Source organism: Homo sapiens, chromosome 8, assembly GCF_000001405.40.
Source record: "Homo sapiens chromosome 8, GRCh38.p14 Primary Assembly".
Lineage (NCBI taxonomy): Eukaryota > Metazoa > Chordata > Mammalia > Primates > Hominidae > Homo > Homo sapiens.
The window spans coordinates 28,427,251-29,569,771 of NC_000008.11; the positions used below are offsets into that span (position 1 = coordinate 28,427,251).

At 41.8% G+C, this 1,142,521-nt stretch overlaps 7 protein-coding genes, 10 long non-coding RNA genes, 1 other non-coding gene and 5 pseudogenes across 121 annotated transcripts, besides 82 other annotated features; 11 read left to right on the top strand and 12 right to left on the bottom strand.

Annotated features, from left to right (window-relative positions):
• Positions 1-1,161: 1,161 nt before the first annotated feature.
• On the bottom strand, positions 1,162-62,979 carry FBXO16 (F-box protein 16). Of its 2 annotated transcripts, NM_172366.4 has the most exons (9): positions 62,936-62,979; positions 56,098-56,212; positions 46,522-46,557; positions 36,362-36,568; positions 29,516-29,680; positions 24,994-25,226; positions 19,921-20,023; positions 2,128-2,153; positions 1,162-1,486 (listed from the first exon to the last, which is right to left on the bottom strand). In NM_172366.4, the coding sequence occupies exons 2-9, from the start codon at positions 56,194-56,196 to the stop codon at positions 1,477-1,479; spliced, it is 879 nt and encodes a 292-aa protein (NP_758954.1). In that variant the 5' UTR covers positions 56,197-56,212; positions 62,936-62,979; the 3' UTR covers positions 1,162-1,476. The 2 variants fall into 2 exon arrangements, with proteins under 2 accessions (NP_758954.1, NP_001245140.1); NM_001258211.2 differs by lacking the exon at positions 46,522-46,557.
• Positions 47,461-47,520: an enhancer, noted in NCBI's record as "active region_27173". NCBI's record gives its function as "activates an Ori minimal core promoter by ATAC-STARR-seq in GM12878 lymphoblastoid cells {active_cell/tissue: GM12878}" and the evidence as "EXISTENCE:reporter gene assay evidence [ECO:0000049][PMID:35858748]".
• Positions 62,745-62,864: an enhancer, noted in NCBI's record as "active region_27174". NCBI's record gives its function as "activates an Ori minimal core promoter by ATAC-STARR-seq in GM12878 lymphoblastoid cells {active_cell/tissue: GM12878}" and the evidence as "EXISTENCE:reporter gene assay evidence [ECO:0000049][PMID:35858748]".
• Positions 66,910-67,629: a silencer, noted in NCBI's record as "silent region_19060". NCBI's record gives its function as "represses an Ori minimal core promoter by ATAC-STARR-seq in GM12878 lymphoblastoid cells {active_cell/tissue: GM12878}" and the evidence as "EXISTENCE:reporter gene assay evidence [ECO:0000049][PMID:35858748]".
• On the top strand, positions 66,962-147,008 carry FZD3 (frizzled class receptor 3). 31 transcript variants are annotated; one of them, NR_182067.1, is made up of 9 exons: positions 66,962-67,093; positions 72,683-72,728; positions 75,420-75,952; positions 93,388-93,584; positions 99,897-100,914; positions 109,643-109,694; positions 124,353-124,501; positions 128,488-128,721; positions 135,548-147,008. NR_182067.1 is itself a non-coding variant. In NM_001412925.1 (9 exons), the coding sequence occupies exons 4-9, from the start codon at positions 78,452-78,454 to the stop codon at positions 135,759-135,761; spliced, it is 1,815 nt and encodes a 604-aa protein (NP_001399854.1). In that variant the 5' UTR covers positions 66,962-67,093; positions 72,683-72,728; positions 75,420-75,952; positions 78,287-78,451; the 3' UTR covers positions 135,762-147,008. The 31 variants fall into 31 exon arrangements, 23 of the variants coding, with proteins under 23 accessions (NP_001399854.1, NP_001399834.1, NP_059108.1 ...); NR_182069.1 differs by lacking the exon at positions 109,643-109,694 and adding an exon at positions 126,918-127,006; NR_182070.1 differs by lacking the exon at positions 109,643-109,694 and having other exon boundaries at positions 135,548-136,016; positions 136,691-147,008.
• Positions 77,866-77,932, bottom strand: MIR4288 (microRNA 4288). The gene has a single exon (NR_036250.1). It is a non-coding gene; the product is annotated as a microRNA 4288 (primary transcript).
• Positions 86,100-87,093: an enhancer, noted in NCBI's record as "VISTA enhancer hs1329". NCBI's record gives its function as "enhancer in: neural tube[4/7] | hindbrain (rhombencephalon)[4/7] | midbrain (mesencephalon)[4/7] | forebrain[4/7]" and the evidence as "EXISTENCE:transgenic organism evidence [ECO:0001131][PMID:17130149]".
• On the top strand, positions 103,161-103,269 carry RNA5SP259 (RNA, 5S ribosomal pseudogene 259; annotated as a pseudogene).
• Positions 131,128-131,310: a silencer, noted in NCBI's record as "fragment chr8:28415895-28416077 (GRCh37/hg19 assembly coordinates)". NCBI's record gives its function as "represses an EF-1alpha promoter that drives an FKBP-Casp9 reporter gene in an ReSE screen in HepG2 liver carcinoma cells and K562 erythroleukemia cells {active_cell/tissue: HepG2 | K562}" and the evidence as "EXISTENCE:reporter gene assay evidence [ECO:0000049][PMID:32094911]".
• Positions 134,485-135,011: an enhancer, noted in NCBI's record as "NANOG hESC enhancer chr8:28419252-28419778 (GRCh37/hg19 assembly coordinates)". NCBI's record gives its function as "activates a minimal SCP1, AML or CMV promoter by ChIP-STARR-seq in naive and primed H9 embryonic stem cells {active_cell/tissue: H9 hESC(naive and primed)}" and the evidence as "EXISTENCE:reporter gene assay evidence [ECO:0000049][PMID:30033119]".
• Positions 180,486-329,312, top strand: EXTL3 (exostosin like glycosyltransferase 3). 13 transcript variants are annotated; one of them, NM_001438753.1, is made up of 9 exons: positions 195,486-195,560; positions 210,052-210,179; positions 258,640-258,758; positions 286,207-286,300; positions 288,335-290,957; positions 303,973-304,100; positions 310,269-310,413; positions 315,836-315,964; positions 323,407-329,312. In NM_001438753.1, exons 5-9 carry the CDS (start codon positions 288,810-288,812, stop codon positions 323,614-323,616), a joined length of 2,760 nt encoding a protein of 919 aa, NP_001425682.1. In that variant the 5' UTR covers positions 195,486-195,560; positions 210,052-210,179; positions 258,640-258,758; positions 286,207-286,300; positions 288,335-288,809; the 3' UTR covers positions 323,617-329,312. The 13 variants fall into 13 exon arrangements, 11 of the variants coding, with proteins under 11 accessions (XP_024302864.1, NP_001425682.1, NP_001425330.1 ...); NM_001438401.1 differs by lacking the exon at positions 258,640-258,758 and having other exon boundaries at positions 210,049-210,179; NM_001438402.1 differs by lacking the exon at positions 258,640-258,758.
• Positions 194,890-195,326: a silencer, noted in NCBI's record as "fragment chr8:28479657-28480093 (GRCh37/hg19 assembly coordinates)". NCBI's record gives its function as "represses an EF-1alpha promoter that drives an FKBP-Casp9 reporter gene in an ReSE screen in K562 erythroleukemia cells {active_cell/tissue: K562}" and the evidence as "EXISTENCE:reporter gene assay evidence [ECO:0000049][PMID:32094911]".
• Positions 194,890-195,507: a biological region, named in NCBI's record as "ReSE screen-validated silencer GRCh37_chr8:28479657-28480093".
• Positions 195,248-195,507: a silencer, noted in NCBI's record as "silent region_19061". NCBI's record gives its function as "represses an Ori minimal core promoter by ATAC-STARR-seq in GM12878 lymphoblastoid cells {active_cell/tissue: GM12878}" and the evidence as "EXISTENCE:reporter gene assay evidence [ECO:0000049][PMID:35858748]".
• Positions 239,662-239,956: a silencer, noted in NCBI's record as "tiled region #11135; K562 Repressive non-DNase unmatched - State 22:ReprW". NCBI's record gives its function as "represses a minimal TATA promoter and a strong SV40 promoter by Sharpr-MPRA in K562 cells {active_cell/tissue: K562}" and the evidence as "EXISTENCE:reporter gene assay evidence [ECO:0000049][PMID:27701403]".
• EXTL3-AS1 (EXTL3 antisense RNA 1) lies at positions 271,153-274,214 on the bottom strand. The gene is made up of 3 exons (NR_126027.1): positions 274,110-274,214; positions 272,191-272,793; positions 271,153-271,224 (listed from the first exon to the last, which is right to left on the bottom strand). It is a non-coding gene; the product is annotated as an EXTL3 antisense RNA 1 (long non-coding RNA).
• Positions 273,990-274,169: a silencer, noted in NCBI's record as "silent region_19062". NCBI's record gives its function as "represses an Ori minimal core promoter by ATAC-STARR-seq in GM12878 lymphoblastoid cells {active_cell/tissue: GM12878}" and the evidence as "EXISTENCE:reporter gene assay evidence [ECO:0000049][PMID:35858748]".
• Positions 274,240-274,309: a silencer, noted in NCBI's record as "silent region_19063". NCBI's record gives its function as "represses an Ori minimal core promoter by ATAC-STARR-seq in GM12878 lymphoblastoid cells {active_cell/tissue: GM12878}" and the evidence as "EXISTENCE:reporter gene assay evidence [ECO:0000049][PMID:35858748]".
• Positions 274,410-274,819: a silencer, noted in NCBI's record as "silent region_19064". NCBI's record gives its function as "represses an Ori minimal core promoter by ATAC-STARR-seq in GM12878 lymphoblastoid cells {active_cell/tissue: GM12878}" and the evidence as "EXISTENCE:reporter gene assay evidence [ECO:0000049][PMID:35858748]".
• Positions 298,844-299,343: an enhancer, noted in NCBI's record as "H3K4me1 hESC enhancer chr8:28583611-28584110 (GRCh37/hg19 assembly coordinates)". NCBI's record gives its function as "activates a minimal SCP1, AML or CMV promoter by ChIP-STARR-seq in primed H9 embryonic stem cells {active_cell/tissue: H9 hESC(primed)}" and the evidence as "EXISTENCE:reporter gene assay evidence [ECO:0000049][PMID:30033119]".
• Positions 324,523-325,467: an enhancer, noted in NCBI's record as "H3K27ac-H3K4me1 hESC enhancer chr8:28609290-28610234 (GRCh37/hg19 assembly coordinates)". NCBI's record gives its function as "activates a minimal SCP1, AML or CMV promoter by ChIP-STARR-seq in naive H9 embryonic stem cells {active_cell/tissue: H9 hESC(naive)}" and the evidence as "EXISTENCE:reporter gene assay evidence [ECO:0000049][PMID:30033119]".
• Positions 325,468-326,410: an enhancer, noted in NCBI's record as "H3K27ac-H3K4me1 hESC enhancer chr8:28610235-28611177 (GRCh37/hg19 assembly coordinates)". NCBI's record gives its function as "activates a minimal SCP1, AML or CMV promoter by ChIP-STARR-seq in naive and primed H9 embryonic stem cells {active_cell/tissue: H9 hESC(naive and primed)}" and the evidence as "EXISTENCE:reporter gene assay evidence [ECO:0000049][PMID:30033119]".
• Positions 340,411-462,719, bottom strand: INTS9 (integrator complex subunit 9). Of its 15 annotated transcripts, XM_011544575.3 has the most exons (18): positions 462,624-462,719; positions 434,790-434,962; positions 432,186-432,313; positions 422,963-423,023; positions 419,497-419,559; positions 410,387-410,526; positions 408,042-408,128; positions 386,242-386,362; positions 385,077-385,211; positions 369,294-369,405; positions 366,557-366,737; positions 360,579-360,639; positions 353,573-353,744; positions 350,579-350,703; positions 348,509-348,676; positions 343,732-343,830; positions 342,639-342,776; positions 340,411-341,126 (listed from the first exon to the last, which is right to left on the bottom strand). In XM_011544575.3, exons 3-18 carry the CDS (start codon positions 432,248-432,250, stop codon positions 340,896-340,898), a joined length of 1,959 nt encoding a protein of 652 aa, XP_011542877.1. In that variant the 5' UTR covers positions 432,251-432,313; positions 434,790-434,962; positions 462,624-462,719; the 3' UTR covers positions 340,411-340,895. The 15 variants fall into 15 exon arrangements, 14 of the variants coding, with proteins under 14 accessions (XP_011542877.1, NP_060720.2, NP_001349967.1 ...); NM_018250.4 differs by lacking the exon at positions 434,790-434,962 and having other exon boundaries at positions 340,411-341,072; NM_001363038.2 differs by lacking the exon at positions 434,790-434,962.
• Positions 350,169-350,238: a silencer, noted in NCBI's record as "silent region_19065". NCBI's record gives its function as "represses an Ori minimal core promoter by ATAC-STARR-seq in GM12878 lymphoblastoid cells {active_cell/tissue: GM12878}" and the evidence as "EXISTENCE:reporter gene assay evidence [ECO:0000049][PMID:35858748]".
• On the top strand, positions 355,200-355,289 carry LOC124902104 (uncharacterized; annotated as a pseudogene).
• Positions 362,672-363,172: an enhancer, noted in NCBI's record as "H3K27ac hESC enhancer chr8:28647439-28647939 (GRCh37/hg19 assembly coordinates)". NCBI's record gives its function as "activates a minimal SCP1, AML or CMV promoter by ChIP-STARR-seq in primed H9 embryonic stem cells {active_cell/tissue: H9 hESC(primed)}" and the evidence as "EXISTENCE:reporter gene assay evidence [ECO:0000049][PMID:30033119]".
• On the top strand, positions 382,853-383,164 carry RPL36AP32 (ribosomal protein L36a pseudogene 32; annotated as a pseudogene).
• Positions 442,893-442,942: a silencer, noted in NCBI's record as "silent region_19066". NCBI's record gives its function as "represses an Ori minimal core promoter by ATAC-STARR-seq in GM12878 lymphoblastoid cells {active_cell/tissue: GM12878}" and the evidence as "EXISTENCE:reporter gene assay evidence [ECO:0000049][PMID:35858748]".
• Positions 443,504-444,150: an enhancer, noted in NCBI's record as "OCT4-NANOG hESC enhancer chr8:28728271-28728917 (GRCh37/hg19 assembly coordinates)". NCBI's record gives its function as "activates a minimal SCP1, AML or CMV promoter by ChIP-STARR-seq in naive H9 embryonic stem cells {active_cell/tissue: H9 hESC(naive)}" and the evidence as "EXISTENCE:reporter gene assay evidence [ECO:0000049][PMID:30033119]".
• Positions 462,502-463,058: an enhancer, noted in NCBI's record as "H3K27ac hESC enhancer chr8:28747269-28747825 (GRCh37/hg19 assembly coordinates)". NCBI's record gives its function as "activates a minimal SCP1, AML or CMV promoter by ChIP-STARR-seq in naive and primed H9 embryonic stem cells {active_cell/tissue: H9 hESC(naive and primed)}" and the evidence as "EXISTENCE:reporter gene assay evidence [ECO:0000049][PMID:30033119]".
• Positions 462,698-462,897: an enhancer, noted in NCBI's record as "active region_27175". NCBI's record gives its function as "activates an Ori minimal core promoter by ATAC-STARR-seq in GM12878 lymphoblastoid cells {active_cell/tissue: GM12878}" and the evidence as "EXISTENCE:reporter gene assay evidence [ECO:0000049][PMID:35858748]".
• HMBOX1 (homeobox containing 1) lies at positions 462,866-626,020 on the top strand. 35 transcript variants are annotated; one of them, XM_047422219.1, is made up of 12 exons: positions 463,145-463,428; positions 464,510-464,540; positions 536,561-536,640; positions 542,793-543,269; positions 552,821-552,906; positions 581,822-581,932; positions 591,510-591,663; positions 618,111-618,193; positions 620,108-620,203; positions 621,704-621,798; positions 622,040-622,111; positions 623,768-626,020. In XM_047422219.1, exons 3-12 carry the CDS (start codon positions 536,618-536,620, stop codon positions 623,903-623,905), a joined length of 1,335 nt encoding a protein of 444 aa, XP_047278175.1. In that variant the 5' UTR covers positions 463,145-463,428; positions 464,510-464,540; positions 536,561-536,617; the 3' UTR covers positions 623,906-626,020. The 35 variants fall into 35 exon arrangements, 32 of the variants coding, with proteins under 32 accessions (XP_047278179.1, XP_047278175.1, NP_001311322.1 ...); NM_001324393.2 differs by lacking the exon at positions 464,510-464,540 and adding an exon at positions 497,390-497,505 and having other exon boundaries at positions 621,710-621,798; positions 622,040-622,144; positions 623,768-626,012; XM_047422220.1 differs by lacking the exon at positions 463,145-463,428 and adding an exon at positions 463,458-463,769 and having other exon boundaries at positions 621,707-621,798.
• Positions 463,059-463,615: an enhancer, noted in NCBI's record as "H3K27ac hESC enhancer chr8:28747826-28748382 (GRCh37/hg19 assembly coordinates)". NCBI's record gives its function as "activates a minimal SCP1, AML or CMV promoter by ChIP-STARR-seq in naive and primed H9 embryonic stem cells {active_cell/tissue: H9 hESC(naive and primed)}" and the evidence as "EXISTENCE:reporter gene assay evidence [ECO:0000049][PMID:30033119]".
• Positions 463,268-463,387: a silencer, noted in NCBI's record as "silent region_19067". NCBI's record gives its function as "represses an Ori minimal core promoter by ATAC-STARR-seq in GM12878 lymphoblastoid cells {active_cell/tissue: GM12878}" and the evidence as "EXISTENCE:reporter gene assay evidence [ECO:0000049][PMID:35858748]".
• Positions 475,277-475,376: an enhancer, noted in NCBI's record as "active region_27176". NCBI's record gives its function as "activates an Ori minimal core promoter by ATAC-STARR-seq in GM12878 lymphoblastoid cells {active_cell/tissue: GM12878}" and the evidence as "EXISTENCE:reporter gene assay evidence [ECO:0000049][PMID:35858748]".
• Positions 550,053-550,981: an enhancer, noted in NCBI's record as "NANOG-H3K4me1 hESC enhancer chr8:28834820-28835748 (GRCh37/hg19 assembly coordinates)". NCBI's record gives its function as "activates a minimal SCP1, AML or CMV promoter by ChIP-STARR-seq in naive H9 embryonic stem cells {active_cell/tissue: H9 hESC(naive)}" and the evidence as "EXISTENCE:reporter gene assay evidence [ECO:0000049][PMID:30033119]".
• Positions 560,433-560,522: an enhancer, noted in NCBI's record as "active region_27177". NCBI's record gives its function as "activates an Ori minimal core promoter by ATAC-STARR-seq in GM12878 lymphoblastoid cells {active_cell/tissue: GM12878}" and the evidence as "EXISTENCE:reporter gene assay evidence [ECO:0000049][PMID:35858748]".
• LOC105379346 (uncharacterized) lies at positions 587,785-615,850 on the bottom strand. Of its 2 annotated transcripts, none has more exons than XR_001745858.2 (3): positions 608,847-615,850; positions 603,876-604,118; positions 587,785-587,872 (listed from the first exon to the last, which is right to left on the bottom strand). It is a non-coding gene; the product is annotated as an uncharacterized LOC105379346 (long non-coding RNA). The 2 variants fall into 2 exon arrangements; XR_007060871.1 differs by lacking the exon at positions 587,785-587,872 and having other exon boundaries at positions 591,663-604,118; positions 608,847-608,965; positions 609,079-615,850.
• Positions 621,244-621,354, bottom strand: RNA5SP260 (RNA, 5S ribosomal pseudogene 260; annotated as a pseudogene).
• Positions 629,221-630,420: an enhancer, noted in NCBI's record as "P300/CBP strongly-dependent group 1 enhancer chr8:28913988-28915187 (GRCh37/hg19 assembly coordinates)". NCBI's record gives its function as "activates an origin of replication core promoter dependent on BRD2, BRD4, P300/CBP, MED14 and CDK7 cofactors, with strong dependence on P300/CBP, by STARR-seq in HCT116 cells {active_cell/tissue: HCT116}" and the evidence as "EXISTENCE:reporter gene assay evidence [ECO:0000049][PMID:35650434]".
• Positions 633,718-633,857: an enhancer, noted in NCBI's record as "active region_27178". NCBI's record gives its function as "activates an Ori minimal core promoter by ATAC-STARR-seq in GM12878 lymphoblastoid cells {active_cell/tissue: GM12878}" and the evidence as "EXISTENCE:reporter gene assay evidence [ECO:0000049][PMID:35858748]".
• Positions 633,898-633,947: an enhancer, noted in NCBI's record as "active region_27179". NCBI's record gives its function as "activates an Ori minimal core promoter by ATAC-STARR-seq in GM12878 lymphoblastoid cells {active_cell/tissue: GM12878}" and the evidence as "EXISTENCE:reporter gene assay evidence [ECO:0000049][PMID:35858748]".
• Positions 634,008-634,057: an enhancer, noted in NCBI's record as "active region_27180". NCBI's record gives its function as "activates an Ori minimal core promoter by ATAC-STARR-seq in GM12878 lymphoblastoid cells {active_cell/tissue: GM12878}" and the evidence as "EXISTENCE:reporter gene assay evidence [ECO:0000049][PMID:35858748]".
• Positions 634,088-634,207: an enhancer, noted in NCBI's record as "active region_27181". NCBI's record gives its function as "activates an Ori minimal core promoter by ATAC-STARR-seq in GM12878 lymphoblastoid cells {active_cell/tissue: GM12878}" and the evidence as "EXISTENCE:reporter gene assay evidence [ECO:0000049][PMID:35858748]".
• Positions 636,942-637,236: a silencer, noted in NCBI's record as "tiled region #8281; K562 Repressive non-DNase unmatched - State 14:Gen5'". NCBI's record gives its function as "represses a minimal TATA promoter and a strong SV40 promoter by Sharpr-MPRA in K562 cells {active_cell/tissue: K562}" and the evidence as "EXISTENCE:reporter gene assay evidence [ECO:0000049][PMID:27701403]".
• Positions 639,288-639,787: an enhancer, noted in NCBI's record as "H3K4me1 hESC enhancer chr8:28924055-28924554 (GRCh37/hg19 assembly coordinates)". NCBI's record gives its function as "activates a minimal SCP1, AML or CMV promoter by ChIP-STARR-seq in primed H9 embryonic stem cells {active_cell/tissue: H9 hESC(primed)}" and the evidence as "EXISTENCE:reporter gene assay evidence [ECO:0000049][PMID:30033119]".
• Positions 640,028-836,138, bottom strand: KIF13B (kinesin family member 13B). 8 transcript variants are annotated; one of them, XM_011544459.4, is made up of 40 exons: positions 836,036-836,138; positions 818,096-818,189; positions 768,937-768,949; positions 763,747-763,807; positions 761,265-761,357; positions 759,042-759,222; positions 754,669-754,756; positions 752,854-752,988; positions 750,216-750,328; positions 748,818-748,929; positions 740,123-740,335; positions 738,412-738,522; positions 733,483-733,617; positions 728,476-728,606; positions 723,047-723,133; positions 721,327-721,517; positions 720,142-720,352; positions 719,128-719,290; positions 714,907-715,053; positions 713,218-713,367; positions 712,813-712,941; positions 706,790-706,960; positions 705,058-705,215; positions 703,283-703,415; positions 699,872-700,018; positions 699,232-699,261; positions 696,774-696,873; positions 696,116-696,242; positions 695,341-695,396; positions 691,618-691,742; positions 689,581-689,757; positions 686,213-686,305; positions 682,668-682,820; positions 682,121-682,261; positions 680,889-680,942; positions 671,883-671,991; positions 665,495-665,628; positions 648,031-648,093; positions 644,370-645,066; positions 640,028-643,516 (listed from the first exon to the last, which is right to left on the bottom strand). In XM_011544459.4, the coding sequence occupies exons 4-40, from the start codon at positions 763,775-763,777 to the stop codon at positions 643,254-643,256; spliced, it is 5,352 nt and encodes a 1,783-aa protein (XP_011542761.1). In that variant the 5' UTR covers positions 763,778-763,807; positions 768,937-768,949; positions 818,096-818,189; positions 836,036-836,138; the 3' UTR covers positions 640,028-643,253. The 8 variants fall into 8 exon arrangements, with proteins under 8 accessions (XP_011542761.1, NP_056069.2, XP_011542759.1 ...); NM_015254.4 differs by lacking the exon at positions 836,036-836,138 and adding an exon at positions 835,730-835,820 and having other exon boundaries at positions 682,184-682,261; XM_011544457.2 differs by lacking the exon at positions 836,036-836,138 and adding an exon at positions 835,730-835,820.
• Positions 643,047-643,776: an enhancer, noted in NCBI's record as "H3K4me1 hESC enhancer chr8:28927814-28928543 (GRCh37/hg19 assembly coordinates)". NCBI's record gives its function as "activates a minimal SCP1, AML or CMV promoter by ChIP-STARR-seq in primed H9 embryonic stem cells {active_cell/tissue: H9 hESC(primed)}" and the evidence as "EXISTENCE:reporter gene assay evidence [ECO:0000049][PMID:30033119]".
• Positions 647,676-648,179: an enhancer, noted in NCBI's record as "H3K4me1 hESC enhancer chr8:28932443-28932946 (GRCh37/hg19 assembly coordinates)". NCBI's record gives its function as "activates a minimal SCP1, AML or CMV promoter by ChIP-STARR-seq in naive H9 embryonic stem cells {active_cell/tissue: H9 hESC(naive)}" and the evidence as "EXISTENCE:reporter gene assay evidence [ECO:0000049][PMID:30033119]".
• Positions 648,180-648,681: an enhancer, noted in NCBI's record as "H3K4me1 hESC enhancer chr8:28932947-28933448 (GRCh37/hg19 assembly coordinates)". NCBI's record gives its function as "activates a minimal SCP1, AML or CMV promoter by ChIP-STARR-seq in naive H9 embryonic stem cells {active_cell/tissue: H9 hESC(naive)}" and the evidence as "EXISTENCE:reporter gene assay evidence [ECO:0000049][PMID:30033119]".
• Positions 652,875-653,438: an enhancer, noted in NCBI's record as "H3K4me1 hESC enhancer chr8:28937642-28938205 (GRCh37/hg19 assembly coordinates)". NCBI's record gives its function as "activates a minimal SCP1, AML or CMV promoter by ChIP-STARR-seq in naive H9 embryonic stem cells {active_cell/tissue: H9 hESC(naive)}" and the evidence as "EXISTENCE:reporter gene assay evidence [ECO:0000049][PMID:30033119]".
• Positions 660,297-660,468: a silencer, noted in NCBI's record as "fragment chr8:28945064-28945235 (GRCh37/hg19 assembly coordinates)". NCBI's record gives its function as "represses an EF-1alpha promoter that drives an FKBP-Casp9 reporter gene in an ReSE screen in HepG2 liver carcinoma cells {active_cell/tissue: HepG2}" and the evidence as "EXISTENCE:reporter gene assay evidence [ECO:0000049][PMID:32094911]".
• Positions 768,629-768,829: a silencer, noted in NCBI's record as "peak6973 fragment used in MPRA reporter construct". NCBI's record gives its function as "represses an SCP1 promoter by STARR-seq MPRAs in K562 erythroleukemia cells {active_cell/tissue: K562}" and the evidence as "EXISTENCE:reporter gene assay evidence [ECO:0000049][PMID:32103011]".
• Positions 778,707-778,860: a silencer, noted in NCBI's record as "fragment chr8:29063474-29063627 (GRCh37/hg19 assembly coordinates)". NCBI's record gives its function as "represses an EF-1alpha promoter that drives an FKBP-Casp9 reporter gene in an ReSE screen in K562 erythroleukemia cells {active_cell/tissue: K562}" and the evidence as "EXISTENCE:reporter gene assay evidence [ECO:0000049][PMID:32094911]".
• Positions 791,655-792,222, top strand: HMGB1P23 (high mobility group box 1 pseudogene 23; annotated as a pseudogene).
• Positions 802,212-802,261: an enhancer, noted in NCBI's record as "active region_27182". NCBI's record gives its function as "activates an Ori minimal core promoter by ATAC-STARR-seq in GM12878 lymphoblastoid cells {active_cell/tissue: GM12878}" and the evidence as "EXISTENCE:reporter gene assay evidence [ECO:0000049][PMID:35858748]".
• Positions 802,938-803,097: an enhancer, noted in NCBI's record as "active region_27183". NCBI's record gives its function as "activates an Ori minimal core promoter by ATAC-STARR-seq in GM12878 lymphoblastoid cells {active_cell/tissue: GM12878}" and the evidence as "EXISTENCE:reporter gene assay evidence [ECO:0000049][PMID:35858748]".
• Positions 822,037-822,096: a silencer, noted in NCBI's record as "silent region_19068". NCBI's record gives its function as "represses an Ori minimal core promoter by ATAC-STARR-seq in GM12878 lymphoblastoid cells {active_cell/tissue: GM12878}" and the evidence as "EXISTENCE:reporter gene assay evidence [ECO:0000049][PMID:35858748]".
• Positions 835,198-836,027: a silencer, noted in NCBI's record as "silent region_19069". NCBI's record gives its function as "represses an Ori minimal core promoter by ATAC-STARR-seq in GM12878 lymphoblastoid cells {active_cell/tissue: GM12878}" and the evidence as "EXISTENCE:reporter gene assay evidence [ECO:0000049][PMID:35858748]".
• A 24,584-nt stretch (positions 836,139-860,722) lies between the features above and the next one.
• On the bottom strand, positions 860,723-893,070 carry LOC124901922 (uncharacterized). Of its 3 annotated transcripts, none has more exons than XR_007060874.1 (3): positions 892,985-893,070; positions 865,202-865,434; positions 860,723-862,298 (listed from the first exon to the last, which is right to left on the bottom strand). It is a non-coding gene; the product is annotated as an uncharacterized LOC124901922 (long non-coding RNA). The 3 variants fall into 3 exon arrangements; XR_007060873.1 differs by having other exon boundaries at positions 865,202-865,457; XR_007060872.1 differs by lacking the exon at positions 892,985-893,070 and having other exon boundaries at positions 865,202-865,770.
• Positions 869,202-869,496: an enhancer, noted in NCBI's record as "tiled region #4987; HepG2 Activating non-DNase unmatched - State 3:PromF, and K562 Activating DNase matched - State 8:EnhW". NCBI's record gives its function as "activates a minimal TATA promoter and a strong SV40 promoter by Sharpr-MPRA in HepG2 and K562 cells {active_cell/tissue: HepG2 | K562}" and the evidence as "EXISTENCE:reporter gene assay evidence [ECO:0000049][PMID:27701403]".
• Positions 877,915-885,081, top strand: LOC124901923 (uncharacterized). Its single transcript, XR_007060875.1, has 2 exons — positions 877,915-878,318; positions 883,793-885,081. It is a non-coding gene; the product is annotated as an uncharacterized LOC124901923 (long non-coding RNA).
• Positions 887,749-887,968: an enhancer, noted in NCBI's record as "active region_27184". NCBI's record gives its function as "activates an Ori minimal core promoter by ATAC-STARR-seq in GM12878 lymphoblastoid cells {active_cell/tissue: GM12878}" and the evidence as "EXISTENCE:reporter gene assay evidence [ECO:0000049][PMID:35858748]".
• Positions 893,071-905,813: 12,743 nt separating the features above from the next.
• On the bottom strand, positions 905,814-923,434 carry DUSP4 (dual specificity phosphatase 4). Of its 2 annotated transcripts, NM_057158.4 has the most exons (5): positions 920,541-921,555; positions 918,120-918,824; positions 912,848-912,993; positions 911,032-911,251; positions 905,814-910,161 (listed from the first exon to the last, which is right to left on the bottom strand). In NM_057158.4, exons 2-5 carry the CDS (start codon positions 918,277-918,279, stop codon positions 909,776-909,778), a joined length of 912 nt encoding a protein of 303 aa, NP_476499.1. In that variant the 5' UTR covers positions 918,280-918,824; positions 920,541-921,555; the 3' UTR covers positions 905,814-909,775. The 2 variants fall into 2 exon arrangements, with proteins under 2 accessions (NP_476499.1, NP_001385.1); NM_001394.7 differs by lacking the exons at positions 918,120-918,824; positions 920,541-921,555 and adding an exon at positions 922,596-923,434.
• Positions 912,962-913,256: an enhancer, noted in NCBI's record as "tiled region #3532; K562 Activating DNase unmatched - State 12:CtcfO". NCBI's record gives its function as "activates a minimal TATA promoter and a strong SV40 promoter by Sharpr-MPRA in K562 cells {active_cell/tissue: K562}" and the evidence as "EXISTENCE:reporter gene assay evidence [ECO:0000049][PMID:27701403]".
• Positions 921,552-921,721: a silencer, noted in NCBI's record as "silent region_19070". NCBI's record gives its function as "represses an Ori minimal core promoter by ATAC-STARR-seq in GM12878 lymphoblastoid cells {active_cell/tissue: GM12878}" and the evidence as "EXISTENCE:reporter gene assay evidence [ECO:0000049][PMID:35858748]".
• Positions 922,432-922,933: an enhancer, noted in NCBI's record as "H3K27ac hESC enhancer chr8:29207199-29207700 (GRCh37/hg19 assembly coordinates)". NCBI's record gives its function as "activates a minimal SCP1, AML or CMV promoter by ChIP-STARR-seq in naive H9 embryonic stem cells {active_cell/tissue: H9 hESC(naive)}" and the evidence as "EXISTENCE:reporter gene assay evidence [ECO:0000049][PMID:30033119]".
• Positions 922,462-922,611: an enhancer, noted in NCBI's record as "active region_27185". NCBI's record gives its function as "activates an Ori minimal core promoter by ATAC-STARR-seq in GM12878 lymphoblastoid cells {active_cell/tissue: GM12878}" and the evidence as "EXISTENCE:reporter gene assay evidence [ECO:0000049][PMID:35858748]".
• Positions 922,934-923,433: an enhancer, noted in NCBI's record as "H3K27ac hESC enhancer chr8:29207701-29208200 (GRCh37/hg19 assembly coordinates)". NCBI's record gives its function as "activates a minimal SCP1, AML or CMV promoter by ChIP-STARR-seq in naive H9 embryonic stem cells {active_cell/tissue: H9 hESC(naive)}" and the evidence as "EXISTENCE:reporter gene assay evidence [ECO:0000049][PMID:30033119]".
• Positions 922,934-923,611: a biological region, named in NCBI's record as "H3K27ac hESC enhancer GRCh37_chr8:29207701-29208200".
• Positions 923,292-923,611: a silencer, noted in NCBI's record as "silent region_19071". NCBI's record gives its function as "represses an Ori minimal core promoter by ATAC-STARR-seq in GM12878 lymphoblastoid cells {active_cell/tissue: GM12878}" and the evidence as "EXISTENCE:reporter gene assay evidence [ECO:0000049][PMID:35858748]".
• LOC124901924 (uncharacterized) lies at positions 923,724-932,379 on the top strand. The gene is made up of 2 exons (XR_007060876.1): positions 923,724-924,284; positions 929,171-932,379. It is a non-coding gene; the product is annotated as an uncharacterized LOC124901924 (long non-coding RNA).
• Positions 923,802-923,941: a silencer, noted in NCBI's record as "silent region_19072". NCBI's record gives its function as "represses an Ori minimal core promoter by ATAC-STARR-seq in GM12878 lymphoblastoid cells {active_cell/tissue: GM12878}" and the evidence as "EXISTENCE:reporter gene assay evidence [ECO:0000049][PMID:35858748]".
• Positions 924,132-924,201: an enhancer, noted in NCBI's record as "active region_27186". NCBI's record gives its function as "activates an Ori minimal core promoter by ATAC-STARR-seq in GM12878 lymphoblastoid cells {active_cell/tissue: GM12878}" and the evidence as "EXISTENCE:reporter gene assay evidence [ECO:0000049][PMID:35858748]".
• Positions 924,242-924,351: an enhancer, noted in NCBI's record as "active region_27187". NCBI's record gives its function as "activates an Ori minimal core promoter by ATAC-STARR-seq in GM12878 lymphoblastoid cells {active_cell/tissue: GM12878}" and the evidence as "EXISTENCE:reporter gene assay evidence [ECO:0000049][PMID:35858748]".
• Positions 928,131-928,429: a silencer, noted in NCBI's record as "fragment chr8:29212898-29213196 (GRCh37/hg19 assembly coordinates)". NCBI's record gives its function as "represses an EF-1alpha promoter that drives an FKBP-Casp9 reporter gene in an ReSE screen in HepG2 liver carcinoma cells {active_cell/tissue: HepG2}" and the evidence as "EXISTENCE:reporter gene assay evidence [ECO:0000049][PMID:32094911]".
• Positions 930,466-930,967: an enhancer, noted in NCBI's record as "NANOG hESC enhancer chr8:29215233-29215734 (GRCh37/hg19 assembly coordinates)". NCBI's record gives its function as "activates a minimal SCP1, AML or CMV promoter by ChIP-STARR-seq in naive H9 embryonic stem cells {active_cell/tissue: H9 hESC(naive)}" and the evidence as "EXISTENCE:reporter gene assay evidence [ECO:0000049][PMID:30033119]".
• Positions 938,178-938,678: an enhancer, noted in NCBI's record as "H3K4me1 hESC enhancer chr8:29222945-29223445 (GRCh37/hg19 assembly coordinates)". NCBI's record gives its function as "activates a minimal SCP1, AML or CMV promoter by ChIP-STARR-seq in naive H9 embryonic stem cells {active_cell/tissue: H9 hESC(naive)}" and the evidence as "EXISTENCE:reporter gene assay evidence [ECO:0000049][PMID:30033119]".
• Positions 939,614-939,843: an enhancer, noted in NCBI's record as "active region_27188". NCBI's record gives its function as "activates an Ori minimal core promoter by ATAC-STARR-seq in GM12878 lymphoblastoid cells {active_cell/tissue: GM12878}" and the evidence as "EXISTENCE:reporter gene assay evidence [ECO:0000049][PMID:35858748]".
• On the bottom strand, positions 940,694-946,142 carry LOC105379349 (uncharacterized). Its single transcript, XR_949623.3, has 3 exons — positions 946,004-946,142; positions 945,034-945,144; positions 940,694-941,228 (listed from the first exon to the last, which is right to left on the bottom strand). It is a non-coding gene; the product is annotated as an uncharacterized LOC105379349 (long non-coding RNA).
• Positions 946,531-946,620: an enhancer, noted in NCBI's record as "active region_27189". NCBI's record gives its function as "activates an Ori minimal core promoter by ATAC-STARR-seq in GM12878 lymphoblastoid cells {active_cell/tissue: GM12878}" and the evidence as "EXISTENCE:reporter gene assay evidence [ECO:0000049][PMID:35858748]".
• Positions 981,092-981,171: an enhancer, noted in NCBI's record as "active region_27190". NCBI's record gives its function as "activates an Ori minimal core promoter by ATAC-STARR-seq in GM12878 lymphoblastoid cells {active_cell/tissue: GM12878}" and the evidence as "EXISTENCE:reporter gene assay evidence [ECO:0000049][PMID:35858748]".
• Positions 981,192-981,501: an enhancer, noted in NCBI's record as "active region_27191". NCBI's record gives its function as "activates an Ori minimal core promoter by ATAC-STARR-seq in GM12878 lymphoblastoid cells {active_cell/tissue: GM12878}" and the evidence as "EXISTENCE:reporter gene assay evidence [ECO:0000049][PMID:35858748]".
• Positions 981,532-981,601: an enhancer, noted in NCBI's record as "active region_27192". NCBI's record gives its function as "activates an Ori minimal core promoter by ATAC-STARR-seq in GM12878 lymphoblastoid cells {active_cell/tissue: GM12878}" and the evidence as "EXISTENCE:reporter gene assay evidence [ECO:0000049][PMID:35858748]".
• Positions 1,021,982-1,022,153: a silencer, noted in NCBI's record as "fragment chr8:29306749-29306920 (GRCh37/hg19 assembly coordinates)". NCBI's record gives its function as "represses an EF-1alpha promoter that drives an FKBP-Casp9 reporter gene in an ReSE screen in K562 erythroleukemia cells {active_cell/tissue: K562}" and the evidence as "EXISTENCE:reporter gene assay evidence [ECO:0000049][PMID:32094911]".
• Positions 1,031,703-1,032,204: an enhancer, noted in NCBI's record as "NANOG hESC enhancer chr8:29316470-29316971 (GRCh37/hg19 assembly coordinates)". NCBI's record gives its function as "activates a minimal SCP1, AML or CMV promoter by ChIP-STARR-seq in primed H9 embryonic stem cells {active_cell/tissue: H9 hESC(primed)}" and the evidence as "EXISTENCE:reporter gene assay evidence [ECO:0000049][PMID:30033119]".
• Positions 1,041,999-1,042,368: an enhancer, noted in NCBI's record as "active region_27193". NCBI's record gives its function as "activates an Ori minimal core promoter by ATAC-STARR-seq in GM12878 lymphoblastoid cells {active_cell/tissue: GM12878}" and the evidence as "EXISTENCE:reporter gene assay evidence [ECO:0000049][PMID:35858748]".
• Positions 1,060,637-1,061,167: an enhancer, noted in NCBI's record as "OCT4-NANOG hESC enhancer chr8:29345404-29345934 (GRCh37/hg19 assembly coordinates)". NCBI's record gives its function as "activates a minimal SCP1, AML or CMV promoter by ChIP-STARR-seq in primed H9 embryonic stem cells {active_cell/tissue: H9 hESC(primed)}" and the evidence as "EXISTENCE:reporter gene assay evidence [ECO:0000049][PMID:30033119]".
• Positions 1,062,954-1,063,013: an enhancer, noted in NCBI's record as "active region_27194". NCBI's record gives its function as "activates an Ori minimal core promoter by ATAC-STARR-seq in GM12878 lymphoblastoid cells {active_cell/tissue: GM12878}" and the evidence as "EXISTENCE:reporter gene assay evidence [ECO:0000049][PMID:35858748]".
• Positions 1,063,269-1,063,774: an enhancer, noted in NCBI's record as "NANOG hESC enhancer chr8:29348036-29348541 (GRCh37/hg19 assembly coordinates)". NCBI's record gives its function as "activates a minimal SCP1, AML or CMV promoter by ChIP-STARR-seq in naive H9 embryonic stem cells {active_cell/tissue: H9 hESC(naive)}" and the evidence as "EXISTENCE:reporter gene assay evidence [ECO:0000049][PMID:30033119]".
• Positions 1,066,598-1,066,727: an enhancer, noted in NCBI's record as "active region_27195". NCBI's record gives its function as "activates an Ori minimal core promoter by ATAC-STARR-seq in GM12878 lymphoblastoid cells {active_cell/tissue: GM12878}" and the evidence as "EXISTENCE:reporter gene assay evidence [ECO:0000049][PMID:35858748]".
• Positions 1,072,136-1,072,355: an enhancer, noted in NCBI's record as "active region_27196". NCBI's record gives its function as "activates an Ori minimal core promoter by ATAC-STARR-seq in GM12878 lymphoblastoid cells {active_cell/tissue: GM12878}" and the evidence as "EXISTENCE:reporter gene assay evidence [ECO:0000049][PMID:35858748]".
• Positions 1,072,416-1,072,495: an enhancer, noted in NCBI's record as "active region_27197". NCBI's record gives its function as "activates an Ori minimal core promoter by ATAC-STARR-seq in GM12878 lymphoblastoid cells {active_cell/tissue: GM12878}" and the evidence as "EXISTENCE:reporter gene assay evidence [ECO:0000049][PMID:35858748]".
• LOC107986883 (uncharacterized) lies at positions 1,084,170-1,086,595 on the bottom strand. The gene is made up of 2 exons (XR_001745702.1): positions 1,086,511-1,086,595; positions 1,084,170-1,084,672 (listed from the first exon to the last, which is right to left on the bottom strand). It is a non-coding gene; the product is annotated as an uncharacterized LOC107986883 (long non-coding RNA).
• Positions 1,095,040-1,095,541: an enhancer, noted in NCBI's record as "H3K27ac hESC enhancer chr8:29379807-29380308 (GRCh37/hg19 assembly coordinates)". NCBI's record gives its function as "activates a minimal SCP1, AML or CMV promoter by ChIP-STARR-seq in primed H9 embryonic stem cells {active_cell/tissue: H9 hESC(primed)}" and the evidence as "EXISTENCE:reporter gene assay evidence [ECO:0000049][PMID:30033119]".
• Positions 1,096,823-1,096,872: an enhancer, noted in NCBI's record as "active region_27198". NCBI's record gives its function as "activates an Ori minimal core promoter by ATAC-STARR-seq in GM12878 lymphoblastoid cells {active_cell/tissue: GM12878}" and the evidence as "EXISTENCE:reporter gene assay evidence [ECO:0000049][PMID:35858748]".
• Positions 1,098,864-1,098,913: an enhancer, noted in NCBI's record as "active region_27199". NCBI's record gives its function as "activates an Ori minimal core promoter by ATAC-STARR-seq in GM12878 lymphoblastoid cells {active_cell/tissue: GM12878}" and the evidence as "EXISTENCE:reporter gene assay evidence [ECO:0000049][PMID:35858748]".
• Positions 1,098,944-1,099,203: an enhancer, noted in NCBI's record as "active region_27200". NCBI's record gives its function as "activates an Ori minimal core promoter by ATAC-STARR-seq in GM12878 lymphoblastoid cells {active_cell/tissue: GM12878}" and the evidence as "EXISTENCE:reporter gene assay evidence [ECO:0000049][PMID:35858748]".
• Positions 1,101,798-1,102,997: an enhancer, noted in NCBI's record as "MED14-independent group 3 enhancer chr8:29386565-29387764 (GRCh37/hg19 assembly coordinates)". NCBI's record gives its function as "activates an origin of replication core promoter dependent on BRD2, BRD4, P300/CBP and CDK7 cofactors, and independent of MED14, by STARR-seq in HCT116 cells {active_cell/tissue: HCT116}" and the evidence as "EXISTENCE:reporter gene assay evidence [ECO:0000049][PMID:35650434]".
• Positions 1,102,016-1,102,957: an enhancer, noted in NCBI's record as "H3K27ac-H3K4me1 hESC enhancer chr8:29386783-29387724 (GRCh37/hg19 assembly coordinates)". NCBI's record gives its function as "activates a minimal SCP1, AML or CMV promoter by ChIP-STARR-seq in primed H9 embryonic stem cells {active_cell/tissue: H9 hESC(primed)}" and the evidence as "EXISTENCE:reporter gene assay evidence [ECO:0000049][PMID:30033119]".
• Positions 1,102,049-1,103,094, bottom strand: LOC107986935 (uncharacterized). The gene is made up of 2 exons (XR_001745860.2): positions 1,102,795-1,103,094; positions 1,102,049-1,102,662 (listed from the first exon to the last, which is right to left on the bottom strand). It is a non-coding gene; the product is annotated as an uncharacterized LOC107986935 (long non-coding RNA).
• LOC105379350 (uncharacterized) lies at positions 1,102,366-1,117,320 on the top strand. 2 transcript variants are annotated; one of them, XR_001745859.2, is made up of 3 exons: positions 1,102,366-1,102,632; positions 1,116,638-1,116,754; positions 1,117,168-1,117,320. It is a non-coding gene; the product is annotated as an uncharacterized LOC105379350 (long non-coding RNA). The 2 variants fall into 2 exon arrangements; XR_007060877.1 differs by lacking the exons at positions 1,116,638-1,116,754; positions 1,117,168-1,117,320 and adding an exon at positions 1,103,933-1,104,269.
• Positions 1,102,405-1,102,654: an enhancer, noted in NCBI's record as "active region_27201". NCBI's record gives its function as "activates an Ori minimal core promoter by ATAC-STARR-seq in GM12878 lymphoblastoid cells {active_cell/tissue: GM12878}" and the evidence as "EXISTENCE:reporter gene assay evidence [ECO:0000049][PMID:35858748]".
• Positions 1,127,909-1,129,108: an enhancer, noted in NCBI's record as "MED14-independent group 3 enhancer chr8:29412676-29413875 (GRCh37/hg19 assembly coordinates)". NCBI's record gives its function as "activates an origin of replication core promoter dependent on BRD2, BRD4, P300/CBP and CDK7 cofactors, and independent of MED14, by STARR-seq in HCT116 cells {active_cell/tissue: HCT116}" and the evidence as "EXISTENCE:reporter gene assay evidence [ECO:0000049][PMID:35650434]".
• LINC02948 (long intergenic non-protein coding RNA 2948) lies at positions 1,135,023-1,138,019 on the top strand. Its single transcript, XR_001745861.2, has 3 exons — positions 1,135,023-1,135,252; positions 1,136,771-1,137,090; positions 1,137,741-1,138,019. It is a non-coding gene; the product is annotated as a long intergenic non-protein coding RNA 2948 (long non-coding RNA).
• The last annotated feature ends 4,502 nt before the right edge of the window (positions 1,138,020-1,142,521 follow it).

The following is a 1,142,521-nucleotide window of genomic DNA, read 5'->3' on the forward strand; positions in this document are numbered from 1 at the left end:
CAACCTCTGCCTTCCGGGCTCAAGAGATTCTCATCATGCCTCAGCCTCCAGAGTAGCTAGGACTACAGGCATGTACCACCATGCCAAGCTAATTTTTTCTTTTCTTTTTTTCTTTCTTTTTTTTTTTTTTTTTTTGTGAGATGGGGTTTCACCATGTTGCCCAGGCTGGTCTTGAACTCAGGGGCTCAAGCGATATGCCCACCTCAGCCTCCCAAAGTGCTAGGATTACAGGTGTGAACCACTGTACCCGGCTCCTTCTTCACCCTCTTAACTCTGCCCACAGCATGTGTTATGGGCTACACTATGTCTCCCACAAATTCTATGCGGAAATCTTAACCCCTGGGACCCCAGAATGTGACTGTATTTGGAGATAGAGTCTTTAAAGAGATGGTTAGGGTTAAATGAGGTGGTTAGGGTGGGCTGTAACCCAATAGGACTGGCATCCTTTTAAGAAGAAATTAAGGCCAGGCGTGGTGGCTCACACCTGTAATCCCAGCACTTTGGGAGGCCAAGGCCAGTGGATCACCTGAGGTCAGGAGTTCGAGACCAGCCTGGCCAATATGGTGAAACCCCGTCTCTACTAAAAATACAAAAAATTAGCTGGGTGTCGTGGCAGGTGCCTGTAATCCCAGCTACTCCAGAGGCTGAGGTGGGAGAATTGCTTGAACCCGGGAGGCAGAGGTTGCAGTGAGCCGAAGTTGTGCCATTACACTCCAGCCTGGGCAAAAAGAGCAAAACTCCATCTCAGAAAAGAAAAAAAAAAATAAAAAAATAAAGAAGGAGAAGGAAAAATTAAGAAACAGACACATACAGAGGGATGACCACATGAGAATGCAGGGAGAAGACGGCATCTACAAGCCCAGAGAGAGGCCTCAGAAGAAACCAACCCTGCCAGATCTTGGACGTCTAGCTTCCAGAACCGCAAGGAAATAAATTTCTGTTGTCGAAGGTTCCCGGTCTGTGGTGCAGCCCTAGCAAACTAAGATACCACGGTAAACAGCCCCTCCATTCAACTGCTCATGCAGCCTTGGGAGTGAGCCTGTAGCCTTCTGGGACCTGCCTCACCCACCCAATATTACCAATGGTGCCATCATATGTCCCATCACCAACCTCATGATATCTATCATCATGTTTCTACATCCGTAAATCTGTCCACATTTATGCCATGAATTCCTTTTTACTGAAATACCGTAGGACTCACTACCACAATAAGTACTTAAGCTGAAAGAGTTTCTAATGGGAGCCAAGTAAATTCAGCTCTCCACTGTGCAAAGCATCTTGTCATTTCTATAATAAAAGTCTTTCCATGTTCAGTCCACTTTGGCTCTGGAACCTGGATGAGTCATGCTTGGGGCCCAGGGTGCCTGTGAGGATGCTGCATGAGAATTTCAGCTGTGGTGGCAGTGTCTGGGAGTCCCACTGACTCAGGGGGAGGCCAGGCGAGATGAGCTGGAACTTTTAGGGGAGAGCTGGCACTTAGGGACATCTAGAAAGGAAAAAGGAATCATGAAAGCGAGGGTTATTGAAATACCAAGGGAGCTATCTAGTTAAACTTATTTTTAATGACATAAAACGATTTTACAAAATTATAGGGCTGGATGGGATTTATTGAGATTTCCCAACTTCACTCCCCTCTGCCCCCATGCAATCTTCACCCTGAGCTACAGATAATACGGTCTTTAGCGTCCAAAGTGCTCTCACTAACTTTATTTCATCTGAACCTCAAGATCACATGTGGTAGAGAGGATAGTATTAATAAGTTTCATTTTGCAAATAAATGAAACTGAGGAATTTGAGTGACAGTCCAAGTTCACACCGCTAAAAAGTGTCACAGCTGGGGCTAGAGACTTGGGATTTTTAGATGAGAGTATTGACATCATTCCCATATTTTAATTTTAAATATTTTTTAAAATAGATATTTTTTAGAGATGAGGTCTCCCTATGTTGCCCAGGCTGGTCTTGAATTCTTTGATCCTCTCGCCTCTGCCTCCCAAAGTGCTGAGATTATCAGCGTGAGCCACTGTGCCCAGCCTGTTCCCATAATTTACACTCTCCATTAATCAATACATGCACACGATCTCTCTAAAAAGGCAAATGTCACAGGTTGATATCACAACCGAAACTCACAGTGGGAAGGGATTTCTCCTCGACATCTGGCCGCGAGCAGGAAAGGGAAGAGAATGGAGAGAGGAAAAGAAAGAAATAATCCGAGCTGAGCTTGAAGGGAGAGAGAGTGAGGCACTCTTCAAAGTTCGCCCTTATCTTGGTTCCAACTGTGCAAGGAGAGACCTAAGAGGATTGGGCTGAACACAGATATCGTAGCCTCCCCCAAGCACAATGCCCCCCCGTTACTCCATACTAAGCTGGCAAGTCACAGGAGTCAGATCAGAGTCCTTGTCACATCTCTCTAACACCGTGGTGGGTGGGTATGTTTGCAATACACAGGGTTTCTGTAAGTCTATGAAAATCCTACTTTAGACTTTCTTTGACTCATCAATGATATCCGCCGATGACAGCTCCCTGGTCTTCCCCTCCAGCTAACGTGCTCCCTCTCATTCCACAAGGAAGCTCCACACCTGCCTGAAGTGCTCTCTGCAGTCCTCCCGTAAGTCTAACCTGTCCTTCCAGGCCTGCCTTCCTGCAAGAAGCTTGCATGTCTCCATCCACAGGAAGTTTCCAGCAGGTGGATTCCCGAAGCCTTTATTATTGACTTCTCTGGCTTTGTGTTGAACGTATGCTCTAAAGCATTAGTACTCACTTCTAAGTGTAATTCTTTGTCCCCCAATGAGGCTGCAAACTCCCTGCAAGCAAAACTGAAATCTGTATTTTATTTTATTTTTGAGACAGGGTCTCACTCGGTCTCCAAGGCTGGAGTGCAGTGGCATAATCACAGCTCACTGCAGCCTTGACCTCCTGGGTTCAAGCAATCCTCCCACCTCAGCCTCCCGAGTAGCTGGGACTACAGGTATGCACAACCATGCCTGGCTAATTTTTTTACTTTTTCTTTTGTAGAGATGAGGGTCTTCCTATGTTGCCTAGGCTGGTCCTGAACTCCCGAGCTCAAGCAATCCTCCCGCTTTGGCCTTCCAAAGTGCTGGGATTACAGGCCCACTGTGCCCGGCCAAAGCTGAAAGCTTACACTTCATTGAATCGACAGGTGTCTGCCTATAGTAGGTGCAGACATGTTTGTTGATTTTTCTGGGAAAGAGTGGGCAAAACTGGGGTTAAAGTAGCAAGTTGTTAGCATCGAAAAGGAAAAGGGGTAAGAGATGGGAGTAAATAATCTTCCCTCGTTTGAAGTTTTCGGTGTTGTTTAAGGTCCCTGTAGCAGAAGTATTTTCATTGCTGTTTCAAGATCAGCATAAGGTAAGAAAATAAACAGGAAGCTTCCTCTATGCTCTTTTAGTAACAATGAAGATAAAAATAATACCTGTTGAATGGCCAGGCGCAGTGGCTCATGCCTGTAATCCTAGCACTTTGGGAGGCCAAGGCGGGCGGATCACCTGAGATCAGGAGTTGAGACCAGCCTGGCCAACATGGTGAAACCCTGTCTCTACTAAAAATGAAAAAAACTAGCTGGGCATGGTGGTGGGTGCCTGTAATCCCAGCTACTCAGGAGACTGAGGCAGGAGAATCTCTTGAACCTGGGAGGCAGAGGTGACAGTGAGCAAGACCGCGCCATTGCACTCCAGCCTGGGCAACATGAGTGAAACTCCATCTCAAAAAATATAAATAAATAAAATAAAATAATACCTGTTAAATGAAGAAAAGGCCTAGCTCTCTATGACACAAGAATGGGCTAGTCACATCTCACCTGTAACAGTTTCAAATTTAACCCTATTACCATGCAACGCTTATCTGTCACTGCATTTGCAAAACCCCTTTCTCCTGAGTCCCCGGGCAGTTCACAGGTCCAGGCAGGCTCCTCACAGCCCTCCCTTTTCACCATGGCAGGCCCCAGGGCCTCCCCTGCTCTCCTCTCCTCTTGGTAGCTGTCACCACCCATCCAGACTATGGCATTTCTCGTCCCTCCAAGATGGGCTGAGGGAAGATGGTCTCCTTCGGCCACCATTCCTTGTGGTCCCGGAACACAAGCTGACAGACCCTCTTCATTTTGAGACTTTCATGTCCATTATTACAAGAGAAAAGACAAGATTTAAGGGAGAAAACATGGGGAAGTCCTATAAATGGGTAAAAATCTTTCTGGATCCTGCTCTATAGCACCTGACTATCTGGCTGAAATAACTAGAAGTTTCTTCTATACCAATGTTGGGGTCTCCAAAACCTTTTCTTTCCTACTGATCTTTTCCCTTGGCTGTGAATCCACCCCCACCTTCTTCCCCCAGAAAGGTCCGTCTTCATAGCACATAGACTTAACAGCAAGAAGCATCTTAGCGGGCTAACTGAGGACTAGTTTCACATGGTTTAACTTCTGAGCACCTCCAGACGCGGCAAGGCACATTTCATGACACCTCTATTCTCTGTGAGAATCTTCCCTAAAGGGCATCTTCCTATGGCTCCTCAGGGATTATTTTTGCTTTTCTCACTCTTTGAAAATAATTAAGCTTGTTCATTTTTTGAATAGGTTACTTTTCTACATAGCTCAATATTCAAAAATTACAAAAGCATTCAGCGAAAAATCTCCCCCCACCTCATCCTTGAGCCTCCTAGTTCCTTTTCTCAAAGTTACCAGGGTTGTGTTTTTTTTTCTGTTTTGTTTTTGGTTTTGTCTACTTCCAGTGATACTGCATATGTAGTGAGCAAACGTAGACATAAAACGCAAATGTACTGTCCCCCTTTCCTTTTTCACACAACTGGCAGCATGCTGTGAACACCACTGCTGTTTGCTCACTATATATGTGAGAGGCTATGTATGGAGTGTGTGTGTGTGTGTGTGTGTGTGTGTGTGTGTGTGTGTGACTGTTACAAATCAATACACGAGGCCGGGTGCAGTGGCTCACGCCTGTAATCCCAGCACTTTGGGAGGCCGATGTGGGCGGATCACCTGAGGTCAGGAGTTCGAGACCAGCCTGGCCAACATGGTGAAACCCTATCCCTACTAAAAATACAAAAATTAGCGGGGCGTGGTGGCGGGTGCCTGTAATCCCAGCTACTCAGGAGGCTGAGGCAGGAGAATCGCTTGAACCTGGGAGTCGGAGGTTGCAGTGAGCCAAGATTGCACCACTGCACTCCAGCCTGGGCAATGGAGTGAGACTCCATCTCAAAACAAAACAAAACAAAACAAAACAACAACAACAACAAAAACCCAAATTAATACAGGAAGAACTTCCCTAGTCTTTCAATGGCTGTAGAGCAGTTCACATCCAGATGAACCATACCGATAGATATTTGGGCCATTTTCAACGTTTGCTTTCACAAACGACACCAACATGAATGACCCTTTACGAATGTGCAGCCTCCTCTGCTGCAGCTGTCTGCTTTCTGGTAGGTGGACGTTGCCAATGGCCATGCCGTCCATCAGCATTCCTAGTGCTGCCCTGGAACACCATCATAAGAATATTCCAGCCAGGCATGGTGGCTCACGCCTGTAATCCCAGCACTTTGGGAGGCCAAGGCGGGTGGATCACCTAAGGTCAGGCATTCGAGACCAGCCTAGCAAACATGGTGAAACCCCATCTCTACTAAAAATACCAAAGAAATTTAGCGGGGCGTGGTGGTGCACTCCTGTAATCCCAGCTACTTGGGAGGCCGAGACAGGAGAATCACTTGAACTTGGGAGGCGGAGGTTGCAGTGAGCCGAGATTGCACCACTGCACTCCAGCCTCGGCGACAGAGTGAGACTTCGTCCAAAAAAAAAAAAAACAAACAAAAAACAAACAAACAAACAAAACATAACAACAACAACAAAATAATTTTCCTATCCTCCATCTGTCCCTATGAAGAGGGATGGGATCAGGTAATTCAAAGATATTTTTCTCATCAGTTGAGCTTTCTGTTCTTTTTCTAGAGGTATTTACCCAATATCCTGATGTGCCGTTATAGTGTCTTTAAAGCGAAGGAAATAGAAGAGAAATGCAATGCCATGCGTTTGACATTGGAATTCTCCAGGGTTCTGTTCTTGGCCTGCTTCCTGGCCAATCAGCGCCTGAATCTTCCATGGCTGGATGTGTTTCTGTTGCCCTGCTGTTCCCCTGGGCTCCGGGCCCATCTATTCAGCCCTCTTCTGAACTCGTATACTTGTGGTCCCATAGGTACCTCCAACCTGATATTTCCTGCTAGGTTTCCAGTACCAGTGGGGAGAGGCATGAACCTTAATACAACTGCCTGCCCAAGATTCCCGGGACTTTTCCCTTCCTGGGCCGGAAGCTCTCCCCTGTAGCCTGGAAGCTCTTGAGGGCAGGGGCTGTATCTTATGATTATCTCCCTAGGGCTAGTTCAGTGCCTGTAAAATCCTTGTTCATTAATGATAAACATACCAATGCTTCCTTCTTCTTTCTCATCTCAGGGCAATGGCTGAAACAACCTTGCAGGTGGACTTTGCATGGGGATAGAAAATTCCTTTTTTCAGGCTGGATGCCATTTTATTGGGCACAGAGAAGTGGGTGAGAATGCCAAGAGGCTATTGAGGGTGAGGGGCCCAAGAAAGACGAGGGTCCCACAGGAGGCTAAGGCCCAAGAAGAGGTAGAAACAGGAACAGCCTGTATATACCAGCTTGTCTACAGACCTGTGTTTTTCACTCCCTGATTTTTTTTTTTTTTTTTTTTTTGAGATAGAGTCTCACTCTGGTGCCGAGGCTGGAGTGCAGTGGCACGATCTCAGCTCACTGCAACCTCTGCCTCCTGGGCTCAAGCTATTCTTCTGCCTCAGCCTACTGAGTAGCTGGGATTCCAGGCACCTGCCACCACACCCAACTAATTTTTGTATTTTTGGTAGAGACGGGGTTTCACCACGTTGGCCAGGCTGGTCTTGAACTCCTGACCTCAGGTGATCTGCCCACCTTGGCCTCCCAAAGTGCTGGGATTACAGGTGTGAACCACTGCACCTGGCCCCTGATTGATTTTTTTGTTTGTTGTCCATTCATGTTATTTGCAGACATCTGCAAACGATCACTGATGCAAACAACACCATTGGATCAACCCAAGGATCAGTTAAGTGAACACATTAGGTAAAGAAGCAAGTGGATGTGGAAAATAGATAAATATAGTAACAACAATGACAGCACCTGCTTTGTGCCAGTCCTTCTTCTAGGAATACCAATGACAGTAATAACTGCAAATACCTGACAGCCAGGCATTGTGCTAACATGCATTTATTAATTCATTTCTTCTTCACAACATGCCTGTGATGTGGTAAAGAATCTTACCACATCTTCACTTTTTGTGACAATCTTCACTTTGTAGAAGATTCACCTCCTCCCTTTAAAAAAATCTCCCTCTCAACGTTTTATTATGACTCCCAGTTGAGGAGTTGATGCAGGATTTTTCTCGGCCCCTTTGCCAGACTTGCAGCAGGGGTGCCCTGTCTACTGGGCCTGCTGTGCTCAGCCCCTTGCGGGAGGGAGCATGCGAGTGAGTGAGTGAGTGCGGGACCCAGTCGGCCGCTCTAAGCTCAAACACAGGAGCAAGCTCCGTGCAGGGCCCGAGGCCAGGCCAGGCATGTTACCTCAAGGGAACGTGGTGGCTCCCAGACAAGGGTGCCCATGACCCTGAAGCCCCAGAGGGGGTGTCAGTGTGCTAATTAGCTCTTTTAGTTCCGTTGTCCATAGCCCAATGGACGGCAGCATGTTAGCAGCTCAGTCGGCCCCTGGCCCTGTCGTGTGGGGCAGCTGCCCTCCACTGGTGAGGGCAAAAGGCCAGTGTGACAACCTTTTTGGTACCCACACTTGGTGGGTCCTGAGCTCTTGCCCAGCATCCGAGAAGAATGAGGTCACACTGACAACTGAAGGGTGATGAGGGCAGATTTTTTTTTTTTTTTTGAGACGGAGTTTCACTCTTGTTGCCCAGGCTGGAGTGCAATGGTGCGATCCTGGCTCACTGCAACCTCTGCCTCCCAAGTTCAAGTGATTCTCCTGCCTCAGCCTCCCGAGTAGCTGGGATTACAGGCACCTACCACCATACCCAGCTAATTTTTTTTGTATTTTTAGCAGAGATGGGGTTTCACCATGTTGGCCAGGCTGGTCTTGAACTCCTGACCTCAGGTGATCTGCCCACCTCGGCCTCCCAAAGTGCTGGGGTTATAGGTGTGAGCCACCGTGCCTGGCCTGAGGGCAGGTAATTTTATTGAGGACAGAACAGCTCTCAGCAAAGAGGGGATGCAGAGGGGTAAGGAAATGCCCCACCCCCACAGTTGGGTGGTTTCTCTCTCCCCACGTGGCTGGGTCAGGGCTTTTTATGGACTCAGAATGGGGAGTGCATGCTGATTGGTTTGTGAGTATACAGAAAAGGTTAAAGCAAAGACACCATTCAAAGGTGGGCACAATGTTGTAGAAAACCGATTAGGAAAGGGTAGGTACATGTAAAATAGGTGAAGGGTGGGGATCAATCAGGGGAAAGCACGCCAAATGGGAAGACAGATTCTCAATTGGTCTGTGGATTTGACTTGTAGCGTGGCTTTCAGGCTTTCAACTGTCTATAGCTTGGCGGTGGGATTTCACCAGGGACCCACCCCTATCTGTCCAGGCATTTGGCTGCCTCCTGCTGCTATCAGAGTGATGTGGTAATATTGTATATAAATATGGATTATTGTGTTTGAAAAACATAAAATCAGAAGTTGTTGGTTTTAGCAGTGCAAGCACAGTTTAAACTCACCCCTGTAAATTGCCTAAAGCATAGGTTGGGGGCTGAGGTCATGGGTAGAGACAAAGGCTCAGAGTGCAGAGGAGATGGCTGAGGAGGTCCTCCCTCGGGGGCCTTCTTCTAAGAAGAAGGCCTAAGAGGCTGATGCTAGTCCCAGTCCCAGCTTCATCCGGTTGATAGGATGCTTAATCCTCAGGATGGAGTTGCTTCAAGGACTTTCCATCTAGGAATTCTGGGGAAGGACCCCTGCTGTCTCCTGTCTGCTCAGGAGCCCAGAAAGCTGCTCAGTCCTGTAGGGACACCTTCCAGAGGGCCCTGCTTTGGCCAACGCCTATGAGCAAAACATTCCCTTTTACTCCCCGCTTATGCTTCTGGCGGAAACAGAGGCAAGGTGTTAGAAAGAAATAACCAACGCAGTTTTAAAGAATCCACAGGCCTGGCTTTGTGTTTGTTTTATCTTTTAAGTAACCTTGGGGTAATATTTTTAGCTGCAGAGGAAGGCTAAGCAACTCGAGCCAGGGTTTTGAAATTCAAATCCAAGACTATGTGACTACATCTTTCAGCCTTCCAAGTAGGTGAAATAGGTAGGGATGGTGCAAATGTTCAAAGGCCATAAGGTCTGAGTGAACTCATATTTCAAAACACCTGTGTCTTAAAAAATTGGCTTCCAGTGTAGTTTGTGGTGAAATACCATATTACGAAACACACATACACACACACATGCTACATACATATATCTTATTTTATGTTATATATATATTTTTAAGACAGGGTCTCACTGTCACCCAGGCTGAAGTGCAGTAGTACAATCATAGCTCACTGCAGCCTCGACCTCTCAGGCTCAAGCAATCCTCCCACCTGAGCCTCCCCAGTAGCTGGGACCACAGGTGTGCACCACCATACCTAGCTAACTTTCATTTTTTGTAGAGATTGGTGGGGCCTCATTATGTTACCCAGGCTCATCTCAAACTCCTGGACTCAAGTGATCCCCCTGCCTCAGCCTCCCAAAGTGCTGGGATTACAGGCATGAGCCACTGCATCCAACCTACATACATATATATTAAACCCCAATGGTAACAGTGACTAAAGCATGTTATAACAAATACGTATATAACTAATAATATTACATAAATCACAAACACAGTTCTCTTCTGGTAGGTCCTGAATAGAAGTTAATTTGTGTCACATATTTTGTGTTAAAATAAAAACAAATAGCCATTTGGCATTGGTCTAAATGCTAAGTGAACGAGAGCAGGTAGAATCATTTCCATTGGAAATGCCACAGTAATTTATTATGGATAGCCTGATGAAACAAGAGGCAACAAGACACAACAAGTAAACTCGGCTCTCTTCCAGGCAAAGGAGAAATGCAAAGACTCCAAGTAGCGGGCTCACCTGAGAGTTGATTTTGCCCCCAGGATTCTTCCCAGGGAGGCTTATTCATCTTTTAGGTATCAAAAATTAACAACAACCAAGATTGTAGTTCTTAGGCTGTGGAGTGCACATAGCACATAATCCATGGCACTGAGTTCAACACACATGCATTCTTCAGTCTAGGAGCATGGAGTAAGAAACAAAACACTGGCTAGGCGCCGTGACCCACACCTGTCATCCCAGTGCTCGGGGAGGCCAAGGCGGGAGGACTGCTTGAGGCCAGGAATTCAAGAACAGCCTGGGCAACATAGTGAGACCCTGTCTCTACCAAAATTTGAAAAATTAACCAGGTGTGGTGGTGTGCATCTGTAGTCCTAGCTACTCAGGAGGCTAAGGCAGGAAGATCACTTGAGCCCAGGAGGTCAAAGCTGCAGTGAGCTCTGATTGCACTGCTCCAGTCCAGAATGGGCAACAGAGCGAGACTCTGTCTCTAAAAAAAGAACAAGAAAAAACAAGAAACACCACAATGATGAGGAGTCCACACGTAGGCACAAGACTATACGGAGGCCATGTAGGAGCTGAAAATATGTGGCTTATATTCCACACAGCTATTGATGCAACTGTTTCTTACACAGTGGAAACTGACTATAAGGGCCAGGTGCAGTGGCTCACATCTGTAATCTCAGCACTTTGGGAGGCTGAAGCAGGCAGATAGCTTGAGACCCGGAGCTCGAGACCAGCCTGGGCAACATGGAGAAACCCCGTCTCTACTAAAAATACAAAAATTAGCCAGGCGTGGTGGTACACACCTGTAATCCCAGCTACTTGGGAGGCTGAGGCATGAGAATTACTTGAACCTGAGAGGCAGAGGCTGCAGTGACCCAAGATTGCATCACTGCATTCCGGCCTGGGCAACAGAGTGAGACTGTGTCTAAAAAAATAAATAAAATAAAAACTAAATGAAACTGACTATAAGGAAGAGAAAAGACAAAGGGGGAAGAAGAAGAGAAATGGGGACGGTCAAGGAAAAAGCAAAAAGGAGACTCTTGTTCTATGGGCCAGGGCCTCCCACCAATGCCTTCTGGCTGCCTGGCAGGTCCCTCCTCCACCTGTCTCTCAGCCACAGCTCACCATCAGATTTCTCTCATCTTTCCTTGTGGGCTCAGGGTGATGGCTTAGTATGATTTTTACTGCTGTTACTACTACTATTACTACCACTAGCTTTGAGCTAGGTACTGTGCTAATGCTTTACATCCTCCTCCCAATTCAGTGACGTTCGTTAGTCTTGTTACTAACTCCATGTTACACATGAGGAAAAAGAGGCTCAGAGAGGTTACACAACTTGGCCAAAATCACCAGACTACTAAAATAGTGGTACGATGGGCATTGAACTTAGGCTATTTGCATCCCAATCTGTGTCCTTAGAAAGCAAAATAGGCCAGGTGTGGTGGCTTATGCCTGTAATCCCAGCACTTTGGGAGGCTGAGGCAAATGGACTTCTTGAGGTCAGGAGTTTGAGACCAGACTAGCCAATATGGTGAAACCCCATCTCTACTAAAAATACAAAAATCAGCCGGGCGTGGTGGCAAGTGCCTGTAATCCAAGCTACTTGGGAGGCTGAGGCAGGAGAATCGTTTGAACCCAGGAGGCAGAGGTTGCAGTGAGATGGCCCCACTGCACTCCAGCCTGGGCAATAGAGTGAGAACCTGTCTCAAAAAAAAAAAAAAAGAAAAGAAAAGAAAAGAAAATAGAAAAATAATATTGAATGAGAGCACGAACACATATTACATGCTAAATATAATATACTGGGGATTTAGGTAGGTGTCATTATTCCCATTTTACAGATGAAGAAACTGAGGCCTAGAGAGGTTAAGTAACTTATCTGAAGTCATATTGTTTAGTACAAGAGCCCAGGTCTGTCTGACTGCAAAGCCCATATTCTTTGTTATTCTTCCTTCCAAATGGAATTCCCAGGAATTTCATTGCTTGAATTAAATAGTTAAAAACCTCTCCAATGGATATTTTTGGTTCTGCACATTCAAACCAAACAGACATTGTTATAAAATGAACACCCGGCCGTGCACAGTGGCTCATGCCTGTAATCCCAGCACTTTGGGAAGCTGAGGCAGGAGGATCGCTTGAGGCCGGGAGTTTGGGACGAGCCCAGGCAAAATAGCGAGACCCTGTCTCTACAAAAAATACCCCCAAAAACCACAATTAGCCAGACTTGGTGGTGCACAGGTCCCGGCTACCTGGGAGGCTGAGGTGGGAGGATCCCCTGAGCTCTGGGAGTTGTTGAGGCTGCAGTGAGCTGTGATCACGCCACTGCACTCCAGCCTGAGTGACAGAGTGAGACCCTGTCTCAAAAAAAAAAAAATTAAATTTAAATTTAAAAAACCCCCAACACCTGAGAAGTGCATCAGAATTTGATAAGAAGTATATCAAAGATTGCCTGCAAGGAAGCTTCTGCAGAAACTCTGTTCTATAAATTCTTCTGTTTTGGTTCATTATACTTCCTAAAGTTCAAAGAAAAAGACTGGAAACATAAAATAGTTTGTGTTGGTTTTAAATTAGGATTCATGAATGTAACGGATTTTTTTTTTTTTGTATTCTGCATAAAGCCATTTTAATTACAGCTGTGTTCTTCAGGCATCGGGGAGAAAGGGGTGTGAATGCTTAGAAACCCATGGGGCCCCATAGCAAACTCTCATTTTATTTTATTACTATTATTATTATTATTATTTATTTAAGTGCTCTGTCACCCAGGCTGGAATGCAGTGGCACAATCATGGCTCACTGCCCCCTTAACCTCCTGGGCTCAAGTGATCCTCCTACCTCAGCCTTCCAAGTGGCTGGGACTACAGGCATGCGACACCACACCTTGCTAATTATTTTATTTTTTTGCAGAGACAGGGTCTCACTATGTTGCCCAGGCTGGTCTCAAACTCCTGGCCTCAAGCCATCCTTCCACCTCGGCCTCCTCCATCCTTGGGGTTTCCCAGCCACTGGACCCACCAAACTCTCATTTTATAAATGAGGAAACAAAGACTCTGGGAATTTGAGTGACTACTCATTAGTGGTACAGTTGAAACTAGAACTGGGGTTTCCTGATTCTTAAACCATTGTTCATTCCACAATATGATCCAGGAATCACTTTAGAGTATATTCCTGTGTGTGGTTCCCCCCCACCCCTTTTGAGTGAAGGAAAAAAGGTGAGAAAGCTTGAAGAAGCACTTTAAAAAATCAGGACACTAAGAGTAAAGTTATCCCTGGAAAGAGGTGAAGAAGGTAATTTCAGAGGCTGGAATTAGCAGAGCACAGGAAAAGATAAGGGCTAATCTAAGGCAATCAGGGTAAGCAGGCAATTAAAGACTTTTGTTACTTGTATTTAAGTGAATGCTCTGAAACGGCAGGCTTTTTGAAATCCATGGCTGAACCAGGACCTAGAAAGTGAGGACATCTAACTCCCAAGTAAAAGTTCAGTGCTAGACAAAGGGTATTTGTGTTTATACTTGATAAAGGAAAAAACAAAGAAAAGAAACAAGATGTCAGCTAGGGTCCCCTTAGCCCAATTCCAGGGCCTCGGAAGTTCAAAGCCCATCTCCTTGTTTTCTGTGAATTGTCCTAAGGAGTGTTCATTTTCATAGCTTTCTAGACTTCTAAGATCTTGCTTCCATGTGTAAATGGAGTAGAATTTACTGCAGAGATGGAGGGAGGTATTTACATCCCAGTAACGGCAAACAGGTTTAATTGGAACAGGTGGTATCTAATACTGTTCCCGCCTCTCTCCCCTACCTAATGTTGGCTTCTCTCCTCCTCTTCCTCCTACCTCTTTCCTCCCTACTCCCTCTCCTCCTCCACCTCTTCCCTTCCAGGAGCAGAAACAACAAATTCGTCCCCTAATCTCTAGACCAGCAGGTTTTCCCTGCCTCTGAAGTCCTAGAGTCTGCTGACATCCTTGCTCTCAAGGCCTCCTCTCTCCCTATGAGTTTAGCAAAGTCTCTCCCTCAAGAAGACAGCTCCTTCCTTCCCTAAGAATTACATGCATCTGCTGTTAAAATTAAAAATATAGGGCTGGGCGCAGGGGCTCACGCCTGTAATCCCAGCACTTTGGGAGGCCAAGGTGGGTGGATCACCTGAGGTCAGGAGTTTGAGACCAGCCTGGCCAACATGGCGAAATCCTGTCTCTACTAAAAATACAAAAATTAGCCAAGCGTGGTGGCAGGTGCCTGTAGTCCCAGCTACTCAGGAGGCTGAGGCAGGAGAATCGCTTGAACCTGGGAGGTGGAGGTTGCAGTGAGCCGAGATCGCGCCATTGCACTCCAGCCTGGGCAACAAGAGTGAAACTCCGTCTCAAAAAAAAAAAAAAACTAAAAAAAAAATATTGTATGTCTTTACACAAGGTTGAAAATCTTTGAAGTTTAATGAAGATGGTATCTGACTACTGTGAAGTTTATATATATATATAATGTGTGTATATATATGTGTGTTTATATATATATATATAAACTCCACAGTGTATATATATATGTGTGTGTGTGTGTGTGTGTGTGTGTGTGTGTGTATTTTTTTTTTTTTTTTTGAGACAGTCTTGCTCTGTCACCCAGGCTGGAGTGCAGTGGCGCGATCTCAGCTCACTGCAACCTCTGCCTCCCGGGTTAAAGCGATTCTCCTGCCTCAGCCTCCCAAGTAGCTGGGATTACAGGCATGCACCACCATGCCTAATTTTTGTATTTTTAGTAGAGACAGGGTTTCACCACGTTGGCCAGGCCGGTCTCAAACTCCTGACTTCGTGATCTGCCCTCCTCGGCCTCCCAAAATGTTGGGATTACAGGCGTGAGCCACTGTGCCCGGCCGGAATTTGTATTTTTAATTGCTTTGTTTTATATGGAATCTTGTTCTCATAACTAATTGTAATGGGAGTGTCTTGACATTTACATAATTTTCATAAGGAGCCTTCAAAACTGTAAAGGATTAGCAATCAGGTCTAAGCTTTATTCCCATCTTTTTTCTTCTTTTTGAGACAGAGTCTTGCTCTGTCGCCCAGGCTGGAGCGCAATGGTGCGATCTCAAGCCACTGTAACCTCTGCTTCCTGGGTTCAAGTGATTCTCTTACCCCAGTCTCCCAAGTAGCTAAGATTACAGGTGCCCGCCACCACACTTGGCTAATTTTTGTATTTTTAGTAGAGATGGGGTTTCACCATGTTGGCCAGGCTAGTCTCAAACTCCTGACCTCAGGTGATCCGCCTGCCTCAGCCTCCCAAAGTGCTGGGATTACAGGTGTGAGCCACCTCGCCCAGCCCATCTTTCATCAATCATTCACCCTAAAAAGTGGTTAGACTAAGTGGTTCTGACTAAGGCAGCACTTGGGGTCCGCTTTAGAATCAAAAGCAGAAGAGCAAATCAGGCACACTTTCAAGGTGGCGGGTTTTGAAACCTCAAACTCATCAAATAATAGGAAACATGACAAGCTCACCGCAACATGTGCAAGATGTGAAACCGTTTCCCCAAGTATGGTTCTGTTTTTGGAGACAGCGCTCACATCTGAAGGCTCTAAGTAATGACAGGCAAAAAGGGAGGCTGGTGTCAGTGATCTGACAGCCACATCCCCAGAGAGATGGACTAAGGAATATTACTTGTACTTTTTTTTTTTTTTAGGTAGGGTCTCGCTCTGTCACCCAGGCTGGACTGCAGTGGTGAGATCATGGCTCACTACAGCTTCAAACTCCCGGGCTCAAGTGATCCTCCCACCTCAGCCTCCAGAGTAGCTGGAACTACAGGTGCATGCCCCTGCCATGCCCAGCTAATTAAAAAATGTTTTATTGTAGAGATGGGATTTTGCTGTGTTGCCCAGGCTAGTCTCAAACTCCTGGCCTCAATTATTCTCTCATCTCAGCCTCCCAAAGTGCTGGGATGACAGGTATGAGCCACTGCCCCCTGGCCATGTGTCCTCTTTTATTCTCCCATTATCTTCTCTCTTCCTGCCCTCTCCATTTAACAAAGCCTCTTTCCTGATATTAGGCGTGAGGAATCTTCAAGTGTTCAGGTCTCAGGTAACCTCCTAGGTTTGGGGGTCAGGGTTTGGGGGTATGTCACTTTCATCTTTGCCTTTAGAAGGTGCTCCCCTAAGTTTGTCCTGCTCACCTGCTTCTCTAGGTCCTCCTGAAATCTTCCTCCATAAACCTGTCCAAATGATGGGGGAACTTTCTGTCAGAGGTGTTTGAACCAGGGCAACTCCATCTTGAATAGGAGCTGGGTAAAATGAGGCTGAAACCTACTGGGCTTCACTCCCAGACGGTTAAGGCATTCTAAGTCACAGGATGAGATAGGAGGTCAGCACGAGATACAGGTCATAAAGACCTTAATGATAAAACAGGTTGCAATAAAAAAGCCGGCCAAAACCCACCAAAACCAAGATGGCGACAGGAATGACCTCTGGTCATACTCACTGCTACACTCCGATTACTGCCATGACAGTTTACAAATGCCATGGCAACGTCAGAAAATTACCCTATATGGTCTAAAAGCGGGAGACATGAATAATCCACCCCTTGTTTAGCATACAATCAACAAATAACCATAAAAATCGGCAACCAGCAGCCCTCGGGGCTGCTCTGTCTATGGAGTAGCCATTCTTTTATTTCTTTAGGTTCTTAATAAACTTGCTTTCACTGTATGAACTTGCACTAGATCCAAGAACCCTCTCTGGGGGTCTGGATCCAGACCCTTTCTGGTAACATTCATGTATCAAATGAATACATGATTTTCTGCACTGGAATCACACCTAGGCTGTGTCTAGTGTAACAAATTCACTCTATGGCGGCTGTTACCAGAGTTTTACCCTCACTTTCCTTTGTTCCCCTGACTGGATTTCCTCAGTATCCATTTCCTCTTCTCTTGCCTCACATCCAATATTTCTTCTTTTTTTTTTTTTTTTTTGAGACGGAGTCTTGCTCTGTCACCCAGGCTGGAGTGCAGTGGCGCGATCTCGGCTCACTGCAACCTCCGCCTCCAGGGTTCAAGCAATTCTCCTGCTTCAGCCTCCAGAGTAGCTGGTACTACAGGCGTGTGCCAACATGCCCGGCTAATTTTTTCTTTTCTTTTTTTTTTTTTTTTGAGACGGAGTCTTGCTCTGTTGCCCTGGCTGGAGTGCAGTGGCGTGATCTTGGCTCACTGCAGCCTCCGCCCTGGGTTCACGCCATTCTCCTGCCTCAGCCTCCCGAGTAGCTTGGACTACAAGCACCCGCCACTTCGCCGAGCTAATTTTTTGTATTTTTTTTAGTAGAGACGGGATTTCACCGTGTTAGCCAGGATGGTCTCGATCTCCTGACCTCACAATCTGCCCACCTCGGCCTCCCAAAGTGCTGGGATTACAGGTGTGAGCCACCGCGCCCGGACTTTTTTTTTTTTTTTTTTTTTTTTTGTATTTTTAGTAGAGACAGGGTTTCACCGTATTTGCCAGGATGGTCTCAATCCCCTAACCTCGTGATCCACCCACCTCGGCCTCCCAAAGTGCTGGGATTACAGGCGTGAGCCACCGTGCCCGGCCTATTTCTTCATTTTCACAATCATCTTGCATCACTTAGGAGGCCGATGAGGGCAAACTACCATCCTGTGGAGAGAGGAACTGAGTCACACCCGCCTTGTATCCCAAACAGCCAAGCTTGTCCTTGGCAAGCTCATCACCGGCATGAGTCAAAATATCGCAGCATACTTTTTGGGGGATTTAATGATGCCGTATGCTCTTTATCAAAACTACGAAACATAAATAGTGATTATAATTAGTATATTTACAAAAAACACAAGAATAGACAGATACAATCATGAGTCCCATTCACGAAGAGCTATTCTTCTCTCACTGCTTAATGTACCCTGGTTTCCCTTTCAGGCTTAATTAGCGCAACTTTTTAACTTTTTAATTTATAATGAATGCTTTCACTTAAGCAGTTCCTGCTAGGGTTTGACAGATGGTTAATGTCAAAAGCCCATGGGGATGGCTTAGCTTTGGGTTTTGTGTTTTCGAAGCAGGAGAAATGTTTGACTGTGCTGATAATTTCTCAGCATGTATCACCATCAACTTTTATTGTCCTTCAAATTCCCCGTTCTCCCATGGACTTCTCTTCCACTCCTTGCCTATCAGGGGCTGGAAACCAGGCAGAAGCACGACATAATGGCCCATGTGATAAGCCTCATAAAGTTATTTTTCTCAATTAATGGCTTCACTGACAATTTTACTGCTTTGCTCTAAGCTCCCCCGTTCCCTTGGGCATCAGGACACATGTCTATGGTAAGCCTCATCCAGTCCAACAAAACTGGCCCTACAGAATTCAGATGGCCCTGTTTAAAGAAGCTCATCTCTCTCTCTCTTTCTTTTTTCTTTTTTTTGCAACATAACACTTGAAAATACATTTTAACAGAAAGTAATAGAGCTTTAAAGCAGAGCTATAAAAGTGATTTATTCCTGAGTACGTACTTATTCCTCTCCCAGCTGACATCCATTTTATATTAATTTTCCTTGAGTGTGTATCTTCATCTCTTTTCTAAATCCTTACTACTATATATGAACTTTGAATTCCACCCTTATTCCTTTCTACTTCGTGCCAAAGACTTGCATAATGTGCTGAAAGAGAGCCACAGGGCTTCGGAGCCACGATTTGGGAAACTCTGCTAGGCAATGATAATGCTCCCTAGTCACAATTACTGGCTTTATTAGGTAGTCAATTCGCTGTTTTTTAATTAGGAAGGGAAAAGTTCTTAATTCATTTTTTCCAAAGTTACTTTAAATGCATTTTTCCTTTTTTTTTTTTTTTTTTTTTTTGAGACAGAGTCTCACGCTGTTGCCCAGCCTGGAGTGCAGTGGTGCGACCTTGGCTGACTATAACCTTTGCTTCCTAGGTTCAAACCATCCTCCTGCCTCCCCCGCACCCGCCATAGGCATGTGCCACCACGCCCAGCTAATTTTTGTATTGTTAGTGGAGACAGGGTTCCGCCATGCTGCCCAGGCTGCGCTCGAATCCCTGACCTCAAGTGATCCTCCTGCCTCAGCCTCCCAAAGTACTGGGATTACAGGCGTGAGCCACCATGCCTGGCCTAAATGCACTTAGATGAGGAGAACCTTCACTTACAGACAGCAATTTCTGATAGCACCTCCCCCTGCCCCAAAGGACTCAGCAGAAGAAAGAACCACTGATAAAAAAATACTCCCCTTGGCCAGGCGCGGTGGCTCATGCTTGTAATCCCAGCACTTTGGGAGGCCGAGGCAGGTGGATCACCTGAGGTCAAGAGTTGGAGACCAGTCTGGTCAACATGGAGAAACCCCGTCTCTACTAAAAATACAAAAATTAGCTGGGCATGGTGGTGGCACCTGTAATCCCAGCTACTTGGGAGGCTGAGGCAGGAGAATCACTTGAACCCCAGGAGGCGGAGGTTGCAGTGAGTCGAAATCATGCCATTGCACTCCAGCCAGGAAGACAAGAACAAGACTCTGTCTTAAACAAACAAACAAAAAAACTCCCCTTATATCATACAGTTTTCAAAGCAATTTCATACACATCAGTTCATCCAGTCTTTTTCTTTTTTTAACAGATGAGAAAACAGAGGCTCAGAGAGATTAAATAAAGTGTATCTTCAAGGTCATGGCTTCTCTGCCAGTCAGTGTCAGAAACCCGAATTTAAATCACCACTCCATGATTCTGATTAAATAAATGAATTCAATTTTGCAAATAGGATTAGAGATCTGGAGATTTTCATTAATGTTATGGTGATGAATCTTTCATAAACAATACTTACCATTGATTGTGCTTTTCTTAGCCTAGTTCTGTCCTGCAATTTATTTTTCTTATCATGTGACTGTCGGCTGAAGTCTGGGGTCATTTGGTTTCTTTTTCTTCTTCTGTAAATTGGAAAGCAGTGGGAAAATTACAAAGTATCTTTTTAAAACTCAGGTGGTTTGCATAGCTATTTGTCTGTTTGAGTTTGTTGTTCCTGTGATTTAAAAGATTGTCTCCACTTAACTGGAAATAAGCCAAATGTCTATCAATAGAGAACTGGTTGCATCAACTCCTGCATCTCCACACAATGCAGTACTATGAGCTGCAAATGGAAAGCAGGATGTTTCTATATTCAACTGTGGAAGGATCTCCAGGATATACTGTTACATTAAGAAAGAAGGGTGGATGAGACGGTATGTACTGGGTGCTGCCATTCCTTTCAAGAAGAAGGTATTAAGATCTCTGCCTCTATATATTGTGCATATGTATTTACTTGTACTTTTTAAAATGGAAGGAGTATGGCCAGATGGGGTGGCTCACGCCTGTAATCCCAGCACTTTGGGAGGCCAAGGCGGGTGGATCACCTGAGGTCAGGGGTTCGAGACCAGCCTGGCCAACATGGTGAAACCCCATCTCTACTAAAAATACAAAAATTAGCCAGGCGTGGTGGCACACACCTGTAGTCCCAGCTACTTGGGAGGCTGAGGCAGGAGAATCACTCGAACCCAGGAAGTAGAGGTTGTAGTGAGCCAAGATCACACCACTGCACTCCAGCCTGGGCGACAGAGTGAGACTCCGTCTCAAAAAAATAATAATAAAATAAAATGGAAAGATTAAACCATAAAATGAAAAATAGTTACCTGTAAGTAGGATTCCCATGTGAACTGATCAAAAACAGGGAATGTGAGCTGGGCACGGTGACTCATGCCCGTAACCCCAGCTTTTTGGAAAGGCGAGAGGGAAGGATAACTTGAGTCCAGGAGTTTGAGACCCACCTGGGCAACATGGTGAGACCCTATCTCTACAAAAGATTAAAAAATTTAGCTGGGCATGGTGGTGCATGCCTGTAGTTCCAGCTACTCAGGAGGCTGAGGTGGGAGGATCGCTTGAGCCCTGGAGGTCCAAGCTGCAGTGAGCCATGACTGTGCTACCGCACTCTAGCCTGGGCAACAGAGTGAGACCCTAAATCAAAAAAAAAAAAAAAAAAAAGAAAGAAAGAAAGAAAAGAAAAAAAAGGAACAGGTAATATGGAGGAACAGGAACCAAAAGTTAGATTTCTCCAAGTATAGCTTATTTTGTATATTTAATTTTGGAATCATCTAAATTTTTCTCAAAATCATAAAACAAAATGAAGTGAAAAATACCTAAAATCTGAAAAGCAAAATGAAACAAATATATATCTATTGAGTTGGTGGCATTACTACACACAAAGGAGTTACTTCATGTGAATTTAATGCAGTAATTTGTCTGAATATTCTTGATAGAATATATCTGAGAGATAAAAACACAGACAGGGAAGTCAAACTGTTTTCAGTAATCATACCACTTGCTTTAATGTTAGCATTTCTTTTCTAAAACTCCTGTATGTATTACGATAAAGCAAGGATCCTCCAACCACAGTCACAGGCTCAATCCAGCCTGCTGCCTATTTCTGTAAATAAAGTTTTATTGGAACATAGTCATGCTTATTTCTTGCACATGGTCTATTACTATATTCAGGCTACAATGGCAGAGTTGAGCAGCTGTGACAGAGACCATATGCCCTGCAAAGACTAAAATATTTCCTGCCTTGCCATTTACAGGAAAAGTTTGCCTGATGTAATGGATCTAGGCGATGAGTATCCATGGCTACCAACACGAGACAGACAACCAGAAATGATGTGCGTTGTGACGGAAGTACATATCCCTGTTCAGTATATACGTAAGCCTCTAGGTCTGACTGTCAGTATAACCAGGTACGGGGGACAGAAGAACCTGTTAAGATGCATGTGGGCGGTGCAATCCACAAAATCCAGAATGTGAGAAGCTCTCTGGGATAAATGATCTGATAGTTATAACAAACAAATTGCAAGGAAAAAAAAGGACAGAGGGGAAATCTATGGACAAAACAGAAGAAAAGAAAATGCTGAAGTGACATGTAGATCGAATGCAATATGTAGACTTCTTTTTTTTTTTTTTTTTTTTTTTTGAGACAGGGTCTTGCTCTGTCACCCAGGCTGGAGTGCAGTGGCACAACCATGGCTCATTGCAGCCTCCACTTCCTGGGCTCAAGCAATCTTCCCATTTCAACCTCCTGAGTAGCTGGGACTACAGGCATGCAACATCACATTTGGCTAATTTTATTTTATTTTTATAGAGACAGGTTCTTGCTATGTTGCCCAGACTGGTCTCAAACTCCTAGACTCAGGTGATACTTCTGCCTCAGCCACCCAGAGTTCTGGGATTACAGGTGTTTGCCACCACACCTGGCCTGATCTTCTTGGGAGTTCACTCCAACCTCTCAGCTCAGCTCCCTTGGCCCAATAAAGAAGGGTGATACGGGTCAGGTGCGGTGGCTCATGCCTGTAATCCCAGCACTTTGGGAGGCTGAGGTGTGAGGATCATGAGGTTAGGAGTTCGAGACCAGCCTGGCCAACATGGTGAAACCTCGTCCCTACTAAAAATACAAAAATTAGCTGGGCGTGGTGGTGCGTGCCTGTACTCCTGGCTACTAGGGAGGCTGAGGCAGGAGAATGGCTTGAATCCAGGAGGCAGAGGTTGCAGTGAGCCGAGATCATGCCACTGCACTCCAGCCTGGGTGACAGAGCAAGACTGTCTCAAAAAAAAAAGAAAAAAAAAAAAAAAGAAGGGCGATTTGCATAAACGTCCCAAAAGAAGATCAAAATTGGGGGACTCCCACTTTCTGGTTTTAAAATGTACTACAGAGCTACAATAATCAAAACAGTGTCATACTGGTGTAAAGACCAATATAGAGACCAATAGAATAGAATAAGGAGCCCAGAGTTAAAACCCTCACATATATGGTCTATTGACTTTCAACAAGGGTGTCAAGACTATTCAGTGGGGCAAAGGACAGTCTTTTCAACAATGGTGCTGGGGAAACGGGATATCTACATGCAAAACAATGAAGTTGGACCCCAACTTTATACCATATGCAAAAATTAACTCAAAATGGGTCAAAGACCTAAACTGCAGAACTAAAATCACAAAACTCTTAGAAGAAAATATACAGGAAAATTGCCGTGACATTGGATTTGGCAATGATTTCTTGGATGTGACACCAAAAATTTAGACAAATTGGACTTCATCAAAATTGAAAACTTTTGTGCTCTAAAAGATGCTATCAAGAGAGTGAATGTCTCGGGTGTCAGGTCTACTTGGGGAAATGAGCTTCAGGGTTGCTCCGTTTCATTTGTTTAATCTTTGCACTATCTCTTGATTTTTCTGTCACCAACCTGACTCCAGCTCAGTCTCTCTGGCTTGCTCCATTCCCAGGACTCTGATCTCAATTATGTGCCTCTGAAATTGGACCTCTGTGGAGTAATACCTCAGCCTTTCTTGTACCTATGTGCTGGTTTGTACTGGGCTGGCACTGTCCATGATGCCAGCAGTAGGCACCAAAACTTATGAAGACCTAACAACTAGCCAGGCACGGTGGCTCATGCCTGTAATCCCAGCACTTTCGGAGGGCGAAGTGAGAGGATCACTTGAGTCTGATCGCTTGAGTCTGGGAGTTAGAGACCAGCCTGGGCAACATAATGAGACCCCGTTCTACAAAAAATAAAAATAATAATTTTTTAAAAGGCTTAGCAATTTTTAAAAAATGCCTAAATCCTTGACAGATCCAGTCCAATGGTCCTTGATTTGTGTTTCATTCATCTTAGAAGTGAAAGGTAATGTCCTTTACTAAGGGAAACATTTAAGCGAGAAAGAGGCACCTCCATCCCCGCACTCACCCAGACTTCTTTCAAGTACAATATTTTAATAAACAACAAAGGAGCTCCACCAGGAAACCCCAAAGATCCAAGGCTGTTTCACATATTCTGCATCTCTGGGGAGAGCTGAAGAGTCACTTTCAGCTTAAGATATTGTACTAGAGCCCTATTGGCTCCTGACAGGATGTTTTTAGGTTTGAAAGATACTCATGAAGAGATTTCTGGTGTGTTTGTCAAAGAACCAAAAATCTTTTTTCTTTGTTTTCTTTCTCTCTTTCTGTCTCTTTGTTGTTGTTTTTTTTTTTTTTGTTTTTTGTTTTTTGAGATAGGGTCTAGCTATATTGCACAGGCTGGTCTCAAACTTCTGGGCTCAAGTGATCCTCCTGCCTCGGCCTCCCAAAGTGCCATGATTACCGACACATGCCACCTTACTCAGCTTTACTTTCGGAATGTATTTATAAGTAAATATTTTATATATATATATTACAATCAGTAAATCTAATGAGTGTCAGGTTTCTTACCATCAGAAAAGGGAGTCACAAATACAGAAAGAATAAAGGCTAGAATGAACCCTTTGGTGCTGGACTGCAATTTAATATTAAAATATTAGAAGAGGCCAGGCACAGTTGCTCATGCCTGTAATCCCAGCACTTTAGGAGGCCGAGGCATGTGGATCACCTGAGGTCAGGAGTTCAAGACCAGCCTGGTCAACATGGTGAAACCCCTGTCTCTACTAAAAATACAAAAATTAGCTGGGCATCGTGGCGGTCGCCTGTAGCCCCAGCTACTTGGTAGGCTGAAGCAGGAGAATCGCTTGAACCCGGGAGGTGGAGGTTGCAGTGAGCTGAGATTGCACCACTGCACTCCAGCCTGGGTGAGTGTCAGAGCAAGACTCCAGACTACGTCTCAAAAAAAAAAAAAAAAAAAATTAGAAGAAGCAATGTTAAATCATTACTATTACAAAATGCAAACAAACTGTAACCAATAGAGCAAATTTGCTAGTAATGGTCAGTATCCTGCTCTATTACTTTTTGCTTCTATGTACTGAAAAGCTTTTGTATTTCACAGTAAGTTCTATTTCCATCTCTTCGTATACTGAAATGCCAATAAATTATTTCTAAAAACGAAGAAGTTGAGAAGAGCATGGAGCTTCTTACCCTTGCTGGACAGTCTCCATGGGGTCACGGTTGTCTAGGTAATTAAAACGAATGATATCTGTTGGGTGCTTATCAGAAGATCGCCAGGGTGGAAGTGCTTTCTCCCCTGAGTTATTCTTCTTTCTTAAAGAGGAAGAGGACCGAAAAGCTGATAAAGGGGACTGTTTTTCCTCTGGAGAATTGCTTGTAACTAGTTGAACGTCAGCGATTACAAATCCATCCTTTGGGGGTGTCTAGAAGAAGAAAGTTAATTATGTTCTCAAAACACTATAATACGCTGGGTGCGGTGGCTCACGCCTGTAATCCCAGCACTTTGGGAGGCCAAGGCAGGCGGATCACCTGAGGTCAGAAGTTCGAGACCAGCCTGGCCAACATGGTGAAACCCCGTCTCTACTAAAAATACAAAAATTAGCCGGGTGTGGTGGCGGGCACCTGTAGTCCCAGCTATTCGTGAGGCTGAGGCAGGAGAATCACTTAAACCTGGAAGGCGGAGGTTGCAGTGAGCCAAGATGGTGCCTTTGCGCTCCAGGCTGGGTGACAAGAGCGAGACTCCATCTCAAAAAACAAAACAAAACAAAACAAACAAACAAAAAAACCACACACTATAATAATAATAACAACAACAAAACAAAGAATATATTGATGTGAGTTGGCTGAAGGATAAAAAAATAAAAAAAAAGAAAAAAAGGAATATCATCATCATCATCATTGCCATCATCATCACCATCACCAATGTCATCATCGTCATCATCACGATCACCATTACCATGGTGATAATGATTATAGCAGCCACCACTCCAGGAGTACTTGCCATGTTGCAGTCACTGTCTGAGGCAGTTTTCATGCATTATATTGTTTAACCTTCACAATAACTCTATAAGGTAATCATTACTACTTCCATTTTGCAGAAGAGGAAATAGAATATAGGAGAAACTAATTAATTTGCCCACTACTACAAAAGTAGTAAGTTGGAGGGCCAGAATTTGAATACAGGACTGTCTTGCTTCAAGCCCACACATAAGACCTCCCTATCCTACTCTTGTACTCTGCCATTGTCTAGTTTGTCACAACTGCAGCTAATTTATTCATAAAAAGTACACATTCCCCCAAAAAAGTACTCCAGCTCTCATGACTTCTAACACATAGAAACAACTTTGAGTTGCAGAGAGGTAGACTAGAAATTTTATCAATTATCAAAACCTCAACCACTCCCAAAGAATACTTTGCTTTAATCTCCAAAACTGAAAGCCTGTCTTGTGTGTGTGAAATTCATAACGTTTTTATGTGGTTGTAGCCTAAGGAAAGTACTACTGGTATGTTGAGAAGCCATTAAGGGCTTAATTTTTGTTAATTAAGAGATTAGGGAAGCTTTGCTTGGTAAATCAGTTTGCTTCCATTGCTGGTGAAAATCAAGAAATTCCCCAGTTCCCCCAAGCATAATCAGTTAGTTTCTCACCCTTGTTTCAACAGCTCTTTGTATACAATTCTATTACAGGATAACGCTTAGTACTCAGTGTTGTAATTATTTGTTTATTTGTCTACGTCCTGGGCTACTAGACTAGGCTCTGTGAAAGCAGGGTTGGGATCTTTCTATGTTTAGCAATTAGCTCACAACAGTGTTTAATAAATATTTATTCAGGCCAGGCGTGGTGGCTCACGCCTATAATCCCAGCACTTTGGGAGGCCGAGGAGGGTGGATCACATGAGGTCAGGAGTTCGAGACCAGTCTGGCCAACATGGTGAAACCCCGTCTCTACGGAAAATACAAAAAAATTAGCCAGGTGTGGTGGCGCATGCCTGTAATCCCAGCTACTTGGGAGGCTGAGGCAGGAGAATCACTTGAACTCCGGAGGCAGAGGTTGCAGTGAGCTGAGATTGTGCCACTGCACTCCAGCCTGGGCGACAGAGTGAAATTTATTTATTCAATGAATGACTGTAACCTAGAAGCAGATTAAGAAGACATTTCATATTTACATAATTGATAGCTCATTATTGGTTTAGTATTCAGTATTTTGTGCAAGTCTCATTTAGAATGGACATTCATTTCATTTCCCTGAGCTTCTATTGAATTAAATCTGTTGTTGCTGGAAGAGGTCTAGTTTAATACTGCTGGGAATAAATAACATATGATAATAAAAAATAACTTCAGGGGGAAATTTTAGGCATAAATGCTAGTAGTTATATGTAAAAAATCATTAATTCTGGCCGGGCGCGGTGGCTGAAGCCTGTAATCCCAGCACTTTGGGAGGCCGAGGCGGGCGGATCACGAGGTCAGAAGATCGAGACCATCCTGGCTAACATGGTGAAACCCCATCTCTACTAAAAATACAAAAAATTAGCCGGGCATGGTGGCAGGCGCCTGTAGTCCCAGCTACTCAGGAGGCTGAGGAAGGAGAATGGCGTGAGCCCGGGAGGCGGAGCTTGCAGTGAGCCGAGATGGCGCCACTGCACTCCAGCCTGGGCGACAGAGCAAGACTCCGTCTTAAAAAAAAAAAAAAAAAAAAAAAAGGATCATTAATTCTATATAGTACAAAATGCTTACACTTTAACAAAATAGGTAATAGTGAAATCTGTGATAACTTATTTGTATTAAGTAAACAAAATTTTTGTTCACATCACCTGAAGTCTTTTTGAGAATTTTCCTAATCATGAATAGATGTTGAATTTTGTTAAATGCTTTTGTTTGGATATATTGAAGTGATCATATATCTTTTCTCTCTTTAAAAAAAATATGGAATGCTTCATGAATTTGCAAGTCTTCTCTGCATCATTCCAATTTTAGTATATGTGCTACTGAAACATGCACTTTTTTCTCTTTTATTTCATGAATTACATTGATTTTTTTTTTTTTTGAGACAGTCTTGCTCTATCGCCCAGGATGTAGTGCAGTGGCTTGATCTCGGCTCACTGCAACCTCCACCTCCTGGGTTCAAGTGATCCTCCTGCCTCAGCCTCCTGAGTAGCTGGGATTACAGGTGCATGCCACCATGCTCAGCTAATTTTTTTTTTTTTTTGAGACAGAGTATTGCTCTGTCACCCAGGCTGGAGTGTGGCACAATCACAGCTCACTGCAGCCTCAACCTTCTGAGCTCAAGTGATCCTCCCAACTCAGCCTCCCAAGTAGCTGGAACTGCAAGAGTGTGCTACTGCACCCAGCTAATTTTTAAATTTTCTGTAGAGACAGGGTCTTCCTATGTTATACGAGCTGGTCTCAAACTCCTGGCCTCAAGCAATCCTCCCGCCATGGCCTCCCAAAGTGCTGGGATGATAGGCATAAACCACTGTGCCTGGCCCCAAAGTCAGTTACATATATAAAACTCACAACTTCTTTTCATTTTACTAGTTGGTTAATCACTTTTCTCTCTTCTGCCCCTGAACAGCCTGAGCTTCAGCTATTGCTCCCTAACTGAGAATGAGATGCAAGAGAAGTCTCACTAGGAAAGGAGTCAGAGCTACGGGAATTTTCAAGAGAACTTTAAAAATTCTTCACTTAAAACTCTCTTTTTAAAAGAAATCCTCGTGGAGCATACCAACTACTGAAATCAGAAAGACTTTTATCATTGCAATTGTAACAATATTAATTATGCATAGTTTATTACTGTATTAAGTGTAGGTGGAATCTATTTCAAGAAAACACAATAAAGCCTAAACCAAAATAAGCAAGCTAGGAGTCGACTGTTCATATTTCAAAAGGATTCTCCAATTTTAACAGGATTCATTGCTGTTTTTTTCACAAGCTTTAATACCCCTGTGGTTTTAAAAAAATCATTTTAAAAATTTAATTTACACATAATTTTTCAGGAACTCATCTATTGTATGAAATGATGCACAACTCTGCATGTGTATAGATAATGCTATAAACAAAGGGCTCATAAAATTTTCCCATAAATTATCTCATTAGCTGGGACTATACGAATGAATATAAGCATTGGTTAGAATGCCTAAGAAGCCACTAGAAAAAAAAAATTCTTGCATTATTTACTTTTTATGAATATATGTAAGTGCTCTACATTGCTTAGTTCCTAGCAAAAACTAAGAACTCTAATATGCCCATGAGGCCCTTCCCTGATGACTCATTTATTAGAAAACTTTTCCTTATAAACGATACAAAAATAAACTTCAGCTCACCTGGTAGAATCACAGAAAATTTGAATTAGTAAAGTAAAACTTGAAGACCCATAGGTAACAAATACTTCATGTTACCCACAGAGTCCCCATGTCAGAACTGTCTGATGTCACTGTCAGAGACACAGAAACCAGGGACCTAGACAGAGAAAGAAGTTCCATGGTCCTAACCGCCGGGATGCAACTGTGGTTTGGGAGTGGCAAATGAGGGCTCTCAACTAACATGAATGTCTTGAAAACAACTATCAAGTCTCAGAAAAGGAGAATTTTGAAATCATAGTATATGTCCTTTGAACTACCTCCCTTCCCCAACTTCCAGTCTGATCCTTTATTCTTAGTTCTAGAATTTGCAAAGAGCCAATGTTTGCAAGCTTGTGGCTTTCTGTCTAAAATTCACCTTAGGCTTGGTAATATGAAGTTCTTTCACCATTTGAATATAGTGCTTCTTCCAGATCCCCTGCTCAAAGGGAGTTGGAGAGAAATTGATGTACCAGTTAAACCGTAAACATTTCAGCATCCAGAGCTGGTCCAGCTCAGCAAGGTTCTTCCAATGCCAGCACACCTGGAAAAACAATTACAATTAAACAAAACCAAATCAAACAACCCCTTCAGTTTACATGCCCACTTTCTCTAGGTTTTGAGCTGTCATCCTGGACCTGAGAAAACTTTTTTGTCCTTTGCCTCCAAACCATAGCTTAAATGGTTACCTCCTACCTGAAGTGTTTCCTACCCAGGCAGATTTAAAGTAAAGTAGCATTTGCTTTAAATGCTAATTCAGATTTAGAATCAGAGTCAATTAACATTTATGGAGCACCTATTAATTATCTTCATAGCAACCTAGGGAGGTAAGTACAATTATTACTCTCATATTGTAAATGAGGAAATTGAGGCTCAGATAGACTTCGGAACTTTCTAGAGGTTTCTGAAGGTCATATAAAAGTTGTATAAGGATTATATAAACTCAGGTCTGCACTTTTTTTATTCTTTTCATGGTGTGCTTCCTTTTCCCTTGTGTATTTGTCCATTTTCACGTTGCTGATAAAGACATACCTGAGACTGGGTAATTTATAAAGAGAAAGACGTTTAATGGACTCACAGTTCCATGTGGCTGGGGAGGCCTCACAATCATGGTGGAAGGGGAAAGGCATGTCTTACATGGTGGCAGGCAAGAGAGAATGAAAGCCAAGCAAAAGGGGAAACCCTTTATAAAACTATCAGATCTCATAAGAATGACTCACTACCATGAGAACAGTATGGGGGAAACCACCCCCATGGTTCAATTTTCTCCCATTGATTCCCTCCCACAACACTTGGGCATTATGGGAGCATCAATTCAAGAAGAGACATAGGTGGGGACATAGCCCAACCATATCACCTCCATTCTTTCAATTTCACTAAATATAAATTTTATAAATGGAATATAATCACTGATACTATGTGATGTATAGAGCCTTTAGGATTCTACAAAGCATAAAGCACTTATTATGTACATACCAGTTCCACAGCATTATGGCTAATCCCACCCATCCAGCAAATGGCAGAGATGGCCCTACTATGTGTAGCAATATTTATAATAATTTACCCAAGGGTTTGAATAAGTCTTGCCAGAAACTAGGATCAAGTTCACATATAAAGCTGAAACTAAGGATTCAGTGTCTTAGTTGTAAGAGTTGCAAAGATGACATACAACCTTCAAGCCCAAATTTCACCCTTAGAAAACTGGCCTCTTTTTCAAGATCAATTAAATAATTAATAATTTTTGAGTGCCCCCTCACCCCCAAAAGGGGAACACTCTGTAATGGCCCTTGCTATCCATACACCTATTTTTCTATTACTCTCTGCCTCCCTCCTTCCACCCACCATTTATTGAGTTCCTACTATGTTTGTTTTATGTGCAGAAGATGAGATGTTGAGGAAAGAGTAGGGCACAATTAGAAGAAATAATAGATTCAGGAAAGGTTAGGGAAGGAGGAAAAAGTTTAGAGGATTTGATACAGCCCTGCAGGCAGCAACAGAAATCACATTTAGTTTGTTTGACCCAGAAACGAAACAACACCCACCTCATCTCCACATGGTAAATTAGCTCAGAATTCAATGGAGAGATGGAGTTTTTGGGAAAGGGAAGGGGGAGAAAAGTCTCTCAATTCTCATTCCTTTTCTCCTCTTCTTCTTCTTCTTTTTTTTTTTTTTTTTTTTTTTTTGAGACAGAGTTTTGCCCTTGTTGCCCAGGCTGGAGTGCAGTGGTGCGATCTTGGCTCACTACAACCTCCGCCTCCCGGGATCAAGCGATTCTCCTGCCTCAGCCTCCCGAGTAGCTGGGATTACAGGCATGCGCCACTATGCCCATCTAATTCTGTATTTTTAGTAGAGACAGGGTTTCTCCTCTTCTTTAGATCACGTTTTGACCTGAGTACTTAAGTTGTTCTTCTTCCCAAGGCAAATACAGTTTTTGTTTTTTGTGTTTTTGTGTTATTTTGTTTGTTTAAAGGTAGAGAGGAATGAAGAGAATTGAAAGGTAAGTAAGAGCTTTCAAATTTACAAGACACAATTCCTCCACAACCTTCCATCTTTTTAAAACAGCAATGACTTTATATGTTTTACTTTAAATCTGGCTGAAGAATGATGGTCTGTGTCTTGCCCATGGTCAGTAGTGAGAAGAAATTATGACTTATAGTGCATGCAGATGATAGAATTAGCTATTTCAAATAACATTTCCCTCTAATAATAATATTATCCTTGTGGAAAATGAAAAATTCTGAGAAGTTTAACCCATGACCCCGTAAATCAGAGATGACCATTATTGACAACCTGGTAGAGTTCTTTTCCTTTCAGTTTTTATTTGAAGTATATACAAAAGAAAATTGGGAAACTCTATATATAACTTAAAATCTTTCTTTATTTTAAATATTATAGTATCTCTGTTCTTCCAAAACATGTTTACTAATGGTTGCATAATAATGCATCATAGGCTGGGCGCAGTGGCTCACGCTTGTAATCCCAGCACTTTGAGAGGCCAAGGCGAGTGGATCACCCGAGGCCAGGAGTTCCAGACCTGTCTGGCCAACATGGCGAAACCCCGTCTTTCCTAAAAATACAAAAATTAGCTGGGCGTGGTGACATGCGCCTGTAATCCCAGCTACTCGGGAGGCTGAGGCAAGAGAATTGCTTGAACCCGGGGTGGGCGGAGGTTGCAGTGAGCCGAGATCGAGCCATTGCACTCCAGCCTGGGCGACAAGAGCGAGACCCTGTCTCAAAAATAATAATAATAATAATAATAATAATAATAATAATAATAATAATGCATCATATATGGCTATTTGATACCCTCTTATTACTAGGCATCCAGATTGCTATGTTCTTTTAAAAAATCATTTCAGGCCAGGTGTGGTGGCTCATGCCTGTAATCCCAGCACTCTGGGAGGCCAAGGTGAGCAGATCACTTGAGGTCAAGAGTTTGAGACCAGCCTGGCCAACATGGTGAAACCCTGTCTCTAGTAAAAGTACAAAAATTAGCCAGACATGGTGGCGCATGCTGTAATCTCAGCTACTCGAGATTCTGAGGCAAGAGAATCTCTTGAACCCGGGAGGCGGAGGTTGCAGTGAGCCGAGATTGTGCCACTGCACTCCAGCCTGAGCAACAGAGCAAGACTTCATCTCAAAAAACAAACAAACAAAAAATCATTTTTGGAATAGGTATGTGCATACTAATACCAAATTCAAAGAAACAAAGGAAGTCCCTCTCCCATCACTATCCCCCAGTTACCCATTCTTCTCCTTGGATGAGACCACTGTTACCAGTTTCTGGTATATAATTCCAGAATATTCTAGGCATACAGTAACAAATATATATGTGTGTGTATATATATATATATATATATTTTTTTTTTTTTTTTTTTTTGAGACAAAGTCTCACCCTGTTGCTCAGGCTGGAGTGCAGAGGCATGATCATAGCTTACTGTAGCCTTCAACCCCCCAGCCTTAAGCAAGCAATCTTCCTGCCTTACTTAGCCTCTCAAGTAGCTGGGACTCTAGGCACATGCGCTATACCTGGCTAATTTTTTTTTTTTTTTTTTTTTTGAGACAGCGTCTCACTTTGTGACTCAGGCTAGCAGTGGCATGATCTCGGCTCACTGCAGCCTCCAACTCCCAGATTCAAGCAACCCTTCTGCCTCAGCCCCGCCAAATAGCTGGGATTACAGGTACACACCACCACACTGGGCTAATTTTTGTATTTATAATAGAGATGAGTTTTCACCATATTGGCCAGGCTGTTTTCAAACTCCTGACCTCAAGTGATCTGCCCACCTTGGCCTCTTAAAGTGCTAGGATTACAGGTGTGAGCCACCTCTGCGCCTGGCCGACCTGACTAATTTTTAACTTTTGTAGAGACAGGGTCTTGCTATGTTCCCAGGCTAGAGTACAGTGCTGCAATCTTGGCTCGCTGCAGCTTTAACCTCCTGGGCTCCAGCAATCCTCCTACCTCAGCCTCCCGAGTAGTTGGGACTATGGGCACGTGCCACCACACCTGGCTAATTTTTGTATTTTTTGTAGAGATGGGGGTCTTGCCATAATACCCAGGCCAGTCTCAAACTCTTGGCCTCAAGCAATTGCCAGCCATGGCCTCCCAAAGTGCTGGGATTACAGGCAAGCCACTGTGCCTGGCCGTATATATTCTTTATTCTTTATAAGATGGTAGGACAGTTCTATACCTCTGCTTTTTTTTTTTTTTTTTTACCAATGACGCGTCGTGGAGATAGTTGCAACTTATTTACCCAGTCCCTCCTGGTAGACATTTTCATTGTTTCCAACCTGTTGCTAGGACAGACAATGCTGCAATATTCTTATACAGGTATGGCTTTTACCATGTTGCAGGACACCCATCAGACAAATTCCAAGCACTGGAACTGCTGGGGCAAAGGGAATTTTTATTTGAAATGTTAACACTGCCCAATGGTTCTCCATGGTGGTTACATCTATTTATCTACCAGCAATATATGAAAGTTCTTGTTTCCCCACATCCTCACCAATATAGAATATTATCATTTAAAACAAATCTCAATCTGAGTCAAGAAAGATGGCATGCCATAATGAGGCTAAGCATCTTACATATTCTAGAGACATCTGCATTTCTTTTTCTGCAGATTACTTGTTCATTTCCTTTGCTCATTTTTCTGCTGGGTTGTTGGTCTTTTTTTTTTCTTAATATAGATTTATAAGAGCTCTTGAAAAAAAATAAAGAAATTAGCCCTTTGCATGCAATCGATTTTTTTCCCTGCCTACTGTTTGGATTTATTTATGGCGTTCTGTTCCATGAAGAATATTTTAATTTTTATAGTCACAATTTAAAAATCTGCTTCTTCATTCTTGCTCACGATACATAAAATGAAGAAAGCAAGATTTTAAATTGCATATTTTCTTTTAAGACTTCTGGGTATCATGGAATACTCACAAAGGCTTCCTTTCCTGTTTTCTTTGAGGACTTTAATAGTTTCCTTTGGTTTTATCTGTCTTTTATCCTACTGAAATTTTTTTTTCCAGAGAGTTGCTCAATTATCCCTACACCATTTATTGAATAATACTTTTTTTTTTGAGACAGAGTCTCACTCTGTTGCCCAGGCTGTTGTGTAGTGGCACAGTCATAGTTCACTGAAGCCTCAACCTTCTGGGTTCAAGTAATCCTCCCACTTCAGCCTCCCAAGTAGCTGGGACCACAGGCACACGTCACCACACCCACCTAATTTTAAAATGTTTTGTAAAGACGAGGTCTCCCTATGTTGCCCAGGCTAGTCTTGAACCCCTAGGCTCAGGCAATCCTCCCACCTTGGCCTCCCAAAGTGCTGGGATTACAGGTGTGATCCACCACACCCGGACCCATCTTTTCTCCTGCATTCATTTTCTTCTTCTTCTTCTTTTTTTTTTTTTTTTTCTGAGACGGCGTCTCGCTCTGTCGCTCAGGCTGGAGTGCAGTGGCGCATTCTCGGCTTACTGCAAGCTCTGCCTCCCAGGTTCACGCCATTCTCCTGCCTCAGCCTCCCGAGTAGCTGGGACTACAGGCGCCCGCCACCACGCCCGGCTAATTTTTCGTATTTTTAGTAGAGACGGGGTTTCACTGTGTTAGCCAGGATGGTCTCGATCTCCTGACCTTGTGATCCGCCCGCCTCTGCCTCCCAAAGTGCTGGGATTACAGGCGTGAGCCACCGCGCCCGGCCCCGCATTCATTTTCTTAATTTTAAAAACTAAAGTTAACATGTCACACATATATGAATGCACACTGGCAGGTAATATCTGGTCTTGCCAAACTCTATGAAAAGACTCAACAAAATGACTATCAGTTTTATATCTAAAATAATTTAACTTCACTTTAATACAGGACAGAATTACTTGTAAAAGAAAAAAACAGAACAATCATCTCCTTTTCCAAGGCCTGTATGAGCACACCTGCCCACTTGGATCTCTTTTAGTCTCATTCTCTTTTGTACATATCTCATTAGGTCCTTATTTTGAGCTTTTTTATTCATGAATGCCCTGTGCTCTACAATTGAGGACCTTATTGCAGCTGAATGCTGTGCAGTATAAGACCGTCCTGCTGATGAACCATTTCTTACATGTATATTTAGTTCCCCAACTAGCTAATACTTCTTTGTTGTACACTAATGTGGCTTATACTTTTTTCCCCATTTGAGTTCTAAATAGAGTTGGACACAAAGATGGTGGAGGTTAATCCAAATGTACAAACATATTGATCATCCCTTCTCTTTCTTAGTTTTGTGTGTGTGTGTATGTTTGTGTGTGTATGTGTGTTTGTGTGTGTATATGTGTGTATGTTTGTGTATGTGTTTGTGTGTTTATGTGTGTCCGTGTGTGTGTTTGTGTACACGTTTGTGTGTTTGTGCGTGTATTTGTGTGTGCATGTGTATATGTATGTTTGTGTGTGTTTGTGTGTGTGTGTATATGTGTATGTGTGTTTGTGTGTATATTTGTGTTTGTGTATATGTGTGTATATGTGTGTGTTTGTGTGTTTGTGTTTGTATGTATTTGTGTGTGTGTATATGTATGTGTGTATATGTGTATGTGTGTGTTTATGAGTATATGTGTGTCTAAGTGTACATTTGTGTGTGTTTGTGTGTATGTGTATATATGTGTGTGTGTGTATGCCTGTGTTTCCCCTTAACTTCTAGTTTCAAGTTTCAAGTTTCCTAAGGCTGTCCTCACAAAACACCACATACCCCTTCCTTGCCTTTACCTGTGCACAACGACAAAGGCTCCGAGGGTCCAGGAAAGAAAAGATGTATAAAGATAACACCCTTGGAAGCTTGGTTGTAAAGTCCAGGGCTTCTGCTGGAATTTTCTCTTGAAGCTTTCGACAGCAGAACTTTTGCTGGGACAGCGAGCAGCGCTCCAACAGGCCTGTGAGGATTCTTCTTCTTTGAGAGTCTGTCCATTTGTCAAACTGGAAACACAAAACAAAGCAAAATGTAAAAAGCTCCAGGTTTAGTCTGATAGCAGATTCATTACGAGTAAGACATGACAATGGCATAGAAAGGGAGTTTAGTAATTTATTTCTAGTATTTATTTCCCTAATCAGCAAATTCCATGCTTTGCCACCTATCTTCTCTCACATTTATATGGGAGCATGTGCATGACCTAAGTGCGCACACAGAAGTGCATGTGACCTCAAAACTTGCAGTCACATGTGAACAATAAATTGGGAGCTGGCCATATTCACAAACTGAGAATATATCTGCTTATAAAAGACAATTTTAAGATAAAATAACTGTGCAGCTCCTCCCCCCAAATAGTTTCTGCATTATCCCATCAGTGCTTAAAACAGCAGGACCAGAAACAAATCCTTGTATTCACAATTGGAGATAAAGTATTACAAGCAAATATCCCTCAGAAGGAAAGTATATTGGCGTAAATTCTCACTAGTATGTAAATGACTGATATGATTGGAGAGGATGTGTTGATAAAGGAGGACTTGAAGAGAGGAAGTGAATGCCAAAGGAAGCCAGGGTATGTCCAACAATTGGCTACTTCACAGTTTTCCTCAGAGATTACCCTGAACAACACCCAAGATCAGGGAATGACCAAGGATGAGCACCTTGAGACTGCCCAAAACCAAAAGAGAAAAAGGGAACAACACTACCAGCTTAGTGAGCTACTTCACTGGAAGTCTTAATCTCTTTTCTTCCCTGGCCCATTGGGGAAGAGAAAATAGGGAAGTTTGAGCTGGTTGTATTTTTGTATATTATTGCATTTCACATATATTCAGTACAGTTATTATAAACAGAATTTTTTTTTTTGAGACGGAGTCTCACTCTGTTGCCTAGATTGGAGTGCAGTGGTGTGATCTTGGCTCACTGCAACCTCCACCTCCTGGGTTCAAGTGATTCTCCTGCCTCAGCCTCCCGAGTAGCTGGGATTACAGGCACGCGCCACCGCACCTGGCTAACTTTAGTATTTTTAGTAGAGACAGGGTTTCACCATGTTGGTCAGGCTGGTCTCGAACTTCTGACCTCGTGATCCACCCACCTTGGCCTCCCAAAGTGCTAAGACTACAGGCGAGAGCCACTGTGCCCGGCTATAAACAGAATTTTATAATCTGTTTATAATTATTTTAGTCATAATCATAAAATACACTGACTACCTAAAAAGGCACGTAAAGGAAAAATTTATTTTTTGCAAGCCTTACAACAAGTTAACTTCATCACAGTTGTACAATGTATTTTAAATTTATTTGATTTTTTTTTTTCTTTTTGGCTTCACAAGGGTCAACTTGATATATATTTTTTAATTAGTAGTGTTAAAAAACAAAATGTCAACAAATTGCGTTTAAAGATCTAATTGGCTTTTATTAGCGATTCATGAATCAGGTAGCATCCCATCAAAAGAACAGATAAGAGCTCCTCAGAGCTGAGCAGAGGAGGTTGGTTGGCTTCAGGGGCAGAAATGTGTTGAAGAAAGGAGAAATAGGCCCCGTGTGGTGGCTCATGTCTGTAATCTCAGCACTTTGGGAGGCAGAGGCAGGAGAATCTCTTGAGCCCAGGAATTTGAAACCAGCCCGAGCAACACCCCATCTGCACAAAAAAATAAAAAGTTAGCTGGGTATGGTGGTGTACGCCTGTGGTCCCAGCTACTCAGGAGGCTGAGGTGGGAGAATTGCTTGAGCCCAGGTGGTGGAGGCTGCAGTGAGCTGTGGTCATGCCATTGCACTCCAGCCTGGACAGCAGAGAGAGGCCCTGTCAATAAAAATAAAAAAAAAATAAAAAATTTTTAAAAAAGCAGAAATAAGGAACAAAAAGTGGATTGATTGTTTCAGAGTTACTTTTCTCATAAGATTAAAACAGAGGGGACTTTCTTACGCCAGCTCAGATAAACTGGGGCCCTTCAGATTGGTTGCTGTGAATCTCCTGTTTTGGGTTTTTGTTGTTGTTGTTTTGTTTTTGTTTTTGTTTTTGGTCCTGGTTTTCATTTTTAATTTAAACTGGCACTTTTTAAAGTTCAGTTTGATTACGTGAGAGTGCCTCCATTCTGGGTTGGTTTGGTCTGTTGGGGCCTAGTATAGGAGCTCAGTCCAAAACAATGGCCTTCCATAAATTTTAACATTAGAGGCGTGGTGGCTCATGCCTGGGAGGCCGAGGCCGGTGGATTACGTGAGGTCAGGAGTTCAAGACCAGCCTGACCAACATGGAGAAACCCCGTCTCTACTGAAAACACAAAATTAGCCAGGCATGGTGGTACATGCCTGTAATTCCAGCTATTCGGGAGTGTGAGGCAGGAGAATCGCTTGAACCCAGGAGGCGGAGGTTGCGGAGTGCTATTGCACTCCAGCCTGGGCAACAAGAGCAAAAACTCCATCTGAAAAAACAAAACAAAACAAAACAAAAAAACAGTAGAATAACAGTAGAAATACTTCCTAAATAAAACTATTCACTACTATAGATTTATTCTATGACCCACAAATCTCACTTTGGAGACTATCACTGCAGTGGGGAGGAGGAGGACCCTAAAATGAAAAAACAAAAACTTTAACTGCGAAGACTACAGGAATAAAACTGATTCATGTGTGAGTGTTCCCTGACATCTCCTAGCCCCGTTTCTATACAAGCCATATCTCCAACTCCCATAAAAGGAGACTTCTGGCCAGGCGCGGTGGCTCACACCTGTAATCCCAGCACTTTGGGAGGCCGAGGTGGGTGGATCACGAAGTCAGGAGATCGAGACCATCCTGGCTGACACGGTGAAAACCCATCTCTACTTAAAAAAAAAAAAAAAAATTAGCCGGGCATGGTGGCAGGCGCCTGTAGTCCCAGTTACATGGGAGGCTGAAGCAGAAGAATGGCGATAAAGAGCCAAAAGGAAGGTGAGAGGCGAGAGAGGAAGAACAGTTGGAAAGTTGGCTTGACGGGAGTTGTGGGCCTCACAGAGGCAATGGTAGCCTCTACGGCAGCTAGTGTGGGAGAGCTGGGGAGTGAAGGCAGATTGGAGGAGTATGGCTGTGAGTTTTGAACTGGATCTCCTGTTTTCCTTGAAAGAGACAAAATGAAGATTGGAATTCATTTTACTTATTTTTTATTTCATTCTGTTTTTTTAGAGACAGGGTCTCGCTGTGTCGCCAGGTTGGCGTACAGTGGTGCAATCCTACTCACTACAGCCTCGATCTCCTGGGCTCAAGGGATCCTCCCACCTCAGCCTCCTGAGTGGCTGGGATGTGCTACCACATCTGGCCTGGAATTCATTCTAAAATTACTTTTGGGCAGTGCTATGTGAGTCTGGTGGGGCTGAGCTACGTTGAGACCCAGGATGATTACGGTTACAAAAAATTTTCATAAGATATTATGGCTGCCACAACAAAATCAAAGATAACTCAAAATGCCTAATAGTAGGGGATCAGCTAAACAAACCGTAATATATCAACATGATAGGGGAAAGCAGGGCATTATGGGTTGATGGTGGGCTTAGGAATAAGACAATTTGATGTCTCACTCCCAATATTCTATTAGTTCTTTTACTCATCAGAAATATGTCAGCCTCGATTTCCTCATTTATACATTAGAGATAATTACATCTACCTTGTAGGGTGGTTGTGAGGATTAAATACAATAATATATGTATAAAATTCCTAATAGAGTGCATGACTCATTGTAGACATGGCAGCTACTATTAGAAAATGTCACAGTGATGTTAAAAATAATATGTATGTGGGTTAAGTAACTATAAAAAGATGTGCGCATAAAATTACCATGTTTGTACATTGACAAGGATGGAAAGTGCATTGAGAATAAATGAGGTTAGCTCATCTACTTTCCCGCTGTCCCCAAAAGAGAATGGACTCAGGTTGCAGAATGAGTGATTTAACACGAATATAAAAGAACATTAGTATTACACAATACTGAAGAAATCTATAAAAGAAAACATTAAAACACTTTCCCCAGCGATTAAAAAGATAATTACATTGGTTCCTCATTTATTTCCCTGATTACAATGGTCAGAGGTAATTTGTTTGGCTTTGATAGGTGTTCTTTGCCTCAAGGGATTTTCCTTTCTAATTGTGTTTGTTTAGGCTAATAGAAAACTAATTTACATTCCTTAAACTACCAACTGAAGAAGGTTAGATGACTCAGAAGAATGCTGAACAGTAGGGGAAAATCCCTCTACAATTTAGAAGGTGCTAGAAATAATCCAAAAAGTAGATAATCCATGGAGGGGTTAACTGTACAGGAATTCAGTTATCCCCCACGTCTCTTGCGTCACCTCTCAAGCAAAAATACCCCTAACTGAGTAGCCAGGGACCTCATGTATGAGATTGGGGGACCGTCAGGACCATTATTCTCCTATTCTAGCATCATGTACGGTACCTTGCTTCCCAATTCATTCCTGAAGGATGCCTTTTTTAAGGCTTTCTTGACTCAATATAACTATGCACATCCTATTTTTAGAGTAGTTGTTACAAGGATTCTTGCTGCCATTTCAGGAAGTGAGAAGGTTGCTAGGGCGATCAGGTTCCACCCACCTCACACTGAATGGCAAAAAGAGGGTGGGAGGGGGATAAAGAGAGAGGCTTGTTTCTGTTGACTTATTGGTTATACGATCTCTTCTGGTTGAGTTTCTGAGTCCTATTATCAAAAATTTAATTTCACAAAGTGTAAATACGTTTTTGTCTTAAAAGTTTCAAACAGGGCTGGGCGAGGTGGCTCACATCTGTAGTCCCAGCACTTTGAAAGGCCAACACGGAAGGAAGGATTGCTTGAGCCCAGGAGTTCAAGACCAAAACCAGCTGGGCAACATTGCGAGATCCTGTTTCTTAAAATAAAAAATAAAATAAAATAAAAAGATGGGCATGTTGGCGTATGCCTGTAGTCCCAGCTACCGGGGAGGCTGAGGTGGGAGGATCACTTGAGCCCAGGAGGTAGAGGTTGCAGTGAGCTGAGATCACGCCACTGCACTCAAGCCTTAGCTACAGAGTAAGACTCCATCTTGAAAAAAAAAAAAAAGTTTCAAGCAGGCACACATAGAATCAATAGAATAAAAAATGAAAAGCTTCTTTAACACTGCTCCCCATTAAATCTCACTTCATCTCCCACAGATAACCAGTGTTCAAAAGTTTGATGTTCATGCATTTCCTTTTTTTCTAATTAAAAAAAAATTTTTTTATTAGGGCCGGGCATGGTGGCTTATGCCTGTAATCCCAGCACTTTGGAAGGCCGAGGCAGGCGGATCACCTGAGGTCAGGAGTTCGAGACCAGCCTGACCAACATGGAGAAACCCCATCTCTACTAAAAAAAAATTACAAAATTAGCTGGGCATGGTGGCACATGCCTGTAATCCCAGCTACTCGGGAGGCTGAAGGAGGAGAATGGCTTGAACCTGGGAGGCGGAGGTTGTGGTGAGCCGAGATTGCACCATTGCACTCCAGCCTGGGCAACAAGAGCGAAACCCTGCCTCAGAAAAAAAAAAAAAATTGTTTTCAGAGACAAAGTCTTGCTATGTGGCCCAGGCTGGAGTGCAGTGGCTATTCACAGGCATGATCATCGTGCACTACAGCTTCAAACTCGTGGGCTCAAGTAATTCTCCTGCTTTAGTCTCTGGATTAGCTGGGACTTGAGGCATGGCACCACCATGCCTGGAAGATTGTCATGCATTTCTATACATTCACACACACACATATCTCCATCAGCTTAGTGGCAGTGAAATAAATTAGAGTACACCCATCCCAGGGAACACTATGTAGCAGTTTAAAAAATAAACAAAATGGCTGGGAGTGGTGGCTCACGCCTGTAATACTAGCACTTTGGGAGGCCAAGGCGGGTGGATCACAAGGTCAGGAGTTCAACACCAGCCTGACAACATGGTGAAACTCTGTCTCTACTAAAAATACAAAAATTAGCTGGGCATGATGGCGCACACCTGTAATCCCAGCTACTCAGGAGGCTGAGGTAGGTGAATCTCTTGAACCCAGGAGGCGGAGGTTGCAGTGAGCCGAGATCGCGCCAATGCACTCCAGCCTGGGCGACAGAGCGAGACTCCGTCTCAAAATAATAATAATAATAATAGGCCGGGCGCGGTGGGCTCACGCCTGTAAACCCAGCACTTTGGGAGGCCGAGGCGGCTGGACCACGAGGTCAGGAGATCGAGACCACAGTGAAACCCCGTCTCTACTAAAAATACAAAAAAAATTAGCCGGGCGCGGTGGTGGGCACCTGTAGTCCCAGCTACTCGGGAGGCTGAGGCAGGAGAATGGCGTGAACCCAGGAGGCGGAGCTTGCAGTGAGCCGAGATCGTGCCACTGCACTCCAGCCTGGGCGACAGAGCAAGACTCCGTCTTAAAAAAAAAAAAATAAAGTCATAATAATAATAAATAAGTGAACAAAATGTAGCCACACATGTCCTGATATGTAATGAACTCCAGAGCTTTTTGTCTTCTCATTCAGTCATAGCAGGATGAATATGGCATTTTCTATTTACTCAATTTACTACTGATACCATTACTACTGATACCTTTCCAATAGGAAGAAAGAAAAAGGAGGAGGAGGAGCAATATCTTGGCACATGCTTTTTCATGCCTTTTCATGTTCTAAATGAATATTTCTCTAGTATACATAAATAGAGGTTCAAAGCGTACGTGCATTTAACATTTTAACAGATCCTGTCAAATTGTCTTTAAAAGGTCTTTACCAAGTGAGTTTAAAAGTATCTTCCTGCTTTCCAGTGAATCCTTTCTTACAGGGTATATTATATATTATTATCTAGCTCTTCAATTTTTGCCATATAGGCAAGGAAGAGAGAATTTGGGAATTTCGTTGTTTTCATTTGCATGTCTCTGATTTTGGTAAAATTGAGCATATTTTATATGCTTGTTGTTCATTTTTTATAATATTCTTCATTCTTATATTAGCCCATTATTCTGTAGGGATATTTGTATTTTTCTTATTGACTTGTAGGAACTCTTTATATATCCTGGATATTAATCATTTTGCTATCATGCAATTTGCAAAACAGTTTTCCTTGTTTCTCTTTTGAATTCTAACTCTGATTATGGTGGTTTCCAGCAAGTTAAAAGTGATGCCATCTACTTTATTAAAATGGGTTATTATGTTACTATTATTTATATTAGCAACAGAGCAGAAGCTGAGAGAAAATCTGAGATTCTTTCTCTTTTCACTTCTCCTGTGGTGTTCTCTCTCAGTTTGGGAGGGAATCACCTTTTCTAACAGGGATTGAAGGGCAGAGAAGATTTGAGAGGAAGGGGATTAAGTAGTAGCATGAAACAGCAAAGTAGAAGAGCTTTTCAGTTTCTCTTAATTATTTTATTTGCTGTTGTACAGAACATTAGACAGGTATGGCCAAATATAAAAATACTTCCGGACTGTCTATCATTGAATACAATTCATATTATATTTTATCTCTCACTGTCTAGATTCTTTTTTAAAAAATGATTTCACTTCTAATACTAGATTAAACTTTAAAACTAAGACAGTGCTTGATGTCTACAGTGAAAATCCCAAGTAATGCTAAGTAAAAACACTGGTATCCTTATTTCCCCTTCCTTCCTTCCTTCCTTCCCTCCTTCCTTCCTCTCTCTTTCTTTCTTTCGAAAATGCATTTCTTATGTTACTGTCTTGTCCATGAAACACACAAACAAAGAAAATCTAAAAATTAAAATGGAGACAGAAATGTAAATAAAGATAAATTATAAATATCTCCTTTAAGCCCAATTCATTGGGTTTTTGCAGGGGTACATAGGCTACCATATGACTTAGTGATTTTAAGGAATAAGTTTGTTTGGGGAAAGGAGAAAAACAAGAGACCATTATTTATTGATTTAGAAAATATCTGTTAATGCCTGGTAAGCATCAAGGAATGTATAACGAAAAACAGGAAGAAGCCAGCCCTGCCTCCATAGATTACTCTCTTGAAGAAAGAAAACAGAGAATCTCAAAAAAAAAAAAAAAAAAAAAAAAAAGCCCAGAGATGGATATTTTGATCATCACCCAGGGATGGCCATTGAGACTTTGTGTCCCTCCTTTTGAGGCACAGATGAGAAAGTCCTAGTTTTTGATGAAGGATAGTTGTATCTTGTTAGGTAAAAACATAACATTGTTACAGTTCTTGTATGGAAGTGTCAGGATCTATAGAAGGGTATATATGAATGCTGAGTAGCCAAATGGGTAAACTGTGCTGGTTACTAAGCTACTGTCCCCCAGATCCAAATTCATCTTTCTATTTTGGGGTTTGTTTGTTTTGAGACATGGTCTTGCTCTGTTGCCCAGGCTGGAGTGCACCAGTGCAACAGCTCACTATAGCTTTGAACTCCTGGGCTCAAGCAATCCTCCTGCCTTACCCATCCCAAGTAGCTGGGACTATAGGAAAGCACCACCATGCCTGGCTAATTTTTTTAATTATTATTTTTGTAGATATGGGGTCTAACTGTTATGTTGCCCAGGCTAGTCTCAAACTCCCGGCCTTAAGCTCTCCTCCTCCCTCAGCCTCCCAAAGTACTGGTATTACAGTTGTGAGCCATTGCACCTGACCCATATCCACCTTTCTGTGCTCTACTTTGTGAGCATAGAAGGCAGGATCTCTTGGGCTGGGCATGTGGTTCGCACCTGTAATCCCAGCACTTTGGGAGGTCAAGGGGGGGCGGGGTGGATCACCTGAGGTCAAGAGTTCAAGACCAGCCTGGCCAACATGGTGAAACTCCATCTCTACTAAAAATACAACAAACTAGCCAGGCATAGTGGTGGGCACCTGTAATCCCAGCTACTCAGGAGGCTGAGGCAGGAGAATCACTTGAACCCGGGAGGCGGAGGAGGTTGCAGTGATCCGAGATGGCACCATTACACTCCAGCCTGGGCAACAAGAGCAAAACTCCGTCTCAAAAAAAGAAAAGAAGGCAAGATCTCTATCACCATATTTCTCCTTTGACAGCTGGCTCCCTGATAAATGCTGCCAATGAGGAGGAAGGTGCTAGAGGGAAACTGAGGGAGGAGAAACTTACTCCTATTTGGTTGCTGTTCCTATCAGGATCACTTAACTCTTGACCCTGACAGTAGCTGTTGATTCCAAGGTCCAGTTTTTTTCCCATACACCCAGAACCATCATGCTTCACCAACTGTATCAGAACCAGCTGGCTGTGATGTCATCTACTTTATTCCACAGAAATCTGGCTTCCCTATGGGGCTGAAGGTCTTCCCTCTGAGCTCTCAGTACCAGGAAAGCTGATGGTAGCTAATTCCCAAAGTTCTGTCTCCCTGGAACCTCAGCATTCCCTTTTTGTCTCTTCTGTTCTCCAATATTTGCTTAACCAATCCTTTTCATTGAATTATGTCTGTTAAAATAAGATACGACTTCTGTTTTCCTGACCAAATCCTAACTGATACCTACAGAAAGCACCTGCCATGCTTCTCAGGAAATGAGGAAGCACTCCCTTAAATCCAAGCTGAATTCTCTGGCCTCTGTGATAATGCTACAGACTGAATGTTTACATCACCCCCAAATTCATGTTGAAATCTCAACCCCCCAGTGTGATGGGATTAGGAGGTGGGGTCTTTGTGAAGTGATTAGGTCATGAGGGTGGGGCCCTCATGAAGGGGATTATTGTCCTTATAAAGAAGACCCCAGATAATTCATTCTCCCTCTTCTGCCATGTGAGGACACAGTGAGGAGGTGGCTGTCTATGAAGAGAGGCCTCAGCAGACACTGAATCTGCCAGCACCTTGATCTTGAGCTTCCTAAGCCTCCGGAACCATGAAAAACAAATGTCTGGGTTTTTTTCTTTCTATCCAAGTTGAGTAAAATATGTCTGTTATTTATAAGCCACCCAGTCTGATTTTTTAATAGCAGCCTGAAAGATGAAAACAGATAACATAACATAATGCAAAAATAGTATTTTTAAATGTTTACCCATTTGCCAAGCAGGGCTCTTCTTTCTTCAAATACCTACAGTAAGTAAAAAAGAATATGGTAATTTCATATACCATAGTTCAAAATACCCATTACAAGAAAGATACCATTAAGGGATCGGTGAATAAACATTCATTGTATCAACTGAATATTAAAAGGCAGATTTTACTCCTGAGGTTATATATTTTTACCCTGGGCAAGGTTTCTCTCTCTTTTTTTTTCTTTCAGTTTCTACATGTGGAATAATTCATATGAAAGAAGAAGTAATAAGGCTGGGTTCAGTGGCTCACACCTGTAATCCCAGCACTTTGGGAGGCCAAGGCAGGCAGATCATTTGAGCTAGGGAGTTTAAAAGCAGCCTGGGCAACATGGTGAGACTCTATCTCTACAAAAATACAAAAAATTAGCCAGGCGTGGTGGTGTGTCCCTGTAGTCCCAGCTGAGGCTGAAGTGGGAGGATCGCTTGAGCCCGGGGAGTTGAGGCTGCAGTGAGCTATGATCACGTCACTGTACTTCTAACCTGGGTAACAGAGCCAGACCCTGTCAAAAAAAAAAAAAAAAAAAAAAAAAAAAAAAAAAAAAGAGAGAGAAAGAAGAAAAGAAAAAATGAAAGAAAAGAAAAGAAAAAATAGTTTTTTTAAAGTGAAAGAAATTTTAAAAATGGAATTATAAAGAGAAATCAATTTTAGAATTTGAAAGGAGATGAAAAAACTAACGAAAAAACAGGAACATGAAACTCCCCCATCTGAAATGTTTCAATATTAATAGTATGAGAATTTACAAAACAAGTGAATGATCAGTTCTGTTTTTCTATTTCAGTGTATACACATATCACAGATGTGATAAGTACTCACATATGTGTATAAGTATGTACACATCTGTAGGATTAGAAATGTGTGTGTGTGCACCTCTGAGCTTCCACTTGAATACTTGTTGGTATAGGTTTATTACAATATATTATTTAGGACAGAAACTAAGTCTTATTCATCTTGACATCTCCAGTAGAGTGCTTACAGAGCATGTTACAGGTATCTATGTTTATTGAATTGAAAGAATGTGATTGTGAGAATGAATATCCTTATGGATGTATCAGTACAATGTGAGTATCTTTACATATTGGTGTTGAGGTGGTTTTCTGAGCATCAGTGCATATGTATATTTCAGTGAGTGAGGAAAGGAAGACTAACGTGGGGACACGTGGCAGAGAAGGGGGTTATTAAGAGAGGAAGAGAGAGTCATGAACATATGTGAATGTCTCGCTTGCTTTATCCCATACACCCTCTGTCAGCTTTCAAAATTGGGATTGATGTTTTTCCCTCCTCTTGGCACTTGCTACATTCTCTAGTGCTGTAAGAATGTCCCCACTTGGAGAGGTGGCTCAGGCCTATTTCTTCTCTTTTTATGGAAGAGGCTGAGGAGCTGGTTTTATGCTTCCCACACATCATGCTTTCCTTCCTTTTTTAACTCTCAAGCTCTGGTTGCCAAGGACATACAAAATAGGAATTGAAATAACTGGTTCAACCACCACTTTGGGACCAGTGAAATGTCAGTTTTGCTCTTGGCCAGGGAATCTCTTCTGTCACAGACAGACACTTTTTGCACATAAGAGAAGAAGAAAAAGACCCTCCCCTGCAGCTAACTGCCACCTGGGCTACCAGGACCCTCAAATAATGGCAACAGATAAACTCAGAATTTCTAGATGAAAAGAAGTAGAGGAGAATCTGTAGAACACAGAAGATTCAAAGTATCTGGATTCAAATATTGTCTGAATTCTTCTCTATCAATCATGCATCGCCCAACCCATGCAACCAATGTTGTCACTTTTCTGATGTCCAGGGATTTCTCTCCTCCTAACTCCTACTCAATTTATAGTTCACGCTTCACTTAGACCTTACAGTGTTTGTTTTGCTCTCTAGTGGTTTCTGTTAATTTTATCTTCCCAAGTAGATTACAACCACTTTCTCTTACATGCTCCACAGAACCCTCAAGTACAGAGTCCATGGAAGGCCCTCAATAAACCATTTTGCTGATTGACTAACAACAACAAGAAAGCTTCAGAAGTCATAGAATTTTAGAGCTAAAATGAATCCTAAAGGTCTTTTTGTTCGATTCCCATATTTTAGAAAGGATAAGCAGAGGACCAAAGAGGTTATATTTACAGATATTTTAAAAATCCCTGGGTCCAAACTGTGTGTTCAGCTCAACACTGCACTTGATTCCTCACCAGATCCTTGGTCTTCCCCATTCTGACTTCCAGCCTTACATTCTTGATGTACTTCTGCCCATGCTTTGGTCTGACTACAGGAAGAAGAAGAGACTACAACAGAGCTTCAAGAGGAAGTTGAAGCATGGTGTCCAATGATGGTGTGGCCCACTGGAAACAAAAGGAAACTGACTTAAAGGGGAAAAGACAGTCAACAAGAAGGTAGTAGAAAAGGAATAGGGTGGATGTTGGGAAGTGCTACGCAGGTTAAAACACGAGACAAAGTCTAAACAGAGTCCACACAAGTCCAGCTCTTTACCAGAAGGCATCTAGACTCAAGTAGAAACTGATGGGACAGAAGGGGTAGAGGAAAGACACTAGACTGAAAGTCAGGAGACCTCAGATCTGGTTCTGACTCTACCCTTGACAAGACATATCATTTTGGGCAGATAATTTTGTTGTCAGGTTCTCAGTTGGACTTATAGTCTTATACACCCTGGTTTGGAGCAAGTCTTTATTTCAGAGATTTGCAATCAGGTTCTTCATTTTAAAGAGCTGGAAAACAAAGTATTTCTTCCAAATGGAAATATTAAAATGGATCTTCTTTTCTTGCAAGATGCTGCAGTCTGTTTATATCACAGTTTACTCAAAGCCTGCTGTTAAGTCAAAATCCCACGGTTGTTATTTTAATCTGTTGACACTGTAGTTACATATTTTACCGTGTGACATCATTACAATGTAGGAGTGAGATATTTAGGGGCCCCTAAATAATGATTGATTGATGGTAACTGGGTGCTTTTTCTCAGAACACTTTTTTAACATGTACTGTACAACATGTGTGAACCATACCGTAAAAGAAATGTGGATCACTTTCCTTTCTTTTAAAAAACTGTGTATATTTAAGGTATACAACTTGATGTTTTGATATACACATACATAATGAAATGTCAAGGAAATTATCCTATCCGTCATCTTCCATAGTTACCTTTCTATGTATGTGTGATAAAGATCACTTTCAATTAAAACACTAGTTGGCAAAGAAATACACACTTTAAAAACATTCCTTCACCCAAAATTCACAATGCTTGAATAACTTACTAATCTGTTATATATGCCTATCCTGATGACGCAGTTTTTTTTTTTAGGCGTCTAAATTTGAATTTAGAGAATTCAATCTTCTGCTTAAAACCTGCTGTGAAGTTAAAATCCTGTGACTCTTATTTTAGTCTAAGATAGTTACATATTTCACATTTTACTACAGAATAGAAGAAAGACAAAATTAAAACAAAAACAAAAAACAGGGCCTTAAAATTTCACTGATCATTGGTGACAAATGCCCTCATTTAGAAGTATGGAAGCCCCTTGAAATTATTGTCTGGATACCTTTTGGCCAGCTGTCTCCTCGGGCATCTATTTTTAATTCCTTTCACACAGTTAGAATGTTAGATCCAGAAGGGACCTTCAAGGTCATCTGATCCAATCCACTCATTTTACAAAGGAGGATAAAGCCCAGAGAAGGTAAAACTGGTACAGCTGATTTGAAACCAGAGTTTTCAACTCCAGAGTTATTGTTCTTTGTTTACTTATATGTATGGGTGTGTGTGTATGTATAATATACGATACATATTTATGTTCTAATTTGTTTTAAAATTGGAAACATTGCTGCATTGTATGAAGTAAGAAAATGAAAGCTCTCTCTTCTAACACACCCTCCTCTGTCCACCAACACCCATATAACTCTTTGGGAAAAACCAGTATTAACAGTTTGATATAGCTGGGCATGGTGGTTGACACCTGTAATCCCAGAGCTTTGGGAGGCTGAGACAGAGGCTCACTTGCACTCAGGAGTTTGAGACCAGGCCTTTTCTCTAATAAAAACAAAAACAAATTAGCCGGGCATGGTGGTGTGAGCCTGGTGGTCCTAGCTACTTGGGGGAATGAGACAGGAAGATAGCTTGAGCCCAGGAGGTGGAGGCTGCAGTGAGCCGTGATTGTGCCACTGTACTCCAGCCTGGGTGACAGAGTGAGATCCTCAAAAACAAACAAACAAACACCAGCTTGGCATAATCATACACAAATTCTATGTGTGTGACTCTGCATTTGTACACAACTTACGTGTATATATACACACAAAGATTTTTAAAAATAATTTTATGCCACACAAGAACCTAACTAAACCAAAAAATTATTATTATTATTTTTGGAATAAAATGGGAGTTCGGGACAATAAAATACATATTATCTTGAGAAGTGATCATTACATTGGATAAAAATCTATTAAAGAACCAATGAGTACTGTGATGTACTCGTTCCCCTCCAGAACTGAAGGATTTATTTCCCCACCTGTTGGAAGGCTGCTGGTTGACAGGTACAAGCTTGAGAGAGCCGCCTTGCCCAAGGTCAGACCTGGCGGGGGTGGGTAGGCAGCTAGCAGCCACTGAATGTTCGGTCAGTGTGGAAGTATAAAAACCAGACCCTCTCCCTCCCTTACCCCTTGCCACAATGTAAGACAAATGTTGGGGTTTGGATCTCTGTCCCCACCAAATCTCATATCAAATTGTAATCCCCGGCTGGGCACAGTGACTCATGCCTATAATCCAGCACTTTGGGAGGCCAAGGCCAGTGGATCACTGAGGTCAGGAGTTCAAGACCAGCCTGGCCACCATGGTGAAACTCCATTTCTACTAAAAATATGAAAATTAGCCAGGTGTGGTGGTGGGTGCCTGCAATCCCAGCTACTCAGGAGGCTGAGGCAGGAGAATCGCTTGAACTGGGAGGCAGAGGTTGCAGTGAGCCGAGATCACGCCATTGCACTCCAGCCTGGGCAACACAATGAATTCTGTCTCCAAAAAAAAAAAAAAAAAAAAATTGTAATCCCCTATGTTGGAGGTGGGGCCTGGTGGGAGGTGATTGGATCATGGGGGCGGTTTGTCATGGTTTAGCACCATCCTCCTAGTGCTGTCATCAGCGGGAGTGAGTTCTCATGAGATCTGCTTGTTTAAAAGTGTGTGGGACCTCCTGTCTCACTCTTCCTCCTGCTCCTGCCATGTAAGATGCCTCCTCCTGCTTTGCCCTCTGCCACGATGGAAAGCTCCTTGAGGCCGCCCCAGAAGCAGATGCCATTATGTTTCCTGCACAGCCTGCAGAACTGTGAGCCAATTAAACCTCTTTTCTTTATAAATTACCCAGCCTCAGGTGTTTCTTTACAACCAATCTGAAGCATCATGGCAGCTTCAGGAAGTCCTATGGGGTCAGTGGAGACCTCACTGAGACTGCATTCCAGCCCAACTTCTTCCTTTGCCCTGCATCTGACCCTTTTCTCTCCTTTTCCTTTTATTTCCTTCCCTTCCCAGGTGCTGATCCTGAAAGTCCTCTCCAGTCAATGCTCTACATGCTAATCTCCGAATCAGCTTCTCTAAAAATCGAATTGCAAGAGGCATTCAGGCAATTTTTTGCCTCCTAAGACACTTTTCTTCTCCACAGCTGCTAAATTGATCAAGACTCGTAATTTTTCGAAGAAAATTTCTGAAAATCAAGGAATCTAATTAACGCATATTTGAATTCAAGTCACTTTTTCAATGTGTGTAAAACCTTCACAATTCTATGGGAAGACAGAATTCAAAATGAGACCCTGAAGTTTTGGTAGGGGAAGCAGATAAACTGTTATATAAACTGTGGGAGAGCTTCGAGCATTGCAAACAGGTGCTCAGTAAATTACTGTTGAGCTGGATAAAAACTATTTTCTTTCTTTCTTTTTTTAGAGACAGGGTCTCTCTCTCTCTGTCACTCAGGCTGGAGTGCAGTGGTACAATCGTGGCTTACCCCAACCTCCAACTCCTGGGCTCAAGCGATCCTCCTGCCTCAGCCTCCCAAGTAGCTGGGACCATAGGCATGCACCATCACGCCAGGCTAATATTTTATTTTACTTTTTTTTTTTTTTAAATAAAGATGAGGTCGCACTATGTTGCCCAGGCTGGTCTTAAACTCTTGGCCTCAAGCGATCCACCGGCCTCACCCTCCCAAAGTGCTGGGATTACAGACCTGAGCCACTGTGCCTGGCCCCCAAAAGTTTTTCAATAGATTTGCTTGGTGTTCCTGGCTAGATGAAGGCTGAATCTGTCTCTCTCCCTCTTTCTCTGCCTTTCCTTTTGTTTCTCCTGGTCCGTCTATTTTTTTTCTCATTCTCTTTCCTCTTTCCTCATTTCCTTTATCATTTTCCTTTTTCAGTCTCTCTCCATTTTATTTCTCACTATTCCAATCTCTACCTTGGCCCTTCTGTTCCTCTTCTAAAATTGCTCATCAGTAGAAACTGATTTGACTAGAAATAGAAGGTACTGAGCAGGAGGGTTCAGGTTTGATGACGGCTTTGCCAAGGGATGAGCCCATCTATTGAGTTTAGAGGGGCAGAGGGGCAAATCCAGGCTAAGGACACAAAGATGAAGAGGCAGGAAGACAAGAGTCAATGAAACAGGTACCAGGGAGTAGACCTGAACTCTGATTCAATTTCTTTTTTCTTTTTCTTTCTTTCTTTTTTTTTTCTTTTCCTGAGACAGAGTCTCACTCTGTTGCCCAGGCACTGAGTGTAGTGGTGCAATCTTGACTCACTGCAACCTCCACCTCCTGGGTTCAAGTGATTCTTCTGCCTCAGCCTCCCGAGAAGCTGGGACTACAGGGGTGCATCACCATGCCCAGCTAATTTTTATATTTTTTAGTAGAGATGGGGTTTTACCATGTTGGCCAGGCTGGTCTTGAATTCCTGACCTCAGGTGATCCACTCGCCTTGGCCTCCCAAAGTGCTGGGATTACAAGTGTGAGCCACTGTGCCTAGCCCTGACTCCATTTCTTATGCTTCAGGAACCAAACCAGGTTCCTGGAGGTACAGAGAGAAAAGACGGAATCTCAACTCTTCATGCATGGGAGTTGACTGGGAAAGCCAGTAAACAGTGATGAGAGCAAAGAAAAGGAAGCAGGACACGGGGAGGCTTCACAGAGGAAAGGACATTTGAATGGACTCAGATAGGAGGCGAGGGCGAGAGCACATGCAAAGGCATGGAGGTGTGGGAGAGCAGGGTTCACTCGGGGGCCCCGAGCCGGGCCTGGGCATCAGATGTGAGGGAGCAGTGGCAGGGGTGGAGCCGGGAAGTTGGCTGAGGTCAGATCATGAAAGATCCTCAACGCTATGCCTGGGGGTGTTGGAATTTACTCTTGGGAGTGGAGTCTATTATTGGTTTCACATAATAGAATCGGAATCTTAGAAAGATCTCTCTGGGACAAGAATAGAGGATGGAGTGGCAGGGACAGAGCCAGTGAAAGCAGTTAGGGGGTGACTGCAGTGTACTAGACAAAGGGTGCAGACAGTGTCAGCTGAGAATGGAGCTGGAAGTAGATAAGCGGGTGGAGAAGAGAGGCCTGAATGAGAGATTGGGAGGAGGACTCAGAGTACTGGAAAGCAAATTACATATGGAGGCAAGGGAGCGTTGGTAGACACTTCTCTGTGTGCCTCTCACACTCCGAAACATCTTGGCATGCCAAGAATGCAAGGGCCTGAGCATTCGTGGCGAGTGCGGTGGCTCACGCCTGTAATCCCAGCACTTTGGAAGGCTGAGGCGGGTGGATCATGAGGTCAAGAGGTCGAGACCATCCTGGCCAACATCGTGAAACCCTGTCTCCACTAAAAATACAAAAATCAGCTGGGTGTGGTAGTGTGCGCCTGTAGTCCCAGCTACTCAGGAGGCTGAGGCAACAGAATCGCTTGAACCCGGGAGGTGGAGGTTGTAGTGAGCCGAGATCGCACCACTGCACTCCAGTCTGGTGACACAGTGAGACTCTGTTTCAGGAAAAAAAAAAAAAAAAGAATGCAAGGCCCTGAGCATTCGTGACTTGGGCCATTCTTGCAGGTTGTGTCTGCAGTAAGGCAACCTTGAGGGATGAGGTAATGTCTCCCTTTGGGAGCAACAGCAGGCTGACTTACTGCTTACTATGAAAAGAAGTGGATGCCCTGGGCTCACTGTTCCTCAGCTGGGTGCAAACCACTGTTACGTGTATCATTTACCTGGGCCCTATGTGTCACACCTGTGGGACGGGGAGGACCAGCAGAACCCACGCAAACATAACGTTCATGCCACTCGCTGCTTTGTGAGTAAAGTTGTTTTTGACCCAAGAATCTCATCTTTTATTGTGAAACAGCAGAGTCTTCTATTCCATAAGTCACAGGCTAACTTATTAGCTTGTAATCTGGGGGAAAATCAAATCCCAGACTGGACAGGGAGAAGCAGAATTTCTGGCTTGATTGACTTGGTATAAAATAGTGCCTCTCATAGCGGGGAGGAACTGGTGTGTAGGAGCAAGAGGATGAGGTCAGTTTTATATATGGTGATTGTGTTTTCCTGAAAAATAGGTGTGGTCCTTGCATACAGCGATTGGTCACTGGAGCTCACAGACCTGTTGGTAAATTCTGTCCCTAACTGAAGCAGGAATAGAAACCCCTAGAGGCTGGTCAGTCTCACACCCCAGCCGTCCACCGTGATCCTTTAGTGTATTCCGCTAGCACCTTCCCAGAGTGCAGGTGGAAAATAAACGTCTTTGTTGTTGTTGTTCTTATTGTTGTTGTTGTTGAGACAGAGTTTCCTCTTGTTGCCCAAGCGGGAGTGCAATGGTGTGATCTTGGCTCACTGCAACCTCCGCCTCCTGGGTTCAAGCGATTCTCCCGCCTCAGCCTCCCGAGTAGCTGGGATTACAGGTACACACCACCACGCCCAGCTAATTTTTTTTTTTTTGTATTTTTAGTAGAAACGGGGTTTCACCATGTTAACCAGGCTGGTCTCGAACCCCTGACCTCAGATGATCCACCTGCCTTGGCCTCCCAAAGTGCTGGGATTATAAGCATGAGCCACCGCACCCAGCCATGAAAATAAACGTCTTAAGAGAACCTGAGTAATGTGAATAATCAGTTGAAATGTATGCATTTTATGTATCTTATTAAATGTGCAGCATTACCCAGCAACCTCAACTATACCAAGAAAACTGGGTTTGGGGGAATGCCATGGACCACTCTCTCCTTTCTCAGTCCTGGTGGTTCCAGGGGAGAACAAGTGATGGAAGAAAAATGGCGAGTGGGGTGGGAGAGGAAGGTGACAGTGGGGGAAAGAACAAATCCAAGACATTTTTTTCTTGGGCAAGGACTTTGGGTCTATTGCCAGCCTTGCCCATATAGCATGGGTTCAATAAAAGTTTTGGAATATCTTCATTTTGGTTTTTATTCATCCATTACACAATCTTAAATAATCCCTGTTCATATTTTGGTAAGTAAAATTTTAATATCTTTTTTCCTTTCAGTCATGGATTCAATTGTTAAAATAGTTCTGGTCACTTACCCGGTCATTCAATAGCTGATGGTTTAGGGGTGTCCAGGTGCTCATCTTTGTCTGCATTTTGGGACCATCTGTGTTTTTTGGAGGTGCAAATGCCATCATGAAACAACTGGATATCCTTCCATAAGAAAAACAACACCTATCAGAAGAAGTGAATCATATAACCCTCAGAAAACAAAAATTACTAATACCAGCCAGGCACGATGGCTCACGCCTGTAATTCCAGCACTTTGGGAGGCTGAGGTGGGCGGATCACTTGAGGTCAAGGATTCGAGACCAGCCTGGCCAACATGGTGAAACCCTGTCTCTACTAAAAATAAATGTAATAAACAAACAAACAAACAAACAAATAAAAAATAGCCGGGCGTGGTGGTGCATGCCTGTAATCACAGCTACTAGGCAGGAGAGTCACTTGAACTCCAGAGGTGGAGGTTGCAGTGAGCCAAGATGGCACCACTGTACTCCAGCCTGGGCAGCAGAGCGAGACTCCACCTCAAAAAAAACAATACTAATACCATATAATTTTTTAGCATGTTGGCAGAGGGAATGCGGTGGGAAGAGCATTTATTGGGGGCATGTTATATGTCAAGCACTTCATACATCTCCTCAATGGAAGTGCACAATTACCTGGTGAGGTGGTGGGTTTTAACTCATTTTACACACGAGGAAGATTTGGCTTATTGATGTTACCCTGTCCAAGGTCATACAGATAGCAAGTGGTGTAACTGGTAGTCAGACCCAGGTCAGTTTGATGCCACTTTATTTTCACTGGACTCTGGGGGGAAATCCAGAATCACTCCTAGCTAAGGACATACTATATTGGCCAGGAAGAGAAGTATTTTAAATTTAAAATCATCATGCAATATGAAACACTTCATTCTTGTCCCTTGTTATATTAATTCTCCTTCTCCCCTCTTAATTTCCAGATATCCAAGTAACAGGAACTCCTGCCTGACAGCGTATTGAAGAGGTAGCATGGTGGGAGAGACAAAGCCAAGGCTTTGGAAATGAACAGATTTGAGTTTATTGGGGGAAACTTGCTATTTTTAGTTATCCAGTATATGTCTGCCTCCTTTTGATTAAAGCACTTTAATTTTCAGGAGGAATTAATTCTCCCTCATTGTTTAGAGCCTGATGGTTTAATTAATTAAGGTAGCCTGTCCTTCCCCAGCCAAGAGATGGTCATGAGACCAGGCTAGGCCAGTTGGGCTGACAATAGCTTACTCTTAATCTTATTTTATTTTATTAACTGATTGATTTATTTTGAGACAGAGTCTCGCTCTGTCGCCCAGGCTGGAGGGCAGTAGTACGATCTCGGCTCACTGCAAGCTCCGCCTTCCGGGTTCACACCATTCTCCTGCCTCAGCCTCCCGGGTAGCTGGGACTACAGGCGCCCGCCATCACGCCCAGCTAATATTTTTTGTATTTTTAGTAGAGACGGGGTTTCACCGTGTTAGCCAGGATGGTCTCGATCTCCTGACCTCATGATCCACCCCCCCTGGGCCTCCCAAAGTGCTGGGATTACAGGCGTGAGCCACCGCGCCCGGCCAAGATGGAGTCTTGCTCTATCACCCAGGCTCGAGTGCAGTGACACGATCTCGGCTCACCACAACCTCCGCTTCCCAGGTTCAAGCGATCCTCCTGCCTCAGCTCCCCTAGTAGCTGATTGGGAGTAGTTTTGATATATACACTCAGGGTTGCAGGCTTCTGCATTTTCCACTCTGTGATGGTGGGTTTCACAAGGACAGGTAGAAGAGATGGCTAAGGGGACCAGGGCCTGCTCGCCTGATCAATGGGCTCCACAAATGACCCCACAGCAACAGATACTGGATATTTTTTATTTTTTGAGAAGGAGTCTTGCCCTGTTTCCCAGGCTGCCGTACAGTGGTGCAGACATGGCTCACTGCAACCTGCACCTCCCAGGTTCAAGCGCTTCTCCTGGCTTAGCCTCCCGAGTAGCTAGGACTACAGGCACCTGCCACCACGACTGGCTAATTTTTGTATTTTTAGTAGAGATGGGGTTTCACCATGTTGGCTAGGCTGGTCTCGAACTCCTGATCTCAGGTGATCTGCACACCTCAGCCTCCCAAAGTGCTGGGATTACAGGCACAAGCCACTGTGCCCGACCTTTGATAATTTTTTTTTAATCATTATATTTTGGCTAGTATGGGATTTTCCCAAACACTATCTGAGATCTTTGAGGTTCTCATTTGACATGTAATATTCTCTCTCAGGAAGATAAAGCCCACGTTTTAAACCCTCTGGGGTGTCAAGACAATGCCTTCCTTCAGTTGCCTGTTGCCAATATGCCACTGGAATGAGGGGCACTCAGATCAGCACTCAGGTTCTTTTCAGCCTCAACAGCTAACTATCGGACTCACATTTAGGTAAGTTACTAAGCCAAAAGAAATGATTTCATTACAGTAATTTTAACTGGCAGCTAATGATAAAAGTACATGTGAGCAGGCAAGTTATAGATACAGGCCGGCATGGTGCCTCACACCTGTAATAGCAGCACTTTGGGAGGCTGAGGCAGGCGGATCACCTGAAGTCAGGAGTTCGAGGCCAGCCTGACCAACATGGTAAAACTCCATCTCTACTAAAAATACAAAAATTATCTGGGCATGGTGGCCCACCTATAATACCAGCTACTCAGGAGGCTGAGGCAGGAGAATCGCTTAAACCCAGGAGGTGGAGGTTGCAGTGAGCTGAGGTCGCGCCACTGCACTCCAGCCTGGGTGACAGAGTAAGACTCTGTCTCAAAAAAAAAAAAAAAAGTTACAGATACAAAGTGTAGCCACTGAGTCTAGATCTCCCCAGCTAAAAAGTGATATATCTGTTTTTGTTGTTGTTATTTATTTATTTTCTACATTTCTTCTTCTTCTTCTTTTTTTTTTTTGGAAGAGTTTTGTTGTTGTTGCCCAGGCTGGAGTGCAATGGTGCGATCTTGGCTCACTGCAACCTCCGCCTCCTGGGTTCAAGTGATTCTCCTGCTTTAGCCTCCCTAGTAGCTGAGATTACAGGTATGAGCCACCAGGCCCAGCTAATTTTATAGTTTTAGTAGAGACAGGGTTTCACCATGTTGGTCAGGCTGGTCTCAAACTCCTGACCTCAGGTGATCCACCAGCCTAAGCCTCCCAAAGTGCTGGGATTACAGGCGTAAGCCACCGCCGCGCCTGGGCTACATTTCTTCTTTTAAAACTAGTTGTTTTGTTGCCTGTAATCCCAGCACTTGGGAGGCTGAAGCAGAAAGACTGCTTGAGCCCAGGAATCTGAGACCAGACTGGGCAACATCGAGAGACCTTATCTCTACACAAAGTAAAAAAACCAAAAAATTAGCTGGGCTTAGTGGTGCACGCCTGTGGTCCCAGCTACTTGGGGTGGGGGCAGAGGGCTGAGGTGGGAGAATCGTTTGGGCCCAGGAGGTTGAGGCTGCGGTAAGCTGTGATTGCACCACTGTACTCCAGCCTGGGCAACAGAGCAAGACCGTTTTTAAAAAATAATAAAAACATAAAAATTAAATTCGTTGTTCTGAATCCTTTCTTAAGAGCTACATGGCTCTTGAAGAATATGATGAAAGCTATGAATTCTCCCCCTAGAAAAATGCACATACACGCAAAATTTTGCTTACCCCTGCTCTATGCTGAACAACTCTCTCCTTTCCAGTTTGTGTAGGAAACCATGTGACTGATCCTAGGCACATCCTTCTGAATGAGGAGAAGTAGCTTTCCTTGGTAACTCCCCCAAGCGCCTGCACTGGTTGTTTTCTTTTTCCTGGTTCCTCAGAACTACATGTCACTTAGATTAGACTTTCTTTCAACCTGCTTGAAGATGGGTTTTCAGCAGATGGGCCTGGCCCCAGGAAGCAGCCCTCTTGGCCATATAGGCCTGCTGAAGTGTGCCAATGTGGACGTCCTGCCTCGTCTCTTGCTATTATCCTTTTACAGTATTTTCCTCCTTCCTCCATTCCAGAAGACAGGCAGCGTGTATATTTGCATGCACATACATGTTCACAGAACAGACCATTTGCTACTATTAAGAAGACAGATTTTTTTTTTTTTTTTTTTTGAGATGAAGTCTCACTCTTTTGCCCAGGCTGGAGTGCAGTGGCGTGATCTCGGCTTACTGCACCTACGCTTCCCAGGTTCAAGAGATTCTGCTACCTCAGGCTCCCGAGTAGCTGGGATTACAGGCATGCACCACCATGCCTGGGTAATTTTTGTATTTTTAGTAGAGATGCGGTTTTCCCCATGTTGGTCAGGCTTGTCTTGAACTCCTGACCTCAAGTGATCTGCCTACCTTGGCTTCCCAAAGTGCTGGGATTACAGGTGTGAGCTGCTGCGCCCAGCTACAGAGATTTTCATATAACACATACAAAACATAATTGTCCCCACTTAATCAACAAAATAAAGCAAGTTGTCATCCCTCCTTCCACAGATGTCTTGCTGTTGCTTTTTTGTGATCTCCTTCCCTGTAAGGACTACCTTTGAATATTCATCTTTTTTTCTTTTTTTTTTTTTAGAGGTGGAGCAAAATCTTGCTCTGTCGCCCAGGCTGGAGTGCAGTGGCACAAACTCGGCTCACCACAACCTCCGCCTCCCAGGTTCAAGCAATCCTCCTGCCTCAGCCTCCCAAGTAGCTGGGATTATAGGCGCCTGCCACCACACCCAGCTAATTTTTGTATTTTTAGTAGAGATGGGGTTTCACTATGTTGGTCAGGCTGGTCTCAAACTCCTGACCTCGTGATCCACCCACTTCGGCCTCCCAAAGTGCTGGGATTACAGGCATGAGCCACTGCGCCCAGCCAAATATTCATCTTTAATTTTTCTTAGAATTAAAATACAGAAAGAGGGCCTACGACCCTAGTTCTTGACATATGGTTCTAGTCTCATTTTCAATAGCAAGGATGGGTCCCCTGGCCACATACTTCCAATTTGATCTTCTAAGCCTTTTTTTTTTTTTTTTTTTTTTTGACAAGGTCTTGCTCTGTCACTCAGGCTGGAGGGCAGTGGTGTGATCACAGCTCACCATAGCCTCAACCTCCTGGGCTCAAGCAATTCTCCATGTCAGCCTCCCAAGTAGCAGAGAATATAGGTGTGCACCACCACACCTGGCTAATTTTTTTTTTTTTGTATTTTTTGTAGAGATAAGGTCTTGCTTTGTTGCCCAAGCTGGTCTCAAACTTCTGGGCTCAAGCAATCCACCACCTCAGCCTCCCAAAGTGCTGAGATTACAAAGGCGAGCCACTACCTCCTGCCTTAAGCCATTCTTCACACTGTCATCATTATTTAACCACCTTACTAAGTATCTACAAGGCAGGTGTTAGGGGTACAACGATAAGAGTCTGCTTTAATGGAGCTCACAGTCTCCTGTTAGGTATTTTTTAAAAGACCAGTTGATCATGTCACTTTTCAGCTCAAAACCTTCAGAGGTTCACTGACAGCTACAGGATCCAGACTTCCTCGCGTGGAAGTCTAGGTCTGCCATGATTTTACCTCCATCTACTCTTTCAGTCTCACCTGGCCCCACCTTCATGCGCTCTCTGCCCAGACACACTGAACTCATGGCCACTCTGAGAACGTGCCACACAACTCTGATGATTCTTGGCTTATGTGGTTTTCTGATGCTCACTGCTCACCTGAATCATCACAGTAGTATACTCAATATTTGTTAAATCAATAGAAAAAATGACTACAGCAGTGCAAGTGGGGAGCAGTTTAAGGATTAAAACTTGTAGAAATGTTTGGGAGGCTGAGGTGGGTGAATCACCTGAGCTCAGGAGTTCAAGACCAGCCTGGGCAACACAGTGAAACCTCGTCTCTACCAAAAACAAAACAAAAGCAAAAAATTAGCAGAGCGTGGTGGTGTGTGCCTATAGTCCCAGCTACTTGGGAGGCTGAGGTGGGAGGACTGCTTGAGCCTGGGAGGCAGAGGTTGCAGTGAGCCAAGATCATGCCACTGCACTCCAGCCTGGGGGACAGAGTGCGACTCCATCTTGAAAAACAAAAAAACACCAACACCACCACCACCACAATTTGTAGAAATGTTGACCAAGTGTGGTGGCTCACGCCTATAATCCCCGCATTTTGGGAGGCTGAGGCAGGAGGATCTCTTGAGCCCAGGAGTTGAAGCCCAGGAATTCCAGACCAGCCTGGGCAACACAGCAAAACCCTATCTCTACAAAAAAAAAAAAAAAAAAAATTGCCAGGTGTGGGTGTGGCGGTGGGCTCCTATAGTCCCAGCTACTCAGGAGGCTGAGATGGAAGGATTCCTTGAGCCCAGGAGTTCAAGGCTGCAGTGAGCGATGATTGCACCACTGCAGTTCAGCCTGGGCAACACGGCAAGACCCTGTCTCAAAAAACAAAAACCAACAAAAAAAAAAAAACCCTTGTAGAATTGTAGAAATGTAGAGTGAAACTCATAACATGATACTGGGCTCTGGGGTTATATGCAGAGTTTACTGAGCATAATAGGACTGGGTCTCTCTGCTAACAGAATTTACCCATACATTGTAATATCATCAGACAAGGGAATCTCAAATTATTATCAGGAAATTATCAAGAAATAGCGTATGGGTAGATTTCAATACGAATTCATCTTCCGCTTAACTAGTTTTTAAAAAGCAAGAACTATAACACAACGCAAAAAGCTAATGCTTGGTAGGCATATAATTATCTGTGGGTTGTTAATTTCACAAGTATGAATATCTGGCGGTTGCACTGTAGCCCAAATGAGAGGGCACAATGAAATCCCCAAGAGCACTGATAAAGCTCATGGGAGGCCCTGGAGCTTTCCAAAGAGAGAGTCTCCATCTTTTTCATGCACTGCCCACAGCTCTCACCTCTTTTAGCTTGTCTCCCTCTTCAAGCCTCAAGCGCTGACGTTGCCACAGTTTCATTAGGTCAGCTTTTTCTCCGACTCCCTCCAGTCCCTCACCCCTCCCAGCTTCCAGCAGCCCAATCACCGTCTATAAATCCCGTCGCTGGCATCCGGGGTCTCTTAGGCAACAATGTGTGGGCTCCTGATTGGCCGCGAGATCCAGGAGGGCTGGCTACAAAATTGGGCACGGGGATAAAATTAACAAGTGTGGCGGCCAAGAGCGTGGGAGGGACTGCAATGTCTCAATATAACCCTAGAATGAAGACGCGTCGAATCCTGAAACAAGTAGCGTTGAAAACCTTCATTCAAGACGTAGTGTGTCCCAAATCAGCCCTACCTACGGAGCACGCCCAGTCACATTGTCCTGGTCACTCCGGAGCTGCGAAATGCAGGCTCCACTGTGCCAGGTTTTAAGAGTGGCCAACAGGTAAACAGAGGGTTGGAGGAAAAAGAATTCGAGACTGGTTCAATGAAAGAATAGCACCTGCAACAGGAAGTGGAAGGATGGGGCCAGGAGGAATTGCCCAACACAGAGACACACAAATGCTTCAATGCAAATTTCAATTTATTGGATTATAGAATTCAGGCTGACTGACAGATACACCAGGGAACCAGCAGATGGCATGCCCTAATAAGAATAACTAAATTTAGGAACTCTTAGAATCCCGTCCAATTCATTAAATTTATTGAGCGCCTGTCTTGTAATACGAAGCAAAATGAGAATACAAAGATAAAAAAGAAATCTAAAGAGGAAGACTGGAAGGTGCAATATACAAATATTTAATGGAAGGCTCACACGGGTAACAGCTGTTATAGAGTTATGAACAAGTGCTGGAGGATACCAAAAAGTTCAAAATTCCGGAACAGAGGTCCTTTGGTCAATGTAAAGCAGGTCTTATAGGCAGCAGTCAACAACAACAAAAAGCAAAACAACAGCAAAAAGAGACTTTCCTTACTATCTTTTTTTCTCAAAATAAATAAGAATGCACTCCCCTTCCACTTAAATGTACAAACCCTGTGTTTCTGTTGTGTTTTACAGGTTTTATTTTTATTTTTGGGGGGAACGGAGTTTTGCTCTTATTGCCCAGGCTGGAGTGCATTGGTGCGATCTCAGGTTACTGCAACCTCCGCCTCTCGGGTTCAAGCGATTCTCCTGCCTCAGCCTCCTGAGTAGCGGGGATTACAAGCATGCGTCACCATGCCCGGCTAATTTTTTTGTATTTTTAGTAGAGACGGGGTTTCACCATGTTGGCCAGGCTGGTTTCGAACTCCTGACCTCAGGTGATCTGCCCGCCTCGGCATCCTGGAGTGCTGGGATTACAGGCGTGAGCCACCGTGCCCGACCTGTTTTATAGTTTTTAAATAGGCAGCATTTGTATATCTCTAGTTTAAAAAGAAAAAAATGAAGCTCATAGAAGTTGTTGCTTTCCTTGGGTTAAAATGGATCAGTAAGTGGGCAAGCTGAAATTAGAACCTAGGTTGTTTGAATTCCAGCCTAGGGATTTTTTCCACATGACCGGGTTGTACCTAAATGAATAAACAAAGCCTTGGGGGCAGAGGCGGTGAGGGGGTGGCCTGGAGGAGGTACTTAGATGCAATACTAAATTACCATGCATTACCAGTTAGCTTTTATGGTTTCAAAACGGGTTCATCCAGAAAGAGACCAGTTTTAACAATGTTGGGAGTGCTGTGTCTCTCTATGAAGTTCCCGCTCATTAAAGACTTCGTATTGGTGGTTACAACATGGAATGAAAGAGAGATGGGATCACAGAGAGCATCTCCTTTAGCCCTGTTGGATTTGAATATTTTCATCCCTGAAAAGAAGGTCTCTTTCTTCTTGCCTCTCAACCAACATCTTCTGGGCCTCCTCTTGTCCTGCACCTCATCATCAGACTACTGTCCTCCCAAAAGAACCTGAGTCACACCATCCACACTGTCTGTGTTCACAGTGAGCACATAGAGCTCCATGTCTGACACTGCAACATTACTTTTTTTTTTTTTTTAAGAGACAGGGATGGCTTTGTTGCCCAGGCTGCAGTGTAGTGGCTCACTACAGCTTTGAACTCCTGGGCTCAAGCAATCCTCCCAGGCTAATTTTTTAGTTTTTATTTTTGTAGAGACAGGATCTTGCTATGTCCCCCAGACTGGTCTCCAACTCCTGGCTCAAGTGATCCTCTCTCCTCGGCTTTCCAAAATGCTGGGATTACAGGTCTGAACCACCTCACTCAGCCCCAAATATTAATTACTTTTAAGAGGGATATTTCAAACATAAAGAAAGATTTGGACACTTTCATAAGAAACACCCTTGATTCTCCACGAAGATTTTTTTTAAATAGTACATTTGTATGTATTTCACAGATACAGTAGAAGCTTCTTTTGTCTCATTCCCAGGTTTCATCCCCCTCCCTGCCTGCCTAGAGGCAGTCATTGTCACAAAATTGGTGTGCAGCGTTTCTGTCCATTTTCATGCTTTTATTATATGTACGTTTGCCCTCATAAACATTGTATAGTATTGCTAGTCTTTTTTTTCTAAAGAGGCATCATCACTTACATATCTTGTGGTTTGTTTTTTTTTTTTCACTCAATGTTCTTTTTCTGCAATTTAGTCATGCTGATACAGTGGCGATCATTTCTACGTCATTCCCACCTCCCGATGTTGAGCTATTATGATGTGTCTCATTCCTGACAGTCTTTACAGGATGGTGTGTAAATTGAATAAAAATGCACCTCGCAGCACATCTCCAGAGGTTCCCCAGCTACAAGGGATCTGACACACACAGATTTCCCCCACGCTATCTGCCCCCTCACTCACTCTCCACAGAGGCACCGCTGGCTCCAGAGGATACACTGCCCTGCCTAGAATCAACCTAAGAATCAATATTATTTTAAACATTGTTTACTGCACAAGTATTTACTTATTAGAGAAACTGTAACTGTCATTTCAGATCTCATTTATCAGGCCTGTTCACACAGTTCACCTTCTGATGTGAAACTCTAGGTCTAAGTTCAACATTCGTCAACATTTACTTAACACGTATCAAGCGCCTTTCTAAAAAAAATTGTAAAACACACATAACATAAATGCACCACTGTAAACATTTTTAAGTGTACAATTCTAATAGTCCATTCACATCGTTCAATTTCTTTAAGTTCTATGTGCTACCGACAGAACAAAATGATGCCCATGAAATCCAGGTTGACGAGGAACGAAAAAGAAGAGAAAGAAAAGACAGGTTAAACGGTGCAGTGAAAAGAAAGACAGCCCTAGGTTGGGACGAGTCCAGGCCCTGTTGTTAAAACGCTGCATGGCTTTAGGTAAATCATCTAACCTTTGGGGGCGTTCTTTTCCTCGTCTGAAAAATGAGAGGTTCGGTTTAGATTATCTTTAAGAATTCTTTCAGCTCTAAAGCAGCTTATGTAGAAAAGGAGAGGAGAAACATTTCCTAAGGAGCAAAAATTGGGGCGCGCACCAGTAACGACCAGCGCCACCTGTTTCCTAAGGTCTTGGCCAAGAGGCTATGAACTATCCCGGGCGAGTAGCCTATTCTGTCCGCTACGCTGTTTCGCGTGGAGCTCTGCAGCAGGCCAGAGCTCCTGCACCCCATTCCACCCTCAGCATCCGGGGATCTGCCTCTTGAGCACCCCAAATCCCCAGGTCCGGAGGTCGGCACCTCTGGTTCTCAGACCAGGTGTAGGTGGTCCTGCAATCACACCTCCGCGCTGTGTCATCAGGGGACGGAGTGCATTGCGAGGAGGGCCCCGAGTGCATCTCAGATGAGCGCCTCCAGGGCTGGGAACGAGCACGCCGGAGCAAGGGAGCTCCAGGCGTCACTCAGGGCGAGAGGCAGAGAACAACGAGGCGCGCCGGGCCAGGCCCGCAAGCCCAGGATCCGGCAGGGAGCTTTCGGCCGAGCGTACTCAGTGCGCCTGCCCCGTGCGTGCGCGCGCGCTCGTGAGCTCGCTCTCCGGGCCGCGCGCCCCGGTGCTCGCGAAAGCTCGCTGTCGCTGGGAGGCGCGCGCCGGCGTTCCTCGGCCGCTCCGGGTACCTGAGGGACGCGCGGCCGCCCGCGGCAGGCGGTGCAGCCCCCCCACCCCTTGGAGCCAGGCGCCGGGGTCTGAGGTGAGCCCCGCGAAGCGTGTGGGCCCCTGGGCCGGGGCAGCGGGAGAAGGAGCGGCGAGTGTGGAGCCCGAGGAGGCGCCGCGCGGCTGCCTGCTGCTCCGCCTCAGCCCGCGCCGAGGAGCCAGCAGCAGCCCGGCGCCTCCTCCTCAGGGATCGTTCCTCTCGTCGCGGCCACAACAAAAGCCTTGGGCGCCGGACTGTGGCGGGCTGCGGAGCGGGGGCCCGGGCCCGCGGTGGCGGCTGGGGGCCTCGGGGACGCCTAGTTTGAGGCTGGGGGCTGAGGGCTGAGGGCTAAGGGGGGAGCTGCCCCGGGAGACTGTTAACCCTGTCCGCCCTGAGCCCGCGGCTCGGCAACCTGTGCGAGTGTGGACCGCGGTTCGCTCGCCTCTACCCCGGCTCAGACCCTGCGCGGCGGAGAGAGGGGCCCGGCCGGAGCCGGCGGCAGCGCGGGGTGCCGGGGGCCGTAGGCGGAAGACAATGCTCCGGGGGCTCCCGGCCGCCCGAAGCGCGCGCCGCCAGGCTCCCGGCCCCGGCTCGGGTCAGCTTCGGGCCCACCTTTGCCTGCCCACGCCTGAAAGTTTCCCCTCCCGTCCATCAGTTTGCAAAGTCCTTGCTCCCTTCCGCGAGCTTCCCCCGGCTGCCTCCTCCGCGGGCTGTGGGTTTGCCGTGGGGTGGCTGCTGCTGGATCCCCGAGGGTCCGCATCTGAAATGAAGCTGCTGTGAAATAGCCAGCAAGGTGAAGGAGCCTTGTGTCCTTTCAAGACATGTAAACATCTTCCTAGCGGTGTTTTACATCTTAGGAGTCTTGAGTTCGATCCCTCTGTTGTAAGAGAAGCCAAGGGTGCTTTTCTTGGCTTTGTTTTTAAGAACAAAAGCACGTGCCATGAATTGAGGCAGAGGAGTAGATTTCAGATTTAGAGAGACTGGCTCCATGAAGGAGGTCCGGCGGTTTGCCCAGTGTAGAATGACTCTTTGAATTTTGGTTCCCGTCTGGGTTGAGGGAGATGCAGCAGCAGCACAGCAGAGTAGCCGCATCAGTGACTGTTACGGGGAAGTGTTTAGATACAGCCTCATCTTAGAGAAGTAGTTCTGATCGGGAATGCTTATTGATGGGAATTGAGTTACTTTGTAAAGCCAATATGATATGAGCAAGGAAACAAAGACCTGACTACCCCTGGGGATGTTACCTCCTTCCCTCACCCTCCTTTAGTCCTTGGTGGTGTGCTGGTGCCATTCCTGCATTTTAGTCTGGAAAAAGAATAGAAGTCCTTAGTTCTATTATTAAGAAGTGGTTACTCCTGAAGATGATGCTTTCCGTCTTTACTTTTAAACAAATCAATACTATCTTTTTCCTCCAGAAAAAAGGACAAAAACCCACAAAGATAAAAAAAATTCAGAGTCGGAGAGCCTAGGAAAGAGGTGTAAGAGCTTGACTGGGTGGGGCTGGAAGGATAAAAGAGCTGAAGATAAAATATAACTAAGATGCAGCCTTTCTTCTACCATACCCCCCCACCCCATTGTTTGAAACTATTAGGAAAATAAGTAAATTACTGGTAAAGCCTATCATTCTACCCTCTCTTTCCTCCTACCCCTTTTCCCTCATCCACTACTAAAATTCTCTATCTCCATCTCTCCTAAATCGTCCCATTTATAAAAGGAGAAGGACAATGAGCTGTTTCCTCATCCTAGCTGCTCTATGCTTCTGAGCTTTATTTTGTGCTTTGAGCATTTAGGTGGCTATTTCTTGGGAGTTCCGTGATTGAGATATTTGAAGTAGAGAGGGCTAGGGGAATTTAATAGCAAAGTGCACATTCTTTCTTTGTATAGAACAAAGTGAAAGCTTTATCACTGGGGAAGGAGAGAGGAGTTTTTCGCTCACAATAAGTTATCTGTTTCCCAGGAAACAGACTTAAATTTCATGTTAGTTTGATAGTGAAACTCTAAGATTTTATAGTCAAAACTTTTTCTGAGCATGTGAGTTTGTTGATGTTAAGCTGCTGTTGACTTTCTTTTCCTTCAGAGACAGATAGTAGGAAACAATTCTTACCACTTCTTTGAGCGGTTTTGGCCTCAAGTTTTGTTTTTGTTTTTGTTCTTTTTGGTTTTTTTTGTTTTCCTATCCCCAGAACTCTAGAATTATGCATGATTAAAACTGCAGCTGTGCGCAAAAATAAAAAGAATGATTTTAAAAATATGTACTGGATAAATTATTCAGTATAGATTGGAGGAAAATGTGTGGTAGAGTCTCGAGGAAAGACATTAGATTTTCAGTAGTGATATTTCTATAATGTTAGGAACAAATGAAGTGTAACAGCTTCTTACTGGCTAGGAAAGAGTTTTACCTACTATGTCAAAAAATGAGTTTCCTCTTTTTGCTTTCCAATTCGTCATGTTGGGAACTATTGACAGTTTGGTATATTCAAGGAGTGTATTGCACGTGAAGTTTGAGATGAATGTAACTAGGCTATTGGGCCTGAAAACCAAATCCTGGTCCCCAGATTTTATCTCATTAAAATAATTCTGTAGTCAAAGCATGCAAACCTTACAAACTTGTTAAGAGGGGTGGAAAGCAGGGGCTTGGTATTAGAGAATTTTTTTGATAGCAGATTTAAGAGAAGCTGGGCTGAAATTTCAGCCCATTTTAAAGTCCAGAATCTATCTGTCTCTTAACTTTCCAGTTTTATTTTCAGGTTAATTTTTAAAGATCTTCTGTCTTCTTTAGTCTTAGTAATTAATAATTTCTAAATTGAACTGAATTTTGATGCCTACCATTCGTTTAAATTTTGAACCTAGATGGATTTACTTTTCCTCTGTGTGTGTGTTTTAAGCCTTAATCACTTAACACATTGGAAGATTAAGTTATTTGTTGTAATCAGTAGATGATGACAAATGGACTTTAAACATTAGATGAAGCAGGAAAGTTCAGAAAAGAGATACTCTGAGATTAATAGGAATCTAGGTCCTGTGAATTAAATATGAAGCTATATAAACTTTCTTGTAGCAACCAGTAGGCAAAGGGCCAAAGACTATATAGACTTTAAGAGAAGGAAAGTAACATTTGAGCAATGAGTGTACACTGAGTGTATATTTTGTCTAACAAGACAATAATTTCCTTAAGAAGCTCTTATTTAGAGATAGTTATTGCTAATCCTTGCAATGCGTTCTTGAAAACGTGTCTGAAAAAAGACAAAGAATATCCCTCCTGTTCGCTCTGTAGGCACTGTGTAACCAGCATTTACTTTGAAACAACCTTTAGATGATCTTTCTCAATTGGAAATGCAAAATGTTACCTGCATTTATCAGGTGTCAAGAAAATGAAATCTCAACAGAATGATGGAATGGAGCCCTTTCTGTAGAGAAAGTGTGAATTGGAATAGAGTTGCTGAACATAATCTTTTGTTGCAGAACCCCTTTGACAAGCCCTTAGGGCCCTCTTTTCTCATCATCCTTTCTTCTGGGATTCAGCCTGCTTTCCTCTTCACAGTTGCCACCTCCTGCGTTTCCCACCGAGTTCTTTGGGTCTGATTTTGCAGGCAGCCCGGGAAGACAGTCTTCCAAGATTGGAATCCCTTCCCTTTATTGCTGTCTTTCAGGACAAATACTTAGTTGATTTTATTTTAAAGACTTTTACTTTTTGTCATCAAAAGAAACCTGATAAATAATGGTTGGAAATATAAAATTCCTGATGTTATACATTCATAAAAATAGAAATGGGTAAGCTTTAAAGTATCTAGTCCTTTTTGTTTTCTGATGGAATGTTAACCAAGTAACTTAGTCCGAAATCAGCTTTCCAGATATTCTGTATTGCTCTATGGAGAAGTGAATGTGTCTCTTTTCCCATACAAAGGGCGTGAGCAACTGTTGCATAGCATTCACTTTTTGCAGGGCCCTGGCCCCTGAAGCTGCTCACTCCGATTATGTTAATCTAATAGGTCCCCCCCCTTTTTTTTTCCAGTTGATATACTACAGTTTCTTATAATAAAAAAAAAATCAGTAAGAACGCCCCAAATGACTGTTAACTTTTATTTAATGACTTGCTACATTTTGATAGGATCTCTTTGGGTCCAGAATCTTTGCTATGTCCTGCAAGTCTGGAACTTCAACTTACAGCTTTTCCATGGATGACCTTACCTTAGGAAAAATGGCATACTCACATAATTGTGATTAGAAGCAGATAATTCATTATGTTATTGAAGACATATTATTTGGAATGTTTATCAAAAGTTTTTATTTTTTTATTTTATTTAATTTTTTTGAGACAGTCTCACTCTGTCACCCAGGCTGGATGCAGTAGTACAGTCTCCACTCACCGCAACCTCCACCTCTCATGTTGAAGCAATTCTCAAGCCCCTCCTGAATAGCTGGGCCTACAGGCGCATGCCAGCTAATTTTTGTATTTTTAGTAGAGATGGGTTTTTGCCGTGTTGGCCAGGCTGGTCTCAAACTCCTGGCCTCAAATGATCTGCATGCCTTCGTCTCCCAAAATGCTTGGATTACAGGCGTGAGCCACTGTGCCCAGCCAGGAATGTTTATCAAAAGTTTTTAAATTGTGCATACCATTTGATTCAGTTGATTGGTTATCTGATTTTTTTAGTATTGAAAATCAGATTTTGACTCTTACTAAATTGATCATCACTGATTTGCTTTTCTTACTAGGTACAGTAGAGCAGTAGTGTATTCCTTGGCTTGTTGCTTAATTAGTAGTCAATAAACCAGTCATTTCACTAGTATTTTTTCTTGTCAGCCAGTCAGCACATATTTACAGATTTAGCAGAGTTAATTACTTCATACACAAAATAATGTACTATAGGTTCTTTCATAAAATTCCATAAAGCATTTAATATTTTATTTTTAAACAATCGAAATAGTTTTACTGTGTTACATGTACATATATATTTTCTGACAAAATGAGAGATATATACATATACTGTTTTGTAAACTGCCTTTAAATTTTATTTTTTATTTATTGTTACTATCTTACTGTATCCACAAATACAGGTTTATGCTCATCATTTTTAGTAACTATATAATATTCCATCATGTGGTTATACCATAATTTATTTAACCAATTTCTTATTGGTAGACTTTTCAGTTGTTACCAGCTTTTAGGGTTTTTTTTGTTATAAACAGTGTTACACTAATATTTTGGTTGTGCATCATGTGTACTTACGTGTTTACTTAGAATAATAAGATTTGCTGGATGAAATTGTGTACATTTTAAGGGCTTTTGATATAAGTAGCCACTTTTTTTTTTAAGTACCAACTAGTTTACTAATAACATTTGAAAATGTTGAAATATTGAAGGTGTTCTTTACCCTGTACTCCCACCCTATACTGTGTTCTATCATTATTGTTTTTTCCTATCTGGTTGGCAAAAAATCTTATCTCACATTTGCATTTTTTATTATTAGTGAAGTTGAATATCTTTTCATATGTTTCTTGGCTGTTTGTATTTCTTTTGTAAATTTATGTCCTTTGCTTATTTTTCTATTAAAATGTTATCCCCTATCTGCTTTTATTTTTAAAATTCATTTACTGTATATAATTACATAAACAATACCTTTATTCTTTTTAATTATTCTGTTCTAGGATAGCATTTCTCAAGACCTGACTTATGGAGCACTTGTAACCTGAGGTAATCATTAGAATGCATATCATTCTCCAGGATTCAGATTTCCAGGGGAATCCATGAATCTGCTACACTTTACGATTAGAGAACTGCTGTTTTGGGGGAAATGAAAATTCTTTAACACCTATACTTTACCTGTTTTCTTCATGTCTCACTGAATTCCACTGCTGTTTTTTCCCTTCTTTTAATAATCATAAACTGCAGTCTTGCTGTATCAAGATTCTTGTCCTTTCACAGCTTAACAGTAGATTTTACAAAAGCATCTTGGTACATGGTAATTTGAATGTCATAGTACATAAGGAAGCACTTTTATAAGAAGGTAGGATGCTTTACTTGCAAGTAAGGCAAAAGGAATAATCAAAAGGAAACCAGGTAAAATAGATGGAGTAGGCAGAAGTATAGGGGGACATTTCAGCTAGTTTTAAAGGCTCAGTGAGATATTGCTCAGTTTCTTCTTCAGGTTTTATGTGGTAGTCTTCTTTGAACCATTGATTTGAAACCCATACCTGCTTGAAAAATAGATTAGTTTAAATGAAATTTTTGAAATTCTTGTTGTTACTATATGCGTATTCAACAGGGAGTAATGTTCCCTTTAATTTTATTTAGTTGCAAGCAGATGAATATGCTGCATAAGTAATAAACTACAAAGACTGAACTTACATGGATGTTTTAATACTACAATCAAATAAAACTTTCAACAGTTACTTGACATATTTAGTGATATGCATAATTGTTACTGCGCTGCATGGTAATTAAGATAAATATGTTTTTAACTGTGGTTAATACCAGTTTTCTTTTTTTTTTCTGATGGAGTTTCGCTCTTGTTGCCCAGGCCTGGAGTGCAATGGCATGATCTCAGCTGACTGCAACCTCTGCCTCCCAGGTTCAAGCGATTCTTCTGCCTCAGCCTCCCAAGTAGCTGGGACTACAGGCGCCTGCCACCACGCCTGGCTAATTTTTTGTATTTTTAGTAGAGACAGGGTTTCACTATGTTGGCCAGGCTGGTCTTGAACTCCTGACCTCGTGATCCGCCTGCCTCGGCCTCCCAAAGTGCTGGGATTACAAGCGTGAGCCACTGCGCCCTGCCCAGTATCTGTTTTCTATAGGCAGATCTCAACATTTGTGGGGAGAAAAAGAAATATGGCAGGCCAAGAATCTGTTTCAGAAATTTCTGATGTAGAACATGAGGCGCTTTAGGGCTTTTTGAGCAGGGTTTGCTTTTACCTTAGTTTCCTAATTCTAGGGACCATAGACTTTTCTTTTCCCTTCTGTTAGTCAAGACCATCTACTAGAGGGAGAAATTGGGAAGATTCAGTCACTGTTTTACTTTCTCCAAATAGTTATCTGCCTAGTAACTGAAGCTTGGGACATGGAGTTCCCAGTCATTGATAGTTAATGCACAGAGGACAGTTTCTTTCCCCACTTAAGCCAAAGCAGTTCCAGGTCCCACAATCTAAGTTATCATAGGTGCTAGTATTTAAGTTGTCCTATTAGTCTGGGTCTTTGAGAATTTCTGAACCTGAATTTCTCTTTTCCTAACCTAGGCTCTCCACAACAAACATAAGACTATCCAATGCATATGAAACAAATTGAAATAAAAGCAAAGTTAACATCGTTACTAAACCAAATCAAAATGTGATAGCTTAGAATATACTTTTTTCATACCAGACCTGCCTTCCACTCCACCCACACCCTCTCAGCTGAAATTGAGAATCACACATATTTTTGCCCCTGGAAAAGTACATACAAGTCAGAAATTCTAAAGCTCTGTGGAAACAATAACTGGGAATTATTCTTATTTTTCCTGTGACTTTTTAGGGATGATTTCTATTCTCTGTGCAGCATGGCTGTGTGTAATGACCGTTCGTTGATGAAATATTTCTTAGTGCTACATCTGTGTTATTAAATTTTTGTACTGTCTAAAAAATAATATAATATTGTGAAGATTTCCTAATATTTTAGAACCTTCTATATGTCAGTTCAGTATTGGTTGATAGAGGTAGCATTTGTATAAACTAATTCAATGATTAAAATGTCTAACGCTTCATACTGCTTTACCATTTATAAAGTACTTTTGCATACATTATCTTATGATTCACTCATATCATCCCTGTGAGCTAGGTGGTATTGGAATCATTTTCAAGAAGAAAAATTCTAGGTACATAGAAGTTAAGTGGTATGTTTATATTCACACAGCTAGCAAGAGGCTTGAATCTGTATCTTTTGACTTACTTTTCAGACCACTTTCACAGATGCCTTCTGCTACATCAGTTAATACAAAAATATACTATTAAAGATTAAAACACATGCAATTTTAGTTCAATAATTTAGGTTATAAGCGTAATATTTATTATTTAAATAAAATTTAGGACAATAGCATAATAATTTTTCAAAATGAATCAATTATATATTGTGACGGATGAAAAACTGCCATTATACATGAGAAGTTGAACCATGTGTTATATAAGCAACTGAGGGATGAAATTAAATTTGCATTTAAATGCTGTTTAAGGATCATTTTAGTGTAGCTATAGCATAAATGATAAAGTAGAAAAATGATATCTTTATAAAGTACCCACATATTGTTAACTATTAGGTCAGTATAATATCTCTCATCAAAGATTTTTAATGTCAAGTCCATAATACTTTGAGAGGAAATGACTAATTTCTCCCATTTTTTAAAATAATACTTTTCAGATATTTCAGTTGAAGGAAGAAATAGCTCTTCTCCTAAGATGGAATCTGTGGTTTGGGAATGTGGTTGATCAACTTGATATGTTGGCCAAATGTGCCCCATGTAATAAAATGAAAAGAAGAGACAAGATGATGTCATTTTCCCATATTGTGAAACCAAAAACAAACGCCTTTTGTGAGACCAAGCTAACAAACCTCTGACGGTGCGAAGAGTATTTAACTGTTTGAAGAATTTAACAGTAAGATACAGAAGAAGTACCTTCGAGCTGAGACCTGCAGGTGTATAAATATCTAAAATACATATTGAATAGGCCTGATCATCTGAATCTCCTTCAGACCCAGGAAGGATGGCTATGACTTGGATTGTCTTCTCTCTTTGGCCCTTGACTGTGTTCATGGGGCATATAGGTGGGCACAGTTTGTTTTCTTGTGAACCTATTACCTTGAGGATGTGCCAAGATTTGCCTTATAATACTACCTTCATGCCTAATCTTCTGAATCATTATGACCAACAGACAGCAGCTTTGGCAATGGAGGTAAGACTTGATCTATTCTTTGACGTATCTTAGTAAATGACTCTTGTGTTGTCCCATCAGCCAATCTAATGAATGTGTTTGATAAACAACAGGAAAATAATATGCTATTTTAAATTATATCTTATAAATTTAAAAATGTATATGTTTTGCTTCAGACTCTAATAGATTGAAGAATTCACATTTGGTGAATGTTACTCTTATATTTTAGACATTATACTTTTATAAAGAAATTTGAAACATCAGAACATGGGAGATAGCAGCCATTCAGAAGTTTAAAATTTAAGAATAACTCCCAAGCAGTGAAAAAGTTTTTGTCAATGCGAATTATCTGTTCTTGATCTCTCAGAATTTTATGAAAGTTTGCTGCCTTATTTGAATTTTTCAGTGGTAATTCTTCAGACATTTCTTAATTATTTTAGTTTAGAAACTATTTCAAATTTAGAAACTATGGACACATTAATTGATATAGTTAATAATAGGTTTAAATAAGGGTATATCTGTCTATAATGGTTTTAGAATTGAGGACAGGGATATATATACCAGATAAGAACTAGCAGGCAGTAAGCAGTGGTGGTAATGACCATAGGCTTTGAGGTAGACAAACCTGGGTTTGAATTCTACCTCTACCACTTTCTAGCTGTATACTTTGGCCACGTTATATGAACTTTCTCACCATAGTTTCTTTGCTTGTAACTTAGAGACTTCAGTAAGGTACAAAGTGAAAATCCATGTATAGTACTTGGCGCATAGTAAGTACTCTATAAGTGATAGCTTTTACCGTTAATTCATATTCTCATATTAACGTGGTTACATAACATAATTTAGAGGGAATGTTTGATACATTACTCTTCAGCCTATTTCCATAGCGCTTTCAGCAAATGGAAGCCTACATGTTTTGGAATTCTTCATTTTATAATAAAACCGAAAAGTTCATCATTTTAAGGGAGACTAACCTAAGTCTAAGAAAATTTGTAAGATTATTATTCATAGATTTTGAAATAAGGAGGGCATCTTATATATTCCAAATATTTGAAAATGCTGTAGAGGTTGAACAAAACATTTTTTGCTTTTCCTCTGAGTACACGAGGTCTAAGTGGTTGAAGAGAGAGAATTGGTATAGGCTATCAGATTAGGATATATAAAAATGGGTATTGGTTTAATACAGTAAGTTGGTTCCAGGCATGGTAGTCTTTGCTATGTATTAAAGCTATCAATTTCTCACAGAAAATTGAACTAGAAACATTTTTATTTCTGGTATCATTTTAAATCATAACTCCTTTGGGAAGCAAATAGGTTAATAAGAAGCAGGTCATAAAGATGTTTGTCCTGACTTGGGTTCAACTTTTGGCTCTGCCATGTAGTAGGTTTAAGACTTTGGACAGGTTACTTAACACTCCTGATCTTTGTTTTCTTCATTTGTGAAAAGGCAGTATAATGATACACCTTGAAGGGCTGTTAGGATTAAATAAGAGATTTATGAAGTAGCTAGCACAATGCATCATACGCAATAGGTGATTCACAAATATTAATTCTACTCCAAATTCCATTTCTAAATCATCTAAAGGGAAGTACTAGAAACACCATGTATTTGCTCCAGTGAATTTGCATCCCTCATTGTAGGTTCATGGGGCATTCATTCATAGTGATAGCATGATAGGCTCTCTCTGACTTCTCAAATATGCACAAGTAGTCTAGATATTTCAGTGACAATGGGGTTGCCTCTGTTTGAATTTCAGACACTGACATTCTGGGGAGAGCACCTAAGTGAGTAATAGTTTCTAAGAGAAGGCTCTAATGACTTGAAGTAATGTTGGGAATAGTTGCATATTGCATGTTTATCGTATCAGGACAGTGATGCCACTGACAGAAAGAATAATCAAACACAGTTTGAGAGTGTAACGTTTCTTTAATAGCAAATGACGTGGAAACTCAGCAGACAACACTGCCTGCTCAGTGCTGCTGATGACTCTCCACCTCCATCCCTCTACTGATCCAGGAACCAGCTTAGCAGGCACAAGTAATTGGAGCAAACCCAGCACACTCTTGAGTGTTTGCTGTGAGACTGAATGAATTCAAAGACAGTTTCCTAGGTGTAGCATCTTTCAGCAGGCCCCAGGCTTTAAGCCTGCCTAGAGTCCATTCCTTTTTTCTTTTTTTATTTTTTTTTGAGACATGGTCTCACTCTGTGGCCCACACTGGAGTGCTGTTGTGCAATCATGGCTCACCACAGCCTCAACCTCCCAGGCTCAGGTGATCCTCTGCCTCAGCCTCCCAAGTAGCTGGGACTACAGGTGTGTGCCGCCACCCCTGGCTAATTTTTTTGTATTTTTTTAGAGACAAGGTTTTGCCATGTTGCCCAGGCTGATCTCGAACTCCTGGGCTGAAGCGATCCACCCACTTGGGCCTCCCAAAGTGCTGGATTATAGGCATGAGCCACCGCGCCTGGCTGGAGTCCATTCCTTTACTGTTTTGTGAGTTAAAAGGAGTGCCTGGAACACAATGGTATGTGGGCAGTAAGCTAGATTAGCCACAAATAGGAGAAAGAGCAGAATCTGGGTTATTTTAAGTTTTATTCACAATCAACAAGTTGGATCTTCTTACATTGTGTCTACAGGGTACATACTCTGTACTTTTATTGAGATTGGGACATGTTTAAATAGATAAGTGTCAATCCATTAAGTTAGAAAAGAAGGTTCTTGCTAATATGTTTATTTCTTTATCTCTGCCTTCCAAAACGTGCACATCAATATGCAAACACACATGCTACGTTTTTCTAAGTTGTTAACTTGACGTTCTCTTTTCCCCTGTGTATGAGTAGCTTTTGATAGGAAAAAAATGCTCACTTCTGAGCCTTCCAAACCATTTTGAGCTGTCCAAATTGCTAAGTAAATTTTTGGGAACTGTTCAGCATGGAGCAATAATCAACAAATGTCAGTAGCAATCTTTACTGAGCCACCTATTATCAGGTATTTACGACTCTAGTGGTAATAAAAGAGATCTGGGCAGGCTTTTCCTCATACTGAATAATTGAACCAAATTGGCTAGGACGGGAACAGATTAGTGGAAGAAGCACTAGAATAGGGATAGGAGACTTGTATTCTGTCACTAACTAGGTTTGAGACCTCTTTGTGTTGATTTCCAATAGGAAGTAAATTTTTTTCCTGCCATTTTATAGGGTTATTGTTAAGATCAAGTGAGATAAGTGGCATTTATGTTAAAGAATTTTGAAAAGTTAAAGTGCTGTGTGAATACAGAGCATTCTTCTTTGTTGCCTGTCACCCTGTTTTTTCATTTCAGTTAGTGTGTGGAACGAGCAATCTTTAATCTCTTTGGGAGGTTGATTGCTTGCCCCTCCCCACCCCATATATAGAGGAAAGTAGGCCTCTCTATAGGATAATCAGAGGAAAAACTCCTGGAATGGTTTGTGTTTGCCTCCGTTTCCTGTTTTCCTTTGTCATTCTCATTAAAGATTTTTTTATGATTTAAGGTTTTCTTATAATGGGAGCATGGAAAGCTGGCAGTGAAATAATCCTAGTAGGAACACAGAGCCTAAAAGCCTGAACATCCTGTATCTTTTATGGTTCATTAAGAACAGAGTATGTTTCAACCAGTCTCTCAGTTATCCAAACTCAAATTTGAGCTTTTTACTAAAAAACTTTATTATGGAAATTTCCATTATATACAAATAGAATAATATAATGAAGTGCCATGTATCCAGCATCCAGCCTTAAACATTACCAACTCATAGCTAGTCTTGTTTCATTATCACTGCATGCCCTTCTGGGTCACCTTGAAACAAATTTCGTATATCAAAATTTCATCCATAAATATTTTGTTATATACCTCCGAAAAGTAAGGTATCTTTCAAAATATATGAACACAATACCTTTATTCCTTTATCAGTGTCAAGTATCAAATTAATGTTCAAATTACTCTTGCATATTTCACAATTTTTTTTCATACTGGCTTTTTCTAATCAGGGTTCATACATTGCATCCAATTGATATGTCTCTTAAGTCTGTTTTAATTTATAGGTTTTCCTTTCCTGTTCCCCTTTTTTCTTGTGATATATTTATCTTATAGAGTTTCCCATAGTCTTTATTTTGCTGATTGCATCCCTGTGGTGTTGTTTACCGTGTCTCTGTCTCATTTATTTTTGTAAACAGGCACTGTAGAGGCTTGATTAGACACGAGTTTGGTTTTTTATTGTTGTTTTGGAAGGAATACTTCATAGGTAGCTAACATACTCCTGCCAGGAGCACATAATATTAAGTTGTTACTCTTTTTATAAATGTTAGCAGCCATTGATGATTTCCTAGACCAATAGTTTTGTTAGGGGTTTGCAAAATGGTGATACTCTAATTCTGTCACCCTTTCTTCATTTCTTAGCTGGAATATTTGGAAACTTCTCATTGACTATTGGATTACTTTCATATACAGTTTATATAAGAAAGATAGGATAAGTGCTTGCATGTTCCCCCGTTATTAGTTTTTAGAATAATTAGTTGATTCCCAAGCATCCATCAAAGGTGACCAGTGAGGGTTTTTGTTTTTTTTTTGGTTTAAGTTTCATTGTGAACTCAAGGATTTTTTTTTTTTTTAACATATTTGATGTTTTAAATCTATCACAGTGATTATTGAGGCTCAAAATATTCCATCTTTGGTAGTGGGAGCCTCTACATGGTAGCTCCTGAGTGTTTTGTTTTTGACACAAGGTCTTGCTCTGTCACCCAGGCTGGAGTGCAGTGGAGCAATCATAGCTCACTGTAGCCTGAAGCTCCTAAGCTCAAACAATCCCCCTACCTCAGCCTCCAAAGTAGGTTCTACAGGTACATGCCATCATGCCTGGCTAATTTTAAAGAACTTTTTTTTTGTAGAGGCAAGATCTCACTATGTTGCCCAGGCTGGTCTTGAACTCTTGGCCTGAAGCTATCCTCCTGCCTTGGCTTCCCAAAGCACTGGGATTACAGGCATGAGCCACTGCGCCTGGCCCTCTTTAGTGTTTTTGACACCACCCTAGTGGTGTTTAACAGTTTCTTTTCTTTCTGGTGTGATTCAAGCTCGCTTCATAAAATTCCGCGTCAAACTCTGAATCATCAATTTCTTTAGGAAGCTCTGGTTCCTTTTATTTGGAAATGATGCTTAAGAGATCACTATCTGGGTGCTAAGCCTAGTGATACTAAGTCATTTTTAGGCCTTTTCATGAACACAGCTAGGGAATACTTTTTTTTTTTTTTTTTTTTTAAGGGAAAGTCCATCATGAGTTTATACTGATACTTGCGATTCAAGTAATATTGCAGGGTGTTGTTTGTTTTTGAGACAGGGCCTGGCTTTGTCACCCAGGCTGTAGTGTAGTGGCACGATCACAGCTCACTGCAGTCCTAATCTCCCGGGCTCAGTTAATCCTCCTACCTCAGCCTCCTGAGTAGCTGGGACTACAGGTGTATGCCACCATGCCTGGCTAATTTTTGTGTTTTTTGTTTGTTTGTTTGTTTGTTTGTTTGTAGAGACAGGGTTTCACCATGTTGCCAAGTTGAGTCTCAAACTTTTGTTCTCAAGCGATCCACCTGCCTTGGCCTACCAAAGTGCTGGAATTACAGATGTGAACCACCATGCCTGGCCATGGATTTTATTTAGCATCTTTAAATTCATTTTTGTTTCTCTACTCTCTTATCCTCAAATTTATTATACACATACATTGTATAGTTTCAGAATAATATTAGCAATATTTTTACTAACAATGATTACAGCAAGCAGTTTAAGATTTCTTTATACTTCTTTTTGTCCTTTAGGGACAAAGATTTCTTTATACTTCTTTTTGTCCTTTAGGGATGTATATCAGCAAGGATGTACAATCAAATTATTGTGTTTTAAGTCACTGAAATATTTTTTCTTCATGTGGTTAAACACAATACACAGTTAGGTTCATATGTTTTATTTTGATTTTGAGGAATGACTTTAATTTTTTAATTTAAATTTATTTTATAATTATACTTCAAGGTACATTCAGAGAACTCTAGTTTCTATCCCTCTGTCACCTCTATCTTATTTTTTCCTTCCACCTAAAGGCAGTCATTTTTTAAAAGTTTTTATCCTTCCATTTAAAAACCTTAAATATAACACTTATATAAAATATTTATATATCTATATTCTTTCACCTTTTTTGATACAGTTATAACGTTTGTTTTCCCCACACTGGTTTTTTTTTCCACTTAATATATTTCAGATATTTCATAGTAGCATTTATAGATATTCCTCATTTTAAAATTTTTAAAAATTGTGGTAAGATATGCATAATACATTTAAGTAACATAATTACAATTCCATCTCCAGAGTTTTCTCTTCTTCCAGAATTGAAAATCTACACTCATTAAATAACAAATCAGTCCTCATTTTTTCTTCTCCCTAGTCCCTGGCAACTACCGTTTTACTTTCTTTGCCTCTGAAGTTGACCACTCTATGTATTTCGTATAAGAGGAATCACACAGTATTTGCCCTTTTGCGACTGGCTTATTTTATTTAGCATAACGTCCTCAAGGTTCATCAATGTATCATGTGTTGGAATTTTCTTATTTTTTTAAGGCTGAATAGTATTCCATTGTAGGTATATAACACATTTGGCTTATCCATTTATCCATCAGTGGACACTTGGGTTGTTTCTACCATTGGAGTATTATGAATAGTGTTGCTATGAATATAAATGTACAATCTGAGTTCCTGCTTTAAATTATTTGGGGTTTGTAGTCAGAAGTGGAATTGCTGGGTCATATGTTAATTCCATGTTTAATTTTTTGAAGAACTGTCAAAGTGTTTTCCATATGGTGGTACCATTTTACATTTCCACCAGTAATACACAAGATTCCAATTTCTCCACATCTTGGCTAACACTAGGTATTTTCTGTTTTTTTTGTTTTTGTTTTTTTGTTTTTTGTTTTTAATAATAGCTGTCTTCAGGAGTATGATGACATGATCCTTATTTTTTTATAGCTAAATTTTACTCCATTGTATTGGATATACAGTATTATTCAATGTCTGTTGATGGACACAGGAAACAACTGTGTTTCTGGTCTTTTACTGTTACAATGTTGCAAGTGTGTTTTCACATTTTGACTAGTGTATTTTTGGGATAGGTTCCTAGAAGTATAAATGTATGTGTTACTTTCCTTGATATTGCCAGACCTCTCTATAGGGGTTGTACTATTTTGCATTCCCACTAGTAATGTGTGAGAGTATCTGTTTCTTCACAGCTTTACCAAAATAATATGTTGTCATGTTTGTTTGTTTTAAACCAGTATGATAGGTGGGAAATGGTGTCTCAATGATTTTCATCACCTACTTTACAGAGACAGAAACACCTTCATAATTATTGATACATGAGGGTTCTTAATACCAGCAAGAGTATGAAATTCAGAGACAAAGCAGTTCAAGCCCAAGTTTTGCTACTTATCAACTGTGGACAGTAACAATATAATATCCATGTGCCATCATTAGAATAGAATTGGTTATAAGGATCAAACGAGATATGTGAAAATTGTTTTTTAAAATAACAGTGGGCCGGGCACGGTGGCTCAGGCCTATAATCTGAGCACTTTGGGAGGCCGAGGCGGGCGGATCACCAGAGGTCAGGAGTTGGAGACCAGCCTGACCAATATGGTGAAACCTCATCTCTACTAAAAATACAAAAATTAGCCGGGCGTGGTGGTGGGCACATGTAATCCCAGCTACTCGGGAGGCTAAGACAGGAGAATTGCTTGAACCCGGGAGGCAGAGGTTGCAGTGAGCCGAGATCATGCCACTGCACTCCAGCCTGGGCAACGGAGTGAGACTCCGTCTCAAAAATAAATTAATTAAATAAAATAACATTGCCGGCAAGGTGCGGTGGCTCATGCCTGTAATCCCAACACTTTGGGAGTCTGAGGTGGGCGGATCACTTGAGGTCAGGAGTTTGAGACCAGCCTGACCAACATGGGAAAACCCCATCTCTACTAAAAATACAAAAGTTGGCCGGGCACAGTGGGTCTACACCTGTAATCCCAGCACTTTGGGAGGCCGAGGCAGGCGGATCACGAGGTCAAGAGATCAAGACCAGCCTGGCCAACATGGTGAAACCCCGTCTCTACTAAAAATACAAAAATTAGCTGGGCGTGGTGGCGTGTGCCTGTAGTCCCAGCTACTTGGGAGGCTGAGGCAGGATAATAGCTTGAACCGGGAGGCGGAGGTTGCAGTGAGCCGTGATTGCGCCTCTGTACTCCATCCAGTCTGGGTAATGGAGTGAGACTCCATCTCACAAAAATAAAAAATAAAATAACAGTGCCAATCCTTGCCTAGAGGATCAAATCCAAAGCATAATAGACTTTCACAAATTGGCTTCTACTTACTTAGCATTCCTTAAGTCTATCAACTCTGTAAATGCCATCTCTGCCTGGAAGGCTCTTGTAGTATCCCCTTTGGTAATATCTTAATTTTCAAGGCGTGGTGTGGATGTTATTTCCTTAAGAAATCTGGGATGCCTAGAAGTTAGTGACTCTCTTCTCCATACTCACCAGTGTGTTTTATATGTACCTCTATTTTTGTGTGTATATTATTATGTTGGAATTGTTCACGTTTTTATTCCTTCTGCTAGAATTTAACCCCTTCAAAGTAGAGCTTGTCTTTATTCATCTTTGTATGCCCAGTACCCGACACAGAACCTCACACATAGTAACTGCTAAATAAATGTTTGAATTAATTCATGAACTTTATAAACCCTAAATCCCTTAGAGGTGGCAGTAGTAATTGATTTTTGTTTTAGTGCTATACCTAAGCTCTTAATCTCCTAGGGTTATAAATAGTTCTGTGGTTGGTGGGGATGGTGATGGTAATTCCAGTACCAAGGTTACCACATACTTTTGAATACTAGTATTTTACTTTTCTTTTTTTCTTTTTCTATTTTTTGGGTGGTAGGGGACAGAGTGTCAAAGTGACTTGAATTCAACATTATGTGTTTGTACTTATAAGTGGTGTAATTAAGCAAAGAAAGCAACACAGCTTTCTCATTTCTAGGCCTTTCATGTTTCTTCTGCATGCATATTCTCCATCTTTGCTTATCAAAATTCTGTTGTACTTGATCCATTGTTAGGTTGAAAAAATAAAGTAAGGTAGATAGCAAAACATTAGTATGGTATCATCCTGGTTTGGTTGAAAAACATATATGCATGTTCATTCAGAGTGAGTGATCGGGTGGAATTTTCACCAGGACCAACATTGGTTGTTCCTGAATTAGTAGTTTGTGTTTTCTGTTCTTCATTTTTTTTTTTAATTATACTTTAAGTTCTAGGGTACATGTGCATTTTCTGTTTTTTCTGTAAGGAACACATTATGCTTTTAAAATAGTAAAACTAGTAAAGAAATTTTATTTTTAAAAAATTTCAACTGTCCTTTTTTGCTCAGCTCCTGGTGCAGGGTCTAAGATTTAGTATTTATTAAATATATTTTGATTGGATAAGTACAATATAGGGAAGAACTTGGTAAATACCGCAAAAAAGCAAAGTGCTAAGGTGATTCAAAGAGAGAATATGTTGAAGGAGTCATGGAAGGCTTCAAATTGCAGATGGTATTTAAATGAACTTTGAAAGACAAATTTTTTTACTGTGGTTTTTATTTTAAGAGAATAGTATAATGTACACCCATATAACAATAATTATTAACATTTTATGGATAGGCTTTTTAGAAAATGAAACTTCTTTTACTACATTTATAGAATTCATGGTGTTAATCTTTAGAATACATGCATTATCAAACATTTACTTTATTATTTTTTGTTGAGATTAATATTAATAAGGTGGTTTTCCCTAAACAAACATCTAGCAAAGTGGCCTAAGAAGCCTGGTGTGAGGAGAAACCAGCCAGGAATTAAACGTCTAAATACAAGTAGTAGATAATTGCATTTAGTCATTTCAGACTTTAGGACAAAAAAATAGCAGCTTCTGAAATTTTTAATTTATTTTCTTGTGTGACAGATCACTATAAAGTGATTTACTTGTCTTAAATTATTAAATACATTGGAATTTGGTTTGTAAAGCTTTATCTTTTGAGACTTAATTCAGAACTGTCCATGATATTGGAAATATTAAAAGTTTACTTCCTATAGGAAAGTCAGATTTATGGACCTCTCTGGGAACTCTGCTTTGACTTGTGAAAACACATATTCTTCCGTGATAATGAGAAATTTCTGTAAAAAACTCACTGAAAAAGTATTGGAAGGTATTTAATATGCTATCACAGAACATTTTTAAAAATTAAGGTTTGAACAGGAAAATAAACCTATGGGATTAAAGGCGTTTTTACAAACCTAAAGTTTTTTGTTTTTTTATTTAATACAAAATAATTCTTAAAGTTTGGACCTTTTCTCATTAGGCATTTTATTGTTACAGAAAGGGGATTTTTAAAAGGTGTCATTTTTAGTCACAGTTATTCTGAAAAGTTGTTTTTGAATAATTTCTCATTCTAAGGGATCTGAAATAGCCATTTTTAAATTTTCAAGACCATTCCACATTTGGTTTTATGTTTAATGAATTTAGTCATAATACTCCCAAACCCCATAGGGTACAGTTTCTATGGTTACCAGACCCTTTGTAGAGTGACAAAGGTTGGAATTCTGATTCTCGTGAGTCAAATTTTGGCCTTTGACTGGGTCCCCTCTGCACATCCTTGCTAAGCTTGGGCTGTTGCTATGCTTGAAGGCTTGTCAGCTAGCAGGTTCCTATGGTAACAGGAATGGAAATTTGAAAGAAGAAAGAGAATGGTAGCACAAAGGCTTGGTTGATTTGAATTTGAACAAAGAATGGAAGGTTCCCTGTAGTGCACCTTTGTTGTAGAAACCAGAAATTTAATTTTAGAAAGTTACTTTCCAGTTGTAAACTTCCTATACCCTGGTCTTGATTTAGTGAACAAAAGTATTATGGTTTAGGGAAGTACTCAATAAGAATCTTTATAATTCAGTTAGCTAAAGTTCCTTTTCTAGACTTCATAGAGCTTTCATAGTATTTCTTATGTTATACATTTGTTCTCAGATTTTTAGTGTTCAGGCTACCTCATTTAATTTTGATTTTGCTGAGGTCAAAAATTGTTAAGGATAAAAAAAAAATCAGGGCAATTTGCTTATTTGAAAAATATTAATATTTGTATTTGTTTTTATGTAACAGCTTTATTGAGATATAATGTGAGTACAGTAAACTGCCCTCATATAAAGCATTCAGTTTGATGAGTTTTGACAGATCCTGTGAAACCATCACCACAGTCAAGATACAGAGCATTTCCATCACCTGAAAAGCTTTCTTGTGCTGCTTTGTAGTCACCCCGCTCTCTACTGCCTGCTCCAAGCAACACTGATCTGCTTTCTTTCATTATGGATTAGTTTCCATTTTCTAGAGTTTTGTATAAATAGAATCATGCCGTATCTACTTCTTTAGGTCTGGTTTCTTTCACTCAGTATAATGATTTTGAGATTCATCTGTGTTTTGTTTTGCTTTTTAAAAACTTCATTCCTGTTTTAAAAACTGTCTCACTTGGCAGTTGAGAACAGAGAATTTAGCAGGGTTCCTCCTTATGCCCACCAAGTAGGCCTGCTACAGCTCTATTAACTTGCACCTATTCCCCAATCCCTTTCAAGCTATCATTTATTAATTGTGTTCTGTATGCTAACTTTATCTTTTTACTTATGGGTTATTAAGACCATTTTACAGAAGAGGAAACTGAAGCGTAGAGAGATTTAAGTACAACAAATTTGTTAAATGCAAGGGCTCTGGATAAGAATGCCAAGATTTGCCTTAATCTTGGGTCTATCTTTGTAGTTGTGTGATGTTGGATAAGTTACTTCGTTTTCTGTATCTCGTTTTCTTCACATGTATTGTAAAATGAGTTCATAATAATGGTACTTACCTTATAGGATTGTTGTGAAGGTTAAATGAGATAATATGTGTAAGGCATTTTGAACAGTGCTTGTGTTAGCATTGGAATGTATCCAAGTCACACAGCACCAAAGTATGTTACCAGTGGCAGTGAATCCATACGGGTCTGCAGCAACCTCAGTTCTTGTCTCCTCAGAAGAATTCAACTGAGGGACGTAAGGCAGAGTCTCGGGAGACTGAGACAAGTTTTAGAGCAGGAGTGAAAGTTCAGTAAAAAGCTTTAGGGCAGGAACGAAAGGAAGTAAAGTACACTTGGAAGAAGGCCAAGCGGGTGACTTGAGAGATCAAGTGCACGGTTTGATTTGACTTATGGTTTTATATGTTGGCATACTTCTGTGTCTTCTCTCCTGAGTCTTCCCCTGGGGTGGGCTGTCCGCATGCGCAGTAGCCTGCTAGCACTTGGGAAGGGGCTGCATGTACAGTGTGTTTACTGGAGTTGTATGCATGCTCACTTGACGCATTCCTTCCTTACCAGTCTAGCCTTCCTAGAGGAAGGTCATACACCAGTAAAACGCTGCTGTTTTGCCTCTTAGCATGTTTGAGCCCACTCCCTCAGCTCCTGAGATCTTATCAGGAAGCTGCTGATCACCAATTTCAGGTTTTTCTTATCTGTTGGGAGACTGCCTTTCCCTGGCATCAGCTGAAACCAATTATTATTTTAGAGAGGCTTGAACATCAAAGATTTTCTTCCGTTCTGTTGGTTGTCCGTTCACTGTCCTGATAGTGTCCTTCCATATACAAAAGCTTTTATTTTTGTTGAAGTCCAGGTTGCCAATTTTTTTCTTTTCAACTTGTGCTTTTGGTTTCATATCTAAGAAACCACTGCTAAATCCAAGGTCATGGAGATTTGCCCCTGTGTTTTCTTCTATGAGTTTCATAGATTATGCTTTTATACTTAGGCCTTTGATAAATTTTGAGTTGATTTTTGTATATAAGGTAAGGTAAGAGTCTAACGTTATGCTTTTGCATATGGATTTTCTCTTGTTCAGTATCTTTTGTTGAAGATACTTTTTTCCCATTGAACAGTCTTGGCATCTTTGTTGAAAATGAATTGGCCATACATGTGATGGTTTAATTCTGGACTCGTAATTCTATCCCATTAAGCTACATGTCTGTCCTTATCTAGTACACACTTTTGATTCCTATAATAGCTTTGTGATAAGTTTTGAAATTGGAAAATATGCGTACTCCAATTGGTTCTTTTTCAAGATTGTTTTGGCTATTCAGAGTCTCTTGTAATTCCATATGAATTTTAGGACCAGCTTTTCCATTTCTGCAACAACAGAAGGCCGTTGGGATTTTTGAAGGGATTACACCGAATCTGTAGGTCTCTTTTGGGAGTATTGCCATCTGAACAACATTATCTTCCAAACCATGAACACAGGATGTCTTTCTGTTTATTTAGGTCTTCAGTTTCCATCAACAATATTTTATAGTTTTCTGACTTACATGACATTGGATAAATTTATTCCTATTTATTATTTTTGATGCTCTTATAAATGGAATAATTTTTTATAATTTTCTGTTGGTGGTTTTTAAAATTTTCATTGATCTACTTGGGTTTATATCTACAGTCTTACTATTTGATTTTAATTTGTTCAAACTATTTTGCATTCTTTTTTTTCTCTCTTATCTTGCCTTCTTTTTATTGTTTGTTTTCCTCTCTGTTACTTTGTTAGTTGTGCATTCTTTTATTGTTTACCCTAAAAATTATGATGTGTACTTTTGACTTATAATATTCTAATAGAAATAATTACTTCAACCATTCCCCCATTAGTGTTCTTCTGACGCTCCACCTTTTCCACTTTACTATAATGCATGTTAATTTTACATGTATTTTAAGATGATATTATTTTTGTTGGCACAGAGTATTCATTTATATTTTCCCACAGTCATCCCTTTTGTTGCTCTTAATTCATTTTTAATTTTCATCTTAGATCATTTCCCTTCTGTCTAAAGAACTTTCAAGCATTTCTTTTAGTGCAGTTTGTTGATGGCTAATTTTTCTTTTTTTGTCTATCTAAAAGTATATTTGCCTTCATTTGTAAATAATATTTTTACTGGCTAGAGATTATAGTTTGCAGTTATTTTCACTCAGCTTTTTTAAATAAGCCATTCCATTGTTATGTGGTTTTCTGAAGTCAGCTCTGAAAGTTACTGTCGCCTCCTTGAAGGTAATATGTCTTTTTTCCACTGACTGCCCTTAACATATTTTTCTTTGGTTTTCAACCGTTTAAATAAGATACGCCTAGCTGAGGTTTTCTTGTATTTATCCTTCTTGCGGTTTGCACAACTTCTCAAATCTGTAAGTGGTTATCTTTAATCAGTTTTGGAAAATCCTTAGCCATCATCTTTGTGTATATTGCCTCTGCCCCGTTCTTACTGATCTGTCCTTTTGAGATTGCATTTACATGTGTTAGATCTTTTTTGTGTGTTTTACATGTTTCTTACCCTTTTTTCTGTATTTTTTGGTCTGTGACCTTCTTTCTGTTTGAATATTTTCTATTGCCTTGTTTTCTGTTTTGCCAGTCCTATCTTCTGATAGCTCTAATAAGTTCTTAATTTCAGTAATTATATATTTCAATTATAGAATTTTAATTTGATGCTTAAATTCTAATTTTCTGATGAATTTTTAATCTTTTATTGAAGATATTAGTCATTGTTATATACAGTCTTGTCTGTTAACTCTAATAGCTGGATCACCACATTTTTTTATTTTTTATTTTTTGGTTTTCAGTTATATCACCCTGTCTCTTGGGATGCCCAGTAATTTTTTACTAAGTGCTAGACGTTATAAAATATTAGTGAGATCCCAGATATGTTATGTTGCTATAGAAAAGATTAATCCTCTTTTCTGCTTAGCACATAAATGCAATTAGCACTTTATTTTTATTTATTTATTTCAGAGACAGGGTCTCACTCTGTCTCCCAGGCTGAATGTAGTGATGTGATCATAGCTCACTGCAGCTTTGATCATAGCTTACTGCAGCCTCGAACTCCTGGGCTCAAGTGATCCTCCTGCCTCTGCCTCCCAAGTAGCTGGGACTACAGGCATATGCCACCATGCCTGGCTTTTTTTTTTTTTTTTAAGTAGAGATAGTCTTGCTGTTTTGCCCAGGCTGGTCTCAAATTCCTGAGCTCAGGTGATCCTCCTGCCTCGGCCTCTCAGAGTGCTGAGATTACAGCCGTGAGCCATTGCGTCCAGCCAGCAGATCACTTTAATTCAGTCAGTAACTGAGCTGAGTAGAGGCTGCGTTGCAATGTTGGTAGGTCTCTGCCTCTGATTTGTCTCTGCTACTAGGGTGTAGTCATTCAGGACTTCTCAGCAGAAAGTCTGGTATGTTGAGATGCTGTGCAGAGGTTGAACAGTAATTCATGTCTCTTTAGACTGATAAGACTGCCAAAATCTCTACTCTGTTCTCTTTCTGCTTAGCTTCTTAGCTTCCTTCCCTGTGTAGCTTTAGAATTTTGAGATACACATAGGGAAAACTGGCTTTGTGTTAGACTCAGTCCTTCCCACTTCTTCTCATTTAGATCTTGTTTCTTTCATTTCCCATTTTGTCTCTATAGCCTCACAAGACCACCTACAGCTCTGCTGGTTTCTCAGGTTCTCCAGCACAGCCTAGGCAAAGCTTGATTCCTAGCCTCTTGTCTTACGCCCAGTTCAACAAATACCACCTTTAAAAAGTGGCTGTACGTATCAGGCTACCTGTTTGTGCTTTCCTTCTCTTTGAATTCTTATTCCCTCTAAAGTTCTTTAGCAGTTCTCCAGTGGTTTTAAATAGATAACTTAAAATTTTTTCTGTTTTTAAGTTGTTCTTGATGGAAACATTGGTCTAATACAGAGTACTCTTTCTTAGAAGTGAAAGTCATAGATAGTTTATTGTTATATATCAGTTATTATATTCATTTTATAGTTCTTTGACATCAGTTTCTATAAGTGACTCTTGATTTTCTAATTGTATTATGTATAGGAGGCTCTGGAAAATAATATACATCAGTGCAGAAACAAATTGATTCATCCACATTTGAAAGGCCTGGTGGTAAGAATATCTCTAACCACTTCAAAATCAGCAATGACTCAAACTATTATATAAATAAATGCAAAAAATATTCCATAGTCAAAAGCCCAGATGCACATCCTTGGGATATTTTATCTATTCCTGTGGTTGAAATGATTATTTTATTGTGGTTTTATGTTTGGGGTTACTATTTTTTTTCCCTTAATATTAGCTTACAGCATTAGTTTGTTTACATCATGTGATTTCACAGTATAAAGAACTCTGTTTAAAATTTGAAAAAGGCATGGTGGCTCATGCCTGTAATCCCAGCACTTTGGAAGGCTGAGATGGACAGATCGCTTGAGCCCAAGAGTTTGAGACCAGCCTAGGCAACATGGCGAGACCCTGTCTTTACAAAAAATACAAAAATTAACCCTGTGTGGTGGTGCGTGCCTGTAGTCCCAGCTACTCAGGAGGCTGAGGTGGGAGGATTGTTTGAGCCTAGGAGGCAGAGGTGGTGGTGAGCCGAGATCCTGTCACTGCACTCTGGCCTGGGTGACAGAGCGAGACCCTGTCTTTAAAAAAAAAAAAAAAAAACCAAGAAAATTTCAGCCCAAAGTGAGAGACCTTTCCCCGCCCTCAATGCCTAAATTACTACTATATTACTACTTACCTTCCTCTCCTTCTCCCAGTTTTTCTCCCATTACTGGTTGTCCTCTCTCTCCTGTTGACAATTGTTAATTGAAGAAGATTTAGAAATTGAAATACTTAAAGGAGGCCAGGTGTGGTGGCTCACACCTGTAATCCCGGCACTTTGGGAGTCTGAGGCAGACGGATCACTTGAGGTCGGGAGTTTGAGAGCAGCCTGGCCAACATGGGGAAACCCCATCTCTACTGAAAATACAAATATTATCTGGGCATGGTGGTGCATGCCTATAATCGCAGCTACTCAGGAGGCTGAGGCAGGAGAATTGCTTGAACTTGGGAGGCAGAGGTTGCAGTGAGCTGAGATCATGCCACTGCACTCCAGCCTGGGCGACAGAGTGAGACTCCATCTCAAAAAAAACAACAAAAAAAAAAAAAAGGAAGAAAGAAAGAAATACTTAAAGGAAGAAAACGAAAATTTCTTGTAATCCCATCACCAATCTAGTCACACTTTTGAACATTTGGTGCATGTCTTTTGTGGATTTATTCTTTGTAAAATGGATATTGTCAGTGGTTCTCAGCCCTGCTTCTTCATCAATATCACCTGTAATACCTAAACTATACATATAGATTCTGGGATACACCTCACATTTAACTAAATTAGAATCTTCAAGGGTAGGGCTAGGACAGTTTTGTTTAAAAAAACAAAAACTCCCCTTCAGAAAATTTTAATAACCCTCAGAATTTTCTTGTAATGAGAAAGAGAATGTTGCAGTATTATAGAAAGCTTTAACTTGTATACAGCTCTTTAACTAATTATTCAATTTTAACTTTTCCCTAGCCATTCCACCCTATGGTGAATCTGGATTGTTCTCGGGATTTCCGGCCTTTTCTTTGTGCACTCTACGCTCCTATTTGTATGGAATATGGACGTGTCACACTTCCCTGTCGTAGGCTGTGTCAGCGGGCTTACAGTGAGTGTTCGAAGCTCATGGAGATGTTTGGTGTTCCTTGGCCTGAAGATATGGAATGCAGTAGGTGCGAAAATCATAGATTTTCATGGATCATTTCTTATGTTGCAATATGTTTAAAAGTACTTGTCTTCTTTTCCATCTGTTTTAAAAAACTTTTTTTGAAGTGTACATATTAGTCATTAATTTTGAACAGTTTTATGGCCTCACAATTGTTTATTTGCTTAGAAATTTGGAAGCACTAAATGAAAAAGAAAACATTTCTGTGAAGAAGTTTTTAAAAGACTTAAGAATTACATAATCAAGACAGTTGATTTTTCCCCCTTTAAAACATTTTTTTCTGATTATGAAAATAGTGCTATTTGTGAAAAATTATACGGAGAAGAAAACCATTTATTACCTCATCATTGCGGGGGCTTAAATACCTTTATGATTTAAATATAGATTTATAGGATAGTTCTGTCATTTCTTTTTTTCTGTCAAGTATTAACATACCAAATCCAGAAAATGTCAAATACTTTTCAAATTACATGCAGTATATCGACTATAAGCATGTCTTAAAGTTTTGAGGATTTATTAGACATTCTTAAAGTTTCATTTAAGTGAGCATTATTATTAATAATATACTATATTTATTATGTGATAATGTTTTACCTATTTGTATTCTGAAATATTTCAAGGATAAAGAATAAGGTGAATACTTATGTATCTATTATTATCTAGCTTTGCCCAATCTTAACAGTTTGTAATATTGGCTTCAGATTTTTTTTAAGAAATGAAACAATACAGGTAGAATTGAAGGTTTTCCCTTGTTATCCCTCTTGAGCTTATTATCTTCTTTCCCCCCAAGGAGTGAGATAATCTTTATGTTGAATTTGTTTTAAAATCATTCCCATGTTTGCTTATATACTCTTACTACATGTATGCATATCCATAAACAATACAGCTTTTTTGTATGTATCTATCTATGTTTGTACCTGTAACCTGTAGGTCTAGTACATTCCTTTTAATTGCCGTGTAGTGGTCAATTGTGTTAATATCCTACAGTTATTTAGCCTTCTACTGATGGTCATTTAGGTTGTTTCCAGATTTTTGTTATTATAAGTAACATTCTTTTCTCCTTCATATTTAAAAATAATTTTGTTTGTTATCTGGTAATAGCTCTTGGAGGCGAGTAAAGCAGATGTTGTTACTCTTACTTGACAGATGGAGAAACTTAAGAAATAATAAATCCTGTACAGTAAGTCCTCACTTAACGTTGTTGATAGGTTCTCAGAATATGTGACTTTAAGCACAGTGACATTTAATGAAACCAATTTGTTTTCTTTTCTCTTCTCTTTTTTTTTTTTTTTTTTGAGATGGAATCTCACTGTGTCCCCTAGGGTGGAGTGCAGTGGCATGATCTTGGCTCACTGCAACCTTCACCTCCCGGGTTCAAGCGATTCTCCTGCCTTAGCCTCATGGATACCAATTTGTTTTCTTACAAACATTATAACAAAATGACATTGAAAAAAAAAACAGTGTTATTTAAGGACCTGCTGTATGGTTTCTTGCTTGAAGTCACAGTTTACAAGAACCTATCTACGATTTTAAATGAGGACTACTGTATTTGCTTCTTGTAGTCAATTTATTGATGTTCTACTTTCTCATATTTGTCTGTTTCGCACCTATTTTACCTTCCCTTTTGTTTAGCCCCATCTAACCATTCATGTCTTCTGTCTCCAGACACCTGGAAGTGTTTCCAGTCTCTCTTTTAGAAGTCTGTAAATTGGTATAAAACAATTATAAATTGCCTGGGCAGGAACTCTGTTTTATGCTTCTTGTATTTAACGCCTATTGTTTAGGTGTCTTTTTATTTTAATAGCTTATATATAAGCATAGAAATCTCATAATCTTTATTTTTTTAATTTGTTTTGATAGGATTAAACCTATTTTATGTCCTCATTATACCCTAGGATTGCCTAAATTTGAAATCTTAAATTCTGAAAAAGGGAACTTTCTTTTTTTTTTTTTTTTTTTTTGAGATGGAGTCTCGCTCTGTCACCCAGGCTGGAGTGCAGTGGCGTGACTTGGCTCACTGCAACCTCCACCTCCTGAGTTCAAGCAATTCTCCTACCTCAGTCTCCCAAGTAGCTGGGCTTACAGGTGCCCACCACCACATCCAGCTAATTTTTGCATTTTTGGTAGAGACGGGGTTTCACCACGTTGGCCAGGCTGGTCTCGAACTCCTGACTTTAAGTGGTCCGCCCGCCTCAGCCTCCCAAAGTGCTGGGATTACAGGCGTGAGCCACCGTGCCCAGCCTCAAAGGGAACTTTCATAGCAACCTTTTTATTCTTTCATAGCTCTCATACTTTTGTGCCTACTATACTGGTTGCCTTGGTTCATTTGTGCTGCTATAACAAAATACCACAGACTGGGTAAATTATAAATAATAGAAATTTATTTGTTATGGTTTGGGCGCTGGAGAGTCTAAGATCAAGGCACAGGCAGGTTGTGTTTCTAGTGAGGGCTGCTTTCTGCTTCCAACATGGCACCTTGTTGCTGCATCCTCCACTGGGTAGGAACACAGTTTCCCCATGTGGCAGGATAGCAAGAGGGGCAAGCTCACTCTGCAGCCTCTTTTATAGGGACATTAATCCTTTAATTGTCCCAAAGACCTCACTTCATTTTTCCTTTTTGGAGATAGGATCTCGCTGTGTTGCCCAGGCTGGAGTGCAGGGGCACAGTCACAGCTCACTATAGCCTCAAACTCCTGGGCTCAGTCAGTCCTTCTGCCTCAGCCTCCCAAGTAGCTGGGATTACATGGGCGTACCACCATGTCCAGCTAATTAAAAAAAAAAAAAAAATTTGTAGAGATGGGGTCTTGCTTTGTTGCCCAGGGAGGTCACAAACTCCTGGCCTTAAGCAGGCCTCCTAAAGTGCTGGGATTACAAGCTAAGCCACTGCGCTTGGCCAGGCTCTGCCTCTGAATACCACTGCAGTGGGGATTGTTTCATGAATATTCAGGTCCCCCAAAGTTCATGTATTGGAAACTTAATTCTCAGTGCAGCAGTGTTGAGAGGTGAGACCTTTAAGAGATCGTGAGGACTCTGCCCTCATGAATAGATTAATGCCATTATCTCAGGGAGGCATTAGTTATTGCGGGATTGGGTTCCTGATAAAAGGATGAGTTTGGCCCCTTTTCCTCCCTGGCCCCACATCCTCTCTCTCCCTTTTGCCATGGGTTGATGCACCAAGGAGGCGCCTCCTTCCCAGATGCAGGCCCTCTTGACTTGGACTTCCCAGCCTCTAGAGCTGTAAGAAATAAATCCCTGGTTTTTATAAATTACCTAGTCTCAAGTATTCTGTCATAGCAGCACAAAATGGACTAAGACAGCACCTATTCTAAAAATTCATGGACACCCCCAGAATTTTTATCTTTTTATCCTAAATAGACCCTTCCTGATCTCATTTGTTTCTTTATTTAGCTTAAATGTTGTGGTCTATCACTTGAAATAACATCATCTGATAGCAGTTTCATCTCATCCCTCTTACTGTACTTATTTAGACCTCCAAATAGACTGATTAATTTCTTATAAATTGATTATGCTATGTATTTAATGATTCTGAAATTACAGCAGTTGTATTTTCTATTTGTAACCACTTGTCTTGGTCAGAAAAATTTCTGTTCATTTTCCTCAGCACTTGTGCCAAATCTGTATCACTTAACTTTAAACTTGTATCTCACCTTTATTTCCTTCAACCTCAGCCTGTCCTTTCCTGAAAATGATTCAGTCCATCATGTAAGAGAACTATTGTGATCTGTTATTTCTCAGACTGTTCCTTCTCAATTTCCTTCTCGGATCCTCCTCTTTTTTCTGCCCCTTGAATAATGGTGCTTCCCAGAGTTCGGTTCCTGTTCTCCACAGCCCTCCCTGGATAATCTCATCTCACCTATTTTAACTCTTATTTATATACCGATGACTCCTAAACCTAAGTCTGTAGCCTCTCTCTGCAAAGCTCAAAACCTGCATATATCCAGCAGCTGTTGAAAATCCTAACCTATATCCAGTAGCCATTGGAAATCTGGCCTCGGTTTGTCTCCACGACCTCAATTTTGGCATATGTAAAATTGATTTTACTTCTTGGCTCACTGTTTTATTCCCTGGAAGTATCTTCTGTTCCTACTTCATTGATCTTAACTCCCACATTCAAGTTAGGCATTCTGTTGCCTTCAGCTAACTAATTTCATATCTGTCTCATTCTCACTGCCTTATTTGACTTTAATTTTGGCACATCTGGTATCCCTGCCCCCATTTTTGCCCCGCTCAAGTCTGTCTTTTACACTGCTCCTGGTTACCTTTCTGATTACTTGGGTTAGGGTTATATGAATATATTCACTCAACATTCATTAGTTCAACACATGTCAATTGAATGTCTTTGGTGTGCTAGGCACTATTCTAGATGTCGAAGATGAGCAGTGAGCAAAACAGAGATCCTGTTCTTATGGAGTGAAAATTCTAATGGTGGTGGTAAATAAATAGACAATGTCAGATGAAAATGAATGCTAATAAGAACAAATATGGTAGGTGATAGGGATACAATATAGGAGAGCAGAGGGATTCTATTTTCTATAGAGTCTTTGGAGAAGGCCTTATTGATAAGGAGGCTTTGGACCAGGGACTTGAATGAAGTGAGAAAACAAATGATGATATCTGGGGGCAGAGCGGGCCAGGCAAAGGAAACAGAGCAGCAAGTACAGAGACTCTGAAGTGGAACCACGCTTCCTAAAGTCACAGAACAACAGGAGACCAAAGTGGTTGGAGCCAAGTGAGTGAGGGAGAATGGAAGGAAATAAGATCAGAAAAGTACTGGGGCTGAGGGTCTGAGTAGCTCTGGTAAGGAATTTGGATTTGACTCTGAGATGAGAAGCCATTAGAGGGTTTTAAGCAGAAGAGGCATGATCGTGAACACAGGAGCAGCATATCTTTAAAGGATTACCTTGGCTGCTGTGTGGAAATGGAGATCAATTGGAGGCCCCTCTAGAAGTCCAGGGAAGAAATATTTATGGCTCAGACTGGGCACCAGCAGGGGAGGAAATGAGAAGAGTTCGGTTTCTTGATATATTACAAAGTAGAATCACAGGAAATGCTGGTAGATTTCATAGGTATATGAAAGATAAGGGACATCAAGGATAACCCCAAGGTTTTTGGCCTGAGCAGCTAGAAGTATAGAATAACCATTTATGGAGATGGAGAAACCTGAGGAGTGGAAGTCAAGAATTTGCTTTCAGAAGGGTTGAAGATTGAGGTGCCTATTAGATACCTAAGTGTATATGTTGAGTTGGCAGTTAGATATACAAATATATCCATAGATATATTAGTATTGGGTAACATGGGAAAATTGTAGTGTTTGCATGGTTTTAAATTTTATGTTAATGTTTATACACACACACACACTCACACACACATTTCTGCAACGTGCTTACCTCTCCAGTCTCATCTCCTGCCACAAGTCATGCATACTTTATATTCCAGCAATAACACACCCTGTTCAAACATCTATGCCTATGCTTATATTTGCTTACTAGAATGCTGATTGGCTTACTGCTAATACTGATTTAAAATCCTGTATTGGGGGACTGTGAAGTCTTTCATAGTTCCTTCCCCTTATGTAACTAATCTCTGTCTTTATCATTATCATTTTTGTACCTTATATAGATTTTAATTGCTAGCAGAGTGTCACACTGCTATATTTTGTGTATGTTGTGTTTATAAGTATGTGTCTCCTTCTGGATTCAAGGATAGAGATCTGTATTTTTATCTTTTTAACTCCTGGCATATTCAGGGTTCCAGTAAATACTTGATTGCAATACATTCTGTCATTTGGCTTTATAATTCTCTGTGAAGAAAATGGTTTGTATTAGAAAATTTGAAAGATTTGAAGATACAAATCAGCTACAGCATAAAGTTATGTATGTGTTTGGCAAACTTAATGATAGTTTCTTAGAAACTATTTGATGCATATAAAACAGTAAACAGCTAGTTACTGGGAGTCTGAAGTCTTAGAAACAGATATTGGCAAAAAAATTAAAGATGAAGGGAATTCATGACAACGGTCTCCTTAGTTGCATAAATGTCTGCAACACAACCTTGTTTTCTTTGTCTCGAGGCTATCATACTTTTTCAAGACATACAACTAGTATTTTTTGCTCAACTGTCGAAAATCTAGTTGTATGGACCACAAACAAGATATCACCATTTACTTTATTTCTACATATTACATTTGCTCTCCAGGAATAAATAAGGTTGTGAGTGCCAGATTTGGAAATCCAAACTGTTAGATCGTGATAGATTTCCCCATAAGTAAAAATAGTTCTCATCTTGTTTTGTTTTTTAGGTTCCCAGATTGTGATGAGCCATATCCTCGACTTGTGGATCTGAATTTAGCTGGAGAACCAACTGAAGGAGCCCCAGTGGCAGTGCAGAGAGACTATGGTTTTTGGTGTCCCCGAGAGTTAAAAATTGATCCTGATCTGGGTTATTCTTTTCTGCATGTGCGTGATTGTTCACCTCCTTGTCCAAATATGTACTTCAGAAGAGAAGAACTGTCATTTGCTCGCTATTTCATAGGATTGATTTCAATCATTTGCCTCTCGGCCACATTGTTTACTTTTTTAACTTTTTTGATTGATGTCACAAGATTCCGTTATCCTGAAAGGCCTATTATATTTTATGCAGTCTGCTACATGATGGTATCCTTAATTTTCTTCATTGGATTTTTGCTTGAAGATCGAGTAGCCTGCAATGCATCCATCCCTGCACAATATAAGGCTTCCACAGTGACACAAGGATCTCATAATAAAGCCTGTACCATGCTTTTTATGATACTCTATTTTTTTACTATGGCTGGCAGTGTATGGTGGGTAATTCTTACCATCACATGGTTTTTAGCAGCTGTGCCAAAGTGGGGTAGTGAAGCTATTGAGAAGAAAGCATTGCTGTTTCACGCCAGTGCATGGGGCATCCCCGGAACTCTAACCATCATCCTTTTAGCGATGAATAAAATTGAAGGTGACAATATTAGTGGCGTGTGTTTTGTTGGCCTCTACGATGTTGATGCATTGAGATATTTTGTTCTTGCTCCCCTCTGCCTGTATGTGGTAGTTGGGGTTTCTCTCCTCTTAGCTGGCATTATATCCCTAAACAGAGTTCGAATTGAGATTCCATTAGAAAAGGAGAACCAAGATAAATTAGTGAAGTTTATGATCCGGATCGGTGTTTTCAGCATTCTTTATCTCGTACCACTCTTGGTTGTAATTGGATGCTACTTTTATGAGCAAGCTTACCGGGGCATCTGGGAAACAACGTGGATACAAGAACGCTGCAGAGAATATCACATTCCATGTCCATATCAGGTAAGGGAAACCTTGTTACAAATTTCAGAATATATGATAATGAAACAAAAGCATATTACTATAATGAGTTAATATCAGCTGTTTTTTGAAATGTCATGAACCTTCAACTTGTACATTAACATTTTAAGGATGAGATGACAAATATGTTGTAGTAAATATGTAATACACATATTTGATAGACATCTTCATTTTAAAAGATGACTTAACAAGTCTACACTATGGGCTTTTAAGCAGTGTACGTCTGTTGGTGATTTTTTTTTTTTCCAGAAGTGTGCAGTTTCGTGGGGGAGAAGCACTTTACCAACGTTTATAAAAATTTGCTTTTTATGGGAATTTTACTGATGCTCAGGTTAGAAATTGTTTTATTAATAACAGTTTTGCAAAAGTAACAAGATGCAAGTATAAAAACTCAATGATCTTGATTTTTCTTCTTTGCATACTGAATATTTTGTGATTTCTTTTTCAGTTTAAAGAGTTCAGAGCCTCTGGTAGTCTTAGAATTATGGAATTTTAAATCTAGAAAGAACTTTAGAGATCATTTATTCAGATTCCCTCTGTAATTTAGAGTTCTTAAACATCTAGTACCTTATTTGAAGCTTTGAAATGTTAAGTGACTTGTTCTTGAGTAGTAAATGAACAGCTGGGATTTAGTCTTAGATAAATGTAGTCAAGGAAAATAGATCAGAGGAGTTAATGCTAAGTATTTCTTATCTTTAGTACTTCTAGAATCTGTGTTCCTACTATTACCCTACCTTCTTTTATGTATTTATGATTATTATTTAGAAACAGAGTCTTACTAGAATGCAGTGGCATGATCATAGCTCACTGCAGCTTCAAACTCCAAGAGCTCAAGCAATCCTCCTGCCTCAGCCTCCCAATTAGCTAGGACTACAGGTGTACACCACCATGCCCAGCTAATTTTTTATTTCATTTTTTTAAGAGATGGGGTTTCACTTGTTGCCCAGGCTAGTCTCGAACTCCTGCCCTCAAGTGATCTTCCCTCCTGGACCTCCCCAGATGCTGGTATTAACAGGCGTTAGTCACCATGCCAGCCTCTCTTCTTTCTTTTAAAACAAGTTTTCTTAAAAGAGTACTCTAATGTGGTGTCTCCTGTTCATCATTTTCCAGATTTCCTCTTATAAAAGTGCACCAGCCACCTTTCCATCTCCTCCAACCTTTGTTACTCTAATACTTTTAAATACCTTTATTGACGTACTTAAGGATTACAGATAACTTTTGTTTACTAGTCTGTTTCCCCTATTACTATACTCTGAACTCTTCGCAAGAAGAACTTTTTTGTTTTTTAAAGACATTCTGTAGATGATAGTAATGATATTGTGGGTATATTGCTTGAGAAGAGGGGACATTTTTAAGACATGGTAACAGAAATGTACATTTAAGAAATGGTTACTGCTACAGAGAGTATGGGGTTAGCACATAATAAATGCTGATACATTTTTGATCACTGAGAATGCCAATTTCCCTTTTATTTTGGTATAAATAGTCCTATACAAATGATATTTTATCATTATATTAGCTACTGACTTTTTAAAAAATAAACCAACTCATAACTTAGAGACTAGGAAAAAATGAATAATTGAAATTCCATTCAATTTCTTGCCAGAACTGCTTACTAAAAACTCTTATTATGAGTTTTCAGACCTAAAGGTAAATAATCCAGTTTTCCCTCTGAGAGAGAGATGTTGAGTTATATTTTATGCTTCCCCATGTCAGTTTCTAGGATTCTAAATTATTATTTTAGGGCTATTGAAGAAATAATGTTTGACCATGAAATAATGGTCTTAAAAAATACCAGACCTCAAACATGTAAATCAGTAGAGTAGTTGAGATGCTGCTTTTTTCATGACATACCTAGAATTCTTTTAGCATCTTTAGAACCAGTTTGAGCTACACTGAAATATATCTGTGTGTGTGTGTGTGTGTGTGTGTGTGTGTGTGTGTGTGTGTGTGTGTGTGTTGGGGGGGATTAATAGTGTTTTCTGAGAAATATTTTCAACATACGGAAATGAATAACAAATGATGGTAATAACATAGGTATTAAACTGTAAGCTGGAGTAGGAGTCCTAGCTTCTTTTCTTACTTTCATTAATTACTTAACTTTGTAACCTTGGATGAACTTCACCTCCCTCTGCTTCAGTTCCTCATAGTATGAGGATAGTAATGAATCTACCTCCTAGGGTTGTTTTTAGGATTATGCATGTAAATACTTAGAAGTGTGGCTGCTAGTCTATGGTCACACCACCCTGAATGCTCCCGATGTCTTCTGATCTCGGAAGCTAAGCAGGGTCGGGCCTGGTTAGTACTTGGATGGGAGCAGTGTGGCTACTACATAATAAGTGCTCAAAATGTTGGCTCTGTATTGTCTATTATTGTTGTTGCTACCATTATTTACATATAGATACGTTTTTTAAAAGCCCCTAGTACTAAGCTTTAGCAAATGCAATATTTGCTTCAGACTTTTTAAAGAAGTCATAGATTTAGCTGAAACTTCCTGTGTACCCTTCCCTAATCCTGTTCCTCTTATTCACTCCCCAGAGACAACCATCATCGTGAATTTGGACTTGTTCATTCCCATAAAAGCCTGTACAATTACCAATACATACGTAGTTATAAAAAAATGTTTGTTTTACCCAGTACATAAACTATATCACACATACATGTATTTCTTTGACTAAATTCTTTAACTCAACATTTTGTTTTTGAGTTGCATTTATTTTAATACTGCAACTCTATTTTTTAAAATGTTTCCTTTTACTAATATAAAGGAAATGTATAACATATTTCAAATATATAGAGATATAGAAAATAAATATCCATGTACTCACAACCCAACTACCTTGAAATCTTGAAATTATGGCATATGTATCTGTATCTGTTTGTGTACCTATGTATCTAATATTAAAGATACAGTTGATACCTCCTCTGTTCCTTTCCATATTTCCATTCCTCTTCTTCCTCCCTCCCTAGAGAAACCCTTCTCATAAATACGGTATTTTTCATTCTCCTGAATATTTTTATACTGTCGCTGAGTGTTTATCCATAAAATTTGCTGTTATGCAAGTTTTAAAAATGTATATATGTGAGATCATTCTGTAGCTCATTTTTTAACTCAGTTTTATGTTTTTGAGAATATATATGTTGATATGTGTACTGATAATTTGTTTTAACTGCAGTGGAGTATGCTATTGTATAACTATACTGCAATTTATTCACTCATTTATTGATGAATTATATAGTTGTTTCTAATTTTTTGTTGTAAGCCATTTTTCAGTGAATATTCTTGTAACACTTTCATTTCTTAAATATGAACAAGAGTTTCTATTGGAATTTTTGCATTGTAGGCTATAAGCATGTTCAACTTAAGTCGTTATTTTAATTTATACGCACACCAGAATATGAGTTTCCCCTTTGTCCCCATTTTGGCACTCTCAGGCTTCTAAATTTTTGCCAGACTTTGAAATAATATCTCAATTCTGTAGTAATTTACCTTTTCCTTATTATACGTAAGGTTGAATGTGTTTTCGTATGTTTATTGGCCATTTGGGGTTTCTCTGTGATTTACCTATTTGTTATCTTTGTCCATTGCTCTGTTAGGTTATTTGCTTTTTACTGTTTAAATATTATTGGTTTTCTTTGTCAGTCATTTGCGTTACAGATATTTTCTGCTTTGTGGCTTGTCTTTTCACTTTATTTGTGCTTTCTTAGTCTTTTGTGTTTTAAGGTAATCCTTCCCTGCCATTAAAGTCATTAAAATGGCCTGCTGTATTTTTTCTAGCAGTTTCTACAATTTGCTTTTTTGATTCATATCTCTAATCCCATAAAATTTATTTTTGTGAATGTTGTAAGGAACACAATTTTATTTTTCCATATGGATAAGACATGTGCTTTCTGCATCATTTATCAAATAGTTCATCTATTTCAATTGTAATGCAACCTCTGTCATGCACAAGTTTCATTTTTAGGCTCTCTCATTTGTATAACCATGTGTCAACTCCACATCTTCTTTACCTTGTTCTTCTTCTTCAAAACTATTTTAGCTATTCTTGGTACTTTGCTCTTCTGTATGAATTTTAAAATCAATTTTCCATGAAAAACACTGTCAGGATTTTCATTGAAATTGTTTTTGATTTGTAAATGAATCTGGGGAACATTGCCATTTTTGCAATACTGAGTTTTAATAGCTTATTTACATTTTTATTCATTAAATTGGTTATTGATGGTGTACAGGCATGCCATTTAAAAAATTTTTAATTTATTTATTGTGACAAAGTCTCGCTCTGTTGCCTAGGTTGGAATGCAGTGGCAGTCATAGTTCTCTGTAACCATGAACTCCCAGGCTCGAGTGATCCTCCTGCCTCATCCCCCCAAGTAGGTGGGGCTTACAGGCATGTGCTACCATGCTTGGCTAACTTTTTTTTTTTTTGTAGAGATGGGGTCTCCCTGTGTTGCCCAGCCTGGTCTTAAGTGATCCTTCCACCTTGGCTTTCTAAAGACTGGGATTATAGGTGTGAGCTACTGTGCCTGGCCTGATTTATTTTGTGTATTGGTTTTATATCAAACATCCTTGTTGAACTCCTATTAGTTCTGATTGTGTATGGATTCTCTTAGATATTCTTTCTAGAAATCATGTTGTTTGCAAATAGGGACAAATTTGTCTCACTTGCTTTCCAATTTCTATATTTCATGTAAGAGCTGCCTACTCTTGGAAAGGATTTGCACATCCTCCTGTAAAACTCTGTCCTCATATCTTTGAAGTAAAAGGAAAGAAGTTGGTTAAGAAAGTAGATTTTTGTAAGTTACCATTTAATCTCTTCAATACTAATGGTTTTATTCAGGTCTTTTATTTCTTCTTGAGGCATTTTTTGTCATTTATATTTTTCTGGAACATTTCATCTAACTTTTTAAATACATTAGCATAAATTTGTTCATTTTTAAAATGTTTTTACCATTTGAGTTTTTGCTCCTAATAAATATGTTCTTTTTTTCCCCCCATGATCAATCTTGTTAAAGGATTTTTCTTTTTTTTTTCTTTTAGTAGAGATGGGGTCTTGTTAGCTGTCCAGGCAGGTCTCAAACTCCTGGCCTCAGGGATCCTCCCTCTTCAGCCTCCCAAAGCACTGGGATAACAGGCCTGAGCCACTGCTCCCACCAAAGATTATCTTTTTAATTCAATTATTTCTTGTCTTATTTCATCCCTACTGCTTTCTTTAGAATTACTTTGTTTTTCTAGATTCTTGAATTGAAAGCTTAACTCATTTATTGTCAATGTTTTAAAATGTATCTTAAAAATACATTTAATAGTTACTTTAAATTTAACCAAAAGACCATTATTAACCAGGTTGGTCATTCACACTCATTCTGTCTTCTGAACTTAACTTTAAGTAACTTTATGTTTGTTTTGTTTTGTTTTGTTTTGTTTTGTTTTGTTTTGTTTGAGAACCTTTATTTATTGAAGTTTGGGTATCCCTGGGTTTTTGTTCTTCACAGAAAGGTCCCCTCACAAAGCTGATGGAAAGGGATGTTTTTTACCCTAACATCTCATGGGTTAGTAACACTTGGATACGTTTTAAAAATTCCCTCCAACGTGTATTTTTTTTTCTAGGATTTCCTTTCTCTTTAGCATAATAATTCAGAGACTGTTCTGGAAGATAGTGCTGGTGTGGCTAAAGTTTTATTCTATATGTGAGTCCCATGAATTCCTTTGTGATTCTTGTGCTTTCCAATCTTGCTTCCATAAATAGATGTTGAGTTAAACCTGGCCTGTTCAAAAAAGATAAAGTACTATAAACATGAACTCTTATTTGTATAGACTTCATTGTGGGTAAAATCTGTGATTGCTGATATCCACAACAACCTTTTCAAATAGATAGTATGGCTTCATTCCTGCCATTCAAAAGCATTTAAAGCAGAAAGAAGTAATGTGTCTTACATAGTTACATTAGCTTAAGGATCAGCAAACTATAGCCCATCTGAACTGTAGCCTACAGATAAACTAGAAGACCAGCGACCTGTTTTTTTAATTGTAGTTTTATAGACGCACACACACATTATGTATACGTTCTCATTTTAACCATTTTTAAGTGTACAGTTCTGTGACATTAAGTAAATTCACATTGTGCAACCATCACCTCCATCCATTTCCAGTAACTTTTTCATCTTTTCAAACTGAGATGACTTAGCAATATGGTAAGACCCCATTTCTACAAAAAATGTAAAAATTAGCCAGGCATGTTGGCATGTGCCTGTAGTCCTAGCTACTCGGGAGGCTGAGGCAGGAGAATGGTTTGAGCCCAAGAGGTCAAGGCTTCAGAGAGCTGTGATTGCACCACTGCACTCCAGCCTAGGTGACAGAGCGAGACCCTATCTCAATAAAAATCAATCAATCAATCAATCAGTGAGACTCTGTACCCATTAAACAATAACTCCCCATTCTTCTTCCCCACATCCCCTGTCAACTACCATTCTACTTTGTCTCTATTAATTTAATTCTAGATATCTCATATAAATGGAATTATACAATAATTTGCCCTACTTTGATTTTAATATTCAGATATTAGGATATTAATATTTGTTTTTGTTCAGAATTTATTTTTAGAGGAATCTTATACAGACTTCTGAATTAAGCACCAGTGATGTGAAATTTTTATATTGAAGTAATAACCACACATACTTGAATAAAGATCTGCTGTTATTGAGTGTGCCTTATAGAACACTTAGTAGGCGCTGATGATAATTCCTAATAAGAAGTTTTTTAAATGTTTTAAGCAATGATGGAGCAGTCTCCTCAGGTGACTTAGAGAAAATATTTGAATATATTTGCTTAAAAACCAATAAGGTTGCTTAACAGTTATCTCTCACATTACAGAAACTTTCAAATATCTGAAAAAATTAGTTCCTGAATTTTTTATCATGTTTTTTCAAAATACCAATTGGGTTTAGTGCAAATTGCATGAATGTAAATTCATAATTTGAAGAAAAATTGGCTGGGTGTAAAGTATTTTAAAATGAGTGTTCTCGCTGAAAACAGTTTCACTGGCTTTTTTTTTCTGTTTTCTAAATAAAATTGTAGGTTTTAGCACAGTTTTAGATTGACAGAAAAATTGTGATGATAACACAGTGAGTTCCCATATGCCTTGTACCAGTTTTCCCTGTTATTAATATCTTATATCACTATGGTACATCTGTTATAATTGGCTAACCAATAGTGATACATTATTATTAACTAAAGTTCATACTTTATTCAGATTTCCTTAGTTTTTATCTAATGTCCTATTTCTGTTCTAAGATCCCATCCAGGAGATGACATGTAGTAGTCATGTCTCCTTGGCCTCCTCTTGGCTATGACAGTCTTTCAGCCTCTCTTTGTTTTTGATGTCACTACCTAGATTTTAAAATACTATACCAACCATTTTTAGCAAGAACACTCATTTTTAATGTTTATTAAATAATACTTGAAAAGTAGTATTGAATGCCTAAATTCTGAATTAATTATGAAATATAGTCTGAGTAGTCAGAGTAATATTTCACAATTTAAAAACTGGTTTATTTCTAGAATACTTTTTTATATTGTGTATTTTAAAATAACAGATCAGTAATTTTACAGATATTTGGGTTTTTTTGGTCTAATAATAATTTCCTCTATTTTTAGTGCCTTCTAAGAGTTTCAGAGTATCCTGTGAAAGTTACAGTTTTCAAAGATTCTTGATATTTCTAGAAAAGATTTTGAATTTAGCATAATATTCGTTAAAAATGTGGGCTTTAAAATCAGACAGGCTGGGTTTATGACTTGTTGCTACCATTCCTTCATGTAAAATGCAGAAAATAATATGTTAAATACAGTAATATCTACCTCATGGGTGGCAATGAAGATTAAATGAGAAATATAAACCTCTTACCGGAGTGCTTTGCACAAAGTAAAATTTCGATATTAACTCCTGTTATTACAAGTACATAATTCTTGAGGCTTTACAAAGGATTATCCTATACTCTGTACTAGAGTCATTTTTTTCTTTTAAACATCGATTTTGAAAAGCACATGTTTCCTTCCTTTCCTAAAATGCCCCTTCATTTTTTTCATCTCTTTCATCCATCTAATTTAATGCAGTATGTCCCAAGGAATTTTGACAATAGAACATTTATTTCGGTAACAGAAATGTGTTACCATAGTACAGGCAGCTTAGCCAAGACTGTCAAATTCACATTACAGCCATTTGTAGAATTCTTTAAAAATTATTTTTATAGTCCGGGCGCAGTGGCTCATGCCTGTAATCCCAGCACTTTGGGAGGCCAAGGAGGGTGGATCACCTGAGGTTGGGAGTTCCAGACCAGCCTGACCAATGTGGTGAAAGCCTATCTGTACTAAAAATACAAAAATTAGCCGGGCTGTGGTGGCACACGCCTATAATCCCAGCTACTCAGGAGGCTGAGGCAGGAGAATTGCTTGAACCCAAGAGGTGGAGGTTGCAGTGAGCCAAGTTTGTATCACTGCATTCCAGCCTGGGCGACAGGGAGACCCTGTCTCAAAAAAAAATTATTTTTATAGAAAACAAACAAAAAATATTATTTCTGTTCTTCTGAGCACACAAGGCATCCCATCTGTTGTTTTATCTAGTCTTGATTCAGAAAAATACAAAAATAGCAGAATAACATTAAATCTAATTTGTTATGATTTTAGCTTCATTTTCTGATGAGTCTTTCCCTTTACCAGGCAGTTCCAAAAGGAATCAGAATTGTTTATGAAAGGACCATGAGGGAAATGGGTATGTTTTACGCTGCCAACATTAGACAATGAGTAATTCTTTTGTATAAATATGTAGTACTACTAACCTTTTTTTTGTTTTTCTACTAATCTTTAAATTGGTAAATATCCTGCCTACCTATGACTTCCTAGGGCCAAACCTCAAAATTATTTAGTTTCTGTAATAGAGGAAAAGAATGAGAATTCCCTGAAAAAATATTCTATATCTCTTGTTTTGCCAGAAAATATTACAGAATACGACATGAAGGAAACATAGACTATTATAGAAATTTATAGAAACTGTAATACTGTTATGTCCTGGTTGTAAAATACTGTCAAATGACACTTTTGGATAAATATGATAAAATATACAAGTTATTATTCTGGCCTCTGTTAAACAGAATAACCTAAGTTGTGTGTTCAGTTTAAGTCTCCACTGCAGAAATACCTGATATGCAAATAGTTTATACATTTTTAGGAGAAAATTCAATGTACTTGCCATTATCTACAGTAGGGCATGGCAAACTGTAAAAGATCAGATAATAAATATTTTAGACATTGCTGGCCATTAGTTTTTGCTGCAGCTACTCAGCTTTGCTGCTATGGTACAACTACTCAGCTTTGCTGCTATGGTACAAAAGCAGCCATAGACAGTAAGTCAGCAAATGGAAGGAAGTATTCCAATAAAGCTTTATTTGTAGAAACAGGCATTGCGACAGATTTGGCCTTCAGGCTGTAGTTTGTTGACAAGTATTATTCTATGTCATCTTTGATCATTCTTTTATAACAGTGGTTGGTGACCTATGACATTTTTCTGTCCCATATAAATTGTCACTGTTGCATTCTCATTTCTACTTTTGAGGATTCAGCCTTTTACTCTACTGCATAATAGTATTAAACATATTTAATATAGGCCAGGCGTGGTGGCTCACGCCTGCGATCCCAGCACTTTGGGAGGCCGAGGTCGGCAGATCACCTGAGGTCAGGAGTTCAAGACTAGCCTGACCAATATGGTGAAACCCCGACTCTACTAAAAATACAAAAATTAGCTGGGCGTGGTGGCGGGCGCCTGTAATCCCAGCTACCTAGGAGGCTGAGGCAGGAGAATCACTTGAACCCGGGAGGCAGAGGTTTCAGTGAGCCAAGATTGCGCCACTGCACTCCAGCCTGGGCGACAAGAGTGAAACTCTTGTCTCCAAAATAATAATAATAATAATAATAATAATTCAATATAATCTAGTACTGTTATCACTATAATAAATAAATAAAAATGAATTCTAACCTATCACTATAATAAACACATGTAAATAAGACGTATTTCCAGTAATCTTTGAAGGCATTACCATACCAATTTAAGGAAATAATTTTAGTATTTTATGAGAATAGTAGAGTAGAAGCAACATAGTTTAATAATCATAGTTGCTTCTAGTTTTTTAAGTTATATGCTGTGTGTCATGTCCTATGCTCAACAATTTACACACATCATCTCATTTAATCCTCACATTAGCCCAGTAAGTTATATTGTACTCAGTTTTACAAATGAGAAAACTTGAGTCTCATATATTTATACAGTTTATCCCAAGTCATACAGTAAGTTACAGAGCTGGGATGTGAACTGATTCCAAAGCCTACAGACTTAACATCATTTTACACCTCTTCATATGCAAAAAACACAGGTCTGAGTATTTGGAGAGACATCATATAGTTCTGGCTATATCTCTAACTAGTTTTGTGTCTTTAGGCTAGTCACTAAGTTTATACTTTCTTCATCTCTAAAATTTTAGGGGATTGGATTGAATAATCTGTAGGGGTTTTTTCTCAGGTCTAATATTAAATGAATCTAGAAACTATTCTCCCATAAACCACAACTTGTTTTTCCCCTTTTATAAAATTCATTCATTAATGCAAAACCATTTGTTATATATGTTATATATTTTATATATATATAATATATTTTGGCATATTGATAGTTGCTGGAGAAGCAACTGTGAATAAAATACAGCCTCTGCCCTACAGTTCATAGCCTAGTAAGAGAAAATAAACATGGAAATCAGATGGTTCTGTGACTAAAGAACAGTTTTTAGTTCTTACTCTCTCGTCTCTTAAAAAAATACGGAGAAACCTAGTAAAAATAAAGATACCTTCAGGAATATGATAGTTATACCCTATATCAGGGATCCCCTACCCCCGAGCGATGGACCAGTATAGGTCCACACAGCAGGAAGTGAGTGGTGGGTGAGCCAGCAAAGCTTCATCTGTATTTACTTCCCATCGCTTGCATTACTGCCTGAGCCTCCTGACAGGTAAGCAGCAGCATTAGATTCTCATAGGAGCGCGAACCCTGTTGTGAGCTGTGCATGTGAGGAATCTAGGTTGCATGCACCATTTATTGACTAGTTCATCTTTTCTCCACTGATCTATAATACTGCCTTAGTCATATATCAAGTTCCCATATGTGAAATTTGTTTTGCTGTCCTAGTTGAGGGTCTATTTTTCTGTCCCAGTGCTACATTGTCTTAATTACTATAACATAATAAGCCGTTATATTTGATAGGACAAGTGGGTGACTTTTCAAAGCATAATAACAGTAAAGGTTGCTAAGCAGTGTAGTGTAGTTAAAAAGTACGCAAAAGTGGGAATCAGAAGACCTCCATTCAGGAACTGTTGTCACTTACCAGTTGTATGACAGACTCTGTATGAACCTGATGAATAGTTCATTTTTATGTGGGCTTTAGGTGACCATAGGCTTGATATAAGTCAATATTTTGCAATGAATTTATTTAAAAAAATAAAAGCAAACCCAATGCAATATGTACTTCTATTAGTAAAGTATAGATTCCTCTTGATAGGGAAAGAAGCCAAGGACTCTGCCAACCTGATTCAAAGCTAAGGTCTCAAAAACAAGTATTGAATTTAGGCCATCACAATAATTAAAAAAAAATACCTCAAGTGTTCTTTTTTTGCAGGGTATTTCACCCTTAGCATGAGTAGTTTTTTTTCTATTTAATTAAAAATAATTTAAGCCCTGGGGTCTTTGGTGGATTGTGTATCTAAATAGAAAAATCAAAACGCAGGTAAATGGTTTTTATATGGTGGTTGAAAGGAGTTATTGCAACTCTGTAGATTAAATCCAAGCAGTGTTAGTGGAGATCAGTGATTCAGAAGATAGTGAATGTAGGCTATTTATAGCTAGCCAGGCTGTTGTAGAACAGGGACAGTCCTCAAGACCCAGGGCTTACAGCAAGTAGATGCTGATGTCTCCCTTTTTTGCCAGGTATTCTCCAGGTAGATCAAAGAAATACATCAGGTAAGTTTTGTTTTTTCTGAGACAGAGTCTCGCTCTGTTACCCAGGCTGGAGTGCAATGGCACGATCTCGGCTCACTGCAACCTCCGCCTCCTGGGTTCAAGCTATTCTCATGTCTCAGCCTTCCGAGTAGCTGGGATTACAGGCGCCCACCACCACACCAGGCTAATTTTTGTATTTTTAGAGACAGGGTTTCACCATATTGGTCAGGTTGGCCTTGAACTCCTGACCTCAGGTGATCCACTGGCCTCGGCCTCCCAAAGTGCTGGGATACATCAGGTAAGTTTTTTCCAATTGCAAATGTGATATAACATCAATAGGAATATAACGTTTTCAGGAACACTTAAAAAGAATACTTGACAGTTTTCTTATTTGTCCATTTTAATTATGCAAGGAACTGAAATATTTTGTGAGTTTTTTCTTTAAAAATTCTATAGCCAAGTGTGGTGGCTTACACCTGTAATCCTAGCACTTTGGGAGGCCAAGACAGGTTGATTACTTGAGGTCAGGAGTTTGAGACCAGTCTGGCCAACATGGTGAAACCTTGTGTCTACTAAAAATACAAAAATTAGCTGGGCGTGGTGGCGGGTGCCTGTAATCCCAGATACTCAGGAGGCTGAGGCAGGAGAATCCTTTGAACCTGGGAGGTGGAGGTTGCAGTGAGCCGAGAATTGCACCACTGCACTCCAGCCTGGGCGACAGAGTGAGCCCCTTTCAATAAATAAATAAAATTCAGTTTATTATAGGGCTTTTTAAAAATAAAAACTAAACACTGTATCCCATTTCCTTTATTCAAATATTTTTCTTTAGTAGGCTTTGCCTTTCTAGCTAGTATATGGCCTGTTTTACGTACTAACTACCTCACTATTTTTGTGTCTCTGTGTGATTTATAAGTAGATAATAATGTATTCTCCTTCTTCTTTGTTCTTCATTTATAAGGGGACACTCCTTCTTTATAGCAGTAGCTTGGCTCTTCTTCCTCAGTGTCTTGGCCCTCTGGCTCCAACACTCTGCCTGTGGCATCTTCAAAAAACAGGTGTTATTTGAGTTGCTTTCACACTGTATCCCTGCCATGGGCAGTGCTGACTTGTCTTTTCTGGAATTTTGGCTTTAACCAGAACCCTGTAATGCAAAATGTTCTGTGTTACATCCCTGCTGTCTTCCAAATCTTCTTGCCTAATTGGAGGTTTTGATTGTTGCTATTCCTGATTTTGTTTTTAGCGCTCCTTCCCTCTTATTCAAGCATTTATGTTACGTGAACAATATTTCTAATTTACACAGACAATGCAGTTTAAGGTGCTAAAGAATCGAAGTTGGAAGATAGGGTTTCTCTCCTAGGCTCTCTGTTTTCTTTCCTTTCTCCCTTTTTTCTGTATAATCTTATCCAGTCCCATGTTTCAGACTATACAGCCCAACCTTGTTTCTGTGCTCCAAAATATCTATTTACATGACACTTTCTTTTGAAAGTCTACAAAGCATTTCAAACTTAGTATGTCTAAAACACAGCTCTGAATTTTTCTCAAATCTGCTTCCTGCATCGCGTTCCCAGTTCTGCTCCATTCAGTAAATGGCATCATTATCCGCTAGTTGTTCAGATCCAGATTTGGAGCTATCTTTGGACCCTCTCTTTCTCACATATCTCAGATCCAATCCTTCAGCTTCTCAGTACCTCCACCTCTACCTTAGTCCAAGCCATTCAGTAATTCACAATGGCCTTCCTATTCAACTTCATGCTTCTACTTTTGTTTCTTTAGTTTATTTTCAACACAGTAGCCAGAGCAAGTTTTAAAAACATAAGCGAGATCATGTTGCTGGTTTGTACAAAACCCTCCAGTGGCTTCCTGTTACTCTTAGAATGAAATCCTTTTTTTTTTTTTTTTTTTAACTACTCCCTGCAGTGCCATATATGACTGGACCCCTACCTCCTTCTTTGACTTCGTCTCCTACCATTTCTCTTCCATCCATGCTCACTTTTAGCCTTGCTGGCCTCTTTGTTATTGTTCTTCAGAGACAGCAAACTTGTTCTGTCAGGATTATTGTTATTGCTGTTTCTTCTGCCTAAATCCCTACTTAAATGTCATGTCCTTGAAGAAGCCTTTACTGACCACTTTGATCTAAAATTGCTTGCTGGCCGGCCGCTGCGGCTCACTCCTTAATCCTAGCACTTTGGGAGGCTGAGGTGGGTGGATCACCTGAGGTAGGGAGTTCGAGACCAGCCTGACCAAAATGGTGAAACCCCATCTCTACTAAAAATACAAAAATTAGCTGGGCCTAGTGGCGCATGCCTGTAATCCCAGCTACTCGGGAGGCTGATGTAGGAGAATCGCTTGAACCCAGGAGGCAGAGGTTGCAGTGAGCCAAGATCCTGCCACTGCACTCCAGCCTGGGCACAACAGAGTGAGACTTGGTCTCAAAAAATGAAATAAATAAAATAAAATAGCTTGCCCATCCACTACCACACCACACCCACACACGCTATCCCCTACCTTGTGTTTTAGTTCTTATTGCTACCTGAAATTGTAAGATTTCTTTAGTTCCTATACATTGATAGCACTGCACCCTTACCCTGCTCTACAGTGTAAGTTCAACAAGGGCAGAGAATTTTCTGACTATTTGCTGTTATGTCTTTTGTACAAGGTCATGGTAGCACTCAGTATTTAAGTGACTGAGTTAATTAGCTGTGTGACCTTGCAGATCAGTTCACTTCCCTAGAGTTTGATTGCATCTGTAAACAAAGGGATGAGTAGGATAGGATGTATCTCTAAGGATAGGATTTAGACTCTAGATGATCAGTCATCTAGAATTGAAGACAACCTTGAAGTCATGAAGTTCAAGCCTCTTATTTTATAAAAAGTGATTTGACTTATGTCACGTTGCTCAGGCCAGTGGTCTTCACATCACACAATTGTTCTAATTCTGCAATCAACTCTGATTAGCTCTCTTTATCTTTTTTCATTACAATTCTTAGTTTTAATTTTTATGTTCTTTGCCTTCATCCTCTTCATCGTATTACTTACGTAAGTCACCTCTTTACAAATAATTATTTTTCTTCAGTTAGTCCTTGTTTTCTCACCATTTATTGAGTATAAGCCAGTGTGATTTGAAGTCTGCTTCCCAGCTCTCATTCTTTGCCTTGCCACACTCCACTGTTTTTGTTTTTGTTTTTTTTTTGAGATGGAGTGTCACTCTGTCACCCATGCTGGAGTGCAGTGGCGCAGTCTCGGCTCACTGCACCCTCTGCCTCCCAGGTTCAAACAGTTCTCTTGCCTCAGCTTCCCGAGCAGCTGGGATTGCAGGCACCTGCCACCACGCCTGGCTAATTATTGTATTTTTGGTAGAGACGGTGTTTCGCCATGTTGGCCAGGCTGATCTCGAACTCCTGACCTCAAGTGATGTGCTCGCCTTGGCCTCCCAAAGTGCTGGGATTACAGGCATGAGTCACCGTGCCTGGCCCACACTCTACTTTTATGAGATTTTCTCTTTTTGTAAGCCAAAAAAAAAAAAATGTATACAGTCATGGTTAACATGTATATTTTAACTAATATAATAGATTTTTTAATCATGGAAAAGGAAAATAACTTTTGTAGCAAAACTAGTCTCTAATTCCCCAGTAAAGTTTTTCCAGCTTAATAGGCTCATAGGCTATTAGAATAAACCTTAGAATTTACCTATTCCAACTCCTTAATTTTCAGTGGGGGAGATGTATCTATCAGCTTAGAAAACACTGAGGTAAACAAAAATAAACAGTTCTTCAGGACTTCTCAGAACCTTGAATATATTAATGTATAATCCCTCCGGGTGGGGAGGAGGCTCATAATACCCAAATTTTATTTTACCGCAGAGTATGATACTCTGCGGTAAAATAAAATCGGATAAAATATGGATTACCTGTTAATATCTTCTGGGATAGTAGTGCTCCTAAAACACATTTTTGAATATTTATTAGGTGTCAAACACAGTTCTAAGTACTTTAAGCTTCTCAACCTGTTTTATCTGCTACATTCATGTGTTCCTCCTTAATATGATATGAATATCTGCCTTTAAGAAGTAGTAGTATGCCATATCGGAGAATACATATTGGAAAATGTAAGAAAGGATGTGTTTGTGTATGCAGAATATAAGTCCTAGGTATTGATTCATTTAGAAATTTATTGTGTTTTCTATCTAGTTGATCATTGATTTATTTATATAGCTTACTTTACATATTTATGATATTCACTATATACTGTAGATATTAAATATCAGTATAATTTTTGATAATTTCTTAGAGCAATTCATTTGTAGAACATTTGTTGATATCTATCATAATATAAATTTACATTGTATCTCATGAACTTTTGGCATTCCATTAATACAGTAAAAGTTTTCCTGGTTAAATGTTTTGTCAATTTTGATTATGCACGTATAGTCTTTTCCACTTTTTAAAAAGTCCAAAATATGTGGGAAGAAAATGATAAAACATACTCAGAGTAAAAGCCCCCTTACCCCTGCAAATCAATATAACCACAATTTACATTTTTCCATACTTTTTGATCCCTATGTGTCTAGTCTGTTTTCTGTTGAGTGAAACAGAATACCTGAAACTGGGTAATTTTTAAAGAAAAGGAATTTATTTCTTACAGTTATGGAGGCTAAGAAGTCCAAGGTTGAAGGGGCCGCATCTGGTGAGGGTCTTCTTCCTGATGGGAACTGCAGAGTCCTGAGTTGATGCAGGGCGTTACGTAGCGAGAGGGCTCAGTGTACTAGTTCAGTCCCTCTTCCTCCTTTTATAATGCCACCAGTCCTCTTCCTGTGATAACCCGTTAATCAGTTTATGAGGCAGAGCCCTCATGACCCAACACCTCTTAAAGGCCCCACCTCTCAATATTCCCCCACTGAGGTTTAAGTTTCATTGTGAGTTATGGAGGGGACAAACATTCCAACCATATGTAGCAACCACTATGGTAGCTACTCTTCAGAGAGATGCAGCCCCCTGCCTCCAACCAGGGAGCCACATCTCTTGCTCTTGAGTAGTCCCTTTCCTCAAATTGTGCTGGCACTGTGACTTGCCTTTGATTAGTAGAATGCAACAAAAGTGATTCTGTATGACCCCAAGACTTTGCTAAGATCTCTTGGAATGCTTGCTTTGGGAGAGGTCAGCCTCTAGTAAGAAGTCAGACTATCTTGAGACCACAAGATGTGTGGAAGCCCAGGCTGGCCCTAAGCTGTATAGAAAGGTTTCATGAAGGGAGGGAAACAGAAAGAGAGAAAGGTGATTGAGAAGACCAATCACAGAGAGAGGGAGAGATCTTCTCAGTCAGCTCCCGTCTTTTCCAGCCATCCTAGCTGATATTTGAGTGAAGAAGCCATCCTGTATGTATGTCCAGCTCAGACTAACATCCAGATGATTCCAGCCCCAGCCATCATCTGACTGCAGCTACATGTGAGAACCCAAGTGGGAATCACCCAGCTGAGCCCAGTCAATTCACAGAACTGTGAGAGATAATAAATTCTTGCTTTAAGCCGTTAAGTTTTGGTGTAGCTTTTTACACAGTCATAGATGGCCAGAACAGTGCATATTGGTATATTAAAAAACATACCAAAAGTCATATTTAATATATGTATAAATAATATTATAGATATTACAGCCATGCACCACATAACAATGTTTCAGTCAACCGTAGACCGCATATGCGACTATGGTGGTCCCATAGGATTATAATGCTGTATTTTTATTTTACCCTTTCTATGTTTAAATAGATACCCAAATATTTAATATTGTAATACAATTGTTTGCATTATTCAGTACAGTAACCTGCTGTACAAGTTTGTAGCCTAGGAGCAATAGGCTATACCATAAAGCCTAGGTGTGTAGTGGGCTATACCATCTAGGTTTAGTCTAAGTACACTCTGATATTCGCGCAATGACAAAACTGCCTAACAACACATCACTCAGAACATATCCCTGTTGTCAAGTGACACATGACTGTATAATTTTGAAACATAAATGGTGATCATATTTGGCACATCAGTCTACACCTAGTTGTGTGCTGTAGCTGGCTCTCGGGCCCATAAGATGCAGTTCCACCTTCAGTGATATCACACTGGTTGCTTGAAAATGACCATCGAAATAGGCAGATGCTGCAAATCAGGGCTTCCCTTGACCCAGAGAGCCAGTTGTTAAAACATTTACCAGCACACCACTGTCTGTATTTTCCTTTTTTCATTTACATTATTATTGTTTGAATGACTGTATATTTGGTAATTTGGATGTACCATAATTTATTTAAACAATCCCCTATTGTTGACCTGTTATTTCTTTAGAATGTTATTTCTCGAAATAGAATTGCTAGGTTATACCAATTTACCAACAGTGAGGGTGTTTCCCAATGCCCCACCCAGCACTTATTTTTATATTTAGAATCTTCATACGTATATTTTTTTAAATTCTGGGATTTTTTATTCTTAGAAGTTTTTAATGGTTCGAGGCTGGGCGCAGTGGCTCACGCCTGTAATCCCAGCACTTTGGGAGGCTGAGGCAGGCGGATAACAAGGTCAGGAGATCGAGACCATCCTGGCTAACACAGTGAAACCCCGTCTCTACTAAAAATACAAAAAATTAGCTGGGCATGGTGGCAGGCACCTGTAGTCCCAGCTACTCTGGGAAGCAGGAGAACGGCATGAACCTGGGAGGCGGAGCTTGCAGTGAGCCGAGATCGTGCCACTGCACTCCAGCCTGGGCGACAGAGCGAGACTCCGTCTCAAAAAAAAAAAAAAAAGTTTTTAATGGTTCGAAACCCAAAAGCTACGAAAGTATATGGGAAAAGTCTCCCTTCTATCACTGCCTGTGTTTCCCAGCTTCCCAGTGCCCCTCTCAAGGGTAACTTGGAATTTTATAAGGAATTCATATATCCTCTTTCAGTTATGTTCACGCGTGTACAAACAAGTATATTCCTTTGCTCCCTCTTTTTTTACTCACTTGGTAGCTCCCATACACACTTCCCTACCTTGCTCTTGTCATTTAATGATATATTTTGGAGATCAATACCAAAAGAGAAAAGTCTTCCTCAGTATCTTTTCATGCCCTCATGGTATTCCATTGAGTGGATAAATCATATTGCTTCTAATATTTTACAATTGGTATATGATATGTGTACAATACTTGAACATACATCATTTCACATATAAATATATCTGTAGCATACATTTTTAAAATAGTTGCTTAATCAAAGGGTATAACTTTGATAGACATAGCCAAATTGTCTTTTATAGAGGTTTATGAATTTACCTCTCCATCACCAATATATGAGAGTATTCGTCCACACATTTGCTAATGCAATATACTGTCAGACTTTTGGATCTTACCTATTTGATAGGTTAAAAAATAGTACCAGCATATAATTTAACTATGAGTCTGAGCTCTAGGTGTGTCTTTTGTTTTCTGTAAATTGTTGATATATTTCGCCTATTTTTCTTCGGGTCATGGGCTTTTTTAGTTGTAGGAGTTTATTATTCATTAACGAAATTAGCCCTTTTATCTGCCATATAATTTGCAACAATTTTATATCAGCTTTTTTATTGTCTTTTGGCTGTTGTTATGAAAGTTATGGCCATGCAGAAATGTGGGATTTTATGTAGCACAGTTGTCTCTTTTTTTTTTTTTTGAGACGGAGCCTAGCTCTGTCACCCAGGCTGGAGTGCAGTGGCATGATCTCAGCTCACTGCAACCTGTGCCTCCCAGGTTCAAGCAATTCTTCAGTCTCAGCCTCCCAAGTAGCTGGGACTACAGGCGCCCACCATCACACCTGGCTAATTTTTGTATTTTTAGTAGAGACGGGGTTTCACCATATTGGTCAGGCTGGTCTCGAACTCCTGACATCAGGTGATCTGCCTGCCTCAGCCTCCGAAAGCGCTGGGATTACAGGTGTGAGCCACCGTGCCCAGCTCACTTGTCTCTTTTTGATGGCTTCTAAGTTTTATGTCATGGTTAGAAAGTCACTCTCCATCTCTCTCCTTGAAATAAAGCTTTCATCTACAACTTTATGGTTTCTTTTTTGTTGTTAATTTTTTTCTTACATTTGAATTTTTGTTTTTTTGTTTTTATTTAATTATTTATTTACTTTGAGATGAGGTCTTGCTGTGTTGCTCAGGCTGGAGTGCAGTGGCGCGATGCAGCCTCTGCCTCCTGGGCTCAAGCGAACCACCTGCCTCAGCCTCCCTAAGTGCTGGGACTACAGGCCTGAGCCACTGCGCCTGGCCTGAATTTTTGATCTTTTAGAAATTCATCTAGGTATGAAATACGGTATGGCTTCAGCTCTATTTTTTTCTAGAAGCCTGTCCAGAATCCATTTATTGAATAAACGTATTTTTTCTGAATGATTTGAAATGTTACTTACTTAAATACTGCTTATATTAAACACTGTGTTCTATAATTACACAGTTTTAATTATTATAGCTTAATGATGTATTTCTCTTCTCTTTCAGGACTTTCCTGTTTGTTCTTGATTGTTTTTCCATGTAAACTTTAAAATCAACTTGTCTAATTCTCATATAACTCTTGGTATTTTTTTTGGAATTTGGGGATTGTGTCAAATTTAATAACTAAATCAAGGAGAATCTGCATTCTTATGATAAATTATTTCTAACTAAGAACATGTTTGAAGTGGGGTGTGTTTTAAAACATCTTCAAACAGATCATTTCTCTTATTAAATTTATTCTTAGGTGTTTTGTCTCTTTTGTTATAGTTTGTATTAGTATGCTAGGGCTACCATAATGAGAGACCACAGACTGGGTAGCTTAAACAACAGAAACTAATTTTCTCACAGCTCTAGAAGCTGGAAGTCCAGGATGAAGGTGCTGGCAGGTTTGGTTTCCTCTCAAGTCTCTCTCCTTGGCTTGTAGATGGAAGCCTGCTTGCTGTGTTCTCACATGGCCTTTCTGTGTGTGTACACATGCCTGGTGTCTTTATGTCCAAATTTCCTCCTCTTATAAGGATACCAGCCAGATTGGGTTGGGATCTACCCACATAACCTTAATTACCTCTTTGAAGGCCCCACCTCCAAATACAGTCACATTCTGAGGTACTGGGAGTTAGGGCTTCAACATATGAATTTGGATAGAGGAGACAGTTTAGCCCATAACAATGGTAAATGAAGAATTTTCTTTCTTATATCTACTAATTGATATTTATATACATGAAAGTTATTTGTGTATTTAATTTCATACCTAGCCACCCAGCTTATAATTTATAATAGTTTTTACTTTATTCTCTTAGTTTTTCCAGGTATAAAATTATATTATTTATAAATAATGATCACATTGCCTCCTCCTTTCTAGTTTTTATAAGCTTTATTTCTTTTATCTAATTGCAGTCTAGAGCTGTTGAAATGGTTAAACTAAGAGTGGTGGCAGTAGATACTTTTCTTGTATTCCATATTTTAATGAAAATATTTCTAGTGGCTTTTGGTGTTTCCATTAAGCATGATGTTTGCTTTTGGATTGAGATATAGATACATAGTGTCTTTAAGTACTTCATCATCTATCTGTATTTTATTACAGCTTTTAAAAATCAAGAATGAATACTTCTATCAAATGCCTTTGTGGCATTTATGAAGATGATCATATGTTTTCCCTTTGATCTAATAATATGTTGAATTTATAAATAAATTTACTAATATTGAACCATCTTTGCATTCCCCTGTTTGGTCCTGGCCTATTCTTTTAATTTGCTGTTGAATTCTGTTTGCATACAGATTCCTAAATGAGACATAAATAAATAAGTTTCTTTATGGAGGCTTTGTTAAGTACAATTTTATGCTTGCTTTATATAAATAATTTTAATCGTTTTCTTTGTCTGTGTTTTCAGACAATTTGAAATTATGTGTTCTTTAATGGTTTATTAGAATTTTCCTATGAAACTTTTGGGTCTAGTGCTTTCTGAGGAGGTGGCTGTTTGACAACTTTATTTCTTCTATAATATATCTGTTTAAATTTTTTTATTTCCTCTGGAGTCAATTATGTTAAATTACATTTTCCTATCATTTGTTTCCATTGGTTTTCAAGTCTATTTGCATGGAATTGAGTAAAGTAATCTTTTTAAGATTCTTTAATTTTTCTCTATTTGCATTCTGTGTCTGTGTGTTTGCTGTTTTCTTCCCTTTGTTGTTTTGATTAGACTGGAGTCTGGCCTATCCTTTTTCAATAACCAACTTTGGGTTATTAGTTCTGCTGTTTTTTTTTTTTTGTCTTACAAATACTTTATTTCTTCTTTTATCTTTTTTTTTTTTTTTTTTTTTTTTTGGAGACATTGAGTCTCATTCTGTTGCCCAAGCTGGAGTGCAGTAGCACAATCTTGACTCACTACAACCTCCACCTCCCTGGTTCAAGCGATTCTCCTATCTCAGCCTCCTGAGTACCTGGGACTACAGGTGCCTGCCACCATGCCCAGCTAATTTTTGTATTTTTGGTAGAGATGGGGTTTTGCCATCTTGGCCAGGCTGGTCTTGAACCCCTGACCTCAGATGATCTGCCTGCCTCGGCTTCCCAAAGTGCTGGGATTACATGCATGAACCACCACGCCTGGCCTATTCTTCATTTTCTTTTCCTTAGGTTTGCTTTATTGATTGATAATACAGTTGATATTTCTAATTAGTCATTATTCTATTAATTTGATTTAAGGCTTTTTGTTCTATAGAAGTTTTAAATTTTTAGTAATCAAAACTATCACTGTTTTCCTTCTATGGCATCTTATTTTCACATTACTCTTTTAAGAAGTTCATCTACATCACCACTGCCTCTCTCCCGCCATTGTACAAATGCTGTCCATTCTTCCCTATTTTAGAAGATGACTAATGTCAGCCAAATATCTATCATCTATCTAGATAGATAGATAGATAGATATGGCTCAATGTATAGAGTATAAATTTATTGCCAAATTTTCAGGAGTATATTTTTTCCACATAAGAAAATTACTTATAAAACCTTATAAATGAAAACATCAAATTTGTAGAATTATTTTACTCTATTTTATTTAAAAGATTTTGGGCCAGGCGCAGTGGCTCACGCCTGTAATCCCAGCACTTTGGGAGGCTGAGGCAGGTGGATCACCTGCAGCCTGGCCAACATGGTGAAACCCCGTCTCTACTAAAAATACAAAAATTACCTGGGCATATTGGCATATACCTGTAATCCTAGCTACTTGGGAGGCTGTGAGGCAGGAGAATTGCTTGAACCTGGGAGGCAGAGGTTGCAGTGAGCCAAGATCACACCATTGCACTCCAGCCTGGGTGACAAGAACAAAACTCTGTCTCAAAAGAAAAAGAAAAAGATTTCATAATGGCCTTTAATAGAAAGTTATTTTTATATATTTAAGATGCTTTTCTTTCTGTTCTTCCAGGTTACTCAAATGAGTCGTCCAGACTTGATTCTCTTTCTGATGAAATACCTGATGGCTCTCATAGTTGGCATTCCCTCTGTATTTTGGGTTGGAAGCAAAAAGACATGCTTTGAATGGGCCAGTTTTTTTCATGGTCGTAGGAAAAAAGAGTAAGTTGAAATAAATGATCACAGTGTTCACAAACCTCACATTTACGTAAATTTTTTTGTGTTGCTTATGTTAAAATGACTTGGATTTGGAGAATTATTCAAACAAGACTAACATTTTCAGCAGTATCCAGTTATGATTGGCACAGTAGCATGTCTTAATTTAAAACTAAAAACTTATTTTGAGAAGATGGCCAAGTAGTCCAGAAGATGACCAGGCCTCCTGTACTAATTCAGAATACTTGAAGGAAGTCCAATCTTTGTGAAAAAAATTCAAATTGTAATTTTCTTAAAAGCAAATTAATGCTTTTCTCTACATTCTTATCTGATCTTCCTGATATTCCTTTGAAGGTTGACATATATTCTCATCTCTCTTTTACAAATGAGAAAACCAAGATAGAGGTTAAGTGCTTGGCCAAAGTCACACAGGTATTTACTGATAAGAGCTAGATAAACTTCTGTCTCCAGTTGTCCATTGTTCTTCCAAGTGTACCAAAAGTGATATAAAGAAATACTCTTATTCCATTCTAATATAGTACGTTAAAGCCAAATAGAAAAATGATATTAGTAGATTAATTGAAATGTGTTAGAGGTTATTGTAATTCATAGTTGGCCATACTGCATATTACAGTGTGATATAAGGGCATATTTAAGGAATCTTTAAATTTTTGTACCTTAGTTTGTAAAACAAAAACAAAACAAGACCCTTCAGTTTTCACAGTGGAACAAATGATTTCAAACTCTACTCAGTTTTAAGTCTCATAGGTATCTCTGTCTGAATTATCACAAACTCTAAGTTAGTGGATTCTATATTTCTTATGATTTTACTTAATCTAGGATCCATGGAAGAATGATTTTTTTGTGGGTAGTCTGTAAATATTTTAAAATTATATGTAGAATGCGCCTTGTATTGGTTAATGTCATTTTCTTATACAATTTGAAGTTACTTTAGTTTCAGCCTCACTAATAAAGTTTATATTTACTAAAATACCAGTAATTAACAATTTCTGTTATACAAATTATATTAACATCACAGTTTAATATACAGTCAGCCTTTTGTATCTGGCGGTTCCATATCAGTGGATTCAGCCAACAATGGATCAAAAATATTTGGGAAAAAAAAAATTTAAGAAAATTCCAAAAAGCAAAACTTGAATTTGCTGCATGCTGAGCACTACACTGAATCTATGCAAATAAAGTGATGTATTAGGTACTGTAAGTAACCTAGAGATGATTTAAAGTATACAAGAGGTTGTATGCAAATACTACACCATTTTATATAAGGGACTTGAGCATCCTCGAATTTTGGCACCCACAGGGGGTCCTGAAACCACTCTCCTGAGGAAATTGAGGGATGATTGTATACATTTCTTATTGTGATATCTGAGACTGCTACTAGTGATATCAGATAATGCATTTCTCCTTTAAATATAATTTTGTAGAGCAGAGAAGGAAAGAAGGGGATGAGTTCACTCAATAGCAACCAAAAAAAATTCGTCTTCTAGGCATTTATTCATTCTTTGAAAGACTTGTTGAATGCTTACTATGTGCCACCAACTACTTTTGGATACCAATGATTTGATAGCAAACAGAACAGGCCAAGACCCTGCTTTCTTAGAGTGTCCTCCCTTATGGGATTTACTGTGATTTATTTGTGTATTCTTTGGAAAACTGTATTGTAATCACAGTAAAACACAATGCTGAGGAAAGGACTTGAATTAAACATTCCTGGATACCTCTGGGCCATATATAAATAATTCTGTGATAGAGTGGCATTAGAAATTCCAGATAGAGCTAAAACTGAAGTTTTCCTTATAGAGATTTATCCTAGTTAGTTTGCGGGGATACTGGTTGGGCCGAAATCCTTTTGAAACTGGTTAAAACTCTCAGGGGCCCTTCCATTTGGTTTTCTGCAGCTGTGGATTCCCAACCAACAGTCATTGTGATCTTCCAAGCCAGAATGTGCTCTGGGCTGGAGTGGCAGCCCCTTATTCTGGCATTCAAGAGCGTGGGCACCCTTTGGCTATTTCTAGCATTTGTCTGGTTAGCCTTTGGGAAACGACTATAAGATAATAATAATGGGTACTAATTTATTGGGCACATTTAATACTCAAAGCACTGTTCTAAGCACTTTACACATTAAATCATTTAACGCTGTAAACAGCCATGTGATGGAGGACATCATTTTACAGATAAGGAAACTGAGGCATAGAACCAAGATTTCATAACAAGTGATTGCTAACATATAGATGCAAGCCCAGTCTGACTCCAGAGCTTTGCTCTTAACTACTTTGTTACACTGTGCTGTAGACTGGTTTCTAACATTGTGCTAATCAAATTAATGTTCTCCCCTTAAGTGAAGCCAGATTTAAGACCATACTTATGCTAATAATTCTGACATAGATTTAAATATTTTTAGAAATCCTCTTTTGGATTACCTGGGTCATTTCACTTAATTTCTCTGGACATTATCTGTAAAATGAGGGGACAAACCTTCACCATTTGGAGGTGAGTTAAATTTTTGTAACAACTAGAAGTCAGTTTTAACCAAGTTTAGAAAATAAAGTCAACAACCAAGAATGACTTGGTGGGATGTACATATATATGAATAAGGCCGTTGATTACAGAGGAACGAATCCAGATTTTTATTTTTTTTACTATTTTTGGCTTGTTCTTTTTTCTGTCATGTTTTTGGCACTTTGTTTTCCAGATATATGTAAACACTGTTTTATCATTACCTTGTGATTAGCCTCTAAGACTTTAAATTTAAGTTTGATCCTTGACTGTTGGTTTCGTTGTGTGATTTTTTGAAAGTTCTTTAATTTCTTAAAACTTTAGTTTCTTTGTCTATGAAATGGGGATTACAATATCTATTATTAATAGATATCCAATATTCCCTTAGAAATACACTCTTAGGACATGAATCTCTGTAATGATGACATTATTAAGAGGATTCAAAGGAGAATATATATAAAGTACTCAATAAATACTAGACTTCCTTCAGCCCATCTACCCCAACAAGAAAAACAACAGCAATAATGACAATCCTTTTGTAATATGAGAATTTATAATATATGTAATTTCTCAATATATGATCCAATCTTAACATGCTGGAGTTTTATTTTTGAAATGAAATTGATTATCTAATTTTAACTTTATGAGTTTTCATAGTAAGTCCTTTATTTACATAATCCAAGACACTAACCTTTACAACTGTTTAATTAGCTCTTGTATTAATTTAATTACTGCCTTGTTCATCATCGTAAACCATCTGTCTACTTAGTCCTTTGATAGCAGTTAAAATTTTTTGTTCTTAACCATAATTTTTCCCCTAAATGTTTCCCTTTAAGCTTCTAATATGTCTGAGACTTAATTGTAACTTTAATTTTTCATTTTGTTTTGTTCTAATTATGACTGCTCATGTTTATTCCAGCACTAGACAACTGCTTCTGCATAAAATTAACTCGTAGACTAAAACAACTGCTCTTACAACTTAAAAAAATATTGTATCCATGCTACAGTGAAGCCTCTACTAGTTTTATAAACCATGCAAGAAAACAATTTTTCTATTTTAGTTATATCTTCATAATATTTCAGTGTCTTGAGAATGATAGATTTCTTTGGCTGAAAGGGACCTTTTAGAAATGATGAAATTGTATACTTTCATTTTACAGATGAAGAAATGAAGGAAAGAAAGAGGAGATAATGACATGCTTAAGATCACATTTTTATTGATAAAGTTGGAACTAAAATCCTGATTTCCTTATTCTAACACAGGCCTTTTTCCATCATACCACCTTAGGGGACAGATTGACATAGATTGTTGTTCTATTCTTTCCTCTGTCAACAATGTTTCTTCATGTCAGTCCTATAGATCTAATTTGGCAAGCAATTAATTTCAAGAATAATATCAGTGTTTCAGAGAAGTATTGCTTATTGGTCTGAAGGAAGATTGGTATGTATCTTAAACTTACTATTTTGTTGTCTAGGATAGTGAATGAGAGCCGACAGGTACTCCAGGAACCTGATTTTGCTCAGTCTCTCCTGAGGGATCCAAATACTCCTATCATAAGAAAGTCAAGGGGAACTTCCACTCAAGGAACATCCACCCATGCTTCTTCAACTCAGCTGGCTATGGTGGATGATCAAAGAAGCAAAGCAGGAAGCATCCACAGCAAAGTGAGCAGCTACCACGGCAGCCTCCACAGATCACGTGATGGCAGGTGAGTTTTGTTAGTAGTGTAGTTTATTTCATAAGCTGAATTATGACCATACAGCTTAAGAAAGAGGAGCAGCCAATTCTGAAATAGAAGTCGAACATAATTAAGCCTTTGAACTTTGCTAGATAGAGTTGTCCCAGACTATGGTCAGACTTAAAGTCAGTCAGAATTGTTTAGATTTGATGGAGTAAGCAATATGGGAGTTATTGCAGGGGATTGAGCAGGGAAAAGACAGGGTAAAAGTGGTTATTTTAGTAAGATTAATTTAGTAAACAATTATGGAACACCTACTACATCTAGCACTCTTGCTAGGCCCTGAGAATACAAAGATGACTTAGGCATGATCTTTGCTCTTGGTAAGCTCACAGTCTATTTAGAAAGATAGTGTAGTCAGTTTGTGGTTTAGAACATGGATCTAGAATGATAAACCTCAGCTTCCTCATTTATAAAATGAAAATAGTATTAATATCTGCCTCTTTAATAATCTTGTACAAATTAAATGAGATAGCATACCTAATTCCTTGGAACAGTGCCTATCTCAGTGAGTACCTCATATCAGCTTCTGTTATTATTGTAATTGACAATTGAACTAACACATAAGTATGACAGTATAGTTCAGGAATTAGCAAACGTTTTCCGTGAAGAGCCAGATAGTAAATATTTTAGGCCTTATGAGCCATATGGTCTTCACTGCAACTATTTGAGTCTGCTGTTGTAGCATGAAAGCAGTCATAGACAATATGTAGTCAAATAGAAATAACTGCATTCCCATAAAACTTTATTTGCAAAAATAGGATTTGGCCAGCAGGCCTTAGTTTGCCAACCCCTGTTTACTAGGTACAGTAGTAGCACAGAGGAGGGAGTGATTAATTCTGGTGGCTAGGGAGGGGGTTGGTTTCACAGAGAAAATGTTTGAGAGAAGCCTGGCTGTGGGTTTCTTGTTAAATTTGAGAAATGAGACACTAGAATTAGAAACTGCCTTTGAGCTTTTCAGTAATTCTTTTGAGAGATGATAAAGGCTTCTAGGAGAATGGTGGCAGTGGGAAGAGAGGAAGAGCTGACCTGAAAGATATTTAGAAAGAAGAAATTATATAGCCGGGTGTTGTGGCAGGCACCTGTAATCCCAGCTACTCAGGAGGCTGAGGCAGGAGAATCACTTGAAGCCAGGAGGTGGAGGTTGGAGTGAGCTGACATCGTGCCACTGCACTCCAGCCTGGGCAACAAGAGCAAAACTCTGTCTCAAAAAAAAAAAAAAAAAGAAGAAGAAATGATAGAGATTGGTAAGAAATTAATATTAGCAGCTGGAGAAAAGGAATGTGCTAAATATTTTTTGGGGTGTTTTTTTTTAAGATTTCTTTTGGGAAACTGAAAGAATGAAAATTATAATACCTGAAACTGACAGGATTCTGTGTTCACTTGAAAACATCTGTTTCCACAGCTGTTTCTATCCTGTCAGTCTCAGTCTTCTCCCTGTCCTCCTAGTGTAGAATCCGATTCTCTGTACTTTTCTTTTTTAATCTTCTGTCTGTTTCCTCTCAACTTGTTTTCTTTTACCTTCTGTTGTTCAGCTACCCTGTGTTTAAAAGAGCAGCAGTCTTTCTTTGTGCTGATTTATCCTTTATCCATTTCCTTTTTCTTTCCTGGCTAGATTTTTGAAATGACTATTTTGAATATTTTTCTTCTCCCTAATCCATCCTTTATGCCTTGAAAGTGTAGTCTTTTTCTCCTCTCTACCTGCCTGAACTGTACCCTCTAACATCACCAGTGACTTCATTTTAACCACAAGGATCTTTCTCCTTCCTTCCTTCTTTTGTTCCACTTAGCACTCCTATATGAGAAGCATTCTTCTAAGTGCTAGGGATGCAGAGATGGAAGACAGAAGAGTAAACAATCAATTACAATACACTTCAATAGGTATAGTAAAAATATGTACAGGGTGCATTGGGATCTCAGAGAAGAAAACCATTTAATAAATCATAGAAAGTGAAAGCTTCGCAAAAGAGATGGCACTTCTACATTGAATAGGATTCAGAGGAGGCAGTTGGGAGTTAAGGTAACAGCACATGCAGAGGCAAGGAAGACAGGCAAGCAGTTAGGTACGTGGGTATGGCTAGAGCATAGACTGCATGTTTTGGCAACTGAAGGAGAGGAATTCATACTGAGGAGTTTGCATTTTTCCTGGGCAGCAGTGAGAAACTATCATAGGACTTCAGGCATTGGGGTGAGAAAATCAGATTTGTATTTTAGAAAAATCACTTGGCAATAGCATCGGAATGAAGGAGATTATGAGTAAGACTAGTTAGGAAGTTTCTACAGTAATTTAGGGGTCCCAGCTGAAAATACTGATAAGGAGGGAGGGAATCAGAGTTCTTTTAGAATATATTTATCAGTCATCACCCTCCATGAACCCAGCTTTATTTGACGTTATTGGCCTTATCCTTTCTTTATTTCTTTCTTTTATTTATTTATTTTTTTTTTTTGAGGCAGAGACTCACTTTGTTGCCCAGGCTGGAGTGCAGTGGTACTATCTCAGCTCACTGCAACCTCCGCCTCCCAGGTTCCAGCGATTCTCATGCCTCAGCCCCCTGAGTAGCTAGGATTACAGGCATGTGCCACCACGCTCAGCTAATTTTTTGTATTTTTATTAGAGACAGGGTTTTGACATGTTGGCCAAGCTGGTCTCGAACTCCTGGCGTCAAGTGATCTGCCCATCTCAGCCTCCCAAAGAGCTGGGACTGCGGGCATGAGCCACTGTGCCCGGCCTGGCCTTATCCTTTCAATGATGAATGAATAATTATTTATAGTATAATACCTATGCACGTGGCATACTGTGTATAAAGATGTATATGGAAGAAAAGTAAGATGTAATTTATGCATTCTAGGAGCATATAACCTTATAGGAAAGATAAGATGTATATGGAAGTAAGATGTAATTTATGCATTCTAGGAGCATATAACCTTATAGGAAAGATAAGACATACACATATGAACCAGTTAATAGCACAAGCCAGGAATATAATTAAGACAGTGAGTGTTAAAGATAACAGATGTAGAACTGCAGGAAAGAGAAAGGTCAGATTGGTTCGTGAAAGTATCTTAAAGGAGATACGTAGGGTGAATGAACAGTAAAAGATGAGTTTATATTAAGTAGAGGATTTCTGAGGGCAGTTAAAAATAGACTTCAGCCACTCTCATCTGAATAGAGCTGTAGCTTAGATAAGAAAGTTTACAATCATCAATATAAGGTAGTTGGCAATTAAAATTGTGAGCTAGAATCCCTTGAGTCACTATTAAGAAAAGAACAACAGGCCAAAAACAAGACCTTGGGAAATATTCACAGTAATAATAATACAGGAAGAAGAACAGTGGGCATATGAGTCAGAGAAATTGCTTATCATTCTTTTTGTTACTATCTATTTTCCACATAATTGTCTTTCCTCAGCTAAGTTTGCAGCTTCTAGAGAATAAGAACTAGGTGACACCGTATTCCTCCACAGTATCTAGCACAGTACTAGGCATATATATATATAGTAGGGGATTAACAAATCTATCAAATAAATAATGACTTTAGAAATAATGTGGATGTTTCCCAGAAATGCAAGAGCCAGAATGACAGTGGCACCCTACTGAAGGTGTTCTGTAATGTGGCACATGAATACTAATACTGTAGGACTCTTGGCTGTACCCAGAACTTTAGGGCAGATTTGAGAGATTCCAAGACTGTGGTGAACCAGAAGTCTGAACAAGGATTTTCATAATTTGAAAAGCCATCTCATGGAGATTTCCTTCTGCTTCAGTCAGTTTTTAACTTTGTGTGTCAACACTATGTTGTGGTCATTTTCTAATCATCTCATGGTATCTTGGCTGTGGGATCACACACATACCCACTTCCCAATACTCACTCTGGCCCAGATTCTTTGCTGGATAATTATTGATCTCTGTGCTATATAAAACAAAATAGGCTGAGGTGAATACACCTACACATATATGTCAGCTTCAAAGAATAAGTAATTGGTGGTTAGATGAGAGGGTGAGTGAAAAAGGAAGTGGATAAGTAGGTAGGTGGAGGTTTGGGAATGAATGATTAGGTTGGTAAGTGGGTGCCATGACAAGAAAAAGCTAGGGAGTAAATAAGGAGGTATTAGTAAAACTACAGTTAATTCAGTTATTTAGATTAGTGATAGCAAATAGTATGGACACTCAAAAAGAGTAAATCATCTTCAAGGTTTTTTTATGTTGACTTTGGAAGGCACTGTAGTATTTTTTGACAACGGCAGCAAATTAACCATCCTAATTGTTTTGCCTAAGCTTATATTAAAATTAATTTACATTTTCACACTGTGTATTACAGTCAGTGGTCACAGTGGTTTAAATGACTGTCAGAAAATAAACTTGGTAATTCCTACATATACAGTTGAGATTAAACAGTATATTTAAATTTATTTTTCTATGTAGTTGACTCTTAATTATCCATGGGCAGGTTGTTCATATTCTAAAATGTTTTGTGGATGGCCATATGTGTCACTTAAGGAATTTAGATTAAATTATTCAATATAGTAAATTTTTCTATGAAAAATATATTATTTGAGTTTTTGTAACTCAAAGCTTTATATTTCATTTTAGAAAATACTCAGCTTATATTTTTATATAGTGATTTTTAAAAGATAACTTTATATCATTACTAGAAAACCGCATCATATTTTGCTCTTTTCATTTGCCATATTTATTTGAGACAGATACTTGGGAAGCCATTGAGAGGTGAAAGATCTCCAAATCAGCAGCCAAGTCATATTTGGAAACTTGGAATAATCTTCTACTCAGTTTTAAGGCAATAATCATTATGCAAAATAATAATTATTAGTCTAGAATAACAAGCCCATTCTGAAATGTTTTCATCTGCAAACATTGTCATTATTTACCAAAACATGCAGAACAAATTTAAAACTGTTTAAGGTCCTAAATATGAAGTATCTTTTAATAAATAAGAATTAAATAACTTTTTACCCATTAACATGAGAAATGTTTAAAATATTTAAATATTTATCTTTTCACATTTAACTTTTCTTTTTTGCTTTCCTGAAACAAAATACATGTTTTTGTTTTTTGAGACAGAGTTTCGCTCTTGTCACCCAGGCTGGAGTGCAATGGCACGATCTCGGCTCACTGCAACCTCCGCCTCCGACATTCAAGCAATTCTCCTGCCTTAGCCTCCCGAGTAGCTGGGATTACAGGTGCCCGCAACCATGCCCAGCTAATTTTTGTATTTTTAGTAGAGACAGGGTTTTACCACATTCGCCAGGCTGGTCTTGAACTCCTGACCTCAAGTGATCTGCCCATCTCAGCCTCCCAAAGTGCTGGGATTACAGGCATGAGCCACTGCGCCCGGCCAAAAGACGTGTTTAAAAAAAAATTTTTTTCAAAGGACTTCTCAAGTTTTAAACTCTGATCTAATGAAAATGTGACTAGAAGATCACCTCTGTGGTGTATGAATCTATCTTTAAATTTTATAAATAATTCACACTGAGTCATGAAATTTGTTACAATTATTTTTGTGAAGGAATGGTGGATTAACGCTTTCTGACAGCCAACAGATCTGCAGCTGCTTATGATTAGTTTTTTTGATGACTGTTTAAAAAAAAAAAACCTAGCCTGCTATATTTTATTTTTAGAAACATTACTTAAAACTTAATTAAAGTTATAAATTATACTAAGTTTTCTTTGAGGTTTATTATCCTAAATCAAATACTTTTACAGAATGGCATATATATAGGTGTTAAGTATAAACAAAAAGTATTTTAGAGAAATACTTCTTGAGGCACTAGGGATTAAAAGATAAAATATGGTCCTTACCTTGAAAGAGCACGCTATAAAGCCAGAATCGTTGATAAGTAGCATGCTAGCTCCATAAGCAAAGGCCTAATATAAAAGTCATAATTGATTTTCCTGACCTTGACTGGCCTAGAGCTAATCTCATTCCTCATGGCAAAGCTCAGTGAGTCAGGACTGCAACAAAAGAAAATTTAACAGCCCCACTGCTGCTTTTCAAGATAAGTGCAGAGGAGATAGCCTGCAGTTAGCAGAGGAGCCCAGCTCACATACTCCAAGCTGGGTCTAGAGCTGAAGGTACAAAGAATTTGCTTTAGCCAGAATATAGGTTACAGAGTGTTAGGATGTAACTTCCAAGCAGATGTAGCTTCCATGAAGGAGCATCTTCACAGCCTCAAGCCCTGATGAGAAGTAATTAAGATAATTTACAGGTAGTTAATTCAGTTGTTAACTGGGCTATCTGGAAAGCAGCTTTCGGCACATACTGTCATCATTGCTTGCCAGTTTATTCATTTTTTTTTTTAGGTTACTCCAATTTCTCCTCTGATTTCATATTCTCCCTCTTCCAGTCAGAGTCTTAATAAAATTTGAATGTACCCCTCTACTGATTATAACCACTCTTCTTGGCTGCCAGGGGCAATGCCACATTTCTTCTATTTGTTGTTACCCCTCTCCCTGAACCCACCCATTCAAAACTCCTTTGAATGAGAAAGGTATCCATATCGAGTGCAGCTTCAAATCGGTCAGCCTTATTTAATCTTAGCTTCTGTCCTTTTGCAGAGAATGGAACCTTAATTCTGATTGGATTATCTCTTCTCTTTTGTTGGCCATGTCAATAATTCTACAGTGTTAACGAAGTTAAGCAATCAAAAGTTGGTTATTACTTTCTCATGGTTGGTTTCCTAATAATTTCCCTTACTGAGGCATTTTTATGAAAATTATTAGTGTTATTATATTTTCTAGTGTGTTCTGTTACCCACTTCAAAATAAACTCTCATGACAGGTACACGCCCTGCAGTTACAGAGGAATGGAGGAGAGACTACCTCATGGCAGCATGTCACGACTAACAGATCACTCCAGGCATAGTAGTTCTCATCGGCTCAATGAACAGTCACGACATAGCAGCATCAGAGATCTCAGTAATAATCCCATGACTCATATCACACATGGCACCAGCATGAATCGGGTTATTGAAGAAGATGGAACCAGTGCTTAATTTGTCTTGTCTAAGGTGGAAATCTTGTGCTGTTTAAAAAGCAGATTTTATTCTTTGCCTTTTGCATGACTGATAGCTGTAACTCACAGTTAACATGCTTTCAGTCAAGTACAGATTGTGTCCACTGGAAAGGTAAATGATTGCTTTTTTATATTGCATCAAACTTGGAACATCAAGGCATCCAAAACACTAAGAATTCTATCATCACAAAAATAATTCGTCTTTCTAGGTTATGAAGAGATAATTATTTGTCTGGTAAGCATTTTTATAAACCCACTCATTTTATATTTAGAAAAATCCTAAATGTGTGGTGACTGCTTTGTAGTGAACTTTCATATACTATAAACTAGTTGTGAGATAACATTCTGGTAGCTCAGTTAATAAAACAATTTCAGAATTAAAGAAATTTTCTATGCAAGGTTTACTTCTCAGATGAACAGTAGGACTTTGTAGTTTTATTTCCACTAAGTGAAAAAAGAACTGTGTTTTTAAACTGTAGGAGAATTTAATAAATCAGCAAGGGTATTTTAGCTAATAGAATAAAAGTGCAACAGAAGAATTTGATTAGTCTATGAAAGGTTCTCTTAAAATTCTATCGAAATAATCTTCATGCAGAGATATTCAGGGTTTGGATTAGCAGTGGAATAAAGAGATGGGCATTGTTTCCCCTATAATTGTGCTGTTTTTATAACTTTTGTAAATATTACTTTTTCTGGCTGTGTTTTTATAACTTATCCATATGCATGATGGAAAAATTTTAATTTGTAGCCATCTTTTCCCATGTAATAGTATTGATTCATAGAGAACTTAATGTTCAAAATTTGCTTTGTGGAGGCATGTAATAAGATAAACATCATACATTATAAGGTAACCACAATTACAAAATGGCAAAACATTTTCTCTGTATTCATTGTTGTATTTTTCTACAGTGAGATGTGATCTTGCCAAAGCCACCAGACCTTGGCTTCCAGGCCCTCCTGTAGTGAGTTGATTGTCTGCACTTGCCTTGCCCAATAGCCAGTAGGCTACAGCTTTTGCCCCACACCCTTATTTTCAGATTCTGGATCATTCTTGTTTACAACTGAAATATATATAACCTCAGTCCAAAGTGGTGATTGATTTGAGTATTTGAAAATTGTTGTAGCTAAATGAAGCATGATTAGTCTTAGTATGAATATCATTTAATCTTTAAAAAATCAAGTAAAAATGTTTATCTGATAATGTTTAAATAATTTACAATATAAACTGTAAAACTTATTAGGCATGAAATCAATCAGAAGAGAAAGAAAAATGCTGGAACATGCTTGATGTATTATGTAAAAAGCATATTTAAACAAGGGTCCTCAACCCTGACTGCAGATAAGAATCACTTGGGTTACTTCAGATGCCTAACACCTTCCTCTCATACAAATAAGAATTGGTAGCTTTCTTAAAAAAAAAAAAAAAAAAAAAAAGCGCTCCAGGTGATTCTAATCTGCAGCCTGGCTTGAAACTCACTACTTTAACTTGCCCCTGATGATCTGTCGGCATCATATATCACATGAACATCCACATGGATTCTGTCTTTCGCTTTTATATCATTATCTAATATTCAGTTGTTCTGCACCTGATGCCAAATTCTGGGCTGTACTCCTAGAGAGACTTACTCAGTAAGGCCAAAGTGATAGGACTTTAAAATCTGTAGTTATAAAAATACCGCAGGTGATTCTTACGGAGGTAATCCAAGAATCATACTTTGAAGAATTATTCTAGACTCTGAAGAGGCCTGGCTCTGCCTTATGCTATTATAGTTTATGACCTTTAACAATTTAACTCTCCGAGCCTCAGTTCCCTTGTTTGTAAATGAAGATAGAAGATAAATACGTACTCTACCTACCTCACAAAGCTGTCAGATTAAGATCAAGTGAAAAAAATTATGTGAAAGCTCTTTGAAAACTGTAAAGCATTATGAATGATAAGGGATTAGGTTATTGTGGATTTAAGAGGTGTGAGGACTGCTATAGTACATTCCTTGACGTGTGTTGAATTCATGTATACTTTCTTTCTTACCCTTTAAAACAAACTGCCAAGAAATTAGGTGTTGAAAAAGAATATTCTCATCAGGCAGCAAAGTCAGTTTTCTGATAGTAATAATTTGTCTATTATGTTATATATTTCAAAGTACATGTATGATAATATGACTTATTCTTCATGAGAGATATTTGAATATTTGGCCCAAAATGTTTTTCATTTTTCTCTGTGTTCATTGCCTTTCTCCTTGGAGCTGGAGTTAATGCTCAAAGCAGGCAGGTCTGAATTCCCTCATAACCGACAATTAGTAAACATTTTCTCTGAAAGCCAAACATATAACAACTTATTTATCAATAATTCATGAAGCTTTTGTCTGAGAATCTCTCCTGCAAACAGCATGAGAGAACTAAAACAAACATTCACAAACAAAAATAAGTTAAAATAGAAGGTACCAGTTTGGGCTCGAAGATGTTGTCATCCATTGCCATCTGCATTATATTATCAACTGCCAAAATGTTAATTGGTTTTCTTTTACAAGTGGGCCAAGTATAGACAGTTAAGTGAACATCACTATGAAAATCTTAACTTTGTGCTTCTAGATTTTTAGATAATCATTTGTATTTTCTCTATTAAATTGTGGGTATGTATGGGAATACTATATTGACTTTTCAGTTACTTTCAGTAAGTATCTTAATTTTGTCCCACAAAATTTATGTAATATTAATCCATGGTTTTAAACAACAGTATTCAGTTTGGGCAGCAGTTTTAAGTCTAACTAGCTTAAACCAATCTGAATAAGTCTGGACAGTTTTCCTACCATATGTTTAACTTTGATTGGCATATGATAATGTTTAGTGTTTTCTTTTTTCAGTTGACAACTGAGAAAATAATAGTTCTCTCTAACATGTTAATATATTATCAAAAGGTTTTCAAAAAGTACTTTGATTTCAGCAACTTTTTTTATTCAATAACTAGACAAAAGATCTAAGATAATATTAAACTCAAAACAGTTTGTTTCAAAGAACAATTGGTTAATAACTCAGCTGGCACAGGGATTCATACACAGTTTTTCAATAAATATTTAAATGAACAATTCATGTCACACAACTTGCTTTTACCCTAGTACTGAGTCTCACATCAAAGAAATTTGAAAGATCTATAACCTATGTGAAATGAAGTCTCTGCTTTACCAGAATAATATGTGGCAGGTAATAAATATGTAAAGTACACCAAATGAAACATATTTTGCATAGATAACAGTCCATATCACTATTATAATTAAAGAAATATATGTACAGACATGTACCAATCCTTTTAATTAATTTTAGAAGATGAACAGTGATTCTTAGAAGTGAGTAATTAGACTCCTTTTAGTCTTATGCTGTTAGATCTTTGTGGACCAGCTGAGTAAATGAATCTTCAAATCAACCTTTCTTTTTCTGCTGCTCTTAGAGCAGATTTATAAAAATCCTAAGAATGTCTTCAAATTAGAAAAATTTACTACATTTTAACCTACCTCATCAGTTTCTTTGTGATAATAGCTGAAAATAACTCAAACTGTACCCATCTTAGTTAGGCTATATCTCTGTGAAATGAAAGGAACCACTTAATTTTTTTTATATAAATTAGTGAATCATTTGCTGGAGCTTAGAAAATATTAACATACCAAAATTTCATTATGATGATATTTATATTGCTTTTTGACATGCCAAAGGTACATTTACATATTACCATATTTGGATGACTTACATAGTCTGGTGTAATGAAAATTCCCCTGGGATTGGAATTTTAAGACTCATGATGTCAACTGGGCTGGTCATTTTATTTCTCTGAGTCTTTGTTTCTTCAATGTAAAATGTGGATAAGGTAATTTTTGGTTTTAGCCTCCCTCACTGGATATTGTAAGGATCAAATGAAATAGTATTTATTATAATGCTCTGTAACCCATAAATTATTCTACTTAAAAAAATTTTTTATAGAGACAGGGTCTTGCTCTGTCACACAGGCTGGAGAGCAGTGGCATAATCATAGTTCATTATAACCTTGAACTCCTAGGCTCAAGCAGTCCTCCAGCTTCAGCCTCCCAAGTAGCTAAGACTGTAGGCATGCACCACTACACCTGGCTAATTTTAATTTTTTTTTCTTTTTTTGAGACGGAGTCTGGCTTTGTTGCCCAGGCTGGAGTGCAGTGGCACAATCTCAGCTCACTGCAACCTCCACCTCCCAGGTTCAAGTGATTCTTCTGTCTCAGCCTCCCGAGTAACTGGGACTACAGGTGCGTGCCACCACATCCAGCTAGTTTTTGTATTTTTAGTGGAGATGGAGTTTTGCCATGTTGGTCTCAAACTCCTGACCTCAAGTGATCTGCCCACCTCAGCCTCCCAAAGTGCTAGGATTACAGGCATGAGTCACTGCACCTGGCTTAATTTTAATTTTTTTAATTTTTTGTAGAGATGAGTCTCACTATGTTGACCAGGCTGGTCTTGAACTCCTGGCCTCCTAAAGCACTGGGATTACAAGCATGAGCCACCATGCCTGATCCATAAATTGTTCTACTGATACCATTTGGTTTTGTTAGAATTTGGGGGGGCTATAGAAAACAAGGTTACAGTCTTCATTAGTATTTCTTTTTAGCAATAACAACAAAATAGGCAATTAGACCAGTGTTCATTTGGTACAGTCTTTAAATCGGTCATCCAATTAACCTTTAAAAAGTAGGTTATGCTCTTAAATTGTATTGGTTCTTTAATATGTGTTATACCAGAGTATGCCTCAAATTTTATGTAGTTGAATTTGTAGAACAAATTTGGGGATATTCATTTTATTTTTCCTTTTATATGAAATTGTATAAGTACATTAGCTTGACTTAAATTATAAAAAAAAATATATATGAAGAAGAATGTAGACCCTATAATGTTTTTTGTCTTTGACTTTTTGGCTTTTATGTACCTCATTTTTTCTGATTGAGAAAAAGTTTTGAAAAAGTGATTCACTTGTTGGTTTTCATTGTGGCAAAACTTTAAATTTTAAGTCATCACACTATGAGAATTGTTTGTACACATTTATAATTTTTTTAAAGTATGTAAAGTAAGGATTTTTTCTCCATTCTTCACTCACAAAGGATAGCATTTTTATGGAACCTAGATTTACAAAGGAACTTGTGATTCTTTTCAATGCTTTTGTGTCGTTTTACAGCTGATTAAGAAAAAATGTTTACATTTAATTCAGCTGTATTTCCTAGTAGCTGTATAATCTTACACATTATTCTTATATAATTTTGACCTATTTTATATGAAAATAATTGTATTGGCATCTCTTCATAATTTAATTCTCTTCTCTCCTTCTTTTGTTCCGATTAGATGAATTTGGGAAAGGAGTAGGAAGACTAGGTATCGCATGCCTTCCGTCTGATTGTAATCAGTCTCCTGGGTTTTTTACTAATTTAATCTTAATCCTGTGCTTCTTTAGTCATCAAATTGATATAGGATTACAATTTTCTCTCAGGATCCAAGTCTTCTAAGAATGAAAATGTTGAAGTCTACCCAGAACCAGCCATCCTTGTAGACATTTCTATTTGGTTGATTTATAAAGATTTAATATATAAAGATTTAATATGAGTTAAACATGTTTCTTATTCTGTGATCTCTAATTAGAAAGTAAAATTCTGTTGCCATAAATATAAAAGAAAGTTTTCACTTATATTTTAGTCAAACACCAAACCACTGCATTACTTACTTCCTATAAGACACAGTAGTTCAATCTGTTGAAAGGCATTGAAGGATAATTTCCTTCAGATTACTTTTTAAATCATCATCTGCCTCAGGAAATTCTTTCTTGAATTTTTTTGTTGGTGTGAAAGCGTTGCTTATACTTTATGCTCATTTTATTGGTCACTGTCACCAGTTTTTCCCGATAAAGATTAAAAATGTTTTTTACCTTGAAATAATTCAGATTTTGAAGATTCACTGTTTCATTATTTTGCTAATTACCATTAACTAGTAAAGTTAGTTTTTAAAGTTTTTTTAAGGTTGATATTTTATCATATTCCTGGAGTAGGATGGATTACTTTATTATTATTGTAGCTTTAAGGTTTTTTGTTGTATAAGTCAGCTTGTTTGTATATGCTAAATTGCAGATATTTCTTTGTGTTGTGCTTATTGGTTTTTTTTTTTAACTTAGAGCTTAATAATTTCTATTTTCTATCCTGGAGTCTAAAATTAAACAAAAAAATCTATTTTCTAAATTGGCAGGATTTTTTTAATGATTAGTAAAACTGTATTATTTTATTTTTAAAAATACAATAGGATTTTGAGTCAGGAAACTTGACTTCTACTCTTGCCTCTCTTTTGCAGTTAGCTGTGTAACTTTGGATAAGGCATTTTATCTCGTGGTGCCTCCATTTTTCTCATTCTCTAGGGAACAAGAGAATTAGTTTAGGTAGCGTCTAAAATTCCGCCCAGCTCTCATTTGGTTCTCATTTGACCATTTTATAATCATTATTTTGGTCTCATTTTTATTCTTCTTATTCATCCCATGAACTAGATCAACTTGTATTATTTTACTAGATCAACCTGTATTATTAACGTCATTTACATGTAAATTGATGGGATTCAGATATTTTATCAACTGTTTTTCCATTAGTGATTTTAAGTAATTTTAAAGAAGGAAAATTATATTACAGATAATAAAAATGAAAGAAAGTTATAAATATTGGACATGGCTTTTTTAAATGGGAAAGTCTTCTTAAGCACCAATATAAGCACCTTAAATTGATACATAGAAAAGAATGACATAACGTTTTGTGGTCTTTGTTCTCTTAAATATGAATATAGCTAGTTAGCCTAAAATTTACACAAAATGTATTCAAGATCAAATTAGTGAACAAAGCAATGGTTCGTATGGCTAATTTAAAAGCAATTCAATTTACCAATATTAAAATAATTATAAAATGTAAAAGAAATTTCAGAGGAGTTGATTGAAAATTTTTTGTTCAGTAATTATTCTTAAACTGCATTCTTAGGTTTATTACATAAATATAGTTGCCAGATTGCCATGGGCAAGTGAATGTCTTCATTTGAAATATTATTAGAGATCAATGTGGCTTGTTATTTTTAATTTTTTTCTGGCTATACAGAAAATGTTTCTGGAAAAATTCCTTAATTGTCATCTGATATAATGTAGAGATTGAGGCCAGACGCAGTGGCTCACGCCTGTAATCCCAGCACTTTGGGAGGCCAAGGTGGGCAGATCACCTGAGGTCAGGAGTTCGAGACCAGCCTGATGAACATGGCAAATCCCCTTCTGTACTAAAAATACAAAAATTAGCCAGGCGCAGTGGCTCACGCCTGTAATCCCAACACTTTGGGAGGCCGAGGCGGGCGGATCACGAGGTCAGGAGATCAAGACCGTCCTGGCTAACATGGTGAGACCCTGTCTCTACTAAAAACAAAAAAATTAGTTGGGCATGGTGGCGGGCACCTGTAGTCCCAGCCACTCGGGAGGCTGAGGCAGGAGAATGGCGTGAACCCGGGAGGCGGAGCTTGCAGTGAGCTGAGATCGCACCGCTGCACTCCAGCCTGGGCAACGGAGCGAGACTCTATCTCAAAAAAAAAAAAAGAAAAAAAAAAAAGTAGAGATTGCATTAGTTCCATATCTCCGCAGAGTTCTCTGGTAGATTAAATGTTCTCTGTGCACTAGGCCAAGGAAGTTCCTGTTACCTTTGAAAATCATTGTGTTTGCTCTGATTGTCTACATTAGCTCATATCAGTCTTTTGAACACTGGTTCAAATCTGGGTGTTGGGTTAGGATCTGATGAGTAGAGAATAGTGGAAAGTTGATATAGGAAGGTATACTGGTTTCTGGTGTGATTCTTTAGCTACATTTATTCCTTGTCTTATGTCATTTCACTGGATCATGTAACTGTCCTGGCTTTCAGAAATTATATTAGATGCCCAGCCTTTCTCATTCAGAGATGCCTGTATTATTATGTTATTTCGATTGCCTACCAAAAAAAAAAAAAAAAGAAAAGGTTTGTTTTTAGTTCTCTGCCTCTGCAAGTCTTTGTGATCACATTTGTTAAATTGAATCTGAGATTCAAATATTTCATTTAATATTTTCTGGGTTTTGATAATGGGATATTCTGTAAGATAAAGCAAGTAATCCTAGAGTGATTTACTTTATGTTTAGCCATCCACCATTTTCCTATTTCTCTACTCCTCCCATTCTCCATTTTTAAAAGGAAATTAACAAATGTCTTCCTTTATCCCTGCCTCAGATAATTTTTCCCTGAACTCATCTTGTCAGCAGAAACATTTAATGTGAAATAATTCTGTATTTCTGAGACAAGATCAACACAGTAGTTCTTTACATTGAGCTGAGGTGAATGTATACTTAAAAATACTCTATTTTCTTTTTATATGAACTTAAAATTTTTAAAATCATATATGGGACTCCCCAATGTGAAAATATTAGTCTGGACATTCTCTTGCCATCAGGTGCTATTTCTACCTTAGCTGTGAGTTAGACTAAATCCAAATTTCGTATCATTCATCTTTTTATAATATTTAACTTCCCTAGAATCACCCCATTTCATGTCTTTAACCCCAACTTCCAACAACTTTTCTGCTTTTATTTTCAAATGTCAAATTGTATTTTTGTGTTTTATTTTCTCATTGAAGTGTAAAAGTATCACATATATGAAGGAATGGCTGGTTTAGACATTTACTTTGGCATAGTAAAGATTGATATTGATACCACCCACCATCCTTTCCTCTAGCCCCAGAAAGAAAAGTTTGACAACTCAAAAACGATTAAATTATCTTATCTTGTTATTTAATAGAACAATGGAAGCTGTTTCGTCAAAATTAAAATACTTTACCAAAAAAATACTTTTTTGTATTTTAATCTGATAGTGAATTTGGGGATTATTTATGTAAATGTATCATAATTAATAGTAATTATGAGTTATTTCACTCTCTGTAATTTGTGATACCCAAGATTCATATTTATTTAATGTGAGGTGTTTTTTGAGGCTTTTTTGTTTTATCTTGTTTTCTTAACTTTTTACAGTGTTGTTAGATTATCGCGGTCATCTCGGCATGTGGATCGCTCCTCCTGTAGATCAGCTGTTCTCTCTTAGAGTCAGGACAAGGAGGTTTTTGCTACATGGTCGTAGTTGGATAATACAGCATTATTCTGAACTATCTGAAATTGCTGGTTTTATTGGTCAAAAATGATCAGATGCTAGCAATTTCATAATAGATATATTCAAGAAGGAACCAAACTTTAAAAGATCTTTTAGAATAGGTATGTTAACTTCTCATCCTAACCCTATCAATATATCAGAGGCTTTATGAAGGAGACTCTACAGATAACCACAAATCTTATCAAGAAAATTCTCCTTAAAAAAAGTTATCCTTTATTTTGTTGTTAAATTTCCCAGTTTTTAAAAGTGTTTTATCAAAATGACTTCATAATTGAAGCAAATACCTTTTGGAAGTATATATGTTACATAAGACTTTCACTAAATCTGTGCGTAAAGCTTTTATAATCTGAGATATTGTTATGTATTAGGTTTGTGCAAACCTAATATAAAAGGGTTCATCTGTAAGTATCATTTAGAGGCAAAATAATTTCCCCCTCACATCTAATGTGGACTCAAATTTTGGCAACTGGAATGTTATCCTCTTGGTAGGCATTCTAAATTAATGAATACTGCTATGTGGTGTAGTAAACAAATTTGCCATAAAATGCCATTTAAGGATTTTCTTTTTACCTTTATTTCATTATAAAAGTATATGAGTTGAAGATCATATAAAAAATATGAAACTCCTACACAGGAAATCCCCAATTTTGTGATTTAATAGGTTGTAAAAAGAGTTGTTCCAAATTCAGACTACATCTCATCATATAAATAATATTATGAATAATAAGGGTAAAAGATTAGCCAACAAAAGCTAATCTAGTACACCCCATAGAGGTACTCCAGGTGTCTTGGTTTTGGATAAATTTTTATAGTGGAGAAAGGTTACTTTGATCTCTCAATAATTGCTTGGTACACTTCTTCCTAGGCAATATGCTCATGATACCCTCTTCATGTGACCTATTCCTCAAATGCTGCATTCTCCAAAACTTCCTTACCTGCCTTCTATCCCCTAGTCATTCTTATCAATACTTCCAAAATATAACCTATCTCAAGTGTTAGAAATTTGCTTTAACTAATTTATATTAAAGTGTTAGTGACTATAGCCCTTTTATCTCTCTTAAAGAGAAATCTGCATTAAAAGCAAACACATTGCTGTTAGCTCAAATTAATGTCAGTGAGTAGAATCTTAAGCTTTAAAACAAAAGTGGAAATAATTTAAATTAGTGTTGATGGGACTATTTTGAGGCAAGAGATACCATTAAGTGACCTAGCTTGGAAATCTGCCCCCTTTGCCCAAACCCATGTGATGTCTGAAACTACTGTATATTTTCAATGACCTTGAGAAAGGGAGCTAGTCATTTGTATTTATGGGCCTTATGAAGTCAGGGCCTGCTGATCCTGTTTTTTAAGTTCAAGCGCAATGCCTGAAGCATCCTAGATCTCCTTCACCCTCATTCTACCTGACAGACAGCTAGGTCTGTCTTCCAGCTCTTTCTCATTGATACTACCTTTACATATGAATACTATCCATGCTTGTTAAAAAAAAAAAAAGTCTTTCCCCATTTTACTGTTACAATTTTTCAAGAGCTATAAAGGTAGAAAAAGTATTCCTTTTCATTATTCTAAAAAATATGTCATTTTTAAATAGCTGGCACTTAGCAGTTTAGTTTTCCAAACTTTATTCTGAATCAAATTGCTGAGGTGATTCTAAATGTCTAATGTTGATTTATCATATAAACATCTAATTAGAAAGTGTTTATGCTAAAGACTTGTATTTTGTGGCATTAGTTCTTCATGTTTCTTTTTTATATGTTTATTAAAATTGTTCACTTCCAAATGAGTGGAAAAGTTGCTGTTGTTGGGATGTACAGGGCAAGTGCACTTGGTTAGAGCATGAACTGGGAATTTCACATTCTCTGATGTGCTTTGCACTCTGCTCTTGTAGATTTATTTTGTTTACAGTAGACTGATGTCAGTTTTTGTAAATGTTTTTTCTTAGCACTTTAACTGTGAGTGTACAAACTGATTTTAAATGTAGTGGTTGTATATTTTGGTTATAAATTGGAGATTTTTAATAAAATTAAATAATTCTCTTTTCTGTCATTAGTACCTGATTAATTATAATTTTCTTTGTCATCTTCCAGACCCTTTAAACAGTCTATTTAACACTACTGCACTGCATTTTTAAATGTTTTCATATTGTAAGTTTTTCATATAATAATGTAGGAATCATAGGAGTCTGCCACATAGAAATAAACACACACCATCCTATATTATATCCCTTTTTTCTCATACTTGTTTTGTCAATGCAGATAAAACCCATCTCTGTTCATTGTTATATCTTCAGCACATTACGCTATTAGACACATATTAGAGGCTCAATAAATATCTGTTAAATACATTAAAGTATTGTATTTATATCAATTTCCCAATAAGAAATCCTACCCATATAAGCAAATAAACTATCAGGTGATTTATTTTCATGCACAGGAAGGCAGAAGAGGATTTAAACTATTAGTAGTATATATTAGCATATGTCTTGCCTGGATCACACAGTCTTTTGTTGGGAGACCTTAGAAATCCTAAGTCCAGCTTAACCTGGTGCAGACCTTCTTCAAAACACCATCCTTTATAACCCTCTGCTTGAATGATTTCAGTAGCAGGAAGCTCACTATGTAAAGCCTTCCATTTCATTTTTATTTTATATTTTTGTTTTTTTTTTGTTTGGCCTTCCATTTCATTTTGAGACAACTCTAATTGTTATAAAAGACTTTCTATTTATTGAGTGGAAATTGTACCTTCACTCATTGATGCTATTCTACAGATATACAATAATTCTATCACAGAAGTAGACATTTGAAAAAAAGGCATCCTGTTTCCTCCAAATCTCTGCAGGCAAAATATGTCCTATTCTGCAATTCCTATTCTTCAGTTCTCCTATGGCATCCTGTCAGACCCTAGTTCTCCGAAATACTCCAGTTGTGAATATTCCTCTTAAAGTCTTCCAGACAACTGAACACTCATCTCCAGATGCTGTAAAATCAGTGAAGATTGCATTGTACATTATATTCTGTACACTACTGTTAATTCTAAGTTTATGCAGAAAAACAGGAGCCCTTTTTTACAATCATCTCCCTCTAACCATTGAAGGGTCTAGCCATTTATGTGATGAAGATATGTATATATACATATTTATTAATTGTCCAAACTGTAATATTTGTCAACTAAAGTCAAATATTTCCCTGAGGCACTGATTATCTACTATGTGCCAGGCAGTGAACAAAATAAAGTCCCTAATCTCCTGACAATTTAAGATATACCAAAGACTTAATTAAGATGGAAAAATATCCTAAATGATTGTTGCTAAATTTAAGGTTCGCCTCTGAGGGAAGGGAGGAGGGTATTTTTGAGTGTTTTATGTTGATTATTGGCTAACTTGGTGGGCAAATGCCGGTCATTCGCCAGTTGAGGATTAATCAATGTGTGTGCCAGAGCACAGAGGTACATATATGCACAGTTTCTTCATCTGCAAAATGGAAGTATTGGGCTAAGCCAATGGTTTTTAGCTATGGGATCTTTCATCAAATAAAATAGTATATGTAGTCTCAGTACATAAAATAGATAAAAGCACCCTTTTGTTTAAAAGGAATGTAAGGTCCCTGAATTCCACTTACTTGGCCCAGCCCTTCTTAGCCCCCCTCCATTACAGCATCCCTTGAAGCACCTAGACAGAACTCTTTGAGCTCAAAGAGCCCACTTTTAAAATTACTAAACTGTTCTGTATCTTGACTGGTGGCGGTCACACAAATCTGCATGTGATAAAATTGCACAGAATTGTATATACACACACCCAAATGAGTGCATATAAACCAATGAAATCTGATTAATATAGATTATACCAATTTCCTGGTTTTGATATCATAGTAACCATTGGGGAAAACTGGGTATGGGTATTCTTTAAATGCATGTAAATCTACAATTTAAAAGTGTAGCAACATTTTTTGGTAAATTAAAATGATCTCTAGGTCCCTTCTAAAATTCTCTGATTAATGCCCCATTCATTTTCTAGCTGCCTTTCCTTTCTGTTAATTTTAAAGGAACAATTAGCATTTGTTTTGAAGAGACTCTTGGTAAAAGTATCTTACCCGGGAATTTTTCGATTCTTACTTGGCCCTCCTAATTGGGTGTTCTCAGTGAAAACGAGACACTGCTAATATGCTTTAGAAAATAGCCCTCACATTCTCCCTGTTCCCAATCCCCCACTTACTCTAAGCTCCCCAGGAGCAATAATTCAGAAGTCAAATTGCTCAGCACTCCTACTACGAGTGTGGCAGAAGAATGGCCTCTTAAAGATGTCCACTCCCTGATCCCCAGAACCTGAGAATACCTTACCTTATATGGCAAAAGGGACTTTGCAGATGTGATTAAGGTTGCTGATCTTAAAATGGGGAGATTATCCTGTATTACCCATGGAGGCCCTATCTAATCACATCATTCCTTAAAAGAAGAGAACTTTTCCCAGCTGTGGTCGGAGAGAGATGTGGCAATGGAAGAAGGCTAAGAAAGATTCAGCATTGGAAGGACTTAACCCAAGGTCACTGGCTTTAAAGATGGAGGAAAGAGGCCATGAGCTAAGGAATGCAGGCAGCCTTTCAAAGCTGGGAATGGCTTTCAGCTGACAGCCAACAAGAAAATATGGCTCTCAGTCCTGCAACTGCAAGGAACTAAACTCTGCCAACAACCAGAATGAGCAAAGGTATTAATCCTTCCTGAATGTCTCCAGAAAGGAACCGCAGACATGAGTTTAAGGCAGTGAGGCCCACGTCAAGACTTCTGAGCTACAGAACTGGAAGATAATAAATTCATGTCGCTTAAACCCCTAAATTTGGGTAATTTCTTACGGCAGCAATAGAAAACTAATATACTAAGCCTCACACCTCCACATCCGCAAAGTGTAGCCAGTAAACAAATGAGTAATGGAAAATGGCACAAGGAGGCCATTAAGAGTCAGAAACATTTCAGAGAGCTGGCCAGTCGCCATGAAACAGACTGTTGAGGTGGGTGGAGGCAGGTTGGAGAAATTGAGATTAATAAGAGCAATCAGTCCCTGCTGCCTTTCTTCTGATTTCATCTCTTTTATTATTCTTTTTTTATCATTATTTTTTCAGTCTTCATTTATTTCCATATGGCCTTCATTTTTCTCTTTAATCTAATCAAGCATGGTGGGGTTTTTTTTTTTTCAACCTCACACTTCCACCAGCAAATGCACCCATTTGTCAGAAGGAGATGAGGAGCAACTTAGGCTTTGGGAAAATGAGATTTTCACATGTACCAACTATTAAAAAGTCAGGGTACACAGCTTTAGTATCCAGTCTCTGGGTTCTCCTGAGACCGTGAACATACACAAAAGAGAGTTATACACAAATCCACTTATTTAAACAAACAAAAGCTATAACACCAGGCACTCAAAAATATTTTGAAAATAACAAAAGCTCTCTACTAAAGTACTGATGAGTCACTGTCTTCTATTCTGCAGCCGAAGAATTATGTTGAGCTCTTTTTACTATCTCTTGGACAGCTCAAGACTAAAAGCCCTTTGGGGCTAATGGAATGTCCTCATCAGCCTCAAATAATATTAGACAAGCTACTGTACAATAATAAAAACAGCAGAAGAATTTAAACACTCCATATGAAGTGAATCATTTTTTGACACCAGACTTGTTGGAAAAGTGTTTGCTAAATATGGGAAATATATTCATACACTATGTATGCAAGCTTCTGATTTCTCACATGTCCAAGTGACCAGAAAGGCAGAAGGAGGGAAGTTGTTCTCTGACAGCAGATTGGGTACAGTTGAGCCAGATTAGGGGAACTGTTGGTAACAGCCCCCTAGGGCACAGGTAATGCATGGGCCTCCACTCATCAATTTGGTGGATTCCAAATTAACCCTTATTATAGTGACAGAGATTCCCGTGCATTCTCAGCGTGATGGTAAGCATTTCTGAAAATTCCAAAAATGTGTGGGCCAGATATTGGCTTATTTCTGGAGCCACTGCTGCAGCACTAAAATTAGCAAATCCAGAGCTTCTCAGGTGAGAACAAGCTAAATCCTTTAATCGAAAAATCCTTGACATCCTATTTTGGGGGAGAAAATATTGAAAAATCCTTCCTTTCTTCTCCTTGTCCTGTTCATTGATAAAGGCTCTTTACATGACATATTTAACTGTAAGCCTGTTTTAGCTGTCATAATTTTAGTTTTTTTCAGAGCCAAGGGTCATTTGTATATTGTTCCTCGTCTGTTGATGAAAATTGCTTTAAAAATGATGTTTCAAGTATCTGTAACCATTCAATAGCATTCATTCATTCATTTATTCAGTAAATACTCATTTGTTTACCTACCTCTTCTGTAAGACCCTAGGCATGTAAAGGAGAAAATGACGTGGTTTCTACTCTTGCAAAGCTCACACTCTTGTGAGGAGATGAGCTCCTAAACACCTGAGTACTTCAATACTGCTGTGCTCAAAGCATCATGGAGGCACACATGTGGAAGAAGTTACTTCTGCCATGAGGACTGAGGGTACAGAGGGGTTTATAGAATATGGAAAAGTCAATCAATATTTATTGACCACCTATTGATTGTTGAGATTACATCAGGAAACAAAATGCACTTGTTCTGTTGAAGTCCTGTAATCAGAATTTTGAATCTAAAGGGAGAACATAGACAATAAACATTAATTTCAGATGGTGATAAATATTGTAACACTGTCTGATAAAAGACCCCTAAAGGTCTTCAAAAACAATGTGGATATTGTTTAAAGTACTAAACAGTGGTTTTAGTTAAGGGATTAACATGACATAATTTTATTTTTTAAAAAAATTATTCTGGCAGCTCCATAGAAAATGGGTTATGAGGACCAAGAGTGCACACAGGAGCCTGGGCAATATGGTGGAACCCAACTCTACAAAAGAAATACAAAACTTAGCAGGGCGTCATGGTGTGCACCTATGGCCCCACCAGCTATTTTGAGAGGCTGAGGTGGGAGGATCGTTTGAGCCCGGGAGGCAGAGGTCGCAGTGAGCCAAGACTGCACCACTGCACTCCACACTGGGTGACAGATCAAGATCCTGTATTTAAAAAAAAAAAAAAGCACACAAGGAGACCAATTCAAAAAGCAACTATGCTAGTACACGTTAGAGATAATAGTACGACTGGGACTCAGATGAAAGTTGTAGAGATGAAAAAAAAGGGAAGTATTTTGAAAGTAGAGCTAGACTTACTGATGTACTGGATGTGACAGATGAAGGAAAGGGTATGAATAATAGATGACTTCGTGTTTTGACTAGAGCAGCCTCATGGATTATGGTGTCACTTACTGAAATGAAGACTGGGGGAAGAGCAGATGCTGGAGAGAGAAAAATCATGTGTTCTATTCTGGACTGGTTAGATGTTAGGTGACTGCTAGCCATCCAAGTGGAAATCCCAAGTAAGCAGGTAGGCATATGAGTCTGGATCTCTGGTTGAGATTTTGACCTGAGATAGAAACTTGAGAATCATCAAGATTTAGGTGGTATTTAAAGCCATCAGGCTACATGAGATTACCTTGGAGAAGACTTTGTAGTGAAGAGAATTTGTGTAAAGGACAAAAGGTCAGGAAAGCAGAGAAGGAGAGACCTGTGAGATAGGGAGACAGTCAGGGGGATGTGTTATCAGGGAAGCCAGGAGAGAAAGGTGATTTGTAAAGGAGAGAGTAGTTCAACCCATCAAATGATCCTTAAAGATCAAATAAGGCAGCGGGCACAGTGGCTCTTGCCTGTAATCCCAGCACTTTGGGAGGCTGAGGCTGGTGGATCACCTGAGGTCAGGGGTTCAAGACCAGCCTGGCCAATATGGTGAAACCCTGTCTCTACTAAAAATACAGAGAATTGGCTCCACGTGGTGGTGGGTGCCTGTAATCCCAGCTACTCGGGAGGCTGAGGCAGGAGAATCGCTTGAACCCGGGAGATGGAGGTTGTAGTGAGCTGAGATCGTGCCATTGCACTCCAGCCTGGGCAACGAGTGAAACTCCATTTCAAAAAAAAGATCAAATAAAGCCAGACACTGTGACTCACACCTGTAATTCCAGCACTTTGGGAGGCCGAGGTGGGAGGATTGCTTGAAGCCAGGAGTTTGAGACTAGCTAGGCAACAAAGTGAGACCCTTGTCTCTACAAAAAAGAAATATATATACACATATATATATTTTGTTACATATATAATATATATAAAAATATATATATATATATTAGCCAGGTGTGGTTAGCTCATAGTCTGAGCTACTCAGAAGGCTGAGGTAGGAGGATCACTTAAAGCCCAGGAGTTTGAGGCTGCAGTGAGCTATGATGCTACCACTGTACAAGACCCTGTCTTTAAAAGAAAAAAAAAATCAAATAAGATGATGACTCAGACAATTTGATTTGACATCATGGAGGTTATTGAAAAGAACAACTTCAGTGGATGGGAGTAAAGGCAATTGCAAATGGATTGAGCAGTAACTGGGGAATTTGTATTTCCAGCACTTGGAAGATTAGATACTTTCAGTGACCTTCCCAATGAAAACAGCCCAAATTCTGGACTATGTATGAAAATCTTTGTAATTTGCATTGCTAAGCTGCCCTGATCTTACCAATAAAAGTCAAAAACAAAGTGAAAGCAAAAATCATTGGTAATAAGCACCAGCACCAGCTTCTGCTGTGAGAGTTTCTGCTGAACGCCAAAGACAGCACAGCATATGGGGGGCGAGAGATTGAGCCTAAGCTCCAGCCAATTACAGAATGTAATAGGAGGCTTCCAAAGGGATATACTTTCACTGTGAAGGTGAGGGAGGAAAAAAGAAGAAATCCTGAAGAACAGGACATCAAAGAAACTTTATTGCTTCAAATTTAGCGTTGGTTGGCAGGAGTATGGTGAATCCCCCCTGAGAATTTGTAACCATAACTGCCTCCATGAACATTGTTTGTTCCAAATATACACTTTTCTCTGTGTGATTTGAACCTGAAGCCAAGAATATAACTCCAAGGGTCCTGGATGACTGTGATTTCATGCAACTGGAAGAAACAAATGCACCATTTCTTTGGAGGAATGCAATTTCAGTTCCGGTGTCAAGGAATTCCCACAGAGAAATTTGCAAGGTAAATGAAAAGTTCGTAGTCAAAACTAGCAAAACACACAAATGAGAACAAGACATTGTGAGTGAGAGCCTATTCTCCAAAGACTTCCATATTCTAAAATTAATAAAGGATACAAAATAATTTAATATATTTAAAGAAATAAAAGAAGGTATCAGGGGTATAACTAAGGAACAAGATACTATGAAAAATGGCAAGGCAGATTTGGAAAAAAAAAAGACCTAATAGAATTAATAGGTATGAACAATTTAATAATTTAATTAGAAACAACAGAAGAAACAACTGATGAGAGATTAGTGAAATAAAGAAGTGATTTTTTTAAATGTCCAGAATTCTTTAGCTTTTTGCTTCTAACAAATAGAATAAAGCAGAAGTGAAGCTCTACAGTTTTGGAGATAAGGTCATAGAAGTCACTGTAGCTTCCAGTAGCTTCTTGCTGTTTCTCTTGGATCCCTGTCTGGGGAAGCCAGCTGTCATGTCATGAGGGCACTCCAGCAGCCCTGTGGAGAGGCCAGGTGACAAGGAGCTAAGGCGTTGGGGCAAGCCAAGGCCTTGGAAGCAGCTACTCTAGCCCTGGTGATGCCCTCACACGACCACAGCCCTGGCTGACGGCTCCTTGTGAGACGCTAAGCCAGAACCACCAAACCAAGCCACGCCTGGACTCCTGACTCTCAGAAACTGTGAAATGATCAACCTTTGCTGCATTACGCTGCTCCCTTTTGGAGTAATTTGTTATGCCACAATAAATAACTAACACAAGATTAATTTGAAGAAGTTATCCCAAATGCAGCACAGAAAGACAAAGAAATAGACGTGAAATGACATTAAATCAGCATTCTAGAAAAAGTAATGGGAAAAAGAAACATTTCAAGTGCTAAGAGCTAAGAATTTTCTAGAATTGTTGAAAGATATTGATCATCAAGTCCATGGAGCCAAGTCAATGCTAAGATGAGTAATTTTTTTACGTGCATTTGGACACCTTATAGGAAAATGGAAGAATACCAGAAGGGAAAAAATGAAGCAGCCAGAATGGAGACAGATCAGTCATAAAGGAATAGCAATTACACCAAAGGCTGGTTTCTTTACAGCAATAGCGGAAGTCAGGATTCGGGAATATATTTTACTTTATTCAAAGAAAAGCAACTGTAAACCAGGAATTATCAGCCAGCTAAACTATCTCTCAAGAATGAGGGCTCAGCCGGGCACGGTGGCTCACGCCTGTAATCCCAACACTTTGGGAGGCCAAGGCAGGCATATCACCAGAGATCAGGAGTTCGAGACCAACCTGGCCAACATTATGAAACCCTGTCTCTACTAAAAAAAAATACAAAAAACTTGGCTGGGTGTGGTGGCGCGCACCTGTAATCCCAGCTACTCAGGAGACTGAGGCAGGAGAATTGCTTGAACCTGGGAGGCGGAGGTTGCAGTGAGCCAAGATGGCTCCACTGCACTCCAGCCTGGTGACAGAGCAAGACTCCATCTCAAAAAAAAAAGAATGAGGGCTCAAATGATCTGGGTAGCCAAGATCACTGTGGCCACCTACCCCAAGTCCCTCCATATCTACCTCTTACTGTTTTTCAACAAAAAGAATACAACCATACTCATCACACACCTTTAGCATAACAAGAAGACAAACACTGCAAACTTCAAATTACCTAAAGCAGGAAAGTAAACACTGTCCTACAGCAGAGATTTCTCTTGAGACCCCACTGCCAAACTTTGCAGAGAGCCAGAAGGTCTAGAAAAACTTCACTTAAGAGAGAAAAGGGGCCCAGCGCAATGGCTCACGCCTGTAAACCCAGCACTTCGGGAGGCTGAGGCAGGTAGATCACTTAAGGTCAGGAGTTCGAGACCAGCTTTGCTAACATGGTGAAACCTGATCTCTACTAAAAATACAAAAATTAGCCAGGCATAGTGGTGCACACCTGTAGTCCCAGCTACTTGGGAGGCTGAGGCAGGAGAATCGTTTGAATCGGGGAGGCAGAGGTTGCAGTGAGCCAAGATCGTACCACTGCACTCCAGCCTGGGTGACAGAGCAAGACTCTGTCTCAAATAAAAAAACAAAAACAAAAACAAAAACAAAAATGGAGAGAGAGAGAGAAAGAGAAAAGAGGATTGAGCTAAAATCAAAGTTCCACTCAACATTATGAAAATATTGGAAGAGTCTTGTCAGGTTAGAGGTCACAGGACCTTAAGAGTACATGCAAGATTCGAGGATGTAGTCATCTTCTCAGGGCAAAGAGAGCAAAAAAATGGGGAGTAGGAGAGGCAGAAGTGCCCTGTGGAAACTGAGTAGTAAAGGGGAAAAGAATCCTGAGGGGAAGTTTCAGAATCTTGCAAAATGAAAGAAAACCAAAAAGTCAAAGGACAGCTAAACTCTTCCCTTGACTCCTTCCCAAAAGCTGCCCATTGAAGAAATATACTTTACTACACCATCAGAAGAGGATGCTCCCAAACTCACCACCAACCCTGCTCAGGAAATGCGTAGATGTAAACAGTCTTCACTTATATAAACCTACTTCAAGAAAGAAACAGAAAAAGAAAAGCAAAAGATTTTGGCCGGTAAAATTTCCATCACCACAGCCGAAAAATAATATCTGCAAAGCTGAGAAAAACCAAAACAGAACGCTACCCAGAAATATAAGAAGACTTGAGTCTACATATTGATAGGGTCCACTGGGTACTGAGAAAACTGATTTGGAATTATCAATTCTGAAACGTATCCTGGCAAGGTAAACTGTGGCTGTAACTGAAATGAATCACACCACCTGGCATTCACGTCCTTTGTAATCTCCTCCCACACTGACTCTGGCTTGGCCATGTGAGTTGCTTTGGTCAATAAGACATCAGCATGTTGCAAGCAGGTGCTTGTTAAGTGTTTGTGTATTAGGGGTTGTCCTCTTGGAATGCTCCTACTTGGAGCCATGAGCCCCCATATAAAGAGGCCCAACTACCCTGTGTTTTAGCCACGCTAGCTAAGGCAATAAATATGAGTGTCCCAACAGAGACCATGAGTAACAGAAGGATTGCACATGTAATTCCAACTCAAGTTGCAGAATCGTGAGATATAATAAATCATTATTGTCTTAAGTCACTAAGTTTTGGTGTGGTTGGTTAACTAAAGCACCTGGTAAAATGATTAGACTTTAGGGACACAGAAAAAACCCTGAGAGTCTTGAGAAGAAAAAGAAAAGTCAACTAACTTAAAAAGACAAGAGAATTATTCTGGCATTAAACTTCTCTAAAGCAATATACAAAGCAAGGCCAACATAAAGCCTCATTTTTAGGAAACTCAAGAAAAGTAAGAATTTTATATTCAGCTAAGGTGTACCTTTAAGTATTGTAGCTTTAGAAAAAAAAGCTTTAAACATACAAGAACTAAATAACCAATGGCTCAAATAAGAAATCAGAAGGGAAATTAGAAAATACTTTGAAATATATGAAAATAAGAACACAACATACCAAAACTTATGGGATGTAGTGAAAGGAGGGAAATTTATAGCTTAAAGGGAAATTTATAGCTGTAAACTACATTGAAAAAAAAAGGTTTTCAAATCAATAACCTAAATTTTTACCAAAAAAAAGAGAGCACACTAAACCCCAAGGAAGCAGAAAGAAGAAAATGATAAAAGTTACAGCAATCAACATCAGGAAATTAACATTGATACAGTACTACCATGTAATCCATGCACCCCATTCAAATTGTGAACAGATACTTTGAGCCCATGTATATATTCTATTCCTCAACAAATTTTTACCCACTTGGTTTTTTTTACCCACGTCCTTCTGTGAGTTTTACCTGAATAAATGTTAGCAAAGTATTACTATGACAGCTGCCAAATAGTTGATTTTGCTAATTCTATCATTCCTTACACTATTTTTTTTTTTTTTTTAAGACAGGGTATCCCCAGGCTGGTGTGCAGTGATGCAATCTCAGCTCACTGAAACCTCTGCCTCCTGGGCTTAAGCAATCCTCCCACCTGAGCCTCCTGATAACTGGAACCACAGGTGTGCACCACCACACCCGGCTGAGTTTTTGGTTTTTTTGTAGAGATGAGGTCTTGCTGTGTTGCCCAGGCTGGTCTTGAACTCCTGGGCTCAAGTAATCCTCCTGACTCAGCATGAGCCACCACGCCCAGCCTGTTTACTTTCTGTTATACCTTAGGCTGTAACTTATAATTAATGTTAAAGTAATCTGTAATTTTGTGAAACTGTTTTCCACAAAATAAGTATTTTAAAAATTCTTATTTTTTAAATGCTAATTTTTTTTTCTTTTTTTTTTTTTAAGAGACAGGTTCTCACTTTGTCACTCAGGCTGAAGTGCAACAGTGCAATCATGGTGCACTGCAGCCTCAACCACCCAGGCTCAAGCAATCCTTCCTGCTCAGCCTCCTGAGTAGGTGGGACTACAGGCATGCACTGCCACGCCCATCTAATTTTTTAAAAATTTTTTTGTAGAAACAGGACCCAGCTATGTGGCGCCCAGGCTGGTCTTGAACTCCTGGGCTCAAATAATCCACCTCAGCCTCCCAAAGTGCTGGGATTACAGGCATGGGCCACTGCGCCTGGCCTAAAATGCTATTTGAACTTAAACATATTAATGTATTTATGGGCTGGGCGCGGTGGCCCACACCTGTAATCCCGGCACTTTGGGAGGCCAAGGCGGGTGGATTGCTTGAGGTCAGGAGTTCGAGACCAACCTGACCAACATAGTGAAACCCCATCTCTACTAAAAATACAAAACTTAGCCAGGCGTGGTGGCACATGCCTGTAGTCCCAGCTACTCAGGAGGCTGAGGCAGGAGAATTGCTTGAACCCAGGAGCAGAGGTTGCAGTGAGCCAAGATTGTGTCACTGTACTCCAGCATGGGCGACAAAGTGAGACTCCATCTAAAAATATCTCTATATATGAATGTATTTTATTAGCGCTACCCATTATTTCAGTGCCCAACCCAACCATCTCTCTCCGCATCTAATAGTTTTGTGGGGCCTCCCAAGGTCCCTCAACCAGACCCAGATTGCCGACTCAGCTCTCTTCCCCCTTGGCAATATTTGGGGATATCTTGGATTCTGTCATGAACTAATGGTTACGAGGCTCTGTTTGGGTCCTCTTGTCTCCCTAGGCTTGTTGCCTGCAATAAGTCATAATCCTAGGAAGAGTTAACAACAGGCTTAAAAAGTGAGTAGTGTGAGTTAAAAAGTCAGTGGTGTTGGGGCCGGGCGCGGTGGCTCATGCTTGTAATCCCAGCACTTTGGAAGGCCGAGGCGGGCGGATCACGAGGTCAGGAGATCGAGGCCATCCTGGCTAACATGGTGAAACCCCGTCTCTACTAAAAATACAAAAGAAAAAAGAAAAAAAAAGTCAGTGGTATGTGTTGGGCTTGGGGGGCAGTGAGTGGACACTCCTGGCTTTGAGTGACTCTGGCTCAAGTTTCTGGAGATAAGAAGTCCAAGGTCTGACTGTGGGAGACGGTGACCACGGTGGAGCGTAGGAGATGGTCATTGGAGATGAGGGTATCAGGTAACCAAGAGGCTTCAGTGTTGGATGTATTGTTGGCACAGACCTTGAAGCTGCTGAGGCAGCGGCAGGAACCAGGTTGCAGAAGAAACCTGGGACCAGGTGCTGCAGTCTGTAGCGCATGAAGGAGGGAGAGGGAGTGGTGAAGAGACGTTGCAACAAGAAATGGGGGGGAATGCTATAGATGGATGGTGCATTCCTCACGGAGGCAGGGCACGTGGCCCAAGTCCTAGAACCGAGCAGATGCTCAATTCATTTATTACACTGAAATTCTCAACATCAGAGTGGCACATAGGTTAGAGTCTAACCATTAGACAACAGAAATGCAGTTAAAATTCCTTTTTCTACTTGAGAGTGGGCTTTTTTTCTCTTCCCCATTAGCTTATCAGCATGGATGAATTTACAGATTAACATCTTTATTTCGGAATGGATGAGATAAATATAGGAAATTTTGTAAGGTAGAAGGAAATATGAGGGTTCGGTCTGGAGATGTAAGTTCTAAGCCTGGAAAGTGTTCTGAATGAGGCTAGGCGAAAGGTTGTAGGCACCAAAACCAATTTCATCTATTAGGTTAGTGCAAAAGTAATTGCAAGTTTTGACATGAAAAGTAATGGCAAAAACCGCAATTACTTTTGTACTAACCCAATACTTCACAGTTTTAGACCAGACCACTCTTCACTGGTTTGAAACAAACTCTGAGAAAGGAATCCTGCCTTCTCTTCAATTCCCCCTTCGTCTTTTCAGTGGTACTAATCGCCTAATTCTCAAGCTCCAAATGTTGTCTTCCTCTTCCATCCCTGGTTTTCCTCACTCTCCCTGGCCATGTCAAAAATAAAAGAAATTCTTGACGCAGGAACAATATAAATATGTCTACGGAGGGAGGAATTCATCCTTCTGAAAAGAATCTCAGGATTGGAAAAGTGCTTAGAAATCATCCAACCTGGGGACTGGCAGGCTTTTTCTGTAAAGGGCACACAGTTAACATTTCAGGCTAATTGTGACAGTTCTCTTGGGTGTGACTGCTGGGGCCCGTGTCGTCACGGGTGGTAAAAGTATTTACCAAGACAGTCATGGGTAAAGAAAGGAAGATATATTAGAGAAAGGATGAGAATAAGTTGCAAGAATGCAAGGGGCAGCACAGCAGAGAAGGGGCTGTCTGCAAAGATGGAGGGGCCAGAGGGAAGCTGTACAAGGTCATGCTAGAAGGGGTTATGTGCAAGTAAGATTTGGCTATATACACTTAGAATATGTTGGGGTGAATTATAACTGCCAGGCCTTTCCAGGTCCCTGAGGGAAACACTTTGCTGATCTTAGCCTCCTTGCAACTCACATACCTTCATTTCTGGAGTTGCAAGATAGTGGCTGTGGTTTTTCACACAAAGGGGTTGCAAACAGGGTTAGCTCCCTGGATTAGGTCCCTGTTCTGCTAGCCTGGCTCCTTCCTAGTTCCTATTAACTTATTGATTTGTTAGGGCCCCACAGCAGTCTCTGTCACAATCCCTTATCTCTGCTGTTGTAGCACAAAAGTAGTCATGGATAATACAGAAACAAATGAGTAAGGCTAAGGCTATGCGCCAATAAAACTTTATTTACAAAAATAGGCTGTGGGCCAGATTGGGTCCAAGGGCTGTGGTTTGCTGACCCCTGATCCAAACCAACAGATGATAAAACTGAGGCCCCGTTAGCTTGAAGGAAAACCAGGACTAGAAATCCACTTCCTGTGAGTCTCAGAGAAGAGCTCCTTCTATTAGAACAGAGATTCTCAAATTTTACTTTGCATCAACATCACCTGGAGGCCAGAGAGGTGAGGGACAATTATGAGAAAACAGATTCCTAAGGGATTTTTGACTCAGTAGGTCTGCGGTACGATCCAGGAATCTGAATTTTAAAAGCACACATGATTCTGCCCTCTATGGCCCAGGGATCATGCTTTAAAAAACATTTCCCCACATCACAGATTCTTTTTTTTTTGAGACAGGGTTTCGCTCTGTCGCCCAGGCTGGGTTGCAGTGGTGCAATCATAGCTCACTGCAGCTTTGACCTCCCTGGCTTCAGTGATCCTCCCATCTCAGCCTACCAAGTAGCTGGGACCACAGGTGCACGCCACCATACCCGGCTGTTTTTGTTATTGTTTTTTGTTTTGTGTTTTAGATACGAGGTCTCGCCATGTTGTCCAAGCTGATCTCAAATTCCTGGGCTCAAGTGATCCTCCCACTTCAGCCTCCCAAAATGCTTGGATTACAGTCATGAGCCCCTGTGTCCAGTCCCCCCACATCATGGATTTTTGAGTTGCCTGGGCAACAAGCAAACCCTCTGTATCCCAGACAGACAAGTAAGCAGGTGATGACGAGATGTCTTTAAAGTGCCTCTTGATTTGTTCCCCCTTCCCCTTTGCCCCAGCAGCCCTTTCTCTTTAGCAGCTGGCCTCAGCCACGGGGAGCAGGTGGGGAGTGTGCAGACACACCTGCCGGCAAGCCCAGGAGGGCGTCTCTCTAGGGAGCTTTCCTAATGAGCACTGCCTGTTGACTGACTGGAGGGGAGGAGCTCATTATTCGCTTTTGGCCCAGAGCCTTGTCTTGTAGGATTGCAAATGAAGGAATGCCTGTGGCTCCCACGTTCACCTCAGTGGAAAGATCTCAAAGCAACAGTGTAGTTCACACATCTCACTGAAAAGGGTCAGATCAGCTGGAAGGAAGCTTGTGGAAGTTGTTTGGCACCGAATTTTCACACTTGATCTATTCCTTTCTTCCTCCATCCATTACTCCCACCTTGATCCCTTGAATGGGAACATTGTTTGCCCCAAGTCATCTAAAACAAAGTCTCTGTTCTTCTGAACAATACCTGCCCCCCAGCCCCCAGATGCTTAGGAAACATAACCCATAAGAAAATAACAGGAGGTTAAGAAGATTATGTCAGCAATCCTTATTCCTGTAAAGGGGCGGGCCTAATCCAGCCACTTTATTCCTTACATTAGCCCTGCTTCAAATCCCCGACGGGACTTTTTCTTGTAGCTCTTCTTCTCTTGGCAAGAACTCTAGAATGAAAGCTCTAGAGCCAAGCCTAGATATTTAGTGTTAAAAGTTAAGTTGGAATTTATAGATGTCAGTTCCAAAATGCCCTTCTGGGCCATCCCCCAGCTGACACCCAAGGAAAGGGAAGAGGCCGAGGGCAGAGATCAGATTTAGACACAAGGTTGATGGCCTCGCTGCAGTAACCACCTTCTTTAATCACAAGACCACACTAAGCAAACTGGGTGCAGTAGCTCACGCCGGTAATCCCAGCACTTTAGGAGGCCGAGGCGGGCAGATCACCTGAGGTCTCCATCTAAAAAAAAAAACAAAGCACCACACTATGCAGAAATGCAAAAAGGGAGGTCCCTCCCTCCGCCAAAAGAGGGAGGTTCCCTTCATTCTGCCCCCCTGCTCCTGTCACCCACAGGTCTTAGAAGAGAGGGAGCCTTAGCTGGTCTTCCTGGCAGCTTTTGCACCTGCTGTCTGTCCATGACACCCTGACTCCCACTGCCCCCTGTGCTTCTGAGCTGACATCGTATTCATTCAAAAATGTCCATTATCCTCTACAGATGTCCCCGACTTAGGATGGTTCACCTTAAAAATTTTTTGACTTAACGATGGTGGTAACAACAACATGCATTCAGTAGAAACCATACTTCCAGCACCCATCCATACAACTTTTCTGATTTTCACTAAATACATGAGGTATTGAACACTCTATGTAAAATAGGCTTGTGTTAGATTATTTTGCCCAACTATCAACTAACATAAGTGTTCCGAGAACATTTAAGGCAGGCGTGGCTAGGCTGTGATGTTCTATAGGTGTATTCAACGCTTTTTTTTTTTTTTGAGACAGAGTTTCGCTCTTGTTTCCCAGGCTGGAGTGCAATGGCATGATCTCAGCTCACTGCAACTTTTGCCTCCTGGGTTCAAGCGATTCTCCTGCCTCAGCCTCCTGAGTAGCTGGGATTACAGGTGCCCGCCACCACACTCAGCTAATTTTTGCATTGTTTGTAGAGACGGGGTTTCATCGTGTTGGCCAGGCTGGTGGAACTCGACCTCAAACCCCTGACCTCAAGTGATCTGCCCGCCTCAGCCTCCCAAAGTGCTGGGTTTACAGGAGTAAGCTACGGCACCCAGCCTCCTCAATGCATTTTCGACTTATGATATTTTGAATTTACAATGAGTTAATGGGGATGTAACCCTGTCCTCATTGAGGAGCATCTGTATGTGAATCCTCCATTGTACAAATGAGAAACAGGGGACTTGAGAGGTAAACAGGGGACCTGAGAGCCAAGGTAAAACAGCCTAACAGACCGCAGGGCTGTGAGCCCTGCTGTTGCAATCGAATGGTGCACCTCGGTGAGTATGGCGCTCCCTTTCCTGTGGGGAGCCAGCTTTGATAAGGAGAGAGAGGTGGGCAGGGGACACAGAGAGGCACTGAGGGAAGCCCATCTTCAGAGATGAGCCCAGGCTTAGCCTTGCAAGGGCTTCAGGCACATGCGGAGGCGGGGCAGGTGACTGGGGGTGGGGGGAGGGAAGAGGCTGCTGGGCCCCCTCCCTGCTGCTTGCTCGCTTTCCTTCTGGCTCTCTCTGTGTGTCTCTCCATCTTTCTGCCTCTCTGCCTCCTTCCCTTGTCTTCCGCTTCTCTGTAGCCCTGTTTAGACCAAGAGTTGTTCACTTAGGGCTCCTGGATCCCTGGAGTGTAGAAACATGTTATCTATTTTATGGAAAAATGGCAGTGAACATAGGAGTACATGTGTTTTTTTGTAGAACAATTTATTTTCTTTGAGATATATACCCAGTAATGGGATTGCTGGGTCAAATGGTAGTTCTAAGTTCTTTGAGAAATCTCCAAACCGCTTTTCACAGTGGCTGAACTAATTTACATTTGCAACAACAGTGCACAAGAGCTCCCTTTCACCACAGCCTTGCTGGCATCTGTTTTTTCACTTTTTTTTTTTTTGTAGTATAAGTTTAACAGGAGAAAGAGGCCAGGCACGGTGGCTCACGTCTGTAATCTCAGCACTTTGGGAGGCTGAGGCGGGTGGATCACAAGGTCAGGAGTTCAAGACCAGCCTGGCCAAGATGGTGAAACCCTGTCTCTACTAAAAATACAAAAATTAGCCAGGTGTGGTGGCATGTGCATGTAATCCCAGCTACTTGAGAGGCTGAGGCAGGAGAATCACTTGAACCTGGGAGGCAGAGGTTGCAGTGAGCAGAGATAGTGCCACTGTACTCCAGCCTGGGTGACAGAGCAAGACTCCATGTCGAAAAAAAAAAAAAGGCACCCAGAGAAATAGGTTGTTGCCTTCACTTTTTAATAATAGCCATTCTGACTGGTGTGAGATGGTATCTCATTGTGGTTTTGATGTGCATTTCTTGGATGATTAGTGATGATGAACTTTTTTTTCATATGTTTCTTGGCTGTTTGTATGTCTTGAGAAGTGTCTGTTCCTGTCTTTTGCCCACTTTTTAATGGGGTTATTTCCTTGTTTAATTGTTTAAGTTCCTTGTAGATTCTGGACATTAGACCTTTGTCAGATACATAATTTCAAATATTTTCTCCCATTCTATATGTTGTTCACTCTGGTTTTTTTTATTTTCGTTGTTGTTTGTTTATTTGTTTTGAGACAAAGTCTCATTTTGTTGCCCAAGCTGGAGTGCAGTGGTGTGATCTTGGCTCACTGCAGCCTCTGCCTCCTGGGTTCAAGCAATTTTCCTGCCTCAGCCTCCCAAGTAGCTGGGACTATAGGCACATGCCACCACACCTGGCTAATTGTTGTATTTTTAGTAGAGATGGGGTTTCACCACGTTGGCCAGGCTGGTCTTGAACTCCTGACCTCAGGTGATCACTCTGTTGATAGTTTCTTTTGCTGTACAGAAGCTCTTTAGTTTAACAGGTCCCACTTCTCAATTTTTGTTTTTGTTGCAATTACTTTTGAGGACTTAATCACAAATTCTTTCCTAAGGCCTATGTCCAGAATGATGTTTCCCAGGTTTTCTTCTGGGATTATTATAGTTTGAGGTCTTACATTTAAATATTTAATCCATCTTGAGTTAATTTTTGTATCTGGTGAAAAGTAGGGGTCCATTCTTCTGCATTTGGCTAGCCAGCTATCCCAGAACCATTTATTGAATAGGGGTTCCTTTCCCCATTGCTTATTTTTGTTGATTTTGTTGAAGATCAGATGGCTGTAGGTGTGCAGCTTTATTTCTGGGTTCTCTGTTCTGTTCCATTCGTCTGTGTCTGGTTTTTTTTTTCTTTTTTTTTTTTGTACCAGTACCATGCTGTTTTGGTTATGGTAGCCTTGTTGTATAGTTTGAGGTTGAGTAATGTGATGCCTCTGGCTTTGTTCATTTTGCTTAGGATTGCTTTGGTGATTTGGACCCTTTTTTGGTTCTATATGAAATTTTAGGATAGTTCTGTCTAGTTCTGTGAAAAATGACATTGGTAGTGTCATAGGAATAGCATTGCATCTACAGATTGCTTTTGGCAGCATGGCCATCTTAAGGATATTGATTCTTCCAATCCATGAGCATGGAATGGTTTTCTATTTGTTTGTGTTATCTCTGATTTCTTTCAGCAGTGTTTTGTAGTTCTCCTCCTTAGTTAGATGTATTCCTACTTTCACCTCCTTAGTAAGATGTATTCCTAGGTATTTTGTTTTTGTGTGGGTAAACTGGATTGCATTATTGCTTTGTCTCTCAGCATGAATGTAATTGGTGTATAGAAATGCTACTGGCTTTTGTAAATTGATTTTTTCTTTTTTGAGACAGAGTCTTGCTCTGTCACCCAGGCTGGAGTGCAGCGGTGTAATCTCAACTCACTGCAACCTCTGCCTCCCTTGCCCAAGCGATTCTCCTGCCTCAGCTTCCCAAGTAGCTGGGATTACAGGTGTGCACCACCACGCCCAGCTAATTGTACATTGATTTTGTATCCTGAAACTTTATTGAAGTCTTTTGTCAGTTCCAGAAGCCTTTTGGCGGAGTCTTTAGGGTTTTACAGGCATAGAATCATACAGTCAACGAAGAGAGAGAGTTTTGACTTCTTTTCCTATTTGGATGCCTTTCATTTCTTTCTCTTGTCTAATTGCTCTGGCTAGGACTTCCTATGTTCCTAACTTTAAAAGCCACTTAGCTGGATATTTTTTCCTTTAAAAAATTTTTTTATGAGGATAGTTGCAGTCTGCTTTTGACTTGCCTATGACAATTCACTTTGCCCCCCAGGAACCCGGTTAATGGGAAGTTCCCGAGGATGGCCTACTTAGGCATCTGGAGCGTAACGGCTCCCCCTAGCGTCGCTGTTTCAGATTGCATATTGCTCGGGTGAGGAAGGTGAGTAAGAATTCCAGTCGGTGGACAGGATTGGCTTTCAGCAGGCGGTGGGGCCGCCAGGACAGGTGGCTGCAGAGGCAGGGGAAAAAAGGAAGAGTCTGATACTGTGCTGCTGAGCAATGCGAGACTTTTCATGATTTGCCTCAACAATTACAGAGAACACCCCTTTGACATTCAAGGGTACAGACTGCACCCCCACTTTGTGGCGTTCTGATGTCTTGGCATATAAATATTCCCGTATGCTGTATTATTTTTCAGTGTTGAAATATTGGTATTTTTGTTGACACGATGCTGTCATTGTGGTCTGTTGAAAATCTGGGCTGGGCACAGTGGCTCATGCTTGTAATCCTGGCACTTTGGGAGGCCAAGGTGGGAGGATCACTTAAAGCCAGGAGTTCCAGACCAGCCTGGACAATATAGCAAGACCCCCATCTCCACAAAAAAAGAAAAATTAGCTGGGCATGATGGCATATGCCTGTAGTCCCAGTGACTCAGGAGGCTGAGGCCAGAGAATCACTTGAGCCCAGGAGTTTAGGCTGCACTGAGCTATGATCGCACCACTGCCCTCCAGCCTGGGCAACAGAGCAAGACTCTGTCTCAAAATAAATAAATAAATAAGTGAAACCTTTACATCTTGAGATATATTTAGAGATTTAGACACTAGCTTAATTTTCAAATGCAGTAAACATGTGCTCATCTAGGAAGCATTCTCAGATGCCTAGGTAAGGAGCAAGGACAGAAAGGAAAGTAACTGATAAGAATCTCTGGGAAGAATGAATCTTAGTTCTCAAAGACATTTGAACCAACACAATATGAACATCACAGCATTGAAGCTGAAACAGGTAACTCTGTGTTAGAATCTCCAGCTGTCCATGCCAGAAGTAAAGATGATAAAAAACAATCCAGACAAAAACTATAACTAAGAGTCAGTAAAATGATTGCAGTTCCTGGAAGCCAAGCACAAAGCAGTTGTCCTAAAAAGATTTGTTTCAAAGTTATAAAACAAGACCAAACACATGTGTAATTTTAAATGGACTCAGAGAAAAAAGTCAAAGCTGTTAACTCTGAGGATGCCACCTGCATAACCTAGCATGTCTGGAGCTGAGATTCTTCCACCCAGCAGATAGTTGTGTGTTTGCATTGACACTGTGTTTGGTACAGTAAGAGGAAAAGGTACAGTAATGAAGCACAGAGCAGGGAAAGCCGTGCCTACAACACCCAGGGGGCACGGTCTCCAATGAAGTAGTTTCCTTATTTCACCTCTAGGGACTGGCAAAAGTTACGTTGACCTTCAGGGGTTAAGTGATAACTCAAATTGGAGTGCCTCTTTGTCTGTCTAAGGACAACTTTTTTTTTTTTTTTTTTTGAGACAGTCTTGCTCTGTCACCCAGGCTGGAGTGCAATGGCGTGATCTTGGCTCAATGCAACCTCCGCCTCCCCGGTTCAAGCGATTCTCCTGCCTCAGCCTCCCGAGTAGCTGGGATTACAGGCGCCTACTACCACACCAGGCTGATTTTTGTATTTTTAGTAGAGATGGGGTTTCACCATCTTGGCCAGGCTGGTCTCGAGCTCCTGACCTCAAGTGATCCACCCACCTTGGCCTCCCAAAGTGCTGGGATTACAGGCATGAGGCACTGCGCCCGGCCAGTTTTTATGTCACTAGATAGGTTTTCCTAATATTATCATTATTTCTGCTTCATTCTCTCCCTTCATACTCTCTCCTTTCTTCCACTCTGAGTCCCATCCATCCCTGCCTATCTTTCTTCTGACCCTCACATCTTCCCTGCTTCCACCCATCCCTCTCTGTCCCACATGGCTCTCTTCACCCCCTCATATGGTTTCATCCAGTCTCTATTTCAACCCTTCTTGGTTCCAGAAGAGAGCTCCTTATTAGGTCCATTAGCCATGAGTGCTCCTTCTGTCTTGAAGGGCCTCCCCCTCCTCACATACCTTTCTCCTTTTTCCTCTGCCCTTCTCTCTTGTTTGAGTATGAAACCGATGTCGGATTTTTCTTCTTGATCACTTTGCAAGCCGGGGAACCTCAGCCGGTAACATTCCGCCTGGGCCTCGGTTAGCCACACTTGCGTGCCCCAGCTCACCTGTGTTACTGCTTGGACCTGCGTTCAGTGGTTTCCAAGCTCTTATACCCGCACCCAAGAAGAATGAGGATATGCTGGACATTGAAGGGTGAGGAGGGCAGAGAAGAATCATATTAAGCGATGGAACAGCTCTCAGCAGAGAGGGGACACGGAGCGGGGGCGCTGGGTAGTTCCCCTATCCGATGGCGGGAAAGTCCCCCTGTGTGGCTGGGTCCGAGGCCTTTTATGGACTCAGGATGGGGAATGCCTGCTGATTGGTTTGTGAGTATGCCAAAATGGTTAAAGCGAAGACACCACTCAAAGGTGGGCATGACAGTGTAGGAAACCAGTTAGGAAAGGGTAGGTATATGTCAAATAGGTGAAGCGTGGGATTAATCAGAGGAAAGCACGCCAAGCGGGATGACAGGTTCTTAATCCGGTCTGAGGATTTCACTTGTAGCTTGGCTTTCTGGCTTTAAGCTATCTTCAGCTTGCAGGTGGGGTTTCATGGGGGATGCACCCCTATCTGCCCAGGCATTTGGCTGCCTCCTGCTGCTCTCAAAACTGTCACTGAGTAGTCAGGATTTGGGTTCTTCGGTCTGACGATGCTGGTATAACCTTGCTCTCCAAATAAGATTGGTGAGAGTGTCCATCGCGTGCCCAGGAATTTGCATTCATTTCTGTGACTTCCTGAGTGTGAGCCCTGCTCCCACCATGAGTTGAGCTGATGGATCTCACCCAGGCCCTGTAAGTACTGTCTGGGTTCTGTACTTCCTTGACCCAGAAATGAGACTCAGCCATCCCCCACTTTTCCACCTAAAACCTACTTTCCAGAGGCATTTGTGTGAAGAATAGACTTAGCTGATGTTAAGGAACAGAGAGTAGATCTTTCAATATAATCCATAGGCTCACAGAAAGAAAAAAAAGAGTAGGTCACAATGCTTCAAGGCAAACAGCTTGAAACAGACATCAGAAATGTCTGTGTTTAAAAGTCCCTCGGGTAGCCAATGACTCCTGGTCATTTTGCCCCCTTATTGCTCTTTTCTTGTGACATCTGCACAGCTCTCCTCACGCTTCCCTTTCCCACCTCTCCTCCTCCTGTGATTTTTCTCAGTTATCACCAAGAACTATACATGTATTTTTCTCTATTTCGCAGAGCCATTCTTCATTCTAGCCTACTAGTTTTCAAAGAGTATCCTAATCCATTAGCAGGAAGTAGAATAAGCTTAGTGGGCCAAAACAAGATTTTTTTTTTTTTTTTGAGACAGAGTCTTGCTATGTTGCCCAGGCTTGAGTTCAGTGGCGCGATCTCGGCTCACTGCAACCTTTGCCTTCCTGCAACCTTCGCCTCCTGGGTTCAAGCAATTCTCCTACCTCAGCCTCCCGAGTAGCTGGGACTACAAGCATGTGCAACCACACCCACCTAATTTTTGTATTTTTAGTAGAGGTGGGGTTTCACCATGTTGGCCGGGCTGGTCTCAAACTCCTGACTTCAGATGATCTGCCCGCCTCAGCCTCCCAAAGTGCTGGGATTACAGGTGTGAGCCACCAGGCCCAGCCTAAGATTTTCTTTCTCTTTATTTTTTTAAATTAAGATGGAGTTTCACTCTGTTGCCCAGGCTGGAGTGCAGTGCCGCGATCTCGGCTCACTGCAACCTCAACTGCCCAGATTCAAGGGATTCTTGTGCCTCAGCCTCCCAGGTAGCTGGGACTACAGGTGCCTGCCACCATGCCCAGCTAATTTTTTATTATTATTATTAAGTAGAGACAGGGTTTCGCCATGTTGACAAGGCTGGTCTTGAACTCCTGATCTTAGGTGATCCACCCGCCTCGGCCTCACAAAGTGCTGGGATTACAGGTGTGAGCCCCTGCACCCGGCCTGGATTTTCTTTTAATTGAAATAGAATGGAATGGAAAATATCTGTGTGGGGTGGTGGGGGAATAGGTATTGTTGCTGGATGCAGTGGCTCACGCCTGTAATGCCAGCACTTTGGGAGGCCGAGGTAGGTGGATTGCCTGAGCCCAGGATTTTGAGACTGGCCTGGGTAACATGGCGAAACCCCGTCTCTACAAAAAATACAAAAATTAGCTGGGCGTGGTGGCACACACCTGTGGTCCCAGCTACTTGGGGGGCTGGGGTGGGAGAATTTGGGCCCAGGGAGGTCAAGACTTCAGTGAGCTGTGACCACACCACTGCCCTCCAGCCTGGGTGACTGGGTGAGACTCTGCCTCAAAAAAACAAAAAGTATTCTTTTGTGAAATATGTTTGGGTTTTGTTCATAGGGTTTTTTTGTTGTTGTTGTTGTTTTTTTGTTTTTTTTTTTGGAGACAGGGCCTTATTCTGTTGCCCAGCCTGGAGTGCAGTGGCACAATCATAGCTCACTATATCCTGGAATTCCTGGGCTCAAGTGATCCTCCTGAGTAGCTGGGACTACAGGCACATGCCACCATGACTGGCTAAGTTTTTATTTTTTATATTTTGTAGAGATAGAGTCTCACTGTGTTGTCCAGGCTGGTCTCTAATTGCTGGCCTCAACTGATCCTCCTACCTCGGCTTCCCAAAGTGCTGGGATTACAGGCATGAATCGCCATGCCTGGCCAGTTTTGATTATACTACACAAATAAGTGTTATTAAGAGTTGTAACTTTTTTTTAAGTCTGTAAAACACTATCTGGTCCCCATGGATGAACTTAGCTGCAAGTCCACTTTTTTTTTTTTTTTTTTTGCCTCTCATTAATAAACATTTATTTCATTCAAATTAGAGCAATAATCTTCCATATTTAAATATCTTCCCTGCCCAATAATTCAAAGGAAGAAATCCAAAATGATTAGTAAAGAAAAAAATGTGAGGATTAGTAGATCCTTTTAATTTGTTTTAAATTTTTTTTTTTCTTTTTTTTTTTTTTTTGGAGATGGAGTCTCACTCTGTCACCCAGGCTGGAGTGCAGTGGCACAATCTTGGCTCACTGCAAGCTCCGCCTCCCGGTTTCACACCATTCTCCTGCCTCAGCCTCCCAAGTAGCTGGGACTACAGGTGCCCACCACCACACACGGCTAATTTTTTGTATTTTTAGTAGAGATAGGGTTTCACCATATTAGCCAGGATGGTCTGCATCTCCTGACCTCGTGATCCGCCCGCCTCGGCCTCCCAAAGTGCTGGGATTACAGGCGTGAGCCACTGCGCCTGACCTGTTTTAAATATTTTTGAGCTTTAAAAAGTGTTTCAAGTTTGTAATTCCTAGTAGGAAAACATTATCTGAATGAATACCATAATGGCAAACCACTGTAAAAAGCTTGAGCTGCAGCCAGGCGCTGCAGGTGACTCACGCCTGTAATCGCAGCACTTTGGGAGGTTGAGGTGGGCGGATCACTTGAGGTCAGGAGTTCATGACCAGCCTGGCCAACATGGTGAAACCCTGTCTCTACTAGAAATACAAAAATTCGCCAGGCATGGTGGTGGGTGCCTGTAATCCCAGCTACTCAGGAGGCTGAGGCAGGAGAATCGCTTGAAACGGGAGGCAGAGGTTGCAGTGAGCCGAGATCGTGCCACTGCACTCCAGCCTGGGCTACAAAGTGAGACTCCGTCTCAAAAAAAAAATAAATAAATAAATAAAATAAAATAAAAAATAAGTTTCAGCTGCATTTGGGGTAGAAGGGTAGGGATTACTGCAGAACTGACATCCATCCGGGGATAGGAGAGCAGAGATGTCTTCAATAGGGTTAATCTCAGGGAAGGAGCAAGAATGTTTACAATTCGTAATGTTTCTTAAGGTAAATAACAATGGGTTGGGTGCGGTGGTTCACGCCTGTAATCCCAGCACTTCGGGATGGTGAGGTGGGTGGATGACTTGGGGTCAGGAGTTCGAGACCAGCTTGGCCAACATGGAGAAAACACATCTCTACTAAAAAATACAAAAATTAGCTGGGCATGGCGGCGCGTGCCTGTAGTCCTGGCTACTCGGGAGGCTGAAGCAGGAGAATCGCTTGAACCCCAGGAGGCGGAGGTTGTAGTGAGCCGAGATCGCGCCACTGCACCAACCTGGGTGACAGAGCGAGACTCCTCAAAAACAAAACAAAAACAAAAACAATGATGGTTTTTAAAACTGTATCAAAAATGCTCTTGCATCAAAGCAGCTGCATCAGGCTGTCACAAATCTAGTAGAATATGGAGTTCCAGGGAGTTCCATCAGGCTGGAACCAAGCTGGCTCTGCCCATGTTGGGGGAGTGTCTCTTAATTGCCGGCCAAGCAGTCTGAAATAAACTTAGCAACTCATCTTGTTTAAGGGGCGTGGAACGGGGGGAGTGCGATGCGAGTGAGAGGAGCGACCGCGACTGCACACCTGCTGTATACCAGGCCTCGTATCTCATTTAGCCTCAAAACAACCCTGTGTGTTAAGTATTCTCACCCTAATCTTGAAGATCTGGGAACTGATAATTAGGGTAAGTGACCAGATTTTTTATTCTTACTGGGGATTTTTTAAATGCTCCAGCAAAAACTCCCCGCAGGGCTGATTTAAAGCCTGGGCCAGGGCCAGTAATCCCAACACTTTAGTAGGCTGAAGTGGGAGGATCACTTGAGCCCAGGAGTTCGAGACCAGCCTGGGCAACCTAGCAAAACTCTGTTTCTACGAAAAAAATTCAAAATAAATTAACACGATAAAGGCTAAGCCAACTGTAGTGGCCCAGACATCAATCTCTAAAGAGTGCAGATACCTTACTGGACACAAAATGAGGTGAGACTGTTTCACTTCCGGCTCTTTTCCTGGGGAAAGGAGCATAGACAGCAGATAGTAAGACACAGTGGATGAGTCATACCCCTGGCTACTAGGCAGAGGGTGGAGCAGAGCCCGGTGAATGCAGGGTTTGGGCCAGGTTGCAGTGATACCTGAATCCTCAGGGCAACAGAGGAAAGGCTGAGTGGAGCCACCAGAGGGTCCCCTACTCTTCCTCCTGGCAACCCCACCCCATCATGCCATGCGGCGTGGCCTCTCCTTCCAAATACTGAACACTCTAACGTTTGGCGTGACAGCTATGTAGTTTAAAAATCAAATTTCCACCATTATGTACAAGAGTCTAAATGAACAGGAAGTGCGTTTTGTAAAACAAAATTGAGCTTTCTCCACATTCCTTTTTAAAAGAAAATAACTTAGAATGCTGTAAAGCATTGTGAGATCTTTCTTCCACAGCCTTGAGGTTTTATGTGAGGGAAGATTGGGAAGAGAGAGGGAATCACTGAGAGAGGGTGGGGATAAAAAAAGAAGGAGGAAGACAAGGATGTGTGGGCACAGAGAAGACTACTGTTTTGAAGGAGAGGCAGGTGGTCTGCATCCTGCAGTCCCCAAGGTAACTTGCACCCAACCCTGTCTCTCACCAGCATGCAGGCCTCTCCCTGCCCTGGCAGCCTCCCTCAGGGGGCCTCACTTCTCCCCCCAGCCACACCCCAGCTGCATTTCCTCTCTCTGCGGGTCACACGGGATAAATGAAACAAATCTCCCACAACAGCGTTCCCACCACGAGGCATTTTGTAAATTACTGTGTATATAAATGGAGGCTGTTTAGAAATTGTATGTGATTTTCAGCTGGAGTAAATCTTTTCTGTACTTAATGCCAGCGTTGCTGTAAATTGTTTTCCTGGGGAGAAAACAGCAAGCCTGCCACACCACAACCTCAACAGGCGTTATTTCTTTATTTTTTTTTAACTTTTAGAGTGACAGCTATGCAGTTTAAAAATCAAATTTCCATGTGGTAATGTACATGAGTCTAAATTAACAGGAAATGTGTTTGATGAAACAAAACTGAGCTTTTTCCAAATTCCTTTTTAAAAGGAAATAACTAGGCCGGGCGCAGTGGCTCACACCTGTCATCCCAGCACTTTGGGAGGCTGAGGCCGGGGGAATCACTTGAGGTGAGGAGTTCGTGACCAGCCTGGCCGACATGGTGAAACCCCATCTGTACTAAAAATACAAAAATTAGCTGGGTGTGGTGTCGCGCGCCTGTAATCCCAGCTACTCAGGAGGCTGAGGCAGGAGAATTGCTTGAACCCAGAAAGCAGAGGTTGCAGTGAGCCAAGATCGCACCACTGTCCTCCAGCCTGGGCAACAGAACGAGACTCCGTCTCAAAAAATATATATATATATATATTTTTTTTTTTAATTTTTTTTTTTTTTTTGAGACGGAGTCTCGTTCTGTCGCCCAGGCTAGAGTGCAGTGGCATGATCTCAATATATATATTTTTTAAATAGTAGAGACAAGGTCTCGCTATATTGCCCAGGCTGGTCTCAAACTCCAAGGCTCGAGCAATCCTCTTGCCTCAGCTTCTGAAAGTTCTGGGATTATGGGTGTGAGAATATTTTCTCACTTTTTGATTGAGGTGTAACTTACATACAGTAAAGTGTACAAGTCATGACAGTTTCTTACATGTGTATAGGCCCATGTGGCCACCAACCACATTATGACATAGGACGCTTCTGGACTCCAGTGGGCTCCTTGTGCCCCTCCCAGTCAGTATCCCCCAGAGGTGACCACTCTTCTAGTCTCCATCACTATGCATTGGCTTTGCCTGTGTGATTTGTACCTATGGAAACAGAGTGCTAGACAGACTTATGGAGACATCTCTATATGCATTAGTTGTGTGTTTGGCCTCTTTTGCTCATTGTTGTTTTTGCCATTCATTGGTGGATGGTGGTGCATATAGCAACAATTCATCCTTTTTCTTTTTCTTTTTTTTTTTTTTTGAGACAGAGTCTTGCTCTGTCACCCAGGCTGCAGTGGTGCAATCTCAGCTCACTGCAACCTCTGCCTCCAGGGTTCAAGTGGTTCTCCTGCCTCAGCCTCCTGAGTAGCTGGGACTACAAGTTCGTGCCACCATGCCCAGCTAATTTTTTTATTTTTAGAAGAGACGGGGTTTCACCATATTGGCCAGGCTGGTCTCGAACTCCCAACCTCGTGATCCACCCGCCTCAGCCTCCCAAAGTGCTGGGATTAGAGGCATGAGCCACCGTGCTCGACCTGTAATTCATCCTTTTTCTTCGCTGTATATCATTCCATGATGTGACTGATCACAATGTATCTATTTCATTGTTGATGAGCATTTGCATTGTTTCTAGCTTTGAGTTATTATGAATAAAGCTGCCATGAACACTCCTGTACATGCCTTTGATGGACATAGACTCATTTTTCAGACTCAGGAATGGAATCCCAGAGGCAGAGCTATGCACACGTTCAGCTTCAGTAGGCACCGAACCCGCAGTTGCTTTAACCCAAGGTGCCTTGGAAAGAGAAGCATCCTCCATGGAAACTCTCACCTGTGGCTTCTAGAAACCCACTCAGTTGCCAGCTGGTGGGAAGTGATGAGGGACATAAGGACAAACTGACTGGAGAGTGTCAGAGAAAAGGAGAGAGAAGCGGGGAAGAAAAGGCAGGAAGAGTCAGGGCTCAAGCACATGGAATAAAAACTTATCAAGGGGTGCTGAGGTCAAGGCCAACGAAGAGGGCGGTGTTGAGGATGCTGTCCCCAGAGCGCTCTCCAGGACTGAGTGTTCTCTTGCTGATGACAAAAAAGAAAGAAAATGGAAACAACAAAGCTTTTATAAGAGGTTAAAATCATTCAGAGTTATGCCATTTGCCTGTAAAAATGAGTAAATTAATTTTCCTGATGACAAAATCAGAAATAAATATCTCCTTGAAATCCTCTTATGTCACCACCCTGCAGCAGTGGTGGAGCCTTGGTCATATAGATCAAAATTTACTGTCCCTAAGAGGCAGTGGCCATGAATTTCCCATCTTATTTACTTAAAAACAAAATTTTATTACAATAGTTGAACTTTATCCTTTACAAGATGACATCTTAGAAAAACTTTATAAGTAAGTACTAAAGTTGTATATTTTCTTCATTAACCTGTAACATTTCATCTTTTTTTTTTGAGATGGAGTTTCACTCTTTCGTCCAGGCTGGAGTGCAGTGACGCAATCTCAGCTCACTGCAACCTCCACCTCCCGGGTTCAAGCGGTTTTCCTGCCTCAGCCTCCCAAGTAGCTGGGATTACAGGCATGCACCACCACGCCAAGCTAATTTTTATGGGGTTTTTTTGTTTGTTTGTTTGTTTTGTTTTTTGAGATGGAGTCTCGCTCTGTTGCCAGGCTGGAGTGCAGTGGTGTGATCTCAGCTCACTGCAACCTCTGCCTCCAGGGTTCAAGCGATTCTCCTATCTCAGCCTCCCAAGTAGCTGGGACTACAGGCATGCGCCACCACACCCAACTAATTTTTGTATTTTTAGTACAGACTGGGTTTCACCACGTTGGCCAGGATGGTCTCGATCTCTTGACCTCGTGATCCACCCACTTTGGCCTCCCAAAGTGCTAGGATTACAGGCGTGAGCCACAACTTTTGTATTTTTAGTAAAGACAGGGTTTCACAATATGTCCAGGCTGGTCTTGAACTCCTGACCTCAAGTGGTCTGCCTGCCTTGGCCTCCCAAAGTGCTGGGATTACAGACCTGAGCCACCATGTCCGGCCACATCTGTTTTTTGTTTGTTTGTTTGTTTTTTGAGATAGAGTCTCACTCTGTCGCCCAGGATGGAGTGCAGTGGCGTGATCTTGGCTCACTGCAACCTCTACCTCCTGGGCTCAAGTGATTCTCCTGCCTCAGCCTCCCGACATTTCATCTGTTAATTCACCCCAAATATATATATGTACTTTAAAGCCTATCTTAAGTGGATACAAAATTACAGCTAGAATACGCTCTAGTTATAGCACTATAGGGGGACTACGATTAATGACAATTTATTGTGTATTTTCAAAAGCTAGAAGAGCAGATTTTGAATGTTCCCAACACAAAGAAATGATAGATGTTTGAGATGATGGATATGCTAATTACCCTGATTTATTACCCATTGTATCCATGAATTGAAATATCACAAGGCCGAGTGCGGTGGCTCACGCCTGTAATCCCAGCATTTCAGGAGGCCGAGGCGGGCAGATCACCTGAGGCCAGGAGCTCGAGACCAGCCTGGCCAACATGGCAAAACTCCGTCTGTACTAAAAATACAAAAAAAAATTAGCCGGACGTGGTGGCACACGCCTATACTCCCAGCTACTCAGAAGGCTGAGGCAGGAGAATCGCTTGAACCGGGGAGGTAGAGGTTGCAGTGAGCCGAGATTACACCACGGCACTCCAGCCTGGGCAGCAAGAGCGAAACTCCATCTCAAAAAATAATAATAATAAAATAAAATAATAATAATAATAAAATTATTATTATTATCATGAACAAAAGTCTGATCCTAGCAGTTCCTCGTCTACCTTCAGGATGACTGGACATAGAGACTTGTGGTTGCCTGGTAATTTCTCAGTGCCTGGCGTATTGCCCTGACAAGGTGGGAGGTCTGGACATCTGGTCTGGGTTACTTGAGCAAATCAGCAAGTGTTTGGTTTGCACTTTCAGTCTCCCTGTGCTGAGAGGAGAGAAAATAGCTATGAAGAACTGCTGGCAGAAGTTTAAGATCCTCCCCACTCCCTAGGTCTGCTTTCCCTAGTCATAAAAAGGTGTTCAGCTACCACCTGACTAAAAGGAATACTACTCACTCTTTCTTCGATTTTTTTTTTTTTTTTTTTTTTTTTTTTTTGAGACAGGGTCTTGCTTTGTCACCTAGGCTAGAGTGCAGTGGTGCGATGATAGCTCACTGCAGCCTCAAACTCCTGGGCTCAAGTGATTCTCTTGCTTTGTCCTCCCAAATAGCTGGGATTACAGGTATGTGCCACCACGCCCAGCTAATTTTTGTATTTTTAGTAGAGATGGGGTCTCATTATGTTGCCCAGGCTGGTCTCAAACTCCTGGCTTCAAGTGATCCTCCTGCCTCAGCCTTCCAAAGTGCAGGGATTATAGGTGTGAGCCACTGTGCCTGGCCTAAAAAGTGTTTTCATTGTGGAAAAATACACATAACAAAATTTACCACCTTAATCCTTTTTACGTGTACAGCTCAGTTGTGTTAAGTACATTCCACATCATTGTGCAGCTTCTCCACCATCATCCCCAGGACATTTTCATCTTCCCAAACTGAGACTCTGTCCTCGTTAAACACCAATCCCCGTTCCTGCTGCCCTCAGTCCCTGGCAACCCCATTCCACTTCCTGTCTCTGGGAATCTGACTCCCCCTGCTGCCTCGTGTAAGTGGAATCTTACAGCTTTGCTTTCTGTGACTGGCTTATTTCACTAGCATCATGTACTTAAGTTTCATCCATGTTGTAGCATAAGTCCAAATTTCCTTCTTTTCTTCCTTTTTTTCTTTTTTTTTTTTTTTGGAGACAAAGTCTCGCTCTGCCACCCAGGCTGGAGTGCAGTGAAATGATTTCGGCTCACTGCAATCTCCGCCTCCTGGGTTCAAGTTGTTCTTGTGCCCCCGCCTCCTGAGTAGCTGGGATTACAGGCACCAGCCACCATGTCTGGCTAATTTTTGTATTTTTAGTACAGATGGGTTTCACCATGTTGGCCAGGCTGGTCTTGAACTCCTCACCTCAGGTAATCCGCCCACCTTGGCCTCCCAAAGTGCTGGGATGGCAGGTATGAGCCACCCCACCTGGCCTTCCTTCCTTTTGAAGGCTGAGTAATATTCCATTGAGTACATATGCCACATTTTGCTTATCCATTCACATGTAGTTGGATATTTGTGTTGCTTCTACCTTTTGGATTCCTTTATACATTTTACTAACATTTACTGAGTACCTACTCAGTATAAATAACTGTGATAGTTGCTAAGAGGAGATTAAAAGAAAAAGAATGGCATGATTCTTCCCTCAAGAACTTATAATTTTGTAGGTGTGGGTGTATAAAAGTAATTATATAAGGTAAGATGAAATAAGTACTATAATGTGTGTACATTCAAAAGAGTACTGGGGCTAGGCACGGTGGCTCACGCCTGTTATCCCAGCACTTTGGGAGGCCAAGGCAGGCAGATCACCTGAGTTCAGGAGTTCCAGACCAGCCTGGCCAACATGGTGAAACCCTGTCTCTACTAAAAGTACAAATATTAGCTGGGCATGATGGCACATGCCTGTAGTCCCAGCTACTTGGTAGGCTGAAGCAGGAGAATTGCTTGAACCTAGGAGGCAGAGGTTGCAGTGAGCTGAGATCGCACCACTGCACTCCAGCCTGGATGACAGAGCGAGAGGCTGTCTCAAAAAAAAAAAAAAAAAAAGAGTACAGGAATCTGGGGAAGCAGTGACCAATCTCAACCTGAAAATATCAGACAGGTTCTCAGAAGGTGCAGCACCTGAGCTATGCCCTAAAGAGGAAGAAATGGGGTTTCCATAGGTGCTGAGTGGGGGTGGGGCGGGAAGGAGCTCAGGTAAAAGCAGATAGTGTGAAAGCACGTGGCATGCCATGAAAATAAGGAAATAATGGAATTTCATGTTTACTTTAGGTAACTGATCCTCCGAAACGACTGCTAAGCACAGGCTCGAGGCAGTAACTTCCATGCACGTATCTGTGGTAAGAGACCATCCACTGCCATAGCACAGAGCATTGGGAACACAAGTTAACAGTCTTGAAATAGGTCATCAAGGTGGGGCGCGGTGGCTCACGCCTGTAATCCCAGCACTTTGGGAGGCCAAGGCGGGCGGATCACGAGGTCAGGAGATCGAGACCATCCTGGCTAACACCATGAAACCCCGTCTCTACTAAATACAAAAAATTAGCCAGGCGTGGTGGTGGGCGCCTGTAGTCCCAGCTACTCGGGAGGCTGAGGCAGGAGAATGGTGTGAACCCGGGAGGCAGAGCTTGCAGTGAGCCGAGATCGTGCCACTGCACTCCAGCCTGGGCGACAGAGCGAGACACCATCTCAAAAAAAAAAAAAAGAAAGAAAGAAAGAAATAGGCCATTAAGCTGGTCCCATTACTGAAACACACAGAGAACTTCCCTTTGCAGCGATCTCTTAGGGGAGAAGCCTTTGGATGTCCAGCCAGTTGGGACCCCTTGGGAAAGGGTTCAGGGTATCCTGCTGAACTCACCCACGCTCCTGTGACTCCTGCCTAGTGAGCTTGTGCATTTAGGCACAAACGTGCCTAATGTGAGACCATCTTGGGAGTCCAGTGAAAATGAACACTCCCCCAAGATAAGGCTCTCCACTTTACTACTAGTTTTTGTGGGTTGGAATTCAGTCTTTGATTTACCCAATCAACATATATTTGTTGACAGCCAAAGAGTTTCTGGGTGCTAAGATACAGTTAACAAGATACATTGATAAGATCTCTGCTGTCTCATAGAACTTCCCTTCCTGTAGAGTGAGATCAAAAATAACCAAAGAAATAACCTGGCCAGGCACAGTGGCTCACACCTGTAATCTTAGCATTTTGGGAGGCCGAAGCGGGGGGATCACTTGAGCTCAGGAGTTCAAGACCAGCCTGGACAACATGGTGGAACCTGGTCTCTACCAAAAATACAAAAACTTAGCCGGTCCTGGTGGCTCACATCTGTGGTCCCAGCTACTTGGGAGCCTGAGGTAGGAGGATCGCTTGAGCTCAGGAGGCAGAGGTTCAGCCAAGATTATGCCACTGTTCTCCAGGCTGGGAGATAGAGCAAGACTGTGTCTCAAAACAAAAACAAAAACAAAAACAAAAACACACATGCACACAAAACCCAAAGAAATAACCAAGAAAATTATCAAACAGCAATAAGAGCTGCGGAGAATTAAAATAAAATGGCCTAACAGTGAATGGGTGGCTTCTTGTGTTGGGTGATCTGAGATTGTGCCATTAGGCTGAGTTCTGAAGGAGCCTACACACAGAAGTCTGCTAGCAGAGCATCCCAGGCAGAGTCACAGGTCATGCAAAGGCCCTCAGGCAGGACTGAGCTTGACACATTTGAGGCAGAAATAAGGCCGATTTGTCCAGAGCACAGTGAGTGAACAGAGAGTGGGTACAGTTGAGTTAGAGAAATAGCCTGGGGCCGTCACAGAGCATTTGTGACTCAGAGAAACGAGTCTGGATTTTTTTCTAAGTGCTGTGGGAAATCGTTGGAAAGCTGTAAGCAGAGGGAAAACTTGATATGGTGCATATTTTTAAGGTCACTGGCATGAGGGTTTCGCTGGAGGGGAGGGTGGTACAGTAAAAGTGGAGAGTGGACTTGGGTGCATTTCGGACATGGATTCCACAAGCGATAAAGAAGATTAAAAAAAAAAGAAATCTAGGGAAATTCCTACAGTTTTGATTTAAGTAACTGAGTGGATTATGTTGCCTTTTTAAAGATGAGGATGCCTGAAGGAGGAGCTCTGGGTGGGCAAGGGAAAGGTGGAATCAAGAGTTCTCTTTTGCATAAGTTCTTTTGAGATGTATGCAAGGCCAGGCACGGTAGCTCATACGTGGAATCCCAGCACTTTGGGAGCCCAAGGTGGGTGGATCTCTGGTGGAGCCCAGGAGTTCAAGGCTAGCCTGGTCAACATGGCGAAACCCCATCTCTACAAAAATTTTTAAAAAATAACTGCGCGTGATGGTGTGAGCCCATAGTCCCAGCTACTTGGAAGGTTGAGGTGGGAGGTTCGCTTGAGCCCAGGAGATTGAGGCTGCAGTGAGCCATGATGGAGCTACTGCACTCCAGCCTGGATGATAGAGTGAGACACTGGCTCAAAAAAATAATTAAAAAAAAAAAAAAAAAGCCAGATGCAGTGGTTCATGCCTGTAATCAATCCTACCACTTTGGGAGGCCAAAGCAGGTGGATCACCTGCGGTCAGGAGTTCGAGACCAGCCTGGCCAACATGGTGAAACCCCATCTCTACTAAAAATACAAAGATTAGCCAGGCGTGGTGGTGGTGCCTGTAGTCCCAGCTACTCGGGAGGCTGAGGCAGGAGAATCACTTGAACCTGGGAGGTGGAGGTTGCAGTGAGCCAAGATCCCACCACTTTACTCCAGACTGAGCGACAGAGCGAGACTCCATCTCAAAAATATGTATATGTGTGTGTGTGTGTGTGTGTGTTTGTGTATGCATGTGAAACAATTCCAGAGTTAGTCGAGAGTCCTAGGAAAAGAGATCAGGGCTGAAAATATAGATATGGGGAATCCTGGGGCAATTTCCTCATCTCTTTGTTAACAGATTGTTAGTCAGGTCCAGTTCAGTGTCTTGCATGCTGGACAGCCACTGTAACACACCCAGGGATCTGTTTCATTCCCCACCTGACCTAGTCCTGGCAAATACACTACCTGTGGTTGTCATTTGGACCAGAGGAAAAAGGGATGAACTGGGATCCCAGAGCCCAGGCACTGAGGACCGGCTCTGATTCCAGGAACCAAAACAAAGAAAAATAACAGTTATCGGGCGCTTTCATGTGTCAGCCCTACATAGTGCTTCATGGAATCTCTGTCTTAATTTTCACACCATACCTATGCGATGATTCTTACTTTCCCCACTTGACAGATGAAGAAATGGGCTCAGGTTGGTAAAATGACTTCTTCAAGTTTGTAAATCAAGCCCAGATCTGTTTCTTTTTTTTTTTTTTTTTAGATGGAGTCTCTGTCTTTTAGGATGAAGTGCAGTGGTGCAATCTCAGTTCACTGCAACCTCCACTTCCTGGGTTCAAGTGATTCTCCCAGGAACCTCAGCCTCCCAAGTAGCTGGGATTACAGGCGCCTGCCACCACGCCTGGCTAATTTTTGTATCTTTAGTAAAGATGGGGTTTCACCATGTTGGCCAGGCTGGTCTTGAACTCCTGATCTCAAGTGATCCATCCACCTCGGCCTCCCAAAGTGCTGGGATTACAGGCGTCAGCCACTGCACCCCCTACATCTGTTTGATGCTGTTCTACTGTATTACCTCTCCTTGCTGCATGTGCTTGGGCCAGATGTTTAGTTCCTCTGGGCTGGGGTTTCTTCATTTATTAAGTGGGACATTAAAAAACTGATTATTAGGATGGGTGCAGTGGCTCAGGCCTGTATAATCCCGGCACTCTAGGAGGCTGAAGCAGGAAAATCAGTTAAGCCCAGGAGTTGAGGATCAGTGTGGGCAATATAGTGAGACCTCATCTTTACAAAAAATAAATTTAATAAAATTAGGTGGGGTTGTGCACGCCTGTAGTCCCAGCTCCTTGGTAGGCTGAGGTGGGAGGATCACTTTGAGCCCAGGAGGTAGAGGCTGCAGTGAGCTGTGGTCGTGCCACTGCACTCCAGCCTGGGTGACAGAGTGAGACTCTGCTTCTAAAAAAAAAACCACATTGACTGTTATGGTCTCATCTAGCTGTAATATTCTGGATTCTGAATGCATTTGAGTGTGTTTATGTTTCAGTTTTCTAAGTGACTTTGAATCTTACTGTAGCTGAAATGCTTTAGCTAGAGCATGATCTCCATGCTTTCACAGCGAGAGGGGTGATGACCCAGCAGCTGGGGCATCTGAAATGCAGGGATTTGTTGTTGTGAGCCCCGAGGTGAAAGGCCTCTTGGAAGCATAAAGGATTCTGTCAGAGCCACTTTGCTCCCTTGCCCACAGTGCCTTCCTTTCCTTAGCTCTGGGAAATAGTTCTTATTTTCTAAATCATTGTGCTTTGAAGACCAAGCCTGCTGGGGAATGTCAAAGGGGTCACAGGGTTAAATACAGAACCGAGTCTGTTCGCTGCGATGCCAGCCGCTGTCACCCACCCCAGCTAGACCTTGTCATTGGGGCTCCCTGCAAGAGGATCGTCATTTCCTCTAGGCTTTGCCAACAGCAAAGAGAAAAGGGCTCTTTCTTCACTGACGTGTGCCCGCCTGGATCCAGAACGGTATTCTGATGGCAGACAGGAAGAACCGCTCCAGCTTAGTGGCGTGATGTTTGTTCAAAATCTATCTTCAGTGCAAATGTTCTTCGGATGTTTAAATCTCCTATCGTAACTTTTTGGTGGTTGTACATTTCTAACATGTCTTAAAACTCTAGCAAGGTGGGCCAGGCATGGTGGCTCACGCCTGTAATCCCAGCACTTTGGAAGGCTGAGGCAGGCAGATCACCTGAGGTCAGGAGTTTAAGACCAGCCTGGCCAACATGGCGAAACCCTGTCTCTATTAAAAATACAAAAATTAGCCAGGCTTAGTGGCACATGCCTGTAGTCCCAGCAACTTGGGAGGCTGAGGCAGCAGAATCGCTTGAACCTGGGAGGCAGAGGTTGCAGTGAGCCGAGATCATGCCATTGCACTCCAGCCTGGGAGCCTGGGTGACGGAGCGAGACTCCATCTCTTAAAAAAAAAAAAAAGAAAAAAGAAAAAAAGAAAAATAAAAAACAAAATTCTAGCAAAGTGAGTCAACTCTCCCAGTATGCTTGACCAATAATTTATCCAGGTAAAAGTTATTACTATCTTCTTAATTTTTATAAAAAGCCCCAGGGTGAATTCTTATCATGAACAGGTGCTGAATTTTATTAAATGCTTTTTCTGCATCTATTGCTGTGATCATATGAGTTTCCTTCTTTAGCCTATCGATGTGATGGATTACACAAATTGACTTTTTTTTTTTAGACAGTGTCTTGCTTTGTTGCCGAGGCTGGAGTGCAGTGGCACAATCATGGCTCACTGCATCCGCAACCTCCCAGGCTCAAGCAATCCTCCCACCTCAGCCACTCAAGTAGCTAGGATTACAGTCACACACCACCATGCCTGGCTAATTTTTAAGTTTTTTGTAGAGATGAGGTCTTACTATGTTACCCAGGCTGGTCTCAAACTCCTGAGCTTATGTGTTCCTCCTGCCTTGGCCTCCCAAAATGCTAGGATTATAGGTGGGAGTCACCACACCCAGTCTATAATTCTTTTTAAACATTGTTGTATTCAATTTGCTAATAATTTGTTGAGGATTTTTGCATCTTTGTTCATGAAAGATATTGGTCTATAGTTTTCTTTTCTTGTAACGCCTTTATCTAGTTTCAGTATTAGGATTATGCTGTTTTTTTGGTATTTTGTTTTGTTTTGTTTTTTCTTTTTTTTGAGACGGAGTCTCACCCTGTTGCCCAAGCTGGAGTGCAATGGCATGATCTTGGTTCACTGCAACCTCTGCCTCCTGGGTTCAAATGATTCTCCTGCCTCGGCCTCCTGAGTTGCTGGGATTACAGGCAACTGCTACCACGCCCAGCTAATTTTTGTATTTTTAGTAGAGACAGGGTTTCACCATGTTGGCCAGGCTGGTCTCAAACTCCTGATCTCGTGACCCACGTGCCTCAGCCTCCCAAAGTGCTGGGATTACAGGCGTGAGCCACTGCGCCTGGCCCTATGCTATCTTTTATAGAATGAAATGGGAAGTACTCCCGCTGCTTCTATTTTCTGGAAGAGATTGTATAGAATTGATATCATTTCTTCCTTAACCATTTCTTAGAATTCACTAGTGAAACCATCTGGGCCTGGTGCTTTCTGTTTTGGAAGGTTAATAATTATTGATTTGGTTTCTTTAATAGGTATAGATCTATTCAAATTATCTACTTCTCCTTATGTGAGTTCAAGGAATTGGTCCATTTTATCTAAGTTATCAAATTTCTGGGCATAGTTGTTCATAATATTCTTTAATGATCCTTTTAATGCCATAGGATCAGTAGTGATGGCCTCTCTTTTTTAGCCTATTAGCCTAGTCACAGGTGTATTTTTTTTTTTTAGAGACAGGGTCTCACTTGGTGCAGTCATAGCTCACTGCGGCCTTGACCTCCTGGGCTCAAACGATCCTCTGACCTCAGCCTTTGGAGTAGCTAGGACTACAGGCCCATGCATGCTACCACACCCAGCTACTTTTTTTATGTTTTTGTAGAGATGGGGTCTCATGAAACGTCATGAGCCCAGGCTGGTCTCAAACTCCTGGCCTCAAGCAATCTTCCTGCCTCGGTCTCCTGATCCCTAGGATTATAGGCATGAGTCATCGAACCCAGTCAGGTTTATCAATTTTATTGATACTTTCAACAAACCAGCTCTTAGTTTTGTTGATTTTTTCTATTGATTTTCTGTTTTCAGTTTCTTTGATTTTTAGCCTAATTTTTATTTGTTTTCTTCTGTTTACTTTGTGGGGTTTTTTGCTTTTTTTTTTTTTTTTTTTTGGATAGGGTCTCACTCTGCCACCCAGACTGGAGTGCAGTGGCACAATCTCAACTCACTGCAACCACTGCCTCCCAGGTTCAAACAATTCTCTTTCTTCAGCCTCCTGAGTAGCTGGATATACAGGCACGTGCCACCATGCCCAGCTAATTTTTGTATATTTTGAATAGATGGGATTTTACCATGTTGCTCAGGCTGATCTCGAACTCTTGGGCTCAAGCGATCCACCCGCCTCGGCCTCCCAAAGTGCTGGGATTACAGGTGTGAGGACCCCAGTTCTTCTGTTTACTTTGTATTTATTTTGCTGTTTTTAAATTTTCCTGAGGTGGAAGCTTAGGTTGCTGGTTTTGGATATTTCTTCTCTTCTCATATCTCCATTCAATGCTATAAATTTTTCTCTCTGCATTGCTTTCACTGCACCTACAAATTTTGATAAATGATATTTTCATTTTCATTTAGTTCAAAATGTTTAACAATTTTTCTTGAGACTTCTTCCATGTATTATTTAGAATTATGTTTTTCATTTCCAACTTTTAAGTGTGGGGTACATGTGCAGGATATGCATGTTTGTTACATAGGTAAATGTGTGCCATGGTGGTTTGCTGCAAAGATAATCCCAGCATCCATTAGCTGTTCTTCCTGATCCTCTCCCTCCTCCCACCAGGTATAAAGCCCAGCATCCATTAGCTGTTCTTCCTGATCCTCTCCCTCCTCCCACCCCCGCCCTCCAAATTATGTTGTTTAATCTCCAAATATTTGAGAATTTTCCAGCTATTTTTCTGCTATTGATTTCTAGTTAAATTCCATTGTGGTCTGAGAGCATATTTTGAATGAGTTCCTTTCTTTTACGTTTCTTAAGATGTATTTTATTCAGAATGTGGTCTACCTTTGTCAGTGCTCCATGTGTGCTTGAGAAGAATTTGTAATTTGCTGTTGCTGGATAAAGTATTCTGTAGATGTCAATTATATTCAGCTGATTGATGGTGCTGTTGAATTCAGCTGTATCTTTACTGATTTTCTGCCTGCTGAATCTGTCTACTTCTGACAGAGGAGTGTTGAAGTCTCCAATAATAATAGTGAATTCATCTATTTCTTCTCTGCAGGTCTATCAGTTTTTGCCTCATCTATTTTGATGCTGTTGTTAGGCACATACATATTGAGTATTTTGATGTCTTCCTGGAGAATTGACCCGTTTGTCGTTATGTAATGTTCTGCTGTATCTCTGATAATTTTCCTTTCTCAAAAGTCTACTTTGAAATTAATATAGCTACTCCAGTTTTCTTTTTTCTTTTTTTGAGATGGAGCCTTGCTCTGTCACCCAGGCTGGAGTGCAGTGGCTTGATCTCAGCTCCCTGCAACCTCCACCTCCTGGGTTCAAGAAATTCTTCTGCCTCAGCCTCCCAAGTAGTTGGGATTACAGGCATGCACCACCATGCCAAGCTAACTTTTGTATTTTTTTTTTTAATAGAGACGAGGTTTTACCATGTTGGCCAGGCTGGTCTCAAACTCCTAACCTCAAGTGATCTGCTTGCCTGGGCCTCCCAAAGTGCTGGGATTACAGGCTTTAGCCACCATGTCCGGCCTGCAGCTTTCTTTTGATTGGTGTTAGCATAGTATGTCTTTCTCCAGCTCTTGGATTTTATTACATTAAATCTATCAGTAGGCCAGGCACAGTGGCTCACACCTGTAATCTCGGCAGTTTGGGAGGCTGTGGCAGGCGGGTCACTTGAGGCCAGGAGTTTGAGACCAACTTGGGCAATATAGGGAGATGCTGACTATCTTTTAAAAAAAGAAAAAAGATATCACTGGTGAAATTATTATTGTGAAAAATGTAATGAAGTATTCTTGCAAAGGGCAGTACAGTAAGCTACTTTCAGTCATTTATACTTTAGTTTGAATTAGTATATAAGAGACTTTCAATAAACAGGTAAAGAATACTTTTCGGTGGAGGGAAATGGGGGAGGGGGTGAGGAATTAAGAGTCAGTAACTGAAGGAGGGAGATGGAAGCCCCACAAACAAAAAGAGAGGCAGTCAGACATAAAAGCCAAAACGTTCCAGGCACAGTGGCTCACGCCTGTAATCCCAGCACTTTGGGAGGCTGAGGCGGGTGGATCATGAGGTCAGGAGATCGAGACCATCCTGGCTAACAGGGTGAAACCCCGCCTCTACTAAAAAAGTATAAAAAATTAGCAGGGCGTGGTGGCGGGCGCCTGCAGTCCCAGCTACTTGGGAGGCTGAGGCAGGAGAATGGCGTGAACCTGGGAGGTGGAGCTTGCAGTGAGCCGAGATCATGCCACTGCACTCCAGCCTGGGCGACAGAGCGAGACTCCGTCTCAAAAAAAAAAAAAAGCCAAAATGTGTGCTCTTCAAGATTCTTGCCCAGGGCTGATACCGCCTGAATGCTTAAGAGTTTTCCTCTCTAAGTGAATTCAGTTAACAGGTGTGCGCTGAGTATAGATTTGGGTGTGGAGAGTGAACCAGGAGTGCATCAGGGTTCCCAGGAAACAGCTGGTGACACAGCACCTGGAGACTCCTCTTCATCTGCCTTGGAACGCATTGCCTCGGAACCAGCTGTGGACACTGAAGGGAAGACAAAACGGACTTCCAGGCTTATTCTCAATGTTCCTCTTTGCTTCCTTCTTACGGTCACGTCTTTTGCAATCTCAAACCCTTTTCACAAAGGCTGCATCAAGGAAACACAGTATGCCTACTAATACCCAACTCCAGGAATCCCACTTCCTGTTAAGAGTGTCTTAGTCTTGAGAGGATTTGTCCTGGCAGGACTTGCTTTTTAGCCAAGCCAAGTATGTGGTGTGTCTGTGGGATGATTTGAGGAGTGTCTGCAAGATTGCCCTGTCCTACTCATGCCAAAAATTTCACCATGAATGAGTCATACCTGTTGCTACCAACACCCCGTTCCGAGAAGGCAAGGACACAGAAAGAAGATGGGGCAGCTTCCTTCCTCATTTTTCATGGGGATGGCCCGTGACTAGGGTCTACAGTGGAAATAAGATCTTATGTGGAGGAGAAAACATATGTGAAGTGTAAGCTAATGTTCATAGCAACATTATTCACGATAGCCAAAATGTGGGAACAATCCAAGTGTTCATCAAATGAATAAACAAAAAGGAATGTATATGTACAATATACACTGTACAATAGTACCATATATATGTACTATTCAGCCATAAAAAGAAATGAAGATCAGGCCAGGCATGGTGGCTCACACCTGTAATCCCAGTACTTTGAGAGGCCAAGGTGGGTGGATTGCTGGTGGAGCCCAGGGCTTCAACACCAGCCTGGGCAACATGGCAAAACCCTGTCTCTACAAAAAACACAAAAATCAGCCAGGTGTGATGGCACATGCCTGTAGTCCCAGCTACTTGGGAGGCTCAGGTGGGAGAATCACTTAAGCCCAGGAAAATGGAGACTGCAGTGAGATAGTGCCACTGCGCTCCAGACTGGGTGACAGAGCAAGACACTGTCCTCAAAACCAAAACCAAAATCAACAACAATAAAAAAAACAAGAAATGAAATTCTGATACATGCTACAACACGGATGAACTTTGAAAATACTATACTGAAAGAAGCCAGACACAAATGGGCAAATATTGCACGATTCCATTTATATGAAATATCTAGAACATGGAAATTCATAGAGACAGAAAGCAGATTTGAGCTCACTGGGGTCTAAGGGGAGAGGGGAGTGGAAATTATTGCTTTAATAGATACGGAGTTTATCTTATGGGTGATGACAAGCTTTGGAAATAGTGTTGATGGTTGCCTAACATTATGAATATAGTTAATGCTATTGAGCTCTATACTTAAAAATGATTAAAATGACAAACTTTATCTTATCTTAAATATTTTACCATAATAAAAAAGACAGTGAAGCCGGGCATGGTGGCTCACACCTGTAATCCCAGGTACTTTGGGAGGCAGAGGCGGGTGGGTCCTCTGAAGTCAGGAGTTCAAGACCAGCCTGACCAATATGGTGAAACCCCATCTCTACTTAAAAAAAAGGTATATAATAATAATAATAGTAAAACAATAGATGTGACTCAAGATTCCTGGCATGGGAATAGACTGAGGGAACTATGGAAAAGAGACAAAATTCAGAGGGGGAAAATGCAAAGGCCTAGAATTAGAAGCAAACTAAGCTCGTTGGGAAATGGGAACCTGGGTTCAATGAAGTCACCCAGGGCTGGCAGTGAATGAAGCTGGGGAGCTGAGTGGAGGTCAGATCAGGAGAAGCCTCACGTCCGGCACGAAAGAGGTTGAACCTGGCGCAGCAAGGTTTCTAAGCAGGAAGGAGCATATGGCTGATCAGGTTTGACTGTGGGCAAAATCACTCCAAAAAGTGTGGGGGATTTATGGCCTGAGAACAGTGGTGAAAGCAGTGAGAGAACCCCGCAGGGTCAGGCCAGGCACGAGAAAATAGGCTCTAGCCCAGCTCCCACTCCCCAGCGGCCCCTAGTGCCCCTAAAAGCCAGTGTAAGAAACAGGAGACAAGCCAGGCGTGGTGGCTCACGCCTCTAATCCCAGCACTTTGGGAGGCTGAGGCTGGTGGATCACGAGGTCAGGAGATCAAGACCATCCTGGCTAACACGATGAAACCCCATCTCTACTAAAAATACAGAAAAAAAAAAAATTAGCCGGGCGTGGCAGCACGTGCCTGTAGTCCCAGCTACTAGGGAGGCTGAGGCAGGAGAATCGCTTGAACCTGGGAGGCGGAGGTTGCAGTGAGCCAAGATTGCACCACTGCACTCTAGCCTGGGACACAGCGTGAGACTCCGTCTCAAAAAAAAAAAAAAAAAAAAAAAAACAGCAGACCCACCTGTGTCTCAGTTCTGTTACCTGATTTAGCACGAGTTTTCCCTGCTCTAACAGGAGACCATATGTCCTTCTCAAGGCCCACCTGGATACCAAGTCTCTAAACTGGGGAGGAAGCCCACGTAGAAATTAGCTTAGTGATAAAAAAAAAAAAAAAAAAAAAAAAAAAAAAAAAAAAAAAAAAAAAAAAACCCTGTGTGAGCCCTGGACGCTCTAACCTAAATATCTACCTTCCTGGCAAGGTCTCCTGGGGGAGAAGCGAAAGAAGGGTGTTTTCCTCCCGCCTGAAAATTCGGATTGCCTCTCTTTTGCGCTCCGAAAGAACACGCTTCCTCCGGGTGTGTCGGGGCTACCTGCCATTCCCCACCCCTGCTGCTCCTCCCTGGACTGACCCACTGCCCATGGCTCCCAGCTCCCCTCTCCCACTGCTGCCAGTTGGAGGTTCTGCTCCTAACCCCTAAGGGCTGTTTCTTCTGTCTACTTTTCCCCGTGGTGCTCCCAGATACAGCTCCCTGCCGGCAGCCTCCCCACTTTGAGACCCTGTTAACTCAGTCACCTGGGCCCCAGCTCCTTGTTCAGTGACCTCATGTCAGGAGCTTGAAATCAGCGAGGGTGGCAGTATTACAGCACAGGCATCTGCAGACACCACACATTAGCGCTTTTATTTCTGGAGAGCCAGCTGTCATCCGTATCCGTACACCGCCGACAGGGCTTCTGGTTCTTTTTTTTTTTTTTTTTTTTTTTTTTTTTTTTTTTTTTTTTTTGAGACGGAGTCTCGCTCTGTCTCCCAGGCTGGAGTACAGTGGCGCGATCTTGGCTCACTGAAAGCTCCACCTCCCGGGTTCACGCCATTCTCCTGCCTCAACCTCCCGAGTAGCTGGGACTACAGGCGCCTGCCACCATGCCCGGCTAATTTTTTTATATCTGTTTAGTAGAGACGGGGTTTCACTGTGTTAACCAGGATGGTCTCGATCTCTTGACCTAGTGATCTGCCCGCCTCGGCCTCCCAAAGTGCTGGGATTACAGGTGTGAGCCACCGCGCCTGGCCGGCTTCTGATTCTTGCAGACAGACTCCTGCAAGAAAAAAACTGATCCCACAGTGCCAGGCAGGGCTTCATTTCTCTGAGATCTGCTAGGTCCCCACCACCTCAGCAGGCAGGGCCAGTGCTTCCTAACATTGTAGAACTTCTCATTTCACCCCTGTGGTCAGGCTAACTGAGAGAGGGCTCAGTTCACAAGCACATTCTGCAGGCTCCTATGGAACTTGAACTAGAGCTCTGAGTTCTTCAGCAGGATGGATTGTGTGTGCCATCCAAGAATGGGGATGCTGTTTCCCATAACTGCCAACCCCTGTCCTCTCATGTTCCTGAGGTTCAAATGCAAGAGATGCTGCCCCTACACCGGTCTCAGGCATTTGGACCGGAATCCAGGCACATTACATACCCCATGTAGGCTTCATGGCCTCTAGGCTGTCTTAGCTCATTAACATCTCGCAGTTAAACTGGAAAGGCCAGAAAGGTGTTAAACAGAAACAAAAACACTGTAATCAATTTGGTTTGACTATATTTAACCGTTTAGCTTTTCTTTTGTTTTCTTTTCTTTTTTTTAAGAGATAGGGTCTCACTCTATCACTCAGCCTGTAGTACAGTGATGTAATCATTAGCTCACTGCAGCCCTGAACTCCTAGGCTCAAGTGATCCTCCTGCCTCAGCCTACTAAGTAGCTGGGGCTATGGTGGGCACCATCATGCCTGGATAACTTGCTTATTTTTGTAGAGACTGGGTCTGGCTATCTTGCCCAGGCTGGTCTCTAACTTCTGAGCTCAAGCGATCCTCCCCTCTCAGCCTCCCAAAGTGCTGGGATTTCAGATGTGAGCCACAGTGCCCATTGTTGGCTTTTTGATACATTTAAGATCATGTACATTACTGTTAATTATGATTGTTTTTGTCATTCAGTGTGTGTGATTTTCCAAAGATTACACTTTGAATCTCCAGGTGTGCACTGAATTGTCCCCCTCCTTCCCCACTGACAGGCTGAAGTCCTAAGCCCCAGTACCTCAGAATATGACCTTATTTGGAAATCAGATGATTGCAGATGTAATTAGTTAAGATGAGGGCATGCTGGAGTAGGGTAGGGTGGGCCCCAAATCTAATATGACTGGTGTTCTTATAAAAGGGGGATATATTTGGACACAGGAAAAATGCCACGTGTACATGAAGCTGGCCATCTACAACCCAGGAGAGAGGCCTGAAACAATCTTTCCTCACAGTCATCAGAACTGGAACCAACACTGCCCACACCTTGAACACAGGCTTCCAGCGTCCAGGACTGTGAGACAGCACACGTCTGCTGATTTAGCCCCCTAGCTTATGGCACTTTCTGACAGCAGCGCTAGCTAACCAATACACTCCCTGCTAAATGTACTTTTCCATTTGTGCCCCACCAGGGTTTGCAGACAAGCAAAATTGTCATAGTTCCCTAACGCCTCAGAATGTTTTCTTCCTGGATCACTTTTTATAATTATTACTTACAGTGAGGGAAAACTGAAATATTGCAATGCCATCCACAATTAGGATTAGTCCCAACCACTCAGAAACGTTAAAAACTGATCTAATAAAAATAAAGAACCTTAAGACGCATTAAACTCTAAGCTACTTGGAAGCTGCTTCTTCTGTTTGTGGACACGCAGATTTGCCACAGTTGAAATCACTGGCCACGTGCTGTCTTGTGTGTGTTTGTCACTTAACATCGCATGACAGAAATATTTCCACGTAGTGACAATGTTCATATTCTTATTTAAATAGCGACTTACTAGTCATTTGTTATATTCTCATTTTTCACTACATTTTTGTGTAATTTATTTTTTAACTGCATTTAAACTTTTTCCTCGGGGCATGTACGGGAAGAGTTCTGGATTCCAATTTTAGCCCCTGTCACACAGAACCCCGTTCTTCTCTAGACTGAGCTGACCTGTGGTTTCCCCAGAAATAAAAACGACGCGTGCAGGTTTCTCCCTCCCCTTGACGTCATTTCGTTTGATCCTTTGTAATGATTTTCCCTAGTTTCGAAAGCTTGCCCTAGTCTTAACGCTGTTTTCGCGTTTCCTTATGTCGCTAAGCGGGAGGTAGCCCCGCACTCTAAGCATCCGGCTCATTTTCATGTTTTACCGGACCCCAGCGACCGGCGCCCTCTGCGCTAGGCGCCCGGTGCCGTATAGCCCTCCGCCGTGTGCAGCCGGGTGCTGGTGTTGTTGCAGCGGCGCCCGCCAGGAGGCAGCGCAGGCTCGGCATTGGCTGCGGCGTCCCACAATGCACCGGGCTCTGGGGCCTGCACGACAGTCTTGAACCCAGCTGCGGGGCCGCGAGAAGGCGGGCCCGGGAGCCGGCGAGGGCGGGGCCTCCGAGGAAAGGGCCGGGAGCCGACGCGGAGGCGGTGGGCGGGGCGTTAGGGGGCGGGGCCGGGAGCCGCCGAGGGGGCGGTGGGCGGGGTATTCGGGGGGCGGAGCCGGGAGCCTCCCAGGGGGCAGTGGGTGGGACCGGGAGCCGGCCGGCCGGGCCGGGGATGCGGTGAGCCGAGGGCGGGGCCTCAGGGGGCGGGACCGTGGAGAGGGCGGGGCCGGGCCGCTGGCGCTGTCGCCGGCTGCAGTGGCCGCCGCTGGAGACCGCGGGACCTGGCGCTGCAGCGAGGTAGGGGCTCTTCGGGATCTTCCCTTTCGGGGGTGGGAAGTCTTTTCTTCGTCGTGCCAACGGGAGAAGCGGCGAGCTGCTAAAATTTAGAGACGGCTTCGCACTTCTCGCTGTAGCCCGGGCTTTACCCGGGGGATCGATTTTAAAACTCTTTGTCTGGCCCCGTCGTCCTGCCCGCGGGCCGGACGTGGGGCGCCTGCTCTGGGCGTCTGGGGCGGGCGATTGCAAGCTCGCGGTCCATGTCCCCTGCCTCGGAGTGTGGACGTGAACTCCGGGGTGGGCTGGGCTGGGTTTCTACAGAGGCGGGAATTTGTGAGAACTGGGAGAGTGTGGCTGTCGGCAGGGGTCCGTATCACACTGTGGGCGGGGGTCCCGACCCCTGCTGCCTCGGGTACGGGGTAAGCGGCATCTGCCACGCGCCCGCCTCGCGCGCTGTCAGGAGGCGCTGTCCCCGTGGGTAAGCCCGTGCCGTGGGTGCCCTCCAGTCCCTGCAGCCCCAAACACACCTACCCCAGAGGACACCACAGAATGCGGACCCCAAAGCCAGCCGTACCTGCGAGCCCCTCAGCACAGCTGACTTTAATTTGGGATCCCACAATTTGAGCTTTTCAAAAGTTAAGTTTGGCAGATTGGAAGCCCGGGAATAGGGGGCGCTCGGAATGCTGAGTTTTGTTGGTGTTTGTCCTCAGCCTGTTTCTGGGTCACCCTGCAGGGCTCCATCCGTTCAGTCTCACCCCTTGGTAAGCATGTCCTGTCCTGAAGGCTCCATGCTGAAAGTCTAGACCCCATCTTTGCCTACTTTTCAAGGCTTGGCAAAGCACGTGTGTCTTTTGATCCTTATCCCCCATGTAACATAATTCATGTTTTTAAAGATATGTTTTTATTTAAAACCTTCCCCCTATATTTTCATTCCCATAAATACGAATTGGTTGATTTTACTTGTGAACTCCTTTAGGCATTTAGTAATAAAGGTTATAATTAGGAAAACTGAAAGATATTCATCAGGTAAACATGATCCTCCTTAACAAATTTGCTGCTCGTAAAAGGCAGCAGATGGGAAATCAGGCAAGCTTGGTTTTAAAACGTTTCTGCCTCTGAGAAGGTTGAACTATTAATATTATATTTATTGTTCATTCCAAGTCTAAAATGCTAGCAATGAACTCACATTCCTTTTTTGCTAGACAGTCATACCTGTTGACTTGAGATAATAAGAAAATTCTCCTCATCCCCAGAACTGAAGAAAATTCTTTCCAATTGTTCTCACCTTACCTATCCCCAGGGAAAGGAGATAAGTCTCAGAGTTGTTGGGATTCTAAATATTTTGTTAAGCAGAAATTCCTGCTGGTCCTTAACAAACTCTGAGTACTTTGCTCTGGAATTATCAGTTCTTTTTCAAAATGTGAAATTATGAATTGCCTATTACATACAATATTCCACATCTCACGTTAATATTCATTTAAAAGCATTGTGAGGCCGGGTGTGGTGGCTCACACCTGTAATCCTAGAACATCCGGAGGCCGAGGTGGGAGGATTGCTTGAGCTCAAGAGTTCAAGACCATGCTGGGCAACATGGCGAAACCTCATGTCTACAAAAAATGAAAAAATTAGCCGGCATGGTAGTGAGCACCTGTGGTCTCAGCTACTTGGTAGGCTGAGGTGGGAGGATCACTTGATCCTGGGAGGCAGAGGTTGCAGTGAACTGAGACCACCCCACTGCACCCCAGCCTGGGTGACAGAGTGAGACCCTGTCTCAAAAAATAAAAATCATTTTGTAATTGTGAGTAAAAAGAAACAAATCTTTAAAAGATTAAAAACAAGAAAAAATTAGTATATGTTAGTGATTACCATTTTGACTTCCCTGGAGGGACAATAAACCCAAAAGATAAAACCAAAATCTAGTTATTAATAGTCACCGACACCATAAGAACTAGAAGGCACCATCTGAAGCTTAAAAGGAAGTTTAAAAACATGTTAAATTCAGACAATAACTTTGCACAGTGGTTTGCAAACATCAGTAAACCCAAACCCTCAAGTGATTCCTATGGAAAGACACTGACACTCAGATCAAGAAATTTAAATACAAATTCATGGGCTAACTAAAAAAATAAGCAGATCAAGTATCTCCAGCATCAACTGTGAATACACACACGTTAGGTTAATTTAAAAAATGACCCACTGTTTTTTACAATCTTCCAATGCCTGTATGCTTCCAAAAAGGCACAGCTGGCATACTTTTTGCTTCTAAAGGAGGTAAACTTTAAAAACTGACCCGCAGTTACAGACCGGCACTTAGAGGAGTTAACTCAAACAGGTGAGTGACTCACCAATTACTCATTTTTTCTGCAGATTATTTACCTACTAAGTGCAAGACTGGACTCATAGCTTTAGCTCACTCCTAGTGAAAACACTGCACATAGGATCTATAAATGGAGGCTGTGTCATCAAGACCTCAGAAGTAGGGGCCGGCATATTTCTTAGACACTGATGAAACAGAAACATCTCTCAGAAGAACCATAAAGACATGAGTAGCTCTGTGTTAAAACACATCATTTATTTTGAAGGGAAAAAGGAACGCAGAAAGAACAATAGAGAGGAACTCAGAGCATTTCCTCTGTGGCTTCCCCCTTTGTGGTGCCAATTTAAAACAAAATTATTGTCTAATGATACTAATTTTTAAATAATAGTCATGTAATGTGAGGTTATAGAAGTAGTTATTCTGAAGGAGATAGTCACTCATACATGAACTGTCCAGGTTTCCAATAATAAAAACATCACTCTATTCCTATTCATGTATTTGTTCAATAAACACCCTAGCACAGTTTTAGGATTAGGAATATGAAGATAAATAGTTTAACATCTGACTTTAAGAAGCTGATCTAGTTGGGGAAATCAACCCAGAGATAATTATGCAGTTGGTATGATGATAGATGTCTGCTCGTAGTGCTATCGGACCTCTGAAAAAATCAGTGCCTGAAATTAGTATTAAAGGATGACTAAGTTTTAGCCAGAAGTGGGAGGAGACTGCTCCAGGTAGAGGGAACAAACATTAACAAAATCATGGAGGTAAAGGCCAGGCACGGTGGCTCACGCCTATAATCCCAGCACTTTGGGAGGCCAAGGTGGGAGGATTGCTTGAACCCAGGAGTTTGAGACCAGCTTGGGCAATATAGTGAGACCACATTTCTCCAAAAAAAAAAAAAAAAAAAAAAAAAAAAGCCAGGTGAGGTGGTGCACACCTGTTGTCTCAGCTACTTGGGAGGCTGAGGTGTGAGGATCTCTTGAGTCCAGGAGGTGGAGGTTACAGTGAGCTGAGATTGCACCATTGCACTACAATCTGGGCAACAGGGTGAGACCCTGTCTAAAAAAAAAAAAAAATTAAACTAAAAAAATTTTTTAAATGGTGGAGATAAAGTACCAAAATATGAGGCCTAGAAAGATATAGAATAAGACTAAAGAAAGAGGACGGGGTCACACCATAAAAAGTCTTGTAAAGGCAGGGGGAGCCACTGGAAACTTTGGTGGGAGAATAACAGGATCAGATCTGCTTTAAGCAGCTTACTCTGAGGCTTCAGTGAAGAATGGACTTAGGAGGGTAGGAGGCAGGAAGAGCTGTTAAGAGGCTGCAGCAGTGATTAGGAAAGAAATGATGAGGGTGCAGCGTTGGTGGAACGTGTGGCCAAATGGTCATGCATTCCTAGACATTATCAGCTTTCTTAGACATGATTTCATTTGGTTTTTGTAACCACCCTTTGCTTTTTGTAGGGTAGATTAATAGGCGCATTCTGTAAGTGTTTACTTAGGCACTTTGTGTTCACTATCCCTGAATCTTATAAAAACCCTGTAAGTTGAGTATTATTAGCCCACTTCCCAGAAGCGTGTACTGAGGCACTGGTGAGGGCAGAGGCACAATCAGCTCCAGGTGCAGTCTTTTCATACAGGGCTCATTCTGAACAGCAGATTGGTCCTTGCCTCTGAAGACTGAGGTGGGACAGCCCTTCCAGGTAAACCCACACCTCAGGCGTCAGCATGGGAGTGAGACCGCAGTGCCTGGCTTCTCAAGCAATACTGTTTATGCATTTAAAAGTCCCCTGGCTGGGCGTGGTGGCTCATGCCTGTAATGCCAGCACTTTGGGAGGCCGAGGCAGGCAGATCACGAGGTCAGGAGATCGAGACCATCCTGGCTAACACGGTGAAACCCTGTCTCCACTAAAAATACAAAAAATTAGCTGGGCGTGGTGGCGGGCGCCTGTAGTCCCAGCTACTCAGGAGGCTGAGGCAGGAGAATGGCGTGAACCCAGGAGGTGGATCTTGCAGTGAGCCAGAGCCAGGATTACGCCACTGCACTCCAGCCTGGGCGACAGAGCGAGACTCCATCTCAAAAAAAAAAAATTAAAAAAAATAAAAAAAATTCCCCTTGAGGCTGGGCGCAGTGGCTCATGACTAATCCCAGCACTTTGGGAGGCTGAGGCAGGCGGATCACTTGAGACTGGGCAACGTGGCAAAACTCGTCTCTACAAAAATATACAAAAATTAGCCTGGCATGGTTGTGCGTGCATCTGTTGCCCAAACTACTAGTTGGGGCTGAGCTAGGAGGATCACTTGAGCTGAGGAGGTAGAGAGAGGCTGCAGTGAGCTGTGATTGCATCACTGTATTCCAGCCTGGGTGAGACCCTGTCTCAAAAAAAAAAAAAAAAAGTCTCCTTGAAAAAGATCATATAGAAGTTCTGGAAAAAATGAAACATAGAATTATCATGTGATCAGCAATGTCACTTCTGGATTTAAAGCCAAAAGAATTGTAAGCAGGGATTTGAATAGATATTTATACATCCATGTACCTAGCAAAGTTCTTTACAGTAGCCAAAAGGTGGCTGCTGCCTCAGTGTTCATGGACAGATGAATGGATAAACAAAATGTGTCAGTACAAACAATGGAATATTATTTAGCCTTAAAAAGGAAGTTCTGACACATGCTACAACATGGATGAACCTTAAGGACATCATGCTAAGTGAAATAAGCCAGTCACAAAAGAACAGATGCTATATGATTCTACTCGTATGAGGTCCCTAAAGCAGTCAAGCTCATAGAGACAGAAAGCATGGGGGTTGCCAGAAGCTAGGGGGAGGAGGAGTGGGGAGTTCATGTTTAATGGGTACAGAGTTTCAGCCTGGGAAGATGAAAAAGTTCTAGAGAAGGATGATGGTGATGGTTACACAACAATGTGAACGTGCTTAATGTCATACACCATTGCACTTAAAAATGGTTAAGATAAGCCAAGTGCATTGACTCAACACCTGTAATCCTAGCACTTTGGGAGGCCGAGACTAGTGGATCACCTGAGGTCAGGAGTTCAAGACAAGCCCAGCCAACATGGTGAAACCCCGTCTCTGCTAAAAACACAAAAATAATCTGGATGTGGTGGCACGAGCCTCTAATTCCAGCTACTCGGGAGGCTGAGGCAGGAGAATCGCTCGAACCCAGGAGGCAGAGGTTGCAGTGAGCTGAGATCGTAACACTGCACTCCAGCCTGGGCAACTGGGTGAGACTCCATCTCAAAAAATAAAAAGAAATGGTTAAGATAGCTGGGCAGGGTGGCTCACGCCTGTAATCCCAGTGACTCAGGAGGCTGAGGCAGGAGGATCACTTGAGCCAAGGTTGAGGCTGCAGTGAGCTATCATTGCACCACTGCTCCAGCCTGGGCAGCAGAGCGAGACCTCATCGCTTCAATAAAAACTGGTGAAAATGGCCAATTTTATGTTCAATCTATTTTACCACACACATAAAAAGTCCTATGGTATGTCACGTTATGATCAGATTCCCAAGGCCTAGGAGCTTGTGACAAACTTGTTTTTTGTTTGTTTTTTGAGACAGAGTCTCACTCTGTTTCCCAGGCTAGAGTGCAGTGGCACAATCTCTGCTCACTGTAACCTCTGCCTCCCAGATTCAAGCAATTCTCCTGCCTCAGCCTCCCGAGTAGCTGGGATTATAGGTGCACACCGTCATTCCTGGCTAAGTTTTGTATTTTTTGTGGAGATGGGGTTTCACAGTGTTGGCCAGGCTGGTCTCCAATTCCTGACAGATTTGTGATAAGGAAGACTAGGAAATGCAACCAGGAAGATTAAAATGGGCATCTCATAGATTCCAGCCCAAGGAAAGAATGCTGGCTGGATTCCTGGAGGAAAAATCACAGAATGAGAAGCTGGAAGGTGGCAGAGATGGCATTTAGTTCAACTTCCTCTTTTTACAGATGAGAACGGTGAGGCCCGAGCTATCCAGTGACTGCCTAGGGTCACTGAGCAACTTCAAGCAAAGGGAGGATGTGAAGCCAAAACCTGTCCACCCTCCCCCACCCCCACCCTCCAATTCCCCCTGAAAGACAACCAGTGCCTGGTACTGAGAAGGAATCTCTGGGCTGACTGACAAAGATGTGCTCTGGCTTGCTTTTCAAGCAGAAAACAAACCGAGTTTTCCATCTCAATCAGTCTTGCTACAGCACATTCATAGGACTACCATGGCTGAAGAGATTTGGGTGCTTAGAATTTGGTGTTTGGTTGCTGGCTGTCTAGGTATCAAGGTGGGAAAGTGGTGACGTTAGAGTGAGTTAGTTCATTCATTCATTCATTATCAAATATCTGAGGGCCGACAACGTGTCAAATATCTTCTCCAATTTCTAGTTTTTCTATCTAGTAACAACCATCTGCCATCTTTATTCTAGATGTTCTGCCAGTTGCCCTTGGACATAAACTCCTTTTATGTAAGCTTTCATTGACTCCTGGATGGGGCCCCTCGGGAATAGGTAGAGTTGGAGGGGAGATGTTATGAGATGAAGGTGGGCGGTGCCAAATGCCAGAGACAGTTTCAGTTCCATCAAGGAAGCCACCCAGAGCTACAGGGTTCCAATTCGGATGTGTGTCTAGGGGCTCTAAGATGCAGAAGGACTGGAATCCTGTTGGTGTAACTTGCTCCGGCAGAGACCAGGTATGGGGATTGCCTGGAGGTCTTAATGCCTGCATGGAGGTTCCCAGTGATACATGCAGCAGAAAACCCAAAAGACAGACTAAAAGGAGAGCTATTCAGAGATAAGCAGAGATGCAAGAGAGAGAGAGAGATGTGGAAGGGGGTGCAATCTGGAAGACCCACAATTTTCCTGGGACGACATCCCAATCTTGTGGCCTCTAAGGATAAAGCCAGGTTGACTCATCACGATGATGCATAAAGGTAGATAGAGCCTCTTTTTCTTTTTTAACTGATATGGTTTGGCTATGTCCCCACCCAAATCTCATCTTGAATTGTTGCTCCCATAATCTCCATGTGTCGTGGGAGGGACCTGGTGGGAGGTAATTGATACATGGGGGCAGGTTTTTCCCATGCTGCTCTCGTGATAGTGAATAAGTCTCATGAGATCTGATCGTTTTATAAAGGGGAGTTCTCCTGCACACACACTCTTGCCTGCTGCCATGTAAGATGTGCCTTTGCTCCTCTGCCTTCTGCTGTGATTGTGAGACCTCCCCAGCCATGTGGAACTGTGAGTCCATTAAACCTCTTTTTCTTTATAAATTACCCAGTCTCGGGTATGTCTTTATTAGCAGTACTAATACATTAACCCACTAACCCACTATTTGTATCTGCTTGCTCCCAGGAGAGTTGAGTTGTAGACTACAAGATAAAACATAACTTAAAAAATAAGGCACTAGGGTAGTTTAGTAAAACAATGGCCAGCTTTGAAACCACTTATCAAACTCTGGAACCTTGGAAAAATTAACTAACCTACCAGAATGTTACGTTTCCTCATCTGTAAAATGCAGTAACAACTTTACAGAGTTGTTGGGAGAATTAGAAATCCATTAATGTTTTCATTCAGCACTTTTACTGAGTGCCACGTTAGTGGCAATACTGTGTTAGGAGCAGAACAGGTAAGGATGGGTAAGACATGGTGCCTGCCATTGAGAGGCTTATAACTGGGGCGGAGGAAGACAGACACGTAGATAGACAAGTGGGTGAGGTGTCAAAGAACTTTGCTGGAAATGCATACAGGAAAGAAAGAAGGTATATCAGGAAATGTATGCAGAAAGAAGGAAGGCATGTCAGGAATGGCATGGTGCCAGGTATATAGGAGACGCACAGTAGAGACTAGCTGTTTTTAAAATTATAAAACATAAAAGTGATCAAAGCAGTGAAGCAGAAATAAATCCCGTGGGACACCTGAGATGAGACATTTTGGCACAGAATTTGGCTTTAAGTTTCTTAGAAGCCACGACAGAAAAGGAAACAGGTCGGGTGACATCATTTTCTTATTCTAGTAAGAGAAAGTACACAGATTCAACTTTAGAGAGGACTTTTTTTTTTTTTCTGGAGCTAAATCAAGGAAGGATTATCACGTGGCCTCCCTTGAATATAATTTTGAAGCTGTGAACAGTACCATCAGTAACATTTTATGGACAGCTCTGATGGTTTTTATACCACGGCACTCTTCTTACCTTTGGTGGAAGCTATCTGGAGTTATGACTGATGTGTAAAGTGGTTTACTGTTAGAATCCTGGTGTGCTAGGATTCTGGGAGAGTCACTTTCAGGAAGTTACCTGGCGATGAGTCATCAGAAGAACCTGGAGAAGTGAGAAGACTGGAAAAGTTCTCATTGTTCTGAGCTCAGTTATTTTCTCTGTGCTACAGGGCAGAGGATCCCTTGGCATGAAATAAGAGCTAAGTGGTCCAACAGGCGTTGAAGTGTTAAAACAAGAATAGAGTAAGTCCTGTGCTAATCCTGACACAAGATAGCAGGCTCTGGGGATGATAATGCCTGCTGCTGATGGGCGGACCAGGGATTAGCAACCATCCAGGGAATATGCTTCAGATAAACTAAACAGGAGGTAGGATGATGCCATGGAAAAGGCATGGACTTTGAAGTCAGGTATATCAAGTTCAAATCCTAGGTCTGCTAGTTGCTAGTTTCACAAAGTACTTAATTTTCTGATCCTCAATGGGATATTAAGAGTTATCTTGGGCCGGGCACAGTGGCTCATGCCTGTAATCCCAGCACTTTGGGAGGCCGAGTTGGGTGGATCACAAAGTCAAGAGATCGAGACCATCCTGGCCAACATGGTGAAACCCCGTCTCTACTAAAAATACAAAAATTAGCTGGGTGTGGTGGTGCACGCCTGTAGTCCTAGCTACTTGGGAGGCTGAGGCAAGAGAATCACTTGAACCTGGGAGGCGGAGGTTGCAGTGAACCAAGATTGAGCCACTGCGCTGCACTCCGGCCTGGCGACAGAGTGAGACTCCATCCCGCCACCACCCACCAAAAAAAAAAATTTATCTTGGGCCAGGCGTGGTGGCTCACGCCTGTAATCCCAGCACTTTGGGAGGCTGAGGCAGGTGGATCACCTGAGGTCAGGAGTTCAAGACCAGCCTGACCAACATGGTGAAACCCCATCTCTACTAAAAATACAAAAATTAGCTGGGCACCTGTAATCCCAGCTACTTGGAAGGCTGAGGCAGGAGAATCGCTTAAACCCAGGAGACAGAGGTTGCAGTGAGCTGAGTTCATGCCATTGCACTCCAGCCTGGGCAACAAGAGTGAAACTTCATTTCAAAAAACAAAAGAGTTATCTCGTATTTCTTGGTTGTTTTGCCAATTAAAGTTAAGGTATATAAACAATAATAATAGTAATAATAATGAGTGCTAACAATGATTGAGACCTTAGTGCAGGCCCTCTGCTAAGTGTTTTAACTGCATTATCTCATTTATTCTTTTTTTTTTTTTTTTTTGAGAGGAGTCTTGCTGTGTTGCCCAGGCTAGAGTAGAGTGGTACGATCTCGGCTCACCACAACCTCTGTCTCCTGGGTTGAAGCGATTCTCCTGCCTCAGCCTTCGAAATAGCAGGGATTTACAGGCACGCCACCACACCCAGCTAATTTTTGTATTTTTTAGTAGAGACGGGGTTTCACCATGTTGGCCAGGCTGGTCTCGAACTCCTGACCTCAGGTGATCTGCCTGCCTCGGCCTCCCAAAGTGCTGTGATTACAGGCGTGAGCCACTATGCCCAGCCACATTTATTCTTAATAGCAACTCTCTGTGGTACATACTACCTGGCAATTAGAAGATGCTCGGCAGATGGTATATATTAGTATCATTTGTTTAAAATTAATAAATAATAAAAATATTAAATCTGGCCCATTGTCTGTTTTCGTAGTCCATGAGCTAAGAATGGTGTGTAAATTTTTAAATGGTTGGGAAAAAAATTAAAATAGAGGCCGAGTGTTGTGGCTCACACTTGTAATCCCAGTGCTTTGAGAGGCTGAGGCAGGAGGATCACTTGAGGCCAGGATTTCAAGACCAGCCTGGGTAACATAGCAAGACCCCATCTCTACAAAATTTTAAAAATTAGGCAGGTGTGTTGGCGCACGCCTGTATTCACAGCTACTCAGGAGGCTGAGGCGGGAGGATCACTGGAGGCTGCGAGGTTGAGGCTGCAGTGAGCCATGACTGCACCACTGCACTCCAGCCTAGGCATCAGAATGAGACCCTGTCTGCAAAAATAATAATAAAAATAAAAAAATAAATCAGGCCAGGTGTGGTGGCTCACTCCTGTAATCTCACTTTGGGAGGCTGAGGTGGGCAGATCACTTGAGACCAGGAGTTTGAGACCAGCCTGGCCATCTCTACTAAAAATACAAAAATTAGCCGGGTGTGGTGTTGGGCGCCTGTAGTCCCAGCTACTTGGCAAGCTGAAGCACGAGAATCACGTGAACCCAGGAGGCGGAGGTTTCAGTGAGTTGAGATTGCCCCACTGCAGTCCAGCCTGGGTGACAGAGCGAGACTCTGTTTCAAAAATAATAATAATAATATTTTATGACATGAAAATAATATAAATTTAAATTTCAGTGTTTATAAGGTTTCCTTGGAACACATTCACGCCCTTTTGTTTACATGCTGTCTAAAGATGTTACATGCCATCTAAAGCCATCAGCACTGCATTAGTCTTCAGTGGCTGTGATGGAGATACGAATGACCTGCAAAGCCCTACATGTTTACTATGTGGCCCTTGACAGAAAACGTTCGCTGATCCCTGATTTAGAACAAGACCTCCAGGGGCCGCTACAGAACAGAAACTCAGCCGACCTCTGTGTTAGCAAGATCGCCCAGGGGTGACTTTTCAGACACGGAATCTGGTAGGAGTGGAAATCCCATCTGCCCCCTTGTTGAGACCCATGGACAAGGCCTGTGCTGGACAGTCCCAGCATCCACATGGGCCGGGTTGAGGAGAGAAACAGGGCTGGGGCCAAGCCCATCTGGGGCCAGAACTTAGTGGAGCAGGCTGAGAAATCTGGGATCTCTGAGCTTTTTGTTTTTATGCTTTCGTATTTGTTTGCTTTTCCCTTTGTGTTTTAGCAAAAATTCTCTTTTAAAATTCTCATCTAAGCTAAATCAAGGAGGAGAAATGATCGGTTCACATCTGGGCCAGGATAGAGTCCAAAGTTCTTCATTGTTCTTAAGCCATGCTGTGTCTGCCTGGCCCCTGTCACTTCCTTGTCAGGACTCCCCTCCTGATCGCTCCCTACCCCCGGCTCTACTCAGGCCGTGCAGCTCGCAGCACCCAGGAAGAAGTCTGTTACACCTTTCATGCTGTTTTATCCTCTGCGGGTCCCTCCGTTTCCCACCCCTCCACACCTTCCCAACCTGGCGGAATCCTCAGCCTTCAAGATTCTGCTGAAGTGCCACCTCCTCTTCCGGGAGGCCCTTCCTGGCTCTTTCTGCCCATCCTGGAAGAGGGAAGAGATGACCACATCTGCTTTTTTTTTTTTTTTTGAGATGGAGTCTCACTGTGTTGCCCAGGCTGGAGTGCAGTGGCGGAATCTCAGCTCATTGCAACCTCCACCCCCGGGTTCAAGTGATTATCCTGCCTCAGCCTCTGGAGTAGCTGGGATTACAGGCGTGCACCACCACACCCAGCTAATTTTCTGTATTTTTAGTAGAGACGGGTTTTGCCATGTTGGCCAGGCTGGTCTTGAACTCCTGACCTCAAGTGATCCGCTCGCTTCGGCCTCCCATAGTGCTGAGATTACAGGGGTGAGCCACTGCACCCGGCTGACATCTGCTTTTTTGCCACACTCTACCTCCTATCCTACCACCTGTCACTCTGCATGGGCGATGTCCACTGTCTGTGGATTCTTTCCTGTTAGCGATGACGTTGTAAACTTAGCACCCCACACGGCTCCTGGACCATGGTAACCTGGAGTGTGTGAAGGCTGTAAATGAGGATGAGTCCTCTGAAGGACCGGGAGGAATGAACTTTCTAGCTCAAGAACTAGAAATTCCTCAATAAAAGATGATGTTGATGAATGGAAACTGAAGCAAGGAAGGCCTAGGGTGGCAACGTTCCTGCCTGGGCTTTTTTCTTTTCCTTTATGTGAAGGATATTGAATAATTCAGTAGGAAATACCCTTAACTATAAAAGACAGAAAACACTAAGCAAGGAATGGTGGCACACACTTGTAGTCCCAGCTACTCAGGAGGCTGAGGCATGAGGATCACCTGAGCCCAGGAGTTTGAGACCAGCCTGGGCAACATAGCAAGACTGGTCTCTTAAAAAAAAAAAAAAAAAAAAAAAAATTGGCCGAGCGCAGTGGCTCACACCTGTAATCCCAGCACTCTGGGAGGCCGAGGCGGGCGGATCATGAGGTCAGGAGATCAAGATCATCCTGGCTAATGCAGTGAAACCCTGTGTCTACTAAAAAATACAAAAAAAAAAAAAAATTAGCCAGGCATAGTGGCGGGTGCCTGTAGTCCCAGCTACTTAGGAGGCTGAGGCAGGAGAATGGTGTGAACCTGGGAGGTGGAGCTTGCAGTGAGCTGAGATCGCACCACTGCACTCCAGGCTGGGCAACATAGTGAGACCCCCCCACAACTCCACACACACACACACACACACACACACACTATTCAAACAGAATATTCATGTAATACCTCTCCAAGGACTTCCAGCACAAGGCTACATTGTAATTCAGAGAAGACATTTCAGGAGGGGCTGAGACAATATTGTCCAACAACTTTGTTGATGATAAAATATAAGGATAGAATTTTCTTTTCTTTTTTAATAGAGATGGGGTTTGCCATGTTGGCCAGGCTGGTTTTGAACTCCTGAGCTCAAGCAATTCGCCTGCCTTAGTCTCTCAAAGTGCTGGCATTACAGGCATGAGTCACTGCCCCCGGCCGAGGATAGAATTTGAAAAATGCAAATGTTGGTCCAGCACAGTGGCTCACACCTGTAATCCTCACACTTTGGGAGGCTGAGGCGGGTAGATCACATGAGGTCAGGAGTTCAAGACCACCCTGGGCAACACGGTGAAACCCTGTCTCTACTAAAATACAAAAAAATTAGCTGGGTGTGGTGGTGCGCACCTGTAGTCCCAGCTGCTTGGGTGGCTGAGGCAGGAGAATTGCCTGAACCCAGGAGGCGGAGGTTGCAGTGAGCCGAGATCGCGCGACTGCACTCCAGCCTGGGTGACAGACCAAGACTCCATCTCAAAAAAAAAAAAAAACAAATGTCTAACTCGCCAGGAGACAAGATCTTTCAAGTACAGATATCTCACATGAGCTCTTATCACCCTCAACGGAATCTTGTCACAGGACAAGGAAGGATTGGGGCTGGAAGGATCTTACCTAATAGCCTCTTGGTATCTGCTCTCTCCAAGGGCAATATCTGCCCTTAAGAGAATTGTTGTCTGTAACTTTGATCTCAACTGGGTGATTGCTGAGCTCTCAAGACCTTTATCTTACAAGCACAGTTTGAGTTGGTTTTTTCATGCTCTCACTCTAGCCTAGGAATCCTTTCGGCCACTTTGGGCCTGTTGTGAGTTCCTAGGGTGGCAGATCTCCATGAACTTGCCCGTTTACTCTGCGGAAAACTTAGTGTTATAGCAGGTTGGCGCGTGGTGGCTTACGCCTGTAACCCCAGCACTTTGGGAGGCTGAGACAGGTGGATCACCTGAGGTCAGGAATTCGAGACCAGCCTGGCCAACATGGTGAAACCCTGTCTCTACTAAAAATACAAAAATTAGCTGGGCATGGTGGCATGTGCCTGTAATCCCGGCTTGAACCCAGGAGGCAGAGGTTGCAGTAAGCTGAGATCCCGCCATTGCACTCTAGCCTGGGCAACAGAGTGAGACTGTCTCAGAAAAAGAAAGAAAGAAGCGGGTGGAGGGGGTGGGGCGGGGAGAGGGAGGGAGCGGGGAAGGGAGGAAGGAAACATAGTGTTATATCAGCCAACCTAAAAGTTCCTCTTTCAGGTCATTAATGAAAAATATCCCAGTAATAACATTCCTTTATAAAAGAAACCTTTTATAAATCAGTCGTTTTATTGTAATCAAACTTCTAGATTCCATTCTTTCTGAACAGGTTCTGGTAAAATGGGAACGGTTTCTATTAATCAACTGGACTCTCCTAGCTTAGTCGATTTTCTAGCCAGCTTTCTCTCTCTCCTGTTCTCCGCAGCAGATTTTCAAACACCGCATTCCCCTTAAACCTCCCAGGCTCCCATCACTCCCAGCAAAGAGCCAGCCCGCTACTTTATGGAGACAGGAGAGACTGTCAGACAGTTCCTGCTGCTGCCCAGGTGCATCTGAGTAAGTTTTTCTCTCTTTCTATCCCATTCCAGCTGAAGAAGTATCACTCCTTTGATTAGGGCCAACCTTTAAATCTGTCGATTGAGTCAGTATGATAGTGGCCTGTGTCTATAATCCCAGCTACTCAGGAGGCTGAGGTGGGAGGATCACTTGAGCCCAGGAGTTTGAGACCAGACTAGGCAACATAGCAAGACCCCATGTCTGAAAAAAAAAACAATCAATCTGTGGATTGGCCTGTGCTCTAGGCCTTCTCCTTCCTCCCTTCTCTAGGATCTCTCTTATTGATGATCACCTCTCCTGCATCCTTCTCAGCCTTTGCACCTTGTCCCATCTCATCCATCAAAATCCGTCTTCCTCCAGCAACCCTCCTCTTCACAGCCCAGCTTCTTGGCTTAGAATTATTTCTATCCAGGGACCTCCTTCCTCCTCGGCTCCCCAGCTGCCTTCACTCTGGCTTCTATTCCCCTGGCTGCAATGAAACTATCCTTGCAAAAGTCACAACCAATTCCCTGCTGCTAAACCCAATGTATGTGTCCTAGTCCTTATCTAACTTATCTCCTGAAAGCATTTGGCTTTCCTGACGCACGTGTCTTTGAGAAATTCTCTTCTGCTGGCCCTGTCCTCTCCCACTTTCTTTCCTCCTTTTCCTCGTGCTATTTGTTCTTGGTCTTATCTTCCTGGATCCCTTCCTCCATGGCATTTCTGCCCTGGGCCCCCTACTCTCCCTGTACCCATCTTCTTGGAATTCTTTTGGTTCCAAGTGACAGAACCCAAACTCATGGTTTTGTTGGTAGTGGTGTTTTGCTTGGTTGGTTGTAACAGCCAAGCAAAGGGATAGTTGAGTTTATGGAGCTATTTATGGTTGCACAATTAACTCCATAAACTCAACCAACTAAAACACCACTACCAACGAACCCTATGACAAAGGAAATGCATTATTTCATGCACCTGAAAATCCTGAGGTAGATCTGTGATATCTGGCCCAGAGACATAAAGTAAGGTCGTCATGCTCAGCCTCCCTCTGCCTGTCTCTTGGTTTGTTTTCCTCTGTTCGCTCCACTCTCAGGCAGCCTCTTTCCAAGTGATGGCAAAATGCCTGCCAGCATCTCCAAGCTGAGACCCAGTCCTTTTACCCAGTCCTTTTAGCAAACACAAGACAATCTTCTACTCAATTTCTTAAGCTGGAAGTCTAGGATTCTTTTGTTTTGTTTTGTTTTTTGAGACGGAGTTTTGCTCTTATCACCCAGGCTAGAGTGCAGTGGTGCAATCTCAGCTCACTGCAGTCTCTGCCTCCCGGGTTCGAGCGATTCTTCTGCCTCAGCCTCCTGAGTAGCTGAGATTACAGGCATGTGCCACCATGGCTGGCTAATTTTGTATTTTTAGTACAGACGGGGTCTCACTATGTTTGCCAAGTTGGTCTTGAACTCCTGACGTCAGGTGATCCGCCCACCTCAACGTCCCAAAATACTGGGATTACAGGTGTGAGCCACTGAGCCTGGCTAGGAATAATTTTTTTTTTTTTTTTTGAGATGGAGCCTCACTGTGTCACCCAGGCTGCAGTGCAATGGTGTGTTCTTGGCTCACCACAACCTCCAACTCCCAGGTTCACGCAATTCTCCTGCCTCAGCCTCCCAAGTAGCAGGGACTACAGGCGCCCACCACCACACCTGGCTAATTTTTGTATTTTTAGTAGAGACAGGTTTTCACCATGTTGGTCTGGCCCGTCTTGAACTCCTGACCTTGTGATTCGCCTGCCTCGGCCTCCCAAAGTGCTGGGATTACAGGCGTGAGCCACCGCGCCTGGCCAGGAATCATTTTTGACTCCTCTTCCCCAACATCGGCTTAGTCACCAAGTCCAGTCCCGGGTTCTCAATCTCTCTGCGTCCCTGCTGCCAATAATCTAATTCAGGTCACTGTCCTTTGTCTCCATCCCTGTCCGACCTCCTGGGGGTTTCCTGCCTCAGGTTCTGCTGCTCTGCAGTCCGCTTTTCCCGTCACAGCTGGGACCATCTTTTGAAAATGTAAATCTGGTCCCATCCCTTCGATATACAAAGCACCCATTAGCAGGAAGCTGAAGCAAAACTCCGTGTTACGTTTTCTGAAAGGTGCTGCCTGCTGCGGCTCCTGCCTGCCCCTGCCTGCCTACCTCTTTATACTTCCCCTCTTGGTCCCTGCGGTTTGGCCTCTGATGCCAGTTGAGCCACTCCCTCCACCTGGACGGTTCCTCTCCTGAGTCCCTCCTGACAGCTGCTTTTTGGGTTGCAAGTTAGACATAACTTCACCGAGGACAGCCTTTCATACTGAAGTATGTATATACTCTTCCTGTTAGAACATTCTACTTTTTCCATCTTAGCACTTATCACCCTTTCTTGTAATTGCTTGTTAAATCACCCATGGGCGCAGTGGCTCATGCCTGTAATCCCAGCACTTTGGGAGGCCAAGGTGGGCAGATCACTTGAGGTCAGGAGTTCTAGACCAGCCCAGCCAACATGGCAAAACCCTGTCTCTACTAAAAATACAATTAGCCAAGTGTGGTGGTGCATGCTTGTAATCCCAGCTACTTGGGAGGCTGAAGCACGAGAATCACTTGAACCTGGGAGGCAGAGGTTGCAGTGAGCTGAGATTATACCACTGCACTCCAGCCTGAGCAACACAGTAAGACTCTGTCTCAAAAAAAGAAGAAAAAAAAATCCATACCCCTCTGCAGACTCTAAGGTTCATGAGTGCAGATATTTGCTTTATTTTGTGAAATATCCCCAATATTACAAAGTATAACTCAATATGTATTTGTTGACTTGTACCATAAAATGAGATGCAATTGTATTAGTGGTTTTCCAATTCTCTTCTAGATTTTAGAATTTAGATTGATTCCATAAACTGGAAAAATCTAAAAATATAATATCTATTCTTTCTCTTTATTTATGTGCTTATGGTTCCCCCTTAACAAACGGTAAAGTTTGAGAATTGAAAAGATCTTAGTAAAATCTAGCACTAATTCACTTCATTTGACAGCTTAGGAAGGGGAGGCTCAGAGGGTCTCCATAACTTGCACAAACCACAGAGCTATTTATGGTTGCATAATTAGATCCATAAACTCAAACTCAGAGCCCCCGACTTTCAGTCCAGGGCTTCACCATGGTATTAACACTTTTATTAGCACTTTTATGTATTTTTAACTTAATTATTTTTTTGAGACAAGGTCTTGCTTTGTTGCCTAGGCTGGAGTGGAGTGGTGCGATCATAGCTCACTGCAGCTTCGACCTCCTGGGCTCAAGCAGTTCTCCTGCCTCAGCCTCCCAAGTAGATGGGACCACAGGCATGTGCCACTACACCCGGCTAATTTTTATATTTTTGTGGAGATGGGGTCTCAATATGTTACCCAGGCTGATCTCAAACTCCTGGGCTCACGTGATCCTCCTGTCTCAGTCTCCCAAAGTGCTGGGATTATAGGCGTGAGCCACTACGCCCAGCTGTTATTAGCACTTTTAACAGACTAGTGTAGTATGATTTTTTTTTTCTATTAATACAAAGGAATCTTATTGCTTATAGCCTCACGTTTTACTTTTTAAAATGTACTTTTGGATCCTGTACATCTCAATAGATTTTCAGGAGGAAAATCACTCCCAGGTCTGTAGACGCCTGTGTATCCTCTAAGGTTCTGTGCTCCACGGGTCGGGTTAATACCTAACACATTGCTCACAAAGAGCCAGATATTACACATTGTATTCAGTTCTCCTACAGTTTCACCTCAGAAGGATAATGACTGAGTAGATGCCATCTGGATTTGATGATCTGGGGAATGCTTATGTTATGTAAAAGAAGTAACAGACTGGTTTAACTCTGTATTAACCGTTCCCTATTGCTTCTGTGAAGTTTACAGGACTCACTGTTAACTTCACAGGGGCAATGGAGCAGTCCATTATGAAACATGAGCTTGAAAGCTGTTTCTATAAGTTAAGGTTTGGAAAAGACCGAGCAAGAGTAACACTTGAAAAATAATTATTTTAGAATTGGGTATGGATTAAAAAGCAAATATTGGGGAAAAGTATTTAATTTATTTTTTTTTAAACGGAGTCTCACTCTTTCCTCCAGGCTGGAGTGCAGTGGCATAATCTCAGCTCACTTCAACCTCCGCCTCCCGAGCTAAAGCGATTCTCCGGCCTCAGCCTCCGGAGTAGCTGGGATTACAGGCGTGTGCCACCACGCCTAATTTTTGTATTTTTAGTAGAGATGGGGTTTCACCATGTTGGTCAGGCTGGTCTCAAACTCCTGACCTCAAGTGATCCACCCCCTCCCCGACCCCCTCCGCCGCGTGGCCTCCCAAAGTACTGGGATTACAGGTGTGAGCCATGGCGCCTGGCCATAACTTTATTTTAAATTAAATTTAAATTTGATTTAATTTAATTTATTTATTTGTTTTTCTTGAGACGGAGTCTCGCTCTGTCACCCAGGCTGGAGTGCAGTGGAGCGATCTTGGCTCACTGCAAGCTCTGCCTCCCGGGTTCATGCCATTCTCCTGCCTCAGCCTCCCAAGTAGCTGGGACTACAGGTGCCCAACACCACGCCCAGCTAATTTTTTCTATTTTTAGTAGAGATGGGATTTCACTGTGTTAGCCAGGATGGTCTCGATCTCCTGACCTCGTGATCCGCCCGCCTCAGCCTCCCAAAGTGCTGGGATTACAGGCGTGAGCCACCGTGCCCGGCCTTTTTTAATTTTTAATTAAAAATTTAGGCCAGGCACAGTGGTTCATGCCTGTAAATTCTAACACTTTGAGAAGCCTAGGCAGGCAGATTGCTTGAGTCCAGGAGTTCGAGACCAGCCTGGGCAACATGGTGAAACCCCATCTCTATTAAAAAAAATACAAAATTAGCAGGGCATGGGGACATGCACCTGTGGTCCCAGCCACTTGGGAAACTGAGGCAGGACAATCACTTGGGCCCAGGAGGTAAAGGCTGCAGTGAGCCAAGATTGCACCACTACACTCTAGCCTGGGTGACAGAGCGAAACACTGTCTCAAAAAAAAAAAAAAAAAAAAATTAGGGCTAGGTGTGGTAGCTCATACCTGTAATCCCAGCACTTTGGGAGGCTGAGGTGGGAGGATTGCATGAGTCCAGGAGTTCGAGGCTGCAGTGAGCTCTGATTGTGCCAGTGTACTCCAGTCGGGGAGACAGAGCAAGACCCTAGCATTACAAAAGAAATGTTTTAAGGAAACCAAAAGTGGAACCGATTGACCAATATATTATGAAACTCCAATGAATTGACCTATTCCAAAAGGAAATTCCTTGGCCACAGATTGCAAGTAAGTGTTCTTCAGGTGTTATTTTTTACTGTTAACTTTTTTTTTACCTTGAAATTTTATTTTAAAAATTGACATGCAGAAAATTGATTTTTGGGATATATAGTTATAGACATTTTAATTTTAAATTTAGCATGTAGAAACTACTTTTAAAATGACTTTTATATAAATGTTGAGTAGATGCAAAAGAAAATGTGCAATACAGGTGTAGGGTACAGAAATAATAACAACGGTGGGCCAGGCGCGCTGGTTCACGCCTGTAATCCCAGCACTTTGGGAGACCGAGGCAGATGGATCACCTGAGGGCAGGAGTTGGAGACCATCCTGGCCAACATGGTGAAACCCCATCTCTACTAAAAAGACAAAAATTAGCCAGGTGTGGTGGTGGGTGCCTGTAATTCCAGCTACTCAAGAGGCTGAGGCAGAAGAATCGCTTGAACCTGGGACGTGGAGGTTGCAGTGAGCCTAGATTGAGCCACTTCACTCCAGCCTGGGTGACAGAGCAAGACTCCATCTCAAAAAACAAAAAAAAGAACACCACGGTGAATCCTGTGTACTCATCAACCATTTTAAGAACATAATGGCTTGTCTTAGAGGCCCCCATTGGCCCATTCTACTCCCTTTGTTCCCCCTAAGAAGTAACCACCGTCCTGAATTTTGAACCTATCATTCTCCTGCTTTCTTTTTTTTTCTTTTTTTCTTTTTTGAGACAGAGTCTCGCTCTTTCGCCCAGGCCGGACTGCAGTGGTGCTATCTTGGCTCACTGCAAGCTCTGCCTCCCGGGTTTACGCCATTCTCCTGCCTCAGCCTCCCGAGTAGCTGGGACTACAGGCGCCCGCTACCACACCCGGCTAATTTTTTTTTTGTATTTTTAGTAGAGATGGGGTTTCACCGTGTTAGCCAGGATGGTCTCGATCTCCTGACCTCGTGATCCACCAGCCTCAGCCTCCCAAAGTGCTGGTATTACAGGCGTGAGCCACCGCGCCTGGCCTCTCCTGCTTTCTTTTATTACATGCATTTGTATTTCTTAACAATATAGGTTTTGTTTTTGTTTTATGATACAGGGTCTTGCCTTGTCACCCAAGCTGGAGTACAGTGTCACAATCACAGCTCACTGTAGGTTCAACCTCTCCGGCTTAAGTGAACCTCCCCCCTGAGCCTCCTGAGTAGCTGGGACCACAGGTGGGCACCACCACGCCTAGCTAATTTTTAAATTTTTGTAGAGATAGGGTCTCACTCTGTTGCCCAGGCTGGTCTCAAACTCCTGGGATAAAGTGGTCCTCTGCCTCGGCTTCCCAAAATGCTGGGATTATGGGCATGAGTCATTGTGCCCAGCCTAAGCAATATGTTTTTAAAACATTTTTACAGTTTGATTTTTTTTTTTAGCTTGACTTTTAGATGAATGAAATTATACTATTTGCATACTTATGAGCCTTTTTTTTGCTCAATATTATGTTTTTGAGATTGATTCATTAAAGATGGATGTGATTCATTTATTTAGGGTAGTACTCTATTATATAAAGAGATCACAATTATCAGTTTCACTATTGGACATTTAGGACGTTTCAAGTTTTTCTTTTTTTCTTTTTTGCTAGTGAATCAGTGCTGCTATGAACATTACTCTGGGTGTATGCTTGGACATAGAATCTCTGGAGTACAGTCTCAACTGTTAATTCAAAATAAAATGTTTGGCCCAGTGCGGTGGCTCACACCTGTAATCCCAGCACTTTGGGAGGCCAAGACAAGAGGATCACTAGAGGCCAGGAGTTTGAGACCAGCCTGGTCAAGAGAGTGAGACCCCATCTCTACAGAAATTTTGAAAATTAGCCAGGCACAGTGGTTCACGCCTATAATCTCAGCACTTTGGAAGCTCGAGGTGGGAGGATTGCTTAAGCCCAGGAGTGCAAGGCTGCAGTGAGCTATGATGGACAGAGCAAGACCCTGTCTCTAAAAAATAAAATTTAAAAGTAAATTAAAATGTTCAATGTATCTTTTCGTTATGATTCCTTGCTTCAACTGATTATTTCAGTTAATAGAACTACCTACTCTCCTACTGTATGTACGTGGGCTTGTTGTATGCTTCTGAATCTTTTCATTTATTATAATTTTGCTTTTGAAATGAATTTTAAGCTTCTCAAGGACTAGTACTGGACCTATGGATTTCACATCTCTTAGATCTTACCATGGTGCCTGATGCAATGTTCTGTATACGCCTCTGGTGATGGAGTTTTATTTCCCTAGCTATTGGTCAGGCCAACTAGTCTTTCTCATTTTGGGTTAACATTATCATATTGTTTTCATCTTTTCTCCTCCTTTCTTTTCTTCTTAATTTGGGGGACATTGTTTCTTCTGAAAAGGGGAGTGAGAAAGGGAATAATAGAAGGAACTGCTCAACCAGTCTCTCCTGGGGGCCTGCACTGTATTTGTCATGGTACTTGACACTAAAAAAGAAACAAACATGAAATGAAAGACAAGTTTAAAATATATTTAAAACAGATGTTTGTGCTTTAATTTAAAAATTCCAAATGCAACCCTTTGACCCAGCAAGTCTACTTCTGGAAATCTATCTTATGGAAATAATTAAAACTCGTGCAAAAACATTTAGGTCTAACATGTTCATCTCAGCCTTGTTTATAATGGAGAATTAGAAACAAATTTTCAACCATGGGGATTTAACACATAAGTACAATGGAATTCCTCTGTTAAAAATAATATATATACTGACACAGATATTTATGATTTATTAATTGGAAAACCTGAGCTATAATGTACAGTGTCATCCTATTTTTGTAAAAGACAAATGTACAACAACGACTAGGAGGATGGTCACGAAGAATGTATGCTGGTAATGAAATTAAATTTTTTTTGCTTATCTGTGTTTTAAACTTTTCTACAATAAACCTTTATTTTTTATTATAACCACTTGTAGTCTTACCATAAAATAAGCCTTTCTAAAGTTATTCTCTCTGTTTTTTTCTTTTTTTAAGAGATGGGGTCTTGCTATGTTTCCCAGGCTGGTCTCAAACTCCTGGGCTCAAGCAATCTACCCACCTTGGCCTTCTGAAGTGCTAGGATTACAAGCATGAGCCACTGCACCTGGACTTTTTTTTTTTTTTTAAAGTTATTCTCTTATTGATTGATTGATTGATTGATCGAGACAGGGTCTTGCTCTGTCACCCAGGCTGGAGTGTGGTGTTGTGATCATGGCTCACTGCAGCCTCAACTTCTCAGGCTCCGGAGATCCTCCCACCTCAGACTCCTGAGTAGCTGGGACCACAGGCGTGCGCCACCACACTGGGCTAATTTTTGTATATTTGGTAGGGATGGGCTTTGCCATGTTGCTCATTCTGGTCTTGAACTCCTGGGCTCAAGCGATCTACCTGCCTCGGCTTCCCAAAGTGTTGGGATTATAGGCCTGAGCCACTGTGCCCAGCCTAAAGTTATTCTTAAAAACTACTCCAGCCACCAGAGCTTATATTAATGTAATTATTTTATATAGTTCTTTTTCCTCAGAAGTAATCAATTACAAATAAATAACTGTTAATAGTTGAGGTCTTGTGAAAAGGAACACATTTCTTTTACTTTCTTGCGTTGATAACACTTTTTCCACAGCTGCAGTGGGTTCCGAATCCATAGCTATGTTAAGTTAGAGCCTTGTGAGAACAGGTGACTTGGATTTTGTTTATGGTTGACATACTAATTCTCTTTATAACCTTGGCATATTTACTTTTCTGCTTTTTGTCCAGCAACTCTCTGTGAAATGTGGAGAATGCCTTTCTCATTACTACCCTAGCAGATGTATTAAAAGTCTCTGGGGACTCCCCTCCTGGAATGAGAAATGGTCCATCTTGGCCAGCCAGGGTAACCTTTCAGGTTACCTTGTAACTTCCAGTGTAACTGCTACGCACATTCACTAAATTGTTAAGTTAAATCTGAATCATTAGTTGTTCATTAATTCAACAGATATCTGAATATTGACAGCCTGGGTTCACATGCCAGCTTAGCTATTTAACTCTGTGAGCTTGGGGAAGTCAGTTAATTTCTCTGGGCTGCCATTTCCTCATTTGTAAAATGAATAGTATGAATACATAATTGTTGTAAGGACTAAATGAGATACAAAATGCATCATGCCTAGCACCATAGTAAATTCTCAACAAATTACAGCTAAGTGCCAAGTACTGAGCTTTAAGCCCCATTCATTCAGCATACACTAAGTGAATCTTACTGTGGGCCAGTGTTCTAGGCACTTGGTTACTTCAGTGAACAAAACAGAGAAAAATCTCTGTTCTTGTGAGGCTTACATTCAAGCAGATGCAAACATGAAATAGACTGTATTCTAATCCACGGCTGTTGCTAATAAGCATTCCTATTAATTTAGTTCTTTTTTTTTTTTTTGAGACGGAGTTTTGCTCTTGTCGTCCAGGCTGGAGTGCAATGGCACGATCTCGGCTCACTACAACCTCCTCTTCCTGGGTTCAAGCCATTGTCCTCCCTCATCCTCCCTAGTAGCTGGGATTACAGGTTCCCGCCACCATGCCCAATGAATTTTTTTTATTTAGTAGAGACGGGGGTTTCACCATGTTGTCCAGGCTGGTCTCGAACTCCTGACCTCAGGTGATCCACCTGCCTCGGCCTCCCAAAGTGTTGGGATTACAGGCCTCAATTTAGTTCTTTTTATGTGACAGCCACTGTGTGGAATGATTGCCTGCATAATCACTCATACATAATCTCATTTTCTCATTAACTGTGTGAGGCAGGGATTCCTGTTGTCATCTGACGGTATGGCAGCTGAGCATCAGAGAGGTTATGTTAAGTTCAGGAGACAAGCCAGTGGAGCAGATGGTATTCAAACCCAGGCTGTCTGTCTCTAAAGTTCACGCCTGATCCCTACACGTTGGGAGTCTCGCTTTCAGCCTCTGTGTGAGGCTGTCATTTTTGCTGATGGTTCTTTTCTGACATTCTTGCCAACACTTTTTTCTAGGCAGCAGAAGCTGTCGGGGAAAGAAATTTGAGTTTTCCTCTTTTATGTTAAAGTATTTAATTATCTCTGCAGGAAATGATCGGAGAAGGCATAAATGACAGCTCTGCTTAGAATGTTTCTTTGAATCAATCAGGAATTGCAGGTGACTCTCCTCAGTGTGTGGAAAAGAGGTCTCAATTAGAAGGAGAAGTCGGGGTGCAGCCTTGGGGGGCACTAGATGGGTTGGGGGTGGGGGCACTAGATGGGTTGGGGGTGGGTTGGGGGTGGGAGACGATCAGTGGAGGTCCTTTGATGCTGGTCATGCTACCTGGCTAGGGTGAAGAAATCCAAGAGTTGACGCCTCCTGTACACTGCACAGTGTTGTATGAATATTGGATAATGGATTGGTCCAGCACCTTTACTGTATTTATTCTTTACTGATTATTTCTCTGTTCTTTGCCTACTGGTTTCTTATGTCTTTCTGATGCTGAGTTTCCATACAGGTAGGAGTTTGTTTTGGGCCCCTTTGGTTGATTGGTCTGGTTATCTATTTCTGGGCTAATATTGTACAGTCTAAATACTATACTTTGTAATTTTGGATTTTTTTTCCTGGCCCTGAGTCTTTCGGAAAGATGTGATTCCTCAGCTCCTCCAGCTCCCCCATATCCCTCTTCCTCTGCCAGTCTGCAGTTGCCCAACCCTCTGGAATGTTCATGTCCTCCAGAGGTAATGTTGAATAAGTCCTGCACAAATTTTAAAAATTATCATTTGGAGATATTTCAAGTATTCAGAAAAGTATGAAGAATAACATCTCGTAGTCACTACTTATCTTTGACACATCATAACATTCTGCCTTTTGGCTCCAGATCCTTTTCTTAAATAATAAGAGAAAAAGTCATGAACACCCACTATGCACCACTTCCAATTTCACTCTCCTCCCTCCCTCCCTCCCTTCCAGAGGCCACTACTGTCCTGAGTGAGGTGTGTGTCATTACAGGGCATGCTGTCCTCCTGTTACTACATATGCATGCACAGATCATAAGGCACATTCTTTTATTTTTTTAATCTATTTTTATTAGAGATAGGGTTTTGCTATGTTGCCCAGGCTGGACTCAAACTCCTGGGCTCAAGGGATCCTCCCACCTCAGCATCCTGTTAGCTGGGACTGTAGGCGTGCACCACCACACCCAGCTAAGGTTTGTTTTGGTTTGTTTGTTTGTTTGTTGAGACAGAGTCTTACTCTGTCGCCCAGGCTGGAGTGCAGTGGTGCAATCTCGGCTCACTGCAACCTCTGCCTCCGGGTTCAAGAAATTCTCCTGCCTCTGCCTCCTGAGTAGCTGGGATTACAGATGCCCGCCACCGCTCCCAGCTAAGGTTTTTTTGTTTTTGTTTTATAGAGCCAGGACAGGATCTTACTATATTGCCTAGGCTGGACTTGAACTCCTGGGCTGAAGTGAGCTTTCTTCCTCTGCCTCCCAAGTAGCTGGGAATACAGGCATATGCCACTGTGCTCCACATAAGTCATATTCATGTGTCATTTCCTTGTACCTGTATGCAATTGTTCCTCTAGGGTATTTATCTAGAGCTGCAATTGCTGGGCTTAGTGAGTGCACACTGATCTGGTCAAATTTCTCTCCACAGTGCTTGTCCCAGTTGATGGTGTGTATGACAGCTTTTGCTTCTCCTCTGTCTCTACCATGCTTACTACTGTTGGCTGACTTAAATTTTTTGCCAATCTGATGCCTGTGAAATTGTGTCTCGTAATTGTTTGTACATGCCTTATTACTAATGAAGTTGAGCATCTTATGTTTATTGGCCATTTGCACCTCCTCCTTGTTGAATGATCTGTTCATATTCTTTGCTTTTTTGTCTGTTGTGTCATCATTTTTCTGATTGGTTGAAGTAGTTATTTATATATTCTGGTTACTAAACTTTTACCAGCCATGTGCCATGCAGGTATCTTCTCTAAGTCTCTTGCTTGTTTGTTTCCTTACTTTGTCTATGGTATATTTCAGTGTGTAGATAAGTTTAATTTTAATGTAGTCAGCCATTTCACAATAATTTCTTTGTGGTTTATGCTTTCAAGTCTTATTCTAAAAATTCTTCCTCTTCTCCCAAATCATGTATACATTATTCTATGTTTTCTTTCTTAAATTCTATAAAGTTTTGATTTTTTTTACATCAAGCTATAAGCAGTAAGGTAATCCAAAATATAGATGTTGTTGAAAGCCCGGGCACGGTGGGTCACACCTGTAATTCCAGCACTTTGGGAGGCTGAGGCAGGCGGATCACCTGAGGTCAGGATTTGAGACCAGCCTGGCCAACATGGTGAAACCCCATCTCTACTAAAAATACAAAAATTAGCTGAGTGTGGTGGCGCACACCTATAATCCCAGCTACTCTGGAGGGTGAGGCAGGAGAATTGCTTGAACCCAGGAGGCGGAGGTTTCAGTGAGCCGAGATTGCACCACTGCACTCCAGCCGGGGTGACAGAGTGAGACTCTGTCTCAGGAAAAAAAAAAAAAAAAAAAATCCAGATGTTGTCTAAGGCCTCTCTTTACCTCTCCCCAATTTCACAATTTATTCTGTGATTGGTGTGAGGTAGAGGTCCATTTTTCTTTTCTTTTTAATATGGATAATTGATTGGTTCAGCACCTTTATTGTATTTACTTATTATTATTATTATTATTTTGAGACAGAGTCTTGCTCTGTCCAGGCTGGAGTGCAGTGGCGCGATATCAGCTCACTGCAACCTCTGCCTCCTGGGTTCAAGCGATTCTCCTGCCTCAGCCTCCCGAGCAGCTGGGATTACAGGTACGCGCCACCATACCTGGCTAATTTTTGTATTTGTAGTAGAGACGGGGTTTCACCATGTTGGGCCAGGCTGGTCCCAAACTGCTGACCTTGTGATCTGCTCACCTCAGCCTCCCAAAGTGCTGGGATTACAGGCATGAGCCACTGTGCCCGGCCTGTATTTATTCTTTACTGATTATTTCTCTATTCTTTCCCTACTAGTTTCTTATGTCCGTCTGATGCCAAGTTTCCATACAGGTAGGAGTTGGTTTTGGGCCCCTTTAGTTGATTGATCTAGTTATCTATTCTGGGCTAATATTATACAGTCTAAATACCATACCTTGTTAAAAGCCTTGATATCTCGTAGGGATAACAAGGCCTACCTTCTTTTTCTTTTTTCAAATTTACTTCTTGTTATTTTCAGTTCTTTGTTTTTCCATATGTATTTTAGAATCAGCTTATCTAGTACAGGTTGAGTCTCCCTTATGTGAAAAGGGAGTGGGACCAGAAGTGTTTCAAATTTTCTTTTTCTCCTTCTTTTCACCGGTGTTGAATGTTTCAGATCTTTGATTTTTTGGATTTTGGAATATTTGCACTGTTACCGGATTAAGCATCCCTAATCCCAAACTGCAAAATCCAGAATGCTGCAATGAGCATGTCCTTTGAGTGCCATGTCGTTGCTCAAAAGTTTCGGATTTTGGATTTTCAGATTTGGGATGCTCAATCTGTACCTTTAAAAACAGAATACATAATCCTGAGTATTTTCCTAGGCTTCATCTAGCCCACCATGCTGCTGTTTGCACTAGACCCTGTGACATTATCCTTCCTGATAAGCTTTCAGAACAGTTTCTTCTGTTTTTTTCAAAGACAGGGTCTAACTTTGTCCCCCACGCTGGAGTGCAGTGGCACTATCATGACTCACTGCAGCCTCGAACTCCTAGGCTCAGGAAATCTTCCCGCCTCAGGTTCCAGAATAACTAGTACTACAGGCATATGCCACCACACCCGGCTAATTTTTTATTTTTTGTAGAGACATGCTCTCCTTATGTTGCCCAGGCTAATCTCAAACTCCTGGGCTCAAGTGATCCTCCTGCCTCAGCCTTCCAAAGTGCTGGGATTATAAGCATGAGCCACCATGCCTGACCAGCAACAGTCTCTAATTCCTGTATTCATAGGTCATTTTGCACATATTACTTTTCTCTTAAAAAATGTGTTGAAATACATATAACATAAAATTTCCCACTTAAGCCACTTTTGTGTATAACTCAGTGGCATTCATTACATTCATAATCTGTGCAAGCATCACTACTCTGACAAAACTCTCTTCCCATTAACCAAGGTTAATAACTCCCAATTCCTTTCTCCTCCCAGCTTCTGGCAACTACCATTAGACTTCTGTATCTACGAATTTGCGTCTCTTCCTATATGTGGAATCATACAGTATGGTCCTTTTGTGTCTAGCCTCTTTCATTTAGCATGTCTTCAAGGTCCATCCATATTGTAGCATGCATCAGAGCTTAATTTTGACGGCTGAATAATATTCCATTGTGTGTGTGTGTCTGTGTGTGTGTGTGTGTGTGTATGTATACTGAACCACGTTTTGTTTCTTCCCATGTTGGGCATTTCAGTTGTTTCTAGCTTTTGGCTCTGGTGAATAATACCTCAATGAACATTGGTGTGCAAGTATTTGCCTGAGTCCTTTTTACTTCTTCTGGGTGTTTTCATAGGAGTGAAGTTGCTGGATCATATGGTAATTCTATGTTTAACTTCTTGAGGAACTGCCAAGCTGTTTTCCACAGTGGTTGCGTCGCTACATTCCCACCAGCAATGTCCAAGGGTTCCCATTTTTCCACATCCTCTTCCACATTTGCTATTTTCCTTTAAAAAAAAATTATAGCCTGGTGTTGTGGCTCATGCCTGTAAACCCAGCATTTTTGGAGGCCAAGGTGGGAGGATTGCTTGAGCCCAGGAGTTCCAGGCCAGCCTGCGCAACACAGGGAGGCCCCATAGCTACAAAAAAAAAAATTATCTGGCTGTGGTGGTGCATGCCTATGGACTCAGCTACTCAAGAGGCTGAGGTGGGAGGATCACTTGACCCCAGGAGGTGGAGGCTGCAGTAAGCCATGATCGTGCCACTGCACTGTAGCCCAGACGACAAAGTGAGATCCTGTCTCAAAAAAAATATATAGATATATTTATATATAGCCATATATATATATATAGCCATCTTAGGTGTGAAATGCTATCTCATTATGGTTTTCATTTGCATTTCCTTAATGATTAGCAATGTTGAGCATCTTTTCCTGTGTTTATTGGTCATTTGTATATCTTCTTTGGAGAAATGTCTGTTCAAGCTCTTTGTCCTCTTTTTCTCCCCACTGTATTATTTTTTAGAGTAGTTTTTAAGTTAACAGCAAAACTGAGCAGAAAGTAGAGAATTCCCATATACCTCTCACCTCCACACATGCATAGGCTGACCCACATTCAACATCCCTCATCAGAGTGGTACATCTAATACAATTGATTAACCAAATTGACATATCATTAGCACCCAGAATGCATATTTACGTTAGAGGTCACTCTTGGTGTTGGTATGCAAGTTTTGATGAGTGTATAATGACATGAATCCACATGATAGTAGCATATAGAATAGTTTTACTGCCCTAAAAATCCTCTGTGCTCATCCTATTCATTTCTTCCTTCCTGCTAATCCCTCCCTTTGCACATTTTAAAATGGGATTGTTTTTGTGTTGTTCAGTTGTAGGAGTTTTTTACGTATTCTGGACATCAAACCCTTATAGGATATATGATTTATACATATTTTCTCCCATTCTGTGGATTGTGTTTTTACTCTCTTGATAGTGTCCATTGATGCATACAAGTTTTTTATTTTCAAAAAGTTTAGTTTATCTATATATTCTTTTGTTACCTGTGCTTTTTAAGTGTCATACTTAAGAAACCACTGCCTAATCTAAGACCATGCAGATTTGCCCCATGTTTTCTTTTAAGAGTTTTATAGTTCTGCCTCTTAAATTTAGGCTTTTGATTCACTGTTAGTTTTTATATATGGTATAGGGTAAGGGTCTAACTTCATTTCGCATGTGGATATCCAGTTTTTTCAGCACCATTTGTTGAAAACACTCTCTTTTTCCCATTGAGTGGCCTTGACACTCTTGCTGAAATCAATTGACTAGAGACATTTGGGTTTATTTCTGGGTTCTAAATTTTATTCCATTGGTTGATATGTCTATTTTTATGCCAGCACCACACTTAGTGCTGTTTTGATTACACTTTTTTGATTACTGTAGCTTTGTAATACGTTTTGAAATCAGAACATGTGAGCCCTCCAACTTTGTTTTTCTTTTTCAAGATTATTTTTGGCTATTTTGAGTCTCTTAATTCTTTATGAATTTTAGAATGGGATTTTTCATTTCTGCAAAAGATGCTCTTGAGATTTTGATAGGGATTGCATTGGATCTGTATAAAGCTTTGGATAGTATTCTCATCCTAACAATATTAAGTCTTCCAATCCATGAACATGGGATGTCTTTCAATTTATTTGGGTCTTGTTAAAATTTCTTTTGGAAATGTTTTATATTTTTTCACTGATTACATTTTAAGTTAGTTGTTTGCTGATGCTCTCTAGGAAGACAGTAGCATATCTCTAGAATATAAGAGGGTCTTTCTGAGATGCTGAGTCTTATAAAGTTTAGCTAAAAAGGGAGAAAGCAGTATTTATTTTTAATACCAGAATTGGTTTCCCCAGTCATGGTTTTTGAGAATTATTAAACAAGGTGAAAAAGAAACTTGTATGGCTTTCAGATTCTTAGGAGATTTTGTTGATTTCATTGAGTTTACTCTGTGCTGAATGGTTTTATTCTTTTTGTTTGTTTGTTTGTTTTTGTTTTGCTTTTTTAAAGACAGGATCTTGCTTTGTTGCCCAGGCTGGAGTACAGTGGCATCATCATAGCTCACTGCGGCCTCAACCTCTTGGGCTCAAGCAATTCTCCTACCTTGGCCACCTGAGTAGCTAGGACTACTCACCATCACTTCTAGCCAACTTTTTATATTTTGTAAAGATGGGGTCTTACTATGTTGCCCAGGCTGGGGAGTCTAGCTTTAAAAAAAATCTTTCAGGAAGATATTATTGTTGAATCCATGTTCAATATTGTAATATCATCTCTAATACCATCTTCTATTATTATATCCACATTGCAGTCTATATCATATAATAATATAGAACAAACACTTTAGATGTTTGACTTTCTGGAGCCCCATCTTCTTTTTCATACCCCAATTTTGTTGTAATTCTGCAAACATTCAAACCTGAACATTCAAACATTCTAACCCTCTTCCAAGAATGACTCTTGACTTCATTCTTCAGGTAATGGTGCCACATCAAACACTGCCTAACAAGGCAAACAGAGAACTATTATTTAGTCAAACCTTTTGGGCTTAGAGAAATAAAATGGTGGCAGACCTTTGTTTGGGAGGCAAAGCAAGGTGAGAAGAGTAAGGCCGATGTATTTTTCTGACCCTCATCATTTACCTTGTGTTTGTTTATTGACTTTTGTAAGGTTAGCATGAGGCCTCTGATATTAGCAGCATATATTGAATATTCTCTCAATATTTTGAGCACTTTAAAAATCTTCCACCTGATTTAATCTTCATAATAAGTTCACAAAGCCAGGCCTGCTGGCTCACACCTGTAATCCTAGCACTTTGGGAGGCCAAGGTGGGAGGATCACTTGAGTCCAGGAATTCAAGACCAGCCTAGGTGACAGAGTGAGGCACTCTGTCTAAGAAAAAGAAGAAAGAAAAAAAATTCTGCAAGACAAATATTATTATGCCTATTTTATAAGAAAGTCAACTCAGATTGAATACTTTGCCATGGTCATCCATAGAGTAAGTGATAGAGCTACATTTAAGCCGGAACGATCTGATTCTGAAACCCATGCTCTTGTGATTTTCCTAGTCTTCTTTAATATACCTTGAGAATAAAAATCTTCCTTTTTTTTTTTTTTTTTTGAGACAGCGTCTCACACCTGTTGCACAGGCTGGAGTGCAGTGGCACGATCATAGCTCACTGCATCTTTGACCTCCCTGGGCTTAGGCGATCTTCCCACCTCAGCCTCTGGAGTAGCTGGGACCACAGGTGTGTGCCACCACACCTGGCTAGTTTTTTGTACTTTTAGTAGAGGACAAGGTTTTGCTATGTTTCCTAGGCTTGTCTTGAACTCTTGGGCTCAAGCGATCCACCAGCCTCGGCCTCCCAAAGTACTAGGATTGTAGCATGAGCTGCTGCACCTGGCCTAAATCATTCTTTCTTAATAGGTATTTAGCTAACAAGCCCAGGCATCACATTTCTCAATCTGCTATTTACAGAATGATTCAACCTGGTCATGATGGCGGCCTGAACAAGGACAGTAGTTGAGAGAGAGGAAGGGACTAATTGGAGACCTATTATTGGCTTAGAAATAATAGGAGTTAGTTGATGATGGGTGGGTGAGAAAGAGCAGGTGGTGTCAAGATGAGTCCAGATGCAGGATCATTGAGAACCTTCTGCCTTTTAGACAATAAATCCATTTCAGGGAAGCAACTGCCATTAAAACTTATTTTCTCTGTGGCATGCTAGACCCTGGTCATTTATAATTTATAATTTATTATCCGTGAGCAATCAGAAGGTTGTTCAACCATTTTTTTTTTTGAGATAAGATTTCTCTCCCGTCATCCAGTCTGGGGTGCAGTGGCATGATCTTGGCTCGCTGCAGCCTCTGCCTCCTGGGAGGTTCAAGTGATTCTCCTGCCTCAGCCTCTTGAGTAGCTGGGATTACAGGTGAGCCACCACACCCGGCTAATTTTTGTATTTTTAGGATTTCACCATTGTTGCCCAGGCTGGTTTTAAACTCCTGACCTCAAGTAATCTGCCTGACTCAGCTTCCCAAAGTGCTGGGATTATAGGCATGAGCCACTGCGCCCAACCTGTTCAACTATTTTTTTAATTTTATCCTCCAATTCATTCCCCTCTGTGTCATTTGAGTTTCTATAATTTATAATCAAAAGAGTCCTGACTAATAAAGGGGGAAGTTTTTTGCTATAGGGCTGTTCCCAACCTTGGGATTAGGAAAGGTTTTGGGATAAATACCTTGCACACGTCAAGGTCTACTGTATTTTTTCAAGTATTCAGGGGCTTGATTTTGCATCTAATTTTACTGACTTCATGTAAAGCCTTGTGTTAAATGGTGGGAAACTTTGCTAGCTTCAAATATGCCTAAAACCTCCTCAAATAGTTTAAATATTTGCTTACTCCTTTCATAACCCCTAAAGAGCTGAGAAAAAAAATTGATGAAGACTAAAAAATTATTTGTTGTTTCTGAGATGAATGTGACCATTATTATGGTTGGTCTTTCTTTCTTTCTTTCTTTCTTTCTTCACACTCTCTCTCTCTCTTACTTTTTTTTTGTTTATTTTGAGACAGGGTCTCACTCTGTTGCCAAGGCTGGAGTGCAGTGGCATGATCTTGGCTCACTGCAGCCTCTGCCTCTGGGTTCAAGTGATTCTTCCACCTCAGCCTCCCAAGTAGGTGGAACTACAGGCGCCCACCACCACCACCACACCCAGCTAATTTTTTTTTGTATTTTTTGGTAAAGTGGAGGTTTCGCCATGTTGGCCAGGCTGCTCTTGAACTCCTGACCTCAGGTGATCCACCTGCCTCGGCCTCCCAAAGTGCTGAAATTATAGACATGAGCCACTGTGCCCAGTCTCATTATGGACTTTAGCAAGTATAAGGAAGAAAGTGGTTTGAATTGCTGGATAGAGAGTTTTAAACTCAGTGGGAGGAAGACTGGGGAGGAGCTATTGGCCTTGCCAGTGCACTGAGTAACGCAGTCATCTCTGCATCCACTGCCCTTTCTTACTCTGGCACCTTGGACAGCTCCACTCTGCCTGGCCCGACTAAGTGGGCCCCACTGACCTGCTGTCCAATGACATCTTCAGCATTATGGGAACATTTTTTTTATTGTAATATTTTAATTTTGTTTAGAGCTGTAACATTCTTATGCTGTCCATCTGAGCTTCCTTTTTTATCCTTCAAGGTTTCTGGACTACATGGTTTGGTAACAATCATGGTTTGGTTTTTATTTTTAATGTATACATCTTTCACATTGTACACTCTATTTTTTTGCTTTGTAAGAGTCATCTGTGCTTATTTAAAAAAAAAATTGGAAAGCACATCAAAGCATAAAGACCCGGGGGGAAAAAACCTACCCATTATTACACAACTTGAAGCCAGTAGCATTCACATTTGGGCATATTTCTCTGTGGTATCTTTTGGGAGAGTTCCAAGCTTGGCTTGGCAGCTAGCCTTGCTTCTATCCTGGGCTCTTTGACCTCCTGGGCTTCACTCCTCCCTTAATAGAGGTTTACTTAATCGACCTTCCCTTCCTCTTTCTGCCTTCCCATAGACACAATTAAAGCCAGCTGCTTGAGGATTCTGGTAACTGGTGAGGACAGCTGATTCTGAGCCCGCTGGCAAGAGGGCAGGCTGAGAGGGTGGGGTTGGACTCTGGCTGATGCAGGGGCACCGGGCAGGAAGCTCAGCAGCTGGGCAGGGGCCTGGACACAGGGCTGCCCGTGCAGAAGCCACGTGGTCCTGCTCTCACATTTTCCCTGCTGTTCAGAGCCAGCCAAAGCTGAGGGCATATGCTTGACACCGGACGGTGGGTGGGGGGGGTCCCTCAGAAACCAACTTCCTGCTTATTATGTCAGGCCTCAGCAGGGGATATTTTTTCATTATTCTCTTAATTGTTTTGAGTAGGAACACAGTCACATGGTTCATGGAGCAGAAGTCTCCCTCCTGCTCAGCCCCATCCACCCTGTTTTCACCCTCCCTAATCCACTCCAGGTAATCAGCTTTTCATTTCTGTGTGTATTCATCTAGACTTTATTTGTGAATACTAAAGCACATAAAAATATATTCTATATTCTTTTTTTCCCTTCCTTGTAAACAAAAGGAAGTGTCTTATACACCTTTTCTGTACCTTGCTGTTCCCCCCCTGCCCCCGCACTTATCTTGGAGACTCTAAAAATATCTGTACCTTGAAAGTTTCCTCATGCACTCTTTTTTTGAGCTCGCTCTGTCGCCCAGGCTGGAGTGCAGTGGCACAATCTCAGCTCACTGCAACCTCTGCCTCCTGGGTTCAAGTGATTCTTCTGCCTCAGCCTCCTGAGTAGCTGGGATTACAGGTGCCCACCACCATGCCTGGCTAATTTTTGTATTTTTAGTAGAGATGGGGTTGTGTTGTGTTTTTCAGGCTTGTCTTGAACTCCCAACCTCAAGTGATCCACCCACCTCAGCCTCCCAAAGTGCTGGGATTATAGGCATGAGCCACTGCACCCGGCCCTCCTCATGCACTTTTATACCTTCGAAATATTCCATCGTATGTATGTAGCACAATGTATTTCATCAGTCTTCTACTCAAGGATATTTGCCTTCTTTCCAATCTTTTGTTATTTTGAGCAATGCTACAGTGAGTAACTTAGAGTATATGTTATTTCCTAAGTACGGCTGAAGGATAAATTCCCAGAAGTTAAATTACCAGGTCAAAGGAGATACTCATTTGTAATTCTGATCTCTGTGGCCCACTTCCCTCCATGGGGTGCTGTGCCAATTTGTACTTCTACTGGGAAAGTATGCAATGCAGTCTTTGTTTCTCTTGGGGGATTATTACATACTTCTTATATGTTGCTTTGAACTGTTCTTCATTTTTTTTTTTTTCCATTTGGATGCTGTCCTCCCAGTTAGAGGGCAAGTTTATTGAGAGCAAGGGCCAAGTGTTTTATTGCTTTTGAAGTGTCTGCATTTATAAATAATATAATACTGCACCCTAGGAGCATAAGAACTACTACTGCCTTCAGTATCATTTGGGAGATTAAGCCAATTAAACTTGAATGACAAGAGGATTCTCACGCCTGATTAGAGTTCAGTTGAACTGATTTCGATTTCTCTCTCCAAAGTCAAGGTATTCCAAATCCTTGTTTCAGGTAGTTATGGGAGGAATCCTGAGAGGAGAGCCCTTGACCGGGGCCTACAGCAGTTTTGCTTACTTCTATGTCAGCTTCTATCCTGGATCCGGGTGTCGGTTTCCCAGATGCAACCCCAGGGTCGCCCCAACATCAGCAAGTCTAATTGCTGCCGGTCCTGTCACTTACTTTCCTCAATTTGTGCCAGTGCCTGCCCCAAACTCAGCAAGAGAACAAAGAGCTGCTTTTAAGCTTTTTGTATCTGCCACATATGCAAACATGACATCATTGCAGTTTCGTTTGCCTATATCCTGGTAGTGAAAATGTCCTCAGTGTTTCTTTGTTGTCTCAGTTGCCACTGTACTGGAGTCTCCCCTGTGTCTAATTCTGCCTGGGGGTCCAGGGGTTTTCACACTCTTTGGCTTGAATATCCCCTGAAAGAACTTTGTAAAATTGCATGCCCCCTCGCATGTTGACAATCTACATGCAACATTTTACTATACGTTTAAATAGTTGTAAGGATATGTTTTACAGAATATTGTCAATATTGACACTCAACTTAGTTTAAAAAATAAAGTTGGGCCGGGTACAGCGGCTCATGCCTGTAATCCCAGTGCTTTGGGAGGCCAAGGCAGGAAGATCGGTTGAGGCCAGGAGTTTGAGACCAGCCTGGGTAACATACCAAGACCTCATCACTACAGAAAATTTAAAAAATTAGCCCAGTGTAGTGGTGTACACCTGTAGTACCAGCTACTTACAAGGCTGAGGTGGGAGGATTGCTTGAGCTAGGGAGGTTGAGGCTGCAGTGAGCTGTGATTGCACTGCGGCACTCCAGCCCGGGCGACAGAGCAGTGAGACCTTGTCTCCAAAAAAAAAAAAAAGTTGTTAGGTAGACATGTACACAAGTGTATGTACGTTAAGCTCTCATACAAACATACACATACTGTATATACACACACACTCCCAATTATATATATGTGTGTGTGTACACACAGACATATATATATACACATACACACACTCCCAATTTTTATTGTGTTAAAATATACATAACACAATTTATCATCTTAATCACTTTTAAGTGTACAGTTCAGTGGTATTAAATACATTCATAATCTTGTGCAACCATCACCACTATCCTTCTCTAGAACTCTTTTCATCTTGTAAAACTGAAACTCTGTACCCACTAAATACTAACTCTCCATTCCCCATCCCCCGGCAACTCCCACTCCACTCTCTGCCTTTGATTCTCACTATTCTGTGTGCCTCACATAGGCACGTACAATATTACTTACTTATCCCATGCTAAGGAAATAGCCCTCTATTCCGATTTTTGGCTTTTTTTTTTTTTTTTTTTTTTTTTTTGCTATTGCTATTTTAATGGGGAAAGTTTTCCTCTCTTTTGTTCGTTTCTTTTTTTTTTTTTTTTTTGAGACAGAGTCTTGCTCTGTTGCCCAGGCTGGAGTGCAGTGGCGCGATCTCTGCTCACTGCAAGCTCCGCCTCCCGGGTTCACGCTATTCTTCTGCCTCAGCCTCCCAAGTCGCTGGGACTACAGGTGCCTGCCACCACGCCAGGCTAATTTTTTGTATTTTTAGTAGAGACGGGGTTTCATCGTGTTAGCCAGGATGGTCTCGATCTCCTGACTTCGTGATCCGCCCGCCTCAGCCTCCCAAAGTGCTGGGATTACAGGTGTGATTGTTTGTTTCTATTGTTTACATACAATAAAGTCTACCAATTTGAAGTGTATAATTTGATAATTTTGGTCATTGTATACAGCTGTATAATCTCATCACAATCAGAGCATATTCATGTTGAGGCTTTATGTATATGAGCTTTATGTTTTATATATATATATACACACACACATATACACACAATATATGTATTATATAAAGCTTTAGCATAAATACAAATGCATATATGCATATGAATAGATAAGTATATGTATACATAATAAAAAATATCTAAATACACATACCTAAATATAAAGCCTTAACATGAATATATATATGTTGGGGCGTATATAAACACACATATATATATAGTATACATATGTATTGATATTAAGGCTGTATGTTATATAAATTATATATGTAGGCCAGGTGAGGTGGCTCATGCCTGTAATCCCAGCACTTTGGGAGGCCGAGGTGGGTGGATCATTTGAGGTCAGGAGTTCCAGACCAGCCTGGCCAACATGGTGAAACCCCGCCTCTACTAAAAATACAAAAAAAAAATTAGCTGGTTGTGGTGGCAGGCACCTGTACTCCCAGCTACTCAGGAGGCTAAGGCAGGAAAATTGCTTGAACCCGGGAGGCAGAGGTTGCAGTGAGCCAAGGTTGCGCCACTGCACTCCAGCCTGGGCAACAGAGTGAAACTCCTTCTCAAAAAAAAAATTAAAATAAAAGATAAAATATAAATGTATATATTACATATTGTTTCACATATTACATAAACAATATTAAATATGAAAAGTATAAATATATAATACAATATAAAATATATACTTATATAAACTATAGAGGGTAAATAATAGGTCCTTAAATATGTGTATAGATGTATGTGTATATATGAGTGTAACCTACGCATGCACAGAAACCTGTTACATTATTATTTTTTTTGATGGTATACAAAGGAATCTCATCGTGTTTGATTCCTGCCATCATCCATTAAAATAATACCTGGACAAGCTCTCCTTGAAACATAAGAAATGTTATATCATTTTTTTTTCTAAATTTGAATTTCCATTCCACTTCCCACACAGCTTTTCCTCACATATATTTTTATCCTTGAAAGTCTTTTGCTGGTCACCCTATCATACTGCACAAAAAGTATAGACCTATATTGATATTTTTATTTCCTGTGACCATTGAACAAGCGTTTAATCATTTCTTCTGATGAAGTTGTCATCAGTAGTAGTAATACAAATTGGCCAAAACAACAATATGTATTTCCAATGAATAAGTCCTATTAAATAGGGAGTTAGATTTAAGTTAGAAATATCTTCCTTAATGGGACAGTTGGCCTTTTTCTCCAGTTAGTTTATGTGTCTAGGTTTGGTTCCTACTCACTGCTAGAATCAATTCTGTTTCTCCATGACACTGCAGAGGAAACCTGTTTGTATAAAAAGTAGAGCCAGGCTTGGTGGTTCACGTCTGTAATCCCAGCACTTTGGGAGGCCAAGGCGGGTGGATAATTAGAGTCCAGGGGTTCGAGACCAGCCTGGGCAACATGGTGAAATCCTGTCTCTAAAAAATACAAAAATTAGCCAGGCGTGGTGGCACGTGCCTGTGGTCCCAGCTACTGGGGAGGCTGAGGTGGGAGCTCCTTGAACCCAGGAGGTCCAGGCTGCAGTGAGCTGAGCTGCGATTGCACCATTGCCCAGTTGTTTGAGGCTGCAGTGAACCACGATTGTGCCACTGCACTCTAGCCTGGAAGACAGAGTGAAACCCTGTCTCCAAAAAATTAAAAAGTAGATAGAAATGGAAATAATTGTATTACCGTACTATCAGTTAATTCTTTGAGCTCATTCTGAGCCAAAAACCCTATGCTGATTTATCGTCAAAAATAATTTTTAATGCTCTATCCACATGCAATTCAATGAGATCTCCTTAGGCTTGAGGGAAAGGAAAAATGTTGGAAAGCCCCTGACTTTGCAAAAGCAAATTTTACTCAGTCCTTGTGGTTATATGTTGGTTCAGCACTAATACCAGGATTGGGTTTGGTGCCCCAGGAAACATGCCATGGTAAGATTAGGATGGGTAAGGGGTGTCCTCTTCTTTTTATAAAGTAGAAAAGGGCTACTGGGGAAAGTAAGACCCTGCCCCTCCCTCGCAGGCAAGGGCTCAGGCAGATCAGTTGCAGAAAAGCGGGCCTGGAAATCAATTCCTTTCAAACTGTTGGTGCCCTTGTACTGAAGAGGAAGTGTTCTTATACCTCCATTTGAAGACCATTATTCTTTTATTTTTATTTGTGATGGTGTCTCGCTGTGTCGCCACGCTAGAGTACAGTGGCGTGATCTTGGCTCACCGCAACCTCCACCTCCTGGGTTCAAGCAATTCTCCTGTCTCAGCCTCCTGAGTAGCTAGAATTACAGGTGCACACCACCACACCCAGCTAAATTTTAAATTTTTAGTAGAGACGAGGTTTCACCATGTTGGCCAGGCTGGTCTCGAACTCCTGACCTCAAGTGATCCGCCCACCTCAGCCTCCCAAAGTGCTGGAATTACAGGTGTGAGCCACTGTGCCTGGCCTGAAGACCACTATTCTTTGAAACCCCTAATCTCTTCCACTTTACAAGACAGCGTTCTCAAACCTCCCCTCAGCAAGACAGTTTCAGGCAGAGGCTGGTGTCTCTCAGTTTTCCTCTCTGGGGCAGGGCTGAGGAGGCTGCCATTGCTGGCGGCAGGCTAAATTTGGCTGCTCAGTTAGACAGGCGTTACGAAGTGAATAGACTCCTGGGAAAAGAGGAAGAAAATAAGTGAGAAAACATTGCTGTCTCTTTATCTTTTGAAAATACACGTGGGCCCTGACCAGGTGACACCTTCTTCACCAGTGACGGAATGACTATTGGTGAAGACACAGTTGACAGGCAGTGGGTTACAGAATGAGCAGAGAGAAAGACCCGGATTTGGCGGGCTGTCATGGTCTGCTTGGGCTGCCCTAACAAAATACCACAGCAGGCTGGGTGGCTTCAACAGCCGGCATTTATTTTCTCACCATTCTGGAGGATGGAAGTCTGGGATCAGGGTGCCAGCATGGTCACATTCTGGTAGGGACCCTCTCCCTGGCTTGCAGGTGGCTGCCTGTCATTGTGTGCCCATGTGGCCTTCCCTTGGTGAGTGCATGGGCAGAGACAGAATCTTTCTTTCCATCTTTGTTTGTTTGTTTGTTTGTTTGTTTGAGACAGGGTCTTGCTGTGTCACCCAGGCTGGAGTGAAGTGACGTGATCATGGCTCACAGACGTGAGCCACTGCATCCGGCCTCTGGGGTCTTTTTTCATTTTGAGTAAGCAAACACCTAAAGTACTTTTTTCACGTGGAATGAGTGGTGGTAAACAATGTGAGTTTTGACAGGTCTCAATATTTTTTTTCATATTGATTCTTGAACTGTGTCGGATGATTCTTTATAGAATCCAGAGTTCAAGATATTCCTTTCCCCAGGCATTTGAAGATATTGTTCCATTGTCTTCCAGCAACCAGTATTGTTGATGAAATTTGATGGCAGTTTAATTCCCTTTCCTTTCCTTTTTATATACATCTCCCCCCGGAAGCTTTCAAAATTGCCCAGCGTTCTGAAATTTCACAAGAATGCAACACCATTAGGTCTTTTTTAATTCACTCTGTACAGCAGTCAGTGGACATTGTAATCTGAAGATGAGTTCCTCTTCAGCTCAGGGTCTTTTTCTCTCATATCTTTGATGATTTCCTCCCCTTCCTTCTTTGTCTCCTTTGGAATTCCTATGAAAGGAATATTGGACTACCTGACTCTATCACCCTTGAGCCTTTTCTCTCACATTTACCTATTTTTGTCTGTTTCCTTTTTATTCTGAAAGTTTTCCTTTACTTTTTTTTTTTTTTTTTTTTTTTTTTGAGAGGGTATCTCACTCTATCGCCCAGACTGGGGTGCGATGGTGTGACATCAGTTCACTGCAGGCTCCACCTCCCAGGTTAGAGTGATTCTCATGCCTCAGCCTCCCGAGTAGCTGAGATTACAGTTGCCTGCCACCACCATGCCTGACTCATTTTTGTATTTTTAGTAGAGACGGGGTTTTGCCATGTTAGCCAGGCTGGTCTCAAACTCCTGACCTCAGGTGATCCACCCACCTAGGCGTCCCAAAGTCCTGGGGTTATAGGCGTGAGCCACCACGTCTGGCCACCTTTACTTTCATATCTCAAGCTCAGTCGTCACTTGTTTACTTTTTTTTTTTTTTTTTTTTTGAGACAGGGTCTTGCTCTGTCACCCTGGCTGGAGTGTGGTCATGGCTCACTACAGCCTCAATCTCCTGGGCTCAAGTGATCCTCCCACCTCAGCCTCCCAAGTAGTTGGGACTACAGGCACATGGCACCACACCAAGCTAATTTTTGTATTTCTTGTAGAGATGCGGTCTCACCATGTTGCCCATGGCTCAAACTCCTGGGCTCGGGCAATCCGTCCATCTCAACCTCCCAAAGTGCTGGGATTACAGGCATGAGCCACTGTGCCTGTCCTACTTGTGTACATTCTAAGGAAGGCAGTCCTGCCATCTGATTTTTTTTCTTATGCCCTGTAATCATACCTTAATTACCAAGTACGCTTTTTTATTCTTTTCTGGATAGGTTTTCTATGTTTAGCTGGAGGGCAAAAGCTGAATGTGTTTAAGACACTGGCAGTCCCAACTCTCCCAGCTTTAATGAATTATCCTAATGATTGCCATGGTGCACTTCTGTGCCTTCTGTCTGGCGTCATCCAGTTAGAAGCTTCCATGGACTTCTTTTCAAGATCTGGCCTTCCTGGTGGCGTTTGAATCTGTGGTTTTCTTGTCTGCTTCTTTGTCAATCTCATCCTAATGCTTTCTGCCCTCCAGGAGTTTTTAAGATTTCTTGCCTGCTGATGGCAGCCTTTCTTTTTGCGCCTCTTATTATTTCACTCTTTTTCAAAATGCCTTTTTCATCATTTCAATGGGTCCTTGAATGGGAGATGAGAGAGATCTTAGGTACTCAGTGCATCAGTTTAAACTCCGGAAGGTTCTTTCTTGCTTTCTTGCTGTCTCTTTTCTTTTCTTTTCTTTTCCTTCCTTCCTTCTTTCTTTTTGTTTTTAGACAATGTCTCACTCTGTCACCCAGGCTGGACTGCAGTGGCATGATCATGGCTTCCTACATTCTCAAACAACTGGGCTCAAGTGATCCTCCTGCCTCAGCCTCCTGAATAGCTGGGACCATGGGCGTGTACCACCAAGCCTGGCTAATTTTTTTTGATGGAGTCTCACTATGTTGCCCAGGCTGGTCTCAAACTCCTGGACTTAAGCAATCCTCCCACCTTGGCCTCCCAAAGTGCTGGGACTATAGGCGTGCTTACGCCCAGCCACTCTTTTCTTTTCTTTCTTTTTTTTTATTTGAGACAGAGTTTCACTCTGTCGCCCAGGCTGGAGTGCAGTGGCGTGATCTTGGCTCACTACAACCCCCGCCTCCTGGGTTCAAGTGATTCTTGTGCCTCAGCCTCCCCAGTAGCTGGGATTACAGGCACATGCCACCACACCCAGCTAATTTTGTATTATTAGTAGAGATGGGGTTTCACCATGTTGGCCAGGCTGGTCTCGAACTCCTGACCTCAGGTGATCTGCCTGCCTCGGCCTCTCAGAGCGCTGGGATTACAGGCATGAGCCACCACGCCCAGCCCCAGCCACTCCTTTCTTAAAATTGTATTCCAGTCCTCTCCTCCTGCCTTCGACTCCCTGGTTTGTCTCCTTACCTTGCATAAAGGTCCCCACAGCAATGCAACCTGGAGAGTCCTCTGGCAGACTCAACTTGAAGGTGTGGGAGCTTCCTGTGCTGGTCAGTCTGTTGACCCAGACACCAGATCCTCTGGGGCGGCAAGGATGAAAGACTCTGGTTGTGCTAATGGAGCTCCCTCATTGTTTACCTGTCAGAGAAAAATTGCGCTGAACAAGTTAAGTAGGCAAAGAAAACTTTTTTCAAGACTATTGCATTGGGGGTCAAGACTCAACCCTGAATATAACAGTGGCAGCTGGGGATTTGTAGACAATGGACAAGGTGCAGGGGCCAGTGGATGGAAAAGTAATGCAAGGAACTTGGTAAAGTAACAAGGGTGGGGGATTCTTGCAGAACCAGATTCAGCAGGCCAAGGATGAGGCCTGGTCAAGAAGAGCATTCAGAGGAGCCTGACTCAAGTTTGGTCAAGGACCAGGAGTCACTGTTGGCCCCTCCTTCATTCAAGGTACTGTGAATATTTCTGTTCAATACTGGGCCTCTTGGCCAAGTGGCTACCCTCCTCACTGGACTTGATAGCTCAGGCCTCTGATATTTCTTTATTTTGCATGGTTCCGATTGGTGAGGTTTCCTTAAAGCTTACTCAGCTGTAATGCTTTGGCAAGCAGAATCAAATTGTGTTTAAGCCCAGGCTTTGGAATCAGAAGCACTTAGGTTCAGATCTTGTCTCTGCCACTTATTAGCTGTATGACTTTGGGCAGGTCACTTAAGAATATTTTCTTCCCTTGGTGTGGGGGGAGGGGGGAGGGACAGCATTAGGAGATATACCTAATGTAAATGACGAGTTAATGGGTGCAGCACACCAACATGGCACATGTATACATATGTAACAAACCTGCACATTGTGCACATGTACCCTAGAAATTAAAGTATAAAAAAAAAAAAAAGAATATTTTCTTCCCTTGGCTGGGCGTGGTGGCTCACACCTGTCATCCCAACACTTTGGGGAATTGAGGCAGCAGAATCTCTTTAGTCTAGGAGTTCAAAAGCAGCCTGGGCAAGCTCAGTGACTCACGCCTGTAATCCTAGCACTTTGGGGGATTGAGGTGGGAGAATCTCTTGAGTCCAGGAGTTCAAGACCAGCCTGGGCAAGATGCTGAGACATTGTCTTTACAAAATAAAACTGAAAAAATTATTCGGGCATGGTGGCATGCACTTGTAGTGGCAGCTACTTGTGAGGCTGACGTGAGAGGATTGCTCGAGCCCAGGAGTTCAAGGCTGCAGTGAGGTATGATTGCACCAGTGCACTCCAACAAAATATGAGGTCCTGTCTCAAAAAAAAAAAAAAAAGAAAAGAAAAAAGAAAAGACAAAGAATACTTTCTTTCCAGAGTTGTTACTTTTTTTTTTTTTTTTTTTTTTTTTGAGACAGAGTCTCACTCTGTCACCCAGGCTGGAGTGCAGTGGTGCAATCTCGGCTCACTGCAACCTCCGCGTCCCAGGTTCAAGCAATTCTCCTGCCTCAGCCTCACCAGTAGCTGGGATTACAGCCACAGTGCCCACCACCATGCCTGGCTAATTTTTGTATTTTTAGTAGAGACGGGGTTTCCCCATGTTGGCCAGGATGGTCTCGAACTTGTGACCTCAGTTGATCTGCCTGCCTCGGCTTCCCAAAATGCTGAGATTACAGGCGTGAGCCACTGTGCCTAGCCCAGAGTTGTTAACTATTGATGTTATTATTCACTAAATGGAAGCTACCATTAATTTTCACATTTTATTGATCCAGACTCACACCATGTAGATCTCCTGAAGCCAGCATCAGCCCCAACATACTTCTCATATCATGGCTAGTGTACAAGTTTACCTAGGCTTGGCATCTGGCAAGCATCTAATATGCACCAGTAACCAATAGCATACCCCTGCCTCCTTTGATAGAATCTCTTTTTTTTTTTTTTTTGAGACAGAGTCTTACTGTGTTGCCCAGGCTGGAGTGCATTGGCATGATCTCAGCTCACTGCAACCTCCGTCTCCTGGGTTCAAGCAATTCTCCTGCCTCAGCCTCCTGAGTAGCTGGGACTACAGGTGTGTGCCACCATGCCCAGCTAATTTTTGTATTTTTAGTAGAGGCAGGGTTTCACCATGTTGGCCAGGCTGGTCTCAAACTCTTGACCTTAAGTGATCCACCTGCCTTGGCCTCCCAAAATACTGGGATTACAGGCATAAGTCACTGTGCCTGGCCTGATAGAAGCAAATCTCTGAGGCCCTTTATGGTACCTCTCTTACTCTGAAAAGCATTTCTTGGTCTTCTTCAATTCGCACTGCACTAACTATAAGGAAAATGTCCTAACTTTATTCCGATGGTAGCATGTATCAAGGCCATTGGAACACTCTTTCTTAATGGCATAATTATTGCAGCAGTTACCTACATCAGTACTTAAAGTGGAGTGGGGTGTTAATGCTATGCAGCTTTGCTGCTCTTTCATGCCTATCAAATGCTTCTCTTCAAGTTACCATTTCCTGCATAATGCTATTACTCTATTAGATAAATTGATATGTCCTCTATAGCCTCTTTACTTTCAAAAGTATGTCTGAGAGCTTTCAGAAGTTTGAGAAGGGGTGTGTGTGTTGTGCAAACTAAGGGGGAAATGGAGGGCAGAAAGCCCTGTCATTTTTGTAGTAGCTCACATAGAAGCTCAAGACAAAAGACAGAAATGGAATCTGTCCCCATAATTCACAAATTATGGGGACTGTACATGTTGTTTCCATTTTTGATATCATCTCTAACTTCTCTGTTCTCTGATATTAAGCAAGAAAAATTAGCATCACCCAGAATATTACAATGGGTGTCTAAATGAACATGCGTTCCACTTTCAGCAAGCCTCAACCTTGGCTTCACTCCCAGGGCTGATGGCACAACAGGGCTGAAATCACCACTGAGTCATTGAATCTGAATCACCTGTACTGAGATGCCAGGTTGCAGATGTCCTTTAAAGGGACTTTGAGGCCGGGTGCAGTGGCTTATGCCTGTGATCTGAGCACTTTGGGAGGCTGATACAGGTGGATCACCTGAGCCCAGGAGTTTGAGAGCAACCTGGGCAACATGGCAAAACCCCGTCTCGACCAAAAATACAAAAACTAGCTGGGCATGATGTTGTGTGCCTGTGGTCCCAGCTACTTGGGGAGCTGAGGCAGAAGGATCGCTTGAGCCAGGGAGGCAGAGATTGCAGTGAGCTGAGATTGCACCACTGCACTCCAGCTTAGGCAGCAGAGTGAGACTCTGTCTCAAAAAAAAAAAGGTTGGGGGGAGATGGGGGACTTTGAGACAGGTTGCTAGGAATAGTGCTAATTTTTAGTGAGGTAGAAATTAAGGCAGCAAACAGTGATTTAGAAGGAATTTTTGGTCCAGTTCTGTATTAAGGGATTGCCAGAGAAACAGATCCAACAGAGTATGTGAGTGTATAAAGATTTAGTATAGAATTGACTCACACAATTATGAAGGCTGACAAGTCCCAGGATTTGCAGTTGGATGGCTGGAGACCCAGAAGGGCTGGTGATGTAAATTCTAGTTCGAAAACCAGCAGGCTTGAGACTCAAGAAGAGCTGATGTGTCCGTGCAAGTCTGAAGGAAGAGGTGATGTCTCAGTTCAAGTCAGAAGGAAGAAGCGATGTCTCAGTTCAAGTCTAAAGGCAGGAAACAGCTGATGTCAACTGTGATGCTCAACAGTGAGGCAGGAGTTCTTTCATACTCAGCCATTTTGTTCTAGTCAGGTCTTCAACTGTTTGGATGAGGCCCAAGCACAGCAGGCTTTACTCAGTCTCTCGATTCCAATGTTAATGTCATCCCCAGACACCTGAATAACGTCTGACCCAATGTTTGGACACTCCTGACCCAATCAAGCTGACACATAAAATTAGCCATCACAAAGTGCCTCCTCCTCAATATCATTTTGGTATTTGGGTAGTCCCTTCAACTGTCTGAAACATAAAGGAGAGAATAGAATGAGAGCAAATCTTTACTCCCTTTCCTGATAGCACCATAGCTTCTGTTTTTTTTTTTTAATTAATTTATTTTTTGAGACGGAGTCTTGCTCTGTCACCTAGGCTGGAGTGCAGTGGCACAATCTTGGCTCACTGCAGCCTCCGCCTCCCGGGTTGAAGCGATTCTCCTGCCTCTGCCTCGCCAGTAGTTGGGATTACAGGTGTGTGCTACCACGCCCAGCTAATTTTTTGTATTTTTAGTAGAGACGGAGTTTCACCATGTTGGCTAGGCTAGTCTTGAACTCCTGACCTCAGGTGATATGCCCACCTTGGCCTCCCAAAGTGCTGGGATTACAGGCATGAGCCACTGTGCCTGGCCTAATTTTATTTTTATGTTTTGTTTTTTGTTTTTTTTTTTTTTTTTTTTGAGACCGACTCTCTCTCTGTTGCCTAGGCTGGAGTGCAGTGTCACGATCTCTGCTCACTCTCTCCTCCGCAACCTCTCAAGATTTCGGCAACCTCTGCCTCCTGAGTTCAAGCGATTCTTGTGCTTCAACCTCTGGAGTAGGTGAGATTACAGGTGTGTGCCACCATGCCTGGCTAATTTTTGTGTTTTTAGTAGAGATGGGGTTTCACCATGTTGGCCAGGCTGGTCTTGAACTCCTGACCTCAGGTGGTCACCTGCTTTCGCCTCCCAAAGTGCTGGGATTACAGGCATGAGCCTCCATGCCCAGCCCATAGCTCCTATTTTAATTGTACCTGTAAATGTTGGCTGCCCCCTTTAATCAAACTCACCCCATGTTAATGCATCAGTCACTAAACTAGGATAAAGGTAGGAGTTACTGAAATGCTGCTTTCCACTGGCACCACTTTGTGAGGAAAAGGGAACCCTAGAAAAATAACATTGTGGGCATGATTTCTTTATCGTACGGTGAATTCAGCCTTGCAGTGATTTTTTCAGAGATGAACAGAATTTAAAGTGTTAGAACTCATTTGGGAGGCTAAGGCAGGTAAAGTGCTTGAGCCCAGGAGTTTGAGACAAGGCTGGGTAACATAATGAGAACCCTGTCTCTACAAACAAAACAAAAACTTATGTTCCTCCGCTTTCCCAACATTTAACTTTTACATACACAGTTGATGTTTTCATCCCTTAAGTAGCAAAGAGGAGATGGAGGTTGCTGAAGTGTGTAATTGTGATAACTGTTTGCTTTCCTTAGAATATGGTTTTCTGGCCAGGAGCGTTTGGTGCACGCCTGTAATCCCAGCAGTTTGGGAGGCCAAGGTGGGTGGATCACGTGAGGTCAGGAGATCGAGACCATCCTGGCTAACATGGTGAAACCCTGTCTCTACTAAAAATACAAAAAAATTAGCCGGGCATGGTGGTGGGCACCTATAGTCCCAGCTACTCGGGAGGCTGAGGCAGGAGAATGGCATGAAACCAGGAGGCGGAGCTTGCAGTGAGCCGAGATCGTGCCACTGCACTCCAGTCTGGGCAACCGAGCGAGACTCCTTCTCGGGGTGGGGGGGCGGGGGGAGAAAGAAAAAAAATAATATGGTTTTATTAAGGGAGATCAGATTAGCTTCTCTTGGCTGTGAAGATTGTCAGGTGTAGCAATTGTACTCTTGAATTTACTGGTTCTCAAAGTGTATTCCTTTGATCAGCATCAATATCACCTGGGGATTTGTTAGCACTAGGAAATCTCAGGTCCCATCCAAAACCGACTAAATCAGAAACTCTAGGGGTGGACCCTAGAAATCTGCATTGTAACAAGCCACCCAGGTGACTCTGATGCATGCCCATGTTTCAGAATCACGGACTGAGTATATTTGCTGTGTAGTTGCTTGGTGGTGATGTATGCATCTTGAAATTGACCTAAAACCTAGAAAGGTAACCGATATGGTTTGGCTGTGTCCCCATCCAAATCTCATCTTGAATTGTGGCTTCCACAATTCTCACGTGTCATGGGAGGGACCCGGTGGGAGGTAATTGAATCGGGGGGTGGGTCTTCCCTGTGCAGTTCTTGAGATAGAGAGATCTGATGGTTTTATAAAGGGGAGTTTCCCTGCACAAACTCTCATTTGCTCTTGCCTGTGGCCATGTAAGATGTGCCTTTAGCCTTCCACCACGATTGTGAGGCCTCCTCAGCCACATGGAACTGTGAGTCCATTAAACCTCTTTCTTTATAAATTACCCAGTCTTGGGTATGTCTTTATCAGCAACCTGAAAATGGACTAATAGAGTAAGCAGAATTCTAGAGAACTTCAAAACTGTATAGATGACACTCTTCCTTTTAGCAGGCATTTTCATCACTGTGTGGTTGCTCAGTTTAGTCATATGCCCATGAAATGGTTAATTTTATCTGTCAACTTGACTAGCCATGGGATACCCAGAATAAACATTATTTCCTGATGTGTCTTTGCGGGTGTTTCTGGCTAAGATTGACATTGGATTCTGTAAAGTAGATTGCCTTCCCTAATGTGAGCAGGCATCATCTGATCGATGGAGGGCCTGAAGAGAACAAAAGGCAGAGGAAGAAGGAGTTTGCCCTGTTTTGGTTTCCTGCCTGCCTGCTTGAGCTGGAACATCTCCAGACTGGGATTTACACACCGTTGGTTCCCTGGTTCTCAGGACTTTGGATGCAGACTTAATTATACCATGAGCTTTCCTGGGTCTCTGGCTTACAGAAAGGCTGGTCATGGGACTTACTATCCATAATCGTGTGAGTCAATTCCTTACAATTAATCAATCCCTCTCTCTTTTTCATTGTGTCTTTGAGAGTGTTTGTGGATGAGACTAGCTCTCTGTATCTATCTATATACAGGACCAGAAGGAGATATCTGGAGATATCTCTATGTCTATCTATATATAGAGATATCTCCTTCTTGTTCTGTTTCTCTGGAAAACTTTGTATAGATTTTGGCACTGAGAGTGCTTCTAGAGGAGCAGAATTTTAAGGATGAATTTTCTGAACTGGTTCTGGGGTTTCTAGAATTGGCTCTCTAATCTGATTAGATTTAAAGGCACTAATGACTGTATTTCCAGTAGTAAAAAGAGTGCTAATAGTCCATAACGTGAGCTGTTTGTAGAGATACACAGAATACTGTGTTGGATACTCCTAATCAACCAACTATAGAATCAATGAGCTCAGTAATGTTATATATGATACCTTTTGTTTGTTTGTTTGTTTGTTTTCTGAGGTAGAGTCTTACTCTGTCACCCCAGCTGGAGTGCAGTAGCACAATCATGGCTCACTGCAGCCTTGACTGCTTAGGCTCAAGTGATCCTCCCACATCAGCTTCCTGAGTAGCTGGGACTACAGGTATGTGCCACTTTGCCCAGCTTTTTTTTTTTAGAGACAAGGGTCTTGCCATGTGGCCCAGGCTGTTCTCAAACTCCTGGGCTCAAGTGATCCTCCCACTTTGGCCTCCCAAAATGCTGGGATTACAGGTGTGAGCCACCATGCCTGGCTTATATATGATACTTTCGAACATTTTGGAAAATGAATGAATATAATGATGTTGGTTGGAACCCTAATGTCATGCTGGTGGAAGGAAAGGATGAGGTCAGGGATTCACATTCCTAGTTCATGCACCACAAAAATGACCTAGGAACTTTTATGTGTGCCCTGAGGGAGACCTTTATTTACTGTACAGAAGGGCGGAAATTGCTGAAAGTCAAATGCAGAACCTCATCCTGCAAGTGGCTGAATTACAACGCAAGTTGAACTCACAGCTTTGCAGGCTATGTGCAGTTAAAGTGAGAGCATTAATTGGGAAAGAATGGGATCTTGCAAGTTGGGATGGGGATGTTTGGGAAAACTTTGATAAAGCTGAGGACATTGAGCCCCTAAATTCTGATGTCTCCTTTATCAGTGAAGGAGCACTCCCACCTTTGCTTCCCAACAACCCCAGCAACAGTGGCATTCCCAACCCTCAGTGGTATTGGTCTTTCCACCTCTGAGAGGATGAAGCCTGCATTGCCTGAGGAAATAGTAATGGCCTCCCCTGAGGCAGGTGCTGAGCAACACAATGTTGAACTCCTCAGGACCCACCCCACCACTCCTCTTTGTTAGACTTCAGTCCAGCAGCCCCTGAAGATGAGGTACACTGTGTGACTGGCCCATAAGAGGTGTGCTGCACTCCACTGAACTACTTGACTTTTTAAATTTCTACAGACAGAAATTCAGGGAATGTGTATGGGAATGGATACTATGAGTGTGGGATAATGGTGGTGAGGAGAGCAAAGATCACCTGGGAGAGGCACCAAACAGTCCATCCAGAGGCCAAACTCCTCAGCTGAGGGATTTAGAAATAAGAGATTCCCTATGATCTAAAGCAGGCATCTGGTATGGGCTGCTTTCTCCAAAATGTATAAATAACTAGAATTTCTATACATCTCCAGAATGCATGCATGTCGAAACTCATCGTGCAACACTTGCTGACATCAAGGCACCAAAATGTCTACAAATGTAATCATGTATCATGACCTCTGTGGTCAGTATAGTCCAATTACCGTTAAGCTCCCTCTTTAAGATTCATAAATACCCCTAAGGAAAAGTCCACTGCAGCACGCTCGGTCCTCTCTTGCAGTAGTGCCCAGCTACACTCTTCTATCTAATAAAACTGTCTTTTTCTAACCTATACTGTTGTCAGTAAATTCTTCTTACTACCCTACTACCCATGAGCTGACCACTTTCTGATGCTGGGGCTCTGACACTTCACCCAGTAGGTGGAAGGAACATAAAGTTGGATGGGGCTGAATGTTTTGACATGGGCTCACTAAGCAGGGATTCTCCATTTAGCGTTGCAGCTTTGGGCGTTAGAAAATGTTGAATCTGGCTGGGCGCGGCAGCTCATGCCTGTAATCCCAGCACTTTGGGAGGCCAAGGCGGTCAGATCACTTGAGGTCAGGAGTTCGAGACCAGCCTGACCAACATGGTGAAACCCCATCTCTACTAAAAATACAAAAATTAGCTGGGTGCGGTGGTGCACGCCTGTAATCCCAGCTGCTTGGGAGGCTGAGGCTGGAGAATCGCTTGAACCTGGGAGGCGGAGGTTGCAGTGAGCCAAGATCATGCCACTGCTCTCCAGCCTGGGTGACAGAGTGAGACTCCATCTCAAAAAAAAAAAAAAAAAGAAGAAAAAAGGAAGTGTTGAATCTGATTGGTTGGTTGGCTGGCTGAAACATAGACTCAAAGGTGGTCCACGTGAGTGAACTGGAGATGGTGGACATGTCTTGGTTTAATGTGGAGGAAGGGATTCAAAGACTTAAGGGACTGGCAGTTACAGTGCAATTGTCATTTGAGGCCTACTCACCCACCCTGGGAGGGTCTAGAAGGCATACATTTCATCAAGAATGTGAGAAATAAATATATGAGGGGTGCCCTGGCATCCTTGAAGAGCTCTGTGATTGCTCTTGTCTATAGGCCAGACCTTGTGGTGTGCACTTCAGTCAGTGAACTGGGAAGCATAAAGGCAGTGGGTGTAGCTGGATCCCAGGGTGGCAGGCGCCAAGGGGGTGGCAAAGCTGTCACACAACCCAGATTATTGACATTGATGCAGAGTGGGTTTAGGAGATACTAAGTTGGTTTTAGACATAGTTTAGAGAACTGTGCAACATTTTGGTAAACAAGTCCAGAAAGCAACTGGACATTCTTAGGGCTCAGAGAAAGAGGTCTGGGATAGAGACATAAATTTGAGAACCACTGGTATAAACCTATGTTAAAACACACAAATAACCAAATCAACCTTTGGTGGATGAGATCACGTAGGGAAATGATTGAGTGCAATGAAGCCAAGGCCCAGGACAGAGCCCTGGGGAAGGTGCACACCTTAAAGGGACAGAGGAAGATCGCCCAAAGTGGTGACCAGAGACAGGAAGTAGAGGCAGTGCTTCTCAGACCCCCGTGTGCCTAAGCATCACCTGGAGAGTGTGTTGAAACAGATTCTTGGACCCCACCCACAGAGATTCGGATTCAGTAGGTCTGGGTGAGCGTGAGAACTGCATTTCAAATCTGGCTTCCCTGGGATGCTGGTGCTGCTGGTCTGCAGACCATGCTTTGGGTAGCACTGGAATAGGCTCGTCTCTTGGCTACAAAGAGAAGGGAAGAGAGTGAGCATTTGAGGGTAGCTGGAAGTTTCTGAGGATGTAAGAAACTTGTACATGTTTATAGGTCGAGGTGAAGGAGGCAGTAGAGACAGGGAGAAGTTGAACATCCTGGAGAGAAAAGGGATAATTAATGAAGGAAATGCATGGAAGGGATTAGAGGAAAAAGAAAATGAAAGCACCAGAGATGTGCATGGTAAAAATATCAAAGAGCTATGGTGCCTGCTTTTAGAAAACTAAAGCCGCTTTGAGGAAGATGATTTCTTGTCACTTCCCGTCCTTTTATTATTTTTTTAAAAATCTAACTCCTTGGAGCCGCTATTTACTTGTACCTTTCTGACTCCCCCACTGTGCCTAGGAGCCTTTGTCTCTCTGCCAAAATACTCCCAGGGCTGTAACTTCCGAGTACAGAGACCTAAAGGGATGACTCGCTACAGATGACTGAACAGTAATGAATAGATTTTCGACAACACAAGGCATTTCAAGGATAAAGGAAAATTTCAAAAAACGTATGATCATTATTGCAAAATTGTGTTTCTACCACTTCTTGCTAGAATTGCTGTCAAGCTGTTTGACAGCTCCCCTGGGACATCACTCTCTGGCATTGCAATCATTGTGAAGCACAAAGACACAGCTCGCTCTCCTCTGTTCACTAAAGCTGCTTCTGTATAGCCTCAGAGCCCTCTGACAAACTAGAAAAGCATCAAAAATCACTTTGTTCTGTTACGAAAAAAAAACACAACCACCCCAATAATAGCTGTGAGCAGCTATCTGCCTGTGTGCTGCACACTCTGAGTTCAAGACAACAAAATTTATTGAGGGCTTGTAATAGAACAAGCACCAGGAGAGGTGCTGGGATCCAAAGATTAGTAAAATACTGTTGGGATTCTGAGAGGTCCTTCATCTTCTTCTCTCTTTTGAGTCCTGAACCAAATGGTACAGTCACAGGAATCAGACTGGGTTTAAAATGTCAGCTTGATTGCTACTGAAGCTGGCCTGGAGAAGGTGGCTTGGATCCAAGGCCAAAACAGGCTTCTCATTTCTTTCTCCATGAATTGAACTTGACCTTGGTCATAGGCATAGTCGCCGGAAACTGCTGTATCTGCTGCTGAGTGGAGGAGAGAAGAAGGCACGTGGCCTGTGGGCAGACATCTACAAAAGAGGAATTCAAAGGCAGCCTGAGTGGTGAGTGTGCAGTGACCCTGCACCTAGTCTCATCGATCACACACTGAATTGTTTTCTTCTACAAGGAAGAGTAAGTCAGCAGAGTACGCAGAGAGAAGGATGGATGCTGAGATAGTTTGGATGTCTGTCCCCTCCAAATCTCATGTTGAAATTCGATTCCCAATGTTGGAGGTGAAGCCTAATGAGAGATGCTTGGGTAATGGGGGTGGATCATTTAGGAATAGATTAATGGTAGAAGGAGTGGGTGAGTTCTCACTCTATTAGTTTCTGAGAGAACTGGTGTTAAAAAGAGCCTGGCACCCCTCTCCCCTCTCTCTTTGCTTTTTCTCTCTCCATGTGATCTCTGCACACGCTGGCTCCCCTTCAACTTCCCCCATGAGTGAAAGCAGCCTGAGACCCTCACCAGATGCAGATGCTGGTGGCATGCTTTTTGTGCAGCCTGCAGAACCACGAGCCAAATAAACCTTTTTTTCTTTATAAATTAATTACCCAGCCTTTGTAGCAACACAAATGGACTAAGACAGATGCCATCGCTTCAATACTGTGGAGAAGAGAAAGTTTCCTAGCTTCTTGATCAAAACAAGCATGGGGAGAAGGGAAAAGCATGATTTCCCCTATATGTTCCAACTGTTTGGTGTCTTAGCCCATGGGTTTTAAAGTAAAACCTCTGGCCAACTAAGGATGGGCTGCCCTCCTGCACTGTGTGTAGTGGAAGTGATAAAACAAATACCAGGGGTTGCAATCCTAGGCATCAATGGCAAATTCAGCTCCAACTTTCATGAGGCCTCTCCCTTATACCAGCTTCTTTGTGCATCTGCCTGGGACCAGGGGTGGACTTTCCAGTCTTGCCTGCAGAAGGTTCTGTAAAGACACAGAACAGTACATTGAGTAGATTAATGCCAGCACTGTTCTATGCTCCAAACCAAAGGGTCATTTTCTATTCTTGTTCCCGTTTTAAGAATGTCCAGTCTAGGCCAGGCGTGCCGGTTCACGCCTGTTATCCCAGCACTTTGGGAGGCTGAGGCGGGCAGATCACGAGGTCAAGAGATCGAGACCATCCTGGCTAACATGGTGAAATCCCGTCTCTACTAAAAATACAAAAATTATCTGAGTGTGGTGGCGCGTGCCTGTAGTCCCAGCTACTCGGGAGGCTAAGGCGGGAGAATCGCTTGAACCTGGGAGGCAGAGGTTACAGTGAACCAAGATCGTGCCACTACACTCCAGCCTGGTGACAGAGCAAGATGCTGTCTCAAAAAAAAGAATGTCCAGTCTGGTGGCTCATGCTTATAATTCCAGCACTTTGGGAGGCCAAGGTGGGAGGATTCATTGAGGGCAGGCATTCAAGAGCAGCCTGGGCAACACAGGGAGACCCTGTTTCTACAAAAAACTAAACATAGCTAGGTGTCGTGAGGCACTCATGTAGTCCCATCTATGCAGGAGGATCGCTTGAGCCCAGGAGTTCAAGGCTGCAGTGAGCTATGATCATGCCACTGCATTCCAGCTTGAGTGACAAAGCAAGACCCGACCCTACCTCTTAAAAAAAAAAAAAAAAAGAATGTCCAGCCTTGTTTACTATGATCCTAAATTGTAGCATATTAGTACTCTAATAATGCCATGCCAGGAAAATAATACTGCCCTGAATTAGGATACTTGTCTCACTATTCAATTCCAAAAGGCAATTTAAGTTCTTGCATCAAGAAGCTGTCAGTCTAATAGAATAAGACAAATGCTTAAACCAATAATTACAACTCAATCCAGGCTTTTTATAGTAAAAGTAAAAACATTTACAGCAGCTTAAACCAAGCAGCATTAGTTCTTTTTTATTTTTTGAAAAGCAAGCTAGAATTTAATATTTGTGCTTTTTTTTTTTCCGGTGTAAGACAAATACTATTGCCTTAAAAAAGAAGGAATTCCTCAGCCGGGCTCGGTGGCTTATGCCTATAATCCCAGCACTTTGGGAGGCCAAGGCGGGCAGATCACCTGAGGTCAGGAGTTCAAGACCAGCCTGGCCAACATGGTGAAGCCCCATCTCTACAAAAATACAAAAATTAGCTGGGCATGATGGCAGGTGCCTGTAATCCCAGCTACTCCGAGGCTGAGGCAGGAGAATCACTTGAACCTGGGAGGTGGAGGTTGCAGTGAGCCAAGATCACACCATTGCACTCCAGCCTGGGCAACACAGACTCTGTCTCAAAAAAAAAAAAAAAAAAAACAGCATACTATTTATTTCTTCTTTTCTTTATCCCAGCTTTATTAGTGTGTAACTGATAAATAAAAGTTGTGTATATTTACAGGGTATGACATGATGTTTTATGTACACATTGTAAAATGATTAAATCAAATGAATTAACACATCCATCACCTCACATACTTATTTGTGTGTGTGTGTGGTGAGAACATTTAAGATCAATCTCTTAGCAATTTATAAATATACATTAATTATAGTCACCATGCTGTACAGCAGATCTCCGGAACTAATTGATCCTAACTGCAACTTGGTACCCTTTGACTAACATCTCCCCATACCCCCAGTCCTCACAACCACCATTCTATTCTCTACTTTTATGAGTTTGACTTATTTAGATTCTACATATAAGTGAGATCAATGCAGTATTTGTCTTTCTGTGCCTGGCTTATTTCACTTAGCATAATGTCTCTAGGTTCATCCTTGTTGTTACAAATGATAAGATTTCCTTCTTTTTGAGACAAAGTCTCACTCTGTCGCCCAGGCTGGAGTGCGGTGACACGATCTCAGCTCACTGCAACCTCCGCCGCCTGGGTTCAAGCGATTCTCCTGCCTCAGCCTCCTGAGTAGCTGGGATTACAGGCACCCACCACCATGCCTGGCTAATTTTTGTATTTTTAGTAGAGACGGTTTCACCATGTTGGCCAGGCTGGTCTCAAACTCCTGACCTTGTGATCCGCCCACCTCGGCCTCCCACAGTGCTGGGATACAGGCGTGAGCCACTGCGCCTTGCCAATTTTCCTTCTTTTTTATAAGGCTGAATAGTATTCCAATTTTAAAAATTCATGCATCCCAGACAGACACACTGGCTCACGCCTGTAATCCCAGCACTTTGGGCGGCTGAGGCAGGCAGATCACCTGAGGTCAGGAGTTCCAGACCAGCCTGGCCAACATTGTGAAACCCTGTCTCTACTAAAAATAGCAAAAAAATTAGCTGGGCATGGTGGCACGTGTCTGTAATTCCAGCTATTCAGGTAGCTGAAACATGAGAATCATTTGAACCCTGGAGGCAGAGGTTGCAGTGAGCTGAGATTGTGTCACTGCACTCCAGCCTGGATGACAGAGCGAGACTCTGTCTCAAAAAATAAATAAAATTCATGCATCCCTTGATAGACACTCGGGTTGATTTCATATTTTGGCTATTGTAAATAGCACTGCAATGAACAAGAGAGTGCAGATATATCTTTAACATGCTGATTTCATTTCCTTTGGGTAAATACTACAGACGTGCGATTGCTGGGTCATATGGTAGTTCTATTTTTAATTTTTTGAGGAGTCTCCATACTGTTTTTCCATAATGATTGTGCCATGTCCCATTCTTATCAACAATATAGGCTGGGCATGGTAGCTCACGCCTGTAATCCCAGCACTTTAGGAGGCTGAGGCAGGCGGATTACCAGAGGTTGGGAATTCGAGACCAGCCTGACCAACATGGAGAAACCCTGTCTCTACTAAAAATACAAAATTAGCCAGGCGTGGTGGCACATGCCTGTAGTCCCAGTTCCAGCTACTCGGGAGGCTGAGGCAGGAGAATCGCTTGAACCCGGGAGGTGGAGGTTGCGGTGAGCTGAGATTGCACTATTGCACTCCAGTCTGGGCAACAAGAGCGAAACTCCGTCTCAAACAACAACAATATATAAGGTTTGCTTTTTTTTACGTCTACATCAACATTTGTTTTCTTTTTGATAATGGCTATTCTAACAGGTGTGAGATGATATTTCATTGTGGTTTTAATTTGCATTTTCCTAATGATTAGCGAAGTTGAGCATTTTTTTGTATATGTATATACTTGTTGGCCATTTTTGCATATTTTTTGAGAAATATCTGTTCAGGTCCTTTGCTCATTTTTAAATTGGGTTATTAGTTTCCTTGCTGTTGAGTTGAGTTCTTATATATTTCGGCTATTAACCCCTTATCAGATGTATGGTTTGCAAATATTTTCTCCCATTCTGTAGGTTGTCTCTTCACTGTTGATTGTTTCCTTTGCTGTGCAGCAGCTTTTTATTTTTATTTTATTTTTTTGAGATGGAGTCTTGCTCTGTTGCCCAGGCTGGAGTGCAATTGTGCGATCTCGGCTCACTGCAACCACTGCTTCCCAGGATCAAGCGATTCTCCTGCCTCAGCCTCCCAAGTAGCTGGGACTACAGGCGTGTGCCACCATGCCTGGCTAATTTTTTGTATTTCTAGTAGAGATGAGGTTTCACCATGTTGGCCAGGCTGGTCCTAAACTCCTGACCTCAAGTGATGCCCCCACCTTGGCCTCCCAAAGTGCTGGGATTACAGGCACGAGTCACTGCACCCAGGCTGCGGCAGCTTTTTAGTCTGATGCAATCCCATTTGTCTATTTTTGCTTTTGTTGCCTGTGTTTTAGGGTCATATCCAAAAAATCATTGCCCAAACCAATGTCAAGAAGCTTTTCTCCTGTGTTTTCTTCTAGTAGTTTTACAGCTTCAGGTTTTGTGTTTAAGTCTTTAATCTACTTTGAATTCATTTTTGTATATTGTGTGAGATAAAGGTCTAATTTCATTCTTTTGAATGTGGATATCCAGTTTTCCCAGTGCCATTTATTGAAAAGACTCTCTTTTTCCCGTTGTATGTTCTCAGTACTTTTGTGGAAGAGCAATTGACTATAAATGTGTGGATTTATTTCTGGGCTCTCTATTCTGTTCCATTGGTCTATGTGTCTGTTTTCATAGCAGTACCATGCTATTTTGATTGCTGTAGCTTTGCAGTATATTTTGAAATCAGGTCGTGATGTGTTCTTTTCATTCAAGATTGTTTTGGCTATTCAGGGTCTTTTGTGTTTTCATATGGACTTTAGGATTATTTTTTCTATTTTTATGAAAAATGTCATTGGAATTTGGATAGGGATTGCATGGAATCTGTAGATCACTTTAGTAATATGATCATTTTAACAACATTAATTTTTCCATTCAATGAACAAAGGATATTTTTCCATTTATTTGTGTCTGTAATTTCTTTCATTGATTTTTTGGGGGGATATCTGTCACCTCAAACATTTATCCTTTATGTTTCAAACAATCCAATTATACTCTTTTAGTTATTTTAAAATGTACAATAAATTATTGCTGTTGGCCGGGTGAGGTAGCTCACACCTGTAATCCCAGCACTTTGGGAGGCCGAGGCAGGTGGATCACAAGGTCAGGAGATCGAGACCATCCTGGCTAACATGGTGAAACCCTGTCTCTACTAAAAATACAAAAAATTAGGCGTAGTGGCACGCGCCTGTAGTCCCAGCTACTCAGGAGGCTGAGGCAGGAGAATGGCGAGAACCCAGGAGGCGGAGCTTGCAGTGAGCTGAGATTGCCCCACTGCACTCCAGCCTGGGCCACAGTGTGAGACTCCGTCTCAAAAAAAAAAAAATTATTGCTGTCTATAGTCACCCTGTTGTGCTATCAAATACTAGATCTTATTCATTGTTTCTAACTATATTTTTGTGCCCATTAACCATCCCCCCTTTCCCCCACCGCTGCCCTTTCTAGCCTCAGGTAACCATTGTTGTTCTACTCTCTACTCCATGAATTCAGTTGTTTTAATTCTTAGCTCCCACAAATACGTGAGACCGTGAAGTTTGTCTTTTTGTGCCTGGCTAATTTCATTTAACATAATCACCTCTGTTTCTATCCATGTTGCTGCAGGTGACAGGGTCTCATTTTTATATGGTGGAATAGTCCTCCCTTGTGTATATGCACCACATTTTCCTTATCTGTTTGTCTACTGGTGAACACTTAGGTTGCTTCCAAATCTTGGCTATTGTGAATAGTGCCTCAGTTAAACATGGGAGTGCAGCTACCTTTTTGATATACTGATTTTCTTTCTTTTGAGTATATACCCAGCAGTGGGATTGGTGGATCATATGGTAGTTCTATTTTTAGTTTTTTGAGGAACCTCAAAACTCTTCACAGTGGTTGTACTATCTATCATCAGTGCTTTTTGGTTTTCAGAAGGCATTATTTCTATCTGAGGTGGTTCTGTAAAAATATTTTTTTATTTTCAGTGGGCACGATGCATGATGGCTCACCCTTGTAATCCCAGTACTTTGGGAGGCTGAGGTGGGAGGATTGCTTGAGGATAGGAGTTGGAGACCAGCTTGGGCAACACAGCAAGACCTGTTTCTATAGAAAATAAAAAATGTTGCTGGGTATGGTGGTACATGGCTGTAGTCCCAGCTACTCGGGAGGCTGGGGTAAGAGGGTCACTTGAACCGAGGAATTTGAGGCTGCAGTGAGCTGTGATTTTGGCACTGCACTGCAGCCTGGGCAACAGAGTGAGACCCTGCCTCAGAAAAAATATTTTTTAAAAAAGTTAATTTTGAAAACATTTCAAACGTGCAGAAAAGTTGTAAAAGTGGTAAATCTTAATACAGATTTATCAATTGTTAAAATTTTGCTATATTTTTTCTCTCTCTAGACACACATACGAACACAGACTATTTATCTGAAACATTTTAAAGTTGCACATATCATGATCCTTTGCCCTTAAATAACAATAATGTTGTGTTTTTTTTTCTGAGATGGAGTCTTGCTCTGTCCCCCAGGCTGGAGTGCAGTGCCACAGTCACAGCTCACTGCAACTTCTGTCTCCTGGGTTCAAGCGATTCTCCTGCCTCAGCCTCCTGAGTAGCTGGGATTACAGGCACGTGCCACCACGCCTAGCTAATTTTTATATTTTAAGTAGAGGTGGAGTTTCACCATGTTGGCCAGGCTGGTCTTGAACTCCTGACATCGTGATCCACCCACCTCGGCCTCCCAAAGTGCTGGGATTACAGGCGTGAGCCACCATGCCCAGCCAAGTAATGTATTTTATAGCAGTTTTTTTTAATGCCAATTTAACATCCAATCCAGGATCACACATCGCATTTAGCTCTCATGTTTGTCTTCTCTAATCTTGAACGTTTCTTCAGCTTCCCCTTCTTTCTTCCTGTCTCCCTTTTCCTTCCTCCCCCCTCCCCTTCTCCCTCTTCCTCCTTTCCTTCCTTCTGCCCTTGCTTTTTTTGACGACATTGACATTTTTAAAACATAGGCTAGTTGTTTGGCCCTGTTGTACAGGCTGGAGTGAAGTGGCAGGATCATAACTCACTGTAATCTTGAGCTCCTGGGCTCAAGTGATCCTCCTGCCTCCGCTTCCTAAAGGGCTGGGATTACAGGCACAAACCACCCTGCCCGTCCTTTCTTTTTTCTTTTGAAATATTTTCAAATTTACAGAAATGTTGCCAGAATTATATGGCATTTTGCAAGTTTTTTGTACATTTGAAATTTTTACCCAGATTCACCAGTTTTTGATGTTTTGCCACATCCACATTTTAGCACTTTTTCTCTCTCTCTTCCTTTGTGTGTGTGTATATATGTATATTATGTATGTGTGTGTGTATATATATACATATTTTATATTTTTATTTATTTTTTATTTTTATTTTTTTTCTTGAGACAGAGTCTTGTCTTGTCACTCAAGCTGGAGTGCAGTGGCACCATCTCGCCTCACCTACAACCTCCGCCTCCCGGGTTCAAGCAATTCTCCTGCCTCAGCCTCCTGAGTAGCTGGGATTACAGGTGACTGCCACCATGCCCAGTTAATGTTTGTATTTCTAGTAGAGATGGGGTTTCACCATGTTTTTCAGGTTGGTCTCTAACTCCTGACCTCAAGTGATTTGCTTGCCTTGGCCTTCCAAAGTGCTGGGATTACAGGCGTGAGCCACGGTGCCTGGCCTATGTTTGCGTATATGTAAAAAATAGTTTTAAAAAATTGAACCAGGCCAGGTGCAGAGGCTCACACTTGTAATCCCAGCATTTTGGGAGGCTGACATGGGGGTGGATCACTTGAGCCCAGGAGTTCAAGACCAGCCTGAGCAACATAACAGTATCCTCTCTCTCTCTCAAAAAAAAAAAAAAGAAAAGAAAAAAATTGAACCACTTAAGAATAGGTATCACCCTTTATATGATAGTTTTTGAAGTGGGCCTTGAGGTTCTTGCCAATTGGACAGAACTTGGTGTGGGGAAGGGAATTAGTCAAAGGGCTCTTCATGTGTGGAGATTAAGCCCGTATGTACATGAAGTGGCTGGCAAAAAGCCAATGTTTTGGAGTAAATGGGCTTGGGGAGCAGGGACCAGAAAGGCAGCTGGAACTTACCACTTATGTTAAGGAATTGAGACTTCATTCCACAGGAAAAAAGAAAACGTTGAAGGTTTTAAAGCCAGCGATGATAGTACCAGATTTATTTATTTATTTATTTTAGAAAAATTAACTCTAGGGCAATTAGGAGGAGAAAGGACAAGATAGACCAAGTAGGTAGATATTGCATTCCACCCGGTAGCAATGGAGACCCAAAGGAAGGGGATGCAGCGGAATGTTTGTTGAGTGCTTACTGTGTGCCAGCTATTTTACATATGATATCTCATTTAATTATCACAAAAAGCTGAGGTCAGAGAGGTTAAGTCACTTGACCAAAAACAGTCATTAGTAGGTTTATGGCATAGTTAATATTTGAACCCAGGCCCATGTGACTCTAAAGCCCACTCTGAAATACAGTGGGGTCATGTAGGATGGAGCAGGACTCGGGGAAGCCATGAGACTTTGAGGTGGGACTGTCAGGCCCTGATAGCCAGTTGGACATGCTGGGTGAGGGAGATATAAGGATAACAACTGATGTTTCCAGCTTGGACTCCTGGCTAGACTATAACAATGACATTCCAGTCCAAGCTGGAAACTTGAGAAAATGATTAGTAGGGGCTGGTTGCGGTGGCTCACGCCTGTAATCCCAGCACTTTGGGAGGCCAAGGTGGATGGATCACTTGAGGTCAGGAGTTCGTAACCAGCCTGGCCAAGACAGTGAAACCTCGCCTCTACTTAAAATACAAAAATTAGCCAGGTGCAGCGGCATGCGCCTGTAATCCCAGCTACTTGGGAGGCTGAGGCAGGAGAATCGCTTGAACCCAGGAGGTGGAGGTTGCAGTGAGCCGAGATCACACCACTGCACTCCAGCCTGGGCAACAGAGCGAGACTCCATCTCAAAAAGGAAAAAAAGAAAATGATTACTAGGGAAGGGAAAGAATTGGGGAAGGGAGAGAAAATAATGATTTAGTTAATAGTCTCTATAAATTTGGTTTGGATGACTGTGAAAACCTTAGACAATAAATTTAGTGGACAGTTTGGCTCAAGAGCTCAGAAGGAAGGTCTGGGCTAAAGATAGAGATTTGGCTGCTGAAGTCTTAGAAGTGTTCACCTAGTGATAAAAAGATGGCTAAGGGTGGAGACCCAGACACACAAGCATTTAAGGGATGGTGGAGAATTAAGACTTAATGAAAGAAAAGAGAAAGGATGGGGAGAGGCAATGCCATGCAAAGCAAAGACTGGACCATTTCAAGAAGGTGAGTGACTAGGTCTGTTAAATTCTAAAGAAGAGTTCCAAAGGCCTGAAAGATTAAGTGGGATAACGAATTTAGGAAGTTGCTGGTTCTTTTTTTCATTTTGTGTTTTCATTTGTTTTTTCTATAACCTCATATTAGAAGTGATCACTGGTTATCTTAATGAGAGCAGTTTCAGTAAATTGACAGCAGCCAGCCCCCCAGGGATTAAAGAGTGAATGACAGTAGAGAAGAGATGACTTTTTTTTTTTTTTTTTTGAGACGGAGTTTCGCTTTTGTCACCCAGGCTGGAGTGCAGTGGCACGATCTTGGCTCACTGCAACCTCTGCCTCCCAGGTTCAAGCAATTCTCCTGTCTCAGCCTCCCAAGTAGCTGGGATTACAGGTGCCTGCCACCACACCTGGCTAATTTTTTTTGTATTTTTAGTAGAGACGGGGTTTCACCATGTTGGCCAGGCTGGTCTCGAACTCCTGACCTCAGGTGATCCGTCCACCTTGGCCTCCTAAAGTCCTGGGATTACAGGCATGAGCCACTGTGCCCAGCCTGAGATGACTCAAGAATTTGGGCAAATGATGATGATGACAGCAGTTGATGTTAGTGAAGGCTTACTGTATACCAGGCCCTGGACTAACAATTTACATGCATTATCTGGGATAATCCTTACACTACTCCTATGGGTAGGTACCATTATTATCCCCATGTTCTGATGAGGAAATTGTAGTGGAGAGAGTATAGAGAGGTTATGTAATATGCCCAGGGTGTTCCACCATGAATACATAGTGGAACAAGGATTCAAATCTAAATCTTTCTGGGTTCAGAGCCCGTGTTGTAAGATGATGGTAGCTTGAGCTGAGTTATTCTCTTATTTTCCCCAGGCCTGAGACTGAACCTGTTTATAAGCAGAATGGGGGTAAAACGCTATAGTAAGGAGGTTATTGACCATGTATGTAGCAAAGAGAATAACTGATCAAGCAAGAGTTAAAGGAAGGATATTAGATCACATTCAAAAATGGAGCACCTAGTTTCAGAAAGGAGTTAAGGACATCTCTTTGTCAAGGGCCGGAAGAGATGAAAGAAGAATCAGTGAATATGTACTCAGCTGTCAGCTTAAGGCAACATTCTTTTCTGAGATTTAAGTAACATTGGCTTAAGTCCCCATTCTGCATCCATTGGGAAACTCAATCCAAGATTTCTGTGAATTCCTGGAAGCTCTCCTTCTTATGGTTTCTTTGGCTTTGAGTTTCTGCTTCCATTAAATTCTTTATCTTACTTGTATCTGAACTTCTGTGGCTGTTCTCATTTCTTGGTTCTTTGCTGACCCAGTTGTGGAGCTCAGCCCCTTGCAGTCTTTTTTCGTAATTCTCCCCCAAATCACTCACATAAGGCATTTGTGCATGTGACAGATATTACTGAAGGCTTAGGGGATTTTATATCCTTAGCAACACAAATAACTTAAAATTCCGACAATAGATATCTCTATTTTAAACATTCTCCGGCTCCCCTATCACTGGGAACTCTCTCCCACAGCTCCAGCCTCCCACACTGTTATTTGAGCCCCATCTCTTCTTATCCACCTCCATTTCCTCTCCTCCAGTCCCCATGTTTTTGGATTTTAAAAAATATAGATCTGACTAGCTGTCTCTTTGCTTCAGAGTTTTATTCTAAGTCATTCTCTCTTTTTCCATACTTCAAATGTCATTTCAAAGTAGTTTCCTAAATAAGGCATTTTCCATCCCTAAGAACTCTAGCATCTACTAAAATAATAGTTTTCACCTCAATACTTATAGTTTTAAAGGTGGAAGGAAGGCATTTCAAAGAGTTCATATCTGTTGTCTTCTATTTTCTTAGTGAAATATAAGACATGCTCCTCTTTTAAGGTATGGATGAGTCTAGCAAAGATTTGGACAGCTGGGGTTAGGGATTCTGTCAATAGACATTTACCAGTTTTCTAAAATTTCATAAAATACCATATTTACATAAAGTAATTCCTTTAAGCATATAAACTTGCAGGATTGAGTCCCTTGCTAGAGATGGATTATTCAGTTTACTGAGTACCCTGGTCAATACAAGAAAAGTAGAAAAAGCAACAGAGAAGAAAAAAGTCAGAGTATGTAAACTAAAGCCAGGGTAAAGGAGATCACAGTCTTTGCTGATCCGATCTCTCTTCCAACTCAGCCATAAATACAGTTTCTGCATTGCACCACATTGCATCCCTGGGGGGCTACAGGGATGTTCATTTTGTGGCTGAAATAGGATAAAAGGGTTGTATTTATTATCTATTGGTCAATAACAAATTACCTCAAACTTGATGGTTGAAAGTACAAATATTTATTTATTTAACTTTAATTTAAAAAATATTCTACACATTAATTTTAATTTTTCTTCTCTCTTTCTTTCTTTTTTCTTTTTTTTGAGAGAGTCTCGCTCTGCTGCCCAGGCTGGATTGCAGTGGCACAATCTTGGCTCACTGCAACCTCTGCCTCTCAGGTTCAAGTGATTCTCATGCCTCAGCCTCTCAAGTAGCTGGGATTATAAGCACATGGCACCACACCCAGCTAATTTTGAAAATACAAATATTTATTATTTCATAGTTTCTGTAGGTTAGGAATTCAGAAGTGGCTTAGCTGGGTGTTTTTTCTGGGTGGTGGTGGTGGTGGTGGTGGTTTTGTTTTAACTTTTAAGTTCAGGGGTACATGTGCAGGTTTGTTGTAGTAAACTTGTGTCATGGGGGTTTGTTGTACAGATTATTTCATCAAGCTGGGTGGTTTTGGCACAGGGTCTTTCATGAGACTGCAGTCATCTGAAGGCTTGACTGGGGCTGGAGGATCTGTTCCCAATCTTATTCATGTGGCTGTTGGCAGGAAGCCTCAGTCCCTCACCTGGGCGTCTCCATAGTGTTGTCACAACATGGCAGTGAGTTTCTCCCAGAGTGATCTAAGAAGGAGAAAGCAACCAAGATGGAAGCTGAAATGCCTTGTGTCGTTTAATCCTGGGAGTGACATACCTTCACTTTTGCTGTGTTCCATTGGCCACACAGATGGATCCTAGTTAGGGTGTGGGTGGAGACTTCACAACTGTGTGAATACCAGGGGGCAGGGATCATTGGGGGCCCTTTCAGAGGCTGGCTGCCATGGGAGTCTCCAAAAACATTCTGTATTGCAGGGGTGAAGTTGGGGGGAAGTGTATGCCTTAATATATATGTGTGTTGTTAGACAGGCTAGACTGGTATTATAGTTACCAGACTTTTAGGTTTAATAGACCAGTAAAATAAAAAATAACTGGGTAGGGGATACCAAAATTAGTATATTTCAGTGTTTTGTTGAGTGAGAAAGATACAGAAAAAGCTGCCGTTGACCACCACCATGGTCATTTCATAAAAACACATTTTAACATAAAAAAGGGAGAATAACATAATCTCAGAATAAAGTCTAATCCTTTCAATTGAATCATTCAGCTTTGTTAAAAACTCACAAACTTGTCTGTGCTTTTCGCATTTAACTGTGGACTGATGAAAACTTCATCCTAGCTTGGTCAATAAACTGTTATTCAGGAATCACTGAGCTAGACCATAGGATGCTCCAGTAACTTTCAAGATGACTGTGAAGATCATGTAGAAACATAATACTTCATTCAAAGTAAGTGAAAAAGAAGGACTTGAAATGGTTGACACATAGAGATAGCAATTTTATAAAATTATGCTCATGAGCTGGAAGGAAGCCACAGAGTTGGTAAATATTTATCAGTTTTTGTGATTTTTTTTTTTTGCTATTGTGTTCCTACTAATATGTAGATGTTGGCCGGGCACGGTGGCTCACGCCTGTAATCCCAGCACTTTGGGAGGCTGAGGTGGGTGGATCACCTGAGGTCGGGAGTTCGAGACCAGCCTGACCAACATGGAGAAGCCCCATCTCTACTAAAAATACAAAATTAGCCAGGCGTGGTGGCGCGAGCCTGTAATCCCAGCTACTCGGGAGGCTGAGGCAGGAGAATCACTTGAACCCGGGAGGCAGAAGTTGTGGTGTGCCGAGATCACACTGTTGCACTCCAGCCTGGGGGGCAACAGCGAAACTCCGTCTCAAAAAATAAAAAAATTTAGATATTTATTATTTAATTAATGAAATAAAGATAAATAGAGCATTATTGAAGCCTGGTTAAATGTACACGAAAGTAAGACAAGGCTCAGCATGTGCTTTTAAAAAGCTTTCATAGTTAACACATTTCACAGATATTTAATATATTTTTTGAGTATTTGCATCATTTATGTCAAGTATCCTTTTTCTAAATACCTCTTCACTTTAAAGATATGCTTTTCTTAGTAACCTAGATGATGTAATTATACATGTTTCTTTTGACATGAGGGTGAAATATCTAACACTGTCCATTAGAGATGGGCTTTGGATTGTTGGTTTTTTGCCCTCCAAATTGATGGATTTGTAGAAATATGGTCACATTTTCATTTGGTTCCACTTTTGATCTATGGCATAGTGTTTGCAAGGCTGAAGGCTTGGGTTGGGGAAGGGATCAATTATTATTGTGTTCTGGGATTGACTTGGACCCTACTAGAATCATGCTGTCACCTTTTGGGTTGAGAATTAATTTTGAGTAATATTTAGGAAAATAGGGGAAAACTTTCTCTTCAATAAAATCTTATTGCAGATCTTCATAAATTGGTTTAAAACCTATATATTTTTCTTTTGAAAATTCCTGTGGTGGAAACTACTGTTTCTTTCCATACATAAAGTCCAAATGTTATTATCAAGTTATATATATTTAAAAGTATTTAGCATAATTAGTTTTGGAAATTGCACTTTCAGTTTTGATTTTACAGCCAAATTGGTTGACTAAGAATCTAATTGATGTTCTTTAAGAACCTCTATGAATTCTGCCAGTTTTCAGTTGGAACGCCTTGTTCACACAAGGCATTTTTAAATGAAAGTAGTGAGCAGTTGATTTTTTGAATCTATGAATAACTTTTTTTTGGTGTAAGGACAATTCTAGAGTCATTGAGCTGTATATAAATGTGACACTGGAACTCAGCCATCAACACTCTGCCTAATTTTACTTCTTTCCTCTGGGTATAGCTCTCCCTGCACTAAGTTCTTCCAACAGTCAGACCATGTTGTGACATGTTGCGTCTAACTGAGCACATTTTTGCTACTCACTGGCATAATTTAGGGTAAATGTTAGATGCCTTTATGCTTGCCTTAGGGAACATTTGTAGGTGCAAGCTTAGAAAATTTTGATGGCATTTTGATACCCGCTGTTGGCGCTAGCTAATTTGAGTCTTAATTGGTCATTACAGGTTAGGTGTCTTATGCAGATAACAGATTTTTTTTTTTTTTTTTTTGAGATGGAGTCTTGCTCTGTCACCCAGGCTGGAGTGCAATGGCATAATCTCGGCTCACAGCACCCTCCGCCTCCCAGGTTCAAGCAATTCTCCTGCCTCAGGCTCCTAAGTAGCTGGGATTACAGGCGCCCGCCACCACACCAGGATAATTTTTGTATTTTCAGTAGAGGTGGGTTTTTGCCATGTTGGCCAGTGTGGTCTCAAACTCCTGACTTCAGGTGATCCCCCCACCTCTGCCTCCCAAAAGTGCTGGGATTATAGGCATGAGCCACAGTGCCCAGCCACAGAAAACAGATTTGAATCAGGCTAAGCTTTCTAATGTGAAACTTGAATGTTTATTTTTTTTTTTATAGCCACATGGCAAGGCAGAGAATACTATGACATGAGGTAATGAGTTAACAAATAGTTTCTTAACAATAAAATGTGTTTTGTCTTGAAACTGATATTAACTCAGTGTTGCCACAAATTATCTGTGAGCCACCCAAATGGCCCCACCTTTGGCCAGACAAAAACCAGCCACTTTTAAAAGGTAACATCAAAGCCAGGACTTCTAGAGTGAGCCATTTATCAGGGTAATGAGTGCTATCCCTGGAGCCTTAGAAGATGACCTTTTGGCTTTTTGGCACTGATAGACCAAAGAGAAGAGTAACCTTGGAACCTCAATCTAGAAATTGTCATGCATTGTTCTAATTATAAGCCACAAAATTGCTCAGTCATTTATATATAGAAAAGATCTTGAATAGTGGCTGTCAGCACTTTCTTTTAAAATCAAAGCCTTACAAATAGACTAAGTTCTTATCTGACTTAACCTCACTGATAATTCCCTTTGAAGATTGCTGGGGGTCACCAATGGCTTGTTTGGGATTGATCTAGAAGGCTTGCTGAGTGGATTGTGGGGCTGGCAGCCATTAACATGGAAAATGAGGCACCTCCCTCTCTGAGACTTGAAGTAACTGTTATCACCAGTTTCTCCTTCTGTGGGACTCAAATCCCCTTCTCCTGGATATTAAACACGTGGGGAAAAATAAGCAATCAGTGGGGGCCCCCAAGAGAGCATTTGCTGAAATCTGTAAACTAATTTATTGGTAAGAGAACACAGACTTGTTTGGCATATCTGTCACACTCTATGCAGTTTACATTTCTCTGGCTTGTATACCTCAAACGATAATTCCCTTGTGAAAGAAATGTGTGCACCAGCTTCTCTAGACAGCCGATCTTTTGTATCATTTCTACATTTGAACTCATTTAACAAATCAAATGCCTTTGTTAAATCTACTAATGCAGCAGACAATTCACATCGCCATGGTCAGCATTTCTCTTGCACCACAGCGGAGCACAGCTGGTAAAGTTTCAGGCTCTGGAGTTAGACTGTCAGGGTCCAAAACCTGGCACCACCACTTACTAGGCTGGTGATTTAGGCAAATTAGTTAACCTCCCTGGGCTTCATTTTTCTCATTTGTGACAAAGGACTAATAATGGTCCTTATTGTTTAGGGTCGTTAAAGGAGCACATGGGATGACACATGCAAAGTGCTTAAGAGTCTGGCTCTGAAATAACTAAGGGGCTGGGCACAGTGGCTCACACCTGTAATCCCAGCACTTTGGGAGGCCAAAGCAGGCAGGTTGCCTGAGCTCAGGAGTTCGAGACCAGACTGGGCAACCTGGCGAAACCCCATTTCTACTAAAAATACAAAAAACTAGCTGGGCGTGGTGGCACATGCCTGTAATCCAGCTACTCGGGAGGCTGAAGCAGGAGAATTTCTTGAACCCAGGAGGCAGAGGTTGCCAAAACTGAGCTGAGATCACGCCACTGCACTTCAGCCTGGGTGGCAGAGTAAGACTCTGTCTCCAAATAAACAAACAAACAAAATAACTACTTAGTTTCTTCCAGGGAAGAACATGCAGGGTCATGTTTGGTGGCCGGAGACAGAAACGTATTCATGTTAGTTTAAGTAAATGAGGATTTTTTTTTTTTTTTTTGAGGCGGAGTTTTGCTCTTGTCACTCAGGCTACAGTGCAGTGGCGGCATCTTGGCTCACTGCAACCTCTGCCTCCTGGGTTCAAGTGATTCTCTGCCTCAGCCTCCCGAGTAGCTGGGATTACAGGCACCCACCACCATGCCCGGCTAATTTTTGTATTTTTAGTAGAGATGGGGTTTCACCATGTTGGTCAGGCTGGTCTTGAACTCCTGACCTTGTGATACACCCGCCTCGGCCTCCTAAAGTGCTGGGATTATGAGGATTTTTTAAATAGTAAGGCTACATAAGCAATCACGTGGACACCCAGTGTCACCTGGGACATGTGGGTACCACAGGTCAATGTCAACAGCCTCTGAGGCTTCTCCATCTCTGGTGGGTTTGTTTGTTTCCCTCTCTATGCTGACTCTATTTGCTTCTGTTTTCTGCAGACCAGCTTTCTGAGCTTATCACTGTGCACATGCCCAGAAATTCTTTCTTGCAAATATGTGTAAATTAATAGATCAAGCACTCTGTCACGTGACTTAGTTACAGTGACCTGTTCCCACAATTCCAGGTAAGAAGTCCAGTAGGCTGGGACCAGAGGGAAGGAGGTCATGCGGTAAATATAGTGGCTCCTTCCAAAGGCTCCAGTGTCTTATGTGTCTAAGAAGGGGGCATAATGGTGGTGGTGATGGGGAGGAGGTGGGGAGTGTGGGAATAATTGGCAACTCCAGGATAATCATGGTGCTGATGTTCAAGGGAGATTAAAGGTGTCTTACTTTGAGTGCCAATTATTTATTTTTATTTTTTTAAGACATGGTCTCGCTTTGTCACTCAGGCTGGAGTGCAGTGGTGCGATCACGGCTCACTGCAGCCTCAACCTCCTGGCTCAAGCGATCCTCCCACCTTACCCACCTAAGTGTGCCACCATGCCAGGCTTTTAAAAATTTTTTGTGGAGACAGGGTCTTCCTGTGTTGCCCAGGCTGGTCAAACTCCTGGACTCAAGTGCTTCTCCCACATCAGCCTCCCAAAGTGCTAGGATTACAGGTGTGAGCCCACCACACAAGCCCAATTATTTATTTTTTAAAAACTTTTTATTGAAGGATGACATACATATAGAAAAGAAGATGTATGAGAAGTGTAAGCTTGATGAATGTGACAAACTGAACACACCTGTGAACCCAGCACCCAGCTCAAGAAACAGCATTATCACTGCCCAGATGGCCCCTTTTGTTCCCCTTACTTAAGACTCCATAAGGGTGAATTAATTTTGCCTGTTTTTAAGCTTTCTATCAATGGAATCATATACTGTACACATTGTTGTGTGTCTGGATGCTTTTGTTTAACATTGGGAGAGTCAGCAATATTGTGTATATTTGCAGAACACTCATTCTTATTGCTGTAAAGTATTCTGTGCATGCATACACTATACATATACACTTTTTTTTTTTCGAGATGGAATCTCGCTTTTTTACCCAGGCTGGAGTGCAGTGGTGTGATCTCGGCTCACTGCAACCTTGGCCTCCCAGGTTCAAGCGATTCTCTTGCCTCGGCCTCCTGAGTAGCTGGGATTACAGGCACATGCCATGACAACTGGTTAATTTTTGTATTTTTAGTAGAGACGGGGTTTCACCATGTTGATCAGGCTGGTCTCAAACTCCTGACCTCAAGTGATCTGCCGGCCTCAGCCTCCCAAAGTGCTGGGATTACAGGTGTTAGCCATTGTGTGGTGGTATATTTTATATTTTATCTGGTCTACCTCTGATGGACATCTGGGTACTTTTCTGTTTTTGTGTAAATGGTGCTGCTGTGAGCTTTTGTTGATCATGTACACATTGCTGCTAACTATTTTTACCGTCACTGGCTTATACTAGGTATAATGAATTATCTTCCATCATGTGTAACTGAATTGATGGTCACTCATGAGTACTTATGAATACTGTTATGCTTTTTTTATCTGGTGACTTCTTTTTATGTGGTAACTTTCATGGTGTGAGGGCAGGGCCATGTTTTATACATTTTGTGTACATAATAGAACCTTAAATATATTTCTATAGATGCTCAACTATTTGCTGATTGAATGAATGAATAAACAAATGAATGGTGTGTGCCTCCCTCTTTTTTGGGAACAAGCTCTATTTACAAGTGAGGCCCCCAACTGTGATGTTTGGACCAGGATGACCTGCTGCTTGGCCAAAGCTGATTGATTAAAGGGGTGGACACACGACCCAAGCTGGGCCAATAATGTCTCTCTTACGGGAGTTTAAAATTTGGAGCTGAAAGGACAGTGGATGCTGCTGATGCTCGGTCCTTGTGATTGTGCTCCAGACAGAAGACCCACAGGCTCCTGCTGCTGGGTACCAAAGGTTCAATGCGTCCTGCTTTTCCTAATTTTTGGATGTGGATAAATATCTACACACATGGAGGGGCTGGGTGTGGTGGCTGATGCCTGTAATCCCAGCACTTTGGGAGGCTGAGGTGGGCAGATTGCCTGACCTCAGGAGTTCAAGATCAGCCTGGGCAACATGGTGAAATCCCATCTCTACTAAAAATAAATTAGCTGGGCATGGTGGTGTATGCTTGTATTCCCAGCTGCTCAGGGAGGCACGAGAACTGCTTGAACCCAGAAGGCGGAGGTTGCAGTGAGCCAAAATCACGCCACTGCACTCCAGCCTGGGTGACAGAGCCAGACTCTGTCTCCAAAAAAAAAGAAAAAAAAAAAAAAACTACATACATGACTGTTAAACAACAAATGCAAAACTATTTTGGATTCAGTTTCAAAATACAAAGTAGAGATAATAAGTGCTGTAAAATGTCAAAATATGGAGAGATCAGTGAAGACTCACTTCATTGTGCATACTGTTGCCTTGGCTTCCTTCTTGGGGACAGCTGCTGTGAATGTGACCATATTTTCCAAGCCAGGATTTCAGTGTTAAGGGATGGGCCAGGAGAGGAGTTATGGGGATTTGGGAACGAGAATGGGATGTAGGTGTGAAACTGTAGAGGATCAGTGGTAGAGATCCTACAAATAAAGCCTTTAAGTCTTGGAAACTGTTGAATGTGAAGGTAAAGAGAGAAGTCAAAGATGATGCCAGGTTTTGAGTTTCTGGGTTAGGAAAGATAAAGGTAACTATTTTAAACAAGGACATTTGAGGAGTGCAAAGTGGGAAGGGGTAAAGATGAGTTCAGTTTGGGATATATTAAATTTAAGGCCCTGGTGAGATAGCCAGATGAGCACACGAGTTAGGAAGATTTGCAGTCCCGTGTCCTTTGCTCCATGCTCTGTGGTGTTGGACACCTTATTTAGCTTCTTGAAGTCTCAGCTCCCTATCTGGCAGCCGATACTTCCCTGTAAGGATTAAAGTGAGACAGTGAATAAAAGGGTTTAGCTTATTGCCTGGCAATTAAGTATCAGAAAGTATATATTAATAGGGTGATGAAGGCCCCGCGTGGTGGCTCACGCCTGTATCCTAGCACTTTGGGAGGCCAAGACAGGCTGATTGCTTAAGCTCAGGAATTTGAGACCAGCCTGGTCAACATGGTTGAAACCCCGTCTCTACAAAAAAACAAAACAAAACAAAAATTAGGCCGGGCGTGGTGGCTCATGCCTGTAATCCCAGCACTTTGGGAGGCCGAGGTGGGCGGATCACTTGAGGTCAGGAGTTTGAGACCAGCCTGGCCAACATGGTGAAACCCTGTCTCTACTAAAAATACAAAAATTAGCTGGGCACAGTAGTGCGTGCCTGTAATCCCAGTTACTCGGGAGGGTGGGGCAGGAGATCACTTGAACCCGGGAGGCAGAGTTTGCAGAGAGTCGAGATCATGCCACTGCACTCCAGCCTGGGCAAGAAGAGTGAGACTCCGTCTCAAAACAAAAACAAAAACAAAAAACAAAAATTAGGCACAGTGGAAGGGATCTATGGTCCCAGTTATTCCAGAGGCTGAGGCGGGAGGAACATCTGAGCCCAGGGACATCGGGGCTGCAGTGAGCCGTGATCGCACTACTGCACTACTACACTCCAGTGTGGGCGACAGAGCAAGACCCTGTTTCCAAAAAATAAATAAAAATAGGATGATGATGATGATGTGAGGGTGTCCAGAGTGCTACTGGGCAGCAGGGCCCCAAGCTCTGCTGTAAAGGACCAGCTTGCAGGTGGAGATGATGCAGGGAAATTGGTTGAAATTAGCAAGAAGAGAGTGTGAGAAGGAAAAAAGAAAGTAGCCCCAGTCATATCATTGGCAGAGAACACAAGGTAGGAGAAGGAACAGGAGCTAGAGGAGACTGAGACAGGGGAGCAGGAGAGTGCAGACTCACAAGATCAAAGCGGAGGGGGGCTCAGCAGCAGGTGAATATCCCTGTTCTTCCTAAGGCTTCATAATCTTTTTGTTGTTGTTGTTCCCTAGATGGAGACTTGCTCTATTGCCCAGGCTGGAGTGCAGTGGTGCGATCTCGGCTCCCTGCAACCTCTGCCTCCCGGGTTCAAGTGATTCTCCTGCCTCAGCCTCCTGAGTAGCTGGGATTATAGGCACGCGCCACCACGCCCAGCTAATTTTTGTATTTTTGGTAGAGACAGGGTTTCACCATGTTGGCCAGGCTGGTCTTGAACTGCTGACCTCGTGATCCACCTGCCTGGGCCTCCCAAAATGCTGGGATTATAGGTATGAGTCACGGCGCCTGGCCAGCTTCATCATCTTTAAAAGCAAGTAAGTCAAAGTTAAGGGCAGCAATGTGTTAAGTTACTCCAACGTAAAAGACTGAGTCGAACAGGTAGCAGGTAACTGCACGTCCTCTCTCGCCAGTGTGGAGATGAACCAAGGCCTGGTAGTTCTTCCCTGTCTTCTGTGGTGTCTCCTCCCACACTGCCAAGCCCCTGCCTGCTGTGGCCGCGTACCTTTGGAGGAGAGCCAAGTAGAGGAACTGTTAAAAAAAAAAAAAAAATTATGATACCCAGGCAACACTCACTCCATTTTCATTTCCTGCAATACTTCTGATTTTTAAACTTTGCCTCCTCCTGTCTTGACTTCAACAAATTGGTAACAGTAAGGGTTGCATATGTACACATATGATGGCGGTAAGACTTGGAAAGCATTTGTTTATAATAATCAAGAGGAAAGGAGAAGAAAAGTGAATAGGAGACGGGAGAGCAAGAGAAAGAGGATAGGAAAAGGAGGATCCGAGTCGGGACTAGTTTGGGGGTGGAGAGATGAAGAGTGTGCTCTAGGAAACAGGTTGCTATGGGTTTTTAAAGGTTTGTTTTGCAAACGTTATCCTTAGCCCAAGCTGTCCCCCGTGGGCATCAGTCTTCAGCATTTTCTCAGCCTCCTTGCTGGAGCACTGGGCCTGGGCTCCAGCAGAAAGGGCGAGTGGATAAGGTCGGCAGCTGCGAGCCTGTCTCTGGGGTGCAGTTCTTCTTAAGGCAGCCGACCACCCAAGCGCAGGGCCAGGAGCCAGCTCTACCCGGCTTCTCCAGGTCCTGTGTGTTTGGGGTTCCCTGGCGAGGAAACCCTGGAGTAGAAGCCCTGTGTTCTGGGTATTAAAAACATTAAAAAAAATACGTTAAGACAAATTTGATCGTAGCTCATACTGCAGTTACAGGTTTTAAAAGCTGGTTTCTAAGTTAAGCAGGTGACCAGGTAGGGTGCTTGCTCCCACCCCCATCCCCTGTTCCATTATCCAAGGGGTCTTATCCTGACTTCTCAAGTGTGGAAACACACAGTCACGTGTTCCTTGGGACTGTGGAAAACGTGCACTTTGGGGCTCACAGGGGCTGGCTTTTCAGCATTGACACGGTGTTCTTCTTTCCTGTCTTGTTTTGGTGATCATCCCACACGACTAGATTAACCTGTTGTTTTTGCAAAGCCCCAGGATTTTCCTAAGCGTCCAAGCCGCCCGGCCTTGTCTTTGTTATGAAATAGTCAAAGGGCTTCAAAACTGCAGGCAGTTGCCGCGCACGGCGCCCGTCCTTGGAGGCCTTTTCTCTGAGAATGGAGTTTTAGATTCAGGGATTTATGACTTGACTTTCCCGGGGCCGGCGCCCCTGCGGAAGCGGCGGTGGCTCGGGAGTCAGACCCGGTTCCCACGCCGCCGGGAGCATCCTCCCCGCCATCTGCGGTCGGGTCTTCTCGACAGGGCCCGGCGGCCTTTGCAGGACGCGAGTTGGGGGGCTCCGAAGGCGGCCGGCGCGCCCCCCCGCGCCTCCCACAATCCCCGGCGCCCGGCCCCGCGCCCCTGACCCGGGTGTCACCGCGGAGCTGCGGGAGGCCTCGGCGGTCTTCGGACGCGGTCGGGAAAGTGGCGAGCGCGCGCCCGCGTCCGCGCCCCCGCTCGCGAACGCCGGCTTCGGCCATTTCCGGCGCGGCGCCCTTCGGCAAGTTCCGCAGTCGCCTGTCGGAAATGGCTGCCGGCCGGCAGGGGGAGCGGCGGATCAGGCGCGGCCTGGAAGGCGGGCGGCCGGCAGCCAGAACGGCTTCTGGGACGCCGACTTTCGCGCAGGCGGCGGCGGCGGCGGCGGCGGGTCCCTGAGCTGGAAGCCGGTAGGACTGCTGGCCGCGCGTGAGCCCGAGGAGCGGGGGCCGCGCCCGGAAGGGCTCATGGGAGGGTGCCGGGGCTGGCCCCGAGCGCTGGGGACGCGGCGGGAGGGACCGGGTCCGCCGTGCCCCGGGGAGGCTGCTGCTGCCCGGCGGCGGGAGGCATGCAGCCTCCGAGCGGAGTAGGCCTGCCCGGTGGCTCGGGGGCCCGGGGAGAGGCCGCCAGGCCCTCGGCCGGCAGCCGGGAGGGCTAACGGGTCCCTGGGCTGGGGCACCCCCTCCCCGCCCCCACACGCCCTCTCTCGTCCCAGTTTGGGCTGCTCGGGACCCGCCTCCACCTTTTTTTGGACGCTCGGCTGCAGCTGTTGGGCTTCCTCTGCTCCCTGAAGCCCTCCACCCTCTGTGACCCGCGGCGTTTCTCTGGCTGCTGGCCCGGAGCATCTTCTGTCGGCGGAGGCGCAGCTCCGGACTACCCCCACCCCTTCCCGAGCACACCTTCCCACATCTGCCCCCCGCTTCTACACGCAGTCGCCTGCTGCCCTCCCCGCTGGCTCTTTTTGCCGGGCTCGCCTCCTTTCAGGAGCCACAGTCAGAGGAGCCGCTTCCTGTCCGAGGGTCCAGGTGCTGCAGGACCCTGGCTCCCAGGCCCAGCTCCCCTAGAGCCGGCCTCGCGCTGCACGGGCTGGACCGGACAGGGGTGCGCGGGGCGTGTGTGCGCGGCGGAGCTCCGAGCCCAGCGACGGGGACAGCACCTATTCCGAGCCCCTCGGAGGCGAGCCAGGGCTGCCCGGCTGCTGATGGGTGCTGCTTTCTCTTCCCCACATTGAGCGAGAGCTTCGGCTCCTTTTATTAATAAAATCTGTTTGGCTCTCAGAAGACTTAAATTTTGTGGATTTTGCCCCTCCCCCGCCACCCGCACCACCCCACCCCCGCCCTTCCCCGCAACCTGGATTTTTCTTCCCTTTTTAAAAACTCTAAAAGCTTCATCAAGTCCTCTTGGTTCGACTCCTTTGGTGGAGGAGGAAGCGCAGAACACCACAACATGTCCATTATTTCCCCCATATGTGATTTACTTAAGAGTCGTCTTTAGCATTTCTTGTCACTTTGTCCTATTCTTTGTCCAATTTAGGTAGCTTCATTTTTACTGGCAGAGCTCCCCGTGCTTTCTTTTGTTTTTAAAGGCTTTGTGTGTTGCAGCCATGCAGACTCTGCAGTTTTCTGTATTTTGTTCGGCAGTGAGTCCTGCATTCTGATACAGTGACTATCGCTGTGACCTGTGTGCTGGGATAGTAACTGCGGGGCACAGAGTCTGGAGCGAAGCGAAGCCTTCTCAGCGACTTGCTATTTAGCAGAGGGACTTTGAAATATTTTGTGATGAAAGAAAAACCGTTTTCTTAAACTGTTATTTGATGTGTTAAAAATACCTTATCCTGTGGGAATTTCCCATTCGTTTGCTTGTGGGGAGCCGGAGGAATCATAAGAACTCACGAGCAAGAGAGAATCGAGCCTAAGTGCTTTCTGGAAGAGTCAGAATTGTGGCTCTTCAGACTTCCGGAAACGTGCTTAATGTCCAGAGATGTGAGGGGCATACCTACCTAAAAAATGATTGACAGGCGTATGTCTGTATCCCTCCACTTCTCGCTTTTCTAGTGGGGGAAAACCCTGTTAATACTTGGTGTGTAGTTGGGATCTTTCAGTGATTAGGCCTCAAGAGTTTTGACCTCGGAGTAAAAAGATTTTAAGGGAACAGTTTGGAGAGAAGTAAGTCGGGCCAGGCCGAGCATGGGAAATGTATTTCTAGGAGAGAGGGCAAGTCCAGAGGGTGGTTTGAAGCCAGCAGAAGACTAGAGAGAGACCTGTTCTTTTCCGCAGGGCCCTAGGCCAGCTGTGGATTGGAGGGTTATGGGTGATGAGGGGCTGCAGGAGTGATGCGGAGTCCTTGTCTCAGTTGAGACTGGTGGTCTTCTGGAGGAGGGTGGGAGGGATTCCCTGATGTAGACTCAGGTGTTAGGAGAAAAATGAAGTCCCATCAGACCTACTCTTGGTAAAGGTTCGAGCGCCTTTGTATGTTACTCTAGAGTGAGGCGAGGAATATGAAACCAGGACGTTTCATAACGTCCTAAAACTGCCTACTCCATTCGCTGGTTATTAAGTTTAGCTCAGAAAACTTCTATTAACATATTTCTATTTTATTTTTGTTACCCCTTCATTTCGGCAACTATCATTTCGAAGACTTTCAATGATAGGGCAGCTGACTGAGAGGGAAGAAAGGATTTTTCACGTTTGGAGGTTTCATGGAAATAGCATAGCCCAGGCAGAGAGAGTTTGTGAGCTCAAGAGGGACAGAGGTGGGCTCACCTGTAAGCTTCATCTTTTCTTTTCTTGCCTGAACCAGTTGCACAGTCCTTTTAAATTTTCAGTCATTCAGACCTCTTGGGTGATGTTACTAGGGAGAAGAGAAGCAGGATTTAAAAAACCTGTGATCTTGAAAATAGAAGAGGATTGGGGAGACTCATTACTAACATACTTCCCTCTCCCACAGTTAGGCCATAAAGTGCAGTGTAGGATACTACTCACATGCACCCAAATGACCCATCAAAAGTCTAGAAGTGGAGCCATAGGAAGATGAACTGTAGAATCTGTTGGAGAGTGAAAGCATCATATACATAATATATAAGAATGCCTACTATACGCAGCCATACAAACGGAATCCATAACTGAATGAGCAAAGCTGTATTCCAGTGAAACTTTATCTACAAAAGCAGGCAGCTGCCGCTTGCGGGTGCCTGCCTTAGAGTGCCACCCCTCACACACATGCCTTTCCTTTGGTATATTCCTTCATTTGGCTGTGTCCAATACCTTTTGGACTGGTCAATAATATTAATGGTTAACGTCCTGGATGTTTGCTTTTTTGACCATTTTCCCTTTAAAGTCTCTTTTCCAACTTGCTTTTAAATGTTTTTTCAGCAATTTTGACCTACTCTTTCCAGCATGGCTTCTTTTCTTTTTCTTTTTTTTTTCAATTTTTCTATTGAGACGGCGTCTCGCTCTTTTCGCCCAGGCTAGAGTGCAATGGCATGATCTCAGGTGACTGCAAACTTCCGCCTCCCAGGTTCAAGTAATTCTCCTGCCTCAACCTCCCAAGTAGCTGGCATTACAGGTGTGTGCCACCACACCCGGCTAATTTTGTATTTTCAGTAGAGACTGGGTTTCACCAAGTTGGCCAGGCTGGTCTTGAACTTCCACCCACCTCAGCCTCCCAAAGTGCTGGGATATAGGCTTGAGCCGCCGCATCCGGCTTCCTTTGTTTCTGAAGTAGAGCTGTAAAATATAAAAGCACAGTGGCTTCGAATGGAGAAAATAGTTGATGGGATCCCAAATTATTAATGGAGTCTGTGGAAAATTAAGGGGGGCCTTAAAGCCTTATGCCTGAAATCTTGGAGGTGAAACGAGAAGGAGGTCTTGGGAATGGCCTTGCTGCCTTGAGTAGGTAGGGTGGTGAAATTTTCCCCACAGCAAAACATGTTTTTGTGCTTCCTGGGAGCAAGGCAATTGTCAGTGAGGGCCTAGAGTCTAAAAGGATCTTTGAGGTCATCCGGTCTAACCCCTTAATTTACGAGTTAACAAAGGACAAGGAGCTTATGAGTCAAGAACGAGGAATTGGGAAGTTAGGGGACCTGATGAATCAGAAATATGGTAATGATGATGGGATGGTAAAGCGTCTCAAGCTGAATTCACCCACAAAGGGTGAAGGAGAATGCCCGAGTCATAAGCTGATTTAAGGCTGGGCACGGTGGCTCACACCTGTAATCCCAGCACTTTGGGAGGCGGAGGTGAGAGGATCACCTTGAGTCCAGGAGTTCAAGACCAGCTTGAGCAACATTATAGTAAGACCCTGTCTCTTAAAAAAAAAAAAAAAGGAAAAACCTGATTTATGTATGGCTTAGCAAACTTGCTTCACTTTCTCTATCTCATTCAGGGAGGCCCAGGGCACTAACGATATCAATTGTATGCCTCCACAGCATAAAATAAAAATCATGTATGTTTGAGAAGCGAAAACCGTTAGATTAGTTTATATTCTAGGCACTTGCATACTAAGTTGACTGTTCTGAGAATAAGTTAGCAAAATCCATCTGAAGACCTTATTTGAAAACCTTGTTTCTACATCGCTACCCAGCCCTTATGAAAATGACGCATCTCATTTTAGGAGGGAGAGTGAGAAAGATAGGAAGAATGCAGAAATCACCTATAATTTCACAATCTAGAAGTGCCTCTGTTGGTGTTTTTGCTTCTGTTTGTTTTTCTATTCAGAAATATATACATATGCATTTTAAACATGTTATACTGCATATATGGCTTTGAATCTGTATTTTTCCAGCTAACATTGTGAACATGTTTTCATTTTATTTAAAACCATTGAAAAGCTTCCTAATGGTATCATAGTCATATCAGTGACAGTCACACTTTGTTTAACCTTGCTCCTAGTCTTGGACATTTAATTTATATATTTTATACAGATGATAAAGAATAATGAGGTGATTGCATCTTTACATACAAATCTTGCTCACCTAAAATATATTCCTAGAAAGTGAAATTGCTGAATCAGAGATAAGAAAATTTTGAAGGTTTTTTTCTTACAAATGGCAAATTACTTTTCAGTTTACCTTTCTACTAACACAAGAGTACCTGCCACATTGTAGCAGCCAGCATAGTTCAGAGTTGTACTGTACTTTAATCACTATTTTAATGTTTTAGTATGAGCATTTTGGAAGTTAAATCTTTTTTCTCACTCATGATTCTTTAAGAATAATTTCTCGGATAGAATTACAGGGAAAGAGGATAGACACAGTTTCAGTGTTTTTATTACTGCCAAATTGTGCTCCAGAAAGGTGTGCCAATTTGCAATCCCAGCAGCCAAGTGTGGGAATGTTTACCCTGGATCCTGCTTAGCACCAGATATTATAATTTTACAATACTTTGATGATTTATTAGTGGAAAATATCACAGTATCTTGTTTGAAATGTGTATTTCTTTGATCGCTAGGAAGGTTAAACATATAAACATGTTTATCACTTGAACCCTTTTTTTGTGTAACTTCTTATTTATGTCCGTTGACCACTGTTGATTGCTTTCTTTTAATTCTGTCATATTGAGCAGGCTTCCCCATTTTTAATCAAATTTAAGCTTTTTTTTTTTCCTTCTGAATACATAGAATCATTTGATTCTTATATAGTCAAACCTGTTGAACATTTCTGGATTTTACTTTTGCTTGGATTCCTGGAAAAGTGGCTGTACTTGAGATGAGATTACATGTATATTTTCCTTTTCTTGTTACGGTTCATTTATTATAATTAACTCTTGAATCCACCTGGAACTTATTTTTGGATTTGGTTTGTCATGCAGTAATCTGACTTTATTTTTTTTCCCAAATAGATGTGTCACATTATTTATTGAAAAATGTAATGAGGTGTTCTTTAAAAAGATTGCAACAAGGTAATATTTTTAATTACAAAAGTAATACATAATGATTGTAAAATGAATTAAGACAAAATGAATCCTCTAAGTAAACAAATGGTAGATAAGCAAGAAGCAGTATACAGGGCTGTAGGTCATACGGACCTGGATTTGTAACTTGGTTGCTGTATTGCCTTGAACAAGTTTCCTATCCTTGGTGATACACCACTGCTTCATCGGTGAAGTGGAAATGACAGTACTCCCATGTGGCTGATGAAATGTATGTGTGAAGTGTGTTATCTAGAGTACTGTGCCTAGCACACTGTAAATATAAATCAGTAGCAATTATGAAAAAGCCCTCTCCTCCCCATCTTCCAAGGGTATGTGGTGCATTGAAGTGCGGACTTTCTGCGTTAGCTAAGGGATAGTGCTGTTTGTCTTCCTTAGCTGTCTATGTTGATTGAGCTGCCATCAATCTGAATCTCCATTACTATCAATTCTTCATTAGACCAATAGTTTTGGAGTTAGGGTTGTGTGCTCTGCATTAAAATCACCTGGGAACTTTGTCAAACTGCAGGAGTTTTCCCCCACACCTAGGAATTCTGATTTAGTTAATGTAGCACGGTCCCGGTTTGTTATTTGAAAAAATTCTTAAGTGGTGAATCTGATTTTTACACATAATTAAACTGACTGGTAAAACAATACGATTTGGATTTGTGGGACATTAGCGAACTGGTGGGAAGGGAAGCAGATAAGGCAATGGCATAATTTTCAAATTGAGGACTTATCCTGGGAGTTGAGACTTCTGGGCCCAGGTTTGTTGCCAAGTAAACAGATAACTTGGAGTAATCAATAGCCTCATTTTCCTTGTTAATATCTATATATTCAGCAGCGGAAGGAATGCTCACCACTTATTGATGAGTTCCTTTTGTATTTTGTGATTTGTCTGCTAGTGGCATTTGTGGAACACCTTGGGATTTAGAAACCTACTCTTAAGCCCAAAGAATAAATTGTTTTCCCTTTCAAACAGCCCTGTAATAAGGGCGGCTCAAACTCTGGTTCTCTGGTTGCATCATAATCTTCACTCTTCAGTCAGTAGGTCAAGGCACAACCAGTTTTTCACACTTCGTTTTGCTTTTTAATTGCTGAGGATGTTCTGTTTCCCTTTTTTCATCCAGGCTAGGTTACACAGTAAGAAACCACTGTGGTCGTTGGATTGTGAAAAACATAGGGCCTTGGTCTCCTGTAACTTGGGAAGTGTCTACATGTAGTTCTTAGAGCTTACTCTTTATCTACAATTAGTTTCCCTGGGAAGTGCCTTTTTTTTTTTTTTTTTTTTAAACAGAAGACAAATCAGTGATAGTGTTGGGAAATGTGTTTTAGTGCTTATTAACATACTTCCTGACTTCACGAACTAGGTACTGTCTTGCCTTGACAGGCTGTTTGTCATGCCTGTAGTTAGGAAATCAGGAAATGATGTTTTTTTGGGTTGTTAGTACTTAAAAACAAAACAATCCTCTGAAATACTGCTTTCAGTGACCTCACTGAAATGGTTTCCTGTGGAGAACTCTCTTTACCTAATTGGAAGGGCTCCTGGTGATGGCAGCAATGACAGCAGCATGCAGACAGCTCTGTAGAACCCGCACCTGGGTTGTCATGGAGTTCTGCCACTTGATGGGCCTATTTTGACCTAAATGAAAAAGAGAAAATAGTACTACAAGCACAGATATACAGGTGGGCCATAGGCACAGTGGCAAACATCTTTTGTTCTGAGTCTGCTATTCTCTTTAGCAGGTAAATACTTTGAATATAGTGTTGGTTTTGGGTTTTAGAGGAATATTATGTGTGTCAATTGTAATTATTATTCATGGTTACAGCGGAGTAGCAGTGATATGGAGAATGTAAAAATGATACACATGATAGGCATGTGTGTGTGTGCCTGCTCGCACTCTTACTTGAATTAATATAGACAGTGTAACATAATAAAGGCATTAAAGGTATGAGCTTTACAGCCAGCTTGCTTTGGTTTGAATTCAAGTTTTACCACATAACATGGGTGACCCATGGCTCATTAGCCTCTGTGCTTTGGTTTCCTCGTGTACAGAACAGGAATAACAGTAAACCCACTTCACGGGATTGCTGTGAGGATTAAGTGAGTGTGTTGAGGAATATATGGTAATAGGTTTAACCCGGCATACAGTAAGCATTCAATACCTGTTAGCTATTATCATAATTATTTAAGATATTAGAGGCCGTTGAAGGTTTCATTGGGAACATCTGGAAAGCGTCTAGCCTCTCTCTCTGTTTCTCACTCTGTTCTCCCTTCATACCTTCCACGTGGAAGGCATAACAGCCAGATGGAGCAGTGACTCCCTTCTTCCCTGTCGCGCCTCCTGTCTCTCCTGTCTCTCCGGGTGAGTGTTTTAGTGTAGTTTAACTTTTTTTCTTTCTTTTGGAGTAGTCTGATAATTTTCTGCATATAAAAAAATTTACAGTTTTATTAAAAGATGCAAAAGAAGACCTAAATAGAGACATATCCCAGATCCGCAATGGGAAGTTTCAATATCAGTGTTTTAGTTTTACAAGGAGAAAAGTCGAGTCTGTAGGATGGTTGTTATATCAACAAACTCTTGAAAGCAAGGCCGTGAGTAATGTTCCTGCAGATAATCGCAGTTTGCTATTGTGATAAGGGATGTGAGAGGAGGAGGGCCCTGGTACGTGGAGGTGGAGGGGCGAGAAGGTGAAGGGGAACACCAGCACGTGCACAGTTCTGGATTGGAACTCTGAGCCCCGACTTCTCAGCCCACCGCTCAGACTCTCGAATGGAGTGATTACATTACAGCTTTCCAGGGCTACTGCTTGGTTCAGCCCTCCAATGAGGAGCTAGCAGATGGCGACTTCTGCTTTGCATTTGTCAGCAAAAATGTCTGATTAGGGAAAAGAGTAAAAGGTAGAATGCTGGCCACAATCTGAATGATAAATCTCTGTATACAACTATTTTAATTTTTTTTCCCCTGGGAGAAGACACTGTCATGATCCTGTTCTAGTCATAGAAGATGTGCTTGCTGCCATTGAACGTCTGAGGTGTAGATGTCTGTGTTGCTGACCACTGGAAAAAGGATTATCAGGAGGGAGGTGAAGATGGGAAAAGTAAATTTGAGAGTCAGCCAATCAGGGGGCTAAGCGAAGCTCATTGGCAAGCTCTGGGAGGTGAAGGCAGAAAAGAGGTTGAGGACAAGCCTGCAGGAACAGCTACATTTGGGGAGTGGTGAAAAGGGGTCAGAGAAAGAGAAGCAGGAGAGGACATGGGCAGGAAGTGTAAAATGCAGACTGACTTAATATGAGGTGCACAGCATGGGTGAGAACGCAAGACACTTTGATAGGAGAAATGAAGGTGTAAGTGGGGAGAATTTTTATGCTTCTGGATAGGATTACCCTAATATTGTGTTAAGTATTTTTATGTCTATATTCATGAGAGATTTTTTTTTTGTAGTTTTCTTTCTTTCTTTTTTTTTTTTTTTTTGAGGCAAGGTCTTGCTCTGTCACCCAGGTGTGATCTCACCTCCCACCTCAGCCTCTAGTAGCTGGGACCATGCCTGGCTAATTTAAATTTTTTTTTTTTTGGTAGAGATGGGGTCTCACTGTGTTGCCAGGGCTGGTCTCAAGTCATCCTCTCCCCTCAGCCTTCTGGAGTGGTGTGATTACAGGCATGAGCCGCAGCGCCTGGCTTGTGGTATTCTTTATTTTGGTACTGTCTTTGTCTGGCTTTAGTCAGGGCAATGCTAGGTTTATAAAATGAACTGGGAAGTGTTCCTTCCTCTGGAAGAGACAGTGTAGAGTAGGTGTTTATTTTTCTTTAAATGTTCAGTAGAATTCTTCAGTGAACCATCTGGGGCTGGAGATTTCTTTTTTGGGATTTTCAAAAGTATGAAGTCAGTTTACTTAATAGTTATAAAACTAATTCAGATTATTCCCTATTGGATGAGTTGTGGTACTTTGTGTTTTCCAAGGAGTTGGTCTATTTCACTGAAGTGTATAGAGTTGTTTGTAGCCTGCAGGGACTGTGGTGATAGCCCCTGTTTCATTCCTGCTATTGGAAATTTGTGTCTTTTCCCTTTTTTCTTTGTCATTCTTGTAGGTTTTTCAAACCAGTGACAAACCTCTTTGTTTTCTTGATTTTTCTCTTCTGCTTTTCTGTTTTCGATTTCGTTGATTTCTGCTCTTTAGGTTTGTTTTGTTTTTTTTCTGGGTTCTTGAAGGAGGAGCATAGGTTATTGATTCGAGACTTTTCTTCAATGCAAGAATTTATGCATAAATTTTCCTCTTAGCACTGTTTTAGCCATGTTCCCATTTTTTTTTCTTCCATCTATAATATCTTACTTAATTTGTGCAATAACCCTGGCGGTAGGTAGAGATTTTCAGACTCACTTTACAAAGGAGGAAATGAGCTCAGGGAGATTATGTAACATTCCCAAATTCTCAAGGCTGAGCTGCATCCTGAGCCGGGTAGTCTAGCTGCAGGTCCATATGGCCATCCAGCTGCCTCCTGGCTCTGAAGTTCTCTCTCTGTAGTTTATAATGTATTCAATACAATATATTATTTGTTAATGGATTCATTAACATTATGTTGAGAGCCATGGGGAACACTTTCAGTATGAGGTAGGAGGACTGGGTCCCAGCAAAGCAGAAAGGGAGGATGAGTCAGGGAAGTAGATGGAACACTAAAAAAGCACAGCTTCATGGAAGTCCAGGGGAGAATTGAGAGTTTGTAGGATGAGGAAGTGATCAGTGATAGGATTCATTTATTTAACAAATATTTATAGAGTGTTTACAGTGTGCTGGACACTGGGCTGGGTGCTGGCCACGCAGCAGTGATCCAAACACAAAGGGTTCCTCCCCTCGAGGATTAGGCTTTGGTGGGGAAGGGAGGGAATTAATAAATTACAAGATATTAGGAAGTAAATCAGTGGGTCGGTGCCAGAGAGCATCGGGGGGTAAGAAAGGCAACTTTAAATGGTAATGCCAGGAAAGTTGAGGCCTGAAGGATGAGAAAGAGTCTGCCAGGCAGAAGCCTGGGGAAGAACATTTCAGACAAAACAGGCATAAAGTTTTGAGAGCGAGAAGCTTGGCACAGTCGAGGAGGTAAGAGGAGGCCAGTGTGGCTGAAGCTGAGAGAGCAAGGGGAAGAGCGATGGTAACTGAGATGGGTCTGGGGAGCCCGGCAGTACAGTGGGCAGCCTTGAAAATATTGAGAGGGGAGGCGTGGCCTGACTCATGTTTCACGATGGTCCTGGTTGCTGTGTATGGAGTGCATTGTAGGGGCAGGAATGGAGGCCAGCTGGCAAGTTAAGCATGAAATGCTGTGGCAGGTGACTGAGAATGAATTAGACATGTACATTGTATATGGAATAAAAAAAATCTGAAGGGCTCCTTATCATTGTTTCAGTGACATTTATTTCTAGAGGCTGATATGTTTATTGTCATTTTCCAGAGAATGACAGAAGAGATTCTGAGGGTATCCTTTTTCTTTTGTGCTTGAAATAATTTAATTAGCTGTTTAGGAAGGAATGCTCATGCTATTGGACATGGATGATGCTTTTGCCTGGCTCCAGTAAAAGAGATGGGAATTTAGTGGGGATGCATTCTTTTGAATCATTGTTGAATTATTGGTTTCTGTGAGAACATTTGTTTCTGCCCTCAGCTCTGCTTATATGTAAGTTGGTAGCACTAGAAATATTAGACTAACTATAGTCAGTCTCCAAATGACTTTTTAATAACCTCTGTTTAGACTCTGTATGTAGTATCTTTTAGAATTTTTGGTATGAAAAATTTCAAACTTAGACAAAAGAGAGCCTGATATAATAAGCCCCCATGGGTACCCATCATTCAGTGTCAACAGCAGTCAGCTCACGGCCGATCTTGGGTTCATTTCTACCCGCAAACATTCCCCGCCACCCTCATCCTGTTTATTTTGAAGCAAATTCCAGGTATATCATTTCATCTGTAAATATCTCAGTATATACTTTCAACAAGTAAGGACTTTTCCATATTTTAGTGTTTGGTTTTATTCCCCCTTAGAGCACATAAATAGGTAACGTCTGTCTGGACGGTTTGCCTGCCAGAGTCCCCGTGTATACCTCTTGTCCCAGTGTATTTATTAATAGTCTCCCTTTCCACTTCAAAGAGTCTCTGTTTGGACAGTAAATTATTTGGTGACCTCATGTACATAAGAGAAATCTTTTCATAGGGGACAGTAAATAGGTTCTTTAATAGCACTTTCAGTATTGAGTATTTTTCTAATAGTATGTCACTGTTCTATTTTTGTTTTTTGTTTTTTTTTTTAAATCAGGAGAGCAAGCCCTGGAGGTTCACTCTTTCAAGAAGTCGTGTGCTGAGGTGTAATGCTACACAAGTCAGAGGAAGGAAGGGTCCTGAAACACATGGTGAGGAAGGAATGAGTCAGCTGGATTGCTGTGATTACGCCTTCTTTTCTTTTTCTTCCATTCTGTTGTTTCTTTGTTACAATTTGGTCATAAGTGCAAAGAAGATTCTTTTGAAAGCAAGAGATTTAAACATTTGAATCACAAGGATAATGTAAATTTGAGTATTTGGTCAGCTGCTAATTATCCAAGTTTAGATTATCCAAATACTTAAACCTTTTAGTAATATTATCATCAACTTTAGGTCTGATGTCTTGTCAGGTGTTCTTTGTAATGGACAAAGTGACTCACACCATCATTTCCCTCCTCTCATTCTTTGCTGTTAGCTGATTCTAATATCCTCTTTTCTTTCTTTCTTTTTTTTTTTTTTTTTTTTGAGATGGTATTTCACTCTTGTTGCCTGGGCTGGAGTGCAATGGTGCGATCTCGGCTCACTGCAACCTCCACCTCCCGGGTTCAGGCGATTCTCCTGCCTCAGCCTCCTGAGTAGCTGGGATTACAGTTGCGTGCCACCACACCCAGCTAATTTTGTATTTTTAGTAGAGATGGGGTTTTGCCATGTTGGCCAGGCTGGTCTCAAACTCCTGACCTCAGGAGATCCGCTCGCCTCGGCCTCTCAAAGTGCTGGGATTACAGGTGTGAGCCACCATGCCCAGCCTAATATCCCCTTGTCTTTAGAAATTGTTATTATAATTTATTGACAGATTAAAATTTAATGTCCAATGTTACGATGAAATAAAATGTTACTTGAAAAAATGTTAGAATGTTTAAAGGAATCTTTATTCTGAAACATAATTAAAATTATGTTTATAAAAATGGTAAAAAGGAGAGAAGACTATTACACCTTTAATAGTTAAACATCTTTGACAGAGGTAGAAGCTAGAGAAAGTGGTTGTGCCTCTGTGAAGTCCTACTCATTTTATGCTACGTGTACCCTTGTTTGTTTATATCTTATCTCTTAGGGTAAGGGAAGTTCCATGAGGTCAAGGATTATACACCCTAGATTCTCCCACAGTTATACTTAGCATGTCTTAGCCCTGTTAAGAGTATGGTGAATATTTTTTGGAAGAATTAAAAAAAGAAACCGGGAATATTCCCTGGCATAGAATATTATGATTTGTTTCTAGCTGTGTTGAATTTGAGGGAAAGCAAGTGGCAAGCCTCTGCAGCCAGTGGCAGTGAAGCTTGGTGAGAGAGCAGGGCTGGGAGTGTTGCTGAGGGACTGAGTCGCTACAAGCGTCCTCCCATCCACTGCACTTTGTATCACAGCAACGTGGTGCATTGCCGTCTCCGTGCACCTATCTCCATTTTAGAAGATTAGGAAACCAAGGTCTGATAGCAAATCTGTCAGCAAAGAAGGAGAACGAATGCCTCTCATTTCTAAGTATAGTGTTCTTTCTAAAAGAGCAAGTTACTATTTATATTTTAAGAAAGAGCACATGATGTCTGCTAATGGAAGATAAATGAGAAGCAAACTGGGAAATACATTTTGTCTCAGGATTACTGCATCTACTACTGGATAAAGATCAAAAGAGTTCTCTTCAACCCTTTCAACTCTACATTTAACAAATTGAGCTTTTCAGAGTCTTTTTTTGTAAAGTATTTCCAAAGAAGACTTATAGGTTAGGAATAAACATAAACTACCCAGGTTGGCTAGGAAGGTATTTCTGTTCATCTAAAGATGATGCCCAGGTGTGGAACAGGATAAGAAAAGACCATGGACATCTTTGTCCCATGAATTTAGTTGGTCATCGTGTTACAGGGCTATAATGCCGCTCTAGATCCAGTTAAATAAGAAGTGGGGAGGGGTTGTAAACTGCAGCTTTTTGGGGCACTTATCCATTTATTACCCCAAGTAAAAGACCTATACCAAACAGCAAACAACATCTCTGCATTGTCATTATAATGTTCTTTGAGACACAGCCAGTGTTCCAGCCATTGTTCCATCTAAGATTTAAGCATTTTCTAGAAATGTATGGTGGCAGGGGTGTTGAACATAACTTCTTCAAGACTGACATGGTTCTCTTTCTTTTGCAGGCCTGATTGTTGGCAAAGGCATCATAAGAAGCTGGCATTTATTTCTGTTCTAACCTATTACTGTATAACTGTGAATAGACACTATGCATATTTGTTGGTCAGCAAAACCAAGAAACAAGAGCTATGGCATTTGAAAAAGTCTGTCTGATTCCAGGGTGTTTTTCCTGGGTTTCATCATCAGGTACCTCCTCCCTTTCATCTCAGCAAGAATGTGGCACCTTTTATCGTTTGATAAAGATTAAGGACATGTTCTTTGGTCAACAGCCAGAACTTAAAATCTGCTGGAATAGGGTCAGAGACCATTTCAGCTGCAGCTGAGGAAAATGAAATGTTCATTTTATTTGGTGCCTTGTCTGGGGAGCACACTAACTCTTCTGGAAACGTGTCAGTGAAACAGAGATCGTTTTGTGGAATAGCAACCCATGGTTATGGCGAGTGACCCGACGTGATCTGGGGGGCAGGCTGCAGAGGACTCATGACAGGCTATACCATGCTGCGGAATGGGGGCGCGGGGAACGGAGGTCAGACCTGCATGCTGCGCTGGTCCAACCGCATCCGCCTCACGTGGCTCAGCTTCACGCTCTTTGTCATCCTGGTCTTCTTCCCGCTCATCGCCCACTATTACCTCACCACTCTGGATGAGGCTGATGAGGCAGGCAAGCGGATTTTTGGTCCCCGGGTGGGGAACGAGCTGTGCGAGGTGAAGCACGTGCTGGATCTGTGCCGCATCCGGGAGTCGGTGAGTGAAGAGCTCCTGCAGCTGGAGGCCAAGCGCCAAGAGCTGAACAGCGAGATCGCCAAGCTGAATCTGAAGATCGAAGCCTGTAAGAAGAGCATTGAGAACGCCAAGCAGGACCTGCTCCAGCTCAAGAATGTCATCAGCCAGACCGAGCATTCCTACAAGGAGCTCATGGCCCAGAACCAGCCCAAGCTGTCCCTGCCCATCCGACTGCTCCCAGAGAAGGACGATGCCGGCCTCCCTCCCCCGAAGGCCACTCGGGGCTGCCGGCTACACAACTGCTTTGATTATTCTCGTTGCCCTCTCACCTCTGGCTTCCCGGTCTACGTCTATGACAGTGACCAGTTTGTCTTTGGCAGCTACCTGGATCCCTTGGTCAAGCAGGCTTTTCAGGCGACAGCACGAGCTAACGTTTATGTTACAGAAAATGCAGACATCGCCTGCCTTTACGTGATACTAGTGGGAGAGATGCAGGAGCCGGTGGTGCTGCGGCCTGCTGAGCTGGAGAAGCAGTTGTATTCCCTGCCACACTGGCGGACGGATGGACACAACCATGTCATCATCAATCTGTCACGTAAGTCAGATACACAGAACCTTCTCTATAACGTCAGTACTGGCCGTGCCATGGTGGCCCAGTCCACCTTCTACACTGTCCAGTACAGACCTGGCTTTGACTTGGTCGTATCACCGCTGGTCCATGCCATGTCTGAGCCCAACTTCATGGAAATCCCACCACAGGTGCCGGTGAAGCGGAAATATCTCTTCACCTTCCAGGGCGAGAAGATTGAGTCTCTGAGGTCTAGCCTTCAGGAGGCCCGCTCCTTCGAAGAGGAAATGGAGGGCGACCCTCCCGCCGACTACGATGACCGGATCATTGCCACCCTGAAGGCGGTGCAGGACAGCAAGCTGGATCAGGTCCTGGTGGAATTCACCTGCAAAAACCAGCCCAAACCCAGCCTGCCGACTGAGTGGGCACTGTGTGGAGAGCGGGAGGACCGCTTGGAATTGCTGAAGCTCTCCACCTTCGCCCTCATCATTACCCCCGGGGACCCTCGCTTGGTTATTTCCTCTGGGTGTGCAACACGGCTCTTCGAAGCCCTGGAAGTCGGTGCCGTCCCGGTGGTGCTGGGGGAGCAGGTCCAGCTTCCCTACCAGGACATGCTGCAGTGGAACGAGGCGGCCCTGGTGGTGCCAAAGCCTCGTGTTACCGAGGTTCATTTCCTGCTCAGAAGCCTCTCCGATAGTGACCTCCTGGCTATGAGGCGGCAAGGCCGCTTTCTCTGGGAGACTTACTTCTCCACTGCTGACAGTATTTTTAATACCGTGCTGGCTATGATTAGGACTCGCATCCAGATCCCAGCCGCTCCCATCCGGGAAGAGGCGGCAGCTGAGATCCCCCACCGTTCAGGCAAGGCGGCTGGAACTGACCCCAACATGGCTGACAACGGGGACCTGGACCTGGGGCCAGTGGAGACGGAGCCGCCCTACGCCTCACCCAGATACCTCCGCAATTTCACTCTGACTGTCACTGACTTTTACCGCAGCTGGAACTGTGCTCCAGGGCCTTTCCATCTTTTCCCCCACACTCCCTTTGACCCTGTGTTGCCCTCAGAGGCCAAATTCTTGGGCTCAGGGACTGGCTTTCGGCCTATTGGTGGTGGAGCTGGGGGTTCTGGCAAGGAATTTCAGGCAGCGCTTGGAGGCAATGTTCCCCGAGAGCAGTTCACGGTGGTGATGTTGACTTATGAGCGGGAGGAAGTGCTTATGAACTCTTTAGAGAGGCTGAATGGCCTCCCTTACCTGAACAAGGTCGTGGTGGTGTGGAATTCTCCCAAGCTGCCATCAGAGGACCTTCTGTGGCCTGACATTGGCGTCCCCATCATGGTAATAGAGAAACGAACAGTTCGTTTTGGTGCATGAAATAGTATTTCACTCTTAATCCCTTTTCCAACTTCCTTCACTTTAGCAATCGTAACTTCTAGCAGAGGAGAATACATGCATACTCATGAAAAACCTGTATAGATTCCTTTCTTCCTGAAGGGTTTGCTTGCTGCTTTTTCAAGCCTTGGCAGTTCTGTGGCTGTTACTCACTTCCTAAATCGAGGATCCCCAAAACTGAAACTGATTTTATATTCAATATACAAAACCTTGTCGGTTATCCCGTAGACTTCCATGTCATAACAAGATGATGATGATAATGATAAGCTACCATTTAGGAAGCACTTAGCCTCTAGGCACTATAATAAGCATTTTGTGACATATTATCGCTGTTTCTTCAGCTTATTCGTATGGGAGCTGAAGCTTAGGTTAATGAATTTGCCCAAGATCATGGTGAGTAATGGAGAAGCTGAGCTTTAGTATGTCTGATTCCAGAAGCGGCAGCTTTAGTCACCTCCCAAAGGGTTTAGGAAGGCCTGTGTCATTTTCCAGGTATTCATAGAAGTCTTTTGGAAGACTGGAGTTGGGGTTTGATATTTTGGAGTTGGAGAACCAACTCCAATTGAACCTTCCAGGGTGTCTTGTAGGTTCTTTCTCATTCTTTACTCCATCTCATGGTTAAGTGCTGTATTTTACAGGAAAAATAATAGCTAAATATGCAGGACAGGGCTTTAGTTCTGAGGAGTTTACCATCTTCAGAATTAAACTTGGCATTCTAGGAGAGAGATGGCGACCATCTCTCTTAAATGTGCAGCCTTAGAGCAGGTCTTAAGCAGACTGCCACCTATTTAACCTGCTGCATATGTAGTTACTTCCTGGCAGAAGGTAGCAAAAAGTCTGATGGGCCACACGTTGCTAGAAGTCTCGGTTTTTAAAAAATGTACTTCACTGGGAGGCCAATTCATTTGAATTATTTTTCTAAGCAGCAGCATGGTGTAATAAGTATGAGATTTGGAGTGATACAGACCTGGGATTAAGTAGTCATTTCGTGATCTTTGATAATTAGCTTTTTTGATCTCAGCATTAAAGAGGAAACTACGATAAGACAACTAAGGATTCTAGAAAGGTGCTCACTTATTTGATTCCTTCTTATCCCTTAATGTTAAAGGAGATGGAAGCCAGTATGTTTGTCTTGCCTATGCTCTGGGCAGCTTTAACTGACTTCACTCATAAAGGCTTCTTGTATCCTCTCTACATCATTTCTGTTTGTGTCATAGTTGTTACTGCCTACTTCCTTCTGTGCAAAGTGCCTCTTTGCTTTAAATTTTTTCTTACTGCTGCTAATCTTTTTTTAAATTTAATTGAATTTATAATTAGAAGCTATTCAAAGACTGTAGGGTTATAAATCCTTTTTATCCCAGTGTATTTTGTATATTAAGTTTTGTAAATAGGGAATTTTTTTAATAGACTTCTCAAAGTTCACTTTTTTTCTTTCTGTTACAACTTTATGTCATTGAAATTAAGAAAGCATTTGCTCTGTGAAAGATAGATGCTCCTCAAATAGTAGAATAATAGAGCAGCCATTGTTTTCCATTTTTCCTGAGTTTTCTTTGATTTTGATAGGGATGTAGAGAAGCTGGTGCCATACCAGTTAAGTTGACTGAAATTCATCAAGAACTTACCAGAATGAATCTTTTTTTAAAAACTCTGATGGGAAATAAGTAGTCCTGACTATTGGGCAGCCCATCGCAATAATACCTAATTGGAAAATGCCAGAAACTTTACAGATAGGCTATTCTAAACAGCTTTCTCATATTAGCAATACAAGTTTTTTTTCTGGTCCTTTTAAAAAAGAGGAAATAGCTTCAGATGGAGAATTTCACTCCATCCTGTAAATATTGTGGTTGTGCTTTCTATCTAGGAGAGGCGGGTGTTCTGGGGAACAGTTGAAGTTGCTGACATCTCGGATGTACCCAGCTATCAGAGCTAGAAAGAGACTGGTAGCTCTCTCTGCTATAGAAAAAGGGCACTACTGTGATACACCTCAGAGTGGGTTTTTCTTCTAGATGTAGACGTAGCCAATTCAATACGCTAAGGTTAATTTTTATAAATTTAGCACCAGGGTTGTTCCCAGGCATCAGTGAATCTACCCAGGAACCTCCGTGCCATTTCAGAAAGTGCTGGGCAATACGGGCTCCTCTTATGTTTAGGTTCCCACTAAGCAACAGGCATAAGTGCTGGGTGTTTGTGGGCTGTGAAGTGTATTGAGCCCCAGCTATTTTAAGTGGAGAAGGATTGTCTTAGGGGTGCCCCATAGGACTTATATGTTAAAATTCCTCATTCTTTTAAATAATTATTTGCATAAAAAGATCTAGCTTAGAGTGAAGGTGATCTTTATTGCCACCACCCTTGAACACTCCTGATTGAAATGCTCTGTGTAAAGAGAACTTCAGCACAAATGGGATGGTGGCGGGGCAAGGAGACAGGACTTGCAGAGAGATGGGAGAAGTGCCACCAGTTGAAGTGGGTCTCCCGTTGAATGGGGTAGGACTACCAAACAGAGGGGCGATGGTGAGTGTCTGCTCTCTCCCTTGCTCTTGTATATTTTGTAAACACATGGATCAGGTCCCTTAGCTCCTGGAGCATAACAACAAAGATATCTAATGAAAGCCAACTAGAGAGTATTATTATGCCAAGGGATTTGAGGTCTAGCCTTTTGAAAAACTCTCCACTATGTTGGGGACCACCACTTTCATGGCACCTGAAAGATGTTCCACTGTTTCCAGGCCTCCGTTGTTTCTGAGGATATATCAGTGGTTTTCAAATTTTTGTTTCCTTATATGTAAGGTGTGGTTTTCTCTGGCTACTTTTGAAATTTTTTCTTTGTATTTGGTTTTCAGCAGTTTGACTGTGGTATGCCTTAGCATGGTTTTCTTTGATTTTTATTCTGGAAAGTGTTGATATTTTTGTTTTAGTAGGTGGTTAGCTGTATTGACTCAGACTGAAAGCCCTGTCTCGTGAATGGCCACTCTCATGTTGAGTTCTTTTATATGTAGCTGGTCTGCTTACAGCCTGCACCAAGCATGCATGGCTTAGGGGTGGGCCAGAGACAGAGCAGTTTCTACGCAGAACTTGGAGCTCCCTCTCTCTGGCTTTCTCCTGTCTGGAATTTTCTCCATTCTTTCTACAGGCTGTGGTTACCTTACACATTTCCTTTACAGGCCAGAAAGACCATGGGTTTTGTATGAGAGTTTTAGCTGTCTTTCTTGGTACCAACTCTGGCCTACTCTCAGGGTGAAAGCAACAGTAATTCTCCCTGTGTCAGTAATTCCCTCCCTCTGAATTTTAGCACCCCTCCATAATTGGTTGTCTTTTGTTCACTCTCTAGTGCCTTCTGGAAATTCTTTTTTTGGTATTTTTGTGCAGAGGTTATAGTTGTCATCTGAGGGAGGACTGGGTCTGGCAGGGGCTTACTGAACTCTTCTGGAGGCAGAAATGCCAAGTAATCCCTTCTTGATAGATAGTCCCATTAAAAATTTTGGTTTGAGTTACTACTTTATTCTGACCAGTTTACACATCTTCCTTACTCTGCTTTATACTCTGGAAAATAGTAAGTAGGGTGGCTGTTTTAGAGTCTGTCCTTTTGGAGTTGTAACATGTGGGCTGTTAGGAAAGGGACATCTTTCATTTACTAACAGTGTAGTCTAGCTCACTCAAGGCATCACTTCCCTTCACACTGTATACTCACTGACTGCTGAGACAGTCTCTTGGCAGCCCGTCCCTGAGTCTTAGGTTTTCATTCTCTTCTTCATAAAGGGTATGGCTAATTGACGCAGGGTGCCTTGGAAGGGGGCTTTTAGAAGGGGTGACATTTGAGCAGAAGCCTGAATGAAGCGAGAGAGGAGGCCATGTAAATTCTGGAGGGATGTATGGGGAATGGCAAGCACCAGAAGCGATGCCCAGTGCATCCGGGTGGCGCGTTTGAAGGAGGTTGGAGAAGGCAGTGGGACCAGCAGGTGCAGGACAGTGCAGGTCGTGGTTAGGAAGTCTGGGTTTTATCCTGTCTGCCTTAGGATGCCCTTGGAGGGTGTTGAGCAGAGGAGGCACATGATTTTTATGGAACTATGGGGAAAAGAGCAGAAGCAAAAAGACTTGCAGTAGCCTAGGCGAGGAGCGGTGGTAGAGAGAACCAGTTCAGAGATCAGCATAGCACACATCCTTGCAGACTGCAAGGTCTCTGTGGAAGTGATGAGGTCAGAATGCACCATTTTTTTTCCAAATGAAAATGATAGTGCCGGGCGCAGTGGCTCACGCCTGTAATCCCAGCACTTTGGGAGACTGAGGTGGGTGGACTGCTTGAGCCTAGGGGTTTGAGACCAGCCTGGGCAACATAGGGAGACCCCATCTCTACAAAAAAATAGAAAAAATTAGCCAGGCATCATGCATGTCTGTAATCCAGGCTCTTGGGAAGCCGAGGTGAGGGGATTGCTTGAGCCTGGTAAGTCAAGGCTGCAGTGAGCTGTGATTGTGCCACCGCGCTCCAGCCTGGGTGATAGAGGGAGACCCTGTCTCTAAAAAAAAAAAAAAAAAAAAAAGAGAGATACAAGATTATTATTTTTCAATGCCCTTTTCCCTCTGTCCCAGCCCTTGATATTCAAATTGAACAGGGAGAGTTCTTTTTTTGGGTAATATAAATATCATTCCAGGGGAGTTATTTTCATCCTCTCCCCAGTAGTCTATTAGGGAAAAGGGAAGACTGGAAGAGAAGCTGCATCCGTAGTGCACTCTTGGCGTCAGGAACTTTCTGGCTGGGGACTCCGCCTCTCAGGCTAAGAGGCTTGGCTTCTGGCTAGACCTCAGGCAAGAGAGTGGAGATCATTCTCAGGGCTTACTCCTTAAAGTGTTGGTAAGCTGTATTTTTTTATTTCTGCCCACTCTACTTTTAAAAATATCCCTTGAACGAATGAGACGATAATTTCCTAAAATTGTGATAGCTAGGTGAAGCCAGCAGGAAAAACCTTGTCCAGCTTCTCCAGGTCCAAGACTGTGCAAGGTCTGGTGCACTTCACTAGGAGCTGGCACATCTGGGTGGTTCGTCTTTCTCTTTGACAACATTTTACTTAATAACTTGGTGGCTATAGCTGTGGGTTTCTGTTTGCGAATGGGCTGTATGGCTGCAAAGGAAAATTATATAAAACAAGGCTACCCCGAACCAAAAATGAATACTAAGAAATACAGAAGTTGAAAGCAATTGCTGGAAAGTCATGTTGCATAATTTACTAATTGCAGCAAATTGATTCTTGAGGTAATGTCTTCCCCTCTTAGTGTATGTGTACTCTTTTTACTAATTCAAAGTAAGGAATCTGAGACTGTAAGAATTCTGTTGCTTCAGGTCACTTGACTAACTGATACCTGTATTAGAATGAGGGCTCAGGACTGTTTTTTTTTTTTTTTTTTTGAGACAGAGTCTCACGCTGTTGCCCAGGCTGGAGCACAGTGGTGTGATCTTGGCTCAGTGCAGTCTCCACCTCCCAGGTTTAAGTGATTCTTGTACCTCAGCCTCTTTTGTAGCTGGGACTACAGGCGCATACCACCACGCCTGGCTAATTTTTGTATTTTTAGTAGAGTCAGGATTTTGCCATGGTGGCCAGGCTGGTCTCGAACTCCTGACCTTAGGTGATCTGCCCATTTCTGCCTCCCAAAGTACTGGGATTACAGGTGTGAGCCACCACCAGCACCAGGTCTTAGGACTTCTGACAATAGATATGTATTTTTTTTCTTTTTTTTTTTCCACGTGTAAATTTCTTGGAGAAGCACAAACTTGTTTTTTTAAATAAAGATATGTATAAAATATAGAAAATGTATAAAAATTAAAATACATACAGAATATGAAATATACATGTAAAATGTATGAAAATTAAAATAGAGACTGCTAATATCATGTTATAATAATTGTTAACAGTTTTTGGGCATTTTCTGTGTGCTAGGCACTGTGGATGGTCTTTATCTGCATTCTCTCATTTGTTGACCTGCTAACCTAGGCTTTCTTACCTGCACTTGCACTGGGATCATTGGCAACTTTTTCTCTTATAAGTTAAAACAGACTTGTCTCATCTAAAACATGTACAATTTTGTTTGTACTGTATGACATCCCTGTGTAAAGTTATAAATGGAAAACCAATGCACTGTTACCTTCTTATTCTCTTTTCTTCCTTTGCGTTTTCTTGCTTTCTGCCCCATCACTTGACGTTTATTGAATGAATCCCTTAAATAATGTAGTCCTTGGCTGGGTGTGGTGGCTCACGCCTGTAATCCCAGCACTTTGGGAGGCCGAGATGGGTGGATCGCGAGGTCAGGAGTTTGAGACCAGCCTGGCCAAGATGGTGAAACCCTGTCTCTGCTTTAAAAAAAAAAAAAGAAGAAGAAAAAAAGAAAAAAAAATACAAAAATTAGCCAGGTGCAGTGGCGGACGCCTGTAATCCCAGCTACTCAGGAGGCTGAGGCAGGAGAATCGTTTGAACCCAGGAGGCAGAGGTTGCAGTGAGCCGAGATCGTGCCACTGCACTCTAGTCTGGGTGACAGGGCAAGACTCCATCTCAATAATAATAATGATGATGATGATGTAGTCCTCTTTCTATCATCTTCTCTCTGTCGCTCACCTCCCTCCCATCGCTCACCTCCCTCCCCACTCACTTCAAGCTCTGTTACCTAGGTCCTCCTGAGCTGGGTGGGCATGACTGTGTGCCTCTTCCTGGATCTCATTTTCCTCATTCCTGAGTTCTCTGATGGTTCCTCTTTTAAGTTGGAGGAAGGGGATGATGGAGAACTAAGGTCAGTTGCTGTTTCCTTTCTTGCCTGTGTGATGGCTTGATGTTAAGTTTCATTCTCAGATATGGATTTGCTATAGGGATGTATTATGTACGTATATATGTTTTGTTGGAGGATGGAGATTGTCGGGCTTGGCTGGGCCGGATGTAATCTGAAAAGGGGCATTTCAAGTGTATTTAAATGGCCAAATTTCATAGGTGGCAGGTTCCAGGCCACGATTGCTGTCCCTTTTCCTTTGTGATAGGAGAAGGTCAAGGGTCCCGTGAATGATATTGTGCAGAAGAGCTAGCGAGGCACCGTCAGGGAGCCCTGTGTGTGAGACAGGCCAAGCAAAGAGTGGGCATTGCTCCTGGCTTGATGGAGGTGGATGGGTTTTTTGCTATAGAAAACTACACTAAATACTAAGAGGTTTCCTAATTCCTCTCTATCATTCTTTAAGATTATTAAAGATATTGAATGTTTACCTATAATTTTGATCTAGAAACTTCTCAAGTCTTTATTTCATATTCTGTAAATAGAATGGCAGGGCTAAATTATGTTCTATTTTCTGCCCATTCATTCATTTATAAAACATTTGTTGAACATCTGCTATATTGCCAGGCACTGTGGTCTATTCATTTTGGTTAATGTCATACCAGTAATTAAAGCAATCACTTGAAAGTGAGTCTTCCTGTTTGCAAGTTACTAAGATGTAATCATAAGGCATCTAATAGCAATATGCTGTAGTAACATGAAGAAATAGCCAGTATTGTGGGGTTGAGGGAAGAGTGTTGGTTTGATTTGAAACAAAACAACATCAACAAAAATGAGAACCTTTCCTAAATATGACACAGTCCCTCTGGTTGACTTGTTTCTTTTATGTTCGATCTGTCTTTTCTCAGATTCTTAGAGGCCGTGCTGATCTGTGAGTCTGCATTTAGAAGTGTTTTTTTTTTTTTTTTTCCGAGATGGAGTCTCGCTCTCTCACCCAGGCTGTGGTGCAGTGGCACAATCTCGGCTCACTGCAGCCTCTGCCTCCCGGGCTCAAGCAATTCTCCTGCCTCAGCCTCCTGAGTAGCTGGGATTACAGGCGCACACCACCACGCCCGGCTAATTTTTGTATTTTTAGTAAAAACTGGGTTTCACTATGTTGGCCAGGATGGTCTGGATCTCTTGACCTTGTGATCCGCCCGCCTCGGCCTCCTAAAGTGCTGGGATTACAGGCGTGAGCCACTGCGCCCGGCCTGCATTTAGAAATGTTTGAGCCTTTCTGTTCTTCTGATTTTGGTGCCAGAATGGATAATAGTTGGTTTGCTGAGCTTTTGTTTAGCCATTAAGCACTGCAGCTTTGAAGCAAAACTGTTAGAAGAAAACTTTTACTCTTCCACCCATTTAGTTTTAGTTGGCGTTTGCAAAGTTTGTGAGGGCAGAAATCTTTTTGCGGCTATAGGGAAAAGGGGAACATCTTAGGTAATGAACTATAGTTAGTCTTCCAAGTGCTGTTTTGGTTTACTGTCTTCCTGCAGGTTGACTCTAAATCAGGGTGTTTCAGCAGTGGCACAGTGACATTTTGGGTCAGATAATTCTCTGTTGTGGGGGCTGTCTTGTGCACTATAGGATCTGGCAGCATCCCTGGCTTCTGCCCACTAGATACTAGACGCAAGTAGCGCACCCTTTTCTCCAGTTGTGACAACCAAAAATCCCTTCAGACATTGCCACATGTAGCCCGAGGCAAAATTGTTCCTGGTTGAGAACCACTGCTCTGAATTCTTAAAGCTGACTTACTGACTGCAGTTAGTTTTGTCAGCTAACTGACAAAACTGTAGTGCTTGGTGTTGTGTTTCTGTGAATCTTTAACAGCTTTTCTTTTCTTTTTTTTTTTTTTTTTTTTTGAGACGGAATCACTGTTGCCCAGCGTGGAGTGCAGTGGTGCAATCTTGGCTCACTGTAACCTCCACTTCCTGGGTTCAAGCGATTCTCCTGCCTCAGCCTCCTGAGTAACTGGGATTACAGGTGCCCTCCCCCATGCCTGGCTAGATTTTTAAAAAATTATTTTTAGTAGAGATGGGGTTTTGCCATATTAGCCAGGCTGGTCTTGAACTCCTGACCTCAGGTGATCCACCCGCCTTGGCCTCCCAAAGTGCTGGGATTACAGGTGTGAGCCACCATGCCTGGCCCTTTTATTCTGATTGCTGTTCTGATTGTTAAAATGCAGTTTGCTATACCTGAACAGCTGTTGTCATCCAGCCCAGAGCAGTTGTGCTCAGAGGGTGAGCAGAGATGGCAGGCGCCCTGTGTTCCTGGAGTCCTTAGTAGTTGTTCTCTTGTTGCTTCTTGATATCTAAGTAATGGACTTTAATAAACTTACTAAAAAAAACTAGTGTGAAATCTAGGCCAAAACACTTTGATATTTGACCTCCAGCTGCATGACCCCACCTAAGTCTTCTAAAGCACAAGTAGGTTCTCTTGATTTGGTTGTTTGTAAATTAGATAATTTTGGATATGATCTAGATATCAAATCATTGTAGTTTTTCTTGTTTTTCGTTTTCAGGTGCAGAGTTAGGTTGTTTATAGGATTGTCAAGTTTGGCTGATAAGTAACTTCAGATTTTGCAAACAGTGTGGTGCTATGTTGATTTAGCAGAGAGGGTGCTGGCATTCACACGTCTAGTAAGAGGAAGAGTTGGAATTTGAACCCAAGCTTTTCTGATTGGCCCCAAAGCCATGCTTTCTCCCTCTGTACCAGTGCTTCTCCCCATTTAATGTGCACAGGAATCCCCCAGGGGCATGTTAAAATGCAGATTCTGACTCAGTGGGCTTGGGGTGTGCCTGCACTCCTACAGGCTCCGGTGGTGTGTGCTGCTGGTCTTCGCCTCACACTTTGAACTCTGAAGCTCCTTGCTATATTCCTGGTTTACTAATTGTGCTGTAGATAATCCACCTGAAGGTTAACCCACAAAACTGATAATCTACAAGCCAATATTCAAGAACTGAAGTGGTTTTTCTTCATTTTAAGCTGTGTGAGGGGGAGCTTTGTTTGGCTGAATTGGCAGAATCAGTTCTGTACTGAGTGAATGCTAGGTGTGTTAGGTAAAGTGAATGTTCGAGGGGAGTTTGTTGAGGGAGTTTGTGAACAGCTACCATATGCCGTCATTTCCAAGGCGGACCTTATTTTACATTTTGTCATCTCTGAAATTGAGATGTGTCTTACAATGGATGGCCTCTTACCATTGCTGAGCTTGCCATTCAAGTCCGGCCCCTTCTTGCCACCCTCCCGCCCTTTGGCGAGTGGAACCGACAGCTGCTAAGGTGAGCACTTGGCATCTGCTCTCCTTGCTGCTCTCTCGTCTGACCTAGGCCTCACTCGGTCCTTCGTTTTGTCATTGTGGACTCTGAGCTTAGGATACCCTGGGCTGTACACTTGGGAATTTTTATGCTGGTCAGACATGCTGCAGGGCAAGGTGGATTTCTCGGTCTGTTGCTTGGCTTGGACATCTGTTAACTGTGGTGGCGAATCTGTTACAGATCCTTCTTTGTCTTGAGTTGGGCAGGACCTCCTCTGGGGCTGAGGTGAAGTCTTAAAGAAAGCTCTGGCCAAGAGTGTTGACTCTTGCCTGTAATCCTGTCACTTTTTTTGGAAGGCTGAGGGAGGGGGAATGCTTGAGACCAGGAGTTTGAGGCCAGTCAAGGCTACATAGCCAGAACGTGTCTCTACAAGTTTTTTTTGAAATTACCCAAGTGTGGTGGTGCATGCCTGTAGGTCCCAGCTACTTGGGGAGCTGAGACAAGAGGATCAATCACTTGAGCTAATGAGCTCTAGGCTGCAGTGAGCTATGATAGCACCATTGCACTCCAGCCTAGGTGACAACTCAAGACTCCATCTCTTAAAAGAAAAAAAAATTTAAGTTCTGTAATCAAGTAAACAAGGGATCATCAATTTCACATGCCTTCTTAATTGGCAACATTGTTTTTTCTTGATGGTACACAGATTAATAATGCATTTTCAGGCCAGGTGTGGTGACTCATGCCTGTAATCCCAGCACTTTGAGAGGCTGAGGCAGGCAGATGCCATGAGATCAGGAGTTCGAGACCAGCCTAGGCAATATGGTGAAACCCTGTCTCTACAAAGATAAAAAAATTAGCTGGGCATGGTGGTATCTGCTTGTAGTTCCAGCTACTTGGGAGGCTGAGGCAGGAGGATCACTTGAGCCTGGCAGGTGGAAGTTGTAGTGAGCCGAGATCACACCACTGCATTCCAGTCTGGGCCACAGTGAGACTCTATCTCAAAAAAAAAAAAAAAAAAAAATGTCTGGGTGCAGTGGCTCGTGCCTGTAGTCCCAGCACTTTGGGAGGCCAAGGTGGGCGGATCATGAGGTCAGGATTTCAAGACCAGCCTGGCCAAGATGGTGAAACCCCGTCTCTACTAAAAATGCAAAAAAATAGCCAGGCGTGGTGGTAGGCGCCTGTAATCCCAGCTACTTGGGAGGCTGAGGCAGGAGAATCACTTGAACTCAGAGGGCAGAGGCTGCAGTGAGCCAAGATTGCGCGACTGCACTCCAGCCTGGGTGACAGAGTGAGACTCCATCTCAAAAAAAAAAAAAAAAAAAAAAAAAAAAGCATTTTCTATGGTGGCTTTGGTTTGAAGAAGTTTATAAAGTTAACAAAAGTTTATCAGGAAAAGGACTGGGTTTGGAATCAAAGTATGAGTTAGGACCGGGCGTGGTGGCTCATGCCTGTAATCCTTGCACTTTCGGAGCCGAGATAGGAGGATCTCTTGAGCTCAGGAGTTCGAGACGCCTGGGGGGAACATAGTGATGAGACTTCGAGAACTCGCTTTTTTTTTTTTTTTAAAGTTATGAATTAGAGTTTTGGCTCTTGCAACTTGCCAGTTGTATGACATCACTCTGGGCCTCAGTTTCTGCATGTGTAAAGTGACAGACGCTATAGTCTCCAAAGCCCTTCTAGCTCTGAATTAATTGGATTTTAAGTGTGCTAGAATGAATTAATTGAAGTATGAGGGCTCTGCATTAAGAATATAGAATAAATGATTCTCCTGGCAAGGAGGGTGTGGCAAGAGGCATCTGAACTGGACCTCCAGGGGGAGGATGGAAGAGAAGGTATTTGAAGTTGAAGAGACATGCTAGTAGGTCACAGAGCTCCTTGGAAACCATTCATAAATTTAAGTCCTCGGATGCAGTTAATTCATGCCAGGTAGAGGTTGTTCTCAGTACAAGTAAAATAGTCTGTTGGAAGTAAGGTGATTTTTCGTGGCATTCTAAAAAGATTATTCTTCATGAGATGCTCTTTGTTTTTGGGGTTTGAGAACAAAATAATGGTTCCCCTTTGGTTGGACTAATTAGACAAAGACACTCTAAGAATAAAATGAGCCATCCAAGTACTGGCTGTGGTCATCATTTATATGAGTATTAGGTGGCAAGGTGAATAACACAGCTACTCACCCACACTGTAGGTAAACTATACTTAACTGAGATATGGTTAAATAAAAATTGTTTCATTATGTAGTTGTACTATTTGAAGCACCAGTTTCTGTTTTATGAAGGAAATACTGCTTTGCATGTATGTTGAATCACTTAGATGTGTTTTGAATTGGGATTTGCTGAAGACGCAGAAGCTGTTGTACTTGAGTACATGATACCTTGAAAAGAAGGAAAAAGTTTGTGTACGAGTAGTCAGCATTGTAGGTAGGAATTTCAAAGGTGAAGTAACTAATCTCGACCAGATGGGCTGTGCTCTTTTTTGGGATTTATATCCCAAAAAGGCGTTAGAATTGGGAGTCAGAAGTGACAGACTCATGAGGTTTCTGAGTTGGGTTTTAAAATTAACAAGCATGCTGGGAATTCCATAGCCATTGGAATCTCAGATCCACTCTGCCACCTTGTGTTCTCTTGGGAGAGTTGTTTTTAATTTCCCTACATCGTGTTTATTGCGTGTATAAAATAATCTTCAGCTTTTGCTTGATTCACAAGAAAATTAGCTAACTAATGAATGAAGCTTAAAAGGTAAATCTATATACATTTATTGAAGTATAAGGCAGCTTTTATTCCTGAAAGGCATATGCTAGATTTTACAAGCGCGGAGATCAGGCAAAATTATTCAGTAAATCCAGCCATGGTCTCCTTGGACCTAAATACAGATTTTGTTTGGCCTTTCATAACACAGCCTTAATTTTTAATGTTTTTCCTTCCTCATCACAGGTGGTCCGTACTGAGAAGAACAGTTTGAACAACCGATTCTTACCCTGGAATGAAATTGAGACAGAGGCCATCCTGTCCATTGATGACGATGCTCACCTCCGCCATGACGAAATCATGTTTGGGTTCCGGTGAGAGACTAATTTCCAATCAAAACTTTAGGTTGCAAGTGACAGAAAACCTGGATTAGGCTGCAAAATGAATTTTTTGGCTGATGGTAACTGAGAACCCCTTGCAGATAGTCAGGGCTGATGTAGGACGTGGCTGGATGCAGGCTCGTAGATGGCGTTGGAGGAGTCCATCTCTCTTCATCTGTAGGCTCCGCTCTGTGTTCCCACAGGCCTTTCCTCTGTGGCCAGGAAGGTGGAATTCTTTGATTGGCTAGACCCTGGTTACCTGCCTGTTCCTGGTGCTGCAGGTGTATCATCCTTAAATCCAAACCACATGGGCAGAGAGTAGAGGCAACGGGTAGGGTAGTTCTCTAAAGGAAATAGGAGGGTTTTGTTTTTAGAGGAATGGGAAGGCAAAAGTGACATGTTGCTGTGTGTTGGAGCAATGGAACAGTGCCAGGATCCTGGACCCAAAAAGATTTGGGGGAAGGAGGGTGTCAGAAGCAATGATTTAAAAGGAAAAAGAAGGGGAGGAGGAAAAGGAGGTGGTGGTAATGATGATGATGATGATGATGGTAAACATATGTTGAACCCGTACTGTGTGCCAGGGACTAGCCTAGGACTTTGTCTTATCTCATTCATCCTTCTAAAATTTGATGACATAAATTGTAGCTGTCTCCATTTCATGTAGGAGTAAATTGAGATAGAAGAGAACAGAACCACGTAGAAGCTAGAAAGTGGCAGCAGAGCTCTGGGTTCAAATGCAGGTTTGTCACACTCCCAACCTGCACCCGGCCTTCAACTCTCCTGCCTTCTTGAGTCTTAGGAATTGCTGAAGGATCCCACTTGAGGGTCACTGCAGGGAAGAGGATGGAGTAGATGAAGGCTACTCCAGGTATCTCAGGGACTGGGATGTTGGTTTAGGGACAGTTTGTTACCTGTTAATGGTGAGGTAAGTACAAAAATTGAGGGTAAGCATTCAGAAACTTGTAAAGCAATTTGACATTTACTATGAAATCCAAGTATATGATTATTTTTCTTGCAGTTCTTTTTTTTACAACATTTCTTCAATATAATTCATACCCCATAAAATTCACTCATTTAAGTGTACAATTCAGTGGTTTTAGTATATTCAGAGTTGTGCAAACATCACCATGGTTAATTTTAGAAATCTTCATCACCACTGAAAGAAACCCTGTACCTATTAACAGCCACTCCCAATTTTTCTCCAAACCCCTCAGTCCTAGGTAGCCACTCAATCTTTGCATCTCTATAGATTTGCCTATTCTGGACATCTTCTATAAATAGAACTGTACAACGATGCATGGCCTTTTGTGACTCTCTTCTTTCACGGAACATGATGTTTTCAAGGTTCATCCATCTTGTAGCAGGTACCAGTTCTTTTTTATTTTGAGATGGAGTCTCACTCTGTTGCGCAGGCTGGAGTGCAGTGGCTTGATCTCAGCTCATTGCAACCTCTGCCTCCCAGGTTCAAGCGATTCTTTCATGTCAGCCTCCCGAGTAGCTGGGATTACAGGTATGGACCACCACCATGCCAAGCTAATTTTATTTTTTGTATTTTAGTAGAGATGGGGTTTCACCATGTTGCCCAGGCTGATCTTGAACTCCTGAGCTCAGGCAACCTGCCCGCCTCGGCCTCCCAGAGTGCTGGGATTACAGGCATGAGCCACGGTGCCCAGCCCAGGTACCAGTTCTTCATTCATTTTCTGTTGATGGATATTTGGGTCATTTCTATTTCTTGGCTATTATGAATAATGCTGTGAACCTTCATGCGCAAGTTTTTGTATGAACATGTCATTCCTCTTGAGTGGATACCTAAGAGTAATGTGGGTGGATCATGATAGCTGCTTTAACATTTTGAGCCGGTCAGGCTGTTTTTCACGGTGGCAGCCCCATATTGCATTCTCACCAGCAGTGTATGAAGGTTCTAGCTTCTCCACATCTTCGTCAATGCTTGTTATTTTCCATTTTCAAAATTTATAGCCGTCCTAGTCATTGTAAAGTGATAACTAATTTTATATATAAATGTGTGTGTGTGTGTATGTGTGTATATATACACACACACACAGATGGGGTCTCACATTGTTGCTGAGGCTGGAGTGCAGTGGTGCAATCTTAGCATGTGGTAACCTTGAACTCCTGGGCTCAAGTGATCCTCCTGAGTAGCGGGGACTACAGGCTCACATTACCACACCTGGCTAATCTTTACATTTTTTTTTTTTTTTTTGTACAGATGGGTTCTCACTTTATTGTTCAAGCTGGTCTGAAACTCCTGGCCTCGAGCAAGCCTCCCAAGTGCTGGGATTACAGGCATGAGCCACAGCACCCGGCCATACAGTTGTGATTTGCATTTCTCTCAATGATGTTGAGCTTCTTTTCATGCGCTTATTGATCAGTTAGCCTTTGTATATCTTCTTTGGAGAAACGGCTTTTCACATTCTTTGCCCATTTTTGTTTGGATTGTCGTCTTTTTTTTTTTTTTTCTGACACAGAGTCTCGCTCTGTTACCCAGGCTGGAGTGCAGTGGTGTGATCTTGGCTCACTGCAAGCTCCACCTCCCGAGTTCACGCCATTCTCCTGCCTCAGCCTCCCAAGTAGCTGGGACTACAGGCGCCTGCCACCATGCCTGGCTAATGTTTGTATTTTTAGTAGAGACAGGGTTTCACCATGTTGGTCAGGCTGGTCTCGAACTCCTGACCTCAGGTGATCTGCCCGCCTCGGCCTCCCAAAGTGCTGGGATTACAGGCATGAGCCACCGCACCAGGCCAGGATTGTCTTTTTATTATCACGTTATAAGAGTTCTTTATATATTCTAGATGCAAGTCCATTATCAGTGATTGGAGTTGCACAATTTTCTCCCATTCCATGGGTTATTTTCTTGCTTTCTTGATGGTATTATTTGAAGCACAGGGTTCGTGTTTTGAAGTTCAGTGGATCTATTTTCTTTGGTTGCTTGTGCTTTGGATGTCATATTTAAGAAACCAGGCAGTTCATTTTTGTTGTATTTTACCAAAGTATTAATCTATAATAATTTTGGGGAAAAATTAGTTCTTCCCCACATCATTTGAAAACCACTGGAGGCCGGGTGTAGTGGCTTACACCTGTAATCCCAGCATTTTGGGAGGCCAAGGCAGGTGGATCACCTGAGGTCAGGAGTTTGAGACCAGCCTGGCCAACATGGTGAAACCCTGCCTTTACTAAAAATATAAAAATTAGCGGGGCGTGTTGGCGTGCGCCTGTAATCCCAGCTACTCAGGAGGCTGAGACAGGAGAATTGCTTGAACCCAGGAGGTGGAGGTTGCAGTGAGCCAAGATCATGCCACTTCTAGCCTGGGCAACAGAGCTAAAACAAAACAAAACAAAACAAAACAAAAAAAACACTGGAGTAGATTTCTTTGGCGATCTTTTTCAAATTAAGTGTGGATCCAGGATAGAGAGAGTTCTTTCTCTGTGCTTCCATTCTGTTCACTGAAGGCCTAACCTGACCTACCTGGCTCTGGAGCTGCCTTTGGCTTAGGCTTGTAAGAGCAGATGCTCAGATAAAAGGAGCAGAGGCTTTATTGCTCATCTGTCTTAAATCCATCTGTAAAGAATGATTTGACACATTTCTGAAAAATTAGAACATCTGTTCTTATTCTCCCCCACCCAGCCTCTCACATTTCCTTTGACCTCTTGCTTAGTGTATTATTGAACCAAGTCTATTGACAGCTGTGATTAAAAAAAAAATCCTGGTAAACCGAGGTGTATTTTTTTTACACGATAATAGTAGCTGACTCTCTCCACTTGTTTTTATGAAAGGAAAAAAGCCATGCAGTAACTCCAGGCATGATCTTTGCTGCTGCAGGTGGTAGTGGTGGGGGTGGGCGGTAGGGAGTGTGTTTATGCTGCAGCGTGATGCAGTTTGGAGCGTGCCGAAGGACTGGCGTGGTGAGCATAGTCGTGGAGTGTTAACAGGAGAACTGCCAACCCTTAGATCCAAGAATGATTTTGATAAGGAGCCCAGCTTTAAGGAGTTTGAAGCCTATTAACATAGCTGGCATTAACATAGCTTCCAAGCCCCTGATTTAGGGACTTCTTACCTTGCCCGTGCTATTTTCCAGCAGATTTGCAGGTGGTGAGAGAATAATGGGAAGCCTTTTAATGTGTCTCTTAACTGTCATTCATGTTTGAGATTTAGCCTCTGGTAATGGAGCTGGTGAATTATCATTGCTGTCTATACATCCTAACCTTTTCCTACCCTGACCCTTTTCTCATGCATTTGGGCATCCTTTGATCTAAAACCTTTCTCTTATTAATCTCCCCAATTTGCTTATTTCACCTTAATGGGAATGAAACAGACCTAAGTTCAAAGGAAAGGGTAAGTCTAAGAATTCTTTCTTCTGGCAAAGATAGATCTTGACTCACTTCAACTTAGGTAGCCAAGAAAGAGGCAGATACAATCAATCATAAGGGACAGAAAAGGTATACCAAGAGACTTGAGAGCATGTGTCCATACAGAAAGGAATACACAAATGGCCAGAGCAGCGTTATTCGTAACAGAAGTGCAAACAACTCAGAGGGATAAATACTGTGGTTCCATTATGTGAGGCCCCTAGGTAGTCATTCATAGAGACGGAGAGTAGAATAGGGGCTGCCGGGCTGTGGGAAGGTGGGAGTGGGGATTAGTGTTTAATGGGGACAGAGTTTCCGTTTGGGAAGATGAAAGAGTTCTGGAGATGGATGGCAGGGATGGTTGCACGACACTGTGAATGTCCGTAATGCCACTGAACCATACATTTAAAAATGATTAAGATGGTATATTTTATGTTTGTTTTGCCACAATTTAAAAAAAATCAGTTGTCTAAAAAAACCCACCTAGAAGGCTGTTACATTGTGATAGAAGTTGTGATTTCTCCTCTTTTGGATTAGATTAGATGCTTCTAGACTTATTAGGAGAGGAACTCTGTTGAAATAAAATCTTCTGTGTCTTAGGAACTGAAGTTCCATGTAAGTGATGAGGGAGTTTGCAGGCAGTTTAAATCTCTGGCAGCCTTTCTGCAGGCCTGTCAGGTCCTGTGGAGCTTAAACGCTTTCAGTTCTCCAATTTATCCTGTGAAACTGGGGACCAATTTTATTTGTTCTAATTTACCTATAAATTTGGAGATGATATAGAAGTTTCTACTGAAACATACTGAAGTCTCCATTTATTTCTTCCATTTAATGAAACCTTTCAGTTGTATGGTTCTGTAGGCCACTTCTCATCATACATGTTTCTCCGTCAGCCCTGCTCAAATTTGGAATTAGGAGTGGTGCAGTTCAGTAGTCTTCTGTGGTTAAACCAGTGCTCTCTAAACCTTTTTATTATGTTCCTTCTCTGTAAAAGAAAAGTGTGCAATATATGTAAATTACATACATGTCCTTCTGAACTAATATGTCATGCTTATTAAAAACAAAGCCTTTCTTAGAAAATGCTTGTTCATTCATTCATTTTTAGAGCCAGATCTTGCTCTGTTGCTCAGGCCAAGGGAGGTGGTGCAATCATAGCTAACTGCAGCCTTGAACTCCTAGAATCAGGCAGTCCTTCCACCTCAGCCTCCCAAGTAGCTGGTAGTACAGGTGTGCTCCACCATACCCAGCTAATTACAAACAAAAATTTTTTTTTGTAGAGACAGGATCTTGCTATGTTGCCCAGGCTGGTCTCCAGCTCCTTGCTTCAAGCAATCCTCCTGTGTTGGCCTCCCAAGTGCTGAGGTTACAGGCATGAGCCATCCCACCAAGCCCTTTCTTGGAAATTAAATAAGCTAAAAAAAGAATTGAAATTGATATCATCTTTCTGCTGCTTAGTAGATTATTGTATATACCCCATTCTGGAGCCCTCCTTAGTAGATATTGTACATACCCCATTCTGGAGATCCCCTTTCCAAACTTAGGGCTTATTCTTTCTGGAAGGGCTGGAGGATGCTGACTGCTAGAGGGACAATGTGCAGGTGCTTATTAAGGAAGCTGAATATGATACCTTATTTGCTTTTATCCTGTTTGGCTTGTTGTTGATTTTGTTTTATTTTGAAAGGATACGAGAAGTAAAAGCCTAAGGGCCAGAGCTTGTAAGGTGGAGGCAATAACTGTGAACACTTCTGATGACCCTAGAGCTCTGTATTCAGGTCTGTGTATGCACTTGTGTTTTTCAAGGGTGTGGAGAGAAGCTCGGGACCGCATCGTGGGCTTCCCTGGCCGTTACCACGCATGGGACATCCCCCATCAGTCCTGGCTCTACAACTCCAACTACTCCTGTGAGCTGTCCATGGTGCTGACAGGTGCTGCCTTCTTTCACAAGGTAAGAAAAAGCTGGTAATAATGGCATCGACTTGGTGAGAGTTTCACCTTTGTGTGGTAGCGGAATGCTGCCCTCAGCTTAGCTCTCCTAACGCTTCTTACATGTTTCTTTTGTGCTAGAAGTCAGTTTTTTCTATTTTTACAGACAATGATCAAGATGCTTAGAGCAACTCTGGGATAAAAAGTCAAGATGAGAGGGCTGCCTGTACAGTTGCACATAGGCCATTTGGAAACCACTTTATCTTTCTGGGCGTTGGCTCTCCGTTTGTAAAACTGAGGGCACTGGGCTAAAGACACCTCAAATACCTTCCAGTTTTAACACTGCCACCCTAGATATGGCCCAGCCATCAGAAGGTGACCTGGGCACTTTTCTGACTTAGATATACCATGCCTGTCCCGGGCCCCACGATGAGCCTCTGTGTGGCTCTGCCAGTTCTTTGTGATGCTTTAGTGCTTATTACTTTCACTGTGCCTCCTAATCTGATTTTCACTGAATATCTGAAGCTTAGGACCCTGCAGTCTTTCCTCCTCTACTGTTCTGTATTCTGTTTTTTTCTCCTGGCCCATCTTCCCTCTCTACCTCTTCCATCCTGTAAAGTGGCCCCTGACCACAAGTGGCTGCTGATCACCTGGTGCATGACTGGTCAGAATGGAGACGTGCTGTTCAGTGTAAAGTGCACAACAGCTTTCAAAAACTTGTAACAAAGGGTGTCAGATAGCTCAGTAATTGTTTGTGTTGATTGCATCTTGAAATGCAGTTAGTTTGGATTACTGGGTTAAATACAGTTATTGATTTTTACTGTCTCTTTTTACTTTTTAACGATGTAGCTTCTAGAAAGTTTACAGTGCTGTATGTGGTTTGCCTTCTGTGTCCGTGAGTGCCGCTCTCTACCTCCCTCCTGAAGTGTTCCCGGGCCCTGAGGAGTCCCTGTTCTAAGATTACCCTGGCATTACCCCCACTGCCCACCACACAGAGCACCTCTTCTGTGCCCTGAGTCTTCTCTGAGGACAGTGCTCCCATTAGCCTTTTCCTGTAGACTTTGAGGCACTCATTTCCCCACATCTGTGCTTTGGCACAGGGCAGGTGTAGGGAACATTTTCATTGCTTACCAATGACACTTCCCTCCCAGCTGTCACATAAAGTCTCATTTGCAGCTCCTGTCGTCTGTCTTGCTGCCATCAACCAGCCTTTTCATCGTGCCCTGACAGTCACCAAAGACGGTGGCACCTGCCTCCTTCTCTTTGTCTGCATCCATGCCCTCCATGGTTCTGGTGCCTCCACTGTCCTCACGGAAGACCCTCCCACCACTCTCTCTGCATGAATGGTGAAGTGTCCCGGGGTCTAGCCTCTGTTGCTCTTCTTATTTTCCCTAGGCGTTCTGTCTCACACACAAGGTTTTGAGGCTTTTCTTAGCATCTGCAGGCTGGTAATTTCCTCATCTGTATTCCAGCCTTGGCCTTTCTTGCTGAGGTCTGCGTTTGTATATTTCATTGTTTCCAGCATATCTCCCGTTTGTCCCTCAGACACTTCAGGTAAACTTTTCCCAGGAAAGCTCACCGTCTCTCCCTAGCTCCTTGAAGTCTTTTCTCCCTTACATATCTCCCATCTCAGATGGTGGCATCTTGCCAGTCACCTCAAATAGAACAATAAAATTCATTTTTATAGGGACTTTTTTAATTTTTTAAGACAGGGTCTCACTGTCGCCCAGGTTGGAGTGTAATGGTGGGGTCTCAGCTCATTTTAGCCTCCACCTCTTGGGCCCAGGTGACCCTCCTGCCTCTGTCTCCTGGGTAGCTGGGACTACAGGCACGCATCACCACACCTGGCTAATTTTTTTTGGTAATTTTTATAGAGATGCAGTTTCGCCATGTTGCTTAGGCTGGTCTCGAACTCCTGGACTCAAGCGATCTGCCCGCCTTAGCCTCCCAAAGTGTTGGGATTACAGATGTGAGGAACCGTGCCTGACATATAGGGACGTTTGAACCAGCCTAAGCAGTCGTTAAACTTTCAGCTGTTCTTTTTCTTTTAAAAACTTAATGTGTGAAGTTGATACACTCATCCCATTCTTGCACTTCACCTCAGGACTTCCTTTCCTTCGGTGGGCCTTGTTTGGACTGAGGATTGCAAGTAGAGTCAGAGGATTAGGGTGTCAGCAACTGGCCAAGATTTTCACACTTGCTCAGCTAAGAAGGAGCCACTGATCTTAGCAGCGTCTACTCATACCTTGAGGATGTACTTATCTTCTGAATTGCCTTCCCAGATTCAGACTGTTCTTTAAAACCATGAATGGTCAGGTACCTCTACTTTCAAGAAATCATTTACTTAATGAAATTTAGTATTTTTCCTGTGTGAAAATCTATAAAGAAGATTACAGACTAGCAGCGCCCAAACCTCAGTTGGCTTACAGAGAGATTTTTGGGCCCTCTAGTGTTGTCCTATGCACTGACAACTTCTAAAAATCACAAGATTTCACAAAAAGACCTGAGCTGCAATACAAATGAAGATCAGGTCCTCTGAGGTCCTGTCTGGGGCGTCATGGCGGCTGCTCCTGTAGTTGAGGCCCATGATGGGGCCTTCATGCGCTTACCTGCCTGTGGCTCCTCGTTTTTCTTACACCTATTTCTTTTTTTATTTTTATGAGACTGAGTTTTGCTGTGTGGCCCAGGCTGGAGTGCAGTGGCACCATCTCGGCTCCCTGCAACCTCCACCTCCTAGGTTTAGGCAATTCTCCTGCCTCAGCCTCCCGAGTAGCTGGGATTACAGGAGCATGCCACCACACCTGGCTAATTTTTGTATTTTTAGTAGAGATGGGTTTTCACCATGTTGGTCAGGCTGGTCTTGAACTCCTGACCTCATGATCCGCCCGCTTTGGCCTCCCAAAGTGTTGGGATTACAGGCGTGAGCCACAGCACCCGGCCTACACCCATTTCTTTACACTCATTTGTCTTACTTGCTTGGTCCACGAAAGCAGTTAGATTGGTCCTCTCTGATCAACAGCTGTCAAGTTTTTTTCTTTTTTTTTAAAATCATAAGTGCCTGTCAATAACACTTTTTAGACCTGTACCTAATATATATGTATATTTACTTATAAATTTTATGCATGTGTCTATTACTGATAGATATTTTTTAGAGGTTGAAATAACGATGAAACAAAACTTTAAAATAATGTGATCACTCAATTCTTAAATTTTAGTGAAAGCAGTAGGATTGAATATGTTTTATTATTTTTGAAAATCTTGATTGGATACTGTGTGTTATAGCAAGTCAGGTCTGTTTCTAAATTAAACTTTTTTTTTTCTCTTCTTTTTGAGATGGAGTCTTCTCGCTTCTTTCTCCAGGCTGGAGTACAGTAGTGCAATCTTGGCTCACTGCAGTCTCTGCCTCCTGGGTTCAAGCAATTCTTCTGCCTCAGCCTCCCCAGTAGCTGGGATTCACCCTGTTGGCCAGGCTGGTCTCGAACTCCTGACCTCAAGTGATCCACCCGCCTTGGCCTCCCAAAGTGCTGGGATTATAGGCGTGAGCCACTGCGCCTGGTCAACATAAATCATTTTTGACAGCAAAACCACATACTGATGGAAATACCTCTGAACAGTTATTCTGATAATGCTTTCATCAGTTTTTTTTAAATTATTATTAAAAGGCAGTTCTTATTGTTAAAATGTCATTTCTTTCAAGACGTGTTATGTTAATATATTCTCATCAGCATACGAAGGACAGTCACTGGCCATTTAAAGGGTCAATAAATTTGAATTACCTTTTTTAAAAAGTGTATTTATTTTATTTTATTTATTCTTACTCTTTTTTTTTGAGACGGAATCTCACTGTCACCCAGGCTGGATTGCAGTGGCACAACCATGGCTCAGTGCAGCCTAGAACTCCCAGGCTCAAGTGATCTTCTCACCTCAGCCTCCTGAGTAGCAGGCAGTACAGGCACATGCCACTACATCTGGCCAATTTTTTATTTTTTTGTAGCTATGGGGTCTTCTCCCTGTGTTGCCCAGGCTGGCCTTGAACTTCTGGGCTCAAGCATTTCACCGACCTTGGCCTCCCAAACAAAGTGTTGGGATTACAGGCATGAGCCACCATGCCCAGCCTGGATCACCTTTTTGTTAAAAAAAAAATTACAATTCATTTTTTTAAGTTCACCAACTCTTAAGTACTTTGCTATAAGATAATTAGCACATTTATTCTGTGTTACAAAAAAATTTTATCATTATTTCACTCAACATATTATATTGTAGGTAATGCAATATGTTCATCAGTTAATCAGTTTAACTGGGCACCTCACCTATTCATTTGTTCATTACAGCAAATTGCAACATATAGCAGTTAACATGTGCCCTGTCTTGTAGTATTTGCTGATTTCTATGGTATAAATACTCTTACCTTGGCTGATTTGAAGTTATCAACATGAGTCACTGAACACGGATTTGGGAAGAGATACACAGTTGTACACCATTACATAGTAATTTCAACATCAACAGTAGATATAGGTAACCTCAAGTTAATAGTAAAATATTAACTAGGAAGTAATGAGTTTAAGGTGTTTATTGCATGGATTTTTAATATAATTTTAATTTATTTAATTTGAAGTTTATGTAATTACATCTTTAATAATGGCTATGTTTAACAACAAGCTGACAACATTCTGAAAATGTAGAAAGCGCCATTCATGAGCAGGTGTGAGTGGCTCCAACACACCCCTCTGTGGGCCTTGTAGGACAGTCTGAGAACTTTGCCTTTTACTCTGAGTGAGATGGGAAGTGTTGGAGGCTTTGGAGCGAAGGGGTGATATGTTCAGTTGGTTTGAGTGTTAACACAATCACCTGCTGCGCTGGGACTAGCACATGGGGAAGAGAATATGGCAGCAGGGAGAATATTTAGGAGCTGATGTGGAGAATCCAGGCAAGAGACGAAGGTGGTTGGCAGCAGGGAGTAGCCAGGGCCGATGGCGAGTACTGACCAGACTCAAGAATCTGTACAGGAGGCAGTGAGGGATCGTGTGTTTCATGGTTCTGTGATTTATTGAGGTCTGAGAAAATAACCAGGCTTTTTTCTCTCACTTATCTTTTTTTTTTTTTTTGGCCATTGTTAGAGATAAAATAGTGTTCAATTGAACCAGCATCTGACCTAGTTTGACAAATCTTTGTATTGATTTCAAAATCACTGCGGTACCAGGGAGATGATATGACATTCTGTTACTAAAGGGGGTGATGATGGCAGTTTGAATGGGATAATTCCTCACTGCAGAAGATCCACACGACAGGATGTCTCGAATCCCCTGCCCCAGTCCCTAAGTGCCAGTAATACCTCCTAGTTACTGCCACACCCAAACAGCCCCTCCATCCATGCATATTTTGGCTGAAAGCCAACAACCTGTGTCTTGTAACAGAGCATGTGGTTCTTTTTCTTCCCCTGACAGTATTATGCCTACCTGTATTCTTATGTGATGCCCCAGGCCATCCGGGACATGGTGGATGAATACATCAACTGTGAGGACATTGCCATGAACTTCCTTGTCTCCCACATCACTCGGAAGCCCCCCATCAAGGTGAGGTCCCACCACTGGTGGGGCTGTGGATGCGTGCATGTTTACTTCACTTGTTTTGCAGTAGTGCAGCACGTAACTGCACTGTACCTCAGAGTCCTCATTTGTACAATAGGGATGATACTACCTACCTCATCAAAGGATTGTCTGTGAGCTTAAATGAGTTGTTACTACAGGGGCCCTTCATTCCTAAGGGCAATGGATAGAAATCAGAAGGTTTGGAACTTGGGTGGGAAAGATGTTGCATCATTATTTTTATTAATGTCTTACTGGAATAAAGCATTTTCTTCAGTTATGAAACAGGCTATAATTCATAAGAGTATTTGTAGTAACTGATTTGTCACCAGTAGAAATCACTGATATCTTCATATCACAATACCTTTATTGCAATATCTGCAAAAAGTATTGTTTGTATTTGTTACTGCTTTGAATTCACGGCAGTTACTCCCTTTCCCCTAGATGTTGTGATTTAATACATTAAGAAAAGAGCATGTATGTCACTGTGTTTTACTGTAACTCGTTTCCTTTGTCATCCTGTGTATTGTAGTTTATATACCTAAAAACATTACTTTGAGGAGTCTACAGTCTTGACCAGATTGCCAAGCCAGAGGCACAGGCGATGTCCATCAAACAAAAAACTTAAGAATTTCTGAGTTAATATATGTAAAGCTCTAAGAATAGTGCCTGGCACATAAGTACTATATAAATTATTTGCTCACAACCAAAAATACCCTCAGAATTCTAGAAGTTCTGAGGGTATTGTTGTGTTTTTTTCTTGGAGGTATTAACACATACACTCAGTGCACAGAAAGCCTGGTTCCACCCACTTCCTGTCATCTTTGTGGGCTCTGTCAGCAAGTTAGAGCATGCTGGTAAGGGTTAGGATAGCTCAGTCCTCACAGAAGCAGATGTTATTAGAACCAATAATGCTATAGAATCTGTCACTCCAAATGAATATTTGTGACTGTGCTTCGTCTGTGTTTGTCTGTTTCATAATTGAAGAAAATGCTAAATTCCAGTAAGAGATTTATACCTGATGTCCTTAGAAGGGTCAACAAACTAATGAGGTCTTATTTTCATTATTATCAAAAAGGCATATTATTTAATTTTATGAAATAGGTTTACCTTCATGGGTGACATTGCCATGAGTAAATAGTTGTGTTCGACTGGGTGCGGTGGCTCATGCCTGTAATCCCAGCACTTTTGGAGGCTGAGGCAGGCGGATCACTTGAGGTCAGGAGTTCGTGAGCAGCCTGGCCAACATGGTGAAACCCCGACTCTACTAAAAAATATACAAATTAGGCTGGGCGCAGTGGCTTACGCCTATAATCCCAGCACTTTGGAAGGCTGAGGCAGGTGGATCACAAGGTCAGGAGCTCAAGACCATCCTGGCTAACACGGTGAAACCTTGTCTCTACTAAAAATATAAAAAATTAGCCAGGCGTGGTGGCACGCACCTGTAGTCTCAGCTACTCAGGAGGCCAAGGCAGGAGAATCACTTGAACCTGGAGGCGGAGGTTGCAGTAAGCCAAGATCGCGCCACTGCACTCCAGCCTGGGTGACAGAGCGAGACTCCATCTCAAAAAAAAAAAAAATACACACACACGCACACACAGTAGCATGCGCCTGTAATCCCAGCTACTCAGCAGGCTGAGGCAGGAGAATCGCTTGAATCCAGGAGGCAGAGATTGCAGTGAGCTGAGATCATGCCAGTGCACTCCAGCCTGGGTGACTGAGTGAGACTCCGTCTCAAAAAGAAAATAATAATAATAATAATTGTGTTCTAGACTAAGTACCCACCAGCATGTACTAATAACGATAATGAAATCATCTTTAGAAGCTGGGTGTAGTGGCACATGCCTGGTAGTCTCAGCTACTCAGGAGGCTGAGCCAGGAGGATTGCTTGAATCCAGGAGTTCAAGGCTGAATGTGCCATGGGCGTGTCTGTGAATAGCCACTGCACTCCAGCCTGGGCATTGTAGTGAGAAAGAAGTCGTAGCTTGAGTGCTAAGCAGGGTGGCCACCAGAGGACGCTGGTTCCATGCAGCAAAGCATAACAAAGAAATGCATGTGGAGGCCAACTGTGGCCCCTGCGTAGGATGTCACTCCTGATTGTCCCAGGGTTTCATCTGTTGCCGAGACTTCTGCTAAAGCCTCACAAGAGAAGAATAATTAGCAACATAATGTATCAATTTTTTTAAATTGTGAAAAATAGTCACAAGTATTTATATAAAAACAGTATGTTTTCCAGGTACAGTGGTAGGTCTCATATTAAACAGTGAAAAGATTTTGTAGACTTTGAGGTAGGGAGGCAAAGGTTTTAGAAAGCAATTAATGATGGGTGCAATTTTCTCTTCCTTATATATCCTTTCTTATGTAGCCAGGGACTGGACTTGAGTCAAGATGTATGCATCAATTTATGCCTCTCTAGTAGACCAGAAGACATGGTCCATGAAAATTTAAAGTATCTGAGTGATTAGGTACCTAATAATAGCATCAGTTACCTGAGCAGGCACAGACATGGGGAATTTTTCATCTTTGTTAAAGTGTGTTTGTCTACTGCATTATTAGGCCAGTGTTTCATTAGTTAAGCCATCTCTTCAGTGCAGGTGGAAGTAATTTAGACATGGTGCACATGATTCTTACCAAGTGAAAACTTCAAAACTGAGTATTCTCTGTGAATTTTCTTCATCTTTCTGGAATATATGAAGAATTCAAGATTGGGATGACTTTTCAAATTCAAAGGCTGAAATTAAGAGTGTTTTCTAACTCTTAGTAATTCCTTCAACTTATGAATCTAATTATTTACTTCATAATAAAGAACCAGTTTGAATTAAATATTTTATTTACCTAATTTTAATGGTATCAGGTATATGTACTATTTTATGTTCAAAAATAGTAATTTTTTTGTTGTGCTTTAAATACCTCAAATTTTTACTGTCAAACTATTCCTTGTTTGAGTTAGGGAGGTTTGACTGCTTCGTATGATTGGCAGTGTTCTTTCAATAATGTTAATATCTTAATATTGACTAACGAATGGGGAGTTAATGTCATATTATTTCTTTGAATAATGTACTACTTTTGCAAGGAGAACACAGAATATAAATAGGCTTCATTCAGGATAAGAGATTGAAAAGTCACCTGTAAAGTTTTGAGAAAACAGATGGCTTAGGTGGTAAGGAAGCCGAAATGCAAGTGAACGTCTTGGTTCTCTGGGGTGATATAGGTTCTTGGCAGCTATCAAGGATTTTCCTCATTGTTACTAAGCATAAAACGAATATTTTTCTTAGATTGAGTTACCTGGAATCTTCCATGTAAACTGTGATCCACGATATTGGTTAAATAAGTAAATGTCCAGACTTCAGTTAATATTATAGTTGCTTCATTCTTTTTAAATTTTTTGCATGTTTTATTATGTAACACAGTTATATATTTACAAATATATTGGGGATGCAGTCTTAAATGGTTTTTTGTTTCTTTTTTGAGATGGAGTCTCGCTCTTTTGCTAGGCTGGAGTGCAGTGGTGCAATCTCGGCTCACTGCAACCTCTGCCTCCCGGGTTCAAGCGATTTTCCTGCCTCAGTCTTCTGAGTAGCTGGGACTATAGGCGTGTGCCACCACGCCCCGCTAATTTTTATATTTTTAGTAGAGAAGGGGTTTCACCATGTTGGCCAGGCTGGTCTCGATCTCTTGACCTCGTGATCTGCCCGCCTTGGCCTCCCAAAGTGCTGGGATTACAGGTGTGAGCCACCGCACCCAGCTTAAATGTTTTTTTTACTGATGGATTACATGATTAAAACATTTGGAAACCACTGCTTCCGTGAAAACAACAGTTATAAAGTCACCTTTTGTGTCACATGGAATAATGTGCAGGTTAAAGGGCATTTCTCCTGGGGTTGGATTCTGGTGTCTGGAATGATGAGAAAGGTTTTTAGATCCAGTGAGAGCCCCATGGAATACTGGACATAGATGCTGTTTGAGAACATCCTTCCCCAGATTCCTGACCCCTACATCCTGCTCCAGTGGGAACCGTGGAAGAGCAATAACTCAGTGCTGACGTGATCCCGAAGGGTTCTAAGAGAGCAGCAGTGAGTGAGGGGAGAAGTGAGGAGACAGGTGGGACCCTGGAGGGGGACCTGTGGAGGTCATGACTGTCCAGAGACTCGGTTCTGAGGGGAGCCACCCTTTGAGCACTGGCCTGTGTCTCCTCCCAGTTTAAACTCTGGGACCTGGGCTCTGACGGCGCATACTGGCTGTACACAATGATTACTCTTCCACTATTAAGTTATGGGATGTGTCTTTCAATTAAAAAATTTCCCCTTAATTTATAATGGAAATTTAAAAATTATTTGAGAAAAGATAGACATGCAGAAAGAAATCAAAAGTACCAAAACTTTTGGCTTATTTCTTTTGGTTCTCTGGTATCCTGTCTATCGTGGTGACTTATTTATTTATACATACATATATATATACACATATGTGTGTAAAAATACGTATATATGTATTTTTTCTTTTTCTTTTTTTTTTTTTTTTTTGAGATGGAGCCTCGCTCTGTCACCCAGGCTGCAGTGCAGTGGCACGATCTCAGGTCACTGCAACCTCTGCCTCCCGGGTTCAAGTGATTTTCCTGCTTAAGCCTCCACAGCAGCTGGGATTACAGGCATGTGTCGCCATGCCCAGCTAATTTTTTTGTATTTTTAGTAGAAACAGGGTCTTGCCATGTTGGCCAGGCTGGCCTCAAACTGAGCTCAAGTGATCCGCCCACCTTGGCCTCCCAAAGTGCTGGGATTACAGGTGGGAACCACCACATCTGGCCTTATTTTTATATTTTAAATTTATATACTTGATTTGCAGTCTGCTTTTTAAAAACTTGACAGTAGGCTGGGCGCTGTGGCTCATGCCTGTAATCCCAACACTTGGGGAGGCTGAGGCGGGCAGATCACGAGGTCAGGAGATCGAGACCATCCTGGCTAACACAGCAAAACCAATCTCTACTAAAAATACAAAAAATTAGCCAGGTGTGGTGGCAGGCGCCTGTAGTCCCAGCTACTCGGGAGGCTGAGGCAGGAGAATGGCATAAACCTGGGAGGCGGAGTTCGTAGTGAGCCGAGATCACCGCACTGCACTCCAGCCTGGGAGACAGAGTGAGACTGTCTCAAAAAAAAAAAAAACTTGACAGTAAATTTTTGGGTTTTGTACTATAGTGGATTAGGTAGTTTGAAAACCTGATCACTATAAGTAACAAACTTATTTTTTCAGTGTATAGTTGAGCTAATAAAAAGGTAAGAGAATTGCCAGAAAGGAAGCAGGTGGGAGGACTAAAACTTAGGGTGGCAAGCGTGGTGGCATCACTGAGGCCACCATGGGGGGCTGCTCTCACCTTAGTTGTCTAGAGGCTTGGATTTTATCACTCATGTGAAGGAGTGTAGAGCCTGTTAAGGGTGGAGAATTAGAATGGAGATCTCCTACCCGTTGCCCCGGGGAGATGACACATACCTTGTTTATTTTAACCTTGACTCTGACAGGTTGTTGGGGAAGTGTAGGTTGAGAATGTTAAATAGTCTTTTGAGCCTCCATGGGCTTAGGGACTCATTCTGTATGAAATCTAGACCCAGGGCCACATGAGATGGCTCAAGTCTGTAATCCCAACATGTTGAGAGGCTGAGGCAGGAGGATTTCTTGAGGCCAGGAGTTCCAGACCAGCCTGGGCAATATGGGGAGTCCCCAGGGAAAAAACAAAAAAGAAAACTAGACCCAGTCGTCGATACCCTTGGACTGTTTGACAAAATAAAACCAAAAATCTGTTATAAGGAGAAATTACTCTCAGCAGAGGAAGTTCCCACTTAAGAAAAAGAGAAATTTCTTCACCTCAGGTCACATAGGACACGCACAGGTAAAGCCTCATTGAAGATGAGCTTGAAATGTAAAGTCAACAGTCAGCCACCAAGAAAACAGCTGATCATGAGCAGGAGTGAACACATATAACAAACAGGTTATAGTTCTCCAAGGATTTCAAATAATAAAGCCATTAGATAGACTATAAAACAAGTAGGCTTAAAATTAGTAACCTGAAAACATAAAAAAGCAACAAATCACTCCAAAAAGAACAAACAGATTGGAAAGCCCTAAATGGAACTATTGAAAATGAGAATCATAGTTATTAAATTTCAGTGAAATGGGATAAAAAGATCAGACTTAGGTGAAAAGAAAAGGAAGTAGAAGATAAATTTAAAGACACTTCTTCCCCATCTTTCTTTGTGAGGCGTCCACCCCTCCCTGCTCCCCTCCATGGAGCCAGTGTTTCCAAAGGCCCCCAGCCCGCTTTGCAGGTGTCACTTCTCCAGCCCATTTAAAACCCAAGTTCATGGCTATCTTGCAGGATTTGCTTTTTCATTGTTTGGCCTCTGAGGATTTCATTCATTCATTCATTCATTCATTCATTCATTCATTCATTATTCATTGTTTATTCATGCATGCATGTATGTATGTGAGTGAGTGACAGGGTCTCACTGTCACCCAGGCTGGAGTGCAGTGGTACCATCATAGCTCATTGCAGCCTCAAACTCGTGGGCTCAAGCAGCCTCCCATCTCAGCCTCCCAAGTAGCTGGGACTACACCAGATAGCTGGCCTGCTGCCACACGCAGCTAATATTTTTATCTCTTGTGGAGATGAGGTTTTGCTTTGTTGCCCAGGCTGGTTTTGTACTCCTGGGCTCAAGCGATCTTCCTGCCTTGGCCTCCCAAAGTGCTGGAATTAATCACCAGGTAATTTCATTTCTTATTACAGGCTCTGCCCTGTATTTAAAGAGATGGTTTATGTATTTCTTCTTGCATGTTCAGGTGTTCTGAGGGGTTTTTATGCCATTCGGCCTGCCACATTGTAATGAAGCTGTCCCTCTTCATACTTTTTTAGTTAGACATTTTCTAATTAATAATAATATGACTAGACTGTAGTATGGCCACTTTCCCATGGCTTTAAATGTAGTTAAGCATCTTTTTTATGGACAGTATTCAAGAATGATAGCCCCTCTTTGACTAGCCCCTCTTTGGGTAGTCTTCAATACCCAAAGCCCCTCTTTGGGTAGTCTTCAATATTTTGATTCAAAACATTGATGAAACAAACAACTCGGTACCTACCTATGGCTCTGCAACCAAGTACATACTAGGAGTAGACTTACTGAGACAGCTGACACTACACACGTTAAGGCTTTTGGCATCTGAGAAGCGTAGGCCATCTCAACAGAATACCTGACAATGTTCTGGAGACATCTGGTAGGCAGGAGGCCTGGGGCCGGGCTCTGGTTCCTGCCATGCTCTGCAGGGATGTTGCCCCTGAGGGGATCAGCGTCTTCACCATGGACATGGGAGTGTGGGATCGGCTCAGCTGCAAGGGTTCTGTCAGTATTAGCTGGGATTCCCACTCTGTCTCTCTCTCCCGTTTCCAGGTGACCTCACGGTGGACATTCCGATGCCCAGGATGCCCTCAGGCCCTGTCTCATGATGACTCCCACTTCCACGAGCGGCACAAGTGCATCAACTTCTTCGTGAAGGTGTACGGCTACATGCCCCTCCTGTACACGCAGTTCAGGGTGGATTCTGTGCTCTTCAAGACACGCCTGCCCCATGACAAGACCAAGTGCTTCAAGTTCATCTAGGGGCAGCGCACGGTCTGGGGAAGAGGATGAGCAGAGGGAGGAAGATGGCTCCCAAGGTTCCTAGGCATTGCAGGACCTTGGGCACATCTGCTGGTGGGTGGCCCAGAGCCTCTGCTGGAAGGGGCAGCAGGAGGAGTGGAAGGAAACCGCTGCCTTTATCTTGAAGTCAGCCACACTGGGCCTGGAGCCCTGGGCGGAGTCCCCGGGGTTCCCCACACAGGGCACTGACTGATAGCTTACACTGAGGACTGTGGCGACTCTGCAGAGTCACTCACACCGTTCGTACGCCCAGGACAGCTGGTTCGTGGTTTTTACATTCAATAACAACTATTATGATTATTTAAAAAGAGAAAGTTTCAGATTTGCCATTCAAGGCTTATTTATATATATGTGTGTGTATATAAATACATGCACACACTTGCATACATATATATTTTTGGCTGGGGGAGTGTGAGTTTTGCCTTTCTAAGGGAGGGACCGCGCAGGCTCCTTTGTTCTGTATTCTGGCGGAGATGGGTCCTGGCCTTGTGTCACTGGCTTATCCTTAAAGATCATCTCCCATCCTCCCCAGCGCCATCTGTGTGCAGCAACCAGAAAGGGATGAACTTGGCCCTCTTGCGGGCCTGGACAAGGTCTCTTCCTTACCCTTTCTGTTGCCAGTCAGCAACCTGTAACTCACATTCTCTTCCCAGTGAATCCCTGGGAGCGCCTGACCCTGGTGGGCTGTTCAGCTTCCTGCTGCTGGGGCCAGCGATTTTTGAGGATTTATCTTTAGGCCAGGCTTGCCTCCGTACTTATCCCTGCTCTCCCATTTCTCTCTTGTTTGAGAGAGAATGAGGAAGCAAAGAGTGAGAAAGAATAGGGGCTGAAGACGCCACTCCCAGATGGCTCTTTCTATCCTGCTCTTCTGTTGAAACACACGTGCTGTGGGCCTCAGGCGTTTCTGAAGTGCTCTTTCTTGGATTGGACAGGAGATCAGCAGCGTGCACATCTGCTGTGGTCTGAAGTGGTTTGCAGGTCAGCCTCCTCTCCCTAGTGTAGAGCAAGCCAGTGTCCTTCGAGGAACCCACCCGGCTGGCCGGGAAGTTTTACAGCAAGGCGCCTGCCTTGGGATAATTCCTTGGTGAAATTCACCTTCCCCCCGCCTCTGTCTGGAGCCCCATCCTGTGTTATCTGTGGTTTTTGGACCCCTAATGTCAGCTTGGCTGTAGGACTCCCCGAGGTTTGGTATGTGCTAGAACAATGGGAGGCTGTGATTTGCTGTGTAAGCTCACATCCAGCCTTGGAATCTAACGGGCATTCACAACCCGAGTTACCACTTTCCACTCCCTGCTTAGGATTCTGTTCCCTGGGCTGAAACTGAAATAAGCTAATTTTTTGGGTCACGGTGGCAGTAGGGGAACCTAGGAGGGTGTGAGTGGCATTTGTCAGGGATTTAGCCCATGACGTGTTTCTTGAACCCTACTTTCTGGAAGTGGAGTTGACTCTGGAAGTTTTCTAGCAACTGAACAAAAGCTCAGGTTTGTCCTGGTCATGCACATGCCTTAAGCCAGTTCCGTCTTCCCTAGACCTTGGCATCCTGTGCTTCTATTTCTTGGAATACGTTCTCCTCTGACCTGCCTGTACCACGTGGGTCCTCTTCAAGTACTGTTTTGAAGCTGGGCTCTTTTGTGTAGCTCCCACCCACCTGTAGGGCTAGCTCGGCTTAAGGGAACTCTCCCCATTGGCAAACCGGACCCGGCCGCCGCCAGGACTGTGTTTCCAAAGGTTCCCCGCCCCCAACCCCAGCATCAGCCTGTAGCTCCCCTGCTGAGGCAGTGTGGTTATGTTCCCAGCAGTGGGGGTCAGACGCCCTTCCTCAGAACTTTCTAGTTGCCCTCTACCTGACTCCTGACTTGTATTCCTTTTAGCAGTAGCCTTCTTCCCTCGGGGAGCCAAAGAGTGTGGTGTGTGGCGCTATATTGTGGCTGCTATTTCATCTGGTTTCTTTTAATGTGAGGAACTCACATACTGACTTCAGTGGGACTCGGTGAGCCGGGGCCGTCTGTGTGGTGGGACCCCCTTTAGCGGGACTCAGTGAGCTGGGGCCGTCTGTGTGGTGGAGCCAGGGCCTCTCCCTTTAGTGGAGCCAGGTTGTCGGGCCCCGAATGTCACTGGTGGATCTAAGAAGGGCTGAGTGGTCTGACACCAAAACATGCCGCAGGGAGGGCTGTGGTGCCGGTGCTTCCAACAAGGACAGCCCTCCTTGACCCTGAAAGGAACACTGGCTTGAAGGACTGCAGACAGGCTCTGAGGGGCACGCCCTCCTCAGCGAGAGGCAGCAAGGTGGCCACAGTGTCACTGGTCAGGTGCTTCTCACCACGGGAAAGCCGCCGACCTGTGACTCGCTTGAGATGGGAAAGCGGCGCCACAGACCCCGGGTCTCCTTGGCTGTCTGTGGGCCGCCCCTGGCCACCTTGTCCTGGCTCGCAGGGTGCAGGAGCGCCTCGTTCTCTGGGTGGCCGGCTTGCTGCTCCGGTTTGGGCTGTCTTACCATAACACCGTCCCAGGGCTCTGCAGGCCACTGTGAGCGCTGGCTCCCTGGGCAGTGCTCCTCCGTGTGGACTGTGCCTCAGGCCAGGGCTCACCAGCTGGGGTCCTGTCCGGAAGGATGGGATCTTTCTGGGAGCTGCGCCGGACAGAGTGGGGAGCTCCTAGTTTGTGGGGGGAAGCTTTGATATCCATGCCACGTCCATCCACCCCACCCCTTTTCGTCACGAGCACAATGGTCTTACATTGGATTTTTGTAAAAAAATAAAAATAAATGGAGACTTTAACTCAAGCAGCTTGGAGGTCTTTTGTGGTTTTCCTCAGCAAGTATGGAAGAGTGACCTGAGAGAAGGCACCTGCTTGATTGCTTGATTCCAGGTCGCCACCTGTGTATGCCAGCTGGGCCTGCTCGCAGAAGACGATGGGAGGCAGCCTGACCAGGCCCTGGTGTGGGCTGTGGACCAGAGATGGGTGAACAGACTCACACTCACATGGGCAGCCTTGCCTGTGCCCGGTTCCAGGGCAAGTCATTTTGACAAAACAGGAACTTAGGGGCTGTTGAGGTGCTTTAAGCAGGATGTGGAAGGGCATGTGGCCCATATATGCAAAGTTAATTTTTTCATGGGAATTTAAAATGCGTGTGTGTGTGTGTGTGTGTGTGTGTGTAGTGGTTGTGGGGAGCTGTGTGTGCCTGCGATCCCAGGACAGGTGAGGCCTCACTGTGAATGGCTCGATTCGGTCCATAGGTCATGCCCCTGACCTATAGGTCACTAAGGCACCTGTACCTGCACCGAGCTGACGCTCCCTGACTGCAGAGCCCCATCCTGTTGGTGCCCACAGGCCTAGATCTTGTGCTTGGCTGTGGGATCAGAGGCTTCCTCAGGAGAGGGCACTGAGCTGTGGGCTTCGGGGAGAAGGATGGAGATGGGAAAGGGGGTAAAGGCGAGGACTCCTCTCCTGGGCTCTGCAGGTGGCAGCTTTGGTCACACTGACAGTCCTAAGAATGGGTGAGACTTAACAGTCGGTGTCCCTCCTCAAGTGGGGTTCACGACTGATCAGGCAAGTTTGCAGCAGCTGATGGGTGAGATGTCATCGAGGGGCATTCCTCTTTGGGTCTGGAGTTTTGGCTGTCAAGCTCCTGTTCTTCCAGCCATCCATCTCCATGTTACGATTGTCCTGGGACCAGAGAGACTTGAGAAGGTGGCATGAGGCTGTAGAAAATGTGTCTTCCTATACACAGAGATATGATGTCTGCTTTGAGTCTATACCTGTCGAGTTGTGTCTTGGACTTACGGTCTGCCAAGGTGGTAAATGTTAGCTGTTGATGGGATCATCACTGAAGTGGAAGGCTCCACAAGGTTTACAAAATGTGTTAAGAAGAATGTTGATGGTGGTGTGTGGTGCCTAACATCTTAATCTCAGCATTTGGTGAGGCAGAAGTGGGAGGATCACATGAGGCCAGTTCAAGACCAGTCTGGGCAACATAGCAAGACCCCCATCTCTACAAAAAAATTAGAATGTTATGAAGATACTGAAAAGAAGAAAGGAGAATGTAGTGGGTAAAGGTCTGGGCCCTGGAACAGACTGGGTGCAGATCTTGGGCTGCCCATCACACTGGTGGAGAGCAAGTTATCTATTACTATTTTAGGCTCTAATCCCACCATACGGTGGCAAAAGTTGTGCCCATCTCTTAAGCATATGTTAAAAGTTAAATAATATAATATACGTAGAGTCCACTGTTTGACACAATAAAAATGAACTATTACTGGAGTAAAATAGTGTCCACTTCTTCATGGCTCTTTCTGCCTTCCGCTAGGTTTGAGCGCCAGCGCCTGGCTGAGTGCCCTGCTCACCTCCTATTAGAGCCCCCACGCTCTGTCGCCTCACCATGCTGTGTGCTGGCCACTGCTCTGCCTCCCACACCGGACTGCAGCCTCTCAAGAACACAGGAGTTCCATAGTTTTCTCATGAATGAATGCTTTGACAAAGTGAAGAGGGTCACTTAGAAATCACAGCTTAGGCAAATTGTTTTACCTTTCTTCATCTGTCTTGACGTTTATGAAAGAGTACAGGCTGGGTGCGGTGGTTCACGCCTGTAATCCCAGCACCTGGGGAGGCCAAGGCGGGTGGATCACCTGAGGTCAGGAGTTTGAGACCAGCCTGGCCAAAATGGCGAAACCCCTTCTCTACTAAAAATACAAAAATTAGCCAGGTGTGGTGGCACGTGCCTGTAATCCCAGCTACTCAGGAGGCTGAGGCAGGAGAATTGCTTGAACCCAGGAGGCGGAGGTTGCAGTGAGCTGTGATTTGCGCCATTGCACTCTAGCCTGGGCAACAAGAAACTCCGTCTCATAAAAATAAAAAAAAAGTACAGCTGCTGGTCCTGTTGTAGGACTGTCATGTTAGCATTGAAACTACTTACATTCTATTGATTTAAACGACTGGTCCCACATTTCAAACATACGGCAATGTTGAAATCATTTCTAGGGCATAAATGTCTATGTCATTTTACTGGACCCGCCTTGGAGCGTCCCATCTACCCATGCCCCGTCCCTTCACCCATCCTGCCATTCATCCTTTCATGGTGCACTGTTGAGGTACATTTCTGAGTAAAGTGGCAACATCAATGCATTTCCTTCTAAATACATGGGCATACAACTGTTCATTATAGGTCAATGTTTGTGTTTTTAATGTAAACTTTATTTTAAACGTGCACACTGTAATGCACACATCTTCAGTGTGCATTCTTTTGAGTTCTGACAAATGCACACACCTGTGTAACCCAGACCCCTCTCAATATATGGAACACTACTATCAACCCAGAAAGTCCCCTCCTGCTCCTTCCTCCTAGTCAGTCCCCACGTCCTCCATCCTCAGACATAGCCAATGCTGATGGTTTTTTTCATTTTGGATTAGTTTTCCATATTCTAGAATTTCATATAAATGGTGTCCTATAATTTCTACTCTTGTGTGTGTCCGTCTTCTACACACCCAGCATAACGTTTTGGAGATGCATCCATCGTTGCTGAATAGATTGGTGATTAGTTACTTTTTATTGCTTAGTATTCCCTTGTATGAATTGAGTAAAATCTGTCCGTTCTATTATATAGGTACTGGGGCTTTTTCCAGTTTTTGGATATTATGAATAAAGTTTCCGTGAACATTCATGTGCAAGTCTTTCTGTGGATTTTTATTTCTCTTGGGTAAATACCTAGGAGTGGAATTGTTGGGTAATATGGTAGATGTATACATGTTTAGTTTTGTAAGAAACTTCTAGACCTTTTCTCAATGCGATCATTCCATTTTGTACTTCCACCAGTAATTATGAGACTCCCAGTTCCACATCCTCACTGATCCATGGTCTGGTCAGTCTTTTTAATTTTAGCCATTCTGGTGAGTAATGGTGTCTTATTTCATTCTGCGTTTTCCTGATGACTGGTGATTTAAGCACCTTTTCATGTGTTTACGCCATTTATATATATTTCCTTTGTGAATTATCTGTACACATCTTTTGCCCATTAAGAAAAACTGGATTGTCCTTTTTTGAATTGCTTTCTTTTCTTCCTACATTTTTAATAGATTTCGGGGGGAGCAGTTTCAGATTTACAGCAAAACTGCATGAGAAGTACAAAGAGACTTCTTCTTCCACCTCACCCCTCACTTGTCCTTTATTAACATCTGCCATTAGTGTGATAGATTTGATACAATTGATGAGCCAGTGTTGACACATTATTCACTCAAGCCCATGGGTTTACATTAGGCTTCATTCATTGTGTTGTATGTTCTATGGGTTTTGACAAATATGTAATGATATATATTCACCATTACAGTCTCACACAGAACAGTCTCACTCCCCTAAAAACTTCCTGTGCTGCACCTATTGGTCCCTCCCTCCCTCTCTGAATCTCTGGCAACCACTGATCTTTTTACTGTTTTCACACTATGGCCTTTTCCAGAATGTCACATAAAATCATACAGCATGTAGCCTTTTCACATTGGCTGCTTTCATGTAATATAATATGCACTTAAGGTTCTTTTGTATCTTTTTCCCGGTTTGATAACCAGTTTCTTTTCTCAATGAATAGTATCGTATGGATGTATTTAGTCTTTTTTATTGCTGAGTTACAGGAATTTTTTGCGCTGGACACTAGTCCATTGTCAGATATGTTTTGTAAATTATTTTTTTAATTTGTGGCTTGCCTAATCATTTTCTGTATGGTGTCGTCTGATTAGCAGAAGTTTTCAATTTTGAGGAGATACAATTCTCTTGTTACTACTTTCTGTGACCCAAGAAACCTGTGCCTACCCAACATCATGAAGATATTTTCAGTGTTTTTCACCAAATGCTTTATGGTATTAGCTCTTATAATTAAAGATCCATCTCAGTGTTTATGGTGTGTGGCAGTGGTCAGGTTTCTGATACTTCTTCTATATGGGCATTGCAGCACCATTTGTTAAAAAGACTTTCCCTTCCCTTTGTTGAAAAGGTGGTCATTATAGAAGTGGGGCTCTGTTTCTGAGCCATCTTTGTTGTTATGCTGCTTTGTTCATCCTCGTGCCAGTTCCATACGGTCTTGATGAATGCAGCTTTCCAACTTTGTTCATCTCCAAGATTGCTTTCAATATTATAGTTACTTTGTATTTCTCTGTAAATTTTAGAATTAGTTCTATGGCATTAGCTCCTTTTCTTTTCAATTTTATAATTTCATAATATATTCCTTTTTTTTACTTTAAGTTTTAGGGTACATGTGCACAATGTGCAGGTTAGTTACATATGTATACATGTGCCATGCTGGTGTGCTGCACCCATTAACTCGTCATTTAGCATTAGGTATATCTCCTAATGATATCCCTCCCCCCTCCCCCAACCCCACAACAGTCCCAGAGTGTGATGTTCCCCTTCCTGTGTCCATATGTTCTCATTGTTCAATTCCCACCTATGAGTGAGAATATGCGGTGTTTGGTTTTTTGTTCTTGCGATAGTTTACTGAGAATGATGATTTCCAATCTCATCCATGTCCCTACAAAGGACATGAACTCATCATTTTTTATGGCTGCATAGTATTCCATGGTGTATATGTGCCACATTTTCTTAATCCAGTCTATCATTGTTGGACATTTGGGTTGGTTCCAAGTCTTTGCTATTGTGAATAGTGCCGGAATAAACATACGTGTGCGTGTGTCCTTATAGCAGCATGATTTATAGTCCTTTGGGTATATACCCAGTAATGGGATGGCTGGGTCAAATGGTATTTCTAGTTCTAGATCCCTGAGGAATCACCACACTGATTTCCACAATGGTTGAACTAGTTTACAGTCCCACCAACAGTGTAAAAAGTGTTCCTATTTCTGCACATCCTCTCCAGCACCTGTTGTTTCCTGACTTTTTAATGATTGCCATTCTAACTGGTGTGAGATGGTATCTCATTGTAGTTTTCATTTGCATTTCTCTGATGGCCAGTGATGGTGAGCATTTTTTCATGTGTTTTTTGGCTGCATAAATGTCTTCTTTTGAGAAGTGTCTGTTCACGTCCTTGGCCCACTTTTTGATGGGGTTGTTTTTTTCTTGTAAATTTGTTTGAGTTCATTGTAGATTCTGGATATTAGCCCTTTGTCAGATGAGTAGGTTGCGAAAATTTTCTCCCATTTTGTAGGTTGCCTGTTCACTCTGATGGTAGTTTCTTTTGCTGTGCAGAAGCTCTTTAGTTTAATTAGATCCCATTTGTCAATTTTGGCTTTTGTTGCCATTGCTTTTGGTGTTTTAGACATGAAGTCCTTGCCCATGCCTATGTCCTGAAGGGTAATGCCTAGGTTTTCTTCTAGGGTTTTTATGGTTTTAGGTCTAACGTTTAAGTCTTTAATCCATCTTGAATTAATTTTTGTATAAGGTGTAAGGAAGGGATCCAGTTTCAGCTTTCTACATGTGGCTAGCCAGTTTTCCCAGCACCATTTATTAAATAGGGAATCCTTTCCCCATTGCTTGTTTTTCTCAGGTTTGTCAAAGATCAGATAGTTGTAGATATGCGGTGTTATTTCTGAGGGCTCTGTTCTGTTCCATTGGTCTATATCTCTGTTTTGGTACCAGTACCATGCTGTTTTGGTTACTGTAGCCTTGTAGTATAGTTTGAAGTCAGGTAGCGTGATGCCTCCAGCTTTGTTCTTTTGGCTTAGGATTGACTTGGCAATGTGGGCTCTTTTTTGGTTCCATATGAACTTTAAAGTAGTTTTTTCCAATTCTGTGAAGAAAGTCATTGGTAGCTTGATGGGGATGGCATTGAATCTATAAATTACCTTGGGCAGTATGGCCATTTGCATGATATTGATTCTTCCTACCCATGAGCATGGAATGTTCTTCCATTTGTTTGTATCCTCTTTTATTTCATTGAGCAGTGGTTTGTAGTTCTCCTTGAAGAGGTCCTTCACGTCCCTTGTAAGTTGGATTCCTAGGTATTTTATTCTCTTTGAAGCAATTGTGAATGAGCATTCAACTCATCATTTGGCTCTCTGTTATTGGTGTATAAGAATGCTTGTGATTTTTGTACATTAGCTCTTATGCTTACATAAAATTCATCTCAATACTGCCCAGTCTCTTCTAAGAAACCTGGCATTATCAGATTAAAAAAATTTAAACATAAAATTTGCCATGTTAGCCATTTTGAAGTGTACAATTTAGTTCCATTAAGTATATTCACAATGTTGTGTAACCCTCACCACTAGCTAGTTACAAAACTGTTTCATTGCGAACAAATTCTGTACTCATTAAACAGTAACTTCCCATTCCCCCACTACTTCCAGCCTCTGATAACCTCTATTCTCTCTCTATGGATTCATCTATTCTGGATATTTGAATATAAATGAAATCATAAAATATGTGGTCTTTTGTGTCTGGCTTATTTCACTTAGCATGTTTTCAAGGTTCACCCGTTGCAGCATGTATCAGAATCTCATTCTTTTCTATGAGTGGATAATATTTCATTGTGTGTATGTTCCACATTTTGTTTTATCTGTTTATCTGTTGGTGGATACTTGGGTTGCATCCATCTTTTGGTTACTAAGGTGGTGAATAATATTGCTAAGAACATAGGTGGCCAAATATTTGAGTCCCTGCTCTCAATTCTTTTGGGTATCTATAGAGGAGTGGAGTTGCTGGACAATATGGTAATTCTGTATTTAACTTTTTGAGGAACTGCCAAACCGTCTTCCGTAGCGGCTGTGTCATTTTACATTCCACTAGCAGCGTATGAAGGTTCCAATTTCTCCACTTCTCCCAACACTTACTTTCTGATAAAAATTTAAAAAAATGGTACAGCCATCCTAGTAGGTGTGAAGTGGTACCTGGTCATGGGTTTGATTTTCATTTCCCTAATGACCAGTGTTGAATATCTCTTTATGTGCTATTGGCCATCTGTGTATCATCTTTGGAAAAATGTTTATTCAAGTCCTTTACCTACTTAAAACATTGGGTTAGGTTGTGGTGTGGCTGTCTGCTGGGATGGTATTGCATCAAATCCATAAATCAATAGGCAGAATTAAAATGTTAGTATTGAGTATTCTAATCCATCAATATGGCATATTTCTCCATTTATTCAAATCGTTAATTTTTATCAGCAAGGTTTTGAGACTTTTAGTGTAGAGATCTTACATATCTTTTCAAAAGTTATCTCACACTATTATGAATGAAGTTGCTGTTTTAAAAACATTTTATTTCTGGCCAGGTGTTGTGCCTCACACCTGTAATCCGAGCACTTTGGGAAGCCAAGGTGGGTCTCTATAAAAGTAAAAAGAAAAAAAAAATTAGCTGGATGCAGTGGCATGTGCCTGTGATCCCAGCTACTCAGGAAACTGAGGTGGGAGTATCACTTGACCCTGAGAGTTTAAGGCTGCAGTGAGCCATGACTGTGCCACTGCACTTCAGCCTGGGTGACAAAGTAAGACTCTCTCTCAAAAACTTGTTAATATATAAAATACAGTTGACTTTTGGATACTAACCTTGTATTTTGCAGTCTTGTGAGCTTATTCCAGTAGTTTTCTAGATTTCTTAGAACTTTCTATGTAAAAAGTCTCATCTGAAAACAGTTTTACTTCTTTCCTACCTTTATGCTTTATCTGTTTGTATGCCTGCCTGCCTTTTCCTCTTCAATTTTGCCTTATTGCAATGACTGGGACTCCGAGAACACTATAGAACAGTAGTATGGATCGGCACCTTGCTTTGCTCTCAATATTTGGGGAAAAGCTCTAGTATTTCACTGAGCTGTTAAGTTTTTCATACATAACCTTTATCAGGTTGAGTATGTTCCCTTTTATTCCTGTCTGCTGAGTGCTGTTAGAGAATTTCATCAAATGCTTTTTTCCTGTATCTATCGAAATGATCCTCTATTCTATTATAAATTAGATTGGCTTTCAAATATTTAATTATCCTTGCATTCCAGGGATAAACCCTACTTGGTCATGTCATATTATCCTATTTGTGTATTGCTGGATTCAGGTTGCTGGTAAGTTTTTTTTTTTTTTTTTTTTGCATTGATGTTCATGAGAGATATTTACCTCTCATTTTCTTTTTTGGTAATGACTTTATAAGGTTTTGGTATTAGAGTTATGCTGGCCCCTTAAAAGGGACTGGAATATTCCCCCTTCCTCTTTTTGATAGAGGTTATACAAGATTGGTGTTATTTCTTCCTTAAATGTTTGATAGTTTCCCAGGGAAACCATCTAGGCCTGGAGTTTTCCTTGTGAGAAGATAATAAATTTAATTTCTTAAGTGAATATCAAGTTCTTTTTCTTATTGAATGAGCTTTGTCTATTTGTGTCTTCAAAGGAAATTTTCCATTTTATCTGTGGTGGTAAATCTGTTGGCATAAGTTGGTGTTCTTTTTATCCCTTTAATATTTGTAGGCTCTTTAGTAATACCCCCCTTTCCTTTCTGATTGGCTGTCTTCTTCATATCCGTAGGATCTGTAGTGATAACCAAAGTTTTTTCACTGCCCATATGGGCAGTCGGTCCTGTCTTTCCTTGATCAGTCTAATGAGGTGTGTATCAGTTCTGCTGATGTTTTAAAAAATCAGCTTTTGGCTTTGTTAGTTTTCTCTGTTCTGTTTTGCTCATGTTTTGCTTATTTTTATGATTTCTTTCCTCTACTTTCTTTGGGTTTATTTGGCTCTTTTTATAGTCTTCTAAGGTAAAAATTTAGATCAAGTTTAGGTCTTTCATTTTTTCTGTAAGCATTTAAAGGTATAAGATGACTTTTAAGCACTACTTTAGCAGTATCCTGTACATGTTGAGCTTTAATTTTCTGTTCAAAATACTTTCCAATTCATTTTGGGATGTCTTCTTTGATCCATGAGCTATTTTAGAAGTGTTTAATTTCTAAATATTTGTGGTTTTCCAAAATACTTCGTTGAGTTTGAATTTAATTCCATTGTGGTGGGAGAAGGTTTTGTGTATGCGTTCGGTCCTTTCAGATGTAATGAGATTTATCACCTAGCATATGGTTTTCATAGTAAACATTCTGCTGCTGCAGAGCAAGTATTCTAAAAAGTATCAATTAAGTCAAAGTTTTTGACAGTTTTGTTCAGGTCATCTATGACTTTTTTTTTGTCTAGTTGTTTTAATAATTATTACAAGGGTGATAAAATCTCTAATGGAATTGTTTTTTTGTGGTAGGTTGTTCTATCTACCTACTTACGTAACTACATACGTCTGGAGTTTATAGTTTTACCTCTAGGAGGGTCAGGTCTGATGGGAGCTGTTACATTGCCATTCCATTATTTGACCTTTACTTGAATAAACTACAGAAATGTTCCCACACACAGCACTTGAGCAGGGATTGGCATACTTTTTCTGTAAAGGGTCAGCCAGTGTTTTAGGCTTTGTGGGCCACATGTGATTTCTGTTGCATCTTTTTTCTAACAACTCTGCTTGTGGGCCAGATTTGGCTTTTCGGCCACAGTTACCAACCTCTGATTCATCTCATCAGGAAGCTGCCCACTGAATCGAGTAGCTATTTTAAAGCATGGGCTAAATGATAGGGATTTTTACACTTATGTGCAGGTTCCCATGTTTAGAACATTGCAGTTAAAAAACTGACCCACCAGGAAATGTTGTTTTGGCCTGTAATTCCTAAATATTTCTGAAATTTTCTTTCCTTACCTTCTTCCACAAGCCTCATGCTGGGACAAGGTGGAAAAAACAGACCCTGCCCCCAGGGTGCTCATGGTCCTGGAAATGTGCTCCTCTCTAGCTGTAAGTCTGGGAGAAATGCTTATCTGTGACGGTGAGCTAAAGCCATGAGAGAGGGCACAACACACCGAATATGTGAGCAGCTGCCGACTAATGCCCACTGATGACTGGAAGGTGCTTACTGATGATTGGGAAAGGCTTTGTGAAATGAAAGTCCATTATTTCCAAAGTATGTGAAGCAAATGTAAATAGTTACTAGAGTAAAAACTTATATTGGATAATTTAAGGAAACGTTAGCAAACTTATTTTAATTGATAATGTGTTTGGTAACTCAGAATTTATTGTAGGAGAATTAAGTTACTTTTTACTGGTGATTGATTTGATAACTACATCAGGGAGGCTTACACATGGGTTAGGAATGTTTATTGTAGAAAAAGGTAAAGGGTAAATCCTTCTAACACAAACACCATTACACGGGGGCTTTGCACATTTTTTTCAATGGCCTGCAATGCCAACAGAAGAGAAGCAAGAAATATTCTACATGCCTGAGGAGATGGGCGTTTACACCCCTTTCAAAGATCTGTGGTCCTGTGTCTCAAAAGTTTACATTTAACGTGTGCATGTGTGTGTGTGTGTGCACATGTATATATATAGATAGATAGATAGATGGTTTTTTTTTTTGTTTTTTTTTTTGAGACAGAGTCTGGCTCTGTCTCCCAGGCTGGAGTGCAGTGGTGCGATCTTGGCTCACTGCAACCTCCATCCCCCCGCCCCCTCCCCGGGTTTAAGCATTTCTCTGCCTCAGCCTCCTGAGTAGCTGGGATTACAGGCATCTGCCACCACGCCTGGCTAATTTTTGTATTTTTAATAGAGATGGGGTTTCACCATCTTGGCCAGGCTGGTCTTGAACTTCTGACCTTGTGATTCACCCACCTTGGCCTCCCAAAGTGCTGGGATTAGAGGTGTGAGCCACTGTACCTGGCCATAATGTATATAATGCTTTATGATGTGATTAAAACCCATAATGGGCTGCCAAGGAGCAGTGGAGACTCTGGTATTTGATCTTTAGAAGATCAGTTCCTGATGGAGGCTGGCTCAAGTCTACAGTGAGAATGGCCCTGTGGCTCAGCTTGGCACTGCTGGTCTCCAGGATTTACCTGTGACTTCCTCCATAATTGTCATTGGTTATTTCCACTCTATTTTAGGTTCAAAGAAGACTACTGTTATTTATGTGTAGTCCCACTGCAGTGCATTTGAAAGATAAGTGTTGTCTACCTTCTTATAGATGGCATAAAGCAGTGAGACAGCATTAACTACTCCTCTTGGCTGCAGGAAAAAAACTGGACTCAGGGCCAGAGGAAAAGTGTCCTCCTTCCCTTCCCACTCGTTGCTTGACTCTTGTTAATATGTCATTATGCAGGTTTAAAGGTTTCTTCACTCTTGTTTCTGTTGATACTTCATTACAGTTTGGAAATGCCTTTATAGGACAACTGTGAGGGCCAAAAGCTTCAAGCTCTTCAGGGATCAGGAGAGATGGAGTAGATGTGACTTGGAAAGCAATGGCCTAAAAGACAGATTGCCATTTCCTGGCTGGCTGCTGACCTGATACTCACCCACGGTGTTGCGGTAAGGCAGAGGCCACTCACTGGCGGTTCTGCGGAAAGTTACTTAAGCTCTGTTCCCTCACCCAACAGCTGACTGCAGCCGTGTGGAGAGGAGACCCTGAGCCAGGGTCGACCAGCTAAGCCACACTACACCAGATTCCCGACCACAGAAACAGTGAGATGAGAAAAGTCAGGTTTTCTTTTTTTTTTTTTTTTTCTTTTTGAGACGGAGTCTCGCTCTGTCGCCCAGGCTGGAGTGCAGTGGCACGATCTTGGCTCACTGCAAGCTCCGCCTCCTGGGTTCACGCCATTCTCCTGCCTCAGCTTCCGGAGTAGCTGGGACTACAGGCGCCCACCACACCTGGCTAATTTTTTGTATTTTTAGTAGAGATGGGGTTTCACCGTGTTAGCCAGGATGGTCTCGATCTCCTGACTTCGTGATCTGCCCGCCTCGGCCTCCCAAAGTGCTGGGATTACAGGCGTGAGCCACCGTGTTTTGGGGTAATTTGTTGTGCAATAGATACCTAATATATCACTTTGTACTAAGACTTAAATAATATGAGGTCTCTGCACTATTAAGTTTTTTTCAATTAATCATTAGGATTCCACTGGGTTTGAGTACAAACTTTTCTGGATGTCAGAGTCTTCGCCAGGTTGATGTCAGTGTCAGTCAATGTCAGTTAATGTCGGTGGGCCGCATTTCTGATAGAGCCAGGCCACGTCTGCCACTTATGCCACTTCTTTGGAGTCTTCTAACCAACCTGGCATGGTATCCAAATACCTGAACTTTAGGCAGTTACTCATAACTGCTCTTCTCATACCTGGAAAGGCCGGCTCTGGATTTTCTCTCTGCTTTTTATAAAGCATGAGTCTTTGCTGCTTCCTGCCTCTGACTTCTGCCACTAAGTGGGTGGTGATGACTTGATTAAAACCTACTAAGTTGCACCCTGTTCATCGGGCACCCACTGACTCGCTTGTTCTTACTGCTCACTTCTTTTGCAAACCCCCTCAAGGGACCAGCACTGGGCTCTCTGATCAAGCCCTTTCACGGCAGACAGGCTTGACAGATCCCATCATTCCTAGATAGCATTGCTAGGACATTTAAATAAAATAACCATTTTTGGTTTCTCCTGAGCTCTAGCTTACACTGTTTTTGCATTTCAGATTTTTTTTTTTTTTTTTTGATATGGAGTCTTGCTCTGTTGCCCAGGCTGGAGTGCAATGGCATGATCTCGGCTCACTGCAACCTCCACCTGCCGGGTTCAAGTGATTCTCCTGCCTCAGCCTCACCAGTAGCTGGGATTACAAGTGTGTGCCATCATGCCCGGCTAATTTTTTTTGTATCTTTAGTAGAGACGGGGTTTCACCATGTTGGCCAGGCTGGTCTCGAACTCCTGACCTTGTGATCCGCCTGCCTTGACCTCCCAAAGTGTTGGGATTACAGGTGTGAGCCACCATGCCTGGCCCTCAGATGTTTTTAAAATTTAATTTCACTTGATTCTTTCAAAGGTTCTATTGGAAGTATGCCTGCTTGGGATGTCTATTTGCAATTCTAAAAAGAAAACTAAATGTTCATAGCCATGGCACATTCATCTCTTGTAATGTCAGTCCTGCCCCATGGTTGGAAGCCTCTCGTTTATTCTGTAGCCTATCCCTTGACTGGAGTGGACCCAAACCTTGGAAAATTAGAAACCTACTTAAGCATTCCCATGCCCAGGTTTGGCAAGGTTGGAGATGGCAAACATGAAGTAGTCTTTTCCCTGCTTTAGCGAAGCACTCATTCCCACCAATACGATTGTTCCAAGAGGAGTGATAATGCGCCATAAAGCCAGAGCAGTCAGTTCTGCAGCTGTTCATGTTATGTATTTATTGGGTCACTAAATCCCTGTGTGCTGTTTAGTTGTCAGCCGAGTTGGAGGACTGACTTCTGAGTGAATTTCAATCAATCAATCACTCCAACAAGATGGTTAAGAATAGCCTGCGCTGGGCATACTATCTAGCATCGCCTGCCAGGGCTAAGACTTGTTCTTAATACTCGCAAAGTTGGCCTGGGTGTCACAGCTCGTGCTATTTCACCTGGTAACTGTTGGTTTTATACATTTCAAAAGCAGTCATCTTTTGTGAGGTTACTTTTGTCTGAAAGCTTCCTACGACCAGTGGCTCTGAGGGTATCTGTGAGTAACGCCCGGTTTAATGCAGAGACTGAGGATCTGTGGGAGAGGCGGTGCAGGTGGAGCCTGAGGCTGGTGTACCGACCTGCATCACTCTCCGTGCAGCCACAGCTTAAAGGTGAGCACCTTCTTATGCAATGTAAGGAGAAACAGATCTGTGTTTTTATAAACAGTGCAAATTATATGATTTAACATACACATCAAAATTCAATTTCCTGTGGTGTTTTCTAAGTTCATGCTGTTCTGTATATTTTCATATTTTTTCAGCTACTAAATCAATATATAGATGGTAGGTTCAACAGAGGACAGCTAATTATATAAAAATAAGTGTTTATTAACAAATGGGCTCAGAGTAGAAAATGCAGACAGATGGGTTCACTTTACCATATTTTGGGATCATCATCTTATTGCGTACAGCACTGTAGGCAAGTAAACGAAACCAAAGGCTGGCTCCCCTGGCCGAGGCCTGGGACTGATGCAAGACAGCCAGCCAGTCACCTCCGCCTCCCATGAACCTCTTGGAAAACTTCTCCTGTCCCACTTCTGCCACCCTCCAGCTCCTTGAGAGAGCCAGAGTTGAGAAGAAAATGAGCCTGAAGTTGAAAGGGAAAGTTCTTGCCTGAAACAGTGCTGGGAATAAGTCCAGACCATTTCCCTCAAGAGCCACCTCTTCACTCCTTAAGCCAGAGGACACCACAAAGACACAGTTAATGGCCTCTCATGCCACTCCTCAGGTGGCTTGTGAGGGCAGCCAGTGAGGGACTGCAGGATTTCAGGGAAGTAGCTCAGATGGCCCACTCAGAACTTCTGTAAGAATTTGAGGACAAGGTCCCGCAGTCGCACTCTGAGCATCTCGTCATTGTCGCAGATGATATGGGTCGAGTCTTCTTCAATCTGGATGAGCGTCTCAGCCTCCTGGAGCAGGACGATATGGCCCTTGGCTGTGTCCTCCACCTTAATATCACTGAAGCCATGCTGCTCCAGAAGAAAAGAAAGAGGTGGGCTGGGCAGACTGCACATCTGTGAGATCTGTAAATGACACTTCACAGACTCGACTGAACTTTCTAGAAACTGACACGTCTCAACACAATTCTTCAGACTAGTCATAGGCCTATGATAGTGATAGTTTCTTATACTTGAAAAGAGACCCTAAACATGCAAAAGCTCATGCAAAACAACAGAATTTCCACAACCTGGCTAAGCTTTTGTGAGTTCTTTGAGGGCACGTCCAAGCACTGTGTTCAGGAGTCTGGGACGCTCAGCTGCTTGCACCATGCCGTTCCCTGGTGACAGCTCCCTCCTAAGTTTCAGCTGTCTGAGCTCCCAGGAAAATGCCAGGTGACACCAAGATACCCCTGTGGGACTTGGCAGAGCCCTCTCAAGAGTGAAGGAGAGAAGGCAGCAGTGCAAACTTCTCAGCTATTGCTAATGCTAAGGACAGAAATTCCTTACAAATCAGACGTGACATGGAAAGGAGGCATGTGCCTGAAACAGACACACAGCAGGTGAAGGGCCTCGGTGTGGGGAGGCCACCTGTACTTCATGGCTGCAGGCTCCCCTAGGGACTTGGACAGGTGCTTGCTCCTTCTGCAGAGAGGAGCCGGGGTGGAACACTGGGTCAGGACATAGGCTGGGCCAGGCAGAAGGTCCTCATCTTAAGTTTTTAAAAGTCCAGCTTGAGGCCCATTAACAGGGCCCAGGAGCCCTGCAAGGTCTTCAGGGAGGGTGGAAGAGAGCCGCAACCACCCAGCCAGAGCCTTTTTCCCTACGGGAAAATCAAAGACAGGTGGAGAAAACCAATCCTAGGAAAGGGAAAGCCTTTAAGATTTGAAAGTCGGCAACTGTGATATTTACATTGGATAGAAAGTTCATAGAAATCTCCTTCCTTGTAATGATTGTAATTTGTTGCAGTTCTTGCAAGCAGCAGCATGAACAGTATTACCTTTAGCCAATTCCTTCTTCCTATCAAAGATTCTATAATCCTAATAAAGTCATCTCTGAAGTCCTGTGACTGAAGCCAAAATTACAACCTTTAAGGTTAGATTTTTTTCTTTTAATCATAGTCAAGAAATCTCATCTCTGGGAGAAGCAGCCATCAGGGCTGCTGAGACAGAGGGGAAGGGCCAGTGTCCCCTCCCCCGACTGCCTCCTGCAAATCCTGACAGTCGACTGGAGACTTGGCTCCCCTCTGACAGCAAGGAGTCATCTGTGGAAGTGCAAGACTCTGGCAGGGCCGGGTCCCTCTTTGTCCTGGCCTCACTACCCTGCCCCACTCGTCACATGTGTGTGTGGAAGCAGCTTTTTCTTCAGTCTGGAGAGGCCTTCTGGTGACCTCGTGCTGGGAGGAAGGATGGGGCACTCCTCACTCTGCTTTCTTTCTCCTGGGTCTCCCAGCAGGACCTTAGACCAAACAGATGCCACAGGACAGTGGGGACTAAGTGACAAGCAGCAACATCCACTCCCTGCAGCCAGGGGGCCATAGTGAGCCAGGGAAAGGCTGCCACGTGTGGAGTTTTCACGGCACCAGCGAAACCAGCTCACCTTCTCCAGGGTCTGCACGAACTGCTCCACAGGGATGGAACCGCTCAACAAAGGCTTCAGGACTTTGCAGTCTGGTACGTCATCGCTCACCCGCTTTCTCTTCTTCCCGCTCGTGGGCTGGGCGGGCCGAGGAGGGGGCTAGAGCAGAAGGAAAGAGTGGCTTTCATGAGCTTCCTCTGAGCAGCAGGGGCCACCGCAGGCCACACTGAGAGCCTGAGACTATCCTGTCCTCACAGGCCACAGAGCCCCGGCCCGGTTTCCTCAGCCGGCACTCGGTTCAGGTTCCCTGGCTGCCGGGAGCCCCAGATCCACGCGCTCTAATGCTCAACTGTCCAGCCTACCAACACCTTATTCGCTAAGATCTCTGCCTTCTATCAAGATCCATTTTTAAATTTTCAGGTGGTTCACTTCAGTATCTGCTGAGTAAATTCTCCAGAATACACTGTGTCGTGCTGCAGGTACATCATGACCCCGTGGCTGGGCACACTGGCTGTGGGGTCAGACCAAAGGGGGAAACCCCACCTTTGCCACCATCTGGCCAAGGTTAGAGAAGCTGCCTACGAAATGATGACAGCAGTGAATTCTGACGGCTCAGTAAGACAAGGCGGGTCAAGGACCCAGCACAGGGTCTAATAGACTTTAAGTGGTAGCTAGGAGCAACTCTACATGTGGCATAAAGGTGACACAGTCCAGATCTGAAAGGAATTCTTAAGACACAGTGCCTGCCCTGGAGCTGAAGTGCCACCCACCTGTGTGTGGGTCATTGGTAGGACCAGGCTCTCAGGTAGCCACAGCCTCACGCAGGTGCCCTCCGGTTCCAGCCCCCAAGGGCAGGGCTGCACCTGCCACCCTGCACGTCTCCCCACAGCCCTGCCTCGCGTGGCAGCGCTCCCCAACAGAATGTGCCTGTGGCAGCCCTTGGGATGACGTGCGGCCTCATCTCTGGGCACAGCAGCCTCTCTGAGGCACATGGCCAGGGAAATAATTCTTCAACAAGAATTCACATGAAGCGCTATTTCAAATATAATCTGTTAGGTGGTCTGGTTTCTTGCTGGGGAGAGGGTCCCCTGCACTCCCACCCAGCACCCCCTACCTGAAGCAAGTGCTTGTTATCTTTGGTGTGCAGCACGGCCGAGACAGTTGCCAAGGAGATGCCAGGCTTGATCTCCATGGGCACCAGTGAATCTGCGAGCTGAAAGCAAAGGGCGCAGTTCAGGCTGGGGGCCTTTAATGATGACCATTACTCTTCCTTTAATCTGTATTTACATCACTGCAGTCTAAAAAGATGAAATAACTTTAAAGGTAAACAATTTTTTTTTTTTTGAGATGGAGTCTTGCTCTGTCGCCCAGGTGACACACCAAGTGCAGCCTTTCATTCATTCTGGCCTTTACTTCACCCTCATCCCCTCTCCAGGTGACCAGTGGCAGGAAGGACGGGGACAGCAGCATGGCGGTTGAGGGAGCTCTCTCTTCCTGAAAGTCTGACTTCTCCTGATGGTGGGAGCCACGGCTTTACCTGGGGGGTGGTATCTTTCCGACCACCTGCACCTGATGGGTGCCCTGCCGTGCAGCCTGACCTTATTAGGTGCTCTGTTGCTGGGTTTAGCTGCATGGTTTTTAAGACATGTAGACCCCTACCTAGCCAAGCCACCTTTATTTAAAAACAAAAACATGCAAGAGGCCATTATGTAAACATGAAGATCAATACCAAACGGGCAGAGGAAGCAGCTTAGGATACTTAAGCAGATTGGCAAGTGGTACGTGAGGCCTGTTTCATGAAATAAGAAAACGGCCTATGGCGAGCGTGAAGCGGCCCTTGCCGAGGAGCAGGGTGTGCGCCAGATCCCGTTCTTCACCTGAGGCCTCCTCCACACAGGCCCCTCCTCCCTGCACAAGGCTGGGGTGGGAGCTTTGGGGATGGCGTTCTGCGCTCTCCCTGGGCAGCCATGCACTATTTCCAAGACGACTCTGAAGGAGTCTTTTTTTTTTTGAGATGGGGCCTCACTCTGCTGCCCAGGCTGGAGTGTGGTGGTGTGATCATAGCTCATTGCAACCTCAACCTCCTGGGCTCAAGTGATGTTCCCTCCTCAGCCTCCCCAGTAGCTGGGACTACAGGCATGAACCACCACGCCTGGCTAATTTATTATTTTTTTGTAGATACGGGGGTCTTGCTGTGTTGCCCAGGCTGGTCTTGAACTCCTGGCATCAAGTGATCCTCCTGCCTTGGCCTCCCAAGGGCTGGGATTACAGGCCTGAGCCAATGTGCCTGGCCATAATGTCCATTTTAAAGGCAATTACTGTAGCAAGTTGGATTGAGACAGTTACCTCCATTAATGATCAAAGACGTACAGTTTGGCTGGGTGCGGTGGCTCACGCCTGTAATTCCAGCACTTTGGGAGGCCACGGTGGGCAGACTGGAGTTTGAGACCAGCCTGGCCAATATGGTGAAACCCCATCTCTACCAAAAATACAAAAATTAGCTAGGATTGGTGGCATGTGCCTATAATCCCAGCTACTCGAGAGCCTAGGGAGGAGAACTGCATGCACCCGGGAGGCAGAGGTTGCAGTGAGCCAAGACTGTGCCACTACACTCCAGCCTGGGCAACACGGCAAGACTCCGTCTCAAAAAAAGACATAGGGCCGGGCACGGTGGTTCACGCCTGTAATCCCAGGACTTGGGAGGCCGAGGTGGGTAGATCACAAGGTCAGGAGATCAAGACCATCCTGGCTAACACAGTGAAACCCTGTCTCTACTAAAAATACAATAAATTATCCAGGTGTGGTGGCAGGTGCCTGTAGTCCCAGATACTCGGGAGGCTGAGGCAGGAGAATGGCGTGAACTCAGGAGGTGGAGCTTGCAGTGAGCAGAGATCTCACCACTGCACTTCAGCCTGGGCAACACAGCGAGACTCCGTCTCAAAAAAAGAAAAAAAAAGACATACAATTTAAAATTAGATAACAGTGTATACTTATATAACTGGAAAAGACTTGAATAAAATTGGAAAATAACTAAAAAAGGACAACATTCAATATTAGCAAGGAGGCAGAAGTAAGAGCTGTCTCCAGCTCTGCTGTGGGAGTATAAACTGTCACACTCATTCTAGAGGACAAGCTGGCAATATATAGCCTCGAGCCAGAAAGGGATGTTCATAATCTTTGACCCAGAAATTCTAACTTCAGAAAATTTTCTTATGGAAATAAACATATATGGACAAAGATTTATGTAAAAGGATGCTCCTAAAAGTGTTATTTATAACACAGAAAAACCAGAAATGAAAATCTGTGAAAAAAGGGGCCAGGCGCAGTGGCTCACGCCTGTAATCCCAGCACTCTGGGAGGCCAAGGCGGGTGGATCACAAGGTCAGGAGATTGAGACCATCCTGGCTAACACGATGAAACCCCGTCTCTACTAAAAATACAAAAAAATTAGCTGGGCATGGTGGCGGGTGCCTGTGGTCCCAGCTACTAGGGAGGCTGAGGCAGGAGAATGGCATGAAGCTGGGAGGCGGAGCTTGCAGTGAGCCAAGATCGCGCCAATGCACTCCAGCTTGGGTGACAGAGCGAGACTCCGTCTCAAAAAAAAAAAAAAAAAATCTATGAAAAAAGGAACTGTTAAATTATGACAGACCATTATGCAACCATTAAAGCTGAAGCTTTTGAAATATCTTTTTTTTTTTTCTTGAGACGGAGTCTCGCTATGTTGCCCAAGCTGGAGTGCAGTGGCGCGATTTTGGCTCACTGCAACCTCAGCCTCCCGAGTAGCTGCGATTACAGGCGCCTGCCACCACGCCTGTGGCTAATTTTTGTTTTTTTATTAGAGACAAGGTTTCATCATGTTGGCCAGGCTGGTCTTGAACTCGTGACCTTAAGTGATTCACCCCCGCCTCAGCCTCCTGAAGTGCTGGGGTTTACAGGCATGAGCCACCATGCCCAGCTGAAATATATATTTTTTGAGACAGAGTCTCGCTCTGTCATCCACGTAGGAGTGCGGTGGCATGATCTTGGCTTACTGCAACCTCTGCCTCCCGGTTCAAGCAATTCTCTGCCACAGCCTCCAAGTAGCTGGGATTACAGGTGCGTGACACCACGCCCAGCTAATTTTTTTTAGTGGAGATGGGGTTTCACCACCTTGGCCAGGCTAGTCTTGAACTCCTGACCTCATTGTCCACCCGCCTCGGCCTCCCACAGTGCTAGGATTACAGGAGTGAGCTACCATGCCTGGCTGAAATATCTTAAATGATATAATGTACTTACTGATAGGTGAAAAAGACGACAGTGTATGAGGTGTGATTCCAGTAGGCACACACACAGTGAACAGACAAGGCAAATACATCAAAATCTTAACATTTATCCCTGGCACTGGGACTGATTTTTGCTTTTGTCTTTATCCCTTAGTTATGTTAACATATAATAGGTTTGTATTATTAAGTGAATATTTTTAAAATGTCTTAGTTTTAATTTCTCATATAGCAAACATCAATAGACATAACCCACATAAACAAAACCTCTTTGGAGTTCTATTTGTAAGGATGTCTGAGACCAAAAGGTTTAAGGAATGCTGGCTTAGAGAGTTGAAATCTAAACCAAGGCCGTCAATCCCAGCCCCTGTAAAATACCAGACAAAAACAATCCAGAGAAAGTGAAAAAATCATAACAAAATGATAAAAACATATTAAACATTAAACAACCATAAAGATGGCACCTGGTGGTCCCTAGCAGCCTCTCCAGGCTCATGGAAATGAGTCACATTCAGGAGCCAAGACCTCCAACCCAAGGTCTGGAGGCCATTTCTGAACCTCAGACTCCAAAAGAAGTTTGGGCACACTGGTTTTAACAATAAGTTTTTATATTTCTTTTTCCTGTCTGTTGAAAACACATTCAAGTTGCCTCAAGAGGTGAAAGGAAGCCAGAGGTAGCCTCCAACCATCCTCAACGCTGTCTTTCAGGAGAGGCCGCGTCCCTCTCTGTCTCCCTCTCAGAGGAGTGGCCCAAGCGCAGCATGCCACAGCTGTTCAACATGGACAGCATGCTTTGGCTCTTTCCCTGCTAAAACTGAAGCTAAGAGTTCACAGACCTATAAAATACTTAGACTTTGATAGACCAAAACCTGCAAGTATGCTCAAGAGGATATAAATAACCAAGTTTACAATCCTTATTTTTTGGTTCCTGTTATCTCCCCCATCTACCTCTGAATTCAGCAAACTCTTGACACTCACTCATAACTGAGGTCCAGGAAGGAAGAGAAAAGTCACCATCCTATGGTATTTAGGGACAGAGCGGGTGTCAGCATCTCCACTTCCCAGGGCTCTGACCCATGATGTGGCCCAGGGCTCACGCTGCTGAATGCTAGGTAAGGAGCAGTCCTGACTAACAGCTGTTATTTTATTAGTTGAAAAACAAGAAGGCCCTGAAAATCCCCCCTCTTCCCGGTTACTTGGTTAAGGGTCCATGTTCTTTGTTCATTCATACTTGGAGTCTCACTCTGTTGCCCAGGCTGGAGTGCAGTGGTGTGATCTCGGCTCACTGCAACCTCCACCTCCTGGTTCAAGCGATTCTCAGGCTTCAGCCTCACGAGTAGCTGGGATTACAGATGCGTGCCACCACACCTGGCTACTTTTTTTGTATTTTTAGTAGAGATGGGGTTTTGCCATATTGGCTGGGCTGGGTTGGCCAGGCTGGTCTCGAACTCCTGACCTCAAGTGATCCGCCCACCTTGGCCGCCCAAAGTGCTGGGATTATAGGCGTGAGCTACTGCGCGCAGCCTGGTTCATTTATACTTGACATAAATCCAAAAGAAGGCCACCCCTGCACGATCTCCAAGAGCCTCTGTGGAAAGCTCTAGTTTAACCCTAGGAAGGAGAACAGCTCACCTCTGGCATGATCTCGATCTTCTCGTACCGACGTTTGAAGGGCAGGGCGAGAACCTCAGCCCGCCGATAGGACATGGCGGGGGGCTGGCAGTCGATCATGAGGTCCATCCTGTGGGACTGGGCTGGGGGCGGCTGAGTGTACTGCTCAGGACACACCACGTGCAGGGGCTGAGGAACCAATGGGACAGTTGAGAAAGGTGGTGTGAAGTACAGTGGCCCCTGTGGAAGGCCCATTCCTGACCCCGATCCACTCCCCGCCATTACAGGCTCACCACTTCCAGGCCAAGGTGAACTTTCATCCTCTCAAGCCCAATGAACCGTAGACAGGAGAGGGAACGTGAAGGCACTGGGGCAGAAGAAACATCTCGGAAACCCCTAAACTGCCTCAGCTTAATTTATCTTTCTTACTCTTTACATAAGTTTCACGGTAACTTCCATGTGTCTGCTCCCAGCGGTCTCTGGGCTTCCTCGGGGCACGGTCTTTCTCTAACATTCCCACATGCCTGCTATTATAAGCTCTTGGCTGATTACCAAGAGCTGTGGCTTTTCGTGCCGGGCTGGCGCTGTGGGTTTGGAGTTTCCGCTGGATCTGCAGGTCAGCTGGTATTAGGCAGTGGGCACTCCTCAGCTCATGTGCTCACCATGTGCAACCAAGGAGCAGAGGCAGAGTTTTTTTTTTTTGTTTTTTTTTTTAAACAAAATGTCTCTTTTTGTTATCTTGAGAAAAAAAGATTAGTAAACCAATTTTTACTTTGCACAAATATCACCCAAATGAAAAGGAATGCTGGCAGCCCACAGGGGCACTGTGTTGTCCCTGCTTCTACTTAAGAGCTTGGACCAAGCCCTGAATTCCCTGCTGAAGACGGCTTTCCACCAGGCTGACCGGGCTGAGCTTCCAAAAGCACTTGTTCCTTAGGGCTAATACTTTTCTCCTCCAAACTGCCCTTTGCTCCTCCTCTTGACCTGTCTCAAAGCATCTCATGCCACAGGTGCAGTCTGATGGCTTCTCCCAGGTTTTCCTCACCTAAAGTGGAGACCAGGTGGCCTCCAGTTTCCAGGATTAGCACCTGACAGAGGGGCGTCAAGAGCTGGTTTAGGGACTGGGATTTGAAGTTAATAATGAAAAGCAACACGCCTTTCACTGCTGCTTCTAACGTGGATGAGCATACATTGGGGTAGCGAATCACTGTAGACAGGCCCCACGTTTGCTGTCTGCTCTCATCATACCTAGAGAGTGCCAGTATTCTTTCTTCATTGGGCAAGCACATTAATAATCACCAGAATCCGCTCTTGGGGCCCTCCTGGGGTTCTCCGGCTTTCTCTGTTTCCTGTTCCCCTGCCTTAGAGTTTTGTGAAAGGGCCTCTCTCATCCTGAGGTTGAAGGTGCTGTGCTGGGCCCCTCCACCCTCATCTCACTCCTGGGAACACCAGGGAGTGGAAAGGGAGAGCTCTTCCTCGCCGGTGTCAGCTGTCCTCCTTGCCAATTCCAGTTCCTCTCCCGACTCTCAAGAGCCAGAAACCCAGCGAGCAGTGGCTGAGCCAGCACAGTGGTTCCGTGGCCCTGCCTTCCTGCTACGCGCGCCTCCTGGTCTACACTGCACCCCAGCTACTTCTTCCCTTTCTCCAGGGCAGAAAATGTGAAGTGAAACAAATGACCAAAAACTGCCACAAAACCCAAACCCGACAGCACTGTTTGTGGTACCAGCCTACACGTGCGACACGGCCCCAGTAACGCGTTTCATTTAAACTGTCTCAGCTTAGTGAGTATGTTTCTAGAATGACTTTTTTTTTTTTTGGCAGGGGTGAGAGGGTTTGCTTTTAAGCGGACACAGATGGTTTTCTTTCCCTTCCACATCTGATTTCTTTAGAATGGAAACTGCGGTCAGGGTGTAAAGACCACTCCTTTTCAGTGTGGAGGGGGGCTGGCATGTGTCCCAGCATTCTGCAGATGCGTGAGAACTGAAGACAAGAATCAAACACAGCTAGATCTCTCTCCCCTCACCCCACACAAGCATGAGCCACACCAAGGTGACATGACTACGTGAAGGCACAAGCAGTGTCCTTCATTACCTGCACTTCTTTAAGCAGCTTTGACACCTGGATGAAGTTCAGCCGGGTGTCGATGGGGCAGTAGATGCATTTCATGGCCAGCGGCTGGTAAGGAGCCAGGGCTTCCAGGTAGGAGAAGTCTGGTTCTAGGGAAAGTACAAGAAAGAAATCTTACAATGCAGACTACACAGGAGCTGCCAAGCCAGACAGCAACTGGGGCGCTGAGGGCCCACAGACAGTCAGGGGGTCAGGAGGGAGCCAGGAAGCACACGTGGGGGACGGAGGTCAAAGGGGCCCCGTGGAAGGAGGGGCAGGCTGGGATGGACCCTGTGGGTGGGCTCCAAGCTTCAGCAGAGGCAGATGAGGTAAATGAGGGAGAAATACATATGTGGGGGAGAAAAGAAAGCTCTTTTTACAACGAAATGCCAAGAAACAAACGATGAAATAAAAACCAAAACCACCGTTTGGCAACCATTACAGTTCATCACTTATTCAGATGAAAATCATCAACAAATGCTAAAAATATCAGATACCATTTTGAGGGAGAACAGAATATGTATATAGTTTCAAAGAGTCCCCCACAAGGTACTGATTTAATACAATGGGAAAAACTGACTTCACAGTGGAGAGGCCTGGTACAGACCCGGGAACCTAGAATCAGCTCTGAGTTAACGCCCAGGTGTGAGATGCACCCGGAAGACAAGCGCACGGCCCCGCCTCCAGGCCCGTGAATGGTCTGTAGACTGAGACTGGGATGCTCCCCAGCAGCCCCAGCCCCTCAGACCGGGAAGAGTCCTCGCCCTCTGCTCAGCCTGTCTCCTGAGGGCTGCTGCAGCCTGCTTGGCAGGGAACATTCCCCCAACTCGAGGGAGCTGCCTGCCTTGAGCCAAAAGACCTCGCTCGGTCCTAACTGATGTGACACTTTGATTCCCAGCACAGTCTGTGCCCAGCGACGAGGGACCCTGGCTTAGGCACACCAGACACAGAGACGTCTCCACTGTTGTCAGGACAAACTGGCAGAGCTGCCAGGTACATAAATGCCCATTCCAGTGGATTGTGCTTCTCTGAGAATACTGACCCCCTTTTCATGTATCCAGGAGTCACAAAACAATAAAAAAAGATGGCCCCAACCTCTCCCAGACACAACTTCTGCCCTGGAAGCCCCATAAACCAGTTTAAATGCAAACCCATTACCCAGAGTTGTCACAGGAAATCACACAGTCCTGATTTCCTTTTAGCTGAAGAAACATTTGTACTAAAGGCCAGGTTATCTACTGTGCTGTGTAGATGCTGTCACCACTGTCATGTCAAATGTCGAGTCACCACTCAGCAGCAGGAGCAGGAGACACCAACCTCAGCCCCACTACATAGGACATTCTCTGGACAACCTCCTAATTAATGAAATCTTGGCAGCTATGAAGTTCTGGGTGTTGTCAATCAATATCTTGTGGCCCAACTTCCTCCACCTTTAGCCCAAAGCAGGCCTGAGAAGAGGAAAGCAGTCCTGGTGACCGGGGCCTCTCCTGGCACTTTCTGCCTGGCCTGGTATCAGCAAGAGCCGGCCTGGCACCCACAGCAAAGCCATGTGTCCTCCTGCTGTGTGAACGCAACTTCCTGGAACACCAACACCTTGTCTGACAATGATGGATCCGGCCAAAGACAAGACCCCTCTGTAATCATCCTGAACACGGAACACAGAACTTTCCTGACCACAGCATAAGCAAACTTCCCGCTATGCCGGCTCCATTCTTCCTGTGTTCTAGATAAGAATGAGTTAAGAAACCCATCGCAGAATGACCCTGCATCCTGACGCCACCCAATACAGGGTGACGCCTCACCTCCGCGAACACCTGCGCATCACCGAACACCAGCCGGAGTCCTGCAAGGTCTTTTTGCTTTTCTTTTACCCATGGTGTGTGTTCCCCTTGCTGAAATGAGGCAATAAACCCAACTTGGTTTGACCACAGGCGTGTTCCTGGTGGCCTCTAGGTCACAAATGAAAGCTGGGGGAAGGGCTGAAGCGTCACCCCAGTGCTTCTGGTGTAACTGGATTCCCAGCTCCTAAAGCTAGGAAGGGAGCTGGTGACAGTGCTTTCCCAACAGCCGCCATGTGCCGGGTTCTGTGCCTGGTGCCCAGAGTGACCCACAGAGGTAGCTACTGACAGTCCCATTTACTGTGGGGACAGTCATGCTTGCTGGTGAATTGGCTGAGGTTGCTGCAAGCTGGGCCAGATTTCAAATCAAGGTTTTTTTTTTTTTTTCTTTTTTCTTCATAGCCTGTAAGATTTCTAAAACCCAAGGCCGACTGAAGACCCTAACCCATGGGTGTCCAAGCTTTTGGCTTCTTTGGGCCACACTGGAAGAAGAACTATCTCGTGCCCCACATAAAATACACTAACACTAATGATGACTGATGAGCTAAAAAAAAAAAAAAAAAAAAAAAAAAAAAAAAAAAAAAAGGTCTGTGCATAATTTCCAAGATATCCCCTATCACAGATAAGCAAAAAAGACCTAGCATTCAAAGGGCTGGGCACGCTACACTGATAAAATGATACAGTCATTATCTATGTAAACACTCTACTTGACCTTATCAAAGGAATTTTTTCCCCTGAGGGATTTGTCTCCAGAAGAAAATCCACAGTTAGAGTAAACCACAATCAGAAGAAAAAGATCTACCTCTGTAAACAATTCCTAACAGGTAAAACAACACCGTTACTGAATCACTGCACTTCTTGAAATGGCTTACGATATCCTAGCAAAAGCACTCAGCAGGATTCTGTCTTGGAGAAATCTGAAAACACAGGCATGAAGGCCTCGCTGGATGCCCAGCTGTCCAATGGCACACACTGCTTCACTCTTTCTCTGCGGTTTCTTCATTCTTTGGTACCTACAGTAGAACAATGTTTGTATTTATGTCTCACTGCAAAATCCTTCCCTGGGTCTCTACCTTGTAGGTGCATTCACTCATGGCCTCAGTGGAGAGAACCAATTTGTTTCTTTATTTTTTTCACTTACCCGTGAATATGACGGTATTGAGACTAGATTTTCCCCAGAGCTCCATGAAGTGGACCACGTCCCCGAAGCGGAGGGAAGGGTGCCCGGTGAACACCACACAGGGCTGTCTAAAGTCGTTGCTGAAGTCTCCGTGGATGCTGGGGTAGTGCTTCAGCTTATTGGTCTGAATGAGCTGGAAAATATAGAAAAAATACAAAGAAATGTGAGCCTGCCCAGGCTGAAGGGGGAACCAAAGTACGGGAGGGTGAGCGGGACTGGATCTAAAATACCAACAAAGAAGACAAGCCACGGATTGGGAGAAAATACCTGCAAAAGTCACACCTGAGAGAGGACTGTGACCCAGAATCTATGAACTCCGAAACCTCAGCAAAAAGAAATGAACAGCCCTATTAAAAAGTGGGCAAAAAACCTGAACAGACACCTCATCAGAGAAGAGAGATGGCAAATGAGCATACGAAAAAATGCTCCACACCGTATGTCATTAGGAAACTGCAAATTAAAATGATGAGATACCACTATACACCTGTTATAATAAAATGGCCAAAATCCAGAACACTCACAGCACCAAATGCTGACAAGGATATGGAAGAACAAGGACTCTCATTCACTGCTGGTGGGAATGCAAAAGGATACAGCCACTTTGAAAGATATTTTGAAAAATCATGTCCACAAGAAACCTGCACATGAATGTCCTAATTGCTAAAACGTGGAAACAACCAAGATGTGTCCTTCAGCAGGTGAAGGATGAAACTGATGCATCCAGACAATGGAATATTATTCAGCCCTAAAAAAGAAATGAGCTGCCAAGCTACGAAAAGACATGAAGGAACCTATTCCTAAGTGAAGGGCGCCACTCTGAAAAGCCAAGGCCCCTATGATTCCAACTGTATGACGTTCTGGAAAAGGCAAAACTATACAGATAGTAAAAGGCTCAGCGGTCACCAGGGATTCGTGGAGAGTGAAATGAACAGGCTGAGCACAGAGGATCTGCAGAGTGAGGAAGCTCCTCTGTGTGATGATGTAATGGTGGATCCAGGTCACTGTTCATTTGTTCAAAACCATAGAAAGCACAACGCCAAGGGAACCCCTACTGTAAACTCTGGGCTTTGGGCGAGAGTGACGTGTCAATGTGGGTTCATCAGCCGTAGCAAACGCACCTCTCTGGTGTGGGATGGTGCAGTGGGCAACTGCGTGTGTGGGGCAGGGGCATATGATTGCCGTGAACCTAAAACTGCTGTGAAAAGTAACACTTATTAATTTAAAAAAATACAAGTGAATCTTATTAAAATAGTTTTTACCCAGAATGTGATTTGTGGAACACATGGGCAAGTCAAGTCTTTCTGGTAATACTGACATACTTCCTGGAAACATATTCAGATTGTTATGGCCTGCTTTAGCTGGACTCTTCCTTTATAAGCTGCCTGACACTCCACACCAGGCCTGAAGTTCTCATTATCACTTCTTGTTTGAAGTACAAGTGACTTTCCCAACACTCGTGAATCACCAAGTCCTGGTGACAGTAACCACATTCGTCACACCAGAAACACTGTTTGCCAGTACAGGACCTCCTCCTGCAAAGCTAGAGCTGTGTTAAGCTACTGCAGCAACTGAATAAGGACCAAGACCAAAGACTGTACTTTCAGGGATCATTTCTGTTGTTTGCTACTAGAGAAGCTTCTCTGAATGTGTACAGCATGTGGACATGTGTGCACACATGCACACATACACGCACACACACATGCACGACAAAGATCAAATTGGCTTTTAGAAATGTGATGTCCTGGTAACACAGACAGTTATATTAAGAAATGGGCTAGGCACAATGGCTTACGCCTGTAATTCCAGCACTTTGGGAGACAAAGACAAGAGGATTGCTTGAGCCCAGAAGTTTGAGACCAGGCTGGGCAACAAAGCAAGACCCTGTCTCTACAAAAAATAAAAAAAGTTCTTGGATACTGTGGCTAGAGCCCAGGAGTTCAAGGTTGCAGTAATCTATGATTGCAACGCTGTATTCTGGCATGGGTAACTGAGACCCTGTCACTAAAAAAAACACATACACACACAAAAAAACCCCCAGCACTTTGGGATGCTCAGGTGGGCAGATCACAAGGTCAGGAGATGGAGACCATCCTGGCTAACATGGTGAAACCCCGTCTCTACTAAAAATACAAAAAATTAGCTGGGCCTGGTGGCGGACACCTGTAGTCCGTTACTCGGGAGGCTGAGGCAGGAGAATGGCATGAACCCAGGAGGCGGAGCTTGCAGTGAGCCGAGATGGCGCCACTGCACTCCAGCCTGGGCGACAGTGAGACTCCGTCTCAAAAAAAAAAAAAAAAAAAAAAAAAAAGAAGCAGGTGCCCCGCAGCCTCAAAGCTTTCTTTCAAGTGTACGTGTTGAACCAAGAGTCTCCCCTGCAGCATAACACTTGACAATCATCTCCCAGTGTCAGGCCCATTCAAGGCAATAGCAAAGACAGTTATGACTAGATGGCATCTTGTAACGTCTCAGACACTGTGCCTGCTGCCCAGGCCTCCTTGCCCCACCCCAGCATCCAGAGGCTAGACACCCAGACTTCACAGACCCTAAATATCAACCAGGCCAAAGGAAGCACTGCTCTGGAAGGCTGTTTCATGGATAAAGCAATGGCCTGTGATAGGCTCAATCCTGTTGCCACATGTTGTGCATGAGAGGGCCCTGGGCAACACCTTGAAGTGCAAATGAAGTCACCCTAAGAGTGGGGATGTGGCCAGAATAGGACATACCCCAAACAGAAGCCAAACTCTCTTCACCTTGAAGACCTCATCTTTAATTGAAGAGACCTGGTTGTATTAGGAAGACACTAACACTGTCCTGGAGATCTTCATCAGCTGTCGCATGCTTGGATGGAATATGAATAGTAAAGCCGGAGCAAACATCGAATTCCCACGTTCCTTCCAGGTAGTCTGCAAGTTGAACTGACATTCTTTTTATAAACTATATGGCCAAAATCATTAGTTGTCTCAGTTAAATGGGTGAGTGGCTGTCAAAAAGGGTCTATTGTATCCTAAGATGTCAAGATGATGAATGTGATTCTAAGAATAGCAGCAGGTCTCTGCACACGTAAGTCACTTTTAAGCATTATCTATAGTTCCTGTAGCTCTACTGATCAATGCACAGAAACTAAGATAAATTCATCGTTTTTTGCCAATTGGATCTACCTTTCTAGCCAACTTACTGCATTTGACCAGTGGAAATGAAGCTGTGGGGCAGGAATTCTGAACAGTAATTTGTTACCAGTACTAAGGGTGGAACCACCGTTTCTCATGGGCATTGGTAACATTACCAAGGGTTGACTCCCTCATGCCCTAACAACGACAAGTGCACCTGAGGAACCCTCATGGTACGACCACAGTCTACTCACATTCCTAACTCTAAATGGCACCAGGTCATTTGTGACAGGTGTGTGAGTGAGAATGTGATCACACTCCTAGAAAACAAGCTCTACAGCAAGGCTGACTGCAAAGGAAGCAAAACAGACATTCAAGAGCAAAGTCCACCACAAGATGTTTTGCCACACTTAATTTTCTGACATTTTTATAATATTTCTAGCCTGTGTTTCACTATGGCATTGACACAGCTTGCAAAAACCCTGGCTGCCAAAATACTATTTAGACTACAGGGACCAAAAAATAACTTCTTCAAAACCTTCTACTTGGCATCCTGGTTCATAAAAGACCTATCCTTTACAGTATGAAAACAGCAATTACATTTAAAGTAATTAGCAGGACATTTGTTGAAATACGTGTTAGTTAACTATAAAACAAAACAACTAAATCCCTAAACATATCTATCTGCACTGACATGCTGTAAGTAAAAACAGTCTACCTGCCTTAGTTGAGGAGGGGTTATAAATATGACAATCAAAGAAATGAGTGTGGGGAGATAATCGCAGTTAACATGGATGTATTATAACAGTACAACCATCAAAAGCAGGGAATGAACAGTGACACAACACTGCCCCCTCTCATCTACACACCCGATTCAGACTTTACCAACTGTTATCAATGCTCCTAATAGCAAACAAACTAGATCTTTCTTCTTCCATTTCCAGATCCAGCCCATGGCCATGGAGTACATCTATCTGTCACATCTCTTCATTCTCTCGGCAGTTCCTCAGTCTTCCCTTGTCCTCTAGGTCTCTGACATTCTCAAAGGGTACAGGTCAGTTATTTTGTTGAGCATCCTCGACTTGGGTCTGAATGCTCACTAGATTCAGGTGAAGCATTTTTAGCAGCAGGATCACAGAAATCATGCTGCTTTCTCAATAATTTGTGTTAAGAGCCACGCAATGTCAGTTAGTCCAATTACTGGTGATGTTAACGTTGACTGCATATGTCAAGTTTGTCCAAACTCCAGTTACTATTTCTGTCTTTGTAATAAACATGACTTTTGTGGGGACATACTTTTTGGGACTATAAATGATCTAGTTCTTCATAACATTTTCACCCACTGGTTTTAGCACCCACTGGTGTTTCTTGCAGGAATAAATTATTACTGCGGTGGCTGCCAAATGGTGATTTTCTAATTCTAAGGTTCTTTCCTATGTTAACTATGAGTTTACTGTTGGAAGAACTTTCCCCTCTTGCCTATGTACTCAGTTACCTCACTATGGATGCAGGAGTTTCTGTTATTCAGTGGATTATATTCATTACTAGCATTATTTATTTTGATGTTCCAGTGACCTCAGATGTGGCTTCTGACATGTCCCCATCTTTCTCTGAGCATACAGCAAGATCTTACAGCCTCATCTTGTATTTTCCAAAGAGGCCTGGTTCCTTTTAGTGGAGAATGGTATCTAGAAACCAACATGTGGGAGCTAAATGTGTTCCTCAGTTAGTGGCATGTCACTGCTCCCAGGCCCTCTGTGTGGCCAGAGCTGGAAGATACGTATGTGCACAGACACACACATACACACACATGCACAAGTGGATTTCTTTCTGTATCTACATATATTGAAAATAGGAGTTCACACCAATACCATCAATTCTATCCAACAGCACAGGATTCATTCCAGCCTTCACTCTTTCCTTATATCTAACTCTGTACACCTTGATGGATTTTTTACAAGGTGAACACATGTACATCAAGAAATAAAGCATTACTAGCTCCTCAGAAATCCCTCTTTGTCCCCTTCCTGTCACTACTGTCCCCTCCCCTCCAGGATCACTACCACACTGGCATCTAATACCACAGATCAGTTTATTGTGTTTTTGAACTTTTATGTAAATAAAATCATACCATATCTACTCTTTTATATCTGGATCTTTCACTCACATTATGTTTGTGCAGTTTATCTACACTGCATATAATTGGAGCTTATTTGTTCACAGTGATGTAAGGGACTGTGTGAGTATACCACAAAATCCATGCTATTGTTGATGGGAATTTGAGTATATTTCAGTACTATTACCAAAAATTTTAGATTTTTTTTTTTTTTTGAGACAGGGTCTTGCTCTGTCACCCAGACTGGTGTGCAGTAAGTAGCACGATTGCAGTTCACTGCAGCAGCCTCGAACTCCCTCAGCTTCAGGTGATCCTCCCACCCCAGCCTCTAGGGTAGCTAGAACTACAGGCATGTGCCACCACACCGGGCTAATTTTTTGTATTTTTTTGTAGAGACAGGGTTTTGCCATGATGTCAAGGTTGGTCTCAAATTCCTGGCCTCCAGTGATCCTCCCACTTCAGCCTCCCAAAGTGTTGGGATTATAGGTGTGAGCCACCGCACCTGACCAAATTCTAGATTTGTGTGTGTGTCTTTTGGTAACATCTCTATGCATTTCTGTTCAATGTATACTTTAGGAACAAAACTGCGGAGGCATAGAGTACATTGTTCAGCTTTAGCAGATACTGTCAGTTTTCTTTTTTTCTTTTTTTGAGACGGAGTCTCACTCTGTGACCCAGGCTAGAGTGCAGTGGCGCGATCTGGGCTCACTGCAAGCTCCGCCTCCCAGGTTCACGCCATTCTCCTGCTTCAGCCTCCCGAGCAGTTGTGACTACAGGCACCCGCCACCACGCCTGGCTAATTTTTTGTATTTGTAGTAGAGACGGGGTTTCACTGTGTTAGCCAGGATGGTCTCGATCTCCTGACCTTGTGATCCACCCGCCTTGGCCTCCCAAAGTGCTGGGATTACAGGCGTGAGCCACCGAGCCCAGCCAATACTGTCAGTTTTCTAAGGTGGTGATACCAATTTAGAGAATCTTTGAGTGAAAATATAACCAAAAATGAGGAGTAACTATTGTCTGTTAGCTTCATTGTAGTAGAGCAATAATAACATGAGACGCAGAAAAACGTTCATAATATACCCTTGGGTGAAAAGAACCTGACAACAAAGCTAGGTATTCAGCTATATAGAAAACACCCATTTGTTCTGTGAGGGAGGAAGAAGCCTTTTATTTGTTGAACTGAAATGTTATTTTCGTCACTAAAAATGTACATATATGACTGACATAACTGGAAAGAACACTCTGACAATACATAAACCCAATTTAAAAAGGTAGTAATATGTATCGAAATACAATTCATCATGCAGTCAGTAGAACAGAAGCAGGCTATGAATTGCATGAACATGGTACAGGCTGAGCATCCCTAATCCAAAATGTTCCAGTATCTGAACTTTTTGGGCACCAACATGATGCTCAAAGGAAATGCTCATTGGAGCATTTTGATTTCAGACTTTCAAATTTGGGATGCTCAACCAGTAAGTATATTCCCGAATCCCAAGTCTGAAACAATTCTGCGGTCCACAACATTTTGGAGAAGGGCTGCTCCACGTGCGCAATAGAAAGTGTTAATAGGAGGAAAGCAAGTGAAGCTTGAGTTAAAATACTTCCCTGTGTCTGACTTGGGAGGCAAAGGGGTCTACAGGTTTACACAGCAATCTATTTCATCTAACGACCTGCTGTCTGCATCTGCATCAGGTTATCCACATTGCTTCCTTCCCATGTCCCAGTGATTTTGTTTTCTTACCTCTGCATGAGGAAAAGGTGGTTCTGGAAGATACACCTTACTCTGTTTGTTGTGACAAAGCCTATTAAAGAGGAAAAACACATCAGCATGTGAGGAAGAGCATACGGTGGCATCTGTTGCCACCTAGTGGCAGCAGTGCAAATATTAAATACTGAAGTTTATTTAAAAATTTCCCGCCAGTGAATTTCACTGTGAATGAAATCCAGTGCCTACAGAGAAGAGATGTATCTTGTATGTTTTTAAACTTTAGAATTTCTCAATACATTTTTTCTTAAAATATAAACTTGTTATTTTGGAATAATTTTAGATTTAAAGAAAAGCTGCAAAGACAGTACAGAGTTTCCATGGCCTCTTCACCCTATGTCCCCAGAGTTAACATCTGATATGACTGGCACAGTCGTCAACTAAGAAATTAACATCAGGCCAATGACAATCAACTAAACTCCAGACTTCATTCAGATTTCACTAGTTTTTCCAATCATGTCCCTTTTCTGTTCCAGGATCCAATCCGTGGTATCATATTGCATTTAGTTGTGGTCAATTTCACAAAGAAAGTGATCTACACCTTGAGACATGGCTTCTGTTTTTGTCCATGCACTTTTTTTTTGGAGACAGAGTTTCGCTCTTGTTGCCCAGCTGGAGTGCAATGGCGCGATCTCGGCTCACTGCAACCTCCACCTCCTGGGTTCCAGTGGTTCTCCTGCCAAAGCCTCCCAAGTAGCTGGGATTACAGGCACCTGCCACCACACTCGGCGAATTTTTGTATTTTTAGTAGAGACGGGGTTTCACCATGTTGGCCAGGCTGGTCTCAAACTGCTGACCTCAGGTGATCCACCCGCCTCGGCCTCCCAAAGTGCTGAGATTACAGGCGTGAGCCACTGTGCCTGGCCCTCACACTCTTTTTAACAGCAGCATTGGTAACTCCAACTAGAGAAGAACAAAGGATCACAGGCTAGAGACAATGTGAATGTTTTTGGTAATTTACATTTGCTTTTTCCTAGTCAGTTATGACTTTACAATACTGAGATGTCTGGATAAAGCAAATGTGGCAAAAAGTTCACAGTTGATAAATCAATATATGTGGGTGTTGTGCAGGTTTGACATTTAAAAAAATAGTCACTACTTTGAGGGGAGGAGCTCAGGACTTCAGGGCTTGGATTTTGTATTAATACATTGTATCTAATTTTTCCTACCCTTAGTTTCGTTTAAGTTTGGTTTAAAAAAACATCACTTTATACCCTACTTGGAAGATATAAATATGGAAGAGCAAGATGCTTTTGGAGGGTTACCTTATATTATCTAAATAGACACTAGTTCTGTCTTTATTTCTAGCTCAGGGAGACAAATATAAGAGCTTGGTTCTAAACTTATTTTGATTGTTCCAAAGGACATTATCCTACATGCATTAAAGGCAGAGATTAGGGATACAGAAGAGATTACAATATGATTAGAGATTGTGAAGCCCACCTACATAATGCTTAGGCCAGTTCTGCTAACAGATCCTCCATACTCTGCTCTAGAATCCTCATGCAGGCACAGCAGACAGGGACCCACCCCCTTTCTAAGACAGAGGCTGAAGGACCTGATTAGAGTTTGCTTCTTCTGGGGGTAGCTGTTAGAGTTCAAAAGGAGATCTGTGTATACCAGATTATCAGGAAGAATGAAGAATAAATGGCGCTTCTAGGTTTATCTCTAATTGGGAATGTGACAGACCCTCCTGCTCCCTGATGGCCAGACCTCAGGTACCGCACACTCTTCCACTGCTTGTTCAAAAAAGGATCAGAGCCAGGCACTGTGGCTCAGGACTGTAATCCCACCACTCTGGAAGGCCAAGGCGGGCAGATCACTTGAACCCAGGAGTTCATGGGTTCAGACGAGATGCAACCTTGTCTGTACAAAAATTAGCTGGGCATGATGGTGACACCTGTAGTCCCAGGTACTCAGGAGGCTGAGGTGGGAGGATCGCTTGAGACCAGGAGGTTGAGGCTGCAGTGAGCCGTGATTGTGCTACTGCACTCCAGCCTGGGCGACAGAGTGAGAGCCTGTCTCAAAAACCAACCAACCAACCAACCAACACTCCAAACCCCAACACTCCAAACTCCAAAAGATCAGAGAGGTCTTTCAAGAGCTATTCCCTCCCATCTCCATCCCCTGCAAAAACAAAACCAACCCAAACAACCAAGCCCCTTAGCTCGGAGCAAGGGCAGACACTGGACAGCAAGGGGCTGGGCTTCTGCAGGCATCAAAGCAGGACCATGTAGAAGCCAGAGCAGAACCCCTGAGAACGGGAAGCACAGAGCCAGGGAACCAGAGTGATAGGGAACAGCAGGCCGGGCCTGAGGCTGAGCACAGAGCAGCCAGGCTGTGAAGCACCCGTTCAGAACACCAAAGAGGAGAGGAAGCCAAACCCTCAGCACAGGCTTGTGGTGGTCCTGGCATGGGGGGCTGGGACTTGCTAAGTTAATGCAAGTCTGGAGCTAGCAGCTATCCATTTTGGTAACTGAGTTCCTTATTTAGGGAAAAAGGGTGCCTTACAGCAAGGCTGCATGAAAGAGAACAGCACAGTGAAACAGAAACACAGAGAAATCCCCCAGGCTCAAGAAATCCTCTTGCCTCAGCCTCCCGAGTAGCTGGAACTATGGACATGCACCACCATACCCTGCTAATATTTTAATCTTTTGTGGAAATGAGGTCTTGCTATGTTGCTCAGGCTGATCTCGAACTCCTGGCCTCAAGCAATCCTCCCGCCTTGGCCTCCTAAAGTGCTGGGATTACAGGTGTGAGCCACCCTGATCGGCCTCTTCTACTTCTTTAACTATTTGTCTTCACACTTTTCCTAAATATTTGTTCTCTAATGACCCCAAAAATGCAGGCATTACTTAAGTCCATCCTTTCCCCACTGCCTGTTCTTCTAACCTCAAATCCTCTCCCCAGACAATCCCATTCATTCTTGTGGCAATCCCAGCCACTCAACTACCTCAACGCTGAGGACACCCCAACCTATGACTCCAGCCTGGGCTTCTCAGATCTTTGGATTGGACAAGTTTCACCTGCACATCCCCTGCCTCAGGCACCGTCAATGCCCTCAGGGACAAAACCAAACTAAGCTAACCACACTTGCTGTATGAACCTACCCTTCCTTTGTAGAACCTATTTTGTTTGGGGTCAACACGATCTACTACACTAGAAATTGTGGTGTCAATCTTGATTGCTACCTTTTCTGTATCAAGTAACCAGTAAGTCCTGCCCCTTGTATTTCCTAATCACCTCTCATATGGGTTCCTGCCTTGCTTTCCTCCAGGATGGTAGAGACTGGAGTCTTCAGTCCCTCGACTTCTGCAAAGACTCTTGTCTTGTACTTCAGTTGCACCCCCTCCCACCACCTCCCAACAAACTTCACATAAATGCAGAAGGCTCTATATAAAATGCACATATAATCATGTTCATTTCCTGCTTAGAATCCTCCAATGAATCCCCCCCATGGACAGGATCCCTCTAGCCTCATACCCTGCCACTCCCCACCCTGAACTTCATACTGTAACAATAAAGAACTATGGATAGTTCTCTGAACAAACCAAACCATTCTAACCTCCCATCTATGTCTTGGCTTGTGTTATCCTCTCCACCCACACATCACCGCCGGCAGACCACCCAACTCATCCTTAAATAGTGTTTCTGTCTGGCTGATTCTTGGTTATTCTTCAGGAGCACCTCCTTCCAGAATGCCTTTCTTAACCCCCCAAATGGGGTCACCACCCACCCCTTCTCTGAATACCATACAGATATACGTAGGTGTGTGTGTGGGTATGTGTGTATATATTTCCATCAGATTACTTCCGAGTGGTAAGAGGTTTACACAGCTGCCTCTTCCTTCATGGTACAGATTCCTCAAGGTCAGGGACCTCTTTGTATCCTCAGTGCTTTGGCACTTAAAGGTTTATGGATTTAAGCAAATAGAACTATCGATGGAAACAAGAATAATATGATCACTGAGTTTAAGAGTCTACGGGAGGAATATTTGAAAAGCTTAAAAGACAGACACACATCCCATGTCTCAGCATGGGAAAACTACTGCAAACTGTAATTTATAGGTTTTGTGGACTCAAAAAGATATTCTGAAAACTGATACAGTGATTCCACAATTCTTCCACAAAAATAAGTAAGCAAAAATAGCTCCAAGAATTCTAAGAAAAATAATGGAGAAATGTACTTTACCACAGAGTACAATTATAAGTGAGGCTGCAGTTATTAAAATATATTAGCATCATGTTGGCCAAAGAATGAATGGATCACTCAATCAGGATAGTCTAGAAACAAAACCTGGTGCATATGAAAGTCTGGCATATGGCATTAATACAAATCAGCTGAAAAAGTTAACATTACTCAATAAATAGTACTTGGACAGGTAAGTACTTGACTACTTGGGAAAAAATGAAATTAATGCTTCTCTTCATACTATATACTAAAACAAATTCCAGATAAAATAGTTAAGGGGTGATGTAAAAAAAGAAAGAAAGAAGCTACAATAAAACTGAAAGAAAGTATGTTTAGCCATGTGACACCTATAGAGGCAAGAATTTTCTAAACATAGTATCAACAGAAGAAACTGCAAAAGAGACTAAAACTATCAGTATAAAAAACTAAAAAAAACTTCTTGCAAAAAAACAAAAAAATCAAAGGCCTAAATGCAATGTGTTACCCTGGATTGGATCCCAAACAAAAACAAAAAAAAAAATTTGTGGAAAAACTGGTGCAATCAGAATAAAGATTCAGAGTTAATAATAATGTACTAATGTTATTTAAGGGTGGGCGCAGTGGCTCATGCCTGTAATCCCAGCACTTTGGGAGGCCGAGGCGGGTGGATCACCTGAGGTCAGGAGTTCGAGACCAGCTGACCAGCATGGTGAAACCCTGTCTCTACTAAGAATACAAAAATTAGCCGGGCATGGTGGCGGGTGCCTGTAATCCCAGCTTCTTCGGAGGCTGAGGCAGGAGATTTGCTTGAACCCAGGAGGCGGAGGTTGCAGTGAGCGGAGATTGTGCCACTGTACTCCAGCCTGGGCAACAGAGCAAGACTCCGTCTCAAAAAAAAAAAAAAGTGACAAAGAAGAATAATTTGTACATGGGATAGAGACGCCTGTATGAGTCTAAACACAGCGGGGAAAAAAACGACCACAGAAGGGAATGAAAAAAGTACTTTACAAAAGCAAGGGTTGGGGGCAGCGTAACTGAATATATCATGAGAAGATGATGTACAAATTCCTTTTTAATTAGAAACTCAGTACATGCTGTGTCTATCGGCTACCTCATGACTAAAAGGGATTAAATGCAGCCTAGACTGCCTGTGTCACAGTCCCGGAACGTTTGGGAAGCACCATTCTAAGGCACCACTGGGGATATTGTAAAAGTTATTTTCCTCTTCTCCCTTTATTTTTGGTCAGGTGAGTTACATTCAAACATGCACCTAAATAACTCTAAAAAGGTTCACTAATTTCATATTGTTTCATATTTTGCCAACTCTAGGATTTGATCAATTTTCTGATGTAATAAAATTTTGTCAAATATCATACTATTGCAATTTTTAAAAATCTAGTTTTTCTTCTCAGATTTGGCACTATACATTTTAGACAACATGAGATTGGGCTTGAAAATTTTTTTAACTTTTAGAATGTCATTTCACCTAGTAACAGGCAGAGGGTGACATGTGATAAGTATATAAGATTTTTGTTACCAGTTTTGAAAGTGCTGGGCTAAGGTAAGTCTCTGCCTTGCATTCTTCCCTCTTTGACAACTATTATTCTAAACTTAGCAATGCAACAGATTTGGCTTTTAATAATGCAATCTTATCACAGACAGAAAAACAACAAAATGAAATTTCCACAGTAATGTGAGAAAAAACAGGATTATTTTTATTCTTACTGCTTGAATGTCCTGAATCAAATAAAATTCACAAAAAAAAAAAAAAACCACGGACATACCACTCAGCAAAGATCTGGGAAAACTCCAGTGAACTGTTGGCCACAGGGGAGATGAAGTAGAGGGGGACGCTGGAAAGCCCGGCTGAGTCGATGTACTGATATAGGCACTCCAGGAGGTCATAGATCACTCCAGAAGGGTAGCAGGGAACCAACACGTTTCCTCCATTCCGGACTGTCAGAGCTAGAAAAGTGGATGCCAGAGGAGAAAAAACATCATATCAAAAGGGCAGTGTTATAAAGATAAACTTGTAAAATAAGATTTGCACTTGTTTTCCTACTTCTGTTTTTATGATTTACTTACATGTCTAATAAGCTGCTTCTTTTGAAGAACACATCAAAGCAGGGGATGCTATAGGCTGATAATGATTTTCTCATCATTGTCTAATCTAGGTCCCTGGGAATAGAGCATGTGACTACGGGTTTGGGTTTTTACCAATGGCAGCTGAGCTTCAGGACAGAGCCTCCAAGCTCCTTCCCGTTTTAGATCCTGCTCAAAAATTTGCTGGATTTGTCTCTGTTCAGTCTCTGACCATGGCTGAATGACCTATAAGAAAATAGGCCGAGTTTTTCTGTTTGACTAACGTTTGTCTGCAGGAGTTAGTAGTATTTTCTTTCATTAACATTTGTCTGCAGGAAAATCCCCTATACTTTAAGTACTTAGGCTCACCTAGATGCTATAACTTGAGGGCTGGTGGACTTGCTATTACTAGAGTATGGTACTAGAGTAGGATACAGTGGAGAAAATCAACATCGCTGGTCATAGCTCAAGAGCCTGTCTCAAATCCTACCTTTGTCCCAACCCACAGGACCACAGGAAAGCCACTACAACCTTCCTTGGCCTCAGTTTCTGCATCAGTTACATGAAAAGAATGAATTAGATCAGTAATTTTCAAGCTTTAGTTTGCGTGGAAAATGCCAGAGAACATGTTGAAAATGCAACTTTTCTTCTGGAAGTCTCCTTTCCCCAGAGATTCTGACTTACTAGGTCTAAGGTAGGGCCCCCAAATTTGCATTTTTAATAAGTAATCCCATTGGTCTTAAGGGAATGCGGTTAGTGGACCCCACTTTGGGAGACTGAATTAAATGTAAGGTTCCTTTCAAGCCTAAAGTTCTTTGAGTCTGTGATTCTAGATTATAAACAAACATACAAACCAAGACTCTATTTGAGATTAGTCCAATTATTTTTCTAAGGTACAAATAAATTACCTTTGCATTAGTATCAAAGAACAAAAACAGACTATGTTTATTAGCATGGCTAAGTTTAATTTCTAAGAACAGTGCCTTCCGTGTAAATATAAGATGACCACTTCTTCTTCCTAGAGCAGAAGTAATATCACTTAAAGTTGCTGGAGCTGAAGGTCTGAGCTCATTAATACCTCTTTGGTAGCTGTTACGGACTGAATGTGTGTGTCCCCCACAAGATTCTCATGTTGGCCTAACCCCCACTGTGATGGTACAGAGAGGCAGGGACTTTGGGAAGTGATTAGGTTTAGATGAGGTCGAGGGTGCAGGCCCCATGATGGGATTCATGCCCTCATAAGAAGAGGAAGAGAGGCCAGGCATGGTGGCTCACACCTGTAATCCCAGCACTTTGGGAGGCCGAGGCGGACGGATCATGAGGTCAGGAGTTCGAGACCAGATGGGCCAACATAGTGAAACCTTGTCTCTACTAAAAATACAAAAATTAGCCGGGCACAGTGGCGCACACCTGTAGTCCCAGCTACTCGGGAGGCTGAAGCAGGAGAATCGCTTGAACCTGGGAGGCGGAGGTTGCAGTGAGCCAAGATCGTGCCACTGCACTCTAGCCTGGGCAACAGAGCAAGACTCCGTCTCAAAAAAAAAAAAAAAAAAAAAAAAAAAAGAAGAGGAAGAGACACCAGAGCTTCCCCTCTTCTCCACATGAGGACACTGCAAGATGGCAATCATCTGCATCAAGAAACGACCATGCTGGCACGCTAATCTCAGACTTCCCAGTCTCCAGAATTGTGAGAAGTTAATGTCTGCAGTATTTTGTTACGGCAGCCCAAACTAACTAAGACAGTAACCAACCTATTTGTCTAAATGAGAAGCAGAACTTCCAGATTTAGTGACAGTTATATCCGAAGGAAAATAAATTTCTTCCAGGTAGAAAATGCCCCATACCTCTCTTAATTTAGCCTTTCCTCAAAAGAAGAAAAAATAAAACCAACCAAATATTAGTGGGGAAAAAATATACCTGTTTGGCCGGGCACTGTGGCTCATGCCGGAAATCCCAGCATTTTGGGAGGCCAAAGCGGGCGGATTGCCTGAGGTCAGGAGTTCCAGACCAGCCTGGCCAACATGGTGAAACCATGTCTCTACAAAAAATACAGAAATTAGCCGGGTGTGTTGGCACACGCCTGTAGTCCCAGCTACTCAGGAGATTGAGTCAGGAGAACTGCTTGAACCCAGCAGACAGAGGTTGCAGTAACCCAAGATTATGCCACTGCACTCAAGCCTGGGTGACAGAGAAGACTCTGTCTCAAAAACAACCACACAAACATTCATACATATCTATCTGTTCACTGTATCGCTGCTGTGAGTTCAAAGTGTAACACTCTTTTCTGTGCTATTATTTGCAAAGATATACTGCCTCCCTCCTTTGACAACTGCTACCCTGTAAGCACTCCTTCCCCCATTATTGTAAAATATTATATTTATTATTGTAAAATAAATGCAAGATAGATCATCCAACGTAAGATGAGAGACGGTTGCACACCTAGGTTGCTGCAGAACTCTCCCACCATTCCATCTGGGTTTGCAGTGGGGATCTGGGTAAGCCCTGTCAGAACAAGAACATCGCTGTTTTTGAGAGAAGCTTGGTCCATGGGCTGAAAAAGAACACAGAAATATGGTTAGTAATTTTAAAAGGAACATTACCTACAAATAGTGAAAGAATACGAGAACACAGACATTGCTCTTTCTACGTTTAACCCATCATCGAGTTCTCTTATGTTCTCTAAGGAATAGTCTGTCCTTAACCACTGGCTGCCTAAGTTGGGTGGGGACTGATGGGAGGAGGCAAGAGGGAGCTTTATAAGGGATGAACAAGTTCTGTATCTTCACTGGGGCACTGATTATATCAAAATTCAGTATTACACATTTAAGATCTTTGTGTTTCACCATATATACATTTTACCTCCATTAAAACAAGGTATCTTGTATTTCTGTAATGCTTTCTTCTTTTCAAAATGCTATCTCACGTGTCATCAGTGGCTCTCAAGCTTCATGAGTCAGAATCCCCTGGACGGTGTGCTAAAACACGGATTGTTGGGCCCCTCCCAGAGTTTCAGATTCAGGTTGGGGTGGGGCCTGAGAATCTGCATTTTCACATCTTCCCAGGAGATGCTGCCATTGCCGGCCTGGGGAATCACACTTTGAGAAGCATACGTTATAGAATTTGATTCTCAGAATAACTCTGAAGCACAGGAAATAAGCATACACTATCGGAATATGGAATTTAGGACTCAAAGAGGTAAGGAGATTTACACTAAGTCCCAGTGGCATAGAAGCCATGAAGAACCCTGGATTGGGAACTAGAAGGTCAAATCTACTCCCAATTCCATGACCAGCCTCATGACCTCAGTCACAGCTCTGAGCTGGATTTCCTATAAAATGGGGCTATTTCTTGACCCATCTCCCCTAGATGACTTCAGTAAGTCTCACAGGTTAACATCCATGATCTTCTTGTGAACTAGGAACTCCCAGGGCACACTACTATGTGATTCTTAGGATGCTGTGTTTTTATTTTTACTCACCACAGCTTGAATGTAATTTTGATTGTTTTCAAAGCATTTCAAAAAATATTACCCTTTCTAAATAAATTAGGATTAAAATAAGAAACCAAAATGAGGGCCCATGGATTGAGAAGCTGGAGAGCTCACAGGAGAGTTCATAAAGGTTTCCATCTGAAACACATCCTTTCCTCATCTCCATTGAAAATACCCAGTGGATCGTCAGAAGAAAAAAGCCAGCAACACAGTTTACTAAGAAGGCTTACTCCTCTTTTTTCTCTCCCACCCAATTTCGCAGTAAATAAAATTCCAAATAATAGCAAAGTCTCAACATCTGCATTGTGGTCTCCGAGTAGCTGTGCCTTCAGTATTTTCCTTTCACCTTCTATTATATATAAGCATGGATACATGAGCTTCATTATTTTTTAAATAACACAATTTTGATCTTACGTTATAAGCGGCTTTATAACCTGAAAAACATTTAATATGGAAACAGAAAAAGGCCAGTGGTGAAGACAGCTATATGTGAATAGCTTCTATTTTCTATTTGCACAAGTATATTCACACAAATATGTAAGAGCTTTTTCTCTGCTTGGGCAGAACTCATCTATTTGTACTTCTCCAACAAATACATATGCATCCATTATTTCCAGAGAAGAGAGGAAGGGAAGTACAGGACAGTGATTCTTAGCAGCAGATGTGTAAGGGGCCTCAGACTGTTTCTCGTGTGCGAGTTATCAACTGCAAGGAAACCAGAATGGTGAGAAAGGAACCAAGGCATCAATGGATAGCACAGTTAGCTTAAAATGGCAATCATTTTATATGGACCTTGTTAGAATGAACCAATAATGATCCCGAGGGCTAAAGGGAGATGAGGGACTTTAGAGGATCCAGGAACCTTCTAAAATGGTATATACAATTCTGTGTGTGCCTGTGTAAACTTTTCTTTTTTCTTTTTTTTCTTTGAGACAGCTCTGTTGCCCAGGCTGGAGTGCAGTGGTGCCATCTCGGCTCACTGCAACCTCCACCTCCTGGGTTCAAGGAATTCTCCTGCCTCAGCCTCCTGAGTAGCTGGGATTACAGGTGCTCATCACCAAGCCCGGCTAACTTTTGTATTTTTAGTAGAGAAAACTTTTCACCATGTTGGCCAGGCTGGTCTTGTACTCCTGACCTCAAGCGATCTGCCTGCCTTGATCTCCCAAAGTGCTGGGATTACAGTCGTGAGCCACCACGACCAGCCTCTGTGTATACTTTTCCATAAATTTAACTGGGTGGTGAAATGGGGCCATGACCCCAAAAAGATGAAGAACTACTGATTCACACTTGAACTCTGACATTTGAGGCTGCAGTGAGCTATGTTTGCACCACTGCGCTTTAGCCTGGGTGGCAGTGCAAGACTCTCTCCCTCTCAAATAAAACAAAAGACCTACTGATCCAGATAAAAATATATAACACAGGTCAGGCTCAGTGGCTCACACCTGTAATCCCAGCACTTTGTGAGGCCAAGGCGGGTGGATCACGAGGTCAGGCGTTCGAGACCAGCCTGGCCAACATAGCGAAACCCAGTCTCTACTAAAAATACAAATAATTAGCTAGGCGTGCTGGCGGGCACCTGTAATCCCACCTACTCGGGAGGCTGAAGCAGGAGAATTGTTTGAACCCGGGAGGCGGAGGTTGCAGTGAGCCAAGATCACACCATTGCACTCCAGCCTGGGCAACAAGAGCGAAACTCCGTCTCAAACAAAACAAAACATATAACACAGAGCAAACTCTAGAAACATTATCTCTGAACCTTGGCCATTAGCATCTTCTTCCTTTGAATGTTAAATGACCACTAACAAACAAACAGAGGCAGTGCTACAGTACGAATGTCGAATGTCACCGAGTTGGAACCATTGTAAGATACCTCATGATCAGGTCAGACTGGATGTTTGTAATTTTAGCTCTTAACTCAGAGACATTTCTCGTTGATTCCCAGGGCTACTGTGATGAAGCAGGCTTAAAAGGCTTTTAGTGACACTCCAAACCAAGCTGACACCTCAAACAACTCCATTTCACCACTAAAGGGCAAATGTATAGATTACTGGTGTCAATGACCACTCAATGAGTGCTGCAAACGGGAACATTTTGTTCAAATACACACACAAAGAAAAAGCCATCTTGTCCAAGTACCAACTTAAAATACCTTACAAAGTTGAAAGTCACAAACAAGTGATTCTTCTTCTTGGTCACTTTGCAAGCCGGGGACCCCTAGCCAGCAACACCCAACTCGGGCCTCACTCAGCCACATTGGTGTGCTGAGGTCAGTAATACATGGCTTTTTGGCAGATGATGTTTTGCTCCAGTTTTCTTTCACTCCTTGGCTAAGGAACTTAATACTCAATTTCAACAGCCTGGGTCACTCACTGCCTTTGGAACATCTCCCGGACATCTCTCCCTTCCCCTATACCAAGTTGTCCCTTTAATATGTGCCCTGGGGCATCTAATACTTTCTATCTCAGCACTGATCACTCCAAACTGAAAGTACTATTTACTTGTCTGTGTCCCCCACAGGACTCTGAAGCTCCGTGAAGGCAAGAACTTTGTTTCCCTGTTGCCTAGCAAAATGCCTGGCATACAGCATTTACTAAACAAACATTTGCTGAACAGATGAATATATAAAAAGAACATGGTCTGGTAGGAAACGTCAGAATTTCACACTGGGAGAGTGCAGTGGGAGTCAGGAAGGTGAGGGGAAGCATGCAGACTGCAGGAGGCGGGAGGGCATGGGCAGGGCAAGGCAGCATGCATATGCCAAATGAATGTACTTGGCCAGGATGGAGAGTGTACTTTGGGCCGGAGAAAGGAGTTGAGTAAAGAGAGTGCAATTGGTAAAGGGCCAAAAAGGTCAGGATCATGCCCACTGACAGAGCAGGCAGTGAGAAGCCAACAGTCTGAAGCAGCAAATGACATTCTGGTAACAGCAATTACAGGAGATTTCACCAAAGGAGGTGGGTGAGATCAAACAGACAGAGAACATTTTTAAGGCCCATATAGCAGTCCAGACAGGAGAAACAAATTATAATGTCATGGCAGGTGAGGAGATGGAAGCAGCAGATCCACTTGACGGATCACCTGCACCCTGGAGAAAAGTTCTGCATGTACACATCTTCTCCCCCTATTATAACATCTGTAAATTTCATGTTTCTCCTATAGCCTAGTTAACTCTGTTCCCCAAAGTAGGGGTTTAGGAAATATCACTAACTATGTGAGGTAATGAATGAACAACTAAACAAATGCACATAAATGGTATACGTTACTTCTGAGAGAAGGAAATATTCTGCAGAGAGAAGCTGTACAGCCAGATAAGACAAACAAGATAGCAAGCGTGGAAAGAAACAGGTGGAGGGCCAGTAAATTGTCCAGTCTCCCCCTCCTTGCTTCATGGAACCAACCTCCAACTGATCCATGGACTATTAGTAGCTCAGCCTACCTGCCACCCTAGCCCCCAAATATATTAGGTTTAACTTTTACTGTAGAGCTTCCAGATCAGAGCATAGTATTGCAGAAACAGCAAAACATTTGGGGAAATTCAGGGGGAAGAAATCATTACAAAAAAACAAAACAAACCTACATAGCAACTGCCTTAGTTCTTAAAAATTTGATTCGGCTGGGCACGGTGGCTCACGCCTATAATCCCAGAACTTTGGGAGGCCAAGGCAGGTGGATCGCTTGAGCCCAGGAGTTTGAAACCAGCCTCAGCAACATGGCAAAACCCCATCTCTACAAAAAATACAAAAAAATTAGCCTGGCATGGTGGTGTGCGCCTATACCTCTAGCTACTCAGGAGGCTGAGATGGGAGGAACTCTTAAGCCCAGGAGGCAGAAGCTGCAGTGAACTGAGATCATGCCCTTGCCCTCCAGCCTGAGTGACAGAGTAAGACTCTGTCTCAAAACAAACAAACAAACAAAAAAACAAAAAAAACCCAAAAAACAAAAACCTTGATACAAGAAATCCAAATTTAAGATATTTTCTTTAGATTTAAGAAACTACATTACTGCCAGTCTTTATTTACTTATTTATTTATTTTTGAGACAGAATCTTGCCCTGTTGCTCAGACTGGAGTGCAATGGCGTGATCTCAGCTCACTGCAGCCTCAACCTCCTTGGGCTAAAGTAAGACTCCCACCTCAGCTTCCCAAGTAGCTGGGACCACAGGTGTGTGCCACCATGGCCAGCTAATTTTTGTATTTTTTGTAGAGATGGAGTTTTACCATGTTGCCCAGCCTGGTCTCAAACTCCTGGGCTCAAGCAATCCTCCTGCCTCGACCTCCCAAAGTGCTGGGATTACAGGCGGGAGCCACCAGGCCCAACCAGTGCCAGAGTCTTTAAGACCTCAAGAAAATGAGCCAATAGGAGCATTCCCCTGACCTTCAAAGGGAAAAGGATCATGAAGTACAGGTGTGGGAATTGTGCCAGCTCTAGGAGACATTCTCATAGGCCAATCACCGCCTTCCAATCCCATGGATAAGAAGGAATTCCCACAGTGAAGAATAAAACATCATAAGCTCAGGGAATGACTGGGTGGAAAATGCCAATTCATTTTCTTTTATTTCATTTCTTAAACAAATTATTTCCAAAATTCTAAGCCAGAGATTCTTAACCTGATAAATAACAATGGGCTTCTGAGGACTCCATAAACTCAGGGTCCCCAGAAATAAAAAGCGAAGTCTGTGTCAATGTGCATAAATGTTTTATTACTTTTTTTGGAGTAGTTCTCTCAGATTCTTACTATCAGGCTTTTGGTTAATGACCCACAAAATGTTAAGAACCACTGCTCGAAGGCAGACATCCCCCTGTGGAATCCTTGCTTTCAAATAATCTCTCCTCTCCTTCTCCCTCATAGACCCAAGGAACCTTAGAAACCAGAGAACCACGTGTCTTAGCTTCAAGGCCAAAAGTTATATGGGAAGGAAACAGCCCATTTGACTGGCTGTGCTTGGTTTTCCAAATTCATTCCAGAACAGAGACCAAGGTGTTGGTGCTGGAGAGTCTTCAAGGCCTTCAGGTAAGAGCTAAAGGCGTAGGATGGATACTTTCCAGGTTTCTTTTGTGGTCAGAAAGATGAGAAAAGATCAAAACAATAAACAAACTAAACCTAAACACAAATGAAAACATACTGCCAAGAGTAACAACAAAATATTCTACCACGCCCTACAATTTTCCATACTTCAAATCTTAGCCTGGTAAGGACATCAGTGTCACATTCTATTATAGATAAGTTTCTAAAACTAACCAGGCCTAGCTCATGCCTGTAATCCCACCACTTTGGGAGGCTGAGATGGGTGAATCACTTGAGCCCAGGAGTTCAAGACCACCCTGGGCAACATGGTAAAACCCCGTTTCTACAAAAAAAAAAAAAAAAAAATTAGCCAGATGTGCTGGTGCACTGTAGTCCCAGCTATTTGGGAGGCTGAGGTGGGAGGATCATCTGAGCCCATAGAGTTTGAGGTTGCAGTGAGTCATGATCATGCCACTGCACTCCAACCTGGGCAACAGAGTGAGACTGTCTCAAAAATAAATAAATAAAGTAAGTAAATAATAAAACCAAGCCCTAACGTCTAGGTATATGTAGCTTTTGCTATACTATGCTGGGGAATTTCACATCTCAAACTCAAGTCTACCCCTGAAGTCAGACAGAGTAGCCAAGAAGCTATTGAAATAATATGACTATTAAGTTGACTTTTCAAACCAACATAATACAAAATGTAGTATTCAAATACAGGTTCGCAGGTCACAAGCAAATCCATTCATTTGATTAGCCAGGGCCAGAAAGGCTGCAGCTTCAATAATCAAAAGTGCTTGCTAGTTATTGCCAATACGTTTATGGGATCTTTCCAACAGGTGCTGCTTGTTTTGTTCTATTAGTATTACCATTTTTAAACTGTGTCCTGGGCCCTTTTTCTGGGCAGACTGTACAACTGTTTGAAATAAGTTTTTTTAAGGAAAAAAGTTTTAAGCCATTTAAATGTCCAACAGTGGAAGAGTTAAACATTTCATGGTATATCCACGCGACAGACCACCAAACAGATATCATATGTCATGTGGTAGAATCCATGATGACCTAAGTAAAGTTCACTATACAGTTCATCAGAAAGAGTAGAAAAGCAGGCTGCAAATAGCTCTTAATGTCAGGATTCATATAGTTTTTATCTTTTCTCTGAGATTTTTGTATTTTCCAAAATTATTACAATAAATACAAATTAAAATTTTCTAATCAGAAATAGAAGAAAATAATATTATTTCAAAATAAGATGTCTATTATAACTCCTGACAAGACCACACATGGGCATGAACTGCTGGCATGCTCCCAGAATCTATTTTTATTTTTATTTATTTATTTTGAGACAGGGTCTCACTTTGTTGCCCAGGCTGGAGCACACTGGTGCAGTCACAGCTCACTGCAGCCTCAACCTCCCTAACTCAAGCGATCCTCCCACCTCAGCATCCTGAGTAGCTGGGACCACAGGTATGTGCCACCACGCCCAGCTTCTTTCTTGATTTTTTGTAGAGACGGGGTCCCACTATATTGTCCAAGCTGGTCTTGAACACTCCTGAGCTCAAGCAATCCTCCCACCTTGGCCTCCCAAGGTGTTGGGATTACAGGCATGAGCCAATATGCTCTGCCACACTCCCAGAATCTAAACTGAGAGGACAGAGACGCTCAGAAGCAAGGGCAGCTGACAAATTTGAGAAACTAAATCAAAACTGGGATAAATTCCTGGGGAAACTAGGGGTCTTGCAATGAGGACAAAATGGCAGGCAATCGCCTCTACTGCGGGTGGAGGAGAGGCTGGGTAAAAACCCTTTGTCCTTTTTTCTTTCCTCCGTATTACAGTTGGCAGATTGTGGAAGGTTCAATACCCCCCGCCCCCCTGCATGAGGAAGGAAATGCCAGAACAGTGGGATGAAGGTTCACAGAACACCAAGCCACTCCTTGCTTGTTCCCTCACACCACAAGGGCAAAGTGGTGACAAGTCAGGGAGACACTCAGGAGAAACAATGCCTGAAGCAGTGGTATGAGAGGAGGGTCCCTGAGGGTCAAGCAAGAAGAGCTCACAGGGAATCAAACAAGAACACCAAGGAAGGCAGCATCTACTAAACATGGTGAGCTAAAATCTATCCCCACAGGGAGAATTAGTGAACCAGAGAGTAGGAATATATGTATTAAAATGTCCCAAAAATACACAGAGGGCAATTAAAATGAGCAGGTATAAAGAGAAACACCTAGAAATACTGTGAACAAAAGTATAGTTGTGGAAATGAAGAGTTCAATAGATAGGCTGAGGAGCAGCATGAATACAGCTGAGAATGAATTCAGGGGCTGGAAGATTTTTTCCAGGAGGCTTCATGAAGTAGGTGGGAAATACACAAGAAAAAAGACATGCAATACACAGAAGTGTCAGTATCTATAATACTAGAAATTCCTTAAAAGGAAAAGAAAATCAACCAGGAGTAAGTAATTTAAAATATGACTAAGAATTTATTTAAGTTAAAGGAAATTGGAAGATCTCACAGATACTACATTCACAGGAAAAACACACATTGAAGAGAAATAATTTTAAAACTTACAAATATTAAAGTGAAAATTCTAAAAGCAGATCCCATATAATGGAACGCAAATCTAAATGGCTTCAGGGTTCTTAATGACAACAAGCGATACAAGTGGAAAATGAAGTCATATTTCCAAAGCTTTATCCTATCGAAGTTTTTTGCCTTTGATTTTTAATCCATCCAAGCTATCATTTAAATGTGAGAAAAAAATTAAAGACATTCTTAATAATTCAAGGCCTCACAGGCTTACCACTTCAAGACCCTCTAGATTCCCATTCCTCAAGCATTCCTGGAAGAAGAAAAGTCAATCTAGCAGGATGTTATGAGATCCTGTTTATGGAAAGTAAGGTTGAAAAACTTACAATATATCTCAATGAAGATCACTGTTGTTGCAGTAAGGAATATATTCACCACCGTATTATGTATGTTCTAAACGACCCAGAACTAAAATTCTAGATGGTTTCACCATGGTCATCATAGGGTATGATGTGCAAAGGAAGAGATGAGGGGAGATAGGGGAGATGAGGACAGTGTGGCTTTGGGAGGAAAGATACAGATACTGATAAGTAAGATAGTCACAGAAAAAATAAACTAAGAAATAACTCAGAAGAATAAAAATAAAATGTGCATTTTCACATATACAGAAGGAAATTTACACTTCTAAAGGAAGGCAAGAAAGGACTAGGAAAAGAATGAACTAAAAACATGAAAGAAGATGGTAAAACTACAATAGTCATCACAAGAAACACAAACAGGCTCACCAACCAAGAGACACTAGATTAAAAAAAAAATCCCGGCCAAGCACGGTGGCTCATGCCTGTAATCCCAGCACTTTGGGAGGCCAAAGGTGGACCGATCGCTTGAGGCCAGGAGTTTGAGACCAGCCTGGGCAATATAGGAAGATCCTGTCTCTACAAAAAAAACAAAAATTAGCCAGGCACGGTGACATGTGCCTGTAGTCCCAGCTACTTGGGAGGCTGAGGTGGGAGGACTGCTTGAACTGCGGAGGCAGAGGCTGCAGTGAGTTGAGATTGCACCATTGTGCTCTAGCCTGAGCGACAGAGCAAGACCTTGTCTCAAAAAAACAAAACAAAACAAAAAAAACCAGGCACATATGAAATGGGAAAAAGCCTCTTAGCTTTTAATGCAGTTTTTATAGAGAAAAAAAGAAAGCATCGAAGCATCCTGATAAAAAGAATAACTGATTGATAAAACACAATGATCATGAATATATGGACTCCTGAGTATACAGCTTAGAAATATTAAAAAAGTAAAAATTGGCAAACTACAGTGAGAAACAGATAAATCAACAACTAACACACCCTTTTCAGAAATCAGTAGCTAAGCAAAGATATAAGACTTGAATAATGCAAAAAACTCAAATACATATAGAAATATTTTACCCAACAGTGAATACACATTCTTTTCCAAGACACGTAGAACATTTACAAAAATAGATTGTGCTTCAAAGGAAGACTAATCAAATTTCAGTCCATCAGGATATGTTTATTATAATGCAAAAGATTAGAATCCTGAAACATATGCTTAAAAACATTTCCTCTAATCCTATGTCTAATCAGACTGGATGGACTAGAAACAAACAATTATACTGTAAAATAACCTTTGGTTATTTAAATCATGAACATTATAGAGAAAATTATGACATACTTAGAGATGAATGACAAAGCACTGAGTATCAAAAATGTAACAGAGTAAAATTATACTAAGAAACCGGTTGCTTTAAATACATTTATCGAAAAGCAAACACTGAAACACACTTAGCAAGTATTAAACAGAGTAAATCCAAAGTAAAGAAGGAAGGAAGGAGATAAAGGGCAGAACAAAGGATGAAAATACAACCAAAACGATTAAAAGCAAAAACTTATTTTTTGAATAAAATCAATAATACAGACAAACTTCTGGCAAGTCTGATCAAGATGATGATGAAAATAAAATTTAGAATGAAAACAGACTTACACAAAAAAGGTTAAACAAATAAAAGAGGATTATAAATAGCTCTATGCCTATGATTTTGAAAACCTAAGCAAAAAGGACAAATCTCTGCCAAAATTCTGGCACAATTTTGGCCCAGAAAATATAGTTCAATAATGGTAATCCAGGTCCAGACAGTTTTATGGAACATTTGACCAAACTTTCAGGAAAAGATAATCCCTATCTCATATACTTTTTTCTGACATTAGAAAAAGAGGGAAAGGCTCCCAAATCACCTTATGAGACTAATACACCTTGGCTTCCAACAAACAAAGGTAGTACAAGAAAATAATGTATGGGCCCATTTTTCACCTATGACTATAGATTATAAACTTCAATAAAATATTCACCAACTCATTCCTGGAGAGTATTTTAAAAAGAATAGATTGTAATCAAGCAAGATTTATCCCAGGAATATTGGATGGTTAAATGTGAGAAAAGCTAACACTGCAGTTCACTACATTAATGGTCTCAAAGGAGAGAAATCAAAGTTGATCTCACATGCTCAAAAGCATTTGATAAGGTATAACACTTATATCTGACTTTTAAAAAATCAGAAAGTTGGGGATAAAGGAGACACTCCTTAACTTGACAAATAAACATGGTGCAGTAAGCGTGATGTTTAACGAAGAAACTACAAAAGCTTTCCTTTTACAGCCTTATACAAGACAAGGATGTCCACTATCATCATTGCTGTGCAACGTAGTATTATAGGGCTCAGTCACAAGATAAGAAAAATAAAAGATACAAAGGTTAGAAGAGAGGTGAGAAAACTGTTACTTCTTTGCAAGATAATATCAATAGATTATTAGAATTAAGAGAATTCAGCATGGTTGCTAAATATCAAATCAATTAAAAAATTAATACTGAGACCTCATGCTCAGTAAAGGCTAGTTCTCTTCCTTCTCCCTTTGGGAGGTTGCACTCTTTGGCCTCAATTTTCCTTTAACTCTCCATCCATTCTTACACAAGACTATTTTTCTTTCTTCCACTGTCTGTTGGTAAAAGTTCCCTATGGATCAGTCTTTGGCCCTCAGCCCTTTATTTAGATTTTTTTTTTTTTTTTTTGAGACGGAGTCTCTCTCTGTTGCCCTGGCTGAAGTGTAATAGTGCGATCTCGGCTCACTGCAACCTCCACCTCCTGGGTTCAAGCGATTCTCCTGCCTCAGCCTCCCGAGTATTTGGGATTACAGGTGAGCACCATCACACCGGTTAATTTTTGTATTTTTAGTAGAGATGGGGTTTCACCATGTTGGGGTCTTGAACTCCTGACCTTGTGATCTGCCTGCCTTGGTCTCCCAAAGTGCTAGGATTACAGGTGTGTGCCACCGTGCCCGGTTAGATTTTTAAAACGTGACAACTCTCCAGTTTGTCTCCAGACTTGCCTCCACATCCCAGTTCCAGCCCCATATTTACATCTGTCTAATGTTCTCTCAAATTCACATTCATGAAACCTACTACCCTCTTCTGCAACAAATGTCCCTCTGCCAACTCTTCCTTGTTAACTGGAATGGCCATTAACACCATTCTCAATGTCATGCAGACATAAGATCTGTAACTTTTATTCTTTCTTTTCTGAAGACAGTGGGCATTCAACAAATGTTTCTTGCATTAAAGACCCGCCAATGTTTTAACTCTTTTCTCCATTCTTACTGCCTCAGGCTTAATCCAAAGCCTTATTTCCCCATGTTTATCAGAATTCTACAGCAGCCTGTGATATTCTTCCTAGTTAGTAAAGATTGTACTCAAGTAGACCAGGGGTTAGCAAAGTTTGCTCTAACATTTAAAGTAGAATTCTGCCATTATAACTTTTTTTTTTTTTTTGAGACAGGGTCTTGCTCTGTTGCCCAGGCTAGAGTACAATGGCACAAACATGGCTCACTGCAGCCTCAACCTCCCAGGCTGAAGAAATCCTCATGCCTCAGCCTCCCGAGTAGCTGGGACCACAGGCGCATGCCACCGCACCTGGCTTTTTTTTATTTTATTTTAACTTTTCGTAGAGATGGGATCTTGCCATGTTGCCCAGGCTGGTCTCCAATTCCTGGGCTCAAGCAATCATCTTGCCTTGGCCTCCCAAAATGCTGTGATTACAGGCATGAGCCACCTTGTCCAGCCTACGGTGTATATTCAGCCATAAACATTCCATAAACAAGTGGGTGTGGCTGTACTTCAACAAAATATTATATGCCAAAATAGGTGGCATGCTACATTTAGTGCCCAGGCCACAGTTTGCTAACATCTGCATTAGTCTATCAAGTTTTTCAAACCAAAACTTTTCTCATCCCTGCCAATTCAATACACAATCCAATTACGTGGGTAGAGAAAAATCTAATTTTTTTCTTTTTTACATATAACACAGGTTGCCAGCTAAAAATTAAAATTAATTACTTAGGTATGTTGCTCATTACTTTCAAGACATTATTTTCCCTTTAAATTTATGGACCTTGTAAGAATAATTTACTGGAAATTACATCAATAGTACTGTAAAGGCTTTGAACTAAGCAGGACAAATCGCGAGAGTTGGCAACCAAGTCATCTTTCTGTCTTTTATGGAAGAACATATCAGGAACGATAGAAGCTGCCAATAAAAAATTTTGATTCAATGAAGCAGATGATGGTGACATTGATGGGCTTTTGATTTCAATAACCAGGAAGGGCCCAGAATTCCGCCAGATGCAGGAAAAAATAGCAACGTCCCCTCTAGACCTTGAGATGAAACTTGGCTATAAAAGAAGGTATAAAGAAATAATACAGAATGGCAGCTCAGACATCCTATTGTTCAACACTAGAGCACAGCATGGTTCTCCCTGTATTAAAATGGGGTCTGTTAATTATTGACTTAGCCATTCCATAATGCATGCACATATCAAGACATCATGCATACCATAAATATATACAATTTTTATTTGTAATTAAAAAATGAATAATTTCTTTCTTTCTTTACTGATAGTGCTCTAACATGGTGAATGTTCTTCAAACCCACTGGACTTTGTGTAAGAAGCATGGTTGGCACCAACCCCACAGAGTGACATGGTACAAGAAGGGAAAAGATGATCTGTATGCCAAGGGAAAGTGGCTTAATGGCAGGAAGGGGTGGCTATGTAGGCAGACCAAGCCAATCTTCTGGAAAAAGGCTAAAACTACAAACGAGATTGTGCTAAAGCTTAAGTGTTGGGCCCAACTGCAGATCTAGGAGAATGCTGGCTACTAGAGATACAAGTATTTTTAACTGGGAAGGGATAAAAGGAGAAAAGGCCAAGTGATCCAGTTCTTAGCTTCATTTTTGGTTTTATTATGAAGACAATAAAAATTTGAGGTTATGTTAAAAAATAAATAGGCCAGGTGTGGTGGCTATAGTCCTAGCTACTTGGGAGGACTGCTTGAGCCCAGGAGTTTGAGATTACAGTGAGCTATGACTACACCACTGTACTCCAGTCCGGGTGACAGAACAAGACCTTCTCTCTCTCTCTCTCTCTCCGTAAATAGATGTAGATAAACAAATGTAATATGGACTTCCACAAGTTACCTAATGTATCTATATACCCATTCAACAGCTAACTAATGTCCCCCCACTCCCTATTACAAACATAGAAATAACCAACATTCAGGAAATGAACAGTAAATTATTTACAAATACCAAAAAGGAGTAAGTATCACATTCATAACAATGTTTATATGTGCTAGGCTTCTTGCCAAATATGACTGGAATGAATAACTTAAAACGTTCCAATAGTTTCCCTCTCCATATTAAAATAAAACCAAAATTCCTCCTCACAGCCTGCTAACACTACATGACATGGTGTCTGCCACTCTCTTGGACCTCACTGCTGACCTCCACGCTGTGACCACAATAGCCTTCTCTGCCCTTCAAACATGCCCAGCTTATTCTTACTTTAGGGGCCCTTCACTGGCCATCCCTTTGTAATACAAACACTCACGGCTTTACGTGGCTAATTTCTCTGTTTTTCTTTTTTCTTTCTCTCTCTTTTTTTTTTTTTTTGTTGAGATGGAGTCTCACTCTGTCACCCAGGCTGGGTACAGCAGCATGATCTCAGCTCACTGCAACCTCTGTCTCCCGAGTTCAAGTGATTCTCCCGCCTCAGCCTCCCAAGTAGCTGGGATTATAGGTGCACACCATCACACCTAATTTTTGTATTTTTAGTAGAGATGGGGTTTCACCATGTTGGCCAGGTTGGTCTTGAACTCCTGACCTAAAGTGATCCACTCGCCTTGGCTTCCCAAAGTGCTGGGATTACAGGCATGAGCCACCATACCCGGCCTTTTTTTTTTTTTCTTGAGGCATAATCTCACTCTGTTACCCGCACTGGAGTACGGTGGCGCAATCTCGGCTGACTGCAACCTCCGCTTCCCAGGCTCAAGCGATCCTTCTGCCTTAGCTTCCTGAGTAGCTGGGACCACAGCGTGTGCCACCACACCCGGGTAATTTTTGTATTTTTTGTAGAGACAGAGTTTTGCCATATTGCCCAGGCCGGTCCTGAACTCCTAGGCTCAAGCAGTTATCCCATTTCGGCCTCCCAAAATGATGGGATTACAGGTATGAGCCACCGCGCCCAGCCGACATGGTTTATCTCTCCAGGTCTCAGTTCAAGTGAGATCTTCCCATTGGCTTTCCTGGGCACCCAATCTAAACCAATGGCCATCATTCTGAAAATCACCCTGCTTTACTGTTTTCAGTACTTGTATCTCAATCGGAAATGACCAGGCACTTTATTTGTTTACCTACTATACACCATCCTCTCCCCAACATCATCAACTCCCCTACAACATAAGATCTACGGGCACATGCTTTGCCCGTTGGTCACCACTGAATCCCCAATACCCAGATGTGTGCATGACACTTGACACTTGGCCCTTGGGAAGGATTTTAAACAGTTAATATTTGCTGAGTAAATGCATAACCATCTGTGTCCCACATCAGGCTATGGTCTTTGGAAGGCCTGGGGGATTTCAGAATCCTAGGAGTGACCCTCAAGGTAGCAGGACTATTTCAGAGAAACCTGTAGGTCAAAATGTTGAGACTCAAATAGTCTACCTTGGCTAGAGAGTATCTGTAGAAAACCATATTTGGAAGATTTAAAAATGGCTGATGGTTCCTTGGATACATTCTGAATTTGACTTAAGTAACCAAAAAGCTGAGTTGCTAGAAGAGAATTTGGAATTACCTGGGGGTGTGTGGTAAGCAAGGAGGATCCAGAGACATAAGACACTTTCTCGTAATGAGACTGGATGATCCAGTTGGAGCTCCCAAGGGCATAGCCAGAGCTCAGAGGAGTCACCTGGACCGCACCAAAAAGCTCCTAAAAGAGAACCACAGTAAGAATGTGCAATGAGCTTACAGTGACAGTCACATGAGGTAATTCTGCAGGGAAAAACAACAGAAATATCCTCAGTTTAAAAACAAAAATTATTTTAAAGTAAACCAGAGACTGGGTGCAATGGCTCACGCCTGTAATCCCAGCACTTTGGGAGGCTGAGGCCAGGAGTTCAAGACCAGCCTGGGCAACATGGTGAAACCCTGTCTCTACAAAAAAATACAAAAATTAGCTGGGCATGGTGGCACATGCCTGTAGTCCTCAAGCAGCTACTTGGGGCAGGAGGATCACTGGAGCCCGGGAAGTTGAGGCTGCAGTGAGCCATGTTTGTACCACTGCGCTCCAGCCTGAGTAACAAAGTGGGACCTTGTCTCAGTCAATCAATCAATAAAGTAAACTAGAAAGTTTTAAGGAAAACAGAAAGATGATGGAGATCAACTGGCAGACAAAGAAAGCAATCCTATAATATTTACTTGTCACCTGAGAGCTTCAGCTCTCTTCCATGTCCCCAGGCACTCAAGGTTCACACATTAAAAGGGAGAGATGAAATATTACCAAACAGACCAAAGACTCACACACTTTGGCTTTCCTTTTTCATTTTCAGTTAGGTGTTAGGCCCTTGTTGTTCGGTACTGAGTAGCTCTGGGCACAGGATGACAGTAAGAAATGGGAAGGCTTATCATTTAGGTCAGAGCTCAAAAGTCACACTTGACAAACTCTTCTCTCTTCCCGTTTCACCCATCCAAAATCTATAAAATCTAATGTGAACAGGATGAGACGCCTTTCTCCGGACTCCCTGCACGCTGGCCAATCGAATGCTGGCTGGTGATGGAGATGTGAGGGTGGGGAAAGAGCACCAATAAAATCCTGCGCGGAACGGAGGAAAGAACAGAGGCTCTGGATCCTCAGCAATGGAATGGCTTTAAAAACGTAACTATAGGATTCTTCCAAACAACAAACAACAATATGAATGGAAAGCATTCATGAATAACTGAAATGTAATATGAATACTCACAATTTTCTGAGAATATCCCACCAGCTGGATTTTACTAAGGGCAGAGTTCACCTCTTGCATTGTATAGCATCTTCTCCAGGTTGAGACTTCCACTGCATCCTTGAGAGGAGAAGGTAACAGCCTGCAAATGGATCACAATGTCAACTACCAGGTGAACATTTCTTCATGTTCTACAGCATTCCTTTCTAGTAATTTGTCCATTTGATCCAAATGGTTTAATTTACTGGCATATAATTGTTCATAGGATTCCTTTATGACCATTTCTCTGTTTTTATTTTTACTTTTTTTGAGACAGAGTCTCACTGTGTCACCAGGCTGGAGTGCTATGGCGCCATCTCGGCTCACTGCAACCTCCACCTCCCGGGTTCAAGCGAATCTCCTGCCTCAGCCTCCTAAGTAGCTGGGATTACAGGCGCCCACCACCATGCCCGGCTAATTTTTGTATTTTTAGTAGAGATGGGGTTTCACCATGTTGGCCATGATGGTCTCAATCTCCTGACCTTGTGATAGGCCCAACTCGGCCTCCCAAAGTGCTGGGATTACAGGCATGAGCCACCGTGCTCAGCCATTTCTTTTTTTAAAAAAAAAAAAAAAATAGAGACATGGTCTTGCTATGTCGCCCAAAATGTGTCAACAGAAAAACGTTTTATCATTTGCTCCAAAAGAATCAGGAGACCTGAAGAGTAACTTCCCTGACATTCACTGTACAATACAGGTCCAAGTACTGGGGTGAAATGAATGCATGCCATTAGCCTCTCCTCTCTCTCCTGAAACAACACTGAACAGGGCTTCTCACACACACACACACACACACACACACACACACACACACACACACACACACTCTCACACACACACCCTTAAGACAAAGAGAATGAGAGAAGAGACAATAGCAAGGCATTTTAGAAAGTAGACAGACAAATGATAACTGACTTCATAGGCCCAGGAAAGTTCAATGCAAACGTTTAATTTCTACTGCAGAACCCACAAAAAATATGGCAACTGAAAACAACAGGTGTATCAGGAAGTTGAATCAACCTAAAAACAAGAGGAACTGTTGAAAAAAGAGACGAGATACTTAGAACCTTCCAGATCTCCTCATTCCTTCCATATAGCTCAGCAGATGTCCCTTCTCCTCTCAGGTATGCTACCAGAGGTTGTTCTCTGGAGGGAGTAAAAATGAAAGTCTGGACTACGGGAAACCATCAACTGAGACAGCCTTCCTAAACAAAAATTTACAGAGGAACAATGTTCCTCTCCTCATTTGGCTGCCAAAGCACTATGAGTAAGCTTATTCCCCTCAGGGTAGGGGGCTGAAAGAATCTTCTCTGAAGAATCCGATCAGCCTCAAAGAAAAAAAATTAATGAAAAGATTCTAACGCAGAGGATTCCACAAAGAAACAGCTCAATCAGATTACTTTATGGTAAAGTGTGGAAGTGAACAAGTCCTACCCATGGCACATAGACTTTCTAATTAGTTTTTTTAATCGTTCAACTCTTAAACATGAGCCAATAGCCAAGGACTACCATAAATTTGAGAAAAGTCTCTAAAATAATAAAGGCCTCAAGTGGGGGCAGAGGAGCAGGCAGGGAAATTAGAAGAAATAAATTAGGCAGGTAGAAGAAAACTTTAAGAACAGCTTGTCCTTACTATCGTTAGAAAAATAAGATAGTATAGCTAAGAAATGAGAAGAGATTGCTACAAAATAAAAGATTAAGAGAATAAAAAGAGCTGTTACAAATTAGAAATACAATGTCATATAGAGAGTGAAAGCATGCCAACAATACACCAGAATTTCAAATAAGCTAAAAAGATTTAAAAGTTATACAAACGTGAAAGAGGTACATACATGAAAAACCAGCAAAGCTTATAAATGAGGTGACAAAACTCAATAAAGAATTAGAAATAAAAGAAAACATCATTTTGGAAATGAAGACTAAACTACATGTTGACCATCCCAAATCTGAAAACCTGAAGTCAGAAATGGTCTAAAATCTGCAGCTTTTTGAGGCAAACATGACGCTTAAAGGAAATGCTCACTGGATTACTTTGGATTTTGGATTTGGGATGCTCAATCAGCAATATTCCAAAATCGGAAAAAGTCTGAAGTCTGAAACACTTTGGTCCCAAGTATTTCACATAAGGGACACTCAACCTGTAATAGAAACACAAGAGTAGATTAATAAAAAATACCAAAAAGAAATGAAGAGATTTAAACAATTCAAAAGAACCTAACAAATGTTGAAGACAGATAAGCAAGATGCCACATAAGGGAATCTTATGTGGCATCACAGAAAACCAAGTGAGAATAATAATTAACACTCATAATATTCAATTACTAAATACTATAATTGCTAAAATGAAGAGACACGAAACTACACACTAAAAGAACACAGTGTACACTTGAGAATACTGACCCAGAACAATGAACAACAGACATATTCTGGAAAATATTTAGACTACAAGCAAACCTTTGGGATCTAGGAAAAGAACAAGTGACTTACAAGGAAAGAAAATTAGATTTTATCAGTGTTTTTAATAGCAATGTTTAATATTAGAAAAAAATATGAGAACATATTTAAGATACTCAAAGAAAGAAAATGCATGCCAAGGACTATATATCTAGCAAAACTGACTTTCTTTTTTTTTTCCTTTTTTAAAAATTTTATTATTATTATACTTTAAGTTTTAGGGTACATGTGCACAATGTGCAGGTTAGTTACATATGTATACATGTGCCATGCTGGTGTGCTGCACCCATTAACTCGTCATTTAGCATTAGGTATGTCCCCTAAAGCTGTCCCTCCCCCCTCCCCCCACCCACAACAGTCCCCAGAGTGTGATGTTCCCCTTCCTGTGTCCATATGTTCTCATTGTTCAATTCCCACCTATGAGTGAGAATATGCGGTGTTTGGTTTTTTTGTTCTTGCGATAGTTTACTGTGAATGATGATTTCCAATTTCGTCCATGTCCCTACAAAGGACATGAACTCATCATTTTTTATGGCTGCATAGTATTCCATGGTGTATATGTGCCACATTTTCTTAATCCAGTCTATCATTGTTGGACATTTGGGTTGGTTCCAAGTCTTTGCTATTGTGAATAGTGCCGCAATAAACATACGTGTGCATGTGTCTTTATAGCAGCATGACTTATAGTCCTTTGGGTATATACCCAGTAATGGGATGGCTGGGTCAAATGGTATTTCTAGTTCTAGATCCCTGAGGAATCGCCACACTGACTTCCACAATGGTTGAACTAGTTTACAGTCCCACCAACAGTGTAAAAGTGTTCCTATTTCTCCACATCCTCTCCAGCACCTGTTGTTTCCTGACTTTTTAATGATTGCCATTCTAACTGGTGTAAGGTGGTATCTCATTGTGGTTTTCATTTGCATTTCTCTGATGGCCAGTGATGGTGAGCATTTTTTCATGTGTTTTTTGGCTGCATAAATGTCTTCTTTTGAGAAGTGTCTGTTCATGTCCTTTGCCCACTTTTTGATGGGGTTGTTTGTTTTTTTCTTGTAAACTTGTTTGAGTTCATTGTAGATTCTGGATATTAGCCCTTTGTCAGATGAGTAGGTTGCGAAAATTTTCTCCCATTTTGTAGGTTGCCTGTTCACTCTGATGGTAGTTTCTTTTGCTGTGCAGAAGCTCTTTAGTTTAATTAGATCCCATTTGTCAATTTTGGCTTTTATTGCCATTGCTTTTGGTGTTTTAGACATGAAGTCCTTGCCCATGCCTATGTCCTGAATGGTAATGCCTAGGTTTTCTTCTAGGGTTTTTATGGTTTTAGGTCTAACGTTTAAGTCTTTAATCCATCTTGAATTAATTTTTATATAAGGTGTAAGGAAGGGATCCAGTTTCAGCTTTCTCCATATGGCTAGCCAGTTTTCCCAGCACCATTTATTAAATAGGGAATCCTTTCCCCATTGCTTGTTTTTCTCAGGTTTGTCAAAGATCAGATAGTTGTAGATATGTGGCGTTATTTCTGAGGGCTCTGTTGTGTTCCATTGATCTATATCTCTGTTTTGGTACCAGTAACATGCTGTTTTGGTTACTGTAGCCTTGCAGTATAGTTTGAAGTCAGGTAGCGTGATGCCTCCAGCTTTGTTCTTTTGGCTTAGGACTGACTTGGTGATGTGGGCTCTTTTTTGGTTCCATATGAACTTTAAAGTAGTTTTTTCCAATTCTGTGAAGAAAGTCATTGGTAGCTTGATGGGGATGGCATTGAATCTATAAATTACCTTGGGCAGTGTGGCCATTTTAACGATACTGATTCTTCCTACCCATGAGCATGGAATGTTCTTCCATTTGTTTGTACCCTCTTTTATTTCATTGAGCAGTTGTTTGTAGTTCTCCTTGAAGAGGTCCTTCACATCCCTTGTAAGTTGGATTCCTAGGTATTTTATTCTCTTTGAAGCAATTGTGAATGGGAGTTCACTCATGATTTGGCTGTTTGTCTGTTATTGGTGTATAAGAATGCTTGTGATTTTTGTACATTGATTTTGTATCCTGAGACTTTGCTGAAGTTGCTTATCAGCTTAAGGAGATTTTGGGCTGAGACAATGGGGTTTTCTAGATATACAATCATGTCGTCTGCAAACAGGGACAATTTGACTTCCTCTTTTCCTAATTGAATACCCTTTATTTCCTTCTCCTGCCTAATTGCCCTGGCCAGAACTTCCAACACTATGTTGAATAGGAGTGGTGAGAGAGGGCATCCCTGTCTTGTGCCAGTTTTCAAAGGGAATGCTTCCAGTTTTTGCCCATTCAGTATGATATTGGCTGTGGGTTTGTCATAGATAGCTCTTATTATTTTGAGATACGTCCCATCAATGCCTAATTTATTGAGAGTTTTTAGCATGAAGGGTTGTTGAATTTTGTCAAAGGCCTTTTCTGCATCTATTGAGATAATCATGTGGTTTTTGTCTTTGGTTCTGTTTATATGCTGGATTACATTTCTTGATTTGCGTATATTGAACCAGCCTTGCATCCCAGGGATGAAGCCCACTTGATCATGGTAGATAAGCTTTTTGATGTGATGCTGGATTCGGTTTGCCAGTATTTTATTGAGGATTTTTGCATCAATGTTCATCAAGGATATTGGTCTAAAATTCTCTTTTTTGGTTGTGTCTCTGCCCGGCTTTGGTATCAGGATGATGCTGGCCTCATAAAATGAGTTAGGGAGGATTCCCTCTTTTTCTATTGATTGGAATAGTTTCAGAAGGAATGGTACCAGTTCCGCCTTGTACCTCTGGTAGAATTCGGCTGTGAATCCATCTGGTCCTGGACTCTTTTTGGTTGGTAAGCTATTGATTATTGCCACAATTTCAGAGCCTGTTATTGGTCTATTCAGAGATTCAACTTCTTCCTGGTTTAGTCTTGGGAGGGTGTATGTGTCGAGGAATTTATCCATTTCTTCTAGATTTTCTAGTTTATTTGCGTAGAGGTTTTTGTAGTATTCTCTGATGGTAGTTTGTATTTCTGTGGGATCGGTGGTGATATCCCCTTTATCATTTTTTATTGTGTCTATTTGATTCTTCTCTCTTTTCTTCTTTATTAGTCTTGCTAGCAGTCTATCAATTTTGTTGATCCTTTCAAAAAACCAGCTCTTGGATTCACTAATTTTTGGAAGGGTTTTTTGTGTCTCTATTTCCTTCAGTTCTGCTCTGATTTCAGTTATTTCTTGCCTTCTGCTAGCTTTTGAATGTGTTTGCTCTTGCTTTTCTAGTTCTTTTAATTGTGATGTTAGGGTGTCAATTTTGGATCCTTCCTGCTTTCTCTTGTGGGCATTTAGTGCTATAAATTTCCCTCTACACACTGCTTTGAATGTGTCCCAGAGATTCTGGTATGTTGTGTCTTTGTTCTTGTTGGTTTCAAAGAACATCTTTATTTCTGCCTTCATTTCATTATGTACCCAGTAGTCATTCAGGAGCAGGTTGTTCAGTTTCCATGTAGTTGAGCGGTTTTGAGTGAGTTTCTTAATCCTGAGTTCTAGTTTGATTGCACTGTTGTCTGAGAGACAGTTTGTTATAATTTCTGATCTTTTACATTTGCTGAGGAGAGCTTTACTTCCAAGTATGTGGTCAATTTTCGAATAGGTGTGGTGTGGTGCTGAAAAAATTGTATATTCTGTTGATTTGGGGTGGAGAGTTCTGTAGATGTCTATTAGGTCTGCTTGGTGCAGAGCTGAGTTCAATTCCTGGGTATCCTTATTAACTTTCTGTCTCGTTGATCTGTCTAATGTTGACAGTGGGGTGTTAAAGTCTCCCATTATTATTGTGTGGGAGTCTAAGTCTCTTTGTAGGTCACTCAGGACTTGCTTTATGAATCTGGGTGCTCCTGTTTGGGTGCATATATATTTAGGATAGTTAGTTCTTCTTGTTGAATTGATCCCTTTACCATTATGTAATGGCCTTCTTTGTCTCTTTTGATCTTTGTTGGTTTAAAGTCTGTTTTATCAGAGACAAGGATTGCAACCCCTGCCTTTTTTTGTTTTCCATTTGCTTGGTAGATCTTCCTCCATCCTTTTATTTTGAGCCTATGTGTGTCTCTGCACGTAAGATGGGTTTCCTGAATACAGCACACTGATGGGTCTTGACTCTTTATCCAATTTGCCAGTCTGTGTCTTTTAATTGGAGCATTTAGTCCATTTACATTTAAAGTTAATATTGTTATATGTGAATTTGATCCTGTCATTATGATGTTAGCTGGTTATTTTGCTCGTTAGTTGATGCAGTTTCTTCCTAGCCTTGATGGTCTTTACAATTTGGCATGATTTTGCAGTGGCTGGTACCAGTTGTTCCTTTCCATGTTTAGTGCTTCCTTCAGGAGCTCTTTTAGGGCAGGCCTGGTGGTGACAAAATCTCTCAGCATTTGCTTGTCTGTACACTTATGAAGCTTAGTTTGGCTGGATATGAAATTCTGGGTTGAAAATTCTTTTCTTTAAGAATGTTGAATATTGGCCCCCACTCTCTTCTGGCTTGTAGAGTTTCTGCTGAGAGATCAGCTGTTAGTCTGATGGGCTTCCCTTTGTGGATAACCCAACCTTTCTCTTTGGCTGCCCTTAACATTTTTTCCTTCATTTGAACTTTGGTGAATCTGACAATTACGTGTCTTGGAGTTGCTCTTCTCGAGGAGTAGCTTTGCAAAAGTGACTTTCAAGGCCAAAGATCACAGATAAACAATTATGAACATGCAGGAACTCAGGGAATATTGTTCTTGTGATCCCATCCTGAGAAATCTACTGAAGACTGAGTTTCAGACAATCAGAATGATGACAGAAACATCAGTATGCATGGGCCAGTAGTGAGCATTAAATATACAGTTACTAGTAGCTGACAGACTACATGCAGGTTAAAAGGAAGGGAGGATAGTATGTAATGCATATATATTCTGACAACACAGATAAGGTAAAAGTGTAAAAAAAAAGTGGGGGGAAATATGTATGCTCTGTTCTCCAAAGAGTACTAGAAACAATGACTAATTTAGTAGCAATGAGCATTACTAACAACCAAAATGGGATCTTAAAATTCCACTTCCCATTGCAGAAACCAGGGTTTCTTGGAGAAATGGGCAATTTAGGGCAGAGAATGTACATGAGGAATCTTAAACATCCTGCTATCACAGATGGCAAGGAAACAATCAAAGACTATGAGGGTCACAATAAACGACCCAGAGGACAATTAGTCCGTTTTCACACTGCTGATAAAGACATACTGAGACTGGGAAGAAAAATAGGTTTAATTGGACTTACAGTTCCACATGGCTGGGGAGGCCTCAGAATCATGGTGGGAGGTGAAAGATACTTCTTACATGGCGGTGGCAAGAGAAAATGAGGAAGAAGCAAAAGCGGAAGCCCCGATAAACCCATCAGATCTTGTGAGACTTATTCACTATCATGAGACTAGCACAGGAAAAACTGGTCCCCATGATTCCATTATCTCCCCCTGGGTCCCTCCCACAACATGTGGGAATTCTGGGAGATACAATTCAAGTTGAGATTTGGGTGGGGACGCAGGCAAACCATATAAACACCTGACAAGGCTTTCAGTGTTCAAAGATGGGACAATTCCAGCTGAAACCACCACCACCACCCAGTGGGTTGAAACCATGCAGTATTTCAGAGGGGGCTGTGATTGGACTGGAGCTTTTGAGTTGCTGGGAATGTTCTCTTCCTTGACCAGGGGTGTGGCTTTAAGAGTGGTTGCTTTATAATAATTTATTAAGCAATATATTAGTTTTGTGTGTTTTGATATCTGTGGGTTTTTTTTTTTTTCGCTGCTGTTGTTTTTAGACAAGGTCTTGCTCTGTCACCTAGGCTGGAGTGCAGTGGCATAATCACAGCTCACTGCAGCCTCAACCTCCTGAGCTCAAGCGATCCTCCTGCCTCAGCTTCCAAAGTAGCTGGGACTACAGATGCGTGCCACCATGCCCGGCTCAGTTTATTTTTTGTAGAGATGGGATTTTGCCACGTTGCCCATGCCGGTCTCAAACTCCTGGACTCAAGCGATCTGCCCGCCGTGGCCTCCCAAAGTGCTGGGATTATGGGCATGACTGATATCTGTGCTTTATATTACAATAAAAAGGTTAATTTAAAAATCAGAAGAATTGATGTCAAAAAAATATTACAGCAGGAATGAAACACTGATAGAAAGCTTGGGAAATAAAGGGAATTTTGCGGAAGAACAAACAAAAAGAAAAACAGAGATGGAAAAGAGAAGAGAAAAATATTTAAATGACAATCTAAGAGGTTCAGCATCTAATAGCAAGAGTTGCAGAAAGAACACAGAAAATGGGGGTAGAAAACTTTTTTTTTTAAACCAGAATCAAAATTCTTCATTTTCTAAATTGGGAATTGGCAAACCTTTTCCATAAGTGGCTGCAGATATTTTAAGCTTTGCAGATCACATATAGTCTCCACCACAACTATTCAACTTAGCCGTGTAATAGCATACACAATATGTAAACAAGTGTGGCTGTGTTCTGATAAAACTTTATAAAAACAGTGGTGGGCCAGATCTGGCCCAAAAACAGTGCTGGCCTTAGTTGCCACTCCTGTTCTAAATTGAAAGGGCCCACTAAGTACTCAGCACATGAATGAAACGGCTTCAGTAAGAACCATCATCATGAACTCAAGGAATAAAGACAAGATTCTAAAAGCTATCATATGGGAATCAAGAGGTACAAACTAAAGATCTAGGTTCAAAATAGCATTGGACATTTCAACAGCACTCCTGGAAGCTAGAAGGAAATATAATGTTTTCAATATTGTAAGAGAAAATTGTATCTAATGTAGATTTCTATCAAATAGTTTGAGGGTTATTTCTACCAAATAGTTTTAGATGTGCAGATCTACTGCCCACCCCACACACTTCCCACACACTCTTTGTGTGGGAAAATTTACTTCCCACACACTCTTTGGCAGGGAGTTACTGGAGGATGTGGCCTGAAAAATGAAGGAGTAAACAAGAAAAAGGAAGATCCAGAAAACAGAATAAAGAAGCAAAGAAGTCTTCGGGATAATGGTGAGGAAAATCCTCAGCTGAAAGCCATGGCATTGGGCCCAAGACAGCTGACATCAGAGAGAGAAGGCTGGGGAGAGGACTTTTCAAGGAGATAAAAGTTGTCAGAATACCTATGGAGACTGAACATGATGGGTGGCAGGATATGCCACCCTACAATATGCCACTTCAGCATAAAGGTTATTTTGAGGTAAAGGCACCTGAAAAACAGCAGGTGCAGGAAGAGCTCTCTGCCCTCCTCTTTTTCTTCCTGAAAGGAGATGACATCCCCATATGGAAGATGTCCTCCATATAGCAGGAGGAAAGTAACATTTTTATCTGTAGGGAAAGGGAATGGAGTTCGAGAAAAACCTGTACCAGCAAACCTTGTTAAACCCTGATCTTCCCAGTCACTTCTCCACCCAATTGACTGCCCTAGCCCAAGTCCCCTTCCCTTGTCACACTTTCCCAATGTCCTGCTCTTTGTCCAACTCGGTGTCTGTGTTCAACTCTAACTGTTCCTTTGGGTCTTCATTCTCCTGTGCAGACTCTTACATATATGTAACTTAATAAAATGTGTGTACCTTTCTTCTGTTAACCTGTTTTATGTCAGTTTAATTCTTAGGCACAACTGGACACCCTAAGAGGGTAGAGGAGAAATTTAATTACTTACAAACATATTGAGGAGAGACAAGTAGGGAAAGAGTATAGAGACAATAGGTACATAAAACAACTAGACAAATAAGAAAACAAGGTAATTAACTCAAGGGAAAACAAAAAGTTGCACAAGATAGAAAAAATAATCCTAATAATCTTATATGGCCGGTGAATTGCATTTATACAGCCATAATAATGGAAACACTGAATTAAGATTTAACCAGAGTAGCACATATGTCAAATCGTTCCTATGCTTTTTACCCTTGTTTCTTTAGCAACAAAATATCAATGATCCATTTTCATTACCTTCTACATAAACAGATACATGAAGATTTTCTTATTCACTTTCTTAGGTACACATAGTGAACTGCTTTAGGTTTTGCAATATTTATTCTATACATATTTACTGAGCACTGACTGTGGTCTCAGGACTTAAGTCACATAAGGGGAATGACACGCATAATATAGGGCTTCTGTTCACACTGTGCTTAAGTCTAAGAAAAATTTAATAGTACAGGGCAACAGGATGCCAAAAGCCTCGAGTCATCCTTGCCTACAGGCTGGCCTTCCCTCCCAGAAGGGCCTCAACAATACACTACAAATGCAAATCTCAAGATCTTATGCACACCTCCTCTCCTCCTTCCCCCAACTTTAATGATTCACCAATACATTGAGGATAAAATCCAAGGCTCTCAGCATGACTTCCTAAGGCCCTTCTTTATCTGGGTGCTGCTTCTGCCTGTACTGTCTATACTGGGCTTTTCTAGTGCAAGGCCCTGCCTGCCTGCACCCCACCTACCTAAGTCCCTCTGTCTTCTACATTTTGAGTGGACAACACTTACTTGCTCTTGCTTAAAACCTAAACACACTTGTCACTTTCTCTCAGATCTTGTGACCCCAGTCTAGGCCAGGTGCTCACTCACGTGCTCTTTGGGAAGGCTGGCTGGCCCTGAGTCTGGCAGGAGTACAGGGAAGTGGCACAGAAGCCCACTTTGGACTGAGGCCGCCGCAGGGGCTGCTGCTCCTGCATCTGTTACCTCCACATCCCCATAACTCACGACTGCCTGCTTTGAGGAAGGAGAGATTTCTCTCAGAGGCACTAGGAAATAATGGAAAAAAGAGAATTTACAACCAGAGAAGTCTAGGTTTACATCTGGGAGTTAGCTCTTCACCTCCAAGCCTCAGTTTCCTCATCTATAAAATGGAGAGAATACTACCTTCCTTTGAGAGTTTCTCTGCAATGGGGAAATGATATATAATATAATGCATGTGAAATGTCTGGTGCAGAAGAGATGCTGAGTCAAGGTTTGTCTCCAGCCCTGCTCCAACACAGCCCCAGAAGCACATGCATTTCCCTACAATACTGCAGTGGACTCCACCCCAGGGTGATTGACTCTGACGAGCAGCAACGATTCTGAACTTGACAGGACTCAAGGAAAAACCCAAGGTTCTACCTAGCTTTGACTCCTCCTTTAAGTTCTCAGGATCAGGCAGCCCTGGGGCTTGAACCTCCTGGGGCTGCCCTGCACAGAAAATGAAGACCTCTCACTCTGGGCCCGGTAGGAGCCAAGGAGTTTCTTGACTTAATAATGCCAGAGCTGGAAGGCTGTCATGGGAGTGGCTAGAGAGCAGGGACCGTGATGGATAATGATGAATAACACTTGCAACCCCAAGCACATCTCTCCATTCAGCTGAATTTCTTTCACATTGTCCCCAGCTTTGCCAGGGCCCTGCAACAGTCATTTCTTTTAAAGGCTGACTAGAAAGTCACACACAAGGCCAGAACTATACCTGCTTTCTTTCTGCGATTTTCCTTACCCATTATTTGACAACCAGTACTGCCATTACCCAGAACACCATACCACGTGGGCTTTCCTTCCTGCTAGCTCTGTCTTCTCTTGATGGCCCTTCCCAGCACAGCCTCCCCTTTCCATCTAGGACAACGTCCTGTGAAAATTCAGCAAGATTAAGAACTGGAACAGCCTTGCTCAAAAAGAGGCTTTGGTCACTTTAATATTTTCACTGTGTGCTGGAGATGAAACAGTCTTATATTCACCCTATTGAGTACTAGCAGCGTTCTGACCAAGCCCTTAGAAGGGAAAGTGGAAAGCATGAAGATGCAAAGCATCTACAACTTTTGTCCTCAATAACCCAGAACTTATTTCTAGAGAAATTACTGGTGTTTCAAGTAGGGACACAATTTACTTAAGCAAAACAAAAGGCTCCTGAAGATCCAGGTATATTTCAGCCTGAATCTTTCCCATCTTTCCTTTTAAAGTAAATGGCATGGAAATCATAAACTTACGTTCTACAATCAGAATGATGACAGAAACATCAGTATGCATGGGCCAGTAGTGAGCATTAAACATACAGCTACTAGTAGCTGACAGAAGAAAGCATTTGTTTATACAGAAATTTTCACTACAGATGATTTTTGCTAATCAGATACATAGAACACTGTATTTAGAAGAACAGTCTTGTTAAATATGCCTTTTGTTTTGTATTTTATTAATACCCACTGAAAAGAGTAATGTGTATCTTTTTTCCTATTGTATCATATGATTCACACAGCAACACTTTTTTCATTTTTGTCTCCTCAGCACTGAGCATAGTGCCCAATATAAATGACACTCAAAAGAAAAAAAGTTCAGTTGCTATCCCAGGAAAAAAAAGAACCAGCAATGCAATTATCAACGTGTCCCGTCTGAACTGCACCATGTTTGGGTAGAGGTGAGCCCTCTAACTGTGAGAGGTGGTGAAAAAAATCAAGGAGGAGCTCAGGGGTAACCCGGAGGAGGAAAGCCAAGCCGTCCCACTGCCTCTGGTCCAGTCTGACCTGCCCGGTTCAGGGTTTTGTGGCAGGCGCTTCTGCCATGGCTCCAAGTGACCCCTACCCACAGGATTCACCCCCTTGTGGAATCCTCTCCTCCTGAGTGTGAGGTAGATCAAGTGGCTTGCTGCTAACATGACAAAGATGATGATGGGCTGTCACTTCAGTGATTAGGTTACAAAAGACTAGGACTTCTATCTTGCTCGCTTTCTTGCCTGCTTGGAATGGTCTCTTTTTCCTCATTCAAACCCTACTCAATCTGCCTAGCCCAGCCTAAGTCTTGCCATTTGGCATCTATTTTTTTGCTTGACAAGCTCCTTGAGTAGAGCGACTAAATCTTAAACTTTTTTGGGCATTTTTCTACAAACTTAGAATACCAGGCATTTGGTAGTTACTCAACAAGTAAGTGAAGTTCTCTGAATTTCATATTTCTGCCCACAAAGTCCTTTTGCTGACATCCTCTTTTATTCTTTCTAGATATTTAGTTACTTTGTTGTGCTTCCTCTATCTCCTAACACATCTTGTCTAACTTAGCTTTCCCAGAAACTCTCCTTATGCTTACTTGAGGTCCTAATTACAGAGAGGCATTTATAGAGCCATTTAAAGCCATTAGGATTATTGGCTGATTTTGGATAAGAAGGATAAGGAAACCCAGAGGGAACTAGTTCTGTTTTTTCTGGCTTTCTAATTTATCAAAGTCAAGTTCTCAGAGTCTAAATGTTTCATAAGTACTTTCTAAAGGATTTCATTGTTTTGCTTTGTTCTTACCACACTTGAGTGCCTGAAGAACTTCTTTCCCAGGGCTCTGACATGATGCCAAAGCTCTGCGGCCTCTTCCTTCATCCTGCCAGCAAAAGCAGCACACTTTTGTGTTTTTATTAAATATTAAAACTTTTAAGTCCAGAAGGACCACTTGGAAGGTGGTAAGTAAAAAACTGGCTGGGCATTAAGTGTATGTTGAATGAATAAATGAATGAATAAGTGAATGAACAAAATTAATGTAAGGACAGAATACAAAGAAGATAGGAATCAGGAAAGTTCCCTGCCTGACTCTCATCACAGCAAAGGGCTTAACATGCCTGTGGGGGCTAGGGTAGACTGGGCATGTTGGCAGAATAAGGACACATATGGAGTTTCTGGAGCCTCAAAATGAAGTATGTTTCAATATTAACCAGAAACTAGGTTACAACCCCTGATGTTTATTTTAGATCAAATTATTGCTTAAAAAAATGGCAATTGCTTAGGCTACCAAAGCATGACAGGAACGACTCTTGAGAGCAACTCAACTATCTTTGCTCTAATCCTATGCTCATGGAAAAATTTCTTATCCATAATTTGAGGTCTTAAGTGGACTTCCTGGCCAGCATAGAGTGTCCTGGATAGAGAAGCCACTCTAGTTCTGGAGCCACTCAGAGGTCTTACTTTAAAGTGATTAATTGGGATTTTTGTTTGTCACTCAACATCCTGGGAGTCTGGTGAGCATGAATCAGTCCCTCAGAGGCTAATCAACTCCGAGTGAAATGAAACGGTGAAGTGACCAGAATCGCAAAGCCCAACCAGCTGTGATTACTCCGTCAAAGCACTGCCGCTCTCTGAGGGCCTGCCTTAAGGAGCCTCTCTCTGGACATCTTTTAGAACTCTAACACAAGTGGACTTAGAGATAATTTAATTCTTATTTTACAGAAAAGGAGATTGAGTCTGAGAGTCTGAGTGACAGTGACAACTAACTACAGGTAACAGTGGAATTTGAAAACAGTTTTCCTTCTGTCCACTTAGCTACCTTGCTTTCGTCAGAAAGGCAGTGTCTGAAAGTAAATTAGGCTGCAGAAGACAGATGTATTCTAGTTAACAAAAGCAGATTATGTAAGCCACGTATCTTATTAAAAGAGACAAGGACACTGGCATTTATTGAGCACCTACTGTGTGACTGGCATTGTTTTAAGAACTTAATCATACCACTCATTTAGTCCTTACAACAATCCTATTAAGTTGTTAATATCACTTCTATTTTATGAAGGAGGAAACAGAGCCTAGAAGAAATAAGTTGCCACAACTACCAAGAAACAGATCTGAAATTCAAATACCAGTCTATTTGACCTCCGAGCACACACTTCTATCTTCTCTTCCTATCATAGAGTTAGTTGATAAATTCCTGTATGCATACCCAAGGAGCGTCAGAGCGGAGGAACTTCAACTTGAACATGCATGGTTTTAAGTCTTTTTTTTTTTTTGAGATGGAGTTTTGCTCTTGTTGCCCAGACTGGAGTGCAATGGCACGATCTCGGCTCACCGCAACTTCCACCTCCCAGGTTCAAGCGATTCTCCTGCCTCAGCTCCCACGTAGCTGGGATTATAGGTATGACTAATTTTGTATTTTTAGTAGAGACGGGGTTTCACCATATTGGTCACACTGGTCTTGAACTCCTGACCTCAGGTGATCCACCAGCCTTGGCCCCCCAAAGTGCTGAGATTATAGGCATGAGCCACCACGCCCAGCCAGTTTTCTTTTAAGTCTTCCGTAAGGTATGAAGCCACATTTTAAGTTGTAAGTATTAAAAAGTGCCATAAAAATTCAGCCAAGACTATATCAATGCTTCATTGCTTAATGCTTGCATGAGGATGACAATATCTTGTAATGATTTATCCTTATTGTAATTATAGATTTCTAACCTTATAAAAAATATTAGTTTTATACAAAAAAAGTACTAGAGGTGGGGTTACTTTCTTAAGTGGAATATCTTGCTTTACATTTTCCCATTAAAAACCTAAACTTAAGTGAGTGTGGGAAAGTCAGAGACCCAGAATTACATTGTGAGGGATTCTCCTTTTCCTTCCCTTCAAAATCCATCTCTTTTTCAAGAGTAAACTGCAATGTCAAAGTTAGGAAGAAGGATGACTTAACTTCTTTGATATAAATCTCAAGGAGCACTGTCAACTGAGGCAGGAAGTTACACAGCTGCCAAAAAGTAGGAGTAATAGTTTTTTTTTGGTACGTGTACTAATAATAAATCAAATGCTAATTCAAGCTAACTTCAAATGATTTATGAGAATTTGTCAGATTCTTCTGAGTTTGAAAGTTTCTAATTTACTGTTTTCTTTAGTTGATAGTTTTATTAGTAATGTAAGCTACTAAGATGTATTAATTCTAGGCACTTGACAAGATCTGCTTTGAGGCTGCCTATATATAGTATAATTCAAAAATTAGGGGCTCAAGCCTCAAATCGAATACCTCTCAAAGTACCTCTCTAAGAGCTACTTTGCTCAGATCATACGGGATTTGATTCTAATGTAGAAGCCAACATTTCTAAAAAGATTTTTTAAAAGTCACATTTACAACATCTAGACTTTGAGCTTCTAAGGAAGGCTTGGCAGCTGTGGGCTCACATTCCCATATGGCCACGATCGCTGGAGCTACGAGTCAGCTGCCCCTATACAGAGGTGTGGTCACCGGTCCACATTTTCCACCAGCCCATCTCACTCCTGTGTGTACCTTCCCCAGCCCTGTAGGCATTGTAGACCTGTGATCCCTACTTTGGAAGACCTGGACAGGCAAAGCACAAGAATGAAGAAAAAAAAAAAAGAGTGAAAACATACAGAGAAGACAGATAGAGGCTATATAATGGGAAAAATTTCCGTGAACTAGATAGCAAAAAGCAGCGTTTGTCAATGTAGCATGCTGCAGTAGTTTGGGACATTAGATATTAACTAGCTTGTGATAGAGATAAATCTAAAGGTGATGTAAATCCCTTAGCACAAACATTACCCAAATGCAGCACTTTTAGAACTCTGGTCCAAGATTAAATTCTAGGTGAATATTTTAAAAGAACTCTTTCATTTGATGCCAATTAAAGAATAAATAGCTCTTCAGGCCAGGCATGGTGGCTCATGCCTATAATCCCAGCACTTTGGGAGGCTGAGGTGGGCGGATCACTTGAGGTCAGGAGTTTGAGACCAACCTGGCCAACAAGGTGAAACCCAAAAAATACAAAAATTAGCGGGCATGGTGGTGGGCATCTCTAGTCCCAGCTACTCAGCAGGTTGATACGGGAGAATCGCTTGAACCCCGGGAGGTGAAGGCTGCAGTGAGCTGACATCGCATCACTGTACTGCAGCCTGGGTGACAGAGTGAGACCCTGTCTCAAAAAATTAAAAAAAAAAAAAAAAAAGCTCTTCAAATTCTTCTACCACTTCTAGTATTTATGCTGAGTTTATCTAGGAGAAAAAGAGGACACAGCTATGGAGTGTCTCTTTCACACCTCAGTATGTTTTCCAATAATTAGACTCTTCCCTTTCTCTACCAATAACTATGGCTCATCTCATGCTCAAAAATCAAAACACAATCATTGGCCAGGATGAGAATCAAAGATGGCCTTCTCCAATAGCGCAAGTTACTACTCTCCTTGCTCCTCTACCAAGTTAGTCTCAACAGTTTCTGATTTTTGCCCACCAGGTGGGCAAATATATTTCAACTAGCAGCTTCTTTTAAAAGGGAGATTTCCATTCTATTATAAAGATACATGCAAGTGTATGTTCATTGCAGCCCTATTCACAATAGCAAAGATATGGACTCAACCAAAATGCCCATCAATGACAGACTGGATTAAAAAAATGTGGTACCTATACACCATGGAATACTATGCAGCCATAAAAAGGAATGAGATCATGTCTGTTGTAGGGACATAGATGGAGCTGAAGCCATTATCCTCAGCAAACTAACATAGGAACAGAAAACCAAACACCGCGTGTTCTCACTTTTAAGTGGGAGCTGAACGAGAACACATGAACACAGGCAGGGGAACAACACACACTGGGGCCTCTCAGGGAGTGTGCGGGGGAAGGGGGAGCATTGAGATAAACAGCTAATGCATATGGGGCTTAACACCTAGGTGAAGGGTTGATAGGTGCAGCAAACCACCATGGCACATGTTTACCTATGTAACAAAACTGCATGTCCCACACACCTATCCCAGAACTTAAATTTTTTTTAAAAAGGGAGCTTTCCTCTGCATCTTAGGAAATACCTTTCAGGCCCCTCCCTAGCCTTCTCCTCCTTTAGCCTCATTCATACTCTCCGTAATGTAGGTGGCACTTCTTTTGTGTGGCCAAATGGGAGGCAAAGGCAAAATGCTGAGGACTTTGTCCAAGGTCACAAGAGAAAAGGTGAAATAAGGATTTGGGGCTTCCTAAGACTTGACCCAAGATTTGGGAGTCAGGAAATATTGCCCTTTTTTTTAGACAGAGTCTCGCTCTGTCCCCCAGGCTGGAGTGCAGTGGCGTGATCTTAGCTCACTGCAACCTCTGCCTCCCAGGTTCAAGCGACTCTCCTGCCTTAGCCTTCTGAGTAGCTGGAACTACAGGTGCCCACCACTACGCCTGGCTAATTTTTTTTTGTATTTTTGGTAGAGATGGGGGGTTTCACCATATTGGCCAGGCTGGTCTTGAACTCCTGACCTCAAGTGATCTGCCCGCATCAGCCTCCCAAAGTGATGGGATTACAGGCCTGAGCCACTGCACCTGGCCAAGAAATACTGACTTTAGAACACTATTTGTGGTGTGCCAAAATTATTTGCAGCAAATCACTATAAAGGGTTTACATTTAAGAGGAAGAAGGGAAGCCAGAGCACACATGTTCCATGGGAAAGAAAACAAAGTCCTGAGGTTTCTAAGAGGGAGATGTAGGGAACTGGGGTCCTGTCCAGTCCAGTGGGCACACAGGAGAGAAAAGAAAAGAAGGGAGGTATCAGAACCGAGGGCAAGAGAAAAGGGAGCTGGGAACAAGAATGTGGTACTGCACCAGGGCAGTCAGATCAAGGAGGCCATTCACATACACACCAAAGACTTATAAATGCACATGTCCAGAAAATGTTTCCTAATGTGAAGCCACGCCCACACCATACATCCCCAAACAAGGAAACAGACATTCAAAAGATCCTTAAAACACAGGAGAAAGTGTGCACAGATAAGCCTACTTCCTCGTCCCCTGACACAAGAAGCGGCTGACACGCACATGAGAAGAGGCATGTGTGTGTGCATAAGAGGTGGCCCAGCAAATGGGTTAGGAGTATGGACCCTGCAGCCAGGCTAGCTGGCTGTCTGGGTTTGAATCCAGATCCTGCCACTCACTAGCTGTGCGACCTTGGGCAAGTTACTTAATCTCTCTGTGTCAGTTTTCTCTCCTGTAAAAAAGTAATAACACTGCCTGGGTGTGGTGGCTCATGCCTGTAATCCCAACACTTTGGGAGGCTGAGGTGGGCAGATCACGAAGTCAGGAGTTCAAGACCAGTCTGGCCAATATGGTGAAACCCCATCTCTACTAAAAATACAAAAATTAGCTGGGCATGGTGGCGCTCACCTGTGGTCCCAGCTACTTGGGAGCCTGAGGCAGAAGAATTGCCTGAACCTTGGGAGGCAGGGGTTGCAGTGAGCCGAAATTGCACCACTGCACTCCAGCCTGGGAGACAGAGCGAAACTCCATCTCAAAAAAAAAAGGAGTAACACCACTACCTACCTATCTACCTATTTATTAAAGGAATAAATAAATTAACACATTTAGAAGGTGCCTGGCACACAAGTGTTACATAAGTAAAATAAATAACATGTGTACAAAGGAATGCACGGAGGAGACTCATGCTCAAGCTCCGAAATAGTCACTATAGAAAAAGTGTATTCCTCTAGCTACATATTTATATTCTAATCAAAAGAAGATCTGCAAAAACTAAGACATTCTAATGTTGAAATAAGCAGATGACTACAAATCACTGATCTAGAGGGAAAGAGAAATCAGTGCCAACTGGAAAAAAGTGGACATGGGTAGGAGCATATGGAACGTAAACTGCCTAAGAAATTATAAGACTATGCCGGGTGCAGTGGCTCACACCTGTAATCCCAGCACTTTGGGAGGTCGAGGTGGGTGGATGGTGAGGTCAAGAGATCAAGACCGTCCTGGCCAACATGGTGAAACCCCATCTCTACTAAAAATACAAAAATTAGCTGGGTGTGGTTGCACACACCTGCAGTCCCAGCTACTCGGGAGCCTGAGGCACGAGAATCGCTTGAACCCTGGAGGTGGAGGTTGCAGTGAGCCAAGATCGCACCACTGCACTCCAGCCTGGGCGACAGAGTTAGACTCTGTCTCAAAAACAAAAACAAAAACAAAAACAAAAACCAAAAAAAAAACAAAAGAAAAAGAAAAAGAAAAAAAAAAAGAAATCAAAAGACTAGTTTTTACTCCAGACTTGACGCCACCATCAGAAGGTGTGGCTGCTGTGGGGCCTGGAGATGAAGGCAGAATTGCTAAGGTTAGAGAAAGCCCAGTGTGTTAATATCCACAGGGGTACTCTGTTGCCAATTTAAATAAGAGATCATGGAAGTGGAATCAAGCTGCTGCTTCTACCATGTTTCTCCTTACTTCATCTCTTTCAGCCTGGTTTCTGGACCTAGCACTCTACGGCAACTCACCTCTCCGGGATTGTTAAGGACTTCCCCATTCCCATAGCCAAGGGCCTTATCTCCATTTTACTTGATATTTCTGCAGCATCTGAGACCAGCAACAACCTGTGTTTTCTGAAACTTCCTTGTCCCTTGGTTCCCACTCAGCTCTCCTCTTACCTTCTTAATTACTACAGCCTCTTTTACAACTCTTACCAGTTCTTTTCAATTCTATCTCAGAAATTCATTTGAAGTTAGACTTCAGCTTCATGCTCACGGATACTGCCTTAGATCAAGGCTTTGTCATCTCCCCTGGGTTTCAGCAGTCACACTGCTGGTCCTCCTGCCTACCTCTGCATTCCTGTCCATCCTTTACGCTGCTTCCAGAGTTACTTTCCCCAAAACAAACGTAGTCATTAGCCTCCTTATAAACCTCCACTGGCCAACTTCACACTCTCAACAATATAAAACTCAAACTTCACATATGAGAATCTTCATTCTCTTGCTCCAACTCACCCCTTTACTTGCACCTCTCACCTCTCTACTCACCCTAATCCACACTGAACATCTCACTGTTCCCTGAATATACTATGTCCCATGACGCCATGCCTGGACTTCTCTTCTCAACCTCTGCTATAGGAACAAATCCATTTCTTCTTCCAAGACCCATCTTAACTGTCATCTCCTAAGGAATGTCCTTCTCAGCCTTCCTAAGCAGAGTTCTTCAGTTTCTGAGTGCCTACAGCACTGGGGGCAAACATCTGTTTTTTTTTTTTTTTTTGAGACAGAGTTTCACTCTTGTTGCCCAGGCTGGAGTGCAATGGTGCAATCTCAGCTCACTGAAACCTCTGCCTCCCGGGTTCAAGCAATTCTCCTGCCTCAGCCTCCCGAGTAGCTGTGATTACAGGCATGTGCTACCACCCAGCTAATTTTTTTGCATTTTTCATAGAGACGGGGTTTCTCCATGTTGGTCAGGCTGGTCTCAAACTCCCAAACTCAGGTGATCTGCCCATCTCGGCCTCCCAAAGTGCTGGGATTACAGGCGTGAGTCACCGCGCCTAGCTGGCAAACACCTCTTCTAAGACATGCCATGCAAACTGTTAACTGACCTGTTGAGTTATCTGATTTTCCATTAAACTTTGACCACCTCAAGAGCCAATTGTTCCTAAAAACTCTGGTACCCAGCATAGCACCTTGCACATAGTTGCCTCTCAAAAAATGTTGGTTGAATCAAATATAACCCTTTCATGTATTAGGAAAAAGAGAATCTTTAATATAACCAAATCATTGTTTAAGCATAGAGGAAGAAATCAAATGAGACTGCTTTGCAAAGCACCTGGCTCTACAGTCTCTCGGTAAGAGAGTGGTCTGTTCCTCACCTCTGAATGTCCTTATTCTTCCACAAGGAGGCAGACTGAGCCTTTGGCACTCTTTCAATGAAATTCACCAGCTCTTCCATGAGAAGCCTGAGTTTAAACAAAACAAGTGAGGAACACCCATTAAAAAATTAGAGAAACACCCCATACTCTAACAGTTGGCCAGGAGAAATGACTTGCCCACCTCCCCCTACACCATTTCATCATCATCTTCCTCTCTGCTGCACATAAACTTGATCACCATTTGATATAAAGTTAAACAAAATCCTCACTTTCTTATTGCATTTCCATGCTAAAAATTCTGAACTTAAATAATTTAATTCACCTTTAAAACAAGGCTGGCCTGTTTCTTGTCTCTAATCATAGAAATCCACAAGCCTGTTTTAACTCTCACTCTAAGATCTCTACTTTTATGTTACTGAAAATATATAGGGAGAAGTTAAATGACTGTCAGGTATCTAATTTTGGTGACGTAGTAGGGTGTGGGCAGGACTGTTTTTTTTTAAATGACAATATTAAGTGAACTTTTTTTTTTTTGAGACAGAGTTTCGTTCTTGTTGCCCAGGCTAGACTGCAATGGCACAATCTCAGCTCACTACAATCTCCGCCTCCCGGGTTCAAGGGATTCTCCTGCCTCAGCCACTCGAGTAGCTGGGATTACAGGCACACACCACCATGCCCAGCTAATTTTTTGTATTTTTAGTAGAGACGGGGTTTCACTATGTTGGCCAGGCTGGTCTTGAACTCCTGACCTCAGGTGATCCACCCGCCTCGGCCTCCCAAAGTGCTGGGGGATTACAGGCATGAGCCACCGTGGCCAGCCTAAATGAACATTTTAAATGGATAAAATAAGTTTTCTTGATATGTTTTAGGAATTAGCAAAATTCCATGTGGAAGAATACTCCAAGGACAAATGGAGTACGCTGCTAAATGCAGAAGACTAGCTCTCTCTGAGATGAGACGGAGTACCACAGAACCAGGGATGAGGAATCTAAGAAATGCTGCGCTATCAGTTAGATCAAGGTACACAGGCTTTGGGGATTCACAGGACAGAGAACTGCGGGAATTCTTGATGGCCAGAGGATGACCACAAAGGTAGAAATGGATTTGACACCTTGAATCTCCATTCCTAATCTAATATTCGTGATCCATATTGACTTAAATCCCCTCCAAGTTAACATATACATACTGGTAAGCCATTAATGTATTAGCATTTGAAAACTAAACAACTTCATTTCATTCTCATTTATTTATTTTGGCCTAATACCATCTCCTCCTTCCATCTTGAAGGAAGAGTGCTAATTTCAACATCTCAAGACCTGTGATTCAGGCTCACTGGTGTCCTGGATGTAGCTTTCATAGGAACAGTTTGGTGTGCTGATCCTCACTGCTTTAACTTTTCCAGACTAGAGGCTAGTTTTTTAGCTTATCCTCTCAATTGAAACCAGTGCATCACTTCGAGTGTTTTACTTTCCTATGAGAGCCCTTCCTCAGCTCCCTAATGGTTACATACACAGTGCAGGTAATATGGTTTGACATAAAAACAAGAAAACACATTATTTCATCTGCAAGGCTCTAGAATCCAACCTAGGAGTCTATAGCAATTCTTAAGTCTCACATTTTGGAACCTGACAGTTTCAACTTATACCGTACTTATTAATTTATTTCAAAAAAAATAAATTGACAAATTTTTTTTTCTGGAGTAATTTTCTTTACCTAATTCCTCACTAAATGATACTATTGCTACTTGTGGTAACCACCTGTGTCACAAAGGCTTAGTAGAAGCAGAGAAAGGGATGGCAGAGGCTTCTTAGAGTCAAAGGAAAACTGCAGTTTTACTCCTAGACTGCTCAGTTTCACTCTGTCAACAGCAGAGACAACTTAACCATCTATTTACTTATCTATCCTGTATTTTCTACAAGCTGTCTCCATTTATAGTCTACAACAAACCACAAAAAGGGGGAATTTTTGAAAGCAAAGCAATAAAATTTCTTCTTCTTAAAGATGCTACACTCTTTCCCTCTGAAGCTCTCTGCCTTGCATCTTTGTGGCATCTTTCTAAACATTACCTCCCCTAATTAGTATTCTCTGTACAGAGGAGCCGTCTCCATGAACTCCTTCCAATTAATTTATAAGAAAAAAGACCAACAAGACTACTTGCACCATCAATCCTTAGGCATTTCCAATGAACATTCCTCATCTAGAGAGTCGCTTACTCCTGCCTGTTCTTTGGGTTAGTTGTTCAGAAGGAACTAACCACCAGCCCTGGTATAATACTGTGATAGCGTCATCACTGAGGGAGGAGCTCCGCAGTCACATCCTAGCAGGGTCAGAATCAACCCTCTCACCTGCCGATCTGGACGGTGGGTTCCGTGGCATACACTGTGCCTGTGAAGCCGGTGTGCTCGGTGATGTATGGCAGCGCCATCATACAGTGATAGTTAGAGATGAGAATCACATCTACTGTAGACAGATCTATTAGCTCCGTCTGAAAAGAAAGGGAGGGAATGATATATATCTGTTCAGGGATCGATCAATATGATGTGACTAAAAAACGACGTTGTCAGAATGCAGAGAAGTAGTTTTTGTATTGCAGAATAATGATGGCTTTCCTGCAACACTGCCATTCTCTCATTTGAAGAGGTTTTCTACACTGACATTAAGTAGCAGGACAGGACGGCCAGCAGTGAGAACACAGCCAGCCCAGAGGCAGCACTCTGATTTTACTAGAACAGAATTCTTCTGAATTAGACTTATGAGGTTAAATGACAGCAGGACCCTTCGGCAGCTGCTGCCAGGCAAGTGAAACCAGGAAACTGCAAGCAGAGAGAGCAGCATACAGGCGGCAAGCACACACTAGAACATAACACCCCATTGCTACAGATTAATGGGCAACGGGGACGCAGCACACAGAAACCAGCTCTTCAAAAGCCAGATGGAGAGACAACTTGTTTTGCTTTTTTTTTTCTTTTGAGGTAACTTTTGTTAGTTTAGTGCTGGTTATAGAGCCCGCCCTAAAAAGCGTAGTGGCAGTCATGAAAGGAAATTATCCTTTCACCCTCCATCCTAATCTTATCCCCAGATCTGCCCTTTTAAGTCCATCATTAAGGTCATGTAAAAAGGGAGAAAAGACAGGTTAGCATGTGAGGGAAAAGGCTATCCAAGTTTGGGTAAATTTTAGGAAAACTCCTAAAATTTTTCCATATATTTAAGTCCTACCAATCTGTCAAGACGCAATTCTCTTCTTCCACTAGGTCTTCCTGATTTGCTCAGATGAAAGAAACCACATCTTCCTCAGAACTCCCAAAGTATTGCATGTGTAACTCAATTTTTAACTTTTTATTTCTTTTTGAGACAGAGTAGCTGGGATTACAGGTGTGCCCTACCATGCCTGGCTAATTTTTGTATTTTTAGTAGAGATGGGTTTTCACCATGTTGGCCAAGCTGGTCTCAAACTCCCGGCCTCAAGTGATCTGCCTGCCTCAGCCTTCCAAAATGCTGGGATTACACCAAGCCACCAAGCCCGGTCTGTCTGTGTAACTCTTATGACAGTTCACAATCTACACACAACACCTCAAAGTAGCACTTTGTCCTGTGTGACTCCTCTGTCCCCTCCCACCTGTGGCAGCCAGTACCTAACAAGCCTTGGTGTGCTTCTGTTGAAGGAATGCAGCTTTATTAGCAGCATGTTCTGGGAGAAGTGAGACACCATGGTTCAGAGACAACCTGTCACTCACAGGGCCCTCCACCGTGGAGGAGCTAACCCTGGGAAATATACGGTGCACTAAGGAAAAGCAAGTGACTCGGTTAAGAGATGGGTCCTTGAGATAATACATCCCCACGAAGAAGAAATAAGAAAGATGATGTAGAGAGCCAAATCATGAGTGAACTCCCATTCACAATTGCTTCAAAGAAAATAAAATACCTAGGAATCCAACTTACAAGGGACAGGAAGGACCTCTTCAAGGAGAACTACAAACCACTGCTCAATGAAATAAAAGAGGATACAAACAAATGGAAGAACATTCCATGCTCATGGGTAGGAAGAATCAATATCATGAAAATGGCCATACTGCCCAAGGTAATTTATAGATTCAATGCCATCCCCATCAAGCTACCAATGACTTTCTTCACAGAATTGGAAAAAACTACTTTAAAGTTCATATGGAACCAAAAAAGAGCCCGCATCGCCAAGTCAATCCTAAGCCAAAAGAACAAAGCTGGAGGCATCATGCTACCTGACTTCAAACTATCCTACAAGGCTATAGTAACCAAAACAGCATGGTACTGGTACCAAAACAGAGATATAGATCAATGGAACAGAACAGAGCCCTCAGAAATAACGCCGCATATCTATAACTATCTGATCTTTGACAAACCTGAAAAAAATAAGCAATGGGGAAGGGATTCACTATTTAATAAATGGTGCTGGGAAAACTGGCTAGCCATATGTAGAAAGCTGAAACTGGATCCCTTCTTTACACCTTATACAAAAATTAATTCAAGATGGATTAAAGACTTAAACGTTAGACCTAAAACCATAAAAACCCTAGAAGAAAACCTAGGCATTACCATTCAGGACATAGGCATGGGCAAGGACTTCATGTCTAAAACACCAAAAGCAATGGCAACAAAAGCCAAAATTGACAAATGGGATCTAATTAAACTAAAGAGCTTCTGCACAGCAAAAGAAACTACCATCAGAGTGAACAGGCAACCTACAAAATGGGAGAAAATTTTCGCAACCTACTCATCTGACAAAGGGCTAATATCCAGAATCTACAATGAACTCAAACAAGTTTACAAGAAAAAAACAAACAACCCCATCAAAAAGTGGGCAAAGGACATGAACAGACACTTCTCAAAAGAAGACATTTATGCAGCCAAAAAACACATGAAAAAATGCTCACCATCACTGGCCATCAGAGAAATGCAAATGAAAACCACAATGAGATACCATCTCACACCAGTTAGAATGGCAATCATTAAAAAGTCAGGAAACAACGGGTGCTGGAGAGGATGTGGAGAAATAGGAACACTTTTACACTGTTGGTGGGACTGTAAACTAGTTCAACCATTGTGGAAGTCAGTGTGGTGATTCCTCAGGGATCTAGAACTAGAAATACCATTTGACCCAGCCATCCCATTACTGGGTATATACCCAAAGGACTATAAGTCATGCTGCTATAAAGACACATGCACACGTATGTTTATTGTGGCACTATTCACAATAGCAAAGACTTGGAACCAACCCAAATGTCCAACAATGATAGACTGGATTAAGAAAATGTGGCACATATACACCATGGAATACTATGCAGCCATAAAAAATGATGAGTTCATGTCCTTTGTAGGGACATGGATGAAATTGGAAATCATCATTCTCAGTAAACTATCACAAGAACAGAAAACCAAACACCGCATATTCTCACTCATAGGTGGGAACTGAACAATGAGAACACATGGACACAGGAAGGGGAACATCACACTCTGGGGACTGTTGTGGGGTGGGGGGAGGGGGAGGGATAGCATTAAGAGATATACCTAATGCTAAATGACGAGTTAATGGGTGCAGTACGCCAGCATGGCACATGTATACATATGTAACTAACCTGCACATTGTGCACATGTACCCTAAAACTTAAAGTATAATTAAAAAAATAAATAAAGTAAAAAAAAAAAGAAAGAAAGATGATGTGACATAAGCAGATGAAGAGAGGGAGGGTGCCATTCTGGCTATGGGTATTTTCCAGCTGAGTAACTTTACAAATAAAACGAGTAACTTAATAAAGCTGCCAGGCAGCATCGGCCCCCGAGGACAGGATGCCAGCAGAGGTCATAAGCCACTCAGTGCCAGGGTACTGCCATCTGTGTGAACACCATGCCTAATGAACAGCCAACCTATCCCAACCTTCACCCCAAGTTGTGCACTGCCTTTGCAAGACAGTGTCCTCCTCATGAAGGACCACGTAACTGTTTGCTGGTCCTACTCTCCACTACCTCCCCTAGCATCATTTTTAAACAAATAAGGAAATTAAGACAGGGTAGCACAGTGATAGATCCAGAAGAAAACAATGTGAATCACACTGAAGCAACAATAAAGCTAAAAATCATCACCACCAGTCCTCATGTGTACAGAAACTGGGTGAGAAAACTTGAAATTTCTCTTTAAGAACCAGCCCACAGAGTCTAGAATTATAAAAAATAAAAAATTATTCTGTTGGTATATATCAAGAGTGTATGCTTACATAAAACATTTTTCCTCTGAGAAATTTAACATCCAAACCACATTTATATACAGGTAATTCTTGACCAACACAGGGGTCAGGGGTGCTGACCCACTGTACAGTTGAAAATAACTTTTGACTCCCCCAAAACTTAACTACTAATAGCCTGTTGACTAGAAGCCTTCCTGAATAACATATTTAACACATACTTTGCATATATACTATATATGGTATTCTTACAATAAAATAAGCTAGAGAAAAGAAAACGTTATTAAGAAAATGATAAGGAGCCAGATGTGGTGGCTCATGCCTGTAATCCTAGCACTTTAGGGGGCTGAGGTGGGAGGACTGCTTGAGGCCAGGAGTTTGAGACCAGCCTGGTCAACATAGTGAGACCATGTCTCTACAAAAAATGTTTCAACAATTAGCCAGGCATGGTGTTGCACACATGTAGTCCCAGCTACTCGGAGGCTGAGACAGGAGGATCACTTCAGCCCAGGAGGTCGAGGCTGGAGTGAATTATGGTTATGCCATCACACTTCACGCTGGGCAATAAAGTGAGACCCCATCTCAAAAAAAATCATAAGGAAAAGTAAATGTACTTTAGTGATAGTAAAATACATTTCCTATCCATTAAGTGGAAGTGAATCATCATAGAGGTCTTTATTTTTGTCATCTTCACATTAAACAGACTGAGGAGGAGGAAGACGAGGGGTTGGTCTTGTTGTCTTGGGTGGCAGAGGGGAAGAAGTGTAGGAGGTAGAAGGCAAGGCAGGAGAAGCAGGCACACTCAGAGTGCTTACAGATATATGTTGTAATTTGTTGGATGTTTTCACGTTTTCATTTCTCTAAAAATGTTTCTATATGGTATCAATCCTTCTTCCACCATTTTAGTTTCTGTGCCCACATCACAGAAGGATCCAAGTTGTGAAAGAAATCAAAAGCAGTCCTGAATAATCAGAACCCTTCTGCCAGACTGTCTAATGTCAATTTGTTTTCCAGCACTGCTTCTTCTATGTCTCCTTCTTCATCATCTGGCACAGGTTCAGAAGCACTCATCTTGGTCGGGTCATCTTCTGTTAACTCCTCTGGTGTGTTAATAGGCTCCTGAATTTCTCCAAGCTCCATATCTTGAAACGTTTCACCTCCCACTTTTTTTTTTTGTCACATCCACAATCTCTTTCCTAATTTCCTTGACTGGTTCTGTTCTAAATCCTGTGAAGTACAACACCTGGACACAGTTTTGTTTAGCAGGAATTTATTTATTGTTTCAGGCTTCATGGCTCTTTCTGTAACAATGATGGCAGGTTCAATGGTGTAATCCTTCCAGATTTTCATGATGTTCTATTGGGGTCCCCTTCGACAGAGTTGACAGTCCTTTCCATAGAGTACTGTGTGTGATGAGGCTCAAAGGTTCTTATGACCTCCTGATCTAGAGGCTGAATTAGTGATGGTGTGTTTATGGCATTAGACCACTCTGACACCTTTGGAGGTGAACTCATGGGATTATGGGTGGCCAAGTGCATTGTCCAATACTGAAAGAACTTTAAGATGCAGTCCCTTAGTGGCAAGGTACTTCTCGACTTCAGGGACAAAGCATCAATGGAATCCTGACAAGCGGTTCTCACCGTCCAGGTCTTTTTGTTGTACAAGCCAAAGACTGGCAACTGCTGTTTATCTTTTTTCTTCAAGGATCAGGGGTTGGCCACTTTATAGGTAAAGGCAGTCCTGATAAAAAAAACCCGAGTGCATTTGCACAAAACAGTAGAGTTAGCCTATCCCTTCCTCCTTTAAGTGTTAGAACTCACTTCTCTTCCTAATAAATGTTTCTTGTGACATTTTCTGCCAGAATAGGACACTTTCATCTGCATTAAAAACCTGTTCAGGCAGATAGTCTTTCTCCTCAATGATTTTCTTAATGGCATCTAGGAATTTGTCTGCTGTCTCTTGGCTGGAGGAAGCTGCTTTTCCTGTTATCTTGACATTTTTTTAAGCTTTCCTTTTGCTTTGTCATATAGTGATTTCACTTTTTCTTGAATCACATCAGAGTCTACAGGTATGCCTTTCTTATAGTAGACTTGCACCCACATAAAGCTGCATTTCTAATACAAGGTAAAAATGTATTTCACAAGAAGTACAAGTTTTCATGCCTGCTGGTGTAGCTACAGTGACAGCTTCATGTATTTTCTCTTGCTTTTCTTTTCTTCTTCCTTTTTCTTTTTTTTTTTTTAAACAATGGTCCTTTTTTTACAATGGTCCTTATGCTGGATTCATTTGTCTTGAAATGGCGGGCAATATCAGCTGCAGGTTTCAATCTACATATCAGGCACTTCAACTTTTCCTTGTAATGTCATGACTTTTCTTTGCTTCTTGGGAGCACTTCAAGCACCACTAGTGGCACTTCGTATGGGTCCCATGGTTATTCAAGGTTTATGGTACTGCATGAAGCACGACGCAAGATCCATGAGAACTGCGAGAGATCACTCTTTACTGCAATATGCAATTTACAGAGAGGGGAACTGCTCACATGGAGATGACTGGCATCACATGGTGTTTTAAGCGGATACTTGAGCTCCCCACAACAGCAACAGGAGGTGGCTATGAAGTTATATACTGTACTACAGTTTTATGCCTATGATTAAATACTGAATCTTAATGCTTGTTTACGTTTCTTTTGAGTGCAAATCGTTGTCACGTATGGTCTGTAAATGTTGATGTGCATAGTTTTGATAAATTTTAACTTTTTTAGCTGGGCGCGGTGGTTCAAACCTGTTCTTCCAGCACTTTGGGAGGCTGACGCAGATCGCTTGAGCTCAGGAGTTCAAGACCAGCTTGGGCAACAAGGCAAAACCCCATCTCTACAAAAAATACAAAATTAGCAGGGTGTGGTTGTGTGCACCTGTGGTCCCAGCTACTTGGGAGGTTGAGGTGGGAGGATGGCTTGAGCCAGGAAGGCGGAGGTTGCAGTGAGCTGAGATCGCACCACTGCACTCCAGCCTGTGAACAGAGCCAATTTAAAAAAATTATCAGCTGGGCGTGGTGGGTCACGCCTGTAATCCCAGCACTTTGGGAGGCCGAGGCAGGTGTATCACCTGAGGTCAGGAGTTTAAGACCAGCCTGGCCAACATGGTGAAACCCCTCTGTACTAAAAATTCAAAAATGAGCTGGTGGGCACCTGTAATCCCAGCTACTCGGGAGGCTGAGGCAGGAGAATTGCTTGAACCCAGGAGGCTGAGGTTGCAATGAGCCAAGATGGCACCACTGTACTCCAGCCTAGGTGACAGAGCGAGACTCTGTCTCAAAAAAAAAATTTTTCTTTTTATAATAAATTTGTGTATACTTTATGGTGGTAAATGAGAAAATAGACTAGTTTCTATATATATTTTATGCATTCATGACATGCCTAACGTTTTCTTAAGTTTTTTGCTATTTCTAGACTATGCAGTTCATCTGCAAGTTTTTTCAAATTGTCATAATGAAAAACTCCACATGTAAGTGGACTTTCCCAGTTCAAACTCATATTGTTCAAGGGTCAACTGTACTCACATATTTACTTACATATGTTCACTTAATGGAATCCAATAAAGATTACTCTATCTTTAAAACTGCTGTATACAAACACTTGGGGTTCTACAGACCATAAATTCAATCAAAACAACCCTCATTTACTGGTTGCGTACTGTACTGGGATACAAAGATATTTAAGCTATTTGTACTAGTTTGTAAATTTCATGAGGATTGGGACTAAGGCTGCATGGCTCACCCACAAGTCAGTGAAGACTGGGCTATAATAAGTGCCTCTCTCCTGCTTCCATTACTCTCCCATTTTTTTCCAATCATACAAGACCTGGCTCTACTTTAAAACAGTGACTATTACTAATTTGTGCCCTAACATCTTGCCTGAAAAAATGTATATGGCTCTAGAACCCTAAATATATCAATAATCCTTTAGCTTGGCAAAAATGAACTGTGGAATGGTAACTGTCTAATTTAAAAGCTGAGTACCCTATAGAGCAAGTCAGAAAGCCATCGGGACAGCAATTCATAAATTCTACAGTGGTGTCCATAAATGGAAGGTTGCAGTAGTTGGCGTGACACGTGGTCAACTGAAAACAAATGTAGCACCTAGGATTAGGAATCTTCAAACAGATGGGGAATCACCCTACCAATTCCTAAGTCACAAATAAGGATGACAAAATGACTTTGGTTAACGGTGAGAGGGAGAGCTCTGGATTCTTGGATTCTTTCAGCTTTACGCTTACTACTCAATCTCAAACTTTCTCCCTTATCTGACACCTTCAATTACCACATTTGTCTGTGTTTCTTTTTCTATTTGCTCTGGTACCCTCAAAGACACATACACATACTTCTAAGAGAGATAAAAATGTTGATCTACAGGATATTAAACAAAGTGTAGAAATGGAAAGAGAAGGAAGAAGAGAAAACAAAAATCAGAGAAACTGCACTCCAAATTCTTTTTCTCTTTGGTCCTGAATTTGTGGAACTATTTTCTACAGGCACTGCGATCCACTGGGCATGAGGAAAAAAGAGGATGGCAGCTTCTCATGAACCTGGGAGCAGCTCCGGCTTTCCACATTTCACATGTCTGTTAAGAACCGCACCTAGGCTACTCTGGGTATTAGGCCTCTCAGCTGAGATTAGCTGCCTTGAAAACAAATGGAAACTGATCTTAGTTTCCTTTGAAAGGATGAAACTGGCCCCACACCCTAACAGCAAGTCTCACTGTGATAATAATATGTAAGTGATTGTCTTCTATGACTCAGTTCAGAATCTATGAATTTCAAACAATATTCAATATGGTATTTCAAGTCAGCAAGAATTTTTACAGTTTACTAGCAATTGTCAATTACCCACCATAAAGCAAGACCAGGACACATAAGGCTAACCTAAGCACACAGGCATCAGAATCACAAAACTAAAAGGCTTGAGTTAGTTCCTTACCTTGCTCAAAACTATGCCCTACTAGGAGTATTAGTGGGGATTACAGAAAGAACCGGAAATAGGAAGAAGAGAGTGACGTAAATGATTTACAAACAATATAAAAAGCTGCTAAATGATGACATTTTGGCTGTGTAACAATGTGCCTGGAATAACAGATTCATTTAAACTTGAAAACAGGAAGCTAAGCCTCTTAAAATTATTTCTTGACTTCATTTTGAGCAATTACATAATAAGGTTTGTTTCTACAATAAGATTCACCTTAATCTTACCTCTGGTAAACAGAATTCCGGCACAGAATCCACAAATACATGACCCGAGCACTCCTTTAGCTCCTAAAAGAAATGAAAAGGAAAAATACAAGGAAGAGATATCCAGTAGATACAGGACCAAAGAAATAAACTCCCCAAACAAAACTTTTCATGAAGAATCATAGACTACTAGAGCTGGAGGGAAGCTGGGAGGTTATTAGGCCGACTGTCCTATGTTTAGGCTTAGGCAGGCCAAGTGTCTTATTAAGGGTAAAATGCTGTTTGGTTGCAGACTCAGGACTTGAAGGCACATTTTTTGATACCTCTTCAAGAAAGCCATGCATGGGTATGTGCTGCTCCCATAACCCACAATCCAGTGGTTTCCAAATAAGGTATGCAAACTGTACTAGCAACACCAGAATTATGTGGGGACATGGATTACATAAAAGATCCCTGGCCCTATCTAAGACTGAAGGGATCAGAAACTGGGGATGAGGCCATGGAATATGTATTTATAACAAGCACCTCCAGTGATCCTGTTATGCTGTCAGGTTAGGAGTCACAACCCTACATAAACTGTTTAGAAGCTTTTTCTTCACCTACCAAGGGTTGGGAGGAAAGGGGGATGTAAGGAGGGAGAGTTAAGAGCCTGAAACAGGGATTCAACATCTACCACCACCACTACCACCATCACCACCTCCTCCACTACCACGACTACCACCACTACCTCCACCACCACCACCACCACTACCACCTCCACCTCCACCACAACCACCACTACTACCACCTCCACCAAAACCACCACTGCCACCACGAATGTAATGTTTTTCCGTGCAGAACATACCATTTATTTAGCATTATAAACCAAATGTATTTATTCAAAAGAAATAAGCATATGTATAAAGAAATAGATATAGTCCAACTTCTCACCCCACCCATGACTCACCAAATTTAATAAACCTGTCTTTCCCCCACAGGCTGACCCTGAGAAAAGAGTTTGAGAGAAGGTAGTTTATATGGGAGGTGCTGAGAAAACAGAACGGAGAAGTGATCAGTGCAAAGGAAGGTGACAGATAATGGCACTGAGCCACATACAACTTGGGGCAACTGGAACTTATCCCCATGGGGAAACTCAGAAATGGTCTAACACAGACAGCTCTGAGTTATCCCACTGAGGAGCAATGGGGCTGAAATGTTTATATACCAACTGCTGCATTTTGTGCAGCCTCAGGAAAAAACTCTCAGGCAAAGCCATACAGATACCGGCAGCTGGAATTATGACAGAGGACAGTGAAACAGCAAAGTCTGAGAGATATGGGTGGGCTACCAATAGGGTCTGCTACGATGCCTCCTGAAGGCCACTAATGCTTTCTCCTCTCACTGACTTTAAACTGAAGTCCACAGTGAATTTTTTGCACCATTAAGGTTAAAGCTACCTATGACTTTACACTGAAACCAGTAAAAGACAGAATGTGATTGAGTTTCCTTTGCTCTTTCCAGAAAGGGAAAGATACTGTTGTAATTTTTTTCTATTATGTTTCCATTAGTCACTCAACATATATTGTACATATCCATATATACATGTATCTATATTTACACATCAGAGTCTGAATGATTTTACTCTCAATCTTTATCTGAAAATAGGGCATTGACTACATAGTACTGGTCCTTTTGAATTTTATAAGTCTCATATCAGAACCTTGATAGACAATTTCCTCCCCTTGCCTTCCACTGTACTCTCTGGTTTCTCTCCTTAGATGAGTACCATTTAACTAGCGACAGGTGGAGCTGAAAGGAGACTGAACACAGTTCTTAATTACAATGTACCTGCCAGCTAAAAACAAATGAGCAATTATGTTTAATGGGAGAAGACTCCCCACTCCCTTAGGATGAGGTTAAAAATGATTAAAGACAAATCATGGGAAATTTCAAAGCTTTGCCTGGTCTTAAATGGGCTATGTAATCTTCTTCCCCATAATGCTACATTTCAGGACAGGGCTATGATGAAGTCTCCTCACAGGCTCTCATCCTTCCCGGCCTGCAGAAGCATATTTGCCATTCCAAACACTTACAATGTCACTGTATTTTATTCACCACTCCCTTCTAATGAAATACTCCCACATACACATGCAAGTCATTTCGCTCACAATGCGCTGGTAATGGGATGCTTCGGAGCCTTCTGCAGGGAACAATGATTTATAGCCAGCAGGAGACTCAGGCTGAAATCAGGTGCACAGGTTTCTGAATGTCACATAATTTTACAGTCAGCTCTGAAGAAAATCTGGTGTCAAATTATGCATTTGGCTTGTACTTGAGGCTAGGGTGCAGTTACAGGAATTAATTCTGTAAAAAGGGCACCTCTTTATTTAACAGTATCTATTACAAGAGAAAATGCCTTATTTAGATGAATCATGTTAAGCATCTTTAAACTCTTTAGTTTTTCAAATGTGAAACTTAGGAAAGGAAGAATGATTTAGGGGACTAAGAATTGGCCTGAGGGGGCTTTACAGTCTTTAACCTTCTTATACCTCTGATTTTAGTACGAAGTTTGACTAGCTTATAGTTGTAACATTTTTGGTAGCTTTAGTCTTTCATTTATTAAGTTAACTGTCTAACTATTGATCCGAGGAAGGAATTACTGAGAAGATAACCTAATGTCAAAAATTTAATAGCCTCAAAGAGAAAGAAGTAATTTAAGCCATTTATTTTAGGTGTAGTCAGTCATTAAAGTCATAATAAGACTCCATATCCCAGAGTCCTAGAACTGTTTTTTTTTTTTAATCATCTATAAAGATTGTCCATTCTAGGCTATCAGGACAGGTTGAAACGGGATCACAGATCATAGTGTCGGAGACCCACTACTCAAATTTACCTAAGAGTACTGTCCCCTGCACAAGAAGGCACTGCTGGGGAAGTCAAACACTCTGCTCCTGGACCGTTCCCCACACAGTGGCCAGAGTGATCCGATCTGACAATGCCACTGTCCTTCTGTAACCTTCTGTGGCCTCTCATTACCCAAAAAAGACCCAAGCTTTTTACAAAGCCCTACCTGATCTGACCCTTGATAGAAGCAGTTTAAAACTCACCTGCTTGAGGATTTTAAAAGTTATTCAAAAAAAGGTTTTACTCTTTGCAATCACAAAATGAACTGGATTGAATTCTTTAAAAAGCCTTGTCTTTGAAACACTCATTGCAATTCTAGAAATAATAGTTGTCTTTCTGTGGTGATAAAAGGTATTTGCAGCAGAAGTACTTAGATTTCTACACATGAGCAAAATGGATCTGAATCAGAACAATGACATTCTCTAAAAACATGCTTAAAAACAGCAGTTACCATGTTCTGAAGACCCTAGCATAGATCTTGGGGATTTTCAGAGAGGAAAAAAAAAAAAAGCCATCAGTCACACTACTACAGGGTGGCTCTGGTATGAGAAGATAGCTTTCCACTGGCTGTAGATAGGCTTTAGTTTGTAGTCTTAGATATTACCTTGTCCAAGAAAGCATTTCCATCCTTCAGGGACCAGCCAGGAAGATTGGACAGCCTGGGACTGCAAAACAAAAGATTAAGATTAAATTAACCTAAATAGATTATAATCCTCAATGACTTCATGGTAACTTACTGTCTCCATAAAGTTAAGAACAGTTTAAAATTACTGGCAGTAGTTCTTACCCTAAATTCCAATAAAAAATAAGAGAAATAACCATGTTGTATCAAGCTTAAAAATTATGTGGCAATAGGATATTAAAAGGTCAAATAGTTTAGTGGAAAATTGGAAAAACTAAAAGAATCCTATGCAAAATAATAAAGAAAAAAGAAAGATGAGACATGAAAGCCTTTTATAATTGTCCAATCACCCTGTCTTCTTTCCCATGTGTTTGACAACAGTCCTTAGGACAGGGCAGAATAGGCATCATCTTATTGCAGATGAAAAAACAGATGCAGAGAGGATAGGAGCTCTGATGAGAACACTGCCCTGCTATCTTCCCATCAGCATTCACAACAAACACGAATACCCGAATTCCAGTCCAATCCACGCTTTGGGTTCACAGCTTTACAAGTGGATTAGTCACCTGTCACCTGTGACTTGAGTTTCCAATTCTGGAGAATGAAGCTAGTTTTCCCAAGTGTTACAAAATGACACCATGTCTAAAGTGAACAGCTTCTAGCAGATGAGGTCAATTTCATGTATATGTTACATTTTAAAAATCTGAATTAAAAAATCATTTGCTACTAGTAATCTCAAGATTTAACTGTGTTCTACTAGTTGACCAGAAGAAATATAATGCAAGCTGAAAGTGCCAATAACTCAGGAGGGAAAACAGTATGCTGGTAAAAGTAAAAGCTTAATGAAGAAGGCAATGTGTGAAGAAAAAGCCAACAGGATTCCAAGTTGGATGGTAAAAGGATTTCAGCACTCACTACAAAATTAACTTCTGTGATGCAAAAGTTAAGGGCAAAGTAAGGGTGCGGGACTAAAAGAATCAGAAACCAAGTATCTCTAAGGTCCCTCTTCCTCTTCCCAAAATAATTTGATCAGATGCTAAGTCTGTAATTAGATGATAGGTATGAAAGTCAACACAAAAGCATAAATATGTGAATATCTGTCAATCTTTTAGAAATGGTGAAAAACCTGAATAAAATATAAATGCATCTATTTTCAGAAAAAAGTGAGAATTGGGGGTGGGGTAAGTTTGTTTTTGTTTTTGTTTTGTTGTTGTTGTTGTTTTTTGAGACAGAGTCTCACTCTGTCGCCCAGGCTGGAGTGCAGTGGTGCAATCTCGGCTCACTGCAACCTCTGCCTCCCGGGTCCACGCCATTCTCCTGCCTCAGCCTCCCGAGTAGCTGGGACTACAGGTGCCCGCCACCACACCTGGCTAATTTTTTGTATTTTTAGTAGAGATGGGGTTTCACTGTGTTAGCCAGGATGGTCTCGATCTCCTGACCTCATGATCCACCCGCCTCAGCCTCCCAAAGTGCTGGGATTACAGGAATGAGCCACTGCACCCAGCCGGGGGTGGGGGGTAAGTTTTAATTATTAGGTTGGTGCAAATAATTCTGACATTAATTCCAAACTTACAGAAAAGTTGCAAGGATGTGAATACAATGGACTCCCACATACCCTTTATCTAGATTAACTGTTTACATTTTGCCTTTATTTATCCAAAAGTGAGAATACCATTTCATACTAGAGAATGAAAATCACTACTGGAGGCCAGGTGTGGTAGCTCACACCTGTAATCCCAGCACTTTGGGAGGCCAAGGTGGGAGGATCATTTGAACCCAGGAGTTTGAGCCCAGCCTGGGCATCATAGTAAGACCCTGTCTCTATAATAAATTAAAAAACTAGCAGGCTATGGTGGTACACGCTTGCAGTCTCAGCTACTTGGGAGGCCCAGGAGGAAGGATCGCTTGAGCCCAGGAGGTCAAGGCTGCAGGGAGCTGTGATTGTGCCACTGCCACAAAGCAAGATCTTGTTTTGAAACAAGACCCTGTCTCAAAAAAATAAAAAAAGAAAATCACTACTGAGAGAATCAAATTTGACTGGTATAAATCACACCTGATAAACTCTTTTTTTTTTTTTTTTAAACTCTGGGAGTTTTTAAAAAAGTTTTTAAAATAAACTCTGGGAGTTTTCTGCTGTAACTTTTCAGAAAAATATGCTATTACCATTAGTTGTTTTAATTCCCGTCTCATTTCATAGTCATATATTTTGAAGACTTCTCACTTCTTGAAAAATATATTTGCTATCAGATCAGATTAAGAAAGCAAGCATTCCAATAAAAGTGTAATGACAAGACAATGTGGACACTGTTCTTATTTCATGCATGTTAACTCTCTAAAACAAGGTTGTAACTATCTACTTCCCTTTACAAAGAGAACTGGATCAAAGGACACACACTCTGTCCGTTCCCCATCAGACCCACACAAATCAGATGACAGATGCAGTTAGTTGTCCTCAACAAATGTTTAGAAATAGTAAGTTGCTTATGAGAATATAACTAATTTTTTAAAAAGCAAAATTTTGAGGTGTTGTGGTTTAAACTCCTGGAAAACATTCTTTAATAACATCAAGGCCACCTATTATACCTGGGTGGTTACTTTGGGTTAGAGCCACTGCTAGTAGATGAGACTGAATGCTCAAAGGAAATCATGACCACATTGTGACAACAGTGCCAATGACAAAGGGATGCAAATACATCACCACATGGCAAAGACATGCTGACTATAGAGATGAAAATATTTGCTTACTGTGTTCCAATGAGTTATCAAATAAACCATAAAGAGTAAATTTTAAGAAACCAAAGGGGAAGGGACTTATTTTTTTGTTTTTAATGATTACAAAGTTCGACTGTGTAAACTTTGTAAATGAGGAGATAGAGATCTTTCCACAGAAATCTAATAAAATGGCTGGGCATGGTGGCCCATGCCTATAATCCCAGCACTTTGGGAGGCCGAGGCGGATGGATCACCTAGGTCAGGGGTTCGAGACCAGCCTGGCCAACATGGTGAAACCCTGTCTCTACTAAAAATACAAAATTATCCACGTATGGTGGTGTGTGCCTATAATCCCAGCTACTTGAGAGGCCGAGGCAAGAGAATCACTTGAACCTGGGAGGCAAGGGTTGCAGTGAGCCAAGATGGCGCCACTGTACTCCAGCCTGGGCAAAAAGAGCAAAACTCCATCTCAAAAAAAAAAAAAAGAAAGAAACAAAGAAAGAAAATCTAATAAAATATGGGAGGTAAAGGTACCAAAAAAATGATTATAGAAGAGCACATCTTTGCACCCACTATTTTACTAACATTTCTTAGGAAAAAAGGATACCATTAAAATTTTTAGTCAAAAAATGTATGAAAGATTTATTTTTAAAGTAATTGTTTATTTTGGAAAAATAGGTAAATTATTCTAAGATTTCTGTGGAAAGATCTCTATCTCCTTGTTTATACAGTCGAACTTTGTAATCATTAAAAGCAAAATAACCTAAGACAAGTAATCTATTGCCTAGGAAAATACTGAAGAGAAGATTGAACATTATACGTAATTTCTTTTTTTTTTTGTTTTGTTTTGAGGCGGAGTCCCACCTCCTGGGTTTGCACCATTCTTCTGCCTCAGCCTCCCGAGTAGCTGGGACTACAGGTGCCTGCCACCACGCTCGGCTAATTTTTTGTATTTTTAGTTAGAGACAGTGTTTCACTGCGTTAACCAGGATGGTCTCGATCTCCTGACCTCGTGATCTGCCCGCGCCTCAGCCTCCCAAAGTGCTGGGATTACAGGCGTAAGCCACCGCGCCTGGCCCACAATTTCTTTTTTATTTTTATTAGAGACAGAGTCTTACTCTGTCACCCAAGCTGGAAAGCACTTGTGTGATCACAGTCCACCACAGACTCGAACTCCTGGGCTCAAGTCTCAGCCTTCCGAGCAGCTGGGACTACAGGTACATACCACCATATCCAGGTATGAAATGTGTTACTTTTATAATCAGAAAATAATAGTGAAAGAGGCATGAGTCCATTCATTCATTTATTCAAAAAATATTAACAAGCTTAATACTCAGTGCAAACTGTTGGAATGATAGTAAATAAACAATCCTTTCCTTTCAAGAGTTTGCAATCTAGTATAGGGAGAGAGTCATTACACCAGAATAAAATAAGAGCTCTGACAGGGGTACGCAGGAGGTGCCATGGGTTCACACAGAAAGGGCACTTTTGACAGTTTGCAGTGAGGTGGTAGAGCAGAAAACAGGAGTTAGGAAGTGAAGGTAGAGGAGATCTTTCAAGAAGAAGGAAACAGGGAAGAGCCTCATCACAAGGTGCAGTGTTGCAGGCAAGTGAGGTGTTCATATTTTCACTCACTGAATCTTTATTCGCGTGTCACTTTAGGAGTCTTTATTTGCATGTCAAGATGCTGGTGATAGGACTAGGTGCCAGCGATAGGACTGTGAGCAAAACACTCCCTCCTCCTGAGGAAGCAGGCAAGGCACACAAATCCAGTCAGCATGCAAATTGATGGGGACAAGTGGAGGCAGCATCAAAAGATTTCCCTGGGGACATGAGGACTGAGTTGAGATCTGCACAGGAGCAGAGTCAAGGGGAAACTGAGGGCAGGGCCTGAAGGAATAGAGAAAGTTTAGCTCCCACTTACAGGTGAGAACATACAGAATTTGGTTTTCTGTTCTTGTGTTGATTCACCAAGAATAATGGCCTCCAGCTGCATCCATGTCACTACAAAGGGCATGATTTTGTTCCTTTTTCTGGCTGTGTAGTATTCCATGGTGAACAGCCCAGCAGGTTCCTTCAGTCCTTCTCACCATGAACATCTTCCACGAGGGTTATTCACATGGAACTTTGAGCAGATTCCAAGACACTCCCTCCCAGTCCCCATCCAGCTAGTCCCCATCATTATGTCCTTCCTACATCAAAACTGTAGTCATAGATGATCTCACAGAGTCTTCCAAGCTGGAGAAACAATACATGTGACTGCTCTGAAGGAGTCAGAAGATTTCTTTGAAACTATTTAATAGAAGGAAACAAAGAACAAGAGGCAGAGTATACAGAAGGTACTGGAGGGGCAGGCGTGAAGCCTGATACACTGAGATGAGTGTGGTGTTTATCCTAAGAGCAATGAAAAACCACTGAAAGGTTTTAAACAAGTAAGATAAAATTTGATTTGTGCTTCTACAAGATGACTGTGGGGAAAATGGAACCATGTGCCTTCTGATAATAGATACTATCATTGGCATGGTATTCCTACCAAAAACAGTAACCCCAACCTAATCATGAGGGAACATTAGACAAACCCAAATTGAAAGTCGTTATATGAAATAATTGGCCATACTCTTAAAAACCTCAAGGTCATAAAAGACGGACTGGGAAAGTCTTCCAGATTAAAGGAGTCTGAAGAAATGACAGCTAAATGCAATGTGGATGGGATGTGGATGAGATCCTGGACCAGAAATTACCATTTTTCTCTTTTGCTATAACGGGTTACATAGTGAATTATGACTTGGTAAAAGTGCAGACATATGTATAAGGTATACAGATTAGACACTGGTATACTATCAATGTAAATTCTCTGATTTTGATTTTTGTACCATGGTTATGTTAGAGGATGTCCTTGCTCTTTGGAAATATACTTAAGCATTTATGGGTGAGGAGGATCATGCCTGCATCTCACTCTCAAATGGGTCAGAAAAAAATTATGTGTATACATACCAAGAGGAAATGATAAAGCAAATTTGTTAAAATGCCAATAAATTGGTAAAGGCAATTAGGAATTGCTTGTACTATTTTTGCAGCTTTTCTGTAAATCTGTAGGATTTCAAATAAAAAGTCACACAAAAAAGATGACTCTTGATTGAGACAGGGTCAAGATGAGAATTGATGAAACTGGTGAGGAGGCTTTAGTAATGATACCTATAAAAGACGAGAATGACTACAGCAGCACTGAAGAGAAGTGACTGGATTTTAGAACTATTTAGAAGGTAAAAGTGTCAAGGCTTAATCAAAGACTGAATATGGAGCAGGGAGGAAGAGGGCTGAATCAAAGTTAACTCCCAGTTTTCTGGTTTTTATAAAAGGATACCATTTACTAAGATAGGAACTTGAAGAAAACCCTATCTGGAAGGATACATTTTCCTCTTCTGGACCCAGTCTGATCATGAAAAAAGGTTTGAGGGCATGTTGAATTTTGTTTTTGTTGTTGTTTTTTTGAGACACGGTCTCTCTCTCTCTCTGTCACCCAAGCTGGAGTGCGGTGGCACAATCATGGCTCACTGCAGCCTCGACTCTCTGGGCTCAAGTGATCCTCCTGCCTCAACCTCCCAAGTCAGCTAGGACTACAGGCACACACCACCATGCCTAGCTAATTTTAAAATTTTTGGTAGGCATTTTGGACACATCAATCTGGAACTTGGAAAAGAGTTACTAACTAAAGATACACATTTGTAAGTTGCTGTTTGGACGGTTATTGCAGCTCTGAGCAATTTACTTTTTGTTATTTCAACTTGTATTTAGATTCATAGGGTACATGTGCAGGTTTGTTACCTGGTTATATTTCATTATGCTGAGGTTTGGGGTACAACTGATCCTGTCACCCAGGTAGTGAGCATAGTAGCCAAGAGTTAGTTTTTCAATCCTTGGCCCCTCCTTATCTAGCCCTTCTAGCAGTCCCCAGTGTCTACTGTTGCCATCTTTATGTCCACGTGAACCCAATGTTTAGCTCCCACTTACAAATGAGAACATGCGGTATTTGGTTTTCTATTCTTGTGTTAATTCACCAAGAATAATGGCCTCCAGTTGCATCCATGTCACTGCAAAGGGCATGATTTCATTCTTTTTTTATGGCTGGGTAGTATTCCATGGTGTATATGTACCACATTTTCTTTATCCAGTCCACTGCTGAGGGGCACTTAAGTTGCTTCCATGTCTTTACTATTATGAATAGTGCTGAGCATTTATTAAATGCCCTTAGTGGAGAATATGATGGGGCCAAGCAATGAACACCGAAGATGTCAATACATGATGGCCAATTAGAGGAAAACACATCTCCAAAGTATACAGAGAAAGAAGGGTCACAGAGGTAAGAGGAAAACCAGGAATGCATTATCATGGAGGTCAGTGCTGCTGAATGGTCAAATAAGATGAGGACTGACAAATGCCCATCACATCTAATAACATGGAAGTCATGTGGGGCCTAAGAGGTTCTAGTGGAGTGGTGTGGGCAGAGTGAAGACTGGACAGGGTTTAGAAATGCTGAAGGGGAAAAACGAATTGAGAGAAGGTCAAAAATTGTTTTTTAAATTTTAAGTTAAAAGTGAATGATTATAATTAAATGACAAGATGGAAAAGTCCAAGACAAACCAAAGATATAATAATTTAATTAATTAGTTAATTATAATAGTAAAAGGACTCTGAAAAAGTGACGAGTATGGAATACAGAGAAGATAAAGCAATTCATTCATACAACAAATACTTACTGAGTAGCTACCACATGCCAAGAATAGTTCTAGGCAGTGGGGATACAATGGAGAACCAAATTCCCTGCCTTTATGAAACTTACATGTAGTGGAGAAGAAAGACAATAAATATGTACTTATAATGTAATAAGTGCTACGAAGACAAAGCAGCTGAGGGGATAGAGAGGGCCAGGAATACCATTTTAGGCAACCGTGTCCTGGTCTGAGCAAAAGGAGACATCTTTTGTAAGAAACCATATGGATAGCTAACCATTCTCCTAGTAGAACTTCCCTCTGAGAGTGAAAGAATGGGAAGGGGAAGAGAGGGAACGAGAATTCCAGTGCTGAGCCAGGACCATGAGAACAGTAGAACTGGGTAAGGATGAGAGTGAACAGGAACGGGAAAACATGCAGCTGGGATTGTCTGCCCTCGTCCAGTTCTCATCACCCAGGAAATTCATGACCCCACAGAGCAGGTTGGGCTCCCTTTTGGAATCTCTCATGGTACCTTAGATTTTATTTTTAAAGTAATTATCCTAAATATATATACTTGTTTTCTAGTCACAAGTGTAATTAAATCTTCATCTGTGTGATGTCTTTCTCCCTGATAGACTAAGTTCCATGAGGGAAAGTAGGTTATTCTGTTCATCTCTAAATCCTCTGGTCCAGAACAGTGCAGATTTTTAAGAAACATCAAACAAACAAACATTTTGCTCTCTGGGGGAAAAAGACAATAATATCAGGCCATTTTATTAGGAAATAACCAATTGTCATGTAAACAAGCTCCTCCCAATCCAGTTTTTGGGCAATATCTGTGGGTGGCACATGTATTTCTAAATGCTGGGTGTAATTATAACTGAATTCCATCTGCTTTGCATAAAATGTAATCTGGAATTATCTCTGACTTTATCCTTACACCACCTTACTGTGCCCCTTATCTCAGAAAAATCAATAGCTGATGATAATTTTTCTAGATGGTTCATCGGGTTATCACTGTGAATAATCATTGTACTCAGTGATGTCTTCAGGAATGACTGAGATAAACTAGAAAGCTTACCCAGCTTACTATGCTTTTGAGCTCTTAAATCTGCTTTAGATAGCTTTTCCATATCCTATCTTGTATGTGGTGTCACTTTTTGCTACTGTAAGTATATTTGCTTCAACAAGGTAGCCACTTCTTCTATAAACTGTTTCTAAATAGTAGTATGCTGGGAAACCAATTTCCTAAGGCAAAGTCTTATTTAAGCATAAACAGTGCTATTGTAGGCCTGAGGCAATCTGTCTCATTTAAGATATGAACTTGGGCTACATATGTGGTTCTAAATCTAAAGTTGACTTAGTATGAAAATAATGCACAGATGCCTGTCAAAAAGAAATGTCAGACTCTATGCTGTTAAGTCTCTGCAAAGGCTGCTAAATAATTCTAAAATTCAATTCTTGGGCTCAGCAGTTGACCATTTACCAGCTCTTATGTGAATTAGCAAGAAAGATGAAATATACATGACCTCAGTTGTACTGAGCAGTTGCAGGAACATTTTACAGAAGCTCAGAAGAAGTTATAATAAAGAAGCCAATCAATAAATCAATAGAACACTTTCCATCAGCTCAGCCAAAGGAAATTATTTTGATAAAGAACATTTTTAAGGAAACAAAGCAAACTTACGACAATATACTAGGTACTAGTAACCTTCATACTAATGGTACCATTTTTCAGCAAACTTAAAGCTCATTTTGTCTTTGGCTGCACCAGCACATACCTTTGAACAAGTGGCAAAGGAAGGAAATTGAGGGTAGAAGTCATGTCCAGTCCGCAGTCCAACATAATGGTGGTTGATTTGAATTTGAGCACATTGCATGGTAAGGTTGGGTGCCCTGACAGGCAATACTGAAAAAAATTAAATCACTTTGATCAGTAATCAATTACAGAAGAATCCTACAAAGTAAAGTGAATTAAATAACTCTGACGATCTTCTCTCATAAGACCAGCGTGTTAAGTTCAGCTAACTTTCTATGTGGTTTCCGCCCTTTTACTGCTTGGGGACTACTTTCCCTAGCCGTTCAAAATACTCAAAATTCTCAGATCACACCCATCTGTCTTTTCACAGGGTGCCAAGGCAAGCCCGGTTTTACATGGGCCACAGTTATTCAAAATAGAAGGTTTCAAGGCTATGGTTATTCATTCCGTTCTCACAAGGCACTGGTGAATTATCATTTTCCCCTTTGTATGTAAGTACTGTCTAAAGCTGTGGATGTCAATGAAACTCTAAGCTGGACACTCAAACTGTGCTCTAGGTATGGTTTTCTCCCTTTGTAAATAAGTGACCTTCCTCAAAGAGGAACTGGTTAGAAAGGTTAACTAACAAGCATGAGTAAAGGTTTATGCTCAGTCTTGTCAGAAGAAATGACTCAAAAGGACAAGTGACTTCCCTGATGTGCAGACACTAAGCAGGAGTGTGGGAACCTACTTCCAGACAAGTAGGAATCTCTTGCCTATGGCAGCAGAGCTCAGAAGTCAAAGGGGCACAAGCCACAATGGTGTCTTCAAAGGAGAGTGAACACAACACACTGACCCGAAACATTTCTCATGTTCTCCTCAATGTTGTGGCAGTGACAGATCTGCCACACTGAAAATATCTATATGGGACATGCTCTGCCACCTTTAATAATTCTATTGCTGCTCCGAAGAAAAGAAATGGAAGAAGACCCTTTCCCAACTTTTAAAGCCCTCCCTTGAGCAACAGAGCCCAGAAAACAAAGGGAACAGTGTGCTGAATCCACTAGCAAGTCCATTCTCTCCTTTTTTTTTTTTTTCCCTTGAGATGGAGTCTCACTCTGTTGCTTAGGCTGGAGTGCAGTGGTGTGATCTCAGCTCACTGCAACCTCCGCCTCCCTGGTTCAAGCGATTCTCCTGCCTCAGCCTCCCAAGTAGCTGGGATTACAGGTGTCTGCCACCATGCCTGGCTGGTTGTTTTGTATTTTTAGTAGAGATGGGGTTTCACCATGTTGGCCAGGCTGGTCACAAACTCCTAACCTCAAGTGATCCGCCCGCCTCCTTGGCCTCCCAAAGTGCTGGGGTTATAGGCGTGAGCCATGGCGCCCGACCCTCTCCTGATTTAAGCACAAAGACAGCACGAGTGAGAGTGAAGCTCCATCAATGCCCAGCCCCATATGGCCTCAGTCACTTAGGCTAAGTCTTTCCAGGTATTTGTTGCTCTGTTGGTTCTATCTTTGTAGTGGATGAATTTTCCACTTTTCTCCAGAGGATGTTACAGGAACTGATAATTTTTTGAAAACTGCATGTTCTAAAAATGGTAAGGCCAAGAGCCAAGAAGTTGTATTTTGCAAGCTGCTTCTTCATTCCAAGTTTATGTATGATGATTATATTTTACCAAACCAAAATTCACAACTCATGATCTGAAAAGATATAAGGCACTTACGATAAAAACAATACAAATTATTTAAAACTGCAATTGTCCTGAAGAAGTCTAGGATCCATGATTTTGGTAATTACACTTTACATAAGTTCCTTCTTTGATAGGTATCAGGATTACAGAAAATTTTTTCCTCCTAATTAAGACAGAGATATTCCTGTCCCCACCCTCCATCTGGTTCCCTATTGCTACTTGGTCTTTATCCCCATCTAAGAACTATTTGTTAAAGATAAACTATCTCAAAATGAACACAAAGCATCATGTTAAACTTGCTCCAAATATAGCAAATGTTCCAGGAAAAGCTTTCCTATATCTCTCCTTTCAAAAATAAGAAAAAATCAGATATTCAGAAAAGCATGGAAGAAAATAAAATGAAATGTGTGTAACAGTTATTTCTGAGTGGGAAGATTATTGTCCGATTTTCTTCTTTCAGCTTTCTCCATTTTCCAAAAGTTCAGCAATGAGCTTTTACTACATTTTTATAATCAGAAAAAAAATGTGATTAAAACAAAACAGACAATTTAGCCAGCCACATTGAATGACAAAATATTTTTTGTCTTCCTCCTTAATTCTAAATTATGGAGGATAAGGTACACCAGAAAACAGAATATGTAAAATTTTTAAAAGCTGATGCTCAAAAGATTTCAGCAAAGAAAGTTCGCTGGAAGACTTTACTTTTGTTACTGTCCTTAAAGGCCAAAGGCCAAAGGCCAAAGTGAGGAATGCTAACGGCTACCACCGAATGGAACAAACATTTTCAGAGCACTGACGAAAGGTGCCAGGCACCGAGCTCATTCGCCTTATTTGTATAGATGAGAAGGTTGAGCTCTACCCAGTTTCAGAAGCTTTTCTGGGAAGAGCTGAAGACACACAGCGAGGTCCCTCTGACTCCAAAGATCCCACTCATGCTTCCCAAACTGCACTGCTCACCGTGGGTCAACTGAGTGCACGGGAGCACAGAGTGGCTGCCTGAGGTTCACACACTTGTACAGGAGGCGCTTGCAAAGGGCCCAGACCCTGTGGCCTCCAGCGATGCTCTTTGTGCAATTCCAGTTTTCTTCCTCTGTCACCAAGCAGCATATCATCTACTGAGGGTTATGAGACTAAGGCACAAAACCAGTAAGTAATTATGGAAATAAAATTATCTACAATCACACCAATCTGATTATCATTTTTATATTCCATCTTTTTTCATATTTGTAAAAGCTGTAATTTTAGTATTCACACTGCTGTGTGTGCTGCTTCAACTCTTGATGACTATGTTTTCCTCATGTTACATGACACTTAATTTTTATTGGCCTAAGTAAATATACCATGGTTTGTTTGGTCATTCATTCCCTTATTGTTGAACATTGAGGGTTGTTTCCTGTCACCCTACTATCACAAGCATGGCTGTGGTGATCACTTTAGTGCGTAAGTCTTTTTCCATACTGGACTATTTTTTTAAGATGATTCCCAGAAGTAGCACTAACTGGGTCAAAAAAGATGAGTATTTTATGGCTCTTTCAATCTGCCAAAATGCTTTCCAAAAAGGACTGTACTTATTTACAATGTCATTGGTAATATATCAGAAGATCTGTTTCACTGCTCAAACCCATGAGCATTATATTCAAAACCATTTAGAATCTGTACTGAAATGCAGCTATCACCCTAGTAGTAGCCATGTAGAGGTAATTAAATGACCCTAACCAAGGAAAGTTAACTATTTGATAAGTGGCTTTAGTTCTGAGAGGCAGTTTGGTGCAATGATATGAAGTAGGGAGTTTGAAGTTAAGACTGCCTGGGCTCAAATCTTGGCTGCACTCAGTGTTAATGTGTGATTTTGGGAAAGTTACTTAACTTTGGACTGTTAAGGTGCAGTAATAGAACCTATCCTTGTAGCAGAGTTGCTGGGAGGACTAAATGAATGGATACACTGCCTGGTACACAGTAAGTGCTCTTAGTTACTATCAGTTATAAAATCATTAAGGGGCTGAAGAGGTCATTTAAGTTTGGATGGAGTAATTTATATTCTACAGCGGCATTCACTAACATCTTTACATGTGTATCCCCTAAGACTAGGTGAAGTGAATGAACAATTTTATAAATAGTTCCCATTTTGCTGGTCTGCTCTTCAGGAAGATAGATCCACTAGTAAGTACAGAATAATCTTTATTTTTTTCTAGCTTAACAAGCCCATAGCAATGCTTTCATGTTCATTTTATTCCTACTTAATTAAAAAGCTACAAGTTTTTCTGTGATCACAATCTACAGTTGGCTCTCCATATCCATGGCTTCTGCATCCAGGATTCAACCAACTACAAATGGAAAAATATCTGAAAAGATAAAACTACAAGTAATAAAATATAACAATACAGCAAAAGTTATATAAATTTTAAAATGCAGCCTGGGCGTGGTAGCTCACTCCTGTAATCCCAGCACTTTGGGAGGCCAAGGCGGGAAGATCACCTGAGGTCAGGAGTTCAAGACCAGCCTGACCAATACGGTGAAACCTTGTCTCTACTAAAGATACAAAAATTAGCTGGGCATGGTGGCGAGTGCCTGTAATCCCAGCTACTTGTGAGGCTAAGGCTGAGGCAGGAGAATCATTTGAGCCCAGGAGGCAGAGGTTGCAGTGAGTTGAGATCACGCCACTGCACACCAGCCTGGGTGACAGAGCAAAACTCTGTCTCAAAAAACAAAAACAAAAACAAACAAACAAAAAGCAATGTACAACTACTTGCACAGCAATTATATTGTATTAGACGTTATCTGCTGTGGGTATGGAGGGACTACTATAGTATCTGTATTTCCCTGTGTGCCTTTTTTTCATAGAATAAGTGGAAAATGGTTTTGAAAGTTACATATGGGTAAGATAAACATTATTTATATTTTTTGAATAAAAATTTTATCAGTTATACTTAGTGTATATATTTCTCATTCTGTTATTTTCATTAAAAAGCTTTTATTATGGGCAGGCATGGCGGCTCATGCCTATAATCCCAGCACACTGGGAGGTCAAGGCAGGAGGATAACTTAAGGCCAAGAGTTCCAGGCGAGTCTGGACAACACAGTGAGACCCTGTCTGTACAAAAAATAAAAAAAATTAGCCAGGTGTGGTGGCACACAACAGATGCCAGAAGACAATTGGAGTAGTATCTTTGGGGTTTTAAGGTAATTTGCTAGCCCATAATTCCAACACCATCATTGTTGAGAAGTAAAGTTAAGACATTTTCAGACCAATAGTAACTAAGAATTCACTATTTCAACACCATCACTGAAGGAGGTATATTCAAGATTATATTTCAGGAAGAAGGGAGTTGAACTCAGAAGAAATGAGATACAAGAAGGATTGGTGAGCAAATAAATTGGTTAAAATATTGTTAAATAATAAGTATTTTAAAAGTCAAATAATTCATTGACTCTAAAATATGATTAAAACATGTCTGTCTTTTATTTACATACCACTGAGAAAAACAGCAACAATGAGAAATCATAACACAGTGCTTTAATGATGGGACTGAACAGTGCATTATATTATTATACTAATTTCTTTTTTCTTTGAAATTCCTTTCATCTAGTGTAAGAAATTTATCATTTGTCTTCATGTGCGTGAGAATGAGATATGGAATCCTGTTGTACATATCTTGGTTATAAAACATCAAAGCTTCAACTTGGCCAGATGCGGTGGCTCACGCCTGTAATCCTAACATTTTGGGAGGCTGAGGCACGTGGATCACTTGAGTGATTAGCCCAGCATGGTGGTGCACACCTGTAATCCCAGCTACCCGGGAGGCTGAGGCAGGAGAATAGCTTAAACCCAGGAGGCGGAGGTTGCAGTGAGCTGAGATTGCACCACTGCACTCCCTCCTCAGAGACACAGTGAGACACCGTCTCAAAAAAAAAAAAAAAACAAAGTTTCAACTTGTAGTCAGTTTTCATAGTAAAAAAATCTCAGAGAATCAGAAGAAAAAATAAAAACAAAAAATCATAATAACTAAAACTTGAAAATCAAGAAATAACAGTATAATCATATTATTGAAAAATATAAAGGTAACTAGCAGAGTCAAAAAGGTTACCTCTTAAATTTGGGAACTGGGGACTGAGAGTTTTTACAGTTTGTAAAACTATTTGATTCATTTTTAACTGTGCAGATATAAAATTTTATTTTAAAAAAAACACATTAGACAATGATTCACTGAATTAAAAAAAGTAGATGTATCTATACGATTTATAAATAAACCTAGAAGCCTATTTAGAAATAGCCCAGCTACTTGGGAGGTTGAGGCAAGAGGACTGCTCATGCCCAGGAGTTGAAGGCTACAGTGTGCTGTGATCATGCCACTGCACTCCAGCCTGGGCAACAGAGCTAGACCCCATCTCTAAAAAAAAAAAAAAAAGTAAAATTTTTAAAAACTTGGAAATAGATTTTAAGATAAAGATTATCACATAATCATAAACAGTTCACTGGTAATATATAATAACTGTGACACTTATGTACAAGCAACGTAGCCTCAAAATACATGAAGCAAAATTTGACAGAATTACAAAGATTTCTGGGGAGAAATCTGCTGCCAGTCTAGGTGGTGTTTTAAGCTGCTATTAAAATATTCTCTTTGTTGTTGGTGCTCTGATTTTTCAAAAAGATGTGCACGGGTATGAGGTATAACTTACTTTCCTTTTGGTTTATGCTTCTAACACATAACTCGTCTTTCACAACTGTGAAAAATACTGTCAGCCATGATCACTTTGAATACGGCCTCTCTCCATTTTTTCTAGTTTCTACTTCTGGAATGCCTATTAAATGCATGTGGTAATGTTTCATTTTACTCCCCCCTCCCTGTGACTAAATTATCATTTTTTTTTTTGCAATGTATAGTGCATTCTGGGTATTTTCTTCAGATTTATCTTACATTTTGCTAATTCTTTCTTTAGTGGTGTCAAATCTGCTATTTAGCCAATGGGTTAAATACTGAAATTTTCTTCCTAGTGACTATGTTTTTCAAATCTAGAAGTCCTCTTTCCTTATTGAAAACAGCATCTTATTCTTTTCAAAGGTTTGCATTCCTTCATACATGCCTTTAAATCACTTTCACATATTAAGAGTCTCCATGTTACACGATTTTCTGAAGTTCTTGGTAGTCTTATTATGACTACTCATCCTAACTCATGGTGGATTTCAGATCCTTTAACAATTTGCATGGTGAGCTCATTTTTAGTAGGGCTTTGTGGGAATTCTGTGGGAGCTCTATGAGGAATGGGTTGGGGCCGGTCCGCAATAAATGTCACCATTTTGAGACCATTTTATGTTGATTTCTCAGCTTATATATCTGTACTATAAGGGGAGCATACGCGTCAGACTCTCAACACTCTTAAAGCACTGGCCCAAGCTCCTTGCAGAGACGAGCTTCCTTACAGACCCCAGGGGCAAACAAATGAAATTTTCCTAGTACTCTTTTCACTGAGTACTAGTACTGTATACAGTCCTTGGGAGTTTCTTGGTTATCAATCTTGAAATACGCATTTTGAATGTTACATTTATTACTAACAAGATTAAATCATATTATGTTAAGGTTTCAGCAAATCTAATACTTTAAAAATCTGCTGGCCAGGCGTGGTGGCTCACGCCTGTAATCCCAGCACTTTGGGAGGCCGAGGCGGGCGGGTCATGAGGTCAGGAGATCGAGACCATCCCGGCAAACACGGTGAAACCTCATCTCTACTAAAAATACAAAAATTAGCCAGGCATGGTGGCGGGAGCCTGTAGTCCTGGCTACTCAGGAGGCTGAGGCAGGAGACTGGTGTGAACCCGGGAGGCAGAGCTTGCAGTGAGCCAAGATCGCACCACTGCACTCCAGCCTGGGTGACAGAGCGAAACTGTCAAAAAAGAAAAGAAAAATAAAAAATCTGCTTTCCAGCCAGGCGTGGTGGCTCATGCCTGTAATCCTAGCACTTTGAGAGGCCGAGGTGGGTGGACTGCCTGAGCTCAGGAGCTGGAGACCTGCCTGGGCAACATGGTGAAACCCCACCTCTACTAAAATACAAAAAATTAGGCTAGAAGCAGTGGCTCATGCCTGTAATCCCAGCACTTTGGGAGGCCAAGGCGGGTGGATCACTTGAGGTCAGGAATTCAAGACCAGCCTGACCAACATGGTAAAACCCTGTCTCAACTGAAAAAAAATTAGCTGGGCGTCGTGGCATGTGCCTGTAATCCTAGCTACTTGGGAAGCTGAGGCAGGAGAATCGCTTGAACCCAGGAGGCGGAGGTTGCAGTGAATGCAGATCGTGCCACTGGACTCCAGCCTAGGTGACAGAGTAAGACTCCGTCTACAAAAAAAAATTAGCCAGGTGTGGTGGCGTGAGCCTTAATCCCAGCTACTTGGGAGGCTGAGACAGGAGAATCACTTGAACCTGGGAGGCACAGGTTGCAGTGAGCTGAGATTAAAAAAAAAAAAAAAAAGGCTATACAAACAAAATGACAGCCAGCCAACTACTTAATCTCACAAAAATCTTTAAAAGCAGTATGAAATACTGTGAACTTCCTAAAAAAAATTTGGCAAATTAGTAAATTTGGCAATTTGGTAATACGACAAATTGAATTTTAGTGAACTGACTTTGGGTAACAAGTCTGTTTTTTTTTTTTTGCAAAAAGAACCATAGACTAAAACATCATCTATGTTCTTTTCTCTAGTCTTGTTTAAAGTAATTAAAATACGCATAGTTATTATGCTATGGTGTTTATTAGGTATCGGGTACTCTGTAAGAACTTTATATTTTAACTCTTATAATCCTCCCAAGAATGCCATGAGGTAGGAATCATTTTCTCATTTTACAGATGAAAAAAATGAGGCATAGGAAGTATAAAACATTCACATGATCCCAAAGTTCTAAGAAAATGTGCCAGGACTTGAACCTGGACAGTGAGCTCCGGAATCAGTACAGTTAGCCAACACAGCATACACACCGTGTTACACAGTATGAAAGGCATTGTCAGAGACCTAAAGACATATTACTTTTTGCAGAGGTGGTATAATCTAAAAGACCTTATTTTGAATTGGTAAGAATGCAGATGAGTTTATAATCTGGTTCTGAACAAAGAGGATTAGTTAGCTGACTGATGCAATAAAGGTCCCAAGTAAATTAAATTATTAAATTGCCCTGCAATCCATCATAAGCAGTAATTTTCTTTTGTTGGTTTTCCTTTCCATTCAAAAACAGTGAGAAGATTCTCTTACTGTAAAGTAGTTCTGCTGTTGAAACTGCCTTTAATTATCTGTACTGTAACCTATAACTTCTAGGCTGAATTGATGCCAATAGCTCTTTACTCTCGCTTGAGAGAACTGCACAGTCATAAAGAAACTGTTTTTTTTTTAAATAGGCAATAGTGTTAATGAAGTAAGTTGTAAATGACATCACCAATTTTTTCCGTTTTCTATTTAACCAACCCATGCATCACATCATCCAATAGCTCATTTGACATCAGCATAAAGTACTAGTTCTAACTTTGCTGATACATTGATGTTAGCCTGAATGAATCCCTAAATTCTATGGGTCTCAAATATCTTCATCTGACAAATGAGGAGATTTAACTAGATTATTTTAAGCTTTCTTTTAACACAAAAATGTTGTTTCTCATTATTCCACCATTTCACTGGGTCAGTCAAAACTCCTCTTTTATATAACCTGTCACCAACACGTTTGTGACATTGTGCTCTTTATAACTGACTTTCTGGGCTGGATGCGGTGGCTCATGGCTGTAATCCCAGCACTTTGGGAGGCCGAGACGGATCACCTCAGGCCAGGAGTTCAAGACCAGCCTGGCCAACATGGCGAAACCCCGTCTCTACTAAAAATAGAAAAATTCGCTGGGCGTGGTGGCACGTACCTTTAATCCCAGCTACTTGGGAGGCTGAGGCAGGAGAATAGCTTGAGGAGGCAGAGGTTGCAGTGAGCAGAGATCACACCATTGCACTCCATCCTGGGCTACAGAATGAGACTTCTGTCTCAAAAAAAAAAAATTGACTTTCTGACAATGTAAAAAACTATACAATGCACAAGCTGGAACTAATTTCAACATCATCTAAATGCTTCCTTTAAAAAAAATATTTTATTATTTTCTTTCAAAAAGTTTAAAATAGAGATGGGGTTTTGCCATGTTGCCCAGGCTGGTGTCGAACTTCTGGGCTCCAGCAAGTGATCTGCCAGCCTTGGCCTCCCAAAGTGCTGGGATTACAGGTCTGAGCCACCATGCCCAGCCTAAATGTTTCTTTTAGAAACAAGGAACCCTGTTCTTCCAGAGCTTGTAAACTTTTCTCTTCTCCAACACATCCAAGTATAAACATTCGCTGCCATCAGTAAATGCAGCTCACTAGGAGATACTCCATGGCCTAACAGGGCATATAAGGTTCCCAGAGGGGCTGGGAGCATCCCTACCTTATATTACTCCATTCTGAGATGCTGGCTTCCACTGAGCCAAATTTGCCTAATTTGGAGGCAAATTACCTCTGCTAGGAATTTTGGGCCAGGCCCTCCAACAATCAGAGTTCTATAAATACATTTCAGTTTTATTTGGTAATCTTTCACTTTCTTCCACTTTGTGTCTTGATTCCATCTCGCAGGAGAGCTGTTAAATGTGCCAATCATACTCACTGTCAAACTGACTACACAGCTGGATAAAAGAGAAGGGTAATTTTCCACTTGTGCAGAAAATCTTAGCATGCATGGTGAACACAGAAAAGCCACTTTCTGGTTGAAGAGTGGCTAGATATCACACACAGCTGAGTAACTGCCACTTAGGGCTGCTCCCTCACACTCATCCTGTCCTCTACTTGGCTTTCCATGAAAATGAGACAAGCAGCAGAGGGTGGTCATAAAAAGCAAAATTTCCCCAAGAGAAGCGCAGGAAGGGTGGAAATGTTGATAGTAAATCATTAAGGGCGAGGGAAGGAAAACAGGTAGGGGCTGCCTTCGGAACCAACATGTTTGGCTATCTGGAACCAGCACTTAATACACGTTAAGAAGTAATTATAGTTGATGAAAAAAAGTTCATGGAACTATATATGTGACTGTTTGTTACATATATATATATGTATGTATAAAAGACTGTAAGCACACACACCAAACTGATTGAAGTGGTTACCACAGGGGCGAGTGGTTGATCATACTGGAACTCTCACTTTCTACTTAGATACTTCTGTATCCTTGACTACTACTTCTTTTAAACATTAACCATTTTTTTTTTTTTTAGAATCAGAAAAAAGCTTTTTTTTTTTTTTTTTTTTTTGAATAGAGTCACTACCAGAGAAGTTTCTATTGGCAACAAAGTTTTTAAGGACAATATAATTTATACAAATTGCTGAAAATGTGCAACAATGGCAACTTGCAAGAAAGAAAAATGGTTAACGAAATGGTAAAACTTGTAAATGGCTAGAGGATCAGCATCAAGAAGGGAGACTTATTAGTGTATGTCGGTTCAGGAGTAAGCTAAGAATTTATTCTAGCATGTTAGAAATATGCTTTCTTTTCTCTCTTCAAACCACATATAAATGCAATGGTTCAAGTTTCAAGGTTTAGAAAAATCTGGACATCAAAATCAATCATAAAGCATAGAGCAGAAATACTAGGGAGTTGCTGGTCACAATTGTGAAGACAATCAGGAAGGGGTTCCCTAACTCAACAGACTTTCAACGCAGACAAAAGTGTTTTATTTAGGGGGAAGATGCCTGGTATAATACGTTTCAGCAAGGAGGAGAGCATGCCTAGTTTCAATCTTTGAACAAATATGCTTCTGTGTGGATCAAGAGTTGGGGGTGGGGAGAAGTTTACACCCCTTTAGTCACTTCAGATTTTCAAAGAAACGGATTTCCAAACAGCTTTTGATAAATTAAGTTTTTAAAGACAGCGAACATTTATTAATCACTTACTTCATGCTGGGTTATTCACATGCATTTATGTAGGCACAAAAACCAGGCTGACTGGCTAAGTACTAGGGCTGAGAAAAGGCTTTTCAATGGAAAAACTTCTTACTAGTCACACCGGTAGTAAGTTAGGAGTCAGCAAAGGAAAGAGCTTCCGTTTGTCTCTACCATTTGGTAGAGACTTTGGGAGAGAACGGAAGCAGTAGCTTCTTCACTAATGTATGCTGATCCTACAGATTAGGCAGAAGGGAGAGCCATACTTACTGGAGGAACTAGTTAAATTTTGATTTTCAGTTTACCTTGGTCCATGATAAAATACTTCTTTGAAAATCTTTATTATGGAATCTGAGCAAGGAATTTCTAAAATTTTAGGGAAATATTTAATATAATTCTGGGGTAGGAGATAACTTTTTTTTTGAGACAGGGTCTCACTCTATTGCCCAGGCTGCAGTGCAGTGATATGATTACGGCTCACCGCAGCCTCAACCTTCTGGGCTCAAGCAATCCTCCCACCTCAGCCTCCTAAGTAGCTGGGACTACAGATGCAAGCCATTATACCTGGCAAATTTTTGTATTTTTTTGTGGAGATGAAGCCTCACTATGTTGCCCAGGCTGGTCCTGAACTCCTGGGCTCAAGCAATCCGCTCACCTCGGCCTTCCAAAATGCTGGGATTACAGGTGTGAGCCATCATGCCTGACCTAGGAAAGAACTTTTAAGGCATGATCCTAAAGCCATGATCTTGGGAGAAAATACTGATAGACTAGATTACTTATACTAAGGACTTTTCTATGAGAAAAACTACTTTGAATAAGGTAAAAGATTATCTGGGAAAATAATATTTATAAAACCAAGACAAAAAATTGATATCCTTAATATATAAAGAGCTCTAAGAAATGAGTAAGATTCCAACAGAAAAATGTGCAAAAAGCACAGTCAATTCATGAAATACAAATGAGTGAAAAAACATATGTAAAGATGTAAGAGAAATGCAAAACAGAAACCCAGAAGAAATAAAAGTGTAATTTAAAACTATACTGACATAAAATGCCCAGTCCATACATTGGCAAAGAAGCCAAAGATGAGGTTGTGGGGAAGTGGAAACTCTCATTTACTCTATGGGTAAAAACTAAAGCAGTCCTGAAAAGCAATATTGCATCAGAGTTTAAAATGTGCATGTATAGTCTTTGAACAAGAAATTCCACTTAGGAATTTACAATAAACAAATACAGTAACTAGATGGGTGCAAACAATCTAAACAGTATATTTTCATCAGCACTGTGTGGGACAGTAGGGAATAAAAACCAAAATTTCAACAGTAGAATATGTCCACACAATGTTATACTATAAACATACTCAAAATGAACTACATAAATGTTCCAAATGAAAAAGCTTATGAGCATTGTCTCTCATTAACTATATGTCTCTTCTCCTTTTTAAATTAGAATCCATGTCTTAGCTGTAATTATGGCCACCTGGAATAAAAACTATTTGCTAGACTTGACTGCAACTAGATGTAGCCATGTAAGAAAATGCTGGTCAGGAAGGTATAAATAGAAGTAGTGTACACAACTTTCTCAAAGTGTCAAAGGGAGAGGACATGGCTTTCTTTGTCCCTTCCTCCTTCCTACTGACTAGAATAGGGATATGATGGCCTGAGCTGGTAGTCATATTGGATCACAAAGAGGAAGTCATGGATTACAGATGGTGGAGCTACAAGCTATCAGGAGAGCCTGGACCTGCCACACCAGCCCTGGACTATTTAACTCAGCACATCATTTACACAACAGAGATGTAAACATTTATCCTGTTTAAGCCACCATTACTTCAGGCTTTCTGTCACTCAGAGCTGAATCTAATCCTAACTGGTGTACAGTTTTAGGGTGACTCACACAGAAGGTATCACTGCACACACCCATCCTAGCAGGTATACCATAATGACTGATTATTTGAGGTGGTGAGATTACAGGTGATTTTTTTTTTTTCTTTATGCCTCTCAGGACTCAGAAGTATATTCTGAAAATTTTTTCTTACAGTAATACGTATTGATTCTGTAACAGTTATTTTTATTTTGAGAAAAGTTTTCTAAAAATGTGTTAAAAAAATAGAAGCTTTCTTTTACTTAGTTCCTTGAAAGAACTCTCATTAGTTTAGTCAGATTGATTTCTTTTGAAAAACAACTATATTGCCTGACAGTTTACCACTGAATCTCAGCAGCCTGCCAGGCACACAAATAGGTTTTACTAGGCTGAATTTCTTAAGGTTTCCTGAAGAACCCCACATAAAGATGGTCATTTATCTTTATGGATAGATTTTCCATAATGGATTTATGGATGAATTTATGGATGAAAGGCAGTTTGCCAGTCCTCTACCAAGTTGCTATTTGCAGACAGGTGACATATTCAACAATTTCACCCTTTAAAACTTTCAGGTCAACATAATGTTGAATTAAAGAAGCCAGACACAAATGAGACATAAGGTATAGTTCCATTTAAATGAAGTTCAAGAATAGGCAAATGTGAGACACAGTGATGTAAGTCAGAATAGTGATTAACTGGAGGGAAAATTATTGACTGGGAAGGAAACAAAGTTGGTGGAAATGTTCTATATCTTAATTTTGATCATGAATACATGGATGCATATATAGGTAAAAATTCATCAAGCTGTATGTATGCTTGAAGCTTATGCTAGTTGAACTGAATGAAAAGTATACCTAAAACCAAACAAGCACCCTGAGGACTGCAACATACTTTCTAGTAATTTGTCTATACTCAACATGTCGATGTGACTGAGAATATGTATTTATCAGTTCTGGAAGAAGAGGATCCCCCCTTCCCACTATCTCTTCCTCAACAGAGATGAAAGTCAAGGAATTCTTTAAGGTTTCTCTTCCCTCCTTATTCATATCTGGACATTCTTCTCATACTATATCATCAACTGGTCCCACTGATTGTTGGGATGCCTTTTGCCCCCTGGTGTATTTGTGGATTCTGTTACTGCTTCCGAGGTCTTCTGCAAAGTGCTAAAAAATATCTTTTCTCCTATGTAGGTAATTCTGACTTGGAATTTGCTTTGATGCATTTGCTAAGCTCCCTAATTCTTCTTGTTTTGATTATATGTCACTTTCCTAAATATTTTCTGTAACTGCAATGAAGTCATACTTTCTGATTTCACATTCCAGTTTTTCTTAATTGTGTAAAATAAAGCTCTTTTAACTCCTTGGTCCCAGATTTCCAAAGGGAAAAAATTAAAGGCTCTACATGTTTAAAAATTCATATTTAAACTGTTTTTTTTTTTTTGTTTTGAGACAGAGTCTCGCTCTGTCACCCAAGCTGGAGTGCAGTGGCGTGACCTCGGCTCACTGCAAGCTCCTCTTCCCAGGTTCATGCCATTCTCCTACCTCAGCCTCCCGAGTAGCTGAGACTACAGGCACCTGCCACCATGCCCGGCTAATTTTTTGTATTTTTTTTTAGTAGAGATGGGGTTTCACTGTGTTAGTCAGGATGGTCTCGATCTCCTGACCTCGTGATCTGCCTGTCTCAGCTTCCCAAAGTGCTAGGATTACAGGCATGAGCCACTGCACCCGGCCACTTTAAACTCTTAAACTTCCTTGAAACTTTTCCTGGAAAACAGAGAACCCCCATAATTCTTATTCTTTACTGTCTAAACCACTAAGTCTTGTAGTAAAACCCACCATGCTTTTGCTTCAATTTGCCTAACTTTCCCTTCTAAGACATTTATTAGGTCTGCCCCTGCCCCACTTATAGTGATCTGTTGTTCCAATCAAATACACAAATCTTTCAGATGTTAATAACATTATAATGAAACTAATTTCATGAGTAGCTGTATTAGTCCGTTTTCACACTGCTGATAAAGACATACCTGAGATTGGGCAGTTTACAAAAGAGGACTTACAGTTCCACGTGGCTGGGAAGGTCTCACAATCATTACATAAGGCAAGGAGGAGCAAGTCACATCTTACATGGATGTCAGCAGGCAAAGAGAGAGCTTGTGCAGGGAGACTCCCTTTTTTAAAACCATCAGATCTTGTGAGACACATTTGCTATCATGAGAACAGCTCAGGAAAGACCCGCCCCCATGATTCAACCATCTCCCACCAATCCCTCCCACAACACGTGGGGATTATGGGAGCTACAAGATGAGATTTGCGTGGAGACACAGATCCAACCATATCAGTAGTTGATATTCTGAACTATCCAAATAGGAGGATGTCTTGGGGGAAATGTATCCATTTTTGTACACACTGCTACAGAGCACTACAAAGCAAAAAAAATACATAATAAATTGTACACATACATCACTGGGGAAATGGAACTTCTCCAAATTATTTTTACTTTAACTGTTCCTTCTACTTGTAATAACACATAACACTCCTTCTTGAAAATACTTATCAAAGTACTTTTCAAGGTCAGTTCAGATTTTGCCTCTCTAGGGAACTGTGATTCTCCCATTGGCATTCATCTTTTTTTTTCTTTCAACTTTTAAGCTCAAGGGTACATGTATAGGACGTACAGGTTTGTTACATAGGTAAATGTGTGCCATCGTGGTTTGCTGCAAAAAATCAACCCATCACCTAGGTATTAAGCCCAGAATCCATTAGCTATTCTTCCTGATGCTCTCCCTCCCCCTACCCACCCCTGATAAGATTAACCTTCTATAATCCTAACCTTACATAGGTCCCCACTGCCTGTATCAGGGGCTATCACCAAAACGTTATATTCTCAATCACATACATTGAATATACACAGTTTGTTCAATAGTGAGTTACTGATAGGTAGGATCTATGTCTTATTCATCTTTATGTCTCAGAGCACTGAGAATGTTTTGTACAAGATAGGCATTTAATAACATTTGTTCAATTGTATAGCCAAACAATGGATTTTTGTTATTGCTTCTCTTATCTGTTAGCTATAACTATCACACAGTCATCAACATAGTCATCAACAGTTTCCTCCTACTGGATACATAGCTTCAATCGAAAACCATTTAAAAATAAGCCACCACTTAGGGCTCTGAGCCCCTTTTTGTTTCTATGGAGATTTTTTTTTGGGGGGTGTGTGTGGGTGGCCATTACGTTTATTTTAACAGATTGATTGTTTACATTTCTTGGGTTTATCAGGCCTATCTCTGAAGTACAGAGAAACTATTTCTGGCTGTTCTGTTTTCCAAGGAAACCTTGCAATTTTCTTTTAAGGTCATAGAAATCTATTACTCATTTCTTCCCTGTGTTTTGGCTAGGGATCATGTGTAGAAATCCATTATTTCTATGAGTCTGTTATGCACCACCTAAGACTTTAAGTTATAAAATCCATTGTTTACTCAAAAGTCTGGAAAGGGCTTACAAGATATAATTAACTGCCTAGGACACACAATAAAACACAAATACATTTTCTCTTTAGAAAAATAACTTATTGTTAGGCTATGTAAAAGAGTCTCTCTTTACTAATGACTAGAAAATTAAGGAACAAGAAAGCAGTCAGCTACAGCACGTAAATTAAAATACATAAAAATTTCAAGCCAAAAGTCAGTATCACAGTCACCTGATAAGTTTAAAAAGAATGCCCACTCTAATCAGAAATAGAGACGCCTACTACCAAAACTCCTATTCCAAATCATTCTGCACGTATAAGCCACTGCAATTACATCAGAGAAAGAAATGAAGTGTAAAAAAAAAATCTGCAAAGTTATGCACCTGGAAAACCCATGAGAATCAACTGGAAAGGGTATTAAAAATTAAAATTCAACAAGGGGCCTGTGTAGTGAACACAATAAATAAATAGCCTTCTTATATGAAAACCACACAGGAAAAGATTTCAGTAACAATCAAAAAGATAAAGTATTTAGATACAGATTTAACAATAAATATCTAAAAGCTATATTAGCAAAAGGTTTTAAAATGCTACAAAGAAACATTTAAAAAAAGAAATAAAGGAAAAGACATGTCTTATTCTTAGACTCAATGATACAGTAAAAGAAATTAGTCAATTCTCTCCTTAAATTTTATAAATTCAATCTGATCCCAATAAAAACACAAAAAGGATTTTACTGTGAACTAATAATTCTAAATTTATACAAAATGTAAAAATCTAAGTTTTATACAAAAAAATAAATGTCTGAGAGCAGCCTGGAAAATTCTGAGGCACAGGTCAATGAACAGGAACAAATACTATAAGATATTAAAATATACTCCAGAACTACATAGGGTAAAATAGTTTACTACTGGAATATTAATAGATCAAGAGGAAGAGAACTGAGCAGGAAATGGAAATACAAATGCTTTTATAAATATATAAAAATATGCTCCACATTGCATACATAATGTGAGAAAAATCAAATTTAAAATATAATGACATAATATTTTTTCACTTTTCAGTGAGAAAAAAACAAGTTTGATCATTACATTGTAGTGGTAAGCATTAGGATATGCTACTGGCAACTGCAATTTGATAAATCTCTATGGGAGCATTTTTGCAATAAACCTTAATAAAAAATGCATATACCCTTTGAACCATCAATTTCACCAGTAGAAATGTATGCTACAGATGTACTCCCTAAGAGGCTCAAAAAGGAGATAATCTGTAAAATGTGAGTTGTAATTGCAAGAGACTGGAAACAATGTTAATTGATAGAAGTTTGGTTAGATAAATTATGGTATATTTAAACAACAGAACACTATGCAACCGGTTTTTCTTTTAGCAACAGTATGAATGTATTTTTGAGATATATTGACACTAGTTTCATAATTATGTTTTAAATCAACAACAAAAACCATGCCCTAAACTTTAATCATGAATGATTTTTAAAATAGTTGGGGGAGGGTGTTGGTGGTGGAACAATATCTTTCAGGCAAATATCCACAATTCTAAATGCTTCCTACAAGCAACGAAAATACAAAGGGTGTTAGAAATATTTTCTAAAAGTATTTGAAAGCAGTATTGAAAATATCTCATTGTTCAGAAAAAAGTATCTTGAAACCAAAAGAACTGGGATCTTGTTAAATGCAGATTCTGTTCATTAGGTATAGGTATGCAGTCTTACAAAATGAGGTAGTTCTAGATATTTATATGAAATAATCTTAAAGACACATCTCTAACTTAAAAAAGAAAAATCAATATGCCAAACCAATGTGGATAATATCTCATTATTTTTGTAAAAAATAAAATAGGGATGAAAACTATATACATGTACAAAAATCCACAGAATATCTTTGAAAAATACAAAGGAAACTGATAACTGAGATTCCTTCTGGAAAGGAGGATAAAGACTGAAAGAGTGGGAGGGAATCATTTAACTGTTTTTGTTTTTTGAAATACGGTCTCACTCTGTTGCTCAGGCTGGAGTGCAGTGGAGCGATCATGGTTAACTGTAGCCTCGACCTCCTGGGCTCAAGTGGACCTCCTACCTCAGCCTCTTGAGTAGCTGGGACTACAGGTGTGTGCCACCACATCCAGCTAAAAAAAAAAAAAAATTGTTTTTTTGTAGAGACAGGGTCTGACTGTGTTGCCCAGGCTGGACTCAAACTTGCGAGCTCAAGTGATCCTCCTGCCTTGGCCTCCCAAAGTGCTGGGATTATAGGTGTCAGCCACTGTGCCTGGCCTTCACTGTTTTTTTTTTTTTAAAAAAAAAACAAAACAAAAAACTCTTGTATAGTTTACTTAAAAAAAAATGTTGGGCCAGGCGCGGTGGCTCACGCCTATAATCCCAGCACTTTGGGAGGCCCCAAGGCGGCCAGGTAACTTGAGGTCAGGAGTTCGAGACCAGCCTGACCAACATGGAAAAACCCTGTCTCTACTAAAAATACAAAAATTAGCCAGGTGTGGTGGCAGGTACCTGTAGTACCAGCTATTCTGGAGGCTGAGGCATGAGAATCGCTTGAGCCCGGGAGGTAGAGATTGCAGTGAGCCAAGATTGCCCACCGCACTCCGGCCTGGGTGACAGAGTGAGACTTCGTCTCAAAAAAAAAAAAAATTAAAGAGGAAATAATACTAATTCTTCATACACTCTTGTAGAACATAGAGGAGGTACAGAGGAAGAGGAAACATTTTCCAACGCATTCTATGAGAACAATATTACCTGATACCAATGTCAAACAAAGATATCACAAGAGAACTACAGACCAATATCCTTCATGAATATATACACAAACATCCTCAACAAAATGTTAGCAAACCAAATCCAGCAACATATACAAAAGATTAAACACCATGATCAAGTGGAATTTATTCCAGGAATGCAAGTCTGGTTTAACATTCAAAATTCAATTAAAGTAATATATTAATATAAAGACAAAAACCACATGATCACCTTGATAGATGAAGGAAAAGCATCTTACAAAATCCAAGAACCATTTACGATAAAAATACTCAACAAGCTGGATAGAAGGGAATATCATCAGCCTGATACAGGGCATCTATGAAAAACGTACAGTTCACATCATATTTAGGAGTGAACAACTGAATATTTTCTTCCTAAGATGAGGAACAAATCAATGATGCCTGCTTGTACTACCTCTATTCAACACTGTACTGGAGGGTCTAGCTAGTACAATCATGCAAGAAAAAGAAGTGAAAACATGGAGAAATTGGAAATGAAAACTTATGTCCACACAGTCATAACAGCCAAAAAGCAGAAACAATTCAAATGTCCATCACCTGGTGCAGGAATAAACAAAATGGAGAGTACCCATAGAGGAAAATATTATTCAGCAAGAAAAAAGAAACAACTGATATATGCTACCACATGAACGAACTTCAGAAACATTACACCAAATGAAAGAAGATGTCTTAGCCACAAAAGACCCCATATCAAATGAGTTAATTTACATAAAATGACCAGAAAGGGCAAATCTACCGAGACTCGTGGTTGCCGAGGCCTGGAGGTAGTAACGGAGATCTTTTTGGAGTAATGGAAATGCGCTAAATCTGGATCGTGGTGAATGAGGCACAACTCTGAAATCTACTAAAAGTCATTGAATTTTGTTTTATATGCAAGAATTTTACATATTACATATTACACCTCAAAAAAGCTGTTTAAACAATGTAAAAAAAGGTAACTATAATAATATCATTTACATATTAAAACTACTGCTTTTTACCCATATTTCCACATGCTGGAAAAAAATAGAGGAAAGAAGACTTATAAAGCTAGAATATCTCATTATGCTTGCCTTTATTTTAATGGCATAGAAAAATGTAGACATAGCTCTCCCTCTCCCTCTCCCTCTCCCTCTCCCTCTCCCTCTCCCTCTCCCTCTCTCTCCCTCCACGGTCTCCCTCTGATGCCGAGCCAAAGCTGGACGGTACTGCTGCCATCTCAGCTCACTGCAACCTCCCTGCCTGATTCTCCTGCCTCAGCCTGCCGAGTGCCTGCGATTGCAGGCGCGTGCCGCCACGCCTGACTGGTTTTCGTTTTTTTTTGGTGGAGACGGGGTTTCGATGTGTTGGCCGGGCTGGTCTCCAGCTCCTAACCGCGAGTGATCCGCCAGCCTCGGCCTCCCGAGGTGCCGGGATTGCAGATGGAGTCTCGTTCACTCAGTGCTCAATGGTGCCCAGGCTGGAGTGCAGCGGCGTGATCTCGGCTCGCTACAACCACCTCCCAGCCGCCTGCCTTGGCCTCCCAAAGAGCCGAGATTGCAGCCTCTGCCCGGCCGCCACCCCGTCTGGGAAGTGAGGAGCGTCTCTGCTTGGCCACCCATCGTCTGGGATATGAGGAGCCCCTCTGCCTGGCTGCCCAGTCTGGAAAGTGAGGAGCGTCTCTGCCCGGCCGCCATCCCATCTAGGAAGCGAGGAGCGCCTCTTCCCCGCCGCCATCCCATCTAGGAAGTGAGGAGCGTCTCTGCCCGGCCGCCCATCGTCTGAGATGTGGGGAGCACCTCTGCCCCACCGCCCTGTCTGGGATGTGAGGAGCGCCTCTGCTGGGCCGCAACCCTGTCTGGGAGGTGAGGAGCGTCTCTGCCCGGCCGCTCCGTCTGAAAAGTGAGGAAACCCTCTGCCTGGCAACCGCCCCGTCTGAGAAGTGAGGAGCCCCTCCGTCCGGCAACCACCCCGTCTGGGAAGTGAGGAGCGTCTCCGCCCGGCAGCCACCCCGTCCGGGAGGGAGGTGGGGGGGTCAGCCCCCCGCCCGGCTGGCCGCCCCGTCCGGGAGGTGAGGGGCGCCTCTGCCCGGCCGCCCCTACTGGGAAGTGAGGAGCCCCTCTGCCCGGCCAGTCGCCCCGTCCAGGAGGGAGGTGGGGGGGTCAGCCCCCCGCCCGGCCAGCCGCCCAGTCCGGGAGGGAGGTGGGGGGATCAGCCCCCCGCCTGGCCAGCCGCCCCGTCCGGGAGGTGAGGGGCGCCTCTGCCCGGCCGCCCCTACTGGGAAGTGAGGAGCCCCTCTGCCCGGCCAGCCGCCCCGCCCGGGAGGGAGGTGGGGGGGTCAGCCCCCCGCCCGGCCAGCCGCCCCGTCCGGGAGGGGGGAGGGGGGGGTCAGCCCCCCGCCCGGCCAGCCGCCCCGTCCGGGAGGGAGGTGGGGGGGGTCAGCCCCCCGCCCGGCCAGCCGCCCCGTCCGGGAGGGAGGTGGGGGGATCAGCCCCCCGCCTGGCCAGCCGCCCCGTCCGGGAGGTGAGGGGCGCCTCTGCCCGGCCGCCCCTACTGGGAAGTGAGGAGCCCCTCTGCCCGGCCAGCCGCCCCGTCCGGGAGGGAGGTGGGGGGGTCAGCCCCCCTTCCGGCCGGCCGCCCCGTCCGGGAGGTGAGGGGCGCCTCTGCCCGGCCGCCCCTACTGGGAAGTGAGGAGCCCCTCTGCCTGGCCAGCCGCCCCGTCCGGGAGGGTGGTGGGGGGGTCAGCCCCCCGCCCGGCCAGCCGCCCCATCCGGGAGGTGAGGGGCGCTTCTGCCCGGCCGCCCCCACTGGGAAGTGAGGAGCCCCTCTGCCCGGCCACGACCCCGTCTGGGAGGTGTGCCCAGCGGCTCATTGGGGATGGGCCATGATGACAATGGCGGTTTTGTGGAATAGAAAGGCGGGAAGGGTGGGGAAAAAATTGAGAAATCGGATGGTTGCCGGGTCTGTGTGGATAGAAGTAGACATGGGAGACTTTTCATTTTGTTCTGTACTCAGAAAAATTCTTCTGCCTTGGGATCCTGTTGATCTGTGACCTTATCCCCAACCCTGTGCTCTCTGAAACATGTGCTGTGTCCACTCAGGGTTAAATGGATTAAGGGCGGTGCAAGATGTGCTTTGTTAAACAGATGCTTGAAGGCAGCATGCTCGTTAAGAGTCATCACCACTCCCTAATCTTAAGTACCCAGGGACACAAACACTGCGGAAGGCCGAAGGCCGCAGGGTCCTCTGCCTAGGAAAACCAGAGACCTTTGTTCACTTGTTTATCTGCTGACCTTCCCTCCACTATTGTCCTATGACCCTGCCAAATCCCCCTCTGCGAGAAACACCCAAGAATGATCAATAAAAAAAAAAAAAATAGAAATAAAATAAAATAAAATAAAAAAAAAAGAAATATATGCAAGCGATATTAACAGCTAAAAAAAAAAAAAAAGAAAAAAAAAAAGAAAAATGTAGACATAATGTATTTAGAAAAAGAGACTCTGATTAAGCCATAAATCTGAGAAATGGATTATGCAAGACATCTTATTATACACCTCCCCCACCTCTTCATAAACATCAGTGATGAGAAATAAACTACCCTAAAGCCAAAAAAGGTGTTAGTTTTACAATACCTATTAAAGAATAGCTTTCTTGAACATCATTTGTCTGATTACCTGTCTTTGAGAGAGCTAAAAGTTCATTCAAATGTGCTTTCAATAAATTTAAACATTTTAAATCTTTGAGGCATTTCCTTCAAATTCATGGTAAATCAGGGGCCATTTAAACCTGTTGTTTTTCTCACAGTAAAGTTCCCACCACACAGTTACTAGTCTTGATCACTGAGCAACTTGCGACTTTCAAGCCAGTGCCTTTCTCTTGCAGGGTCTTCTCTATTTTCCCTTCCTGTCCTTTCTTTTCCTACTCTTGCCTTTTCTTGCGATCCCTGCAAATTTCTGGCACGTACCCCTTTCTTAGCCCTGCCTGATGTGTCAACTCCAGGCTTCCTCTCACTGGCCTTCCCCTTTCTGGGGAGTATAGGGGATTTCCTCTGCCATCTACCCACACTTCCCCAGCTGCCTCTCCAATCTGTCTGATCTCACAGTACCATCATCTTAATTCCTACATCTATGCACTGGCATTTCCAAAGCAACACCATAGATCTTTTACAAGCTTCCTTTTGAAGATTCTTATGGCACCATATTTTTATCTGAAGAAATGTGTTCCCCTTTCTGGTCCATCTTCCCACGTCTGCAATCACTACTCCAGGGACACTTTACTAAACACGGATGAAGTCTATAGTAGACTGAGAGCATGTGAGGATAGATCAAAGAAGAAAGTTACATTCAGAAGACAAATAGTAAAAGTAAAGAAACAGCATCATTGGCAAGGGTGGGGAAAATGCATTCTCATATACTACCTGTACAATGGAAAACTAGTGAGCAATTTGGCCTTATCTGTTAAAATTTTCAGAAAGCATATTACTGGATACAATTAAATACAGTTTTGACCATTACATGTAACAAAAATATTTGAGCCTGAGCCCAAGGGTATCTCTAATCAGGACATTCAATGTAATACTGCTTGAATTGGACAGTAAACCCACTAGGCTTCACGTTCCATATAGGCTGGGGATAAATCTGTTTTGTTCACTGCAATATGCTTAGTATCTTGAGCAATGCCTGGTACAGAGCAGGTGTTCAGAAGATTTGTTGAGTAAATACATGAATGATGGAGACCTGAGGGTTGGTTTATGCCTGGACCTCTGCTGGTGTTCAGCAAACCAGGAGTGTATTTTCCATGTGGAATGACTTGGTGGCCATGCTGCAACCTGGGCCCTTGTGAACTGTTAACTAAATATTGCTGAACATCAGAGCAAATGCCAGAGGGATATGAGTACTCAGAGCAAACCAGTCACAAAACAAATATGCTACTGTGGTACCGTGGTTATAGCAAGAGTAATGCTGTAATACTTCTATTAGTACAGTCTTCTGGCTTTGCTGATTGACCATAGGTAAGCCAGATTTTTTTTTTCAATTCAACTACTACTACCAAAAGTCTGTCATCAGTGTATCTTTTTTTTTTTTTTTTTTTTTTTTTTTTTTGGTTGGAGACAGGGCCTTGTTCTGTCACTCAGGCTAGAGTGCAGAGGTGCAATCAGCTCACTGTAACCTCAAATCCCTGGGCTCAAGCAAACCTCTCACCTCAGCCTACTGAGTAGCTGGGACTACGGGCACAAGACACCAGGCCTAGCTAATTTTTAGTTTTTTTTGTACAGACAGGGTCTCACTATGTTGCCCAGGCTGGTCTGGAACACCTGGGCTCAAGTGATCCTCCTCCTCAGCTTCCTGAAGTGCTAGGATTACAGGTGTGAGCCACTGTGCTTGGCCCGATATATTTTTTTGCCTTGTTAAGTATAAAATATTTAATCTTCAGAATAATAATTTTGGACTCTGAAATGCCTAAGAGTAAAATATCCATCTTTATCACAGACCATTACTGAGAAAGGTATGTAACTTAGCCTTATGTCACACGCAGCTTTTCAGAGTTTGAGGAAATCATGAAGGAAAAAACCTATTGAGGTTATGATAAAATATGACCTTTGAAAAGCTTGAAATGACATTACATCCTAAAGACACAGGAGGGCACTCTTATTAACCAGCAAAGAAAAACAGAAAAGACAGTGAAGTCAAGCTGACATTTTAACAATTTGTACTGCAATAGTTGAATCAAGCACCGATAAAATGTTGAGGGCTTGTAATTTATAGCCCGAGATTTCCTGTTTTCATGTACAACCTAGGAAGCCAACAGGATTCTACAACCATGTAAACTGGAGGAAGAATCCAACACTCTCAGATCCAAGGTGAGGATTAACCACGCCCCTTTCTAATGATTTCTTAAACTGACCTTGGGGCAGGATTTGCCCCTTTCAAGCAATCTTCTACATAATCTACAATTGCACTCGGTGTTTTACTTGTCTTCCACTGGGAGCAGTCCATGAATTCATTTCTTTGCTCCATCTGTTTTCCCAGGAGAAATGGCAAGTTAAAAGTTTGAGCCAGTAGAAATGAAACAGCATTTTGAACAAAGGAGCAAAGACCACTGAAGAATGTATTTCGTGGCCTTCTCAAGTTTTAAAATTTGTAAACACAACTACAGCATGTAATTTTCTCCTTCAAATTTAATAAGTATAGTATAACAAGCATTTAAATGACCTTCCTTTAAGACTTTTAACAAGCCGGCCTCTGCAGAGCGCCATGGATTCTGAGGCACTCAGGCCCCTCCCAAAGGATTAACATTAATCTTAAAGTCACATTCAAATTTGTGTCTCAGCAAAATTATAAATAATTCCATGTCACAGGGGTCAAATGTAATGGTTAAAATGGAAAGCGTTAAAATTGTGAATGCCAAGGGTATACTGTGGTTGCATAAAAAATCTTTGTTGACTGAATAAGCCAGAAGATTCTCTCCATCTCAGGTACTATCTGTAGGAAGTACAACACACAGGCTGCATTCTTGAACTGCTTTGGATTATTTTATTCGCTTGACTCTTCATCTATTTAAATGACTGGGTTCCTGGCCATGATGTTTCAAACTTAATTTCTGTCAACGTGCTCAGAATTTTTTGTTCCATGTTCTTTCGGTAAGGACCTTTGTGAATTCCAGTTTCTATCCTTAGCTGAACTGGCCATCAGCGTACTCAGTTAGGCTCAATCTATACAAATAACAGAACATGCTCTAAAATGTGCTAATTTAAAAGATATATTTCTAATTTTCCTCTGCTTTCTAAAATGATTCTGGTTAACTGAAAATGCCAATGAGTTTTCTTCAGTTAAATAAAGCTGCCTGAATATTGCATATTATAAATACGGAAAGCCACTGAAATCCTCTGAGTTGGTATCTAAGAAGGAGATACCCAAGTATTACGTTATAATGGCATCCATTGTTTTCATGTGGGTGTGTGAAAAGCCACCAAGAGGGTGATGTGCAAAGTTAGAGAATTATAAATGGTATCACAGGAGCTAAATTTGGAAGATAAAAAATACTAACTTCAGCACCAAATTAGTATGCTCTGATATGGGGGCCTTTAGCTCATCAAGAAAGTCCTCAAACTTAAAAAAAATTTTTTTTTAACCAATAACCTTAAAAACTTTTTTTTGTTTTTTGTTTTTGAGATAGGGTCTCATTTTGTCACCCAGGTTGTAATGCAGTGGTGCCATCACAGCTCACTCCAGCCTCAACCTTCTAGGCGCAAGTGATCCTCCTGCCTCAGCCCCTCAAGTAGCTGGGACTACAGGCACATGCCACGACGCTCAGCTAGTTTTTGTATCTTTTGTAAAGACAGGTTTTGCCATGTTGCTCAGGCTGGTCTAGAACTCCTGATCTCAAGCCATCTGCCTGCCTCCGCCTCCCAAAGTGCTGGGATTACAGTCATGAACCACTGCACCTGGCCTGAAGATCTTAATTGAACCACACTTGCATTTAAAGCTAATTTTTAAAAATAGCCTTGAATATATTTTCTGTATGCACTCTACCTTCTTTTTTTTTAAGAGATAACCTAGGCATGGTGCAGGGTGCTAGAGTTCCTACCCTCACTAAATAACAGGGAAACCTGGGTTTCGATCTTGGCTCTATCATTTTTAATCCATGCTAACTTTAAGCCACTTACTTCACCTCCCTGAAGCTCACATTTTTTGTCTGTAAAATGGGAATACTGTCACCTGGATCAAAGGATTAAATGGGAAACTACATAGCAAATACTTAGCACATTGCCTGGCACACAATAATTGCTTTATAAAAGGTAGCTATCATTCCTTTTTTACTTCAATGGTTACTGCTTATTGTAATCTCTTTAATTTCACTCTTTAATCTTTTCTCAAGGGTATCCATAGACCTTGATAAACCTTCAGAAATTATTTACCAATTATTTACACAGAATCTACATGGGGGAGGACAGACACACGCCAATAATTACAAGTGCTACAAATAGGAAGTATGCCATCAAATATATAACAGGGGTACTTAATTCAACGAGGCCCTGAAGAAGTGTTATTTAGACAGAGATCTGAAATATATGAAGAAATTAGCCAGGCAAAAAAGAGTGAGGCAGGCAATGGAACATATTCAACCAAGTTAAGTGTAGGAGGTTATCCTAAGGGCAAAGGAAGATACTGAGAGGGTTTCATGGAACTCTGCAATTAAAACAACTTCCGGATGCAGAGGAAAGAATGAATTTGAGAGGGTTAAGACTGAATGCAGAGAGACCAGATAAGGGGTCTTGTTGAATTCCGATTACAAAGACAGTATTCTAGTTGGACTGGAGAGAAATAGAACCTATTTAAGAAAGCTGCATTTAGGAAGCAGAATCAATAAGAGGTGGTCATAGATTGTGTGTGGGAAGGGTACTCTGGAAAGTGAATCTCAAAAATGAGAAAATGCTAAACAAAATGTGTTTTTGTTTCATAATTATAAATTTAAAACACAGCCTATTACATATTTCTGAAGCAGTACACAAAATTAAAACTTTTAGGCCATGGGAGGACTTATTCCAACCATTTGGGAGGCATGACACACCCATCTAACTTACTGAGCAACAATGCTTTTGGTATGTTGATGGGAATTCTCAATTACATTTATCTATCAACTACCAAATAAATTTTAGTATGTAATACATAGTTGCAAAGTAAAGAGGGAGTATGAGTATCAATAGAATACTTCCTTTTCCTCTGAGACATCTTTGGTTCTTAATGGAAAAAATAATTTTCCACTTTTTTACAATCCCCGGTTTCATATTTCTAAATAAATTAAGCAGGAGGATTTTATGAGCAAACTAAAATATATGTAAAGTAAACCCTGGCTTTTTGATACCCTCACTAATGAGTTGTTATGGGAAAAACTATTTCACACTTCCCTGCCTTCTTAAACTGAACACATTAAATATAATTTGCTCTTTATTGAGAACACAGGGTCCATGCTTTAGCCAATAAGGTACCAAGCTCTTATGCTCCTATAAGCTGACCTCTTTCATGGAAGGCCCTGGCTTACTTATCCTTATCAGTTCAAGAGTCACGTTTCCAGGAAGCTGTCCCCTGACCTCCCCAATCCTCTGTTCTCTGAATTCCCAAAACCCTGAACACGCCTCTATTTCACCATGAACACAGTGAATTATAATTTCGGACCAGGCATGGTGGCTCATGCCTGTAATTCCAGCACTTTGGAAGGTTGAGGTGGGCAGATACCTTGAACCCAGGAGTTTGAGACCAGCCTGGGCAACATGGTTAAACCCCATTTCTACAAAAAAAATAAGCAGGGTGCAGTGGTGCGCGCCTGTATTCCCAGCTATATGGGGAGACTGACGCGGCGAGAGGATCGCTTGAGTCCGAAAGGTGGAGGTAGCAGCGAGCTGAGAACGCGCCACTGCACTTCAGTCTGGGCCCCACAAAGCCAGACCCTGTCTCTAAATAAATAAATAATAACTTTGGTTTACTTTTCTATCTTCTTCTTAGGTTGCATGCTTCTGTAGGGCAACGGCTATGACTTTTAATTCTGCATTATTAAATGTGTAACACACTGACCCAGGGGTAAGTTGCTATTCTCAAGGTTTAGTGACCCGCATCCTTCCCCTTATATAAACAGATTTATACGGGGACAATTTCGGAATTGAATCCACTTTTAATACTTTCTCTGACTTCGCAGAAAACAGCTGGCTTTGCAGAATATATGCCTGTAGCACAATGATTATCAAGATGAGGGTAGGTGTGTTGTGTGGTTTGGCAAAGCATGTTCAGATAATTATATAAATGGTAAAAAATAAACTTTTTTTTTTTTTGAGACAGAGTCTCGCGCTGTTGCAAGGCTGGAGTGCAGTGGCGCGATCTTGGCTTACTGCAACCTCTGCCTCCCGGGTTCAAGCGATTCTCCTGCCTCAAGTAAAGCTTGACAATAACTTGGCTGCACAAATATGGGTTTTAAAAGGTTGAGAAACAGTGTTTCACACCTGCCTTTCTACACTATGTTATTAACTAATTGAATCGAGTTGGAATAAACTAGTTAGACTTGTGTGCACAATGAGTCAAATGGCTCAAATCAAAGGTCTGAGGAGCCTCCATGAACCAGGTGCTTGAGCTGTGTGATGTTAAGACTTCAGGTATACCGAGCACGCTTCATTCAGCCTTGGCTCATGAAGTCCCTACAGTCTTAGAATGGAATACCATATAACACTTCTCTGCCCATCTAAATCCCATGCAGGGTTTAAGACTCAACTTCTCCACACTCTGACCTCGTCCTGAATTCCAAGGGCAGTGAGGAGTCTATATAACAGGATATTTAATAAGTGATTACGTTCTGCTGGATGTTTTTTACTGTCTGCTTAAATCTAGCCAGTCTCAACAACAGTAGGGAGACAGGATACTCAAGCGCCAATCGAATGGAAACGGATTGTTAACAGCCTATTATAACCCTCACGTGGGAACCAGGACGTCCAAACCTGGTTAACAGAGCCCACAGAGTTCATGGGCGAAGGACTGTGACAGTCAACCTCTTGTCTGAACAAAAAGACCCACTAACGAGTGAAAAAAGACCTCCTGGGAGGGATGGGGTGGGGGAGAGGGAATTCAAACCTTCTCAACAACAAAAAGCAGCTTTCCTTAGCCCACTCCACTTTCCAGCTCAATAATTGCTACCCCTCCCGTGCGACGATTCCCTGCCCAACGTAGGAAAAAAAGAGGTCCAAAAGGTTATAGCATCACCTTTGCCCTCTGACCTAGGAGCGAAGACTCACCAGTTTCATAATGGACTTTTGGTGGTTCAATAGCAGTCACTGAACTCCTCAAACCCAGGAAGCGTCTTCCGGTGCAATCTCCGCCACCTGCCAGCCGAGAGCATCGCGGGACTTGCAGTCTTTCATCCTCACGTCCCTTCCAGGGGAATAATGGGAAATGTAGTCTCCCCTCCAGGCATCATGGGAACTGTGGTCGCCTTTCCTTTTCCTCCCTTTCCTCTCCGAACGCCTCCTTCCGTCAGCTCAAATTCATCCCAGCCGCCAATGCATCCTCCCTCTCCACCCCAGCATGATATCATGTCTTCCTTACGGGCCTGGGGCCCATGGTGTTCTGGGATGTGTAGTCCCGACGGCTCCGACTCCCCTTTCCCTCCTCCCAAAGGGAAGGCGGATGGGCACGGGGCTTGCCGGAAGTTGTAGTTCCCTTGGCCCTCTAGGCGCCGGGCTCCGCAATTTTTCTCAGGGGAGGCAGGAACTACAACTCCCAGGGACGCCCGGCGGCAGCAGGTGGGAGAGGGGCTGTTGATATCAATATGGCGGTTGTCAGCCAGACAAAGACAGTCAGTCTGATGTGATTGAGACAAGGGAGGTTTTTCAGGGGGAGACTGGGAGATAGGGGCCTCCCCTCCCCCTTCTCCTCTTCCTGCGCCGGCCTCAACCCCTCCCCAGTCCCCTCCCGACGGGCGCCCCACGCGGAAGACACCCCTCCCCCTCCCGCCTTCCCTCCTCCCTATCTCAGCCCTTCGTACTGGGACGTTGGGGAGGGGGCTGTGCCGGGCGGAGAGAACTCAGCGAGGATTCTGAGGTGAGTCGAGCGGTTTTGAAGCCGGACTACCTCAAGTCTCTTTCCTCACTTCTTTCTCTTCACTTAAAACAATTTTTTTGGAGGGGTTTTGGGGAGGAAGTGAGCGGACGCTGGGGATGGGTCTCGTAAGCGGCCGGATTGAGAGGAGGGAGGAAGCAGGGGGCTTCCGAGTGGGTGACCCAGACGCGGGCTGTGGGGTGGGGCAGTTCGTGGGGTCCGGTCCTGGAAAGGCGTCGACTGCCCCCCAACTCTTCTGGTTTCCTCTACGATGAGCGGAAGGTTTGAATCCTGGAGGTGGGGTCTCCGGTGTGGAGTTCTGGAAACTGTGAGGTGATTTGCAGGTGTGTTGGTTTGTTTGGGGTGTGTAAGTGTGTTTAAACTGTGTGACGTGTACTTGTGTGCTCTGCTCGTCTTGGAGCGGTGTCTGTAGATGGGAAGTTAGACAGCGCGAGTCCTCGCTCGCTCTGGGCCTGGGCTGAGGGGCGGGCGTGAGGTCCTGGTGCTGGGCGTTTGGGCTGGCGACGTGGTGCGAGGCGGCCGGGCTCAACAACTCGCTTGTGTCCCGTCGCCCGCTCACACTCTGCCACTCGCCTCCGCCCCCTCCCCTGGACGAATCTCCACCCCAAACTCCAGCCACGAGAACTGTAGAGATGGTGTGATGTGGAGATGGATTTTTTGCATCCTCAAGTCGGTAGATAGGTGGGAAAGGAAAAGTGTTTCTTAATATTTTATTCCGGAACCGTGTTTTGGTTACACTATTGGGGCTACTTTGAAAGGCGTCCTCCACCCACCTTCACCCCGAAACAGTAGGTAGAGGTATCTTGTCTTCGTGTGAATTAGATGAATAATTGCTGAAGATTCGGGGGGCCTGGGGTGGGGGTCGGGAGTGCTGGATTGTGTACGCGTCTGTGTGTGTCTACTAAGGAGACGGAATGTCTGTTATGTATCTGGAGATAGGGCGACTTATTTTCGTAGCAGGAGGAACTGTTGGAAATTATTTGCGGGAGAGGGGGTGCGCCGAAAGGCGCTGCTTGTATTTTTCTTCTACTCCACCCTGTTCTGTCTTGCATTTGCCTGAAAGCTGGTGGAATGGAACAGTGAAGAAGCATTGGGTGAGTAAAGGGAAGAATGCAGTTGGCATTAAAGATAACACTATGTAAAGTTGAATGGTATAAAGTGATTACTGTTTTTATTTACGCTGAAGCTTAAAAAAAATCACCCATGTATCATATAAGGTAGAGTGATGTGACTAGCTCATTTCTCTGGTATCCTGCAGGTACAGAAACCTCTGGCTTCCCTCTTCCTTCCTTCCTATCCTCCCTCCTTCCTTCCTTCCTTAAGTCCTTCCTTTCTTTCTTGGCTTCGTACAACATTTCTCTTTCTGTTGGACATAATACCGCCTGTGTCTTTTTATTTAGTTTGTGCTAATATGGTTGTGCTTTTTGTGGTTTTACCATAAAATGCATCGTTAAATGCATTTATTATTTTGCATTTATGCTGCAGGTAATTATCACATCAGGATTGCAGTGCTTTGCATTAAACTTATTTTAAAATTGTGCAATTAAGTTGCTTGATCTAGCTGAATTATGTTTCTAAGTCAAAGTTGGGAAATTTGAATTCTAAATTTTTTTTCAAATTTCAATTAGAGTTAAAAAGGAAAGGATTGCAACATCTCTTATTTCTCACAGTTTTTAATATTTAATAACACACTAGGAGAATTTAAGGTCATATTTTGTACTTCCTTATTAAGTTCTTCAATAATCCTTATGTGACAATTTTTTTAGTGTAACGGATTTTTAAAGTAAAGAAATTGGCATAATTTCTATTTCGACTGTTGAGAATTGAATATATTCCCCAAACTTATCAATTCTTGAATCTGCCACCTATCATCAGTAAGGGACCTTTAGATTCTATGATAACTGAAAACCACATTGATAGAGTGTGTAATTTTATGATATGTCCTCTAACCATTGATTTAAAATTTTTGCTGTTGGTCATTCACACAGATAAGGGGGACTGAAAGAGTGAGGTAGCATGTATATTTCAATTGACCTGAATAGAAAAAAAAATGTGATTTCTAAATCTCAGATGTAGAATATACAATATGTTGATTCAAAACTAAGCCATTAGTTTGTGATAGACCAGGATTTTCAGAATCATTTGTTTTAAGCTTGTATCTTAACTTGAAACACTACTTTGCAAAAACCAGAGAAAAATCCTACGTAACTACTTAACGGAGTGTTTTGTTTTATTTTTCTGAAGCATATTATAATAGTCATGGAGTTTTTTAAAAAATGTTTAATAATTATTTTAGAAGTAAAAAACCAACATGTTTGTTAATATTTTAAATTGGAAAAACACGAGTGTTTTCTCTTCCATCTACCCTTACCTCAAAATTTCTTTTTGTTTTGTCTATAGAAGTGCAAAGTTATTTACTTGAAAAAGCATTCATTAAACTTTTTCTGGCTACTAGTGGGATCAAAATCATTACATGTAAACCAAATATATTCCCAGCATTTGTTGGGGGTGATTCTGTTGCATTTTAAGTACTGGGCATTAAAATGATGTAAAGCCTTTACTGCAGGTTAAAGCATAAAACATTCTCAGCATGTGAGAGTCATATGGTTTACAAATAAAGTAGAAAACCAGGGCATGGGTGCTTGTCCAGCTTACAATTTCATCCCGTAACTGTGAAAGACACATTTATTTTAATGTGATTGCTTCTAAAGATGTTGCCTGTATTATGGGAAGTTGAAAATCTAAGCTGCTTTTAACTAATCTGTTGCTAGTTTAGTTTACTGCATTTAGTGAACACTATGTATGGTCACAAATACGCATCAAGGAAAGGAGCCTTTAGCTGGAAGTTGAATGCCTTTAGTGAGGCTTCGTTTTCACTGCTGTACAAACAGATTTCAGTCTTCTAGCCCAAATCCTCAGTTAAAACATCGCTAATAGAAACTTAATAGCTCAGTGTTCCTAAGTTACAAAATATGTGGCAACAAATCTGTCATTGTTACATCATTTAAAAAATAGCAACCAGCTTATGGCAATTTTTGTGGCAAGTGTTGATTGGAATTCTATTGCTTGTTTCATAGATATTGAATACATTGGGAATATTTAGGCTTAATTTGTGTATTTTGAGTCTCCTGTACACTGTATTCAGCACATCCCACATTTAGGGCTCCCGTGCAATTTAGTTCTGTTCATTTCATTGTAGCTCTTGCTTCTCTTATTTTTGTATACAGCTCTTTAAACCTGAATTATTTCTCTTGGGAATCAGGTATTTATGTAGAATGTTGTCATAAGTGAAAGTTGGCATACCACTCAACTTTTTAAATACATGAACATTTATAGATAAACCGAATAGTGCTCATTGAAAATGTGTTGGTTTTGTTTGTTTTGTGAACCAGCTTTATTTAGTTCTTTGGCTTCTGGAATTAATTTTGTAGCTCACTTTGCTATTCTTTGGCTAGATTTTTCTGTTAACAGTTGGCTTTTACTTCCCACTGTAGTAGAACTGTAATTTATTAAAGCATTGTTGTGAGTGAAAAGCATGGCTTGTCTAGAGTGCCATATATGTACACCCACAATACACTCATACATAAAATACTTTTATGTTTATTTATTTATTTATGAAATTGGTGTATATCTATCAGACATGCCTCCCATAAGAAAGAATCTGAGCCACAAATAGCAGAAGACCTTGAACTTTGACTGAAGCTAGAAACCAAAGAGTAACCAGCACATGTTGTCCACATTATAGAAGCTGAGGAGATTTTCATTATCATTCCAAACCATTATTTTCACAGATTTTGTTAAAATACAGTTCTCTCAAAATGGAAGCTATTGATATTGAAAGTTTTCTCAAAATATTAGTAAGTAAGACGTAGCATGGATTCCTAGGTGCAGCTATTCCCCCACATTGCCCTTACTGGATTTAGGGCCCATCATAGGCGCAGAGTAAAGATTTTTCCATGGGATTATTTGATGTAAACTTTTAGTTGCAGTGTATTCAAACATAATCCAGTGCTTTAGATAATTTGTTTTCCTTGACCTTAGATGAAACAAGTTGGAAATTTACTATAACATTGTTTTGGACACTTTCCAAGAGCATTTAGCTCCTGGAAGGGCCCTGGCTTTAGCATGGTTTTTACCCTTATAGTGGTAATAAAGTTGAAGTTACATTAAGTTTTTCCAGTGATTAGTGTAATCTTAATGCAATATTTGACAGATTCTTAGGCTATAGTTTTTTTTTAACATTTGCAAAAAAAAAAAACAGTAACAATAGTCTGATTTTAGCTTTGAAGTGATCAATTATTTTAACTTTTTCACCCTTAAAATGGGTGACACTAGACTCCTTCCTGTTAAGTGGTAAAATGATTCTAATCCAGTCAAAGGGCACTTAGGTTTTTCTTAAATTTAGAGTGTGGATTGTGATAAAAATGTTGACTAAATTCCACATGCTGAGTATGTATTCTCTCTGGCTGCTTCTTTGTTTATCTTATGTCCAGAGATGGTCCACATGTGGTGTATTGAAAATATTAGTAGCCTCATTACTGTATACGTATTAAGTAGCGTGGAGTTGCCAAGTGGCAGTAACTTTAATTTGTATCTAGTCACAATTTTTATAGCAAGAAAGTGAAATGCTGTGGGTACTGCTGAAACAGGGATGACTTAAGACTGAATTGTTCTGCTTTAAGATTTTGATAATATAGGCCAGGCATGGTGGCTCATGCCTGTCATCCCAACACTTTGGGAGGCTGAGGTGGGCAGATCACCTAAGGTCAGGAATTCGAGACCAGTCTGGCCAACATGGCGAAACCTTGTCTCTACTGAAAAGACAAAAATTAGCTGGGTATGGTGGTGCATGCCTGTAATCCCAGCTACTCGGGAGGCTGAGGCAGGAGAATCGCTTGAACCTGGGAGGTGGAGGTTGTAGTGAGCTGAGATTGCGCCGCTGCACTCCAGCCTGGGCAACAGAGTGAGACTCAGTCTCAAAAAAAAAAAAATTTTGATAATGTATTGTATTGTTAAAACATGAAATCCTTGGCTTGTGTGTAGTCAGTCAAGCCTTGAAATTGGATGAAGTTCTCACTCTTCATCCAATCGTGAAGTCAAGTTGGTTTCGTATTTTGTATACATTTCTTTCTATTAATGTTCTCTTATTTCATATCTTCATCCTTTCTGGTTTATTGCATCAGTCTCTTAACTAATCTTGTTTGAATTTTTTTCATTAGTCATTCTAAGCTCCTAGTAGGAGTTATCTTGCCAAAATAAAATGTGAATTTGATTGTCAACCATACTTTGCCTGTAATCCTTTAGTGGCTCCTCAGACTTTGACATAAATCAAAAATTGAGAGTCATACCACCTGTGTCCAAATCCTGGTTTTTGCCAGTTACTAGCTATGTGACCTTGGGCAAATCATTTAAAATGTCTGTACCTCAGCTTCCCCATCAATAGACTGGGGATAAAAATAGTACCTACTTCATAGGATTATTGTGAGCCCTTGAAGTGCTGGCAAGTCCTTAGGATGCTTTTGGCATATTATAGTTTACAGGAAGCTGCAAAAATAGAGAGGGCACTGTAACTTTTCCCCAGTTTCCCCTATTGGTTACATCCTACATAACTTTAATACAATATTAAAACCAGGAAATTGACATCAGTACAATGTGTGTGTATAGTTCTATGCCATTTTATCACAGGTGTGTAGATTGCATAATCACCACCAAAATCAAGGTACAGAACTCTTACTGCAAAGATTGAATGATTCTCCTCCTCTTCATAAGTTCTGTTGTTTTGTCAATATAGCTAAGGAGAAAGATAACCAATTATTGGATCAGTAATTTCACTCTTTGCCTTATGTAATACAGTCATGTAGTACATAATGATGTTTCAGTCAAAAACGGACTGAATATATGACAGTGGTCCCATAAGATTATATCATATTTTAACTGTACTTTTTCCAAGGTTTAGAAACACAGATACTTTCCAGTGCGTTACAGTTGCCTACAATGTTTAATACAGTAACATGCTGTACAGGTTTGTAGCCTAGGAGCAATAGGCTATACCACCTAGGCTTGTGTAAGTACACTCTATGGTGTTCGCTCAACAATGAAATTGCCTAATGGTGCGTTTCTCAGAGTGTATCTCTGTCATTAAGTGTTGCATTGGCACATCCTGAAAGTTTTTATGAAAAATTCCACTTAAACTTTCTTTTAAAAGTTTATTTTTTAGATGAACCTGACATTGCAAACATACCAATTTTTTTTTTTGTTATGAGAATCTGAATATTGGCTAGGTTTTTTTTTTTTTTCTTTTTTTTGAGATGGAGTTTCGCTCTTGTTACCCAGGCTGGAGTACAATGGCGCGATGTCATCTCACCGCAACTTCTGCCACCCAGGTTCAAGTGATTCTCCTGCCTCAGCCTTCCTGAGTAGCTGGGATTATGGGCATGCGCCACCATGCCCGGCTAATTTTGTAGTTTTAATAGAGACGGGGTTTCTCCATGTTGGTCATGCTGGTCTCGAATCCCCCCTCAGGTGATCCACCCGCCTTGGCCTCCCAAAGTGCTGGGATTACAGGCGTAAGCCACTGGTCGGCTAGTTTTTTTTTTTTAAATGAGGAATTATAATATTAGGACCCATTAAAATTTTCTGGTAAAAGTTAACGATAACATTGAAATTGTCCACAAATAAAATGTGTAAGATTTAAATGAGGCTGGGCGTGGTGGCTCATGCCGGTAATCCCGGCACTTTGGGAGGCCAAGGCAGATGGATCATGAGGTCAGGAGTTCAAGACCAGCCTGACCAACATGGTGAAACTTTGCCTCTACTAAAAATACAAAAATATAGCCGGGCGTGGTGGCACACACCTGTACTCCCAGCTACTCAGGAGGCTGAGGCAGGAGAATCACTTGAACCTGGGAGGCGGAGGTTGCAGTGAGCCAAGGTGGCGCCACTGCACACCAGATTGGGCAACAGAGCGAGACTCTATCTCAAACAAACAAACAAAAAAAGATTTAAATTTTAAATAAATTCAAGGCTTACATGGTATGTTTGTTGCTAGAGAGGATATGTTAGAATCTGTGTTAGATAACCAAAATTACAGCTATTTTGACATTAGTTTGGTTTTGACAGTGTTAATGCAAACTTGTCAGATTAATTGATTGTCAGCATATGTCATAGTTTTATTTTGTACTTGTTGCAAGGGAACTAGCTTTAAAGGAAGTTAGTTCAAAGATATTTTCAGAAAAAGGATCTTTACAGAATAAAAGGGGAGGTTATGGTTACTATTTTTGTTAGGTACAAGTTAAAGGATAGTTACAGGGTTGGTTATACTTTGCTGCCCCTTAATCAGCCATATGATTATAAAGCCTGTCTTAAAAGATGAGGCTGTTAATCCAATATACTATCGATTATTACAGACAACAACGGAAGTCTGCTTTAAACAGGCTAACAAAATATTTTCAAATGTATTAACAAATAAAGGTAGATCACCTGATTTTTGTCTTCTCTGGGTTTGAGACAATTTTTCATTTGTCAATACTGTGATAATTTCTATTAAAAAAAGACAAAGTTTAATTTGTTTCATTAGCAGGAATATGACAAATATTGATGGTACTTCCTGATAAATAAGATTCATATTTACAAAGCTTTTTGGCTACCTGTGATTTCAGTTTTTTCCTGGTAGAATTATTTTTTCCTCCTTGGATTTATGTTTCTAGCTTTCTATTTGTCTTGGTGTACGTACTAAAAAATAATGCTTGAATTAGGGATCATTTGGCTTCAAGGACAGGCGTTGTAGGGATTCAGCTGTTTTGGGTTGAAGAAGAGTGACTAGACCTTGTGTGAATGGGAGAAACGTTAGGAATCTGAGAAGCTAGTCTCTCAAGCTCTCGTTCTGGTGATAAATGGTTTCTTGTCTCAGCATCTCCTTCCATGTCTGCTTCATCTCCCTTTCTCACTTCTCCCTTCCAGTTCTGTTTGTATTGCCCTGGTTTTTCATAGTCTCTGCTTCTCTGACTGGTAAGTGGATTTGATTTGCCATGGTGTTGACTTGAACTGTTCTTTCAACTAGAGTTTACCTGTTGATGGTGACAGTGTGTTTCTTTTAGTTCAGTTGGCAAGAGAGAAATCTGAATGCATTGCATGACCACCATGACTTAAATGTCTATCCTTATCCCGTGACCTTGGTGGGAGGTAGCGTGGAAAGCACCTTTTATATGAGGCTTAAGCTTTTAGATGCTTTTTATGAGGAGGGTTCTCTTGTTGGTGTTGAACAAGGCACTCAGTTAAACATGTCAAGTCTAGCAGTGCGTGATGAGGTACTTTGTGGGATACAAAGATAGGTTGGATTTAATCCTTTTCTGCAAGGATCAGTTTGCTGGAAATAGCAAAAGACTCCTATAATTTAAGATTTGCTTTTTATTCTAGTCACCTCAGGCAAACCAGAAAGATGACAAAGTAGGACTATAAGAACTAGCTAGGATTAAGGAAGGAGAATGAGAGGTAGCCCTGGATACATGAACGTACTATCTCTACAGTTTGGATCACTAACCTACTAAGCATGAAAGTATCTAGAAGCCATTGTATCAGGATCCTCATTGCTGCTATCAAAGACTATCCCTTATTGAATAAAGAAGCTCTTATTCATATCAAGTAGACATTCTTTTGTCCCATCATTAAGATCTAGAGACATCTTAGGAGAACTCATTTCATCACTACTCTAGGAACTGGAACATTCTCATAGGCACCCTCTATCTATATAGTGACAACTGTTCTCTTAGCAAATGTCATTCATCCCTGACAAGAAAATTTGTGCCTTCTTTCTTTAGAGACAATAAGCAGGAATTCAAATAGTTGAGTCTGTAGTAGTGAGCATCTTGTTCTCTGCAGATCTGGCAACAAAAGAATTGACATACTGGGTCAATCCAATGTCCAGTCAACACCATAGGTGATATTTAACAAAAGCTCCATGATTTCAGGGAAAGGAACTGGAGCTTTTTATTCCTATGTCAGTATTGGAGTTTATATGGACTTCAGAGCTAAAATTTCCATATCCAAGTCTTTATTATATTACCAAACCAGGGCCAAGATTTTTAGAAATAAGTACAAGTCAAGGATAGGCAACTAAGGAACCTAGAAGATTGGAGTCAGATTACAAAGCCACAGGAGATAAATAGTTGGGGAGTCACAGAGTTCTAAGCACTTAGGCTACAACAGAAGGAAACAGTGATCTCAACTTTTGTGTTGAAGAATTGCCTGGAAAAAGTATTAAAATTTTAGTTTCTGGCTGGGCGCAGTGGCTCACACCTGTAATCCCAGCACTTTGGGAGGCTGAGGTGGGCGGATCATGAGATCAGGAGTTCAAGACCAGCCTGGCCAACATGGTGAAACCCTGTTTCTATTAAAAATACTAAAACATTAGCTGGGCATCATGGCGCGCCTGTAATCCCAGCTACTCGGGAGGCTAAGGCAGGAGAATTGCTTGAACTGGGAACTGGGAGGCAGAGGTTGCAGTGAGCTGAGATTGCGCCACTGCACTCCAGCCTGGGCTACAGAGCAAGATTCCGTCTCAAAAAAAAAAAAAAAAAATATATATATATATATATATTTTGTTTCCTGAGTTCTACCCCCAGATTCCTAAAATCTGAGATGGGCCCAGGAATATATATCCTTCATAAGTATATCAGGTAATTCTAATTGGTATAGTCCTCAGAATGCTTGGAAAATGCATAGACAGCATAATGTCTACTTAGAACCTATTATATGCTTTGTTCTGTGGAAGTCTCAAATATCTGTTTATAATTGGGAGTGTTTCTTTCCTGATATTTGCCTGCCTCATATTAAACACTGTGTCCATCCTCTCTGATTGCTTATGTCAGTAGATCGTGACATGGGCTATATTTTGCGTAAATATGATTATTTTTCTAGATGTTGTACTTAACAGTATTATGCCCTAAACATCTAGTTTTTATGGTTATGGCATCAGCTCATTTTCTTAAACTCTGTATTTTTGTATATGAACTCTTAAGAAGACAGTCTTTTTTTATTCCCACCTTTTGTCATTAAGTTCTCCTTTATTCTAATTTTCTGGATCTGGTAAGCGAGTTTTTTTTGTTTGTTTTTTAACCTTATATACTTTGGAATATCAGCCATCTCTTGAACCTTTGCACTCATGAATTAATTTCTCACCTTTTAAGGTCTGTCATTCTTTTTGGAGTCTTAATTACTCTTAGAATATTGAGCTGGTTGTGAACATGAACTTTGGAGCCATATTGTCTAGGTGCAAATCTGATCTCCACTACTTAACCCTGTAATTTTGTGTAAACCTCTATGTGTCTCATCTGTAAACTGGGCATAGATAAATAATACTATTTATTCATATACATAATAGGATTCTTGTGAGTATATGATTCAACATTTGCAAAGTGCTTAGAGTAGTGGTTGTTACACCTTATCTTATTATTAGTTGTCCTGTTCTTTTTCCTAGGTAATACTCCCCTCCTTAATCTTTAGAATTCTCTATTTGTTGCAAATAATCCCTTTCTGGCTAATTTATTTTTTCTTTGTGTATTTATTTTCTTCTGAGTTTTCCTTTTTTAGCTCTTAGCTGCATTTGATGTAATATTTCCCCTTAAAATTTTTTCTATACAAGTGTTTCTTCCATCATTCTTTTCTCTCTTGTTAAAATTACCTCTGGTCTTGAAGTTCCTAGATTTGAAGGCTTTAAATCTCCCTTTAGTACTTTTCTTTTTGTACTTTTCTCCCTCCTCCTCTCACCTAATTTGTCAGTGATCTGCTGATTCTTTCACCCCATAACATCTCTTAGATTATTCTTTTCCTTTATTGTCTATAGTTGCCATCCTCATTACTTCTTGTTGAGATGATTGCAGCAGTAAAACTGGCCTTCCTGCCACTTCCCTACTCTATTCCATGGTGCACAGCACTCTTAGAATAATTTTTATCAAACTTTTCATCAAGTCATTTAAGAGGTTACTATACCTTAGTTCAAATTGTGCCATATGCCAAATTTTCGTCCCTGTGCTTTGTGATGGGTTTGCTAACATTTCCTTTCCTCCCTTTTCCATGTCTTATTTTCTTATTCCAGAAGTCATTTTCTGTATTGCATTCAAGTAAATTACCTTTCCTTCTGCTGTATATTTTCAGCCTTTGTTTCTTGGCATTTGCTACCTTACCCACTTAATGTATTTGTATATCCTTATCTTACTAGTTAAAACCTTATACTTAAAACCCAGTTAAATCCTTCTGTCTGAAGAGACATATCCCAGTGAACCTCGACACACTTAGACCAGTCATTTACTCGACATATAAGCTGCATTTACATACTCAATCATTATTGTAATTTTTTGTATTTACTTGTAAGGTATGTGACATTCTAAATAGTTTAGTTTTCATGTTATGTATATGAATTGGATTCCTAGTTGAAGTGTAAGATCCTTGAATTTTCTGCTGACTTGCCGCTGGTAGGGGGCAGGGGTGAGGGGACTGAATTTATCCTCAGAAGATAGTGAACCTAAAATTTCTGGTACCCCTGTCGCTGGTACCAGCTACAGCCAATAATACTTGTCAAGAACTTAGACACAGCAATCTATCTAGTACTGAGGGTACTGGATCAGAGAAATGACATTCTTTCCCATCCCTCCTTCATTTTCACAGTTCATTTATTAACTCCCACTTATTTAGCCAACAATGAGTTAGATGTAGGCCTACCGTTCAGGAAGCTCATAGTTTGGTTTTGATAGGATCAGAAAGAGGACCCAACCGTGAGGCACAGATCTCAGTACTGCACATGGGGTATGCTTGCTTCAGTAATTTCAGTCATCTGAGCTAGCTTACTCATGAGACATTATGGGGAAAACATAATGTCTCCTTAGGCATCTCCCTGTCTCTGTGTGGTCTCTTCAGTATGGTGGCTTCAAGGTAGCCAGACTTCTCACATAGTGCCTCAGGGCTCCAAAGGCAGGTGTCCCAAAAGAGAAAGGAAGTCAGGCTTATTGTTTTTTATGATCTATCCTTGGAAACTTGAGGATTACTTCCAGAGCATTCTACTCACGAAGGCAGTCATGCAGGCCTGCCTGTGTTGGAGAGCAGGGAACAGAGACTACACTCCACCTTTTGATGGGAGGAGTGGCAACATTCTCAAAGAGCATGTATGATGGAAATATTGTTGTGGCAGTTATGCAAAATGCAACGTGCCATACCAAAAGATAAATACTGTTAATAATTTGCTTTGCTTTCAGGTTACAAGTGTATTCTCTATGATGGTGTCATACTACCACTTATATTTCTTTCTTTAACAATATATAATGGTGTCAGCACGTAAAGACATACCTCACTTTCTTAATGTAAACAAATGAAGTATAATATAACCATTTACCCACCAGTGGACATTTAAGCTTTCTTTTACACACACACACACACATACATTTAAGCTTTCTTTTACACACACACACATATACACAGAGAGAGAGAAGCAAAACGAACAAAAAGCCTAAAAGCATAATATAGTTTTAGATTACAATTGAATTTTGTCTTACCCCAAGTTGGTAGGATTTGTGAGGGGATCAGGGAGGGCAGTGATGATGCCACTTGTGGCCTTTGAAAGGGAATAATCCTCTTCACTCTTGATTTATCTACCTTGGTGAGTAATTTTAGTAGGAACCTCTTGTTTGGTGTTAGATTGGCCTGTGGTAAACATTGTTGTGAATGGGACTAAGAAGGCAAGAGGTAATAAGCTTTCTCCTCGTGCCACTATTCCAACCATCTGAGAATTGTTTCTTGCATCTCCTTTTTTTTCTCCCTTTGCTGTTTTTTCTTTCTTTTTTCCTTGCTCCAACCTCCTCAATAATCCTGTGCTTCTGTCTTGATCTCAGCAAAAGATATGGATGAGGTGGGACTATCATCATGTACAAAGATATCTCATTTGGCACTTGATCAGGTGAAGAATTATTTTTTGTCTTTCTTCCTGTTGTGTATGCAAAAGACATCTTAAATGACTTAACTTGAACTAGGAGTTGATCAATTGATTTTAAAAACTTGGTTATAGTAAAAAGCATTAAAAATTGATGACTTAAACATTTTACTTTAATCAAAATATATAGACATACATGCATTTGTTAGTTATTTGGTTACAGGGCAGTGGTTTTCAACTGGTGATTTTACCCTCCAGGGACATTTTGCAACATTTGGAGACATTTTTGATTGCCACTACTGCAATGGGAGTGCTATTGCCATGTAGTGGGTAATAGCAAAGCCAGGGATGCTGCCAAACATCCTTCAGTTTACAGGCCAATATCTCCCGCTCCCAACAGATAATTCTCCCATCCAAAATGTCAACAGTACTGGGATTGAGAAACTCTGATCTAGGGCCAACGCCTTTTCTTTGTGTGTGACTCTATCAGTTGACACTCTACATCAGTTTTTCATGCATAAACCATACCCATAATGTATCACTTATGATTTCCAGTTTTTTTTTTAAATGGAGGAAGACCTTAAGGACATTTGTAATCTATGAGTCAAATCTTAATATTTTATTTCTTCCAAATCTCTTTTTTTTTTTTTTTTTGAGACGGAGTCTTGCTCTGTCTTCAGGCTGGAGTGCAGTGGTGCAATCTTGGCTCACTGCAACCTCCGCCTCGCGGGTTCAAGCAATTCTCCTGCCTCAGCCTCCACAGGTGTGCGCCACCATGCCCAGCCGATTTTTGTATTTTTAGTAGAGACGAGGTTTCACCATGTTGGCCAGGATGGTCTCCATCTCTTGACCTTGTGATCCGCCCGCCTAGGCCTCCCCGAGTGCTGGGATTACAGGCGTGAGCCACTGTGCCCAGCCCATTTCTCCCAAATCTTTTACAGTAGTCTCACCTATACTCAATTCAATAGCATTCTTATTTTTTCAAGTTAATCGTCTTAAATTGTGCCAAACATTGAACCTTTTTTTGTGTGTGTGTGACTTACTTTTAATAGAAACAACTCTTCACACTCTTTTTTTTTTTTGAGATGGAGTCTCGCTCTGTCACCCAGGCTGGAGTGCAGTGGCACCATCTTGCTCACTGCAAGCTCTGCCTCCTGGGTTCACACCATTCTCCTGCCTCAGCCTTCCAAGTAGCTGGGACTACAGGTGCCCACCACCACGCCCAACTAATTTTTTGTATTTTTAGTAGAGACAGGGTTTCATCGTGTTAGCCACGATGGTCTCGATCTCCTGACCTCGTGATCCACCCTCCTTGGCCTACCAAAGTGCTGGGATTACAGGCATGAGCTACTGCGCCCGGCCTCTTCACACTCTTATTTTGTTAGTTTAGATAGTATAATCAAATTCCACAGTTGCAAGAACACCTTGTCTAAACAGTAAGGGAATAAACCAGCTTACTCTTGGTTGGCACACAGTGGAGTGTTTGAAACAGCCTAATAAGCATCCTTGTCAGTTTGTTTTAGAAGGGGAATCTAGAGAATATTGGTTGATTATGATGGTTGGTTAATTGGAGGCTGAGCAAGAGCTTCCACATGAGCAGTAGGAACTGAAGGGTTTTTTGTTGTTGTTGTTGTTGAAAAGAATTGTTTTCAAAGTGAGTTCACTGAAAACTTCTACTTAAATAAGCCAAAAGAAAAACAAAACAAAAAACCAGGCGCGCGTGCATGCGCACACACACGCACGCACACACACACACACACGCAGAGAGAGAGAGAGAAGCAAAAACAAAAAGCCTAAAAGCATAATATAGTTTTAGATTTCAGTTGAATTTTGTTTTACCCCAAGTTGGTAGGATTTGTGAGGGGATCAGGGAGGACAGTGATGATGCCAGTTATAGCCTTCAAAAGATAATAATGCTCTTCACTCTTGATTTATCAGCCTTGCTGAGTAACTTCACAAATCTTTAGGTATTTGGGATAATCAGGAAGCTCTGCCTATCTAGAAGTGATTCAGTTATTTTGCTAGGTTTCGGTTCCTTTCATGAAATGTACTTAATCATATTTTTGTGTATGCTTCAAGGGCTGCTACCAGCTGGCCTTATCCTATTTAACAACTCTGTTTTAAGCAGACTAACTTAACTTCCATGATGTCTGCTGTATTTCTGGATTACTTTCATATGGGCCTTTATATACTAAGCCCCATCAGCCAGTCTCCTGCACTTTGCCAAAACATTTCTTAAACTTCTTTAAAATACTTAAACCCAGCATCTCAATTTTCACTAAAGACTTGATTCTAACACATTTCCAATCTTTGTATTACCAGCACATTTTTTTCAGCTTTGATTATATGCGTTTTCAGAATATATGCATAATTTTGGCTACATGAATTTATGCAGGCTGACTCATTGCCTAATAAAAGTGATGTTATTTAGAATTTAATCAGAGATTAATCAGAGAGGTCCAGAAACCAGCATTTTAGATACTCTAATGAATTCTCTAGTAACCAACACCCATTGGGAAATCTAACCTGAATGGATTGTTAATCTTCTCAGAGCTAGAGGATTTAAAGCTGAATTAGCATAGACTTGTTAAAGTTGTTAATTACTATTTCTGTAGTTTTTGGGGAAAATGTTAGCCCTTCTTTCCTGCACTTTCTGCTAATGATGGTGGTTTCTTTATCTAGAGAAACTTTAAGATTATAGAAGGATAAGAGATTACTTGGAGCAGCATGCCTGAGTTAACTCTTAGTTAATGAGATTTTTAAATATAATAATTCCTTCCCTCCAGGCTTATATTAAAAGAAAAATCACTGTATAAAAAGTTATTTTGTGTATTTGTGTGGTTATCTTACATTACATTTATAAAATACTTAGTATTTGAAACATTGTTTAATTTTATGTCCATTTCCTCTCACTTTTCAAACATGACGTATGTAGAGATTCTTAGTAAATGCTTTTTGAAAATGATGACTTATTATTATTATTATCATTATTTTTGAGACAGAGTCTCACTCTGTCCCTCAGGCTGGAGTACAGTGGCATGATCTCAGCTCACTGCAACCTCCGCCTCCCAGGTTCAAGGGATTCTCCTGCCTCAGCCTCCCAGGTGGCTGGGATTATAGGCGTTAGCCACCACACCCAGCTAATTTTTTGTATTTTTAGTAGAGACGGGGTTTCACCATATTGAACCAGGCTTGTCTTGAACCCCTGACCTCAGGTGATCTGCTGGCCTTGGCCTCCCAAAGTGCTGGGATTACAGGCGTGAGCCACCACACCTGGCCTTGAAAAAAATGGTTTTTAATGGGTTATCAAACTAATAATTCCAAAGTGATCAAGATGGTAAATTGCAAGTCAGTTATAATGTTAAATGTTATCAAAATTATTGAAAATGTTATCAAAATTATTGAAAAATGTTATCAAAATTATTTGAAAAATAATTAAATGGCTTTATGGCAGGAATTAATTTCTTTTCAAGGCATAAATGAAAGATTATTTTCCAAATGAATCGTCTATATAGGGTTCATTTTAGAAGAAGCACAGTAACCTTTTAAGGCAGTGTATTCCTTGTGGTGGTGGTGTTTTGCATTGTTGGTATTTAAATCACAAACTGTAATGTATATTTCTTGAAAGGACCAGAAATAATCTAGTTTATCACTTGTGTCCAATAGGGAAATGAAGGGAGTAAGATGTTCTTGTCTAAAGTCTTATTGCCAGGGTAGAGCTCAGGTCACTTATCTCCTAGTTTTACATTTTCTCCATTGTACTACCTGTTACCAAAGGTGGCTGAAACATTTTAGTTCATTGTGCTCAAATACTGCTAATTTGTGTTGGACACTCGGGATTTGAATTACTTCCTTTTTATAGATATGTATTGATTTTTGATAGTAATTAAGTTTATCTCTATTATATAGTGTACATTATCTAAACATCTCATCCAGGTAGTATAAAAACAATTAGTGCAATCAGTGATTTGTTATGTGCCTCTGCTCCTGATTATGTGTCTTAAGAGGCCTACAGGCATCTCAGCATGTCTGTGGGATCCTAGATGGCTTCTGTTCTGCTGTTGTCCTGAGTCTTCCAGCTATTTGCTGACCACCGAATTATAAAGCACCTCTCCTAGAGATCTCTTGAGTATATGTGTATCCTTGGTTATTATATTGCCTGATTTAATTCATTGACATACATTTGGGACATCGTGTTGTATACTATATGAAATATACTGATTTCTTTCTTTCTTTCTTTTTTTTTTTTTTGAGACAAGTTCTCGCTCTGCTGTCCAGTCTGGAGTCCAGTGGCATGATCTTGGTGCACTGCAACCTCATCTCATCAGCTCAAGCCATCCTCCCTACCTTAGCCTCCCGATTATCTGGGACCACAGGTACATGCCACCACAGTTTTTGTATGGCTAGTTTTTGTATTTTTTGTAGAGATGAGATTTCGCCATGTTGCCCAGGCTGGTTTCAAACTCCTGGCCTCAAGTGATTTGCCTGCATCAGCCTCCCAAAGTGGTGGGATTACAGGCATAAGCCACTGTGCCCAGCCTAAAATATACTGATTTATATATTATGTTTTGGATTAATTTCCAAATGGACATAGGAACATATTTGGTTTGTACTGTTATTTTTAAATGAAAATATAATTAGCTTGTCTTGTTTTGTTTTATAGGACCTTTCCTAGGACCATAATTTATTAGAATTCAAAGAGTAGATTTATTTTGCAAATTCAAACCTACTTTTTTAAGGGAAAGGGAAGAATTGACATTAATTATATATAGCTTGAATTTTTATCTTTTAATTATAAACTTGAAAGTCTATTTATAAAAATGGAAAAACAAATGAACATCTATTAAAATATGGGTTATGGGCCAGGTGTGGTGGCTCACACCTGTAATCCCAGCACTTTGGGAGGCCAAGGCGGGCAGATCACCTGAGGTCAGGAGTTTGACACCAGCCTGACCAACATGGCCAAACCCTGTCTCTACCAAAAATACAAAAATTAGCCGGGCATGGTGGCGCATGCCTGTAATCCCAGCTATGTGGGAGGCTGAGGCAGTGGAATTGCCTGAACCTGGGAGGTGGAGGTTGCAGTGAGCCTACAGTGAGCCGAGATTGTGCCATTGGACTCCAGCCTGGGCGACAGAGCGAGACTCTGTCTTAAAAAAAAACCTGGGTTATATAGAAGGACTTAAAATTTAGTGTTGTGTCCGGGTGAGGTGGCTCCTCCCTGTAATTTCAGTGTTTTGGGAAGCTGATGCAGGAGGATTGCTTGAAGCCAGGAGTTTGAGACCAACCAGCCTGGGCCTCATAGTGAGATTCCATCTCTACAAAAAATTTTTAAAAATTAGCTGCGTGTAGTGGTTTGCACCTGTAGTCCCAGCTACTCAGGAAGCTAAGGCAGGATCATTTGAGCCAAAGTTGGAGCCTGTGGTGAGCTATGATCGCACCACTACACTCCAAGATGGGTGACAGAGTGAGACCCTATCTCTAAAAAAAAAAAAAAAAAATTACTGTTGATTGTACCACCAGGGTAGTTGGGGCATTTGAAAGCATGTTTATGTATTTTTTAAAGGTTAGTTTGACAAGATAATTGACCTACCAGTCTATATGATGGCCAGTTGTAGGATGGTAGAAAAACTTTGTTGAGCAATGTTTTTTGAACTATTTGTGGTAACGCAACATTTTTATAATCTCATTGGCTGATAGTGTCTTTTGTAAAATACAATAAAAATGGGTAACTAGAAAAATTAAGTGGAAAAAATAGCCAAAGAAATATGATACAAGTCCAAATATCAGTTTCAGGAGATATATTAATTGGTCAAATTGCTATTAAAATTTCTAAACACTTAGTCTCAATTTCTGTAACTAGTCATGGACCAGTTTCAGACAGTAACAGTGCCCATGGATCAATACTGGTCTACAGACCAGACTTTGAGAAGAACTGTCCTAGAATATACAAATGCTATGTAGTATTAGGAGTCATTGCTAAGCTGAAGAGTTGTCTTTCACACCAGACACAGCTCCTGCAAACAATCTACAGGTGCCTCGCCTGCTAAAGTGCTTAGTAGCCTTCTATGAAGACCAAAAAAAAATGAGACTTGAGAACTTCTTTAAAAAAGAAACAACAAACTTTACTGACATATAATTTATTTGGTGTAAAATTCATCTGTATTAAGTGTACTGCTCAATGACTTCTAGTGAATTTTCCAACTTGTGCAAAACACCACGACAATCCAATTTTAGAACTTTTTTTTTTTTGAGACCCATTTTTGGCTCAAATGGGTCTTTCATCACCCAGGCTGTAGTACTGTGGTGTGATCATGGCTCACTGCAGCCTTGACTTCCTGGGCTCAGGTGATTCTCCTGCCTCAAGCCTGTTCAGTCCCAGAACACTTTCATCACCTCCACAAGAACCCTTATGTTCTTTTATACTTAATCCCTATTCCTAGCCCCAACCCCAGCTCCAGACAACCACCATGCTTTATGTGTTTATACCAACCAAAATACCTTTTGTGTTTACAGATTTGTACTTTCCAGACATTTTATGTAAATGGAATCAGACAGTATGTGGCCTTTTGTTTCTGGTCTCTTTGACTAAGTGTAATGTTTTTGAAGTTCATCCACTTTGTAGCATGTATCAATATTCTGTTTTTTATTGCTGAATAGCATTCAGTTGTTTTAAAATACCACATTTTGTTTGTCCACCAGCTGATGGTTGTTTGGGATGTTTCCAGATTGGAGGATATTTTTAAAAATGCTTTTATGACATTTGCATGCAACTTTTTGGGGGAACATGTTTTTATTTCTTGGATAGGTACCTAGAAGTGGTATTGTTGGCTTGCATGGTATCTATGTTTAGCTTTTTAAGAAACTGCAAAACTATTTTACTGTTTCACCAGCAATGTATTAGAGTCGCAGTTTCTTCACATCCTTGTCAACACTTGTTATTGTCTATCTTTTTTTATTATAGCCATTCTAGTGGGAATGGTATTGGATTGCATTTCCCTAATAACTAATGATGTTGAGCATGTTTTCATGTGCTTATTGGCAATTCATATATCTTTTTTGATGAAATATCTATTCAGGTATTTGCTCATCTTATAGTTGGGTTGTCATCATATTGAACTGTAAGAATTCTGTATGTATTTGGGATACATGTCTTTTATAGATATATTAATATGTTTTGCAGATATTTTCTCCTAACCCTTGTCTTTTCTTTCTCTTACTGATTTGTTTTGAAAGGGGAACCTTTCAATTCTTCTTAAAATTCATGCTCATTTTAAAGAATCACAGAGACTAATGAAATGAGAGAGCAGTGACAGGGTACCTTACTCTGCTTCAGCTCTATTTCAGAAAGTAATTATCTAATTGTAGAGTTCACTTGCTTAGTGATGCTAAATGACCACGTCAGTGTTTCAAACCTGATATTCTGGTGGTTGTACTGGGGGAGTCGATTTGCCACCATACCACTGACAGAACATCATCTTTTACTGTAATTCCTTAAGCAGTCAGATTTCTTAGTTGGAAGCAACAAAAACTGATTTTGGCCTATTTAACCTAGAAGTAAATTTATTAAATAGATGTTAGGAAGCTCTTAGAATTGCTAGGAAGACTGCAGCCAGGCTTGTACAATGAGAAGACCTGGGGGGAGGGTGCTGTCCTTGGCAGAAACCAGTCAGAGCCACACCACAGGTGCAGTCTGATTAGGACAGCAATACTGTTGCTTGCTTACTGCTGCTGGCACCACTGAATGCTGCTGCTTGACTTTTTTTGAAGTCTCCCTCTATTGCCTAGGCTGGAGCGCAGTGGCGCGATATCAGCTCACTGCAACCACTGCCTCCCGGGTTCAAGCGATTCTCCTGCCTCAGCCTGGCGAGTAGCTAGGATTACAAGTGCCTGCCACCATGCCCTGCTAATTTTTGTATTTTTAGTAGAGACAGGATTTCACCACATTGGCCAGACTGATCTTGAACTTCTGACCTCAAATGATCCACCCACCTCGGCCTCCCAAAATGCTGGGATTATAGGCGTGAGCCACCGCGCCTAGCTGCTGCTTGACTTTTATTGCTGCTGCTCCTAAAACTTGCCCCTGCTGCAGTGGTCATCTCTATTTAAGAGGGTTCGTTCTGGTTGTGACACCAGCACTACACCATTTTACATAAGTGATTTGAGCGTCTATAGATTTTGGTATCTGCAGGGTTGGGGGAGGGCAGAGGGGAGTATTTTGGAACCAGCCCACTGCAGATACCAAGGGACAACTGTACAGATGGTCCCCGACTTACCATGGCTTGACTTAATGATTTTTTAACTTTATGATGGTGCAAAAGTGATATGCATTCAGTAAAAACTATACTTCATATTTTGAATTTTGACTTCTTTCCCAACTGGCCATATGTGATATGCTACCTTTTCACAATGCTGGGCCAAATCATCTAACCAAAGGCTATTTTATAATAAAGTGTTGAATATCTCATTTAATTTATTGAACACTATACTGAAACTGTTCTAAGCACATTTTGATTAGGCTAGGCTAAGCTATGATGTTTGATAGGTTAGATGTATTAAATGTGTATTCAACATAACAATACTTTCAACTTACTATGGGTTTATCAGGATGTGACCTTACGCTAAGTTGAGGAGCATCTGTACTGTATTTCTAAAGGAAGCTGGGATATGAATATCTGGCATTTTCAAGCTTCTTAATGAAAAATAGGTACTCCATCTTATTAGTATTGAAGAATCTCGAGTGTTTCCCATCTTAAAAAGAAAACACAAGCTCCCTCAACCTCACTTTCCCATCCAGATTCTGCCATGTTTCTGTTTTCTCATCTATAGACAATATTGACTATTCTCAACCCCATTTCTTGATGAACTCTTCAATCCACCAGAATCTGGTGTATACCCTCATTAATCTCCAAAACTCTTTTTCACAATTTCGCTAAAATTCATGGACAAATTTCAGTTTTCTGGTTTGATATTTCAGCAGTTTTTGTCAATGATCATTCCTTCTTTATGAAACACTTGCTTCTGCGGCTTCTTTGATACTTCTGTGTTTTGGGTTTTCTTCTTTTGGAGGCTGCTTCTTGCCCTTCAAGTTCCTCAGAGCTCTGCTCCAGGCCCTATTCTTGTCTAAACATACTCCATAAGCAAGCTCATCTACCTTTATAGCCTCATTTACCACTTACAGACTAGCCTAGGCCTCTCTGTTGAGTTCCAGAGAGAACTTTATACTAGATATTTCTTTTGGGGTGTTTCAAAGTCATCTCAAAGATGCCTTTTTATGCTTTAAAAAACATACTTAAGTTTTCTCCACTTCTAGTATTGCTTATTGTAGGAAATGACACCAACGATCAAACACCTATTCAAGCTAAAAACCTGAGGATTATCTCTGATTCTTACTTCCTTCATGTTAACTCTTCTATATTCTGTTTCCAAATATCACCATTTCACCATTTCTCCCTTTTCCTCCTATAGTCACCCTGATCCAAGTCATTGTCAGTGATGGCCTAGAATGGTTACTGTAAAATCTCCTAATGACACTCCCTAGTGCTGGTCTTGCCCTCTTTCCCCACGGGATAGCAAGATGGATAATGTTATCCTTAAGTCTTTTTAAACCCTTGCCCTTAGGGTAAAGTCCAAACTATTTAATATGCTTTGTAAGACTCTCCAACATATTTGCACTCACTTATCTCTAACATTATTACTACTTTTCTTTTTGCATTTGATGTTCCAGCTAATCTTCTTTAAGTTTCTCAGTTGGGCAAGCTTTTTCCTGCCTGTTACCCCACATGCTGTTCTCTCTAAGTAGGTGAATTCACCCTCCCACCTCGCCTTCACCATCCCATTTCCCCACTTCTCAACCCGGCAATGTCCATTAGTTCTTTGTGTCTTACTTTAAATACTTCCCTAGATTAGGTTAGGATATTTTCTTACATGCTTCTGGAATACTCTGTACTTTCCCTATAGTACACATTACAACTTATTGTAATTATTTGTCTGTTTTCCCACTAGACTGTAAACTGCATAGGGTTAAGAACCATGCATTTCTCTTTCTCTCCCCATAGCACCCAGCACAGTTCTTGACTCATAGTAAATGCTTAGTAACGTCTGCTAAGTGAATAGAGATCCTTTGATCTGTTTTATTTTTATTTATTTATCTATTTTGAGACAAAGTCTCACTCTGTCGCCCAGGCTGGAGTGCAGTGGCGTGATCTCACTGCAGCCTCCACCTCCTGGGTTCAAGTGATTCTTTTTTTTTTTTTTTTTTTTTGCGGGGGCGGAGGGATGGAGTCTCACTCTTGTCACCCAGGCTGGAGTGCAGTGGCACAATCTCGGCTCACTGCAACCTGCATCTCCCAAATTCAAGCGATTCTTCTGCCCCAGCCTCCCAAGTAGATGGGACTACAGGCATGTGCCACCACATCCGGCTAATTTCTGTATTTTTAGAGACGGGGTTTCACCATGTTGGCCAGGCTGGTCTCGAACTCCTGACCTCAAGTGATCTGCCTGCCTAGGCCTCCCAAAGTGCTGGGATTACAGGCGTGAGCTACCGTGCCTGGCCTGATCTGTTTTAAAAAGAGATAGCCTCCTTGTATTAAATAAAATCAGCCTAACCACTTGAGATGGGTAAGTTCAGTGTGTACATTTATATTCATCTACAGAAAAACTACCGAGAATTTTATAAACCTGCATTGTCAAAGAGGATATTAGAAAACGATTGGGACTTATATAGTAAAATCTGTATTTAGGAACTTAAGGATCAAATTGTAAATGTGGGATCAAATAGATACCCCATCTATTAAAGAATGGCCAGTGGGAAATTTAACATACTAATTAAACACTTAAAAAAATCGCCTCATCAGAATCATCTTTTCCCACTTTAAACTGTGGACAGGCACTGTTTTGCTAGGTAAGTAAATATCTGAACACACGCCTTCACTTGTCTTGATCAAGACAAACATCTGTATAAACTTCAGCTTAGCATTCTTTGAACCACAGCACTGCAGACAGCCATGACAGCTAATGTGACATTGAAGCCTATTTGACATCCCTAACCTAAGTTAGAGGGTCAGTAACATTTGAATTAATAAAATAAATATGTGGTTTTCATTTCAGTGAAAATTTCTTTTTTTGCTCTTATTTCAGTGAGAACTTCCTTGTTAGAATATATTCTACTTTATTTGAACACAGTGTTATACTTGTAATACCTATAATGGAAATGAAATGCTTTATAAAAACCAGTGAATGCATTATAAGCATATGCAAATAGAGTGAAAGAACTGCAAAGGAAATTCCGCAGAACATATTTTTATTTCTTCAAAGGTGGCTATAGAAGTACTTCTGGATTAGATATGTTCAGTTGCAAAATAACAAATTCTATGGAAACCAACAAACTATAAAGGAAATTTATTTGTTTATATATCACAAAATCCAAAGACAGGTAAGACTTCTGGCAAAAATTGATCCAGAGGTTCTAAGATGTCATCAGTAATCTTTGTTGTTGTTGTAGTGTTGTGTTGTTTTACTTTGCATTCTCAACTTCCTAGAGCAACTCTATCCAATAGGAATATAATGCCTATTACATTTTAAAATTTAAATATTCTAGTTACTACATTTTATGAAGTAAAAAGAAACAGATGAAATTCATTTTTTTTAAAGAGACAGGGTCTGACTGGGCGCCGTGGCTCACGCCTGTAATCCCAACACTTTTGGAAGCTGAGGCGGGCGGATCACAAGGTCAGGAGATGGAGACCATCCTGGCTAACATGGTGAAACCCCGTCTCTACTAAAAATACAAAAAATTAGCCGGGCATGGTGGCAGGTGCCTGTAGTCCCAGCTACTTGGGAGGCTGAGGCAGGAGAATGGTGTGAACCCGGGAGGTGGAGCTTGCAGTGAGCCAAGATCGTGCCACTGCACTCCAGCCTGGGTGACAGAGCGAGACTCTGTCTCAAAAAAAAAAAAAAAAAAAAAAAGAGACAGAGTCCTGCTCTGTTGCCCAGGGTGGAGTGCAGTGGCTATATTCACAGGTGTATGAGAGTTTTGACCTGCTGTGTTTCTAACTTGGGCTGGATCACCCCTCCTTGGGCAACTTGGGTGGTTCCCTACTGCTTTGAGTGGTCACCATATTGATGCCATACTTAGTGGGGGCACCTGATCAGCTTTAGCACACTATAGCACAGAACTCCTGGGTTCAAGTGATCCTCTTGTCTCAGCCTCCTGAGTAGCTAGAACTATAGACATGTGACACTGTGCCTGGCAAAATTAATTTTAATAACAGGTTTTATTTAACTCAGTATTTCCAAAATATTACTATTTCACATGGAATTAGTATAAAAATTGAGATATTTTACGTTCTTAAGTCTTCAAAACTGGTATTTTACTCTTACAACATGTCTTAATTCGGACTAGCCAGATTTCAAAGGCCCAGTAACCACATGTAGCCAGAGGCTACTGTTTTGGACAGCAGTTATAGTTTCTACTTTGTCTTAAGGCTGGCTCTCATTTTCTCAAGTTGGCCACTGCAGTCAGCAGATTTATGTGTTTTCTTGTTCATATCTTTAAGAAAGAAGACAGCATATTTTCAGTATCTGCCCTCTAAGTAAGGGGAAATTTTTCCCCAGAATCCCTCAGCAGATGTCACCATGAGTTTCATTGTTTGTATTGGGCCTTCTGATCATCCATGATTCCTGCCACTGTAACCAGGAGGATGAAATGTACTGAATAGTATGTGCCAATCAGGAATTACCCATGGGATATAACCCAGGATCACAAATCCTATGCTATTCACAAAGAGTTTTTCTCCTGTGTTTTGTTCTAGAAGTTTTATATTTTTGGGTTTTCCATGTAAGTCTGTGACCCATTTTGAGTTAATGCGTGTAGAAGATTTGAGGTATGGGCAAGGTTTTATGTTTTTGGATATAGATTTCCACGTGTTCTAGCTCCATTTATTGAAAAAGGCTATCCTTTTTCCATTGAATTGACTTTACACCTTTGTCAAATATTAATTGACCATATTTGTGTGAGTCTGTTTCTGGACTTTCTATTATTCTATTCTATTGATCTATCTGTCTGTCCCTTTTCTACGAACACACTATCTTCATTACGGTATTGTAAGTCTTACAATCAGTTAATATGAGTCTTCCAACTTTTTTTTTTAAATCTAAATTGTTTTTACTATTCTCATTCATTGGCCTTTCCATACAGATATTAGAGTTAGCTTGTTAGGCAGACATGGGAGGATAGCTTGAGCCCAGGAGTTCAAGACCAGCCTGGGCAATAGAGTGAGACTTTGTCTCTACAAAATATAAAAATTAGCCAAACTTAGTGATGCATGCCTGTAGTCCCAGCTACTCAGGAGGCTGAGGTGAGAGGAACACTTGCGCCCAGGAGGCAGAGGTTACAGTGAGCAGAGATCATATCACTGCACTCCAGCCTGGGTGACAGAGCAAGACCCTGTCTCAAAAAAAAAAAAAAAAAAAGAATTACCTTGTTAATATATACCAAAAGATCTTCTAGAATTTTTATTGGGATTGTGTTGGCCGTTAGAGCAATTTGGGCAGAATTTACATCTTAGCAATATTAAGTCTTCTGGTCCATGAACACTGTATATCTCTCCATTTATTTAGATCATCTTTGATTTTTTCTGTTGTTTTCAACATTCAGATTCTTCATCTATTTATTAGACTTATGCCTAAATATTTTATGATTTTGGTGCTATTATAAATGGTATATTTTTATTGGATTGTTAGTTCATTGTTAATAAGTAGAAATGTAATTGATTTTTGTATATTATCCTTGTATCTTATAGCCTTGATAAATTCATACGTTAGTTTGAAGAGTTTTTTTTCTAGAAACCTTAAGATTTTCTACATGACAATCACATTGCGTATGAATAGAAAAGGTTTTACTTTTTCCTTTCCAGTCTGTGCTTTTTTTTTCCCTTACTGTATTATACTGACTAAAACTTTTGGTATGATACTGAATAGTAGTGGTTAGAATGGACAGACTTGTCTGTTTTCAGTGTTAAGGCAAAAGCATTTTATCTTTCATTATTAAATATGATATATTTAGGGTTTTCATGGATGCCATTTATCAGTTTAAGGAGGTTCTATTTCTAGTTTGCTCCGAGTTTTGGTCATGAATAAGATATTATATTAACTTTTATCAAGTGCTTTTTCTTCATCTTTTCTTATTTAGTCTGTGATTATGGAGAATTACATTGACTGATTTTTGAATACTGAATAAACCTTGCATGTTGTATTGTTCTTTTCATATATTGCTGGATTCAGTTGGCTACAGTTTTGTTGAGGATTTTTTCATCTGTGTTCATCAGGGATATTAGTTTTCCTGTCATGTAATTTAATCCTCTGGCTTTTGTACTAGGATAATATGCTGGCCTTATAAAATGATTTGGGAAATTCTTTCTTCTCTTCTATTTTCTGGAAGAGACTGAGTAGGATTGCCATTATTTCTTCATTGAATATTTGGTCAAATTGGCCAGTGAAACTATCCAGGCCTGCAGTTTTCTTGGTTGTGATATTTTTAAACTATGAACTCAGTTTCCTTAAGAGCTATTCAACTATTCATGTTATTTTTATTTTTATTTTTATTTTTTGAGATGGACTCTTGCTCTGTCGCCCTGGCTGGAGTGCAGTGGCGCGATCTCGGCTCACCACAACCTCTGCCTCCCAGGTTCAAGAGATTCTCCTGCCTCAGCTTCCCAAGTAGCTGGGGCTACAGGTGCATGCCACCACGCCTGGCTAATTTTTTGTATTTTTAGTAGAGATGGGGTTCCACCGTGTTAGCCAGGATGGTCTCAATCTCCTGACCTTGTGATCCGCCTGCCTTGGCCTCCCAAAGTGTTGGGATTACAGGCGTGAGCCACCACGCCTGGCCATGTTGTTTCTTTTGGTAGTGTATGTATTCAAGGAGCTGGTCCATTTCATCTGAGTTACTGAATTTATGGACATAGACTTGTTTATAGTATTACTTGGTACTTTTAACCTCTATAGGGTCTCTAATGATGTTCCCTCTTTCATTATCAAAAAATCATAACTCGTGAAATGTTTGTGCTGTATTTGAGTTTATAAACATCATTTTACCACCAGCACGCCGAGTTTAAGTGCTTCCCACCTTCCATTTAACATAAGTATTTTAAAGTAGTAAGTATCACTGTCATCAATAACATAGTCATTTTCTGGAACATGAATAAACACATAAGGTCTGCTGCTATTTATGATATATTATCAAAGTTGTTTACACACCTGTATTCAGTGTGTAAAGTCATAACCCTGTTTTAAAAACAGCAGGAACTTCTGAAGACATCCAAATAACTATAGCAACTTTTAAAGTATTTCTTTATACTATCAATTCTAAATAGAAAAATTAGGGAATTAGAAAACAGGGAAGTTCTTTTTCTTGAGGAAAACAGAGAGGAAAGTGACAGAATATTGACTGCTCAGTGTTCATGTCATAAATTTTTCTCCATTGGTGAAGGATTAACCCAGTAACAGATACAGTTAGCCTTCTAACTGTACACTATGTTTTTGACTGTGCCTTTGTTTGTGGGGAATTGGTTCCAGGACTCCCTTTGGCTACCAAAATCTGCTGATGTTCAAGTCCCTTAGATGGCCCTTCTGTATCCAAGGGTTCTTCATCTGCAGATTTAACCAACCATGGATGGAAAACACTGTATTTATTTCAGTATTTATTGTATTATAGCCAACACAATACTGTATTTTCATGTAATTTAATTCTCTGGCCTTTTTATTGGGATAATTTTGACTGCATAAAATGATTCGGGAAATGTTTTCTTCCCTTATATTTTCTGGAAGAAATTGAGTAGAATTGACATTATTTCTTTATTGAATATTTGGTCTATACTTAATCTCAGTATTTATTGCGTTACAGATAGCACAATGCTGTATTTTCAATAATTTCAATAAACAATACAGTGGATTGTTTATTAGCTGCAGATTTCCATAGTTGATTGAATCCTCAGATGTAAAACTCATGGATATGGAGGGCCAACTGTATAGGCAAAAGATGTAAGATGTCCACAACTTGAATGACTTGTTTATAATTTTGGATGTCATAGTAATACACAATACCCACACACATTTTTATTTTCTTTTGGCAAAATCCATTTCCTTGGAAGGTAGTATATAATTTGTATTTTTGTAAATCAAATTTTGTTACACATGACCTAAGCAAGAACAAGCAAAGCTAAAACAATAAAATCCTATTTTAAATTCTTTTGTAAAATGAATACTCAAGAGATCAGTGTTATAGCTTAATTTTAAAATGAAAGCCATAGTCAAAAGTGTATTTCAAATGCTAAATATTATAAAGAACAAGTGAAGTTTTGTGTGTGTGTGTGTGTGTGTGTGTGTGTGTTTTTCAATAGCTAGACCTAGAGATGTATTGCACACAGGGCTGGCTTATGAATAAACAAGAACATTTATTGTGACAGATGCAGCATTTTTTTCTACACTTCTTCCAAGATTTTACATCAACCAGGTAAACTTGACAACCTAGTTTCAAATTTATATGTTAACCTTTTATTTATATTCGTTGTTTCTTAGCTCCAGATACCATTTACTAACTTGTGCCTCTCTGCATCAAATTCGTTAACCTGTTTTTATTAACTAATTTATCAAATCACTATTGAGTTCCTACTATAAACAAGGTACTATGGTAGGGCCTTGGAATATAGTTGTGAATAATACAATTGGTCATCCAAACTCATAAGCCCTTCATATTTGCTTATAAATTAAAACCCTAGGCAGTATTTGCCTGAAGTTTAAATATATTACATTTTATTATGAGAATTTTTTGTGTTGCCATAATGGAAAAGATGTAACTGTTAAGATATTATATGATTAGATTATCTCGTGAGATTTATCTTTTTAAATGATTCTCTGTAAGCATGTATTCATTTATGCATAGTGCCCTCATACCCAAATATTTCCTCAAAGAAATTAATGGGCATTTATTGAGTACCTACCATGCTGGAGACTGTGGCTAGGTTTACTGTCTGATGAAAGAGATATGAATATAAACGAGCCAAGAAGTATGATTGTTGCCATAATAGAAACATGCTCAAGGTGGTGTAGAAGGAAAGTGCTTAATCTGCCTTGATTTTTTAGAGGAGAGTGTCAGAAAAGTATTCATCTATCTTTTGAGAGACCAGACAATCAGTAGATGAAATAATCATAGTGGAGAAGCTAGGGTAAGTGAAATTTAAGTAGAGATTTATGTTATTTTACTTTATATCTGACTTAAAGAATAACATACTCTAACATAAACCAGACAAAAAATATAAGAAAACTTTTATGGATTCCAGAATGATTTGTAATAAGTGGTACTAAATGCACTATAACATTATGATATAAATAAATCTTTAAAACAAACATTTCATAAGCATTTAAAATCATCCCTAAACCTGGCTAGGCACAGTGGCTCACGCCTGTAATCCCAGCACTTTGGGAGGCTGAGGCGGGTGGATCATTTGAGATCAGGAGTTCAAGACCAGCCTGGCCAACATGGTAAAACCCCGTCTATACTAAAAATACAAAAATTAGCCAGGTGGTAGTGGCATATGCCTGTAATCCCAGCTACTCGGGAGGCTAAGGCAGGAGAATCACTTGAGCCTGGGAGGCAGAGGTTGCGGTGAGCTGAGATCATGCCACCGCACTCCAGCCTGGGCAACAGAGTGAGACCCTGTCTCAATCATACCTAAACCAAAAATATTTCCATAGACGTTTGACCATCACTTGATATCAGGATGATGGATTATGACCTGTTATTTTTAGTTTGTCATGTAGTGAATATACTGTATAAAGGAAACCTGTAGACTTGAGAAAGATTTTAATAAAGCTTCTCTACATGTAAGTAAAATAGGCAAGAATGAATACTACCAATAATACCACAAAGTATTAGTAGATATGGTTGACCAAATGAACCAACATGATTACGAGATACTTTAATGATGGATTTGATAACTGCATATGTTTCATTCATTATTCAGTGTTATGATAACTGCAAAATTACTCCAAAATACACATCCTCATTTGAAGTACAGAACATATACCATAAAACATGCTTATATTTAATTTTAAAAGACATAGGAAGCTTATAAAAATAAAATAGTTATGTGTTGTCTTTTATGTTGTAGGGCTACTAAATAAGTAAAATACAAAAGCTCTATCACTTGAGTAGCTTCTCATTTATGGAGATAGAGAAGACCTATATGCAGAAATGCTTGGGATCAAGGTAGTACATACTAAGGTGATGAATTATGCTAAATCAACAAATGAGTACATAAGAAGCTAACCATCACAAAAGTAATACTTAGAAGAGGAGTATTAGAAAAGGGAGACAATTATGAACTAATGTCATCAGGAAAAGCTACAGGGAGGAGGCCAAACTTAAATTTTGCCTGGAAATATAGTTGGTTCTGTATATCTGTTGGTCCCACATCCATGGATTTATGCAGCTATGGATCAAAAATATATGGGGAAGAAAAAGTAAAGGTTGTGTCTGTCCTGAACAAATACAGACTTTTTCCTTATTATTCCCTAAACAATACAGTCAGACAACCATTTACGTGGTATTTACATTGTATTAGATAGTATAAGTAATCTAGAGATGCTTTAAAGTACACCAGAGGTTGTGCGTAGGTTCTTTGCAAATGCTACGCTATTTTACATAAGGGATTTGAGCATCCATGGATTTTGATGTCTGTGGGGAGGTGGGACGGAGGGTGGTCCTGAAACCAATCGCCCAAAGATACCAAGGGACAACTGTAATAGGACAACACTTTGTTGGGCTTTTATTTTTGAATTCTACTTTTTAAAGTACTTTTATCTTTGCAAAATCAAATCTGTGCTTTGAGAAATGAAGCAAAACATTCTTTGTTTAATGTTTTCTTTGTGGCTTATCAGTAGTTATTAACCTGGGTACCGTTGAAATCTAAAAATTATGAATTCTTACAGTAATACACATACACAATTTCCACATAATTTCAGACAGTTCTCAGACCTCTAGTTAACTCACCAGGCATTAATTTTATGTTATTTTCTTAAATTATTCTTAATCTGTAATGGAGACTTTGAACACATTAAGTTGTGTTTGAAGAGGAGTAACAATATATTATTTCTAATATATTCTATGAGTTACTACTGTGAAATCTCATTTATCCAGAGTGTGCTTTGGTAGCAACCATACTTTTGTGGCATAATAATAGTTTCCTGGAATAATAATAATTTATTGTGATTAAAGTGATGCTATGTGTCTGATCTCTCTTTACACATCAAGTAATACTATAAAAAAGCCTACAGGTAGATGGGCATTATCCCTTTTTTGTACTTGTTCTTTTGTTTTCTTAAAATTTAAAATTATGTAAATACACATAACCTAAAATTGACTATTTTAACTATTTTAATGAGTACAATTCAGTGACATTAAATACATTTACAGTGTTGCACAACTGTCACCACTGTCTGGTTCAGAAGTTTTTCATCTAGGGTTCAGTTTAGAAGGAAATTATACCCATTAAGCAGTCACTCCTAATTCTCTCCTGCCCTCATCCCCTAGCAACTGCAGGTCTACTTTCTGTTTCTATGGATTTGCCTGTTCTGGACATTTCATATAAACAGAATCACGCAGTATACTACTATTTGGATCTGGCTTATTTTGCATAGCCAGGGTTTTCAGGGTTCATCTATATTGTAGCATGACTCATTAATTTCTGCAGTTGAATAATGCTCCATTTTGTGGATATGCCACATTTTATCCATTCAAATTGTCCAAATTGATGGATATTGCTATGAAATAAGAGCTAAAACCAGGAGCTAACGAAGTTTACATTTGAACACCTGTTTCCATTTCTTTGGGATATGTACCAATACTTTTTTCTTGTCATTTGTCCCTAAGCAATACAGTATAACAACTATTTACATGGCATTTACATTGTATTAGATAGTATAAGTAATCTAGAGATGCTTTAAAGTACACCAGAAGTGGAATTGCTGGGTCATCTTGTAATTCTGTTTAACTTCTTGAGGAACTCCCAAACTGTTTACACAGTGGCTGTACCATTTTATATCCCTACCAGCAATATATACAAGGGTACCACTTTTTCACGTCCTCACCAACATTTTTTTCTTTTGTATTTTTTGTTTTTTTTAATTTTAGCCATCGTAGTGTGAAGTGGTATCTCATTGAGGTTTTGATTTGTATTTCTCTAATGACTAATGTCCTTGGGTATCTTTTCATGTGCTTATTGGTCATTTATATATCTTCTTTGGAGAAATGCCTGTTTAAACCCTTTGCCCATTTTTTAATTAGGCTGTTTTTTTGTTGTTGTTGTTAAGTTTAGTAGTTCTTAATATATTTTGGATAATCTCGTCTCAGATATACATGATTTGCAAATATATTTTCCGATTATGTAGGTTATTTTTTGTCTCATTAGAGTGGCCTTTGGACATAAGTGTTTTTTTTTGGTTTTTTTTTTTTGAGATGGAGTCTAGCTCTGTCGCCCAGGCTGGAGTGCAGTGGAATGATCTTGGCTCACTGCAAGCTCCGCCTCCCGGGTTCACGCCATTCTCCTGCCTCAGCCTCCCGAGTAGCTGGGACTACAGGTGCCCGCCACCACGTCTGGCTAATTTTTTTTTGTATTTTTAGTAGAGATGGGGTTTCACCATGTTAGCCAGGATGGTCTCGATCTCCTGACCTCGTGATCTGCCCCCTCGGCCTCCCAAAGTGCTGGGATTACAGGTGTGAGCCACCATGCCCGGCCCTGCACATAAGTTTTTAATTTTGATGAAATACAATTTATCTAATTTTTTTTTTTTTTTTTTTGGTTACCTGTGCTTTTGGTGTCTTGCCCAAGAAATCCTTGCTAAATCTGATGTCATAAAGATTTTCCCCTGTTTTCTTCTAAGAGTTTTATAATTTGAATTCTTATGTTTAGGTATTTGATCCGTTTTGAGGTGATTCTTGTATATGGTATTCTTTTCTTTTTGAGACAGAGTTTCGCTCTTGTCCATGCTGGAGTGCAATGGTGTAATCTCAGCTCACCACAACCTCCGCCTCCTGGGTTCAAGTGATTCTCCTGCCTCAGCTTCCTGAGTAGCTGGGATTACAGGTATGTGTCACCGTGCCCGGCTAATTTTGTATTTTTAGTAGAAACAGGGTTTCTCCATGTTGGTCAGGCTGGTCTCAAACTCTCAGCCTCAGGTGATCCACCCGCCTCGGCCTCCCAAAGTGCTGGGATTACAGGCATGAGCCACCGCGCCCAGCCTCTTTTTTTTTTTTTTTTTTCTAATAGTTGAAGAAAGTGAAGTTCAGTGAAGTTATGAATTACATATAAGAGCAGAACCTGTTATCTTTCCTATTAGTGATTTTTTTTTTTTTACTAGGAGTTGATAAACTATGGCCTAAAGCCAAATTGGATTCACCATCTGTTTTTGTTCAGTCATAACCTAAGAATGATGTTAAATTTTTAATTAAAAAATTAAAAGAATAATATTATGTGACATGTGAAAGTTATATCGTTCAAATCTCATTGTCCACAAATCAGGTTTTAGTAGAACACAGGCGTACACATTTTGTTGGTGTATTGTCTGTGGTTCAGAGTGCATGGGGTGTTTTGTACCAGTGACTAAGAACTTAGCTCCTGAATAAGAATACTTTAAAGGGAGAATAACCCAAGGTTTGCATCTGATCAGCCTGGTTGCAGAGAAAACTGTTTTGTTTTTTTTCTTCAGGGTGTTCTTTAGTTCTAGTTTTGTTCTTTTTAAATGGCAGCCATGTAGTTATTGTTTAATCCTTTCTTTTGTTTATTGGCAAACACTATATTCATTATTGTTTGCTCTCAGTTATGTGGTGGTAATGGGGAAAATGTTTTGAAAGCACATAGAGTTCTATAGTTGAAAATAAGATGTGTTGTTTTTAGTAAAGCACTGCAGGTAAACCACCTTGACCCTGTCAGAAATACAGACTCAGCCTTGAGGTTTTGACCCTGGCAGTGAAAAAAAAAATCTCTCTCATTATTTTACAAGTATCCATCTATTCCATTTCTTCCTCATTATGTTGCTTCTTTTGTGTCTTTTTAATGAGAGACTTTTATTTCAAGAAATCTTTTTATTTGATCCTCATAAAGGCTTTTTTATATTTTAAAAATAATGTATTAAAAATAATATAAAAGTAGCTAATGACTTTTCTCTCAATTGTTATTTTTGGTGACCTTGAATCTACTACTTTTAGACACTTGTGATAAATGAAAGATTAGAAACAGTTAAAACCTGGTGTCTTGATGGTTAAATGATGTTTATTTACTCAAAGCATAAACACTTCATCAGCTTCAGGTTTTTTTTATAATGATTTCTTACAGTAAAATGAACCTGGGCCAGGTGCGGTGGCTTATGCATGTAATCCTGTCACTTTGGGAGTGCAAGGCAGGCAGATGGCTTGAGCCCAGGAGATTGAGACCAGACTGGGCAACATGGCAAAACCCCGTCTATACCAAAAAAAATGCAAAAACTAGCCGGGCATGGTGGCGTATGCCTGTAGTCCCAGCTACTCAGGAGACTGAGGCTTACCTGAGCCCGGGAGTTTGAGGCTGCAGTGTGACTTTATTAGAGATAAACATATATGTATTTATTCATGGCAGATATATATATATATATATATATACACACACACACACACACATATATTTTAGATACATAAAATACAAATATTCATTTAGAAGTAGATAGACTAGATGTATTAAATATCTTTGTAATGTTCAAATTTTACCTTTGAGTTTGAGAGAATACTTCTGCCAGAAAAAACTGAATGCTTCTAACAACCTCATGACTTATTCCACATCTAGCCTAAGAGGCATAGTTAACTTTAATCTGTAATTGACTGGAGTAAACTTTATAAAGTAGAGCTTTTTAAATTTTTTTCTTTTTTGAGATGGGGTCTTACTCTGTCCCCCAGGCAAGGGTGCAGTATTGCCCTAGCTGGAGAGCAGTGGCGCAGTCATTGTTAACCTCAAACTCCTGGGCTCAAGTGACCCTCCTGCCTCAGCTTCCTAAGTAGCTAGGACTACAAGTGTATACCACCATGCCTAGCTAATTTAAAAAAACTTTTTGTAGAGATGGGGTCACTCTTCTGGCCTCAATGGATTCTCCCACCTTGGCCTCTTAAAGTGCTGGGATTACAGGTGTGAGCCACCACACTTGGCCTGTAAAAGAAGGTTTTAGTACTATGAACTCAATAGTCTGTTTTAAGTTTTTCCATAGCAATTTTTGTGAGGTAGGGAGTTTTTAATCACATGATCCATTCAAAAAATATAAAATTGTTGGATGATTACCAGAGGCTGGAAAGAATAGTAGGGGGTTAGGGAAGAAGTAGGGATGGTTAATGGGTACTAAAAAAATAGTTAGAAAGAATGAATAAGACCTAGTATTTGCTAGCACAACAGGATGGCTATAGTGAAAAATAACTTATTTGTACATTTTAAAATAAGAGTATAATCAGATTGCTTGAAATACAAAGGATAAAATGCTTGAGGGGATGGATACCCCATTTATGCTGATGTGATTATTATGCATTGCATGCCTGTATCAAAATATCTCTTGTAACCGATAAATGTATATACCTACTGTGTATCCACAAAAATTAAAAAGAAAAATATATATTTTAAAATAGTAAACTTATCACTTTTAGTCCATTTGTGTTACTATAAAGGGATATCTGAAGCTGGGTAATTTACAAAGAAGAGAGGTTTATTTGGTTCATGGTTCTGCAGGCTATACAAGAAGCGTGACACCAGCGTCTGCATCTGGTGAGGGTATCAGGCTACTTCCACTCATGGTGGAAGGCAAAAGCTAGCCTGAGTGCAGAGATCACATGGCAAGGTAGTAGGAGGAGGAGGAAAAAGAGAAGGAAGAGAGGGAGGTGCTGAGTGAGAACTCACTCACTCCCTTGAGAATAACACCAAGCCATTCATGAGGAATCTGCCCCCACAACCCAGACACCTTCCACTAGGCCCCATCACCAACAGTGAGGATCAGATTTCAACATGAGACTTGGTAGGTACAAACAAACCATATGTACCCACTGGAACAACTTTTATAAAAAACTACTACTCATTTTGGGAGGCCAAGGTGGGCAGATCATCTGAGGTTGGGAGTTTTGTTGCATGGGCAACAAAAGCGAAACTCAGTCTCAAAAAAAAAAAAAAAAAAAAAAAAGCCAGGCGTGGTGGCTCACGCCTGTAATCCCAGCACTTTGAGAGGCTGAGGCAGACGGATCACAAGGTCAAGAGATCGAGACCATCCTGGCTAACATGGTGAAACTCTGTCTCTTCTAAAAATACAAAAATTAGCTGGGCGTGGTGGCGTGCACCTGTAGTCCCAGCTACTTGGGAGGCTGAGGCAGGAGAATCACTTGAACTCGGGAGGTGGAGGTTGCAGTGAGCCGAGATCACACCACTGAACTCCAGCCTGGTGACAGATCAAGACTCCGTCTCAAAAAAAAAAAAGAACTACTACTACTACCATAAACAACTGTTCTAAAGTAAAGATGCAGGGTGTTATGCATACCAGTTTGCCCTAGTATGGGAAGTCAATGAAAACTTCCCAAGAAAATACCTCTTGAGCTAATATCTGAAGGATGAATAGAAGTTAACCAGTCTAAGAGAGAAGAGAAAACCAATCAAAGCAGAAGCCCAGTAGTTAGTTGGAATTTGACAAGTATAAGGATCAGCTGGTATGATTAGACTCAAGAAATCTGAGAGGTCTATTGGGAATGCAAATTGTTACATATATATACAATTGTTATGGAGAGCAATATGGAAATTCCTCAAAAAATTACAAACAGAATGACTATATAAGAGCCAGCAATCCCACTTGTGGTTATATATCCAGAGGAAATAAAGTCACTATCCATGCACTCTCAGGTTCATTTCAGAATTATTCACAATAGCCAAGATATGGAAACAACCTAAGTTCTGTCCCCAGATAAATAAAGAAAATGTAGAGTGTGTATGACACACATATGCACAATGCAAAATTATTCATTAGAAAACAAGGATATTGTTGCATCAAAGAGAAAATAAGGATAACTTTCTATTTGTGGCAACATGGATGGACCTGGAGGACATTATGCTAAGTGGAATAAACCAGGCACAGAAAGACAAATTCCACATGATCTCACTTGTATGTAGAATCTTTAGAAGTTGAACTCATAGAAATAGAATAGAAGGGAAAGTTGAACTCATAGAAATAGAATAGAAGGGTAATTACCAAAGGTAGGTTGCAGGGGGAGAAATGGGGATGTGTTGGTCAAAGGGTGCAAACTGTTGGTTATAAGATGAATACGTTCTGGAGACTTAATGTACATAATGGTAACTACATGATGTTTGGTGATGGATATGTTAATTAGCTTGATTGTGGTAATCATTTCACAATGTATACATATATCAAAACATCACATTGCATGCCTTAAATACATATAATTTCTATTTGTCTCTTATGCCCCAATAAAGTTTTGGGGAAATAAATCTGAGAGGCGTGGTACAAAATGAGTATGAAAGGGTGGGATGGGGTCAGATTACCCATGGCTTTTTGTATCAAGTTTTAAGGAAATTAATCTTCATCGTAAGAGCAGTGAAAGCATATGAAGTGTTTTAAGCAAGTTGAAGGGTATGTTTGGAAAATCTCATTCTTGTTGGCTCTGTAAAGAATGATTGTGAGAAGGGAAGTGAGAAGGCAAGTTGAATAAAGACTGATCAAATAAAGGTGATGGTAGCCTGCATTTGGGTAGTAGTGGTGGCAGTGGTGATGGCTATTGATAGAGACAGATGACAAATGCCAGAAATATTTAGGATGTTAAATTGACAGGACTTTGAATTGGATATGGGGAAGAATGAGAGCGTGTAAGATACTAAAATAGCTTCAAGGTCTGGCTTTTACAGTGTTCTTGGAGGTTATTTCTCTTTATTGAACTAGGATGGTTGTTATTGTTTATTGTATTTGTTTGGGATAGAGAGATGGCAAAGGCATTTATGCATTCCCTTTGGACCTGCTTGAATTTGATGAGCTGTTGAATATGCATGTCTGGAGCTCACAGGAAATTTCCGAGTTGGAGAAATAAATTTGTGAGGCCCACTCTTGACTATTTTAAAGTGAAGCACTGCTATCCCCTGCCACCCACACTCTTGATCCTTTTTACTGTACCTCTGTGTACAATTCAGTAGCATTTAGTGTGTTCACAATGTTGAATAGCCATTGCCTCTAATTTCAGAACGTTTCTAACACCCCGCCCCCCGCCCGCCCCCCGCCCCGCCAATGGAGACTCTGTAATCATAAGTCACTCCTCATTCCTGCCTCCTACATCAGCAGTCTTTTTGAGAAAGAAGGGCACTGGGCCTAATGTCAGGGAAACATATTTCTCTTGGTTAGGGTGATGGTGGGCATAGAAGACTGTCTTTGGAATGAGTGACAGAGGTTCTAGAAACTGGATGTGCTGCTGTTGCTTCAAACTCATATGTCTGAACCAGACTCTTTACTACTAAAAACAGCTCCTCCCCATCTGGACTTAAATATTTCTCTCAATTCTGCCATCCTTCTCCTAGTAACTGAGGTCTAAGACCTGGTAGCCTTTTTATCTCCTTCCCCAGTTATCACTATAGCCTTATAAATTTCTTCCTTTCTGTTCCCACTGCTGTCACTTTAACCTGGGTCCTTTTTAGCTTATTGCTGAACTGTCATAACTAGTCTCCCTGCCTCTAGTTTCTTTATCTTCTAATGATGGAGTATTCCATCTTAGACGTGTAGATACTGCTGCTAGATATTTATAACCTGGTATTCAAGGCCCTCTACAATCTACCCTTTCTTGTGCTGCTGTTTTGGTAGTCAAATAACATAAGTGAAGTATTATGCAAATATCACTGTGGTTGTTAGGCTTTGTCTTTTTCCCTCACTGTTACCTTTACCAGCCCCAGGTTTAAATCAAACCAGTCTAATCAGTATCCTTAAGCATACTTTGTGTTTTTTTCTTTCTCAGCATCTTTGTTATAGCAATTCCACTTCCCTGGAATTCTCTCCCTCCCTTCTTTCCTCCTATATCCTTTTTGAAATCTTACTTTTTGAAATCAGAGTCTCAGTGATCATTCACTTCTTTGAATCAGTTGTAACATATATTTTTTATACCATGTGTTATTTAGCCTGTGCATCCTTAAATTATTGTTTGATTTGTGTTAACTATATTTGTCTTATCTCGACATTTAGATTGTGAAACTTTTGATGGTAGGGAACATGTCACCTAGCACCTAGCTGTGTATTCTGAATATAAATGATTGGTAAATGATCTATGATTATATGACATGGTACTGAGAGAGTCATCAGAAATCATTTTGGGAATGATTTGTCTGCCCTTTCTCCTCAACTCTCTTTTTTGTTGTTGTTATCATGTTGACTTTTGGTATGAAATGTTAACTAAAAAAGTGATTTTTTTGCATTAAACTTAATAGTAATTTTTACATCTCATTTCAGGTGAGCAGATTTAAAAATCTAGCTAGATTATTTTTCAACACCTAATATATATTTCGTGATTGAAAAATAACAAGTGTAGAAAGTTATATAGTGACAGTTTAGATTGTGTTTTCAGTTCTTCTGTGAAGACAGTTATAGTCTAAACTTTGTCCGTGGAAACACTAGTTTTGCTTCCTGTGCTCATGCGTAGTCCTGGTCTGTAGCATGAAGTGCGGGGGTTGTACTAGAGAAGACCATATTTAGTTAAGTGTGACAACTTATTAGATAATCTAATACTTGTACCTTTCAAAATACTTAGTTTTCCATTAATAGGGAGCTTGATCTTTCTTATCCCCCTTCTCAGTGGGATAGAGTGAAAGTCCAAAACTAATACCTTATCTTGGTGGTGGTTGTTGTTTTCTGAGACAGGATCTTGCTGTGCCACTCAGGCTGGCGTGCAGTGTTACAATCACATCTCACTGCAGCCTCTACCTCCCAGGCCCAAGTGATCCTCCCACCTCAGCCTCCCAAGTAGCTGGGACCACAGGAGTGTACCACTGTGCCCAGCTTATTTTTTCATTTTTGTAGAGATGGGACCTCCCTATGTTGCCCAAGCCAGTCTGGAACTCCTGGACTCAAGTGATCCTCCTGCCATGGCCTCCCAAAGTGCTGGGATTACAGGCGTGAGCTACTGCACCCAGCCAATACCTTATCTTTACATAATGTAATTACTAGGAAAACAAGCACCTTTTATGTGCCAGGCACTGTGTAAGATCCTGGGATAGAATGGTGAATGAGCCTGAAACAATCTCTACTTTGATAAGGTTGGGAGGACATATATAATAAATAATTTTAGATAGTAGTAAGTGCTAGAAGCATATAAGTCAGGGTTATGATAGTATTTTAAACTTAGGGGCTCAAGAAAGGTCTCTTTGATGTGACATTTAAACTAGTACCTGAGTAATAAGAAGGAATCAAACGTGAAAAGAATATTTTAGGCAGAATGAACAGTTGAAATATCTAAAAGGAGGAATGGGCTTGGGGTATTCAAGGATCAGAAAGACGGCAACTGTGCCTAGGGAATGGTGAGTGAAGGGCAGATGCCAAATCTTATAAGGCAGTATAGATCATGAGATGGAATTTAAATTTTATCCTATGTACAGTAGGAAGCCAATTGCAAGATTTTAAGTGGGAGTATGACATTATTTGAGTTATGGTTGAAGGGTGATTCTGACTACCATTGAGAATGGCTTGTAAATTCTGCTTTCTAAAGAGAGGGATTAGTAGACACTGATAGACAGTGTAAAGCTAGTGTATAAATTATAGGAAGCCCTTATTTAAGTTTTTCTGCCTCATACTCATCTTTTTTTTCTTTTTACTTTCGTGGTTTTAAAAAAGTAGGGTTAGCAGTATTTCAGTCGACTTTAATCTTCCATATGTTTTCCCCTTATTATCAAACCTTCAAGAACAAAACCTTTTCATCTATTTTTTTATCAGCACTCAGTAGTTTATTTGTAGACTGACTAACCACTTCAAAACTACATGACTTAAAACAACAAGAATTTACTATTTCTTATGATTTTGAAGTTTGGTTGGGTTGTTATTCTGTTGATTTTGTCTGTGCTTCCTCAGGAGCTGCATTTAGGCAGAGGTGTGGCTAGGCTAGAAGGTGCAAAATGGCCTTAACTACATGTCTAACTGTTGCTTGGAGTGCCTTCATACTCCCTGATGATGGAGATCTGGTATTAAATCAGAGAACCAAGGCAGTTTCCAATAAACTAGATCATTTTCTTTACATGGTGATCTCTGTGTAGCTCTCCAAGAAAGTGAAAAGCAGAAGCTAGCAGAGGCTCAAGATTTATAGTCAAAAGTCATATAACCTCATTTTTGTCACATTCTGTTTATAAAAGCGGGTCCAAGTCCAGTCAGATCCTGTACTCTTTTTTTTTGATGGAAAGAAGGGGAAAGTCACATTGTGAAGGAGCAGTTATGATAATCTATGTAAATAATCTATCATGGTCTACCCTCTAGCCACTGCAATTCATATTTCTCCCACATGCAGACACTCATCCTCTCCCTAAATACCAAAAAACCATACCTGTTTGCAACCACACTCTCCAAGTCCATGATCTCTTGATCTACATCAGGTCCCTATGTGAATAAGGCTTCTCAAGTTCAGTTCCCCCAGTATGGCAACTCTTGATTCAGAGACCTGTCAACTAAATAGACTGCCAAATAAGCGATCTGAGCTTCCAGCTTAAGAAACTAGATAAAAATGAGCAAATTAAACCCAAAGTAAACAGAGGGAGTTAAATACAAGAACATTAATCAATAAAATAGAAAAGCAAGAAAATCAGTGAACCTCCCAAAGCTGGGTGCTTTGAAATCAAGATCAATAAAATTGATATACCTCTAGGTAGACTGATCTACAAAAAAAGAAGAGGCACAAATTACCAATATCTGGAATGAAAGAGGTGATATTACTGCAGAATCTACAAACGTTGGAAGAATAATAAGAGAATATTATGAACGACTTTATTCCTGTAAATTTGACAACTTTGATAAATGGTCAGATTTCTTGATGGACACAAATTATCAAAGCTCACTCAAGAAGAAATAATCTGAAAACCCCTATTAAAGTCTATAGTGGACTTTAATATGTTTTTTAAAGAAATTGGATTTATAGCTAAAAACCTTTCGTGCAAAGAAAACTGCATGGCTTAATGGTGAATTAATTAATGTTCTTCCAAATATTTAAGGAAGAAATAATGAATGCCAATTTCATATAAACTCTTTCAGAAAACAGAAGAGAAAGGTAACACTTCTCAACTCATGAGGCCAGCATTACTAGAATGCTAAGACAGAGACATTACAGGAAATCTGTAGGCCAGTGTCCCTTAGAAACATATGCAGAAATCCTTAATAAAATATTAGAAAATGATAAAATAACAAATTGAATCCAGCAGTATAAAAATAAAAGGTTAATACCTGATGACTAAAAGGTTTGTATATCAAAAAATGTAACAATGGTTTAACAATCTAAAATCAATATGATTCACCATATTAACAGACTCAAGTAGAAAAACTAATCAGTTCAATAGATGCAGAAAGACATCATTCGTAATGTAAAAGCAAACCAAAACTTAACAAACTAGGCATAGAAAAGAACTTTCTTAAACTGATAGAGGGTTTCTACTAAATACCCAAAACTTAGATTGTACTTGATGGTCAAAGACTGAATGAATGCTTTTCTCTTGGGACTGGCAGCAGGGCAAGAATTTCTGCAGGTACTACTGCTATTCATAATATACTATAGCTCCTCACCAGTAAAATAGGAAAATAAAAGGCATATGGACTACAGAAAAAAGAACCAAAGCTGTCTCTATTCACAGACAACCTAATTGTGCTTGTAAAACAAATCCTAAGGGATATGTTTGTAAAAACTCTTAGAATTATTAAGTTAGTTTAGTAAAGTCACAGGATACATGAAATAATATACAGAAATTGGCCGGGCGCGGTGGCTCACGCCTGTAATTCCAGCACTTTGGGAGGCTGAGGCGGGCGGATCACGAGATCAGGAGATCGAGACCATCCTGGCTAACACGGTGAAACCCCATCTCTACTAAAAATACAAGAAAAATTAGCTGGGCGCGGTGGCAGGCGCCTGTAGTCCCAGCTACTCGGAAGGTTGAGGCAGGAGAATGGCGTGAACCCGGGAGGCGGAGCTTGCAGTGAGCCGAGATCGCGCCACTGGACTCCAGCCTGGGCGACAGAGCGAGACTCCGTCTCAAAAAAAAAAAAAAAAATCATAAATCATTTTTAGTTCTGTACACCGTTATATTAGAAATGAACAACTGGAAAGGGAAAGCACAATAACATTGCCACTTATAGTGGCATCAAAAAATGAAATACTTAAGAATAAATAGTAAATGTATACAAGACCTGGTACTGAAAAACATACAACACTGCTGACATAAATTAAAGAAAACCTGAATAAATTAAGATATATACTATGTTGATGGATCAGAAGACTCAATAATTTGTAATTTTCAGTTCTTTCCAAATTGTTGATAGGTTGAACCCGATCTCAATCAAATCCCTGGGAGGCTTTTATAGAACTTGATAAGCTTAGTCTGTCATTTATATGGAAATTCAGAATACCTATAATAAGCCAATTTAAAAAAAAGTAGAGGAATTACACAACTTAAGACTGTGTGATGTTAGCATAGGATAGATCAGTTGAACAGAATAGAGACTGGAAAGACTTTTGTTTATGGCTCATTAATTTTTGGCGAATATGCTAAGGTAATTCATTGAGCAAATGTTGGTGGAAGAACCGGATATCCATTTGAGGGTAAGGGGGAGCATTTCTTGACTCTTATTTCATACTATATACAGAAATTAAGTTGAGTAGATTATAGTCCTAAACCTAAGAGGTGGAAGGATAAAGCTTCTAGAAGAAATACAGAAGAAAATGTAACTTTGCTAAGGCCAAGTTTCTTAGAGAGAAACCAAAAAACATGAACAATAAGAGAATATTGATAAATTCCATTTTATCAAATTATAAACTTCTAAAGACATGATGGAAGAGTAGTAAGGTTGCATTATAAAAGGACATGCACCATAAGATGGGTATAATTCGCGGCTTTATTTTGCAATGCATTACTCCAGTATAGTATAGAAAAGAGTGTACTGAGCTTAGGAACCTCTAATGTGTAATCTTGACTCTGACACTTGTCAGAGATACTATTTAGTAAATTAGTGTTTTGTTATTTTCTCTGAGTGTTGGCTTTCTTTTTTTGTAAAATGGTAATACTGATGCCTACTCTCTAGAATTACATTGAGGGTCAAATAAAAAAATAGAAAAGAATATATATATAAAGTGCTCTTGCTATTCTTATTTAATGTATCATCATCACCATTGTTATTATACATAGTTGGTCCTTAATAGTTCCTCCCCTTGAAAAATGCTAAGTATGAAAAGATGTCTCTTTTTCACAATACTAACTGTAATTATCTCCTAAGGGAAGCGTAAAATTTTTTAATGTTTCAGTAGATGTATAAACTCCAGTTTATTTTAACCCTCTGATTCTTGACTGTAGGAATCAAACATGGGTGTAATCACATTTTTTTTCTCAGAAGAACTGCTCACACTGTTACACTCTGTAGTTTTATGCCAGACCAGTCCCTTTCACCAGTATTACTTTTATGAGCAATTAAAATATAGAACTAATAATAATATCATTTATGAAGTAATATAACATTATAAATATATACTATGTATTATACATTTAAACTATAATAATAATAAAACTGGTCATTAGAGTACTTTTTGCCTAGAAATTTCCTCCGTGTACTTTTTTAATTGTGGTGAGATTCAGCTGTACTCTAAAACATGTAATTATCCACTGTGAGAAATAAAAGATAGTTAAGTGGTTCCCAAGAACATATTAGACACTTTGAGCTAACATGAGAATGATTTCATGTCAAATGAGATGAACTCTATGGCTTCACAAATCCACTTGTCTTTGGCACAGGGAAAATGAATCTTTTTAATATCTGAGAGTTAGGTTATAGAGATTCATCCATTATAAATTTAAACTTATTATATTACACAGGTTAAGAATATTTTTTCCATCAAGGGCCACTGAACCAGAGGGTTAAAAAAAAAAAAAAAACAGCCCCCAAGGCCACTTTCAAAGAGTTGTGCTGAGGGTTTTGGGGGCAAGAAAGATTAAAAAAAAAATGTTCATTCTACTTTTAATATAAAAACAGGAATATAGAATTTTGTTCAATTAATACAATTAAAGTACAATATTGTTCTTCATTTTAGGTGGTACAGGATATAAGATGGTAGTATTGAAAAGAGTGAAAGAAAAAAATCAGCTGTCATCATCTTTCTGTATGTATATTTTTCAGTTGTCAGTGTACCACCTTTCCAGTCAGCCAGACCGGAAGGAAGATGTGAGATTGCTAGTGAGGTTGGCATAGCTGGGATGGAAAAAGAGACTTATAAACTGGTTCTAGTGGTTTTGAAGTGGGTGTCAGCATTTCTGTACAGATGTCCTAAATCTTTTGGGTTGTAGTAATAAGTTGTTTGTTATCCATAGTCATTGAAATTCTGTTTTTCTCATTATCAGTTAATGTTTATTCCTAATCTCTGTTACTTTATGCCACCCTAAAGGAAAATTATTCTTATGTGTACAACATTATTATCTCATAAGAGTACTTGCTATAGGCCAGATAGATTCATAACCCAAAGACCTCCAATTCCTTGGATCAGTTTCTGTATGACATGGAATTCTTTCATCATGGCTCTGAAATTTTTGTTCTTCCATTAAAAAAAGTCCTTTTTGTTTATGAAAATAGAGTGCAACCCAACACATTTTCTTCAATACAATCTTGGGAAGTATTCTTAGTACCTACTGGTGTTGCCAGAATACTAACCTTGAGACTAGAGATCTCATCTTTGTATCTTCCGTAATATTTTGCACAAAGTGGAGGTTTAATCTCAAAGGCAAGACTATTATTTTATCATTTAGAGTCCCCCTGTGTTAGAAAAGGAAGAGAAGAATAAACATGGCCAAGAACAGCATAGACCTAGAAAATGTGATCGATCATCAGAGTTTTCTTGAAGGTAATTTATGGGAGAAAACTGAAAAATAACTTTAAAAATTAGAAAGTTTTGAAGGTGAAGCATGTGTCTGCCATCTATTCATTTTTGTCCCTCTGTATATTATGATACTTAGTTTTTTCTCCCTTATCCATAATTTTTTTTATACTTCAGTTATTAGGTGTCATCACAGATCCCTCATTGAATCTCCATCTGTCATTTTCTCTTTTTGATTGCCTCAGGAGACCTCTTGCTCATGACCTTTATTAATTTAAGCCAGGATAACAGGCTTTTGTTTCAATTTGTCATACTAGAGTTCTTATATGTCTGGTATTGCAGGCCTCCTCAGTTCTCCATGTTTCAGATAACAGACTTTGATAACTTTTCCACATCATGTTGGTCAGGAATCTATATGTTAAAAACAAAGAGCAGTGTTGAAATGTGACTTTGCACAAGTAAACCTACCTCAGCTAGTTTTATCTGCAAAATCGAGAAAATTAATATCTGCTCTTGCAATGTAATAGAATTTGTTGTGAGTATAAAATTAAAGATTTGTAAGCTGCAAGACCTCTGCAATTTTCAGGTATTATGGGAAGGATATTTCTAGAAATAAGTGCCACTTAGGAAGGGCTGCAGTAAAATAAAATATTCACACTCATATGAAGCAGCAAGGGGTATCTTTTTTTTGTTATTTTTAGTTTTTTAAGAGACAGGGTCTTGCTCATTAGCTTAGACTGGAATACAGTGGCACGATCATAGAATCATAGTTCACTGCAGTCCCAAACTCCTGGGCTCAGGTCATCCTCCAGCTTCAGCCTTAAGAGTAGCTAGGATTACAGGCGCACACCACCACTCCTGGCAATTTTTTTTTTTTTTTGGTAGAGACAGGGTCTCGCTATGTTGCTCCAGCTGGTCTTGAACTCCTGGCCTCAAGTGATCCTTTCTGCCTTGGCCTCCCAGAGTGTTGGAATTACAGGCATGAGCCACCTCACCTGGCCAGGGGTATCTTTTCATTCACTTCATTTCTTTATCTGGAGTAGTCTTTTTCTATCTGTGGAAATTCAATTCACCCCAAAAAGCCTAGGGCAGATGGCACCACCTTCATAAATTCTTCCTTTCTAAATTAAAAATGATGGGGGCTCAGGCCTGCAATCCCAGCATTTTGGGAGGCCAAGGTGGGAGGATTGTTTGAGGCTGGGAGTTTCAGACCAACCTGGGCAAGAAAGCAAGACTTTGTCTCTTTAAAAAAACAAAAGAAGCCAGGTGTGGTGGCTCACGCCTGTAATCCCAGCCCTTTGGGAGGCTGAGGTGGGCGGATCACCTGAGGTCAAGAGTTCCACACTAGCCTGACCAATATGGTGAAATCCCATCTCTACTAAATACAAAAAATTAGCTGGGCATGGTGGCATGTGCCTGTAATCCCAGCTACTCGGGAGGCTGAGGCAGGAGAATTGCTTGAACCTGGGAGGCAGAGGTTGCGGTGAGCCGAGATTGCACCATTGCACTCCAGCCTGGGCAACAAGAGCAAAACTCCGTCTAAAAAAAAAAAAAAGAAAAAAGGAAAGAACAAAACATGATATCACCCTCTAGAATGCAGATAATTCAGCAGCTTTTGAATGGATGTAGCAGTTCTTCTATTTTTGCATTGTTTTCAGTCACCCTCTAGTCCTGAGTGAAACATCTTTGATGCTCTGAAATAGTCATTGGAATAGGGCAGGAGTCACTGAAACCTTGCTTTGTTTTTTGTTTAGTTTAGTTTTTGTTTTTGTTTTTTGAGATGGAGTCTTGCTCTTGTCGCCCAGACTGGAGTGCAGTGGTGCCATCTCGGCTCACTGCAATCTCCGCCCCCCCTGGGTTCAAGTAATTCTCCTGCCTCAGCCTCCCGATTAGCTGGGACTACAGGCACCCACCACCACGCCTGACTAATTTTTGTGTTTTTAGTAGAGACGAGGTTTCACTATGTTGGCCAGGCTGGTCTCGAACTCCTGGCCTCTGGTGATCCACCCGCCTCGGCCTCCTGAAGTGCTGGGGTTACATGCGTCAGCCACCGTGCCCGGCCGAGGAACTTGTTAAAAAACACCAGCCCTAACCTCACACTCTGATTGCAGTAAGTTGGGGATCAGGCAGTGTCAAACAGGCTGCTTTTTAAAAAATCTCTTGTATTTTGGCCCTTCCCATAGTAGGTCTTTTACGCATGATGTTCCCTTTGCTTCTTTGTCTATATAATGTCTGCCCTTCAGATCTGAGCTTTATCTTTTAAAAAAAAATTGTTTTAGATTTTTTTTGTATTTTTTTTGTTTGGAAACAGAGTGCAATGGTGCTATCTCGGCTCACCGCATCCTCCATCTCCTGGGTTCAAGCAATTCTCCTGCCTCAGCCTCCTGATAGCTAAGATTACATTCATGTGCCACCACACCTGGTTAATTTTGTATTTTTAGTAGAAACGGGGTTTCCCCATGTTGGTCAGGCTGGTCTTGAACTCTCAACCTCAGGTGATCCGCCTGCCTCAGCCTCCCAAAGTGCTGGGATTACAGGCATGAGCCCACCGCACCTGGCCTGTTTTAGATTTTTTTTAAAAGACTAGTTAATGAGCTTTATCATTAGTTCCTAAGGTGAATCCTTTCCCAACCTCTCTGACAAAGTCAACTCTCCCACATTATATGCTCTCATAGCACTCAATACCCCATTAGAATGTTTATCCCAAGTGCAACTTTGCATTTATTTGTATTGTTATTTATGTAATGACTCTCACTACACTGTAAGCTTCCTAAGGGTAGAAATATGTATGTTCTTTTTCTCTGTTATATTCCTAATGACTAAAATAGTTCCTGGAACACAGTTGTTGCATAATAAATATTGAGTGGGTGGAGGAATAATGGTTTGCAGACATCTTTTGGACAAGCAATGGACCAGGAGTTCTGGACCCTTGCATTCTGTCTCTGGCTTCCAACTGATACGTAATTTATCTCTTAACTTTTCTCTGTCTCTTTTAGTATTGTAAAACTGAATGAAACCTGCCCTACCTACTTAACAGGTCATTGTGAGCATCAAATGAGAAAAGTGAAGGTACTTTGAAAAGTATAAAGGTTCTATTCACATATAAAATTACGTTAAATAGCTCCTGATTTAAGTGGAAGGCACTGTAGTGGATACAAAGTATAATACTAATACATGGATCATGTTATTGTTATTTATTCTATAACCTATAGGAGTTGTATTTCAAGATGGAGTTTAGTTTCTAATTCTTTTATATTTTACTTTTTGCTTATCTTAGAAATTATCTTACTATTCATTGTTTAGAGTAGTGAATATTATTTCCCCTTGTGAAAAGCATGTAAAGAAAAATTACCTAAGCCTAGTCCTCATATTTTTTTCTTTTCTATGGTTCAGAAAGCTCTATGGTTTCAGCACAAACTATCTTTTACAAATGGCTCATCTGTGTATTTATAAATATTTTGTGCTGTGGGGCATAAAGAGATTGTATATGTTAACTCTGGTTAAAATGGAATAGGAAAACATCAGTTAGATAAATTGAATTGAAATAAATACTTTATTGTATTTTGGGAACAGGGCAAGATGTCCTCAATTTAAAAAACAAAATAACTCTATATTGGGTCATTACATAATTTTCTACCACTAGGTTATTAAAATATATTTATGTTTTCCCCTTATTTTCTGTTTCCAAATCTTACCTTTACTTTTTTATTTTTCTAATTTTTCTTCTTTTTAACTTCAACAATCTGGGTTGCAGAGGAAAAAAACCTGGCACTTAATCAAGAACATGATCTCATTGCTTTCAATGGCTTAGAAAAGAAACATTTTAAAGCAGTTGAAAGATTTCACTTTAGAAAGTAGGTACTGCATAACTAAGTGTGTTGGTTCCCAGCAGAGCCTTGAGTAACCTCTTTCCAGCCATCCTCATGTTTTTTCTGTTCTACTTCCTGTTCAGTGAGCAGTAGCCTAAGTTTAAAAAAAAATTCAGTAAGAATTTCCTTTGGCGCTCTTGCCAGAGTATTGTTTTCTGTTCTTTTACTTCTCTACATACTACTGTTATATTTTTGTCGATTGATTGCTTCTAGGCTTCATTACCTATAGACAGAGATGGAGAATAACTTTTAGTTTCCTCTTGCTTACACAAACCCCCCAGCCCTTTCAGAGTCCTCTTCAGTATTTCTAGGAGCCCTTGAATGGAATGTGACATGTGTTCAAGAACAGAAACGAATACTCTTTCCTTACAGCCTCCTTGGGAAGTCCATCCGCCCTCAGGCCACCCCAGTGTGGTACCTATCAATGCCACTGCTACTGGGTCCTCTGTGAGGGATAGTAGCAGTGTGAGAAATGCTGTCTTTAGTGCTTCAGAGCTGCCAGTCTTCAGGGTGCCCCGGAGGTGCCAGGCTGAATTAGACCAGTTCAAGGAGCCAGATGGAAAAAGACACCATGCCATTTATTCCATTGTCCGTAGTTCAGCGCAGTCTCCTTCTGCTCACCCCTTCACCCGCTCTAGGTTCTTGCTGAAATCTCCAGCATCCTTGAACAAGGCAAAATAGCATATATGTGGAGGGAGGGGGTCATTGCCACACCAGTTCTAGTAGTTACTTAATTTCTTAGTCATATTTGGAATCAGCTCAGCCAACTTGTTACATTTTTAAAACATAATTTTAACCTGCTACAGAATTCAAAAAGTACAAAAATGTATCCAGGGGACAGTCTCCTTACTGCCCCCATCCCTCAGTTATTAAGTTCTCCTCCTTGAGGGAATTAATACTACCAGTTTCTTTTGTATCCTTCCAGAAATATTTCATGCATGTGTAAAAACAAATCTATATATAGTTATTTATATTGTTCCCTACTTTCCTCCTCCTGCTGCTCCTTCATAACTGACATGTGTATATTCAGCTCCTTGTTCTTTTCTCTCGGAGTCTGTTTCATATTAGCACATAACGAATTTTCTTATTTTTTTTAATAGTTGCATTGTATGGCTATACTATAACTTATTTATGTAGTCTCCTAATGGTGGCATTTAGGGTGTTTCTGATCTTTTGGTATTACAAATAATACTGCAAAGAATAATACTGAACATAAATTATTTTGCTTATGAGTGTATCTGTAGCATAAATCTCTACTACTGGAATTGCTAGGTTAAAAGTTGTTTGCATTGTAATTTGGATCCTGCTACCTTTTCAGTTACTAAACTCTGAGGGGCTTTGTTTGGCTTTTTGGCTTTTGTTTTGTCTCTGATTCCTAGCTTCTACTCTAGACTCCTGCTTTTTGTGAACCGCTTCTTCACCATCTGATTTTATTTGATGATTGATCAGGCAGTGCCCAGGCAATATGAATAAGTAGACCAGGTATAAGGAGAAAAAAATAGGTTGTTGTGTTTCACGCTGTAGGGGAGGTAAAATTTCTTCTGTGTCCGTTTAGGGTCTCTGGCTGGACCCAAGAATTAAACTGATGTAAGATAAATTAACAAGAGAAAAAGCATACAAATTGTATTCAATAATTTACATGTACATGGGAGCCCTCACAAGAAAATGAAGACCCAAGGAAGCAGTGAGGACCAAAAGCTTATATACTGAGTGGACAAAGAGTAGTAAATTGTGAAAACATGACAAGGCAAAGGGATTTGGGCTAGAGCAGTTTGTCGTGGAAAACTGACTAGGCAGATAAGGGTTAGTTTAACAAGGTTTGTTTGTACAGATTTCTCGTCCTCAGCTCTCAGGCTCTGGTGATAAGAATGTCTTCCTTCCTCCTGGTACAGGGAGGGCACCTTTCACATGGAAATGTTATCTTCTGCTTTCAGGAAGGAAAGGAAGGTCAGAGTGCCTTCTTGTATCTGCTGTTTTTCTAGTGCCCTTAACTCAAGATAATCAATATGCCAAAGTGACGTATTTTGGGGTGGCATGCTCTGAACCCTGTTAACACTTTTCATAGAGACATAAGTATAAAGAATTATGTCTCTTTCACAGTATAACCTTCAATGATAAATGAGAGTTGATACTTGGTGTCTAGAGATGGTGGGGTTACCACTGTCACTCTGCCCTGTGGTGAACTGAAAGGTGCATGTCCTGTATCAAGGGATTACATAAGGGATTACAAAGTCAGTGGTGACAGATGCTGCACTTCTTCTGTAAAAACAGAAGCCTCAATATTTATATGCAGCCTCCCAACTTTTAAATACTGTGTAGGTCAAAATACGTCCACAGGATTGATCCAGCCCCATAAGCCAGGAGTTTCTGCCCTCTACTGTTGTACATACAGAGACACCTTCTTGGCTTGTTTCTCTAGCGCTGACTTTCTACATATTCTAGTCTCTCATCATCTGCTACAGGCTAGATACTGCCCCTAGATGGTCCACTGATTTTTACAATATTCAGTTCTGCATATCATCATTGTCTGTCTTCTGAAATCTTTATTTGCAGTTTCCTTTACCCTTGATGTTTTTTAGTCACAACGTACAGAATCATGAGATTCGAATACTGCATTTGTGTTCATTTAATCACCATATCCTATGAATCCAACAAGCATTTTTATTATTAAGTGTAGACTGTTAGAATTTTAGTAACTAGGAACAGAAAATACAGACATTTGTTATGTTCTCTTCATGATCTCTACCAAGATTCTTTCTAGAGTCTGGTCATTATTTGAAGGAGCAGGAGAGCATGATCATTGATACTGGTTAAGTATTATTAATAAAATAAAGCTTACCAAGAAAAGTTTTTCTGTCTGAAGTCATTCATGGCATCCTTTGAATGTGGTTTGTTCTGTGAGGTACTGGAAGAGGAATTAATAACTTGAGCTAAAGTCTCCAAACGTTGGATTACTATTCCCATTGGATCAAACATCTTAACCTGGTGGGTCTCCAGTACTACATCCTTATTTTATTTTTTAGAAATTCCCACTGGAGAGAGGTGTACAGTTGTCACTAATCATTTTTCCTCTTCCTCTTGTTGGACCTGTTTCCAATCCATCAAAAGTGATTACACAGCTATTAGGAAGAAAAAGGTAATTCCTTCAAGATGGTTAGAAACTACTGCTTTGATTCTTTTTCTCAAATGGTAATTTATTCATAATTAGAATAATTAAAAGGTTTGTTAGAGGCACTGTAAAAAACTGAATTTTGGAAAGAAACTTGGGACAATGAGTCCCTGCAGTTGCTGGGGGAAAGCAAGCCTCATCCAAGCAGTTCTTGGCTGAGAGATACCTGCCTAGCTCTGGATTTCTGCGCATTTAGGAAACAACTTTCTCATCATAGTTTGATTCTGCAAACTCCCCCACTCAAAAGCAAGTGTTCTCAATAAGCCATTCCAATGTTGTTATTTTTGTTACAAATACTATTTTGTGTGACTTTACCGTCCTTAAGAGGTTTCCCTAAAGATATGATAGCTTTTAGAAAGGTTAATGCTTCAAACTTTCAAAGAGGCAAAAGTGCTAACATTTCTAGGTGCCTACTTTAGGAGCTTCTTCTACTGTATCTTTAGTTCTCATACTGATCCCTTGAGGAAGATATCATTGTCCACAATTTACAGAAGAGGAAATGAGGGCTTAACAAGATTAAGAAATTTGTGCAAGATCAAACTGCTAACAAGTGGTAGAACCTGAGGTCAAATACACAGCAGTCTTGCTTAAAATCTTATTCTTTGTGATCTCTTACTTTATCCAACTCCAAGTTTTTCATTTTAGGACGATTACTTTGTTAACTATGTATAACAAGAATAGGACTGAAGGTAGGGAGAGTGGTTGAAAACCATTGCATTAGTATAACAGAAAGAGAAGGTCTCAAGTAAGATAACAGTAGGATTGGAGAGAAGGTTATAAATAAAAGAACCTGCTAAGGAGGGCAGTTGGCACCACTTAGTGTAGGATTTTTGTATTTTGTTTTAGTTTATCATGTAAAGAATGAATTTTTCCAGCTGTGAATTTCAGTTTAAAATGATGACCTATCGATTATATTTTGAATTTATCTAATAACAGTATTTTGGGATATGACACAACATAAAGTATAAAGGCAGAATTTTAAGAGTCCATTATTCTCTGCCTTTCATGGGGAAAAGGTTTTTTTTTTTCCACTTTTTGAAGTAACTTTAATAAGATACAATTCACATACCGTACAATTTACCCATTTAAAGTATATAGGTCAAAGAATTTTACTATATTCACAGTTGTGTAACCATCATCAAATCCATAGGGCATATTCTTTTTTTTTTTTTTTTTTCCTTTATTGAGACGGAGTCTTGCTCTGTCACCCAGGCTGGAGTGCAATGGCACGATCTTGGCTCACTGCAACCTCCGCCTCCCAGGTTCAAGTGATTCTCCTGCCTCAGCCTCCCAAGTAGCTGGGATTACAGGTGCCCACCACTATGCCCAGCTAATTTTCGTATTTTTAGTAGAGATGGGGTTTCACCAAGTTGGCCAGGCTGGTCTCGAGCTCCTGACCTCAGGTGATCCACCCGCCTCGGCTTCCCAAAGTGCTGGGATTACAGGTGTGAGCCACCGTGCCCGGCCCATAGGGGATATTCTTAATACAATTGTGTTGCCCAGGCGTGGTGGGTGGCTCATGCCTGAAATCCTAGCACTTTGGGAGGCCAAGGTGGGCGGATCACTTGAGGTCAGGAGTTTGAAACCAGCCTGGCCAACATGGTGAAACCTCGTCTCTACTAAAAATACAAAATATTAGCCTGGCATGGTGGTGGATGCCTGTAATCCCAGCTACTTGGGAGCTTGAGACAGGAGAATCACTTGAACCCGGGAGGTGGATGTTGCAGTGAGCTGACATGGTGCCATTGCACTCCAGCCTGGGGGACAGAGTGAGACTCCGTCTCAAAAAAAAAAAAATATATACAATTGTGTTTGATATGTATTTTCAAATCTTTATTTTTATGTGTCTTAGCTCAGATAAAAAGAGCATGCGATATAAATTTAGCTCATTTAAAAATGCTGGTTAAAAATAACATAAAAGAATTTAAAGCCAATTTGAGTCTGGAAATTATTCCAAAGATTGAAGAGGTCTTGCCACCTGTAGTTACATATAAATCCATAGTACAATGGGTACTTTGTGAGACCTCGTTATATTTGGTTGCATACAATAAATAACAAATATTAACACTGTATATTTGTATGGCACATTGTAGTTTATAATTATCATTATAGTTTGAGAACCCAGGAGCTTGTCAGTAGGTATCTGAGGAAAATAATTCAGGATAAGGGATTTAAAACATATGGATACTTTAGAAGATAAAATTGAGATAAACCCTTGTCATTTTGGAGTAGAATACATTATCTTGAGGAACATAAGAAAGAGAGAAAATGTGATGCTTATCTGTAGCCCAGGTTTTTAAAGACGGGTGTGTAAGAAAGATGTATGTTCCACAACTCAGATGGAGAGCGTTTTTTCATGAATTGAGGTAATTTTTATGTCTGTTAGCAAGGCAATATAAAATGTGAGGCCCTAAAATAACTCTCTATAGTAGACTCTGAGGAATTCAGAGAAATAAACTGTTGTCCTTGAGTTGCTTACAGTATCATGAGTATTGGGTAAAGGATAAGTTGGCTCTGTGGAATTTGTTAGACTTCAGCTTTTAGTTGTGAACCACTATCTGACTGCCCACCTGGTTATTCTGAATTATATATTAGCATATCCTCCTGAGATGTGGAAAGTAAAACACTCCTCCACTTCTCTTGCAATTGAGAGCATATGAATTCTTTCATCCTCTGCCTTCTTTTCTTCCTTTCAGCACTCGCTACCTAGTAAATTGACTGATGATGCATCAAAGCTAGTTAGAAGAGTAGTTGATAATACTCTGAAGTACAATTTAGTGGATGCTGGGACTGTCTAAAAATAATGTCTCAAGTAACCTGTTGATATTATCAGAAATTCTACCGTTAGCAATTCATGCTAAATCTCTTGTTAAATTGGATTATCCCTACTAAGGCTGTTGACTTAATCCACGTTAGCTAAGATAATATTTCATATTTTTAATAGAAATTTTCTAATGTAGATTCTCCTTTGATCTGTCCCTCCTGCCCCCGCCCCTGATTTCATGTTCTCACGTTACTTTGTTCATACAGCTCTAACCATATTGTCTTCGTGCAGTTTCTTTGAAACTGATAGGCTGTGAGATCTTGATCTTGAATGCTTTGTCCCTTATATCTACATGGCTTGCTGCCTAATTTCATTTATTTATTTATTTATTTGAGACAGGGTCTTGCTCCTTTGCCCAGACTGGAGTATAGTGGTGCAGATATGCTCACTACAGCCTCTATCTCCTGGGCTCAAGTGATCTTCCTTCCTTGGCCTCTCAAAGTGCTGGGATTGCAGGCTTGAGCCACTGTACCAGGCCTAACCTAACCTTGTTTAAATCTTTATTAAGATTTTATTTTCTCAGTAAGACTTTCTCTGAGCATTCTATTTAAATTCATTATCCTACCATCCACTGTCTCTATCTTCTTTCCCCACTTTTTGTTTCTCCATTGTACTTATCATGACCTGAAAATACATTTTTTTACCACAAGAATGTAACCTCCATGTGAGCAGGAATTTTGTTTTGTTCATTGCTGTATTTCCCAGTTACCCATGCAACAGGTGCTTAGTAAATATTTGCTGAGTGCATAAATGAATGTATACATGGGTCTCGCAGGATTGAGGCATAAAAGAAGTGCCTATGTAGAGAGGATACCATTTATCTCATGTTACAGGTTTTTTAAAGATGATATTCTGTGAAAATAATGTTTTAAAATTTTATTTTCTTCCCCTTCTACAGGAAATCCTTGTCTATGGCCAGCTATGGAGGGCTTCTGTTTGCGCATTTATAACAATTCTGAACTCTTAACAAAACCTTTGAATGACATGCATTTAGTAGATCTTGAGTTTCTGAATGTCTGGAATTTTTGCTTTTATTTATTGTGCAAATTAGTGTAAGCACTAACCTGGGAATCAGAGTTTCTGGCTCCTATGATCAGATTTTTTTTCATCTATAAATTGATGTGACTGGAAAACATGATTGTTAATATCAGTTCTAGCTTAATATAAGATTTTATTATTTACCTTATTCTAGCTTAATGAAATCTCTTTCTCCAATTCTATAATATTTCCTTTATTAAGGGTTGGGAAACTTCTGGGGTAAGGGAAATGCAAAATAAGGAGGAAGACATTAAATCTTCCAGAAACTCAAGACCACAAGTTTTTGCTCTAGTAATTGTTTATTATACTCTGCCTGCAAAGCAAAGAGAGTAGAGGTTTCAAAGCCACATGAATGTTTGAGTAATAAATCAGGGCATCTGTATTAGTTCTATGAGTAAACTTTAATTTTTTAACATGAAAATATTCCCGATGTATGCCAGTAGGAATAGTTTTTGTTTGTTTTAGTCCAGGAGATAGTTTCCTTTTTTGAATAATAGTTACACAGACATTAAAATTATTTATGATGATGATAGGAGACTCTGCAACTCAGCTTTTTAAGTTTTCCTGTTGGAGTCAACTCTGGAGAGCTGTCATGGGCTAAGCAACATAGAGATGTTGATCTGGATTCTCAGTCTGGTATTTTTTAGCTACCTTGGTGGAGGGGTGGGGCACCTGCAGGCTTAACAGAGTTTGGCCTGCAAGGCACTGTGATGTAGATCATAAATCAGTGACAGGGTAGGGTGGTAACTCTTTCATCCTGAGAACACATATTATTTACCCGATTATCAAGAACAAAGCCTATTTATCTTTGTAACTTTAGCATTTTGGCTTGCAGTGGATACTTAATAAATTCTTATTAATTATCTTGGAAAATGTTCCAATTATGTTATTTTTAAATTTAGTATCACAGAATCTTTTGGTACTAATTTTTAGGACTGGAACCCTTAAGATGATCTTACTTAAATAAGACTTCAAAATGGGCATTTTCTTTCATTTCTTCACTAAGCAAAGATTTATTTACTGCTTGTTGCCAGCTCATTGGTAGCAGCTGAGGCTGCAGCAATTGATAAGAAACAATCCCTGCTCTTATGCTCACATTCTAGTAGGGAAAGACAGATAGGTATACAAATTATTGTAATACAGGATAACAGAAATATATGTGTGGTGCTGTACTAGCAGAGTTTTGTAAAGTTTATTTGCTGTCCTGAGGCCAGTAGAAAAGAAAGGGGAGGAAGGTATTCTGGTTCAGAAGGGCTAAGGGACCTGATTGGCTGGGGCAAGTAATTACTATGTGGGATGAGAGCAACAGAGGTTAGAGACTAGTTTGGGAATTCTTATGAGTTACTTTCACCAATATCATATATGAATTCCTTTGAAGTAGGCATATCCTAAGTGCTGTCAAGTTTATCTTCAATTATGATTAAATCATTAAATGTATTTCATCAAGTATTCAGCTCGGAATGCCAGTATGTATGTCTTTATGCCTTGACATTCTATTTTACCCAGGAGATATGGCATTGCATCATGAGAATTTTTCTTGTACTGTCAACCAGTACATAGTTTCCAAGTGGAATTATCTTAGAAGCCGTTTAAAAATACTCTTGGACCCCCACCTCTAGTTTAGATTCAGTAAGTCCAGAGTTGTCTGGGGATTCTATGCTTATAAAAGACTTACATGTGATTCTGATGTACAGCACAGTTTGGGAACAATTGCACTAAACTGACATGGAGAGAAAGTTCTACCTGCTGTAATACATTTGTACTGTAATTCAGTAAGAATGGAATAGGTTCACATGTAACTTAACAGTAATGACCCCATGGGAGTAGAGCACTCTGAGATTTCCATAGAAGGGAATGCTAAATGTAGTATATTGTAAACAGTGGCGGCTCCTTAGATATGTTTTGAATTTAAACGAATCTGAAGATCTGAAGTCAAACCACAGATTGTACAGTTACAACTCTGAAACAGTGAAGCCACAGGGGAAGTGACATTTAAACTGACTATGCTTGAAGGTGATCATGGTTGGAGTCAGTACGTTAGAGGCACAACTGTATAGAGGTAGAGATGGTAGCTCAGCTCCGACCTAGGGATAAGTCTTCTCTGACATTTCCTAGCATAGTTCAACAGAGTTTACCAGTTACTCACTATTAATAATAGAGAAATATATATTTGTATTTTAGATGACATATTTTAGAATAGGAAAAAGTAGGGAACATAATTGAGATCAACAGTAAAAGCCACCATGTGTTTTAAAGTAATCAAGACCTATAATTCCTGTACTAGGCTATTATAGTAAATTCTAGAGGGTATGTGGCAGTCATATGGCTTTTCTGATTACCTGTATTTATTGATAAAGCTCTAAGATCATATGACAGTAGCCTGGAGCCTCTTGTCCAGAAGCCATAAAGAATGTGATGTTTTAACCTCTTCTATCTGTTCATGAGTTAGTTCAGCAAATATTTAGTGCCTGTTACGTTCCAGATAATATTTTATTTATGTTTTTTGAGCAGAGTCTCACTCTGTCACCAGGCTGGAGTGCAGTGGCACGTTCTCAGCTCACTGCACCCTCCACCTCCTGGGTTCAAGCGATTCTCCTACCTCAGCCTCCCAAGTAGCTGGAACTACAGGCGCATGCCACTACGCCCAGCTAATTTTTACATTCTTAGTAGAGACAGGGTTTCACCTTGTTGGCCAGGATGATCTCGATCTCTTGACCTTATGATCCGCCCACCTCAGCCTCCCAAAGTGCTGGGATTACAGGCGTGAGCCACTGCGCCCGGCCCAAATAATATTTTAGGAGCAGATATAGATAATAGACAAATAAAATCAATATATAATATGTCAAGTAGCAATGCCTGCTTAGAGGAAAAAGACAGTGAAAATAAGACTATTTTGTTTAACAACAACAACAACAAAAGCTGAGTTTAGGAAAAGGAAGCCTGGAAAAAAGAGAAGCTGGTGTGGTTGTATCATACATGTTTAATCAGTGCTTCTTGAATGAATGTGCAAAAGACACAGGTGTTATCTGCAAATTTAATATACAAAAAAATGACGTGGTGAAGAGAGAAAGTACTGAATATAATTTTAAAATATAGGCCCAGAGAATTAATAGTTTCCTTTCATTCTGCTCTGGTTAGGCTCTCTGCAGGAGTTTTGTGTTGAATTTGGGGAGCCACTTTTTAAGAGAAACTCTGACATGCACATCTGAAGAAGGCAGTCAAGATAATAAGAAAACCAGGCTGAGCACGGTGGCTCCCACCTGTAATCCCAGCACTTTAAGAGGCCAAGGGAGGAGGAACACTTAAGCCCGATCAGGAGTTTGAGACCAGCCTGGGCAACATAGTTGGATCCCTGTCTCTACAAAAATTTTTTTAAAAATCAGCTGGGCATTATGGCATGTGCCTGTAGTCCCAGCTACTCTGAAGGTTGAGGTGGGAGGATTGTTTGAGCCTGGAAGTTTGAGGTTGCAGTGAGCTCTGATGCCTGGGTGACAGAGTAAGACCCTATCTTAAAAAAAAAAAAAAAAAGAAAAAGAAAAGAAAATGAGAAAACCATATCCAACTGGAATCAGGACTAGGAATATTTATTTATTTAGTTGTATTTTTGAGGCGGAGTCTCACTGTCACCCACGCTGGAGTGCAGTGGCATGATCTTGACTCACTGCAGCCACCACCTCCTGGGTTCAAGCGATCCTCCTGCCTCAGCCTCCCGAGTAGCTGGGATTACAGGCCCCCACCACCGCTTCCGGCTAATTTTTGTATTTTTGTTAAAGACGAGGTTTCACCATGTTAGCCAGGCTGGTCTCAAACTCCTGACCTCAAGCCATCCACCCGCCTGGGCCTCCCAAAGTGCTGGGATTACAGGCATTAGGCACCGTGCCCAGCCAGGACTAAGAATATTTAACATGGAGACTATTTGCAAAGATTATGCTGATTTTTAAAAAGGCTGACTTGTGGAAAAAAAAAATTTAATCTTTATCAGTCCAGCCAGACAAATAGGTTGAAGTTACAGGAAACAATTTTAGAAACTATAAAAGGAAGATCTTTATCAGTAAAACTCTCCAATAAGCTTTCTGGTCACTGGAAGTGTAGGAAAGGCTACACGAGTATCTATAGGTCTATCAGTTTTTGACAAGTACTGTATGTAATAATTCTTTTGGAATAAAAATATCCATGATATGTGATATATGTAACTTTAATCACAAATCATAATGATGCTTGACTTCTTGCACAGTGTTTATCACAAGTAAACATTTGCCCAGAGAAATGATAACAAAGAGTATTTGAATCTTACATTTTGGAGAAAGGTGAAGCCTACTATAGCAGAACTACAGTTCTGCTAAGACAAGGGAAGTCCGTTAGCTGATTGACCTTGGGCAAGTAGTGTCTTGTCTTAATTACCTACCTGAAGGGATTCTGAGATTAAACGAGCTGTTAACTATAAAGTACTTATTTCCCAGTGAGTGTCTGACCCAAAGAAGTGTTCATTAAATAGTGATAGTAGTTGTTCTTTACCATTTTAAACTATCAGGAGGCATTATTTGAGAGATTCATATTTCAATCATCATTTTTAATTCCTGTTTCTATGGTATGTGTTTTCCTTGTGTCACCAACCATCCTTCACCCCAGACCCTCCATGTGTCTGTCTCTCAAGTCACAGCTAACTGTAGTAAGGCCTCATTTATTGGTTATTGTTTGAGGGAAAAACTGTTTGGCATGAGTGCAACACCTTCTGATTAACTTCCTAAAAGGTAAACTTGTCTTTTAGCCATTTTAGCTTTAAAAAACATAGTTTCCTGCCTGTTTAAAACAAAGATCCTAAACATGACTTTAACTTCTCGATGAGTCACTGTTATGTGTAGCTGTAATTAAATAGTCATTTTCATTTACTTTATTTTCTTCTCTTCTGGTAGCTATCATTTTTTTTTTTCCAGTGGTTAAGCCTTTTTATACTCTCCCAACCACTTTTTAAGTTTCTATGTCTAGTCTGGATTTGGAAATCAGATATTGGCATTTGCTAAGAATTTTATGTATTAAAATGATGAGATACCTGATACCTGGAATTTGCTTGAGAATACCTCTTGGAGCAGGGAGAGGAGGAGATATAAGATTGGCCATGATTTGCTAACTGTTCAAGCTGGGTGATAGGTATATAAGCGTTCATTAACTGTCTCCTCTTTCTGCTCTTTTACATGTTTGCAAATTTTCATAATAATAACTGATTTTAAAGAACCACCAGTTAAAAAAAGAGTTGTATGTTAGCTGTATGCAGGCCTATGCATATTTTGTATCTTTGTAAGGATTCACAGGAAACTGGTATTTATCTTTGGTCAGTAGCACTGAGAGTTTAGGGGAGAGGATGTTCACTTTTCTTTTTATCCTGCTGGAGTTTCATGATATTTTTTACCTCTATGAGCTGTGTTTATTTTTATATTTATGTATATATGTATTTTTTAAACATTTATATCTAGTCAGGAAGGAGGTTCATATTCTCATCTGTAAATTGAAAGTGCCAATAATGTCTAATTTATGGGATTCTGAGCATTGCATACTTCTCTATTTTAAACTTTTTTGGTTTTATTTTTATAGATATTTTAGATGGGTAAAATTGGGTTCTGTGTAAGGGACTAAAGGAGCAGCTTTAGAAGGGGCTCTGTAATGGTGTTTAAATTTTGGGGGATTATTTTTTATTATCCAAATCTGGGCTTAAGGGTCTTACTAGTTGGTCTATGTAGTATCCCCCATCATCTCTCCCAATGATGGCTTGCTTGCTGCCTGTGCCACCCTTTCTTAATTCTTTGCTTTCTTCCAGAAGCCTTACATTCTTCTTAATACTTCTTTCTTCCCTGATTTAAATATTCTGTCCTTTCTGTGTGTACCATTATTGAGTGAAACAGATCTATGCCAAGCTGTACAATGTAAATTCAATTTTAAATCACCACTAACATATTGGATTCACAATGCAGCATTTTTTGAAGATGGGAGTATAAACTGGTGCCTCTTTGGGAGGCAATTTGACAAAATCTGTCATAACTTAAAATGTATATACTCTGTCACAACAATTATACTGCTAGTGTTTTACCCTAATGATGTACTTACACGTGTACAAAGATGTATGAAGAAGGATGGATGACAAGAAACTATGGTGTGTGGGTGGAAAAGAAGAAGGACTTTGGGGTGGGAGACCAGCTTACCTTTCATTTTATGTCTTTGAAAGTTTACTTTTTTTCTGTACCTTATACAGTAATTACTTTTTATATTCAAGAGAAAAACTAGGGTAGAACGAGCCATCTTGCCACCTTCTGGCAATACAGTATCGACAGGTTCTTATTCCTAATAGATTTTTCTTGATTATGTTTTTCTTCAGAGGTCAACATTGCTGATGGTAGGCGTCTTCATTGCTCTACTTGACTTCATGTAATATTTTGACAGTTCTAGTCCTTTGGTAATTCAGAGTTCATTTCTGATGGTAGGAATTCTTATAATTTTATCAAATATGCATATATATATATTTGTTACATGTATATATGTAAATGTGGCCATATGCTTTTTAAAAAGTATAGTCTCTTTTTTTTCTTCTCAAGTTGTTTTTTTTCTTTACTTCCTTCATTCCTTGGCTTCTGAGGCCATTCACATATCCTTCCTGATCCATATCCTATACGCACACCCATTCTTCACCCCAGTTCCTTTACGTGTTGCCCACCTATTCTTTTCTTCTATGCTCTTGTACATAGAGATGTGCATATGTATGTCTGCCTTTAGATACGCAAACTGATGTCAGAACACACATATAAAGGGATATTTTGGTTGTAGTTTTCTTTTTTAAATCCTGATCATATTATGCTTTCTTAAAATAGCATTTTATTTTTTACTCAACACTGCATTAAATAAATTCTACCAAAGTACTTGATAAAACTCTAATTCTTTTTAATGATTGGATTTGTGTTAATTGATTAAAGTATATTGTAATTTAGCCATTTCTGTGTTGATCGAAACAACTCTTTGTAGAAATAAGAAATTGGGGCTGGGCACGGTGGCTCACGCCTGTAATCCCAGCACTTTGAGAGGCCGAGGCGGGCAGATCACCTGAGGTCAGGAGTTCGAGACCCAGCCTGGCCAATGTGGTGAAACCCTGTCTCTACTAAAAATACAAAAATGAGCCGGGCATGGTGGTGGGCACCTGTAGTTCCAGCTACTAGGGAGGCTGAGGCAGGAGAATCGCTTGAATCCGGGAGGCAGAGGTTGCAGTGAGTTGGGATTGTGCCACTGCAGTCCAACTTGGGCGACAGAGTGAGACTCTGTCTAGGAAAAAAAAAAAAAAAAAAATTGGAAAGTAGGACGTTCTTGTATATATTTCCTTATGTATGGTTACTTTTATTTCTGTAGAATTGATTCTCAGGAGTAGGATTGCTAAATTAAAGGTGTAAGCTCTTTAAATTTTAATATATATCACTATATTTCTTTCCAAATGATGTCATAATCACATTTAGACCAATGAAATATGGTAGTATGATTGAAGATATGTCTGTTAAATTTTTACTGAAGTGATATCTCATTGTTAAACTGTTATTTCCTTGACTTCTAGTGCATTTGAGTATTTTTTGAATAAACTTGATAACTTGGATCTGCTCTTTCTCTACATGTCATGTTTTTTCCAGTTTAACTGCTTAAGTTTTTTTTTTCTTCATAATAGGAAATTTTTAACGTTTTGTTTATCTTTTGAAGTTTCTGGTCTTTGTTAAGCATATCTACAAGACCTGTCATCTTCTAAATTTTGTTGTAGATGTATTACTATGATTTATTTTTTACATTTGTCTTTATTCTGCCTGATACTTATTTTTTACATATAATGTAAGATAAAAATGCAATTGTTTTTTTTGCTAGATGATAACCAGTTTTTTTATTATAATTTTAAAAAATATGTATTCTTTCCTGCTGAATTAAAATGTAACCTTTGATAGCACATTGTGCCATATGTGCTGTAATCTATAATTAAGATCTTTATTCTGTCCTGCTCATTTGTGTGTGCGTTTCTATGCCAGTGCCATATTGATTTCATTACAGTGGCTTTTGAATGTATTTCTGATTATCTGGTCAGAGAAGTCCACTTTTGGTTTTCTTCTTTTGCACAATTTTCTTAGTAGTTCTTAAACTGTCTGCTCTAACCCCATTAAAAAGTGGACAAAAGACATGAGCAGACACTTCTCAAAAGAAGACTTACAAGCAGCCAGCAAACATGAAAAAATGCTTATCATTAATCATCAGTGAAATGCAAATCAAAACCACAGTGAGATACCATCTCACACCAGTCAGAATGGCCATTATTAAAGTCAAAAAACAACAGACGTTGGCAAGGCCACTGTAGAAAGCAATTTGGAGAGTCCTCAAAGAACCAACAATGGCCTGGGCGTGGAGGGTATAAACCCAAAGGAAAATATATTGTTCTACCAAAAAGACACATGCACCCATGTGTTCATTGCAGCACTATACACAATAGCAAAGACATGCAATCAGCGTAGGTCCCTATCAACAGTGGAACGGATAAAGAAAATGTACATTTATGCCATGGAATGCTACCCATAAAAAAAGAACAAAATCATGTCCTTTGCAGCAATGTGGGTACAGCTGGACTCCATTATCCTATGTGAATTAATGCAGAAACAAAATTAAATACTGCATGTTCTCACTTATAAGTGGGTGCTAAACTTTGGGTACACGTGCACATAAAGATGAGAGCAGTAGACACTGGAGACTCCAGGAGTGGGGAAGGAGGAAATCGGGGCAAAGGTTGAAAAAATAACTGTTGGGTACTATGCCCACTACCTGAGTGATGGGTTCAGTTGTACCCCAAATCTCAGCATCATGCAATATACCCTTGTAACAAACCTGCACATGTACCCCTTGAGTCTAAAATAAAAGTTGAAAAACAAAGCCTTTCTGCTCTATTAGGTCCTATTTTTATTTATTTATTTTTACTATTGTTATTATTTTTTGAGATAGCGTCTTGCTCTGCCGCCCAGGCTGGAGTGCAGTGGTACGATCTCGGCTCACTGTAGCCCCAGCCTCCTGGGTTCAGGCGATTCGCCTGCCTCAGCCTTCTGAGTAGCTGGGATTATAGGTGTGTGCCACCATGCCCAGCTAATTTTTGTATTTTTAGTATAGACGAGGTTTCACCATGTTGGCCAGGCTGGTCTCGAGCTCTTGACCTCAAGTGGTTCGCCCGCCTCAGCCTGTCGAAGTGCTGGTATTACAGGTGGTTCATGCCACCACGCCCAGCCTAGGTCCTATTTTTAAATTGAAAGGAAAACCTTTTTGGCTTCTTTCTCAATATAGTTATTCATAAATATTGGGAAAGGCTATCCCTGTCAATGAAAATCTCTTTCCCATTCTTTTTCTAGATGTTTCCTGCTCAATTAGAGAAACTTAATTTTAAAAGTATTGTATCATATCTCAATTTAATAATTTCTTTTATTTCAGGGTTTGGTTTTATTTTGTTTTGAAAGATACCGAGGTTTTGCTATATTGCCCAGGATAGTCTTGAACTCCTGGCCTCAAGCAATCTTCTTGCCTCAGTGTCCTGAGCCGCTGGGATTACAAACGTGAGCCACTGCAGACAGCTAATTTTCAGTTTTTTAAAAATATAATTGCTTGAGTTTTCTAGACATTGTATTGCCAAATCATTGACAAAAAGATATTTTTCTCTTTTATTCCAATATTTTTGCCAGTTAATTCTTTTCTGTCTTACCATTTTTCCTGTAAACTTTAAGTCAGTGTTTACTTATAAAGGATTTAGTGGGCTTCTCACTCTAATTCCTAATTTTATTCGTTTGATTTATTGTATAGGTAATAACATTCACATGGTTAAAATAATTTTTTAAAAAAGCTTCCTATGAACAGCTTCCTTCCCATTCCTCTCCGTAATCTCTGTAGTTCCTAACCCTGCATTCAAAGTAACCACTGTTATTGGATCTCTTCCACAGATTATTTTATGCATATAAAAGTGAAATTACACACATAGATACTCTCTCTATATATATTTATTGTGTGTGCATGCAATCTTAATTTTATTTGAAATGCTTTTAGTGTTTTGCTGTTTAGAATAATATTTGCCCTTCTTATGTTTTTACCAGAGTGTTTTTTTCTCTAGTCTTCTTTTCCATAGTTTTTTGTTTAAAATGGCTAAGTTTTACTGAATGCCTTTTCAACATCTATTGATATAATCATGTAATTTCTCTGCCTTAAATTGGTTGATATATTGGATTATGTTGATTTCCTAAAGATGGACCACTCTTGCATTTCTGCGTAAATTATAGTGGTATACAATGGACCCCCCTTATCCACCGGGAATACATTCTAAGACTCCCAGTAGATGCCTGAAACTGCAGATAGTATCAGACTCTGTGTATACTATGCACAGATTTCATTTTCCTTCTTCACAGTTTCACAGAAGATTCATTCTTCTTATAGATCTTAGTAATCTCAGCATATGATTTTTTTTTTTTAACTTAAGTTGAGAGCTTTCACCTTTTCACTGAACGGAAGCACTTTTGGCTTCTGTTTGGTGTATTGAAATTGCCAGCATCATTATTCTTGAGCTTTGGGGCCATCATTCTGTAGAATAAGTATTACTTAAACAGGGGCACTGTTAGATACCAGGACAGTCAGTGTGATAAGCTAGACAGCTAGTGAGTGAGTAAGGGTCAGGTAGGGTCTACAGTGTGGATGCCCTGAAGGAGGAGCATGAGGTTTCTAAGTTACTAAGAGTGGCTCACATTTTAAAACTTATGAATTGTTTATTTCTGGAATTTTCCACGTAATATTCTCGGACCATGGTTACTGCAGGTTACTGAAACCACAGAAAGCCAAAGTAAAACAGCAGATAAAGTGGGGGACTACTGTATTATTTCTCATATGTCCTACACTCTATAGTCTAATGTGAGTTTTTACTTAGATCTTTTACATTTAATTTTTAAGTGAAATGGTATGTTCTGTATACTACCTTTATTAGGTTTGCTGTTGAATAATTCTGGCTGCATAAAATGGATTGGAACATTTCCTGTATTTTTCTATAGTTTAGTATTATTAGAATTATGTTTTTTAAATAGATTAAGTCTGCTGAGAACTCAGCTGATTTTGATGCCTCTTTCTATAGATTCTTAATTACCTTTATTTTACTCTATTTGGTTTGACTAAAGAGTTTATTTTTTGGTCAATTTTGATATATTCTGTTTTACTGGGAAATCGTTTTTCTCTTTTAGGTTTTTAAATGAATTGTCATGCAGTTGCATTTATAATTTCTTAGGGTTTTTTTCCCCCAATACTATGGCTGTATTTTTCTTTTCCTTCTGAATCTTACCAGTTTTTTTCTCTCTTTTCTCTTTATTAGACTTTCTGTGTAATTATTTAATAGTCTTTCAAAGAGCCAACATTTGGACTTACTTATGCCTTCTGTAGCTTCATTTTATATTAATTTCAAATATTATTTCTTAGTTCCATTTTTCTAGCTTATTTTGGTGTACAGTATTTTATTTTTCTATTTTTTAAGTACTATTTTTTCTTTTGACTTTTAAAAATGAGCCACCGTGCCTGGCCTGGATTTTTGTTATGAAGAACAATCCTCTTTTTTGTCACAGTGTATTGTTATGTTGGTCATAATTTCTTTTGTGGTTTCTTCTTTGATCCAAGGGTTATTTATGATTATCTTGTAGTTTATAAGTAGTTATTTTTGTACATTTTTCCCTAGATTGTTTGGATTATATATATGAAATTAAACCTTTTGTTTTACCGTGTTTGTGATCAATTATGGTAATGGACATAGGGAAAAAAAAACTTCTTTGTTAGAAGGTTTACAAAGTATCTTTTTATCTTTAAAATTATGTTTATTGATAATATATCAAATTTCTGTTTTTTAAATTTTCTCCAACTATATTTGTTCATTCTAAAAGGTATACTGAAATAACTCATGTTTATACTTTAAAAAAAAATTATTAAAGTAGTTATGATTTTTGCTTTATTACCTCTCATGTTATTTGGTCTTTGTGTTTGTAACTCTTATATCTTGGTCATAAACTGTATATTTTATAATTGTAAACTTATTCTCTTTTTCTTTTTCTTTTTCTTTTTTTTTTTTTTTTTTTTTTTTTTTTTTTTTTTTTTTGGAGACGGAGTCTTGCTCTGTCGCCAGGCTGGAGTGCAGTGGTGTGATCTTGGCTCACTGCAACCTCTGCCTCCCGGATTCAAGCGATTCTCCTGCCTCAGACTCCTGAGCAGCTGGGACTACAGGTGCATGCCACCATGCCCAACTAATTTTTGTGTTTTTGGTAGAGACGGGGTTTCACCATGTTGGCCAGGATGGTCTCGATCTCTTGACCTCATGATCTGTCTGCCTTGGCCTCCCAAAGTGCTGGGATTACAGGCATGAGCCACCAGGCCCAGCCTCTCTTTTTCTTTTATAGGTTGCTTGTTTTCTATGGCCAGGTGCTTGAATGTGATCCAGCATCCATAAATTTATATCCCTAATGCCTTTTAATATAAAGTTTTTATTATAATGTTCTACTTTTTTATTGTGTTGAAATATGCATAACATAAAATCTACCATTTTAACGTATATAGTTCAGTGGCATTAAATACATACAGTATACAGCAGTCACCACCATCCATTTCCAGAACATTTTCATCCTCACAGATTGAAACTCTGTACCCTTAAATAATAACTTCTCATTATTCCTTGCCCATTTTACCCACCATGCTACTTTCTGTCTCTGTGAATTTGACTACTCTAGGTACCTCATGTAAATGGAATCATATAATATTTGACCTTTTGTGATTGGGTTGTTTCGCTTAGCATCATGTCTTCAAGTTTCATTCATGTTTTTGTGTCAGAGTTTCCTTCCTTTTAAAGGCTGGGACAATATTCTGTTTGTATATATATCACATTTCATTTATCCATTTATCTGCCAGTGGACATTTGGGTTATTCCCACATTTGGCTTTTGTGAATAATGCTGCTGTGAACACAGCCTGATTCCACTTCTTTTGGATAGATATCCAAAAGTGGAATCGCTGGATCATATGGTAATTCTGTATTTAGTTTTTTGAGGAACTGCCATACTGTTTTCCATAGTGGCTTCACCATTTTGCATTTCAGCCAGCAATATACAAGGATTCCATTTTCTCCACATTATTGCCACACTTGTTATTTTATGTTTATTTTTATAAATAATAGGCATTCGAATGGGTGTCATTTTATTTTTTTTTTTTTTTTTTCTTTTTTCTTTTTTTTTTTTTGAGACAGGGACTCATCATGTTGCCCAAACTAGCCTTGAACGTGTTGCCCAAACTAGCCTTGAACTCCTGGCCTCAAGTAATCCTCCTGCCTCAACCTCCTAAGTAGCTGGGATTACAGGTGTGAGCCATTGCACTCAGTGTGGATGTGATCTTAATACCCATTTTTATTTAGTTCCTGATCTGTTTTTAAAATAACTTGAAAACATCTGTCAATTAGAAAAAAATAATCTGTCTCCTCTGCCAGAAGAGCTTTATGAAATTGAGAGAATTCATAACATCTTGTTTGCTTGGTCTTCTGTTTTTAGAACATTCCTTTTTTTGTAGAATATTTTAAGCCCATTTATGTCTGAAATATAACTGACATAATTCAGTGTCTTATGGTTACATAAATTTGTATCAGTGACTTAATCTGTTTTCCTGTCTGTGAAATGAGGGTCTTTGATGATAACTTCCTAGCATGGAAGTTGTCAAAGGATCCCCTCTAGAAGGGGAGCCTGACCTTTTTTCTGTATTCATGGTGCATGCTACATGCTAAACATGCTACATGTAAACGTGCTGCATGGTTCTCATGATTACAGAATAAAGGTCAGGATCCCCTTCTAGATCATCTACTCCTCACACATACTGTGTTAAAGGCCAGCAACACAAGCCTACTAATTCCCTAAATAAATCTCATAATTTCTTTTCACTGTTCCCTCTTCCTGGAATCTTTCCTCCACTGATTCTCACCTCCCTCTACACCTTGATGTTGTGGAAGTCTTATTCTAATCCTCAAATAACAGCCAGATTTCACTCTAAGAAATCTTCCTAGTTCTCTCTAACCTGAATTAGTTTCTGGATTGTTACTCATATAAACGTTGTATTTTTGGTCTTTTTTTTTGTATTATATTTTTTATTTGAGAGGGGTGTGTCTATAATTTTTGTCCCTAGTCTCTATTCTCCCCACCTCCCGCCATTTAATGAACTCCTAAGCTCCTCTACTGTTGGGACCATATCTTACTCATATTTAGTTCTTGTGTCTATGCCAGGGCAAGCAGGTGCCTCATATATTTTAACTGAATTTGAGCAGGTAGTGAAAAATGTGTTTGTGGCCCAGGCTAGAGTGTGATGGTGCGATCTCGGTTCACTGCAACCGCCGCCTCCCAGGTTCAAGTGATTCTTCTGCCTCAGTTTCCCAAGTAGCTGGGATTACAGGCATGTGCCACCACCCCCGGCTAATTTTGTATTTTTAGTACAGTTGGGGTTTCGCCATGTTGGTCAGGCTGGTCTCGAACTCCTGACTTCAGGTGATCCACCCGCCTCAGCCTCCTAAAGTGCTGGGATTACAGGCATGAGCCACCACGCCTGGCCTGTTTTTAAGTCAACAAGAAAATTATCTACAACAGGAACTTCATTAGTGCTACAGTTTAGAATATACAAATATGAAAGGTTTCTAACTTTACCTTGTACATTTTGCATATATCATTAGTCATTGTTGGACACTTTGGCCATGCTTAATATAATTCAGTACTGAATATGTATTTCAATGTGAGAGTTTTTGACATCAACATTTTTAACTTTTGTCTAATTTATAATCTTAGAGTTAATGGAAATCAGTGCCTCTATAACTATGGTTTTAACCAGCTAATAAGTTGTCTTCATGATCTTTAGCTTCTAAACAATGAATAGTAGATACCATTTTTTGTTAAGATCTGTGTCTGAATTGAAAGGGATCAAAGTGTATGGTGAATAAAGCAGTAGAATGCAAATCAGAAGATATAATATTTAACATGATTAGCTAGTGTTAACTCTTGCTGTCCATCAGTTACATAATTAAAATTTTTATTCAGCACTTGATTAACATAAATGTTTCTCAATTTTCTATCTTTGTTCTACAGAATGGTAGATAACGCAGATCATCTCTGGAAAGGATATTGATCCGCCTCATGTAAAGTATGCTTAGTTCCTTTCCAGTGGTGTAAGTATCAAGTCCTTTTTGATTTTTATCTTCACAATCATTTTAGTAAAGTTAAGATGTCACTATGATTATGATCCAGATTTGACAACAGACGTTTGTAGAGTTGAAAAGCTTTTTTAGAAAATGAATCAAATGTTATACCTATTTGACATTAAGGTGAATAAGTGTCATGATCATGTGGTGAGAAATGAATTTTTAAATCTATCAGCCTTCTCTTACCATTTCTGTTTTCAACTTTGAATTTTAACATTAATTTTAAATTGAATATAAAATTAATTATTATTTTTAACTGCTTAAAGCTTAGAAGCATCCAAGATAGATGACTAACAGTTCAAGAGAGCTAATATTAGATTCCTTGTGACAAGCAGACTACTGGAAGCATACATCTTCATGTTGCCTTTTGTGTAAAAACTCCTAGCACCTTAACCATTTTCCTTTACCTGCTGGGGGCATGATGATGTAGTTAAGCCTATTAGCTGATGTGCTAGCCTTTCTTTGGAGTCAGGCAGAAAATACAAATTGAGATAGTGGTATTGTGTTGAGAGTGTTTTTGTGCTAGGATATGAACTATAACCACCAGTTCATATTAAATAGGCCTTTGAATAAAAGTATTCCGGGAATTTCAGATATTAGAGAAGACAGAGTATCTATTAGCTCATTAAGTGCATCTTTAGAGTCGAATGCAGAGTGCCTTTAGCATAAGTATTTTCTAAAATTTGATGGAGTCTCCACTTTGCTTAAATTCCTTCCGTTTTGGTTGACAGTTCTATAATACAGTAAGTAAACATTAAGAGAGATTTTCCTTATTATTTAGGCTTTTCATTATAGTTCCCCCACCCCCACCCCAGTAGATTCTATGATATAGTGAAAAGTTTCTGGAACAGACCTAGAAGATGTGAACTGTAGCCCGACTTTCTGCTAAGTAGCTATATCCTTGGGAAGGCACTTCACCTCTTTGGGCCTTAGTTTCCCTCCCCACTTTTTAAAAAAATTTATTTGCTAATGGCTATTTTCAATCTATCAGCCTTCTCTGTTACCATTTCTATTTTCAACTTTGAATTTTGACATTAATTTTAAATTGAATATAAAATTACTTATTATTTTTAACTGCTCAAAGCCTAGAAGTTTCTGAGATAGATGGCTAAGCATTCAGGAGAGTTAAGACGTCTAATGGCTATTGAAAATAGTAAGATGTCTAATAGTTACTGAAATGAATGTAAGCATCATGAAGCCATGAATTTTTGCCTGATTTGTTCCTTGTTGTGTCCTCTGTGCCTTGCACAGGATCTGTTACATAGTAGGCATTCAATAAATGTTACTTAAATGAATGATTTTTGTCTAAGTGATCTCCAGTTTTCTCATTCCACACCTAACTTATATCTCCCTTTATAAATGTGCATGTTTGTACTTGGATTTTTGTCACATATGGTAGAAATAAGATGATCAAAGTATGATTTCATGAATCACAGTGTTTATTGCCATACAAAGAGAATTTTTTCTTGGGTTCACAGTACTTAAAGATGGGGAGAGTAACATAGACAGACTTCACAGGGAATACACTCAATAGATGAGGTACATTAACCACATTATGAATGTGTTCCAAAGCTATTAAAGTGTCTTTGCTCAATTATGATGAAAGGAGGCCTCTGTGTTCAAGTGAAGGCTAAAGGTGGAGGTGTACCTTTACATGAGCAGTTCTTGGGAGAGGCTGGCTTGACCACCATAGCTGAGATCTGAGACCACAAGGAAGGCCCCTCAGTGCTAGAAAATGCTGGCCTGCAAGGTATAAAAGCTTTGAGGCCTGTTGCAGCCTGAGCTCTCTGGTTTTGGAGAAGCTGCTGACAGAGAGTAGCCCTGCCACAGCCTAAGCTCCCAAAGTGTCTGTTAAGCTCTTGAGTGTATATGTATTTTGAAGTCCAGTAGTTGTGACAGTAACTCACATATGCAGTTTGACATGAGGTGACATTCCTGAGAGGATGGAGAGTTCTCTCTCTGATAAAAATATTGTGATTGACCCTAGAGTGTGTTAAATTAGCATGCAGTAAATATCATGTATGCAAAACAAAACTAACCTATTTTGCCTAGTCATTCTAGATAATAAAAATAAAGACAGCAGAATTGAGCTGAAGAAAAAGCTGTTATCCAATAAAATTTTACTGTTGGTGCTTTACAAGTAAGATAGTAATGTCCTTTTTACCTCTGTGATTTCAAGATTAATTATTTGTGAATGCTTTAATCTTCTTTGCTCTACATGTTTGTAGAATTTAGCTTATGAAAGTATATTCTAGACCTCATGCCTTATCCAAGAAGGGTTTAGGTACATATTCAAGTCAGGATAAAATGTATTGTGAAAAGTTATTATTATGGTCTTATGGTATGATATTTTCTTAGAATATCAGTTTATGAACTGAGCCATAATTCCTGAATTTAATTGTTCTTTTATGCCTTAAACACTGTCTGTTATTACAGTGGTGAAATTCTTCTCACATCATTTTCAATTATTGTTGGCCTGAGTCTGCATTCAGATTAGTAATTTAAAGTGAAAGATGTTCCTTATCCTCTGAACAATCCTTGTGCATAAGAAAATTAATTCAATTCTTACATGTTATCTTTTTCTGTTATAAAAGAATTGCTGGTATCATGGACTTAGATGACCTTTGTAGGTCATTTACTGCCATAAATTCGTGATTATATGCTTAAACTAGGTAAATTATGAGAAATAAAATTGTGAAATGCCGGAGTATATGCCTTTGTTTATATTAATACACATTGGAACATTATTCTCAATATCCAGGAGAGCTTCTAGACTCAGCGTTTTCTCAGTAAAATATTGTATCTTCAGTGTCACATGCATGCTTTGATCCTGTTTGTTATGCTCTTAATCACTTTGCTTTGTAGTGATCATATGAATGATCATTCTAGCAATTGTGGATCATTTTGCTTTAGGTTATATTTGCATTAGGAAACTCTCAGTGCAGGGCACAGACATCTAATTTGAACAAGGTGATACATAAAGGGAAATGTATTCTCTGATGAAACAAAACAGCAAGAAGAGCAGGGATATATCAGGGGCTTAGGGATTATTGGAACAAGGGATGTGAGTGCTGCAGAGCTTTCTCCATCGCTCTGTTCCACGTTTCTTGGTATGTCTGCTTCTTCCTCCCATGAACTAGCTGCTTCCATATAATGAGGAATTTACCAGACTAATATCTTCCTGCAACTGAACACAGTTATGGTGACTGTTCATCTTTCCCCTCGTCTGACTAGAAAATTATGGGGAGAGCAAGGTTTGGCTTTCTTCTGTGCTCACCCCACTGGCCAGAAGGTGGGGTATTACGAGTGATAGCCCAAGAACATGTGCTTGGAAAGAATGAGGTGTTCTAAGCAGACAAAGTAAATAGGTGGCCTATTGTTTCTCCTTTTATGACTTGGAATAAAAGTGGTTCTAATAGTCAATGAATCTGAAATGACACAAAATATTAGATTGTTTCATATGCTGTGAAATCTTTAGTTTTGACAATTCTAATTCAAGTGTTAGGATGGATACTTTTCAGTAATAAGTGAAATTCATACAATTTACTTTTGCTTTATGCTAATACAGAGTGCTGCTCCATACAAGGAATGGTTTGAAGAACTGTATATAGATAACTAACTGCTCTGATATGAATACTATAGGAAAATACTATGATTGGGGATTTTTGTCCATATAATAAAACAGTTATTGAAGTCATCTAAAGTAAGATCACTTTATGAAATACTTTGATAACATGAAGACTGAAAATAGCAACAAACAGGTCTACTTCATTTTCAAGGGAAAATAATAATGTTTATGTTTAATTTTTTTCATTACAAAATATTGTGGGGGAACTTAGGCCATCAAGAAAGAATATAATAATCATGAAAATAGGTCTTTTTAAAATCATGGCTAACTTGTTACAAGTGAGTATTGGAAGAAATCAGACCCTAACATTTGTAGGTGTAGAGCAGATACTGTGGCCCATGGGCACAAATGGCCTGCAACATGTTTAGGTCCACAGAATGTGTGTGTTTGGTTTTGTTTTATTTTTATGAGCTTGTTTTAAAAACCAGGAAGATTTCATCTACAGTTCTAGATTTTTCCCTACTTATTTTTAAAAGGATTTGAAAGATAAAACAATCAGTGAAATGGAATAGACTATCCAAAGGTAATGCAGATTCATATGGAAATTGTGTATATGATAAAGGCAGCATTTCACATCGGAGGAGAAGACAGATATTCAGTAAAAACATACGACATCTAGCTGTCCATTTGGGATGAAATAAAGCCCCAATTTTTTATACTTGTTAAGTCAATAAAAATTCTAGATGGAGCAAGGATTTTAAATGTAGAAAACTATTACTAGGACCCCTAGGTTCATCAGTAATTAGAATAGTTTTATCTAAATGGCTTTAAATGAGACTTAAAGGAGTAGAATAGCCTGTGTGCCAAATCATATGTTTCCAGTTAAGTCCTGCAATGTATTGTAAAGGAGAATGATGTGTGCTTTTGGAGTCAATAAGATCTAGGCTTAAATCTTTTTCCTACTGTTTACTCAGATTTTTTGTGAAGTACAAAACTACACTGAGCTTTAGTTTCCTCAACAATCAATCCATCAACATAAAATGAAATGAATAAAGAACATCTACCATGGGGAGTTGCTGTGAGAATTGGATGAGATTATGTTATGTGAAATTCGTACCCAGTTCCTGCCTAGAAGTGACTGTTAATAAAGTTTTCATGTAGAAGGACAAAGAAACAGTGAGACCTTCAATAGCTATAGGACACTGGCCCAGAGCAGATGTTTGTTTGAGAAAGATGAAGAAATTTCTTGACATCTGTTTCCATCTGCAAACACTTATTGAGAGCCTACTGCATGCCATGCATTATATTTGGCACTAGAACAATAAATATCAAAATAGAAGAGATTACAACTTTAAAAAATCTTGAATGGAAAACTCAGGTCTTATAAGAAAGGAATTCAAGGCCGAGCATGGTGGCTCACACCTGTAATCCCAGCACTTTGGGAGGCCGAGGCGGGCGAATCACCTGAGGTCAGGAGTTTGAGATCAGCCTGGCCAACATGTTGAAACCCCATCTCTACTAAAAATATAAAAGTAGCCAGGCTTGGTGGCAGGTGCCTGTAATCCCAGCTACTCAGGAGGTTGAGGCAGGAGAATCGCTTGCACCCAGGAGGTGGAGGTTGCAGTGAGCCAAGACTGCGCCACTGCACTCCAGCCTGGTTGACAAGAGCAAAACTCTGTATCCAAAACAACAACAACAACAACAACAAAGGGATTCAAGCAGTGAGAATTTTTATAGTATTTGACTACTCCCTTAATATTGTTACTCACCCTAAGAAAACATTTTCTGATGTGCTGTAGTATCTTGTGCTAGTTAAAGGAAACATGTAAAAGTAATTTCCTAAGAAAAATGAATAGCATTGTTTGGCTACAACCATGAAAGATCTATTTCTCAGGGTAGCTATTAAGAGAGAATGCATTACCAGAGATGGAAAACTTAGGAAATTGCTAAGTAGTGAATGAAATGGTGCTTATTTTTTTTTTTAATGTACCTCTGTTTTCCACTTAAGTATTTTTGCTGGTTATTAGCATTTGCTTGGACTTAGCTTAGCAAATCATTTGTTCTCACTAAATGAGGTTGTAGAGAATTCCTAGGTCTGTTTAGCTAATATTTGGTAAATAATATAATACAAACTATTTTTTTCAGTAATTTTCCATTAATACTCTAATGTAGAGTAATACACTTGAGATGGGCAAAACACTTCTGAGTTATCACGTAGCCTGGGCTTATTGCACTCCATGTACCTAATCTATTGTTCTGGTATTATTTACATAACTAAAATTTTGGTTCTGATATTTACCAAAATTGAGGAAAATGTAAATTGTATGCCATATGAAATTAGGTTTTATGTTACACCTATGTTCACCTACTAATACATTTAGTATCTGTACCAATCCATTTGCCATGGCACAATCATTCTAGCATGGGACATACCTTCATTTTCAATACAGAAGCTTATGTAGAAATATTGCATCTTCTGAGCATTCTGTATAATATGTGCTTTGGTAGATACTGTCAATAAAGAGACTTCTTTTTATCTCTTTTTTTTTAGTTTGCTGGAAACCATGTCTCATTATACAGATGAACCCAGATTTACCATAGAGCAGATAGATCTGCTTCAGCGACTTCGGCGTACTGGAATGACTAAACATGAAATTCTCCATGCCTTGGAAACTTTGGACCGTCTTGATCAAGAGCATAGTGACAAGTTTGGAAGAAGGTCCAGCTATGGAGGAAGTTCATATGGGAATAGTACTAACAATGTCCCAGCATCTTCCTCTACAGCTACAGCTTCCACACAGACGCAGCATTCGGGAATGTCCCCGTCACCTAGCAACAGTTATGATACTTCCCCACAGCCTTGCACTACCAATCAAAATGGGAGGGAGAATAATGAGCGATTATCTACATCCAATGGAAAGATGTCACCAACTCGCTACCATGCAAACAGCATGGGTCAGAGGTCATACAGTTTTGAAGCCTCAGAAGAGGACCTAGATGTAGATGATAAAGTGGAAGAATTAATGAGGTTAGTGACTTTGCTTATTCAGAGTCCCTAAAAATGTCTGTATTCTTAGATTGTTTTTAAGTAGTATGCTGCGTTTCAGCTACTTAGCTATAAGAACTGTAACTTCCTCTAGCTATAAGAACTGTAACTTCCTCCTCCCACCTTTGGAGATGAAAGAAAGAAAGTTCAAGCTTTATGTTTTTAATTTAAATTTTCTCTTCTTTACTTCAGCCCTTTCTCTTTGCTGCTTGACAAGCCTTTTCCATTCTGTTTATCAAACACTAATCTTCTCTATGACTCTAATAGCTAATTTCTGACTAACAGACACATTCTAATCCTTAAAAATCTGTTGTAAGTACTTTTTCTGAGGGATAATTTTATCTTGATCAGAATATGTACACTCTTAATTTTTCTGTTCAACATTCCAATCAAGAAAATAATTTGGGGTACCTATTATATAGGTTCTAATTTTAGCAATAGATGACACACACACACACACACACACACACACACACACACACACACACACACATTGTCTTTTATAAGTGTAAGAACTTAGAGTTTTAAACACTGAGAAAAGAAATCTACTTTTTTTTTTTTTTTTTTTTTTGAGACAGAGTCTTGCTCTGTATGCCCAGGCTGGAGTGCAATGGCGTGATCTCGGCTCACCACAATCTCTGCCTTTCCAGGTTCAAGCGATTCTCTTGTCTCAGCCTCCCGAGTAGCTGGGGTTACAGGCATGCACCACCATGCTGAGCTATTTTGTATTTTTAGTAGAGATGGAGTTTTTCCATGTTGATCAGGCTGGTCTCGAACTCCTGATCTCAGGTGATCCACCCGCCTCGGCCTCCCAAAGTGCTGGGATTACAGGCATGAGCCACTGCACCCAGCCGAAAAGAAATCTGCTTTCAACAGAAGTAATTAGGAAAGGCTTCACACTGGACCCTGGGACACTTTGAGGGTAACAGCATGTGTTTTCCATTATTGTGCCTCCAGGATCTGGAACTTTCCCTAGCACATGTTAAGGGCCTGATATGTTTAATGAATGGGTGACCTTGACCTAAATGGTAAAGAATAGCATTTGTTTTAAAATACAGGAAATGTATTTAAAATTAAGGGAATAGTAAAGGGTAAGAAAGGCAAGGCATGTCTTCAGTCTGATAAAAATTACTGATGGGTAAGACAATGTAATATGAATAATATATTAGGAGACAAAACAGGTTTTGGGAGACTTTGAGTTCCATACTAGTTTATTTACTTTTGTTGGAATTGAGGAGTTTTGTAAAAACTCCTCTAGGAATAGAGATGATAAAGGTATTGTTTTCAGTAGATTTCCACTACAGTAGAAGGGAAAGAGCCTGCAGATAAATTAGTTACAGTAGATTATGAAAGAAACTGTAACAGGAATTTGTCAGAAATAAAAATAGTACCTATAAGTATCATTATAATTCTTCCTAAAGATTTTTAAACTTCAAGATGGAATAATAGTGACACATAATAATATTGCCACATGGAAGATATGTCCAATAGTACCACAATGTTGAAATATCCTTCAAACTGTCCTGAATTTATTTTTAGGTGCAACTTTATTATATGAAATTCTGTGCTAAATCAACTATTTTATCTGGATTCCAGATACAGTATAAATAAAGTATAATATTAATACCTGTAATGAATAATTTGATACAGCAGTTACAGTTACAAGTCATTGTTTTGTTTGGTTTGGTTTTTTGAGACGGAGTCTTGCTCTGTCACCCAGGATGAAGTGCAGTGGTGCGATCTCGGCTCACTGCAACCTCCGCCTCCTGGGCTGAAGTGATTCTCCTGCTTTAGCCTCCTGAGTAGCTGGGACTGCAGGCGTGTGCCACCATGCCCAGCTAATTTTTTTTTTAAAGTTAAAAATATAAGAGATCAGTTTGACTTTGAATTCTTTTTCATGTGTTAAAGTAGGTGACCAAAGTTCAGGTGTTGCTTTTGAATTTAATGTTGTTACGATTAAGAGGGAGAACAATTTGGGCAAATAAAAGTTACTTCGCTCATTGAAATGTAACAAGATTAGCTTTTAATTATTCTAAGTAGAGAGGATATCAACAATTTAAAAAGGATGCCAACCTGGTTTTTTCGGTGTTGTTGCTGTTCATCAGTTTTGATAAGCTTTTGACATAACAGTTAATTCTTAAATGTGTATAAGACTAACAAGAAGTATGGGAAAACTTGTTAGTAAAAGTCTCTAGAAGATTGTCTGGAATAATAAAGGTCTAAAAACTTGACTTTTAACTCATAGCCTGACATAATGTTTTAATTCAAATATATGCTCAAAATAAATGAAAACCTATTTAGCAGTGACTGGGATTTGTAGTTAAATCCCATAATTACACCCATTCCAGTTTCACTGTGAAATATATACAGGTTTATACTTTGTTATCAGTATTTATGTACTACCACTTGTCGCATAATCAGGACACTTTATCTTTTTCCATTTCTCTGCTTCTTTATTAGAACTGCTCCTTTGGGTTCTCCTGATCATCTTGGGGTCTCAGTGGCCCTTCTGGATCTCTCTGGTTCTCTGCCATTGCACCCTCACCCACTGCTGCACTCCTGCTTTCCTCCATTGTGTCCCCCTCTCACGATTCTCAGGTTGTAGATAATAACAATCCTTGGATCAGTGGGAAAGTTTATTGGATCACATTGTCACTTATAATCATTAAAACCATGATGTGAGGTTGATCAGAGAAACTGAAATTCACAAAAATTAAATACTTTGCCCAAGAGAACTTCAATATTAAGTGGCAGAGCCTAAATTATGTCTTTATTATCAATATGTCACTGGTGTACATTCCCTCTCCAAATAAATTTTTCATATCTGTAGATTTTAATAAGATTTTAGGAAAGGTGGTTAATTAACATAAGACAAAGTATGAATTGCCTTAATGGGCTTCACATCCCCCTCCCCCATGATATTTGCTGCTTCAAAACAATCACTTACCACATGAATTTTTATTTAGTGGAATGTTAGAGAAATATTTTGAGCAGTGGATCTTTCTGAGTATTCTGTGCCCTTTTAGGAATATACTGCCCTTGCTGATCACTAGATGCTATGGTGATATGATAGCCCGTTGGAAGTGGTAGTCTCTGGTGGGGGAGCCTGGGTATCTGAATGCTTTCCTGTCTCCTTTTCTACCTGTGTGCTTCACCTCTTGCTTGTTCACATTCCTCAACTCATACACAAGATGTAGTTTTAAAAATCTTATAATTCGTTGACTTCACGAACTTCACTCCTAATAATTTCGAGATACATAATGGAGTTTTTTTTTTTTTTTTTTTTTTTTTTTTTTTGAGACAGTCTCGCTCTGTCACCCAGGCTGGAGTACAGTGGTGCAATCTTGGCTCACTGCAACCTTCGCCTCCCGGGTTAAAGCGATTCTCATGTCTCAGTCTCCCTCGTAGCTGGGATTACAGCGTGCACCACCACCCCCAGCTAATTTTTGTATTTTTAGTAGAGACGGGATTTTACCATGTTGACCAGGCTGGTCTCAAACTCCTGGCCTCAAGTGATCCGCCCACCTTGGCCTCCCAAAGTGCTGGGATTACAGGCATGAGCCACTGTGCCCAGCTCATAATGGAGATTTTTTTGTAGAACTTCATCAAGTTGTAATTGTACACCTTATCGACTCATTAAGAAACAATGAAAAAGTAACTTTCACTTTTTTCATTTTTGAGTTAGGGTTGGGAAAAAAAGGTAAATTACGATATGAATTTAACAGATTGTTGAATATAACATTTTAGGAAGGACTTTAAAGCCAAAAATAAAGACCTGTTTTACGTTTTAATGTTTAAAAATGCATCTATTAATATATAAATATATGTGTAGGGGTATGTGTGTATACATATCTGCTAATATAGCATATAGATACTAATGTGTGTTTCATGTACATATTATGAAATAATTTAAATGAGGCTTATCAGAATTTATTAATAATGCCATACATTAAGGATATTATTCTTAACAACCCATGTACTAAATTTTATGATATGTTAGTATTTTGTATAAAACTGAGGCTTTATTCTAAGTTGATTATCTATAGGCTAAGTATTTTACTTGCCTAAGTAGGATGTGCATGTTCTGTAGATAAGACAAAATGGTCATGATCTCCAGTTACTATGTTATTGATACATATTTAGTAACTTTTATTTTTGAGTGATTTTTTAAAATTTAAAGTTATACTTTGTCTCCATAGGTGAAAATGTATGGGAATAGGTTTTATTCAAACATGAAAGAAATTTGTACATCATTGTATTTTTCCAAGTGTGAAATAGTCTGTCCTGGCAGGTGTTGCTTCATCTCTGAAAGTCTGTCAGATAGATGATTACCTTTAAGAGATCCTAAAGAATGTGCAGTGTATATTAACTATGAAAATATGGAAGATCTTAAAGCATATCATTTTTAAAACAGGTGGTCTTTATTATTCTTTGTTCTAGAAAAGGAAGCAATGTCATTTCGAGCTACTATAAATAATTCTTTTCCTTTCTGATTTGGTAAGCTTAAATCTATTTAAGAATAAAAATTTAAAGCTGTTTTATAAATTATCTAGATCAGGCTTTCCATTTTACAACCTTTTATCTCCAACTACAGAACTGTTCCTTCATTGAACAAATTAAGCTCTATTATATGCAAACCCCATAATTGAATAAGGCACCATCTTTGTGCTGAAGGACTAAGGACTTTACAGGGTAGTAGGAGAGATGAGACAAGATTAGGAACAACTATAATACAGAACAGCATGTAATATATTAGCATGCGAGTAGTAGTATTGAAATGTTAAAGTTAGCCATTGCAAGAAGAGACCTTTTTTAGCTTTGAAGATCAGGGAGAACGTCTTTGAATAGATGACAGTTAAATTGTGTCTTAGTAAAAGGGGATTCAACCAACAGGCATAACTGATGAATTCATCCAGATATTAAGAAAGGTCTGTAAGTAACAGTGAAAGTTTAGCAAGTTATAAAAATAATGGCAATGGAGGGTGGGAAGGAAGAATTTCATCCTGGTGTGGAAATCACCCAGATGAATCTAGCATGGCAATGACTTGAAAAAGGGAGTAGGAGGCAATGACATGGACTTGAACTGGTTAGTTGCAAATCAGGTGGGTATCTTATCTTGAAGTAAGTAAGCTGTGGAATCAAAGACAAGATCAGCCCGCTCTTCACTTTAATTCCCTAAGATTTGAGGCATAGAAATCTTGAAGAGTGTGAGATTTTGTAAGAGAAGAGAGGAAGGAGGGGATTTATTCTTTTTAAGGAGGATGTAAAATTGCAGATGAAGAGAGGAAGTGAGGGGTGGGAGAAGATGAGAGAATTAGATTTAGAGTAAATGAAGTTTTCACACTACCAAAGTGGTGATTTCATAGATTACAATGAGGACAATAGGAGTAGCAGGTCCTTAAAGAAGGCTGAATGAGGAGAGAATGAGGGTCGGGGGTGATGTCAAAGTTTGAACAACAAAGCTAACCCACTAGAATGGAACTTTTAAAAATACTTAAGAGAATTGGACACAATGAAAATAGAATGCATTTAGTATTTTGAAAATACCTAGTGAAACCAACTAAATGACACATCACTGCTTGCCTATAGAACTCTTTTAATGCTACCTTAAAGTACCTGGTACAGATGTTTACTTTGGTCTTATATGATTACAGCAGATCGTTTGTTTCTTCCTTTCTTGGGAACCTTTCTGAAGTTTCATAAAATAATAGTCAATGTTTAGTATTTTTACAATTTAAAAAAAAATTTTGCAATGAATTTTTGATTCTATGTATTACAGACATATATATACAAACAATATTTAATTTCATTGCTAGGAGACAAATTTTAAAAGCCTTGTGAAGGGAGTATTGATGCTTTTTGTTGTTGTTGTTGTTGTTAGATGGAGTCTCACTCTGTTGCCCAGTGGCGCAATCTTGGCTCACTGCAGCATCCGCCTTCTGGTTTCAAGCAATTTTCCTGTCTCAGCCTCCCAAGTAACTGGGATTACAGGAGTGAGCCACTGCACCTGGCCAGTGCTTTTATTTTATCAGATGATACAGCCAGGGCCCAGCTTTGTTAAATGACTTGCCAATGCACAACCTTATCTTTTAAGTCTTTTGTTTTGCTTTTTGATAAAGCTCTCTGGTAAAACAGTGAAGAGCTTTTTATTTCTTTTCTTTTCTTTTTTTTCTTTTTTTTTTTTTTTGAGATGGAGTCTCACTTTGTCACCCAGGTTGGAGTGCAGTGGCACGTTTTCGGCTCACTGCAACCTCCGCCTCTGGGGTTCAAGCGATTCTCCTGCCTCAGCCTCCTGAGTAGCTGGGATTACAGGGGCATGCCACCACACCCAGCTATTTTTAAAATATTTTTGGTAGAGACGAGGTCTCATCATGTTGGCCAGGCTGAACTTGAACTCCTGACCTCAAGTGATCCGCCCGCCTCAGCCTCCCAAAGTCCTGGGATTACAGGCGTGACCCACCGTGCCTGGCTATTTCTATGTTTTTAAACATTATTGGTACTTAGAGACTTGTCAAATATCTAAAAATGTGAATTGCTACTGTTTGACAGATTTTTGGGATTCCTTCTGTTTTGTGCAGTCCTTAATAATATCGTGCTGCAAGGCTGTGAATAATTTACAAACTGGATATTTCCTATTTCAATAATTGAGTGTTATCTCTTCTGTATGATTTAGTGTCCAGATGAATTTAATTTAAAATAAATGGATTTAAATGACAATGTAAATTAGTAGTCAAAAAACCCATTTAATTCTTTTCCCCCACAAAAGTACATTCTTTTATTTAACCTGAATAAATATTCTCTTAAATTCAGCTTCATTTTCGTAGGTCATTCTATATATAGAAATGCAATACTTTATTTAAAAAGTTTCAGATTAATTTTATAGTTATATTAGAAACCAAATGATTTGTTTTATTTATATAAGCCAATTGAAATAGTGCTGAAGTTATCTCTTGTACACTGATTATTGATGCATATTTGAAAGCTTTTGTTCTACATTACCTGCATTTTAGTCAGCAGTTATTTTGTTTGACTTTAAAATATATTTATTTGTACCTTTTTCTTTTTCATATACACAATTTTTAAATAAAATGTGAATGCATATTTGTCAAAGAAATATTTCAGGCCGGGCGCGGTGGCTCACGCCTGTAATCCCAGCACTTTGGGAGTCTGAGATGGGTGGATCACGAGGTCAGGAGATCAAGACCATCCTGGCTAACACGGTGAAACCCCGTGTCTACTAAAAATACAAAAAAAAAATTAGCCGGGCGTAATGGCGGGCGCCTGTAGTCCCAGCTACTCGGGAGGCTGAGGCAGGAGAATGACGTGAACCCGGGAGGCGGAGCTTGCAGTGAGCCAGTATCGCGCTACTGCACTCCAGCCTGGGCGACTGAGCGAGACTCTGTCTCCAAAAAAAAAAAAAAGAAAGAAAGAAAGAAATATTTCAAATATAGACAGTCATTTTGGGAAGAATCTAACCAGAATCTAGATCAGTATGAGAAATTTTACTGCATTAGGCAGCTGATTAATTTTTTCCTTTAGGAATATTTTTGATCAGGATTTCCAACTGATAGATCAGCAGTATACTGTAGAGCTACAGATTGGAAACTCACCACTATGACCTCTCTGTTTTTTTCCAGAATTCCCCAAAGGGAGCATGGTCTTACAACAGAGTCCTTTCAACAGAGCATGTAACAACTGCTCATCAGGGAGCTAAAATCCCTCATCCAAGTTAAATCACAACTCATTGTTTTTGAATAGGATACTTCAGTTTCTCCAAATAGTCTACAGAGAGATGTGAACCCCTAGAAAGAGTTTGTGCTTCTTTCACAAAACAATTGTTAAGGTTTTGTGATCCTTTGTCTCAGATCAGGGGTCAGCAAACTTCTTCTCTAAAGGACTAGATAGTAAAAATTTTAGACTTTGTGGCCAAGAGGCAAATTTAAGGATATAATGAAGAGACGTAGGCTGGGCGCTACTGCTCACGCCTGTATTCCCAGCACTTTGGGAGGCCAAGGCAGGAGGATCACTTGAGGTTAGGAGTTCGAGACCAGCCCGGCCAACCAACATGGTGAAACCCCGACTCTACTAAAAATGCAAAAATTAGCCGGGTGTGGTGCTGCATGCCTGTAACCTCAGCTACTCAGGTGGCTGAAGCAGGAGAATTGCTTGCGCCCGGTAGGTGGAGCTTGCAGTGAGCCGAGATTGCGCCACTGCACTCCAGCCCGAGCAACAGAGTGAGACTCCGTCTCAAAAAAAAAAAAAAAAAAAAGAGGATGTAATGTAGAGATATATACAAGACAGAAAACAAACAGCCACAAATTTTTATTGACAAAAGTCAATACAGAATAATAATAATTGGGTACAGTTTTTAAAAATACAGGCCTGCTAGTCAGAAGAATGAAATTGCAGGGGGAGGGATAATATTTTGCTTAGTATGTGTTTATCGTTAGCATTTTCTGTCGTCAAATTGATTGCAAATGTCCATCTGTGAAAATGATCCTTAGCTCATAGGTTGTATAAAAATAGGTGGCAGGCTAGAATTAGCCCATAGGCGGTAATTTGCTGACCCCTGTGTTAGATAAGAAGTTACCTCTATTCTATGTTACTTTTGAGCTTGAACAGAAACCACTGCTCTGTTTATGTAATCCTTTTGAAAATAAAGCATTGAAAGAGAGATTGGTCGGTTTTAAGAGTTTAACTATAATTTTTGTTTATTCTTGTTCTGGTGGAAAAACAGAAGTCTTGCCACTCATTGTCATTTTTGTGAATGTCTGGTCTTTTGAGAATTTGTTGAGTCTAAGTAAAAATTTGTAACAGGCATTTTAGTGGAGGAAAAATGAGGTCTATAATGTATTCCCATGAACACAGAATATTATGTAGTTTTAAGTATTCTTATATATAATACAAAATGTATAAATGCCTTTTTAGTACTAAAACTTTATATTCAACGGATCCCACTTTAAATTTTTTGTTTATACAGGAAAAGAAGTTAAAGAGCAAGCCTTTCTTCAAATGGCTAACATTTTTACGGTTGTGAGAATGATGATTGCTTTTTCCTTAATCATTTTAAAGGTTTTTAAATGAACATTATTCATGCAGTTGTGTAGTTAACATGCGAGCCCACAATCTGCTCACAACTGAATTTGTTGTTGTTGCTCTTTATTTTTCTAGGATTTCTGTCTGTGTAAGATATATTCATTCCCCAGTAATGAAACTTTGTATATACCATATGACAGCCTTGTTCCTAATGTGAATTATACAGAGCATGTGATTAACCATCCTCTGGTATGAGACATATCTATTGTGGTCTTCACTAAAGCGTCTGTTTGATGGTGTGATGTTTTAGGACTTGAATATTTGGTGTTTCTTGGTTCATTGTAATTTCATATTTTCACACAAGTTTGGTCTGTTTACCCTTTATTTTTGTGTCCTTTCTGTGTTCTCCCCACCTCTCTGCTTCACCTTTCTTTTAGCAAAGATGAGGATTTCTACCTTCAACATACATTGTTGGTCTTGTCTTCTGTTTTTGTTAGGAGGGACAGCAGTGTGATAAAAGAGGAAATCAAAGCCTTTCTTGCCAATCGGAGGATTTCCCAAGCAGTTGTTGCACAGGTAACAGGTAAGAGCTGAAGAGCCCTTTATTCTGGAATCATGTGTAGTCTCTGCCTTCTGGTGCAGATGTTGGAATATTGCTTGCATTTCTGCATTGCAGTGCAGATCTGTCAACTTAGGCATAATTATGTATGCCTGTGATTTAAAACCCATTGTCTCCAATATCGCCGAACTTCTCTAGTGATTTTTTTGACTTGTGCTAGTAAATTTTATAGCATTTTTAATAAGCACAAAATTCCCTATTTTGTGGCTAGAAAAGGTTCCTATAGTTTGCTTTTGATTGTGACAGAGCATATGACACATGCACATCCAACTGCTTTCTATACTACATATTTTTAAAAGCTTTGTAATCCTCCAAGTATAATCCCTGATTATACCAGTTAAAAAATGATTCATGAGGGTAAAGAAAGTTGTTTTTTAAACCACTTTTCCATATGTAAAAGCATTCCTTGAAACATTACTGAGAAGAGTCACCATTGTCTTCTCTTTGTTCTTTATATCCCATCCCATTCTCCACCCCCACCTAAGCCCCATCCCTAGTATGTGGTGTATATGTGTCATTCTCTATTCAGATTGCATTTTTTAATGACGTTCTTAAATTTGGGGGCAGATGTCTTTTCCTTGTTAATGTGTGATCTTCCTTTCTTAGATTTCAGTGATTTATAAGACCCTTAAAAAAAGTAACTGGGCATTAGTCGTTAGAAGAACCGGACACTCTTTTCAACTACATTTTGTAGTTGCAACATTGTTGTACTTTGCATATTGATAGATATAAAAATTAATTCTCCCCTCCTTTTGTTAACATTCTACTAGCTGGCTATGTGAATTTGGGCTTTTTAGCCTCTGTGCCTCAGTTTTCTTCCTGCTACAATGAAATACTTGGATCTGATCTTCAACAATAACTTATGATTTAAAGATATTATTTCTGTTCTCCAGACCATGATACATACTGAAGCTAATTTACCTAAAAGGTTGTTACTGGCCATTAATTTGGTTAAAAATGAAACACCAGAGTTTAGAAGTCTTATATTTCATCCCAAGTATCTAAGGTCAGCCAATCTTTTATAGTGTGTGTGTTTAATATATTACACTAGTAATATATTTTTATAAATGACACTTCTGCTTATGGTAAAATACTTTAGTTAAAGGTGTCCTTCGGTGTAGAAGTCTTATACCAAAGGACAGTGCGTTAGTTTAATTGTTGTAGTATTTAGGTGTTTTTCTGTAGGATATTTAAAATATGTTGTTAACCTTTATCTTCAAGGACCAAGTTATGGTTCTTAATGCAATGTAAGGACAAGTCAAGCAGGTTTTAGTGAAACTCACTGATGTGGACTTTGAAAAGATGAAATGTTGTCTTTCAGTACTTACATTTCAGCCTCCATTACTAGAAGCAATAGTATCTTCCAGTTTGCCAGCCTAAAACTAAAAAGACAAAATTTTAGTGTTACAGAATAGCATTGCAACGCTGATTTTTTTTTTTCAGGTAGAAGCATTTCTTAGTACTTTGAATTCCCTGAATCTTGAATCATTTAGGACTTTTAAAATAGTAGCTTTGAAACCCATCCAATCTTAATTAATGCAAATCATAGTAACATATGTTTAAAAAGCATTTCTTGAGCATATCTAAAGGCATGGAATAAACCATAATGGGTTAAACATGATACATTAAATATAGTATTGCCTTTTTTGGAAAGGGAAACTGAAAGATATGTTTTCCCATCTTGCTGTTCAAAATATAGTACATGGAACAGCATTATTGGCATCACCTGGGAGCTTGCTAGAATCGTAAAAATACTGAATACTGGCCGGGCGTGGTGGCTCACACCTGTAATCCCAGCACTTTGGGAGGCCGAGGCAGGCAGATCACGAGGTCAGGAGATCAAGACCATCCTGGCTAACACGGTGAAACTCTGTCTCTACTAAAAACACAAAAAGCCAGGCGTGGTGGCGGGCGCCTGTAGTCCCAGCTACTCGGGAGGCTGAGGTGGGAGAATGGCGTGAACCTGGGAAGCGGAGCTTGCAGTGAGCCGAGATCGCGCCACTGCACTCCAGCCTGGGCGACAGAGCGAGACTCTGTCTCAAAAACAAAAACAAAAAATACTGAATACTGCTCTAAATGTGCTGAAACATAATTTACATTTTAACCAGAAGCCCAGGTGATTTCTGTTTGAGAAATGCTATTCTAGGAGACTGGTAAACTTTACTGACTTTAACTTCAGTGGATTGGCATTACCTCACTCAGTAATGGTCATGATGATGCCATCCCGTTTTTATTTTTGTTTTGTTTTTACTTTTTTGTTTGTTTGTTTGTTTGAGACAGTTTCTTGCTCTGTTCCCGAGGCTGGAGTGCAGTGGCCAGTGATCATGGCTCATTGCAGCGTCCACCTCCTAGGCTCAAGTGATCTTCCTATATCAGCCTCCTGAGTAGCTGGGACTACAGTTGTGCACCACCACACCCGGCTAATATTTATTTTTTACTTTTTTTTTTTTTGAGTTGGAGTCTTGCTCTGTCGCCCAAGCTAGAGTGCAATGGTGCGATCTCAGCTCACTGCAACCTCCGCCTCCTGGGTTCAAGCGATTCTCCTGCCTCAGCCTCCCAAGTACCTGGGATTACAGGCACTTGCCACCACGCCCAGCTAATTTTTGTGTTTGTGGTAGGCGGGGTTTCACCATATCGGCCAGGCTGGTGTCGAACTCCTGAGCTCAGGTGATCCACCCGCTTCGGCCTCCCAAAGTGCTGCGATTACAGGCATGAGCCACTGTGCCCAGCCTATCTTCTACTTTGTGTAGAGATGAGGTTTCACCATGTTGCTCAGGCTGGTCTTGATCTCCTGGGATTACAGGTGTGAGCCACCGCACCCGGCTATCATCTCCTGTTTTCGCAAGCAAGAACTGAAAATACATTTACACATTTATTATCTATTGTACCACGTGGACCTTTCTTTTGCTGCCATATCTATGGGATTTGGTATTGTTACAAACTTCTTTCACCATTTTCAGCCTCACCCTAACTTGTTCTTCCTCCTCTTCATTTCTACTCCAAAAGCTTGCATTCATCTTCCTTTGATCAGATATCTTCTGATGATTCTCCATTGTCTAAAAAATGAAATTTCTTTTAATCTGACTCCAGCCTTTTCGTTTGTTGCCATCCTCTATTCAGTATGCCCCCAGCTGAATTTCACTATTTGCCATTCCCAGAATTCTGCCCAGTTGGATGCTCCCAGAGTTTTGGTTGTGCCAAAGATACCTTTCACCTCCTCATCTCAGCCTTATGAATTTCTGTTTATCAAGATTATCTCTGTTGTTACCCTCATTTTAACTTCTTGACCAATTTAGTCCTTGCAGACCTCTCTTTTTTTCTGAAATTAATTACACTTAGTTCATCACCCTGAGGTGTAGTACTCATTTTAATTATGCATTTTAGAGCAATGTTCTTCAGGAGTGACCTTTCCTTACACAAAGAGTCTAGCATTGTGCAGGTACTCTGAACTTTCCATGTTTACCTAGCTACCTTGTAGTGTAAGAGGAGAACAGGTGATGCTGACACAAGCTATACATGTGAAAATTTGTCCAGTGTGACTTTCTTCAGTGGTGTGCCCTCTCCAAAAATAATAATTCATTTGCTCAACAAATGCTGTGTGAATTTTTGCCCTTAAGGAGCTTGCATTTTTCCTTTATCTACTTCAGTTGTTTATATCAGGCCTGGGGAATGAGGATGATTGATAACCATATTGGTTCATTGTCCTGTTGGTCAACTTACTGAACTCCTATGTTTTTTGTGTATTATTGTGTTACATTTTTTACCCAGACTGCCCAGCCATCAAGCTAAACTCAGGGGCAAGGCTTCTCTTTGCAGAGAAGAGATCCAGCTAGAGAATAGTGAGGTAGTAGAACTGAATAAAGCCTTGTCCTCGTAATTGGTCTAACTTAGGTTAGAGTGAGTCTGAGTATGGAAGCCTTCTGGTCACCTAGAGCTCACTCCCTGCAGTACCTCATCAGTGTATATACGCATTTTTCTGTCTTTAAACAAATTAGTCAAGTGTATCTTCAAAGAATATGTACCTGATGAAATCTACCTTAAGGTTTAGGATGTGGTTCTCCTGAATCTTACAACAAGTTCTCTTAAAAAGATTTAAGTTCAACTCTAATATGTGAAATAAGTCAACCTTGAGATAAAAATGAGAACGAGTGGTGCATAACAAAAGAAAATGCTAAATAAAAAGTGTAATGAGGTGCAAAATTATAACACATGTGCTTGTTCCAGAAACAAATACAGAGGTTTCTTTTTATAGATTCAGAGGATTTCTATTATAAGATAAACAAGAAGTTCATGGGTGGGGTCTGTATAAATAATATCCTACTGATAGGAAAAATGACAGTATAAACAGGATATAATAACAGTGCCTGCTGAATTCCCAGCATGTTATTTGTAGCTTCTTTCACAGTCGCAGCTGTTCCCACCAAGGGTGGATTTTTACCTCTGTAAGAGGTCAGCCAAGATTCTAAATTCTCACTAACAATGGTGGGTTGGTAAGCATAGTCTTTGCTTTAGTAATAAGCACATGTATTCTGTATTCACTTTCAGGGTAAAATGTTTTCTTAGGCTGTTTAAGAATGCTTAAAACATAATTTTTTTTAATGACCTTTGGGAAAAAATTCAAGCATGCAGAATAAATGAGTAAATGGGCAGAGCTTGATCAGCGCTTATCAGCCAAAGAAATATACTAATTGGATGCATGTCCTCTGAAGAAATAAATACACAGAAGAAGAAAAAAACAGCGCCTCTGAATTTTAAGAAATTTACCATAATTTTGTTTTCTTAAAATGTAGTAGTATAATGAAGAAGTAACAGAATCTCAATGTTCTGGTCTTTCTGCCATAAAATAGCCTTGTGACCCAGAGTCTTATTTTCCTTATGTATAAGATAAAGGACTTTGACTAAATAGGTTCTTTCTTAGTTCCATTTGAGCTGGATGCTCTAACAAAATACCATGAACTGGGTGGCTTATAAACAACTGAAATTTATTTCTCACAGTTCTGGAGGCTGGGAAGTCCAGGATGAAGCCAGATTCAGTGTCTGGTGAGAGCCTGCTTTCTGACTTAAAGACCATGCCATTTCATTGTGTTCTCACGTAGTGGCAGGGGGAACGGGTCTCTCTTGGGTCTCTTTTATTGGGGCACTAATTCTGGTTCATAAGGATTCAACTCACATCACCTAATCACCTCCCAAAGATCCCGCCTCCTAAAACCATCACCTTGAAAGTAACAATTTCAACATAGGAATTTTAGAGGGACATAAACATTCAACCATAGCAGCTTCTATGTATCTTTTCTAGCTGTCAAATTCTATTCTGTTTTTAAGTTGTAAATGCATTTTATCAGATGTGCATCTTACCTGTACCTAGTGATTCTCATTCCCAAAACATAAGAATTTGTGTAAAGACAAGTTCTGAACTGGTTTTAGAAATGTTCCAGCTGTACTCAGATCACTGCCTTTTTAACTTATCTTTAAAATGTAGGATAAAACCACTGCATATTCTATTTAATTATAGCAATTTCTTTACAAAGGTAAAGAATTAAGTTCCCTAATCAGAGAACTTAAGATCAGACATTAAAAATCAACTAAAGTTTCAGTATATTAAGAAAAAATAAACAACAACAACCACTTCATTTTCTAGAGTCGTTTTAGGTTCACAACTGTCTTCTATACACCCCACTCTCCCACTATCACCATCCAGCCCCAGAGTGGTACCTTTGTTACTGTCAATGAACCTACACTGACACGTCATTGTCACCCAAAGTTCATAGTTTATATTGGTTTTGCACATTCTTTGGTTTCTGGACAAATGTTTAATGACATGTATCCACCATTGTAGTATCACACAGAGTTGTTGCACTGCCCAAAAACTTCTCTGTGCTTTGCCTGTTCATCCCCTTCTCCCCTCAACTCCTGGCAACCTTTTTATGGTTTCCCTAGTTTTGCCTTTCCAGAATGTCATATAGTTGGAGTCATACAGTGTGGAGCTTCAGATTGGCTTCTTTCACATAGTCGTATACAGTTCACATTCCTCCCTCTCTCTTCATGGTTTGATAGCTCATTTCCTTTTAGCACTGAATTATATTCCATTGTCTGGATGTACCACAGTTTCTCTATTCACCTACTGGATAGCATCTTGGTTGCTTCCAAGTTTTGGCAATTATGAATAAAGCTGCTATAAACAAGTGGAATTTCTATCTATATTAGTAAAGCAATGCTGGTAGAATATGTCACAGACTGTGGAATTGTCCTATTATAATACAACCAGAAATAATTATCTTGCTTATTTAACAAGATTTTATGAATTCCTACCTAATGGATTTTACCAGTTTTATGTGGATCTCCAATTTGAAGGCTATCACCTATCTACAGAATGAGTGGGCTTCTACATGAAAGATGTAATTCTCTCTCCAAATGGAAGAGGTTTAGAGTTTTTGTTAGGAGAAACCTTTTCAAATCTTCTTTGAATGTACTTCATTCACTCACGTTATAATTGTTTTCGCAGAGTGCATTTTGGGATTTTCTTTTGTTTTGCAGCCTCAGGGGAATAGGAACAGATGTTATTCCAGGGTTCAAAAAATTCTTACTTTTTAATCTCATTTCCTTCTATCTTATTCTTTAATTTTTTGGAAAACTATTTTCTTTTAAACATAATACATGAAGTTACTTTTTTTTCCCCTCAGGAAAAAAACCAGCCTTCACCACATCCAAATGCCCATATTTTCTTACTTTGTTGACAGCTAAGTGAGGAATTGGAGTGGAAATAATTTCGGAGGATATTTTTTGTTGTTTGAAAATCAGTTCTCTACAGTTATTGAAATTCCTTGTCCTGCCAGGGCTTCAGTCATCTCAAATGCAGTGCATAGGAGTCTACATTTTTGGTGTAAATACTAGGAAGACTCATTGTCAGGTATAAAATGGCATCTCTCTTTCACCTGTATATAAAGTAGAAACTGTATTTTAAAAAATGATATCCTACCACAAGCCCTGACAATGACTTGTAAAGGTTAGGCACAGATGTGGTTTTTCCCTCATTCAGTAATTATCATTTTTGTTTCTCTCCAGTTCTTGTTTCCTAAGATTATGGGGAAAAGCCTGTACTTAGATACAATGTTTCTTTGATTGTTGTGTGAAATATTTCTTGCCTAATGTAATTTAAAAATTGTTATATTAAATATGTTAATTGTTAAATATACAGGAATAAATGACAAAAAGAGGAAGTGATACCCCAGTAAGAAAGTCACAAGGTATCTGTGTGTGATAAAATAGCAAAACCTGAGATTCAGCTGTAGTCTGTTAGTCTTAAAGCAATATCATAAATATCATAAATAACTTCCTGCAGAAGAGAGACTCTGAAGAGAAAATAAATGCCATTGCTTGTAAATTCTAGATATGGTCCTTTATGCAGTAAAGAATTATCCTATTAACTCTTAAAAGTTTTACTCAGAGTGAGACCTTAAATCAAAGTGCTGCAAATAGTTTTGTCAGGAAGATGTAACACTATATTTAGTGTTACTAAATCTGCTTAAGTAAGGAACTGATGCTTGCACTAACCAAACTACAGCTGAGGGCCTTGATACCTGAGAGGCCTATAAAATTTTGAAGCAATGTTTCAAATTCTTTTGGCTTAGAAGAAAACTTTTAATGTCAGACTGTGTCAACTTCAGCTAAATTTAACTATATCATTTGATTCTCACAAAATAAACTTGGAGATGTACAGGGGAAATTTGTTTTTTCCTTTGTTTTTATCACCTTTATTAAGATAAAATTTACATAAGAGTATAGGTTTCTGAGTTGTACCAAACTTATACAGTGGTATAATCATTACCAAATTCAAGATATGAATATTTCAGTATTCCAAGAAGTTGTCTCATGCATCTGTGCAGTCAAATATTGTTCTCCCACCCCCAGTCCCTGGCAACCATTCATCTGCATTCCTTCACTATTGATTTGCCTTTTCTAGAATTTCATATCAGTGGAATCATACAAAACATACCTTTTATGTCTCCAACTTCTTTCATTTAGCATGATGCTTTTAAGATTCGTGAGTGTTGTTACATGTTTCAGTTATTTATGACTTTTGAATGCTAAATACTAATCCATTGAATGGATATAACAAAATTAGTTTACCCATTAATCAGTAGATGGACATTTGGATTGTTTCCAGGGCCTGACTATTTTGAACTAAGCTGCTGTGAACATCTTGTGTACAAGTTTTTGTGTGGGAATATGTTTTCATTTCCTTTGGGTAAATACCCAGGAGTGGGATTGTGGGGTTGTTGGTAAATATACGTTTAACTTTTTAAGAAACTGCCAAACTGTTTTCCAGTGTGGCTCCACCATTTTATCTTCCCACCAGCAAAGAATGAGGTCTTACTGCTCTGCATTCTCTTTGGGACTTGGTGTTTGTGCTTCTCTGTGAGTTTAGTCATTCTAGTGCAGTTATAATGATCTCTCACTCTAGTTTTATTTTGCATTTTTCTAATGACTGATTATGTTGAGCATCTTTTTATATGATCATTTGTTATTCATGTATCTTCTTGGGTGACATGTCTGTCAAATCTTTTGTCTATTTTTTTTAATCAGGTTGTTTGCCTTATTTATTATAAGAGCTTTTTGTTTATTCTGGGTACAAGTCCTTAAATATAAGATATACATATTTCCTAGTCTGAGGCTTGCATTTTCATTTTCTTAATATCTTTCAAAGAGCAAATGTTTTAAATTTTTATGAAGTTATATTTATCATTTTTTTTCTTTTGTGGTTCTTGCTTTTTGTGTTCTAAGAAAATTTGCTTAAACAGGACCAAGTGCGGTGGCTCACGCCTGTAATCCCAGCACTTTGGGAGGCCGAGGCGGGCGAATCACAGGAGGTCGGCAGTTTGAGACCAGCCTGACCAACATGGTGAAACCCCATCTCTACTAAAAATACAAAATTAGCCGGGCATGGTGGTGCTTGCCTGTAATCCCAGCTGCTCGGGAGGCTGAGGCAGGAGAATTGCTTGAACCTGGGAGGCAGAGGTTGGGGTGAGCCGAGATTGTGCCGTTGCACTCCAGCCTGGGCAACAAGAGTGAAACTCTGTCTCAGAAAAAAAAAAAAAGAAAATTTTGCTTAAACAAAGTCTCAAAGATTTTCTCATGTTTTCCTCTGTAAGTTTTATAGTTTTAGCTCTTACATTAGGTCAATGGACCATTTAAAATTAATTTTTGTGTTGAGATAAGGGTTGAGGCATTTTTTTTTCTTATAGAGATCCAGTTGTTGGAAAACCATTTGTTGAAAAGTCTAGCCTTTCCCCGTTTGATTACTTTGTTATCTTTGTGGAAACTCAGTTGGACATGCATGCAAGGTCTGTTTCTGGGCTTTGTATTCTGTTCTGTCAGTCTTTATGTCTATCCTTATACCAATACAAACTGTAGATTATTATAAGTCTTGAAATCAGAAAGTGTAATTCCTCCCAATGTTGTTTTTCCTTTTCAAGATCACTATTGACTTTATAGGTCTTTTGTATTTTTATGTACATTTTAAAACTAGCTTTTCAGTTTCTACAAAAAGCACATCTGTAGTGAGATTGGGATTGTGTTGAATATATAGCTCAATCTGACATTAGGAATTTACATCTTAATCATATCAAGTCTTAGTCTATGAACATAGTTTGATATCTCTCCACTTGTTTAGGTCTTTTTTATTTTCTCTCAACCATTTTAGTGGTTTTCAGTGTACACGTTTTGTACACATAAAATTCCTCTCTAAATATTTTATATTTTTATTGCTATTATATTGGTATTGTTTTTAATTTCAGTGCCCGCTTCCTTGTTTCTTGTATCATAGGTCAGTTGGTTTTATTATATTGACCTGTGAACTTGCTTAACTCATTTATTTGTTCTAGTAGCTTTAAAACATTTTTTTTGTTTAGGATTTTCTATACAATCATGTTATCTGTGAATAGAGATAATTTTACTTCTTCCTTTTCAATGTGTCTTCTTTCTTTCTTCTTTTTCCCCTTTATTGAACTAGCACTAACAGTTCAATCTTGAATAGAGTGACAAAAGCAGACATTCTTACCTTGTTCCCAGTCTTAGGGAGGAAACATTCAGTTTTTCATCATTAAGTATGATCTTAGCTGTAAGTTTTTCATAGTTGCCCTTTACCAGGATTCCTTTCAAGGAAAGCTTCTATTTATAATTTTTAATAGTTTTTATCATGATAGATGTTGTATTTTATCAAATGCTTTTTCTGCATCTGTTGAGATGACCACCTGGTTTTTCTTGCTTAGTCTTGTTAATATGGTAAATCACATTGACTTATATTCTGGGAAAAGTCCCACTCAGTTATGATGTATTATCCATTTTATATTATTTAATTTGGTGATATTAAGAATTGTCACATCTGTGTTCATGAGGGACATTCTGGGTTTATGTTTTACTTCCTGTGTTCTTTCTATTTTTTTGTTTTGTTTTTTGTTTGTTTGTTTTTTTGTTTTCTTTTTCAGACGGTGTCTTGCTCTGTCTCCCAGGCTGGAGTGGAGTGGCGCAATCTCGGCTCACTGCAACTTCTGTCCTAGGTTCAAGCGATTCTCCTATCTCAGCCTCCAGAGTAGCTGGGATTACAGGTGTCTGCCACCACACCTGGCTAATTTTTGTATTTTTAGTAGAGGCAGGGATTCAACATGTTGGCCAGGCTGGTCTCGAGCTCCTGACTTCAAGTGATCTGCCCACCTCGGCCTCCCAAAGTGCTGGGATTACAGGCGTGAGCTGCTGTGCCCGGCTCTTTCTAGTCTTACAATGTCCTTATATAGTTTTGTTATCATAATAACGTTGGCCTCATGAGATAAGTTGGGAAGTGGTCCTTTCTCTTGTATTTTCTGGAAGCATTTGTGTAGAATTGGTATTATTTCTTTCTTAAATGTCTTTGCAAATGTGCCTTTTTTTTATTATAGTGATTATCTTACACTGCTCATAATTTACTACCTGGATCTTAGGGCTTGTGCCCTGTACTGAAGTCAGCAGAATAGAATATAGAACAGTAGAGATTATTAGGTCCTTAATACTTTAAAGATTGCCAGCACTTTTCTACATGATTTTACTCATGGCAGGAATATTTTTCTCTTGCCAGTTGCCTAAAATAACAGATTTACTAACCACAAACCAAATTAAATTAGCTTTAGATACAGCAGTAGCCCTTTCCTTATGTCCTTGTGATGCCTGAGTAAAGAACATAGTTTTTACTTGCTAAGCTATGAGATTTTGCCGCCTGTAGTAGTTTTTAAAATATTGAGTGGCCTATCTCCAGATCTCCCAAACAGATTCATGAACACCATCTTGCTTTTGAACATGTCGATTTTAAAGTACGAGGCCAATATGATATTGCCCCAAGCTCATCATTGTTCTTGATGAGAAATGTAGTCCAGGATTCTTAGAAACTTTCTTAATGTGATCTTTCATTTAATGTTCTGTGTCATTTTAAGGACTAGAATATGCTATTTTCTTAAGTGTTTTTTTCTCCCTTGACAGTTTTAAACATATTGTCTTTTGCTTCCAAGCCCTTCCATTGCTGAACAGTTTTTGTAGGACAGTCTTCAGCTTTATCATTAAGCTGAATCCCTATCAACATCTAGCTGTCCAAGTGAGTTATAGATGGCCAGTGGCTCTGCTTTTTACTAGCCTGCACCCTCTTAGCTAACCTTCTTTTTTTAGGGTTTGTATTTTTAGCTATAACTTATTTAACACTATCAGGTGTTAGATGCCATGCCAACTGTTTTATGTACTTGAGAAGCAGGTGTTAACTTCCTCAGTTACAAATGAGAAAACCCAGGCTTAAGGGGATTGACTCATTTGCCAATAGTCATGCAGTTAATTGCGTTTGTTTTGCCACACAGCCACTGTTCTTTACATAGCAATTTGGTATATAGAGAAAATATGGTGCCATGGTCAAGGGCACGACTTTGAGGATGGACTGTCTGGCTTCAAAAATCTGATTTCCATCCCTTACTTATTATGTAACTTTGGCCAAATTACTGAATGTCTTAACCCTCAGTTTCTCCTCTTCTGGAAAATGGAAAGAATAACAACAGTACCTACCTAAACGGATTCTTGAGTGGATTAAATGAGTTAGTTTTGGTAAAGTTTCAAATGGCACATAGTAAATGCCATAGAAGTTTTTCTGTTATTATCGTTAACCATTATAATTGCTTAATTTTCAGCAGGCAATCATTTTTCATTCATGTCTCTCCAGATTGACTTTCCTAAAGCTAAGTTTCCTGAGGCTAAATATGTTAACCATAAGTTTTATAGCTTTGGGCCACTTGATAATGAACTTTTGAACAATAAATTTACTTTTTATGTTAGAAAATTTATTCATGTGGTTCAAACTTCAGAAGTACCTTTGGAAGAGTATACAATGCTGGCTGGGCGCGGTGGCTCATGCCTGTAATCCCAGCACTCTGGGAATCCGAGTGGGGTGGATCACGAGGTCAGGAGTTCAAGACGAGTCTGGTCAACATAGTGAATCCCCATCTCTACTAAAAATACAAAAAACTAGCCGGGTGTAGTGGTATGTGCCTGTAATCCCAGCTACTCAGGAGGCTGAGGCAGGAGAATCGTGTGAACCTGGGAGGTGGAGGTTGCAGCGAGCTGAGATCCTGCCATTGCACTCCAGCCTGGGTGACAGTGCGAGACTCTGTCTCAAAAAAAAAAAAAAAAAAAAAAAAAGGAAGAAGAGTATACAATGCTAAATCTCCTTTCTGTGTTCCTCAGCCATATCCCCTTCCCACATGAGACTAATGTTAACAGTTTCTTCAGAAATTTTATGCATTTATTAGCAAATAAGTATGTCTATTGTCCTTTTATGCCAAATCAACACCTAGTTTTTTTTTTTAACTTGGAAATGATTCCATATTGGTATATAAGAGTATTATCACTATTTTCAGAAAGAACATAGTATACCATCTTCTAGATACATAAATTTCAACTATTAATAGCAGTTAAGTAACTATTTTAAACTATTTTTGCCTTTATTCCACACAAAATAGACACTACTTATGTAACAAATTAAATAAGATATATTTTGATAAAGATTTAGATTTCAATTTGATGATAAATATATTATTCTTTAAGATATACATACTCTTGTATGAGTAGGATTTTTTAAAGTTTTGACTGTGTAATTTATCTAGGAATTTATCCTATAGAAATATTTGCTTATGTCTAGAATGATGACAGTACAAGAATATTTATTGCAGCATATTGTATGATAACAAAATGCTGTAAATAACCTACATGTCCACCAGTAAAGGCTAGCTAGGTAAATTATACTATATCTATACTATGGAGTACTATTTGTCCATTAAAGAATAAAGCAGCTCTGTATGTCTCCAGTGGAATGAAGAAGGGGGTAGGTTGTAAGGTATGGATGGAAGATGACTTATTTTTGTTCCTTTTGGATTTTGTACTCCATGTATAAGTTCTGTATTAAAAAAAAATTCCAGCACCAATTTTAAAAACAAATATTATGTCACAGACTCAACAATAATCTGTACCGGCCAGATTCAATTCAGGGGTTACCAGTTTGTTCATTGTGCTCTCTGATACCAATCAGAATCACAACAGGATTTTGTTGTTTTTGTCAACATGAATCTAAAGTTTATCTGCAAGAAAAAAATACATAAGAATAACTAAGAGATTGTTTAAAAAGAACAGGGGAAGGCCAGGCATGGTGGCTCACACCTGAAATCCCAGCACTTTGGGAGACTGAGGTGGGCAGATTACTTGAGGTCAGGAGTTCAGGACTAGCCTGGCCAACATTATGAAACCTGTCTCTACTAAAAATACGAAGTTAGCCGGATGTGGTGGTGCATGCCTATAATCCCAGTTATTCGGGAGACTGAGGAAGGAGAATCATTTGAACTCAGGAGGTGGAGGCTGCAGCGAGCCAAGATTGCGCTACTGCAATCCAGCCTGGGCGACAGAGCCAGACTCTCTCACCAAAAAAAAAAAAAGGCGGGGGGATGGGGGAGGAAAGAGTTGGCCAAATTTGCCCTACCAGATATTAAAATACACTACATAAGGTTAGAGTAAGTAAAACAGAGTCATTTTATTGTCAGATAAATGTATTAGTTGTACAGGATAGAGTTCATTAATAGATCCTTGGAGATGAGCAAATTTAGCTTAAATAAAGGAAGCCCTTTAAATCTGTAAGGAAATAATGTTTTTCCATTGATTCTTTGAAAATGAAAAAATAAATATAGATACCAACATTATACCAGAATCAAAAATCAGTTTTCATATGGATAAAGAACTAAATGAATATACTTTTTAAAGCTGGAGAAAAGATTCTACACTACTGTTAAAAGAAAATAATGAATGTTTTTATTATATTGGGATAGGAAAGGCTTTCCTAAGCAATACATAAGACCCCAAAAATAAAATTGTATGGGTCCAACTGCATAAAAATTTTAAGCATATATCCAGTAAAAGATACTGTAAACAAGATTCACATTGACAGGTATTTGTAGCATTATAGAGCAAAAGATTGGTATCTATGATGGTATCTCAAATGAGCTCTTACAAGTTATTATGAAAAATGACAAATAACCTAATAAAAAATTTGCAAGGGATAGCAGTGTGTAACTTATGCAAGACAAAATATAAATGGCCAATAAGCATATGAAAAGATGAAAGCATCTTAGAATATTAAATAAGAACAATTTAATTGCAAGAGATCAGGGGGGATTTTTGCCCATTAAATCAGCAAACTTTAGAAGATTGAGGGATACTACTGGTCCACTTCTGTCCATCAAAACCCAGCAAAGACAATAAAATAAACAAAAATATAAGAAAAACTAGTGAAGCCATAGCTAGAACCTTAAAACACACACCAAGTCAAATAAGAATTCTGGATCAAAACAGAGGAAAATGGTGGGAATTCTTGTATAGATACAGTCTAACATAGAAACCCATGCCCATCAGCAGTAATTTCCAGTCCCCCAGTCCTCCAAGCCCTGGTATGTACTAATATACTTTCTGTCTCTGCAGATATACCTACAGACAAACTTCCGGACATTTCATAAGATAGAATCATACACTATATAAACTTTTGTGTCGGGCTTCCTTTTACTTAGCATAATGTTTTTAAGATTCACCCATGTTATAGCATGCATCAGTACTTCATTCCTTTCCATAACTGAATAATATATCATTATATGTATATACTATATTTATTCATCAGTTGGTGGACATGTGGATTGTTTCACTGGCTATTTTCAATAATAATGCTGCTATGAACATTTGTAGATAAGTTTTCGAGTGGACAGATTCTCTTGGAAATGTGCCTAGAAATAGAACTGCTGGGTCACATGGTAATTCTATGTTTAATGTTTTGAGGAACTGCCAAAACTGTTTTCCATTTTATAAAACTACCACCAATGTATGACATTTCCAATTTCTTCACATACTCACCAACACTTTATGATAGCTATCCTAATGGATGTGAAGTGGTATGTGTCTCATTGTAGTTTTGATTTGCTGTAGTTTTGATTTAGTGAGTAATGCACTTTTCATGTGCATCTTGGTTATTTATGTATGTTTTTGGAAAAATGTCTAGCCAAATCCTTTGTCCATTTTAAAAATTGGGTTATTTGGCTGGGCGCGGTGGCTCACGCCTGTAATCCCAGCACTTTGGAAGGCCGCGGCGGGTGGATCACAAGGTCAGGAGATTGAGACCATCCTGGCTAACATAGTGAAACCCCGTCTCTACTAAAAAAAAATACAAAACATTAGCCGGGCGTGGTGGCAGGCGCCTTTAGTCCCAGCTACTTGAAAGGCTGAGGCAGGAGAATGGCGTGAACCCGGGAGGCAGAGCTTGCAGTGAGCCGAGATCACGCCACTGCACTCCAGCCTGGGTGACAGAGTGAGACTCCATCTCAAAAAAAAAAGGGGGTTATTCATCTTCTGGGGTTATTCATCTTCTTATACTTTTTATATTGAAGTGTTAAGAGTTCTTTATATAGGTTTATATAATATATTGAAGTGTTGAGTTCTTTATATTAGTTCATATATAAGTTGAGTTCTTTATGTAAGTTCATATACAAGTTGAATTCTTTATATAAGTTCACGTAGACACACGTGAGTAATGCACTGTGTATACGTGAACTTATATCTGATAAATCGCTTATCAGATATGTCCCTTAGCAGATGGAGTGTTTGCAAATATTTTCTCCCATGTTTTTGGGTTGTCTTTTCACATTCTTGGCTAACGTGATGAAACCTGTCTACTAAAAATACAAAAATTACCTGGGTGTGGTGGCGCATGTCTGTAATCCCAGCTATTTGGGAGGCTGAGGAAGGAGAATCATTTGAACCCAGCAGGTGGAGGCTGGGTTGTCTTTTCACATTGTTGATAGTGTTCTTTGAAGCACACAAGTTTTTAGTTTTGATGAAGTGTATATTGTTTTGTTGTTTTGTTTTTGCTTTTAGTATCATAGCTAAGAAAACGCCTATTCCCAAATCATGCAGATTTACATTTGTGTTTTCTTCTGAGAGTTTTATACTTTTAGCTCTTACATTTGCATCTTTGATCCACTTTGAGTTACTTTTTATATATGATGTGAGGAAGGGATGTGAACATTATATTAATGTGGATATCCACTTGTCCCATGTATTTTATTCTTTTTGATGCTATTGTAAGTAGAATTGTTTTCTGAATTTTATTTTTGGATTGTTTATAGTTAATGGATAGAAATAAGGTTTATTTCGTATATTGATCTTATATTCTGCAACCATGCTGAATTCATTTGTTAGTTCTAATGGGGTGTGTGTGTGTGTGTGTTTGTGTATTCCTTTGGGTTTTTTATATACAAAATCATGTATCTGCAAATAGAGGTAGTTCTACTTTTTCCTTTCCAATCTGGATGCCTTTTCTTTCTTTATCTTGCCTTCTAGCTAGAACCTCTAATACAATGTTTAACAGAAGTGGCAAGAGCAAACATCCTTGTCTTGTTCCTGATCTTAGGGAAAGTGTTCAGTCTTTCCCCGTTACGTATGATGTCAGCTGTTGTTTGTTCATATATACCCTATATCAGGGTAAGGAAGTTTGCTTCTATTCTTAGTTTTTTGAGTATTTTATATCATGAAAGACTGTTGGATTTTGTCATGCTTTTTCTGTGTCTATTAAAATAGTTATGTGGATTTTGTCATTTATTGATGTGACTGTATTACATTGATTTTCGTGTGTTGAGTAAACCTTGCTATCCTGAGATGAATCCCACCTGGTCATGGTTTATAATCCTTTATATTTATATATGTTGTTGGATTCAGTTTGCTAGCATTTTGTTGAGGAGTTTTACATCTGCATATGTAAGGGACGTTAATCTGTAGTTTTTTTTGAGACTGGGTCTCACTCTGTCGCCCAAGCTACAATGCAGTGGCACCATCAGGGCTCACTACAGCCTTGACCTCCTGGGCTCAAGTGATCCTTCCACCTCAGCCTCACAAGTAGCTGGGGACTACAGGTGTGCGCCATCATGCCTTGCTAACTTTAAAATTTTATTTTGCAGAGATGGTGTCTTCCTATGTTGCCCAGGCTGGTCTTGAACTCCTAGCCTCAAGTGATCCTCCCTCCTTGGCTTCCTAAAGTGTTGGGATTACAGGTGTCAGCCACCAGGCCCAGCCTGTCTATAGTTTTCCTGTGGTGTCTTTGTCTGATTTTGGTATTAGGATAATACTGCTTCATGGAATTGAGTCAGAAGTGTTTTTTCCTTTTTTATTTTTATAGAAGAGTTTGTGAAGAGTTGTTAATGGGTGTATGTGCTTTAATTATTTTTTATATGCGTGGTAGAATTTACCAGTAAAGCATTCTGGCTTTTCTTTGTGGGAAGATGTTTGACTATGAATTCAATATCTTTACTTGCTATGTAACTCTATTCAGATTTTCTGGGCCTTGAGTCAGATTCAGTAGTTTTTTCCTACAATTATGTTCGTTTCATCTGGATTATGTAATTTGTTGGCATATAGTTGTTCATATAATCGTTGTTGATCTATGTATTTGTTCTGCCTATTATTGAAAGTGGTATATTGATATCTCCAACTATTATTGTTGAATTATCTCTTTCTGTTTTCAGTTCTGTCATTTTTTGCTTTATGCATTTTAGGGCTCTGTTGTTTGGTATATGTACATTTATAGTTATATCTTCCTCGTTAATTGAGCCTTTTATTATGTCTTATTTTTTCTAGTAACAAGTTTTATCTTAAGGTCTATTTTGTCTTACATTAATATTTAACTGTCACTCAAGTTCTCATTTGGTTATTTTTATATGATATATCTTTTTCCATTCTTTTACTTTCAACCTAATTATGTCTTTGAATCTGAAATGTATCTCTTATAGACAGCATGAAGTTGGATTGTGTTTCTGCCAATCTCTGTCTTCTTATTGGAGTTTTTAATCTATTTAAATTTAATTTAATTATGATAAGGAAGAATTTATATCTGCCATTTTGCCATTTGTTTTCTATATGTGTTTCATCTTTTTGTTCCTCTGTTTGATTACTTTCTCTTTTGTGTTAAATAGATTGTTTTCTCATGTACAATTTTAAATCCCTTGTCATTTCTTTTGCTATATTTTTCGAGCTATTTTCTCAGTCATTGCCCTGGAGATTACCATTAACATCTTAATTTATGACAATTAATACCAACTTAATTTTAATAGTATAGAAAAACATTTCTCCTATAATAGGTTAATTTTTGTCTTATAAATTACATTTATATATTGTGTGCCCATCAACTTAGATTATAATTATTGCATTATATAGTTTTCTTTTATAAATAAAAAAGGAGTTATAGACACAAAATATTTAATTATACTCTCGTTTATGTTTACCTACATAGTTACCTTTACTGTCACTCTTATTTCTTCAGGTGTATTTGAGTTACTGCTTAATGTCCTTTCCTTTCAGCCTGAAGACCTGCCTTTAGTATTTCTTACAGGGCACATCTGCTGAGAGCATATTTTCTGTAATTTTACTCATCTGAAAATGTCTTAATGTCTCCTTCCCATGGTTTCTGATGAGAAATTAGCTGTTTATCATATTGAGCATTGCTTGTATGTAATGGGTCACTTCTCTCTTGACACTTCAAGATTTTTCTGTTGATCTTTGGTTTTCAACAATTTATGATGTGTCTAGGTATGGATTTCTTTGAGTTAACCCTACCTGAAGATCATTGAGCTTTTTAGATGTGTGCATTAATGTTTTTCATCAAATTTGGGAAGTTTTGGTCACTATTTTTTCAAAATATTCTTCACTTTTCTCTCTGTTTCTTGGATTCCCATTATATGTGTATGTTGGTAAGCCTAATGGTATCCCACAGGTTTTTGAGCCTTTGTTCCATTTTCTTCATTCTTTTTTTCTTTTTGTTCCTTATAATAGATCATATCCATTGACCTGTCTTCAAGTTTGCTGATTATTTCTTCTTCCAGTTCATATCTACCGTTGAGTCCTTTTAGATAATTTTTCATTTTATTTTTTATACTTTTCAATTCCAAAATTTCTATTTGGTTCTTATAATTTTTGTCTGTTTATTGATATTCTGTGTTTGGTAAGGCATTTTTCTCATACTTTCCTTAGTTCCTGAGACATGTTTCTTTTAATTCTTTTAGTCTTTAAAATGGTTAATTTAAATCTTTGTCTACTAAGTTCAATATCTGGATTTCTTCTAGGACACTTCTTATTGACTGCTTCTACTGTGTATGAGCCATACTTTCTTGTTTCTTTGCATGTCTCATAAGTTTTGTTTTAAAACCTGGAAATTCTAAGTAATGTGGAAACTCTGGAAATCAGATTCCTTCCTCCCTTGGATTTATTATTGCTGTTGTTGGTGATGTTTGTTTAATGAATTTCCTGATTTAACATTATAAAGTTATTATTCTTTGTGGTATGTAGCTGCTGAACTATCTTCCTTGTCAGCTTAGTGGTCAGCTAATTATTAGGTAAAAATTTCCTCAAATCTCTAGAAACAATAAGTCTCCCAGCTTTTGTCAAGGGGCTCTCTCTGTGTATTGGGCATACCTTTAATGCTCAGACAGGCAGCTTATAATTCTGCGTAAACCTTCACTTTCTCTTTGTACTAGGTCTCAAGGTCAGCCAGAGGTGAGAGCTTCGAGCCTTCACGGGTCTTTCCTATACATCTTCATAGCCCTATACATGTGCACAGCCCTATACAAGTTCATGACCTTCTAGATTCCTAGGAATATGTCATAGCTTTTTGAAGACTCTCGTGGACATCTCATACCTCCACTTCTCTGTTGAAATATTTTGGTCAGCTTCTTGTTCACATCAGTTGTTGTCATTGCCTCAGGCAGCTGCAGTGTTAACTTATTGCCACTGATTGTTTTCGACAAATTACCTCACATCTGTCTTTCCTCCTCAGAGAGAAGCTATTCACACTGAGTGAGATCTTGAGTCAGGTCAAATAAAGCAAGCCTTGCAAATAAAGATTTCCAGGTAATTGCCAGACAGGTCAAATAATGACAGTTCTCTTAGAAGGGTGTTTTGAGGAACTCCAAACCTGTCCTTTCCCCTCCAGTGACTACTAGGCCACACCTGGTTTTCACTGTGATTGCAGTAATGTTGGTTTTTAAGTCTGCTATAATGATAGTGTGACAGGCATGGGAGGAGGCCAAGTTAAAATGTCACATGCTATTCTTACCAAAATTCAGCATTTTTTAAAATAAATGCTCTTTGGATTGTTGGAAGCCTTTGGTAATTTCTAAAATTCTGAAGAAGTTGATTCTGACAATTGTTGACAGTGCTTTTATGGAACAGCAGATTTTGCTGTTGTTGCTTTTATGGAGGAGTAGGTTTTCAGAGGTTTTTACTTCACTATTCTCACTGATGTCACTCCAATTCAAGAGATTTTGAAGGAAAGCTGGCCCCCAAAATTTTCCCTCTAGAATTGTCCTCAAAGTATGAAAATGGAGACAAACATACAAACATACAAGGGTTGAAAAATACAGCACCAATTAGCCTGTGCTGTTAAAAACTACTCTGTGAAGAAATCTATACCCAAAGTTATATTTAAAAATAAGGCATTTTGGCCAGACACAGTGGCCCACTCCTGTAATCCAGGTACTCTGGGAGGCCAAGGCGGGTGGCTCACCTAAGGTCAGGAGTTCAAGATCAGCCTGGCCAATGTGGCAAAACCCTGTCTCTACTAAAAATACAAAAATTAGCCAGGCGTGGTGGTGGGCACCTGTAATCCCGGCTACTCAGGAGACTGAGGCAGGAGAATTACTTGTACCTGGGAGGCAGAGGTTGCAGTGAGCCAAGATCATGCCGCGGCGCTTCAGCCTCGGTAATAGAGCGAGATTCCATCTCAAACAAAACAAAACAAAACAAAACAAAACAAAACAAAACAAAACAAGACATTTAGGTATTGACTGGAAAGGGAACAAGAGGGACTTTTCAAGGGGCATAGAAATAATCTGTAAATTGATTTGAGCATGCATCATGTACATTTATCACATGCGTCTGTATATTTATCAAAACTCATTGAACTATATACTTAAAATTTTACTGTTTGTAAAATATAACTCAATTAAAAACAAAAAGATAAGAGTTTAGGAATGGAAAAACTTTTAAGAAACTCTGTGGTAAATCTTAAATCTTTAAATCTATAACCATGAGTGTACAGCTGTGGCAACTATGAATTCAGAACAGAATGTAAATGCTGACTGTCTAAAAATATGTTCTAAATATGAGGAGTTGGGTGCAAAGGCTGGAATGTGGAGATGGGGGAACTAGAGTGTAAGGATGTGTCTTAGTTATCTGTTGCAACATTAAGAACTTAGCATCTTGTAACATAAGCCTTTATTATGTCACTCAATTTGTATTGGCCAGGAATTCAGGAGCAGCTTAGATAGGTTGTTTTGGTTCAGGGGGGTCTCATGAGGTTGCAGTCATCTGGAGGCTTAAATGAGATTAGAAGACCCTCTTCCAAGATGACTCACTTGCATTGGCTGTTAGCAGAATGTCTCAGTTCTCTGTCACGTGGATCTCTCCATAGGGCTGCTTGAGTGTTTTCATAACATGGCTAGCTTCTCCCACAACTAGGTATCTGTGGGTGGGGCAGTGGGAGAGAGGGAGAGAGGGAAAGAGAGAAGGAGACGAAGGCAGAAGGTGTAATGTCTTTTATGACCTAGCTTCAAAAGTCATAGACCATCATTTGTGCCACATTTGTTGGTTGCACAGAGCAACCCTGATGCAGTGTTGGAGGGGATTACACAAAGGTAGTAAGACCAGAAGGATCATTTGGAGGTTGGAGGTCCCTTTGGAGGTTAGCTACCACAGTCTGCTAATTTCCTTAGCTTTTTTAGCTTGGAACCATTAAATATTGCCCATATGTTAAAAAAAAATCCATCCCAATGATACACTGTTTTTGTATAATGCTTTTTACCTTGCTTTAGTGGACTCTTTCGAGAACCTCATTTCTCTTATGGAAACATTTACAAAACTTCAGATATTTTGTTTTCACTCCAGTTTAAAAAAAATCCTGTGTTAAAATAAAACTACTTTTTAAATATATTTTAAAATTCTGTCTATAGTGTGGTTTCATTTCAGTTATTACTTCTACCTGTCCTGTGTGTATATATGCTTGGAGTGATGATCTTGGAATTAGTGTATTTATTTCTAAGGGGTGAGAATTTGGGTGTGTGGTTTTTAAAATTCGCTTTTCTCTTAATTTTTCCCCTTTCATCTGAATTGCTTAGGATTTTTAAAATAATGGACTTGTATTATGCTTACAAAAAGAAAGTCAGACTTTCAAAACAGTTTTGTAATATTCAGTAATGGTGAGAATGTAGGAAAACATGCTTATACTACGGTTAGAGTATAAAACTGAGTACAGTCTTGTCTTTTTTTTTTTCATTTTTTATCTAAGTAGGAGAGGAGTGAGAGTACAGTCTTCTTTAGGGGACAGTTAGGTGACATTTGTCACAAACATAAATGCTCTTCACAAACTATGAATCAAAAATTTCATTCCTGTGAGTCAGCCCTAGAGAAATATTTATTTGTCTGCAGAAGGTTGTACATAGAGTGTCATTGCATCATAATTTATAATAGTGAAACATTAACAACAACTGCAGTATCGAATAATAGGTTCATGTTTTAATAAATTATGGTATAGAATACCTTGTAACCACTAGAATGAAGATTTACAATGTACTATATGAGAACATTCTAAGATATTAGAGAAAAGTAAGTTACTTATTATATGTAGAATAACCCCAAGTGTATGTTTTTAAAACAACTGGTTGTGTGTGTGTGTATATATATATATATATATATGCATGCATATTTTTCTGTATTAAATTTTTCTGTATTAAATATATATATATATATATATATGAATGCATATTTTTCTGTATTAAATGCATGTAGAAAGTCTGGATGGATTCACACCAAATAAGGATACCTTTAGGATAGGAAATAAGGGGTGGGAGTGGAGGAAGGGCTTTTATTTTATCTGCGTGCATTTATGAATTATTTGAATTTTTGTAGACAATGCATATATGTGCTTTAACTTAAATTTAAACATAATTCTGCTTGCACTGTGGAAGGCGAATTATAGAGATGATAGCAGTTCTGAAGTACAAAATTGCTTGAAGAAGGAAATTTCATTTTTTCAATTGTGAAATGATCTTCTAATTAAAAAGGAGCTTATGAGAATTTTGTACTTTGTGGATCTTAAATGGTTTGTTATTTTTCTTATAGTTACTGCAATTGTCCAGGCAAAAGAGACTGAGATTCCAAACTTCTGGAATGAGGATTGGAAAGGACATGAAAATAATTTTAGGAAGAGAAAGTGATTGTATTTAGTAAATATGTAAGAGTGTGGGGGGAAAGTAGAGTGAACAGTAAAATTGAGATGGAGAACACAGGAAGGAGAACAGATTTAAGGATGATAGTGAATTAAGTTGACTGTGTTGAGGACCTGTGGGAAAATCTCATGGACGCTATCTAGCAGATGGTTTGAAAGAATGGTCTGGTACCCTGGAGGTCATTGGCATTTAGATGACATTTTAAATCAATGTTGTTGGTAATTGAGATGACCAAAGGAATTCTGAGGGTTACTAACATGTAAGAAGCTAGCAAAGCAGCCCTGAAGTCGACTGAAAAGATGTGGTGTTGGAATTGTATCCAGCATTCCAAGGAGGAAGATGATGGGAGTGGTCAGTGGTTTCACTCCTCAGGAAGTGGAAGGAAAATTAAACATAAATTTGTGGTATTGGAGACTCTGACAAGAAAGGATTATGGTGGAGAGCCCTCTAGTGGAAGGGAGCGTGGTGTTTGAGGAACAGGTAGCCTGATGCAGCTGCTCAGAAAATAATGTGAATGAGGCTGGAAAGGCTTTTTCTTCCTTTGAATACCATGTGATAACTTTCTTATTGGAAATAAATTAATCAGGGGTTAGTTTTAGTCTCTCAATGTGTGAAGGTTATATGTAAATTTTTTCTTTTCCTCTGCCCTGTCAGAGGTAGACAAGATAGGTTTTGAGGAACTAAAACTTGTGGGCAATGACGTTTTCTTCTGCAGTGGGAAGTAGGGGGAAAGTTAGGGAAATTTTCTCCTGAGAAAAAGTATCAAAGCTGATAGTATCGAGAGGCTGCCAGGGCTTATGAGACCGTGTTCAGCTGAAGGACCAAAGCAGCTCAAAGCATGAGTTCAAGGAGCCTTACCCATCTGTTAACAGGCTGCTTAGAAAAATCACTGTAAAACGTGTCCTTTTATGCTTTTATTTTGTTTACAGTGCCTTTTTTGGAAAAATTACCTGCTTTACTTATTTTCTACATTATTATATGAATACTGAGATTAAATTTAGAGGGAAGAAATTCTTGTTTATTTCTTCCTCACACAAAAGACAAGACAGGAGAATATTCTATAACACCATCTTCTTCCTTTGTTTTATTAAAGTAATAATTATGCATAGAGAAAATTGTGGAACAACATGTGTAAATAGCTAACCTTGCTTACTTCAGAGAGTAGAATTGGAGGGGGAAGACAGAAATTCTTTGCAACTATTTGCTTGTAAAATAACCAGTAAAGCTCTGTATTTAGTATTTAGGGTGAAAAGCCAAAAATAATTAATGCATATTTATAGGAAGATTAAGAAAACAATATAGAGATAGAAATGTAGGAAGAATCTGCCACTTTAAATTCATATTATATATCTTTAGTTATATATTAGCTGTTGTTACTATACAGAATTTAGAATATGTAACATTGTATATTCATAAAAATATATCTTTTCATTTATTTCATGAGCATCTTTCCATATTGATACATATCCATTTACTTCATTTTTTTGAAACTACATAGAATTTTAAGAACATTTTTGGGGCGACTTTTTAAAATTTAAATATATACACAGAAAACTGTCCAGCTTAATGGACACTTAAAAGTCAAGTTAGGACACCCATATAACCACCCTCCAGATCGAGATAAAGAGCAATGCTGGTCACCACATAAACTTTCCTCATTCTAACTCCCAGGCAGAAACCTTCTCCCTCCTACATGGGTAACTACTATTCTGATTTCCATCGCTATAGATTAGTCGTATCTGTTTTATAACTTTATTTAAAATGAATCATATATAGTTATGTATGGCTTTTGTGTATGTGTGTCTGTGTTATAGGTTTTTCAGTTAACATTATTTTTGTGATGTTTATCCATGTGGTTTCATATAGTGGTAGTTTATCTTTTTCTATTTAGTATAGTAGTCTATAGCAGAATGTGTAGCTATCACAGTTGATGCATTCTATTTTTTTTTTTTTTTTTTTTGAGACAGAGTGTCACTCTGTCACCCAGGCTGGAGTGCAGTGGCGCAATCTTGGCTCACTACAACCTCTGCCTCCTAGGTTCAAGCAATTCTCCTGCCTCAGCCTCCCGAGTAGCTGGGACTACAGGCACACACCACCATGCCTGGCTAAGTTTTGTATTTTTAGTAGAGATGGGGTTTTACCATATTGGTCAGGCTGTTGTGGAACTCTTGACCTCAGACAATCCACCCACCTCTGCCTCCCAAAGTGCCGGGATTACAGGTGTGAGCCACTGCGCCTGGCCGATGCATTCTATTATTGATGGGCATTTAGTTGTTTCACATTGGGGGCTATTATGGAAATGTTTATAAGAGCCTTCTTGTCTCTTTTGAACATACTTCTATTGAGCAGGTGCACATTTCTGTGGGATATATGCCTAGTAAAAAAATGCTAGGTCATAGAGTATATGTATGTTCAGCTCTAGCAGTTATCATCTGTTTCCCAAAGTGGCCCTGCCATTTTATCCTTCCATCAGCAGTGTGAGAATCGTATATGCTCTATAGCCTTGCCAGCACTTGATATTGATGGCTTTTTATTTGTTTGGTTGGTTCTGCTTTTTTGTTGTAGTTTTCTGGGTTTTTTTATGGCTTTTTAAAAACATTAATTTTAAAGCCTACCAGTGTTTTGTTATATAAATATACTCTAACTTAACTAATGTCCGTTTGATGAGATTTTGTCCTCTTCTCACTATACCAAAGCCAGAACCTGGACAGTTCTGTTGTCTAGCGAGCTCTGAGGCTTGTTCTATGTATGATCTGATTAAGGAAGATTTCATATTGGAACCAGTTAACAGAGCTGATAATATATTTTTTCTTAACTGATTTTTCTCAAGTTTTCTGTTTTGAGTAGTATGATAGCAATATGAAGAATCCATGTAAAATAATTTTATTTTGTTGACATGAAAATCAATGTTGATTTCATGGTGGTTGTTTTCTTCACCCTTTAAAAATGCAGTATAGGCTGGGTGCGGTGGCTCATGCCCATAATCCTGGCACTTTGGGAGGCTGAGGCGGGCGGATCACCTGAGGTCAGGAGTTCGAGACCAGCCTGGCCAACACAGTGAAACCCCATCCCTACTAAAAATACAAAAATTATCTGGGCATGGTGGCGCATGCCTGAAGTCCCAGCTACTCGGGAGGCTGAGGCGGGGGAATCGCTTGAACCCAGGAGGTGGAGGTTGCAGTGAACCGAGATCACGCCACTGCACTCCAGTCTGGGCAACAGAGTGAAACTCTGTTTCCAAAAAAATACAAAGAAAAAAAAAAGTAGTATTAAAAAATAACCATAATGTCTGAAACTAGACTTTTGGTGAAAGCCGAATTAATTATCCAGAATAATTTGCATTTTCTTAGAAGAGGCATACAGTGCCTACATTACATGAATCTTTAGTCCACTGGAAAACTGCTGTGTGAATTATTTGAGAATATAATCACTTAGGGTTTGGAAAGCTGTTTGAATTTTGCCTTTTGAAATTGAAAGATTTTTCCAGGCTGGGCATGGTGGCTTGTGCCTGTAATCCAGCACTTTGGGAGGCCAAGGCAGGAGGACCACTTGAGCCCAGGAGTTCGAGAGCAGCCTGGCAACATTGTGAGACCCTGTCTCTACAGAAAAAATAAGAAATTAGCTGGATGTGGTGGGGCCTGGTACAGTGGCTTATGCCTGTAATCCTAGCACTTTGGGAGGCCGAGGTGAGAGGGTGTGGTGAGCCATGATTGCGCCACTGCACTCCAGCCTGGGAGACAGAGTGAGAACCTTTCTCAAAAAAGAAAAAAAGAAAGATGTTTCCAGTCAGAGAACTTTGCTTCACAGTCTTTTTTTTTAACACTCCCCTCTCCCATTTCCTCAAATTTTCTTTTGACATAGGTTTTTAAGTGTGTGAAACTCTAGGGGCTTGCTTTTAATGAGTTAAATGTGATCCCAGGACCTCCTGCTTTTTCTGATGCTAGAGGGTGTGATTACTTCATGATAGCTACTCTTCCTATTGGGCATTATACCTTTAAACGGGACGAGTCGACACAGGTGATATTCAGTAATATTCGGTTACCCTCAGTAATTCCTTGGGAGGTTTTAGGTATAGGTAACCTTCTCTGGTAGCTGAATGGTCTTTTGGAAACTGCCTTGTGGACTTACAAGACAGTTTTGTCTTTCCTGTTGTTACTTGCTTTTGCCAGTTTGTACTGAGTTATTCATTTTTTGGAATAGCTATGAATGGCCAGAATGAGCATGTGATTCTCATACTAGTAAGTTTTAGACATGCTTTTTTACTTTCAAATGTAGAGATTCTTTACATTTCTAAGTAATTGCTGTCAAGAGCTTCTTGGAGATAGCAGAAAACTACTGCTTTATATTCTGTTCAGTTTTGTGGAAAGCTTGTGTTGGAAAAATGTCTTTAGCTGTTGAGATTTCTTAAGAGGTCATATTGTAGCATACATAACTCTAAAAGTCTGCTAATTCTTCTCTGTACTAATGGTAATGACTCTAAAAATGGCTAAATGAATTAACAAATAAGCCAAAAAAAAACCTTATTGAAGACAGTATTTTCAGTGACCTTTTGTTTCCTAGCCCCTAAATCTTTTGGTCAGTATCCGTAATGAGTAACAAAACTTGCTGACTTGACTTTTTTGCTCAATATCTTTTAAAAGTTTTATTATTCTAAATTAGGGGTGGAGTGGAAAGCAGTGGTAATTGAAGGAGCACAAATATAATAAACTCTGACAAATAGCTTTTACTTTAGGAATCTCTTTATCTCAGATTCATGGACCTTTTTTGGAGATTAATTTTAGAGGCCATTGTCGGGTCTTAATTAATAAACTGCCTTGACGTTGAAGAGATAATTTCTGAGTATATCCTAGCCAGTGCAGTCAGTCTTTACAAAGGAATCCAATAATAGTTTGCTCAGGTTGCAACTTCCTTATGGACTGGACACAGAGAATAAAGCACCCAGTAACCTAGAACCAAAAGATCCTTTATTAATTTCACTGTAATTTCAGTGCCCCCCAAAACCTATTTCTCTTTCTACATAGGTATCAGTCAGAGCCGGATCTCTCATTGGCTGTTGCAGCAGGGATCAGACCTGAGTGAACAGAAGAAAAGAGCATTTTACCGATGGTATCAACTTGAGAAGACAAACCCTGGTAAATAGCATTTCCTTTTATTTATTGCATCTGAAACAAGACAGATATAATGAATTACTTTAATGACTCCATGTGCTAACTTGTTCAGTAAGATGGTTTCATACTTTACTATGGTTGCTTTATGCAGAAAAAGACTCTTAACAGTAAAAGCTAAACCCTGACTGTAATAAATTTTATTTTATTGTCTAATATTATCTAGTCATATTCACTCCTTCCCCTAAGACACCTCTTTGCTTTCAGGTTATATGATATTTCTAGCCATAGTTTGAAAGAACGCTATGAATGTTCAGTGGCTGATTTTGTTTTCTTCAACTACATAACTACGTAAGATTCCGTATCTCTTTTTTTTTTTTTTTTTTTTTGCAAATCTTGTTTGAATTAGTAATGTAAATTTAATATTTTTATTTAATTCATGCTGTACCATATCCAGTGATCTCTGCTAATGATTTTTTTTTTTCTAATTCTAATGACCTGGGTAATGGATGTATCTTTGGACTTTAGGATGCAGCTGCCCTGATGACTCCCAGGAGCAGCAGTAGATTGGGAAAGCAGAATGAAATCTTAAGAAAACTAAGATGACAAAAAAATTTATGTCTAGAGTTGGAAGAAGTAGGCAAGATCTATTCAAGATACTAACAGGTGATTTTATAAAGTGAAATCTGAAGTTATGGGACTATCTCAATCTATACTTTACACAGGCAAGTGACAGTGAGCCTGCCCTCATGTGTAAATTTAAGATTGGGTTGCGTTCTGTAATGCTGCAGCCTCAAAGCCTTTGCACACAGACTAAAACACTAGTTGAAATATTGCATAATAATAGCATTGGCTCTGAGGTAGAAATAAAGAATGTCATAGAGATGTATTTTTGTGTGTAAGTATGTGATAAGATTTTTTTCCCTAAAGGTCAGTTTCTCAATCCGAATGGTCCAGGCAGGATGAAACAGAAAAGAACCTATCAACCTCTACAATAATATTAAAAATCTATTCTGACTCCCAGTTTTTATTTTGAAATGTTTCAGATGTACAGAAAATTCAAAAGACTAACACAGTAGACACCTGTTTACTCTTTCTTAGATATAATAATTATTACCATTTGGCTGGGCGCAGTGGCTCACGCCTGTAATCCCAACACTTTGGGAGGCCGAAGTGGTCAGGTCACTTGAGGCCAGTTCAAGACCAGCCTGGCCAACATGGTGAAACCCTGTCTCTACTAAAAATACAAAAATTAGCCAGGTGTGGTGGGGCATGCCTGTATCCCAGCTACTCGGGAGGTTAAGGCAGAGAAATTGCTTTAACTCGGGAGACAGAGGTTGCAGTGAGTGGAGATGGTGCCACTGCACTCCAGCCTGGATGACAAAGGGAGACCTGTCTCAAAAAAAAAATATATATATTATTATTATTAACATTTTACATTTGCTTTATTTCTATAAAAAAGTTAAGATTTATATATGTGTGTATTCAGCATTCATCTCCTAAGAATAAAGATAATCTGTATTACCACAGTCCTCATTATTATACCTAAGAAAATTAATAATAATTTCATATTATCATTTTATATCCAGTCTGAGTCACATTTCTCTAGCTATTAGAAGAATGTCTTTTGTAGCTCTTTCTTTAGTATCTCTTTTAGGTTGGAAAATTGGGATATCTCTTAAATCTAGTCACCCAAACTTTTTTCTTTTAATGACATGAACTTCTTAAGCCATGTAATTTGACAGAATGTCCCACATGCTGGATTTTTCTATTTACTTTTATTATCAAATATCTAATTTCTTTATCTTCTGTATTTCTGTAAGCTGGAAGTTAGAATTAAAATCTGAAGTCAGGATTCATGCTGAATATTTTAGGCAAGATTACTTCATAGATTATTTAGGGAGGCACGTACTAATGGCAGCAATTTATTTTGAAATGCATCGGAAAATAAAATGGAATTGTATTTAGGGAAATGGATAGCTATGTGATAAAGTAAAATATGTGGTATGAGTATGGTTTTCACTTAAAAAATTCTTTCACTATTGTATGTTTGAAAATTTTTGCAATAAAACACTGGAGAAAAATACTTTGTAGGTAGTGTTTACCTAATATTGCCGCATATTAAGAGGCCTGTCAGCATTAGGAGGTTGTAGCACTATTCATATGCCAAGTGTGATGGTTTTGTTAAAATGGTGACCACCAGATCTTTTCTTTGCAGTTTGTGAATAATCTTTAGGGTGACACTTTGCCCCTGGATGAATATCCTTTCCTGCAACAGCTTTCACCGATGACCTTAGCATTCGTTGATGATTCTTGATTGAATCTGTTATTCTGATGGGGATTGCAAAATGGGATAATCAACTGGTAAGGCCAAATTCCCGCACTGGAGTTTCGGGGCTGGGCTCTAGTCCAGCCCTGAACTAGAAATAGGAAGGACGACTAAGGTGCAGCTCTAGGGCCACAATGGCATTGTTGCAGCTGATCTGATAGCCAGTTGTGGAATACTAACTACAGGAGTCCAGCTTTAGCACTGGGCTGATAGTGTTCTTCCAAAGCTGGTTTTTTTTTTAAATTATTGTTATTTATTTTAGCTTTTAGTCTTAATTTCCTATTTTAGTTTATCTTGAAACCAGTATTGGGAAATTAGAGGAAGGTAGAACTAGGGAATTGAAACCAGCAGCATTCATCTAGCTGATAATTAGGAGCTGATTTCTTTAAGTACATAGTGCCTCCTTTTAAGACGTTCCTCTAATTATATGCATTTGTTTTTCAGTAAGATTGCATTATTGTCACCTTTTAAAAAGTACTTTCTATTTTTTGTTTAAAAACCAAATCCTAACTACTGGTTTTCTCAGTCAAGTTTTTCTGTGGGACATAATTTAAAGGTAGCTAGAGATAAGAGGGTAAGTTCGTAATTGCCATTTGGTAGTTGTTGTTGCGTTAACAGCAATTGGGTATTAGCAACTGAAATTTGTTTGTCTTTTTCTTTGCATTTTGACATTTATTATAAAGGCAAATATCACATAGAATTCTTTCTCGATAAAAGTGATTTTGTTTTGTTGACTAAAATAACCTTTGATTTTAGCTAAAGAATTTGGAGCTACTATTATGTTTGGTTAAGATGAACTAAAATTATGTTAGCTTATAGGACAGCAGATCCTTCATTGCAAGTCATTTCAGACCTGATTGGAATCCACCCAGATGTCCCTCAGTTGAGAACTGGTTAAATAAATTAATGGCACATCTGTACAATGGAATCTTATGGAGCCATATAACTACTTTTTGAAGGCAGCTTTATATGAATTAAATTTATATGAGGTGATATGGAATTCATAAGTAAAAAAGGTACATAACAGTATCAAGGGCATATTTATGTAGGGGAACACACACACATACACATGTATATGCTTATCTAAGCATAGAAATCTCTGAAAAGCTGTGTTAGGAACTGGGAAGAATAGCTCTGTGGAGGGGAACTGAGTGACTGGGAGTACAGGGGTAAGGAGTTAACTACACAGCCTAATGTGTCTTTCTAAATTTCATACTATGTACTTGTATTATATATTTGAAAAATAAAGTGTAATAGGAAGGGGGAGACAGACCAAAAGAAATCAATCTGCCTTGTAAGATTAAAAAGAAAGAAAGAAAAGGAAGAAAAACTTAGGTTTATACAGTCCAGACCTGCTTTTGAGAAGCAGGTAGAAAATAAGTTGTCAGTGATTTTTATCAAGTAATTCTTTTATTTCATAATTTTTTTTTCTGTCTAGGAAAGATAGCTCTTTAGGGTAAATGTAAATAGTGTGATCCCTTTACATATATTCTGAGAAGAAAATGCAAAATTAAGAAAAGTCACAAAATGAAAAACTACTTTTTCTTTTTTCTTCTGTAAATTTAAGCATTTAGAAAACAAAAATGTTTGTATATTCTATGACTCTATTCCTGGGCGTTGGAGCATTTCTCTTTGTATACTTTGAGTGAAGTCCTTTTGTTGTTGTTGTTGAGACAGAGTCTAGCTCTGCCACCAGGCTGGAGTGCAGTGGCGCAATCTTGGCTCACTGCAACTTCTGCCTTTCGGGTTCAAGCAATTCTCCTGCCTCAGCCTCAGGAGTAGCTGGGATTACAGGCACGTGCCGCCACGCCCAGCTGATTTTTGTGTTTTTAGTAGAGATGGGGTTTCACCATGTTGGCCAGGCTGGTCTTGAACTCCTGACCTCGTGATCCACCCACCTCGGCTTTCCAAAGTGCTGGGATTATAGGCATGAGCCACCGCACCCAGCGGAAGTTCTTTTTTTCAACCTCTTCAGTCTGGATCCAGTTGTATATGGCTTTTGGTTTTTTGTAAGTTTCTCTTTAAGTGGACTCATCAAGAAAAATAATAGAATGGATATTTAGGTTAATTTTACTGATAACCCGATTGATATAGTGTAGTTCTCTGATAACAGACTCATCATCAGAATTTACCAGCATAAATGAAAGCCTGCCAAGGCATATTAATAAAATAGGCTGATGGAAACTAATCAAATACATTTTATCTTGTTTCTTATGAAAACACTTATAAGAAAATACCTATTTTTTAAAAAAAAGTGAGTGCTAAATTCAGGATGGTTGACATCAAAAGTCCCTTTATTTAATCAAATTAAGTTCACAGTCTTTTTCCCTTGTCTAATTTAAACATTACTATAGCAGACAGGGTTTGCTGAGTTCCTCTTGGCATGTGGTGCATATTCTGCATGCTTCTAAACAATTAAATAAAATTTGCCAAGAGGGTTATGCAGCAAATACATGAGATAAATGTCATCAGAAGAAACATCCAGTCCTTCACTTGCAGAGTGTTAGATCTCAGGGAAACGTGTGTGACATGGGGGAAGATGTGAAATTACTTTTGGAGAGGTTAGTTCCTATGGATGGCGTAGTAATGATGTGCTTATAGTCCCCTCACCCAGAGCTAACCCTGATCAGCAAGGACATTATGATATATGTAAAGAGAACACTTACCAAATTTTTATATGTCTTAACAAGTTATGAAAAGAGTTTTGGGTTTTTTTTTTCCTCATGGGTTTAGATTTGCTAGGTGAAGGTGCAAAATTTTGTTTTAATGGAAACTTAGATGGGGGGAAAAAAGATTTCTGTAAGGAAATAGACAACACACTTTTCCTGTTAGGACCTTAGCCAACCCAGAATTCCTGTATTTTACTTCAGAGGAGTTTAAAGGCTTAAATACATTGTTCCTGCATTCTAGTGTCTTTGTGTTTTTCTGTTAGAGTCAGTAATTTTGAACTCGCTCTTGCTTTTCATCCATTTCAACCAAAGCAAGATGAACTAAGGTTTCCAGAACAAATCTGTTATTAATAGAGTGTTTCCAGAGTACTTTTTTGTGCTGTTTTTAACTACTGCTACATTGAAAAAGAAAAAGGAGCCAGAAAAAAATCTGAAAAGTAATGTAACATTATGTTTTAAAGTAGGTATTTTGATGAATTTAAGATTATTCATTTTTCACCTTCTGTGTGTAAACTGTCTTGATTTCTTTTTTTTCCCCCACCCCGAGATGGAGTATCACTCTGTCGCCCAGGCTGGAGTGCAGTGGCACGATCTTGGCTCACTGCAACCTCTGCCTCCTGGGTTCAAGCGATTCTCCTGCCTCGGCCTCCTGAGTAGCTGGGATTACAGGCGTGTGCCACCACACCCAGCAAATTTTTGTATTTTTAGTACAGACAGGGTTTCACCATGTTGGTCAGGCTGGTCTCAAACTCCTGACCTCAGGTGTTCCGCCCGCCTCAGCCTCCTAAAGTGCTGGGATTACAGGCATGAGCCACCGCGCCCGGCCTTGATTTCTTTCAAAATAACCAGGCCACTACTTACTTTTCTGTCTTCTTTTTCTCCTTTTTTCTTCTCCCCTCTTCCTTTTCCTTCCTGCCCAGTTTTATTTCATCTGAATTTCCTTCAGTTCTTGAGACTGTCTTGACAATACTGAATATTACAAAGAAGCATAATATTAATAATAAACCCCAATACCAAGAAAGAACCATTATTATTAGTTGGCTTATTTCCTTCAACCTCTTGGTTAGGATTCTTTCTGTTCTGTGTTCTATTTGTACCCATTTACCACTCTGCTTACTAAGGAGCATGCCGCAATTATGGATGTGGCCTACTACCTGGAATTCACTGACCTATTGCCCACCCTCCATCCTGAAGCTCTTTCTTTCTTTACAAGGGTCAGCCCCTGGACAAGAGGTTGTATTCCCTTACTGAGTCTTATTTCTACCTTTATCTTGATCAGCCATGATAACCGGTTGGCTCTGTTTTAGTCCTTTTCACCCTTGCTATAGAATAACATTTATATAATTTTAATTAGGTAGATTCCAGAGCTCTTGCTGTGCTGTAATCCCTACTTGTTTTCAGAAAAGCACTATAAGACTGTGAAACCCTCCAGCCCCCAAATTCCTGCTTATGTCTAAACTTAGTTAACTTTCAATTAGGCCCAGACTGAATTCTCAGTTTATTTTGGCAGAATGAAACCCTTTTAAATTGTTTAAAGAAGGGTTTCAGTTTAGAATTTCATGTTGGGTAGAGCAGAAATGTTTTTAAACCAGGGGTTGGCAAACTTCATATAAAGGGCCAGACAGTAAATATTTTAGGTTTTGCAGGTTATATGATCTCTATCATAGCTACTCAGCTCTTCTGCTCCAGTGCATTCATAGCCATAGACAATCTGTAAATGAATGAGCATGAGCATGTTTCAATAAAACTTTATTTACAAAAATAGGCAGTGGGTATAATTTGCCAACTCTGTTTTAGGGTGGGCTGTAAATCTCTAAAGCATTATATGATGACAAACTTACTTGTTTAAGCAGAAATGTTAAGTAGTTAAATATTTACTTTCCATCACATGCTATAAGAAATCACATACATATTAAAGGCTGAAACACAAAATGAAAGATATAAAGATACTCAGTGATATTCAAGCCCATTGGCCATAATACAAAAGACTGACAAATTTGACTGTATTAAAATTAAGATCACAAAGCACACTATAAAAAACAAATGACAGACCAGAAAAAAATTGCATTCTGTATGACTAGCAATTGCTATGATTTCTCTGCACCCATAAGAAGAATAACCCCCTAAAAAAGGAACAACAGATAGAAATTCACAAGAAAAGATATAAATGGTCAATAAACAGGAAAAGATGCTCATTCTTATTAGTAGTGAAGTCTCTATATTAAAGGGAAATTTTTTGCTGCCAAATTTATACATTTGAATAATTAATAATAGTGTATTGGGGGATAAAGGGAAATAAACAACTGAGGATGATTGTGATAATTTTTATTAGTTATCTATTCTTATACAATAAATTATCCACAATTTAGCAGCTTAACACAACCAGCATTTATTATCTCATAGTTTTCATAGATCAGGAATCCAGGAATGGCTTAGCTGGTTGTTTCTGGCTCAGAGTTCTGTAGAGGTTGCTGTCCAGCTGTCAGCCTGGGCTGCAGTCATTGGGACTGGATGGTCCACTTGGAAACTCACTCATGTGGATGTGGACAGGTCCCAGGTCCTCACTGCCTGTTGGTCAGAGACATCAGTTCCTCACAACATGGGCCTCACCATCCACTGCCTGAGTGTCCTCACACGGCAGCTAGTTTTCCCTTGAGTGAATAAGAGAGAAAGCATCCAAGACAGATGTCATAGTGTCTTCTGTATTCTGATCCTTGAAGTGACATACCATCACTGCCACATGCTGTTGGTCGCACAGCCTAATCATGGTGCAGTGTGGGAAGGGACTATACGGAGGTGTGCAGACCAGGAGGCAGGGATCCTTAGGGACCTTGGAGGTTGATGTCCACATTCCTGTGCTGGGACTGAATGTCTGAGGCCTTGTTTCTGTCTATCACCTGGTTTCTGCACTTCTCCATGTGGCATTTGCTGTGGCTACAGTGTCCAAGATGGCATTTTCTCTCAAATGCTGGCACCTGGGTGGAGTTGGCAGAAGACCCTGGGGACTGTCAGAGCATCTTTCACTCCATGTAGCCTCTCCACATGGCTATCCTGGGCTTCCTTACAACATCATAGTCTCAGGTTAGTCAGACTTCTTATATGGCCTCTGGTTTCCCCCAGAGCCAGCATTTTAGGAGACCTAGGCAGAAATTTCAAAGCATCTTATAACCTAGCCTTGAATTGTTTAGATTTTCTTGCTCAACAACCTGTCACAGGACTGGCCCAGATTCAAGGGCATGATTAGCCAGAGGTATGACTTACTGTGAGGAGCCGTCTTTGAAACTTGTCCCAGGAAACCATGATTGTGAAAGATGATGCTGACGTGTTCTAAAAGTAGTAGCAGTGCAAGGAATAAAAATTGATCTGATACTGGAAATATTTTGAAGATAAAATGAACTTGCCTATGAATTAGTTATGTATAGGTGGGATAATTAGAGAAGTGAAAGATTAATTTGAGAATTTTGAGCTGAGTGGTTTGAAGAGTGGGTATCTATTTACTGAGATGGGAAAGACTGCAGGACAATAGGTTTGAAAAGCAAAATCAGGATTGATTAACATTTTGGACATCTGTGTAAGAGAATACATCTAAAGATGTAGCTATTAAGAAGGGGATCTACAATAGATCTGTAAGTCTTGAAGTAGAAATGCTATCCATGGTATTATTTGCAAGGTACAATAAAGAGAGTATTAATTCTATTAGGAAGAAATAAATATTAATATCATTAACATAGAATTAACATATTTATTAATATTGCATAAACCTACATGTTCTAACATGTCTTTCTACACCTGTGTTAAGCATTTGAATTAAACTACAGGCAGAGAGAATTTTTTGAAGGTTTTTGATTAGAAGACCGATATGATCATAATTATGTTTTGGGAAGATGAATTTAACAGTGTAAGGAGTGAAAGAAGAGTGGGGTAGCCAGGGACTGAACTCTATGAAAGCATACCAAGTTACATTGAAAGTCTATGAAATAAGTTCATGGAGGTCACAGACAATGTTGCTTTCCTGGTTTTATTCTTAGCTTCTAGCCTAGAGCAAGCCACTTGAAAGGGATTTGTTAAATAGTGAATGAATGAATAAATGCATCATTGGCAGTTCAAGCTATTTGAGAAAAGAGTAATCTGAATTAGTAAAATGTCTCAATTATAGATATTTTTCATTGAAATTTTATTATGTTCAGGAGGTAACAGAATCTAGTATAGCATCAACAGGTAGACCTATGGAGACCTGATTTAGTTAGTAGACAAAAAGCATATCAAATATCATCTTATTTTCTTTCATGCTGTATTTCACTCTTTAAAAAAGAAAAGAGTTTACAAGAATTAGGGTTATTTTAAGTTTGTCTCCTACCTGCATAAATTCCTTAAGCTTATAACTTATTTGAATGGTTAGTAAAAGATTCTGAACATCTGAGGTATATTGTTCAAAAAGAGTATAACTATCAAGCAGGAATTTCAAAAGAAATTTTTCAGAGAAAGATACATTGATTAAGTTGTCACTAAGCCAAAGACCATACTTCCCTAGTCCCATAGGAAGTAGATGTTATATTGTTTTAAATAAACTGCAAGATATTTGCTAAAAGTGTCTTGTTTATTTCAGGCGCTACACTAAGTATGAGACCAGCCCCCATTCCAATAGAGGACCCTGAATGGAGACAAACGCCTCCCCCAGTCTCTGCCACATCTGGTACTTTCCGACTGCGACGAGGGAGTCGATTTACCTGGAGAAAGGAGTGCCTGGCTGTTATGGAAAGGTATGTGTCTCCTTTTTCTACGAATGATCTCCCAAACTTAGGGAAGACATCAACTCTGGATAGACTGGGACAGTTTTCATTTCAAACAAGTAACTTGGTATCTTGGTTCTATCTCTAAAAGTACTTTAGAATATCATAAATGCTGTATTATAGAAATAAGGTCATCTTAGCATTGAGAATTCATAAAGCTGGAGTTAGCATCTGTCAATTTATTTTACTTATAATAGTGTCCCCAGTAATTTAAGAAATGTTGGAATAAATATTTTTTGAATTCAGATCTTTGTATTATATTTTGGAAAAACTCTTTGAAGTCTTCTTTTCATCAAAAATAATGAATAATTGTATAGGAGACTACTGAGATTTAACTTTCCTTTAATAAGGAGTATGGTCTAAGTAAGCTTTGTCCCAAAGGTTAAAAATACTTATTTTTGACTTTGTTTTAGTAATTTATCCTCTCATTCTGTCACCAGTACCTGATCCATAGTAGGCACTCAGTGGTTTTTTTTTTAACCTGAATTTGACCGTAGCTTCAATTTTCCTATCTGAAATGGTATAAATTAATTATGATTGTGAAATGTTTGGCATACTTAGCATAGATCCTATAGTAGAATTATCTTTTTAGTCATCTACTTGTAAGTGATGTTTACAGAATTTTGTTTCAATGGAATTTTGTTTATATGCAATTAGGTAATAATGTTCCAGCTGTACATTTTTCTTATCTGACCTGACTAGTAGAATTGGTATATTGGACAGAGCACTGGACTCAGAGTCAGAAGACCTATACCCAACTAACTTTGTTTAGGTCACAAACTCTCAGCTGTAACTTCATGTCTAAAATGAAATTTTTTGATAGCCAATATGTCATCTAAGACTTTTGCCATCTCTCATCCTGCTACTTTCTGATTATTTCCCAGCTCATGAACTTCACTACCTGAAAGAGAGGGAGATTTAAAATGCCGAAATTCAGATGTTTTTGTTCATGTGATATAGTTGAAATTAATAGGTTTGCTTAAGGTGAAGGTGAGATCCAGTATCCAAAATGAGACTATAGGTTATCCACTGATGTTGTCATCTATTCCTTTCCTTGCTCTCTTTATTATAGATAAGAGCAGAAGCCATTTATTGAATAATGAATCCTTATATGCTTGAGTCATTAAAGTGAAAGAATGAGACATTATTGTCCTGGAGACCTGACATTTACAATCTGCTCTGCTTTTCTCATCTAGAAATTTTTATTCTTTTTGAAAATTTCTTTAGAACTTGGCACACAGCAGATGAGAATTAAAATAATGTCTAACTTAAATTGCAACATTGTACATTTTCCTTTAGGTATTAGTTTCTACCTGGTGCTAAGTTCTAATTGTGCTAGTGACTTAGCCAGTTAGTTTTTTTCATGAAAATACCAGTATATATTTATCACAAAATGTCATCATGAGAAAGAATTAAGTTAAAAATTGATGACATTAATATCAATAGGTGATATTCCTAATGTACTTTCAGAGTTGAACCTCAGAGACTTAGGGATTCTTATTTTCCTTGGCAGCAAGAATTAGTCACAGAATCACACGGAATTTTAATTAAAAAGATATTGAGCATTTACCCTATGACTCCTATTTAGTCTTAATTTATGTTTTTTAACATTAATTTTAATTAATAAATGGCTTTATCTAATCCAGGAGTTGGTTATCTTTGGCTTAATTTTATGTTACCTGGCACAACTAGAAAGAGGATGTGGTTTATGCCAATAGTTGCAAAAGCACAGAAAGCCTTTCAAAATACTTAATAGTACAGAAGGTCACACAGTATGATTTTTGTTCTGTAAAAATGGAACTTTTTGTTATCCAAAATGACATATAAAATTCCTATCCTTAGTATGACGCATATTTTTTTCCTTGACTGCATGGGTAAATAAATACATATGCATAGACTGTAAAACCAGCAAAGTAAGCCTTACTCAAATGTTGGTATAAGATAAAAGTAAGGCTGGACATGGTGGTTCACACCTATAATTTCAGCTTTGGGAGGCCAAGGCAGAAGGATCACTTGAGGCCAAGAGTTTGAGACCAGCCTGGGCAACATAGCAAAACCCCATCTCTACAAAAAATTCAAAAAATATCTGGGCGTGGTGGCATACACTTGCATTCCTAGCTACTCAGGAGGCTGACATGAGAGGATTGCTTGAGCCCAGGAGTTTGAGGTTACAGTGAGCTATGATTGCACCACTGCACCCCAACCTGGGCGACATAGTAAGATCCTATCTCAAAAATTAAAATGAAATTTTAAAAAAGTAAAAAATTATTCCATTCTTCATACATCAAGATAAATTTCAAATGAGTCAAAGAAGTGAATCCATATAAATAATAGAAGAAAACATGAGTGGTCCCTTCATATCCTGGCAATGGGAAAAATATTTCCTAACCATGACCCAAAATCTAAAAACAATAAAGGAAAAGATTGATAAATATGATTACATAAATTAAAAGAAAAACTTTGGAGGGAGTAAAAGCTGAGCAAAGTAAAAGACAAATTGGAAAAAAAAATTGCAACTTTTATTATCCCTAATAAAGAGCTCTTAAAAGACCAATAACTCTATCTTTATTGGGCTAAAGATAGGAGAAAAAATGCAAATGGTCCTTGAACATATGAAAATATGCTCAATCGGCCAGGCGCGGTGGCTCATGTCTGTAATCCCAGCACTTTGGGAGGCCGAGGCGGGCGGATCACGAGGCCAGGAGATCGAGAGCATCCTGGCTAACACAGTGAAACCCTGTCTCTACGAAAAATAGAAAAAAAAAAATTAGCCGGGCGTGGTGGCGGGCACCTGTAGTCCCAGCTACTCGGGAGGCTGAGGCAGGAGAATGGCATGAACCCAGGAGGCAGAGCTTGCGGTGAGCCGAGATCGTGCCACTGCACTCGAGCCTGGGTGACAGAGCGAGACTCCGTCTCAAAAAAAAAAAAAAAAATGCTCAATCTAATTGATAGTAAGAGAAATTCAAATTAAAACTACATTGAGATACTATTCTTCACTTATTACATTGACAAAAATCCAAAAGTTTGGCAACATTTTATATTGATTGGGCTGTAGAGAAACAGACACTCTCATACGTTACTTGTAGAAATGCAAAATGAAACAACTTAATGGAAGGGAATTCGGCAATATCAAGGAAAATTACCTATGAGTTTACCCTTTGACTTGACATTCCTACTTCTAGAAAATTATCTTAGGGCCAGTGGGTCACACCTGTAAATCCCAACCTTTTGGGAGGGCTGAGGTGAAAGAACCACTTGAGGCCAGGAGTTTGAGACTAGCCTAGGCAACATAGTGAGACCCCATCTCTATAAAAAATACAAAAAATTAGCAAGGCGTGGTAGGGCATGCCTGTAGTCCCAGCCACTCGGGAGGCTGAGGCAGGAGGATTGCTTGAGCCCAGGAGTTTGAAGCTGCAGTGAGCTATGATCACACTACTGCACTTCAGTCTGGGTGACAGAGAAAGACCCTATCTCAAGAAGAAAAAGAAGAATCTTAAAGATATACTGGCAAAAATATGAAAAGATAACAGCACTGTTTTTACTAATTTCAAAATACAGAAGATGACCTAAATGTCTATTTGTAGTAACTATGTCAATAAATTATAGCACATCCATGTATTGGATGTTGAAACCCATGTAGTGGAGTACTATGCAGCTAAAGAACAAAAAACTCTGTATACAGTGATCTCCAGGATATAACATTAAGTTTAAAACAAGGCAGAATCAACTGTATATAATACAAAGCTGTCATTTATGTATTTGCTTATAACTTATTTTAAAATGGAGGAATAAACCATAAAATAAATGGTTATCAATAAAAGAGAAACAACTTAGAAGAGAGGTAGAAGCTAGATTTCTCGGAAAATACTTTGTTTTGACCTGTAACTAAATTACGTAATTATATATCAAAATTTAAAATCAGGGAAAAAATGGGGGGGAGGGGGGGAGGTGACCTTTAAAAAATAACTAAAATTAAACCTGTATATCAAAATAGTGCCTTAAACACCCAAGAATTATCTCAAATGTGTTTATAACACAGTAATTTCCTATACTTCCCAAGTGGGAAACAGCTTAAGAATAAAAAGAAACACCAAAAAAATCTTACACTGTTTCTACTAAATTTGGTATTATAGATACTGCTATTCAGGTACTATTTTTATTTACATAGCTAGATAGGTATAGATATAGATGTAGGTACAGATAAAACAAATAGTCATATTAGAGTTATTAGGAACCAAGATTGTCAGTGCAAAGGAAAAGAGAAATATAAAATCAAAAGATTTAAATAAAATACTGTAGTCTTCTGTATGTTTGCATAGAGATAGAAATTTATCTTGATTTAAAAAAAACAGCCTTAATGAGATACAATTCATCTATTTAAAGTGTACAATTTAATGCTTTTTAGTATATTCACAGAATTATGCAACCATAACCTCAGTCAATTTTAGAACATGTTTATCAGCTCCCTTCCCTTTTTGAGACAGGGTCTTGCTCTGTTGCCCAGGCTGGAGTTCAGTGGCATGATCATAGCTCACCACAGCCTCAACCTCCTGGGCTCAGGTCTTTCTCCCATCTCAGCCTCCTGAGTAGCTGGGACTACAGGCATGTGCCACCATGCCTGGCTAATTTTTATATTTTTGTAGAGACAGAGTTTTGCCATGTTGCCTAGGCTGGTATTGAACTCCTGGGCTCAAGAGATCCACCTGCCTCAGTCTCCTACAGTCCTGGGATTATAGGTGTGATCCACCGCTACAGCCCCAATTTTAGTAACCATAAGATTGATCAGTGAATTCAGTGTTACCTTCTTGATTCACTTATTAAAAAATCCCCTATTAACCATCTACCTAATAGTTTTAGAGCATTGATTATTAAATCTGGATGCATATTAGGATCACCCGAGGAGCTTTTAAAACTATCAGGGGGCTTCACCCCTGATGGACTGAATCTTAATCTCTGGGTGTAGAGCCTAGGCAGAGATATATTTTGAAAAGTTTCCAAGTGATTCTGAAGTGTAGGCTGGACTGAGAATCACTGTTTTGTTATCTATCGACGATTGTTTCCCAATCATTTTTCCATAAGGAGTCACAAGTTGTTGTATTGAAATTTATTTCTTGTACATTAATCAGCTGGAATTCTTCTGTAAAGAACTTTCCCTCATCAACAATTTGGTTACCCTGAAATGTACTCCCTCACAAATGTGTGGCAGCAGGGAGGGAGCTAACATGTAAGTAATTATGGAACTGAGAAGTGAATGCTATTATGACAAAAGGAGCATGTAGAGAAAAGAGGAAAACTACACCAAAGTGGTAACATTTTGGGTGCATTCAGATGAGGGATAGGAGTTCATGAGTTAGAGAATCTGAGAAAAGGCATTATAATGTTAGGAGCATTCTTACTTTGATTATTCAGAACTTGGTTATACTGTGCATTCTATAATTAAACAAGCACCGTGGTTAATTATACCGTAAGTGTTGGCATTCGGGCCTTATGTAGGAGATGTATCTGATTAGATTGGTCTGTTAGATAATAGCGGTAGGAGTGTGGATAATGGACAAGAAATCAATCAAGTATGTATTTTAACACATACTACATGCATATAATCAGGGGGAAATAAATGTAAAATAAAATGTAAAATATATTTAAGTTATAATATCTGCCTTCATAAATCTTAAGGCAGTAATAGCTTACATTTGAATAGGAATTTAATTACTATACAGTTACTGATTTTATTGATAATTATACGAAATTATTTTTATTTAATCTTCACAATTCTATACTGTAGGTATGTTATTATTTGCAGTTTATATATAAGAGCCTCAGAGAAAGGAAGTGACTAACCCATATGCAAATGGATTAGAGCAGGGGTCCCTAACCCCTGGGCTGTGGACCTCCACACAGTAGGAGGCAAGTGGCAGCAGAGCAAGCATTACTGCCTGAGCTCCACCTGCTGTGAGATCAGCAGCAGCATTAGATTCTCATAGGAGCTCGAACTCTTCATTTTCATCCCTAAACCACCCTCCCTACCCCCCACCCCGTCGGTGGAAAAATTGTCTTCCACGAAACTGGCCTCTGGTGCCAAAAAGGTTGGAGAACACTGGAGTAGAGGAGGAATAGATGGAGGCCAGCTTAGGAAGCTATTAGAGTAACCTATGCATGACTGCTGAGGGTCTAAGCTATATTGTAAAAGCAAAAGGATAGAAAATGGATAAAAAGTGATAGATATCAGAAAAAAAATGGAAGAAAAACAATCTAACCTAGTCACACATTGAATGACAAAGCAGGAAATATGTAAGAGTTGAGCATAGTGATAGTCAGAGAGCCTCTGGGAGACAGTACCTGCCATTAGAAAATGCTTTCACTTTGGGCAAATCATTCAGCATCTCTGGGCCCCAGGTGCCACATTTATGAAGAGTTAAATATCATGATGAAGTAAAAAGACAGACTTCAGAGCCACACAGACTTAGGAATTAGTCACAGCTTCACTTTATGTTAATCTGTGGGAATTTCAGCTTTCTATAAAGTGGAGATGGTTATTATGAGAAGAGTTATGAGAATTATTTGAGATAATATGTGCAAATCACACAGTAGAATGCCTTTCTCATAACCATTGTTAGACCAGTGTTCTTTTTCCATCTAAGCTTCTTCTAGTTTAATGCTTTGACTGTGAAGTCACCTCAAGATTTCTGTGTTAGAGAGTTCAGTGGCACTAGAAATGGAGATTTGGGAGTCATCAATATATTAGGTACAGTTAAAGCCATGAGTGTGAATAAACTCTGGTTAAATATATCCATTTATACAGTTCCTGCATTTTTGCAGCGAAATGTGGCTGGAGAAAAACTTAAAACCCTGCTGACTGATCTCATTTTAAATTCATGACCGCTAACCTCAAGTGGGTCTTTAATTCTGCCAAGCAGAATTAATACTATACCTTTCTGGTTTATTTTTTCCCACTCTCCTGTAAGATTATTTCACACTTTCTTCTCTCTGTGCAAACTCCCCATCCTCATTCTCTTATGATGACCTTGCTCATCATGAACGGAAATGAGGAAAATCAAGCAATCAGAGGAGACTGTCCACAAACTACCTACTTGCTACCATGTACACACACACACACACACACACACACACACACACACACAGTTTTCCTGCCTCTTAACATACCCAGAGCACTTCAATGATATGTATATTTCCTAGCGTGTGTCTTGGTGCATCATTCATATATATGTGCATTTTCTCCTTCTCTGACCTCATTCCACTGTGTATTCCACATATTTGACTTCTAAAATATCCAATTCCAAAAACATTTATTGTCACAAAGGACAATATTGTGTGATTCCATTTATATGAAGTATCTGGAGTAGGCAAACCTATAGAGACAGAAAGTAGATAAATGTGTTACCTAGGGCTAGGGGAGGATAGGGGTGTTGGGTGGGGGATGTGATGGCTAAGGGGTATGTGTTTCTTTTTGGGGTGATGAAGATTTGTAAAATCAGTTGTGGAGGTGCTTGTACAACTTTGTGAATATGCTGAAAACTATTAAATTGTATGCCTTAAATAAGTGAAGTTTTTGATATATGAATTATATCAAGCTGCTTTAAAAAAAGGCATTTATTCAGTGCACTGTTAGAAGCTTCACATATACTTACCCTCCATATTTAATCCTCACTGCAGGCCTGGTTTTTCCTTTTTCTAATGAGGCAGTCAAGGCTCAAAGAGGTTGAATAACTAACTTCCTAAGACCACAGAGCTAACAAGTGTCCCAGTCACATGTGGATGTTTAGCCAGTGCTATTCACAGATTTGAGTTCTTATTAACTAAGAAGAATGTTATTTTAATTTGGGTATATACTGATGGTTTTTAATTTGTGGACTTGGGCTTCGTTAACTCTAAAGTCTGATGTCCCTAGATTAATATATGTTACAACCTTCCATTTGTTTAAGAGCATATGGGGATTATAACAGGGAAAAGATGAAACAAGAATGGCAAAATGGTTGTTAATTGTTGAAGCTGGTATGTAGGGGGTTGTGGGTTTATTATATTTGTGTGGGTTTAAAATTTTTATAATTAAAAAGGATTTTGTTGTTTTTAAAGAGGACCTGACTAGATTTTAATGGATAAAATATATAATTGACTAATATTTATTCTTTTTTTAATAAAGCATTTGCTGTGTGTTAGCACTAACCTAGGCTTACCTTAAGTAGTTTACATATTCTCAAGGGGAAAAAAAGTCATCTGTAGTGTATGTCTGAAATATCTGCATATGCAAATAATGTGATTCTACAATGCTCAAACGTGATTCTGCAAACCTAACTGTCCATTTGTTCATTCATTCAATGAAGTACTTACGGGCTGTGAGGCAAAGTGCTAGGGATAGAAAGAACAGATACATTTAAGGGTGAGAAGAGTGAAAGGAGTAGATCTGAAGAGAAGGTTTTTGTCAGAAGTGTTGAAGGCTTCATGGCCTAGGAGAGTGACTTCTAATGTACTCTTTCCTTACTAATCTTTCAGCATTTTGGGCTACATATTCCTTTATCTTTGGAAACAGGTGTGTCTCTGGAGCATTAGTGTATGTGACTGGGACACAAAAGAATAAGACCTGGCTATTGCACCTATTCTAGTCTCAAGGGAGGAAGGTAAAATAAGCCTCCAAATCTCCTTATAGGTTTTTCAACCCAACTAAGCAAGAAGGAAAGAGAAGCAACAACTTGGAAAAAAGCTTTGACTGGATGCAGGAATAAATGTGAGAATACCTAGCAGTGATAGGTAGAAGCAATAGAATATAGTGGTTAATAGTACCAGCTTGGGGGCCAAATTTGTGTGGAAAGGTTACTGATTGCTATAATTTTTAATCGAAGTGGCTGAATGATGACCCTGTATTTGGGTGTATCCAGGAACATGCAAATTAAATGCTAATGAAGGCAAATGAATATCTCTGTTTGTGTTTGTAATTAAAACTATTGCGTGTTTTATTTTTCTTATGGATAAGTATATTGAATGTGTTTTTGTTATTAAATTCTGTCCATGGTCATCTTCAGTGAGCAATATAAAACAAAATCATTAGTAAAGCCTAGAACCCTCTGAAATTATACAGAAAATATTTTGTTTTTGTTGTTTTAACCCCTGTCAGTCTCCAAAACAGCTTTAAAAAATTAATCCAAAATATTCTCCCGGGCAAGGAATCAGCATTAAAAATTTTAGCTTGAGAGTATCTCTTTCCCCCAAATTTAAGCATCTAAAAATGAGGTCTTAGAATAAAAGTGTGTCTTCATGAACAAAAATAGCATCACAACCACAATACTATAACGAACCAAAATTATATCATAGTTTTAAATTTGGTGTCACTGCTGTTAACCTGACATGTATAAAATCTGAATTAGAGACATGCATCTCTAGTAACCAAGTGGATTTTATTCAAGGATGCTATACATCCTGGGAGAACTAGCATGGAAGAGACAAATCAGCTTGTAAAGCGATTTCTAGAACATTGCTTGAGGTTTCTGTAATTTAATTTTCTTGGTTTTCACTGCATTTTGGAATTCTTCCCAGGACAGTTTATTAGTACATAGACTTTGGTTTCAGTCTCTTTCCTTTCTCCTCTTTACTTTTAATTTTTTCAGTGAAGGTTAAGACTAACAGTTCCAGAAACTAAATTCTATATTTAACTGCAGTCTGGGTGTGGTTCAGACAACTGCAGTGCAACTTGCCTAGTGTTTTGCCAGTCATCAAAACCCTGACCTGCAAAGAACATTCCTTTTCCTAGTCTTCTGACTCTGAACTATGCTGAGTGATGATATGATGATCTGCAGTAATACTTTCATATGTGTAAATAATGACAAAAGAGACTCATAGGTTCAAGCTTCAAGTGACTGTGGAAGATCAGTTTCTTCTGTGCTCTTTTATAGCAATCTCTGAATAATATTAACCTGCCCTATTTTCCTAGTGTCACTTCCTGTTATTCTTTTATTACCTTTATTAACCACAGTGAGATTTTTTAAATATTTACCCAGGAAGCTCTCTCCACTTCTGCTCTCATTTCATGAAGCTATGTTTTCATTTAGTATATTTTTTCTTCTTGTTTGCTTTATATAATTTGAGGCTTTCTTGTCATTTAAAAATGAAGAAATAACTTCTAGTAGGATTTTCCGCCTATTAAAAAAACACTCTACTTCTTGAAGAGAATCCTGTTACTTTGCAAAATGCAAAAATAATCATGTTTTTCTTCCTTAGCAGTATCCTCAGTTTGTTATGGCATTGTGATAGTGATGCTATTTTGTTTATATCCTTCATTATTTTGTATAATGTTCCAATATTTATATCACTTATGCAGAAATCTATGGAGTTAGAGACCCTTTTAATGTCAGTAAGATTACACCTAGCCAGAGAAATAATTAGAGCAGAAATACTTATAAATCCTTTCTAATATTGCTCTTCTGAAACATTAAAACCTATCTGGATGTTTCTTTGGACAGCAGCTTGTGTCATGTGAACAATAAGTGACTTTTGCTCTTGTTGTACAAAAAAATATAAATTGCATCTACTGACCACTGATTCCATTTAAGCAGTCCAGGTGTAAGCTGAGAGCCTTCGTTTGATTTCATTTACCTATATTTGGTCACCATTACTGCAAAGAATAAGGAAGTGACCCTAAAGATCATCTAGTTCAGTTTGTTGTTTAGATCAAGAACCTGTAATTCAAAGAGACTAATTAACTTGGTTACATTCACAGAATAAATGAGATTAAGTTGCTTATTTTGAGAACTTACGGTTACGGGAACCGTAAAATATGATTTGAAGAATAATTCTACTCATTGAACTTCTCAGCCCTTTATCTTCCTTAACTTTTATGTGGTAAACATTTATTGACGGTTGCTAAGGTTTAGACTAAGAATTGGGACACAGAGATGAGGAAGACAAAAGTCCTTATTTCATTTAACCCAAATTTCTTCTCTTTGTACTTCTTGTTTCTCTTAGGCCCCCTTATTATTATTACTATTATTATCTTTTTTTTTGCTTTTGTTCCTAAACTCCTTTCTGTATCTTCCTCTTCCTTACCTTCTGGTACTTTAGTTTGCCAAAAAGACTTCTGTTTATTTCTTTTTCTTTTCTTTTACACTTACTTCTTTTAAGCACACCCTCTACCCTCCAACTCTGTTGTTAGTTTTGTTGATTATAATGTAAAACTGAAGTATATGCTTTAGCATATCTTATATTTTCTGAATAAAGTATTAGGTTCCAGTTTTTTTTTTTTTTTTCATGTAAAAAGCAAATTGGTCAATACCTTTTGTTTTTTTGAGACGGAGTTTTGCTTTTGTTGCCCAGGCTGGAGTACAATGGCGTGATCTCAGCTCACTGCAACATCCGCCTCCCAGGTTCAAGTGATTCTCCTGCCTCAGCCTCCCGAGAAGCTGGGATTACAGGCATGTGCCACCCCAGGCCCAGCTAATTTTGTATTTTTATTAGAGACGGGGTTTCTCTATGTTGGTCAGGCTAGTCTTGAACTCCCAACCTCAGGTGATCCGCCTGCCTTGGCCTCCCAAACTGCTGGGATTACAGGTGTGAGCCACAACGCCCGGCCGGTCAATAACCTATTTTTAAAATCAATTAGTAAATGTTATGTAATTTCTTAAAATGTCCTTCAAGTTATTAAAATTATATCACTCTATGATTCTAAATAATTTCCTGTTTTTGCGTAGAGCCTTTGTTTTCTCTGAGATTCTGTGGCTTTGGATAAGAAATTATTTCCCACCCTAGAATTAAATCTTTGGAAAATAACTGATTCTTAGTATAACAACATGAACAGACTAACTTCAAAAAACAAAATCACGTCCATAACTAAGCTCTGGCAGAAGAGCAGTTCTTCAGGACTGTGTTTTAATGCATATTCTCATGATCTATCTTAATACTTTGTTTAGCAATCAGCTTGGATTGTGGTTCCCTCAGTTTTTATGGTTATGCATTATAGAAATGAAATATCTTGAGGTTGCTGCAATCTGAAAATGGAAAGAAATTATTGTTCACCTACCTTTTTATCAGTCTAGGTAGTTAGAATTGCTTCCTTCTTCCTTATAAATGAGAAAACTAAAAACTCACCTTCCTACTGCTTAGAAGAAATCACCTTCTTTTATTTTTCAGTTTATCTCTAAAACTTGTTTCAGTGCCTTACAGTTGCAAAAAGAACTTACATTTCATTTTCTTCTTTATTATGTTGCTGCTGAATTGAGCGAACTAGCTGAGGATATCTTCTTCATATCTCATATCAAAGAGCCCATGTGTCTGACCAAGATGGTGGTTATATTTGGATAGGAAATTCAGCGAATGTTTTTCCAGCTTCTTTACATTCAACTCTGATAGCTTTGTAGCAAGTGGCTAAGTCAGTGATGATGAATTTATTAAGTAGAATATCATTGTAAGATGACAGATATGGCCTATGTAAATTTGAAGAAAATATAAATGAAATAATGTTAAGCAAAAGAAGAAACAGTATATTATTATAATAACGTAAAAAGCCATAAATATCCAAAGATAAATATTGAGAGAAATAAATAATTTACCTTATATATTTAATAGTCTGTACATTTTTTTCTTGTCATTTTTTTTTTTTCTGATGACATAGTGGTTAAAAACACAGACTTTGGAGTTAGAACAACTGGTGCTCCAGGCCCTACCCTCTTACTCACCAGCTATGTGTCCTTATGGAAATTGCTTATTATAAATGACTTTAATAACCATACCTATCTAATAGGAGTACTTTGGTATGGCTTTAGGAACATACCTTTTCTAATAGTGTTGCTCCTCAACACTGTGCCCCGTGCTGAGGAGTGTGGAAAGATTAGCTCCTAGCCCTGGCAGGCTCAGTCCATTGGAGGAGTCAGGTTAAAAATGTCATGCAAGAGATGTGTACCAAGTACAATAAGGACACAGGAGAGTGGTGCAAGGAAAGGAAACCCTGAGGTGACAGTGGAGTGGGGTCCTGGAGAGCAGTACAGTTTCAATGAGGTGAGAAGAGGAAGAATGACATGGCCAGTAGTGGGAGCACCATGTGCAAAGGCACAGAGGCTGGAAAAATGAGGCTGCTGAGTGTCTGCTCAGTTGGGTGGGAAATGAGGCTGAGTGAGTAGGTTGCAGCCAGATTGGGAATGACCTTACATTGCGACATTTGCAACATTTGTCTTTCGCAAAGCATCCTATTTGTATCTATGTGAAGTAAGTTCTTTTAATAACCAAAAAACATTTTTCTTCATCAGTTTTTGGGGTTGTTGGTGCCACTTTTCTCCCAGATATAAAACAGAAGTAGTAACTCTTTCATGCCAATGATTCAAACTTTTTTGGGGGTGGGAGGAGGGGGGTGGATTTTCTGTTAATATTTGTAAAACATCCTGGGAATTAAAAAATTGAAACTGTTTTGAAAAATCTTTCTAGCCTTCTTTAAGACAGAAGCCTAAGTAAGATTCTCCTTTCTACATGATCAAGGAAACATCTTGAAATTCCAGTCATTTTCAATTAGAAAAAAAAAAAATCTTTTGATCAATTTTTTTTTCCTGCTGATTTGTGTTACACAGGTACATTGTTAACAAAAATTATAAAATTCAGTTTTTCTTTAACTGACTTCTATTATAAAGGTGCATTGCTAGGATGAAAATTTGGGCAATATCTTTGCCAGAATGAATTATTTCACCATCTGCTAAGTAAAGTTGACTTGGTATTTCAGTGGTGCAGTTTTTATGCTCCTTTGGGCTAGGGTTTGGTTATACTCGGCTGGTCTATAGGCTGGCATAGTGCTGTATGTAAAGTCTGATATTACAGAGTGTCACTTGAACTTGATTGAATATTTAAGAAGATCCTATAACTTTAACAAAATTAGAAAATATTACCACCCTCTTTCCCCCACCGTACATGTTAGACTCAAGGTGGGAGATACGGTAGTGCAGTATTTTCTAATTTTGTTAAAATCGTAAGGCATTCAAATCAATTCGATGATTGATAATAATAATCAAAAGATTTAAAGTGATCCAATCAAAATGACTCAAAAAACAGGAAAATTACTTTTGAATGCCTCAGTGTTGTTTTCCTTAGAACATTATATCATTCTCATCCATTAAAAAAACATTTTGTGGGAGCAGAGTTGAGTCCTTTAAAATGTGATGTTTGTCCTGGCCTATAATGAATGAGGATGTAAAACGTGCACTCTGCCCTCCCTTAGGCTGTTTTGCCACCACCGCAACCCCTGGCAAGCTGGTCTTCCTTCCTGTCTCTTCTGATGTCATTGCTGTTCTAAGAGAACATGCTGGAAGAATACACTATAAATTTTGGGATTAATTATGCCGGAAGTTGTATTTTAAAAGAAGTTTATCCTCTTTTATACTCCTTATGGAATGACTCGGGTGGAACATAATGAACTACACCTCCTGTATCTCTCTACAAATAGAAGGCAGTTCTTAACATTTAAATAGACAGCAGGAGCCTGGACATGACCTCATTTCAATCCATTAGACTATTTGAGGAAAAAACAACAAAATTTTCCCACTTATTGACAGGTAAAGTTATCCCAATCCATTTCTCATAGCCAGTAAGAAGATGAACTGTGCTTAAATGTATTTTAAAATTGGCAAATTATACTTCCTGGTTCCTTTTTGGTCAAACAGAAATAGCCAGAAGAGAAATTATCATGATGTTTTTGAGGCAGATTAAAATTTTTCTCTATCCTCATAGAGATGCTTTGCTAGCAGTTTCATTTTGTACAAATGGCATACCCCTTATTTCTCTAGTCCCCAAGCCAATTAAACAGGGCAAAAGACCCCACGTTCCTCATACAATGTTCTGTGGCCGCAGTTTACAAATAAATGAAGCACAGTTAGGTAAATACTGGTGTTGTATATAATGAGTGACCAATTAAGTATATGATTCATCCCAGAGCAGAATTCTAGGCATCATATTATAAACATTAATACCAAGGGAGATCAACTTATAGACGAATTGGAAAATCTTCACAGAAAACTAGTGAGCCTTCAAAAACTCAAGCAAATATTTATTGAGCTTCTACTTTGTACCAATCATTGTAATAGATAACTGAGCAATACAGTAATTAACAAGACAAATGTGGTTCTGGCCTTAATGGCATTAAGAAATCATTATTGTTATACTAAACATTCACAACATGTACAGAGGCTTATATATGTGTTTGGTGTTTGAAGATCTCAGTTGGTAGGATCTGAACTTGTTGGTGAATATCCAAGTTTGGTTGAGGAAACTTGAATGGACTGTGTTAGTTTAGTGGTAGGAGGCATCTAAAAGTGGTCTTAGAGTATACTTTGAAAACCTAGGAGTCCTGATTATAGTAGTGTCTCATCCAAATATTCTATTTAATTGGTTCCTACTTTGACACGTCGTCCATGAAATTAAAAGGCCAGATTAAGCTATGTTTCTGTCCTTCTTGACATTATTATGTAATTGTCATCATCTTACTAGGTTTGTCATCAAAATATTTTTGCTCTGCAGTGTGACTGTGAAGAAATTTATTTAGCTTGTATACAATTGGTAAGATAACTTTCCAGCTCTGTCAGTATTAATATAAGTAGCATAATTTTTGGTCAAATGTTATCAGAATTAATTTGGCTTTTCAAGAGGCAATTGAGGGCCAGGCACGGTGGCTCACACCTGTATCCAGCACTTTGGGAGGCCAAGGCAGGTAGATGACCGGAGGTCAGGAGTTCAAGACCAGCCTGGCCAACATGGTGAAACCCTGTCTCTACTAAAAATACAGAAAAATAGCCAGGCATGGTGGTGCATGCCTGTAATCCCAGCTACTTGGGAGGCTGAGGCAGGAGAATCACTTGAACCCGGGAGGCGGAAGTTGCCATGAGCTGAGATTGCGCCATTGTACTCCAGCCGGGGCAGCAGAGTGAGACTCCATCTCAAAATAAAATAAATAAATAAATAAAGGCAATTGAGGACTCATTTATCTATATCCTGGTAGTTTGATTGACTCCCACCTAAAACAGCAGCAAACCTAAGAAAAAAGAAGTAGAAGTCTAGGTTTAAGAAAAAGTAATAAGTACCCATGTGTACAAAGTATTGTGTTTCTCCCTCCGCCTTCAGAGATATATCAAGATAATCCCAGACCAGTGCACCTCTGATTCTTAAAAGAATCTATGCTATTCTCCATGCTTGGTTTGCTGCTTGTTGAGAGAAAGAATTTGGATTGATCCCTGGGAGGACCAGTTCTCATTTTAGATACAGACAATAGCCTTTTAGTCAGAGGTAGTCATTTTGCAGAAGCATAGTATTGATCATAAGAAAAACCATGCAAAAAAACAATGGATTGATCCTTATCAATCCTGTTCTGTTGATCTCCATGTTATAATAATTATTGGTCAGTCGTGTCAGGTTTGTAAGTGACCAGTTTATAATTCAGCACTTTTAAAAAAAAGAATAGTCTCCCTGCCTTGGGACACCTTGTACACCAGGAATAAGAAACTTAATTCTAGGTCACCTTACAAACCTCTTTGGTAAACCTACCTCCTACCAGTGAAGGCTGACAAAACTGAGAAAGCAAGATGCAGCTGCCATCTAGCTAAAGTGGAGCAAATGCAGGAAGGAGTATACTACTGCCATTGCCCTAGGAGTTTGTGAACTGGTTAAGTGCAGTTTACTCAAATAGTAGATGGGACTTAGGTACCACGGTTTCCGCTGGTATGACCTTAGTTGTCACTCACATTTGGTCGTTTCATTAGGAAACTAGGAAATCCACAGACTAGCAAAACCAAACACTGCCCTCTTGTGCATGTTCTTTTTCTTCATTATTTAAATAAAATGGAGAGCTAAGCAAATACTTGCTAAATTCAGCGGTAGTCAAAAGACATGTTTCAGGAGAAATACTGTTTCTCAGTTTTTCTTTAAGTTGGTTCGAATTTGTCAGTTTTACTGTTTTTGTGTGACACCTCTAGAAAATTATCTCCATTCTTTTCATGTTCTTCATAGACATGATTAAAAGATAATACACATTAAAAGGAAAACCAATTGTTACATAGTAATAAGACTCACACCAAACCTCTAATATGGTAAGCACTTCATTTAGGGCTGCATGTTTTAGGACAAGTGATAGCCTGTATTGTTTCAAAAGCTCAGTAATAGGATAAAGTGTACTAAAAACTCACCTTCTAAATCCAGTGTTATGCTTGACACCTGTTTATCAATTGGCAAGTGGGGTCTAGTGGCAATTAGCATGCTGCAAGTAAATGAAACATTTAAACATAGAGTCTTTGCAGTGAAGGGCCTGGGGAAAGAAAAACTTTATGTTAGGGCACATTTCATACATGGTGTCCATAATTCTTATTCTCATGTATGGATTTTTTTTCTTTTTTAAACAAGTAAAGAAAAGCATCCTACCATCCTGATAATGATTTGGAAGCTTTGTTTTCTGCTAGTGCCTGAAGAGGCACTAACTCTTCTAAGATAGGTTAACTGTGCAGTAGACAGACTTTTAATGGGTGTTGATGTTCTGTTTCAAGTGAGAAGTCCCAGGGTTTATTTAATTCTCCTCTACTCAGGAAAAAAGGAAGGTCAGTGTTATGGTTGTGTCTCCAGAGCAATTAGATTTCCTTTCCCAAAGAGGAAAAGGCAAGGCTAGATGAGATGTAACTGTGGTCCTTGGGCTATCATGAGTTTCTTTCTGATACCGTCACATCTTTGCTTCCAGGAACTCTTGTGAAATTAACAGGAACTTGGTCTAGGTGATTCATTGACACAGAGATTTTCATTACATATGTGAGATGAAGTCCGAAACAATACCATGTCTTAGCTGAGTAGTGGCTGTTCCTGAGCCAGTGAACTAATAAGTCAGGAAACCTGAGTTATAAGTCATGTGACCTTGAGCAAGTCAGTTCTTTCTGGCTCCTCATTTGCAAAGTTCATGTCCTCCCCTGCAAAATAAAGAAGCTTTCAGCTTAAAGGTCTTTGATTCTTTGTCAGATCTACTCTGTTACATCGAAATCCAGGTGTAATGAGCTGTGTTATGCGATTCCATAGGCATTTGTAAATTAGGCTTCAAGAATTCACTTTCTCATGTGAATCACTTCCTAGGCCAGTACTAATTTTTCCGTTTAGTACTCTTCTCTTTTCACGGGCTATTCTATTTTAAAACCTTAAGATGCTGCAAAGTCATGAAAACTTACAGAAACTCATGTATATTTTAGCTTGTGCTCACACCTTCTGAAAGGTTGATATGGACAGAGCCATTATTTATTTTATTAAGTCTGTGGAGTTAAAAATAAGCTCATCTGTAAAAAATACATTAGTAAAGAACATCTTTTGTTTGTTATACCTCAGTGTGTTTGCAAAACAAACTTTTAAAATGCAAATTGGTTTGTTGCTAAAAGTTAGCATTAAGATAGGCTAAAGTTTATTATTTAAGAATAATTTTAATCTAATTCCATTTTGCCGATACTTTAAGACAGCAAACTTTATTTTCAAATAATGCTTTTCCAAATTATAAAATTAGCACGTGCTTAATATATAAAATTGAGGGATACACAGGAAAATATAAAGAAAATTAAAATACCTCTTAATACTACCATCCAAAGATAGTAATTGTTAACATTTGGCATATTTCATTTTAGTCATTTTTCTGTGTATTATGTATACATCTACATATCTTTTTAAACAAAAGATGGTTATGCCAGATATGTAGTTTTATACTTTCTCACTTATATGATCTTTGAAAACATGATTTTCATTGACTAAATCCATTTTAAGAATATCCTCTTATTTAGTACCCAGTCCCTGGTGGTTGGATATGTAAATTGTTTTGTTTATTTCCAGAGATCATTTACCACATAGATACTCTCAAATAGGAGATGGGACTTAGGTTCTAAGTATGTTTAAAGCTGGTTTTTTTCCTTCTTCTGAAAGAGTAATCTTTCTTCTAAAAGCAGGCCTTTCCTGCCCACTGCCCAGTAAGTTTACTTGGTGATGAAGAAATACACACTGAATTGTAGTTAGTGGGAAATGTCTGGCAATCCTAAAACCTTATTTTGGATAACTGAAATGATGAGGTTTGAATATCTCTTTAGCAGAGATAGTTCACATGAAGGCACAGAAGAACATGTTCATTTACATGGCATTATCCCTTGCTTGGAGAGTCAGTCTCTGTCTTTTCTATATGTTCACGCAGACACAAAAGGAGGAATTATTTGGCTGCAATTTTTATAGACTTCAGTGTTATTGAAATGAAAGTGGTTCAAGGACATTTCCATTTGTTACTAGCTTATGGTTTCTCATCTCTTATAAATTATTTTGCCACTTTTCATTTTAATTCTTTGTTGTCATTGTCTGGCAAAAGATCATTTGGTTTCTCCCTGTGAAGACATTCACTGATCACTCAGCCGACAGTGTCCTTTGTAAAAGTGTAGTGCCCTCTGGATTTATTTTATCATTTTTTTATTGCTACCTGTGGACTTTTGTTTATGCTTCTTTTCTGTTTTGTCTTAGAAAATGTTTAGGGCTATATACATTTTATATGGACTAGAAGTATGTTTTGAGCTCCAGAGTTTCATTTCAGAAACAGGTCCCCTTTAGAGTCCAATAGCCAAGTTCTCCTACAGTTTATCCACTTGGTAACAGAAATTTCTAGTCCTTCAAAATAATCTAAAATGCTGGAAGGTTAATAACAGTGTGTACTGTTCCTAGGGCTGTCTTGAATGCATTTTATCACCATTCCAAAGCATCTCTTGAATCTCACCTTTCCTTTCTATGTCCAGGCCTCAGCCTATTTGAGGCCTTCTCCACAGCCATCATCACAGCTGCCTAACTGGCTTCTGCCTCTAATATCAGCAGAGATATTGCCCTACAAAAATAAGTTTGATCTTAGAATACCTCTGCTTTAAATTACAGCTCCCAGTTGCCTAGAAAGTTAACTCCATACCCTTTAAAATCTGGACCCAACCTTTCACAACCCCCTGTCATACACTGTGTATTCTAGCCACACTAAACTCCTTCCCATTTTTGGAACATTGTAAGCTCTTTCATGACTCTTTCACTGCCTTTGGACATGGTGTTGTTTCCTCTGCCTGACAGCATTTCCCTGTACCCGCCCTCTCTGCCCTGAAAACCCTTGCTCTTTCTTCAAGACCCTGCCCAAGTATACACTCCTCTCTGCTACTGCAGTACTGTATTCATAAAACTAATATAATTTCTTTTACAGTACTTCATAATATCTTCTTTACATACCTGTATCTCCTGGTGACTACTTGGGGAAGCTTTGTCTGGTTCACCTTTGCCACCATTTAGCCAATTGCCCGGTATAAACTAGGACTCAACATTATTAGGTGATTAAAATGAATGATTAATTCAGTATATTCAAAATCAAAGTTATTAGATCTATTTCCCGACTTCGTTGGCAGCTCATTTTGGTTATATATAGCTCAGAAATAAACACAAATATCAAAAATAAACACAAATAAAAATATCTTAGGCCAAACCACCAAATGTACTTAGAGAAGATAATTGTACAAAATGGTGAAATCCTCACTTTCTCCTGAGATAGTCTGGGTTTTACCAAAAGTCTTAACTGAAACCACTGTTTTCTGTTATCACCTTTGTTTCCTTTTCCCATTCATTTATTCCCTAATGTATTCATTTATTCAACCATCTGTTGATTAGATACTTACTGTCTATTATATGCCAAGCATATTTTTTTGGGCTTAAATACCTCCTTTTGTGAGTAGATAGAAACCATAGCCATCTTCCTCTTGATGCTTCCTTTTTTCTGAGCAACTACTATGTCCTCCTTGTCAGAGCACATGTGAAAAAGACTCAGAGGATTTTAGTTTACATTAAATTCAGATATGTACATAATGTAGTGTGGTCCTAGGGTGGCCACATAATTTATTGTCCAAAGCAGGACACTCTGGGGGATTAAGATGGGATTTGTTAATAATCCAAGATAACAGCACTATCTCAGGCAAACCAGGGTGTATGACCACCCTTATGTAAGCCCTATAGTGTAATCAGATCACATCACTAGTTGCCTTCTGTTTTTCAAGTATGTCTTAAGTTTTTATGCCTTCATATTTTCGTCTTTACTGTTAATGTTGCCTTTGCCTCTCCAATGCCTGCAGCCTGTGCACCCCTCAGAAGCCTGCCTAATTCAATGAGCTTTCCCAGATCAGCCCAGTCCACAGAGATATCACTCTTTTCTGAATTTAACATGTTGTTTTATACTTAATTAGAAGATAGATGCATTTTGTCAGTTATGTTTTGGCTCCTTTTATTATTTAGCTTTTTTATATCTTCTTCTCGAACCATAATCAAGGCCCATATTTTGAAATTACTCATACCCCTCAAGTACAATGCCTTATGCATAGTCATGTAATACATAGTTGTTTGCTATTTTATTTCCTGGTCTACCTTTATCTTCAAAAAACTCTTCTACTTATATCAATATTGTGTGTCTTTTCTCACAAAAAAGTTTTAAGAGTTTTGCAGTAAAAAAATCTTATTACTTTTTAAACTTAAATATTTACCATGAGGTACTATAAATGTCATTTTATCAGTTTAGATTATACTGTATATCTTGAATTAATATTTTTTAAACATTGAAACATTACAGAAATAGAGAAAGAAGAAAGTTGTGCTAACAGTCCTTTGTATACACCTCCAGCTAGAGTAGCATGTTTCAATGACAATTCATATTTTTTAATAGGCCTACATTTTTTAATTACAAAAATAACAGGTCTTTAATAGAGAAGAAAGGATTAATTAGTTACCAGGCTTAGAGATTTAAAACCATATTGAATCAATTCTTATTTTCTTTAGCCTTTGATTTGGAGAAAGTTACTGATTTCCTTTTTTACTCTGGTCTTCTTTATTTTATATGGTTAGATCCTAAAAATACAGATTAATTTTAATCTTTAATTAAATTTAATTAATTTTAAACCTTTTTAACTCAGTACAAAAATTATGTATACCATGAATAATCGCGAATTCTAGTTTAGCTTCCAGAGATAGCATGGCTTTATCTATTTGTTACAAGAACAGAAATCACAATCCTAATATTTTCTAGCTGGTCCAAATACACTTTCCAAACATAAATAGTTACAGAATTGTATTGATCATTAAACGAGTTCTTAAATATTGTACTGTCTCCCCCAAGTTCTCTTCTTAAAAAGTAATTTATAAAAATAGCATGTGTTTATTTCAGAAATTCAACAGAGAAGCATATAAGGCAGAATGTCATTTTTTTTAAAATTTTTTCTTATTTCTCCAAGAAAAAGTGAAAATCATTCTTAATTGCCACCAGTATTTTCCTGTTTTTGCCCCCATCCCCAACACTCTTGCTTCTTGGAGATAGTCATTGCTAACCCCTTAGTACGTATCCTTCAAGATCCGTTTTGCAATACCTCTTTGCCTTCTCTTGTTAGCAGTTCATTTACTGTGAGATCCATTTCTTTTGGAGGCCCCCACACTGGGTTGGTGGTGCCTTTGTCTATCATTATTGGCTCGTCAACACTATCATTAGTGGGGAGCGCGTGTGAGGATGATTCAGACTTGTACCCTGGCATCAGGTGGTTTTCAGTGTAGTAGAAGACAGATGTATACAGTGATAACTATAATACAAGATGAAAGATATGTAAGAGAGGAACAGATGAAGTGCGGTGGGATTCATAGGGCAAAAAAAATACCTTTGATTGGCCAAGAGGTGATATTTGAGCTGTACCCTGAAAGATGGATAAGATTTGCACTGCGGGGTGGGGGAGGCAAAAAGCTGATATACTTGCAAGAGAAAGGCACAGAGATGCAAGGAGTTTACAGAGTTATTCCATTTTCCTGGGTGGTAGCATGCATATATGGGAGTAGCAGATAAAGATGTAGAGGTTGTTTGCGGGGGGACTTTGAACACCTCTATAATAAACCTTTGAGAATTTCTGAACAGGATAGTGACTAGAGATGTGCTTTAGGAATATTAATCAGGCATTGGAGGGGGTACAGTGTCATCACAGGCTTTGCAGTCACTTGGAAGAAAAGTTGTCACAATGAGGTGCACTGGCCAAAGAGCTATGGCTTAAAAGGAACCCGTAGGTCTTAGCAACTACTGTATCCCATCAAATCTAAGAAGGCCTTGATTGTAAGACACACCTTAGTTGACGTACCAGTAAGGGAGACAAAACACCACCAATTATAAAATGCATCCTGACTTCGGAGATCACAATAATGAAGAAATATGTATTATAAAAACAGTGAACTAAGATCACTGTATGGGCACAGGGAAAAGATGAGATATGCAGGAAAGAAAGGAGAGTTGAGAAAATGAAAGGAAGGGGAATGAGGTCAAAGACAAAAGCGGAGAAGTTGACCTTGAAGAGGAGGAGAATGCATGCATCTTCCTCTGCCATAAGATGAATGAGTAATGCTCAGAACAGTGTACAAGTTGAGAAGCCAAGCAATTAACTCATATTAAATAATCTCCATCTTCATAAGAGAGAAAGCAAGGTCATCTGCAAAAAGTGACAGTGGTCAGTTTGAGGGCTTGGGGTAAGAGAGTGTAAAGTTTTCAGGTAAGTGGGGCAGGAGATGGGATATGAAAGGCAATTGGTTAGAAAAGACCAATAGAATTCCCAACAGAAATGAGGGTTCCAGTTAAGGTTGAAAAATGTGGATTTATTAAAAAAACCAATTGGCCCTATTTTATGACTTTGTCCAGGAACACTTGGTCCCCTGAGAGAAGGATGGAAGAAAATAAATGGAAGTTGCTTTCTGCAGGGTAGGAGATTGGCTGGACAGGTATGGTGGAAGGACAGAAAAGCTAAACAATCTAGTTTCTCCTAAGGGAAGTTGCTGATTTCGCATGCCATGGAGTTCAGGCTAAGAAATGAGAGGTGAAGCCCAAAGAGGAAAGATAAACAGAGATTGTTTTTGTTTTTGTAACTGATGGGTGGGGGGATTAAGCAGTTAGAGATAATAAAGAAAGTGAAGAACAAACTATTTTGAAGAGGAGGCATAGGTAAATACAAAGTTGACTGGGGAATTTCAGAATTTAAGATCATGGAGGTAGAATTCCAAGGGTTAAGCCTTGAAGATAAAGTGTTGTCTTTCTAGAAAACAGATGGGAGTATATCTCTGTGTATCTTGGAAACCTCTAAGGCACCCCGTTTATTTCAGTATGAAGTCTTCTTAAGGAACAGACAAGGGTCTTCACAAGCTGGCCCCATCCCACCTTTCCAGGCCAGTATCTCATCATTGCTTTGTACAAGCCCCATGTTCTAGCCACATTTAACTCTTCTCTATGCCCAGAGTCCTCAAAAGCTTTTATCTACCATTTTGCCTTTGCACATGCTGTTCCCTTTTATATAAAACGCTCTTCCTCCTCTTCTCTGCCTTGCAACCTCCTGTGCATTCTCTAGACCTAACTCAGATGGCACTCCTCAGTGACGCCTTTCCAGGCTCCTGCCAACAACACTGAACACGCCTTCATCCATGCTGCCTCAGTGCTCTGTCCATACATCCTATGGCATTTCACCACAGGATATTGACTTACATGTCTCTCTGTAGTAGACTGTGAACACTTCAGAGTCAGAAACTATATCATCTTTCTTTACCCACAGTGACAAGCACATATTAGGTACTTAGTATCTGCTTTTCGTTTTTGTATATTTTGTGTAAATGAACTCATCCAGTACATCTCAGAAGTTACGACCTGTGCATTTAGGTCACCTGGAAATCTTGTTAAAATTCAGATTCTGATTTAGTAAGTCTGAGGTGGGGTCTGAGATTCTGCCATTCTAACTGGCTCCTAGGTGACAGCCATGCTGTTAGTTCTCAGAGTTAATCCAAAGCATCTCAGCCTAAGTAAATAGGCATAGGGCAGAGACAAAAGCCATTAGAAATGTGAAAGTGAAGCAATTATGAGGGTAGTGACTTGGAAAAATCCTCCGTATGAACACTGGAGTCCCAGAAATGATAGGAGAAAATCATGCAGGAAGAGATGCTCAAATAAAGCAGAAGACCATGGTGGAGGGTGGTAGTTGACAAGACTGGGAGGATATAGCTCTATGACTTAAGTTTTACAGAAGAAAAAGGTGGTTAGGTGGGGGCAGCTGCTGTGAGTCAGGACTGCATCAGATGAGGTTAAATAAATAAATAACTGGCAGTGAAGCCATGCCCTCCAAGGAGGAGTGGGCAGTGAGAGGAGGGAGTAGTGTTAGGAGCTGGGTTTGCAGGTGATCCTCAGGAAGGGCTGGGGCCTCCAGTGCTATTCACAATAGGATGGCATTTCCACCAATGCAGACAGGAGTGCTGAAGGCATAAGAAAGGCTGGATTACAGGGAAAGGGAAACCCCTGAATAAATGGTAGGTGCTAGAATTTGACAGGGGCCCATTTCCTGATTGGAAGTTTCCAAGTTGAAACCATGAAAGTTCTCCTTTTCTTTTTTTAAACTCATGGGTGACTGAAAAAGTAGCACTAATAAGCATTCTGTTCCCACATGCAGTCTGATGGGTCTGAGAATTCTAAGGATGGGTTCAGTAAATTTATTTTTTAAAGTACTATCGTACTTTAAAAAGTGCAAAAGTAATACATACTTTTTTAACAAATGAAAAAGAAAATGTTTAAACTCCTCCCACTAAGCCCCCTCCCCACAAATCAGTAACTGGTATTTAAGCTTACTGTGTAGTCTTCCAGCTTTCATCTATGCAAACTTACGTACACATAGGAATTTTTAAATTCTGTAATGGTATTTTCATATTATTATTGGTATAATACCAATATTGAAAATAATGGTGTTTTCAATATTATTCTGCGGATAGTTTTCCTCACTTAGAAATATGTCATAAACATCCCTCTGGGTCAGTGGACAGAACTCTAACTTATTTTTTCCTACTAGTTTTAAATAGCTACATATAAGTATAGATATCCCATAATTTGTTCTGCCATTCTACTGATGGATACTTGGGTAATTTCCAATTTTTTCTACTACAAACAATTAGACAATAAAAAAAAGTCCTATTGTTACCAGTGCCTAAATAATATAACTCTGTGACTTGAATCAGTCACACATATCAAAAATAACTTCCATATCAATGACATCTTTTAATGAAGCACAGCAGTATGTAGACCTGTTTTGTCCCATATAATAGCCACTAGTCACATGGAGGTATTCAAATTTAAATTAGTTAAAATTAAATAAAATTCAAATTCCATCCCTGACATTAGCCTCCTTTCAAGTGCTCAGTAGCCATTTGTGAGTTGTGGCTACCATACTGGACAGCATAAAAGATTCTACTCTCACAGAACATTCCATTTGACAGCCTGGACCTAGACACTTGAGTGTGGCATCTTACAGAATATATTTTTCAGTGAGTTAGTGTTTTAATGAGAGTATGTTTGAAAAATAAAAACTTTGTGTCTGTATCGGTTGCCTCTGCAGTTACTTCAATGAGAATCAATACCCAGATGAAGCAAAGAGGGAAGAAATTGCAAACGCTTGCAATGCAGTTATACAGAAGCCAGGTAAGGTCGCAGGCACAGCCTTGCTCTGCGGTGCAGCACAGCGCTTGGTTACAGGTTGGCATCTAGGACACTTAATCTTATGCGTGCCTTGGCATGGTGCTCCCGGCTCAGTCTGTGCCATCCTTCCGCAGGTGGCCAGTGCCCTGTCCTGCTCACACAGTACTTCTGAGGGATGTTTTTATGGTACTCAAAATCAAATGCTCACATAGGAGAGTTTTCAAGGAGTGACCCTACATGAGATATGAGACCTTGAAATTACTATTTTTTTAATGTGTAGATTTCCTTTTCTAAGAATTTAGCTAAAAGATATTATGAAATAATGTTAAAGTTTTAAATATTTAAGCAAGCTTTGTCAATATAAGATTAAGATAGAATTTTTTAAAACAATTGTTATAAATTGTAAAATGCTATATTTCTCTTTGGGGAAAGAATTCTTTTTGTAGTTAGTTTCTATCTCCTTTCCACATTGAGATGACTTCTACTTAGCTAAGAAAAATTTAGGGCAGTACCATTTTGAAGTCCTGTTGTTCCAAAGTCAACAAACCCACTTAAATATTTCAAATGTATTTTCTTCCTTGTGCTAAAATATTATTTCACATTTTACAGATTTTGTTAAACATAAACCATTTTCAGTTAACAGATCCAGTTGATTTCCATGTGGCCAGTTATTTTGATTGGCCTAAAGGCTACATACAAAAGTATCAATGTTTTATAGAAATTAAGCAGACCTTCATTCTCCCTCACCCAGAAGCCAGACTTCTAGCAATGTAGACCCTACAAACTGCTCCAGTGACACACAAGTGAAAGGAATCTGTACCCTGTTTCAAACATGCCAAAAGTCCCAGCCCTAAAGCTGTGCAGAAACTTGAACTCTCCCTGGAACATTTTGCCCCCGTATCATCAAGGCCCTAACAAACCTGCTTTCTGGTTTCTTCACCCACTGTGGATTAATAGCCGAAAAACAAAAGGAAAGGTGAGGAGGAAATGTTACAGGGGGGTCTGTATTGGCAAGCATGGTTACTATCCATAAAAAATCACATTGGACTTCAAAGATGGTAAATCTAAAATGCAACTTGAATTGTGCTATGTAGTCCAAACCAGTTACAGTAATGGATAGTCATAGCGGCCTTCAGCCTTCAAGAAAACATGTATAATATCCTCTGTCCTAAGACAGCAGGTAATTAGTTAACATAAGGCCTTAAAGATGTAAGTAAATTTCTGTTGTCTGGATACTTGATAAAGAATAACTTATCTTGGGTTGTTGTGGTGGCTCACGCTTGTAATCCCAATATTTTGGGAGGCCAAGGTGGGCAGATCGCCTGAGCCCAGGAGTTGGAGGCTACCCTGGGCAACAATGGCGAGACCCCATCTCTACAAAAACCACAAAAGTTAGCCTGGTATGGTGGCCTGGGCCTGTAGTCCCAGCTACCTGGGGGGCTGAGGTGGGAGGAGCACTTGAGCCCAGGAGGTCAAGGCTGCAGTGAGCTATAATTGCACCACCGCATTCCAGCCTGGGTAAGAGAATGAGACCCTTTCTCAAAAAAATAAAAAAAGAATATCTTATTCTGATACAATAATGGTAATTAAATGAAGCCCCCATAGTACTGTCACATGGACGTGGATCTGACACCCTAGCCAACTGACTTTGTGGAATTCTCTAATATTATGTATGGCTTTCCGAATTGAAGCATGTTGTGTTACTAGTTGTTGTTTTTGTATTCATTTACATATTTATTCATTCAGTAATTGGGGTGTGTACATGGTACCAGGTAATACTTTAAAAATCCCTCTGCATCTGTAGTTTTGGCAATAAACGTAATCAAAAGCAACAAAATAAAAATATTAGCCCTTAAAACTAGTTTATTCTTGGATCCCAGATATAGATTATCTGAATTTTATTGCATGTATTCACAGGCAAAAAGCTGTCAGATCTGGAAAGAGTTACCTCCCTGAAAGTATATAATTGGTTTGCTAACAGAAGGAAGGAGATCAAGAGGAGAGCCAATATTGGTAATGTATCAGTGAGGCTGCTTTTCTCTTGTGCAGCAGTTGTGAACGTCATGTTTATATTAAGATTAACTTCAGTTTAGAAACTGCAAGTCTAAAGGATCCTAACTTCTCTTTTTTTTTTTTTTTTTTTTGAGACGGAGTTTCACTCTTGTTGCCCAGGCTGGAGTGCAGTGGCGCGATGTTGGCTGACTGCAACCTCTGCCTCCTGGGTTCAAGTGGTTCTCCTGCCTCAGCCTCCCGAGTAGCTGGGATTATAGGCATGTGCCACCACACCTGGCTAATTTTGTATTTTTAGTAGAGATGGGGTGTCTCTATGTTGGTCAGGCTGGTCTCGAACTCCCGACCTCAGGTGATCCGTCCGCCTCGGCCTCCCAAAATGCTGGGATTACAGGTGTGAGCCACCGTGCCGGATCCTAACTTCTAAGCCTAACAAAAGTTGCCCTAATGTCTTTCATTGTGTTTTTAATAAACCACAGTTAGTATTATTTACACTATTTGTAGTGTAATGGTAATGACATTATTATTTATAAAACTCATTCTTCTTAAAGTTCTAGAATATAGAATTAGACATGGCCCCTGAGCAATTGATTACTCCTGTGGTACATTTGAAAGATACTTGTAAGATCTTGAGAAAGGGAATGTAATACCCAGAATTTCTTCATTATTACTGGACTATGACTTAAATATTAGGAAACAATTGATTAATGGTTTGGAATGAAAGAGACTTAATAGACAAGGAACGCAGCAAAAGGCAGAGATAAAGAGCATTTAAGAAATATGGATTCTTGATGTAATCATTTATGTATATATACACATATCAAAACATCACCTTGTACACCATAAATATATACAATTTTTATTAATTATATTTCAATAAAGCTGAACAGAGAAAACAAAAATGCCAAAAGTGCCCTAGAGGGAACTACGAATACAACTGAAAAAGGAAGAAATAAAGGATTTGTTCCCATTCAAAACTGTAACAGTAATAAATAAGAATAAGAAATTTAAGTTGGTGAGTCAGGTGGGATGTTGGTTTTTAGCTTCTAAAATTGCATTTCATTTCTTCCATCCAAGTACTAACCAGGCCTGACCCTGCTTAGCTTCCAAGATCAGACGAGATCGGGCGCATTGAGCGTGGTATGGGCATAGAATGCATTTCATTTCCTTCCTTTGTAAATACACTTTTTATTCATCAGTACAGTTCTCATATGCTCTATAGAACCCCAAGATAGGAAGACTGTTTAGTTAGTTAGCAAGTATTTATGAAGCACCTAACATGCACAGCAGCAGAGACCCCAGAATGGCAAATGTGTGCCTCCCCTGACCTACATGCAGTTGAATTTCATCCATCTTACAGTCTAAAAGAAACAAATGTAGAGAAATACAGGTTCTTGTTTAATTACATTCTAATTAATTTCCTTAGCACAAAAATTCATTCAGTGTTTCAGCCATTGTGATAAGGTAACAGATAATTTAGGGATCTATTTGCTTTTTTCGAAGAAGCAGCAATCCTGGAGAGTCATGGGATAGATGTGCAGAGTCCAGGAGGCCACTCAAACAGTGATGATGTCGACGGGAATGACTACTCTGAGCAGGTGAGCCCCTGCGCAGCTGGGCGAGGTTCTTGGTGCCTGAGCAGGGGGTATAGTGGGACAGCTTAGTTCCTTGGGTGTGGCTGATGGGGTGGGGGAGGGGAAACAGTCACTGTCCCTCCACTCTGCTCCTGTGTCTAGTTAGATTTCATGTAATTTGAAAGGAATGTGGTAAGATTCAGTTGTCCTGTTGAATTTGTGAGAGATCGTTATTCACCCACATGGATTTATTGTCATACAACAGGATACTTGGCAAGTACGCAATGGGGAGGAGGAGGAGGGAAGAAGTTCAGAGGGAGGCAGAGAAGCAGAGAAGGTAGAAGAAGAGAGGAGGATCTGATCCAAACAAGCAAGTTACACCATTCACGACACACACTCAGTGTTTGAGAAATACTAGGGGCAGCTGGACCCCATGCCTAAACACGTACCGACGCAGGGCACGATGGAAGGCCCCACTCACTCTGGCCCCACTGCAGTGGGAACCCTCCTGCCCAAAGGAGTGGTTCTTCCAGAGTCTCTGGCACACTGACACATGCATCCTCTCATAAGTGCAATACCTGCATGACTCTTCACCTCGCCCTGATTTATTCTGCATTGCTTTTGGGGAAAATGTATTTAATTGTAGCCACTGCGTGGAGTAATTCAGTAACTAAGACTGTGGGAGTCCCTCCTCGACCCCCACATAGATGTTGACAGATTTCATTAAAATTTTGATAGGATTTAAATTTCCATTTGGAATATGCAGAGAACGCATGGTACCTTCCCCTAGACCACAGCAAGAAAACTTCTGCTCATTTTTCTGGGGTCTGTGCTTTTTTCTTGCTCCTCAGCCAGCTCATATAGTCCAATGTGTTCTTTAATAGCCTCTGTTTACCACACACCTAGAATGCATGCAAGTGTGTGCTGATCCCTTTGTAAATTCTAAAAACTAATCTGTGAACATCAGAAGGAAACAATGATGTCCACACTTCTGAAGAACTACCATTTTTTCCCATTTAGGACTCTAGTTAATAGCCCCAAGAGAATATTCTGTAAGTCTTTCTGTTCGGAAACATTCCTCTTTTCAGTCTACCCACATAGATGGATCATTTCCATCTTTTTTTACAGATGCCCTAAGGGCAGCACATTCCATGTTTTGTTTGTTTTTTTCCTTAAGGGACTTACCCTTTCCAAAGCTCTTTGATACGGAGTTCCCCTGAAGATGACAGGTGAGAAACATACCCCTTATTTGTAACACCATCTTCAGTGCCTGACGTACATCCTGCAATGCCAGCTTCCTTCACAGCTTTATTGTTTAACACATTGAGCTGCGCGGGGAGGACAGCTTCACACTAGTTCTAGGTAAGACGCCTGCCGCTCCCCTTGCACAGCTGCCTGCAGCAGGAGAGCTCGACACCTTCCTCCCCTTTCTCCCGTAGCCGTTTCTGGCAGTGACATGTGTCCTGTTGTAATGGAGAATTCTTTTTTTCTTTTTTTACAAAAATGCATTTTTTATCTGTAAGATGTAATTGTAAGTTCTGTCTAGTTTTCTCAGTTCAGAGAGGGACCATGAATTCTAATAATCTATTTGTAAGAGCAGCAATCTGGAATTTAATAGCTCACTAGTATGGCCTTCAGTGATTAGTGCTATATTTGTTACAAACAGAAAGATCCAAATTGTTGGTTTTATATCAATCACTGCAGGTTTGATCATCATCACCAGCAATCTTATTAATAGAATGAATAGAATTCTCAGTGATGAAAAACATTTTTTGTGCTTTTTACTTGTTGAATCATAAGATTATCAACTGAAAATCTTTGGACCTATATCCATTCAGTGTCTACTTAAATACAATTTACCTCTATTTTATCATGAGCCCCTCCCCCAGTTTCCTCCCACGAATGTTCTGCCTCCCCTTGCCCCAGCATGTCTCTCTGTGACTAAAGAATTCTTCCAATCCACTAATAACATTTCTTATTTCTGCACATCTAGGATGACAGTACGAGCCATAGTGACCACCAAGACCCCATCTCATTAGCTGTGGAAATGGCAGCAGTCAACCACACTATCTTGGCATTGGCCCGACAAGGAGCCAACGAAATCAAGACAGAGGCCCTGGATGATGACTGATCAGGGAGGTTAAACATGACAAGTTAACTTAGTTTAGACGTAGCACCTTAGCAGACTTTCCTCGGTCCTTAACATGTGTTCTTACAGTATAACTTGCAGTTTCTTGTATGTCAGGTAGCTGTTAGGGTCTTGTTCTGTGAAGATGGCATGGTGCCCTCAGCCTTTGCATATACTCTCTCAGTATTAACTCCCAGTAAATAATAACCAACCAACCAACCAAACTTCCCTCTCCCAGCCCCCGAGGCTAGAAAATCTTGCTGCTCCGTCTTAGCATTCCAAGAAAGTGCTTCCAGGTATTTAGATAGCCCTCAGTTCTCAAATATTAGACTACGTGTAAAATCTTGGGTACCTTTAGATTCTTGTAACACTAGTCTGTACTCCCTTTTCCTTCCCCAAGACTGATAGGATGCAAGCTGAGGTCGTGGCACAGGAATGACAGACACCATTTGGGGAGTATCCACAGAGTCAAAGGAACACTAGAATCCCCACCTCAGCGTGAGGATAATTGATTTCCAGCTGCAATAAGCCGTGCCTCATTATAGCCACACTGTGGCTAGATTATACTTCTTTGGGTGCTGTGCTAAGAATGTCAATGGAAAAAGCCGATCTCAGATTTTGTTTGAAGTTAACATGCCTGACACAGACATCCTTTCCTCTCACAAGCTGTGTGACTTAGTAGATAAAATACTGCCTTCTGCCTTTGGGACCATGATTAAAAACAAAGACAAAAACCAAAAGTCATTAAAAAAAAAAAAAAAAAAAACCCAGCTTGAGAGCATTGGAAAAAAAAAATATGAGCTGAATGTCTAATGGATGCTAAGTCCAGTTTTCAGAACCACTGTACATTCCACGGCACAGTTAGCAGTGCCTGCCTGGAAAAGTTTTGGAGGTCATCGTGGAAGTTGCTTTGCCTCCTGTCAGTGTCCCCTTTCCCTGCTACCAAAAAAGTCTTTCAAGGATGGAGCTAAGGTCAAAAATGAGTGAAAAAACTTGCAGTGTTTGTATCCATTAAACGGAAGCCCCCTCACTCTGAGAGGTCACTAGAGGACTTCATAGTGGGGTTGTGCTGCTTATCACAGATGCAGACACTTGCCCAGATAGGAGCAGAGAAAAGCAGGGGACGTTTCCTACTCACATTGTGGCTGTATGAGAACACGATGGGACTGCTTTGCTGTTCTCTTTACTCTGTCCTTGGAGAGGTGTGAAAAGCTGTATTGCTACAGGCAATTTATTTAATAATTGGAAGCCATATTGATAATGGATGTGGTAATATTTGTAAAGTTTAATCTACTTTAAGCGGCAGTAACTAATGGAATTTTTTTCCTTGATCACATATGTAGCACTTTTGTTACTTTTTAAAGATATTTATATTTGATAAATCTTTTTTTCATTTTGAGAACTCAAAATACCAAACAGTGAACTTGCATTCTAAAGTCACCCTGTGATCACCTTGTCATCTAGTAGCAAAATGATGAACTATTCATGCATCAAAGAAAATTACATCTGCTGGCCTTGTATGAAAATGATCTCTTGGCATCCCGATTAAATGACACACTGTCACTGTGGGTAAGAGGAAAGAGCCTTCAATGTAGCAGCACAGGGTGCGCCTGAAAGAGGCACAACTGCTGTGGATTTTCTGCCTCGCTCCATCTCTCCTATGTATAATGAAGCCTTGTTTAAAGGGGCATGTGGGGCTGGATGTTAAGCACGGCTTCTTTTTGTCCGTTACCTGAAAACAATTTCTAAGATAAAAGGAAGGTGCCATTTCCTTACCTCTTCACCCATCCTCCTCCACCAAATGTATTCAACTTAAAACTGTGAGAGAGAGAGACTGAATGACCTTCCTCAGTTTTCCCTTTCTCATTCAGGAGATACTGAATATCCGCCAGTTTGTAGTTGGTTTCCTTCCACTTAAGGCACACGCTGACTGCATCATTTCCTTATCTGTTAATCCTGCTTATGTGAGTGTGAGGAAAGTCTTTGAGAGGGCATGAAAGTGCCACCTTATATATGTCTGTGACTTTAAAGAGCTATATGCAGGGCCTGGTCCCACTTTTGTCCATGGATTTCAGGGGGAAAAAATATATGTACTTTTTTCAGCTTCCAAGCATTGAAGTGAAGTGGAGCCGTCTCTTCTGTTTTACTGTATTACTTGAACCAACAAATTCAAGAGTAGCATTTGTTATTCTCAGGAATGAGCCTCCCACCGCCCCCCCCCCACCGACTCATATTCTTTTTTGGTTTATCTTTTTATTTCAATTAGGAGATTACGTTCTCTTCCTTTCCTTTTATTTTGCTTAGAGGAAATGTAACATAGTCCCATTTTTGTGGAATTTTGACGCTTATTCTCAATTGAATCAGAAAGTACAAGGAGACAGAGAAAAAATCCGCTCTGACAAGCCACATCCATGATTGATTGTAAGGGGATTATTATAATTGATAGCTTCTTTATCATGGGATTGCTAGTATCATTTGTACTTGCTGGTCTTTTTAAAGGAACAGACTGACTCAAACTGTTAAGACAGCTGCAGTTTCTAAAGAAATACAAAGATTGCCGTGGATGCACTCAAAGGTTTCATTGTTTTAACACCTTTAAGGGAGAAAAAAAGCTTCAGAGAATAAAGGCAAGTTCGCATCCATGAAGGGCAGTACCAGACCCTATATGGCAATGTGGTAAAACTGAAAGAATATTTCTACCACTGCAGGAGAATGTCCTGGAGAGCTCAGTGGGAACAGGAGGAAGGCATCTTCCACCCACAGTTGTTCTTGTCATTGGAGAAGACCGCTGGCTGCTCTGAAGACCCACTGCCTTACATGTCACTTTTGCTTTTTCACCAAGAGTGAGAATTTACTTCCTTTGGGCCTAGATTTAAACCTGTTAGTTTTCTGTTTGTCACCAAGTTCAATTCTGCCATTTTGTCCAGGCCACCTTGGTTCTTGTAATGGTGTGTGGCGCTGCTACTGTTATATTTATTTCTAGTGTCTTTAGGTAGTATATTTCTCTCTTAGGCTTTTTCAGGTTTTAGAGGTGGAATTAAAATAGAAACCCTAAACTTCCGTATTACTGAAGGGAAAGCAGCCAGGCTCTAAAAACTCACACTGTATGCTTCTTGGTTGTTCCGCCCCTCCCGTTGTACTTCACTCTCTCCTTCAGGCCCCAGGGGACTCCCGCAGGGGCTGTTCCTTCCTGTCGAGGAGGACTTTCAAAGGTCTTTTGAAGTGGGGTGTGGGGGAACTTGCCAACAGGTATTCATATAATTTGTTATTTCTTTAAAGACACCTTAATTGAATTACTATGGTCAGATGGGTAAACTTTCCAAACTTTAAAAGCACTGACACAGGGACCTTTTAAAATGGGTCATCTTGATGAGATCTCTGCCCATCTGTTGATAACCCTAACAGTGGATGAAGGCTGGGGAGGGCAACACCCTGCATTCTTATCTGAGCCCTTCAGTGCTATTCAGTTCCAAATGTTTTGATTTGTTTCAACAAAGTCTGTAATGTTGGAGTGCCCTTAGAGCAATTTTCTTCACAATCAAAATCACAATCCTTTAAGTGGTTAATAAATGTAGTTGCCTTCCACTCACTTATGACTCTGGACAGTCCCCACCCCTGTCACTCACAAGGGCAGTCTTCCCACCCCACCCCCATATTCACATTCCCATGGCCCATCACAGGAAGAAGGAACCTGGGGCAGAGACGAGGAAAATCATTAAGGCAGAGGTGTACACATCCAGTTCTCTAGTTCTTGGTAGATTTATGGTGGCAGCCAGTTCAGTGGTCACCACCACCTATGTTAGGTCCATGTATCCAGATATATTTTACCTCAAAGGAGATGACTGAAGAATTCACCAATATAGTTATTATTTCCTTTCTGCCTGTTTAACATTTGTCTTTAAGAAATATTGGCTTTAGAAACTTCTCCCTTGGATATCAACCATCAGGCACCAAGTACAAACAGACTCATTGAATCAAGAGTCTCCAGCCTCATCCTGTGAATAGCTCCTCTTCTGTTTCCCTCTGACTAGGCCTTCAGCTGACTTCTTTGCTGGAATTTTCTAATCTTGTGACAGCAGGGAAAAGCTGGATGTGGTCCATCTCTTAACACAGACACTCCTCCCTGTCTTGACCAGCTACGTATTCCACTGACCAGCCTCATCATCTCTGCCCTCAACAGTGGAAATGATCTCTTTCCCACAGATGTTCTCCCTCCCTCCTTCCTTCCCTTCCCCTTCCTACAAACGTGAACTCTTAAGTCTTTACTCTCTGGTCTTCAGAAGGGTTTGGTTACAAGCAGTCTTCCCATTTAATTTGTGGCTCTGCCTTTTAAAATTGTTTTTTGTCTTTTGTTGTTCAGAGAACGACCAGAGTATTTTCTCCCCAGTGTGTCCCAACAGATTCTTAGGCAATAATTTTTCTTGTTGATGATCCCGTGCTCAGTAGCACACTACATTGAAGAACCCTGGCCCTCACCATTGTGTGTTGGTTTCTGTGTTAATCTCTGTGATCTGAATCATGTCAGAGTGATGATAGATTTTGTCATTTTGTTGTGATTATTAGTAATGTTTTACTACTGTATTCATTGGGGCTGTGTTGAGACCAGCCAAATCCATTTATAGCTTTACTGAGCCGGATTGATTTGTCAGGATTTCCCAAGTGAAAGTTGGGCATATTGCCCAGCTCCTGCTGGTGGTATCTTTGGGGAGTGTGGGATGGGGTGGGGGGATGTCCTGGGGCAGGGGTGGGAATGACACATATAAGGCATTCCATTTTTTTTTTTTTTTTTTTTTTTTGCTTGTGCTTATTAAATAGCAAGGGTGTTTACTCAGGATTTGGGGATCAGTTGTAGCCATGTTGAATTTGGCAAACTGAGCTGTGTGCCCTGAAAGCCCTCTTTTTATTTCTTCATTTCCATATTGTCTGACTTACTTCACCTAGGAATACCTGAGTTATCCAGTCCAGTGTTCCCTGATGAGAGTGGAAGATTTTCCTGGAGAGGCAGCTGTGCATGGCCAGGTCATCTGTCAGGATGTTGTGGTGGTGTGTGATCAGAGCAGAGGGCCTTTCTTTTCCTGTACTGTGCTCTACTTCCTTATGCATGCTTGGTTTCAAAGATGACCGCCACTTTAAAAGAAAGATTTCCTCACAGCTCTCCAGAGAACTATCATACTAAGGTGATAGGAAAGGCTTCTCGGATACAAGCCAACAAGTCAGTTTTCTGATTACAGAAACTCCTCTCACAGGTTATGTTTGGAAAGGCTGTTCTCCATTCCACTTATAAATTGAAAGTGATAAGCTACTGTCTTGTGATCTTGCAGGGCCAGTGGTTGACTCATCTCTGAAAGGTAACTTCGTTCATATCTATGTATTTTCAAACCTGGAAGCTTGTAAATTGGAAGTTTCAGTATTAGCTTTATTATTCTTTCTTGGTGAGGAATAGAAATGGCAGCAAAAAGAAAGCCAACAATCTGAAAACTCCAGTCTCCTCTAACACTGGCTTTGTTTTAAATCAAGATGGGAAGAGATACATGAGGGGTGGGAGGGAAGATATGCCGGCTGCCCTTTCTTATCTCAGTGACGTAGATGCCTCGGGATTATAGGCACGCGGATCACTGAACCTCTTTTTTGTCATTCTTCCTATGACATTTGTGGCAGAACTTTTTAGTTGATTCTGTTCACATGAAATGTGACAAGCATTTTTACACCATGAGACAGTTTACTACCCACATGCCACACCCATTGTCTGTCTCATCAGCCAGCCCCGTAACTGCACCCAGAGGGGTGCAGCTGCAGGGGAGCTGTGCCTTTCTCCTCTCCTGACACTCCTTTCACGTGGCAGGTTTGCAGGTTGGTTGGCCCTGGTCTGGACAGCTGTGTCCGTGCCTGCTCGGCTGCCCTCCAGTTGGTCGGTGTGGCTGGCGTGGGCATGTACCCCCCGACTCGCACTTGAGAAGTCTTGGGATGCCGGCTCCCTCGACTCCATTTTCATTTTAAGTAAGAGTGGCTCTGTATAGCCATAATTAACTCTCAAATTCACATTGGTGTGCTGTGATCAAATGAAGGTTGGACTGAATCTTTTCAAACTGTAACCATGGTAATTGAGGGGGGTGGCATAGAATGAATATATAAAAATATAATGGCAATTGTTCTGAATGACTGAGTGTCCTCCTGACATGTAATTAGCTGTTTTAGCAGGATGTAGATTGGCATGGTCATAATTAAAAGAATTTCTGTCTTTTATGTGATTGGAAATGGCAGCGCTCCCATCCCCTGTTCCCTCTTAGCACTAATGCTCCCAAGAACATTTGGAACAGCAGCTCCATAAACTAAAATAATGACATGGTGCTCGTGTTCTCCCCTAAGTGAAACAGCAGAATTTGGAGTTGTTTCAGCTTCAAAATGGAAGCCTTTGATTATTGTTCCCCATTTGACTTCTAAGTTCTTTGAAACTTCACTCAACATCCAGTTCCAACTTGCTCCACCTCTGGCAGAAACCACAGTCAGGACCCCAGAAGAAGCCCCTCTGACCGGCCCCCACTGCATTCCAGCCCATGGTCTGGCCAGCTCCGGGCCCTTGCTTGCCTAACTCGAGGATGTTGCTGCTTGCTGGGCTCTCTGGGATCTTCAGATTTCCCTTGGTTGCTTGATATTTCCATTGCCGTCACTATCAGAAAGCATTTCCCAAACAGAAGTTTACAGAAAATTGAATCGAGGTTTCCTCATTGAATCCTAAGACTCAAAGCAGACAACATGACAGGACACATATAACTAACACAGGCTTTAAACAGGTGGAGGCGTGAATGGAGTACTATTCACGACATTCTAAAGCTACTGGAGCACGGGACACGTGTCTGTACGCTCCTCTCACACCCCTTACTCGGCAGCTGCCCCACTCCCGCCGTTGCCGTTGCCCTGAGTCTTCCCCACTGTTCTGCTGTGCCAGTGTGAGCATCTCCCCGGCACTCAAGTCCATGTTCTCTCCCTCCCGCTCTTCCTCCTGTCTCTTCCATGCTCCCTGTTGCACGGGACATCATGTGGGCTTGATGCCGTACACAGTCCCTGACCATGGCCCCCTACTCTTCTCCAGAAGTGTCACACTAGACAGGAGCTGCTGAGTCACCAACTCACCTTTCCCTAGAATGTGGGTTTGTTTTTTCTCCCCCATCACTTGCAGAGGTCTTTTTTCAATTATATGATCAAGAATGAGTCTACAAGAATACCAGCACCAGACATAGTGCCAAATGGCCTTTTGTAAGCTGTTTCGTGCCCTTGAGGCTCGCACTTGTGCTGGGTGAGCCCAGGACCGTTAGCCTTTTCTTTTCTAGGTCTGGACACTCCGGGGTTGGTTAGGCTAGCCACTGGGGAGAATACAGCTCTGGCCTTTTTTCATATTTTGCTGCTTCTCTTTGTACAGATCTTTCCCCCTCCACATACCAAAAGGAATCCTAACCTAGTTGAAATGCTAGTTGCAATTCAGTTTCATGAGAATGCTGAAGTAGGCTGCTGATTTAAAATTTTCCTCTTCCCTGAAAATACACACACCTAGAGAATTTAGGGAAAGGCTCTTAGGGCTTGGGAATCTTATCTTTTCATTCCCCACAAAATACCTACAAAGAAATGTCTAGTATTCCCTCAGTATTCCTCCTCGTATAGGCTCTGAAAGCAACCTCATTCCCACCCAGCCCTTGCACACCGGCATTCAAGATCCATGCATGCAGTTGTTGAAACTGTTTTCTTTGGGATCCTATCTTTATGACAACTGGAATGATTGTAGATTTATGACCTCAAAGAGTAGAGCATTCCTTTTCCTATTTTCCCAGCTGCTAAAATATGACTGTCTCCATTAGAATTTAGAATCCGTCTTAAGCTTAGAGATGGTAAGAGCTGACTGGATGAGTCTAATTCTATGATTTGTGAGACATGCATTAAAACCGTCAGCAGAACATTCTGATGATCCACCTACACTCAAAGAAAACACAATTAACACCACAGTTAAAACCTTCTAATGGAGCCCCTGTCTTAGGGATCAAGGTATTAGAGGTGCTGCTTCAGGGATGGTGCTACTTCAAAAGAACTGAAGTTGGAGAGACACCTCCCTTCCCAAATGCTTCTGCAGGCCACTCTGGTGATTCAGAAAACCCCAACCATATATTCCTTTACCAGCAGCGCCCACCCTTTTCCGTAACTCAGCTTACCAAAATCAGTGAAAATTGAGACAGTGCTTACCCATGAAATATGTGGTTTTTGAACAAAAACCCCAGAAGTTAGTTATTCTTATAGGAAACTAAAGATGCCACCATTGTAAATCATAATACTACAGAGACAAATGCACAGGTCTCCCAACCACCTCAAAGTCAATACAGCCCATGTTTTCTGAGCACGTACTGTGTGCTGGGCACCGTGCTGGACATGTGTGCTGCCTCATGACCCGACACCAAGCAAGTCACCTTGCCCTTGGCAAGGCAAGTCTCCCCTCATTTCTTTCATTTCAGTAGGACGTTCATCTTCAAAGAACAGACCACATAGGATGGTCTGCCCTCTCTGAACACTAACCTGGTTTGCTTTCTCACGCAGCAGTGCCAGGTAGCCTCCCAGGCGCACTGTGGCATCGCCCCCGCCTCTGTGAGCTGAACTCCCTCCGTGAGGGTCTGGACGTGAGGGCCCCTCCAGAGTCTTCCTCCCTGGTCAGTGATGATGACAGGAGTGCAGGGAGGTGCCGCAGTGGTTGACAGGGTGGGAAGCCTGTGTGGCCGAGGGGAACTTGAACTCCGGCACCCCTTGCCTGCAGTTAGCCAAGGCAGAGACCAGGAAACCCTCTTGCACTTCCCATCTTCTCTCTCCAGCTCTTGTAGCGCTACCCTGGCCGTTCCTTCGGGGCTCCTGCTGTGTTCAGGAGCATCTTGCTCAGCTGGCCCCTCCTCCTCTCTAGAAACCGGGGGTCTGGGGTTCTGGAATTAGATCAGTGTCTGCTCTGCCTCAGGCCTCCCTGCCTCCTCATGGGCCCTGACTGCCAAGAAATAACAGTTGCTGGAGACATATCTTGATTTGGGGTCAGCGTAAGAACTTTCTAGAACCCAGAATCCAGCAAAGGCATGAGCTCCTTTGAGGTAGAGGTCTGGTTCCTGTCCTGCCACATTTCACGTGGAACTGTGGTAACTTGTCAGGGACATTGAACAAGGGACATGGGTACCAAGCTGACCTGAGGACTCAGCTAACTAAAGTTCCACATTTCTTCCCTCCTTCCCTTGTCTACCTCTTTTCCGTCAAACGTAAGTGGTCCTCTAGGGGTTGGCTCTCTCATGGTCTTTCTCTTCTGATCTGCTCTGCCCCGTCGTGGGCATCTTGGAACCACCTCAGAAGCAAGGCCACAGCTGTGGACTGGTCCTCGTGAGAGTCTCCCTGGATCCTCTGTACCTGTAATAGGTACACAGTTACGTTATTATCCAACCTCCAATCCCCAAAAAGCCTCCTTAATTTGAAAGAGAAAAGGTATATGTGCCTTGCATTTTGTTATCGGTCCAGATTTTGCATCTGGTGGTGGCTGGGGTGCCATTGGGATTTTGGAATGGGAGCAGTTTGATTCCTCCCTCGGAAGGAACTCATGGCTCTCACAAACCAGTGTCTGTGGCAGTGACAAGTCACAGAATTTGTGTTTCAAGGCTTATTCCTTCTTCCCTTTAAGACTTTTTCAACTTCCTGTCACTTCGGGCTGAGTCTCAATTTCAGTCATGTTTTGTGGCTTCCTTTGAGCACAGAAACCTCTCCTTTTCTTCCGTTACTGGAACTAAGATCCCAGCGTAAACTCGTGAGAGTCATTTTTCCACGTCATCATTCGTTGGAGCTATTAAGCCCGAACACAGAATGACATTAGTGTTATACTAATGTAAGCAGCAGCCACTCTGGTGATGTTGCATTGAACTCTTTTGTTCTTAAACCAGATTCACGGCGGGCAGGCACAGAGTTAGAAGAGTGGGCTGCAGGAAGACACGTGCTCAGCGGTGGCTGCTTTCAAGCAGCATTGTTTTTTGCCTTGAAAACCACATTTCATTATGTTAGAATCGGTGATCCCCTTAATACTGCATCTCTGAAAATGGGCACCATGAAACCAAAACCAAAGTTCTGGATGTGGGGGAGTGGAGCTTTTCTTTCGAAGCACTGGGAGCTTGGGCAGGGCGTCCCGACTGCCCCTCAGTTTTGCCGGAGCACTCGGAAGGGCCTCCTCTTTTCCTAGTAGTTGCCTCATGGTGACTCTAGAAAGCAAGTGTGTGCAGCCTGTGCCTCCCCGACCCATGGCGGGCGTCTAGATCAGGCCCTAGGAGCCTCCCCATCCCTGCCTCTTCTAGCCACTTCCCGGGGGGCTGTAGAGCACGGTCACAGGAAGGCCTCTGCTGGGCCGAGTCTGCGGTCCCTGAGCCATCACAGCACTGGCGTCTTCAGACACACCCTGGCTGCAAGGCAGGACACTCCCCCTGCCGAGAGACACCATGTGCGTCATCATTGCCTCCCCTGGAAGAGCCCACAGCCTTCTATGATCTCCCCCCCGGGCTCGCCCTGCCTTCCACGGCCATGGTCACGTTGGGTATGCAGTACTTTTCAAGGATAAATTTTTGTTTATGTTTTTTAAGTGCCTAAGCAAGATACAGACCTCTGGAACCTGCCAGAGAGTCGGCCTATGCCCTGTCCCCATCCCTCCCCACCCTGCACTGGCCCTTGAGGGTGGGCACAGGGCGGCTGCCCCTCTCCAGTGTCCCTGGCGTTCTGCAGGCAGAACAAGGCAAGGACAAGCTAGCGGGAGAGATCGCTTCACAGCCATATCAGGCTGGCTTCGTCACTGTTTTCCAGCGTTTCTTTCTTTAGGGCCGTTTCTGTTTATGTGGTTTGGTCTTGGTTCATAGAGAATTTAAGAGTCTGCTTAGGGAAATCTCAGTAGCCACTAAGAAGACAGGAGAGCAAGACAGCCTCAGAGCAGCATTCCAGCTCTGGCTTTGGTAGGAGTTGGAAATGTGTCCACATCCAAGAGGGCGAAGCGTCGAATCATCCTAGCTCATGAGCCTGCTGACTCACCTGCCAGCGTGAGCCACCGGAGCCCCAGCTGCCTTTCCGAGCCCTCTCTGCCTAGACTAGAGGGATCAGGGTGTCTGCTCGGGAGGGCTTGGGAAAGCCAGCAATCAGGCGTTCAGATCCCAAGTGTGTCTTTGGAAATGAGTGTGAGAGTATTTGTTTCTTTTTTAAAAAATAATTTAAGTCTGACCTAAATACGGGGCCTTTATTCTGTGATGGGTGTACGACAGATTATTTTGTGACTGCAGTCTGTTCAAATCACATCACTAAGCAGCGCTGAGATGATTTGTTGGTGCATTAAAAGGTTTTGCATCATGGAACAATCCATACCCAGGCACTTTATTTTCATTAATAATCCAGCATTTTTGTTCAGACAATGTAATAACCCAAACACTGGGTATTCATATTTGACACATGGGCAAACTTGCCAGTGGAATGGAATTGTGACCTGACAGAGAAGGGAAGGCAGGCTGACGAAGGTGATCGAATGGGAGAACAGTGCTGTGGTGATCATGAGAATGAGGCTTTTCTGTAGCATGTAAACCAAACCGGACCCTTGGCAGTTCGTCGTCCCTCAGTTCTCCAGATGCTATTTTTTGCAGGTTCTACCAAGTGCTTGTTGATTACCCTAGTTGTAATTATCTAGGGAAGAGATGAATGTAAGTGAGAGTGCAGAGCACTGGGGAGGGTGACAGTGAAATGCAATTAGAGGCAGCAAGAGAGTCCTAGTCTGTTCTCACATAACCGGACTTGAACGCTCCAGTGCGAGCAGAGTGCTGGGGGTGGATTCCACTGCCGAACCACGGCAGCTTTGCTTTACTCTTCAGCATGGGGGTGGTAACTAGCTGCACAGCAAGTTATGAAATGGAAAGCAAGCTTAACAGCTGTAATCTCATCGGATACCCTGGAGCAAATGCCTTGGGATTGCCTGAAGTGAAGTGTTTAGCATCCACCAAATAGTTGAGTTTCTAAGATGGGCCATGCGGGATCCCTGCCACACGGGTGTGGGGGCAGCGCGCTCCTCCCTGCCTCGGCTGCTGTGTGTGTTAGTCTTCATGTTTCCCCTTGGCGTCTCCTCTGGTCCCTGTCCATCTTGTGCACCATGTGTCCCTGAGGGCGAGTCACACCTGTGTCTTGAGTCTGCTGTAAGGTGTTCAGTCTACCTCAAGGGGTCATCATGGTAAGCTCTATCCCACGGCATCCTCCGTCCATCACCACACACACTGGAATGTATCCCCCCCGCCCTGCCCCTTCGATAACCTCCTGACCTTGTCTTTCCTATAATCACCACAAACTCCTAGTGCAAATTGGATGCTGCTTTAAATGTGAAAACAATTGTTCAAAAGCTATAAAACCTGAATGAAAGCTGAAGCTGAATTTATAAGCCTTGTTGCATATGAGCCAAAAGTGCAAAAAGCTCTATATAATGAACTAACCTGCCACTCGTATAAATATAAATATATATAAATATATTAAAATCAGACTGTTCTACAAAATTGTGTATTTGTATTTTTGTGTACGTACAATTTTCTGCTAAGCAGAAGGAGGATGTAGTATAGGATGCTGTGAGAAGAGATTTGGTTTAATCCTATTTCTTTGTTACTTATTTTTGTTAACATCAGATGCCTGTCTTTGTCTTATATGTGTATGACACTGTTTGGAAAGCTGCAGTATCTCTCTTCCTGAGGTCCAGAGGCCATTAAAGAATAAACATGGGGCTTAGAGGTGTCTTGGCCACCAAACACAGGTAAGCCAACAGAGTTCGGCTCCCGTACGTGGTGTGGTGGGACCTGGGGCCTGGAGCCACTTGTACTCCTGGGGTGGGACTGAGGGAGGGAAAGGGCTCCCCCACTTCAGGCTGGTCACTGTATGTTGACTTCCCTCTGGGAAGCAAAATTCCACTTGTAAAAATCAGCTTCCAAGACAAAAGATGATCCGATGTCACTTCTGGGTCACCAGGAAGGGACACAGGATCTCTCTGAACTTTGGAACAGACCCTCATATTCTGGGGCCAGAAGTTTGCCCAGAAAGCAGCAGGTGGCTCTGCCTGGCTGTAGAGCCCAGCTCATTGGCTGTCCCTGGGCTTCGTCTCCCTCTTCCGAGTAGTTGCTGCCTTTCTTCAGATCAGGTTACCACAATGCCTCCCCGCTGCTGACGCTTCATCCCCCACACCTCCAGCCCCAGTTACCTGGAGCTTCTCAGAACCCACTTTGCCGGTGCTAAAACACAAGAGGGGGTGAAAGTGGCTGCCAGTAATGGCCAGAAACCAACCACCAGAGGCCAGGCTGAAAGACAAGCTCCGGGTGTCCAGGGGCTGACGGGCCAACCATGTGGCAGGTCCCAGGCCCCACCCACTGCGCCATCCGCCTCTGAGCTCCACAGTGGTCCCACTAATGGGAACCTCCTCTAGGGAGAGTGATACTGCACCTTCACCCGTAGGACTCATATTTATAACAATGTGTAATGGCTGTAGCAAAAAGCCCTTGTTTCTAGATGTAAATGGTCAAAGAAACAAGCGCTCTATTGTTTTGAATAAAATAGTTCAAATGAGTCCTGTATCATTGTATCTCCTATTCTGGATTAGTGCCTTTTGGACAGTAGACTGTTCTGTAATTAAAATGTAGTATACTGCTTTTTTGTACAGTTTTGTTTTAATAAAACTTTTTTTTAATTTGTGTTTATTTTAGTATTGTACCTATTAGAGAATAAAATGTATAACTGAATACAGACTGACTGGGATTTCTTTGGATCAAAGTGATCATTTGGGAAGTGACCGACCCAAACAAAGAGAAGTGTTCCATTTTGAACACTGGTCCCTTTGTGCGTTTACAATGACTGGAGAAGTCTCCTGCGGACTGCTGCATGCCACCTGAGTAAGAGGGCAACACCGAGCCAGGAAAGCCCCTCTATACGTCCCACTCCCTGACCCTCCAGCCTGTGTTTGGCACATGTCTAGATGACACCAGGAGAGGCTGTGCCTTCCGGGAGTCCCCAGACTGCACCCTCAATATGGCACATGCCCACCCGGCCTGCCTTCTCCCCACCATCTTCAAGCTACACGATCACAAAGATCTGGCCGCCCCTAAAACCATCAGGATCCTAGGAGCTCTCCCCGCACTGGGAGTGCAGCCTCTGACTTACGCCGAGCAGCTGAAGCCCATGCAGCTTTTCTCTTCCATTCCAGGCCACGCCCTGAGCCTCATTTTCTTAAAAGAGCTCTGTCTCTCTTGGGGCCGCACCTTCAGCAGTAAATAAAAAACACAACACAGTAAATAAAGCCAAGCTTTCATTACTGGTTTTCTCTAAAGGCTTCCATTTGTTGGCATCAAATTCTTAAGCAGGACTCGAGGACAAGGTGCCCCGGCCTCCCTCTCCCTTCTCAGGAAACCTAAGACACAAAGGGTGTGTCTTCACATGCATCACGAGAAAAGATTATGCAAAATTTTCAGCTGCCGCAAACGCTGTTGAAGTTGCCAAGTAGAGGCGGGGAGGGGTTCGGGGTTGGGGTGTGAGGGTAGGGGCCAGCCCTGAGGACATCCCCACCCATGTTCCCCTTTCTTCGCCCCAGATTGCTATTTCTGCTTAAGCAGAAGCGCTGGTGAACCAACCTTCCCACAGCCCACCCAACCCTTCTCCATGTGTACCACATAGCCCAGACATCTCCCGACTGCCCTGTGTCCTCAGAGCACTCTAGGGCCAACACCCTCAACCCCCCAGGCCCTCCTGGGTGCATCAGTGCCACCCTACCATGGCACCCATCATGACAGCTTGCTTCTGTACACTCCATGAGGATAGGCACAGGGTATGTGAATGTTAGTTAAGTGACTGACAGTGAGTGGAAGGAATGAACTGGGTGTGACATCCATTAGAGCCCATTTCAGGGTCTGGGCAACGCTGAAAAAACCACACAGCCTTGGGCAAGCAAAAGACATCTCATTGAGTTGCAAGATAGTAGTAGCTTGAAAAATAAGATCCACTCGAGGTGCTATATCAATACTATGTTCAGAGTCCTGCCTCATTCAGAGCAGGGCATCTCCTGCTGCCAAATTCCTGTCATTATTCGGCAGCGCTTGTCTCCAAGCATTCTTCTGCACTGAGGAATGTAAACCAGCCCTGCCCGGCTGTGCTGGCTGATGGACAGCTCTGGTCAGCCCTCAGAGTGGCTGAGCCCTCCACTTGCAAGTGTATTTCATATCCAAGGGCCAACTGATTCGCTGGCATAGCAAGAAAAGCTTTACATGGGGCCACAAGCACCTCTGCGTCCTTGTGGGAATGTGCACTGGCTGCCGGCATCCCTCACTGGTACTGGACTGGGGCCTTGTGGCTGAGTGGGAATCTACTGGCGAATGGAAGGAAGCCAAGTCATCTTCCCGGGCTCGAAGGCTGGACCCAGCATCCTCGGTACCATTCTAGGCCCACGCTGGGCACAGCTGGGCGGGGTGGCTGCAGAATGCAGGCCTCATCAGAGAGCAGGGCCAGGCAACACCAATGTCAGCCCCACAACCATGATCCCCAGCTTCCCAAAACACCTCGTTACAGAACCCCTCCCCCCGCCAGAGGCTGCCCACCTCTGCAGCAGGGGAAAGAAGTCCTCTCACCCCAGTTTGAGGGGAGAGGGGAGGTCCAGTGTGGGGACCAACACGAAGGTCACAGCAGACAGTGGAGTCATGCCTGAGAGCCAAGGAGAGTCCCTACCAGGTCACCTGTCTCCCAGTAGCACCACTTACCTGGGGTCGAAGGGCCCCAGAAAGTTTCCATGGTTCCTGGCTTCAGTAAGGGGCTGAAGTCCAAACAAGGAAAGATGACTCAGAACCGGGGGGCCTCCTGGGCTCTTAAGTCCAAATCATGAAGAGTTCAGCCTCTGAAGTCCATGGGCTGGGGAGGCGAGCACGGCCTGCTGCTGTTCCCTGATCCTCCTCCTCCCAGTCTCAGTCTGGAAAAGCCCCGCACCACCTTTGCTGAGAACAAGGCCACACCATGACAGGATGGCCTGCCAGGAGCCCCAAAACCCTATGTTGGGGTGAGGGGAAGGAGAAGCAACAAGACTGGCCTCAGACATGATGCAGGTGAGAAATGGTCTGGTTTTATTGAGAAGCTGTTGGTCATTTGATGGAAAGACACATACGGTACAAAATTACAGGTGGTTTAGTTCATTACATGATACAAATCATTAGAGTCTTTACAAGTCATTAGAGTCTTTGGATTTTTTAAACTCCCATTTACTGTGTACCAAATCAATATAATCACAGAATCAAAGTCACTTCTTTATATGTGAACTCTTCGCATTTACACGAATCCACACATAGAGAAGCTGTTCCAAGACCCCCCAACACCATTAGTGTCTGCAGCCCACCAGGAAGGCACCACGGACTTTGTGGAGAGAAAGATGCTTTGGGGGTTCAATGGGTCAGTATCTTGGGCAGGAAGCACAGGGTGACTCCCGTCTTGTGTGCGTGCGCACAGCCACCAACACACACTCTCAGGACTTCCCGTTTCACATACAGGGAACTTTTAAGGCAAGAGGAGAAAATGCTAGGAAGTAACGGGGGATCAGAACTCCTCCACCTCTCAGGCTCCAGCAGTCACATTCCCAGCTCCGTTCTCTTGTTGAACCTTGGTAGGCCCAGAAACATCTTCCCCCTCCTCACCTCTGCCCTCCCGCTCCCTCTGGTCAGGCCTGGGTACCCAGGAACCCAGTCACACACCTGCCCCCTGTCCCCTCTGCTGCTGGACGCAGTGCCCGGGGCAGAAGTGAGCCTTCTCACCCTGGAGCCTCAGTCCTTCATAAGGGCCCGAGGGAAGTGGCGGGGTGGGGCCAGGGATGTTCTGGGCACACAATGGGGAGGCAGGGCCCCCAGAAGCATCCCCCACCCCCATCTCTGACAGCGCCGCGTGTGCAGTTACTGCCCTTCCCGGCCTTGGGTGCCATCTGCGGGCCGACCCACACTAAGGTGCCACTCCTGGGGCCTTCCAGGAGCGCATCGGGAGTCCTAAGGCGGGTGGGCGGGCAGGCGTTCTTGGGAGGTGAGTCTGCTGGTCAGGGAGGCAAGAAAAGAAGATAGAAGACGGAGGCCAGCCCGCCCTGGCCCACCACTCTGGAGACCGCACCTCCTGCCTGCCAAGTGCTGGCCCGGGGTCAGCGGGGCTCACTGCCTTGGTGACCACGTCACTGCACATCCCTCTTTCCCAGCCACAAGCTGACATTAGTCCGCACCGAGAAGCAAGAGTGAACAGGGCCTGGGCCCAAATCCACCTGCTCAAGTCAGGAACTCTGGCTCGTTCTACTCCACTGTAAGTCAAACCGATGGTAAAAAGCACGACACACACGTCCCCCAGGACTTTCCCAAGATGGTGCTACAGGAGGCCGCTGCTGGGTGGATGGCTCAGCCACCACGAAGTGCCAGGTCCCACCCACGCTGCCCGTCCGCCACCATTCCCAGAGCGTCCCCACTACACGGCCCAGGCGTTTCCCCTCAGGGCAGCAGCAGTGCTGGCCTCTCACCCAGGCCATAGTGACACCAGCGGACCCAAAAACAAACTTCTCAGTGAAACAGGTTTTAAAAAGAAAGCCGCTGTGCTGGGAAGCGGGTTGAGTTAAAGGGCAAGGCAGAGGTGACAGCTCTTCATCCAGGGACAGGTGCCACAGGGTTCCCTCAAAATCGGCTAAGGACAGGGAGAGCCCTGGAGGAGTGCCTCCCCCCAGGGGCCGGGCCCTCTGCCAGCCCGGCCGCAGCCTTCGTGTCCCTCGCCAACTGGGGAGAGAAAGACAACCTGTCCTCGCAGCCAGGGCTGGGACAGGCCCACCATGGAGACTACTCTGTTGGCGCCTTCAAGTCCCTAGAGAACCAGAGCCTTCCGCAGCGCTTTCTAGATGTTGACTAAATGTGAGAACTAGAAACCAGCTCCAAGGGTGGCTGTGTGAATCTTGACCCAGGACTCCTGTCCCTAGATTGGTGGCCTTCCACACATAGACGCTAACCCCCATCCCACAAACCTGGCACCAAAGGCTCTGGGAGCATAAGTGCCCCAGCCAGGAGGTGGAGGCCACCCCGGAAGCTTCCGGCTGTCCCGCCCACACCATGCACGGTGGGCCTGGGGGCGTGGCTGCTGTGAGGGTCTGGAGACTAACCAGCACACTCCCTGCACCAGCCCAGCCGCCAGGCCCCAGCCCCACACTCTGAGAGTCTGGGAGTTGCCGAGAAGTTAAAATGACCCAAAGACCTTCCTAGAAACCAAAAGTGCACCAAATAAAGTAGCAATGCCTCTTCCTTTGTCACCGACTACAGAAGCACATCATTCTCCCAGGTTTTTGCTCTCATCCAAGTTAAGAGTAAGGCCACTGTGGATCCGCAATAGAGGGATGTGAGGAGGGGGCTTTATCCTCTGCCGTCCCCAGGACCCTCCACCTGGGCAGGAGGCCAGCAGCTCTGCAATGGCCAGAGAGGCTGCAACGTGCAAGGCAGGCCCTGGGCCCCCCCACACAGGCAGACGACGATTGCGGCTCGCAAATGATTTCGGATTTTGAAAAAATAAATATAAATAAATACATTCCAAGCCTTCTGTGAAGGGAATAAACGGCAAACATAAGAGACTTTCCAGGTGTCTAAAGATGCCAAAACATCCACAGAGAAACCGCTAAGAAACCCTGGCAGAGGAGGGATGGGGGGGCTCAGGCCCTCGGCCCCCGTCTGGGGCACCAGGACCATCTGCCAGAGCCCAGGGCCCTCCAGAGGCACTTGTGGAACCTGGGACCAGGGTGGGAGGCTGGGGGGTCCCCCAGAGGCACTTTGCGGGAAACTGGGACCAGGGTGGGAGGCTGGGGGGCTTGCGGAGTGAGCCAGGACATCCTGGGTGGGTGGGGGGGCTTGCCCTCCAGTGGGGAGGAAAGGCACTGGTTACAATTATGGTTTAGGTTAAGACATTAGTGGGGCCACCAGAATGGAAATGATAGAAAGAGCAACATAAGGCCCCAGGCACAGGCACACAGCAAGATCACCAGGCGCTGCACCACCCAGGGTCTCAGTCCTAGCATCCCCCAGCCCCTGCGGGCACCCAGAACCTTCCATCCACCTGAGGAGGCACAGTTGAGGCCCCCACTTTACCCGGGTACAGAAGAAACAAAGCTTCCAGAGGCCCAGGGAGGTCACCAGCCCTGTGTCGTGCAAAAAGCATTCATCGCCCTGCCCCTGGGGAAGGGGCCACCGGGCTCCTGGCTCCTCAGGGCTGTCACTGGCAGGGCTCAAAAGGGGCCGGGCACCCCCAGAAAAGTTCGCCCTAAGGCAGCGGCTCAGCTGGCCCAGGATTTCCGGTTCTCAGGGTTCTTGTGGCTCCTGTCGGCCTTGGCCAGGGCAGCTGTCAGCGAGGCCAGGTTGGTGGCGGAGCCCGAGAGGGTGGCGCTCCGGCGGGCCTCGGGGGCACCCAGCCGGAGTCCTGTGCTGCGCCGCCGCACAGGGCCCGTGGCCCTGCGGACCCGGCTGGGCCTGACCAGCAGCCCGTAGCCAGGGTTACACCTGAAGTACTGCTTCCCGCCGATGGAACCGTCATTCTTACCTGCGGGGGAAGGAGAGGGTGATATGGAGGGCAGCCGAGCTGCAGACGGCCCCCTGCACCTCCCTTACCTCTGCAGAGGCCATGTGCCCACACTGCCACCCCCCCGCACAGGCCCTACACAGCCAGCACTCGGACACTGGCCATTGTCTGGCAGGGACTGGCTAAATGAATGTGGCCAGGGCCTGGGGTGACCGCCTCCCAGGACAGTGAGCAGTGGTGACCAAGGATGCACAGCCCCAGTCCTGCAGCCTCAGGTAGGAGGTGACAGGCCCTGGGGGCCCTGGGGAGTGCCTTGTGGAAGCATAGGTGCAGGCCAGCCACTAAGGCACAACCGGCCCGCCTCGTGCGGGAACAGACCCTTCTCCATCTGGACCCAGGCCTGGGCTGGGTGGCGGGAGAATGGTTCTTTTGCTGAATCTATGAAATGGAAACTGGCAAAACTGCCAAATGAGGGCGAGTCAGAGGCCAGCGAGATGTGTCCGGATGGGGTGAGGAAGAGCCTCCTGGAACGGCAAAGGGGAGATGCTCTAAGGTGAAGGATGAGAAAGCAGAGCCCAGGGAGTGCAGAGGGCAGGGGAGACCGGAACAAAAGCGGGAACAGCCATGGCGATGGGGGGATGGGTACAGGATCTTTGTAGCCAAAATCATCAGGAATTTTCCATGTCGTCTCCAGGGACTAGCCCTGCCCCCAGCCTCACCCCTGCAGGCCCAGCCGCTCCCGCAGCTTCAGCCAAGCCGCTGCCTCCCGGCCCCTCCCTCTCCTGCCCGGACCCTGTCCCCTCCCAGGCCGGCCACGTTCCTGCTTCCCCAGACCCCCGGCACCACCCTGGAGCCCGGAGTGCCCGGTACCCACCTGAGGGCAGGTCGAGCTCCACGCCGACCCACGTGCCCTCTTGGAAGTCGGCAGGCCCCACGTATCTCACCACGCCCGTTTTGTGGGCGCCCACGGTGACGAACTCGCCCTCTCGGAGCCACTCCGGGACCTCGTCAGCTTCCTCGGAATCAGAGGCCAGGGCCTGTCCCCCGGCGCCCGGGGCCGGCGCATTCCCCTCGGCCCCCGGGGAGCAGCCGGGGTCCCCAGCCAGCATGCGCGAGAAGGAGCGCAACTCCGAGGCCCGCACCCTCCGGACGCGGAACGGGGAGCCGGGCGCCGGGGCCTCGAGGTCGGGGCGCTCCCGACCGGGGCTCACGAGCTGCTGGGGGCCAGGGGGCTCCTCGGCGGGGACGGCCGTGGGCGGTGGGGGGTGGCTGATGGGCGCCTCGGGCTCGGCCTCAGGGGCGGTGGGCATGGACCCCGGCGGGGCCGCAGCGTCCAGGCCGGGGCCCAGGGCGTCCGACAGGGTCGCGGTGGAGACGCTGTGGGAGAAGTACCCGCTAGAGGCTTCACTCAGGGGGCTGGGGGGCCCGTCCTGTGCCTCCGGAGCCGGGGTGACCGCTGTGACAGCTATGACAGGCGGTGGGGAAGGCACTTTGGCAGGTTTGTCGCAGATCTTCAAGGCCGGGGCCCCCATCGTCTGCACCAGCACGTCAGGGCCCATCTCCGGCTGAGCCTGCAGCAGGACGGGGAAGCAGGGGCTGAGAACAGAAAACTTTCCAACACGAACCAAGCAGGCAGCTTTGACTTGGAAAAGAGCATGAGGCCAGGGGCAGTGGCTCAGCCTGTAACCCCAGTGCTTATGGAGGGCAAGACGGAAGATCGCTTGAGCCCAGGAGTTCAAGAACAGCCTGGGCAACATAGTGAGACCCCGTTTCGACAAAATAAATAAATAAAGAACATGGCTGGGACCCGGCCAGGCCCTGGTTCCCACACTGGTTCTGCCACTTAGGGCTGCATGGCCCTGGCTTCCAAAGTGATAAAGGTTGAGGGGCCGACAGTGCACCCCGCAGGCCCTGTGCTGTGTGCCCAGGCTCAAGAGCACTGACCATGGCCACAGCCCCTGCCCCATCTACTTTTTACCTTTCATACAAAATAGAATCCAGGGCCTGCCATGCAGGGCCAGCACGCTACAAAGACCAAGGCCCCTCGCCACAGAGGGCAGCACACAGTAGGTGCACGCTAAAACCCTGCTAGGGCTAGTTAGCTTTCCTCCCATGGAGACAAAGCCCCTGCCCACCCCCAACCTCACGAAGAGACTGAGTCACTAAAGAGACCAGAAGAGCACTTTTTTGTCCGGCAAAACCTAAACAATGATCTCATCGGAGGACCGGAACACACTCAGCACAGCCTGGCCAGCTCAGGCACCAACAAGGAGCCACGGGCCTGCAGCCTGGCTGGGCATCCCGAGCAAGGCAGCAGGGGGACGAGGAGGGGTACGAGGAGGGGTATGAGGAGGGGGACGAGGAGGGGGACGAGGAGGGGGACGAGGAGGGGGACGAGGAGGGGGACGAGGAGGGGGATGAGGAGGGGACAAAGGCTCCCTGTGGGCCGTGGCCCTTTCTCTCCAAGGCTGCTGCTCTGGCTGCTATGGAAAGCAGGTGCCATGTCAGGGGCTGGGGGGGCCTCGGACCCTGGAGAGAGGCCAGGAAGCAGCCCCCAGGGAGAAGCCACCAAGTGAGGCCAGCAGCTCTCCTCATGTCGGTCACTCTGTCTGAGTCACCCAGGCAGAGGACACACACACACTCAAAGCCCACATCTCATGGGGGAGAGCAGCCACCGCTTGCCCAAATCCTATTGTTTCTGGGGCATTCTTTCATCTATAACTGAAGCCATGTGAAGAGGCTGCCAGATCATCTTTCTATTCCTATTCACAGTGACCGAAGAAAAGGAGAAGGCAGGAACAGGGAATGAGATTGGTGGGGTGGAGAGCACTGCTATCCAGAAGAAATATGTTTTCCGATATTTATGGAAAAATTATTTATATTACAGGAATGGTCATTTTCCATTTGAAATACGGGATTTATTTGAATGGGGAAGCGGCTGAGATCTATACGTCTCTTACAGTTACTTGGCTTACCTCAGCAGCTTGATAAATCATGCGTTTTCCCAGGAACTGTCCTTTATATTCCCGTTTCCAGGGGCCCTCTTTTCCCCACCAACCACACTTTCAGGGTAGGAAATTAATGGCACCTCTTGAGATTAACAGCCCATTTTTGTGGTGAATCTCTAGGCTGCAAAATTTACTCAATCCAATAGATCAATAACTGTCACCAGCATAAATACTCTAAAAGATTAGGCAATCCTTCAATCATTCTTCCTTTGCACATTGTCCATGTTTTATTTATTCTCTTCTATTTTAGTTTTAATATCACTGACCCAACAGGGGAGAATACGCAAAACTATGAGAGCCGGGAATCTGAACGGTAACCAGGGTCCTGAAATGGCTTCTGTTCCCCGCCCCCACCCCGGGTAAGGCCAGCCACTGTCACTTCCCCAGGCCAGGCTCTCCCAGGATGAGGCCAGCTGCATGCCTCAGATTTGCAAGTATCATCATCCCATTGGCTTCCATGTAAGACACTGGCTTGGGCTGGGCTGGAAGGATCATGGCATTATTCTACAGCAGGCCTCCAGAGGGGAAAGCCCTCATCCAAGGCTGCACTAAGTGAAAAGGCAGGCACTGGGGGCAGAGCTGCAGAGTCAACAAAGCAGGGAGCAGGATGGTGGAAAGCACAGACTGGCACTCCAGGCCCCATCCCCACTTGACTGGAGTTGATTTGTGAGTTGAAACCCAGATGCCATCTATGGATTATACCCTTGCCACTGAAGAAGACATTTCTGGAGACTTCTGCAAAAGCCCAAGCTTGGAAAACCACCATGATGAGCTACAGAAGCTGCTGCCTTCACTGGCAAGGGGCTTGCTCTGACCATCCTGCTGACCAGGGACACTCAAACCTGCCTCAGAGAAGAGACCGGCACCATTCCCAGGGGAGGGGGCACCCCGATCCCGGCCACAGCAAATTCGTGAATGCCCAGTGTGCACTGGGGTAAAAAGGTCATTCAGATAGAAGTAAATTCACGGAGATCTGAATATTCTTTCTAATGATTGTGCCTCTGTTGCTGTTGTTTTAATAAAGAAAATTTTCCTAAGAAGATACAGCATTTCCTAAGAGAATGAAAGCGCAGTGGGAGAAAATAGATTTGCTATTCATAAGATTAGAAGTGCTGTTGATCTGTGGGAGATTATAAGAGACTATTTTCTCCACAGCTTAGCATTCGTCTTTTCACGCTGATATCATGAATCAGAATGAAATGTAAAACTGAGAATTAAGCAAACATTTAGAAGAAGGAGATTGTTCTGTTTATAGAAATCTCCTCTGCCTAGCTGTGGGCTATTAAGGCAGCAGACTACATTAGCAGTCAAGCACCTAAAAGTTTAGCAATCATATGATTAACAAGTTGAAAATAGAAAAGTATAACAAGGAAAATAGAGAGGGAGAAGGCAGTGACCTATATTATAACTAATTACCAAAACAGGAATGCTAACATCAAAAACTGTGGGTGTGGACTCAACAGTTTCGGCATCAGGGCCACCTGCTCGCTGTAGGTGGGGTGGCCACCCGTGACCCAACAGACTCACCTCCTCCATCCTGGTCACCCTGATGTCCGGGCTGGCTGACTGCACCATGATGCGGGGCACGGGCTGAGGAGGCAAGTGTGCAGGTCAGGGGTCGAGAGGACAGAACAGGGGTAGCAGAAAGGTTTCCGCTGCACAGGCTGGAGGGCCAGGACCTGCCCGAGGGGAATCGGCCCATCAGGTGTGCGAGTGTGAGGGGCTCCACACCCTCCAAGGAACAAGGGACCCAGCAAGGGGCTCCTCCCCCAGCCAGGGAAACAGGCCACATGCCAAGATCACCAACACACATGGTGCACTTACACACACGACGCTCTCTCCCTCCCTCCAATCACATATGCACATGTGAACCGAGGACTGGGCCTGTACAGACAAGCATTATGAGACAGGAAAGATACAGAAAGACTTCCGGCAGGAGGTGAAAGCCATGCCAGGCTCTGATGGCTGGGGAGAGGAAGGAGTGTAGTCACAGGAGGGGAGGAGGAAGGAGGCCAGGCTGGCTGGAGCACAAACCCAGAGCCCAAGATGGCAGGCACAGGTCTGCAGAAGGCCCTGGGCATCGGAAACTAACCCTACTCAGGAGAGGAAGGGGGTCCCCACTGAGTCCTGAGCAAAGCAAGAAGACAGCTGAAGGCCAGAGACACTGTCCGGGTGGGGACACAACATGACCGGAAGAATATTTAAAGTCCAAAGAGGCAGATCAGTAATGCAACTCCAGTGACAGAGCAGGGGGAGGAGGTAAGAGCCACAGGAAAGGGCCTGGTTACTTGTGGACACATGGGCCAGGGAACATTAAAGAGACAGAGTTAAGAATCATCAGAGCCAGGAAAAGGGAAGCCTCGGGGAGAGAAGGAACCAGAGCATCATTCTGTTGCTGCGGAGTGGCTGTGGGACACAGAAGCAGCCGAGCAGATGTGCTCATCCCAGAAGAAGCTGGGAACATGCCACTTCTGCCCCTCCCCCTCCCCCTACCCGACTGCAGGAACCAGGCCTGGCCTCCCATGCTGGGCTCTCATGAGGGCTCCATTCTGCCAGGACAGCCGCGGGTAGGGCTTCTTTCTTGTTGGGTCCACAGGGCACAGCTGGTGGCTGCTCGGTTACTGAACTTTAACTGCCCAGAGATGTGGACTCCACGTCTCCCACCTCCCTTCTCCCAGCCCTCGGCAGTCCTGGTGCTTTGGCTCTTGTGCGTCTGGGCACTTGAGGCCTCGATGGAGTCAGGCCTTCTAGACAGAGCCTGCAGGCGCGAGCCACACCGCCCAGGCCTTCCTTCCTACTGGGGAGCCTGGACTCCAGCTGTAGGGAGAAGAGTCCCGAAGAAGCCAGCCCGCTCAGCAGGGTGCTCACCATGTTTACAAGCATGGAATAGCCTCGCTTCACCTGAGGGCACCACTATGACCACTCGTGCCTTGGGGCTGCTTTTGGAAGAAAAGTATAAGAGGGAATTGATTCCACAGAAGGTAAGGGGGCACTGGCAGGATTTGAGAAAAGGTGCAGTGGAGAGGACTCGAGAGGAAACGCAGCGATCAGGCTTAAAGACCTGGAAGGACTGGAGCCAGATGTGGTGGTGCACACCTGCAGTCCCAGCTCCTCAGGAGGCTGAGGCAGGAGAATCACTTAAGCCCAGGAGTTGGAGGCTGCAGTGAGCTATGATCACACCACCACACTCCACCCTGGGCAACAAAGCAAGACCCTGTGTCAAAGAAGAAAAAAAGAAAATAAGGTGGAAGGACCAAGGAAATGAACAAAAGGAATGTGTACTTTACACTGCAACCACTAGGGAGTTCCTGGGGTGGTCTGAGGCCCAGGACAGCTAGGACCAGGGTGCATTAAAGATTATGTGAGCAGCCAATGGGACAGAATGAGGGAGGGTCCCCTGGTGGCAGTTAGGCCATTGCACATGACAAGGCCTGAAGAACAAGACCTTCAGCCTCCACCTCAATTCCTTGACCAGAACAGTCTCCCCTCTGCGCCCCTCCCAGCACTCAGCTCCTTCTGTCCCACTACTGCTCTCCACGGCCCCGCCTACCGCCATCTCCCAGAGAAGAAAGTGAGGCTCAAGCACGCGTCCCACACTGCCACGCAGTCCTCGCATGCCAGGGCTCGTATCTTCATTTTTCTGCCTATAGTATTTAACGTCCCCACAAATGGGAAGGTGTTCAAGGGTATATTTCATGACAAAAGCAGAAAAAACATTTCTCAAACTCCAAAATACTTGCATTCTTCACTACATCTTACCTAAAGTGGACAAGATTGGGGAACAACTGTTTCCACAAAGGTGAAGTTTATTCCCCTTAAAGCCTAAAAATGCAAATACCCCAAGGATGGGATGTTAAGCGCCTAACATGAAACCTTTTCTAAAATCACATGATTCCTGCCCTCTGAAATAGAACATGCAAACAAGTTACACTTTCCTTCAGGACCCAGTGTGATTAGAAAAACCCAGTAGATAGATGCTTATTAAATATTTGCTGAAATGGATTCAGGGACTCGACTGACTGCCACTTTGGTTCTCACTCTCCATGTAAAAAAGTTCAGCTCAACAGAGACTGCACCAGGTCCTACCATGCGGGGGGCGTGGCACCAGGTGCCTCAGGCAACATCAGCATCAGAGGCATGGGCTTTGCTCTCAACAGATGGGCAACCTGATTGGTGGGGAACACATAAGCAAATCACTAAAATCAAGGAAGGTGACAGTGGAGTGGAAGCTTCAAAAGCAGAGAGGAGGCCAGGCACGGTGGTTCACGCCTATAATCCCAGCAGTTTGGGAGGCCGCAGCAGGAGGATCACCTGAGGTCAGGAGTTTGGGACCAGCCTGGCCAACATGGTGAAACCGTGTCTCTACTAAAATCCAAAAAAAAAAAAAAAAAATTAGCAGGGCATGGTGGCAGATGCCTGTAATCCCAGCTACTCGGGAGGCTGAGGCAGGAGAATTGCTTGAACCTGGGAGGTGGAGGTTGCAGTGAGCCAAGATAGTGCCATTGCATCACTCCAGCCTGGCCAACAATAGCAAAACTCCATCTCAAAAAAAAAAAAAAAGAGAGAGGATTCAGAGGAGGAAAGGGTCATAAATAGAACGGGTGTGAACGCCACATGAAGGGGGCTTTTGGCACAGGCCTTGGGTATGAGTTCAGCAACCTTTTTAAGGATGCCAAATACATCCACCAAGAATACTGAAATCATAACCGTGTGCTCATCCTTCACACGTAATAGCTGAAGTTTTCAAGTGTGTCTGTTTGCACCTTTATGCTCTTCTACATCTCCCCTGTGCAGGCAGTCACCTCCTATTTCAGGGGCTCAAAACATTTCAGATCATAAGTTCATTAATCCTTACAACACATCTGGTAACTATTAATAAAAATGACTGTGAAGTATTTTGCAGCTATAAATATTAAGGAGAAGTCCCATGAGGCAAGTGAATATGAGTATAATTATCTACATTTCACACTACAGAAACCGAGGCTCAGAGAGCGTTTACCTAATGGTTAAATGTATTCACATTGCCCTGTAAGTGAGTGACAGAGATGGAAAAGGACTAAGTTCTCAAGTGCTGGCTGAACCTGCAATCACCCTGTCTACTGAGCGTTGCTGAAACTGAACAGATGAGTAGCTTACAGGCAACAGAACGGCTTAGAAATATTCCAGGGAAAAGGTGCCAGTCACTGCTCTCATCATATTGCCCTGTGTTTTAACTCTGGCTTTCACATTCTACATGAACACATGGGAGATGAGGTCAGAATTTTAAAACTTGGAATAAAAGCTGTTTTGGAGACCCCTCTGCCAAGAAGAATAAAATTAACCCCTTGACATGACATATACAATCTCCAAGGGGACACACCTTGCTTTGCTTGCTCTACTAGGCCACTCAGAATTCCCTCAATGGACGGCTTTTCCATTCAGAATTCCCTCAATGGATGGCTTTTCCAGAACCTTCCTCACGCCACTCCGCCCCCGTGGAATCGTGTTCCATCTAGTGAATACCGATTCATTTCTAAGTCTCTGCTCATGCATGATCGAATTCTCCTGCAACTGCAGGGAGCAGCGCCCACCGGCTTCGCTGTGTCATCCGCAGACACTCACACATGACGGTATCTACATCACCCTGCACTGTCTCTTCATCTGCTTTTGTGGCTCTAAACAGGCTTCTCTAAACTTCAGGCTCTTGGAAGGAGACAGACTACAGCTCATTCATCCCTGTATTTCCTTACATAAAACAGTAGCTCAGTGTTTGTTGAATGAACAAATGCATACATTACTTAGCAAGTGACATAAAGAAGACTAAATTGTACAGTTACATAGGAATGTGGGAAAGAACAGACTCTGAAATGTGGGCATCGGGGAGGTAAAGGGGAAAAGAGGTCCCAGTTGAAACAAAAAAATAATCACTTCAGAACTTCCCTAACATTGAATTTTCTGATGCATATTTTTTATTGTTTGAAAATAAATCTTTCATGGCTAACAATCACCCCTTACCCTGAATTTCAGAAATTCTTAAATGTCATTTTTTAATGGTGCTTAAACTAATACAATCCTCTAAGTCTTGTTTTAAACACTAACCAATGATTTAAATCCAAGTATAGAAAATTACTTTTTAGTGGAATATACAAGATATGTAAGATTTATTTTTGTTACAAATAGTTAGTAGCCAATCTTTCATTTTCCTGCTGCTGAAGCGTGAAAAACCTGAGAAACAAAAGGAAGCAGAGCTAAGGCATATAAGGAAACACCTGCTAACCTCCAAAAATGTTCTGATAAAAGTAACATACAATGGATACAAATCAGACACATTGTGCAGTGGCTCTCGCACCTGCAATCCCACCACTTTGGGAGGCTGAGGCAGGAAGATCACTTGAGCCTAGGAGTTCGAGACCAGCCTGGAAAACATGGAAAAACTCCATCTCTACAAAGATTAAATTAGCTGGGCGTGGTGGTGCACACCTATAGTCCGAACTACTTGGGAGCTGAGAATTGCTTGAGCCCAGAAGGTCGAGGCTGCAGTAAGCCATGATCATGCCACTCACTCACCCTGGGTGACAGAGTGAGACCCAGTCTCAAAAAAAAAAAAAAAAAAAAAACCAACCCAAACATTAAGCCTCAGCAATAATCTAATCAATAGAAACACTTTTCTAAGGTTGTCCTGACCAGGGGCCTGGAAGAGAGGAAAACGAAGAGTTCCGGGAGGCGGGCGGGGAGAACGTGTCCAGCCCTGGCCTGAAGCCTGTGAACCAGCCTCCGGCATGTGAGGCCTTCAGTGACCACCCTGTGCGCCTGGAGGCTCCAGACCCTGACAGGGTGATGTGGATAGAATATGTGAGCCATAACGGCACCAGCACTTTTGTCCATCTGGCAGGTATAGTTATTTTAAATGCATGGCTTGGCATTCTAACTTTTGTGTAAAAACCTGATCACCTCTGGGCTTCCACACCTATCTGCAAGGGGATGATCCCATCTACATGAGTTCTCTAAGCGGTGTCACCAGGGAAGCGGACTGGTGGCTGCCGACCCCCGCCCGAGCCACTGTGCCCCTGCCTGCCACATGCCCCTCCAAGCAGTGCCTCGAAGGACTCAACACCAGAAGGCAACCATGGGTTTCTGACCCACATGATAATCCCTGCTGAGGATTCTACCCGCACTCGAATAGCGTCTTCTAACTCCATTCTCTTCAAATCCACTTTCCAAACTACAGCTGGAGGGAGCTTTCCGAAAAACAAAAGTGACCATGTCCCATGTCGCTCGCCACCTTGCAGCTGCCAGGGTTTCCCACTGCAGCAGACAGGGAAACGCTGGCAGGTCCTGCATGGTGTATTTCTGCGGCTCGATCCGTCCCTCCTGCAAACGCTCTACTGATTGATTCATTCCACAAATACAATGACTTGGTTACTCTTAATCACTGTCAGTGAAATCTCTTACAGTCACACGTGAGCATTTAACCGTGCTTTCTCAACGGAAAGCTCAGTTCTGCCACTCCTGAGGCTCTGTAACCTGAGACAGGTGTGCACCCTCCCCATTTCCCCAACAGGGCAGCAGCCCTGACATGGCAGCCACCAGCCACTGGTGGTGACCCAGCACTGAGAATGAGGCTAATGTGACTCAGAAAGTCCATTTTTTATTTTAATTAATAAAGCATAACCTTAAACACTGAAATGCTTTTAAGTATGTTTAGAACAGCCTCGGCATGTGGGTCTGCTTTTTCAACCATAAATTTTATGAATTCTAAATGCAGATCAAGTATTTCCGACGGAACTTTAGTGTCTGAATTGCAATGTGCTAGAAATGTAAAATACACACCTGATTTCAAGGACTTTGTACAGAAAGAAGGATGGGAATATCTCAACCTTTTTTTATACTACAGTTGATATGACAGTATTTTCAATACACTAGGTTAAACAAATGTTATTAAAATTAATCTGACCTGTATTCTTTTTACTTCCTTAAACGTGGCTACTAGGAAATTGTAACTTGCATACATGGCTCGCATTATGTATCTATTGCATGGTGCTTGTCTAACTCAGTCGTGTTGTTGAGATGGCACATTAAAATTCCTGGTGTGGTGCCAGGTATGCTGGAAGCTCTCGACACATTTGTAAAGTACTTCATTGGAATTTTGTGTCTGGTCTTCCTGGATATTTCTAAGTTGGCTTACTAAAAGTACATGTTTAAACAGTCAATAATTTCATCTGATCTAGAAATCACAAGTTTCAAATTAACTGAATCAGTCCCAAAGTCATTCCAAGATGAATTCCACTTTCTTTCAAACAAAGAACCTAAGATTTCATTTATTTACTCATTCGCAAATATGTACCAGGTACCTACTACATTCTAAAGACTGTGGTAGGCACTGGGGGTGCAGTGTGAGCAAAACTAGTCCCTGTGCTCCTCAAAACTAGGCACTCAAGGTCTAACATTTATATTCCTATTTAATTTCAGTTACACAAAACAATTAAAAGGCCTATTTTTCCTATCAACAAGTAAATTATTTTATCACTGCCTATAAGTGAATGACACCATTCACATGGTCTATAAGACATTAGATATGTATTATAGTCTAACTTATTCTAAGTACTATATAAATAAAATCTTAAATACTAGTATTTCCAGAGTTACTGGAAAAGATATCGCTTCTGATTTTTAGTATCTAGCCAGTTTACTTTACAAACTTCCACATAACAGCCTGGGCAACATACCAAGGCCTCATTTTTACAAAAAAAAAGTTTTTAATTAGCCAGGCATGGTAGCACACTCCTGTGGTCCCAGCTACTCGAGAGGCTGAGACAGGAGGACTTGCGCCCAGGAGTTCGAAGCTGCAGTGAGCTATGATCACATCACTGCACTCCAGCCTGGGCAACAGAGCAAGACCTTGTCAGAAAAAATAAATTAAAAAAAAATAAAACTTCTACATAATACTTAAAACTGATTTAAGCGTTCATATAAGAAAATTCTACACATATATTTTAAAAGATAGAATGCTCACTTCATCCAAAAAGAGTTACTAGTTTTTCAAGTGTCCATGAAGGATTAAGGATGCTTAAAGAATGTTTGCTAATCTGAAAACTTTAAAAATAGGGTCTTGTTGGGCAGAGTGGTTCACACACATAATCCCAGCACTTCCGGAGGCTGAGGCAGGAGGATTGCTTGAGCACAGCAATTCAAGACCAGCCGGTGTGACATAGGGAGACCCCGTCTCTACAAGATCAAAATTTAAAAATTAGCCAGCCATGGCGGTGTACACCTGTAGTCTCAGCTACTTGGGAGGCTGAGATGGGAGAATCACTTGAGCCCAGGAGGTCAAAGCTGCAATGAGCCATGATCACACCACTGCACTCCAGCCTGGGCAACAGAGCAAGACCCTGTCTAAAAAAAAAAGCCTTCATCCAGCTTGTCGCCAGCTTAATATGCGCTAAGAAATAAGAAATGGCTTTTACATTCTTAATGACTGAAACAAATCAAAAGAATATTTCATAACATAAAAATTATGTAAAATTCAAATTTCAGGTTATCAAGTTTTACTGGAACACAGCCAGACTCATTTGTTTAATACTGTCTATAGCTAGTTTTGACAGAGACCACATGGCATGCAAATCCTAAAATATTTACAATCTGTTCCTTTATAAAATAAAGTATGGCAACACTCGGTCTAGAGAATAAAATGAACCCCATTCCTAAAAAATTGCTAGCAGATGCACCTCTTCAATCGACTTCTTTACTGCCTCAGAAATCCTCTTACTTGCTGAAGGGAATTTTAGTTACATTTCATTATTTTTCAGATCAGCTACTAAACCTGATTGTGAAGACAACTCTGACATCTCTAAGTATGTCCACTATATTACCTACAAATTTATGGGGCAAGGCTAGACAGCAAAATGCTGTGATTCTGGAAAACTAAAAGAGTGATAAGAGTCTTTTAACAATGACAGGAGTGCCTAAAAACTCCTCCCTAAACTGAACAGAAATCAGTTGCCCTGAATTTTTTTTTAAAAACTCTTTGTTAACTCCAGAACAAGTGAAATACAGCACACTATATCTATAGCTGTTTAAGATGGGTGGTATTAAACTACAGAGAAAATGCTCATATATGTTATTTTTTAAATAACCTGAAAGTTTAAGAAAAATGAAGGCTGGGAACAAGGCCTAGATGTGTTTTTTGTTTGTTTGTTTTTTAAGACGGAGTTGCGCTCTGTCACCCAGGCTGGAGTGTGGTGGTTCAATCTCGGCTCACTGCAACCTCCGCCTCCAGGGTTCAAGCGATTCCCCTGCCTCACCCTCCCCAGTGGCTGGGATTACAGGCGCCCACCACCACGCCCAGCTAATTTTTGTATTTCTTTCAGTAGAGATGGGGTTTCACTGCGATGGCCAGGCTGGTCTCAAACTCCTGACGTCATGATCCGCCCACCTCGGCCTCCCAAAGTGCTGGGATTACAAGCGTGAGCCACCGCACCCGACCGTGTTTTCTTCTTTTAGTTAGGATGTTGAACCTTTACTTGAGACACAAGGATACGTGTTTATATAATTCATTTAATCAAAGAAGTATGTTAGCTCAAAACATCATCCTTGTGTACAAGGCAAGAATTAGTATTTGTGCTTGTTTCTCCCTGTTTTATATAAGGAAGAATCACAGTAATGGAAGATGGATAATTATACAGACACCTTTTCAATTAGCATCAGAGATGGGCAGAGGGGTGCTCTTTCTACACAAGCCTTTATCTACCTACCACACGTGAGGCTATGTTGAAATAGGAGAAAAATATCCCTGCTGTTGATAAGGCAGCCCTAACCAAAAGGGACAGACACATAAATCAAGACAGGCCGGCATTGTGACTGTGCTTTTGATAGTGGAAATTAAATCTGACCATTAACCCTTTAATTCTCCAGATTCATCAAAGACGCCATTTACAGTTCCTAACTTTGAAGTACATAAATAGCTTCATCTGAACACAAACTTCTAGATACATGAAAAAAAGCTATTATGCCAAATTAATTCAATCTAACTAATTAGAGAGCAGGAAGTTCCTTCAATTATTTTATGTGCTGTCTGAGAAACACACTTGAATATGAGTACAGATTTCATTAATTGCAGTTCATTATTTTCCAGATTAGTTACTAAACTTGCATCAGAAGGTCAAAGACAGCAATTTTGTCAGCTGCCACCTCTTTCAGTGCAGTATTTTTGCATTTCTGGAACTCAGACAGAAATTGACTACAAACAAAAACAAATCTCCATAAAAATGAGAAACATAAGTCCTTATGAATATGTTCAAACCAAAAGATCTTGTAAATTATACGAATATCTTTGTTTTTAAACTTTCTGAATAAACTATTGACTTTTGTCTTACAAAAAAAGATCCAGGAACCTTTCCGTTTCCATTTGATAAACAATATTAAGAAAAAGTAACAAGAAAATAATAACATCTTCACCTGAGAACCTGCTGATTCCAAAGAACAGGTTAATAAGCATCCAGGTTTTCATTAAAGCTTCTCTGCAGTTATGGGTCTGTGTATCTTTGCATGAGGGAGGGAACTGAACATTCTTGTCTGAAAATGTGAAGGACACTCTAATGAAAAGTATTTTTTGATAATAATCATTCCTTCACTACACAACTTGTGTACCTCTTTTCCACTTAACATAACAAAATATAAGGAATGACTGGTAAAAACAGGACCCATTCTATTCCTCAGTCCTTACCTGGATTATTTTATATCCTCATAAACTTTCTGTTTTTATTTTATTTTTGAGACAGGTGTGTGTCACCACACCCACATATTTTTTTTTTTAATTTTTAGTAGAGACAGGGGTCTTGTTATGTTGCCCAGGCTGGTCTCGAACTCCTGAGCTCAAGTGATCTGCCTGCCTTGGCCTCCCAAAGTGCTGAGATAAAGGTGTGAGCCACAGCACCCAGTCTAACTTCCTGTTTTTAAGTAACAGAAATACTCTTCTTTTTTTTTTTTTTTTTTTTTTTTTTTTTTAAAGGGAGCCAGGCTGGGATGGGAGGATCCCTTGAGCCCAAGAGGTTGAGGCCACAGTGTGCTGTGATAGCACCATTGCACTCCAGCCTGGGTGACAGAACAAGAGCCCGTAACAAAAAAAAAAAAAAAAAAAAAAAGAGTACCTTGCTATCTATAAACCATTTTCCCACTGTCAGCTGTCACCATTCTCTCTGTTAATTTCATTTCTATGGCCCTAGGACCCTCCACTGCTTTAGCAAAACCATCCCTAACAATCCTTCCCCTCCTTGGTGCTGGTATCCCTTGAATGCTTATATAGTCAGCTCTCTTAGTCATTGTTTGGTGAAGCCATAAATAACTCCTTTAATCCTTCCTCATAAATCATTTTTGATGTTATTCTCTGAAACAATTCCAACTGGTCACTGCATTTCTAGTAGTAATAAATCCAGAACCAAGTACAGTAATCTAAGTGTCATCTAATAATATCAAAGAGAGCCCAGGGTGGGGGCTGGGGTTTTGTTTAGATAGGATAGTGTGAGTTTCTGCATTATTACAACTGTTCAGAGAAGTTTTAAGTCTCCAAGCTAAACTGGAATAAAAACATATGTGGGTGACTAAGCCGGAGGATTACTTGAGGCCAGGAGTTTGAGACCTGTCTCAACCAGGCATCATCTCACATACCTTTAGTCCCAGCTACTTGGGAGGCTGAGGTTAGAGGATCACCTGAGCCAAGGAGTTCAAGGCGGCAGTAAGCGATCATTGCACCACTGCACTCCAGCCTGAGTGATAAGCAAGACCTGGTCTCAAATAATAAAATAAAATAAAAAAGCAGTTTGTCTCTTTCATGACAGGTGGGAAATGGGAGACAAACGGTTTCAGGAAGTGTGTTATTAAACATGACTTGCTTGGTTTCCATGTCGATCCCCAAACCATTCGGGGTGTTTTGTTTTTGTGCTGTTTCACATTATAACCCTTAAGCGATGTTGACTATCTAAGTCTTTAAGCCATATTAGTATCACTATTTCCCCCTTCCTATATTGTACTATTGATCCAGATTCCTTTTAGGCATATGAATGGGCCTGTATTTTTCTGGACTTTATCTTGATGTTATCTAAACATTTAAATATCTGATACTGCTTATTTTACAATCATTTAATGGTCAAAGACTATTGAAATTGGTGCACTAACAGGCACTAGTAAATAAAAATAAAGCACAAGACTCAAAACAGAGAGGAAAGTTCCGGGTACTTGTGTATTTCTTTAAGGTGCTGCTAAGTCCAGCACTGGATGCCTCACGCAGAGCCGTAGCCACGCCAGTGTGTGCGCAGGGCAGTCCAGCCACCGTCATCAACATCCACTCTGCTTCAGGCTTACTTGATTGGTGACACAGAGGATGGCCCTGGCTGCAGGGCGACTTTATTTCCATAATGTATATAACACAGTCTCCCACAAACTCTTTGGTAGAAAGAGGGAGAAGTGTGGAGTGGAGAAGGTAGTTACCTGCTACCTGGAAATGAAATGTGTTGGTCTGTCACTCTGCGGCTTGACAAGTGATGTCTACTTCCAGGTACAGAGCCCTGCCTTAGGCCTTATTATGTTCAATATTTCAATAGTCTCAAACGCAGAGAGATTACAGCTTTAGAAGTGTGTGGACAGCCAGAATGTATGCATTATTTAAAAAATTACTCAGAAAGATCTTGATATCCTGGGAATGTTAAAACAACATCAAAGATAAAAAATTCTAGGAATGAATCTGAAGTTCCTCATTATTTTCACACATCAATTAGACCACATAATAAAAGAGAAGTAGTACAGTGACAAGAGTATCAACAGACAAAAAACCTGGTGATGTTACCTGACCAACAGCACAATGAGCTAACACCTTTCAAAAGCAAGCCCACCCAAGCGCAGTTCCACGCTGCGTCGGTAGAGGCCACCATTTAGACGAGAAAGGAAACACTGCCAGCATTTGCAAGCCCAGGGGGAACTCTTCTCATTTCTGGACTCCTCACTTTAGGAAGCACCCTGGCGAGACAACTGTAGAATGACGAAGCGTTTCCCAGATGAGATGTGGGAGACTCATCTAGAGCTGTTAAGATGGGGGAGGTCTGAGAGAACAAAAATTCTAAGAGAGCTATCATCACGCCACTGCACTCCAGCCTGGGCAACAGAGCGAGACCTTGTCACAAAAAATAAATTAAAAAAAAAAACTTCTACATAATAGTAAACTTATTCAAATATGTATATAAGAAGATTATACATATATATTTTGGCTGGGCGCAGTGGTTCACGCCTGTAATCCCAGCACTTTGGGAGGCTGACGCAGGCGGATCACGACATCAAGAGATCGAGACCATCCTGGCCAACATGGTGAAACTCTGTCTGTACTAAAAATACAAAAATTTGCGGGGCATGGTGGCGGGCGCCTGTAATCCCAGCTACTCGGGAAGCTGAGGCAGGAGAATCACTTGAACCTGAGAAGCAGAGGTTGCAGTGAGCTGAGATCGCACCACTGTACTCCAGCCTGGGCGACAGAGGGAGACTCCATCTTAAAAAAAAAAATTATATATTTTAAAGGCTGTAATACTCACTTCATCCAAAATGATGGTTATTCTTTTTTCAAGTGCCCATGAAGGATTAAAGATGCTTACTTAAAGAATATCTGCTAATCTAAACACCTTAAAAATAGGGTCTTGCTGGGCAGGGTGGCTCACATATACAATCCTCCCCACTCCCTTTACTTCCTGGTAAGAACAAACTCTGAGGCAAAGACTGGTTGATTATCTTGTTCCTGTAGAACCCCCAGGAGGGGGAGTAGAGATTGTTTTAGAAGTCCAAACTTCACATTCTAGTGAAGTTTGTGAAAATTGTGAAAATCACAAATCTGATTTTCAAGTGCATGGAACTCCATTATAACAAAGATTACTATTTTAAAAAAATGAGGAACACTAAAGGAGTCTAGCCAATACAGCATTTTTCTTCTTCCTGTTATTTGCAATTCCACAGGCACTAAAAATGCCCTTTTTCAGAGAAGAAACACACTTCAGAGTACAACAAGTGAAAGCATAAAGCATATTCAAAGCATATTTAAAGTATGCTTCACTTGTTGTACCCTGAAGTGTGACCCAAGTAAGAAAAAGTTTTCTTGACATTATCATCTATAATTCTAATTTATTTCTCACAGAGCTTTAGTAGAGATGGTCAGTGAAAATGAGACAACCAAGAGCGTCTCTGATCAACTAAATCCAAAATGAAAAGCTAAGATTTCTCTCTCCTTTGGAAATGTTCTTTAGCACTTCCACCAACCTAGGAAAAGAAGGTTCTTAAATATGTCTTCATCCCTCTAATCCCCACTCAGCCATGCTTCTTTCACCTCTAAGCTGTAAACACAGTCCTGTCTACCACTGAGTAGCACTTGGGACCCACAATCTAATATTACAGTCTGGGCATGGTGGCTCACGCCTATAATCCCAGCCACTTGGGATACCAGACGGGAGGACTTGAGCCCAGGAGTTCAAGACCAACCTGGGCAACACAGCGAGACTCTGTCTCTAAAAATAAAAATATTTAAAAAGTTAGCTGGGCGTGATGGAGCGCACTTGTAGTCCTAGCTCCTTGGGAGACTGAGGGTGGAGGATTCCCTGAGCCCAGGAGTTCAACGCTGCAGTGAGCTATCATCGCACCACTGCACTCCAGACTGGGCGACATACCAAGACCCTGTCTCTAAAATAATATTATTATAATCTGTTCACATGTCAAACAATAGACATTTTGCATCTTCTATGTACCAGGCACCATTCTGGCACAACAAGCCTTGCCCTCAGGGAATATTGTGGAGAGGGATAATTGATAAACATATAAACCAAACAATAACTCCCGATAAAAAGGTCAGAAATGGGCCAGGTGTGGTGGCTCAAGCCTATAATCCCAGCACTTTGGGAGGCTGAGGCGGGTAGATCATTTGAGGTTAGGAGTTCGAGACCAGCCTTGCCAACATGGTGAAACCCCGTCTCTACTAAAAATACAAAAATCAGCCAAGCGTGGTGGCAGGTGCCTGTAATCCCAGCTACTCAGGAGGAGGAGGCAGAAGAATCCCTTGAACCCAGGAAGTGGAGGTTGCAGTGAGCCAAGATTGCACTCCAGCCTGGGCAACAGAGCAAGACTCTGTCTCAAAAAAAAAAAAAAAAAAGAAAGAAATGGTAATGTAGTGCCTGCATGTATGGTGGAAGCTGTTCTGGTGTGGCTGTTCAACAAAGCCCACTCTAGACTCAGACGTCCTTCCTCAGAGTGGCCTTTCCTGAATGTTCTACGGGAGGCCTTTGGGAAGAGCAGCCTGGGTGGGTGGCAGGGCCAGCGCCAGAGCTCTTAGACTGAAGGCGCTTCACATGCTTATAGGCTAAAAAGGCAGCTTATCTGGCTTAGTACTGGTGAGCGAATAAAGAAGAACGAAGATTCAAGGCCGGGGTACAGGCACTGCAGGGCACTGTGAGCCACAGTGAGAAATTCACATTTCACTCCTTTCAGTGGGAGACACTGGAAGGTGTCACACCACTGACGACTGTGAGGCTGTGAAAGATCATTCTGGCTACTCTGTTTAAACAGCTAAAGCCACGGAACTCAATGAGATTTATGCATGGAAGGAAACAGGTTTAAAAACAAAAAAGAACACCCCCGTTGGAGCTCTGGGCACTGGATGTAAAGACTTGATGGAATCTACAGTCCCAGGAGTGGATCGCGGACCGAGGGAAGGGAAGTCAGGCGAAGGAAGTTGCACTGAAGCCTGGAGATGTAAGTGTTTCCAGCATTATGTTGACGCCAAGTCTGCAGGATGAGGACAAGGCGGTGTGGGCAAGGGGGAGCTCCCTGGCCACCCTGAGAAAAGGGAAATGCCTTCCAAGGAGCAGAGTTCTCACAAACCAACTGGAATGTTCTGGCTTTACTACCAGGTATCTTCATCAAGACCAGTTTTAGATTTATATACTTTATGTATTTTTATTTTTATTTATTTACTTTGAGACAGAGTCTCACTCTGTCACCCAGGCTGGAATGCAGTGGCATGATCTTGGCTCACTGCAACCTCTGCCTCCCGCGTTCAAGCGATTCTCATGCCTCATAGCCTCATTCTAATTCTCATAGCCTCCTGTGTAGCTATGACTACAGGAGCACGCCTGGCTAATTTTTGTAGTAAAGACAGGGTTTCGCCATGTTGGCCAGGCTGGTCTCAAATTCCTGACCTCAGGTGAGCCACCTGCCTTGGCCTCCCTGAGGGCTGGGGTTATAGGTGTGAGCCACTGCACTCGGCCATATATTTTATATTTTTATGAAATACAAAATATTTGTATGAGGCCAGTTTTCCCAAACCTTTGCTCATATGTGCTCAAACAATAAATGAACAGACTGGAGTAAATGAATAAAAATTGCTTATGAAATCTTCTATATATTTCAAGGTAACCTCTAACCTGGGCATTATAGTTATTCTCCAATCACTACATTTGTTTCTAACACACTGTTGTTCCTCTCACTTCCAGAGAGAGCTAATCACTCGTTGCCAAAACAGTAAGAGCATAAGTAAGTTCTACAGGTAGCAGGTGATGTGACTTGCTACATGGAAAACTGAAAATAGCTTTAAAGGAGAATAGTAATGATGGCAGGCTGACTCCGTGACTTCCAACGTGATTCCAATTTCCTTCAACCTACATGACTCCGCCTTCACCAAACAGCAACTGAAAACACTGGATAGCAGACTTCACTGAATAAAAATAAGAATCACCACAGACAGGCACTTATAAATGCAGATTACAAGGTCTCTCCAAGTTAGCTATGGGTTCCCAGCGCAGGCTGAGAAACTATTTTTTAAAACAGCTCCTAAATCTGACAGTTCATGAATCACACTTTGTGAAACAATGATGCAGAAGTTTAGAACTGAATAACGTACAAAATAATGACCCACTGGTTCAGTTCTGGTGGATCTCTGGGGAAAAAAAGCACTGGGAAAAATAATCACTGCCTACCTCGGTCCCCACAGGACTTGGCTCCTGCAGTCATAGATTCATTTCAGTAACTCTCAAGCCCCACCATGTGTCTAAATACAATTTAAACAGCTGTAAAATCTTGGTTTTAATTGTTTCATCTACTGTATGTGTATGCTTATTTATATGCTTATATAAAGCTAGATTTTTAAAAATTACATATCTGCATGGCAGCCTGATAAAACTAATTCCTTCTCCCCTGAATATGCATTCATACACTTAGAAAATTCTTTAGTTAAGTCTCAGACGATTCACCTGGATTACTGCAACTTGAATGTTTAGAAGAACGTGAAGAAGCTGATGTCAAAAGACCTATTTGGACAACAGAACTTGCCCTGTATGTGTTTTTGAATGAGTATAAATAAATCCTCATTTATCATTTTCTGCTGAGTTAACACCTATATAACGCTGGAAATTGCATTTCCAATGGGGTTCCCATTCACTATTGCATAAGAGCAGCTTCCTGATTGTTTGGAAAACCTTTTCGCATTTGCTCTAACACTTACCCTAGAGCTGGGTAAAGAGTTTTAAGAGAAAAGGATATAAGACAGGTGATCACTTTTCAGTGAAAGAACAGGTTATCCACAGCAGAGAAAACAGAGGTTGAGAGGGAAGGGCACTCATGATATAAAATTGTTTGAAAAAACAAATGAAATCAAAAAATAAAAATAGAATTACATTTTCTACTTGGCAATACACAAACAATGCTAAGTGCACTTCATAAATTTTACTACCGCTGCTCTAAGTGTTATTACCATACATCACATTAGCAGTGTCCTTGGCACTTCTTAAAAGCAGAAAGGAAGGAGTGTGTCCGTAAGTTTAAACAGCTCTGTTATCTCTGAAGAGAGTGGCGGAGAAAAGACCGACAGCTGTTTCTGGGTTTAAAAACCCAGTTTAGCCCCAACCCAGAGGCCGCACCTCCACCTCCAGCTTTGGCGCAACACAGAGCACCGCTTTATTAGAAAAACGTTCACAGCTGTTTTCTCGGTGCTTTTTACCTGGTGTGCGAGGGGAGACGGCCGCTTGCCCCTCTTCTCATCGCGGACGGGAAAGAGAGACTTGAGGAGCTTTGGCATTTGCGGCACGAAGGATTTGACAGGATTCAAGTAGGATGCTGCAAGGTTACTGAGTCCTGCCCATATTACAGGGGAAAAAGATAAAACAAATACAATTACATAGACATCTTCTTTCCTGTACATTTGACAGACATCACTTGTCAGCAAATCTAACAAAAACCAAAGGTATCCTTAAAAAATATTAGAGAAACACAGTATTATTGTAGTTTACATAATTTCCCTCAAACATAGTAATGTCTCTTTTTCAATTAAATAGCAGTAACTGGGGTGCTGCCAAAATGCTCTAGTATGCAGTGTTCCTATCAGCATCAGAACAGTAATTCACCTCTATCCTGTCACTAATTGGCACAAGCATTCACTTCTGCCCTAGAATAAAATGGGATTGGTTTTTAAGTCACACTGCCAATGACACAGATGTATAGCTCTTTGTCTAGACTTTAAGCTCTTTGAAGTCAGGGACTATGTCTTATTCAATCTAATTTTTCATAACTACTGAAGGAAGATGATGAAACTGACCTTTTGGGAAAAGGGTAAAGGGTAGTGTTTGAGTTGTTTGTTAAAAGTCAGGGAGAGACGCCCTGAACAACTTACGTTCTTACCTGCTGTTAATTTCCAAAGACTGGGATCAGAGGTACAGACAGGTATACTTATGATATACTAAGACTTCTTCCCCCTATTAATTTATAGTAAAATCTAATCCCAAGTCATAAGTGATAAAAAGCCGTATTCACACAACATTTAGAAATGAACAAGCAAGTCACCTTAAGGAATACATTTGCCTCAACAGATGCACACAACTCCCCCCAGATCTCTTCTCCACACTAACCCTGAAAGGATTCCAAACTTACTGGCAATTCAGTTGGTAAATGGATGGATACAGCTGTAAGGTTTCTACATTTTACATAAAGCAGTAGAATATTAAGTGTAAGTATACGGCAAAAAGTTAAAGATGTACATTGTAATCATGAGGGCGACCACTGAAAAATAAAAAAGCAAAGAGATGGCTATACCGAGCCGAGAGATACATCATACCTCAGTTTAGAAAAGTCCAATTATTTACAGCAAGACAAAAACAAGGATGAGAAAAATAAGAGAGGAGACAGAAAATAAAATAGGGTTAAGATGAATAAAGATCCAAAAATATACAATTATTTCAAAGATGAGGAAAAAAATTACAATCTAGAGTTCTGTATCAAATTAAACTAACATTCTAGAGTAAGGACAATCCCTCATTAAGTAAAAATCTAGCCAGTAATGAATCAAAGGCCGCACATATCACTAAATGAGACCATCAGACATTATGTGTCTCCAACCTCCCGACCACACATCCACACCCACCCACCCTACCACATGCATCCTTCTCAAATCAGCTGAATCGAATCAAGGATCTAGCTCTACCTACCAGTTCACAGGCAATACAGGGGACAGAATTGCGTTTCAACAGTCTCACGGGAACACAACAGGAAAAGTAAGAATGAACAGAATCTGCTGTGCAAGAACCTGGCCTACTGTGCCAGTCTACTCTACAAGAACCTAGTTTCTTCAACAAACACAATGCATGGTCGTGAAGTATTTCTCACCAATAAAAAATAAATGACTAATGCAATCAACAATCTGGGAAAATTTAACACGTATGGTAAGCAAAAGAGACAGACACAAAAAGGACATACATCATATGGCCCCATTTATGAAACTGCAGAAGTAATCTAGAGAAGTAGTCGTCAGAACACTGGCTGACCACAGGGAATGGGAATTAACTGGAGTCATGTCAATGTCCTATATTTTGACTGGGGTATGAATCACATGGATATATACAAATACATTTGGTAAAACATTAAATATGACCCACGGTCAACAAAGGAATCAATAAAAATAGACCATGAGATGTCTAGATACTGGATTTAACAGACAACGACTTTAAGGCAGCTTTCTTAACCAAGTCCAAAGATGCAAAGGAGAATACAGTCTTGACAAGTGCACAGACCAGGAACATCAGCGGAGAAATTAAAACTAGAAAAGCAGCAGCAAATGGAAATTCTAGAACTGAAAAAAAAACAATGACTGAAATGAAAAAATTCCCTGGATGTGCTTAACAGAGCCCTGGAAATCACAGAAAAAAATTATCCAACTAGAAAAAATAAAAAGATTAAAAAAAAAAAAAAGAACAGAGCCTCTGTGACCTGTAGGACAATATTAAACAATCTAACCTATGAGTAATTAGATTCTCAGAAAGAGCAGAGAGAAAAGGATGGGGGAAAAGTTTTAATGAATAATGTCTAAACATTTCTCACGATTGCTGAAAAACATCAATTTACGGATCCAATAACTTGATAAGCAAGTTAAATACTAAGAAAATGATAACTAAGCAAATCATAGTACAGTTACCACAAAGATAAAGAGAAACTTCTGAAAGTAGGTGAACCAAACAAAGATACCACACTGAGTGGGAGGTGACAAATGATGGCTGAATTCTCAGCAGAAAAGAAGGAGCTGGAGATGAGGAAACATCTTTGAAGTGCTAAAAGAAAAAACCTCCAACTCAGAGTTCTCTATCCAGTGAAAATATTCTTAAAACAACAACAAAACAAAACAGTGAAATAAAGATACTTTCAAAAAAGGAGAGCATTTTTCTCCAGGAGGACTGTACTCTTAAGAAATACTAGGCTGGGTGCGGTGGCTCACGCCTGTAATCCCAGCACTTTGGGAGGCCGAGGCGGGTGGATCACCTGAGGCCTGGAGTTCGAGACCAGCCTGACCAACATGGAGAAACCCCATCTCTACTAAAAATACAAAAATTGGCCAGGCGTGGTGGCACATGCCTGTAATCCCAGCTACTTGGGAGGCTGAGGCAGGAGAATCACTTAAACCCGGGAGGCAGAGGTTGTGGTGAGCCAACATCAGGCCACTGCACTCCAGCCTGGGCGACAAGAGCAAAACTTCATCTCAAAAAAACAAAACAAAACAAAACAAAACTACAGAATATTCTTCAGGCTAAAAAGAAATAAAATCAGATTAAAATAAGACCTTCAGGAAAGACTGGATACTGCCAGAAATAATCTGAAAAAAACAAAACAAAACGAAACAAAAAACAAAACATAAAAGATTATCCATTTTTTCTGTATTCTCTCAAAAGACAAGTAGTGTTTTTTTTTGTTTGTTTTTTGTTTTTTTTTTTTTAAGACAGAGTCTCACTCTGTCACCCAGACTGGAGTGCGATGGCGTGATCTTGGCTCACTGCAGCCTCTGCCTCCCAGGTTCAAGTGATTCTCCTGCCTCAGCCTCCGGAGGAGCTGGGACTACAGGTACCTGCCACCACACCTGGCTAATTTTTGTGTTTTTAGTAGAGACAGGGGTTTCCCCATGTTGGCCAGGCTGGTCTTGAACTCCTGACCTCAGGTGATCCCCCCTGCCTTGGCCTCCCAAAGTGCTGGGATTACAGGCGTAAGCCACTGCACCCAGCCCAAGCTTTTCTTTTTTTTTTTTTTTTTTTTTTTTGAGAAAGGATCTCACTCTGTCGCCTAGACCTGAGTACAGTGATGCAATTGTGCCTCACTGCAGCCTCAACCTCCCAGGTTCAGGTAATTCTCCCACTTCAGCCTCCTGAGTAGAGGGACTACAAGTGTGTACCACCACGCTCAGCTGATTTTTGTATTTTTTTGTGGAGATGGGGTTTTGCCATGTTGCCCAGGCTGGTCTCAACTAACCCACACCTAGGCCTCCCAAAGTGCTAGGGCTACAGGTGGGAGCTACCGCACCCGGCCTACAGGTGGCTATTTTAAAGCAAAAAGAATAACGTCATAAAGTGAGGTTTGAATACCTATATATGTAGAAGATGAAACAACAGTACAAAATGAGGGGCCCAGAGGAACAGGTCAATGACTTACACTGTTGCATGGTTCCTGTATTTGTGAGGTGAGGGGTGACGTCATATGAACTCTAAGCGATTTGATAAGTTAAGGATGCCAAGTAGGGTTTCTGAGCAAAGACTTTAGCAAACAAATACAGGTGTCCAAAAAAGCAAAAAGAGGAAATAAAATGAGATACTAATTTTTGTTTATTAACCCAAAAGAAGGTAAATAAGGAGTTACAGTGAAACAAAAAACAGAATGGCCAAGCAGAAAACCAATAAAAATATGGCGGACCAGAATGGGAGGCAATGGAAGGGTTCGTGAAGCATGCCGATTGAAGGGCAGGAACTACGAGATGAGATTCAGGGGGAAATAACTGGACCCAACCAAATGTTGTCTACAAGGCAATCGCTTTTAATTTAAAGACAAACACAGGCTAAAATTTTAAAAGCCAAGAAAAAGATACATCGTGCAAACAGTAAATAAATTTGATGCAGTTATATATAAATGATAGGTAAGAGAGATTTCAAGGTAAGAGTATTCCCAGAGACAAAAGGGACATTTCATGATAGGCCACTCTATCAGGAAGATATAACAATCTTAAATGTGTTATATCAGGAAGATATAACAATCTTAAATAATTAGAAGCTAATTATCAGAGCTTCTAAATGAATGAAGTAAAAACTGGTATAAAGGGAAACACATATAATTTTCACAATTATATTTGGATATCTAATGCCCTCTCAAGAACTGATGGAATAGGCCTCCACCAAATCAGCAAAGATCCAGAGGATTTGAACAAGGCAATAAACCACAGTGACCTAATTAGATATACATAGAACATCATGTCCCCAAACACAATAGTGCACATAGAATATTAACCAAGATAGAACACAATCTGGAATACAGATTACCCCCAAAAATAAAAAAGAATTAATGCTAGTTGATAAGTCATGGATCAAAGAAGCAATCAGAGGGAAATTTTAAAATACTCTGAATAGAATGAAAATGAAAGCACAACATACCAAAATATGTGAAATGCAGAAAAATTTAAAAAATCAATTGCAATAGAAAAAGCCAAAAACTGGTTCTGAGATTAATATATATGATAAACCTGTCAGAAAAGTATTCAAAACAGATAATACAAATTATCAGTATCAGAATAAAAAGAAGGAACATCACAAGAGATCCTATAAGTATTTAAAAAATAAGGTAAAGTGGCCAGGTGCGATGGCTCATGCCTGTAATCCCAGCACTTTGGGAGGCCAAGGCCGGCAGATCACAAGGTCAGGAGATAGAGACCAACCTGGCTAACATGGTGAAACTCCGTCTCTACTAAAAATACAAAAAATTAGCTTGGCATGGTGGCACGTGCCTGCAGTCCCAGCTACTTAGGAGGCTGAAGCAGGAGAATCACTTGAACCCAGGAGGCAAAGGTTGCAGTGAGCCGAGATCGCACCACTGCACTCCAGCCTGGGCGACAGAGTCAGACTCCATCTCAAAAAAAAAAAAAAAAAAAAGTAAGTGATGTTTATGAAAATAAACTTAATAATCTAGATAAACTAAGAAACTCCTTGAAAAAAATATAACCTATGATAGGTGACTCAAAAGGAGACACAAAGATCTAAATATTCCCATACTAAATAAACTTGCCGGGTGCAGTAGCTCACGCCTGTAATCCCAGCACTTTGGGAGGCTGAGGCAGACAGATCACCTAAGATCAGGAGTTTGAGACCAGCCTGGCCAACGTGGTGAAACCCCATCTCTACTAAAAATGCAAAAATTAGCCAGGCGTGGTGGTGGGCGCCTGTAATCCCAGCTACTTGGGGGGCTGAGGCAGGAGAATCACTTGAACCTGGGAGGGGCAGGTTGCAGTGAGCCGAGATTGCACTACTGGACTCCAGCCTGGGTGACAGAGCAAGACTCTGTCTCAAAAAAAAAAAAAAAAAGAAACTCAAGTCATAATTTAAAATCTCCCCACAAAGAGGATTCCAGGCCCGGATCATGTAACTACGGAATTTCATGAAACATTTAAGGAAGAGGTAATACTAATCTTACATAAACTCTCCCAGAAAAAAAAAATGAGGAGAAACATTTCCCAAGTCGTTTTATGAAGCCAATGCAATCATAACAAAACCTAACAAAGACATGAAGATGAGAAGATAAAACATTACAGATATTTACTATAGAGCACATACACAAAAGTCCTTAAAAAAGAGGTGCAAAGAGATTCCAGCAATGTACGGCTAACACATCATGATCAGGCGGTATATATCAGAGCAATGCAAGATCAATCCAACATTCCAGAGCCAATGGAACTCAACCTGTTAAGAGGAGAAATGAAACAACTCGATGGACATTATCTAGCAGAACAGTGGCTGCCTGGCAGGAAATTCTAATTTAAACTTTCTGAAAGATGCTCAGATTTCTGACAGTAATTGACAAGTGAAAAGATAACTTACCTGGATCTGGAGAATGGTTATTTTGGGGAGAAACAGAGAGGGCGGGGGCAGGAGCTATTCCTCTGGAAACTGTGGTTTGGGATACATCCTGCTGACTTTCCCACCGGCCCTAGTAAAGACAAAATTGGCAATTTTGTTTCAAGTTATTCAATTAACCAAACAAAAAAAAATTACAGATACTCAAGAAAAAAAACTGTTATATATTACTAAAGCTCCTTTGAATATAAGCTTGATTACATCAGCACTTTTTTTTTCTATTTTAAGAGACAGAGTTTCTGTCACCCAGGCTGGAGTGCAGGGGTGCGCCATCATAGCGCATGTAACCTCTAACTCTTAGACTCAAGCAATTCTCCCGCCTCAGCCTCCATAGCAGTGGGGACTGCAGCTACATGCCACCACATGAGGCTAATCTTTTTACTACTTTTGTAGAGACGGGATGTCACTATGTTGCCCATACTCAAACTCCCAGCATCAAGCAATCCTCCTTCCTTGGTCTCCCAAAGTACTGGCATTACAGGTGTGAGCCACCATGCCCGATCAGCACTTTTCTTCTACTTGTCATCCTGCTTATTTTATTAATTTCTCCAACAATAATAATCATACCCCCCCACACACATTTGGACAGCCCCTCCATACTGCAGTTTACAGTCTCCCATTAAGCTCTGTCCTAACATGTTTTCTACTCTGCATCCTGTTGCCTCCCACAGAATACAGACGTATTCCTTCTGCAATTCTCCCTTCGGTTCTGCTTTGAGACCACTTCTGCTCTTTTGCCTCAAGATACCCTTTTTCACTCAGTTCTCCACAGAAACCCACGAACAACTCTATAGTCAGAGGGTGTCTCTTCTCTCTACTCCCAGACTGTGTTTCCACTGACTCACATATAGTGCATAACAGTAAATATTACCAAATCTCTCATTTTAAATAGATATTAAAGATAAATTACAGTCAAACCCAAGTCAAATAATTACAAATTCTCAATGATGGAAGTCTCTGAATTATCAAATTTTATTGTATTCTCAACTTATTTGTAAATTCCCATTAAAGACATTTCATCAGTTGATAGATTAAAAGACCATTCCAAAATTCATGGTGAGCCATAAAAATAGTGATACCATCAAAGCACTTTTAACTTCAGCCCTATCTAGGGAAGAAATAAACCCCAAATGTTGCTTGTACTAAAACTGATAAGAGATGAGATGTAAATCTTTTAAATGCTTTAAGTTCCCTTTGATCCCCTGATAATCACTGACTTCTTTACCACTGGAGTTTAATAATCGTGTGCAATATGAGTTTGAGCTAGTGCTGCACAGATGAATAATCCTAATGATTAACTCGAGGTTTTTTTTTTTTGAGACTGAGTTTCATTGGCGCAATCTCGGCTCACCGCAACCTCCACCTCCTGGGTTCAAGCGATTCTCCTGCCTTAGACTCCTGAGTAGTTCGGATTACAGGCATGCGCCACCATGCCCGGCTAATTTTGTATTTTTAGTAGAGATGGAGGGGGTGTTTCCTCCATGTTGGTCAGACTGGTCTCGAACTCCTGACCTCAGGTGATCCGCCCGCCTCGGCCTCCCAAAGTGCTGAGATTACAGGCGTGAGCCAACGCGCCTGGCAAGTTTTCTTTACTAATTGCCTGATCAGCGAAATGGGGACAGTGAGTTCTCCACTGCTCTTGAAGATGGATTGTGGAGGAAGGGCCTCTTAGGTTTCAGAAATGTATTGGAAACCCATCTGCTTTTAGCAGCGACCTAAGTACTAATCATAAAAATCAATAAGCCCTAAGTGATCTGGGTCCTGCGCACCTCAGAGAATGCCACTTTTCCCTAGGAACTCTCTCAGCACTTGGTATCCTTTTTAAAAATGGTGTGATGGTCAGGATTGATTAGGAAGCAAGGAGAACAAGGGAGAGAGCAACACGTGATCATCGAGAACGTAAGCTCTGAAATACTTCAGCGGAGGAGCGCTGGCATCCCCATGAATCATACGCTGATTTACATACTTGAATGTTTTGTTAATTTTTGCATTCAAATTTCATGATCTGTCTGGGAAGCTGCGGCCTTGTATACCCGGGGATATCACCATCAGGTGACTGAACACTAAGATCAGCCCTCCATGGAGTTTCTCAGAGGAAGAAAAGCCACCTGCTTTGTGTACAGTGGCGAGCTCACACATGGCTGTTCTGAAGACAACTTACTTAATTTGAGAGTATTGTTTCATATTTTAGATTTTCTTTGTTTGGTAGCTGATATGGCTGCGGTCTGTCCCTCAGGAAAACTAAGCCGCTGATCTGGAGTCGGCACCTGGGCTGCTTGACGTAGAATTGGGCCAACGACAAATTATGGAGGTGCCACCTCTTCCCCAAGGCACACCCAGGCCCCGATGGCTTCAGGGGCAGTTCTTCCCAGCAGGCACTACCCAATCAGAACAGAGCAGTAACTCCATCTCATTTACTCAAATACTGAAAGTGAGAACACTGAAAGATACACAATGCGTAGATCCTGCCAGCCCTGCAGAGCGTGACAAACAGAGACACGGCTCACTCTGCCCTCTACCTGAACAGTCATCTTAACCTTGAGGAACCTCACATGCTCCCCCCGCAACCCCACCTATTCTGATCCCACTGTCCTGAGACAGGGACCTCAAATCGCGCTGGGATGGAACAGGCTCTGCTTCAGAGGGAGCAACCAATGCAGATGCTAAACTGGGTACCACGCGCTTCCCTCCTCCAGCTGACGCCTACGAATCTCTGCGGAAACACTCCACTGGAATTACTCACTCGATTTTTCTCCTGCACTACAACCTCCATCCTCTTGACAGAGGTGAAAAGTGTGGTTCAGGGTCCGGCTACACACACTGTTCCCCAGGGACAACGCAATGACTATCTTCCCAATATGTTGTATATGCTTAGCTGTCCTAGAGTTATCCTCCCTTTACTAAAATGTTGGGGTAGATTAAAAAAGAAAAAAAAAAAAAGAAAAATGAAGCAACCCAGTTCAATGTACTTCACAGGGAGATGAACTCAGGACCATGGACTAAAAAGGACTTCGCAGGAAACCTCTGGCTCTCTCAATAGCTCAGGTCTAAACGTGAAAGAGTATGATATCCCTGTTTTACTTCTCCTCCAGTAATCTACACCCCTCCACCTGAAATCGAAAAAGATAAATCTCTGATCTGTCTCCAACATCCTGCATGTCTACCACACTTCAGAATCAGCCATGATACAGTTACACAGAGGGAAGCTGGCTTTGTTTTGGATCCTTACCCAGCTTTACTGCCATTAGGGCACATTTGTCCTCACCGGCAGACTCAAAGAGATAAAATCCTAGTCGATACTGAAGTCACTGGTAGGCAGCACCATGCTCAGGGGCAAAGTGGACAAAGTAAGAACGCCGGAGGCTCCGGGGAGGGCCTGACTTGGTCCCCAGGGACCCATGCAGTTTTTCCCACTCCTGCTCCTCTGCCAGATACGGATTCTTTGGGTTTTCTGGGAATGAGTCTGGTTTTGATCAGGAAAGTGACAAAAAGGTAAATAACGAGAAGTGCCAGTGACATTTCGGGTCCAATGGCAGCTTTCACTGCAGCTGGAAGAGGAGTGACTCATGCTTGGCATCTCCTCCCAGGGCTGCGTGAAACCATCACGGCTTTCAGGAAGGCGATGGAGCCAACACAAAATTCAATTCTGCTAACTGGGTATTTGTTCATGCTATTGACTAATCTTAATTTCCTCAAAAACTCCAATCAAAAGATGACAAACATACAACCTTATTGACTTCTTAAAAATAAAATTTCTCCTAAAATAACTTTGGAAATAAAAATGATTTTGTCGGCCAGGTGCGGTGGCTCACGCCCGTAATCCCAGCACTTTGGGAAGCCAAGGCAGGCAGATCACGAGGTCAGGAGATCGAGACCATCCTGGCTAACATGATGAAACCCCGTCTCTACTAAAAATACAAAAAATTAGCCAGGCACGGTGGCGGGCGCCTGTAGTCCCAGCTACTCGGGAGGCTGAGGCAGGAGAACGGCTTGAACCCAGGAGGCGGAGCTTGCAGTGAGCCGAGATAGCGCCACTGCAGTCCGGCCTGGGCGAAAGAGTGAGACTCTGTCTCAAAAAAAAAAAAAAAAAACAAGTAAAACAACAATAACAAAAAAAATGATTTTGTCTTGACAGCATTTGTCACATTGCAAAAGACCTCAATGCACAGCTGACTCCAGGGTGGAAAGACCAACGACACGCCGAAATTCATCCTGCACCTCAACTTCAGCCGGTCTTGGCAGACAGTCATAAAAAGCCTGCTAAGGTTTCATTATACCTAGAGAAAATATCTGTACAATAATGATGAAACACACGATAGCAATAAATAGAAACACTACTTCCATCAGGGATCATATTTTATATTTTTAATTGAAAGACTTATCCCAAGAGTGATTTATTTTAGGCCCTATGGTGAATTTCGCATTTGGAATAGTTAACAAAACTATTTTTTAAGATTAATTAGTTCATCAATTCAATCTTGGTGGAGTTCAGCAAAAACAATTCCACTTTTCATATGTAGGGGCATCGACAAATAGAGGAATGGAAAGCAGGCTGGCCTCATTCCAAGTATTATTAGACCAAACTATGAGTTCCTCTTTAGAACCGAACCACTTTCCTCTCGCCTCCCACGTCCTCACTAAGTTACTCGGGGACCCCAAGGAACCAAGAACGAAAAGTAGGAAGGTCCAGAAGCGTTAACACAACTGTGAGACATCACAGTTACTTGCCTAATACGATTTGTCTTGCTAATCCCCAGCCCTGCACGGAAGGCACCTTGCACAGGCACACAATGAGCCCTGCAGCGTTGCACCTGAAATGGTCTCCCCCCATCCTCACCCCATGCTGTCTCCGAAGCATGTGGATGGAGTCCTTCCTAAAACACTCCTCCCCTGGACTTCTGAGACTCCCTTGGCCCTGTCTTCATTCCTCCCTGGCGCCGCCACCTCAGTGCACCTCAGTGGCCCTAAGTGTCACCACTGCCTCGGCGCTCCCCAGCCAACCCCGCCCCACACTGTCCCCACTATCCCCTCGGGCTCCCAAACCTGGCTTCAACTCGGACACCTGAGACCCTCGAAAATGGAACTGAATCATTTCCTCCCCAAGCCTGCCCTATAGTTCATCTCTCGGACCTATACACTGCTGTCCAAAACCCGATGTCACCCAAGTCCCCTCACTCCAGCCCGTCACATACTTGGCCTCTGCAGGATTCTAGAGTACCCCTCTCCAACCCATCTGTGTCTCTCGTCATCTCTCTGGCTATTTCTCCCCTAACCGGTCCCTCCACTCTCCAACTCAAAACCATTTTTCCCCACGTTTGCATTGATAACTGCATACATTTGTACCATATAGTTTCCTAATGCAAAATTACACACCACAGCTAGGGACGGGGTGGGGCTCAGCTGGACCATTAAAACAAACTTTTTAATTCACATGTGGTCATATTACTGCTCTGTTTTCAAGTCCTTCCATGGTGTCCAACTCCCCTGCCATTCCTTGGGACATGACGTCAAGATGCCAAAAATAAGGCCCCGCCTCTCTGGGTTCTGCCCACAGACTCCCTCTACTTTTTCTTTTTTTTATTTTTTATTTTTTTTGAGACAGAGTCTCGCTGTCGCCCAGGCTGGAGTGCAGTGGCGCGATCTCGGCTCACTGCAGGCTCCGCCCCCCGTGGTTCACGCCATTCTCTTGCCTCAGCCTCCCGAGTAGCTGGGACTACAGGTGCCCACCACCTCGCCCGGCTAATTTTCTGTATTTTTAGTAGAGATGGGGTTTCACTGTGTTAGCCAGGATGGTTTTTTTTCCTTTTTTTTTTTGGAAGACAGGGTCTCTCTCTGTCACCCAGGCTGGAGTGCAATGGTGCAATCATAGTTCACTGTGGCCTCAAACTCCCGGGCTCAAGTGATCCTCCCCTGCCTCAGCCTCGAATAGCTGGGATTACAAGCATAAGCCATATTGCCTCGCTAATTTTTTAAATTTTTTTTTGCAGAGAAAGGGACTCCCTATGTTGCCCAGGCTGGTCTCAAACTGCTGGGCTCAAGCCATCCTCCCACCTGGACCTCCCAAACTACTGAGATTACAAGCATGAGCCACCGCGCCCGGCCTGTACACTCTGAGCTTGACTCCCACTGCATGTACTGTCAAGAACACAGCAACCTGGTTCATCCCCAAGCCTTCGTTCACACAGATCCTTCTGCTCACAGTGTTCCTTCAGCTCCTTTCCTGCCTGTGTGGACCTCAGTGTCATCCTTCAGGGGGAGGCTTAAGAATGGCCTCTGCCCTGCAGCCTCCTGTGAGTCCTGTGTGAAGCCAGTGGGGGGTCCATGCCCTCTGCCATGCCCTGGCTGGGTTCTAATAGCATCTCTGCTCCTTTGTCCTATTTTTCTGGTGCACGTGAGGGACAGTACTTTTCTTTGAAGTAGATTCTATTATTTTCTGTTATTGTATCCATTTAAAATAAGGAAACTGGGCAGAGTTTGTTTGGTTTTTTTTTTTTTTTTTTTTTTTTTTGAGACAGAGTCTCGCTCTGTCGCCCAGGCTGGAGTGCAGTGGCACGATCTTGGCTCACTGCAACTTCCGCCTCCCGGGTTCAAGAAATTCTCCTGCCTCAGCCTTCCGAGTAGCTGGGATTACAGGCGCCTGGCACCACACCCAGCTAATTTTTGTATTTTTAGTAGAGACGGGGTTTCACCATGTTGGGCAGGCTGGTCTTGAACTCCTGACCTCAGGTGATCCACCTGCCTCAACCTCCCAAAGTGCTGGGATTACAGGCCTGGCCAGAGTTTTCTTAACAGAAGAAAAACAGAAGAATTTTGGCCACTTCTTTCAAGGAACTTATAATTGGAGATTTGGGTTAGATACATTTTCCACAAAAGCACAGGAAGTCATGTTTTTCTTATATTTTCCTTAAGATATTTTACTTACATTAAAAAGTCACGTACAATCAATTTTCAAAAACTCTGCTCTCTTCAGGTAATCACAACTGATGCTAAGCTACAGCTAATCAAACCTATCACTGGCAGAGTACAAACAAGCATTAAACTTCAGCACACTTACAGAAACCCGTGTCCATGCAGGGCTCCAGTGAACGGATAAGCTGGACAGCAATTTGTATGTCTACAAACATATACATGTATCATAGTGTAGGCAAACTACTAATAATCTAGATCTTAAAAGAGTCTACAGCCAGCAGCAGTGGCTTATGCCTGTAATCCCAGCACTTTGGGAGGCCAAGGCGGACAGATCACTTGAGGTCAGGAGTTCGAGACCAGGCTGGCCAACATGGTGAAACCCCGTCTCTACTAAAAATACAAAAGTTAGTAGGGCGTGGTGGCGAGTGCCTGCAATCCCCGCTACTGGGGAGGCTGAGGCAGGAGAATCACTTGAACCTGGGAGGCAGAAGTTGCAGTGAGCTGAGATGCTGCCACTGCACTCCAGCCTGGGCAACAAGAGCGAAACTCTGTCTCAAAAAAAAAAAAAAAAAAAAAAAAAAAGTCTAATTAATGCATCAACTTAATCTTCATTGTTCTTAAGTTTTTATAAGGGAAATGTCAAACATACACAAAAGCACAGTGTAGAATAATTAACAATTGGAATAGCACAATGAACTCCACTCAGCTTTAAGAATTATCATGAAGCAGCCAATCTTCTGTCTCTGTCACGCTGCCTCGTAGATTTGAAAACGACTCCCTCACATCAGACCATCTCATAAGACCACAGCCACTACTGACCTCCTCAAGGGCTGCAAATCAACATGGGGCATGCTGCACACAGATGGCAGTACCAACATCTAACCAGACCCCTCAAAAGTGACAGGCACAAACTACGATGTGTGGTGCCCAAGTAAGACAGTTTCAAGGAGTGCTAACCTTTTTGAAAAAGAATGAGTTCTCCATGCTTAAAACTCTGCTAAACAGGGAAGGCTCTATTACACATAAATAAATTCCAGCGAATAAAATTTCCGTTCCCTTGTTTTTCTTTCTTCTCACAAATAATGTTAACTTTTAGATATAATTTTCTTATTCCTCCTACATTTTTCAATCATTATACATCAGTACTTCTCTACAAAAATCTGATTTGGGCCAGGTGCAGTGGCTCACGCCTGTAATCCCAGCACTTTGGGAGGCTGAGGCAGGTGGATTACCTGCGGTCTGGAGTTTGAGACCAGCCTGGCCAACACGGTGAAACCCTGTCTCTAGTAAAAACATAAAAATTAGCTGGGTGTGGTGGCATGCACCTGTAATCCCAGCTATTTGGGAGGCTGAGGCAGGAGAATCGCTTGAACCTGGGAGGCGGAGGTTGTAGTAAGCCGAGATCGCGTCATTGCACTCCAGCCTGGGTGACAAGAGCGAAACATCATCACACACACACACACACAAAATCTAATTTGAAGTTTCTTTTTTTTTTTTTTTTTGAGACAGAGTCTCGCTGTTGCCCAGGCTGGAGTGCAGTGGTGCGATTTTGGCTCACTGCAGGCTCCGCCCCCCGGGGTTCACACCATTCTCCTGCCTTAGCCTCCCGAGTAGCTGGGACTACAGGTGCCCGCCACCTCGCCTGACTAGTTTTTTGTATTTTTAGTAGAGACGGGGTTTCACCGTGTTAGCCAGGATGGTCTCGATCTCCTGACCTCGTGATCCGCCCTCCTTGGCCTCCCAAAGTGCTGGGATTACATACGTGAGCCACTGCGCCCAGCCTGAAGTTTCTTTTCTGACAGAAATAGGAAGGAAATTTAGACAGAAGTACGAGCTTTAGCAGAAAAATTGTTTTTCAACCCCAGTAGTCAGAGTCTAATAAACCTTATTTTAATTGGCAAATTAAAAGAAATGAACTCTAAAACACTTTCAAGTAAGTTTCACATAATACAGATGAGTAGAGGAAATTCTGGCTTGCAAAAATAACCTGAGATTTGAGAAGATGAAAGCTGAATGGGAAATGGGACTTAAAACACTGATAGAAATAGTTAAAACACCTACCTTGTTGCTGCCTAGACTGTATGATGGAATGAGATCTTGTCGGCTTCCAGACAACTGAAGAAGAAAGAAAGGGGGGTTAGTTATTTATGCATCAGAGCATACACGTGGTCTAGGCAACGCCAGTCTTTGCCAACCCAGTCAACCGAACGTCAAAGTTGGGTGGCAGCAGAGAGGTTGTCATGACGAAGGCTGCACACTAGTGGTCTTTGGGACATTACAAACATTGAATTGGTTATGAACAATTTTCAGATGAGAGATTTCTATAAGATCTGGATATTCAGTTCACACTGAGGTCACAACCGGCTGGACCTGAACAAGAGATGTCGCGTTGGGTGAGCCCTTCTGTGTGAAAGATACCAGGTTACTTGTTATCTAACCATGGCCTGAGCTTATGATTCCTTTCTCTTGGTATCTGTAGCAACTGTAAATAAACTCACAAACTATTTAAACTATCAGATCCCAAACACTGAATCTCTGCATATGTCAGTGTATTTTAATATATCATTTTCTGAATAAATGAGACGTTATCCGCCTTGAGTTAAAGTGATCTTCCTAAATGTCTGAGATGGTTGGTGGCATCCAGCGTGAAACTCCTCCTATCACTCTCTCTTCTCTCTCAGACACTAAGGCCAAGGTCAGCTGCCCTTTCTCACAATGCTTGTGCTGTAACTTCTCTTGGTGTGAAGTTAGGAGGAAAGTATCATTTTTCATATCCACATCTTCATCAAAAATGAGGAAAAGAGTAATCAAGCGGCCAAGAGCCTATTTCTTTGTGAAGGATTATTCCCATGTTCAATATGCACATAAATTATATATAGGTTTTTAAAAACAACAATAAACTGAAGCCACTGTTATGAAACAACCCCATGTATCTGACGCATGGACACCACCCTGGCTGTCTTGTGAACAACTGGTTTGTGAACCTGGTCCAGACTCCTCCTCAACTTAAAAATAATCTAAGCCCAGAAAATGGCATTGGCTTGCCATAGGCCCGTGGCTAGTTTGGGTTTAGTTCCACAAACATTCACTGAACACCTCAGTCTATGCTAGGCAGTGGTGATCGGAAGATAAGAAACACCTGAAAGGTACTTAACTGCTACTTCCCCTATAATATTAGTAGGAACAGGGGCAGAGGTGCACAGACCCAGTGGGGTGGAGACCAGGGGCCCTGACATCAGTCCTGGCAAGGGAAGGGTTTCGGAGATGGGGTTTGACGGGTGGAGAAGAGTTACCCAAGAAAAGAGGAGAGGAGAGAAGTCCCAGGCACAGCACAGAGCTTGGTTCCACACACTCACTCTGTTCACATTTGGAGAACTGATACTCCTCCTGCTCAACTTTCCTTTTCCTGTTAACTGTTCCTTCACTGCAACTTCCTGTGAATCAGAAAACATACAGAGGAAAAAGACATGTAAGAGACACACTGCAAAAGCAACACCATGTACAGCAGACTTGCAACCCCCATCTATACAGACATTCCTAGCTATTTAAACAATGCTGTTACGTGATTATTACGTACTGCATGCCTGTATCAAAACAGCACATGAGCTCCATAAATACATACATCTACTATGTACCCATAAACAGACTTTTAAAATTAAATAAAGGCTGTTACTTTGTAAGACAGAATGACCCAATTACAATCACTCTGGATTATTCAAAGTTCATTAGAGTGAACTCTTCAAATGTTAGGTGCAACAACACTGTGAATTACAGAGTCAAACACAGACTCAGCCTGCATCAGGGCCTCTGCTGCCCGCCCTATCCATGCGGTTGGCTAACCTGGCGCAGACGATCTAAAGTCAGGAGGTTTTCTACAGCCAGCACGCTCCTGAGGTACTTTTCAATATAAGCCTCCGAGTCAGCAGAAGCTGGGTTTTCAACATTGGCTGCCATTCTTGCTAATGCTTCCCGTTCTTCCACTCCCTGGGCATCCTGAGCAGTGGAAAGTTATACATTATAAAAGCTTCTTGATGTACACACACACACGTACACGCGTGCACACACAGACACACAGAACGTATTCCAAAATTCCATTTTAAAGTCAGCTTTGGAACGCCAAAGCATTTTTCCAAGGAAATAATGAAAAGGTGATTAGGTGACTAGGTCCACTTGAAAGGCTGGTTAATTTAAACACAGCACAGCTGAAACACAGCGCATTCTCAACAAAACTGTTCTCTACTACATTCCCACTACAAAAAACCCATGACTGGTTAGAAAGGATTTTGTCGACTAGCCAGAAATGTAACCACCGTAAAAACAATTCAGGAACATTACCCCCGCCCTGGAACTCCTGAGGGACAGAGAAAGGGAAGAGGGGCTGGGGTGACTGCTACACAGCGTAGGAATCAAACTGCCTCCCAGGGAGGAGGCCCGGAAGGGAGAAGATAGTGGACATAGGGTTTCAGCGCCTGCCACCAAGCAGCCCAGGGTAGCTGACATATTCAGAACATGGCAGCTTCTAGAATTGGTTCAATCTTCTGCTCGAGTGGCAGTGGCCAAAGGCCTGGAGCCGACCAAGGAGAGGTTATCTAGGTAAGTTCTCCTACACTGAGCTTTCTGGTATAGCCCATCCCCAATCCTGGGATGTGAGCTGGCTGTGCATACAAATGGGAGGTGCACAGTCAGAAAGAGGCTTTATTAATGTATTTAGTTATTTCAAGCAAAGTGGGCTCTTAACAAATTACTGTTCTCAGGAAAAATCAGATACTTTATTCACTTGTAAATTTCTTATAATAATGCCAAAACTACAAAATGTATAACCATATGCCACTGCATCTTAAATGCCATCAACTGTAAGACAAAATATTTTAAACAAGATTGAGGGGAAAACAAACTCTGTTAATTTTAAGATACCATCAATTATAAGACACATTCTACTTCAAAGATACTTTTAAAAATTTAAATGAGTCTTAGAACAGATAAAATGTGGGAGGATTTGTAAGACGGCTTAAGTTCACAAAAACTTTTGTCTTGTACAGTAATTCATCTGAGCCTTGTAATAACCATGAAAAGAAGGAATCATCCTCATTTCCTAGATGACAAGAGGAAGACCACACAATTAGCAAGAGTCAAAACTAGAACTTAGGTCTCCCGTCTCCTGGTAGGGTATTCTTTTCACCCCAACACAGAATACTTTCAGGGTCTGGAGGGAACAGATATTATCCTAATTTTATAAGGAGAAAGAAATTGTCTCTGGCCTGGGCCACTTCTTTTGGCCATGATGCCCTAATGGCTTCTGTGATACAGAACCCAAGCAACTTTTGGGGCTTTTTCATGATGAAACTTGCCTATTAAGGGATCTTTTTATTTTGTTTTTAGATCTAGTCTTTACACAATCAGCTTTATGTTTCATTTTGCCTTTATCATCAGGATTTGATAATGTGGAAACAATGTTTGCCAGCTTGGATGTTTAGCTAACTAACAGCAAATTCACATGAGGTTATGTTTATCTTCAAGCTGATCCCCCCTATATTTCTTTCCTTTTAAAACCCTATCGCCTGGAGAATAAAAGCACTTTTTTTAAAAGGCATAAGAAACTAAGTGGGAGAGAAGGAAAAGGGAGGGGAAATGGAGAGAGAAAAGGAAGAAATGAAAGCAGTTTCCTACAGCCATCACCGTTTCTCAACTGCATTCAAGCGATTTACAGAGACAAGATCTGAAACAACTGGAAAATATAGAAAATGTTTAGATACACAGAGTAAACAGTAAGTCTCTAGCTAGACATAGATGTATACTTGTTTTAAATCTTACAAACAAGAGTGAATGAAGCACACAGAGCAATCTATTACAGGCCCAAGACCGTGCAACGACTAACTCTGCAAACAGGCTTAATTTTTAAATGTTCTGCAAACTCCAAATTAAATAATTAGATGGTTAATATTTACTATGCAAGTCTAACACTTCAAAGATCCAGGAAAGAACTAGTTACTATCCAACATGACTTGAGAGGCAAAAGCATTTTGCAACACAAGATATCTAAAAGAAAGCCTAAGTACCATGTAATATTTTTCTTTTCCAAAAGCTGATCTCCGGCCAGGCATAGTGGCTCACGCCTGTAATCCCAGCACGGGCGGATCACGAGGTCAGGAGACTGAGAGCATCCTGGCCAACGTGGTGAAATCCCGTCTCTACTTAAAATACAAAAATTAGCTGGGCGTGGTGGCACGTGCCTGTAATCCCAGCTACTAGGGAGGCTGAGGCAGGAGAATCACTTGAACCCGGGAGTCGGAGGTTGCAGTGAGCCAAGATCACACCACTGCACTCCAACCTGGTGACAGAGCGAGACTCAGTCTCAAAAAAAAAAAAAAAAAAAAGCTGATTTCTGTATTAAAATATACACTGTTCACCTATTGTTCAAATACTCAACAGTGTCAGTGGGCAAATCCTAAGCCCTGAAATGACGGGAACTGGTGCTGGTGTTGATGGCATGGTATGAGGGGCGTCTTCTGATGTCTCACACCCCCACTTCTCCAACCCCGAGGAAGTGAAATCTCCACCCCCTTGCCCACATCCCCTCTTTGAGGGTGAGGGTGGGAGAAGGAATTTTCTCTTTTCACAGAGTCCTTCCCTTAGGACCCTCACTTCTCCTGGCCCTGCAAGGGATGCCCCATTTCCCAGCTGTGCTGGCACCTGGGTGAATGAATACATGTCTAATTCACGAATCACCTATCAGGAAGTACAGATAAGCCACATCTTCCATCAAGCTTGTACCAGGGATAAATTTAAGCTCTGCTTCTCTGAATCCTCTGAATATCTCAATTAGTTCAGAAAGAGAAATAATAATAGTACTAATAAAATAATAATCATAGTAACAACGATAGTAGCAATAACATGTTCTCTAGCACACGCACAACAATTGGTACACATTGTCTCATTTGATCCTTAAAAACACTTTGTGCAAAGATATTACTAACCCCATTTGACAAGAAAAAAAAAATATGGGCTCAGAGTAATTTACGCAAGTTCACTCTGCTAATAAGTGACAGAAACAAGATTTCTGTTTGACTTCAGGATCCAACTGGAATCTCTATGCTACGCTGCCTCCCTTCCTGGGTACAATATGTTTCTCTTCTGTCACCTTCTGCGTAAGAAGGTGTTGATTTGCTTTTCAAAAGAAAGTTCTTCAACAAAATACTAAAACTAGAACTTTTAAAGCCACAAGTACATTTTACTATGAATTGATATTAGAAAATTCCTCTAAAAATCTATACCTTCCCTAAACATACACTTTCACTTCATATGTATGTCATGGGTAGGTCACTTTTCAGGGAGTTGGCTCTTTTTAAGTGTTTATTTTTAGTAAATTTAAATTGTATATCCTTCACCTCTGGAATATTGGAGACAATTTCAAAAGTCACTCCACAGCCAGGAATAGAACTTCGATGAGACATCTTTTTTAGGAGACTCTGTGCAAAACCCTAGAGAAAAACAAAATAGAAGATATGGTTTCCCACCTGAAAAACTGAGTTTACATTAACAAAAGACAGCATGGAAAATACTGGTTCATTCTAACCAAAAGAAAACAGAGCAGGTTTCCAACATAAGCAAGTGAAATCACCAAGTACGGTTTCTTCATCGTTGTCCTATGGTACGAAACCAACTTATTAGATGCCCACCATGTATGACAGGTCCTACACCCAACATAGGAAAAGTATACACCACCAAGTCTGTAAACTGGCAGTAGGCATCTGGATGAACGGTGCTTCAATGCTACAGAAATATAAGCTTGTTGACTTCCATACAATAAAATGACCTTCTAACTAAGATGGAAGCAACGACTGGTGATGCTTACACTTTTTTTCTCCCCAGCACGATGGACATCTCGTACCATGAATATTGACAAGTCCGGGCATTAAATTCTTGACCAAAGCAAGATCGTTATGAGGAATGATTTAAGAGTGCACGGTCATTGTTTATGCTGACTGCGCTCTTTGCACAGTTAGGAATTGAACTGTTGAATTAATGCATAGATGACTCATTTCAAGATGCTGTTAAGACTGAACACCCTGCAGAGGTTGAAGAGAGCAGGGATGAGAGCAGAATACCATCAGGGAACAAAGGTAAAGGGGAGAGCACATGAAATGGGCACCGAGCTTTCACCCCATGCAACAGGAATGGCAGAAACATGTGAAGCCCCCAAGAAAAGAGCAAAGCCAAGCTATTTGGTCTTAGACATACATCATTTCACAAACCTACCTAATGATGATTTATTTCATATTCAATGATCTTTACATTTTTAAAAGAATATAGCATCTCAGAATGCAGAGAGACCATTTATGTCATTAATTCTCTCCCTTAACTTTAGCCTTGCAGTGCTGAGCCAAGGCTAATTACACAAGTCAAGGTATAGAGATCACTGTCCTTAGGGGTGGTGAAGGGAGATGTAGATGCTACTATTATCCTACCTTTTGGTTTTCCATTTGTATGGAATTAGTGAAGCTGACGTGTGTGTATTAGGGTCATGTGGAAGGTCCTATTCTTGTTATAAAGAAGAGAGCCTTCCACATGACGATTCTTAGGAATGAAATATCTGAAATTGAGAGAGAAAATGGCATGCCTTAAAAATACTTCCACATCATTTCAACCAGGAAAAAGAAAAATATGGCAACCTATTGTCCCTACAATAGAAACAAAAACCAAGCAACATGCGGCGACTATACAATGTACCTTTTCTGTCAAGGACCCTGTAGGGCCGGTGGTTGTGCCAGGTCAGTCCCAGGGCCTGGCAACCAGGATGTCTAATTCCGAAATGGAAAATCGCTCTTCAAAATGCTCCTCATGAGCAGTGTGTCTTTTTCAAACCCTCACAGACTCATGAGAAAAGGAAGACAGAGAGAGTGAATGGGTGCATACCGTATACATCTATAGCTAACCCCGTGACCTGGATTTTATTGATGTTGGATTGCCAAGCTAAAGAGCTGCAATTTTAATGGCATTACCGCCAGTCTTCATTTCAAAGATTGATATCAGTGTGACATTTAGAACTAAAGATTAATTTTTAGGGGTGGAGATTACATCTAGGAGTCTGTCAACCATGACTGTGCTCTTTTAAATGAAAAGATTTTCATCTGTACTGGTTTTAGTCAGTGTATTGAGAATGCCTCAAAAAAGGGAGATAAGACAGTTAAAAGGATCCCCAGACGCAATCTCCCAAATCTTTATATTTGCAAAACCAGTAAAAAAAAAGAATTTTTTTTTTTTTTTTTGAGACAGAGTTTCACTCTTGTTGCCCAGGCTGGAGTGCAACGGTGCAATCTTGGCTCACCGCAACCTCCGCCTCCCGGGTTTAAGCAATTCTCTTGCCTCAGCCTCCTGAGTAGCTGAGATTGCAGGCACCCACCACCACACCCAGCTAATTTTGTAGTTTTAGTAGAGACAGGGTTTCTCCATGTTGGTCAGGCTGGTCTCAAACTCCCGACCTCAGGTGAGCCACCTGCCTCGGCCTCCCAAAGTGTTGGGATTACAGGCATAAGCCACCACACCTGGCCTTAAATTCTTACCTAGAAGTTTTGTACTAAACCCCTTCATATGGCACATGGACCTTCATAATCCAGCTGCAACTATGTGAGAGCCATGCTCCTTGGCACAGGCAGGACCCCCAGCACATGGAGCTCCTCGCGGTCCCCGATCCTGCCCCGTCCTGCCCTGCCCTCCCCACTCTCTCTGCATGTGTATTTCCTCCTGTCCACGGAACTGCATCTCCTCCTACTATGCCTGGCCAATGCCCCTCCTCTCTAAGTCCCAGTTCAAACGCTGCCCTCCTCTCTGAAGCGCCCCCACCACCCCGACTCCCTGGGGCTGAATTCTTCCTTCTCTTACCTGCATTCTCACCACAAGTGATGAGGACCTGCACCACGTGCTCAGCTCAGGCCGAGAGCAGTTGCCTGTTACGTATCTACCTACACAAATCAACTTGGCTCTTTAAGGACACAGACTTCTTTTTGTTTCTTTTTTGAGATGCATCGCCCAGACTGGACTCAAACTCCTAGGCTCAAGTAATCCTGCTGCCTCAGCCTCCTGAGTTACTGGGAGAGCAGGCGTGCGCCACTGCACTGGGCTCATTTCTTATTCACCTTTTTATCCCAAAGCCAAATATACAAATCAAAGACTGCAAGAGGTAAAAGGTCTGGAACGCACCCTGGCAGCATGGCGAGACCCCGTCTCCATAAGGAATACAAAAAATTAGCCGGATGTGGTGGCACACGTCTGTGGTCCCAGCTACCGGGGAGGCTGAGATGGAAGGATCACCTGAGCCCAGGAGACGATGGCTGCAGTGAGCTATGATCGCATCACTGTACTCCAGCCTGAGCAACAGAGCAAGACTCTATCTTAAAAAAAAAAGTCTGGAAAGAGCAGAGTAAGAGGGAAACTCCTCATTTGACAGGGCCCAGATGAAAAGGCAACAACCAAACCACAGACCTTGCCCTTGACAGGGTTGTGTGGTACCCAAAAGAATAACCATAATTTGTGAATCTGCCCTAAGAAAGATTCAGTGTAAAAATACTGTCCAGGAGCAAGTGACACATCTGAGGCTTGAAGCAAGCATGGGTACAGGACAGCAGCAGTCACCTGGAAAAGAAAAGCTCAGTGCTTCCGGGAGCCTGTTTGGACAGAAGGTTAACAGCAAGCACTGCACGGCCCTACCCTCAGGTCGCAACTGTGGTTAGAGTCGTTTCTTCCACTGAAGACTAACCTGGCGGCCGTGAACATTGACACAGATTCTCTTGCGTAACACCAGTTGCATGTCAGCAGGGTGGCTGAGCTGGACCGTCACGCGCACGATCAGGAACAACCGCTCGTCCACGGGCGTGCCCCTGCTGAGCTGAGGGCAGCCATGCACCGCGGAGTCCCAGGAGGCTTCTGCTTTCACCTGGAGAGAAGACAGAGAGGAAACAGGTTTCTCTCTTCTCCAGAAACATGAAAACTCTTTCAAGGAAACCACCTTGGCTCAGGCTGAAAGGGCACATGCCAGTCACCAGCAAAGTTCTACTATGACAGCTGCCCTGAAAAGACAATGGAGTGTGACAGTGTGGCCACAATCACCTTAGCCTGAAAAGTATAGAGCATGATGATCCTGGCTGGCTTACTTTTAAAATTTGTATTAAAAAATGCTCAAATGTCAAGAAAAGTTGCAAAAATTCAGTCGAGTGATTTGTACCCCTTTCATCCCGACGCACCAACTGCTACCATTTGGCCACTTTTGCTTCTCTTTCTCACAACTCACACACACACATTATTACTTTTGCTAAACCACTTTCAAGTAAGTTGAAAGTAATATCTAGGAAATTTAACAGGAATACACTATTATTTAATATAAAATCCCTTATTCAAATTTTTCAATTTCCCCATCCCGGAACCACACACTGCCTTTAGTTGTCACGTTTCTCTAGTCTACTCTAATCTGCAATAGCTCCTTGGCCCTTCCTTGTCACGCTTGACCCTGCTGAACTGGAAGGGTGCCGGCCCACTATTCTACAGAATGCATAGCCGCTGGGTGTGTCGGACTGACTCCTCACTGTCAAGACTCAAGTTTCGCTTCTTAGGGACACTATTAAGTAATAATGTGTCCTCAAATATCACATATCAGCTTTCCTTCCTGAATATATTTCATAATTTTTCAAACATACTCAAAATTAGAAAATAAACTCCCGTGAGATACCCATCACTCAGATTCAACCATGAAAATCAAGATGTCACCACACTGCTTTCACCTATTCTTTTCCTTTTTAATAAATCCTGGCCAGGCGCGGTGGCTCATGTCTGTCATCCCAGCACTTTGCGAAGCCAAGGCAAGTAGATCACTTGAGGTCAGGAGTTTGAGACCAGCCTGACCAACATGGTGAAACCCCATCTCTACTAAAAATACAAAAATTAGCCAGGTGTGATGGCATGTGCCTGTACTCACAGCTACTTGGGATATTGAGGCAAGAGGATCACTTGAACCCAGGAGGCAGAGATTGCAGTGAGCTGAGATCGCACCATTGCGCTCCAGCCTGGGCAACAGAGCAAGACTCCATCTCAATAAAAAAAAAATTAAAAAGTCCTTACAAAATGATTTCAAAGCAAATCCCAGCCAGGCACAGTGGCTCACACCTGTAATCCCAGCACTTTGGGAGGCCAAGGCAGGCGATCACTTCCGGTCAGGAGTTGAAGACCAGCTTGGCCAACATGGTGAAACCCCATCTCTACTAAAAAAAAAAAAAAAAAATTAGCCAGGCATGGTGGCGCACACTTATAATCCCAGCTGCTCGGGAGGCTGAGGCAGGAGAATCACTTGAACCCGGGAGGCAGAGGCTGCAGTGAGCCAAGATCCTGCCACTGTACTCCAGCCTGGGTGACAGAGCAAGACTCCATCTAAAAACAAAAACAAAACAAAAAAATCCCAAAGCAAATCCCAAACCTGGTGCCATTTTACCTCCACGCACTTCCGCAGCCCCTGCTTCCATCTCTCACTGGTTGAGGAACAGAGAGAGCCTCAAGCTCCTGACCGCTGCTGATCTGAACTGCTCACACAAGCTCAGTACAAGTTACCAGGAAAGGAAGGAAAAGGTGAATGGATGTAATATGATGTTCAAGCTCCATTCTTCTGGAAGTCATGATGAAAGGTTTTGCTTTATGTATTTTGAGAAATGTAAAGTACTGGCATGATTGCCTTATTGTTTCAAAAAGCTCGAGGAGAGGTTAAGGAAACCACTTTTCATCTGACCATCCCAAGTTAGGCTTTCCTTACCTCCCCATCATGCTGCTTCACAATCTGCAATTCAAAGAACTCCTCTTCTTCTTCCCCAGTCAAGGTCGCATCCCATCCACCAGCTTCTGGGTCATCAAGATTATCCTGAGAGCTGAAATCATCAGCTAAAAGCAAAGAAGTTCCATTAAATACTGAGATCATTTTCAAGGATAACCCCTACCAGCTAAATTTCAATGTGATTATTACAATTCTTCTGCTTCAAATTTCATTTGCTTTTTGCTCTGAAATCTTACATGACACTGAAGATGACCACTTAAAAGTTCACAGATCTTCAAGATAAGAAAGTGCCTCAAAAAATGATCTCATCCAATCTGCTACACTTATGCCTTATTTTATAGGGAAGGCAAATGAAACCAAGATACCTAAGAGGTTACCCAAGGTCATCTCATCAATGTCAGTGACCGGGTTATAACACAAATTCCGTACCATTTAGTGCACTGAAGGGTCAGAAACGAGCAAGGGTGATTCCAGGCACCTGACAGCAACATTCACCAGAAGGTTCCACTGGCTGCATGGGCTGGAAATGGAAGGACTGCACCATGGCCCCCTGGTTCCTCAGGCCCGAGCCTGGCCCTCCCCACTCCCCTTCACCTGGAGCTCGTGGGCAGACATCCAAAGTTCCTTTTCTAGGAGGTGGGCATGGGGGGACCGAGAACATGTACCATGCTGACCAAAGTCCTGATGATCCCCTCAAATGCCCAGACTAACACGTCTTCCTTAAGCTTATTGTCTTTCACTTTCTTATGCATATGCCTGCCTGCACCCAAATACAAGCACCTCACCTACGTAGGAAGCCTAACAGAAGAACAGGCCAGAATCACCCTCAGGCGCCAAGTTCAGAACACCACAGCAGGATAAGGACTTGTGGCAAACATTTAAAAACAAACACCTTCCACCCCATCAAGCAAACAGACAGTGGCTGTATTATTCGGTATTATTCTCTAACTCTATGCATAGAAAAATCTTCCATTTAAATAAGCTAAGTGGCAGGAGATCCTAAATGCCTCAGAGACTGCATCTCGCTGTCAGCTAGGTGGAAGAAAACCACGGAGGACATCCACACTCATCTATTAAGGAGAGTTAACGTTAATACATAGTTCTGCAGATGTGTTAGGAATTTAACTGCTGACTTCTAACTTATTTTTAGATCCTTAATCTACTCTTCCATTTTCTATTTTCCCTCCTACAGGCAGAACTCCTAGTGGCAGAGTATATGTAAAACGTATCCAGGCCCAAAATATTTTACATGGTGGTGAGTGGGAAACAGAAAAATGACAGTTTTTTTTTTTTTTTTTTTTTTTTTATTATACTCTAAGTTTTAGGGTACATGTGCACATTGTGCAGGTTAGTTACATATGTATACATGTGCCATGCTGGTGCGCTGCACCCACTAACGTGTCATCTAGCATTAGGTATATCTCCCAATGCTATCCCTCCCCCCTCCCCCGACCCCACCACAGTCCCCAGAGTGTGATATTCCCCTTCCTGTGTCCATGTGATCTCATTGTTCAATTCCCACCTATGAGTGAGAATATGCGGTGTTTGGTTTTTTGTTCTTGCGATAGTTTACTGAGAATGATGGTTTCCAATTTCATCCATGTCCCTACAAAGGACATGAACTCATCATTTTTTATGGCTGCATAGTATTCCATGGTGTATATGTGCCACATTTTCTTAATCCAGTCTATCATTGTTGGACATTTGGGTTGGTTCCAAGTCTTTGCTATTGTGAATAGTGCCGCAATAAACATACGTGTGCATGTGTCTTTATAGCAGCATGATTTATACTCATTTGGGTATATACCCAGTAATGGGATGGCTGGGTCAAATGGTATTTCTAGTTCTAGATCCCTGAGGAATCGCCACACTGACTTCCACAATGGTTGAACTAGTTTACAGTCCCACCAACAGTGTAAAAGTGTTCCTATTTCTCCGCATCCTCTCCAGCACCTGTTGTTTCCTGACTTTTTAATGATTGCCATTCTAACTGGTGTGAGATGATATCTCATAGTGGTTTTGATTTGCATTTCTCTGATGGCCAGTGATGATGAGCATTTCTTCATGTGTTTTTTGGCTGCATAAATGTCTTCTTTTGAGAAGTGTCTGTTCATGTCCTTCGCCCACTTTTTGATGGGGTTGTTTGTTTTTTTCTTGTAAATTTGTTTGAGTTCATTGTAGATTCTGGATATTAGCCCTTTGTCAGATGAGTAGGTTGCGAAATCGTGAAAATGGCCATACTGCCCAAGGTAATTTACAGATTCAATGCCATCCCCATCAAGCTACCAATGACTTTCTTCACAGAATTGGAAAAAACTACTTTAAAGTTCATATGGAACCAAAAAAGAGCCCGCATTGCCAAGTCAATCCTAAGCCAAAAGAACAAAGCTGGAGGCATCACACTACCTGACTTCAAACTATACTACAAGGCTACAGTAACCAAAACAGCATGGTACTGGTACCAAAACAGAGATATAGATCAATGGAACAGAACAGAGCCCTCAGAAATAATGCCGCATATCTACAACTATCTGATCTTTGACAAACCTGAGAAAAACAAGCAATGGGGAAAGGATTCCCTATTTAATAAATGGTGCTGGGAAAACTGGCTAGCCATATGTAGAAAGCTGAAACTGGATCCCTTCCTTACACCTTATACAAAAATCAATTCAAGATGGATTAAAGATTTAAACGTTAAACCTAAAACCATAAAAACCCTAGAAGAAAACCTAGGCATTACCATTCAGGACATAGGCGTGGGCAAGGACTTCATGTCCAAAACACCAAAAGCAATGGCAACAAAAGCCAAAATTGACAAATGGGATCTAATTAAACTAAAGAGCTTCTGCACAGCAAAAGAAACTACCATCAGAGTGAACAGGCAACCTACAACATGGGAGAAAATTTTCGCAGTTTTTTTTTTTTAAACAGGTAATACAGGGATGAATGGCACAAGAACTCATAGAAAAAGTGAGATATTTATTAGATAATGCTAAGAAAACACCACAAGAAGGAAACATGCTTCATAAGTATCGCTAGTTATTTGTCCTTTCCAGAGAGAAGTCTTTCCCCAAGAGTTAAAGAAGAAGCCGGGCGCAGTGGCTCACGCCTGTAATCCCAGCACTTTGGGAGGCCAAGGAGGGCGGATCACGAGGTCAGGAGATCGAGACCATCCTGGCTAACATGGTGAAACCCCGTCTCTACTAAAAATACAAAAAATTAGCCGGGCGTGGTGGCACAAGCCTGTAATCCCAGCTACTCAGGAAGCTGAGGCAGGAGAACCGCTTGAACCGGGGAGGTGGAGGTTGCAGTGAGCCGAGATCACACCACTGCACTCCAGCCTGGGTGACAGATCAAGACTCTGTCTCAAAAAATAAATAAATAAATAAATAAATTAGAAAATATTTTTAGTGCAGAAAAACACTGCTACCATCCTAACACCAGGAGAACAGAGCATCCACATGGCACCGTGAGCTGCAGGGATGAGAGGTGAGGAGTATGGTGAAGCACGCCTATTATTGTCATAAACATGAGACTATGACACACCAATCAGTCCGTCTGCAACCAGGAGACATGGACACACGTCAAACTGGCTCTAGCCTTAGGGGGACAGAATTGCCTCACGATGCACTTGGTTGGAATCTACATGTTATGTAGGCACTAAATTTTCAGAGGTAAGCCTTCAGAAAACACCTCCTAACTTACCATTTAAGTCCAGGAATATAACAGGAATGTGTGTCTCCATCCCAGGTACTGGGGTCCTAAAACGGGAAGAACAAATGGCATCTGCCTCAGGTTACTTTCTCAGTGGCATGCACGTAGGAACACAGCCTTAATGGCATTCAGGGCTGTTACAGGGCAAAGCAGTAATAACCCTGGCCCTGATTTTACTCTAATCCAGAATCAGAGAGGCCACAAAGCCTCCACTGTAGCTGCTGCTTCATACCCTGACATTTGAACTTAGCCTTATAAGACACTACCTGTTTGTAGTGAAGTTCTCTTGTTTAAACCTACTTTCTTATAAAATGATATACTTAAGGGCTTCCTCTGGCTAAATTTACTATTTTTAATTTCTATAACGTAGCACAGAACATTTGCTGACAGTACAGTTTAAGCCAGCACCAAAACCAAAATCGCGTGGAGATGCAATTTTCTTATGACCGAACAGTCTTCTAAGGGAATGACCCAAGTAATTAACATATTAACTATTTTCTTAATGCTAAGTGCAGTGGTATTAAATATTGATTTAAGTTCTCAGAAATCTTAATGACTTTGGCCAATAACAACATTATTTAATAAAACAGTTTTAGGCCATAGTTATTCAACTCATGAAAATAATTTAACAGTTCCTTTAATTTAAACAACATTTCCCCCCATGCTATTGACTCTTCCATTAACCGTAGCACACGCAAAATTCAAGCTAAAAGCAAGTGGCTTGGTGAGCGTTCAGACCTCACAAGACGCACCACAGGGTTCATACCATTCTGCTGGGGCCCCTGGAATACCACTGCCAGCAGAGGGGACCATCACCGCGTTCCTCTCCTCAGTTAGGGTCAACCGCATCTCCAGAAGCTGCGCTTCACGGTCAGCATCATCCTCTGTTTTATCTAGAACATCGAGAATGAGGATTCAATGACAAAACTTCACTTGCCATTTATCTTTTTGTCCTGAGTAAAGACTGGATTTGCCTATATTTCAATTATTAGCTCACAAGTGCTCCCCAGTGATAAAAACTAACCCACAGCTAGAGAGGTCAGATGGGCTCCTGCAGAGAGGCCATCTTCAGTTCCTGGGAGGCCTACAGAGGGACCGCACAGGAGTGACTGGTCCAGAGTCAGAGGACTCGAGCCCTTTGGATAAGAAAAGTTACCACCTTCCTTTATGTTATCTTTGACAAACCATGTATGCTTTGTGCACTGTATTTGCTCTTTCTTTGTAGGGGGTGGGAGGAAGACCTCCACCAAGATACGACAGCTGGATAAAGGATATGACATAAACAAAGAGTAACACTCATCTGCTCCTGCCATCCCCATTACTGATGTGTTCATCTGGTTCTTAACTGATGTGGCTACAAAGGGAGAATAATTAATTATGCATTGATTTGCAGGGGAGAAAAATATTCTATTTGTTTTTCCTACCACGTTTACTGACAAGCTTTTGCAATTGTTGATCCAAGTACTCCTGACGTTTTGTTAATGCATTTAGCCATTTTCTACGAAGTCTCTCTAAATCTCGATCCTGGAAGCAAGCAAGGAAAATCATATTCAATGTAATGTCAAGATAATCTATCTGAAACTGATGCTCTATCTTACCTTGCTCTACTATGCCTTGGAAAGGTAAGGTAGTATACAATAATTTCTTTATTGCTACCACCAGTTGACTGCGCCCATCTTTCAAAACAGCTATTTTCAGAATTTAAAGCATTATTTTCTAGAACAGAAAGGGCATTCTCAGGTATCCAGAACCAGTTTTATTTCTAATGGCTTGGGGGTAGAGCTTTAAGCACCTGCAACAAAAATCTTCTAAAAGGTCTCTTTGCTGGATAAAACCGATAAACAGGACTCAATAATCTTCCAATATGGCTGGGCGTGGTGGCTCACACTTGTAATCCCAGCACTTTGGGAGGCTGAGGCAGGTGAATCACTTGAGGACGGGAGTTTGAGGCCAGCCTGGCTAACACAGCGAAACCCTGTCTCTACTCAAAATATAAAAAATTGGCCAGGCGCAGTGGCTCACATCTGTAATGCCAGCACTTTGGGAGGTCAAGGCAGGCAGATAACCTGAGGTCAGGAGTTTGAGACCAGCCTCCCCAACATGGTGAAACCCCATCCCTACTAAAAATACAAAAATTAGCCAGGCGTGGTGGCGGGTACCTGTAATCCCAGCTACTTGGGAGCTGAGGCAGGAGAATCGCTTGAACCCGGGAGGCAGAGGTTGCAATGAGCCGAGACTGTGCCATGGCACTCCAGCCTGGGCAACAAGAACAAAACTCCATCCCAAAAAAAAAAAAAAAAATTAGCTGGGCATGGTGGTGTTCACCTTTCATGCCAACTACTTGGGAGGCTGAGGCAAGAGAATTACTTAAACCTGAGAGGCAGAGGTTGCAATGAGCCAAGATCACTCCACTGCACTATGGTCTGGGTGGTAGAGCAAGACTCTGTCTCCAAAAAACAAAACAAACAAAAAACCACTTTCAATTTATGTACCTTAGAATAATCAGAAGAATCAACTTTTGTAACTTCTGCTTTCTATATGTCAAAACAGGCTCTTGAAGACAACATGTAAATGCTTCTCTCACTTGTTTTTATGCATTTTGTGGGGCAACAGGTAGGGGAAAGAGGGGATAGGGGTTGTCATCAACAGAATAACAACCTACCAGTCAACACCTACATGAATATCAATCTTACCTCATTTCCTTTTCTAATAAGGTTACAAGACTGGGTAGGTCAGTGGAATGCTGCAGATATAGTGTGTCTGGGCTTTACTAGGGCACTTAACCAAATAGCCTATGACATTGTTGTGGACAAGATGGAGAAACGTGCGATGCATCTACTTAAGTGAAATCACAGAGGACTCAAATATCACATCCGAAGAATAGTGATTAATGTCAGCTTGAAAAAAGTCTCTATTGTTGTGCCATAGGACTCTGTATTTAATCCTATCTGATACAGTGTTTTTATCAGTGACTTATAGGAAAGCAGACATTTCTATCAAATTAGAATGATGCAAAACCAGGAAAGTGACTACACGGATGACATAATCAGGCTCCAAAGAGCCCTGACAGTCCTGAACGATGACTAACAGATGAAACTGCACAGAAAGAAACAAAGTCTTGCAGGAGGTTAGGAAAAGAAAACAAAGGAAAAAAAAAAAAAGATTCCAAATGCTGTATGATTCCAGGAAGTAGGGAAGAAAGATCTAGCTTAAAAAATGCAAAATTCAGTCGGGCGCGGTGGCTCATGCCTGTAATCCCAACACTTTGGGAAGCCTAGGCGGGTGGATCACAAGGTCAGGAATTCGGGACCAGCCGGGCCAACATTGTGAAACCCCGTCTCTAGTAAAGATACAAAAAATTAGCTGGGCATGGTGGCGTGCACCTGTAATCCCAGCTACTTGGTAGGCTGGGGCAGGAGGGAAGTTGCAGTGAGCCGAGATGGCGCTATTGCACTCCAGCCTGGGCAACAGGGTGAGACTCTGTCACAAAAAAAAAAACAAAAACAAACAAAAAAATGCAAAACACCTAGTGTTGACTAAAGCTCAGAATGAGACAACTATAATAGGGGCAACGAGTGGGGACTCACTCAGGAGAGAAAATGTCCAGGGAAGAGGATCCAGAGAAACGGATCTTCAGGGAGCCTGGCTGGGGAGCTCCAGGTTTGGAAAAGGATCTCAGTCACGAATGATTTCCCACTCCTAACACACTTTACAGCCTATGAAACAACACTCAATGTTCCCTACTCTGTTTTACTTTAAAACAACAAAAAAATCAGTATGAATTGTTTAATCCTTAAATAACAGTATAGCCAGATCCAGGAATGTGTAATTATATACTTTAATCATGCTTATTTGAGATGAGATTAACAGGTGCTAAATTACCTGGTAGCTGTCCATGTCTTCCTCTTCCTCCTAAAAGAAAATATACATTACAAAGAACTGAATTATTGATTTATCCAAGAATCAGGCTACGCTAAACAATCTGACTCTTTACCCATAATTTATATTTTCCAATTGAATTAATATACTATTTCATCTCCCACCTACCCACACCCTCACTCTGGGTTTTACAGTTGTCAGGAAGTTGGAGCCGCTCACAGAAGAGTGAAGCACACTCATTTGACCTTTTCGGGAACCAGTGCAATGCTCTCCCTGCTGGGTTTATAGTCCCACTCGCCAGGGGAAATCAAACACCTGCTGGCAAATAGTCTTTACAAGCCAGTAGGGGGTTTCTCCAGAGGGGTGGGGTGATGTTGAGGAGTTAATCACTAGCAGGCACTGTGGAATCTATGAAGGCTGAGACGTTTTAACCCTCAGCTTGCCACCTACACCAGGGCAAAACCAGTAATACAGTCCGATGCAGTGATTCCATGAAAATGCAAGACACAAAAAAAGACAGCAAAGGTAAACAAAGAGATTCACGGAAAGAAATGTTCATAAAAAGTAGTTTCGTACGGGTTCCAAAAGGCACTCTGGTCTGATTTTGTCTTTCAAGAAGAACATAACAGGTATAGAAACTTACATGGAAGGTCTCATGTGTTCTGGGGGCTCTGAGCGGTCTAACTTTGACACATCCAATGCCAACAGACAGTATACATTCTTCCATCAGTGGTAAAGTCCCAGATTCCTGCACTGACTTCACTTCGACTTGAACTCTCCGGGACTGCCCCTGGGTCACAGACAATTTAGAGTCTTAAAATCAGTGTCTTGATTTCCAAAAATTTGATTTAGAGAGACCCCTACAGGCTGATGTTGAGAAAAATGTTTAATTCAGACACTGTCACTATACCTTATTGTTAAGCATTAAAATACAAATTTAAAAACTAATCGGGAAAAATCATTTCCCTTTTAAGTGAGCTAAAAAACAGAATAAATATATGTTTACATATTCTTTCAATAAGAAGTAACATTAAAAAATTCTAAGAAAGGAAATGCAAACAGTTGGCCAATAAAAAAGTTCAACTTACTGATAATTAAATAAATACAAATTAAATTAAAGCATGACACACCTGTATTTTCACTTCCTAAATTGGCAATTATATTTTAAAAGAGGAATTTCCAATGCCCTACATTTACGAAACAATTTCATACACTGTAAGTGGGAATTTAAATTGGTGCAAGTTTTCTGCAAGGCAATTTGACTTAAAAATATAAGTTCCTTTAACCCAGCAATTCAACTTTCCAGAGAGCTAAGTAAATAATCATACATATACACAAAAAATCTTAAGCACCTTTAAGAACAAAAAATTAGACACAAATTGAATGAATATTTTATACATTCAATAACTTTATTATTTGTTTTATACAAAACAATAACCTTAAACTGTGAAACATATAATGAAACACTATACAGTTGTTAAAGTATTACTGTAGAAAAACATATGACATGTTAAAGTACCAGTAAATATAAATATAAATATAAAATCAGTAAATATAAAAAATCAGTATCAGTAAATATATCAGTAAATATATTATGTAAATAACTTGTATATAATACATAAAATATAATTTACTGATATAGCAGTATATATCATTAATATAAATATAAATATATAATTATAAAAAATAATCAGTAAATATGATTGTTTAGACTGTTTATTATGTGAGACTTGGTATATATTTACAATGAAGTAATATTTTAAAAGAGAATTCACAGTATTCCCAAATTACTGACTTCAAACTTGGTTTATAAATTTTAGAAATGTAAAATAGCATTTGAAAAACAGAATTTAAATGTTCAATTGCAAGTCAATTACTCTTGCCCTCTTCCATCAGATTTTAGTTCCCAAGAGCTCTGCATGATCAGGAAAATCAGCTCAGGCAACCACTGATCCTATCAAACTCCATTTGAGTGGCTGGGATACAGATGTTTTCTGATTTAATATCACCAAGGACTAAGCCTCAGATATTTTGTGGGAAAAGTCCTAAAGAAAATATTTTAATAGCCTAAACAGTTTTGTCATTTCAATTAGCTACCTTTTATTTGCTTAGTTTGCCTAAGCACTTTCCGAAGTGATCTATTGTGAATCTGTGCCTAAGTGTGAAGGGTGAAGTGCGCACTTGAAGGGAAGATTCCTAAGGAGAGGGAAGAAAAGGAGAGAAAGGATCTGGCAATGGTTTACTGTTCCACAGAAAAACGTTTAAAAGTACACTTAAACTATTAGACAGAACTTCCTGTCACTACTGATATTTGACCATTTATTTCTACAAAAACAGCACTTTTCACATGGTTAAAGCTAATCAGTTGTCCTCTGCCACGTTCCCGTTCAAGAACAATACAAGCCAATTTTCAAACATATTAGACTCAAATGAGCCTAGCATTCAAGGCCCTCCGAAACCAGCCTCCAGAAGCTTCTGCAACCTGTTCTCTTCCTGTTTTCCAGCTCTTTCTCCACATGACTTTCTATCCAAATGGACCTAATTTATGGCCTCTGTGTCTTTATTCTTGCCATTAAGTTGGTGAAAATTGCGGTTTTTGCCATCATATAAGAAAAATCCTTTCAGAACTTGCATGATTTTTTCAATATGAAGGTAAAGAGGCATATCCTTCAAAAAGCCCTTTCCTGATAAACCAACATTTCTTTGAACACTTTTAGTAAAGGGTGTCAGAAGTATGACAAATACTTAAATATCCAATTTACACTAAATCATAGAAAATTATCCAGTCTTGCCTTCCAGTAGATGAATTTCTAAGACTTCGAAGAAGATACATATATTTTTTAACAGACGCCCAGAAAAAGATGTTCTTCACACCCTTAAGAATTCTATTTTATGTGTACAACACATGCTTTAATTTAAACTAATCTTTCACTTTGCTAAAATTTATTTGCTGGGGTCAGAGAACAAGTGTTTATCATCATCCTCCTCTTAAAACATTCAGAAACTTAAACATGTAAGCAAATGTTCTCTTTCCTTTAATTTTCTCTATTTTGCTTTGAATGCTTTCTACGCTCGTTTTCTAGAGCGATTCTAGTATTTTACTGCTGTTTTAAAGTATGGAAACTCATAGAATATGGCAGTCTCCTAAACAATGCATTAAAGTATAGCAAAAAAAAAAAATTCCAAATCCTGTATACAAATTAAATTAAAAATTTCCCTCTCACTGTTAGTTGGCAGCACAGACTCTGCGGATGCATGTGGGGTTAAGTGGCCACTCCCATATTCTTCTCTGCTCTGTGGATTCTGGCATGTGTATCTACCCAGCTGTGTGTACTTAACACCTGGCATGTCAGGCCCTGTGCTTTAAACATGCATCTCTCTTAATCCTCACACTAATCTCATGAAGGTGGTGTTATCATCATGTCTACATAACAGGCGAAGGCAAGAGGTTATTGAACTTGCTCAGGGATAGACAGCCAGGACACTAGAGAGCCAGAATTGAGCCCAAGCATTTTACAATCTGAATGCTTATTATTTCTGGCATGTCACATAGCTTCTCCTTGTCTTCCTAAATGTTCTAAAGCTGTTTGATATGTTTGGTTTATGTCCTACAAATCAATTCTTTCTAAAGCTGTTTGATATGTTTGGTTTATGTCCTACAAATCAATTCTAAGTTTTCCTTTAAAGTTTATCTTTTTCTTACCTAACACTAACAGAACTGGTTTTTAAAATATTATAAATATCAATATTTGGCTGACAGCAGTGGCTCACACCCATAATTCCAACACTTTGGAAGGCCAAGGTGGGAGGATTGCTTGAGCCTAGGAGTTCAAGACCAGCCTGGGCAACAAAGCGAGATCCCTGTGTCTCTACTTCATTAAAAGAAAAAAAAATTTAATAGCAATACTTGTGACATGAGATAGGAGAATTTTAATGTAAGAAATGGACTTGGCCAGTCTAGATTTCATTATTGCCAACATTTCCACTAAAAAGAAGCCAATATTAAGCTTTCTGGCACCAAAGAATCTAATGTAAACATTCACAATCTTGTTACCTGCCGGAGCTGGAAGATTCCTCCTGTTGGGACATCCTTTGCAGAAATCACTTCTACAGGGCAGTATTCACCATTCTCATTCTGTTCCAAGATTTGAACCCAGAATTCCAATTTCCTGGTCACTTCACTCCATCTAGGAAATAAGCGAAGTTCTTGGAAAATCATACATTTCTATTTCATTACAGGCAGCTTAGGGTCCTACACACATAAGAATTAACAATGAAAATGACCTCCAAACAGAGTAATTCAGAATGATCTGTAGTTCAGTGAATACCATGCATGTACATACTGGCAAGAATAATGGAAAGCAAAGTTAAACTCACAATATCAGAACTAGAAATGGCTCCTTTACTTTGTTCAAAAAGATGTAATGACAAATCTATTTCAAAGTCGTTACTCAAAAATTGGAAATTCTAATCAGATGTACAGAAGCAGCAAGTACACAGCCATAAAAAAATACAACCAAACAAAATCATATCCCTTGCAGCAACTTGGATACAGCTCGAGGCTATTATCCTAAGCAAATTAATGCAGAAATAGAAAAGCAAAAACCCCATGTTCTCGCTTATAAGTGGGAGCTAAACACTGGGTATTCACAGACAAAAAGATAGCAACAACAGACACTGGAGACTCCCAGGAGTTGGGGAGCAGGGAAGTGAGCAAGGGTTGAAAAACTACCTCCTGAGTACTATGCTTACTACCTGAGTGACAGGATCAATCACACCCCAAAGCTCAGCATCACACAATATACCCAGGTAAACAACCTGCACATGTACCCCCAAATCTAAAATAATTTGAAACTATTAAAAAAAAAAAAGGAAAAAAAAAGCAAATACAGGGGTTGTCTTTTCGTAGATAGACAAAGGTAGTGCCATATGCTTCAGTGATGTGCCAAGTATTTTTCTCAGGTCAGTAAGAGAATCAAGGAAAAAATCTCAAATGTCACTTTCTAATTTAGTATTTGCTAAACTATCCAAATGCAAAAAAGAAAAAGAAAATCTGTTTTCATCTATAATTAGGTGAAAAGCACAAACATATGCAATTTCAGTCAATCCCTTTTAATGCTTCCTTTTAAGTCCACAAAGAAGCCTACCTCTTTCCAACACTGATGCCACTCAGAGCTATGAGCTAAAGACAACACTAGAGTGAATCTTGATCCATACTCTCTACAGCTGATTAATTAAAAGTAATTCATAACGGTAAGTCACTATTCTCCAAAATTCATTTCACTGTTTCTTCTTAATCAGCTACAAATTGAACTTTCTTCCATTATTCTCTGCAGTCCACTTCCCTAAGGAAGTTTAATTGTGTGATTAATACCCTGGAGACACTGCCATCCCTTCAGGGAACACTGGTCATGCTCAGAAAATAGTAACCTCTATAAATGGCAGTACTAATCTCTAGCAATTTTTAAAAATTATAAATGGAATCTAGCCAGGCATGGTGGCTCACGCCTGTAATCTCAGCACTTTGGGAGGGTGAGGTGGGCAGATCACTTGAGGTCAGGAGTTCAAGACCAGCCTGGCCAATATGGTGAAACCTTGTCTTTACCAAAAATACAAAAATTAGCCAGGCGTGGTGTGCATGCCTATAATCCCAGCTATTCAGGAGGCTGAGGCAAGAGAATTGCTTACTCCCAGGAGGCAGAGGCTGCAGTGAGCCAAGATCGTGCCACTGCACTCCAGCCTGGGTGACAGAGTGAATGAGACTGTCTCAAAAAACAAAAAAAAAATTACATATATATAAATGGAATCAGATGAACATCTAATATTCACCTGTCCCGAAGACTACGTGTCTTTGCTTGGATGATTCCCAAATCCCACAGGGCGGGGTTTTTCCGGGGATCGTTTATTTTATGTCCATATACTTCAATTGCCAATGCTCCTTCGGAAAGATGCTCGATAAAGTCTTCGGTGATGTTAACAGAAAACTCCTGAAACACAACAGCTAATTACAGAAGAGCAAACTCTTTCTGGTAATCTTATGATTGTTTATACCAGACATCACATACTTAATTATATCAGGGAAAAAAAATAGAAAATGGAATGTTTTAGTTATACAGAACTATCATCTAAAACCCATAATGAATGCTCAGATGGCAAAAGGTTCTTGACTTTAAACATAAGTATAAATCGGAATTTTTTTTAAACTTTTCAGATTGAAAGTCTAGTATGTAAGACCACCATTGCATTCTATTTTGTTAGCAATATTTTGGGAGCTATTTTTAAGAGCATAATTGTATAAAGTGTTACAACACTGATCTATAATGTGTTGATATAAAAGTTATATGCAATAAGGTAGTGTGTTGCAAAAACATTTTTTCCCACTTTTTAGAAAGTTAACTATCTCTATTAGGAGAATAAGGAAATAAAATCATTAGCACCAAAAAAAGATCTAATTTGTGAAAATTCTGCCAGCCTGTCCATCTTTATAAGATAGCATATTGCAATTAGGATTTAGCTCTAAAACAGTTTATTAAAGAAATCACAGAATCTCCTATCTCTGTTGTTGTCTCCCCCTCTCTATCTATCTTTAATGTAGTGAAGTATTTTGGCTTTAAACGGATTAGAAAGAGGCCTCTCTCTTGAAAGAGATGAAATGGATCAAGTGTGGTACAGGAGCAAGAAAGACTTGGGGACCCAATAGTCCACATTCTGCTGCTCACCAGCCATGGACAAACCAGTGAAGAACTACTTTGGGCAAAATGACCTCTCTGATTTGTTTGTGTTTTCAGCTGGGAAAAAACAAACAACAACAACAAAAAACGCACTGTTGGCTGGGTGTGGTGGCTCATGCCTGTAATCCCAGCACTTTGGGAGGCTGAGGTGGGCTGATCATTTGAGGTCAGGAGTTTGAAACCAGCTTGGCCAACACGGTGAAACCTTGTCTCTACTAAAAATACAAAAAAATTAGCTGCGCATGGTGGCAAGCACCTGTAATCCCAGCTACTTGGGAGGCTGAGGCAGGAGAATCGCTTGAACCCAGGAGGCAGGGGTTGCAGTGAGCCAAGATCGTGCCACTGCACTCCAGCCTGGGTGACTGAGCGAGACTCTGTCTCAAAACAAAACAAACAAACACAAAAAAATGCACTATCAACAAAGATAACTACGGTGGAGGATCCAAATGAAGGAATAACAAAGAGCTTTACAGAGCATTCGGTGCTCAATAAAGTTAGTTCTTCTCTGTTACCTGTGTTCACTTTCTCTAAAACACAAGTTTCTTAACTGTTTTAGATAATTTCTTCAGTAACCTAATATAGGACATAGATTTTCTTTGGAGAAGAATATGCATATATACATACATATGTGTTTTGTTTCTCATGCAAAAGTTACCTTTGGGTTGTGGAGGAGTATAGATGCATTGACACTTTTTACTCAATCCCCACACTCTACAGAAACTGCTCCAAGACATATAACGGCACATTTAGTCAAAGAAACAAGGTTCATTTTCTGTTTTGTTTTCACATGAGTAATCTAAATGCTGACCTACTCTGGAAAACAAACTCACATTGCAATGATCAAAGACAACCATGCAGTGCGGCTCCTTGCTGACGGAAGAGGAGGAGGTGTCCACTTCAGGAGCGACAATCACCGGCTCCTGTTGATCCCAGAAGCTGTATTTGCAGAACACAAAGTGGGACAGATGCTGTGGCAACCCAGTAGCTTGCAGGATTTTAACCTGAAGGAAAAAGAAGGCTCTGTGTTTTGAAATCTGAGGGTTCCAACAAGCATTCAGAGTTGCAGGTTCCAGCCCCGGCTCTGTCACTAACTTAGGTGCTTATGATATTTATGTTGGCCAAATCCCATTCACCCTGAGACTGGACTTCTGCATCTGGGAAATAGTGGTAGCAATGATTATATTTAGTGAGAGGCTGGACACAGGGTTACAAGGACCTTGACTACAGAGGTGGACGTTGTAAAGTCTAAGAACATTTAAATGTTAGTTTCTCAGAATATAAGAATCATCATCTCGTTAATTCAGATGAAGAAAGATCTCAAACATCAGCACTCTTCAATGATATGAACTTGGCTAACCATGGATATGCCATAGAACAGAACAAGGTTGTCAGGCATAGCGAATGAAGAACAAAATCGGTGTATGGGCCAAGAAACAACAAATATCAAGGAAAGAGCAAAACATGGATTTGATATTTTAAAGTATAAAGAGGAATAAGGTTCTCAACTGAAAATGTTACACAATACTATACAACATTGTTTGGGAAAACTTAAAAGCACCAGAAATGTATAATTTAAAGATGTGGGGAGAGATAGAAGGGAAGTGAAGTTAGTGAATGATGACCATTTTCTGCAGCATTTACGGAAAGCCTTCTCTATGCAGATTTGGGGGAAGGTGTATCAAAGGAAGCGTGCTCCGGACCAGGAGGGCAGGGTGCGGTTGTAACAAAGTGCAACTGGAGATACATGTCTAATCAGACCCAAAGGCCCCAGAAGAAATGCCTATAACAGTTTCTAAGCAGCCAAATATTCTTAATATTTCTTTTGGTGGGCAGCATTAGATTGATTTGTTTTTGAGCCAGGGTCTTGCTGTGTTGCCCAGGCTGGAGTGAGTGGCACAATCATGGCTAACTGCAGCCTCAATTTTAAGAGTTCAAGCGATCCTCCAGCCTCAGCCTCCCAAGGAGCTAGGACTACAGGTGTGTGTCACCATGCCCAGCTAATTTTTTTTATTTTTAGTAGAGATGAGGTCTCACCATGTTTCCCAGACTGGTTTTGAATTCCTGAGCTCAAGTGATCCTCCTGCCTCAGTCTCCCAAAATACTGGGATTATAGACATGAGCCACGATGCCTGGCGTGGTTTGATTTTTAATTTGGAGTTTTTGTGATAAACTGCAATATTCTACAACTTCTCCAACTACGAAGAAAATGAAATCCTGAAGTCGTTAAGCTAAGTTCTGACTTTATAACTGATTAAACCAATTTTCACATGACTGAGCATTAATCATAAATCATATTTTTCACCTGGTCACGTTCTGCATGTTGTATGATTTAATCTACCTCCAGTAAATACAGTTAATGAAAATAAATCTGAATATATGACATATGAGTTCATGTAGTTCAGAAGCCACAAACATAACCTTAACATTTCAGGCTATAATCCCAGCACTTTGGGAGGCCGAGGATCACTTGAGGTCAGGAGTTTGAGACCAACCTGGCCGACATGGTGAAACCCCATCGCTACTAAAATTACAAAAATTAGCCAGATGTGGTGGCACATGCCTGTAGTCCCAGCTACTCCCAAAGGCTCAGACACGAGAATCGCTTCAACCCGGGAGGCGGAGGTTGCAGGAGCAGAGATCGCACCACTGCACTCTACTCTGGGTGACAGAGACTCTGTCTCAAAAAACAAACAAGCAAACAAGCAAAAACACATTTCGAGAAGTATTGATGACACACAAAATTACACAAACCAGATATTTTCTTCCATACTAGACATATAATGGGTGAGCAACAAACAGGAACCCCCGTTATAATTCATCTTTTCTGTGATGTCAACAGAAGTTTGAAACACCTAGATAGCTACTTCCTGACAGGCTATGAAAGACAGATTGGCTGACATATTTTATTCCTCCAAACCAAACTGAGCAAACAATACTCTGCAATTAATTTTTCCACAAAGTTTTTAAAAACCATCATTTTCTCATTAAGTGTTTTTAAATATTTATATTATTTAAGGCACGGCAATATGGCATTTGGGAAGATTACAAGATATTGGAGTTACATAAAATAAATAGAATAAATATCTCGGCCAGGCGTGGTGGCTCACTCCTGTAATCCCAGCACTTTGGGAGGCCAAGGTGGGCGGATCACCTGAGGTCGGCAGTTCAAGACCAGCCTGACCAACATGGAGAAACCCCGTCTCTACTAAAAACACAAAAAATTAGCCAGATGTGGTAGCACGTGCCTGTAATCCCAGCTACTCAGGAGACTGAGACAGGAGAATCACTTGAATCCGGGAGGAGGTGGAGGTTGCAGTGAGTTGACATCACGCCATTGCACTCTAGCCTGGGCAACAAGAGCGAAACTCCGCTCAAAAATTAATTAATTAATTAATTAATTAATTAAAATAAATAAATCTCACCCACTTATCAGCTTGTGTGCTGGCTCAAATTACTTAAATTCTTAGTTTTCTTAGGCTTCGTTTTCTCCTAGGTGAAATGGGAATATCAGTAGCTACCTTACTCTACAGGGGTGAGACTTACCACACCAATGAAATGAAATGAAATGAAAGAGACCTGTAACAGGTTTTTTTTTTTTTTTTTTTTTTGAGATGGCGTCTCGCTCTGTTGCCCAGGCTGGAGTGCAGTGGTTCGATCTTGGCTCACTGCAAGCTCCACCTCCCAAGTTCACACCATTCTCCTGCCTCAGCCTCCCGAGTAGCTGGGACTAAAGGTGCCCACCACCACGCCCGGCTAATTTTTTTGTATTTTTAGTAGAGACGGGGTTTCACCATGTTAGCCAGGATGGTCTCGATCTCCTGACCTTGTGATCCGCCCGCCTCAGCCTCCCAAAGTGCTGGGATTACAGACGTGAGCCGCCGCGCCCGGCCCTGTGACAGGTATTGAGTAGATACATGTTCAATACATACTTCTTAGTGACTAAATTCCATCTGAAAACCTTTTTTTACCATTCAAAATTAATCACAATTTTAATGTTAAAATAGACAAGAAACAAGATTTAATATGCTGAACTCTCGCCTATGGGCAACCTCTCAGGAATGCAACTGCCAGGAATGAAGACTGTCAGCCATAAGAAATGAACACAGGCTGTTTGGGTTTTGTGGGGTTTTCAAAAAAGTTTTTGCACACAAAAACTATAACCACCACAAGGTGTCAGAGTATCACAGACTTCAACTTGCAGCTGTTCAAGACAGAGGAGCCCAGGAATGTCTGCAGGCACGGATGCTGCGCCCAGGTTTTTAAATATACAAACTTTACTTCATATCAGTGAAAACATGGAGATGTTAATATGTGCATATAGCCTTGTTACAAAAAAACAAATCCAGACTTCTTTGGGGGCTAATTACACTCACCACGCATGACATCTTAACTGTCTCCAGGCTGGTTTCTTTTGTTTTTCTACCAGTGTTCTATTTATTGTCATATAGCTTATTTGTCCTCGTCCTTTTTACATAAAAGGCCATTACATGCCAGTATATGGTCTCTAAAAACCACTTCCCACTGAAAGGAATCAGGTTCCTTGGAGAAATGGCTGATTCCAGGTCTGGGACAGGAAATACACAAGATGAGATCGGAATATTCATCACACCGGAAAACAAGAAAGCTACCCCAGTCCAGGAAGGTTAGAGTTATGACAACAGGACTCAAGGGCCAACTGAAGCGGCTCCCACTGGCCAAAGATGGGAACATTTGTGTTTAAATACAGGTAGTGAATGCAACAGATAGACACACACCAAATATGGTTAAGTCCAAGAGTTCATAATCATGCTTTTAAGACTAAGGACAAAAAAACTAACTTGTCACATTTTGGAAAACCAATTCATTATTTTAAAAATTAGTCCGGATATGGTGGCTCACACCTGTAATCCTTGCACTTCGAGAGGCTGAGACAGGTGGATCACTTGAGGCCAGGAGTTCAAGACCAGCCTGGCCAAGATAGTGAAACCCTGTCTCTACTAAAAATACAAAATTAGCTGGGCATGGTGGCACAGCTACCTAGAAGGCTGAGGTGGGAGAATCGCTTGAACCCAGGAGGTGGAGGGTGCAGTGAGCTGAGATCACACCACTGTACTCCAGCCTGGGTGACAGAGCCAGACTCTGTCTCAAAAATAAAATAAATAAATAAAAATTGTAAATAAAGGGAGAGATGCAACATTTATCCTTCCTTTTCTATACAAATTATCTCTGTAGAGCAAAACAGTTGTTAATAGGAAGATTTTCTCTGGAGAAAAATGAAATGACAATAGAATTATAGAACCATTCTTTTGTAACTCCTAACAAAATGATGCATCTAGGTAAGAATCATCAGTGGCTGATCATCCCTCAAAGACAAACAACTAGACAAGATGTGGCTCCTGATGGAAGAACGCAGGCCACCACCTACAAAGCACCCTGGCTGCCTCCCTCCCCCAGGTAACACCTGTATACCTAACTACCAATTTTCAGCAAATGCATCTTAACATACTAAGTAACACCAATCAGCAGAATCCAGACTATGGGAAACTGCAGGTCAACAACCCAGTTTCTACAATAAATGAATTGCAGGTGTGGTAAGAGAGGCAAAAAGAGAAAGCGAGCGAGTGAGAGAGCACGAGCATACCAGGGCCTAAAGACTGAAACAGACCAAGAGACATACCAACCAAGACAATTAAGAAAACTGACGATTTTAATATTAAGAAATTATTAATTTTTGACAAATTACTAATTTTGGCAATTATGGTTATATTGGTTTAAGGACTCATCTTTTGGAGACACACACTGAACTATTTACAGATAAGATATGATGCTGGGGCGTGCCTGGGGTGCTAAGGGAGGGGGGCAGCACAGAAGTGGCTGAGTGTATGAATGAAACGAGGTTGACCACAGGTGGTAATTGTGGAGCGAAGGTGAATGGGGATTCGTAACACATTTCTCACTACTTTTATTTATGTATATTTGAGATCTTCCATTAAAAAACATGGTATTTTAACCTCATTTTAGGAAGCCCATATGACTTAGAATGTACTACTTTTTTTCAGTAATAAGGATAAATTTCCCAAGTGAGAAGTGCCCTTGTATGTTATTTTACTTTAATAGTAGAAGGTGATATTTGAGAGTTGCATTTACTAGTCCATCACCTTTAAAATGGGCCATTGTGGGGTCATCAACCCTATGTCTCCATCTCCGATCATCACATGACTCAAAGGAGCTGCTCTGAAATCAAGTACAATATAATAAAAATGAACCCTTCAGTGAATTAAGATTCCTCCCCCTTCCTAGTGAAGTAACTGAAACACCAGAAGCCCTCTCAATATACGCGAAGTCTTACAGAAAGCAGCCCAACTCCAACAGCTCCAGCTTCCCGCTACCTTGTGGCTGACACGTAACTTACTCCCTTCAACATCAGCTTCAATTCTAGAGATGTTTACTGGGAAAGAGGACTGGTTCTAGGATGAGCTATGAATTAAGAGTCAGGTTTAGGCCTTCTTCGCTTCACCTCACCTCCTTCTCACTTGTACATTGCACCTGCGCCCCTCGCTGACTTCCTGTCCCCCAGCACCTTCTTTTTATAAGAACTGTTCCTGCAGGGATTCTCAGCCACCAGCAGGTCTGGCTCACTAGCGGGTGTTTGGAAATGGAGGAGGCGATTTTGCATTATCATGAGTGGGGGAGGCTCTGCTCTACTTCCAAAATTTGAAAAGGAACATAATACTTACCATCTAAAGACCTGCAGTTCTCAAAATCAGCTATTAGGTTGGTGCAAAAGTAATTGTGATTTTTGCCATTAAAAGTAATGGCAAAAACTGCAATGACTTTTGTATCAACGTAATACTAGGATGAAGCTGGGACTTACCATGCACACCAGTTTGTTCTCCTGGGTCTCCTTCTCAAAGGAGACCTCTGCCACCTCATCGCCTCCTGCGATCCTCTCCCCAACATCACCACTGAGTCGCATCACCTCCACGTGCAGCCGACCTGCCACCTGCAGCAATGAGGGAAGGCAGAAACATTTCTCCAGATTTGGTTCGTGCTCCCTTGAGATGACCTCTCTTCTCTTTTACAGTCAAGTTGTCAGGTTAATGGTGTATGGGAATTTAGAGGCCTAGTCTCTGACAGTTACTCTACCCTAAGAGTCCTTGGAAACACAAGGTATTAATAAGACACGTTACTGACAAAAAATAGCAACAATATCCCATCACCACCCTCTTGTTTCTTAAACTATTCTCTACAGGAAACAAGGCATGAAGAGAAAACCAACCTCTCCTTTCTGGTTGATGATGGGAACAGCGTATTGTAACTTCACATCATAGAAAAGTGACTCGAGGAAGACATTGGCCACCCCAATGAGACTGTGATTTTCCTGCTCATCATAGAATGGATCAGCACGTTTGAAGTATGATCGTATTACCTGTAAAGAGATTGAGAACACACAACTTCAGAAAAACCATTTACAATAAATGCATTCAACCTACTGCTTTTTGATGCACTCTAGGTTATTAAACTTAACTTTCATCATCCTAACTCTTGTATTTTTTAGAGTAAAACATTCTAAAGTTTTTGCTAAAGCACAGCGCTGTATTACTCCCATACACACTCTTCCTCATTCCCATTCACAATGGAGGTGAGCATCCTCCACCCATGACAGAGCGATCCCAGTAACAGGTCATTACTTTTATCAGCTATTCTCCTTTACATGGAAATTTTGCCACAAAATAAACAATATATGTTGACCAGAAAAAGAAGTAGAGTGTGCTAAACTACACTTCACCTTTCTTTTGGGAAAGACAGTAATTCTTATCTGCTCTGCTTATTCCTAGCAAGTCATCAGATAAAACTGCTGCTAATAAAAGGTGAGCCCTCACACCTATAATCCCAGCACTTTGGGAGGCCAAGGCAGGCGGGTCACCTGAGGTCAAGAGTTTGAGACCAGCCTGCCCAACATGGTGAAATCCCGTCTCTAATAAAAATACAAAAATTAGCCAGGTGTGGTGGTGGGCGCCTGTAATCCCAGCTACTCGGGAGGCTGAGGCAGGAAAATCACTTGAACCCAGGAGGCAGAGGAGGCAGTGAGCCAAGATCGTGCCACTGCACTCCAGCCTGGATGACAGAGCAAGACTCCATCTAAAAAAAAAAAAAGGTGAGCCCCTATGGGAGTGGCTCTTTCATTATTTATTACTGTTGTTTTATTTCTAAGTTGAAATAGGAGAGGGGTACCAAAGAGACAAACATGTTTTAAGCAAAAACATCACCTAACTATAAGAAACATTTTTATTGATAACAATCTGGAAAAATCATTTTTACAAAACAAAAGGCAAAGGAAGTAAACAACTCTATGCGGAAACAGGTCTAACGGTAATGAAAATATGTTCAGACATACATAATATGCACTTCTATTTTAAATACGTATGAGTACATGGCTGATCTAAGTAAGAAAACCTGCAAGTTAAGGACAGAGTACCAATGTATAGATTTATGGCATTTATGTTATGATCAAAACTTCTTCAAAAATGCTCCTTGGAGTGTAAATATTAAGATACCACCGATGTTCAACTTACAAAACATATATTGTAGGTTTATTATCTGCAAGGTTAAACGGGTTGAGCAATGGGAGGAGAGACAAATAATGAGGCCTGGCCTCTGTCCTAAAGAGGTTCCCAGAGAGCACAGGAGACAGACACCCGCACACCAACAGAAGTCAGAATGGAAAGTGGAGAATTCTGCTAGAAATCTAAAAGACAGAAATGAGAAGAAAAAAGAAGATACCAGAAAGAGAGATTATTAAAATTGTTAATTTGCTAAACAATTTAGGGGATTAAAATAAACCTTACTCCAGAAATAGGATTATAATTTTGGAAAAAGAACAATTTTCCCCTGAAATGGGTAGACTCATTCCAGCTTGGCTCCTTCCATAATTACCAATTAAGTGATTTTCTCTTAAATAACTTACTGGGTTATCTTCTTCACACTCTTTCCACTCCTGATAAAGGTCTCTCATATCCAACAGCCTGTTGTCCAGTTTTTCCAAAGACCAAATCTGCTTTCCTTTTCCTTTTCTTCTCACCTGGATTGCAGGCTCACTAAGAAGAGAGCCTCGCTGCAAAGAGAGTAAGAATGACCGTGAGAAACACACAGGCAGCGGGGAAGTCAAAGCTGACAATTCCACCCCCATCAGTCAAATGTCATTACACCAAAACTCAAATGGCAATCATCCTTTAATCTGTTGATTACAAAGCCTCCAAAAAGTCTTACAAGCTATAACATAATACCTTCCTACCCAAGTGCAATCAAAACCTATTTATAAACTTCACTTTAAGTATAAACTTACATTAAAAATTTTTTGGGGGGAGTTGCTGGGCATGGTGGTTCACGCCTGTAATCCCAGCACTTTGGGAGGCCAAGGCAGGTGGATAACTTGAGGTCAGGAGTTCAAGACCAGCCTGGCCAACATGGTGAAACCCCTCTCTACTAAAAATACAAAAATTAGCCGGGTGTGGTGGCACGTGCCTGTAATGCCAGCTACTTGGGAGGCTGAAGCACAAGAATTGCTTGAACCCAGGAGGCAGAGGTTGCAGTGAGCTGAAGTCTTGCCACTGCACTCCAGCCTAGGTGACAGTATGAGACTCTCAAAAATAAATAAATATATACATGTGTGTGTGTGTAAAGAGACAGCATCTCACTCTGTCACCCAGGCTGGAGTGCAGTGGCACGTCATAGCTCACTGCAGCCTCGAACTCCTGGGCTCCAGTGATACTCCTGCCTCAGCCTCCCAAGTAGTTAGGACCACAGGTGCATGCCAATACACCCAGCTAATTTTGTCTGTTTTGCATAGAGACAGGGTCTTGCTATATGGCCAAGGCTGGTTTGGAACTCCTGGCCTCAAGTGATCCCCCTGCTTCAGCCTCCCAAAGCACAGGGATTATAGGCATGAGCCACCACATTTAAATTTTGACTGTAGTTGGAAATGATTTTAAGTTTAAAACCCAAAAGACCACATTTAACAGCAAGTTGAAATAAAAGTATTTTATTCAGGCCACCATATGACCACAACGTTATCAATGGGGAGAGAGGGAAAGTTTGCTGCGGTGTATGGGGAAGAAACGTCCCTCTCAGAGGCTGAATTTTGTTTTATTGTAATGGATGGCATCTTCAGGGGGTATAAAACATGAAACACTTAAAAGAGTAAACTGAAAAGTCCCCGATTCACCCACGTGGAAGCAATTAATGATACCAGTTTCCAAATATGCATTGTTTGGGTTTCTTATTAAGATCATACAGAACTAGATGGAAGCGGTGCTCACACCACATTATTACCGTGCCAAATGCCACTGAGTTATTCACTTTAAAATAGTAATGTTTGGCCAGGTGTGGTGGCTCACGCCTGTAATCCCAGCACTTTGGGAGGCCAAGGCAGGCAGATCACAAGGTCAGGAGTTTGAGACCAGCCTGGCCAATATGGTGAAACCCCGTCTCTACTAAAAATACAAAAATTAGCCAGGCATGGTGGTGGGCGCCTGTAGTCCCAGCTATTCAGGAGGCTGAGGCAGAAGAATCGCTTGAACCCAAGAGGAGGTTGCAGTGAGCCGAGATCGCGCCACTGCACTCCAGCCTGGGCAACAAAGCAAGACTCTGTCTCAAAAAAAATAATAATAATAAAATTAAAAAAAAGTAATGTTCTATTATGCAAGTATCACACCTCCCCCCCAAAAAAAGTATGCTCTGAAGTTTTTCCAGCTTATAAGAGCAATGTGGATTTTTTTCAGAGTAGAACTTGAGCAATGTGTTTTTAATGTAGAAAAAATTTTAGAACTTTTAAAAAACCACAAAGTTAAAAAAAAAAAAGCCCCTATACATTTCCCCGAGGGAGACATATCTACTGGTTATCTAATCAATTTAGGTTTACTGGCTTAATTTTTCAAATGTTCTACTTAAAACTGAAGAGAACTTTGAAATACATTGATGTTTCATTAACATCTTGCCTACAATCATTTTCTAAGAAAAAAATTTAAATAATAAAACAAACATTTGAGAATTCTTACGGTCAAAATGCGTGTGTGTGTTTTTTTTTAATTGAGACAGAGTCTCTTTCTGTCGCCCAGGCTGGGGTGCAGTGGCCCAATCTCGGCTCACTGCAACCTCCGCCTGGGTTCAAGTGATTCTCCTGCCTCAGCCCCCCAAGCAGCTGGGATTACAGGCGCCTGCCACCACGCCTGGCTGATTTTTGTATTTTTAATAGAGATGGGGTTTCATCATATTGGCCAGGCTGGTCTCGAACTCCTGACCTCAGGTGATCCGCCCACCTTGTCCTCCCAAAGTGCTGGGATTACAGGCATGAGCCACCATGCCCGGCCATCTTACAGTCAAAATTAAAGGCCCTCCTACCTTATATTCAGCCAGCCAGTGAATAAATACAAAAATCCCATTTGTGACCTGTGTGGGTAGTGGCTTTCCTGGGGGAGAATGCTGGACCTGGGACTATAATAGCAACGGGCAATATGGTGCAGCTACCATAACTTAGCCCTCTTGCAAAACTGGAAATAAGAAAAAAATTCACCAGAGAAGAGTTCACAGAATGGACAGGACTTTAAACAACTTTTCAAATACCAAAAAATAGTCTGTTGCACGAAAGACTACAGAGTCAGCCTAACTAAGGAGAGATGCCAGGCGACATGAGTTCTTCCAGGCGTTGACATGGCTGCCCCAGTGCAGAGCCACACCTTTCAACAAAGCCCAAAAGAGGTTACGGAGAAAAGGGCTGCGGTCATGCTTACTGGGGAAAAATCTTTCAGGTTTCTGCTTTTTTCAACTTATACACTATAAAATCAAAGAGGATCTTGTACTTCTCAGCCTTCAAGGAGAAACTAGGCCCTGAACCTTCTCCTTGTGACTGGCCTTCCTCTTCGGTTTTTGGTGAGTCCTACTGTACCCAGACTTTGCCCTACAAATACTAGTGTTCTAATTAAGTAAAAATTTTCAAAATACACACAGAGTATACAAAAACAATGATCTGTAAAGTAACGATCATATCATATTTACAATACCTTTCTCAAAATACTAAGAATCATATTTGCCAAATATCTAACCCTGTACAAAACGCTGACCTTGATGCTATGATGTCATAGGGAAAGATGTAATCCTTGCTATCAAATTAGAATAATATCCGCCTGTAATCCCAGCACTTTGGGAGGCCAAAGCAGGTGGATCACTTGAGGTCAGGAGTTTGAGACCAGCCTGGCCAACACAGCAAAACCCCATCTCTACTAAAAATACAAAAATTAGTCCAGCGTGGTGGCACACACCTGTAATCCCAGATACTGAGGAGGCTGAGGCAGGAGAATCGCTTGAACCCAGGAGGCAGATGCTGCAGTGACCCAGGATCACACCACTGCATTCCAGCCTGGGTGACAGAGTAAGACTCCCTCTCAAACAAAAAAAAGAAAAATAGAATATCCAAGATGGATTGATTAAAGTTTTGCTGTGTTGACTACCGCAGGCTAAACAGAACACACGGATCCACAAAAAATTCATCTGAATAGAAAATTCTACCTAATCCATCAAAAATTATGTATGAATGTGATCAAGAGCTAGAAAAGAACCTCAAAAAAAAAAAAAAAAGATGAAGGAAAAAAACCCAACTGAATGGCAAAGATAGAAGATTGTGATGGGACTTTCCCCCTACATTTTATTAAATTTATTATACCAAAAAAAGTATGATCCTGAATATATACATGACACCATGACACAACTAATGAGCAGTTTTACAGAGCAAGCTATTCCAAGTAGAAAATAACATAAGCAAAATGAACACCTAACTTGTGGAGAAGGGGTTGTAGAGTGGTAGCATAAGGAAGGAAAAAAAGACATTCGGGGAAGATTAATCAGAAAAGACTTCTAAGAAAGAATTTAAACAGATTTGAAGGAAGAAAGTTGAGTGAAATGAACTGTCAGGGCCAGGTGAGATGCAGAGTATATTCCCCTAGCAGATAAAATATACATACACTCAAAGGTAGAGAATGGAAAAGGAAGTCAATTCTACCCAAAAGCATGGAGGACAAAGGATCTGGACTTGGGGCAGGCACAGACAGGGATCTGAAGCTTAAATAACACCAGGAAATATCAGGCGATCTTATCCAATGAGATCTTTGTTTTTTTCAAGGAACGGCAACCTCACCTTCCTGTTGGCATCCAGGCTGGAGGCTGGAATCTGTAGGGTAACTTTGTATTCTGTTCTTTTATCCAGCTCCTCAGCAATGTAATTAGCTTCTCTCACCAATAGATTGGCCTTAACAATTTGTTCCCTCAGCCTCATCAGGCTGTTATTCAACGTTGCTTCTCTAAAAAAAAATAAAGAAGCGGCAGAGGTAGGGAAGAGATTAACACAAAGCAGCTAGTCAGAAAATCATACAGTGGTAGTACATCATTGCCAAAGTGTGAATTGAGCTTTTTCCGTGGTCGTCTGCACGCAGGGACTGTGTTGCTGACACTGACCCATGCACACGCTTGAACCTCAACTACACGATAAGCACTGGAAAGCAGCCACACAGCAAGCCGGCTGTAGATAACAGCAGTGCCCCTGTATGCAGATCACCAGGGGATCTTCATCAACTCAAGATTCTGTCTCAGCAGGTCTGAGGTGGAGGCCTGAAATCCTACATTTCTATCAATCTCCAGGTAAAAGGGAAGCTGCCTGCCTGCAGACCAAACTTTAAATAGTATGAGGTTAGTGAAGTACAGTCTGCAACCATGGGATAAGGCATTTCAATGCAATGCTAATTAGCCCATACAGAGATCAAATTTGCAATCTGCATCTCATCAGCACCATGCTTTACCTACCTGAGCTAATCAGTCCAGATAACCAACTTTGTTTTTCTAAAAATCATCTACCCAAGCTTCAGAACCTAAAGCATAATACAATGATCAAGTGTACTTCTATATCCAAATCCAAAAGCCATACCAACTGAAAATGGAGCAACACCTAACACCAACAGTTTTAAATAATGCAATATAAATGGGCAATTCCCCTTTTAAAAACAAATGCAAAGTGGTTCTTGGCTGTTAACACTTATCTTTTAACATAATTCTTTTGTAAGCACCATCTTAATGTTCCCATTTGACACTTTCCCTAGGTGTGTTAGAGGTGGCAAGCCTGAGCTATAAAGTTAACAGGCCCCTCTGTGCCGCCTACCTCTCCTCAGCCCACTGTCTTAAGCGTTGCTGAGCGCTGGGCGAGTGGAAAGAAAACCTGTCCATGCTCCGGCAGTTCTGCTTCTCAGGAGACAGCCTTCTCCGGAGCTGCTCCAATTCGTGCTCATACATAAGCCTCTGGCGCTCCAGTGCAGATCGTTTTTCTTCTTCATGCTGTTGTTCTAAGCTGTTTAATATGGACTGCATCGGATCTAAACACATTTTTAAAAAAGATACATGATCGAGAGTTACAACATAATAAACTTCAAATGTTGTTCTATATGGTAATGTTGTCTGTCATCTTAACTATACCACCTAATACTTTAAAGACAATTTGGCATAAACTTAGCTTTCCTGACTTTCAATCACTCATGTTGTTATATATTCTCAGACATATCCTCAACCATCTTCCCTGCAGAAAAAGCAGGTCTATTATATGTTCTACACATAACCTAAGACATGGCGAATCCTCCAGAAATACAATCATAAGCCAATGACAGGCAAGTTTCTAAAGCAGAGAAATTTGACCGGGCACAGTGGCTCACACCTGTAATCCCAGCATTTTGGGAGGCCGAGGTGGGCGGATCACCTGAGGTCAGGAGTTTGAGACCAGCCTGGCCGACATGGCGAAACCTTGTCTCTATTGAAAATACAAAAGTGAGCCAGGCATGGTGGTGTGCACGCCTGTCATCCCAGCTACTCAGGAGGCTGAGGCAGGAGAATCGAATCACTTGAACCCAGGAGGCAGAGGTTGCAGGGAGCCGAGATCGTGCCACTGCACCCTAGCCTGGGCGACAGAGCGAGACTCTCTCACAAAAAATTAAAATAAAATAAACAAGAGAGATTCTATCCATCAGATCAAAGTGATCTGACTGCATATTAAGGCAGAACATTTTGATAAATATAAATTAAAGCCAAAGACACAAAATACAGAGAATAGCAACATAAAGATTTTCCTTTTTGTTAACATTTGAAAGTCCCCAATCATAAACATTTTTAACACTCTACCGTTTTTTTTTTTTTAAAGAGAGAACGTCTTGCTATGTTGCCCAGGCTAAAGAGCAGTGGTTATTCACGGGCACAGTCTCAGCTCACTGCAGCCTGGAACTCCTGGGCTCAAGCGATCTCCCCACCTCAGCCTCTACCAACTGGAACTGATTCTCAAGTGCACGCCCGACTTGCTCACCATTGCTGCCCAGGGCCTTCATGGTGACCTCCATCTGTGCGTATTCGTAATTAAAGTTAACTTCACTGGACACCTCGCTGGAGGAGTCTCCGTCTACATCCAGCTGCTCAGAACTATTCTCGTTCTTCATGGAGGGATCCTGGTCCTCATCCTCTCGTTCTGCTTTCTTTTTCTTTTTAGGCAAATTGAGTCTTGGTGGGAAAAAGAGTATTATTTTCTGAAGTTAAGATAGGCACTTATTCATGTCATTCATTAAGTACTGGTATCTGTTAGAAGCCAAGTGGATACCATGTAAGTACAAGGCAATTACTGTACTCAGGAAGTTGATAATCTTGTCGTAGAAATAAGACACTCATGTGCCAGCAAAAACTTACAACAGAAAGTATGACACTAGGCCACACGCCTGTGACAAGCTCAGAGTGAAAGGAAAGCTGAGGACGTTTTCAGAGCAAGGTGATAAAGGAAGGTGCGACAGGAGGAAATCATTTGAACTGAGTCTTCACGGATAAGGAGAAAGCAGGACAGAGGGAACAGTGTGGGAAAAGATGTGAAAATGGAAATGTTCATATTCCCTGGAGAAATGGGTAAAACAACGGGATATTCAAAATTTGTATAGCACACTAGAGCTAAAGCTGGAAAGATCAGCTTAATCCAAACGATGAGGGTTTTGAACACAAAACAAAGCAGTTTACACGTCATTTAATTTAGGAAGGAAAAAAATGCTCCATGCTCTTTGTGCCCATCTACCCTTTTCTCAGTAACCAAAATATCACTGGCCCATGGCAAAGGATCTCTGTTAGCTACAGAAAAGTCAGTATGACATCTGGAGCACACCGACCAGTGACAATAACAAGAGACCAGGATGTTAACTTTTTACAATATCCAGCCTGCCTGCCTTGTCAACACAACATCAATTTTGTTTGGGAAACCACATGTACAGCCCCAGGTGAGACACAGTCTTTCTCAGCCCCCTTTGTAGCTAAGAGGCAAATTCTAGCAAAGGAGACAGAAGGAGAAGATTGCTGGGGACTCTGGGAAGACTTCTCTGTTTTTTTGGATGAACAGGACAGTCAGGGCTAGTGCAGCTATGGTTCTCCTTTTTCTTCCTGTACCTGAATGCTGCTTTGACGGCAGTGCAGCATGGCCAACTTCAGGCCACAGAGAGATGCCAAGACAGTGACCAGACTTTAGCCATGACTTTTTTTGAGAGGCTTAGCCAACACTAACAACTATGTTCCTTTAGATTTCTGGTTCTGTCAGGGGAATAAATGATCTGTCTAACCCATTACAGTAAAATTTGCCATGACTTAGAGCTGAAAAGAATTCCTAAAAGAACCTTATTTTATAGATAAGGAAACTAAAACCACGACTACGTTTCCGTAAAAAAATAAATAAAAAAAAAGATAAACATGTCAGAAAAACATTAATAAATTCTTACACCACACGGCAAAAGAATCATCTTCTAGTGGGAAATAAAAGGGAAAAACTATGTAGGTAAACTCAGTATTTTTCCAGAGTATATTGTTTATATGTCCCTAGGGTTCAGACCATATACAGTGAATGAACACACACACACATATATAATACACATGCAGCAAATATATACGTACACACACAATAACATAATTGTTGTAGAGAAAGGTTTACTTTTTAACATGTATTTTCTATTTCAGAGCACAATCTTCAACAATCTCTTTAAGGGACATGAACAACATCATACCTGAAGAAATGATTGTTTCCCCATAATATCCTGTCCCCATGGTGTAGCTGTATTGGACTGGAGACAGATGACCCATTTACAAATGTTCTGTAAGGAGAAGAGATCAAACGTGAATGATGAGTACAGTATCATGTCTTCTGCTTTAATTTCCCAATAACATAGAGATATAGTTACTAGGGAAAACAATAATTCCCCCAAACACAACCTGTTCTTGGTGAATTTTAATATTTGCATTTACTCCTTTGCTGATTCACCTAAAATGTTTATGGTACAAAGCACAGGCACATCTCATTTTACTGCGCTTTGCTTTATTGTGCTTTGCAGATATCACATTTTTTACAAACGCTATCCTATGTTAAGCAAGGCTACAGGAGATACTTTTCAAACAGCACGTGCTCACTTCACGTCTGTCATGGAGGTCTGTGATAAGGGACCTCTGACCTCACCTCTCTAATTGTTTTTGGAACATCGTGAACTGCACCCATGTAAAATGGTAAATTTAGTAAATGTAGTATGGGTTTTGACTCTCTCCCTCTCCTCGGGTCTCTTTATTCCCCGAGACACAACCATATTGAAATTAGGCTAATTAATAACTACAATAACCTCTAACTGTTTAAGTAAAAGAAAGAGTCACACATCTCTCAAAAGGTGGAAATAATTAAGCTCAGTGAGGAATCACATCGAAAACCAAGACAGGACGAAAAGCCAGGCCTCCTGTACCAACAGTTGGCCAAGCTGTGAGTGCACATGAAAAGCTCTTGAAGGAAATTAAAGGTGCTTCTCCAGCGACTACATGAATGATAAGGCTGAACAGTCTTCCTGCTGATATGGAGAAAGTTCAGTGGTCTGGATGGAAAATCAACCCAGCCACAATATTCCCTCAACCAAACCCTAACCCAGAGCAAGGTCCTAACTCTCTTTAATTCTATGAACTGGGAGAAGTGAGGAAGCAACAGAAGAAAAGTTGGAAGCTAGCAGAGGTCGGTTCATGAGGTTTAAGGAAAGAAGCCACCTCTGTAACATAAAAGTGCAAGGTGAAGCAGCAAGTGCTGATGGAGAAGCTGCAGCAAGATCACTGATGAGATTTTTGATGTAGATGAAACAGACTTCTACTGGAAGAAGATGTCATCTCGAACTTTCTTAGCTAGAGAAGAGAAGTCAATGCCTGGCTTCAAAGCTTCAATGGCAGGCTGATTCTCTTAGGGGCTAATGTAGCTGGTGACTTTTAAGTTGATGCCAATGCTTACTGACCATTCTGAAAATCCTAGGGCCCTTAAGAATTATGCTAAATCAGCTCTGCCTGTGCTCTGTAAATGGAACAAAGCCTGGATGACAGTACGTCTGTTTACATCACAGTTTGCTGAATATTTTAAGCCCACTGTTGAGACCTAATGCTCAGAAGATTCCTTCCAAAATATTACTGCTCATTGATAATGCACCTGATCACCCAAGAGCTCTGATGGAGATGTACAAGGATATGAATGTTGTTTTCATGCCTGATAACACAACATCCACTCTGCAGCCCATGGATCAAGAATTTTCACTTTCAAGTCTTATCATTTAAAAAATACATTTCATAAGGCTATAGCTGCTATAGACAGTGATTCTTCTAATGGATCTTGGCAAAGTAAGTTAAAAACCTTCTGGAAAGGATTCGCCATTCTAAGATGCCATTAAGAACATTTGTTATTCAGAGGAGGAAGTAAAAATATCAACATTAACAAGGAATTTGGAAGGAGTCCAATCATCATGGATGCCTTCGGGGGGTTCAAGACTTTAGGGGAGGAAGTAACTGCAGGTGTGGTGGAAATAGCAAGAGACATGAATAAGAAGTGGAGACTGAAGATGTGGCTGAACTGCTGTGACCTCAAGACAAAACATTAGTGGGTAAGTTGATTCTTATGAATAAGCAAAGAAAGTGGTTTCTTGAGATGGAATCTACTCCTGGTGAAGATGCTGTGAACATTGCTGAAATGACAACAGAGGGTTTAGAATATTCCAGAAACTTAGTTGATAAAGCAGTGTCAGGGTCGAAGAAAACTGATTCCAATTTTGAAAAGTTCTACCGTGGGTAAAATACTACCAAACAGCAACACAGGCTACAGAGAAATCGTTCTTGAAAGAAAAAGTCAATCAATGTGGCAAATTTCACTGTTGTCACATTTTAAGAAATTGCCACAGCCATCCCAACCTTCAGCAAAACTACCACCTTGATCAGTGAGCAGCCACCAACATGGAGGCAAGACCTTCCTGCAGCAGAAAGGCTACCCCCTGCTGAAGGCTCCAGTGATTTTTTAGCAACAGAGTTTTAATTAAAAAAAAATTTTTTTTGAGACACAGTCTTGCTCTCTGTCACCCAGGCTGGGGTGTAGTGGTGTAATCTCGGTTCACTGAAACCTCTGCCTCCCAGGTTCAGGCGATGCTCCTGCCTCAACCTCTCGAGTAGCTGGGATTATTGGCTAGTAGAGACAGGGTCTTGCCATGTTGGTCAGGCTAGTCATGAACTCCTGACCTCAAGTAATCCGCCCACCTCAGCCTCTCAAAGTGCTGGGATTACAGGCGTGAGCCACCGCACCTAGCCGCAAAGTATTTTTAAGTTAAGGAATATATATTAAGATATAATGTTATTGCACAATTAGTAGACTATAGTATAAACCTAACTTATATATGCACTGGGGAATCAAAAATTTGTGTGACTTGCTTTACTATGATATTTGCTTCATTGTGGAAGTCCGAACCTGCAAAGTCTCCAACGTATGCCTGTATAATAGATTATTATCCCCCATTTTTCAAAGTTCCAAGTGCTATGTAGTTACTTAAGATGCTTATGGTATGAAGTATTAGAGATCAATAAATAACCTCCATTTTTAAAAGTTCTAAATTTGTTCCACAGTATATTAAGGAGTAAAGAGGGAACCATTACAGCCAATAATGAAAAGATGGTAGCAATATACAACAAAAACAAATATGTCCAATCTACGTGAATGAAAATAACCAAACAACCAGACTCTACAAACATCTCCTGATATCAGTAATGAGAAATGAGACCTATATTAAAGTCTTCGGTAACTTCCCATAGCAAGGAAAATGATCACATCCTATCAATATAAGGAAAATTTACCAGTTCCACTGTGCTGCTTATCATGAAAATGGCATTCAACAGAAGTGGTGGGTAGAATACCACTAAGGGAAGAATTTGGAAGGGCGGGAAATAATTAAGAGTATGCACAGCATGGTAACACTGATATTCCTGGGACACCAGTGTCATCATGCCCCTCTCCTGCTGAAGGACTCGTTTATTAAGATACAGGATATCAAGTACAATTTTTTTAACTTTACATTAAAGGCTCTTCCTCCCACAAGGAAGGCCTCTTAACTCCTGCCAAAAAAAAAAAAAGAAAAGGCTTATTTTCTGTACACTACACATGATCAACTCTTCCTCCAAATCCAGGCTTCTATCAGTCCTACAACCTGGAGAAAGGTTCCCATTCCTCTCATCCTCCTACTCTTACTCTGTAATCCAAGCCCAGCTGGGTTTCTACTTCCTCTGTAAGAGATGCCAATCACCTCAACCTACAGTATTTTAGTTTCTTTAAACTCTGTAAAGCTATGGAGCATTTACCTGGTGATATAGTATTCGTGATTTATGTGTATGCATACATGCAAAATTTTATTTCCTATCTAGATTTCTTTCATGATGCAGGTTTTTACACACTAAAAGTAACTGGATCTTGGCGAGGCACAGTAGTTTATGCCTGTAATCCAGCACTTTGTGAGGTCAAGGAGGGAGGATCATTTGAGCCCAGAAGTTTAAGGCCAATCTGGGCAACATATCAAAACCCTGTATCTACAAAACTAAGTTTTTAAAAGATTAGGTGGGTGTGGTAACACGCACCTGTAGTCCCAGCTACTCAGCAGGACGAGGTGGGAGGATCATTTGAGCTCAGAACTTGGAGGCTGCAGTGAGCTATGATTGCACCACTGCACTACAGCCTGGGTGACAGAATAAGGCCCTGTCAAGAAGAGGGAAGGAAAGGAGGGAAGGGATCGGGAGAAGGGAAGGGGAGAGGAGGAAGTGAGGCACAGAAGAGGGCAGAGGGGAAGAGGGGAGGGGAGGCAGGGAGCCGGTGTGAGAAAGAAACTGTTGTAAGATTTTGGCTCTGGGTGGATGACTTCAGACAGAATTTAAGAACGCAGGGGTTCCACATATGCTGGGTACTGTCAGAAAGTGGGAGTAATCGTATGAATGGGTATTTCACAAAATCGTATCCATGGGTTCAGGCTAGAACAGAATAACGCTGCAACTGGTGAAGAAGTAGCAGTCACTCATACTGGTTCAGAGAAGGGTATTCTTTGGGTGGCACAGTGACCATGTTTTCATCTGCACTTAAACGCAACGATGACGTGGCCTGCTCTGTCTTATTGCATCCTGGTCTTGGAGAACCCTTGCCTGAGGCTGGGGTTCTGTGTGATTATTTATGGCCTCATTAGAGAACAGCACAACACAGCTGTGAGGGCCACACCAGCTTCTGCTCCTGTTTTCTCACTTGATCCTTCCCCAGAGCTTGATAGTCTCAATACTTGAAGACTTTATGGATAAAATCAGTGATATTAATGATTTTTTGACATCATAAAATGAAACAAATTAGCATTTGAAAGGTCAACATAATTCAGTTAACCACTGTCTCTAACAGTTACAGACTGTTATACTTCCAACTCTGTAACAGGGGATAACAGCTCTATAGCTGAAGGAAACAAAGTGACAAACGTGCCATTCATAAAATTTGGAGCCCCTTCATTCCTCCATGGTGTATTAAGTTCCTGTGTACTAGTCTCATATTATGCGCCAGGAATGGAGAATCAAAAAAAGAAAGGCCCTTGTCCTCAAGCAGCTCATGGTCTAATGGGGTAATAAGGGTTCACAGCCCACAGGCAGACACTAAGAAGCACTGCCACAACAGGGCGATGGTCCGATACCTCTTAAGGGCAGTGCATTCAGACCAAACAGTGACTCCCCACAGGAGAACATGGCAGCACTTAACCCTGCAGACCCAACAGGAGTTAGCAGGTCAAAGGATTGGCAGGTGCTGAGGAGGAGGAGATAAACTGGGGGGTTATAAGGGATTTTCTGTCACAAACAGAGGAAAGCCTTCTAGGGCTGTGGTGAGTGAACCAGGAGGCAGCTCGTGGTGTTGGCAGGGGCTCTGATCAAGACTTGATGAGGGCCTAAATACGTAAGGCCATGGCAGTGGGTATAGAGAGGAAGGAATGGGTGTGAGAGGCATTAAAGCTAAATGTAAGGGGCCCGCCCAACCAACTGGATTACTTAATGTGGTCAACTTAAAAGCAACAAAGGCCACTGTTGCCACTAGAGTACTTTCTTCCTCTGAAAAACTCTTGTGATATGAACACTAATTCAAGTATGTTACCTGGTGTTCTTCTGAGGAGTCAGCATAACCTGGCCTTCTGACGTGATGTCTATAATACAGTGTTCAGGAAGAATTCCCATGCCGCACAGTTGGATATCTTGGGAATTTGCTGACCCTATCAATGTATGTTCCTAAGAAAAAACCAAATTCACTGATTAATACTGTATTCTTACATATACACAATTGAAATCATTTACACTGAGCCCTCTTATATTGTCCTATTACCTTTGCGAAAATTTTTTTTATTTTTATTTTATTTTTGAGACAGAGTCTTGCTCTATCCCCCATGCTGGAAGGCAATGGTGCAATCTCAGCTCACTGCAACCTCCGCCTCCCAGGTTCAAGCGATTCTCCTGCCTCAGCCACCCGAGTAGCTGGGATTACAGGCATGCACCACCATGCCCAGCTCATTTTTTTGTATTTTTAGTACAGACAGGGTTTCACCATGTTGGCCAGGCTGGTCTCAAACTCCTGACCTCAAGTGATCCACCTGTCTTGGCCTCTCAAAGTGCTGGGATTACAGGTGTGAGTCACCATGCCTGGCCTAAAAGATTTTTTAAAAGCAAATGAAGCCAGGCATGGTTGAAACAAAAACAGGAAGGGAGCGAGATTTGGCCTGTGAAAAGCAGTTGGTTGACCCTGACCTAGACTAACTCACCTACTCCCATGGTTTTAAATGCCATCTACAAATAAACTACATCTCTATCACCACCCTAGAGCTACATACTTTAGTTCCGTTTTTTTCCCCACCTCCACAACCACTATCGCAGTCTTAGTCACTTATTTTTTATTTATTTATTTATTTTTGAGACAGGGTCTTTTTCTGTCACCCAGGCTGGAGTGCAGAGACACTATCCATGCTCACTAAACCTCACCTTCTTGGGCTCAAGCAATCTTCCTGTCTCAGCCTCTGAGTAGCTGAGATCACAGGCAGGCACCACCTTGACCAACTAATTTTTTTTTTTTTTTTTTTTTTGTAGAGACAGGGTCTCACTATGTTGCTCAGGTTGATCTCAAACTCCTGGGCTCAAGCAATCCTTCCACTTCACCCTCCTGAAGTACTGGGATGACATGTGTGAGCGACTGTGCCCAGCCTCAGCCACTATTATTTTCTGCCTACTCAGCCTACTTGACACAACTTGGATGTCTGAAGATATATCAAATGGAATAAGCGCCAAAGCTAAACTCTTGTTCCCATCTCCCCTAACCCAACAGAAGTCTATTTCCTTCTCCAATAATAATGGATGGCACTACCACCACCAGTCAGTCAACTGAAAAGCTTAGATATAATTCTTGAGTCCTCTTTCTTTCTCTTACAAGCCCATACCCACCCCATGTCAATCAGGGAAAACCTTACAGATTTTTCCTCCAAGGTCTATCAAGAATAAGCTTGTGATCCCCACCTCCATGACTACATCCTAGATTCAGCCTCCAGGATCTCTTGCCTGTGGATACAGGAGCTTCCTACTGTGTCTCCATTGCATGCCACTCCCTTCCACTCCTGCCACAACAGCTGGTCACACCATCCCCTATTTAAAACCTTCTAAGAGTGGGCATGGTAGCTTACACCTGTAATCCCAGCAATTTGGGAAGCCAAGGCAGGAGAATCGCTTGAACCTAGGAGATCAAGACCAGCCCGGGCAACACAGTGAGACCTCGTCTCTACCAAAAAAAAAAAAAAAAAAAAAAAATTGTGGCCAGGTGCGGTGGCTCATACCTGTGATCCCAGCACTTTGGGAGGCTGAGGTGGGTGGATCACTCAAAGTCAGGAGTTCAAGCCCAGCCTGGCCAACATGGTGAAACCTTGTCTCTACTAAGAATACAAAAAAATTAGCCAGGTGTGGTGGCACATGCCTATAATCATAGCTACTCGGGAGGCTGAGGCAGGAGAGTGGCTTGAACCTGGGAGGTGGAGGTTGCAGTGAGCTGAGATCGTGCCACTGCACTCCAGCCTGGGCGAAAGAGCAAGACTCCGTCTCAATAAATAAATAAATAAATATAAAAATGAGGCAGGAAGATTACTTGAGCCCAGGAGATTGAGGCTGCAATAAGCCATAATCGTACCACTGCACTCTCACCTGGGTGACAGAACAAGACCCTGCCTCAAAAAAAAAAAAAAAAAAAGTAAGAATAAAACCTTCTAGTGGCTTCTCTTTGAACTTCCAATAAAGCCCAAATTCTTACCCGGGCTTACAAAGCATTCTACAACCTGTCCCTGCCTGTCTCTGACCCTCACACTCACCATCTTCCCCTCACAGAGCATGTGCCAGCTACATCGGCCTCCCATCTGTTCTTTGAGCACACTGAGCCTATTTCCATCCTACTGCCTTTTACTAGCTGTTTCCTCCGTCTGAAATGTTCTTCCCCTGATCCTGACATGGGTCATTTCTTACCGTTTCTATCTCAGCTTTTAAAGTCACATCCTCAGAGAGGTGCTTCCTGAGCTCACAATTGGAAAAAGCCACTGTCATCCTGCCCTATTTTAACTCCTTCCATGACACTGACTGACTGTGGGTTTACTGTCCATCTTGTATTCCAAGCACTTAACAAAGGCCTGGCATATGTAGGCATTAAAAAAATATAAAAATAAATGCACAATCATTTCCTTTTGTGTGCCCAGGTAATCAAAATAAGATAAAGTTAAGCAGGGATAGCATCTCAGTCTCTTTATTGATAGATGGGTATAATGATTCTGAAGTATGCTACTATAAAGAATTCCAGGATAAATAAAGGGGGTGTTATATTCTAGAAGACTAAGAGAACTGTACAGCTGGAACTAGAAAGAACTTTGGAGATGTTTTAATCCAATGCCTTCACTTACACATGGAGTGGCTGAAGTCATCCAGAGACGTGAATTCATCTGCCCAGCATCTAAATTGACTTTTGAATTGGAAGGCAAAGTAATGAATAATGCTCAGCCTCCAAATTCCACCATAAAACTGTTCTTGGACTGAGATCATCCTTTTGAATGTGCTTTGTCTTGAAGATATGCTTGCTGTGGGGTTAGCTTGGGCGATCAAGAAATCAACACTGCCTCAGACTTGGCCAAACAGGGCTGGCCACACAGTCTGAAACACAACCCAAACACCTCCACACAAGATGACCAGAAACTTTGATGACTCTCCAAACATCTTTAAACAGCTTCTTTGTTTACGTTTTTAGTTAAGGAGCAGATATGAATCAGAGTTTTTTCTTGATATGTGTGTTTGTGTGTACCAATTTGAACTACAGTACAATGCAAAGAAAAAGAATGTCTGGTTCTGAGAAAAGGACAGAATATTTAGGTCCTATTCTAACATCGCATCTCTTCCCACGTAGTCAGCTCGTTAGCTTTACTTTCCCGGTCACATTCATATGAATATCCCCAGCTGACATCCTAACTCAGAATGCTACCAGCACTGTTCAGAAGCAAAGTAAGTAATGTGATAATACATTTTTTTTTTGAAACAGAGTCTTGCTCTGTTGCCCAGGCTGGGATGCAGTGGCATGATCTCAGCTCACTGCAACCTCCACCTCTTAGGTTCAAGCGATTGGCCTGCCTCAACCTCTCAAGTAGCTGGGACTACAGGCATGTACCACCACCCCGGCTAATTTTTATATTTTTAGTAGAGACGGAGTTTCATCATGTTGGCCAGGCTGGTCTTGAACTCCTGACCTCAAGTGATCTGCCCGCCTCAGCCTCCCAAAGTGCTGGGATTACAGGTGTGAGCCACCACGCCCAGCCAATAATATATCATTTTTTAATAGGCAAGGATAATATGTGTATAAGAAACCATACAGGTATCAAACAAAAAAGTGGAATGTGGGATCTTTTCTATTTGTATAGTGCTTCTGTTTACGAAGTACTTCTGTATCTCCAACCCTCACAGGAACCTGGCAAAGTAGCCAGAGACCTTCCCTCCATTTACAAAGGAATTAGACTAGAGGGGGCAAAGGGCTTGGCCGTAGACTAGAGAGACAGGTCACTCCCTCCTACCCCAGCTTTGCCGCCACTGAACCACAACACTTGAGACATGCACATATGAAGGTATGCATCAAAGACACAGCCTAACTCACAGCATGACAATACATCATATAAGATACTTATTAACAACAGGGCTTCTCAAAATGACACAGAGTCACTGACCCAGGATCTCTCCAGGCTTTTCTGAAATGAAACCACACAATTCTCTTAGAGCTGTTTCCCACATAGTCAGCCTGTTAGCTTTACTTTCCTGGTCATGTTCATTAAACCCACACATGTGAGGGGAAAGAAACTGTGTGCCAACAGTTATCAACTCTGTGTTAGAGTCGTGTAGTCCATCATATATGATAAGTAATTTGTGCTCTGGGCTTGACACAGCCCATTCTGGGCACTCCTCGAATCTGTGTGGTGTCTCAGGGTTCAGACTTATTCTGAAGTTGTCTCTTATCTTACTAATATATCCCATGATTTATAGATTTCAGTGGATACCAATATTTGTCTTCTTTTCTGTTCTGTGCTCTGACTCACTGAGTCTCTAAATAACCTATACTCTCTCTCTTTTAATAGATTGATAACCCAAATTTTTAATTTTTCCTAAGAGTTACTGGAAACATAAATTTCATACCAACTGGTCCTAAGAACTTTATTTATACATTTTTTTCTTGTGAGCTAACACACTGCTCACAAAAGAATGTGCTTCACATAAACCATAAAAGCTTTCGTATACTTACTAAATGAATCATTTAGTCTTCAAAGTCATCCATTTTTAAAGTTATCTACTTAATTCCCTGATACAAATCACGTTAAATAATGGTAGGTAAGGTATTTGACTTGTTGGAAATAATATCAGAGTATCATTTTTTTATATTGTCAGGTTGAATGGCATCAAAGACTAAAAAAGAAAACTGAGTCCAGAAACCCAAGATGGTTCTATAACTTTTTGCTGTTTTCTGAGTAAGCATGGTTCCCCAAGTTTACTAAAGTACTGTGAAATATTGTCCTATTTTGTAACAAGAATCTAGTAGCAAAGCACATTACTTCACCTTTAAATAGTACACCAGAAGCTCATTCAGAGCTGGGTCAGCATTCAGATTCACAAGGAAGCATTTATCATCCCCAACTTTGATTCCCGAAGACTGAAGAGATATTCCAAGACTCTCAAGCTGTTTCTGTCGTTCCTGTAAATGTTATCAGAGAAGTATTAATTTCACAGCTATTGAGGCAGTGAGATATCCAAGCGTTTACATTACAATGTTACAATTATTCAATAGTGTTGTAATTCAAATACATTCTCTTAGGCTATGGCATTATAGATTTATTGCATTTTTCTCTTTCCAAACTATATGATTTTTTTGTTAATTCTAATTTTATTTTGAAAAATAAAGTCTATTACATATAGTAACTAATTGTACTAGTGATTCTCAGTTTTCATTCTTGAAAATATCTGATGTCTTGAATTCATCTCATTTAACTCTGTATATATAAAAGCAAAAGTGTGTGCACTTTCCTCAACCGGGATCCTTCTTAAAAGCAAAGGAGGATCAATAAACTCTCCTGCTTGACATCTTCAGTGACCTCCCCATCAGGATAAAGGCCAAACTCCCTCAGTAAGGATCACAAGGCCCTTCAACCTGGCCTGCTTCCCCTCTGGCTTCATGTCTTCTCACTCCTGTCAAACCCAGCACTGCATGAAACAAGTTCCAGGTCCTTGAGAGTGCTAAGAATGTTCTCTGGGCTGGGTGTGGTGGCTCATGCCTGTAATCCCAGCACTGTGGGAGGCCAAGGCAGGCAGATCACTTGAGGTCAGGCGTTCAAGACCAGCCTGGTGAAACCCCATCTCTACTAAAAATATAAAAATTAGCCAGCTGTGGCAGCAGGTGCCTGTAATCCCAGCTACTCGGGAAGGTGAGGCAGGAGAATCACTTGAACCCGGGAGGTGGAGGTTGTGGTGAGCCGAGATCATGCCATTGTACTCCAGCCTGGGCGACAGAGAAAGACTCCATCTCAAAACCCCCCCCCAAAAAAAAACAAAAAACAAACAAACAAAACAAACGTTCTCTGTGTTCTCGTTAGCTGAAAAGATTTTATACCTCTTTTTTCTATCTGGAGCAGACGTGTTCTACTTCGTAACTGTTCACCGGGCCATTTCTCTCACACAGGACTGTGTGCTGTGTGGGTATGGATCCTATCTTATATACTGTTGTGTTCCCAGCACTTAGCACAGTGAAGGACACATGGTGAGCACTCAAAACATCAGTGTGGTGAATTTATCCAAAAACAAACAAATTTGCATATGCACTCAAGCGTTATTTTCATAACACGGGCCTTTCCTTTTTTGTGCCTGCCTCTGAACCCATACAATATATGAACATCTGTACATCGTAAGGATATGGGCATGGATCTCACAACCAGATGCTCTGTAGTTAGGGTACAGTCGGGGCTGGAGAGGGTATCTTCGACTATGGGTAAATAGCAAGTAGCAATGAGTCAATCACCCAAGACCTCTGATTCTGGGGAAAGGCAAGACAAACTAAGTCATTTAACTACAGCCACAAAGTAAGTTCGCAGCATAATTAAAATAAAGTTTCACAATTTTGCTATTTCTAGGCATGCCATCGTAATTTATACAATCACTGCAACTCAGCCAATATATCCTGCCTAGAAGTATACTACCACAAAATTGAAATGTGTATTTTGGTCCTGGGTCTTCAAATCAAGTCTTTAAATCCAGTTCTAACAAAAAGAACTACAGGGTTCTTTCAGAAGTTTTGAGTCATTTAATGCTAACCATCAGAGTTTTCTGCACTCAATTCCAAGAAGTGATTCTCCTTGAAAAAGACTCATGTCCATAAGATGAGGTAACTAACTATACCTTTCTCTAAGTTATCCTAGTTATCACTGTTTTACACTACTTCCCTGTGCATATTTCTGTCATTTGAGATTCTATAATGGTAAAAACGCTACAAAATTTTTGTCAAAGCCGAAAGAGGCACAATGGTGGAAAACTGTCAATTCATTATTCCGTTTGCCACCAAAAACTAAAGTTTTAAATCATCTAAAAAAATTACAAATGTTTGTAACATCTAGGAATCAGCTCATAACAAAGTACTATATGATAAAATACAGTTTACTGATATCATCAAATATTGCTTCTGATATCAGGGGTTGGTTAACTTTTCCTATAAAATGTCGGATAGTAAATATTTAGTCTTTGTGGGCCATGGGGTCTCTGTCTTATTCATTCCTGCTGCCGAAGCCATACATAATACATAAACAAATGAGCACAGCTATATGACAAAAAAATTTACAAAAGCAAGTGGCAGACCAGGTTTAAATCACATGCATTGTCTGTCAACCCCTGATCTATCTCAAGGTTTTGATTTCACTTAAGTGTGTATCTTTTAATGGGAACATAAAAGATAAAAATAAGGGACAATGTGGTATAGCAGATATGGCACTGGAATTAGAAAATACTCATCTTGAGTTCTTTCTATGCAAAAATATTACTGAGCATACAACACTAAAAGATACAGTCTTTTTTCTTAAGAACTTACAAACTCAACAGGGACTAAAACTATACATAACAATTAAACAATGGTGAAGTATTGGATGATGTAAGGGTCAAAGGGTGCAGAGGCTGCAGAGAATTCTGTGGTAGGGCCATCCGAGGGCTTGCACCCCACAGGAAGATGTTACAGAGCCCAGAGGACCCATGGAGAACCCAGCTAACTTGCAACTGCCCCCAGAATGACGTGAGAAGTCCTTCAAAAAAGAAATTCATTGAATTCAGTTTGCCCGGAAATTGCCAAATTTATCTGACCATGGACCATGTCAACTGACATGTCTCAAGTCATCTTCCAGAAGACTTATTAACACTTTGTAGCTCTACTGTCAGAAATAGATTTTGAAAGATATCAGTTTGGATTAGGAAGAAGTAAGTGATCAAGAGACCAGGTTTCTTCAATGAGAAAAGAAAAACATTCAACAGCACTAAAGCCTGGGAGCTCTGGAAGGTTAAGGCATTGAAGGAGCTGTTGAATAAAATCAGGCAGTGCCCCCAGAAGGGACCCCTGAGAGAGGAAAAGAAAAGGTGCCAACACTAAGCTCCCCAAGATGTAGGCTCACTTAGACTTGCCCTGTTTTCTATCAGCACAATGACTCATGACAACAAATGTTTACTGTTGGAGCAGCTCAGAATGGCTCACACAAAGTAGCTTCCAAATGGGACAATTATTAGAATGACTTATAATTTATAAAAAACACAGGGAGATATGTAATGAGAAATAGTTTATACACTGATCTCTTCTCTATAATTTTAGGGATATGCTTTAAGATAAGCCAATGCAGGGACACAAAAACAACACTGGCCATATGCTGATCTTTAATGAAACCAGGTGATGGGTACCTATAGATTTAGTATACTCTTCTCTAATTTTTATCTACTTTGAAAATGTCTGCAATAAAAATGTTTTTAAAATCTATTTTAATCCCAGTCTGTGCTAATATAACATCCACTTTATGCTAAGTAACAACAGTATCATCCTACAACATCTGATACACAGATTGATTCTGGACAGCACATTTCAAGATGGAATCTACTGAGTGAAAACAGATTGAGCAAGTTCTATATATTCTCTAATACAAGGAACAGTTAAAAACAACAGGGAATTTTAACTTAGAAAAGGAAGAGGAAGAGGCAGAGAGATGACTTTAAATAGATGAACAACTTGGGTAGTAACAGTCCCTATCTTGTTAGACTACTGAGAGGATTACATCAAGTTCTGTAGTTAAAAGTGCTTAGCATAGGGCTCAATACATAAGTGTATCCAATAAACGCTGGCTGTTACTGCCATCACCAGTTACTGTGTTTGGGTGGGACACTTAACGCTCTTAGCTACAAAAGAACAAACTAGGGCCAGTGAGTAGAAGTAAAAGAATAAAAGACTGATTCAATCGCTACTACTGGAGTTGTCTGATTATGAAAAGCCTGTTAGATGGGGTCCTGAGCTCCACATTACCATATGTATTTCTAAAACAGTTGGAAAATCATGAAACAGGAAAGCTACAGTGTAAATCTATTATTAGGTAGACAGACTTTTTCTCCCAATGCTAAACTTAACTAGATCTTCCTAGACGAATTCTAATGTTCCTACCCTAACGTGTTTTTTTTTTTTTTTAGATGGAGTCTTGCTCTGTCACCCAGGCTGGAGTGCAGTGGCACGATCTCAGTTCACTCCAATCTCCACCTCCCGGGTTCAAGCGATTCTTGTGCCTCAGCCTCCCAAGTAGCTGAGACTACAGGTGTGTGCCACCACGCCTAGCTAATTTTTGTGTTTTTGGTAGAAACAGGGTTTTGACATGTTAGCCAGGCTGGGCTCAAACTCCTGACCTCAGGTGATCCACCTGTCTTGGCCTTCCAAAATGCTGGGATTACATGTGTGAGCCATCACACCCAGCCACCACCCTACGATTTCATAACTATCACTGTCACTAGAAAATGGTGAGAGACAGTCACCTCAGATTTAGGAATTTCATCTTACTTTCACTGGGTTTTCACATGGAACCAAGAAGTTCATGGCCTAATATCTATTAGCAGTATTTTTTTTTCTTGGCCACATGCACTAGATGGAGTAATTTTGTAATTTCAGGAAGTTCCTTAGGTCTCCAAAGCACTTAATAGAATGCGGTGTTAAGAGCCAGGGGCTACAAAGGAGTTATTTCATTAAATTTTTTTTAAAGATTACTGATACTAAAAAATTATTTCTTACATAAACAATCAAGTGCAATTATATCCTGTTTATCCTTCAAATTAATTTTGCAAAGTATAGATTCTTTCAGATCTAGATTCCTAATGATAGTGTGAGATTTGCCATCAGCCAAGCTGAAGATCAAAAAGGAACCAGAAACACCATGTGTCCCATTGTGCAAACTGCCATGAGGTTTCATGCGCTTCATCATCAGGAAACACGAACCTGTGCAATCTCCTCCGTTTTCCTTAATTTCTCCTCCCAGGTCACAGTCATTTCCTGGATTAGCTTCTCAGATTCTTCCAGCCGGTCCTTTAGCTCTGGAGATTTCATTGCCTACAAGCAAAATGTTTACTTCATGAAATGTCTAGAAGATGCCCTGGAAAAAGAAGTGGCCAACTCTAAAAGGACAAAAGTAACAATCTGCCTCCTCATGGCTGAATGTCACGCTGAGGTCTGACATCTACTTCGATTGTAGATCGAAGTACCTCGATTGTCTGAGGACCACAAACTCATTGAGTTATCCAAAATATGCCCAAAAAGAAGGCTTTTTCCTTTTCTGACACTCTATTGTGAAGATATAATTACATTTAAGGATGCAAAAATGTAAAGCTTCTAAGGGTTTATCTTTAAAATCCTAATAGGTTATACATCTAGACTCAGACACATGATTCATTCTAGCCCTTATTGATGACTTCAGGAATTTATCCACATATGTACAGACTAAATGTGTACATGTTGCAGACTGGATGGTGTTATTAACACCAAGGAGACAACAGTCTTCATGGACTATAAAATTATTCCTATAAAAACAGGATAAAATTCAACAGGTAAAAATACGATCAAGATAATCATCCTGACCATGTCTCTTACTGATTTATTCCCAGAAAACAGGTATGAGAAAGAAAGCAAACTCCAGAAAGAGCCCCACAGTGCTGAGTAACTGTGGGAAGAGAAATGCTAATGAAAGTAGGAATCCTGGCCGAGCACGGTGGCTCACGCCTGTAATCCCAGCACTTTGGGAGGCCGAGGCGGGCGTATCACCTGAGGTCAGGAGTTCAAGTTCAAGACCAGCCTGACCAACATGGAGAAACCCTGTCTCTATAAAAACTACAAAATTAGCTGGGCGTGGTGGCGTGCGCCTGTAATCCCAGCTACTCAGGAGGCTGAGGCAGGGGAATCACTTGAACCCAGGAGGCAGAGGTTGCAGTGAGCTGAGATCACACCATTGCACTCCAGCGTGGGCAACAAGAGTGAAACTCCACCTCAAAAAAAAAAAAAAAAAGTAGGAATCCTGAATCTAATATTTCATTCCACTTTCCCAAGAAGATGAGCACTTGGGATTGCAGGTCAGAGTTGGTAGGTTTTCAAATTTATTAATGCAACATTATCCATTACAGAATACACAGAAAACAGCTGTAATAGAGTACCACTAAATACATGGGTACTTCTACTACAAAATATTTTCTACAAACGTAATTAATCCACAACATGGAAAAGCTAGATTATGAAGGTGTAGAAGACTCAAGATTTTCATTCCGACTTCTACCAGGTAACAAATGAGATTCAACAAAAATCCTGCTCTCCATCATTTTCTGCACAAAAATTAAAATTACATACACATGGTCTCCAGCATCTCTCTTCCTCTCCTATTCTATTATACCTCTCTCTTTTGTCTGCCGCCTGAATAGAAATGCAAACATTTTCTCAATTCTATTTGCTCCTGTTCAATCTTTTTAACATCTGTAAAACCTCTTTGGAATTCTAATATGACAACCTTCCTTTATTTATTACTCATCCCAAAGTTCTCTTGCTGTAAGAAATTCGCAAATTTTAAGTAGAGTACTCATCCCTCACAGCCCAGGGGAAGGAAATTCAAGCTCTAGGCTGATTCCTCTTCCTGGACTCACAGGGCGCACGCGGTGGTGCCTCCTACCTCTGCTTTGGTCAGCTGCTCCCGGAGTTTCTCAACTTCTTCCCGGAGATCCCGGATAATTCGGGCATTAGGGTCCTCATTCACCACAGCGTGGTTTACAATGTGCTTGGCTCGATCTGCATACCGCAGAGTTGAGAGGGTTTCATCATAGTTATCAGCTGCAGGACTCACAGTAGCCACCATGGCGGTCTTGCTGTTACCCCCGAGGCTGTCCTACAGGAGAAAACAGAAAGTTGAGTAGCATATTAAAGTTGGAAGAAGACGTCATATGAGAAACCTGAAATCAAAAATGGTGAACAAATTTCCCCAGGTCAAACACATTCAATGACAGAGCCAGGGCTAAAATGCAGGTGTATGGACTCGAGTCCTGTGCTGTTTCTTCTCTGCCAAGCCATTGCACTAAAAATAGGGAGTTTTAGCCTTTGATAAAGGACGGGGAAATGTCATGAAACCTACCTTTATTTCGGTTTAACACAAATTAATTCTAAGTCATCTGCCCTATTTTATAGGCAAGATGATACCACAAGAACACAGACTACTCGGAATAAAAAAGGACTCCTTAAATGCCTCCAACATCTTCCTCCTTAGAGGAACAAGCATGATACTTACTTGGCAACCTCCTCCACAACCCCCTGTACTGGGAGTCTCTGTGAAGCCTAATAATGGCTCAGAAAGTTGCTGTTACAAGCTATCAAGCACCTTGTAAAGTTTTTAAAACATAAGGTACAATTATAGTCTCACAAAAAAGTATGTTAAAGCAACTTCATTTTCTTCGCTCTGATAGCACTTCAAAAGCTACTAAGATTGCAAGTTCTACAGAAGCACTTCCACCGTTCAGACAATGGTCCTGAGAAGAGATACTGTCTTCATGACACTCAAACTGCTAAGTACAGTGAAACGGCTTTAGGACCGACTGGCTTCCAACAGAATGAAAAACCACCCTCACTTGAGAACATTAAAAATAGAGATTTAACTCAAGCACAAAAGAAGACTTGGGGCATCAAGCCCACTGCGCTCTGCTGCACCACAGACAAGGCTGCCTATGCAGGCGACCTCCTGGCGCCCACACCCTAGTACTCTCTGCTTCCCTTGAGGGTGGCCAGGACTTATTCATCGGTCTCCAAGGAATGAAAGTGATGGCATGTCACCTCTAAGGGTAGATTCAAAGAAGATGGTGGCTTCTGTCTTGGGTGTTTTCTTTCACTCTGGGGGAAACGGGCTGCCGTGAAGTGAGGTGGCCCTACGAAGAGAGGCCCACAGGCACGAGTTTGGAAGCAGATCTTCTGGACCCTGCTGACAACCATGTAAGTGAGCAGACACCTCCCCACACCGGTCATGCCTTGAGATGATGATGACGGCAGCCCCCCATCCCCAACACTTTAATTACATCCATGTGAAACAACCCGGCTAGAGCCACGTCATTAAGCCACACGCACCCGGAGTCCTGACCTATGGAAACCCTGAGACAATAAATGACTTGTTTGCAGCTGTTCCTCTGGGGGTAATCTGTTACAATCAATAGATAACTACTCATATATTAGGATACCAACCCAGGCTGAGACAAATCATCGAAGCAAACAAAAAGATTGAATATACTCTTTTTAGGAACAGAATGTCACTGAATGACAGACTCTCAAGATTAGAGGGAACACTCCAATGGGCCAGTAATGGGAAACTCACTAGAGCATAAGAAAGCTAACTCTACTTTGGGGCAGCATTAACCTATGGAAAACTGCTTTTGAAAATAAAAGGCTTTTCCAATCTTATTACAATGAAAATGAGTTGGTACAATCTGTGATTTCCCCAGTCTTTGTGCACACACTTTACTTAGGTCTCCACCTTTTGTGAGTTCGATTTATCACAGAGCCTGGTTTTATCGGTGAGAAAACAGGTTTGTTCGGACAATGGAGGTTAAATCTTGCACTCTGCCTAAAAATCTAGAACTGGTAAGTTGAACAATATCCTAGCCCAGTTAGACTCTGCCTTCAAGTCCAACATGATTTCCACTCCCCCACAGCTGCCCACAATACACATTTGGTAACACAGAGAAAGTTCAGGCCTGAAGATTAAATAAGGTGACCTGACATCTTTCCAAATTATCTTGCCCTAGTTTCAGAAACAAAATGATTCCTAAGGTGTTACTAAAAGGTCAATATGATCACAGACAATATGTCCCTTATTCATATACCAGTGAAAGTTTGGTTTTCCACAGAAAACATAATTATATTGCTGAAGAAAATATAATTTAATGTATGACATGGGAAGAACTATAACTAATTTGGACTTTAGGAGGTAAAAGCCATGACTGTTTGCTTTGCTCTTCACTCCTAGACATTAATCTCACATAGCTGGTGCTCCAGATTTGGCAACTTCCAGAAAAAATTCATGAAGAGTCCCATGAACATGAATGAAATTCAAATGTGATATAACGAAAGCACAGGAATTCAATCTCATCACCATTTGGTTCACTGGCAGCATCGCATTGTCCTCTGAGAACCACTGCACACTGTCAGCCCACGTGAACAGCAAATGCTCTCAGCTGAAAGGGGATTTGTAACGATAACTACCAAAGGAGAAAAGCATGTATATTGTGCTCCAATTTATGCTGAGAAAAGGAAACCTGGCAAACAACAAATGCTTGATATTTTAAAAGCCCTTGTTCATGGAGCAACAATACCCTTATGTTAAAAATGACCTCATGCCATCAGCAAAAAGGAAATCACAACAAAAGAACTGGCACTCATTCAAGGAGAAAGTAGAAAGTGTCTTGTTTACTCTTTAACTGTTTAGGCAAATCAGATGAGGTTTGTTTCAAAGGTGGCAACAGCAAATTAAATAGTCATAGGAAAGAATTTACTTTTGGAAGTCAGAATTTTTAAAAGCTGAAAGAACTCTGTGAAGACATATAATCCAATTATTTCATTTTACAGATGAGAAAGTGAGACCCAGGAAAACGACAGACTTTTCAAAGGTCACAGAGCTGATTCAGAACAGAGCTGAAATTACTCATTCACTCGACTCTTCCTGGAGTTCACCACTAGGGAGGATGCTGGTAAGTAATACTATATAACAAGGACTAAGATGATAGAGATAAATACAATATGGTCTAAAACAAACAGCAGAGAGCCAAATCTTGAAAGGTTAAGGAAGACTCTCACAGAAAGTGACACTTGAGACCCAAAGATAGAGAAGCATCACCCAGGTAAAGGGAGAGGGGAGAGGAGGGAGGAGAGACTGAAGAGATGGGAGGGGAAAGCATGTTCCAAGTGGAACAAGAGTAAAGTCCTAGAGGCAAGACAACACTCATCACTTAGCTGGAATTTGTAACACCAAGAAGCACAAGATGAACAATAAAAAAAGTAAAAGGGGTCAGCTCATAAAGGACCTTGTAAGTCACACGCCATTAAAGAATTTGGACTCTGTGGCTGGGCGCAGCGGCTCACGCCTGTAATCCCAACACTTTGGGAGGCCAAGGCAGGAGGATCACTTGAGTCCAGAAGTTCAACACCAGCCTGGCCAACATAGTGAGACCCTGTTTATACAAAAAAGAAAAAAAAGGAACTTGGACTTTATCCTAAGGGCCTATAGACAGTTACTGAAAAGACTGAAGGTTAAAAGTATTAATGTAGAAAGATGTTGCAACCTAACCATGGAGAAAGGACTGGACTAAGAAAGCTCGAGGGAAACGACTGTCATCCAGGCGACAGATGAAAAGTGGCCTTCATTAGGGAGGTGGCAGTAGGAACGAAAAGAGGGAGATGAATTAGAAAGATACTCATTATCTGAGCACTCACTACCAGAAGTTACTTCACGTTAAGAGGCCCACATTTAGATGGTTATTCAGAGGACCAAAAATCATCTTAATATGAAATAGTTCTCCAGTGATGACTCAGCGAATGCGTAACCCTCATTTAATGGTTGTTCCATCCTCCCTGGGAGAAGAGCACTCACATCTATTCTGGACCAAATCACCAAGAAAAGCCACAGCTTCTCTCATTCTCAGATGTTACACACATTAAGAGCACAACACAATTACAACGCAAATATGAGGCAGAAAAAAAAAGACGCTGTGAAACTGAAAATGTTATAGAAGATGGGCAATTGTACAAGTTCAATGGAAATTATGTTGAAGAATACTGGAAGTATGCCCATGTCAAACTAGGATCTGGGTGAGTCAGACTAAGAATTTAAGAAGGAAAAAGCAACAGGGACCTAAAACCCACTTTAAAGGAAAAGGATCTCCATTTCAACCAATTTGGAGAGAGCTCTGGGAAAACTGCTTAAGCTCTGGAACATGTTTTGCGAAAAAAAAAAAAAATGCCCCTATTTACGATCTTCTGTGAAGTCCAAATGACGTTAAAAAAAATCATATAATTTTTTTTTCTTCTTTTTTTTTTTTTTTTGAGATGGAGTCTCACTCTGTCGCCCAGGCTGGAGTGCAGTGGCATGGTCTTGGCTCACTGCAACCTCTACCTCCTGGGTACAATCGATTCTCCTGCCTCAGCCTCCCAGGTAACTGGGATTACAGGTGCACACCACTACTCCCAGCTCATTTCTGTATTTTTAGTAGAGATGGGGTTTCACCATGTTGGCCAGGCTGGTCTCAAACTCCTGGCCTCAGGTGATCTGTCCACCTCGGCCCCCCAAAGTGCTAGGATTACAGGCCTCAGTGAGCCCCATGCCCAGCCAGATCACATATATTTTCTTTTCTTTTTTTTTTTTTTTTGAGATGGAGTCTCACTCCGTCGCCCAGGCTGGAGTGCAGTGGCGTGATCTCGGCTCACTGCAAGCTCCTCCTCCCAGGTTCACACCATTCTCCTGCCTCAGCCTCCCGAGTAGCTGGAACTACAGGCGCCCGCCACCACGCCTGGCTAATTTTTTTGTATTTTTTAGTAGAGACAAGGTTTCACCATGTTAGCCAGGATGGTCTCGATCTCCTGACCTGGCGATCCGCCTGCCTCGGCCTCCCAGAGTGCAGGGATTACAGGTGTGAGCCACCATGCCCAGCCAATCACATACATTTTTAAGGAAAAAGATAATGACAAATATTCAGCAAACACATGAGTTATTTTTAATACATGAAAGTTGCAATGATAACCTAAATTAACTAAACAGCAGATTAAGTGACCTTTTAAAAAATGTTATGGTTTCATTCTTCAAGTTCAAGTACTATGAACAGTTTTTTTCATTATTTTCTATCAAGGACTGGTAATATGAAGTGAGTATCCTTCTAATGAAAATTAACCTTTGATAAGAAGAGCACAGCCTTGGCAAAAACAGCTGCACAGTCAAGTCAGCGATGATTCCAATCCCGATCCTGCCATTCATTAGTTCTGCACCCTCTGTGTCATCTGACCACTGGGAACACCACCCTTTCCCTTCTGAGAAGGAAAGGAGACGATACCCATGAAGCCCTTGGCATGGCACCAGATACTCCTGCAACAGGTGCTCCTGGCCTCCAGGCCAATGAAGCCACTCAGTGATTACCCGTGCCATTTTCACTATGTCGATTAAGTTAACAAAAGATATTTCTTGTTTTTTGGTGCTTTTTTTTTTTTTTGAGAGGGTTGTCTTACTCTGTCACCAGGCTGGAATGCAATGGCATGATATCAGCTCACTGCAACCTCCGACTCCCAGGTTCAAGCCATTCTCCTGCCTCAATCTCCCGAGTAGCTGGGATTACAGGCATGCACCACCACACCCAGCTAATTTTGTTATTTTTAGTAGAGATGCGATTTCACCATGTTGGCCAAGCTGGTCTCGAACTCCTGACCTCAGCTGATCCTCCCACCTAGGCCTCCCAAAGTGCTGGGATTATAGGCATTAGCCACCATGCCCGGCCAACAAAAGATATTTGTTGTTTTAAATGGACTCAAGTAGCAACACTGAAACAAGGACAATATATGATCAGGAAATGTTTCTATGGAAAGTTTGAAGAAGAAGTATCTTATCAAGATTTCTTCTACAGGCCAGGCATGGTGACTCACAACTGTAATCCTGGCACTTTGGGAGGCCGAGGCAGGAGGATGCTCAAGGCCAGGAGTTCAAGACCAGCCTGGGCAACATAGCAAGACCTCATCTCTACTAAAAATTGAAAAAAAAAAAAAATTGCTAGGCATGGTGGTGTAGTCCCAACTACTAAAGGAGGCTGATGTGGGAGGATCACTTGAGTCCAGGAGTTCCAGACTGTAGTGAGTTATGACTGCACGACTGCACTCTAGCCTGGACAACAGAGAGACCCTGTCTCCAAAAAAAAAAAGACTTCTTCTATTAAAAAAAACAAATTCCTGGCCAGTCGCAGTGGCTCATGCCTGTAATCCCGGCACTTCAGGAGGCTGAGGCGGGTGGATCACTTGAGGTCAGGAGTTCAAGACCAGCCTGGTCAACATGGCAAAACCCTGTCTCTACTAAAAATACAAAAATTAGCCAGGTGTGGCGGTGCGCACCTGTAATCCCAGCTACTCGGGAGGCTGAGGCAGAAGAATCGCTTGATCCAGGAGGTGGAAGTTGCAGTGAGCCGAGACTGCGCCACTACACTCCAGCCTGGGCAACAGAGCGAGGCTCCGTCTCAAAAAAAAAAAAAAAACTCATTTGGTAATGAAACGATTTAAAAAAAAATTTTTTAAATACATATGTTTAAGGTATAGAGCACGTTTGATATATGTAAACATAGTAATATAATTGATTACTACATTCAAACAAATGAACGCATCCATCACCTTACATGGTTATCTTTTGTGATAAGAGCACCTAAAATATACTTTGAGCAAATTTTTTTATATACAATACACTGTTATTAACTATAGTCCTTAGACTGCCCATTTGATCTCTAGACTTAATATCCTATATAACTGCAAGTTTGTTCACTAATTTTTTAAAGAAACCTATTTACTCTATGATTTTAATGGCTTTTATGAAAAAGAATAATTATATTCATCCTCCAAAGTCTTGAATTTTGCAGTTTGCTTGTTTTTCTAATTACAGAAAAAAAACTACAAAACATTTTTGTTAGTCTTACAGAAGCAGAAGTTCTTATGCTGTTTGAGACAGGAAAGAAAAGTAAATTTTTTTTTTTAGGGTAAAAGCACTTGAGGTATTTAGTTATGTAAGCTGACGTCAGGATTCAAGTAACAATATCTGAATAATAATGTTCTATTTTAAAAGACAAGGTTAGAATTGTCTTTATGGTGGGCCAAGGTGTTTTAATTTTGTTCCTAATAATTATCTCTTACTATCTGATGTTTGTGAGGTTGTTTGACGAACCTTTACAAGCGGTTTTAATTATCATGATTTGTTTACACTTTTGTTTAAATTTCTAACAGTCCTGCATTTTGGCCAAAGGAAGTAATGGACCTGATATTCTACTGTGGAAAATTTACTGAATTTTAGCATTACATTTAAGAGAGAACACACTGACATTTACGTAAAGAATGTTTTATTTTAACAAAAGATATTCAAATAGTGTGCAGAGTTTTGAATTAAAAAGTTGAATACTAGTTAACTCTTGAGAGGAGGAGGAAACCAGAAGAAACCCCTACTTCATTTCACAAAGGCCTTTTTCTAAACATGCTATGGACTAAATCAGTAACTATGTCCTCTACTAAGCTACTGGGGCGGCCCGTGTTGAACTCATCTTAGTATTTTCAACCCCTAATGCAACGCATGCCAGGTGTTCAACAAATTCTTGATCAATAAGAAAATAAAACATCACAAAATTAAACAGGGCACATAAAATTATTTCTCCATTTTAAAAATAGAAAAAAAAGAGTATTAAAGGATTTAGTGAGGTGACACCTCTATAAATGGGTTAAATTGTCACTGCAACTTATACCCTCTAATTCCCAGTCCGATATCCAACTCACCACACCACCTTATGAAGACTAAAGGGGCTCTGGAAGGCTAGAGGAAGCTGGAAATAAGTCTCTCTTTTTTCACCAGACTCCTATTACATGTTATCACCATCTCTGTCATGGATCTATCACAAACTCATGTTCTAATATTGTGTGTGCACATCTTATCTCCCTTACGAGCCAGAGAGGGCAAGAAGCGCCCTCTGTTTTCCTCTGTTTTAAAATGGAGGCTACGTTCTTCTCCTACCACCGCACATTGGCTTTCTTCTTTCTCACTTCCATTGCTCTTGTTCATACTGAATCAATCAATGAATGAATGAATGACTGTGTGCTCTACTCTGCAGCCTCTAACAACATCTTTAAGAAGCCAAAAGCAAATTAAAGGCATCATGAGTAAAGCTAAACAGAAACCAAGGTCTGACTGTCCCAAAGTTAAACAGAAAACAAGCTCCAAAATGTTAGCCCAACAAAAGGAGTCTGTGGAAGGCCAGGGTGGCCCAGCTGAGTGTGAGGCCAGCGGAGGCTCCTCCTCCATGACTCACACAGTGGTCAGATTAGCAGGAGGCCCTTTCTCTACTCCCCTAAATCTCCAGAAGCAATCGTGTGATTCCGTGTGCGTCCAGCAACCCCACTGCATCCAGGTTCTAGTAAGCTAGGATGTGAATTGCTAGGAAAAAACCTACGTTTATTCCATCAAAAATGTCATTACCATAAGAGCCTAATAATTATACATTTGCACACCGATAGAGGAAATGATACCTGGAAGGGATTAACAGTCTACTCTTTTTTCTTCCTTCTTGCCAACCACCAAAAGTATGCCAGGAAGGGAAAAAAAACAAACTTACTTTGAGCAGCCAAGTGAGAACTGAGTCACGATATGGAACAAATTTATTCTTGTTTTTGCCAGCACTCTGATCTGCAAGAGCTGAGATAACCAGACCGAGGGTTGTGAGGGACCTGCATGGTGCAACAAACCAAAATAATTACAAAAATGAAATATATCAAATGTCACATTTTAGCACAAAGATTGAACACTAAGATGCCCTTGTACCTGCATGTGAGCAGCACCCTGTCAGCATTTTGCCGCTCAGTTCAAAAGCACACAACTCAAAATAGTTATTTTCCCCCAATACTACTATAAGCAATAAAAATGCTTAGCCTAATATTTTGTAGTACATAAAAATGTGAGCTATAAATCTTCAGGTCAATATAACACCAAAACCATGTATCTTTAAGAAAGGAAGCCAGAAACACAATAATTAAACCATAGTACAAAGCAAAAATTGTATATATGAGATTCAATAATAGGATAGCATCTGGGTGACAGTGTTTTATCATCTCCATTTGGTTTCTTTATGACTCCTATGTGTCCTTCTGGGAGCCAAGGACAGAAAAACTTCCTACCCATAATGAGCTAACAATTTGGCTTGAGGGAGAAAATGTGAAGTCCATATGAAGGAACTGATAAACAAAATATTACTTCGTATTATTCGTAGCACAGGATCACCCCTCCCATGAAAAGAATTACCTGACCCAAAACAGCAATAGGGCCACTGCTGAGAAACCCTGACCTGACTGAGGCTGTGCTCTTCAGCCCCATCAAGCACCTCAACAAAACCTAAAATGAGCCCACATGAAGGAACTGGTAAACAAAATATTACTTCGTAAAGTCTTAGCTTCTTGGACTTGGACAAGCATGACAGTGTTTAGTAAAGGAAAAGCTCAACGTGGTTAGTACAAGTTTGTCCAAAGAGCAACACACAGGTCAAGATCAACAGTTCCACTCTGAGAGACCAATTAGCTTTGATCCTCTCTATAGCTTAGACCAGTGGTTCTCAACTGGAGGGTGACTATGCCCCCACAGGGAACAGCCATGGTTGTTGAAAGTGAGTTTGGGTTGACACACCTGGGGGTGGGGGAAGAGGCGGCAGCTACTATCGCCATCTAGTGGGGAGAAGCCAGGGATGCGGCTAGACACTCTACAAAGCACAGCATCACCCCTCCCATGAAAAGAATTACCTGACCCAAAACAGCAATAGGGCCACTGCTGAGAAACTCTGACCTGACTGAGGCTGTGCTCTTCAGCCCCATCAGGCATCTCAACAAAACCTAAAATGGGCCCAGGCCCATTGAAAATACCAGAAAAAAATTTCAAATCACCTTAATATTTTAATAACCACAGATGTTCCCCTATTGGCTATTAAATAAATAAAGCAATAAAAATAAGCTTTGAGAGCACTTACTTGTTAATGTTGCTCCCTTCCTTCAGCCTGTCCCCTGCAGCGCCTGTCTTCGTTGCTCGTTCACTGCCAGCTAAATCCACCAGGCTGAGTTTGCCCACTTTCTCTCCAGATGTCTACAAAGGAAATCAATCAATACTAATCAACAGGAACACAGGGCCAGGTGTGGTGGCTCATGCCAGTAATCCCAGCACTTTGGGAGGACAAGGAAGGAGGATCACCTGAGCCCAGGATTTCAAAAACAGCCTGGGCAACACAGCAAAATCCTGTCTCCACAAAAAAATAAAAATAAATAAAAATAGCTGGCCATGGTGGCGTGTGCCTGTAGTCCCAGCTACTTGGGAAACTGAGGTGGGAGATCACTTGAGCCCAGAAGTTCCAGGCTACAGTGAGCTATGATTGCACCTCTGCATTCCAACCTGAGCGACACAGTGAGACCCTGTCTCTTAAAAAACAATACAAAAAGCAGTTCTGTCACAACCAAATGGGTTATGATCTAAACCCTTTATTAAAAGTATTTACTGTTACTTCAAAATTATTTTGTGCTGCTATAACACACTGTAAGAAAACTGTACAATCTAACGGTGGAGACACAGAAAATTTATAAAACTCTACTAATCCAGCCAGGATGAAAGCTAATTATCTCAGGAAAACAGTGCCTCCAAAATGGGCCATTTTGAAGGGTGCCCAATGAAATTTTCAGAGCAGTATACAAAAGTACTTATAAGACTCAAATTTTATTATTATTGGAAACTGTGTTTAAAATTTCATGGATATTTATCAATAATCCTGAGACAAAACACTTGCAATTCTGACATAAAAAAAAAATCTGACCTTTATACAACAGAAGAACCCCTCAAAATCTCAAAACATTTTGTAACATTTACATCTTATTCATATATAATTCCATTTCATGTCAGGTGTTATTAGATTTACATCTTTTTCTAATTAAGATATTATATACATACAGATACATAGATATCTTTATCAAAAGTGTTTTCTTATCAAGCACATACATGTAACATACTTCGTACTTCAATAGCAATATAAGGAATGTAGGAAACCAACACCAAAATCTATAGACTGAATCATTTTTAAAGCTTTCCTTTAAAATAGACATTTATTTCCATAAATAAACATGCTGTTAACAAAAGGTTATTCAGTGTCCCAAATCAAAAGTACTTTTAGTTAAAAAAAAAAAAAAAAAGTCTTCAGTATGTTTTTTGTTTTATGCTGAAAAGGAAATAAGAAACAAAGAACTTTTTGTTGTTACACTAATCTTGCTGTGATGGTAAAAGGAGAAAAATATGCTTTCAGCAGATGAAAATCCTGCCAAAATATAGCACTTTGCCAGGGTGATTATTTTACCTTCTGGTATTTAAAATGGACACACTAGGGGGTAGGCATCATAATAAAATATGTAAAATTCACATAAAAAGAGGGAAAACGCAAATATACTAGGCAACAGAGAAGTTTGCAATGCAGCAGAAGCATGTTTATCTCTGACTGGGTTTACTCTTCACTAGATTCAAAACCAAACACTCAAAAAGTTATTCCACAAAAGCAAGTGATTTTATAGTACAATTGCCCCAGTGTCATTTATTCCTTCTAATAGTGTTTCACAGAAGGCAACACTGCAAAAGAACCTCTGCTAAATCAGCTAGAATTTTTTTTTTTTTGAGACAGAGTCTTGCTCTGTTGCCCAGGGCAGTGGGGCAATCATAGCTCACTGCAGTCTCAAGCTCCTGGGCTCAACCAATCCTCCCACCTCAGCCTCCCTAGTCACTAGGTCTATGGGCATGAACCACCCACACCTTGCTAATTTTCAAATATTCTGTAGAAATGGAGTCTCATTATGTTACCAGGCTGTTCTCCAACTCCTGGGCTCAAGCAATCCTCCCGCCTTGGCCTCCCGAAGTGCTGGGATTACAGGTGTGAGGCACAGTGCCTGGGCAAGCGAGAGCATTACCATTGGCTCACGCAGTTAGCCGTCACAGTTTAAAACTCAAAAACTGCTGGGGCAGACAGTGGGCCATCGGTGCACTTAACTTCTGCTCCACCTTCCTTTAGTGGGAGTGGGCAGGAAGCTTAAACCCACATTTCTCAGACTCCCTGGCCACCCAGGCTCAGGATACACCTGCTAGAGGCTGGAACGCAAAAGCAGAGCAGAGGCTGCCTGCTGCCCCTTTCTGGCTCTTTCTGCTGGCAGCGGGACTGGGGAAATGCAAGCACATTCTCCAGGTTCCAGGGTGCTACGAGGCAGCAGCATGGACAGAAGCAACTTCTCTATTCCTGCTTCCTGGATCACAGCTATGGGTATGCCTGGAACACAGAGTTCTAGAGGTGTCCTCAGAGGTGTCACCACCCCGGGAGCCAGATGTGTGCTGTTCAGAAAGTTATTCCTCGAGAGGCAGTCTAGAACCTGGTCCTCCTCAGATGTCCCAACAACCCTGGAATGACCTGCTTCCCTACATGACATCCCTTTCTATTGACCTAGAGGAGCTTCTGTTTCTCGTCCAGAGTCCTCATTGATACACAAGTCTAGCCAGGACTTTAATTCATCTAACACCTGAAGAGGAAAAAAATAAAACCACAATCCACTTTAGAAATATAAAAACAGGTCATGCATCTGAACACCTACCCCAGACTTCACATCGTAGAGAGTATGTGTGAGGGTGATTTTGAAAACTGCATGGGATCGGCTACTCTCCTCGTTCATGTTGGTTGCAGCAACTGTGCGAGATTTGTTACCCTCAGACATCAACGACTCAATATCCTAAGTGGAAACAAGTCATAGACCCACGTTTCATTACTTGTGTAATACACACTAAAATCCTGCTATACTACAAAATTCATTGCAAGTTTTGCTACTTAGTCAACAACATTTGGAGTTAACATTTTGTTTCTCAATGAATATTGAGCCCCATGGAGTACAATAGCCAATACTGTCTCTGAAAACTTTCAAAGTACATCATTTGCTACAGGTACAGAGGTGGCAGCCTTGACTCAAAGTTCAGAAGCTACACCTTTGGTCACACAAGATGAACAAGTATGCCACACCAACCCTCATCTAATATAGAAATTTGAAAAAACGTAGTTTCTTTAATACAGAAGCAATACAAATTTATTGTTAAATTAGATTATACAAATAAGCAACACAAATAACTTAAATAACTTGTGCCATTTGTCGCTTCATACAGGCATATCACCGACTACCACTATCTTAGCAGACCTGGTTTTAAAAATGAGAACCTCAAGAGACTAATTTTCTGCATTGATTTACCACTTGGTTGCTACTACTACTAAAAAAGAGAAACAACAAAATACAATAGGAAGGTCAAGGGATTTTCTTTTTTTTTTTTAATGTTATAAGCTCTAAAACAGTTAACCAACCTGGATTTTAACTGCATTAATAACAATGCAGAGCTATGACACCCATCTGCCTTACAAGGATCTTAATGAGGAGTGAGAAAAATGTATGTGCAAAAGTCGACTAGATGCTTCCCATTACCCAGTCTTCACTTCTTTCCAGTAGGGCAGCCCAATCTTCAACTTGGCACATATGGCCGAGCTAAGAGACTACATTTCCCAGATGCCCTTGCAGCTCACTCTGGCCTCATGACATTTTAGTGAATAAGATTTAAAATTAAAATACGCCATCTGGGAATTCTCCTTAAGGGTGTAGGCATGCTATCTCGTGTTGGTTCTAAGAGCCATCTTGAACTATGGGAATAAGGACATTACCACACCTCTCTGTGTTGACCACTGGAAGGAATCTAGGTCCCTAATAACACATTTGGGGCCACCATACCAGCCCTGGAGAGTCTACCTCCATATTTCTTTTCCATGAAAAGCCTTGTTTCAATCACCATTCATTCACACTTTCAAATGTATACTGAAAGCACCTACCATAGGACAGGTACTTTTCAGACACTGAGAATATATAATGGACAAAACAGATAATAATCCATGTTTCAAATAACTCTGATACATTTTTTTAATGTTAGGTGCAACTGAACACAATCCTACCTGACACACATCATCAAAAACTGAAAATCACAATTTTCTATTAGAAGAAGAATGTTTACAAAAAAATTCACCATGATACATAAAAAGCCTCAAAGTAAAAACATTAACTGCAAAAGGAAGTATAAGTAGGCCCCAGAATGGGAAAACAACAACAAAAGATAAAATTCACAATTTTCTAGATTGATTCCAAACCCACTTTAGATTCACTAAGTCTGATAACTTTTCATTTAAAAGCCTCATCCTATTTAGTCTATATTTATTCGCTTGTCTGTGATCAACTATCTCATTTTTAGGATTTTTGTAAAGTGATTTATTAAGTGATGCTATTATATATGCAATTTTTAAAAATAACAAATTAAGCCAAGAAAAAAAAGAGCCCCACCCTACTACACTAAATTTAAATAGTTCACATACAGGATGTTGTTACCTTGTAGCTTGTGACAGCCAGTTTAGAAAGTCCGTCGACATAAGGTCCCAACACACTATGCTCTCTGACTTTCAACGTCTGACGGCTTCTGTTCATGAAAAACAAAGAAATGATTTTTTAACAATAGCCTATTTTTAAAAAGGACTCAGCTCTGCTCCATAAAAATATACAATGAATCCAAGAAAGACCCCAAATAAGTAAAACCAACTGACTTGATCCCAGAAGAATTTAAACCAAACTTTAAAATCTTCACTGCGAAGAAAACTTCATAATGTGATTAAATATCACATCACTCAAAAGGGTATATTGTGGGATGCCTATTTACTTACTACAAAGAATGCAGAGTCAAATAAATATGAACAATCTATTTGTCTTACAGAGAATGTGGTACAAAGAGCAGAAACTCAGTAAATGTTAACTGTGCGAGAAAGGAAAACTACAGACCAGTCTCAGTCATGAAGAAAGACAAACCAAAGACAGTAAACTGAATCCAATGATTTCAAAATACAAAACTGGGCTTATCTCAGGGCTTCTAGGCTATCCACCATTGGAAAAAAGAGCCATGCGCTTTAATCACATTGACAGCCTAAGGGGGCGGAGGAGGGAAGTATGATCATTTCAATAAACGCATGAAAAAAGATTCAATAAAATTAAAATTAAATATTCATTAAGTTTTTTTTTTTTTAAAAGAAAACCCCTCTTAGCAAAGAAGGAACTAATAAACCCAATAAAGGACATCTGAGAAAAATGTAGAGCACAGATAGCATACTTAATAATATAAACCAAAAATATTAAGAATAATAATATAAACCAAAAATATTAAGAATAAACCAAAAAATAAGGGTACAAAGTTTCTGTTAGGAGGAGTAAGTTCTTGAGATCTACTGCACAGCATGGTGACTATAGTCAGCAACATAATGTGTATTTCAAAATTGCTGAGAGTAGACAGACTTTAAATGTCTGCACCACAAAAAAAATGGTAAGTGTGTGAGGTGATGGATATGTTAATTAGCTTGATATAATCATTCCATAGTATATACATGATCAAAACACACTGTACTCCATAAACATATACAATTCTCATTTGTCAATTAAAAATCAAATTATAAAAAAGAATGTCAATGATAAGGTTACTGATTTTCATTTTATATTTTTGTTTATCCTTATTTTAAATCACGAATGTGTGTCCACTTTTGAACTACACAAAATCTTTTTTAAAATAAGTAATAAATTATAATCCTTAAAGTTTGTTTTTTTTTTTTTTTTTTTCCAATGGAGTCTTGCTCTATCACCCAGGATCTCAGCTCACTGTAACCTCCGCTTCCCAGGTTCAAGCAGTTCTCCTGCCTCATCCTCCCGAATAGCTGGGATTACAGGTGTGCATCACCACACCCAGCTCATTTTTGTATTTTTAGTAGACACAGGGTTTTGCCATGTTGGCCAGGCTGGTCTCGAACTCCTGACCCCAAGTGATCTGCCCGCCTCAGCCTCCCAAAGTGCTGGGATTAGAGGTATGAGCCACCGTGCCCAACCAATGCGTCAAGTTTTTGGGTGGTTCTTTGACGCCTATGAAGAGAGGTGCACACTCCTCAGCTTGCTACGCATGCTCCTTTATAATCTGCTCTTGACCACCTCTTAGTCAGCTTCTCCTTATCCTCACCTTAGGCATGAATTAATTTACTTTTATCCATTTGTATTATAATAAACTTTGGGCTCTAGAACAGCAAGAATAATGTCTAATTATTTTGGGAGTCTGCAGTTCCTAGCACAAGTCCTGGCACATAAGAATCACTAAGTGAATGAACAGACTTCACTAACAAAGTGAAGATTAGAGAGATTAAGATGACAGTGAGGACTCCAAATGTGTTAGCTTCCGTCATTTGGAGAGCGAGTGCTAGTAACTAAGAAGGCAGGAGAGGAAGGGAAGAAATGTAGAACACATATAATGAATGACTAGCACAGAAGCTGAACCACATTCAATCACTAACACCCATAATAAAGACAGCAAGAAGAGGATAGTTCTAGAATAACCCTTCATATAAACAGTAAAATCAGGGGATAAGGAAATGACTCTTAAATCTAAAATCTATAGTACCCTAGGATCAACCATTAAAAATGTCACTTATTACCATGTAACTGGATAAAGTAGATATAGAATATTTGATTTACTTCTCGCCCAGGATATAGTCTATTATTGACTTTTTTCCTTTCATATTTCCTTTTTCTTAATGTATCCTCTATTATCTCCTGAGTAAAACAACATAATTACATTACTATATACTAGATGCTGAATTAATATAATTAGTACGTGAATAAAAAATGAAGTTTTCTCAAATGGTCTTTGACTGAAATGAGATCACCTTTAGAGATTTTAATCCATTTACTTTGAATCTTCAGAAACTAAAAAAAAAAAATTTCCAAGAAATTTTCACTGGGGAGATAGCAGCAGCTACCACTTATTGAGCACTTACTGTATGCCAGCAAATGTTCTAAGACCTCAGGTGTATCATCCCAGTCTATCTTCACAACAGCCCTCTGAGATAATTGTATCCTATCATTTCCCTCTTCAAGTTCCCTCTAGGCTGACAAGTTAGGCCTGGAAAGCTTAAGAAACTTGTTCAATAGGTAACAAGTAGAGGACCTAGATCCTGAGCTATGCAAATCCGAAGCTCTTCAGAATTCACTGTTAATTACTGTAAGTAATTACCGTAAGTAAGCTGTTAATTACTAACCTATACCCAAGACAAACATAGGAGAAATTACTAAAGACTGTACATGTGCAGATAAGTTAAAAAGATGCCATACAAGCACTCTGGATTAAGCAGAAGAATGAACAGGTATGAAGTCAGTCAGCTAAGAATTTCTGGAAAGAGTAGGTCTGGGCTGGATCTCAGAAAAGTGATGATCTTTGCGAGGTCAAAGTCCAAGAAAAAGTGTTCAAGGCAGAACAAAGAAAAAAATATACAGGGATATAATATTAAGTAGGATGTGGGTACCTGGACCGTAAGGTACTCTCTAGCCTCTTTGTTTTGGAACATTTTTTATTTTTAATTTCTTTTGAGACAGGATGAATCTCTCATCCTGTCACCCAGGCTGGGGTGCAGTGGTACAATCTTGGCTCACTGAAGCCTCAAACTCCTGGGCTCAAGCGATCCTCCCATCTTGGCCTCCTTTTGTTCCATGTTGACTTCTGTGCATCCTACTCTCCGACCACACTGAACTGCTGGATCATTCTCCAAAGGTGATTAATTTACACCTTCAAGGTGTGGGAGAGGTTGTTCCCTACACCTGAGTAGTTCTCACCCAACTTCCCAGTGGACCAACTTCCCACTCCGCACAAATGTTATCAAGCAAGTACACTCTGGAATCTTCCCTTCTCCTAGGGGCAAGATCAGTCATTGTCCCTTTGCTCTCTAATTTGTAGGAGCCTCCTTCACAAGCTAAAAGCAGATAGCGTTGTATTTTAATTATTTGTTTACAAAACTCTCATTCTGTCCACACTGTGAGTTCTTGCATAGTGCCTGGCATATAATGATCACTCAATAAATGTTTGTTAAGTAAAGTTTGTACAGAAGCACTGAGCATCAATTCAATCTCCCTGTTAGAATCCTAAAGATTATCATCTTGGTCAAGGAAAACTGACAACAGAGAGGAGCTGAGGGTTCTGTTTGCTCTTGACTGAGAGTCACTATGACTCACTGCCTCTAAGATCCTCTTTTCCTTGATCATCTTCCTCATCCAGCAAAACTAAATGTCCTCCTGTTGTCCTGCAAACTTTCTGTAGGCCTCAGCTTATTTGGCTCTTTGACCTTCCTAATGCTGTTTTTACATCAACAAGCCACAGGCTGTGGTCATTATCTCCATCTTTCTCCACTGTTGCGCTTCCTTAAAATCTGAACTCGAAAAACTCTGTGGAATGAACAGATTTCTAGATACCGTGCACTTTCCTCACTCAGTTACAGCTGTAGAGTCAAACCAGCGTTTGTGAAGGCCTCCTAAGACTTCCAATCCAATTCTCTTTACAAGTCTGTGCCATGAAATCATGGGCACTTGTTTTTGTTCCTGAGAATCTTTAAAAACTCACTGTCCTAAAGACTAGGTTTCATCTCTCTGATTATGCCTCTCCCTCACCTCACAGCCCACAAAGAGCTGAATTCCACCTGAAATTTCTTGGGTTTAAAAACAAACAAACAAACAAACAAACTCTTGAGCCCAGGAGTTCAAGGCTGAAGTAAGCTATGATTGTGCCACTGCACTGAAGCCTATGTGACAGAGCGAGACCCTCTGAAAAAATTAAAAAGATTTGCACTTAAGCCAATTTAAGTCTGTTTCAGTTCACAATGCTGAAACACTAAAGTCTCAAAGTCCTTTACCCTTTGGGATCAAGAAGGTCTCGAACTTTTTCATTATAAATTTCCATGTAGGACACTTCTACTTTAAAACTCTGTTCTTCATTTTCCTCTTTCTGAGTTCGTTCAAAGAGTCCACTGCAAAGTCTTGGGATTAATCCAGGTTGGTCAGCTGTGCCCATCATGGTATAAGATTTTCCAGAGCCTAAAAAAATGGAAATCAGAGTTACTATTGTCTCTTTGAGACGTTAAATACATAACCCTCTTTCCGTTGCTCATAATAAACACTTGGCAAAACGCCAAAATGCAGTGAGAAATACACCCAAATATAATGAGAATAATAAGTACAGAAGCTTTTTTACTGCACATGTGAAAGTGAAAAGCAAATGTCCTTTAGAAAGAAAAATAGGCTGGGTGCGGTGGCTCACGCCTGTAATTCCCAGCACTTTGGGAGGCTGAGGTGGGCAGATTGCCTGAGCTCAGGAGTTCGAGATCAGCCTGGGCAACAAGGTGAAACCCCGTCTCTACTAAAATACAAAAAAAAAAGAAAAATTAGCCATGCGTGACGGCACGTGCTTGTAGTCCCAGCTACTCGGGAGGCTGAGGCAGGAGAATTGCTTGAACCCGGGAGGCGGAGGTTGCAGTGAGCCGAGATTGCGCCACTGCACTCTAGCCTGGGCTACAGAGCAACACTCCATCTCCAAAAAAAAAAAAAAAAAGAAAAATAAACTTATTTAATCATCCTCATACTTTAAGAAAATACCTAAAACAAGTGAGAAATAGTGAGGTCTAAAAGTTTTCCGAAATAAGCTGAAAGAGCCATATAATTAATACTATAGTGCCTGCTCCCAACCAGTGATCACAGCACAAAAAATATAGGTTCTCCCTGTGGACCCCAGAGCAAATTAACTCACTACCCTTTCACTATAGTGTGGAAACTAAAGAATAATCTTTTTTCTTATATAAAATTATTTTCTCGGCTGAATGCGGTGGCTCACGCCTGTAATCTCAGCACTTTGGGAGGCCAAGGTGGGTGGATCACCTGAGGTCAGGAGTTTGAGACCAGCCTGGCCAACATGGTGAAACCCCTTCTCTCCTAAAAATACCAAAAAAATTAACCAGGCACGGTGGCAGGCACCTGTAGTGCCAGCTACTCCGGAGGCTGAGGCAGAAGAATCGCTTGAACCTGGGAGGCAGAGGCTGCAATGAGCAGAGATTGTGCCACTGCACTCCAGCCTGGACAACAGAGCAAGACTCCGTCTCAAAATAAAAGATTTTCTCCGTTGTAAAAGAAATATATATTAAATAAAATTTAGAAAACACAGGAAAATAGAAAGAAAAAACTTAAATTACCATAGTCCTACTGCCCGAAAACCAGTAACTACTGACACTTAAGTATAATTCCTTCTGTTTTTAGTAGCAGTGTTTTTGCAAATATGCTTTTAACCTACAAGTTGCTGCTTTTGTCATGCAACATTTTATTGTTATCATAATACCTAAAGCTAATGTGCCACATTTCCTAAGTACCAGGACTTCTGTAAAAAGTTTGCACATGGGAACTCGTTATGACAACCCTACAAGAAGGTCTATGATCATCAGCCTTTCCAGATAAGGACGCTGAAGGGCAGAGAGGTTAAGTAACTGCCCAGGTCTCTCTGCTGGCCAGCTGCAGGAGCAGGACTGGAGCTGTCGCCGCCTGGCCCCAGCTTTCTGCCCTTTCAACACGACACATGAGGCTTCTTGAAAATATCCAACACATTCTTCTGTGAGAACATTTCTAGTTGGACAAGCTGTATACTTTACTCTTACAAAAGTAACTAGTTCACTTCAAATTTTCTTTTCTTGACCACAGAGACTCAAAAGCCAAAAAGCTTCTTAGTTATTACTGGTGAGATATTAACAAGTATGTTCTTTTTGGTATTTTATCTGTTATGGTTCTGAAAGCCTTAAAAAAGCATGATCTATAGGCATGGCTAGTAATGTGTTCAACAGTCATAGCTCTGTATTTTTTCGAAAAACAATGCTGCCAGTGCCTTGTGAGAAAAATCAGTAAAGATAAAAGATCCCAATCCTAATTTTATTACACTCATTTTAAAATAATGTTACTGACTACTTTCAACATCTACAGTACTTTCTGAAAGCAAAAACAACAAGGAATAAATCAGCAATGTTACTCAGTAAAATAAACATGGTTCTATTTTCTTTCATTGATGGTTGTTTATGTGATTTCATGTTATTTAACATTACCAGTCTGTCCATAGGCAAAGATACATGCATTGTAGCCATCAAAAGCATTCTGCAGGATATTCTCTCCAAGGCACTTGAAAACAATATCTTGACCTGAGAGAGAGAGAATAAGAGAAAAGATATTTTAAGCCAAAACTACATATGAACAATTCACAAAACAAAAACAAAAATCTCAAAAATGTATAATCTGCTTATTTATCTCCAAACAAGATTTTTAAATTTGACGAATGCTCCCAAAGGCTTATGCCTTCCAGGTTATTTCTAGTTAGCACATGAGGGAAAATCAGCTCCCTGTAATACATGCTTGAATAAATAAACACGACTAAGAATCCCCTGCAATGCAGAGCCAATGAGCTGCTCACTTTATAATCAATGATTATAAATATCTGAAATTTATACTTGGGACCCAGGTGTACCTGGACTTAACTATTTACCACTCAGGCAATGCTTTTATTCGGTGGGTACCAGAGTTTAGAATAATCATATATACCAACCCCCTCTCCTTTCCCTCAGTGACAATTTCTAATTACAGGATCTACAACACATACCAGTTAGGACAGGGAGTCAGAGCCTGGAAATTTCCCTCAGCTTTCAATCATGGACATAAAGAACAGAGTCAAATTCTCCCCGACAGGCCAAATGAGATATGTCACTAGTCAGTAATTGAATGTGAATCTGACAAGTCACCCTACCTCACTTAGTCTCAATACCACATGGAAGAACTGGATGCTTTTATGTTATGGCAAGGGTATTCCATTATGTCTCATTTCCTTTTTTTTTTTTTTTAATACCAGTTAACTTATACTTCTGATATTGGGCCACCTAGACCAAATGAATCTTAACTTCAAAACAGCCATAATATTCATCTTTCTCATAACAGAAGCCAAAACAATATGATGCTTAATATTTAAAAGAGATTGTTTAAAAACAGGCGACAAAAGCAGTAAGGAATAAAGGCAATCAAAGGCTGTCACTGCAGTCCTAAACTTGTGGTGAGATGGGGCTTGAGACAGTCATCATTTAGAAGAATAATAGAGTAACAGACTTCCAGAGCCAAAAGAAAATTTAGAGAGAATATGGCATATTCCTTTCCATCAAAAAGAGAAAACTGAAGCTCTGACAGGTGAGGTGATTTACTGAAAGGCGCAGGGGCGGTAAGAAGCAGGGCTGGGCCTGCAGCCTAGGGTTCCTTTTCTCCTTGGCCGGTGCTCCCCTTCTTTCACTATGCCATCCTGTCTCTCCAGCCCAGTCTCAGGCCTCCAGGGCAATCTAAGGGGCGACCTTGTGCTCCCGGCCTCATGTAAGAGCTGGGGCGTGTGAATGTGGAATAGCCACTGTGTGTACTAGTGATGTAATTTCATCAACGTATACCAAGAATGGCACACAGTGAATCTCCCATTTTCCAATCAACATTAAAAACTCTAATAGCAAACACGGGAGGGTGTTGTCTGTACTTTCTACAGTTATGCAAAAGAATCCTATGGTACTCATATATATCCTATGGTAATTATAGAGATGTAGGTTACCATCCGCAGTTCCTGGCTCATTAACCCTTGTTGCAGTCTTTTACATGTTGGGGCATTTTAGCCTCAGGAAACTATCTGATCTCCTGCCCTCCTTTTACCTGCCGGAGGCAAGACTCTCATCTGATTGTGGGTCAAGAGCTTCTCATTCCACAAGGTCTTGCCTCATATCCTAAAGGAAGGAATGCTACACAGAATGGCCAAGAAAAGTCTGAACAGACAGGACGTGCTGTGTTCAGTCATGCACTTTTTGTCAAATCACATTTCTAATCGGTTGACAATCATGCCTATATAAGGAAGCCTCCATAAAAACCTAAAAGGACTGGGTTCAGAGAGCTTCTGGATTGCTAAACACACAGGGCCCAATAGGAAGGTAAGAACTCATCCACACGCCGGGAGGGCGCCGCGCCACCTCCATGAGGACAGAAGCTCCTGCGCTTGGGACCCTTCCAGATCTCACCCTCTGTATCTCTTCATCTGGCTGTTTACCTGTCTCCTTTAAAGAAAATCCCTCGTAATAAACCCCTAAACACAAGTGTTTCCCTGAGTTCTGTGAGCCGCTCTAGGAAATTAATCAAACCCAAAGAGGAGGTTGTGGGAACCCTAATTGGAAGCCAGTAGGTCAGAAGTTCTAGAGGCCTGGACCTGCGCTGGTGGGAAGGAGGGAGCGGTCTTGTGGGACTGAGCCCTCAGTCTGTGGATCTGACGCTGTCCCCAGGTAGAGAGCATCGGAACTGAGTTAGAGGACACCCAGCCAGTGTCTGCCGCTTGGGGTGCAGGGAAAACTCCCCCAACATTTGGTCACATTAAGTCATCTTCTGTGTTGATGACTGTTATTGTGGTGTGACAGCAGAGGAAACACACAGTTTGGGGGGTTTGCCAAGCAATCGTGTAAGGGAAAAAATACTGAACCCCTCTTCTACACCATCAGTAGTTGACAGGATGCTGGATTCTATTACCTGCATACTTTTCTTTGACAGATTCATCCATAGACCAGAAACAATGATCATAAGCAAACACCTGTTGAAAATGAACATAAGTGTGTGTTAAGAAAACCTCAACATTACTTATAAACCATAACTGATAGAACTGTTCATAATAGTGAAATAAAACAACTTACTGTCATACAATGGGAATTAATTATGTATGTAGAGGCTTACAATGAGAACTAAACATGCTATAGGTGATATGACTCTATATTTTACATGGAAAACTATTCACAAAATGTGTAATAAAATGGCTATTGCACACACACATGCACCTACAGTCACACACACAGAATTACATCTATAGTTTATTTTTTTGCAGCGAAATTAGTGATCTGTTTCATGTTTTTATATTTTTTCAATATTTTTATTTTTGTAGTCAAAGAAAAAGATATTTTTTAAATAACATTTAAAGATGCTCACTATAGCATGTCCAAAATAGCTTAAAATAGCAGAATGTTTACATAAATTATGACATGCCCATGTGCAAGTATAGATTTGAGGGTATAGAAGACTTACTAATTTAAAAAAAGTTTATGTTAATGAAAAAGTTATAAAAGTCTAGAGTATGATTCCATATTTGTACCAAAAAACTATATGCATAAAAAGCAGGAACAATCTGTATTAAAATGCTACTTGGTGGGATCTTACAGATGATCTGTTTTGATCTTTCACCTTATCACCACTTTCTAGAATATCACATAGTTCTTTTGCACTGTTTGAAAAGCTTCTTTTTCACTAATTATTTCTTTTTAAACCAACTAAGCAAAGGCAAATTTTTCACTGACTGCATCTTTCACTTTTTCGATTTCTGTCAGTTTGAAATCTACTTACTTGTGTTTTGTGATTTTTATCTCCGTAAAGATTTTAAGTGCAATTGTTTTAAAATGTATCTCGGTTCACATTTTGTCACATTCTCCCACTTTGGGAGTCTGTTGCTATGCTTCCTGATGATGGTTTGCATGTTAGTTTGCAGGTACATCTTAGCAGGGAGTGTTTATTTTATGGTTTACATGATTGCTTATTTTTTCCTCTCCTGATGGCCACCTTTCCATGACTAGTTTATGCTGTCATTTCCATTACTGAAGCCCAGATTTTGGGTCTTCTCAAGGCCCAATGTCTCCATCCCTTCCTATTAACACAGACATTAGCTCAATGTTGGTGGCCAAAAACTGACTGTAAGCTTTCACTCACAGAGAAGGCTCGCCCAAATCAGTTTTCACATGGTGAGCCTGGCTCCAGTCCCCAACCATACACCAGTGCCCCCATTAGTCGGCAAGAGTTGAACTTCCAATCACCTCCAGGCACCTGGTCTGATTCCAAAGCCCTGGAAATATGTCACTTCAGCCCTCGCTTACTGCTGGTCCTTGAAGTTATATATGTTGTTGTTGTGTTTTTCTAGTTTTGTGTAGAGATGGGGTCTCACTATGTTGCCCAGGCTGGTCTCAGACTCCTGGCCTCAAGCAATCCTCTAGCCTCAGCCTCCCAAGTACTGAGATTACAGCTGTGAGCCACCATGCCCAGTCTAAATTTGTTTTTGAGTTTGATTACATGATTCGCACATTCTAAAATATTTTATCTATCTCTGCTATAATTTTGATGTTGGCAGGAGAATGTTTCTGTGTAAACTCACAAGATTATCTGGACCAGAAGTCTAAAAGGTTAATTTTTTTAAGAAAGAAAATTAGGTTAAGATGGTAAATTAATAATGCATACTGATATCCATCACCCAGCTAAAATTAACTCAAAACGACAGGCGATGGGGGAAGTGGGGAAATTGCCAAAAAGGAAGAGAAGGGGGAAAAAAGAACAAGGTTTTGAAACCAAGAGTGCTTGCTTGTGCCTGGATCAGAATTGAGAAACTCCTGAAAAAATAGTTCCAATGAAACTGATGGGGGTAAGGGTGGGGGCCTGCAGGGAGAGCACAGGCTGCAAAGCCAGTGAGCAGTTCTGGGAGGTACCAGAAGGGCAACTAAAGGGGGAGGCAGATAACCCTGGCAGCAACCGAGAGGACGACTGGCTCAGCACCTCTGGACAGGTGAGGATCGGCACACCTGCATCTCTGTGTGAAACAGCAGGCAGGGGAGACACCTGTTCCCTGGATGGGGCTGTGAGAAGGAAGCGAGGCCAGGAAGTGAAAGCAGACCCCCAGCGGCTGACAGCCCCTGAGAGCCCTTGGGCCCAGAAGACATCATCCAGCTGCAGTGTTGTGTTACACACTGCTCACCCTCCATGTTTTTCCAAAGCTAAAACGTATATCTATCAGCAGTGGTGGCTCACTAAGCCATTTTCAAACACAGAGGAGCAAAAGGAGGAGGATGGAAGATGGCCCCAAAGGACTGGGCATCAAACTGGGGGGAGCTGCCTTGCAAACTCCAGGTGTCACCCATAGTGAGAATCATTACAGCAGAGTAGGAGTAAATAAAATGTGGAGCTCAAACGAAGTTTCTCCTGTTCTAGCTTTCCACGCTTATCTCCATAATTTTATTTAATTAATTCTGTTCTTAATAAGGCTAAGTAAAAACCATCCTGATTCTTGTAAGCTTAGTTCTCACTTCAAAAGCCCTATCACATGTGTATACAGTCATCCCTCAGTATCCTGAGTGGGACTGCTTCCAGGACCTCCCATGAATACCAAAATCCACAGATGTGCAAGTCCTTATATAAAATGGTGTAGTATTTGCATAAAACCCACACATATCCTCCCATATACTTCAAATCATCTCTTGATTACTTAAAACACCTAAGACAAAGTAGATGCTATGTAAATAGTTGTCATACTGTACTGCTTTTTACATTTTTACTTTTTTTTGAGACGGAGTCTCGCTCTGTCGCCCAGGCTGGAGTGCAGTGGCGTGATCTCAGCTCACCGCAAGCTCCACCTCCCAGGTTCACGCCATTCTCCTGCCTCAGCCTCCTGAGTAGCTGGGACTACAGGCGCCCGCTACCACGCCTGGCTTTTTTTTTTTTTTTTGTATTTTTAGTAGAGACAGGGTTTCACTGTGTTAGCCAGGATGGTCTCAATCTCCTGGCCTCATGATCCGCTGGCCTCCGCCTCCCAAAGTGCTGGGATTACAGGCATGAGCCACCGCGCCCGGCCCTAAATTTTTACTTTTATTGTTGTATTATTTTTCATAGTTTTTTAAAAACTATTTTCAATCTGTGGTTGGTTGAACCACAGATGTGAAACCCACAGATACAGAAGGCCAACTGTATATTTATCAGAGATAGGTTCTAAATGGCACTCTCCTCTCCATTATTATTGGGTTTTTTTTTTTTTTTTACTTGTCTTTCTTTTAGGGATTTCTTTAACAGTGACATTTCTTATTCCCAATTTGAGTCGAGAGGCTATTCCCAAAGTAACCATAATGGAGCTAAGCCTGTGTGCTCGACACTGTTCAAAGGAACCTGAGGAAGAAAAAAGGTAAGTGCCTTACATCTAGCAGGTTGGGGTGCTAGGATTCCAGCCCACAGTCTGGCTCTAAGGTCCCTCCTCTGCACCACTAGGCTAGCCTAGCTCTATTCCCCAATATGAAAGTGCCACAGCCTGGCACAAAGTTGGGGACTAATAAACACTTACTTTTTATTTACTACAGCTCTAAATGGTCCTCTTTAAGGCTTAGCAATTTCGTAAATTATTATAGGTAACTTCCAGGCAAAGATTTCATAAACTGGACAAGTCTTTTCTTTCCAAGTAAACACTGTAACAAATTCGAATAACATAGAAGCATAAAGGAAAAATCAAGGTCTCCCTGTTCAACAAGTACACCTCTCCCCAGAGCTGAGGTGTTTAACCTCCCATGTATTTTAGTCAACACAACATTTTTTCTAAACATGCAACTGAATTAAATAAAATATGAACAATTTTTAAATCACCAGGCAATGGTTCCTTCATATCTTCACTGCAACCTCCAGCCTCTGCACCAATAAAAATAAAAAAAAAGCTGGGCACGGTCGCTCACGCCTGTAATCCCAGCACTTTGGGAGGCCGAGGTGGGTGCATCATTTGAGGACAGGAGTTAAAGACCAGCCTGGCCAACATGGTGAAACCCCGTCTCTACCAAAAATACAAAACCCAGCTTGGTGTGGTGGTGGGTGCCTGTAATCCCAGCTACTTAGGAGGCTGAGGCAGGAGAATTGCTTGAACCCAGGAGGCAAAGATTGCAGTGAGCCAAGATCACGCCACCGCACTCCAGCCTGAGCAAGAGCTAGACTCCATCTCAAAAAATATACATAAAAATAAGAAAACGAAAATAATCCAGCACCTTTTCAGTAGAAAAGATGAGAGAAAGTTTACATATATAAAGAAACCAGTGCCCTATTCGGCTTTTTCACAATGATGTTTTATACTGACAGGGTGACTTTCTGTTTGTCATTCAGTCCCTGTGGTTAGGGAAAAAAAATTTAATAAATAAATGATCTTAAAAAGTCAGAGTCCCAAACAGCCATGTCTATAATACACATTTTAGCAATAATAATAGCGAACTGAATTACAATTCAGCCACGGACTGTAAAGGAAAAACAAAACCCCAAGAATGGAGACAGAAATCTAAATTTCCTGGAAGTTCCAAGTAACTTCATGGTCAGTTAAGAAACAGACTTTGTGCCCACTTCAAGCAGGGCTCCACATTCCCTAAGAGACAGAGGTGAAAGCATGTTCCCTTGAGGCGGCTGTGGCTGTGCAGGCTTCTGTTGGCCAGGAATGCACCCCCAGCTGTCTCGGGAGTGGGGAGGATGAGTCGGTTTTGACCGCAGTTTGGAACTACCAGTCTAGAGCCAATCTATGGAGGCGGCTTGAGGCCGCGCAGGTTTCTGTTGGCTGGGAATGCATCCCTAGCTGTCTTGGGAGCAGAGAGGATGAGTCGGCTTTGACCACAGTTTGGAACTACCAGTCTTGAGCCAATCTATGGCACAAAAGGAATCTGTGTTGTAGCTGCTAGGAGACCAGCCAGAAGTGGTCAAAGTGCAAATACAGCTTTTCCATAAACCTCCGGCCCTTCCCATGCCAATAAATGGCTTCAGATTTGTGAGTAGGCTGACAGCTTGCATTACTTGTACAAAATGATAGAAAATATTTTCCTTTTTGAGAAGAAAACTTCTAAGAGTTCAACAACATGCATATAAGATCTTTACAAGCATCACATAACAAACCAAATCTCTTACCTTCGGCTGGCCCCTGAGCTCCCAAAACAGATGTCATCATTGACGTGAAAGAAAAGTTAAAAAAAAAAAAAAAATTTAGTTTAGAAGACTTTTTTTGAAGGGTAAAATAATAAACATTATGTAAATTCACAGTAAGAATATAAAATAATACCTTTGAAGCCACATAGTAATTTGAAGGATAAATGAATGTCTATTAGCTAGTAAGACAGGCTGCTAATCACAGACAACTTGTATCTCTCTGGTAGAAGGAGGACTGAGCACAGATAATAATTTCAACAGTCCTAATATTTCTGCCTTATAGATTTTGCTTTTATCTTTGTGTATGTCTTATAAATATATATTTTTTAATCTTTTACTTTTTTATCATCTGGTTTCAGTTCCAAGTAGTTTTCTCTGCTTTGAAAAAGCAACAGATTACTCTCTTATCTGTACAGGCTCCTCTACAAAACAATGAATTCTATTCTGGCTAAGGAAAAAAGGCTAAATTAAAGAAACCACTAATTTCTTGCCAGTGAATTAACCCAGCTGAGTATCCCTCATCCAAAACGCTTGAAGTGTTTTGGGTTTCGTATTTTTTCTGGATGTGGGAATACTTGCATTATGCTTAACAGTTGCACATCCCAAATCCGAAAATCCAAATTCCAAAATGCTCCAAAGAGCATTTTGTTTGAGTGTTACGTGGGTACTCAAAAAGTTCCAAATTCTGGAGCATTTTGGATTTTCTATGTGGGATGCTCAACCTGTACTTACTGAATTACTCACTACTTATTCCTCTCCGCACACATAAGCACTTCTAACCTCCCACCTTCCTCCCACTGAAACTGCCACTTACTGACATCTCATCAGGGGACAAGAAAATAACTCAATATGGCCGGGCGCGGTGGCTCACGCCTGTAATCCCAGCACTTTGGGAGGCCGAGGCGGGCGGATCACGAGGTCAGGAAATCGAGACCATCCCGGCTAAAACGGTGAAACCCCGTCTCTACTAAAAATACAAAAAATTAGCCGGGCGTAGTGGCGGGCGCCTGTAGTCCCAGCTACTTGGGAGGCTGAGGCAGGAGAATGGCGTGAACCCGGGAGGCGGAGCTTGCAGTGAGCCGAGATCCCGCCACTGCACTCCAGCCTGGGCGACAGAGCGAGACTCCGTCTCAAAAAAAAAAAAAAAAAAAAAAAAACTCAATATATACAGTCAATGTAATCCTGAGATAGTTTCAAACTTAGAGAAAAGTGGTAAAAAGTACAAAGAATGCCCATAGACCTTTCCTGCCAATTTACTAATTGTTAACACTGCCATGACTGCTTTTCTCCTTCTCCTTCCCTTTCCCCCAAGGATTTATATGAATAAATACACACATACACATATATGTTTTTTTTTCCTGAACCATTTGAGGGTAAGTTGCAAACATGCCTCTTTAACAATCCGGGTGTCCAAAACACAGAAAACAGTCATGGGTTCACGGTTTCTGTTTCTGGCTGGGCCAGTAAAGCCCCTTCCTCATCCTTCTTTTCTGCTTATCACTAGAGATAGAAACTAAAGACCATGGCTTCAGGCTGCTTAAAGCCTAAAACAAAACAGAACAACAACACAACAAACTAAGTCCGGTTGGACAAGCTTTTCTAAACTTCCTAAAAACGATGATGTTCACTTACATAATAACAGGGCAATACTGAAATCAAACAATTTAAGAATAAAGGAAAGTACTTTTGAAACTGGAATAAAATAGGAACAATAATAATTGGCCCTTCTCAGAGGATCAAAACTCAACTTTCAGGGCCTGAAACCTGAAAGGAAACTGTACATGAAAATGTTTGCTTCCAATTGTCTTCGACCATCTCTTTGTTGCTTTGTCTCCTGAGATTTTCTTCTAAAAGAAATTTAATACTTATTTGTATCAAGTGATTTCTGACAAGAACATTAAAACACCACAGAAAGTCTAGCAAATGAGTGATACCTGTTTAAGAGATTTTGGAGTAATATCCAACATGGCTAATACATAAAAGAAAATAATTTCTCTGGAATAAGAGATGTAGAAGAATTTCCTGACAAAAAGACTTCTGAAACACTTATACACTGCTGGCAGAAATATAAATTAGTACAACCTCTATGGAAAATAGTATGCATGTTTTGTTTTTTGTTTTTTGTTTTTTTTTGAGACAGAGTTTTCACTCTTGTGGCCCAGGCTGGAGTACAGTGGCGTGATCTTGGCTCACTGCAACCTCCGCCTCCTGGGTTCAAGCGATTCTCCAGGCTCAACCTCCTGAGTAGCTGGGATTACAGGGGCACACCACCACGCCCGGCTAATTTTTTGTATTTTTAGTAGAGATGGGGTTTCACCATGTTGGCCAGGCTGGTCTTGAACTCTTGATCTCAAGTGATCCGCCCGCCTCGGCCTCCCAAAGTGCTGGGATTGCAGGCATCAGCCACGGCACCCAGGCAGAGATTTCTTAAGGAACTTTAAAAGTAGATCAACCATTTGATCCAGCAACCCCACTATGGGTATGCACCCAAAGGAAAATAAGTCATTATGTGAAAAAGACACATGCATATGTATGTTTATTGTAACACAGTTCCCAATTTGCAGCACCTTAGATGGAGCTGGAGGCCACTATTCTAAATGAAGTAACTCAGGAATGAAAAACCAAATATTGCATGTTCTTACCAATAAGTGGGAATTAAGCTATGAGCATGCAGAGGCATACAGAGTGATATAACGGACTTTGGAGACTCAGAAGAGGGGGAGCAGGAGGGGTGAAGGATAAAAAGATTACATATTGGGTACAATGTACACTACTTAGGTGACGGGTACACTAAAATCTCAGAAGTCCCCATTGTATAACTCATCCGTGTAACCAAAAACCACTTGTACCCAAAAGCTATTAAAATAAAAAAATAAAATTTTTTAAAAAATAGAAAAATGTTTTCGAAAATTAAAAAAAAAAGACTTCTGAAATCTGGAGAGGTTACTGACATGCTATCATCTTTTTATTGTCTTTATAAGCAAAGCAGTTTCTCATCAATTGCAGGTGGCTTTGTTATAAACCTACAGGGAGGTAAGAAGAGAATTCAACATGGATGAAAGGCCTCACTTTAGACCAGGTGCACTGCATGCTACATGACTCCATTCTCATGATAACTTTGCAAGATACTATTAGGATTCCAGTTTTACAGATGCAAAAAGTAAGGCTCAGAAAAGTCAACCCGTCTAGCACATACTTCAGGTTGTGAAGTGAACATACTTCAGGTTGTGATGTGAACATCCCTGATCTGAAAATCCAAAATCTTTCTGAAATGGTCCAAAATCTGAAACATTTTGAGCGCCAACATGATGCTCAAAAGGTCATGTTCAAAGGAAATGCTCATTGCCCTTATGCAAATATTCCAAAATCCAAAAAAAAAAAAAAAAAAAAAGAAAGAAATCCAAATCCAAAACACTTCCCAAGCATTTTGGATAAGGAATACTCAACCTGTAATAAGCAGTATGTATCTGGGATTCAAAACTAGGTCTTCTGACTCCCAAGGTCCACGTTCTTGCCCACACTGATCAAAACACTCTCGACTTAACAATCTACGAATCACACATTAACCACTGCTCCTGCTAACATTTCCCAATGTACTAATTTCTCCCATTCTAATGATTACCTAATAAAAGGTTAGCACTTGGTGCTTATGCTAGAGTACATTTACTCTATTTTATAGTACATTTACTATTCATTTTATTTATAGAAACTCCAAAGTGTCTTTTCTGAGGGGAAAAATATATATTTAGTATGATATTTCAAGTTTAAATAAAATGTTTTTATACCAAAAACATCAACTCTTCCTAAGACAAACAACAAGTATGAAATTCAATAACATATGACACATAGCAGAAGAATCCATGGGACTAACCTGAATTCACATCATCATAATAAAAACAGAAACAAACCAGTAAATTAATTACAGAGCTAAGTTTGCAGCTAGGGATTCTGATGGCTATGACAGTAAAGCTCAAATAACCTGCAAAGGCATGGGACACCCAAAGATGTAATTACAACCCTGTACAAAAATAAATAAATTAATTAATTAAACAACACCTTGTCAAAGTGTAGCTGCAATTCAATACAGCCATGTCTCACTCATCCCAAGATCCCTTAATTAGAAACCTCAACTATCCAGATCACTGTGGAGATTCAGGAAGCAAAAGCAGCTGCTGACCAATCCAGAGAAATGTCTCAAGTACAAGCACTAAAGCTGTAATTTCTCAGCTGAGTTGAATTATTTTTGTTGTTGTTGTTGCTTAACTTTATTTTGAAATACTTTCAGGCTTACAAAAAGCTCCAAAAATAGTACAAAAAAATCCTGTACACCCTTCTCCAAGCTTCCTCAAATGTTAACCACCAAATATTTCTTATATCACCACAGCTACAATGACCAAAACCAAGAAATTAACCATCAACACAGTTTATTAAATAACCTATAGACAACCTCCTCCAAATTTTGCCAATTACCCCCACTAATGTCCTTTTTTTGGTCCAAGACCTTGTGTTACATATACTTGTCATGTCTCCTCCAACCTGGGGCACTTTGTCTGTCATGACCTTGACACTTGAAGAGGACTGGCCATTTATTTTGTAGAATGTCCCTCAATCTGGGTTTGCCTAATGCTTCCTCCTGACTAAATCCAGATTGTGCATTTTGGCAAGCCCACCACTGAAGTCACATTGCGCCCTCCTTGGTGCATTCTACCAAGAGTCATATGAGGTGCATGTGCCATTACTGATCATGTTAATTCTGATCACTTGGTCAAGGCTGGATCTATGAGGTTTCCCACAGTAAAATTACTATTTTTACCTTCGTAACAAATAAGAATCATGTGGGGGATAAACTTTTAAACTATGTAAACACTCTGTTTCTCATCGTCATACTTTCACCTGCAAATTTTAGCACCCACTTATAATTCTTGCCTGCAACAATTACTATCTCCCAAATAGTGACTGTTTAGTTACTGGAGACCTCCCCAGCCCAGGTGGATGACCATGGATGAATGTGCTTTTTTGGAAGCAGGCAGCTTGGGAAACAACAAACAATATGGCTGCATATCTGGGATAAAGACAGTTATCTATGAATAAACTAACCTCTTCCTCCTTTTTACTGATCTGGCTTGTGGGCTCATGCTCACTTCTCATTTGAATAACAAATCACATCATACAAAGAAATCAAATTATATCTGTAATCTCTAGAATGCCAAAATACGAAGAAGAAATTTTATAAACTCATCACCTCTGAAAATGTTGTAATACTTCTGTCCATGACACAAAAAAAATTGATATTGGGTCCAAAAGTAAACCACACAGTATCACATATGTGTAAAACACAAAATAATATCAGTAGAAAGGAAAGTTATAGATCATTTACTGTTGTCAACTACCAAAATCAAATACTGAATCCAAATCCCATCATCTCTTTTAATTCTAAAGGTCTGAGTTGCTGAAATCTTCACAACTGAAATATTTGGAATCTCTGGTTCAACAAGACCCCACCCCAACCCGCTGTATAACGGATGTATACATCACAAAGAGCTTATTCTAATACAGCCATACTACGTCATGATATTGTTGCTTTTTTGAACTTGGCTGGCACTACCAGCAACCAAACAACAATCTGTGTGATGAGTATGATTTTTTTCTTTGTCACTCCTCCCCCACTGTACTTTCCATACATGGAATGAAGCCGAGCTGACTTGAAATTTAGAAAGTGACTACACTCACAACAGAAGCTTCTCAACATTTGCTTACTCCAGTCAACTCTCTGTAAGAAGTACAAATATCACAAAAAGCCCTGTTCGTTGTGTCCTCAATATCTAGAATTTTCCATCCACTTTTGAAGGATAAATTCTAATAGCAACATTGATAAAGTAGAGTATGACTGGAGAATAATAGCATTCAGGAGGCGGGGGGATTTGAAAACTCTACCAGTGAAAGAAGGGGAAATCCCTGTAGCTGGAGCGGGTAAGATGAGAGGAAGACAGGCTGCCCAGCCTCAAAGCTGAGGGGACTCATACCTGGCAGGGAAGCTAACTTGTTTTAGGTCACTTCCAGGGCTGCATTCAGTAAGATATACTGGGGAAGGTTGCCGCAAGTGGGATATCTCTTTATTTTATTGTTGTTTTGAGACAGAGTCTTGCTCTGTTGCCCAGGCTAGAGTGCAGTGGCAAGATCTTGGCTCACTGTAATCTCTGCCTTCTGGGTTCAAGCGATTCTTCTGCCTCAGCCTCCCAAGTAGCTGGGACTACAGGCACCCACCACCATGCCCAGCTAATTTTTGTACTTTTAGTAGAGGCAGCGTTTCACCATGTTGGCCAGGCTGTCTCGAACTCCAGACCTCAGGTGATCTGCCTACCTCAGCCTCCCAAAGTGCTGGGATTATAGGAAGTGGGTTATTTCTTTAGTATAAGAATAATTAACACTGTTTCAAGAGACAGCCAGTTCCCCTAGCAGTGGAATGTCTAAGCGGAGAGCAGAAAGCATCTGCTGGGAACTGGCACAAGGAATGTGAAGCTGCCTTAGATTCACTGTTCAACTCTTTTCACTGACAATAAGAAAAGGAGCAGTGAGCCTCCAACATCCCTATCAGTGCCACCTGTGGACCACTGGAGGCTCAGGCGTCATCTCCCCCAACTCAGCTACGTCACTCCCCTGTCCTCCATATACCTAACTTAGGTAACACCATTCCCCCTAGCAATTCTGCTTGCTTAAGGCCCACCTACAAGAGAAAGGCTCAGATCACACTTTATCTCCCTCAAGCATCCATCCACTTGAACCCTATACAAAAGTGATTTCCTTCCCCAATTCCTACATAAAGCCGAAACTGTTTCTACTGCTTATGTAGGACCACTCGGTTTGTCTCATGATAGAATAAACTTTTACATGTCATCTCGGCTAGACCATAAGCTTCTGAAGGACAAAGTGTTCTTCCTTTACGGGAATGTCCAACACAAGGCTTTTTGCTTATTCTGCAAATATTTCTTAAGCTGTTCAGGTGATCTGGCCCCTTTCTCTATCTCCAACTACATCTTTTACTGGTCTTCCTTTCACCCATGTGGGACTGACCCAGGTACCAATCTTTCAGTCTCAGGGCTTTCATACATGACTATTTCTGTCTTGGACTCTACAGGCTAACTCCTATTCATTTATTAAACTTCACTTATTCATTTATTAAACTCATGATTAAATTTCTCAGTTTAATCATGAGTTCCCTAGACACTATCTTTCTTAAACAGCCTATGTTACTCTCGAAGAAGTATTATGGGGAAAATAAAACCACTTCCACCACCATCCTCTGTCTCTAAAATCATGTCCAAAACAATAAAGAAAACAATGTTTCCATGTTCAATGAAACTTGGAGATATTTACAACTGAAACACACGACATTAAGACAGAAAATGCGCCAGGTGCGGTGGCTCACGCCTGTAATCCCAGCACTTTGGGAGGCTGAGGCAGGCGGATCACAAGGTCAGGAGTTCGAGACCAGCCTGGCCAATATGGTGAAACCCTGTCTCTACTAAAAATACAAAATAAATTAGCCGGGCATTGTGGTGCATGCCTGTAATCCCAGCTACTCAGGAGGCTAAGGCAGGAAAATTGCTTGAAGCCGGGAGGCGGAGGTTGTGGTGAGCCGAGATCACACCACTGCACTCCAGCCTGGGTGACAGAGGGAGTTCCGTCTCAAAAAAAAAAAAAAAAAAAAAAGATAGAAAATGCATCCACAGAATACAAGAAAAGACTGAAACTGGTGCCAATTACCCCAGAAGGTAGGAGGAGACCTAGAAAAGGAAGGTTGTTTGAAAAGAGCAGTTAGACATCTCCTGTGTCCAATCCCACTCAGGACAGTTGGTAGATACTGGTAATTTGCAGTCCTTGGAGAAAACTTATTTAAATGTAGAAAAAAGTTTGACAACCCCATTCTATTCGAATCTTCCACCCACACAAACAACAACTGGTTGAGAACAGAGGGACATCCAAGCAATATGGCCACTGAACCACAACTAGTATATTTCATAATCATAGGACTTTAGAAATATGAAGACTCTGATATATAAATTCCATAATTTCAAACTGTCATATACTGGGATAGCATAATTCAAAGAATACACTCAGTATTAACTCAATCACTTGCAAATCACTTGTCTTTTCTCATCTGTGAAACACACCGGCAGAATGAGTTTCATTTCATCGTCCACTTTCACTATAAGAAAGCTTAAATCTAGCCAGGTACAGTGGTGTGGGCCTGCAGTCCAGCTATTCAGGAGGCTGAGGTGGGAGGATTGCTTGAGTCCAGCAGTTCAGGACCAACACTGCAAGACCCCCATCTCTATAAAAATTTTAAAGAAAAATAAAAAGAAAGTTTAAATCTGGCCAAAGAATACTGACTCATTTGTGGAGGGTTTTTGATGAAGTATATTTCATATCCCACATTCACAGGGTAATACACACTCATTTTAATCATGGCAAATTCAAATAACTTCAAGGTATTCTATATACAGAGATTAGAATACATTACTGAGCTGAGGCCCTGGGCCAGACATCTGGCCTTCGGCCACAGACCAAAAAAAAAAAAGGCGGATTAAGATATTCTTAGACTACAAGCAAAGAAAGCTTCTAATTTTTATTTCTCTCAGTATTTGTGGTTTTCAATTTAATCCCTATTTTCCATCGTGTTTCTTGATCAGATTAATATGACTGAATTTCTGCTTGATTAGATTGATCTGGGGAAAATGTTCACTGAATATGAAATTAACTAATTTCCCCCCAGCCCTTCACCTTTTCTACACCTATATCTCCGAACCAGAGGCCACACACTCAAGGTCTACAGGCCCGACTGGGCACAGTGGCTCACACCTGTAATCTCAGTATGTTGGGAGGCAAAGGCAGGAGGATCGCTTCAGCCCAGGAGATGGAGGCTGTAGTGAGCTATGATCACACCACTGCACTCAGCCTGGGTGACAGAGCAAGACCCTGTCACCAAAAAAGTTTTTTTAAAAAAAAGGTCCACAAGCATTTTGTTCAGGCCTCACTGTATTGATCAAAAGTAGAAAATTAGAAGACATCACATTAGAAAATCTGGATTTTCAAATTCTCTTGAAAATTCAGAAGACTTGGAAATGCTAGGCTTAAGTTCCCACACAGCAGCAACAGGTAGATCTGAACAACTACCACCTCCTACTAGGCCCCTGCAGTTTCAAATTCCTCCTATTAAGAGAAAACAGAAAAGAGTTTTCTTTTCTTCAGACTTGAAGAAAAACACCGACTCACAAATTCATAGGAAAATAAGGAGAACACTTCCAAATCCAAGTCCTAAGAATCTAACAGACAGAGCCATCACAATCGTGTCAGGGCTATATTACAGATTCTACACACCCCATTACATAATACAATCTGCTTTAAGATTCCAAAACCTAATCCCAGCTAGGCTAAACAAGGAATCCCAAATTCAAATGTCCCTCGCAGCAGTAATGTCATTAGAATTAATAGCTATGAAATCAAATTAAACCTAAAGCCTTTGTCTTCACTATAACCAGTGGTAGGTCTAGAGTTTAGATCTAAGTTGGAAAGCTTGGTACTTCAAATTAAAAAGAGGCCAGGCGTGGTGGCTCACACCTGTAATCCCAACACTCTGGGAGGCTGAGGCGGGAGGATCACTTGATCCCAGGAGTTCAAGACCAGCCTGCATAACATAGCAAAACTCCATTTCTACCAAAAAAAAAAAAATACAAAACTCAGTAGGGAATAGTGGCATGCACTTGTGGTCCTCAATACTTGGGAGGCTGAACTGGGAGGATCACTTGAACTGATGAGCTTGCACTTGCAGTGAGCTATGATTGTGCCACTGAACTCTAGTCGGGATAACAGAGCAAGACCCCACCTTTTAAAAAAAAAATGAAATTAACTAATTCCCCCCACAAAAAAAGAGGCTGGGGATAGGGGCATGGTGGCTTATGTCTGTAATCCCAGCACTTTCGGAGGCCAAGGCGGGAGGATCGCTTGAGCCCAGGAGTTCCAGACCAGCCTGGCCAACATAGTGAGACCTTGTCTCTATGAAAAAATTGAAAAGAAAAACAAAAGGCATACTTGAAGTGCATGGCACACGTATGCTGACGCATGCTTGATAAATGTTAGATGCCATCATTATTGTGATTCTGTCTCATGATGCAATGTCTTGGGGTTAAGTCAGCCAGCAGGTTGAGAGAAACTGAAATTCACTATAATTACTCCCAAAATTGACTGCTTAGCGAAGATTTCCTTAACTTCCTTGAGTGAAAATTCAATTTCCAAAAGTTTCACGACTACCTATTTCACTACTCACAAGGGAAAAAACAGCTTAACTGAAGATGGCTTTGTTTATCCCTGTCCTAAGATATGGTTTTCACCTTGAAATGTCTCACAACCCCAACCTCCCTTTTTCCTTCTGATAGTCATTCATTCAGCAAATATTTACAGTCTGCCGTGCCAAGCACTAATCTAAGCCCTGGAGAGACAGCCTGGAAAAACGGGACAAAAACCTTGCCCTGCAAGAGCTTAAATTATTAAAAATAGAATGAATGAGTGAATGAATGAATGAGTAAATATGTCATATAATAGGTGCTAAGGAAATAAATAAAGCAGGGAAGGTGGATGGGGTTTGCGGAAGTGGAAGTGGGGTGGAAATTTTAAACATGGTGGTCAAGAGAAGCCTTGCTGAAAGGACGTTTGATGGTGACCAAGTGGAAGCAAGGGAGTGGGCCATGTGGCTGATGGGGCACAACGCCACCCTGCTTCATGCCCTCCTGGTTTACCACGCAACTTCCTAGCTGTGCTCTCACCCAAGCACACATCTAAACCACACACTGATCTGGTGGTCATAATTTGGCCTCAAACCCCTCAATGGCTCCCAACTCCCTCGCAGATGAAATTCTAACTCCTTAAGCAAGCAAGCAAGGCTCTCCACAGCACCACCACTCCCCAACTCTCCAGCCTCAATCTCCTACGCCCGTGCTTATGCCTCCACTGCATTACTCTAAAAGCTCAGCAAGTCCTTCAGGCTCAGTCACTTCTATCCTTTCGGTTACCAGGGTGCCTTTCCCATTGTTTGCCCTGGTGATAGCCTACTTCTCCTTCAAAACAAAAGTGACCTTCTCTGTCCCCTACCAGGGACTTCCAATTCCCTTGGGTCTTCTTTTCTAAGGAAGTATCAAAGCTATATTGCCCTCTCTGTGACTGCGAGCTCCCTGAGGACACAGAAGGCGTTTCTTTCCGGGTGCCTGACATCATCTGGTGGGCACTCAATGCTTATTGGACGTGACATGAAATGACGAGCTTGTCTAAACTGTCCAGTCCTGATTTATGCTGTCCCCATGCCTGCTATAGTTCTCCCAGTGTCCTGATACTCATCCAAAAAAAAAAGTTTCAACAGACTCATTAATACACCTTTTTATCCAAAGATTGGAATTCCATTTATCAACTATTCAGAATATACTTGAATCAAAAGCAAAAAAAAAAAATGCTTTCAGAGATGGAGAAAAACAGAAGCCATGCTTTTCTCTATAGAAGAGACCAGGTATACACTTAATTTAAGGTCACAGACCAGAAGGGGTTGGCTCATCTGCTTCCAATAATCAGAGTTTTGGGGGAGTTTGAAATGATGGCTACTATTATAGAAGCCAATAGTTACCGCTCAAAAAAATGAAGAGAGAAACGTGAATGAGGAAAGCACGGCAGACAGTCTGGGGCAGGCACCATGTGAGGAGAGCCCTGAAGTGTTCATTTCGATATTTCCTGAGAGGCTGCAGAACAGGCACAAGTCCTTGCCCTCAAGGAGCTGACAATCCAGTTAAGTCAGATATCTCAACATTAGAAAATCATGTATTTGCAGTTCATCATGAAAAGGATGCTAAGCCATGATATTCCATTAATTTATTCTGATGGCAGGGAAATAAGAACTTAAAAAGCTTTAAATAAAAATTGGTTGAAATGACCAAAAAAGTATCCTTTTTGGTGCTTAATGAGGTTTCTCATCAGTATCACATATTGACTCACCTACCATATCACCTACTTGGTATAGGATAAAAGTAGTGCTATTTAAACATATGTGCATATTAATTTATTGGCAATTACTTCTAAGGTGTAAGAAAGAGGTAGCAGTCTATATACTCCATACGGATTAATGCTGCATCATAGTCACAAAAAAGATAAAATTGTTAAATCTGTATAAATAAAATGAAATCTGTGGTCCATGGTTGGGCCTCAGTGGGTCTGTGAATCCATGCTACTGTTTTTTTGGTTTTTTCTAGGCAGAGGAGTTATAGCTTTCAGATTCTTAAAATAGTCCAGAGTCTATAACCCAAAAAAGGTTAAGAAACAGTGTGCTAGAGACAATTTATGAAGAGCTATGGGGCTCCATGTTCTAGGTCAGCGTTGGCTTGGGAGAGACTGAATATTCAAATAGACAACGGGCAGACCACGTACAACCAGAGCTCTAATTCACAACCTTGGTCATTGGCCCATGAGGGTGGGACCTTGGTCAGTGACTCTTAGCTTCCTTATTTTTTGCCCCTGCTTGCCATTCAGAATCAGCAAGAGAAAGTCAAGTATGCTCCCCACAACAAGCACCTAAGACATCCACTTCTATTAGCCTGCTTCCAGCTCCCCCAGGCCACAGCCTCGTCTCAGAAAACCCTCGAAGGTTTCCTTTTCTCCACTATAAAGTTTCACGTGCCCCTGCCTGCCTCTGTGCATCTGCCAAACCCAAGTGATGGTGGCCAACTCCCTTGCTGGAGTGCACTCTGGTTAACAGTCTGTTTGTTCGCATTTGCATGGTCTTAGTTTATTTCCATAGGCTGATCATCTAACACCTTAGGTAAGAAGTAGAGCCACTGAGGATCAAATGTAAATGCAAGACACCAACAGAATAGTAACATTAACTTGCAAGTTTACGTTTCTACAATAAGGTAACTTTAAAAGACACTGAAAAAAGGAACTGCCAGAGAAGGAGGAAAACCAGATGAGAGGCACCACTGGGAGGTGAGAGTTTGGATAGAGAAGGCGCCATGGGCAGTCGTACCCAGGCTACAGAAAGAACAGGCTCATGGAGGGCGAGAAGGCTCCCTACATCTGTCTCTCCATTCTGATGTGGACTCAGCCATATCTCATTTACTCTCTGCAGCTCACACAGCCATCCAAACTACCTAAGCCTCAGAAATCCAAAGAACAAGCTCCTCCCACCATCCTACAGTGGCCTGAGTCCAATGTCACAAAGGCCAGTGAAAGGGGAGGTTAGCACAGCAGGCCTGGGTCTCTAGCTCCCAAAGACCAATTCTAAGAGCTGCTTTAATTACTCCTTGAGTTCATCTCCTGTAATTTTGTGTGACGATTCCTGACTCCCCTCTCCAGGCAGGGTGTGACTAAGCATATCTGTGTGACAGTCCCTTAAGGTGCTTCCGTTGCCTCACAACTAACCAATGAGAACTGGCACAAGCTTTGGACATACAACTAAAAGGTGAGCATCAAGTACACTCTGAACTAGCATCTAGGGCACAGAAAGATAGAGGGTGATCACTTAAAGGATCATTGGCTGAATGTGGCGGCTCATGTCTGTAATCCCAACACTATGGGAGGCTGAGTTGGGAAGATCACTTGAGCCCTGGAGTTCAAGACCAGTCTGGGCAGTGAGACCCTACCTCTCCACAAAAAAAAAAAAAAAAAAAATAGCTGGGTGTGGTGATGCACACGTCTGTATTCTCAGCTACTCAGGAGACTGAAGCAGGAGGATCACTTGAGACCAGTTGGTCAAGGCTGCAGTAAGCCATGATTGCATCACTGCACTCCAGCTTAGGCAAGAGAGCCAGACCCTGTCTCAGAGAGAGAAAAAAAAAAAGGATCCTTGATCCACCACATGAGAGCAGGAAAGTAGTAGGAAGAGTAGTCAGACTACCATGGATCAGGGAAGAAATGGGAAATATAATTAAAGACAGAGGGTAATGGATGGAAGGGGATAGAATCTAAAAATATCTAAAATGAGTTGTAAAAGTTCACAGGATTGACATTCAGTATACCTTTGTGTAAACTGCCCAGAACACTTGAATTCCAGATACCATTCCAGAGCACACAGACAGCCCTACAGATCTACTCACCAGAGAGAGGGCTACAGACTTCACCATTTCTAGAAATGACTTGAAGATGGAAGAACTGATTGTCCAGGCACACCAGCAGAAATGTGTTCAGATCCTTTCTCAGATGAGATCACAACCAAACACACCCTACGTCTCCTTCCAGCCTTATTGCCCCCAAATAATGAGCCCAAGAAAGCATCTTCTTTCCAAGAGTTTACAGGGCTCCATTTTTCGTTTAGTTTGATAGAAACAAAAAGTGTATGGCAGATGACATTTGTTTCAATATGAGAACCAACAAGGAAATATTCGGTTGTAAGATATTAAGATGGGATCCTGAGACTTTTTATTTCCATGGTGATTCAAAATAAAATAACATGAATGACCTTTTCCCTGGTCCTTTTCCTTTAACTTTTAGCCAAATTTATTTAACCCCTCCTGTGAATGAGAAATACCAAAGAAGAATGTTTCAGAGAGTTTTCATCAATATGAGCCACAAGTAGAGCACAAAGAACACAAATGGGTTAGAGGATAACAGGATTAATTTGTTTTCCCTTCAGCAACTGACATGCTAAACACTGCTGCAGGAAAAGAGGTACCTGGTAAAATGAGACCACCTGGCCAGGGCCTGCAGTTGTATGGTTTGTGTCCTTCATGGAGGCACCTGACCCAGAGGGAGTGGGGGCTAAAGAGCAGCCCCTGCCACAATGGCCCGGCAGAAAAGGGCCACGGCCTAGGAGGGGTGCAAAGAAAAAGGCACCATGTGCTTTCCGTAAGACTGAGACAGCTCAGAAGTGGTGCCTTCTTCTAATTGGTCTGGCCAGAGGGGTCACCTTCCTCTCGTCTGCACGAAAGCACCATTTGCTGGTAAGAACCTCGGAGAGGGCACTTGTTTCCATGCATTGTTTGCCATGGGCATCAGACAAGGCATTTACCATAGATGTGAAGCCCCAGCCATGATAGAACAACTGGTTCTAGCTCTCCTGCCATAAACAGCAAGAAAACTGGGCAAAAGACCTGAAGCAAATGTGTTCAGACGATGGACAACAGGCAGAGTAAAATGAGGATCCCTGAGAGGAGAACAAGGGAAGTGAGCCCTTCGACTGCCCAGGTTTTCTGCCTATAGATACTTTCCTGGCCCAGGCCAGAGCCTGGTGGCCAGAACTGAGTTGCCAGGGATGAGAGACCTGAGAAGCTGAGGCAGCTAGAGTCTGCTGGCCAGGGAGAAGGAAGCAATGCAGAGGGAGAACTCCAGGAATCTGCTCAGGGGCCCTTCAGTCTTTGTCTTTGGCTGAGTAAACTTCACATGCAGGAGGTGAGACTCCAAGCAGCCAGAAAAATCACCAGGAAACAACTAGTACTGAGGAAGCATGTGTAAGCTGGACAATTCCCAGAGCTTGCACGGGGCTTGGAGGCATGAGTTACAACCAGCCACAGAGGAAAGATCTCCTTAAACACCAGGTGGCATTTGGTATAGAGCCCAGAATTGCTAATTGCTACAATTGCTAATTTCTAATTGCTTTGTTCTGTCATACACTTAGCATTATTTACATATACATTTTTTTCTTAGTATATTTCCTCTAGGCCCAGGCAACCACTGACCTACTGTCTTTTTTCTGGACATTTCATATAAATGATACTATAAAATATGTAGCTTTTCTACCTGGTGTCTATCACTTAGCATGTTTTTAAGATTCATTCATGCACACCCAGCATGTTATCAGTACTTTATTCCTTTTTTATTGTGCATAGTATTTTGTTTATCCATTTACCAGTTGATAGGCATTTGGGCTGTTTCTAGCGTGAAGCTATTATAAATACTGCTCCTTGGAACATTCAAGAATAAGTCTTTGTGTACACATTTATTTTTATTTATCCTGAATAGATACCTAAGACTAAAGCTGTTGGGTCACATGGTAAGTATGTTTATACCCAAAAGTATATTTAACTTTTTAGGAAACGGTAAAAATGTTTTCCAAAGTGTATATACCACTTTACATTCCCGTCAGCAAGACATGAGAGTCACGGTTGCTCCCCATCTTCACCAACACCCAGTGCAGCATCGTCTGTCGTTTTGATTACAGACATTCAAGTGGGAGCACAGGGGCCTCTCACTGCAGTTTTAAACTTGTATTTCTCTAACAACCAATGATGCTGAGAATCTTCTAAAGACGTGTTTAGACTTTAAAGAAGAGAAAAATTTTCTCAATGGAGTTTCTCTCCACATTAGACTATTATAAAGATTAATTCCTATCCAAGTCCAAACTACTTCCTTAGCCCATCACACTGATTTTTCTGTTCCATATCTATTCAGTCCTTTGACCTCTTTAACCACATTCAAGCTCCTTCATAGTCTTTGTGTAGACATTCGTTATTATTTCCCTTGGGTACCTAAAAGTAGAACAGCTGGGTCATGTGGTAAGTAAATATTTGTAAACTTCACATTTAATACTTGTTTTGTGGTCCAGATGCCCAAATTAATGTGTTAATTTATTTTGGGAAATTGTATTTGATTACTAATGTTCATACTAGATAACACACGTACCTGAGGCACTATGCTAAAGTAATCGTTATTCCTTTAAGTCTCAAGTTTCTAACTATTTAAGCATGTATAATCAGATGGCACATGGATGTAATAGTCCCAAGCAGCTAACAGTCTAGTTGATGAGACAAGAGGTAATTAGATAATTCAAGATATTAAACTGTCTTCATGACATGACACTATAAGAAGTAGTACTCTGCACTAAGAGTAAGCAGCCCTCATTCAGTTTATGGTCTGCCTTGAACATGGGCTTTAGGATCCTAAGTAGTCACTTAACCTCATTCAACCTCTCTGCAACTTCAGTAGTAAAGTAGGGTCACTACCTACATAACATACTTCACGCTGCTGTGCATCGTGGGGTGTGATGGAAAGAACATGGCTTAGGAGCTAGGCAGACTTGAATTCAAATCTAGATTCAATAAATGCTTGTGCTCTTACTGGATCCAAAAGCTATTCTAAGTGCATTTCACATATTATTTTCTCTAATTCTCACAATAACCCTACAGCATCAATCCTATTATCATCCACATTTTATAAATGAGGGAAGTGAGGCTTAAAGATTAAATAACTTGCCCAAGGTCCACAATTAAATACAGGCATGCATTGCTTAAGGAATATGTTCAGGAAATGCATTACGGGCAATTTTAACCTGTGCAAGCACCATAGAATGTATTTATACAAACACAGATGGTGCGGCCTACTATGCACACAGGCTGTATGGTATAGGCTATTGCTCCTAGACTACAAACCTGTATGGCATTTCCTGGAGGCAACTGTAACACAATAGTAGGCATTTGTGTATCTAAACATAGAAAAGGGGCCAGGCACAGTGGCTCACGCCTGTAATTCTAGTACTTTGGGAGGCTGAGGCGGGTGGATCACCTGAGGTCAGGAGTTCGAAACGAGCCTGGCCGACATGGTGAAACGCTGTCTCTACTAAAAATACAAAAAAAAAAATAGCCAGGTGTGGTGGCAGGCTCCTGTAATCCCAGGTACTCGGGAGACTGAGGCAGGAAAACAGTTTGAATGCGGCAGGCGGAGGTTGCAGTGAGCCGAGATTGAGCCACAGCACTCCAGTCTGGGAGACAGAGCAAGACTCCATCTCAAAAAAATAAATAAAATAAAATAAAATACAAAAGGTACAGTAAAAATACGATACAAAAGATTTTAAAAATGGTACAGCTGTCTAGGGCATTTACCATCAATGCAGTTTGCAGGACTGGCCATTGCATCAGGTGAGTCAGTGGGTGAGTGGTGAGTGAACGTGAAGGCCTAGGTCATGACCATACACTACTGTAGACTTCATTAACACTGTGCACTTAGGCTACGCTAAATTTATTTTCAAAAATGTTTCCTTCTTCAGTAAACTAACCAACCTTAGCTTACTGTAAAGTTTTTACTTTATAAACTTTTTTAACTTTTTGATTCTTGTAATAACAGTCAGGTTAAAACACAAACACTATACAGCTACACAAAAATATCTTCTTTCTTTATATCCTTATTCTAGAAGTTTTATATTTTTAGAACTTTTTTAAAAAATTAGACTTAAAAACCTAAAACACACACATTAGCCTAGGCCCACACAGGGTCAGGATCATCAGTATCACCGTCTTCCACCTCCACGTCTTGTCCCACTGGAAGGTCTTCAGGGGCAGTAACAGGCATGGAGCTGTCATCTCCTGTGATAACAGTGCCTTCTTTTGTAGTAACTCCTGAAAGACCTGCCTGAGGCTGTTTTACAATTAACCTTTTTAAAAATGGGTAGTAGGCATATACACTAAAATAATGATAAAAAGTCTACTGTAGTAAATACAGAAACCAGTAACATAGTCATTTATGATGATTATCAAGTATTATATACCATGCATAATTGTATGTGCTAGACTTTTATATAACTGGCAGTGAAGTAGTTTGCTTTCACCAGCCTCACCATAAATGCATCAGTAATGCATAGCACTACAACTTTACCAATGGCTGTGATGCCACTAAGTGACAGGAATTTTTCAGCTCCTTCATAATTTGATGGGACCACCTTCATATGAGCAGTCCATTGTTGACTAAAATATCATTATGGGGCGCATGACTGTGATAGAGTGGTGATCCAAACCAAGGCAGAAGGAATATTTACCTCTAAATAATACTCTGCTGGAGAGACAAAATCAAAACTGTTCAGGGCTGTGACATCATCAGGACTGCATTTTCTCTCCAGGACCTGTTGCTCCGGTGGCTCCACGCTCCCTGCATGAGTTGCATTATGTTTGTTTCCCTGCTCTTTCCCGTCCTCATGAAGCCCTGTCTTCTGAGTTAGGCTAACATCCTGGAGGAAACATGTTCTAGCCTCCAAGTAGAGTGAGTGGTATGTGGGGAAGGGGAGGGAAGATAGAGGGCAGAAAAGACTTTTCCAACCTACCTAACAAACAAGCAAAATATGGCAAATTTGGGGCAACACCTGGAGTAGGGAGGGAGGCAATAGGAACTGTCTTAGAGAAGAAAAAATAATTCTTTCATTATTTCATGTCCCAGGATCGATCGAACCAACTCTATAGAACAGTATGCCGACCAGGTGTGGTGGCTCACAACTATAATGCCAGCACTTTAGGAGGCTGAGGAGGGAGGATCGCTTGAGCTCAAGAATTCAAGGACCAGCTTGAGCAACGTAGGGAGACCCTGTCTTTACCAAAAATTCTTTTTTAATTAGCCAGGCACGATGGCATGCGTCTGTTGTCCCAGCTACTCAGGAGGCTGAGGCAGGAGGATTGTATGAACCTAGTAGGTCGAGGCTGCAGTCAGCCGTGATGGCACCACTGCACTCCAGCAGGGACGACAAGGTGAGACCCTTTTTAATAAGAGTATGCCTTCCAAGTTTATGGTATTTGTCAACTAAGCTAAAGATGTTTTGAAGAAAGCAACGGGAATCTTTGAATGCTTGAAGGACAACGACAAAAAGTTTTAAAGTATTAAAAGCTTTGAAAGCAAATTTATAATCTTGGTGGAAAAAAGTAAATGAGGATATGAATTGTAATTTTAAAACTAAATTGCACACACATACAGGTAACTAGTATTGCCTATAGGAGGTATATCTGAAAATTTGTTTTGTGTATTCATCTTCATACATGGGTGTGTATGTAGATAAACAGACAATACACCCAATACTGATCACCTCTTTCCCAGCGGAGATGAAGGGAGATTTGCCTGAAAAAACTGTTCACCTGCTCGTTTAAAGTTGTTAAATTATTTTTTAAGTCTCTATTTTTAATTGCTTTAATAATAATAATAGAGGCTACCTTTTTTAAACTGCTAAACGTCAAATACCTGGTACACTTTAATACACCAACCCTACAAGGTAGGTCTTATCCTCTCCACTTTGTAGAGTAATAAGGAAGGCATATCACAAACAGGTTAAATAATTTGTTCAGTAACAAAGCTAGATTCAAACCTAGGTCTCTCATTCTAAAGCCACGTACTAGGCCGGGCGCAGTGGCTGATGCCTGTAATCCTAGCACTTTGGGAGGCCAAGGCAGGCAGATCACTTGAGGTCAGGAGTTCAAAACCAGCCTGGCCAACATGGTGAAACCCCACCTCTACTAAAAACACAAAATATTTAGCTGGGCATGGTGGCGGGTGCCTGTAGTCCCAGCTACTTGGGAGGCTGAGGCAGGAGAATCATTTGAACCTGGGAGTAAAAGGTTGCAGTGAGCCGAGATCCTGCCACTGTACTCCAACCTGGGTGACAAAGTGAGACTCTGTCTCAAAAAAGATTTTTTTAATTAAAAAAAAAATACAACTATGTTCTTTCTACTTTAATATTTTGCCCTCCCACCCATGGCAAATGATACAGGAGAAGAAATTAAAGACAACTTTGTAGCAGAAAACTAAATGAAAAGATGCTTGTTTCAAATTATCTTATTTGGACTGTTGTTTTTCCCTTGCCTTCAAATAAAGTGGGCAGCCTGAGACTGGGCTATGACCTAGGGAAACCTATGTGACTAAGGCTAAGCTGTGGCGCAGGGCTGAAGCTATGTGAGCTTCAGGTTCCCCGTGCAAATCTTGCCTAGAGGAAACCTGCCCTTTCTCCATATCTGGGCCTGTGTCCATCGACGTATATTCAGTCCAAAAAAAAAAAAAACTTTGTCTTAAGTGCACTGTAAGTGTTAGGGAAAGAATACTTATTCCTCGTTCCTCATGTTTCCATGTGGAAGAACCGAAAGTAGTACTTCTGATGTCCCTAAGCTGTCTCACTCTACCTCTTAGTAGAGGATACGTGAACTATCAAATTAGTGGTACTCAAGAGAAGGAAATGAGTACACACAGGCTGTGCTCCCCCACCCTGTAGAGGAGGCCTGCAACTGTCCGGCCTGCCTGTGCCTGCTAAGTGTGTCACTCAAGGGTGAGGGGTCAGCAAGCCTACTTGGCCAACAGACAGAAAGCCATTTTCTCTTACAGCTTTATCCGTAACTAAGGTGAAATGAGACAGAGGAAAACACAGTGGCGAAGACTGGGCTCAGGAACTGAATTGCCTGGTTGTGAATCCCAGCCCCACCACTTACTATGTGACCTTGGGCAACTAATCTAACTTCTCCAGGCTTCAGTTTCCTGCTCTATAAAATGTAGCCAACAAGAGAGCCTATTTCATGGGATTGCTATGAAGATTAGAACAGTGCCTGGCACATAATAAGCATTCAGTGTTAGTGTCTTTATTATTTATTTCTTCTATCTCACTGATCCTTGTGATAATCTCAGTTCAAAACTAGGAGGGGGAAGAAAGGGGAGCTGAACAAAGAGAAAGAATTTCTTTCAAAAGTAAGAGAGAACATCTTTTAGCTACAGCAGCAAGATGATGCAAATGTCTTATGTTACTTTTTGGTGAACTAGTTTGGAGAAAACTCCAGAATAACAGCAGGTCCAGAAGACAAAGCACTAAGGTGCCCAGTTCAAAACCTCCCCCACCATACTCCACCAACTAGAAATTAATTTGCAATGTCATGGTTTTTTCCAGTGTGGGGGGCTATCAGGACACCCCCCCACAAGATGGTTCATTATAATTTTCCATATTAATCAGCTCTATCACTCACTAATATTCAGTGTGAGAGTTTGGTGCTTTTCCTAAAACCACCTCTGCTCTCTACTTAGTATGGGTGTCAACTGATTCCCCTTTGAACATCTTAAACCTGTTTCCTACATGTGAAATACTCTACGTGTCTAGGGACATATAAGCACCGTTACACTGTGCTTATTGGATGGGATAAGAGAATTACAGTAATTAAGGATGAAAATACAAGGTTCCTGAACACCTTTAACATCTATTACATGTCATCAGCCACTTACAGGTGATCCTGCTGCCTCCACACCAGCTCCTGCAATGGAAATCCTCAGCACCTAAATTTAGCCCAGTGCCTGCCAAATTGTAGGCATTCAGTGAATGTTTATTGAAATCAGAGCCTAGGAATTAGGTTAACCATGACTACAACCTGTCTAAAAAAATAGCTTTCCTCATAAGCCGCACCTCAAATGTCCAGACGCCACTTTTCCTACGTCTGTTCTCTGTCAACATCTTGTCCTTGCTGTACTGTTAGACATGAGACCTTAAACTATGCATTTCCTTAAGAAACCATGAGCTAAAAATTAAAAAGAGACAGAAGATGTTAGTTTAAAAGTATTCCTCACCAAATCCCAGGCAACAGCTCTATAACAGCAGGTCTAGAGAACAACCAGAAGGCAGAAGATTCTAAGATACAGAGCTTTGGAGGAAATTAATAGAATGGCACGGCTAAGAATTTGCAAACAAAAATTTAAGAATATGCTAAAGACAGAACCAGAAAACACAAATAAAACTGCAGAAAAAACAAAAAGCTGTTAAGAGAGTCATGGATTATATAAAGCAAACAAAAACGTGGTATACTCTGATGCAACTGATGGGATTTAGGGAAAGATAATTTATTTCAACTTTATGCTATGAGCCATCACAGTGCCCTGCACTCAAGAGACAGCACTACAGCCAAGGGAGAGCCTGACAGGTGCTGGGCAAATCGCTCCTTGCTGAGAAAAAATAACAAAGCGTGGGCAAAGGGAAGGTAAAACATCCTCATATGCAACCTCTGTGCAAACACAAGTGGCGGCAGCCAGAGGCTTCAGTCAGCTCCTCAGAGCTTCCTAAGAAGTGCTCAGGAGTTGGAAGGTCATGTCTGCAAAGAGAAGAAAATCTGCAGACATGGCAAAGGCAGAAAAAGAAATGACAAGCTCCGTCCCTACTACATGGAACACAAAAAAGAAGTTCCAGGATCCCAACGCACCAGAGAAGGAGCCTCCTTTGGCCTTTTTCTTGCTCTGTCCTGAGCACTGACCAAAAATTAAAGGAGAACAACCCAGCCAATGCACTGGCGATGTTGGAAAGAACTGGGCAAGATGTGGAATAATAACGCTGCTGCCGATGCCAGGCAGACCCAAGACCAGAGGGCTGCTAAGCTGAAAGAAAACACAAAAAGTCTATTACTGCATATGAACTCAAGAAAAGCCTGATGGGGTGAAAAAGGCAGTCATCAAGGCTGCAAAAAAGCAAGAAAAGGAAGAGGAAGAAGAAGAGAAAGATGAAGACGAAAAGGAGGAGTAGAAAAGAAAATGAAGATGATGGGTCAGGCACGGTGCCTCATGCCTGTAATCCCAGTACTTTGGGAACTGAGACAGTTGAATCGCTTGAGCCCAGGAGTTCAAGACTAGCCTTGGCAACATGGTGAAACCCCATCTCTACAAAAAATACAAAAAAAGTTAGCCAAGCATGGTGCCTATAGTCCCAGCAACTCGGGAGGCTGCGGTGAGAAAATCACCTGAGTCGGGGAGGCAGAGGCTTCAGTGAGCCAAGATTGTGTCACTGCACTCCAGCCTGGGTGACACCCTGTTTCCAAAATAAATAAATAAATAAATAAATAAATAAATAAGGCAAGCCTCGGTGGCTCACGCCTGTAATCCCAACACTGTGGGAGGCCAAGGCAGGCAGATCGCTTGAACCCAGGAATTCAAGACCAGCCTGGGGAACATGGTGAAACCCCATCTCTACTAAAAATACAAAACATTAGCCGGGTGTGGTGGTGCATGCCTATGATCCCAGCTACCTGGGAGGCTGAGGTGGAAGGATCACATGAGCACAGGAAGTAGAGCTTGCAGTGAGCCGAGATCATGCCACTGCACTCCAGCCTGGGCAACAGAGTGATGACCCTCTCTCAAAAAATAAAAAATGAAATGAAAGTGATGATGATGAATAAGTTGGTTCTAATACATTTTTGTCTATAAAAATTTAACCCCCCTGTACACAACTCACTCCTTTAAAGAAAAAAACTGAAATGTAAGGCTACGTGAGACTTGTTTTTAAACTGTGCAGTATCTTCTTTTGTATAGTTAATGTACTACCCAATGTGTCTTCAGAGAGCCCTGTCCTGATGGTATTCCCAGTGGTCACTAGCCTTGCCTGGTACTCTACGGGGCTGTAAACTGGCATGGAAATTTAAAGCAGGTCTTGCCAGTGCTCAGGACAGCTAGTTACATATGGGGATGGTTGTTGCTTTTTCATCTTCAGTTGTCTCTGATGCAGCTTATATAAAATAACTGTTGTTCTGTTAACTGAACACTACTCAGTAACTGGCAAGGAGGGGAAGGCGACAGCTGGTTTGTTGACATTCTGAATGTTTCTAAGTAAATAAAATTTCTTTATTTAAAAAAAAAAGTCTATATTAGGACAGTCTCCATGAAACAGCCCATGGGTTTTGATAATAAGCCCACAGAGAAGGACGAGGAAGCCTAAGACACCCTTTGGTCTAGCACTGACAGAAAAAGATACATACAAACATACACACCAATGTCAACTTATGCATAAAGAAAGGTGGCTTGTAAAAGAGCGCAGGAAGGAGAAACACGGGGTCTCATAATGTTGGTAAGAAAAGAGTAGAGAGATAACGTTTAAGGTTGATTTAACAAGAAATATGAGTATCAATACGTTATGTAAAAACATCCCAGAAAATCTCAGTACTTTGGGAGGCCAAGACAAGTGGATCGCTTGAACCCAGGAGTTCAAGACCAGCCTGGGCAACACAGCAAAACCCCATCTCTATAAATAAATATATTTTTATATGTTAAAATTTAAATATGTACATACATTAACTGGGTGCGGTGGCATGCACCTGTAGTGTCACCTACTCAAGAGGCTGCTGTGGGAGGATCACCTGAGCCCAGGGAAGCTGAGGCTGCAGTGAGCTGTGTTCTTTTTTTTTTTTTTTTTTTTTTTGAGATGGAGTCTCACTCTGTCACCCAGGCTGGAGTGCAGTGGTATGATCTCAGCTCACTGCAACCTCCACCCCCCAGGTTCAAGCAATTCTCCTGCCTCAGCCTCCCAAGTAGCTGGGATTACAGGCATGTGCCACCACACCAAGCTAATTTTTGTGTTTTTAGTGGAGGCGGGGTTTTGCCATGTTGGGCAGGCTGGTCTCGAACTGCTGACCTCAAGTGATCTGCCCGCTTCGGCCTCCCAAAATGCTGGGATTACAGGCATGAGCCACCGCACCCGACCTGCAGTGAGCTGTGATCGTGCCACTGCACTCCAGCTTGGGCAACAGAGTGAGACCCTGTATTTAAAAAAAAAAAAAAAGGAAAGAAAAAGCAGCACAGAAAAGCACTGAAACTAATATAAAAATGAAATAGGAGAAGAGGTAAAAAGGATTGCACATATGAACTTAATCTTCTTCAAGGAGTCAATGAATATGTATCCAATATGATTTTAATATGAATCTTAATTATCCAAGGTACACATGTATCACCTAGAGTAATTGAAGTATTATTGCTCGTGTGCCCCAAAAGAATTTTGTGAAGCCTTGTAACTGCTCACACATTTTTAAGTCAATGTACAAGATTTTTCAAAATTAAGTTTGAATAGTTGCAAAGGATAATGCCCAAAATATTGTTTTTTAAACAAAATTCCTTTCAACATATCCATTGGTATCAAAATACCATAAAATTTGGTATTTGGGTATTTCATAATATTTTTAGTTTTTATATTCACTATCGATACTTTATAAAATGAAAAACCTCTTCTTGAATAGTCGGTAGTTTTCTATCTTTACTTTTTTCCATGAATTCATATTTCTATTCCACATTCCCCAAAGAATTTTGTTCTAATATAAATTCTTATTAATTAACCACTCTATCACTGTTTTCTATAAAAATACCTATATATGCCAGGCACAGTGGCTCCCGACTACAATCCCAGTACTTTGGGAGGCTGAGGTAGGAAGGTCGCTTGAGCCCAGGAGTTCATGACCAGCCTGGGCAACAATGTGAGACCCCATCTCTACAAAAAAAGAAAAAAAGAATTAGCTGGTCATGGTGTTGTGTGCCTGTAGCTCCAGCTACTCAAGAGGCCGAAGCAAGAGATTGCTTGAGCCCAGGAGGTCAAGGTTGCAGTGAGCTGTGTTCATGGCATGGCACGGCACTGCACTCCAGCTGGGTGACAGCAAGACCCCGTCTCAAAAAAACAAAACAAAACAAATAGTACTTTAACATCAAACATTATTTTGTTTTCTTTATTTTGGAAATGGGTCTCAATCTGTCGCCCAGGCTAAAGTGTAGTAGTAAAATCATAGCCCATTTTAACATTAAACTCCTGAGCTCAAGTCCCACACCTGACTTTTTTTTTTTTTTTTTTTTTTTTTTTTTTTTTTTTTTTTGTAGAGACAGGGTGTCACTATATTGCTCAGGCTGGTCAAATATTATTTTTAATCATCTTTCAGCTAAAGAATGAATTAGATTTCCTGAAAGCAAATAATGGAAAACTATATGGCTTACAAAAAGAGTTGTGATTCAGATCATAAAAGTCACTCTTTTTCTCAATTTCTTGGGTACATGCCAAAGACTTCGCCATAACTTTTCAAGTTAATTACACCTGCTACTGTTTCACTTAGTGGCACTTTGCTTAACCTGTTATACACAGAAGGGGTTGAGAAGACAAAACACTGTTAACTTCATTATACCTTTGACAAAGTAATATTATGTGACATGATGTGTTTTCCTCAAAATATTAGAGCTGCAGATTTAGCTGATTCAATTTATGGGACAATTTGTTATGTGATCTAACAATTTGACATATAATCTAGAAAGCAGCTTTATGATCAAAAATTGATTTTATATATATACATATAAATCTATATGGCTGGGAGCTATGGCTCACGCCTATAATGCCAGCACTTTGGGAGGCTGAGGCACAAGGATCGCTTGAGCTCAGGAGTTTGAGACCAGCCTGGACAACATGGCAAAACCTCCTCTCTACAAAAAAATACAAAAAAAAAAAAAACAAAAAAAAAAACTTAGCCAGGCATGGTGGCGCTCAAGTCCCAGCTGCTTTGGGGGCTGAGGCGGGAGGATTGCTTGAGCTCAGGAGGTCAAGGCTACAGTGAGCCCCGATCACACCACTGCACTCCAGCCTGAGTGAGAGAGACCCTGTCTCAAAAAAAAAAAAAACAAAAAAATCTAAATCAAACATTTTCTGTACAAGACAACTTGGCCTCATTTTAAAATTCAAACAAAAGTTTTAAAAGCCACTTCACAGAGAACTAGATTATAAAATACATCCTGTAAGATTACTAAAAGTAACCAAGGGCGAATTTGAATTATGTATATCTAACAATTTAAATGGATAAAAGATAGATCAATATGCTATTTCTTAGTAATTAATCTGCAATAAAATTTAACACGTAACTAAAATTAGCAGCTATTAATAAAACAAGCCAGATGATAAAGATAGTGTATTCCTCTGGTTAATGTATGTTATTAAGTAATCCAACTCTGGTATATTGTATTTTTGAAAATAAATAAGAATGAAAAGGAATTCTATCAATTTTCTTTGAGACAGGCTGGAGTCCAGTGGCTTGATCTCGGCTCACTGCAACCTCCACCTCCCGGGTTCAAGTGATTCTCCTGCCTCAGCCTTCCGAGTAGCTGGGACTACAGGCACCTGCCACCACGCCTGGCTAATTTTTTGTATTTTTAGTAGAGACGGGGTTTCACTGTGTTAGCCAGGATGGTCTCGATCTCCTGACCTTGTGATCCGCCCGCCTCAGCCTCCCAAAGTGTTGGGATTACAGGCGTGAGCCACGGCGCCCAGCCTACCAATTTTTTTTTTCTTTTTTTTTGAGACAGAGTCTCTCTCTGTTGCCCAGGCTGGAGTGCAGTGGTGCCATCTTGGCTCACTGCAAGCTCCACCTCCTGGGTTCACGCCATTCTCCGCCTCCCGAGTAGCTGGGACTACAGGCACCCGCCACCACGCCCGGCTAATTTTTGTGTGTGTGTGTATTTTTTTTAGTAGAGATGGGGTTTCACCGTGTTAGCCAGGATGGTCTCGATCTCCTGACCTCGTGATCCACCTGCCTCGGCCTCCCAAAGTGCTGGAATTACAGGCGTGAGCCACCGCGCCCGGCCTCAGTTTTCTTAAACATCAATACTGGGCTTTTTCCCTAAGTATTTAATAAAAGAAGAGAGTATATAGAAGTGTAAATCACTGGCCGGGCATGGTGGCTTATTTATTATTAACTAACAAGGTCTAGCATTGGGAATAATTGCTTCAACTTCAAAGTTGTGTTGAATGTAAACATCTAAAGATATTTGTAACAATGAGAATGTGATACGAAAACAGCTGTGATTTGTATTGGTGACAAAGTCACAGGTACTGCTAATACTATAATTCATTACCTATGTTAATAATTGAAGGAATCGCTAAATTTCATTTGTAAGTTACTGAGAAATAAAAGTGTAACCTTTTCCCCATCCGTGTTTATAGAACCCCCCCCCATTCATTCTATCCACGTTAAGAATCCCTATTCTAGAGCATGCATCCTTGATTAGAGGTGTTCATATGCTACCTCATCCACCCTGGAGTGTGTACGCGTAATTAGGATATCAAATGTTAATTAGTTATTCCTATGTGTGGATTAAAACTAATGCCTGCATCTATATCACTTTTTTGGGTATAATTTAATAGGGATGATGAGACTTCTGTACAAATGAATACAAACAGTGAGGACTTATGAGGAGTTCCAAAGGGGTAAGCCATGAAGTGCAATGCAGTTATGCTGAAGTATTTTAAAGACACTGTAAGAGGATCTGGCAAACATGAGTACAGTGATATGTGTTACAGCTGCAAGGAAAAAAGTGGAGAGAAGGAATGAAAGTTGTCATTACTGTTATTCCTTATTTAAGGTTGAAAAAGACATCACGGAAAGATATGTCACAAGGTCTTTGTTGTCTGTGGTTTGGAGTTGAAGCTGTTTCAGATAGAGAATAGCACGACAGTGTGGGAAGGCAGAAAGGCAGGGCCACATGTGGAGGACGGGAAGGCACAGAAGCTTTTTCCGCATGTGAAGGACAGACTAGTCCAGCCACAGTTATGAGCATTTTATGCATATTAACGCATTTAGTCCTCATAACAACCCTATTATTTGCATTTTACAGATGGAGAAATAGGCATAGAGAGATTAAGTAACATCCTGAGTCAAAACTAGGTCTGTCTGGCTCCTCTGGACTCAAAACTACTCAATGCAAGATTGCGCTGATGCTTAGGTGGGAGCGTGACTGGAGATAGGAGATCAGGTCAAAGGCTGTTGAAATGATGCTGGCGAAGATACAGTGGAGGTGTGCCCTGCCTGCCAAGCATCAGGAACAGGTGAAAAAAACTTTCCAGCCTGGAAATCTAAACATTTGTTTTTAGACTAGACAGTATCCACAAAATAGGGAATAAAAGTTCAGTGTTTCTAAGCAGAGATTTTTACCAGCAGTTTTAAACCTTCCTGTGTCTGGCTGGATCGATTCCTGTGTTACCAGCGTCTCTCTCCAACTAAAGAATGTTCGTCTGGGCAGGATTTTATTGTAATCACCAGCTAATGTTTACACTAAGCACCACCTTAGTCCCCTGACTAGATAGGAACACCAGTAATACAGTTTCCAAATGTTCAGTACATGGTGACTAAGCTCACAGTTGTCAGATGCTTGCACCAGATAGCAGCAAAGGAAACACTGACAATCTGGCCCATTTGCTAGTAGTTTGCAAGAACTCAAGGGTGAAGTGAGAGGGAACGTTTAAGGTCAAGAGCATGACTGCCTGGCATATAAGTAACTAGGGTCTGTAGCTCTTCACATTATAGATGGAATTTCAGATGACTGGAGTTAAATGGAGGTTTTATGAAAACATACCTAACCTACCTTCTGCATTGAATACATGCAGGATCTAGAGACGGATTGATTCATCTTTGATGTAAAATGTAACACCTGAGTAATTCCCAACTTCCTGGTTCCAGGAAAAGAGAGAAGGTCCTGGCAGCACAGTAAATTCTCTAATAAACAGATTCAAGAGACCATAAAAGTAATTTGAACTTACATGACTGTCTGGCATGAAAGTAACTAGGGTCTGTAGCTCTTCACATTATAGATGGAATTTTAGATGACTGGAGCTAAATGGGAGTTTTATAAAAACATACCTAACTCACCACCTGCATTAACAGTCAGCTGGTTCCTGGTCCAAAAGCTTTTTACTGGGCGGGTTCAGATTCAGCTTCTGGCCTTGTATTTGTAGCATGGGAGCCCTTCACTTGAAGGTCATTGTTTAGGAGCCTGTGAGTAGGTGGCCCGGAAAGCCCATGGGTGTCCGCTCCCCAGACACTCACCCATCCAACCCTTGGAGCAATTCCATCACTTTCCCAGGCCCAGGAGAGGTGTCTCTTTATCTAAGTTCTCCAAGATTGCTGGTCAGAATGATTTAACTTACCAGAAAGCAGTGAAGATCTTAAGAACAGTCAAGACTAAATGTTAAAATTTACACCCGCGTGGTCTCTGACATGTGTTCTTCTCTGCATCCCATGTTTCACTTCCATATTTTAAATTTTCACTTTCATTTTGACAGACTAATGGTCTGATTTAAGATATAATTTCTTAGCAAATAGCTTCTGTTTAAGTTTCGTTGTTAATTGTAGCTAAAGTGTAGATTTCCAAGTTGGAAAATGGAAGCAATTATTTTCATCTGTTCTTAATTTATTTATATTCTGCTCAAGGTCATCACCAAGGTCTGACTGCAAAAATTGCAACCTCAGGCATAAATGGGTTAATACTCACCCCTAAGACAGGCCATTAATTGGAAGGCAAAGTACTTTGAAATAGCTAAAGAAGGATGACCAATTACTCTTTTAGGATGCATCAGCTATATGCACAGATACATTTTTATACCATTTCTTTCAGGCTTTTGATGTACCTTATTCAATAAGGATTCAATAAGGTAGTTAACCTATTTTTATTAAATCACAACATAAAATACTTATTTCAATTATAGTCAATCCTCATCTCAAGTTATGAAATATTTAATATTTTCTGCCACTTATTAATAAAAAGCATTTTATACTAACTGCTACAGTGGTTTACACTTTATTTTTTATTTTTTGAGATGGAGTTTTGCACTTGTTGCCCAGACTGGAGTGCAATGTCATGATCTCAGCTCACTGCAACCTCTGCCTCCTGGGTTCAAGTGATTTTCCTGCCTCAGCCACCCAAGTACTTGGGATTACAGGTGCCCACCACCACACCCGGCTAATTTTTGTATTTTTAGTAGAGATGGGGTTTCACCATGTTGGACAGGCTGGTCTTGAACTCCTGACCTAGGTATATTTCAATACGTATCTGGTTTCCTTGATAATCCTATGTATTTTATGTTTTTGAAAGATTATTCTGAGAAGGAGTCCACATGATTTATCAGACTGTCAAAGGGTTCATGACCAACAAAAGGTTGCGAATTTCTGCTCCAGGCTGGCAGCAGCGGCTCACGCCTGTAATCCCAGGGCTTTGGGAGGCAAAGGTGGCAGGATCACTTGAGGCCAGGAATTCAAGACCAGCCTGGACAACATAGAAGGACCCAAAAATCTACAAAAAACTTGAAAAATTAGCTGGGCATGGTGGTGCACGCCTGTAGCCCCAGCTACTCAGGAGGCTGAGGTGGGAGGATCACTTGAACCCAGGAGTTCAAGTACATGATGAGCCATGATAGTGCCACTGCATTCTAGCCTGAGCAATAGAGCAAGACTTTAAAAAAAATTTTTTTTAAGTCTGCTCTAGAAGCTGTGTTTAGCGCCTTCAGCTACCTTTCTTTCCTGATCAACACTGGAAATTTTTTTTATAATTTGGTTTTTTTTTTTCCTTTCAAAGTACATCATTGGGCATGAACTGGAGGGCTTGTTAATTAGCAAAAGAAATGTTAGAAATAATTTTTCACTGGTAAAGTGCATAGTGTTGAAAGTGTGACTAAAATAATGACTAAAAATATGGGCCGGGCTCAGTGGCTCACGCCTGTAATCTCAGCACTTTGGGAGTCCGAGGCAGGTGGATCACAAGGTCAGGAGGTCGAGACCATCCTGGCTAACACGGTGAAACCCTGTCTCTACCAAAAAAAATAGAGAAATTAGCCGGACATGGTGGCGGGCGCCTGTAATCCCAGCTACTCAGGAGGCTGAGGCAAGAGAATAGCGTGAACCCAGGATGCGGAGCTTCCAGTGAGCCAAGATCGCGCCACTGCACTCCAGCCTGGGTGACAGAGCCAGACTCCATCTTAAAAAAATATATATATATATATATGAGATACAGGTTCCTCCATTCTTAGGACAGCAAAGTATAAGACTAACAAACCTAGCATCCTGTTCCCTGTCATTAGCTAGGGCTCTATCCAGACTTGAATTCAGATTCTATTGCATAATTTTGATCAAAAGAGTACCTGAATCCTGCTACATCTGTCTCAAGGGAAACTTCTGGGGAAGGTGCTTGTCTGAGAGCTGTGGCTTCACTGAGCTTACAGGAACAGGTGGCATGACCAATGCTGTGGCTGCTTGCTAATAAAGATGCAGCAGAACCCAGTCAAAGTTTCATTGTAACACATCTCCTGGTGGTGTGATTGGGCAGGAGAAGGCCTCAGGCTCTCACCTAACTCTAAACATAGAAGGTTGTTAATATCTTGTTACAAATGACCAAAACGGCTTAGATCAGTTCATAACACTCCCACAAGACTAATAAGGACCATGAAGGCTGGAACCAAATTCTCTTTTGTTTATCAGTGTTTTCTTAGGGTCAACATCCTGATAAACACACAGAGGGCACTCTATGGTTGTTGAATGAATTAATGAATATGATACACACTTAGCTGTATGTGGGTTTTTCCTAACTCCAGAATGTCAGCTTTAAAAAAAAAAAAAAAAAAAAAAAGCATGTCATATTTATCTTTCCCTTATCAGGACACCCTTCTGGAGTGATGTGTATCAGATGTCAATCAATAACTGCTGAATGTCTTTAGTTCTGATCTAATCTGAATTAACCAGTTACATTTTTCCAAATGTTTAGAGAAGAAACTCTTCTGTAAAATCTTAGAAGGCAATGAGAAGCTGTGAGCTCATCTAGTTTTGGAGAGACGAGCTTAGGCAGATCTGAGTTCAGATCCCTGTTCTGCCACTTTCTGATCATGTGACCCTGGGAAGCCTTGTAACACCTTTGAGTCTCATTTCCCTTCTGAAAATGTTGAGATAACAATGTGATGCCTATATCGTTTGTTGTAAGATGTCATGAGAACTTATACTCTTGCAAAGGATCTAACACAATATAAACAATACTAATGCCTATAAATAAATGCTGGTTGTCATCAATGAGAAGATCCACAAACTAAAGTCTCTATTCACTTCTTGTATTTCCAAGAATGCTGTGCTGGCTGTGTCTGCATTACTGACACCTTCTAAGCATTCAAAGACCTTGACCACGGAGTTCCTTTTCTTATGATAATGATAGTTCAAGAAACCAACTCTGAGCAATATTATGCAAATTGATGCTCTTCAGAGGAAACCCACAATCCCTTAAATAAACATCTTACAGTTGCTATCTGGGGCATCAAGAAACTACACTTAGATCTACAGCTTAAACAGCTATGATTATTGTCAATTAAAAGCAAAAGGGCATCATTTGTTATTAGAAACCTGGTATTATAATTGACTACATGTCTAACCCAGTTAATATTTATTGAGTACCTACCATATATGCCAGTGTTATTTGAAAAGAATATTACTTAAAATATGATGTTTTAATAAATAAAATTTGTTTAAGAGAGTTGACAAGAATAAATAAATCAAGGCAAAATAGCAGCTACCACCTACTAAGTAGGTACCATGTACCAGACATTTTACATAAATAACTCACTCATGCCCACGGTAATCTTGCATGATCCATATCACAGTGTTATCACCTCCACTTCATAGAAAAGGAAACAGAGGCTCAGGGAGGTGATATAAACTTCCAGATTTACACAGCTGGTAAACAGTAGGCCCAGCACTCACACCCAAGTCTGAGTCATGCTTCTCTTCAACCAACTCTTGCCTTTCCCATCCCCAGACACAGTGGTAATCATTAAACTCCCTCGCAGCACCTCTGTTCTGCAGCTTTGCTACTGCTTACGGGGTTGATCAATTTAAAAATTAACCCAATCTATAAATTGGCCTATCCTCTTCCTAATATTTAAGTTCAGTTCCTTACTATCCATACCAAGTTCTGGGGGGCAAAGGGACCAGACAGGCCCAAAAAGGCCAGGTCAACGGACAGCCAGCTCAACACACAGCAAGAGAATCCCTGAGGACACAGACAAGGGCATGCGAGAGGACGTCTTAGTGTGGATTCCTCAGAAAGCAAAGACCAAGGCTTCTGTGGGAGTGTATCCCAGGCAAGGAGGGAAGGGAGTGAGCATGAGGAAGTGTCAGATTATGAGCACGTGAAGCTGGCGTGAGCCCAGACTGAGCTGGCAACAGCCAGGGTTGAAAAGTGATCAAAGGCTCCAAGGAGAGGTGAGGCCAAGAAGACCTGAATCAGCACCTGCAAGGGGTCTGATATGGGGCAGAATGATGAAAGCAGAATCTGAAACCCTAAGTAAAGCTTCTGGAAATGGCAAGGCATAAAGTCTTGGTCCAATGCCAGAGTGTGACCTAATATTTTGTTTTTTGTTTTTGTTTTTGAGACAGGGTCTCACATTGTCACTCAGGCTGCAGTAGTGCAATCACACCATCACGGCTCACTGCAGCCTCAACCTCCCCAGACTCAGGTGATCCTCTTGTCTCAGCCTCCCAAGTAGCTGGGACTACAGGCATGCACCACCATGCCCAGGTGATTTTTTTATTTTTGTAGAGACAGGGTTTCACCATGTTGCCAAGGCTGTTCTTGAACTCCTGGGCTCAAGTGATTTGCCTGCCTCAGCCTCCCAAAGTGCTGGGACTGCAGGCATGAACCACCACGCCCGGACGTGTGACTTACTCTTAACCAGTCTCTGTCCCCCATCCTACTTTTAAGCATCCTTCATGATGTAAATAGATGAAGGCTACCATACGGGTTCGGCCTGATAAATCTTACATTCAGAGAAGGGATTTTCCCACAGTAGGGTTTTCCTATACTACTTATATAACTATATTAAAATGACTAACACGAAATCATACCAAATGTGTATGAAACGTCTGGCTCCTCCCACTGTGTCATATTATACCCAATCCCCCAAAGAAGAGGGCAGGTGGCAAGTGTGGCCATGACTGGCCGAGTGACTAAGGAGGGGTAATCACTGAACAGGCCAAGCGTTTTGGTTACACACAGGTTTCTGTTGTGGTAACACTGGATGAGAATGAAATTGAGCAAGGAAGCTTCCGTGCTCCTTACATGTGACTAAAACACCAAGTCAGCCAATCTTCTCTGGAAAGGAATATGTAATTAACAAAATAATAAAGAGCAATGATAAGAACAGCAGTTACCATGTACCGATTCTTATGACAGTTTGCATTTCACAGGTAAAATTTATTTTTTAAAACACAGTAATTTTGTAGCTGTTTATATCCTCTAAAAAAAAAAGGAAAAAGGCTTGCTTTAATGGAAATGTACATATATGTGTATATGTAAACAAAACAAAGAACTCCAATCAAAACTTCTTATGCATTACAAATTCCACTTCCAAATTTTTTTTTAAGAATTATAAAGAACCTGTAAGATTCCAGCTACATATTCCAGTCTGTCCCTGGATCATGAAAAAATAATTTAAAAGAAATTAGAAATATCTGGGTGCAGCTGGTCATGCCTACAATCTCAACACTTGGGAGGCTGAGGAAAGCTAATCACGTGAGCCCAGGAGTGTGAGACTAGCCTGGGCAACATGGTGAAGCCCCATCTCTACAAAAAACACACAAAAATTAGCAGGGTATGGTGGTGCACACCTGTAGTCCCAGCTACTTGGGTGGCTGAGGTGGGAGGATCCCTTGAACCTGGAAAGGTTGAGGCTGCAGTAAGCCATGATTGCACTACTACATTCCACTCCAGCCTGGGCAACAGAGTGAGACTCTGACTAAAAATAAATTAATTAATTAAAAATAAATAAAAATTTAAAAATAAAATATATATAGGCTTGGCACTTTGGGAAACCAAGATGGGAGGATCACTTGAGGCCAGGAGTTCAAGACCAGCCTGGGCAACCACAGCAAGACCCTGTCTCTAAAACAATAAAAAATAAAAAAAATTAAAAAATAAATATATATATATATACTTATAAAGAAAGATTCCAGCTACATAAAAACTCAGAGATCCCGAAATTTGAATTTATACTTCCAAGTAAAAACAAAAATAAAGTTAGTCTTGCCATCCTTTTCTCCCTCACAGTGACCACATTCTGCTGACATTAGAAATTTTACAGTTTTCTTTTTTTTACTTAGGAATATTTTTAAATTTATTACATTACTGTAAACTTTCTGACAAATTCAAAATTAAATAATTCCAACTTGTTCACGGTAAGCACAACAGTGATTTGTCAAAGGCTTCTTGCTTTTTCCAGGATCCATCATAGATACTTGTTTCTGCCTCTTCTGTCCTCTTAATATCCTGGTAGACACAGAGACTCCATAGCACCCATACCACTGCCCACTCTCTCACCCCTCCAGCACCTGAAACTCATTTGAAAGCTTTCAGCTGGGGGTGGTGGCTCACGCCTGTAATCCCAGCACTTTCGGAGGCCAAGGGGGTGGATAACTTGAGGTCAGGAGTTCGAGACCAGCCTGGCCAACCTGACAAAACCCTATCTCTACTAAAAATACAAAAATTAGCCGAGCATGGTGGCATGTGCCTTTGATCCCTGCTACTCAGGAGGCTGAGGCAGGAGAATCACTTGAACCCGAGAGGTGGAGGTTGCAGTGAGCAGAGATCATGCCACTGCACTCTAGCCCGGGTGACAGAGTGAGACTCCATCTGAAAAAAGCTTTCTAAAAAATCCCATATGACACCAAAATTCCATCTTGGTTCTTCAAATCCTGTTCCCACTGTTTATCCACAAACCCTATCAATAGCAAGAGAACAATCAGAGAGGTTTAGAACCAGGGAATCCTTGCCACCCTAACCCCAAAAGGAGAGGGAATAGTTACATTTCTTGGCATTCTAAGCTGGAACGCTGAACTTATAGAACTACTTGCTCAAAATGTTTTAGTTAATAATGGTAGGCACTTCAGAAATACCACAGGTAAATAAGCATCTGTAGCAACCCAGGGATGACTTACACATTTACGTGACATTGCTTATATGGGGAAAAATGTTATAATGTTCTAAAATTGCGGTGAGTACCTCAAACAATTTTAATTAACCTGTGCTAGCACATTATCTAGATCAGAGATTCTCAAATTTTTTGGTATCAAAACCCCTTTACACTCTTAAATATTAGTGAGGGCAATAACAGCTTTTGTTTATATGGGTTATAGCTGATAGATATTTTTTGAATTAGAAGCTGAGAAATTTTAAAAATATTTTAGAGCCAGGCACAGTGGCTCACACCTACAGTCCTAGAACTCTGGGAGGCCAAGGTAGGAGGACTGCTTGAGCCCAGGAGTTCAAGACTATAATGAGCTATGATCACATCACTGCACTCCAGTGTAGGTGACAGAGTGAGACTTTGTCTCTGAAGTACATGTGTGTGTGTGTATTTTAATTCATTTAAAAACAAGAGTCATTATATGTTAATATAAACATTTTTAAAGAAAAATAGACAGTTAAGAGTTAGCACTTTACATTTTTGCAAAATAATGTATTAATTTGAACACTACATCAAGAATATTTGGTAATTTATAAACAAAGTCATGTCAACAATTAGGGAATTCACATGGCTACACTTCTTAATAAGCTAAAGAAAAAACTGAGAACATGACAGATTCAGAGTGCAGAGATTGATGGTCTTGAAAAGTAATGTGAGGTCCAACAATTCCACTCCTGGGTCTATACCCAAAATAACTGAAAGCAGGGTCTTGAAGAGGTACTTGCACACCCATGTTCACAGCAGCATTACTCACAAGAGGAAAAAGGTAGAAGCAACCCAAGTGTCCGTCGGCCGATGAATGGATGGGCAAAATGTGGTTTATCCATACAATGAAGTATTACTCGACCTTAAAAAGGAAGGAAATTCTAACATGTGCTATAACATGGATGAACCTCGAGGACATGCTAAGTGAAATAAGCCAGACACAAAAAATAAATACTGTATGATTCCATTTACATGAGGTCCCTAGAGTAGTCAAAATCATATATACAGTAAAATGGTGGTTGCCCAGGCCTAGGGGTGGGAGGAATGGGGATCTCGTATGTAATGAGCACAGAGTTCCAGTTTTTAAGAAGAGTTCTGAAGATGAATAGTGCTATGGTTACACAACATTATGAATGTATTTAACACCACTGAACTGTATACACATAAAAATGGTTAAATGATTAATTTTCTTGTGAGCATTTTACCACCAAAGGAAAAAAAAAAAAAAAACTAGAGGAAAGAAAAAGTAATGTGAGCTTCAAAACCCAGGGCCAAGGTCAGGAAAGGACATCTTTTGTGACTGAAGCCAGTAAGAATCTACACCAAGGTTGAAAAGGAAAAGGCCTACAGGGGCCTGGCAAATCATAAAAATGACGGAATGGAACAGCTGGGAGCCGGAAGAGGGCAGAAAACCCAGTGTTGCCAGATTCAGATTATTTAAGAAACACAATGAATCTGAATCTTTATACAAAACCTGATTTTTAAATGTTCCAACTTCAGGCCAAACAAAACATATCTCTGGGTAAAATATGGACTATGGTGCCTGAGTATGCAATCTCTAATCTACACATTATAAACAGAATTGTTTAATCTTCAGGAAATTCTTCCCAATGGAAATTTATTCTACCGTATAATCCTAATATTAGATCACAAAGAAACATCAAACTTAAAATATAACCTAGCTCTATAATGGCTTAAAAAATAAAAATAAAATACAACCAATGAAACAGCATTGACACAAAAGATTGTCGTCAAAGTGACAAAAGCAAAACAAAGGCTGTGGTGCTTTGGGAGTCTAGAAAGGTTACAGTAATGCAAATGTCGTCCATCTGCACCGTCCAAGCAAGATAATCTATCTATCTAGTGGACAAGGACAGCCATTGCTAGAATACTGAACTCCACAGAGTGGGGTGGAAGAAGATAGCTCATCAGGTTCTGTTGTCTTGAGAAGTACCCTTCAGAAATTCCAACTCCAGACTTGCAAATCACCCTTCAAACTACTATTTGAGGGTAACATCAGAGCAGGAGGCCTTTGAGAACGAGCACTAACAGAACCACTGCAATCAATCAAGAGGCATCTAGTGCAGACCACCAAAGACCCAGGAAGAAGCCACAGTGGCCCCCACTTTCTAGCAGCCACAGCCTGAAGGGAAGGGAGTTTTCAAAATACATAGATAAAAGCAAAGCAGTACAAATATTAGAAAACAATGTGGGATAAACATATAAAAGATGCCACCTACGTAGTGGCATTTCTCAATGAGTAGAAATCATAAATGCTCTAGATTTGAAAGAGATTACAGGAAGCAGGAGCAGGCTTGAAGATCGGTCTGGTGACGGTGAGTTCCAGAAACTGGTTAGAAAGCTACGTTGTCATCTAAACACAAGGCAATGAGGTCCTTCCCTAGGGTAATGTCAGAAGAATGAAAAGGAATGCTAGAATGAAAATATTTACAAGGAAAATAAACAAGGTTTGGTGTTTGACTAAATAAGGATAACCTAGTTCCTGTAATAAATTCACTTATTAATTCATCCACAGGACAGAACAAATGATCCGGCTTCTTCAACAACTGAGGAGCCAATAAATTAAAAACCATACCACCCAACCTCAAAGTGCAGACCACATCTCAATCCTATTCAAAACAAACTTCGGGGAAAAAAAGACTTGATGAGATAATTGGGCATTTAAACACTGAAAATTTGATGCCACCACCTCACTATATTTTTTTCCTCCTCCTCACACCTATTTTAAATTGTTTAGATATGATAAATGGTATTGAGGTTATGTTTACAAATAATAAAAGATACATTAAAACATCTGTGGGTAAAATCAGATCTCCTTCAAAATAATATGGGGAAGAAGACAGGGATGAAGATGTAGCTAGGACAGTATCAGCCACAAATTAATGGTTTTCAGGGGTGAGTGACAAGAGCATGGAGGTTCATTATACTATTATACTATTCTGCCTAAATTGGCATATCTTTTAAATTCTCCATAACAAAAGTTTTTAAAAATTAAATTGCAAATAAAACTTTTACATATTCGATGATCTTTACATAAATTCTATTTCAATTTTCCTAAAAGTGGAACAAAAGGATTACTGACTTGTATATACAGGTCAAAACATAAAGATAGTCACTACTCTTAATAATTATGACCCATCCTATATAAGTTTTTACTTAATTAAAAGTATATATAAATTACGTTTGATAGAAGTAAAGCAAAGGTGAAATTTACCATCTATAAAATACCTGTGCTTTTTAAAAGAACTCTGTGGAAGAAGTTTGAGGACTCCAGAGTTCTAAACGCTTTTCTTTGTAAAAGAAAACTTTCTCACAAGAAAATGTACAATTCTCAAAATTAAACAATCAAATCATTTCAAATTTGAGTGTGCAAAATCTAACAAGATGCACAACAGAATAACTTTTTCTGCTTTCCAGTTTTTTGTTTTGCTTTTTTTTACTAGTATGCTTATAGATACATCATGTAAAAAAATTAATAACACCATAAATTTAATGGAACTAAGGATTGGTAAAGATTAACCTAACTCTCAGCTTGATACTTGGCACACTGTTGATGTTCGAATATTGAATGCATCAGAAAAAATTATAAACATGTTATGATACAACAACTTTTGTGGCTGAATGGGTTTCTCATGTCACATTTCCTCAAGGAATACTGCTCCCTCCATCTTTAAAACAGAAATCTAGATTCTTATACAGCATCTGATTTATATTAGTAACAATTTCTATCCTACAGATTGAGACAAAGAGCGCTAAAAAAGTACTGTCAAAAAAACTAAGCAAAATAAGCCAAAAAAAAAATGCAATAGTAGGACCTGGTAGTTGCCTAAACTGTGTTCATAATTAGATATTTTATTTAATATATTATATGCAATCTGACCACTTTATGCTGAGTCCAGAATTCTAGGGAAATTCAAAACACGTAATTCCTATTATCCATAACTAACTTAATCTAGAGCTGGCAACTAACCATATACACAAACCCTGAGTCCACATATCAAATGTTAGTATCCAGGTAGTAATTCAAGCACAGAGCTAAAGAAAGACTCTTTTCTTGTATTTTTTAAAAAGTTTATTCCTTCTTATTGCTGCACCAAAAGTAGTAAAAGCATGAGCAAAATAATATTTATATTCAATGATAATGCTAAAATATCAAATTCTATAGTAGCAGTCTATTGGCTACCAGTTTATTTTGGCAACCAGCTAGACTCTGCTGGTAAAACTTTGCAAAATTTGTATTTGCTGCAATTTGACTACCTGCTTCCATTAATTATGCAATGATATGCATTCAACCACACATATTTTCTTATCTTTTTAGCTTTTAAGAGTCTCCCTGATTCATCTTCACAAGTATATTCAAAAGTAGTAAATGATCACAGTATTCTTTTTAAAGGGAGAGGCTGAGGAATCATATACAACTTCTGAGTACACAGAACCACGCTCTCCCCACTGTACTCTAATAAAATTAGCAGGACGGGCTCCCTGAGGAAGAGCCCCATTATGAAATTAAAACATACCACGTACTGTTCTCCAGAGGAGCAGACTCTATTTGAGGAGAAATATTAGCCCCACTCAAGTCATTTCACAGCAGAGAGAACAAACAGGTCTATTGTGGGTACCATAATTACATTTTGCATGACTTCCTTCAATTAAAATCGCTATTTAAATTAGCATCCATATAGCAGTAGAGAAATCTAAAAAGTCATTATCTAATATGACCTAATGATGCCTTCCACTAACAAGGAATTAGTCTGAAAATGACTTCATGTATGCCATAAGGCCCTCCCCTCAGTAGCATTATGCAATATAATTTGCAAGAGAAGTGTATGGACATGGGTCAAACTCACTCAATTCTGCACATACTTTAAGGGCTCCAATCTGTACATCCACCAGGGTCAGAGTACACTGAAGCTCCAAAGAAGGGTTGGGTGTGTTTTGTTCATATTAGGTACTCATTAATTACCTAATGATACTGACTAAATTGATGTCTAGTAAAACTATCAGAAGGAACAAAAAGATTTTTAATGGCCTTACTAAAAAAGATGATGTGATCAACATCTCAGTCTTCCCATTAGACTGGCAGCTGTAACCTTTACGCTGTCTATTGTTCATTAGGTTAAACATGACACATGGGGGATGGAGAGGGCAGCATCATATTTTACTGTAAAACAAGAACAGTCTCTGCCTATTTGTGCCATCTGTGGCTACTTTCATCCATGTTAGAGCATCTTCCCCACCTGTTCTAAAGAATAAGTCAACTCACAGAACACCAAAAAAATCAGTGTTCAGGTTAATGAAGATCTTGACACCCAAACCTCCAAATGCTTTCAACCTCCAAACGTTCTGGTCTCAAAACCTTACACTTAGGGGTGGAGAGGACAAAAAAAGAATGAAAATTAGCCAGGCATGGTGGTACATGCCTGTAGTCCCAGCTACTCAGGAGGCTGAGATGGGAGGATCACTTGAGCCTGGGAGGTGGAGGCTGCAGTGAGCAGTGATCACACCACTATACGCCAGCCTGGGCAACAGAATGAGACCCTGTCTCAAAACAAACAAACATACAAAACAAAACAGAAAAGAAAGAAAGACAGGATAAACTCTAGGCTGATGTCTTTAGCACTGTGTTAATGTGCATACCCGCCCAGCCCCCCAAACCATACACACGTAATAGAAGACAGAGGGCTAAGGAAGAAAATGGACTCACACTTGACCAAGGAACTGAAAAGTGCAACTTACACGGAGGTGTTCTTTCCTGTCAGGTTTTGGTTCTGATGTTTAAAGCAGCACCTCTGAGGAGGTATAGCTCCCTGTTTCCGTCTCTAAAAGAGCTGGAAGTATACTACGACAATTTTCACTGCACACTTCCTTGAAATTCATTGCAAATAAGACAAGAGGGGAAAGCCTATGTTCTGATTTTGTTTAAAAGGACAAAAGAGAAACAGAAAACCTAACATTGTATGTTCTCACTTGTAAGTGGGAGTTAAACATTGGGTACACATGGACACAAAGATGGGAACAAGAGACACTGGGGACTCCAAAAGGGGGAACGGAAGGAGGAGGAGGCAAGAGCTGAAGAACTCCCAGTGGGTACTATGTTCACTGTCTGGATGGCAGGATCAACAAAAGCCCAAACCTCAACATTACACAATATACCCTTGTTTTTTTTGTTTGTTTGCTTGTTTTGTTTTGAGACTAAGTCTTACTCTATCGCCCAAGTTGGAGTGCGGTGGCACGATCTTGGCTAACTGCAACCTCCGCCTTCCAGGTTCAAGCAATTCTCGTGCCTCAGCCTCTTGAGTAGCTGGCATTACAGGTGCCCGCCACCATGCCTGGCTAATTTTTGTATTTTTAGTAGAGACGGGGTTTCACCATGTGGGCCAGGCTGGTTTCGAACTCCTGACCTCAAGTGATCTGCGTGCCTTGGCCTCTCAAACTGCTGGGATTACAGGCATGAGCCACTGCGCCTGGCCGCAATACACCCTTGTAACAAACCTGTATGTGTACCCCTGGAATCTAAAAGAAAAAAAAAAGAAACACAAAAGAGGAAAAAAAAAAAAAGAAAGAACAGGAAATTTGATAAAATACCAAGTTTGAGCTTTCTCCCCCAAGCTAAGTGGGTGATATTATTTTCAGCTCCTTTTAACATTTTTTTTTTGGTCTTTAAAAATCATGCATTATATTTTATAAGAATAGTGAAACTTTTTCGAGTCACCCTTCTGGCCTTTCACTAGAAAAAGGCATTCATGTACACATAATACTGGGCAAACAACTTACAGATATGCTTAAAAAAAGCAGCAGTCATTGTACGCTTCATCACCATGCACCCGCAGCAGGGAAAAAAAAAAAAAGCCGCTTTCACGTAAGAATGTCCTCCATAAAGTGAAAATGTGAAGAAATACAAGGGAAAGAAGAAGATCAAATTCAAGAAAGTGGTTAACTGTGGTGGAGAGAGAAAGGGTTCCTATGTGAACAGAAGGCAGTTCACATAGGTTTAAACTGCATTGGAAAGGATTTGTTAAACTGATAGGTACATAAAAGTGTTTCATTCTTTAGAACTTTTTGTATATTATGTTTTTTAATTTTGCTCAAATTTTTCAAAACCTTGTTTTAAAATAAGTAAGTACTGCTCAATAGAGAAGTATACCAGAATCTAGTTTACCAGAACGCGGGGTTCTAAATCAGTAGCCAAGGGCTGAATCTGGCCAGGAGTGTTTGGCTTGGACAGCACTATGTTTGGTTTTGCTTTTTCATTGTAATCTGAATGCCTTGAGGCAGGATATGCACTCTTTAATTAGCCAGAGTTACCTCCATTTTCTTTACAGTAGATGAGAGTTTTTAAAAACTGGAACTCTCACGCATTGCTGGTGGGAATGTAAAACGGTGCGGCAGCTTTGGAAACCAGTTTGGCAATTCCTCAAAATGTTCAGAATACAGTTATCATATGACCCAGAAGCGTTCCATAACTAGAAATGAATCTAAGAGAAATGAAAACGGACGTCCACACAAAGACTTGTACACAAACTGCATTATCCATGAAGCCAAAAGAGTAGAAACAATCCAAATGCCCATCAACTGATGAATGGATAAACAAAATGTGATACAACAGACTATTATTTCATCATAAAAAGGAATGAAGTATTGATAAATGCTACGAAGTGGATAAACCTCAAGAACCTGATGCTAAGAAGCCAATCACAGAAGACCACATCATGTATGATTTCATTTATAGGAAATGTCCAGAACAGGCAAATCTCACATCTACAGAGACAGAAAGTGGATTAATTAACATGGTGATAAAAATGATGTACAAGCAGATAGTGGTGCAGGTTGCACAATTCAGTAAGTGTAATAAAAACCACTGAATGGTTCACTTTAAAGGGGTGGATTGTATTGTCTTACTATTATATCTCAATAAATCTTTTAAAAAATAAACCAGGGACATCTATTTGGTTCTTAGAAGCTTATAAACTGGATTAAACCCCTCAAATTGGGGTCTGAGGACTCTTGGGGGATTCCCCAGAGCTTTTCAGAGAGTCTGGAGGTTGGGATTATTTTCATAACAATACTAAGGCATCTGCCTTTCTCACTGTGTTGACATTTGTGCTGGTGGCACGAACATGATGGAGGGGAAACTGCTGGTGCCCTGGGCACAAAGACATCACAGCGAAGCAGTCTCTGTGCTTTTCATCACCACGCACCCGCAGCAAGGGAGGGAAAAAAAAAAAAAAAAAAAAGCCTTTTCCACATAAGAATGTCCTCCATAAAGCAGAAAGAATGATTATTCATTTTATTCAGTCTCGGCCCTTGAGTACACAGCTATTTAATATTATTGCAGTGAAATGCGAAGATTGAGACAAAATATTTTTTTTAAAAAAGATATGAGGCAAAAAAGAAAAAAAGTATGTTCGAGTTGTGGATTAAACTAGTCACTAGCTTAAACTTTCCACTTGAAACTGACAGTTCCTATGGGAAAATGCACTCCATTTTCCAAACTCACCTATGCCTCAACTTTTATAACACAAATGATTCATACAGTGGAGGCTCCCACTCTCCATGGGAAAATGCACCTTAATCCCTTTTAAGGCAATGTTTTAAGTATACCAATTAACTTTTTAGCCAGAGTTAGCAAGAAAGGCCTGTTTGGTGGGTAGAGGAGAGAAAGAAGCAAAAATAGAAGATAAAACTTAGCTTAAGAAACTATTTGTATCGTGCCACCACACTCCAGCCTGGGCAACAGAGGGAGACCCTATCTCAAAAACAAACAACAACAACAACAAAAAACCCCAAACAAACAAAAAAGAAACTACTTTGCCTACCATGGTGACAGGCATTAATGTTTTATTACAATCTCACCATGGCTTCCAAACAACAACAACGAAAATTTACTACAGGATAAAAGTTTAATAAGTTTTAAGATATAATTCAAATAAAATAAGGCCTAAAGATTTAGTCATTTAAAGGGAAGCAATTTAGAAATATACTGCTGACAAAGATTTGGAAAATCCCAAGAACCGATCTAGAAAACTAATTGAGGGGAAGAAGATAATTCCAAAAAGATATTAATTGTTCTAGTAGTATAAGAAGTGCAGCTCTGCATGAGCAAATAAGTGATAAAATGTATCCATGTGTATCCAGGATAATACACAGAAGAACTAGACTGATCTGGTGGATTCAAGTATTTCAGTCAGGAGAGTGCTCCGAGCAGTGGTGTGGAATAGGAAGAGTTCGTCATTTATCTTTTCCATATTTGCCAAAAACGTCCTTTCGTTCTTATCCTATGTTCACAGCAATGTTTTGACCTGGTTTTCCAATTAGTTGATACCAAGAAGGAGAAGAATGGATTGCTGAGATTAATATTTTATTCACTGTAAACATAAAATCAGAGGTCCTGCCTGTCTCCTTAAGAGATGGCATGTTAGTCCCCAAGACTCCACTCAACATTAAGCAAACTGAGTAAAATAAAGTTTATGACCTTGCAAAGCTGAAATTTCTCTAGAACTAGGTGATTTCTTGGTAGACATCTATACTCAAGCATTGAATTGAATACATTTTGGCTTAAAAATGTAGTAACCGGTCGGGTGTGGTGGCTCACGCCTGTAATCTCAGCATTTTGGGAGGCAAAGGCAGGCGGATCACTTGAGGTCAGGAGTTCGAGACCAGCCTGGCCAACATGGTGAAACCCCTTCTCTACTAAAAATACAAAAATTAGCTGGGAGTGATGGTGGATGCCTGCAATCCCAGCTACTAGGGAGGCTGAGTCAGGAGAATTGGTTGAACCTGGTGGGGCGGAGGTTGCAGTGAGCCAAGATCGCCACCATTTCACTTCAGCCTGGGCAACACAGCAAGACCCAGTCTCAAAAAAAAAAAAAAAATGTAATAACTGGCCCAGTGTGGTGGCTCACACCCGTAATCCCAGCACTTTGGGAGGCCGACGCAGGCAGATCACTTGAGGTCAGGAGTTTGAGACCAGGCTGGCCAACATGGCAAAACTCTGTCTCTACTAAAATACAAAAATTAGCCAGGCATGGTGGTGCACACCTGTAATCCCAGCTACTTGGGAGGCTGAGGCATGAGAATTGCTTGAGCCCAGGAAGCGGAGGCTGGAGTGAGCCGAGATGGCACCCCTGCACTTCAGCCTGGGCGACAGAGTGAGACTCTGCCTCAAAAAAAAAAAAGAAAGAAAAGAAAAAAAAGAAAAACTACTTCTCCTGATGTAGTCTCTTGCCATGCTAGCAACGTTCTGTTTCTTATCTGGGTGCCACTTATATTATAAGGAATGTATTCACTATGAAAATTCATCAAGCTATACATTTTGCTGTATGTGTCTCTATGTTAATAACAATAAACCTGCCCATGTACAGAACACTTTGCAAGATCTTTTAAAAGTCACTAATTTATTTGATCTTTGTGGGAAAAAACTTTTGTGAGACACGTAAGACAGGTTCAAAAAAATTAAAAATAACTCACTATGATAACATAATGAAGGATTCGATTTCAGATTTTCTCCAAATCCAGGGCTCTTTTCTTTTCTTTTTTTTTGAGACGGAGTCTCGCTCTGTCGCCCAGGCTGGAGTGCAGTGGTGTGATCTCGGCTCACTGCAACCTCTGCCTCCCAGGTTCACGCCATTCTCCTGCCTCAGCCTCCCAAGTAGCTGGGACTACAGGCGCCCGCCATCACGCCCGGCTAATTTTTTGTATTTTTAGTAGAGACGGGGTTTCACTGTGTTAGCCAGGATGGTCTCGATCTCCTGACCTCATGATCTGCCCACCTTGGCCTCCCAAAGTGCTGGGATTACAGGCGTCAGCCACTGCGCCCAGCCCAGTGCTCTTTTCAACTCAATTAAACTCAACTCAAAAGAATATCTGCAGAGTGCCAAATACAGCGCTGGTTCTAGAAGGATTTATGAATCCTACTTTGCACAAAGCCTCATGCCAAATGTCTTTCACCTCTCCACTTTCAGGGCCAATACAAAAACATCTCTGATACAGCTGATCTCCAGAAAAGGTCAGCCTATCCCCACTCTGACCCATTCTCTACATTGCCAATCAACAACTTTTCCTAATCCACCTTGATCCTCAATCATAATACTCAAAAACTGCCAAAAACAAAATCTTCCTGACAAAAATACAGGCCAAACTTCCTCATCTGCTTTCCAGGTCTTCTGTAATCTTATCCCAGCTTATTTACAGTCCTCCATTTACTAAGAAAACCCAAAATAATCTTTTCCTGCCCCAAATTCATGTTCTTCCCTTTCCTTTTGTTCATACTACCATACATATCTAGAAATGATACTCAAATATTCATCCTCAGCCCTCGAGTCTCTTTCCCCCAAAGACATTAAAATCCACTGTACAGCTGGAAGTTACAATCCAAAACAATCTATAATCATTAAATTAGGTAGGACAGATTATAACTGACAGGTATTTAGAGGAAAGACATCACTGCGGGCTGCAGGCATACCTTCATGAAGATAGCACTTGAAATGGGCTCTGACAGCATTTGAACTGGCAGAAGTAAAAGCCACTCATGCTAAGGAACCGACTTACATCCTAGCTAATCCTCCAGCCAGCTGCACCTCCTTCAAGAAGCCTTCTTCAATTGCTTCTCAACATAACACTCAGTCTCTTCTGTGTGCTTCTAATACAATTACTACCTCTAATACTCATTCAGGCACACTGTCATCCCATATTATAGACTTCATCTCTTCAACTTGAGTACAGGCTCACAGAAGACAGCAATATGTCTCTACAGGGTAGGCATTCGATATCTATTCAATGCAACTTAATTCAGCAGCCACAGTTGCTTCCAGTTACTTAAACATCCATTGAGCACAGCACTGTTTCTTAACTCACCGGGCATCTCCTTTGGAAAGATTCGTATTTACAGGATTAAGAATAACCTTGTTTGCATCCACATCCACCACACATTTGGTATGCAAGTCAGTCTCTGTGGATAAAAAAACAAGAAAAACAGTCATTTTAAAAAGTAATTTATTTCAGAAAAGGCAAAATTCAGAAAAGACAAAAATTCAATACTCTTTCATAATGCAAACACTCAATGAAGTAGGAATAAAAAAAACTTCCTCCACTTGATAAGGAGCACCAACAAAAACCCACAGCTAACATCACACTTAATGGTGAAGGACTGGGCAGCTTCCCACCCTACATCAGGAATGAGACAAGGATGTCTGCTATCCAATTTCTACTCACCACTGTACTAGGAATTCTAGTCAGGGCAGTTAGGCAAGAAAAATAAACAACAGGCATCCAGATTGGAAAGGAAGAAGTAAATCCTAAGAGAAAATCCTAAGGAAACCGCTAAAAATCTGAGAATAAACATGTTACGCAGAATACAAGAATATATAAAAATCAGTTGTGTTTCTGTATACCAGCAATGAAAAATCTGAAAGTGAAATTAAGAAAACAATTTCATTTATAATAGCGTCAAAAATATCAAAATACTTAGGAATAAATGTAAAAGAAATGCAAGACTTATCACTGAAAATTCCGAAACACCGTTGAAAGAAATTAAAGACGTGTGGGGGATATCCCAATTACTCTGATTTGATCATTACACATTGTATACATGTATCAAAATATCACATGGCCGGGTGCGGTGGCTCACGTCTGTAATCCCAGCACTTTGGGAGGCCGAGGCGGGTGGATTACTTGAGGTCAGGAGTTCGAGACCAGCCTGGCCAACATGAAACCCTGTCTCTACTAAAAATACAAAAATCAGCCAGACATGGTGGTGGGCACCTGTAATGCCAACTACTAGGGAGGCTGAGGCAGGAGAATCGCTTGAACCCAGGAGGCAGAGGTTGCAGTGAGCTGAGATCGTGCCACTGCACTCCAGCCTGGGAGACAAGAGCAAAACTCTGTCTCGGGGGAAAAGAAGAAAAGAAAGAAAAACACAAAATAGGTACAACTGTGATATATCAGTTAAAAAAAAAAAAACTTTTTAAAGAAATTAAAGACTCAAACAGGAAGACACTGCATGTTCATGAATTGAAAGACAATACTGTTAAGATGACAATATTCCCCAATTGATCTACAAGATTCAAGGAAATCCTATTAAAATCTCAACTAGCTTTTTTATAAAAACCAACAAGGTCTGACAATACATACAGAAATGCAAAAAATTCAGAATAGACAAAACAATCTTGAAAAAGAAAAGGAGGGCACTCACCCTCCAATTTCAAAACTTACTACAAAGCCACAGTAATCAAGTCAGTGCAGTACTTACATAAGGAAAGACATATATAAATCGATGGAATAGAATTGAGTCCCCAGAAATATATACTGTCACATTTATGGTCCATTGATTTTGACAACGATGCCAAAACAACCCAATGGAGAAAGAATAGTCTTTTCAACAAATGGTGAGACACTGGATATCCACAGGCAAAAGAATGAAGTTGGATCCCTACCTCACATCACATTCAAAACTCCAAACAGATCAAAGGGCTAAATGTAAAAACTAAAACTATTAAGTTCTTAGAAGAATACAAAAGTGTATATCCACATGGCTTTGGATTAGGTAATGAACACCCAAAACACAGACAACAACAACAAGATAAACTGGACCTCATCAAAATTAAAAACTCTGGGGCTGGGCATGGTGGCTCATGCCCGTAATCCCAGAACTTTGGAAGGCTGAGATGGGGGGATCATTTAAGGCCAGGAGTTCAAGACCAGCCTGAGCAACATAGTGAGACCCCCACGTCTAAAAAAAACAACAAAAAAGTAGCCAGGTATGGTGGTACATACCTATAGTTCCAACTACTGGGGAGGCTGAGGTGGGAGGATCCTTTGAGCCCAGGAGTTCAGGGTTACAGTGAGCTATGAGTGTGCCACTGCACTACAGCCTGGGCAAAAGAGATCTGTCTCTAAAAACAAAAATTTTTTTTAATTAAAAATTTGTGTGATTCAAAAAGCACACCATCGACAGTGAAAAAGGGAATGAAAAAGTATTTGCAAATCATGTATCTAATAAGGAACTTGCATCACAATATATAAAGAACCCTTACAACTCAATAATAAAAAGACAAATAGGCCAGGTGCAATGGCTCACGCCTGTAATCCCAAGACTTTGAGAGACCAAATTGGGAGGACTGCTTGAGCACAGGAGTTTGAGACCAGCCTGGGCAACACAGAGACTCTGTCTCTACAAAGAAAAAAAGTTTTTAAAAATAGCCAGGCATGGTGGTGGGAGCCTATGGTCCCAGCTACTCAGAAGGTTGAGATAGGAGGATGGCTTGAGGCAGGGAGATCAAGGCTGCAGTGAGCTGTGATGGCAATACTGCACTCCAGCCTAGGTGTGAGAGTAAGACCCTGTCTCAAAAAAAAAAAAAAAAAAAAAAAAGACAAATAATCAAATTTTTAAATAGGCAAAGGATCTGAATATACGTCTCTCCAAAACAGATATAAAAATGGCCAATAAGCACAAGAAAAGATGTTCCATATCATTCAACATTGGAATGCAAATCAAAACCACAATGAAATACCATCTCGCATCCACTGGGATAACTATAATCAAAAAGACAGATCATCACAAGGGTTGGCAAGGGTGTGGAGTAATTAGAACCCTCATACATTACTGGTGAGAATGTAAAATGGTGCAGTCACTTCAGATAATAGTCCAGCAGCTCCTCAAAAAGTTAAACAGCGTTACCATCTGACCCAGCAATTCCACTCCTAGATACATACCCATGAGAACACAAAACTTGTACACAAATGTTCACAGTACCATTATTTGGATACTCATAACAGCCAAAAAGTGGACACAACCCAAATGTCCATCAACTGACCAATGGGTAAATGTGGCATATCCCTAGCGCAGAACACTACTGAGCAAAAAAACGAATGAAGAACTGTATTAGTCCATTTTCACACTGCGATAAAGATATACTCGAGACTGGGCAATTTACAAGAGAAAGATGTTTAATGGACTCACAGTTTCACGTGACTAGGGAGGCCTCACAAACATGGCAGAAGGCGAAAGGCACATCTCACATGGCAGCAGAGAAGAGAAGGACAGCCAAGCGAACAGGGTTTCCCCTTATAAAACCAGCAGATCTCGTGAGACTTATTCATTACCATGAGAACAGTATGGAAGAAACTGACCCCATGATTCATTTGTCTCCCACTGGGTCCCTCCCACAACACGAGGGAATTATGGCAGCTACAATTCGAGATGGGATTTGGGTGGGGACACAGCCAAACTATATCAAGAACTGATACAAGCTACACTGTGTATGAAGCTAATGCTAAGTGAAAAAAGCCAGTCATCAAAAACCATACATTGTATGATTCCACTTACTTGAAATATCCAGAATAGGGAAATTTGTAGAGACAAAATAAATTAGTGTTGTCTAGGGCCAAGGAGTGACTGCTAACAGGTACAGTTTTCTTTCAGGGCTGATGAAAATGTTCTAAAATTGATTGTGCTGATGGCTGTACAACAGTGAGCAAACTAAAAACACTGAATTGGTTGAATTGTATGGGGCATGAATGATGTCTCAATACAGCTGTTTTAAAAAAGTAAAGACCATGGCTTGTTTATCCTCTCATATTCTTATATTCTTATATTTTTCTGAACCAAAGTATGAAACTGTTTGTTTCCCTTATCTCCGCTACTAAAAGATAAGCTCTGCCGGGCACAGTGGCTCATGCCTGTAATCCCATCACTTTGGGAGGCCGAGAAGGGTGGATCACTTGAGATCAGGAGTCTGAGACCAGCCTGGCCAACATGGTGAAACCCCGTCTCTACTAAATATACAAAAAAATTAGCTAGGCGTGGTGGCATGTGCCTGTAGTCCCAGCTACTCGAGAGGCTGAGGCACGAGAATCACTTGAAACCAGGAGGTGGAGGTTGCAGTGAGCCAAGATCACGCCACTGCACTCCAGCCTGGGCGACAGAGCAAGACTCCGTCTTTAAAAAAAAAAAAAAAAAAAAAAAGATAAGCTCTAAGGAAAGGAACAATACCATGTCAGAGTTATGCTGTACTTCCTAAAGAACCTTGGCCAAATGTCAATGTCATATTCATTATAACTTAAGAGTGTGTCCACTCTCAAGAAAGGTAATTGTTTTTTTCACTTTAACTCACATAATTAAGCCAAATGCAAAAAAGCAAAACAAAACAAAAACTTCCTTCCCTGTGCTGGCCAAAACTTAACTTTTCTCACATCAGTTATTTTACATTTATTCTCAAATACGTATTCAAAAAGTACTAAGTAGTTAGTGGTCTCTCCTTTAGCCAACACATTTTTCAAGCAAAGAGCAAAGAGAATCAAAAGGAAAACTTTAGAGCTATGTTTTACCTAAATGTGGAAACACAAACCCAAAAAAGGCAAATCTGTTCTACCATGGTCAACTGGCATTAAAGTCTATTTCTGATGTTTTGTCTTTAAATCTGCTCTAGACTATCACAGAAATGCTGCAAGAAAGTCTCAGCCACACTGCAACAAGTTTTCAAACATGCAATTTTACCTCTTCACTTCCTCAGGCCCAGAGGTCCATGAGAGTTTCTTAAAACCACTGCTTAATGGAATCTGACCATATTGTATCAGCTGGCTCCTTACAGTCAAATCTGTATCATACACAAGCACATTATCAACTCTCCGGAAATCTACTGTGACTCACCACCCACCACAAAGTTGGTCATTAGTTTCTTGCAAGAACATTTCGTCTGCACAGAAGAACTCTAAGTGCCGTTCTCATACAGAATACATCTAGAACGCAGGCCTGAAAAAAATGGGTGGTTCATCAAACATTTCCCCCACAATAGTGCAGTTCCTTCATTTCAAATTATCTTCAATTAAGAAGGCAGCCAAATACTGTCCTTCAGTATTCACGTTTCTCTCATATGCTCTTAACAGCTTCTCCCTCTGCCACCCCCTACACCATGCATATCATCAGATAAAACCAATAACTTGGAAGAATTAAATGGTATGATTAAGGGACCAATCCCTAGAAAATCCAAAATAATACAAAAAAATCACCTAATAACTAATACACCTAACCTAAACTCATTTTGTCCTAGAGACGGCAACTTAAAAATGTCCCTTACATCTAACACCCATCAAAGATGGCCTTTAATATGTAAACAACCATCTTCACTATTTCAATCTTTTTTGTCAAATAAAATTCCCACCCCAACCCTGTCGATTGAAGGATAGTAAGAGAAGGCTTTTCAAAGGACTGTTGAGAATATGTATACGGGCAGAACATCTAGGACACATGCCCAATCAAATAAAGGCAGTGAGATCTGAAGCAAGCTTAAGGGTCAGATATATGAAAAGCATTTTAAAATGAAACACATTTCGATATAAAATGCTATAGCTAGTGTACCATCAAATGTTACTAGTTGAATTAAATTGTGTTGCTACAAGATTTTAAATATGACACACTCGCCACTGAAAACTTCTTGCTGTATATAGCACTTAGAAAGCAAAGCAGTGGCGTAGACAACATGGTGAAACCCCATCTCTACAAAAAATACAAAAATTAGCCGGGCGTGGAGGTGGGAGCCTGTAATCCCAGCTACTCGGGAGGCCAAGGCGGAAGAATCACTTGAACCCGGGAGGCAGAGGTTGCAGTGAGCCGAGATCACACCTCTGCACTCCAGCCTGGGCAACGAGGGGAGACCCTGTCTGGAAGAAAAAAAAAGGCAAAACAATGATTAAATAGCAGTTACAAATTTAAGCCTTAAATTTAGCCTGGAAAAACAAACAAAAAACACCTATCAAAAATCCAAAAGATCAACACCTTTCTCTTGGCTTAAAATACTAAATTAAAAAAAGCCTAGCTGCTATGCACTGCCTTTGTAAAAACAGCACTAAAGTGTACCCGTGTTCACAGCAGCAGCTAAAATGCAGAGGCAACCCAAGCACCCACTGACGAATGGAGAAACAAAACGTATATACATACACTGGAAAAGTATTCAGCCTTAAAAAGGAAGGAAATTCTGACGCATCATATCATGAACCTTGAAGATATCATGCTAAGTGAAATAAGCAAGTCACAAAAGGTCTATGATTCCATTTATATGAGGTACCTAGGGTAGTCAAATTCATAGAGACACAATGTAGAATGGGGGTTATGAGGGGTTGGGGGAAAATGAGAAAGAGGAGTTGTTATTTAATGGAGATGGAGTTTCAGTTTTGCAAGATGAAAAACATTCTGCGAATAGATGGTGGTGATGGTGATACAACAATGTGAAATGTACTCAATGCTACTGAACTGTGCACTTCAAAGGCTAAAATGGTAAATATATTGTATTTCACAATTTAAAATATAGCACTCAATACTATTATAAGTAACACATGGACAACAGTTTATTCATAGTGAAGCCTAAAATAACAAGATAATTTAATTAGTACTATGTATAAGAAGCAATTAAAAACCAGAGTGATCTTAAAGTAGTACTGTAAGTTTATTTCATGAGTAATCAAGCTTTACAGTACTCAGAACCACAAATGCTTTGACATACCCATGAGCCAGGAAAGGAAAGAAAGGAAAAAAAAGGAAAAAGGAAAAAGGGAAGGGGGATGGGAGAAGGGGGAAGCGGGAAGGAAGGGGAGGAAGGAAAAAAAGGAAGAAATTAATTTATTCCACCAACATTAAAGATTCCGTATTATTTCCCAAACAAGATTCCTTTCCAGGGCAAATTCCCCACAATGAATATTAAAATATCAACAGCTGACAACTCAGTTTATTCAGCCAGCATATTAGTCACCTTGTAAAAGTGAACAATAATTTAAAACAAGTCTTTCTTCGCTGTACACATCAGCTATGGCTAGCACCCAGTGACATCATAGTAAAACACGGGCAGGGCCTGGGAGACTCCCTTTACATAACTCATGTTCCATCTGGGGAAATGCATCATTCTCAGTTTGAACAAAATAATCTGCTTTTCTAATTCTCATTTTCTAATTCTCCAGAAAATTAATAATAATTTCCAAACCAAATCTATTATGCAGAAACATAGGTGTACCTCCCTTTATCTACCAGTCATGTTCCTAAATATCTAACTATAATTTACTCTTAAATTCATTTGGGTTCATTTTTTAAAGATAGATAATAAGCTATTTGTAAGATTTACTTATTCAACCGCAAACTTTGCATGCCACATGTGATCCTATTTTCAACCAATTAGTGTCACATACCCAATACTTTTCCATGTCTACACATGTTCATACATAAAATATTCATCAATGATATTTATGTAGGAAGGACTTGTTTTCCCAATTGGAATATAATATTTAATGGCATAGCAGGAAACACTACCTATACTACTTTGTTCTATTTATAAGTTACTTGGGACCCCCTTTTTTATTGAGATCTGCTGACCCTGGGAGAAAAAAAATTATGTGATACCATATAAGTAAAAAGCAAATTGGTCTTTATTTTCTAAAAAGAGATATATAAAATAACCTAATCACTACTTTTATATTGTTACTAGTAAACATGAAAATGTATTAAATAAATAAAAGATTAAAATACAACTGAGCTCTAACATGGCTAACACAAGAATGAGATGCCAGGTTAGGAGAGGAGATGTGATAGTGTGAAAATAATTAAAATAATCCCCCAGCTACTTGGGAGTCTGAAGCAGGGGGATCACTTGAGGCCAGGAGTTCAAGACTAGCCTGAGCAACACAGCAAGAACCTGTCCCTAAAACAAATTTAAAAAAAATAATTAGCCAGGTGTAGTGGCATGCACCTGTAGCCCAGCTTCTCAGGAGGCTGAGATGGAAGGATCATTTGAGCCCATGAGTTACAGGCTGTGATGAGCTATGATTGTGCTACTACACTCCAGCCTGGGCAACAGAGCAAGACCCCATATCTGAAAACAAATAAAATAATCCTATGTGACCAAAAACATAAAATGTTCATACTCAAGAAATGAATCAGCTGGGTGCAGTGGCTCATGCCTGTAATCCTAGCACTTTGGGAGGCTGAGGTGGGAAGACATCTTGAGCCCAGGAGGTCAAGGTCATAGTGAGCTATGATCACACCACTGCACTTCAGCCTGGGCAACAGAATGAGACTCCATCTCTAAACAAATAAACAGTTTAAAAAAGAAACCAATCAACCTCAGAAGACTAAGAAACAGGTATTTAAAAAACTCATAAGGCACCTGGCCAACATGGTGAAACCCTATCTCTACCAAAAATACAAAAATTAGCCAGGCAGGGTGGCAGGCACCTGTAATCCCAGAAACTCAGGAGGCTGAGAAAGGAGAACTGCTTGAATCTGGGAGGCAGAGGCTGCAGTGAGCCAAGATTACGACATTACACTCCAGCCTGGGTGAGAAGAGTGAGACTGTCTCAAAAAAAAAAAAAAAAAAAAAAAAAAACCCGCTTAAGGCAGAACTAGAATAGCCAAAACAATCTTGAAAAAGAAAAACAAAGTCAGAGGACTTGACTCCCAGTTTCGAAACTTAATACAAAGGTAGAGTAATCAAGACAGTGTGGTACTTACATAAGGAAAGACATATATACATTGATGGAATGGAATTGGGAGTCCAGAAACATACTGTCACAGTTATGGTCAATTGATTTTGACAAGGGTACCAAGACAATCTAATGGAGAAAGAACAGTCTTTTCATCAAATGGTTCTAGAACAACTGGATATCCACATGCCAAAGAATGAAGTTGGATCCCTACCTCATACCACATTCAAAACTCCAACTGGATCAAAGATCTAAATGTAAGAGCTAAACCTATCAAACTCTTAGAAGAAAACAAATGAAAATCCACATGATGTTAGATAATGGTTTCTCAGAAATCACAGCAAAATCACAAGCAACTAAAAATAAACTGGACTTCATCAAAATTTAAAACTTTCATGCATCAAAGGACACAAGGGAGTGAAAAAGAAACCCATAAAATCAAAATATTTGCAAATCATCTATTTGATAACAGAATGGTATACAGAATGTATGAAGAAGTCTTACAACTCAGTAATAAAAAGATATAGTTTTTGAAATAAGGGGAAGATGTGAATAGAGATCTCTCTCAAGCTATACAAACGGCCAATATGCACATGAAAAGACGCTCAACATTATCTACCAGAGAAAGGCAAATCTAAACCACAATCAGATACCACCTCATACCCACTAGGATAGCAATACTCATGGAGAGAGACAAGAACAAGTGTTGGTGAGGATGTGGAGAAAGTGGAACCTTCATGCATTTCTATGGGAATGTAAAATGGTTCATATGCTTTGGAAAACAGTTCCTCAAAAGTTAGTTACTATATGACTCAGAAATTCCACTCCTATACATATGCGTATCTGAGAAAAATGAAAACACATGTCTACACAAAAGCCTGTACATAAATGTTCAAAGGAGCATCATTCATAATAGCCAAAAATTGGAAACAAGCCAAATGCCCATCAATTGATGAATGAATACAAAACACAGCATATCTGTGTAACAGAATGTTGTTCAGCTATAAAAAGAATGAAGTATTGATTCATGACAAAACATGGATGAGCCCTGAATACATTATACCAAGTGAAAGAAGTGAGATACAAAAGTCCACATAATATAGGATTCCATGTATTAAATGTCCAGAATAAGCAAATCCATAGAGTCAGGAAGTAGATTAGTGGTTGCCAGGGGCTGGGAAGTGGGAAATGGAGACTGACTGCTAACAGTTACAAGGTTCCTCTGTGGGGTGATGAAAATGTTCTGGAATTGTATACTAATAATGGCTGCACAAGTCTGTGAGTAAACTAAAACCCAGTGAATGGTACACTTTGGGGATGTGACTTATATCTAAAAACCAAGAAGAAAAAACTCGGAATGGATGACCCCAGTACCCTCAATAGATAGAAAATACAGTTAGGGTCCTTCAACCACATTCCTACACATTCACTACTCAGAAGACCCCAGCTCACCCAATTCCTCCTACTTTCAATAACCTCACATTCTACCCCATCAAGAAAATTAAGCTTGAAATTCCTGGGCTTTCCCATTATATAATTATTCTCTTCCTCCCATATTTCAAAAACTTCTATCTATTGGCTCTATCTATACAAGGTTCAAATATCTCCCCAAAACTTTTTTTTTTAAAAAAAGGTACCTACCCCTCCAGGTACCACTCTGAACCCTCCCCTTCTACCTGGAGTTTCTCAGAGGAATGTTCTTGAGACTCGCTGCCTCCATACTGGCACGCCCACTCACTCCTCAGCCCACTGCCAATGCCCAATACCAATTAATTCGTTTCAGTGAAATTATCCTGAAAATGAACACTGACCATCATAATGCCAAATCCACTGAACACAATTCTGTGTTAATCACGCGGCCATTCCTGTGACATGTGATTGCTTTCACCTTTCACTCTTTTGACACATTTTTCCTCCCTAGGCATCCACAACATTGCTTTCACCTGATTCTCCTGAGGTTGCTCTTCTTGGCCTCTGTGACCGCCTCTGTCACAGACACACCTGAGGTGCTCTATCTTCTACCTACAGTAATGACTCCGAAATCTACACCTACGTCCAGTCCCTTCGTTTCAGACTCATATTCACAATGGCCTTCTGGATCCATCCACCTGGCTGCACTTCAGACACCTAAAACTCAATTGTGCTGAGTTGCTTCCAGGCACACACTGCATCTTATTCATAGTTGCAGGCAGGGTACACAGCACATAAGCACTGACGACACACTGTTGACTGAGACTAGAACTCATCATTTCCCACACCTCCACCCTAAAACCTGCTTCTCCTGTGCTTCTGATTCAGTTAATGACACCAGCATTCACCTAGTCATCTAAATCAGAGACTTTGCAGCGGATTCCCCAAGTTCAGTGATCCTCAGATGCCGACACAAACCCACTGTATGTGCAGCACCCATCTGGATTCCTCCACGTCACCCCGGTGGAACTTGGAGCCAAGGGGCCTGCTTGTGCTGTCTTCTGTGCTGTTCTCAAATTCCACCCCCATTTCTTTAATTCATGATTGGCTGCCATCAGTGCACTAGGTACATATATTCTTCCAATGAACTCACATGTGCATCTTATTATCAACAAGACTGGGAGCTCCTTTGATGGAAGATCAAGACTTATGCTTCCAGTTTATCCTGCACATCTTTGAAAATGGTGTCATCTCAGGATAGCAAGATCCTCTTAAAGATAATCATGTCCAACATTGTAGTAAAAGCACAGGTGGGTTTTGTAATTCTGGGAATGTTAATTAACCTCTCTGAGGTTCTGCTACATAGAAATGCTACAATTACTACTTTTTTTGTTTGTTTGTTTGTTTGTTTTGAGACAGTCTCGCTCTGTCGCCCAGGCTAGAGTGCAGTGGTGCGATTTCAGCTCACTGCAACCTCCGCCTTCCAGGTTGAAGCGATTATCCCACCTCAGCCTCCTGAGTAGCTGGGATTACAGGCACTCACCACCACACCCAGCTAGTTTCTGTATTTTTAGTAGAGACAGGGTTTCACCATGTTGGCCAGTCTGGTCTCAAACTCCTGGCCTCAAGTGATCCACCCACCTCGGCCTCCCAAAGTGCTGGGAGTACAGGGGTGAGCCACCACACCTGGCCTACAATTCCTTTTCAAAGTCTGGTTTGAAGAATAAAATAATGCATTAAAAAGCATTGAACTCCATTGCTCGCAAATAGAAAGTTGTCAAAAAGCAGCTATTTTCTTTTTCTTCAGTCAACACTGTTGAAATGAATGACTAATGGATACCATTTTCTAAAGATATCTTTATCTCCTCAGAGCGAAAGCCCCATACAGTTAAGTCATGGACTTGCATGGAGTGGACCAGTTAGTTTCACGCACTTCCCAGGTCACAGGGCACACTGCTCATCTTGGTCGAGTTTTTGTTTTTTTTTTTAAAGAACATGCTCTGCCAAACACAAGGGGAACTTGAGGAGCAAGCATAGAGATCAATACATCCATTTCCACTCAATCAGCACTTCAATCCATCTCCTTAATTAATAGTTTTGTCAGTGGTTTCTTCCATTTTCAGCACTTAAGAAGTGGAAAAGTCGGACAGTTATTGTTTTATGGAGGTGAGAGGGTAAAAGCTAATGCCAATTAAACAACATTGTATTTTATATTATAAATGTATATTTCTTGAAAAGAGGTCTGGCCAGCCAGAGCAACAAAGTGAGACCCTATCTCTACAAAAAATATTGAAATTAGACAGACATGGTTGTGCACACCTATGTACCAACTCCACAGCAGGCTGCAGCAGGAATATCGCTAGAGCCCAGGAGGTTGAGGTTGAGGATGCAGTGAGTGATGATCATGCCACTGCACTCCAGCCTGGGCAACAGAGGGAGACCCTGTCTCAAAAAAAATAAATAAATAAAAACAAAGAAACCAACCAACAAACAAAAAACAGGAGATTTGGGGAAAAGAATTTAAAAGTATACCTTCTTCTCAAAATGCCTCTGGCCCTATGTGCATATATCCAAATTTCAGTCACTGAGTTGACAGTAGAAACAAAACAATGTTGTAATACATGTGTGTCTCATTCACCATTAGCATGTCAAGCAGATGCTGACAAAACAAGTATCTTCTGTTTTAGCAAATACTGCCAGAAATTTCCATCCACGGTCCTCCTTGGCTCCACATCTGTCAGTGATCTCTCTGAGAATACTGAAGAATCACCAATGACCCCAGGGGTCAAAGCCACCTTCTCCTGTCCCTTCATTTCCTAAGGGTCACCTCTATCTTCACTGACTACCAGCATCTTCTAAGCTTCCTCGCACTTGCTGGGTTTTTCCTTTGCCTGTTGATTCACAGCTGCTTAATTTTGACCGACTTCCTTATGCTTCCCATTCACAAGGCTTCATTTTCAGCAAGCGCTTTTAAATCCTGCCCAGCTATGCCAGAAATCGGTCATCTACTGAAGCTTCCAATCTTGCTTTGGGATCTAGCAATCTTTCCCCGTTGTGTTTGTGTCCAAGCCCCATACAAGGTCCCAAGAAGCAAAACAGAGTGCGTGGACCAGCCACCCTAGGTCCGGACTTCTGGCCTGGCTGCTTTCAGGGCTTCCTGCAATCCACCTGACCTTTCCTGTCCCATCATTCTCTAGCTATCCTCACAGAATCTCCATTCTGGCAGGCAGATCTCATCTCTGCTGCCTAAACCTGCTTTACTCATTCTAGTCTCTGTGTCCTCACTCTCAGGCCATACTTCCTCCTCAAAGAATACATGCCATCCCCTCTCCCGTGCTCACATCATAAGCTTCCTCCCTGGAAGTCCAACCAAAGTTCACCCTCCTCAGTGAAGTCTAAACTCCTCTCGATTCCCTTATTTCCCTGTCATTCACCTGGCACTTAGTAACTAGCAGCCTGCTACAGCTGTTTACCTTTTAATCTAATCTTTTCACAGGCATTTTCTTTTCAAGCCCATGACAGTCATTTCCTCACAGGCATGAACCATAAAGCATGCTTTAAGAAACTGAATATGATGGTAACAGGCAACCCTAAGAAAACTTTTAGGAAGTAAAATCCCCCTAACAAGAACAATCAATTTCACTTTTTCATGTTTCTTTCTAGCTCTTGCCCATTCCTGTATACATTTTTACATAGTAATAATAATAGATTTGATCAGTTACACGTACAGCTTTACATTCTTTTTCCACTAACAGAGAAAACGATCTTCCTTGTTAAATGGTTTTGACTGTCATCATTTTAATCGCTGTATAATAGTCCCTCCATTGAGATACTAGATCATGATTACCAAGGCACTGACTCTACATTGACTCTATTAGACATTATTACATACTTCTGTGTCTTTCACCACATCAAGTATTGGAAAATGCCAAGTAAACTCATTTGAAATATCTCCTGAAATAAATTTCTTGTCCATTCTCCCTAACACCTGAAATAATCTATTTCACTGTTTCTATCTTCATTTCTTTCGTTTCCCGGTTCTACCCCCTTAGGCTAGGTAGGTAACAAAGGTATTCCAAACACCTTTTATAGATATTTACTTATTTTGGTAGTTGATCTTATACAGATTTACACACAGGAAATCCCTTGAGGAAAAGCATTAAGATCTCATCCTATCTAATATAAGCCAGATACCTGGCAGGCACTCAATCAATGTTTGCTTACCTATTAAATGTTTTTTAAGCCACCTAAAGTTAGAAAACATCAAATTCCTGGAAAGGAGAATGTTGCTGATCTAACTAATCCCACCAATTACGGCTACAGAACTTTCAGCTCCTGTAATGATTAGACGGGTTAATAATGTATGAATGGGTGTTCTGTGCGGCACATGGAAGCACACAAGAATTATCTGTTTAGCTGTACAGTCTGAACAACAACACTGGAAAACAAACGATATCTGCAAATAGAACTTGAAGATCTTGTGACAAAAATTTACCCTTTTCTCTAGTTGTTTAGCTTTGCATCTCAGATGAAGAAAGGCAAAATAAAGGTTGTAATATTAAAATTATGTAAAATTACATACACGTGTGAGCACAAACTGGCATGGAAATGAAAAGCTGTTAGGATGAAGAAAGTATGTGAACTTTTTTCTTTTTCTTTTTCCTTTTGTTAGTGGAATGTTAAAATAAATGTATGACTAGACAAATATTTCTGACAAATTAGCCATTACAACTCTTCCTGTTACTGAATTAGGGCCTAATGCTTAACCTTCAAATAACTAAGGTTCCCAAACCCACATACAGTTTAGCAGAAAGACTAAAATACTCTCACTTCGAGGATAACTGTTAAATAATAAATCAGCTAACCACCTTAAAACTCCAAACACCTAAGCACAACCACTGAATCACACAAGAACTTAATACACCAGAGTTTTCTGGAAATTTTCAGATTTTCCTCAAAAGATAGCTAATGTGATTCCAAATATCAGAGTCTACACAGTAAAACTACATCATCACAGTAACCCATTCTCATCCCCGTCCTCTTTTATAGATAGCGATTTATAAGGTTGCTTCCGGCACCTATATGATAGAAACTATTAGGACTCAAGTTTTACTCTTTGTCATAATTATACAGTATTACATAATACTAATAACTGTTCAAAGTAATATTCTTTTCAAAATTACTGGAAAGGTTCCTACAGATCATACAAGGAAGAAAAAAAAGGAAATTACTGGAAAGAAATATGGTTTTGTTTTAGTCTTTTTTTTTTTTGAGACAGAGTTTCACTCTTGTCGCCCAGGGTGGAGCACAGTGGCACGATCTTGGCTCACTGCAACCTCCGCCTCCTGGGTTCAGGCTATTCTCCCGCCTCAGCCTCCTTAGTAGCTGGGATTACAGGCGTCCACCACCACGCCCGGCTAATTTTTTGTATTTTTAGTAGAGACAGGGTTTTGCCATGTTAGGCAGGCTGGTCTCGAACTCCTGACCTCAGGTGATCCACCCGCCTCGGCCTCCCAAAGTGCTGGGATTATAAGCGTAAGCCACCGTGCCTGGCCTGTTTTAGTCTTTTTATACAAACTTTGGACACCAATTTTTAAAAATCACTGGATTTACAATCCCACCACACTGTATTCCATAATAACCTTTATATTTATGTGAACAATTACTTCATAACAAAAATGGAAAAGAACAAATTTATGTGTGGTAATCACTGAAAAAAGAAGTCCACATGCACGTCAGGAAATATAAGGCTAAGAATGGGCACTAAGTGAACACAGGAGGTACTTTACACCAAATAATGCACTTCTCTATATAGGCTAATGGAATCTATGGGTAAACCTCAATTTCAAAATGATTGTTGAACCCAAGGATCAGCTCACATCCGTTCCACAGCTAAAACTATTATTCTTTGCCTTCCTCTAAACTCTGATGTTTATTACAACCTTATCAATGGCAATTTATAAGAGAAAAGCATAAGAATTTCCCTCAAAAAGTGAAACCAATGGGGAAAGGGAGAGGGAAAGGGCTCTAAATATCTGAGATGTCTTTTGTGGTGGTTGGTTAGCGGCCTCTTTTTAGCACTGACATTTCCAAGTTTTTTGTGAAAAGGAAATTTTAAGAATGTGCTGAAACCATCCTTTCAGAATCAATTCCCAGATAAGTTATGTTTCATTTGGCTTCTTTCTTTAAATTATTGTGATGGTAAACTGGAAGTAAACTGAAATACAGATACCTGAATATTTAAAAACTGATGCTTCTGAAAATTTTCAGAATTGTATCGACGTTTATTGTGTGTTGTCAGAGCACGAGATTAGTGAAGCAAAGCAGGACTCAATCTTGCACTAGTTGAGAACTTAAAGTAATTAAGTTCTTAGGGAAAAAAACTCACCTGACAGCTTTAATCGGACCTAGCAGGAACAGGACAAAACAATTCCCATAGATGAGATAACTCCAAGCGAGAAACCAATTTCCCCGAGAAGGACAAACCAACAAAGCTTATGTCAACTGGTTGATCTGTATGTCTCAATATATACAAAAGAAAGCAAAGAAGAGGAAAACAACCTATAATTTCTACATAAAAATTAAACAACACTTGATTTTGCTAAGAAGCTACAACTTTGTCTCTGGTACTTAAATGATTCTAATTAGTTCAAAGTCTCATCAATGGCAAAGTCATCTCCTGAGACAGTAATAGTGACCCCCAATGACAGGACCTTGTATATAAAGCGTTTTCAAACACATTATCTTATTTAAAGCAACTCACCCAGTCATGCTGCTTTGACTATCAAAGCCAAGACCCAGCCCACCTCCTCCCCTGACTTTTGGGGTTCTCTCCACTCCCCGGGTCTACAGATTATTTAAATGTACTCGGTTTATCTGCCTTCTCTACACTCCCTGCAGAGTTAAGAGAATGTCAGAAAGATACAATTCCACAAGAATCTTGGCACTTTAGCTATTTATTGAGAGATGATGAATGAGACTTCAGGCAAAACCAAAACTTTCTCAACTGTCCAAAAACAACGAAAAGGGCATCTCCTCCACCTGACCCCAATCTCAGGACGCCCAGGTGGAAGGAACTCGCCGCGGGGCACCCGCCTGGCCCCCTGCCCTTCTTCCCGCCGCGGGCCAAGGCGGTGCAGGCTTGGGCGACCCGGGCGAGACGCGGGGTCCCGGGGGGTCCCGGGCGGTCCCGAGGCGGGCTGCAGGGGCTGGCGACCCGCGCGCGGGGGCGACGATGACAGCTGGCGGGGAAGGAGCGAGGCTGAGGGGCCAGGACGAGGCTGGGCGCGAGGGCCGAGGGCGCCCTCGGGAACCTCCGGGGGAGACGAGAGGGCAAAAGGGCGCAGGGGCGGGGCGGGCGCAGGCGGAAGGGGCAGCGGGGCCGGCACGAGGGGCCCGACGGCGCCAGGGACGGGGCTGGCCAGGGGGGAAGGGAGGGGAGAAGAGGGAGCCGGGCGTCTCAGCGCGGGAGCGGGTTTCAGGGTCCCCGGGCCCCTCCTCGCGCCCCGCCGCTGACTATAGGGGCGGGGCCGCCGGACCCCCCACGGCGGCCGAGGGAAGGGCGCGCCAGGCACCTGCCGCCTCCGCCCCGGCGGCCCAGGAGGGCTCGGCTCTCACCTCGCCGGTTCATGGGTCGTATCCGCACCGCCACTTTCACTTTGGAGTCCCCCATCCTGCAGCCGCCGAGGAACTCGTTCGGCTTCCGTCTGCCGCGGCCACCGGCGACTCTTCGGGGTTGACCCGGCGGGAGGGGGCCGGGGGCGGAGCCGGGGGTGGGGACCGGGCTGGGGGCGGGGCCGGCGCGAGCTCCGGGCGCTCCCCGCTGTATGGCGGGACTTGTAGTTCCCCAGGGTCGTCGTGGGCGGGGCCGCAGCGAAGGCGGGGGCGGGAATGCTCGGGCGCGAGTCGTTTGCTACAACTTACCTACAGCAATGACGGCTTTTGTAAATTACACACCATTCTTGCTCTCGCAGCCAGTATTGAGAAGTAAGCCTTCAAGAGCTGATACCTCTTCTGAAAAACAATTGAATAGATGGCGTCAGGGACCCCGCTACCTCTTCCTGCTCATTTCCTGCCAATCTTAGTGTTTGATCCCTGGCTCAAGTTATTTCCTCTGCCTGGATTGACGTCCGGCCTTGTTTGCTGAGCTCGTCCTTCACGACAAGTTGCAAATCACGTTTTCTGGGAGTGTCCATAGGTCCACGGGTTAACATTGTCCTGTGAGTCCCCCTCCTTTGAGACAGGACCTTGGGCTCTGAAAACCATCTGAGTTCAAAGCCCACCTCAGCGCTTCCCACTGTGTGACCAGGGGCAAGTTATTTGACCGCTCTGGGCTTGTCTTTAATATGAAAAGTGGATATGATACTAATACCTAGTAAAATAGGTACATTTTTAAATAAGATTAACATATGTGTAACCTAGCCTTTAGTAGAGACCCATAAACATTAATTGCATGAATTAATGAATGAGGCCACACTAAAATTAGCTTTTTATTAGCCCTGGCAGACATTCTAACAGGTGGCCTGGGTGCCAGAGCCAGCACGCAAACATGTTCTGTTTGGCCCAACAGTGTTGGCCAACACATAAAAATCAGATTTGTGGCCAGGTGCAGGGGCTCACACCTGGAATCCCAGCATTTTAGGATGCTGAGGCAGGAGGATTGCTTGAGGCCAGGAGTTTGAGACCAGCTTGGGTAACAGAGTGTGAAATCAGATTTGTGCATGCAGTACTGGGCCTACATTACATATTGGACAGAGTGGATTGGAACTAAATAGCAGCAGCCACCTTTATCAGAGACCCGTCTCTCCACTTCACCACGGCCCCCCTCCAGGTGGCTTTACCACACATGCGCCTGGACCTTGTGGGTTTGTGACCCCTGCTTAGATGTGTTTAAATGATAGTAATAGAACTCAGAACCATTTTACAGATGAGTAAATACAGAAAGCTGGTAAGACTTGCCCTTTTACCAACCATCCTGTTATTGAGTATCTTCAATACAAGCAATGTTGTCAAAAAGTATAAAAATACTTTTTTTTTTTTGAGATGGATCTAGCTCTGTCACCCAGGCTGGAGTACAGTGGCATGATCTCGGCTCACTGCAACCTCCACCTCCTGGCTTCAAGCGACTCTCATGCCTCAACCTCGACAGTAGCTGGGATTACAGGCATGTGCCACCAATCCTGGCTAATTTTCATATTTTTAGTAGAGACGTAGTTTTGCCATGTTGACCAGGCTGGTCTCGAACTCCTGACCTCAGGTGATCCACCCACCTCAGTCTCCCAAAGTGCTGGGATTACAGGCATAAGCCACTGTGTCCGGTCTAAAAATACCTTTAAAAGAAAGGAAATTCTGAAACATGCTGCAACATGGATGATGGGCCTTGAAAACATTATGCTAGGTGAAATAAGCCAGACACAAAAGAACAACCACTGCATGGTTCTACATATATGAGATACACATGGTAGTCAAATTCATGGAGATAGAAAGTAGACTGGAGGTTACTAAGGGCTAGGAGAAGGGGGTATGAGGAGTTAGTATTCAATGGGTGCAGAGATTCGGCTTGGGAAGATTTCAGCTGCGGAAATGAATGGTGGTGATGGTTGCACAACAATGTAAATGTACTTAACGCCACCTAACCACTTAAGAGTGGTTAAGGCAGTAAGGTTTTTTGGGTTTTTTTAGAGACAGGATCTCGCTCTGTTTGCCCAGACTGGAGTGCAGTGGTGTGATCATAGCTCACTGCAGCCTCAAACTCCTGGGCTCAAGCGATTTTCCTGCTTCAGCCTCTCACCTAGATGGAATTACAGGTACGCACCACGACACCTAGCTAATTTTTATATTTCATTTTTTGGTAGAGATGGAGTCTCGCTATGTTGTCCAGGCTGGTCTTGAACTCTTGGCCTCAAGTAATCCTCCTCACTTCAGCCTCCCAAAGCACTAGGATTACAGGTGTGAGCCATTACACCCAGCCAAGATGGTAAGCTTTTTGTTGTTGTTTGTTTGTTTGTTTGAGATGGAGTCTTGCTCTGTCGCCCAGGCTGGAATGCAGTGAGTGACATGATCTCTGCTCACTGCAGTCTCTGCCTCCTGGGTTCAAGTGATTCTCCTGCCTCAGCCTCCAGAGTGACTGGGATTACAGGTGTGCACCATCACACACAGCTAATTTTTATATTTTTAATAGAGATGGGGATTCACCATGTTGGCCAGGCTGGTCTCAAACTCTTGACCTCAAGTGATCCACCCACCTCAGCCCCCCCAAAATGCTGGGATTACAGGTGTGAGCCACTGTGCCTGGCCAATAGTAAGTTTTATGTTACGTGTTTTTTATCAAAATTTCAAAAAAGGTTAAAAATAGAAAATGCTACCCCAGAAGGCCCTCTTTTTTAAAAAAGGAAATTTCTTTCTTAGGGGCACTGCCTCTGCACTTCAGGAGGTCTCATCTAGACCAGCAGTGGGTTTAGTGCAGCAGGTCCTTTGATTTTCACAGCCCAATAAAGTAAACAACATCAGGATAACCAAATTAGGATTGCCAATCTCAGTGTTTGACACTATGACAGCTTCTTAATTTTAGCAAGTATATATTTTTTTGAGACAGGGTCTCATTCTGTGCCCAGGCTGGAGTGCAGTGGCACCATCTTAGCTCACTGCAGCCTCAACCTCCCAGGCTCAAGCGATCCTCCCACCTTAGCCTCCCAAGTAGCTGGGACTACAAGCATGCACCACCATGCCCAGCTGATTTTTAAATTTTTTGTAGAAACAGTGTCTCGCTATGTTACCCACTCTGGTCTTGAACCCATGACCTCAAGTGATCCTCCCACCTCAGCCTCCCAAAGTGTTGGAATTACAGGTGTGAGCCATTGTGCTAGGTCACCGAGTAAATTATTTGAAAAAGAATGCACACAAAAATTACTATCTACCATCACTATCTTTTTTTTTTTTTAAAAAAGATCATAAAGGGTATGATTTTATATTGAAATTGTTTTGCCCTACTGTTCTTTTGCTCTTATTTAGTGTTGAAGTCACCTTTGCCATGGCCCCAGACTGGTTACCACAGGTTGGTACTCTTGTCTTAAACACACATCCTAATTACCACCTCCCTACATTCAGGTTATAAAAAATAAGGATTTGGAATGTCCCAAGATTCCATACGTCACTTTATATCTCTTTTATAACCAGGTAAATTTAATTTTTAAATGGCACGTCCTGGTGCTAGCTTGAATCTGGCTTTTTAAACAGAGTCAAAGCAGGCAGAAAAAGAGAACAAGAGAACATTTCTATGGAAATATTGTGTTTAAACTTAAGCTGAAACTGAAAAGAGAGGAAAGCCCCTAAGGACCTCAAGGAAGGGAAGAATAGAATAGAGAAGAAGTGAGGACTTTCTCTAAAGTCCTCAAAACCATTTAAAATGTTCTGAAAATATTTAGAGGAAAAGGACAGTAGCCTCCCTAGGGACTGCAGGGAAGAACCCCTGTGAGCTGTTTCCCCTTTTGACTTCTGTTCATACTACTCTGTCTCCTTTGACTTTTGCAGTGAAGATGATTCTTAAAAGAGAGCCCAGCCAGGCGCGGTGGCTCACGCCTGTAATCCCAGCACTTTGGGAGGCCGAGGCGGGTGGATCACAAGGTCAGGAGATGGAGACCATCCTGGCTAACACAGCGAAACCCCGTTTCTACTAAAAATACAAAAAAAATTTGCTGGGCGTGGTGGCGGGCACCTGTAGTCCCAGCTACTCCGGAGACTGATGCAGGAGAATGGCGTGAACCTGGGAGGCAGAGCTTGCAGTGAGCTGAGATCGCGCCACTGCATTACAGCCTGGGCGACAAAGTGAGACTCCGTCTTCTAAAAAAGAAAAGAAAAGAAAAAGAAAAAAAGAGAGAGAGCCCAAGACTAGAAATGCCCATATCTTCCCATGGAAAGTGTTCCTCTGATAGGCGGGAGACAGAGGACCAAATTGCAAGTTACAACCTGCAGCCTGGGAGTTTCAGGGGCTTCAACACCAAATGAAATTGGAGAACTATCAACAGGATTCAGGGTTCAGCACAGGCTCCAGCAAGACAGAGAGAAAAGTCCTGGTTTTTCTCTCTCTCTTTTTTCTCTTTTTTTTTTTTTTTTCCGAGACAGGGTCTCGCCCTGTCGCCCAGGCTGGAATGCAGTGGCACAGTCTCGGCTCACTGCAACCTCCTCCTCCTGGGCTCAAGTGATTCTTCTGCCTCAGCCTCCCGAGTAGCTGGGATCACAGGCGCCCACGACCATGCCCGGCTAATTTTTGTAGTTCTAGTGGAGACGGGGTTTCGCCATGTTGGTCAGGCTGGTCTCAAACTCGCCACCTCAGGTGATCCGCCCACCTCGGTTTCCCAGGGTACTGGGATGACAGGTGTGATCCACTGCACCTGGCCAGTTTCTCTCTTTTCAACTATTAGAGGAAAAAGAAACAAAGAACTAGTAAATAAGGCATTCCCTTGTACCTGTTTCTTAAAGCAAGTACTTAGGAAATCAACAAGTATTTATGGTGTAGATTCTATAGCCATTTTGATAGAGCTGTTGAATTTTAGCTGTGCAGATAAGGAGTTTCTCATTTTTTGCCCTCACATTTTGCAAATCTGCTCATTCCTAAACTGATTTCTAGTTTTCTTTTTATGGCTTTGATCTACCCATTCAGTAGTTTCTGATGGTCCCTTCATAGGCTATAGAAGTCACTTTGTCCTATCTTTTTTTTTTTGAGATGGAGTCTTGCTGTGTCACGATTTCCCTGCTTGCCTGAGACCTACCTTTGTGAGAGCACTTAGTTTTCCCAATTATAAGCATACCTTCATCTGCCTCCCCAGCTACGCTGTGCTACTGTGTGCTCTTTGAGCCTGGATAAAGTGTCTTTTGTTTTTGAGACAGGGTCTCGCTCTGTTGCCCAGGCTGGAGTACAGTGGCACAATCATGGCTCATTGCAGCCTCAAACTCCTGGGCTCAAATGAGCCTCCAACCTCAGCCTCCTAAGTAGCTGGAACTACAGGCATACATCACCACTCCTAGCTAATTTTTGTATTTTTTGTCTCACTGTGTTGCCCAGGCTGGTCTCCAATTCCTAGGCTCAAGCAATCACCTGCCTCAAGCCTCCCAAAGTACTGGGATTACAGACATGAGCCACGACACCCAGCTTGAAAGTGTCTTTTTATTATTATTATTAATATTTTTTTTTTTTTGAGATGAAGTCTCGCTCTGTTGCCCAGGTTGGAGTACAGTGGCGCAATCTCGGCTCACCGCGCAACCTCTGCCTCCCAGGTTCCGGGGATTCTCCTGCCTCAGCCTCCCGAGTAGCTGGGATTACAAGCATGCGCCACCACGCCCAGCTAATTTTTGTAGTTTTAGTAGAGATAGGCTTTCATCATGTTGGCCAGGCTGGTCTTGAACTCCTGACCTCAGGTGATCCACCCATCTCAGCTTCCCAAAGTGCTGGGATTACAGGCATGACCACCGCACCTGGCCGAAAGTATCTTTTTAAAGTCTCTTGATCTCTAACACCTCGTATAGTGGCTGGTACTTAGTAGGCACTTAACACATTGGAGAATGAAGATATTAACCACATGGCATTATCATTACTCTCAGCTTAAATGGCTTGCCTCAAGCCACGCAGCTGGTAGGTGGCAGAGTTGGAATGCAAACACAAATTTGTTTGATTCCACAAATCTTTGCCCTTTCCACAAACAAGGCCCTACATGTCCCCTTACATATTTTTCAGGTGTACATTATCTTTCCAGCATTGTGAACTCCTAGTGAAAGCCTAGATCTCACTAATAGCAATGACCTCTTCTAGCTGTTATTTATTGAGTGCTTATGATGTGCCAGGCATTGCATTTAGCACTTCACACATATGATCTCATTTAATTTTCACAACAATCCCATGAGATTGGCACTATTATTATGGCCTTTAACAGAAAGGAAACAGGCCAGCATGGTGGCTCATGCCTATAATCCTAGCACTTTGGGAGGCTGAGGTGGGTTGATCACCTGAGGTCAGGAGTTCAAGACCAACCTGGCCAACATAGTGAAACCCCATCTCTACTAAAAATACAAAAATTAGCCGGGCATGGTGGCGCGTGCCTGTAATCCCAGCTACTCGGGAGGCTGAGACAGGAGAATTGCTTGAACCCAGGAGGCGGAGGTTGCAGTGAGCAGAGATTGCACTGTTGCACTCCAGCCTGGGAGACAGAGCAAGACTCCGTCTCAAAAAGAAACAGAGAGGAAACAGACTTCCTGGGGCCGGTGAACTTGCACACTGACCTGAGTAAGAGATACCTGAATGCAAAGCCCTGGTCCCCTTGTCCAGGCAATAAGATCATTACCACTACTTGCCCTGCCTCTTCATGTAGTGTCTGGTGCTCTCCTGGGTCCACAGCCTTTACTGACACTCCCCAGCAACCAGCCGCCGCAGGGCCACACCTGGACTTTGTCATGATCTTTGGCTGCTCCACCTAGGAAATGAAAAGCAGTCATTCTTATCCAACCTCAACCTCATCCAACCTGACTCACTCGCCTACTCCCAAGTATCCAGACATCGCTCTTAAGCCTCCAATGCCTCAACTTACCCCCTTTGTCACACCGAGGCTTCTCCGGGATTCATTTTATATGTTCGTGCAAAAGTAATTGTGGTTTTTGGCATTACTTTAGGGCAAAAACCACAATTACCTTTGCACCAACCTAATACATCTGCAATCTAAACCTCTGTCTTGACTGTATCATCAACACCACTCATGCCCTGGGAACCCTAAACCTATGTCATCACTCTCCTTTCTCCAAGACTCTCATTTTGGGCAGGGAGCTCAGCTGGAGGAAGTCACAGATCCATGCACATGGTACCCTGAAGAGTTTGTGATCTTTGATCCTAGTGGGGTCCTCAGTAGCACTCCAAACCATTTTTCCTGCTCATACACCTCCAGAGACTTCTACCATCATCACCATTCTCTTCAAGCCCAACCCAACATGACCACCCTCTGTGCCAGATCACCTTGCTTCTACATCCCTGCGAAAATTAGGGCTCAGGCTGGGCATGGTGTTGCGTACCTGTAGTCCCAACTATCTGGGAGGCTGAGGCAGGAGGACCACTTGAGCCCAGGAATTTGAGGCTGCACTAAGCCGTGATTGCACCTCCTGGGAATAGCCACTGCTTTGTAGCCTGGACAACATAGCGAGACCTCATCTCTCTCTCTCTCTCCTTTTTTTTTTTTTTTTTGAGTTTGGGTCTCACTATGTTGCCCAGCCTGGTCTAGAACTCCTGGGATCAAGTGATTCCCCTCTCCTTGACCTCCCAAAGTGCTAGAATTACGGGCATGAGACACCACACCCAGCCAAGACCCCTATCTCTTTAAAAAAAAAATAGGGCTCTCAGGTGAAAATTCCCTAAACTTCCTACCCCCACAGTTTTTTCTGTGACTGCGTCCAGCACTAACTTCCCCCTCAGTGGCCAAAGTAGATGTGTCTTCATCTCAAGGCTAAGGCCGCTCTTCCATACTCTTCACACCACCTCCATGGCACTGTTGTTCTATTAGCCGTTCTCTGATACATTCAACCTTTCCTTCTCCATTAACCCCTTATCCTCAGCTGAGAACCTCCCATGGAAAAACAAGAACAAACAGTAACACTATAAGAAAAAACAAGGACAATTTCCCGAAGTCTTCCTACCTCCTCAGGAGCCAGCTCTCCCCGCAACATAATAGTCTACACTGACCAGCTTCCCTTCTCCACCTGTCATTAGTCAACCAATGATTAATTCAATCACGCTTTCACCTGCCTTCACCCCTGCACTAAAACTGTCATGACAAAGCACACCATTGACCTTCCCTTCGCAAATCTAGGAGCGTGGTTTTTGGTCCTCATTTGATGTCTCTGTAATAGTTGGTGTTATTGAGCATCCGCTTCTGGAAACTTTTGATTCCCTTGGCTTCTATGACATGGCTCTTTTCCCCTTGTTTTAAGTAATATATTAGGTTAGTTAAAACACTTCCTTATCACAGGCTTGGAACTATGTTAGGAGCCTGGGATACAAAGATTTATTTATTTTTCCCCCGAGACGGAGTTTCGCTCCTATGCCCAGGCTGGAGTGAAGTGGTGTGATCTCGGCTCACTGCAACCTCCGCCTCCCGGGTTCAAGTGATTCTCCTGCCTCAGCCTCCGGAGTTACTGGGATTACAGACGTGTGCCACCTTGCCTGGCTAATTTTTGTGTTTTCAGTTGAGACAGGGTGTTGCCATGTTGGCCAGGCTGGTCTTGAACTCCTGACCTCAGGCCCAAAGTGCTAGGATTACAGGCATGAGCCACCTTGCCCAGCCGGGATACAAAGATTTTTAAAAGACGCCTGGTCTTTAAGGACTAAGAGGTTTGGTCAGATTTCTGGAAATTTGGTAACTTCTTCAGGTTGTATTGCTGCTCTTTGCTGCTCAGTACGGAGTGGGAACCCCCTTTAAGGACACTATCCTTGAAAAGGAGGAGGCTCAGTAGCTCGGCCTGGGGGAGAACGTGGAAGGCAAAGCTAAGGACCTTCAGGTGTTCCTGGGGAAAGAGGAGCTAGAGATGAAGTGGGCAGGCTGGGCACGGGGGCTCACACCTGTAATCCCTGCACTTTGGGAGGCCAAGGCGGGCAGATCACTTGAGGTCAGGAGTTCGAGACCAGCCTGGCCAACATGGTGAAACGCCATCTCTATTAAAAAAATACAAAAATTAGCCAGGCGTGGTGGCGGGCGCCTGTAATCCCAGCTACTGGGGAGGCTGAGGCAGGATAATTGATTGAACTCAGGAGGCGGAGGTTGCAGTGAACTGAGATCGTGTCACTGAACTCCAATCTGGGCAACAGAGCAAGACTCCGTCTCAAAAAAAAAGAAAAGAAAAGAAAAGAAAAAAAAGTGGGCAGCTGAGGAAAGAAAGAAGACAAAAGAGTCGGGCGTGGTGGCTCAAGCATGTAATCCCAGCACTTTGGGAAGCAGAGAGGGGAGGATGGCTTGAGGATATGAGTTTGAGACTAGCCTGGGCAATATAGCAAGATCCTGTCTTAAAAAAAAAAAAATTAGCCAGGGCTAGGCACAGTGACTCATGCCTGTAATCCTAGTGCTTTGGGAGGCTGAGGCAGGTGGATCACCTGAGGTCATAGGTTCGAGACCAGCCTGGCCAACATGGAGAAAACCCATCTCTACTAAAAATACAAAACTTAGCCAGGCGTGGTGGCAGGCACCTGTAGTCCCAGCTACTTGAGAGGCTGAGACAGGAGAATCGCTTGAACCCAGTGGGTGGAGATTGCAGTGAGGCAAGATCGCGCCACTTCACTCCAGCCTGGGAGAAAAAGCGAAACTCCATCTCAAAAATAAATAAATAAGAAAAGAAAAATTAGCTGGGTGTGGTGGTGCATGCCTGTGATTCCAGCTACTTGGGAGGCTGAGATAGGAGGATTGCTCCAGCCCAGGAGTTTGAGGCTGCAGTGAGCCATGATTGTGCCACTGCACACCAGCCTGGGCCACAGAATGAGATGTCAGCTCAAAAAAATAAAGAGGACCAAAGGCAAAAGAAAGAAATGCTAGTCTGCATCAGAGAGTAGCCTCAGGGGCATACCATGCAAAAAGTTCAAGTGAGTTTGTGTACCTCAAAAACCACATCTCTCCTATCCACTTATCCTGAACCCATTGCAATCAGCCTTCAACAGCTCTTGCTTTCAAAGCCTTGCACGGCCCCTCCCCAAAGATATCTCCCAGGCAGAAACTATCCTTCCTAACTGTGCACAGGCGTCACTCACTTTGTCATAGGTGGATTGCATTTCTCCTGAGAAGGTAAAGTCACAACCCTGTGGGTTTAGGAGGCTGAATTGAATTGACTTGGATTTTAAGGAATTGAGATGTTTAGAAGGATCTTCTTGGATGTTGAAGGTTAAAGATGTCCCCTAAAAGAGGCTAAGGACAGGGCGAGGTGGCTCCCGCCTGTAATCCCAGCACTTTGGGAGGCCAAGGTGGGCGGATTGCCTGAGCTCAGGAGTTCGAGACCAGCTTGGGAAACATGGCGAAACCCTGTCTCTACTAAAAATACAAAAAATTAGCCAGGCGTGGTGGTGGGCGCCTGTAGTCCCAGCTACTCAGGAGGCTGAGGCATGAGAATCGCTTGAACCCTGGAGGCAGAAGTTGCAATGAGCCAAGATTGTGCCACTGCACTCTAACCTGACCGACAGAGTGAGATTCTGTCTCCAAAATAAAAAATAAAATAAAATAAAATAGGCTAGGTAGAATGGACCCAGGCAATGCACACTTTCCCTAAGGTTTGGAATAAGCTAGTGTTTACAAGCCCAGAAGGCAAGGTGTACTTTATAAACTAAATTAGTTATGTATTGGTTTTCTTTAGGTTTACCCTCTGTGTTTAGTAAATGTTTCTTAAATTTATGTTTATTTCACCTATGCAAGGGGAAGCAAAGGAAAGGACATTGGTCCACATGTGGGACAGAGGTTTGAAAAGGAGGAAGTCTAACCTCTGAGGCCAATGTGGTGGGGGCAGTGGGAACTGGGGAACCACAGTAAGAGACAAATCAGAAGTAGAGATTTGGGCCAGGCATGGTGGCTTACACCTGTAATCCCAGCACTTTGGGAAGCTGAGGCAGGCGGATCACGTGAGGTCAGGAGTTCAAGACCATCCTGGCCAATATGGTAAAATCCTGTCTCTACTAAAAATACAAAAATTAGTCAAACATGGTGGTCAGTACCTGTAATCCCAGCTAATCAGGAGGGTGAGGCAGGAGAATCACCTGAACCTGGGAAGTGGAGGTTGCAGTGAGCTTAGATGGCGCGAGATTCTGTCTAAATATACATGTTTATATATATAAATCTATATATAGATTAGAAGTCACTGGGTTCTGCCCCAGGAGAGTCTTCTTTTCATACTGATCATATAGCTCTGGGCTCTGGGCTCCACTTTATTCTGGAAAATGACACTTCCTTCCATTCCTAGCCCCTATTTTCTCTTCTCTTCCCAACTGATACAGTCCCTGTAACCCACACTGTTGCTTTAGTGACTTATACTCATGTGGCTACCTTTTCTAGGATGCTCTTTGCCAGTTGAAATCTAACCATTGAAGCCCCATTCTCTCCGTAAAGTCATGCTTCACTCATCCTGCACACCTTAATGTTTTCCTTCTGGAAACTTTTCTAGCACTGTGCCATATTCACATTTGGTTACAAGCTGACTTAAATAATGTATGTAGGTCTTGTCTTCTCCAATTAGACTGAGGACTTCTCAGTAGCAGAAATAATGTCTTCCCTTTTTTGGTATCACTCAAAGTGAAGAGTACACAGCCGACTTAATAAATACTCGGTGGCTGAATAGTGACTTTCAGATAAAAGAAGGCATAGAGGTGGGAGAGACCGGAGCCAAGGAAGGACTTTAATTATTTTGATTGATACTCTAGATTGACAAGAAATTAGAGGAATTACACAATCTTGAGTAGTGGGAGAAAAGATCTTTAGAATATTCTTTTGGCCTCTTTATTGACAAAATTGAAATCCCTTCTAATCTTCTAACCTCCAAAGAGCTAGAATTCTATTTCTGTCAGAAACTTAAAAACCATCTCCAAAAGCACAGATTTCACACTAAACTCCCCCAAAGTGTTCACTGTCTGGATGAACATCAATTTACAACCCCCATCCCCACTTTGTTGAAAAATGTCTCTAAAGAACAGCATCAATAATAAATCTCTGATAGGCCTAGTTCATCTCCATAAATCATTCAGGGACAGAGGTCAGGAGATAGTATTCTTTTGATATTATTTAAGGCAGATTGTACAGTTCAGGCCCCATTAGTGAGCACAAAAGGACACCCATAAAATATTCACAGGCTGTGGTACAAACGCATTGACTGCCTGGGGCACCCACCTCCGGAGGGATTAGATTAGTCAGAAGAACTTGCGGTTGCAGCCTACATGCTCCCTTAAGCTCAGAGGTTCCCATAGCTCATCAGCAAATCTGATCTAGAATTTTCCAGGGATTTCAAAAAATCCACAGGAGAAAGAGTGAGATAAGCCAGAGGTAAAGAAACTATTTTGCCCAGGGCCCCTAGCCTAAGGAGAAGCAACTGACTTTTTCCCCCCAAGAATAATGTGGACAAGGAGCAAAGCTCTCCTCTGAGAAATATTAGATAAATTAAGAGTTGGATAAAAAGAAATCTGGCAGAGGTAGGCCTGGGGAGGAGTCCAGCCTACATCCATATACAAAGACACTCTCCTCCCTGTATTCATTATCAATATTTTAAAAATCAAATATAATTCAATTTAACCAATATTTGACTGCATATGTAATAAATGCAAGGTACTTGCCCAACAGGGAATTAAAGTGAATATGACACACTTGACATTTCCAGAAAGTTAGAATTTGTTTGAAGGTAATTATGCTGTTACAATGGAATCAAATGTCCGTAGAATTCCTACTTTGTTACCAGGCAGGTAAACAAGAGCTTGTTTTCCCAAGCATGTCACATGTTGCACCTGCAGGTGGGTGGTGGAGGTGAGGCCTGAGCCTAGGAGCAGAGGAAGAAGAACCAGTCACCCCTGATTCAGATCTAGAAGGTGTCACTTAGGCAGGAAACATGAGAATGGGTGGGCAATCCTGCTTCTGGAGGGAAGAGAAGGTCGGAGAAAATGGCACAAGCTCCAAGAGATGTCGCCTGCGGTTTTAATCTTCTGGCTGCTGGGCATGAAGCAGTTAAAGAGAAACCCAAGACAGCTGCAGCCAGGGGCTCCATAATAGCCACGCAGAGGAAGCGCATAGAGGTCATTTTTCTATGCCACGAAGGGAGACTTGTTTCAGCTGAGACCCAATCTGGATGCTGTTCTGCTCACCAGGAAGCCAGGAGCTATAAAACCCTCCCAGTGCCACAGCATGCGTGACTCAGAGGCAGCTGAGCAGGACCCAGAACAGAGGGACAGCTGCTGCGGGCTCACCCTTTTCCATCTTCTACGGGAGGAAAGCACAAGCCTCCCTAGAAACAGGATGATTTAGCCATCGTTTACCAATATAAATTCCAGACAAATGAAAGGCTTGGTATAAAAACTAGAAAAACTAAAGAAAAGAAAAGTGAATATTTAGCTGATCTCGAGCAAAGGGAGAAGGCATCAGTAATAGTAACAGTACTGAGATACTTGCTCAAAGTCTATCTAGGTGGAGCTGGGACTCAAACTTAGAACTCCAGAGCCTCATTCTTTTTTTTTTTTTTTGAGATGGAGTTTTGCTCTTGTTGCCCAGGCTGGAGTGCACTGGCGCGATCTCGGCTCACTGCAACCTCTGCCTCCCGGGTTCAAGCAATTCTCCTGCCTTAGCCTCCCATGTAGCTGGGATTACAGGTGCCCGCCACCATGCCTGGCTAATTTTTGTATTTTTTTAGTAGAGATCGGGTTTCACCACGTTGGCCAGGCTGGTCTCAAACTCCTGACCTCAGGTGATCCACCTGCCTTGGCCTCCCAAAGTGTTGGAATTACAGGCATGAGCCACTGTGCCTGGCCCAGAGCCCCATACTTTATTTAAAAATATATATATATTTTTTTAGAGACGAGGTCTGTGTTGCCCAGAGCTCAAGTGACCCTCCCCTCTCAGCCTCCCAAAGTGTTGGGATTATGAACGTGGGCCACCATGCCCGGCCCAGAGCCCCACTCTTAAACTTGCATGAAACTGTCTCCTTAAGGAAAAACTAAAAATAGGTAACTCAGAAGATAAAGACTTCTACAGTATGTCCAAATAATCCACCATAAAGAGCAAGCAACAATTTGAGATGTTTTTGCAATATATGATAGGCGTGGGGTACAGTCCTAAAGAAGTCTTAACAAATCAAAAAGAAAAAGACAAAAAGAGGTCGGTAAAAATGTTGCCAAAAGTTAAAAACAGGCTGCTCCAACGGAAGTCATTTGGTGACCAATGAACATATGAAAAATGTTCAGTCTTTCTAGGAATCAAAGAAATGTACATTTTCTCAAAAATTATTCATCAAATCATTATTTAACATACATTTTCTTGTCTAACGATTTGGCAAACTTTTTTTTTAAGAGATGGTATGGGGGGTGGGTGGTCTTGCTATGTTGTTCAGGCTGGCCTTGAACTCCTGGGCTCAAGGGATCCACCCACCTCAGCCTCTCAGAGTGCTGGGATTACAGGCATGAGCCACCACCTGGCTAGCAAACTTTTAGCAAAAAGCTAATGCCTAGTTTTTGGTGTATGGTGACCAGCTTTTTAGAGAGTCAACTGGGAAACAATCATAACAGACCAAAAAAAAAATATATATATATGTATATATATATATATATTTACACATATGTGTGTTACTACTTTAACATAAAATATGAAAAATAGGTATTTATTTAAAATTACATATTCTGTGTTACTTTTCTTCCATAAATGCTATTATTTAAACAAAACCACATAAGACTAGTTAACAGAGGCAATTAGTAGTAATTAATAATAGAAGTAATTAAAAATAATGTGCAAGAAAGTATAATGATATTTTATAACGTTTCTTTGCATCCTCTGATACAACAATTTTTTTTTTTTTTTTGAGACAGAGTCTCATTCTGTTACCCAGGCTGGAGGGCAGTAGTGTGATCTCTGCTCACTGCAACCTCCGCCTCTCGGGTTCAAGTGATTCTCCTGCCTCAGCCTCTTGTGTAGCTGGGATTACAGATGTGCGCCACTATACCCGTCTAATTTTTGTATTTTTAGTAGAGACAGAGTTTCACCATATTGGCCAGGCTGGTCTCAAACTCCTGACCTCGAGTGACCCACCTGCCTCAGCCTCCCAAAGTGCTGGGATTACAGGTGTGAGCCACCGCTCCTGGCCCGATACAACAATTTTTTAACTCTTTATTAGATATTTAAATTGTGTAGATTATATTATTGTATATTCTTTTTTTTTTCCTTTTTTTCTTTGAGACAAGATCTCACTCTGCACCCAGGCTGAAATTCAGTGGCACAGACACGGTTCACTGCAGCCTCAACCTCCTAGGCTCAAGTGATCCTCCCAGCTCAGCCTCCAAAGTAGCTGGGACTACAGGCCTGTGCCACCTTGCCCAGCTAATTTTTGTATTTTTTATAGAGATAGGGTTTTGCTATGTTGCCCAAGCTAGTCTTGAACTCCAGGACTCAAGCAATCTGCCCACCTCAGCCTCCCAAAGTGCTGGGATTACAGACATGAGCCACTCCACCCGGCCTCATATATTCTTAAAATACACAAATGTAATACTCTTCGAAAGGAGAGCATGAATACAATAGGACTAGTTAAACAAATATTAACCTATATCTAATAAAAAATAATGATAGCCAGGCGCGGTGGCTCATGCCTGTAATTCTGGCACTTTGGGAGGCTGAGGGGGTGGATCACTCGAGGTCAGGAGTTTGAGACCAGCCTGGCCAACATAGTAAAACCCTATCTCTTCTAAAAATACAAAAATTAGCCGGACGTGGTGGTGCACACCTACAATCCCAGCTACTCAGGAGGCTGAGGCAGGAGAATCACTTGAACCCGGGAGAAGGAGGTTGCAGTGAGCGGAGATCGTGCCACTGCACTCCAGCCTGGGCGACAGACTCTGTCTCAAAATACCAGCAACAAAAAACAACAACATATTTCTTTCTGTTCCATAATATAGGATATTTTTACTCTTTGTTTTCTTTTCCAATAATATTCCTCTGAAATGCCTTCAGCCTTTAGGATATCCTTCTTTTTTTCCTGCAGTGGTGAACTGAATATGGTCAAATGAAAAATTCAGTCTGACCGGTAGCTCTGCCCTTATTGATCCCATGGTATACTAATTCCTGGTGTCAGTTTCTTGGGATGACATCAAGCTGAATATCATCTCAACAAAAGCTTGTAAGCGTGGAATCCTTAGGATTTTACTTACTAGTAATGGCAGGTTTTTAGACTAGGAAGAATTAGTTTCCAACACTCCAAAAATGTCCATCTGCTTTGTATCTACAGCCTTGTTTTGTAAACCAGCTGTTTTCAATGAGGCCCTCTGCATCTGTACATCCATCATATAGACGATCCACATCTAAGATGTGCATCATTTGTAAATATTCCAAAGGACATTGGATGCTGTCATAAGTTAAATCCCTCTCGGGAAAAATGGGTTTAAAGCACAGATGTAATCTGATTTTATGAAATAAAAACTGGATTCCAAATAAGTTGTAGTTTTAGTAAAGAAATCAGAAAGTCCTGTTTAACTTGGCTGCCTTTTTCTGGTAACATTTATCTTTTATTTTTTTTTTTAGTTTTGAAGCAGTCTTTGTTTCCAAAAATTACTATATACATGTTTGTCACAACCTACACAGAACAATTCATGTGGAGTCATGGCTCTTTATGGTCTTATGGCTTCTTCTAAGATCATCAGTTTTGGAGACACAGCATATAAATTTCTGTTAGTGTAACCTTTTTTTCCCCATAATTCAGCCTCAATGTATTTTCAAATTAGAGAAGGACATGCTCCTTGTCTCACTTTTTTTTTTTTTGAGATGGAGTCTTGCTCTGTCGCCCAGGCTAGAGTGCAAAGGTGTGATCTCGGCTCACTGCAGCCTCTGCCTCCCAGGTTCCAGTGATTCTCCTGCCTCAGCCTTCTGGGTAGCTGGGATTATAGGCATGCACCACCATGCCTGGCTAATTTTTGTATTTTTAGTAGAGACGGGGTTTCACCATGTTGGCCAGGCTGGGCTTGAACTCCTGACCTCAGGTGATCTGCCTGCCTCGGCCTCCCAAAGTGCTGGGATTACAGGGGTGAGCCACTGCACCTGGCCCTTGTCTCACATTTTGAAAATACAACTTTACAGACAATATTTAATTACCTGCCTGTAATCCCAGCACTTTAGAAGGCCAAGGCTGGAGGATCTCTTGAGTCCAGTCCAGGAGTTCAAGACTAACCTGGGCAACATAACAAGACCCTGTCTCTACAAGTAGTAAAAAAATTCACCGGGCATGATGATGCACGTCAGTGGTCCCACCTACTAAGTAGGCTGAGGAGGGGGGATTACTCGAACCCAGGAGTCTGAGGCTGTGCTGAGCTATGATCATGCCACTGCACCCCAGTCTGAGCAACAGACCAAGACCCTGTCTCAATAATAATAATAATAATAATTTTTTTTTTTGAGACAGAGTCTTGCTGTGTCGCCCAGGCTGGAGTGCAGTGGCGCAATCTCAGCTCACTGCAAGCTCCGCCTCCCAGGTTCACGCCATTCTCCTGCCTCAGCCTCCTGAGTAGCTGGGACTACAGGTGCCCGCCACCACGCCCGGCTAATTTTTTGTATTTTTAGTAGAGACAGGATTTCACCATGTTAGCCAGGATGGTCTTGATCTCCTGACCTTGTGATTCACCTGCCTCAGCCTCCCAAAGTACTGGGATTACAGGCGTGAGCCACTGCGCCTGGCAATAATAATTTTTTATAGCTGGCAGCCAGACAGTCGTCTTATGGGCACATGTCTAAGGAGACTACCTCCTTCCATTTTTATAAAGTCTAATATCTCATTAAGTAATCTTGCAGCTTTGAGGGAACTAACAAGTGACCAAAACTTTCATAATGAAAGCCTCAATGTTACAGGTAAGCAAGCCACACTCCATTTTAGCAATGTGGTGTCCAAAGTGTGCAGGACATTGAACAGGAAAGATCTTTTTTATTGTCTTTGGTAAGCAATATAAAAATGGAATGAAATTTCCCAAAATTTACATTTGTACTATTTGCCACATATGCAAATAGACTGGCAAGGCCCAGTTTATATTTGGATAATATATCAATATTAACTATATATCAATAATTTTGTTCTATGTTTTCTATAGTTTCATTAAAATCCTCATAGAAATCAAGAGGATGATTTGAAATTTGATTTTTTTTTTTTTTTTTTTTTTTTTTGGGAAAGTACCTAAGAAGTAGAGAGAACATTTTGTTGTTGTTGGGGAGGAGAAACCTTCCCTCTGCTGTCTTATATTCAGTAACTGAGGCCTGATAATTAAATGAACAAAAGACAGATTAACAGGGGAAAAGATAAAATTTTTGTTTAGCAGTTACATACACAGGCATTTACAGAAAAGAAGTGAAACTCAAAGAAGCAGTTGGACTCGGGTGCTTATATACCATTTTCACAAGGAAAAGAGTCCTTTGAGCTGCAGATGCAAGATAAAAATAAAATAAAATAAATAAAAACAAAGCAGTTTGGGCTTCAAGGGACAATCATGGGAAGTAACTAGAAATATATGGGGGAACTGGCCAGGTGCGGTGGCTCACGCCTGTCATCCCAGCACTTTGGGAGGTTGAGGCAGGTGGATCACTTGAGGCCAGGAGTTCGAGAGCAGCCTGGCCAACATTGTGAAACCCCGTCTCTACTAAAAATACAAAAATTAGCAGGGTGTAGTGGCAGGCACCTGTAATCCCAGCTACTCGGGAGGCTGAGGTAGGAGAATCGCTTGAACCTGGAAGGCAAAGATTGCAGTAAGCCGAGATTGCGCCACTGCACTCCAGCCTGGGAGACAGCGAGACTCTGTTTCAAACAACAACAACAAAAATATATGGGAGAACTAATGGAAGATAAGGGTTTCATGAGTAAGGTGTGTTTATGCAAACTGGTCTCAATGTCTTCTCCCTGTATCCAGTTATCAAAACGCTCTTCTGTTCTGGGGCAAGGAGAGAGTTACCTGTTTTGAGGGGAAATATATGCCTTATTTTTAGACAGGTGGGAGGACAGAGAGCTCTTCCCACATCTGCTATTTCTCAATTGCCTTCATCTCAAAAGAGTCAATATGCCAACGTGGCATGTTCTGGTTCCCTTCATGGTGACTGTTGTTGGTGTGATCTAACCCATTCTTTGAAATACTGGTGTTTCATAGAGCAATCAAGGGAACGATATGATAATGTGTGTTCTTTAGCGTGGTATGCTCAAGCCAATTCTTTTTTTTTTTTTTTAGATGGAGTCTCACTCTGTCACCCAGGCCAGAGTGCAGTGGTGCCATTAGGGCTCATTGCAGCCTTGAACTCCTGGGCTCAAGTGATCCTACTTCCTCAAGTGATCCTACTTCCTCAGCCTCCCTGCAGCTGAGACAGGTGCGCACCACCCCGCCTGGCTAATAGGTTTATTTTTTGTAGCAATAGGGACTTGCTATGTTACCCAGGCTGGTCTCAAACTCTTAGCCTCAAGTGATCTCACGTTTGCCTCTCAAAGTGCTGGGATTACAGGTGTGAGCCACCACACCCAGCCTTTTTGGTGTCTTTTGAAGAAACAGAAAAACTTCTGGCCAGGTGAAGCTGAGGCAGGAGGCCAAGGGATCCTTGGTGCAAGACCAACCTGGGCAACATAGCAAGACTGTTTCTACAAAAAATAAAAAGTATTAGTGGGGTGCAGTAGTGTGCACCTGTAGTCCCAGCTACCAGGAGGCTGAGGAAGGAGGATTGCTTGAACCCAGGAGTTTGAGGCTGCAGTGAGCCATGATCACACTACTGCACTCCAGCCTGGGTGACAGAGTAAGACCCTGTCTCAAAAACAAACAAACAAAAACCCAAAAAACCTTTTGATTGAGAAAGTCTTGCCTGTCTAACCCCAGACTTGTGAGAATCTGCTCCATATGTGCCTTATTCTCCTGTCTACCACACCCCACCCATCAAGTATGTGCTGTTTCTGCTATTTGCCTCCTTAATCAGGCACCCTGTCCTTCCAACTGTCATTAAAATGACACAGTTGTTTAGCCTTCCTTTTCAGTGACTACTGGGTCATGCTGGCATTGGTATTGTAATCTGAACTCTTAGAAAACCTGATCGTAATAGTCACAGTGTTAAAGATTAAACTACACTATCTCAATACAAACAAAGCACAACAGTTACTCCACAGGCAAAGGCAGAGCCAGACTGTCCATGCTCACAGTAACAAAGCATGTGAGTTGTGCACTGAAGTCCTATCATGCCCAGCAAGAATTATAGCAGCCCTTGTCCCTAATAATAATGTCTATTACTGGGAACTGCAAATCAGTATCAGTGGCCAATGACCATGGAAGGTGGACAGTCTGTGCACTAACCGCTTGACACCGAAACCAGTGTTGCTTTCAACCCCAATTTTTTGATTGCCATGCAAGTTTTGTACTTGACCTCAGTCTTCCACATTCATTGCTAAAAACTGGGACTTCTCATGTCCTGCAGAGGACTCTTGTGAAATGTGGAGCTTTAACTGCTAAAACCACACAGGCACAGGCCCTGTGAACAACAAACTTTCAGATATTTGTGGTAGAAATATATATTGGTGCAACTTTTCATTTTTCTTTCTTTTTTTTTTTTTTTTTTTTTGAGATGGAGTCTCGCTCTGCCGCCCAGGCAAGAGTGCAGCGGCACAATCTCAACTCACTGCAACCTCCATCTCCCGGGTTTAAGCGATTCTCCTGCCTCAGCCTCCTGAGTAGCTGGGATTACAGGTGCCCACCACCACACCCGGCTAATTTTTGTATTTTTAGTAGAGATGGGGCTTCACCACTGTTGGCCAGGCTGGTCTCAAACTCCTGACCTCAGGTGATCCTCCTACCTTGGGTTCCCAAACTGCTGGGATGACAGGCATGAGCCACCATTCCCAGCCTTGTGCAACTTGTCTGGAGAGCAACTTGAATGTGCATTTCAAGAGTCTTAAACATATTTATAACTTTGAGCCAGTAATTCCATTTTCAGGAAATTTATCCTAAGGAAATAATTAAGGAAGTTCCTAAACATTTATAATTATGGATAGTTGACTGGGTTTTTTTTATAACATTTGAAAATTGAAAATAGTTTAAATTTTCAACAGTAGGGAAATAAACTGTGACATATATGTAATATATTAAATTTTTTAACAATGGGATGCAGTCATTAAGTACAGTCCTTTTGTTTTATGTTGCATGCCCTTCTAATGAATAAATGCAGTCCTTTAAACTCATGTTTTTGTACCTTAAAACTTATTTATTTATTTTCCATGACAGAGTCTTGCTCTGTCGCCCAGGCTGGAGTGCAGTGGTGCAATCTCGGCTCACTGAAACCTCTGCCTCCCGGTTTAAGCAATTTCCTGCCTCAGCCTCCCCAGTAGCTGGGATTACAGGCACCTGGTACCACGCCCATCTAATTTTTATATTTTTAGTAGACAGGGTTTCACCATGTTGGCCAGGCTGGTCTTGAACTCCTGACCTTGTGATCTGCCCGCCTCGGCCTCCCAAAGTACTGGGATTACAGGTGTGAGTTACCGTGCCTAGCCAAAACTCATTTTAAAAAGTAACTTTAAGAAGCAGTTTACAGTGTGATCTAATTTTTTGTCAAACAATGCATGTATATGAATATATATACAGTATAAGAAAAAGAAAAACTAGAAAGAAACAATTCACACTGTTATATGTGAGTGGGAAGATTATGGCTCATTTTACTTTTTTATTATACTTTTCATATTTTCCCAATTTTCTGTAATCAACACTTTTTTTCTGGTGCTTTTTAAAAATAATCAAATAAAATGTTTTAGTACTGTCTGAAGGTTGAGTGATTGCTAACTGTGAACATGAAATTTTTGGAATTAGCAGTAAGGCTCATGCTGTAAGGAAATGACTTTTCCATTGCAGACTAGAATGGGATGCTGATGCTGAGATAAACCATGAGAAACAGAAAACTCCAGGCTGGGCACGGTGGCTCACGCCTGTAATCCAACACTTTGGGAGGCTGAGGCGAGGATTGTTTGAGCCCAGGAGTTCAAGACCAGCCTAGGCAGCCATAGTGCAACCCCATATCTACAGATAATAATAATAATAATAATAATAATAATAATAAATTAGCTGGGCGTGGTGGCATGTGCTTGTGGTCCCAGTTACTTAGGAGGCTGAAGAGGGAGCCTTGAGCCCAGGAAGTTGAGGCTGCAGTGAGCCACAATCGCACTACTACTCCAGCCTGGGTGACAGAGTGAGACCCTGCCTCAAAACAAACAAACAAACAACAAAAAATGGAAATAAGGGAACTCCACAAAGAAATTTACCAAAGGTTTCACCAAGATGTAGAGAATTACCCTATATTATTTATTGTTCTGACTTATATAAGTAACTTTAATTATAGAGTAAATTGCCCACAGTTCTCATTCCTTAGTGTAGATTTCCTCATTCTTTTTTTTTTTTTTGAAACAGTCTCGCTCTGTCACCCAGGCTAGAGTGCAATGGTGCGATCTCAGCTCACTGCAACCTCCGCTTCCTGGGTTCAAGTGATTCTTGTGCCTCAGCCTCCCCAGTAGCTGCAATTACAGGTGCACACCACCATGCTGGGCTAATTTTTTGTATTTTTAGTAGAGATGGGGTTTCACCATGTTGGCCAGGCTGGTCTCAAACTTCTGACCTCATATGATCTGCCCGCCTTGGCCTCCCAAAGTGCTAAGATTATAGGTGGGAGCCGCTGCACCCAACCGGATTCCCTCATTCTTGATGCATCTTTTAGTTGATTTTAATGTCTTGAGTTCCCCTGAACAGACTGTGAACTCGGTGGCTCTCAGCTGACAACTGCAGAAGGGATGTAGTGAGCTGATGTGAGAGGTAGCACCTGCTTCTACAATGGGACTTGTGGCTGTGTCCTGCGAGTCTGTTACACTGGCATGACTCAAGGCAAGGAGGGACAAGATGATGAGTCTCAAGTCTACTGCAGGGACATTCATTAAGAGCATGGCCTTCCCAGACAAGTGGTGCAAGCCTTGTATTAGGGAACTGTATACATGTTGAATCCTTGTCACCTGTAACTCTTGCCTACTCCGTAGTCCAACATGGTTCCTTTGATTCTGAAATCTCATTCTTGCTCTGACTATAGAAGTAATTGTGCTTTTCTATTTGGGTTTCTTGTGCCACATGTGATAAAATAGGGGAAAGCAAAAAAGGAGGCAGGAATAGATGAGTAGCAGAAACCATGATATCAAAATGGGAAGATGGTGGGTTTTGCACAGTCTACTGGAATACCCCATGCATTATCCTCAGGTTCCTAAGACACCAAAGAGAAGGTAAATTGTGGCCAGGTACTGTGGCTCATGTCTGTAATCTCAGCACTTTGGGAGGATGAGGTGGGAGGATCACTTGAGTCCAGGAGTTTGAGACCAGCCTGGGCAACATAGCAAGACCCTGTCCCTATTAAAAAAAAGAAAAGGAAAGGAAAGGTAAATTGTGTTGGATCAACCCAAAAGACTGCCCCCCCTTTCCCTAGATTAACTTATTCCAAATTTCTCTCTTCCTTGTTTTTCAATGTTCAGTTCATCACCTAGTCCTTTATCAGAAGAGTAAGCGGAAGCTGGTGACCTGTAAGGCTCCAGTGGCTGAGGTTGGGGGCTGGTGGGGGCGAGGCAGTTTAGAACTGCAAAATGAAAGCTCCAGTTTGCAAAAGCTAAGAAACTAGAACCTATCAAGCTGGCACTCAGGGGATGCAGCACCAAGGACCAAAGAAAAATAATCACCACCATTCTGGGACCATCAAGGAGCCCAGACAACATGAAATTCCAGCCCCAGCCAAGGGGTGACTAGGTCACCGAAAGTCTGAAACTGGTTCTCTATCCAGGATGTTATCAGTAAACCATAAACCGGATCAAGAATCCAGGAAGTTATGAGGGCGGGTCAAGGTGTGTTTGTGGCCTGATTTGAAGACAAGGCTTGTTTGCTTTAGAAGGTACGTCTGTATAATTGCTCCAGGGCAGGAACTGGGGTGAGTTCGGCCTATCCCAGACAAATGGGGCCCAGGAGGAAGAACCTGAGAACTGTGTGGCTGCAGATGAGCCGACAGACGAAGGCTCAGGTGTGAAGAAACAGAGGTGACAACAGTGCCACTCAACGCTGGCTGCACATTTGACTCACCTGGGAGCTTTAAAAAAAAAAAAAAAAAAATCCCAGTGTTCAGCCACGCCCCAGACCAATTAGATTGGAATTTCTGGGGGTTGGGCCCAGGCGCTGGTGTGTTTTTAAAGGCCCGAGGTGATTTTAATGTGCAGCCGGGACTGGGTGCCACTGGATTATCGGTAGGTTTTCAGAGCTGCTAAGAAGTTCATTCTGATGGATTCATTTTCTTGTGACTGGCTAGTAATTACAAAATAAGCTTTACAAAAATAGTGTTGAAAGAAACATTCAAACAATCCTAAATGTGCTTTTTAAACAGAGATAAAATAAATCCTCTTAGACTTCACCACTATACAATTCATCCATGTAACCAAAAACCACTTGTACCCCCAAAACTATTAATAATTACAACTATATATATATTTTTTCAAAGGTCTATATGCCAAGGCAAATCTAAAAAATGAAATAAGAAAATAAATTATCAATAAAGCTCCTTCTAGCTTTAAAAGGAAAAAAAAGTTCTACTTAAGCTAAGGAGTTGGGGTTTTATCCACATGGAGCAGGACCCTGGAAGATTTTTTAATTAATTAATTCATTCATTATGAGACAGGGTCTCGCTATGTTGCCCAGGCTGGTCTTGAACTCCTGAGCTCAAGGAATCCTTCTGCCTCAGCCTCCAGGTAGCTGGGGCCACAAGTGCGTACCACCATGCCCAGCTTCTAGGAGATTTTGATCAGAAGAGTGATGGAAAAAAAGTGAAAATGTAGGAAGAGTGATCAGACATTGAGGTATAATGTAGTCAATTTTGTTCTAAGGCAAACATTTATTAATAATAGTGGCTTAGCTGGGCGTGGTGGTACATGCCTGTGGTCCCAGCTACTTGGGAGGCTGAGGCAGGAGGATTGCTTGAGCCCAGGAGATAGAGACTGTAGTAGTGAGCCATGTCCAGTCACTGCCCTCCAGTCACTGCCACTGGGTGGCAGAGCGAGACCCTGCCTCAAAAAAAAAAAAAAAAAAAAAAAAAGTGCCGGAACAGTGGCCCACACCTGAAATCCCAGCACTTTGGGAGGCCGAGGCAGGAGGATCACTTCAGGTTAGGATTTCAAGACCAGCCTGGCCAACATAGCGAAACCTTGTCTCTACTAAAAATACAGAAATTAGCCAGGTGTGGTGGTGGGCACCTGTAATCCCAGCTACTCAGGAGGCTGAGGCAGGAGAATCACTTGAACCTGGGAGGTGGAGGTTGCAGTGAGCTGAGATCATGCCACTACACTCCAGCCTGGGTCACAGAGCCAGACTCCGTCTCAAAAACAAACAAACAAACAAACAAACAAAATAGTGACTAGCATTTATTGAAGAAAGCCCTGTGACAGTAACGGTCTTATTCAGCTCTGCCTTTTTTTTTTGAGACAGGGTCTCACTCTGTCACCTAGGCTGGAGTGCAGTGGTGTGATCATAGGTTACTCCAACCTTTGCCTCCCAGGATCAAGCGATCCTCCCACCTCAGCCTCCCAAGTAGCTGGGATTACAGGTGCCCGCCACCACGCCCAGCTAATTTTTTGTTTTTTGATAGAGATGGGGTTTCGCTATGTTGACCAGGCTGGTCTCAAACTCCTGACCTCGTGATCCGCCTGCCTCAGCCTCCCAAAGTGCTGGGATTATAGGCATGAGCCACCGAGCCCGGCCAAGTTACCTGATTTTCTAAGCTGCGTCTGGAGTACATGGAGGTGGAAAACAAGACTTTCCCATGTACCAGCTATGAGCCAAGTACTATTCTAGGCACTTTCACTTGCATGACTTCATTTAATGACAAACATTTGTATTTTTAAAATCTTTGGTCCTATTTATAAGTTAAAACTCTTTGAGAAGAAACCAATCCTTGGGAAGGCTATGGTTAATTTCAGCCTTATGGTAGCTGAAAGAAAAAATAAGGTTTCAGGGTTCCAGCTTAGGGTTTCAAGGAATGAAGCTCTGTATGGTGAGTCTTCTCAGCCTTTGAGAAGACTTATTGTACAGTTGTGTGGGACAGAATGGCACCACCTAGTACTTGATGTGTATCTGTGGAGAAACACACTTAGACGACTTAGAGCTAGGATTATGTCATTGTCAACACCAATGGCACGAAAATTCCCCCAGTCCCCGGAGGAGCTGAACAACAGCTGAGGTGATCAAATCTCTGATGGCCTCCACAGATGGACTCCTTCCAATATGGTGCCAGGATCATCCAAGAGGACAGCTGCCTTCCCACTGGATCCTGAGCAGGACTTGCGGGTTGGCTCACTGCTGAGGGCTGGCCCGAGGGATGTCAGAAGTCCAAGGACAGGAAAGCAACGTTCACGTGAGCTTTTTCCACCTTCCTTCTGTGAAGGGAGCCTGTGACTGAATAGAAGCCATGCTTAAAGTATCATTGTTTTAAAAGCTAATGTTGCTGTGTGGCTCTGAAACACGACTTGCCAACGAGCCCTCTCACAGGTGTTCATCTTGCTTATTCAGAAATGAATATTTCACAGCTTCCTGCCCTGGAAATTGGCTTCCACCCAACTGAATGAGTCACACACTTGTGGATAAGCTCTCTTGGGTAATTCTTCTTTAAAACTTTTTTTCTTACGGTAAAATGTACACAACGTAAAATTGACCTTTTTAACCTTTTATTTTTGAGACCAGGTCTCACTCTGTTGCCCAGGCTGGAGTGCAGTTATGCGGTCACGGCTCACCTCACTGCAGCCTCAACCTCCCAGGCTCAAGTAATCCTCCCACCCCAGCCTCCCGAATATCTGGACCACAGACATGCACCACCATATGTGGCTAATTTTTTTATTTTTATTTTTTGTGGAGACAAGGTCTTGCTATGTTGCCGAGGCTGGTCTTGAACTCCTGGCTCAAGTTATCCTCCCGCCTCAGACTCCCAAAGTGCTGGGATTACAGGCATAAGCCACCACATCCAGCCCATTTTAACCATTTTTAAGTGTATAGTTCAGTGATACTAAGTATAAAATATTTTTTAAGGTGCTTTATACCCTGAACTGAAAGATTTGACTACCCTTTGTCATGCCTAGTTTCTAAACTGTTGTTCTTGAAAGCTCCAAGTCATTCTAGAACCCAAGAGTCCTGCCATCAGAAGGGACTTTTAAAGGGTTTTTTTTTTTTTTTTTTTTTTTTTGTATCTATCTTATCCTGGAAAGGAAGGTCCATGCTTTTTTTGGAATTATATAAATTTTTGATTCTCTTCATCTACTTATAATCTCTCCTATGAAAACAGTTTTATTTTTGATTAAAAATGTCCATAAATTACAATGCAAAGAATAAATTCCAATGTAAACTATGGGCTTAAGTTAATAATGACGTGTTAATATTTCTTCAATATTATTCAATGGGTTAATATTGTAACAAATGTACCACACCAAGGCAAGATGTTAGTAACAGGAAACTTTGTGTTGGGAGAGGGGTTTAATATGGGAGCTCTCTGCATTTTCTGCTCAATTTTTCTATAAACCTAAGATAGCTCTACATAATAAAGTCTATTAATTAGAAAAAAAAAAACACTGAGGTTAATGAATTTCCCAAATAAGTCTTTCCTAGTCCTCTTTGAAACATCCTGCCCTCCTTCTTTTTTCTTTTCTTTTCTTTCTTTTTTTTTTTTTTTGAGACGGAGTCTTGTGCTGTTGCCCAGGCTGGAGTGCAGTGGCTCAATCTCGGCTCACTGCAACCTCTGCCTCCGAGTTCAAGTGGTTCTCCTGCTTCAGCCTCCTGAGTAGCTGGGATTACAGGCCCGTGCCACCATGCCTGGCTAATATTTGTATTTTTAGTAGAGACGGGGTTTCACCATGTTGGCCAGACTGGTCTCAAACTCCTGACCTCGTGATCTGCCTGCCTCAGCCTACCAAAGTGCTGGGATTACAGGTGTGAGCCACTGCGCCCGGCCTTTTTTTTTTTTTTTTTTTTTTTTTTTTAAAGAGGCAAAGTCTTGCTGTCACCCAGGCTGGAGTGCAGTGGTTCAATCACAGCTTACTGCAGCCTCAACCTCCCGGGGCCAAGTGATCCTCCCACGTTAGCTTCCTGGAGTAGCTGGGACTACAGGTATGTGCCACCATGCTTGCCTGATTTTTTTCTTTTCTTTCCTTTTCTTTTATTGATTGATTGAGACAGAGTTTCGCTCTTGTTGCCCGGGCTGGAGTGCAGTGGCATGATCTCTGCTTACCGCAACCTCCACCTTCCAGGTTCAAGCCACTCTCCTGCCTCAGCCTCCCAGGTAGCTGGGATTACAGGTGCAAACCACCACACCCGGATAATTTTGTATTTTTAGTAGAGATGGGGTTTCACTACGTTGGCCAGGCTAGTCTTGAACTCCTGACCTTAGGTGATCCACCCTCCTTGGCCTCCCAAAGTACTGGGATTACAGGGGTGAGCCGCCACGCCCAGCCCCCCACTTTGTTTTTAAAGAGACAGCTGCCGTCCTTAACAGTTTCTAGCTGAGTCCTACCTGGAACATTTTCCTTCAGCCTTCTTATCTTACTTAAAGGGGGAAAATATTAATAATACTATATTCCTGTCTGGGTGCGGTGGCTCATGCCTGTAATCCCAGCACTTTGGGAGGCTGAGGCAGGGGGATCACTTGAGGTCAGGAGTTCAAGACCAGCCTGGCCAACATGGTGAAACTCCATCTCTACTAAAAACACACAAAAAAATTAGCTGCGTGTGGTGGTGGGTGCCTGTAGGTCCAGCTACTCAGGAGGCTGAGACAGGAGAAGAGCTTAGACCTGGAAGGCGGAGGTTGCGGTGAGCCGAGATAGTGCCACTGCACTCCAGCCTGGGCAAGACAGCGATACTCTGTCTCAAAATAAATAAATAAAAATACAAATTAAAAAATACTATATTTCTTAACAAAAACCTGCTTGGAGTGTGAACTTTCCCTTTCTAAATTGATAGTCTTTTTCTGTCCTGTTTTCTACTTCTTTAGCTCATTATCTATCTCGTCTTTGGATTTGAAGTCTCAGCAAATCATGCTGTGGGATCTGTCACTATGCTCTCTACACCACGGACATGACTGCAACGGTATTTATGACTCCTCCTGTCTTTGAAAGGTGGGGGGAATAGTGGTTTCCTCTTTGTGCACTCTCCTAATCTCTTCCTTACCATGCTCTTAATTTCCTAATTCCCCCAAATCTTTACAACTGGATTTAAGAAACTCCTGAATCCATTTCTCACTATCTCCTTTTGGAAAGCAAGCTATTTCCAGCAATCTTCCAAACTAAAGGGAGGGCCTGGATTCAAAGGGAATGTACCTCATCAGGGCCCATGCAGTTGAGGGTCAGGTGGAGGTCAGCCTACGGCTGGCAGGGGCAGGGATAGCAGACATGCACAGGTCACCCTGAAGAAGATGCAGAGACTCCAGGGTCATTTGGTCCAACACCAGATAAGCCGGGGTCAGCAAGGTTTCAGACAGATGAGGCCGATCACAATAGCATGGAGAACGTCCAGGCAAATGGCTCAGATCTTCCGCCAAGCCCTGCAGCGTCTGAAAGATACATCCCAGTTGGGCTGGAAGGTGAGGAGAGGTTACCATCGGCAGACCACAGACCAGCAGGACCCAGAGAAAAGGCCAAAGCAATTCTACATCTTCCCCATCACTTCAACTTTCAGGTTTACACATGCAGCTGCAGCGGGTGTCCTAAAGTTTTTCTGTTTGGGTTTTCCCCTCTTCAGTCTCTGCCTGGGTCCTCCTGTCCCTGCGAAACTTCTTCCCCCCGTCTGTCCCCACGGGGCCCAGCACCCTCTTGGCATTGAGCAGAGCTGCTGATCTGGGATCAAAGTCGAACATGTAGCCTGTAATCCCAGCAGTTTTGGAGGCAAAGACGGGCTGATCACTTGAGGTCAGGAGTTTGAGACCAGCCTGGACAACATGGCAAACCCCATCTCTACTAAAAATACAGAAATTAGCCAGGCATGTAGCTCCAGCTACTTGGTAGGCTAAGGCAGGAGAATCGCTTGAACTTGGGAGGTAAAGGTAGCAGTAAGCCAAGATCACACCACTGTGCTCCAGCCTGGGCAACAGAGTGAGACTCCCTCTCAAAAAAAAAAAAAAAAAAAAAATTTAACATCCACCAGAGAAGCAAACCATCGCCTTGCTGATATTTAACCCCATTTCATGGCATAATTGGAATGACATATTTTATGATAAAAGACCACTTTCTTACCAGGAAGGAAAGACAGAGTGCACAGGATAGAACCCCCCCTTCCTGCTTCTGTGTGTGTCAGCTGTAACTGCAGTCTTTTATGCTGGAGGCATGTTTGGCATCACCCCAAAGAGCAGAACCTTCTGGGCCCAAAAGAGCCAGGATTAGAGGAAGTCTAGCTTTCCCAGGGTGGACCTGACCTCTGTTCCCTAACCAAGTCCTTGAACTTGGCTGAGGAGAGAGCTGCCATTCTCCAGGTATATTTGGGGGGTGGGGGGACTAGTCCATGACACCAGTGGACTAGGTGGGGGCAGGGAGACCCCAACTCATCATCATGGCTTTTGAGTCTGTGAGTCCATCACTCTCTGGGCCAGTGCAGAGGAGCATCTACCCCCCAATCTCTACCTGCCTACGGATAGCTAGGCAGGGATCGTGTGTGTGTGTGTCTGTGACATTCTATTTTGATGACATTCTATTTTGACTTGGTCCTCATTCTCACATCTCCTACAACCATTTTATTTATTTATTTATTTATTTTTTTATTGAGATGGAGTCTCACTCTGTGGCCCAGGCTGGAGTGCAGTGGCGTAATCTCAGCTCACTGCAACCTCTGCCTCCCGGGTTCAAGTGATTCTCCTGCCTCAGCCTCCTAAGCAGTTGAGACCACAGGTGTGTGCCATCATACCCGGCTAATTTTTGTATTTTTAGTAGAGACGGGTTTTCACCATGTGAGCCAGGCTGGCCTTGAACTCCTGACCTCAGGTGATCCTCCCTCCTTGGCCTCCCAAAGTGCTGGGATTACAGGTGTGAGCCACTGCTCCCAGCGTCATACTACCATTTAAATTATGCAGTTCTCATCGTGTCCTTAATTACCAATGATTATATTTCTTGTGATTTTTAAAAATATAACACACCTATCATTGACTTTCCTTCCTCTAATGAAATGATCCATTCTGACATTTTCTAATAATTCTTCAAGATGCTTTTTTTGTAAGTTGCCTCTCCTGGTTTCTGAAAATTTTACTTCCACCTGGGTAGGAATTTTAACAGAAATCCCTATGCCTGCTTTTCTTTTGAATGTGACTAAAGTAGAATATGAAGTCATAAAATAGTTCCTCTTTCATCATTTCTAGCCCCTCTGCTTTCAGTGGCAATTGTGGGGCTATTTCAGACTATATCAGCATTGAGACTGTTGTTAAATTCAGAGAGTGATAAAGGTGGAAGCACTTTAAAACTATGGCCACTATGCATTTGTTTTTTGCAGGACCATATACGTTATTGCCTGAAATTACACATAATCTAATGAAAAACAGCTAGAGGCTACAACAATGACTTTTACTGTTTTTCTTTTCTTTTCTTTGCTTTTCTTTTCTTGTGGAGACAGAGTCTCACTCTGTCACCCAGGCTGGAGTACAGTGGCACGATCACAGCTCACTGCAGCCTTGACCTCCCGGGCTCAGGTGATCCTCCCACCTCAGCCTTCTATGTAGCTGGGACTACAGGCACATGCCACCACGCCTGGCTAATTTTGGTATGTCTTGTAGAGTATGTGTTTCACCATGATGCCTGGGCTGGTCTTGAACTCCTGGGCTCTAGTGATCGGCCCACCTAGACCTCCCAAAGTGCTAGAATTATAGGTGTGAGCCACTGCACCTGTAATTTTACTATTTTTCTAATGATAATTTCCAAACTACTCACTGAATAATTTTTCTACTTCATTTTTTTTAAAAAAACATTCCATTCCCTTTAAACCATTAATTAAAAACTAATCCCTGGACTGTCTTACACTTTTACTTTTTTCTTTGTTTCTGCTTTGTAATATTCTAATCTACTTCATTTACTCCTTCTAAGCTTTTCTTTTCTTTCTTTCTCGTTATGTCACCCAGGCTGGAGTGCAGTGGCACAATCATGAGCTCATAGCAGCCTCAACCTCCTGGGCTTGAACAACCCTCCCTCTTCAGCCTCCTAAGTAGCTGGGACTTATAGGCATAAGCCACCACACCTAGCTAATTTTTAATGTTTTTTGTAGAGATGCGGGTCTCTACAAAAGACCCCAGGCTGGTCTCAAAATCCTGGCCTCAAGCAATCCTCCTGCCTATACAGCTGGTCTCAATCTTTTTTGGTCTCAAAATCCTGGCCTCAAGCAATCCTCCTGCCTCTACAGCTGGTCTCAATCTCTTTTGGACAGAGTCTGACTCTGTTGCCCAGGCTGGAGTGCAGTGGTGCAACCTCTGTTCACTGTAACCTCCACCTCCCAGGCTCAAGCAATCCTCTCACCTCAGCCTCCCAAGTAGCTGGGACTACTGGCATGTGCTACCAGGCCCAGCTAATTTTTGAAATTTTTGTAGAGATAGGATCTCACTATGTTGCCCAGGCTGGTCTTGGACTCCGGGGCTCAAGTGATCCACCTGCCTCCATCTCCCAAAGTGCTAGGATTAGAGGTGTGAACCACCACGCCTGGCCTCAATCTCTTATATAGGGGTGTTAATGTTCATGCTTGTGAACCTCTGCCTCATAGTCTGTGTAATTTTCATTTCTTCCCCACACTCAAATGTGGATATGCCATTTAGCAGTCTTTTTGTTGTTGTTTTTTGAGACAGAGTTTTGCTCTTTCACCCAGGTTGCAGTGAAGTGGAGCAATCTCGGCTCACTGCAACCTCTGCCTCCCAGGTTCAAGCAACTCTCCTGCCTTAGCCTCCTGAATAGTAGCTGGGATTACAGGCATGTGCCACCATGCCTGGTTAATTTTTGTATTTTTGGTAGAGATGGGGTTTCGCCATGTTGGTCAGTCTGGTCTTGAACTCCTGACCTCAGGTGGTCCACCTGCCTCAGCCTCCCAAAGCGCTAGGATTATGGGCGTGAGCCACCACACCTGGCCTCATTTAGCAGTCTTAATTACAAGCAACAGACACTGAGTCGGGCAGATAAAGCAGAAAGGAATTTGTGACAAGGCTACTGGGAAGATTGGCTGGGAAGGCAGGAGGACTCACCTTGAGGCTCAGCTTCCGGAAACAATGTCGAAACCACACTGCAAGCCTGGCCTGTGAGGACACGCCTGCCAGGGCCACTGGGCACCAGACTCCACAGTTAGCACCACTGTCTCTTTTGGGCCCCAGACTCACAAGGTAGCCACTGCTGGTGCCTTATCAACATGTTTGCTGTCTCCACCCCAGACAAAGCAAGTTTCCCTTCCGGGGTCAGAACCGCCTGAGCCCCAGTCCAATAAAAGAGCATCTGATTGGTAGAGCCCACATCACAGGTCTGTGTTATGTGACCCCGGGAAAGGGAAGTGGACTCACAACATGAATGGGAAACTTCCAGCACACAGGAAGCACCTTCAAAAGATGCTGCGTGGCCGGGAACAGTGGTTCATGCTTGTAACTCCAACACTTGGGGAGGCTGAGGCAGGAGGATTGCTTGAGTCCAGGAGTTCGAGGCCAGCCTGGGCAACATAGCAAGACCCCCATCTCTACAAAAAATAAAAAAAAATAGCTGGGCATGGTGGTCTGTGCCTGTAGTCCCAGCTACTTGGGAGGCTGAAGCAGGAGGATTGCTTGAGCCCAAGAGGTAGAGGTTGCATTATGTGATATTACTCCTAATATCACAGTGGGTGCACACTATGTGATACTATTTGAAATGTCTTAGAAAGATATTACTTCTAATATCAGAGTGCTTGCACACCTTGATATTATTCTTAATATCGTAGAAAGATATTACTTCTAATATCACACAGGGTGCAAACCCTGTGATATTATTTGTAATATCTTAGGGAGATATTACTCCTAATATCACAGTGGGTGCACACCCTGTGGTATTATTTGTAATACCCTAGGGAGATATTATGACTAATATCACAGTGGGTGCACACCGTGCGATATTATTTGTAACATCATAGGTAGATATTACTCCTAATATCACAGTGAGTGCACATTCTGTGATATTATTTGTTATATCCTAGGAAGATACTACTCCTAATATCACAGTGGGTGCACACCCTGTGACATTATTCCTAATATACTAGGAAGATATTACTTCTAATATCACAGTTGGTGCACACCATGTGTGTACACCTTGTGATATTATTCGTAATATCCTAGGGAGATATTACTCCTAATATAAGTGTGCACACCATGTGAGTACAACCTGTGATATTACTGGTAATATCCTAGGGAGATATTTCTTTTAATATCAGAGTGAGTCCGCACAACGTGTGTACACCCTGTGATATTATTCATAATATCGTAGGGAGTTATTACTCCTAATATCACAGTGAGTGCATACCGTGTGTGTACACCCTGTGATATTATTTGTCACATTCTAGAGAGATATTGCTCCTAATATCTCAGCGTGTGCACACCATTATTACCATATTGGTAATATCCTAGGGAGATACTTCTTTTAATATCAGAGTGAGTGCACACAATGTGTGTACACACTGTGATATTATTTATAATATCCTATGGAGTTATTACACCTAATATTATAGTGGGTGCACATCCTGTAATGTTATTTGTAATATCCTAGAGAGATATTAACGCTAATATCACAGTGAGTGCACACCCTATGATATTATTCATAATGATCAAGAGAGATATTACTCTTAATATCACAGAAGGTGCACACCCTCTGATATTATTCTTAATATTTTAGGGAGATATTACTTTTAATATCACAGGGGGTGTACACCCTATTATGTAACATTTGTAATATTCTAGTAAGATATTACTCCTAATATGGCAGTGGTTGTACACGCGGTGATATTATTCATAATATCCTAGGGCTATATTACTGCTAATATCATAGTGGGTGTACACCATGTGATATTATACGTTATATCCTAGAAATATATTGCTCCTAATATCACAGTGGGTGTACCCCTTGTGATATTATTCATAATAACCTAGAAAGATATTATTCCTAATATCACAATGGGTGTACACTCTGTGATATTATTTGTCATATCCTTCTGAGATATCACTCCTAATATCACAGTAGGTGTAAACCCTGTGATATTATTCCTAATATCCTAGGGAGATATTAATCCTAATACCACCATGGGTGTACACTATATTTGTACACCCTGTGATATTATTAGTAATATCCTAGGGTGATATTACTCTTAATAGCACAGTGGGTGTATACCAAGGGATATTATTCGTAATATCCTAGGAAGATAGATATTACTCCTAATAGCACAGTGGGTGCACCCAACGTGTGTACACCATGTGATATTATTCACAATATCGCAGGGTGTGCACACTTTTCTTTAATATTGTTTGCAATATCCAGATTGCAAGAGGATAATATTACTTCCTATATCACAGGGAGTGCACACTCCGCTGTGTTATTGTTCGCAATATCGAGGAGGCAAGAGGATGATATTACTCCTAATATCACAGGGGTTGTACACCCCGCTGTGATATTGATTGCAATATCCAGGGAGCGAGAGGATGATATTACTCCCAATATTGCAAAGTGTGTACACCAACCTGTGATATTTGCAATATCCAGGGGGCGAGAGGATGACATTACTCCCAATACTGCAGGGGATGCACCACCCCCCCGTGATATTGTGCACAATATCCAGGGGGCGAGAGGATGACATTACTTCCTATACCACAGTGGTGCACACTCCCCTGTCATATTGTTTGCAATATCCAGGGGGCGAGAGGATAATATTACTTCCAATATCTCAGGGAGTGCACAAACACCTGTGGTATTTTTCGTAATATTCAGGAGGCAAGAGGATGATATTACTCCCAATATTGCAGGGGGTGCACACTACCTGTGATATTGTTCGTAACATCCAGGAGCAAGAGGATGATGTTACTTTTAACATTGCAGGGAGTACACACCCCCCTGTAATAATGTTCGCAATATTCAGGGGGCGAGAGGATATTACTTTCAATATCGTAGGTGGTGCACACCCTCCTGTGATATTGTTCGCCATATCCAGTGGGCGAGAGGATGATATTACTCTCGATATCGCAGGGGCTGCACACACTCATGTGATATTATTTGCAATATCCAGGGGTCGATAAAATGATATTGCTCCCAATATCGCAGGGGGTGCACACCTTTCTGCAATATTGTTCGCAATTTCCAGGGGTTGAGAGGATATTACACCCAATATTGCAAAGGGTGCACACTCCCCTGCGATATAGGTCGCAGTATCCAGGGGGCGAGAGAATGTTATTATTCTCAATATCGCAGGGGGTGCACACACCCTTGTGATATTGTTCGTAATACCCAGGGGATGAGAAGAAAACATTACCCAAAATTTCGTGGGAGGGCGTAAACGCCCCTTTGATATTGTTTGTAATATACAGAGGGGGGAGAATGATATTACTCCCAATATCACAGGGGGGTACAGCCCCCTGTGGTGTTGTTCCTAATAACCAAGGCAGGGAGGAGGTGATATCACTCCCAATATCATAAACACCCTACGTGTACACCACCTTGTGCTATTGTTCATAATATCCAGAAGGAGAGAGGTAATATTTCCAATATCGCACGGGGTGTATACTCCTGGTAATATTGTTCACAATATCCGGGGGGGGGGGGAGATGTTGATACTACTCTTAATATCGAAGAAGGCGTACATACCCTTGTGTTATTGTTCGTAATATCCAGGGGGCGAGAGGATGATATTACTTCCAATACTGTAGGGGCTATACACCCCTCTGTGATATTGTTTGTAATATACAGGTTGTGGGAGGAAGATATTACTCCCAATATCGAGGAATGTACACCCTCATGTGATATTTTTCACTATATCCAAGAAGCGAGAGGATGATATTAATCCCGACATCGCAGGGAATGTACATCCGACTGTGATATTGTTCGCAATATCTGGTAGGAGAGAGGATGAAATTACTCCCAATATCGCAGAGAATGTACACACCCTTAGCTATTGCTCGTAGTATCCAGGGGAAGAGAGGACTATATCAATCCCAATATGACAGGCGGGTGTACACCCCCCGCGATATGGGGAGTAATATCACTCTCCTCTCCCCTCCTGGATATTAGGAACCAAATCACGGGGGGGGGTGAACACTCCCCGCGACATGGGGAGTAGTACCACCCTCCTCTCCCTCTCTGTAAATTATGAACCGTATCACAGGGGAGTGAACATCCCCCGCAACATGGGGAGTTATATCACCCTCCTCCCCCTGCCCCCGTATACTAGGAACCATATCACAGGGGGTTGTACACACCCCGCGATATGGGGAGTAATATCACCTTCCTCTCTCCCCTTGGATATTATGAACCATATCCTGGGGGAGTGAACACCCTCTGCGATATGGGGAGTAATATCACCCTCTTCTCCTCCCTGGACATTACGAATCACATCACAGGGGGGTGAATACACTATGTGTTTACTTTATTAAGTGTAATGTCATCTTCTGCCTCGATATTACAAACAATAGCACAGGGGGGTGTACACTTTCTGTGATATTGGGAGTAATATCATTCTCTCTTCCCCTGGATATTAAAAACAATATCACAGAGGTGTGTACATACAATGCGATATTAGGAGTAATATCATTTCCCCCCCGAAATATTAGAAAAAATATCATATGGGTGTATCCTTCACTTGCAATAATGGGAGTAATAGCATCTTCTCCTTCCCTGGATATTAGAAAAAATATCATAGGGGAGGTGATTAAGAACAATATCACAATGCCCTGTGATATTCGGAGTAATATCCTCTCTTTCACTGAATATTAGGAATAATATCAAAGGGGGAATGTACACTCCCTGTGTTATTGGGGGTAATATCATACTCTCCCTCCCTGGATATTAGGAACAATATCACAGGGTGGGTGTACAACCCCTGCGATATTGGGAGTAATGTCATCCTCTTCCTATATGGATGTTAGGAACAATATTACAGGGGTGGTGTACACCTCCCACGATATTGGCAGTAATATCATCCTCTCCCCCCGAATATTAGAAACAATATCACAGGGTGGGGCTGTACATTCCCTGCGATAATGAAAGCAGTATTATCCTCTGTTCCTCTGAAAATTAGGAATAATATCACAGGGGTAATATACACCCCCTGCGATATTGGGAGTAATATAATACTCTTTCTTTCTGGATATTAGGAACAATATCATAGGGAGAGTGAAAACCCCTGCAATATTGGGAGTAATAATATCATCTCCTCCCTTCCTGGACATTAGGAACAATATCACAGGGAGGGTGTATACCTTCTATGATACTGGAGGTAATATCATCCTCTTCCTCTCTGGATGTTAGAAATAATATCACAGGGTATGTGTACATTTCATGCTATAAAGGGAATCATCATTTTCTTTTTCCCCTGATATTATGAACAATATCGCAGCAGGGGTGTACACACCCTGCGATATTGGGAGTAGTATAATTCTCTCCTTCCCTGGATATTTGGAACTATATTACAGAGGGGCTGTACACCCTCTGCAATATTGGGAGTAATATCATTCTCTCCCACCTTGGATATTAGGGGCAATATCCAAGGAGGCTGTACACCCTCTGCGATATTGTGAGTAATAGCATTCTCCTCCTTCCTCAATATTAAAAACAATATCACAAGGGGGATGTACACCTTGCAATATTGGGAATAATCTCCTCTATCTCCGTTGACATTAGGAACAATATCAAAGGGGAAATGTACACCCCCTGCGATATTGGGAGTGATATCATACTCTCCATCCCCCCGGATATTAGGAACAATATCACAGGGTGGTGTTCATCCCCTGCGATATTGGGAGTAATATTATCCTCTTTTTTCATGGATATTATGAACAATATCATAGGGGGGAGTACACTCCCTGCAATAATAGGAGTAATATCATCTTCTCCCCCTTGGATATTAAGAACAATATCACAGAATGGATGTATAGTTCCTGCGATATTGGGAGTAATATCAAAATCTCCCCTCCTAAATATTAGAAACTATCACAAGGGGTGTGTACACTCCTTTCGATATTGGGAGTAACATCATCCTTTTCTTATTGGATATTAGGAAGAGTATGACAGGGTTGGTGTACACTTACTGCGATATTGGGAATAATATCATCATCTCTCTCTTTGGATATTAGGAACAATATTCCAGGGGCGGTGTACACCCCCATGCAATATTAGGAGTAATAATAATCTCTCCCCCCTTGATATTGTAAACAATATCACGGGGGGGTTTATACCTCCTGCCATATTGGGAGTAATATAATCCTCTCTCCTCCTGGATATTAGAAACAATATCACAGTGGGAGTGTATACCCTCTGCCATATTGGGAGTAATATTGTCATCTCCTTCCCTGGATATTGGGAACAATATCACAAGGCGGGTGTACACCCCCTGCAATATGGATAGTAATATCATCCTCTCCCCTCATCTGGATGTTAGGAACAACATCACAGAGGGAGTGTATACCCCTGCGATATTGGGAGTAATATCATTTTATTCCCCCTTTAATATTAGGAACAATATCAAGGGGGGAAGTGTACACCCCCAGCAATATTTGGAGTCATGTCGTGCTATCCTTTTCTGGATATTAGCAGCAATATCACAGGGGGAGTGTACAACACCTGTGGTATTTATGGTAACATTATTTTCTCCCCCACTGGATATTAGGAACAATATCACAAGGCATGTGAATACTTCCTGCGATATTGGGAGTAATATCATCCTCTCCCTTCTTAAATATTAGAAACAATATTACAATGGTGGTGTACACCCCCTGCAATATTGGGAGTAACATCATCCTCCCCCACCCCTGAATATTAGAAAAAGTATCACAGGGGTGGTGTACACTAACTGCAATATAAGGTGTAATATCGTCACCTTTCCCAGTGAATATTAGGAACAATATTACAGGGGAGTGTACAGCCCACTGCGATATTGAGAGTAATATCATCATCTCCCTCCCTTGATATTCGGTACAATATCACAGGCCGGGTGTACACCTTCTGTGATATTGGGAGTAATATCCTTCTCCCTTCCTGCATATTAGAAACAATATCACGGGGGTTGTATACCCCCTGCGATATTTGGAGTAATATCATCGTCCCCCCCTCGTGATATTAGGAACAATATCACAGGGTGGTGTACAAACCCTGCAATATTGAGTGTAATATCATCCTCTCCCCGGCTGGATATTAGGAAAAAACATCACAGTGGGGGTGTACACTCCCTGCGATATTGGGAGAAATTTTGTATTTTCCCACTTGGATATTAGAAAAATATCACAGGAGGGGTGTCAACACCATGCCATATTGGGAGTAATATTATTCTCTTTCCCCTTGGATATTATAAACAACATCACAGGGGGGCATACACTTCTTGCAATATTGGGAGTAATATCATCCTCTTTCTTCCTGGATATTAGGAACAATATCACAGGGGGAATGTACACCACCTGCAATATTGGGAGTAATATCATACTCCCCCCACCAGGATATTAGGAACAATATCCTGGGGGGGTGTACACCCACTGCGATATTTGGAGTAATATCATTTCCTCCCTCCCTGCATATTAAAAACAATATCACAGGGGATGTGTACAACTTTTGCGATATTGTTGTTAACATCATCCTTTTTCTCCCTGGATATTAGAACAATATCACGGGGAGGGGAGTACACCCCCTGCGATAATGAAAGTAAGATCATCTTTTCCTTCCAGATATTAAGAACAATATCATGAGGGGGATGCACAGTTCCTGCGATATAGGCTGTTAATATTGAGAGGTGACAGCGTGCTGGCAGTCCTCACAGCTCTCGCTCGCTCTCGGCGCCTCCTATGCCTGGGTTCCCACTTTGGCAGCACTTGAGGAGCCCTTCAGCCCACCGCTGCACTGTGGGAGCCCCTTTCTGGGCTGGCCAAGGCTGGAGCCGGCTCCCTCAGCTTGCAGGGAGGTGTGGAGGGAGAGGCACGAGCAGGAACCGGGGCTGCGTGCAGTGCTTGCGGGCCAGCTGGAGTTCCCGGTGGGCATGGGCTTGGTGGGCCCCACACTCGGAGCAGCCGGCCGGCCCTGCCGGTACTGGGCAATGAGGGGCTTAGCACCCAGGCCAGCGGCTGCGGAGGGTGTACTGGGTCCCCCAGCAGTGCCAGCCCACCGGCGCTGTGCTTGATTTCTCACCGGGCCTTAGCTGCCTTCCTGCCTGGCAGGGCTCGGGACCTGCAGCCCGCCATGCCTGAGCCTCCCACGCCCTTCATGGGCTCCGCTGCAGCCCAAGCCTCCCTGATGAGCGCCGTCCCCTGCTCCATGGCTCCCAAGTCCCATTGACCACCCAAGGGCTGAGGAGTGCGGGCGCACGGCGTGGGACTGGCAGGCAGCTCCACCTGCAGCCCCTGTGCAGGATCCACTGGGTGAAGCCAGCTGGGCTCCTGAGTCTGGTGGGGATGTGGAGAACCTTTATGTCTAGCTCAGGGATTGTAAATACACCAATCAGCACCCTGTGTCTAGCTCAGGGTTTGTGAATGCACCAATCGACACTCTGTATCTAGCTACTCTGGTGGGGCCTTGGAGAACCTTTATGTCTAGCTCAGGGATTGTAGACACACCAATCAGCACCCTGTGTCTAGTTCAGGGTTTGTGAATGCACCAAGTGACACTCTGTATCTAGCTACTCTGGTGGGGCCTTGGAGAGCCTTTGTGTTGACACTCTGTATCTAGCTAATCTGGTGGGGACGTGGAGAACCTTTGTGTCTAGTTCAGGGATTGTAAACGCACCAATCAGTGCCCCATCAAAACAGACCACTCGCCTCTACCAATCAGCAGGATGTGGGTGGGACCAGATAAGAGAATAAAAGCAGGCTGCCCGAGCCAGCAGCGGCAACCTGCTCGGATCCCCTTCCACACTGGAAGCTTTGTTCTTTTGCTCTTTGCAATAAATCTTGCTACTGCTCACTCTTTGGGTCCACACTGCCTTTAAGAGCCATAACACTCACCGCGAAGGTCTGCAGCTTCACTCCCAAGCCAGCGAGACCACGAACCCACCAGAAGGAAGAAACTCCGAACACATCTGAACATCAGAAGGAAAAACTCCAGACACCCTACCTTTAAGAACTGTAACAATCACTGCGAGGGTCCGTGGCTTCATTCTTGAAGTCAGTGAGACCAAGAATCCACCAATTCTGGACACATTTTGGTGACCCAGATGGGACCTTCACCAATCGCCAAGCGGTGAGACCATTGCCTATCGCTGAGCAGTGAGACAATCACCTATCGCCAAGCAGTGAGTACCACCAGACCCCTTTCGCTTGCTCTTCTGTCCTATCTTTCCTTAGAATTCGGGGGCTAAATACCGGGCATCTGTCGGCCAGTTAAAAGTGACTAGCATGGCCACTGACTAAAGACATGGGTGTCAGGCTTTCTGGGAAAGGGCTCTCTAACAACCCCCGACTCTTCAGAGTTGGGACTGTTGGTTTGCCTAGAACCAGCTTCTGCTTTTCCTGTACTTCTGGGCTGAGCCGAGGGTCGACAGAGAGGAAAGCCATGCAGCTCCAGGGTCCCGACAACAAGTTGGTTGACCCTGCGGCCATGAGTGGAACTCTCAAAGGCATGTTGCCCAAGCGAGACTTGCCCATCTATCCTATCTATCCTGACCTTTGCCCCCTGGGTCCTAATGCCTGTGAGACAAACTTCCTCTCGCCTCTCTTCTCTGAGGTTAGTCCCGCTTCTAAAAATTGCTACCTGTCTCTCGTGCTTTTCTAGTTTCTCCTATAAGAATGATTTCTAGTATAAACTCCAGGACTCTGTTACCTTCTTTAGGCACCTGGGCTCACCAATCAGAAAGACATAATTTTTGCCCAAAGCCCCATTGTAGTGGGGACTACCTGGAATTTTAGGATCCCTCCTCAGACTAACAGGTCTAACAAAAGCTATTCCTGAAGTTAGGATATGGGGAGCCTCAGAAATTGTATCCTCCCTATTCATATAAATGAGGACAAAAGGTGTCACTCTTCCAACCCTGAAGATCCCTTCCCTCCCTCAGGGTATGGCCCTCCACTTCATTTTTGGGGCATAACATCTTTATAGGACAGGGGTAAAGTTCCAATACTAACAGGAGAATGCATAGGACTCTAACAGCTTTTCGAGAATGCGTCTGTAAGGGCCACTAAATCCAATTTTTCTTGGTCGGTCCTCCTTGTGGTCTAGGAGGACAGGCAAGGGTGCAGGTTTTTGAGAATGCGTCAGTAAGGACCACTAAATCTGACCTTCCTCAGTCCTCCATGTGGTCTGGGAGGAAAACTAGTGTTTCTGCTGCTGTGTCTGTGAGTGCAACTATTCTGATCAGCAGGGTCCAGGGACCGTTGTGGGTTCTTGGGCAGGGGGAGAAACAAAATATACCAAAACTGTGGGCAGTTTTGTCTTTCAGATGGGAAACACTCAGGCATCAACAGGCTCCCCCTTGAAATGCATCCTAAGCCATTGGGACCAATTTGATGCACAAACCCTGAAAAAGAGGCCGCTCATTTTTTTCTGCACTATGGCTTGGCCCCAATATTCTCTCTCTGATGGGGAAAAATGGCCACCTGAGGGAAGTACAAATTACAATACTATCCTGCAGCTTGATCTTTTCTGTAAGAGGGAAGGCAAATGGAATGAAATACCTTATGTCCAAGCTTTCTTTTCATTGAGGGAGAATACACAACTATGCAAAGCTTGCAATTTACATCCCATAGGAGGACCTCTCAGCTTACCCACATATCCTAGTCTCCCTATAGCTCCCCTTCCTATTAATGATAAGCCTCCTCTAATCTCCCCTGCCCAGAAGGAAATAAGCAAAGAAATCTCCAAAGGTCCACAAAAACCCCTGGGCTATCGATTATGTCCCCTTCAAGCTATAGGGGCAGGGGAATTTGGCCCAACCCGGGTACATGTCCCCTTCTCCCTCTCTGATTTAAAGCAGATCAAGGCAGACCTGGGGAAGTTTTCAGATGATCCTGATAGGCACATAGATGTCCTACAGGGTCTAGGGCAAACCTTTGACCTCGCTTGGAGAGATGTCATGCTACTGTTAGATCAAACCCTGGCCTTTTATGAAAAGAATGTGGCTTTAGCTGCAGCCCGAGAGTTTGGAGATACCTGGTATCTTAGTCAAGTAAATGATAGAATGACAGCCGAAGAAAGGGACAAATTCCCTACTGGTCAGCAAGCCATCCCCAGTATGGATCCCCACTGGGACCTTGATGCAGATCATGGGGATTGGAGTCATAAACATCTGTTGACCTGTGTTCTAGAAGGACTAAGGAGAATTAGAAAAAAGCCCATGAATTATTCAATGATGTCCACCAAAACTCAGGGAAAGGAAGAAAATCCTTCTGCCTTCCTCGAGCAGCTATGAGAGGCCTTAAGAAAATATACTCCCCTGTCACCTAAATTACTCGAGAGTCAATTGATTCTAAAAGAAAAGTTTATTACCCAATCAGCCGCAGATATCAGGAGAAAGCTCCAAAAGCAAGCCCTGGGCCCTGAACAAAATCTAGAGGCATTATTAAACCTGGCAACCTTGGTGTTCTATAATAGGGACCAAGAGGAACAGGCCCAAAAGGAAAAGCGAGATCAGAGAAAGGCTGCAGCCTTAGTCATGGCCCGCAGACAAACAAACCTTGGTGGTTCAGAGAGGACAGAAAATGGAGCAGGCCAATCACCTGGTAGGGCTTGTTATCAGTGTGGTTTACTAGGACACTTTAAAAAAGATTGTCCAATGAGAAACAAGCTGCCCCCTCGTCCGTGTCCACTATGCTGAGGCAATCACTGGAAGGTGCACTGCCCCAGAGGATGAAGGTTCCCTGGGTCAGAAGCCCCCAACCAGATGATCCAACAACAGGACTGATGGTGCCTGGGGCAAGCGCCAGCTCATGTCATCACCCTCACTGAGCCCCAGGTATGTTTAACTATTGAGGGCCAGGAAATTGACTTCCTCCTGGACAGTGGCACGGCCTTCTCAGTGTTAATCTCCTGTCCTGGACAACTGTCCTCAAGGTCTGTTACCATCCGAGGAATCCTGGGACAGCCTGTAACCAGGTATTTCTCCCACCTCTTCAGTTGTAATTGGGAGACTTTGCTCTGTTCACATGCCTTTCTTGTTATGCCTGAAAGTCCCACACGCTTATTAGGGAGGGATATATTAGCCAAGGCTGGAGCTATTATCTACGTGAATATGGGAAACAAATTACCCATTTGTTGTCCCCTACTTGAGGAGGGAATCAACCCTGAAGTCTGGGCATTGGAAGGACAAATTGGAAGGGCAAAAAATGCCCACCCAGTCCAAATCAGGTTAAAAGATCCCACCACTTTTCCTTATCCCTTAAGGCCTGAAGCTCATAAAGGATTACAGAATACTGTTAAACATTTGAAAGCTCAAGGCTTAGTAAGGAAATGCAGCAGTCCCGGCAACACCCCAATTCTGGGAGTACAAAAACCCAATCGTCAGTGCAGACTAGTGCAAGATCTTAGACTCATCAATGAGGCAGTAATTCCACTATATCCAGTTGTACCCAACCCCTATACCCTGCTCTCTCAAATACCAGAGGAAGCAGAATGGTTCATGGTTCTGGACCTCAAGGATGCCTTCTTCTGTATTCCCCTGCACTCTGATTCCCAGTTCCTCTTTGCTTTTGAGGATCCCACAGACCACACGTCCCAACTTATGTGGATGGTCTTGCCCCAGGGGTTTAGGGATAGCCCTCATCTGTTTGGTCAGGCACTGGCCTGAGATCTAGGCCACTTCTCAAGTCTAGGCACTCTGGTCCTTCAATATGTGGATGATTTACTTTTGGCTACCAGTTCGGAAGCCTTGTGCCAGCAGGCTACTCTAGATCTCTTGAACTTTCTAGCTAATCAAGGGTACAAGGTGTCTAGGTCGAAGGCCCAGCTTTGCCTACAGCAGGTTAAATATCTAGGCCTAATCTTAGCCAAAGGGACCAGGGCCCTCAGCAAGGAACGAATACAGCCTATACTGGCTTATCCTTGCCCTAAGACATTAAAACAGTCGAGGGGGTTCCTTGGAATTACCGCCTTTTGGCGACTATGGATCCCCAGATACAGCGAGATAGCCAGGCCCCTCTATAGTCTAATCAAGGAAACCCAGAGGGCAAATACTCATCTAGTAGAATGGGAACCAGAGGCAGAAACAGCCTTCAAAGCCTTAAAGCAGGCCTTAGTACAAGCTCCAGTTTTAAGCCTTCCCACAGGACAGAACTTCTCTTTATACGTCACAGAGAGAGCCAGGATAGCTCTTGGAGTCCTCACTCAGACTCGTGGGACAACCCCACAACCAGTGGCATACCTAAGTAAGGAAATTGATGTAGTAGCAAAAGGCTGGCCTCACTGTTTAAGGGTAGTTGCAGCAGTGGCTGTCTTAGTGTCAGAGGCCAGCAAAATAATACAAGGAAAGGATCTCACTGTCTGGACTACTCATGATGTAAATGGCATACTAGGTGCCAAAGGAAGTTTATGGCTATCAGACAACTGCCTACTTAGATACCAGGCACTACTCCTTGAGGGACTGGTGCTTCAAATACGCATGTGCGTGGCCCTCAACCCTGCCACTTTTCTCCCAGAGGATGGGGAACCAATCGAGCATGACTGCCAACAAATTATAGTCCAGACTTATGCCACCCGAGATGATCTCTTAGATGTCCCCTTAACTATTCCTGACCTTAACCTATATACCGATGGAAGTTCAGTTGTGGAGAATGGGATACAAAGGACAGGTTACACCATAGTTAGTGATGTAACCATACTTGAAAGTAAGCCTCTTGCCCCAGGGACCAGGGCCCAGTTAGCAGAACTAGTGGCGCTTACCTGAGCCTTAGAACTGGGAAAGGGAAAAAGAATAAATGTGTATACAGATAGCAAGTATGCTATCTAATCCTACATGCCCATGCTGCAATATGGAAAGAGAGGGAGTTCCTAACCTCTGGGGAAACCCCCATTAAATACCACAAGGAAATTATAGAGTTATTGCACACAATGCGAAAACACAAAGAGGTGGGAATCTCACACTGACAAAGCCATCAAAAGGGGAAGGAGAGGGGAGAACAGTGGCATAAGCAGCTGGCAGAGGCAACAGAAATGAAAGAAAGAGACAGGAAGTCAAAGAAAGAGACAGAGAGGAAGAGACAAAGAAGAAGTCAGAGAAAAAGAGGGACAGACACAGTCAAAGAGAGAGTTAAAAAGAGAGGAAGAGACAAAGAAGAAGTCGAAGAGAGAAAGAGATGGAAGTAGTAAAGAAAAAACAGTGTACCCTATTCCTTTAAAAGCCAGGGTAAATTTCTATCTACCCAGCCAAGGCATATTCTTCTTATGTGGATCTTCAACCCATATCTGCTTCTCAAACAGTTTGCAAGAAATAACGAAATCTATCCTTACTTTACAATCCCAAATAGACTCTTTGGCAGCAGTGACTCTCCAAAACTGCCGAGGCCTAGACCTCCTCACTGCTGGGAAAGGAGGACTCTGCACCTTCTTAGGGGAAGAGTGTTGTTTTTACACTAACCAGTCGGGGATAGTATGAGATGCTACCCAGCGTTTATAGGGAAAGGCTTCTGAAATCAGACAACGCCTTTCAAATTCTTATAACAACCTCTGGAGTTGGGCAACATGGCTTCTCCCCTTTCTAGGTCCCGTGGCAGCCATCTTGCTGTTACTTGCCTTTGGGGCCTGTATTTTTAACCTTCTTGTCAAATTTGTTTCCTCTAGAATCGAGGCCTTCGAGCTACAGATGGTCTTACAAATGGAACCCCAAATGAGTTCAACTAACAACTTCTACCGAGGACCCATGGACCGACCCGCTGGCACTTCCCCTGGCCTAGAGAGTTCCCCTCTGAAGGACACTACAACTGCAGGGTCCCTTCTTCGCCCCTATCCAGCAGGAAGTAGCAAAAGCAGTCATCGGCCAAATTCCCAACAGCAGTTGGGGTGTCCTGTTTAGAGGGGGGATTGAGAGGTGACAGCGTGCTGGCAGTCCTCACAGCCCTCGCTTGCTCTCGGCGCCACCTCTGCCTGGGCTCCCACTTTGGCGGCACTTGAGGAGCCCTTCAGCCCACCGCTTCACTGTGGGAGCCCCTTTCTGGGCTGGCCAAGGCCGGAGCTGGCTCCCTCAGCTTGCAGGGAGGTGTGGAGGGAGAGGCGCGAGCGGGAACCGGGGCTGCGCATGGCACTTGCGGGCCAGCTGGAGTTCCAGGTGGGTGTGGGCTTGGCGGGCCCCACACTCGGAGCAGCTGGCTGGCCCTGCTGGGCCCAGGCAATGAGGGGCTTAGCACCCAGGCCAGCGGCTGCGGAGGGTGTACTGGGTCCCCCAGCAGTGCCAGCCCACCGGCGCTGCACTCGATTTCTTGCCGGGCCTTAGCTGCCTTCCTGCGGGGCAGGGCTTGGGACCTGCAGCCCGCCATGCCTGAGCCTCCCACGCCCTCCGTGGGCTCCTGTGTAGCCCGAGCCTCCCCGATGAGTGCCGCCCCCTGCTCCATGGCACCCAGTCCCATTGACCACCCAAGGGCTGAGGAGTGTGGGCACGGCACGGGACTGGCAGGCAGCTCCCCTGCAGCCCCTGTGCGGGATCCACTGGGTGAAGCCAGCTGGGCTCCTGAGTCTGGTGGGGACGTGGAGAACCTTTATGTCTAGCTCAGGGATTGTAAATACACCAATCAGCACCCTGTGTCTAGCTCAGGGTTTGTGAATGCACCAATCGACACTCTGTATCTAGCTACTCTGGTGGGGCCTTGGAGAGCCTTTGTGTTGACACTCTGTATCTAGCTAATCTGGTGGGGACGTGGAGAACCTTTGTGTCTAGTTCAGGGATTGTAAATGCACCAATCAGCGCCCTGTCAATACAGACCACTTGGCTCTACCAATCAGCAGGATGTGGGTGGGACCAGATAAGAGAATAAAAGCAGGCTGCCCGAGCCAGCAGTGGCAACACGCTCGGGTCCCCTTCCACACTGTGGAAGCTTTGTTCTTTTGCTCTTTGCAATAAATCTTGCTACTGCTCACTCTTTGGGTCCACACTGCCTTTAAGAGCTGTAACACTCACCACGGAGGTCTGCAGCTTCACTCCTGAGCCAGCGAGACCACGAACCCACCAGAAGGAAGAAACTCCGAACACATCTGAACATCAGAAGGAACAAACTCCAGACACGCTGCCTTTAAGAACTGTAACACTCACCGCAAGCGTCCACGGCTTCATTCTTGAAGTCAGTGAGACCAAGAACCCACCAATTCCGGACACAATATCATCCTCTCCCCTCCTAAATGTTAGAAACAGTATCACAAGGGGGGTGTACACTCCCTGCGATATTGGAAGTAACATCATCCTCCTTCCCCTCTATATCAGGAACAATATCACGTAGGGGGTGTACACTTAATGCAATATTGGGAGTAATATTATCATTTCTCTCCCCCCAGATATTAGGAACAATATTACAGTGGGGGTGTACACCCCCTGTGATATTGGGAGTAATAATATCTTCTCCCCCCTTGATATTATGAACAATATCACAAAGGGGGCGTACACCTCCTGCGATATTGGGAGTAATATCATCCTCTCTGTCCCTGGATATTAGGAACAATGTCACAGTGGGAGTGCACACTCCCTGAGATATTGGGAGTAATATCATCATCTTTCCCATTGGAAATTGGGAAAAATATCACAAGGGGGGTATACACCCCTTGTGATATTGGTAGTAATACCATCCTTTCCCCCACTGGATATTAGGAACAATATCACAGAGGGAGTGTATACCCCCTGTGATATCGGGAGTATTACAAGTAATGGTAGTAATATCACAGTATTACTAGTAATATCCTAGGGAGATATTACTTCTAATATCACAGTGGGTGTACATCCTGTGATGTTACTTTTAATATCCTGGGAAGATATTATTCCTAATATCACAGGTGTAACCCTGTGATATTACTCACAATATACTAGGGAGATACTACTCCTATTATCAAAGTGGGTGTACATCATCTGATATTATTTGTAATTTCCTAGGGAGATATTACTTTTAATATTACAGTTGGTGTATACCATGTGTGTACAACCTGTGATACTACTCGTAATATCCTAGATAGATGTTATTCCTAATATCACAGTTGGTGTACACTCTGTGATATTACTCATAATATTCTAGGGAGATATTACTCGTAATACCCTAGGGAGATATTACTCTTAATATTAGACTGGGTGTGCAACATGTGTGTATTCCCTTTGATATTACACGTAATTCCCTATGAAGATATTGCTCCTAATATCACAGTGGCTGTATCCCATGTGTATACAACCTGTAATATTATTCATAATATTTTAGAGTTATTACTCCCAATATCACAGTGGGTGTACATTATGTGTGTACACCCACTGTGATATTACTCTTAAAATCTGAGGGAGATATCACTTCTAATATCATAGGGGGAGTACAGCATTTGTGTACACCCACTGTGATATTACTCATAATATCCTAGAGAGATATTGCTCCTCACATCACAGTGGGTTTGCACCATGTGTGTACACCCTGTGATATTACTCATAATATGCTACAGATATATTACTTCTAATATCACAGTGGATATACATTATATGTGTACACCCTGTGATATTATTGGTAATACCCCAGGGTGATATTACTCCTAATATCATAGTGGGTGTAAAACATGTGTGTATTCCCTGTGATATTACATATAATATCCTATGGAGATATTGTTGCTAATATCACAGTGGGTGTACCCCATGTGCATACACTCTGTGATATTTTTCATAATATCCTATAGAGATATTATTTCTAATATCACAGTTGGTGTACACCATGTGCATACACTCTGTGATATAACTCTTAAAATTCGTGGGTCATATTACTCCTAATTTCACAGTGGGTGTACACTGTCTGATATTATACGAAACATCCTAGAGAGATATTACTCCCAATATCATAGTGGCTTTACATGCTGTGATGTTACTCGTAACATTCTACAACGATATTACAGCTAATATCACATTGGGTGTACACACAGTGATATTACTTTTAATATCCTACGGAGATATTACTTCTAATATCACAGTGGGTGGACACCCTATCATATTACTCGTAATATTTTAGGTAGCTATTACTCCTTATATCACAATGGGTGTACACCTTGTGATAATAGTAGTAATATCCTAGAGAGATATTTCTCCTAAATGACAGTGGGTGTACACCATGTGTGTACACCGTATGATATTACTCAGAATATTCTAGGGAGCTATTAGTCATAATATCACAGTGGGTGTACACAATGTGAGTACATTCTGTGATATTACTCGGAATATCCTAGGGAGATATTACTCTGTGGGGGTGCACGTCAACATATTCAAGCTTACGTACATGGCATTTGAGGTCGGGGCATGGAAAAATACTGAGGCACTGTGTGTATGTTATTTGTGCATAAGAATGTAACTCCTTGACCTGAAAACAGGACAAGGAGTGGAGTGTGTGATAAGGAACGCTGAAAACAGCCTCCTGAGAATGCGGTTTGAGTGCTTTTACAAGGCTACGGGTGTCTCACGACCCGATCTCAAATGGCCATCTAGTGGATGTTTGTGGTTTAACAAGCCCTTTCAATAAATACTTAGCGTACGGATGCTGGGGTGGCACTTTCTCAGAAGAGCTGTCCCCCTCCGCGCTCAGCTAGAATTGTCTGAAAACTCATTCTTGGCGTTCCCTGCAAGCTATAAGCTTTGTAAGTGGTGCCCCCAGTGTGATCGCCTTGAAGTTACGCGTGAAGTTGGAAAACTCATCAATTTTCGGGGAATCCCGGTAAGGGACAGTCCTGACTCCCATCAGGAGGACGGTATCCACGCGTAAACTACCAGGGGTTGGGTTATCATGGGTCAAGATTTGACCAAAGAACAGAAAGTATTTTTTTAAAACAGTGCAACAGCTACTTAAGGCTATCCAGTGCACTGTAGAGCCTGGAGCTCTACACAAGCTTTTGTTTTTAATTCGGCAGGAATGCCCTCTGTTTCCTGATCAAGGAACCTTAGAATTATTTATGGGTGCAGGTAGTCCGCTGCCCGGAAAGAGGATATGAGCAAGGCCATTTTAACTATTTTGACCACCTGAGCGCTGGTACGCTCCGCGTTGTAGCCTCTTTTTCTGCCGGATTGCGGTGAGTCAGGCTGCCCATCTTCTCCGCCTGAAGGGAATTCAGGAGATTTAAAGGAGAAGGAAAAACAGGAACCAAGACAACAGGGAGAGACTCCTCCCCACTCTTCATTCCCTTCTATGGGGGCTAAAGAAGAGATTTTTGCTAGTGAGGATGAGGACAGACCGGAGCCTTTTCCTTCCCCTATAGAAAAGTCATTGCCCTCCTTTCCTCCACCCTTAAAGGGACCTGCATCCGTTGGCCCCATTCAGCCAACAGCGCCTCCCATCCGCCTTGAGGAGATTGGAGGCCGCCCAAGAGATGGTTCTTGGATAAGACCTCGGTCAGTCTTAGTAGACGGGGGCCTCGGGGGCCTCCAAGAGGGACTTCGGAAGGGAGACTCTGAGGCGCTTTTTGGCGCATTCCTTGTTATTGTTCAAAACAACAGGAGACGTCATGAGAGTTTGCCTTTTACTGCCTTTGAAGAGTTAAAGAAAAGTATTCATGAAAATGGTGTACATTCACCCTTTACGCAGGGGATGATTGAGGCTTTGGGAAATGGTTATAAGATGACTCCACATGACTGGAAAACTTTACTAAAACTTTTGGTTTCACCTGCTGAATATACTGTGTGGTGGAGTGAGTCCAGTGATTTAGCCGTGTAGCAATCCTTACACAATTTGGATAATAATATCCCCATGCAACTTGATATGCTATTGGGAACAGGGCCTTTTGCTTCAACTCAGGCTCAGGCTTAGGCTCAGGCAGATAGCCGTCTATTTCCTCAATGCTCACAGCTAACAATACAAGCATAAAAAATACCCATAAGACAATCCCAGGGTTCCTTTATGATAGTTAAACAGGGTGCCACAGAAACATACATTGAATTTATCAACTGATTGCAGGCTGCAATAAAAAAACAGGCACCCTATCCTAAAGCTGCCAAACTTCTTATGTTGTAATTGGCTTTTGAAAATGCAAATAAGGATTGTCAGGCAGCAATAACTCCAGTCCGAGCCACTGCCACTGAAATCAGCGTGTTTATTAAAGTGTGCCAGAATATAGGCACTACAACCCATCTGGCTCAGACCTTTGCTGCAATGTTGACTGGGGCCACGTATTATAATTGTGGCCTAACTGGGCATATGGCCAAAATAACCCCACTACTCTTTTCCTACTGTTAAACAAGAAACAATTTCATACTCTCCTAGCTTGTGATCTTGATTGGCAAGTAGCAATGACTGACTTTATTGGTAATATCAGCTTTCATTGACCAGCCTCTAAACTCCTGAACTTTTTACAAACTGTGCCTGTTAAATTTGTATTTATGTTGTCTCTGAGCCCTTGCTTCACGCCACTTCTGTCTTTACAGATGGTTCAGGAAAAACTGGAAAGGCAACTATAGTGTGGCAAGATGCCACGCAGAACTGGCAGCACAAAATCCAGGAACGTTTTAAAACTACGCAACAGGCGGAGTTAGGTGCCCTCATATTGGCCTTACAAACTTTTCCTCACCATGACATAAATATGATGATAAAGTGATTCCTCTTATGTGGTGTAGTATTACTGATTTAGATCTTGCACATGCGAAGGGCATTACTAATGAAACCCTACTAGCTTTGTTTCTTACAGCACAAGAGCTCCTCTGTGCCTGTCATCACCCTCTTTACATCACACATATTTGCTCTCATTCTGGGCTATCTAGTCCTTATCAGAAGGGAACCTTCGAGCTGATGCTCTGGTACAAACACAGATGTGGTTTGCAGAGTCTCCTGCCTTTTTGCAAGCTCAAGCTGATCATTGTTTTTTTTTTCATTAGAACGCCCACAGTCTTAAACAACAGTTTCATTTGACACTTGCTCAAGCTCTCATGATTATTAAAACTTGTCCTGATTGCCAATGACATTCTCTTTCCCCCTTTTCCTTAGGGCTTGGTACCAACCCACGAGGTCTGGTGCCTAATGTTATTTGGCAAACTGATGTTACTCAGTATCCATCCTTTGGACGTTTCAAATTTCTCCAAGTTACCGTAGACGCTTATACAGGCTTAATACATGCTACCCCCTGGACTGGAGAAATAAACTGAAGATGCAATTGCTCATCTTTTTGAATCTCTTATGACTTTAGGTCTTCCACAAACTATTAAAACTGATAATAGACCTTGCTATCTTAGTGCTCGATTTGCACATGTATTGCAACTTTGGCACATACAACACAAAACTGGTATTCCTTATAACTCAACCAGTTATTAAACAAACTCATCAAACAAACAAAAAAGGGGGAATATGGGGCTCTCTTCTCTAGAATAGGACCTGTCATTGGAGAATTGACTGACAATGACGGTGATGACTCAGAAGGCACCTGACATTACCTGGGGACCGCTAAAGAAATTGGACCAACAGGCAACTATCCGGCTTGCCGCTGTGGAGGCCCCTGCAACTGCAGAGAATCAGTTTCTTATGTAACTGGCGGTAATTGGGGAAACTTCTGAGAAAAGTAAGACAGACACAGATGTTGGGCTGGTTGGTAATTCTTGTCCTTTGCCAAGTGAGATCAGCTCAAGAACATGTTTATTGGAGTCATATTCTAAATCCCCTTGTTTTTAATGTTATTACACAGTGGGATGCTGACCTGCCTTTGTTATCTAATGATACTTCTTGGACAGGAGGTCGATAGGTGTCCCTGTCATACCCCTTAACTGAAAATTTGGGATGGATTAAACTTAATGACTCCTTGATTTTATTGTTTAGTAATCCCCTCTTTGTTTTTCCACAATAGCACATGGTAAGTGTGTTACTCTCATTCCTCAGGAGTATCTTAACTATCAGCCTAAAAGGGATGCTAAGCTTGCAAACTTGACCTTTATTTCTGCTGTTACTACTAATCTTACTAAGGTCTCTCATGAAGCTGTACAAGTGCCTGATCTTCCTATATGCCGTCCGAGTGGGGACTGGTGATATAAGTTTGAGGCTGTCCAGTGGTCTCCATGCAGACAATCTGCACCATGTCAAGGGCCTCTGTTTAATAATGGCACCTTACTTGATTGGGGTCCCCATGGTTATCTTACGTCTGCAAATCAGACTATATTGGGTTTGGGAGTCCCTCCAATAGTTCTATCACCTGGTCAGAGTATGGGCTTTCAGGACCAATATTACAACTAAAAGGGAAACAAGCTTTAAGCCCTGTTCATACCCAGATTTGGAGATTAGGACTTCCTTTTTTTTTTGAATGAGTTCTTTCACATGGTGAGTACATTACTAAGGGCAGCACCTATACCCTCTCTTTGCATAATAATGTTACTGACACAGTCCTGATTTGTACTATGCACCCCTATATACTTTTGTTTGGGCGAGGTGTTCCTAACATAAAACAGAATCAGACCTTTTATAGTATTAAAGTCTCTTCCAGTACTTGGTATGCTACATGCTTGTCTTATCAAAACGTTACACAGTTAAGTATAACCTACGTCATGATCTTAAAACGGCATGCAGAAATGTGGCTGCCTGTAAATTTAACCTGGAGCTGGGAAGGAAATTCCACCCAGCAGCTATTTAGAAAAGCACTGTCTCATGCTCAGAAAAAAAGATTTCTGGCCACTTTAATTGACTTTTTAGTCTCAGCTATTATCATACTAGCAACTGCTGCTACTGCAGCTGTCTCTCTAACAGGATCTATTCACATAGCCTCAGTGGTGAACCACATGGTATATAATGTAACCCATGAATTTCAGGAACAGGTAAATATTGATAAAACTATTCTGTCTCACCTGGAGGCTCTTGAAGCCGCAGTTGAATGGCTGGGGGGTCAGCAGCAGGCATTCATTACCCATCAAAATTTACATTGTGATTGGCAATATAATCCTATCTGTGTCACACCTCTGCCATATAATAGCTCCCAATATGCTTGGGAGAGAGTGAAAGCACACCTGCAAGGGGCTTATCACAACCGTATTTCTTCTCAAATTTCTACTCTTGAATGTGAGTTAAAGAAACAACTTGAAGAATGGTCGCAGCAATTACAAGCAAATACCCTTCAGCAATTACAAGAGGGCTTTGTGGTTAAACATGAACACTTGGTTGTCTGGGTGATACTGTAATGCCCAACCTGGTTTTTACTAACCCTGTTTTTAGACTCTCCCTTTCCTTTAATCACCTAGCCTTGTTTCCACCTGAATTGACTCTCCCTTAGCTAAGAGAGCCAGACAGACTCCATCTTGGCTCTTACACTGGCAGCCCCTTCCTCAAGGACTTACCTTGTGCAAGCTGACTCCCAGCACATTCAAGAATGCAATTAACTGATAAGATACTGTGGCAAGCTATATCCACAGTTCCCAGGAATTCGTCCGATTGATAACGCCCAAAGCCCCGGGTCTATCACCTTGTAATAGTCTTAAAGCCCCTGCACCTGGAACTGTTTACTTTCCTGTAACCACTTATCCTTTTAACTTTTTGCCTACTTTACTTCTGTAAAATTGTTTTAACTAGACCCCCCCCTCCCCTTTCTAAACCAAAGTATAAAAGAAAATCTAGCTCCTTCTTCGGGGCCAAGAGCACTTTGAGCGTTAGCCGTCTCTTGGCCGCTGGCTAAATAAACGGACTCTTAATTCGTCTCCAAGTGTGGCGTTTTCTCTAACTCGCTCAGGTACAACAATACATACACATTTGGGTGTTGGCCGCTATACTTACTCTTTTTTGTGTCTGTTTGCTAGGTGTCTGCAGATGGCTCTGTGCTGCCACCCGGCACATCTATGAACAGGGAAGAATGATAGAACCTTACCTTGCATTGGATGACCAGCACGCTCTAAGAATTGAAGAAGGGGGAGATGTGGCGGGGTGCACATCAACGTATTCAAGCTTACGTACATGGCATTTGAGGTCGGGGCATGGAAAAATACTGAGGCACTGTGTGTATGTTATTTTTGCATAAGAATGTAACTCCTTGACCCTGAAAACAGGACAAGGGGTGGAGTGTGTAATAAGGAACGCTGAAAACAGCCTCCTGAGAATGCGGTTTGAGTGTTTTACAACGCCGTAAGTGCCTAAAGTAACCGACCTCAAATGGCCATCTAGTGGATGTTTGTGGTTTAACAAGTCCTTTCAATACTTAGAGGACCGATGCTGGAGTAGCACTCTCTCAGAAGAGCTGTCACCCCGACCCCCACCCCGCTCAGCTGGAACTGTCTGAGAACTCATTCTTAGCGTTCACTGCAAGCTATAAGCTTTGCATTACTCCTAATATCATAGTGGGCATACACCATATGTGTATACACTGTAATATTACTCGTTATATCCTAGGCAGATATTATGAGTAATATCACAGTGGTTATATGTTCTGTGATATTACATGTAATGTCCTAGAAACATATGATGCCAAATATCACAGTGGCTGTACACCCTGTGATATTACTCCTAAAGTCCTAGGGAGATATTGCTGGTAATATCAAAGTGGGTGGACACCCTATAATATTACTTCTAATATCCTCGGGAGATATTACTCCTAATATCACAGTGGATGTACACACTGTGATATTACTCATAATATCCAAGATAGATATTACTCCTAATATCACAGTTGGTGTACACCCTGTGATATTACTCATAATATCCAAGATAGATATTACTCCTAATATCACAGTTGGTGTACACCCTGTGATATTACTCATAATATCCAAGATAGATATTATTCCTAATATCACAGTTGGTGTACACCCTGCGATATTACTCATAATATCCTAGGGAGATATTACTCGTAATATCGCAGTGGGCATACACCCGTTGATACTACATGTAATATCCTAGGAAGACATACTCCTAATATCACATTGGGTGTATACCCTGTAAAAGTACTCGTAATACCCTAGGGAGATATTTCTCCTAAATCAGAGTGAATGTACACAATGTGTATACACCCTGTAATATTACTTGGAATATCCTAGGGAGATATAACTCCTAATAACACAGTGGGTGTACACCATGTGTTTACACCCTGTGATATTACTCGTAATATCCTAGGGAAATATTACACCTAATATCACAGTGGATGTAGAACATGTGTGTACACCCTGTGATATTACTCATAATATCCTGGGAAGATATGTCTCCTAATATCAAAGTAGGTGTACACTGTATGATATTACTTGTAATATCCTGAGGAGATTTTACTTTTAATATCACAGTGGGTGTACACCATGTATGTATTAAATGTGATATTACTCATAATATCCTAGGAAGATATTATTCCTAATATCATAGTAAGTGTTCACCTGGTGATATTAATTGTAATATTCTAGGGAGATATTACTCCTAATATCACAGAGTGTGTACACCATGTTTGTACACCCTGTGATATTATGCATAATATCCTAGAGAGAGATTACTCCTAATATCACAGTGGGTGTAAACCCTATGATATTGCTTATAATATTCTAGAGAGATATTACTGTTTATATCACAGTGTGTGTACACGATGTGTGTACACACACCGTGATATTACTCATAATATCCTAAGGAGATACGACTCATCACGATGGGTGTACACCATGTGTGTAAACCCTGTGATATTACTCATAATACCCTAGGGAAATATTACTCCTAATATCTCAGTGGGTGTATGACATGTGTGTATTCCCTGTGATATTACATGTAATATCCTATAAAGACATTGTTCCTAATATCACAGTGGGTGTACACCATGTGCGTACACCTTGTAATATTACTTATAATATGTTAGCGAGATATTACTCCTAATATTACAGTGGGTGTATATCATGGGCTTACATCCTGTGATATTACTCATAATATCCTAGAGAGATATTACTCCTAATATCACAGTGTGTGTCCACAATGTGTGCACACCCCATGATAATACTCATAACATCCTAGGGAGATATTACCCCTAATATCACAGAGGGTGTACACACGTGGTACACATAATATCCTAAGGAGATATTACTCACAATATCACAGTGGGTGTACACCCTGTGATACTACTACTAGTAATATTCTAGGAAAATATTACTCCTAATATCATAGTGGGTGAACATGGTGTGATATTACCAGTAATATCATAGGGAGATATTACTTTTAATATCACAGTGGGTGTTCACCCTGTAATATTACTCATAATATCTTACGGATATATTACTCCTAATTTCACAGTTGGTGTACACCATGTGTGTATACCCTGTGATATGACTCATAATATACTAGACAGGTATTACTCCTATTATCATAATGGGTTTACACCATGTGTGTACACCCTGTGAAGCTACTCTTAATATACTTGGAAGATATTACTCCTAATATCACAGTGGGTGTACACCATGTGTGTACACTATGTAATATTACTCATAATATAGTAAGGAGATATTGCTCCTAATATCACAGTGGGCATCCACCATGTGTGTACACCCTGTGATATTACTCATAATACCCTAAGGAGATATTACTTCTAAAATCAGAGTGGGTGTACACCACATGTGTACACCCTGTGATATTACTCCCAACGTCCTATGCAGATAATACTCTTAATATCACAGTGGTTGCACACCCTGTGAAATTACTCATTATAACCAACAACACATTACTTCAAATACCACAGTGGGTGTACATTCTGTGATATTAGTCAATGTCCTAAAGAGATATTACTTATAATATTACAGTGGGTGTATAAAATGTGTGTACACCCTGTATTATTTCAAGTAATATTCTAAAAACATATTACTGCTAATATCATAGAGGGTGTACACCCTGTGATATTACTGATAAAATTCTAGGGAGATGTTACTTTTAATATCACAGTGGGTGTACACACATAATGTACACCCACTGTGATATTACTTGTAATACACTAGGGAGATATTACTCCTAATATCACAGTGGGTGTACAACATGTGTGTATTCCATGTGATATTACATGTACTATCCTAGGGAGATATTACTCCTAATATCACAGTGGGTGTACAACGTGTGTGTATTCCCTCTGATATTACACATAATATCCTCTGGAGATTTTGCTCCTAATAAAACAGTGGAAGTATACCCTGTGCATGCACCCTGTGAAATTTCTCGCAGTATCCTAGGGAGATGTTACTCCTAATATCACAGTGGGTGTACAACATGTGTGTATTCCCTCTGATATACATAATATCCTCTGGAGATTTTGCTTCTAATAAAACGGTGGGAGTACACCGTGTGCATGCACCCTGTGAAATTTCTCACAATATCCTAGGGAGATATTACTCCTAATATCACGGTAGGTGTACAACATGTGTATATTCCATGTGGCATTACATGTACTATCCTAGGGAGATGTTACTCCTAATATCACAGTGTGTGTACACCATGTAATGTTACTCGTAATGTATTAGGGAGCTATTTCTCCTAATATCACAGTGGATGTACACTATGTTTATGCACTCTGTGATATTACTTGTAATATCCTAGGAAGATATTTCTACCATAATCATAGTGGAGGTGCACCATGTGTGTATACCCTGTGATATTCCTCGTAATATCCTAGGGAGATATTACTCCTAATATCACAGTGGGTGTACACCATGTGTTTACACCCAGTGATCTTACTCTTAATATTACAGGGAGATAGTACCTGTAATACTAGGAATATATCACTCCTAATACCATAGTGGATGTTATATTACTCATAATATCCTAGGGAAATATTGCTCTTAATATGTCAGTAGATGTACATCCTGTGATATTACTAGTAACACACTAGGGAGATATTACTCTTAATATCACAGTGGGTGTACACCACGTGTATACAACCTGTGATGTTAGGAGTAATTTTCTAATGACATATTACGAGTAATATCATAGTGGGTGTGCACAAAGTGTGTAAACCCTATGATATTACTCGTAATATTTTATGAAGATATTGCTCCTAATATCACAGTGGGTGTGCACCCTGTGATATTACTTGTAATATTCTTAAGAAATATTACTGTTAGTATCACAGTGGGTGTACATCCTGTTTTATTACTTGTAACATCCTAGGGAGATATTACTCCTAATATCAAAGTGTATGTACACAGGGTGTTATTAATCATAATATTCTAGGTAGATATTACTTCTAATATCACAGTGGGTGTACACAATGTGTGTATAACCTGTAATATTACTTGTAATATTACAAGTATTACAGCTGTGTACACCCACTGTGATATTACTTGTAATATCATAGAGAGAGACTACTCTTAATATCCCAGTGGGTGTACACCATTTGTGTACTCCCTGTGATATTACACATAATATCCAAGGGAGTTATTACTCCTAATATCACTGTGGGTGTACACCAGTCATGTACACCCACAGTGATATTACTCATAATATAGTACGGAGATATTACACCTACTATCACAGTGGGTGTACGCATACATTTTAGGGAGATATGTCTCCTAATATCACAGTGTACACCATGTGTGTAAACCTTGTGATATTACTCATAATATCCTAGGGAGGTATTAATCCTAATATCAAAGTGAGTGTACACAATGTGTACTATGACATTATTCATAGTATCCTGAAGAGATACGACTTCTAATATCACAGTGAGTGTACACCCTGTGTGTACAAATTGTGAAATTATTAGTAGTATTTTGAAGAGATATTACTTCTAGTATCATGGTGGGTGTACACCTTAAGTGTACAACCTGTGATATTATTCATAGTGTCCTAGGGAGATATTATGAGTAATATCACAGTGGGTGTACACACTGTGATATTACTCATAGTATTCTAGGAAGATATTACTCCTAATATCACAGTGACAGTGGGTGTACACACTCTGATATTATTCATAATATCCTAAGTAGATAATAGTCCTAATATCACAGTGGGTGTACACCCTTTGATATTATTTGTAGTATCCTGGGGAGATATTACTCCTAATATCACAGTGGGTGTATGCCATTTTGTATTATTCATAGTATCCTGGGGAGATATTACTCCTGATATCACAGTGGGTGTACACCCCTGTGTTATTATTTGTAGTATCCTGGGGAGATATTACTTTTAATATCACAGTAGGTGTACACCTTGTAATATTTTTTGTGGTATCTTGGGGAGATTTTACTCCTAGTATCATGGGGGTGTACACCATGTTTGTACAACTTGTAATATGACTCACAATATCACAGGGAGATATTACTTTTAATATCACAGTGGGTGTACACCCTGTGATATTACTCATAATATCCTAGGGAGATGTTACTCCTAGTATCACAGTGTTTTTACATCATGTGTGTACTCCCTGTGATATTACTCATGATATCCTAGGGAGCTATTACTCCTAGTATCACTGTGGGTGTACATCCTGTAATATTACTCATAATATCCTAGGGAGATAATACTTTTAATATCAGAGTTGGTGTACACCTTGTGTGTGCACCCTGTAATATTACTTGTAATATCTTACAAAGATGTTACTCCTAATATCACAGTGAGTGTACAGCCTGTGATATTACTCATAATATTCCTAGAAAGATATTACTCCTCATATTACAGTGTGTGTACACCCTGTGATATTACTGGTAATATTCTAGGCAGATATTATGCCTAATATCACAGTGCATGTATATCAGGTGTACATTCTAGGGAAATATTACTCCTAATATCACAGAGTGTACACCCACTGTGATATTAAGAGTAATATCTCCCTAAGATATTATGAATAATATCACAAGGTGTACACACATGAGGAAAACCCACTGTGATATTAAAAGTACACACAGGGTGTGCACACCCACTGTGATATTTGCAGTAATATTGACAATATTATGAATAATATCACAGGGTGTACATTCACTGTGATATTAGCAGTAATATCAAAGATATTTTGGATAATATCACATAATAATGCCACTGTGATATTGCAGTAATATCGAAGATAGTAGTAATGTTAAAGATATTATGAATGATATCACGGGGTTTACACACATGTTGTATCCCCACTGTGATATTTGCAGTAATATCCTTGATAGATATAGTGAATAATATCAGAGTGTGTACCCCCAATATGATATTAGCAGTGATATTGAAGATATTATTAATAATATTACAGGGTGTACCCCACTGTTACTCCTGTATTACATGATATACACCCAGGGTGTATACCCACTGTGACATCAGCAGTAATATCATGGATATTATGAACAGTATCACAAAGTGTACACACGAGGTGTATTCCCACTGTGATATTAGCAGTAATATCATTGAAGATATTATTTTTAGTATCATAGGGTGTACACCTACTGTGACATTAGCAGTAATATCATCAAAGATATTATAAACAGCAATATCCCTCTAATATTTGTAATATGCAGTGTTCACACACTGTGATATTAATGAAAAATCTCTGATATTTATAATATCCAGTGTTAACAGTGTTTACACGGTAAGATATCAACAAAATATTGCTGTGATATTTATAATATTTAGTGTAAACACACTGGGATATTAATGAAATATTGCTGTGATATTTGTAATATCCAGTTTCCCCATACTTTTTACATACTGTGATAATAATGAAATATCGCTCTGATATTTATAATATCCAGTGTTTACAGACAGTGTTTACACAGTGATATTAATGAAATATCACCCTGATATTTATAATGTCTCGTGTTTACACACTGTGATATTAATTGAATATTGCTCTGATATTCATAATATCCAGTGTTTACACAGAATGTTTACGCACTGTGATATTAATGAAACATTGCTCTGATATTTGTAATATCCAGTGTTTACACACTGTTATATTAATGAATTATTGCTCTGATGTTTATAATATTCAGTGTTTACACACTGATTTTAATGAAATATTGCTCTGATATTTATAATATTCAATGTTTGCATGCAGTGTTTACACACTGTGACATTAATGAAATATCCCCGATATTTGTAATATCCAGTGTTTACACAGCATGTTTACACAGTGTGATATTAATATGTCGATCTAATATTTATCATATCCTTTGTTTACACAGTGTTTACACACTGATATTAAATATTGCTCTGACATGTATAATAGCCAGTGTTTACACACAGTTCTTACACAGTGTGATATTAATGAAATATCACTCTGACATTTATAATATCCAGTGTTTACACACTGTGATAGTAATGAATTATTGCTCTTATAATTATAATATCCACTGTTTACACACAGTGCTTACACAATGTGATATTAATAAAATATTGCTCTGATACTTACACTGTCCAGTATTTACATACTGTGATATTAATGAAATATTGCCCTATTTATGATATCCAGTGTTTACACACTGTGATATTAAATATCACTCTGATATTTACATTATCCAGTGTTTAAACACAGTCTTTACACAGTAATATTAATGACATATCACTTTGTTATTTATAATATCCAGTGTGTACACACTGTAATATTAATGAAATATTACCCTATTTACAATATCCAGTGTTTACACACTGAGATATTAATGAAATATAGCCCTGATATTTATAATATCAAGTGTGTACACACTGTGATATTAATGAAATATCACCCTGACATTTATAAAATGCAGTTTTTACACACTGTGATATTAATGAAATATCACCTTGATATTTGTAATATCCAGTGTTTACACACTGTGATATTAATGAAATATCACCCTGATATTTATAATATCCAGTGTTTACACACTGTAATACTAATAAAATATCGCTGTGATATTTGTAATATCCAGTGTTTACACATTGTGATTTTAATGAAATATGGATATTACTACTAATATCCAGTGTTAACACACTGTAATATTAAAGTGTGATTATTCACAGTATCACCAATATTACTACTGATGTCCAGTGTTAACACACTGTAATATTAAACAGTGTGATATTATTCACAATATCACCGATATTACTACCGATGTCCAGTGTTAACAAACTGTGATATTAAATACACTGTGATATTATTCACAATATCACTGATATTACTTCCGATGTCCAATGTTAACACACTGTGATATTAAACAAACTGTGATATTACTCACAATATCACCGCTATTACTACTGATGTCCAGTGGTAACACACTGTGATATTAAACAGTGATATTATTCACAATATCACCGATATTACTACTGATGTCCAGTGTTAACAAACTGTGATATTAAACACACTGTGATATTATTCACAATATCACCGATATTACTACTGATGTCCAGTGTTAACACACTGTGATATTAAACAAACTGTGATATTATTCACAATATCGCCAATATTACTATTGATGTCCAGTGTTAACACACTTTGATATTATTCATGTTATCACCGATATTACTACTAATATCCAGTATGTGTTATGTTAGCTGACAAATGTTTCTGGATTAGTGGTGAAACTTGCATTTTCAGGTTTTTTAGATAACTATCTGTTTATTGGAGTGGTGGTTTTTAAAAAATGGCTACACAAAGATTTTGACACTCTTCCCATCAAGTGGCAGGGTCTGTCTCCCCTCCCTTGGATCTGAGCAGGCTTGAAACCAATTAGTAGAGATGAAGTGATGTGCTGAGATTTCTGCAACTAGATCATAAAAGGCGGGTAGCTTCCATCCTGTTCACTGGAACACTCATGCTCTGATCTGTCATGTAAGAAGTCTGACTATTCCGGAACCACCATGATGGAGAGAGTACTTATAGGCACTCAAGTCAACAGTCACAATTGAACTCCCTGCTGATGACCGACATCAACAGTCATTTGTAAGCGAGCCATTGTAGATGGCCAGCCCAACCAAACCTTCAAGTAAGGATAGCCCCAGCAAACATCCATCTGCAACCACGCAAGAGACCCTCAAGTAAGAAATGCCCACAGAGCCTTTCTCGGGCTCCTAATTAACAAATGTGTGAGCAAAACAAATGGTTGTTAGTTTACAAAACTAAGTTCTTGGGTAAATTGTTATACAGAGATAGTAATCGAAAGCATTATGGTTTGTGGGCTGTTATGCTAGGAGGGGACTGAATGAAACGGAATGGAAGAGGAGAAACCTGTGTCAGACATTCCTAAATTGGCTTGTAAATCAGAATCTTGTGGGAATTTGTAGAGTCTTTAAGTCTTAGGTGGGCCCAGGAATGTTTATTTTAAGAATAATCTCCTGTAGAAATGCTAAACTACTTGTGTCACAATAGTAGTAAATGGACAATTCAAAAGGACATAAATTTTTTCTCCCTCCACCATGGGATTCCCTTCTGTTATTTTTTTTCAAAGTTTTCCTGAATATTTATTTCTCCAGTGAATTCAAGATCACTTTGCCATGTTCCTCCCAAAATCTTGTCGCTCTTTTGATTGCGATCCCATTAACTGTATAGGTTAATTTATGAAGAAATCATACGATTCAATACTGGTGTTCTTATCCTAGAATACAGTTCAGATGCTCCTTGATTTATGATGGGATTACATCCCGATAAATCCATTGTAAATTGAAAATATCGTTAAGTTAAAATGCACTTAATACACCTAAGGTACCGAACATCATAGTTTAGTTCTGCCCACCTTAAATGTGCTCAGAAGACATATTAGCCTGCAATTGGCTAAATCATCCAACAGAGCCGATTTTATAACAAAGTGTTGAATATCTCATGTAATTTAAAGGGTACTATACTGAAATTGAAAGTCAGGATGCCTGTATGGGTAGTGCGGTGTGAACCCAAAATAACTGAGACAGGTCTCAGTCAATTCAGAAAGTTTATTTTGCCAAGGTTAAGAATGTGTCTGTGACACAGCCTCAGGAGGTCCTGATGGTGGTTCTATACATTGTAGGGAGACATGAGACATCAACAAATATATGTAAGGTGTACATTGGTTCGATCTGGAAAGGTGGGATGACCCAAAGTGGGGATGGGGGCATCCAGGTCATAGGTAGATGAGAGACAAACGTTGCATTCTTTTGAGTTTCTGATAAGCCTTCCACTGAAAACACAATTTACAGGAATAGTCACTTAGGCCTTAGTCTCTTAGTGAAACAATATGGCAAAGGAAGCAATCAGATAAGCATTTGTCTCATGGTGAGCAAAGAGAGGACTTTGAGTTCTGTCTGTTCTTTGTTCACAAGGAATTTCCTTGTGGCCTAGTGATATTTGGGGTCCCAAGATTTATTAGTGAGTTCCATTTGGCTTAGTGGTTTGGGGGTCCTGAGATTTATTTTCCTTTTTCAATAGTTTCTACTGAATGCATATGACTTCTCCACCACCGTAAAGTCAAACCCTGGTAAATTGGGGACCATCTGTATGTTCCGCTTTCTCCAAGTGTCTCTACATGTCCCTTGGCAGGGCTATACCATGTCCATCATATACATCCTACCTATTTCTGTTAAGGTCTATCATAGGTGTGTTAAGCAATGATTGCAAATGGGATTTTCTACCACTTCTAGTTAATTTTTAATTGATATTTCCTATAGGAAAGCTGTTTTTTATGTTTACTTTGTAATCAACCACTTACTGAATTACCTTATCTCTGATGGTTTCTCAGTTGATTCTCTTTTGTTTAATACACATCATCTGAAAATCATTTGACCTCCCACTTTCCAAATTGTATACTTCATTTCTCTCCCTTGCTAATTACATTGGCCAGTGCTTCCACAATACTGTTAAATTGTCAGATACGGTGGGAATGCATGTTTACTAATGCCTTTCATTTCCAGTTTGGCAACTCATACCAATGAAATCTGATACAAGCAACCCACAATCAGCACCAGGGGTACCACTGACATATGACACCACCTTTATCAGCTTACTTCTTCAACCTGGCCTTGATACATAGCCCTCATTTTCATGATCCCAGTGGAATAAGAGGTCAGTAAAATTTCTTCAGATTCTCTGAGACAGGCTGGACCTCCTCCCCAATGGGGAGGGGTGTTCCAGGAGTGGTCATTCCTTTTGCATTCTTCTATTACAACGAAGTACAGGATATAATGATGGCTCCTCAGTGGGAGAGGTCAATCTTTTTTTTTTTTTTTTTTTTTTTTTTGAGACACAGTCTCGCTCTGTCACCCAGGTTGGAGTGCAGTGGCATGATCTCGGCTCACTGCAAGCTCCACCTCCCGAGTTCACGCCATTCTCCTGCCTCGGCCTCCCGAGTAGCTGGGACTACAGGTGCCTGCCACCACGCCTGGCTAATTTTTTGTATTTTTTTTTTTTTAGTAGAGATGGGGTTTCACCGTGTACCATGTTGGCCAGGATGGTCTCAATCTCCTGACCTCGTGATCTGCCCGCCTCGGCCTCCCAAAGTGTTGGGATTACAGGTGTGAGCCACTGCGCCCGGCCAGGAGAGGTCAGTCTTAAAGGCCTAAGTGATGACACACAGCAGAGGCTAAGAGGAAGTGCTATCTCTCATCATTTACTTCTTCCTTGTCTCTCTGCTACTGGAGAATGGCGTGGAGAAATCAGGCTCTTAGAGATGAGTATCAGCCTTCTCCTCTCGCCTGCTTTGAAGAGTGTTCAGGGAGCAAAAGGGTTCATGCCAGGTGTGGTGGCAAGGCTGAGGCAGGAGGATGGCTTGAGCTCAGTTCAAGACCAGCCTGGGCAACATAGGGAGACCATGTCTCTTAAAAAAAAAAATACTGGGTGTGGTGCCTCATACCTGTAATCCCAGCACTTTGGGAGGCCGAGATGAGTGGATCATTTGAAGTCAGGAGTTCGAGACCAGCCTGGCCAACATGGTGAAACCCCATCTCTACTAAAAATTACCCAGGTGGAGGCTGGGCTCGGTGGCTTACGCCTGTAATCCCAGCACTTTGGGAGGCCGAGACAGGCAGATCACCTGAGGTCAGGAGTTGAAGACCAGCCTGACCAACATGGAGAAACCCCATTTCTACTAAAAATACAAAATTAGCCAGGTGTGGTGGTACATGCCTGTAATCCCAGCTATTCCAGAGGCTGAGGCAGGAAAATCACTTGAACCTGGGATGTGGAGGTTGTAGTGAGCCGAGATCGTGCCATTGCACTCCAGTCTGGGCAACAAGAGCAAAACTCCGTCTCAAAAAGACAAAAAACAAAAACAAAAAATCAGCCAGGCAGTAATGGCACGTGCCTATAATCCTAGCTACTCAGGAGGCTGAGGCAGGAGAATTGCTTGAGCCTGGGAGGCAGAGGTTGTGGTGAATCGAGATTGCGCCACTGCACTCCAGTTTGGGCGACAGAGTGAGACCCTACCTCAAAAAAAAATTAGTCTGGTGTGATGGTGTGCACTCATAATCCCAGCTACTCGGCAGGCTGAGGCAGGAGGATTGCTTGAGCCCAGGAGTTCAAGGTTGCCGTGAGCTACAATTGTGCCACTGCATTCCAGCCTGGGGGACACAGTGAGACCTTGTCTAAGAAAAAAAGAAAAGAAAAGAAGAAAAGGAAAGAGACACAGAGAGAAGGAAAGAGAAAGAAGAAAGAAAGAAAGAAAAGAAAAGGGCTCCATGAAGAAAAGAAAAAAAAAGAAAAGAAAAGAAGGTAAACAAATGGACTCCATCTCCACTGCGCTATTAAGTGGGCAAGATTATTAACTGACCCAGCGGTTCTTTCCTCCCCTTCCAAGTCATAACAGCAGAACAGTTTTCAAGGAAAGGTCTAACCAAGCCAGAAGTGGTTGAAAATGTATTTATTTTTTTCAAATGATCTTTTTCAAGCAATAAATAAAACCAGACATATTGACTTCTAAAAAACAAAACCAAACAAAAAAAAAATCCCCTAAACTATATACATCCTACAGGAATACAGGCATTATCAAATGTAGAAATGGTATCACTCTGAAAGATGGGGCTATTTACACAAGTTACAAGAATTGCGTTGCTGTCTTTAAGAAGTCTCCTCCTTGAATAACTCATAAACTCTAAGGGAGAGAGAGTACTGGTGGGGAAGCGGGGTTCAAAGAGGAGACATCCTCCATCTTTATTGATGGACAAGACAGTCTCAAGGAAAAACATCAATATCCAAACACCGTATTGAGTCCCTTAACAAGGCTCCACAGATCAGCTGGCTTTCAAAAAGCCTGGAAGGGTGCTCCACTCAGGAACTCCCAAGAGAAACCATCTTGTCCCTCAGCCAGGCTGGGACTGGCAGTGAGGCCATGCTGAGCCAGTGGCAAACCCGTGGCTGTGGTTTCCACAAGACAACCTGGCTCTGTGCTGTCACACCCAGCCTCCAACAGCGCCTTGACATCCAAAAAGCATGGCAGTTTCCCAAGCTCGGCTGCACAGGGAAAACACCCGGGGAGCTACGAAACACACTGATGCCTGAGTCCCCCACCTAGAATTGGTTGAACTGGTCTAGGAGAGCCTGGGTATCAGAACTGTATAAGTTCCCCAAGTAATTCCAATGCGGGACCATGGCTTTACTACTACAGGCTTGGTTGATGGCCAATTCCCAATCTCCAGCCTCTTCCTGTCATGTTGGAGTCAACTATCCTATGTCCCTCTCTCCATCTTCCCAAGATTTAAAAACCTTTCTCATGGCTTCCCAAATTGGAAAACTCTCTGGAATCCAGCGTGGATGAGCAACTGAACAAAATGGCTTTGGGAGGGAATGATGGGAGCTGGGGCCTACCAGTCACCTGCTCTTCAGCCTAATACTGCTCTGTGGGAAAACTTGGTCCATTTCCCCCAGGGCTCCTCAACACACACCCCTGGGTCAGACGTTCTGGGAGGGAATAGGCAGCATTCCTCACTCTACAGAACACCCAATGAGCATCCTGTCTTTCATGGCTAATACCAAAGTTGACAATCAATGAGGGTCAATGCTTTCCTGTCATTACAGAAACTTCCCATCACCAGAATCCCTTCATGGGAGGGATGGATGCCTGTTGAAACTCACTGACCTATTGGACTGACGCTGGGGTGGTATCTTCATCAGAGCTATTGTAAGTCATCCAAAAGGCTTCTGACGAAAGAACAATTTTTAAAAAGTCCCTCTTTTCAATCAAGCCAATGTCCTATTTTATTTCTAAAAGTTTTGGGACTCGTGCTGTTATCAAGTACAATGAAAATGGCTTTATAAATAGCTGTTTTGACATTGTGATAGAAGGCTTGAATTCGGAGGAAAGATGTCGCTGGAGCTAGTCCTGAGTTCCGACTGTCCCTGTGGTGGGAATCCAGTCTGGGAAAGCAGGACTGTTTTAGCAAACGTGTACTCGTTCTATAAAAATGGAATCTGTTCTGCAGGTTACCGTCCCTCCCCGCCCAAGCATCCCCTCTGTCCTGTCTCTCTGCTGCTGGGACCCAGGGCTTTTTCAGCTGCAGAACCCACTGGACTTCCAGGAATCAAGGAAAAAGTGGAAATGTCCAACTGTGTTGTCTCTAAATGGTTCCATTGTCTGGGAACTGAAACCCTCCATGCTTCACCCTGAACTGTTATTTCTAGAGGAAGCAGGGAGCCTCTGGCTCTTCTAAAAATTGCCAGTGGGAGCTCTGGCCTCACCCACAGGCGGAGCTTGGTGAAGTCAGGATGAATGATGCCGTCACAGGTTCATGGTTCATGGAAGGAAAGGTAACCAACCTTGTCCTGTCTAGGATGCCAGATGAGAAAGAGTATCCCAACGTGACGGTGACATTGAGGCTTGACGTTATTTATGGGTGAGCAAGAATGTTCATTAGATGTAGACTCTCAAAGGGCTAAAAAAAACCATGCTCTCACTTCTAGACAAGTTTGCAACAACCTCTAAGCTGGCACTCCATAACAAGACTGTTCCACAATACTACAAACAAAATAGCATGTAGCTTGTTCCCTCCTCCCTCCCCCCCAAACCCTCCCCACAGAAAACGTGTCTCCCTCCAAAGCCATTCTCCATTTAGAAAGGCCCAACTAAGGATTCAAAATGGCACCCACGTGCCGACGATAGATTCAAAATGGCGCCTGCGTGCCCATGACGCACGTCACGGGAGCCAGCGGCCAGCCCCCTCACCAGCAGTCAGCCCCAACCCCACCCTGGCGCTTTGATTTCCAGTTTGGGAAATTCATACCAATGGAATCCGATGTAAGCAATCCACCATCAGCTCACTGATGCTCTCTTGCCCTTCCACACTTCGAGAAGACCTGAAATGTGGTGTCCATTCCCCTCTTTATTCAAAAGAGGACCTTCAAAAATATTCACCTAACTAGGAATTTAAAGAACACAAGAAATTGTTGGTATATTTCACTTCAGGTAACTGCCCTAAAATTAAAACCTCCAATTTATGCAAAAAAAGAAAAGATGGTGCTTCAATTTACAAAAGGATTCATTTCAGGGTTATCTCTAGTTGTCTGGTTTCCCCAATGGCTGGCCTTGCCAAATGATTTGCTGTAGGAAAATTTGAACTGCACCCAATTTTCCAGGAGCACCTTAGTGTAATATGGCATATTGATCACAGACGATAGACAAGTCTTAGGCAGGTTTATGCAAAAAATGCTGCAACCACCCAGTGATCATCGGAGGGAAAAAAGCTTGACTTACTGTGGTCTAAAATTGCTTCGGTGGCCTACATGCCCATGAACCAGCTTCAAAAGCAATTCACATTGGTCATGATGACACACACCTGCAGTCCCAGCTACTCAGGAGGCCGAGGTGGGAGGATCTCTTGAGCCCAAGAGCTTGAGATGAGCCTTGGCAACATAGTGAGATGCTGTCTTTTTTTTTCTTTTCTTTTTTTTTAAAAAAGCAATTCAAACCTAATTCTTCCCTTTCTTCCTCCTCCCACCCAACCCGCCTGCTTCTCAAGATGAGCCTTGGCAACATAGTGAGATGCTGTCTTTTTCTTTTCTTTTTTTTTTAAAAAGCAATTCAAACCTAATTCTTCCCTTTCTTCCTCCTCCCACCCAACCCGCCTGCTTCTCAGTGGCAACAAACTCAAGTTGCTCATCATGCTACCTTGCACATATCTACAAGACACCATTTACTTCCTAACTGCCTTGACATCTGCATGCTACGGTGCTCAGCTGTTTGACATCAACATAAATATATTCTAAATCCACTGTAACTAGACTTTTTGTACTTTCATACTCTGAAGAAAGTCTTAATAAATACTTTATTATTAAGCATAATTATTCATCTGTTGGTGACTGAGAAATGAAAACCACACCTTCGAAGATTTCTTTTAAAAAATGAAATTCCTTTAACTACAACAACGACAACAAAGGGACAAGTACACAGAACCAGGCACTTCTGGGAAACTTGTCTTCTCATCCCTTTGCCCTCCCTTCCTCCCCCTTTAGTAAAGCTGGTTGGGCACATTTGCTAGGATCTGTGGGTTTCATCACTTCAAGCCTTACTGCTTAAAAAAATGAGGTAAGAAATTTCTATCGGAAAAGTGAAACTGACACATAAACCAAACCAAGGTCTTCCCTGGCTGCTGCGGCAGCCGTTATTGCTCTAAGTTGGAGTGTTCTGTTTGCTTTTATTATGTATTCGGAGTCCTTATTGCCATTCTGGCTGGCCTCGTCGTTGGCCAAGGAGAAATGATGGGGAAGGAGCTCGGTCGCCTGCTCCCAGCTGCTCAGTCCCAACTTTCTGCCCGCATGCGGCCCGTCCTACCCTTGCTGGGAGCCAGCTCTGGTTCTGGGGCCCCCAGGGCGGCTCTAACAGCTGGGAGAGGTGGTGATGGGGCTGTGCAGGTAGGGCAGGCTGCTGGGGGCCGAGTGCACGCCCACGGAGACCGGAAAGCTGAAGACGAACTGCGAGGTGGGGGTGGCGGGGGTCTTGCCCCGCTCCCGCAGGGGTCCCGAGGGGCTAGCAGCCTCCGCAGCACAGGACGTGGCCAGCACCTGGGACTCGAACTGCAGCAGCTGCCCCATGAAGCTGAAGTTGGGCGAGATGATGCTGCGGCGCTGCTTAACGAACTCGAAGGCCTCCTCCAGCCTCACCCGTTTCTTCATCATCAGGTAGGCCAGGCAGATGGTGGCCGACCGCGAGATGCCCGCCTGGCAGTGCACCAGCACGCGCCCACGGCAGTCCTTCACGGCATCTGGGGACAGGGTTCAATAGGTTAGTGCACGTTTCTGCAGACCCCAGCCCCGACCAGGGGCACCGGCCAGCCCCTGGGGTCGGGGGGCTCTGAAGGAAGGACTAGCCGTGCTAGACCAAGGACTGGAGAGGAAGAAAACCCATGTAGGCAGGTCTCTAGAATGCCCCCAATTCTGAGGTCTATTTTCCCGAATCACTATGCTGAAGCTGGTTAAATCCTATTATCTGTTCAAGGATTTCCCTTTGCAGAAACAAAACAGTGGGGTCCAGGGTGGTGGCTCACTCCTGTAATCCCAGCGCTTTGGGAGGCCAAGGAGGGTGGATAACTTGAGCTCAGGAGTTCAAGACTAGCCTGGGCAATATGATGAAACTGTCTCTACAAAAATACAAAAATTAGCTGGGCGTGGTGGTGCACTTGTAGTCCCAGCTACTCCAGAGGCTGAGGCAGGAGAATCACTTGCACCCCAGAAGCGGAGGTTGCAGTGAGCTGAGATGGCGCCACTGCACTCCAGCCTGGGCAACAGAGCAAGGCTCTGTCTCAAAATAAATAAATAAATAGAAATAAAATAAAAACTATGACTCAATGCTCCTTGTGTCTTCCTCCCCGTCCAAAAACTCTTACCATCTAGGCACTGAAGCCATGCAAGGGGAAGGGGACTGGCTCTGCAAGCTAAGCCTGTGTGTAGGTCCATCTTCCCTCCTCCCTCCCAACCCAACATCCAATGTATAAGCCTTCCCAATGAGGAAGAGGGGGAATGGGGACCCTTGGATTCAGTGCCTCCAATGTCCACCTTCAACCCAGGCTTACAGGGGTTCCTTATCCTTCCCACCCGCCCTCAAACCCAGGAACCCCAGAGCAGGGCCAGCCTACCGATGTACTCTATGGCTTCCATGAACCAGGAGCTGATGTCGGCCTTGTGGTTATCTTCCACTGGGATGCACTTGTACTGATAGTGTCCTTCAAAGTGGTTTGGGCAGTCCGAGGAGACATTCAACAGAGCCGTGATGCCCAGGGCGTCCAGCATGTCTCTCCGGGCAGCATGGTAGGCACTGCCGAGGTAGAGGAAGGGAAGGATCTCCACAGGACCCCCCTGCACAGAAAGGGAAACAAAGGCCCCTGAATGACATGAGGGTAAAGTGCTTGGCACAGGGAGTGGAAGCTTGTCTGAGAAGAGCTTTCCTTTCCAAACCCAGGGAGAATGCCTGCTGGGCCTGGCCCTCCCAGCCTCCCCCTGTAGCCTCCTGGAACTCTTGGAGGGGTGATAGGCCCAGTGGGACTTCTCCAGCCTTTGCCCTCTACTTGTGAGCAGAGAGGCCAGGGCAGGTAAAGTCTTGTGGGACTCTCCTGCACCTCCCCCATGGCAAAATAAGCGGCAGGACAATGCCGGCCTTATGGCACCATCTGTGACACTGAGTTTATATCTGCTAATCATCAAGCCATTTGCTGTGTGGTTTAGATACTTATTTGTTTTGATATGTATTCACTGGGCATATCAAAAACAGGTGTGCAGTGGCTCACACCTGTAATCTCAGCACTTTAGGAGGCTGAGGTGGCAGGATCATGTGAGCCAGGAGTTCCAAGACCAGCATGGGCAACACAGTGAGACCTCATCTCTCAAACAATGAAGCTGGCATGATGGTGCACACCTGTAGTCTCAGTTGCTTGGGAGGCTGAAATGGGAGGATCATTTGAGCCCAGGACTTTGAAGCTGCAGTGAGCTATGATTGCGCCACAGGACTCAAGCCTGGGTAACAGAGTGAGACTCTGTCTCTAAAAATAAACAAATAAATAAGCTGATGCCCTCATGGCCACACAGACAAGAGAGAGGATCTTGGCAAAATGAGGCAACAGTGGCTTAAATTTAGCACATGAGATGTGGGCAGCAGAGTCCATCTAACTGAAAGGGCTGGAGGGTGGGCTTATAAGAAACACAGTGGCTCAAGCAGGTTTTCTTGGAGGGAGGGTGGGTGACCATCTATGTTCATTCGGCTGATACGTGGGAGCAGCCTGCCTGTCGGGGACTGAGATGTATTTCATGGCCTGCTACTTCAGAGGAGAATGACCTCAGCTTCCCAGAGAGCAGGTCCCCCAGGGCTTCTGGAGGCCTCCTCACTTGTCCGGACACGACGTTAGAGGCCAAGCCAGGGAGTCATGTCTTTAGACTTTTTTCTTAGGAGGATATTTAGAGAGGGAAGGGGAAGATTTCCAAGAAGTAAATAGGTCCTACCTAACATCCCACCCCAATACTCCGGGTTCACCGCATTCTCCCCAAATTGAGGCATAACATTCAAAGACTTAAAAAAATCTCAGGATTGGATGCAGTGGCTCACGCCTGTGATCCCAACACTTTGGGAGGCCAAAGCAGGAGGATCACTTGAGGCCAGGAGTTCAAGACCAGCCTGGGCAACATAGCAAGACCCCCCCCCCCCATCTCTACCAAAAACCTTTTAAAATTAGCCAGGCATGGTAGTGCCACCTGTAGTCCCAGCTACCAGGGAGGATCCCTTGAGCCCAGGAGTTCGAGGCTGCAGTAAGCTATGATCACACCACTGCACTCCTGGGTGACAGAGCAAGACTGTCTCAAAAGCAAAGACAAAAAACACCGTCAGAACTCTGAAAAGAAGGCATCCACTGGCCCCTACGCTGTTCCTGCCCCCCACTTCCAAGCCCTGCCCCCCGAGTCTACCTGGTCGTGTAGTGGGGTCCCACAGGAGCTGCAGCCCAGGTCCAAGGGCTCTGTGGCACTGGGGGGAACCGGGGGTGGGATGGCTGCCAGGGCCTTGGTTTTAGAACAGAATTCTGGGTACTCGGAGGAAAACCTCTCATAGCCGCCTGTAAAGGAGAAAGAAGCTCAGGTTAATGGGGTCACTAAGCCAGCAGGAAGTCAGAAAGAACTCGACTCCTACAGACTCAGGCGGACTGCTAGGAAGGCAGGGGCTGGCGTGCTCCATATTGGCCACTAGGTGGCGCTGTGGACCTAGAGAATGGCCATGGAGTGGTTTCCAGAGATGCAGAGGACACACTCGTCAGGACTGCAGCAAAGCTGGAAGGATAAGCTTTATGGACAAGACTTGGGTTAGAGAGGTAGACATACAAAGGAAGACGTGCAGGGGGATGTGCAGAAGTGACTGTGGAGTAGCTCCTCAGGACAATGACAAAATAGAGAAGCAAAGGTCACGCTGGGCTTCCAAGGACACTAAGTACCTGTAGAGACACCTGCCACCCCTGATTCCAGCCCTTCCTCAGGGGAGGTTCTCCAATGTGAGAAAGAAGGGAAAAAATGACCCTGGTACAAACTCTTCTGGATCTCAGCAATGGAACAGATGTCCATTGCACGTCCTCATGAATAGCTGTTCCGTCACCAAGAGACCAGAACAAGAGGAAAACGGGCTTAAATCTAAATAAACCCCTCATGCTATGTACAGGTTTGGGGCAAGGGAGTATTTCCTGACCTGAGAGTGGGTAAGCCCTGGAATGGTTATCTGTGGGATCATCTTCCAGAGAAGGGAGATCTTTTAAATAAAAAAAGAAGATGATGATAAATGGCCAGCTGAGCTGGGGTAGGGTGAGTGCTCCTATCTAGGAGGGGTGGAGGCAGGTGGGATACAGGGAGAGGCCACAGGGAGGCCATCCAAAAAGACAACCTTTCAAGCCCTATCTCTGGCTTTCTTGTGATCTCTGGGACTTCCTTTTGCGGCCAACTTCCAATCCACAGTGCTATCAATGTATGGCCCTGCTTTTATTTTTATTTTACAGTGTCTGTAGGGCCAGAAATGGATTCAATTGATTCAGTAGGGCCTGTGCGTTGGAGAACCACCATTCCAACAAACCCATTCAACTGACTCCAATGACAATTTGGCCAACAGTCCTGGATGTCGCTACCTTTGCGGTCTTCATGACAGTGACATAGGACCTCTGTGCCCTAGGGCCATTGATAGAAATTTTCCAATGTGCAGACATGTGACGGTGAGTCAGTCACTTGCGCCAAATCCCAACCCTAAAGACTGCTTCCTACTGAGAGGAAGGAAACGGTTCTCTACCACATCATGAGGCTTATAGAAACAGGGTGTACATTTTTTCCTCTCTGACCGGAGGCTTCTCTATTCCCCTCCTCTCCCTCCCTCAGGATATAAATGGATCTCTCTCTGGTCACAGGCCCTTGTTCCTGCTGAGTCACAGTGACCAGCCTCCCTGGATGGAAAACCTGCTGGTGGGGCTGGTACCGTCAGCCTCGGTCATGCTGGTGGCCTCGGCAGCCACTTCATCACAGAAGCACCCCCTCCCTCCCATCATAAACCCCTTTCCTTATTCGGCTGCCACCACTGCTGCCCAAAATGCAGTAATTAGAGGATGAGGGAAGAGGAAGGAAATATCTGTCTGCAGCTGAAGTCCTTCAGGGGCTTCTGTGATGGGAAACTTCAGTCCATGCTCCCTTTCGGAGAAAGTGGAAGGGAAACTCATTCATTAACAGTGGTTGATCACTTGTATCCCAAGCCATCACTTGTTACTCTATATACTTCTCTAGGATTTGAAAAAATTCTAAGTACATGATCCTTTTGTCTATTACATAATTTGAGCTATTAAAACACATTTTAAAACAACATGTTAGACACAGGTGGTGTCCTGCAAAAACTCACCACCAAGACAGACAAGCTATCGCCTGCACTCAAAAGTGAATGGTTGGGTGGCCCAGGAGTGCCAGGGCAGGCCCCACGGTCACAGAGCAGAGTGGCCCTCAGGGCTGGAGAAGCAGGAAGAGCCCAGAGCAGCTGAGAGGATGTTGTCTCCATTGCTGAGGGTATGGAACAGGGCACTGGAGTGAAGTTCCGAAAGGGCACAGGCTCTGCCATGAGGTTGCACCCCACCCTGAGCATGTATCACCTGTGCAGCCCGGGCCTCCTGAACCTCTCGGAGCCTCCTCCTCGTCTGTAAGTGATGAAAGTCCCCTGCACAAAGGCCTATGAGGACTGGTTCTGACAGCCAGGCTCTGTGCCTGGCATCAGGGAGACAGATCATGAAGTTTTCCCTTCTCGGTGCCTACATGGAGGGGTGCCCTCGGATGCCCTCAGCAGAGATCCTCAAAGGCCAAAGAGGAACCGGGGACAGGGTAATGCTGGTAAGGTACTGGGCATTTGACAGCCTGCTCTCCTGGAAACCTGTCTCTTGGTTTCCGGAGACCTCCAGACCTCCATCTTCTCTCCCAGGCATGGCCATGGCTGCCACTCAGCAGAACCCTTGTCAGGGACCTGGCACCGGCTGCTGGCCATGGAGTGGTGTGGGGGGCAAGGAGGGCCCAAGTGACCCATTTGGTGGGGAACAGGCTAGATGTGGCCTGAGAGGGCCATTCGTCATCTCCCCCAGGCTCATCGCAACTGTCTGGAAAAGGCACCATTAGAAGGCAGCAGAAAAATGATTACAGAAAAGTCAGTTCCCTCTGAGGGAGTTTTAAAGAACAAGCAAAAATGAACAAGGTGAGCTGGGCGCGGTGGCTCACGCCTGTAATCCCAGCACTTTGGGAGGCCGAGGCGGGTGGATCACGAGGTCAGGAGATCGAGACCATCCTGGCTAACACGGTGAAACCCCGTCTCTACTAAAAATACAAAAAAATTAGCCGGGCGTGGTGGCGGGTGTCTGTAGTCCCAGCTACTCGGGAGGCTGAGGCAGGAGAATGGCGTGAACCTGGGAGGCGGAGGTTGCAGTGAGCCGAGATCGCGCCACTGCATTCCAGCCTGGGCGTCAGAGCGAGACTCCATCTCAAAAAAAAAAAAAAAAAAAGGAACAAGGTGAAGAAGCAGATTCGCTCAAGGGGCAGAAACACTGGAAGGTTCTCGTCCCTGACAGTGGTGGCCAGCTTTTGGGGGTCTGTGGCTGGTTTCACAAGATGCCACACTAAAGGGGGTTCCTTTTGGTGGGCCCTGGGCTGCACTCAGGCCAGCACTCATGGGTGAGAACGATATGTTCTGGGCTGGTGGAGCCCGGAGGACACAGTGAAGGTGATGCGGGAGGATGCATGCAAGTTAGCATTTATCCATCGGTGGAAGAAGCTGCTCAAGTCCACCCCCCACAGGGCCATGCCCCAGTAAGTCATCTCTGGGTGTCAGTCTATGCCACCTCTGCCTTCCACCCCTTCCTGGTGGGCCCTTCTCCAGGGGGCACTGCCTGCAGGTTTCATCAAGTGAAGACAGACTTTTCATGCAAAAACAGAACTGATCCAAATAGGGCACTGCTGATATTTCACCAAACTCTGCTTCTACCCATTGGTTTCCTAATCCAGGCTGTCATTAAAGAGTCATGACCCACATTTTTAAAATGGAATACAATAGAATAGGAATTAGGAGGATGCACTGCCCTTAAAGAGGATATCATTTTATGGAACTTTTCTTCAGATGTGCATGTATCCCTCTCCTGGGTCACAATATAAATTAAAATGTGTTTCTTACTGTGGGCAGGGTTAAAAAAGATTATTCTAAGGTGACTTCCACTCAGTCCCTCCTACCCATCCCCAAATCCATGCAAGTACCATAGCCACAGCCCTTTCAAGAGCTAGATTTAGATCACCTAGTTTTATCCCAAAAAATCATGAAAGGGAAAGCTTATTCTCATTGTCTACAAAGGGGCTGGGCTCCTTCCCGTGCCCCTAGCAGGTGTGCAAGGAGAAGTGGAGACAGATCCAGGTGTAAGTCCAACTCAACTTGTGGAACTTGGACAAGTATGTTCCCTCCTCAACTCTGGTTTTTCCCACTCTCAAAATGTAAGAATTTCTGATTATAATGATCTTTAAGTTCCAATATCCTCTGCTTCTAAATATCCAGGATCTACTTATTTGCGTGTCAGTTTTGCCAGCTCTGAAGCAGCAGGTGCCTAAAATCTGCATTTCTATCTCCTGAATAATTTCATTATCAAATGTGCCATTCTGAATGAATGAATTCTGTTTTTCCTATGCCCTTTGAATGTATGAAATGAATGTATTGAACGTGTCTGTGTCCTACTGAATGTAATTCCATAAGAGGTTTCTTACTAATTTCAACCTGTTTTTCCCATGTCCTTATTTAAGAATATATTTTCTATTCCTAAATCTCTCATTTTATCACCTTTATTTTACAATTTGAAAGTCTGGAAGAAAAAAAGGAGTGTGATTTTCATCAGACTTACTTAAGAATAACTCCATCTACAGTTCAACTCCACTGTGCCTCCTCCTTCTCACATCCTCATACAGGGAGGCAATTTTCCAAGTTTAGTGGAAATGAGGACCCCTCATTAGAAGCCCTCCACCACACTCCCCCGTCCCTTGCAGGAGTAGGAGATAATGTATGTAAAAGTACTTTACAAAGGGCAGATTGATAATATCACCATAATAGGACTGTTACTGGGATTTGTGATGGGGAAGACTGTCCTTTGGTGGTGACTATGGTCATGGATCTTTTTTTTTTTTTTTTCCCCAGACAGGGTCTGTCACTGTCACTCTCTCACCCAGGCTGCAGTGCAGTGGCACGATTATGGCTCACTGTAGCCTTGACTTCCCTGGGCTCAAGCAATCTCCTTGCTTCAGCCTCCTGAGTAGCTGAGATTACAGGCACATGCCATCTCGCCCGGCTAATTTTTGCATTTTTTGTAGAGACCAAGTTTGCCATGTTGTCCTGGCCTCAAGTGATCTGCCTGCCTCAGTCTCTCAAAGTGCTAGGATTGCAGGTGTGAGCCACCACACCCGGCCTTGGTCATGAATCTTAATGTGGCTGCCACTTTTTCCCCATTATGCCCCCAACACTCAGAATAGTGCCAGGTCCCAGGCAGGGCTCATGGCCTTGCTCTTGCCAGAAAAGTCATGCTCTTGCAAGAAAGTCTGGGGTTGTTTGAAGGCCATTTGCCTTTGGGAACTCTACTTTATGTGACTGTTGACTTAGTAAGCACCTATGTAAATGCTGAGCTGTATTTAAAATCCAACTAAGTGAACTTCTCACCTTGAGACTCTGAACACAGACACCTGGACCTTCCTGCCAGCTGGCTGACACCTAACGCCATGCTGGGGGCTCGAACTGGTTTGCAGTCTCTCCCAGTCCTCCTGGGCGATCTGCTATGTTCAGCAAACTGGCTTCCGTTGGAGTGAACTTTTCTTCCCATCGTGCTTCCTCTTCGTTAGCCAGGAACTGCCTCCCGGTAAGGAAATCGGCTCTCTGGTTTCAGATGTTCTGATTTTTTTTCAAGGAATTTCTTGGCTCGGGAAAGTGGCCACCCTTTCTCTCTCCCTCATTTTTCTGAGCAGTCCATTTTTGTGGGTGGAGCCCACCTCTCCTATAAGCACCCAGGATAAGCCCAAGGAAGTTGTGACGGTCTAAAGGGTCAAATTTCACTCTCAATTTACACCTACATCTGTCTTTAGTTACTTTTGTTAGTTGGAGACATCCAATGTAAATGGTGTCTAACATAGTGAGTTTGCTTCATTGTAAAAAATCACCTGTAAGACCTAGCAACTTATGCTTCCAGTCCTTGGCTGTCATGGGCATTGTATTACATTTGTAAGCAGAAACTACCATATTTGCAAGCAGAAAAGCGAGTCATTTTCCCTTTAGGTAGAAAAGGTATGCAATATTGACATCCCCCAGAGCTGTGCTGTTTGATGCCATTGCCCTCCTGGGGAACTGAAGACAGAGAGAGCAATGGTGGGGCTAGAGAGAGAAAAAACAGAAAAATGTCACCAGAGTTTCCAGAGCTGTTAATTGTGTTCCTCTCCCCCCACATTCATCAGTGGCCTTAGTGACTGTTTTCTACAGAAAGGGTAATATCATGGGCTGTATGGTCAGGCCCTGGGCTATTGGATGCTATCCGGTACTATAGGGTGAGTGGAAGGAGAAACTGGAATATCTAGATGATCTTCCCCATTTCTCCAACAGCTCCAGGACAGCTTTTAAATTAGAACTGACAAAGGCTGAGGGAAGTTTTAGGTAGGTGGAAAGGAAGGTAATGTTTTTATACCTGCAATCTTTTTGCATAACAGATTATTTTGTTATTTGGGGTTAATAAAGGCAAAGAATAGGGTAAGAAAAAGCTCTTTTTGTCTTTCTCTAATGACCAGGGGAGTCTCAAACTCTAATCCAAGGATTTACGAATGAGAGAGAAAGGGATTTCAAGAAGTGTATTGTGATAAAATCTGAAAAACTAAAATTTCCAAACTGACTCTAAAAATGCCTTACAAGATTTTAAATTAAATGAGTTTTAAAAAAATTACCCCACTGGAAATCCTTTACTAGCAAAGATAGAAAACATTAGATTTTTCGTTATTGCTTTTAGCAAAAGTCGGGTAATCTGAGGAAATGTAAAGGCTAGGCTGTACTTTCTTGATATTAAGCGAAGTTTACCTCCTGCCACCTGCATGGAGTAACCAGTTCAACGTGGTTGAAGTAACCCTTCAACGTGGCAGAAATAGAAAAACTGAATTTTAAAATGCAATTAATAGAATTAGATAGCTTTGGCTGGACATGCTACTATCACTTCTGAAAATACTCTTGTTGCTTTTACTGCTTCTCCTAACCCCTCCAAGAATGGCAGACACCAACCATCAAGCCTTCCACTGGCTTCCTGTCCTGCTTTACAGACACGCACAGGCACACCTGAAATGAGACATACATACATTCCCTCGCTGGAAAATAAAATGAATTACTCCAGTAGGAAACAAATTCTCCAACCCTTCACCAATTCAGGCATTTACTAAAGATAATCTAAGGGGCTTTTTCTTCCTTTGCTTCTCAAAATTCCCCTTTAGGTCTCTGCCCCAGAGCCCCCTCCCGGGAAACCACATTTGCTCCACTGCACTGGCTTCCAGGCATGGAAGGGAGGTGTATCTGGAGACCTGGGAGACACCTTGATTTCCTTCCCCAGCCCCTTCCCGCAGAGCTGTGGGAGCAGATACTGACTTTTTCCTTCTGACCTCTCTAGGGATGCCTTTCCATTAGAGGGCAAAGAGGAAGAAGAGGAACTGGGTTAAAGATGGCCTCTGCTGAACACATATGTCAAAATCAGCTAAGCTAAACCGAATAGGGCCCAGTTAACCTCAACGATGTTCACCACAACAGAGCAGGCTGGAAGATTCCCCCACCTCTCAATTTTAGGTGCTTGCTTCCAAGGGCAGGCTCCCTTTGGAAGCAGAAGCTGAACTTCTGGCTAGGAGGGGCTATTCTAGAAGAGACCGAAGCTAAATCTGTGGCCCAGGCCTGCACACCTCCATCTGCAAGGATGTCCACTTTGAGATGCAGAAGATGATTCTCCCTGCCCGCGTCGGGGCCGACTACGAGAGGCAGTGCAGGCTCCAGGAGGAAACAGCCCTTAAAGTACTTCTCTTATGTTGGCCAGGCACCTCGCCACCCACCAGAGGGCTGTCATTTTACCTAGAGGCCTGTACTACCCAGTCACTAGCCTCGCCCAGAATCTCCAGGGCTCTCGAATCGGTCTGGCTGGGGAAATGGAGGAGGTTGGGGAGGGAGGACTCTCAACGGGATTCACGAGGGACAGGGAAATGCCGCGCGCCCTGGGGATAAATCTTAAAAAATAATCCCTCTCTCCCCGGGAGCGGGGCCTAAGTGGCTGCACCCCCGGAAGCCCAAGGGCCGAGGTCCTGGAGCTGCCGCTCTAGGGCGGTCCCCTCGGGATTTCTTCCAGGAAGGAAAGCAAAACACAACAAAACAAATCCAGACTCCACGTGGGGCTGGAACCCAGTCCCAGCCCTGCTGTGTTCTAGCTGGTCCCGGGTTTGGACGCCAGCGAAGGAAGGCGCGCCCGCGCTCTCCATCGGGGGGACTCGAGGGCAGCGCCGTGCGGGGAACATCCCGGCCAGCCCCGGCCATTCGAGGGGACTTGCGTCCCAGAGGAATTGCCCTCATCTCTCCCACCAGCGCCGACAAGCTCAAACAATGGCGCGGACGCCCACCCTGGTGGCCTAACCAGGACCTGGCCCCGCTCAGCCGCCAGGCCTTCCGGGACAAGCCCCTTCCTGGCACTTTCTCTTGGAGCGCTTTGGGGAGAAGGGAGGGGGACTGGGCTCATTTGGAGGAGCAAAAGACAGCCCTCGCGGAAAAAGAAAGAAAAATCAGCAAAATCGCCTTAGCAGTTCAACCAAAGGTCAACAGCAGCGTTTCCCCAGCAGCTGACAGGTCAAATGGGCAGGAAACAACTGCGGGGAACAAAGCCCCCCGCTGTCCGGCAGGGGCGAACCCGGCTCCTCCGCACTGAACAGTTTTGTTGTGCTTTTTGGAGGGGAGAGGTTTCCGCCCCCTTTCCAGCTCCCTTCCTCCCGGGTGGACAGGTCGGAAGAGGAGCGGAAAGGAAAGGAAGGGAGGGAGGCGGCGAAGGCGCCTGCGGGGGGGAGGAGCGGCTCTTTGATGGGTGTGGGGGGGTCTGAACTGCCTACCGGGCTCGGAAGCGCAGACCCTACCCGCGCGGAAGAATGCGCGGAATGCGGCGGCGGGAGGCGGAGGCGCAGCGCGGCGGGGGGCGCCCGGACCCCACGCGCCCTGCCCGCTCCCTAGCCCGAGGGCCGCGGACCCACCCTGCCCTGCAGGTGTGGCGGGCGCCAGGTCCCTCCAGGGACTCGGACAGCACGCGATTTTTCCAGGATTTCCGACTACCAAATGTGACAAGACAGTCTCGCCGCCGAGAGTTTCGCCAGGGCTCGCTAAAATCCGGCACGCGCCGCCATCAGATAGTCGAAAATCCGGGCTGAACAAAAGGTGATCATTCTCCGCTGCCCGGATTTGCAGGCGCTAGAGGACCGGTTCCGCCCGGCGTCCCCCAGATACCCAGTCCTTCAGCCTCCCGCTCCCAGAGCCTGGATCTAGCCCGGGACGGGGATTGGCCACCTTCCAAGCTGAGCTTGGAGTTGGGCAGCGGGAACGCAGATACAGATCGCTCTACACAGTGTGTGCAACCCAATCTCCCTTTCTGCATTTGCCAGGGTCTTGTTTTCAGTGAAACTGGCAAGGCCAATTGTACCTCGGCGCCCACCCCTCTTCACCTTTTCTCCACCTCTGGGATTCTCCCGGTCCGGCTCAGTGTAGGGCCCCAGCACGCCAAACCAACAGGCCTATCTTGTCCCCACGCGCCCCGTGGTACTTGGAAACTGTTCCCGGGACTCAAGATGGACCGCGCAGAGGAGTCGCTTCATCCTCGAGGCTAGGACCGTTAATGTCAATAAACGGGGCCTCGCTAGGACGGTGCGGAATTGCAGGTGACCGGAGAAACCCGTCCGCACTTTCCCTGAGGACTTGAACCTCGCACTTGCACAGAAACCTTGCAAACCCCTACACACCAACACACACAAAGGGGCGCGCGGGGATCCCCGCAACCACGAATCACGCCGGGGACTCCTTCCCGTGCCAATAAGGCGCAGGCCGCCAAGACCCCCTCCATCTCCCCGACTCCAGCTAGCGCCCGGAGCCCTCGTTTACCTTTGAGCAGGCAGATGTCGGTGCGCTCGGCGTTGCGGCGCAGCGCCTGCACCACCAGCGACACGGTGCTGTCCTCGCGGAGGCTCTCGGCGCGCGGGCTGCGCTCGTCGTAGACGATGACCGCCGAGTAGAGGCCGGAGCGCAAGCGGGCGCGTACCTCCTCCTCGGCGGGCAGGATCTGCTCCAGGCTCACGGAGCCCTTAGCCCGCCGCCGCACGATGGTGTTACAGCGCACGTTGACCGAACCTAGGATGTAGCCCGCGCTGTGCGCCAGGAACGGTCTGCAGTCCAGCAGCAGGCACTTGCCGCCGCTCGGCAGCCCCAGGGTGCCGTGGCTGCCGCTGCCGCCCGCGCCGCCGCCATTCTCGTCCCGGTTCATCAGCCTTTTGAGCACACTGCAGTCCATCTCCCGCAGCTCCTCCATCGTCACCATGGTCGCCGGGAACCGAGGCGGCTGGGCGCGCGAGGAAGAGAAGAGAACCCGGGCCGCCTAGGCTGCAGAAAGGGGCGGGCGAGAGCTAAGAAGGGACGCCTGCAGAAGTGGCCGCAAACTTGGTCCTCAAGGGCTCCCGCGGGAGAGCCTCTTCTTCCCTGTCCCCTTCCTCCCGCAGCCTCGCGGTCACATAGCAGTCGGAGCGGCCTCGGGCGCCCAGCCGGGCGGCGCGCAGAGCGGAGGGGGAGGCGCCGGTGGAGGAGAGTGTGTTTACGAGAGAGGACCGCGGACTCTTTTCGGCGACGGCCTCCCGTGTATTTTTGCCGGTCGCGCGGCTCCTGTCGCCACTGGCGCCAGCGCTGCCCTGCCTACGCTCCTCCGGCGCTCAGCGCACTGCCCCAGCCAGAGTTTTCTCCTCGGCTTAGAGGTTTATTAATGCTCCTCCGCGCTCCCGGGGGAGGGGGCGCTAGGTACTACCCCGCCAGGCCCCGCCCCGTTCCATTCCGGGCCCCGCGCCGTCCCCCGCCCCCCGCGCTGTCCCCCGCCCCCCGCGCTGACTCCCCGCCCCCTCCGGGCCCCTCCTCCCACCCCCTCCCCGGAGCTTGAATGGAGCGCGGCCGCTGGCTCCCGGTCACGGGAACTCGACGTCACAAAGAGCGGAGTAAACAGGGCGCCGGGTGCTCGCCATCAGGCCCATTCATAAAACCGAGGCCGAGAGGAAGAGGGAGGCGGCCTCCGACCCGCCGCCAGCGGCGGGCAGCGCCCGGACTTTGTGAATGGAGCGCGCGGCGCCTTTCGCCGTCTACCCGCGGGCCCAGCCTGCGCCGCGCCTCCAGCCCGACACCGGCACCTGTGCCGCCGCTGCACCCCGCCGCTAGGCGGGCGGCGCCAAAGGAAATAGCCGGCTGAGGAGGCCAGGGCTCGGGTTTGAGCTTTCATCCCTTGGCACCTTCGCGCTTCCCCGCGTGACAGCCCCGTAGGTTTTTCCCGGTTACCCAAGTGGAGAGGGGACCGGAGCGCTGCTGCCCACCCAGCGGGGCCTGACACCTCCTAGCCCCAGACTCCCCGTGCGCTTTCGGCCCGGCCAGTCCTTTCTGAATATGCGATTCCTGAGACGTTAGCGTATGCATTAGCGTGATCGATTTTCATCTAAAGCCATTAAATCAGTTTTATAGCTTCCCCAAGAACGTGGGCAACCCCCTGCTTGGAAGATGAAAGAGAAAGTCCTCCCGCCCGAAGCCCAGGATCGGAGTGAGGTGTGGGGTTTGTTGCTTTACTACCCAAAGGGAGGCATTAATTGCCGGAATGGTGTTCCGAGGGAGGAGAGCAGGCTGCGCTCCTGTCCACGCTTCCTAAAAGATGTTTATTTAACCCTGGTCGGGGGAAAAACAAGGTTTTCGGGTTTGGGAAACGTCTTCACCCTATCTTGCATAGTTGTGAATTATCCTTTCAGGAAATGACAGGGTCCACATTTGTTGCGGAGCTGGACCCTGGAAAATGTACCCGCAAAGAATGACCTTTTGAAAGGACTTCAGCAGCTCTGGGTCCGATTCATGTTTCTGGGCATCCCTTTTTCCTGGTCACGTAGCAGCCCTCCCCATCCCCATTTCTCTTTTGCATTTAATTTCCCAGAGGCGGCTTTTGGCTGGGGGTTTGTGCACGCACGCGGTGGGGACCGTGCAGAAGCCAAAAATCATTCGCCCGACATCTTGCCAAGTCTTGTTAGTGAGAATTAATCACAGAGCAAGGGAGTTACAGGACTCGCTCGCAGTTTCGGAGGCTGCAGAGTAGCGTATTCCATTCCGGGGCGCGCGTGGAAGCCCGACCCAGGCAGCGAGGGCACCGGTACCCGCCGGGTCTCTCCCGCCCAAGCTCACCCTCTCCCCATGCCTTTGTTCCGGGCGGAGCGGCTTTCCCGAGCTCTCACCTCCGGTCCCGGGGGCCATCCCTGCACTCCCCGACCGGAGCTCGGCGGAGCCTCCACTTCCGAGACCTTCGACTGGCCTCGTCCCCCACTGGGCCCCGAATGCCTCGACCCCCGGGCCCTACTCGGATGAGCTGTAGGGGCACCGCTTGGGCAAGGTGATATTTCCTTTTGCTCCGGGCTCCAAAATGGCTTACGATGGCACTGCACGGATCCTTTCTCTTTTTAAAATTTAGTATTTTATTCATCATGGATTTTTTGCATTTTTTTTTCTTTTAAAGAGGCATTGCATCAAGATATTTCTTTTGATTACTGACTTTTCGGCGCCCTTCTTAAATGTTGCGCTCAAGGCTTGTGCTCACCCTAGTCCAGGCCCTGGAAGGAGCCACAACTGTGGACTGACCGAGGCTGCCCGGTGGCAGGACCCTGGGCGTCGGGCACTCCGGGTGGGAGATCAGTGGTCAAAGCCGCACGGCGTGGCCTCCCTGTGGGGAGGGCAAAAGGTGTCTGAGTCCAGTTTCCCATTCTGCTGAATGGGACTGTGGGGGTCTATCTAATAACTCGCTTTCGATAAGGAGCAAGGAGCCCCAGGGGCCCCGACAGTCCAAGGCTGATTTTGCTTTCCCGGGTTGCTCTCCAGCAGCTCAGAAATCCGCCGCCTGCCAGGACCCAGGGCCGGAGCTCTCCCGGCGCAAGTAAACACTGATTCCTTTACAAAGGCTTTAACAAGACATTTCTGGGAAAAGCCTCTCAGGAGGCAGGTCCGGGCCAATTTCACGCGTGTCGCAGGAGCTGGGGAGACGTCCCTGGGGCGCACGGGTCGCGCTCTGGGCCAGCTTTTGTCTACCCTGTTCTGGGGTCGCCTTCCCCGCCGGACCCGCGCCTGGCGCTCACGTGGCCAGTAAATAACAGTCAAATCCAGGGGGAGGAAAATGCCCATAGAACAAAGAGGCTTGCTTTCTGCACCTGACAGTAATCGCTGGTGGAGAAGCCCTAAATCCCGCAGGCGATTCACACGGAAAGGGGTGTGGGAGGGCGCGTGTGAGTGTGTGTGTCCACGTGTGCGTGCCCGCGCCTACGCGGCTGTTCACTGGAAGGGAGTCACAGCTTGGGACTTAATGTGTTTAAGCCGAGAGCCACTTGAATTGCGAAAGCGAAGGCCTGATTTTTAAAAAAGACTAATTTTTAAAATCCACACCCCATTGCCAACTCAGGAATTGGCCTTCAGTTGTGTGAATTTCAGCAAAGGAGATTTAAGTTACCATATTGTATTTATCGGGATACTGTGTAAACACCCTAGATATATATTTTTTAATTGTATGTTTGTGAACCATTGGTCCACAGTTAAATGAGTACAACGCGAGGGCTACTCCATGCCGGCTATAGATAAAACCTGTCTCCAATTCGTCTGCAGTCTGTGGACGAAACATAACCATTTTAAACAGGAACCTTGTGAAACAGCTTGTCAATGAGCAGATCTTGGAGAAAACAAAGGCAATTTGGAGCAAGACACGGAATGTCATTTCAAAGTTAATTTAATTAACTAAGGCATATTTGTAGGAATTGGGATGGGATTGCCCAAGGAGAGGTCTTTTATTTATATTCAGCAGTAAACCTCGGGGTGAAAGAACTTTTAAAAATTCGCTGTGACAAGTAAATCCAGCTTCTCTTTCATCAGTCAGTCCTTAGACCGACCTTATTAGTCACTGTCAGGCTCCAGCAAAACACCTGCTCTTGTTTAGGAACATTTCTTTCCAATTAGGAAGTTGTATGATCGGGGAATCTAAAGCCCGGAGTAGAATCCCCAGAGAGAAGTACAGCTTCTATTCTAGTTTTGATGCCAACCTCTGACTCACTGCTCTGTCCCAAAGTGCCTGAATAAAACTTGCCTGAAAAATCATTAATGAATTAATTAAGGTGGTGATGGAAAGAAAAGTCCTGTGGCTTTTCCTTTCTTGAGCAAAGAGGCAGCCTTGCTATTACGTCGAACTGGAACAGGAATAATCCATTTTGCACAGATCTTGTTGGTTAGGCTTCTTAGATCAACTAATTAGGGAACTTGCCCCCTGGTAGTGGGAAGGCTCAAAAGAACTGGGAGACCCTCTCCTGCTCCTGAAAGCAGAGAAGCCTGTGGTCTACACAGCGTGTTCTTAGGCAACGTTTAGAAATGGAATTGAGAAATGCCTGTCCTTCCCTACGTACCTCTGCCCATCAAGTCAGGACTGAAAGCGAAGGAAAGTCTTCAAAGTTCACACTGAACCTAACCAAAAACTCTCAAAGACATAGCCTGAGGATTTCTTTTTTTAAGTCCTGACTTTGTTACAGATCTTTTTTGTTTTCTATGCTTGATACTCTAGCACTTATTAATGATTTAAAAGGCTATGTATCGGCCAGGCGAGGTGGCTCACGCTAGTAATCCCAGCACTTTGGAAGACCGAAGTGGGCAGATCACCTGAGGTCAGGAGTTTAAGACCAGCCTGGTCAACATGGTGAAACCCTGTCTCTTCTAAAAATACAAAATTAGCCAGCATGACGGGCGCGCACCCATAATCCCAGCTACACTGGAGGCTGAGGCAGGAGAATCGCTTGAACCCGGGAGGTAGAGGTTGCAGTGAGCTGAGATCCCCTCACTGCACTCCAGCCTGGGCGACAAGAGCAAAACTCCATCTCAAAATAAATAAATAAATACAAATAAAAAATAATAAAAGATTAAGTTTCTAACCCAGGGTCTCTGCAGAAAGGTTTTAATGCATTGCTTTATTTACTGCTTTATTTTAAAACTATTCAATCTAGGCTATGCCACCATCTAGCTTGGTGGCCTTGGGCAAGACAGTCTCCTTTGGCCTCACTTTCTTCACCTGCAAAATGAAGAGTTTGGGCAGGATGGTTTCTCAGGTCTGGTCTATTTCCGACCCTGTATGATTCTGAGCAGAAGAAGACTTCTCAGCTCCGAGTCCAAGTTTCATAGGTTTCCCATCTCGCCCTCTGAAGAGCCAAGCACACTATAATGCCATAAGATAAAGGACGATCTCTAGCTCCTCCTTGTCCCTGCTTTAGAATATAAACTCATGGACAGCAGAGCTCATAGTTTTTATTTATTTGTTTAGTCACGTGCTAACGTCCCAAGCATTTTGATAAAACGTCTTCAAAATTTCAGAAACAAATTTTGGAAAGAAACACTTCTCCAAACGGGATAAAAATGAACTCGGAGGCTGGGCATGGATGGTGGCTCATGCCTGTAATCCCCCAGCACTTTGGGAGGCTGGCGGATCACTTGAGGTCAGGAGTTGGAGACCAGCCTGACCAACATTAAAAATACAAAAATTAGTCAGGCATGATGGTGGGTGCCTGTAGTCCCAGCTACTCGTGAGGCTGAGGCAAAAGAATCCCTTGACCCGGAGAGGCAGAGGTTGCAGTGAGTCAAGATTGGGCCACTGCACTCCTGCCTGGACAGGGCGAGACAGCGAGACTCCATCTCAAAAGACAAACAAACAAAACAATACAAAACAAAACTAGGTTATTTGGGGTCACTCTAGCTGTGCAGATTCTCTTATTCATTCAACAAACGTGCTAGACTCAGCAAGAGGTGCGGGAAGTAGGGGGACAGATTTGTCCAAAACACTGTGCCTTCAAAAAGCTGACAGTCTCATTGGTCTAGTCAGGGTGTGATTGCCACTGTACATTGCCAGAAAGCAGGATCTAACAAAGTGTCATTAGAGAACAAACAGCATGCCAGGAAGATTCAGAAGAGAAAGGGATGGAGCCGTGTTGTGAGATTAGGGAAATGGAGGAAAAGGCCATCATGAATAAAGTGCATTTCATCTACTTAAATGTTATCCTTGAAATGTCCTTGAGTTCTCTTGTAGGTTTTTTTTTTTTTTAAACTGTTATCTCACCTCTGACATTCATTCTGCCCTTGTGCCTTGTATTCTTTTCCTTTCATTTGTTAGCATCTCTCTTCCCCAGTGGGTTTGCCTGCTAAAAATAGATGAGCAATTGGTGTGAAACTACAAGGGAGCTAAGATGATGCAAAAGCTCTGTAGAAAATCTGTGCCATGGATGAGCAACCGACCTAGATGGTAGCTGACCTAAGTAAGGGCCCGACTCTTTCATTGCCATCTTAAGCAAGTCAGTTGTTCTGTACTTTGATTTTACCATCTGTAAAACAAAGGAAAAACAATGTAATTATTGTTTACATTTTATATTTACTTTTTTCAGGACAACAAAATGTCTAAATCACCTTTCCAAGGCTTCAACAATGAATGTATTTTCCAAATCAATGTTGGAGTACATGGTCAGAAAAGATGTCTTTTGGACTTGTGAAATTACTTATATAAAAATTCTTACCAAGATGGAAGCATAAAAAACACATTTATTTATATGTTTACTAAATCTTCTTTTATTGAAAACAATAAGACAACCTGAAAGCAAGTCTATCAGAGAAAATCTGGGACTTATGTCTTCACTGACAAAATAATAAATGAGACAAAGTGATAGAAGACCTTTGTCATGACACCTGTTTGCTACCAGAGCCCCAGGCCATCGTCATCCACTGATGTCTCCACATTAATTCTGCAGAGGTCCTGGACAGTCTTCTCTGCCCTGTCTAATGGTCAGTTAATTCTCCTTGTAAGCACATCATGGCTGACCAGGTGCTGGACCGCGCAAAGAAAGGTGTCAGAGCTTTCAGCTTAAGCCTTGATTGGGTGGTGAGTAGGTCTCCTGCAGCTAATCAGTGGCTTTAGAAACCCTGGAGTCCTTCAGAAACCCTAAAGTTCTTCCTTCTGATTTTTCTGGTAGACCAAAGGAAAAGGCCAACAACAAACAATTTCTAAATAAGAAATTTCCACCTTAGCTAAAAGCAAAAGGCCTTTGATACTCTATAAGATTGATCAACTCACTTCAGTTGAAATAATGGTTTTCTGAAGTCAAGGCATGAACAGCCTTTCCCCACTGGATGGGATGCTCAGATTACCAGCCCTGGAATGAAACAAAAGGAGAAGACTGTCTCACCCCACACTTCTCAACCATTGGCCATTCTGAGATGACACCTGCAGAGCCACAGCCCCACCTGCCCGAGCACCCACGGGTGCCTTGGTCATCCTGCACCATGGAGCTGCTTGTCTCTCCTCTGTGTAATCTAATCTTCTATGAGTCCAGTTTTTACATGTTTAAATTTCTTTTCCTTTTGTTTTTAGTTTACACATAATAATTGTACATATTTATGGAATACAGACTGATATTTTCATACATGTATCTACATTGTGTAATGATCAAATCAGGGTAATTAGCATATCCATCACCTCAAATATTGATCACTTCTTTGTCTTGGGAACACTCAAAATCGTCTCTCGTAGCTCTTTCAAAATATACAATAAATTCTTGTTAACTATATTCACCCTACGGTGCTATAGAACACAAGAACTTATTCATCCTATCTGGCTGTAATTTTGTATTCTTTAAGCAACCTTCCCCATCTTCCTCTCCCTCATCTAATAACATTCTCAGCCTCTAATAACCACAACTCCACTCTCTACTTCCATGAGCTCAACGTTTTTTTAGCTCCCACATATGAATGAGGACATGCAGTATTTATCTTTCTGTGCCTGACTTATTTCATTTATGTAATCTAATTTTAAAACAATTATTTGGGCTCTCCGGAATCAGTAATACAAAAAGAATACAGCAAAATGTGCTGTTTTCTTTTGCAGAAAAGAATTATAGTCTCTCTCTACGTTTTCCATTGGAATTAGCATAACAGTCCTCAAGGGTTTACCCACTGAGGGAGACACCAAGAGTCCCCTTTAAGCAGAGGGTAATTACATCCTGCTATTCAGCCCATTTACTGGAGGTTAACTCATTAGCACCCCGCCAACTCCGTTTTTAATCTAATCTATTTCTCTATCTCCTCCCCTAGACTCACAATGCTGTGTGTCCTCTCTGTTGCACCTAAAACTCTTCATCAAGTAACCAGGCGAAGAGGTCTGTCTTCTCTTCCAGAAGCCCAAGATCCCTTTTCCAAGGACTGTCTGGATGCCCCTGCCTTGAATCTGAGTTTTATCTTCTGCAGACCTGGGCTTAATTTGCTGCTCTGAAAAAGGACACAGGCTCTGTAGCCAGACAGATGTGGGTTTTGATGCCAGAGCCACCGTTTAAGTAGCTGGGGAACTTTGGGTACGTTTCTGGCCATTGCTTTTCACATCTTGTCACTGGGAATGTTATTATTATTTTATCTATTTTTTTTTTTGAGACGGAATCTTGCTTTGTTGCCCAGGCTAGAGTGCAGTGGCTCTATCTCAATTCACTGCAAGCTCCGCCTCCCGGGTTCACTCCATTCTCCTGCCTCAGCATTCCAAGTAGCTGGGACTACAGGTGCGCACCACCACGCCCGGCTAACTTTTTGTATTTTTAGTAGAGGCGGGTTTTCACAGTGTTAGCCAGGATGATCTCGATCTCCTGACCTCCTGATCCGCCCGCCTCGGCCTCCCAAAGTGCTGGGATTACAGACGAGAGCCACCACGCCCAGCCAGGAATGTTATTAACACCTAGATTCATCATTGGGAACATTTTCAAAAAATGTATTATTATTCCTTATTCCTTTCTCTTAGACAATTTTTTCTTTTTAAGCTGAGAGGTGTCAATAGGGCAACATTTCTGATTTATACATTGTTTTCTCCATGGAGTTGCATTTGGCAAAACTCCAGGTGCATGGAAACACACAGGTGGGTCTTTGTGCCATCAGGCTGGGCTGCTCAGTGGGCCCAGCTGTTAGTCCACGTGTTTGCCTGTGGGTCAACAGAACAGGAAAGGCTCCTGGATTCTCTCTGTTGCTTTCCATCCACCTGGACTGCTCCACCTCCTATCCTCTCTGTCTCCTTGATTCAACTCGATGCTACCCTCATTTATCCAAGCAGAGAAAGGTGCTCCTTTCCTCTTTTAGTTTTCTCTCACCCTTCCTTCTTTTCACATCTATTTCTTACTGTTTCCTGCACAGTGCTTGTCTTTTCTCTGACATTGTATGAGCAATTTCTTTGATACAATGGTAGTCTCCAATTATGCTACTGGGCAAGCCAGCCTAGAGGTTGTGGAACAGAAAGGCTCTCAGACCAACTTAAGTCACTCATATCGCAAGTTTTATTGAATCAGCTGAAAATATCCAGTACTTTCAAGGGGAAAGATGTGAGAAAGGTTCACCCACTTAGCTTAAGGTGCAAGCAGGTGGCAGGACCACACGACCCGATCCTCAGTGACTCAGTGTTCATGTGACCGGTGTTCTCTTCTACATTGACCTTCCAAGCTCATGGGGTAGTTACTTTGGAACAAGGAGGCTCTGCAGAGAAAACTGCCTGAAGCCAAAATGATCTTGCTCTACCAGAGAGATAAAGGGGCAAGTATGCCTGGCCAATAAAGAGCTTGCTAAACAGCCATTGCTTTTCTCTGTGTTTCTAGACAAAGCTCATGTGGGGAGAGATGGGATTAATGTAGTTTCACCAATGATGGCTGATTCAGCAATAATGTGCCTGTCATATAGAGGTGGCATAATACACACGTTGTAACTTGGCCTGTTCATCTTTTTTCTGACTTTAAGTGTCAGAGGCATGTGAACCAGAGCAACTCCATCTTAACTCGGAGCTGGGTAAAATGAGGCTGAGACCTACGGGGCTGCATTCCCAGTTGGTTAAGGTATCCTAAGTCCCAGGATGAGACAGAAGGTCAGCATAAAATACAGGTCATAAAGATCTTGCTGATGAAACAGGTTGCAATACAGAAGCTGGCTAAAACCCACCAAAACCAAGATGGCCAAGAGAGTGACCTCTGGTCTTCCTCACTGCTACATTCCCACCAGCACCATGACAGTTTACAAATGCCATGGCAACATCAGGAAGTTAACCTTTATGATCTAAAAAGGGGAGGCATGAATAATCCACCCCTTTTTTAGCATATGATCAAGAAATAACCATAAAAATGGGCAGCCAGCAGCCCTCGGGGCTGCTCTACCTATGGATCAGCCACGCTTGTATTCCTTTACTTTCTTAATAAATTTGCTTTCACTTTGCTCTATGGACTTGCCCTGAATTCTTTCTTGTGCAAGATCCAAGAACTCTCTCTTGGGGTCTGGATTGGGACCCCTTTCCTGTAACGTAAGCAACATTTTTATTTGTTCTATTCTTTTTTAAGAATTGTGATATAACACACAGAACATAAACTTTACTGTGTTGATGATGTTTGAGTATAATTCAGCGGCATTAAGCGCATTCACACTGTTGTGCAACCATTACCACTGTCCATTTTCAGAACTTTTGCATCACCCCAGACTAAAAACTGTGTGCATTAAACACTAACTCCCCACTCCCCTCCCCTTAGCCCCTAGTAATCTCGATTCTACTTTCTGTCTCTATGAATTTGCCTATTCTGGATACCTCATATAAGCAAAATCATACAGGATTTGTCCTTTTGTGTCTGGCTTATTTCAATACTTGGCATAATGTTTTCAAGTTCACCCATGTTGTAGCATGTATCAAAATTTTATTCCATTTTAGGGTTGAGTAATATTCCATCATTTGTGTATACCATATATTTTTTAATTCACTCATTTGTTGATGAACATTTGAGTGGTTTCTTTCTTTTGGCTATTGTGAGTGATGCTGCTACAAACATGGATGTTCAGGTATCTGTTTGAGTCTCTGCTTTCATTTCTTTGAGAGTATATACCTAGAAGTGGAATTGCTGGGTCCTATGGTAATTCTGCTTAAATTTTTGAGAGACCACCGGTTTCATCCTTTTTTAAAATCAGTGTTCAATATTCACATATTCTGTTTATTTCTATGGCTAACATTAGTTTTTCTTATTTTTTTATAGCAAAATTAAGTATTCCTAAATATTGCAGCCAATTCACCTTACAACCCCTTCCCATATTATCTACCCAGCAGGCACTGTAAGGTCTGTTCTTGGATACTGACAAACATTCTGCAATCCTCAGTCCACAGCTGTACACCAAATATTTGGAACAGAGATCAGTTAACTGATTAATTACTATGACTTTGTGCTCGGGGAACATGCCAAGCACCAATCCCCCACCTTCCCCACCCTGCCTGTGTCTCTGTTCCCTTTGTGTTCCCTACATTCTTTCAAATACCTGCAAATCCACCTTCTCTACCACGCATCAATGTTGCTGGCTTCCATTTCTTATTGATTTTGTATGACTTTGAGGTTTCCTGCCTGGGTACCCAGGACCATGACTCTCTCTCTGGAGATACCCATCCTGACTGATACACCCTAGCCACCTCCCTTTACGCTCCCTCTACTCCATCCTCAGTCCAAGAGCTTCAGGCACTCCAGTCCTGCCCCAGAGACGCAGGTTTCATCCTCTCGCATGCTTTGCAGGAACTTCTTTATTTTATTGTATTTTTTAAAGATAGAGTTTCATTCCTGTCGCCCAGTCTGGAGTACAGTGGTGTAGTCTTGGCTCACTGCAACCTCCGCCTCCCGGGTTCAAGCGATTCTCCTGCCTCAGCCTCTGGAGTAGTTGGGATTACAGGCACGTGCCACCATGGCAGGCTAATTTTGTGTTTTTAGTAGAGGCAGGGTTTCACCACGTTGGTCAGGCTGGTCTCGAACTCCTGACCTCAGGTGATCCACCTGCTTAGGCCTCCCAGAGTGCTGGGGTTACAGGCATGAGCCACCGCACCCGGCCCTTTGCAGGAACTTCTAACACGACTTGCTGCTTCCGCACAATGGAGGTACACAAGTCAGTCACACAGAAACATGCTTATGTATGTAGCTGGCTCTTTGGAGCAAACCTAAGCTAAAGGATATATACTTCCTGGCCTAAGGCATAAGCACCACATACATTTTTTTTCCCTTTCAGAAGCAATATTTTTATTTTTTGGAATGAACTGTGGTTAGAGCATATTGTCGTCTAGACTATTAGGTCAGGCAAAGATTTTTTTCCTTCCTCTGTTTTATACATGTGAATAAAGATGGAATAAACAAAGCATGCTGTTAGGTATTTTGTGCCCATGTTAGCGTAGGCAATTCTAGAACAGATTTTTTTTTTCTAGGATGTTTGAAGATATAATGTAACTTCTCTATCATTGGTTTGAGGTGAAAGACAGAGGTTTTTAGCAGTGCCTTCACAGTGTTTGGGCTGTGTAAAACACAGAAATAGAAATAAAAATGACCAGGATCTGTTGGGTGTGGTGGCTCATGCCAGGAATCCCAGCATTTTGGGAGACTGAGGCAGGTCCATCACCTGAGGTCAGGAGTTTGAGACCAGCCTGGCCAATATGGTGAAACCCTGTCTGTACTAAAAATACAAAATAATGAGCTGGGCATGGTGGCACATGCATTAATCCCAGCTACTTGGGAGGCTGAGGCAGGAGAATTGCTTGAACCCAGGAGGCGGAGGTTGCAATGAGCTGAGATGGTGCCATTGCACTCCAGCCTGGGTGGCAGAGTGAGACTCCGTCTCAAAAACAACAACAACAACAACAACAACAACAACAACAACAAACAAACAACAACAACAAAAAACCCACCAGGATTTCCACTTGGAATTTCTCAAGTTTGAAGAATACCAAACTGCAGAATGCTAAAAATACAGATTTCCCCTTACTTTTGAGAGTTCCTATTCCTGTGCCTTTTTTTTCTCTTTATTTTTTCTCTTTCTTTCTTTTTCTTTCTTTCTTTCTTTCTTTCTTTCTTTCTTTCTTTCTTTCTTTCTTTCTTTCTTTCTTTCTTTCTAATAATTGACTGAAGAATCAAGAAAAATGCTGGAGATGGGCTTAAACATTCCCTACTGGACAGTTCTGGCTAAGGCCTTCTCTGTGTATAAAGTTCCCCAAGACCTTACATTGCAGAAGATGAAGAGTGTGTATGTATGTGTGTGTGTAATTTTTTTTTTCTTCTTGAAACACCCATTTCCAACCTCTCCCTCTATCCCTGGATTCATTTTTGTAAAAAACAAAACAAAAAACAAAGCCCTCCTAGTTCCTTCTCCACCCCTGGCAATTCAAAGGAGTTTTCTCCTTCCCCCTTTCTGTGAGTGTTACTTATGTTATTGTTCATTCATCGCAGAATGTACTCAAATTTAATGCTCACAAAATTTAGGGACCAATTTCCTTCCGCCTCCAGTCTGAGTTGCTCACTTTTCAGTGAGTCTTTCTCACTAGAGGAGGTTATCAGCAGTCACTGGGTGGTGATTGATAGGCAGGAACAGGAAAGATCAGGGGGCACCCCCAGGACTGGAGCATGTTGCATTTCACTGTGATTATTGTGGATGAGAAAGGCAGTTGCTCAAAGTAGGCCAAGGGAAGAAGTGCCTGGTATCCCACCCTGCCAATGTCCTCAAGGTCAGCTTAGGCCTACAGTCAGGAAGGCTCATCCAGTGTTTATCCCGCTCCCTGCTGTACTCCTCCTATAAGTCAAGTTCTGTTTTGAGAGAAGTCCAAGGGCAGTTGTTGCCAAGAGAATTAAAATGGAAAGAGAGTTGACAGAAACATATGCCACATATGCTACATGCTGAATTTTATGAGGGGTTTCCTACCTACATGTCTTAGTCCATTTTGTGCTGCTGTAAAAGAATACCAGAGACTTGGTCATTTACAATGTACAGAAATTTATTTGGCTCACGGTTCTGGAGGCTGGGAAGTCCAAGACTGTGGACTAGACAACAAAAAACCCTCAGTAAATGGGAACTCATATTAGTCTACTAGGGCTGCCGTTGTGAAGTGCCACAGACTGTGTGGCTTAAACAACAAAAATTTATTTTCTCACAGTCCTGGAGGCTAGAAGTCCAAGATCAAGATGTCACAGGATTGGTTTCTTCTGAGTCCCCTCTCCTTGGCTTACACAAGGCTGTCTTCTCTCTGGTCTTCTGTCTGTGTCTGTCTTCTGTCTGTGTCTGTGTCCTAATCTTCTCTTCTTATAAGGACATCAGTCATATTGGATTAAAGCTCATCCTGATGACTTCTTTTTAACTTAATTACGTCTTTAAAGACTTTATCTCCAAACACTTCACATTCTGAAATACCAGGAGTTAGGACCTCTATATATGAATTTGGAGAGGACATAACGGAACTTTTGCTATTTTCCCAGAAAGAGGCTTGAACTTGGCAGCAATGAAGGCAGTTCTGTGCAGTAGAGAGAGTAAGCCAAGGCTGAAAAGAGCTTGACTACATGTTCTAGAGTCAGCCAAGGCTGGGTTTGGACCCTAGCTCTGACCTTTCCAGCTATGTGGCCTTAGGTCAGTTACTTAATGTCTCTGATCTCCAGTTTTCTCTGCCTTGAAATGGGGACAAAATAGGCCACCTGAGGGTAAGCCTGAGGATTCAATGAGATGATATAAAACAGTCTAGCATGGTGTCTGGCTCAATACCCAATTTTCTTACCTTGACTCTGGCTCAGGAATGTGTCTTCACTTCTCTGAGGTCTCCAAGGACTTACCTGTTCAGGGGTCAGACAGATGCATCTATTTCTGATAAGGTGAGCAACTGTCTCCTGGGTCAATGTCTTGTGCCCATCTCACGACATCTTTGAATCACTAGGGAAGATCTCAGTCTCCTGGGGCCCTCATCTCTTCTAGATTCCTGCAGGCACAGCTGAGCCAGCTTCCTGCTTGTTCTCACCCCTCCCAAACCTTCTCCACAGCAGCAGCTCCTTACCCTGCTGAGCTTGGGGTTGAGGGAGGACTAGGGGCCTCCATCCGCCAGAGGTACATGCCCCAAGACAAGCAGAGGATGGGGCAGAGATCTGGTGAGGATGCAAGAGAGGCTGAAGCCTGAAATAGTAGCCCTCCAGCCTTGAATTGGGGCTGAGGCAAATGCCACTTGCACTAGCTGTTGGATTCTAGTGATTAGCAATTCCCCAGGCTGGGTAAGGTGACCTGTTTATTTGTCAGGAGAGTCAGAAAAAATTGCTAAGAGCAGTTGAAGAAGGTGGGGAAGAAGAGGGAGAGTGCCAGGTTAGTTGGAAGAACGTGACCCTCCTTTGCTGTAGAAGGCAGTGTGTGGAGGACGTCCCCGGAGCTTCTCTCTCTAAAGGAGGATGCAGAGCTGCTGGAATCGGTGCACCAAGTGCCATCCACACATCTCCCCCATGGCTCTGTGCTGCTGAGAGTGGGGGCTTCCTTGAGGTCCAGGGCCCTGAGGGGCAGCGGCATCTGGGGCACTTTGGGCAGCAACACCTTCTGAGAGAAGAATGATGGGGGAGTGGAGAAGAGCCAGCCAGGCAAAGGGCAGCTGCACGTGTTTGACCCGGCACTGCCTGGGGTAAGCTGCCCTGCTGGTGGCCGTATTCTCCCTGGCTTCCCTGTCTTGCCTTTTCCTGCCCTTTAATGGCTGGTTTCCACCTTCTCCAGAAGGTGCACAAAGAGGAAGAGGTGACAGAGAAGCAAGTCCATTTTGCTTGGCAGAGGCAGCTGTGTTAGAACTGTTTGGGTGTTGTGCACTCAGAAGCACCCCTTCTTCCCGATACAACAGGACATAGACAAAGGGTAAGTCATCATTGGCCAGTCCATAGCCCAATTGTCTGCAGGAAGCTTTGCCAGGGAGTGGGGAAGGGAATGTGGGATTGGAAGTAAGCTTCCCAGCCTTCCACCGCTTTTCCTTGAAGGCACTTAGCCCCACTGCCCCTCAGCCAAGCCTGGCTGAGTGCCTGGAGCTCTTTCCCCCCCAGCTGCTAAGCCCTGCATGGGTCTGGTAGCCTTACACTGGGTCTGCCCAGGCAGGGCCCAGGCCTGACCTTTCACCATGATTTTCTAATTTCTGCTCCATCCCCTCTGGGCCTGGGTTCTTGCTGCCTGTATCTTATTTCCTTGGCTGGGTCTGGTGGTCAGGACTTTCCTCGGGGGGGACTAAATCCCACCTCCTAAATAAGGGGGGCTGAACCACCAGCTTCTGTACCCCCAGAGTGACACCCAGTGTTGGAGTTGCTTACACTGACCACTGACCACTGGGATTTGCATTTCCTGCCCTTCCTTCCCTCTCCCTCCACCCAGTGACCAGCTAATCCAAACCAGGTTAATCCCTCCAGGCCACCAACCTACCCCTGTGAAGTTCAGCATGCTTCCTGGCTGAGCCACAGCCTTACCACCTGAGAGAGTGACTGCGTGGAGAAGCATACATATTGGTGGACTTCAGATTGACAGCGGCCTGTCCCAGAGCCATCTGTGATTCCTCCTTCCTCTTCTTTGGCCCCCTCCCTTGCAGCTGGCATGTCTGTCTACTGGCTCTGAGTCTAGGCTTTCACTACCTCTTACCTGGAATACCACACCAGCCTCCAAACCAGCCCTCTTGCCCCCAGTTTCACAACTCCAATTCTATTTCCTGATTGCAAATGTTTTAGGACTCTCCATTGCCTCCCACATTCATGGGATCTACAGTGGGACCTTGACCTCCCTTCCTAACATCTCCCACCCCTCATCTGGAATCACCCCTTGCTCAGCTCCCTTGAACCACCTGTCTTCCTGGCTGCATTCTCTGCTCTATCTCCTGAATGCTTTGGTTCACACTGTTTTCTCTGCCCCAGTTGCCCTTTTCCTGGGCCTCTTGGGATACTTCAAGGAAGATTTTGCCCAGCTTGGAGCATGCATGTGCGAATCTGCCCTCAATGTTATCTCCAGCATGCTCCCCGGAAGCCTTATGCAAATCCTGGATCTGCTTGAGAATTGCCCCACGTCTCAATGATGCAAAACAAAAGTAAGAACCCATCTCAAGAGAGACTTCGAACTTCACTTCTGAATCAATTGGAAATTTGGACAAAACTTCTTTTCCACATTATGTCTTTCTCTTTCACTTTCAGTTCAAGGAGACTCACTGACTTTTCTTAAAGGATGTGACTCTCCTTACTGGGCAAATGATAAGTTTGTGTCTGTAATTGAGACTGCACTGGTTATCTTTGTTCCGTGACATGACCACATTCTATATTTTCTTGATATTCCAGCCAAGGAGTTGCTTTTGAATGTTTTCAGCGTTCCATCTGTTCTCTTGCAGTGATCCCTCATCTTCTTTTATACATTCATTTAACAAATACTCAGACATTATTTTTTGTTTTTGTTTCTTTGAGACAGGGTCTCACTCTGTCACCCAGGCTAGAGTGCAGTGGTGGTGTGCTTATAGCTCATAGCTCATTGCAGCTTCGAATTCCTGTGCTCAAGCCATCCTCCCACTTCAGCCTTCTGAGTAGCTAGGACTACCAACAAGCACCATCATACTCAGCTAATTTCTTTTTTTTATAGAGATGGGGTCTTGCTATGTTTCCCAGGCTAGTCTCAAATTCCTTGGCTCAAGTGAACCTTCTGTCTCAGACTCCCAAAGTGCTGGGGTTATAAACATGAGCCACCACACCTGGCTGAGCCATTGTTATTCCACTAGGCTCTGTTATTTGCACTGGGTTGTGGTATTGAGCAAAGCAAACAAATATAGACACAAATCCCTGACCTCATGGAGCTTACATCATCTATGGGTAGAGACAGACAATCCACAACACAAGAAGTTATACACATGGTGTGTTAGATGGTGACAGGCTGGGAACGAAGTGGAACAGGGGTAGGGAGTGTGGGAAAATGCTTCCAGTTTTGAATAGGAAGGTCTCGGGAGCTTAACCTAAGCCAGTTTGGGTATGTGTAATTCTTAAGCTGTTTTTAGTAAATAGTAGTAGACACTAAGGAGTTTGAGGTAGGTGAGATCATGAGCCACTCAGCCATAATGCCACCATCGGGGAATAATCAAAGCACATCTCAAATGGAATTCTGCTTCTGTATTTATTAACCAAATGATTATTAGTAAAGCAGACCACAAATTGTTAATACAACCTGTTCTGAATTCTCATCACTCTCTACATTTCTGAGGTTCTGGCCTTGTAATTGGGATCAGGTAGTCACACATTCTTTCAAACCAACAGATGGACACAGGGCGGATTAGGCCTCAAGTCTCTCCTGATGAATACAGGTTATAAGCCTTGTGTAATTCTTATGCCCATTTATGTAAGAGTAGGGGTTGTCTGGGCTGGGCGTGGTGGCTCACGTCTATAATCCCAGCACTTTGGGAGGCTGAGGCAGGTGGATCACCTGAGGTTAGGAGTTTGAGACCAGCCTGACCAACATGGTGAAACCTTGTATTTACTAAAAATGCAAATATTATCTGGGTGTTGTGGTGTGTAACCCTAGCTACTCCGGAGGCTGAGGCAGGAGAATCTCTTGAACTTGGGAGGCAGAGGTTGCAGTGAGCTGAGATCACGCCATTGCACTCCAGCCTGGGCAACAAGAGCGAAACTCCGTCTAAAAAAAAAAAAAAAAAAAAAAAAGAGTGAGCGTTGTCTGTAAATAATTGTAGTCAATCAATGATTTGAGCCAATCCAAAAAAAAAAATTCTAATTTTACCTTGATTTTAACTTTCACCGCATTATTTAGCATATTGCTAGTTTTGCCAATAAAGACATTTAAAAAAAATTTAATGTGTTAATTAGCAAAGTATTGGTTGTTGCTTGAGATGCAGATGATAGAAACTTCAGATTTAGCAGCTTTTGGAGGGTGGTCTTTTGAGGGCCAGCTGAACTGTGATTTCTCCATTGCATGTTGGCTGACCGGCTCTAGAATTAAAGCTTCAGTGAGCTGGCACATACATAATGTCCTACTGATTGTACTGAAGTATTTTAAAGTAAATTACAAATATTATAAAGGTGGTTGGGGAAGACTGGAAGGTGGTGGAGGAGTGAGTCCTGCATCCTTTGGGAAGCATGCTGGGCTGAGGGGACCATGTGTGCAATGGTCAGCTCAGCAGGAGTGTGCCTGGCCTGTCTGAACAACAGCAAGGAGGCCAAAGTAGCTGGTGCTGAGTCCAGGAGGGAGAGAAGGGGAGTATGTGGTGCCAGAGAGGCGGTAGGGACCAGATCACCTGGGGCTTCATTGGCCGTTGGGTGATGGAAGCCTTTGGAGAGTTTTGCACGGAAGAGTGACATGAGCTGGATTGGATTTTCCAGGATCAATCAGGCCACCATGTTGAGAATTGACTGTAGGGGACAAAGGCCAAAGTGGGAAAGCCAGTTGGGAGCCTGCTGAAACAGTCCAGGTGAGACTAGCCAGGTCTGCAGATAAGTTGCAGGTAGAGTGACAGAATTTGGCGATGGATGGGGGTGAGGTCTTAAGAGTAAAAAAGAACCAAAAGCTAACTTAAGATGTCTGAGCTGAGCAGCCAGAAGATGGGAGCTGCAATTCACTGACACGAGGAAGACTGCTGGAGAAGAGGTGTTGGGGAGGGTAGGGGAGGGTCAGGAATTCAGCTGAACAAGCTTGAGAGGTGGAGTGGTCACGTGGAGTGTACAGTTGCACATAGGAGCTTTAGGTTCAAGAGAGGAGAATAGGCAGGGGTCGTAAATTTGGGGATAATCCACATAGAGATAACACTTAATGTCATGTATCTGCATGTGATAACCAAGACAGTGAGTGCAGATGGAAGAGAGAAAAGAGCTGGGTATAGTGGCGCACACCTGTAGTCCCAGTTACTCAGGAGGCTGAGGTGGGAAGATCACTTGAGTCCCGGAGGTCCAGGCTACAGTGAACTATGATGGTGCTGCAGCACTCCAGCCAGGGCAATGCAGTGAGACCCTTGTCTCTAAAAAAAATAGATAGGGAAAAGACCCCAGGATCAAGCTCTGAAACTCTCTAACATTAGGAGTTTAGGGAGATGAGGGAGAGTTAGAAAGAAGTCTGAGAAGCCACTGATGAGAGCAGATGGGAAAGAACGCCAGAGGAGCAAGTGACCAGGCAGAGGAGGGATCAACTGTGGAAGAGGAGGACCGACGTCTGACCACTGGGTTAAAAAATGTGGAGGTCACCAGTGCCCTTGGAGAGAAGTAGTGCAGATAAACAGTTGGGGTGGACTCAAGAAAGATGGGAGAAGCAGAGTTGGAGACAGTGATTATAAACCACTCTTCTGTTCAGTATTGCTGAAAATGGCAAGAGAAAAATGGGAGGTAAGTCCTTGAGTTTCCAGTGCTATTTGCATGAAGTCATTCCTGTATTTCTTGATCGTTTCCTACAGGCTAGGGATGGGTGCCAGATGAACAAGGCCTAGCCACTCCCCAGCAGAGGAAATTCTTCTGCAAACAATGATAATTCCGAGTGGCAGGTATTCTAATACAGGATTGTACTAAGTTCTGTGGGAGCATGAAGAGGCAGAGACAAACTTTGTGGAAGCCCAGGGAAGTGGCATTTGAGTTGGTTGTAAAGGAAGGGTGGTGGCTGCCAGGTAGAGTAAGGGAAGAAAGTTGTTCTCAGTGGAAGAAAGAGAGTGTGTCCAGGCACAAAATGGGGGATGTCTGGAATTCATGCAGTGGAGGGAGGTGGGGGCTGAGGCTGTTAAGGTTGTAGACTTGTGTGGAAATTGAACTTTTATCCCAGAGACCACAGGAAATGCTGGGAGTCTTTTTAAAAATAATTAATTAATTATTTAAGTAGTCAAATAAAAATTGTATATATTTATGGTGTACAACACAATGTTTTGAAATGTGTATGCCAGCCTGACGTGGTGGCTTACTTACGCCTCTAATCCCAGCGCTATGAGAGACCGAGGCAGGAGGATCGCTTGAGCCCAGGAGTTTGACACCAGCCTGGGGCAAGATGGCAAAACTCCATCTCTACAAAAAAATACAAAAAAATTAACCAGGCATGGTGGTGTGCACCTGTAGTCCCAGCTACTGGGGAGGCTGGGGTGGGAGGATCACTTGAGCCCGGGAGTTCGAGGCTGCAGTGAGCCAGGATGGCGCCACTGCATTCCAGCCTGGGCAACAGAGTGAGACCCTGTCTAAAACAAAACAAAATAAAACACCGAAAAAAGTATGTATGCCTTGTGTGTTAAATTAAGATAATTAACATATACATTACCTCACATACTTATTACTTTTTGTAGTGAGAACACTCATCTACATTTTTAGTGATTGTCAAGACCACAATACACGTTGTTTTAACTATCGTGCCGTGTTGTACCATAGGTCTCTTGAACTTGTTCCTCTTGTGTAACTGACATTTTGTGTGCTTTGACCAACATCTTCCCACTCCGTTCCCCCAGCCCTCAGTCCCTGGTCACCACCATTCTGCTCTCTGCTTCTAAGAGTTCAACTTTTTTAGATTCCACCTGTGCGTGAGATGAAAGAGTGTCGGGATCTAAACTGTATTTGGGGAAGATACTTCTGGGGTCTTAGGGTTAGAGACTAGAGGCAGAGAGACCAGTAGGGGGTTTCTGCCATGGTTTCGGCAAGAAACGGGGGGCCAAGATGAGGGCAGTGGCTGAGAGGAAGTTCAGGAGGGGAAGGATGTGGTGGGAGCCACAGGGCTCAGTGACTGCTGGAGATGGGGACTAGCGGAGGGCAGGCCTGGGTAACTCACAGGTTTCTGGCTGGAACTGAGCAGATATATTGATGAGTCTTTTCATCCTCATAGTACTTACCACGTAATAGGTTCCTGAAAAATAGGCCTTGCTTGTTTGCACTTAAATATGAAAATATGAAAAACCTACATATATATATATATATATATATTTTTTTTTTTTTTTTTGAAAAGAGAAAAGGTCTTAGTCTTTCGCCCAGACTGGAGTGCAGTGGCGATTATAGCTCAAAAAACCTATAAGTGGGCCGGGTGTGGTGGCTCACACCTGGAGTTCCAACACTTTGGAAGGTCGAAATGGGAGGTTTGCTTGAGCTCAGGAGTTTGAGACCAGCCTAGGCAACATGGTGAGACCCGTCTCTACAAAAAATTAAAAAATTAGCCAGGTGTGGGGGTGCATGCCTGTAGTCTCAGCTGCTCAGGAGGCTGAGGTGGGAGGATCTCTGGAGCCTAGGAGTTTGAGGCTTCAGTGAGCTATGATCACACCACTGCACTCTAGTCTGGGCAGCCGAGGGAGAACTTGTCTCTAAATAAACAGAAAAAAGAAAAAGTAAAATAAAAAAAAATTTATATAAGTGAATTCTGAAATCAGTTTGCAAGAAATCAAGAGCCCAGCACACAGAATGCCCAAGTTTACAGAGACTCGCAGGGGGTCTGTGTACCTGGCAAGCTCAAGAGGACTTCCATGGAGCTGGACACTCACCATCTCCCTGAGGAGCAAAGATAACCACGAGGAATAACCAGAGCAGTACTGTGTGACAGCGTTGACAATCTGTGATGTCCTGTGTGCTGCAGATGGAAGTACACTGGGAGTCTGGAGAAGAGAAAGACCAGATGAGACTTCCAGGTAGGCCCTGAAGGGCAGGTAGGATGAGGACAGGTGTGAATGTTTCTTATGCCTTTGCTATCTGCCAGCAGCTGTTCTAAGTGATACCCGAACCCAGTTGATCCTCACCACAGATCTATGACGGGGACCATGCGATTGCTCCCAATTTACAGATGAGGACAGTGAGGAACGCACAGCTTAGGTCACTCCCTGAGGTTCTCTGGTAGGAGCTTGCAGGTGGTAAGCTCAGGTGGGCTCGCCCCAGAGACTCTTGAAACCTCCACAGTGCTCACTGATGTGCACAGGTGGAAGGGCCGTGGATAGCCCTTCAGAGACGCAGCAAGCCTCTGTGACCGGCCCAGGGGTGAGCAGGAGGTGAGCTCTGATAGGCTGTTGGGGAGATGGCCTTCACAGGCAGTTCTTTGTACCCAGAGACAGTTGGTTACCCAGGGGAAATCCTTCCTGACCATGGAAATCCCGGGGAGGAGGAGAAGGGAAGGAAGTGGAGAGGCTGCAGGGAGGTGCGGGCCCCCAGCGCCAGGGGTGCAGAGTGGGCAGGCCGGGTGCTAACTGCCCAGGGGTGTGGCAAGCAGGGCCCTTGCTAAGGGTGCTTCCCAGACAGCCGCTGCAGGCTGTGGCCTTGATCAGGGAGAGTGGGAGATGAGTGCCCTTGTAGCCCGTAAGGGGCCGGGGCTCAGCGAATGGAGCTGCTCTCGGCAGGAGGCTTCCCTTCTCCTCCTCATCACATCCGCTGGAGTGAAAGGAAGAAAAGGATCTCAGGAAGAAGGCCGAGTGGGAGCAGGCCCTGTGCAGCCGCAGGCCCCCCAGTCCCCCTTCTGTCTCTTACATAACAGAAGAGACTGCTCTCTCCCGGCTCTCCAGGCGAGGAAGCCGAGTGTGTCTGCTGCGTGTGTGTTTCTGCTGCCAGCCACTGCCCAGAGGGGCCACCGGGCGCGTCACAGCCTCTTCAGCCTAGTACTGAGGGCGGAGGAACTCCTGACTCATCCTCAGCCCTGAGTACTGCAGAGCCGCTGGCCAGCTGCCTGCCTGGGTCACACGGCTGCCTCTGATGGCCGGAACCTAGCAGAAGGGGGGCTTTCGGAGCCCCTTTCCACAGGCAGTCCCGGCCGGTGGGGAAGAGGATCCCACCGTGGTTTTGCAAAGAAGATAACGCCATGTTATTATGCATTCATGCTACAAAGACATAGTGACTCCCAGAAGGGCTGGGTGCTGCTCTGGGCAGTGGAGCCACAGCAGCGAAAAAAATGAATGAGAAACCCTGCACTTGAGGATCACATGTTTCTAGTGAATGAATGAGTGATGCTAACCAGATTCGTGAAAATTCTATGCAGCCTGAAGCTGAGGTTGTCCCATGGGGCATCCCCATCCTGTGCCCTGCCTCCACTCCAGACCCTGTGCTGCCTGGGCTACCTTATCTTGCCTCCTGGTCCTGGCCACCCCTGGAGTCAGTACAAATTATATGGAAGGCCAAGATTAGATCCAGAGCTGTGGGCCTCTTCTACCTGCCTGGCTCACATCACAGCCTCCAAAAGGAACAGACTTCCCTAAAGCCTGGTTTTTGGCAGAGCTTGCAAAGGAAGACCTGGACGTGCTCAGCCAGACAGAGACAGAGGTGACTCAGGAAGAGTCAGCGTGGGGTTTGCTTAGAAAAATCTCCCACGCAATTTGAGCTTAGGTTGGGCCAAAACGGACATCCTGGGAAGCTCACATTGTGGACAATAATTTGTCTGGTGGATTTGGAGAGTTCATTCAGAACTCCACACTATCCAGGTCTTTGGTGGGCTATTTGGGATACAAACAGGAGAGAGGGCCCTGGGGGAGCCTTGAGGTTAGTTGGGCCATTCGGGCTCAGTGCGCCATGTTGCTCTGTGGTATCGCAGTGCCTTGCAAATGCCCTGTAGCAGATGAGGACACAAATTAGACACTGAGGGCACTGGAAGTATTTTGGGCATTTCACCTGCCCAGCACTTCTTCTGGCCACTGCACCATCATTTTCCCTTGGAGAAATCTCTGGTCTTGGTGGAATTGCCAATCAAAATGCCTGCCTACAATGGATACCCCCATGCCCCCAGGCCAGCCTATCAGACTCTCTTTCTCTTGAGCAGACATGGGAACAGCTGGCATGAATTTGTCCCAATAGGACCATCCATGTGATTGTGCTCCTCAGATCCCAGCTGGCCGTGATTCCTGTCCCTCCAAGCCTGGTTATTCAGTTCTTTCTGCTACTCTGGGAACTACTTGTATCTGTCTCATACGTTCATTTTCTTGCCTAGATTAAGTTGTTTTCTGTTGCTGGCAACCTGAGAACCCTAAGTGATAGGAAAGCCAATCTGCAGCTTGCCCTTGGACCTCATCCTGCACAGGGAGAGGTTGAAATAGGTCCAACCAGGGTCACAGGGTCCCCGGAGCCCTGCTTTCCCCAGTGATGGTGAAGCCCTGGCAGGAGGAAGGCCAGCAGGCAGAGCCGCTTCTGTCCTGTGATGTCGTGGAAGAGCTGGCCTGCCCCTACTCTTTGGCTGGGTGGTCAATGTTGCCATTAAGAAAATTCCTTGATAGCTTGCACCACGGTTTCCAGAATGTCCTTTTTACCTTACTCCTGTTCTGGATAGAAGGGAGGGGGCCCCTCTCAGTATGTGCCCAGCGTCCGGCCTGGCCTCCCAGCTCTGACTCTTAACAGGCCTGGCTCCAAGGTCGCTGTCTCCCTCCTTGATCTACTCCTAAAAGCCCTGAAGCTAGTTCAGTGCTAGTAGACATGGAAAGTGTTAGAGAAGAAAGAACAAGACCTTTAAGTAGTATCAAACTATCAGCCGCAGCTCTGCCGCTTGCAAGGATGGGTCAGTTTTGCTGCCTATTACATCTCCAGTGCCAGCTCCTGGTGGTTCTGGAGTCCATCTGCTTTTAAGGAGGGCAGGTGCTTCCTTCTCCCCTTGAGTTTCCATAGCATCCTATCCCTGTACCTGTCTGCCTGCCGCACTCACCATGCTAGTTTTGGAATATGCTGCCCTAGGAGGTAGGAAGCACTCTCCTTCAGTGAGTTCCCATCCAGTCTGGAAGACCACCTACCAGGGATGTTTTAATGGAATGCAAGCTCAAAATTGGAAGTTGGACTAAATGAACATTAAGATCTTTTCTAACTTGGGATTTGATTATTCTGTATTTCTATTTTAAACTTTTAAAATATTTTTATTAGGACTTGTTTCAAGCATACAGAAAAGCACAAAAATAATACAACAAATAACAAATGCATACGTAACCACCTCCTAACTGCCAGATCCTAACTTTTGCCATGTTTGTTCCCGATACAAATAAACCCTGTGCAGATTTGTTTTTCTAATGAAATATTTATTAAGGTGTAATTTACATATAACAAAATGAATGGATTTTAAGTGTGCGATGTGGTAAGATTTGACAAATGTGTACATCTGTGCCACCAGCACCCCGGATAAGATATAGACCTTTCCTCATGCATCTTTTCCAGTCAATGCCCCCTGCCACAGGCAATCACTGTCCTACTTTCTCTCAACACAGATCAGTTTTGCCTGTTCTAGAACTTTATATAAATAGAATCATACAGAATGAACTCTTTTGTGCCTGGCTTCCTTTGCTCATCACAGCGTTTCTGGAATTCTTCCACATTGCTGCAAATATTAGTTGTTCTTTCCTCTTTATTTCAGAATAATATTTCATTGAATAAATGAATATACTACAATTTATCTATTCATCCAATAACAGTCCTTTGGATGCTGTATTTACCTAAGATAAATGAAAACATATGTCCACAAAAAATCATACAGGTACATTCATTGTAGCTTTTTAAAATAATACCTCCAAATTGGAAACAATCTAGATTTGTATTTTATTTTTATTTTTTGAGACGAACCCTCCCTCTGTCACCCAAGCTGGAGTGCAGTCGCATGATCTTGGCTCACTGCAACCTCTGCCTCGTGGGTTCAAGCGATTCTCCTGCCTCAGCCTCCTCAGTAGCTGGGACAACAGGTGCCCGCCACCACGACTGGCTAGTTTCTGTATTTTTAGTAGAGACAGGGTTTCACCATGTTGGCCAGTCTGGTCTCGAACTCCTGACCTCAAGTGATCCACCCGCCTTGGCCTCCCAAAGTGTTGGGATTACAGGCGTGAGCCACTGTGCCAGCATGCATTTTATTTTTTATATGAGCATCTTCCCTTCTAGACAGTGAGGACAAGATGCTTACCTGATTCGCCTGCATACTCTCAGTGTTTTGAACATTGCAGGTGATCAGTAAGTCTTGGTTGAATGGATGAAAGGTCAGGAAGAGGAGTATGCAGAACTCTGCTATCCTAGTTCAAGGGCTTAGGGGTATCAGTCCCAGTCATCCTGCTAGGAGAAAGGCTGAGTGTTAGGGAAGATGTAGGAGTTGGTTCACACCAGAGCCACAGTGCTAACCACAGAGCCCAGCACGTAAATGTTCAGAATGTGTGTGATGAATGAATGAAAAGGAGTTAGCAGACTGCCCACTGTGGAATCCACTTGGTCCTCTTGCTTCCAGATTATCCTTACTTCCTGGAAAAACAAACCTTCCAGGATATAGGGACAAAAGGAAAATGTTAAATAGGGAGGAATGTCTGGGGGATGGGGCTGGAGATAAGGACCAGGAGGTTGACAGTTTCCAGAATAAAGAATAAGAGGGGTTCTCTCTCCTGCCCCCAAACCCCATACCTTATTCCTCTTATTCCTGTATACTGATAGAACCAAGCACAGCACTTCTCCCATTTAGGATCAAGAAATTCACCTGGCTGGGTGCATTGGCTCACATCTGTAATCCCAGCATTTTGGGAGGCCGAGGTGGGTAGATCATCTGAGGTCAGGAGATTGAAACCAGCCTGGCCAACATGGTGAAACCTTGTCTCTACTAAAAATACAAAAATTACCCGGGCATGGTGGCAGGGACACCTGTAATCCTAGAAACTCGGGAAGCTAAGGCAGGAGAATCACTTGAACCCTGGAGATGGAGGTTGCAGTGACCCGAGATCATGCCACTGCACTCCAGCCTGGGTGACAGAGTGAGACTCTGACTCAAAAAGAGAAGAGTAGAGAAAAGGAAAGGAAAAGAAAAGAAAAGGATAAAAGAAAAGATTAAAGGCTACAATTCAACAGTCATTGCCATTGAGGCGATTTTCCTGCTCATGTTTTCTCTTTCTGGGTCCAATTCAGAAATGTTTTCTGTCAATATGTCAGTGTGGGTGGAAAAAAAAAAACCTGGAAGATTTTCTGTTTTATATCCTTGTTGATAAACTCACAAACAAGGCCCCATCGCCTTCAATGGGTGATAGAAGGGTAGGAAATTCTCATCCTTGCAGGTCTAAAAATAAGTCCTTGTTGATGATCTGGACAATCTGATTGCTTGAAAAAGCAGCAGCCTGGAGTTTTACCACATGAAACAGAGGGTGCACTTCCCTGGCTGGGCCCAGGACACCAGAATAATAATAAAGTTGACCTTTTGCAAAGGAACATTGAGAACCTTGGGGCCATGGCTTTCCCCACTCTCTCATTTTATGGCCCTGTACTGAATTTCGTATAAAATATCTGAGTACATATTTTAGTGTAAACGTCGTTTATTTCCTGTTAGGACTTAAAGTGGTTTATATATTCAGCCTGACCTTTGAAGAAGATATGACACGAATAGGATTTTGAAGGATTTACTTTATGGAAGATCTTGAAGATTAAAGATCGTTCAGTCAATAAAAAAGACTTTCTTTTTTCCTACTTGTTGCCTAACAGAACTGATGGCCTCAAATGTTTCCTTTTGCTGGCTTTGTCGGGGCCAAAGGAAAACTATCCCTTTGCCCTCTGAAGATTTGCTGAAAAATCAACTGAAATAAGGCAGATTAATAGGAGGAAAGGCATACAAATTTATTTTAATGTGCATGGGTAGGAGGAAGCACAGGGAATCACAAGAGTGTGATTACCCCGGCCGGGCGCGGTGGCTCACGCCTGTAATCCCAGCACTTTGGGAGGCCGAGGCGGGCGGATCACGAGGTCAGGAGATCGAGACCATCCTGGCTAACACGGTGAAACCCCGTCTCTACTAAAAATACAAAAAATTAGCCGGGCGTGGTAGCGGGCGCCTGTAGTCCCAGCTACTCGGGAGGCTGAGGCAGGAGAATGGCGTGAACCTGGGAGGCGGAGCTTGCAGTGAGCCGAGATCGCGCCACTGCACTCCAGCCTGGGCGACAGAGCGAGACTCCGTCTCAAAAAAAAAAAAAAAAAAAAAAAAAAAAAGAGTGTGATTACCCCACAACCCAACACAGTTTATTTATTTATTTATTTATTTGAGATGGAATCTCACTCTGTTGCCCAGGCTGGAGTGCCGTGGCGTAATCTCAGCTCACTGCAACCTCCGCCTTCTGGGTTCAAATGATTCTCCTGCCTCAGCCTCCCAAGTAGCTGGGATTACAGGCATGCACCACCAAGACCAGCTAATTTTTGTATTTTTAGTAGAGACAGGGTTTCACCATGTTGTCCAGGCTGCTCTCAAACTCCTGAACTCAAGTGATCCACCTGTTTTGGCCTCCCAAAGTGCTGGGATTATAGGCACGAGCCATCACACCCAGCCTTTTTTCTTTCCTTTTGAATCAAATATGCCTACCAAGTGACTCAACCAAACCAATAAGCCTGTATGACAACCAAGGATGCATGAGCCATCTCCAAAGAGGTGCAAAGAAGGAGTCCTCACAAGATCCAGAGCCACCTTACAAAGACAACAAAAAAAGGCACCTGGAGATGAGCAGGAAGACAAGAGCTGTTCACAGGAGGGAAGAGGATCAAGAACAAATGGGTAGTGCAAAAAGTCGAGTCACACAAATACATAATCAAAACAAATAATTCAAACAAATTCTTTTTTGTTGTTGTTGTTTTTGTTTTTTGTTTTGATCCGAGTTAAGGGATTTACGTCTTCCAGAAATTGGTTCCCTGACTTGGAATCAAACCCAAGCTACAATGTGGAAGTGCAGAATCTTAACTACTAGGCAAGTGACAGGGTAGAGTGAGTGCCTTTTTTTTTTTTTTTTTTTTGCAAATCCCACAGGGAACCCAAAGCAGGCGGTGTGAGTGTACAAGGGATTTTTAACGTTTTTTTTTCTTTTTTTAAGAAAGGTCTTACTCTGTCACCCAGGCTGGTGTGCAGTAGAGCAATCAGCTCACTGCAGCCTTGTCCTCCTGGGCCCAAGGCCCATCTCAGCCTCCTGCGTAGCTGCAACTACAGGCATGCACCACCATGCCTGGCCACTTTGTTTTCAATCTGTTAAAAATCTTGCCAAATGAATTCTTTTTCTTCTTTCTTTTTTTTTTCCAGCAGAGTCTTGCTCTTTTGCCCAGGTTGAAGTGTAGTTGGAGTGCAATGGTGATCTCGGCTTACTGCAACCTCCGCCTCCAAAGTTCAAGCGATTCTCCCACCTCACCCTCCTGAGTAGCTGGAATTACAAGTGTGCACCACCATGCCCAGCTACTTTTTGTATGTTTAGTAGAGACAGGGTTTCACCATGTTGGCCAGGCTGGTCTCAAACTCCTGGCCTCAAGTGATCTGCCCACCTCAGCCTCCCAAAGTGCTGGGATTACAGGTGTGAGCCACCGTGCCTGGTCCAAAATAATTTTCAAGGCTGTATTTCTTTCCTATCTTTTCATAGGTACCAGTAAGATTGCTATTTAAGATGTGAGCTCTCTAAAAAGTTTTAAAAATATATATGGCCATATACTTATCCCATAAGTGACTCAAGCCGATGAGCCTTTTTCATAAAAAGTCCCAGAGGTAAATTTCCAGGTTTAGAATATCATGGATGTTAGTGATATTTTTTAAAAATGGTCACAGAAAATGCAGCCTCCATGATTCTCCGAAAATTCACTACCAGAAATAGACTAAGCTAGCAAAAAGACTCTTGTTGCCACAGATGGTTAAGAATGGTGTTTGTGCATATGGTGCCTCCAGGACCCACATACTTGTTGGGTGGGAGGGCTTGCCAATCGCAGACCCATTAATCTGTGACCCCAGGTGGGCCCTCCTGGGATTGGACTTTCCCAGGAGTACCAGGCAACAAGAGTTGAGACAACAAAAGCCCCTCATGGAGGGGACCTCCTATTAAGATAAACTCCCCTCAGAGCTTGGCATGCTAGGAACAGAGAGTGTGCTGCTTAAAATTTGAACATGTCTTGTCATCCCCAGTGCTTTTGGACTGGCCACCAGACATGACTTGAAAATCATGCCCCTCGGATAGCAGATGGTGGGGGGCTCCCACTTGGTCACAAATCAAGCTCTCAAGGACATCAAACAAGATGAGAGGTGAACCTCATCCGATCTTTATCTCAGAGACCCACAGTACAATTTGCTAGTCTGATGAGAACAAAAATCATCAATCTTTAAGGGCTCAAGGAACAGGTTTAGAGGGGCATTAGGCTCATGCCCTACCCTATGATACCCCTCTTTGTGACAAAATGACACAGGAAGACAAAGACAGGAAAAACAAGGACTATTTCTGGGGGGAAAAAGATCAGACTATGAATATTCTTAACAATAAATACATCAGAGTCGCTAAACCTAACACTAGTTACACAAATACTTTTCTCCCATTCATCTTAAACTTGGAAAAAGAAAAAGAGACAAACAGTGACTTTTATCATCCGCTCAACTGGATTCCACATAAAAGAGACCAGGAATCTGACCGGTAAGAATTTCTTACCCTTCTGCCAGCTTGTCAGGTCCTGGGTTCCCTTGACTGCAGCTTCCAGAAAAGCAGAGTGGATTTGGTTGTCCTGCTCACAGTGCCAAAACTGCAGGGGCCAAGGGAAAACTTTCTCGCCACGCTCTGAAGGTTTGCAGAACACCAACTGACAAGAGGCAGATTCACAGGAAAAAAGGCATATAGAATTTATTTTAACCTGCAATGGGGGGAACCATAGGAAATCAATGACCCCGTAACCTGATGGGTTACAGATGCTTATATACCCTTCATAGGGGAAAGCTGGAGAAATGTGGACGGCTTTGAGAGGTATAGTAAATGATTTTTAGGATAATTCAATGGGCTTGGAGAACATACGATGGCCTGGGACAATGTCTGTTGGGTCCACAGAGCAGACAATGGCTGGTAAAATATTCTCTTTGAAATACTGAATGGGACTGAAGCAGAAGACAATGGTTTGTGACAAGTCTGTCCAGGTGTGTTGATAAGCTTCAGCCTTTCTTCCTGCGATATGAGCTTGGTTAATGAAAACTCAGGGAAGGGACCAGAAGTGATTGTTTTCTTCTTTGGTGGGTGCAGACTTTAGGCAGATAAGGGAACTTCAGAGAACAGCTTCATCCTGCACTTTGGGACAGAGAGAAGATTGAGAGACAGGAGGGGGAGGTCAGAGAGACCTGGAGGCTGCTTCTGTAGTCCAGCATGTCAAAGTGCCGTTTTTTAGGTATCCGTTTCTGAGCCTCAACAGCACCATCCTTTCTTTCAAGGGGCAGCTGGGGTTTGGAGAAGATGGAGCTGGTCCCAAATTCTGCCTTTGTCCCTCACCAGCTGTGGGACTGTTGCTGACACACCTAAGCAAGTCCAGACACTCAGCAAGCAGCAGGGGTCACCTGGCAAAGACCACGACCTTCTGAGATAAGTGGGCTGAGGTCTCTTTCCTCAGCCATGTTCCTAATAGTGGATAACGATGAAAGCGAGTCTTCAACTAAATTCTACTAAGCATACAAATATTTATTAGCAAGCTGGTATAAAGAGTCCTGCAACCTGGTCACCCAACCTGTCCTGTGTCACTCAGACAGGTGCCTTGCCTGGAAGGTTTGCTCAGAAGTGCAGGGCACATTTTTGTTAGGTCCACAGGGAATGGGAAAGACAGAATCAATAGGAATGTCCCCTGGCATGAAAATGCCTGACTTGCCTTTTTAGCCTCAAATATGCAAGGCCACTGGAGGCTGTGTAATATTTCTAACCAATGACCTCTTTTAGAATGAATCACCTATTCATGTAGCCAATACAACTATTTCTAGCATCCCTTATGCTAATAAACTCTCTAGTGTAGCTTTTCATACTATAACTTAAATGCTAAGTAACTACCTTTGAAGATATTGATCCTTGATTAAGTCACTTCATCTGTTAACCACTCCTGGAAGGCTAGGTCCTGATTTGTCCTTGAATGCTCACTAACTGCCCGCAGTGTATAAATTAGAAGCATCTTGTACAAGTATCACACTGTTTTTATGGGCGTATTTTTAAAGTTGGCTGGATACAGTGGCTCCCACCTGTACTCCCAGCATTTTGGGAGGCTAAGGAGGGAGGATCGCATGAGCCCAGGAGTTCAAGTCCAGCCTAGGCAACACAGTGAGTTCCCATCTCTACAAAAAACAAAACAAGTTAGCTGGGTGTGGTGGTGCATGTCTGTAGTCCCAGCTACTTTGGAAGCTGGGGCAGGAGGATAGCTTGAGCCCAGGAGTTGGAGGCTGCAGTAAGCTATGATCGTGCCACTGCACTCCAGCCAGGGCGGTAATTTACTTTAATTTTAGAGTGAGTTAACTACTGCAAAAGCAATGCAGCAGTGACCAAGGACAAATTACTTAACCTCTTGAAGATTCCTGTTCCCCATCTGTGGAATGGCAATATCATTATCTTGTAAGGGCATACTGTGAGCATTAAAGGAAACAAATGTATAGAAAATAAACCAATACACACACATACAATTTTGTGTGCATGTGTGTGGGGGTGTTCATGTGTGTGGGGGTGTGCATGTGTGTGGGGGTGTGCACATGAGTGACAGGCACATAGTATTTCTAAATGTGAATCCTCTGCACTTCCCTCTTAAGATATCTAAGGAATGAAAAGGAGAACGTGACAGGGTGGGATAAGGAAGCACAGATACGGAATAGTGGAAGCCAGAGGAAACCTGAAGGATTCTTTAAGATCATCAGAGGCATCTCCCAGCCTTCTTTTAGAAATGTCCCCTGGTAGAAATTAACATTAAGAGGGAAATTCAGCAAAACAGAGAGACTCAGGAATTTTTCAAAGAGGTTTCCCTCTGAGTTTTTCATCAAAAATATTCCAGATGTCCATTACCCTAATGCCTCGGAGTGATAGGTCCTTATCAGATTACAAAGGAGAGACTGAGGCCTCTGGGGCTGTGCAACAGCCTGGCCTCGGGTGTCATTGTGAATTATCCTTACTCATGATGCTCACAAACTTCCCTGAGCCTCACATTCTTCCTGTAAACATGGGGCATAACAAAATCTACTTCACAGCCAGGCATGGTTGCTCACACCTGTAATCCCAGCACTTTGGGAGGCTGAGGTGGGCAGATCACTTGAGGCCAGGAGTTTGAGACCAGCCTGGCCAACATGGTGAAAACTTGTTTCTATGAAAAATACAAAAATTAGCTGGGTGTGGTGTGCATGCCTGTAATCCCAGCTATTTGGGAGGCTGAGGCTCAAGAATCACTTGAACCCGGGAGGCAGAGATTGCAGTGAGCTGACATCCTACCACTGCACTCCAGCCTGGGCGACACAGTAAGATTCTGTCTCAAAACAAAAACAAAAACAAAAACAAAAGCAACAACAACAACAACACAAAAGACACACTTAGTTCACAGGGTTGTAGCGGGTGGCATTGGGAATGTTTGACTTTGACAAACCATTTGCTGAAATTTGTTAAAGAACTTTTTTTCTGAAGACTGATTTTCTGATTTTTAATTTTTTAATTAAAAAATTTTTAAATAGTAGGTGTTTATATTAATGAGGTATATGGGATATTTTGATAAAGGCATACAATGCATAATAATTACATCAGGGTAAATGAGACATGCATCCCCTCAAGCATTTATCCTTTGCATTACAAACAATCCAATTATACTCTTTTAGTTATTTTATTTTAATTTTTTTATTTTTTTGAGAGGAAGTCTTCCTCTGTCACCCAGGCTAAAGTGAAGTGGCACAATCTCAGCTCACCGCAACCTCCACCTCCCAGACTCAAGCAATTCTCCTGCCTCAGCCTTCCAAGTAGCTGAGATTTACAGGAATGTGCCACCACGCCAGGCTAATTTTGTATTTTTAGTAGAGACAAGTTTTCTCCATGTCGGTCAGGCTGGTCTTGAACTCCTGACCTCGGGTGATCTACTCGCCTCAGACTCCTAAAGTGCTGGGATTACAGATGTGAGCCACCACGCCCAGCCTTTTAGTTATTTTAAAAATGTACAATTAAATTATTATTGAGACTGGGTGTGCTGGCTCACGCCTCATCCCAGCATTTTGGGAGGCCAAGACAGGGGGATTGCTTATACTCAGGAGGTCAAGACCAGCCTGGGCAACATAGTGAGATCCCATCTCTACAAAAAATTTAAAAAATGAGCTGGGTGTGGTGGTGTGTGCTTGTGATCAAAGCTGCTTGGGATGCTGAGGTAGGAGTTTCACTTGAGCCCAGGAGCTCGAGGCTGCAGTGAGCCGTGATCACATTACTGCACTCTAGACTGGGTGACAGAGCGAGACCCCATCTCAAAAAATACATACATACATACATACATACATACATACATACATACATACATACTGAATATGGTCACCCTGTTGTGCTATTAAATACTAGATCTTATTCACTCTATTTTTTTTTTTGTACCTATTAACCATCTCCTCCTCTGATTTTTAAGTTTTGGCATGAAAAAGTCAAGATTGTGTCAGACAGCAGGATAAGGCCTCAGATCAGGGCAGTTGTTTAGGGAGGAAGCTCTGTTTCTTAAGAAGATGTGTGGGAATAGGAAGTGGAAATAACAGGAAAGGAAATTGGGAGTGAACAACAACCAGAAATTTCCTTCCTTAAAAAGGAAGGAAAGTAAAAGAGGCATCTCCTTTCTTTAAAAAAAAAAAACCGTCCTCCACCTCCCATCCCGCTCTCAGACCGTCCCCTGCCTCTCATCCCACTCTTTGGTTTGAGGCCTTTGGTTGGAGGCCTTTGGTTGTCTCTGAGCAACAAACAGTTGCAGAGTCCCTGCGCACTGCTGAAGCCTCTAATGCCATAGCATCCATCGCGGGGGCCAACGAGGTAAGCTGTACCTTCTCCAGGGCTCTGGACAGACCCGGGCTTACCCACACCACCCCTTGCCTTGGTTCCAGAAAGGGACTTGTCTGTGCAGAGGTTTTGGAGAGAAATTCAGTTTTCTTCTTTTTCTCCTTCTCTGTGGAATCTTGGATGATTCTTTCTCTTTCACATACTGTGAAATGATGGAGTTCATTGTTTCACACTCACACACAGATGCCTCCCTCTTTCATGTAAAATTCTGGGCTTTTTCTTAACCAGACGGGATCTTACTCTGTCACCCAGGCTGGAGTGCAGTGGCACAACCATAGCTCACTGCAGTCTCCAACTCTTGGGCTCAAGCAATCCTCCCATCTCAGCCTCCTGGGTAGCTGGGACTACAGGCATGTGACATCACGATCTGCTATTTTTTAAAATTTTTGTACAGATGGGGATCTCACTCATTTGCCCAGACTGGTCTCAAACTCCTGGCCTCAAGTGATCCTCCCACCTCAGCCTCTCAAAGGGCTGGGATTACAGGCATGAGCCACTGCACCAGGACTAAGTGATGGGCTTTAGATGCACCAGGACTTCAGAATTTGGGGTCCACCCTGTGTCTTCACTCTTCAGCTTTGTTTAACAAAAACCCAAACAACCCCCAATTTCAGCTCAGGATACTCAGGTCTGCCTCTAGCTTTTTTTGTTTCTGTTTCCCTTTCCCCTCTGTGCCTACCTTACCCCTAATTCTTCACATCCTCCTGCCCAAGAAAAGTTTTATCTATCTGTCCAGGTCTTTGCTTGGGGAAATCACAGAAATTATAATATGCCACCACCCAGGGCAAGCCATACTTTAAAGAGCTTGGCAGTTGAGAGTTGAGGGGAAGAAAAGGAAGACGAGATCCTCATAAAATGTCGCAATACATAATTTTCTACTTTTGTGTTTGTTTTACTTCAAATAAAGCCTTGCTTTATCTGATCTTTATACACCTGAAACCAGGTTCTCTCTCTCTTTTTTTCTCTCTCTCTCTTTTGCCAATCACTACAAACTTGATCCCCGGGGGGAATTACATGGCATCCAAATTCATATTTGTGTACTTGAGGTTAGGGAGCATATTTTATTTTTCCTTATATGTGGTTTCTCTGACTCATTTGCTGTTTTTCTTTTCCTCTGATAGGTGACCAAAATGACAAGTCTTCAAGTCTGTTCCAAAAAATAGCTGAGAGCAGAAGCAGAGTCCTCAGAGCATCCTATGTTCCAGGCATGGGTGACAGCCACACGATAGGGCGGAGGGACACGCACAGGTGACCCCCACAAGCTGGTGTGCACAGTATGTGTGCTCCAGAAGCAAGCCCAGGCCCGGCTTTCTTATAAAGGGAAATTAACTTAGATTGGGAGTGTGCGAATATATGGCTAATATATGTTCATTATAAAAAGTTCAGTCAGGTGCAGTGGCTCACACCTGTAATCCCAGCACTTTGGGAGGCCAAGGTGAGCAGATCATCTGAGGCCAGGAGTTTGAGACCACCCTGGCCAACATGATGAATCCCTGTCTCTACTAAAAATGCAAAAAATTAGTCAAGCATGGTGGCATGAGCCTGTAATCCCAGCTACTTGAGAGGCTGAGGCAGGAGAATCGCTTGAACCAGGGAGGCAGAGGTTGCAGTGAGCCGAGATCGTGCCACTGCACTCCAGCCTGGGTGAGACCCTGTCTCAAAAAAAAAAAAAAAAAAAAAGTTCAGACTAGTAAGACATTTTGCCCATAATCCCAGCACTTTGTGAGGCCAAGGCAGGCAGATCACTTGAAGTCAGGAGTTGGAGAACAGCCTGGTCAACATGGTGAAACTCTGTCTCTACTAAAAATGCAAAAAATTGGCCAGGCTGGGTGGCAGGTGCCTGTGATCACAGCTACTCAGGAGGCTGAGGCAGGAGGATCACTTGAACCTGGGAGCGTAGGTTGCAGTAAATAGAGACGGTGCCACCTCTGCGCTCCAGCCTGGGCGACAGAGCAAGACTCCATTTCAAAAAAAAAAAAATGACATTCTGTGCATAAAAAAGAATCCCACTGTCTACCCATAATTACTAATAACATTACAGTATGTATCTTCCCTGTCTCATTATAATATATAGACAGTTTTTTAAACAAAAAATTACATCACGCAAGTGCTTATTTTTTAACAACCAAAACATGGAATCATACTACAAACTTGGTACCTTGATTTTTAACTTACCATGTTGTAGACATTTAACCATGTTGATATATAGATTTACAATGTTGTTATTGTTGGTTTTTTGTTTTTATTTTTTGAGATAGGGTCTTGCTCTGTGGCCTGTGGCCCAGGCTGAAGTGTGGTGATGCAATCATGGCTCAATGAAATCTCTGTCTCCCGGGCTCAAGTGATCTTCCCACCTCAGCCTCCCGAGTAGCTGGGACTACATGTGCATGCCACTATACCTGGCTTATTTTTTTTTTTTTTTTTTTTTGGTAGAGACGAGGTTACACCATGTTGCCCAGGCTGGTCTCGAATACCTGGGCTCAAGTGGTCCTCTTGCCTTGGCCCTCCCAAAGCACTGGGATTACAAGAGTGAACCACTGCACCCAGACCATTGTTTTTATAATATTGTTTTAAAATAGTTCAATAGTATTTTATTTTATGGATACATCACAATTGATTTAACTCGTATCCTAGTAATAGTTTTTTTGCTGTTAGAGATAATGCTAAGATAATGTAATAATGTCTATTTGCTCATATGTATTTGTCCAGTGAGTTCTGAGAACACATTTTCAGAAGGGGAAAATTGCTGGGCACTGCATGTATTGTCAGTGTCTCCTCTTTGCCTCACCCCGCATCACCTCCTGTTTTCACAAATTTCATTTCTTTTAGGGCACTTTGTGTTTGTGTTTATTTCCCAACTATGTCAGGGGCCTGTTATACTGTGAGTAGAACAAAGAAAAAGATGCAAATTCCCTGGACAAAATGCAAACGTTTCTTCTTCCACTGTCCATATTGAAACACTCGTCTTCTTCACAATCCTTTAAAGGCTGCTGTTCGGCCAGGCCCCAGCCAGGTATCTAGCCAGGGGCTGACTGCAGCCAGATCTCACAGGCCCTCTGACAGTGCTTTCTCTTCTGGTTTGAACTCTTCTGTCTCAAAACACGCATTGTCTTCCAGCACCTGTAGTGCACTTGGCATCCGGGACACTTGATGATCTGAATTTACTTCTTCACATTCCAGTAAGGCATTGATGGGCTCTTTGGATTCCCCAGTGTAGGTAACGCTCAGCAGAACTCTCTGATCACTTCCTCTCCGCTCTTCTGGTAGTCCGTGCTCTGTCCTGCTTTTTAAAGCCTGATTTGGTGAGAACGGATCATTTGGGGTTGGATGTGGTGGATGAGGGGCAGGCTAGAGGGGCCAGAAGAGCCACCAGAGAGATGATTTTCTTCTTGGCCCTGTTTTTACAATTTACTCACTCTTTCAACCCACCCAGAGGATAGACAGGGAATGCAGGGGAAAAAAACTTCTGACCTTCAAGCCAGGAGGCATCTCTAGTGAATGTATGAAAATGGAGTTTGGCCTCATGGGTGGAAATGTGGTTTGGAGAATCTCAGAGAGGCTAGTGAAACTGTGAACGCTGAATAAGCAGAAAACTTGAGACCACTTCTGGAATAGCGGGCACGTCTGGGTTTATTACCCAGTTTATTCTCCTTCCTCCCTCAGGTGACAGATGAGAAGATCAAACGGGATGACATTTATTTGCTTTGAAAATAAGTTAGAGGGCTAGGCGCAGTGGCTCATGCCTGGAATCCCAGTACTTTGGGAGGCTGAGGCAGGCGGATCACTCAAAGTCAGGAGTTTGAGACCGGTCTGGCCAACATGGTGAAACCCCGTCTCTACTAAAAATATAAAATTTAGCCAGGTGTGGTGTCTAGTGCCTGTAGTCCTAGCTACTCAGAAGGCTAAGGCAGGAGAATCACTTGAACCTGGGAGACGGAGGCTGCAGTGAGCCGAGATCATGCCACTGCACTCCAGCCAGGGCGATAGAGTGAGACTCCGTCTCAAAAAAAATAAATAAATAAAAATAAAAAAAGGAAGAAAATAAGTTAGAGCACTACTCAATCTTAAAGTTTTAGGTCATCAGACTATCCCTAACCCTTATCAAAATAGGTAATTAGAAAATTGACTATGCATGTCATGGAATACTATGCAGCCATAAAAAATGATGAGTTGTCCTTTGTAGGGACATGGATGAAGCTGGAAACCATCATTCTCAGCAAACTATCGCAAGGACAAAAAAACCAAACACCGCATGTTCTCACTCATAGGTGGGAATTGAACAACGAGAACACATGGACACAGGAAGGGGAACATCACACACTGGGGATGGTTGTGGGGTGGGGGGAGAGGGGAGGGATAGCATTAGGAGATATACCTAATGCTAAATGACGAGTTAATGGGTGCAGCACACCAACATGGCACATGTATACATATGTAACAAACCTGCACATTGTGCACATGTACCCTAAAACTTAAAGTATAATAATAATAAAATAAAAAAAAAGAAAATCGACAATGCATGTGTAGATAGCTACTGGAAAAATACATTGTCAAGATGCATATTACGTATCAAGCCGTCTTGGGAGGCCAGTATAAGAATGTCTAGAAATTGGTCACTTTATTTGAAACAAAGTTGTTCAATTTTAAAACTTTCCAATTCCTCCCAGTTATCCTATTTATAGATATTTTTCTTTAAAAAGTAAATTCTTCCTCTCCAAAGGGTGACAGGCCTAAAGTTGTGGAGAGAGTGGGTGCAGAGAGGATTGTGGGGTGAGCTCTGATCATCTCTACCTAAGAGATGAGAAATTGAAGTAGGAACATTTACGGTCCTTGATATGAGAATTTAAGCCAGACTGCTTCCTTCTGGGACAGTGGACACTTGAACATATAACCAGCACCCTTTCCTGTTGTATTCCCAGCACTAATAGATTCATGAGGCTCACCGCTCACCTTTGAGTGGAGAGAATCCAGGAATGGTCAGCGTGATCAAGCAGTCCTGGGGATTTCCCACACGTAGGGGAGAGATGAGAGCTGGGGACTCTGCTGAAACCCTTCATTCACCCTGGGCCAGAGGCTCCTGTTTTGTAGATTCTTCACTTTGCTTTGCTTAAACAAATTTTACCTGCTTGGCAGGTCTCTACCTCTGGCATCTCTCCTTAGGAGCTCTGGGTAATAACAGCTGTCAGCACCATCAGCTCGTGCTGTCAGCTGCTGAGTGGTCAGAGCAGCTGACTCTGGGAACAGGTCCACACCTGTGTTTCTGAGGTGAGGCTGGAATGAGGTATGGGGAGGAAAGGGCAGAGACATAGGGGAGGCAAACTCAGGGGCGGGGTGTGGGGTGAAGTTCAACTTTGGTATTCCAAACCAGAAGAGTCAATGAGGACTTCACTAATTAAGCCATGAATTAAAACCAAAGTAAGAAATGGGGACTGCATGGCCAGAAGCAGAGGCACGTGCGTGTAGTCCCAGCTACTTGGGAGGCTGAGGTGGGAGGATTGCTTGAGGCCAGGATTTAGAAGCTGCGTTGAACCACGATCATGCCAATGCACTCCAGCCTGGGCAATAGAACAAGACATGATCTCTAAAAAACGGTGGAGGGGGGATTGTACTTGTTAATGATCAGATGCTAAAACAAGACCCGTTTGAAGGCTGTAAGCATTTCAGAGTCCCAGGGCCTAAACAGGGTATCTAGAGTGATGTAAACCATTTTTGCATTTTGAAATGGAGTAGGTCTGGTACCTTATTAGTTAAAGACTTTTCAGAGCTTGATTCTATCTTGTCTAATGGTTTCTGCTCCCTATCCACTATTGGCTGGAATGGGAGCCTGGAACCTTTTTATTTTCATCCCTCTTCACTCAGGTAGAATGATGTGCTGCAAATGCTGGTTCTGCCTCGTAAGGCTGGGGGAGTGGCGCTCCCGTAAGCCTTCTTTTCCCCTTATTCAGGGCCTGTTGTGAACTTCAAGGGAAGTACAGTCTAGCACTCAATCTACCAAAGGCTGGTTTTGTTTCATCACTCACTGGGAGTCCTAGAAACCTCTGGACCCTTTCATAATGCCCAAATCTCTTTCACAATTCCATAATTAAGTCTCCCAGCACTGAGGACTCTGTCTTTATTCTTAAGACTTTATTTTATACCTGGAAGTCTTTAAATAATTTCTCACCCTAGATACCCACCCAAAAAGCTTTGGGGAACTTTCAGAATTGGTTTAACTGCGTATGCTGGATCTTTTGTTAAATGCCTTGCAGGGAAACAGGATTGAACAAATATGAGGAAAGTGTTTTAGAAACAATTTGCCAGATGGCTCTTCTCTGCTTGTCATATTAGCTTGGTTTCGTGACTTATGAGTAAATTTCCTTGTACAATTCCCACCGGAGCTACAGAGTTAGCAAGAGCATGTCAGAGGAGTATCTAAATAAATCCTAAGCCAAGGGGAGTTTTCAATCATAAAACTTCTTGGTGACTTTAATCACATAGAAGAACCTCACAGGGCTTCGAAGGAGAGCATTTATGAAATAACCCAAAAGCCTGTGCAGGAACCAAGACTGCCTCTCCACCGCAAAAACAAATGGAAACCAGTTCGAACACAACTTACAGTTGAATCTCTCTCCCTCACTTGTAGTTAATTTTACTTCTTTCAGCACTGGCGTTAGATCTACCAAAATAGTATGTATGACACTGGCTTTTCTCAGGCTGCATGGATCACAACCAGGAAGGGAAAATGCCAAAAGTTTCTCAAGGCAAAATATTTTCTTCATTTTCCATATGGAGAAGTTGGAAATGGCTTTTCAACTCGTATAAGGAAAGTACGTTTCTGTGGCTACTACCGTCTGATGAAAACGGTGGAGAGAATCCTTCCCCAAGAGTAAGAAATACTTCCATTTTAAGGTCTCCTACTTGATTGCAAAATGATTATTGATTTTAGAGTTGATTTTTCCACCTCTGAAACTGAGTACACAGTAAAACTTCACTCTCCAAAGTCCTTGCTAGCAGGTGCTGTTTCTGTGCTTGCAGGTGGGAGTGGGGCAGAGGAAAGAGAGATACAGTCTATCTAATAAAGTCCAAGTCTGTTCATAGATAAACTCTTCTGTGCCCTGCTATTGTTGGTGATTCTATTTAAATGGAAATGAATGGGAGTAGTATATGTTCTTTCTTAGTTCAGTTCGGTAGGTTAATGTTGCTTAAGTGCTTGAGTTTTTCTAAAACAAACTAACAAGAGAATTAAACCTGGAAGTTAAGAGACCTGGGTCCTATCTGGTTCTAGCTCTGCCATTGATTTAGTTTGTGACTTGAACACTCTGATCCTTTTTTTTTTCCATCTGTGAAATGGGGTTTTAGGGGAATGGTTAGATTTGACAATTTTTAAGATTCCGTCTGCTTGGGTTATAGAATGATTATTCTCCTTTTTAGTCCTTTTTACATTATACCTTATTAGCACTGACCTCCTTTCTTGAGTGGCTGCATAGGTGGTAGCATTTTCTTTAGAAAATTCTTCAAATAAGAATTTTAAGTACCTAGGTGTTAGAAGGTTGATGTTTAGCTCTGTCAGGGGTTTTATTTTTATCTATTTATCTATTTTGAGACAGAGTCTCCCTCTCTCCCCCAGGCTGGAGTGCAGTGGTGCGATCTTGGCTCACTGCAGCCTCCACCTCCCAGGTTCAAGTGATTCTCTCGCCTCAGCCTCCTGAGTAGCCGGGATTACAGGCGTGCGCCACCACATGTGGTTAATTTTTGTATTTTTGGTAGAGATGGGATTTCTCCATGTTGGCCAGGCTGCTCTCAAATTCCTGGCCTCAGGTGATCTACTCACATCAGCCTCCCAAAGTGCTGGGATTACAGACGTGAGCCACCTTGCTCGGCCCTGTTAGAGATTATTTGTATATGTTCTGGGTATGTTATAGGGCCACCAACTGAATAGACCTCCAAAATTATCACTCTTTTTGCCATTGATGAGCCAATTATGAATAAGACCTTGAATTTCTAAGCAATCATCATAGTGGGCAAGGCTATTCACTCCACTGTCTTCCTCACTCCACCATCTTCCTCACTCCACCATCTTCCCACTTGCTTGTTCAGGCTGCTTGGAATCTCTCTCCCTATGACGTTATGTCATTGCCTCTTTTGTATCAGGTTCCTAGCCAAAATGTGCACTCCTTGCATTAGGGCCATCTCTCACCGCTGTCTAACAACGGTCCCTTTCCATCGCCCTCACATTTTTCTGTTTTATTATCTTTCTTGCTGTTATCTCCTTCTGAAATTCATCTTTTTTTTCTTTTTTTTTTGAGACGGAATCTCACTTTGTACCCCAGGCTGGAGTGCAGTGGTGCAATCTTGGTTCAGTACAACCTCTGCCTCCCAGGTTCAAGTGATTCTCCTGCCTCAGCCTCCCAAGTAGCTGGGATTATAGGCATGCACCACCACGCCCGGCTAACTTTTGTATTTTTAGTAGAGATGGGGTTTCACCATATTGGCCAGGCTGGTCTCAAACTTCTGACCTCAAGTGATCTGCTCACCTTGGCCTCTCAAAGCGCTGGGATTACAGGCGTGAACCACTGCACCCGGCCTGAAATTCGTCTTTATTTTTTTGCTCGTTTCTTGACCATCTCCTTCTACTAGAAGCTCAAGGTCTAAGCCTTGTCTTATTCTCTGTTATATCTCTAACACCAAACATGAGATTCAGCAGGACATCCAGTAAATATTTGCTGAATGAATGAAAAAACTTTTCCCCTTCTCATTGTCCCTTGGTACTGCCACCATCCCAAACTTCTTGCAGCTTTTCAAATATGCCATGCTCTTTTCTACCTCCATGCTATTTGCTTTGCCAAGAAGGGCCCCTTTCTCAGTTACCATTCCACTATCTTTGAAGACCTAGGTCAAACACCACTCCTCTCCTGGATTGGCACTTGGTTTGCATCACTATTATAGCTCTTTCCACATTGGACTCACTTGTTTTTCTGTCTATCCTGTAAGTCTGAAGGGATCTCTAGTGTCAGGGACCATGTCTTGATTATCTTTGTGCCCCAGGCTTATCGCACAGTGTCTGATCCCTAGTAGGGGCCAGTAAGTGTTTGTGAATGAAGGATTTTCCCTGAAGCTTTTGGATAATGAGACTCATATATACAGAGGCTGCCTCATCTCCTTTGGGAGTCCAGGTTTATGCTATTGTTGTGTTGCTGGAGGGGAGCTGACTGGGGGGACTTGTGGAATGACCGTCTGGGAGTAGAAAGACACTGAGGGAGGACACGGAGTGAGATGGGGGCAGGAGACTGCCAACTGCCTTTCGCTGAGGGACACGAGGCTCCCAAAAAAGTTTAAATCCCTTTATCGGGTTGCATCTGGCCCTTTCTCAATTTGTGCAACAGATTTCCATTCCACAGTTGTTTGCAGCCTGAAAGCTGTGGAAGAACTGGAAACACTTTCAAGTACTAGTTGCCTGTCTGGGTGACAGATTCTCCTGAGATCCTGGAGGAAACTGCAAACAGGGCCATGAGCCTCACCCACTGCAGATGCCATTTTCCAGGACTGCATTCCCAAAATCTGGCTGGAAAAAGGGCCTTCCACCAATGATCTGTTGATAGAAAATGTAGAAAATCTTGCCTGATTACTGCAAGCCCCTCCTGGTCCCACACAGAGAGGAACATGAAGACATTTTCTTTCTTTCTTTCTTTCTTTCTTTCTTTCTTTCTTTCTTTCTTTCTTTCTTTCTTTCTTTCTTTCTTTCTTTCTTTCTTTCTTCTTTCTTTCCTTCTTTCTCTCTCTCTTTCCCTCCCTCTCTCTCTTTCTCTCCCTCCCTCCCTCTCTCTCTTTTTTCCTTTTCCAGACAGAATCTTGCTTACTCACTCAGGCTGGAGTGCAGTGGCAGGAACACGGCTCACTGCAGGCTTAACCTTCCTGGCTCAAGTGATCCTCCTGCTACAGCCTCCTGTGTAGCTGGGACTACAGGCACATGCCACCATGTGAAGCTAATTTTTGTATTTTTTGTAGAGACAGGGTCTCACTCTCGCCCAGGCTGGTCTCAAACTCCTGGCCTCATGTGATCCTCCTGCCTTGGCCTCCCAAAATGCTGGTATTACAGGCATGAGCCACCAAGGCCGGTTGACATCTCTTTCTTTTAAATCTGTTTCTAAGTCACTAGTTGGTTAATTGTGGTAACATGCACAACACCTCCCCTGTCAACTGCAAGTAGGCAGTGTACAGACTCGTCATTTTTATTAAGAATAATTATCAGAGAACAAAACATCCCCACACATCAATGCCAGTTTTCACTTATAGGGATGTTATTGAAGAATTTTAGAATAATGCAGAGATTTCCTAAAAGTGATGGCAAAAATAACACTGGTAAAATGACATAGCGTGCTATAAGTATTGAGTGAGTGAAAATAAATTTTTTTCAAAGGTTTGTAAAATACGAAGGCTAGGATAATAACATGTAAGTAACAAACCCAGCCTTTGGGATCAGTTTTAATAGTCTTAAATTTGGAAGATTTGGTGGAGGGTTTGATAATTGGGCAAGGTTTCTTGGAGGGCTTGATGGTATGGTTCTGATTTTTTGTGTGCTGATATCTCTGATGAATACTATCATATGGGGTAATATTATTCCTTTTGAATTATTCGCCTGACTGACTTTTCAACTGGGTGTGATTCCTCTCTACTGTTAACATCTCAGCCTTTTCTATGTACTTTTGCATTCATCTTATAATGTTAGTATCTTCTTTCCCCTATTAATTTAAAACTCTATTGAGGGCAAGACTTAAAGCTTACTTATCTCTACAGCTCCTGCATAATTTAGCATAGAGATAGAAATTCAGAATTGACTCATATAGCCAAGTTCCCCTGAAATCAAAAATAAGGAGTAAAAAAATAAATTCATGAGAGAGTGATTTATAAATCAGAATACCAATTTATGATCAGAGTTTATGCTCATACTGCTTGTCAACTATTTCTGGTTCTTTCTACTTCTGGGCACATTTTCAGATTGTACCTCTCGGCCCCCATGTAGTTGGGCAGAGGATACACACAACAGGGTCTTGACATTAAGTTGTGAGTAGAAATGTGATATGTCACATCTGGGCTACAGCGAAGGTGACCAAGTGTCCTAGTTTCCTGAGACTGAGGGGTTTCCCAGGATGTGAGAATTACAGTGCTAAATCAGGACAGTCCCCAGCAAGCTAAGCCAATTGTCACATTAGCTGGAACATTTAATTGCTGGTTCAAGACCCTCCACAACTCACTCTGTTTCCTTCCGGCACAGAAACTGACAACATTTGAGGTAGTGAGTACCCTATCATCCTAGGTCCCTGGATCATTACAATGAGCATAGACTGCCTACTCATGAACCTATAATGGACATGTAAGCATTAGCAGTAATTAAAACTTTATTCCAGTATAGCATGTAGATTTTAGAATTTTTGTTATTGCAACAGAACCTAGTTGATCCTAACCGATACATGAATATAGGTAACAATTGATCTGATATGCAGTGGTGAATAAGTGCTTCTTTTTTTCTTCATCTTCTAATGGGAAAGTTTGCTTAGAAAATCAAAGAATATGGGAAGATCACTCAGTGAAATCATAAGCAGAACAAAAAGAGTTGGATAATATTAGCATGTTTTCATCAATCTGTGCTAGGTTTATCCTTCATTCTCTTCTCTACACAGCTATATATGTCAAGCAGACTGGGTCAGGGACTGTCTCCTATTAATGGTGTTGGAGAAGAATGGGCCAATCAGTACGTCCAGATTTTTCCCTTCAATACTCAACTTCATCATATTATTTTATTTTCACAATTAAAAATTACAATTCTAAGCTAATAATGTGCTTAGCAATGTTTCCATTTTACGTAAGTTTCCTAGTGACATCTAGGAAGGGCCTATTAGTCTCATCCATAAATTTTTCCTCATTCACATTTCTGGGGGGCGATTTCATTTATTAGTTCAACAAATAGTTGTTAATGCCTATTTCTGCCAGGTATAAACAAGGCAGGTAAGATCCCTGACCTATTGGAGTTCGTATTTCTCTGAGTTGGTTTAGGGTTAGCTATAGTAATTGAGACTCAGCAATAATTTGGTGGTTAAAGTTAGAACTGTGTTCCTCTCTCATATAATAGTCCAAAGAGACACTCCAGTTGGCAGGCAGCTCTGCTCCACACCAGCTATCAAGGACCCAGTTTCCTTCTACTGGGTTACTCCACCATCAACTATGGTCTTGTCATTGCTACATGGTTGAAGCTTGGGTGGTGAGTAGGTTTGCTGGTAGGAAAGACAAAATAATTCAGAAAAGGCATGGCCACTTTCTAACGCTCAAGCCTAGAAGTGACACATGTCATTTCCATTCACAGTCTGTTGGGTGAGAACTGAGTCACATGACACTCTGAACCATAAGGGAGTCTGGGAAATGCGGTTGGCTTCTGTGCCCAGACACCAGTATGAAATGGTAGGCAGTGAACAACCTCAATTACAACATTCTGATGGGAGACATAATAGCTTATTACCTGCTTCTCTGCATACAAACCTCTTCCTGTCACTGTGGGGTGAAGGATACTAAAGAAAAAAAAGGATTATCTCTTCCATAAGGAATCTGCATCTTATTAGAAGAAATACTCTCTGTGTGGATACAGACACAAAGCTACAAGTATGACAGAGAATGCTGTAAATGCCCAAAGCACAAAACACACAGAGTTCAAAGGGCAAAGGGTTATAACATGCTATGATGGCCCTGTGGGACAGTAACCCTCCTAGACCCTTTCCTGTGCAACATTAGCTCTGCTCTATTGCTGTTCATGCCTTTCATCATTCTCTGCGCAATATCAACTCACCTATATTTTGTCTGCACTGAGAAACAAATCCTCTCTCTGTCACCCCCCTATGGAACGTTCGACACCTTTATAATGTTCCCCATCAGTAGGGTGAAGGAGGGGTCCTTCTTTAAATTGGGGCTGCAGGCATAAGCCATGATTGTACCTGGCAAATGGATTGTACGGTCACACTACCAAGGGATATGACGCTGGGATGTCACTGGCTCCTAATGGAGGAATCACCTGGGATTCTGCCCCTTCTCCCTTGTACCGGTTGTGCCTTCTCAACAGGTTTCCTACAGGTAGCTGACTCATAGCTTATAGATTCATGTTAATTTCTATTAAAAAGAAATTTTTACTGGGATTAGATATACTGGTTTTTTTTGGCTTGTGTGTGTGTGTCCTTAAGTCATTCAATTTACATTGAAATATTGAAGGTAGAACTTAACTTTTGGTCCTATAGTCTTTATATTTTTCAGTACAACAATGCCTCGTATAAATGACCTGAATTACTTCATTCTAATTTCTCTACTCATAAAATAAACAGGATATAACCTACTTAAACAAAAACCGATCACACAAATGCAAGACATCTTAATTTTTTTTCTTAGTTATTGTTATTTGGTAGGGGTGGGGTGGGAATGAAGGTACAGGGAAAAAGGGAAAAGCTGTGGGAGTATAGTACATATTCTCATGGACTCCTTTCAGGAACAGAGTGGAAGAATTTACAGAACATATCAAGCAAGTTGGAATTTAGCCAATGTGCCTTGCTCTCTCTTTATATCGGTGGGAAAATGTTCATTTTGAACACAAGTGCCTTATATGCTGACATTTTTCACTGCTGTGGAATATAGGAAATGTGCTTTGTTTGTCATTTTAAAAAGTTATAAATTCTGTGACCTTGAGACCTTCAGCACAAAGATGTAGAAAAGAGAGAGTGGGAACTCCCAAGTCCCCTGAAGTCACTTGCTCAGTCCTTTAGGGGCTGAGATGCCCTCTTTGTGTCTGGGGAAGATGGCAGCTGATGTTAGTAGCCCTTGATTTTTAAATGCGACCAATGGGATTTTTTTTTAAATCCCTGCATTCTCTTTGCAAAGCTTCCCAGGCTGTTTGGGGTTTTAGAAAAAGATGTTAAAACCAACAACTTTTTATTTGTTCAGAGTACTCTTAACGACAGCTTACCCGTGATCCACTTAAATCCTAAATGATAAAATTCATTCCTTTATGTGAATGTATTGCTAGCTCTCTTATGGGATGTGGGGTATAGGAGTTTAGGATAGAACTAGATGGAGCCCAAGATACCAGCTGTTACTTTGCTGGCTCTAAAAAGTCAACTGCTTTAGAGCCCAGAGGCATAGAATATAAGAGTTTGAGTCCCTGGAAACTTTGAGTAGTGTTTACTCACCTACGAGACAGGCACCCTTTTTTCCACAATATGTGGACAATGATAACAGATAAGAGTTGTTCAGTGCACCACGTAGTATGCACTGGGTTAATTTTTTTTATATCCTCTCATTTATACCTCACAAAAACTCTATAAGGAAGGCGTTATTATCCTTATTTCATGGATGAGGAAATAGAAACTTAAAGAGATTAAAAATCTTGCCCAAAGTCTCAGTTAAATAATTGGCTGCACCAGGAATTGGGTCCTCATCTATTTGACTCCAAAGCCTTGCCTTTCATGGGTTTACTTTCCCAAATAGTGATAAAAAGGAAAGTGAGCCCAATTCTCGCAAATGCTATCAATACTTTGTGTGATGTACTGGGGGACTGCACCTTCAAATAGTGCTAAACAATACGCTTTGCATTGCTTCTGCTTGTGGCATCCCTGGATTTCCTTTAGCCTTCCAAAGGGAGTTTACCTTAAGGGATATAAAGCAGTAAAATAAGCTGAATGTTTCTTTCTTTGGAGGGAGTGTTGAGTGGATATCAACTGGCAGTGAAGGGTTGCAGATGACCTTGTTCAAGGTTGGAACTTCTCCATCAGCAGTGGGCCACGGAAGATCCTATGGTTGGTATGGTTGACTGTGACCACTTCTTTTCTGGAAAAGCTTGACCTCAATCCATCCAGATTAGGAAAAGTCTACTTTCTGAGGGGATCTTAGAGAATCTCCTGTACTGCGGGAATCAGATATTTACCTACCTCGGCCAGGCACAGTGGCTCATGCCTGTAATTCCAACACTTTGGGAGGCCGAGGTAGGTGGATCACTTGAGGTCAGTAGTTCGAGACCAGCCTGGCCAACCTGGTGAAACCCCGTCTCTACAAAAATAGAAAAATTAGCCAGGTGTGGTGGTGCACGCGTATAGTCCCAGCTACTCGGGAGGCTGAGGCAGGAGAATCACTTGAACCTGGGAAGCAGAGATTGCAGTGAGCTGAGATTGCACCACTGCACTCCAATCTGGGCAACAGAGGGAGACTCTGTCTCAAACAACAACAACAAACAACACCAAAAACAGATATTTGCCTACCTCAAGACAGCTAAAAAATTGTAGCTCTATTTGTTGAAGGATGCTAAATAAAAAATATTCAGAATATTCAGAATATCAAGCTATGGATTCAGGCTGGCAGATTCTTTAAAAAGAAATTATCTCTTTCTGGGCCAATTTCATATTGAGGTTAAGTCAGATATGACCAATGAATGGTCTGTGATATCCATCTATCCTGTCTGGGCAGAGTGAGTACTTGAAATAACTAATTCTGGTTATGGGATTAAAGTTACTTTTATTTTTTAAAGAATATTTAAAAATCTTTTCTATATTTGGTATGTGTTATTTTAACAATTATTAAAATAGAAGTATTATTAAAGATTTACGGCCAGGCATGGTGGTTCACGCCGTAATCCCAGCACTTTGGGAGGCTCAGGCAGGTGGATCACTTGAGCTCAGGAGCTCGAGACCAGCCTGGCCAACACGGTGAAACCCTGTCTCTACTAAAAATAAAAAAAATTAGCCAGGTATGGTGGCGCATGCCTGAAATCCCAGCTACTCCAGAGGCTGAGGCAGGAGACTTGCTTGAACCCGGGAGGCAGAGGTTGCAGTGAGCTGAGATCACGCCACTGCACTCCAGCCTGGACGACACCGAGACACTGTCTCAAAAACAAGATTTACATCTTCTCGATTCAAAACTAAAACCTCTTTGCCATATATTGGAAGTGGTGTGTGTGTGAATGTGAGATTGTGAGATCTCCCATTGTGATTATCATTTAGAAATGTTTCATTCACTAATAAATTGTCACCTACAACCTGACATTCACTACTTCTAAGACACGGACCACTGTGTCCTTATCCCACGAGTTGAGAACCATTCTGCTTTTTATACATTTTATTTATATATCGATTGCATAGGTAGTACTTCCACTTCACTTGACATTCAGAAGGTACAAGAAGTTCCCTTCCTGGAAGCAAACAGTGTTATCAGTTTCTTATGTATTTTTCCAGAGACTTTTCTTGTTTATTTAAGCAAGCAACGCCGCCCCCGCCCGCCGCCCCCCGCCCCCCCGCCACACACACAGAGAGAGAGAGAGAGAGAGAGAGAGAGAGAGGCATGCAACAATTAGGGGTCAAAAGAAGAACAAAAAGACTGGAAATAAAGTGTATTTTGGCTTACTCTATGTTGGGCTGACCTAACTGCACTATCTTTTATCTTTTCCTTTGGGACTAGGACTTCTGACTTCTCACTCAGATTCTAATCTCTACCATTTTCTCCTCCCTTCCTCCCTCCCTCTTCCCTCTCTTTATCAGAGAGAAATAGCCACTCCTATTTATTTCTGATCTTATTTCTTCTTCCTCCTTCCCCTGCAATTGAATATTAGATGATAGAGTGGTACAGCAAGAGGCAAAACTGCAGAACAGATGGGGCAGAAGAGAAGGAGGGGGCAGGTTGACACGGCCTCCAGGAAGCCTGCCTAAGCACCTCCCAAGCTGTGCTCTGCAGCTCATAGACCATGGAACACGAATGTCCTTCAAGGAGGTGACTTTATGGCCTTTCGCCCTCCTACCTCTGTCGGGGCTCACAGACTTCCTCTTTCATGTCCCTGGCCCATGGCCCTGATGCATCATAGGTGTCCTGGGTGCCTTTGAACCTCCTCTCCATTTCACTCTTGGAAAAGGCATTCTGTAGCAATCAAAGGGAACCGGAAGCCAAAACCAGTGGCTGAGCGATCAGCCTGTTATTAATTTGTAGGATTATTAGTGACAGCAGGAATCACAGGGTTACAACTTTTTTCAAAAAGTAATTTGCCCTTCTCTCCCACAGCAGCTCGGTTTTAGTCTGAATTAAATGCTGTTCCTCCTACCCAGTTCCCCAGTGCAGTGAATCACAGACTCTGGGGAGGGAGGAAAGGGGGACCATGGCGACGATTTGGTCTGGTCCTCTCAATTCACAGGCCCACGCCACTCTCACTGATCTGATTTGAGACTTTTGTGCTTCGTGTCACTGTCAGGAAATGTATTTGGTTTTTCTTGAAAGAAAAAGTCCCCTGGACAAGGTCATCTGTCTGTTCCTGATGGGGTTTATCATTCAGCTTCAAATATAGTGACTCATAGTCACAGGTCGGATTAAGCCTACTCACTATCATTTATTAAAAAGGAGCTCCCACCCAGGGAGGCTGCCTGCCTCGTGTAAATCATGACCTCGGCGCCAGCCGAGTGCTGATGAAATCATTTCTAATGACAAGAACTCAAAAATAGCTCAGGCTTGCTGCTTCTGTGGGTTTTTGTTGTTGTTGTTGTTGTTTGTTTTGGTTCTTAATCAGTCCTTTGCTAATATTTCAGCCTTCAAATGAGGTACAGAACCTTTGGATATTGACCAAAATGTGCATGTTTCCCTCTCCTCCTGGAGATGGGCTAGATCTTCTAGAGCAGAGAAGGAGGATCCCCTTAACGGGGGGTGGAGGCTGACACCAGCATACGGCTTCGGAGCTGCCCTGTCTCTTCCACCTCCATGGTGGATGGAGTGTTCCAGTTGGATCAGCCGGCCATGTCCTGTCATGGATTAGACCTGCTGACCTCACCAGTAATACCTCAAGGGCAGATCCCCCAATCAGGATCTGGTCTTCTGGTTGGAGTTTCAGAATCCAGATATTCTGATTTAGGCAAAGAGAAACATAATCATCACAATGGTCAAAAGTCTCAAGAGGATATTATCAATTTAGAATAAGAAATGCAACCACAGGAGGACCAGCGGACAGTTCACTAACCAGCTCATCTTCTCCATGTAGACTTATATATGTGTGAAGCCAATTATAATTTTAGGAAGGGCCTTGGTAAAACTAGAATCAGAGGAAAAAGAGGTGGATTTAAAAATCTATATCCAGTTTTATTTACCCCTTCATTGTTCTCTAGTGTTTCCATGTGTGCGTAGCAGACTTGCTTAAGTAAAAACAAAACCAAAGAAGCTTTACAGGTTATCTGTCACCTATTTCTTTATTTACTATTTATTATTATTTTCAAATAGTAATAATAAACATGCCCATGCTAAAAAATTCAAATAGTACAAAGGGTATACAGTGAAAACAGAATCATACTTCCCCCTTTGTCTCCAGTTCTCCAATTCCTACCCGTAGTTCCTAATTTCTCATGCTTCATTACAGAGATATTCTATATGTGTGGAAACATACACGTGTGTCTGTTTCTTCCACTTGCATTTTATGTGTACATATGGCAATACTCTGCATACACTGTTATATGTCTTACTTTTTTCACTTGACATTATATCTTGGGCATCTTTCCACGATATCTTACTTTTTCCATTGTAGGGATGTACCATAATTTGATGGGCATGTCTGTGCTTACAATCTTTTGCTATTACAAAAAGTGCTGAAATGAATGAGATGATTTAAGGGATATTTTCAGCATGAGGCACTCTGATAAAATACCTATCCTTGCAATGGAATAGAGATCTCTTATGAATAGAACGGTCTTGTCACCTGGGCCCAGTGGCTTTCTTCCTGGATACTGATCAACACTGACATACTCTTGACTCTTGTTTTTAACACCACCTTCTCCACCTAGTCAGGTTTCACGTGTTTACCATTTCCCTTCCTTTGGGATATAACGTACTTAATGAGACTTTGTCTTTTTAGTTAGACTCATATTTTAGTAAGCATATATCTGAGACCATATCTAAGTTGCCAAGGTTATATTTTAGCTTTCCCAAAGCTGTTCAGCCATATTTTTACAGAAAATTGTGTTATTTTTAGGAATGTATTTTGTGTGTGTTTAACCAATATAACTCTGAGAAGATAACTTTATTCTGAAGGGCAAAGGTCTGTGTGCCTTCAGATTAATGTATGCTGTTACACTGAATTAAGCTGCCTTACTTTTATACCCATGGCATAGACCAGTAATTTGAAAAATCTGAATAACATCTCATCCCCCTTTGTTTTTTCCTGATGTTTATCAGTGACCAGTGGTCCAGGGAAGAACAGAACTGCCCTTTCAACATTGCTGGCCTTCTCTCTCTCTCTCTTTTTTTTTTTTTTTTAATAATTTCAATTTGGCTGGACATGGTGGTTCACACCTGTAATCCCAGCACTTTGGGAGGCCGAGATGGGCAGAACACTTGAGGTCAGGAGTTCGAGACCAGCCTGGCCAACATAGTGAAACCCCATCTCTACGAAAAATACAATTAGCCAGGCGTGGTGGCATGTGCCTGTAGTCCCAGCTACTTGGGAGGCTGAGGTAGAGAACTGCTTGAATCCAGGAGGCAGAGGCTGCAGTGAGCCAAGATCGTGCCACTGCACTCCAGCCTGGGTGACAGAGTGAGACTCTGTTTCAAATAATAATAATAATACTTCCAATTTTTACTTTAGATTCAGGGGGTACATGTGCAGATTTCTTACCTTGGTATATTGCATAATGCTGAGGTTTAGGGTATGAATGATCTCGTCACCCAGGTACTGAGCATAGTACCCAACAGCTTTACAACACTTATCCCCCTCCCTCCTTCTCCCCTCTAGTAGCCCCCAATGTCTATTGTTGCCATCTTTATGTCCATGAGTACACAATGTTTAGCTCCCACTTATAAGTGAGAACAAGTGGTATTTGGTTTTCTGTTCCTGCATTAATTCACTGAGGATAATGGCCTTTGGCTGCATCCATGTTGCTGGAAAGGACATGATTTTGTTCTTTTTTATGGCTGTGTAGTATTCTGTGGTGTATATGTACCACATTTCCTTTATCCAGTTCACCACTGGGGGGCACCTAGGTTGGCTCCATGTCTTTGCTATTGTGAATTGTGCTGTGATGAACATACGAGTGTATGTGTCTTTTTGGTAGAACAATTTCTATTCATTTGGGTATATACACAATAATGTGATTGCTGGGTTGAATGGTAGTTGAGAAATCTTCAAACTGCTTTCCACAGGGGCTGAACTAATTTACATTCCACCTCAGCACTGTATAAACATTTCTTTCTCCACAGCTTCGCCAGCATCTGTTGTTTTTTAACTTTTTAGTAATAGCCATTCTGAGTGGTGTGAGATGGTATCTCATTGTGGTTTTGATTTGCATTTTTCTGATGATTAGTGACGTTGATCATTTTTTCATGTTTGTTTGCTGCTTGTTTGTCTTCCTTTGAGAAGTGTCTGCTCATGTCTTTTGCCCACATTTAAATGGGGTTATTTGTTTTTTGCTTGTTGAATTGCTTAAGTTCCTTATAGACTCTGGATATTGGACCTTTGTTGGATGTATAGGTCAATATTGTTCTCTTTTTAATGTGTGACGTGTGTGTGTGTGTGTGTGTGTGTGTATGTACATATCAAACTTGTTGAGGTTTTGAGAAGATGGGTTTCTATAATGGCAATGCAAGTAACTTAAAAATAAATATTGGACATCTGTGTTTTCAGAAATCCTTCTGGCACATTGCTACCAGAAATTCCTTACTGACCACATCTCTGCAGATTCCAATCTCCCATAGCCTTTTTAGAGCCAACATTGCTTTCTTATGGCGCATTATAGCTGTGAATCCTACGTGTGTCCTGTCATATAGACAGCCTCTGCTATCTATCCTTAATGCTAGTGACCTTTTCTCTCCTTTCAAAAAGCTTTTGTTTTTTGTTGTTTTTAACAGAAAGGCTCTTGCTTTGTTGGTCAAGTCAGCCTAGGACTCCTGGGCTCAAATCCTTCCACCTCAGCCTCCCAGATAGTTGGGACTACAGGCATTTGCCACCATCCCAGAAAAGATTTTTAGAAAGAGTATAAATCTGAGTATTTGATACCCTGCAGAGAATACGAGTAGGACACAAAGGCCCTACAATGAACTATTATCTAGCAGTGCCTCTTAGATACTTGATTCTCAAGAGCCATGCCACTGAAAAATAAAATCCATTAGGGTAAGTTAACTGATGTAACAAATAGACCTCCGAGTGTATAATGGTTCTAGTGCATTCAAAATTTATTTCTTGCTCATATAACAAGTGGGTGAACAGTTCAGCAGGGTGACCCTCTTCCACATAATAATTCTGGGACCCAGGCTTTGCTGACCCTACTCTACACTTCATGACTTTCAAGCTTGCCTGGAGGTTACCTCTACTCCCATGTAGTTGGAAGGAGACAAAGATCATGGAGGAGTGTTGCATTGCCTGCTTCTAAGGGCCAGTCCTGCTCACATTCCATGGCCAGGACTCAGCCACATGGCCACCTAACTGCAAGGGATCCTGGGAAGTGTAGCCCCTGGCTGAGCTTCCACTTTGTGGCAAGAACTCTACACTGCAGAAGTGGAGCCTGGATATTTGTTGGACACATAGCTGTCATTGTCTTATGGCCACAATCATAATGTTTTTATATATCACCTTCTGAACACTTACATAGGAGGTGCTGTACTGTGTATAGATGTACTATCTAATTTAATTCTCACAGGTAGCTATTCATTGTGGATATTATTAATATGTTTTATAAATGATGACATTGAAACTAAGAGATTAAATCACTTGCCCAAGGGCATACATCTAGTAAATTTTGGAACTGAGATTCAAATCCTGGTCTATCTGATTCTAAAACCTAATGATCTTAACTTTTACATTTATATTGTCTAGGTAGAACTGGCATGTTTATGCCTTTAATGGCTAGAACAGAATAAAGGGACAAGCCCCAGTGTTCTCCATTAGTTTTCTTAGTTTCTTTTCTAGCAGGACCAAGCAGGAGGCTCGAGGTTCTGAGTAATCTCAATGGCTTGTTTTCTTTCTCTCTCTCTTCCTTTCTTTTTCTCCCTTTCCTTTCCTTTCCTCTCCTTTCCTCCCCTTCTCCCCTTCTCCCCTTCTCCCTTTCTCCCTTCCCTTCCCTTCCCTTCCCTTCCCTTCCCTTCCCTTCCCTTCCCTTCCCATCACTCTGTTGCCCAGGCTGGAGTATAGTGGCATGATCATAGTTCACTGCAGCCTTGACCTCCTGGGCTCAGGTGATTCTCCCACCTCAGCCTCCTGTGTAGCTGGGCCTGCACTAGCTACATCCAGGTAATTTTTTTGTATTTTTTTGTAGAGACAAAGGTTTTACCATGTTGCCCAGGCTGGTCTCAAACTTCTGGGCTCAAGTGGTCCACCTGCCTCAGCCTCCCAAAGTGCTGGGTGAGCCACTGCCCCTGGCCATCTCAATGGGTTTCACACTATTCTTCACCTCTTCTGCCTTCATTGTCTAGAACAAGCTTGTCCAACCTGTGGCCTGTGGGCCACACATGGCCAAGGATATCTTTGAATGTGGCCCAACACAAATACATAAGCTTTCTTAAAACATCGTGAGATTATTTTGCAATTTCTTTTTATAGCTCATTGGTTATCGTTAGCCTTAGTGTATTTTATGTGTGGCCCAAGACAATTCTTCCAGTGTGGCCCAGGGAAGCCAAAAAATTGGATACCCCTGGTCTAGAATCTAGATTAGTTTCAATTATTTGCCAGTATTCAATTACCATTCATATAAAGATGACTACTAAATAATTATCTTCTGCCCAAATGTTTCATCTTAGCTTAGATTCATAGTTCTAACTGCCTACTCAACAGCTTCATGGACACCTTCAATTCATTGCATCCTCAAACTGAAGGCATGCTCTTCCCACCTGAAGATCCATTCATTTCTTAGGTTTGTCAGTCAATAGCCTACTGGCTTTCATTAACTTCCCAAGGTGTAGGTGTCAGACATTTGTTTCTTCATTACCGCTCACTTCCTAAAGAGTACGTAGATTCACAGCTATTTTGCATGTTTTCTAGACGGTCCAAATGTCATCACTATCGCCTAGAAGGTTGAGGGACTATTTTGAGATGGTGATGATGATTATCTCAAGAAAACGCACTCCATGTGCAGGCCTCTTCTCTTCTCACTTTCTGTTTGACACTGAGGAAGTTGGTGAGAGCTTCTAAATCACGCAAATCCTTAGGCACACAGGCGTGGCCTGAGTCATGTTTGCCCACTCACGGAGACACACTGATGCCTGTGAAAATGATCATGTAGGTCACAGGCAAACATCCTGCTACCTCAAGTCCCTCTGTCCAGCCTATGGACTGGAAAAGCCTCTGGAAACCTTTTCTCTCTGTCTTCCCCACATTCCTCACCTTTGGGCTGATTTTAATGCAGAAAAGACCATAACAAATCAGAGTTCCTTCTCTGCTCAGGGACTCCTGAGAATCTGGAGGAAGGTGTTGCTTGTCCTTAGTAAAAAGCTCAGCCTATGGAAACACAGGGGCCTCTCCGAGATACTTTGTCTCCAAAGAAAACCGAAGCTATTGTTTATAGACTTTGGAGTTTATTGTTAGAAAAAGGCTGGAAGATAAACTGTGCCAAGTACTAAATTAAAAAAGAAACAAATGCCGAGACACCCCTGAGTAAGGATGAATGTGAAAGTGGCAATTGATGCTCAGAGAATTTAAATTCTCATTTTCAGCAATCCTTTCTTCTTTGTCAAAAATAATTTGTTATGAAATGTGAAAGAAATATTTATGGCTGTTTGGTTTTCCCCTCTCATATGCCATTTTGCTAATCTTTACAAAAATATTGTAAGGTAGGTAATATATATACATATTTCACAGATTAGAGGACTAACCTCAGAGAGGCTAATTGACAAGCCAAGTCACTTAAATGAAGGTATTTTTCTCTCCACATTTTTATATCTGTAGCCACAGATCTAGGGTAAAGGACTAGGTCTGCTTTGTGCAGTACTGATGAGCTGGTACAATTCCTGGTACAAAGTAGGGGCTCAGTAAATGCTTGCTGCATAAAAGAATGAATGAAACTGTAAAATGATTATAACAATTGTCTCTTCCACCTAATAGTGGCATAAATTGGGATGAGCTAGGTCATAATGTGGAAAAAGCAACCCCAAAGTTTCAGCAGTTCAAAACACAGGTCTGTTTCTTGTATTCTTACTTGATGTCCATCAAAGGTTGGCGGGGGAGGGGGATGCGGGGGCGGGGGCTCCACTTCACTCCTCACAGTTACTCAAAGGCCGGGGCTGATGAAGCTGTTCCTATCTCGAATGTTGCTACTTATGTGTAATGAAACCATTTAAAGTGGAAGTCACCCACTTCTCTTTCGTCACAACTCATTGACCAGAACTATCCCCATGGCCCCAACTAACTACAAGGGAGCCAGAAAGTGCAATTGTATCACGTGCCTGGTAAAGGGTAGATCCAGAAATATTTGGCAGAGGGCACTAATGACATCCATAGGACATAGAGGTCAAATGAAATGATTTATATAAAAATGATTTTTATCACGAGAGGCAGTTAGTGGTGACTGGTGATTATTAGGCTTAGCATGGCCTCAAGTCATTGTGTTTGCTCCTACATTAGGCTTCTCATCAGGAATTTATCTTGGGCAATGATAGAAAGGCCCCGGGACCTTGTCAGAAGGAATATCATGTCTGATCCTGATTCTTTTACACGTGTCAGGATGGTTTTCTTTCTAGATGCAATTTTTACAGCCCCCTAGTCATGGGAGTTTCTCAACCACACATAGGTTGGTTAGGAAGCTACTCTCTGATCAAGAGGATGAATGCCTCAAGAAGGCTCATCACCCTAGTATGCTTGGATCCATCCTATTCTTAAGTGGTGAATAATATTGTCCCAATTCCTTTCTTTGCCAAAACACCACAGACTCATCTGGTTTGAAGAGTTGAACTGCAGCGGTTGAAGACCAGACAGTAGAGTTTCAAGCTCTGCTGGGATGATTACTAGGTGGGGATCTGTGGATAGTGGAGAAAAGTTCTTACTCATTTTCATCATTGAGTATGGGCCAGTGGCATAGGTCAGCTGGAATTTGACCAGATAAGGTTCCCATGTATCCTTTTTGGCAGATGTAAGTTTCTGGGAAATAAACCAAATGGAATCCATAAGTTCATTTCCTAACTCTGTAAAGTGCTGAATGCTTACAAGAGTAGAAAATAAACATATTCATTCAATGCACAATGAAATTATTTTCAGTCATCTTGTCTTTGTAGAATTAAAGTGTTAGAAGCTATTTGCCACTACATGAAAGTCTCATCCAATCTTCTTTATAAAAGACAGTAAACAGACTGGAATGCCCAATTCATATCTTAGTTCTATGAGCCACAAGGAGGTACCTACTTCGGGTTGAAAGATAGAGATGAAAATCAAATTTAAGCATAACTCAGTTCCTACAGATATTAATCATTGGTTGTGTCTGGAAGTGTGAAGGGAATTTCCCTCTTCCAGGCATCTCAGGGATATGTGGGGTTGGGGGTGGATTGTGGGGTGAGATGATTAGAAATGGTATTGGATTCTGTATAGCCCTATAGACGGGGGTCATTTGGGGCTATTATCTTGGCTTCTTCCTCTGTGTATATCAACTCTAAAATAATGAATATGTCCTCTCTTATAGTCAGGAGTGAAGCTTATCACACAGCTTGTATAGACTCAGGGGACTTTGAAGCTATTTCTGATTTTCTTATCTACACACTGAGAGATCAACTATCTCTAGAAGGTCTAATAGTACAGTAACCAAGAGCATGGCCTTTTGAGTAAGAAAGATCCACTTATTACCTGTGTGACCTTAGTGAAGTTGTTCAGTATCTGTGAGGCTCAGTTTCTGAATTTGGAAAGTAAGAAAAATAACAGAACTCACCTTTAAGGGAATGTCTATGAAGATAAAATAAGATTATATATGTAAAGGACTCAGCACAGTACCTAGCACATAGCAAGCCCTTGATATTTTAAAAATTTCTAAGTTGGGCTGAGTGTGAAGGCACCCCACCGTTGTATTAATTTGTTGGCTTTTTGACATATGTGTAGGGTGACTAGATGCACATTTAGCATTAAATAATCACTTCAATTTATTCCTTGTGTCTTGGAGTACAGATGGGATAGTGAGGAATGCAACCAGTCTCTATTCCAGGTGCCACGCAAAATTACATGTATTACTTCTGAATGTGGTTAAACATAGACCTGCTAAACAGGCAACACTTATCTATGATGTGAGAAGTCAGGATAATGGTTTCCTTGTGTGCAAGGTGGTCACTGGAAGGGTCACATGGGGTACTTCTAATGTGCTAGTAATGTTCTGTTTTTTTTAGTCTGGGACTAATTACACAGATGTTTCATTTTTGAAAAATTCATTAGGGCTGGCCATAGTGGCTCATGCCTTTAATCCAAGCACTTCGGGGAGCTGAGGTGAGAGGATTGCTTGAGACTAGGAGTTTGAGACCCACCTGGGCAATGTATCAAGACCCCATCTCTACAAAAATAAAATAAAATAAAATTAGCCAGGTGTGGTGGCCCACACCTGTAGTCCCAGCTAAGGAGGGAGGATGATTGAACTCAGCAGCTGGAGGTTGCAATGAGCTATGAGCATGCCACTGCACTCCAGCCTAGGTGACAGAGTAAGGTGCTAGCTCAAAAATAAATACATTTTAAAAATTTAAAAATGTTAAAAATTATTTGAGCTGTATACTTCTTTTTTGAGGGGAGGGAGGAGAAGGAGTGTTGCTGTGTCACCCAGTCTGGAGTGCAGTGGTGTAATCATGGTTCACTGCAACCTCTGCTTTCCCAGTTCAAGCAATTCTCCTGCCTCAACCTCCTGAGTAGCTGGGATTACAGGTGCACACCACCACACCCAGCCAATTTTTATATTTTAAGTAGAGATGGGGTTTTACTATGTTGGCCAGGCTGGTCTTGAACTCCTTACCTTAAGTGATCCACCCACTTCAGTCTCCCAAAGTGCAGGTATTATAGAAGTGAGCCACCACGCCCAACCTCATTGATACTTCTGATATGTACATTTTTCTCTGCTGATATTATATTTCAATACAAAGTTAACTCAATGAAGCTTCTAGGTCATCAATCTAATCTGGCAAGATAATCAACCAAGATTTACAATACTGCTCCAAGGAAATAGAGTCCATACTTAATTCCTTCTGTCTCTCTCTTTCTTTTTTCTCAGATAATGTCCACCTAGTATAAGTGGGAAGAAAGAAAGCAAAACATTTCTGACATTTGAATTTTATGTTCCTCTATTTTATTCAGTGGTTATAAATTTAAATTTCATTTTGTCTGAGATTCATATCTCTACTCCAATTTCCTTTTGCTTTACATTTGCCTAGTATTGCTTTGCTTACCACCTTTCAAATATAAATTTTAAATAATAATCATAATAAAACAGTCACAAATCAATGAAATAATGCTGTATGTACTATTTATCTTTGAAATTAGAATATTGACAAGACATTCGAAGTTCTCTGTATGTCCTTTTCTGATTTAATCTTTGTCTCTCCAACTTTTCTTTTCTTTCTTTCTTTTTTTTTTCGAGATAGGGTCTTGCTGTATTGCCCAGGCTGGAGTGTAGTGGCATGATCATAGCTCACTGCAGCCTTGACCTTCCAGGCTCAAATGATCCTCCCATTTCAGCTTCTTGAGTAGCTGGGACTACAGGCATATGCCACCATGCTTGGCTAATTTTTGTATTTTTTGTAGAGAAGAGGTCTCACAATGTTGTTCAGGCTCATCTTGAACTCTGGGCTCAAGCAATCTGCCCACCTTTGCCTCCCAAATTGCTGGGATTACAGTCATAAGCCATCATGCCTGACCCCACTTTTCTTTATGTATATGTATACACCACTAAATAATACAGATAAACCCAACTTGTGAGAATTCAAGTTTAATGATTTTTCAACTTTGTGATGATGTGAGAGCCATATGCATTCAGTAGAAAGCGCAATAGCATCCTTGAGATGCTGAGCAGGAGCAGTGAGCCGCAGCGCCTACAGCTCCTAGTCAGCCACATGACCACAGGGGGGACAACTGACACTACAGTGTGCAGTGATGCCAGATGATTTTGCCCATAGTGTTCTGAGCACATTCAAGGTAGTCTAACCTAAGCTATGATGTTCCATATGTTAGTTGTATTAAATGCATTTTCTGTTTACAATAGGGTTATCAGTATGTAACCTCATTGTACACTGAGGAACATCTGTATATTATTCTGTCTTTTTTTCCTGATTTAAAATTTTATGGTTTAACTACATTAGATACAGAAGTCCCTCTTTTTCTGAGGTTTCACTTTCTGCAGTTTCAGTTGCCTGTGGTTAACTGTGATCCAAAAATATTATGTACAAGAAGATATTTTGAGAAAGAGAGAGAGGGAAAGCACATTCACACAACTTTTATTATAATATATTGTTAAAATTGTTCTATTTTATTACTAGTTATTGTTAATCTCTTACTGTGCCTAATTGTTCTATTTTATTATTAGTTATTGTTAATCTTTTACTGTGCCTAATTTATAACCTGAATTTATCATAGGTATGTTATGGATAGAAAAAAACATAGTATATATAGGGTTCCATACTATCTATAGTTTATGACATCCACTGGGGGTCTTGGAACATATCTCCCTCAGATAAGGGGGGACCACTGTAATGTCAAGTGTTTTTTTAAGGAGTTTTACCAATTTACAATCTTTCCAGCAGTGTTAAGAGTTTCTGTTGCTTCCCATTTCTGCAAATAGTTAATATTGTCAATTTCTTAATTTTTCCCAAGTTGTAAAATTTGCTACATTGTAAACTGATAGCCTATTGTCATTTTAATTTGCTTTTTACTAATTATCAAGGTAGTTTATTTATTTATTTATTTATTTTTTGAGACGGAGTCTTGCACTGTCGCCAGGGCTGGGGTGCAGTGGCACAATCTTGGCTCACTGCAACCTCCGCCTTCCAGGTTCAAGCAATTCTCCTGCCTCAGCCTCCCAAGTAGCTGGGATCACAGGCGCCCACGACCATGCCTGGCTAATTTTTTGTATTTTTAGTAGAGATGGGATTTCACTATGTTGGCCAGGCTGGTCTTGAACGCCTGACCTCATGATCCACCCACCTTGGCCTCCCAAAGTGCTGGGATTACAGGCGTGAGCCACCACGCCCAGCCATCAAGGTAGTTTAGAATTTTTTCACCCAAATGTTTATTTGCTATTAGTGCTTTGTTTTCTGCTAAGTGTTTACAGGTTCTTTATCGGATTTTATTTGGGTTTGTGTGTATTTTTCTTATTGAATGTATGAACAATGTATATATTATAGATAAAAGATCTGTTGTTTTTTATATGGGCTACCAATGTCTTCTCTAAGTTCTTGGCTTGTCTTTTTCCTTTCCTTGTGGTGTTTAATTTTTAATTTTAATTTTTATAATAAAATCGTTTATAAGTAAAAATCTAATAAAGACTAAACTAATTTTTTGAAAGGGTACATCAAAGTTGGAGGACTTACATTACCTAATTTTAAGACAATATAAAGTTGTAATAATAAGTAACTTAGTGAGGCATTAGTATTCAGACGGACATAAAGATAAATGTGACAGAAGAGAGAGTCTGGAAGTAGATCCACACATACATAGTCAACAGATTTCCAGCAGAGTTGTCAGAGGTGTTTGAACCAGAGCAACTCCATCTTGAATATGGGCTGGGTAAAATAAGGCTGAGACCTACTGGGCTGCTTTCCCAGATGGTTAAGGCATTCTAGGTCACAGGATGAGATAGGAGGTCAGCACAAGATACAGGTCATAAAGGCCCTGCTGATAAAACAGGCTGCAGTAAAGAAGCCAGCTAAAACCCATCCAAACTACGATGGTGACAAGAGTGACCTCTGGTCATCCTCACTGCTACACTCCCACCAGTGCCATGACAGTTTACAAATGCTCAATATGGTCTAAAAAGGGGAGAAATGAATAATCCATCCTATATTTAGGATATAATCAAGAAATAATCATAAAAATGGGCAACCAGCAGCCCTTGGGGCTGCTCTGCCTATGGAGTGACCATTGTTTATTCCTTTACTTTCCTAATAAACTTACCTTCATTTTACTCTATGGACTCACTCTGAATTCCTTCTTGTGTGAGATCCAAAAACTCTCTCTTGGGATCTAGATTGGGATCCCTTTCCAGTAACAGAGTTGCCAAGGCAATTCAATGAAGAAGTGATAATCTTTTGAACGAATAGGGCTGGAACAACTGGATTTTCATATGCCAAAAAAACAAAAACAAAAGCACAAAAAACAAACAGCCCTGACCCTTACCTCACACTGTATTACAAAATTTAACTTAAAATGAATCATAGGCCTAAATATAAAAGCTAAAGTTATAAAACTACTAGAAGAAAACAGAAAATTTTCGTGACAGTGAATTAGTAAAAAATGTCTTGGGTAGGACACAAAAATAGTACAAAGCATGAATGAAAAAAATGATAAATTTAACTTCATCAATATTATAAACTGTTTTTCAAAAGACACTTGTAAAAGAATTTAAAAAGCCAAGAACTGGATGAAATTATTTGCAGAATATATATATGATAAAGGACTTGTATCCAGAATACATAGAGACTTTTACAATTCAATTATAAGAAATTACACAACCCCATTAACAAATGAAGATAAGGTTTAAGAAACACTTCACCATGGAAAATAGCATGTGAAAAGATACTCAATACCATTAGACATTAGGAAAATGTAAATTGAAACCACAGTGAGATATGACTACACACCCACATTCTAGTGTAACATTCTAGGCTAACATTAGAAAGATTGATTTTATCAAGTGTTGGCAAGGATGTGAATTTACCTGAACTCTTGTGCTTTGCTTTACTGGTGGGAATACAAAATGGTGCAGCCATTTTGAAAAGGAGCTTGGTAATTTCTTTAAAGTTAAACATACACTTATCATATGACTTAGCAAATCCACTCCTAAGTATTTACCCAAGATATATACAACATATGCCTACCATGAAACCTGTATGCAAAAGTTTTTTGCAGCTTTATTTGTAATGGATCCAAATTGGAAACAATGCAAATGTACTTCAACTGGTAAAAAAAAATTGTACGTCTGTATGATGAAATACACTCAGAAATTAAAAAAAAGAATGAACTACTGATACACATAGCAATACGGGTGAATCTCAAAACACGCTAAGTGGCAAAGAAGGCAGACATAAAAGGCTATGTATTGGATGATTCCATTTATATGACATTCTAAAAAAGGTTACAGGGAAGAATCACATCAGTGAGTGTAGGAACTGGGAACTGGGGGGAGGGATTAACTGCAAAGGGGCACTAGGAATCATTTTGAGGTCATGGAAATTTTTATATCTTGTTGTGATTGTGGCTACATGACTGCATATGTAATCAAAACTCACTAAAATGTACACTTAAAAAAGGTTGTTTATTGTATGTAAATTATAAGCAAATTATACTGTATACAAATTCAGTAAATCTGATTAGTTTTTAAAAGAGTCAAGTAGTTCTACAAGCCTTTCTTTGTATAACAGTGGACTCACAAAGGCCCATCTATTCTTCTAAGAGAAAGGGATTTCTTGGGGGAATCCCCTTCAATTCTTTTAGCCACAACTTATAGTATCTCTATATCACAATATTATATTCCTGGCTTTTTCAGTTGTGAGCATTTATCAATTGATCTTCCACTATGTGCGACGAGAATTTAGCACTCCTTCAACTCCCATCTACCCATCAAACACACATATCCTTCCTGCCCCACCCTCCCTTATTATTGTTTTTTCTTCAGGTGGCCAATGATCATTTTCAATTTCACTGGCCTGTGTGCCCATGATTTAATCTCATCCTTCTCTTTCTGGCTGTCTGGCCTCCCAGGTAAGCAGTTATTTACTCTCTGGGACACAGGTTTGGCTTATAGAATAGCTCTAGTGGTAAAAAAAAAAAAAAAAATCCACAGGCTATGAAAGCAAAAGTGTCTTTATCAGTGTTCGTTGAATTGGTAATAAACCTACAGACAGGGATTTGTGTATCTCACTCTATTACTGTTGTCCTCTGAACAGACTGAAGCAGTAACACAATTTTTGTCTGAACTGCTATTCTGAATTTTCATTTCTAGAAACAATCCTTCCCAGAAAAACTAATCTCTCCTGGAGGCTGAGGTGGGAGGATTGCTTGAGGCCAGGTGTATTAGTGTGTTCTCACATGGCTAATAAAGACATACCTGAGACTGGGTAATTTATAAACAAAAAGGGGTTTAATGGACTCACATTTCCACATAGCTGGGGAGACCTCACAATCATGGCAGAAGGTGAAGGAGTAGCAAAGCCACGTCTTACATGGCGGCAGGCAAGAGAGCATGTGCAGGTGGGGAACTCCCCATTATAAAATCACCAGCTCTCATGAGACTTATTCACTATCATGAAAACAGCACAGGAAACACCACCCCAATGATTCAATCCCACCAGGTCCCTCCCAGGACACGTGGGGATTATGGGAGCTAAAATTCAAGGTGAGATTTGGGTGGAGACATAGCTAAACCATATCACCCGGAATTTGAGACCAGCCTGGGCAACATAGTGAGATCCTCTCTCTCCAAAAAATAACTTTTTTTAAATGAGCATAATCGTACCTACCTCATAGGGTTGCTTCAAAGATGAGTAAAGACATGGTAAATTGCTAACTAAATGTTAGCCTTATTTTAAATTTCAGGGTAGAATTCTAAACACAATGTGTTTGCTTCTATAGAAAACCAACTCTGGGATTGGCCTTTGATGGGTCCCAACGTTTCTGGACTTTTGTTGGCAATAATCTTTTTCCAACTATGCACAGAGCATCCCTGTATGGAATTAATTTAGTGTTCGTGTTATTTTATATTTAAAAATCAATTTAGACGTTAAATGCTGTTCTCCTTTAATGAGTCTCAGAGGAAAGCCCACCGTCTGCTCAGTGGATTTGTCCTGAAGGGAAAGAGGCTAGTGGGATGCATCACTACTAATGGAATGATTAATAGAATGTGTTTAAGACTGAGAACAGAATGATTAAGAAAACCCTTGTACTGCAAATCAAATCTAAGTTTTCTGAAGAAGGGTTTGTGAATGAAACTTGGTATTTTTAGCACCACGTTATCAGTCTTCATCAGGTGAGGAGGAGGATGAGCAAGAAGGAGAGGAGAAATGTGGGCACGGTGAGACATAAAAGTAAATCAATGATTAGAGAAAAGTCCATTCAATATTGGAGGATAAAGACAGTTAGCTGAAATGCTGATTTTCCTCTTTAAGAGAAAAACTAGGTAGGTGCCTAACCTCCCAGATATCAGAATATTAAGACGTTTCTACCCAGAGTGGTGGATAAAGCAGGAATGGACATGACAACACACTTTTGACATGACTCATTCTTCCCTTGAAGCTGGGTATTCCCAGGCAGTAGTTTTCCAGATAATCCATTCTAAGTGGACATAGCAGGACACGCAGATTTTAGGGGTGATAGTCCATCTTAATAAAGATGGAATCTGGTGGACTTGTTCAAGAGAGAATCAGGTGATACATATGAAAGGATTAAGGATAATTTTGTTAGGTATGGTAATGGCAATACAGTTATGGTTTTGTTAACATAATAACATGAATGGTTCTGGACTTTCTGCAGCTTTATGGTATGTAAGTAATGTTCCCCCCCCCCTTGTTTTGAGGCAGGGTCTCACTCTGTGTCACCCAGGCTGGAGTGCAGTGACATGATTTCTGTTCATTGAAGCCTCAACTTCCCAGGTTCAAGTGATTCCCCCTCCTAAGCCTCCCAAGAAGCTGGGACTACAGGTGAGCACCACTGTGCCTGGCTAATTTTTGTATGTTTTGTACAGATGGAATTTCACCATGTTGCCCAGGCTGGTCTCAAACTCCTGAGCTCAAGCGATCTGCCTGGCTTGGCCTCCCAAAGCACTGGGATTACAGGTGTGAGCCACCAGGCCCAGCCATGTCCCAATTTTTAAGAGATATGTGGAGAAATGAAAGGTCATGCTGCTGTGCATTTGGCGTGGTGGCTCACACCTGTAATCCCAGCACTTTGGCAGGCCGAGGTGGGCAGATCACCTGAGGTTGGGAGTTCGAGACCAGCCTGACCAACATGAAGAAACCCTGTCTACTAAAACTACAAAATTAGCCAGGCGCAGTGGCACATGCCTGTAATCCCAGCTACCTGGGAGGCTGAGGCAGTAGAATCACCTGAACCTGGGAGGCGGAGGTTGTGGTGAGCTGAGATCGTGCCATTGGACTCCAGCCTGGGCAACAAGAGTGAAACTCTGTCTCAAAAAACAAACAAACAAAACAAACAAACAAACAAACCATGAAATAAACCAAAATCATAAGAGTCATTTTGTGTAAAAGGTGCGATTAGAAGGAACCTCTCTACCTGTTCAGAATAGAGTAATAATTACAAAAACAAGCACGTTACATTTTAGCAAATGGAAAAAAAAATAAAGCTATTTGCGAAATTTTAAAAATATATGTTTTTTCTCCCCAGGATCAAATGCCTTTTGCAAAGCTCTTTTTGTTATGTTGCTATCCAATTAAAAGCAGAAAATATTTGACTGGGTAGAGAGACCCACTTCATGTTCTGCCTGCCAGTCTGGGAGTAGATTATCTGTTGCTACGTGCAATCATCAATAGGACCATAAAGAGGAATCCTGCATGGTTGTTTGCAGTGTCTGGATGTTGTTAAATGAGGCATTTGCTTCATCATAAATTGTGCAACGCCTCTCCCATCCTCCCTTCTTTCTTTCTACCACTGCAGCCACAGCGTGTGTGCCTTTCTCAGAACGCAGGGGTACACGTGCTTTCCACAAATCATTATACCAGGTGCAAAACCTGAAAAAAAAAATTCCTTCAACAGACCTTTTTGAGCACCAGCTATGTACAAGCAGAAGGGCCCTGTTGATTTAATGCTCTGTTGGTGCCTTCTTGAAATTCTCAATGTTTTTTAACAAGAGGGTCTGCATTTTCATTTAGCACTGGCCCTGCAAATGCTGTAGCCCGTCTTGAGGAGCAAAACATACACACACACACACACACACACACACACACACACACACACACATCTCTGGCCTTATGTAGTATATGTGCTAGGATGCTAGGATTAGATTTGGGATCTGGCTCTGGGAGGCATATAGCTCTGTGGGAAGAGAGGCAGTTGTGTAAATACCTCCAACAGAGTGGGAGAAGAGGGAGACAGGAGGCAAGGTTACCTGGGCGGTGGAGCAAGTTTAACCTTAGAAAAGCAGTAGATGTTGGCTAGTGGAAGTTAGGGTGGACAGGAGAAGATGGGGGATATTTATCCATGAGCAGGGGCCTGGAGGTGCTGGGGGAAAGTGTTCTTGTGTGTGTTTATTAAAGCTGAGCTCATGGTCTGAGGGATACCAATGTGATGAGAGTGAGGAGGCCAGCGAGGGGCTCAGTCCCTAAAGGAACTTACCTGTCCTAAGAAGAAACTGCAACTTCATTCTTGGGTCAATAACTCTCAACACTTGGTGACCTATTAAGATCACTTGGGGCAACAACATTATACTAATCCCCTATCGCCACTTACATCAGAATTTCAGGGATGGGGATGAAGATATTGACAGTCTTGAGAGCAGCCCAGGTGATTTTATGGTTTAGCCAGAGTGAGAAACACCAGATTTAGGCAACAGGGAGTTGGGGCATAGGATATTACACTAATAAAGCTGTACAGAGTGTATTTGGTCATACTTATATTTTAGAAAGATCTAAAGGAGTTGGAGGATGAGTTAGGGAGGCACTCAGAAGGGGACAGTGCTTCTCAAAATTTTCTGTGCTCATGAATCACCTGGGGGTAGTGTTAAAAGGCTGACCCTACTAAGGTGTGAGGTGGAGCCTAACTACATTTCTAACAGCCTCTCAAGTGATGCTGATGCTGCATGTTCCTCCGCCACACTTTGAGTGTGCAAGTCAGGAGATGATTCCAGAAATCTGATTGCAAGAGACAATCAGGGCTGATGAAAGGCAGCGTGCATGGGATGGAGACATTTGTGCCAGCCCTCACGTTTCCTGCTAGGGTGAATGAGTAGAAGTTGTAAAAAGAAAGTTTTTCACTTAGTGGAGCACTTGCCCAGGAGATATCAAAGTTGATTGTCGAGTTTCAGTGCTACTGATTCTGATCGGCCCAAGCGGATAAGGACCATGCACTTTCAGTGGTCCCCATACCCCAGACCTAAGGGAAGACTTGTTTCTGATGACATTATGAGCCTTGTTTTTAACCAGCTGTTTGCAGATCTGCAGGCTCACTTTATCCAGTACAGACTGATAATTTTCAATCCTTCCATTAGGATAATTATTACATATTCCCCCTTTCTAGTACTTAAAAAGATCTAATGTTTCCCTCTTGAGGGAATACTTTTGTTTAAAGCTCTATGGGTTTTTGGTTTATTCATTGACGATATTGCACCATTCAGCATGTGGGGAACATAGGAGAAAGAACACATGGTTGAAGGAAAGGAATGTGGAGGGGATAAGAAAACAATTTCGGTTTGGATGTGTTAAGAGACAGAATGTGACAATCCTGGTGGAGTGAGGTGGGAACAGGGCCACAGACATGACCCTGGGTGGTATCAACATCTTGGGGATATGGCTGGGTGCGGTGGCTCAAGCCTGTAATCCCAGCACTTTGGGAGGCTGAGGCAGGCAGATCATCTGAGGTCAGGAGTTCGAGACCAGCCTGACCAACATGGTGAAACCCCATCTCTTCTAAACATACACAAAATTAACTGGGCGTGGTGGCAGGTGCCTGTAATCCCAACTACTCAGGAGGCTGAGGCAGGAGAATCGCTTGAACCTGGGAGGCGAAGGTTGCAGTGAGCCCAGATCATGCCACTGTGCTCCAGCCTGGCGACAGAGTGATACACTGTTTCAAAAAACCAAAAAACAAAAACCAGCATTTTGGGGATAGGCTGAGGATGCGGAGCCCACAGAAGACACCACAACAGGAGGCTTGGGAATGGCTTCTTTTCTGTACTCTCTCCTCCCACATACTCTCTCCTCCCACCTTGTAGAGGAGCCTGTACACTTCTTCCACAATGTTCGTTTCTGAAAGATGCATAGGCTGGTGGGATGCCCAGATAGGAAGGGATTAGGTCAGACTTACATACGGAGGCAAAATTTTACCTCTACTCTTTCAGGGTGTGTGTGTGTGTTTTTTTTTTCCTGTTGTTGTTGTTTGTTTGTTTGTTTTTGCTGCATCTGAGAATTAAAATAACATAAGTCAGACTAACAGAAGAGCAGACAAATTTATTTAATATGAAAGTTTTACGTGGCTCAGGAGCCTGCATAAGGCAATGAAGACCCCAAAGATGCAGTCAGAGTTGAACACTTACACCCCGAATTGGACAAAGAGCAGTACATTGTAAAAATGTGACAAGGCCAAGGGGTTTGGGGTAGGGCAGTTAATTGCATAGAGAGGTAGCTAGGAGGATTAGGGTTCATCTAACAAAGTTTTTTTGGTGCAGATTTCCCACCACCTCAAGTTCCCATCTTTGATAATAAGAATGATGTTTCTTTTTGTGTAGGGAGGCATCTTTCACATGGAAATTTCATCTCCCGCTTTGAAGAAACAGAAAGAAGTTCAGAGTGCTCTTCTTGCACCTGTTTTTTGTTTTTGTCTTTTTTTTTTTCAATTGCTTTTAGCTCAAAATAATTAGTACAGCAGAGAGGCATATTTTTAACTCCTTCAGCTACTATATTGTTTCTAGAACTACACTGTGCCTCCTACTATCAGGTACTGAGAGTTAGGATAATTTGTCTCCTTCTCTTAAGTTGTATTTTCTTCTCAGAGACCTAAAATCCTCTTTTCTCATCTCACTTCTATCTATTCCCCAATCTCCAAATCCCCAGTCTCTGGATGTGCCTGAAAATGTCTGAGCCCTAGAGAATCCCAGTCCCCATGCAAATCAGCAGAGGCAAGTGTGTAATTCCATGTGCTGTAAGCATCTCAGCTTCAACCCTTCCAGGATCTGCACCTCATTACAAAGCCCCCAAAGACCTCAGTCCTGTTGCTAGATGGCAGGAGGAGGGGGAAAATATCCATGAAAGAGTAGATCCTTTTAAGGCAATTGGGATTTTTGTGAGAGGTTGGGGGATGGAAGATAGAGGAAAAAGGAAGAGAATCAGGTAAAAGAGTAACTGAAATAATGGTCATCAAACTGTCCCCATAATCATTCAATAAGAGAACATTATGGGAGGAAAAAGCAGAGTAAAATAACAATAATAAAAACAATCCTTCCTCCTAATCATCATCAACCACAACAAAATTCCATCTGCAGTGTGGGTTCCAGATTAATTTGGTTCGGTTGCCTCTTAGCTTCTAGTGGAAATAACTTTGTTTTTTTCATGCTCTTCACAGGTCTTGTACTGGGGCCCTGGGGATTACTGGGTAGAAGAATGATCTAAGAAAAAGCTTCTGCAGCTCTATCTCCTAGAACAGAGGTTCTAGGCTGAGAGTCCCTTCATCCTTGCAATACTATAAAGGAAGAAATTGTGGGAGTCAGGTGTGGTGGGGATGAGATGAACTGGTTCTTTAACTTTCCATTGACCTAGAGTAGGGCTGCAAGTTAATTTAAATCTCAAGATTCCTTGCTCTTGACTGGATTTGTATCAACTTATTACAGAATTCTGCTCATCTCACACTCACCAAAAACTCTGATAGATAGATATTGGTGCATTTGATGAGCAGAAATGTGAAAAGTCATCCAAGTTTCTTCGGAAATAAACTCTTAAAAACATGGTTTCCATGATGGTGAGTGTGCGGTTAGACTTGCTGAGGACAGATTGGAACATTAATAGCAAATGCTTAGTGTTCTGGGAATTCGTTAAACAGGTATGAGCAGTAAATATGAACAACAAACATTTTATGCTGATGACATTTAATATTCAAATCAACCAGTACCATTGTGATACTTTCCAATGAAGTCACCCTCACAGTTATCAAGAATTAATAGTTATAATTAAACATTAATCAGACTGCACTTTGACCTACTTCTTTATAACCTGAAGTCACGTAGCACTAGGTACTGACCATTTTCATCCCCATTGTTCCTACAGATAGGATTTCTGATATTAGAATTGTAAAGCTTTTAAGAGTTGCTTAAGCAGATCCTGAATTCTAGTAGAACTGCTGACACCAACCAGTTTAAAGACCCCCAAAGAGGAACTGAATCAGTTTCTTCCTCTCTCTGTCCCACCAATCAACAATCTCCATGCTTCTGTCCACTCCAAAACCCTTAAAAAGCCTAGCCTAGCCCCAAATTCCTTAGGGAGATAGATCTGAAGTTCTTCTCCTTGTTCGATGGCCCTACAATTAAACTTCTTTCTCTGCTGCAACCTGGTGTCTTTGTGTATTGACATGCTGTGCACATTGGGCAACAAACCTATTATTGTTATACTTTTTCTTTTCTTTTTCTTCTTTTTCTTTTTATTTATTTATTTATTTATTCATTTTTTTTGAGACAGGGTCTCCCTCTCTCATCCAGGCTGGAGTGCAGTGTAGCACTGCAAACTCAAACTCCCAGGATCAAGCGATCTTCCCACCTCAGCCTCCTGAGTAGCTAAGACTACAGGTGCATGCCTCCATGCCTGGATAATTTTTGTATTCTTTGTAGAGAGGGGGTTTTGCCATGTTTCTCAGGCTGATCTTCAACTCCTGGACTCAAGCAATCCACCCACCTTGGCCTCCCAAAGTGTTGGGATTTACAGGTGTGAGCCCCTGCCTCCAGCCCTGGTTATACGAATATAATAAAAGAAAACATACATCTATCAGATTTTTAAAAAATCAGTTGACTTCTTTGGGGCTTTACATGAAAGCAGCTCATTTCATGGATGATGCATCTAAGTAAACACTGAGGTAGGAAAGGGGATGGAAAATCACAGATGTAGTGTTTTTTAGTTTTTAAAACAGCATGGCCAGAGGGTAATGATACAGTATAACCCTTTCACCTCATCCTAGCTATGGGGAGGGAATGGATGACTAAGGAAATTAAATATTCATTCACAGGCATATGAGGGGAAGTAACTTCTTTTTCTTCATCCTTTCCTTTTTTTTAATCCAAGTGACAGACTGATTAGTTTATTTCTGTATATTCCATACCCCCTGGATGGTTGGTTATACCATTTGTTCTTAGATTGTTTTATAAATTTTATGTCAGCTCATGTCAGGATTTAATAAAATAACCCACCCTTAGAGACAGCTACAACCTTGTATTATGAGCAGAGCATGATCAAGCTGTGGTTTCCTTCAGATAATATTTGCCATTCATTTTATGAGAAAACATTTTTTAAAATTAAATAGCTGATATATTTTGAATACCCATGAGTAGATACTAAGTTTTAGCAAAATGCTAACCATCCATTAAGCTAAAATATTTAAACACTGTATTTCAAACAGATTAAACATAAATAAATTTACATTTAATGATGTAATATATGATGGATATATGTTTTCTTTTATTATATTGGTATAACCGGGGCTGGATGCAGTGGCTCATGCCTGTAATCCCAGCGCTTTGGGATACTGACATGGGAAAATTTCTTGAGCCCAGGAGTTTGAGACCAGCCTGGCCAACATGGCGAAACCCCATCTCTATAAAAAATACAAAATTTTGCCAGGCGTGGTGGCGTGCGCCTGTAGTCCCAGCTACTCAGGAGGATCACCTGTTCCTTAATTTTAAAGGAACATATTTTACAAAAGAGACATTGGAAAAATTAGCTGGAAAAGGAATTTTTGGAATGGAAAAAAGGTTTTGAATCAGTGTCCTTGGATTTGCACCAGATATTCAGTTGGGTGTATGCCAGGCACCTACGGTATATTTTTGGCGTTATCCTGATTTGAGCTCAGGCTCCAATTCTATCGTTTACCTCTCCATTGTCAGGTAAATTGCACTGATACATTCTTTTGCTAATTTAATTCTGTTTGTAAAGAAGGATTGATCCCTTTTTAGCTCAGGTAATATTTTTCTTATACATAATGAAGCCAGAATTGTGTGAAGCTTTGCGTCCCTAGAGGATTAAAACTTGCTCTGGATTTCAGGGAACAGGAACACGCAGAACAAGAGAGAGTGTACAGATGATTCACAAAGCTCACTTTCCATGTCAGAGAGCGAGGAAAAGCCAAATGAACTAGAATTACTTAGATTGGACATTCAATCTAATAAACACTGGTTTATATTTAAATATAGTTTATATTTAATATAGTTTATGTAAAAATGGTTTATATTTAAATATAAACCATTCCCACTGGGATAGGTGTATTGCATGGGAATTAGGAAGAATTTCCAGATAATTATAGTAGAAACCAAAAAAGGAGTTGAGTGTGTGGGTGCTGCTGCAGGATATTATATTATAATCTGTTGAAATGTGAAGAGCAGATACCCTGACCAATAAAAGGAGGACCTATCCTCTCTAGATGGTGCTGAAGCTTTGACTGTTACCCATACGTCATCAACACTGTAATGTTGAGTAAATGCCCACATGGGCTGGGGTGATTTTCAGGCAGAAAGAGTACTTCACAACTAATAAGAACATGTACTGTTTGTTCATGAGAGCCTTAAAGAGGGAGAAATAAGGTGTGTTTTCATTTTCATTAACATATCCTTTGTAGGAGGGTGTAGGACATGGGACTCCTCAGATAAAAATACCGCCCCCCTGCTTTTTTTGTAACATTTTTTCCATTTTTAAAGAACTGGTAGTTCTGAAAGCACTTCTTTCTTTCTTTCTTTCTTTCTTTCTTTCTTTCTTTCTTTCTTTCTTTCTTTCTTTCTTGTTTCTTTCTTCTTTCTTTGTTTCTTTGTTTCTTTGTTTCTTTGTTTCTTTTTCTTTCTTTCTTTCTTTTCTTCCTTCCTTCCTTGCTTCCTTCCTTCCTTCCCTCCTTCCCTCCTTCCTTCTTTTCTTCCTTTCCTTTCCTTTCCGTTTTTTGAGACAGGGTCTCATTCTGTCACCCAGGCTGGAGTGCAGTAGCTCAATCTTGGCTCACTACAGCCTTGACCTCCTGGGCTCAAACAATCCTCCCTCTTCAGCCTCCTGAGTAGCTGGGACTACAGGCATGCGCCATCATGCCCGGATAATTTTTGTATTTTTTGTAGAGACAGGGTTTTGCTATGTTGCCCAGGCTGGTCTCCAACTCCTGGGCTCAAGTGATCCTCCTGCCTTGGCCTTCCAAAGTGCTGGGAATACAGAGGTGAGCCACTATGCCCAGACTGAAAGTACTATTTACTGATCAATTTGTGTGTGTAAAGTGAAATTCCCTCTGAGAACCAGAAGCTGTCTCACAGCACTCGTGTCTGAGAAGGAACTCTCTGGAGGCTGGAGGCGGCAAGCCTGTCCATTACCAGAAGGACTGGCCCGGTACTGAGTCAGGTGAATGACTCAGTTGTGGCACACTTACATCTGAAGGGTGGCAGAATGTGCTGCCCTAAATAAGCCAGTTTGGCAGAAGGATTATTTTGAGCTTGGAAAACAGCAGGTGCAAGAAGGGCTCCCTGACCTCCCCTTTCCTCCTGAAAGCAGGGGATGAAACCTCCATATGGAAGACGTCCTTTTGAGACCAGGGGGAAGGAAACAGTTGTATCACCAGGGAGGAGGACTTGAGGCTGAGAGAAATCTGTACAATTGTCCCTCGGTATGGGCAGGAGATTGGTTCCAGGACCCCCTGCGGATACCAAAATCATATAACATATAGTAGTATTTGCATATGGTAGTATTTGCAAAGTAAGTAGTTTTTTCATATAACCTATGTACATCTTCCTACATACTTTAAATTATCTCCAGATTACTTATAATACTTAATACAATGTAAATACTATATAAATACTTGTTGTACTATTATTGTATTGTATTATTAAATTGCTTTTTAATTGTATTATTTTTTATTTTTGTACTGTTATTTCTTACTAGTGTTTTTATTTAAAGATTTTTTTTTTGAGACAGCGTCTTGCCGTGTTGCCCAGGCTGGAGTGCAGTGGCACGATCACAACTCACTGCAGCCTCAACCTCCTGGACTCAAGCAGTCCCTCCACCTCAGCCTTCTGAGTAGCTGGGACCACAGACACAGTTCACCACACCCAGCTAATTAAAAAAAAATTTTTTTTGTTGTTGAAATGGGGTCTCACTCTGTTGCCCAGGCTGGTCTCAAATTCCTGGGGTCAAGTAATCATCTAGAATTAGCCTCCCAAAGTTTTGGGATTACAGGTGTGAGCCACCATGCCTGGCCTATTTGAATATTTTTGATCCATGATTGGCTGAATCTGCAGATGCAGATAGAGCAGGCCAACTGTACAGACAAACCTTCTTAAACTAATTCTTATCTTCCTAGTTCTCTCCACAATTAACTACCCAAGCCTGAGCCCATTTGTCCTGCCATGTTTTCACTATTAACTATTCTTCGTTCAACTCAGTACATAAGCACTTGGGTTTTGCCACTTCTTTGGGTCTTTATTTTCCTATGTGGGCTTCCATGCCAAGATTGAGCCACTGCACTCCAACCTGGGGTCCCACAGAAATAAAATCAGTGTGCTTCTCTCCTGTTAATCTGTCCTATGTCAATTTAATTCTCAGGCCCTGCTGGAGGCTCTAGGAGGTGGGAGGTAACCTGTTGCCTCCCCCACACCTTCACTGTGGATTTGATGCAGCATTCTATTTGAATGAAGAATTCCTCTGTTGAGAGGATTTAAACCTTGACTGAATTAGAATGAAAACAAAAAAAACAAGTACTAGACCAGGAGCAATATTTTTGTGTTTTTGTTTTCTTGATATAAACACTGGTACTCAGCTGTGACAGAAAGATACTTCAAATACCTACAGAGGAGGAATTCACCATCAGATCCTAAACTATATTCTTTATCAGAATAGAAAAAAAAAGTGCTTTAATTGTTTTTGCATCCCATTAGTGGGTGAGTCTATACCTTTATATTGACTTTCACCTGCCAAAGGCAATTCATTGGGTCTGCAGCATATTAGAGGGTCTGTGTTCTTTTCCCTAACATTTGTGAATGGTATTTATTGTGCATGGGATGATTATAAATGCTAAGCTAAAAACCATTTTCAAGCTCTTTTTTTATGTCATTAAATTCTGTCTTTTTAGATTTCTCTGCAAAGATATTTGTTTCTAAGAAAACCAGTTGGTGTAGGGGTGGCAAAACCACCATGAACATCATATCGTAAGGGTATTGTCAGTCCTCTACTTGGCCAGTGTCTACTCCTGGATCCAGGGCTTGCTGGAGTGGGTTAAATGAATGAAGCAATCAGCCTCATTCTAGAAAGGAGAGTGGAAGACTATTCTTATGTGCTCCGTTGGGTGAGCCCATGGTCTGGGGAGGGAGTCAACAACTCTGTAACGTGGTCTATCATAGTAGTTAAGGTGAGATAGGTTTTGATGCAGATCTTCTTTGGCATTGCATAAAGCTGGGTTTGATTATCAGCTCTTCCCTTACTGCTGAGTATTCTGGGGTAAATTACTTAAATTCCTGAGCCTCTGTTTCTTCATCTAGAAAACTGGAGTCATTATCATGTTTAATTTATGGGAGTGATGTTAGCATTCAATGGAAGCATGTTGAAAATGAGTGGAGTGCCTGGCATGTGCTTATTTGTTAAACATTCTAATTGAGGTTATTAGAGGGAAGGGTAACCACTGAGAGTCCCCTGTAGGATTTGGTCAATAGGTACTCATGTTCACCTCCTTCTAAAATGTCTTCCCTTACTGCAGAGATTAGAAAACTAAAAATGACTGGACTTCCCAGACAGGCTTTCAGCCAGAAAATTGTTTCCTTTCATCAGAGATACTTACAGGATATTTACAAGGACAAGATGATATGGTGGCCAATTGCATGATGCTTTTGGCTATTTTCTGCAGGCAAACAAGGTCACGGGATTATGGAATTTAATGGAGCACTGGTCTAGCTTTATAGGTGGTAAGAAGCAATAACTTTTTTTTTCTTTTATTTTTGAGACAGAGTCTTGCTCTGTCACCCATGCTGGAGTGCGGTGATACGATCTCAGCTCACTGCAACCTCCACCTCCCGGATTCAAGCAATACTCCTGCCTCAGCCTCCTGAGTAGCTGAAATTACAGGCGTCCGCCACCACACCCTGCTAATTTTTGTATTTTTAGTAGAGATGGGGTTTCACCATACTGTTCAGGCTGGTCTTGAACTCCTGATCTCAGGTGATCTGCCCGCCTTGGCCTCCCAAAGTGCTGGGATTACATGCATGAGGCACCGCGCTTGGCCAGAAGCAATAATTTTTTGATCCTGGTTTTCAGATTTCTATTTCTTCATCCCTGGATTGCAGCTTTGGTGATATGTTCTTGAACACAGTAGTTTCTGGAACAGCCTTCGGATTTGCAACTTTCCTGATTTTAGCAGAGGAAGAACCTCCCTGGTGGTCAATTCGTTGGCATTCTGGGCGTTCTCCTGGAGCTTCATCTGAGATCCCATTTCTCCAACCTTTCTACCACTTCTATAATGACATCTCTTTGTGTTTAAAATACTGAGTAGATTCTGTTTCAAATGCTAGATTCTACTTTAAACAGTAAGCAAGACCTATTAGGATAATGGAAAAACGGGAGCAGATAAAAAAGAAGGGGATGCTGAGAGGTAGAGTTGCAAGAGGAAGGAGAGGCAGAAGGTAACGTTAGGCCAGGAGTGGTGACTCACACCTGTAATCCCAACACTTTGGGAGGCCAAGGTGGGAGGATTGCTGGAGGCCAGGAGTTCATGACCAGCAACATAGCAGGACCTCATCTATACATAAATAAATAAATAAATAAAGGCATGTTTATGTGCCTGATAAAGTAACACCTACAGCTGCTGACAGTCCAGACAGAACATGAAAAACTCAAGAAGTGACAAGTAAAATTTTCTAGAAACTTGAACAAATGGCTGGGTGCAGTGGCACACCCCTGTAATCTCAGCACTTTAGGAGGCCAAGGTGGGAGGATCACTTGAGCTCTGAAAACCAAGACCAGCCGGGCGCTGTGGCTCACACCTGTAATCCCAGCACTTTGGAAGGCCAAGGCACGTGGATCACGAGGTCAGGAGTTTGAGACCAGCCTGGCCAACATGGTGAAACCCCGTCTCTACTAAAAATACAAAAATTAGCGGGGTGTGGTGGCGCGTGCCTGTAGTCCCAGCAACTCGGGAGGCTGAGGCAGGAGAATCGCTTGAACCCTGGAGGCAGAGGTTGCAGTGAGCTGAGATCGTGCCACTGCACTCCAGCCTGGGTGACAAGAACAAAAACTCCATCTCAAAAAAAAAAAAAAAAAAAGAAAAGAAAAAAAAGAAAACCGAGACCAGGCTGGGCAACATAGTGAGACCTTTCTCTACAAAAAAAATTAAAAATTAGCTGGGCATTGTGACACCCACCTGTAGTCCTAACTACTCAGGAGACTGAGGTGGGAAGATCCCTTGAACCCAGGAGGTCAAGGCTGTAGTGAGCTATTGTCATGTCACTGCGCTTTAGCCTGGGTAACAGAGCCAGATCCTGTGAAGGAAGGAAGGGAGGAAGGAAAGAAAGAGAGAGAGAGAGAGAGAAAGAAAAAGAAAGAAAGAAAGAAAGAAAGAAAGAAAGAAAGAGAAAGGAGAAAGAGAAAGAGAGAAAGAAAGAAAGGAAGGAAGAAAGGAAAGAAAGAAAGAAAGAAGAAAGGAAAGAAGGAAGGAGGGAAGGAAGGGAAACAGAAAAAAGAAAGAAAGAAAGGGAAAAAAGAAAGAAAGAAAAGAAAGAGAGAAAGAAAGAAAGAAACTTGAACAAACTTCAGATATTTGGTCATTGGGCTTGTTTGAGCAGCATGGGGGACCAAGTAAGTGTCTTGGAGTAAAGCCTTTGCATGATATGAAAACTTCTTTTCATTGACTTCTTTCTCTACCAAGAAAGTGTAAGAAACAACTAACCCCTCTCTGAGAATTATTCCATAAATGATTTGAATAGCAAAGTTTGATGGTAAATAATTACTTGGGTTTCTGGCTTGATTGGACTGTTAATATATAGACTATGAGCGCCATGGGGCTGCAGAGTCATTACCCGTTGGTGCTCTCCTACCTGAAGCTTGATGATTAAGCCACTCTCTCCCCTAGGGCTGTGCTCCTATTTCAGAGGCTGATCTGTCACAAGCGTAAAGAGGATTAAGTATTACAGAAGCATTCTAGGCTATGAAGCATAACCCCCTGTTCTGATGATGTTTGTATTCAACTGTGGCTTGGAATAATCATGGATAGAAGAGCCCTTAAGGAAACCCTCTTATTAGCACATTTATCCACAGGTATCTAGAGATAACAACTCTTAGTGAAATGTCAGCATACTTATTGGTCTTTGGCGAAAGCTGGCTTATCAGCAAGGGTGCTGGGGAAAGGGCACTTGAGTGTAAAGAAAGCAACCATTTCTCTGGCAATCTGTTGTAGGTAGCAGATTGGGACCATTCTGCCTCCTCTTCATACAAGATGCTGGTGACAGACGGTTTTAGAAAAGGTTTGATATGGCTGGCCTTATCAACAACTACGGAAAAAGTAAGGGGGTGACAACTGCCTCATTGGATCTTTTTTGGAAAAGATTTCCACTCCCATTCTGTTGAAATATCATCACCAGCAAACACAGATAGCAGACTAGGCATCTGTATAAAACATAATAAAATTAGGTGGATTTACTAATATGGTAGATGTAAGATGGCCACAAAATCTACAGTTCCTCTCATCAAGAAGTGAAATCTATATCCACACCTCTTCAAGTTGGGCTGGCCTTGTGACTTGCTTTGACTAATAGAATGTTGGAGAGGTGATATTATATGACTTCCAAGTCTGGCAGCTTCTGTTCTTATCACCTTGAAATGCTACCATTGCTGTATGAAGAAGCCTAGGCTAGTCTATTGGAGAATTAAACTCTGTAGAACAGAGGTGCTATCCTAGTTGAGACCCTCTAGATCAAGCAGCCCCCAGACAATCCACCAGGGCCGTAGCCTCAATGGATAACTTCAGATAACACCAGCAAAAGTCACCTGCTCACTTGAAACCAGTCCAAAATATTGGCCCGCAGACTTGTGAGAAAATAAAATCGTTTTTATTTAAAGCCACAAAATGTTGGCTTGCTATGCACCAATAGATAAGATACAATTAGCTATACTGAGATTGGCCTTGCTGAGTACGTAGAAAAGAACGTGAGACATGCAATGCTGTAGGCCTTGATGATCAAATCAAAGCCACACTAAGTTTTTTTTGAAATGGAGTCTTGCTCTGTCGCCATGGCATGATCTTGGCTCACTTCAGTCTCTGGCTCCTGGGTTCAAGTGATTCTCCTGCCTTAGCCTCCCAAGTAGCTGGGATTACAGGTGTGTGCCACCACACCCAGCTAATTTTTGTATTTTTAGTACAGATGGGCTTTCACTATATTGGCTAGGATGGTCTCGATCTCTTGACCTCGTCATCCGCCCGCCTCGACCTCCCAAAGTGCTAGGATTACAAGTGAGCAACCACACCTGGCCAGCCACACCAAGTTTTAAAAGTGATTCTACATCTTCAAATTGGATTCTGTAAGAACCACAATCAGCAACTTTCTTACATCTCTTTAGAGCAATATACTCCTTACCAAAGAGTCATATTTGTAGATGGCACTTTAGAAGATGGCGAATTCACCTACTTCTTTCTTCAGAAATCTCCTTTGTAGCATCTCTAGTGAGTACCTAGCTAGCTTCAGCTTGAATTATTCTAAGAGGAATTCATCATACTTTGAGTTTGTTTCTTTCAACGCTTGTTGTTAGAACATTATCCCTTATGCCAAAATAGGCCATGTAATACTTTCTACCTAGTATTCCTGATTCTGTATTTTCTGAAGCTGCAAAGAATGAGGCTTACTCCAAACTCCTCTTTCTTCCTTCTTGGCCAGGGCTTTTCTTCAACTTACATATTCATAGGTTTATTGACTAATGATTCATTCTGTGATCAACTGTTTCAGATTGTTGATTATCCATATTGCTGATCTTTGAGCTCTTCCACATTCTATTGTTTTGAACCTGAAGATACTTTGCATTTATCCCCTATCTTATCTTCATTATCATACCCATTATCTTCACTATCTCCAAAACAACAACAACAACAACAACAAAATGAGATGTTTTGCTTACTATCCTCCTCTATTCTAGCATTAAAAAAAAAAAAAGTCATCCCTCCTGACTTCCTGTTGCATATGCATCTCAAGAATGTGTTGTCATTCAATTGCTAAGCTTGGAACAGGACAGGTCTGAATATATCCAGACAGCAGTAATCAATGTATTCATCTCCAGTGAGGATGGAATTTTATCCTTTTGAAAGATAGAAAATAAGCCTGGAGCAGTGGCTCATGCCTATAATCGCAGCACTTTAAGAGGCTGATGGGAGTGGATCACCTGAGGTCAGGAGTTCGAGAACAGCCTGGTCAACATGGTGAAAACCCCGTCTCTACTAAAAATACAAAAATTAGCTAGGCGGGGTGGCACATGTTTATAATTGCAGCTACTTGGGAGGCTGAGGCAGGACAATAGCTTGAGCCCAGGGGGCAGGGGTTGCACAGTAAGCCAAGATTGCGCCACTGCGCTCCAACTGGACGACAGGGCAAGACTCTGTCTCAAAAAAAAAAAAAAAAAAAAAAAAGACAGAAAGATAGAAAATAATGAAAGGAACGTGTGATAGAAAGCATGAAGGCAAGAATGAACTAGGCGAGGAACTGATCTGGATTATGTAGTAGGGAAAAATTGAAGAATGACAGGAAAGAAAACATTGGCTGATGTATTAATTTAGATTGTCTTCTCCTAGAGAAACAGATAATGCAATGAATGCTGGCTTAAACCCAACAGTGTGTTGTACGAGAGCTGTTTCTTGAATTTTCAGAAGTTTTGCATGCCAATTGTTAAAAACAGCCATTATTGAAAATTAGATATGTAAATATGTTATTTACATTATCCATGTGATTGGAATACTATATAATAGTGTGCTATTGTACATCTCTTTTTATTTTTGAAATCAGCCCTAAATGAAAGAATTTATACCACAAAAATAACAAATGCTAAAAATCAGGGCTTCACACCCCCACCCCCAACCTCCAAGAGCCAGGAGCTGACACTTATCAATGCTTAAATGCCACGTTTGGTTGTTTATTTTGATTTCTCATGCACCATGAAATCTGGGCACAGGCAGTGGTTACCGTTAGTTCAATGGCCCAAGAGTATCAGGGCTGAGGTCTCTGCTTTTCCCTCATAGTTCTAAGATATCTCTGCTGTTCTTAACATTACGTCCACATTTTCAGCAGGAAGAAGAAGGAAGGCACAAAAGGGAAGAGGTAGTCCCCATATTTAGAAAACAAGTATTTCCAAGAAGTCTCTAGCAGACTTCTGAGATTCAAGAAGGTATAGGAGATGTAGTTTTTGTTTGTTTGTTTGTTTTTGAGATGGAGTTTCACTCTGGTTTCCCAGGTTGGAGTGCAGTGGCGCAATCTCGGCTCACTGCAAACTCCACCTCCTGGGTTTAAGCGATTCTCCTGCCTCAGCCTCCTGAGTAGCTGGGATTACAGGCATGCACCACCATGCCCAGCTAATTTTGTATTTTTAGTAGAGATGGCGTTTCTCCATGTTGGTCAGGCTGGTCTCAAACTCCTGGCCTCAGGTGATCCACCCTCCTCGGCCTCCCAAAGTAATGGGATTGCAGGCATGAGCCACTGTGCCCGGCCTCGGAGATGTAGTTTTTAACCCGAGCACAATGACTTTCCCTCCCCCACAAAACGGGGTTGCTGTTAGTAAGTGAAATGGAGAAAACAGATTTTAGATAGACAGCTTTTAGTCTTGTCCATGGCTGAATTGATGGATGGACAGATCATACCTCATGATTGTATAGTGCATTAGCATTTACATATATATCTGCCTTAAGTCATTTTTATATTAATAGCAGTTCCGTGAAGCAGAGCAGGTTTCGCTGTGGTCCATTCTACAGCAGAAGAAACTGAGGCTCAGAGAGGTCATAGAGATCGTTTATCACAAAGTTAGTAATTAGGCCAGGTGCAGTGGGTCACACCTGTAATCCCAACATTTTGGGAGGCCAAGGCAGGTGGAATACTTGAGCCCGGGAGTTTGAGATTGGCCTGGTCAACATGACAAAACCGTATCTCTACAAAAAATACAAAAATTAGCTGGGCGTGGTTGCACACCCTGTAGTCCCAGCTGCTCAGGAGGCTGGGATGGGAGGATCACTTGAGCCCGGGATGTCAAGGCTGCAGTGAGCTGTGATGACATCACTGCACTCCAGCCCGGGTGACAGAGCAAGACGCAGTCTCAAAACAAAACAAAATCCCAAAGTTAATAATTAAACCAAGTCTTCCTTCTCCAAGTCCCCAGCTCTTTCCATTTTACCACATAACTTCAGTCCTCTATTGTAAAGGATTTTGAAAACCAACAAGAAATTCTAATAATGAGATCTTCTGAAATATCTGACAAAAATTGGAAGGACAGAGAAAATATCAAGAATGTGAAGACAGTGGAATGAAGTCTGGAGGAGACGTGTTAACACCTTGCTCTATTTTTGCTTCAGATACTTTATATTTATAGCCTACGCTCTTACAGTTGCTTCTTGCTGCTAGAATCAAGGCCGGTGGTTTGATGCATTGCACTGGGGAGTTCACATGTACTTCCTGGAATGTGTTCTAGTTTGTTCATGGTAAGTATCTCAGTCTTATCTCAATATTGGCCTTACCAAGTTCTGCTTTTTCTATGGATTATCTGGGAGCCATTCCTTGGTCCTCTGAAATTACAAACCCAGACAACTGAGCATGGTCAATTGTCCTCCACGAAAACACCCAGGTGAAAAGGGAGTGAGTGTTATTTTCTTTGAGGATTGACTTTCTCTACTATGTAACAATCCTTTAAATTTCTGTTTAAAAACCTTTTTAAAAGTGGTGAAGCTGCTCCATAATCTTATTGTCTTAAGAGCTCATTCTCTTAACCACGGAACTAGATCGCCTCTCAAATTAGTACAGAAAGTGTGAGTTTTTATTTACTTATTTATTTTGAGTTGGAGTCTCACTCTCACCCAGCCTGGAGTGCAGTGGCACAATCTTGGTTCACTGCAACCTCTGCCTCCTGGGCTCAGCCAATCCTCCCACCTCAGCCTCCCCAGCTAGGACCACAGGCATGTGCCACCACACCCAGCTAATTTTTTGTATTATTATTATTATATTTTTTGGTAGAGATAAGGTTTTGCCATGTTGCCCAGGCTGATCTCGATATCCTGACCTAAAGCAATCCACCCACTGTGGCCTCACAAAGTGCTGGATTACAGCTAGTTTTTATTTATTTATTTATTTATTTTTATTTTATTTATTATTATTATTATTTTTTGAGACAAAGTCTTCCTCTGTCGTCCAGGCTGGAGTGCAGTGGTGTGATCTTGGCTCACTGCAATTTCCACCTCCCTGGTTCAAGCGATTCTCCTGCCTCGGCCTCCCTAGAAGCTGGGATTACAGGTGCATGCCACCACGTCTGTCTGATTTTTGTATTTTTAGTAGAGACGGGGTTTCACCATGTTGGCCAGGGTGGTCTCAAACTCCTGACCTCAGGTGATCCACCTGCCTCGGCCTCCCAAAGTGCTGGCATTACAGGTGTGAGCTACCATGCCCGGCCTTATTTATTTTTATAGTAGTTCATTGAGTGGATGCTTCACAACGTATTTATCTGTTCCCTACTGATGGACTTAAGGCTGTTTCCATTTTTGCTAGTGCAAACAATGCTGCAACGAATAACCTTGTATAAATACGTATTAACTATATTTTATATTTTTTGCATTATTGATGCTCTGGCACCTGCGGCCTCACTGACCCAGGGGAAACTGCCTCTCCAGGACTAGCCAATTCTTAGAGATAGCAAATTACTCCCCTGGGAGTGCACCTTTCAAACATAAACCAACCAATCCACAGCCCATCCTCCAACTACCTCCTTTACTGAGCTCTTACACTCCCAGCCACGATCCATCTCCCCTAATCACCCCAGGACCAGGTGCCAGACAACTTAGGGGGCTAATTTCAGAGACTGCTCCAGAGCCCACTGAAATTCTTCATATTAGCCAATCCTAAACCTATCTATCCTGCTTAGGCAGTTTTATTTATTCCTTTCCATGAAAACCACAGTAAAGACTCTCATCTATGCTTTCCTCTCCTCCCTTTACCTTCTGACTGATCCTGATGCTTCCCCAGGTGGCCCTGTGTGGTACAATGGATGTGCCTTTTGTTTCTAGGAAACTGTGAGTAAAAATTTCTTTCATGACAGTCATTTCTGTGTCTTATTAAACCTTATGAAAACAAGGTACATTTTAATACAAAATGTTATTTTGACTGGGTGTGGTGGCTCACACCTGTAATCCCAGCACTTGGGGAGGCAGAGGGAGGAGGATTTTTTGAGCCCAGGAGTTTGAGACCAGTCTGGGAAACATAGTAAGACTCTGGGTGTGGTGGTGTGTGCCTGTAGTCCCAGCTACTTGGGAGGCTGAGGCAGGAGGATTGCTTAAGCTCAGAAATTCGAGGCTGCAGTGAGCTCTGATTGCACCACTGCACTCCAGCCTGGGTGACAGAGCAAGACCCTGTCTCAAAACAAACCAAAAATGTTAGTTTGTACATGTGTGGGTAGGATAAATTCCCAGAAATGAAATTTCAGAATCATCAGGTAATGCATATTTAAAATTTTGATAGCCAAATAGGACCTCAAAGAGGGTTTATCAATTTATACTCTCACCACTAATGCCTGTTTCCCCATAGCCTTCCAGCACAGTGACATCAACTTACTGATTTGTCTAATATGATAGGTTTTAAAAAAGGCATTTCTTTGTCATTTTACTTAGCATGTCTCTTAATATGAGCGAGATTAATCATCTTTCATGTGTTTAAAAGTCATTTATTCATCTGTAAACTTCATTCCCCTTCTTTTCCCATTTTAGTTGTAGCTTTCTTAATGCTTTGTGGAAGGTCTTTATATATATGATTCTTATCAATTTGTAGCAGCCATTTGTGATATAGGTCCCAAAAACAAGTGCAAAATCCTAAAAAGCAGCCTGAGCAAAAAAGATGTATTACCCTCAAAGGAGCAACAGCTAGACTGACAGCTAACTTCTCAGCCATGGGAATGGAAACCAGAGGACAACGGAAAGATGAATTCAATGCTCTGAAAGTAACTGGAAACTCAGAATTCCAGGTCCAATTAAAAAAATTGAGAAATGAAGAGAAAACGATGTCATTATTATAAAAAATGGAGAGAATTCATCAGCAGCAAACCTGCACTCAAGGAAATAGTAAAGGGAATGTTTTAGGTAGAAGGAAAATAATTCTCAGATTGGACTTTGCAGATTCTGAAAGAAGAAAACATACAGGCTAAATATTTAAATAAATCCAAATAAAAAGTGATACCTAAAACAATAATTGAAGTATTTTGTGAGGTTTTAACTATGTATAGAATTTAAAGTCACAAAACAATGGTATAAAAGGCAGGAAGAATTAAATGGAGTTGAAATGTTCTAAGGTCATTGCATTGTCTGGGAAGTGATGAAGTGCCAATTTATATTTTACTTTAAAAAAAAAATAGGGTCTTGCTCTGTCATCCAGGCTGGAGTGCTGCTGTGGCACAATCATGGCTCACTGCTGTCTTGATCTCCTGGGCTCAAGTGATTCTACCACCTCAGCCTTCCAAGTAGCTGGGACTACAAGCATGTGCCACCATGTTCAGTTAATTTTTTTTTGTAGAGATGGAGTCTCACTGTGTTGCCCAGGCTGGTCTCAAAGTCTTGAGCTCAAACAATCCTCCCACCTCAGCCTCCCAAAGTGCCGGGATTACAGGTGTGGGCCACAGTGCCCAGCCTATATTTTGCTTTAATAAATCAAGGGTGAATGCTATAATCTCTAGAGTAGCCACTGAAAGAATCGTTTTTTGAAAAGTATGATGAACAAGCAAATGCAGGGAAAATAGAGTAATAAAAAGCAATTAATCCAAAGGAAGACATGAAAAAGAAAAAGAGAAGAAAAGGAACACAGGATGGGTGGAACAAATAGAAAGTAGACAGTAAGGTAGTATATTAAAATCTAATGTATCAGTAATTATATTAAATATAAAGAGATTACTCCAATTAAAAGATGAAGATTATCAGAATGGATTCAGAAACACTCAAATTACATGCTGCCTTCTAAGAATCACACACCAAAGCTAAGGATACTGAAAAGCTGGAAGTAAAAGAATGAAAAAAAGCTATATCATGCAATATACTAGATGAAGTGCTATATCAAACAAAACAAGCTTTAAGAAAAGAAGCAGTATTAAAGTTAGAGGTTCATAACAATAAAAGTTAATGACAGGATAGAGCAGAGTGATAAAAGGGTAACCAACTAAGAAAACGTAATAATTCTAAATTGTATGCACTTAATTGCACTCATACTCAATCTTATTCATATTAAGAAAATACAAATAAAAAAATAAAAAATACCCTTTTTAACCTTATCATATTAGACAATGAGTAAGTTAATATCACTCTGTTGTCAAGGCTATGAGGTAACAGGCATTAGCAGTGAGAGTATAAGTTGATATACCCTCTTTGAGGGCCTGTTTGGTCACAGCTATCAAAACTAAAAATGCACATTATCTTTGAGTCAAAAATTTTCTTTCTGGAAATGTGTTCTACTCGCACATTGTGCAAAATATGAGAAAAATTTTATGATAACTTAATAGATGCAGAAAAAAACATTTGGCTAAATTAACACTTATTTAAAATAAAATTATTGGTAAAGTAAGAACAGCAGTTGTAGTAACTATTGCTGCATAAGAAATTACCCAAAACTTCATGACTCAAAACAACAAATAAATGCCTATCATCCTTACATATTCTCTGGATCAGGAATCTGGGAGCAGCTTAGGTTGGAATTCTTGCTCTGGATCTCTCAATGAGGCTTTAATCAACATTTTGGTAAGGGTCACAGTTATAGCAAGGCTTGACTTGGAGGATCTGATTCCAAGGTGGCTCACTCACATGGCTGGCAACTTGGTGTTGGTTGTTGGTGGGAGACATTATTCTTTATTCATTATTATTACATGTGAACCTCTTTATTGGACTGCTTCAGTCTTCTCAAGACATAATGGCTGGTTTCCCTCTGGGTAAGTAATTCAAGAAAGATTAAGAAACACTAGAGAGAAGAGATGGACACAGAAATGTCTTTGATGACATAATTTTGGAAGTCACCCATTGTTTCTGCCATATTCTTTTCAACACACAGGTTAGCCATGGTTCAGTGTGGCAGAATACTATACAAGAACTTGGACTTGGAGGTGAGAATTATTGGGGCCATCTTAGATGCTGACTTCCACAAAAGAGAATGCCCTTAATCTTATAATGTGTGTCTACAAAAAAATCTCAAAACAAACATTATATTTGATAGTAAAATTCTGGCATTTCCCCTTGAAATTGGGACTGAGACAAGAATGCTCACTGGAACCATTTCTACTCAATGTTGTACCGAAGTCCTATTCAATGAAGGAGGAGGAGGAAGAGAGGTGAGAGGCATTAGCATTTGTTAGACAAAAAGGGAAAAAAAGTCATTATTCGTAGATAACTTGATAATACATAGAAATTACAACTGAATCTCCCGATACACTTTCAGACTGAATGAGTGAATTAAGTAAGGTCACCAGTTACAAGATCTACATATAAAAATCTAATAGTATTTCTACAGCAATAAAAAATTAGAAGTAAAATTATTAAATATCACCATTTAGGATAGTATATGAAATCAACTACTTAGGAATAAATCCAATGAAAGATATCCAGGACATCTACACAGAAAACCATATAACATTATTGAGGGAAATTTTAACAATTGAAGGAAATTCAAATAAAATCAGAGAAGACTCAGTATTGTAAAGATTCCAAGTCTCCCCATATTGATACATAGATTCAGTGTAATCCCAACTGGCTTCTATTGAGTGCGAGGGAACTGACGAGATTATTTTATTTTAAAATTTATATGGAAATACAAAGGGAAAAGAATAGTAGCCAAGATAATCTTGAAAAATAGAGAGGGTGGAAAACTTATACTACTAATATCAAGATTTTATTTAGCTACAGAAATTAATACAGTAGGTAACTAGTACAAGGACAGGTAAATAGACCAAACTGATGAACAGAGTTCAATAAGAGCCACACATATATGGACACGGGATTTATCACAAAGGAACACTGCAGAGCCATGGTAAATGACAGTCTTTAATAAATAGTGTTGGGTCAACTAGATATCCACAAAGAAAAATTAAAATTTTGACCCCTATCTCATACATATAAAAATCGATTTCAAGTGGACTGTAGCTTTAAATGTGAATGGTCATTCAATACGTTTTCCAGAACATAGTAGAATATCTTCATGACCTTGGGGTGAGCAAAGATTTCTTAAGTAACAAACAAAACATTAACATAAATTGTGTTCATCACAGATATCTTTATGGGAGAGAAGGGCCGCTAACATCTAACATCGTGGGAGCAGATATTCACAAAGCATGTAACTGAAAAATGACTCATATCCAGATACACAAATTATTGCTTACCAGTTAGAAAATACAGATAACCCAGTAAAGAAATGAACGAAGAACTTGAAAAGGCTCTCCATACAAGAGAATACCCAAATAACATACACATATAGAAAACCATATGCAACTATATAGATATGAAAGATGTTCAGCCTCATTAATCATCTTTAGTCATTAGGAAAATGTTGATCATGTTTTTGTAAACGTATTTACCTGGGTGGTGGTTAAATGGGTGTGCTCACTTTTGTGGCAATTTATCAAGATGTATACTTAAAATGTGTGCACTTTTTTGTATATTTGTTATACTTCAATGAAAACATTATTTGGCCAGGTGAGGTGGCTCACGCCTGTATTCCCAGCACTTTGGGAGGCTGAGGTGGGTGGATCACAAGGTCAGGAGTTTGAGATCAGCCTGGCCAACATGGTGAAACCCCGTCTCTACTAAAACAGTACAAAAATTAGCCGGACATGGTGGAGTGTGCCTGTAACCCCAGCTACTCAGGAGGCTGAGGGGGGAAAATTGCTTGAACTGGGGAGGTGGAGGTTGCAGCGAGCCGAGATGGCACCACTGCACTCCAGCATGGGCAACAGAGGAAGACGCCATCTCAAAAAAAAAAAAAAAAGTTCCTTTTCATTTGAATTAGCTGTAGAAGGGCTTCAGTCATTTCTTTTTGTTTGTTTTATTTATTTATTTATTTTTTAAATAGAGACCGAGTCTTACCATGTTGCCCAGCCTCGTCTCAAACTCCTGGGCTCAGGTAATCCTCTTTCCTCGGCCTCCCTAAGTGCTAGGCTTACAGGTGTGAGCCACCGTGCCTGGCCGGCTTCAGTCATTTCTAATGCAAGGAGTGAGATTAATATGTCTTGTACAGTGAGACAGTCCTTATGTAATCCAGCCATGTGTAGTGATTTACCTGTCTTTCCTAGATAAATAATTTCAGGGGTCTCATTTCTTTTTCTTGATTTGTTTCTGGCTGCTTTTATGGAAATACGCTACATCCATGGGCAAGAAATCCCCGATTCTCAGGAGACGGTTATCCCACAGGAAGTCCACAGGAAGTTCATCTGGCCACATGTTTTAACAGCCTTACTTCTCCTCACTTGAGCAGTGCGCCAGGGAGACTTCCATTTAGTTTGGGAAGCACCGACTTGATTTCATTTTTTTTTTCAGCCTTTGTTGATTGTAGCTCCATTTCTCCACTTGACAATGGTGGTTCTAAACTCTTCTGGATCTGGGACATCTTTGAAAATCTGATCAAATCTCTGGACCCTTTCCCAACGGGGAAAAATGCGCATAGATACTTTCAAAACAAAATTTTGTTTACAGTTCGGAGATGGAGATGGGAAGAGACTCCAGGGAGTTAAAATAGCAGGATTAGTGTAATTGGTTTCTCTACTAGTTAGAGAGCTCAGTTGGAATTACCTATGTAAATTTCCTTTATCACTTTTTATTTAAACCTTTTGGGTTGTAAACGAAGCAGTTATCAATCAAGTTAGGCAACACAATATCAGCTTTGGAAGTAAAACAAGGGACAAAAGCTATCATCAAAATGCAAATGAAATTTCCTGGGTGTGTCTTTCCTAATTCTTTTAAAGAAGAGGGAAAATGGGTACTTGTGGTTGTGGGAAATGCTTTTCCATTAATGGAGAAATTGAAACAAAAAGAGAAAAGCAAGTCCTGAGGCTTTCTTTTTTTTTTCTTTTTCCTGGAATTGGTCTTCCTAAGATAGGTGGATTCTTAAGGAATGCTCATCTTTAATAGCATATGTCAGGAGCACTCAACTCAGACTTCTTCCCTCTATAACCCACCCCAAGCTCCCTCTCTTTAGGGATCAGTGGGGGCCCTCTGGAATCCTAGGTTAGCTACCTAACCTAAGGTAAGGGTCCAGCCAGTACCAACTAGATCAGTGTGTTGGGCTGCTGAACCAACTTCCCTTTTCCACCCCTGGCTGGCAAAGTGTAGTTAAGCAGGGAATAATTTGCATGGCAAATTTATATTTAAATGTGAGGACCAGTCTGTTTTTAATTTTATTCTATACAGCTAAAGAAGCATTTTAGAACAGGGGGGAAAACTTTATGATTCATTAAAATAACAGGGCAAGAATGCCATTTTTCCTTCCTCAGAGAACCTGTTCTGAATATTTAATTCATAAGAGCTTAATTTTGGAAAATGCCTTTCCTCACTGCCCTGTTGGAGAGTGAACTGTGAGCCTACCTCTCATATCTTGAGGTGCTACCTTAATAAAATGCCTGGAGGGAGTCCATCTGTTTTATGGCCTATTTTGTTTCAAATAGTTTTGGTGAAAACAAGCAGATTCTCCCCTAAAGCAAAGTAAAGGGGCATTTGGGCAATTTAGACACTAATCAAGTGATTCATCCAGGATGTTTCCAGCTTGTTTAGCCTTTCTCCTCTACATTTACCTGGATACTTGGCTATGTTTGTACATTTAAAAAATCCAGAGAATCTTGAAATCCAAAAGCACCTTTTTTTTTTTTTTTTTTTTGATGGAGTCTCGCTCTGTCGCGCCCAGGCTGGAGTGCAGTGGCGTTATCTCGGCTCACTGCAACCTCTGCCTCCCAGGTTCTAGCAATTCTCCTGCCTCAGCTTCCCAAGTAGCTGGGACTAGAGGCGCGCACCACCACAGCCGGCTATTTTTTTTTGTATTTTTAGTAGAGACGGGGTTTCACCATGTTGGCCATGATGGTCTGTATCTCCTGACCTCGTGATCCACCCACCTCGACCTCCCGAAGTACTGGGATTACAGGCATGAGCCACCGCGCCCGGCCCAAAAGCATCCTTCTCAATTCAGTTTGTGATTCAAAATACTTGAAGAAAAAACTACACTTCCCCTCCTCCCCATTCTTAGAATTTGTCATAAATTCTTAGCCTCTGAGATAGGTAGTGATAACAGTCCTTATTCCAATCTACATTTTATGATCTGAACAATACACTTTGCAAGAGGTGTCAGATACATAGGAAGTAACTGACAAAGATATGTATGAAAACTGTCAAAGATTTCATACGTATAAAAATCATGGGTAATCACAACCAGACAAAAATCTTTAAACATTAAAAGAAAAAAAATCAACCAGAATGACTTAAGAGCCTTTCAATGATATTAGTTAGGTAGTTTTCATTTTCTGAGAAATCCATTTTTTTTGTTTTTTTTTTTTTGTAGAAGTAAATAACATGAGCTAGGTAGATGCAGATTTAGACATACCAGGAACTCAAATGACTTCATTTTTAGCAACTCATTTGACTGAAAAAGTTGTTTTCTCTATGTCTGTATAGGGGAATCCAAAAGGAACCCATGATGTAGTGGAAGCCCTCTTTTTAAGCACTCTGAGTTGAGCATTAACTCTGCTGTTCTTTGTACTAGATAAAACCAAACCCAAGGAGGCCTGTGCTCAGAATAAGTGTGGTTGAGTTAGTAAGGCCCTCTTCTCTCCTCACTCATGTTTTAGGCTTATACAGACGCATTTCTTACCTGCAGGAGAAATCCTCAACTCTTCTGGATTGGTACCCAGCGTAGCATAGAGATTATAAGAAAGTGAGAAAGAAAATTCTCAGCCCAGGACTAATCCCATTGTATGACATTACAGATGAGTCTGGTCAAAATATTTGTTCAGGGCAGCCATGAAGGAAGTGGCAAAATGGAGCAAGGGTTTTGTGATAAAGGGGAAATGAAGGACTCCAGTTTAAAAAATCGTATTTCAATCCTGATTCATTGCTAACCTACAGTGCAACTTAGAGCAAGTCAGTTGGTCTTTCAGAGGCTGTTTCCTCATGTGTAAAACTAGGATGTTAATGATGTTTACATTATTAATATAAAATAAAACTTACAGGGTTCATTTACTTGGCCTGAGCTCCTGCACTAGGCCCCAACAGACCAAACCAAAATGGAGTCACTCATGCTAAAGTTCCATGTCATCAAACCAAAACTAACTTGTTTACCTGACCTTCTGAGAAACCAGGAGGGAGTATAGCCAAATCTTCAAATAGGCCAGTTTTAGCCATCATGACAAGGGAGTCTCTATTTTAAACTCTATAAGGAAAGTAACTTTGAAACCACCAATTTGCTTTGTTTCCCTGTTTCTGTGTACTTCAACCCTTTTTTTTGCCAATAAAGTCAACCTCCTGTGCTTAGTTTATCCAAGGACCTTTTCTAAATTTTTAGAGGAGGTGCTGCTTTGTTTGACTAATGAATCGAAAATAAAAGCTAATGCAATCATTTAACTAAATTTGTTGCAATTTTGTCCTTTGACATGAACAAATGATAAGAAAATGGATAGTATTTGTGAAGCTGCTTCACAGATCATAATTGCTGCACAAATAACAGTACAGGTGTCCCTCACTATCCATGAGGACTGGTTCCAGGACCTCCCTTGAATCCCAAAATCTGTGGATGCTCAAGTCCCTGATATAAAATGGCATAGTGTTTGCATATAAATTATGCATCTCCTCTCCTATGCTTTAAATCATCTCTATATTACTCATAATATCTAATACAAAAATGTTATATTAGTAGTTATTATATGGTATTGTTTGTGGAACAATGACAAAGAAAGTGTTGATGTTCAGTACAAACACATTTTTTTCCCAAATATTCTCGATCTGCAGTTGGTTGAATCTATGGATGCAGAACCTATGGATACTGAGGGCTGCCTATACTATTGCTTTTTATTTAATTTTAGTAGAGAGGTGGAAGAAAGTTGAGGACATGTGTCAGAGGTGTATGAACCAGGGCCACTCCATCTTAAATAGGAGCTGCGTAAAATGAGGATGAAACCTACTGGGCTGCATTCCCAGATGCTTAAGGCATTCTAAGTTGCAGGATGAGATAGGAGGTCAGCACAAAATTCAGGTCACAAAGACCTTGCTGATAAAACAGTTTGCAGTAAAGGAACTGGCTAAAACTCACCAAAACCAAAATGGCCACTAGAGTGTCCTCTGGTCGTCCTCACTGCTACACTCCCACCAACGCCATGATAGTTTACAAATGCCATGGCAACATCAGGAAGTTACCCTCTTTGGTCTAAAAAGGGGAGACATGAATAATCCACCCCTTGTTTAGCATATGATCAGGAAATACCATAAAAATGGGCAGCCAGCAGCCGTCGGGTCTGCTCTGTCTCTTGAGTAGCTATTCTTTTACTCCTTTACTTTCTTAATAAACTTGCTTTCACTTTGCACTGCAAACTTGCCCTAAATTCTTTCTTGCATGAGATCCAAGAACCCTCTCATGGGGTCTGGATCAGGACCACTTTCCAGTAATACATGCACATAGATATATTTTTACATATGTTTCTGTGTGTGTGTGGCCTGTATTCATGTGTTTGCAAAATACATAAAACAGTAATTAAATGAGATAACTTGTTTTGTAAAAAGTTTATTTGTAAGTAATTACAAGTAGTCACTTTAGTTTTAGAATCGTTGATCTCTCTTCTTTCCTTCTGGCAGTAATTAGATTGTAGCACCAGATGTCTGTTCAAATTATAATTAGGAATATGGATTTATATACAAATAAGTATATAATGATCCTAAAGTTATTTTTAGCTTTGTAGGAAATTTTTTTCTTCTCCTCCTGGCCTTTTCCCCTCACTTATTACCCAGGCTCTTCAAACTCCAAGCCTTAGGTAATTGCTTATTCTGATGTGGGTGAACCATATTGATTTGCCAGGAAAATCTTGATCTCAACCACCACAGAGTAAATAATAAACCCAAGAGTGACTTCCATTTTTGGTTCCTTTTAGCTTGTACATTTGGATGAATCGTTTAAGTTTAACCCTATGAAAGTTGGTTGAAGAATATTTTTGTCATGTTTATAAAATATGTAGCTTGAGTGTTCTTAGAGAATCTATTTTGGACTATTGCCCAGCTACATTTTAAATTGCTACTTGAAAGAGTTCCTTTCCTCAGATGATCTGATGTAGTCATGGCATCTGGTGTAATAGCAACTTTTGGAAGCTCCCAATCCTCCAATTTTTACATGCAATAGTTTGTTTCTTAGTTGTATCCAGTAAATTTAGAAGGCTAGAGGAATTGGAATTTTTAGGTGTTGTAATTTGGCACTAGCATGCTAATAGGACAGTTCTCAAAGGAAGAAACAAACAGAAAAAGCAAAACAGAAGATGGACGAATAGGAACAGCTCCAGTCTACAGCTCCCAGCATGAGCGACGCAGAAGACGGGTGATTTCTGCATTTCCAACTGAGGTACCAGGTTCATCTCACTGGGGCTTGTTGGACAGTGGGTGCAGGACAGTGGGTGCAGTGCACCAAGCTTGAGCACAAGCAGGGTGAGGCATCACCTCATCCAGGAAGTGCAAGAGGTCAGGGAATTCCCTTTCATAACCAAGCAAAGCTGTGACAGATGGCACCTGGAAAATCGGGTCACTCCCACCCTAATACTGCGCTTTTCCAATGGTCTTAGCAAACGGCACACCAGGAGATTATATCCCGCGCATAGCTCAGAGGGTCCCATGCCCACACAGCCTCGCTCATTGTTAGCACAGCTGTCTGAGATCAAACTGCAAGGCGGCAGCAAGGCTGGGGGAGGGGCACCTGCCATTGCTGAGGCTTGAGTAGGTAAACAAAGTGGCCAGGAAGCTCAAACTGGGTGGAGCCCACCACAGCTCAAGGAGGCCTGCCTGCCTCTGTAGACTCCACCTCTGGGGGCAGGGCATAGCTGAACAAAAGGCAGCAGAAACCTCTGCAGACTTAAATGTCCCTGTCTGACAGCTTTGAAGAGAGTAGTGGTTCTCCCAGCATGGAGTTTGAGATCTGAGAACGGACAGACTGCCTCTTCAAGTGGGTCCCTGACCCCCAAGTAGCCTATCTGGGAGGCACCCCCCAGTAGGGGCAGACTGACACCTCACACGGCCGGGTACCCCTCTGAGACAAAACCTCCAGAGGAACGATCAGACAGCAACATTTGCTGTTCAGCAATATTCGCTGTTCTGCAGCCTCCGCTGCTGATACCCAGGCAAACAGGGTCTGGAGTGGACCTCCAGCAAACTCCAACAGACCTGCAGCTGAGGGTCCTGACTATTAAAAGGAAAACTAACAAACAGAAAGGACATCCACACCAAAACCCCATCTGTGCATCACTATCATCAAAGACCAAAGGTAGATAAAACCACAAAGATGGGGAAAAAATGGAACAGAAAAACTGAAAATTCTAAAAATCAGAGCACCTCTCCTCCTCCAAAGGAATGCAGCTCCTCACCAGCAATGGAACAAAGCTGAGTGGAGAATGACTTTGACAAGTTCAGAGAAGAAGGCTTCAGATGATCAAACTTCTCCAAGCTAAAGGAGGAAGTTCGAACCCATCGCAAAGAAGTTAAAAACCTTGAAAAAAGATTAGACAAATGGCTAACTAGAATAACCAATGCAGAGAAGTCCTTAAAGGACCTGATGGAGCTGCAAACCATGGCATGAGAACTACGTGACAAATGCACAAGCCTCAGTAGCCGATTCGATCAACTGGAAGAAAGGGTATCAGTGATGGAAGATCAAATGAAAGAAATGAAGCGAGAAGAGAAGTTTAGAGAAAAAAACAACAAAAACAAATGAACAAAGCCTCCAAGAAATATGGGACTATGTGAAAAGACCAAATCTACGTCTGATTGGTGTACCTGAAAGTGACGGGGAGAATGGAACCAAGTTGGAAAACACTCTGCAGGATATTATCCAGGAGAACTTCCCCAACCTATCAAGTCATGCCAACATTAAAATTCAGGAAATACAGAGAACACCACAAAGATACTCCTCGAGAAGAGCGACTCCAAGACACATAATTGTCAGATTCACCAAAGTTGAAATGAAGGAAAATATGTTAAGGGCAGCCAGAGAGAAAAGTCGGGTTACCCACAAAGGGAAGCCCATCAGACTAACAGCTGATCTCTCGGCAGAAATTCTACAAGCCAGAAGAGAGTGGGGGCCGATATTCAACATTCTTAAAGAAAAGAATTTTCAACCCAGAATTTCATAGCCAGCCAAACTAAGCTTTGTAAGGGAAGGAGAAATAAAATGCTTTACAGACAAGCAAATGCTGAAAGATTTTGTCACCACCAGGCCTGCCCTACAAGAGCTCCTGAAGGAAGCACTAAACATGGAAAGGAACAACCAGTACCAGCCACTGCAAAAACATGCCAAATTGTAAAGACCATTGATGCTAGGAAGAAACGGCATCAACTAACAAGCAAAATAACCAGCTAACATTATAATGACAGGATCAAATTCACACATAACAATATTAACCTTAAATGTAAATGGGCTAAATGCTCCAATTAAAAGACACAGACTGGCAAATTGGATAAAGAGTCAAGACCCATCAGTGTGCTGTATTCAGGAAACCCCCCTCACATGCAGAGACACACATAGGCTCAAAATAAATGGATGGAGGAAGATCTACCAAGCAAACGGAAAACAAAAAAAGGCAGGGGTTGCAATCCTTGTCTCTGATAAAACAGACTTTAAACCAACAAAGATCAAAAGAGACAAAGAAGGCCATTACATAATGGTAAAGGGATCAATTCAACAAGAAGAGCTAACTATCCTAAATATATATGCACCCAATACAGGAGCACCCAGATTCATAAACCAAGTCCTTAGAGACCTACAAAGAGACTTAGACTCCCACACAATAATAATGGGAGACTTTAACACCCCACTGTCAACATTAGACAGATCAAGAGACAGAAAGTTAACAAGGATATCCAGGAATTGAATTCAGCTCTGCACCAAGCAGACCTAATAGACATCTACAGAACTCTCCACCCCAAATGAACAGAATATACATTCTTCTCAGCACCACACTGCACCTATTCCAAAATTGACCACATAGTTGGAAGTAAAGCACTCCTCAGCAAATGTAAAAGAACAGAAATTATAACAAACTGTCTCTTAGACCACAGTGCAATCAAACTAGAACTCAGGATTAAAAAACTCACTCAGAACCACTCAACTACATGGAAACTGAACAACCTGCTCCTGAATGACTACTGGGTGCATAATGAAATGAAGGCAGAAATAAAGATGTTCTTTGAAACCAACGAGAACAAAGACACAATATACCAGAATCTCTGGGACACATTTAAAGCAGTGTGTAGAGGGAAATTTATAGCACTAAATGCCCACAAGAGAAAGCAGGAAAGATCTAAAATTGACACCCTAATATGACAATTAAAGGAACTAGAGAAGCAAGAGCAAACAAATGCAAAAGCTAGCAGAAGGCAAGAAATAACTAAGATCAGAGCAGAACTGAAGGAGATAGAGAAACAAAAACCCCTTCAATAAATCAATGAATCCAGGAGCTGGTTTTTTGAAAAGATCAACAAAATTGATAGACCACTAGCAAGACTAATAAGAAAAGAGAGAAGAATCAGATAGACGCAATAAAAAATGATAAAGGGGATATCACCACTGATGCCACAGAAATGCAAAGTACTATCAGAGAATACTATAAACACTTCTACACAAATAAACTAGAAAATCTAGAAGAAATGGATGAATTCCTTGACACATATACCCTCCCAAGACTAAACCAGGAAGAAGTTGAATCTCTGAATACACCAATAACAGGCTCTGAAATTGAGGCAATAATTAATAGCTTACCAACCAAAACAAGTCCAGGACCAGGCGGATTCACAGCCGAAACCTACCAGAGGTACAAGGAGGAGCTAGTACCATTCATTCTGAAACTATTCCAATCAATATAAAAAGAGAGAATCCTCCCTAACTCATTTTAAGAGGCCAGCATCATCCTGATACCAAAGCCTGGCAGAGACACAACAAAAAAAGAGAATTTTAGACCAATATCCCTGATGAACATCGATGCAAAAATCCTCAATAAAATACTGGCAAACGAAATCCAGCAGCACATCAAAAAGCTTATCTACCATGATCAAGTGGGATTCATCCCTGGGATGCAAGGCTGGTTCAACATATGCAAATCAATAAACGTAATCCAGCATATAAACAGAACCAAAGACAAAAGCCACATGATTATCTCAATAGATGCAGAAAAGGCCTTCGACAAAATTCAACAGCCCTTCATGCTAAAAACTCTCAATAAATTAGGTATTGGTGGGATGTATCTAAAAATAGTAAGAGCTATTTATGACAAACCCACAGCCAATATCATACTGAATGGGCAAAAACTGGAAGCATTCCCTTTGAAAACTGGCACAAGACAGGGATGCCCTCTCTCACCACTCCTATCAACATAGTGTTGGAAGTTCTGGCCAGGGCAATTAGGCAGGAGAAGGAAATAAAGAGTATTCAATTAGGAAAAGAGGAAGTCAAATTGTCCCTGTTTGCAGATGACATGATTGTATATCTAGAAAACCCCATCATCTCAGCCCAAAATTTCCTTAAGCTGATAAGCAAATTCAGCAAAGTCTCAGGATACAAAATCAATATACAAAAATCACAAGCATTCTTATACACAAACAACAGACAAACAGAGAGCCAAATCATGAGTGAACTCCCATTCACAATTGCTTCAAAGAGAATAAAATACCTACGAATCCAACTTACAAGTGATGTGAAGGACTTCTTCAAGGAGAACTACAAACCACTGCTCAACGAAATAAAAGAGGACACAAACAAATGGAAGAACATTCCATGCTCATGGGTAGGAAGAATGAATATCATGAAAATGGCCATACTGCCCAAGGTAATTTATAGATTCAATGTCGTCCCCATCAAGCCGCCGTTGACTTTCTTCACAGAATTGGAATAAACTACTTTAAAGTTCATATGGAACCAAAAAAGAGCCTGCATTGCCAAGTCAATCCTAAGCCAAAAGAACAAAGCTGGAGGCATCATGCTACCTGACTTCAAACTATACTATAAGGCTACAGTAACCAAAACAGCATGGTACTGGTATCAAAACAGATATAGACCAATGGAACAGAACAGAGCCCTCAGAAATGATACCACACATCTACAACTATCTGATCTTTGACAAACCTGACAAAAACAAGCAATGGGGAAAGGATTCCATATTTAACAAATGGTGTTGGGAAAACTGGCTAGCCATATGTAGAAAGCCAAAACTGGATCCCTTCCTTACACCTTATACAAAAATTAATTCAAGATGGATTAAATACTTAAATGTTAGACTAAAAACCATAAAAACCCTGGAAGAAAACCTAGGCAATACCATTCAGGACACAGGTATGGGCAAGGACTTCATGTCTAAAACACCAAAAGCAATGGCAACAAAAGCCAAAATTGACAAATGGGATCTAATTAAACCAAAAAGCTTCTGCACAGCAAAATAAACTACCATCAGAGTGAACAGGCAACCTATGGAATGGGAGAAAATTTTTGCAATCTACTCATCTGACAAAGGGCTAATCTCCAGAATCTACAAAGAACTCAAACAAATTTACAAGAAAAAAAAACAAACAACTCCATCAAAAAATGGGCAAAGGATATGAACAGACACTTCTCAAAAGAAGACATTTATGCAGCCAACAGACACATGAAAAAATGCTCATCATCACTGGCCATCAGAGAAATGCAAATCAAAACTACAATGAGATATCATCTCACACCAGTTAGAATGGCAATTATTAAAAAGTCAGGAAACAACAGGTGCTGGAGAGGATGTGGAGAAATAGGAACACTTTTACACTGTTGGTGGGACTGTAAACCAGTTCAACCATTGTGGAAGACACTGTGGCGATTCTTCAGGTATCTGGAACTAGAAATACCATTTGACCCAGTCATCCCATTACTGGGTATATACCCAAAAGATTATAAATCATGCTGCTATAAAGACACATGCACACGTATGTTTATTGTGGCATTATTCACAATAGCAAAGACTTGGAACCAACCCAAATGTCCAACAATGACAGACTGGATTAAGAAAATGTGGCACATATACACCATGGAATACTATGCAGCCATAAAAAATGATGAGTTCATGTCCTTTGTAGGGACATGGATGAAGCTGGAAACCATCATTCTCAGCAAACTATCACAAGGAGAAAAAACCAAACACTGCATGTTCTCACTCATAGGTGGGAATTGAATAATAAGAACACTTGGACACAGGAAGGGGAACATCACACACTGGGGCCTGTTGTGGGGTGGGGGAAGAGGGGAGGGATAGCATTAGGAGATATACCTAATGTAAATGACGAGTTAATGGGTGCAGCACACCAACATGGCACATGTGTACATATGTAACAAACCTGCACGTTGTGCACATGTACCCTAGAACTTAAAGTATAATAAAAATATATACATAAAATAAAAATTAAAAAAAATTAAAAAAAAGAAAAAGCAAAACAAAGTGCTGATCTATAGTACGTGCTGATTTTTCTCTTACAGAGACTCCCATATACTCCTACCATTGCCAATTTCTTTTTTTCTTTTTTCTCTTTTTTTAGACAGAGTCTTGCTCTGTTGCCAGGCTGGAGAGCAATGGTGCGATCTCGGCTCACTGAAACCTCCGCCTCCCAGGTTCAAGTGATTTTCCTGCCTCAGCCTCCCAAGTAGCTGGGACCACAGGCGCACGCCACCATGCCCAACTAATTTTTTTATTTTTAGTAGAGACAGGGTTTCACCATGTTGGTCAGGATGGTCTCGATCTCTTGACCTCATGATCTGCCCGCCTGAGCCTCCCAAAGTGCTGGGATTACAGGTATGAGCCACCGCGCCCTGCCAGCCATTGCCAATTTCAAGCTACCATCAGGTTAGCAATTGACTGTCCAGGGCAGGTACAAGCTGGCTCTAGCACACTGAGACCATAACATTTGGTGTCAGACATCACTTTTTTAAAAAGAAAGGTCAGGTGCAGAGGTGTGAGGACAGTGGCTGTTTTCGGTCTGTGCTCTTTGGCATATACTCTATGTATTAGAAGATATGTGTGTCACACTTCACAATAATTAGTTCAAGGAAAGTCAGTCTAGGACAGTTTCTCCTACTTGTCCATTACTTTTCCTCCCCATTCTGTCTTTTCAAATCTTAAAGAATCTCCAGAAACAATTGTTTATTGGTAGGTATTTGGAGATGATAATATCTGGTTTACCTTTTTTTTTTTTTTTGAGACAGGGTTTCACTCTGTCACCCAGGCTGGAGTGCAGTGATGCAATTATGGCTCACCATAGTCTCAACCTTCTGGGCTCAGGTGATCCTCCCACGTCAGCCTCCTGAGTAGCTGGGACTACAGGTGGGTGCCACCACACCTGGCTAATTTTTATATTTTTTTGTAGACACAGGATTTCATCATGCTGCCCAGGCTGATCCAGAACTCCTGGGGTCAAGCAATCCTGCTGCCGTGGTCTCCCAAAGTGCTAGGTTTACAGGCATGAACCACCACGCCCAGCCATGGTTTACCTTATTTTTAAACAGACTAACTCACAGAAGTGTATGAAAATACCACCTACCACAACTTGTAGGATGCAGCAAGAGCAGTATTTAGAGGGAAGTTTAGAGCAATGAATGCATATATTAAAAAAGAAGAGAGACCTAATATAAACAGTATAAGTGTTCACTTTAGGAAAGTAGAAAAAGATGAGGAAATTACATCCAAAGTAAGCAGAGAAAAAGCAATAATATAAATTAGAGATCAATGAAATTGAAAATAGGAAACCAATAAAGACAATCAACCAAACCAAAAGTTGATTCTTTGATAAGATCAATAATATTGACAAACCTCTCCCTGGGCTAAGAGAAAAAAAGAAAGGCACAAATTACTTATATCATAAATGAAAAAGAGGACATAACTACTGATCCCATGGACATGAAAAGAATAATAAACGAGCAACTCTATGCTCAAAATTTTTTGTTTGTTTGTTTGTTCTGTTTGAGATGGAGTTTCACTCATGTCCCCCAGGCTGGAGTGCAATGGTGCGATCTTGGCTCACTGCAACCTCTACCTCCCGGATTCAAGCGATTCTCCTGCCTCAGCCTCCTGAGTACTGGGATTACAGGTGCCTGCCACCACGCCAGGCTAATTTTTGTATTTTTAGTAGAGACGGGGTTTCACTGTGTTGGCCAGGCTGATCTCGAACTCCTGACCTCAAGTGCTCCACCTGCTTCGGCCTCCCAATGTGCTAGGATTACAGGCGTGAGCCACTGCAGCTGGCCTATGCTCGAAATTTTGATAACCTAGATGAAATGGACCAATTCCTTGAAAGATACAATATAACAAAATTCACACAAGGAGAAATAGATAACATGAATTGGCCTAAATCTATCTACAATATTGAATCAACAATTCATAGCCTTGCAAAACTAGAAGAACCAGGCCTAAATAGTTTTATTGGTGAATTCTACCAAACATTTAAGGAAAAAAATCAAACTGGTTAACCACGGCCCATAAACTAGCTGATTGTTTTTATAAATAAAGTTTTATTGGAACCAGAGCTGAGATTAGGGTGGAGCAAATGAAGCAAGGCTGTGCAAGGGCAGGTTGGATCTTGTTATTTAAAATTTGGATATCTCATGCATCATGGATTTTTTTGGCATTAAATTTCATTTAAAAAAATAATGCATTAAAATGTTATCTTAGTAACTGAGTTTTTTGGTATCCTCAAATTTTGTCCCAAGGCATGTGCCTCACTTGCCATACCCTACTCCTGCCCTTGTGGGGTGATAAGCAGTGAAGGGATAATTGGAAGTGAAAGAGCTGACACTGGATATTATGAAATGTGGTGGTGTTTTTCGTTTTTTGTTTTAGTGGTGATGGTTTATATTTCACCACCCACAAGCCACCACGGTGCTAAGCAACTTGTAACAAGAGACACCATGGGAAAGGACGCTGTGTGGTCTGAAATCACTGAAAAGGGCTACGGTCACCCTTGAGCATAGCTGGCTGCAATCGTGCTTACATCTGTGTAAGATCAATTATGTACATCCAAAATCTAGGCCACCCATTGGTATTTGGCAAAGCCCATTTGTACTTTTTGATTGACTAGTTTATGTAATCTTTATTGTTTCTTAATGCATTGAACCTATTATGATGTTCTTTTAAAGGAACTATAATAGTGGGAACAATTCATGCTGAGTGTGTTTTAAAAGGTAGATTAGCTGGGTGCAGTGGCTCACGCCTGTAATCCCAGCACATTGGGAGGCTGAGGCGGGCGGATTACCTGAGGTCAGGAGTTTGAGACCAGTCTGACCAACATGGTGAAACCCCGTCTCTACCAAAAATATAAAAATTAGCCAGGTGTAGTGGCGCATGCCTGTAATCCCAGCTGCTCCGTAGGCGGAGACAGGAGAATTGCTTGAATCCGGGAGAGGGAGGTTGAGCCGAGATCGTGCCACTGCACTCCAGCCTGAGTGACAGAGCCAGACTCCATCTCAAAAAAAAAAAAAAAAAAAAAAAAAGGCTAGGTCAATAAAGTACTTGTAAGGCTTCGCCTGCCCAAGATTATGGCCTGGCAAACTATAATCAGAAAATTTTGCCTCTAAAAATTATCTAAAAATTGGTTTAAGAAATGGTTTCCAAATTTGCTAGGAAAATGAGTGATTTTTCTCAAAGTTTAGAAGATTGTTACATTGGGTGACAGATATTTCTTCCTTCCTTAAGCATGTTTTCCTTTCTAAATCTCAATTGATGGTCAAATCAATTTCAAGAAATGCCAAGAATAAATGCCAAAAATAAACAGCTGCGATTCCATGTTTTTGGACATTCGTTGGAACATAAGACTATGAACACCTAGGATGTTTATAGAAAGAACTGGGCATTAACACATATATCTTTAGGTCAGTGATCTGAAAATAAAAAGATCCTTAATTATTATTTATCTAGCACCTGTGATGGAGTTTTTGAAATTCTACAAATTCAATACATGTATGAAATCTGGGCCACAGGTCAACTTAGTCTGAAAAACAGAAATTGACATAGGCAAAATATTCCGATAGTCATTGTAATAAACTGTTATGAAAAAAAAAAATATCCTGTATCCGAACAGAGGGAAAAGCAAGTCATTTTAGAACTGTTGTAAGGTCTTGTTTTTATATTACACTAATGCCACTCCTCATTGGGAAAAGGCTTCCCCATCGTGTTTCAGATTCCTCAGTACTTTCTGCTGGCTCATAGTAGCTTGAATGGAATGGGTGAGGTTCAGTGAGAAAGTCAGTGGAGAGAACACCAGCTTCCCCCTCCCCCAGACAGGAAATGGCATCAAGATTAAAGATCTGCTGGTGTCTGTTGCTGGGTTTCCCTCTAGGCTATGAAAACAAATAGAACACATAATTAATATTCTTCCTGCAGCTTCTGAAAGGCCTTTAGGCGGAACATCAGTGCTCATTTTACTATCTATATTCAGGCTGCGTTTTGACACCATGATATTTTTGGGAAAGTGGGGAACATGGTGTAATCTGGGATCATCTGTAAACAAATATCAGTTTTCCAAACAGAAGGAGAGTCAGCTGGGGGTTGTTCTGTAGGCAGGGGCCCCCTGCTAATCTAAGAGATATGTGAGAAAAGGAAAAGGGGCGATTTCTACGCTGGAGAGTAGGAAGGTGTTGTTTTGGCAGGGATGGTTAACGTCAGGAGCAGTAGCCTGCCTGCTGTCGACTCTGTTCACTTTCAAATCGGTTCTCAATAAATATCTTTCGAGCACCTACCGGACTTGTGTGCTAGTCCGGTGCAGAGATAAATAACACATAATCGCTGATCAGTTTATAGTCTAAGGTATGCAGATAAGAGAAAGAAGATTTTTAAGTGATTAATCATAGCAGAATTCTGAAGCTATTGCCCAATCACCAAACTCAGAGTCGCAAAGTGTTTTCTGCTTGCCAAGAGCACTTCTGACTGTCAATCAGCCTGTAGGACTCGAGGTTTATGGGTGACCAGCCAAATCCAATTCCTTCTTATGGTGTGTGTTTCAGATATGCAAGGGGGAAAGCACAGATTTGGCTTACCCCCAAAGTCACATGAAGCCATGAGATCTAAGTTCCCAGTGCCATTGAATTCATTAGTGAAGAAGGAAATGAAGATTTGGGCCCAGTTTCTGGAGTCTGTGTCCCCCTGCCCCTTGCCAGCAAGGCTTTTTTTTTTTTTCTTATACAATGGTGAGACATGATGCTGGACTGAATGTTTAGCCCTATTTATATTTTATGAAGGAGATACATTAGCATAAAAGGTATAAAACCATGCATAGAGTTTTGCCATAAGTATGGCTAATAGGATTAAGTCACACTTTAACACAGTGCTTTGCAGTTAGAGCTAGGAAACTTGTTACCATGGTTTACTGGCAGACTTTAGGGTTAGTTAAAACTTGTGGCTGGGCGTGGTGGCTCACGCCTGTAATCCTAGCACTTTGGGAGGCCAAGTGGGGTGGATCACCTGAGGTTGGGAGTTTGAGACCAGCCTGGCCAATGTGATGAAACCCTGTCTCTACTAAAAATACAAAAAAATCAGCTGGGCGTGGTGGCAGCCTGTAGTCCCAGCACTTGGGAGGCTGAGGCAGGAGAATCACTTGAACCCGGGAGGCGGAGGTTGCAGTGAGCTGAGATTGCACCACTGCACTCCAGCCTGGGTGACAAAGCGAGACTCAGTCTTAAAAAACAAACAAACAACAACAACAACAACAACAACAAAAATCTTGTTGCTTTCCCTTTGTGTTTCTAAGGGGAAAACAATACAAAAAAACAAAAACAAAAACAAAAAAACAAAAAAAACAGCACCTACAAGTCTCAGAAGCCCTATCTTAGGTTAGTTTCGGAATGAACTCTTAGGTTTTCCTTTGGCTGACCACTGATTGCTTTAGGATTCTGAAGGTGTCTAATACTGTCATAGTGGAAAGTGCCCAGTTGAGGCCAGGCACAGTGGCTCACGCCTTTAATCCCAGCACTTTGGGAGACTGAGGCAGGCAGATCACTTGAGGTCAGGAGTGAGTTGAAGACCAGCCTGGCCAACATGGTGAAACCCCCATCTCTACTAAAAATACAAAAATTAGCTGGGCATGGTGGAGCATGCCTGTAATTCCAGCTACTAGGGAGACTGAGGCACGAGAATCACTGGAACCCAGGAGGCAGAGGTTGCAGTGAGCTGAGATTGTGCCACTGCACTCCAGCCTGGGTGACAGAGTGAGACTCTATCTCAAAAAACAAAAAACAAGACAAACAACAACAACAACAAAAACAACAAAGAATATCTGTGTTTACTGTCAGTATCCATAGCTCAGATAAATAGTCATCCTACAAGCTGATGCCTGATCAGGTTCTTCAGCTATGAAAGGAGTCCCTTCCACAGATTCAAGTCCCTGCTGGGACTAAAATTCCATAAGCTACTATTCTATATTGGGTTTTATAGTATGCTCAGCTTTTGCAGGGAGGGTAGGAGAGAGTAAATTTAACCTTTTACACCATGTATCATCAAAAAGTTTATCAAGTCCGGGTATGGTGGCTCACACCTGTAATCCCAGAACTTTGGGAGGCTGAGGCAGGAGGATTGCTTGAGCCCAGGATGTCGAGACCAGCCTGGGCAACAAAGTGAGATCCTATCTCTATAAGAAAATTTTAAAAATTAGCCAGACCTGATGGTGTGCACCTGTAGTCCCAGCTACCTGGAAGGCTGAGGTGGGAGGAACCCTGGAGCCTGGAGTGTCGAGGCAGTAGCAAGTCATGATTGCACCACTGCACTCTAACCTGGGCAACAGAGCCAGACCCTGTCTTAAAAAAAAAAAAAAGTTTATCAAGATGAGAGGGATAAACACATGTGAAACACCTATAACAATGCAAGTTAGTCTATAATTGAAACAATTTTTAAAAGCTTTAAGAATCCAAAGAACAGAGTATAAATGGGATCTGAAGATGATGAGGGGACATTTTGTGGAGGACTCAGTAAGGAAGGGCTTTACCTGGACAGAGCTTGGTAGATGTGGAATTAGGCATTTCAAATAAATAAATATTGTAAGTAGTACTTATAAGTGTATATTGGAAAAACATGTATCTGCATGCAAGCTATTTATATATATTCATTTATTTGTGTGGATATTGTCACTTATCTGTGCATTTATATAAGGAGATGCAAATGACATATCAGTTGTAGAATTTTCTCTTTGGTTCACTTAGGTTCACAGCATGAATGAATCAATGTGTGATGGATGGCTGCAAGAAACACACAGACCATGTCCTGAAATACAATGAAGGCTTCAGGTCTGGTTAGTTACTGAAATAGTAATAAGTATTGAAATAGTACAGAAGCTTCTAATCTACCAGAGAAAATTCCCAAAGTTTGATGTGAGGTGTTGCCTGTTGAGAATGTCTCTATCTCCACCACCTTTTGGAGTGAATAATTCTCTATGGTACCCCTAGCTTCTCAAACCCAAGCTTGTGCATGGCAAGTACCAACATGAGACAGGCTTTCTGAAGTTCACAAGCACAGACTGTGTTCCTTTCTTCAAATACTATCTATTTTGAACCCTCTGGCTCTTTCTCAGAAGAGATTGATGTATTTTCCAAGACACAACTTTGACCTCTGTTTTCAACCCTAACTGTGTGGTAGGAAGTAGGGACTACAGAGGTGGTGATGATTTCCAAACCTATGTGAATGAAATGACTCATGATAAATAAAAGTGGCATATACTTATTGCCTTATTTTTGAGAACTGAGACTTAACTGGTGCATAGAGTGCTGTTTGGTGTCACACAGAGATTCATCAATAGGAGAGTGGCTGCATCAAATATGGCCCATCCATCAATGGAATACTACACAGCCATGAAAAGAGTAAATACTAGAAGAGCTGATGCTGTAAGATATCTACAGTCCATTGTCAAGTAAAAAAAAATCCTTGTAGGGGCATAATTAGAAATCTATAATAAACTGCAGACAATGATTACCTCTGGGTAGTAGGATTGTGTGTGCGTGTATGTATGTGTTTTATGCTACATTTTTATATGGTTTTAATTTTTAAAAACAAGCATTTATTTCCTGTAATAAAAATTTTAAAAATATTTTTAGAAAGGAATATGTTGCTGGACTTCTTTTTTTGTTGTAGTAAAATATATAGAATATAATATTTATAATTTTTACCATGCATAAATGTACAATTAGTACAATTTAAATATGCTCACAATGTTTTATAACTGTCTCTGCTATTTATACCCCCAAACTTTTTTTTTTTTTTTTTTTGAGACGGAGTCTCGCTCTGTCGCCCAGGCTGCAGTGCAGTGGCGCGATCTCGGCTCACTGCAAGCTCCGCCTCCCGGGTTCACGCCATTCTCCTGCCTCAGCCTCCCGAGTAGCTGGGACTACAGGCGCCCGCTACCACGCCCGGCTAATTTTTTGTATTTTTAGTAGAGACGGGGTTTCACCGTGTTAGCCAGGATGGTCTCGATCTCCTGACCTCGTGATCCGCCCGCCTCGGCCTCCCAAAGTGCTGGGATTACAGGCGTGAGCCACCGCGCCCGGCTACCCCCAAACTTTTAATCATTCCCATCCAAAACTTCTTACCCATTAAGCAATAATTTTCCCTTTCCCTCTCCCTGCGGCCCCTGGTTACCTCTACTCTACTTTTCTCTCTCTGGATTTGAGCAACCAGGCAAAACCTGTCACAGCCCTGTTGCAGCACAGGTGAAGTCCTGCCCACAGGACACATTTTTAATTTTCAGAAATGTCACCTATAATTTTACCATCATTATTATTTTGGCATTTTTCCATTTAGCCTTTTCCCCTACTGTTACCTCACTACTGAAATTTTACTATATAAGCGGTTTGCTATATTGTTCTTTTAAGATACTGTGAGCATAGTTTCCTTATATTATAAATTATTTATAAATATAATTTCTTTGACAAATGAATTACACACGAGTCAAATATTTGAAATGATACTGAAAGATACTTTGATGCATGTACTATTGTACATTCATGTATACAATAGCACATGTATCAACATATTTTTCCCCAGGTACTGCTGTGTATGTGAATGTACAGTAGTACATGCATCACGATATTTTCCCCTACCTCCTTTTCCATCTCTGTGAATTTGCCTATTCTGGGTACCTCATATAGGTGGAATCATACAATATTTGTCCTTCTATATCTGACTTGTGTTACTAACATAATGTTTTCAAGGCCTATCCATTTTGTTGCATATATTAAAATTCGAATCACTTTTGTGGTTGAATAATATTCTATTACATGTTTATATGGCATTTTGTTTATCCATTCATTTGTTGATAGTTACCTGGGTTGTTTCTACATTTTAGCTATTGTGACAAATGCTGCTATGAACTCTGATAACCAAACAATCTACTCCAGTCTCTGCTTTCAATTCTTTTGCATTTATACCTAGGAGTGGAATTGCTGAGTCATATGATAGTTCTAGTTGAAGAACACACAAAATCTTTCATAATCAGACTCTTGGATTTATTTTATTTATTACTTATTTATAACTCACCACAAGTGAGTTAGAGCATGTTTTCATTAATATATGCTTGGTGAAACATTTGGATTTTCTCTTCTATGAATTATCTTTCCATGGCCTTTTTCAATTTTATTATTGGGTGACTTGTTTCCTTCTTTTAAAACCTCTGTTCATTATGAAATTTTGCCTTCTGGCTAAACTCTTTATTAAATTTATAACACCCCCCACACCAAAAAAAAAAAAAAGATAGTTCTATGTTTAACCTTTTAAGAAACAGAGAAACTATTTTCTACGATGGCTGCAGCATTTTTGGGGGGCTCAGTGTCTATTGTTTTATTTCATTTCCGGTTGCAGCATTTTATATTCCCACCAGCAATGTACAAGGATTCTCGTTTCTCCACAGCTTGTTTTTTTTCCATTTGTTCATTTGTTTATAGCCATTTTAATGGGTCTGGGTGGTTACACATTGTGGTTTTCATCTGCATTTCCCTGATGACCAGTGATGTTGAACATTTTATCGTGTGTTTATTGGAAATTTGTATATCTTTTCTGCAGAAATGTCTGTTAAAGTCCTTTGCCCATTTTTGAACTGAGTTTTTTTGTTGTTGAATTTTAGAGTTCTTTATATATTCTGGATATTCATGCCTTATCAGATATGTGGCTTGCAATATTTTCTCCTATTCAGTAGGTTGCCTTTTCATTCTCTTGGTAGTATCCTTTGATGCTCAAAATTCTGAATTTTGATGTAGTGCAACTTACCTATTTTTTCTTTTATCGCCTGTTTGCTGTGAACTTTTTTCTTTTAACCAATAGGAACTTAAATTACATTTTAAAGAGTGAGTCCATTAGATATATTGAGTTTATCTGCAAGTTTGCAGAATGGAATAAAGTGAAGCTTCCCTGCACTTCTGAGCCAAGTGCCAGCGAGTCACGCGTGGAAGGATAGGGCTGAGGCTGCCTTGGCTGCTTGGCTGGGTGGCTGGAGAGCACACCTGGCAGAAGATCACTTGGTTCTTAAGTAAGGACAGCAAAACTGGCTTCTTCTTGGTTAATTCACAGATGGTAAAGACAAAGAGATGTTCTGTGTTTGAATATGTGTAAATACCTTAGATAGTGCAGGAGTCACAGTTGATGGTAGACACAGCTTGTTGGACTTTAGAGGTGGAGATTTTTGGACCTGAATCCTAGTTCTGCCACCTACTAGGTATGGACCCCAGAAAAACAATCTTCTAACGCAGGGGTCCCCAACCCCTGGGCCATGGACCAGTATCAGTCTGTATAGTCTGTTAGGAACTGGACCACACAACAGGAAGTGAGCCAGGGGCCTGTGAGCCAAGCTTCATCTATATTTACAGCCACTCCCCACTGCCAGCATTACTGCTTGAGCTCCGCCTCGTGTCAGATCGGCAGCGGCATTAGATTCTCACAGGACCCCGAGCCCTATTGTGAACTGTGCATGTGAGGGATTTAGGTTGCAGACTCCTTATGGGAATCTAATGCGCGATGATCTGTCACTGTCTCACATCACCCCAAGATGGGACCATCTAGTTACAGGAAAACAAGCTCAGGGCTTCCACTGAGTCTATGTTATGGTGAGTTGTATAATTATTTCATTATATATTACAATGTAATAATAATAGAAATAAAGTGCACAATAAATGTAATTGGCTTGAATCATCTTAATACCATCCCCCCCATCTCGGTCCATAGAAAAATTGTCTTCCACAAAACTGGTCCTTGGTGCTAAAAACGTTGGGAGCTGTTGTTTTAGAGCCTCATTTTTTTTTATTATGGGGTTTGTAACATTAAATACTTAAATGGTAGTCCTAAAGATGAATCCTATCTAAGGTAAACAAAATGCCTCATGGTACCTGGCATATAGTAGGTGCTCAATAAATCATAGTAATTATTAAAGGAATGATGACAAATCAAGTATTAATATCATTTTTAAATGTAAAAAGGATAATAATATTAATAACAATAACAAACACTATTTGAAAAACATTATCTTTAGGTGTTCACATCTCTTAACTCATTAAGGTCTCATAATAATCCTATGAGGCATAGATTATTATTACTCCCATTTTACCAATGAAAAAATGGAAATACGGAGAGATTAAGAAGCTTACAACTGATCGAAATTGCAGACCTGGAATTTGAATCCAGGCAGCTGTTTTGCATGGAATATTTCTCACTTCCATTAAGCCCAGTGGATTCTTTTCTGTCTTTAATTATGTTGCTTGTACTCAGAGCAAAGGGTACTGATCCTGCCATTAGGGCAGAGGCTGGTAGCTGCTTTCTCTTTGTGCCGCCAGGATAGCATTTACTGTACCCTCCCTTGCGTGTTCTAGCCTGTGGCTAAGACATCGTTTGTGACCTTAGAGAGATACCAAATAGATGCTGTGGTTCTAGACTTTGCTTCCATCCACCACTAGGCAAAGCCTGTCCCAACCTCATTGAAACAGAGGTAAAGTCATGCCCATGGGGCACTTTTTTTTTTGTTTGTTTGTTTTGAAACAGAGTCTCACTCTGTCACCCAGGCTGGAGTGCAGTGTCACAATTTCAGCTCACTGCGACCTCAGCCTCCGGGGTTCAAGTGATTCTCATGCCTCAGCCTCCCCAGTAGCTGGGATGACAGGCGTGCGCCACCATGCCTGGCTAATTTTTGTATTTTTAGTAGAGACGGGGTTTTGCCATGCTGTCCAGGCTGGTCTTGAACTCCTGACCTCAGGTGATCCGCCTGCCTCGGACTCCCAAAGTGCTGGGATTACAGGCATGAGCCACTGTGCCCTGTCAGAGGACACATTTTTAATTTTCAGAAACATCACCTATAATTTCACCATCATTATTAACATTTTGGCATTTTTCTCATCTAGTCCTTTGTGCATTTTCCCCTACTGTTACCTCACTACTGAAATTTTACTTTATAAGCAGTTTCATATACTACTCTTTTGTTTAAGACATTATGAGCATTGTTTCCTTGTATTATAAATTATTTATAAATACAATTTTTTGACAAATGAAAGAATTACACACTTCAACAAATATTTTAAATGATACTGAAAGATATTTTGATGCATATACCATTGTATATATGAATGAATTTTTTTTGTTGACATAATAGATCATATGACAGACACTATTCTACACTTTTCCTTTTTTTTCCTTCTCTACTTTACCCCTAAATACAGAGAAACATACAAATTTGAAACTAACATTTCCTTTTTATTTTCACCAAATCTCCTTCATTGATTGATATTTTTCTTTTTCTTTTTTCTTTTCTTTTTTTTTTTTTTTTGAGACAGAGCCTCGCTCTTGTCACCCAGGCTGGAGTGCAATGGCACAATCTCAGCTCACTGCAACCTCTGCCTCCCGGGCTCAAGTGATTCTCCTGTCTCAGCCTCCCGAGTAGCTGGGATTACAGGTGCCGGCCACAATGCCGGGCTAATTTTTGTATTTTTAGTAGAGACGGGGTTTCACCATGTTGGCCAGGCTGGTCCCGAACTCCTGACCTCAGGTGATTCACCCACCTCAGCCTCCCAAAGTGCTGGGATTACAGGCGTGAGCCACTGCCCCCAGCCATTAATATTTTTAAATACAAAAGTAATACATGCTTATTCTAACAATTGAAATCATATAAAGATACACAAAGTAAAAGCAAATCATCTCCTTTAGCCTCATCTTCAACCCCATCGCCTTGAGCTGCCAATGCTAACACCTGTTGTAGACTTTCCAATTTTTCCCTTGTTCTTTCAAACAGATGCAAATGCACATTTACATATAGGTAGATTCTTTTTTGGTTTGTTTTTACCCAAATATAATTGAAGTAAACCCATTAGTCTACAATTTGTTTTTGGATCTCCCCCAACACCAGGATATACCGGGAACATTCCTAACAATTCAAGACATATGGCTCAATTGTATATTTTTTTCTTTTCTAATTTCTTTCTCTTTCTACCACTACCACAAGTGTGTGTGTGTGTGTGTGTGTGTATTTGGTCTCACAAGTCTTATTTGCAGTTTGTCTTTGCTGGCACCTCTGCCCACCTTGTTAATAGGCCTACATTTGTTCCAGGATGTTCCTAGCTCCTAATCCTACCCGTCTAGGTGAAAGGGGTACCACCTAACTGAACACACTTGAGAGACCCAATTCAACCTGATGCCTGATCCTTGAAGTTAAAGAGAATGGGGGACCTGTGGCCCAGCACTACTGCATGTAGAAAACCATGGAGCACTTATTTCCTGAGCTTCTAGGCCCAGAGTCTTTGAGGGAGGATGCTGTGGATAAAAGAGAGCCAATAAATAAAACCCCTTTCTTCCTGTGAGTTCTGCATCAGTCAAGATATAGAAACAGGGGTCAGATGAAAATATTACCTTACTGATGAGCTATGCTAAGGACACAGCTTGGAACTACAGCCACCATGAGCTCAAATCAAGTTACCCATCCATCCCCACTCCGATGCGTACCCATAGTCAGAGCTCGATGACCCCTTCAGACTCTTCCTAGACAGGGGGCTAGGTTTGGCTGTTCCTCCTTCCCAATCTGACCACTCAGAGACGCCACTCAGAGACACCAGGCTTCCTGATTTGTTGAGGAGTGAGAGAGTTGGAAAAATTGGTAGTTGAAAACATGGGTAGATGTTTACTCTCCTACTTCTGCAAGGGTCTTTTGAAAGGGAAGAAGTTCCAACTTTAAGGGCTGAAGCAGGAAGGTTTGGATGGGAGATACTCCCCTTAGATGACATGCTGAAGGGTGAGTCATGCCACACAAAGTAGTTTCTACTTCAATCTGTTGTTCAACAAATATACTCTTATCATTATGATCATACCAGACAGGTACTACATATCCAGCTGGGGATGGTGTACATTTTGAGAACATCTCTCAAACCTTTAGTGGCAGCTGCACTTCTGAGAGCATGTTTTCCCCCCATGAGGTTTCGCTGGAAAGACCCAGAAATTCTGAGCATGACTGTTGCACACCCACGTTGCAGGAGGATGGGGACAGGGTGACATGCACCCAGAGACAGCATCCACCCACAGCTCCATTTGCTCAGCTGCCAAATGAGGTGGTTGATTCAATTATCTCCCTAAGGACCCAACTGTGTCAAACTTCTGTCATTCTGAAACACCACCACCCCCGTAACTGCTGAGGACCACCTTGTCCATAAATAAACTGGCAGAGCTAGGTAAACTTGCTGAATTTCCAAAGGCCAAGACACCAGAGAGTTCTTTCAGTCTTGATCAGGACAGGATTGTACTGCTAAGCCAAGTAAGCAAGGTTGGGACACATCACTACTGCAAATATGACACTCTCTGTACCTGTAAAAGCCACCTCATAGGGACTATAAACTGGTACAGCCTCTTGAAAGTATTCATCAAAGTAAAAAAATAGACACCTCTCCTTTGTTATGGTTTGAATGTTTGTGTCTGTCCAAAATCCATGTTGGAATCTAAGACCCAGTGTGATAGTATTAAGGGGTGGAGCATTTTGGAGGTGAATAGGCCATGGGGGCCCTGACCTTGTGAATGAAATTAGTGCCCCTATAAAAGAGGCTTCAGAGAGCTGCCTGGCCCTTCTATCTCTTTTGCTGTCTGATGACATAGAGTTTACCCCTTCCACCATGTGAGAACATAGCAAGAAGGTGCCATCTTGGAAGCAGAGAGCAGCCCTCACCAGACACCAAGTCTCACCTGCCAGTGCCTTGATCTAGGACTTCCCAGCCTCCAGAACTGTGAGAAATACTTTTCTATTATTCATAAATTACCCAAAGTCTCAGTCTGTTTTGTGCTGCTATAGCAAAATGCCACTGACGGGGTGATTTGTAAACATTAGAAGTTTGTTTCTCACAGTTCTGAAGGCTGGGAAGTTCAAGATCAAGGCACTGGCAGTTTTGGTGTCTGGTGAAGGCTTGGTCTTTGCTTCCAAGATGGTGCCTGGAGCATTGCATCTTCCCGAATGGAGAAACACTGTCCCTCACATAGCAGAATAGTGAAACAGCCTACTGTTGAAAGTCCTTTTACTAAGGTATTAGGCCAGGTGCAGTGGCTCATGTCTGTAATCCCAGCACTTTGGGAGGCTGAGGTGGGAGGTTTGCTTGAGCCCAGGAGTTTGAGACCAGCCTGGGCAACATAGCAAGACCCTGTCTCTATAAAAATAAAATAAAATAAAATAAAATAAAATAAAATAAAATAAAATAATTAGCCATTCATGATGGTGAGCACCTGTAGTCCCAGCTACTTGTGAGGCTAAGGTGTGAGGATCGATTGAGCCCAAGATGTTGAGACTGAAATGAGCCATGATCGTGTCACTGCACTCCAGCCTAGGCAACACAGCAAGACCCTGCCTCAAAAAAAAAAAAAAATAGTTAAACCCACTCATGAGGGTGGAGCCTTAGTGTCTTAATCACCTCTTAAAGGCTCCATCTCCCAATACAATTACATTGGCAATGTATTTCAACATGAGTTTTGGAGGGGGATAAACAGTCAAACCATGGCACCCAGTCTCAGGTATTTTGTTATAGAAGTACATATGGACTAAGACACCTTTGATCCAGCAATTTTACTTCAGGAAATTTATTTTATAGAAATAAATTATACACATCTCCAAGGATAACTGTACAAAAGATATGTATTGCAGCATTCCGTGTAATAACAAAAAACTCAAAATAACTTAAATGTCTATTAATAAAAGATAGGTTAAATAAATATGGTTCATATATAGAATGGGATAGCCATGCAGCTATTAAAAAATATAATAAGGAGACTCTGTAGATACTGACATGGAGAGCTGTCCAAGACAGAGTTTGATTGAAAACAGTAGGATGGGCTGGGTGCGGTGGCTCACGCCTGTAATCTCAGCACTTTGGGAGGCCGATGCAGGCGGATCACCTGATGTCAGCAGTTCCAGACCTGCCTGGCTAACATGGTAAAATCCCGTCTGTACTAAAAATACAAAAATTAGCCAGGTGTGGTGGTGTGCGCCTGTAGTCCCAGCTACTCAGGAGGCTGAGGCAGGAGAATTGCTTGAACCTGGGAGGCGGAGGTTTCAGTGAGCCGAGATTGTGCCACTGTACTCCAGCCTGGGTGACAGAGCCAGATTCTGTTTCAAAAAAAAAAAAAAAAAAAAAAACAAGAAAAAGAAAAAAAGGAAAGAAAAAAGAAAACAGTAGGATGTCCACTTTATGTGTTTAGTGTGACTACATTTTTTTGATGTGTTGGTGGGGAGTACTTGTATATTCTTAGAAAATAAAAACACACATCCCAATCTCTTAACAGTGTCTACCTTAGGGGTCTGAATTGTCTGCATTTGGGTGGGGTTATTGGAAAATATTGGACTTTTATTTTATTTTATTTTTTTATTTATTTTTGAGACGGAGTCTCGCTCTCTCACCCGGGCTGGAGTGCAGTGGCATGATCTTGGCTCACTGCAACCTCTGCCTCCCAGGTTCAAGCGATTCTCCTGCCTCAGCCTACCAAGTAGCTGGGACTACAGGAGCCTGCCACCATGACCAGCTAATTTTTGTATTTTTAATAGAGACAGGGTTTCACCATATTGGCCAGGCTTGTTCGAACTCCTGACCTGTGATCCGCCCAACTTGGCCTCCCAAAGTGCTGGGATTACAGGCGTGAGCCACTGTGCCTGGCCTTAATTTTAATTTTTATATATGTCTATACTCTTCAGTTTTTTTTAAAACAATAAACATTTATTTGTTACTATTATTTTTACTTATAAAAAATACTTTTTAGAGACAGTCTCATTCTGTCACCCAGGCTGGAGTGCAGTGATGTAATCATAGTTCACCGTAGCCACGAACTCCTGGGCTCAATGATCTTCCCACCTCAGCCTCCCGAGGAGCTGGGACCACAGGTGCGTGCTACTATGCCAAGCAGCATTTATTTTTTATTTTTTGGCACATACACAGTCCCCTCAATCCTCAGAGGAGGAAGAGATAGCCTTGGCCTCTGCTCCCCTGCTTTCTCATCATAGAACGTAAGACAGTGTCAGGGCTGAGTCAATGGAAAGGAAATGTGTTAAATCGAAAACATTAAGGTGACATCACCTTGTTGAAAGCCCTCAGGGACATCTTTGACATCACTGACAGACAGGTCCATTCCAGAGTGCATGGGATTTGATTTGTAAACTAGAGGTTTGATGGGTCTGAGTTCACAGGTAGGCAAAAATGCTGCTCCTCTGAATGAGAAAACACTGAAAACAGCACCCAGCCCACGCATCACCCAGTTTTAAATATCTCTTGGTGGGATCATTTCTGAGCCCCACTATCTTGTGGCAAACCACGTTTTCCATGGTGCCCAACAAGAGTTTACACACCTGCTTGTTTTCTATGATTTACTTCTTCTATGGCTGTATTTGTGCAAACCATACACAGTGGTTGACAGAGAGATGAAGGTACTCGCCTTTCTATGAATGGTTGAGAAACTGTCTACAAACCCTTTCCTGGGTGGGTAAACTCGATGTTGCCTGACCTCACAAATGTTAAGAAAAATAAGATTACATCACAGTACTATCCAGGCCCCAATTATGCTGGATCTTTCCACCCTGTCAACTGTAGAACCCCAAGAGCCTTTCAAGGTTAGTCTTCTCCTTCCTGTAGAATGCCTGGGAGTTCCCTGGAGGTATCTTTAATGTAGACAATGATCTTTGGCAGCCTCTTGTCCCACCACTCTGTGTTGGCCTCTGGGGTATATGTCTCTTGGGATTCTCTTCCCACTCTGGCCAGAACCACAGCTTGCTGCTTGTAGGGCTGCTCTCCCCAGGCACCTGTGGCCTCCTCAGTGGGGCTGCCTCTCACACCACGGATGCAGACATAATCACAATTTTTTTCCCTAGTGTGCTTCTAACTAGATGGAACTCAGTGGGTAATAGAGGATACTATGGTATGGAATGCCACCTAACTCAACAAGCTATATGCATCTGAATCTCTGCTGTGGGAAGCTGAGACCCTCCACCATACTTGTGAAGCACTGAAAGGACCCTCCAGTGGCAATGTGAAAGACTATTGGGTAAGACAAGTGAGGAAAAAAGCAATAATGAAAGAAAAGGAATATAGCTGAAGACTAAGAGGGGCAGCAGGTAAACTGCTAAGAGAATGATGAAAGAATTTTAAGGCTAGTGGGTCAAAGATTTCACTGTTTCAGTCTTCAACCGGAGGCTGAATGAGTATCTCTGAGGGATTCCATGGCGAGAGGTTTTACAGAGTAAATCTTTGATATTTGGGAAAAATACTTACTAGAGTATTTACTAGTACTTACTAGATACTTTGGAAATCCCCACACATACAGATACCGTTATAACAGAATTTAATGTTAGAAATTTGGGTCAGAAGAAAAATATTAGGGCCCCAGCAAAGTATGTGAGTTGGGCATTTAGCAAGGCCAACTCTTTAGCCAACTGACCTGCTCCTTCACCACTGGCTCAAAACTTGGATTCAAACTTGTACTCCCTCATAATTACAAAAGAGTATGTCATGGATTTTGAGATCATGTGTCAACAGCTGCAACTGAGAACATCATGCAGCAGAGTGCTAAGGATCTATTATACAGTGCAAGGAGTTGTGTTGGGCCATGTCTAAGAGCTCTCCCAATTTGGGATTATCACAATGAAGTGTGACATTATTTTCCATCATACTTCATTGACCTAAGCAATTTACCCACAAAGGCTAGATCTTCAGTTCACACCCTGAACAAGTCCTGTCAGCCTGAGAATCCCTCTAGATGAGCCTGTTTCTTTAAAACAGTTCTCAGCCTTCTCCTGGGCTTCAGCCAGGCCTTGATGGCCAGGGATGGATTCTGTATTTTTCCGTGCACATAGAACTTCTTTGTTCCTTCTTTCTGACTTATTTTCCTCCCAAATAAAGGGCAGAGGAAAGGAGATTATCGAAGAAAGTCTGGCAAATGGGATGCAAGTTATCCAGTTGTACTATTCAGTGGGAAAATCTGGCTGTAAGCCTAGGAACTTAAAATGATGTTTCTAGATTTGAAAATATAATCTCAAAATGCTTCCATTTTGTGAAGGGTCAGTCCCCAGCCTCCATGCATAAAAGATAGACGGGAAGGACTAGGCAGGTGGAGAGTCATGATCGGGGGTACAGGGAAGAGTGAGGGCTTTTAGAAAGTGGTGTGGCTATAGTTCAGAGTCCTCACCCACCTGGGGTCGGGAGCTGTGGGTTTTCCTGTAGTGCTGCCTCTGAGCACTGTAATCTTGGGCACATCACTTTGTTTCTTTTCACAACTGAGTATCCTCAATGTAAAGATAAGAAATTAGGCTGGGCATGGTGGCTCATGCCTATAATCCCGGCACTTTGGGAGGCCGAGGCGGGTGGATCACCTGAGGTTGGGAGTTCGAGACCAGCTTGACCAACGTGGAGAAACCCCGTCAGTACTGAAAATACAAAAAATTAGTCAGACATGGTGGCACATCCCACTGTAATCCCAGCTACTCGGGAGGCTGAGGCAGGAGAATTGCTTGAACCCGGGAGGTGGAGGAGAGCCAAGATTGTGCCATTGCACTCCAGCCTGGGCAACAAGAGCAAGAATTTGTCCCCCCAAAAAGAAAAAGAGACATTAGACCAGATGTTCTAGAAGATTCCTTCCATCTCTATCAGCCATGGATCTATGATTGTGATTACCACCCCTTCTAAGGAGCAGATTATAGAATGATGGATTTAAGACAAACTTACTAGTTGGTAGAGGTGAATAAATACCATTGAATTTATCAATGAATAATTGTTCCAAATGTAATCAGCTATTTGTCTTTTCTTATAAAACAATGTACACTGGATTTTTGGTTTTAACATTAATAAGAATGTAAAAAATATTTTAATTCACTTTTCAAAGTGCTTTCACTGGTATAATTTTTTAAGGTACTCCCGTCACAAAGAGGGAGTTAAATATGTGGGCCTAGGCTGGGCGTGGTGGCTCACGCCTGTAATCCCAGCACTTTGGGAGGCCTAGGCAGGCAGATCATGAGGTCAGGTGATTGAGACCATTCTGGCTAACACAGTGAAACCCCGTCTCTATTAAAAAATACAAAAAATTAGTGGGGCGTGGTGGCGAGTGCCTGTAGTCCCAGCTACTCGGGAGGCTGAGGCAGGAGAATGGCATGAACCTGGGAGGTGGAGCTTGCAGTGAGCCGAGATTGTGCCACTGTACTCCAGCCTGGGTGACAGAGTGAGACTCCGTCTCAAAAAAATAAAATAAAATAAAAAACGTGTGCCTAAAAGGCTGAACTCAGTCCGGAATTTTCACCACAGTCTCTTATTTTGGCAATAGAGAGATGCAAGAAGTATTCTTTCTGGGATGACATATTCTTTGCTGGCAGCAGGCAGGTGCTGTGGTGTGTCCCTGGCCATCTTGGTCCCACAGGCCAGCTTTGTGGGATGAGAGATGGACCTTGGTGACTTCTTCCTCTAAGACATTGCAGACCTACTTCACTGCTTCTCATTTCTAGACAAAAGCATTATCTCGTAGCAGCACCTGGAAGCCACTACAGTGGGTTGGCCTTTGGTCCCTTTTGAGAGTAACAATTTTTTGTGGAAAATGTATTTTAGGAAACCTTGTGTCTGGGTTAGGTGGAATCATTAGCAATGATTCCATCACATACTACATTCTCTTCTCTGCCAATGGCTTTTTGATCAATGGCCTCTGTATGACAGTTTATGAGATATTGAATAGGCTACATGGGCCCATTCATTGTGTGGATAGCTTGCTCCTGCAGCAAACTGCAGGCCCTACATCTAGCATACAGGGCAGACCAAGCACTCCCTTGGGCATTCTGAAGGTTAGAGGCCACCTTATACTCTGCCTGAGACAGTGGCTTTCTTTCTTGTGATAATAATGTTTTTATTCCACTGAATCCAGGTACGTGGAGAAATTTCAGAATAATCAACTTATTTGTTTTTGTTTTTCTTATAAAAGTGTTGCACAGACTAAATGCACTAATTTAGGAAGATTGCATAGATCAAATCTTGGTAGAAGTAAGCACTCACATTTTAACTATTATTATTGTTATCATAGATTGTTTGGCACCAATGAGCTGCAAGTTGCAACGCAACTCAATCTGAAGAGAAGGCCCAGATACCCTCTAGTCTAACCTCTCACTTTGCAAATGAGTGAACTGAGGTCCAGGAAGGAGGCAAGGCTTGCCCAAGGTCACAGAATTCACTGGTAACATAAATATAATTAAAAATTCGTGAAAAATATTTACTTAGATATGTATCTTTGAAGCCAGCCAGCGTTTTCCAGCATTTTTTGAGACAATGAAGTGGCAGGATAATCCTGGGTCCCCTAGAGAAATTTTGGAAAGGTTCTCCTATATAATAAAGTCACTTAAAAAGGAAGAATTCATTGCATTTTATCCAACTGACCTGTGAGGTCCCTCCACGGAACTCCAAGGAGCCCCCACTTATTCTGGCCCTGGGTTCCTTCAGAGGTGGCTAGGCTAGAGCTGTGTCTTGGGATTCCGTACAACTGCCACCGCTGGGAGAGATGGAAGTTCTCCATGTTTATGGGAAGCCGAATTCCTCCAATAATAGAAGAGAAAGAAACAAAGTTTGTTGGAATTTTTCATGAATTCTTCCTTTTTAAGTGACTTTATTTTATAGAAGGCATTTGTATTTAGTTTGCTAGGACTGCTGCAGCAAAGAACCATAGACTAAGTGACTTAAACGACAGAAACACATTGCCTCACAGTTTTGGAGGCTGGAAGTCCAAGATCAAGATGTCGGCAGGGTTGGTTCTTTCTGAGGGCAGTGAGGGAGAATCTCTTCCAGACCCCTCCCCTGCCTTGTTGTGTTTTCTGGCCACATTTGATGTTCCTTTGGTTATAGAAGTAATACCCCAATCTCTGACTTCATCTTCATGTAGTGTTTTCCCTGTATGTGTGTCTGTCTCCAAATTTCTCCCTTTTATAAGAACATTTGTCATGTTTGATTAGGGCCCCCTCTAATGACCACATTTTAACTTGATTATCTCTTTAAAGATGCTATCTTCAAATAAGATCACATTCTGAGGTACTGTGGGTTAGGACGGCAACATATGAATTTCTGGAGAACATGACTCAACCCCATAACAGCATTGAATAATTTAGACAAGTGAGGATTGTGTCTGCTTCATTTACCATCGCATGCCAAGCGTCTAGCACAAAGCACGTCACATATTGGGCTCTCAAATATTTGTTGAATTAATAAACACATAGTTATCCTTATCTAATTATACTTGGTGTTTTTCAGATTGGCTTTTCATGAGGTGTTAATTTTCCCTCAAAGATGCAGATTATCCTTGGTGATGTGGGAATTGGAAGACTGTGCACTCAGTAATCCCCCATCCTCAGGGTAGCTAATTTCATGTCAGCATCTTCTCACACAAGCACTTTAAATTGCACTATTTCCAAGTGGTAAAACTGACTGACAATGACTTTTGTCTGTCCTGTCTGGAGCCTGGTGGTGGGTACATTGAGCAATGAATTGATCTGAAAGCAGTGGCGGTAGGAAGAAGAAAAGCTCCTGAATAACAGAGTTGGCAAATGCCTTCCCTGGAAATCCTATTCTGCCTTTGACTTCTGATGATACCAGGGTAGGATGACACAGGAACATCTGCATGGTGCTGGCCATGGGAATGCTGCCTGGGCGGATGGGGAAGTTCTCACAAACGTCTTTGCAACTGGGGAAAAGCCAGTTCTTACCTATCTGTGTCCCATCTGCAGGAATAGTAATGCCTTACAAAATTAAACCTGGACTCAGAGGCCCAAGTAGTAAATCCTGTGTCAGTCCTTTATATTTCCTATTAAAGTTGTCCATGCACATAAACAACAGATGGAAGAGATTAACAAGACGTATTATATTCAAGTACAATAAATTGGTCTGAAAGGTGGATGTCATGCTCTTATTGGGCAGAGTGTAAGTTCGGCTCAAATGCAAGGCTTTATTGTAGTGTGCTATGAGACTGCCTGGGTATTTGGGGAAAGAGGACCCAAGTCAGGAACCGAACCCATTTTAGACACCTGTAGAGCCTTTCCAAAAAATAAGAGCATCCAGATCATGCCCCTTGAGCTGTGTTAAGAACAGATGACTATAATAAAAGCAAAAGAGCCCATGACACAGGATCTGGTCACTTGTTTATTTCCACGTATTTTGCTCTGTTATGTTTTGAAGTGGGTGAACTGGGCTGTGCGAGTTTGCCTATGTGGCCATCTGGGCAAAAACTGGAGAACAGATTTCAGGCCCCCAGTTCTTCTGTTTGATTGGAAATTAGCTTCCTCCTTGGACTCCAATTTGCAATGTTTAATGGAATAGAAATGATTGGGAGCTCGTTGTTGACTGTTCATGTTAGAGAGAAGCTGTACTTAGTGCCACACTTCAGCGCTTTGCCCATTTATTGGTTCACTGCAGTGAATGTGAATAGATTGCTGCTCCTAGGCACTTAGACACAGCATTCTGGGGTTCAGACCAAGACCAAGACTCCGATGAGTCTGAAAGAACACAAGACAACTAATTAGCTGTGGGGCTGTTTTACCTTCCAGCCCCAAGAAGTCAGCCCAAGTCCAGCCCATGTCAGAGGATATGGTTCAGGGTTCAGAGGGCAGCGAGGGCATCTGGACCCTTTGAGAAAGGCCTGTGCATTTTTAGGTCAGTGTCTACCTCAGTGAACAGAGAAGTTAATCTTTTCATGATGAATTTGTATCGCCAGAGGTGCCCTACAACAAGGATGAGGCTGGGACCCGGACAGCATATGTGTCTCTTCTGAGCTTACACTCTTTATGGAACACTCTCCAGGACCATGTTCCACGAGCTGCTGGCATGTCCCACTGCTTGTAAAATTTCAGAAGGTCTTTGACTCCAGGCTAAACATCCCAGGTGCATTCTGTTTCTTTTCTGATCTAGTTTGTGTCCTCTGACAGGTCTTGGCCAATGTTTACTGGTAAACATCTGTTTATCTGTGTCCAAGTAGGCAGCCAGCACTTCATATAGCATCTGGCTTAGAGTGGAGGTCCTATTCCCACTACTTTGGTGCTACATTTCTATTAATACCCTTTGAGATCGTTATAAGTTTAAACACTTTTATTAAGAAATTTTGTAACATACAGAAAAGTACAAAGAACAATATAACAAACACTTGTGTACCCATTCCCACCTCCATCAAAAGCCTTTTATTTATATTTATATTTATTTACTTATTTGAGGCAGAGTCTCTCTGTTGCCCAGGCTGGAGTGCAGAGGCGCGATCTTGGCTCACTTCAACCTCAGCCTCCCGGGTTCAAGCAATTCTCTTGGCTCAGCCTCCCGAGTAGCTGGGACTACAGGCATGTGCCACCACACCTGGCTAATTGTTTTTTGTTTTTTGTTTCTTTTTTGTATTTTTAGTAGAGATAGGGTTTCACCATGTTGGCCTGGCTGGCCTTGAACTCCTGACCTCAATTGATCCATCTGCCTTGGCCTCCCAAAGTGCTGGTATTACAGGTGTGAGCCACCACACCCGGCCAAAAGTCTTATTATTCTTGCCATCAAATCTCAGTGATACACCTGTTATGTGTTCAGAACCCCTCATATCCTAAACCTTCTCTCTTGCTCCTTCCTCCTTTCCTGCCCCTCCTCCCCAGAGGTACCCATTATCCCAAATTTGGTATTTTTCAGTGTCATTTTTTTATACTATTACTATATTTGTATATCTCTTTAAAAAAATAGAGCATTGTTCCACATATTTTTGAATTTTATATACATGTTATAATTCCTTCCATAACTTGCTTTCTTATCTAATCTTTGTTCTTGAAGATTTCTCCATGTTGTTTTATTTTTTACTATATTGCTGTATAGTATTCCATTTTATAAATACATCACAATTTATTTATCCACTCTCCATTTGATTGATATTTATATTGTTTCTTTTTTTTCTTGCCTTTTACAAAGTACTGCAATAAATATTCTAGCACCAGCTGGGCACAGTGGCTCATGCCTGTAATCCCAGCACTTTGGGAGGCTGAGGTGGGCAGATCACTTGAGGTCAGGAGTTCAAGACCAGCCTGGCCAACATGTGAAACCCTGTCTCTATCAAAAATACAAAAATTAGCTGGGTGTGGTGGTACACAGCTGTAATCTCAGCTACTTGAGAGGCTGAGGCAGGAGAATCGCTAGAACCCAGGAGACGGAGGTTGCAGTGAGCCGAGATCATGCCACTGCCCTCCAATCTGGGTGACACAGTGAGACTCCGTCTCAAAAACAAACACAAACAAACAAACAAACTAACAAAAAAGTAGCCCTGGCCCAGTGGCTCATGCCTGTAATCCCACTACTTTGGGAGGCTGAGGCAGGCAGATCACCTAAGGTGGAGAGTTCGAGGCCAGCCTGACCAACATGGAAAAACCCCGTCTCTACTAAAAACACAAAATTAGCCAGGCGTGGTGGTGCATGCCTGTAATACTAGTTACTTGGGAGGCTGAGACAGGAGAATCGCTTGAACCCGGGAGGCAGAGATTGCGGTGAGCCAAGATCTCACCACTGCACTCCAGCCTGGACAATAAGAGTGAAACTCCATATTAAAAAAAAAAAAAAATAGTATATATATATACTAGTACCTGTCTTCTAGCATACAAATGGAAGATTTATTTTCTATCATGTGCACTTAGAAGTAGAATTTCCGGGTCTACTGCTGCCTAGTGTTCGTAGCTCCCCTTACATATGCGAGGTCTCCTTTCTCCACGTCCTTACCTATCCATGATGTTGCCACACCAACATTTTTTCACCAGTCTGATGGTGTCCGTTGCTTTAATTTGCATTTCCCTAATTATCAGGGCTGCTGAGTGTGTTTTCCACATGCTTATTTTCAGTTTCCTTTTTTTGTGGTTTGCCTCTTTCTATACTTTGATGCCTTTTCTATGGACCTTAGTCTTTTTCTTTTTCATTTGTGGAAATCCTTTTAAAATTTTGGACATCACCCTTTATTAAAGTGCTGTAAGTATCATTTCCCAGGCTGCACATTGTTGTCTAACTGTTTATGTGTCTTTTAGTGAACAAAAGATTTCTATTTTAATGTCATAAAATACACTTTAATGATTTCCCCTCTTTCTTTCTTTTTTCTAAGGGAAATATTCTTACTCTCCAGAGGTTATAAATGTTATTCTATATTTTCTTCATTAGGTTTTATAGGTCCCTCAACCTTAATTTGGGTTTTTAATTAACCTGGAATTGATTTTTGTGTGTGGTGTGATGTAGGAATCTAATATTCTTGTATTTTTCATAAAGATCACCAATTGCCCCAGAACATTTTTTGCACAATACGATTTCCCCATACTGATCCAATTCCACTTGTAAGAGCAAGGCAGGGGATGATGGTAGTGGGGCCCAGGGAAGACTAGGAGCTGAAGAGGGGCCACACTACAGGAATGATCATCTAGGGAGATGTAGTTTATGGTAGAAACGTGCCAAAGTAGGAGCGTGTGGGGGAATAAATATCTTGACATCTGTCTTCTCCAGGCTTTCATTTTTTTTCTTTTTTTTTTTTGCTGTTATTTCCCATTGGTTAAACCCCAAAGAAGTTAAACCCAGAGGGCAAGGGTGCCTTGATGATGTGGTCTGTAGGGACAGACCTCCCCAGGGCTCAGAACAGGGCAGTGAAGGGCAGAGAAGGGATCCCAGTGAGTGCAAATGGAAGGTGGCCCACACAGATCTCCCCGGCGTGCACTGACCTCATTTAATGTGTCCTTCTCCCAGAGATGCACCACCTGTTTAATTATAGTTTTACCACCTACATATGTATTGAGTATGTTTTGGAGGTCAGTTTTGAAGTATTGGGGAGCCAGCCCAAATCTAGCTGTGCAAAGAAAGAGCAATAGTTCCACAGCCAGAGAATAAATGCTGAATAGAGTCTTCGGGTCACGCTGTGGCTTTAGATTTCTTGAGAATGTATAAGAGCCCCGTCTGGAGAAAGTGATCCTTGGCTACCAAGCTTCTATAGTTAAAAGTAGGAGATTAAAAAGGAGGTCAGAAGCACTGAGAGAATGAGGGAGACTGGTCATCACTTGACTTCACCATGGAGTGACCTCAGTGGGCTGTTTATTGGGGAAACCCCTGATGTCAGTCTCTTTAGGTCTTTCCTCTTGGGCTATCAGATTCCATGGAGGAAAGTCTTATGATCTCCTGTCTCAACCAAGTTGCATATGACACATGACCTCCCTGTTTGGAGCAGGGCACCTGTATCTTCAGCTGTGTCTGGTGGCCCCCAGTGTAGAGGTCCTTTGCCAGGATGGGAGAGGGTGGTTATATGCAGTGTGGAGTACCAGGGGGACTCTATGGATTTACTGTTTCTCAAGCAGCTTTCACCAAATCCTGCTTCATGTAGTACCCCCTTGCTTTCCAATCTGGAAGTATTTGGTACTGCCAGCGTCTTAGCCCTATAGAATTGCCACCAAGTCAACCAGGTTTGTTCCCAGTTCTTCCCACTGCAGGTTTAGGATGTGCCTGTCACAGATCTGCAGAGTCAGTTATGATTCCGCCACCTGCATTCCAGCTTCCGTCTCTTATTGTTGTCTCCTCCTCTGTCCTTTCTGTTGTGCTTGTGCCTTTCTGTCTAAAAACAAAAGGCCAGGTGCCGCGGCTCACACCTGCAATCCCAGCACTTTGGGAGGCCAAGGTGGGCAGATCACCTGAGGTCAGGAGTTTGAAACCAGCCTGACCAACATGGTGAAACTCTGCCTCTACTAAAAATACAAAAAAAAAAAAAAAAAGAAAGAAAGAAAAAAGCCAGGCATAGTGGCACAGGCCTATAATCCCAGCTACTCGGGAGGCTGAGGCAGAGAATTGCTTAAACCAGGAGGCAGAGGTTTCAGTGAGCCGAGATCACACCACTGCACTCTAGCTTGGGCAACAAAAGTGAAACTCCATCCGTCTCAAACAAACAAACAAACAAACAAACAAAAACAAAAAACAGATGAGGTCTCACTATATTGCCCAGGCTGGTCTTGAACTACTGGGTTCAAGGTATCATTCTGCCTCACCCTGCAGAGTAACGGGGATTACAAGTGCAAGTCACCACACCTGGGCTTTCTATCCTTTTAAGAAATCCTTTTGGCTGAGGAGGGAGGATGGCTTGAGCCTGGAAGGTAGACTGCAGTAAGCCATGATCATGCCTCTGCGCTCTAGCCTGGGCCAAAGAGCAAGACCCTGTCTGGAAAAAAAATCCTTTTACTACAGTTTTATAAAGTGAAGTTTCTGGAGGGAGAGAAACTAGATGTGTGTGTTTAAACATCCTAATACAGAGTCCTTTCTTCCATTTTCTCTAAATTTATTAGCTTTGAGAGATGAATGATTTATTAACTTATTTTCTTTCTTTTTTTTTTTTTGAGATGGAGTCTTACTCTGTCACACAGGCTGGAGTGCAGTGGCACGATATCGGCTCAAGGCAAACTCCGCCTCCCGGGTTCAAGCGATTCTCCTGCCTCAGCCTCCCGAGGAGCTGGGATTACAGGCACCCGCCACCACGCCTGGCTAATTTTTGTATATTTAGTAGAGACTGGGTCACCATTTTGGCCAGGCTGATCTTGAGCTCCTGACCTCGAGATCCACCCGCTTCAGCCTCCCAAAGTGGTGGGATTACAGGCGTGAGCTACCGCGCCCAGCTTATTAACTTATTTTCAATCTTTCTTGCTTTTTAAATAAGTGTATTCAGTTATCAATTTCCCACTAAACAGTCATTCCACAAATTTTGATATTTAGTATTTCCAGTATTGGCAAGTTCCAAATATCTAACCATTTCCACCATGATCCTACTTAAGTTTATGAGTTACTTAGAAGTGAATTTTTAAGTTTCCAAACATATTGTAAAACAATCTTTTTATTATTGATTTCTGGTCAACACATGGTTAGGGAATGTGGTCTGTATGGCATGGATTCTTTGAAATGTATTGAGATGTCTTCAATCTCCTAAGGACCTGCATCAGTTTTTATATATGTTCTATGTGTGTCTGAAAAGGATGTAGAGTCTGCATTTGTTGGTGAAAAATTCTATATTTGTCTATCAGATGGGACTTGATTTTATTGTTCTAATCTTCTGCCGTTACTAATTTTTTTAATTGGCACAATCAGTTTCTTCTCTGTGATTATTTTTGATTTTGTTTTGTATATTTGAGATTTTGTTGTTACATACATACATATTTATTACTGGTAGATTTTCTTTTTTCCTTCAACTTTTAAGTGCCGGGTGTACAGGTGTGGGATGTGCAGGTTTGTTACATAGGTAAACATGTGCCATGGTGGTTTCCTGCACAGATCATCCCATCACCTAGGTATTAAGCCCAGCATCCGTTAGCTATTATTCCTGTTACTCTTTCTCCTCCCACCACCCCTCCAATAACAGGCCCCAGTGTGTGTTGTTCCCCTTCCATGTGTCCATGTGTTCTCATCGTTCAGCTCCCACTTATAAGTGAGAACATGCAGTGTTTGGTTTTCTGTTCCTGCATTAGTTTACTGAGGATAATGGCTTCCAGCTCCATCCGTGTCCCTGTAAAGGACATGGTCTCAATCCTTTTTATGGCTGAATAGTATTCCATGGGTATATGTACCACATTTTCTTTATCCTATGACTGGTAATTTTTTTCCATTAAGCTTTATATAATGTCATTCTTTGTCCCTGTTGATGCTTTTCCTTTACTTTTAATTTTGTCTGATTTAAATGTCACTCCCAGAACTCTGTTTCTTTCTACTAGGTTTCTCATAGAATATATTTTCCACTCATTTATTTCTAATCTCAGTCTCGCTCTGCATGGGTATGTGTGCTTTACATGTCTTTTGTAAGCAGCATAGAGCTGCATTTTAACAAAACTTAAATTTTATTTATTTTTGAAATATGTGATTCCTCATATATTGTCAAATTCTAAGTATACTAAAGAGTAAACAGTGAACGATCTCTCTCTCATCTCTTTTTCCCATCTCCCCAGTCTTTCTCTCCAGAGGTAGCCAATATTAACAGTTTCTTGCTGCAAATAATCATTGTGAATATAAGTAAATATATTCTGTATATTCATTCCTTTTATGGTGGCAGTATAGGCACTGCTAAGTACTTTGTTTTTTCATTTATTAGCAATTTAACTGTGAATAAAGAGCTTCCTCATTCTTTTCAATGACTGCATATTAGTTTATGAATGTTTCCTTATCTATTTAACCTACCTCCCATCAGAGGACTTTTAGGTGGTTGCCAGTGTTTTACTTTTACAAACAATGCTGTAACGAATAATCTTAAACAAACATTATTTAAACATGTGCAAGTATATCTATAGGAGAAATTTCTACAAATGGAATTGCTGAGACAAATGACTTCCGCTTTTGTAATTCTAATAGATATATAGAGATTGCCTAATTTTCTGGCATCGAGTCTTGCCAGTTTACTCTCCCACCAGCAAAGGCTGTCCTAATTCATACTCCTACTTGCTGGTTTTCCCACTTCCTTGCCATAGCAGCCAGCGGCCAGTCAAGAAAAGGAGACGTCTCTAGGGATTTTGAACAGAGGGGGACATAAAATGGGAAATGAGTACCCAGGTGATGGGAGAGCTGGAGAGGTTAACATGGGATAGTGAGGCAGCCCAGGGCAAAGGCAACAGCAGGAGCTGCTCTCCCCAGAGCTAGAGAACCACTTGGCAACATCATAGGTTCCAGGAGGCAGGGCCATTGACGAAGCCAGGACCCCAGCAGGCCTGCCTGGCAGGAGCTGGTGATGGAGTGAGGGGCTGTCAGGAGGGAGTGGAGGAGAAGTAGCTGCTGATGGAGACGCCTCCTGAAGCAAAGTGGAGGGGAGGAGTGCCCCGGCCTCTACCCTCCTGTTTTCTACCAGTGTCTCCCATTCCTGCAAACCACCTGAATTCAGCTTGGGAAATAAATGCATTTTCCCATGATGCAGACCAGAGTGGAGAAGGATGGAGAATGGATCTGGGAACAGCAACAACAACAAATCAAAAATAAAAAGTATGGCTCCATCTATTCTTTTCTTTCTTTCTTTTTTTTTTTTCAGACAGAGTTGCCCAGGCTGGAGTGCAGTGGTGCAATCTCGGCTTACTGCAACCTCCGCCTCCCATGTTCAAGTGATTCTCCTGCCTCAGCCTCCCGAGTAGCTGGGATTACAGGCACCCGCCACCATACCAGGCTAATTTTGTATTTTTAGTAGGGATGGGGTCTCACCAGGTTGGCCAGGCTGGTCTCGAACTCCTGACCTCAGGTGATCCGCCCACCTCGGCCTCTCAAAGTGCTGGGATTACAGGAATGAGCCACCGCCCCTGGCCTGGCACCGTCTAATCTTGTTGCTCTCAGCTTCATATTTAACTGCCAGACAACAACGACTTGGCGCTTCTACCCAACAGAATGTAACTGTACTTTGTGCCAACTCTGACACTTTAGCCCAGACCCCAAAAGGAGATGAGTAAAGTCCCATTCTCACTATGTGCACCTCGATAGTCCAGGGTCTCAGGCGTGGACGTCGTTCTTCCGGTTGTAAACGTAATTACTATGAACATCTCTCATGCAAAACTGTCAGGGAATGAGAAAGAAAAAGAAAAAAATGGGTTAATACATGCCTACAGAAGCAGGTGTAGCTGTTCAGTCCCCATGTCTGCCACTGGCCATGAGGTCGAAGTTGACATTTATCGCTCTCTTCTTCCACCGCTCATTGCATAATCCCGTTGACCTCTGCCAGCACCTGGCTGTTTGGAAATCGTTACCTGGAGGAGTGATTCAAGTCTTTATTCCCAAAGGGTCTGGTTTCTTAATAGTCCTGTCTTTTTATTCGATTTCCCCTTCAGGTCTGCAGTGCCTTCCATTGTCTTTTACTGTTGGTGATGAAATACTAAGAGGCACTGCTGAGAATCTCTTCAGTTTCAGATGTAGACTTCCCTGCCCCATCATATAACAGAAAGCCGATTTTCTCAGAGAAATTGAGATTACTCTCCGCAGCCAATACGACGTTCCTCGTGCCATCTTTCTCTGCCTATTGATTTGGTGGCATGAGCATCCCAGAGCAGCCCGATGGTGGTCTCAACTTCCAATTCTGTGAAACCATTGTTGTATCTCTGGTGGGTGCATTTTTCTCTTGGAAATCAATCCTTTTTTTTTTTTTTTTTTTTGAGACGGAGTTTTGCTCTGTCACCCAGACTGTAGTGCAGTGGGGCGATCTCGGCTCACTGCAAGCTCCACCTCCCGGGTTCATGCCATTGTCCTGCCTCAGCCTCCCGAGTAGCTGGGACTACAGGTGCCCGCCACCACGCCCGGCTAATTTTTTGTATTTTTAGTAGAGATGGGGTTTCACCATGTTAGCCAGGATGGTCTGGATCTCCTGACCTCATGATCTGCCCGCCTTGGCCTCCCAAAGTACTGGGATTACAGGCGTGAACCACCGCGCCTGGCCTCTTTTTTTGTTTGTTTGTTTAATATAGAAATCAATACTTCTAATTGGGCAGAATGGAAGGTTGCAAAGCTGGGAAGCAAAAATTCTGTGAATGGCCGTTAGGTATATAGAGAGAAGTCACTCTTTCATCACTTTGCTCCTGTCCCCAAGTATTAAGAAACTATATGATACATTGATCTCTGGTTCAAGGTGTGTGCTGCCTCCTGTTAGGAGAGCATACCCACCTGATGGTGTGTGGTCTCACAGCTGGAGAATGATTGAGCTTTCAGCAGGGCCATTCTTCCAGAGGCTTCTTGGTGATGGGGTACATGGTAAAACCAGCAGGGTGGAAAAGAGCTGGGAATGGGCTTGACAGCAAAATGGGCAAATGCCCGGCAAGCTCACCAATATGGCATGTCATTCAATCCTTTGATCTTGGCTAATCTGGTGGATGAAACATGTCACCTCAACGTGTTTTCATTTCTTTTGAACGTCATTTTATGTACTTAAGAGCCACTTGGATTTCCTTTTTTGTAAACTATTGATCTTTTTTTTTGCCTGTTATTCTTTGGAATGTTGGTACTTCTTTATGTTTTAGTAAAAGGAGCCTCTATCTATCCTTTGTCAGATAATAAGACTATTTTTCTAAGTAATTCTTTATCTACTTCTTAAGCGGTACAGAAGTGTTTTATCAAGAAAAAAATATGTGCATAGTTTTATTGAAGGTCTTGTATTGTGTGGTTTATAACTTTTCGTGGCTAGATAATGTATAGGAGAAGAAGTTATAAATGTAGTTAGGCTCTTGATGATGGGAAGCCTCATATTATAGGCCAAGAACTTTGGGTTTTACCCCAAAAGCAATTGTAAACCACTTTAAGAAAAGTGTGACATAATCAGATTTGCTTTTAATACTATACCAGTGATTGTTTGGGGTATTGCAAATATATATTTTTACCCCAGATTTGAAATGCCACTTTGTCCTATACTAAATACATTTACATCTATTTCTGGAATTTTAGGCCTGTTACCTTGAACTGTCTGCTTAATAATATTTTTTGTTTTTTGTGTTTTTTTGAGATGGAGTCTCACTCTTGTCATCCAGGCTAGAGTGCAATGGCATAATCTTGGCTCACTGCAACCACTGCTTCCTGGGTTCAAGCAATTCTCCTGCCTCAGCCTCCCGAGTAGCTGGGATTACAGGCAACTGCCACCACACTGGACTAATTTTTGTATGTTTAGTAGAGATGGGGTTTCACCAGGTTGGCCAGGCTGGTCTGAAACTCCTGACCTCAGGTGATCCACCCACTTCAGCCTCTCAACGAGCTGGAATTACAGGCGTGAGCCAACGTGCCTGGCCTAATAATGTTTTAATATGACATTATTTTGTTTACTGTGGCTTTATGTTTTAATATTTAGTAGAAATTTTTTCTCCATTGTCCATTTTCAAAATGGATTCCTGGATAAACTGGCTTAATAGTTTTCCTATATTAACAGTCTTAGTCCATTTGTGTTGCTCTAAAGGAATATCCTAGGCTTGACAATTTATAAAGAAAAGAGGTTTATTTGGCTCACGGTTCTGCAGGCTGTACAAGAAGCATGGCGCCAGGATCTATGTCTGATGAGGGCCTCAGGTTGCTTCCATTCATGGCAGAGGGTGAAGAGTAGCTAGTGTGCAAAGATCACAAGATCAGAGAGGAAGCAAGAGAATGGAAGGAAGAGTTGCCAGGCTCTGTTCAACCACCATGTTTAGTTTTCATGGAAACTAAGGGTGAGAATTCACTTGCTCCCTCCAGCGAGAATGGAACCAAGCCATTCATGAAGAATCTACCCCCACAATCCAAATACCTCCCACCAGACCCCACCTGCAACATTGTGAATTAAATTTCAACTTGGAGGGCCCAAAGAAAACAACTTCAAACCATTGCATTCACTTCACAGTTCTCTAGTCCAGATGTGCTTTCCTCCTTAAAAAAAAAATTCTGCTGTTCTTTGCATTGGGATCCCAATCCCAAGCACTGCTGTCTTCAGGGGCCAGCATGATGTATCCTCAGCTCCTCCTCCACCTCCTCTCCTAACACTGCCCTGAATTTTCTCTGCCTTCCCCACTCTGGCCCCCTTGCTATTGCTCAAACATGCCATGGCCTCCCATCTGCTACTGTCTTCATCTCTGTTCAGCAAGATTGAGTGGCCTCAACTTAGGACCAGGACCCCATCTATAGTCATTTGGGTGGGACTTTTCTCTACACCCTGGGATTTGGGGATGTGGCAGGTCCAATGTCCCGGTCAGCAGGTGGCGGACACAGGTCCTGGAACTGAGGCTGAATCTTTCCCTCTGTTTTCCCTAAAACAGTCCCAGGCATTGGGCAGGTGCCATTTTTTTCAGCTGCCTCTTGAGTGGCGTCAGGCCTGATTCCCTCTCAGCCTCAAGCAGGAACAGGTTGAGTCCCTGTTATTCAAGCAGCTGACCTCTCAGCAGCCTGATTCTGGCCCCAGAACCCTGCAGGCTGAAGGCTTCAGTTCCACACACTGCTTTGGTTTGGATCTGCATCTGGCTTTTGGAGATCTTTAGCTTGTTTCTGAGACCACCTGTGTCTTAGTGGGTTCCTCTTCTGATATTCTATCTCTCATTTTTATGTGTTCAGTACAGAGTGGGTGTGAGGAAGCATGAACTTCTGTGCACCATTGTGACTAGACCACTCATTTATCTTAGCAGACACTCTGAGGTCTGTCTCTCACGAGCTCCTGCTAAAATAACACATTAACCAGCCTGTACTTGTGTGGCGGTTTGGGGGTGCAAATGCTGGACCTTGCAACAATTCCTTCTAACAGCAGCCCTGTTGGAGGAAAGGCAGGTGGGTGTGACTGCAAATCTGTGGTCTCCAACCACAGCAGGGCCTCTGCAGTTCTGCACAGAAGCTCAGCTGGCTTCCTCTTGTCAGCCTCAGCACTTGATCTGGCCCCTCCATCACAGCAAATATGAATAACAGTGCTGACATTGTTCTTATCAGTACGAATGGGGCCGTCAAGTTAAACACCAGCAAGTCCTCTCACTCTTCAACTGTGCTTATCCTTCCCTCCAGGAATTCGTTTTTGTCTCCAGGAATTCTCTGCCTAGAGAACAACACAGTTGCTCTTTACCCTCACACAACACTTCTAATAGATGTGTGGGTTGGTTTTTTTTTTTTTTCCACCCCAAGCAAGTCTCCAATTTTCTGAATACCAGCTAGGAGTCCTACAATTTCATTAAATTCTGATACTATCTACCTGGAGTTAGCATCAGATCCCATGAGTTCAGGGCTCAGTCTCACAAGACTGCACCCCCCACTTCAGACACCAATCAGGAGTCCAGGCCTGTACTCCCAGGGACTCAGGATGCTGAGTGACCAGCTATAAGTTAGGGTTCCTGATCTCCTCCTTGGGTTTGATAATTTGCTAGAATGATGAGTAGAACTCAGGCACTCAGAACTTAGGTCTACTGTTTACTCAGGAAGAGCAGATGGAAAAGATGTACAGAGTAAGGCATTAGGGATGCAGGACATGGAGCTTCCACTCTGTCTCTGGGCACACCACCCTCCCAGCACCTGCATAGTTTCAGCCATCTGGAGCCCACCATGTCTTGTCCTTCAGTAGTTTTTATAGAGCTTAACCCCCAGGACCTGATGCCATTTCCCAGATGTCAGTGGGTGGGGCTGAAAGTTTTGTTTTGTTTTGTTTTGTTTTGTTTTTTAGACAGAGTCTCTCTCTGTCGCCCAGGCTGGAGTGCAATGGTGTGATCTCGGCTCACCACAACCTTCGCCTCCCAGGTCCAAGAGATTCTTCTGCCTCAGTCTCCCAAGTAGCTGGGATTACAGGTATCCACTACTATGCCCAGCTAATTTCTGTAGAGACGGGGTTTCACCATGTTGGCCATGCTGATCTTGAACTCCTGACTTCAGGTAATCCACCTGCCTCGGCCTCCCAAAGTGCTAGGATTACAGGCATGAGCCATTGCGCCTGGCCTGAAAGTTTTAGCCCTCTAATCGTTTGGTCTTTCTGAGGACTATCCCCATCCTGTAGCTATCTCGGTCCCCTATCTAAGTCACCTCATTGGCATAAACTCAGGAATGATCAAAAGGGACTTATTATTAATAACAAAAGACACTCCTATCACTCAGGAAATCCCAAGGATTTTAGGGGCTCTGTACCAGGCATTGGGGACAAAACCTGAATATATTATTATACCATAATGCCTCTCCTTTTTATCTAAGCCTTGTTGCCCAAACTGCCCTAATTCTTATCCTTTCAGGTTTCCTGTTTCATCAATTTCCCCTTCATTTACATATAAAATCTATATTTTACTCTGGTCTCTTTTATTTCAGCATATTATTATGGTTAAGTGTCTCTCATTTTCCAAACAGTAAATATATAAGGAGTCTCCCCCTGCCTGGCACACCTTCTAGAGTCTACCTTCCTTGCCCCTCATCACAAAACAAATTTCTCAGAGCAGTCTTTGCTCTTGCCACCCCCTTGCCACCCTTCTCTTCTGCAACCCATGGCCATCAGACCTCGGCCCCATCGCTCCACTGAAACCATGCAGTGAAGGTCAGTCACGAGCTTTTAATTGCCAAACCCAATGGGAAAATTGGTTTGGGTTGCTTGGTTTTTGTTCCTTAGCTTTTCTGCAACATTTACCACTTCTTCCCTTTGGAAACCCCACACTTCTTTGGCTTCTATGCCGTTGTCTCCTGTTCTCAGGACATGTCTCTGAGTTCTGTTTTGCCTCCTATAATAGTCAGGGTTCTCCAGAGAGACAATCAATAGGATGTATTAGAGGGAATTTATGAGGGAATTGGCTTAAATTATCACAGAGATGGAGGAGTCCCATGCTAGGCCATCTGCAAGCTGGAGAACCAGAGAAGCTAGTAGTGTGGCTCAGTCCAAATTCAAAGCCTCAGAACCAGGGAGGTGGACCATGTAGCCCCCAGTCCAAGGCCAAAGACCCAAGAAGCCCTGGGAGGCTGGTGGAACAAGCCTCATAGTCTGACAGCTATAGAACCTGAAGTCCAATGTCCAAGGGCAGGAGGAGAAAAGCATCTTGCTCTGGAGGGGAAAGGGGAGAGAGAGTGAGAGAGAGGGATGGAAAGAATAAATCATCCCCTTCTTTCTCCTGTTTGTCCCAACTAGGCCCCCAGCAGATTGGACGGCACCCACCCACACTGAGGGCTAGCCTTCCTCTCTCTGTTCACTGACCCACATGCCAGTCTTATCTGGAAATATCCTCACAGACACCCAGAAACGATGCTTCTCCAGCCATCTAGGCATCCCTCAATCCAGTCAAGTTGACACCTGGAATTGACCCTCCCACCTCCTTCCCACTGGCCTGCCTCCTCCACTCCTGGCTCTTCTCTCCTCCTGCGTCTTTCTCTCTGGCTTTCTCATGTGTACAAGCCTGCCTTTCCATTTGCCTGTGGATAATAACATCTGTACTGGATGGAATAGTGTTTCTCAAAATTCATGCCCACCCAGAACCCTGAATGTGACATTTGGAAACAGGGTCTTTGCAGATATAATTAGTTAATATGACGTCATCTGGATTCGGGTGGGCTCTACATCCAGAGACTTGTAAGAAAACCTGTTCTTCTTACAAGAAGAAGAGAGGAGGATGGCATATAAAGAAAGCGGCAGAGATTGGAGTAATCTCTCTACCAACAAAGGAACACCAAGAATGGCCACAACCTTAGAAAGGAGAGAGGCATGGCATGGCTCTTTCTCAGGGGTCCACAAGACGGAACCAACCCTGCTGATGCTTTGATTTTGAACTTCTAGACTCCAAAACTGTGAGAGAATAAATGTTCTGTTTTAAGCTACCCAGTTTGTGGTAATTTATCATGGTAGCTCCAGGACATAAATCCAATGCTCTTACCCAAATCTCTGGCCCTGACAGCTCTCCTCTAGAGCTGGCTGCTCACTGGGCACCTGAGAGACAGTGCCCAGGCCCATACAACACGTCCATTCAAGTGAGCCTGCCTGGGTCCTCCCCTAAACCTGCACAGCCTCCTGTATTCGCCATCTTGAGTAATACCCTCCGCCACCCCAGCCATCTGAGTCAGAGACTGCTGAGTCATTTTGCACTCCCTCTCCTTCATTCCTTGTATCCAGTGAATCATGACATTGGGTCAATTCTACCTTCAAAACATCTCTGGCAGCCTTCACTTCTTCCATCCTCGTGTCTCTAGCTTGAATTCAAACCTAGACTGTGATTTGCTCACTCTCCATCCTTTCTCCTCATTCAAATGCAGGAGGTGTAAGAGGTAGGGCTGGAGGCCTGACCACCAGTTAGGAGAGCAATTATAGGCATAGGAGGCAGGGCTGGAGGCCTGGCCACCAGTTAGGGGAGTGATCATGGGCGTAGGAGGCAGGCCTGGAGCCCTGACCACGGGTTAGGAGGGTGACCATGAGCAAGAGATGATCAGGCAGAAGGCTGTGATGGGGAAAGGAGCACATGGACAGGCATTAAGGTAGGTGAACTGACCATATTTAGAATCTCAGTTATCAGTCCATCAGTGAACATCTGGAGACTTTGGACTTTTCACCGGTTATACATCCTTCTATTGCAATATAATAGCATCCAGCCCAAGACAGGACAAAGTTTCTCGTGATCAATTTACAGACAAGATAATGTCCTATTACTTGATAGCTAATGAATTTTCCTCATCTGATCAGTCTAGTAGTAAGCCAACTTCCAATGGGACCTGGGGAGACCATGAAAGAAGTAATGGTTAGGAAAGAGCATGGACTTTAGGGTCCAAGTTGCTGAATTTCATGTCCTGTTCTTTTACTTACTGTCTGTGCAGTCTTGAACAAGATACTCTTTCCAAGATTTCACTTCTCTTAATCTGTAAATTGAGCATAATGATACCCACGAATTTACCAGAGAAGCTTATAGGAATAAAATAAAGCAATATAAGTGATAGCATTTTGAGATATAACAGGGTGGTTAATGCAAATAGAAGTTTATTCATGAGGGACCGTTGTCTGTGTATAAAGATTGGGAAATGTAATAAGGTTTTCTATCTTCATTTGAAATTGAATTTACTTCACCAGCTTCAGGCAAAGAAGCTGGAAAATGGTGTGTCTTTTCCCAGGAAAGAAGGGCCTACCTCAGTGTGTCTCCCACATGGGAGGAGTGAACCAATATGGCGTCCTGGCCCTCCTTACCCATCTGTGAGGTGCACTGAGGAAGAAAAAGAGAGGGTAGAGCCTGTTTCTTGCTTCTGAGGCAGAATAGCTTGTTTCACTGATAACACAGTTGAAAGAAGGTCAGGGTTGCACCAATGGGAAGGGGTCTGTGAAAGCCGATCTACTTCATGTGGGCTCTCTGAGCAGAGGCAGGAGGTCAGGAGAGCAAATGTAAGAGCCACTTATCTCTTCTCCAGCCTTGTGGCTCCTCCTACAATGGAGCTGTGGTTTTATTTGCTGGCTGGTATGAGTTGAATTGTGTCCTCTTGAAAGATATGTTGAAGTCCTAACCCCTGGTACCCGTGAATGGACTTTATTTGGAAATAGGATTTTTGCAGATATGATCAAGTCATGGTGAGGTCATGTTGTATTAAGGTGGGTCTTAATCTTTGACTGGTATCCTTGTAAGAAGAGGAAAATTTGGGTATAGACACAGGGAGAATGCTATCTGACCACGGAGGCAGACATTGGAATTAAGATGCCACAAGGCAAGGAATGCTAAGGTTGCTGGCCAACACCGGAAACTATGAGAGGATCAAGGAAGAGACTTTTCTGGAGCCTTAAGGGAGAGCATCACTCTGCTAACATCTTGATTTTGGACTTCTAGCCTCTAGAGCTATGAGAGAATAAATTTCTCTTGCTTTGTGGTATTTTGTTTCAGCAGCCCTAGGAAATTAAAACATAGGTTCTCTCCATGCATTGGGTGGACTTCACCAAAGGCAGGAGGCTGTACTCATGTGGGGCAACTCAACGCTCCCTTATAGACCCTCACTCATTTTGCTCAGTCTTGAGTTCTTTCTCAATATTCCAATTTTTGATCAAAGTTCTTTTTTACAATTTTTATTTAATTTTAATTTTGTTTTAATTTTTAAAAAATGTTTTAAATAGAGACACGATCTCGTTATGTTGGCCAGGCTGGTCTTGAACTCCTGAGCTCAAGAGATCCTCCCACTTAGGCCTCCCGAAGTACTGGGATTACAAGCATGAGTCACTGCGCCCAGCACCAAAGCTCTTTTTATTTGACCGAGATAGTAGCTGTGGTGTTGAAGCAAAAAAGGTAGGACTTGAATGTTGATTTGTCAATTATTGCTGTGTGTCCTCAAGAGAGTGCAATTTCTTTTGCTGACTCCATTTCTCCATTGTTTAGTTGGGGATGTTAGTTTCTGCCTTCCTGGGCTTGGAATTCAATGAACCCATGGGAAAGGTTTTTGGCGTGGAGTCAAGCCCATCAATGTTGCTTCCCTCAGAAGGCAGAAGCATGGGAGCAGTGGTTGGAACTCTGCTTTATCCTTGTCATTCATTAATGTGTCACCAACAGGCTCAACTCCAGTTGATCCCTGTTGTCACTGACACATCTTTAGAAAAACCCTTTCAGCTTCTGATACCTTTGTGCAAGCCTTCTCTCTTGGCTAAAACTCCAAGGCATCTTTTGGACCCATGCACTTGGGGGCTTATTTAAGGTCAATGTCATCTCATCCCCTCTCAGTTTCTCCCCCAGCAATTGTTACATTTTCTTTTTTGAGACGGAGTCTCACTCTGTCGCTCAGGCTGGAGTGCAGTGGTGCAATCTCAGCTCACTGCAAGCTCCACCTCCCGGGTTCATGCCATTCTCCTGCCTCAGCCTCCCGAGTAGCTGGGACTACAGGCGCCCACCACAATGCCCAGCTAATTTTTTGTATTTCAGTAGAGATGGGGTTTCACCGTGTTAGCCAGGATGGTCTTGATCTCCTGACCTTGTGATCCGCCTGCCTCAGCCTCCCAAAGTGCTGGGATTACAGGCGTGAGCCACCGCGCCCGACCAATTGTTACATTTTCTTAAGAATTCTGAGGCTGTCAGAGCGCTGCTCCCTGCCTGTGGCACCACACTGGTTTTTAGATGCTTGCTGGTCTTCTTTGGACTTTCCAAACCTGGGTAAGTTCTGTTTTCTCCCAGAGTTGAATGACAACAAAACAAAGATGACACCAAGGGCACTTGGTGTAGCCAGCAGTGTTCTGAGAGCTTTACAGATATTAACTCATTTAATAGTTAGTCTTCTGTACCTCTTTTATCGCCTTCTTTCATGTTAAACAAATATATTTTCGTGTGACACTTTTAGTTCCTTTCTTGATTTTTTTTTAGTGTTTTGTTTTGATTTTTAGCTATTTTTTCATTGGTTGCTCTAGGAATTACTAGATACATCTGAACTCAGCAAAATCTGGTTCAGGTTAATACCGATTTAATTCAGGTAAAATATTAGAACTTTGCTCTAATATATTCTCCTTCACACTTTTCCTTGTGCTATCATTGCCATGTATTATCCATCTGTAGAGGACATAAACCCAGCAGTAGAGTGTTATAATGATTGTTCTTTTGTTTCTGTTTTTGTTTTATTTTTTGAGATGGGGTCCCACTCTGTTGCCCAGGCTGAAGTGCAGTGGCACAATCATGATCACAGCTCACTGCAGCCTTCACCTCTCTGGGCTCAAGCGATCCTCTCACCTCAGCCTCCCGAGTAACTTGGGCTACAGGTGCACGTTCCCGTGCTCAGCCTATAATGCTTGGAACAGTGCTGGCTATGCAAGTGCCCTTGGTGTCGCCTTTGTTTTGTCGTTGTTCAACTCTGGGAGAAAACAGCTTACCTAGGAAGCTCTAAGGGTGGCTAGTCTAAAGAAGACCAGCAAGCATCTGCACCTAAAAGCCAGTGTGGTGCCACCGCAAGGAGCACACTCAGCGTCTTGCTAGCTGAGCCTGAGGTGGAGGAGAGACAGCATCTCCTCTGTCCTGTTCTTCCTGCCCTGTGAGTCCCCAGCAGCCCTGGCAAGATGTGTCTCATGTTAGAGTCATTCTGATCTTTTGAAGGGGTGGCAATATGTTTCTCTGCTAGGGAAGGAATTTCTTGTTTGTACGCAACAGCAACAACTTAACATAAAGAGAATTAAGCTCTGTGGTCAGACTCTTAGGATTTGTTTCTTCTTTCCATCGATCATGTATTCTGTGTCTTCATTTTGTCTCATTGTAATCATGTATTCACCGTGTGCCAGGCACTGTACCAGCATCTGGGGGTCAGAGACAAATCAGACTAATGCCTGCTCTCAGGGGCTCACAGGCTTGGGGTTGGGGTATGCTAGGTTTTCCTTCAGGCCCTGTCACTCAGTGACTCTAAACCCTTTTTTCCTTATGCTCTGGATAAGATCTGATAGTCTTCAGACAGTACTCACAGGGTTACTACTAGTCAGGTAGAACTGAGATGTTACAAGGTGGTTAATGCAAGTAGAAGTTTATTCATGTTTATTCAAGTTTATTCAGCTCCTAAGATGAAAAATGTTTGCTCTCCTTGTTCAATAGCTCCATTTATTTGTTTATTTCTTAATTATTTGTTTAGAGACAGAGTCTTGCTCTGTCACCTAGGCTGGAGTGCAGCGGCACGATCAAAGGTCACCGCAACTTCAAACTCCTGGGCTCAACTGATCCTCCTGCCACCACTCCTGTCTAACTTTTTTTCTTTTTTTTTGGAGACAGGGTCTCACTCTGTCACCCAGACTAGAGTACAGTGGTGCGATCTCGGCTCACTGCAACCTCCGCCTCCCAGGTTCAAGTGATACTCCCACCCCAGCCTCCTGAGTAGCTGGGATTACAGGCATGCGCCACCACGTGCCTGTAATTGTATTTTTTTGGTAGAGAAGGGGTTTCACCATCATGGCTAGGCTGATCTCGAACTCCTGACCTCAAGTGATCCGTCCCCCTTGGCCTCCCAAAGTGCTGAGATTACAGGCATGAGCCACTGGGCCTGGCCTCCTGTCTAAGTTTTCTAAAAAAATTTCGTAGAGAGGAGGTCTTGCTAATTTGCCCAGGCTGGTCTTGAACTCCTTGGCTCAAGCGATCTTCCTGCCTTGGCTCCCAAAACGCTGGGATTACAGGCATAAGCCACTGCACCCAGCTCCCTCCCCGTATTTAAATTGGAGCAACTGAGGCTCTTGCTAAAGAGGCAGATGTTACTATACTAGCCACCTTTGCATCCTGAGCAGTGTGTAAGATGAGGGCTGACAATGCCACAGCACTCTGCATTAGTTAGATTCCTATGAGAAGATTACATGAGAGGCGTTCCGTGTCAGGCCGTGACTGGGCTCACAAGACAACAATGGGTGTAAATGGTCCGGAAACAGCAAGCAGTCTCAAGTCACATCCAGAATATCTATGCCAAAACACCATACAGCAGGAAGGTTTCTCGTGCTCTCCGCCTGGTACAGCAGGCCAGTCCTGGAATCTGATGTCCTTTTCCCTAGGCGGGGACCTAAGCCGAGTTTGAACTTGGAAGAGAAAAGCAGGTGACGCTGGTGAGGAAGGAACCTGCTCTGCCCACTTCTTCTCCGGCCACTTTCTTTAATGTCAGTGCTCAGAGCAGCACACAAAACAATACCATGAAGATCCCCTTTACTTCTTAGAACTGAGGCCCCTAGCCGCTGAAAGATCCGCTCTGTTCTGCTTTGCTTTAGCTGAAAGGGAAAGTGAAAGCGGCAACATGAACTCATAGGTTGCTGAATGTCAGTGGATGTGTAATATACCATCATTGAAAAACGTTCAACCAACCGGGTGTGGTGGCTCATGCCTGTAATTCCAGCACTTTGGAAGACCAAGGCAGGAGGATTGCTTGAGCCCAGGAGCTCGAGACCAACCTGCGCAACATGGCGAGACCTCATCTCTATAAATAATTAGAAAATTGGCTGGGCGTGGTGGTGTGTGCCTATGGCCCCAGATGCTTGGGAGGCTAAGATGGGAGACCCGCTTGAGCCCAGGTGTTCAAGGCTGTAGCGACCACATCACTGCACTCCAGCCTGGGTGACAGAGTGAGACCCTGTCTCAAAAAAAAAAAAAAAAAAGAAGTCCAGCCAAGTGCAAGTTCTGCAGGGAACTTACAGACAGATTTATTTAGAAAAAATAAATGTCATACTTAGATTTGAATTTGAGTCATCTATTTTATTTTTCTTGAATTTAAAGTCACATTCCTAGAATATACATTTTGAACTTGTTTGGGAGAGGAGAGAACTTATTTACTTTTTAGTGCTCTTTGGCTAAGAGCGGGACTGATGAAATCACCTTTAAAATGCCCTTTGTTTCAGATATTCTTATCGCCCTCACACGAGGTGACTTCCCCATGTAAGCTATAACTGAGATAAAATTAAGTTGATAATCTAATGCTATCATCTGACTCAAGGCTCGTGATTTGTAAGGGAAGCTGAGTCAAATGACCTATGCAGGGATGATTAAATGATCCAAGGTAGCTGTTTCGCTATGGCGTTTGCTCGAACTTTCCCCACTAGTGAAAGTAAAGGCCCAGTTTCCCCACAGACTGATTCTCACTAAGACTCATGCCCAGAAATAGTTATCCTCAATTTGTTATTCAGAATAATATGGAAACCACCTAAATGTCTATTAATTGGAGATGGGTAAATCACAGTTTAGCTATACAACAGAATGCTATGCAGTGACTGAAAATATTTTTATAGGAGGATATTTTTTGGAAAATATAATACAATGTTAACTGGAAAATACTGGGTGAACTATAATAGAATGACTTCCATTTTTAAAATTACATAAACATATGTATGCATATATAATACATATATTGATGTGCATAGTGATGCAGGCATTTATTTAACAAGTGTAGATTGCGTGCCTTTTATGTACCAGACACTGGGCTAGGGGTTGAGGTTACAGACATGAGTAAGATTTATTTAATCCCTGTCTCCCTTATAGTCTAGCATAGAAAAAGGCATAACAGCAAATACATCCAATATTAATAATAGCATTTTTCTGGCTGGTGGGTAATTTGAATTTTCTTCTTTATGTACTTCTGTATTTTCCAGATTTTCTACTAAAAGTAAATGCCTTTTACAGAAAGAAAAAGACAACAAATGTTATTTTAAAAATTGAGCAGAGCTGAAAAGCTGCCCCCTGGCATGAGACTCTGACCCTGAAACTGAAGGTCAGTTTGACAAATGGAAAGATCTTTGGCCTGGGGACCAGGAGGCTGTCTGTAGCCCACTATAGGACTGTAGACAAGTGACTTTCCTCTCCAGGTCTCAGTTCTTCTCCTGTATGTTGATAGTTTGGCCCAGGGGATGCTTAAGGTCCTTCCAGCTCTAATGCTTAGAAATCTAATGGTATTTGCAGACTTTAGAAGGGGAGAAGATTTCCATAGAAGCAAATCTACCGGTCGGTAATATCACCTGCTCTTGTAATTTTCCTAATTCACCATTTGGTTGTGGCTTCTTACCTCACACACAAATGTCATCTTTAATTTATGTGCAAATCAGTTTTTGAGCCTTTAGACCAAGCTCATCCAACCCGCAGCCCATGAGCTGCATATGGCCCAGGACAGTTTTGAATGTGGCCTAACACAAATTCATAAACTTTCTTAAAACACTATGAGATTGTTTTGTGATTTTTTATTTCACTCATCAGCTATCGTTAGTGTTAGTGTATGTTATGTGTGGCCCAAGATCATTCTTCCTCCACTGTGGTCCAGGGAAGCCAACAGATGGGACGCCCCTGTTCTAGACCCTTCCTTCTCCACCCTTTGCCTTGGGAGAAACTTGGGGAAAAAAAGATAGCATCAGCTTGCCCAGGTCAACTTCTCTGTATGCCCTAAAGCAGTTTTCCATCAGTTATTGAGAAGCTTCTTCTGCCTAGCCTCACACCAGATACAACACAGGAAAGAGGCAGGCATGGCTTCCATCCAAGTAGCGTGCAATATTGATGGACAGAGGCAATGAAAGCTTAAAAAACAATTTCAGAATGAAACAATGGCATATCCCAGGCTGGTCCATACTGTTCTGTCAGTATGTTTTAGGTGTTGACAAAGGGAGACAAATAGCATGGGTGGGAGAAGTCAAGAGAAGACCCCCAAAGTCAGCAAGGTGTGACCTAAGCCTTGTAGGATGAGCATGATTGAAATAGGTACAAGGAGAGGGGATGGCACTTCTAACAGGAAGACCAGAATGAAAGGGGAGCAAAAACCATTGGTATTAAGGTTGCCAGATTTAACAAATAAAAACACAGGATGTCTGGACAAATTTGAATTCCAGATAAATAATAAATAAGTTTTAGTATGTCTCATGCAATATTTGGCACATATGTATATTAAAAAGTATGCATTGTTTATCTGAAATGCAAATGTACCCAAGTGTCCTGTATTGTATTTGGCAACCTTAATTGGGGTGTGCTCATATGTGGATTAACATCCAAGAAACTTACCTGTCCAAAGTGGGTAACTCAAGTGATGATCCCACTGTCTTGGACATTTAGAGGACTGTACAGGCTCTAGCACTGAATCTCTGCTGGGTTACCTTGTGCAAGTAATTCATGAATCTGTACCTTATTGTGCCACTTAAAAGTGACGATTTTTAATATTGATGCATGTGTGTTCTAGGGTATTAGAATGAGAAAATTTGACACTGGGTAAGAAAAGGGAACCAGACCCCTCCTGTTGTCCCTCATGTTGGAAAAGCTGACCCCTCCCTTTTAGATTCCCGGCCCATGGGATTCACTGCTACTTGCAAATGTGTTATCCCCTTTCCTTTTGGGAACAGCTGGAGTCTTTCATTTCATTTGTATCTTTCATTGTCTTTGTATCTTTCATTTTCTTTGTATCTTTCATTTAGTGTCATGATTGTTTTTCTCTTCATATCTCTGTTTTGCCCTTCTCCAATTCCTTCCCAAATGCAACTGACCCTATAAGTCCTCTTGAATGCTTGCTGAAGGGGAACAGGAAATATTAAATCTCCAATTATGTCTTCCCCAGCTCCCCAAAGCAACCTCAGAACAAGGGAAGGCAATGCGGACAGACATCAATCCATCCTCTCCTTCTTAACAGGATGGAATCAGCTCGATTTTCACTTGTGGGGATCATATGTTTTCCAAATATGAGGGTCATTTTATTTTTCTTTGCCACATGAAACTCTATGTGAAGACCATGCCTTCTCTCTGTTCTCAGAGGGACCATTGTGGTGTTGGCACCCAGTCATTTTTATGCAATAATGGTGAAGGATTTAGAAACGTGTGCCTTCTTGTCACTTATGTGCTTGTTTATATAAAGTAAATTCCCTTTGTTTGAGAAGATTGAGTCTTCAGAAGAGGTAATTTGTTTCCATCTAGTGGTTCACCCACTGAAAGTCTTGAGCTTTGCACCAAGTTCTCCTGGCTCTGGGTGACTTGTGTGTCCTGGTGTGACCACGAAGGCCACGGAGGGTGGTCAAATAACACAGACTGAGCACTCAGCAGCACTGCTACTTTGATGTGATGTTTTTTCAAAATCAGCTCTGGATACAAGCAAATCATTTGTATATTACCTGCTTCTGGGTCAGGGTTATTTTAAAATAGATCTAGATGACCCCATCCCAATCTGCAACCTCTTTACATCACAGTGCTTTCAAAAAGGGTTCATGGGATTCTTACTTTTATATCCATCTTTGGAGGTGTGTTAGGGCTGATGTTGGGGTTCAATTTAACTCCCCAGGAGCGAGTATATTCTTCCCACTTTGCTGTGACACAGGCTTGTGTCTGGTCTCAAAATCAGCTTCTCGTAGAGCATACTTCATCAGGCAGCAGTTAGTCTGTGAGTTTCAATTCGGGGAACGACACTGGAGTCCATCCATGAAATCTCAGTGACTCCCAAGAAGAAACATCACCACCTCTTGAGATCCTTCGAAAAGCCCAACCTTCCCAGACAGACTCCTTTAACCCACCTGATGTCTGAGTCCAGTGTGCCAGGTATGTCACAGGGTAGCTGCCTGGAGGAACATGGGCCTCCTGATTTTTGAGAATGCTTGTGACTTGGCAGGGCAGCAGGACCTGACTTGGCAAAGGCCATGTACTTCCTTTGTCTGTATTGAGGCCAAGTAAGAGAATTCAGGAACATAAATTCTGAAAGATTAGATTGAATCAGAACAAGGCAGCTGTTGTTTTGCCAGAGTTTAAAGGGCATTGCAAGGGCTGTTGGACCGACTTCTGTTTTATTTAGGGATTTCCCACCTCTCTCATGTGAAAACTATTGCTGTTGGCTTTTCCCTGTTGACTAGAACATGGTGTCCCCCTTAGGAGGGAAGAGGTTGTGTCTAGACTTGGAAGGAGGACAGACAGCCATCGTGCTGCTGAAGACTCAGCTGAGCAGTGGAGAGTGGCAGCCACAGGGTGATGGTCCCAGCTGTTCATCAAGATGATCCCAAGCCTGGGAGCCTAGGTGACCTGTCCAACATGAACCCCTGACAACCTTCTCCCCCAGGTCTCAACTAGAGAGTTAGGACATTTCTAGAAAATGGTGGAGTAAAATTTTAGCATCTCCCTTTCCTCCCCTTTTTAATATTCATTGAATTAAGTTTAGGTTGATTAATGGATATACTCGCTTTTCCAGGAGCTTCCTTAGTATTGACTTACAATCCTGAATATGACTAAAAATCATGACGTTGCTGTTTCTCTCCATTTTCTAGTGTCCCCTTGTTTTGATCTCATCCAGGTGTGAGTCTGGTCTAACTAGCTATCTTAGTTGAGCTCAAGTCCTGAGGAAGGCAACCTTCTTCCACTCTGGGTCCCGGGCAAAATCTAAAGCACTCTTCTTCACTCACTCAGTGTTAGAATTGTCACTGGTCTAGAACGGTTCTTGAGATATCTAGTCTACCTCTCTTAAAACCAGGCCTTCTGACTGCTGGGCTCTTTCTGCAGCACCACAGAAGCTCATTCATTACAGATGCCCAAAGGGCAGTCTCCAGGTGCAGGGGAGGAAAGGTGACATCGGCTGTGGAAGCCCAGAAGAAATCTGTGTTTCTTAACAGCTTTATGAAGAAGGTGCTTAGGATTTTACCTTCATGCAAAGGCAGCTGAGTGTAGGAAGTCTGCTAAAGGATGGTGAGCAACTTCTCTCCTCTGGGGATGCTTCCCCCAGCTCCTTGCAGGGCTGCATGCCACATGTGCATGGCCTCTGCCCCCTTAGAGCCCTGCCACCCTTTCCTAGTGACTGTCAGTGCCTCTGAGCAGGCGATTAGCAGCTGAGTGAGGCTATTCTTTCATCTCAGAAAAAGGAGACAAGAGGGGAAGAAACAACACTACAAAGTCAGAGGTATGAGAGAAGTCTCCGGTTCATTTGACTCTCTTTTTTTCTTGAGTTTTATTTTAGATTCAGCTAGGTTTGTAATATGATTGATCCCATCACCCAGGTACTGAGCATAGTACCTAATAGGTAGTTTTCAGACCCTTGCCCCACCTCCTACCCATCCCCATCTAGTAGTCCCCAGTGTCTGTTGTTCCCATCTTTCTATCCATGTGTACTCAATGTTTAGCTCCCACTTAATAAACGAGATGGTATATGGCTTTCTGTTACTTTACAGTCTCACAAATTCAAAGGAAATGGTGAATTAACATACTTAGGATAATGGCCTCTAGCTGCATCCATGTTGCTGCTAAGGACGCGATTTCATTCTTTTTTATGGCTGTGCAATATTCCATGGTGTATATGTATCACATTTTCTTTATTCAGTCCACTGTTGATGGGCACCTAGGTTGATTCCATGTCTTTGTTATTGCAAATAGCATGGCGATGAACATACAAGTGCATGTGTCTTTTTGGCAGAATGATTTATATTCCTTTGAGTAGATACACAGTAATGGTGTTGCTAGGTCCAATGGTGTTCTGTTTTAAGTTCTTTGGGTTCCGAGGCCAATTTCTTATGGAGATTCCTGGAGAGTGATTTTGGCAATGTGTGAAGTCTATGTGCATGTGGCTCATTCTCTTTCCTTCTCAACTCCCAGTGCTACTGAGAAGAGGGAACATTCCCAGGGGATAGCACCCTCCTCCCACTTTGGGGTCAGATCACCAAGAGGATGCACCATTGACTCTCTGGGAGGGGGGCTTTCTAGAATCCACACTGGATGTGTCTCACTCCTGGATGTCTGCCCCTCCCCAGCTCTGCACCGGGTGGGTCTACTGCAATGTCCTACAAGTCTACATGGTTACCCCTCATGGCTGCAGGGTCCTCCATGCATCATCCTTGTCTTCTCAGTCCTCAATCCATACCATTCCTAATGGGTGAGGGCCACAGGGTGACAACCTTCTCCCTGCTTCTTCTGGGCAGATTTACCTGGGTCCTGAGATGAAGGCCCAGGTGAAATGGGCTCAATTGTCCCATAGAGCTGATGTTTATGGTTTCTTTTGAATAAACATAGAAATTGACCCTCCCATTCTTAAAACTTGATAAAGTTACATTTGTCTTATCTGAGTTCCTTTCTCAGGAAACCAACCATCAGTTCTCCCAGAGAGTATCAAGGAACTGAAACTCACCAGATCACTGCATCTGCACAATGAGATGCTGGACCCCTCACCCATCATGACTGTTTAACCAACCACCTGCCTCCGGTTGACCAGCTCCTCTTCCTTATCCTTCCCTGATTCCCGTTTTCCTGCATATAGTTACATTTCTTCCCTGCTATATAAATCCTGGATTTTAGTCAGTCAGGGAGATGGATTTGAGACTGACCGCTCATCTCCTTGGATGCAGCACCCGATTAAAGCCTTCTTCCTTGGCAATAGTGGCTGTCTCAGTGATTGTCTTTCTGTGCAGTGAGCAATAGGACCTAGATTGAACTGCAGGCATTTCAGTAACACAAGGGCTGTGGCCTGGGACACAGGGTCCCAGGGGCCTGGGGTGATGGAAAATGCCCAGCCACCCCCTCCTCTTCATCTTTGTTCTGTGTTCAGCCTTCAGTGTCCCAGAGGGGTGTTCATTTGACTCTAAAAGACAATAGCACAGTGTAAAATCTATGTTAAGATAGGATTATGCTCCGTGAATCCCAGTGGAGGCCATGGGGCCAGTGGGGATGCTGTTAATCTGCATAAATGTGTGTGTGCTAGAAAGAATAAATGGCAAGAGGAAAAGGATTCTTTTTTTCAGGGCTGAGCAGGCAGGTGTCTATTTGTTTCCGGTTTGTAGGCTTAGCAGGATAGTCATGAGAGAATAAACTTGGAGAGGAGAATCCCTGTTGTTCCCTTCAGAGGAGGCACCCAAGAATACCTGTTGTGTTGTAAATGGATAGCAAGTCCTCCTTGTGTTTTTGTGTGTGTTTGTTTGTTTGTTTTGAAACAGGGTCTCCCTCTGTTGCCCAGGCTGGAGTGCAGTGGCACAATCATGGTTCTCTCCAGCCTCTACCTCCTGGGCTCAAGCAATTCTCCCATCTCAGCCTCCTGAGTAGCTGTGACAACAGGCATGTGCCACCACGTTCAGCTAATTTTGAATTTTTTTTTTATAGAGAGAGGGTTTCACTATGTTGTCCAGCTGGTCTTGAACTCCTGGCCTCAAGTGATCCTCTTGCCTCAGCCTCCCAAACTGCTGGGATTACAGGGGTGAGCCACCATGCCCAGTCCTACTTGTGGGGCCTTTAAGGGTCACTCCAACACGACTGTGGAAGTTGCATGTGGAGGCATAGGCAGTTAAAAGATTTATTATATTCTCAGCACCTAGAGAAGGAGGGGCCATAGGGAAGGAGCTCCAAGGAGAGGCTCAACCAAGCAGGTGGGGAGGAGAGAGGGAGAGAGGGAGAGAGAGTGAAGACTCATAGGCAAGTGCCTTTATTGGGGGTTGGAAGAGTACCCCATAAGAAATGAGTGATTTCATTGATGCTTTTGAATGTCACTGGGTCATAGTTATGTGAGGGTGAGAAGAGGAACGTGGGGCCAGGACCATCTTTGTCACCCTAAGGTACCTGGTCACCTGGGTGGGGTGTTCACAGCTAGTTTGTGGGGATGTTGAGGCATTGGGAAAATAGAAAGTTTTAACAATTTACAATACACCTGTGTATTCTGCCTTAATGAAGTTGTGGTAGAATTCTGCTGGCTGAGCCTAAATTTCTATTTAATACATCAACTGATAGTTTTAGTATCAGGTAATATGGGGAGTATTTGTTGGTAAGGATGCAGTTTGCAAAGCAGTGACTCTGTGCCCAGATACTGGCAGCCATCAGGGAAATGCAAAACTTTATCCTGGTTTTCAAATGCCATAAACTTCGCCAGCACACTGCTACCCTGTGTGAATAAGAGCAAAGTGTCAGCATCCTACCTACTCTCTCTGTGTGTGCTTTTAGAATATTCTTTGAAACTGGGAGCAACTCGGGTGAAGGCAGGCTAGACGTGGGGAGGTCAGAATGTCTTTGAGACTAGAGGTAAACTTCCATAACCCTTGAACCCTGCAAGAGGAAGGGATTCAGGGGAGTGTCTTTCTGTCCTGAATTTTAGGTGTGCATGTCATTCCTGGACAAATATTTACTGCCCTCTGGGAAATTTCTGCCATGTGCTGGGCTCAAGGAAGGTTTATATTTATATTTTTGGGTTTTTTTTCCCCCTGTAAAATCCTAAATGCTTTTGTTGAACAGAAAGCACTCCTAATACCTCCCCCTTTTTAAAGCTTAAATTGTGTGATTGTGTTTGGAAATCATCTCAGGAAAGCCTGTACAGGTCTGGATAAAGGATTACTATAAAGCTTGTTATTTAGATGGAACTCATGAAAAGGCTGAGACGGGATTGCTAATTTAACTCTTCCACCTGAATACACAACATGCAAGTAACAACCACAGCAACAATGACAATAGTAAAATCCACCACATTAACAAACATTTCTTTCTCCCTTATGATGTGCCAGGCATTGTACTAAAAGCTTTGCAAACCTTATTTCACTTAATCCTTGAGACACATCAAATGATTATCTAGGCAAGGAGGCAGTGGAAGAGTCTCTTACCTCCACATCTTTCAACTTCTTAGCCCAAATGGCAGAATTTAAGCCATGTGCTATGGTAAGGGGAATATGTAGGCCTGCTTGTCACTCTTTTCTCGATGGAGGACGTCTTTTGATTCTACGGAAAGCCCACTGAAATTGATTTATGCTTTCTGCCCTAAGAAAAGGACAAAAAGGCATTCAAGGACTGGCCATGTGTTTGATAATTTTGTTTTTTTAGAGACAGTGGTCTCACTCTGTCATCCAGGCTGGAGTGCAGTGGTGCAATCATAGGTCACTGCAGCCCTTACCTCCTCCCGCCTCAGCCTCCCAAGTAGCCAGGACCACAGGTGTGCACCACCACACCCAGCTAATTTTTTTGTAGAGGTAGAGTCTTGCCATGTTGCCCAGACTGGTCTCGAACTCCTGGGCTCAAGCAATCCTCCCACTTCAGGGCCTCCTGAAGTGCTGGGATTACAGGTGTGGGCCACTACACCCAGCCTAATTTCTTGAACCATATTTATTATGTGTTCCCTATGCCAGAATCTGTGTTTGGGTGCTGACACATTGCTGCTAATGCACTTAGTTTAGAGATACTCTTGAACTTGCAGCACTAATTGAGTGTTAACACCTTCATCTAGTGTCAAGGAAAACAATTCATGCTTGATGGAGTTTAATGGTAAAAGTTAAAAGATACGGGAAAGGATGTGCAAAATGGACTCAGAGCCCCCTTTCATCCCTAAGAATCTATTGCTGGAGATCTACTAAGATCCTCCAAAGGATGGAATTCTCCTTGGGCAGAGTTTCTGAAGCAGAGCACAGATTCCTGTAGAAGACTTGTGGGACAAAACAGCGGATATGTAGATGTATTCGTCAGTTCTCACACTGCTCTAAAGAATACCTGAGACTGGGTAATTTATAAAGAAAAGAGGTTTAATTGGCTCACAGTTCCACAGGCTGTACAGAAAGCATGACACTGGTATCTGCTTGGCTTCTGGGGAGGCCTCAGGAAACTTACAATCATGGCAGAAATTGAAGGGGAAGCTGGCACTTCACATGGCTGAGCAGGAGGAAGAGAGGGAGCAGGGAGGTGCTACACACTTTTAAACAACCAGATTTCATGAGAACTCACTCACTATCTTATCTGTCTTATCTGAGTTCCTTTCTCAGGAAACCAACTATCAGGACTCCCAGAGAGTATCAAGGAACTGAAACTCACCAGATCACTGCATCTGCACAATGAGATGCTGGACCCCTCACCCATCATGACTGTCTAACCAACCACCTGCCTCCTGTTGACCAGCTCCTCTTCCTTATCCTTCCCTGATTCCCATTTTCCTGCATATAGTTACATTTCTTCCCTGCTATATAAATCCTGGATTTTAGTCAGTCAGGGAGATGGATTTGAGACTGACCTCTCATCTCCTTGGCTGCAGCATCTGATTAAAGCCTTCTTTCTTGGCAATAATGGCTGTCTCAGTGATTGTCTTTCTGTGCAGTGAGCAATAGGACCTAGATTGAACTGCAGGCATTTCAGTAACACAAGGGCTGTGGCCTGGGGCACAGGGTCCCAAGCCACATGCACTATCATGAGAACAGCACCAAGGGATGGTGTTAAACCATTCATGAGAAACCACCCTCATGAGCCAATCACCTCCCACCAGGCCTCACCTCCAACACTGGGGATTACAATTCAACATGAGATTTGGGCAGGGACACAGATCCAAACCATATCAGTGGATAAGTTACAGATACATTGGCACTGTCACATTACCTAAAATTCACTCAATGCACCTTAACCTACTACATTTCTTTCTGTTTTCTTTTTTTTTTTTTGGTGGGGGGTTGGAGTTTCACTCTTGTTGCCCAGGCTAGAGCGCAATGGTGCGATCTCGGCTCACTGCAACCTCTGCCTCCCAGGTTCAAGTGATTCTCCTGCCTCAGCCTCCCAAGTAGCTGGGATTACAGGCATGCACCACCATGCCCAGCTAATCTTGTATTTGTAGTAGAGGTGGAGTTTCACCATGTTGGTCAGGCTGGTCTCTAACTCCCGACCTCAGGTGATCTGCTCACCTCAGTCTCCCAAAGTGCTGGGATTATAGATGTGAGCCACTGTGCCTGGCCAACCCACTACATTTCTACAGTTGGTTTCTATTTATCTGTCTGGGTTTCTATTTTCCTTTCATTTCTGTCCCAGATCAAGCTTCTTCCTCAAGTTCCCTAGTCAATAAATGAGTAAGATCCATTCCAATGGATTTATTTGGCCCTCACCTTTGAGGTCAGATTGCAGCCCAAATATCCTGAGTCATGAGTCTTTTGGCCTCCACTGAGAAATTTCACTGAATTAGTCTTGCTTTCCTGGGCTCATTGCCTCTGGTGGCTTTCTTTTAGTTGCCACTATTATTTTTCATACTTTTTTCAGGGTTTTCTTTTCTAGTGGATGTATCCTATGGCTTTTAAAAGGGCACCACATAACACTTTGGTTTTTAGAAGACTCTAAAAAAGCTCTTTTCATGCCTTTTTTAAAGCCTTATGCCATCTGAAGTTATTCAAGGGGTACGGCATGGTGACCTAGTTTGTTGTTGCTTTAGGAAAGGGATGGATTATCAGAAATAATACCTTACCATCTGGTTTCTTAGGCAGGTCTCTTAGAAAAAAGAGCCTAATGCTCAGCTTAAGTGTTAAAATTTTATTAAGAGGTACAATCCCAGGGAAGCCAGAATGAAGGGAAAGAGAAAGGAGGTAGAGAAGGTGGCTTTTTGAACCGGCTGCTGTTTCACAAGGCACACAGCTAGGTGCTTGACTCCACAGGATGAATCTAGACAGGTTACACAGGAATATCATGCTTCAGAACCATCCACTGGAGGGAAGAGTGGAGAGGCGATTTATTTGCTAGCTCCCTTGTATCTTTTGTGTCCTGTAAGTCAAGGTTTGTCCCATGGGCAGCTAAGCCCTGCACTTCCAGGTTGCATAGGTCGGCCCTGGGAAAGCCTGACTCACACCCTGTGGTTTGGCTTCAGCAGAGTCCAGCAGGGGAGGGAGCAGACAGAGAAGCCCAGGATGAGCCCTGGATGGAGCAAGTGGCAAAGGAGCCTGAGAGTGGAGAGGCTAATTCAATCTGGCCTCCTGATTTCGATATGTGTTTTCCCAATCTGAGGAGCTTGGAGATGGCCTGGGAGAGGAGAGGAAAAAAAAAGTACTTGCTTTGGTGGTGCCCAGGAGGCATTAGGAAGCAGATCTGGCTTTGTCTTCAGGGCTCTTTAAAACAGTAGTCACCACACTTTTTCTTAAAGGGCCAGGTGGTAAATATTTTAGGCTTTGGGGGTTGTGTGCTAACAGGCAAAATCAAGGATATTATATAGGTACTTACAGAACTATTTAAAAATGCCACCATTTTAAAATGTAAAAACTGTCTGGGCACAGTGGCTCATGCCTGTAATCCCAGCACTTTGGGAAGCCGAAGCAGGAGGATCAGGTGAGGCCAGGAGTCCAAGACCAGTCTGGGCCATATAGCATGATCTTGTCTCTTAATAAAAAAATAAAAATAAAAAATAGCAGGCATGGTGGCATACACCTATATGTCCCAGTTACTTGAGAGGCTGAGGTGGGAGGATTGCTTGAGCCTACAAGTTTGAGGCTGCAGTGAGCTATTATCGCCCCACTGCATTCTAGCCTGCATGACACAGTGAGATCTCTGTGTCTAAAAAAAAAAATTAGTTAAAAAATGTAAAAATTATTCTTAGCAGGCTGACTTTAAAGTCAGGCTGCTGGCCAAATTTGACTTTGAGGTTGTAAAGTGCTGATCCTTCCTTTAGAGAACAGGGATCAAACTAGGGTTCAGCTCAATTTCACTTAAGGTCTATGATATTCCCAGGCACCCATAGAATTATTTTTTTCTAGGACTTTTGTACGACACAGGTCTTCGAGAGCAGAGGTCACTTGGATTGGCCTGATGGGTCAGTGTGTCTTGCACTCTGCCTTGGGGTGTTATTTATTTTGGGTTTGATGGGTGTGTGCCTTGGTTTGTGGAACTGGTTCACTCAGGCTTGTGAACTCTGGTTCTACACATCTCTTCCCAATTCCACATGCAGTGATGTCACATTGGTGTCTTGAACCTGGCCATACAGACAATATTGACACCATGGAAACTGGCAAATGCTGCAAATCAGGGCTTTTTGAGGGACGGTGGGATGGGAATAAGCAATTGTCAACATTTACCAGCATACCACTGGGCATTTGCCTATGGCATTAGCTTTCCCTAGAGAATTTTCTGGTGATGGTTATATGTCACCGGGAGGGAAATATAAAGAGGTGACAGAAGAGCAAAATTAACTTGATGGGGAGAAGGGAAGTGTCCTGAATGAGCTCCAGGCTTGCTAGTCACTTGCCTACTGGACACCTCTGCTTGGATGTCCCAGGAACCCAAACTCAGAAGTCCAAAATGGTCCCAGTATCTCTCTGCTCCCAATAAATAGTGCTGGAATCATCATGAAGTGTTTACTCTCTCTTCTCTCTTTGTCTTTCACCTTTCCTGCCTCCATCAAACAAATGAACCCTCGGGTCTTGCTGACAGTGCCTCTGAGCATTATGAGATCCTTTGTTTCTTCTATTCACTTTCTTCTCTTATTCTCACCCTGGCTACCATTTTCTCCTGTCTGGCCTCCTAGCTCATCTCCTCTTACTGGTGACTCACTCTTTTAGTCCATTTCTTGGCTTGCATAATCTTCTGGATTGCATATTTGTTCTTATCACTCACCGGCTTTACCCTGCAGCTGTACCCCATGGCATCTCGAGTGAAGTCTAAACTTCCCAACATGCTTTGCAGGGCCTGCCTCACAGCCTCATCTCTAACCCCTGGGGCTTCCCACTCTATAATTCTGTACTTTGGTCACACTGAACTTCTGCTGCCTGGAATGGACCTCACTTCTCATGGGCTGTCCTCTCTCCCAGCCTCAGTGTTGTCAGGCTCATTCTTCCCCGCCCTTCACAGAAAGGCTCATTAAGTCTTACTTTCCATGGGATGTTTCCTTCACCTTTCTGCTTCATCCCCTCAGGGAAAGGGCTGTCAGGGAATGCACAGCCTGCTTCCTTCCAGAGCCTCATCTGTTCAGGTTACATGACCCTCTGTGCTGACACCCCTATTCTGCTTACTAGAGGCTATTGTGATGTCTCTCTGTGACCCTGAAATGTATCTGCCAAACTCTTAAAACAACGCTATTGGAAGACATCCAAAGCTCTTCTGGGCTGGGCGCAGTGGCTCTTGCCTGTAATCCCAGCACTTTGGGAGGCCAAGGCAGGTGGATCACCTGAGGTCAAGAGTTTGAGACCAGCCTGGCCAACACAGAGTGAAAACCCATCTCTACTAAAAATACAAAAATGAGCTGGGTGTGGTGGTGCATACCTGTAGTCCCAGCTACTTGGGAAGCTGAGGCAGGAGAATCGCTTGAACCCAGGAGCCGAGATCATGCCACTGTACTCCAGCCGAGGCAACAGAGCGAGACTCCCTCTCAAAACAAAAGCAAAAAACAAAAGCTCTTCTGAACTAACCTGGTGAATCCCAGAAGTTGGACCTTGTAGCAGGCGGATGCAGCTCTTGTAGGAGATCCTGGTGCTGGCATACTGTCCTCAGACTACCATCCATGAAGACAGCGTGCATGGTGGACAGTTCTTCCTGACATTCTAAGGCCCATGGGAAACACTTTCATTCTTCTCTCTGTGCATTTGGTTTTAAAGCTCTGGCCTTTCAAGTACTGCATGTTCTCACTTACAAGTGGGAGCTGAGCTAAACAATGGTTACTCATGGACATACAGAGTGGAATAATAGACACTGGAGACCACAGATGGTGGGAGGATGGGAGGACAGTGAGGGCTGAAAAATTACCTATTGGGTACCATGTTCACTATTCGGGTGATGGGCACCCTAAAAGCCCAGACCTCACCACAGTGCAATAGATGCATGTAAGACGTCTTGCACTTTTCCCTCTAAATATATAAAAGTTAAAAATTAAAAAAAGTTTTAAAGAAGTAGAATGGATAAATTGTGGTATACTATACTTTGGAACCCTAGACAAAGAATAGGAAGGAACTACACACAGCACAGATGAATCTTACAAACCTAATATTTGAAAGAATAATATTGAAAGAAGCCAGATCCAAAGAGTACATATATGATTCCATTTGTATTAAGTCCAAAAACAGCCCACACTCATATTCTGTTTCTTGATATAGGTACTGGTTCCATCCTAGCTGTGTTCACTTTGTGAAAATTCATCAAGTTAGTCCTTACGCTTGGGTACTTCTCTGCATGTGGTTTTCCAATAAAAATTGTACAGACCATCCCCTCCCCACAAATAAATAAAAATAAATAAAACTCCAGACTTTTATGGAGACTGTTGATGATGGGGATGATGATGAGCTTCGGTACATAAGGCAAATGCGTAATACATTTTGGGATATTACTGTTACAGTTACAGTTCTGAAAATGGTGACATTTGAGACTTTGTCTATTTGAAAGGATCAAGTCTGGATTAAAATGGGAATGGCTCCAGTATAGCCAGAGAGCAGTTGTGCCAAAGAAACAGTTCAGCACCTCCCATAGTGGTGACCAGAGAGGTGGGACTGGATTAAGGTAGGATTGCGAGAGGAGGCTGCCTTTCTCCTCCGGGCCACTCACCATCTGCCACCTCACTGCACTCATGCTCCCGTTTAAACAATTTCCAGTTGAGATCCCTTAAAATAAAGCTTAATATGTTCACATCTGGTGGTTTTCCTGCCCTAGTTTATGCTTAGCTTTGGCCTGCATTTTTAAAAAACGATTCTGTGATTGCTTTGTGTTGCTCTGGAAGAGTTTTTGGATCAGGGATTTATGCCTCTCTTTGATTGCATTGTGATTGCATTTGCAAGTGACAGAACAGAGAAGAAATCTGTAATCTGTTTTTGCCCTGTGTCTGTGGGTATCAGCTCCGGCTGCAGATCAACACAAGCATAGCAACTTTTTAATAGGAACGATTGCTAATCCTGGATCCAAACCTACAGAACAGAAGCTCCAGGCCTAAGGTTGGGCATTTAGTTTTAAAATATCACCAGGTGATTCTGACGTGCAGCCGGGATCATTGATACAGGTGATTTACAAAAGGCCTATCAGAAATCATCCATGTAGTATCTTTCTCTTGAAGAATCCCTTCTTGTGTGCTGACAGTTGAAGTTTTCATTCTAAATAGTCATAATTTTGAAATATCATCAAGAATAATGATTCAATAATACAAGTGTTCACAGGAATGATGGAGAAAAGCATTTGAACTGGGACTCGCATTCAGACTAATTTCCTAAAGGTAGGAACTAGTGGATTCTTATAGGAAGTCTGTTAAATTACAGTGTACTGAGGGATGTACATTTCTCTCCTTCCCTCAAAGAATGAAAGAACATCTGTTCTGGAATTAGCCTGAGCTGGTTTTGAGTCCTGGCTCTACCAACTTCTTAGTTGGTACAACCTTAGTTCCCACAACTGTAAAATGGGCCTAAAAATATTTTTCTTGCAGAATTGCAATACTTTTGGAGCAATAAATCATGTCTGGCACATAATAACTGCTGATAAATGATAGTTTTTCCTCTTTTGGGTATAAGAAAGCTCCTAGAATTTCTATGTAGTCTGGAACGCTTTGGGGCATTCTTTTCAGGGACCTCGTCACCACGTATTGAATGAGGGTCCTGCCTCTAGCCAGGTGCAGTGGCTTGTGCCTGTCGTCCCGGCTACTAAGGAGGCTGAAGGGGGAGGATCGCTTGAGCCCAGGAGTTTGAGATCAGTTTGGGCAACATAGTAAGTCCCTGTCTCTACAAAAAATTTAAAATAAATTAGCCAGGTATAGTGGTGTGTACTTACAGTCTTAGCTACTCAGGAGGCTGAGGCAGGAGGATTACTTGAGAGCCCAGGAAGTTTAGGCTGCAGTGAGCCATGATCATGCCTAAGTGAGAGTGAAAGACCCTTTTTCAAAAAGGAAGAAAGAAAGAGAGCGAGAGAGAGAGAAAGGAGGGAAGGAAGGAAAGAAGGAAGGAAGGAAAGAAGGAAGGAAGAAGGAAGGAAGGAAGGGAGGGAGGGATGGATAGGAGGAAGGAAGGAGGTAGCAGGAGGGAGGGAGAGAGAAAGGAAGGAAAAAAAAGAAAAGAAAGAAAAGAAAAAGTTCTCACTTTTACTGGGTTCTGTTTCAAGGCATCAACTGTTTTTTTTCCCGGTTCAATTTTCCCATTTGATATTTTTCCTGAGCATTTAAAGGTGGGAACAAAATAATTTTACCCTTCTGGAAAGTAGCTACTTCTCGTGTCCAGACAGTGGGGTAAAACATCCCAGTTTAACCAAAGCAAGCACTGGGGCCAGGCTGTATCTTCTCCCTCCCCTCCCTATGTAAAGAAACCTTAGATTTCTAGACCAGCCAGGCACTGCCTCCCCTACCCTCTGATCTTCACACAATCCTGTCCTGCCACAGCTGTCCGCCTCATCAGGGAAAACAATCAGTTCTCTGCTCTTCTTGCCTCACCTCCACTCTGGCTGATTTTAATTTTAATTGCTGTTCTGAACCTTGGGGCTTTCTCTAGCATGGATGCCTTTGAACAAAGCTCTTCCTTTGCAAAAACTCTCCCAGAAGAGTTACAAACCTCTGCAACTAAGTGAATTGGATATCTTGATTAGACTTGTTCCTTTTTCTTTGACAGGGCAAAATCCCTCTCTGAGGAAGAAGGGAGGAGCCTGCATTGATTAACATATTGCCATTCCTGAATGAATTTACATTCATGAATTATAATATTGGACCATTCCTCTGAATTTTATTCAAAAAAGCTGCTACCTGGTATTATGCAAATATCCCTGCACCCTACAGTGAAGTGTGTGTTTGTTAAACACAGTAGTTGTGACAATTTTGCAGGACTGATGGAAATTCTAGAAGATGAGAGGAGTTTACCAGATGGGGAAGGGTAGGAGTGGAGTGGGTAGGTGTCTGGGTAAAAAACCTTCCTATGAGAACACTTTGGATGGAACGTTAAAAGTGTGGGTAAAATGAATAAAGAAGAAGGAAAAGGCAGAAATCAGCAGAGCAGATTGATTTGCAGGGCTTGAATGGATGAGTACCTGACCAATGGTTTGGACTGAGACTAAGAACAGAGCTGTAAGTCATATTAAGAAAGTGAAGTGCATTAAACCTGAGACTGTTTGGCCCAACAGTGGTGGGACAAAATGAATGAGGTGGCTTAGGATAAGGAAGTACCCCAAAATCTACTTTGGAATAGCACTTGTCTCTTCTTGTTTACAAAAATGGATCTGACACCATGAAGTGAATTTCTAAAGCAAGGGAAGAGATAGTGAGAGATGGCAAGAGAGAAAGAGGGAGAGAGTGATGGAGGAAGAGATGACTGAGAGACAGAGTTGAAGACAGAAGTACAGAGAGGTCAACAGAGAGAAAGAGACACAGAGATTAATGGATATAATATTTCATAGGAAAACTAAAAATAATGAAGTTTTGAATTTGGGAAAATTTAGAGAAGAGATAGAAAGGGATATTTACTGACCCCCACTGCATATCCGGATAACATATATATATGGTTTATAATATAACAGCCAGGAACTCCATCTTCTCCATAATTAATGCAATAGGAAGAATAGAGCAACCAGGGATGATTACATGAGTGACAGCAAACACAGCAGAAAAACTCTGACTTACAGGTGGGTAGCACATACTAGGTTCTGTCTCAGGTCTGCTGGAACTTCAATTTTCCTTATCTGCCAAAAAGTGTTGCTGGGCAGATGAGAGGAAAGATTTGAGTTGGCTCTTAAGAAGTCCATGGGTCTCAAACAGTGTGCAAAGATACACTGGTATCCCTCAAGCCCTTCTCGAGGAGGTCCCCTCTGTACTGTGAGTCTAAATGGGCACAAGATATTTGCCAGATTTTCAAATCCAGTTCAACACTTAGGCTAATAGGAAAACAATTTGCTATGGGCAAACTCTTGGGAAAAAAAAATCATGTGTTTACTGGGACATGTGAGAACTTTGTCTCTTGAACTGTCAGGACTGTACACAGTTCTTTTCAATCCTGACTCAGAGTTGAAAGCGATAGGGGTGGGAATTGAATAAATAGTGTGAAAACCATTGGTTCTTTTCTTTTTTCTTTCTTTTTTTTTTTTTTTTTTTTTTTGAGACGAAGTCTCGCTTTGTCGCCCAGGCTGGAGTGCAGTGGTGCGATCTCAGCTCACTGCAAGCTCCACCTCCTGGGTTCACGCCGTTCTCCTGCCTCAGCCTCCTGAGTAGCAGGGACTGCAGGCGCCCACCACCATGCCTGGCTAATTTTTTGTATTTTTAGTAGAGACGGGGTTTCACCGTGTTAGCCAGGATGGTCTCGATCTCCTGACCTTGTGATTTGCCCGCTAAAGCCTCCCAAAGTGCTGGGATTACCGGTGTGAGCCACCACACCTGGACTTTTTTTTTTTTTTTTTTTGTTGTGAGATGGAGTCCTGCTCTGTCACCCAGGCTGGAGTGCAGTGGCGCAATCTTGGCTCACTGCAACCTCCGCCTCCGAGGTTCAAGTGATTTTCCTGCCCCAGCCTCCTGAGTAGCTGGGATTACAGGTGTGTGCCACCATGCCCAGCTAATTTTTGTATTTTTAGTAGAGATGGGGTTTCACCATGTTGGTCAGGCTGGTCTCGAACTCCTGACCTCATGATCTGCCCACCTCAGCCTCCCAAAGTGCTGGGATTACAGGAGTGAGCCACCACGCCCGGCTGGGTGCTTTTAAAGGCAATGTGAAGTGCTGCAATGGTTGACAGCTTGCTTTGTGTTGGTTGGCATCTTTTAATATCTTCAAATATTGCACCAAAATGACCACAAAAGTGTAGGAGCACTCAATAAAGGTAGCGCTATGACTTCTCGAGGTTCCTATTGGTTCTCACACATCAAAAATCTCTGGGAGGGCTTCATCCTTCTTTGATTTCATTACCATGTCCCCTGACACATGGGGGTGTTCTGGCCCCTGCCCATGACTGTCTTGTGTTTTTTCACTTTAAAGCTTGCACCTAACTTGCATTGTCTGGTGTTTTCACATTTTCGTTGTGTTAATCTAGAGGGCATGCTTCCCCATCTTTCATCCTATTTATGTTGGTTTGATTGTGTGGTAGGAAGAATAAAGTGTGCCCTCACCTCCCTCCCCACTGGCCGCCAAAGATGTCTACATCCTAATCCTCAGAATCTGTGAGTGTTATAATGCACGGCAAAAGGAGAATTAAAGTTGCAGATGGAATTAAAGTTGCTCATCAGCTGACTTTAACAAGAATTATCCTGGTTTATCTTATGTTAACACAAAGGACCTTAGAAGATGGAGGCAGAAGCGTAGGTCAGAGGTACTCAATGTCAGAAGGACCCAACCGGCCTCGCTGGCTTTGAAGATACAGGAAGGTGCAGTTTGAGGGTGTTCTTGTAGACACGGAGACCGATTCTTCCCTAGAGCCTCCGGAAGGAACACAGTCCTGCTGATGCCTCGATTTTAGCCCAGTGAGACCCATTTCTGACTTCCAATTTCCAGAATTGAAAGATAATAAGTTGTATTGTTTAAGCCACTAAGTTTGGGCCAGCCACGGTGGCTCATGCCTGTACTCCCAGCACTTTGGGAGACCTGGGTGGGCGGATCTCTTGAGGTCAGGAGTTTGAGACCACCCTAGCCAACATGGTGAAACCCTGTCTCTACTAAAAAAAAATACAAAAAATAAGCTGGGCGTAGGGCACGCGCCTATAATCCCAAGCTGAGGCAGGCGGATCGCTTGAACCTGGCAGGCAGGGGTTGCAGTGAGCCAAGACGGTGTCACTGCAGTCCAGCCTGGGCGACAGAGTGAGACTCCGTCTCAAACAAACAAACAAACAAACAAACAAACAAACAAACCACCGGATTTGTGGTGATTTGTGACAGCAGTCATAGGAAACATATAATTTGCATCTCCTATAATGTTAGCTTGGTCAATATCACAGCATCAGGTAGAAGCCATGGGCCAGGAAATGAGCTCCTACTGGCCACAGAGGTCCTGGCTGGCACCTTCCTGCCAGGACTCTCCTTGCAGGGGGGTGAGGGGGAAAAGACCACGATGCTGAGGAGCTCTGCTGGGAAAAGCATGAGCTATGTCCCCAAGGACCTTCCTCATCTTTGCACACCTTCCAGCACATTCTACGCACTTGTCATGGGCTCACTTCCTGTTTGGGTCATTTACTTACCAGAAATGTCTCTCCTTTTCTGAGATTAAGTCTGCTTGACCATGTAGAGAGAAGCTGTTCAGTAAACACATACCAAGGTTTCATTTTGAAAAGCTTCATGTGGGAGCTGAGGTTGGAAACCTAAAAGACCCCCAAGTTTAGCAGTGGTTTAGTGAATAAGTAACTGTGAAATGTCCCAGGAATATGCTTGGCTTTCAAAAACTAGTATTTAAAATATCTAGTCTTCTCTCTAAAAGATGGAAGAGAAATTAGTTTTGAAAATCCTTTTGGCTAAAAGCCTACTGTTCTGACATATTCTTCCTCCTGGGACTCACTTTCCTAGAACTGCCTGTCTCTGGTACCTTGTATCTGGAACTCTCCTGAGGTTTATTTGCATTGTTGAATTCCTGCCTTAGGGTTATTGAAGAGTAATGAATTGAATGTTTGAGTTGTTTGTGGTAAGTTATTAATTCCTCCCCCCTTTTTTTTTTGGAGACAGTCTCTCTCTCTCATCCAGGCTGGAGTGCAGTGGCGTGATCTCGTCTCACTGCAACCTCCACCTACCAGGTTCAAGTGATTCTCCTGCCTCAGCCTGCTGAGTAGCTGGGATTACAGGCACATGCCACCACTCCCGGCTAATTTTTTTTTTTTTTTTTAGTAGAGACGAGGTTTCATCATTTTGGCCAGGCTGGTCTCGAATTCCTGACCTCAAGTGATCTGCCTGCCTCCCAAAGTGCTGGGATTACAGGCGTGAGCCACTGTCCCTGGCCAGTAAGTTATTAATTCCATCAGTGAGAGAGACAGCTCTGTGGTTAACGGCACTCATAGGACCATACAGAAGTGTGAAAAGAGGGATCTCAGCTTATCGAATAGAATTTCAGCCACTGCTGAATTACCTTTGGATGGTCCACAAAGAAGTTGCAGAGATACTCTCCTAGGAGAAACAGCCCCATGAGCCACTTCAGGATGGCTTGGCTTTCAGTGAGTTGCTGATAAATATCAGATTTCTGTAAAAATCGAATTTGAAATAGTTTACATATAAAATAGAAGCCTAAATTATCGATCCTGGAGTGTACAGCGAAAGGAGAGAAAATTACACCAGCAATTACATTACAATGTAATAAATGGTAAATCCAGGTGGCCTCTCCTCTCTCTCTCTTTCAATTTCCCTCTCTCTCTTCTCTCTCTTTTTCCCAGTTTTTCTTCTCTCTGCAGAGACCAAAAGCTGCTTGAAGACATATGATATGTTTTACTTCTCTTTTTCCCCCTCAGGGCCTTGCCTTGTAGGGGCTCAATATGGCTTTATTATTTTACCCTTAGCTGTTTGTCTTTTCAGAAAGTATTTTATGTGTTCTTCTTTAGGTTGGGAGGAGGGTGACTTCTTGGTATTTCAGAAGGACTCCAGAACACAATGCAGTAAGTGTTGCACTGAGAAACATCACGTAGCAGGGAAGATTTAAGGGCCAGGCCTTCAGGATCTCTTGTGATTAGACGCCTAAGCCTATTTGTAAGGCCGTGGGAGTACTTCGCCAGGCACGGAGAAGAATGCTGGAGCTAACAAGAAAGCCCTTTTCTGCTGTGTACTATATGTCATAACGTTAAAAAAAGGGGGGAGGGACATGATGAAAAAGAAAGGCCTGGAACTTAAGAGAGATTCTGTTCCCAAGTGGAAGGCATGTTTTTTCTTATTGCTGTAAGCGGTGGCAGGCGTCCCCAGGCCAGCAACAAACATCCGGGAGCTTTGGTATTAGGCAGGATGTTAGCATGCCAGCCTCATGGAGAAAAGGAACAATGGCTGTTTAATTTGCTTTTTATAGCAAAGCCCATTTGGGACGAATGAAGACAGGAGGATCTTAGAAGAGCTTCCTTTCCCGGAGGGTTGGCCCATCTGCTCCATGGAGAGGAGAGTGTGCTGACTCAGGAAGCCGAGCCAGCCAGGCCCTGAGCGGTGCCTCTGCCAGGACGCTGGCCCACGCGGCCACTGCACAAATGGTGTGCAGAGTGCAGGAGGCACATTAGGGCTCTTAAGGATGGGACAACTGACTTCTGTCCGGGGATTACTGAGACATATGTTCCGTGACCACCATAAGGATGCTTTCTCTAACAAAGCCTCTTTTATGGGGTATTGTTGGAGGAACGAAAAATATACAAATTCCTCTCTGCAAGGGATTAAACATTTAAGGAAATGTGACCAAACTGTTTCTAAGCATCATATATCTTTGTGCTTTTTAAAGCAGAAAACAGGGAACAAAATACAAACCTCTATGAATGCTTTGGGTTATTAATACGAAGATCAAGTTTTAAGCATAACCAATGATCATAACTACTATTTTATTTTGGTGTTCAAAACACTGTATTGTGGGCCTGGCACAGTGGTTCACACCTGTAATCCCAGCACTTTGGGAGGCTGAGGTGGGCAGATCACCTGAGGTCAGGAGTTCGAGACCAGCCTAGCCAACATGGTGAAACCCTGTCTCTACTAAAAATACAAAAATTAGCTGGGTGTGGTGGCGGGTGCCTGTAATCCCAGCTACTCGGGAGGCTGAGGCAGAAGAATTGCTTAAACCTGGGAGGCGGAGGTTGCAGTGAGCTGAGGTAGCGCCACTGCACTCCACACTCCAGCCTGGATGACAGAGAGAGACTCCATCTCAAAAAAAGAGAAACAAAAACAAAACAGAAACAAAACAAACACTGTATTGAAACTTATAGAACTACATCAACCAGCTATAAACTGTGATGCTTTTTGAATTCATGAATTTATTTTTCATCATCTTTCTCTTTCTTGCTGCTTTGACGTCGTTTCAGAGTCAGTCTCAGTATTTTCTTCCTTTTTTCTCTCCCACTCCTTTCTACTGAAACTAATAAATTACTTCGTTATGGTCGTATATGAGGGCAAGAATAAACAAGCTCTGGAAAGAACCTAATAAGTTTCCTATAAACTTAACCGATAGCTCTTCAGGCTGTTCCCAGGCTTGTTTTTGTTTTCTTCTTACATCAATGTTTCTGCCTGTCTTGCGGAGGATGCTGCAGTGGTGACCTCCAGATAAGGAAGGCATTTTAGGCTGTGACAGGTGAGCAGGCATCTTCCCTGAATGGCTCTGATTAGGTTGAGAGTTCGAGGGCACAGACAAGATCTGGCTGAGAAAAGGACCTCTCTGTTGGGAGCTCAGCCCCCAAACTCAGTGACATTTGGCACACTGGATGCTGGTGTTTTCTCTCTGTATGGGCTGAGGCAAAATCAGCTGAGGCGCCCTATCTTTTCCTCATATTTTTGCTTAGATGCAATGCACGTATTCCAAGTGAGTCCCTACACAAGATAATGATTGTTTCAGAACCTTAGATGACATCATTTGGAGATTTGTTGAGTGGCTATCAACCACCCCAACTGCTGTTGATAAAGAAGAGATAACAGAGTGAAAATATTTGTCATATGAGTTTCACTATTTTTTTTAGTCATATATGTTCTGATGTGGTAGTGGGAGTAAAGAACTGTCTTATGACTGCTCTAGATATCAGAGATGGAAAATTCTTAGCTCATTCATTACCCTTCAAGACTCATATGCCATACGGCTTTCTGTTGATCTTCTGGGCTGATTTCATCTGCACCTGCTTCCTTCTCAGGAGATACTAAGTGATAAATGATCTCAGGGCTGGAGAGATATTTCAAAGGAATCACATCCAGTGGTGCCATTCCTATTTCATTTGGCCATATTCCTTTAGTGGGTGAGGTTTTCCCAGGCTATCAGTCATTCATTTAGTTCTGAGTCTCATGAAACCCAGAGCTAGTCATTTGACAACATTCCTGTGCCTCAATTTCCCTTCTTTAACAGCTCGGCAATAGAAACAGAATGTGAGCCACATACATAATTTCAAACATTCTAGAATTCACATTAAAAGAGTAAAAAGAATAAACCAGACCCAGAAATGCAAATACCATCTGATCTCACTTTGCGGAATCTAAAAAAGTTGAACTCACAGAAGCAGAGAGTAGAACAGTGCTCTCTGTGAAATGGGGAGATATTAGTCAGAGGGTACAAACTGGGTAAGAGGAACAAGTTCTGGAGATCTAATATACAGCATGGGTGGTGATGGATGTGTTGAAAACAAAACCAAAAAGAAATAAGTGAAGTTAATTTGAATATACATTATTTAACCCAATATATCCAAAATATTATCATTTTAAGGTATAATCAATATAAAACATTATTATTATTATTTGACAGGATTTCATTGTGTCGCCCAGGCTGGAGTGCAGTGGCACGATCATGGCTCACTGCAGCCTCTATTGCTTGGGCTCAAGTGATCCTCCCTCCTCAGCCTCCCAAGTAGTTAGGACTACAGGAACATGCCACCACACCCAGCTAATTTTTTATTTTTTTATAGAGATGGGGTTTTGCCATTTTGCCCAGGCTGGTCTCAAACTCCTGGGCTCAAGCAATCCTCCCACCTCGGCCTCTCAAAGTGTTAGGATTACAGGCGTGAGCCACCATGCCCGGCCTAAAACATTACTAATGAAACATTTTACTTTCTTATTTTTCATACCAAGTCCAATATTTGTTGTCTATTTTACACATACAGTGCATCTTTTTTTTTTTTTTTTTGGGATGGAGTCTTACTCTGTCACCCACGCTGGAGTGCAGTGGTGTAATCTCGGCTCACTGAAAGCTCTGCCTCCCGGGTTCACGCCATTCTCCTGCCTCAGCCTCCCAAGTAGCTGGGACTACAGGTGATGGCTGCCACGCCCGGCTAATTTTTTGTATTTTTTAGTAGAGAAGGGGTTTCTCTGTGTTAGCCAGGGTGGTCTCGATCTCCTGACCTCATGATCCGCCCCCTTCGGCCTCCCAAAGTGCTGGGATTACAGACATGAGCCACTGCGCCCGGCCTACAGTGCATCTTAATTCAGACTGGTCACATTTCAAGCGCTCAGCAGCCACTAGCCAATACAGCAGTTCGGTATAATGGATGTGTCTTTCCGTTTTAAAGAGTATTGTGTAATATTTTAGAGCTGAGTGAATATCTGCTTTAAACAACATGAGAGATACAGGTAGTCATAGTGGTGCCAACCAAAAATATGAATAGTCTTTTTTTCTTTCATGGACTAGGAGGTTCAAGTAAACTTCAGAAGATCAGATGGTGATCTTATGAATCACAAGAGACCATAGATGCAAGGACAACGGCAGGTCAGGGCAGTCAGATATGAAAGGCAGGGCTCCTAGAATGAGCAAAATCAGCACCCAAGGGGTGTGAAAACTAGAATGACTGTGTCCGATGAATAACTCATTCTACATTGAGAGAAATTTTATCTGTGAGTCCAAGTAGCTTCCAGGATTCATTAAGAACTTTTAAAAGATGTCATGGAGATTGAGTTGCTCTTCAGAGATTGAGCTGGTATTTAGAGATTGAGTTGGTATTTAGAGATTGAGCTGGTATTTAGAGATTGAGGCACATTAAGAAAGATGTTGAAATGAAGAAAGGGTTTGTTGTAATGACAAGTGCTAACAGGAAGGTGGTGGCAGCTTGAAGGAGAGTTGACAAATCTGTCATTATCTTTCCAGTCTTGTCCAAGGCAGAGGGCGTTCTTGCCAGACAGCATGTGCGTTCCAGGGTGCTTGGCAGACTCTCTCAGTGAAGGAGCTTCGGCATGAAAAAGTCCCCATCAGGCGGATCCCACGCCCTCTGCACAGCTTGTGTAAGGGCACAGCTTGTGTAAGGACAAAAACTAACCAGACACCTACTATGTAGAAGGCTCTTCAATGATTCTTCTGTAAAACAGATTGTATTCATTTGCTAGGGCAGCAAAATACCACAGACTGAGTGGCTTAAACAACAGAAATTTATCTTCTCACAGCTCTGGAGGCTGGAAGTCCAAGATCAAGGTGCTGGGCGATTTGGTTTCCTTGGAGGCCTCTCTCCTTGACTTGCAGATAGTCACCCTCTTCCTCCCTCTTCACCTGGTCGTCCCCTGTGCGTGTGTGTGCCTGGTGTCTCTTCCTTTTCCATTCTGAACTTATGAAACAGATTTTGGTGGGTGTAGCAAGATCATGCAAGCTTTGGGACTTGAATGGATTGGAATGTATTCCAGTTATATCAGATTAGAGTCCTACCCTAATGGCCTCATTTTAACTCAATCATCTCTTTAAAAACTTTATCTACAAATATACTTACATCCTGAAATTTCGGAGGTTGGGACGTTGACATACGAATTTTGGGGTAACACAGTTCAGCCCATGATATAGGCATTACCTATCTTACAGGTGAGGAAACTGAGGGGCGGTGAGGACATGTGACTTGCATAGGGTTAGTATGCCAGTTGAGAGTAGAATCTCTATCTCAGTTGAGTGTTCTTTACACAAAGAACACTTTGTCTCTTGAGGCGAAATGATGTATCCAGCTAGCGCCATCGAAGACATTTGGAAAACTCAGGTTTCTTCATGGCTTGCAAGATTACCTAGGTACTTCATGGGGAGTGGTGAGGGGCATGAGGGTGGTTGGGGGATGATCAGTGGAAGCAGTTTGGAGATTGGGGTCTGGAATCGGGGTGTGAGTCTTGGCTCTGTCATAGACTAGGTGTATCGCCATTGTCAAGGCCTGCACAATCTAAGTTTATACCGATTAAGATTTATTAAGCAACAGTGCTAAGCACTGAACACATATCACCTCATCCCATGTTCACAGCCAGCATATAAAGTGGATACTATTGCTATGTCTACTTTACAGTTGAGGAAAAGAGGCCCGGAGAGGTTAAGTGACTTACTCAAGGTCACGTAGCCAATAAGGCCTAGAGCCAGGACTCAAACCCACGTCTGTGGATTTCAAAACCTATACAGTTAACCATGAACAGAATCAGGAATGGGGTTCGGGGTTACAAAAATCTGCTTTTATAAGAGAGAAAAAGTCTGAGTTTTAGTGTAAAATCTCAAGGATTTTCAATATTGAATAATTCAAGTTTCTTAAACAAAACTAAGCAGCTCAGACAAATCATATCAGCTAGCCTCAGGTTCATACTGCATTGCCTCTTATCTGTAAAGTGGGAAAGGTGTTCTAGATAAACCTGCAGGGCATTGCCTGTCCTGATTATGAACCTCTGATGCCATTTTGAACTTATGAAATAGATTTTGGTGACTGTGGTAAGATCATGCAAGCTTTGGGACTTGAATGGATTTGAATCTGCACCTTGGCCCTTAGTAGCAATATAAGAAGGCAAATTGTTTAATCTTTCTGAACCCCAGTTTCCTTGTCTGGAAATTGGGACTTGTACTTTGTACGCTGATATGAATATGGAGATAAAGTCTGTAAAGTGCCTGCTGGGCAGCTTGGTAGGCAGTGAGAAAATAACACCAACAAGATCGTGTTCTTCGCCATGGGATTGGGAGTCTATGAGTAGTGGGTGTATGTGAATATCTGGGGGGATGTGGACAGGGTTCCCACTCTGACAGCTCTCCCCACAAACCAAGGAGCTGCCATTTTAAACTTAAGTTTTGAAAACTTCAAGAGTTTCTTTACAAAAATGTCCACCATTGTTAGACAGACTGGTTAATACCTTTGCAGGAGTTAGATTCTATTATATTTATTTACTCACTAGGAGAGCATTTAGTGAGTTTACAATGTGGCGAAAGAGGAGTGGTTCTCAAACCCTAATCTGCAACAAGAAACAGCCGGGAGCTTGCTTATACTAAAGCTTCTGAGCTGCCACTCCCAGAGTCCAGCTTAGAGTGCCATAGGGCCAGGAATGTGCATTTGCACAGCTCTCTGGGGATGCTGATACAGGGGACCAAAGACTATCTACTGAGGCCCAGTGTAACTTTACTGTGAGACAACTAAGTCACCTTCCCACCCGGAGATGCCTCCTGAGCTGACCACAGGGCGGCCACACCTGGGTAAGCCACCACTCAGGGTGGGACTGGGGCAGGCACAGCCAGGCGGGTGAGGAAGTGGGCGGGAAGAGCCTGTTTTAACCAGATAAAATTCCAAAATTCCTTACAGTGAGCCAGCCATTTGCTCTTTTTTTTTTTTTTTTGAGTCTCCCTCTGTTGCCCAGCCTAGAGTGCAGCGGTGTAATCACATAGCTCACTGCAGCCTGGAGCTCCTGGACTCCAGTGATCCTCCCACCTCAGCCTCCGGAGTAGCTGGGACTAAGTCACATACCCACAAGCCCAGCTAATTGTTAAGTTTTTTGTTGGGGTGGTGGTGGCGGTGGGGTGTGTATCTCACTATGTTGCCCAGTCTGGTCTTGAACTCCTGGCCTCAAACGATCCTCCCGCCTCCGCCTCCGCCTCCGCCTCCTTAAGTCTTGGGATTACAGGAGTGAGCCACAACTCCGGCCCAGCCAGTTCATTCTTAATAACTTTAATACATAAAAATGGACCATTTTAGTGTCCTGAAATAAGCAATGATTTCCACCATCCGAATATGGTGTGTAATGACCTCCAGACGCCTAGTTACCATCTACATCCATAGCTCAGCGATCAGAGCTTGCCCTGAACGGACTCCTTTCCCACTGCAGACAAGTAGGGGGTTTTGCCCGTAAAGAAGGAGCTAGTCTACGTGCGGCTGCAGTAGGCCCTGCGCCATCCGTCATTTCTCGGCTTCCTCCCACGCGCCTTCATGCGGATGTGTAGGTATCTCCTCTCCCTGGCTGAGTCAAGTCACTCAGAGACTGAAAAGAGAGAGAGGATGTGGCGTGAAGCTGAAGCCTGCACCCAGGGCCTGGCACCTACTGGGTTGGGCTTGGCGCTGCGTGCTTGCATTTCCGCGGATAGACCGAGATGGCATCTGGGCTGTGACACTGGCTGCCCAGCTTTTCTTTTCTTTTTTTCCAACAGCATCTGGAAGAGGCTCTGGGAGGGTCCAAACAACAAACCACGCGGCGTTCTCTGGTGGCTGTGCTGGGACGAGTGGGCGGAAACAGCCGCAGGTCTCTCTCTTCTCTTCAGCCTGAAACTCACTGCACAAATACCAGAGGTTTTTTTTAGAGATTAGATAAATTTGCATCCTTCTCCCCCCAACCCCGCCCCTAAGCCAGAGGAAGTGCTTGAGGAAGTAATGTGTTTAAAGAATGTGGGGGAGGGGAGCTTACATTAGGAAGCAGGACTCTTAGCGTGTAGCCAGAAACCCCAATAACCTTTAAGCTGTTAACCCTTGAGGATACGGCTCAATGGTGTACCCACGTGGAGTTCATTATTTATCTCCGAAAGCCCTGTCTGTCTCTCATTCCGACCCTTAAACGAATCATCTGCAGTTTGGCCAACAATTCAGTTCCAGCTCCCTGGGAATACCAGCAAATCCCGGGACAGCTGTTCCTTCTGCTGAAAACACCAGGAAAATCCGCCCAGGAGCTCAGGCTGTTTGACCAGAAAGCCTGGTGTTGGTCACTGTCAGAGAGCACGAACAGAGGGAAGAGGAGGTCCTTGGCTGGGTCCTTCATTTTTTTCTTTTTTTTTTTTTTTTTTTTTTTTTGTCCTTGGGAGCTTGGATGAGCTTGTCTTTGATGCCTTAATTGTTTCTGCACTCTTTTCTCCCTTTCATAAATCCATTGAAACGATATATATATTTAAGAGTAAGGCAAACCTCAAATTAGGCTGTCTGTAGAACTGAGCCTCTGCAAAGAGAGTAATTAAATTATTGGCATGAAACGGCAGGAACCCTGGAGGGGACGGCAGGGAGAAGGCACTAGTAAAAGTGGAAGGAAACTACTTGGGAAGATATTGGTGCCTGTGCTGGGGAATGACATATACCCAAACCATTTCTCATCAGACTTGAAAATACCGTATACATCTGTGTATGTCAGCGGATGTGCGGCAGATTCCCCTGCCCCACTGGTCTGTCTGAATGTTCTGTCTCTGTTTAGCCTGGGTGAGATGGAGGAGGATTCCCTCTTAGGGGCTTGCCACGCCACCCCTCCTCCACAGTGTGGAAATAAAAATCTTGAGTTCCTTTAAGGAAAATTGCAGGCACCTAGCTATCCCTGAGAAATTAATGAGCAACTTCATAAGTAAAAAGGTAATCATACCATAAAACAATAGCAATAAAATTAGAGCCATGAGATGTTTGGTTCCCTATAGAAACTGAAGATACATCTTAACATATGTTCCTGAGTTATTTTTCAGAAACCCAGACCTCTACCAAATGGATCTGCTGGCACGCAGACCTCAGAAAAGGGGAAACTGAGGACTGAACTCTGACTGCTATTTCTTGTTCTGCATTTTTTCTTGAAGGACCTGAAGGAAGTCACGCCCATGGGCCAGACCTAACGTTCTTTAATGCTGACTCTCAATTTTTAAATAGAGCTTCCCTTCCTTAACCAACTGCAAATCAGAAAATTGTTGAATCCCCTACCCCGTGACCTGTAAGCCCCTGCTTCAAGATATCCTGTGTGTTAAGGTCAAACCAATATGTAGCCTCCATGTATTGACTTATGACTTTGTGTGTAACCTCTGCCTGCCTGCCTTTAGAAACCCTTGCTTGCAAGCCACTGGGAAGGTCAGGTGAGCTGCCTGATTCTCCTTGCTGGGTGCCCTGAAAATAAACACCCTCCTTTCTCTCACTACAAAACCTCAGTTTGAATGTTTGGCTTCACTGCCCTGGAGGCACAGACCTCAGTTCAGTTGGGCAACATGGGTCTCGGGGTGCTGAAAGCCACTTTTTATTTTCATTAGGGACTTGCTCATGCCAAACATCCTGAATTTAAGTAGAACTTACTAGGTTTGGGGTGTTTGTGGGATGGGGTCCCCTTGTGGAGCCCTGAGCCTTCTGCCATCCCCTATCTCTGGTCCCCACTAATTTTTTTTTTTTTTTTTTGAGATGACATTTTGCTCTGTCACCCAGTCTGGAATGCAGTGGCACAATTTCAACTGACTGCAACCTCCACGTCTCAGGTTCAAGCCATTCTCCTGCCTAGCCTCCCAAGTAGCTAGGATTACAGGCATGTGCCATCACACCCGTAATGTTTGTATTTTTAGTAGAGATGGGATTTCATCACATTGGCCAGGCTGGTCTCAAACTCCTGACCTCAAGTGATCCACCTGCCTTGGCCTCCCAAAATGCTGAGATTACAGGCATGAGCCACCCCATGCCTGGCCCCTCTGGTTCTCACTAATTCTAACCTGGATTGGCTCCTTTGTGCTCCAATTCTTTCCCTGCTTCAATGCAAAGGTTTCACTTTCCTTTGAGGCCTTACTGTACAGGCCAACATCCCGGAGGTGTCAGCCTCTGTCCCCAGTTGACTTTCACAAGCCCACCAAGCACTTGGCAAAATAAAGGCCTTCCTGTTAACACCATCTGGTGTTAGGGTACACTGGGTAGCAAAAATGTGTCCCTTCTGCATACATAATCCACATATCCCCAAGCTTTCTCTGTCCACGGTAATGGCTTGAGCCTCCACTCCTGTGGCCCTTCAGCAAATCCAGTCCTCTCACCTCCCCATATTTTTAAGGGTCCCTTAGGGAGGGGCCAGTTACCTATTGTCTTACTCTAGAAGTCATTGCTTGGGTCCTCTTGCAGGTTAACTCTGGCCTTTTGGCAGCTCCTAATCTGTGCCGCAGAGCTGCCCTCAGCTCAGCCTCTCTGCAGCAGGGTGGGTACAGGAGCCCCCTTCCCACTCCCTGGAGAATGGTGAACATTCTCACTACTGATCGTCTCTGCCTCCACCCTTGCCTGCTCCTGCCCTGCCCTGGAGCTCACCTCCTGGCCCAGAATCTCTTGCTCCCTGTGATGGTTAATAATGTCAATTTGATTGGATTGAAGGATGCAAGTATTGATCCTGGGTGTGTCTCTGAAGGTGTTGCCAAAGGAGAGTAACATTTGAGTCAGTGGGCTGAGGAAGGCAGACCCACCCTTAATCTGGGTGGGCACTATCTAATCAGCTGCCAGTGTGGCCAGGATATAAAGCAGGCAGAAAAACATGAAAAAGCTAGATTGGCTTAGCCTCCCAGCCTACATGTTTCTCATGTGCTGGATGCTTCCTGCCCTCAAACATCAGACAAGTTCTTCAGCTTTGGAACTTGGACTGGCTTCCTTGCTCCTCAGCTTGCAGATGGCCTATTGTGGGACTCTGTGATCCTCTAAGCTAATACTACTTAATAAACTCCCCTTTATATATATCTATCTATCCTATTAGTTCTGTCCCTCTAGAGAACCCTGACTAATATAGATTTTCGTACCAGGAGTGGTTCTAGAGGAACAGAATATTAAGGATGGAGTTCTTTAGTTGGTTTTGGGGTTTCTGGAGTTGGCTGCTTAATATGATTAGACCCCAAAATGCTAAGGACTCTACTGCTAATAGTACAGAGAACACTAATAGCCATTGGTGTGAACTCTTCAGAGAATTATGCAAAATAAATGCATTTGATACTCCTGATTCACCCCTCATGAGAGGTAAGGAGTTTAGTGACTCTATACATAATACCTTGGACTATATGTGGAGAACCAAGGAACGTAATGAAGTTGGTTGGTTGCTCCTAAGTTCGCTGGGCAAAGTTATGAAAGAAAATGATGAACTCAGGACTTATACACTCCCTAACCCTTGTCCCTTGCTCCTCCCTATCTCCTTACCCCAACCAGAGGAAGCAAAAATGCCTTAATGCCATAAATAATTTCTACAGACTCCCTATCTAAAACAAAGATGGATTTCTACTTAACATCTCAGTCTGAAGCACTTGCATATAGATTTCTCCACTGTTTGTTGTTGTTGTTGTTTTCAAGAAGAAGCCTTGCTGGGGAAAAGGAAGATTCTCTCCATCCTGCTTCTACCCTACAGTACCCTAAAGGATACAGCTTTTTTCCTCTAATGTTTTATTTTTAAAAGTTTTAGACATACATAAAGTTGATGGAGTACTGCAATGAATGAATGCCCATATATCCTGTACCTAGATTGAACAGGTGATAACATTTTGCCAGGTTTGCTTTATCTCTTATATGTAGCTGTGTGTGTGTGTGTGTGTGTGTGTGTGTGTGTGTGTGTGTGTGTGTACATGTTTGGCTGGATCATTTAAAAGTAAGTTGCATACATCATGATCTTTTATCCCGAACTAGTTCAACTTGCATCTCCTAAGAATAAGGACATTTTACAAACCACCATACCATTAACACCTAAAAAAATGAACAGTATTTCCATAATACACAACAACTTTTAAAATAGCGTCTTCAAGGCTTTTTCTGGTATTCTTCCCTCATACTTTAGGCCATGTAGTAGTGGCATATGTGTTATCAGTACTTGGGAACGCCAGTGGTTTTCCTGTCCAAATTGGGGAACAAGGTTGCCAAGAGTTAAATGTAAGATTAACTTACAATCAGAGCAGAGATATGCAGAGACATCTTAAAAGATATAAAGAGGGCCCAGCGTGGTGTCACATCCCTGTAATCCCATCAATTTGGGAGGCTGAGTTGGGAGGATCATTTGAGATCAGGAACTCGAGGCCAGCCTGGGCAATATAGTGAGATCCGGTCTCTTCAAAAAACAAACAAAAAATTACCCAGGCTTGATGGTGTGTGCCTGTAGCCCCAGGTACTCTGGAGGCGAAGGTGGGAAGATTCCTTGAGCCCAGTAGTTCAAGGCTGCAGTGAGCTAAGATTGCACCACTGAACTCCAGCCTTGGTGACAGAGCAAGAGCCTGTCTTTTAAAAAAGGAAAAAAAAAAAAAGAGAAGTCTATTTATTTGGTTCATAGTCTGTTGACCCCTAAAGGAAGCATCAGAAGCCACTGCATAAAAGCTGTGACATGAAGCTCAGGAAGATTTTTTCTAAGATATTTGCCAGCTACAAGGCATTGTCCAAATATGGGCCTTATTTCCAGAAAAAAAAAGGGGAGGGAGGAATGCCATGGAGTAAGTTATTCTCGGGAGTCCTTGCTTATTCTTAAGGATTGTACTAGGCCCAGCCAGTCTCATTTGCTACTTGGAAATGAGGGCATGTGCCTTAATGTGTGGGATTTCTATTAAGCGTGAAATTTGACCCCATAAGTACTACTTAATCTCATGAGTACCTTCCATGTAAGATTGGGTCTTACCTAATAGACTTTGAATATTTCAGTATCAGTTGAAAAGTCCTCTCTGTAATGAGAAAGGTGAGCTGGCTCTCAGAGCTTGATTCCCTTAAACATGGGATTCTCCCTAATTCCCTTCATTTGGATTCCATATTGAAAAAGCAGCTGTTTGGCTGGGCATGGTGGCTCATACCTGTAATCCCAGCACTTTGGGAGGCTGAGGCGGGCGGATCATGAGGTCAGGAGATCGAGACCATCCTGGCTAACACGGTGAAACCCCGTCTCTACTAAAAATACAAAAAATTAGCCGGGCATGGTGGTGGGCGCCTGTAGTGCCAGCCACCTGGGAGGGTGAAGCAGGAGAATGGCATGAACCCGGGAGGCAGAGCTTGCAGTGAGCGGAGATTGGGCCACTGCACTCCAGCCTGGGCGACAGAGCGAGACTCCGTCTCGAAAAAAAAAAGAAAAAGAAAAAGCAGCTGTTTTAGTTTTCTGGGAATGTTATAACAAAGTACCACAAACTGGGTGACTTAAAACAACAGAAATGTATTCTTGCACAGTTTTGGAAGCCAAAAGTCTGAAATCAAATGTCTGCAAGCCTGGCTCTCTCAGAAACTTGAAGGGAAGAACGTAGCTTCTGGTATTTGCTGGCAACCTGTGGCGCTCCTTGACTTGTAGATGCCTCGCTCCTATTCCCGAGTCTGTGGTCACATGGCTGTCTTTTCCCTGTGTGTCTCTGTCTCTTCTCCTTTTCTTTTCTTTTTTTTTTTTTTGAGATGAAGTCTTGCTGTGTCGCCCAGGCTGGAGTGCAGTGGCATGATCTCGGCTCACTGCAACCTCCGCCTCGCGGGTTCAATTAATTACATCTGCGAGACCCTGACTTCCAACTCAGGTCACATTCACAAAGTCTTGTGTGTTAGGACTTAAAGAGACCTTTTGCGGGACACAATTCAACTCATAACAGCAACCCTTAGATTATGATGTTGCTCCCATGGAAACTTCCTTGCGGGAAAAGATGTCTTAGTCATACAGACTTTAAGTATTCTAGTTCCTGTGTTGGTGATTTCCTGTTGTAAAATTTATAAATTAGACTCAGAGAATGGTTTGGCTTCCCATGTCATAGGACTATAGATGGAAAAAGAATGCATCGATTATATGTGGACCAGGGTTTTGCATTTCTGGAGAGAGTAATTGCTCATTGTGAGCCAATAAATTGACTTTCTGGTTTGATTCCTCAGTGTCATGGTCCATCCCTGAGATTTTGGCTAGGAGAGGAGCAGCCACCATATCTGTGCCAAAAAAACCTAGTTTCTGAGCTTCTGAGGTTGAGAAGCAGACTTAGTGCTAATTTGCCAAAATGATGACTTCAACCCCAGGAGCCCATGGCAGTTGAACAATCTGGATATTTCCAAAGCTAGCAGCCCACTACCACATTGCCATGTGGTTAAATGCAGGGCCATTATTAGTCTCATTTTGAATTTCTAATATGTTATATAATATATATTAGATTTCTAATATATAATTTAATATAATAGAAATCCAAAATGAGACAAATATGTGAATCAGACCATAAATATATTACATAGATAAATAAATAATGAATAAATTATATAAAGGTAATATGCAATATATTACATAATATAATATTGGATTTTTAATATATGGGTTCTACATAGTAATACATATCCCAAAGAAATCTTGGTCCCTTGGGAAAACAAACAAAACTCCCAATCACAGACACACAAAAAAAGGAATTAATTAAAACCAGGAATATTTTAGATCTTGTCTCAGATTCAGACTTAATAAGAAAAAAGAAGAGTTTTAAAGAAAACTGTTAAGATTGTTGGTATAGTAGATGAACCTGAAGCATCAATAGAAAAAACCTCATTGTGGCAATGCCTTAAATCTCTGAAGCACTGAGACCAAATTGTAGCAGGTTCGCTCCAAAAGTCATGTTTTCTTCTCTAGATTTCAACCAGTCAGTTATTGAAGAGATGGTAGGCAATGAGTCTGGCACGTTCTATGGGAAGAAAACAGAAACACGTACAGCTTGTCCAACTGAGGCAGAAGAAACTGTGATGGGAACAATGTTCGGAGGGAATGACTGATGAATGCTTGATGGTGCTGTTTGAAGAGGAGACCTGGATGTCGGAAGCGAGTGGAGGGGAGGAGAGTGGGGCTGAGTTATTTAATTAGCTAGGGTCCAGGAGGCAGGCTAACTTGCTGAGGGCTAGCACTGTGGAGCAGAGCTGGAAGGAAAGGCAGAGAGAGATTAGCAGACCAGGAGCAAGTCTCCTAGGACCACTCCTCAAACGTGAGTGTGCCCAAGAGAGCTGGGAGTGCTTGTTTTGTTGTTGTTGTTTTTGCTTTTTTTTGTTTGTTTGTTTTTAACTGGGACGAAGTCTTACTCTGTCACCCAGGCTGGAGTGCAGTAGAATGATCTTGGCTCATTGCAACCCTGGCCTCCTGAGTTCAAGCAATTCAGCCTCAGCCTCCGAGAGCTGGTATTACACGTATGCACCACCACGTCCAGCTAATTTTTTTGTATTTTTAGTAGAGTCAGGGATTCACCATGTTGGTCAGGCTGGTTTTGAACTCCTGACCTCAAATGATCCGCCTGCCTCGGCCTCCCAAAGAGCTGGGATTACAGGTGGGAGCCACCGCGCCTGGCCAGGAGAGCTTGTTCAAACACAGATTTCTGTCTGTCTCCTCTAGATTCTGAGTCAGTGAGTCTGGAGCAGGGCTCATATAGCTGCATTTCTATCAAAACACTGCAAATGCTGCTGATCTGTGGATCCCCTGTTAAGTAGCACTGTACTTTAGAAAACACTTAAAAGCTGGGAGACCCTGTTGAAGTTGATTTTCCAAGGAAAGCAAATTTTTAGAGAAGAGAAGTTTGGGAAGGAGGTGTTGGGCTATGTATGCAGAGATGTTTCTGTTGCTAATAAAAGACATCTGAGAACGCAAATGCTACCTCTACCTTTGAAGTAAGTCTTTCTTAACTTATCTGAGTAGCCTGGCAGCTTCTCTTGGGTTCTCTCAATGCAAATCTCTGTTATGGCAATTATCTGAGGGTATTATAAATTGTGTGCGTGTGTGCGTGTGTGTGTGTGTGTGTGTGTGTGTGTGTGTGTGTCCTCACCAGAGCATAAGCTCCTTGAATCAGAGACCAGGCCTTTTACTGTTGTATCCTGTATTATAGTGCTTGGCATAGGCCTGCCACACAGTTAACTACTCAACAGAGGTTTGCTGGATACATTGATACGTGAGTCAGTCCTTCAAGAATCTGAATAAATTGGAGACAGGTGGAGAAGGCAATTCCTGTGCATAAAACAGAACAAGTGTAAATCTAGAAGAAGGTGCAAGACATGCTAGGGAAAGCAAACAGGTGGGGGAGAGGGTGTGCTTCTGGAGAGTCAGGTCAGATGGGTTTTGTGTGCTAGAGATTGCTGACTGTGGAGCCCTGAGAAACCGGCAGAGGAGCAAGAGTATTTTGCCTCAAGTGATAAGTGTTTTTGAGTCTGAGCTCAGAAACAGGACTCATCTAATTTGGGCCTTAGAGCCCCAGACACCAGGTTATACTCTTGAAGCTGTTTTTACGCATTATTTTCCAGTACCTTCATGGGTTGGGGGCACTGGCTGAGCTCCCATCCCACCACTAGCACCGACTTTCCTGGTGCAAGAATACGGCATCTTAGAACTAATTCTCCAATTCCCAGTCGAACCACCCCAGGTGAGACTGTATGAAGCAGAGATGAGATTTCCTGCAAGCTTTGTGCCAATTGCACCCTTGTGAGACAGGTAAATTGTTGTTTTAAGCCATTAGGTTTTGGAGTGCAGAATAGAAACACAGGGGCTGATTAGTAGTTCTATGAAATGTCACGTAAGTAATGAGTCATAGGACCCCATGCATCCGATGACCTTGTCACTCACTTTTTTTTTCTTTTTGAGAGAGAGTCTCGCTCTGTCACCCAGGCTGGAGTGCAGTGGCACTATCTCTGCTCACTGCAACCTCCGCCTCCTGGGTTCAAGCAATTCTCCTGCCTCAGCCTCTGGAGTAGTCACTCACTCTTCTATCCAGGTCTCATCATTTCATAGGTCTTTACAGGTCTTCAGGCAGAGAGAAACAATTTCCAAGGAGCTTATCTCAATGAACTGAACCCAGGACACAGGAGCAGCACACAGGATAAGTGGATTTGGGTTGGATGTCGCTGAGGGAAAAATAAGAAGAAAGTGTAGTCTCTGTGCTTAAAGGGCATCAGCATGGGATCAGAGCTCTTCAAATGCAATCGGAGGCCAGTTTCCCCAGAGACTGAATTAAGTTAAAAGAGGAAGTCAGCTTGGACTCACTTGAAATAAAGCTGCTAGGATGAAACGAATGTATTAATAAAAACAAGACATGAGAAATGGTAACAGCAAAGGGAAGAGATCAATCTTGTGCAGGGGCTTGTGTTGCAATGCGGAAAAAATTTTGTAATCAGAATGAAACGCTAGTGATCGCGTAAGCAATGGATGTCAGCGAGGACTATTGGAGAGGCACACGATTCACATGACTCTAATCCATAGCGGGTGCTGGGAGTGGGAGGCATGGAGAGGTAGGGAAGGCATGACTGTTTGCCAGAGAAAAACGTTCCCTTGGGCAGGGAGGGCCACTTACTGGGCAGAGATATGAAGGAAACACATTTATGCAGTGGCTCCGTATTTGGTACCATGGAGGATACCAATTCAAAGACATGGCCCAAGGGATATGATGCACATCTACCCATCATAGGAACTCTCTATGCAAACTGTTCCATCTCCCCAAGCCAAGGGCCTTCAAGCTTTAAGGAGCCTGGGTTGAAATTCGAGTCTGGGAGTCACAGTGTTTGTTGTGTCCCCTCACCCTCTGCTCCATTGTCCTCCTGGTGCCCTTTTTAGGAAAGCCCAGGCACAATAGAAGCTACTTGGACTGTAATTATCCTTACTGTCCTGCAAGCCTCCCTAGGTGCAGTGAGAGCATCTTACTCACCCTGGAGATTCTTAAAAACTGCTTATTGACTGGGTGGATTAATGTCTGGCTGGGGGAATGAACCCAGTGCCCAGTGGTGCAGGAGAGCCTTGGGAAAATGCAGAGGGGCCCTCCAGAAGGACAGGGCAGTGGGACTGAATGGGAAACATCACCCAAGCAGGTGGGGATGTGGAGAGGTCAAGTTTAGGAAATCTAAGGCCTTGTGAAAGTCCTTCTAATCAAATGGTAATAGGTAGTAAGTCTCGCTTGCCTGCTTGCTTGCTTGCTTTCTTTCTTTCTTTCTTTCTTTCTTTCTTTCTTTCTTTCTTTCTTTCTTTCTTTCTTTCTTCCTTCCTTCCTTCCTTCCTTTCTTTTCTTTCTTTATTTCTTTTTCCTTCCTTCCTTCCTTCCTTCTTTCTTTCTTTTTTTTTCCAGAGTCTTACTCTATCTCCCAGGCTGGAGGGCAGTTGTTTCATCTCGGCTCACTGCCACTTCCGCCTCCTGGGTTCAAGCAATTCTCCTGCCTCAGCCTCCTGAGTAGCTGGGATTACATGAACACACCACCAGGCCTGGCTAACTTTTTGTATTTTTAGTAGAGACGGGGTTTCACCATGTTGGCCAGGCTGATCTCAAACTCCTGACCTCAAGTGATTTGCCTCCCCTTGGCCTCCCAAAGTGCTGGGATTACAGGCATGAGCCACCGTGCTCTGCCCTAACTGGTCATTTTCAATGTCCCTTTCTCTGCTCTGAAGGGAGGTGCCAGCAGGCAAGGAAAGTGACTGGTAGAAAAATGAGAATTGCAGGAACCCACATGACTCCCTAACTGGAGCTTCAGCTCCCTCCCAGAGCCAAGAAGCCAAGGGAGCCAGGGCTGTGTTCTGTGTAACCAGCTTCCACAGCCACCCTCTCCGTGCCACCAATTCAGTCTTCTGGTCTACCAGCCCAGGTACTGTTGAGTGCCGGCAGCAGAGGGGCCAGGGACTGCTGTGAGGCAGCGTCTCCATCCAGAGACCCCTGCCTGGGACGTCTGCCACATCCTCAGTCAGTTGCCTCTGATTAACCCAGAGTCCGTGAGAGCAGGAAACCCCCAAATGTCACCATAAAACTGGGGACATTTTCAAGCTAACCCCCCCACCACACCCCGGGTAATATAGTTAAACCCCTTCATTTTACAGGCAAGGAAACCAGAGATCAGAAAGGTTAAATGACTTCTCAGAGGCAGTGGTAGAGCAGGTTCTACCCTCCTTTCCATTACAGGCTTAAAGTCAGCATCACTTTAGAGGAGATTTAACCAGCAGATGAGCAGGTAGCATCAACGCAGAACATGCACTTTGGCAGGGCTGGCTTCTCTGTCCTTCTCTCCTGCCTGTACTCATCCTCCCCAACATGGAAGGAGGTGGGTTTTCCATCCTCTTTACCCCTTTGTTTATCTCCATCCCGCCCCACAGCAGGGAAGGAGGCTTTTAACAGAATCACCCTTGGGAAGTTTTGCCTTGGGATTCTATTTAAATGACAGAATAGACCTGATGTATGGTGGGGTCCCTCTCAGTAGAATATAGGTATCCAGGGTGTTGTGAGTTGAATTGTGTCCCCCAAAAAGACATATTGAAGTGGTAACGCCTGGTACCTATGAATGTGGCCTTGTTTGGAAGTACAGTCTTTGCTGAAGTAATTAAGATGGAAGTTAAGAGGAGATACTGGAATAGGGTGGACCCTTAATCCAGTATAACTAGTGCCCTTAAGAAACTGCCTTTGCAAAATTATAACTGAGGAAATTATGACAGTGAAAGAAGTCAGCCCTAACCGACTCTGTCTTGCTTCTCTGACCCTTAAGCTGTCCTTGTTCTTTCCTGGGCGTAGGTCAAACTTTGGGAAGGAATTCAGTTCATTGTTTGACTCTGAAACAAAATCGATAATAGCCCTTTCCTGAAAAGACCCCTTTCTTGTCTGGGGTCCAATCTGCTTTTGCAGGACTAACAAATTAGCTATAAGATTAGAAATTAGCCACTGGCTTCAAGAGTCTGAACCTCCCCAAATTGCTCCTGGGGGTAACTGTAGGGAGTCCCCCTGAAACTATTGCTACGGAGTAAAAGATGAAATGCTCCTGGTTATTGTAAATACAAAATTACATGCAGGATTGTGTAAAGACAATGCCAGTTTGGACTGCCAGAAAGAGCCAACAGCGCGTGATGTGCTTCCCCCCGCAGAGAGCCTATGAATGGATGTGCAGTCAGGGAGGTTTCACATCACCAAGATTCCTATCCCAGAAAAGCAGATGTTCATAGCTCTGGGAATGGAATGCAACCCTTGTGGAGAGCCTATAAATGGGTGCGTTGGGGAGGGGTGGCACCTGTCCATATGGATACGATAGGGCTATAAACGCCCTCATCTTGCCATGGCTCTTCTAGGCCTCTTTAGGGTTAAGGCATACTCCCTTCTGAGAATTTCTGGTCTAACCGGTTGTCTAGCTTCACGTCCTGTTTCCATGGATTGTTCGTAACCAGCTTGTGTGGCAATTGTTACTGCTGATTAATATCTTGCTAATCATAGGTTATGGAAAGATTGTGTTTCGGTTTTAAGGCTCTGTTAAAAATTACTGATGCACACACTATATTGTAAATTCTTATCTCTGTATACTGTACTTCTACATACAAATGTACTGTACTTCTACATACAAATGTTATGTTAAAGAATTACTTCATCCCCATGTGACCATCTCACCTCATAATCAAATGACCCTAAATCCATCACTAACCTACCCCTGCCCTCACTAAATTTAATAAGTGCTGGTATATCCAGTGCATTGTTGGCACCACAGGACCAGAAGGCGGTGACCCCCCCGGACCCAGCTTTCACTATCTTGTGTGTGTCTATTATTTCTCAACCTGCCGACCTGCCTGGGAACAAAGAGAGAGCCCTATTGCATTGCGGGCTGCTGGCCAGATCCCGCAATAGGTAACATCACTATTGTAAAATCTCAGATCAGAGCTTGAGATATTTTGCAGACCTTGCACTTGATGGAGCAGCTGACACCACCCAGACCCAACCAGTTCTGCCCAACCAGCTCTGCCATTGCACCCAGGAACACAAGACATTAGGAAAACCTAACTTCGACCCCCTATGATTCCATCTCCAACTTGACCAATCAGCCTCCCCACTTCCCAAGACCCTACCTGCCAAATTATCTTTAAAAACTCAGATCCCCGAATGCTCGGGGAGACAGATTTGAGTAATAATAAAACTCTGGTCTCTTGCACAGGTGGCTCTGTGTGAATTACTCTTTCTCCATTGCAATTCCGCTGTCTTGATAAATCGGTTCTCTCTAGGCAGCAGGCAAGGGGAACCCACTGGGCAGTTACACTTACAGGAAGAGAAGAGACACAGCCACACACAGAGAACACTTGTGACAGGGCAGACATTGGAGTGATGTTGCCACAAGCCAAGGATGCTCTGTCCACCAGAAGCTGGAAGAGGGAAGGAGAGGTCTTCCCCTAGAGGTTTGGAGGGAGTGTGGCCCTGCAGACACCTTGATTCTGCACGTCCAGCCTCCAGAAGGATGGGAGAATAGATATCTGTTGTTTTAAGCCACCTGGTTAGTGATACTTCCTTACAACAGTCCTAGGAAACTAATTCATAGCAGAGCCCAGGCAGCTGAGGCAGGATAAAGCCAGGACCTATGCAGAGGGGCCTAGAAGAGAGATGAGGGAGGGGAACCAAGGAGGAAAGCCTCTTAGAAGGGCTTACCCGGCACTGACTCAAAGATGGGCAAGGGGAAAAGCCGAGCAATGTGTGGGCTGTGTGGGATCCCTTTCTGGCTGATGAGAAGCTGAACCCATATTTTTTCCTTCCATTGTGGGGCCTAACAGTGCAGACCAAAAAATTAATATCTAGAAATTGAGTCACTGAAGCCTTCTCTGGCTGGCCCCTTTGAACTTGCACCTCCTCATTCTGCAGCTGACAACTGTCAAGAACTGTCCCCTGCCATTTCACCTGAGCTGACCTGATCTCCCCAGGGGAATGAGCCTCGTCTTGCAAGTCCCCTTCTTTGGGTCCCTGGCAGCGCTGCTGCAGGTATGTTTAACATGTAGAGGTCACTTAATAGGTATGTCCTGGTTGGTTGATTTGGTTTCATAACTGAAGTACATAATATGGTGCTTTGGGTTTGTTTAATTTTAAATATACCTGGCAAATCTGTTATGAGTATAACAAAATGTTTCTACTCCTGGGCAGTAGATAGATCGTGTGGCAAGCAGATTGCAGGTCACGTCTACTCTATGCCCTCAAATCCTGATGGCGCTGTCACTCAGCATCACAGAACCTTCCGATGTGGGCTTTTCTTGTTTGTGCTTTCAAAGTATTTCTGATTTTAGAAAATGCCCATCTGACCTTTTCTTTTTTCTGTATGAATCCCCCAACCTCCCACTCCAGTCACTTGGTTACTCATCTTCCTTTTAAAATTCTTTATTTACTTTCTGTTTTCACAGGATACAAGGAACAGGATGCTATGACGAGATATGCATTGAGAAGCTTCAGTCCTGCCTCCATCCTTATCTTCTTCTCCCTGGACCAAAAGTGATAATTGTCATTTGATCCTTATTTATTTTTAGAAATAAAACTCTTATGCAGATACCAACACATACAAATCTGTATTCTTATACCCTCTATTTCTTACACACAAGGTAGCATATTATATTCACTGCTTGACATGTTACTATATTTATTTGTACTTTATTGAGCTATAACATATACAGTAAAATATACAAAACATAATGCATAGGCCAGTGAATTTTTTCCTTTTTTTAAATTTATTTTTCTTGTATGACTATTAAAAACAGCTTTATTGAGGTCCAATTGATATATAATAGTAAACTGGAATATATACACACCCATGAACCATCACCATAATTGAAATAATGAAAATAATCATCACCTTCAAAAGTTTCCTCTTAGGCCAGGTGTGATGGCTTATGCTTGTAATCCCAGCACTTTGAGAGTCTGAGGTGGGAGGATCACTTGAGCCCATGAGTTCAAGACCAGCCTGGACAACATGGCAAAACTCCATCTCCACAAAAAAATACAAAAATTAGGTGGTGTATGTCTGTAGTCCCAGCTACTCAAGAGGCTGAGGCAGGGGGATCTCCTGAGCCCAGGATGTTGAGACTGCAGTGAGCCCTGATCATGCCCCTGCACTCCAGCCTGGGCGACAGAGTGAGATCCTGTCTATAAATAAAGTTTCCTCTGGCCTCTATATTTTCTTATTAGCTTGTAAAGGTGAGCAGATTGATGAGTTGGGTTGAAGATATCTAACATTAAGCTGATCACAACCTCATGGTTCCTTCCTAGAGGCTCCTTTAGTTTCTTTCTTTTCTTTTCTTCTCTTCTCTTTTTTTTTTTTCCGAGACAGGGTCTCACTCTGTTGCCCATGCTAGAGTGCAGTGGTATGATCATAGCTCTCTGCAGTCTTAAATTCCTGGTCTTAAGCAATGCTCCTACTTCAGCCTCCCAAGTAGCTGGGACTACAGGGGTGTGCCACCATGTCCGGCTATTTTTTGTAGAGACAGAGTTTCACCATGTTTCCCAGGCTGTTCTCCTAGTGTCAAGAGATCTGCTCGCCTCAGCCTCCCAAAGTGCTGGGATTACAGACATGAGCCACCGTGACCAGCTGAGTCTGCTTTTGTTTCTTAAGAATCCAGGAACTAGGTAATAAATGTATGTCTTTGCTACTCCTAAGTCTTATTAATCACTTACATTTCTGACAATTAATCATTGGACCTCAAGGGACTTTGATAAGATTAATTTGAAGTTCTCAGCAGTAGAAAGTTTATTTTGTCAGTCTGCAAAGCTTCTGGTGTCAGAGGTTCTGGTTCAGGGCTGTTTGACTCAAAGAACCAAGGGACTCTTGGAAAAAGAAACAAGACTTACATGGAATTTCAGGATCTCCATTGTTTATAAGCCATAATTCTGGGAAGAAGGAAATGAACTCTAATTAAGCACCTCTATGGGTCAGATACTTTATATAAAACAAAGAATTTAATCCTCAACAATAACCTGCCACAGAGATGAGATTATCACCATTTTTACAGAAGAGGAAATAGGATCTGAGAGCCTAAGCAACTTGCCCAAGGTGACTCAGTAAGTGGCATGAGCTGGAGTTGAAACCCAGAGCTATATTGCTATAGAGCCCATCCTTTCTATTTCATGGCCCTACTCTCTGTCCCCTGCCCCTAGATAATATTAACAATTGATAGACAGATAAGTAGATAGATAGATAAATAGATACAGATACACACACATATATCTGTATATCAGGATGTGCTATATATTACATTTTATTTATTTCCAAAGGCCTTAGGAAAAAAACAATAGCAGTGTAGAACATGAAGGCAAATGGTTACAAAATACATGGATACGTGTATTTTACTGCTGATATAAATTTATGTCTATTGAGTTATTCCCAAGTTAACAAGGACCGAGAAGTTACTGTGGCCTAAGAATTGTGCTCTGCATGTTGGTAGAGACAAAATAAGCAGCGTCTACTGGCAAAGACTGTATCATGTTGCCGGAGAAGTGAAGCATTAAGTAGAAACTGTGTGTAGTGGCTGTGAGGGCAGCATGGTTCTGCAAAGGGCTTGATTGGCGGGAAGAGGATTAGATTCCCGCATGTGTAGTTGGGAATCTGATCTGTAAAAGCCAGACACTGAGGTTTTGATGTCTTTCTCCAGTTCACACAAAGAGCTAATAGCTGGGCTGGGACTATGTCTTAAGCATCCTGGATAGTTAACATCTTACCAACCTCTGTCTTCCCCAAAAGCTGCAATCTCCATATGCAGGAGCCAACATCAGTTTGCTGCAAGGGAGGAGAATGAGGACTATTGTATCAACTGGAGTCCCATAGAAAACAAATGACACACTCAAAAGGGGTGATCAAGAGTTCCATGGAGGGGCCGTTGACAAAGGTAGAGCCGGTTTAGAGAAAAGCAATAAGGGATGCGGAAGCCTCAGGATCAGCAGCAGCAGGAAGCCACTGGCACCGAGTGCCAAGGGGTAGGGAGCGGTAGCTGAGGTGTGGTGAGCTGTAGGTACAGAAGCACTGCTATTGCTGCATCAGAGGTATCAATATTCCATCCTCACTCTCTCAATGCCCTCTGATCACACGCCTGGTGCCCTGGAAGACAGAGGTCACTGGAGCTGTGTGGTTGCAGTCGTTAGAGGTCAGCTTCCTGGCTGCAGCACAGTGCAGAAAGGAAATGGACAGAGAGTGGTTCTGGCAGGACAGATGGAGACTATCCAGTGCAAAATCCATGCTGGGGAAATTTAAGAGTTTTCTTGGGAGTGCATTAAAGGAGCTATTGCAGGTGCCTTAGAATCTCAGAGTCTTAAAGTCACTCCCTTCCATAATCCAATAGCTTGTTCTTGTTCTCAGGAAAGCTCTATAAACCCAGGGCCTTATTCTTATTGTAGTCATCATTTCCAGCAGAGCACAGATTCAAGAGCCAGCTGTTTAACTCATGACCTTGCTGAAGAGGTGGTAATGGGGCTATTCTTAGTGATCACATTGTTATGGGTTAGCAACTTGATGTTCAAGGTAGTGGGCACCTAGATATCTCTGAATGATGGTGTTTGTTGGTTTGAAAGAGGTCTCCCTCATTAATTCATTATCTTGCTGGAGAGGCAGTTGCATTTTGGCTTCAGCCTTTAAATGATAGTGGCTCTATTTCCGACTTGCTTGGAAACTATTATTAACTATTATTCCCAACAATACACTTGCATATTTGACAATCTAGAAACCAAATTTAGCCATGCAAATTATAGACAACTGCTCTCTTATAATGTCACTGTGATGTCCCAGTTTTTAAGAAATGGAAGATTAACAAAGCCAGCTTCAAATGCTTAAAACAATATTTTATGTAAGAAGCCATTTTCCCCCAGAGATGCATAGACCTGTAAAATGTTTCCAGAGCTCTTTGGAAGATAACCAATATTTCTCTCAAAGGAAGGGGAAGTAGCAGAACATCAAATATACGCAAAAACCCTTCAAAGCTGGAAGTGCCATCAGCTTACTAAGGAATTATGTTAAAAATAAGGGAAACTTAAGAGGTCACTTAAATGATTTAAACACCATATTTTCCCTCTTCTCCAAAAATCCCCCAAGACAATGCTCATAATGTTAGACTGACCTTTTAGCATATGTGATTTTAGTGAAAGACATTTCTCTTCTTCTAAATATATCTCAAACCATTCTTAAAAGTAATGATTTCTCATTAAGGCTCTTGCACCTGCTTGTGAAGAAAAGACATCTGACCTTTAAAAAATATTCCATGGGTCTGAATCATCTAAGTATATTGTAGCTTTATTCTTGCAGACAAGGGAAACCAAGAATGATCTGGATAATGGAGAAACCTGTTAATACAACTGGATTTGAATCACACTACTGGCTGAAATTCACACAACCGGATTGGGATCCCACTGTGTAATTTTAGGCAAGTGACTTTACCTTTCTAAACCTCAGTCTTCTTATCTCTAAAATAAGGATAATACGACTAACCTGAATGCCTATTGTAAGCAATAAATGGATTTATGTGTGAGCACAGTGTTCAATAAATGAGCATTAGGGTCTTTTCTTTTCTCTTTTGAGATGGAGTCTCGCTCTGTCTCCCAAGCTGGAATGCAGTGGTGCAATCTCGGTTCACTGCAGCCTTTGCCTCCTGGGTTCAAGCAATTCTCATGCCTCAGCCTCCTGAGTAGCTAGTACTACAGGCGTGAGTCAACACACCCAGCTAATTTTTGTTATTTTTGGTAGAGACAGAGTTTCACCATGTTGGCCAGGTTGGTCTCCAACTCCTGACCTCAAGCGATCTGCCTGCCTCGCACAGTGCTGGGATTACAGGCGTGAGCCACTGCGCCCAGCCAGAGTGTTTTTGTCTGAAGCTTCTTGCCACACAGAATACAGTGAAAGAATCCAACTATGGTAATTCAAGAGTCTTCTCAGAATTTAGGCTCAGAACTGAGACTGAAGTATTGGCAGAGGACCTAAGAGACAAAGAGAACCTTGTCATATACATGGATTCTGAAAAAATGTCATGGCTTCTGACAAACTAATCTAGCATATGCCAACCTAAGGGCCCTGGGCATCTATTTTCAAACTTATCCCTTGGGGTACCACCACCAGCTTGCCTGGGATTACCTGATCAGGTAGTTTAGAGAAGATAATAATTATAATAATTGAGACAGTCATGATAGTAGTACTTACTCTTCCTGCAAAATGATTAGTATGATAGTTCTGCTGCCCATACTTAGGGAAATGATACTTTCAGACACGGAAAGGATGATGATATGAAATTGGGACCTTGTTCTGATGGAAATGCTTCGAGTTTTAAATAGCTTCAAACTTTAAGAGTTTCAATACAACAGAAGCTCTAAAAATCCAGGGTCTTTGAGTAGTCTTCACATCTCTCTGCCCAATTCCAGAGATGCACTGAATTTGAGCCTTTGAGGAAGAGGGTAATCTGTTCTTTATATTTTTCTGACTTTTAAAATCAATCTTATACAATGGGTAATCATCATTTTACAATTTATACAACTTATAGTAATAAAAACGTTTGTTTAAAAAAAGTCTTGCAAAGTATTTTTGAATGTTTTAAAACATTGTTTACTTTAGTATATTTTGTGTGAACTAGAATCACTGAACCTAAATAGCACATAGAAGGAAGGGAGAGGGGAGTTGGAAGACATTTTTTCCTAAAAGGGCAATGGGTAGTAAATTGCCCAGATTCTGGAACCTTCTGTCTCAGTCCAATTCCTGACTAGACCATTTAAAAGTTGCATGAATCTTGGATGAGTTACTTAACTTTACTCTGCCTCAGTTTCATTGTCTGCAAAATGGAGACCTCATGTAATGTTATGAGAATTAAATGATTTAATATATATTAAATGCTAAGGAAAGCTTGGGCAGATAGTGAACATGACTTAAGTCTTAGCCATCATAATTATTACCCCTCTCAGAATCATTCTTTAGAATAATTCAGCCTTTACTTTATTGTACTTATTTATTTTAAACTACTTTTATATTTATCAAAGTTATACATAACCTGGTTAAAAGTCAAATTGTATTTAAAGAGTAATAATGAATAATAACAGTCTCCATGTTCACAACGAATCTGTGATCTTGCTGTCCAGAGGCAGTTACTTCCAATCCATTCTTTTAGCTGGTTATTCTGGTTTTTAGTTCCTGGGTTCTAAATAATAAGTATAAATGGTTATTTCTTGATTTATCAGTTTTAGACATTATCTATCTACATGTATTATAGCAGTCGAGTTGAGCTTTTGTGCACTTCCTATCCCATTTCTCTGATTCTACCAGTGCAATGAGGTTCCATCAAATTTATGGTTAAATCAGATTTGGCATTTACTTTATTATGGTTATATATGTATTGTTCACTTCTAAACCAAGTGGTGTGCTATAATTACATTTTGCTTTAGAAATTTTTGTTTTTATTGGAGATAATAATTATTTTTTAAAAATTTACTAAAATTTATTTAATTCTCCACCACACTCATGATTGCTGAGGTCTATCCAACACCTTCCATTTTGCCTTCAAATGGTCAAATATTCTTGATAATTGATCAATCCCATTGTGCTTCGAAGACAACTGCCCCTGAGCCATTTATCCTTCTAGTCCAGTCTGTACTTACTGCTACCATAGTCCTACTCCCCAGTTTCCTCCTGGATTTTCCTTGCACCTGTTCTGTGTCCTGCATCCTCATCTTATTTTACTCCCTTATTTTTCTGGAGCACATCCTCTAGAAGCTTATTAAGAAAAGGTACATTAGAGGAAATATTCCAGACTCCTTGTATATTTGAAGATATCTTTATTCTCATACTTGATTGATAATTTAGCTGGTAATGGAATTCCAGGTACATCCATAACTTCCCTCAGAATGTTGAAGTTAGCATTGGTTCAGTGTCTCCTGGCTTCCTGTGTTGCCGTAGAGCATTCTGATATATTTCCAATTTCATTTCTTTTCCATGTGATTGTTTTGTTCTAAGTGCTTTTAGTATCTTCTTTTTTAAATGGCTGTCATACTTCAGTTTGGATCTTTGTTTATTCATTTATTATGCTGAGCACTTTGTGGTTACTTTCAATCCAGAGACTCATATTATTTTGTTCTGAGAAGTTTTCTATTATTTCTCTGACAATGTCCTCTCTTTGTTTTCTTTATTCTTTTCTCAGAACTACTATTAGTTGTTCGTCAGATTTCTTGAATTGATTCTTCACATTTCTCATGTTTATTCTTCAACTTTTCTTCTCTTTGTATTTTCTGGCCTTTGTGGGCTATTTCCTCAAATTTATCTGTCATTCCCTTTACTGAGCACTGGAAATTAATGCTTTATTTTTTGAATGAATAATGTATGCTTTTGGTACAAAATTCAAAATTACTAATGAGAATGTAGATACAAGTTAGCCTTCTTCTGACTCTTGCTCCTTAAATATCCAATTCATCTACTTGGTGGGGATAAATATTCACAGATGGGACAGCACAGAGGGGAACAGAGGTTTAGGGCTAACAAGCGGAAGTATTTTATGGAAGTTCGCACACTGAATGATGCAAGTCCCGGTTTTCTTTCTCCATCTTGTTCCTGGAAAGCAATCAACCAGGCATATATTCTCCTAGATAGGAAATGGTTGGATTACTTGGCTGGAGAATATAACCTTGGCTGTCAATATCATTGGGTCTTTTCTCCTGGGTTGGTAAGATTCCTCAAAGTAGAATATTTTAATATCTTGCTTGGAGGGCATAAGCCTACTGCTAACATTTTGAGAAAAAGAGCAAGCATGGGAGTGAGTGTTGTCTCTATTTAGTATGTCAATTTCTACTTAATTTTTCTGTTTCTATTATTGTACTACCATCTTCAACTATCCTTGGTCACTAAGTTCAGAGACTCTGTTTTACCTCCTTTAGAGAATGTTAAGCCTTTAGTGTTCTGCTGGGGTGGAGGAGGGAAAGTCATCTGGTTAAGTTGAGTAAGGGAAAGGATCTATTGTTTTAATTGCCTTTCTATGCTTGAAATTGCATAATTTCTCTTGATTTGTTTTCTTGTTTACTGACACTTTCCTTTGTTATCTCCTTCCTACTCTTCTACCTAGTAAATATTTTATTTCAGATATTATACTGCTCAGTTCTAGAATTTTTCTTATGTTTCTATATCTTTTCTAAGATTCCCTATCTTTTCATTCATTATAAGAATATTATCTTTTGCATCATTGTGCACAGTTATAATAGCTCCCATAAAATCCTTGTTTGCTACTTCAAACATCTGGGTCATCTCAAGGTCAATTTCTGTTAATTATCTTTTCACCTGAGAATGAGTTGCATTTTCCTGTTACTTCATATATGGAATAATTTTGGATTGTATTCTGGGTGTTGTGAATGTTATGTTGTGGACAATCTGGGAGAGAGTTGTTGTTGAATTTATTTATTTTAATAGGCAATTGCTTTGGTTTGATTCAAGCTAAAAACTCTGATTTTTGGTGATAGTTCAGATCTCCTTGTAGTTCCTGCATATTTAGCTGATATGTGTGCAGTTTGCCCTGTGCATGTGTAGCTAGGGAGTAGCTCAGAATTTACACACTTAATTTGTGGCTCCCCTTCTTTGGCCCCTCCTTTCCAATATTACCCCTTTATTTCCCCTGTGGTTGTGGCTATAGTGGCCCTGAACTCTTTTCTCTGGTTCTTCAGACCAGAAAGACTGCAGATTTTCTATTGGAGTTTTAGCAATGCCACCTGGCCACCTTTCCTAGGTCCAAGAAATAGGAAGAAAAGGGAAAATTACTCTGCTACCTTGTGCCATTCCCTTATTCCAAATGGCAACTCCCCTCCAGAATCTACCTGCTTTTGTTCACTCTGCAGTGTTTTCGGATTTTTTTTAAAAAGTTGTTCAAAGTTTATTATTATTATTTGAGGCAGAGAGGTCCAGTGGGAGTTTATTCTATTAGAGGTGAACTCCTAACAGCTTGTCAACAACCTTTTAAATAACTCTATTTACCATTAACTCTGCTTCCAAAGTAACCTGGTACCACTAATTTCTGAGCTTTTTCAAGGTTCTGTGGTATAAATGACAATAGTCATGGTTAGTATATTCACCTCTAAAAATTATTTCAGTAAGCATAAATAACATGTAAGCAAAGTGGGAGGTAATGAAAGATTGTGTCATACAACATTCTAAATCAGACAGAATTCCTGCTGCTCTTCCATTTGGTCTCAAAATGGCATTGGCTAGGTTTTTTTCAGCCTCATGTTGGCCAAAATAAGAGCCTTTCTTTAAACCAGTGTTCTAAAACATTCATCATCTCAACTGTTTTGGATTATCAGTTGGCTGCAAACCAGGGGGTCACCCATGGCAGCATGGTACAGACCATGTCTGTAGGTTTTCTTTTCTTTTGATTCCAATGAGAACATCAGAGAAACAAAGAGCACTTCTTTGCAAGATGGACTCTTCTAGAGAAGATGGTCGGCCAATGGACTGTGGAGACAAAGGTCAGAATTGTGGTCCCTTGGGGCATCTCATCTTGTTAGGATCATCATGGTCTCCTCAGGCTGAAGTTCATGAGCCATGAGTCCCCAGCACCTGATTCCCTCAGCACCTGATTGTTCATGAGGTTAGAGCAGTTAATACTGAGACTGTTGCAATTCTGTGAGTAAATAAGGTTTTTATTTCTGTGTTGGAATTTCTTGTTTTGTGCACCTGGTTTGGATATTTGGTTTATTTGCATAAGAATGCACACGTGTAGCTTGGGATTCAACTCAGAGAGGGACTTTTAGAAAAGTCTAAAGTCAGAGGGGACTATTGTCTATGTGAGTACACTTTTTAAAGCATCCCTTTCATTAGCTATCAAGGCACAAGCTCTGTTTCCTAAGGAAAGTCACCCCAAACAGCTATTATATAAACTACAAAAGAAGTAGATGTGGACATAATTAAGCACATTTTTATTTCCAATTGAAATACAGTTGGAAACTCTTTAGGGCTCAAGTCAAAACTTTTGGCTTTGTTCCCTGGTCCAGAATTCAAAACAATTTCTCTCTCTGGAATTGTAATCGTTTTTTCTGAAGATTATTGAATTCAAATAGCTTGATATGGAACTAATCTAGTCTAGTTGAATTTTTGGAATTCTTTAAATTCTCAAAAAGGTTGAATTTATCTGGTGCTCAGTAGATGTGAACGAGCAACATCCTAAGGTGTTCTCTGAGCTCAGAACACCCAAATTGTTTTCTTCCTGTAGAATTGTTGTTAAGCCCTGAGGTGCAAAATTTTCCCTCCCTCCCTCCCTCCCCTTCTTTTTCTTTCTTTCTTTCTTTTCTTTCTTTCTCTCTCTTTCTTTCTTTCTTTCTTTCTTTCTTTCTTTCTTTCTTTCTTTTCTTTTCTTTGCTTTTTCTTTTCTTCCTTTTTTTTTTCTTAAATTATCTCATAGTTTTTCGTACTTTCAGATGGGTAAATTGAAACATTGGAAGGGTAAGCATTGGACTTGTGTCTTGGTCACAAACGCAGGTTTTGGGGGACAAAGGCAGAAGTAAAAGACAGATCTCCTTCTCCAATTCAAGGCTGTGTGAATTCTACTACTGAGCCCTCTATGAAACATTAACTCAGTGGTTCATCCCCTGGGGGACCTGGGACCGTAGGAGGTCTTTAAAGGAAGCAAGAGAGATTTTTAAATAATTTTCATTTTTTCAAGAAGTTCAACAGACTTTGCACATTTCCCAAAATAAAAGTGCATGAATTAACCAGAATGTCATGGTATTTTTGCTTTTGATTAGAGTTAAATTAATTCAGTTTGATAACATTGAATATCATCCTGATCTGAAGCTTTGATTACAGTTATATATGCCTTAAATGATTAAAATGTGAAAATAGGTTAATTATGTCTTAATAAATTCAGTTTATTTGATACATAGAAATTTATAAAACCTGAAACTAATCAGAACAAAATATGACACATTTTCACAACTCCCTATGAGTATCTTAAACAAGTAGAATGCTAAGGCATATGAAACTCTAAAATGTATCTATTTCAAGATTTTTCTGGAAGATTTTATATATTTTTTTCTGTCTAGCTGCCTTAACATGAACAGTATAAAGCCAAATTATTCTCTCTTATACATTTAACATTAATTATGACAACAGTTCATTGACCAATGTCCACCAATGATGGACATCAGCTGTTTAGGATTAATTATGGGTGTATTGACTTTTCTAATCCCCACTTAAGGGGTTGAATATCTGTAGATGCTGATCAGACATTTAAAAGAGGGTAACAACACCAGTATTATATTGAGAAACAATGAGAAAAGCTAAGTTTAATTCATCATTCTGCTAAAAGTCAATCAATAACATTTTTCATGTGTTAACAACAGTTAATAAAGACAGTTAAGCCAGTTTGGAAAGTATAAATGGAAGAATAACTTCCTGATTTCATATGACTCATTAGGCTCATCAAAAGACTTTTCTTCGAGGAAGCACTCAACTTGCTTCTTTGAGCTAATGTTACAGGTTGTGGTTTTCATAATCATGCCGTGATCGCTGTGGCTTTGGGCGTCACTTTTCTGACGCACCTGGCTCCATCTGTTTTAGATACACAGTCCAGAGTTCACATTGCTGAAGGGCAATGACTGAGATCATTGTTTCCTCAAGGTGTGCCCTTTAAAGGCTAAATCGATGGCGAGATGGGATAGGCTCTAGGGCTGAAGAACACATGATGTGTTAAGTTTAGGTCACATTCTTTCCTAGATATCTGGACACCAGATATGATTATGGAGTATTTCTTTGTCCTAAGGCAAGGTCGTGCATGACCTCCACTGCTGTCTGCATGCAGGTGCCCATGAACTTGGAGGCAACACCAGAATGTTCTAAGTATTATCACTCACAGGAATTCATATTTGTATGATTGCTGAATGTCTGTTGGAGCATATTACATAAAATACTGCCGGTGACGGAAGCTGCTTAATCTACTCAGAGTCCTCATGTGCAAAGGAAGGGTAAGGCAGATGGTCCCTAAGGACTCCCCTACCCCCAGGCTCTGGCCAGCTTTCTGTAACTCTAAGCTTCCTTGAATAGAAAGCCTCAGAATAGAGATAGCCTGGTACGACACTCTTGACCAAGTTAATACCAGACAGGTGGCAATTTACATGTGTGAGAGGCTCTCATTTGAAAGTGGGAAAGCTAGGTGAACACAAAACCTATGCCTCCAAGTATAGATTTTAACCTTAAAAACAGAAGTTTCACACACGGAAGACTATTCTTTTCCTTTCATTGTTTTGTGCCAGTGTAGAAAATGACCAATAATGACACTTGTAAATATCTTCACTGGAATCTTGTATCCCTGGGACTTAAAGGGTTAACAGTTAGAAGACTTTAATTGTATAATTTTCTGGGTTCCCAGACATGCCTTTAAAGGTCTTCACTTCCTCTTTGTCTTTCATTCTAAGCTCTCTCTCCTGCACAAGACCTGCAGGGCCTGGCATCTGTGAGCACTCCAATAAGTATTTATTACTAAATTCAGTTGTCATTCATTTAGAATGTACTCGGTGCCAGCCCCTGTTTTTCTAAGCCTGTCTTATTTAACCTTTACCATTACCTCATGATTTACTCTTATCCTTATTTTACAGATGAAGAAATGCAGATTTTTGGGAGGCTGAGTAATTGGCCTGCAGTTATATAAATGTGGAAAAGCAGGCTTCAGACTAAAGCACGTTTGACTCGAGAGCTTGTGTTGTTAATCACTTTGCCATCTTGCCCCCCTTCCTTTTGTTGTATAGATGAATAATATGTGCTCTTTCACTTAATGAAAAGTGTGGTTTTGGCAGATCTCCTCTGCTTGAACACATCTTCTGTGGTGGAGAGGAAGGGGCTTGGAGGTAGGAATTCTCTCACCAGCTTCACCAGGAAAATAGAAATATAGAACCTAGTACCTAGTATACGACCTAGAAAGAGCAGATTTCACTCACCAGGAGCAAAGTGTCATGTAGGGACATGTAGAAGTTTAAAAATACATACACATAAAGCAAATATCCACATTTTATAGGGGTACAACCAAGCAAAATGATATATATTAAATCCACTGGATGGTTGCTCTTGGGGGTGGAAATAGGAGTGAAGAATAGAGTTAGAAGACAGTAAATAAATACATAAACAGGAAAGGGGCCTTCTAAGGGTCTAATGATGATAATGTGGTGTGAGCTGAGAAATACAATTAACACAACCTTTTACACTTGAGCACGTCTCCTCCCTCTTATAAGATTCAAAGCAAGGGAAAAGTAGATCAAGTCAAGACAATGTGTGGAAGGGCTAGGAAGACATGAATGAGTGCCTCCTTTTTCACATTCAGGAATCATTTACTTAGTCCTAAGATGGAGGGGCTTTCATATAAACACCAGCTACACACAGGCATAAGGTTAGCTCCACTGGGCATTGAATTTTTGCCAGAGAATAAAAAGCTTGAGGTCTTATCACCCATACACTACATGAGAAACAGTCTCAGAATGTGCAAGCTAAAAAAGATGGTCACAGTTATTTTCCAGATAAGAAAGCCAAAGTTCAGAGTGCTTGAAGAACCAGTCCAAGATGGCACAGCTAGCTTGGGACAGATCCCATATGGCAAGCCAGTTCCCTCCCCCATTGACCACACTGCGTCTCCAGGGTCATCTGCCTCATCTGGTCTCTGAACAGCCCCCACACAGTGATAACTCTGTTTCTCCTGTTGAACTAGAGGTGGATTTGCTTTGCCAATTTTTCTCTTTTTCATTACCTTGACTCTGGAGAGCCTCGACTAAGGAGGATACTCAGTAAATGTTGATGACAGTGATAGCCAATATTAAGAATGATGTTTTGGCCAGGTGCAGTGGCTCACGACTGTAATCCCACCACTTTGGGAAGCTGAGACAGGAGGATCGCTTTAGCCAAGGAGTTTGAGACCAGCCTGGGCAACTTACTGAAACCCCATCTCCACAAATAAATTTTAAAAATAGCTGGGTGTGATGGCACGTGCCTGTAGCCCCAGCTACTTCAGAGGCTGAGGCAGGAGGATCATTTGAGCCCAGGAGTTCGAGGTTGCTGTGAGCTATGATAGCACTACTGCACTCCAGCCTGGGTGATAGACTGAGACCCATCCTGTCTCTAGAAAAAGGAAAAAAAAAAGAAGAAGAAGAAGAAGAATGGTGTTCTTTAAATCTTCAAACTCTTCAGTGAGGAACTTAGATTTGTACTGTGCATTCTGGGTGGTTGTGGCTTTTCATTTTATTCTAGTTTCACCTCTGTTGTTTAACTAATTGCATGAATGAGAATCTGTCACCCTTACCTTGGCTTTAGTAGCCTCATTTGGCCAAAGCGGGGCGTGGTATTATTTTCTCCAAAGAGTCCGTATAGTCAAAGTTTCTATGATCAAGGCTCTTCTGGGACCCCAGAACTAGCATTCCTCGTAAAAGCAGGCATGGGGGAATTCATGGTCACCACGTGGACTCCACTGAACACTTCTGCATTGCGTCTTCTCAGCCCTGCAAGATTCCTGTGTCATCGCACCCAGAATGGAGTCTCTCTAACTCACCAGGAACAAAGTGTCATGTAGGGGCAGACAGCCCTTGCCTTCCAGGCACTACAATCAGAGAAAAAAATAGCAACAAAATAGTTGCTAGTACAGTAAGTGCCACACCAGGACAGAGGATGAAAGTGCTAGGGTTGCTTCCACTATGTCAGATCTGGCTGTGAATAGATGGAGAAAGCTTCTCAGAGGAAGTAGGGTCAGAAGAAGTGGGATTTATGTTGGATTTTGAAGGGGGGTTGGACTTTGATAAGAAAAGTGATAAAGTGCAGCAATCTAGATGGAAGTCACAAATGGACCAAAGACAGAGTCAAGTGGTCCCCAAGTACAAGCCAAGTCAAGGCTTGCTGGGACATCTACGAGGAGCTGTGACCTAGAGCAGAAGATGATGGTGTTTCAATCTCAGCTTTCGGATGAGTGTAAACTATGGAGGCTACCCACTGAAGCCATGATGTAAAGCAAATTTTGGTCAGCAGGCATTTGAGCATTCATCTTAGATCGAAAGTATGAGAATGTGAATTCACAAAGGTGGTGGGAGTGGGTCCACAAGCACATTATGGTGGTGGCAGGAGAATCTAAATAAGCTGAGCACCTCCTGGGGGTGTTCTGTAGCTATCTGACCATTTGAATGTGGATGCAAACTCACCAGGAATTAAGACAAAGACAGAAATAGGACACTCAGCCTCCTGAGAGATAACACAAAACTGTGTGTGAACAGCAGATGAGTACTGGGGTATTATGAGGCAAGTGGAGATCTTTGCAAGTCAGAGTAATCTAAAAAGGCAGCTCAAATCCAACTTTTCTAAACAAGAAATAGTCACTCTAAAATAAGTTAAATAAAGCTGACAAAAGCTTCTTCTGCCCACACTGAGAGTGTATGTGTAATGTCTGAATAACTATGTTTTACATCTGAATAAGTGTAGGTTGGCTATTAGAGACAATCAATGCACAAATTAATTATAAATATATATTGTTTAGGTGCAACTCACATAAATACGTATTGTTTCAGGTACAATTACATCAGTGTGTCCCTCTGGAACTTGGAATAATTCCTTCTCCTATAATTATTTATATATCTTACGGATGAAAAGGTAGATAGAGTAGATAGGTAGGAATCTAGGTGGGTAGGTAGAACAATATATTAATAGAGAGATAGACAAAATTGATGTGGGCTGAAAGGCCAGACTAGGAGCAAATTGTGAGGCTGTATACCTAGCTGAGGAATTGACACTTTCTCTTTGGCCAACAGAAAACAATTAGTATGGCGATAGGATGAGTATTTTATGATTGAGCTCCTATCTGCTTTGGGGGAACTAAGGGTGAATTATTAATCATAAAATAGGAAGGTCGTAGTTGCTGAAAGTCCTCTGTGAAACCAAAAGGACCTGTTCTCATAGCAGCAGTCGGCTTTGCTCCAGGGAGTGGGAATCATGAGCCCAGGACAAGGCAGAAGGGACAGTAGTAGAGGCTTTGCTGCAGCTTCCTGTAAGGGCTGTCACTCACATCAACATAGTAATGCTGGGATGGAATAAAGCTTGGGCTTCCTTCCTTGGCCTCAAGGGGCCTCCGGCTGGCAGATTCCTCTGCCTGTAGTACAAGAAGAGAAGTCAGATTTTTGGCAAGAATGAAAATCATGTCCAGATTGCTCTTTCAGCAGGACACCTGATAGTAACAAGCATGTACGTGACATTCTTCAGTTGACGCTAGATGGAAGCAGAATGGCTGAACTCAAGAGAATTCACAAATCATTGCCTATCTGTTTGTTGGGCTGGTCTTCTATTTAGCAGGTAGCTACTTTTGTTTGTTTGTTTTTTGTTTTTGTTTTGTTTTGTTTTGAGACAGGCTCTCACTCTATCACCTGGGCTGGAGTGCAGTGGTGCAGTCACGGCTCACCACAGCCTCGGCTCATCAGCCTCGTCATATGGGGCTCAGGTGATCCTCCCCACTTCGGTCTACCAATTATTTGGGACTATAGGCATACACCACCACTCACAGCTAATTTTTTTTTGTATTTTTGTAGAGATGAGGTTTTGCCATGTTGCCCAGGCTGGTCTCAAACTCCTAGGCTCAAGCGATCCACCCACCTTGGCCTTCCATAGTGCTGGGATTATAAGCGTGAGCCACTGCGCCCAGTCCTGGTAGCGACTTTTTATTTCTGCGAAAGAGAAATAGTAGGACACAAATAGACACACACTTGGAACTACTTGAATTTTCTAAACATACCACTGTAGAGACTATTATAGTAATAATGATGGGACTCTCTTATATTTGGGGTGCATTAGGCAGTTTACAGCATGGTTTCAAGCAAATTATGTCTTTAGAATCTCACAATATTTCTTTGAGGTCGTCAGAGCTGGCATTGTTACTCCCTTCCTCCACTCCATTTATAGATAGAAAAACTGAAGATCCAAGGGCTTATGTGAGTTGCCTGGGAACTCATGGCCAGTAAGTTGCAGAGCTGTGATTCAAATTGAAATATTGGGATCGGTCTTATTTGAACCCTGGTCTGGTGCTCTTTACTTTCTGCCATACAAGAAAACAGCCTCGATTTTGAGTCTCCATAGTTTAGCTCATTCTGCTCCCAAGGTGTTGGGATGCTGCTGACCTCCCAGAAAACTGTGGTCAAAGGCCAAGACATGACCCAACTCCCCTGGACAGGAGTTTTGGTCAAAGAGCACATCACCCCACTCACACATTCTTATTTGCACAGAGAGGATTGTGTTACAGGGTCATCTTTGTTCCAATCTATGCTTCCGGGTTTATTTGTATACAGAGAAAACTGTTTGGAATTTGCAAAGCCCGGTTGAATATTTCCTTGTTTCATCAGTGGCATTGTTTTAACCCATTGGTGTACCAGTTTTTAAAACTTGCATATAGGAGTGGAACTGCCAGTGAGTTTGAAAAACTTTGAGGGTATAAATAGGCCAGAATGTTTCTAATAAGGGAAGATGCCCTGATGATGTCACCATATCAGGGGACATCTCGTGTTTTGTGGGGACCAAACAAAGCTGTTTTGAGGAAAGAGAGAGACACTGAGAGAGATTCACTTGAAGGTAGGGACCCTTAGTTATTTATCTTTGCCTCTTGCTTCCATCCCTAGCCCAGCACTTGGAATGATGCTGTCCCACAGAGGACACTCAGTAAATGCAGTGTCTGCGTCAATGACTAAAGAACCCAGAAACCCGCTTGCCTGTCCCCTATATTGGTGAGTTCCATTCCTATGGGTGGTTTAGTGTGTTAAAGAACTTTGACTAATTCCTCTAGTTTGAAGTTAGAAATGCCAATTCAAAGAAAGCCATGGAATGGGTATCCTCTTCTGGGAACCAACTCCAGGGCAGGTATAAAAATGGTTGTATTTAGAAACAGAGGTATAAATAGCTTTATTTTCTTCTAAAGATCTTCTTCTCTTAGGAAAAGAGGTTGTCCAATATTTTCTATCCAATGCCCCCTCTTTTAAGATTTTGGCACTTTGTACCTTGCTTGGCCTGAGAAGATGTAATGATTACATCTTGCGGATATAATGATGTCCAAAGGAGCTCTGTGGTGTGGACCAAGGAGACTGACATACAAAAAGCTGGAAGCCAAGTGTCTTCATTCCTCCAGTCCACGCTTAGCCCCCTATTCCCCTGGATCCTGACTCTTTGGTTGAGAAGAACTTCTCTGGAGTACTATTTCCCAAAGTATAATTCATGGTGTTAAGAAAGGCTATGATTTAATCAGTCAAAGCTGTGGTTTTCTCATCTGTAAAGCACCAATGATAGGAATTAATAACGTTGTTTTCAGGATTAAATGAAATAACACATGGAGAAAGAGCTTGCCCGGGGCTGGGCTCCTAGGAACTGCCGGGTTCTTTTGTCATCTCTTCCTTTTTCTTCTCAATGACAAAGCAAATATGACACATCCTTGAGTTCCTGTGCCATCTTCTCATCCTCTTTTCTGTTTGTCTCCTTCGCTTTGAAATCCTGTTCAAGTCTCATCTCCTGTGAGTCTTTTCTAAATGTTGTGGGTCCTTGGGTGCTTTGGGGTTTCTTAGGGCAGCGGGGTCCTGGCTGAGTTTAATCTGAGAAAGGGTAAGAGGCACGTGGGGCCCCCAAGTGTCCTTAGGTGAGTTGCTTTGCATGGGAGGAGGACCCAGAAGGGGACCCTTGAGTAGGAAGCCTGAGGTGCTAAGACACCTGGGGACAGAGGAAAGAGGTGGTGGCAATGGAGTGCTGTCCAGCTCAACCCCTTCCTAAAGGGGCAGTGTCCTCCCCATTTCCGGATTTCTGCAGAGCACCAGCCTGGCTCTAGTTCAGTGAGGGCTGGGGAAACACAGCCTTCAGGCACAAATTTAGGGACTCAGGAATACAGGCCCTTGACAGGAGTGGAGGCCCTAGACAGCAGCCTCTCCACAGTGGAGATCTGGCAGACACCCAGCAGAGCTCCATGGGAGAAAAACAAGCCCAAAATTATTCACAAACATGAAAGACATGCCAGAGGGCACTGAGAAATACTTGGTGGGGAGGATTTTACACAGACAAGAGGGATGATGAGTTTCTGACCTCATTCATACTCACCAGCTGATTATGCTTCTGAATAATGCAAAGTGCCCCATTGCAGAAAATGAATTTCCAGGTAGCGGGATAGAGTCTGCACAGGTATGTGGGTGCTTCCTGTTCAATGCAGATTTCCCAGTATAGCACTGGGTGTCTGGAACTCCACTGCCTGTTGGATTTTGAACTATTATTGTTTGAGACTCAAGGGAAAAAGGGAGAAGAAAACAATTTACTGTGTGTTAGGATTTTGTCTATACCAACAGATACCCTATTCTGCAGTTCTATCCCTTAACTCCATTCCCCACATTCAAGGATATTTCTTCTCACCTTCCTGTACTATGTAATGATCATGTGGGATTTCTGTATAAACAGGCTAATCTAAGGCCAGGCACGGTGGCTCATGCCTGTAATCCCAGCACTTTGGGAGGCTGAGGCTGGCAGATCATGAGGTCAGGAGATCGAGACCATCCTGGCTAACACGGTGAAACCCCGTCTCTACTAAAAATACAAAAAATTAGCCGGGCATGGTGGTGGGCGCCTGTAGTCCCAGCTACTTGGGAGGCTGAGGCAGGAGAATGGCGTGAACCCAGGAGGCGGAGGTTGCAGTGAGCCGAGATGGGGCCACTGCACTCCAGCCTGGGTGACAGAGTGAGACTCCATCTCAAAATTAAAAAAAAAAAAAAAAAAAGAAAGAGGTTAATCTAGAATTGTGCTGAGAAACACCCAATGACTCAATGGTCCCAATGTATCTAAGACAGAGTTTTAACTTGGTTCTGTCTAAGTAAACAGAACTAAAATTAAGGCGATCACTGTGACCATGGATTACTCATTTTAACCATCTTTAGCATATTTGCTCTTGGGTTATGAAAGCCATTACTGTCAAGAGAAGAGATAATGGGGCTGAACTTCACAGAAATTCAGAAGGATGCCTTGAATGTCTTCTGATTCTCATCCTTTTTTTGTAGGATGCTCAAGCATCATGGCATCATTTCCAGTGGAGTCGCTGAACTTGTAGGTTGTCTACCTGACACCTCGAGGTCCTTACACCAAGAAGTCAGCTGTGAAGCCCGCTGAGTCCTCGGGTGGATGTCTGCCACCACATACATAGCCTTTGCTGGTGGCTTGGAGAGCTGGCAGGTCAGCCACAGAAAGTGGGCAAGACCTAGTCAGTAGCGACAGGATATGTTCCCAGGATGGACAGCTGCCTGATATGCGTTCAGTTCCAGTGCCAAAGCCAAGGGCTGCCAGTGCCCTTCCTTCATGCTAAGGACTTCTCTCTCTCCAGGTAATTGCATAGGGTTTCCTGGAGCCCACAGCTGGCCTCACTCACTCATCTCCAAACCTTTTAAATGCATGTGTTAGGGAGAATGCTAGGGCCCTGGGGACAGTGCTCATTGCCTTCAGTATTGTCACCTTCTGTCACCCAGGTGCACAGCCTGGATTTCATTCAATGCCCCATGTTCCTGGCACATGGAGAACTTCAGCGTGATCTGGTGGGCCAAGCCAGCTTTCTGCTTGTTTCAGGGCTGTGTTGGCAAGATGTTTCGGCTTCCCAGGAGGCTGCCAATGCCACCAGCAGAGGCTTGAGATGCCCTTTGGTTCCTTACTACTTGGCCCTGGAAACAATTGTCCTCTGACAGCCTTATCATGCGCAGTGTGTTTTTCTCTCTCTGTAGCTCTTGCCAGAGAAATAATAGCGACCTGTTCTTCCCCAGAGGTTTTCTCCTCCAGGAGTGCCCCATGTGAAGGTCACAGAGGGAAATTGATAAAGGAAATCAATAAATATCCGTTGAATAAATCGGATAAATGGGACAGTTTTTGGACCACTTGCTCACTCTGGAAGATTCTCGATGTGGTGGTACATCTGTCTTAAATAGAAACTATGCTGAAAGTAAACGACAAAGCCTAGAACCCTTTCTTTCTTTGTTACCCCAGGACAGCGGATGCCTGTTTGGAAGGCTGGATTGGACTGAGCCACATGGCAGAGCCTTGGAGATGGCAGGGGAGGGAAGTCGAAGACATGGGCAAGTCTCAGTTCTCAACAGTGGCTGTGTGCCAGGCACTGAACGAGGCATTTTGCATGCAACATTTCACTTTATCTGCACAACAGCCCCCTGCTGAGGAACTATGGCCCCACTTTAATGATGAGGAAATTGAGGCTCAGAGAGGGGAAGTCACCTGCTTGAGGCCACACAGCTAGTAAATGGTAGAACGAAAGTTAAAGGTTACCTTGAAGCCTCTGCTGTTCCCATCGTCCCACAGCCAGCCAACTCCTGAGCTCAGGAGGACGTTGGAATAAGCCAGGCCCTCTGAGATCCCTGACTCTGAAGTCTTTAGGGAAAGATTCAGGTCATGATCATCAAAACGCCTTACTTTTGTGGAGCATGGGAACGTTTACAGGATGAATTTACATCTAGCATTTCATTTGCCTCTCACAGTAGCTTAGTGAATTATTAGCTCCATATCACCAATGAGAAACTGAGGCATGAAGAGACGGAGAGAGTTTCAGGGCACTGTCTCCTAATCTGGAGCTCTTTTCACTGGGTTTCAGAGAGAACAGAGCACTTTTATTAAGCATTTCAAAACAAGTTTAATATAGTATTCTGTTAAATACTAAGTCCTAGGCTGAAAGCTCCTAAATTGGAAACTGTATATGATTTATCTGTTTGTGCCCCACACCTATCAGTGTGGGGCTTATTGCAGATAATCAATTTCCATGGAAAGAATCATGCCTATAGGTAATTGCGATTCATCTGTCTAGAAAGTCATGAGCCTGCTGCCTTGGCTTCAGGGCCATTTCTTCATAGTATTTTTCAATGTGTCTGTCATTTTTAGCACAGCAATTGGTAACTGGAACAGTGGCTTAAAAATGTTTTAGTGGTGGAACTCTCTTTCTCAAAGAAAATCTTAGGCAGAATCTCAACATGGTAAATAGTTTTTTAGCAAAGGCTAAAAAATACCAGGCAATTTATAGCATTTGATGTAAAAGAGTTCAGAAGGAAACCTTTGCAACCTGTCTATATTTGCTTAGGTTTCCAATGGGGCACATTCTGAAGATCACTAAGCAGAATCATTACATTGACCAGAGTACTGTTCATTCCCTAACCTTGTCAAACATTACGGTGCTATGTAGGGAGAAGGGATGAGGACAAGAGCAGGCAAGGGGAGAATGGTGGGTGCTCTCCTGCTGCATGTCTGAGTCATATGCATCGTGGATGGGAAGAGTTGAGGAGAGCTGGGTGAGAACTCAGGGCTGAGTTGCAAGTGGCCTGTATGTCGGATAACAGTCTTAGGTGCAAGCAGTAGAATCTACTCTAGCTGGTTTAAGTGCTGAGAGATTTATTAAAAGGTGTGTATAGCTCATAGAATCACTGAGAGGGCTGGAAACCATGCTTTAGTCTAGGCGGAACTTTCAGGAACAACTCCCAAAACCCACACTGCAGAACTGCACTGCCAAGGGAGCTGCTTCCTCAGCACGAAGAGGCAGTGGTTGGTTCCAGAATCTCATTGCCTTTGGTGTGATTTGGAGTCACCAGATCAGGGCAAGAAGTCAGAAAGCCATCACTGTAGCTACTGGCTCCAGAAGCACACCTCTCTACCCTGATCCACATCAGAAAAAGGAAGCCTTGCACTCTGTCTTTCTTCTCACATAAGTCAACTCACAATTGAAGACCAATACAAGTACAATAGAATGGTAGATCCCAAGCTATATACAGAGTCATCATTACTAGGTAGTCTGAGAAATTTAGCATTCACAGGACCAGAGAGGGTTGGAATGGATATTGAGCAAGCTAATCCCCGGTAATGTGACAGTCTGCCATTTTGGTATTCAACATTCATATACATCTTTCCTTATACTTAAATTTCCAAACAATAACTGATGTTTCTGCCTGTACTAGTCAGGATCCTCCAGAGAAACAGAAACAATAATATATACTGATTATAGGGAATTGGCTGATGGGTTTATGGAGGCTGAAAATTGCAAGATCTGCAGCCTGCAATGGTTTGGTTCCAATCTAAATGCTGGCGGTCTTAAGATCTAGAAAGAGCTGAAGCTTCAGTTTCAGTCTAAAGGCAGGAAAAAACATCAATGTCCCAGTTCAAAGGCAATCAGGCAGGAGGAATTCCCTCTTGCTTATGGGTGGTCAGCCTTTTTGTTCTATTCAGGCCTTTAATGGACTGGATGACCCACTCACAGTAGGAAGGGCCATCTCTGCTATACCCAGTCTACTAAATTCAAATGTTAATCTCATCCAGAAACACCCTTACGAACACACTCAGAATAACGTTCAACCAAATGTCTGGGTCTAGTCAAGTTGCTGCATAAAATGGCCCAGTCAAGTTGACACAAAATTAACCATCACATTGCCTAACTTAAGATATAGTTTAAAGCTTGTGACATTGGTGATATTTGACTTTTTGACCTAAAATGTCAAATTCATCAGGCTTAATAATAACTATTAATAACTGTAATACACATATTTATCCTTTCCAAAGGTCTTATTGGTGAGAACATCCATCTCTGAGTAATAGTTATGCCTCCTGTAGTTCATTTACAATCCGATTTTATAGTCCTCTAACCTAGGGAATAAATTAGAAAGATAGCCATCACAATCACAGCAGTAAAAGAAAGAGAAAGGGATAAAAGAGGTTACCAGATAGATAGATAGATAGACAGACAGATAGATAGATAGATGATAGATAGGTAGATGATAGGCAGATAGATAGAGGAGAGAGAGTGAATGAAAGAAAATGTGAGAATCTATTACAGTCTGTTTCTGTAAATTCCCAACCAAGGTTATAGTTCTATTTATAGTTTTATCCCTCTACTGCTAATACCTTTGCCCTCAGCCAATACTTCAATCAGTCAAGGTTCTTTACTTAGTGGGGTACTCTAAAGAGTTATTCCTGAGTAGTCTGGACCTTGACAGTCTTGTCTGTGTAGGATTCCTACAGACTTTATTAACTGTCACCATAGATATGTCCATTTTAAGGACATAGTTTCCCCCTGCATTCTGGGCCTATTTTTCCCTGTCTTCGTTGTGTAACAACAATCTTTTTTCATCTTGATCATCAAGACCAATCATCTCCCTTATTTTCTTTGCCTATTATTTCAATGGCATGAAGTGCTCAAACTAGCTACATGGCTGTCTCAACTTCTAGTTCAATGGGAACATTTTGCTGTCCCCTGGAGAGCCACGGCATCTAAAGTTGCAGAGTCACCATTTATTTGTTGACTGTGGTATATGCAAATCAGCATGTGATTTGCATATGATGTGAGAATGAACTAATACAGGATTAATACAGCATATACCACAGCCAACAAATAAATGGTGATGCTGCAGCTTTAAAAATGGTGATTTATTTGTTGCTAATTTGCATATACCACATTCTATAACCTTGTCAGGTGTTATCTCCCAGCTCATGCTGTAACTGGGCCTTAGGGGGCCATTTCTCCACTATGAGACCATCTGTTTCTGGATGAAGGGCACATGGTAAGACCCATGAATTCTGTGAGGATGAGCACATGGCCTTACTTCTTTCACTATAAGTTCCTTTGAGAGAGGGAATGTTGTATGATACAGTGATGGTGAATAAGACATTGAGTAAGTCCATACAGGATCTTGTTGGCAGAAGCATGGTAGGTAGGAAAGACTAATCCATATCACAGGCTCGTTCAGCATGTATTACAGGGAGCACAAATTCTGCTCAATGGCCCAATAAACAAACCCCCAAAATAGCCATCAATTTTAGGATCTTATTTCTCCACTCTTAACTAGTGTAGAGTATAGAAGTTGCCGAGTACAGCTACAGAAACTCAAGACACCGTGCATACAGGTGCATAATTGAGTGATGATATAGTTTGGATCTATGTTCTCATCCAAATTTCATGTTGAATTGTAATCCCCAATGTTGGAGGAGGGGCCCGGTGGGAGGTGAATGGATCATGGCAGGGAATATCCCTCTTGCTGTTCTCGTGATAGTGAGTGAGTGCTCATGAGATCTGGTTGTTTAAAAGTGTGTAGCACTTCTCCCTTCACCCTCTTTCTTCTTTTCCAGCCATGTAAGATGTGCCTGCTTTTTCTTTACCTTTTGCCATAGCTGTAAGTTTCTTCAGGCCTCCCTCAGCCATGCCTTCTGTACAGCCTGAGGAACTGTCAGTCAATTAAACCTCTTTTCTTTATAAATTATTCAGTTTTAGGAAGTTCTTTATAGCGATATGCGAACAGACTATTACAGGTGGCATACTCTCTCAGCTGGGTCTTGAATGATGAACTAACAATTCTGTTCTTGTCTTCAGTCAACCATTTCTCCCATTTATCTGTGCTTTTTAATATCATCACCACTTTTTCCCAACTCACCTCTCAGCCCTTTCCCCCTCACTCTCAGAAGATAATGACTTTTCCTCCTTCTTCAGGAAAGACACTGAGACCTTCAGGCCACACTTCCACATGTCAAATTACCCTTGGCTGCTTCTCCTCTAGAGCCAGGGAAATAAGTTTAAGACTGAAAACTCCATCTAAATTCCTACTTTTCATCTCTTTCGGTTTCTTGCTGCATCAATTATCCTCTTTGGAATTCTCAACCTTGCCATGTCTATAGGCTTCTTGGTCCTAGATTGTTAATATGCTCAAGTTGAACACATCTTAAGGCAGTAGCCACAATAAAGACCATGAAAAAACTGGGGGAAAACCCCCTTGATCCCACATTGCCCT

Bases quoted from the DNA above. Each gene is read 5' to 3' on its own strand.
- FBXO16 (NM_172366.4), bottom strand. From the start codon at position 56,196: ATGATGGCATTTGCACCTCCAAAAAACACAGATGGTCCCAAAATGCAG. The intron at 25,227-29,515 runs GTGAATTTTAGA...TTCTTCTTCTAG, and splicing joins TTCATATTACCAAGCCTAAG to ACACCCCCAAAGGATGGATT. The intron at 20,024-24,993 runs GTAAGAAGCTCC...TCCAATTTACAG, and splicing joins ATGGAGACTGTCCAGCAAGG to AAGAAGAAAAAGAAACCAAA.
- FZD3 (NM_001412905.1), top strand. From the start codon at position 75,764: ATGGCTATGACTTGGATTGTCTTCTCTCTTTGGCCCTTGACTGTGTTC. The intron at 93,585-99,896 runs GTGCGAAAATCA...TTTGTTTTTTAG, and splicing joins GAAGATATGGAATGCAGTAG to GTTCCCAGATTGTGATGAGC. The intron at 128,722-135,547 runs GTGAGTTTTGTT...CTCTCATGACAG, and splicing joins CACAGATCACGTGATGGCAG to GTACACGCCCTGCAGTTACA.
- EXTL3 (XM_024447096.2), top strand. From the start codon at position 288,810: ATGACAGGCTATACCATGCTGCGGAATGGGGGCGCGGGGAACGGAGGT. The intron at 290,958-303,972 runs GTAATAGAGAAA...TCCTCATCACAG, and splicing joins ACATTGGCGTCCCCATCATG to GTGGTCCGTACTGAGAAGAA. The intron at 310,414-315,835 runs GTAAGAAAAAGC...TTCCCCTGACAG, and splicing joins GTGCTGCCTTCTTTCACAAG to TATTATGCCTACCTGTATTC.
- INTS9 (NM_001363038.2), bottom strand. The intron at 423,024-432,185 runs GTATGTGCTGGT...TTTGTTTTGCAG, and splicing joins CCTTTGCCACTTGTTCAAAG to TCCCAGGCTGTCCAATCTTC. The intron at 386,363-408,041 runs GTGAGGAACAGA...ATCCATTTGCAG, and splicing joins AAGAATAAGGACATTCAGAG to GCTGTTACCTTCTCCTCTCA.
- HMBOX1 (XM_017013823.3), top strand. From the start codon at position 536,618: ATGCTTAGTTCCTTTCCAGTGGT. The intron at 618,194-620,107 runs GTAAGGTCGCAG...ATGTATTCACAG, and splicing joins TGCAGTTATACAGAAGCCAG to GCAAAAAGCTGTCAGATCTG. The intron at 622,112-623,767 runs GTAGAAGAAGAG...CTGCACATCTAG, and splicing joins GAGGCAGAGAAGCAGAGAAG to GATGACAGTACGAGCCATAG.
- KIF13B (XM_011544457.2), bottom strand. From the start codon at position 835,784: ATGGGGGACTCCAAAGTGAAAGTGGCGGTGCGGATACGACCCATGAAC. The intron at 748,930-750,215 runs GTAAGTGCTCTC...TGCACCATGCAG, and splicing joins GAAGGGAGCAACATTAACAA to GTCCCTCACAACCCTCGGTC. The intron at 682,821-686,212 runs GTGAAGGATATA...TCCACTGCTCAG, and splicing joins TTGTCTCCAATATTCCAGAG to GATGCCCAGGGAGTGGAAGA.
- DUSP4 (NM_001394.7), bottom strand. From the start codon at position 923,028: ATGGTGACGATGGAGGAGCTGCGGGAGATGGACTGCAGTGTGCTCAAA. The intron at 912,994-922,595 runs GTAAACGAGGGC...TCTCCTTTACAG, and splicing joins CGACATCTGCCTGCTCAAAG to GCGGCTATGAGAGGTTTTCC. The intron at 911,252-912,847 runs GTAGACTCGGGG...CTTTCTGTGCAG, and splicing joins GGACCCCACTACACGACCAG to GGGGGTCCTGTGGAGATCCT.